Source organism: Bombyx mori, chromosome 8 (genome assembly GCF_030269925.1).
Source record: "Bombyx mori chromosome 8, ASM3026992v2".
Classification (NCBI taxonomy): Eukaryota; Metazoa; Arthropoda; class Insecta; order Lepidoptera; family Bombycidae; genus Bombyx; species Bombyx mori.
In genome coordinates this window covers 8,123,900-9,171,155 of record NC_085114.1, presented here as the reverse complement: position 1 = coordinate 9,171,155, position 1,047,256 = coordinate 8,123,900, and the positions used below count along the sequence as shown (strand labels likewise).

At 37.4% G+C, this 1,047,256-nt stretch overlaps 26 protein-coding genes, 8 long non-coding RNA genes and 2 other non-coding genes across 81 annotated transcripts; 17 read left to right on the top strand and 19 right to left on the bottom strand.

Annotated features, from left to right (window-relative positions):
* Positions 1-102,762: 102,762 nt before the first annotated feature.
* Positions 102,763-226,709, top strand: LOC101737699 (uncharacterized). 11 transcript variants are annotated; one of them, XR_002431472.3, is made up of 8 exons: positions 102,763-103,212; positions 103,568-103,599; positions 167,905-167,933; positions 195,291-195,327; positions 222,876-224,281; positions 224,735-224,855; positions 225,279-225,333; positions 225,472-226,709. XR_002431472.3 is itself a non-coding variant. In XM_012695548.4 (6 exons), the coding sequence occupies exons 4-6, from the start codon at positions 222,904-222,906 to the stop codon at positions 225,521-225,523; spliced, it is 1,485 nt and encodes a 494-aa protein (XP_012551002.1). In that variant the 5' UTR covers positions 102,763-103,212; positions 167,905-167,933; positions 195,291-195,327; positions 222,876-222,903; the 3' UTR covers positions 225,524-226,709. The 11 variants fall into 11 exon arrangements, 6 of the variants coding, with proteins under 6 accessions (XP_012551002.1, XP_012551003.1, XP_062525717.1 ...); XR_001140078.4 differs by lacking the exon at positions 103,568-103,599; XR_001140079.4 differs by lacking the exons at positions 102,763-103,212; positions 103,568-103,599 and adding an exon at positions 163,183-163,385.
* A 28,502-nt stretch (positions 226,710-255,211) lies between these two features.
* Mir989b (microRNA mir-989b) lies at positions 255,212-255,332 on the top strand. Its single transcript, NR_107698.1, has one exon. It is a non-coding gene; the product is annotated as a microRNA mir-989b (primary transcript).
* A 9,479-nt stretch (positions 255,333-264,811) lies between these two features.
* LOC134199202 (uncharacterized) lies at positions 264,812-274,183 on the bottom strand. Its single transcript, XR_009973588.1, has 2 exons — positions 274,049-274,183; positions 264,812-265,312 (listed from the first exon to the last, which is right to left on the bottom strand). It is a non-coding gene; the product is annotated as an uncharacterized LOC134199202 (long non-coding RNA).
* On the bottom strand, positions 265,880-269,063 carry LOC134199209 (uncharacterized). Its single transcript, XM_062669575.1, has 2 exons — positions 266,310-269,063; positions 265,880-266,014 (listed from the first exon to the last, which is right to left on the bottom strand). Exons 1-2 carry the CDS (start codon positions 269,061-269,063, stop codon positions 265,880-265,882), a joined length of 2,889 nt encoding a protein of 962 aa, XP_062525559.1.
* Positions 274,184-337,442: 63,259 nt separating the features above from the next.
* LOC119628827 (polyhomeotic-like protein 1) lies at positions 337,443-339,059 on the bottom strand. Its single transcript, XM_038012580.2, has one exon. It carries the CDS (start codon positions 339,057-339,059, stop codon positions 337,443-337,445), a length of 1,617 nt encoding a protein of 538 aa, XP_037868508.2.
* A 68,835-nt stretch (positions 339,060-407,894) lies between these two features.
* Positions 407,895-465,492, top strand: LOC101745631 (rho guanine nucleotide exchange factor 10). 5 transcript variants are annotated; one of them, XM_012695463.4, is made up of 14 exons: positions 407,895-408,381; positions 414,088-414,191; positions 425,443-425,545; positions 443,761-443,965; positions 445,159-445,335; positions 451,102-451,261; positions 454,570-454,799; positions 455,426-455,548; positions 456,567-456,716; positions 458,390-458,588; positions 459,614-459,831; positions 460,863-461,120; positions 461,894-462,070; positions 462,466-465,492. In XM_012695463.4, exons 2-14 carry the CDS (start codon positions 414,137-414,139, stop codon positions 464,077-464,079), a joined length of 3,669 nt encoding a protein of 1,222 aa, XP_012550917.2. In that variant the 5' UTR covers positions 407,895-408,381; positions 414,088-414,136; the 3' UTR covers positions 464,080-465,492. The 5 variants fall into 5 exon arrangements, with proteins under 5 accessions (XP_012550917.2, XP_012550914.2, XP_062525712.1 ...); XM_012695460.3 differs by lacking the exons at positions 407,895-408,381; positions 414,088-414,191 and adding an exon at positions 421,491-421,769; XM_062669728.1 differs by lacking the exons at positions 407,895-408,381; positions 414,088-414,191 and adding an exon at positions 421,755-421,773.
* Positions 465,493-471,669: 6,177 nt separating this feature from the next.
* LOC100101187 (coiled-coil-helix-coiled-coil-helix domain-containing protein 2, mitochondrial-like) lies at positions 471,670-473,853 on the bottom strand (the record flags this gene model as incomplete). The annotated part of the gene is given in 3 exon segments (NM_001099815.1): positions 471,670-472,259; positions 473,507-473,645; positions 473,731-473,853. Coding segments are annotated over 3 exon segments (435 nt in total). The 3' UTR covers positions 471,670-472,013.
* Positions 473,854-476,420: 2,567 nt separating this feature from the next.
* On the top strand, positions 476,421-556,199 carry LOC101737318 (transducin beta-like protein 2). Of its 2 annotated transcripts, XM_004932074.5 has the most exons (6): positions 476,421-476,774; positions 481,242-481,439; positions 521,851-522,074; positions 543,851-544,223; positions 548,295-548,480; positions 553,510-556,199. In XM_004932074.5, the coding sequence occupies exons 1-6, from the start codon at positions 476,624-476,626 to the stop codon at positions 553,722-553,724; spliced, it is 1,347 nt and encodes a 448-aa protein (XP_004932131.1). In that variant the 5' UTR covers positions 476,421-476,623; the 3' UTR covers positions 553,725-556,199. The 2 variants fall into 2 exon arrangements, with proteins under 2 accessions (XP_004932131.1, XP_037868214.1); XM_038012286.2 differs by lacking the exons at positions 521,851-522,074; positions 543,851-544,223; positions 548,295-548,480; positions 553,510-556,199 and adding an exon at positions 514,819-516,170.
* Positions 532,529-532,624, bottom strand: Mir2807a-3 (microRNA mir-2807a-3). Its single transcript, NR_107438.1, has one exon. It is a non-coding gene; the product is annotated as a microRNA mir-2807a-3 (primary transcript).
* Positions 556,200-557,870: 1,671 nt separating the features above from the next.
* On the bottom strand, positions 557,871-585,118 carry LOC101737170 (tripartite motif-containing protein 2). Its single transcript, XM_004932073.5, has 13 exons — positions 579,043-585,118; positions 576,473-576,582; positions 575,730-576,367; positions 574,058-574,298; positions 573,426-573,588; positions 572,705-572,881; positions 571,262-571,365; positions 569,922-570,007; positions 569,438-569,596; positions 567,962-568,094; positions 566,981-567,234; positions 564,519-566,162; positions 557,871-563,769 (listed from the first exon to the last, which is right to left on the bottom strand). The coding sequence occupies exons 1-11, from the start codon at positions 579,060-579,062 to the stop codon at positions 566,984-566,986; spliced, it is 2,082 nt and encodes a 693-aa protein (XP_004932130.1). The 5' UTR covers positions 579,063-585,118; the 3' UTR covers positions 557,871-563,769; positions 564,519-566,162; positions 566,981-566,983.
* A 17-nt stretch (positions 585,119-585,135) lies between these two features.
* On the top strand, positions 585,136-591,594 carry LOC101736730 (cytochrome P450 CYP12A2). Of its 5 annotated transcripts, none has more exons than XM_004932069.5 (9): positions 585,136-585,639; positions 586,639-586,751; positions 586,923-587,059; positions 587,605-587,717; positions 588,577-588,693; positions 588,781-589,059; positions 589,410-589,569; positions 590,165-590,380; positions 591,165-591,594. In XM_004932069.5, the coding sequence occupies exons 1-9, from the start codon at positions 585,578-585,580 to the stop codon at positions 591,489-591,491; spliced, it is 1,524 nt and encodes a 507-aa protein (XP_004932126.1). In that variant the 5' UTR covers positions 585,136-585,577; the 3' UTR covers positions 591,492-591,594. The 5 variants fall into 5 exon arrangements, with proteins under 5 accessions (XP_004932126.1, XP_062525713.1, XP_037868440.1 ...); XM_012695536.4 differs by having other exon boundaries at positions 585,426-585,559; XM_062669729.1 differs by having other exon boundaries at positions 585,279-585,639; positions 590,155-591,594.
* LOC101736858 (tRNA N(3)-methylcytidine methyltransferase Mettl2) lies at positions 591,528-595,397 on the bottom strand. Of its 3 annotated transcripts, none has more exons than XM_038012513.2 (4): positions 595,005-595,397; positions 594,515-594,667; positions 593,117-593,527; positions 591,528-591,917 (listed from the first exon to the last, which is right to left on the bottom strand). In XM_038012513.2, exons 1-4 carry the CDS (start codon positions 595,190-595,192, stop codon positions 591,605-591,607), a joined length of 1,065 nt encoding a protein of 354 aa, XP_037868441.1. In that variant the 5' UTR covers positions 595,193-595,397; the 3' UTR covers positions 591,528-591,604. The 3 variants fall into 3 exon arrangements, with proteins under 3 accessions (XP_037868441.1, XP_004932127.1, XP_062525719.1); XM_004932070.5 differs by having other exon boundaries at positions 595,162-595,395; XM_062669735.1 differs by having other exon boundaries at positions 595,358-595,376.
* A 6,900-nt stretch (positions 595,398-602,297) lies between these two features.
* LOC134199258 (uncharacterized) lies at positions 602,298-657,579 on the bottom strand. The gene is made up of 2 exons (XR_009973676.1): positions 657,492-657,579; positions 602,298-602,901 (listed from the first exon to the last, which is right to left on the bottom strand). It is a non-coding gene; the product is annotated as an uncharacterized LOC134199258 (long non-coding RNA).
* On the bottom strand, positions 605,318-610,052 carry LOC134199259 (uncharacterized). Its single transcript, XR_009973677.1, has 4 exons — positions 609,868-610,052; positions 606,887-607,065; positions 606,100-606,258; positions 605,318-605,563 (listed from the first exon to the last, which is right to left on the bottom strand). It is a non-coding gene; the product is annotated as an uncharacterized LOC134199259 (long non-coding RNA).
* On the top strand, positions 613,283-614,100 carry LOC134199200 (uncharacterized). Its single transcript, XR_009973586.1, has 2 exons — positions 613,283-613,458; positions 613,539-614,100. It is a non-coding gene; the product is annotated as an uncharacterized LOC134199200 (long non-coding RNA).
* On the bottom strand, positions 625,252-631,162 carry LOC134199315 (uncharacterized). Its single transcript, XM_062669927.1, has 2 exons — positions 630,979-631,162; positions 625,252-630,402 (listed from the first exon to the last, which is right to left on the bottom strand). Exon 2 carries the CDS (start codon positions 629,947-629,949, stop codon positions 625,444-625,446), a length of 4,506 nt encoding a protein of 1,501 aa, XP_062525911.1. The 5' UTR covers positions 629,950-630,402; positions 630,979-631,162; the 3' UTR covers positions 625,252-625,443.
* On the top strand, positions 637,652-788,426 carry LOC101745493 (protein alan shepard). Of its 3 annotated transcripts, none has more exons than XM_021351930.3 (10): positions 637,652-637,785; positions 767,994-768,221; positions 777,852-778,123; positions 778,465-778,523; positions 779,228-779,352; positions 780,776-780,970; positions 781,233-781,376; positions 782,297-782,542; positions 783,032-783,070; positions 783,714-788,426. In XM_021351930.3, exons 1-10 carry the CDS (start codon positions 637,729-637,731, stop codon positions 783,846-783,848), a joined length of 1,500 nt encoding a protein of 499 aa, XP_021207605.1. In that variant the 5' UTR covers positions 637,652-637,728; the 3' UTR covers positions 783,849-788,426. The 3 variants fall into 3 exon arrangements, with proteins under 3 accessions (XP_021207605.1, XP_021207606.1, XP_004932278.1); XM_021351931.3 differs by having other exon boundaries at positions 637,655-637,785; positions 779,228-779,319; XM_004932221.5 differs by lacking the exon at positions 637,652-637,785 and adding an exon at positions 701,124-701,447.
* Positions 788,427-789,601: 1,175 nt separating this feature from the next.
* LOC101736588 (ribosome biogenesis protein WDR12 homolog) lies at positions 789,602-795,498 on the bottom strand. Its single transcript, XM_004932068.5, has 9 exons — positions 795,147-795,498; positions 794,775-795,074; positions 794,523-794,663; positions 793,129-793,304; positions 792,735-792,799; positions 791,693-791,837; positions 791,332-791,433; positions 790,509-790,638; positions 789,602-789,871 (listed from the first exon to the last, which is right to left on the bottom strand). Exons 1-9 carry the CDS (start codon positions 795,203-795,205, stop codon positions 789,727-789,729), a joined length of 1,263 nt encoding a protein of 420 aa, XP_004932125.1. The 5' UTR covers positions 795,206-795,498; the 3' UTR covers positions 789,602-789,726.
* Positions 795,499-796,469: 971 nt separating this feature from the next.
* On the top strand, positions 796,470-807,252 carry LOC101736458 (WD repeat-containing protein 75). Its single transcript, XM_004932067.5, has 11 exons — positions 796,470-797,184; positions 797,434-797,641; positions 798,282-798,568; positions 799,136-799,326; positions 799,438-799,602; positions 799,919-800,106; positions 800,955-801,713; positions 802,876-803,017; positions 803,471-803,613; positions 805,114-805,302; positions 806,911-807,252. Exons 1-11 carry the CDS (start codon positions 797,081-797,083, stop codon positions 807,211-807,213), a joined length of 2,679 nt encoding a protein of 892 aa, XP_004932124.1. The 5' UTR covers positions 796,470-797,080; the 3' UTR covers positions 807,214-807,252.
* Positions 807,253-807,333: 81 nt separating this feature from the next.
* LOC101745349 (uncharacterized) lies at positions 807,334-810,939 on the top strand. Of its 2 annotated transcripts, XM_062669727.1 has the most exons (3): positions 807,334-808,021; positions 808,117-808,991; positions 809,194-809,602. In XM_062669727.1, exons 1-3 carry the CDS (start codon positions 807,727-807,729, stop codon positions 809,197-809,199), a joined length of 1,176 nt encoding a protein of 391 aa, XP_062525711.1. In that variant the 5' UTR covers positions 807,334-807,726; the 3' UTR covers positions 809,200-809,602. The 2 variants fall into 2 exon arrangements, with proteins under 2 accessions (XP_062525711.1, XP_012550979.2); XM_012695525.4 differs by having other exon boundaries at positions 808,117-810,939.
* On the top strand, positions 809,338-816,063 carry LOC101745199 (uncharacterized). The gene is made up of 2 exons (XM_021351901.3): positions 809,338-809,665; positions 809,742-816,063. Exons 1-2 carry the CDS (start codon positions 809,338-809,340, stop codon positions 810,668-810,670), a joined length of 1,257 nt encoding a protein of 418 aa, XP_021207576.1. The 3' UTR covers positions 810,671-816,063.
* Positions 816,058-816,772, bottom strand: LOC732930 (BET1-like protein; the record flags this gene model as incomplete). Its single annotated transcript, NM_001046930.1, is given in 1 exon segment — positions 816,058-816,772. A coding segment is annotated over 1 exon segment (339 nt). The 3' UTR covers positions 816,058-816,150.
* A 1,641-nt stretch (positions 816,773-818,413) lies between these two features.
* LOC101744909 (zinc finger protein 628) lies at positions 818,414-835,002 on the bottom strand. 4 transcript variants are annotated; one of them, XM_012695574.4, is made up of 17 exons: positions 834,552-835,002; positions 834,061-834,164; positions 833,859-833,930; positions 833,261-833,412; positions 832,991-833,078; positions 831,788-832,001; positions 831,210-831,292; positions 830,020-830,259; positions 829,120-829,270; positions 827,083-827,257; positions 826,529-826,672; positions 825,887-825,963; positions 825,157-825,294; positions 824,544-824,651; positions 823,650-823,765; positions 822,310-822,498; positions 818,414-821,869 (listed from the first exon to the last, which is right to left on the bottom strand). In XM_012695574.4, exons 2-17 carry the CDS (start codon positions 834,109-834,111, stop codon positions 821,651-821,653), a joined length of 2,217 nt encoding a protein of 738 aa, XP_012551028.1. In that variant the 5' UTR covers positions 834,112-834,164; positions 834,552-835,002; the 3' UTR covers positions 818,414-821,650. The 4 variants fall into 4 exon arrangements, with proteins under 4 accessions (XP_012551028.1, XP_012551031.1, XP_012551030.1 ...); XM_012695577.4 differs by having other exon boundaries at positions 834,061-834,137; positions 834,552-834,989; XM_012695576.4 differs by having other exon boundaries at positions 834,717-834,869.
* Positions 835,003-837,713: 2,711 nt separating this feature from the next.
* Positions 837,714-841,533, top strand: LOC101736204 (conserved oligomeric Golgi complex subunit 8). Its single transcript, XM_004932065.5, has 7 exons — positions 837,714-838,154; positions 838,244-838,550; positions 838,888-839,053; positions 839,843-839,938; positions 840,038-840,215; positions 840,523-840,686; positions 840,755-841,533. The coding sequence occupies exons 1-7, from the start codon at positions 838,100-838,102 to the stop codon at positions 841,436-841,438; spliced, it is 1,650 nt and encodes a 549-aa protein (XP_004932122.2). The 5' UTR covers positions 837,714-838,099; the 3' UTR covers positions 841,439-841,533.
* LOC101744768 (DNA repair protein RAD50) lies at positions 841,518-858,805 on the bottom strand. The gene is made up of 23 exons (XM_038012514.2): positions 858,666-858,805; positions 857,493-858,183; positions 857,217-857,400; positions 856,290-856,475; positions 855,943-856,156; positions 853,979-854,070; positions 853,690-853,899; positions 853,069-853,238; positions 852,315-852,463; positions 851,726-851,840; positions 851,388-851,624; positions 851,085-851,243; positions 850,740-850,853; positions 849,494-849,691; positions 848,358-848,504; positions 848,001-848,216; positions 846,662-846,822; positions 845,118-845,352; positions 843,412-843,618; positions 843,089-843,285; positions 842,735-842,839; positions 842,018-842,134; positions 841,518-841,918 (listed from the first exon to the last, which is right to left on the bottom strand). The coding sequence occupies exons 2-23, from the start codon at positions 857,745-857,747 to the stop codon at positions 841,672-841,674; spliced, it is 3,915 nt and encodes a 1,304-aa protein (XP_037868442.1). The 5' UTR covers positions 857,748-858,183; positions 858,666-858,805; the 3' UTR covers positions 841,518-841,671.
* On the top strand, positions 858,716-882,769 carry LOC101736066 (transmembrane protein 47). Of its 9 annotated transcripts, none has more exons than XM_038012518.2 (7): positions 858,716-858,854; positions 863,340-863,407; positions 873,872-874,068; positions 874,718-874,857; positions 876,423-876,485; positions 877,488-877,618; positions 879,012-882,769. In XM_038012518.2, the coding sequence occupies exons 2-7, from the start codon at positions 863,357-863,359 to the stop codon at positions 879,042-879,044; spliced, it is 615 nt and encodes a 204-aa protein (XP_037868446.1). In that variant the 5' UTR covers positions 858,716-858,854; positions 863,340-863,356; the 3' UTR covers positions 879,045-882,769. The 9 variants fall into 9 exon arrangements, with proteins under 9 accessions (XP_037868446.1, XP_062525710.1, XP_004932121.1 ...); XM_004932064.5 differs by lacking the exon at positions 858,716-858,854 and adding an exon at positions 860,514-860,650; XM_038012516.2 differs by lacking the exons at positions 858,716-858,854; positions 863,340-863,407 and adding exons at positions 866,256-866,391; positions 869,420-869,733.
* A 936-nt stretch (positions 882,770-883,705) lies between these two features.
* On the bottom strand, positions 883,706-892,993 carry Rpa1 (replication protein A1; the record flags this gene model as incomplete). The annotated part of the gene is given in 11 exon segments (NM_001043473.1): positions 883,706-884,085; positions 886,567-886,761; positions 887,245-887,503; positions 887,970-888,124; positions 888,606-888,677; positions 888,748-888,860; positions 889,850-890,054; positions 890,392-890,554; positions 890,703-890,945; positions 891,591-891,838; positions 892,762-892,993. Coding segments are annotated over 11 exon segments (1,797 nt in total). The 3' UTR covers positions 883,706-883,974.
* Positions 892,994-895,889: 2,896 nt separating this feature from the next.
* On the top strand, positions 895,890-897,201 carry LOC134199255 (uncharacterized). Of its 2 annotated transcripts, none has more exons than XR_009973674.1 (2): positions 895,890-896,275; positions 896,793-897,201. It is a non-coding gene; the product is annotated as an uncharacterized LOC134199255 (long non-coding RNA). The 2 variants fall into 2 exon arrangements; XR_009973673.1 differs by having other exon boundaries at positions 896,786-897,201.
* A 4,360-nt stretch (positions 897,202-901,561) lies between these two features.
* Positions 901,562-918,311, bottom strand: LOC100862776 (gamma-glutamyl transpeptidase). Of its 2 annotated transcripts, XM_012695403.4 has the most exons (9): positions 917,226-918,311; positions 909,924-910,094; positions 908,897-909,304; positions 908,098-908,298; positions 907,406-907,661; positions 905,676-905,866; positions 904,632-904,872; positions 903,881-903,994; positions 901,562-901,950 (listed from the first exon to the last, which is right to left on the bottom strand). In XM_012695403.4, the coding sequence occupies exons 1-9, from the start codon at positions 917,231-917,233 to the stop codon at positions 901,795-901,797; spliced, it is 1,746 nt and encodes a 581-aa protein (XP_012550857.1). In that variant the 5' UTR covers positions 917,234-918,311; the 3' UTR covers positions 901,562-901,794.
* On the top strand, positions 912,117-912,873 carry LOC134199256 (uncharacterized). Its single transcript, XR_009973675.1, has 2 exons — positions 912,117-912,402; positions 912,606-912,873. It is a non-coding gene; the product is annotated as an uncharacterized LOC134199256 (long non-coding RNA).
* Positions 918,312-921,973: 3,662 nt separating the features above from the next.
* Positions 921,974-928,575, bottom strand: LOC101735941 (SREBP regulating gene protein). The gene is made up of 4 exons (XM_062669723.1): positions 927,264-928,575; positions 926,128-926,275; positions 925,319-925,470; positions 921,974-924,635 (listed from the first exon to the last, which is right to left on the bottom strand). The coding sequence occupies exons 1-4, from the start codon at positions 927,495-927,497 to the stop codon at positions 924,429-924,431; spliced, it is 741 nt and encodes a 246-aa protein (XP_062525707.1). The 5' UTR covers positions 927,498-928,575; the 3' UTR covers positions 921,974-924,428.
* A 216-nt stretch (positions 928,576-928,791) lies between these two features.
* LOC101735710 (uncharacterized) lies at positions 928,792-951,975 on the bottom strand. Of its 6 annotated transcripts, XM_038012610.2 has the most exons (12): positions 951,260-951,401; positions 950,927-951,027; positions 950,454-950,548; positions 950,114-950,167; positions 946,164-946,340; positions 945,686-945,763; positions 944,738-944,932; positions 944,384-944,491; positions 944,181-944,290; positions 938,761-939,785; positions 936,807-936,977; positions 932,879-933,729 (listed from the first exon to the last, which is right to left on the bottom strand). In XM_038012610.2, exons 7-12 carry the CDS (start codon positions 944,842-944,844, stop codon positions 933,328-933,330), a joined length of 1,923 nt encoding a protein of 640 aa, XP_037868538.1. In that variant the 5' UTR covers positions 944,845-944,932; positions 945,686-945,763; positions 946,164-946,340; positions 950,114-950,167; positions 950,454-950,548; positions 950,927-951,027; positions 951,260-951,401; the 3' UTR covers positions 932,879-933,327. The 6 variants fall into 6 exon arrangements, with proteins under 6 accessions (XP_037868540.1, XP_037868538.1, XP_062525704.1 ...); XM_062669720.1 differs by having other exon boundaries at positions 946,164-950,167; XM_062669721.1 differs by lacking the exon at positions 946,164-946,340.
* A 5,107-nt stretch (positions 951,976-957,082) lies between these two features.
* Positions 957,083-972,977, bottom strand: LOC119628351 (uncharacterized). The gene is made up of 7 exons (XM_038012605.2): positions 972,180-972,977; positions 969,329-969,374; positions 967,337-969,136; positions 965,876-967,180; positions 960,992-962,076; positions 957,649-957,819; positions 957,083-957,263 (listed from the first exon to the last, which is right to left on the bottom strand). The coding sequence occupies exons 3-7, from the start codon at positions 969,129-969,131 to the stop codon at positions 957,210-957,212; spliced, it is 4,410 nt and encodes a 1,469-aa protein (XP_037868533.2). The 5' UTR covers positions 969,132-969,136; positions 969,329-969,374; positions 972,180-972,977; the 3' UTR covers positions 957,083-957,209.
* LOC110386230 (uncharacterized) lies at positions 969,455-971,428 on the top strand. Its single transcript, XR_009973672.1, has 2 exons — positions 969,455-970,395; positions 970,509-971,428. It is a non-coding gene; the product is annotated as an uncharacterized LOC110386230 (long non-coding RNA).
* An 8,618-nt stretch (positions 972,978-981,595) lies between the features above and the next one.
* Positions 981,596-1,027,741, top strand: LOC101744481 (protein singed wings 2). Of its 4 annotated transcripts, none has more exons than XM_062669718.1 (9): positions 981,596-981,803; positions 990,133-990,334; positions 992,680-992,839; positions 999,515-999,677; positions 1,012,181-1,012,338; positions 1,019,791-1,019,964; positions 1,023,056-1,023,214; positions 1,025,045-1,025,245; positions 1,027,141-1,027,741. In XM_062669718.1, exons 2-9 carry the CDS (start codon positions 990,177-990,179, stop codon positions 1,027,321-1,027,323), a joined length of 1,356 nt encoding a protein of 451 aa, XP_062525702.1. In that variant the 5' UTR covers positions 981,596-981,803; positions 990,133-990,176; the 3' UTR covers positions 1,027,324-1,027,741. The 4 variants fall into 4 exon arrangements, with proteins under 4 accessions (XP_062525702.1, XP_037868531.1, XP_062525703.1 ...); XM_038012603.2 differs by lacking the exon at positions 981,596-981,803 and adding an exon at positions 987,765-988,141; XM_062669719.1 differs by lacking the exons at positions 981,596-981,803; positions 990,133-990,334 and adding an exon at positions 987,832-988,141.
* A 12,931-nt stretch (positions 1,027,742-1,040,672) lies between these two features.
* On the top strand, positions 1,040,673-1,042,405 carry LOC134199316 (uncharacterized). Its single transcript, XR_009973754.1, has 2 exons — positions 1,040,673-1,041,035; positions 1,041,605-1,042,405. It is a non-coding gene; the product is annotated as an uncharacterized LOC134199316 (long non-coding RNA).
* Positions 1,042,406-1,047,256: the final 4,851 nt, after the last annotated feature.

Here is a 1,047,256-nt window from a genome sequence, read left to right as displayed (position 1 = left end):
CCTGCTCCACGTCCCGCACCAAGTCCATCTCGGAAGGGCAAGGGCAAGGGAAAGAGTTCACAAGCCCCCCCTTTCCCTCCGGTTAATACCCAACCTGCCACTGTGGAGGCCAGCGCAACAGCGGCTACCCTGATGGCAGAGGCGAACCCTCAACGACAGGCCATAAAGCCCCGCCCGGCCCCCCGTTCAATCAACAAGGCAGGGACTGATCTCCAACTCACTGTACTGACCAAATCTCAAAAAAAAAACAAAAAGAAAAAAATGAAAGCCAGAGAGAAGAAAAAAAAAGAAAAGGAAGAAGCAGCCGCCATGAGTGAAGGACAAGCTGCCCAGACGATCCAACCTCCATCTCCCATGGAGATAACAGTCACCGACCCGCCCCAGAACACGAATACTCTGGGCGACTCGCAGCCCCCACTTCCTCCCCGCCCGCAGCGGGAGAGGCGCAGAGATCGGCAGGACACGCAGCCTGTCGGCCTCGCTGCCTGGCTCCTCTCCCTGTGGGAGAAACTGTCCGAGGTGATCTCCGGAGTAATCCGTGAGATCGCCTCGGGAGCCAGTCCCTTCGGGGCCTTGCTCGCGGGGTTCTACCGGATGTTACCGCACTCAATGGCTAGCCAAGAGCTGCGCATCATCTACTGGAACCCCGACGGGATAGGGTCCCGGAGGCCGGAGCTCATCCGACTCGCCCAAGAGTATGACCCGCAGGTCATCCTCTTGGGCGAGACCAAACTCAAACCTCGACAAGATTTTAGGATGCCCAACTACTTCGTGTACCGACGGGACGAACTGACCTCCAACGGGCGCCCGTTCAGGGGCACTGCGGCGCTCGTCAGGAGGGACGTGGTGCACGAGGAGCTTGAGCTACTGACCTTCGCCTCTACCAGAACGGTCGGGGTGAGGGTTCACGTACTGGGGGCCGAATTGCGGATTTATGCCGCGTATCGACCCCCGGGTCCTGATTTTGTCGAGGACGATATTAGACGGGCCTTGAACCATGATCGCCATCCGGCCTTGGTGGTCGGGGACCTCAATGCGAAACATGTCGCTTGGGGCTCCCGAATCATCACGGCGCCCGGAAGGCGATTGTACGAGGATGCCGAAAGGGGGGACTACTGCGTGGTCGGCCCCAACGAACCCACCCACGTTCCAACGTTGGCCCGGTACCAACCGGACGTCTTGGACGTGTGTGTTCACAAGGGGCTACGGTGCCCTCTAGCGATAGAGGCACTGTACGACCTGAGTACCCCTCACCTACCGATCTTGGTCTCGGTGGGTTTGGGGCTCACTCGGGTCGCGACATCCCCTCTCAGGCCTAGGGTCGACTGGCAGTCCTTTACGGGACTGCTGGCCGACCAATCCTTGTTTCAAGACCCGTCTACCCCTGATGAGGTCGACACGGCGGCTTCCCGTCTCGTCGACACCATCAGGGGAGCCCTGGACCAAGCGACGACTCTGGTACCCAGCGGGGGGCCCAGAGTGGAACTCCCGGTGCACCTCAAGACGTTAATTCGTCGGAAGAGGGCACTGAAGAGGCTCTGGGCGACATCTAGGTGTCCCAGGATCAAGCGCGAGCTAAACCGACTTGAGGATGAGCTGGCGACTAAGATGCGGACTTTCCGGGGTGACTCCTGGGAGGGGGGACTGTTGGACGCGTCCGACGACCGTACGATGGCCCCCCTTCACCGCATCTGTCGCCGGCTCACCCACAAGCCTTCCCCCACTTGTCCCCTGGAGGATGAGGCGGGAAGACGGTGTTTTACACCGGTGGCTCGTGCCGAAGTCCTGGCCAACTCGCTGGAGGGGCAGTTCACTCCGAATGTCTCTGCGCCCTCGATGGTTGCATTCCATCGGGAGGTGGCAGAGGGTGTAATCCAACTCCTCAAACCGGAATCGCCGGGAGTCGAGCTGGGAGATGACGATCTAGTCACTCCCAGCGAGGTGCGCCTCCTCATCAAGTTGATGAAGAGGCGCAAAGCCCCCGGCGAGGACGGTATTCCTCCCCTCGCCCTGCAAAACCTCCCACCCTCAGTCGTGTCAGCAATGACACGACTGTTTAATTGATTAATTCGAATTAATTAATTGTTGTTGTTTAATTCCATTCTCCGGGTAGGACACTTCCCTGGAACTTGGAAATTGGGCAAGATTATCGTCTTGCCCAAACCCGGCAAGGACAGGAGAAAGCCCTCCAGTTACCGACCGATTACCTTGCTGTCGCACGTGGGCAAGTTGTTCGAGCGGCTGCTCCTGAGGAGAATATCGCCGTATATTCTCCTCAGGCCGGAGCAATTCGGCTTTAGAAGCGGCCACTCGACGACTCTGCAACTGACCCGTGTCCTGCATCACTTGGCGGACCGGCGTAACTCGGGCCAATACACGGTCGCAGTCCTTCTCGATATCGAGAAGGCCTTCGACCGTGTGTGGCACGAGGGGTTGGTCCACAAGCTGCGGGACGCGGGCCTACCGCACGCTCACGTGCGACTGCTCGGGTCGTATCTGGAGGGCAGAACCTTCTTTGTCGCGGTCGAGGGCGCTCGGTCTTCCGTGCGTCCCATTACGGCCGGAGTTCCTCAGGGTAGTGTCCTATCACCTATCCTATACGCCCTCTACACCAATGACATCCCCACCCTGGAGGGTCACCTTCGAGCGTGGGAGGAGGACGTGAGGTTGGCCCTGTTCGCAGACGACTCGGCCTACTTCTCGTCCTCTCCGTTCCCCTCTGCAGCCATTATGAGGATGCAGAGGCTTTTGGATTTACTGCCCCAGTGGCTGGACCGTTGGAGAGTCGCGGTCAATGTGGGAAAGACCGCGGCCTTGCTCTACGGTCCGGTCCGTATTAGAGTCGTCCCCAAGAAACTCAGTCTCCGAGGTGTGAATGTCGAGTTCAGGACCATGGTCCGGTATCTCGGATGCGACATCGACCGCTCCTTGAGCATGGTCGCGCACGTCAACCGAGTCATCGGTCAGACTCGCGCGGCCAGGTTCTTGCTGCGGCCGGTACTTGCGTCCGGGCTTCCGACCAGGACCAAACTCGCCATTTACAAGACATACGTCCGTTCCCGCCTCACATACGCTGCTGAGGCCTGGTATCACCTGTTGTCGCCGTCCCAGCGATCTAGGTTGCAGGCCCAGCAGAGTCTTTCCCTCCGTACTATCGTCGGGGCCGGGCGGTACGTCAGAAATGACGTCATCGCCCGGGACCTAGGGGTGGAGTCGCTCAGGGAGTTCGTGACTAGGCTCGCTCGTAATATGTACGAGCGAGCCGAAAACGGCCCCCACGAGCATCTCCACAACATAGCCCCGCTGCACGCCAGACCACCCGATGGTACGGCGTTGCCGCGGGAGCTATTGGTACCCCCGACGATCGTTCGGAGATAAAGCTCCTCGCCGGCTGTGAGGCCGGGGAGGACCTATGAGCGCCCCTCTTGGAGCTGAGTTTCATCAGCCTCTAGGCCCACGTCTCTTGCCCGCTTGGCGGGTCCCCCATGTGGGGACCGCGGCTGCACCCCGAAGGTGTAGCCTTATTTCCATCAGGGGCTTAGACCCCACCCCCCACCCCCTTTTGGGATGGGGTATTTATACCCGCTACAGTCCTCCCTCCCATCAAAATTATAATAATGGGGAGAGGGGGGGAGGACTCTAGCGTGGAGTGCGGCTTAGCTCTCTCCCCCATATTAGGTTAGCTAGGTTATGTTAGGTTAAGTTAGATTAGGTTTAGGTTTAGGTGTGACGGCTCGCGCTGCCCCGGCACTCCACGGAGAGCAGGAGCGGCGCGCTGCCGTCACTTAGTTTTAAGTTAGATTAAGCTAATCTAGTTTAGATTAAGTTAGGTTAAGATTGTATTGTAAGAGAGGGAAAAAAAAAAAAAAAAAAAAAAAAAAAAAAAAAAAAAAAAAAAAAAAAAAAAAAAAAAAAAAAAAAAAAAAAACATGGAGGAGAGCAGCGACCGCCCCCAAGAACGAAGACGAAGAAAGAAGAAGAGAAGAAGAGTAGACGGAAGAGGAGAAGATAATTAAGGAAGTCCTACCCACCACTACCTCAAGTCTGCAATAGACCAGCCAGCAGTGCATCACCCCTGCCTCATTAGGTAGGGAGATTTAGCCCGGGCAGAGGGGTTTCCCCGAGGCCCGCTCCGTGCCCCCGCAAAGGGATACGACGACCCTCCGTCTCTGCAAATTCAGTTCGAGACAGCGAGCCGACGAGTCAAGACCTCTCCGAAAGAAGAGGAGAGCGCCAACCGAACAAGAAAAGACTCGCTCCTACGCCCTGCGCCGGTCAAGCCACGAGGACCGTGTGAACGCCATACTGAAGCCTTCGTTATTTTCCTCGAACCAATCCCAGCACCCGTTCCGCGGCAGCCACTGCGGCAATACTCGAGCCACCACGTTTCAACGAGAGTAAGAAGTCTAAAAATCACACGTGGTGGCCGAAACCTGAGCGGTGGCCGTCCGGAATATTGGTCCTTCGAGAGCCGGATTCATTTGAGGAAGATCGAAGAAAATTGAAGATTGAAGAAATGGTGCTCACACGGTCCGAGAAGATGAGGTCGTCACGCCTTGACCGGCCCGGCAACGAAGCTGTCTCGGGCTCAACATCGCAAGACGCACAGCAACGAGCTGTGTCGGCCGCGCCGCGTTCGGGAGTGACGCAGGGACCGCCACCGATGGCGGCAACCTCCTCCCAGTCAACCGCGCCGCGTTCGGGAGTGACGCAGGGACCGCCACCGATGGCGGCACCCTCCTCCCAAGTGGAAAAGTGTCCGGGAGTGCCGCGGGGCTCACAAGCGATGCCCCCCTCCCGCCAAATATTGCCTACGCAATACTCGCCGGCGTCGCCAACGGGACCGAACAGCGGGGTCTGTCGTCGAGTGGTCAGACCTCCCAGCACCGCGACACCGGCAACAACTTCAGGCGACGCAGCAACGGAGAGCGTCGTATCCGCGAGCCAGAACAAGAAGGAGTCAGCGCTCGCGGCCAATCAAATAGTACACGGGTCCCACACCACGGACGCCGCTGCCAAAATCTCGACGACAGAAGAAGGCTCCACACTCCGCGACGGGATGGCGCCACCAGTACGAGGATCTTCGAGAAAGTCGAGTCAACAGTCACAACGGCTGTTGCTTATGGCGCGCCTCAAGGAAGAGCATCTTCGCGCCAAGGAAGAACAAGCCCGACTCCAAGCAGAGCTCGCCGCCGCCCGCATCTCAACATTAGAAGCCGAAGCGCTCGTTGAAGAGGAGGAAGATGCGCGCACAACACTCACGGAGGACGAGAACGAGCAATCGCAGCGCATCGATACATGGCTCAGTCAGCAACGATCGACCGCGCTACAGGGAGTCGAAGAAAGAGTAATGCAGCCAACACACGGATCACCAGCCACCATCGAGCAACCGCAACTGGAACTTCCCGCACCAATAGAACAGCTGAAGCTACCGGCCCCTGCCGCGGCACCGATTGCCGCACCTGTCGCACCGAAGAGCGACATTGCCGAACTAGCAGCTGCCATCGCGACGGCCGCCCGCCAAGCCAGGCCCGGACCATCGCATCGGTACTACGGGGAGCTTCCAGTGTACAGTGGATCGCACCAGGAATGGCTCTCCTTCAAGGTCGCCTACGCCGAATCAGCGGACAGCTACAGCGCCGCAGAGAACACTGCGAGACTTCGGCGTACGTTGAGAGGAAGAGCAAGAGAAGCGGTCGAAAACTTGTTGCTGCATTACACCGAGCCCGCCGAGATCATGCGGACTCTAGAATCGCGCTTCGGACGTCCAGAAGCAATCGCCGCAACGGAGCTGGAACGACTACGCACGCTGCCACGCTGCACGGACACACCGAGGGACATCTGCGTATTCGCGAACAAGGTGAACAATGTCGTCGCCGCTCTGAGGGCCCTCGACCGCGTACATTATATGTACAACCCGGAGCTCACCAACATCACATCGGAGAAGCTGCCGTCCACTCTACGCCACCGCTGGTTCGAATTCTCAGCGACTCAACCGGCGGGAGAACCGGACCTCGTCAAGCTGTCGCGCTTCCTGCAACGCGAGGCGGACCTGTGCAGCCCATACGCACAGCCGGAGCCAGAGACGAGAGTGGAGAACACCAGCGGTCGGCGGAAGATGGTGAACACGCCTCAGAGGACGCACACCACGCAAGCGAAAGAAGAGAGGAAATGCGCAGCATGTCAGAAGCCGGGGCACATCCCACAAGATTGTCCCGAATTCAAGAGAGCAGCCGTCAGCGAGCGCTGGGATACGGCGAAGCGCGAAAATTTGTGTTTCCGGTGCCTACGGTTCCGGTCCCGGGGACACGTATGCAAAAAGAAGAAGTGCGGTGTCGACAGCTGTGAACGCACGCACCACGAGCTGTTGCATAAGAAGCCAGCATGGCAGAAACCGAAAGAAAAAGAAGAGGCGGTCACCTCGACGTGGGCCGCAAGAAGTGCGACAGCCTACCTAAAGATGGCGCCAATTACTGTTATCGGACCGGCGGGAGAAGCAGATACATGGGCCCTGCTGGACGACGGGTCAACGATCTCGCTGATCGACGAAGACTTCGCGAGACGAGTGGGCGCCAAAGGACCGATCGAACCCCTCTTCATCACTGCCATCGGAGACAATAAGATAGACGCAACACGCTCACGACGCGTCCCGCTGAAGCTATGCGGACGCACGGGGGAACCGCAAGAACTGAATCTACGGACAGTCAACGGCTTAAAATTAACACCACAGCGACTGAACATCGAAGTCCTCGCGTCGTGCCATCACCTCACCGACCTCCGGCATCACTTCAAAACGAGCTACGCCTCGCCGAAGATCCTGATCGGCCAAGACAACTGGCACCTGCTGGTGACGGAGGAGATGCGGACGGGACGACGCGATCAGCCAGTGGCGTCTCGTACTCCGCTCGGGTGGGTCGTGCACGGAGCACATCCGGGAGGCAAGAGACAGCGCGTCAACTTCGTGGCACACGCGACGACGGCCGACGCGAACATGGACGAAGCCCTCAGGCACTACTTCGCGATCGAGGGACTCACCGTCGCCGCCAAGACGCCGAAGAATGACCCAGACGAGCGCGCGCTGAAGATCCTGCGAGAGACCACTCAACAGCAACCCGACGGCCGCTACGAGACCGCACTGCTGTGGCGGGAGGAGGGCCTGAAGATGCCCAACAATTTTGAAGCCGCGCTGAATCGCCTGACGTCCGTAGAGAAGAAACTGGAGAAGGATCCAAATTTGAAAGAGCGCTACAAGCAACAAATGGACGCGCTGGTAGCGAAGGGATACGCCGAAGTAACTCCGTCGACGGGTACGAAGGATCGAACCCGGTACTTACCGCACTTCGACGTGACGCATCCCAAGAAGCAGGAGAAGATTCGCACAGTGCACGACGCCGCTGCGAAAACTAGAGGGAAGAAGCCCGAACGACTTCCTGCTCACCGACCCGGACCTGCTGCAGTCGCTGCCCGAAGTGATGAGGCACTTCAGGCAGCACGCCGTCGCCGTCTCCGCGGACATCACGGAGATGTTTATACAGATAGGCGTCCGAAGCGAGGACCGCGACGCGCTCCGGTACTTGTGGAGGGAGGACCCTTCACAAGAGCCCATAGAATACCGGATGAGGTCCATCGTCTTCGGCGCGACAAGCTCACCTGCAACCGCCATCTGCGTGAAGAACCGACTGCAGTACCCGGACGCCGCCGACCTGAAGCTCCACACGTAAGTGGACACCAACAAGTACGCCCACGACGCCGCGTTGTACTGGCGCGTGGAGACGCCCGACGGGGAGATGAGGACCTCCCTAGCCAAAGACCGAGTCGCAACCGTGAAGCTAACTTCGATACTGCGTCTCGAGCTACAAGCCACCGTGATGAGCAGCCGCATGGCCGCGGCCGTCACGGAAAAACACTATAGAAAGCCAGACACGAGTGTTCTGGACCGACAGCGCCACCATAGAAGAGAACAGCACTGTGGAGGAATGGCGCTGGGTCCCCACAAGAGAGAATGTCGCCGACGACGCCACAAGAGAAATACCCGTCGGCTTTGTAGAAAACCACCGCTGGTTCATAGGCCCGGAATACCTAAGACGGCATCCGGATGATTGGCCCGTACAACGGACTGCAAGAAGGGCAGATGGTACGGGCGAAGAGAAGTGCGCAACGCTCGCCGTGAGCAGAGAGAGCCTCGGCGAAGCGATCCCGGACCCAAGACGCTTCTCCAAGTGGGAGAGGTACCTGCGTGCAACGGGGCGAATACTGCAATTCGTCGACCTATGCCGCAGAAGTCGCGAGCGCACTCATTACAAGAGGACCAGACGGAACCCGCGCTCGGACCCGACGTGGGAGAAAAATAGAAAGAAGACGACCTCGAAGACCCCGCTGAACACACCGCGGACGCCAGAGCAAGTAATCATTCAATGGAAAACTTTAGACGCCGACACGCTTCGACGCGCCGAGACGCTCATTTGGCGACAGAGCCAGCGGGCGGCCTTCGAGGAAGAAATTTTGACGCTCCAGCGAGGGAAACAAATATCCCCAGCGAGCCGACTGCGAAACTTGTCCGTAATTTACACGGACGGGATATTGAAAATAAACGGACGCATCGGCAACATAGAGGGAGCTGACGTCATCACCTCGCCTCTCGTGCTAGACGGATCCCGACGCGAAACGAGACTGATGATAGACTTCATCCATAGAAAGATGCACCACGCCGGAACCGAAGCTACGATCGCCGAGTGCCGACAGTCGTACTGGGTCTTACGCCTACGCCCAGTGACACGGAGCGTGATCCACAATTGTCTTCCGTGTCGTATCCGCAAGGACACTCCACCGCGTCCAGCCACAGGCGACCACCCACCGAGCAGACTGGCACACCATCGGCGACCATTCACATACGTGGGCCTCGATTACTTCGGGCCCTATCAAGTTACCACCGGCAGAAGCACCCAGAAGCACTACGTGGCCATCTTCACATGTCTCACTACGCGTGCGGTGCATTTAGAACCGGCAGCGAGCCTCAGCACGGACTCAGCAGTGATGGCACTCCGGCGCATGATCGCGCGCCGGGGAGCTCCGACGGAAATATGGAGCGACAACGGCACCAATTTACGGGGTGCCGACAAGGAGCTGCGCCAAGCTTTAGACAAGGCGACCGAGCATGAAGCGAGCTTAAGGCTTATACAATGGCGCTTCATCCCACCGGGCGCGCCTTTCATGGGCGGCGCCTGGGAGAGAATGGTGCGGGCGGTAAAGGCCGCGCTCTCGGCCACGGAACAGCCGAGGCACCCGACGCCCGAAATATTTCATACTCTGCTAGCAGAAGCAGAATTCACCGTGAACAGCCGACCTCTCACTCACGTATCGGTGAGCGCCGACGATCCCGACCCTCTAACGCCAAACCACTTCCTGCTAGGAGGCCCGGCGCGAGTCCCCGTGCCGGGCAAATTTGACGACGCCGACCTCATAGGGCGCGCACACTGGCGCGCAGCACAACGTCTGGCAGATGTGTTCTGGAGTCGCTGGCTCCGGGAGTACCTGCCCGACCTGCAGAACCGGCGGGAGCCCCACAGCCGCGGGCCCGCCCTGAAGATAGGCGACGTCGTGATAATAGCAGACGGAACGCTCCCACGCAACACCTGGCCACGTGGGATCATCCAGGAGGTTTACCCAGGGGCCGACGGCATCACTCGAGTGGTCGACGTGCGCACCGCCGGCGGTATCTTGCGACGCCCGGCAAAGAAGATCATCGTGCTGCCCACGATGTCCGCCGCTCACCAGGGAGGATGCAGCGACGTGAACGACGCTGCACGGCGGGAGGATGTTCGCGACGGACATGAATAAATATAAGACTAGAAGAGATACTGTTCGCGACGAACATAAAAATCATAGTTGTTCCCGACGGACATTCAGAAAAATTAGAAATAGTTTTAGAATAAGTAAATAGATAGAGAATGTCCGTAATGAATAAATAAAGGTGTCCGTAAATAGATAGTAAAGGACAGGGGAAATAAATAGTTATGTTAAAAATAAGTAACATAAAATAGAGAATAAATAGAAATAAAGAATAGCCAAATAGACAGTATGTTAAAAATAGTTAGCATACAAACTTAAATATAAGTAAATTTGTAAATATTATGTGTTTGTAAATAAAGATTGGTCCTCGTGGTCTTTAATTTGGCGTGGGAACGCAGGAGCGAGTCACAATACGGGCGACTAATAGAGCGACTAGGCAAACAATAGGCGAGCGAGGCGGCCGAGAGAACAATAGACGCCCACCGTGCTCGGACTCATAATAGCGCTGGCCGAGTGCGCGTGGGCGACCATAAATAAGGGGCCTACCTCGCTGCAAATTCAGTTCGAGACAGCGAGCCGACGAGTCCAGACCTCTCCGAAAGAAGAGGAGAGAGCCAACCGAACAAGAAAAGACTCGCTCCTACGCCCTGCGCCGGTCAATCCACGAGGACCGTGTGAACGCCATACTTGAAGCCTTCGTTATTTTCCTCGAACCAATCCCAGCACCCGTTCCGCGACAGCCACTGCGGCAATACTCGAGCCACCACGTTTGCCACGAGTAAGAAGTCTAAAAATCACACGTGGTGGCCGAAACCTGAGCGGTGGCCGTCCGGAATAGGAGTAGCTATTAAACATTTTAAAATTCATACTCCTTACAGGGTAGATGTTCAGGTCTCATCGAGGACGAAAATGAATTTTATAATAAGTACGTTTTAGTGGGACAGCATATTTCGTGTTAAGAATGTTATGAGTATGGGTAAGGATAGAAATACACACATTTATTGAGTGAATTAGGTATTATTGGGCCAAATATTAAGAGCTTTCAATCAAGATCGCTCGCTGTAAAGAAATATTAGAGATGTCATAAAATTCTTAAAATTTTTAAGTATGTTTATTTCATGGATGACGCAATTTATTATTGAATTCTGACTGAATACTGACGGTTCCACATGGTGTTACAGAAGGCTGCAGAGAAAGATTATCGGCAGTGCCATCACCCACTTATATGTTGAAATAAGGTCAAAATCTAATTCCATCTAATAGCACCCTTAAAACTAAGGAAAGGAAAGTGGTACTTACCCTAGTGGGCTCTCAAAATGCTCCATCTTAAATAAAATTTAAGCCTGGAAGACATTGTGTGAATGACATAACTTAATATAGCTTCAAAGTTTTAAAATGTGCTTTCTGCAAGTATAATATTTTTCTTGCAAAATATTGCACGTTTTTTTCAAGAAATAATCGAAATGGTTATTTTCTGACGAATGGGTAATATTTGAAAAGATATGTTCACCATTTAAATTAAAAATAAATTATTTTGTTTCGTAAATAATTGAGATTTAATGACGACCTTTGTGCAATTGAATTTTTTTTCGAATTACAATTTATTTACTGAAATGATATCTTATATTCTGGCGACCAATTTGAGCTTTCTCGAAGTATTTGTATGAATATTGTTTCACAGCTGAACCAGACGAAAAAATAAATAATTAATAGTAAAACTAATAAATAACGTAATTTTACCAATTAATTTAAATTTGTTCTTGCAACAAGGTGTTCGCTCTTAGTTGTCTTGATTTGGCAAATTTGCTAGGTAAGTGTTTATTAAAGGCCTGAACCAGAAGAACCATCTCAGAACAAACTTATGGCACGAAGTATATCAGTAAATGTAGCGTCTTAGGCCGAGTGCGTCTGAAATCTTACAATTCTCTAATACAAAATAATACCAAAGAATTTGGTGTGCTATTTATTCGTGTTCCTTCAATAATGTTCGAGCATTCAATAACTTCAAAAATTATAGACGTAAAATTGAGGAGCGAAGTAGATTAAATGTTGGAAAACGATGGAAACTGGCGGAACTCACGAGTCTTTACGATTTCTATAATTGGGTCCATTGTGCGACCGAATTTCAGGGGACCTTTACACTGGAAAGGCAAACTTGAAAGTAATAATAAACTTGTTCTTTCGATGAATTGCCTCGTTCAGAAGTTAATCACGGGAAGCGAAATCCGTGCGTGCGACATTACGTCTACGGACCAATTAGTCAAATCGAGCTATGAGACCTTGATCTTGTAGTTTTTGAACATTAAAATTTATCAATCGTTGCGCAATCGAGTGTCAAAAGTGATAGTTTCCTACTGAACTGTTGGTGACGAATATATATTCGTGACAAGAATTCAGACCTTAGACCATTCACAAACACAGAGACCCCGGCCCATTGTCATAGTGTATTAGCCACAGTCACAGATAATCTGTCCGATTGTGATTAACAAGATAAGTAAATGGGATCCGGGTTTGTATGTTTCCTACTCATACTTTTTAATTATCAACCATAGCTGTGTATCATTTCATTTTCCTACCTAACTCTGCCCGTAGCCCTTATTTTGAACTTCCTTTTCATCATTATCATTTCATTAGCTTAGCCCGCTTCTATCCAGAACCGATTACGCCTATTTGTAAAGTAGGATAGCCGTTGTTTTAAAATAAGTTTCTTTCACTTAATATCTTATGGTTGACGCCGGTATTCAGTGTACGGAGTATTGAAAGGAAAAAATCAAAATTCATTTTCTAAATATCTGACAATCTAGGTTGGTAAAACAGCGGCTTAAATTGGTGTGGCGAAATAATTTGTGTTAGTAAAATAAGATTTTAAAAAGTAGCACTAGAGTTGTATACAAAATATGTTATACGAGAATTCTCTGTGTGTACAATATGTGATAATGACAAATTACACCTTAATAACCTTCGTCAGATTTTATATTCCCGCTAGAATTAGCTTTTTAGGAAACACGAAGTTTGTAATAAATTATTTAAGATCCCGAGAGCAACGTAATTGTGATTGCCAAAATAGTTATTTTACTTTTAGCTTGTAATTATATACATTATGTTTATTTTACATAGAGGCGTGGATTTGTCTCAACTTAAAAACCCAGTTGGATTGAAGAATGAGCTAACTTTATCCGATTAATTCTCTTTGGATGTACGGCTGCTGAATCGGCCCTGACTTACATTCTCAGGCCTGATGTTTTGTTTAGATCCCATGATAAATAAAGGGACCGTTCCTACAGATGTTTATAAACTAAACAGAGAGCAGTCGAATTGTTTTTCCTCGTAAACCACAACAGCAGAAAGAGTATTTTTACTTGTAAAAATATGGTATCAGTTGATTGGATTGCTGAAATAAATATTGGTTTGCGAAGTTATTTACATACGTGCTTCAATTTGCTTTTCATAATATTTTCGGCGTATTGATTATTGTTCTTTTCGTTTTTAGGAATGGTACGGTTCGTTTTCAAAAACTAAATTGAATGTAAAAACATATAGATGGGACACACCCAATAGTGTTTGTTAGGTATACTTTTGTAATGTGTGTAAATAAGTAATGCGGTTTTTTTGTTCAATTTTAACAACACGTGATCCGAGGAAAAAAATCATCTTAAATTGTGTTTTATTTATTTTAAGTCGGCTTATTAACGAATGCTTACAGTCGATTAAATAGAAAAACCAGACCGCTCTGAATGAACCCTATACTGTTATATTGTTATGTGTAAATATTTCCGTCTGACCTCCATCTTGCTTGTTATCTTGATTTGTAGTCCACTCGGGGCTCTCCGTATAAAAATAGCAGTATCCTTTATAATATGTTATCCTTGTAGCGAGCTCAAATGGCCTGTAGCGTGCTTTATAACGACGCCTAAGTGTAATGTCCAAGGATAAACCTTGTATGTTTTTTAAGAGCGACGATAACAACGACCATATTAGTAACGGAGCTTTCTTTCGAACGTTTCGGGGTCCGCTGTTACATCATCTTGTCGGCCTAATGCAATAGTTCATGCCGTCTAGGAGTGATACTTTCGCAGTTAAGATGTCTTCATAGAATGAAAGAATTCAAAAAAATCTTTATTAATTAATTTTAGATTTAATTCTTCTTCTAAGAATTATATGTATGTATATATGTATGTATGTGTATATGTGATTTTATATATATATTTCTTTGTATGTATTTGTAATTTAATATAAATTTCATTCCATCTACCACTATTTAGTCTGCTCTACCTTTAGTGACTGGTAGAGAATGCCTTAGGCATTAAGTCCGCCAATGTAAATTTTACATGAAGTCTAATAAATAAATAAATAAATATTAAAGATTTGAAGTTTTTTGAATTTTTGTAATATTAATTTATTTATAATAATATACTTCAAGTTAGCGGACGGTTGGCGTGGTATCGACATGTGATGTGTAGAGAGATGTGTGTGACTAGGAGATGTATCGAAATGGTGTGCCGACCCCACCTAGTGGGATAAGGTGGAGACAAAGAAGAAAAAGAATATACTTCAAATATTTGTATACATTTGCAGACTAACTGCCTAAGATATTGTCCGCCAGTGAACTAAAGGTAATGTAGACGAAATAATGATGGGTGCATTGAAACATTCAACACACAAACACATTCAAATATTTACAGCTTGCAATAAAGGCAATAAATACATATAAAATACATAGATACTACAGTTTTATATATAAATATTTAAAAAAATATATTATACTAATTCTTCTTCTCAGTCGTGTCACTCTTGACAGAGTGGTCGTGATCGTCATGTAGTGTTGTTGGAAGGGGCATATTATACTAATATAAACTTGATAATTAGTAATAAGTTAATAGAACTGCCCTTTATGACAAGAGTTTTTTTAATATGTCATCAAGAATATTTAATAAACTACCAATAAAATTTTTGAAGACAGTAGATTTTCAAGATTTTAAGCGAAAATTGCAAGTATTTTAAATAGATAAGGCTTACTATAGTATGTCAGAATATTTAGTCGATAACTTTAGATAATTAAGATGATAAAGTAGAATAATTTAAGTTTTTTTTTTTTTTATGTAGATTGTACTTACACCTAATATTTGTACGCTTTACTAGCAGGACATTTATTAATATTAGCTTATTAATCTTTGTTAAACTATGACCACAAATAATAATAAAATAAATAAATAAATAAATAAAAATATACCGAATTATATGCCATTTCATAACGGTGAAACACAAAATATCCATAGGTTTTTAGTTTCGGCTGTGAAAATGTAATTCATCTCTAAAACAGTATAATAAAAGTATACATTAATTGACGCACCACACGCTGCTTTCAATGTAAATAGTGATTTGAAATTTCGATTATTTACTGGTCCTTCCCTCTTGTGAGTCCGCGCGAGTAGGTACCACCACCCTGCCTATTTCTGCCGTGAAGCAGTAATGCGTTTCGGTTTGAAGGGTGGGGCAGCCGTTGTAACTATACTTGATACCTTACAACTTATATCTCAAGGTGGGTTGCGCATTTACGTCGTAGATGTCTATAGGCTCCAGTAACCACTTAACACCAGGTGGGCTGTGAGCAAGTCCAAACAATTTAAGCAAAAAGAATAGTTTTTTAGATTTTAATCATAAGCTGTTCTTTGATATAGAAGTTGCGATTTAATTTTAAGTCTAGGTAAAACTTATTTTAATTTTTACACCTACCAAACTGTAATAAGAACTTATTAGCTGGTAGCTCAAAAGTAAATCATTCGAAATTCAAATTACTAATTGCGTTGACGGCAGCGTACGTTGCGTCGACTGATGTGAATTATGAAAATTTTGACCTTGGGAAGTTTAGGTAGAGAGATAATATAGATATTTATAGATATTTAAAATTTAATGTAACAATATTTTATTTAGTATCTGAAAGAAAGAAAGAGAAAGAAATCGTTTATTCGCTAAGCATAGTGAGAATGAGTTATTACATAAGTTAAAAGCAGCGTGTTGTATGCTTTGTCATTATTTGACTTGATTATATATGAGGAAGTAAAGTAACTACAACTACAATTATTTTATGTTTGTTAAGGGCTAACAACATTTCATAATGCCTCCTCACTGCCAGAGACAAAAACAGATGGAGAAATAACGTGCGTGAGAAGGTGTTACGGAAGGGTGGTCACGACCTTCAGCAGCGAGAATGCAAGGAGGAGGAATGGCTAACAAAAATGCAAAACATTCTATGACGATTTCAAAAAAACAAAAAAAAACAAATCTCCTTTTGTAGGGAAAATATTTGTAATATCCCAGTTGATAGCTATCGATTAGAGAAAACTCTCCGGAATTTCGTCAACTAAGCTACAGTAATTAATTACACACAATCGACTCCATCTTGTACGTTATTACGTTCGTATCTGTTAAAGTTATAATAAAATTCCGTAATTGGAAATGTTTCTCTTTAGTTATTTAGTGGCTGTCGAAATACATCGTAGCATAAACAACATGATTAACATGATTTTTATAAATCATCGATTATCTTGTCTTCTTGTAATACTTCTAAAATAGAATTTAAATTACTACGTGAATATGCATTTGGAATTATATAATTGTCACATTAGTGTCGTTTTATTAAGTACTAGCGACCCGCCCTCGCTTCGCTTCGGAAACATTAAAACACACATGAAACCAAAAAAAAGAAATAAAAAATAAATAAAAAAAGTAGCCTATGTTCATCAGGGACAATGTCGGCTACTAATGGAAAAAGAATTTTTCAAATCGGTCCAGTAGTTTCGGAGCCTATTCGAAACAAACAAACAAACAAATCTTTCCTCTTTATAATATTAGTATAGATATCATTGAAATGTGATTGATGTGTGAAGATGCCACTCCGAAATTAGGATTTACTGAATATTTAAAACCTTAAATTCGAAAGTCAGTTTGTTGGGTTGTTGCGATTTTACATCTTAACTCCTCAACTGATCATCACATCAGCATACATACCTTACATCTAGAAAAGATACTAGAGCTGAGGAATACGTTTCCTTGCTACTGTTATTCGCTGGGGTTTGGGATAAATAAATGTTCCACCAAAGTACACCTTAAAACTGTATTTATCACTTAGAACACTCACAGAACACTTTAAAATTCTTAGTTCACTTCTTCCGCTTCGCTTCAGGTGATCCGTTCGCTGTTTCGCTACGAGTACTTCCAGTTACTAACTGACTGCGTACTATCTCTGCAACGCTTTTATAGCCAATACCACATCCCTATAATTATCGAGAACATTCCTCACAAGTCGAGTATTTTCGAAGCGTTCTTTCGCTATCTGACAATAGATGGCGTTGTATTTCTCGAGCGTTCTAGATGCTACTAGATCCTTCGATATCCGTTCGACTACTCGGCGATATATGGCGTTACTCTTACCGGCGTAATACTACATTAACGCTAGTAAAACCAGCGTGTAAAACCTACAATATACTCAACGTTTGAAACTCAGTTCCTAAGACAGGATTCAAGATGCCATGTCCTAGAGCTTTAGTAACCACTCCCAACCATCAATTCTAATAATGTATTTGACCAAACCGATATTAAACAAATACAATGTTTGAGCGTTCAAATGTTGATCTTTCATGTGTTGCCACCATCTTCTCGAAGCACAAGATACGAATGTGGCCAATGATTTATTCAGGATATAATCAAAACAATCAATCATCATCACTCGATATAGCAAAATCCGTGATTGTGAACGTTGATATGTAAGTTCGTATACATAAATGGCAACGAAAATGCGATACAGGAAATCAATCACAAATCGTGTTCCTTCTTGAACGCGTATTGACGGAAACAGAATTCGTTAGATGTCAATACTTTTGACGCGCTCAAACCCACCGCTTGTGCAGATTTTGTTGGTAAATTTAATAAAATTGGATCAGTATTGTCTTTCTATCGTATCGAGTTTATCGTTTTGTATTTGACTACAACTTAAGCTATGAATCGCGGTGGCTTATCATTTATTTCTTAACTAGCATTAGAGATACTATTCTCATATAGGACTTTTTGATCTCTCCTAGCTAATAAGCTCCTATATATAAATAAATGTGTTTAATATTTTCAAGAAATCTTGCATATACATTGAGTATATGAGGAAACGTTCTCGAAAATACAAGCCAGAGCTGGTGATTCCTAATTTGATAAAACTAAGCGATCACTATCAATTCTTCATTACTTCTTGTACCTTAAATACAATTTTATTTTCATAAAGTTGTTTTGGATTACATACAGTGCAAATTTAACTGAGCCACGGTCTCGTGTTGCGTATTATTAGACTAACCGATTGTTTCCCTGTGCAGGTTTTTTTTAAACTGAAAAAACAATAAGAAGAAGCAGTGTGGATGTCTTGCAGGGTGGACGGCCAACTTGTTAGAGATCGCGCGAGTCCCGGTCAATGCGGGCAGCTCAGGACGGGTTATTGCCGCGAAACTTTAAGTTGATGCTGATGATGACTGATGATGAGATAACGGTTACTATGAATTATTTTGGGCGTCTACACATATCAAAGTATGTAGTGATGACATTGTAATAATTTCCTATAGTTATACTATATAGGTTTGTGAAATTGAATTTTATAAATGTTGGAAGTTTGAATTTAATCTCAAACACAAAGCCTGACTAAACTAAACTTTAACAATAAACTGCAAACTTGTTGAAGCTTAGAGATTAATATTATATCGAAATACACTTTTATTGTGTCTCGTTATAGCATCATATATAATAGAGTCTAGAGCTTTATTTGTTAGTGAACTTTGTATTTGGTTATCCACAGGCGATCAAATTTCATGTCGGTGTGCTTTTGAGTAATGTATTATGGTCAAGTATAACCTTGGTAAGCTTACAGCATAGCGCCCATGAATACGACAAAACTGATTACGTCATATTGTGTCATAATGACGGTAGATACGGTTAGTAAGCCGGAATGGTAGCTCTATTACTCTTAGTTTGGTGGTAGGACGTTGTGAGTCCGCACGGGTAGGTACCACCACCCTATCAATTTTTGCCGTGAAGCAGTAATGCGTTTCGGTTTGAAGAGTGGGGCAGTTGTGAGACTGTAAAAACTGAGACCTTTGAACTCATGTCTCGAGGTGGGTGGCGGCGCTTACGTAATAGGTGTCTATGGACTCCAGTGACCAGGTGGGTCATGACCTCGTTAACACATCGGAGCAATAAAAAAAATATTTCCCTTCCGTGAGTGTTTTGACTGGTCATATGAGCCCAGATTCAGCGAGCCATCACCTCTCGAGAAATGCGGACCGAACTCAGACATTCGTTTGGGGTCAAATGGTGGAGTACCAATCCGCCCAAGTAGTCCTGACATTAATGTTAATAGTCTTTTTAAGTTATCCCTAACTAAGTATAAAGTGGAAATTGTTGGTCGAAGCTCAACTACTCGCCGCACTGATATCAGTCAGATGACTAAGCCACTTACAAGATTATTTTACCCACTATTTTTAGTTTAGAGTAATCAATCATAGCAATAAAGGAAAATATATGCGTTAAAAATGTTTATTGCTAATATCGGATAATATTAACGTAGTGATGTATGAATAGTCCAAGATCCCAGGGCCCCCAGACGTCACGTATTTTCTGACGAACGAAATGTGGCCGATTGCGTAGTGTTAGTATGTACTAAGAACGCATGCCTACTTGCTACCTTGCTTAGACGGCCAATTTTCAGGTATCAGGTACTCAAGGTACATAAAATCATTACCTACTTCACGTAAATTCTGAAAGCTGATTTTTATATATGTCCACCTGACAACTATTTTAAAACTTCTTACAAAAAGACAGACCGATCCAAGGGGCCAATCATCTCCTAAATTCAATTTAATACCTCTGTGGGTAAGAGCGCGAAGGTTATTCACGCGCATGAGACTGAGGGAGACATGTATTAGGATATATTGACTTCTCTGTCTCTCTGTCTCTCTATTTCTCTTGTACAGTTGACTCATATCAATTAATTATTAATATTAAAAGAAAATCAGTTAAAAATGAAATAATCAGGTAAATAAGGGCCCTGGGATCTTACTCTAGAACGATCACAACGTTAATATCGATTTGAGATCGAAACGCATTACTGCTTGGCGGCCGAAATGAGAAGCATAATAGTAAAATCCATCATAATATGTTATGCTAGCCAAAATTTCAATCGCAGGTCGTAAAACTGTATCCGTTCTGATAAATTCATTAACGTCCCACCGCTCTCGTATTGAACGTGTATCCGGCGGCTGATTATTTGAAAAGCGATAAAAGCCGTCTGACAAACGACACATAAAACGGGCAGAGGTCTGCGATGGCCCATAAAACGACATTAAACGTTTTGCGGAGCCTCTGCTTTACGGGCAAAACAATGTTACTATCGGCACGAGAAATACCGATTGCCAAGTAGGTGTTTCATGTATTTAACACTGCATTCAATACCAATAAAAATGCTCTATGTTACTACGGCAACATTGTCATTTTCTACCTCCCTTGATATTGTAGTCTAAAAAAAAAAAACTATTTTTTTTGTTCCTTAGATGGGCGGACGAGCTCACAGCCCACCTGGTGTTAAGTGGTTACTGGAGCCCATTGACATCTACGACGTAAATGCGCCACCCACCTCGAAATATAAGATCTAAGGTCTCAGTATAGTTACAACGGCTGCTTCACCCTTCAAACCGAAACGCATTACTGCTTCACGGCAGAAATAGACAGGGCGGTGGTACCTACCCGTGCGGACTCACAATAGGTTCTACCACCAGTAATTACGCAAATTATAATTTTACGGGTTTGCTTTTTATTGCACGATGTTATTCCTTCACCGTGGAAGTCAATCGTGAATATTTGTGAAGTACGTATTTCATTAGAAAAATTGGTACCCGCGGGATTCGAACAACGGTGCATCGCTACATACGAATGCACCGAACGTCTTATCCTTTAGGCCACGACGACGAATTTAAACTAGTAAGTACAATCTTTACGAAAAACACCCATTCCTAGGTTGATCACGATCGACTTGGGAACAGGGTCAGCTGGAAATCAGTGCTGTTCCAATCTCTATTTCGGTCAGCATTAGCCAAACCTTCCTTTGCCATTTTCATCTAATTTAATTCGTTGCGTTATTTATAGTTTATATTTATTTAATTTTTTTAATTACATGAAGTTCGAATTCATTGTAGATGCACATACACTCATTTTCATAAAAATCTGACTAAGTTGATAGTTTAATACCATACGTCCTTAGTAGCTTGGCTTTATCTGTCTATGTAAGTATGTAATCTATACATATAAATAAAATTGGAGTGTCTGTTTGTAATATTGAAATAACCGCTTTTTACTATATGCATATGAATATATACACGGTACATACACCAAAATAACATTTTTTACAATTTTTGTATGCCTGTCTACTTGTTCCGGCTAATCTCTGGAACGGCTGGACTGATTTTGACGAGACTTTCACTGATAGGTAGCTGATGATATAAGGAGTAACTTAGTAACTTTTTTTAGACTAACTTTGCCCCGCGGCGTCACCCGCGGTACGACAATAACCGCAGATTTCCGAAGCGAAGCGAGGGCGGGTCGCTAGTTATTAATATAAGAGTCTTTATATACAAATTGGTTGAATCATATTTCTGGTACGGCTAGCATTGTTCCTATACCTACTGAAAATTAATTATTCTTTCACTTAACCAACATCACCAAGTGCCTTTTTTTGATAGTCCCCTTCTAAAAAATGCATTAAGAGTATAGATTTGTTATATAAAATCAATCCAAAGTACATTTGCACTTAAAAAATACTGCATGTATAACCAATTCATAGTTATGACATTATATACGGTACGAGAATAGATGCGCCACTGACGATACCATAGATAAGACATTTTAAGAACCCATTCAATGAGTTTCTCACTGAATGACATGTTACATTTGACAAGTCTTGGCTTTATGGTTGTACCATAAAACTTCATACAACTACAAATGAGTTTCTACCTTTTACAATAAAAGTTGTTATTCTCCTTGAATTGGTGTATTAAAACTCAGTATTACGTGCTAAAAGCCCATGTAATGGGAGGGTTATTTTCTACGTTTTCTTCAGAAATAGTTTTTGTTTGAGTAAAAATGTTAATAGGGACATTAAATGGCTTGTAGTAATATTACATGATAAACGGAAGAAGTAAAAACAGATTCAGAGAGCTTCACTGAATTGTCTTCTTTTCGACACAATGACATGATTTACTTTCATTTAATGGTTATCATATTTACCACGATTTTCATATTTCATGAATTGCCGATATAGTAGTACATTGAAGAGTCATCGAGTTCCACTGGTTACACAAAATAAGGACTTGAAAGAGGGTGGACAGATTTGTCTGCTCCTAGCATCCAACTCGCAGTTTTCCAGTTTACCCTTGAAAATGGCGCTTGCAACAGCGCGGAAACATCGAGAACCCATTGTGTACAACTTAAATAGCCATAGTCGCTAAAGTTCACAACAATTCGTGATTTACTTTCGCTGATTTCCTTCGATGTTGTTTCCGTATATTCTTTCATTACACAGTTGTTTATTTTCTCGTAAGGAAAAAAGTATATTGTGTAAAATCGACACATCGAAGTGGCCTCTGGATATTTTCTTAGGTATTTTATGTTTACGACGTAAATGCGAGCGGTAGATTTCCGCCCTCGGCTGCTCCGGATACTGACGGAGCGGAGCGCATCCGGAATGTCAGGCTGTTTGCTTCCTTATCTAAGATGTGGGGCTAAGGACAGAGTCATAGTGCTAGCGGAAAAAAAAAACTGAGAATAATGTAATTGTAATTTTGTGTAACATTCAGTCTCAAGCTAGTACTTTCTACTTTGTTATGGATTCAGAGGGCCCACGGTGACAAGGAGGCATATAGTCAACGTGAAATACTTTAAGTAGCCCTCAGCTTTGGGATCAGCTCTGCCTCATACGAGGCTCGGCCCGGATTTTTGATCGAAAGTGTCTTACCGCCCCACGTACGTAGGAAGAGGTCCAGCAAGTTACATCCAAACCCTGAATACCAAGTATTCGTTATGATTCTCACTCCAACAAACACAGATTTCTGGTCCGGCTGTCATGGTTTCCAACAATTTAAACAACTTTCTATTACTGTGTGCTTAGCGCGAGTTTTCTCGATAATGTTCTCGATAGCGTAAAAGTTACCTCAAAATTTGTATGCAGCTAGAACAGCGCACCTAGCGCCAAAAGTAGGCAAATGTACAAACACTGTACTCGTAAATTCGTTTGTGTAATTGGTTTTTTAATTTCCAAAAATAAACCTTATTCTATGATGGGTTTATTGTTTGTTTTTTCGTATTACACGTGCTCCGGGGTCATTTGTCCGATTGAGTTGAAACTTTCTATAATACGTGTTGGAACTTCAGGAAATCCTTCTAGTGTAGTAGTTGTGGGTGTATCAAGATCCTGTACTTGTGGGTAGCACCACCCTATTCGAGTTACGTGCTTTTTGGTTGAAAAGTCAGATAGCCAGTTTCATTTATCGTTTAATTATTTGTTTGTAATCATTTATCTCTATAAGCTTCAGTACTAGGTACATACCTACGATCACCGAAGGTCAGGTCGCGTACGAGTTCTTACACAATTTTGTGTAAATCCTAATTAATAAATTTAATGTAATATTTAAAAATATTGTCTTCCGTTACAGTTGACAAAATTTTGTAATTCGCTTGAAGTAAGACCTAAGCCGAATCCTTACGTGTTTATTTGCCTTTCTGATCGTTTTTGTTTGTGCTACATGAAATTTTGAAGCAATTTAGGTTAGCTAGAGACGGAAATCACGGCGAGATTATGTGCTGTGTGTTTTCAGGATGTCAAAGTGTGTTCTTCTGTTTTGTTCCTACACTTTGCTGCCTACGAGATGACACATTGAAATTACGATACAATGTCGACAATACAATGTAAGAATCAGAATAGAGGAGAATTATGCAGATGGAATGAATATTATCATACTTCTGTAACAGGATGATCATATCCAACCTAGCCGACGTAGGAGCTCAAACTAGCCATCGCCCGAGACATGTCTTGTCGGATCTCCCGGATTTACTTTCGGTGCTTTTAGGCTTTTCAAAGTTATCGTTCTCGTCGAATTCTTCGATTGCTTCCATTATCTTATCTTTATCTTCTCAATGGTTTGCGATTCCGATCCGGTGGTTGAAGAAGGCGGTTGAGAAGCATTGCTCTTGCTAATGTTAGTGTTAGTAAATTCTCTCAGGCTAAGCCTGTGAGCTCACCTGTCCGTCCGCGAATAGGTGGAATAGCCTCTTAGGCTACCAAAGAATGGGAAAGATAGTGGAATGGTGTGAAGCAGCTCAAGTTTCCAGATGTCTTATCTTATCTTGGAAATAATAGCCACTTAGCCACTGTCATTAAATATCCTATATAAAATAAATCAAAAGTCTGTACACCTTATATTTTCCGTACATTAATTTATAAACTAAATCTTAAGTTTGCGTAAACCAACAACATATGTCGAACATGGAAAACAGTTGAGGATTGTTTTTACAGAATTCGGTGGATATTCTGTGTAGGTATTTTTGAGAAATGTGTTTCCGCAAGTTATAAAGTAGGGAAAGAGTATCCGAATATCTGGTGTTGTACTGCCGAGCGCACATCTGGTACCGAATCAATTTATTATCGAAACGTGATCCAACCGACCGCGGAATCTGTGTCAATGAAATAGAGGAATTTATCGGGATTCACGGCGACAGTGTGTTTGAACTTCGCATTAATTGAGCATGTTGATCGACCGAAATAATGAAATTAGAGAATTTCATTAATACTGGAAATTGGCTGTAACCTTTGTAAGAGATTATTAACAGAAAATCTTCCACTGAGAGAGTGTTTTGGTTAGTAAGCCAAGGAGACTAACTGCTAACAAATTTCTTTCCATTTGTCAATAGACACTTTTCGCTATAAGCAAATAGAGTCATTTCAAGCTCTTTTTGATTTATTTATTAGAGAAAACAAAGCATCTTTAACTTGCAAAATAAATATTTGAGGATGTGGAAAATATCAACTTGTATACGTGACCCGGTCACTTAATTACATAATTAAAACCAAAATCGTGTAATGGATAAAGAAGCTAAGCTTACGATAATTGGTAATCACTGAATGAGCAGCAGAAGCAGTAGAAGGATCTGATAGTTTCAATACGATGACTTGGCAGGACCGTCGGGTAACAGCTCGGCTCGTGATGGATGACGCGGCGTCCCTTAGTTCGGGCTTAGAACTCATTGAGGGGGTATTATATCGGGACGTTGACGAATTGCTACCACTTCGCACACAGATAGCACTATTCAATCGATTTAAAACTTTAGTCCGCTGCAGGCCGCTCCGGAATTTGTCATGGGATTAAAGTGATCTTGTATAAAGGGTGTGCAATACGTCATGGAGTGTGTTCCATATTTTTAAGGTTCGTATCCAAATAACAAGAAAATGAAATCTACAAAGTGTGAACAGACCGTAACTGTCATTTCATCAACGGGAATTAAAAATGAACGTAATATTATTGGAAAATAATAATTATTTTTGTCAATCACAGATACATTTGGTTTTAATAAGTTAATATTTGGTTATTCGGAGTGTAATGTAACCAGTTATCACCTGACAGGCTTCCCCAAGTATTTTCTCTAGACCCGAGATTTAGCGCGGTAATAATGCATATTACGTGAAAATCAAAGATCACAATTAGATATTTAATTTATAACGTAATTTTATTATTAGACAAGAGGGGCTACCACTAAAATATTCACATTATCGTATACTCAGCATAAAAATGCTGTAAATACTTGAGTAATGACAGCTTAACGACGATTTTCACTCTTAATGTTAGTAAGCATTATTTAACGCCTTTCATTACAGTTTCTGAAGTCGTAAAGGTCCGATGATAAAGTGTCAAGAATTAAATTTAATTTTGGCTCCGTATTTATGTGAATTGTTGGGAGTCTAGGAAAGGTTCAAAGCCTCATTTCGACTCGACTTTAAGATGAAAAGTTTGTGACGAAACCAAGTTTTCAATTGAAGAGAATTTAATGCTGACCTTCTTAAGTTATGCTCGTAAAGTTTTGTGTTAACAAAATACGCGAGGTCTTGCTGAATATTATTATTATTTTGATATCGTATGGATAGCCAGCGCTTTGATTGGGGTCTGCTTAGTGAAAAGTTAAGACAAAAATCTGAAAAGAAACTAGTGTTAGTTTGGAAACGATTAATATTACTTTAAACTAACGGGTTATTTTTTTTATTGCTTAGATGTGTGGACGAGCTCACAGTCCACCTGGTGTTAAATGGTTACTGGAGCCCGTAGACATCTAAAACGTAAATGCGCCACACACCTTGAGATATAAGGTCTAAGGTCTCGAGTATAGTTACAACGGCTGCCCCACCCTTCAAACCGAAACGCATTACTGCTTTACGGCAGAAATAGGCGGGGCGGTGGTACCTACCCGTGCGGACTCACAAGAGGTCCTACCATTAGTCATAATACAGTTTATAAAACATTTAGTGCTCATATTATTATGCACTATGTCAACATTTAAAACTAAATCTCAAAAGCAATATCAATGTTTTTCAATACCATTTAGCGCTTCGGCTCGGTTTTATTCGTTAGCAGAAAGTCATACCGCCTTAGTGCCGGTTTACGATGCAATACGCACAGCGGCCGCACTTTGCTTGTAATTGAATTGCAGGAGCTTCCCATAAATGCGGATTTGCCACCGTTTTAACTACTTTCCCCGCACAACGAAACAATGCCAACGCTTACTACAATGTGAAATGTTATCGATATCTTGACTATACTTTTTATTTGTTCGGATTATAATCGGTTTGATTTGTACTTGGAAATTAGTGTGGGTATAGTTTATCCGTCAAAATTTGAAGTACGACTGCGATTTTCATGTTATTAATATTATACCTTTAAACGAGCAATTCTGATCTCGAAAACGGCTCCAACGATTTTCATAAAATTTTGTATACAGGGGATTTCGGGGGCGATAAATCGATCTAGCTACGATTTATTTTGAAAAAATGTTGATTTATTCGTGTTTTCAATAATGAACTTTATCGATAATCAACTTTATGACTCTTCCCGACATCTATTGGCGAATAATAATGCTAATTTTCTTAATTGAGAGCAACTAACTGCTTTAAAGACACAATATTTCATCATTTTATCAATATGTAATTCGTATTTAAATATAATTTCTAAAAAACAGAATTAATCAAAAAAGAAAATGCCGAGCAAAGATCGGTCATCGTCTAGTTTACATTATACTCGGAAGAAATATTTATTTGTAGAATTAAAAAATCATAATAGAGAACGTTTATGCATTATGAGCAGTATGCCCGCTGGTACTACAAAACTGGCTGCTTTGTGCATCACACAACAAATACGTACACAAACTTCGCATAGTATTCCAGTAAGTATTATGCAGGATGTCACTAACATAGAATATTAAATGTAGAATGTGTACAGTATATAGTTGGTAGCATTTCCCACGTCGCCTCGGCGGGTAGTTGGCTATTTGCGGGTAGACACAAAACCGCGGTATTACCACTAAAGCTTTGTTTAGTAACAGCTTACTGAGCCCCCCAGGGACACGGTCACCGAGAAATGTGTTAAAGTCTCAGCATTTTAGGGACAATTACACTTAATTGGAATTAATAGAGTCTCAGGTTGATTTAGGTGTATTGTTACAGTTATTTAAATCGGTATTGTTTGCCCTTGCGTAATTGTTCTGTATTGTACTTGGAATAATATTGTATGCTTTTACCGTCGGCGTTGAATTACTTGGTGAATTACCCTGAAATTTCAGGTTTGTATAATATTTCTGATGCTCTGTCGAATTATCAATTTCGAAATATAATCAAAGCCTGTTTACTTACAAAGTTTTATTAAATTACTAGCGACCCGCCCTCGCTTCGGAAACTGTAATTTATTATTGATTTCCCCACTATTTAATGGATGTTATTATTCACATAAACCTTCCTATTCAATCACTATCTATTAAAAAAAACGCTTCAAAATCCGTTGCGTAGTTTAAGGATTTAAGCATACATAGGGACAGAGAAAGCGAGTTTGTTTTATACTATGTAGTGATATTCCAAAAATAATAAAATAGCTTTATATTTCTGCAATTGCTTCAAACTTATCCAGTTTTAATAACAATGGCATTGCGTTATATGATAATTAGTTAATTGTGTAGTACAACGGTATAAATGACTTGGCGGGTAATAGAAGCTAGAGGCCCTAGCTATAGTAATTTACGACGCGGAGCTAACAAGCCGTTTGCTCGCCCTCTTTCATGTGCTGTACTATTCGAGGAAGGGCGCATCAGACCAAGTATAGAACATCCGATAGTGCTCTTTACGTTACAGAAGAAGCTAATTTTGCTTAAGTGGGCTACTCTTTCCGAGGATGGAGAATGGTGTATGTGCAAAGGGGCGGGCTCCCTATTCTTGCTTCAGTTTTACGGGACGAGTACTAAAATGCTGCTTTTGAAATTATTTGTATTAATTACAAAATGGTGTTTTTTTTTCCTTTTTTTTTAATTTAAACAAGTCAAATTAGTAATTTATCGAATTTTTTGATCGACTTTTGTCAGTCGATACAATATAAACTGTATAATATTTTAAATGAGACTTTGTCAACTAATGGTCACAAGAATGTTGTCGATAGACTAAGAGTTTGAAATGTTATGTGATCATAACGCTTTACATTATATCGTCCTATTTTGAATTTCCCATTTTCACACGTAATGGTGGCCGTCCGCCGCCATAAGCCGACCGCCGCCATTACGTGTCGTAAAGTTTCCTAGACACTACAGTCTACAAGAAGCTGAGTTGGCAGGTACGTCTACTATTCATTCATATCAAAATTATCTACCCTCGGCCTGTCCCTCTTTCTGATCACTTTTTGGTTATATTCATCCCCCCCCCCCGGCAGGAACCTTCTAGATACTAGAACCAGCGCACCGCCGTGCTGAAAAAATCTGAGGATTTCGTTTTTTCCCACCAGAATAGATATTCTGTAATGAAAAATTGTTAAAAAAAATATTATAGAACGGCTCTAAGAAACCCGTTTAGCTTCTAATTTTTAATAGGCTCGGTCGCAGGGAAAACTTAAGTATTCAGTCGAGGAGAGCATCATTTTAATGGTAATAACACTTGAGCTCCCGTGACGTTCTTTGTTTAGATGTAAGCACGCATGTGCGCATTGTTCGTCGGTGCAATATTTGCGAATTTCCTAGGGGGAAGTTTGTTTTTTTTTTTTTTTTTTTTTTATGATTGATAGTTTACTGGTGGCCCGAAGGCCTTTCCAGTTTCACCAGGACAGGTGGGCGAGCAAAGGCTCAGCCAAGAGAGGTGGGATTTGCTAACAACTGCCCGAGCGCCTCCGAAGGAGACCTAACAACTCAAGAGCAATTGTTTCGCGAATGAATCTACTACCGGATCGGAATCGCGACCCGCTGAGAAGATCCGGCGAGAAACTCAGCGGGCTGATGCATGGGTTAGGTTGCACGTCGACCTCTTTGTCGAGTTCGACGAGTACGGTTACCGGGGTCCCTAAGCCTGCCCCTAGTATTAGAGCTGAAGGCATCTAATGCAAAGGTTATTGGATCTGATGGATCCGTAAGGACGTGTCTAGGGCGTCGACGGTGACTGGCTCCTGCATGATCAGGATTCGGGGAGTAGTCAGCGGCGGCAACGATAAGGCGATTATCATGACGCATAGCCTTATCGAAGTATCGTTCCGACGCTGACTTCATGTATTTCCGAATTGATTCGAGGCCCAGGTCGTCGTGTAGGTCAACGTTCCTCACGAACCACGGAGCCCCGACAGCTAACCTGCAAAAGCGGGATTGTAGGGATTGGAGGGTGTCTATGTGTGTGCGGGCCGCGTGAGCGAACACCACACTCGCGTAAGTCATGACGGGCCTTATGCAAGTTTTGTAAAGTGTCACCTTGTTCCGAAGGGACATTTTACTCCGCTTACAGATCATGGGGTAGAGTCTACCGAGAATAAACGCGGCACGGTCACGGACTGATTTTATATGCGGGCGGAATGTCATCGACGCATCCAGGGTAACGCCCAGGTACTTGACCTTCCTGGCCCAGGGTATGGGTTGTCTAAAGAGAGTAATCGGGGGTGTGAGATTCCTCCTCCTAATCCGGGAGGAAATCCGTGTGGAGCTTCCCCTCTGAAATAGCACCGCAGTACTTTTCGCTGGGTTGATGTCTATGCGCCATTTTCGGAACCACTGTCCTAGGGCTAGGGCTGCGCTCTGAAGCTTCTTCGCGATTAGGGACTTATTTCTACTAGAATAGTAAACAGTCGTGTCGTCGGCGAATAAAGCTAAATGGGTCGGCGGCGACCGGGGAATATCGTTGACGAATAAGCTAAATAGGAGGGGTGAGAGGACAGAGCCTTGCGGGACTCCAGCTGTGAGAGGTCGTGGGGAGGAGCGGGTTCCCTCGACTCGATATCGAAAAGAGCGGTTCGACAAGAAGTCCCGTATGATGAGCACGAGACTATCCGGCACGCCCATGTTGAATAGTTTGAAAATCAAACCATTGTGCCAGACTTTGTCGAACGCTTTTGCGACGTCGAAGAAGAGAGCTCCCGTGTATAACGGTTTTGGTCGATTAAGCCCCACAAGAATGTGCTCCGTGAGGCGGTGCACCTGTTGAACGCATGAGTGATTTGTACGGAATCCGAATTGTTCATCGATAAGAATGCCCTTGGATGAGACGAAGTCTCTGAGGCGTTTGTAGAGCAGACGCTCATACAGTTTGCCTAGAGACATGAGGAGGCTAATCGGGCGGTAGCTCGTCGGATGATTTTTTGGTTTACCGGGTTTATGTATGCCGATAACGTCCGCTTCTTTCCACACCGCGGGAAAGATACAGTTCGCCATAGCGGCATTGAAAATAGATGCCAACATCACGATGAGTTGGACGGGTAGAAGTTTAATAACGCGGTTGGATATACCGTCGGAACCGGGAGCCTTGCGAGGACGTAGGTCTTTGATCAAGTCTTTAACTTCCATCGGGGTGACGGGTGGTAACGCATCAGAGGGTGGCAAGGAGGCTCTGCGTTCTACCTCACTGTCTACTAATTCTACATGAACAGGGTCCACGGATTGAGTGCTGGGCGTGCACTGGGTTTGCAATGTATCGGCCAGCAGCTCTGCTTTTTCGTCATCATCGAACGCTGCGAGTCGGCCTGAAGGGCCTACGAGGGGGGGCATAGTTACTACCGTATCCGATTTGAGAGTACGAGCTAAGCGGTAGTAAGACCTTTGAGAGGGCGCGAGTCCTTCTAAGAAATCAGACCATCTGGCATCTCGGACTTCGGTGATGCGAGACTTTACGTCGCGTTGTAGGGCACGCATTCGAATACGATTTTCCGCGGTAGGATACCTATCGTACGCACGGATCGAGGCGTTCTTAGCTCTAAGGAGTTCCCTAATATCGTCGGGCAATTTGAAGCGGTGAAGGAAGTCCTCCGCTACAACTTGCTTCGATGACCTATCTAATGTCGAGGTGATGTGTGACGTTACGATGTCTATGGCTTCAGCGGTATCCTGAGGAGACGGGATAGAGTCCGGACTAAACGGAAGCGATGGTGGATCAGATTCAGCCAGGCTGATGCCCAGCGTGTGCCAATCCACCACAGTCCTCGTGACGGGAACGGAATCGGGAGCGCGACCGAGCTTCATAACGACGGGACGGTGGTCTGAATCTAACTCTGAAACTACTTCGATCGAGTGTAAGCGCAGAGTTACGTTTTTTAGTAACGCTATGTCGAGTATATCCGGGCGATGCGCGATATTTAGCGGGTAGTGAGTCGGGGTTAGCGGAGCGACGATATCGAAGGCGAGATCATCGACTAACGCGTCAAGCCGCCTGCCATTCGGGGTTGTGGTGTGTGAGTTCCACCTGATGTGTTTACAATTTAGGTCGCCCGCCAGAATGACAGAGCTCCCCATACCGAGCAGCGCCTCGATATCACTGCTTAGAACGATCTTATCCGGTGGAAGATAAACGGACGCGATAACGATCGGCGCGTGTCCCGTCAGTGAGATTCGGCACACTGATGCTTCGATATTAGCGAGCGCGGGAGGATCGAGCGGGACGCAATGCAGGGCTCTTCTATAGTAAATGACGGTACCACCACCACGGGCAGAGAGCCTGTCGTTCCTGACCATGTTATAGTTCGCGATTTTAGGGTCACGGCGCGCGGGCTTAAGTAGGGTCTCCTGCACTAAAAAGATATCAATTTGGTGGTCACGCAAAAAGTCAGAAACCTGATCACGTTGATTTGCGAGACCGTAAGCGTTAAAAAATCCTATCGTTACGGATAGGGGCTTTATTCTACTTATATACGCCATTGATTACCGGCGGAGTGAGGGGAGGACGTACGTATTTAATGACGCGTATACGTCGGCGTATTCCTGCACAACGGCGATAAAGTGTTGTGCAGTGGAGGCAGCGCGAATGGCGTCGCCCAAAGCGTTAACGCGCTCAAAGTTGATCGACTGAAAGAAGTCGATCGCTAAAGCGAGATTGTCGGACGCGGTCGGAGGGCAAGTCGCGGGAGAGGGACGAGTCGCGGGGGCGGGACGAATCGCGGAGGAGGGAGTTGTAGCCGTGTTCGTGTACGGCAGCGGTTTTGCCCAGGCCGAGACACTGGGCACCGCCGCCGGAACGAACGCTGGCTTAGCCTGCGACGCAGAGGGTGCCGAGGCTTTGATGTCTGGGCCGGAAGCTCGGAGGCGGTTTTGGCGGGCGACGCGGCGATTTATTTTAGGGGCTCGGGGGCAACCACGGTAATTCGCGGGGTGACCCTGTGTTCGACACAGGACGCAGCTAGGCGGTTCCGTCGCGGTTTTTTGGTCGCGAGCGCAGAGGGCCGTGGCGTGATCGCCCAAACACTTAACACATCGGGGGCGCGCGTGACAGTTACGGGAAGAGTGCCCGTACAATTGACAGTTATGGCACTGGCTAGGAGTGCCTTTTTTATGGGGGGCTTCGACAGCGATACCAGAGAGCCTACAGACGGTCTGTGTGTTAAAGATTTTCTTACCCTCGGGGGTAGGCTGGAGAGCGACTAGAACCATATTATATGGCTCCCTACCGCGACCGGTGTGCATACGGTGCACAGAATTCACTGGTAGGCCTTGTTCTAACAGGTCGGCTTTTACGAGCTCTACATCTAACTCTTTAGGGATTCCGCGTATTACAACGCGGAGTTCGCGCTCCTCCTGGAGCGTATACGTATGGAAACTTATACGCTCCTTACGGAGGTAAGAAGAGAGGGCCCTATGGTCGTCGGGTGTTTGAACCTTAATTTGAATGCCGTTCGCGAGGTTACGGGCATTCGTGAAATTTATATTTTTGGCCTTAAGGGCCAGGCAAACTCGATCCCAAGCTGCCTTCTCCTGAAGGATAACCGGGGGAGGGGTCTGGGTTTTATTTTGTGCCACCGGACGCGGCGACGGAGTGGCACGGGCTGGGGGCGCAACGGGAGTCTGAGGGCGGGGGCGCGACGCGTTCACGGCTTTGCTAATTTTAGCGGCCGCGGGAGCTCGAGACTCCGCGGCACGCTTCTTACCCTTCTGTACCAGGGTGAATCCATCCGTCGATGAGGCGGGGGCGAGGTCGACCTCCATGTCCGAGTCAGAGTCGGAGCACGAGGAGGCGGGTGCAGGCGACCTACGAGCAAGTGTAGGTGTTTTAGAGGGCGCGACGGAGGCCGCGGATGATCGCTCAGCTGAAACGATGGTCACGGCGGACGACGCAGCAGCTTTTCTCGCCAGTATAGGCGACACGGGAGCGGCAGGCACGACAGAGGCTGCGGTGCTCAATGCAGAAGCTCTGCACGCAGGTACAGGCGACGCAGGAGCAGCGAGCGCGGCGGAGTCCTCGAGAGGACTCGCAGTGTGATTGGCCTTGAAGGCCAAAAACTCCGAGGCGAGCTGTGGGTGGCGAAGTCGGAGGAATTCCGCGAATACAGCGTCCATGATCGCTGAGTACCCAGGTGGGGCGGCCCCGGGTCTTGAAAACACTCGCCTTGCGGCGAGGCCCCAACTTCTCGGACCTGAGCGGTTCTATTGAACACAGGTGGCAATGCGGCGCGATTACTACAGGACAAAGAAAAAGCACAACAAAACAGAAATTACGAAAAGAAACAAAACAAATAAATACTTGCAGGAAACCACTTTGTCGGCAGATGTACCACGAACACAGAAACAACAAAAGGAAACAAAACAAATAAAAACTTCCAGAAAGAGCACTTAGTCGGCAGATGTACCACAAACACAGGCCGCGCGAACAATGGCCGGGCTAACAAAAGCCGGGCGAACAAAGACCGGGCGATCGAGTGGACGATGAGCACGTCCGCACGTGACGGGTGCCTCTATCGGAATGGAAGTTTGTATTGTACAGCATCAATTATAACGACCTCTGTATATATAAATTTTAAGACATCAGTAAAACATTTTATTTTTATATCACTAATCTTTCGTGACATATTCATATTGGATCATTTTTAGAAGCTTATCTATATATTAATACGTGAAGCAAAAACTTTGTATCCCTTTTTACGAAAATTGCGCGGACGAAGGAGTATGAAAATTTCCACACTTATAGAGAATATAAGAAGTGCACAATGCTAATAAAATTTTAAATAATACATAAAAGATACATTAAATCAATAAAGAAAGCATTACACACACTACATACCATGTATTTGACGCACACACGCATGCATACTATTTATTGTCAAACTTTTGTTCATGGCGTCTGTTGTCAAATTGAGAATAGATTAAATATTGTTTACCTTTGTTATTATTTTTTATAGTGTAGTCTTGGCGAAATTAGTGATTATAGAAGTATAAAATACAATCATAATAGTGTACAAACTTACAATTCCAATTAATTATAGTCGAATTTCGACTACTGCGGGACCTCTAGTTAAAATAAAACCTTAAACTGAACTGCGTTATGTATGTGGCTTGTGGCATATAATTTATTTATATTGGTTTACTACGTAGCTGAGTGAATGAGCTTCACCAACCGTGTGGTGTAAAGTCAGAGCACATAGAAAAGTGCCGTCCTCCACCTTGAGATTTGGATCGTTTGGAACCTCTGGATCAACGGTGGAACTTTCATTGTGTCCATACTTTGAACAGTATGTTCCAAGAGTGCTCTGAGGAATTATTTGAGATGATCCCATCACCATGTATTTAACATCGCATCCCGTGTTATTTTCAAGTCACTCAAAATATCTTGATTAGTTTCAAGAGGTCACGTTTTCTACATCAACGTTTTACACATACTGCAGCTTTTGACGAGGACAATTATCTATTTCCAGGTAAACCCTACATGGACAAAGTTCCATTAATATCCTTTACGAATATACATAATAGCGTCTTTTAACTTATATAATGGTTTTCAGCTTCGGTATCATTTCAATAATAGCTTTTTATTTTTTTATTGCTTAGATGGGTGGACGGGCTCACAGCCCACCTGGTGTTAAGTGGTTACTGGAGCCCATAGACATCTACAACGTAAATGCGCCACCCACCTTGAGATATAAGTTCTAAGGGTCTCAGTATAGTTACAACGGCTGCGCCACCCTTCAAACCGAAACGCATTACAGCTTCACGGCAGAAATTGGCAGGGTGGTGGTACCTACCCGCGCGGACTCACAAGAGGTCCTGCCACCAGTAAGAAAGAAGAAAGAAGTTTTTGGCAATATAAATCATATATATTTTACTATTTATAAAACCTAGTATAGGTGCGTTTTTTCTCAAGGGGACATTGTATATCTATACTTCTATACTAATATTATAAAGAGGAAAAATTTGTTTGTTTGTTTGTTTCGAATAGGCTCCGAGACTACTGGACCGATTTCAAAAATTCTTTTTCCATTAGAAGCCGACATTGTCCCTGATGAACATAGGCTACTTTTTTTAAATTTTTTTTTATTTTTTTTTGGTTTCATGTGTGTTTTAATGTTTCTGAAGCGAAGCGAGGGCGGGTCACTAGTTACCGTATAAACAAATTTGGGATTTCATAATCTTTCGAGAGAATTCCTCGTGGCGAATCCTTAGTTCAGTTAAAACATACAGTCTTAGAAAAAACACGAAAACAGTCAAGTAAATAAACACATTGTAGAAAACCGTCTAAGCTACCAAATATTTTTCGATTAACTAAAGAACGTTTACATTACCCGGGATACCAGCACTATTTGAGATTTATTGGCCCGTTATGGTACTGGCGAGTGCATCTCTTCTACCTCACTTGCAAGACTTCCTGTTAAACTGTTTTTATTCGATACTTAATGTTTTTTTTTTGTGTGTTAAATGTTTATCGTGATTCTCTTTCGAAGCCTCCTTTTTGCGTGAGTTTATTTCTGAAGATGTTAGTTACCAAAGTTCATAGATAGTTCAACCTAAATGCTGTTTTTTTGAGGACTAAGCTCAGTTTTCAATTGAAATGTATTAACTATATTATACAATAATCTTATAACCAAAGTTACATGTATGGTACACCAGAAACAGACATAATGGTGGTGGATTTATAAGTTCTGCAGTTCTGATGTTTATAAAAAAATATTGTTCCTTCATCGTGGAAGTCGACATACGACTTGTCCCAGAGTATTGCGGACATTGGCATGATCTTTTTTATTGCTTAAATGGGTGGCCAAGCTCACGGCCCACATGGTGTTAAGTGGTTACCGGTGCCCATAGACATATACAACGTAAATGCCGCCTTGGGATGAGTTTTAAGATTACCGTTTTTTTGACGTGACAACGTATTATAATTCGATGGAGCAGGCTGCACGCACGAAAAAACATGACTCATGCGGCGTTACTTCGCCCTGAGGCGTTTCATTTAAGGCTTGAAGTGCAAGCGAGAGCGCGCAACGACAAAGAGGCACATTCGGCCTCCGCGTTCGGCAGCGTTTGACATCTGTCTCTCTCCTACTTGAGTGAGCGATGCATCCCCGTGGACAGCTGATATACAATATAATACATTTACATGTTTTCGTCAAGTATGAAGTTCAGTGAAAAGAGAATGTGGTGTCAATTGTTTATAGCAACGATAATTGCGTTAAATGAAAAATGAAACCATTCCATCAGTATTTTCTTATGACGTTGTCACGTTCAACTATCGTCAGTAAACCGACTTTACAGACAACCGATTTTTTTTACAAAGGCTTTCCCACCCAACTGAAACGCATTACTGCTTCACGGCAGAAATAGGCAAGGTGGTGGTACCTATCCGTGCGAACGCACAAGACATCCTACCAGCGGTCTCTTTGCTTGGCACGAGTATTCGATCGTTTCGTCTCTCTAAATTCACCTAAAAGATTCAATAAAATATAAATCCTATTATAAACCTATACTTACTTTAAAAGCTTATTTCAGAATTATTGATATCTATTGCAGCGACATTAACGATCTGTTTGATGTTCGAAAATTATTAGTCCGTAAATGTGAAGTAATAACTACCAATAGAGGAACCGTTTTAAAAGGATTAGAGAGCTTCTTACGTAATCTCAATAGGGAAAGATTTTAGATTTAATGACGCAACACACAGAGTACTATTTATATGATATTTGCAATACAAATAATTAAAATTTTAATGTTATCAAATTGAAGTACCCATTTGATATATCTACTCAACGTTTTTTTCGTAATAATACATTTATTAGTCTACTTTCTACCTACCCTGTTGTGTTTGTGTTCTGGATTCAAATGCGTTACTTATTTTGGGAAAATAATGTGTTCCTACTTTAGGATAACATTTGTAATATTGTATGTAATCGATTGATGTTTAATGCAATAAAGAGTATAGCTGGCCTACATTGGAGTTGATTGGCCAACAAATAGAGAATATTGGCAATCTTTAGAGGAGGCCTTTGTCGAGCGACAAGCTGTTTTGAAAACCACACCGAGCGCCGAACGGAATACTTAATTATAAGTTGCATTTAAATTTATGTTATTATTAAGTAATTAAAGTTCAGTTAGTAATTAGCAAGTAAAACAGCAATAAAGGCTTATTTTATTTATGTAATCGATTTAATGTTTCAAGGTGGGCGATGGAATTTAAACTGCATTGCTTCTGGACTATGCTTAACTGCAAACTGGCTATAAGCTCGCCTGCCTATTCATACAATATTTTGAGGTACTGCAAGAGGTTTGGACGTGTCTAAAACATCAACTTCAAGAAACAATAACGATTTCACAATTACCACCAGATGGGTTAAGATATCTGGTATAGGTTTTAAATGTGTAGGTTTTTTGTCGTTGTATAATTGAGTCGTCTATTATCAAAGGTGGCAATCTGTGCATTTGGACAAAAAAATTTTATTGATATGTCAATACAGATTGATTTGAATATAATCGTCTCCTTCAAAGAATACGGTTCAAAAACTGCATTAAACGAAGGTTAATACTTAACCTGTTATTTATCTAAGATGTCGTTCAGAAGAGTTTTGTGACTGCCAATGGAATACAAAGTCAATAATTCGTTTTTCTGATTTACCAATAATTGTCGAAAAGTCACATTGCCGGCTTTGATAATAGTCGATTCAATTACATTACCTAAAATTACAACCAAATAAAATGTCCGCAACGAGATAAAAGAACGCTATGTCGAGCAAAGAGCTCAGACTGACGTGAAATTGATTCAGTGCGATACGTGAGCCGCCTTCAGAACTGGCCAATTCAAATGTAAGTCAGCGGCGGTGCGCAGACAAAACGAAACTTTATGTTGACGCCTTACAAATTTAATTACACAGTACCTACGCTTCAAACGTGGCCCCTAATGCTCTTTAATACTAGTATTTTTCTTTTTAAATAAATAAATAATCTTTTTTTTTTATTGCTAAGACTTAAGCTTACTCAGAAGGATGACGAAGACCGGGCAAAGTGGAGGAGTTTAAGTAGGGATGCGGACCCTCGCATTAGACCGGGAAAACACTAAGAAGAAGAAGAACTTAGACGAACTGTTATACTGGATTATTGTAAAAAAAACATATGATTTTTTATTTATTTTTATTGCTTAGATGGGTGGACGAGCTCACAGCCCACCTGGTGTTAAGTGGTTACTGGAGCCCATAGACATCTACAACGCACATGCACCACCCACCTTGAGATATAAGGTCTAAGGTCTCAGTATAGTTACAACGGCTGCCCCACCCTTCAAACCGAAACGCATTACTGCTTCACGGCAGAAATAGGCAAGGCGGTTGTATCTATTAGTGAATCTTACACAAATATAGTATCTATTTATGTCTTCTGGGTACCCTTTTCGTCTATTAAAAAAGTTGATCACAATCAATCGGATACGTAATTTAACAATCTATAAATCAATAAAAATATATTTTAATTACATTATAACGATTATTCATTCAATACTTTGGTGAAATATTAAAGTTCTATGTTTGAAATAACTAAATATAATCACTAACTACAGCGTATGACGTCATGATATGTGGTTGATTATCGTGTATTAGTTATTAGTTAGTGTCCGATATATGGAAAACTTGTCGTATACTTTGGTGCCCAGTGACGTCACAGAATGAATTCACGTTCAGAAGATCTTTGTAATTTTGTTTGGCAATTTTGTGAAATAAAAGCTGTCCGTCTGATTCTCTATTCAATTAATAGTAGGAAAAACCGAAAATCGAATCGAATTGCTTTGTGATTGCTTAATTTATACAAAATTATACGAAACTCTTTTCTAAAAAAAAATGAAGGCACGTGAAATAAAATATTCTACTACGTATAAAGACTAAACTTAGTACAGTAACTTAGAAGGTTCTCCTTCTTCCAAGAAAACCACTCACAGCGTTTAGCGAAGTGAATGAAAATATCTTTTGCAAAACTTTTGGAATTTCGTTCTCGCAGCAATACTTGACTTGTGAAATAGAAAAAAAAACAAAGCAAAGATCGAAGAAATTATTTTACCAAAAACAAAAGAACGCGTAATGAAAAATTCAAGCCGTTTCTAAGTAGGAAAATGGTGTGTGAAATAATAAAGTTATAAAAAAAATCATTATCGGAAAATGTGAGAGAAAATTTTACGTCAGCCTCCTTTTGTTTTCTGAATCGGCAACAGTTGCCTTCGCTCCAGGCTGTTCAGCTTTCGTTAGCGGAATTCCCCAGTCGCGTTTGTATCCTCGTGAAATAATAAAAATAAGATGCATTGCATGCTAATAAAGAAATTATCAACTTTAACAATATAGCAGTTTAAACAGTTTTAACTAGTTTAAATTGCAAACGTATTTAAATATTTTGATACCGCCATCGTAACTGTAGTCTCACAGTTTTTAACTTTGTTTAATATTGTTGCGTAATTGTTTTGACTGCATTTTAGTTATTTTACGTACTCCCGGCGGATCGGTTCAGATCAGATGAGATCAGTTCAGCGCTTAGTGGACCTCATAGAAATACTCAAGTAAATGCATTCACCTTTCTGGAAACAATATGTCATAGTGTGATTACTACGCGGCGTTCCTAGTTAAAATTGCGATACCAATTAATTTGGGTTCCTATCAGTGGATAGTGGATTCTAGTGAGAATGCATTTTAATATTTAACTAGAGGTCCCGCAGTAGTCGAAATTCGACTAGAATTAATTGGAATTGTAAGTTTGTACACTATTATGATTGTATTTTATATTTCTATAATCACAAATTTCGCCAAGACTACACTATAAAAATATTAACAAAGACAAACAATATTTAATAGGTCTATGTATTTAATCTATTCTCAATTTGACAACAGACGTCAAGAACAAAAGTTTGACAATAAATAGTATGCATGCGTGTGTGCGACAAATACATGGTATGTAGTGTGTGTAATGTTTTCTTTATTGATTTAATGTATCTTTTATGCATTATTTTAAAAAAAGTATTAGCATTGTGCACTTCTTCTCTATATTCTCTATAAGTGTGGAAAATTTCATACTCCTCCGTCCACGCAATTTTCGTAAAAAGGGATACAAAGTTTTTGTTTCACGTATTAATATATAGATATAGTGCATGTCGTTTGTCATTATATGTTATTCTATTTTGATTGTCCTTTTCATCTATGAGCATGGAGCTGTGAGTTATAGATTTTGCTAATTAATGTATTATAAGAATAATTAAAGAAAATGACTACTTATTAAAAAGTTCCGCATTGTTTTAAAGCTTCGTAGCTAAATGTGTATAGATTGTACGCAAAATATTGAGAATGTAATAAACCTGAAAATCGTAATAAGAACCCTTGTATAATAATGTATGTAATTAAAAATTATACGTCATTTTTAAGCAATATAAACCATGAGCAATTATATTATCTGGACCGTATTCTGCGTATTTGATCTGATATTATGTCTGGCTTCATCTGTAATTAGAATATATTTCAAAGTAAAATATTCAAGGTTTCCAGACATTTTAAAATTAAAGTGAGGCAATTAAATAAGATTTATTGTATTTGATATGTTGTATACAGTATCTACAGTATTTTATTATACATAGTTTATATTTATACCTAGCTTTGCACAGCAAACTTTCAAGCACATAGCTAAAGAGCAAGCCACGCTTCACTAACCACTAAAACTATAATCAAAAGTAAATTGAATAGAGTTTCCATCTGCGACGACATGTAGATTGGGAAGTCATAGGGTCTAATGTTATTTTAAAGGCAGTGCCGAGGGAACTGCATACACTTGTCGGTTGATTGCCGGCGCGTCTAGGGCGCGGCATTCGGAGTGGCACACTTGAGGGAAATTACACTCTACTGTGCGCAGCTATCGGGTGTTTTGTGCGCCGCGACCTGCATCACACCGCAGAAATCTACCTCAGGGCTGACAGAGCTATTACAAACTATTACAAAACAAAGATGTGTGGTGTCATGGGACACCGGATAGGAACGAAGTTCCTTATTATAAGAATATTAATTTTAAGTTCTGTTCGAGGTGTAAAGAAGATAATTATTCGGGTATACATTTTTTATTATGATTATTTTATTGATAAAAAAAAGAAAACTACTTTAGAAAGTTATCAACTTTATTTTATTCACAATGATTTATAAAAAATATTTAATGATAATAATATACAAAGAAACAGCTATTTATATGAACAATAATAGTAACCGTCATCACGTAGACTATACATTATACACTGTATAGCCATCATACTAAGACTATACATAAATAATAAAAATCTTACGTTACGGACGTTTTTTCCCGGTTAGGGTACCCCTTCGCATCGTCCTATAAAGAACTTCGTTCCAAAATGTTTATATTTCGATACAAATTACCTAGGCTATGGCAGCTCGGATTCGAATCGCATTTGATCATTTTTTAATTATTTTTTTTTGCTTAGATGGGTGGACGATCTCGCAGCCAACCTGGTGTTAAGTGGTTACTGGAGCCCATAGCATTTTGGGTTAAAGATATTCTTTATTCTCAAAAGAATTACATAAATTCACTTAAATGAGAACATTAAAATAGTTATAATTAATTCAGGTCGTGCAGTAAATGACAATAATTTATAGTAACAACATGCGGTGCTATGACAATTATTTAACAAAAACTATAAAGATTATTTTCTTAAAAAGTATAAACAGGGTAGATTACCACAGAAGCGAGGTAAGTACAACGATCGCCTCAACCAGCCGCCGGCCGCTCGGTGGCGGGTAGATATTGGCGCCACAAGAAGCTAGTTAGCAACGTAAATGCGTCACCCACCTTGATATGTAAGTTCTAAGGTCTCAGCATAGTTACAACGGCTGCCCCACCCGTCAAGCCGAAGCGCATTACTGTTTCACGACAGAAATAGGCGGGGTGGTGATACCTACCCGTGTGGACTCACAAGAGGTCCTACCACCAGTAAGACAAATTTTGTTTAAGACAAATTTTTCATTTGTAGTAGTTTAAAAGTATGCAAGTATTTTCTTTTTTATGTTCGACTCCCAGAACATATAAGTAATTTGTTAGTTAAGGTTCTTGAATGAGGAATACTTAATTTCGAAAAAAAAAGTTTCCGTCGTTCTGTTATGCAAAAGCTACTGTCCAGAATTGCTGCTTCTTGAAATGAGTTAAGAGAATAGAGTAGCAGCAGCTAGTGGTGATCAGGGTTGATGTCTTCTCATAGACGGCGGTACAAACTATGCAACTGTTGACATTTGATCCTTTGACTTCACGTAAAATTTAATGCGTTCAATCGATTTCGTGTTGTTAATCTGGATTAACTAATTTGGATTGTTGTATGTTTGCTCGAAAGAAGTTTACCATGTATTTACATGATAAGTATATTCTACCTATTTTTAATAATTTTCGTTAATTAGTCGAGAAAATTGTTCGATAAAACCTCGTTTTTGATCGCAATTCTGTGACATTGAAAAGTTAAGTGAGCGTCTCAACCCTAATTCAGAACCGCGCGCGTCGTAGGGCGAAAATAAACTGAAGGAGGCTGTGTGAGTCTCATACAAATATCGGGGCGTATTTCGATGGTGTTCAAAGGAGTCTCGTTTCGCTTCTCTTGATGATGAATGTGCTTGACTGTATCATGTATCTTGCAAAGATTAGCAATCGCTTTTCGAGAACTGCTTTGTGCCAGTATCTTTGTTGCCCGTTTCACTAAGTATCTATCGATGTTTGGGCGTGTTCTGAACTTGTATGGATAGGTATCTTGCATAATAGGTTGGGGAAAAAGTCTTTTCGCATTATAGTATGTATGAACTTGCAATAAAATCTCTTTGGCTATTTGTATCTGGCTGGTTTTGGTATGATTAAAAGTTTAAATTTTAAAGAAGATAATTACAAATTCAAATTAGGAGAATGTGTGATTTTTATTTATTTTTCGTACCGGTATTATTACCGGTGCGTAGAAATTGAATATTCCAGCAAGAGAGTTAACGCAGTGCATATGTGATTTCTAATTCTTATTTCCAGCTGTCTGGCATTTTTTCTGATGTGTCTCTGATATTATCAGAGGTCATGTAATATAGTAAAAAAAATGATACGTTTTTTTAAAATAACGGCTAGTGATTCTCTCCCATGATTTCGGAACAATAAAATTTTTAAATAAGAAACTGGTGAGTCCGCGTAACAGAAAGATTTATTTTAAATACACTTAGATTTAGACATGTACAAAAATGTTTGATGGTAGCTTTAAAAAAAAAAGCAGTACAGAAAAGAGCATATATCAAACACGGATATCAATAAAAATATTTGCTCAAACATACTGATGTTCTAAGCGTGAAAATCGAGACGAGAAAATTAATGTAGGTATGTAATAATTTTATGCTCCCGGTAATGAGATATGTCGCACTACCATGAAATTAATTCTAATGAAACCGTTTTGGTTCTGCTATTTCTGGTTATGAAATTTGACATTATCGTTATTATGTTGTTATTTAACTTACCTTTTTTATTTTTTATTTCTTAGATAGGTGGACAAGCTCCCAGCCCACCTGGTGTTAAGTTGTTACTGGAGCCCATAGACATCCAGAACGTAAATGCGCCACTCACCTTGAGATATAAGTTCTAAGGTCTCAAGTATAGTTACAACGGCTGCCCGCCCTTCAAACCGAAACGCAATACTGCTTCACGGCAGAAACAGGCAGGGTGGCGGCACCTACCCGCGCGGACTCACAAGAGGTCCTACCACCAGTAATTACGTAAATTATAATTTTGCCGGTTTGATTTTTATTACACGATGTTATTCCTTCACCGTGGAAGTCAATTGTGAACATTTCTTGAGTACGTATTTCATTAGAATTGTTAATTATTCGTTGAATGTCAATCGTACTTAGTACCTTTACTGGTGGTAGGTCGTTTGGTGTTTCGGTTTGAAGGGTGGGGCAGCCGTCATACTGTTACAACTGAGACCTTAGAACTCTTGTCTCAAGGTGGGCAGCGGCATTTACTTTGTAGTTTTCTATGGGCTCCGGTAACCACTTAGCACCAGATGAGCCACGGGATTATTCGGCGATGAAATATAAAAAAAAAAAACGAATTTATCCTGTAAATTAGAACACGGACGATTGGCTTCTTCAAATTACGTAAAAAAATAACTGAATAAAAAACTTTTCAGCTCTTAACAAAGTATAAACTTGAAGCAATATCCTGCGTTATTCCAGACAACGCAGCGTTGTGTAGTGTTGAGAAAAATAAAATTAAGACTTTTATTAAATGAAAGCTAAATTACGTATCGCGCTATCTTGTTGTCTGAAGTTTCTTAGCTCGGGTGTTTATCAAATAAAGAATATAATTAATTTACTCTTCGCAATATGCCTTTATATTAGAAGATAACGGATAAAATTACAAAAAAATCATTATTTTAACATCTTATACATCTATTTTATTTATTTTATAAACAGTCATAGACATAGGCTAAGAGACCAGATATCATATTATGTATTTTTTTAGCATAATGAACGGATTTCGAAAATAACGTAATAATTTAAAAATATATATGTCGGAGACGGTCATTAGTTTGGTAGCTAAGCGAAACGCAGCACGATTCCCGAGAGATGGCAGCACGATTGGGGTATCGTCGGAACTCGGCTAACTTCGTGCTACGACAGAGCCTAGCCGATGGAGGCGCGCAGACGCCATTACACTTACCAACCAGCCTTTTTGAAGAGCGGTGCCTCCGTCCTAAGAAATATTTTCTAAATTGTTCTGAGACAACAAACGTGATTGGTGTATTTACTCAATGTTTCTCTTAGCTCGATCACCCTATTCGCTCCTACGATGTCTGACTATGATGTTGATAATTGTGGTCTCTCCGACATATACATATGCATTACAGGCATAAGTAATGCCCTGTAAAAATTGGGTTTATTGTATTGAATAGAAAATTTCTGTATTATAATATTACCCAAAAATATAATTAGAATTGTAAATTAGCCAACAGGTACTTATAATTTGTACAATAGGCTAACTATAAATTTCGCTATTCAAAGATCGATTTTCAAAGAAAGTAGCTAACACGTCATTACGGATCCTCCGGATCCATTAACGGTGCTTTTAGGTAACATAAGCACCGGTCACCGTCCTCGTCGAACCCGTCGCTTGCGACGAAGGGCTCGACGAGCGAATTAGCCCATAGACACAGCCCACTGAGTTTCTCACCGGATCTTCTCAGTGGGTCGCGTTTCCGATCCGGTGGTAGATTCTGCGAAGCACTGCTCTTGCTAGGGTCAGTGTTAGCATCACTCCGGCTTGAGCCCCGTGAGCTCACCTACTAGTTAAGGTTACGCTGAAATAGCCTCTCTAGGCTATCAGCTTAGGTAAGAAAAAAAAAAGTACCACAGTACATTAAACCTATCAGAATAGATCAAGCCTTTATATAATACTAGAGGTCCCGCAGTAGTCAAAATTCGACTATAATTAATTGGAATTGTAAGTTTGTACACTATTATGATTGTATTTTATACTTCTACTAGCTGACCCGGCAAACGTTGTATTGCCTTAAATAAGATTTCTAGGGAAATTTTACTGTAGAAAAAAAATCCTCATTTAACCACATAATACCTCATTATAAACAAAAAAAAAAATTAAAAAAATTAAAATAAAAAATAAATGTTTGGGGTGGACAACCCTCTTCACTTAGGGGTATGAAAAATAGATAGTAGCCGATTCTCAGACCTACTGAACATACTATTGATACACAAATAAAACCAAAAAAACATGGCTGAAAAATGTATAGGAGTATTGTATAGCTCTCAAATATATTAAGTGTATAATCTATGATGTATAGTGAGTAAGTAAGACAGGAGACCGGCTTCGTCCTCATCCCTACTAAGTGATGTTTGCTGGATGAGTGGTGACACCTGGCGGGGATAGCTGATCGATCGATAGTTGATCAGTAGTCGACCGGCGAGCGCGGAAGATCAAATTCAATTTAAAAAAAATCATAATTAAAGGAACTTGAAATTATAAACTCTGAATAAGAATTTATCGTACTACAATTATAATATTTGATTGCCATCTTGCAACCTTATTACGGATCTGTGCATAGAATAAAAAAAATATTAATCGGGATGGAAAAATAGGGGTTGATCGTATAAGAGTGAAAATTGAGTATGAGAGTAATATGATTTTTTTTATTTTAAGTCATGACAAAACAAAATAAAAAACTTGCCAAAAAAATTAAAGTTTATAATTAACAAATAAAAAATAGGGGTTGGTCATAGAGGGATGAAAAATTGAGAGTAAAATCAGATTTTTTATTTTAATTCATGACAAAATAAAAATAAAAATGAAAATCTTGCCAAAAAAATCAAAAGTTTATAATTAACAAATAAAAAATAGGGGTTGATCGTAGAGGGGTGAAAATTTCAGAGTAATATGAATTTTTTTATTCTACGTCATGACAAAATAAAAACAAAATTCTCGCATAAAAATTTAAAGTTTTTAATTAGCAAATAAAAAATAAGGGTTAATCGTAGAGGGGTGAAAATTTAGGGTTGTATGTATTTTTGTATGTTGTATCATAAAAAAATAGAAATTAAAAATTTTGTCTAAAAATTAAAAAAAAAAATTTAGGGGTGGACTACCCCTAACATTTAGGGGGATGAAAAATAGATGTTGGCCGATTCTCATAGATACCGGATAAGCACAAAAAATTTCATCAAAATCGGTCAAGCCGTTTCGGAGGAGTATGGCAACGAAAACTGTGACACGAGAATTTTATATATTAGATAATCACAAATTTTGCCAAGAGTACACTATAAAAAATATTAACAAAGACAAACAATATTTAATCTATTCTCAATTTGACAACAGACGCCAAGAACAACAGTTTGACAATAAATAGTATGCATGCGTGTGTGCGTCAAATACATGGTATGTAGTGTGTTTAGTGTTTTCTTTATTGATGTAATGTATCTCTTATGCATTATTTAAAAAAAAAAATTAGCATTGTGCACTTCTTCTCTATATTCTCTATACGTGTAGAAAATTTCATACTCCGACGTCCGCGCAATTTTCGTAAAAAGGGATACAAAGTTTTTGCTTCACGTATTAATATATAGATATGTCTATATAGGTGTTAAATAAGCGTAGACAGCTCTAGAACTTATCCGAGAGTTTCTTAGTTCCTTTGTTTTATTAAGTTAGCCGAGCATGAGCCGGCTCCGACATGTAACGTAGAAACATGCACTCGATTCCGCACATGAATATGTAAACGGTAACTAGACTGTTTCGCTATGTGAAATTTGCATCGTAGAATCAGTTGTACGTTAATTATATCGCGCTATGAACATGTGTACATATATTCAGATACTTTTTTTTTTGTTGCCCAGATGTGTGGACGAGCTCACTGCCCACCTGGTGTTAAGTGGTTACTGGAACCCATAGACATCTACAACGCAAATGCGCCACACACCTTGAGATATAAGCTCTAAGGTCTTAGTATAGTTACAACGGCTACCCCACCCTTCAAACCGAAACGCATTACTGTTTCACGGCAGAAATAGGCGGGGCGGTGGTACCTACCCGTGCGGACTCACAAGAGGTCCTACCACCAGTACATACATTATTACACGCACATACATTATTTTGATACTGTATATCAATTTATTTACTGTTGAATTCTCAAAAATTTACTTTCTACTTTATGTTCATTATTTCGTAAGATATTTTGTATTCTTTCTAATCTGTTATTAGTCTGACTTGATGCGGTGAAACAATAACCTGATGAAGACAAAGGAATCACTTTTAAATTAAGAAATTTGTTGGTGGAGATAACTCTTCACCAATAATCGTATCATTAATATATTTTCAGTATTTATAGTCGTAAGCAATAGTAATAGCTAAGAACTAGCAGTATTCGCTAGCAGCAGTGCCGCTTCGCTGGGCATTTAAAATTAACATTATTATTTATTGTCATTATTATTAGGGAGTCCAACACTGATATAAATATTAGCCTATCCATTAAGTACATGTATTTTCTACATGGACACCAAGTTTCAAGTCAATCGGATGCATGGTTCAGTAGTTATAATGGAACATCCGTAAAAAGTACTGTAGATTTATATATTAGTGTAGATAGCATGATTCCGTCGAACAAAAGTATTTTCGGTGTTTGAAAACCTGACTATCAAATAGAGAAACGTGTCGAATTCAGCAGGATAACCTCACTCTCTGTCATTCATTTCAACCTTGTTAATGTGAATCCATTTTTTGAGTTACGTGGCTAAAATTTCCGTTGATTGACTCAAATAAATGAAATTACCGGGACGCGAGTGCCTTAGTGCATTGCCGTGTACAGGTTGCGTGTTTCAAAATTGCAATGAATTTACAGATTTGATATACAACGGTTTGTTTGTTTTCGTGGCATTGCTAATGTAGAACAGTGATCGCTCACCAGGTAGAGAGTACGATTGTCTGTCTACAGATGCATTGACAAAGAACATTTCGATTCTACTAGAAAACAAAAGCGTCCATTATATCTGTTATAGACATTGGAACACACTAGCTCGGCTATGATTCATGGTTTCTGTTGGCAGGAAAATCGATTTTAAATCTAGGCCAAACTAAAGAATAGATGTATAATTATCAGTTTCTAACGGATAGGATGAGATAGGGTAAATAATGAAAGAGCGAGCCATAAATTTAATTAATATATCATACGAGGAGCACAGATAAACTTTAATTGTGATACTAATAAAGTTTTAATCTAGATACAAATTTGTTTGAAACGAGCCCAAGTAAGTTACGACTAAGCTTCATTAAACAGTAGTTACAGCGCGGTATTTAGTTTTACATTTTCTATTAAAAGTTCGTCAAACTTATTTGTTATAAGCAACCGGAGCCCGGAGTCACGTCAACAAATTTAAACTTTCCCACTTTTGTAGGGTTGCGCTTACACATTACGTTTAAATTTGCGTCTGCATCTGACAAATGAGAATTAATTGGGGATAAATACTTGGTCTTATCTTTAGCGAGTGCATTACTTAATAGATTACTAGATGTTGACCGAGCTTTGCTCGGCTTTTTTTTTATAACGCCATCTTGTTGTGTCTTTAAAGCAGTAAAAATAGTATTATTATTCGCCAATAGATGTCGGGAAGAGTCATAAAGTGGATTATCGATAAAGTTGATTATTGAAAACACGAATAAAACAACATTTTCTGAAAATAAATCGTAGCTAGATCGATTTATCGCCCCCGATGTCCCCTGTATACTAAACTTTATGAAAATCGTTGGAGCCGTTTCCGAGATTCAGATTATATATATATACAAGAATTGCTCGTGTAAAGGTATAAGATTGGGTTGTGTAATCGAAAATAGTTCACGTAATTTAAAATTGTAATCTGTTTATGATGTCATATACGAAGATACATTTGCTGGTAGGTGTTGATATCAAGGTAGGTACTTGTGTGGATGTGTTGGGACCTTGATCGGGCGACATTTCAACGTCTCATAGCATCGTCTTGCCTATTCCATCTGCGACGCAGTTACGTGCTGCGACTTTCTATTCTTCATTGCACAGGATCATCGATATCATAGTACAACTGAGACTTCGAGCAAATGTTTCAAGGTGAGCAGCGAAAATTTCGTTATGCTTTCAATGTACTCTAATAATCGATTAACTGGTCTGCTTATCAAAGCGACAAACGAATATTTTACCCAATTCAAAATTAATGAACCGAATGATCATGGTTCTATACTCTTCGTATATACGAGTGTTACTGTGTTACTTATAATATTTTGTATTCAAGTTTAACAATATTTGCTATGTGTATGGGCATAACTATAATTCTCATGTTGTATTTGTTATTTTAGTTATGTGTTATTTGTTCTACACACACTCATCACTTTTTATTATTATTCTCGTTATCCTCTCGCAGGTCTGCTGGAAGAGATTTCTTAAAGAAATAAGCATTGCCTTTGTACATAATTTTCCTATTACTCTGTACTATGTCTTCTTTTCTGTGTGTACATAAATAAATAAATAAATAAACTTTTCATTTCGTTTTATATATTAATAAATAAAACGTAAAGTCGACAAGCACAGAGTTAATGCATGGCGAATTGTAAACGGTTCAAATTTTATATGCGACATTTCGGTTAAAGGTCGGATTGTTGTTTGGTTATTGTGTACTCCAAACAGAAAGTTATCTTTTACAATTCACCATACAACATTGTAGTGATTATTTTAGAGGCTTGAGGAACTGTTGATTAGAATTATCTCGTCGTGAGTGGACCTGAAATATGAAGCATGATTCAGTATTCAATTTCTAGTTGTACTCTGTCAGATATTGCTGGCAGAGGACCCTAACGTGATAATAGTATGTACGCTATTCCCCCTCTGGGCCGGGGCTCCCAAATACCGGCTTCTTCCATTTGACTCCATACAGAAGAGGGCCGTTCGGACTGTCGATAATCCCATTCTCACGGATCGTTTGGAACCTCTGGATCTGCGGAGGGACATCGGTTCCCTCTGTATTTTGTATCGTATGTTCCATAGGGAGTGCTCTGAGGAATTGTTTGAGATCCCCTCATCTCCTTTTTATCATCGCACCTCCCGCCAACGGAGCAGAGTTCATTCATATTATCTGGAACCGCTCATCGACAGTGCGTTTCCAGAGGTCTTTTCTGCCACGTACCACCGGCTATGGAATGAACTCCCCTCCACGGTATTTCCCGAGCGCTATGACATGTCCTTCTTTAAACGAGGCTTGTGAAGAGTATTAAGCGGTAGGCAGAGGCTTGGCTCTGCCCCTGGCATTGCTGAAGTCCATGGGCAATGGTAACCACTCACCATCAGGTGGGCCGTATGCTCGTCTACTTACAAGGTCAATAAAAAATAATGCTACTCATCAGAGCACACTGTGAGCGACTAGCGCCGTCTTTATCCACTTAGTGTCTTTATCCACTCATTTACGTTCGCCCTTGAAAATTATTCTTACTGGCACCTATGTTTTCCCTTTCTCAGTGGTAGGACGTACAGAAAGCTGATACCGGTAGGTGCTATTCGGCCTTCCATTTCAAGTCTCAAAGTATAATGATTCTTTTGTATAAGGTAATAGGAATAGAGGATATTCATAGAAAGCCTCACTAAATAATATGGGTGGTACAGTGAACAATTAACACATAAGTTTTGAACGAATTCCTCTAATTTTCCAACTATGGGTAACGGATAGAAGCGAGCGATGCGGGAGAGATATGGATTATGTGAGAATTTATATAAGTAACACTAGTTGTTGCCGGCGGCACCGTTTAGGTAATGTATCTATATTTATATTTACTTGTGCGTAGTTTAGGAAACCAATACAAATTAATTGAATATGTTAACTCTAATCTTTTTCTTTTACACACTTTAATACCCCGTTGTGTATTAAGTATTACTGTAAGTGTTGACAATTTGTAATTCTGTCAGACACTTACCGAGTATATTCATTTTAAAGCTTGTTTTTTTTTTTATTGCCCTTGTAGGCAGACGAGCATACGGCCCACCTGATGGTGAGTGGTTACCGTCGCCCATGGACTTCAGCAATGCCAGGGGCAGAGCCAAGCCGCTGCCTACCGCTTAATACTCTCCACAAGCCTCGTTTGAAGAAGGACATGTCATAGCGCTCGGGAAACACCGTGGAAGGGAGCTCATTCCATAGCCGGATAGGTGGAAACGCACTGTGGATGACCGCAGTGGCTCCAGGTAGTATGGATGAACTCTACTCCGGTGGCGGGCGGTGCGATGGTAAAAACGAGATGCCGGTATCATCTCGAACAATTCCTCAGAGCACTCCCCATGGAACATACGGTACAGAATACAGAGGGAACCGAAGTCCCTCCGCAGACCCAGAGGTTCCAAACGATCCGTGAGAATGGGATTATCGACAATCCGAACGGCCTTCCTCTGTATGGAGTCAAATGGAAGAAGCTGGTTTTAAGGTATATACGTATTGTATAATACGATTAAGAAATAAGTTTTCTCGATACATGGCTAGAGTGGCTTCTGGCCATACCCTCGGAAATTATAATTAAATTTGATTTTTTGTAGTTTGTAATTTTATTATTTTATATATACCCTGTTGGGCCAAAACCACTGCTCGGGAGTGCAATCATCTTTTACCTAGTTACTTTTTAGAAAGACGCGCACCTTACACGTCGGCTTATTGCATCCCCTTCACCGGTCCCCAAAACGGATAGACGGTTAATATGTCTGAAACTCCATATTTAAAAGTCATACATAATATACATATTTAAAAGTCAAGTTACTTATGACGACGTTTGTTTGACGAAGCATGTTGCGGATAATAACATGTACTTTTAGGTCATTTAGGAATATTATGTTCATGCATTGCAGTTTTGTTTTAAGTATTTATTATAATAGTTACCCTTCCAAATTATCACGTTTTTCGTATGCAGCAGTCAGGACATGCAGATGTAATTTTATATGTATGTATTAATACTTTCGAACACACATCGACGTAACCGAAACTAGTGGAAGTGCCCGAAGCAGATTCACGGTGATTAAAATTAATTTCGCACCGCCCGGTGTGAGTTTGTCTTGTCAATCAAGCTTGGAACAATGGCTTGGTCGGACGTTAGTTAAAATTTTAGATTCGAATTAATATTCACGGCTGGAGGTCCACTCGTTATGCTGATTCAATCATCATCTCTTTGTGACAGATTGAATTAATTAAGCAATTATTACATTTTATTGGCACGTCTTTGCAAAGCTGTTTGCTGGGAATCGTTTTTTGTATCTACACGGTCATTTCGTAATAGACACACGTTTCATTTTATTTTAGTAATCTTGAACTGTAATATAAGATTAATACTATATTTAGAACTAGCGACCCGCCCTCGCTTCGCGAAGCATATTCATAATACATCATATACGTTTAACTCCAACGGTTTTTACGGCTCGGAATAGCTCGCAGATGGCAGATTTTTTTCCTAATTACTTGACACTTATCTTTATACATATTTTAGGCTATTCACACTATATCTGTATAAATTATAGCTTATGTGTTATTCTGATGTGTAATCTATATTAATGTAAAGTTTCAGCAAAATCCATCCAGTAGTTTTTGCGTGAAAAAGTAACAAACATACATCCATATATTCTTACAAACTTTCACATTTCTAATATTAGTAGGATTAGTAGGATTCAAAGCTATTTTAGCTGATACTGCGTAATTACTTTAACAATCTGTTCTTAAGCATCTTAATCCCGCGTCTTATTATTTCCGATGCATCAAATAAGATTTTTGTTGTTTACAAAATTAAAAAAAGTTAAAGTTGAATAGAAATCATTTGAACAAATGTTCTAACTTGTTATTTTACGTATTTTTTTATTTAGTTTATATTAAATCTACATTTAATTCAGCAACAGATTCATAACTGTAATTTTACTGCTGCTTTAAAGCAATAAGTAAATCACCTTGTGTATTTGTGCCTTATTCTGACTTATTCTTAAAATTCATAATTAGTTGGTAATAATATTACTATCGAACAAATTACGATTTAATCTTTAATGAACTGAAAATGAAATAAACATTAAATAAATTAGAAGTTTCGTTCACGCAATGTGGTAATGAATTTGGGGCTGTAGGTACCTACACAATTTTTAATTTCAACGACCTTTTGCCGCCATTAGTCCGTAGTGGTATTCATTAGTGTCACCTTGTTTTATCTACTTTGTTCCTTATACACTTAATCCAATTTTTTTTGCTCTTGTAGACAGACGAGCATATGGCTCACCTGGTGGTGAGTGGTTACCGTCAGTCAAGGACGTCAGCAATGACAGGAGCACAGCTAAGCCGGCTGAGTACTTTTCGTAAGCCTCGTTTGAAGAACATGTCACACCCATAGACAAAGTGCACTGAGTTTCTCGCTGGATCTTCTTATTGGGTTGCGTTTCTGATTCGGTGGTAGATTCTGTGAAGCACTGCTCTTGCTAGGGCCAGTGTTAGGAACACTCTCAGTTTGAGCCCCGTGAGCTCATCTGGGACGGATGGCAGTTGTGGAACATCGAAATTATTTTGCACAGCTAATATGCTTGAAATAATAATCTACATACTGTTGGGGATAATGAAAAATAGAATACTATGAATTATTTCAACAAAACGATTACTGTTCCTATAATAAGCACTTATAATCATTAATTCTAAAGTTTAAAAAAAATCGCTACATCGTATTAGATGTTTGTTACTGTTACGCCCGTAAGAGTAACGCCCTCTGTGGTCGAATAGCAGAAACGAATATTAAAAGAACTAGAAAAATCGAGAGAGCTCGAGAAGTGCAACGCCATCTATTATCAAATAGCGGAAACACATACCCAAACTCCTCGACCCATCCAGAATGTTCTCGATAATTCTAGGGATGTCATATCGACTACAAAAGCGTTGCAGAGATGACACGAAGGCAGTTAGTAATGGGATCTACTCGAAGCGAAATAGCATACGGATCACATGAAGCGAAGCGCAAGAAGTGTGTGTGAAAAAAGTTTGTTTTTTGTCTGTATTGAAAGGGGAGTAAGCCCACGGCTAACCTGGTGTTAAATGGTTATGAAGTTTACAGGTGCCACAACGCGAATACGTGGAATCGCGCAGGTTACGTCTTCCTACTAATAGCGCAAAGCAATCACTCGTTTGGGTTTTAAGAGTAGTATGTATAGCTGATACTTCATTCTTATGTCACAAAGCCGGGTCACGTTGTGGTGCTTATAGTAAACCGATAGAAACGTAGTACCTACCCGAGGTTGTTAGTTCTTCGGTGCATTTAATGAAATTTATTGAAAGTGGATAAGGGATTAAGTGTTTAATAGGAGAAACCAACCGGAGTAGAGTTCATTTATATTACCTGGAGCCACTGCGTTCTTCCACAGTGCGTTTCCAGAGATCTTTTTGCCACGTACCATCCGGCTTTGGAATAAGCTCCTCTCCACGGTGTTTCTCGAGCGCTAGGATATATCCTTCTTCAAATGAGACTTGTGGAGAGTACTTAACGGTAGGTAGCGGCTTGACTCTGCCCCTGGCATTGCTGAAGTCCATGGGCGACAGTAATCACTCACCAGTGGGCCGTATGCTCGTCTGACTACAAGGGTAATAAAAAAAAACACAAAAAATCGATATTAAACCGGCACTTCGTTTGGAAATCGATTTCGAGGATTGGTCCTAAACACAAGCTTTATAGGTAGGTTGGTTTTTTTAATTATCACTTAATACAAATGTAATCGTAAAACGGGATTACGACAGGTCTATCTCATTAATGAACATTAATTGTAGAGTCATCAAATTTTTGAACACCTATAAAAATTGGAATTCGATATAGTAGAGGAGTAATTATTTTTTTATCTACGTTATCCAAATTGCTTTTGACATTACGTACGCGCGTAAGGCGTGCGATGAACATTAACAAATAAGCAATCGGCCAAATCTGCACTTTTAAACAAGATTTTAACTATAGTACCTACTTATATTATATTTATAGTACTAATAGGTAAATTTATATTTGTGAGTATAAATTAAATTTCTGTATAATTTTACTTTTTTTAGGTACCTTTTTTCCTTAAAAATAAATATATAATAAAACATACGCACCACATATGGTGGTCATAACAAGCCTGCACTTCTTTTATATATAAATAATTTGTTGTAAAAAAAAAAGACAATTTCACTATCATGTGTTAATTACAGTGACTCGAGCTTACGTGAAATAGCGTTGAAACTCAAATTCATCTAAAAGTTCTTTGTAGTAGGAGTCGATATTCAATCAATATCCTATGAATATTCTGTTACAATATCTGATGTAAAATGTTGTTTTAATTAGAGTCACTTGAAAACAACTCGCCCACTAGTAAGTACTAAGAACAACAAAAAATATATACGAGACAGAGCTATGTAGGTCAAAGTCGTAAAAGAGACCTAGTGTGTGCCGCGATTCCGATCCTGTGGTAGATTCAGCGAAACAATGCCTTGGCTATGGTAGTGTTACCGGTTACCGTCGTCGTCGAACCCGTCGCTTGCGATGAAGGGCTCGACGAGCGAATTAACCCATAGACACAGCCCACTGAGTTTCTCACTGGATTTTCGTGGGTGGATCGTGTTTCCGATCCGGTGGTAGATTCTGCGAAGCAATGCTCTTGCCAGGGCCAGTGTTAGCAGCACTTCCTGTTTGAGCCCCGTGAGTTCACCTACTTGCTAGGGTGAAGCTGAAATAGCCTCTTAAGGCTATCAGCATAGGTAGGAAAAAAAAGGTAGTGTTATCAAATTATTTCAGGCTGAGTCCCGGAGCTTGTTCTATCAGTCAAAACGAAGCCAGATCAGCCCTACGAGCTTATTGGTAAATAGGAGCAAAAAAAAAAGTAAAAGCGCAAGTATGTGCCGAGCCTTCCGTTCGTTCTACAAAGTGGATTGTCGGAAACGTGGTACCGAGATGATTTTTATAACGAGACCCCGGAAAATTAGGTCGCACTCGTTAAACAAGATGGCAACGTGACTTCTTAGTGACGTATCAAGTAGGCTCTGGGAATACACTTATGTGATACATTATACTGTAGTACCCACAAATGGGCCGTACGTAAGAATGTAATAAAGATTCATCAAGCCTTTAGTCTGGAATGTTCCAGATTTACACGCATTTTTTTCGATCAAATGTTTTTTGATTAGTGTTTTTGTTACTTAATCTGTTTACACTCATTATAAGATTATTCATTTTCTTGATTTATTAGATTGTTTTGTTTGTTGCAAAAAACATAGATGAGGAAACGAGCTTACGGCCCACCTGGTGTGAAGTGACTATCAGAGACCATAAATATATTATTAGGGGTTAAAGTGTGAAATTGTCGACATGTACTGAAAAATTGAAATCGCTTTTTTTTTAATTTAATCAAAATATTTACCATTATTATTTATTCATTGCAACCATCTAATGGGAAGATCATTTTTGTCTTTCTTTGCGATAGAACTCTGGTGATCTAGATTCTACAAACTGCCTGAAAGCATTTTGGGAAGAAAACTTTTTATCACGTAGAAAATTGTCCATATCACGAAAAAAATGGTGGTCTGTTTGAGCAAGGTCTGGCGAATACTGAAAGTCGATAATCGAATGTTGCACATTTTTAAAAAGAAGAACTTGATAGGTACTATTTAAAAAAGTTTCATTCAAAAATCTCGAACCATTAAGGTTCTATGTCAATTCGAAGTACCTATTACAATAAAACGGAAATTAAATACTTTAACCCTTAATATTAAATACGTGAATTTTGCCACTCACCTCAAGACATAAGGCTAAGTCTCTAGGTCAAAGACTGCTCTGGCACTAAGTCGAATGATTTGTAACTTTATACCATTAATAATGGGGTTTCTGGGAAGGTGTATGATACAGTATCATCCACCAACGACAGGTAGTACCCGAGTCGTCAAAACAATTGGGGTGCGTTTAATCTATATATCTATAGTATGTATTGTATGTATTGTATATATATGTATCGTCGCTCGGTGGAGCAGGAGCTAGGGGTCTTGGGCATGACGTGGGAGGAGTTAGAACAGACAGCCCGAGACCGATATAAATGGAAAAATTTGATTCGAGCCCTACACCCCAGCAGAGGGTAATAGGAAAGAATGATGATGATGATTTTCTTAGATGGGTTGACAAGTTCACAGGCCACCTGGTGTTGAGTGGTTACTGGAGCCTATAGACTTCTACGACGTAAATGCGCCACCCACCTTGAGATATAAGTTCTAAGGTCTCAGTATAGTTACAATGGCTGCCCCAACTTTCGAACCGAAACGCATTACTGCTTCACGGCAGAAATAGGCGGGGTTGTGGTACCCCCCCGCGCGGACTCATAAGAGGTCCTACCACCAGTAACGATGGTCATGCTTGCTCGTGATTCCACTAGCTTCTAATGAAATTCACAACATGATTCAGAACTGAACGTCAACAAAATTCATGTTCCAAGTCAGAAGTATATTATTTAATTTCTGTTGGCTTATTACGATTTATTGTTTTCAGACAACAAACAATACTAAAAACAACAGAGTTTTGTTGTTCAACGAAAGGGCAACGAACCGAATATCAGAAACAATAATTCATAACAACTTCGTTTTATTTAGGCACAAGACAAATAAAGACATTTTTTATTTGTTGAAATGTGTATTCTCTACCATTTAAAATAAGATTTGTTTGTGCACTATCAATAAGTCTAATGATGTTCATGTGCAATAAAGTTTTTCTTCAAAGTATGTATGTGGAAAAAATGTGATTTCGTATAATTCGATTTAGGGATTTTTTCATCTAGATCTGATAATTTACAGTATCTATCTTTCTTTCTTAGCTTACGTTGGTAGACAAAAATGAGACTATCAACAATAATAATCAATAGAAGCATTTTTAATATATATATTCTACAGCGCATTGGTATCAAAAGTAGAATCGTATTTTTAATTTCTGCAAGGGAGTAGACTATATCGCTTAGTATTGATAAGGGTTTATCTGGACTTATGGCCATCATAATGTAAATGACGCCATCACCTTACAATGTACATACATACACTGTATCAATGTTCCAAACAGAACTATGTTAAAAAATTGGCCTTACCACTAGTGATTACGCAAAATTATTACCTTCGTGCGCTAAAATTAATCAAAAACAAAAATGTTTGATGTGTACACAAAAGTTTTTACTTGTTGAGATCTTTTTATGACCCGACCAACACTACATCATTCGCGAGTATCACAACTTTTCAGATATTGAATTTCGATAGAGTTGAACGAGATTTACGTACTTTTTTCATTGCCGTTAGCAGTTTATGAAGCGAGTCACCCCCAAAGACAGGCTCGCTGCGATTCGGGAATGTTATTCTTCAAATTATGAGTCTAGAAACTTCGAACGTCTAGTTCGACGTAAAATATTCTTTACTTTGTTTTGAACTGTACAGTAAATTTTCCCTGTCCGTTTGGTTTTTTGAAAATATATTTTAAGATTGCTGAGCAAGTCTAATACTTAATTGGCTTTGTTTAAAAATTTAAAATTAGCTAAATTAATAATTTAATATAAAACACGAAATCTAAATTTCTGTTATTGAAAATAATGTTAACTGGAGGAAATTTTAAATTGAATCATAAAGCTATTTTATTTTAGCCAATTGAATAGAAAGAAACTACTGAAATAAGGTAGTTGCATTTTCTAGATATCATCTAGTCATTGTTTAAGTTTTATCGTGTCTAATATAATAAGATTCCGAAATCCAATTCAATTTTCAGCTAGTTATGATAGCTACTCTCAAATGTTTGTTTAAAACAACAACAGTAGTTGTGAATTTCTATGGAATAGTTCATTCACGGTCCTACAGTTAGAGAATATTGTCTTGAGACTGTTTCGCAAATATCCAAGTGCGAGTAAGAGCGTTCTGTTTAATTAAAAGTTGTACTGCCAGGATCCAATCACGTCGTCTCTCTTCTCTTTGTGTTGAATGATGAATGGATTCCTACGAGATTTTTTGTTTATCCTTTTCTTTTTTTTTTAAATTCCTTATCGAGTCTTGTAATGCATTGAAAAGTCAATTAATAACAGATGAAAAGAATAGAGGATACAATAAATATTTGCAACTGAATTTATAATTTATTAGTGCAATAAGCCTTTGAATCTTGTTCTTTGAATTGACCCTCAATCTTGGCCTTAAAATTTTAAATCTTTTATTTAGCAATATGATACCTACCCTCTTAAGCCGCTTTCAGACTACGCTATAATATATGTCATAGCATATAGTATATAGCTTATAGCACAACAATATCGCACACCATATATTGTTATGGACACGATCACACTGTATATTATTGACTAAGTATAGGCTGCTATACTATATGGCACTATAGTATACCGTAATCTGAAAGTAGTTTTACTAAATAGTTTGTACTTGAAAACTTATTTCGTTTTCGAGTTATGCAATTAGATATGATCCTGGATAGCTTTTACTTTACTTTCTACTAAATATACCGAAATAATTTATGAAGTTCCTTTCAATTAGGGCACGTCACCATTACCGTCCTCCTTAAAGTGACGGGCAATATCAGAATTGGAATAGAGAATATTAAATGTTGGCATTACCTTCCATATTGTCGATTACGAAACCCTCTATGTGTCTTATCATATTTTATAATAATATACAAGGTGTTTAAGGATTTTCAGCTTATTTTAGAGGACACCAGCAGTCTCTTTACTAAGTTCATTAAAACTCTTTACACAAGATTCATTTAAAAGTTACAGCTTAAACGATTCAACTATGACATTAGTATCTCTTAATGGGACATTCGTATCAGATACATCTGAACAACACAAATCATTGTCTTTTTGTATGAATATTTGGTATCTTTAAACAAAGTTGGTTACTTAAAACTACTTAAAACTTCCTATAATTGAAAACCATAAATTTTAAACAAAATTTAAACAAAGCTCTTTTCTCGAAATTACTTTCAGTCAATTAACGCTACAATAAAACTAAGGAACGCCTTCTGTAATTTTGCAATACCATGTAAACAATTTGTTGTTGTCAATCAACTGTGGAGGTTTGAGCAACAATTTCCGCAACACATCACTTTATGGTCGCGGGTTATGGTTCGGCTTTTAATGACGGGATATAACGCTTATTTTGTTGCTTTGATATGTTCCAAGAAACACTTTCTGCGGGGGCAATGACACGTGCATTGCGACCATAGTGAAAAATTACATGAAACGCCATATATGTATATGAGTTAGACGTTCGTAATGAAATTTGTAATATGGACGTCTTGAACAAGTTTATTTTTAAGATTTTAATAAGGACTCTCTAGTTGCGGTACATTGAAGTTATTCCCTTTAATATGTCAATATCGTAGTCTGTTTGGGCATCAATCTATTGTCAATCTGTTTACTGGTGGTAGGACCTCTCGTGAGTTTGCCTATTTCTGCAGTGAAGCAGAAATGCGTTTCGGTTTGAAGGGTGGGGTAGCCGTTGTAACTATACTGAGACCTTAGAACTTATATCTCAAGGTGGGTGGCGCATTCACTTTGTAGATGTCTATGGGCTCCAGTAACCACTTAACACCAGGTGGGCTGTAACTCGTCCACCCATATAAGCATTAAAAATAAAACCCGAATCGAAATTAGAATGAGTGAATGATGTGGAAGTATTTTTTTTTATCTATTGATCCCACCTGTGTGTCTCCTAAAAGACAAGATGATGGATATTAGAATACTTTAGGTCTTAAAGCAAGTGGCGGATAAATATCGGGGTGTATTTCAGCCTCATGAACCAATGAGCCATGAGCTGATTTACAGAAAATCCACCGAAGCACGAGGGTCAATTTGACATAAATTGAAAGTGATTTTAAGCTTTGAGTGAGTATGCAGTATTGAGATTATTCGACAGAGAACTAAAGTCATCGACATAGCTCAAAGAGTCAGCAAGCTGAAGTGGCAGTGGGCTGGCCATATATGCCGTAGGACTGACGATCGCTGGAGCAGACGGGTCTTCGAGTGGAGACCGCGCAGCGGAAGACGTAACGTGGGACGCCCCTTGGCTAGGTGGTGCGATGACCTCCGCACGGTGGCCGGCAAGAAGTGGATGAGGAGAGCCGCAGACCGTGCTCAGTGGTGTGGATTGGGAGAGGCCTATGTCCAGCAGTGGACGTCTGTGGGCTGTTGATGATGATGATGATGATGATGATGAGTATCTAGGATGTCCTAGATAGCAAGCACAATGACCTGTTTCGTTATGATAAACACAAAATTAAAGTGTCTGCCCCTAAAGTTGTCGGAATAGACATAGTGTTAATCAATGTCTTTTTAACACTTTCACTGCTGTATAATCCTGTATGAGCCCGTCGCTCAGCTGGTGCGGACTAAGAAAAGTGTGGTCCTTTCGTTGGTGCAGACCGATTATTTCAGGTGTTTGTAAGAGTTCAATACCGACAACTATATACTATAATTGTATATATTATGTTTTCGCTAAGTAATAAATAGCATTTTAATCTACCCTAGTGCTGGTGGGTCGAGAAAGACCTGCCACGTATTGGTGGAAATATCGTTGAGGGCGCATTTCGTCCCGCCAACGCACTAGGTGAAGGTTTATGATTTAACTAGCTGCAGCCAATGTGATCAAATAAAATTGTTTATATGACAGCTTAAATCATGAAATTACTTATTTTTATCGATTTTTTTTTTCTGAGAATTGATAAAAGCAGCCTTGTGACGGAATGTCGCGCTTTTCGACTTACACTGGTTTCGATCTTGCGAGGTGTCCTGAGAATATAAGTTGATGGCGCCTTGTGGGCGGCCCCAAACAACTCATCGACCCAGAGGGCGAAAGGTCGTGTTGCGGTAGCGTGAATTTGCATGAGCCCGTGCTGTCTACTCACATTATCTTTTAGAATTTTGTTTCGATCAGTGGATTGGACACTTTTTACGGAAATCAGTGAAGGGATTGATTTGTAGATTCAAACCGTGAGGTAATAATAATCCAGGCCGAAAAAAAAAAAACATAGAGCCGTAGATACATTCAAATATTTGGTTTTCGTCGTTAGATACATTGTTAACTATACTGTGAAGATATTTATATTATAGAGACTATTTCCACGCACATTTTTTGGGTTACTCGATAGTAAACACTGGAAATCGTAAATTTCGAGCACATCGGAGATTTAGGGTTTTTATGTCCGCTTAAAAGCAAAATATACATATTAACGTTTAGTATTTACGTGGTAATATACAGTTGATAAGAAAGCGTAAGTTGTATTTTGGTAGTAAAATATTTTTCGTATAAATTTTATGGGAGGCATTACGTAGCATGTGAATGGTGATTCGGCTAGACGGAGAGGGCTAAAGAGCCTCCGTTTATAGCACTATAGCGGATCAAATGCCGTGGAAGTGATACACCCTGAGATCGTTTACCGCTTTATTACAACTACACACATAAGTGAAATATCAAATACGAATTACCTATTCATTTTTGAAACTACATTGAGTTTAATTAAATTTGTAATCGACTTAAAATTGTGACTGATATTGAGTGGATCAGACATGATTTAAAAACTCTAGAATTGTCATTTGTTTTTAAATATTTATATTACTAGATCGGTGGACGTGCTTACACTCCTCATGTTGGTAAGTGGTTACCGGAGCTTATATGCATCGATAACATAAATACCGCCTTATATTTCCTTAGAAATTTTCTTTATTTATGACCTATGGACATAAAAATCTCCCCATCGTGTCGGGCCACTTTTTTAAGCTACTAAGCTAATAGATAGATAGTAAAGTTCTATCGCAAAATGAAAACAATTAAGATGTTATTGGTTGATGGTTTATAAAAGCAGACATAAATGAATATTTATCAGGGAAAACAGGAGAATAATATAAAACGCCCAATAATACGATTTTTTTATTTTGTACCAGACTTTTTCTTTAAATTAAGTTTGAAGAATTACCAAAGAATATTGTAACTCAGCATATTCTATTTCAACATACCTATCTGCCTTTGTACACATTCTATCCCTTATCCAGTTATAGCAACCTTTTCATACGTTTCAGTGGACATCCCTAAATCTGCATATTTATGCAGAAAGGCCCTATTGATTTCAAATGTCGTTTAAGTTAAAACATAAAAGGGATTCTATGGCGGTATTTGATGATGTGAATATCTATGAATACTATTTCACAAATTATGTTGGAGGAGAATATATTTTTTTCATTTCCTACAGATAGATGGTGGAGCTCAATGTTCACATAGTCATGTATTGAGCTCCACTATCCTATCCTATGAGCAATGTTCACATAACCATCGAAGCCTATAGACGTCACATAGTGAATCCCATCTCGATTGTTATGTAAAACGGTGATACCATACTTCACATCAGAACAGACTGCTTTGCGGCAAATAAGGTAAATAGGCAGTAGTGTGGGACCCATCCATACGGCTTCATAATACGCCATAACACCAGTAAATGGTGGTTGATGATCGCAGTATGTTTTAACGGCCGTCTGGTGTAGTGGTAAGTGACATGGTCACTACACAAGGGGGTCGCGGGTTCGAATCCCGCCAAGGGAAGATTTGTATGATAAATATAAATCTCTTTTCCAGGGTTATGGATGTATATTAAATATTAAAATATATGTATGTGTATAATAAAAATCTTATATTTATTTCCGTTATCTGGTACCTGTAACACAAGTTCTTTACGAACTTAGCACGGGACCAGTTAGCGTGGCGTGATTGTTATTAAATAAAAAAAAAAAGAACTCCTGTTAACCTCTTCGTCGCCTTTTAGGACACCTACAAGATGAGTTGGGGCTATGCTATTCTAAGACATTACATAGATATTTTTGGGATATAGCGTAATAATAAGGTTTCGTAGCTCACTAAAAATGTTTGAAGTTTGATGTTTGATATCTTAAATCTGTAAAACTACCTGTTCAAAAAGATCGGAAATGACTTCAATTTATCGGGGCAACGCAATTTTTCTGCAATTTCGCGAATACTGCGATAAAGCGATTCAGAATACGCTGAACTACATAAATGATTTGGTTGAGAAAGGGAATTTTATCATATCCGTCGCTATTTCCTGCGGAGAGTATTCTTAAGGTCTAGAATATTGAATAAGCACTCGGAAATTGTACGATAAAATTGTGATATGAGATTTCCGTCGTTATAAAAAACCCAGTCGATGCACCTCTCTACCTTAATGGATTAACTGGTTGACATTTTTGAATATATAATAAGTTTTTAATTGAGGATCTTAATTATTAAATATAAGCAAATTTTGAAAATTAATTCGATTAATTGAAACTAAAAACGAGAAGTATCGTGTCCAATTAAGTTCGGACCTAACTACATATGAGTCGTCTATTATCAAAGGTGGCAATCTGTTCATTTGGACAAAAAAAATTTGTTGATATGTCAATACAGATTGATTTGAATATAATCGTCTCCTTCAAAGAATACGGTTCAAAACCTGCATTAAATAAAGGTTAATACTTAACCTGTTATTTATCTAAGATGTCGTTCAGAAGAGTTTTGTGACTGCCAATGGAATACAAAGTCAATAATTCGTTTTTCTGATTTACCAATAATTGTCCAAAAGTCACATTGCCGGCTTTGATAATAGTCGACTCATATATGCACGAAAGAATTGAAATATTTGAAAGCATAAACTAAATAATCTAAGCAAATTCAAATTTACACTAATACTCAAAAGAGAAACTGGATTTCAATAAACTTATCCTGGCTTACTTCGAATGCTTACTTACCCTTGAGTTTTAAGGCAAACGAATGGTCCGGTGATACAAAGCAGGCTTAAGACGCGAAAACAGGGGATACAGTAGGTAGGTACGTAAACCGTTCAACAATTGCTACTTTTGAACTCATTAACCAGAGATTATCGCTGACTTTGAGCGATAGCATCCGTTTGTTCGCGACGGGTCTATGTCGAGGACGCCAATCAATTCGCTTTAGTTCCTTTGACTTGTGTCCGAATTGTGATCAATTGCAATTGTATTGTTTAGTATCGGGTAGATTTTTTTCATTTTTTTTATTGCTTAGATTTGTGGACGAGCTCACAGCCCACCTGGTGTTAAGTGGTTACTGGAGCCTATAGACATACCTATATACAACGTAAATGCGCCACACACCTTGAGATATAAGTTCTAAGATCTCAGTATAGTTACAACGGCTGCCCCACCCTTCAAACCGAAACGCTTTACTGCTTCATGGCAGAAATAGACGGGGCGGTGGTACCTACCCGTGCGGACTCAGAAGAGGTCCTACCACCAGCAAATTATAACGCAAATTATAATTTTGCGGGTTTGATTTTTATTACACGATGTTATTCCTTCACCGTGGAAGTCAATCGTGAGCATTTATTAAGTACATATTTCATTAGAAAAATTGGTACCCGCCTGCGGGATTCGAACACTGGTGCATCGCTAGATACGAATGCACCGGACGTCTTATCCTTTAGGCCATGACGATTTCTAATAATAATAATAAAAAAATTACAGTACAATGACAATTTCATAAGTTTTAGTTAAGCCCTTATACAAAAAAAGCTACCATGGTAAGATGATTTGAAATTAAGGTTTCCTTATTTTTTTCCCTAGCTGATTGCTTATTGCATAAGGTGATATTCCAACTACTAGCGGATGGGTAAGTGAGCTCATGGGCTCAGCCTGCGAGAGCTTGCTACGACCAGCCCTAGCAAGAGCAGTCCTTTGCTGTATCTATCTACCACTGGGTCAGAATTGCTATCCACAAGATGATCCGGCGAGAAACTCAGTAGGGAAGGTTTTACATTTGTGATTCCATAAATATTATTTTGGAACTCTTTTCATGACAAACTTTATACAAAGGCACTTTTGGACCGAATTTCCTTATGGGACGATGCGAAGGAGTACCCTAACCGCGAAAAAACGTCCGTAACGTAAGATTTTTATTATTAATGCACACAGTGTACGACTTAACTTTGTAATAACGTACAGATTAGTAATGCACACAGTGTGCGACTTAACTTTGTAATAACGTACAAAAAATAACACATTTTTTTATCATTCATTGACCACGATCTCAGAGCGTTCAAACGAGAAACGCAAACGCGCAATACACTAACTATGCAAACAACCGGGAATGAAGTGTACCACAATAAGTTCGCACGTTACCGAATGACCGTGTGTTGTTGCGATGGGGGTCGATTGCTTCCCGCTTCCGTAGGTTTAACCCACGATTCCCTACAAGTGACCCCTGGGTGGTGCTAAACGGGAGCCGAATACATAATCGGTGGTAGGACCTAGTCCGACTGGCTGGCGACCACCCTCCAACTAGAGTCCGCCGCCAAATAGCCTAGCTGTGTTCCGGCGTGTGGGTTGGAGAGCCAGTTTTATTCCTTCCCTTTCCTCTTCCTTGTTCGGGGTGAATCTTGATGATACCTGGAACATGCGGAGCAGACGTGCGTGCAAGCTCGCGGGACGTGATTGTTTGACGGGGGTATAGGGAGACCCAGTGAAACGGTGTTCGCCGCCGCCCGCCGGTCAGTTGGGGACCTGAACCCGGGTGTCACTACTAAACTCCGCCCCGGGAAGCTGTCCCGCCAACCGGTGTAAAATCCTGTCGTGCGGTCGTCGTGCCGGAGTCGGAGACCGGAGTGGATCCCGGCGATCGCACGCAGGGTGGACTGGGGGCCCTTCCATGCCCTGCGTCAGTCTCTCACGCAACCCGTGGTCAAGCACGTACTTTGTTCCGCGCTTTATTCAGGTATTGTCATGATTTTGCCTCGAATTTCCAACCCCACCCAATCCCACTCTCCAAAAATAATAATAAAATGACAGTTAAAAAAAGGAAAAGGGTTTTGTCGGCGATGCCCCATTCCACATTTAATGTGGATTTCAGCAATGTAAGGGGCCTACATAGTAACCTCGACGCCGTACACCACCATCTTGAGACGGCGCAGCCTGCCCTCCTTTTTCTGACGGAGACACAGATATCTGCTCCGGATGACACTTCGTACCTTGAATACCCCGGCTACGTATTGGAGCACAACTTCCCGCGTAAAGCCGGGGTGTGTGTATTCGTCCGGGCTGATGTCTGTTGTCGCCGTCTACGAGGCCTCGAGCAACGGGACCTGTCCATCTTGTGGCTGCGCGTAGATCACGGGGGTTGTAGCCGAGTCTACGCGTGCCTGTACAGGTCCCACAGCAGTGATGCAGGTTCAGCTCTGATAGAGCATGTGCAAGAGGGGACTAACCGCGTGCTTGAGCAGTACCCATCTGCGGAGGTGGTGGTTCTTGGAGACTTTAACGCTCACCACCAAGAGTGGTTGGGGTCCAGAACCACTGACCTCCCGGGTCGGGCTGCCTACGATTTCGCCCTGGCCTACGGCTTGTTACCAGCTGGTGACACAGCCCACCCGTGTCCCAGATATTGAGGGGCACGAGCCCTCTCTGTTGGACCTTCTGCTGACTACCGATCCGGCCGGATACAGTGTGGCGGTCGACGTTCCACTTGGATCGTCTGATCACTGCCTTATCCGTGCTGCGGTACCGATCTCTCGTCCTGGTCGTCGAATGACGACCGGGTATCGAAGAGTTTGGCGGTATATGTCAGCAGATTGGGATGGGTTGCGTGAATTTTACGCATCCTACCCATGGGGGTGGCTCTGCTTTTCCTCTGGTGATCCTGACGTCTGTGCGGACCGACTTAAAAACGTGGTGCTTCGGGGGATGGAACTGTTCATTCCTTCTTCCGAGGTGCCCGTCGGGGGTCGCAGTGGACCCTGGTATAACAATGCCAGTCGGGACGCTGCACGCCTCAAGCGGTCCGCATACGCGGCATGGAATGAGGCCAGGAGACGCCAGGATCCTAATACCTCAGAGGAAAGGCGGAAATTCAACGCCGCTTCTAGGTCCTATAAGAGGGCTATTGCCAGGGCGAAGTCGGAGCACGTTGCCAGAATTGGCGAGCGACTGAAGAGCTATCCCGCCGGGAGCCGTGCTTTCTGGTCGCTCGCTAAGGCTGCAGAAGGTAACTTCTGCAGGTCTAGTCTCCCACCACTACGCAAGTCTGATGACAGTCTGGCCCATAGTGCGAAAGAGAAGGCTGCCCTTCTGGTCAAACTCTTCGCCTCGAACTCGACTGTGGACGACGGGGGTGCCACACCACCGAACATCCCCCGGTGTGACAGTTCCCTGCCGGAGATCTGCTTTACACAGTGTGCAGTCAGGCGGGAACTCCGACTCCTGGACGTCCATAAGTCGAGTGGGCCGGACGGCATCCCTGCTGTGGTTCTGAAAAGGTGCGCCCCTGAGCTGACGCCTGCGCTAACGCGTTTGTATCGCCTCTCTTATTGCACTAACAGGGTTCCGTCTTCATGGAAGAACGCCCACGTCCACCCTATCCCCAAGAAGGGTGACCGGTCGGACCCATCGAGCTATAGGCCTATCGCGATAACTTCCTTGCTTTCCAAGGTGATGGAGCGAATTATAAATATACAACTCCTGAAGTATCTTGAAGATCGCCAGCTGATCAGTGACCGACAGTACGGTTTCCGTCACGGTCGCTCAGCTGGCGATCTTCTTGTATACCTTACCCACAGGTGGGCTGAAGCCTTGGAGAGCAAGGGCGAGGCTCTTGCTGTGAGCCTTGATATCGTTAAAGACACAAGTTTGCGCGTTCACTGCGAAGAAGGACCCCTTTGTCATGGCGCCGCAATTCCAAGGAGTATCCCTGCAACCTTCCGAGAGTATTGGGATACTTGGGGTCGACATTTCGAGCGATGTCCAGTTTCGGAGTCATTTGGAAGGCAAAGCCAAGTTGGCGTCCAAAATGCTGGGAGTCCTCAAAAGAGCGAAGCGGTACTTCACGCCTGGACAAAGGCTTCTGCTTTATAAAGCACAAGTCCGGCCTCGCATGGAGTACTGCTCCCATCTCTGGGCCGGGGCTCCCAAATACCAGCTTCTTCCATTTGACTCCATACAGAGGAGGGCCGTTCGGATTGTCGATAATCCCATTCTCTCGGATCGTTTGGAGCCTCTGGGTCTGCGGAGGGACTTTGGTTCCCTCTGTATTTTATACCGTATGTTCCATGGGGAGTGCTCTGAGGAATTGTTCGAGATGATACCGGCATCTCGTTTTTACCATCGCACCGCCCGCCATCGGAGTAGAGTTCATCCGTACTACCTGGAGCCACTGCGGTCATCCACAGTGCGTTTCCAGAGATCTTTTTTGCCACGTACCATCCGGCTATGGAATGAGCTCCCCTCCACGGTGTTTCCCGAGCGCTATGACATGTCCTTCTTCAAACGAGGCTTGTGGAGAGTATTAAGCGGTAGGCAGCGGCTTGGCTCTGCCCCTGGCATTGCTGAAGTCCACGGGCAACGGTAACCACTCACCATCAGGTGGGCCGTATGCTCGTCTGCCTACAAGGGCAATAAATAAAAAAAAAAAAAAAAAACCTCCAGTTTTATTTTCTTTATACCTCGAATAGAACTTCATCATCTCAGCCTGCCTGCTGTCCACTGCTGAACATAGGCATCTCCAACTGATGTCCAGTGCGGCCGGTCCGTTGCCACCTGCATCCAACGTGACCCAGCAATTTTCACCAGGTCGTCGGTCCATCTGGTAGGTGGCCGTCCCACACTGCGTTTGCCAATGTGGGACGAATAGAACTTAAAATTAATATTTTCATAATAAGGAACTTTGTTCCTATCCGGTGTCCTACGACACCACACAACTTTTTTAAGTGTGACTGTTGAGTAAATATTTATTTACAGTCCCTTGTAGTTACTCACTATTTTGCACTATTTGATTCAGTTTGATTCCCGTTAAGAAGACATTTATTTAAAATGATATTTGGTTTTTAGACCCTAGGTATAACTTTTGGAAGCTGCAACACAGTTTTAGTGAACATTTTTAACCATAAATTATGATTAGTTCCAAATCAAATTTAATTTCAATCCAGTTGCTCTTGAAGCCGTTGAATGTGAAATGTTTTTCTTTTTTTCGTATCCGATATATAATAAATACAATGCGGAATTTGGACAGAATTTCATCCGTATGGAAGTAAGGGACGGTGCATAAAAATATATTATAACATAAGCATTAGTGAATTTAATAATGCCTATCACCATAAAAGTCCAATAAAATGCTACAAACCAGGGACGTTTCAAAGAACGCGCATATAAAAACAAAAGCCAAACGACACACGCCCATCCATCCGTTCACAGTATTCGTGGTAGCAATAAAAATAATATAAACAAATCAAAATCATGTTTCGAAGGAAATTTAAAAAGGAGCTACAAAGTCGTAACTTCAGAGTTTGAGAATCGTAGTTCTTTTTTAATCGTCCGTTCTGCTCGCGCGCACAGTCTAAGTGCAATGTGTGAGAGAGAAAACGCTTTGCAGTTTTGCAGTTAGATTCTATCTGAAGCACTTGGGAATCGTCTAGGTACGAGGCTTCAGCTTGTGTCAATATTGAATCAGCTCGGCTCGTGTTTGTGAGAGGAATAAATTGCGGCCACACGCCGGAAACTGCTCTGGTAAGATGAATAATTTTTTTGTGTGTGTTTTTTTTTGTATGCGAACAAACAATCCATAGTACACCAGCCCCTAATGAGTCTTGTAAAAAGTTGTAAACAAAAAATCTACTTTAAAGATATCTTGATGTTATCTTTCTGTCTTTTTTTAATTGTGATAGATAGACAGACGGTCTTACTGTCCGTCTTGTGTTAAGAGGTTACCGGAATAAATAGACACGCAAATGCCGCTATTCACTAAGAGTTTTCAGGTTGAATTCTTAATTTTAATGTATGATGTCTGTATCACCCTGATAATAGTAGATAGTTGTATTTATCCGAGCGAGTATATAACCAGTAAAATTTTAGCTCAGATGGGACCCGAGCTCGTTTACATATATTCTTATATTCTCCTTCGTCGCTATACTCTTGGTATTAGTGCACCCGAGTAAAAATGAAATTATAATTTTTTGATAAAAATAATAATTTCAAGTCTATCGCCGAACCACCGCTGCACGGTGTCCGCACCACAACGCTGAACCACCGCCGCACCACCGCCATTTGGCGGAAAATTCCGCTGCACGCTTCGAAAGAAATCTCCCAGCGCCGCCGCACCACAGCCGAAGCATAGCCGAACGTTTCGAATTTTTTACGTTTATACATTTAATATAAATATAAATAAATATAAATAATTACTAACAATCACGCCACATTAACTAGTCCCGTGCTAAGTTCTTAAGAACTTGTGCTACAAGTACCAGATAGCGGAAAAAAATATAATATTTTTATTATACACATACATATATTTAGTATACACCCATAACCCTGGAAAGACATTTATATTTATCATACAAATATCTTCCCTTGGCGGGATTCGAATCCGCGACCCCTTGTGTAGTGACCATGTCACTTACCACTACACCAGACGGACGTTTAAGTTTGATGTTTGATATCTTAAATTTGTAAAAGTACCTGTTCAAAAAGATCGGAAATGACTTCAATTTATCGGGGCAACGCAATTTTTCTGCAATTTCGCGAATACTGCGATAAAGCAATTCAGAATACGCTGAACTATATAAATGACATGGTCACGTCACTTACCACTACACCAGACGACCGTTTAAACACTGTACGTAAAAAACGTTTACATTCACACACACACATATGTATGTATATGAGAATGATATGTCACTGCTGTAGTGCAGTGGTGGTGCGGCGGTAGTGCAGCGAACCCACTCTTATTAAACCGTCGCGGCTATGGTGCGGTGGTGCTTCGGCGATTAAAATGCCGTGCAGCGCTGTTTCGGCGGTAGAGCAGCGAACCCACTTTTACGTAAGCAGTCGCGGCTATAGTGCGGCGGTGCTTCGGCGACCATAAAGAAATTCAAATCGTCACAGTCATAGTGCGGCGGCGCTTCGGCGATTAAAATGCCGTGCGGCGGTGCTTCGGCGGTGATTCGGCTAAATTCTGTTTTTACTTGGGCAGGGGGTTACCATTGGGTTCTTCACTGAGCTTTATGGAGGGCAATTTAAACCTCAAGGTCGATGATGCCTCATCCAGTCGGTTGCTTGAACTAGGTGAATAGTTATAGCGTGCAACCGTCTGGTGCTTCGTCAGTTATTCAGTAAGGAGCACCAAGACAGCTGGTGGTTTGGTAGTCGTCACCGTGCAGTTGACAGCGCGTGAGGTTGCCAGTACGATCAAGTAGATCTCAAAAGACTCTACTCTCCTCTTAGTACATATCTGCAGTAGCACAAACATTGTGTTGCTTTAGTAATTTTGTTTTTGCGTTGATGTTTTTGGTGAAAATTTAGAGAAAGCTAATAAGAAACAAAATTCACCGAGCTAGCGAAACATAGCTACTTTTTTTATTCAGCTATAAGAAAAGCTCGTTCTAATTTTATCTAGTTAATCTCTAAATATGTGAATATGTATTATAGAGATGTTATTGTCATGTTCATATTTTACTGAAAAAAATAATTTTTTAATTTATCAAAATGCTGAATTTTATGGATTCAATCAATGTCATGTCCATTTAATAGTTATTAGAAAGAGATCAACTCGAAGATCTCTTTATAGTTTTATATGGAATACTTTTTTAATGTTACACTTTGGTGCATGAATTTTTTTAATTTTTTTTATTTATTGCCGTAAAGGCAGACGAGCATACGGCCGACCTGATGGTGAGTGGTTACCGTCGCGAATGGACTTCAGCAATGCCAGGGGCAGAGCCAAGCCGCTGCCTACCGTTAAGTACTCTCCACAATCCTAGTTTGAAGAAGGACATGTCATAGTGCTCGGGAAACACAGTGGAGGGGAGCTCATTCCAAAGCCGAATGGTAGGTACGTGGCAAAAAATATTTCTGGAAACGCACTGTGGATGAACGCAGTGGCTCCAAGTGGTATTGGTGAAGTCTACTCCGGTGGCGAGCGGTGCGATGGTTAAAACGAGTTGATGGAATCATCTCAAAAAATTCCTCAGAGCAACCCTCATGTCCTACTAAAAAAAAAACATTTTTCATTAAAATTCTGAATGCAATTCTTTCGTGTTACTAAAACTAAAACAGTAGTACAATACGTTTAGTAAATTGTATTTCAGCTAGTTGTTATTTGTTGAGACATGAAGCGAGTTACCGGGCTTCTGTCGGTGGCACGCGAAAACTGCATCAATCATAGTCTAGCCGGGACAATGCTGGTTTTTATCGCGATCCCCCGCTCCTAAGGGAACTGTCCGTACCTACTTCATTTCACATTTGTTACGTTCTCCCTTTCAACAAAACAACATTTCTATTTTTTTCCTTTATCTTTTTACAAAATTACAGTAATTACTTTGTATCCACGTGTTCATGTTAAGTGATTACCGTCTTTCCATTTAGTTGTCAGAATTTACGGGTGCTTGGCCACAGCTACCTTGGATTATAGAAGCTTCTATCATTGTGGAAGTCGTCGTGGCCTAAAGGATAAGACGTTATGTAGCGATGGACCGGTGTTCGAATCCCGCATGCGGGTACCAATTTTTCTAATGAAATACGTACCTACTTAACAAATGTTCATGATTGACTTCCACGGTGAAGGAATAACATCGTGTAATGAAAATCAAACCCGCAAAATTATAATTTGCGTAATCACTGGTGGTAGGACCTCTTGTGAGTCCGCACGGGTAGGTACCACTGCCCTGCCTATTTCTGCCGTGAAGCAGTAATGCGTTTCGGTTTGAAGGGTGGCGCAGCCGTTGTAACTATACTTGAGACCTTAGAACTTATATCTCAAGGTGGGTGGTGTATTTGGTTGTAGATGTCTATGGGCTCCGATAACCACTTAACACCAGGTGAGTTGTGAGCTCGTCCATCCATCTAAGCAATAAAAAAATAAAAATAAAAAATCAGCCAGTAGTAATATTCTTACCTTATTTCTACCTAAGCTTCTGGCTCTGGAATGATCTGTGTTTCCCAATCTGTCTCTATACTTCCCTCTTTAAATGAGGCTGGAAATCATTCTCAGTGGTAGGATATGCATGGATTGGCTCCAAGTCGGCCTGACAGGTCGTAGGAGTGTCCATTCCATAGTCGGTTTTTAGGACACCCAGGGTAACAGAATGCGCGGTGCTTTCTATTCTAGGTTCAAAACAACCACATAACCAGAAAATAATCAAATGTTTTTTTTTTTATTGTAAATGTTTCTAAAATAATGTAGTGACTAAATATTAAATTTCTAGAATGTTTATTCGTGACATTATTTAAAGATATGAAACTTTTCTAGATTTGTAATTCACGTTTACAATTAGAGCGTCATCAGGTTTTTTTTAAGTCATTATTATTTTACAGACCTTACAATTTTTAGAACCTCATCCTTACAAATAAATAATTAATTTCATTACCATATCCTAAAACTCGGATTAACTACTTGAAAATTGTATTCAAGAATTTGAAATAGATCTCATTCTGCCTAATTAGGATTCTGCTAAAGAAGCGGCCACTGTAAAGAAAGTCTGAGTCAGTTATAGTAATTATCTAGCCTGACTGACCAATTTGAGGCCTACCGTTACAAAGCAGTTTTATCTTCTAAGTATTTTTGCCAAGTTTTAACGCACAGGCCGACTAGACTAAAATGGTTTACACAAAATATTAAAGCGTAGAGTTATAAAATATCTAATAATTTATTGACGTATAATAATAAGTAATAAGTACTTTTAATTGTAAAATTGTCTTCAATTAAGGTGTGGAGTATATTCAGGTATATATGACATACAAACAATCCGGTCAAAACATCTTAGTGACATTTTGTTTCATTTTAAAATAGTACTACTTACTATTATTTGTGAAAATTTTGGGCAGATATGGTTTTATTTGACTATTCGAAAGTTGATTTCAAACCATTAGACCGATTTTGGACTACGGGCTGAAACTAACATTAGCATTTTTTCCTTGACTAAATGACTAAAAAGATGAATAACATACTGTTACGCACTGGGGTTCGGGATAAATAAAAAGTTTCACCAAAGTACAAACTAAAAACTATATTCAATACTTAGAACACTTAAAACACTCAACAAACACGTTAAAATTCTCAATCGCTGTTTCGCTTCGAGTAGTTCCGATTACTAACTGACTGTGTGCCATCTCTGCAATGCTTTTATAGTCGATACGACATTTCTAGAATAGTCGAGAACATTCTTCACAAGTCGAGTATTGTGTTTCCGTTATCTGGCAATAGATGGCGTTGTACTTCTCGAGCGTTCTAGTAGCTACTAGATCCTTTGATATTCGTTCGACTTTTCGGCGATAGATGGTGTTACTCTTACCGGCGTAACAATAGTATCATACTAAAGCACTAATATGATCCAGACGTATAGAAAACAAATGTATGATGCTGCACTTGTATGTTCGCCAAAACAAAAGCAATAACCATAAATGTTCATACTGAAATCCTAACAGTTGAGTTCCTCGTACATCAAAGTTTATATTCGTTCACGATGTTATAAATTCCGGAAAGTAATGCAGTTTCGTGAGAAAGTAAAAGCTGCTGAATATTTATATACTACGTATGTAAATGCAGTCGTTTTGATTGAAACATTTCAAGTATGTTGTTATGTATCTTAGCCTAAATAATAGTGACAAAGTTTGTATATTTTTGTTTGTGTATTTTATTAAAATTCAAGACGTCCGATTTATTTGCAATTTTGCATACGCTCAAGGATCGATAGCTTCGCTCTAATATTCTGCCAGTATCAACAGGATAAAAACATGATGAAATTAATTTATTTGTAGCTATTTGAGGGTGTTTTGAGTTTTTCGTGTTAGTCTTAAAACATTCTATTCTTAATTTAAACATTTCCATATTTCTCATTCTACTTGTAGTAAGTGTCCATTGTAGTCTCACATATCTGTACGGTATCTGTCAAAGGATTTTATTATGCAATTGCTGTTTGAAAGGTTATACCCGATTTAAATGCAATTAAGACTTTGCCCTTGGCATATGTCACAAGCATCAAGCAAGGCAGCATCTGTGTTATGATGTCTATGGCCTCTAGCCTCTAAGTGGATACCACTTAGCACAATATAGCTAAAATTAGTGAACGATTAGGAACAGTTGAACACGAAACTAATACCTACTTTTACCTTATTACCAATACCAATTACCGATTACCATTTACGATCACCAATTACCAACTACGATTACCAATTACCGATACCTTTATTACCAATTCATTTTATTCACTGTTTTTATTTGTTTATAACATTTTCAAGGCCAAAGGCGTTTGAAAGCGTCTGCAGCCTTATAAATAAGAAGCATTAAAAATGTTTCTCTTATTTAAAAATTAAGTTGAATAGTTATGTATCAAGCATTTTTCTGAACGGCTTCAACTATAATGAAATAACATCGTTATACTTGCAAAGAGTTTATGCATGATTGGTATTAATAGAGCATCGTGCTGTGTTCTCACGGGATGTTATCATCATACTACACATTAACACTTAAAATCAATCCATTTCTCTGCTTTAAAGGCTAAAAAAGTTGCTACGCTGAACAAGTACAAAAATTCTAACGTCATGTCTTTAGATGATAAATGGGCTTGTCTTTTTGTATCCAAAATTTATAGTAACCACATAACACTAGGTAGGTTATGACTTCATCTGCCCGTCTACGTTGATAAAAATAAAAGAAGTTGGTACAGATTTGCTACAAAAAAAATATATATAATCAATTTCAGCATTCTATTGAAAATTTAAGATAAATATTTAAACATTTAGATTTATAAAAATAATGTGTATATTTGATGCACGTGTAAGCTGTCGGATTAGAGCGTATTAAGAGTGCACGTGTCGTATTAATAGTGAAAGTACATATACATGTCTCTGTGTTATTGTGTTATGTGTAACTGTTTTTAAACAGTTTTAGCTCACACATAAACATAGCCGTAGAGTTTTATAATACAATTTAAACTCTGTTTCTGTTTGTTTTTACTGATGGACAAAACGGAGTCACACGGGCGGGTAGACCATCTTGCTTATTTCTGGTGTGAAGCAACCGCATCTTCGAGAGGTTGGGGGAGCCGTTACAATATAATCGAGATTTTGATCTGGTGTGGATATTGGTGGTGACTCTCGTAACCACGTAATACTACTAAGTGGACTATGGCCTTGCTTATTCATCAAAATAGCCAAAATAAATATAAACCTATCAAATTTGGTAAACCTCTGTGGTAAGCCGATACTCAAAAATACTCATTGAATAACTTCTAAATTTAAATAGGAAAAGACAAAAACATTCAGAACACTTTTTCCCTTTGTTTGGCAATAGATTTTTTTTGTTTAGTAGCTATTTACGAGATTTAGTAGTATCAAAAGATTAGAAATAGCATTTTATTTTATTTTTATCTTCAAAAAATAACAATATCAATGACAAAGAAAAAAGAAAATTTATTAAAATATTGAAATGTTATCGTTTGTGATTATGTCTGAATTTCGACCAGTAGACGAATATTGATTATAATTTGTTTCAGTTAAATTCCATTGCTTAATAAAACTGGTATTTATGACATTTTACAATAATCCAAATTAAAGTCAAAACATCGTATCCCAAGAATTATATTAATGAATTTCGCCTATAAGTTAGAGTTTGCAGTAAATCCTAAATATTGGATACGTTTCTTGGAAATTTTAATCTCAGAGGCATTTAAATGCCGAAGGACGATTACTGAAATTAAAGTACAAAGCTTCGGTCTTCTTACTCAGAACAAAAAAATCTATTCTTTATAATAGCTTAATAAATGTGAAAGTTTGGATATTTGTTAGAAAATTGTGCAAAAATAGCTGAATGTATCGGTATGAAATTTTGCAAAAAGATATTTTATAGGCTTGATTAACAATCATGATACTTTTTAATATAATAAACGACATGATCCGGGCAAAGTCGGGAATATCTGCTATGGTTTTTTTTTAATGTAGAATGAATACTGTAATTTTACTTGAGACGTTAGAACTTATATCTCAAGGTGGGTGGCGCATTAACGTCGTAGATGTCTATGGGCTACAGTAACCACTTAACACCAGGTGGGCTATGAGCTCGTCCACCCATCTAAGAAAAAGAAAAAAACACAATTTAAATGTTTATATAGAGCTTTGTAAAGTTTTTCTATAACTAAATCGTTGAAGAACCGAACAAATATGTAAATTAATCATCTTTGCAACATTTATTTTGTATTTTTGACTAGTAACATTATTTGTCTTTTAAAGTAAGATAAAATTATGTATTATTTTGTTAATAATAGTCAAAACATAGGTAAACTAATAAATAAAGACTAAAACTAAATTACGCTCTTTTGACAGTATTTATGAGAAAAATACTGGTGATACCAAATGTTTCCGCATATTAACTCAATTTCGAATATTTTTTGGAATTGTACACTTTTAATGCGAAAAGGCGAATTGTATAATATAATCGGTGTAACAACCCACAAAGGACTATAACTCCAGAAACAATTTTGCTCAACAACAAAATACAAGTTGACAAAATAAATGTTATGACGTAGCATTAAAATTGAAATCTTTAAAATTTCTTCGTGGCCTTTCAGAGCGTCAAGGACCAATTCAAATACACCACAAATGAAACCGCACTTTGAGACCGTGAAGTAACGCCATTCTTCAAATAATGAAACGAATATCAAACGCTCAGAAAAGGACCTTCAAATGTCACCGAAATCCCTCAAGTACTTGTTCAAGAGAAAAAATGTTACGAGTACTTTATTTATGACATAGCAAAGTACGATACATCGAATTTCTAATTTATCATCAACGCATATTTATTTACTGGATGAAGAGCACCACTGACTATAATATCCGAATGTTAATTTTAGTTTGTTTTTTAATAAGCACTAAATGCAAAAATTACAGAAGCTTAAACAATATTTATGTTAACATTACAGTTTTTTTTATGATGTATTTTTTGTTTACTGCCCTTACCGCGTTTTATTAACGCAAATAAATACCTTTCTGTCATGACCTACGCAAGTGTAGTATTCGCTCACGCGGCCCGTACACACATTAACTTTCTACAGGTCATCCAATCCTGGTTCTGCAGGATAGTCGTCGGAGCACCGTGGTCTGTGAGGAATGTAGACCTTCACGACGATCTAAATTTAGTATCGATACGATATAGCTCGCAGAGTCAGTAAGCTGATGTGGCAGTGGGCTGGTCACATATGTCGCAGAACCGATAACCGTTGGGGTAGACGTGTTCAGGAGTGGAGACCGCGAACCGGCAAACATAGTGTAGGACGCGATCCTGCTAGATGGAGCGACGATCTGCACAAGGCAGCTGGCAGTAACTGGATGCGTAGAACCGAAGATCTTCCTATGTCCAGCAGTGGACTGCCGCAGGCTGATGATTATGATTACGTAATTAACGAAGAGTCAGAATGCTATGACACGAAAACCCTCATCGTGGCCGTCACTAATTACTTAACCGACCGCGACGGGGCCACGCAAAGCCGCCGTCGCCAAAAACATGTCTTATCGGATCCCCCGGATTCACTCTTAGTACTTTTAGGTCTCTCAAGCACCCGTCACCGTCCTCCTCGAACTCGTCCATTATGATGAAGAGTTCCACGAGCGAAATAGCCCATAGACACAGCCCTATGAGTTTCTCAGCAGATCTTCTCAGTGGCTTGCGATTGCAAACCGATGGTAGACTCTACGAAGCACTACTATTACTAGGGCTAGTGTTAGCAAATTCTCTCAGACTGAGCCGACGAGCTCACTTACCCGGCTACCAGCGAATAGGTAGGGAAAAAGCAGATACCTTGTAACGTAAATACATAATCTCAGTGTGAATATCAAAATGACTATCACACTTATTTAAGAGGAACGTTTACTTGCTTCTGTACTATCATTGCGGGCTCACGAATCGCCCTAACAGTTTTAAGTTAGTTGATTTATACATTTTTCGGGCCCAATTTTATAACCTAACTGGAAATCCGGGTTACGCTTGCGTAAGCCACAAAAAATTTAAAAGTTCATTCTGAGTCTTAAAACTGTTTTTTATACTGAATTTCGTCAAAATCAGTTCAGTATTTTGGGCGTAAAGACATAAGAGATAGAATTATTTTCGTATTTTACAATACAAAATTAGTATGAATGTGATTCCTTCAACGTAGAAGACGCTGTTTCCGCTAACCCATATTATTAGTACTTAATTAACATGAACATGAATGAATTTTTGAATAGATTCGATTAAGCTATTCGGATGTAAGGGGCAGCCGTTGTAACTATATTGAGGCCTTAGAACTCATATCTCAAATTTACGTTGTAGATGTCTATGGGCTCCAGTAACCACTTAACACTAGGTTGACTGTGAGCTTGTCCAGCCATAAAAGCAATAAAAAAAATGTAAACTAGAATTATCTCAAAATCGAACAAACTAAAAAAAGAAAACTCAAAACCTTCACTTATGTGCGTGCCTATTACGTGCCTACAGATATTGCTCTAAAAACGAGGAAGGCGAACAAAGTTTTTACGAGAAAATTTTACACATAAATAACGTCACACACGTTCATATCCCCCATTATTTGGTCTCACTCATGTTTCTGACGGCGTACATTTTTATACTGTTTTGAAAGCGAAATAATTCGTCTCCCGGGTGTCTCGATACCACTTTTGTCTGACCTTCCGCGTGATGCCCGAAAGGTTTATTATGAATGTGAGCTCTAGCCCTGGTATTTATAATATAAAAAATCATAACCTAGATAGGCTGTCCCTTTAAAATTTATGTAAGCGGAGAAAAATACGTGACATAATAATTTTTATATTATAAAGTAGGTTGTACGATAATGATGACCATTAATATTTAATGGTCGTGACTAATCGGGAACTAAAAACGTTTATTTAATTCTACTTAACATTTTATTTATGTATATATTCTAAAGACTGCTTTTTTAAATTAGGTTCGTGGTCGTAATGATCGAAATCAGATCATCATTGATCAGATTCATGTATTGTAGAACCCTATTTAATTTTTAAAATGACATTTGAATCATCATCGGGGGGCTTCGTTACTCTTTACGTGGGCACAGAACGGCCTTTAGGGTATTCTCTTCTGCTACGAGTATTTAAAGAAAAAAATACATATTTAAAAAAAAAACTTTATTCACAGTCAATTATTTTAGAAATACAGCAGAAAATGATAGATAGCTACGGGTTGATATTATGACAAATGAATTAAATTATTATTACAATTATCTACAAATAATCACCCAAGCTGGGCTGCCAGTGCAACCGCCATTCGAGAAGCTCACCGGTCCGGAAGACGGACGATTTTTTTTTTCGCGGTGCAAACAGCTTACGAGATCGGCCACGGTCAAGTTTCAGGGACACGACCTTCAGTAATGAAGAAAGTGACGAAGAAGAAGAAGACTTATCTAGAATTATCTTGTTAGACTGTATCTTCATCATAATATCCCGGATACACGTTCGAGTCCCTGTTGGAGTCAGTATTTTTGTTAAGGGGGTTTGAAATTTGCGATTTGGGTGTATCCTTGTCTCGTTTCATTAATTATAACCCTTAGTACTAAAATACAAAGACATAATTGCACATGGGAATAAAGACATGCAACACATAAATTAATAGATAATTTACATTACAACAACAGACCGAATCAAGATGTTGTTTATTTCTAGCCATTTATAGAGCATATAAACACTAATGACAACTTCAAAATTAGAGTAATTTCTGTTTCCGGCTATTAAATTTACGCAGAAACGTGACCCGCAACGTTATTTCTTGGAAATTTCTAAATTAAGCTTTTAAATAAGTTGCACGAGATAAAGCATTACACAAGTCATTACGATATGTCGATTGTTATTCGTATAAGCACCGGCCTTTTTGGAAATTACTGTACTTTAAATATACGTTATTTTTATAATCAAAATGTCACAATTTAGTACGGTCATAACGAAACAGTAACCCTTGTCCCAATATGAGTATTTTATGTTCAATTTTAGAGCCTTTACAATTTATCTTAAAAATGGTCGCTTATATGTTTATAGTACGTGAAAGTTAATTAAAGTAGAACTTGGAGCTTGATATTATCGAATATATCCCTTTTTGTCTCTAGTCTGTCATTGTGGGTAGGTAATAGTTTTTTTTATGGAAATACATAATTATCAAGTGCTCTTGCTCTCAAATTCAACGACGATATAGGCAGCTCATCGTTTCATAAAAATAAAACCTATAAAATTAAGGCTTTATTAATGCGTAAAACGCTAGTACATAAACAGTAAATACTAAAAAAAGGTCAAGTTGGAGATTTAAGAGAATGCATTTGCTTACTATGAATGGGCGAAGGTGTAGCAGTGAATAGTAATCTGCGGAGACCTGAATTACATCCCCAAACCTTCGAGTCCAATTGACTAATCCTGTGTAAGATTCTGTAGCAAAGGAAGAATAAAGTCAGTCAGAAAAATTCTTACAAAAATGTATGCGATTCTTTGTCATTGAACCGCTACAATATTCACGACATAGTAAAATTATATTGTGTTTACACTGTTCAACATTATAAATTGATTAATTGTTCTAGTTTTTTCGTAGTGAACACAAAGAGTGGTATTTTGTTCAAGTCGAAAGCTGAATTGTCTTGCAATGAAATCTCGTGCGCTAACACACCTCGAGGGTCCGTGAAGTCTTAACGAGGAAATAGTAGTCGTAAATCACGGGAAATTCGTTCTTATTGAATTTCCTTTTGTCGGTGAACGGAAACTCCGCCTCACTTTTTGTTCTAAATGGACGCTTCGAGTCATGTTAAGTTTTTTACTAGTCTCCGAACGCGTGATTAATAAAGTGAAGGTTTAGGCCGCTATGTCAGATGTGTAGGGTTGGTTAATATCATATGGTTAAGCTTGCTAGTGCTAAAAACAATAGAAAAAAAAACGCTTGAGGTTTGCCTGCGCGATTTAATCAGGAATAAGTAGATTTTCAGGAGTATCATAGTCAACGACAAAGCCCAAAAGATTACGTTTGAAATGGCAGTGGGCAAGGCCCATACAATGCCCGTAGAATTAATGGCCGCTGAGGCGAAAACGTTCTCGGATGGTGACCATGCCTTAAGTGCCAAACATACTTTCGAATTCATGTTTTAAAACAACTTTTGAAGCTTTTCATACGATGTGAGTTGTATCGATTTTTATTACAAATCTTTAGTAGACTTATCTGGCTGATACAATAAAAGCTAACATCTTTCTCATCACATAATTATTCTAGTTACAAAAGATGGTCTAGGTACTTAAATTTATCTTTATTCATAGAACAAGAAGACCCGAATTCCGTATAAATTTATCTAAGTTACTCATGCGGTTATGAAATTGTTTGAATATCCAAGCAAAATTCAAAGTTTCAACTACAATTGTGTTCTTTTGAGGAAAAATTAACATACAGTGTCTAGAAGTTCTCGTATTTTCCTAAGCGTTTACTTTCTCTGGAATAAGCTTAGGACGTTTTCAGTTGAGTCGCGTGGCTCAACTAAAATTTGTGGGCATTAAGCCTCCGTCCATGACCTCTTAGTGCTTGGGCTTACTTTTGGCTTATTTTTTCTCATTCGAGTTCCCTCAAGTACTCTCTTAAATGTTGGTTTAAGCTCCATAAACTTTTTATCCTTTGCTTCTGGAATTATAAGTAACATTTCACGCACCCATTTCATTTGTGTCGTGTTTCATCAAAATGATTAAGCTGTACTATAAGCGAGATTTAAAAAAAAAACCATTTCAAAGCGCTAAATTCATCTGAAATGAAAAAATATACGTGGGAATCTTAATTGCACACAGCCTCGTCTAGACCAACGAAACGCTTACACTTGACGTTTAAAAATATTACTTTTGCATTTAACAACGTTTATTTAGGGGTGTGGCAGCCGGGTAAGCAAAATAATGAGGAGCGCGCGTATTTAGTAAGGAAATACGTTTTCCGAGTTAGAGTTGGAAATGCAGGAATAGTTGAATGGCTGCTTGCGTTGGCTTTTTGTACTCGTTCGACCGTAGTCCGAGCAGAGCGCAAAATGTTATGGTAGCGTCACCTCGGGACGCACGTGGAAAGCTGACGGTGGATAAATTAAAAAAGTTTTCCAAATTTTAAACGCCACGTCGCTTCCTCTCTACACTAACATTCCTGATTCAGTTTTGTGAAAATTGATACTGAGTGCGAACTTAATTAATATACGTTTACAATTACATATAATTTAATTAATTCAAAATGCAATGTAGTTTAATAACCTAAAAGTACATATTATTTGCAGATGCAACACGCTTCGTCAAAATTGTATAATTCAATTATATTAATATTTCGTATAAATTTCAACCAATATCATAGATATATTTATTACATTTTTAATACAAAACAACTTTGCAAATAATGCCAGTGAGTTGTTTGAAGTTTTCGAAATAAATCAATGAAGTTGTGTATTGTGAGCTTCGGTGCACGTCGGAACAGAGATACGTGTACCGTGCATTGGACTTCTCATTGCAAACGTCTGTGACAGAATTTCTGTAGTAAATCTTGAAGCGAGTCAGTTTGTGCAGCGACATATTTGGCAAAGGGATCCAGCCCGCGGCCAACCGTGACAATGCTCTTGCTTCGCTATTTGTTATCAGATCGGCCCGATTTTTAGATTAAGCTGGCCTCACTAAGCCTGTGTTGTTACAATTTGATTTTTAAAGAAGGATTTTGTAAAATAAAATCGTCAGTGAATATTATTGTTTAAAAATACTGAATTTTCTCCTACCGTCAAATTCAAATTCAAAATCATTTATTTCAACTTAGATGTCAGTATGACACACTTGTTGAATGTCAAAATACAAATAACATTGTTAACTCTACCACCGGTTCCAAAAAAAGCCACAGTCTTGAGAAGAACCGGCGAAACAAACTCAGCAGGCTTTTTTTTGTTTTTGTTTTTTCTCAAATATTTTCTTTTTGTTTAAATAAATAGAAATATTCACAATAAAAGAAAAAACAAGTCAAAAAAATACAATTAAAAAAAAAATAATAATAATGAAAAAATCGTCCTCCCCTGGGTCAGATTGGTTAATCGAATACACACGACAGAGTATATTTTCTCATTTATCTTGAGACGTGGTTTTACTGTTGCTCTTTATATATTAAATATCTCAATGTTCACGAGATATTGTACGGCTACCGCGGTCTATGGACATGACAATGTAAATACAGTCACTTTGAAACATGAGATTGAAGTCAAAACTCATACTAATATGAAAAATGCGAAAGTAAATGTCTGTCTGTTGCGTTTTCGGAACCAAGCTTAACCGATTTGGATGAAATTCGGTAATAAAATAGTTTGAACCCAAATCTCACTCCTGAGCCTCCTCCCATATGATATAAAGCGTAGTTATTTTAGTATTTTATAGTAGTTTATTGTTAAAGTCTGAGGTCAAATTGAAAATAAATTAGTATTGTTTGTCTTAATATTATTTATCTATAGTGTATGTAGCCTTGGCGAAATCTGTGATCAAAGAAGTAGTCTTTGACGGTTGAACCATAATAATGTTCAACTTATAATTTAAATTAATAATTATGGTCGAATTTCGAACGCTGGGCGGCCTCTAGTATACATGATAATTGTAAATACACATCCTTTAACAAAAACGGACTTCAAATAGAAAAAAATATATATTCCAAAACAATTTAATATACACTAAAACCAATAATCATCGAAATCGGTTTGCGTGATATTGAGTTATTGAGTTATACAACTATTTGTCGCGCACGTACTTAATGCAAATTTAAAACTAATAGGGTTTTCTCATGGATACCATTATCAGAAGTGGACTAAATTGAAATGGGACTACACGGGAAGCGTCAGCTTTCTAATAAAAAAAAGAGTCATCAAAATTGATGCACCCAGTCAAAAGCTTGAGGTAACATGAAAAAAAAACATGACGAATTGAGAACCTCCTCATTTTTTGAAGTCGGTTAAAAACGGGATGTAGGGCACAAACTGTACAACCTAAAGAAATGGATATTTAATATTATCATCGATATTATTAATGTTACGTAACGTTAACTATATTAATAACGTAGAATCCCCAATACGAAGTAATAATATGAATACATACATACGGTGGTAAAAAAATCTGTATAAATCTGTACATTTCGCGTTGCTTTGACAATTTCGAAATTTCGGTCTTTTTTATTATTTTTTTATTGCTTAGATGGGTAGACGAGCTCACAGCCCACCTGGTGTTAAGTGGTTACTGGAGCCCATAGACATCCACAACGTAAATGCGCCGCCCACCTTGAGATATAAGTTCTAAGGTCTCAAGTAAGTTACAACGGCTACCCCACCCTTCAAACCGAAACGCATTACTGCTTCACGGCAGAAATAGGCAGGCCGGTGGTACCCACCCGCGCGGACTCACAAGAGGTCCTACCACCAGTAAAATTAGTATTAAAAGGTATTTGTATTTCGGTAACAAAAGTACATACAGCGTAACTAGTTTGAGTTGCAATGTAAATTATGTTTCCGAGTAACTGTGGCCACGGTGCGTGGAGATGTAATGACAAGAACAAAGTTACGTTCACCATCTTGATTATAATAGTCGAGCTATAGTGGGCGTCATTGTTAATGTCTAAAACTGTTTCATTCAACGTCTGTTTCGAAAGAGTATTAGGTATGCTGTCGCAAAAATAATGCACGGCTTGAGATCAAATTAATAAAACAAAAATATTATAGGGTACCGTGATTTCAATGGGCAGATTACTGTTTATCATAATATATTTGCATAATTCTTCCTTCTAATAATTGTGAGAATTGTATAGTTCCTAAACACATCTTTATGTCAATACCAACTGACAGCTGTCACTCTTGTTATATAAATATGTCAACGTCGTTCGTGTGCGCGTCCCTTTCGTTCTTGCGTCGTCAATGAGTACGGACACAAAAATTGTATCGCCGATAGAATAAATACTATCCATAAAAATCTGCGTCTTTATTATAAGAAAACCAGACGATCACTCCAACATGGTAGCAGAGCGTGGTCCTTGTGTCTAATTAGTGCACTCCTAAGCGGTTGGACCGATTTTGATGATTTTTATTGTGTGTGTTCCTGTGAATTCGAAGATGGTTTTGATCATACGCAATGTAGAGTACTGAAATTATTATTATTATTATTTTATGTACCGAATTTTTGTGAAATTTTTGGATTTAATGAATGGAAAACTGAGAAATTTTAATTACATTATATTATTGACAACCGTACTCTATACTCTTGGCTTCCGCTCCTGGCTGAGTCCCTGCTGTCCTGGTGAAACTGGAAAGGCTTCCGAGCCAACAGTAATCCCTCAATCATAAAAAAAAACTCTTGGCTAATAAAAACTATACTATTTGGCTAATAGCATTAAATGCATCTGATCACGGAGAATCTAATGTGTAGTATTATCTTTGGTTTTCAAGAGTCGTAAATATAATGAAAGCTACTTTTACGGTTTATTCTTGTCTTTATTATTTTAATATTATGTTATATGCATTGACCACGAAAACTGTAAAACATTCGAAGTTTAGTAAATAATAAATTAACAATAATAAATGCGAGCTTAAGCCGTAAAAGTAGTATTAATTAAATCGTATGTATTATGTTTAGTTTATGACGAGTGGTGTTCAGTTTTGCCACGAGGCAATTACGCTTTCCCGGTTGAAGAGTGAGATAGCTGCTGTAAAACACAATTGATAATTTATCTTATATCTCGATCAGGGTGCTGGTAGTCAGATTGCGATGCTTATAGGCTCTGATAGCTACTAACTACTCTACAATAGGTGGACATTGAGCTAACTTGACCAAGCACAACAATAAAGAGAAACGCGCAACCAAAGACCTACATTTGTACATTTTCTGTGATCGAATGCGTGATATATTGTTATCTAAATGGTGTAGTTTTTATTTGTCCATTAAACACAGAACTATCAGATTCTCACGCGAACAAGTCATCATGCTCCATTCACGATCGTTTCACCAATGATTTATCATTTCGTGAATTCAGCTAAGTGTTTTCTGATAAACACTTATAAGTACTAAGTACTACTAATATGAAGTTGTCGTGGCCTAAGGGATAAGGCGTCCGGTGCATTCGTGATGAGCGATGCATCGGTGTTCGAATCCCAGGCGGGTACCAATTTTTCTAATGAAATACGAACTCAATAAATTTTCACGATTGACTTCCACGGTGAAGGAATAACATCGTGTAATAAAAATCAAACCCGCAAAATTATAATTTTCGTAATAACTGGTGGTAGGACCTCTTGTGAGTCCACGCGGGTAGGTACTACCACCCTGTCTATTTCTGCCGTGAAGCAGTAATGCGTTTCGGTTTGAAGGGCGGGGCAGCCGTTGTAACTATACTTGAGGCCTTAGAACTTATATCTCAAGGTGGTAGGCGCATTTACGTCGTAGATGTCTATGGGCTCCAGTAACCACTTTAATACCAGGTGGACTGTGAGCTCGACCACCCAACTAAGCAATAAATAAATAAAAAGTATACAACTCAAAGATTCTCAATTAGTCAAATACAGCGTGTGATAGTGATGGAGTAGTAGTTATAAAGGAGTGAGTGGCCATATTTTTATATATGAGAAAGATGTGAAAACACAGGATGCCTCTCGAGGAGGCAGTTAAACGCCTTAATAACGCCATATACCATAACCACAACAGGAAGAGTCAGTAGAGAGTCGTAAAACTCAATTCACACAAGCGAAGCTGAAAAGAAACGTTCCTGACTTCATTGAAGGCTGACCACCATCTAGTGCCGACCTTAATCCGCCGTATAGTGTATTTTATAAATTATGTCATGCTCTAAACGTAATGGTGACTTGGAGTACCTAAAAGATTGCATAAGTTTGGCAATGGCGGATTCATTCAAGGCCTATTTGAACCACGGACGAAGCCTTCAATTAGTTAAATATACCATTATCTTGCGTCATAAGTGCCCAATCAAAATCAATACTACCGACCTGAATAAACCACGCTCTTTGTAATATTATTATTAGATTAATCCAGCTGAGTTAATAAAAATTAAACCCGCAAAATGCAATAAAAAAATATATTGCGTAATTACTGGTGGTAGGACCTCTTGTGAGTCCGCGCGGGTAGGTACCACCACCCTGCCTATTTCTGCTGTGAAGCAGTAATGCGTTTCGGTTTGAAGGGTGGAGCAGCCGTTCTAACTATACATGAGACCTTAGAACTTATATCTCAAGAGGGTGGCGCATTTACGTTGTAGATGTCTATGGGCTCCAGTAACCACTTAAAACCAGGTGGGCTGTGAGCTCGTCCACCCAGCTAAGCAATAAAAAAAATTAGTTCAATTCATTGCAACTGTTAATTTTTTACTTTATCCCTTAATATAAAATAAACTTAGGCTATTTTCTGCGGAATAGAGAGGAAGCTATCCAATTTTTCGGTTGTCGAGCCTAAAGTAAACAATAGCTAATAGAAAACTTTTCCCGTTTGTTTGTTTATTAAAACCACGCCGAAACGTAACCACTGAAGTTTGTATTGCTTGTCATTTTAGTAATACGCAATTTCGTTCAGTCGCTCCTTTATAACTTCTTTATTATTATGTATCCTTGTCTATTATTAGTTTGGCAAGAAACGACGAAGCGTTATTGCGGGACATCTAATTTACTATGTCAGTAGAGAGCGCTCGTCACCATGGAGATGATTTTGAGGAACTGTTCAACTAGATAAGTTCTTATTATTTATCTTTTGTATTTCTCGAGAAGGCAAACGGGAAGGGGGCCCATGTTATGATAGACGGTCACTGTGACTCGCGAATATCAATAATGCTAGGGCCACAGCCAATACCGTCTTTACCATAAGGGCACACGGGGCCCGTGCCCAGGGCCCCCATTCTCAGGGGGGCCCTAAGGACCGACAATTTCTCTCACACATTTATTCGGTTTCCGTTATCGTGATCGTAACCAAAAAACCAGCAGCATTCTAATATCATTAATGACATATTATACCATATTGTATTTGATTACCTATAATAAATGGTCATACTCAGTAAAAAAATGTTATTATAATTCGCTTTTTTTACTTTCCAAAAGGCCTCAAATTCTTGTGTACCCAAGGGCCCCAGCCTAATTTAAGACGTCCCTGGCCACAGCCCGATATCGTTTGTTGATAAACGAGAGGCATCATGAGCACTTAGATGTGTATATTTTTATAATTTTTAGATATACCCTACCCCTTAACTGGAGTATACGTAAGCGTCGCGGCAGAAATAGTTAGGACGGAAGTAGTCACCGTCAGGCACTAATAAGATAGTGTAAGTTTTTATTGGTGGTAGGACCTCTTGTGAGTCCGCGCGGGTAGGTACCACCGTCCGGCCTATTTCAGCCGTGAGCAGTAATGCGTTTCGGTTTGAGCGGTGGGGCAGTCGTTGTACTATAATTGAGACCTTAGAACTTATATCTCGAGGTGGGTGGCGCATTTACGTTGTAGATGTAGATGGGCTCCAGTAAACACTTCACACCAGGTGGGCTGTGAGATCGTCCACCCATCAAAGAAAAAGAAAAAAAACTATATTGGAACATTTACATAAGTATTTATGCCCACGAAAGTGTTGTTATTACTTTAAAGGCACTAAAAAGTTATTTATTTAGATTTTACGATACATTTTACGATTGCTTTATTAAGCACAAAATATATTTGTTTTCAAAGATTGCGTACCTAAATTGATCAAACCACACATGCCTTTATTCCACTGAGACAAGGGACGGTCAAACTTGATTTATATTCAAAATGTATTGGGAGAACCAGGCCCCTAGATATTTCAGATAATACTTCATCTTGTGTTTTAGATGAACTAGGCGGTCCCACTTAAGTCTAGTCCGAAGCCAAATAAGTTTTTTGTCAATCGCCAGTCTTTTCTGAGACTTTCCTTATATTATTATTCACATAATGACGATGTGGACTTTCGATTTTCGTACTCTTTGTAAGAAGGATCATATTAACGCCATTATTAGAACTGTTAAAATATGTGTTGATGCACGATGTAGAACAATATTTATCAATATTAGTAACTTGAAACAAACTAAATTATTAACAGTAATTAATGTTTTAATAAGGATTTTGCAAAATAATAAACACAGAGATTCAGCTACAGGACTACTTCAAAAAATAAAGGCTCTTTAATATTATCATTGTTGGCAGACGGTCACAGCACCTACCTGGTGGTGAGAGGTTATTGTCGCTGATAGACTTGAGCAATACCAGGGGCATAGTCAAGACGATATGTACCGCTGACTTATCTCCGCTTACCTCGTTTGAAGAAAGACACACCGCTCGGGAATCACCGTTCATTCCAAAGCCAGATAACAAACAAAATCTCAAATCAAAACAATATCTCAATTAAATCAAAATCAAAACCGAAGTTCTTATCAATTTTACGAATAAGGAATTACTGGTGGCTCGGGGGCCTTTCTAGTTTCAACAGGACACGTGAGCGAGCAAAGGCTTACCCAGGAAGACGAACCGAAGTCTCTTCCCAGATTCAGCGTCCGTAATGGTATACTTTTTGCCTGTCATTCGTCTGTCCGGCTATGGAATGAGCTCCCCTCCACGGTGTTTCCCGAGCGCTATGACTGTGTATTAAGTAATAGGTAGCGGCTTGGCTCTGCCCCTGGCATTGCTGAAGTCCATGGGCGACGGTAACCACTCACCATCAGGTGGGCCGTATGCTCGTCTGCTTACAAGGGCAATAAAAAAAATAAAAATTATTAAATTTTCTTTCAAGAAGCACTAAATTGTTATAAATTTATTTTTTATTAACAAAACTATAAAAAAAGTTAATGTTAGACTGCGTCAAACTTCTTTTACAATATTTCATCGTATTGTTTATGTTAAGCCGGTAAGAGTAATGCCATCTCTCGTCGGATAGCAGAAACGAATATCAAAAGATGATAATACCGAGAACGCTAGAAAGCTGTATCATCGATTATCAAATAGCGGAAAAACATATCATAACGACTCGGCCTATCGGGAATGTCTTATAGGGAACTCTACAACTCGATAGTTGTAGAGTTGTCGTGTCGACTATAAAAGCGTTGCAGAGATGACACGAAGTGAATTAGTAATCTGATCTACTCGAAGCGAAACAGCTCACCTAAAGCAAAGAGAAAGAAGTGAATTGCGGTTTGTAAAGTGTTTTAAGTGTTAAATAGAGTTTTAATTTGTAGGTACTTCGGTGGAAGTTTTATTTATCCCGAACCCCAGCGCGTAACATTAATATAGTTATTGGTATAAAAACAAGAATTGTATTTGTTGTTTCAGCTAATATTACCAGTATTACGTGGTATAACTCACATTACTCTGTCTCTTCTCTTGAGAGCGATAAAACGGCTTTCTTCACACTTAAAGCTCGCTTGTAAGAAGATTAGCATAATTCGCCTGAAACTTGTCTAATATTTCGCAAGACATGTTAAAGCAAGCAAGCTGTTTATTGTTGATTTACCTATAGATCGCGGCAATAAAGCAATTTAGCTGACGTCTACGAGGCTCTAGCTAGAGCTCTCGCGCCGGCCGCCGTGAATATCAACGAGGGGCGTCATTGCTGCCTTTATAACGCGCAGCTTGTATAGCGGTGCCTTCGTTACAGGGGCGCAATTTGCGTACTAAAAGCGACGTATGTCTTGAAGTTATCATAAAATCTTTTAAGGTTAGACGTCATCTTAATAATATTAGTCTGCTCAGCTTTTCATTACAAAATATAGGTAGGGTATAACATTCTTAAGATACTCTTAGGATTTGCCCGTTTGTTTTAACATTATCGTTTTATTCCGGAAGAGGTGACAGTAAGAGATCATTCTGTTGCCTAGATCGCGTTTTAAAAGTATGTCTAGTTTCTCTTTTTTATTGCTTAGATGGTTGGACGAGCTCACAGCCCACCTGGTGTTAAGTAGTTACTGGAGCCCATAGACATCTACAACGTAAATGCGCCACCCACCTTGAGATATAAGTTCTAAGGTCTCAGTATAGTTACAACGGCTGCCCCACCCTTCAAACCGAAACGCATTACTGCTTCACGGCAGAAAATAGGCGGGGTGGTGGTACCTACCCGCTCGGACTCAGAAGAGGTTGTTGAATGTCTTTATCTTGTTAGCCCTGGTCGATTCGAATGCTAATTCACTCCCCACTTCTCTTTTTGTAACTGAATATCTAAGGATTTACCTATATACTACTTCCTTAAAAAATATCCAATTATTATTATTTACTATCTAAACTTAGTTTTTTTTTTAAATTAATATTAAAATTACAAAAAATGGAACGTGATGTATATAAGACCAACTACTAATAATTCAATGTAGTTAATGTTATTTTTACAAAGTGATCAGATATTATATATTAGTATACATATGTATAAATAAATTAAACTACCTAGCGTTCACAGAAAATATGTTAATTGTTAGTTAATGTTAGCTGTACATTCAACGAAGTCTTTCAGAACTTGAACCACACGCCACAGTCTTCATTACATTACATTAAAATTGAAGACTTGTAAAATTTTATAGAATTTCTTGTGTCTGTTACCATTTGCTATGATCAATAAAAAAAACGAATTTTTAAGCTTAATAATCTTCTCAAACCTATATCACATATCTGCAAAAAATCCTAAAACTGTGCATTGAATATGAAAATGATATAGACCGAACAAAAAAAAACGGTTTTAGTTGAGCGGGTTTTCACAGATGTAATCCTATAAAGCACTAAGTTGTTTTAATTCGAATGAATATAAAGGCGAATGCGATCCTTCAGAGAAAACGCAGCTTTTTCGACTATTAGGACGTTTTATATTCACATCTAACGGACTTTATAAATTTAAATGTAATTTATGCAACTGGGCATTAAAATTTCGAAATAAAAAAAAACTATAAAACTGTTTACAATTTGAAGTTTCACTCAAATTCCAAAGATTTTCCTATAGTAAGTAAGTCGTTGTTGCGCAAGACTCATTTCAATGATTTTATCAAAGATTACCATGTACTATTTAGCGTTTATATAACGCATGAGAAAAAAAATTATCACATCCTGCACCTGCTGTAACCAATTAAACCTCTCGCCAACGAAGAAGAGTTCATGCATAAATCCGTCATCATCATCATAATTATTTTCAGAGTATACTCGTCCACTGGTGGATAAGCTTCTCTTAATTTACACCACTGAGGCCGGTCTTCTGTTCTCCTTCTCCTTTCTTTGCCGACCACCCTTCGCCATTCACCAATCACCTAGCCGGGAAAAAATGTTATTAATCAATTCTGGAGATATTGTGTTTATTACTTTTACAAAATGTTATCTGGCTCTGGAATGAACATTCTTACTACTTCATAGTGTGACTCAGGCAGAGTGAAATCATGAGGAGAATTTTTATTTTAAAGGAAATACATATCTCACACATGTTTGTAATATAAAAAGACACCAAAATACAACAACTAATCGTAAATTTCTTTAAAATTGTGTAAATTCTGACAGTAATTCATATTGTGAGCTCGCACAGGTATTCCTTAAGGTCATAGGGGCCGTGGGCTAGTTCAGTTCATTCACTCAAACCACTAATAAAAAAGGTAATAATAATAGCACAAATCAAATAATTACAGTTTATAAATTCAAAAGCAAGTCGTAATTGTAGGATTGCGTGTGCGATTTGATAACTGTAAGTGCTTTGTCCGCAATTCAAAACGACCACTTCAGTGTTAAAATTTTAATGACGCGTTATTTATGTTAGTTTGTTCAAAATTTTTTTAAGCGTTCAATGTACGTGATCATAAAAATAACAAGACTTCTTTTTTGAGTAACACACACAGCTTTGAATAAAATTTAGAGTTTACACGCTTGTACGACGTGTCCATTGGGTCCAATGAATTAATTCTCTTTGAAGGTTCAGGACATTGGAAAATGGATATTCGGGAATATAATTTCAAATTCGCACACCCTCCTTAACTTTGAGAAATCAGATAGAAGTTGTATTCATGTATTCGTACAATAATTGAACGGTTGCACAGGGTCGCCCGCGTGGACTGCACTTTTTTTTTTTTTTTTTTTTTTTTTTATTGCTTAGATGGGTGGACGAGCTCACAGCCCACCTGATGTTAAGTGGTTACTGGAGCCCATAGACATCTACAACGTAGACGCGCCACCCACCTTGAGATACAAGTTCTAAAGTCTCAGTATAGTTACAACGGCTACCCCACCCTTCAAACCGAAACGCATTACTGCTTCACGGCAGAAATAAGCAGGGCGGTGGTACCTATCCGCGCGGACTCACAAGAGGTCCTACCACCAGTAAAAGAGGTCCTACCACCAGTTCGAATGGCGTGTGCGGATACCCGCGCTCAGTGTGCTTAGTGCGAGTTTCTTAACGTTCTCGATAGCGTAAAAGTTAACCGAATTTTGTATGCAGTTGGAACAGCGCCTCTAACGGCAAACGCACGCAAACCATCCCATTCCATACAAATATTGTGCTTAATGCGAGTTTTTTAACGTGCTCGATAGCAAAAAAGTTAACCCAAGTTTGTATGCCATTGGAACAGCACCCCTAGCGGCAAACGCACGCAAACGATCCCTTTTCATACAAATATTGTGCTTAGTGCGAGTTTTTTAACGTGCTCGATAGCAAAAAAGTTAACCCAAGTTTGTATGCCATTGGAACAGCACCCCTAGCGGCAAACGCACATAAACGATCCCTTTCCATACAAATATGAGCTTTTACGGTATGTTGATGTTGATTGAATGTTAAAAAAATCGCACTAACCACACAGCACTAAGATGAAAGTTAGCAAGCGTAAATTCTTTTTCAGGGTTCAAAATATTTACATATCTAATTTCATCAAGATCGGTTAAATATTTTAGCGTGAAAACGGAACACATACTTATACTTACTTTTATTTGTATAACCTGTACCCATTGAGTATACTTAAACGATTACTTGTGTCCTGGTTTGAAACACGATACGATTGATGAGCACAGTCATACTCATCTTAAACATAATTAAATGAACCTAATAGAGAGTTTGGATTAAGTTTTGCCTGCTCAAGTGATCACGGAAGGAGTTAGATCTAAGTTAACGTCAACCAAACAAAACAAGCTGATGTGTTTCACATTATGTATTACGTCATGCCTTAAGGCGTTGGAGCTCACGTTGTTACGCCTGTGGACTTAAGAATTATATTAACACTAGTCATAAGAATTGAGGATCAGTTATGATATTAATATCGATTAATATTGACTATCCTATTATGTATCTTTAGAGCTTCTATGCTCTTGAATATAGGTAGGGCTTGTATATAACTGTAGAATGATCTTGGTAGTGCGATTGACAGCTTAATCTCTTGCTTGGTGCAGCAGGATTTACGTCAGGGTCGCCATGAGTTCGAGTATGCGCTTAACAACATGTGGGCTGTAAGCTCATCTACCCATCGTGACTAGCAAAATAGGCGCCGTGACTTTTCTGCCTTTTATTTTAAAAAAAAAGTTTGAAAGTATCTGCGCGTTGGAAATTAAAGATGAAATTTGTTTTCCTTTAAGCTTGCAATACTCGTTATCCTTAATAATTAAAACCTCATCCCGGCTTCGAGTTCTATAAATCTATATTTGCAAGCTCAAGCGGAGTTAGCAAGTGCTTTCAAGAGGAGATAAATTAAGGTCGGCGAGCTGAAAGAATATAATTTGTACTTATTAAGTAAACAAAAGAGGAAATTGATAAACAAAAAGTTGAAAGAAAATAATACAGAGTAAGCTTTCACCGCTGGCCCAGTTGGAAAGTTTTAATTCGACGTGAATAAACATAAATTGACTTGTAAGTTTGAATGGTCGTCTGAAACATTGAAACAGTAGGAGTACTTTGAAATGTATTATTGAATTAAACAATTTAAAAATTTATTAACGGTTACTGAGAAAAGTAAATTCATAGCGTTCTGCGCTGTCGGTCACCATAATTTTAATATTACCCTATATTCTTGGAAATGTACCGGACTCGGCGGAATTCAATGAAAAATTATAATCAAAGCTCCTCGGAAAATCTTGACTTATTTATGCGACGTTTATTAACTTTATATATTCGAAAAGATTTTTAAATTAAATAACATAGAATTTATAATAAATGAGGCAAATGTTGACAGAGCAACAAAATGCTAAAAATAAATTAGCACATACAGACAAGGAATCGAATGCACGAAAATTGGCAAAAATATTAATTTTTAAATGCTCAGTTAAACTATCTACACGAAGTGACGCTTTTATATGATTTTCCTAATTAAGAGTATTTTAAAGAATCCTTCTCACAATTAAAATGAAGCCGTAAGTACATTTCAATTATACTGTAGATACTTAAAAAAAACTCAAAAGACACAAAATTACTTGTATAAACACCATCTAAAATAGCATCTCATCTCTTCCCGTTAAGACGACTCAGGGATTTAGTGGAGATTGGGCGTAGCATTTTCTGAAAATTTTGCCACTGACCGCCATTCGATATTTGCGGATGGTGGAGCGTATCGTACGTAAGTCACCACAGGTAAGTACAAAATCCCCCGGTGAAGGTCAAGGGGCGACCTGAGGGGGTAGAGGCCGCGCGGCGCGCTACCAGCACTCTAGCGCGCTGCCGAGGAGTAATAGAGCGACCGGTTGGCGGTTTATCGCGTCCTGGCCTGGCAGGCTGGTTCTGGTCCAGCAGGGTATTTCGGGACACCAGCGGCACTGTCTGGGCGGCCTGACGGGCTGCCGTACCGAGACGGTCGACGTTTCAAAGCCTTCGATTCGCCTCAAGGACTCCGTCGGCCGGGCGTCCTTGGGGTGAGCTGCACTGTCTGGTTACAGTGTTGACCGCGGTAACCCCCTACCTCATCCGGGTTCTGACCTCAGAGGGAATCGGACGCTGTTGCGAAGAGTAGAGGGGAGTTGTTTATTGGGTAGGGCCCTGAAAACATCCTTGGGCCCGCGGTTTCGCAGTCGCTGACCTGTCCCACATAACCCGCGCGCCCCCTAGGCGCTGGAGTCGTCGTGGCCTAAAGGATAAGACGTCCGGTGCATTCGTGTTGAAGCGATGCACCGGTGTTCGAAAATTTTTCTAATGAAATACGTACTCAACAAATGTTCACGATTGACTTCCACGGTGAAGGAATAACATCGTGTAATAAAAATCAAACCCGCAAAATTATAATTTGCGTAATTACTGGTGGTGGCACCTCTTGTGAGTCCGCACGGGTAGGTACCACCGCCCCGCCTATTTCTGCCGTGAAGCAGTAATGCGTTTCGGTTTGAAGGGTGAAGCAGCCGTGGTAACTATACATGAGACCTTAGAACTTATATCTTAAGGTGGGTGGCGCATTTACGTTGTAGATGTCTATGAGCTCCAGTAACCACTTAACACCAGGTAAGCTCGTCCACACATCTAAGCAATAAAAAAATAAAAATGAAACTTCGAAGTCATGTCTCAAGGTAGACGGCGGAATCCCCACCGAGATATCTATGGGCTCCGATAACCACTTAACATCAAATGCTAGGCTGGTTCGGTCAAGCCCAGAGTAAAAGAAATTAATAATAATAAAAATTCGACAGAACAAAACCAGGCCTTCTATTGCAAATTGAAGGCCTAAGAAATCTGTATATTAATACGTGAAGCAAAAACCTTGTATCCCTTTTTACGAAAATTGGGCGGACGGAGGAGTATGAAATCTTCCACACTTATAGAGAATATAGAGAAGAAGTGCACAATGCTAATATTTTTTGAAAATAATGCATAAAAGATACATTAAATCAATAAAGAAAACATTACACACACTACATACCATGTATTTGACGCACACACGCATGCATACTATTTATTGTCAAACTTTTGTTCTTGACGTCTGTTGTCAAATTGAGATTAAATATTGTTAATATTTTTTATAGTGTAGTCTTGGCGAAATTTGTGATTGTAGAAGTATAAAATACGATCATAATAGTGTACAAACTTACAATTCCAATTAGTTATAGTCGAATTTCGACTACTGCGGGACCTCTAGTATAAATAAAACGACACCAAAAATACGCAATTCAAAATTCTCAAAGAAATGGCAAGTGGAATGTTTACGCACCAATTTCACCCTTTCAGCTTTCATTCCGACACAAAGTGATTCACAGTACGGAACGCGACAGACACAAAAGTCCGAAGTGCATCGCTGTGGGGAAAGGCCGTCAAACGATTGACAGTACACGAGAACTGTATGCTAATTTAACCGGTGCGTTTTCGCTTTTTTTTTTTTTTTTTTTCCACAGGAGAAAATCGCCGGATCCCCACCCGCGCGGCAGGTGGGGTATGTGGGAGTTGAACCTCACTAAAAACTCCTGCCGCTCACAACCGGCGCCCTACCTCGGACCGGGCCGGAGCCCAGTCGGGGCTATTGAAACGGCGGGACAGGGTTGACGCAGAGCACATTACATCCATCCCACCGTCCCACGGACGCCGGACCGGTGGCCGCCAGCGAAACGACCACCGGTTCCCTCGTTCAGCGGGCCGAGAGCCCGCTTTGATGGCGCCGCGTTACACCTTCCCCCAGAGCGGTCGGGGGAACGCGGTCTACCATCACCCGGCTTCCTATTGCGGGTGAGCGTGCAGAGCACGCCACCCCTCGTCTGGGTCCCTCCCCGCACAAAACGGGTGGGACCCCTAGCTCTTAGGGGGCCAGGTCACGGATACGACCCCGGTCCCGACCCCCTGCTCGGCGGCGGCGGGTTTCTGCGTAGTGAGGAGAGCTTTCCCTCACTCGCCCCGCCGCCTCCTTCTGCGAGATGGTGCACTCGCAGAAGTCGAGCATAGCCTTCCATGACTCATCGCTGCCAAGCATCGACGCCACGACGCCAGGCAGCGACAAGTCAGGTCCTATCTTTGCGACCAGGACACGGCGCTGCACCTCCCAAGCGGGGCAGACAGCGAGCGTATGCTCCGCCGTGTCCAGGTCGTGTCCACAATGGTGACACCTCGTCGTCGGCTCAGCCCCTATCCGGCGCAGGTACTTCCCGAAGCATCCGTGCCCGGTCAGCACCTGCACCAGACGAAAGGTGAGACGTCCCTCGCCACGATTCACCCAGTCATCAAAGACCGGGTAAACCGCCTCGACGGTCCGTAGCCCCCACGTGGGGTTGGCCAATCGCCTCGACCACGACTCGAGCACGGACCGCCGAGAATGGGCCTTCCGCGCCCGCAGCTCACTCTCGGGGACACGCGCCAGTGCGTTTTCGCTTAGTCTCCATCAGCGAATTTCAGATTCGATTTATGTTTACGCCGGATTGCTTTAATGTGCGCTTCGCGGCTATTTTGAAATCAATGAGTTAAGAATATAACAAATAACTCCAATCACTGTTACCCGTTAGGTATGTATGTACGTCTCATACGTCTCAATTTTGTTTCTGATTCACAATGCATTTTTACTTTATTTTTTATGAGATGTTTTTTAATTTATTCTTCCGTTAGAAAGTTCGTATATAATATATTAATTAAAAATAATTTAATGACCATCAAAGTGGCATTAAAATAAACTTTAATCAGATTTTGAGTTCACCGTGGTACATAATTGTATTATTATTTTTTTCAAAGCAAGGCAACGTTGGTGTGGTCATGACTCAAGTCGTTCTAGCGATTTGGCTTGCAATATTTGCCGACGACCGCCAATTTTATTCCTAGCAAACTGTAGAACCTTAACTAATAAATAAAAATATAATTCACATATTTTTATTTTAATAGCCTCTATTATTATGTCACAATGAAAGCGGTAGCAGCTATATACATTAATTTATTAACAAGTTTATACCAGACTCAAACACCATTAATATTATGTAGTTAATGACAATATATAAATGTATACGTAGGCAGAAAAATAATGAAGACTGTCAACGAACTAGTGACACAAACAGGTAATTAAAGCTAATTGAGTCAACAAAACCGTAAGCAGCATTCATCAAGCTACACAATTCACTTAGAGTTCACGTGCAACTCCCACTAATATGTTTACATTGAGATTAATGACCGTTTAGATTAAAGTATGTTAAACAAGGATTAATATTCTCTCGGTCCACACACGAAAGTCGAGGAAGCGACGCACAAAGCCGACATGGAAAGGGTATTAAACAGTGGCTTCAATAAACGGCCCAATAAGTTATGTAAAGTGCGGGTGCATCGCGTTACATGACAACCCCTACATTTCGGGTTGGGACGCATGCGCGTGCAACGTCAGGCGCGCACGGCATATGCGGAATATTAAAGGAGGAAAGAGAAAAAAATTAACTTGTGAAGCCATTTTCGTCTATCGCCGGCAGCCCCCTCGCCCGCCGTAGAGCTTCTCCGATGCAGGCAGAGAGCCTCACGCGGTCGCCTGGTGCGAACGTTCCGTGATCTCAGCTCCGCCGCTTGTCGATCGCGATAACCGGTTCGGTCGTCCTATCATTAGGCGTCCTTAGAACTATACTAATTGTTTAGTGCCGTTCTCCCTCTTGAAAAACTTCCACACTTTGGACACAGTGATTTGAATATTTTTTTTAATTAAGATTGGTGTTTTAAAAAACTTTTGTGAAGTGTTGTTATATTTGTCGTAAATTCTAAATAAATGTAATAAACAATTCTCAGTGAATAATTATTACCTGTGAAACTTTACTGTGTTTTTAAGCGTAAGTTCAATTTGCGTGAAGTTTTGAAGTTCTATATAAAGTTCTGTGAGTAATTTCGTAAAGTGAAAACCCAAACTAATTCCTTTGAACTTTGCACCGTGAAAGCTCTACTATTCCACAACAGATCCGAGGTAATTTATGTTGTTTAATAAACACCAGCAATATGTGTTATTCTCCTTATTAGTTAACACTGGTTATAATTAAAAGACTGCTTTAGAAACTTTTTTTTTCCTCAAAACACAAACCCAGTCGTCATTCTTTGGAAAAACATTTTTTGTTTTTCACGATTTGGAAGCTATCTTTCGTTGGGCATAGTTGCCTTCTAAATTTTTTTAACTAGATCTATTACGATATAAAACATAAGCGTTGTTTTAAAGTGAGATCCATCACGGAAACTGTCAACCTTAAACCTCTACACGCCGCGTTTGAAAAGTTTTAATAGCTCTCCGAGGATACAGTAAATCAAATATTTTATTTATGACGTAGGAACTCGACGAAGTGCACTCGAAAATAGACATGTAAGTATAATAAAAAATCCATACACTTCCCAATAAATTATGGGAAGACGTTCTTTTTATTGAAGTAACGAATGCCACGATGAGTAATGGCGCAAGTTTCGCCGATAAATCACGTTTGCCGTAGCCGTGAAGAGCTTCGTTCCTTGGATTGTATTTGGCAAGGACCACCCCTAGTTGTTAGTTCTGTTTGATACACATATCGGTCCATCGATCCAAAAAACAATCTACTTACATGAAAATGTGAAAATAGCATCGGTTGTGTTGTTTATACAGTAAAGAAACCTGTAAAAACATTCCCAAAATCGAAATACGAATCGAATTTACCAAGTTGAAAATATAGTTACAAATTGGCGTTCTTAAAATATGAAATTTCATTTACAATTTACATATCAATTGAATTCACGTAAATAAAATAATAATGATCATGAATACCAGAATATTGAGATAGATTATGTTCATAATAATTATGTTACCGAAAAGAGGGAATTTATAATTTGAATAATTAAACGCATCTCTTGTCGATTTGAATACAAAAGTTTTAAATAAAAAATGCTAATTCTGGAAAAAACTATACCTTTTTTAAATTGCATGGATCCTTCATTTTCATTTTCACAAAGGATTTGTCTAGTATGAAATTATTATGGCCTAATTTATAATATCGTTGGTATAGAAATAACATTTGGAAATAATTAAAGGAATGCAAGTGTTAAACAGATCTTCATTCGGTGAAGCGTGAAATAACGCGTCGGATGGACCACTGCCACTTGATGAACTATTGTTTGGGAATCTACCGATGGGTGAATGGGAATTCGCTTCGCTCTTGTGTTTTCTATCGATATTTCTCGTTAATAGAAATCCCACAAAGCATTTAGATAACAACATCGTTTTTCCTCAACAGAATAACTAACTACACAGTTTAAGTTTTTATGAACAATAACAATCACGTTTCGACAAGTCTCAGCGATATCGAAGAATATATTTCTATTTCCTCTTCAAAAAGGGATGCCCTTGGAGATTATTGGATATCCTCTGATAAATTATTGACAGCCATAAAAGGCGTTCCCACGTTACCGGAAGTAAGCACTGGATCGCCACGCTCCAATACTTTTCTCTTTCACTATTGTCCCTTTGTTCGTACTTAGCTACGTCAGTTCGTCAAGAGAGGCCTTTTATTCTATGGATCTAGTTTGCCGCACTAATTCGAATTGCATCATCCGTTCCGCATCACTGTTCTTTATCTATTTTCATCGCTTGGCTTCTTTTATGGCTGTTAATGAATTAAAAAAAAACCGAATTATCCGAATTAGTTGTGTGTTGAATCGCATTTATTATTTGGCATCTTTTAATGTTATTAATGTTTTTTTTTTTTTTTCCTACCTGTGCTGATAGCCTTGAGAGGCTATTTCAGCTTCACCCTAACGTGTGTAGGTGAGATCACGGGGCTCAAACACTCCGGGTTGCTAACAATGACCCTAGCAAGAGCAGTGCTTCGCAGAATCTACCACCGGATCGGAAACGCGACCCACTGAGAAGATCTGGTGAGAACTCAGTGGGCTGTGTCTATGGGTTAATTCGCTCGTCGAGCCCTTCGTCGCAAGCGACGGGTTCGACAAGGACGGTGACCGGTGCTTGTAAGCACCGTTAATGGATCGGAAGGATCCATAATGACGTGCTTTGGCCGACGTCGACTGTTTACCATTCGGTCTACAGTTTTTTTTTTCCTACCTATGCTGATAGCCTTGAGAGGCTATTTCAGCTTCACCCTAACGTTTGTAGGTGAGCTCGCGGGGCTCAACCGGAGAGTTGCTAACACTGACCCTAGCAAGAGCAGTGCTTCGCAGAATCTACCACCGGATCGGAAACGCGACCCACTGAGAAGATCCGGCGAGAAACTCAGTGGGCTGTGTCTATGGGTTAGTTCGCTCGTCGAGCCCTTCGTCGCAAGCGACGGGTTCGACGAGGACGGTGACCGGTGCTTGTGGTGCCTAAGAGCACCGTTAATGGATCAGGAGGATCCGTAATGACGTGCTTTGGGCGACGTCGACGGTTTACCATTCGGTCTACTGGGTCGGGTATGTAATTTCCAGCGGCTACGATGAGAGGGTTCTCATGTCGTGCCGCCTTCTCAAAATGGCGCAGCGATGCCGACTGTAGATACTTACTGACAGAGTCAAGCTCCAGGTCATCGTGGAGATCCACGTTCCTCAGGAACCATGGTGCTCCGACGGCTATCCTGCAGAATCGGGATTGAATAACCTGAAGGGGCTTCAAGTTGGTGCGGGCTGCGTGAGCGAACACTACGCTTGCATACGTCATAACGGGGCGTATGCAAGTTTTGTAGAGAGTTACCTTATTACGGAGGGACAGTTTGCTTCGCTTGCAAAGCATAGGGTAGAGACGTCCTAATATGAAGGCGGCACGGTCGCGTACCGTTTTAATATGGGGACGGAATGTCATCCCTCTGTCGAGGGTGACGCCTAGGTATTTGACCTGCGAGGCCCACGGTATGGGCTGGCCAAAGAGAGTGACGGGGCTAACGGCGGAGGTGTTTGCGCGCCTATTAGGGAGTGGGATGCTCGAAGTGGTATTCGGAGGGCGACCCCTTTTGAAGAGCACCGCTGTGCTTTTCGTGGGGTTGATGTCGATGCGCCACTTCCGGAACCACTGTCCCATGGTGGCTACTGCGATCTGGAGTCGCCGATGAAGCAGCGACATCTTCCTACACGAGTAGTAGATAGCCGTGTCATCGGCGAAGAGCGCTAGATGGGTCTCCGGAGACCGGGGTATATCATTGATATACAAACTAAATAATAACGGGGAGAGCGCGGAGCCTTGCGGGACTCCGGCAGTCAGTTGACGGGGACGAGAACGAGTTCCCTCTACTCGATATCGAAACGAACGGTTCGACAAGAAGTCTCGTATGATGAGCACGAGTCTGTCTGGCACTCCCATGTTGTACAGTTTGTAAATTAAACCGTTGTGCCAGACTTTGTCGAACGCCTTCGCGATGTCGAAGAAGAGGGCGCCGGTCGGGATTTGTTTACGCCTATTTAGTCCTATCAGGATGTGCTCCGTGAGGCGGTGCACTTGTTGTACGCACGAGTGTTTAGAGCGGAATCCGAACTGTTCGTCTATGAGAATTTTGTTCGCGGTAACAAAATCCCAGAGGCGTTTCCTAAGGAGCCGTTCGTAAATTTTTCCTATCGTCGGGAGGAGACTAATCGGACGGTAACTAGAAGTTTCGTTTGTCGGTTTGCCCGGCTTATGATAACGTCCGCTTCTTTCCACACCGCGGGAAAGATGCAGTGCGTCATAGCGGCATTTAAAATTGTAGCCAACATTGCTATCAGTTGGACTGGCAAGAGTTTTAGCGCGCGGTTGCGGATGCCGTCGGAGCCGGGTGCCTTCCTAGGTTGGAGGTTGTGGATCGCGTCTCTAACTTCGTCAGTGGTAATGGGGGGTAACGCGTCCGAGGGCGGCAGGGAAGCTCTGCGCTCGACCTCCCTGTCGACTAACTCGGTGTGTTCGGGGTTCGCGTGTTGAGTGCTGGTGGTGCACTGCTCTTGCAGTGCATCGGCCAGCAGCTCAGCCTTGTCATCGTCATCGAATGCCGGTGGTTGGCCTGAAGGGCGTACGAGGGGAGGCATAGTAGCGGTAGTTTCGGATTTGAGAGTCCTAGCTAGTCGCCAGTATGCTTGGTGGGAGGGCGCGAGTTGTTCTAAATAACTATGCCAATTATCGTTACGCGCGTCACTTAGGCGGGAGTGGACTTCGCGTTGTAGACGACGCATCCGAATCCGGTTTGAATGCGTGGGAAGACGATCGTAGGCCCGGATTGCCGCGTTCCTAACTCTTAAGAGATTCCTAAGTTCGGAGGACAGTCTGATGCGGTGGAAGCTGTCCTCCACATCGACTTCTTTTGAAGATCTAATGATCGCGGAAGAGATGTGATCGGTAATGATGTTTATGGATTCGACGGTGTCCTCGGGGGATAGATTCGAATCCGGGCCGTAAGGGAGGATTGGCGGAGCGGCTTCGGCTAGGCACGTGCCCAGCTTATTCCAATCCACCATGGTCCTCGTAACAGTGGCTGGGTTGTGAGGGCGACCGAGCTGCATAAGGACAGGTCGGTGGTCTGAGTCGACGGTCTACAGGATCGGGTATACTTACAATGGATGGATGCCGCCGACGCTCTTTTTGTGTTAGTGGTTACCTAATTTTGACATGACACTGACTGAGAGACGAGCTTGAAGTCTCATTTGTATTGTACCAGCAAGGGCTGTCTTAGCCTTCAAATTGGAAATGCTTTCATAAATCTAAACGTTTCGCGTTGAAAATAAATAATAATGTAAGAAAATTAGAAAATAATTTTAAACACTGATTACTTACTTAAATGGGATTAATTAATTAAAAGTTAGATATGAGTTGTGCAAGCTTAAACTGAGACATCAGAACTTGTATATCAAGGCGGGTGGCGGCATTACGTTGTAGATGTCTATGGGCTCCAGTAACCATTTAAAAACAGGTGGACCGTGAGTTCATCCACCCATCTAAGCAAGAAAAAAAAAGTATAATATATAAAAAAAAACATAGAAATGCAATAGACTTTTATTTTAAAACACGATTAAGGTGTAACGTTGAATTGAACGTTTCAATTTTGTAATGTTCATTGGAATCAAAGACACGAGCAAATTTGCATTCTTACCACGAGGATAATTTCAGATAACATTGTATAAGGACCACCCGCGTTGATGAAGCTACACTTCAATATCTACTTTATTGCTACGATTTAGAACATCGAATCAGGTAACTCGTCTGAATGGCACCAAGAGAGCCTGCAATAAGCCGTCTTACATACAACCTGCTCGCGTCTGGTCGAGCAAATATCAATACGAGAGAATATTGCTTCTTCGTCGACCGACAAAAATACGTATTGCAAATATAGAAAATACAAAATTATTTAATTTGCGGTAAGCAATCTGGATCCGTGAAACAAAAGTAAATAAAGTTGTTCCAGGATATTTTAATTATCTTCACGCGACATCTCTATACGACAGCAACATTCGAATCTCATTAGCAAGTGAAACAAAAAAATAAAACTCAAAGCTATAAATTTTAGCAAGGCTCAAGTTCAAGCGCTTACGGTTCCTTTTAATTTGGTTGCCATTGTCAGGGCTTCCTGCTGAGGGCCGCCATTGTATTTCTTGTCTAGAATTCCAACTGTTTTAAACATTAGTTACTTCTTATTAGTCGATTACGAAAGGAAATTAAATGTTACAGTTAGAAGAACTAGTGGTCGCCCAGTAGTCGAAATTCGATCATAATTAATTAAAATTATAAGATTGAACATTATAATGGTTCTATTGTCAAAATCAATACTTTTGTAATCACAGAATTCGCCAAGGCTACATACACTATAGACAAATTATATTAAAGACAAACAATATTAATCTATTCTCAATTTGACCACAGAATTTGAGCAATAACAAAAGTTTGACAATAAATAAAGAATATACATATGTGTGTGTGCGTTAAATAGAATAGTGTGTAATGTTTTTTTTTATATTGATTTAATGTATTTTTAAAGGATAATCAAAAAAAAATAGCATTCTGCACTTCTTCTCTATATTTTCTATAAGTGTGGGAAATTTCATAGTCCTCCGTCCGCGCAATTTTCCTAAAAAGGGATACAAAGTTTTTGCTTCACGTATTAATATATAGATAGCACAGAAAATAATTCAAGTTGTCTTATTTATTTTCCAAACAAATCGTCCTTTACTTAACTTTCAGACGCCTGAAGCGAGGTACTGAAGCTTTTCTAATCAACTTAAAACGATTTGGTGATTTGAACGAATAACTATATAGGCTGTTTATGACATTGCTCTAAAAAAATTATATCATTAACAAAGGGCCCCTTGTAACAACACGCCGACAGCTGCATAAGGAGCTTAAGGACCGCAACGTATCATAAATCAGAGTAGGCTTTTATTACCATCTGACGGAGTCAATAGCTCCTCGCACTTCGGAGAATTATTGTTTATTTTTAATGATTAGAGTAAATTCCAAGAGATCGGTCGTGGCCTACGAGAGTTGAGGATGGATGACGCTGCATTTTATTAACTAAGTCGCATGTGAGAACCGTGCCTAATATCTAACTAGAGATTACACCTATAAATTCCAATCCGTGTTTAAATATGAGTCGTTGTGGCCTAAAGGATAAGACGTTCGGTGTTCGAATCCCGCAGGTTGGTACCAATTTTTGTAATGAAATACGTATCTTGTACTTAACAAATTTTAATTTTCATGAGTGACTTCCACGGTGAAGGAAAAACATCGTCTAATAAAATCAAACCCGCAAAATTATAATTTGCGTAATTACTGGTGGTAGGATCTCTTGTGAGTTCGCACGGGAAGATACCACTACCCTGCCTATTTCTGCCGTGAAGCAGTAATACGTTCCAGTTAGAATGGTGGGACAGCCGCTGTACTGTAAAAACTGAGACCTTGGAACTCATATCTCAAGGTAGGTAGCGGCATTTATGTTGTAGATGTCTATGGGCTCCGGTAACCACTACACACACCGGTAACACAGCAAAAAATAATAATATTGACGGTTATTCTGTGTTCACATCAGTCTGTCTGATTTTAGGCCGATGCATTCAATAACTCCTAGTAAAATATTCATCAAGCACCCTAATTTCAAATTTATGTCAGCAACGGCTATTCGACGTTTATGCCTAGCGACACGTGTTTCGCAAGGAACCGAGACCGAATGTGTCCCAGCTGTGGAGAACAGAACGTGCCGTTTTGGGGTTCCCATTAAAATTCCCACACATAAAATTCAATGATAAAAAAAGCTTCCACGGCTGACGGCCCCTTTTCTGCTCACAACAAACAAGCAGGTAAGCGAATCTTTATGATCCTTACGAAATGAAATATGAGCAATCCGGTACAGGATTTTACATCTTATTACGACAGTCTAGAGTCAGTTTATGAGAATGAAATTTCACAACAGCTTTCGTACGATGTTTCGTTTGGAATAAAACATTGTTTTCTTTCCTAACCTCGGATCTCGCACAAACGGAGTGCAAGCTGAGAACATGTACTTTATTCTGAGATTCTACAAGCGCTTGAGTATATTAGCTGCAACTTAACTTTGTTGTTGCTGCCTTATATAGGGCGCTTCCTGGGTGCATTCACTGCGGTTGATGTTTAGATTAGATTATGAAGTCTAATGAAAATGTATGAGTATTATTCGACGCATCCGTATTTCAAACCGAAGCGACATGACGTTTGTTCACGGGCAGTGTTTAAGTTATCGATTCCAACAAAAGCGTTTGTCGGTCACTTAATTATTCATGGGCATACATTTAGGGGTCCTACAGCGACACATCGACAAAATTATAATTTACATATACAATCAATTCGTATCGATTGTATTATTTACACGTTGGTAGCGTTCGTGAGTGGATTCCAGTTAGGTAATCACTGTAGGAAATTATAACCTGTGACACAATTTGTGGATTCGTTCTAATATGGCGAACGAAGCCTTGTAGTGGCTGTATTAAAAATATCTTAGATGCTGATAAGGTGGCTGATAGTATCAAAATCATGACAAGAGGCTGCAGGCAGCGGGTCGGCTCTGCCCCTGACCTTGCTGAAGTCCATGGGCGACACTAACCACTCACCATAAGGTAGACCTGGTAGGTCTGCATACAATGGGCAATAAAAAAAAAACTTTAGTTACGAATGGTTAACATTTTGTATAACGTAATAGCTTATATTCTGTTTTTCGTAATATCTTATGCGGTAGGCAGCGGCTTGGCTCTGCCCCTGGCATTGCTGAAGTCCATGGGCGACGGTAACCACTCACCATCAGGTGGGCCGTATGCTCGCCTGCCTACGAGGGCAATAAAAAAACATAAAAAAACTTGCTTTTATACACACCTACAGTTTTACTGGAATCTTTCTAACAGGTAATTTGGTAGTGATTTTTGATGTTATTATACCTTTGAAATTTATGATTGTGGATTGAATCGTCGCTAAGTTCGATGAACTCAAACTGATCATTTGGATTGACATTTAAGGGATTTGTAATAAATAAGTCACAATTCAACAATATTGTAGGATACTGAAATTATTAATACAATTAATACATATTTGTCTCTCCAGCAAGCCATGCATATGTTATATGCTGTATGTTACGTATCAACAATGAGGCTATTGACTCGCATTAGATGAAATCTAATACCACTTATCGTATAAAGTTAACGTTACGAAAAAATATGGTCCTACGAGAGTGTTTATAACATATAATATATTCCAGCCAATTTGAGCTGTGCGATTGAGGTCGGCTACGTCATTTCCCCTGAATTGATGTTCAAGACGAAACATGATGTTTTCATTTTAAGGCTATATCTGGATTTTTTTGTGCGTAAATAATGTATTCGCGCAATGAAACGCACTGAGCTCGTTCAAAAATCGCACGATCAAAGAAGTTTACTGATAGTAGGACGTCTTGTGAGTCCTCACGGGTAGGCACCACCACCCTGCCTATTTCTGCCGTGAAGCAGTAATGTGTTTCGGTTTGAAGGGCGGGGCAGCCGTTGTAACTATACTGAAACTTTAGAACTTATATCTCAAGGTGGGTGGTGCATATACGTTGTAAATGTTTATGGGTTCCAGTAACCACTTAACACCAGGAGGGCTGTGAGCTCGTCCATCTAAGCAATAAAAAATAAAAACAAAAAAGTACAGACATAATCTTATAGTTGGAGTGGGAACAGGTGGTAAAATTTGTAAAATAATAATCTAGAGCAGTTTTCATCGGTGGTAACAAAAAGGCTTAGCACGTCCAGCGATGAACGGACTATCATAACAATAATGTTATGATAGGAACTGCCGTAGCCGAAGCGTGTTTATTTTAAACATTTTCCGAGCCGCGGTAAGATTATATTCCTTGTAATGCTATACCCAAGGGCGATGTTCCCACCCCGATACTATTGTTATACGAACCTGTACTTTGCTTACGAGTATTTCTTTCAACAGACGCCGTCAACGTAAGGTTCTTTCTATCAAACATTTATCTAACAAACGATTCTTTAAGGCAAACCACAAAACTTTTTCAATTCGATAATAAATATTGACAATATTTATGTCCGTTAAAGTAAAATGATAGTCGATAAAATGGTGTCATTAAATGTTTTTTATGAACGAAGACTGACGATGGTGCGTTCGGGATGACTGCAAGCAAATCATTCCACAACAGGTTTCGGTTTATTAATAAACAGGCTGTATCAAATGAATAAGGCAAACGATTTAGTAATTTATATTTAAAACGAGATAACATTCACGTAGGAAATTTTATGTTTAACATTAAAATCCAAGTTCGGAGACTTTTATGGCGCTTAATAATAATTATTTTTGTTATTTACAAACATCGGCAACGTTTATTTGAATTATTTTATAAGGGGCGCGACAAACGCTATTGATTCGTTTCCAATCTAGTCGTAAAGTCACGTGTTAATGGTTTAACGACACGGCTCCGATGTAGCGACACGGAAATCGACTTCAGGAAAGTAGTCACACACGAATGTAATCAAGTTGAAAAGCTATTAACGAACAAAGGTGTGACTTCACGCACTGTTTACCGAGAGATACGTACCTATAATTTTGAATTTCGTGCAGTCGACATCCGACGTGCTATCGCGCCGAACTTTACTGCCTATAAACTCTTTATTGCCCATTGTCGACGATTATTACTTAACCCTCATGACTTATGAAGTAATAAATTCGATCTTTTCATGCCGTTCGTGCTTACGATTTCACTCGTGCAAGCGGCCGGAGTAAATAAAGTGTGAGATAACTCCAATGTAATCGCTTCCATTCAATAAATTTTAAAAGACAGAACGCGACGACGAATCCCTTGCTTGCTTCGTAACTTATACATAATCAATGCGGTTGATCCAGTTAAAGTTATTCCTCTAAGAATGCAATCAACCGAGAATGTCGTCTGTGAATGTACGGATAATATAGAAACAAAACTAAAACACCAAAGAATGGCCCGACTGTAAATTGCTTGTTTATAATTGCGGAGTAGCGATTGTCTGGTGCTATAAGGAGGGTGGCGTCGTTTGATTGTATCTCGCTGTACTACGGTTCGCCCCGCCTTTTGCGTATTTGCTAACTCATGCGTGTTTAAATGTTTTCCATCATTTCCCGGGTTACTAGACTAAAATAAAGGCTTTAAATTTAAATACAATGGAATGGGAAACGATATTAGTCATGTTCATGAATAACTACAATAACACTGCGTTATTGCTTATAGGAATAACAGAACTTCATATACCTTATCTCAGAAATGCCACTGGGCTTATAGAAAGCGGTGCCTGTTTTATATCGTTCTCGTCTTCTGAGGCATAAAGTTATTTTCACAACAAAGCACACAGTATTTGATCTCCTTATATTGGACCTCTCGAAAGCCGCCCATTGTAATCTTAATGCCGTATTACATTAATGCGATAAAAATCTTCAAGATATCTTCGTGCTCATTTTTTTTTTTTGTGAATTATCTCAGTTTAATAATGGCATGAACAGCGTCGCCTGTGGGGGAAGCTCGTTTCTCTGGTTACAAAAATTATCTTCGAATCGATCTGAGGGGAAGTATCCAATTCTATTAGTGAAATCTTTTCGAATTTTGCGGTCCATTCCGACGTACGTAGCGATAACGTGTAATAAGGGGTGATGCGAAAAGCCAAAGTTTACTTCTCATGTTTTTATGGCTTTCGAGTTTATTGCTATACCGATTGGGGTGTTTATTGAATAATATTTCTGGTGTACCGTAAAATAGATATTAAATCTAAATGATTGTATTAAGTAAATCGTAGGAATATAACAATTTTAACTTTTCAATTCTAAACGTTTCTAGAGTTGTTTATGCAACTACAAATAGTTCACAGCTCAGCGGGCCTAAGACTTCAGCCTTTCACAGAGTCTTTACTGTTTTGATGTCTATAGGCCACAGAACCCAAAATCTGACTTGTACGACAAAAAAAATAATCAAATCGAAATTGAAATGCTTAGTCAGGTCAGAGAAATTAAACATACAATTATACTAAAGGTTGGATAACAAAAATCTCTGCGGTGTCAGAATCAAGAACATTATTCACTGCAGCACCTAATATTTATATCGGATGACAACGCATGAGTATCAAAATTTAGTGTAAGCGTTGTTTGAAAGCGAGATCGCGTCAAAGTACACAATGGATCTCTGAATAATTGTTGTTTAGTTCAAAAGATTTAATTTTGATACACACTAAGCGTTACGAACCGACCCGTTCCGGCAAAAACAAATGGCCACCATTCTAAACGTGACGACCACAAATGGCACTTAATGCAGTGGCAAGTCTGTTGTAATGGGACTACTGATATTAGTATCCAAGATAAGTATATACCCGTACCCAGTATTTTGAAACCCAATCTTTAGTGGGCACCAGAAAGGGCTTAGATAATGCCAGTCCTGGCAAAGAAAGAAAAATCGGAGTTATTTAATTTATTCATTAGGGACATTTCTAAAAAATGTAAAGCTACTAGCCTGGTAATCGGTCGAAGTCGACTTTAAAAAAAATTATAATTACATCACCAATCAGTATCAAAAACACTAAAGCCGACGCAAATGAAAATGGCCATAGGTGTAGATAAAGTAACTAGTAATAAGAACATTCCAGAGACTGTTCTGAGCCACTTAGCTTTAGTAGACGTTAGGCTTAGTGACACAACAAAAGAGATTTCAACTACGTATAAGAAACTAAATATCCTCTTTAGTTACGCATGAAACGAAATAGCCGTGTACGTTTTACTGTGGTTTTATGGTTAAGCACCAAAATGAAAACAATCATTTTTAATACTTTTTTTAAATGCATGAAATTTTATTGGGACCTAATATGAAAGAAAAAAGTTGCGTATATATTTTTAATTATAGAACATTGCAAGGTTGTACAAGAATTAAATTTTCTTTAATGTATTATTATATGTTTATGTAAGTTCCAAGATCATCTCACGGGCCACTTGATGTTATTCTTCCTGGGGCGGATATGCCAATGCGGAACCGCAGTCATCTTCAACAAAAATATTCAATGTCTACTCTGTAACTTTGAGAATTTACATATTATATGCTTAGCGGCAGAAATAGAATATCGACGCAATTCACAACTGGCTCGGTCATTAAAAAAACAAAGTTACGATCGTAACATGTAACCTTGATTACACTTTATGATTATTCCTTTGTAGAATTCTTATTACTGATATCGATCTAAATTTACAATCACAAAAGCATTTTGCTTAAAAAGCGTGATAGAGAGAGAGAAATGCTGAACTATCTTCGGGTCACGCGAATCATTCGCCCAACTCAACAACAAGGTGTAACAAAAAGTAATACTTAACTTTATCGTAATCCGAAGCATAAACCCTGAAATATGACCGTTGAATAAGGTACATAAAAAAGCCTTTTGTTCATCTACAATTATAAAGGCACAAGTCGTGACTCTACGATTCTGTTCAGAGCCAAAACGAGGCACTTTCGTACCTCGCTATGATTCCACACAATGTGGCATTGTGTCAGGTGCGGACTATAAATGTATTATTATAATATTTGAAATACAATTTTAATTAGTATATTAATTAATTTGAAGATGAAATGAATAAGAAAATGAAGTTATTTATCTGTCTTCAGAGGTCAAAAATAAAATAAAAAATCGATCTATTTAATACAAAGGTAGCGATATGCGTTGTACAATTGAATTCGATTTCAAAGTGCATAAGGACATTTACATATCTTATGACCTTTATTAGAAGGCTTAGCACACTGAGTTTCTCACTGGATCTTCTCAGTGGGTCGCGTTTCCGATCCGGTGGTAGATTCCGCGAAGCAGTGCTCTCGCTAGGGCCAGTGTTAGCAACAATGCCGGCTTGAGCCCCGTGAGCTCACCTACACGTCAAGGAGAAGCTGAAATAGCCTCTTAAGGCTTATAAGCATAGGTTGCAAAAAAAATAGAAAGTTAGAGGACATTATTCTGTTGAATTTCAATTTAATTTTTATAATACAAAAAATTTTCATTGTAGCGAAATCGAAGACGGGCTTAAGAATTATTTTTGAACCTTTGACAATTAAACGGAATTTAATACATTGTGGTTCTAAAAGTTCAGATTTTTCTTCACAAAAACTCATTCGGAGGTTCCATCAATCCTGCTTAATCAAATAACCGACATTAGCAAACGCATATGCTTTGCTTGTATTATGCTTGATCAGATGATGACCGAGCTTTGCTCGGTTTTTTTTTTGATAACTCCATCTTGTTGTGTCTTTAAAGCGGTTAGTTGCCCTCAATTAAGAAAAATAGTATTATTATTCGCTAATAGATGTCGGAAGAGTTGATTATTGAAAACACGAATAAAACAACATTTTCTGAAAATAAATCGTAGCTAGATCGATTTATCGCCCCCGAAATTCCCTGTATACTAAATTTTATAAAAATCGTTGGAGCCGTTTCCGAGATTCAGATTATATATATACAAGAATTGCTCGTTTAAAGGTATAAGAAAAAGATTATTTTTTTTTACTCCCTGAATACCTTTCTGTTTATTACGTCCATGGATTAAACACAACGTGGCCCGGCTCCCTGCTGAGTAATCGTCACAACTTGACTCCTACATTCATGTTAAGTTTATGTTAATACGGTTAAGTCATACGTCAGGTCATGTTTTGATAATTTAAAGATTAAAATGCAAACTGTTTAGATTCATAATCGAAAACAGAACGTATTTGTACATACGCATAAGTAATGGAATAATCTGTGGACGTGGGCAACTTTGGCGCTTAATTTTCATGACGCCTTGGTGCTGTTTGCTTTTAAATGCCTAATTTATAGTTATTAAGAGCATAGTTTCAAAATGCTCTAAAGACAGTTTTGTTCTGATGAGTTTCTTTCGATTGTTCGGCGTCAAAAACATTAGGTGTAGAAAACGATTATTGAAAACAAAATTCAAACAGTAAATGATTGATTACATGGTGAAAGTGAGTTGTAATTTATGGTTTTAATAGAAATATAATATAATTTGCGTAATTACTGGTGGTAGGACCTCTTGTGAGTCCGCGCGGGTAGGTACCACCACCCTGCCATTTCTGCCGTGAAGCAGTAATGCGTTTCGGTTTGAAGGGTGGGGCTGCCGACGTAACTATACTTGAGACCTTAGTACTTTATCTCAAGGTGGATGGCGCATTTACGTTGTAGATGTCTATAGGCTCCAGTAACCACTTAACACCAGGTGGGCTGGGAGCTCGTCCACCCATCCAAGAAAAAAATATATTGAGAAAGTAAAAAATTGTAGTAACAATCTTCCAATAATACCGACAAAATCTCGCGTTTATTCCAAGAATTTTAATAATGTACGACTTTTTGGCTACCACTTTTCATATAGGCTAGTTACATAGTCACTATCAAATTACGTACTCTCTGAAAAGTGTGTTACATTTTTTTAATGATTAAAATCGAATAAAAAAGAACTAACTACCTTCAAGTAATAATTGAGTTAAACGTTATATTGGTATTAGATAAATACATTGGTTTGAACGAACTATTTTAGTTCGCTCTCTCCTACTTTAAGGCTTAAAGTTTTGTTTGGCTTGGGGTTTCAATTTCGTTTAGTAATTAGAGCTTAGATTCATAATCCGTGTATAAAGTATGAGTACCAAATAGACGATGGTATGAAATAAATAGGATATTACAAAAACATACGATTTATGAAAGTTTTTGATCATATATTATAACATCTTATTAGTATAATGTTGTCAATCAGTTTGCATTGTCCTAAGTAATTGCAGTCTTGTTGATACATCACACGTGTTCTAGTTTAGGTCAAAGACAGTCAGAGTACCATTATGAAGCTTAGCAATTGAGTAGCTTATCCACTATGTAAAGTCCTTTGTTGTGAAATTGACGTGACCAACAGACTAATATGTGCCTAGCTTAGTTTGAGCTTAATGTTATGTCAAAAATATATAGATCGAAAAACGAGCGATTAATTCACATATATGGTTGACATAAATAATATATCTTCAAATCTTTTTTTTTTTATTGCTTAGATGGTTGGACGAGCTCACAGCCCACCTGGTGTAAAGTGGTTACTGGAGCCCATAGGCATCTACAACGTAAATGCGCCACCCATCTTGAGATATAAGTTCTAAGATCTCAGTATAGTTACATCTACAATCTTTATTGCTATCCGTAAATAAAACGAACTGTTTGTTATTATTTTTTTTCGTACCCTATCTGTATTCAATAAAAGTTCTCGTAGCTCGTGAAAGTTAGGGGGCCGTGCCGACGAAACACCTATAATAAAAGTGGTAAGTTTCCGAAGGTCGTCACCGATGTAGCTTTTGCCTTTGACATGTTTTCTTTACTCAGTATTTTGTTTGTTACATAATTTGTTTCAAAAACACGCGTAACTTAACCTCAAGTTTACATATTATTCGTACGTATAAATTTATCATAATAAGTTTCGATGGTATGTAATCAGATATCCTGTTAAAATAATTTTAATTGATGAGCGAGTGTCAGTTCGAGAATATGGTAAATACAATTTTAATTTATAATTTACGTAATAACTGGTGGTAGGACCTGTTGTGAGTCCGCACGGGTAGGTACCACGGCCCCGCCTATTTCTGCCGTGAAGCAGTTATGCGTTTCGGTTAGAAGGGTGGGGCAGCCGCTGTAACTATACTGAGACCTTAGAACTTATATCTCAAGGTGTGTGGCGCATTTACGCCGTAGATGTCTATGGGTTCTAGTAAGCACTTAACAGCAGGTAGGATGTGAGCTTGTCCACACATCTAGGCAATAAAAAATATAAGGATTAAGATTATTTAAAAATCGGTTTGGGCATTTATATTCTTCAATAATGACACTTTGAATTAGTGGCTTTTAACTCAGAGAACCTTACAAGGTAATAATCTGTCTCGTTCTTAATCAAGTGGTTTCAATTAGCCCCTCCCTTTCATCCATCTGTAGAAACTATATTCCACACTTTTTGTTTCCGTTTGGTTATGAAAAGAAAAACTGGTATTTATGGCATTTTTCGTTTCATATTTTAAAATTTGCATATGGTTTTTTTTTTCATTATTAATGACTATTATATTAATAATTTAAGTACACCAAAAATCTGTTTTCGATAATTAAAACTAAAACTATAATTAGTTCACTATTTAAGATAATAGTAGCTATTAACACAAGTACATGGAACAAATGCCGTAATTCAACATTATACATACAATAGATAAAAAATTAAAATCATTTTAATAATTAATTAAGTTGTTGTTAACGTTTAGTCTCACACAATGATAAGGGAGATAAAGTAAACGCGTGGAACCACAATATGTGGTTTCTACGTGAATAAATATTAAGAGTATTGTCACTTTTATGCCGTCGACCAAGTCGGCACTACAAACTCGTCGAGAAAATGCACGCGACCTCTTATGAACTTTCACAAATGTATTTAGTTTTGTATAAAAGAGTTAGCTCATTACAAATAAGTGTTCTGGATAATAAAGTACACTCGTTGTCTGAATTTGCCAACAGCGGAGACTAATACGGCATTCAGCTATTAAACGTGTCTGTTAATTAAGAATTATGTATATTTAAAAAATAGACAATATATATACATTTTTTTATTGCCCTTGTAGGCAGACGAGCATACGGCCCACTTGATGGTGAGTGGTTACCGTCGCCCATGGACTTCAGCAATGCCAGGGTCAGAGCCAAGCCGCTGTCTACCGCTTAATACTCTCCACAAGTCTCGTTTGAATAAGGATATGTCATAGCGCTCGGGAAACACCGTAGAGGGGAGCTCATAACATAGCCGGATGGTACGTGGCAAAAAAGGTGGGTGGCGCATTTACGTCGTGGATATCTATGGGCTCCAGTAACCACTTAACACTAGGTAGGTGGGCTGTGAGCTCGTCCACCCATCGAAGCAATAAAAATAAATAAAAAAAAATTGTTTTTAGCGTACGAACATCTCGCATCATCCATAGATAGGTTGTTGATACTGGTGTATCTACATAATACGATCTGCTTATAAATGTTGCCACCGTTAAGGTCAAGGTGTTTTTAAGCTATTGCATAGCTTTTACGCGGGCTTTGAGCGCTACGACCGAATCAATTAATTCCGTAACGAAAATAAAACCATTTTAAATCACATCTGTCTCTTTAAAATGGAATGTAAGACTGATTTGCAGCAGCATTATAGGGCTTCAGGTGGAGACATATTACAAAAATCCATTGGAAGTCCGTGGTCCAGCACGGCAGTACAATTCTTTGTAGTAGTGGCATATGAGACTGCGTAAATCCTACTATTTCTTTATGACTTTATGTACTTATACGAATTCACAAACGTGAGCGTATTTGATGAAAAAATATGGCATATTTTTACCACTACAAAAATGTAACTCCTGTGTAATCTGGTGCCAAATGGTGACCGCACCTAAAGCCCGAACGATTAAATCGGGCCACCCAAAGGAAAGTCATTTCGTCTTCGAGCCCACATTGAACGAGAAAACTATTGGCAGATGTAACCATAAAAAAATATGTTGCACCAAACTAAAGGACGGTGATTCTGACTATTTTGGTTTCTAATAAATGATCCATGCTGGTTTGAAGAATAGGAGATCCGTTGGAGATTGCGATCTAATGACTCAAGGTGGTCGCAACGTCACGTACGCTTCTACGGTAACAATGAAACTTGCAAATTGAAAATCAACGTGCAATTCAGAATAGCGTTCCACTCTTGAACTTCAGTGAATGCATTTGTCAGTTGAGAATCGTCTAGTAACTAGACTGTCCTTATTTAACTTACAGAATTCACGGCGACTCTAAGTTATGTTTTGAATTAGGTGACAGCATCAAAAGGCTTTCACTTGTTAGACTTCTGTTACTAGAAAACTTAAGGTAAGTAAATCTACATTCTGACAAGAATCGTGTTTCCTCGACACAGATGTTGATAAATGTGCCTTATTAAACGATACTTTGTAGCGTATTAAAATGTACTTTAACGTTGTAAATTTATTTTAATTCATAATTTTTCGCTTGAGCTCTCAGTTTTCTGATAATTTTCGATTATGTTTTTGGAACGAAGCTTCTTATGGGACGAGGGGTACCCTAACCGGGAAAAAACGTCCGTAACGTAAGATTTTATTAGTAATGCACTTAACTTTGTAATAACGTACAAAAATAATATTTTTTTTTATCATTCATTGACCACGATCTCGGAGCGTTCATTTGTGCAATACACTAACTCTTATGCAAACAACCATGAATGAAGTGTATCACAATAAATTCGCACGATACTAAACGACCGTGGGTTGTTGCCAAACCTCCAGTTTTATTTTCTTTATAACTCGAATAGAACTTAAAATTAATATTTTTATAATAAGGAACTTCGTTCCTATCCGGTGTCCCACGACACCACACATCTTTTTTTAATTCAATGCCTTAGTTAAACAAAATACAGAACCACAAGAAAATCAATGATAAGTAAAAAAAATACTAGAACTTAATTTTAGTTATACCCTCAACAAATTGAAAATAAAGAAAATAATGCGAAGCGAAAGTTGGACTTGTTAATTGGTCGGCATCGCACTTGCACACATTCTTGATGGTGTTACACTAAGTATTACTGAAGTTTTGAGCACGACCCTTTTATGTGTTTTTCATAACAATTGATATCCAATAGCCTTAGCAATTATTGGCGATCCGCGATTCCGCTGTCATTGTTCCCATTTTACTAAGTGATTAACAACAACGATAAAAATTGTGAATACATCAGTACATATGAGATATAGACTTTTACCGTTCAAAGGATTCATATATGAAACTATTTTAAAATTTTGATTGATTGTTGATTTGAAACTACCATTGGAAATATTATATAATTTATTTTCAATTTAGAGACTTAATGGCTAATTGAATTACAACAAATTTTATGACTATACTTTTCTATGTGCGATCGAAAATTAACATAGAGGTATAAGTTAACAGAAATTTTTATCTATTTCGTGTTAAAATTTCATCATTAAAAATGTACACTCACGGCATTATTTATACAGTTCGGAGAGATGCATTAAAGTCCGACTAATTTCGCTTCAAAGTTAGCATTTTCAAGTAAACATTGCCGTTCACGAAAGGAAAGCTGACAAAAGAATTTTAGGCACATAATTATACCGAAATGGCAACGGCGGACGGTGAAGTCTGCAGACAGAATAATTGCAATTATAAACTTTGAATAACACGTTTATTTTAACTTCCATTAATATCGAAAGTTTTAATGATCAGGCGGATTATTTTGCTTAGATGGGTGGACGAGCGCACAGCCCACCTGGTGTTAAGTGGTTACTGGAGCCCATAGACATCTACAACGTAAATGCGCCACCCACCTTGAGATATCAGTTCTAAGGTCTCAGTATAGTTACAACGGCTACCCCACTCTTCAAGCCGAACCGCATTACTGCTTCACGGCAGAAATAGGCATATAATACCATAAAACGAGGTGAATTGATACAATATTGAAATTTGCATTCAAAGGACTCACTGTAAGATCTTTTTTTATTAAGTTGGACAAACCCACGTCAATTCAGTGTTGCTATTTCAAGAAAAATAAAGCTGCAGTTTTAAAAAAAACATAAATTTCGGAACGTTTTTCTTTCAAAATAGTTGGCTATAGTCTGTAGAAAAATATTTTTAGTTTTGTATCTACATATTTACCCCTGTGATTTTATTCACCCCGTTTTACGGTATCAAGAAATACCTTTTGTATGATATGGACTCGCATTCAAATATGGTATTCGAGAAACTTTCTTGAGTTTACTAAACCTTAGTCTTTTGTAGCCACAAAACTGAAATTTGATGAAACCCAGGATATTCTAAAATAAACACAAGATAAATTCTAAACAGTATTTAAATTAATTTATTTTAAATGCACAAAAACTAGTAAGTTTTTCTAGAAATCGACGTAAGTAAATATTATTAGTGTTAGTGTTTTAATTATAACAGTATCATTATCTTGTGTCTGTAATCTTTTGTACATAATGACATGCTCAGAAGTGTGAAGCGAGAAAAACTTAAGAGGCAACCTCTGATATATGTGTTTACGTTTATCTCTTATCTTTACGTGAAGACTTTTGATAACTCACAATTTATTTTCTTGTAAGATATAATAAATCAAGTTGTCGGCGAAATGTCTGGTCTAGCAAGAACTACTCTAGATAGATCTCCTAAGTTATTTGGAATTAAGTAGTGATAAATTGTGTTGGGGTTTTATATATTTATAAGAGTGGTTATTCAGAGTACAGATATGGTCCGTATTAGTTCAGTGGTTCAGTTTGCATCTAATTTGCAACTACGGCTGCTTATAAGCAAAAACCTTTGGTCAAGCTTAATCTCGTATCTTTTAAATTCATTTTTTAATTTCGAACGTTTCTTAAAGCTTAAAGTTTTCATGGTCCTAGACGGCTATGGTGTTGTTGACTAAGATAATTGAATATTGCATATACTAACTACAGTCACTTTTTCTATAGAACTATTTCTTTCTTTTTTCTTATTGTTTTCTATAAAATATTTATTTCTACAAAGCATACCATTATGCATATTACGTTTCATTTCATACGTATGTATTTCAAAATTAATAAACAATAAAAACCTTAAGGCTAAGCCGTAAAAGTAATTTTAATTATATTGTATGATATATGGATATGGATGTAAAATCTGAAGTAAATTAAATAAATAAAAAAAATAAAAAAATTTACTACTAAGAAAACGGTAGAATGTGTCATTAATACTGTTAATTACTGTGTTAAATTATAATTAAATTTCACAGGTCATTAAAAGATAATCAAGAAGCTTGGATTGCATTTTTGCTGTGAACAACCGATAAGAAAATTAACGCCTGTTTTAATCTATCTGTATATATATAAATGAATTACTTGCTGTTCGTTAGTCTCGCTTAAGCTCGAGAACAGCTGGATCGATTTGGCTAATTTTGGTCTTGAATCATTTGTGGAAGTCCAGAGAAGGTTTAAAAGGTAGATAAATATGAAAATGCTCGGAATTAAATAAAAATAACTATTTTGTTTTTCCTTTGATTTGTCCCCCGTCTGATGGATTCCTTCTGTTTGTTTTAAGTTTATTTTATACAATAGTTTAGGTATTTTATTTATCGATTGAGGCACTACGAAGTCTGCCGGGTCAGCTAATAATAAATATAAAATAGTAGCAGGTACAATATAATATATAGTATAGGTTGATAGTATATTATTCGTTTAAAGCAATTTAGGTTACCCACAGTGAAAATTTGTAAGTAAACGCTAAAATGTTTGCTGAACAAGTGACGCGCGCTAGACATAGTTGCAGGCTTAGCGGATGGCGTGTCTAGATTGTCTGGTCGCGTGCTGGGCCCAGATCCATTAATGTAGTCGGCCGTGTGCTGCCGCCAACAAACAAATTACCGATGCAAACACATGGCAACACGCGAAGCCTTGAAAGCCTTTTGCTTGCTTTGTCAATTTCGTTCGACTCCTCCCGCAGTATCAGCTCGGAGTCGCTCGCCCGAGTAATTTGATAAATGTTATTGTTATTGGCTATGCCAACAGACGTAATTGTTTTAGGGTTTACTCACGCTAAGCTATTTATTCGGTATAATTCTGTTTGTACGTTCCAATTTTTTTATTGAAATTATATATTTCTTTGCCTATTTTTTATTTATTGCTAAGATGGGTGGACGAGCTCATGGTATTGAGTGGTCATGAAAGTCTATAGAGATCAACAACGTAAATGCCTCCAACTATTTTGAGACATGAGTTCCGAGTCTCAGTTTTACAGTACAACGACTGCTCTGCTCTTCAACCAAAACGCAATTTTGTTTCGTGGCCGAAATGCCCAACATGGTATCCCCCAGGTTCTTCCGGAATGCTTTTAGGCCTCTCAAGCACTGGTCACCGTCCTCGTCGAACTCGTCGATTACGACGAAAAGTTCGACGAGCGAATTAACCCATAGACACGGCCCACTGAGTTTTTCTTCTCAGTAGGTCGCGATTCCGGTCCGGTGGTTAGATTCTGCGAAGCACTGCTCTTGTTAGGGCTAGTGTTAGTAAATTCTTTGTAGTTGAACCCATGGGCTCACCTATTCGTCCAGGCGTATTAGCAGCTGAAATAGGCTCTTGGGCTACCAAAGTGGTCGTTTGATAAATATTAATGAGGTACACTTTTTTGCCTCAACCTCGTCTTTCCCGTAGGCTATCGACGACAAACTATTTCTTTCAGTAGTAGTAAATTTTATATAAAATATAGATGACAAATTATTTTTGATCGTCCACTTAAAGTTTCATTTCTATAAGTAAGCTCCTATAAAGATAGGAGTAAGCAATTTTGGTACTCAACGATGCCAAAAGTTATTCGCTGCCTACACAGAATTCGAAAAATAAACTACGATAAAATACACCGCGTACCTACTCTCTCTCCTGCAGCTGTCAATTAGGAGGTGAGTGGCCGCTGCAAGCGAAGACCTGTGTGACACTACTGACGGCTTTCGACGCTACGTGGTCTACCAACCGATTTCATTTTGATACATTTGTAATTATGTCCATTAGTTTTTTTTTTGTATTCAATCGTTATTACTCATATAAATCTAATTGAAAATAATATGAAAACTGGAATCGTGAGGCGTGTCAGGGTCACTGTCAATCAGCTAGCCTTCGTAATAGTATGGTTGCGATTTTTCGGATTTTATTTTTAGATCTTCCAACTTTGCATTGTGAATTGATTTGTTCTGCAGTCTACTAGATTATTTTACACACAGGACGATATTTTGTGGATACCTAAAATATAATTTCGAAGTTCAATCTTTACACGAGAACTATTTAGAAATAATTTAATTAATATTAATCTTATCATTGACATAAACAATAGTCAACGACTATACGAGACTACAATTTTATAAAATCGACTTTTAATATTCTGGTAATGACTTTTAGATATTTTTTATAGCCTCGATGACTTTAACTATGTCACGCCTGATATGGTTTAACGTGGTAAATGAGACGTAAGCTCTGAGTTTCAATCATGTTGGATAACGACTGTCCTTCGAATAGGTCAAAACGTGTCTGCTTCGCGGCAGAAATTGGCAGGACGGTGGTACCTATCAATCAGGACCTATAATATGTTATACCACAAGCAAATATCGGTTGTCGATTGCATTATGTTAGTATAAAACTCAAGTAGCGCCGTTGCCTATTCTTCGGTTAATTACTTAGTCGCTTTTCACAACAATCATGGAGAGAGATGTGGTGGTAGGTATTATTCTAAGTCGGCACCGGATATGAAAAATAATTTCATAATTTTAATATGAATATTTTTAAGTACTCACTGCTCACCTATTGCTCAAAGGAAGCATCTTCACGGAAGCCTTTGCTGAGTCCCATAAACAACCAAGTTTTGTCATAATTGGATAGATTAGGAATGTGTATATGACAAAAATAAATACAAATATTCGTTTTTACTTAAATATACAAAGATACAATGGTTCAGTATAATTTTTCCTCTGTTTAGTGGCTATAGACGAGTTTTAGTGCTTATCAATAAAAAAGTCATTCAAATAGTCAGGTTTCTTCTTTAAAATTGTAAATATTCAACCAAAACAAAAAAGTCTAATAGGCACATAAAATTAATTTTAATCTCGAATTGTCGATGATTATAGTCGCAATTCGAGCAAAAGAGAGCTAATAGACTAGAAGTAGTGAATTTAAATTAGTAAATGAGATTATGTATGAATCTAAATGTGCAGATTTAAATCGAAATGTGCACAAACAACCCACGCATGTCTTCCACCGGGTGTAGCTGTCAATTAGTTACTAAGTGCCAGCTGTGAAAGGACTTCTCGGTACCTGGTGTCGTGTTTCTTTCATTATTTAACGGAGTCACTGGAAATGTTAAGAATTTCAGATAGAAATGTGACATTTCGAAGAATTGAAGATAATTAATACTCATACGGCTAAATTTAGCGTTTTTATTCTCATTGTGTTTATTCCCTAAATTTAGAATACTTTAAAGTTTTCGTGGTCTACAAAAATGCCGAGAAATTTAATCTTAAAAATGGTTTTAATAATGCCTAAAATTGCAGAAAATAAAATAATACCTAATAAGCTTAAGTTTCAATTCGTGTCCACGTTGTAGTTTTATTGAAATTAATTGGATTTTAAGACTGCTGAGTTAGTGCCAAAGTAGTCCGTGGAATTAGCTAGAGAGGTAAATTATCGCTTCTTAATTATAAATGAATATCCCAAAAGTATTTTCGTGTGTATTTTTTTATTTATGTTTACGTAATAATAAATACGTCTTCAGGTTTTAATTCTAGGGTCGGCAGACTAAAGCACATAAGTCAAAAATTTCAATTTATTTTTTATTACATCATCGGTTTACATTTTGCTCAACGCACAATCTGACTAAAGCACATAAATCAAACTCAAGTATTTCATGGCGTATTCAAGCGGCGTTCTGTATCAACCTTATCAAATCCTAATATAGTCAAACGAACTAAAAAACATAACTGGACTTATGTTCTAAGGAACACCATAAGTACAAAGTTATTAACGTAAGAAGTCTGACTTATGTTATAAAGAACATCAAAATGTAACATTTCTTTAGAGAAAGTGGTTACTTAAAAATATTTATAACGTAAACAATACTTCGGTAAGTGGTTTTAATTTACTAATGTTGTCGATTGTGCACAGTTTTTTGGTTAGTTTTGTGTGAGTGCTTAAGTATTTTAATTATTTAAGATGAATATTCAAAGAGGCAAGAAATTAGTTGAAAAGGCGTCATCCACTCATCTGGAAAGCAATGAAGGTATATTTTCACATATCTTCAAAATTATGATTTGCAAATTACGTAATTATATCAATATTATATCATTATAAATAGATAATTAATTGTCTTGTCCTTTTTTAGAAAATGTAAATCAACAGTCGATTTTGAACACAGAGTTCTAGTAGAACCTAGTAGTAGACGATCCTATACCGTCGACATCATCAGGTCAAGTCAGTAGCTTAACATACTATTCTGTACTTGACTTCTCTAGTGATGATTCTGTACGATATCCATGTTATGAATTACCGAGACTTCCAATCACATCAAGTTCAAGTACTTGTGATGAAATTTCAATGAATCCTAATGTGTCTCCAAAAAAGAGTATACGTACTATAAAAAGAGAAAAAAGAATAAAACGTAACTTAGGACAGGCATACAAAACTTTAAAAGGAAAATGTATATCAGATCGCACTATGAATTAAAAATTTTTTTTGAGAAAAAACAAAAAAAAAAGCCCGCTGAGTTTGTTTCGCCGGTTCTTCTCAGGACTGTGGCTTTTTTTGGAACCGGTGGTAGAGATAACATTGTTATTTATATTTTGACATTCAATAAGTGTGTTATACTGACATCTAAGTTGAAATAAATGATTTTGAATTTGAAAGAGTTACCTGTTTGCAGAATGAAATGTAAAGAACGTATACCATTAACTGATAGGCGTGCCATATTTACAGAATATTGGCAAATGGGGTCATATGCAAAAAGATCTGCATACTTGGCGTCTTTAATGGAAATTCAAGATAAATCTAAACAAAGAATACGAGATATTGAACCTGAAAAGCAAAAGCTTAGAATGAAGACATAAAAATACTTTTTTACTGTGCATGGTAAAGGTGAACCTGTCTGCCGAGGATGTTTAATGAAACCGTTAGATGAAAGTGACAATTTTATAAAGACAGTTGCTATGAAAAGGAGATCATCCATTGGGGGTTCTCAAACTGATGATATAATATCTATACAGCCATTACCCATATTCATCGAGAAAAAAAATTATTTAATTTCGCTGCTCCCTTTAATACTAGATATTTTCCATGAATTTTACATAAGTCTTCCCACGTTGGAAACTTTACGAAATACTGATCCAGATATTTAGAAGAAGAAGAATAATAGAATAAGAAGAAGAATTTTAATTAAACATTGAGTTGTTATTTATATTTATGACTTATATTATTATAATATATATCTTAATTGTTGATCTTTTTCACTTAACTCATACTATTATTGTGTTCCTTATAACTTAAGTCATCTAATTATTAAATAATCACATTTACTTTAAAATATTTAATTTTAATAATAAGTTAGTGTTATAGACTTATATAATTCAAATAAACATTATTAAGTTTGTTAATGTATAAGATTCTAAATAGTTTTTTTTAATTCCTGTAAAGTAGAGTTTTTTGACTTATGTGCTTTAGTCTGCTGACCCTAGAATTTACACCCTACAATCATTTAGAACTGTTTGTTAAGAGTGAAGTACAGTAAATAGAATCTTCTTTGGTTTTATAGTTGTTGACTCAACACGCGACACACACATAGACAATACAGCTGACTATAACCGCAAACACTTATTGTTCCTATCAACCGCGATCGCGTCTTCATTACAAATAATCCGAAAAGTATTTTCGTGTATTTTTTCATTTATATTTACGTAATAATAAATACGTCTTCAGGCTAATACCTGATTTTAAATAAATTAATACCTAATACCTAAATACCTAAATTAATATTTACAGTTAATACCTAAATTAATATTTACACCCTACAATCATTTAACACCGTTTATTAAGAGTGGAGTACAGTAAATAGAATCTTCTTTGGTTTTATAGTTGTTGACTCAACTCAACACGCGACACACACATAGACAATACAGCTGACTATAACCGCAAACACTTATTGTTCCTATCAACCGCGATCGCCTCTTCATTACAAATAATCCGAAAAGTATTTTCGTGTATTTTTTCATTTATATTTACGTAATAATAAATACGTCTTCAGGTTAATACCTGATTTTAAATAAATTAATACCTAATACCTAAATACCTAAATTAATATTTACAGTTAATACCTAAATTAATATTTACACCCTACAATCATTTAACACCGTTTGTTAAGAGTGGAGTACAGTAAATAGAATCTTCTTTGGTTTTATAGTTGTTGACTCAACTCAACACGCGACACACACATAGACAATACTTTAACCGCAAGCACTTATTATTCATATCAACCGCGACTCAGTGATGTCCTTCACTGCATGCGTGATAACAAAAAAAATGATTTCTGTTTATTTAATACTTCTACTTCGGTAGTGGTTATATGAATACTGATGGCTTTCTCCGGAAACTTCATGCTTGAAGGAAAATAAACGTTTTTTATTTATTTAAGGTACAGGCAGGCGGATAGCTCACGAAAGTCATGGCCGACTTGAATTAAATTCGAAGGGTTCGTAATGGAAATGCAGTCGTAGCTTTGAGACCTAAGATAGATTTCTCAATTGCAAGATTAATAATTGTTATTATGTATACCATTTTAGATCCATAGTTCGAACTATAAATTAAAAACATTATTATTAAAGAGATTTTACACGAAAAATATCCACCGAGTATGCGTATTTGTGGTATAATATGAGCGACTGTTTTACCCTTCAACTAAAATACATGACTATTTTACAGCTAAAAAAAAAGGGCGGTAAGGTTATTACTGGTGGTAGGACCTCTTGTGAGTCCGCACGGGTAGGTACCACCGCCCCGCCTATTTCTGCCGTGAAGCAGTAATGCGTTTCGGTTTGAAGGGTGGGGCAGCCGTTGTATATACTAGCCAGAACTATATCTCAAAGTGTGTGGCGCATTTACGTTGTAGATGTCTATGGGCTCCAGTAACCACTTAACACCAGGTGGACTGTGAGCTCGTCCACACGTCTAAGCAATAAAAAATAAAAAATAAATAAAAAATTCGTGTGAACACACCCACCACGAATAGCACTTTATTAATATTTTTCTGTGCAGGTTTGATTTTTGTTATATGTATTTTCATTGTGGCCTTTGTATATTTTTTGGTTTTTGTGTACTAATTTACAAGGCACGTTCACAGCCTATGTTGTTTGTAGCGGTCAGCGGCCTAAAAATATATAATAGTAGACGGATTCTGTTATGTAACGTCAAAATACTTAGTCATTTTATGATCACGGTTGCAAGTTGACACTAAGCAATTTTTTTTTATTTGTAGATTGCTGGACGTGCTCACAGCCCACCTGGTGTTAAGTGGTTACTGGAGCCCATAGACATCTACAATGTAAATGCGCCACCCACCTTGAGATATAAGTTCTAAGGTCTCAGTATAGTTACAACGGCTACCCCACCCTTCAAACCGAAACGCATTACTACTTCACGGCAGAAATAGGCGGGGTGGTGGTACCTACCCGTGCGGACTCACTGGTGGTACTCAGGTGGACTCACAGGTTTCACTGGTGGTAGGACCTCTTGTGAGTCACTTCTCACTGGTGGTAGGACTAAGCAAATTATACACCAATGTAATTAAAACAGTAATTTTGGTTATACCTAATTTTCTATACAATATGTCAAAACGATACTGGGAATAAAAGCGAATAATTTCCATAGAACAAATGTTATTCGTGAACGCAGAGATGTATGTATCTATTCGAAATAGAACGAAGGTAAACAAATGAATAATTCTGACAACGCTTTTAGCTCAATTGTACTAGTGTATTGAAAACAATGGCTGTTTGTTTTATTACTAAATAATTTGGCTGTTAGGAGAATGGGTTTCATCTGACTATTACTGTAATTAAATATGTACACATAAGTAGTACCAAGAGAAGTTAATGTTATTTTTCAAATAGCCAGGAATAACGCAAAATTATATTATAATTTGCGTAATTTCTTGGTATTTGGTAGTTGGTAATTGTTAATAGGTAGGACGCTTTGAGAGCCGACATGGGTAGGTACCACCACCTTTTTCTGCCGTGAAGCAGCAATGCCTTTCTGTTTGAAGGGCAGTGTAGCCGTTGTACTGTAAAACTGAGAAGTCAGAAGTCATGTCTCAAGGTGGGTGGCGGCTATTACACATTAAGCAATATAAAAGGGTGTAAAGTCTTAATCAGGTGGTTCTAGTAATATCGAAGACAGTAGAAATGTGTCAGTGCTGGTTATACAGTATAACTTATCCTATGCTATATAGACGTTATAATGGTACCAATATTGCTAATACCTGAAGCAAAACTGTCCAATATTCACACACCCTGCATTCAGCTGAATATTTAGACAGAAATAGATAAATTTTCCAAATCGTCATCGTCGTCAAGTCATCAAACCGGCGTATTTTAAATATAATTTTAAAAGATGAGAAAAATATTTTCAATTCGCGAAAGTACCTACTAAATGAATTTCCACAAATCATACTTTTGTTTTCACCGATTTTTTGTCATAACATAATATTACAGTACCGAAGCTTTATTTGGGCCAGACGCAAAAAATACAAAATGGTCGTGGCGTATTTTTAATATAATTTTAAAAGATGAGAAAAATAATTTCAATTCGCGAATGTACCTAAATGAATTTCCACGAATCATACTTTTGTATTCACCGATTTTTTGTCATAACATAATATTACAGTACCCAAGCACTATTAGAGCTAGACGCAAAAAATACAAAATGGCCGTCGCTATCTTATCCGTTCCGTTACTAATATTACATCTATTCTAGAACCGTATTTATACAGGTCCGGTACCTGACATGACATTCAACCGGTTACAATCACGTGTGACAGGGCTTTTAAAACGACCAGTGCAGTTCGCTCACGTAAATACTCGTACAAACAGCCAGATGGATGCGTCACGTTCGCTGAGATGCAGTCTTTGCCCGCAACTTCAATTTAGTTAAAAGTACTAGACGAGAGCAAACGTGATTTAAAGCTGGGTGTACATAGCACTAGTTCAAGTTACGAAAGATAATAATAAAGTTGTTGTTTGTTGTAAAATAATTAAAATAAAATTTATCATGTTAAAGCTAAGGCAATTTTCGGATTGCCAAATAGCAACACTGTTGGTGGGTACAGTGGCAGTAGTCGGGACGTGACATTATAAAAAAGGCGGTAGTCTGAAAAAACGGGACAGAAAGCAGTGTATAGTATTCAGTAGTGAGCAGATATCTAAAGATTGTACAACTGGAGTTACAAATAAAGCAATACAGAATTAAGTGAACTACTGCAATCTGTGTATTATTTCCTGACTGTTGGAAACGGAGTTCTACAAAAGATTCTTAAGCGCTTTATTCACGATCTATCACGGCTGTACTTCAGCTCAAGTCCGCGGTGCTTAATGCAGCATACAGACTATCGTGCGCGCATCAAGCGTGGAGAGAATGAGTCGAACTTATATCATTCAATAAATCTTGAAAGTGTTAAATCTGCTGTACAGCAAATCTATACACGATCAAGCACGCACGACGCAGGACCGCTCTGACGTACGTCCGCGTTATTCACTGTCTATCTGCACGACGTTCGCGATGGTGGGGGCGCTCGCTGGATGCAAAATTGGTCGTGCAAATCCAGCAAACAATTAATAATAATTATCGACGTACGTCAAGCCTATTCATGGTAATTTTGTATCGTGCATCGTGCATGGCCTTGGCGGGACGTACAGCAAGATGGAACGTGTATAGAGCGCGTATTGTATACGCGTCGTTAATCAAAGAAGCCACTGATTTGTCGTCACGGTTACACACTTTCGCACTTGAACTTTGTAGTGCTCGTACGCACGTCACAACCCGCTGGTGAGTACCCATGTTAACTTCACTCACGCCCGGAATTCGTTCTTGCTTTTTCGAAGCTCGTTCAACTTTACACCGCAGAAAAGCGGTAACTGGAAGCGGTGCGCCCCGGAACCAAAACTCTTTGAGCGATGTTCTATTATTAAATGTTTTCAGCGTTTTTTTTTTTAATGATTATTAAAATTCATGTTTTTTTTTGTAATCTATACTAATATATAACTCTTCAGTGGTTTTTACGGATGTTCCGTTATAACTACTGAACCGTGCGTCCGATTGACTTGAAACTTGGTATCCGTGTAGAAAATACATTTATTTTATGGATAGGCTAATATTTATATGAGTGGTGGACTCCCTACACCAGTTGCGGGGGCGTTAATGATGAGAATCTTTGTGGGGGTGAGAAATAATAATGTTAATTTTAAATGCCCAGCGAAGCAGACGGGTACAGCTAGTTACCTTATAATTTCGTGATTATATAAATATTATTTGTACCTTTTTTTCTTACTCAGAAAAGGTCTGTTCTGGTATTAAGCCGAAGAATTCTAGAATCGCTTGGACTTAATATTCATATTTCTTCGTCATAGGTATATACGTCATAACTTACTATAAATTAAACTTTCTTTCTTTTTTACCTTTCGATTGGTTTCGCGGCAAGAATAACTGGTATCATGTAAACTCAAGTAAAAATCGACTCAACAAAATCGATACGTGCTCTCTAAAACAGTTAATTAAGAACTCAATAGCTTCGACCGGCATTTAAACTTTTCTCGTTACACTCAAGCACAGTGCTCTAACTAAAAAGTTTTTCCATGCGCGGCTTATATCAAAATGTCTTCCAGCGCCGCCTTAGTAGAGTCGAGAAAAAAATACACAATTAATTTCGTCCGTAAACTTTGCGTTCTGCAACAACTGTCATTAAGCTTTCGTGTGAAAAGTTATCTATTGAAGTGACGCTTATTATATATTTTAGATATGAAGGGTAGAAGAAAGGAGCACCATATCCGTGTATTAAAACTGTCCGCTGAAAGGCAAGAAATTAAGGGGGCGCCATAGTAGTAAGTGAAAAGTTTTTAAAAACAGCGTTCATAAACTACCATACTTCAATCCAGCACACTTCACACTTTTTTTTCTTCCTACCTATGCTGATAGCCTTAAGAGGCTATACAGCTGACCCTAGCGTGTGTAGGTGAGCTCACGGGGTTCAAACCGGAGAGTTGCTAACACTGACCCTAGCAAGAGCAGTGCTTCGCAGAATCTACCACCGGATCGGAAACGCGACCCACAGAGAAGATCCGGCGAGAAACTCAGTGGGCTGTGTCTATGGGTTAATTCGCTCATCGAGCCCTGCGTCGCAAGCGACGGGTTCGACGAGGACGGTGACCGGTGCTTGTGGTGCCTAAAAGCACCGTTAATGGATCAGGAGGATCCGTAATGACGTGCTTTGGGCGACGTCGACGGTTTACCATTCGGTCTACAGGGTCGGGTATGTACTTCAGTCTCTTTAACACTGCTATATTCATATCATTTCCACTTCCTACACTATATGGAGGTTAGAGGTAAAGAGAACCGTCTCAAATGGGAGAAGCTTGAAAAAGTGTCCCACTTTCAGCACTAAATAACAGTTCAAAAATTCTCCAGAATGGCGCTAGCATAGGCACAGGGTATTATATGAATTGAGCAGTTGTTAACTGATTGAACAGTTAGTGACAGTGTAATACATAAGATCTCACATGTTTACGTATTCCAAACTAATTTCGTCAATAAAACCTAAAATTATTGCTGTGGTAAAACGTGGAGACATCCAGTGCATTTTCTTATCAGCTTTAAATAATATACTTTTTGTGATTTTGTAGTGCTTACAGTTCTTTCGTCCTTTTTTACTTCTCTATCTTATTCTAATAACTTTCAGCGCCTTTTTTTAAATTTACCCGGTTGCTACTGTAGCGCCACCCTTATTTAGCAGATTTTAACGGACACTTTTTCACACACAGAGATGGTTCTCGAGTCGTTCTTACCTCTACCCTCCATAGTTTTAGTTCGATCTCTTTGTCAACTCGTGAATAAAAAAACAATGTCGGGTGAATTTTGAGTCCGCTATGTACTGCTAGTGTCTCGTTCTTTCTGTCAAGAAACATTCATGTGTTCCGGTTTTAAAGGACAATAAATATGATATTACAATACAATTGAGAATTCGACCTTAAGTCACAAGGCTTGGCTCTAAAATAGCACAACACGAACATCACAGACGACCTAGCGGATGAGTGCGAAGCCTCACTTTTGCATTAGAATTGTGACTACTTTTCCGCCGGCTCGCCGAGTTCCATGTTATAAATTACATTCGTGCCTTAAACTGTCTGAAATGTTCACCATTCAACGAATCGATTCCTTAATTTATTCATTACGCTACACGAATTCACCGACCATTATCCACACTATATACGCTTATCTAGCTATCAGACAAAACTCATTAAGCCTCTTTAACTTCACGTCACACGGTCTGGTCACAATGAATTCACTTAAAACGCACCCAAAACGAGATCGACCTAGAAGAATCCACCTACTCCATAAATCAAATGCAAATAAGCGGTGCGCTCATAATATCATGTAAAACCATAGATCGTATCAGAGAAATTCCTGTTTGTTGTCTGTACGAGGTTTTTATTTTATTACAATGGTCGCAGCAACACGTGTTTCCTCACCCGGAACCTCCCCGCGACATTAGCATACGGTCCCCGGCGCGGCCGTCTAAAACCTTTTTAAAAACTGTGACATGACAATGATGCGTTAACTCTCTGACAATGGCCCGTTAAAGGCAAAATGGGAAGTGGAGTCCATTAAAGCACGTTGCCTATTCACGTCCAAGTGTTCACAGCGGCTCGGCTGTGCTTAGTCATAACGGAACTGCCGCTTACGAAATTCATATTGATTATCTTTTCGTTGCGTGATTTAATACGCGTGTATTCGATTGGAATTTTATTGAGAACTAGCCGGACCCCGCTGTTTCTTCTTCGTTAAATTTACAATCCAAATCTGTGAGACACATTCGAGGTCATAAGCATAATCTTTGAAAGCGTCCTGTTGATCTGATAGAAGAATTAACGTATAGGCGCTTTTGGAATATCGGATTAAATTATTCTTTTTTTTTTTTAAAGAAAAATGAAAATTGTGAAAGCCACATCTCACATGGTTATTTACAAACACGTCGCACAATTAAGAACTTATTGTGCATTTCCGATAATACATCACACCTTTATAATTATTGGTCGCAAATCGATTCCAAAATGAAAAAATCATCAATGTAGAATTCTGTTTTGAGATTTAAAAAAAAAACATCTTTCTGGGTGGTCTCATTAATTTTGGGAGTTAAAATTTCAACGACATTTTCGACAAGAATTTGAGTACGTCATCTTTCGGTAATCGATTTAATCGAACCAATGTAAAATCCAACGAAAATTTGTTGTATTTCAAACTAAACAGATTTAATGTTTAATAAATTCCGATATTTAACATAAAATACTCATATTGAGCAGCTGCAACTGAAACCAGCTGGTGAACTCTCCTTCCATACTGTAGCCTGATCAATTAATTTCGAACTGAATAAATAATTCATCGGTCTGTGAGTAGAATAATATTAATCAAACGGAAATCGTGGAGTTAGTACAACATGCTAGTTGAATTATTCTTGAATATTGCGATTAGATATGCTTAACTAGATTGTTGAATACGTCGTGGTCTAAAGGATAAGAGGCCTGGTAAATTCGTATTGAGCGATGCGACAGTGCCGGTGTTCGAATCCCGCAGACAGGTACCAATTTTGCTAATGAAATACGTATTTAACCCAAATGTTTACGAATAATATATAGAATAACGCTATGTAAGAATCAAACATGTAAAAAACATAATTTTCGTTATTACTTTGTCTTTTGAACCCGCACGGCTACCATTATTTCTGCGCGTGTATCAATCAGTAATGCGCTTGAGGTAGGGAGTGCCATATAAGCAATAAAAAAAATCAGCAACTTTAAAAATTATCGTTCTAAATTATAGTCTACATACATGCATAGTTCATAAGTGTGTCCCTACAGACCGTGGTAAGATTGTCTATGATTTCGTAGAGTTTGAAAATACTGCTCAATTGCTTCATAGGTAGGTTTGTTGTTTTTTTTTTTTATTACTTATAAAATTCTATTTACTAGAGGTCCGACAGTAGTCGAAATTCGACTATAATTAATTGGAATTGTAAGTTTGTACACATACTATAATCACAAATTTCGCCAAGGCTACATACACTATAGAAAAATATTAATAAAGACAAAGAATATTTAATCTATTCTCAATTTGACCACAGACGTCAAGAACAAAAGTTTGACAATTAATAGTATGCATGCGTGTGTGCGTCAAATACATACTATGTGGTGTGTGTAACGTTTTCTTTATTGATTTAATGTATCTTTTACGCATTATTTTAAACAAATGTTAGCATTGTGCACTTCTTCTCTATTTTCTCTATAAGTGTGGAAAATTTCATACTCCTCCGTCCGCGCAATTTTCGTAAAAAGGGATGCAAAGATTTTGCTTCACGTATTAATATATAGATGATATAGACCTCTGACCATATTATGTTTTAATGATTTAAAAAACGACTTAGAACGTTCGCAAGGATCTAAATTAGGACCACTTAAAATTATAACGAAATGTACAATTTGACTAATCGAAATCATGGATACGACCTCATACTTCTAATGTTGAGAAATATTCAAGCATCTTTAAAACACCTACGGCGTTGGAATCCACATATGTGAATATTGATTAACCTCATTATACACGAAGAAAACATATTCAATAATAATATTTTTTAAGACACAGATAACATTACAGAAAATCACTTCTAATATCTCAATAAATAGGCATTAAATATTTTGTCACGGTGCGATTAACAGCGAGAGAAGCTTAAAGTTGTTCCGAGTTTTAAAATTAATTCCATTTTTACTATTACCGTTTACTCCTACGGTTGTGAGGTGACATATCATTATACATTCATGGAGTTACAATCGTTTGACACAGACACACAACATTAACGTTCTGATACTAGCGTTATGAAAGTTTAAAAATAAAATTTGTTCTTTTATTACCTTTTTAATATGCTAAATATTAACTCACAAATACGTAAAGTCATATTTCTTCGAGCAATTATTTTAAATACCTTAATTATTATAATCGTCATGATAAAGTATGAGATAATCGTTTAGTGGTGACTCGACACCGCTATGAACTTATCTCAGGTCAATCTCGGCTTACATTAGTCTTTGACACCGAAAGGGACCGAAATTTTAATCTCCAATCATTATGAAGTGGTTTTATATTTAGTTTATTTTATTAGTATGATCTTATAGCTTATATGAAGGTTTAATGAAATAAAGATTAAACTAAGGGAAACTCGGTAATCCATTGTTGTGTAATGACCACACTTGAACTACGAATTTTCGTGAACATTGCCTAACTCAAAATCCGTTACGGCACACGGCATGCCAATAATGTTGAGTTTATTTTCATTCTCCGAGCCCAAAAAAGGTGTTCCTATATTAAAAGAACGATTAACCAAATAAGGCAACCGAGCCTTGAGCCTATTAGAATATGATTACATTATACAAGCATCGTACGGAGCACTTCGGGCACCAAACTAAATACCACCTGCAGTTTAGTGAGCCGACGTATCCAATAATTACGGAAGGTTTGACTCTAATGGTCCGGTATCATTAGAATTTATCGTCCAAACTATTTATTTGAATTAGAATGACGTACCGCTAAAGATAGGTACGGGCCGGGAATAGCATCGGTCTGAACATACACAATGTTTGTTTACTTGTAATAATGAAATTTAAATTCTATGATGCGACACGTAAGAATGACCAACGAATTGTAAATTAGGAAATGAATTTGGACAACGTGCTCTCGTGTAAGTAGGCGTTAAGTCGCCGGTTATTGTACGGGAAAACGATATTAAAATATGTATTAATACGTGAATGACGATGGGCCCTTGGAGCCCTGAAGCAAAGAAATTTTTAACAGAAATCTCCAAACGCTTGAAGGAGGTTACACATGATGCTAAGGCTGGCTGCACAGAGAGTGAGTCTGGCTGTCCAACGAGGCAACGTAGCCAGTATCTTGGGAACTGTGCCTCCTTCAAGGGCGTTGGAAGATCTGTTCTACTGTGTGGGTTGAGTTATGTAAAATTATTTTGATTTGACTTTTTGTTAATAAACGAGATAAAAAAAAAAAAAAAAACGATATCCGAATACGTGAAGCAAAAACTTTGTATCCCTTTTTACGAAAATTGCGCGGACGTAGGAGTATGAAATTTTCCATACTTATAGAGAATGTAGAGAAGAAGTGCACGAACCTAATATTTTTTTAAAATAATGCATAAAAGATACATTAAATCAATAAAGAAAAGATTACGCACACTACCATGTATTTGACACACACACGCATGCATACTATTTGTTTATTGTCAAACTTTTCTTTGCAGTCTGTCAGTTATAGTCAGTAAAATGGAGAATAGGTTAAATATTGTTTTCCCTTTATTAATATTTGTCTAAAGTTGTAGTCTTGACGAAATATGTAATTAAAGAAGTATAATAGTCCTTGACAATAGAATCATAATAGTGTACAAACTTATAATTTTCGAATTTCGACTACCAGAGGACCTCTAGTTAAAATATAATAACTTGTCTATCGGTACGATGCTTTAGGAAAATTAATTTAAAGTGCATGGGTGTGGTAATTATAGCGCCAAGTAGCCATTAAAGCATTAAAGAGGTGAATCATGAAGCTATTTGCATGTTAATGCGTGCATGCCTTCGATTCTTTGTTGATATTTATAACGTTCGGGCGTGTATGGAGAGTGTGTGATGAATAACTGATGACCGAAACAAACCAGATGCCGTTTTAGTATCGTATTTTGCAATGCATCGCTTGTTATATTGTTTTGTTTTATGCGATGTTCCTCGTATACAAGGTGTAAAAGATCATGACCGAAGCCCGAATTAACATATTTGAAAATGAATGCCCATTTAATTATATTAGTATTTTTATATGGCCATGTTAGTGCCTTTCATTTTTTTGAATACGCAATGTAATGCAATAAATGTTGGCAGATTCTATACCCTCTTTGGTATATATCTCAAAATAAAAAAAAAACGCACGTCAGCTGTTTTTTTTTTTCATGTCACATCGTTTTTCGAGTAGATATCCAACGTAAGCCCAATGACAATATCGTGTTCGTAATTAAACTTATTTATGAATAAACTCTATTTGATTCAAAATCTCCTTGGGATTTTTTTATAAATACTCTGATTACCTAATAGTGACTCCATATTTTGTTGGTATCGATCGTGCTGACTAATTACAACTAAAGACGTAAGATTTCAAATCGCGAGTATATTATTTGTTTTATTGGATAATTAAATAAATGTCCGATTAAAATATATGTACACTTTTTCAATCACGTTTCCGTGTGTCGTAAACCCCAGAAAATGTTAAATTATGTTTATTCAGAACCATAAACCGTGATAGATCTCCAATTTTTTATTGAGTTCATTATTTTAAAACCACAGTAGCGTCATAATTTAAATGAAAACCATCTAGCTCGTGGTGATGTCTACCAGCGTTCATATTTTAGCACTTTATTTTCAATTAACATATTATTATATTAAAAACCAAAAACTAAAAGAGTTCTCTTGAAAAAGTTTCCGTCGTCTTATAAATAAGATGCACTTATATGCGCTGGACAACTTTCCCACGGCAGGTTTTTTTTAATTATTATTGCTTAGATGGTTGGACGAGCTCACAGCCCACCTGGTGTTAAATGGTTACTGGAGCCCATAGAAATCCACAACGTAAATGCGCCACCCACCTTGAGATATAAGTTCTAAGGTCTCAAGTATAGTTACAACGGCTGCCCCACCCTTCAAACCGAAACGTATTACTGCTTCACGGCAGAAATAGGCAGGGCGGTGGTGGTACCCACCCGCGCGGACTCACAAGAGATCCTACCACCAGTAAAAAAGGTATAAATTTTTCTAAACAAATACGTACCTAACATATCAACATGATCCGAACGGCTTCCACAATGAATGAACGATCGTCTCAACAAAACGGCAAACTTCATAAAGTTAAGTAATTATGTATGTGAAGTCGCTCGGATAGGTGAAACTGCCATTTTACTTACACCGTAAAGAATCATGCGTTTCTGTATGAAGGGTTAACAACATTATTGAGATTTTGAACTAATATTTCAAGGTGACGTCCAGGTGATAGGTTGTGGTATGCACTGGTTTCGTTAACATGGCAGATTGACCTCGAAACCGTTTGCCCAGTGGTTACGGTAAGAAAAAAGAATTCGGCACAAATTACCTACATTTCTTTAATTAAATAATTAATATCCCTGATACGTAACTGTCAAATTCGAGCTTTCTTCGAAAAGCGTTTAAAAATAAGCTTAATCATACGATTCTGTTTAAAAGAGAAGTATATCCAAAAGTCAGTCCAAAAATATTTATCACTCATTCAATATATTTTTTGCTTACAAATTTTTACCATTGTTCATGGTGTGCAAAGATTAAAATCATGGTTCTGACCACGCCCATTGGCAACTGCTCTCTCTGATTGGTAGAAGTAACCCTTTAATGCACGCCGCTTTGTTTAATAATTAGAATTATTATTTGTACGTGAAAATTGAACTCAAAACTACTTAGACTTCTCTATGCAGTATTTTGAAATATATAAGAATTTTTGCATCATGTTAATTTAATGAATTTAAAGAAGCCTCCAAGGTGTAGACATTCTTTACAGAAACAAGTTGTGTATACACAATGTAATTTAGGTTAATTGAAGCAATTGTAGGTTACAAAGTTATTATGTTATGTTATGACAAATACTTTTTTTAGAAGATAATAATATATCTTAATAGATATTTTTTATAAGACATTTATAAAAAAAGTCCCATAAATCTACGAATATAAAAAAGTTTAAAAAATATTTGCCTCTGTCAACTGATTTTCTTCAATATCAATTTACGAGTATTATTATCATTAAAAATTATACGAAATCCTAAGTTTTTCCCAAATTCAGAAGAAAAAATGACAATAACAGACCAATATAGAAAATCGAATATGTACATACATTTTAATATAATCTAAATCTTGAGGTATTAGTGATTATGGTCGAATTTCGATCATTAGGCGAACACTATTTAGTTACAATCTGGCCTATACTTTCAATCTTCGCGAGTCGTTGACATAATAAAAATTTCGTATAGTTTATAGTTTTCGTGGTCACCGAAGTCTAGATGACTATATGCGACCGAAACGCAGAAAATAATATAATGACAAAAAAAAATCGCGAGATAAAACCGTGAAAGTACTTCTTCCAATAATGCGGACCAGATTTTAAATGGTAATAGTAGCTCACAGAAACCACGGCGCAGCGGCCGCCACCCTCCAATTATGAGATCGTTGTCTCAATCCTATTATTTCTGCGACTATTTTATGACAGGATAGTATAGTCTAGTAATAGTAGCATAGTATAGACAGTTTACCCCAATACCCAAACTTAATACAGATGTTATGAATTTCACATTCCACCCGCTGAATATGACCATTGAATATTCATTCCAGCAAGTAGTAAACTAGAATTCAATTCCTAAGATTGCTAGTATGTAATGCAACTTACCTCGCTTGCTTTAAAGTCTTGATCAAAGGGGATTGGACAGGTCTGGTAGGCGCCATTTATTTCTGATAGCTTAAGATTAAAGCAATTTAATCGATGTCTTGGGGTCTGGTGTTATAACCAGATGTGGTCTTATGAATTTATTATTCATTACGTGTTTTGTTTTAATAGCTAAGTTGGAAAGATGAAAGACAAAAAAAACAGCTTACTTGATAAATAGTTAATGGAGCCTATAAGTGCACCATAATGTTTATGTTGCTAGCCAACTTGAATCAAGAATGCGATAGCAAGAACTGTGACGCGAGAGCTTCTGACTTTACCTCTTACGAAATACATGTTCTATTAATTTTGGAACTTCACCAAAAAATTCAAACTTTCAGTTATAATTTATTTATTACCACTATTTTACATTGGCTTCGTTTTATTTCTAGTATGTACATATAACGTCTTACTTCTGCCTGCACTCACTCGATTAGTTAATGCCAGTCTTTGCGTGCATCGCCCAGAATTTGTGAAAGAACTGAAGTGACAAATCTATACTGATATATAAATCTAGTGGTTTTTACGGATGTTCCGTTAGAACTACTGAACCGTGCATCCGACTGAGTTGAAACTTGGCATCCATGTAGAAAATACGTGTACTTAATGGATAGGCTAATATTTATATGAGTGTTGGACTTCCTACACCAGTTGGGGGGGCGTTAATTATGAAAATCTTTGTGGGGGTGAGAAATAATAATGTTAATTTTAAATGCCCAGCGAAGCGGACGGGTACAGTTAGTAGTTAATAAAAGTAATTTAAGTTAATTAATTATTTTACAGGTCAATACTTTTATAATAATATTCACATAGAGTACGGGCCCGAGAAATTACTATTAAATACATTTTAATTATACTTCGATAAATTTTGTTATTAATTTTATGTCTATTTTTATTGTTCACTAATTTAGATAAACATACATAAACTACACAACATCAGAATATAACAACATCGATCCTAACAGTTTCAAGACCATGGTGTGGAAATAAAATCAGCAACTTATTTACAATAATGTTTTTAGGTCTATTCACTTTATTCTGATCCCGTCCTATTGTCAGGACGGGTACCGGCGACGGCGAGCCTGCGGCGCGCATTGTGCGGTACCGTAGGTTTCGTGGAGTCGGAGTGGGGAGCTCGATGGGGTTTAGTCGGTAGTCGGTTTTGCGGGGCGGGTCCTGCGTGGTAGACGCCGGGCAGCGCCTCGCGCGCCCCATCTCAAGGCATAGTCTCCCGGTAGGAATTGGAAGAAGAGGAGGACTTTGGTCTTCCTCTTCTCCCTCTTCTTCTCTAGAGGCGCCGGAGTCCGACATAACCCGGTCTATTATCCCTCTCGACCGGGTATCCGTAAATGGATTCCCCCACTTATATTTCGTTTATAAAACAATGTTCCTAACTTAATAAATAAAATGAAGTAATTCTTTGAATTTGTTGATAAATGTATAATTCGAATGGCAAATGTGCTTCGTGATCGCAACTGCGAAAGCACTTGGAATAGTTGATAATAGTACTGTAGACATAAAAATAAAATAAATACGCGATGACATAAATAAGTTGTGAAATACTATTTGCCAAGGAAGTTCTCACCATTAATCTTTAGTTGCGCAACCATTTACACACAAATTGAACCTTATGAGCTCGACTATTAATCTCAAAGTTGAATGATGGCGGTGGTAACGTTGCGTGTAGCACGCATGCGACCCAAGCACAGAGAAGTGCTTTACTTATCTTATTCATCTGGTATTTCGAAAAAAAAATATCAGTGAAACGGCATAGTATACAAAAACGTTCAACAAAGTTAAAGATAAAATAACTCGCTAACGCAAAAGTCTTTTCAATTATCGAGCAATAATTTCCTTTAAAAGTAAGAATTAAAACACCTTTGATGTAAATATTTTATATTGATATATTAATACGTGAAGCAAAAACTTTGTATCCCTTTTTACGAAAATTGTGCGGACGAAGGAGTATGAAATTTTACACACTTATAGAGAATATAGAGAAGAAGTGCACAATGCTAATATTTTTTTAAAATAATGCATAAAAGATACATTAAATCAATAAAGAAAATATTACACACACTACATACCATGTATTTGACGCACACACGCATGCATACTAATTATTGTCAAACTTTTGTTCTTGACGTCTGTTGTCAAATTGAGAATAGATTAAATATTGTTTGTCTTTGTTAATATTTTTATAGTGTAGTCTTGGTGAAATTTGTGATTATCTAATATATAAAATTCTCGTGTCACAGTTTTCGTTGCCATACTCCTCCGAAACGGCTTGACCGATTTTGATGAATTTTTTTGTGCTTATCCGGTATCTATGAGAATCGGCCAACATCTATTTTTCATCCCCCTAAGTGATTAGGGTTGTCCACCCCTAACATATTTTTTTTATTTGGACATTTTTTTTTGATAATGAGGTATTATGTGGTTGAATGAGGTTTTGTTATTTTTATTATATATTCCCTCATCGTTCACAGCACTACATACCTCTTTCACTCATTTACCATATCCTTACACACTTACAATAAGTTAGTTTTTTTTTCTACACTAGAAATTCCCTAGAAATCTTATATATGGCAAAACAATGTTTGCCGGGTCAGCTAGTAGAAGTATAAAATACAATCATAATATTGTACAAACTTACAATTTCAATTAATTATAGTCGAATTTCGACTACTGCGGGACCACTAGTCGACAGAACTAGGTTACAATTAATTGAGAAAATTATTTCTGTTTGAAGTATCAATGTAGTATCAATCCACGCGGGTAGGTACCACCACCCTGCATATTTCTGCCGTGAAGCAGTAATGCGTTTCGGTTTGAAGGGTAAGGCACCCGTTGTAACTATACTTGAGACCTTAGAACTTAGATCTCAAGATGGGTGGCGCATTTACGGTGTAGATGTCTATGGGCTACAGTAGCCACTTAACACCAGGAGGACTGTGAGCTCGTCCACCCATCAAAGCAATAAAATAAAAAACTTTTGTTCTTGACGTCTGTTGTCAAATTGAAAATAGATTAAATATTGTTTGTCTTTGTTAATATTTTTTATAGTGTAGTCTTGGCGAAATTTGTGATTATAGAAGTATACAATACAATCATAATAGTGTACAAACTTACAATTCCAATTAATTATGTCAAATTTCGACTACTGCGGGACCTCTAGTATAAGTTATTACTGCAATCATAATTTTCAAATTATTAACTACAATGAAACAAATCAAAATTCAACAGAAATCTCATTTTTAACCGGGCCTTCTTAAGGACAATAAAAAATCTAGTCGTGATGGAATATATCTAATTGTTTGTGGGTCTTTCCAACAAAGCCATAGCAATTACCCGATTCAATGAGCGCAAATCGACTCCGCAGACGTTACGGACTTCCCGATACTCGTTATTGACGAAAAATACAATATCTTAACGCCAACGCGATAAATTGGAACTTGGATACTTTTTTTAAATATGTGAAATCTAAAAGATTAACTAAAGTTACAAGTGGATATGTTTTGTATAAGCAAAATGTTCAAACGTCTGAGATTACTTGAGGCTACTAAAACCCACAGAAACCTGAAGACGAGTATTGCTGCCGAAAGGAACACATAAAAACATAAGACTTAGCTGCATTGGACAACAGCAATAATTATTCAAATATGAACAAGTGATTGTTTAGAAATTCACGAAATTATTCGCCCGTATGGTCTAACATGTTATTAAGGGATTAGGGAGTAAAGTGGAAATACAAGAGAAGATAATCAGAACGAACGGGTAGTAAAAAAGTAATAGGTAATACAAACTGCGGTGGTATCTGAATCCCCTGAACGACACTCTTGCATAGTAGTGCCATCCTTAATGAACTCTTTTAAATAGCTTGAAGCGTCTCGTTTTCTGTTATATTTTGACGATAAAACTAGAACCAATAAAGTGGTAATGTCTTTGAAGAACAAACTTTATGTGCCAAATATGCTTTACAGCTATGTTAAGCAACAAGTGTACAGTGTCCAGTTTATTTCGAAAGAAATTCCTGTACATTCCTATTCCCAAAACACCTGATTACGTGCCCGACGTAAATACGTGATCAGACACAAAGGGCCCTGTTGTCGTTGAAACCAGACAGACGCAAGGTAATTTGTTTAGAATATTAACAAAAAAAAAACCTGCAAACGGGCTTGAGGCATATAATAAAAACAGATATGGCCGAGGTGGGTCGGCTCGAGAAATGAATTTAGATTATAGGTTAGCGCCGACAAAGTGCGCGTATGCCGAATCACCTGCCTCTTAAAAACATTGGATCAAAAAAATTGTTCTGTCACGTGAAGACCTTTTGGGTCGCCGTCATCCAGCCAGTATAATGGACGTTTTCGTACAAAAACTTCAACGGTTCTCGAGTTTGGAACCGTTGTTTTTATTCGATCGAAGTATGGGAAAGTTTTCGTTGAGTATTAATGTTTTTGCTGCAGCCGAATTATTCTGACGTGGAGGATATGTCTTACATGTATGTACGTAAATTTTGGGTAAGGTTCGTTTTTTTTTACACAGCGGAAATAACTCAGATTACCGTAAGTAAAAGAAGACCAGAGAGAGTGACATTGATATCTGTGAACTTGTCTATGCCTTTGAAAGCAGTGATAGAGACAGTATACCTAATTCTGACTTAAGTGGTCTGCACTGCTCATAGACCTTAGCGCGTATCGTAGTGCCTAAAACTTACAACATCTACTAACAATACTCAAAATGTGAAATTTAAAGAGGAGTAACAGCAGCTGTATGAAATAATGACATAAGGAAATCCTAAACGTGTCTAGGACGCATTCGTATTTTCTTGACAAACAGACTGTAATAAAAATAAAATGCAAAAAATATAGTAAAATTTTTCGTAATCACTATACTATTAAAACATAGAACAAGTCACCTGCTGTATGGCAGTAACCACGTTGTAATGTTTATGAGTTCCGGTGACCTCTCAAAACCATTTCTGCCACGAATTCGTTCACCCAACTATGTATTAACAATTCCATTATTTGATGAGTTCCTCTGGCAACAAAAACATAATGTGCAATGATGAATTGCGATATCAGCTTAATCGAAAGCTATATCTTTCAAGTGTACATAATACTTGTACTCCAATAATAGTTCAGTTGAAAAACAGACACGCAGGAAGCCTGTCAATAATGGGATCAAGTAAAATAATGCTACAATGCAGTGTAGCGAGAAGTGGCATTGCGTACGTACCAACGAGCAGTAACAATAAAAGCTTTCGAGATTAGTAAATTTTAATTGCATACAAGTCGAGATTGTTCCTGGCCTTAAGGGCGAATACAGATCGTTCGTAAGCCGCGCGAGTTTATTTTTATTACTTAAAATAGACATCGTTGTCATGGTAACCGTATTAAAAATGCGCACTTTTCGTTCTGATTAATACGTCGGTAGTAGATATTGGATTCGATATATTTTTTTGGTGCATTTTGGATTGAATTCCCCCCCGCAAAATCTGTTTTTAGTGCGCTTCTATATCACATACGGATTGTGAAAAATTTGAAGACTTTGAGACGAAAAATTTCGGAGGTCTCGTGATGAGTTAGTATTTTTTTTTTTTTTTTATTTTTTTTTATTTTTTTTTTTTTTATGATTGAAAGTTTACTGGTGGCCCGAAGGCCTTTCCAGTTTCACCAGGACAGGTGGGCGAGCAAAGGCTCAGCCAAGAGGGGTGGGATTTGCTAACAACTGCCCGAGCGCCTCCGAAGGAGACCTAACAACTCAAGAGCAATTGTTTCGCGAATGAATCTACTACCGGATCGGAATCGCGACCCGCTGAGAAGATCCGGCGAGAAACTCAGCGGGCTGATGCATGGGTTAGGTTGCACGTCGACCTCTTTGTCGAGTTCGACGAGTACGGTTACCGGGGTCCCTAAGCCTGCCCCTAGTATTAGAGCTGAAGGCATCTAATGCAAAGGTTATTGGATCTGATGGATCCGTAAGGACGTGTCTAGGGCGTCGACGGTGACTGGCTCCTGCATGATCAGGATTCGGGGAGTAGTCAGCGGCGGCAACGATAAGGCGATTATCATGACGCATAGCCTTATCGAAGTATCGTTCCGACGCTGACTTCATGTATTTCCGAATTGATTCGAGGCCCAGGTCGTCGTGTAGGTCAACGTTCCTCACGAACCACGGAGCCCCGACAGCTAACCTGCAAAAGCGGGATTGTAGGGATTGGAGGGTGTCTATGTGTGTGCGGGCCGCGTGAGCGAACACCACACTCGCGTAAGTCATGACGGGCCTTATGCAAGTTTTGTAAAGTGTCACCTTGTTCCGAAGGGACATTTTACTCCGCTTACAGATCATGGGGTAGAGTCTACCGAGAATAAACGCGGCACGGTCACGGACTGATTTTATATGCGGGCGGAATGTCATCGATGCATCCAGGGTAACGCCCAGGTACTTGACCTTCCTGGCCCAGGGTATGGGTTGTCTAAAGAGAGTAATCGGGGGTGTGAGATTCCTCCTCCTAATCCGGGAGGAAATCCGTGTGGAGCTTCCCCTCTGAAATAGCACCGCAGTACTTTTCGCTGGGTTGATGTCTATGCGCCATTTTCGGAACCACTGTCCTAGGGCTAGGGCTGCGCTCTGAAGCTTCTTCGCGATTAGGGACTTATTTCTACTAGAATAGTAAACAGTCGTGTCGTCGGCGAATAAAGCTAAATGGGTCGGCGGCGACCGGGGAATATCGTTGACGAATAAGCTAAATAGGAGGGGTGAGAGGACAGAGCCTTGCGGGACTCCAGCTGTGAGAGGTCGTGGGGAGGAGCGGGTTCCCTCGACTCGATATCGAAAAGAGCGGTTCGACAAGAAGTCCCGTATGATGAGCACGAGACTATCCGGCACGCCCATGTTGAATAGTTTGAAAATCAAACCATTGTGCCAGACTTTGTCGAACGCTTTTGCGACGTCGAAGAAGAGAGCTCCCGTGTATAACGGTTTTGGTCGATTAAGCCCCACAAGAATGTGCTCCGTGAGGCGGTGCACCTGTTGAACGCATGAGTGATTTGTACGGAATCCGAATTGTTCATCGATAAGAACGCCTTTGGATGAGACGAAGTCTCTGAGGCGTTTGTAGAGCAGACGCTCATACAGTTTGCCTAGAGACATGAGGAGGCTAATCGGGCGGTAGCTCGTCGGATCATTTTTTGGTTTACCGGGTTTATGTATGCCGATAACGTCCGCTTCTTTCCACACCGCGGGAAAGATACAGTTCGCCATAGCGGCATTGAAAATAGATGCCAACATCACGATGAGTTGGACGGGTAGAAGTTTAATAACGCGGTTAGATATACCGTCGGAACCGGGAGCCTTGCGAGGACGTAGGTCTTTGATCAAGTCTTTAACTTCTATCGGGGTGACGGGTGGTAACGCATCCGATGGTGGCAAGGAGGCTCTGCGTTCTACCTCACTGTCTACTAATTCTACATGAACAGGGTCCACGGATTGAGTGCTGGGCGTGCACTGGGTTTGCAATGTATCGGCCAGCAGCTCTGCTTTTTCGTCATCATCGAACGCCGCGAGTCGGCCTGAGGGGCCTACGAGGGGGGGCATAGTTACTACCGTATCCGATTTGAGAGTACGAGCTAAGCAGTAGTAAGCCCTTTGGGAGGGCGCGAGTCCTTCTAAGAAATCAGACCACCTGGCATCTCGGACTTCGGCGATGCGAGACTTTACGTCGCGTTGTAGGGCACGCATTCGAATACGATTTTCCGCGGTAGGATACCTGTCGTAGGCGCGTATCGAGGCGTTCTTAGCTCTAAGAAGTTCCCTAATATCGTCGGACAATTATGAGTTAGTAGTACCACACTTTAATGTATGTAGAATAATCCTAAAATACAGTCACTTAAAATTTAAATAAGAAAAGTTGCTTGACAATTTCTTGGCAATCTCTTTGCATAAAAGAATATTTATGATCTTAAGTAAAATTTTAATCATTTAGCTGACTTTTTTTTTTCCTTGAATCTTTGAGATTTATAAATAATTACCAAAAGAAACAAAAAAAAATGTACTTGATAGGAATCCAATCGTCACGTTTTCCTTCTTTTTGGTTCCCTCGATGAAAGATTTATTTCTTAAGGGTACCACGAATTTGAAGGGAAAGAGTTCAACTTCCGAGAAGACAATCTGGTATTGCCGACGTTACAAGCTACAATCTCAAATGAGACAATCTATGAATTGACCGATTCAAAATTCTAAGCACTGTCTTTTGGTAAAACGTAGTGGAAGGGATCACAGTCGCGGTAACAATATCAGTCGGAATGCGCCCTAAATTGTTGTAGGGGGCATTCGCGTTTGTACGGTGAAATGACGGTATTAATAATGATACCCCGAGGCGAACGAGAATGTGATTGATGCGTAACTATTAATATTGAATGTTACCTGTTATTGAAATTGAAGACGTTCATCACGCTACGTATGTATACGCCGTAGCTGCGTAACTATGGAGAAAACTTGATTTATTTAGTCAAAACAATGCTTTATTAGTTTTTGCGCTGACGGTACTAACAATTTTATGGAGTTTTCGATTTCTTAGCGTTGCTGCTAGTGATATGATCATAATCAAAACTGAGTACAAAAATAGGTGCAGATCTGTCTACTCTTATTCGAGTTAATTTTATGGTATTGCGATGACTCTCTACCACAGTTTTATAGGTATCAGATATTTCTTGCAATACGACATCAAATGTTTTTTTAAAAACAAACTAGTCAAAATGATTTCGAATTTAGTTCAGTTTCAACAAAAACAGTAACTAAATTCATTTATTTTTCTATTTTAACAACACCAAAGAAAGTGAGTGAATCGAGCTAATGCTTTGAAACCGCCTTCAAGTCCCTGGGACGGAAAAGGCATGTCCACATTAAGTGACCGAGTTGAAGTGGATCGGCGCTGCACCAGAACCGGTTATACAAGGATAGCTCTCAGCATGAATACTATAGGGTTGCCACGTAAAATTTAAAGATCGATTAAAATAATTTTAGGTTAAGCTTAAGATTCATTTTGTCCTTAGAAATCAGTCCTCTGATGGAATTAGTCTCCTAACTTGGTTCCTTTTGAATTTAACCGTCGCTTATAAAGGTTTCGTTAATGTAAACGTTATATTCTTATCCAAATAGTAGTACTCGGCTTTATCTTTCTTGCTTTTTAATTGATAAATATCAGTCATATATCAATACTCCTCCAGAAAAGTAGATTGCATTGATCCAACGAAGGCGGAATCTGGAAGACTGGGTATTATAAGAAAATTGTGTTATGTAATATCTCGAAGTTTCCACCGACGAATACTAGTATATTTTAATTCACAATCAAACTGTCTATTTAGTAGACTAGTTTACGTAAAAAAATTCTAAAATATTTTTGTGATTTGCGCTTCATATCTGAACGAACAAAGCAGTTTTAGATTAGATATGGAAAAACGGTTATTCGATTTAGCGCATTCTATCGTTTTCACTTGTCATAGGGACTACCAAAAGATTTTCATAGTAACAATCTAGTTACATTTAAAACCTTCAAAGCATATCTGAGTTACGTAGCGCTTTTTGTTATCCTAACTATTGTGAATTATTTATAGATATTTATAATTATAATTAATAATTTGCCGATAGCCCTGTCAGAGGGCTTATTAACCTGCTATAGTTACGGTGGGACGGACCCGTGACTAAACACGGGCCCACGTTCAAGTCTTATGATGTTTTGAATTATTTCTTGTTCGCGCCGCTCTATGATCGAACATTTTTCTTCGGGTGTAAGAATTTATAATTAAATTTAACGCACGGCTTACACGGACGCCGCGTAATGCGATTGTAATTGAATGTTATTAATGTTCCTGATTCGCCGCTGTAAATTCCAGTTTACTTATTGGGATATATGGTTTGTCGGGGTCATGGACCACCCAGGGATTAGCAGTGGCTTAGCTCATCGAGATCAAAACGCGAATAATTGAGACATAAGATTGAAGTCCTATTGTATTGTAGAGCGGCAGTCCTACTTTTCCAACTGGAACGCAAGTCTGCTTCAAGGCAGAAACAGCTAAAATGGGCCAAACAGTAAAACAGGAACTAATGCGTCCTAGCAGTCACTTACAATAGTTGGATATCATAATATTACATCAAGCGTAAGTAAGTAAAGAAAATAAGGCATCGAATTTCGTATGTATATAAAAAAAAAACACTACTCACTACTAACATCTGTGACAGCTGATAAGAAAGTTAAGAGCTTGTTCGTTTGTTAAGGAGTCTTATCTATCGACAGCAAAAGTAGATTAAATTCTTTGACATTCATTAGTTTCATAAAATAACACTTCCGTCTGTTAAAAGAAGACTGCGAATAAAAGCTCGTTAAAAGCACTCGTTAGACCTGAAATAAGTTTAGAACGTTAAAAAAAACAACTCCAGGAAGTAAAGCTTTTTTATTCGTTAGAAACTCAACAGGGCTGCTTTTTGGGCCGAATTAATTTTTAAATTTCACTTTATTTACATAAAACAAATCAGTAGCAGCCCGGAGGGACCGGCGAGAAGCAATCTCGACTCGAGATCTGAATTCTTGTACGTTTGAGGTTGAAAGGTCAATGTTTGTTTATATGATTGTGCGCCTATTAGACACTCGATCCTAACTGTGCTACGTCACTATAACGGACGTTTTGAGCCCGTTAGGTTTTTGTCGGGCTCCGAAGACAAAAACTAATATTGTGGCAACACAACAAGGGACGGTCTAATGAAAAGGTGATGTGAGAACGTCTGTGCGATCCCATTGTTGCAATATAATAAAAAAAAAGGTCGAATAACAGATGCTTGTGAAATGGCCTATGAAGTGTATAGAACATGTGCGGTGTGATTTTAAAAGACCTTTGATTTTCACTCCGTAAATTTGGGAACTATTTTTTTATAAAGTATCCTAATGTAAAACACAATACAGTTAGAAAATAATAATAGAAGTGTACTGTAAATATTTATGTAGGCAGTGATTAGGCTGTGGCATTTTTTTTTCCTACCTAATCGTTGTAGCCTTAAGCCTTGTTCGGACTAGGCGAGTATTTTAGTCGAGTACCGAGTAATTTAGTAGCTAAATGTGCCTGAACACCAAAAATGTAGTCGAGTAGGTTAGTAAATAATTTAGTCATGTCAATCCATTTTGTTCTATTTTTTCGGGCGAGTAGTTTAGCCACTAAATTACTCGGTACTCGACTAGTATACTCGCCTAGTCCGAACAAGGCTTAAGAGGCTATTCCAACTTCACGCGGACCCGTACGTGAGCTCACGTGCTCAACCTGACAGAATTGCTAACACTAGCCCTAGCATGAGCAGTGCTTCGCTGAATCACTACCGGATCGGAGCCTATTGCTGACGTCCACAAAGGTGTCCCTTTTTTACCACTAAAGCCGTATACTCTCATCTGACTACAAAGGCAGTTTTAAAAAAAAATCTATTTAATAAATAGGTACTTTACACATATTCGCGAATCATGTAATAAAAATAATAATAAAATCAAACCCACCAAAATTATAATTAACAAAATGACTGATGATAAGATGCCTTGTGGGTCCGCAGATGTAGTTACCATTGCCCCAGCTATTCCTACTGCGAAGCAGTAATGCATTCCGGTTTGAAGGCTAAGACAGCCGTTGTACTAAAGAATTGAGAGCTAGAACTCATGTTTTAAGGTGGGTGGTGGCATTTACGTTATTGAAGACTATTAGGTCCGATAACTAAAGAAATTATTCATTAAATACCGTTATACAGTAATTACAGATAAGCTTAATCAATATAATAAGTGAGTCTGTTTACAATCTGAGGTGAATTCATAAGAAAGCCTGGCCTGACTTTGAAACGTTTGTGTATTGTCTTTTGCTTTTCACTCATAAGAAATTTGTTTGGAACAAATTGCACTATTTCGCAAACCTTGTCAAAATGTGATCAATCGATTTTGTTCAATAGTCGTTTGACAGTGGATACTTTTCTTATTAGTTACAGATCCGTCTTTAGGAATAGAAAGACGAATGAAACAAAATCAAGCTTAGCACGGCTGTGAACTGCTAAAGTATAATGTGCATTTTGAAGGCTTACACAGCACTCTTGGGAAGAATGAAAAGTTTTGAAATCGCCCGGATAACTCGTTCGAATTTTGCTTATCCGCAATTTGAAATAAAAAATGGGTTACATAATAATATGTTCGATAAGTTGGAAAAAAAATTAAGAGGCACTTTCAAATTTTTTTTTTTTAGATGTATACTTATTTATGCTGTTACATTCCAAATTTGAATATTTTTGGCTAACCAGAAGTACAAGCCCATCAATGTACCTCAACCTATTCTTAGTCTTACATAAATAACCGTTTGATCAATCGGCCACAGAGTTCATCGTTCAATAAACTATAACATATAATTAGCATTTATGCAACTTCCTTGTAATAAATCTAATCGTTTTATAGCCCTAATAAATAATTGTAATAATTTTCTTCGCAATATCGTTTGAATGACACAAATTAATTTTGCAATAATTATTCGTAGAAGTTTTTTTTCATCTTATATTGCGTAGATGAGTGAACGAGCAAAACTCATCTGGTATTAAGTGGCTAATAGAGGAGATCTAAATCTCACATATATTTGATTCTCTTTTCAAACGCACATCAAAACTTCCTTTTGTCTTTTAGATAAGTATATAGCATCATTCGTAATGAAAGCACATTGGAACGTTTAGTGGTTCAAGGAAGAGTAGACGGTCAACGCTCTCGCGGCCGATCATCCACAAGGTGGACAGACTTGGTTAAGTTATCTACGAAGTGTTCCTTTACTGAGTGTACACGTACCGCCACAAATAGAGAGAGAGAGATGGAGAAGCCTCTCAAAAGCCGCAACCAAACATTAAGGCATACGTAACCACGACCACTCTGTCAGGAGTGTACGACTGAGAAGAAGAAAAATATAGCAGTAGCTTGAGGGGCTATTCTTGCTTCATTATTACTGGTGTCCAGCTGAAGGGGTTCAGCCCGAGCTTCATAAATTATCCTACACTTAAAAGGATTGCCCAATTGGAAGGATTGAGTTCTCACCGGATCTTCGCAGTGGGTCGCTAGGGCCAGTGTTAGAAACACTCCGGTTTGAGCCCCGTGAGCTCACCTACACGTTAGGGCGAAGCTGAAATAGCCTCTCAGGGCTACCAGCATAGGGAGAAAAAAATTTAAAAAGATCTAAGAAGAAGAAGTAGGTTATTTTCTTGTTAGAAATGACATGTATACAATCGGCAGTAAGTTGACATACGAATAATTTAGAAGTTTCAAAGTCTGAAAAGCCCAGCTCGCTGCAGTTAAATCCCACAGACTGAGCCAACTGACCTAAATTCTTAAACAGAATTCAATAAAAGCCATTTCGATAGTCCACTGAATGTAAATAGAGATCGTAAATGCAGCTCGGCGGTCTGTTTTAGAATTTAATAAAGCCCAATCCAAAACAATCACATTATGTTCACCCTAATATACGTTATATATTATTATGTATCTTCTACTATTGTTCGACCTACAATATTGTCTCTATATAATATTGATTAAGAAAAATACAAATTGACCTAGAACACAAAAAATATATATTAAAGATTTACATATAAAAATGATTACCATAACTTTGAGAATCGTATGCAGCATAAAGCATTTTTTTCTTTATAAATTAATCAATATCCATGTTAACTGTACAAAGCTGAATCAAAACTATTTTTACGATTATCGATCTTCCGCGACCATCAAAATTGTAAAGTATTTTAAGCATCTTCTTCTTCTTCTTATCAGCCCATAGACGTCCACTGCTGGACATAGGCCTCCCCCAAGCCTCGCCACAAAGACCGGTCCTGCGCTGCCTGCATCCAGCGGATCCCCGCGATCCTCAATAGTAATCTATATATTTAAAAATGAATTGCTGTTCGTTAGTCTCGCTAAAACTCGAGAACGGCTCGACCGATTTGGCTAATTTTGGTCTTGAATTATTTGTGGAAGTCCAGAGAAGGTTTAAAAGGTAGATTGAAAATGCTCGGAATTAAATAAATAAAAAAATCCCTTAGATGTGTCCATGTGTCCCCCGTCGGACGGATTCCTTTTGTTTGTTATAAGTTTATTTTATACAAAAGTTTAGGTGTTTTATTTATAGATTGAGGTACTACGAAGTGTGCCGGTTCAGCTAGTAATATATATATAATCATATATAATAATTACAATGACAAAAGAAAACGCGAGATTAGAGCGAAGTAGTTTTGATTTTTTCTGTTAGTCGCGCAAAATTAAGACAATGAGCAGAAATTGTTAATTTTTTTTAAATAATTGCAGCTATTGCTACTCTACCGCATATGCCGTTTCTATTCATGGTTGGCAATCGATGCTGGCCTACGTTTTCTCATAAGAAGAATGCATTTAAATTATTAAAAATATATATAATGATAGTGATAATGATCTCGTTCTCGCATTTAAATTTACCTAAATTTAAAAGAAAGGTGGTTGCAAAATTAGACATAACAATACTGTTCTGTATAGTAACTATATTAGATGTAACAATGTATTTTTGTAACATATACTAGTTTTTACATACATTTTGATTACATAATATTTAAGCCTATAAATAATATATATTATTTATAGGCTTAAATATCGCCATAATGGCAAAGCCCGTAATATTTCTTCCCTTGTCTACATTACTTCTGCAAAAATAACAAAATAGTATCCGTAGATCGCCACGACTCGATAATACGGCATGGAACGAGGCACTTAGGGTGTGCTGTACCTTTGCAAATACCATTTATAAAAAACAACTGTAAACCGTAGCCGTAAGATTCAATTTTGCGGCTATTAAAAGATATCAGCATGTACTGTGTGTATTGTGATTTGTGGTGAAGATACGCACGCAAATGATCCTCTCGGCTGCAACAAGGACAACTAAAATAAAATCGCACATTATTTTGTAATGATAAGGAATATCCGCGTTTTGCGTCTTTAGTTATTATGATAAACAATTATATTACACTAAAATTTGGTTGGCAATTACTATTGCATGGACTGGTAAACGAGCTCACGGTTCATCTGGTGTTAATTCGTTACCAGATCCCACAGACCAACGTGAAAGCTGCCACTCACTTTGAAGCTTTGAATTTACGCAATCAATCATTTTGCGGATCTGATCATTATTACAAAATGTTATTCCTCATACGTAGAAAGTACTACATGTTAGATTAGAAGAATTGGTTGACTTGCAGGATTTGAACACCGGCAAAGTCGCATAGCTCGATATACTTACAATAAGGATATATTTATTTAGGCCACGACGACTGATCTTAGTTTTTGATGATGAAATCTACCGTTATTATAACAGTCAAATCCTTGTTAATACAAGTTAACATTTTGTATTCACAAAGCTAAACATAGTAAAACAATAACTAAGCGAAAGATTTAATTCAATACATGCTCAAATTCGAATTTTCCTAACCACATATACCTACTAAATATCAAAACGATTATCTTCATGCATATAAATTATTGTAAACAAATAAATTGCACTATGTATTCAAGAGAGTAAATTATTCTCATACGCAAACGCGAATAAACACATCAAGTCTGCTGCGGAGTACGCTTCATTGCCATGTCAATTTCCGATGAAAGGATATTAAATATTTATAAGGTTGCGACACAAATCGATGTAAGATTTTCGCATTCAGTCTGGCTGTGACTGGACGTGCCGGTACCTATAATCGCGTCACGTACCCATATTAGACAGGAATTCAATGAATTTTAATGCCTCTAGAGGGATGGCCTAACCGAGACAGCTATTGAACCGGCAAAGGCATCAGTGAGGTCTATTTTTGCCTTGTTAGTCCTTGTTTGGCTTGAGCGTTTTTCATACGAAGATTGTCGAGAGATCTTATGCGAGTGGTAAATTACAGTACTCAAAGTCAAAGTTAACTCAGTAATTAAGCTAAAAAAAAACAATAAAAGACAAGAGCATTTTCAAGACTTCTAATAAAAAATTTAAATGATTTTATAGACTGAATCATTGATACTGTGTAGAACTGAAATCAAGAAGGTTGCATGGTTTTTAATTGTTTTTCAGAAATCGAAAGGAGCTCTGTCGGAATGACGAAGAATTCTTTGAAGTATCTCACCTACAATCTGAACATTGGAGAGTTATTATACCTAGTACACACCTTCGGGGAATGAGTTCAAAGATCGTAATTCAGAATCGGTAGCGTTTTCTGAGAACGTTTTATGGGTGTTCCGCCGACTACAGTATGATTTTAACGAGATAAATTTAAATGGTTCAGTAAATTATAAGTTATTTATTGTGTTGTTACTTTTATAAAATAAGATTTGTAATTTTGGGGAGCTTACGGCAAAGGGAGGGGAGTGATGTGGCGGGTAGCCATCATACAACGCAAGATAATTGACAGATGCCTGAATCTCGCTTACGACATTTTCAAGATAAAGCGCATATATACAAATTCCGAACAACAACATTCGGACCGTCGGTCTACCGAGCGGGTGACATTTGCTCGGTCAATTATCTTGCGTTGTATGATGGCTACCCGCCACATCACTCCCCTCCGAGACCGGAGGTCGTGTCATTTTAGTTATTGTTGCCCGTGCTGAGATTAGCTTGCAAGTGCCAGTGCTGCTCGAAGTTTGCGGTGAGTCGAAACTGAGCTTGAATGCTGCGTGATTGTCGCCAGTGCTGCTCGAAGTCTGCGGTGAGTCGAGACTGAGCTTGAATGCTGCGCGATGAGGCAGTGTAGGTGCGTGCCGTAGGGCCAGGAAGCGCGGTGAGTCGGCTGCGATGGTCCTGTTGAGGCTGCGATGCTGGCTTGCTGTGGGACGACTGTCGATGACTTGCTTTTATCTGCGAGAATGCGGGGATTGTGGTAGCCGAAGTTCTTGATGCGCTGATGATGAATCAGAAGGTTGCGTGTTCATATCACGTCGGGGTCACCAGTTTGGGGAGCTTACGGCAAAGGGAAGATCTTCCACCGAGCGGGTGACATTTGCTCGGTAGACCGACGGTCCGAATGTTGTTGTTCGGAATTTGTATATATGCGCTTTATCTTGAAAATGTCGTAAGCGAGATTCAGGCATCTGTCAATTATCTTGCGTTGTATGATGGCTACCCGCCACATAATGTTTGGGTCACATTAAACATACGGGTTGGCTAGTAAATTGTAATAGAAAATTACTGCCATATTAAGCAAAAAAGCGTCTAAAACACTTTTTACTGCGTATACTGGTAAACGAACTCTCGGCCCAACTGATGGTTATAGGTTACCGAAGCAAATAAATAAATAAATATTTACTAACAATCACACCACGTTAACTGGTCCCGTGATATCATAGAATAGATATCACCACGTGATTACCGCCACCCACATAGATACTTTACGTCCACTTCTCAGTTTTTTAGAAATTACGTATATTATTATAAATGCCGATATTACACGATGTTATTCTTTCGTTGTGGAAGTAAGTCGTGAACATGTATTGTACGTATTTCTTTTGATATATTGGTACCTGCCTGTGGGATTTGAACACCGGTCCCATCGCTCCATACGAGTACACCAGGTGTCTTATCCTTTAGGCCACGACGTTAGACCTTTAGACGACGACTGCGACTTGGTTACTGCTGCCCGTAGGTACCGGCAGTGTTAGGGGAATCGATAAATCACTACTATAAAATTGTTCTTAAGCTTCGTTTCAAGCAAAAAAATGTCGTAGCGCTCAATAGTAAGCTTCAAAATTAACTGGTGAGTAGGTGCAAAAACGATTAAAAGGCGATTAAACAATGTCTTGGCTTATAAATAAGCCTCCATTATCAAAAGAAAAAGAAATGTCTTAGCAGAGGACACCTATTTTTAGTGACATATTATCCTGAATGTGACCCACTGTTCAGGTCCAGTTAACGCTTCTTTCGTGTTATAGGGTTGTCAAGTGGTTTTTTAAGATAAAAGCTAGCCAAAAAGAAAGACGATGGTACATAAATTGTTCGGCGACATATATTCAAATGTCTATTCTCAAATTAGACAAAATGCTCTTTTGATCTAATTGCATTGGCAAAAAGCATTTGTGACCTGTTTAATTTAATGAACACCGAATTGTAACCGAATTTATTTGTAAAATAGGTGATTTTAGTTGTTTTTATTCGCACAGTATTATTTTATCTTGTTGTATTGACACTGAGGGTTGACATGTTTGGTACCTACTCATTACAACCAAGACTTTGATCTCATTTCTCAAGATGGGTTGCTGTATTTTCGTTGTGATGTCTATGTAATTCTGGAACTATCGCGAACGAGCAGGTAATTCTTTTTTACCCTAAATTATTTCTGTATTAAATATAATGTTATCTTCTTCTTCAGTTTGCGGAGAATTCTTAGCTATACTTATAGATAGCAACTTGGCTGTAGTGGAATTGCTTCGTCTATTATGACCATCAGGAGGTCTATATGATTGTCTGTCTATAAAGGCAATAAAAAATTAAAATATGACTCGTAGGTCGTAGGCAACCCTACCCCTCTTTATTCTCGCACGTATATGTGTATGTGTGCATAAAAGTAAATTATCGCTATGTATGTGTGATGCGGTCACGTCGAGAACAAAATACATTGCAATTTTATGAATGTTAAATTACTCAAGGATTAATCATTGCTCATTGTTCTTTAATGATATGTATATAAAAATAAATTGAAATTTTCAACAGACAATAGCAAGTTTGACGGAATATGGCCATGTCAAAGGCATCAATGATAATAAGAAAATAGTTAACTTAAAATAATATAAAATGCCTTATCTTATATAAATTATTAGTGTGTTGTAAATTTGTAAAAGTACAAGACGAAAACGGAACTAGAAAATCGCGGTAAAACAATTCGCAATCATATTTTTTATCGTAGCGTTTATTCGAGATTGTTCCCACACACAGAGCAACTACGCTTTTGGCGATGTGAAACGCTTAAAATTTCGAACGCGGCGCGAGTTTTAATTTGTGATCAATTATGCGAGAGCACTCTTATTTATTCGTTGTTTTATTTTATTTGGCTGCTCGCTTCGGCCGTGGGTGGTCCGGTCACGATATTCGACGCTTAATAAGTTCCACTTATTGTGCCTTATAGCCAAGAAAGGTTTAAATTTAAACTGTTTTATTGTTAATTCTCCTTTTATAATATATTTGTGACAATATTTATTACACGAAGTAAGCTTTGTTCGAGGTTTGAGGTTAGTGATGATACAATCTTGTACTTTGTAATAGATTTATTTAGTTATTATATTTAATCTTCTATCTTCTATATATATAAAAATGAATTGCTGTTCGTTAGTCTCGCTAAAACTCGAGAACGGCTCTACTGATTTGGCTAATTTTGGTCTTGAATTATTCGTGGATGTCCAGAGAAGGTTTAAAAGGTTAGATAAATATGAAAATGTGCGGAATTAAATAAAAATAACAATTTTGCTTTTCCTTTGATGTGTCCCCCGTCGGACGGATTCCTTTTGTTTGTTTTAAGTTTATTTTATACATTATCGATTGACGCACTACGAAGTCTGCCGAGTCAGCTAGTGTATAATAATTATGTATTCGTTTTTGGTACACACAGCATGTTAAAATTTCCTTTACTCATATTTATAAAACTAATTGCGGTATGTAGTGGAAGTCTGTATACTTCATTTAACAAATACGATCCTACGAGTATAAGTAAATTTGATTTGAAAAAAATCCATAACAAAAAAACATTGTAAATGCCAAATTAATTACAACGCACAACATTTTCTCTCAGTTGAATTTTAGTCCTGTGTTGTTGAGTTAATTTAATTTTCTCGGTACGAAGATCCTTTAATGTTTTTCCGAAGCCTAATTGGTAACGTTATACAAAATAATATGTATATCCGAACAAATTACATCAGAAGTAAATTGTAATTTTCCGAAAAATGTTTTTCTTTTAGAACATGAATCAAAGTGAAATAATGTGATGAGAAACCGCTTCGAGCTTTAAAAGCGTAATTGAGAATTTCGTTGACTGTCATACCGGTTTATGAACTCGATTTTTATTTTGTGAGATTGATAACCTTATAGATTATTAGTGGCAACCATATTAACTCTAACATTGAAAACTCTTAATTGAAAACTCTAACGATATATATCTATGCATATAAATAAAATTAGAGTATCTGTTTGTAATATTGAAATAACCGCTTTTTACTACATACATATGAATATATATACGGTACATACACCAAAATAACATTTTTTACAATTTTTGTCTGACTGTCTGTTTGTTTGTTCCGGCTAATCTCTGAAGCGGCTGGACCGATTTTGACGAGACTTTCACTGATAAGTAGCTGATGATATAAGGAGTACCGTAGAAGACTTTTTTAGACTAGCTTCGCCCCACGGCGTCATCCGCGGTTCGACAATAACCGCGGATAACATCACGGGACTCAGCTAGTATAATAATAAATAATTTATATGTAAAATTAGAGGGGCAAGAAGACATGGATGGAGTGTATGAATAACGATATGAGATAGAGAGAGAGAAGAGTGAGTGTTGAGATGACGGCTGATAGAAGAGAACGGAATCGAAAAATTCGCTGCGCCGACCTCACCTACTGGGATAAGATGGAGACAAGAAGAGTAAAATTAGGATCGTGGGGCATAAAATAAAATTATTCCATTGTTGCACTCTTATTGTTCTGTTCACAAATTTTCTTTATTATATTAATTAAAAATTATCTCGACAAATTTTTTACGCTTTGCTCATTCAATGATCTTCACCATCTTGCTTTTTCTCTGTCATTCTCTTTTCCATTTCTTACCAGTTTCTCTCACTCACATCTTGACGCTTCGGTCCTCACTCTTTTCATACGTTCCGTTTTTACAGATTCTCCATACACATACATATATCTATACGCAATTCTGAATGTGACTTAATGTTAACATGATTATAAAAAAATCTAAAACTTTTAATATTTTTTTTACTGGTGGTAGAACATCTTGTGAGTCCGCACGAGTAGGTTGCATCGCCCTGCCTATTTCTGCCGTGAGCAGTAATGGTTTTCGTTTTGAAGGTCGGGGCAGCCGTTGTAACTATACTGAGACCTTAGAACTTATATCTCAAGGTGGCTTTACGCATTTGCGTTGTAGATGTCTATGGGCTCCTGTAACCTCTTAACACCAGGTGGGCAGTGAGCTCGTCCAACTATCTAAGCATTAAAAATAAATAAAAAATACGTCGAACCTACAAAGCGCTATATATGCGCTTATCCTAAAACATTTGAAAGCATTAAGTCCGTAGCCCGCATTATGGAGGTTGACTGTCCATTTTGTTATTCTAAGAGCATCGGGCGCCCCCACAACCAGTTACCGGTAAATTGTTCTACGTAATGTGATTCTAATAGAGCGGCTAATTCGTACTGAGCATACACTTGCTTAATTAGCCATTTAGCCATTACCGCAGACCGACGATTCTTGCTCCGTCCTTTTTTGTACTACAGTAAATAAAAGTTAATAACGGTTAAATCGTTTTTCTGTAATTTGAAAATTGTTTTCTCTTAAGATGTTGGTTAATAAAATTTTAGTTACATTTGAGTTTGAAACAGATAGTCTTAGATACCTATAGAGGTTAATTATTATATCATAAACTAGCGACCCGCCCTCGCTTCGCTTCGGAAACTGTAATTTATTATTGATTTCTCCACTATTTAATGGATGTTATTATACATGTAAACCTTCCTATTCAATCACTCTATCTATTAAAAAAAACCGCATGAAAATCTGTCGCGTAGTTTTAAAGATTTAAGCATACATAGAGACAGACAGATATAGGGACAGAGAAAGCGACTTTGTTTTATACTATGTAGTGATATGATGATTCTAATTTGAAATACCTTTCCAGCCGCCGCTTCTCCGAAATAAAACATAAAAATTTTAATTCATTTATCATGTTCACAAAAAAAACATACTTTTTGCTACCTTTGGTGGATAAGCTCGGTCGATCTGATGGTAAATGCTCGCCAAAATTAAATCAGAAACCATTATTGCTTTGCCTTAGGAACTGCAAGACTACAATACGCCCTTCCACCAGCATCATGGACATCAGGAGCCTGAGAGGTTTTCTCGACCTAAATTATTTCACAGTTCAGAAATCGAAATCACTGGTGGTAGGACCTCTTGTGAGTCCACGCGGATAGGTACCACCACCCTGCCTATTTTTACCGTGAAGCAGTAATACGTTTCGGTTTGAAGGGTAGGGCAGCCGTTGTAACTATACTTGAGACCTTAGAACTTATATCTCAAGGTGGGTGGCGTATTTACGTTGTAAATGTCTATGGGCTTAAGTAACCACTTTACACCACGTGGGCTGTGAGATCGTCCACCCATCTAAGCAATAAAAAAAATCGAGATTGCGATGAAAATGACATTGTACTATAGATACACGAGTTGTGTTACACGTAACGATTCTCTATTAAGGATCACTAATTCTACCATTTTGTGCCAATATTTTCGCGATAAAACCAGTAATTACTGCGCAGGAGATAATGAAGCGGTCTCGTTCGTAAATAACAAGTTTAATAGCCCTCTAATAGCTTTCTTGTTATTGTTTGTTACAAGAAACTGAAGTAAAACGTAAACAAACGTAGCTAGCTATATTATATTATATAATCTGTGTAATAAGCGAAATTACCCTTTGTTCGGCGGGATTTCGTGTTTGCATAGGGCTGATAATTATTGTTACTTAAATATTTGGTGGTGTTATATCGTGATGAGATTGACAAAAAAAAATGGCGTTCGATTCATTAATGAAATTCTTTTTGCTTTTACTTCGTACGTTACTAGCTAATTAGCTTTTTATATTATATTATAACTAATTAATTTCAACATTTATTGTTAACTGTTTGAGTTCAATTTAATTTGTTTTAAAATGAAAAATCATCTCAATGATAATTACTATAATGTCTTGCGTTAAAAAATATTTTTGCCATGTCAATATTTTTTATGAAAGCACTGATATGTTTTTTTTAAATAATACCATATTTGAATTACCTGAATAAAAAATAACAATGTTTCTTCCACAATCGTAGAGAGTACTTTTTTTTCTGGCAACCCTGTTTGTACCTGTAAAGCATTGCCATGGAAGTTAATCGGGGAAACGGTTTGCAAAATTATGATTTATGGGATTTTACGGGAACTCAAAGAGGAACGGGAGTGAGAGGATAACGTCAAGAAAATATTTATTATTATTTACCAAGATAATAAAATGAATTTCGTGTTTTTGATAACATTTTTTGTTTTCCTGCTATTAAATGTATATTAATTTTAACGATTAATATGTGATACAAATTGATATACAGATGATTTGTTGTAATTTCATGATTAAAATACTTTCTATCGCGAAAATAACGTATTCAAAGCATACACGACGTAATGGGTCACACTGGTCTGATACATATACGCACGTTGAGTGATGTTACTGGAACAGGATACAAATTTATAAAATGTATGCGAAGCTATTTTTCAATGTATGTACGTACTTTGAATATTTAGTATGAACCTAATGTCACTTTTACAGTTGGCTGTTTAGTACAGTTAAAACTTTAAGTAATTTTTAAACATTGAATGTTCTATTATATTTGTTAATGGCTATATAAGCTATTGTTATTATTTTAAAAATACTAAAAAGACCTTTATTAATGGAAAAGAATGTAAGGATTAAAAAAAAAAACTTACTCTTTGTTGTTTCAGATTCTGCAAGTCATCTCACTCCAACAAATGTAAGTACAAATTAATGATAACATTTTAATACTTTTGTAACGGTTTTCGATTAGGTGAATGAATCACAATCAAATCAAATGATCAAAATATTGGGTTTAGTTTTTTTTTGTACAAATTCGACTAATATTTCAAATAAGCAAATGCCAGCAAAATACAATTAGAACGAAAACTATATAAACACGCGATTATACTTATCTGGGTACTGGGACTCGGCACATACATATATTAATAATAATAACTAGCGGTTACCCTGTGTTCGAAATTCGACCATAATTATAAATTTAAATTATAAATTTGAACATTATTACGGTTCTATTGTCAAAGACTATTTCTATAATCACATTTTGACTGTTGGTAGTATCCCAAGAGCCCGCGACAGCCAGACCTTCGTTATTTTATAAAAGCTGAAAGTTTCTCTGTGTATGTCTCCAACACAGGTAAGAACGACCCGCGATTATAGAGTTCCGATTGTGGTTACTTGGGCAGGTAACAGGCAGTAAAGGTATATAAAATAGTACCTTAAATTCGTTAAAGTATAAAGGTTGTTTTTTTAATATTTAGTCCAGAATATCTTTAGAAATCATGATATCCGTTGCCGGACACTTTTTCCAGTTGTTACCCCCTGCCAGACACCCTTAAACTTTAATAAATTTTAATTATACTTTCGTTATACTATAAAAGCTAAATTTTATATATGTTACTTAGGGACTTATAAAAATATGTTACCCCAAGAGCCGGACAGTTTTAATGGTTCTTACATCTTGCCAGACACATTGAGAGCCCGCTGTAGGTGCGAGCGCGAGGTAGCAACTGTTCAAGCGGGTGTGAGCGAGATAGAGTGCTTAGTCTATTGTGATCTTTTAAGATATCCAATAAAAAAATTATTTTATTACGTTCATAGCAATATTATAGAAAATAAAAAAGGTTATTTTAATATTATAAAGTACAAACAAAATATTACATGTCAAAGAAAAATATTTAATCGTTCTTATAATTTTCCTCATTGTTGTCGATATTGAACTATCGAGTCGGCCTGAGGGGCCACGAGGGGGGGCATAGCTACTACCGTATCCGATTTGAGAGTACGAGCTAAGCGGTAGTAAGACCTTTGAGAGGGCGCGAGTCCTTCTAAGAAATCAGACCATCTGGCATCTCGGACTTCGGCGATGCGAGACTTTACGTCGCGTTGTAGGGCACGCATTCGAGTACGATTTTCCACTGTAGGATACCTATCGTAGGCGCGGATCGAAGCGTTCTTAGCTCTAAGGAGTTCCCTAATATCGTCGGGCAATTTGAAGCGGTGAAGGAAGTCCTCCGCCACAACTTGCTTCGATGACCTATCTAATGTCGAGGTGATGTGTGACGTTACGATGTCTATGGCTTCAGCGGTATCCTGAGGAGACGGGGTAGAGTCCGGGCTAAACGGGAGCGATGGTGGATCTGATTCAGCCAGGCTAATGCCCAGCGTGTGCCAATCCACCACAGTCCTCGTGACGGGAACGGAATCGGGAGCGCGACCGAGCTTCATAATGACGGGGCGGTGGTCTGAATCTAACTCTAAAACTACTTCGATCGAGTGTAAGCGCAGAGTTACGTTTTTTAATAACGCTATGTCGAGTATATCCGGGCGATGCGCGATATTTAGCGGGTAGTGAGTCGGGATTAGCGGAGCGATGATATCGAAGGCGAGATCATCGACTAACGCGTCGAGCCGCCTGCCATTAGGGGTTGTGGTGTGTGAGTTCCACCTGATGTGTTTACAATTTAGGTCGCCCGCCAGAATGACAGAGCTTCCCATGCCGAGTGGCGCCTCGATATCACTGCTTAGAACGGATAAATCCTATAAACGACAGCTGATGTGCAGTAAAAGATCACAATAGACTAAGCACTCTATCTCGCTCACACCCGCTTGAACAGTTGCTACCTCGCGCTCGCACCTACAGCGGGCTCTCAATGTGTCTGGCAAGATGTAAGAACCATTAAAACTGTCCGGCTCTTGGGGTAACATATTTTTATAAGTCCCTAAGTAACATATATAAAATTTAGCTTTTATAGTATAACGAAAGTATAATTAAAATTTATTAAAGTTTAAGGGTGTCTGGCATGGGGTAACAACTGGAAAAAGTGTCCGGCAACGGATATCATGATTTCTAAAGATATTCTGGACTAAATATTAAAAAAACAACCTTTATACTTTAACGAATTTAAGGTACTATTTTATATACCTTTACTGCCTGTTACCTGCCCAAGTAACCACAATCGGAACTCTATAATCGCGGGTCGTTCTTACCTGTGTTGGAGACATACACAGAGAAACTTTCAGCTTTTATAAAATAACGAAGGTCTGGCTGTCGCGGGCTCTTGCTCTATAGGACCTCTTGTGAGTCCGCACGGGTAGGTACCACTACCCCGCCTATTTCTGCCGTGAAGCAGTAATGCGCTTTGGTTTGAAAGGTGGGGCAGCCGTTGTAATATTGGGACCTTAGAACTTATATCTCAAGGTGGGTGGCGCATTTACGTTGTAGATGTCTATGGGCTCCAGTAACAACTTAACACCCGGTGGACAGTGAGCTCGTCCACCCATCTAAGCAATAAAAAAAAGATTTCGCCAAGGCTACTACAGACATATAAAATTAATCTATTCTCAATTTGACCAGAGAGAAAAGAGTATATTATGCGTGTGTGTGTTTGTCAAATACATGGTAGTGTGTGTTATGTTTTTTTTAATTGATTTATTGTATTTTTTATACATAATTTAAAAAAATGGCATTCTGCACTCCTTCTCTATATTCTCTATAAGTGTGGGAAATTTCATACTCCTCCTTCTGTACAAATTTGGTAAAAAAGGATACAAAGTCTTTGCTTTAATATAGTATAGGTTAACATAATAATTTGCAAATATACATCGTCTTACTCTTTCGTTCGCTCCAAAACATGAACCTTCGAACTCTCGTGCAAAAAACATACAAGTAAAAGCATCTATTATCATAATTTAAGTCGCAAAATTGTCCATCACAACAAATCGAAATCAACAGCGAAATCTTTTATATGAAGATTCGATTCCAAAGCCCTGATGAAGCCACCTCCGGGTGACATTGCTGAGTATTTGACGTTTAACACGGACCACCCTCTAAGTTCAAAACAATATTTCAGAGGCGGTTAACGATCTATTTACATGAGAGGCGGCGTGGATCGCTCTCGTTTGGAGCACGCCTCAAAGGGATGCCATAAAAGCTAGGAAGTTGACAAATCTCTTGACGTTATTTCTGTACTAATTAGATGCGGAGGCGTGGGCGATGTCACACGAATGACAAACGAACGATAAGGCACGAGTATTAGTGTAACCGATGAAAAGGAATGTATCCTTTTCGCCTTTAATTGTGGCAGGGAGCCTTATATATCTTACAGTTCAGTACGACCGTCTTGATCAGTGATTTCTGCCCGAAGCAGTCATACGCTCTGGCTTGAAGAGTGGGCATCAGCTAGCTGGTTCTTAGACGAATTTCATCATTTCTGACTGGATCCATCAAAGAAACCTTTCCATAGCACGCTGAGCCACTTTGAACTTACGGACCAAACCTACGGTCAATGTCCACGTTTCAGCGCCATATGTTATGACCGGCAGCACACAAGTTATACCAACCGCAGTTATACAAACAAAACCAAAATTGTCACATTAGTAACGTGTTGCAAGATATGCGGCATTGGATGGTTTTTTTCAATGATGGAATTAGCAGCGGTTTGCAGGCCTTTCCAGCTTCACCAAGGACGGTTAGGTGAACTTGAGGGCTCAGTTGGGACATAAGAGATAACAGCAACCCGAATGCTTCACAAGGAGGCGTACTAGTTCCCTAGAACTAGTACGCCTCCTAGAACCTATACCTACCTACTATATTTGCTTCGTGTATCACCTACTACCGGATCGGAATTGCAACTCCATGAGGATCTCAGCGGGCTCATGTTAGATTCGCGTCGGGTCAAAGGGGGAGCCCTTGGAAAAAGTACTGCAGTATTAACTTAAATACACCACTTGCTAAACCACTGATCTAGTGTATCAGTAATGCTTCGAAATTTCATCGCGATGTAGGACTTGTTCCTATTTGAGTTAAAATTTGCCGTGTCATTTGTCAAGAACTATGTCGGCAGTAACGGGTGAACATTGGTGATGTAGAGTTAATTTGGTCACTTAATTTTATTCATCGTGACAGTCGTTTGTGGACGCCGATCAAGTACAAGATGTTTGAGTATTTAAAACTAATTCTAGCAGTAGATTTCTTTTGGCTGATCATAATGATTATGCCTGCCAGGTGAACCATGGCACCATCGCATGACTACGAACACTCCAGGAATCCACGGAATTAAGCTACGGACGCTTCGAAATAAATTGCTTTGATAAAATTTTCCTATAAAAAGGAATGTCGTAATTCACTCTTATCTTTTCGTGTTCTGAATTTATAATATTTTAAAGAAGCAGGAGGATACAAAAGTAATAAAACGAGTATTTCAAAGTCAATATTACATGGAAATTAATCTAAAGCCGAAGGAGGTGGTGGAAAGTTATCTCCGAGGGAAACGGGGCATGACCTCCCAATCAAATGTCAAACAAAGTTTTATCAGAGCAAAGTTGACAAATAAATCCGTCGTCCAAACTTTTCTCATAGTCTTCGCGTATACGCAGAAGTCGTTGAAGGACAATTCTGTAGGTCTAACAACGTATTTACGGGTACCAGCAATCGGCCGGGGAGTAATAAGTTGGAGGTTACTATGACTACAGAAGATTTTAAGAGATATAATAAGTCGTAATCCCTCTCTAATTAGACAGTAAATCAAAACGTTTATTTTGTTTTTTCGGTCGCCATTTTTAGGACATGGTCAACGGACATTTTGGTGGTTTATTAACTGTTTAATATCTGTGAAAGTGCACAAATTTGGGAAAATGAAACAAAGCTGCTGGACGTAACTTCACGGGATTCTCCAAAAAGTCCACTGAAAAAATCTCAGTAAAAGACCACCATTTTACTAAGATTATATTTCATCTCATATCATATCATTTCATTGAATTTAATCCCAGTTGATTAATGCTCAAATTAATCATCTTCATTTCATTTCGTTTCATTTCACTCCACATTATCCTTTTTCATAAAAATAAGAATCTAGATTATAATAAGACATGACTTAAAGGTCTTAGTTACCAGATCATAAACTGCTTTAAAAAAAATTACATAAATGTCAAAACCTTTATCTGTCTGATCGTTGTAGTGTTGTAAACACTTGTACTTCAAATGATAGCTGTAATTCAAAGCAACCCTGTCAAAAATCTATTTTGTTTATGATACACTACATTCAATCGATATTTAAAATTTATGTCACACTAAATACCTTAACGTGTGTGAACTCTTGAATTTGAGACAGAAAACTTTACGACCTGTCAGACATAAATTTAAAGATAGAATCGCGTTGTTTTCCCAATTAAAAACGCAGTGTTCTATGAACGAGAATTAATCGATTATAAACTAAACCTTCTCTGTATTAGAAAAAATAAAATACGGTCGATCGCAGCCTTAATTAAGGCAGTATCAGAAAACAATTCAAATAAATCTTTAAAAGTTTTACAAATTTAATTTTACCTACTTCATTTATTACCTAATTCTAAAAAAATATATTTAGTTAACACTATTTTACCTGAATTTGTATAAATATTGATATTTCTCTGACTTTTATCGTATTCCATTAGTTCAATAAATCCTTTATTTGTTCTCAAAGAATCTCTAACACACTTGAGATATTTGTTACCATTTCGTGTGTATTCAATATTGTTATAAGGGCCGGATGTCCCATTTGTTAGACAAATTCTTCATCTGCTATCCGAACTTGAAATAGGACCCCCTTTCACATACATCTTAACAAACGATACTAGCGGTGAATACTCTAATAGACATGTCACTTCCAAGAGTGCGGTTTTAAAGAGATATTATTTAAGTGTTCACAATATGAAGTAGTCTATTATTGCAGGGGTATATTATGATGCTATATTTTTTAGATTCAAATAATTACTTTTACGGTTTAATCTCGATTTTATTATTATTAATACATTGTTTCTAGATGTTTCGAATGCTTTACAGCTTTCACGAATTACCTGTTTTATATATAATATTATATAAGATTTCTAGGACAATAGGTCCATTTTCGTCGCAGACAATATAAAATATATTATTATTTGTAAAAGGGCTTTTTTTCACTTTGATGGGATAAGAAACATTTCTGTGGATTTTAATAAGAACATTACAGATTATTCACGAGTTATATGGTTTGGTATATGAACGTAAAACAACCTTTGATCTTTCGGAAGCTACACACAAAAATCGAAAAGATTAACATGTAATGTTATTTATTATTCTCATAATGATTTCCTCTGAAATAATTTATTAGTCTGTGATCTTTTTTTTGTATTTGAAATAACTTGACAATTTGTGAAATAGACTTACAATAAACAGAAAAAAAATGTAATTCATCAAATTAATGACACTTAATTCCAATCCGATGACTACAGGATCGAACAAAAGTTATCTCTAGTGCTTTTAACAAAAGACTTATTATTATACCGAACGTAACGACTACAGTAATGTTATTTCAGCTGTCGGACACGCAGCATATGGATGTATTCTAAATGAAAAATGCACATACCTACAAGAATTTTGTAGCAGCATTTGTCAAGAGAAATATGTGACGGCTCCCGACGATGTATTTATTAGCTATTAGTTCAACAATCGGATTTCACAGACATTCTTGATTAGTACAGCTTGTGAAAAGAAAACAGGATTATTTCTAAAGTCTTCGGGGGCATCACGACGTAAATTCCACAGCCCTTTTTATGATGTGACACGACTACGCAGCTTGCTCAGACTACTATTTCTATGATAAGAATTACATAATCTGAGCTTATCCATCTGTATTGTTCTTTAGATGAGTTATAGATAGGCAAATCAGTTTACTTGCCACTTGTTTAAGTGGTTACCGGAACTCAAATATAGAACTCAATTACTATTAGCGAATACCATTTGTAGCGGCAATAGATATGCCTTGACCTTTGATTTTATTTTGGGCTTGAGGACTGTATTCGGTTATAATAAAAAAAGTGTGTATTTTGATTTTTTTTTCTCCTACCTAAGCTGGTAGCCTTGAGAGGCTATTCCAGCGTAACCTTAACTAGTAGGTGAGCTCACGGGGCTCAAAACTGACGACGTTGCTAACACGAACCCTAGCAAGAGCCGTGCTTCGCAGAATCTACTACCGGATCGGAAACGCGACCCACTGAGAAGATCCGGCGATAAACTCAGTGGGCTGTGTCTGAGGGTTAATTTACTCGTCGAGCCCTTCGTCGCAAGCGACGGGCTTGACGAGGACGGTGACCGGTGATTGAGGTACCTAAAAGCACCGTTAGTGGATCCGGAGGATCCGAGATGACGTGTTTTGGGCGACGTCGACTGCTTTCCATTCTTTCCGCAGGATCGGGATGTATTTTGAATTAGCAATCTTACAGTTTTATAGGATAGTGGGGTCAGGGAACAATGTTCTTATCCAATAGCAACCGCACACGTTTCTACCGTCACACACAGCTCGATTATAATTGGTCGCGAAAATTTATACAATAATACCAATATAAAAATGCTGATAACAAAATACAGATACAATAATTTCACGGATCGACATCCTCAGCATTGCAGATGCGTGAAAACCATTACTATTTTCCTGTTAGTTTCCATTGTGTGGTATTACATCTCATTTACATGCAACTAAGGTAAGGTGTAGATCATAGAACGAATAAACGAGATCATAGAAGAGGTCCCTTACAGAGTCCTACTTAACCTACAGACATAGCTTCGTGGGTTTCTCGCCGGATATTCTCAATGGGTCGCGATTCTGACTCGAGAATTAGCGAAGCTCGGCTTCTTGCTAGGACAGATGATAGTAATGTTTCCCCATGAGCTCGCCTACACGCTTAGTTAAGCTAATATAACCCCTCGAAGCCACTAGCAGTGGGTCTGGAAGAAATGGTATGGTCGATGTTCAGACACGTTTGCTTGTGATGTAAAGTACACAACTTGCTTTGTTATTGATATAATATGTTAATAGACGACACTTTTGCCGTATCGTAATAAGATTTCGTTTGCTTTATTCTAAAATTAAATAACAGAATATTATGAATAATAATTTTATAAATACTCTTCACGCTTTTATTTCCTGTCCTCATTTATATTCAGAATTCACATAACACACACACACAGAGAATGCTTTAAAATTAATTATAAACAGAACTTGTTATAATAAATATTCAATTCACTCAAATTATTATAGATATGCTCTTTGATGTTAGAATTGCTTTGAGTGTTTCGATTTATTGTCGGTTTCATAGAAACTTTCTAGGTTGGTGAACATTATCAACAGTCGCTATTTTTTTATTTAGTCTACTTACAAGTTAACAGTATAAACCAAAACATTTGTAAGGTATTAATAATTAGCTTAAGTAATTCCTAAGAACAACAATAAATCGCTGCAAGTCATCATGGAATATATCCATTTCCGGAGCATAGGCTAGCAAGCCATTGAGTAGCGAGACAGCACGATGCGTCGGAGAGTTAGCTAGCGGTGTGCTGCGTACGCGCGTGCGTAGTACTAAGAAGCTGCTATTTCATTTTATAAATCCGATTAGTATAACAGTAGTTATAACATGTCTGTTTTTTATTGCCCTTGTAGGCAGACGAGCGTACGGCACACCTGATAGTGAGTGGTTACCGTCGCCCATGGACATCAGCAATGCCAGAAGCAGAGCTAAGCCACTGCCGTTAAGTCGTTAAGTACTCTCCACAAGCCTCGTTTGAAGAAGGATATGTCATAACGCTCGGGAAGCACCGTGCAGAGGAGTTCATTCCAAGGCCGGATGACACGTGGTAAAAAAGATCTTTGGATACGCACTGTGGATGAACGCAGTAGCTCCAGGTAGTATGGATGAACTCTACTCCGGTGGCGGGCGGTGCGATGGTAAAAACGAGATGATGGTATCATCTCAAACAATTCTTTAGTTCTGTTAGTATAACACGTCACAGACAAAGTAAAAGACGTAAATATACATATGTTTTTATCTCCCGTTTATTCTATACATTGTAGACGGACATTCATTACTGACCGTATAAACTGTGGTTTCACTGTCTATTGTGTATATATACCTCTGCAAAGTTTTTAATCACATTCGCAAAAAAATACTTTAGAAAGTGCGTGACTAAAACACTATCCAAAAAAACGGCTACTGGTGTTGCTAACTGTTTAAAAAAAAGAAACTGAAATAGTTACACATAGACGAAGTAGTTACACACACACACACACACATAAATTTATAAAAATTTATTGCACTTTACACCCAACTTGAAATTCTGTAACAAAAAAAAACCACATCATTCATTATTCTAATTCAATTTCATTATGAAAACCGGTGGATTGGGCGACTTAACGACTCCTCGCCACCCTAAGCAAATAAAGGCGCAGTGCATCGAATAAATTGCTTAATTTTATTAAGTGGCAGCACATTTTGGCACTGAGAATGTTTATTTTAGTATGAAATATACACGTTTTCCGTACACGAGTAGGTACAACCCTCGCCCCGGTTACCGACCCTCGATGTGTAAACTCACTGAGCTGCTTTATTAGCCGATTGCGACAAAAAAATGCTATAGCCGCCCATATAAATGCAAATAAACTTTCCGAATGCGTTTTAAATTAAGATAATCTCGAATTTATATGTAAATTCGTGACCGCACTTTGTCCTTCGCGGCTTCTCGTACCAAAATCGATTACGTTACACGAATCCGAGCTCAGATCCGACTGAGATAAGTTTAATGAAAGGTTTTACCTAAATGGAGATCTTTTACTACAATCAACTTGATTAGTGAATCTATTCGATACGTTTGTGGTTACCATCTTTCAACAAACAAAAACTGCGTCGTGTCTTCGTTTATCTCAAATATTTTGTTTATCACCTTTACGATGTTGACCAGAATGGGTTTTTCACGAACATGGGTAAGCACGTTTCATTTAGCTCTCAACCTAAAGATGCGTTTATTATCTAAATTTTTATGTGGTCAGCCTTTTAACCGGCTGTTATCATAGAATATAAAAACCTTTAACAAAGTTTATGAGACCACCCTGATAGATTAAGAGGAGTGCTGACTTGACCATCTCTCGTCTATGTCACTTCAATTAGTCATGATCAAAACTAATTTATAGTTTCATTTAATGGACCGTTAACTTACTCCCTAGTGTCTAATGACCATACGTTATGAAACGAAACAATTCCATAAAACACTTACAGTCAATTAAAGGAGACATTGACATCTGATCTTGATACGATCGCTGTCAATCTTTATAAAGTTTTATCGTCCTAAAGTACGAGTAATTTTGTCAGGGTGTGTTGTATCACGTTCTAGGCAATAAATCATCTGAATCGACTCGAGAATTTGAAAAAAAAAAGAAAACTTGTGTCTGTCTTGTCGACAAAAGTCTATCTGCATTCGTTTCATTGTAAAGAACACAAGCTGATGATATTGTTGGACATCTAACTTCACAAAAATTTGGCTCTTATGTTGTTAGTTTGTGTGCAATATTACGTGTTTTTTTTGCATTTGATTTAAATATTCTCAACGATTTGCTTCCCTTACGAATACAACAAAATGGAAACCTGGTTCTACTGTGAAAAATCATAACACTGAGTTATTAAATTGGAGATTACACGAAACGAATTTAAAAAATCCGACAGTCAAAATGTTAGTCCGCCAGAGCTTACGTATTGCATGATAAATTATATTCAATTTGGCCGGTGACAGCCACCGAGGAAAGCATTTTCATAATAAATGCTTACGCTTTGAATGCACGCGATATAAGCCTATGGATAAGGTCAGAGTACTTGCAATGTATTACTAAAAAGTATTAAGTGACCAGCCAGTTTAAATGTAAGCGATAATGAAAAATATCTTATAGAATTGAAGAAGATAGGAATTTGTAACTTTAACACGCAGAGTCTACAGAGTATGTTTTATAGATAAGTATTTATTAAATTATAACTCTTAGTTACAGTAAGATAAATTAATAATTTAAGAAACAACAACAATTCCTTTTAAACTCATTTTCTTGCTTTTTATAGGGATTTTTAGAGGGAAGACCTTTAGGACAAGTCTTATTTTAAGTTAAATTCTTATTTTTATGAAAAATGATAATATGAAGTGAAATGAAATGAAGTTCATTAATATGAACATGGCATGAATTGAAATGAGATCATATGGGATGAAATATAATCTCAGTAAAATGGTGGTCATTTACTAAGATTTTTTCAGTGGACTTTTTAGAGGATCCCGAAAAGTTACGTCCAGCGGCTTTGTTTGATTTTCTAACATTTGTGCACTTTCACAGATACTAAACAGTTAATAAACCACCGTTATTACACATTTAAACCTGAAGAAACACTAAATAGACAAAATAAAACAAATCACACAACTTCACTCCTCGCGTTCCCGCCAAAAAGTCCTCATTTTCTTGCTTCGAACAAAATGCCACAGAGTAAAAATCATAGAGTTAGAAATCTCATAAATTTAATAAAATCATATTATTAGTCAAAGTTATTCACTAATTCTCGTTTATTTATGAATGAAAAAGGGCCAGACGCAACGTCAGGCACCTCAGTGTACGGTTCATTTATCATCACCCTCTAATGCGGAGGGTTAAAGGAATATGTTTAAACGAGAGACGGCCGTGAAGGCAACGACTTCACGATTCTGAACGTACACGTAATCCTGATTCAGTGGAAATGACAACATTCAAATAAATTTCAGAATATGACGCTTTCGATTTGAAAAAGAGAAATTATTATTTCCCTTGTAAGTTACTTTTCAAAGTCAAATTAGAAATCTCGGAATTACAAAATTTCGATTGGAGTTATTACTGATATTCCTACAGAATTGAGATTTTTCATGTTCGAAAGGTGGTATTTATGTACACAATCTAGAGATTTATTAACTGATAGCTACTAATTTTATTGTAAGGTTTTAAATATGGTTTTCAAATCACTTGTTTGAGCGACAATTTTTTTCTTAAGACTTCAGCGATATTTCCATAGATGGGATTAAACGTTTAGATATTTGCATTTAGTAATTAATAAAATTATGAAATTTCAATAAATTGTTAGTTGTAACCCAAAAGTATTGTTTAAAAAACTTACAAATTTTACCACGAGTCAAAATATAATTTTGGTTTTTCAAAGGGACAATTGTATTTTTAAATTGCGTAGAAGTCCCAGGGCCCGTCTATTATGAAGAACGTTTTCTTGGAAATATCGTCTCGGAACAACGTATAGAGTTATTTTATTTCAGTTCGTTATAATATAAGACTAGCAGAGATCTTCCAGGTTATCTAAGACAGTTATTTTTGGTTTCATGAAATAATTCGTGTGGGCAGATAATTTTTCTGGATGCGTTGGTGTTCAGATCCTACTGGAAGGTTAAGGAAAGGTGTGATAAAAACTGTCCTATATATTTTTGCTTAAAACTAATAACTTGTGACGGGGTGTTTTGTTAGCCCATACTTTAAAACAAAGGTACTTTTCAAGATAGTATCAGTTCCTTTGTTAGTGATATCAGAAAAACATATGAGATATTTACTTCAACCAAAAATAGAACAAGGGCATTATAGTACTAGACTCAAGGTAACAAATGTACCGTCAAAACAATTCTGTTTTTAAGGATTATAGCGTCAATTACGTCCGTTCCTCTCTCTTCGATATTTCCCGCCTTGCAGCACATCGCTTTGCTGCGGTGCTTTCATGTTTCTCTACCCAATAGATAAAATAGTCCCTCCTGGCTGAGCCTTTGCTCGCCCACTTGTCCTAGTAAAACTTTAAAGGTCTCCGGGCCACCAGTAACTTCTCAAACATAAAAAAACATAAAATAGCCTTGAGAAGGGCTATGCCTGCTACGCATGTTTGGTAGGTGAACTTATAGGGCTCAACCTGGGAGAACTTGCTAACACCAATCAGAGGAAGAGAGTAGTGCTACGCTGTATCTACCTCCGGATCGGAATCCGCGACCCACATAAAAGATCCGGCGAGAAACTCAGTGGGTTGTGTCTCTAGGTTAGGTAGCACGTCGAATTCTTCATCGCATTCGTATGTTTGTTGAATACAAACACGAGACCAGCTCGATTCTTAAGTATATACGGCTTTGTATTTTTAAACACCGATCTTACACTTGAGAATCTCACTCAAAAACACAAAACAACCAATTAATCACCGTTCGTAAAGTAATCTTCCCTTGGATCTTTTCAACGAATGCAGATCATAATGAGCGTGAAGCAGCGAACCATTTCAGAGAATACCATCATATCTTTTCATCGCACGTGAGTGAAAGTAGATGCACCTTTGATTACTGTTTTTTTTTTAATTCACATAAACACTAAATTTTGTTCGTATATTTTGTAAGACTATCTCGTTCTCTGCCATAAGTAGAGGAATAAATGCATGCATGGTACCTATAAAGAAGCAGGGAATATTTATTTAATACTTCAAACAAAAATTATAGCCGCAGTGCACTCGTAACGAAAAAGAACCGTATTTAAAAAAAAAGAAGGCACAAATAAATTAAATAAACATTAGTCGTCGGACCGTTCTGTGTAAAATTGCATTTCCTTACATCAAAGGATGAACAGGAATGCTGAAGATGGCTTTTTCATAAGCCGGTAGTCAGGTCGGCAGCTCAGTTTTTACAAGGTTTTACCAGCGAGATTTTTGCTCCTTTGAGATTTCCCCCCTTTTAAGATTTACTCCCTTTTCGTTTCACGCAGTTGACCCTTCAGCGAGATAGGCGCGTTTCACCCTCCGACCGGCAGCTACAAATCATAATTAATTCTTAAAATCATAAAGTCGTAATCTATTTAGAATATAAATTTTGTTTTTTTAAAGTAAAACAATTGTTGTCTGGCCTTTGTTTTTCAATTGTTTTTAGGTTAGTTATTTATGAATTACTTAATTTTGTTCCGTAAGAATGGAGTTTAAAACTGTGCAAACAAGTAAATTATTATGTGAAAGATGAAATAAAATGTAGTGTGGAGGTATATCACAAGGATTATATTGCTCGGTAGACCGACGGTCCCAATTGTTTTTCAGAACTTGTATATAAGCGAGCTTATCTTGAAAATATCGTAAGCGAGATTCAAGCATCTGTCAAATATCTCGTGTTGTACGATGACTACCCGCCACATTTCTATTAACAATTTCCAAACGTAACTTCAAAAGACTTAGACGTGCTAAGTATTTAATTTTCGAACGTAAAACGCTACGAAGCATTCAGAGTCAAAGCTTTTCTATGTATGAGCACCTATAAAAACATATAGAGAAATACATGCATGAATTCAGCGCATTACGAAACATATCTCCGACATTCCTTGGGTTGTAAGAACGTGAGTTGTGTGACAAATTGGATGGAATTTCTTTGCCGTTTTTTCCTCGGGCGCAATATTTAGAAGAATTGATTTTATTACTAAGAATTTAAAAGAAAAAATTCGACATTGTGACTCATTGTTTTTTCAGAAAGTAACATTTTGTACACCTTAGCTTTCGAACTTGTTTACGTACCTACCCGGAAACAATCACTACAGTAAATCTTATTCCCTACTCATAAATTTATTTCTTCATACTTCAGAACTCCTTTATTTCTATGCTTGGCCAATGATTAAAACAAGGAAGACGTCTTTTTTTTCGTTTTTAAAATCTTTTCAAGATACGAATTCGCGTATTCAAAAGGTTCACAAATAAAGGTTTTCGCGTACAAAGGATAAAATTCTGAGCGTTTTTAAGGTCTCCTCCAATGAGCTTGTGTAGTAAAATGTAAGAATAATTTGCTTTTTTATTTCATCACCGCAAACTCAATAGCTGGAGGGCCATCGAAGTTGAGTGGCTCCGACTTTATTATTGGCTTGTACTAATACCATTCGCAGGGGGAAATGAGGTCATGACTGATTGCACGCAGCTCTCACGCGTTAAGCTAGTGCACTAACTAAAATATTACTTTGCTTGTGTTAGTTAAGTTTGTTGCGTCATAGATGTATAGATGTCAATCCAATTTTCAATAACCATCCAACATTTAAAACACACTTAAATACAATTCGTAAGTGATTCAAAGTTGCGGTTACGTAATATTTACATAACACGTTTGCTATTTCATGTTGTGGCGTGATCTTTTCCCTTTCTTGCGAGTGCCAACATCAAATATCATCATTTATTTCTGGAAGACAGATCGCGAGCAACATTTCCTTCTTAGTAATATGTCATAGATATATCACGACAATTTACATATTTCCGTGCTACAGTGGCTCGGAATAATTGAAATAAAACGAGTGACATTTTCCTTTCCCGTCACGCAATGTATACGGAAAGATTAAAGGACGCTTTATATTTTGCACTGTACTGTTTGTAGCATTATAGCGTTTCTAAGCCGGCCTGCATTAGGTAGGCTTGTAACGTATGGCATAACGCCGACCAAATCCGCGCGGATTGTCGGAATAATTTATACGCTGCGTGTTATTGACTTTGGCATCGTCAAAGGCTCTACGAAGCATATTTCTCACATGACCGGTTACGGTATGACTAAACGTCAATTAATGCGCTATGCCGATCGAAATGTCGGAGCTATGTGTGTGTTGAGTTCGCGCTACGACCAATCGAATTTTTTTAATTTTCATTTCAACTGTTTAATCCTGTTTATTTTAAATCGGACTCTTGTAATACGTGCTATAAAAATTCATATTTTCGGGAAACGAAAATTAAGTATTGACCTACAACGCGTGTATACAGATATGATAACGAATTGTTTTTATAGTTTAAATACATCACATATACTTTTCTTTGTTAGGCTCCAACCGCTGGTGCTTTAAACATTCCAAGTACCAGTCACAGATTTCGTCGAACTCGTCAAATGCGATGAAGAATTCGACAAGCCACCTAACTCATAGACGTCATCGTGGCCTAAAGGATAATTGCGATACACCGGTGTTCGCAGGCGGGTACCAATTTTTCTAATGAAATGCGTTCTTAACAAATATTCACGATTTATTTCCAAAAAACAAACCAGCAAAATTATAATTCGCGTAATTACTGTTGGTTGAACGTCTTGTGAGTCCGCACGGGTAGGCACTGCCATGCTTATTTCTGCCGTTAAGCAATAATGCGTTTCGATTTGAAGGGTGGGGCAGCCGTTATATTATATAAAAATTAAGACTTAGAACTCGTGTCCCAAGATGGGTGGCGGCGTTTACGTTATAGATGTCTATGAGCGCGGTAACCACTTAGCACCAGTGGGCCGTGAGCTCGTCCACTCACCTAAACAATAAAAAAAGACTACCCAACCCACTAAGTTTCTTGTCGGATCTTCTCACTAGATCGTAACTCCGGTGGTAAATTCACTGAAGCACCGCTCTTGCTAAAGTAGATATTTGAAAATTCTATCCGTTTTTGCTATCGGTACTTGATGCTTCTGGGAATTAAAAGTTAATCAGACATTTTGAAGTCGGTAAAAATGACGTTCAAAGATCAAGCTAACAGAAAGCATTGTTAAAAAAGAGAGCAAGCAGCTTGATTCACAATGGCCATGGAAAGTCATATGAATCGTTGGGCTTAAAATATTTCCTATCTAAAAAAAGACTGAAAAACAGTCGAAGATATCTGCCTTATACAGTTTTCATGAAGCATTTACATCAAAATAGTCCGTTTCATTTTGTCATCAGCGTCACGAACGTTGATGTATCGCGCACTAACCCACAAAGCCTTGAAGCCTACAAACACATTAGGCTTACGACAGATTTACGGCAGCCTTGCCACGCTACTGGCTATGATTGAATATTACGCCACACACGCGTTAGTGAAGACGTGGTTTTAAGTTTTAAAAAAATTTACTTCACTTACATATTATCCTGCTTAGGATCCCGTTGTAAGTCCATAGAAAAAAAAAATCATCATCATCATTCTCCTGTTCTTCTCCCAGTCACCTGGGATCGGCGCAACATGTTTTCTCCTTCCATACTCCTCTATCATATATCATTTCTTCACACACTCCCCTCTTACACATATCGTCTTTCACGCAATCTATACCTCTACCTCTATATCCTTCCACATTCATAGTAAAAGAAAATATGACCATGGACATTTAAAATCTTCTTTTTTTGTGGCAGCCTTCCGAACCTCATGCGAAGTTACTGCGCCTACAAAGTGCACGGAGTATTTTAGTCTTGACGGTCTGCAGATATTGGGAGCAGATCGCGGGCCCAAGGAAAGAACACTAAAACGAACTCAACATTTTTTAAACATTGTTCGGTGTTTTACCACCTTTGTCATCAATGTTGCCGCGTTTGCAATTCGCATCAAGTTAACAGTCAGTGCAATTTAGATACTACGGCAGTCGAGTGCATTACTTTTTAAGCCTTCCTTTAACATCTATCTAAACATTGTATCTGCATAATTTTATTTACAAAACTAGCTTTTGCCCGCGACTCCGTTCGCATGAAATAGTTACTTTGGCATAACACAAAATTTTACCCCCACTTCATTTACGTAGAAGATGAAAATATTTTTTAATCATAGATGTTAAGGAGTTATTTAAACCCCTATTTTGAAACATTCTTTTTTGGTGCTCCACTTTTATTGGTCTTACCGTGATATTATATAACCTATATATAGCCTTCCTCAATAAATGGGTTATCTAACACTGAAAGAATTTTTCAAATCGGACCAGTATTTTCTGAGATCAGCGCGTTCAAACAAACAAACTCTTCAGCATTTATTAATAATTAAACATTATTTTTCTAAATTTTCAAGAGTATTTTCATTACAAAATCACCTTGGTATTACGAGTACTCCGCATCTGACATTCGGATCGAACTAGCGACCTATAAAATTCCAGTCCACACAGTTCGTTTAATTTATTGCAGAAGCATTGTTTCGGTTGTATAATATGGAGCTTTCAATCTTTCGATCAACAATAAATCTTCAATCATATTCGTTTCATGTCTTCCCCAAACATCCAATTTAATGTATCATAATCTGCATTCAGTACCGATCTCTCAGTACCAGAATATAATTCGAGACATCCTTTTGTTACCCTCTGAACCTATTGTCAGTCCCCTGGAGGCGACTCCACATGTAACCAGAGGCCCTTTGTGCTGCAGACCTGCTCCTGACGTCCTCTCCGTGACAAATGAGTCTATACAATTACGAGTACTTTTAATTTAATTCTGGTTAAAAGTGATCGCGAGTTGAGGTTGCATTATAATAGGTTGGGAAAAAAGTTCACAGACACTGCACTAGGTCCATAAATGTCGCAAATTTTTTTTAGTGGCTTGCGTTGCATTTTTACCTTTTTTGTAGTAAAATTTTAAAATGTATCGAATTTCTTCATTAGATTCACTCATCTTGACAGTACGAAAAATAAATAAAAATCACACATTTTCCTAATTTGAATTTGGAATTACGTTCTTTAAAATTTAAACTTTCAATGATACCAAAACCAGCCAGATACAAATAGTATAGCCAAAGAGATTTTATTACAAGTTCATACATACTATGATGCGCAAAGCCTTTTTTCCCAACCTATTATTTAAACTAAGCTTGAGATTTCAAATTAGCAGTTTCTGTGCTCATACAGACAACTCAGGAACAATTAAGACTCCTAATATTATTATACAGTTCCTTTCATAAAACGAATGAACTAAACTCATAGAAGTTTTGATAATAGAGAGGTCTGGTATAATATTCATCGTCAAAATTACTCCGAAATTTAATTTCGAAATTACCTATTATCCAAAAACTTACCAAAAAAGTTTCAATGCGTAAAATCTATTTTCTTTTCAAATTTTTAATATTCATTGGAGTACTTGCAGTAAAATTTTAATCGAAAATAATGACCAATAAATGAAAACTACAGAAATAAGTCAGATGTAAAATCAGAAATTTTTACAGTAAGTAAATGACTTAAGCTGCAATTAAAATTGTCAAGTTATCTAACCCATTCAAAATCAATGATGCGATTAACTCCACGCTATACTCGTCTAAGTATACTTAAGCCAAATGAACGATTAGATCCATTAGTCAGGTGTGTAATCAGAAGAAAATAATCAATTTGGATTAAGGTACCAAAGTTGGGTGATATTAAGGTAATCATCAATAATCGAAGATCATCACAGACAAAACAACGAAAGCCACCGCCCATCTTGAATTTTACACCAATTTTACACCATCAATAAAATTCTCGAACCTGGTAATTGGAAGCTTAACACAAATAAATGTAGGTAAATTGTATACTGCTTACCATTAGCAATCTATTAGTGGCCCTAAATTTTGACTTATCTAAGAGAAACTATGATACGTGTTGTAAAAGGCAAATAATTTTTTTTTGCTAAAGACCATGTATCCACAACGTTATTTAAGTATGACACTAATTCAACAAATACATATTCAGGTAATGAAAAAATAATTAAGTATAGCTTTTTAAGTTTTTTATCATGCTTTAGTGTTCTTACTAAAAAAACTGACAAAAACATTTTTCAAAATGGGAATCTAATCCACTAAATGAATACAAAGCCTTATGATATCATTAGTAAAAATCGAATTTTGATCACTTCGTTTCTATCATCGAATACTATGATTAAGTCATAGTAAATCGAAAACAGTCGAAAAACCATTGAACTACAGTATTTTTAACTAGGTATTTTTAAAATGACAAAGGCTATTAACATTGCAATTAGGCAGTTTGTAAATTATGTAATAACCTCACGTTCTAAATATATTAAGCGACAAAAGAACTTACTTGTCCATCAACTCTGATTACTTGCCCACTGAGTTTCTCGCCGGATCTTCTCAGTGGGTCGCTTTTTCGATTCGGTGGTAGTTTTTGCGAAGCACTGCTCTTGCTAGGGTCAGTGTTAGCAACACTCCGGCTTGAGCCCCGTGAGCTCACCTACACACGTTAGGGTGAAGCTAAAATAGCGTCGCAAGGCTATCAGCATAGGTAGGAGAAAAAAAAACTGAGTACGGCTCTGGATCGTGGACGCAGCAGCGTGGGCGCGGATTAACCTCCCAAACTGTACTCGCATGCTCGACCAAATTAAAAAACCTTTATCTATGTAGCGCCAGCTTAATTATAATGCCGTAAGTCAGGTGACGGGCCTTTTCACAGGGAATTAGGCCGCAAGCACTTTTTATAGATCGCCGTTACACGAGTCGATTGGACGACCGTTCGGAAAATGAATAAATGCTGTATCCAGTATGTTATTGCGTGATCTATCGACGTTCGGTAGTTTTCGTTTATTGGCCAGAAAGTAAACTTAATCACAATGGCTTAAGATCTGTTCGATATTGGCTAAAATACACAATTACATATATTTAATATGACTATTAAAAATATAATAAATAACATAGGCAAATAAAATAATCTGAATTTTTATGTTATTTTTTTTATCGCTTAGATGGGTGGACGAGCTAACAGCCTACCTGCTGTTAAGTTGTTACTGGAGCCCATAGACATCTACAACGTAAATGCGCCACCCATCTTGAGATATAAGTTCTAAGGTCTCAAGTATATTTACAACGGCTGCCCCGCCCTTCAAACTGAAACGCATTCGCGGCAAAAATAAGCAGGGTGGTGGTACCTACTAACAAGAGGTCCCACCACCAGTAAGTTATGTAAGTAAAATACATTCTCATGTACTAACTAAAGAAAACTCGAGATATATATATTTGTATATTAGCGCTGCTACAGGTTGTTCGTCTAGTAAATTCATTAGTTCATTTAAAATGGTAATGGTCTGCCGTCTAGGAGGCGGCCAGAGATGAATAATGAAACAACCGATAGCAATCTCCCATTCCGTATTTACCGTTGTTATATTTTGTATTTTTTTATATCAAATTTAAGCACCAAGTTCAATAATTTTAGTCAAGTTTCGAAAATAATCCATCCTAAATACAAATATTAAGTCAAGAGAAACAAGCGCGTAAAATTTAATGTTTATACCGTTATATTTATGTATGTATTTAGGTTAAATAATTACTTATAGTTAATTATATCGAGAAGTGAGAGACTTATTTGGTTTAAGCGACATTTTTGCAAATTTGCAGTAGAGCCATTTAAAATTTTTAAATGTTGGAAAAAATATCATAACCAAAAAATCTTCAGCTATTTCAATGGAGTAAACTTAATTAAAGTTCAATTAAAAACATCGAACTGTTGATTCTAATACCAAATAAAACGCACCTGTAATTACGAAGGTAAATGTCGCGTAATAAGCGAAATGCCGCTTAAGCTTAAACCATAATATACTCTTTCACTCCTATATAAAAAAAAAAAATTATTATGAACTAGCTGACCCGGCAGACTTTGTAGAGCCTCAATCTATAATAAATAAAAGACCTAAACTTTTGTATAAAATAAACTTAGAACAAACAAAAGTAATCCGTCCGACGGGGGACACATCAAAGGAAAAACAAAATTGTTATTTTTATTTAATTCTTAGCATTTTCATATTTATCTACCTTTTAAACCTTCTCTGCACTTCCACAAATAATTCAAGACCAAAATTAGCCAAATCGGTTCAGCCGTTCTCGAGTTTTAGCGAGACTAACGAACAGCAACTCATTTTTATATATAGAGATTTATGAATGAAATGAAAATAATCTTTGCTTATACTAGACTACATATAGAATTATGCACACTAGCAATGAACTTCAATTACGTTATAACAAAAGATAATAAGAACAGAAAGCTGTAATAAAATTCAAATTACTAAACAATATCTCTATGTCTTGACATTGTGATAACATTCCCTAATAACGCGCTCGGCACTAAACAAAGAAATATTTACTTGAAGTAAACAAAAACATCGATTTTGTAGAAGAATAAGATATAGAGTTGAATTCATGACTGAGATTTGAAACTTCTATCTCAAGCTGGTGGCATTTACATTGTTGATGTATTTGGTCCACCCAAAGGAGCATATTGCTGAGAAGCAATAAAAAAAGAAGTATAAAACTTCTAAGGCTACTAGACAAGCAGTAAAAACAAAACTACATCTGAAAACGAAGCACAACAAGCGTTCCCTATTATTCTACAAAAAGGTGTCGCACATAACAGAGATCGTAACAATATGAGAACCGAATTTATGTTCGGATGTCACCATGGCTGCAGTGACAAGGATTGTACTGACAAACATAAAACCGTTGTAAACTTTGTAATGAGCGCACCAATAGACTTGTCGTGTGTCGGCTTAACCCAAGCCGTTTGTGTATTAAGAAATATGTGACTTTTATTGTAAGTCAATATTCCCGCATGTGGGCGCTGCTCTATTATCGGACGATTGTTGACCATTGGCTAGGGACGTGAACAGAATTTCGTGGATCCCACGCAGCCCTGTTATATATTTTCCTGTCGTTAATGTCGTTATAAGCTGTTCAATATTTAACACAAAAGTAAAGTTCAGTTTAAATATAGGTATATAATATTGATGGCAATTATTATTTTTTTGGCCAGAGAAGCTTATTTGGTTAAAAGCTGTCCGATAAATTAATTAGAAGCGATACAATTCGATAGAGGTTCGTGTAGTGACTCCTCGCCATTTCTATTTTTATGATTGTAGATGAGCATTACTTATGATTTATTGATGGTAGGACCTTTTGTGAGTCCGCACGCGTAGGTACCACCACCCCGCCTATTTCTGCCGAGAAGCAGTAATGCGTTTCGTCTTGAAGGGTGGGGCAGCCGTTGTAACTATACTGAGACCTTAGAACTTAAGGTGGGTGGCGCATTTACGTTGTAGATGTCTATGGGCTCTAGTAATCACTTAACACCAGGTGGGCAGTGAGCTCGTCCACCCATCTAAGCAATAAAAAAAAAGAGGAAACAGTTCAGGGTTTCCAAGTTCAGTAGTTTCCAGAGCTGGACGTCATAATTACCACCTCACCATTCATACTAGACTTCTGCCAGCTTCACGATAGATATCAGGATGGTAATGCTTACCTAAATCAACGAAGAATTATTTTAGATAGGTTAATATAATTGATATTGATTTATATCATACTACAAAAGTGTAATTAAAATCAAATAAATTAAAGAATAAATCCCTAGACTCACTAGTAGATGTGATATTAATCCAATTAAAACGTGCATATAATTACATTGTAATATTTTCTTTAACGTTAATAATGATTTTCATAATATTTTACAATTAAACTACAAAATAAATGTACCAGACAATCAAATGTGAGTTCCTAATACAAAACGCATCCAGACTCGTTTTGTTGTACTGTGTTCAGTGAAATACATATTATAATAATAACAAGTAATCTGTGATTGATGTCGAGTAATCAATCCGAATTAACCAAAGAATGTTGCCTATTATTTAAAGTGACACGTAACGACTATTCTTGATTCGTGAGAGTGAGTCACATACAAGTCTTTTTAAAATGTCGTCGTGGCCTAAACGATAAGACGCCCGGTGCAGTCGTATCAAGCGATGCAACGGTGTTCGTGGAACGTGGATCTCCACGATGACCTGGAGCTCGACTCTGTCAGTAAGTATCTACAGTCGGTATCATTGCGCCATTTCGAGAAGGCGGCACGACATGAGAACCCTCTTGTCGTGGCCGCTAGAAACTACATACCCCATCCTGTAGACCGAATGGTAAACAGTCGACGTTGCCCAAAGCACGTCATTACGGATCCTCCTGATCCATTAACGGTGCTTTTAGGCACCACAAGCACCGGTCACCGTCCCCGTCGAACCCGTCGCTTGCGACGAAGGGCTCGACGAGCGAATTAACCCATAGACACAGCCCACTGAGTTTCTCGCCGGATCTTCTCAGTGGGTCGCGTTTCCGATCCGGTGGTAGATTCTGCGAAGCACTGCTCTTGCTAGAGTCAGTGTTAGCAACTCCGGTTTGAGCCCCGTGAGCTCACCTACACACGTTAGGGTGAAGCTGAAATAGCCTTTCAAGGTTATCAGCATAGGTAGGAAAAAAAAACGGTGTTCGAATCCCGCAAGCAGGTACCTACCGTTTTTTTCTAAAGAAACACGTACTTAACAAATGTTCAACATTGACTTCCACGGTGAAGGAATAACATCGTGTAATAAAAATCAAACCAGAAAAATTATAATTTGCGTAATTACTGGTGGTAGGACGTCTTGTGAGTCCGCACGGGTAGGTACCGCCACCCTGCCTATTTCTGCCGTGAAGCAGTAACGGGTTTCGATTTGAAGGGTGGGGCAGCCGTTATATTGTAAAAATTAAGACTTAGAACTCATGTCCCAAGGCGGGTGCCGGCATTTACTTTGTCTATGGGCTCCAGTAACCACTAAACACCAGGTGGGCTGTGAGCTCGTCCACCTATCTAAGCAATAAAAAAAACCTGTGTTCGTGCTACCGTCCTGCCCGTGTTTGATGCGAAATATGCATGGCATTCCGGTTTAGACGGTAGCTGTAATTATAATACACGTATGACATCACCTCATACCTCAGAGTACGTCTATTTTTACATTGTGAAACATGGAGCCAAAAAAATATAATATTACTACCAGATTTAAACTTACTTACAAAAAAAAATAGAGTTTAATAAATTTGAATTGCCGCGCGTTAAAAAAATCAAGAGATATGAATATCTCTGAAATTCTCCATCTGATAGATAAGACGCCCAAAATAGTCATGTACCCAAAGAAAGACGTGGGTTGCTAATGGGGCAATCATCGGTTTTTCTAAGTAATTAAATTCACCAATAAAATGTAAACCATGTTTTTATGTACACCTTAATTACAGTGGGTGTTATGAACGAATACGGGTGGGTAATTCTTAGCAGGGAACGGAAACCGTGCGTTCTTATAGGACTGTATTTGATTAAATTAACTCCTAGAGCCGCCTCGGAGAGTACTCTACGGCAGACACAATTTTTAGTTTCTGTTTGGCATTAAAGATGCCTTTATCAGCGATGAAAGGCAAATGACCGAAATCTTGGATTTTAAGTTAATCTATATGTTGGCACACGTCAGGGATGGCTGAGCGGTAGTTTCGTCATCACTCGTATTCGATTGAACTCAGTTTAGTCAATAAAACTTTTCAATAATAATTATTGAAACTCAACACACACAACTTTCACAATGACAGGATAAACCGACAGTTTCGTTGCACATACCGACAGACCGACTGACTGACTGACTGACTGTCAGAGACTCACTGTTGAGACGGACGGAATCACTGTCTGACACGAATGCCACGACTCTGTCCACGTACCGCCATTTTATACTGTGGCGTTACGGAGTCTACCCTTCATTTTGTGATATTTATCAAAACGACATTTCATCATTTAAAATAATAATCAAAACCACCGTCTTAATATTACTAAAAGTCGTTATCCACGACACATATATATATATAAATGAATTGTTGTTTGGTTAATTTTGGTCTTGAATTATTCGTGGAACTCCAGAGAAGGTTTAAAAGGTAAATAAATATGAAAATGCTCAAAATTATACAAAAACAAACAATTTTGTTTTTCCTTTGATGTGTCTCCCGTCGGACGGATTCCTTTTGTTTTTTTTTTATACAAAAGTTTAGGTCTTTTATTTATCGATTGCGGCACTACGAAGTCTGCTGGATCAGCTAGTTCAAAGATAAAATATTGGAAACCTTTGTTTCGTATTACTAAATTTTCCTTTAAATGCTTGTCAACTTGCTATCGCTCGGTTTTTGGCTGTCCGACAATGAGTTTAGAAAACAGTCATCGTCGTAATCGTGACGTTTATTAATTAACATGTGTATATAGAAAAATTAATATTGTCAGTCACTATGACCATCGCTTCAAATTTGACAGTTAGTATTTAAATTTTTAGAACAGTTCTAATCAAACGTCTGACTTGATCTCTAAGCTCAGCTGTTTTAAAGTACTTCTATCAGAGCCTACAGACATCACCACAACGTTAAAGCCGTCACTCACTTTAAGACACCAGATTATATTTTCAACTTTTCATATTTAATATAATAATAGCTGTAATCATTCAAAGGAGAATGCATGTCTAGTGTTCCTTTTATGCTCCTTTTATAACTTTCTCTTGGATTATCCTGCCTTGCCTATCTTCAGCTGTGCCTATTTATAGCACTATTCAATTTACATTCGAAACTTTTGATGTAAGTTTTAAAATTTTGACGAATATCAATTTCATAAATTATGAATTTTGCATTTAATTAAACGTTACATATTTTTTCAAAAATACATTAGTTATAAAATAAGAGAAAACTGTTATTTCGTTAAATAACAGCTTTTCCTTCTTTTTTCGGTCTATTAACAGATATATATTATTTCGTGTGACAGACAGATCTTAATTATATTAATACGTGAAGTATTAATACAGATATTAATACGTGAAGCAAAAACTTTGTATCCCTTTTTACGAAAATTGCGCGGACGAAGAACGATGAATTTTCCCACACTTATTATAAAGAATATAGAGGAGTGCAGAATGCTATAATACTTTTTTTTTTTTTTTTAAGTTATAATAATAAATTACGGCATTATGAAGAAGAAAAAAACAATACTATGGACTAAATTACTATTGTTGAAACGCTATCTCGAGAAACTGTACTCATTACGCGGACCAATCGGATACGAGCAATGTCACGCGATAAGCGCCTACACGTTGATTGGTCAGAATGACGGATCTAAAAGGTGTCGTGACAACTTTTCGTAAGAATTTTTTCCGTCTAGCCCCCTTTCACAACGCGCGATAAGGAACTTCGTTCCAACATTACACAAACTACCATGTATTTGACACACACTATTTGTTTGTTGTCAAATTTTTCTTATTGCTTATGGTCTGTGATCAAATTGAGAATAGATTAAATATTATTTGTCTTTATTAATATTCACCTAAAGTGTAGTCTTGGCGAAATCTGTGATTATAGAAATATAATAGTCTTTGACAATAGAATCATAATGTGTACAAACTTATAATTTTAATTAACTATAGTCGAATATCGACTACCAGGGGACCAGTAGTATTCAAATATATATCACTCAGTACGTACATACATACCAATACATACCTACTAGTATATTCGCTTCTTCTCTCGCTAATTAACTACAGATATGAATCATGTTTTACGACTTGACACATAGCCTCTGGGATAGCATAGCTTTGATATTCATTTATTTCATTTTACTATCCAACATCTATCAAAATCATACACTAGAAATATTCAATAATAAAATTAATTAAAACCTTCGACTTTGTTTCAGATTTCAAACAAAATAACGCAACGTAACATGTCATAAGGTTAGTTTCTATTTGACGTATGCCTAATTTAAATTACTAACGATAACAATGATACGGTGTAATTAAATTACGTAATATATTACTTCTTATCTTAGAAATATTTATTACATTTGCGTCAATGCTTTCGAATGAATTGATATGAAATTCCTGTGTTATCGGTGATGTAATGAAATGCAAATAAGATACTTCACATAGTTAAGTATTATGTATGAATAAATGTATAATATGTTAACAAGTGTTGACAGTTGTAATACGATTAAGACCTCAACCTCATCTCTGGGTGGCGGTATCCACTTTGCGATGCCTTTGGACTCTAGACTCCAGACTTGTCCTGGTGAAACTGGAAAGGCCTCCGGGCCACCAGTAATCTTTCAATCATAAAAAAAAAACTCCAGACTTTAGAACCATTTAATATGAAATGGGCTGTGAGTTCATACAATATGGAAAAAAATCTGTTTTTTTTTCGAATTAGGAACCAACCATCCGGAATTTTGAATGATTGCTGTCACTCATCGCGAATAAATCGAAATCCCAAATAAATCAATTCTCATCCTTCAAAATACAAGCACGCGGAGCTACTAACTAAAAAAATCCAGAACTGCACAATCAATATATATGTAGTATGTTTTTTTTTTTTATTACACGATATAAAACTCTCTCAGAAAGTAAGTAGTTCGTCAACGCATGTTAGGTAGGGACTTATATGTATTTTTTTTATAGCTTACAGCCCACCTGGTGTTAAGTGGTTACCGGAGCCCATAGACATCCACAATGTAAATGCGCCACCCACCTTGAGTTATAAGTTCTAAGGTCTCAAGTATAGTTACAACGGCTGCCCTACTCTTCAAACCGAAACGCATTACTGCTTCACGGCGGAAATAGGCAGGGTGGTGGTATCTACCCGTGTGGACTCACAACTGGTCCTACCACCAGTAATAAAGTATTTGGAAATACCAATATATATATATATATATATATATATACATATACGAGTACATTGGTATTTCCAAGGAATTAGATCTCCGACATAGTCGCATCACTTAATACACATAATCTGGGCAAGTTCCTCATTAGGTCACGGGCCCTCAAACTCACTATAAAGTAGATACACACTCTAAAAAAAATATTCTTTATATTTGTCTACCTTGGGGAAGTAATCACGCCACTACAATATATTTATTGTTTAGATAGTCAAACAGTAATGTTAATTTCGCCCACCAAGCGACCGTTAATTCATTTAAATATTCCAGTTTTGTTTTAGAGCTAAGTACGGATTACCTTTAAGTGAAATTTTCGTTAAAGTCACGGCAAGCCTATTGTCACTTTCACGATAAAATCAGTAATATTGTTAAGCTCCGTAATTGAAGCGATTTCTACGTGGCTCGCATTAGTTTTCGTTTATATAAACAATGAACTAAGAATGTTAGTCTTCGTTTATAAAATTATTTCTCTATTTACGGTCTTATTATATAAGTAATTATTATTATTATTATTGTTTATTATTTATTTATTATATTATCTATACATATATTATATATTATCAACATAGAAGTAGAAACACAATCATAATGTGCATCTGTGCTTGAACTAGGTGATAAAACATAATTACTCATATACAGTAAGTATACAGTACACATCGGATCGGAAATGCGACCCACTGAGAAGATCCGGCGAGAAACTCAGTGGGCCGTGTGTCTATGAGCTAATTTACTCGTCGAGCCCTTCGTCGCAAGCAACGGGCTCGGCGAGGACGGTCTCTAGACCGGGATAATCTCTAATTAGTAAGAGTAGCATGTAGCTTAGAGATACCATTCGTGACAGGGGAGATCGAGGGAAAGAGACCGCGCGGGCGCAGTCCGACAAGGTGGTTCGATGAAATCCGCACTACATTAGAGATCCCATTCCACGAAACCCTTCTTGCCAATGATCGGAAGCGCTCGAGGGACATTACAAGTAATAAAAGCCTGTCGAAACATGATGTTACGACATAACATGAAAAAAAGCCTTTAGTTGCTTATATATTTCGATAGATGACACAGTAGGTGCAAATATCAACAAATAATAAATAATTCTTAGCATGTGACCACGTACCGGTAAGCGCAGCGTGGGGCGTCCGCCTCCCCGTTGGACCGATGACTTGCGGCGATATGCTGGGAAAGATTGGATGAGGAAGGCGGAGGATCGTTCATTATGGCGGACTATGGGAGAGGCCTAAATCCAGCAGTGGAGAGATACAGGCTGATGATGATGTGTTCTGTTAACTCCTAATAATACATCTATTATACTAACATTTAGTAAATTAGAAATTAGAAAATTATAGAACATATTAAATATACCAACCTAAAAATAAATAATAAATCGTATACTTTAAAATTTAAGAACCCTGATTCGTAAACTTGTTTTTTTTTAAATTTTCGACACATGTACCTGTATACCACAGATACACAATGAGTATATCAAAGAAATATGGAGCACATTCTTACTTTAAAGTCGATCGTTCATTCAAAAAATTCAATCATCGTTAATACGTTTCTTTGTTAATTCATTATTCGTTAATTCAAATAATCCATTCAAAAAACCTACGAAAAAGTTTTTCTCTATCAAATTTACATTTCCGCGTTTTCCATTGCGTTTTTTGATGCCGGCATGCACAGACACTCGCCTCGAGCGTATGTCAACCGCTCTAGCGCAGATTATACATAATCCTCTTTCTCTGAGCTAAGCTGCTTTGGTAGCTTTGTACTCGGAATTTACCGGCGATGCCCGTCAAGTGCGCCCTAAATTTGTTTGCAACAACCAATATAAACTAAGCTCACATTGACGAAATAGGATAGGGAAATCGATATAGATGATACACGAGTTTCTGTAACGTCTTGAAGTAAATAACTATAGGTATTATTTATACGTCACAATTTCAATGTATAGGCACGTGTAAAATCCCTCAACCAAGGAAATTCATTTAAGGATTGTTAAGATCGTCTTTTCGACGAAATGCGAAATCCGAAAAATAATAACATCCCGTAAAATAAATAGGAGAAAATAATAAATTGCGAATGTTTGAGGAAGACATATCGCGAAATCACGTAAAAGTAAACCCGAGTTGAACAAAATGTCAGGTCGTAATCGATGGAGAGCTAATGTGGCTTTAATGCGGGCCGGAGTCACAGACGCGTGTCCCGACATCGGCCATTGAGATTACGGTATAATCCTCTTTCTTTGTGCCTAAGTCACTCCGGACTCCCGGCCTAAGCTAAGGACGCCATTTGCCGAATCAATTGCGATTTATGGCGCTTTCGTAACGCTACGATTGTCATATTATTAAATTATGTATAGCTCTTCGGAATTTGTTGTACATCGAATAAGCTTCTATTTTAATATGGTTGCAGTTCAGTTTTCCAAAACGTAGAAAATAACTTCTTTTTTTTTGCCTACCTAATCTGATAGCCTTGAGAGGCTATTTCAGCGGAACCTTAACTAATGTGAGCTCACGGAGCTCAAACCTGACGTTGCTAACACGAACCCTAGCAAGAGCCGTGCTTCGCAGAATCTACCACCGGATTGGAAACGCGACCCACTGAGAAGATCCGGCGAGAAACTCAGTGGGCTGTGTCTGAGGGTTAATTTACTCGTCGAGCCCTTCGTCGCAAGCGACGGGTTCGACGAGAATGGTGACCGGTGCTTGAGGTACCTAAAAGCACCGTTAGTGGACCGGGAGGATCCGAAATGACGTGTTTGGGGCGACGTCGACTGCCTTCCATTCTTTGAAAATAGCTACTAAAACTTTTAAAAAGGAAAATAGCTTATTTTCACACTTTTATTTATTAGTTAATATGATTGTACCATTTGTCGAACAAAGCTTTCTTACATGTCCGTAGCCTTTACCTATGTAAAATACCCGAATCAGAAACTCCCATTCCCACGTATCAAGCCCATAGTCGAAGCGAGTTTGTTTTGTTTTGTTATTCGACGAAATTTTAAATAGAAATAACACCAGATGTCGGTTTCGTATATCGTATCCTTAAAATTTGTTTGTCTTTCGTCCCTGCAATAACAAAGGAGTTTCGAGAATATGTTATTCTTTTTAAAACAAATAAAAGCTCGTATAGACGTTTGAAATAAATATTTTGAATGAATTAATTATGTTACTAATTATAAAAGACTTTAAAACAATACCAATACATTTGTATAAAATGAATTATTATTTACCCACGTACATTTTTTATAAATATGCTACTAAAAGTAAGGAATAAAGAACGAATGAGCCCCACTCAAATTTATGTACATACAAAATCTTTATAAAACTGACTGCTTTTACAGTTTAATTTTAAATTTTGTCTAAAGCAATCAGGCAATTATTAACAGTAACTATCTAAAATGAAGTCAACTTATTCTGCTATTAAGGAAGTAAACATATTTAGGTCAATGGATATGAATATATTAAAGAACAAAATCGATAAGTGAAACAGGTTGTTCGTGGGAACAAGGTCACGATCGAATGCATATTAAACTAAGCGAGGTCAATTAAATGGTTTATGCTTATATATATATACATATGTATATACATAAATCTCTCGGAATGCGATGAAGATGAAACCCAAGGTCAAACAAATTGCTAGTCCTCAAGACATTGACTGTCTATACATTTTGTGCCAACAAAACGTGAACATGATAATTTTGTTAGAAATATTCATTCGAATTGAAATTTTACAAATAACATATTCTTGATCGTCTGTGAATTTTTACTGGTTGTAAGACCTATTGTGAGTCCGCACGGATAGGTGCCCATTTCTGCCGTGAAGCAGTAATGCGTTTCGGCTCGAAGAATGGGGCACCTGTTGTAACTATACTGAGACCTTACAACTTATATCTCAAGGTAGGGGGCGCATTTTGCGTTGTAAATGTCTATGGGCTCCAGTAATCACTTAACACCAGATGGGCTGTGAGCTAGTCCACCCATCTAAGCAAGAAAAAAAAAAAAAAACCGATAATAATATCTAATGGAGTAGAATTTATCACTATCACCTACACCTGCTTTGTTTATTCATTGGTATGATTTCTACAGTCTGAATAACCTTATAATGAGCTTATCTTCTTGATGTTTTCACAGTGCAATGATATTTCCTTGTTCGAGTGAGGATTCAAGGGCCACGTGTCGATCTCAAAAAAAAAAACGCAACACGAAATTAAACCTCTTTTAATCGTGTCTGCGGCTAGAAAATAAACCTTAGAAAATACTAAATCATTGAATTGTATAAACGAGTGGAAGCGAACTTAATGACGTAGCATCCGGAATGCGCCCGCGCGCCTCCAGCCACGGAACTTCAATTTCCGCCCCAAAGCTGATTTTCCTTTTATGACAGCAAGACAGCTCTTATTTTTTCTGCCCTCATCAATATTTATTGAGGATCCCATCAGTATCGTGACAATTATAGCGTTTGGACCACTCTTGAATAATATTTCTTGAAAAAGCTCGTTTTTTAAAATCGTTGCTTGGTGAATTTGCTTAGCAAATAGTGAAAAATTGTTCGGACTTAGTAAATTCTTAGTCTTACAGAAAAACATAATTCTAGTTCTTAATAGTTGATCTGAACACATAATCAATATCATATTCATTCATTCATTCATTCAATCATTCAATATCATACGTAAATATTAAAGGATAACAATTTACAAGTTGAAGAGCTTAAACCAATTATAAACCTTAAGATTCCCAAAAAGAGAAATATTCAATATATATATTATGAATAATTCTCTAAGTATACACTACTTAGTTACATTTTCCTCAATTTTCCACAATCAAAGCTTCTTTTACGGTTTAATCTTTTCATTACATTATTTTTGACTTTTCAAAAACGTTACAGTTTGATAATCACAGATGACTAGAGTATTATTATTCATCGAGATTTGAATATTGTTGTACTAACTACCTCTTATTATTTTATAAAAAAATATTTCTAGACCTTTCCCGTTTCGTTTGAAATAAAATTATATTCAGATCCCTACTTCACAGTCAGCCACGCCGTAACTTTTCTATTTGCAGTCATCTACACCTTTGCTTTTTTTCCATTTGCAGCACCCGCGTTGTTAGCGATGCAAATAGATAGCTTCGTATAAGAATTAAGCAGCTTCTATAGCAGTAATGATAGTAGAAAATGATAATTACATCGTGTTTCTAAGTACAGTTACATTACGTAACTTAGTATCTATGGATATTATTAGAGACATAAATGACAGTAACATTTAAACTGGCTCTTAAAGTATTGTGATTAATTCCAAACCTGAATTAATTTAGATAATTTCAAGTATTTTCTAGTTGCCTTTGAAATATGCAGTCCGCTATAACCATGCAAGGGAGATTTCAAGCTTAGATTGTAACATAAGCAGCGGGATCCATGTGATGAATGATTCATTATCACATGATCCTAAAATATATCTCTCATCTTTTACCAGCAATATTCTATCATATCCTTTGTTTACTTTTAGATAAACGTTAAGCATGTATATAAATACTTATAATATAATATATTAATACGTGAAGCAAAAACTTTGTATCCCTTTTTACGAAAATTGCGCGGACGGAGGAGTATGAAATTTTCCACACTTATAGAGAATATAGAGAAGAAGTGCACAATGCTAATATTTTTTTAAATAATGCATAAAAGATACATTAATTCAATAAAGAAAACATTACACAACTACATACCATGTATTTGACGCACACACGCATGCATACTATTTATTGTCAAACTTTTGTTCTTGACGTCTGTTGTCAAATTGAGAATAGATTAAATATTGTTTGTCTTTGTTAATATTTTTTATAGTGTAGTCTTGGCGAAATTTGTGATTATAGAAGTATAAAACACAATCATAATAGTGTACAAACTTACAATTCCAATTAATTATAGTCGAATTTCGACTACTGCGGGACCTCTAGTAATAATATAATTACTTTAATTTAAATTTAAGTTTTACTTTTTGAGGGCTGGGCAGACATCACTTTGAGTTGTCTTAGGGCTTCGGTTAGCTCTTTTACGAACGTGACGTCTTCAGCCTTAAGCATTAATAAAATAGCGTATCTCGTAATGATAGGGATTGAGATTAACCACAACAAACAACAAGTTTTTGAAAACAAGAAACAAAAGAGTTATATATGCGTGCGTATGTCAAATACATGGTAGTGTGTATAATGTATTTTTATTGATTTAATGTATTTTTTATGCAAAATAAAAAAAATACGATTCTGCACTCTTCCTCTTTAAGTTTTATCAGTGTGGGAAATTTCATACTCCTCCATACGCGCAATTTTCGTAAAAGGGCGTACAAAGTTTTTGCTTCACGTATTATAATATATAAACGTTTATCCTTATGATCAGTTGTATTAGTTTATGTATTACGAAATATTTATCTAGTAGGAGGTATCTAGAAAGGAATACAGATTCATGCGTTATCTTAACAAACATCGAACAGCCTAGCCGTGGGTAGCTTTCCGAGTGCGTAGTGGCTCGTAATAAAATAAACGTCCTTATTCTCAGCGGCGCGGCGAGCGCAAATATAAATCTGTCGTGAGATCGTGTATTAATCGTCGTATTTGGTGAATAAATTTACTTTTGTTTGAGTTTGCTTTTGCTTTGGCGTTATTTATTCAGTAGGACGACCCCGGGGTAGAGATACTCCGCTGTTTACATAACATTTTCGTGCCACCGTACGTACAATCGTCGACTCGTCGACGTTTCCACAAACTTGAATTTACTAACTGTTGATTTAGATATAAGTGCTTCGGGCTGTTTTTTCGCGTCAAAATAATTTCGGTACCTACCGCCTTTTCGCGTCAAGTAATAAAATTAAACAATCTAAACGTGTTTATTGACGGTGGAGGCATGGTAAACATTTTCGCTTTACTGCCAATTTATATTCTGGTATAAAAAAAAAAAAAAATCACCTAGTTGAATACTGTGAACGCGCACTGAATTTTATTATCACAAAACGGGACTTTTTGTTTTTTCAGGTTTAAATGTGTAATAATGGTAGTTTATTAACGGTTTAATATCCGTGAAAGTGCACAAATGTGGGAAAATGAAATAAAGCCGCTGGACGTAATTTTTCGGGATCCTCCAAAAAGTCCCCTGAAAAAATCTCAGTAAATTATCACCATTTCATTGAGATTGTATTTCGTCCCATATCATCTCATCTTATTTCATATAATTTCATCCCAGTTCATTAATGTCTCAAATTAATCATCTTCATTTCATTTCATTTCATTTCACCCCATAATATAATTTTTCATAAAAATAAGAATATCAATTAAAATAAGACATGACTTAAAGGTCCTAGTAACCAGGTCTTAAAATCCCATTAAAAAAAATTATTACAAAACAGACGAACGATGTATTTTTCACGCAATACCAACGAGCCGCATTTGTTTTGGCAACACAAAATAGTTTGGTTTCATAACTTTGACACTATTTTCGTACGATCGGACATACATATTATGTTTTTATGCAAAATCTCGTAACTGATAAGCCTTGTTTATTCTATTGGTTTTGACGCCCGCACATTGCGCTGTCTTATAAGTCAGCACGGTGAAATCTTTATGATAGGTAGCAGACTGCAGTTGGGATGTTTGTGCGAATACACAATACTATCAGAGCATTGCGTGGGCGATTGATTTACACGTAACGATGTGGTGCGACAATACAACTAGACTTACGCGGTACATACACGAAGTCTTATGGATCAGTTATAGTGTTCAAATTACGTCATAAATACTGGCTTACTTCTTATTGGATATTGGAATTCAAACGTGCTTAGTAGAATTACATGTGACATAAATTATTTATCTGCAATTTATCTAATAACAATCCTGAGTAAGTAAATTTCAAAATTCAAGATTCAAACGAACCATACTAGTGGTAGGACCTCATGTGAGTCCGCACGGGTAGGTACCACCATCCCGCCTATTTCTGCTGTGAAGCAGTAATGCGTTTCGGCTTGAAGGGTGGGGCAGCTCTTGTAACTATACTGAGACCTTAGAACTTATATCTCAAGGTGGGTGTCGCATTTAGCGTTGTAAATGTCTATGGGCTCCAGTAACCACTTAACACCAGGCTGTAAGCTCGTCCACCCGTCTAAGCAATAAAAAATAAATAAAACCAAAGTGCGGTTAAAGTAAAGAATCATTTCGAAATTTCGTCTCGTTCATAAATAACATTTAATTTTGAAAATATGAAATAAGGTATTGCAGAACCGGATTCGCATTCAAAATTAAGAAACACTCTCGCTGTAATGAACGAACGGGGACGCCATTAAAATAGCGGATCATAAATAATTCAGGCGCGGGGTTTGGCGTCGTTTCAAGACATTTCCACATTAAATTTCATGAGAGGTACATTTTTCCGGCGGGCGGCGGGCGTTCGGAATCGCGCGGCCGTCGACGATGCGGGACAGCTAGTTACATGGCTACATACATACATACTGACACTAGGAGCAGGCTTAGGGACCCCGGTAACTGTACTTGTCGAACTCGACAAAGAGTTCGACGTGCAACCTAACCTATGAAACAGCTCGCTGAGTTTCTCGCCGGATCTTTTAAGCGGGTCCCGATTCGGATCCGGTAGTAGATTCATTCGCGAATCAGTTGCTCTTGAGCTGTTAGGTCTCTTTCGGAGGCGCTCGGGCAGCTGTTAGCAAATCCCACCCCTTCTGGCTGAGCCTTTGCTCGCCCACCTGTCCTGGTGAAAGTGGAAAGGCCTCCGAGCCACCAGTAATCCTTCAATCACAAAAAAAAAAAGTTACATGACCGTCGCAACTACTAAATTGACCGTTTTGTTCGATCGTCGGAACGATACGGTCATACGGTGCTAAATCGAATCGCTAGCTCCCTCAATAGACACAAATCACTGCATTCCGTACTCGGTTGAGTAATGAGCGTTCAATCCTGCATTTATACAAACAAGATACGCGCGATTCTCGAACGATTCCGCTTTAAATATTTCGAAGCGCTGTGCAAAGAAAATTTTATTTGTTCGTTTTGTGTCGTCGCCTTAGCCGCTGGGAACGGGAGGCCCGGCCGTCTCGTTTTATTTTGACGTCGTAAACCGAAGTCTGCGGCTTACTAACGTTGATTTATATGTTAATTGCTGTAACGATCTTCTTCTAGTTTACATTACCAAAAGCAACGTAAACGATTATTGATTAACTAAGAAAGAATTTGCGAATTTAAGATTAGGAAGACTCCTTGACAAAGTACTAGAAGTTTTTCGGTGTAAAGTTGAAATTTATAATGGTATTTATTTATTTATTTTAGTCTTCTTTCAAATTAACAGTATAACCAAAACATTTGTAAGGTATTAATAATATTAGCTTAAGTAATTTCTAGCAACAACTATAAATCGCTGCAAACCATCATGGAATATATCCGTTTCCGGAACATTTTTTTAATTTTTTATTGCTTAGATGGGTGGACGAGCTCATAGCCCACCTGGTGTTAAGTGGTTACTGGAGCCCATAGATATCTACAACGTAAATGCGCCACTCACCTTGAGATATAAGTTCTAAGGTCTTAGTATAGTTACAACGGCTGTCCCACCCTTCAAACCGAAATGCATTACTGCTTCACGGTAGAAATAGGCAGGGTGGTGGTACCTACCCGTGCGGACTCACAAGAGGTCCTACCACCAGTAAAAGAGATTAAACAGAGATTAAACCATTAGAGTAGTCTTTATTATTTCAACGATTCGCGCAACTGAACTGAAAAAAATATCATCATATTTAATAGCAGTTCCAATGAACAAAACGCATAATACAACTACTCGCTATTTTATTATTATTATTATCGTCATCACATACGAAAACACTTTTGTTTTTCAAAAGACATTAGTGAGCTAAAACAGAAGATTCGAGGGCCCCACGACAATTCACCTACAATGTGAAAACAGTGATCCATCATGTTACTATCAAAATTTGATGTTGACATAAAGTGGATGAGAAAATGATTGATGCGTTGGCCACTTCTGAAGCTCTTAACGCAACCAAAGCATTTATTCAATTAATTTTATGCAGTCGGCTCCCTATTACTAATACTCATAGAATGTGTGTGTAATTTATTTTTTAATATATTGCTATTTAAGGATTGAGTGCTGTTAGTGAGTGAGCTTAGAGTAACTTGAATTACAATTTTTATCCTTATTCGTACAGTTTTCAGTAAGTTATCCAGTTTAATTCTGAACAATAAACTACTGATTATGTATATCAATAATTTTAGGGCCCTAAGGTGAGCTTCATCTGATGTTATGAGTCTATCAGTTCTCGTAGGTGTACTAATTTAAAACTGTCATCTACCTCGAGATATTAACTTGAAATTTCAGTTGGAATTGAAGCAATTGTTAGACCGGTAAGAGTAACGCCATCTATCGCCGAATAGTCGAACAAATATCGAAGGATCTAGTAACATCTAGAACGCTCAAGAATTATAACGCCATCTATTGTCAGATAGCGGAAACACACAATACTCGACTTTTGTGGAATATTTTCGACGATTCTAGGCATTTCGTCTCGACTATAAAAGCATTGCAGAGATGGCACGCAGTCAGTTAGTAATCGGAACTACTCGAAGTGAAACAGCGAGCGGATCACCTGAAGCGAAGCGGAAGAAGTAAATTGCGAAATTTAAAGTGTTTGTGAAGTGTTTTAAGTGTTCTAAGTGCTAATATAGGGTTAACTTGTACTTCCCGACTTCCCTTGTAACCTCAGCGCGTAACACTATCTATATACTCGTAATACCCTATTCAGAAATAGGTGTTTTAGTGATGGTGAAAGTTTGTCTGTTATCAACTAGTATTGCACACACTCAATAAAAATATTACTTTTCCCTAGATTTGGAAGCCGAAATTATACCGTCACTCTGTACGAGTGTATAGTGGGCTCTATTAAGCCGCAAACCTTTAATATGACTTTCTTAAAACAATCTACATTTATATTTTTATAAGTAACTCTAATGTTCTGGATGTCAAAAATATTTCTCCTTCTTCCAAAAATATGCTATAACAAAGCTCACTGAAAATAAATTTGTCAGTCTTTCACTAACTTAAGGACACTTGTGGATTGACATTGTCACATGAAAGAAACCGTGACTTTTCATTTTTATTTTACTCGGGTCTTCCTTTTACTATTTATAAATTGGATCATACCGTTATTGGCTTTTCGACAACACGCACTTCTTTATTATTCAATCTAATATTACTTTTGTGTCTGTTCGAATATTTTGCGGCTTTTTTCTAGGATTCCGTATCGAAATTACGAAAGCTGAACCATCTTAATTTATGTGAAGATTTCAAGTCCAAAGAGCCTATAGCAATAGGCACAGCCTACTGAGTTTCTCGCTGGGTTTTTCAGAGGGTTGCGATTCCGATCCGGTGGTAGACTCTGTGAAGCACTGGATCTGCTAGAGCTACGGTTCGCAATTTATCTCAGGTTAAGCATGTGAGCTTACCTACCCGTCCGAAGGTAGCGGGAATAGCTTCTTATGCTACTAGCAAATAGGTTGGGGAGAAAAACAGATAGAGTGATAGTTCCTTATCAACAGCATTCGTATCGTCATCTTACCGAGAATCGATATTTAGTAGAGAATTTTTCGATTAGTTTCCCACTTCCTTCAACACAACGCTACACCAAGAATTTTGGATGTGTGGCGGACCAGCATAACTCCAGCATATTTCTTCCATTGGATGCTGTAGAAAACGAGTACAGAGCTTAGTGAATGGGCTGTGGCACGTCTATCAATAATATTTCATGATAGAGTTACACCACCTCAAAACACTGTTTATCGGTGGCAAGCACATTGCGAGACCATCACCTTTCTTCCTATTTCTGTCGTGAAGCAGTTATGATGGGTTCCGGCTCGAAGACTAAGGCAACCGTTACACAATGCAATTGAAACTCCTCGACTCCACGACCTCGACTCTGGAGATGGGAGGCGTCATTCAAATTCTAACGGCTCTAGTAATCACTTATCATAGAAGTTTCTAAGCAACTTTTTTTCATTTAATAGAACATAAAAGAGAAACTAATTGAGTAGCTTTTGAAATATTCATTTTAAATTACACTTTGAATTTGAACCGTGACTGAGCGACAAGTTCTTCTCCGATTTTTTTTTCATGTTTCTCGTTCGACTATTTGTATGCGTGACCAAAAATGCAACAATGGACAAATATATGTCACATTAATGTTACCGAGCATGTGAATTATAACCATTTGTAAAACTTAATTTAGTATGTATTGTTGCGTAGAAACTCGAAACCCAAAGTATTCCGTGAGACGTGTTTGTCTTTCCAATTATGTTTACCTTGCGTAGTTGGGTGAACAAGCTCACGGTCTACCTGTACTGAGGTTAATAGAGCCTATATACATCCCAACGTGAAGCCTTCACTGACCTTGAGACTTATGATGAGATCGAACTCTGAAAGTCTGAATACATCCACATGAGAGTTTTATGGTAGAAATACTTATTCTCCACCAAATCGCCTTTATATCAATCCGCCTATACATATATATACACAGGCCTATTTCAAAGAATGCCGGTTGGTGATTGCAGTACGATGTTTTTTTTTTAATGTGTGATTACTGGTGGCTTGGAGGCCTTTCCAGTTTCGCCAGGACAGGTGGGCGAGCAAACACTCAGCCAGGGGGTTGGGATTTGCTAACGGCTGCGCCTCCAAAGTAGACCTAATAACTCGAGTGCAACTGCTTCGCGAATGAATGTACTACCGGATCGGAATCGCGACCCGCTGAGAAGATCCGGCGAGAAACTCAGTGGCCTGATGCATGGGTTAGATTGCACGTAGAACTCTTTGTCGAGCTCGACGAGTACGGTTATCGGGGTCCCTAAGTCTGCTCCTAGTGTTAGAGCTGAATGCGTCTACTGGAAAGGATAGTGGAGTACGCCGGTATGATTTTCCAAGAACCCTTCTGTGCATTATCCAGTAAAAGCTACTACAACACCCAACGATACCCAATGAAAGAAATGGGGTAGTGGTATTCTAGACCGACAACACATAGCCAAATCTCACAAACGTAACACTTGCTGGCTATATTAAGGTCCATGACATTATAACTGCGTAATTACCGGTTGGTAGCGCGTCACATGGGCCCGCGTGGGTAGGTACTACCACTCTACTTGTTTCTACCGTGAAGTAGTAATGCGTTTCGATTTGACTTAGAACTCATGTCTCATGTGGCATTAACATTGTTGACGTCTATAGGCTCCGATAACCGCCGCTGGACTGCACCATAATAGCGTGCACCCGGTTGTTTATAGCTACAAATATTCAAATATTTGTTGTCCAAATGATGTAGTGTAAAAGGCAAAGTTGATTTAATTTAAATACCAGATGCCATAAAAGTAATTATTTTGATATATAGATCAATTTGTTACTACCAAATGTGCGTTAAAAATTAATTATCAATTTTGTATTGCGATAATGGCTTACACATAAAAAAATTATATATGCTGTTGCGGACTTTATGTAGAACTATCACTACATAGTATAAAACAAAGTCGCTTTCTCTGTCCCTATGTATGCTTAAATCTTTAAAACTACGCAACGGATTTTGATGCGGTTTTTTTAATAGATAGAGTGATTAAAGAGGAAGGTTTTAATGTATAATAACATCCATTAAATAGTGGAGAAATCAATAATAAACTCAGTTTCCGAAGCGAAGCGAGGGCGGGTCGCTAGTTTAATTAAGATAAATATTTCCATTACATACTTGTAGCTCCAACGGTTTTCTCCCCGCACGTCAGAATAACTCGCAGATGGCAGATGTTTTTCCTACTAACTTCATACTTATCATTATATTTTTTGTAATATCTTTATAAATTATAGCCTATGTGCTATTCTGATATATATGGTATATTATTGTAAAGTTTCATCAAAATGCATTCAGTAGTTTTTGCGTGCAAGTGTAACAAACATTCATCCATACATACTTACAAACTTTTGCATATATTAGTAGGATTTTATCATGAAACAAGTGTTTATTAACATCTTCTTTTATTTTGAAATTTACTAGAACAAATTTTCTAAAAGTTGTAAATAAATTATTTCTATGGATGTAGGTCCTGACTACACTACGTTTTTTCCAGATTCTATTTTAAATGAAAATAAAATAGTGATAGAAACACAAAATAGATGTAATTTATAATATAATCCAGGTAAAATATTCATTGTATTTTCATTTTTTTTTCTTGAACACCATATTGAAATATTAAAATCCTATCACAACTTGGTGAATGTAATGACGCCTTATATAAAAAAAATAATAATCAAAATGCTTAGGTTTTTCAAATAATTAGATGTGTATGTACCTATACATTATGTAATATAACATTTCTAGGATGGAAAACATCACCTTACTTCGCCAATTGGATAAAGAATAGTAAACACAGAATAAATCTATTATAATAAATAAATCTTTAGAAAACCTGCTTTAGTAATATTTCAACCAATTACTGAAATAATTAAGTATTAAAATGTTTGTGGAAATTCCATTCCACTTAGCCCTACGTGTTCAGACACATTTCACAGTTATTAGAAGCCGCTGCATATGCAAAACTTTCCTGGAATTCGTATAATCAAGCAACTCATCCGTGAAGTTCGAGAATTCACTTATTTGTCCTGAAAAAACAATCAGCTTTTGGACTATGAGACCTTTAACGGACTTCTGTGGCGGTGGAGAAATCTTCTCAAATGATTTAAACTGATTCTGAAGATATAATAAAAAAAAACTTAACAGAATAATTAAGTTAATACCTACGCCTTATAAATACTAAGTTATATATATTACATAATTTATATTTTTTACGATGCTTAGAATACTTTACACTTTTCGTGGTCAAGAACGACTAAGATGTTATGAGGACATTTATACTTAATACATTAATGCCAACTACCATCTATTTTTCTTCACACATATACTTATTATAATGACAATTCAAAACCACTAACTTAAAATGTATAGAACTCCCAAAATCGACGAAAATAGTACGAAGCTATAGTTTCTGAATAGGGATTCAAATCAAATCAAATCAAACACACTCCATCTATGTCTTCTTTGGTCGATCTCTTCCCCCTCTACCTTGCACTACCATTTCCATACATCTCCTAGTCACATGCATCTTCTCTCTACGCATCACATGTCCATACCACGCTAACGCTTACGAATATATGTATGTATGTGTAAAGCAGTACAGTATAAATAATTACACGTCCCAAGAGAATACTTTCATTAAATTGAAACGAATCAACGTATTATAGAAAAAGTAAAAGTCATAAAATAGTAATCCTTTTATAGCATAAGCTACGGCTCCCGCAGATATTTTTCACTCGCTACGCTTTTTATTCGATTGCCCTCGTGACTTGCGTTTACCATCAACTACCTCACTTGAGCATTAATCAGAAACAAAAACATTTCAATTTAAATTTTTTTTCCTGCCTATGCTGATAGCCTTGAGGGGCTATTTCAGTTTCGCCCTAGCATGTAGGTGAGCTCACGGAGCTCAAACCGGAGTGTTGCTAACACTGACCGGTAGCAAGAGCGTTGCTTCGCAGAATCTACCACCGGATCGGAAACGCGACCCACTGAGAAGATCCGACGAGAAATTCAGCGGGCTGTGTCTATGGGTTAATTCGCTCGTCGAGCCCTTCGTCGCAAGCGACGGGTTCGACGAGGACGGTGACCGGTGCTTGTGGTACATAAAAGCACCGTTAATGGATCGGGAAGATTCGTAATGACGTGCTTTGGGTGACGTCGACTATTTACCATTCGGTCTACAGAATCGGGTATGTAATTCCCAGCGGCCACGGGTTCTCATGTCGTGCCGCCTTCTCAAAGTGGCGCAATGAGATTTCAATGGAAAATTAGTTTAAGTAGGTAACGTCACCCCGAATTTTTTTTTTTCGTTCCCAATAAGATCTTTAATATTTTGTATCGTTTCAATAAAACACAATCGCGCCCACACGTTTCCGAAGGCTTTCGAAGACCTGTCGACTGCGGCTTTTTAATCAACCTCCGAAGCGTGCCCGCTTAATTTGTACCGTGCCAGAATAAACAGATTGATTAAATTATTTACAAAGGTTTCTGCCAACGGAATCGTGAGTGGGTTCATTAGTCCACGTGACTTGCAAAATAGGAAAACGACAGTCGCCGTACACTCCCACATTGGATGTGACCGAATCTCACCCACTTCACTGACCCTAAAACTTTTACTGGCATTAAAAACACCCGGGATTCGTTGACTGCACCGCACTAATTAGATTTCGAACTCGGTATATTTTTATTTGCTTGCCTTAAAAAAGTTTTATTGAGATTGTAAACTTTTAAACTTCCCAAATTGAATCATTTCCAGAATGGTGCCGCTGTAAAAACCGTAGCTGTAAACTGATAAAAATTCTCGGTTAATTAATAACACCGTATACTAATAAAGTTATTGAGTATTGCTACTGACGTCTGAGAAGGATCATTAAAACTTAAATATAGATAAGTAAATTACATTTTTGAGGTCCGTCATTTTCATTTATTAATCATTAACCTCACAGGGGCTAACGAGAAAATTGCTATATTTTAGATTTTTAACAATTTATTGTAAGATTTTAGTCCCGTAATATAGGTATATACATTAGATTACCAAGCATTAGATTACCTTGTCGTAAAATAAATTTAAAAGGGCTGTCAAATAAATAATTATTATTTAGATGAAATCGCAATAAGCTTGGCCTTCATCACACTATTTTGTAATTGCAACAAAATTTGACAGAAAAAATAAAACATTGTTATTCATTGAACATTGTTAAAACATTGTTATTCATTGCCCTACAAGGGAAATAAAAAAAAAAAAAAAAGAATACAAATGAGTTGACAAATTAAAGATTAAATACTCCTTCACAACTATATAAAAAAAATACATATTACGAAAGCGCTCGTAAAATCCTGAGGGGGAAGTGCATTCCAGAGTCGATTGTTATGTGACATGAAAATATATTTTACGTCACGTATGTATGTATTAAGTACGAAGACGGAATCATTTTCTGCGATCATTTTTAATGGACCTACAAGGGGTAAAATTTAGCATTACGAAAAGACTTCAGAGCACTTGAAGCCTTAAAAAAAATAACTTGTTTATAGTTCACGCACGGTAAAAGTAAAATCATCCAAAATGTCCTCCGTGTCATTTATTTGCAACCTAAACGCTGTAGATGTATGTGCATGTTTCTCTCTTTAGTTTAGTGTCGATTTTTGAGTGTTATTTACGTTATATCGACTTGAGTCATTTTAGTTTCAAATCACAACGGGGTGCCAAAAATGTTTTCATTTCAATCATCGTAAAAATAATCCCTTTTTTTATTGCATAAATGGGTGGACGAGTTCACAGCCAACCTGATGTTAAGTGGTTACTGGAGCCCATAGACATCTACAACGAATATGCGCCACCTACCTTGAGATATAAGTTCTAAGGTCTCAAGTCTAGTTACAACGGCTGCCCCACTCTTCAAACCGAAACGCATTACTGCTTCACGGCAGAAATAGGCAGGGTGGTGGTACCTACCCGCGCGTCCAGAGGTCCTGCCACCAGTAAACTCACAAGAGGTCCTACCACCAGTCAAAAACGATGTTTTATTAATATGCCATTACGCCGCGATTTAGTTGAACGAGCAAAAATTGAATGTTACAAAGCGTTACATACATGTCGCGTTACATTATGGTGTGATAAAGGACAAACTCTTGTTCAGCGCGCGCTGAATGTGACAAATAAATACCGTTATCACACACGCGGGATGGAGTATGTTTTCATATTGCAGACTGATTGGTATCAAAGGTCTCTCATTAACACATATCGTGCTTTTGATATGTAAAGCGTGTTTTCGACTGGGCCGTTTTTAAATAAACACTCCACGGCAAATTTACGCTTTGAATTTTTGTAATACAAAGAATGTTTATTTTTTGTTTTATTATTATTATTATTATTTATTTTATTCCGAAAGTGTAGGTAGTTATTGTTTTATTTAATTTTGGTATTCTATATGAAATGTTATCGTTAATAAATGTAATATGGATGCAAAATCTGAAGTAAATATATATTAAAAAAATACAAAAATACATATATGTAATTTTTTGACATGATTCAGTGTTTTATAAATTGAGAGTTAACTATATCCTATTATAAAAGTTAATCTGAACTTAAATTTTAATCATAAAATTTGGTATTTTTTCTTTATTTTTATTTTAGGTACTACATACCTAAGGATTTTTTTTTATTCTTTATTTTGTGTCCCCAATAGCTCTACTATGGGATGTTTGAGGATTATTCACTATTTCTGGGACACCCTTTATAGGCATACATAATTAAACATTAACAAATACAAAAATAAAGTCTATTTTTTTATGGCACCACAACAATCTCTCAGCCCACATGGTATTGAGTGGCTATGACGGTTATGATGAGCCGCCACAGGATTCACGCCTTACCGTCTTAAACAACTTGAATAAAAAGTCATGAAGTTTGTGGGTTTGATTCTTATTGTATAATATTATTCTTTGATCGTGGAATTTCTTAGATAAATCGATGTCTGTCTGCTGGACTTGAATCCCGGCTAGTAGACACCAATATAGCGACGGATCAATACCTTAAAGGCAAGGGCGTGACTAAGAACATTCATTTGACATTTAGTATTTCATTAATAATAATAATAATAATAATGTTTTTATTTCAAGTATCCATGACTCATATAAATTGTTAGTAAGACTTAGACCTATGTTAGTAGTTATATTTACATCACAATGAATTACTGTGGTAACATCCCATGGGAGATGGCACCACAGCGACCCATGTATATACAGTCCAGCCTGCTTGCGATCATGCTCAGGATACTGTTGGAGCTGGCCCTCACTCTGTTTACCAGAGATGCACACCTCTTACGCATGGTAGCGTAAAAACAATCTATGTGCGCGTCTGCAAACATCCCTGATGCGCTACAAAAGCGGGGCAGCACCACCAGCACCCTAAACGCGTTATTGTATTGAACACGGAGAGCATTGTACGATTAATACATTGTATTAGCTCTGTTTCAATTAAAATACTTTGATCATACCTTAATGAAGCTAGTAAACGTTCAATTTATCTATTGAAATATTTGTATAATACATTAAACGAGAACGCTCTCTAAGTATTTCTACTTAGAGGCTTAAAGGTAATTTATATTGTCACAAATACAATTATCAAAATACGTAAGCATTTCTCAAAAAATAAAAAAAGGCAGTGCGTAGAGGCGAATGTCCAAACAATCTTAAAGTCGTGACGGTTTCGGTATCTTGTTATTTCTCAGTTTAATTTAAATATGTAAATTTTATTAGGCATAATATAGGCTGAGGACTCTTGAATTGCAAATGAATGTGACATTACGTTTTATAGGCTGGTAGCCAATTCACTGGATCGTTTCCTTAGAGCTGACGGCAAATTTTCACTTAGAAATGTTCTCAAGTTTAGCGGTATTTTATCGTTAAAACAACAACACATTTCCCATTCCGGTCTGTCGGCTTCTAGATATCACAATTTAACTAATTCAATTGAAATAACGATTTTCACGCGTTCATAAATTAAAAACGAAATTTTTCGCCAAACGAATAAGAATTTTATGAGCAAGAATTTATCCGTTAACCCATGAAAAATATGTCCCCCTATTAGATAAAACGGTTCCGACACAAATCCTCAAGAATGTGCTATTCGAAATTATGAGAGGAACGTAATATCGAGGAAGGTATAGTCACGCTCTCACCTTTAGAAAATCTCGTACTAAGTCATCGTTCAGTTTCGTCGTAACGAGGGACAGAATCTGTTTTACATCAACACCGTGCGATGAAAATCTCGTAACAATAGCAATTTACAAAACGATCCAGATACCTTTTACGCTGTTCTATATGTATTTAACCGGCGAATGGCAACGGAGTTTTTATGAGTCATTCAGTTATGGGTAATTGTACTTTATTGTATTACTTCGTTCGCTGAGTGATATCGACAGAATTAGGTTGGAATTAATTGAGAAAATTATTTCTGTTTGAAGTATTGTTGCAGTAGCAATCCGCGCGGGTAGGTACCACTACCCTGCCTATTTCTGCCGTGAAGCAGTAATGCGTTTCGATTTGAAGGGTAGGGCAGCCGTTGTAACTACACTTGAAATCTTAGAACTTGTCTATGGGCTCCAGTAACCACTTAACACTAGGAGGGCTGTGAGCTCGTCCACCCGTCAAAGCAATAAAAAAAAGCTAACGATTCGGATACACGACTTTAAGACGGAATGTAAGATCGGTTTATTTATCAATACATTCGTAGAATTCTTTTAAAGTCCTTACGATTTATACGTTCCTAGCGAGTTCAATTAAAAGTTTACATGCATTATGATCATATTTCTCAGGCATCGATTCGAAAACGTATCTTATCCCGGCCGTATAAACAGAACAAAAAATAATGCGTGGGCGACCACACCCCGCTGGGTACACAAGTTACGGGATCGAGTTTACACGAACAACACAAACTTAAATCATGCAAGAACACTGTATAAACATTGAAATTGAGAGTTCGTAATAACAATTACGTACTCAATTTCGTTGAACAAATACCCGATTCCAGTAAAATATTGAGGCTACACCGACCGGAAAGCACATCCCTAATGTCGACAATAAAACGTGTATAAACTCGGGGATAATTGTTAAGACGGAGCGAGCCTATTCGTTTCTAATGTGTTCTTAGCTTCGCTGAATTTTAACGAATCCTTAGTAGGTACCGGAGGAGGATTCTCTTGAGAAATTTGATGTTCTCGTTTCCAGGGGGGGTAACGGTTGAGACATCAAACGCTGTTAAAACTTTTCGCGCGCCTGATTAGGGAGCTCTTCGAAGTGCGTGAATTATAATCACTGGGAAATCGCATTCCTCAGCTTCTATTGTTTACGTCATACCTAGCATGTAATATATGACTATGTTATTCGTTCAGTAAAACAGAATCACTTTATACACGATAGTGAAATAAGCTGAGCATCTTCTCGTTTCCGATCCGGTGGTAGATTCTGCGAAGCACAGCTCTCGCTAGGGCCAGTGTTAGCAACAGTTCAGGTTTGAGCCGCGTAAGCTCACCTACACGTTAGGGTGAAACTGAAATAGCCTATCCATACTACTATAGCGTAGATACCGAAAAAAAAGATGTATGGTGTCGTGGGTTACCGTATAGTAACGAAGTTCCTTATTATATTGTTTTTTAAGTTCATACAATACAATACATTAGACACTGAATAGCCATCATACTAAGACTACACACAAATAATAAAAATCTTACGTTACGGACGTTTTTTCCCGGTTAGGGTACCCTTCCGCATCGTCCCACAAGAAACTTCGTTCCAAAAAAAACTGAACTAATAAAAATACTACACAAATATACCAAAAAATATTCTAGTCACGAAAGTATCGATCGAAAGAATTCGAACACTAATAAAAGAAACAATGAACTTAAATAATAAACAACAAATTAGTTTGTGTAACGTAAGTGTATTTTGCCAACTTCATTGACTATATTGTTACCGCTAACGTTCAAATAAGGTTCTTGAAAGCCACTTTAGTGTTCTTGCGTTTACTGCCGCATTAAAATCGCCAATAACGAGTCGGGGCTTCCGACTAACTGCTTTTACGGAAACACAAACAGCGATAGGTACTTTTATTCGATACTATTATTTAATTGAAAGGCAGAACACACCAAGTGACAACAGAACAGTAGGTATTTAGATTTTATAAATGATAACACAAAAATAACACATATTATTGTGCAACACGTTTTATGTAAAAATAGGCAAAGACAAAACAGTTACGAGTCTGAGGACCAATTTAATCTCTTTTTGTCAAACTTTTAATATTAAAATCAACCAAAGCGCACTGTGGTTATATGTTCGACGCGATATAATATCTACCTATTCCGCAAATTCCGTGAGTACTTATTATTGGGTGGTTTTTAATGTTTTCTCGAATCTTCAAAAACACCAATAAACGGAATATGCAATTGGTTATGCACTCGACTTTTCCATAGTGCTCGTGGCTTGGAAAAATCAGCCTGAAGGTATTGTATAGCCTGCGTGAATATCCACGCCTGGCTGGCAAAAATCAATCTTATGTCAACCAGTAATTCGTATCTGCGAAAGCTGATGCGCTTTTCAAAAATGATTTCAAAGCTGACCCTTACTCCTGACGGTCGCCTCGTCTATTGGTACAGATGGGAGCGGGACAAAGCCTAATCGATAATCATGCATACATACATACATAATTGATAAAGAAATGTTTTCATCTGACAAACAATTTGACTAGCAATGTGTGTAAGCGATATATACGACAACAACTTCAATAAAAACAAAATAAATTACAATGGCATCATAACATTCAGAATTCCCACCGTATTAATAGTCAACAAAATATCAACGCACGCAATCGAAAACAATTACTGTCTCGTAACGAAGCCAAAGTGTGAAGGCGACGACGAATTATTACAAAATCACATCAAGCGATCGTAGGTCACTCGGGACTTACAAACGTGACGAGCATTCATTCGCTTCGGGCCACCTATACACTCAGACAGACCACAATAAGACCCTTGCTGTGCACATATATGAATGCTAATTAGTTATCTTTCGTCTATTTTAAAAACTGCAAAACATTCACTGTAATGGCAGACCTGGTCCTACCAACTTCTGTTGAGGGATACGATAAAAACTCGATATCGTGTAAGTCAAATGTAGCCCGCGATAGTCCTCTTATATTGGATTCATATCCTACACGGAAACCGCAACAGTAGGAAACTAGAGCCGACAGACTGACTCGAATATAGCAGCGGTATGTGTGCTAGGTCGCCCGATAGCAGATTGTCAGATATGCCATGATCACGTAGGATAGATATGGAGTAATTAGCTTAAGCTAGCGCCCCCTTGTCTACCTCGCTTTGTCGATGATAGATAGAGCGCTTGTGCGACGGCGGGCCCTAGCATAATCAGAGAATGATCCGACGCAATTTTTTAAGCCAAAATTAAGCGTATAATAGCTAGGGGGTATCTCACGCAAATGTCCCATATGGCCACTAGCTGAGAGTCTTTAAGAGCAATAGAAATAAATAAATCACAAACTTTGGGCCGCAACATTCTCTCCATTCTGATCGTGGCTTTAGCTCGAGTGTATTTATTCGTAGCTCTCTTTCAAGAGGTTGCAGACTATAATTATTATAACTCATATAACATTCAAATTCATAAATGATGCGTTACGGTCAAAATGTTATTAAAGAAATTTCTAATTTTATTTCTCAGACAATTTAGTCAGCGTTATTTCTGTCCCGTAAATTGTCAAATGAGTTCCGCTTAGCGACACCTATAGTTATTGTTCAGTTAGGTATGCATATTAAGAACACAAGCAACGGAACAGTAATTTTGTTACACGTTATCGTAGGCAACATATTGTGTCCGAAAAAAGAAACTATTAGGTACATGTATAATAAGGCTTAATGTGGGGTGCATAGGAAATGAATTCACTTATTATTTAAGTATTAAGTGATTGTTTTTAATGGCGCAAAATTGTAGGGATACACGATGTGAAACTCATAAAGTTAATTTTAGGTTACTAGACAAATTATTTGTGTACAACAATTCAATGCGCATATATTTTTCTATTATCTAAAATAGGCAGATCAGTTTACGGTCGGCTGAAACACGTGGATCATCTCTCACATGTTTTTAGGCCTACATTAAACATACAACTTTTAGATTCTTTTTTTTTGCTTAAATGGGTGGACGAGCTCACAGCCCACCTGGTGTTATGTGGTTACTGGAGCCCATAGACATCTACAACGTAAATGCGCCACCCAGCTTGAGATATAAGTTCTAAGGTCTCAATATAGCTACAACGGCTGCCCCACCCTTCAAACCGAAACGCATTAATGCTTCACGGCAGAAATAGGCGATGTGGTGGTACCTACATGTGCGGACTCACACGAGGTCCTGTAGTATTTTAGCAGTCTAAAAGCCTCTCTCTCTCTCTTCGATCGGTCCTTCACTGCTGAGGATCGTGACTCCGTCCGATTCCATCAACCAACTGTCTCCATCGATCCCGTTTTGAAGCTTGGTTGAGTGCGTCGCTGACAGGTACCCCCAGTTCCTCCGCTATTTCGTCCGACCATCGTTTGGGACCTCTACCCCTAGGCCTAAAAGCCTACAGCTTATTATTCTTTTTATTTAGACGTGGCTTAAGATTCCTTAATGACTGAATCGTTCTTGTCAGTAGTATACGAGTACATCGGCCAAACGGCCGTCTGGTGTAGTAGTAAGTGACATGGTCACTACACAAGGGGGTCGCGGGTTCGAATCCCGCCAAGGGAAGATATTTGTATGATAAATATAAATGTCTTTTCCAGGGTTATGGATGTACATATTTTATATTAAATATGTGTATGTGTATAATAAAAATCTTATATTTATTTCCGTTATCTGGTACCTGTAACACAAGTTCTTTACGAACTTATCACGGGACCAGGTAACGTGGCGTGACTGTTAGTAAACATTTATTTATTTATTTATTTATCTCGGAATTGTGTTGGGCGTCACGGAGCGTAGTACAATTTGTTAAAAATAAATTTCATTGCAATTACGACGCCATTAAGAATGTTGCATGATTTTAACCCTCGTATTGCGTAATATATTCGTTCGTTTGCGATGGGGGACCTTTACAAGGGGGAGAAAAAAGTTGAACACATCCGACGTGTTTTATGACAAAATGGTAGAAAATCGAAACTCTATTCTACAGTTCGAATTTATTTTATAGTATTCTCAGAGTATCCATTTTTATATAGAACTAGCTGACCCGGTAGACTTCGTAGTGCCTCAATCAATAAATAAAAGACCTAAACTTTTGTATAAAATAAACTTAAAACAAACAAAAGGAATCCGTCCGACGGAGGACACATCAAGGAATAAACAAAATTGTTATTTTTATCTATATCTATACTAATATTATAAAGAGGAAAGATTTGTTTGTTTGTTTGTTTCGAATAGGCTCCGAAACTACTGGACCGATTTGAAAAATTATTTTTCCATTAGAAGCCGACATTGTCCCTGATGAACATAGGCTACTTTTTGTAAAAAAAATTTTATTTAATTTTTTTGGTTTCGTGTGTGTTTTAATGTTTCCGAAGCGAAGCGAGGGCGGGTCGCTAGTTTATAATAATTTCGAGCATTCATATTTATCTACCTTTTAAACCTACTCTAGACTTCCACAAATAATTCAAGACCAAAATTAGCCAATCGGTCCAGCCGTTCTCGAGTTTTAGCGAGACTAACGAACAGCAATTCATTTATATATAGATATAGATTACCGTTTTGGTTATCTAAAAAAATAAATTATATTTTAATTAATAAAATCACAAAACGTCAGTTGTAAAATATTCATAAAACTCAATATATCAATATCTCTAATAACACTAATTTACAATTCCGAATGCTGTGGTAGATACAATTATTGCTTACAAAACTGTTTTCTAAATTTTATAAGACCACAGTGGCGATTGACCCGCGTCGACAATTTCCATTTTCATTTCAAAACTAAATAAAATTAAAGAATAAACAAGCCTGACACCAAACGTAAAATATCATTACCGAGGTCGATCCCGTGTAGGGTCTAGTAATCCCAAAGCGCACTTTAGCGGGCATAACAAATGATTGCCACCGCCGGACGGTCAACGGGCGCTTTACGAGGCGCTTCCCAGCGCTGATGATGATTTAGATGCAAGGAATATCGGCCGGAAGCCACGATAAACCGCGGGGACCCGTTTCCATGGCAACGGCCGTAGTAGCAGCGACGCCCTTGCGACACTAGTTCACGGGCACTTATCGTTATCGCAATAAATTTGTCTGGAATTCGCGCAATAACTTTCAAGGAAAACGCAATAAAAATGCTGATAGCCGTATTTCGTTATGATAGCCGAAATTGATGAATAACGCATTTTCATAATCTTCCCCGGCATGGGCTTGCGTTTGATACATTCATGTATGAGGGCGTAATGTGTGTTCTGTTTCAGCTTTATTTGTGGTTTATTCAGATGAACATTTTTATTCGAGAAGCGATAAAGCAGTATTTGCTAAAAAAAATCGATTACATTCTTTCGGCAGTTTTTTGTTTTACTTTTCCATGATCGTCTTTCATTTTAACAGAGCTCACGAGATGCAGTTGCACATAAATATTTTATAATGAAGGTCGGGAAGTAAACATTGTGTACAAAGTCCTCGATTTATTTATTACTCTGCGACTGATGATGATATATCGACGTCGGCTACTGTGTTCATCGTCACTTACCCTACCCTTATCACGGAGCGTGTAATTTCGGATTCATTGCCCTCGGCTGAGTTACGCCACCCGCGTCGCCTATTTCATTAAGCGTACGTTTTATACATTCTTAGAATTTAAAAAAAAGTCTTATTGTCTTTTACAGGTACATATTGGTGATGAGAGGATGAGCCATGGAATCACGCAGCGCGCCGCCGAGCCCCGAGGATCCCGGGGAGGCGGTGTTCGACACTCGATGCGGTCGATACCCGCACCAGCCATCCCTGCAAAGAAACTTCGCCAGCTGTCGCGAAACGACGCGTCCACGTCCCCTCCATCGCCATGCTGCATCTGAACCTGCACGGCCTGATGATCACGTCCTAACTACTGCCGAGGTTCACGACTATCCCTCTTCTGAATCAGGCATAGCGGCAGACTGCCCTCATCCACACACGAGTAACGCAGAAGACAGTCCTTCATACGACAGATCAGATTACGAAGGGAACTGTAACTATACTCTCAGGCGTACACCTGATTATCATCATACACTCGACTGTAAACATAGGACCCTAGATTATAATCGAAGTCGAACTCCTGATTACAGTCATGGACATATTAACGATTTTGACCGGGGTCATAGTAAAACACAACAGCCTCGTCGAACGCATAGGAAGCACAGACGAGAAGAAGACGACGGTGCTCATTCTTTGGATGAACGATGCGCACGCGACCTTGACGAAATCTTACCGGCCAGACTTGCAGCAGTTAACTTGTCAAGAGAACCGCCACCGCAGACGTGGGATCGCAGCAACATCACCGCTACTATGGAGCGATTTGAGCCGATTGATTATTCATATGCTTACTACGACCACCATTTATCGATGCCGTCGTCTTCAAGAAAAGCAAATCGACAACGAGGACGTGGTGCAGTTCCACGGGAGCGAACCTCTCGTCACAATTATGTCACAAGATATGGAACGGAAGAAAATATCTACGAAGAAATTACTGATGGTACGAGAACTTGCCCAAAACATCGCTACGTTCCTAGGCAGTCGCTAGTATCGCTGGACAGAAGCGTGGTTGAAGAAGAGGTCCGCCGCGTAGAGTCAAGGCATAAGCGAATTTTAGGCGAACTGAATCTAAGTGTCGAAGCCATGCTGATGCCTGAGTGTGAATCGCCTGACTCAGAACGTGCAGAAGATAGAGACAATATTGAAGAATTACTAAGAGTGGGCCCAACGGATGAGCTACTATCACCGGCCAGTTGTAATCCTCCGGATTTAGATAGCGGTTTTAGTGGGAGTAGTAGCGGTGCAAGCTATGTGGGCAGCCTTCGTCGTAAGCCAACAGGCTCGGTACCGCATTTACCTGCTGTGGCATACGGGACACGCACTGCAGGTGTGAAGATACTGAGTGCCGAAGAATGTGGTGTACGATTTCCAAGGGATTCGCAATCTCCTAGGAGCTCAAGTTGTGGGGATGCAAAAGCCAGTGGATTTTGGAATAAAAAATCCTGGAAGAAAATATCTGGGTTCTCCAGCTCGAATAGCATTAACAAAGCAGGCCTCACGGGTGAGTTATTGCATGGAGACTTCATGATTGAATTTATTACGCTAATGCAGCATTTCAAAATACAGCTATTGTTGCATTAAACCACAAATAAACATTAGGGCAAAACGTATTAAAAATTGCATAAAGGTTAACTTTTTACTTTCACAAACACAAAAAAAAAAACATTCATATTCTCGAAATTACGCCATTTAGACTGTGTCATCTCTCACACTGTTCGCAAAATATATTTTCCGTACAAAATAGCGTTCCATTCTCACATAAAACGTGAATGAATCCGAGCGGTATCAAGTCATGAAAACCCTGAGAGCATAATTTCTTTTTTTCTTTTTTTTCGCCCGCTTTCGACTGGCCATAGGCATTTTTCAGATGGACGCGCGCGTGGTTCGATGTTTGTTGTTTTCATTTTGGTTTGTTTATTTGTTTTTGTTAACGGTGGCGCGTTTTGCATTGCAGGTCTGCTCGTTAGGTACACTTTCCGGCGTAAGTCCGGCTCGCAGGGCTCACAGGGCAGGCGGCGGACCGAGCCCGTCAAATGCGATGCGTGCCTCTCACAACGATGTTAGCCGCACTATCGGTAAGGGTTTCACGCTGGTCTCTCAGCAGAAAGTTCGAAAACGAAAAACATACATCAGTTCGTTTAAATTTTTTTTCTTTACTGTATTATTTTATTCCGATAGTGAAATCGACACTGAGCGCGTCCATTCACAAATTTCCGTTTCACTTTTATTTATTTTTGTTCATTATATTACTTTGCGGAAAGATCGCAGGAATATAGGCGGAAAATACAAGTTTCTGCGGTCAGAAACGATTAACAAAGTCGATACGAAGTTCTCTCATTAAGGTATCGCAGATATTACTTCTAACTTCTACTTATTGTTCTCCAAGAACCGAGACAATAGCGTAGAATATTACTTAATTAAGCCATAACTGTAGGGTACAAACTATATGAATATAGTTTTCGAAAATTACTTTCACAACAAAATTGTCTTGGTTGCAGATGAAGCGTGTAGGCCAAGCAGACCTAAATCCAGAACAGCCACTATCCCGTACAGGTTAATAACTTCTTATTACTTACAACAAACATTAATCTCCGCGAATTGTATAACAACTTTCATAAAACCTAACGAACGCTCGACGAAATACTGGCACGCGGAAAATTCTTTTCGTTTCAAACTTTTCCTTTGTTCCAGCTACTCCAACGGAAAACTGGTGGTGCCGCTGGATTCCGTAGCACAGAGCTGAGGGGACTGTCCCCCTCGTCATTCCGTTATCGAACTCCTCAGAGGTTCTCCTCGACACGAAGGTCCATCAGTAAATAGTGAGCCTTCACTGTGAACAGCGCGTATCGGACTATGGAATTTAAAATAAAAAATTATAAAGTACCAACATTCCAATATTACATTTATAAATAGGCAACGGCGAGTCTGAAAGACAAACTGTCGGATTGATGAATGTATTGTGTGTCGTGTATATTATATAGCCAGTAAAACTTTTAACATGCAATGAGTGTATACGTCGAAGTGATAGAAAAGCCTAATAATTTTGTTACGAACGATCGTTTCATAGAAACGTAAAGAATACGTTGTTATAACTTATCAATTTTTAGTAGAATAGTGTTCGAGAAGGCTGACAGTCGATCGGGTTTTGTAAATTATAAAACGGAAACTGCCATTTTAGAAATTTTTTGTTACTTTAATGAATACATATTTAAAAATTGTCTACACAAAGCCAAATTATTGTAAGAAATTAAATTCTTATAACAGCGGTGCTTTCGATAATCAAACAAGTTCACGCCTAATTTCTTATTTGTGTATTAGATTGTCTAAAGTAATAATACAACCTATTTATCTCTTTGATGTCGTTGTTAAATACTTTTTAGGTTAATTGTATATGGTGTAAATAATCTTTTCAAAAAAAAAAAAAACGGTGCACATTTACATGGTTATTTATGTAAATATTTAAAAAAAAATCACTTAGCGAGTGTTCGAATTTTTTTAAATAAATAAATCGTAGTTTTTATGAAACATCTCAGTTCGCAAGCTCACCGGATGATTCGTTTTTTTTACAACAACGCAACTAACTTTATATATATATGGAACTGTCATATGGTAATGAATTCTAAAAGCTTTGAATTTCTCTTGCAAAACATAAATCCTTGACGTAATCAAATCGACAAGTTCAGCATTCAGTGTATTCATTCATCAATCATTTCAAGCAAATGTAAAGGCAAAATGAAATTGTAAATAAGTAGTTTTAATGTAAATTGTTTTTGTAAAATCGGTCAATAGTGAGGTCTTGTAACTAATCGTTGTAAGCTGGACTGGTTGTAATCTCAATGTTATTATTAATAATTTTCTTTGATTGTCTGTATTTTAGTGAACGTGTTCAAGTCAAAAGAGATTTTTATTAAATAAATGATAAAAAGTCATTGTATTTTATTTACATCTGATTTTCCAGGAGTCTGTGTACTAAGCTGTTTTGAATTAGGGTTTTTTTTCATCGTGAGAGAAGAAAGTGTTCAAAGCCATCATTTAGCAGTTGTATTATTTTTAAACCCAAACGCCTGATTGCTTTGGTGCCGAAATAAGTAGGATAGTAAGAAAACATATTTTTTTCCCTACCTATTCGCTCGTAGCCTAAGCGGCTATCTGAGTGAATTTGCTAACACTAACCCTAGCAAGAGCAGTGCTTCGCAGAGTCTACCACCGGATCAGAATCGCGACCCACTGCGAAGATCCAGCGAGAAACTTAGTGGACTGTAATAGTCATTCAGACTTACGGAGTACCGTACCGTATAGGGAGTACCTAGCAACAGTGATTACGCAAACATATGTTTTGTGTTGTATTTTTGTTTTGTTTTTCATAAGTCTCATGGACTGGTCCGCTCATTTGATAGTGAGATGTCGTCACCAATGAACAATAGCTATGCCAGAGGCAATAGAGCCCAATGGCTGCCGATCGGTATCGTTCTCGTCGAACTCGTCGCTTGTGACGAAGTGCTTGGCGAGTAAATTAACCCACAGACACAGCCCACTGAGTTTCTCGCCGGATCTTCTCAGTGGATCGCGTTTCCGATCCGGTAGTAGATTCTGCGAAGCACGGCTCTAGCTAGGGTTCGTGTTAGCAACAACGTCAGGTTTGAACCCCGTGTGCTCACCTACTAGCCCGGTGACGCTGACATGTTCTCTCTAGAGACTCTAGACCATCAGCTTAGGTAGGAAAAAAAGGACTTCCGACTAGGAAATGAATATTTTCAAACATCGTTTCAATAAGTACGTGTCACACCACTCAAGATACACAAAGGAGGGGAGAAAGTTCTAGAGTTGGTTTCTAGATATGGCAAAAATGATATCGGAAACGCACTATTGATGAACACAGGGTTTCCCGGTTATTGGGAACGACTATGGGAACAGTGCATGTCGTGTATAAAAAAAGAAGGCAATATAATAATAATAACATTATAATAAACAATGTTTAATACGCTACATTATACAGTTCATTAATTATACGTCCTATAAACCTTAAGACGGTAACGCCTTGATAATTCACCGTTAATGTAACTAAATTGGTTATTGTTATTTGGAATAATATTGACTAAAATTATTTATCACAAGCTTAGCCTTACTCCGTAATTAATAACATATTTAGTTCAAAAACTAAAATAACACGCCTAAGTAGGAAACCGAACTAACAATCGATTTCACTTTTTTTATCCCGCTGATACCGGTCCGGATATTAGAGCGAAGTTAAACCTTACTCATGAAACTCGGCAAAGAGCTTGACCCATACTGCGGCACGACATGAGAATCCTCTCATCGTGGCCACCGGAAACTACATAGCCAATCCTGCGGACCAAATGGTTGAACAGTCGACGTCGCCCAAAACACGTCATTTCGGATCCTCCCGAACTACTAACGGTGCCTTTGGGTACCCCAAGCACTGGGTATCGTTCTCGTCGAACCCGTCGCTTGCGTCGAAGGTCTCGGCGAGTAAATTAGCCAACAGATACAGCCCACTGAGTTTCTCATCGGATCTTCTCAGCGGGTCGCCATTCCGATCCTGTAGTAAATTCATTCGCGAATCAGCTGCCCTTGTGTTCTCAAGTCTCCTTCGGAGTTGCTCGTGCAGCTGTTATCAAACCCCCACTCTCCTGGCTGAGCCTTGGCTCGCCTACCTGTCTTGATGAAATAGGGAAAGTCGCCGGGCCACCCGTAATCCTTCATTCAAAAAAAACGAAGTAATAAAAGCATTGCGTAGTCATGGGTTCTTCATACGTATGCCAGTTATTTAAGTTAATCGGACGTCTTGAAGTCGTTTTAAATTACCTTCAAAGATTTCATTACATATACCATATATGTAGTTATATAATATGTATATACATACCTACTAAACTAATAAACGGGTGTTGAAAAAGGATACTCCGAAGCATTTCTGAATTATGTATATACTAAAAACACGACCTAATTTACTTAGCTAACCAGCTGAGAGACTTCCTCGTTTTGAATAGAATCGCAGTGTTTATTCGAGTCTAAAAGCTTTCATCTTTATGCCTATGAACAAACCCTAAAATTTACCACAATACGCCTTCAACGAGTATAATATTTCGCTCGACGCAGCAGGGAAGCCCTTTTGTTCGCCTCGACGGGTTAATTGTTTAATTGCTAATAAAAATAAAAAGCAGAGCTTTTATGTTGTTGGATGTTTTAAGAAACAGCTGCTCGTAATGTTGAGAAGAATTCTGATCACAAAATTTATATCGGGTCACATTCATATCATTGCAATAAAACTAAAAAATATTTTATATTTTATTTTGTATTGATCATTTTTTGCATAGACGGTACAGAAGCGGATTTAATGCATTCAATTGCAAGTCATTCTCTAAGGTGGTTTAGAATCCTATGGTAGAAAATAAAAAATATGCAAAATTAAGAAAACAAAAAATTAAAAATACACTATAGATGCGTCAAATTCAAATCACACAAAATATTTTCGTCAATCTAAAAGCCTAGTGACAGAAAACAAACTTTTACTAATTCAAAGTTGTGCTAGGCAACCATGACAAAAGAATCAAAAGAAACCGTAAAAAAACCTTTAATACCCGGTGATTTGGATTTATTAGAAACGCGTATCTCCGGAACTCACAAAGGGAATTCGTCCAATCAAAAAAGACCTTTATTAATCTGTTATTGAATTCCCAGATGGTAGGTTTCTGAGTCGTCCAATTAATATCAATATTGCGTGCAGGGATTTGTGCTAGATATCCAGATGTCTCGCATTAGATTCTCAGGCTTATACAGCTATGATAGATTATCCTATGACACATTACGGGATAGAGGAGCTGAATAGAAATTGCAGGTGACGAATTCGCAATTCAATCATTGGTGTACAGTAACAGTGATAGGTACTTATTTGCGATCGTTCCCGAGACTCGATCAAGAGAGAATTCCGCATCGGCCACTGACCTTTTCAATTACAAAAGTACGTACGATGTTTTTAAAACCAATTCACGAATACCATAAATCGCGAACAATTTAGTAGTTACGTTTCAGAATATCAAATTTCATGGTCACTGTAAATCGATGGTTTCAGACTGATTTTTTGTTTGTATTTCATTGACTTTGGAGAGTTTCATGGCTAATCATTATAAGAATTCACAGATATCACAATGTAAATGCATACAGTACAATGACATTTTTCCTTTCCTTTTTTCCCTAAAAATGGGAACGCCTTGAGAATTTCGTGACAAAAACGGGCACGACCTTTTTTTTGTTTTTTTACTACCTATGCTGATGACCTTGAGAGGCTATATCAGCTCCGCCTTAACGTGTAGGTGAGAAGATCCGGCGAGAAACTCAGTGGGCTTTGTCTATGGGTTAATTCCTCGACGAGCCCTTCGTCGCAAGTGACAGGTTCGACGAGCCCTTCGTCGCAAGTGACGGGTTCGACGAGGACGGTGACCGGTGCTTGTGGTACCTAAAAACACCGTTAATGGATCGGGAGAATCCGTAATGACGTGTTTTGGGCGATGTCCACTGTTTACCGTTCGGTCCTCTACATAATAGGGTATGTAATTTCCAGCGGCCACGACAAGAGGGTTTTCATGTCATGCCGCCTTCTCAAAGTGACGCAATGATGCCGACTGTAGATACTTACTGACTGACGGGCACGGCCTACCCGTTTGAGTTTACACACGCTCCACCATCAGTAAAAATGATCTCTGTTTCTCAAACTGTGATAACACGAATTTATAATCAGAATTCAAACGACACTTTCAGAGTTGCAAACCGCTTGCAACTAGCGTGGATGTTATAGATGCGTTTGATTTGTTTCACGACTTCATTATCAGCCACCTGCATGACATTAATGTTTACTTTATTTTAAAACGATATTTTCGTGATCAAATAAATAACATTGAGTCTTAAACCGTAAAACAAAATTAACACAAAGTAAAGATAACTGTGTATAATAAACGGCTTGTAACAATAAGCGCTCCGGGGTCTTGTTTTTGTTCTCTAGTTGCCCGATCTGTAGAGAGAGAGAGAGAGTACTTTGGCTTAATTAATTTTACGTTACGTCTTCCTCGTCTTTACTTGTTGATATTTCGTACAAATATGTTTATTATTACGAATCGCTAAATAATATCGTTATATCTACTTCTTTATTTACTTAGAAATAAATTGCGTTTGTTTGTATGTATTTCTCAAATTTTATGACTGTATTTTTTTCCCTACCTATCTACCTACCTACCAATTCGCTGGTAGTCTAAGAGGCTATTCGAGGTAGGTGTGCTTACGGGCTCAACCTGAGAGAATTTGCTAATTTTTTTTTGTTTTATTTTTTTTGCCTGAATGGGTGGACGAGCTCGCAGCCCACCTGGTGTTAAGTGGTTACTGGAGCCCATAGACATCTACAACGTAAATGCGCCACCCACCTTGAGACATAAGTTCTAAGGTCTCAGGTATAGTTACAACGGCTGCCCCACCCTTCAAACCGAAACGCATTACTGCTTCACGGCAGAAATAAGCAGGGTAGTGGTACCTACCCGTGCGGACTCACAAGAGGTCCTACCACCAGTATTTGAATACTAGAAACTGCATTTCCGTTTTATTATAGGTTCAATATTACTGAGTATAGGAGAATTTTGATCAGTTTCGCCATCTGATTATTCCCGATTGAAATCATATTGTAGCGCATTGACATAATGATAGCACCCCTTTTCGGTAAATTAAAATGAATCATATTTGTAAAGTATAATAGGTAATAAGCCAATTTCGTTTTTTTTTTAATTAACATGAAACCATGACTAACGAGATGTTGATTATAAATTAACTTTCCCAGGCCCACTATTAATTTTCTGATTAAATTAGCTGTGTGACCTAATGCTTGAACGTTCTCTAGAGAGAGACTTTACTGCCATTAAAACCGTAATCGCCAGAACCTGGATCAAGTAATCAAAGTGATGACAATGGATAGTTCCATAAAGAAAATTATAACTAATTTCGCAGTCAATTTAGCCGACAAAGAGCCAAATTCTCTTGAAGTTTTAATGAAGCTACATCTACTTATGCTCTCGTGTGAAATAATAATGAAATATGTTTATTATAGATAGATACAAAGTTTTAGGGAATTAATTTATTTGATAGTGCTTTGGAAAGTAGATCTCAGGAATTAGCAACAGGTTTCATATTCCCCTGGCGATGTCTCTGAGATTTATGTACATATACATATAATACCATAGCCCGTAATATTCTGTCTTTTATAGACTATTGAAAAGAGTAAGAGCACGTGTAATATTATTGTGAGTTTAGAAGAGGTAAACTCACATATGAGAATAAGCATTTGTCGTATATGGAGTTCTTTTTTTTATAGCTTAGATGGAGGGACGAGCTGACAACCCACCTGGTATTAAGTGGTTACTAGAGCCCATAGACATCCACAACGTAAATGCGCCACCCACCTTGAGATATAAGTTCTAAGGTCTCAAGTAATTAATATATATTTGACGCAAAATTATATTCAACGTTTTCTTAAAGCGACTTGTTCATCGGTTAAATTCATGTGTAATTTTATGTATGTGTTTATTTAGGTTGGGGTTACACGTGCGTTATTTTAATAATGAATAAAGCCCTCAATTCATGTTATTGAGCGGCTTTTCAGCATAAATATACCAAATCCTGACCGAATACCCACCTTAACTGGGCTGCCAGTCGCAATCGCTCTAGCTGTCTTCGGGGTGGAAACAATTCACGAGACAGGCCACGGTCAAGTTTCAAGGACACGACCTTCAGTAATGAAGAAAGCGATGAAGAAGAAGATGGAATACCAAATTCTCAGGTAAAGAGTAAAAAACTATTGCCTATAACTATACTTGTAACTATATTGAGACCTTAGAACTCATATCTCAAGGTGGGTGGCGGCTTTAACGTTGTAAATGTCTATGGGCTCCTGTAGCCGTTCAACACCAGGTGGGCTGTGGGATCGTCCACCCATCTATGCAATAAAAAAAAACTATAAGAGTTTCACTATAATATCACGGAGCACGGGTAAAAATAATTGTTGGGAAATTATTACGAGAAATAAAAAAACAGAAAAGGTTTTATGTCGAGTAGATCTTGGCTAATCCACCGAATAAATATGCTTCGGTAAATTGTATTATATTTCATACGATTTGTTGGTTTTATTTTAATTTATTGCTGAAGCAGGAATTGCAAACTCATTTTTATATTTTAGGGAAAAATGCATCGCACACAATACGACTCAGCATAGCTTTCGCGAGAAAACTAGAGCGTAAAACTTATGTATTTTATTCAGCGAATTTCACAAATGTTCCACTGTAAATAAACTAAGAATTTTGATACGAAATGTAATATAATTAATTCGTTTCTAGTTCTCGTTAGTTTTCATTGTAAAATCTATGAAGGTTGTGAAATAAGCTAAAATTATTCAGTAAATTGAGTTTGACGACTGAAATGATCTTAATGTAAAAGAAAATTAGATGAAGCGTCGAAATTGTTTTAGCAGATATCTCAATAGCTTCGATGCTTAACAAGAAATAAAACTGTCGAAAATTCAGTAGACACGAAACAATTTTCATTAGCGTAATACGTGACTGCATTGTCAAGTAGGGACACGGGCCCCTAGTGAGTGCGCCATCGTTAAAGTAAAAACTTTTCCATTATATTCTTAGAAAATGTTGAGTATTCATGACGCGATCTCAAAAAAAAAAACGTGGTAATTTTTATATAATTATACGGAACGAGCGTGTAAATTTTCAAATTTTTATGTAACCTTACAGATATAGATTTAGTAGTAGTAGTCCAAATTTCATTATCATTTTCGAAGGAATTGGAGGGAACTTTTACTGGTGGTAGGACCTCTTGTGAGTCAGCAAGGGTAGAAACCACCATTCTGCCTATTTCTGCCGTGAAGCAGTAATGCGTTTCGGTTTGAAGGGTGGGGCAGCCGTTGTAACTATACTTGAGATCTTAGAACTTATACCTCAAGGTTGGTGGCGCATTTACGTTGTAGCTGCTCCAGTAACCATTTAACACCAGGTGGGCTGTGAGCTCCAGCAATCTGAGCAATAAAAAATAATAATTCCTCGTCCCTTTCACGATTTGTGTTTTCTATCGCAATACACAATTGGAAATTCAATCTCTGAGTTTCAAATTGCTTTCTAGCGCTGAGTGCGGTTCTCTGAAGATATGTCAGAAAATGTTTGCGGACCGTTGGTTAAAGTAGTAAGTAGACACAAGATATAAAAAGCTATTAATGAACAGCATTATAAGAGTTTCTTTTTTAGCACACTAGTTTTAAATCGTTAATTAATGCAATGATATTAAAGTGAATCAATGAACACTGATAAAAATTATTTTTAAATATATCTCCATTATCATTTGGAACAGAATAGATTGTTCGTGGATCATAGACACTGGTGCCAGCTCGTGCAAGCTCTCGATATGCCATACCTTCGATTGTCAGAAAATATTATGGAGAATAAAATTGTAAGTAAAGTAGGTACGCACCACATGAAGTTAGGTTACAGCGAATCAACTTCCAGGTCTAAAACTAGAATAGACAAGGCAATAAAATCAGAATTATGATATTTATTGACACAATCAGCACTTTAGGGGCGAAGTATTTTAAAAAATCATACTAATAAATCGAATTTATCGTCTCCACATTTTTTAGCGTATTCAAAAATTTGCTGTTATAAAATACCTATCGCGTTAGTAATTAGCATTTAATTTCTTACAGTATTTGATTGGCACTCTCAGAAATTACTTAGCGTGTGGCTGCATAACCACCATGCCACCTGCGTTGCAAGATTACTATGCCGCAAGCATGCCGCAGGCAATGCTTATGCCGTCACTCACTTTGTCATAGAACGTAAAACTTAAATCAGCTGACGTACTTTGTGAATTGCCGCCAACTTGAAATATAATTAAAGTTTGCTTTGATCTAATATATATTATAACTGTTTTGACTTTATAATTTGCATTGCGTTATTTATGACACGATTTCAAAAAACGCGTCTTTATTGCTTCGTATATTCAACATGTACTGAAAATATTTTATAAATATACAGTTTAAAAACGGTTAAGGTCACAGTATTGTAAATTCGGACGGATCATTGAAATATAATAACTATATGTATGCTCTTTAAAAGTCGGTCAAAGCGAGGGGCATTTTAAGGAAAAAATAATTGCTCCTTATGGACACGAAAAGACCAAATAAAAAAAATATTCTAATACTACCTACATACATCACTATTTTTAGTCCGAAAATTCAATTTTTTTTATTTTTTTATACACGTCACATGGTCACCAGAGCGTACAAACACCACATCACGAACGCCACTCCTCACCTTGAGACGTGAGGCCTAGGTCTCAATAATACAGTAAAAAGGTGAATTATAATATTCCTTGAACATGGCAGTCATTCGTGAAAAGTAGGTAAGTACGTATAAAACTAGAAAAATTAGAAGTTTCTATTGGGATTCGAACATTGGCATAGTCGTCACTCGATACGAGTGCCATCAGGCCACGATGCGATTAATAAGGTAGTAAATGAAGACATAAAAATGTAAAGATACTTGAGCTGACAGTAACCACAATTTGAAGTCACACACCTGAGATAGAAGGTCAAAGTAAATTGTTACAGCCGAGCAGGAACCCTTCCAAACGGGCCACGTGTCTACTTTGAAGCAAAATTAAGCAAGAAGATATGCCTTAACCGCCTGGTTTCACAATAGAGCTTGACTAACATTATCCCGAGTATAATCTATGTATATTAAATAATACCGTATAATTTAATGAATTTTCTGTTTCAAAACAAAACTTCAAGTTCTAAGAAATGAGTTTATATGGAATTTAACTATCACTAAACATCACTGACCTACTTTGAAACGACGAACAAAGCTAAAATCTTTACAACTATGCATGTTATTTTTTTTAACTTCTTTCGTATTATGTTCTTCTGCGTTTCAAAGAATTAATTAAAAGTTTTTTTCCTCATAAAATACGTACCCCAAAGCTTGTGTGCTGGACAGTTTTTGCCTAGATTTTTTTTTTTTTAGTTTGGACATATTACTTGGCTTCGTGCCAAAACGAAATGCGGACTCGAAGGTACGAGACCTGCTGAATGAAGCGACATATATCAGACAAGTTCGACGAAAAACAAATGTTCATATAATAATAGCGACTGAGATCACTCAAGATTAAGTCATCCTATTGCTCACGTCTGCAATCGACAAAATAAAAATAAAAAGTTACCGTCACACTTCTTATCACCGAAACGGAGTTCATCTATAATTCTGTACTATTTGGAACCACTGCGTTCATCGACAGTGCGCTTCCAGAGATCTTTTATGCCATGAACCATTGGCTTTAGAATGAACTTCCCTCCTCCCGCAAGCTATGACATGTCCTTTTTCAAACAAGGCTTACGGAGAGTACTTAGTGGTAGGCAGCGACTTGGCTATACCTCTGGCATTGTTGACGTCCATGAGCGATGGTAACCAATCACCATCAGGTGACCAATGTGCTGCCTAAAAAAGGAATCTAAAAAATGTGCGTGTGTGCAAGTCACACACGGTAGAAGTGAAACTGATAAAAAATAAAAATAATCGGCAAAGGTCAACCACTCCGCAGTGCAATGGAGCAGCCTCACCCTGGGGGAACCGCTTGCATGATCACGGTATTCCTACGACAGGTAAGTATGATTTAGCAAGAGAAATACGAGAACGTCTATCAACTGTGTAATATCTCGTCACCGCGATTTAGGAATTGTTGAATTTACGTGCAGCAACATCTGTTGATAACAAACTAAATAGAAATAAAAGTATCTCAGGGCGCTCCGAGAGCCACGATAACGTGCACGGACGTCAAAAACACACTGAACTAGTCGGAGACGCAAGACCGTGTGGAGCGCTTCGTGATTTGTCGGCGCCGCTCAGAGCCGCTTCGGCAAGCCAATCGCAGCACACTTATTTTTTCGTTTCGTTTCATTTCGTTTCATCGAGTTTGAAATCACAAATCAAAAATGGGACACACAAGTTACTAAAGCTTAATAGAAGGTACAGAGAAAAATAAAGCTGATTTTTGAAGTGAAAACTTCTTTAGAATCGTTGTGATTTCAAACCGGATGCAACGGAAAAAACGACAGGTAAGAGACACAAATACAAAAGAATGAGACAGATATATACATACTATTTAATACAGCGCCATCTGTGAGATTTTTTAATACTAACGTGTGTATGAAAGCTCTTGTAGTGAATTTTAATTTAGGATTATACGTGAAATTAAAATATCAATTCACAGAGGGTACGCTACCTTACAATTATTTACTAATGACAAAATTTTACATATACTTAAGACGTTTACGATAATTGTATTTTAATTTTGGAAGGTTTCACTTCTACCACGTGTGAATTGCACACATGTTTTTTTTTTTTAAATAACTCTTGTCTAAAGTAAGCGTTACCTGGTGAACGACTTGATACGAGCGAACCGAAAGCCATTTCGTATATTCCATCGCATGTTACGTCATGCAAAACGTTGGAATTTTAGAAGCGGAGTCGACGTGAACCGCAAACAAACAAATACACAACAAATAAAAACTTCCGTTCCTGGCAACATTTCTGAGTTTTCTTTCACGATAAAGTGTGAAACTACAAAAATGTAGCACGAACTGCCTAAATACATGACAAACAAATTTTAGCTTTGCGTTCGTAAAATTTAACTTTTACTGTCGTCTAAGAACGCGTGATTCTTGAAATGGTATCATTTTTTTTTTGTAACACTACGAATAGTGAGGGCTCATTTACGCAAAAAAATATATTAGGCTCATATTATGGCCTTTTGTTTTTATTATTTTTATAAGAATAGAATGCACTTATATCAGTACACACATTTACCAAGATACAATCTTTAAAGTCTAAATGCATTTCGTTTTATAGGCTCCAACAGTTTCATTAAGGCGACGTTGTTCACATCTCATCTATACTAATATTATTATATAAATCTACAGTGGTTTTTGCGGACGTTCCGTTATAACTACTGAACCATGCATCCGATTGACTTGAAACATAGTATCCATGTAGAAAATACATGTACTTAATGGATAGGCTAATATTTATATGAGTGTTGAACTCCCTAATAATAACGACCACAAATAATATTGTTAAATTTAAATGTCCAGCGAAGCAAGCGAGTACGGCTAATTGCTTATAAATTTCGATAACTTTTTTATACCAGACCTATTTCCAAATGTAAATGATGGCTACCTCGGTTTTATAAACACATGTATGTAATGTAATCCGATTATATGCAGATGTTACATGTGCACATGCACAACCAGCTCTTAATTCCACACACTCGATAACGAATACGACTAGTAATTACTATTGATTGTCTCGTCAGCTTAGCTATGCGAGTTCGAGCTAGGATGCTCCCGTAGCTTAATTGACGAGTTTATGGTTCGCACGATGTAAAGAGGTTACCGGAGACCATGGACATAACAACCGTCTCTATTGAGTTATATAACGACTGTCTCAATCTTCGAGCGTAATTCTTATCGTAATAATTATAACGTTAAGTGTGTTTAATTAAAGGCAATCAGTCTTTTTTCCTATACCTTTCCTGTTTTTCAATTTCTTTTCGTGATTAGAGTGAACGTATTTTCTACCTGATAAATACAATGCCAGGACAGCCAGTATGCTGTGTACCAAAATATATCTTTCTTCTCCATGCCCTTATCCTACTGCGTGAATTCGACGTAGCATATCCTCTTTTTCAATGCAGGTTAAACATACGTATATTCTCTTTCACACAGACCATCCAAGTCTTTTGCGACCAACTCTTATTTCCGCTTACCAAAACATTTATCTTATCTGCCTCCAAGCTAGGGACAATGTTAGCAACACTCCCGGTTTGAGCTCCGTGAGCTCACCTACCCATCAAGGAGAGGCTGAAATAGCTTCTCAAGGTTATAAGAATACGTAGGAAAATAATAATAATTAAAGGCCTGTATAAAAACCAATAAATAGAAATGAATACAGGAAGCTAACGGCCACTGAAGAGGCACTGGAAGAAGAAGAAGAATAAAAGCCAAAGGTGGCCATTTCAAATAGAATATTTTTATTGGTGTTTTGCTGAGATTTTAATAAATATGTAGGTATAAATTTTAATATTACATTACTTCATTAAACAAATGCATTTTCATTTGTAACAGAACTTATGGCTGGACTATTTAAGGTATATATATATCGCACATACAGTGCTATAACTATCTCATATAACGATCACTTATGCAAATTATGTAATTTTTCAGGAGAAGAATTTGAAAATTCAACATCTTATTATAATTATATAGTAAAGTTCTTCTCGACTAAAGATTTTTATTTTTTTATTTTTATTGCATAGCTTGGGGGAAGAGCTTCAGAGGGAAGAGAATCAGTAAAAGCAAACATCTAATTAATAACTATTTTAAAATAGGATTTTCTCAAACTCAGTTCAGTTTTAACAAGAAACGCATAAGTGACATCAAAGCTCAAAATTTCAATGATCATAATTTGTTATCTTTTTAAACGTTATCTTTTGGGTAGGTACTAAGAAAAACTAGACGCTACAAATATTTCGACGGCCAGATTAAATAAAATAATGAAACCAAGCACACACAAAAGAACGTACAACGTAAACAGAGTAAAATTTCCATTAATTTAAAAAAACTGTAATATAAATAATCCGAGAGTGCTTGCCGTGAAAATAATAAAGGATAAAGATAATATTCATTTTGATTTCAGTTTTACAATAACGAGTACTTGTATAAAATTGGAAAGGGCTAATAAAATGGGTTAATGTATTGTAATCTTATTCTAATCTTCAATTGGGTTGTGATGATTTGTTATATTATGAACTGGAGTTTTTTTTTTTATTGCCTAGATTAATTACGAGCTCACGACCCACCTGGTGCTAAGTGATTACCGGAGCCCATAGACATCTACAACGTAAATGCGCTACCCACCTTGAGATATAAGTTCTAAGGTCTCAAGTATAGTTACAACGGCTGCCCCACCCTTCAAACGCATTACTGCTTCACGGCAGAAATAGGCGGAGCGGTGGTACCTACCCGTGCAGACTCACAAGAGGTCCTACCATCAGTATTTACCAGTTTGTTCATAAACTTATCATCTAATCCCCGAGTTGTACTTTCCTAACAGTCATTTGGCATCTTAGTGAAATGGGATCTGGTAAAAGCTTAACAATAGACGGCTCATCGGCCCTGTACGCCACTAAATAACACGATATGTTAAATCTATGAACACTTAAGTGACCAACAAGCCTTCTTATGTAGGTCAAGCGAAACTCGATGCCTCTGTATCGCTCCACGCTTCGACTAAATGTCACGCCTTATTTTACGTCAATCAGCTACATAGATTGATGATCCCGGAAACTTGAAAGTCATTATACAACCGAAGAATTTAGACTTCTGTTTTCAAGGCATAAGATTCAAAATACGAGACGGGCAACTCTTAAGATAGGTTGAACCGAAGTCCTTTGAAGTCTTGATGAGTAGCGTCAAAGAACTGGATTCAAGAGCAGTTAATACCTACGTATGAAACAGTTTCAAAGGACTTAATATTCAGGTCGTGTTACACATTTTATGTTGAGTACCGCTGTTTTTCAAGAAAAGGACTTACTTGAGACGCCTTTTTATCCAATTGTCACGAAGTAACAATGGAATGAAAAATGGAATATAAGTTGAGAGAGCAATCTAAAATTTCTTGCATTGTCAGACGACGCGAATGGCCAGTTTTTTCGCTGATAAAGCTAGCTTAAGAGCTTACTTTAATAAACTTTATATGCTATATATACCGGAAATATCTAAGATTCCTTCCCACATATTTTTTTAAAATTTTCAAGGTGCAATTAAGTGCAGTATCTCGTTTTCCTATTTCCATGTGAGATTGTAACGGGCAACTATGAATCTATTTTTAGAGATCACAAGCAACACTCAGTACACAATAATATTATATATATGGATGGTTGGCGTTCCACTACAATGCGTTTTTAAAACAGTTTTCTGCCACGCACAGTAAATCTCTGGAATTCGTTGCCATCAGCGGTCTTCCCCAACAACTGCGACATTGGGTTATTCAAGAAAAGAGCATATTCTTACCTGAAGGGTAGGCAACGCACTGGCGTAAACGCTGGTGACCGTGGCCGGCGGTGAATCACTTACCATCAGGTGACCCGTCTTGCTCGTTTGCCTCTTAGTTGTTATAAAAAAAAAAAAATACATTATGTATACAAATATTAAAAGCTTTTTAAAAATTTACATTCTATTACAAACTGCTAACGAATTTTGATCAACATCAAAAACCACGCCCAAATTGATCCTGATACTAAATGGAGATAAATGTGCATAAACTTGAAAACAAGATCTGGCCTTACAAAGTATTCACTGTTTAAAATAAAACTCAACCAACAATCGAAACAGAACAACATAATAATATACCAAATAGTTATATTGATTTCAAACATGTAAATACAACATAACTGCTTATCACTTAAACTGTGCTATCATAACATTACGCCATGCACTCAAAACAGATCAAACATCAAACACAAACATTGAGCCGCAGAGATCACATACAGAACAAATGGATGACTAAACAACTAACACAATAGATAAACAAATTATTAATACCGATCTCGGATGAATAAAATAAACAATTATATAAACTTTGCGTGAATATAAACCGATTTTGTCACAATGATACGTTTCAGGTGTATACAGTTTTAATATAGACAATAAATACTGTTTCCGTAATACTATCCAGAAGACGAAGTATAAACTGTCTATAATTTTTTTTTTTTTATTGCTTATATGTGTGGACGAGCTCACAGCCCACCTGGTGTTAAGTGGTTACTGGAGCCCATGGACATCTACAACATAAATGCGCCACACACCTTGAGATATAGTTCTAAGGTCTCAGTATAGTCACAACGGCTGCCCCACCCTTCAAACCGAAACGCATTACTGCTTCACGGCAGAAATAGGCGGGGCGGTGGTACCTACCCGTGCGGACTCACAAGAGGTCCTACCACCAGTAATTGCAAATTATCATTTTGCGGGTTTGATTTTTATTTTTGAAGGTTAAGAATGGCTTCGTGAAGAAGAAGAAAAGGAGAATCTTGTTGTTGCGTTTAGAAATGTACGTTGAAGTTCGAAGCCAATATCTTCTCGGGCCCAAAAAAAAGGCTTCTTGCAATATATAGCCACATTTTGATTACCTTTTTAATATTATTACCTTTACGTCACTTGTTTCAATCAGTTAAGAAATAATTAAAAATAATTTACCTTATACATATCTCATCAGACATCATCCCTGAATCTTTTTTTATAGTTCTATTCCAAATGTAGAATTAATAAGTCGGTTTTTTTTTTAATTAAAGAGTAGTTACTAATATATACTTTAGAAGTACTTATGTATAAAAAAATCAGTACATTTAAGTCGTTCAAAAATTACATTGACAATACTTATCAAATTAATTTTAAATTCCTCTAATCGATTATCAATCTTATTAATGTACCCTGTGTCAACATTAGATTTTTCATTCGAAATTTCATTCGATACGGAATACAACATAAAATTTAGTAATTACTACAGCATACTACCACATAGGTGTACATATTTTTTTATTAGCAATTCATTACGAGATCATGCTTTAAATATCTCATGAAAAACGGATGTCGGTGACTAAAAAAAAGTAAAATTCACTCGACAGTCACCGCCACTTCCGGTAGGCATCAACGTGCTTCCGGCATCGATCGCGGACGGATACAGCTATTGACCCTCCATAATAGTTGGTGGCGGCTGTTACTATACCAACTTATTTTGCGAGCTACCAGAAAATGTATTCCTTATATCAGCGGCATAGAGTCGTTATTCGTTTGGGTCCTCAGTATAGATCATATTAGATTGTTGTTTTAACAAAACACGCGTCGCAAAACTTTTATAATTTTGTTAGTATGTAAGAAGCACGTTATAGAGGCTCTTTTTGCATGAACGTGACGCGAACGTTGCGTAAGCGAGTTGCTCTGTTGACAATGTTAGTGACACCTTTCTCTGGGAAGATGTAAGGAAATTATAATGTTACTTTAATATTTAGGTACAAGCATTTAATGAGAAAATAGAAGCATTTTTTATACTGCAATATTTCATTTGTTAATATCGTGTACATTAGTCATAGAATACAAATGTTACACTTACTTCAGCATTCGCGGTTCAATGACTAAGATACATAAAATTTTATTAGCGGTGGAGCGTATTATAGGTCCGCTCGGGTAGGTAAGACAAACCTACCTACATCCCCCGTAAAGACTTCGTACGGCCCAGTCGGATGAGTAGGGTAGTCGTGTTTTTTCCCTACCTATTCGTTGGTAGCCTAAGAGGCTATTCCAGCTACGTGTGGACGGGTAGCTGAGTACTGAGCTCATGAGCTCAACCTGAGAGAATTTGCTAAAACTAGCCGTAGCAAGAGCAGTGCTTCGCAGAATATAGGTACCATCGGATCGGAATCGTGTCACAGTGAGAAGATCCGGCGAGAAAATCAGTGGACTGTGTCTATGGGTTAGTTCGCTCGTCAAACTCTTCGTCGTAGTCGACAAGATCGACGAGGATGGTGACCGGTGCTTGAGGGTCCTAAAGGCACCGAAAGTGATGAGATCCGACAAGACATGTTTAGGGCGGCTTTGATTTGCCCCGTCGCTGTCAGTTAAGTAAGTCGTGTTCTAATACTATCCAAACTTCCTACTTATGATTCACAAGGCGAACGCATTCACTATCGGATGTACGCTCCGATAGCTCAACTCAACGCCAGATTACGCGTGAGCTCTTCTGCGTACTTGCCAATGACCAATTAAAATTAGCACCTGACATAAGTCAAACACAAAAAAAAAAGAAAACCTATTCAAAACAAACTATTAATAAATCCAAAATGACGACAAACTTGAATCTACTGGGTGGTTAGGACGTCTCTGGCGGGACTAATTTCTCTCGGTAATAAGGCGTGAAGAAAGGCGGCCACTACCGCACACGTGGCTCCGGATACGTCGTGTGCGCAATACGTTATAACTCAACCTTATCGTTTTGCTACAGAATATACATATGACAGATGTACGTTATTAAAATAAATAAAAAGATAAACTACTTCATCAAAAATTTGAATACCAAGAGCTATTAGTATTTTAATATTAATTTTGCGAGAAATGATGTCCTTAATATGAATAAATTCTGACCACCCTTCGTTGCAACAATACCATGATATCAAATGTGCATCATCATCATCATCATCATCTTAGGCCTTACAGCCCAGGGTGGGCCTTAGCCTGGTCCAGTATGTCAAATGTGCGTATTGAAATTATTCGTGTTACCTACTACAATAGGTAGTAGCGGGCTAGCTTGGTTACAAACTTCTTTGCAAGCGGTTGCGCCGATCAAAACGTGTCGATATATAAATAACTAGCGACCCGCCCTCGCTTCGCTTCGGAAACATTAAAACACACATGAAACCAAAAAAAAAAAAAAAATTAAAAAAAGTAGCCTATGTTCATCAGGGACAATGTCGGCTTCTAATGGAAAAAATTTTTTTCAAATCGGTCCAGTAGTTTCGGAGCCCATTCGAAACAAACAAACAAACAAATCTTTCCTCTTTATAATATTAGTATAGATAATCGTAAATCAAAATCGACAGTTTTTAATTAATTGAATAAACTAAAAGTTAGCACTGAACTACAAAGACCAATAAGCTAACGTGCTTCTTTCGTAACTAGACGTACGCAGAAGTTTGGAGTGCCTACGCTCAGATTAGTCAAATTAGTACGCGCGAGCAAAACTATGCTGATACCAATAAATAACGAGAAATCGTGCCGAAACATTTGAAATACGAACAAACAAAATTAATCTAAACACCGTTCGAACACCGTTGCATCGCTTCATACGTATGCACTGTGTATCTTATCCTTCAGCCACGACAAATTCAAAATCTCAGTTCATAGACTATCGGTAAAATAGCACTAAATACGGTAAAACAATGTAACGGAGTAAACAAAATTTTAGCAAGTAGCATCATTCCCGTAAGCATCTGTTTGTGCTTCAGATTCCAAACACGATAGCGCTAGGCTGGCTGATGTTGAGAACATTCGTGTCGTAGAAGCATTGATATAGGAAGATAAGACGCCCGCTGCACTCATATCGAGAGAGGCGACTATTCTGGGATGCAAATCTTCACGGACGATGACATTTCAGTTAAATTAATAGTCCGTATCTGACAAGCACGTTTCCATGAACTGTAACTGCCTCCGTGTTAAAGAAATAAATAATATTGTGTATGAAAAATTGAGCCCGTGAATCTCAAAAGTTAATCAATTTACATAATTACGTAGTTACTCGTGGAAATCGAGCGACTTTTGCTAGAACGATTAGTTAAGTTTTTCGTAAGATATTATCAATGCAAAATCCTTTATAAAAAATCACTTTAATGATAATTTTTATAACAAATACTAGCGAAATTCCGTCTTACTGTGCTGTGAATTTTGTTCAGAAATATTCTAAAACAAAACGCATATCGTGGGCGAATGATAATCGCAACGAACAAAAAAATTTCAAGTCATACTTTTCAATTGTTTTTTAACTTATAATTAGACTCTACTGGTAATAAATATAACAATGCTAAATCGGCTCGGATTACCTATCAAGCAATTTTGACAAAACATCCAAACAAACGTTAATTATTTTGAGAGCTCCCACAAACATTTATGAATTAATATCACATGTGTTATTGTTCATAAAATTTACGAGTAAATGTTAATCATATCCCGCGTCCGTGGGCGGTCGTGAGTCGTAATTAATTTGATGTTCGCGACTCTTGTTATTTGCTGTCATTGAATATGTCCATCGATGCACGCTGACAATTTCAGATTAATATGTATTATAATCCGTTTACATTCATTTTACCACATTATTTTGCCAGGGGCATGTATTTATTAACGAAGAGCTTTTGCGAATTCAGTTATAATAGGATTTGCATTTACGTTTTCATTTAAAATTAATTTTGGATTTAGAAACGGAGCCGAGAGACCTTTGTTAGGGTTATTGTTATGTGACATTGGGATTATAACTAAGAACTGGTATTTTGACAGATACCAAACGCAAAACGTGAACTGAATTTTCTCTGTACTCACCGTGGATTACTGTTGACGTTAGGATCCGAAATGTGTGTTCGATTCTGTGAAATTACAGAGTGTTATTGGTATCGGATTTACGATTTATTGTTTAGTCTTTCTTTATTTAAATCTATAGACATTAAAAGATGCCATTACTAAGCTTGAGAAATTAGGTCGGAAAGTGTAACGTATGGCGGCAGTTCCACCCTACAGATTGTAACTTCACGGCAGAAATAGGTAGAAATGTGGTACCTAATTGGAATAAAGTGTGCCAAAAAGTGAATAAAATAGAAGAAAAATATAGGAAAAATATAGATAACCTATAGGATAAGCGTTCATGTGGTAGACACGTTGACTGAAGAATTTATTATTCATGTTGGTGATAACGACTCCGACAGTGATGAAGCCCGCATATCGAATACCGAATATGGAGATGATTTCGATCATGACACATATGATGATCATGAAGATGAAGTTCCTATCGCTAGTACTAACTATTTTGAAGACTACTGTGGAATGACGAGACGTCCTACCACCGGTAATAACGCAAATTATAATTTTGCGAGTTTGATTTTTATTACACGATGTTATTCCTTCAACGTGGAAGTCAATCTTGAACATTTATTAAGTACGTATTTCATAAGAAAAAATTATACCTTTCAGCGGGATTCGAACACCGGTGCATCGCTAGATGCCAATGCACTGGACGACATAATTATCCTTTAGGCCACGACTCCTTTAATCTCATTAAAAGAGTGCCTGCTGATAAAAATTAAAAATAGATTTTGTACATTTTCTATTGTGAAATTCAGTCAGATGCATATCATGGCGTGATTTATTTGTCTACGTAATGTTTTACGTAAGCAACATTAATTGGATTAATTCTACTGAAATTTTAGTTGATCTTTCACTCGATACAGCGAAATTGGACCATTAAATGTACTTCATTAATTAAACAGCGCATGTCAAACGCCGGGAGGATTACACGTGCCAATAGTTTTAAATTAACACTGCGCTTGTTACGAATTGAAGTAAAACATTTCAAATAGAAGAGTGAAATTGGATTTTCCTGATCATGTTTTGAACCTTTTGAATTTATTTGAAACTTGTATTTAATTTCAACAAATTTTAATTTAAAATAAAATTATTCTCAAACATTATTTCTGTTATAGGACTGTAAGTTCACGTCATCTCGGATCCTCCCGATCCACTAACGGTGCTTTTAGGTACCTCAAGCACCGGTCACCGTTCTCGTCGAACCCGTCGCTCGCGACGAAGGGCTCGACGAGTAAATTAACCCTCAGACACAGCCCACTGAGTTACTAGTTAAGGTTACGCTGGAATAGCCTCTCAAGGCTACCAGCTTAGGAAAGAAGAAAAAAAAAAAACTGTAAGCGAAACTACTGATTTGTAAGTCACAAACTTTAAACTTTTTACTATCATTAAATTATTTATACTCTAGTGGATATTTTTTTCATCTTTGAGACAACAAATCAAGAAATATGTAATTTCCATTTACAAAGTGGAAATTGAAACCTTGACCGGTTTGTCTCAAAGTTGCATTCATTTGCAGTATTATGTACTTTTATACCCACCTAACAGTCTTAGCGAAATTTAATTATTGCTATTATCGTATGTTTCATAATGACCAAACTATATTTTCTTATGTATTAGTAACAATGAAATCCACTACTTTTTTACAATATTGATTGTAAAAATATCACTGATTCCATCTCTACATGATTGCTTAAACATATACCTCAAACACAAGCTGAAGACCATTCTTCTGAAAATGAAATGAAAATTCCACACTAATTCGAGTTCTAAATCCGAGTACTTTGTTAAAATGAAAAAGTATATTAGCATTTTAGACCGTAAAAACAGAAACTAAAACGTCTATTTGCAATATACTTCCTATTACATTAAAACAAATTACGACACTAAAATTAACTTTGTTGTAATAGTAGCTATTTCTTGGCTTTTTTTTTTATTGCTTGGGCTTGTGACCGAGCTCACAGCCCACTTGGTGTTAAGTGGTTACTGGAGCCCATAGACATCCACAACGTAAATGCGCCACACACCTTGAGATATAAGTTCTAAGGTCTCAGTATAGTTACAACGGCTGCTCCACCCTTCAAACCGAAACGCATTACTGCTTCACGACAGAAAATAGGCGGGGTGGTGGTACCTACCCGTGCGGACTCACAAGAGGTCCTACCACCAGTAATTACGCAAATTATAATTTGGCGGGTTTGATTTTAATTACACGATGTTATTTCTTCACCATGGAAGTCAATCGTGAACATATGTTAAGTACGTATTTCATTAGAAAAAATTGTACCCGCCTACGGGATTCGAACACCGGTGCATCGCTAGATTGCACCGGACGTTTTATCCACGTCATGATAATCGCCTTATCGTTGCCGCCGCTGACTACTCCCCGAATCCTGATCACGCAGGAGCCAGTCACCGTCGACGCCCTAGACAAGTCCTTACGGATCCATCAGATCCACTAACCTTTGCATTAGACGCCTTCAGCTCTAACACTAGGAGCAGGCTTAGGGGCTTTCATTCGCGAAGCAGCTACTCTTGAGCTGTTAGGTCTCCTTCGGAGGCGCTCGGGTAGCTGTTAGCAAATCCCACCCCTCCTGGCTGAGCCTTTGCTTGCCCACCTGTCCTGGTGAAACTGGAAAGGCCTCCGGGCCACCAGCAATCATTCAATCATAAAAAAAAAGTCTTATCCTTTAGGCCACGACGACTTCAATTTTTAACTTTGTGATAAATTTTTAATGTATAATAGGTACATAAGCCCCTCAAAATTAGGCGGTGCTTTTATTTAAGTAATAACTGTTTATCTGCTTTTATTATTAGCTGTGATAAGCATACGAGCTCTCGGTCATCTGATAATAAATTACGGGGCTACATAGATATAAAACATGCGAGACCACTACATGTTTGTCACTGCCCACTCTCATATATACAAATGATATCTCAGTTCCATTGGATAAATTCAAGCCTAATTAAAATAATTTTTTTAGTAAAAAAAAAAACAATTGTGATAATATTCCATTTCATCAGTAGTGAAAGTAGTAGTAAGTAGTAGTAGTAGTAGTAATAGTAGTAGTAGTAATAAGAAAGAAAACACATGATTCACGGCGATTTTTCCAATTGCAGTTCCATTTCACGTGCGAATTGGACATGTCCGACGAATCGAAAAGGCTTGTTGGAAATTTACATATGTCGGAAAATAGATAGTTGCAGAAACATTCGGATGAAGGCAATCAACCCGACCCAGAAAACTCAATTCCGTCATTTTATTTACACTCAACGTCGAAATAAACAAAAAAACATTAATTTTTAACCGTTTTAATAATTCAACAGTACCGAATTGGAGCATTGCAGCAAACAAGGCGATCAATAAACAACATGTTAAAAATCAAACCCGTAAAGTTATGCGTAATTACTGGTGGTAGGACGTCTTGTGAGTCCGCACGGGTAGGTACCACCACCCTACCTATTTCTGCCGTGAAGCAATAATGTGAACCTTAGAACTCATATCTCAAGGTGGGTGGCGGCATTTACGTTGTGGATGTCTATGGGTTCCGGTAACTACTGAGCATCAGGTCCAGCCACCTAAGCAATTAAAAAAAAACATTGCACTATTACAGAAATAGATAACTACATACATATTTACATTGATTTAGTGGGCGGTGATAGTTCAGCGCTTTCTTCTAGACCTAGAATGAATACATGCCGCTGCTTTAGCGCTTTGGACAGGTCCGAAAGTGCGATCCAGGTAATCGAATATTTTAATTATATTTCTTCCTATTTGTTATTTCTTCCTTTATGCATTAATTCCCTTTTTTTCCTACCTTATAGCCTAAATGGCTATTCCAACTTCGAGCGGACTAGTAAGTGAGCTCAGGGGCTCAACCTGAAAGAATTACTAATACTGGCATTAGCAAGAACACTGCTGCGTTCAGTCTACTGCCGGATCGGAACAGCGACCCACTGAAAAGATTCAGCGAGAAATTCAGTGGGTTTTGTCTATGGGGCGATTCCCCAATGCTGAAGGCTATCTATCCAGGCATTAACCTCCCGTATGCTAATTCAAATCTATCCCCGCCTAAAGCAGCACCTAATCAGTATCATTGACGATGAAAATAATACAGATATAATGCACCTAGATTATAGGGCTTCTTTCTGTCGACTTCTTTCTCTCGACTTCTTCATTTCTATTATTCTCGTGACTCCCATTTATAATACATTAATAATAATTACCGCAACATACTCAACACGTGTAAATAGCACGGTCCAGTGATGCTCTTCACTGTCGCCAGTCACTAAATCAATGTAAATCAGCCCACCATCCGAACAATTTAGCAATTACGCATGAGAACGTTTGTCGTGTCGAGTCGTGGTAACAAAAAGCCGATTGCTCGTACTCATATATTAAGTTAATGGGTTCTGGCACTAAGCAGTGCGCCCTTGAATTTAATGATGCGGCAAGAAGGCACGAAATAATTTTAAATTGGTCGAGCGTTCTCGACGGCACTGCAACGGTCACTTATGCCGACGACAGTGACTGCATTGTGGATTCTCAAGCGTAATAAACATTACAGAACACTCTGTACAGTTAATATGTATTAGTACGATCTCTCTCAAAATGTACTACAGTTTTAGTAAATAATCTTCGAAGTTTATCATCGTTTATAACCAAATATCCTTTATTACATAATACGGGAAGTCGAGCTCACGTTCACCATGGTTTAAATAATTCCCGGAGCGTACAAGCATCACAAAAGTGTTGCCAATCTTGAGACATGAGGAAAAAGTCTTCAAAAATATCATAAAGGGTATATCGTCCCCTTCAAGCCGGAATGTACAAATTTTTCTAGCTAATATTGATAACGTGGTAGCAATCACACATGCGGCTCATAATAAATCCAGCTACCAGTAATAATAGATAGGAACTAGTAGATGGAACGAGCAAATTTGGGAGGGAGATATTAATAAAGGGAAGGGTGTACTAGCACAGCCTAGCGGTAATCACTGACGAATAGCCACACATACAATTATTATCCTTAGAAGATTCTCAGATCCGATTGGTATTTAAGATAAGATATCCATCCAAAAGTTCCAGTGGCTTGTGGCCAGAGAGTCTAATGATGATCGTTATTTGTGGCACCAGGCTGAGTAAGCTAGTTCTAGGGCTAGATGCTACTGCTTCCTAATTTATACGTTATATCAGCTAGCCCACCTTATGCCTCCCTCAGCTTAGCTCTGGCCAGAAGTAATCACGTGGATCGTCAAAATTCTAATGCAAATGGAAAGTAAAGGGCATATAGATATTTCCCCATCCTAAGCCAAAAATAAATTCGTGCCGCACTCATCATCATCGCTTGCTATTATTCACTCCGCCAAACAGATCAATGTAGCCTCAGAAAATGCTCTATAAAGATCAACGAAACAACTAAGAGTAACAAACAACTAAACGCAACTGTAACTTGATCACATCTCACTGCCAACGACGGAATACTTATCTATGGACTCTGACAACCCTCTAACATCCAGGTAGTTTGCAAGGTCATCCGCTCAACTACTTTAAACAAATAAAAGTTCAATAAAACCATTTATAGTAGTTTTGAAGCGAGCGACTGAAATTTAAATGTATTTCTGATTTACGTATATGTCTAGCTCAGTATATATAAAGCCGGTTGGAGATTAAGTCCATTCTATTTACAGTTCACGTTCGGTGCACTACAAAACTGCAACATTTGATCTCAGTGGAAAATACATTCGGGAACCGAATCATTGTGGCTCCTAGACTAGAAGCTCTCGGGAGTTGTGAAAATCGAATACAAGATTGCGACTGATTTAACATCTTGCTTCTTTTTGTTTAAATCGAATGTAATTTGTTCGTTGTCGAGAAAATTCGTTAACATAAAGCTGCTATGTAATGTGTATCTTAAATTTGCTTCTACACAAATGTCATATACTGGGGAACCAAAATAAAATTTGGGATGCTATTAAATTAAAATTTCAATAGTCATGGCTTATAGGTTTCCACATTGCACGCAATAAAGTAATATAGAAAAAAAATACGACGTGTGTGGTCAAGGGACTTGTGCGAGAAAAGAATCAGTCTAACGCTAACCTGTTCTTGAGAATGTAGACTCACTAAATCTGAACTAAATAAAAGAATAACACATATTCTGCACGGACTAGTACAAAGCTTAACGGTAATTAATATTTTATTTTATTTACACCCTTAAATCAATAAGTTCTTAAGGTTAGTTATGGAAAAATACTAAGTCATCATGTATAATATGTTCCTCCTCCGGTAAAAGCATTAACTCAGTAATCAAAGGTTTAAAACATCAATTAAGATTAATTATTTTATTACGTTATTTGCTTCGTAAATATTATTAATTTTCCTCTTCTCGTTCTTCTCATGTAATGTTTTGCTCTATACCGAGAAAATATTTGGGAGAATCCAAAAAAAAAAACTGTAAAAAAGTAACTGGATTTTGAGGCCTTTCCAAATGTTACCTAAGAGGTTGCAGGTAATTAGTGAAGCAGTAACCTTCGTGTCTATTTTAAATGTTACAGATTGTTTTTTTTTTTTTATTGCTTAGGTAGGTGGACGAGCTCACAACACACTTGGTGTTAACTGGTTACTGGAGCCCATTGACATCTACAACGTAAATGCGCCACCCACCTTGAGATATAAGTTCTAAGATCTCAGTATAGTTACACCGACTGCCCCACCCTTCAAACCGAAACGCATTACTGCTTCACGGCAGAAATAGGCAGGGTGGTGGCACCTACCTGCGCGGACTCACAAGAGGTCCTACCACTAGTATAAATTATTCGTCCTCGAAAAATAAAAATAAAACGCAACTTAATTTGAGAACAGTTAACGAATTAACACTTGTTTCTTTGAGTCTCCATTATGCAGCGGCCGCTTATCTGCTTTGCCTCTTTCACACCATAAACAAATACGACTGAAAAGGTTCAAGGCTTTCGACAAATTTCCTATGTTTATTCATCAATAATAATACTTCATTAATAAGCAATGAACGTACGTGTGTGTATGTCTTTTATGCTGCCAAAGGTACTGAACAAATTAGCAAAATCAAACCCAGTTTTTTATTCAAGTGGAAAACAGACGTAGATGCTTTCAACCGGCTAGTTATACCACCGATTACACCAAATGCAGTTTCATCACTGAGAAGTGTCGGTAAAAAATGTAGAAATTGCAAATATAATAGTGTGACACCGGTAAGAGTAACGCCATCTATCGCCGAATAGTCGGGCGAATATCAAAGGATCTAGTAGCATCCAAAACGTTCAAGAAGTACAACGCCATCTATTGTCATAATAGCGGAAACACAATACTCGAAATGTGTGGAATATTCTCGATAATTCTAGGGATGTGGTATCGGCTATAAAAGCGTTGCAGAGATGGTACGCTGTCAACTAACTACTAGTAATCGGAACTACTCGAAGCGAAACAGCGAACGGATCACCTGAAGCGAAGCGGAAGAAGCGAGTTGAGTGTTTTAAGTGTTGAATACAGTATTAACTTGTAATTCGATAGAATTTTTATTTATCCCGAACCCCAGCGCGTAACAATAGCAAATATAATACGTGTGTTACAACAGAAACAAAAATCTTAAATATTATTAATCAATAATATAAAATATTAACATTACATTATTAAGAAACAGTTGCTTGCTCGTGGCGACGCGTGACCGCACCGTACACGCTACTACATATATACTGTTTATATATATACTACCTTCTAACGCATCGACGCGTCGCCACGGCATGCGTCGCCAGGCCAGCAATCGGTTTTACGTGCGGCTATAGATGTTTCATATCAAAAATCAACCTTATTAACAGTACTTTACTCACCTTACCTTAGTACCTAACTTCTACTTTAGGTTTTAGGACGTACTTTAGAACGTACTGACAGAGGTATCACCGTTAGTCTAATGGCTGAGAAAACAAACGTTCAAATCTAACATTCTTACAGCAAACTCCCATTCACTTAGGTCATCGGAGAATTTAATGCTGAAGTTTCCGGCTTCCGGTTCATTTTATAACAATTCCTTTACGGTTGAAGCAGTCCGTTTATGGAATGCACTACCCTTAAGCATCAAACAATCGTCCTCGCCGGAAATTTTCAAGTTCAGATTAAAATCACACTACCTTGCACAATAATATGGCTCCTACGATATAACTGTATAAGTTGCTACTTATTTTGTATTTACTTTTACTACTACTATTTTTAGTATTTATTTGTATTTAATCGTATGTAAGTCTATCTTATATTGTATTTATTTTTCACATGTGTATATAAGTACATATTTTTATGTAAGTTTATTAAGATATAGATAGCACCGTCCAGTTTGCTTATTCCTCTCCCTGCAAGGTTGCCTGGAAGAGATCGCTTTCGTTTTTTATTTGTTTTATATGCTTACTCTGTACATGTGGTGTTAAATAAAGAGTTATATTATTATTATTATTCTTTGTGGCATCTGCACGAAAATATCTTGTGCGTTCGCTGATTTTTGTTTTATCTTCAGCAGCCAGGTACGAAGCCGTAATTAACCAGTGTGCGCTCCTTCAATTTATTGCGGGAAAATTATCTTTGTTGACCCACGTACCTCAGGGAAGGTGCTTAATTTTTTCGCTCTTTGTAAGCGCTTTTCACATCCCCCTTTTCCGCGTTAACCTTTTGTTAGTATGCCGTACTTATTAATTATGGATGATGCTAATTTATATTGTTTAACGCAGCCATTATCATTATAGTCCATTACGGCCGTGTTCAATGTGATTCGCTGAATCAATGGTGGTAAATGCTTGGTTTATTATGAGAAGCCGTGCATTTTTGTTGAGAAGCAGTCATGCGTGTTTTTAAATTAAAAACAGTTAGTTTAGTTAAATTTTATTTTCTGTAGACTTCGATTTGTTGGTTATAAACAACATGAGTGGTGGATCCCGAATTCATTCTTCTAACGAATGCCATAAATACATTAAAATGTTAGTCATTTATGTAATAAATATCTATAAAATAATCTTGCTTACGCTGAGTTTACATACATACAATTTTTAATCGCATTTTTGCCAAGAATATCACAAACACATTAAACTGAAATAAACTAATTTTACAGACATAAACAAAATAAACACTACATGTAACTTGTGACGTACAGTGTGATGTGACGTGAACAAGTAGCGACCAAGTCATATTTTACCACGAGCATATTATTCTTAACTCTTCGACTTAATGTCACGTATACGTACAGTACACATATTTACGTAAAGCATTGGAAATCCTCACATATTGTTAAACAAAATGTATATATTATTAGTAATAATATATGTTTTAATATCTTGATCCATTTTACAATAATTATAAAGCTTTATTAACTGACCATGGGCGTTCAAAAGGATGGTTTAACATAGGCACTGGTAATCATTAGCAAGGCATAATGTAAGGTAAACTAAAAGCGTGTGACGTCTTCCTATAAAAAGAATAACACCTAATTAAGGGACTATCCAGCGAATGGGCAGCAAAGTTTCCGACTATTATTTATTTATCGTATGGCATTCGTTTACACTGCGTGGTTATAATTTAAATTTACAGTTTGTGAAATAATCGATAGCTTCTTCTGTTACATTTTTGAGATCTTCCACTTGGCCTGCGAATCTCGTTAGTGGGCATTCCATGACAATGTGGCGTATAGTTTGCTCTGGGCATCCGCATTCACAGCTTTCGTTTTCCGTCCAGCCCCATCTCTGCCGCAGTTGGTTACAGTGACCAACTCCCGTTCTCAGGTGGTTAAGCATGCACCAGATTGGGCGTTTTTCTTTGAAACCAGGTGGGCGGGAATGTGAATTCAGCTCGAACTATCGACTATTATAACAGTAATACTGCGATCTCCAACCTCCATGCCAAGCGGCGGATTATGGAAAACCCCTCAAAAGGATTGACAGAATTAAAAAACGGGCCCTCGGTCCGCGGAACCTCCAGTATTATTGGCTATGGTAGCGGCCAAGGTTGCCTCCCACAAAGTGGACCGATGGCCTGTCGGAGGTCACGGGAATTCGCTGGATGTAGGCACTGCAGGACCGGTCGTGTTGACGAGGCTAACAGGAGACCCATTTATGGATGGGTTTTTTTTTATTTTTTTTATTGCTTAGATGGATGGACGAGCTCACAGCCCACCTGATGTTAAGTGGTTACTGGAGCCCATAGACATCTACAACGTAAATGCGCCACCCACCTCGAGATATAAGTTCTAAGGTCTCAGTATAGTTACAACGGCTACCCCACCCTTCGAACCGAAACGCATTACTGCTTCACGGCGGAAATAGGCGGGGTGGTGGTACCTACCCGCGCGGACTCCCAAGAGGTCCTACCACCAGTGATTACGCAAATTATAATTTTGCGGGTTTGATTTTTATTACACGATGTTATTCCTTCACCGTGGAAGTCAATCGTGAACATTTGTTGAGTACGTATTTCATTAGAAAAATAAAGGGTAAAGATAGTCCGGCTCGTTTGCTGTTCGTCTGGATGTTTAATATCTATATATTTATTTATTGAAACGTACATAAGTATAGTCTTTAGTTCTCATAGTACAGGAAATCCAAGGCCATGAGTGAATTATTGTTTGTGGTCCGGCCAGAGCCTTGAACACATCTGCCCTTCTGGTGAAGCTGGAAAGGCCTCCAAGTCAACGATAAGAAAAATCCATACGAGATACCAACAAGTACACGAAGAACCAAAATGCTGTAAATCTTTGCGAAAATCTTAAAGACGCTAAGTAACTACATCAACACAATGATCAATCCACTGAAAGCGCTTAAAAAGATTATCAACAAATAAATAAATAAAACCCTCAAATATAAGACACAGTTTTATAACAAAATCGAGTGCCCCAAAATCAGCATCCTACTCACTTCAGGGAAGCAGCTACTAATGCAGCGTGCATTTTTAATTCATGTCAAGAGGCCCCGGGGCGGTCGCAGTGAGGCTAAGTGCAGCTATGTTGGCGGATCGCCGCCGTTTACGACTTCTGAACATGTCGCAGAAATGGGAATAGGGTATTTTAGATTCGTACTATTTTCGAAGCGTCTTTATTTAAGCAATGAATAGCATTATCTATTCTCGGTAAATAAATTGACAGTCCACTGTTTCGTCCATGAATGGCATTTGCGTTATGTTTATTTTGTTATTTTTTTAAGCATACATAGCTTCTATTATTATAATGGCACATTACATTTCTTAAATATTATTAGGCTGAATAACCTTTATTTTACAGTAGTTTGAGTAATCGAAAAATTTAGACAGCGGCTTGGCTATACCTCTGACATTGATGATGTTAGCGGGCCGAAATCTCGTCAACCTTAAAAGGCAATAAAAAGAGATACGTTTCACTGTAAATTTGTTATGATACATATTCAATAGCACTCTGCATTAATACCTCTTCTTATTCAGTACACCCGGGTTCAATACATGTTATATAATATATTTTTATTACTAATAATGTATGTCTAAGGCCTTCTAATACTTATAATAAACATAATAATTTATGGAATACTTATATTAAGTTTCATTCTATTATATATTACATTATTTTATTAAAGATAGCGGCCCGCTCCGGCTTCGCTCGGGTCTATAACAAAAGTTTTAGTAAGGATCCCTAATTTTTGTTAAAAAAAATATAGCTTAAGTCACTCGGAGATAGTGTAGCTTCCAAACAGTGAAAGAATTTTTCAAATCGGTTCAGTAGTTTCGAAGCCTATTCAATACAAACAAACAAACAAACAAATCTTTCCTCTTTATAATATTAAGTATAGATATATTGTTATTCAGAAATAAAGACGCTTTAGATTTGATTTAAATGATATTTTGTTACTTCAAAGCCATAATGGGTGTAAATAAAGCACCTATGAAGTTGACGTTTTGCAATACTGGCCATTTGAAACGTACTTTTACGGCAGGTTGGCAACAAATAAATCTGAAACATTCAAATGGAAAACTTTTAATATTCATTAATTTTAAGAAATTTCTGGAACTCGGCTTTCCTTAAGGGCCAACATGTCAATTCGAATACACTGTTCTTTAAGAACCTCGCTTCTAAATAAACTTCGATCACGTAATTAACTTGTCGAGCTTTTCATACGCCCCCTTCATAAGAAGCCATTGAACTTCAAATGGTGATTCATAAATGAATGTTCAATGAATAACATTTGAAAAAACTGTTCAAATATTTTGTTAGCGAATTTATCAAAAGGTCATAAAGCATTGATTTTTATTAACTTTTTCATCTTCTTTTTGCTCTTATGCCAGATTATGTGGAGTCGGTGCAATATATCCTCCCATCATGCCGTCTGGTGTCAACCCTCTTTTGGTTATGTATCCACTGTAACGTGCCATATGTAGGGACTTTTCTGTTTCTTCTTTTGGGATTTCTTTCACTTTCATCCCTTTTTGGTTCTATTACTTGCATTTATTATAAACAGTTATACTAAAATTTGGATTTTCAAGTAACAATATATCACATTTTATTCGTATTACTGTATTTTCATATTAATGCGCGCCCGCACATTTTGGAGCACCCGTTGTATTATAGAACGGAGACTTAGAATTAGAACTCATGTCTCAAAGTGGTTGGGGAAATTAACATCGTTGATGTCAGGCTCCGATAACCACTTAAGACCAGATGAACTCACCCGAACACAAAAAAGCATAATTAAAATCATTGACATTAGGATATAATATAGGCTTTATTTTAAAAGAGGTTTGTTTAAATAAACCAAAAATTTTCAATTCCTTTCATGTTTTTAAATTCAATTGCGTGTTACTAATTTAAAACACTCATATCTTAAGATATAAAATAATTAAAAGACTACAATAAATCCAAATAACAAAAACATACTTCTAAGACTTAGTTTCTAAGAAAACAAAGAGATTAAAGACTTTTTTATTAATATCTTCCTTAATTTTTCCAATCATTACATTATTTCAAATAGCTTAAGACGCCACTAATGCTAACATCAAATGATTTTTTGAGCTACAAAACAAATTGACTTACTATTAAATCATATAGATTTCTACATATAAACTGTCTGTTTCTCTCTCTTGACTAAGAGTTTCAGAGAAGACTGGACAGTAGCGTTCTCCGACTATAGCACCAGTGTACTAAGTTCGTATTTAGTGGTGGTCAAAACGATAATTTCAGTTTGGTAGGGCGGGTTAGACGTCATATAATTGCACAGTCCAAAAAATTGATTGCCTCTCGCCAAAAATAATAAGACTGATTGTACTTACTCGTATGAGACTACAATACCAGCAATTTATTAAAAGTATGTTTGTCCCTAATGTGTTCTACACTTCTAAAATAAATCTAAAGTGCTCTTTTAACGCGTACCTAATGTATCATTTGTATTATAAGCGAGACATTAAGTACGATCACTACGAAGATCGTCGACAGAGAGCGAGCGTGCGACCCAAAGCAAACGATGAATTATTGCTGGCCATCAATTACCGGACAGAACCGACCGATGTTGACGGCGGACCTTGTATTTATGAAACTATACTATCTATACTAATAATATCATAAATGTGAAAGTTTGTGTTTGTTAATAATGAAATATAGCTGAATGAATTTAGATTATTTTTTACAAAGACTTTTTGTTTTGAGTCTGGAATCGAACCTTCTGTGAGGTCTCGAGGAGGAAAGTATGGGTCTATATGGGTCTTCCGCTGAACGAGAATCAGTCTAGCTTGCCAGTACGCGATATATCGTCAACTGATCAATCACTCTTCAACTTCTGCAACATGCTAGAGTGCTGGTAGCGCGCTGCGTAACCTCAACCCGAGTTACCCCGAGCCGTTTCCGCGGGAAACCGCCTCCTATTGGGCCAGAGCTGGGCAGAGCTGAGACTTTCCTCCGGCTGGAATACTATCGTTTTCTTCTGCGAGATGGTGGATTCGTCGAAGTTGGAAATCGGCTTCAGATAATTTATAACCGGCATAGAATATTTTTATCATGCGATAACAAGTACGATTAGAGATTGACACAAACAAATCTGTGTAACAGGAAAATATAAGATGCTTAATTCTACACTGTATAAAAAAATTAATGTGAGTAAAACCACGGGGCACCTATAGTATGACTATAAACTTCTATTGCTATTGTCATTGGACAATCAGTCGTGGGCTCTTCGAAAGACGAGCTTGATAATTCGTAGAATCCCTTAATACAAAACAACTATGGTAAGTCGGATTCAAAATTCTAAAACAGATCGTAGAAGTTTTTGATATACGTTTTAAGCACTGAATGAGTGTCTAATTTCAAACACATTCAGAATAGCGTATTGCGAGTCGACAGAGTTGACCGCAATCTGCCTTATTTCTACTGTAAATCGGTCATGCATTTCGGTGTCAAAGGCGAAACAGCCGCTACACAACAAAGATGAGAAGTCCACCTTGTGTATAAAGGTGGGTGGCGACATTCAGACCATGATCTCTATGAGCTCTAGTATCCACAACCGGTATTCCACCCTTTGAATGAGAACCGATTACTGCTTCGCGACAGAAATGGTTAGGATGGGTTCATTACCTACGCTTACGGGCCTACGGGCTCACAATACGGCTTATTTTCAGTAATTTGCAATTTTTTATAACTCACATACGCAATTCATTATTTAACTTTAACATATATATGTAAATCAATGGATACCGGATAATTGGATGACAGACGGACTCTCTAAAAACAATTTTGTATTTTTAATTATTTATCCGGATGGAATCGACAAAGGTTATGAAATAAATCATTATACTTTATTTTTTACATTAATTTTAAAGACTATATGTCCGCTGTATGCATTTCATGAATAATCTATTAAAGCAATTTCTCGAATGTTGACAAAACACCCGTTTTAATAGAATAATTCGGTCAAACCAGGAAATGTATCGGAAAGGTTTTTAGATATCGGACATAAAACTGTCGGCTGGTTTGTAACTCTTCCATGCAAATTTCTCTCGTGACTACGATTAATATTCCCTATGTCACTCACATTTACGCCTCAACACAACACAGCTTTGTTACAGCGAATTGTTTTGTTCCACAAAGTTATTTTCATTTTAGAATGCGTTTCGTATTAATGTAATAACGTGTTGAAAGCTTATGTTTTAGAGATGATAAAGTCGATAATGGGCTCGTTTCTGTCACGAAAAAGCTAGGAAAATGGGTGCATTTTATTCATCATACATAGGTGTGTTTAGTGTAAAGATAAAAATTGGGTTCAAATAGACTACAAAGAACAAAAAAAAAAGGAGAACATTAATCAGTATGTAGTTCCAGCTAACTATGATCTATTCAGGTACAATTACATGGATAGTTTCTTAAATGCTGCGTGAAACACCTCAAACAATAAATATGTTTGACCAGTTGACAAAATTATATTATATACGATATTTAATAAACTGTGTATTGCAAACTCCACGTTAAATTCATATCAGCTTTAGGGACGAAACGTAAGTTTTTCATGGCATATAAAACGTAACAAGGTCACACCCTCGAAGGGTTGCCAACTCAGAAAAGTTTCCCAAATTTCTCAAAATTGAAAACTTTCAAATAGACAAGAACGTCGACGGCGCTTTCACGTTATCAATTTGCTTCACTTTTTAGACAAACTAACCCACTGACATTTAAAACTTTAATGTTGAAAAAGCAACTTTTTTGTCTTTCTATTTGCATGCTTGAAAAAAATCACTTCAAAGTAATCTACCGCAGCCGCAAAATAAATTATATTAGTAATTGCTACCATTAAACATAATATACAAAATATGTGAATGGTAATAAAATATCACGGCATATAGAAAGCTTATGGAGCCGTCTGACAATATTCAGCAAAAAAATGATAATTGAAAAATACGAGGTGTCATCGTTTTTTTTACTTTTCACGTATATTTTTTTGCCCTTGCAGGCAGACGATCATACGGCCCACCTCATGGTGAGTGGTTACCGTCGCCCATGGACTTCAGCAATGCCAGGGGCAGAGCCAAGCCGCTGCCTACCGCTTAATACTCTCCACAAGCCTCTTTTCACATTTTTTCACATAAAATGAAAATTCTAAAAGTACCAATATAATTTCTTGTTCGATTGTTGGCAGCATTGTTGCTACATGAGGGAACACATAAAATGGGTCCTAAGCCTGAAGCATCGATTCAAGTGCAAATTTGAACCAATAAAATTTTCATTTCACGCGTGTTTGCGTTAGGGACGGAATTACGCAGCCAATCATGACACGTGCTCTATAACATAGTATAATACGTACACATACATTCGTTTTTACCATTACTCGTTTTTACCATCGCACCGCCTGCCACCGGAATAGAGTTCATCCATACTACCTGGAGCCACTGCGGTCATCCACAGTGCGTTTCCGTTTATCTTTTCTGCCACGTACCATCCGGCTATGGAATGAGCTCCCCTCCACGGTGTTTCCCGAACGCTATGACATGTCCTTCTTCAAACTAGGCTTATGGAGAGTATTAAGCGGTAGGCAGTGGCTTGGCTCTGCCCCTGGCATTGCTGAAGTCCATGGGTGACAGTAACCACTCATCATCAGGTGAGCCGTACGCCCGTCTGCCTACAAAGGCAATAAAAAAAACATAGTATATACACTACAAGTTTTCTCTCGTACTCAAAACAAGTAACCTAAGTCTTCTGCCTATATACATGTAAAGTACCTTGTCACCTTCTCAAGATTCAGAGTAACTCCAGGCAAGTTTAATTAAGTTCGGATGAGCGGTCTCATTGTAACATAAAATAAGAATAAAATTTCAACTTGTAGTTCAACTTTCAAGTCGTACTATCTACTTTATATTACATAAACATATTCATCTGAACGTTTCTCATTTTATGACTAGAAAGTTATTAAACCTAATAATAACAAAACAGTTTTGTTCAAAATGAAGATTCAAATTAGAGCAGACTGTTGTTTACGCAATCATATTCATTAATTAACCAAGTTAATATTTACATATTGATTATTTTAATATTCCATAACAAATGGTATACAATCGCAAAATGCTAATCTATATATCTCTATATATAAAAATGAATTGCTGTTCGTTAGTCTCGCTAAAACTCGAGAATGGCTGGGCCGATTTGGCTAATTTTGATCTTGAATTATTTGTGAAAGTCCAGAGAAGGTTTAAAAGGTAGATAAATAAAAATAAAATTTTTGTTGTTTGTTGTTTGTAAGTTTATTTTATACAAAAGCTTAGGTCTTTTATTTATTAGGACACTACAAAGTCTGCCGGGTCAGCTAGTTATTCATAAAAGCATTAACAAATACCCTTATTTTATACAAATTAGCTCAAGTCACTAAATATTAGGTAATACAATTCCCCAAGAAATCGCATCCTTCTGCCTCCTTGAGCCGCTTCTGCTACTTCTTCGTTGGAATCGGATTTATCATGAAAAAGAAGTGGTCCATTACTTTTGACAGCTTGGACAGTTGTCATCTAACTACAAACACACATTCCAAGCAGTTAACGGCCTTGACTGCTGGGCCGAGGGTCGTGAATTCGACACTTCAGACAAATATTCATGAGACGTTCACCTGTTCTTTTCCCACCTCATAGCAAACAAAGATTTGATCGATATATATCTGTCTATATACTTAAAAGTATATAAGTAAGTATATATCAATCCAAGAGTACAGGAGATCCTTGTTTAAGGTTAGATGACCGTGTTAATCTGTTCCCGATTATCCGTTCATTTATTAACCAAATAGCTTCCAATACTATGCCCACTAATATCTCGAATACTAGTAGTATTGTGGGCACCCTATTATCTATTCCTGTCTGTGTACTCGTGATTCCGGGCACTAGCTATATTTTACATCGTATCTAATAGAGACAACTACGGGTCAGAAACAAAATCTACATTACGAACCACAAAATTAATCTTCTAACCATCAACTGATTTAAAAGCAATAAATAAGATATCAAAGAACCGTAAAGACTGGAACAATATAAAGATAGCAAGTGAAGCCACCTTGCGCCGTCTTAAAGTACGGTTGAATAATTCGTTAATAGTCTATTAATCTAGTTAGACAAGTCGTAAAGCTGTCTGGAGTGTTTGTGAGTAAATAGTAGTAATTAAATTGTTTCTGACCTTAGAACTTTACATAGAGGACGTTTCAAATAGTTTGATAAGACATTGGTATGCTGTGATTGTCTGGAGAATGTTACATTCTTAATGAATCGAGAATTCACTGTCTTATCGATAAGTAATTAATAATAAAACTTCAATTTCGTGATAAATAATATGAATTGGAGGTTAAAGTTATAAATAATAATAAATTTTAGAGATCGCGCGGCCCATGTTTCTAGCGTTCACCTGATTTGATATGTTTTTAAATGAACAAATTATTTGTAGGCTAACAAACAGTTTGTACGTTTTCTGTTCGTTCGTTCCCGTGTCTTTTATCAAGCGCTTTATGAGATTAATTTGAGGATAATGAGGTATATCCTCGACGTAAAATAGTAATTTAAAAAAATGTATAAAAAATTCGCGATAATGAAAGCGTAATATGGTGTAAACATTTTCCTAGTCACATGATGAGATTGTAATGTTTATTCTATATAATCTTTCAAAATGATTCTTGAATACCAAGATTTTTGTGTGCATAATGATTATTGATTATTCTCGCCTTATAGGTGTGTTAGCATCACTCATTACACGAAGGAAAATCCTATTTGGGATTTGGCAATACATATTATTATTATTTTATAATTATTTATTTTTGACAGCGGCTTAGCTGTTCATTGCTAGCCCACTGAGTTTCTCGCCGGATCTTCTCAGCGGGTCGCGTTTCCGATCCGGTGGCAGATTCTGCGAAGCACGGCTCTTGCTAGGGTTCGTGTTAGCATCGTAGTCAGGTTTGAGCCCCGTGAGCTCACCTACAAACGTTAGGGCGAAGCTGAAATAGCCTCTCAAGGCTATCTGCATAGGTAGGTAGGTAAAAAAAATAAAAAAATGCCATTGCTGACGATTAAGAGCAGTATGCTCTTTACTTACAAATGTAATAAACAAAACGTATACCTGTTGTCAAAAACGAAATGTAATCTTTCGTTTACAAGGCAAAGAACATAAAGTATCGATCGGTAACTTTGACGAGATTGCGGGATGGTAATAACGAGACATTATTGCGCAAATAAGGAGCCGCCCGCCTCGTAAAGCTTCAACTTCCTTGAATCTGCGAAATAATCAAAGTATTATTGAGTCATAAATCTTTATCGCCCTCAACGGCCACGTATGTGAATATTTGGTAAGTTTTCCATTGACTTTTACGGGTTTATGTCAACGGAGTTTAATGTTATTACTTAGTGGCACAGATTATATAGGTATTATGAATTGTGTTATTATGAATGAGTTTGAGTACTGTATTAGTATTTTATTATTAGCATTTTAAGATGCCATGTCGTTATCAAATTACATGTTGCAGTTTGGTTTGTCTTGTGTGTAAACTATTTTTTTCTAGATTATCTTGGTTGTAAAGTTAAGTTAGAATTTAAAATACCACTAAAATATTTTAATGGAGTTATTCGGTGGATCTTGATGAATAGTTCTTGCAAGGACCGAAGTATCAAACAAACGTGAACAAAAAGCAATAAACGTCATTTGAATCCATAGACTCGGTGTAGTTTCTCGCGTTTCTTTCTCTTCAATTTATTGCGATTCCGGTCCGGTGGTAGATTTTGCGAAGCACTGCTCTTTAGACCTAGTGTGCTCAAATTCTCTCAGATTGAGTCCGTGTGATCACCTAGCCGTCCTGGCATAGGTGGGATACCAGCGAATAAATAGGGAAAAAAAAATTTTTATTCCTTCTTCTTCTTCTGTTTGATTTTGGCTCGCGCGGCTTGCGCATTTGCCACAAAGCAAAATAAAAGCTTGGGAACTACGTAATAAAAAATAAAAATAATTTTTTTTTTTTTTTTTTTAGAACCGATTCGCAAGGGAGAGATTAAGAAAGTTAGAGATATGAAGATACATATATAAATAAGATTAAATTAAATATGTACATCATTAGATAATATAAATAAAGACAATAAACTGTATACATTAGGAGAATTCATAGATAAAAGACACATAATGGAAGTAGGAAATGGAATACGTAATGAAATCAAATTTAAATAGAAAGAAGAGCAATCATTTAGAGAGCAAGAAAAGAAAATGTGATTAACGTCACAAACTTCAGCACCGCAATCACAGGCTGGATTATCAACAATTTTGAATTTAAAAAGATGGGCTGGAGTGGAAACATGTCCCAATCGCATGCGAATGAGACATGTTGTTACACGTTTAGCGAAATGAATTTTGAAAAACCACGGCTTTGAAGGTATTGTGGGTTGAATAGTACTATAAGATTTCCCTTTTGACTGGCTTGATTCAGTCCAGCTACTCTGCCAACTAGAATGAAGGAAATCTTGAGACAAGTTCACCAAATCACATGTATAATTTTTAAAAGGGAAAACATCCCCACAACTTATAGCTTCCTTGGCCAAGGTATCAGCTATTTCATTACCTTTAATTCCACAATGACTTGGAATCCAAGCAAAGCTGATCTTTAAATTGAGATTCATGCACTGAAAAATTATATTTCTTATTTCTAGAATTACGGGATTCGAATTACGAGATTTAAATGGGAATCTCATTAAAGCCTGCAGAGCGCTCTTAGAATCAGAAAAAACTATTGTTTGGTTCAATTTAGCTAGTAAAATGTATTCTACAGCTTTTAATAAACCCACACATTCACCCGTAAATACAGATGTTTCTTTAGGGAACTTCACTTTTTGAACAATCTTGTATTGGGGATGATATACACCGATACCAACACAACTGTTTTTTATTTTAGATGCATCGGTGAAAATAGAATGATATCCTTGCCAGTTTTCGTTCACAAGGGATTTGAATTCAGAATTAGATTGATGACGATTTGAACTAAGAAAATTTAAATTAACATTCGGATTCAAAATTAAAGAGTCATAACTAAAACAAAATAGAGGAAGATAATTAGAACAGTGGGTAGGAGACTCTAATGATAAGAATTTTCTATAGCTTACTACAAGACGGGGAGGCTGCTTATGTTTCCAATATGGAGATGTGTTTATATGTTCACAAAGATAATTCAACTTTGATCTCAATGGGTGATTAGAAAATTGAAACGAACGGAATAGATATCTATCCGATAAATATTGTCTGCGTAAATACAGAGGCGGGTCATTACATTCTACTTGTAAAGCATTTATGGGGCTTGACTTCATAGCACCGCATACAATTCTTAAAGATTTTGACTGCATTAAATCAAGTTTTTTAAAGGCAGAAATATTGCCAGGCTCTAAAATAAAAGTACCGTAATCAAGAACACTCCTAATCAATGCATTGTAAAGTAGCTTTAGACAAAATGGGTGAGCACCCCACCAAACGCCCGAAAGACAACGCAAAATATTCAAGCTGCGTTCACATTTCGAAACTACGTAATTACAATGAGGAATGCCTGTGAGTTTTGAGTCCAAAACAACACCAAGAAATTTTACTTCTTTTTTTACAGGGATTTTAAGGTTCTCATAAAAAACATTAGGTTCTGCTGGACGTCGCATTCGACTAAAAAGAACAACACTACTTTTGGACGCAGACAAATCCAAACCATTACTATCCAGCCATTTTTTTAAAAGGCACAAATTAGATGTTATAGCTACACTAGCTTCTTGTACTGACTGACTGGCATTATATAAAAGTAAATCATCAGCATATTGCAAAACACTTATACTACCATTAAAAGAAGATTCCAAGTCATGGGTATAAATATTGTAGAGAATAGGACTCAATACTGAGCCTTGAGGAAGGCCCTTAGTCAAGACCCTAGAAACTACAGAGTTATCATCGACCGTTAAAGATAAAGATCTATCAAGGAGTAAATTAATGATAATATTAATAAGTAACGGAGGTGTTTTAATGGTAAGCAACTTATGTTTAAGTACAGAAATTACAACATTGTCATATGCTGACTGTATATCTAAAAAAGCAGAAAGTATTGATTTATTTTCGCTAAAAGCAAGTCTAATATCCGTAGTAAATATACTGATACCATCGAGCGCACTCTTCCCTCGCCTAAAGCCATATTGACTTTCAGCCAATAAGCAATTACTTTCGACAAAAAATTCAAGTCGATTTTTTACTAAATGTTCAATTATTTTCAATAAAACTGATGAAAGAGCAATTGGGCGATAGGATAGTGCGTTATCAGACGGTTTATTCGATTTTAAAATTGGAATAATTATTTGTTCTTTCCAAAACATTGGAACAGAACCAGAAACCATAATATGATTAATAATGTCTAAAAAATAAGTTTTCGCATTATCAGTCAAATTTGAGAGAAAAGAATAAGGAATACCGTCCGGCCCCGGAGCTGAGTCCCGAACAACCGAGAGAACACCCTGCAGCTCGTTAAAGGAGAAAAGAGAATTCAATTCTGAGTAATCTGATATTGGAAGAGGAATGTTGTGAAATTGTACTGAAGGAGGAGATAACTTACTTAAAAACTCATTTGCTATAGTGTAAGGAAGTACAGTAGATTTAGATTCTTTGTAAAGCGATCTAAACCTATGGATTTTCTGCCAAACAGCACTAGGCTGGATATCAGGCGAAATTTCAGAACAAAACTTTCTCCAGCTGTCAAACTTTTTTTTCTTAAAAAGTTTACGGGTCTCAGTGATAGATTTTGAGAGTAAATCGAAATTTTCAGAACTAGTATATGCTAAATAATTCATTTCAGCTTCCTTTCTACTTTTAATGGCCTCAGAACATTCATTGTCCCACCAAGGTGGGGAGGGGATTTTACCCTTAGAGACCCTCTTAACTGGAAATGATTCATCCGCTGCTTCAATCAATATTTTAGTGAAGCTGTCAGCAGAACCGTAATCAGACTGCACCTGATTAATTTTCATATCTACATTTTGTTTAAATACATCCCAGTCGTTGTTTCTGATACTATATTTCATTCGAGGTTTTTGAGTATTCGTATTAATATTTTTAAAAGGCAAATTTATTATAATAGGGTAATGATCACTACCAAGCGTCGACGAGAAGGTAGACCAGTTAAGAGAGGAAGCTAAATTAGCCGAACAAATAGACAAATCTAGAACATTTGAACTCGCTCTAGAACGTGTGGTGGGAGACCCAGAATTCAAAACACATAAATTATGGTAATCAATAATTTCCAGTAATTCACTGCCATAGTAATTATTAGATGGGCTGCCCCAAGACATGTGACTGCAGTTGAAGTCACCCATTAGGAGGAAAGGTTGAGGAAGATGAGAGAGAATAGAAGAAACTTCATGAAGAGTAGCTAAGGAAGGGTGAGGGATGTATATAGAAGCATAACAGATATTATTAACTTTAACTGCAGTAATAGAAAAAGAATCACTATGTAAAGGGATAGAAATTATTGAAAAAGGAAGATGAGACTTAATGAGTATGCCAACACCAGCATACCCATCTGACCTGTCTTCTCTTACAATAGAGAAGCCAGGAATTTTAAATGGAAAACCTGGCTTAAGCCAGGTTTCTTGAAGACAAACAATGATGGGATCTAATTTATTTATCAAATAAATTAGATCAGGTTTTTTGCTGACAACGCTCCGGCAATTCCAATGAACCACCTTGGCCATGGTTGTTAATAATACTATTTAGAATATCAAAAATAGGGGCAACGTTGGACGGTAAAGAAGACGAAGAAGATGTAAAATTGTTAAACTGTGATAGTAATTTTATCAGTAAAGTAATAATATCTGCTATAGATTGAGTATTCTTTTCGGGATCCAAAGCACATCCATTAGAGGGCTCTGGTGGATTGTAATCTCTTATTAAGGATTCATGTGACTTTCTATCGTATCCTTTTGTGACTCTATTAGAAGGAGATTTTGGCTTTATGAAGACAGTTTTTTTATATGATGTTAGTGGTGACGATTGATTGGGAAGGTTGTAAGAAGAATCAATCAGATTCTTTTTCAAAGTAGAAGGAGACGATACTACAGAAGAATAAGATCGATTGATAGGTGGATGTAATTTTGCAGATTCAGCATATGAAATCGAACTTTTGGCCATGGATTCTTTAATAGAGCGTTGTCTTGCATGTTCGGGGCAGCTCTTACTTATAGCTGTATGTGAGATTGATGAACAGTGTAAGCACTGAATCAAATCATCATCAACAGTACATGAATCTCCAGAGTGTTCCTGTCCACACTTAAAGCAGCGTGGCTTAGATCTACACTGGCTCTTAATATGACCATACCGGCAACAATTGTAACATTGTATGGTTGGGTAAATATATAAATCTACAGGCAATGCTGTATAGCACATATATATTCTAGTTGGTAAAATTTGTCCATCAAATGTAATGACCACCGTCTCTGTATCATTAAACACGGTATTACCATCTATAGATTTTTTAACTTTTAATCTTCTAGTTTTTAAAATTCTACCACACCCTATTGGAACAGAAACATTTTCGATAATTTGCTCTGGGCTTAAATCAATAGGAATCCCTCTTACAATTCCCATTCGAGTGATGTTAAAAGTAGGTATAAGAGCTTTATATTTGTTAGCTGGTAATATAGAATTTTGGATAAAATTGTTGGCATCTGAATGGTTATTAAAAGCTAGAGAAAGTCTGTTTCTGCCAATTTTTTTTAAACTACCGTTGACTATATTTTGGAAGCTATTGTGTTTTAAAAATCTACCAAAAATGACAGGATGTAAACTTACATTGTCATTTGGAGAACTTATGATCTTACTAATGTGGACAACAAAGGGAGCTGCGTCAGAAGGTAAGTATAAACGATTAACATTATCTGAATTAGGTGTAACTGCGGCGTTGGAGTCAGATACAGTATGTGAAGATGGGGAAGAAGGAATATTATGTGGAACCGACTCAGTAACATTAGATTCACAAGAACAATCTGTGCCATGATCTAAATTTTTGTTGTTCCTCTTCCTTTTTTTATTGCAGTGTCTGCAAGTCTTAGGCGTATTTCTTTTACGTCTCAAAATCGACGTGCTATTTGACCCATCAGTATCCATACTGGAGTCATATGAAATAGTTACATGATGTGCGACCGCAGGGGGAGAACCCCCCGGGTCTTCAGGTTCATTCATGTACAGTAAAAGTAAAAAAAAAACTTACCCTATAAAAATATATATATAAACAAAAACTAAAATCTAAATATAAATAAAAGTATTTACAGCTTAAACAAACTTTCCTAATCTATTTACACAAAAATTATCAAATTATATTAAAACAAGAAAAAAAAGACACCCGCCACGATCGAAGTTCCCTCCAAAATTTTTATTCCTTAAAGCCAACTATTTTGCATCACGGACAGATTTTTCTGCGTTGGCCACTCCAACCTTAAATGTTGTATTGTTATTTTAAAATTACGATAATCAATTGACAGTTTCTCTTACACACTGAGGAGGAATTATGAAAACAATTTGGTACAAATAGATCTTAGAAGCTTAAATTCAGAGGGCAGAATTTTTTTTAAGGTCCTGTATAATAGGTATGTATGTATATATAAGACTCCTAGCTGAATTTTGAAAATTGATTATACCAATAATGTAATATAATAAAATTAAGATGACAGTTCTATCCGCATATTCCAAAAGATATCTTATGGTTCCACCTTAGGTGGTAGCACCGGATCGAAATTGCGACCCACTGAGAAGAACCGGGGAAACTCAGTGGACTTGGAATAGAGTACAGGAGAAAAATAGCAGGCATTATATACTTTGCAATTTTGGACATAATATAGCAATCGAAAGTACTTTGTTAGTTAAAACCTTCTATAGACCATGGAATTTCATAAGCGAAGACGCGCTTTTAATTATTGATATAATAGGGAGCTCCACAAAATTCAGTATCTCTGAAATAAGAAACCATATTATACATACTACCCAAAAACATTCCCGAGATTGCAAATCAAAAACAAGTATTGGATTTTTTTTTTAAATACTCCCTGCGGTGGAGTTGTCCTTAATGAAATTTACGAGCGTACTCTGGGACTAGATGAATAATTTAAATGTAGCCTAAAATAATGGAAAACGACGCCTTAATTTACTGTTTTCCAATTCGAAATCTTCAAGAGTATAGCAGCAATACTTAAAAACACTCTATGAAATGAAATTATCGCTTGAACTTTAACCAACAAGATAAATATGTATATGCTCGTCGGATAAATTCAATACATATTACAAAAAAAATCAATGGAACAACATAAGACCAAAAACTATCGTGAATCCTATTTGGCTCCAAATCTCAGCAATTTTATCAATTGACAATTTCCAATACACTTCGTAAATACGTTACTCGTTTTATAACATTTTCACTTGTAGTCTTCTACGGGTAGCATACCGAAACATCTCAATTTTGGCGTCCCTTCCCGGTTGAACCCTCAGGCAGGCTTTTCATCTTGCGGATTAATTTTAAATTAGATTAGATTAACATTCACGGAATCGGTATCACTGTCATTTTTATTCAATCGCTTCTTGACTTTTGTGTTACCTTGACATCGTTCAGTAGATTTGCTTTGCGTTTCAACAAGTTATTGGGCCTTAGAATTGCGGGTCTGAATAAGAAGGCGACCTTTTTGTAGATAATTAAAAGTTTTCGATCTCAATTTTAAATGAAGGTACTTTTTTCTGGATATTTTCCACTTAAGGGCCAGGTTCTTTAGACCGTCGCTTTACTTTTTTACTTTGTGTAATTATTCTAAGACTTTTTGTAGGTACGTTAACGGGATTTATTGAAAAACGGGGCTAGCTTGATTCTGAGAGAATTGAACCTATACCGAAGAATAATGTTTGTTTTTGTTAAAATCTAAATCGCGTTTTAAATGTCGTGTAAGCTATTTTCTATTCAAAAATAAATTTATTTATTTTGGAAATTCAAAAGCAATTCCTTTTCTTCACAATCGTTCCCGAAAAGCGGACTTAGTTCAATAGTGAATAGCGGCACAGATCGACCTTTGTGAAGAGAACTCGAGACTCCACGCGACTATACAGGATTACAAACCGATGAAAAATTCCCTGAGAATAGACGGCGGAACGGGACACGAGCATTGTGTTATTTGTGTTATACGCTTTGTTTTGTTTCACAGTTTTGTTTGTACAATGTTTATTATTAAAACAACAATATGCAGATTCTATTCGGATAATCGATTTATTTGGCACCAAAAGTCATAAAAAAAAAAAAGTAAAAGGCGTTTTCATATTTGAAATTCTCGCAAGATCTTCTCAACAAGTTGCCATTCCGAACCGGTAGTATATTGATTTCCCTATCTAATAGTCATTGGTAGCCTATTCCAACTACGCGAGGACTGATAGTTGAGCTTATAGGCTCAACCTGAGGTAATTGCTAACACTGGCCCTAACAAGAGTAGTGCGTCGTGAAATATACTACGGGATCGGAATCGCGATCCACTGAGAAGATCCGGCGAGAAACTCAGTTGGAGAATAGATTCATTAATCACTGTTGGCAAATTCCAGCGCTCCTAGCTTAGGACGTGCTCGGCCAACCGTCTTGGAAAAGCTAGAAAGGCCTTCGGACCACCAGTTATCCTTCCATTCTACAAAACAATATTTAAAAGTACGATTTACTTAGCCTCTGGTGAAATTGAAATACCTTTCTGGTCACATGTTGCCGATTTTCTTTGAAGACATAAAATTAAATTACTAAAACCGGCCAAGCTTATCTGTGACTAAGCGCATAATAAAAACCCATTGGGGAATACAATTAGGTATGCGTTAATGATATTAATGATGTGACAAAAATGTTATCTTAAATGCCAATAAACTTAGCAATCCGTACAGACAAGGTAACATGCAATTTTTTTTGCGCATATAATAAAAGTATATTGTGATGATGGGTACTCACAGACAATATGGTAATCTTCTCTAATATTCGAAATCAATCTTTGAACTTTTATTGGTTTGTTTTTGTTTTATGAGTTCGCGCAACATTTATTTTTAAATGTACATTGAATTTGTTCTCTCGTTTCGATATATTGACAGCTTCGCTTAGTGTTTCTCGCTCCATTTATAAATAGGATTGAGTTCTATATGTACGTAGTTTATGGTAGTTTGACTAAAGACCATACAATATTGATAAACCACGAACTAAATATAAAATTAAAAGGCTAAATAATATGATTTGAAAACTTATAATACACAGTCTATTATAAGTTTCTTTAAATCTTTTTTACTTCAAAACATTAAAAAAATTTTTTTACGTATTTTTGTTTAAATGTTTATTTGTTCGTGTTTTATTTTTTGTACCATATAGAAGATTTTTAACATAGTTAATGTAAGCTGGATGACACAAAAAAATTAATGTATATAGTACTTAGTTGACATTCACAGCGAACATTACTGTGTGACGTAGAAGGCGATCATAAACGCAACTAGCCAATCTGCACAAATTTAAACAAAATTCTACCACATTTCCTTGACAATAACAACGTAAATTCATATTGCACACTGTGCCGTGACATGTATTTTAGAGTAAAATGATCGTATTTTGTTTATTCGTGTATCCATTGAACGTGGCGCATCGAACCGTGGTTTAACGTAGGATCACGTATGCAGTCGATTCACATATGTACATGTTAGTAATAAATATGCTTGTACTGTACAGAACTAACGGCTTGTACAGTAACGAACAGAATATATTTTGATGAAAACTACAGAGCAAAGCTCGTATTCGCTTCGGGCAAATCACATTAAAGTTAAATGGATTCTCTGAAATGTTTTACAAAAGGATATTCTTTTACTTATACTAGACGGACAGGCGGGATCAGGCCCCACATAATGCTAATCAGTTACAGAAGCGCATAGATATCATGACGTGATGTACACCTAGAAACATCATGTCTAAATCTCAAAGGTATTGAACAACGTCTGTCTCATCCTTTATAACGAAATATACAGGGCGGTGATACATCCCGATACGTGTTAACAGTGAGCCCTATCATCAGTATCGCAGAAAAGGCGTATTTTCACTTAAGTTTATTTAGTATTATTCTCTTTTATATCCTAATATTTATTTTAGATTACAGAGTTATCTCACAATAATTCACAAACAAACAAAATTCGTAGTTAAATGAAATTTTGTCAGCGTTGTAGTTCTAAATTTGCAACCTCTGCGAGAGGATTCAGTAAAGTTTTAAAAAAGAGTAAGAGTTGAGAGTAGAGCCGAACTAAATCGTAATATTTATTTTAATCCTAGTGATTCTAGTCAGAAGCTAGTATTGAATCATTAAAACGGAATTTTGCCATTTGTCTTTGATACCAAATTGTCATCATGTTAAGCGGACATCTTGAAATTGTTGAAAATCGTGTGAGAGATAATAAATACAATAAACGCAATAAATACAGGTCAAACCAATAACGGTGGACTAAAAAGAGGTTACCTCCATCATTTAGTACTACAATTAATTAATGACTTAATGTTGTAAAACATACGCTTTCTCATCACCTTGAGCTGATTTTTGAGAAGCATATTTTAAAAGCATCCTCTTCCCGAGACCTCACTGTTGAAATTCTTTTTTTCCCTACATATGCTTATAGCCTTGAAAGGCTATTTCAGCTTCATCCTAACGTGTGTAGGCGAGCTCACGAGGCTCAAACCGGAGTGTTGCTAACACTGACCCTAGCAAGAACAGTGCTACGCAGAATCTATCACCGAATCGGAAACGTGACCCACTGAGAAGATCCGGCGAGAAACTTAGTGGGCTGTATAAATGTTCTGTAGCATACCCATTGCGATGAAACTCAGCCGCCGACATGGCTTATCACCAACGCTGATAACTCCACAAGGATAACACGGCGTCTGTTGACACGAAGAGACTTCCCAAAAAAAAATACGAATATTTTCTTTAATTTCCTTCGCACAGTTGATTTTAAGCCTTTCTTTATACTATTTATTTCAAGATACTATAAAAACAACTAGATATCTATATATTAATACGTGAAACAAAAATTTTGTACCTACCCCTTTTGACGAAAATTGCGCGGACGGAGGAGTATGAAATTTCCCACACTTATAGGGAATATAGCGAAGGAGTGCCGAATGGTAATTTGTTTGAAATTATGCATTAATAATACATTAAATCAATAAAAAAACGTTACACACACTACCATATATTTGACACACACGCATATGAATACTCTATGTTTATTGTCAAACTTTTGTTGCTCTTAAGTCTGTGATCAAATTGAGAATAGGTTAATATTGTTTATTTGTCTATAGTGTAGTCTTGGCGGAATCTGTGATTATCACTGAAGTATGAATAGGTCTATGGTGATTATAGAAGTATAATAGACTTTTTTGGCGGGAACGCGAGGAGTGAAGTTGTGTGATTTGTTTTATTTTGTCTATTTAGTGTTTCTTCAGGTTTAAATGTGTAATAATGGTGGTTTATTAACTGTTTAATATCTGTGAAAGTGCACAAATGTGGGAAAATGAAACAAAGCTGCTGGACGTAACTTCTCGGGTTCCTCCAAAAAGTCCACTGAAAAAATCTCAGTAAATGACCACCATTTTACTGCGATTATATTTCATCCCATATCATCTCATTTCATTAAATTTCATCCCAGTTGATTAATGTCTCAAATTAATCATCTTCATTTCATTTCACTCCATATTATCATTCTTCATAAAATTAAGAATATAAAGTAAAATAAGACATGACTTAAAGGTCTTAGTTACCAGGTCATAAAATCTCTTAAAAAAAAAAATAATAGACTTTGACAATAGGACCATAATAACGTTCAAACTTATAATTTCAATTAATTATATTCGAATTTCGACTACTGCGGGACCACTAGTACTATTTAAAATATGTGCATATACGTGTAAAAACATACACACACACGCATTTTCCTGTATTTCACATGACAACATTACCGTAAGATTAGACAAGAGATCGCAAAGAAAATCCAACAACAGGTAGACACGACTTATAGCGCGGCTTAACGTCACTGTTATCGGCGACATTGATAAATCTGTGCAGATAAATATATTTCTGTATTTCGTGTATTTAGCTACAAGTTATATTCCTATATTAATAGGGTTGTAAAATATTTAGATGCTATATGTCGGCGTGAAGAATACGCCGGCTAGCACAGACTTGTCTTTAAAAATCGATTTCGGTAAAAGTTATTATAAAAGACTACCATAAAAATCAGTATCACCATCGAAGTAAATTATCGCTTATAATAGCCCGTGCCAGCTGCTATACCCGCCTTCAACACCATATACCATTGCTATTGTACAGCAATGTCTTAAAAAATCCCTGTAATTATCTTTCATGAAAAATTAAATAAATAGCGGTGAAATATGATTATATTTTAGTATTTTTATAATTAAAATTAATGTAATTTTGGTTTTAATTTTTGGTCAAATTAGTCTGCTAAAAATTTAGATTGAAGCAATTGTTTATAAAATATTCATAACTACAGTGTGTGTTTTGTGGAATTTTAAAGGAACATTTCGCTACTTCACGAACAAACACACCTCAAGAATATTTTATCTATGAACTTTCTCAGATATTTTGGGCTCGACTTTTTTTTTATATGGGTGGACGAGCTCTCACTGCACCTGGTGTTAAGTGGTTACTGGAGCCCATAGACATCTACAACGTAAATGCGCCACCCACCTTGAAATATAAGTTCTAAGGTCTCAGTACAGACTTTTCATTTCGAACGATTAAGGGCCGAACGCCAAAAATATGAATAATCTATATTTTGCAGAGATAAAATATTAAATTAAAATCTGTAATCCTTATCGCATATGCCTATCTTCTGCATATGCATAAAGAATATCTCAATTTATATCTCAATTTGACAACAGACGTCAATAACAAAAGTTTGACAATAAATAGTATGCATGCGTGTGTGCGTCAAATACATGGTATGTAGTGTGGGTAATGTTTTCTTTATTGATTTAATGTATCTTTTATGCATTAGTTTAAAAAAATATTAGCATTGTGCACTTCTTCTCCATATTCTCTATAAGTGTGGAAAATTTCATACCCCTCCGTGCGCGAAATTTTCGTAAAAAGGGATACAAAGTTTTTGCTTCACGTATTAATATATAGATATTGATGCTATACTAACTAGGATACAGACTAAAATTATTAGTTGAAATCTCTCGTATTTATTTAGAAAATTTACGGTCGTTCCGTGTAACTTAGGTGCACTTCACATAAACCTTAACGGACTTTAGCAAAGTTTCCTTTTGAGTCCACAACACGAGTGGTTCAGTCACAATCAAACTCTTTCCTTCTAGGAAAACATCCACGAAATTTTGTTTCTAGCAATTTATTATTTTGCAACAGAAAAGAATATATTTAAAATTAAAATATTTATATATTATATAATAGTATAATATAAGTACCTATTCAACGTTGAACTCACAAGTATGTATTATGTAAATATGGAGCATTAATGTTTTTATACAGTCGTAATGTAGATGAATGAATTTTTGATTTCAATTCAAAATACATAAATAAGCATAAATTAGTCTCTTTAGGAAAGCGCTTTCATACAAGTATTAGTACCTACGTTAAATGTTTATACGTACGTAACTTTTTTTTTTTTAGATATAGGATAGATTTAGATATAAGTTCTAAGATATCAGTATAGCTACAACGGCTGTCCTACCCTTCAAACCGAAACGCGTTACTGCTTCACGGCAGAAATAGGCAGGGCGGTGGTACCTACCCGCGCGGACTCAGAAGAGGTCCTACCAGTAAGAAATAAATAATATTTTATCTGATCAATGTCATGCTTACGTTCAATCTAAAACTATATTTGATCTGTACATGAGCCGTAATACTAAAATTGCACAAATATAAAAATGCTCAAAAATTCTTAGGTCAACAATATTTCTGAGGATAACAGTAGAATTTCTAAGATATATACGTATAATAGAACGGGTATTGTTGTGTCCGCCAGAGGCAAGTCATTTGTTATTCCATTATTACCCTTATATTTAATACTGCTGTGATAAATATTTCCGCATTTCCGAGGGTTGGATTAAATTGCCAGGTAATAAGAAAGAGTTGAGCTTTTGTGCATGATTATTGTTCGAAATATTGAAGGTGGGCTGCCATATTTTATTGTAACGACAATTCATTGTGTGATTAAAATATTGTTTGTTTATTTTCATTACCGAAAAAAATTACATTTTTATTAGATTCCCTTTAAATTTTATCTAGGGTTGAAAAGCTATTTTATTTAAGCGACATCTTTGCAGCTTTACAGGAGAGCCGTTTAAAGTTTAAAATTTAGAAAAAAAAAACATAACAAAAAAACTTCGTCAGATATCATAATGGAGTAAACTTAATTAAAATTCAATTGAAAACACCAAATTGTGGATAATACAAATTAAAAGGCACCTTTAATTACAATGATAAATGTCGCGTATTAGCTAAATGTCGCTTAAATAAAATAGCCGTTTACCCCTCGATATGGAATGCATTTTTAAACAGTTACACGTAATTATATCCCTGAACAGTATCCAGAAACTGAACGTTATGACATATCCTTCTTGTAACGAGATCCAAACAGAGTCACGTGTGGCGTGCAGTGCGTTGCGTGTGCTCCTAACAATAGCCGATAAGCGACGGTGATCAATAATCATCAGACCATAGCTCGTCAGTTTTCGAAGGGAATAATGCGTAATATATATTTGCGATTGATTTTCTATTTTATTATTACCACTGGGTAATTGAATTAACGAGTCGTTAACTAGTTCGAAGCTCGCATAGCCTTATGTAACCTCAGTCGTTTTTGATTGGTCGACTTTCCACCCTTTCAAGTCGGAACGCATGATTGTCTTGCGGCAGAAATAGGCAAGGCGGGTCAGCAACCTGCGTGGGCTGACAAAAAGGCCCAATCAATAAATAATACCTTTTTTGATATCCACGCTAAGGGATTCAGTAGTGATATTTTAAGCCGAACTACACAACCAATTTAGCATTTGTGAATAGGCATAAAATTTCACTAGTTATGCTTGCAGAAACGTAGTCTTCTGCATAGTCTACTTGTAAGCAGAAGACAGGATGGCCTATACATTTCCCTAAGAATTCGTTGATTCAGTGTCCGATCTGACATTCCATAAATCAATTTCTCTAAACGACGTAAGTTCAACCACAGGACACATTAGTTACGACCGAAATATTATAATTCACCTTGACGGTCATTTTTTAATTGACAATGGTATTTAAAGAAATAAAATAGTAAATAAATTAAAATAAAATTAGTTAAAAATCTATATATTAATACGTGAAGCAAAAACTTAGTATCCCTTTTTACGAAAATTGCGCGGACGGAGGAGTATGAAATTTCCCACACTTATAGAGAATATAGAGAAGAAGTGCATAATGCTAATATTTTTTTAAAATAATGCATAAAATATACATTAAATCGATAAAGAAAACATTACACACACTACATACCATGTATTTGACGAACACACGCATGCATACTGTTTATTGTCAAACTTTTGTTCTTGACGTCTGTTGTCAAATTGAGATTCGATTAAATATTGTTTGTCTTTATTAATATTTTTTATTGTGTAGTCTTGGCGAAATTTGTGATTATAGAAGTATAAAATACAATCATAATAGTGTACAAGCTAACAATTCCAATTAATTATAGTCGAATTTCGACTACTGCGGGACCTCTAGTAAAATTAATTACTTATTTTTGCAGTGAAGCGTTCTTCTTCTCAGTCGCTTGCACACTTGGCAGAGTGATCGTGGTCATCATTTCGGGTGTGATTCTCAATACGTCACCATTCCTCGGGTACCGCAACCTTTCTTGTGCACTCGTTGACAGGACCGCTTAGAGCTGCCTTTATTTGATCGGTCCATGGTAACGGTCATGATCTGCTGCGCGGTCTTGTACCCTCTATCATGCCCTGCACCACAAGTACTCAACTGAGATGTCACCCCGTCGCGACACATGTCCGAACAAAGTGAGAATGCGACCCTGAACGATGGAGGATAGACGCTGCTTAAAGCGGAGTTCCTTTACAAGTGATTGATTTGCTCTGAACTCCGTTCACGATATAGAGCATCTATCCTCTTTTTCTCACTTTCTCTTAATGTCCAGGAATAAAATGTCCAGCGTAAAAAAATGAGGAAAACGAGGGCTCTCACAAGTCTAATTTTAATGGCTTTGGTGATATTTCGATTCCCCCATATTTTCTTCAGCCTGTCCATGGCTGACCTCGAAATGATCATACGCCGCTTGATTTCTCAACTTATCCGTACAAGTAAATGTAAGATTGTACGACATCGCAGTTCGCAATTCTTGTGACCTCTGGCGAGTTATTATTAGCACGGTCAAAATTCATGATCTTAGTCTTGCTGCGGATAATTTTAAATCCAAAATCAAGACTGACGATCCAATCTGCTGAGCAGTTATTCCATTGGGCTGATACTTAACACGACTAAAGGTTTTTTTTTTGGCCTGCCTCTGCTGATATCCTTAAGAGGCTATTTCAACTTCTCCTTGACGTGTAGAGCCCAAACCGGGCTAAAGTGATGTCGTCTGGATATCGAAGATTTGAAGCGTTCTGGGGATAACTAATTTACCAAAGCAAAGCTGTGGGCATCATAGAGGACGTCTAGTACTCATGAATTCGTCTACTCTAATAGTAAGAAAACAATACTATTTTAAATATTCTTTAGACACTTTACTACAAAACATAAATGTACATTACTTTTAGTTTTTGATAAATTGTAATTGACCTCGTAAATTCCCGAAGTCTTAAAGGGATCGTAAAGTTCGTAAACCAGTAAAGAAACTAACAGAAACAAACAAAATATTCCCTCGACGCTTCCGACTGGCATGCTCCAAAAGATGTGACATAATACGTATCAATCGTAAGGAACAAACTCCCCTCAGGGCGAGCGTGTAGTGGAAGAGATAAAACGTGGCCCCGACTCGACGGAGAGATGTACTACGCTCTCATAAAAACATGTCGAAGGGTAAAACGCGGAAGAATGTTTATTTTTGTACTGATATGTTTACGGGAAACAAAAAAAAAAGAGTGATCTACTCGCTGATTTCTGTCATTGTTATTGGCATAATTTATTGTACTAGAATCGTGATGTGGCAATAAAATTTTCATTATTTTATTTGATTAGCATATTTATTACTAAGCAGTCAGACAGTTTGAAGTCGTCGTGGCCTAAGGGATAAGACGTCCGGTGCATTCGTGTTGAGCGATGCTCCGGTGTTCAAATCCCAGGCGGGTACCAATTTTTCTAATGAAATACGTACTCAACAAATGTTCACGATTGAGTTCCACGGTGAAGGTAGGACATCTTGAGTCCGCACGGGTAGGACCACCATCCTGCCTATTTCTACCGTGAAGTAGTAATGCGTTTCAGTTTGAAGGGTAGGACATCCGTTGTACTGTTAAAACTAAGTCTTAGAACTTATGTCTCGAGGTAGGTGGCGGCATTGCTGACGCCCATGAGCGACGGTAGCCACTTACCATCAGGTGGGTCGTATGGTCGATACAATCTAGTCAGAGCATTCCTCCTGGCTATTGCCATTACAATATTTGTATGCTCATACAAGCTAGGACTACTTATTTCTACCACGAATAAGCTATAAATTTTGAAGAATATTATAGCCGTTATTCCAGACAAACTAGTGGCGACGCTCCGCGTGGCACTGCCGGAGGATGAGGTGCGCGTGCACAGGCCGGTGAGGATGGCCGAGATTAGAATCACCGGCCTGGACGACTGTGCTACCAAGGAGGAGGTGGCAGCCGCAATAGCCGCCCAAGGTGGATGTGCCTTGGAGAGCGTGACCGTGGGCGAACTTCGCTCAGGGTACTCCGGAGCTAGGTCAGCGTGGGCGCGCTGCCCTGTGGAGGCAGCCACTTCCTTGGCCACTCCTCCGCCGGGAAGGTCAATGGGGGATCCGGGGAGACTGCGCGTGGGCTGGATAGCGGCCCACGTGCGTCTCCAAGAACCACGTGCCTGGCGATGCCTCCGGTGCTTTAGCACCGGGCACGGCCTCGCTAAGTGCACCAGCTTAGTTGACCGCAGCGGTCTATGTTTCCGCTGCGGCCAACCGGGTCATAAAGCGGCGTCCTGCACGGCCGCCCCGCACTGCGCTCTGTGCGCTGCGGCCGGGCGTAGGGCAAACCACCGGGCGGGAGGCAAGGCTTGCTTCCCGTCCAGTGTTAATACTGAACGCAACCGGCGCCGAAAATCGAGGCGCCGGCAGAAGAGAAGGTTGGCCAGAGGAGCACTGGCCAATGTTGCAATCCCCACTGCGGCGCCGGTGCCGGAGGGTGGGGGCAGCGGTGAAGAGGAGGGGGCGATGGATGTGGTTCAACAGTAATGGACCGCACCTATCGCTTCCTCCAAGGAAACCTGAACCACTCCGCCAGAGCTCAGGACATGCTGTCTCAGAGCATGGCGGAGTGGTCCATAGACGTGGCTGTGGTCGCCGAGCCGTACTTCGTTCCCCCGGCAAATGATTGCTGGTTCGGGGACGATAGCGGCCTGGCAGCCATAGTCATAAGAAGAGACGCGACGATCCCCCCCTTGGCGATGGTGACCAAGGGCCAAGGGTTCGTCGCGGTACAGCTGGAAGGGACCGTCGTGATCGGGGCGTACTTCTCTCCGAATAGGCCTACTGTCGAGTTCGGGCATTTCCTGGGCGGGATCGGGGCGATTGCTCGCCGCCTCGCTCCTCGTCCAGTGATTCTTGCGGGGGACCTCAACGCGAAGTCTGTCGCATGGGGCTCCCCCCGCTCGGACGCCCGTGGTAGGCTGTTGGAGAGGTGGGCGAACGTGACCGGCCTCTATTTGTTGAATAGAGGGTCGGTTGCGACGTGCGTGCGGTGGCAGGGCGAGTCTATTGTGGACGTTACGTTCGCAAGCCCGGCCATCGCACGTCGTATCCGCGACTGGAGAGTTTTGGAGGGGGCGGAGACACTGTCAGATCACCGATATATTCGGTTTGATCTCTCCGCCCGCTCCGCAGTCGCGGACGTCCACGGGGACCACCCCCGTGGTGCGTCCCGGTCATTCCCCAAGTGGGCACTGAAGCGCCTGAATAAGGAGCTCCTGATGGAAGCCTCTACGGTGGCGGCGTGGGCGCCCATGCGTCCACACCCAGTTGAGGTCGAGGACGAAGCGGGGTGGTTCCGGGACACGATGCGTCGCATCTGTGACGTGTCGATGCCCCGGATTAGCCCTCGACCTCCCAATCGCCAAGTGTACTGGTGGTCGCCCGAAATCGCGCAACTCCGCGTGGAGTGCGTTCGGGCGAGGCGCCAGTGCGCGAGGCATCGCCGCCGTCGCCTGCCGCGGCGCAACGATCCGGTGGCGTTCGCGGTGGTAGAGGCCCAGCTGTACGGCGCATTTCGTGTCGCACAGAGGGCGTTGCAGCTGGCCATCAGAAGAGCCAAGGACCAACACATGGAGAGTCTCCTGGAGACGCTGGATGAGGATCCGTGGGGGCGACCCTATCACATGGTGCGCAATAAAATGCGCCCATGGGCCCCCCCAATCACGGAGCGTCTCCAGCCTCAGCAGCTGCGGGACATCGTCTCGGCACTGTTCCCGCAGGAGCAGGGGGGATTTGTCGCTCCCGCTATGGGCGCGCCGCCGGAGTACGACGGCGTCGCCCCTGCTGAGGTGCCCCATATAACAGGGGCGGAGCTCCGTGTGGCAGTACGCAAAATGTGCGCAAAGGACACTGCACCTGGCCCGGACGGCATCCATGGCCGGGTTTGGGCCTTGGCTCTTGGTGCCCTAGGGGACCGACTCTTGAGGCTTTATAACTCCTGCCTCGAGTCGGGACGGTTTCCTTCATCGTGGAGGACGGGCAGACTTGTGCTGTTGAGAAAGGAGGGGCGCCCGGCGGATACTGCCGCCGGGTACCGTCCCATCGTGTTGTTGGATGAGGTGGGCAAACTGCTGGAACGCATTCTGGCAGCCCGCATCATCCAGCATCTGATCGGGGTGGGACCCGATCTGTCGGCGGAGCAGTATGGCTTCCGAGAGGGCCGCTCAACGGTGGACGCGATCCTTCGCGTGCGGGCCCTCTCGGAGGAGGCCGTCTGTGGGGGTGGGGTGGCCTTGGCGGTGTCGCTCGACATCGCCAATGCGTTTAACACCCTGCCCTGGTCCGTGATAGGGGGGGCGCTGGAAAGACACGGAGTGCCCCTCTACCTTCGCCGGCTGGTCGGCTCCTACTTGGAGGACAGATCGGTCACATGTACCGGACACGGTGGGGTCGTACATCGGTTCCCGGTCGTTCGCGGTGTTCCACAGGGGTCGGTACTCGGCCCTCTTTTGTGGAATATCGGGTATGACTGGGTGCTGAGGGGTGCCCTCCTCCCGGGCCTAAGCGTAATATGTTACGCAGACGACACGCTGGTCGTGGCCCGGGGAGGGAGCTTTGCTGAGTCTGCTCGTCTTGCCACCGCTGGGGTAGCGCATGTCGTCGGCAAAATCAGGAGATTGGGCCTCGACGTGGCGCTCAGTAAATCCGAGGCCATGTGGTTCCACAGGCCCCGGAGAGTGCCACCTGTCGATGCCCATATCGTGGTTGGAGGCGTCCGGATCGGGGTCGGGGTGCAGTTAAAGTACCTCGGCCTCATTCTGGACAGTCGTTGGACCTTCCGTGCTCACTTTCAGCACCTGGTCCCTCGTTTGTTGGGGGTGGCCGGCGCGTTAAGCCGGCTTCTTCCCAACATCGGGGGGCCTGACCAGGTGACGCGCCGTCTCTATACGGGGGTGGTGCGGTCAATGGCCTTATACGGGGCACCCGTGTGGGGCCAGTCCCTGGCCGTGGGGGTAGCGAAGTTGCTGCAACGGCCGCAACGCACCATCGCGGTCAGGGTCATCCGTGGTTATCGCACCATCTCTTTTGAGGCGGCGTGTGTACTGGCTGGGACGCCGCCTTGGGTCCTGGAGGCGGAGGCGCTCGCTGCTGACTATCAGTGGCGGGCTAACCTTCGTGCCCGGGGCGTGGCGCGTCCCAGCCCCAGTGTGGTCAGAGCGCGGAGGGCCCAATCTCGGCGGTCCGTGCTGGAGTCATGGTCCAGGCGGCTGGCCGATCCTTCGGCTGGTCGTAGGACCGTCGAGGCGATTCGCCCGATTCTTGTGGATTGGGTGAATCGTGACAGAGGACGCCTCACTTTCCGGCTCACGCAGGTGCTCACTGGGCATGGTTGCTTCGGTGAGTTCCTGCACCGGATCGGAGCCGAGCCGACGGCAGAGTGTTACCATTGTGGTTGCGACTTGGACACGGCGGAGCACACGCTCATTGCCTGCCCCGCATGGGAGGGGTGGCGCCGTGTCCTTGTCGCAAAAATAGGAAACGACTTGTCGTTGCCGAGTGTTGTGGCATCGATGCTCGGCAACGACGAGTCGTGGAAGGCGATGCTCGACTTCTGCGAGTGCACCATCTCGCAGAAGGAGGCGGCGGGGCGCGTGAGAGACGCACAAGCCCGTCGCCGTCGAGCGGGGGCCAGGGAGGCGGATCTCGCCCTAGCCCTGGCCCTCTAAGTGTTTCGGGTCCCCCTCATATGTCGGTCTGGGGCCCGGCGAAGGGGGCCTAAGAAGACGACGTGCAAGCTGCTCTGCACGCGTTTTACGCAAGAGCATCCGGGTGATGGAAGGCCGGCTATCCTCGACCCACGCTGGTTCTGACCCAGCGGGGTATTTCGTAGGATAACCTATTCAAACCGGCGCCATCTAGGCGGGCTTCGGACAGCCTGCCGACCGAGAGGGCTGGTGGTCGTGGCGCCGACGATCGCTGGCCCGGCGTCCCGAGGGGGAGGGTGATGGGAGAGATGTGCTCCGCACTAAACGCTTCACTCTCCTCCCCTTGCCTTTTCATGAGTTCTGTCTCATGCGAGGGTTGGACGTTGGTTGTTGAGCGACAGGAGGTTTTAGTCGGTTCGACTCCGACATGCCCCACCCTCCATCCCCAGTGGAGGGTGGGAGTCTGGCGATTTCCTCCTGACAAAAAAAAAAAAAAAAAAAAAAAGCCGTTATTCCAGCGAAATTAGTACCTAATAGACATGTTATTTTTTTATGGCTTAGATATAACCATTGGGTGTTAAGTGATTCTAAATCTCAATTTTATAGTATAACGGCTGCCCTACCTTTCAAGCTAAAGGCATTACAGCTTCACGGCAGTATTATTATTACTGGTGGGCGGACCTCTTGTAAGTCCACACGGCCATTTCTGCCGTGAAGCTGTAAGGTAATAAAATTGTAATTAAAATAAATTACCCGTGTGGACTCACAAGACGCCCTAGAATCAGTAATCACGTGAAGTATTATTTTTGCGGATTTTGATTTTTATAACGTTGATGTCATTCGTGAAGATGTATTAAGTATGTAAGTATTTCATTAAAAATAACAGTACCTGATCTGTTTATGGTAGTCAATACCGACACAGTTGCATCGCTCGATAGAATGCACCGGGATATTTTTTTTCTTAGCTGGGTGGACGAGCTCACAGCCCATCTGGTGTTAAGTGGTTACTGGAACCCATAGACATCTACAACGTAAATGCGCCACCCAACTTGAGATATAATTTCTAAGGTCTCAGTATAGTTACAACGGCTGCCCGACCCTTCAAACCGAAACGCATTACTGCTTCACGGCGGAAATAGTGGTGGTACCTACCCGCGCGGACTCACAAGAGGTCCTACCACCAGTAAAATTCATATTCATATTCATAAAATTCATATAAAAAATTATATTCTTTAGGCCCTGATTTATAATTGTGGTCTCATAAAATCAATATTCGCTACACTAATAAGGACACTAATAGGAATAGCTAAGAGTAGTCGTCAAAAACAGCATAACATTTCGATTATAAACCAAGTGTACCTAAAGAAAAGGTGCTTCGGCTAATAAACAAACAGTAGAACGTTATGGTTCGTAGTTCACTCAGAGAAATGAATTTCATTTTATTGCGGTGTCAGTGACGTTCCTTCAAATACAATTTGGCTAATGTAGTTGCTTTTCGGTGACGGCAATAATTTCTACGGCCACAATCAGCAAATTAGGCTTGTTTCATACCAGCGATTTTAATGTACCAGACTTGTTTCTCGGACGCGAATTCAATGCCAGCACGTAGGTCCTAAATTTGTTTTAGTTTGAAATTCATTGGTGCGCAACATGAAGAATGTTCATTAAAATTCGTCTGTAGGACACAGAATTCAGTGATGTTACTATGAAAATTGTATAAACATTTACACGCATTCCACATTTGCATACGTATGTACATCTAGATTCGTAGCAAAGAGATACCAGCGTAGACTTTTTATGAATTTAAAAAAAGTCTACGCTGGTACCTCTTTGCTACGAATCTAGAGGTACATAGGTATCAAAGAGGCACCAGACCTAGATGCACCATTCAATGCATCTCTTTTCCTCATAATTCTGTCTTTACCAAAGATGACGTAAGAACATATAAAAAAACAATTATGTGGTGTCGTGGGACACCAGGTAGGAACGAAGTTCCTTCGACTAATGTAGAATCGACACAAATTGCAAAAAAAATCGTGCTCAATTTTATGTAGGTTTTCTTGATTTTTCTCTTAAATTTTGCTGATTAGTTTTTATTTAAGTACAAGAAAGTATTTAGGAAATTCAGTATTTTAGGAAATAAAAAGAAAGAGGGAGAAAGAGAAAGGTATTATACACTACTCGCTTGTGTATGCGACTGTCGCGCCTGCGCACATCTCATTTAACGGTTTTATTCCACGCACTTTTTTCCACGGATTTTTTCTTACGGTTTTACTATCACTTTTTTTTCAGTTCGGTCGCGCAGCAAATACCTATCCCCTCCAAGCCTGCCGTAAGGAACTTCGTTCCAAAATATTTTCTAAGAAAAAGGCCAATTTCCGATAGCAAATCATAAAACCAGACAATTATATAATGTGAAAATAAATGCTGCTAATAGTTTTGTGAGTAAAAATTGTGAGTCCACTTTTATCAGCTTAATGAAAAGACCATCGCCGCTCTCATTCGTTAAACAGAACGAGAGAGAAATTTATGATGATGTTAATTTAACATAATTTATACATGGCGCCCTTAAAATCGTCTCAATTAAGAACGATGGTCTCATGCTTTATAGTAATTAATATGATTTAAAAGAATATGAGGAGAAACTTTTGTAATTTTTTGCTCGTTAATCTGGATTATTTGCTTCGTACTTAAGACTTCATTTTAATCGTTGGGATTACGATGTTAGAGTAAAGAAATATATGTACATAAAGATTTTGAGACTAATTCTTAGTATTTTACTTAAAACAGAATGAGCTCTGGTTAGGAGAGTGGGATAGATGTTCTACGATACAGTTTGACCCGTCTGAGCGTAGCTGAAATAGCGAATAGGTTTTTTTTTTTGGTCAGGAGGAAATCGCCGGACTTCCGCCCTCCTCTGGAGATGGAGGGCGGGGCATGTCGGAGTCGAACTGACTGAAACCTCCTGTCGCTCAACAACCCGCGTCCGAACCTCGCATGAGACAGAATCCATGAAAAGGCAAAGGGGGGAGAGTGAAGCGTTTAGTGCGGAGCACATCTCTCCCATCACCCTCCCCCTCGGGACGCCGGACTAGCGGTCGTCGGCGCCACGACCACCAGCCCTCTCGGTCGGCAGGCTATCCGGAGCCCGCCTAGATGGCGCCGGTTAGAATGGGTTATCCTACGGAATACCCCGCTGGGTCAGAACCAGCGTGGGTCAAGGATAGCCGGCCTTCCATCACCTGGATGCTCTTGCGTAAAACGCGTGCAGAGCAGCTTGCACGTCGTCTTCTTACGCCCCCTTCCCCGGTCCCCAGACCGACATATCGACACCTCCATGCAATAAAATTGTAACTCATTTTTTGAGATTTTTGGTGAGAGTAAAATGAAAATTCCAAATATCATAGCTATTTAAGGTTTCACTCTACAATCTTCGAAAGTGTCGTTATCCTATGTTTTTAATGTGCACTATTGTCATGTACTTTAAGATTATAAAAAAAAAGTTGTTTTCATGGCTTTTCATGACTTACGTGAAAAACAATGCCTAGTCAAGTCACTTGAGTTACAGTGACAAACATTGTATGTCTGAGTTACGTCCTTTATTTTTTTACTTATTATGTTTTTTATCTTTTCAAACAATTGTAACTCTGAGTTACAATTTTATTGCATGAAAATTGTATGTAAACGTTCAATTGTTTTTCATACAAATAATTGCAAATTTCTTAAAAATCCTATCATAATGGACATAAGTCACTATAACAGGATTCATATTAATTAAAATATTTGATTGTAAGACTAAAACTGCAGCTTACTGACAAAATTTATTAAAAGTTAATTAGAACAAACACTTATTAAAGCATCGCACGCAGTACCTACCTACCATTTAAAATCAGCCGCTAATGACAGGAATAACAAAAAAAATCAACTCCATTTTCTTGTTTGGTAACATTAATAAAATAGAACTCAATAACAATTAATTTTCATCATCACTTTTGTTATCTTCAGCTAATTGAGTTGAATATGGAAGATTTAAGTAAAATTCTGGAATCGCGTTGCACTTGCATAAACTTACGAAATCCTAAAAATTTCCTGTGGAAATTGGGAGTATTTTATCGTTGAGTAATATTTTTTTTATTGCTTAGATAGGTGGACGAGCTCGTACAACGTAAATCGTAAATGCGCCACCCACTAAAACGGGTAACGGAATACTTTCTTCCTCTGGCTGTTCACATGAATTGTTTCTTTAATTCTTGTCGATTTTTAATGCGTTTCCAAGCAAGGTTAATAGTTAGATATTGGCTGCTTAAATAATCATATTGGAAATATATTAAATCTTGGTTTTCTTTTTCTATTTTAATGTGTTTTAATTTAGACCACATTACTTTTTCTCATAACTATCCAAGTTGTTTTTATCCGTCAGAAGCCTTTAAAATCTAGAATTACATTCTGATCTAATTCAGCTACGACTAAGGCTCGCATGTTGTTATAGCACATCTAATTAAAGTGATCCATTGCTCTAGTACGTAAATAATTTGATTTTTGTTCCGTAGTTCAGTCAATGCATGCATGGCATATCCTTCAGATTGCGAACGCTTAACTTCAAAATAGTTATGTATAATCGATATGCCAAATATTTTACACGCATAGGAAACATAGCTATTATTATTTGGTTATGGTTTTGTCCGTCACAGCAATTAGAAAAAAAGTTAAATATGCGAAAGCCTTCTTCATATTTCTGTTTAATAAAAAGAAACACAGCCTGTTGTCTCGTTCCATACGTACGAATATCCTTTGGACTTTCCTAAATTTAAGATGGTAAAATTATATACAGCAAATTTCCTTCTATAGTAAAATAATGAAACTTCAGACCGGGGTGTTGTCAAAACATTATGTAAGTAATAAATGGCTGTGACTATGCTTGGATTTCTTTTAGACTGAAACTTATAAGTCAGATACAGAGGTTTTGGTTTATGAAATTCTATGTTGTATTCTTTATAAAACATATCTTTATACTGTCTAGAATTTGACACTTGTTCTGTTGGACAATTAACTTTCATCCGATCAACATAAAGTCCATATAATTTAGAGTATGTTAAAAAGTATAATTTGTAAAGTATAATTTGAAAGTTCTTTTTCTTACGGTATGGGAATCAATTCTAGGGGTTAATGATAATAATTTCTGACAGAATCTTTCACTGCATCTGGGATCAGATTTGTTCGACTATTATGACTTCCTCTCAAATCCCTTGTTATAATTCCTGTCCCTCCTGCATCTATCTCCTTGTAAATAGTTTGCAACCACATGTCGGTAATACAGAGAGTGTCGAAAATCATATTTTTACAAAACCTTTTCTTGTCGCCATCAGCATATAAATAGTAATTAAAGGACCAATGACGTCGTGAGTGACAAATAACTGATGTTGTTATTTATTTTCGTTAAACTCTGTCTACACATCTACATACAAAATTTACTTGCCTTGACTCAGACACCAAAAATCTTTAAAAATCGCATATCTCGCCGTTTCCGATATCCTTTCTTTACAATTTTTAATCATGTAAACCGCACACACAATGCAAGTAAACTCGGGCGACAAGATCGTAATGCATCTTAGGGGTCAGGCCCACACAAAAACTAATATCAAAGTCCGTGCAAAAACATTGTAACTCAGGTTACAATGCAGTAGCATGGTATTTTGTGTTCATAAACTCCAGAGTCATCCTGTGCAAAGATTGTGAATAAAGTTACAATTTTGTTGTATGTCATTGATTAGATATTCGTAATATTTTGTGTATTGTAAATAAAGTTACAATAACCTTGCAGGTCAATCTGTTTTTTTTTGGGATTTACAATGCTTTTACCTCTTTCATAAAATCAAATTGAATAGGCGTAGAGTTACAATTATTACACAGAAAAAATCCTTTTTCTTTTTGTATAAGAATAGCATTGTAACTCAAAATTTGTAAAAAAATGAGTTACGATGTTGTTGCATGGAGGTGTCGATATGAAGGGGACCCGAAACACTTAGAGGGCCAGGGCTTGGGTGAGATCCGCCTCCCTGGCCCCCGCTCGACAGCGGCGGGCTTGCGCGTCTCTCACGCGCCCCGCCGCAGGTAGGAAAGAAAAAAAATACAGATTGAAATTCCGACCTCAATCCACTAAATTAGTATCACATTGTCTACGACTTTAGTAGTATCCGATATAAATAAATAAAATTTAATATTACTTACATTTTTCTGATTTCGATTTCATTTTTATAACATCGAAGGCGAACTTACGGGTCACAAAAACTTAACTTATCACTATTAGTATTATGTCAGCATATGGATTAATGTGTCTATCATTCGTCGTATTTCGGATTGAATTTAATTTTTTCATTGTAATTGGTATTTCCAGAAAGAGTTGTGTAAGTGTGTGATAAATGACACACAATTCTAATCTATAAAACGGAGAATTTATGTTAGTTTGTGACACTCGTAGTTACAGTGAAACGTGTCCGGGATTCGTAGGTTTTTTAATCTATCTATCTCTATATATAAAAATGAATTTCTGTTCGTTAGTCTCGCTAAAACTCGAGAACGGCTGGACTGATTCGGCTAATTTTGGTTTTGAATTATTTGTGGAAGTTCAGAGAAGGTTTAAAAGGTAGATAAATATGAAAATACTCGGAATTAAATAAAAATAACAATTTTGTTTTTCCTTTGATGTGGACGGTATTTTGTTTATTTTTAGTTTATTTTATACAAAAGTTTAGGTATTTTATTTATCGATTGAGGCACTACGAAGTCCGCCGGGTCAGCTAGTACAAAAATAAAATTTTAATTTTAATGAGTTAATGAGGTCAACAAGGCGTTACTGATTACAGGAACTCAACAAGCTGGAACACTTTAATCCTTTGCAGAAAAAAATAGCAGGTTCGTAGTACTTACAGGTGATTTCCTATACGCACTAATAAAGTATGTATGTTGATATTTTTCCTATGGTCTTTAATATATTAACCTATGTTAATTTAAGTTACTGATTTCCAAGATTACTTACTAAAGTCAAAGTTTCTCTATGCATAGCTTTCCTGTATAAACGATCGCAACCGGCCAAGTTAACTACAAGTTAGTTTAGGAACCGAACACTTAGTTCATTCTCAGAGACTTACAACGTAAATTGTCGTCTAGAATATATTAAACAATTGCTATGAATATTAATCAAAGAGTAATAAGTTAAGTACAGCAGCAGTTATATCAATAAAAAATAAAACAGATCTATTTCATTACTTGTAAAACGATTAAAACACGCCTTTATTTGTTACTTACCGTGAAAAGAGGCCATGGGAATCGATTATAAATTTACTTCTAATCATCGTATTGATTTGAAGATTTACAAGTATCTGTGATGCAGGTGACAATAACAAAATACAATACCGTTCAACCCACCGAGTTTCTCGCCGGATCTTCTCAATGGGTCGCCATTCCGATCCGGTGGTAGATTCGGCGAAGCACTACTCTTGCTAGGGCCAGTGTTAGCCATTTAGATTGAGCCCGCGAGCTTATCCGCCGGTCCTTGAGTAGTTGGAATAGCCCCTTAGGCTACCAAGATTAGGTAGGAAAAAAAATCCATTGAGCTGGTCTGCTCAGGAATCTGGAACCTGGAACCCTAAAATAGTTACTTCAGTTTTAGTTTATATCTCTGAGTTTTTAAAATCCAGATATGTAGTAAATATGCATTTATGTTTTTTAATTTTCTGGCTCACATATTAATCGGAAGCTAGAATGACTGCATGTCTCCTGATTCTTGATTGTTTTACTTTATTTTATTTAGCAAATTTTCAGTAAGTGTCGTTATCATTTTTAAGTCATGGCTGTTTACTTGAGTATGGGTGTATGTGTATGTATGTAGTGCAGCCTCACTATACTAACAAAGTAACAACCGCAGAGTAGGCTTAGAAAACGCCAAATCGGGTGCGTTAAACAAGAACATGAAATATTATAAAGCATTTCAAGTAGAAGAGAGATGTCAAGCCTAGCACGTCGCAGCAAAATCGTGGTCGTTAATAACAAAAGAAGTTATTGTACAGAAATTACTAACCGACCTTATAAGACGCAATTGATCATGAACTTATTTGACGTTTAAGACATACCTACTAGTATAATTCTACCTGGTGGTTGGACCTACGATCCAACCACCAGGTTCTTTCGAAGATATGCTTTTGATATTTGGGCCTTCATTACGTATAATCTTATACCTTTAAACGAGCAATTCTTGCATATATATATAATCAGAATCTTGGAAACGGCTCCAACGATTTTCATAAAATTTAGTATACAGGGGATTTCGGGGGCGATAAATCGATCTAGCTACGATTTATTTTCAGAAAATGTTGTTTATTCGTGTTTTCAATAATCAACTCTTCCCGACATCTATTGGCGAATAATAATACTATTTTTCTTAATTGAGGGCAACTAACCGCTTTAAAGACAAAACAAGATGGCGTTATCAAAAAAAAAAACGAACAAAGCTCGGTCATCATCTAGTGTAAATTAATAACATTATGTAATTCATTGGATCACAGTGCGAACGAATTGAAATCTCTATTATTCGCTTTTCGAAACAGCTAGCTACCGAAGCTAATTTCGCAGAGCCCGCCTATATAGAGCCATAAAAAGATTTTACACTCCGCTCGCCACCTTCAATTTGCTTTAATTCATACGGGACAGGTAAATTATTCCTTTATGCCTGTGCATAACATTTGACTGGAAAATGAGGACTCTTTATAACATAATTCAGGAGGTCGACACAGTGTGCTACATACGTCTTCTTGCTCGAATGTAATAAATATTTAACGAGCGGTAGTGTGCGCAATAAAACCTGAGTACCGGAGCCGGCAGTGTGCAATTTATTTCTTAAAAACACATTAAAATTACCATACACTGTATCACGCTGTTAATGACACAAGGTGCATTTTAATTTAAACGTCGGAGTGCCTGTGGGATGTCGTGAATCAGTTTTCAACAGATCGGAAGCACACTCCCGGATCGAGTGGTAATTTGCGAGTCCACACCAAAAAAAAAAATTGGTTATACTTTGACATATTTCCACGATTACCTACCAATCAATATCAAATCAAATATAATAATGACAAATTAAAAGACACAAAAAAGGAGGTAATTCTAGCATTAAAATACTAACCTAGTCTGTATCAAGTCCATAAGCAAAATTCAAGTATTTTTTTCATGTCTAATAGAAATGTAAAATTCTAAAATTTTTAAGTGAAACTTGTTTAGGCGCGTTGAGAGTAAAATTGAACTCGCGACAGATTCGTTACGGCTAGAGAGAAAAGATACAATTTAGGAAGAGCGAGAGTGAGAAAATAGACAGAACGTCTCGGGAACCACTCGGCCGTGGAGAGAGGGAAAGGACAAAGCGAGCTAGGTCGTTTCTCTTATACACAGCATTCCCTATTACAAGAGAAATTTGATTTTAGGATGAAAGATGAAGAAAACCACGTACCCCAAGTTGCACGCGCACCATTTTTTTATAGAAAAAATAGGTTATAGCTAGAACAATATTCAAATCTCGACGAATAACACCTTATTCGTCCGTAACATAAAAAAAAAACTAGAAATAAACTATATCGGAATTAATATATCGACAATAAAAATAAATACAAAAATTGCGAAATTCATCAAAACAGTTGTTTTAATTATGTTACACTAAAAGTTAATTTTATCCTCAAAATTTACCCATTCGATAATTAAATTCAAATACATTGGACGCAAAAAAGTCAACCAAGTACATACACAGAACTAGTTAGAACCATAAAGCTGTTTTATGAGCGCCTTGAAGCTTTAAATAGTAACTGCTCACACCACATCAATATACTGTGCAGTGCTTGACAGGCGCCATAACTACCCCGAAATGTAGTTAAGATCATATCACGTAGGGACAGAACATGTAACTTCCATTTAACACCTAGAAACGGTCGGAGCATTCGCCAAACTTAAATAGCAGACACGGAACGGTATCATTAGTTGAATTAAGGAACGTGACTCCGTAATTGAAAGGGTTCCGGCGGTTACAGAAGTAATCAGAATCGTTAGAGAAACAATGACTTTTAGGAATACGCCGTTTAAAATTCAGTTACTGTTTGTAAATTCAAAGAAATCCAATTAGAGGTTTAGAAAAAAGTACAGGGTGTTTCTTTTTTTCAATTTTCATTAAAGAGCTCAACCAAATCAAATCAAATCAAATCAAAATCAAATCAAAATCACTGGTTTTACTGTTGTCCACGATTCGGTAGCCATTTACTACTAGTGTCCGCTCGCTTTCCTATTATGGTAAAAACGAGAACGAAAGAGCAACCGGATAGCGGATGACCACACTCTCGGACCCACACTGGTTCTGGCACAATGGGGTAGACTAGGGGTGTGGGTGGGTGACACCGCTTAGGACGGCTTCGGGTAGCCTGTACGACCACCGATTCAGTGTCCGGTGGAGATTACTGACGGGGAGACATACGCATCGCACGAAGCGCATCCCCTTGCCCCCACCCTGCTTCGAGTGAGTGTTGGCTCAATCGAGGCTGGGACGCGGGTTGTCCTGCAAAAGCGTCTAAAAGAGCAAAAGCAATCAGTTCAACTCTGATATACCCCGCCAACCGCGCCGAACCCACAGACGGATGACATGCGTTTTCATGGGCACAAACAACAAAAAAAATTAAAACATTTGACAGACGAAAACAACTGATACTTTTACGAAGTAATTTAATTCGCCTTCAACTTTCCCTCTCGTGAGTTGCGTAGAGGGTAAAATATCTAATTAAAGTGTATTGTTAGATTACCTGCATCGTGACGGTTTGAAAACGTTGACTGTCGTATCCTCAAACCGACACAGGAAATTACGTCCCTAATCAGATTATTCCGACCGAATGCTGACAACTGATGTGTTCTGACGCATTGTGGATTTCAACGTAATTTATATAGTATTGTTGTTGTTTTTTTTTTTAAATAAAAAAGACCATAATGTTGTTGTATAAATATACCAATTTAATTATGAAATCGGAAACGACAGAAATCCTAATCGATCTTAATGATTACAATAAACTATTGATTTGCAAATAGAAATGAAACTAAGTGTACGTTTAAACTTTTTGAAAGTCTAGAAGAAATTATAAAAATGAAATTTATAAAAACTTTAGACACTCAAACGTAAGCGAAAATTGAAATGGTAAAATATTGAATAACGATTCTCTGAAATCTCAGCGAAGCGTAAGTAAGGCACATACATCACAGCTTTAAATATCAACTACTATCGCTCACACGATATTACAATTGAATTCACCGGGTATGTCAATAGGATTAGTTGCAGGATCAATGAACACAGATTACGTAGTCACCACCTGATTGATTCGTATATATTAATAAACGTTATTTTAAATTATTTTATTTAAAATATATCTTAAATTTAGCATACTTGTTATGCTAAAATTAACGCCCTATACATTTTATTAATAACTAGCAACCCGCCCCGACTTCCCACTGCCGAATTCCGATATAATATTATGTTAACAATACATTACAGTAAGTACATGTAATAACATTTTTCCCAATATTCAATGTTGAATTTCGTGCTTCTTCCTGGAAACACGATGTACGTACGTCCTATATAAATTTTGAACGCCTAATTCACTAACATATATAAAATTCCAAAAAAAAAAACACCGCAATACGAATAAGTTTATTTATAATCAAAAGCAGTCAAGTATATCGTATTTGTTACTTTGTAACTGATGGACCTCAATACGACCCTTTATCCCTTACCTTACCTTCTTAGGGGTACAATTTCAAGCATCCCCGTTTACTACATAAAAGGCATCAACTGTCAAAATTTGAAGTTTGTAGCGCCAGCGGCTAAGAAAGTTCTGTGTTGAGTACATTCACTCAGTCGGTTTTGAGAAGTAGTCATATATTTTTATAGATGACAGATGATAGACAAACTGTTTTCATAAAGTCTTGCTTTGATTTTATGTAAAATCGTGTGTATTTTCACCGAGATGACCAAGTTTGCTTAAGACCAACTGGTTTTAATTATTCTTGATACTTTGTACTTAAATTTAAGCAAAATGATGAAATCGAAATAACACTATTTCACTGTTAAAACAGTCGTTCCGACTGTCCATCTATGTGCATACTACTGCTCACGATAAACCCTAATGCTAAAGTATAATATAAGTTCTAAGGTCTCCAGTGTAGTTACAACGGCTGCCCCACTCTTCAAACCGAAACGCATTACTGCTTCGCGGCAGAAATGAGCAGGGTGGTGGTACCTACCCACGCGGACTCACAAGAAGTCCTACCACCAGTGATTACGCAATTTATAATTTTGCGGGTTTGATTTTTATTACACGATGTTATTCCTTCACCGTGGAAGTCAATCGTGAACATTTTGTTGAGTCAGTATTTCACTAGAAAAATTGGTACCCGCCTGAGATTCGAACAGCAGTGCATCGCTCAACACGAATGCACCGGACATCTTATCCCTTAGGCCATGGTGACATCAAAATGCCTTAGAGGGCTTTGCTCCTATCTATATATTAATACGTGAAGCAAAAACTTTGTATCCCTTTTTACGAAAATTGCGCGGACGGAGAAGTATGAAATTTTCCACACTTATAGAGAATATAGAGAAGAAGTGCACAATGCTAATATTTTTTTTTAATAATGCATAAAAGATACATTAAATCAATAAAGAAAACATTACACACACTACACACAATGTATTTGACGCACACACGCATGCATACTATTTATTGTTAAACTTTTGTTCTTGACGTCTGTTGTCAAATCGAGAATAGATTAAATATTGTCTGTCTTTGTTAATATTTTTTAAAGTGTAGTCTTGGCGAAGTTTGTGATTATAGAAGTATAAAATACAATCATAATAGTGTACAAAACTTACAATTCCAATTATTTATAGTCGAATTTCGACTACTGCGGGACCTCTAGTTCTAAATAAAATGGTCGGGAAATTGCGCCTTAAATCAATTGAACGTTATGTAAGTGATTAAAATTAGTGGAATTAACTCGAACGCTGTAAATTAGTAAAGCGATGGTTTGAGCTCGATAGCATTTCGAATGCTTCCTCGGAGCAAAATCAATTTTAAATTTAATAACATCCAACGTTCCATGTCGTTCTGGAGTTTGTGAAACGTTAAATAATAATTAGACGAAGAACGTAATCGTAAAATGTAGGCTCCTGGAAGGCGCGTCGCGAATCGTGAATTCTTACTTGTAATATATTACTTTCAACGCCATAAGCTCTAATTAAGTAGCGATGTTTTCAAAGGAAGTACTTGCTTTGAGGCCGGCAAAGCCTTCGTAGGGTCTTAATTAGTAATAATCCTAAGATAATAAGCCGCGTATTTTCACTAATTGGTGTAAATTGAAAGAGTTTGAGGGAATTAAGGAGATTTAAATTCTACGTCCTTAATAGTTTATTAAATAAGCGTGCCGTCTTAAATGGAGTTACATTTAATTAAACGGCTCTGTCTTGATTTACTTTTTTATATTTCACAATCTCGAATTAGCTGCCAATTTCCTATTTTTCGACTTTTGAGCTATTGTGTTTCTATTCAAACAATTAATGTACTCGACTACTTCTGAGTTTATGTACATGAGTCTTTGACTAATAGTTAAGGAATGTTATGATATTCCTGATTACGTCAGTGACAATAGAGATGTTAATTTTTGCAGAGATGTCAAAAATGGACTTAATAAACTCTCTTGTGTTGAGGTACATACATACATATATCCGTGAAAAAAGTCAAATTGAAATTCTCCTGCCTGAGCTCATGCTCGCCAACCTGTCCTAGTGAGATTAGAAAGACCTCCGGGTCACTTTATACCAAATATCAGTGATCCTTCTTTCCTAAAAAAAAATTTAATTAAACATAGGAAAACACTAAAAGAGAGAGAGAGAAAAAGTTATTATAAAATTTCCTTTGTTTAGTAAACAGAAGGGATTAGTAAAATTTTAGTTAGTTATAGCTAAAAGTTCAGGACACATCAACAGAAAATTGTATGATCAGAAAATGGAGTATAAAAATTTTCGCAGGTGTCTTCAAACCTTTTTACTAATCATGCTCCAAATACGATTAAAATAGACCGTTACGTTAAAAAAAACAATTCTGATTTTTTTGAATCTATTGTATAATACCTTGTTTATGTCTATGGTATTCATGGTAAGCACCTGCCGCTTGTTTTTCTACACAAATAACGAAGAAAGCTTCTGGAAAGCCCACAAATAGAATAAAAATATAAACTAAAAGCGTTTCATTCCTTAACTAAAAAGCCCGATCTGCCTGAGGCTTTAATTTCGTAACAAATAATGTTTCTGAAGAACATTATAATAATTATTTTTTTGTAAATTGATTCAAATAATTCCGGGTAACATTACGCTTTTTTTTTTGTTAAAATCATCTCATTTTCTAATAGAAAGGTATTTTTTCTTTCCACTCACAACACGAATATTAATATTTAATCATAAGTTTCACTACCTATTCTGTAGAAATAAATCAATGCCAAATATGTAGATATAATAAAATAAATCAATTCTGTCAAAATAAATGAATCAGTTCTGTCAAAATAAATCAATAAATCAATTAAAGTTGTTTTTTTTTGTAAGTGTTATCTTCGCATCTATTATTTAAAAGCGAAGATTTCGTATGTGTCGTGTGTGTTAAGTTTGTTCGGTCGCTGTCCTCGTCGTCGTGCGAACTAGCCCATAGGCACAACCCGCTGAGTTTCTCATCGGATCTTCTCAGCGGGTCGCGATTCTAATTCAGCGGTAGATTCTGCGAAGCACTGCTCTGGCTAGGACCAGTGTTAGCACGCTCTCTCAGATTGTGCCCCGCGAGCTCACCTACCCGACATAGCGTAGCTGGAATAGCCTCTCAAGCTACCAGCGAATAAGTAGAAAAAAAAGAAGTTCCTGGATTCGCATTTTCACTCCTCGCTAATGGGGAAACGTACACATTTTAGCGGTAGGCAGCGGCTTGGCTCTACCCCTGGCATTGAAGGCACCCCTGAAGTCCATGGGCGACGGTAACCACTTACCATCAGGTAGGCCGTGTGCTCCACTGCCTACAATGGAAATAAAAAAAAAAAAACAAAAAAAATATATCGATACAGGAACATATACAACAAAACTACTGCACAATAGATTACGACCGGGTATCGAACGCATAATACAGTAGCATTGCCGATTGGAACCATTGTCTCTTACTGTCGACTAAGGGATTTACTAGAAAACGGATAGCCGCGTTCTCTGAGTATTATCCCAGGGTACTTTGATCGTTAATTGTTATTCACTAGAGGTAGTACGTAGTTTAAACACGCAAGAGTACTTATTCTATCTGCTTCTGTCTTGAAGTACGTCACGTGTTCCGACTTGAAGGTTTAGATAGTCATTATATAATGCACTTAAAACTCTAATTTCATGTTTCAAAATGGGTGGCAGCATTCACGTTGTGATACAGGATTCTTTTTTTTATGATTGAAGGATTACTGGTGGCCCGGAGGCCTTTCCAGTTTCACCAGGACAGGTGGGCGAGCCAAGGCTCAGCCAGGAGGGGTGGGATTTGCTAACAGCTACCCGAGCGCCTCCGAAGGAGACCTAACTAAAGGAAGGGGAGTAGTCAGCGGCGGCAACGATAAGGCGATTATCATGACGCATAGCCTTATCGAAGTACCGTTCCGACGCTGACTTCATGTATTTCTGGATAGATTCGAGGCCCAGGTCGTCGTGTAGGTCAACGTTCCAATACAGGATTCGAAAACCACTTTAAACTATTGGGGCAGTAACATAATTCACCAACCAACATATATTATTATGCATTTAGAAAAACAGAATGTAGACGCGCGCGTGGCCAGGCCTCGTGAGGCAAGGACGCGTTACTTATCCACGTAATATTGACTTACTACAACGAGAAGTATTTACGTACTAACTTAGTTAATGGAATATTGTATTTACTTCGGCTTTCGCGGGCCGTAAACGTAATTAAAGCTTTAACGGTTTAATTACGACGAATAATTGGTACGAAAATATTAAAGTATTCGAAAACACCGGAAATAATAAACACTAGATTAAACCGTAAAATACCTGTTATAATGATACAATTATACAGGAAACCAATACCTATTCTTAGTACTAATTAGGCTTCAACAATGTTTGCTTTCACATATATCTACTTATATAGGTATACTAATATTATAAAGAGGAAAGATTTATTTGTTTGTTTGTATTGAATAGGCTCGGAAACTACTGAACCGATTTGAAAAATTATTTCACTGTTTAGAAGCTACACTATTCCCGAGTGACATAGGGTATATCTTTTTTGAAAAAAAACTAGGGATCCTTACTAAAACTCCAATAATGTAACCCAAGGTGTAAAAAAAATACTCAAAATATTGTTTACATCGCGTGCCCTGCGAAAACTATTGATGATAGTATATAATAATGTACTACGACTTTGTAGAACACATTATTAATTACAAAAAGTGTCCCGACAGCATATTATGTCTAACTATTATAGTTATGCCACAATAAGTGTTTTTTTATTAAAAAAAATAAAACAACGTCAAATATCGTTGAAATTTTTGTTATGGACCCGAGCGGAGCCGGAGCGGACCGCTAGTTGTTTATAAAAACGTAATAACTTTTGTTTTTCGAATCATCTTCCTGGATACAGTTACAATATACTTTTATAACGCATTTATAACACAAAGGAAAATCAAATTCACAATTAAAACTTCACACATCCCCCGAGCCTTTCATTAGAATGCTCATATCTAAACGTGACTCATTTACACCGATAACGTGATCCCTTTGATGTTCGGTCGATTAAGTACGAATGATTTTAACTCGATGTTATCGTGAAATAAGACAGAGTTCGTTACGCGACCGTGTGAAAGCTGCCGACATCACCCGTCAGAAACAAAGCGTCGGTTAAGCCTATATAATTATGGGACAGTACTGCGTATCCGTGGGGACACGTATCAACGATATCCAGAACGCGATGATAGCCTAATTAGGTTTTACAAGCGACTTTGCTCTTTTGTTGAAAAAAAATATTACATAGTTTAAAATTTTATGATGACATTTTTTTATAGTATTTTTTTATGACAAGCTTCACTAGTGGTAGGACGTCTTGTGAGTCCGCACGGGTAGGTACCACCACCCTGGCTATTTCTGCCGCGAAGCAGTAATGCGTTTCGGTTTGAAGGCTGGGGCAGCCGTTGCACTGTAAAAACTGGGTCCTTAGAACTAATATCTCAAGGTGGGTGGCGGCATTTACGTTGTAGATGTCTATGGGATCCTATAACCACTTAACACCAGGTGGGCGGTGAGCTCGTCCACCCATGTAAGCGATAAATAAAAAAGCACCCTTTGTCCGTTTATATAACATGGTGGTTAAGTAGTGAAGACGTGAAAGCATTATTAATAAACTCATTTTCGCATTTACGCAATAATAATAGTACGAATAAAAAAAAATTACATCATGAAATGAATTATAGTATAATTATATAACAATTAAAAAGCGTACATAACTAATAAAAATTAAAAATGCAGTTATCAAATATAGCGATATATGCAATAAATCCTAAAACAAAAGCTTTTTTGCTTTTTTATTCTATCGATCTTGTGTATATATCAACATAACAACATAAATTTCGAAACTAATAGTTTTTCTGAGCTTTTAATCGAGATACCGTACTGTACATGTTCCACCCTAGCACAAGGAAGAGCGGGGTTGATGTGGCGGAAACTGATAGAATGAGCCAGGGCGCTCGCTACTATTTGCAAGAGAATAATACCGAAACGACGCCCCCTTGAGACAACGACAAAATGCGCAATTTGTTGAATCACTTGTCGCGATAACAGCTGCTCTGTATCGAAAGCTACGCGTTGTTAACATCGTTCCTAACACGTAATCGTGGCTCACTCTCTGACTGATGTCGCGTAATTGACAAAAACACTCGGAAATTTCTATCTCTGACGCGTTTTATTGTTGGAAATTTAATTACTTATTCGTCTCTTTGATGTTTAATCGAATGTTTTACTTTACAGTTTTGTATTGTTGTTAACGGGATTTGAAAAGTCACTTGATGAATTAGAGTCTGTAGCGAAACACGCGCTTCGCTTTAGCGCCCGTCGCGTAATCTACAAACTCTTTCATACAAACCTTGTTCTGTCAAATACGAGTAGGTACAAGGAAAAATAAATCAGCCAAATCGATCGAGCCTTTCTCAAGTGATGCTCCGTCATACATGATTTTTATTATTGTGATGGATTCAAAATCGAACTCTTCCCTTTGTCAATTGAAAATCATATTATAATTTCTTATGTTCTGCCTTATCTCACAAGTACGTACATGTCAAGTTTGGGAATTATTAGAGAAACATAGTCAGAAACCCAGTACATATTACAGAGAAATATAAAAACGCATGAAGAGTTTTTCGCCAAAAGACTATAATAAAGCCTTTTTTTCGAACAGGAGGCGGAACGTCATACGACAGGTCCGGTCCCATCTTTGCGATGAGGACACGGCTCTGCTTGGCGAAATGAAGGCAGTACACGAGCGTGTGCTTCACCGTATCCTTGTCGCAAACACTCCAAGTGATAAAGTTGCAGGTCGCGGCTGATACAGCCAGATTCCATGAGTACCTACATCACGCGGGGGATGAGGCTTCCTCGGTCGCGAAAGGCGACCCGCCTCGACGGTCCGTGGTCAATAAGTAGGGTCCGCCAGGCTGGTCGGATCATAAGTTCGTTTGCGATCTGGCAAATAAAAAAGTTATTCTTAGCAAAATACTTAAAATAATGATGAGCAGGGTGACAAAAGAAAGAAAACTTTATAATAGTGACAACCACGAAATCGAAAAGTAAAACAGACTTACAATTCAAGAGATGGGAGAATAACGAGAAAAGTTAAAAAGATAAAGTGAATGATAAAAGCGAAGTAGCAGACGCAACCTGAACAGAAATAGTACAGAATAAAAGAGAACAAAAGTTTGAAGAGACTTGTGTGTCAAGGGACGTGCTAATCGTGAAAACGGGAGAAAATGATGCTATTAACTATTAAATTATTCGTAATTTCGTAAATTTCGTATCTTTTTAGAGGCAACAATAAATGCTTTATAACTTATAAACTACTAGCGACCCGCCCTCGCTTCGCTTCGGAAACATTAAAACACACATGAAACCAAAAAAATAAAATAAAAAATAAAATAAAAAAAAGTAGCCTATGTTCATCAGGGACAATGTCGGCTTCTAATGGGAAAAGAATTTTTCAAATCGGTCCAGTAGTTTCGGAGCCTATTCGAAACAAACAAACAAACAAATCTTTCCTCTTTATAATATTAAGTATAGATTCTATGACATAGTAAAATAATATAATAGTAGTCAATTTTTTTTTTCTTAGATTGTGGACGAGCTCACAGCCGACCTGGTGTTAAGTGGATACTAGAGCCCATAGACATCTACAACGTAAACGTGCCACCCACCTTGAGATGTACGTTTTAAGTTCTCAGTATAGTTACACCGGCTGCCCCACCCTTCAAACCGAAACGCATTACTACTTCACGGCAGGGTGGTGGTACCTACCTGTCCGGACTCACAAGAGATCCTACCACCAGTAAAATTTATTTTTAATTTTTATTTAAATTGAAATTTATTTTTATTAAAAATTTATTTTAAGATAAAAATAAGAAACAACCATAAATCTCGGTTTTAAAAAATATTCATGCTTCAAATTTCTAAAGCAGTTTTACTGTCCAGCAAACTCAAACTACAATGCAAGCCAGTCAAATTGTCTATTTCGATGCAGTTCTTCAATATGTAACATGTCTCTACGACATAACGAGACGCCGGTCGTCTGCTCAGGAAACGAGACCTAAAAAGTTCAAACGTATCTATCTATCTCCTTGAAACGCATGCGCAAACCGCTCACGTAACTTTCATCATATAAGATCATAATCATAATTATAATCAATCAAATTTTATGGACCCCTTCAAAGTCTATAGCTTCGCCATGATAATTTCCCATGAAGAGAGTACGTATTTTAATTAATTACTGGCAACAACAGCATTTAATGGATTTTTATTAAAACTAATGGAAATTGTGTTTAATGAACATTATATTTTTAAAACGCTATATGAGTTTCATCTCGTAAATAATAACTAATGTTTCCTTGTTACAATATTTATGATAAAACTAGGTATAAATCAAATCTTTTGGGACAGCGCTACAGGAAATATTAAGTAGGACTCGATTTTATGAGTTTATTATTACATAAAGAATGAAGAATCTCCAAAATTTAAACTGACACTGACACCGAAACTAATAACATTGCAAATCAGTACCTTAATATCCTAAAAATAAAGCTTAAAAACGAATAAGTCACCTCGCCAACAGTAGGGCCCGTTGTTTCAAAATAACAAACGTATTCGACGTTGCATTTTCAATCAGATTTATATCGAAAAGGATTAAAATTTTAACGAGTTGTCGTCACACAGGCTTAACGCTTCTTTGTGAAGGTCACCTTCGCTGAAACACCCTGCATGCGAATGAATAATGAAAAGAGAAAGTCGCCGGATAAACGTTGATTTTCAACGAATCGTGATTTTTCCGCTCGCAAAAAGTTTTGCACGGCTTAAACGGCTGCCTCATTTATATTGGATTTGCTGTTACACTGGAAACTCGATCGGGACAGTGTTGTTTTGTAATTACCTGTATCATCAGACTTGATTATATATATATTATGTATTATTAAAGCGTGTGCAGAAAGAGAATTCATAACAAATATTTTTTTATTGCTTAAATGGGTGGACGAGCTCACAGCCCACCTGGTGTTAAGTGGTTACTGGAGCCCATAGACATCTACAACTTAAATGCGCCACCCACCTTGAGATATAAGTTCTAAGGTCTCAAGTATAGTTACAACGGCTGCCCCACCCTTCAAACCGAAACGCATTACTGCTTCACGGCAGAAATAGGCAGAGTGGTGGTACCCACCCGCGTGGACTCACAAGAGGTCCTACCACCAGTAATTACGCAAATTATAATTTTGCGGATTTGATTTTTATTACACGATGTTATTTCTTCACCGTGGAAGTTAATCGTGAACACAAGACCGTTTTAAGCTATTTATGAATTCATTACACTTAACTAGTGGCTGAAGAAATTTCAAGCAAGTCCAAGAACATTCAAGTAACAAAATGCATCTACCTATTTTTCAGTTTCTATTTTTATATTAACGGGCTTAATGATTCGCAGCCTGCCAGCAAGAAATACGACGTTCACCAATTAACTTAAGGCAATTTTTCTGACTCAACAAAACTAATATTCACATATCTGATTCTGCAATTAGTTCGCACAACTGATTTATTTAACACTGAGACAGCCTCAAGCCGGATTACTGAACTTAATTCACACGATCCGTTCGCCACTGTATTGTGAACGAACCCTTACAACGCACCGAGGCATAATTTTCACAAGCTAAAGCTCCATAGTTTAATCAACTTCAATATGTCAGTGCTGTCAGGTTTTCTATCGAATTACCTTTGACTTTTAAAATTACGTACAAAGTCATTTACGTTCCTTTTTTTTTTTCAAATATTACAAATTAAATAAACATGAAATTCGCTTTTGACTAATACGATAGTGTTCTTTGTTTGTGTGCAGTGAACACCAACAACTAAATGTTTTCTATTTATCTATAAAAAAGAATGATTATTATTTAAATGTTTGTTAGTTACACGTTCTTAAACCACTCATCCGATTTAGTTGGATCTTGGTAAAGTTGATGTTGGTAATCCAAGGAAGATTTTTTATGATGGCGTCCGAGTGGGTTAAGAAATATGCGTATTTTATAAAGTTACAGGCTGTGTCAACGGTCACTAACCACCTCGTCGTGGCCAACGCAGTCCACTCCCCGAATGTGGCTAACTCAATAGCCAGTCACCGTCGACGCTCTAGACACGTCTTTACGAACCCACCCGTTCCACTATCCCAATTATTAGACTCCTGCAGCTCTAACACTAAGAAAAGAGATAGGGGCCCCGGTAAGCATACTCATCAAACTTTTCGAAGAGTTGGACGTGAAACCTAACCCATGATATCAGCCTGCTGAATTTCTCGTCGGATCTTTTCAGCGGATCGCGTTTCCAAACCGTAGATACATTCGTGAAGAGGCTGACCTTTTTTATTGCTAGATGGTGGACGAGCTCACAGCCCACCTGGTGTTAAGTGGTTACTGGAGCCCATAGACATATACAACGTAAATGCACCACCCACCTTGAGATATAAGTTCTAAGGTCTCAGTATAGTTACAACGGCTACCCTACCCTTCAAACCGAAACGCATTACTGCTTCAAGGCAGAAATAGGCAGGGTGATGGTACCTACCCGCGTGGACTCACGAGAGGTCCTAACACCAGCCCTTGAGCTGTTATGTCTGATTCGGGATGCGCTTGCGCAAATACTAACAAATCTCATCCCTCTTGACAGAGCCCGTGTTCGCCCACCTGTCCTGGTGAAAATGAAAGGGGCAGCGGACTTCAGTAAACTCTCCCTTCTTGAATTCGATAATGAATTCACATAAAGATACTGCATTTACGCATCTTCCTAAAAATTACGTGTAGCATATGTCATTTTGACAACGTTAGGCATCCATAACCAAAAATACATCGCACTACCTACCTTGAGATACAAAATTAAAGTCTCAACAACCACTCAGACAAAGTAATCGGTGCTAATCCATATGAATTCACAATGCCCGTACATGCATGTCAGTAAATACAAATCTATACACATTGATTTTTATCAATTTAAAAAAAAAAAGAACTTTTAACGAATCGAAAAAAAAGAAAGGAAACAAATTTTCAATTCTCAGTAGCACAAAAACATCAGATGAACCCTTAAAAAGGCATCTTTATCGAGAATAGAAACTTTTCCATCCACTTCACGGCACCAGCTAAGTTTTAGTCCCATGAAAAAGTAAACGCCTTAAATGTAACGTTGTTAGGAGTTTTCTTTACGATACTCAGCGGTTTCCGAGTCCTCAACATTTCAACTCGCTTATTCGTTTTGACTTACGTAATATCTCAAGAAATACTCTAGCTTATAAATTTCTTAACTTAAAAGCTTTTGAATGAACACAGTTCAGGAGGATAAAAAAAAGAAAGGTACGTGAATTATTATGAAACCGTTGGAATCGGACTACTTGTAGATAAAGTTACATAAAATTAATCTCGGAATTCCGATGAATAAAACCCTTTAGCCTAATTTGATACATGTCTGAGTCTTAATAGCGACTGTATTATCCTTCAAACATATGATTGCGCACTGGTAGAATTAGGCCATACAGTAGGTCCCTCCCGTGTGCCCTCGCAAAACAAACTTGGTAGTGAGTAATAATATTATGGAATAACAGAATTTAGAATTATTTTCGAGAATCGTTTTAATTATACATTTTTCGATCATCGTAGAATTTGTTCGTAACGTGTTAGTTCGTAATCATTGATTACACTAATTTCGATTTAGTTATGCAATTTAGATTTTATTCCAATATTTGTATCTACCCTAGTAAAAATTGGTACCTACTAACCGACTACTTGGTACCGACTAACCTATATCCGTGTCACCGCCAGTGCGAGCACCTGGAGGATTACGGTCAGAACGCGCTCAAAGCGTATCCTCGCTGGGAGCACCCGTAGCTCTCAATGCGTGCTGACGTCGTATCCATGGTAGAAGTACAGAGGTCAGGGAGGTCATGGCTGAGTTTTGCTCCGTAAGGCTGAAGATCGCGATAGAGAATGAGATCACTCTTCGGCTCCTCAGCGCAGAAGGTGGGGGTGACACAAATCATCATCATCATCTTTACCTGTCCACTGTCCACTGCTGAATATAGGCCTCTCCAGCTGATGTCCAGTGCGGCCGGTCTGTTACCACCTGTATCCAACGTGACCCAGCTGTAAATTATCAATCGTGTTTATTAAGCACTAGTGGCCCGCTCAGGCTCCGCTCGGGTCTTTAACAAAAATTTCAACGATATTTGCTTTTTTTTATTTTTTTAAATAAAAGAACACTTATTGCGGCATAACTATAATAGTTTGTGTTCTACAAAGTCGTAGTACATTATTTTATTCTATCATTAATAATTTTCGCAGGGCACGCGATGTAAAGAATATTTTAGGTAATTTTTTTACACCTCGGGTTACATTATTGGAGTTTTAGTAAGGATCCCTATTTTTTTTCAAAAATGACTATGAAAGCCTATGTCACTCGGGAATAGTGTAGCTTCCAAACTGTGAAGAATTTTTCAAATCGGTTCTGTAGTTTCGGAGCCTATTCAATACAAACAAAAAGACAAATCTTTCTTCTTTATAATATTAGTATAGATTAATAGTATTTTGTAAGCATCCTTGTCTCCTGTAATGGACTCCGACACTTCGCCGTAACTATATTCACAAGTGCAATCAAATTTATAAAAAAGTTTCAAATAAACCTCAAATAAATCGAAAAAGTTTTTATCATGTCACAAGTCACGAAAACAAATTAAATTATAAATAATATTTTTTTGGTTCCGGATATTCACTGAACTCGACCAGTTCTCGTACAATTATCAAAACGTTTAAGTGGAAATTAATACAAGTTCTCTTTACAAGTATTATAAAGCTCGTCAGGAACCGAGGTCGGTTGAAACTTGGCTTAACGTGTTTCGACAGCGATACGATGATTTCGTGACCACGGAAAGGCGTAATCGCGCACTCTTAAACACAGGGAGCAATACACAAAATCGCTTGGCAGTTTTAAATTAGAAAAGCAAACGAATCTTTGTAAATTCGAACAAATGGAGCTAACTGTCATTGTCATGCTGGCCTGTGTACTAGAAACAGGGCTAAGTTAATCCTGACTCACGTCGACGAGCAATTGACTTTAGTCAAGCTAATTTCAGACGCAACCATATTTAGAGTCTGGAATAATGCAATAACTCTGTTTGTTGTCAAAGTTTGCGACGGAAAAATGGATTGGATCAGTTCGTGGCGAATAGCCGAGAGCTGCTAAGTTATTTTAAAATCGTTTTTGAAAGTTATCATCGGTGTGCTTCATCTGTAAAATTTTCAAATACAACATTTGAAATATTTTTCTGGTTCTAGTAATGTAAAGAATGTGTTTCAAACTGCAGTCGAGGTATCAAATGACACTAGAGGACTTGATAATTATAATGTCCAATCAAGTATGTGCGAAGACCAATACGAAAGAATTTGTCAATGAATTTGATGATGAAAATAATTACTAAACAATAATATGGTAATGGTGATACGTTCCAACATATCTAACGGTTTGATACTAAAATGTTTTCAAGCAGTGTAAGAACACACAGATAAGAAGACTATGAATATCAAATATATTAAACCAAAATTGCAAACGGATATCATACTCGAACCTCTGGTAATAAAAATTCGTCACCCAAGTACCGTTAGCCCGAGGTGGCGATAAAGTTATTGCTGAATACAATTAAATCACTACTATAGGATATTATTTGAAATAATTGTTGTTGAATTGAAAACATAACTAAAAGAATCAATTAAATAAGTAGGTTAATTACAACAGCTCTAAGAACGTATCATAATATCAAATGTCGTTCTAAGAAAATAAATTACGGTTATTGTATTAAGGCTTTTTACTGCTAAAAGTTACGATCTCAATAATTGAACAAAAACCAGGCGTTAAAACCGCTGGACCGTATCGCCAGTAAATAAACGAGTAATATTAATAAAAGCTAGTAATTATCGCGTTGTAGGGTCCCCTTTTGTGCGGTTAATTGGGTAGTCGCAACAAAATGATTAATTATTATTCTGCAGCACGTTGGATCGAGTGTGTTCTTGCTCATGTCGTGGTTTAAATAACTTTGGGCGCATTTGCTTACCTAATTATTTAAATTACAAGCGGTTTTGAATCTATCAAACATTATAATACATTTTTTCGATTTTGGGAGTCATATTAAAACTACTTTAAGACCTTAATCTCCTGAGTATTCTTTGCAAATTATTATTTATGATATTTCGAATACTTAACGGCTTTTTTCGTAAACAATTAGAACGTATCAGTATATGTATATGATTTTATTTCATTCTACATTTTGTCACCAATTTACGTCATACGTAATACGTAATGTAGTTGCCTTGAGGATTGCAATGTCGCCGAGGCCACTTTAAAAAATAATAGAGGATAAATGGTATAAAATAAAATTTTATTCCAAGAATTACATAGTAAAGAGAAAGAAACTAAAATCATGGCTGGAGTGACCACAGCTAGAGATAGAAAAAGGTTGCTTGACACACAAGACAACGGGTCTACCATTGCGAATCTTATCTGAAATGAGTTGCCTCTGGACACGGCTCTGTGACGTCAAGATAAAAATAAACACAGAACAATAAAACAACGAATGTGCGTTTTATTTTATGGCTGTTTAAAGGAATGACGGAAAAATAGGACGAACGTAATACTGCAAAACATTTTTGGTTATTTTGACACGGGTGAGCATAAAGAATATCCAAAAGCGTTCATGGCAATATACGTTTGAATTATGATTATTATTATATTAAGTTATAGAAGATAAGTTGCTTGTTGTTTGTTGAACATGGAAATAGGGCCTCAGAAGTCAATTGGTTTTCCTTATGTTTTGTGTTGCTGTGAAACATCAATTTCTGTAGGTTGAGTTGCCCATGTTGGCTAATCTTTAAAGTTTTAGATTTGAGATGAAAGAAAAATGGCGGCATGCGTTTGTGACTTTCGGTTGAGTAATTACGTTGAGTAGTCTAACTACAGCACTAAAAAATAAGCGTATTTCTTGAGAAACTTAATATATGCGGAATTCAAGACTCTTAAAAATATATTGTTTATTTACTTGCCCAAATAAAAAAACCGTAAAGGAAATTAACGAGAGAAATATAACGCCACTGAAAACCTGATGCACTTAATCAGATATCCGGTGGCGTTCAAAAACCTCCCCCAAATATTACTAGTGTTAGGTTGGACACCATGAATAATGGATGACAGTCCCTGCCCAGCTTAGTGCCAATGAGATCACGCGCACCCGCTCGCATATTGGATTATTGCGAGTAAATGACAAAAATCGTTTTCGATCTCAATTCAGAACGCAATCTAACAAGATAAAATATGTAACATGAAATTTCTTGTGATATAAACACATACGTAATATGTTTTTTTTTTTTTTCAGAACCTCTTTACATATTCATCAACATTGTATATTTATCTAACGATCTAGATCAGCGGTCAGGGAACTTTTTTAATTATTACCCCAAAATATCTTTGTGTAAGTCGATATTACCCCATGGTGAAGAACAAAAAAAACCAAATCGCTTCTTTTTAGCATCTTTCATATTATAGCCCCCATGATAATTTTGAAAAGAAAACAATAAACTAAAAATTTAATTTAAACATCCTTTATTCAATTTATGAATGCAATACCTAGTAGTACAAAACGGTAATAATAGTAATATAGGTAATATACAGTTGAGGAATAAAATCGCCCCCACAGAAAATAAAAGTAAATGATAATTTCTTGTTTTGAGTTTGAAATCACAACGATTCTAAAGAAGTTTCACTTTATTATGTACTTTTTACTCACAAATTTTCATTTTTACCCCCCAAAATTTCATTTTTCCCCATTTGGGGTAATTTACCCCGGTTCCCCGACCGCTGATCTAGATGGACAGACTCGCGGTCGTTGCTCTGGGTGTGAAGTGGTAAACGACGCCAGTAGACATCACGAAATCAATTTGAGGCCCATGAGGCACACACGACGAGGCTTTAGTCACAATTGTCTAAATAGGACCACAACTTTGAAACCAGAACTAATGACTGCTTCGGTGCAGAAATAAACGAAACATGATCCATATCGTGCGTACCAAATTGAATAAGTAAAAATGTTAAGCACTATTTTCTAACGTAAATTGACAAGTTTATAGCCTTATATATAGCTTTGCTTTCCGTCCGATCCTGGACATCAGCAATGCTAAAAGCACAGCTAAGCCACTGCGTACTGCTGAGGTATCTTTTCAAATCTCATGTAGAGAAGGAGAGTTGCCATAACGCCCGGAGCACATTGCAGAAGAAACTTTATTCGAAACTCGATTACGTGAGAAAAGTGGTGCCCTAAACATTATACCTACGCATTATCGATAAACGTATTCTTTTCATGTTGGAAATTTTATTACAATATTGATTTAAACATATATCTATTCCCTAGAACAGTGTTTTTTTTTTATAGCTTAGATGGGTGGACGAGCTCACAGCCCACCTGGTGTTAAGTGGTTACTGGAGCTCGTGGACATCTACAATGTAAATGCGCCATTCACCTTGAGATGTAAGTTCTAAGATCTCAGTATAGTTACAACGGCTGCCCCACCCTTCAAACCAAAACGCATTACTGCTTCACGGCAGAAATAGGCAGGGCGGTGGTACCTACCCGCGCGGACTCACAAGAGGTCCTACCACCGGTAAAAATGTAATAAGCTAAGATGTAATACGAACGTTACGAAGCACAGAGAGCACCAGTCTTTCGTAGACAGAATTCATGTGTAAACTGCTATCTACAGCATTACTACAACCAGATAGGGAAATACTGAACTTAAAACACTTAGTGCTTATTCATAAATATATAAAATCTGAGGCTGTGTCAATCAAAATACATAAAACACACTTTACGACATCTCAGCTGAAAGAATTGTCTTCCTTGCCGCATTCATTAACTTCTTTCATGAGCCTCTTAGTTAAAAGCACATCGGTACTGGTAATTATGGTAAAAAGATTCAGTCAAATGGCCCGCAGCAACTCAGGTAAACAGCGCCTCGTATTTTCCCTCCCTTATAATTGAATAACGACCCCTGCTAGCTCAGCGGATGTTCAGAAAAATAATTCTATTATCTCCCTCTTTCCGCGGATCGCACTTACCGTGCAACATTCTGAAAACAATATTACGTACCTGATATTTTTGTTTTTTTTAAAATTAGAATCTCAACTTAATATTATAAGCTTTGCTTGTGATGTAAGTAAAGATGTTTAATTAGTACACTATTTCATGTTACGTAAATAAGGACATCGAACAATCGGGAAAGTAAATAAAAATTTAATTACAGCCGCAATCTGAACAAAAAAACCTAATTAATTTAATTACAAAAAGATCAAAGAAATATGTGATGAATGATTTACTTAATAAGATTGAGATTGCAAAGTAACATCGTTCTCCGAAGCTAATGTCGTAATTTACGAACGCTAACAACAACGGAAGATCTCAGCCTCATTTCCGTCGCTTATTATTCTGAACACATCCCGGTACAAGTGTAAGGCCACTTTTGATATATAATTATGAAAGCTGAAGCCGCTACCTCGGTAAAATAAAATTGCGACCAATTAAGGAAAACAAGGTGGTCGTGCCTCCGGATTAATAACCTTAATTAACGGTTAAGAAAGGAGGGTGGATCATTAAAACGCTCGTGAACTACCAACGACCGACGGTTAACTGGAGATTACGTCTCGGTGACGATTTTACTGTTGATATCAAACGTCGGAGTCGGGTTTATCGACGTGTTTTCGTCCGAACTCGTGTAAAAGATAAGGCGTTAAACGTCTAAGATAGTTTTAATGCACGCGGCGTCTTACAGTACGAGCTCATTGTTAAAACTTGACGGTTCACGGAACACTGTTGACTTTTCTCAAACTTTTAAGTCGTCGTGGCCTAAAGGATAAGACGTCCGGTGCATTCGTATGTAGCGATGCACCGGTGTTCGAATCCCGCAGGCGGGTACCAATTTTTCTAATGAAATACGTACTCAACAAATGTTCACGATTGACTTCCACGGTGAAGGAATAACATCGTGTAATAAAAATCAAACCCGCAAAACTGTAATTTGCACCCTGTCTATTTCTGACGTGAAACAGTAATGCGTTTCGGTTTGAAGGGTGGAGCAGCCGTTGTAACTATACTGAGACCTTAGAACTTATGTCTCAAGGTGAGTGACGCATTTACGTTGTAGATGTCTATGGGCTCCAGTAACCACTTAAAACCAAGAGGGTGGTGGCAATAATAAAAAAAAAATCTACTTAACACTTAATAATGACATTTGACTAAAATTGAACAGTCATCGAACAAGTTTTTTTGATTGTCTTAGAAGAGAGACTACTATCTGTTATAAAATTCACATTGACGCTCACAGACATAAGAAAAATCAGTGGCAAAGCTGAAAATCCAATTTTTACCACCCGTCCCGATGAAAGCAGGTAAAGCCTTCAAGTTGCCAACAAAACCCTTCTTCACGCCAAAAGCTTCCGACGATCTGTCTACTGAGCAATTACACCTGGTGGAAGATCTACTCTCAACATAGTTCCCCTAAAATATGACATTGAACCGTAAAAATAGTTTAAATTATCTTAATTTAGATTAAACCATCAATTATATTAATCAAGCTACGTTTTTCTTTTGTTTTCCTACCTATGCTAATAGCTTTGAGAGGTTATTTCTAACCTTAACTAGTAAGTGAGCTCACGAGGCTCAAACCTGACGACGTTGCTAACACGAACCCTAGCAAGAGCCGTGCTTCGCAGAATCTACCACCGGATCGGAAACGCGACCCACTGAGAAGATCCGGCGAGAAACTCAATGGGCTGTGTTTGTAGGTTAATTTACTTGTCGAGCCCTTCATCGCAAGTGACAGGTTCGACGAGAACAACGACCGGGTTTTTTGAAACACCAACACTTAAAATTAAGATATTCATAAAGCAGCGACCTTAGTTAAATGTATTGGATCCTTGAGGAAATTATGGCGACACAATTACTAGCCTAGGGATAAGCGTCGTAAAAATAAACGATCGCTTTTATTGGATCGATCCCTGTTCGGTTTATGATGTGGGAATTTCAGTGGACCCATAGAATATTATGCTTATCTCCACTGCTTTCTAATAACCGAGTAGTAACGTACTTTTGTTGCGAGTAACGATTTTTTTAACGTGAATAGAAATTTCACTTTTTAGCGCATTTGCACTAATTCCGTCAAATTTAAAGTAGATTTAAAAAAAAAATTAATCTAATGTTACAAATTGTTGTTGTCATTGTTGAAGTCTATGGGCTCCGGTGACCACTTAAAACCATGCGGGCCGTGAGCTCGTCCACTCGTCTTGTCAATTAAAAAATTGGTTGTCTGTAAAGTCGGTTTACTGACGATAGTTGAACGTGACAACGTCATAAGAAAATACTGATGGAATGGTTTCATTTTTCAAAAGAAAATTTTAATTTTATTTGTTTGATAGATATTTTGTATGGACAATTGACACCACATTCACTTTTCACTGAACTTCATACTTGACGAAAACATATAAATGTATTATTGTATAGCAGCTGTCCACGCGGGTGCATCGTTCACTCAAGTAGGAGAGAGACAGATGTCGAACGCTGTCGAACGCGGAGGCCGATTGTGCCTCTTTGTCGCTCTTTGCGCACTCTTGCTTACACTTCAAGCCTTAAATGGAACGCCTCAGAACGAGGTAACGCCGCATGAGTTATGTTTTTTCGTGCGTGCAGCCGGCTCGATCGAATTATAAGACATTGTCACGTCAAAAAAATAAGTGCTCAATACAGCATCATTTATTCACCTTGGCGGCATTGTGGATTCGCGCCTTTTCATAAACACACTACTCCGCGTTTATGTTGACAACAAATTGCATTCCTCTCTCTCTTGCCTGAATATTATGCCTGAACTCACAAAGGGATATGACGCACGTTATAAATTGTCTATCCATAGTGCTGTACCGGCCGCTGACGCGAAAACATTAAAATGACAAATCGTTTATAGCTGTGATTCCATTTTTCATAGCGAAGGAGGTACGCCCAGTGTAATGAAAACGGAGGTGTATTAATACGCACGATTTAATTTTTGCGTAAAACGTAAAAAAAAAAAAACGAAACGAATGACAATTTCCTTCAAAATCGCACTGATTGCCGAATTACGAATATGAATCATACGTAATTTAACGGGGAAACCGTCTGTTGTTTTTTATTTGGGTTTTGTTTCTCCAAACATACAATGTTGTATTAACAACAAAAGGACCTTATTATGTTAAACCATACATTGTGTATGAACGAAACTGCAATTCCCAAGTCTGAAGTATTTACCGCTAACTAAGTATGTATTTAACTCTGCTGATAACTCTAATAACAAACACCTAGACAAAGAGCAAAGTAGCCTGTTCATCACACAACGTTTGCCCGATGTTCTGGTGGTGGGACCTCTTGTGAGTCCGCACGGTTAGGTACCACTACCCCACCTGTTTCTGCCGTGAAGCAGTAATGCGTTTCGGTTTGAAGGGTAGGGCAGCCGTTGTAACTATACTGAGACATTAGAACTTATATCTCAAGGTGGGTGGCGCATTTACGTTGTAGATATCTATGGGCTCCAGTAACCACTTAACACCAGGTGGGCTAAGAGCACGTCCACCCATCTAAGCAATAAATAAATAAATAATATGGGAATCGAACCCACGACCCTCGGCACAAGAGCCGGAGGCGCTAACAACTCCACGACCAAGTCAGTCGACTCAAATTTCAAATTCAAATTTTTTTTTCAAATTCAAAATCATTTATTTCAACTTAGATGTCAGTATGACACACTTGTTGAATGTCAAAATACAAATAACAATGTTAACTCTACCACCGGTTCCAAAAAAAGCCACAGTCCTGAGAAGAACCGGCGAAACAAACTCAGCGGGCTTTTTTTTTTGTTTTTTCTCAAATATTTTCTTCTTTTTTTTTTTTAAATAAATAGAAATATTCACAATAAAAGAAAAAACAAGTCAAAAAATACAATTAAAAAAATAATAATAATAATGAAAAATGAAAAGGCCAGGAGCGAGCGCCTCATTCCCACGTAGTGCCATCTAGTAAATAATCCTTAACTTTATAATATGCCTTGTTGCACAAACGTTCCTTAACAGTTTTCTTAAATCTATGAACAGGTAGTAGTTGAACGTGTAGTGGGATCTTGTTGAAAAGCTGTACACTCAGCCCCCTAAAAGAGTTGCTTATTTTCTTAATTCGAGCCGCCGGCAACGCAAGCCTATGTTTGTTCCTAGTGTTCACATTGTGCAAATCGCAGACTGTTTTCGATACTCAATTGTTTTGTCTCGCGTTGTCCCCATGTCTGCCATTTTGTCTCACAGCACTAAGTTTGAGAGCCATCATTTTGAGAATCATTATTCGCACACATATGTTATTACAAGGACCCGGGTAATACGTTTTGCTCCTCTGCTTTAGGTACTTGGGCCGAATAACCAGTTCCTATACATACTTGCATGACTGACTATTACCCTGACGTGCAACTATAACACAGCTGCATGTTAGAATAATTAAGACATTAAACTAGAGCCTTGTAACAACATTTTCTATGCATAAATAATTGAGCGCACAATTTAATAATCCATCAACAAAACTATGCATAACGAATGGCATCCATAATGGCATTCATATTTAATATGGTGAAATTTAAAATTCTTCAAGACAAACGAAAAGTTATTTTTATGAAATTTATACTTCTACGTCTAAATTCCTTTTGTAAAACAAATGAGATCCTTGAAGGTATCGCTTTACAAGAAAAACGAATTAAGTGACAGCCACTTGTGAAAATAAACTTGACTTTTATTGCATAAACTTGCCAGGTTCATTTAAACATAAGTCCACTATTACGCAGACAAGTTGGCTACTCGACTGAGCGTACTTTGTGCTTAGTCAGATCGTTTAAAAAAATACTAATGATGATGACGCTGCTCTTACCCACGTTTTTTTTAATAATGAGGGTATTTGTGAAATGAACCGTGTGAGGTAATAAATTTAAGTCTGAAAGAAGTTATTTTTTTTGTTTGTTTACATCCTTGAATAGGTTTACTTAATTATAGAATGGACACTGTCGTGTCAGTAACAGTACCAAAAGCTGTTGTAATAAAACCAAATAATAATCACAAAAATCCCGAAAAATTAAGTGAATCACATAAGGAATGTTATTGGCCTAAACACTAAGACGTATCGAATGATGAGTTTATACCTACCTGAATTCAAATTTCGCAAGCGTGCACTATATATTCATACCTAGCGCATATGCATAATCGACTTCCACGTTGAAAATTGTATAATAATCAATCTCAACAGCGTTATTAATTTGTTTATCCCTGTCGTTGGGTCGTGATGTAAGCATCTCGCAAAGCAGTTATGCATTCCGCTTTAATAGTTTGAGAACCGTAGTCTGCGGGCTGCGGTGACCCCTACTACTGATTCGACCATAGTATGCTTGTCAAACCATAGCACTATTAAATAATAAAAGTATTGAGTTGAATGGTCCTTATATATACTGATCTACGCTGAATTACAGAACAACCCCGATCACAGTACCACCGCTAATAAAAGTCACGATTGGCGTAAAGATTTAATACTAGATCGGTCTCGAAGGTGTCGTAACAATCGGTACGGAATCGGTTAAATTCAAATCTCCGTGTAGGTAGGTCCCTGGCGCGGTCGTGTACGATTGAATCGCTTAAGCGACAATGTCGTTTCGGCTCGCCTCAAATTACTCGAACGGGTTTTCGATATACCACCCATTTGGCGGCGAGTTCGTTTTAAGTTACGTGAATGGCACCTATCGCTGCAAATAGTTCACACTTTACTTATTGTGGATTATTTGTATGAACACGACACGTACCATCCGGCTATGGAATGAGCTCCCCTCCACGGTGTTTCCTGAGCGTTATGACATGTCCTTCTTTAAAAGAGGCTTGTGGAGAGTATTAAGCGGTAGGTAGCGGCTTGGCTCTGCCCCTGGCATTGCTGAAGTCCATGGGCGACGGTAATCACGTCTGCCTACAAGGGCAATAAAAAAAACGTACTGTCCATGTAATAAAAGAGTCTGAAGGTTACGTAAAATTTGCAGACAACCTCTTTTGGTGACTTCGCTTGAGATATACAGTTGAGGCTTCAGTTATATTCTATTAACGGTTATTCTACCCTTCAAATAATAACGCTGGACTGTTTCAGCGCCATTACAGTAATAGACGACAGGCTAATATTATTTATAACTCACGACGCTACCTATCACAACTGGTACCCAATCCAATCCAATATCATCTAAAGAACAATTTTAATACAAAATTTTAAACACTGAGTAACAAAATAATATATATACCAGTCAAATATCTAAATACCCCGAAAACCTGATTCGCTTTACGAAAAACAATTATTTTCGTTGTATTTTGCAATGTAATAACAGCTATCAATCATTTTAGTTAAAGAAATTGGTACAAAACCATCCTCCATTTCTTCAATTTAAAAAACACGAAAACCAGCGCTGTAGTAAGTACTCTTTCCACACAATTTCATTTCATAAAACGTTCATAAGATGCAAAGTTTTATTTAGTTAGCTTTAAAAATGCGGAATAAACTTGGATCCGTTTCGTGTTGTCTTTCGGTCCTTCGTAAACTCTGTTGGCCCGAAAAACTAATATTTTTCCTCCAAAAGTTTTCATTGCCTTTGTTATTATATCGAAGAGGTGGAATACTGGGAGAGATATTTTGAAGATCGCCCTTAGAAATTTTCCAGATCTAGTACAGTAAATATTGTCGAAATTCTAATATTTAGTACTAACATTAATTTCTGTTTCTTTACAGACAAATTAGTTAAAAAAGAATCATTTTGCATACATTTAATTTATACATTTAATTTTCTCTTACAATATAAGTACACGCAAATTCATAGATCTAACTACGAATATTAAACCGTATATTACTAATCTTGTAATATCAAAATAAAATACTTTTAGTAATTGATAGTATCATCTCAAATGTAACATAAGAATGGCAGTCTGAACCAAATAATAAATCTGATACCTGAAATATAATACAATACAGAATCTGTAGAGCAAGAAAATAATACATTCAGCAGAATAAAACCTGACACACTTTGAAAATCATCCGCCCAAAATTAATTATCTTAATCCTAAAACAGCTCATGTGGGTTAAAGCAATTAATATAAATCATTTGAAGTACACTCAACTTTGGTCCAACAAATGATTGGTTCAATAAATTTTGCCACAAACATGCGCAAAACATCAACAATTTCAGATACGGACTTGACAGCAGGCAAATTAATGAACGCGGTTCAGTGTGGATTTATTAGGGTCCTGGAAGGCCGACCTCGTCGATTAAAACCCTGGAATACTGCTCCAGATCAATATGCTCTCTGAACTGTGAAACGATAAGTTGTTAGGTACACAACATTGACCTGTAAAATGTTCGGAAGCGTACGGAATAACTGGTTGGTTAGTGTAATTGGTAAGAGAGACACTCGGTTTAATGATATTACCAGGAGTGCTTCAAAGATCCAAAAGTCTGTATTTCATTAGCGAACACAAAAATTATTTGCAAAATTGTAACTACTTTTACGGATTTGGTTGGGCGGTTTTTAATTGTCTCATTGTTGTGGTCGCCTTTTGTTAGCGTTTAAAAGTACATAGTTTAAATTATGTCTATGACTCGTGAAGACTAGAGGAGATACTAAAGAAAACGCTTTATTCACAGTGTGCCATTAAAATTAGACATTGATATAAAAATTAATTACAATACAATGCTTTAAAATGGGCATGCACTTTATCAGGGTTGACGCTAAACAAAAATCGTGAGGTCTTCTTCTTCGTCGCTTTCTTCATTGCTGAAGGTCGTGTCCCTGGAACTTGACCGTTGCCTGTCTCGTGAGCTGTTTCCATCTCGTCCGGTCCTCAGCTGCTCGAATGGCGGTTGCGACTGGCAACCCAGTTAGAGCGGTTACTTGATCACACCAACGGCTAGGTAATCGGCCGCAGGGTCTCTTTCCTTCTACTTTGCCCGTCACAATCACAGTTCCAATCGTGAGGTAATCTACAATAAATCCACCAATAAATCATTTGCACGAGCCCAGCAAATTCTAATGATAAATGTCCAGAAAAAGGGAGTCCATTTAATAAATTTGATAAGGGTAACCGTCTAAATCCTGTTCATTTCAATTTGAAAAACTTATCTATTCGATTCTATATTTATTAGGTAGAATTTGTTTGGTATATTAAACGGCAGACGTAGAAAACGTGCTGCCTTTGTACAGAAATTACCGAACTGAATTTCATGCTTGTAATAAAAGCGACTATTTAGTATTCAAACTAAGTACGGAACCTTACCGTTCAAATTGAGATATACGGCCCGGAGAAAAGGTTTGTAGTTTTTGAACATTTGTGTAAGACATTCACTAATAGACAAATTGAATTTATTTATCCAAATTATAGGGGGTTTGAAATTAACGAGACCTGTCATTAAAACACGTAGATTTTATTCAATGTCTTACATGAAATAGTCTATATTTACATATAGCTTTCCATTATAAAAATTTATATCAAAAATATAATATTGTTGAGCGAAATGACAACCGCCACAACCATTTTATGAGTATACAGCTTGAGACTACATTTTGAAAACTATTAGCTATAAGAGTGACAAATATTTAGTATCAATATAATATTTGACATAAAAATGATTTGCGTAATTACTGGTGGTAGGACCTCTTGTGAGTCCGCACGGGTAGGTACCACTATCCTGCCTATTCCTGCCGTGAAGCAGTAATGCGTTTCGGTTTGAAGGGCGGGCAGCCGTTGTAACTATGCTGAGACCTTAGAACTTATATCTCAAGGTGGGTGGCGCATTTACGTTGTAGATGTCTATAGGCTCCAGTAACCACTTAACACCAGGTGGGTTGTGAACTAGTCCACCCATCTAAGCAATAAAAAAAATAAAAATTTGGAATCTTATTTTCGGACATTACAACTGTCACGAATTAGATTTGTACCTAGCTCTTATTAAAAATTATTTTTACAGCTCGTCTGTACGTTTCAATATTTCTTGGAAAACACTGAGCACGATTTCAGGGCAGAACATGCAACATTTATAAAGGTGGGTGTAATTTCATACCGAAATCTATTCTATGAATATAAACAAATGAATTAGTATTTGCAGCGCACCATTGTGTTATCATATTAAGCATGGCTACTGCAGGCGATAAGTAAGTATATCTTTGGTAAATTTTGCTGCCGTTTACCTACTGTAAAAAATCTATTTCGAAATTTTAAAAACTCCACAAAAGTTAATAAACAGTAAAAATAAGGAAGTCGTTTCACGAAAATACGACAAAATAGTATTTTGTTTTCATGTAAAAAAGAATTAAAAAAAAAACAATTTTCTTCTTGATAATGCTAACGCTTGACAATAGCCACTAACAAATATGAAAAAGAACATCGGTTAATCAACAAGAAAAATATGGTAGTTAACCGTTTTGTCTTTGTATATTTATGTATAGATTGTAGCGGATACAAACAGTACGTGAATCTTGGTAAAGCCTGTATCGAACGTATACTGCGATATCCATTTATGCTGCCACCCGGGCTCAAATCACGTCCGCATCGGGATTTGCCCCTCTACTTCCCTACAGCTGTTTATTAGATCAGACGAGAATGATGTTACGTTTGTCTATTAATTGTTGTTTGATATTATTATGATTCGTTCATGATATTGAGACAATTTCAAAGGGAGCACTTTATTGATAATAATTAAATTTTTTTGCTTAACTTAAACCTTACCTTGCTTGATATTAGTTGCCTCTATTTTTTGATCACCAGTCTTAAAAGGAATGTATTACTTTTTGAGGGTATGTAGAAATTAGCTCTTTTTCTTTTGAAAGAGTCAACATAGCTGTGCACTTGACGTTGCTGAAAAACTGCGACCATCACCTTTCTCGAACATATTCGAAATAAAAGTCAACTCTTGTGCTGTAGGTCCCTTGCCAAATTTTTCACTTCCTTGCCTTTTCTAGCATGGTCCTAAGGTATTTTAAAAACACCGCGCGGTTATTTCCTGTGACATGACCTTTTTATTTTGTCTCCTCTTTAAATTTCGTTACTCTCTTGATCCATCTGATCATATTCGTTCTACAAATAGGGTCTTCCCGATTCCATTTTACCAATCTAATTCTCCTTACAATTTCAGAAATTCTCTTTCAATCTTTTTATTTATGTTCTTATATCCTCTCCTCCTTGCGTCGTATTTGTCAATGCTGAGGATCCTCTGACCACCCTTTTGTGTCACTGTTCTTATATATTGGATCCTTATATTGCCAGTCTTGCACTCAGAAAACTTTTTCCCATCCTGCAGTTACTTTTTAGTAGCAACGTTTAGTAGTAATTTTAAAAATGCTATTCATTTGTCTACCAAACTAAATACGAAAATTACAAATTCTGTAGAAATCCTTTAAAAAATTGCTTAAGCAGTATAATATTCCGCATGAAAATTTTGTACGAGAATTTAGTTAATTTTGTTACTACGAGTAAAACTTGCCGCACATAACGTGAGTTTTATTTTTATATTTTTCAAGTTTTCTCCAGGAAGAGAGCTGCGCCAAAGTTTTTCCATAACTTTTTTGTGGTCATTGAATTTGTTTGCCGTCCACTCGCTCCTGAGGTAAGGACGGCAGTCCAATGGAAACTTATACTTGTCGGTACTTATTCGTATGGTTGACGAAAGAAGTTGCCAAGTTTGAATGTATACGATATAAAGTTTATGAATAAAATCGATATGACTTTTTTTTCTATTTTTAGAAACATCTCTCTCGTCTCTTAAAATTTTGTTGAATATTTATTTTTTCTGAAGCCCTAATTTAATTGAATCTCTTTAATTTAATTAAAACCGAGCGCACCTAAAGTTAAACCGTTATCGAATACCCAACAAGTGAATACCACCACCCAAATTGAAAGATAACTTTTCAGACTCAATCTCATTCAGAAATCCTGATATTCAGCCCATAGTAACAATAAATAAGACGACAGTACCAAGCAGTGCAGGTTCACAGCAAGCTTTCATAATTATAGTCGAGATAGTACAGGAAGCTCGGACAATAATCCAAAGAAAGGGTAGTACTATTAAATAGTAAATATCTTTAATATTTTTGGACCGAACCTGGCTACTGAGGTCAGCCCAAGAACGCCTGACTTACGAAGCTATAGGAAATTGCAGCAGTATTGCTACTCATAAAATGACTTTTCTCATGTTTCGCAAAGCACCTTGAACATATTAATGTAATTAGTATGAATTATTTTGATATTAAGTAAGGAATGATGAATATTGACCTGACCCGAAGATAATTCACGATCAACAACATAATGCTACTTAGTATACTAGCTACAATTCCCAAATTAATAACAAGCATAGCCGTAACAAATTACAACACAACAAAACACGAGTCCTCATTAAGCCACAAAGAAAATGGAAACATAAAGCCATGCTTCTATAATAAGAGGTTTTTTTTAGTCTTCATCAGAATAACTTGAGTTCCTTCAACGTTTTCAGGTATAATCAGCCTTTGTACATTGAGTGAAGATGAAATCGTAAAACCTCTAACAGCTAGCCGTAAAAATGACAAAGGGACTGGCCATATGAAGAATCCTCTTTTATTTACGTTCCAGGACGCACGTTAAATGTGAAGCCAACTAATAAAAGGCCCTCGAAGATTGTATTCAAGTCCTTTTAGAGGTTATACAATTCGTTTCAAAAACAACAGTGAAAGAGTTTTACGATTACGGACTTTTTTTTTTAATTTATTGACTGCGAAAATTATATATGAGTGTAGTTAATTGTGAATTTACTGACTGCGAAAATTATACATATTTTATGAGTGTACTTGTTGTTTAGCTATCAAACAAATTGTTTTTTGCGTTGGCTCAATTCGACCAGATTTATTTGTGATTTTATTTCCTTGCTGTATCGATTCGAATGAGAATTTAGGTTTTAACAGAACAAAGTATCAGACCGTGCATTTAAATCATAGCTTAAATCGCACACCAACACCCTTAAGGAAGCAGTTGTTTTTTTTCTTTTAGATTTTATAAACTTTAAGAATCTCGTTTAAAAAACAATACTCGTCAAATTAAAATATATTTGATTGCTTAAAAGCATAGCAATACTAACGCTTTCATTAAGGATGAATAACCAGTGATTTTATAGCACATTATGACATATGACTTTTGCGTAATGGTGCGCTCGGGAGCAATTCTAATCTACCCGTGTAACACATACTCTGCTCTATGTCTATGCCGTTTGGCAATTATACGGTCACAGGTAGGTGGATAATCAGTAAGACAAATCACTTTAAAATAATTATACAAAAATATACCTAGAAGAATAACTTAGACCACTGTTTATTTCATATAGTTCGTCGGGGTCGGTAGACAAGGCATGCTGGAGTTAAAGAGACTAACATCCACGGATGTGTCAGAAATTAAATGAGGCATGCGGGGGACAAGGCAGAGACTATTAACCCGTACGACACCATGGCACTTAAAAAAAATTACTATATCATTTTCAATGTCCTTTAATTAAAAAAAACAATTGTAATAAAATGTGAGTATTATCTACGTTTTTTTTTTTAAATTTGCTCTGTATTAAATTAATTAATTACAGTTTAACAATACAGTTTTAAGACGAATATTTCAGCATGTGTAAGTCAATCTTTATTTACACGTAGTGTTTAAAAAAATAGAAATAAAGAAAAGTCTTCGCCAAATGGAAATGCATAGGTTCAGCTGATCAACATTTTATAGCATAGCGACATATTATAGTAAGCAAGTGAGCAATTAAAAAAATTTAAAAACCTTACTGAGCACTCTGAACATCGCGATAAAGTTACACAGTAGTTAGTGTAGAGAAATTCTGGTGAGAGAAATGGACACAAGTTGTTTAATTGAGATGAAACGCGAGCCCACGGGACGCGAAGGTTGCAAATTCTAGATCAAAGCAGTAATAGCTCTAAAGCCAACTTGTAGCTTTACTGCAATCACGTACAAAGTTCAGTTTTAACATAGATTCAACGGTAGTAATGAAATAGATTTTATTTAACAAAATTAGCATATACCAATTAATATTACCAGTCTACAAACACTCAAAACTCCCGATTTTTTTTTCATTTACTTATAAATCAGCGCACAATGTTGAATGTGAGGGTACCATTCGAGAAAACAAAAGACTTAGCCATATTTTACATCATCATAAAGAAAATAGACATCGAACATCTTTATTTTATGCTTTTTACACTGTAAGTATAATGTCTTCTTCTTCTTTTTTCTTGTCCTTATCTCCTCACATTATGTGGGATAAGCGCAGCGTGTCCCCTAATCATGCTGCTAATGCTAATGTTAATGCTAATGCTAATTTTACGACTGGCCACCTACCTGATGTCAATCCTCCTTGAGTTTAAATCCAATGCAGCGTACCATAAGGAGGACTTTTCTGTTATTCTATTGATGTTTCTTGCACTGCGAGTAATGTAACGCATTAAAATCAACAAACATGTCGTCATCTCGCATTAAAACTGTATAATCTCAAAACTTACCAATTTTACAGGAGAGTATTTTAAAGGTTTAACATGTGATATTTTTAATATTAATCATCTTTGCAACGTTTATTTTTTATTTTTCACCAGCTACATTATCTGTCTTCTAAAGTAAGATAAAAATATTATGTACTAATTTTGTTCTTCTTCTCTGTCGTTTCCTCATTACTGAGGGTCGTGACCACCTTGGTCCAGTTTTTGCACCAGCTTCCTCCAATGCTGCCTGCATTCGGCCTGCTTAATGGCGCCCGGGACGCTGGTGTTTGTGGCCTCCCTGATAATGTCCGTCCACCTGGTTGGCAATCTTCCTCGACTTCTCTTTATAATAGTAGTCAAAACATAAGTAAACTAAAAAAAAAACTAACCACTTAACACCAGGTGGGTTGTGAGCTGTCCACCCATCTAAACAATAAAAAAAGTTAATAAATGTTGAACTAATAGATGCAATAATTTCGAAACATAATGAAGTAAAATTTTTTATTAGATTATTATTAATTTTTTAGGTTAGGTATTAAATTTTTAGCAAGGTCATTATTAATTCAGCCGAAAGTCCATCAATATCTTGACGAGAATAATTTATCTTGATAAGCTGGGCTTACTGAAAGGGAGGCTTCAAACGATTATTAACAGAGTTCTGAACGCCGCCGTATCAAAGAAAATCACGTTAGACATCCCTAAAGGTTTATCTATATTGTTTTTTATTTGTTTTGATTTCACGATTTTTTGGTTTTTCATGGATTTATTAAAAATAAATAACAAATCAAATTTGTTGGTTTTGTTTTGACATGACATTGAAATTCGATTCATTACAAGATTTTTCTCGTATCAATCAATGCATACAAACAACTTTCTTCTATGTGCAAATTTTCAATAAGATCACACAATATCTTTAATAGGTACTACGTTTCGACAAGGCGTATTATATAAAATTAATAATTTTTAATACACGGCACTGCGTGGGAATGAGCCTATTATCCACGCATTTTACGTTTACTGTTTCTTCTTTTATTGTGATTACACTATAGTTGTTTAAACTGGTGGTAGGACTTTACTGAAGTCGTCGTGGCCTAAAGGATAAGACGTACGGTGCATTCGTATCTAGCGATGCACCGATGTTCGAATCCCGCAGGCGGGTTCCAATTTTTCTAATGAAACACGTACTTTACAAATGTTCACGATTGACTTCCACGGTGAAGGAATAACATCATGTAATAAAAATAAAAACCCGCAAAATTATAATTTGCGTAATTACTGGTGGTAGGACCTCTTGTGAGTCCGGACGGGTAGGTACCACCGCCTTGCCTATTTCTGCCGCAGTAATGCGTTTCGGTTTGAAGGATGGGACAGCCGTTGTAACTATACTTGAGACCTAAGAACTTATATCTCAAGGTGGGTGGCGCATTTACGTTGTAGATGTCTATGGGCTCCAGTAACCACTTAACACCATGTGAGCTGCGAGCTCGTCCACCCATCTAAGTAATAAAAAAATAAAAAAAAGTTGTTTAAACAAAATGTATCCATTTCTGTAGTTAGGTGAGACGCTCAACAAGACGAAATGAGAATAGACAGTGTCCAATATGACAGTATCGGAATGGCTGTTGAGACTAGATCGTAGAGGTGCCGGAAGACCTATGACAAGGTAAACTGATGACAGTCTGGATGGCATCATGGATAACCACATCTGCTCCGCCATTATCATGAACAGCAGCAAAGACGGGTGGTCTCTGCCAAGGAGTAGAGATACCAAAGGGCTGAATATGAATGAATAAATGAACATCTATTTCTGTCGCAAAGGAGTCACTGTTCAAGTTTGAAAGGTAAAATGGGTGGTTTGTGTGGTGGGTGGCGGCATTATCCTTGTGATTGACACATGTGGGCTCCGGTAACAACTAAGCAACTTCAAAATCAAAATTTATTAATTAACTGAATTTGTAACTAACTATGCGTGGAAGTTTAATTCGGTACCCGCGTTACAAAACAGACGGGCTCTCCACATGAACATCACTTGTTTTCGGTATTAAATAATTTAGGTATGTTTTTGATTGAATTTAATAATTTGTCCAGCAAACTTTGTTCCGCGATATTTACAAATCTGCTATAATTCAACATAAAGTTACTTATTGATACTAACTGGTTTGCTTTGGATGAAAAGGTTCTTAATAATATAAAGTTACGAATGCTCGTTAGTTTAACAGTATTCAGTAGTACAGTAGTAGTAGTATAGTATTCTTAAATGGTCCTGATACGCTGCAAACGCTGCAGTAGCTTTGGCATCCATACAGTCAAGAACTGCCTCATACAGCCCCAGGGCCCAGGACCCATCATAATGGGTCTGACAAAGCCAGGTCGAGTTCCCTGGTTTGAGTAAAAATCCGAGCCAAGTAACAACCAAGAAACCAGGTCAATGAAGTGAGTGCTAAAGATCTAACGACTATCCAGAATGAAGCCATGGTACTTTATTTGACGGTTCTCGAGTGGAGACCGCGCAGTGGAAGACGTAACGTGGGACGCCCCTTGGCTAGGTGGTGCGATGACCTCCGCACGGTGGCCGGCAAGAAGTGGATGAGGAGAGCCGCAGACCGGGCTCAGTGGTGTGGATTGGGAGAGGCCTATGTCCAGCAGTGGACGACTGTGGGCTGCTGATGATGATGATGATGATGACTTTATTTGTATCTTGACCTTAATGCGGATTTGTTTTATTGCCTACAAGGCCAAAATTTTATTGCCCCTGTAGACAGACAAGCATAGGTCCACCTGATGGTGAGTGGTTACCGTCGCCTATGGACTTCAGCAATGCCAGAGCCAAGCCGCTCCCTACCGTTGAAATTGTCGCCTTTAAATTCAATATGGACATTGGCAGGTGGCGCTCATACTCGAAAAAAACCTGGGATTCACACAAGCTTAGTCCTCTAATTCTGCCGATGGCGAGTACCTCTCTAGCAGCTGCCAAACAAATTAACTCGCGAAAATTGGACACTCCGGACCACGATCTGTGCGTCGTCTGCCTAACAGATCATGTACATGGCCCGGACGGGTGCTCCACAAAACCCACTCATATTTCTTACATAAATGGTAATCTGTGGAGACCGTGCAGTTGGCGGAGATAGGGGGTACTCCGTGTCCCTACGCTTTTCCCGTCACGGACCAGGGCTGGATGTTCTACGCGTTGTCAAAGTCAAGTGACGTCACGAAACGCCTCGTTTAGAGCGACTTATGAGGAACTTAAGGTTTGTTACATGATATCCGAGGTCCGTTTGCTAGAGTGACCACTCTCGATCAGGTAATCCTACGGAAGCAATGAAAATCCCTGTGATTCTAGTTAAAACACACTATAATTTATAATCTAAGCCTTTTTTTTAAGTACATTCACAATAATTCTTACCGCGTTGAATGAAGAATAGTATGATTATACTTAAAATCATTTATTATCAAATTGATTCAAAATTTTACACAATCGGTTCAATCAATCAAATTATTGTGTTAAATTTGGAGATATTGTTATACTTCCGAAATTTCAGTTTAATCATAAGCTTTTTTTAGATTTGAACTTGTAATCAGAATTAAGGGCGATGCTCAAGCGGCTAAAGAAATAAATAAACAAACAATAGGGATAACATAAAATTCACGCGTCGATTAAACTTACATAACAGCCCTATTCGTGTTCGATATTTAAAGTTGTAGACAAATTTTTCCACTACAACGTAGAACCTACAATCACTATGTAGTGGTGGTAGGACGTCTTATGAGTCCACACGGGTAGGTACCACCACTCTGGCTACTTCTACCGTGAAGCAGTAATGCGTTTCGATTTGAAGAATGGGGCAGTAGTTGTAACTATACTGAGACCTTAGAACTCTTATTTCAAGGTGGGTGGCTGCATTTAATTAACACCAGGTGGGCCGTGAGCTCATCCACCCATATAAGCATTAAAAAAATAATGTAGATGAGAGTTATACTTAAAACAGTATATGTTACCGAAAGGCCATTGTACATGAGGAAGACAGAGATATCAACCCCTTTTTTTTTTTTTTTTTTTTTTAACGCTGGGGAATCCATTTACGGATACCCGGTCGAGGGGGTAACGAACCGGGTTATGTCGGACTCCGGCGCCTCCTGAGAGGAAGAAGGGGAGAAGAGAAGGGCCGAGGTCCTTCACCTCCCCCAATTTCTCACAGGAGACTACGCCTTGAAAAAGGCGCGCGAAGCACTTGCCCCGCAGAACGACTACCGACTAAACCCCATCGAGCTCCACCACACCGACTACACGAAACTTACGGTACCGCGATGCGCGCCGAAAGTCTCGCCTTAGGCGGTACCCGTACCAATGTTAAGACGGGATTTCATCCCCGGGAAAATCCCGTAGAACCTCGTCTCGGGCGACACACCGTGAGCGGCGCACAGGAGCCACCTTGCACCGCTTCACCACCGGACCAACAGTCGAGTGCCGGGAGCCCCCGCACCCGGCACTCGATAGTCCCTACGAGGGCTGAGCGGCGGCCTCTCGCACGCGCCGTCCACCCCGCCTTCTGCGCTGAGGAGCCGAAGAGGGATCCCATTCCCTTTCGCGCTCCTCAGCCTCACGAAGCGCCATGACCAAGTCACAGAACCCAGCCATGGCCTCCCACGAACTCCGGTCCTCTACCATACGGGCGACGATAGCCCTCAAAGAGAGGTCCTGCCCCAACACCGCGACGAGGTTTCGCCGCGGGTGCTCCCACCGTGGGCACGCTTCTAGCGCGTGCTGAGCGTCATCGTTCGGGTGCCCGCACTGGTGGCAGCCCGGATGTGGCTCCCTTCTGCAGACTCTCCACAGATACCTCCCGAAGCATCCATGCCCCGAAAGGACCTGGGTGAGGCGAAAGGAGAGCTCACCATGTCGCCGGTCCGACCATGCCTCCAGCACAGGCACCAGTGCCTCGAGCGTGCGCTGACGAGTGGCCGAAGTTCGGCCGAGCTCCTCCAACAAGCGCTCTCTCCATTTGGCATACGCCAGACCACGCGCAGCATGCCTCCATCGATCGACAACCGACGGGCCGGGTGTCTGTTCCCGAGTCGAGGACTGTCTTCTCCGTCGGTATGTCGCGGCCAAGATTTCGGCCTCGAGGTCCCACGGTAAGGATCCGGCGAGGGCACAGGCCACATCCTGAGAGATGGTACGGTACCCCCTGATGACCCTCACCGCGAGCGCCCGCTGAGCTCTGAGCAGCAGAGCCGCGTTTCGCGCGGTAAGTGCGGGCGACCACACGGGAGCACCGTACAGGGCCATACTACGCACCACCCCCAGGTACAGTCGCCGGATACCGGCGCTGCATCCACCGGTGTTGGGAAGAAGACGGGTCAGCGCACCCGCCGTCCCCATCAGCCTTGGAACCAGCATTTTGAAATGGTGGTCGAATCTCCATTTGCTGTCCAACACAAGGCCCAAATACTTGAGCTTCGGCTGGACAGCAATGGTGACACCACCGACTACGAGATTCGCGCCTTGAGGCGGCCCCTCCCGAGCCGAGTGGAAGCACACTGCTTCGGATTTATGAAGGGCCACCTCGAGGCCGAGTCTCTTTATTCGACTCACCACAGTCGCTACACCTGCTACAGCCAGGATGGCTGCTGACCGGTAGTCGTCTCCGCGGGCCGTCACCAGCGTGTCGTCAGCGTAGCAAACCACTTCGACGCCACGCAGGTTAGCCCCACGGAGGACCCAGTCGAAGCCTATATCCCACAGGAGCGGACCCAGTACCGACCCCTGTGGAACCCCCCGCGACACTGTTTTCCGTCCCCACCCACTCCGCTCGGGGAAGACTACAGCCCGCCCTGAGAGATAATCTTCGATCAGATTGCGGAGACCGGTAGGCACGCGGTGAAATCGTAATGACTCCATGATCGTACTCCAGGGGATCGTGTTGAAGGCGTTGGCTATATCGATTGACACAGCCAATAGCACGCCCCCCCCAGAGCACGCCTGGTCGGTGAGGTCACGGACGCGCAAGACCGCGTCCACGGTCGACCGACCTCTCCGGAAGCCAAATTGGTTGGACGCTAGATTCGGCCCAATATTCTCCAGGTGCTGAACAAGACGCCCGGCAACGATACGCTCAAGGAGCTTACCGGCCTCGTCCAACACGACTATCGGGCGATACCCGGAGGGCTCATCTCTAGGGCGACCGTCCTTCGGGATGAGCACAAGCCGGCCCGTACGCCACGGCTCCGGGAACCTGCCCTCTCGGAGGCACTTGCTAAAAAGCCTTCGAAGTGCAGGTCCCAAACCATCTTCAGTTAGGGCGAGAGCCCATGCCTTGCTCGACAGACCGTCGGGGCCGGGCGCCGTGCGCTTCGAGCGCATCTTCGCCACCACCGACTTGAATTCCGCCTGGGACACACCTTCCAGCTCTCCGCCGTCAGCGACCTGCACCGTTGCCATTACAGGAGGGACGAAAGCCGTTCCGGATGAGTCCGGAAATAGACCCCCGACCACCCGGTGCAAAGTCTCGGGTGGCAGTGTGCTGGTCGTAGGGGGAGCCCAAGGTCGAAGCGCATTGCGCGCCAGCCTGTAGGGCCGCCCCCATGGATCGCGATCGAGCGAGGCGAGTAGATCGTTCCAGGCGGCTTCCTTTGCCATTCCGATGGCCACGCAAAGGGCCCTCACCGCTGTCCTGTACACTACGTAAAGGCGGTCTTGCTCCTCCGGGTCTCGATGCGTCCTTCGACGTCGGCTCCGTTGGTACGCACGACGACTGACGTTGCACGACTGGCGCAGGTTGGCGATTTCCTCAGTCCACCAATGTACGCGGCGCTTAGGGGCGAGAGCTCTGATGCGGGGCATGGCGGCATCACACACCCGCGACATGGCCTCGCGCATACGTTCCGCCCCCACGCGTACGTCCATCGGCTCGCCAAGTGAGTCGAGGCGCCACGCCTGGACGACAGCCGCCTCGTGCAGCCGCTCGACATCTAGGCGCTTCTGGGCCCAACGAGGACCCTCCGCGCCTCCACCGAAGAATGAAGACGTTGACACCGCTCCTGGGGTCACAACGATGCTGAAACGGATGTAGCGGTGGTCGGAAAGCGTCTCCTCACCAACCATCACCGCCCAACCGCGGATGCGACACGCGACGTCCGGCGATGCGAACGTGACATCCACCACGGACCCGCCTAAACGTCTCACGCATGTGAATTCCGTGCCGCGGTTGAGTATGACGAGACCGCTTTCGACCAGCCACTCCTCCACCGCCCTTCCTCTGGGGCACGTCCTCGAGGAACCCCAAGCCGATGATTTGGCATTGAGGTCTCCGAGAACAAGCAACTGCCGGGAGTGCGACCTCCTAGTGACGCGGCTGAGCTCAAGGAGGAGGCCTTCAAACTCAGCAAGTGTCCTGTTGGGGGAGAAGTATACTCCCACCACGATCATCTCGGCCCAGAGGACGGCGACGAAGCTGCGACCCCTCTCAACGACGGCGAACTCGGGCGGAGCGCCCACACAACCACGACGGATAATGGCAACCCGGCCGTCAAGGTCAGCTGCCCAATCGGGACCCGTAAGGACCCGGTATGGCTCTGCAACCACCGCAAGGTGGGTCAATCCCTCCACCATGCTCTGAAACAAAAGGTCTTGAGCCCTGGCGGAGTGATTGAGATTCCCCTGGAGAACACGAAGGACGTCTGTCATGACTGGGCGTCCATCGGTGTCGCCGAGGCCATACCGGGCCGACTCCGCGCGCTCTCAAGCGTGGCGAAATCCTGCCGTCGTTGTCTCTGTCTCGGGGGCTTGGCGCAAGCCTTGCCCCCGGAGACGTGGTCCGCCGGTCTGCCAGCAGAGACACAAACGGTGCAGTGCGGCGCCAACGAGCAGCCAGAGGCCCGGCTGCGGTCAACTGACGACGGGCAACGTGCGCTCACGTGGCCCAGCTCGTGGCACCGAAAGCACTGCAGCCTCCTGGCCTCCAACAAATGAGCGCGGAGTACGCTCCAGCCAATCCTCAGCTTGGGGACTGCTGCGATTTTCGCAGCTGTTGAGACCGGGCATCGAACTAAGACTTGGCCCATCCCGCCTGGACCGGACTTTATTTCCCCGACCTTGATACTCTCAGACGGGCACCCCCCGATTTTGGCGAGCTCATCGGTGATCTCCTCACGCGACACCGAGTCGTCGAGGCCACTGATGCGCATCGCTGCAGTCACCGATGGCCTGGAGATTTCGACGCCCTCCGCGGGCAGAATTTTTTCAGCCTATTCGCCAGGAGATCAGCCTTCTCCACTTGATCGTCTCCATCTACCACCAGGACCTTGGCACCAGTTAAAGAGGACCGAATCCTCTGGACCGGGATGCCTAACGATTCTAGGTCGATCTTTGCCCTCGCTTCCGCAAGGACGGACCGATATGTAAGGCCGCGGCTTGCGGCTTCTGGCTGTAGTTTTAATACCACAGCCTGAGAACGCGGAGCTCGAAGCCGCTTCTTCGTCCTCTTCTTTGAAGACGGTGCTTTCTCCTCCGGTGGAACAGCTGCGGCTGTTTTCACGACCTTCCCCCTTGACTTAGCACCCCTACGGGTGACCGTGGACCAGCTTTCGGTTAAAACAACTGGAGCCGGAGGGAAGGCACCCAGTTCGGACAGGGGTGCTAGCACCGTGGTCTTACGTCTAGGGCCTTGTGTCTTCTTATTCGCGGAGGGCGGCAATGCTGCTTGTACCGATGTTGATTCCAGCGTAGCATCAACGATGAGAGGAGGGTCTGGCGATTTCTCACAGGTCTTCCGTCTATCCGCCGCCAAGGGTGGCCTGATGCGAGGCTCCGGGGGCAGCCGCATCTCCAGACTCGCAAAGCGAGCGTCAACCATGGTGCCGACGGCACGCATAATGCGTTGGACACGTAGCTCCTCCTGGTCCTCTGTCGTGTTGCTTGAAGCTGGGGCTGGGGTTTCGACTGGGTTGGACAACGTCAAAGCCCGTGAGATGCGCGCCAGCTCCTTGCGTACCTCCTGCAGCTCCTGTCGGAGCTGTAAAATCTCCTCCTGCTGACCGGCGTTTACCGCTCGCAGCCTTTCCGTCTCTTGGGCCGCGGGACGGTTCGCCAGCTCTTCTGTGACCTCCATTATTGTCACCGCCAATTCCTTTAGGGCACGTTGATACGTACTCTTCAGGTTGCCGGGCTTACTGCATACCTTCAGGGCCATCGCAGCACTCTCCTTCAGACGACACTCAGGATCCTTTTTAGAGCTCCCTTCCGTGGCTTTTGCGCTTCTTACTTCGCGCATACTACTCATGCTACCGGTGGCCTTTATCTCAGAGCGCTGAGTTTTAAGACACGTCTGTTTGTCCACAGTCAGACCAGTGGTCGGCAGACGACCACGCCCTCTCTTTGATTGCGGCATGACACCACCTTTGCCAGTAGAGGCTGCTCCGTCAGAGCCGGAACTGCTTCCAAGCTCGTCACTATTGATCGTCAGTACTCTTTTTCGCTGTCTGCGTGTCGGCGAAGAGCGGGCCGACGAATGGGCCGACCCAGCTGTGGCCATACTATCGTCCGACACGAGAGCGGTTCCGGACGATCTCCCTTCACTGTCCTTAACGGACCCTATAGCTACTACGTCCTTCGCGGACTCGTTCTTCCTACTTATGTCCTTCAAGGACCCTGCTCCTTTTTTGACGCCGTCCTTCCCGGACCTTATCTCAGTGCAGTTTGTGCCCCCCCCAGAATACGAGGGGCTGCGCACTACCGACGAGTCGGTAGTACGGAGGGATTCTCCCGCTTGGCGGGTACCCTCCTGGGGTATTACTCTTTGCAAACTGGACATCTTCATTGGTTTCCCTTTGTTTTTTTGCCCGGGGTGCGGTCCCCTGGGACACCCTAGCGACCGGTCGCCCACCGGCCATGCATCCTCTCACCGGGTGTCAAAGCTTAGGATTAGGATTGAAATGAAAAGAAGAAGAAAATAAAACAAATAAAACCAAAAATAAAAACCAAAGGCGAAGAAAGACAGGATAGAGAATAACACAAAATGATAAACCAAACAGTAAAACGAAGAAAGTTACAGATTACAAATCAAAATATAAATAAAACAAATGAAGATAACAAAAAGACAGTAAATAAATTAACGAAATAATCAAAAGGAAAAGAATAAAAGGTGGAGGCCCACGCATCTCCAGGAGGACCACAGAGATATCAACCCCTAGCACACTCAGCACTAACTCAGCGCCCTCTTACTAATAAATACACGAACATAAAATACGCAGGGCTTTACGATGTTTCGTCTTTAGCAGCTGAAAAATGTCAAGATAACGTCAAAGTCAGTGTTACATTTTACATAGAAATAAATAAATAATAGTTTAAAAAAAGGAACAAAATACGCTTTTATAGAAAATTCAACTAAAAAATAGAAAATAAATTTTAATAAATGTGAATTAAAAATAGTGTATGAGAAAATGATTTTAATGTAAAAAAGCGTGTTAAACTATTATTCATTTTTCATTTTTTAGTTGAATTTGAATTTTTCCAATTTTTTTTTTCAATATTTTGTTTAATATTGAATTGTCATCGGTCCTTAATAAATATACCAAATTCCGAGTTAATCCGTTTTGAAGGGGGTCAAAATCATGTTCAAAGATTCCGTTACAAACATACATACGTCTGAAGCTAATAAAAACGTATTAAAAAAATATACGATGCAAATTCCTTTAAGTCTACACACAGCTATAAGTTTAAAATTACAATTTAAAAAATAACTTCAATTGTAGCATCTTGTAAGACAAAGTAAAATAAAGTAATACAGTTGTTAAAGCTAAATATACTTGTAAATAATATAATTTAGTTCTACGAGGATCTCGTTTGTGAACCTGTGATCAGACAGAACACAAAATGTAACAAAAAAACAAAGTCGATTTTATTATAAACAACAAAGGCAGCTTAATTAAATATTTATGATACATCACCGCGTGTGAAACTCAAAAAACCAATTTCCACTCTGGTGTAGCCGTGCTGTTAAAAAATGTTAAAAAGCCCCTCGCAGTAATTATATAGTCCTTTTTAGTCTCCACTGTTCGGGAGCACTCTCATTTTGAACGACCGCTAGGGTACCAAATTTTTTCACACAGAGCGTTAATTTAGAATTGGGTTTGATGTGATTACGTGTTTCGTTATCCACAACGACGATTTAGTTTCATGCTTCTAAAAACACGATCTCCAACAATCAATGTCAAAGACTGAATACCTCTATGCCGCGGCCGGCGTTCAAATCTTAGGGCAATTTGTTTATTTTGCAACCAAAACGCATTACTGCTTCACGGTAAAAATAGACAGGGTGGTGGTACCTTCCCATGCGGACTCACAAGACGTCCTACCACTTGAATTCTGGAACAAGTGTGGGGCAGCCTGTGTACTGTAAAAACTGTGACTTGGAACTCACTTGTCAAGGTGAGTCAGTTACCTTGCTGATGTTTATGAGGTCCAATGACCACTTAACACCAGAGGAGCCATGAGCTCGTCCCCCCAACTAAGCAATAAAAAAAACTGCAATAACTTAATTCCCGTAATTTCTGAAAATGGGGCATATTGTATTCCTTCACCGGTAGATACCACCATTTTATCTGCCATTAGTTGCGGCAGTCATGCATTACCGTTTGAAAAGTAGGACCACAGTAGGACCGTTGTCATTACAGTACAATTAAAACTTCAATACGACGATGCATTCACATTGTCATGTTCCTATAACCACTTTACCCCAAGTGGCCAGGGAACGCGTCCGCCCAATTACAGCGATAAAAAATTCAGTACTGATTTCTTCACGTCACTTTCCTCATTATGTTTTAGCTTAATTAATTCAAAATCCCCTACGTGAGCGCTCGGCACGTCTGGCCCAGTGCGACGGAGGCGGGCTCACTGAAGCTTGTAATTAATTTGCACCTCGCAGGTAATTCATTAGTTCAAAATCGAGTCGTTCGACACCAATATCGTAATTACGAACGTTTCAGCCATCGACCGATGCATTCCTAATTACTTTCCTTAATTGAACCACACTGCTAATTAATTCGCTTAGAGAACGTATAATGATTTTAATGTTAATGATGTTTGTTGGCTACGTCTTTTATTGCGCCACTTGATGATCTGATAATTTTTACAATAAAACCATGTATGGGCCAAACCTTAATTAAATTGAATACCAGAATGACTGACGCGTGAATAAATTAGTAACTTCTCTATACTTTTATTTAATACACATCTATTCTTATTCTGACAAACCGCAATATGATTAATACTGCTATTTCTACTAAACAAGCAATCGTATGTAACACCTTATTTATAGCATCGCTTTAGTAAATGCAAATTGATTCTCTTATCGTCAATCTTACTCGTGAAATTGATCTCCAGAACCACAATACTAGGATAAGGAATTCTCCCTCCTGATTCGTTCCCCAAGGATTCACAATACAGAGGGAGCAAAGGAGGGGGGGGAAAAAGGGAGATAAAAAATTACGCAACTGTGTCCGGGCGCAGCTGAATCGGCGTATGCATGTGCATGCCTGTCTTCGCAATTTGATAAATTATTCTGAATTTGTAGTGACGAAATTTCTTTCGGAAAGTATTTTCGGGGATACGCGAATTATTTTGAATTATGTAACATTTTATAATGAAGATTGCAGCTGTTGTTCTAACACTTGGTGTGTTAGAAGAAATTGGTTTTTGTATATTATTAACGGCCGTCTGGTGTAGTGGTAAGTGACATGGTCACTACAAAAGGGGATCGCGGGTTCGAGGAGCGCGGGAAAATCTTACATTTATTTCCGTTATCTGGTTCCTGTAATACAAGTTCTTTACGAACTTAGCACGGGACCGCTTAACGTGGCATGATTGTTTTAAAAAGAAAAAAACGTGTGGCACTCGGGAACTGCCGCGGTAAAGCTATTGCATAGCATTTTTTATCAATTTATGCAATTATAATTAGACAATGATAATTTAATACTAAAACAATAATAAAACAAGACCACGCTATATTAAACATTAATAAAAGAAAAACCTTAACTGTCCCGTTCACACTCATAAGCTAACACTACACAAGCGCAACGTGTGAATGTCTTGAACGCGAGCTACATGGTAGGCGGAGTGAGGGGTGTAAGGTTTTTTCGTTACGGAATTTCATGATTTGGTCGCCGCGCTCAAGGCCCGCGATAAAATCTATGCAATAGCTTAAAAATATCCTCGCATAACTATTGGACGAATGCACTAAAGAGTGCTTAAGAATTATAGATTCAGTAATATTTTCTTTTAATAGAGACGTAAAACCAGGCAGCGCGTACAAGACAGCATCGACCCTAGTTATAAAAATTGAATAGTACTCGTAAAACGTAAGCAGTTCTTGCCTCACAAGCCGCAGAGTTTTATATTTCCTATAAAATATTATGTTCTAAGAAGCGAGTGAGATTTCATTGTACACTTTTTTCAATTTTCGCAATTTTCTTCCTTTTCTACGAAGCGCAATGAGGAAAGGTCGGTATTCGTTTTATGAAGCGAGAAGATCGGAGCACTCAATCGATTTGCATCACGGAGTTAGGAACAAAGCAATGCAAGAACTCTCCGCCCATTGAGGAATCCAGCGCAATTCACTCGGTGAAACTAAATCCCGGGATTAGAAGTCGAGCTCGGAATGAACTTCTACGCTGAATACCGAGGAATTTGTTTCATAAGGTCCCACCTACCTTGCGAATAAACTGTACTTTAAGTATGGTGTAGTGGATTATATTGTAAACTACGGTTATCGCATTATTTATTCTGAACAAATATGACTTTCGTAATATATAGAAGAATTTAATAGCTAACATGACCACAAAGCCGTGTATTTGTAGTGTGGAGGATAATCAAAGTTAATAAAAAATTGGTTGTCTGTAAAGTCGGTTTACTGATGATAGTTGAACGTGAAAACGTCTTATGAAAAAACTGATGGAATGGTTAAATTTTTCAAAAGAAAATTTTAATTTTATTTTTTTGATAGATATTTTGTATGGACAATTGACACCACATTCACTTTCCACTGAACTTCATACTTGACGAAAACATGTAAATGTATTATTGTGTAGCAGCTGTCCACGCGGGTGCATCGCTTACTCAAGTAGAAGAGAGACAGATGTCGAACGCTGCCGAACGCGGAGGCCGATTGTGCCTCTTTGTCGCTCGTTGCGCGCTCTCGCTTGCACTTCAAACCTTAAATGGAGCGCCTCAGAGCGAGGTAACGCCGCATGAGTCATGTTTTTTCGTGCGTGCAGACGGCTCCATCGAATTATAAGACGTTGTCACGTCAAAAATCAAGATCAAAATCAAAAGATCGTCCAAAATTTCATTTACATTTAAAACTACATTAGTAACTACAATATTCTCTAGATAAAACGGCTGACTGGCATAGAATGTATTTGTCAAGTCCGTCAATATACAAGCTGCGCATGTATCTCACAGTTCAAAACTTTCCAAGGACAAAAAAGGGCGCTCACCTCGACTTTAACATAAACACGAATAAGCAGAGAAAACGTAAGAATATCTAATTGAATTTTTCATTTCGCCCTAAGATTCTCGGGCGCTTTATTAAACTGTCTGAATGGGGGACTGCGACAGGCAATCGGAGACTTGATTTGCATTACGAAGGACGGACAAAGCATTGCTAGGAATCTAGCAATGAGGAATTCTGCGCAGTCAAAGGTCCCTTCTTCGAAGCAAATCCGTTGCGTCGATGTGCTCGTAAAATAAAAAATAGACATTAAATAATGAACGATAAATCTAAATGATATGGCAAACACACAGCTATTATACTTTTGACCGACGGCTATGTACCAGATTAATATTTTATTTATTTATTTTTTACTGCTCACGGCCCACCTAGTGTTAAGTGGTTAATGGAGTCCATAGACATCTACAACATAAATACCCCACCCACCTTGAGATATAAGTTCTAAGGTTTCAGTATGGTTACAACGGCTGCTACAAGCCGAAGCACATTACTGCTCTACGGCGGATGTAGGCAAGGTGGTGGTACCTACCCGTGCGGACTCACAAGAGGTCCTACCACCAGTAATAAAACGTACCTAAAGTAAAGTACATTATTATCATTTCAAATATTAAATTTCTTACAATGAAAAGCCATTGTTGAAAGATGTCGCTAGTCACGTTGGTGAACTATCGCCCGCTGCTTTCATTTCATAAAAAGATAATATTATCTCGTTCCTTCAGAAACAAATTCGAAATTTCATTTTCAATGTTTTCGTATTCAGCATTGATTCTCATTCTGAACACGAATTTCCATACAATAGCTAAGTTTAATTTAAAAATTGAAAACCGAGATCAAAATTGAATCTGAAATCTTAAGTTTTCTAAAGATTCCAAGAATATATTTGATATTCTTAGTCTTGGATACTGTGCTAACCTTGAAATGCCAAACTCGACAACAATGTGTAATGAACTATCTATATATTAATACGTGAAGCAAAAACTTTGTATCCCTTTTCACGAAAATTGCGCGGACGGAGGAGTATGAAATGTTCCACACTTATAGAGAATATAGAAAAGAGGTGCACAATGCTAATATTTTTTTAAAATAATCCATAAAAGATACATTAAATCAATAAAGAAAACATTAAACACACTACATACCATGTATTTGACGCACACACGCATGCATACATTTATTGTCAAACTTTTGTTCTTGACGTCTGTTGTCAAACTGAGATTAAATATTGTTTGTCTTTGTTAATATTTTTTATAGTGTAGTCTTGGTGAAATCTGTGATTATAGAAGTATAAAATACAATCAGAATAGTGTACAAACTTACAATTCCAATTAATTATAGTCGAATTTCGACTACTGCGGGACCTCTAGTTAGCTATAAATACCCTATTATTTCTTTCGTCAGTGTTAAGCTGCTTTATTTCTAACTTATCATTCGTTTAATTGATATTGTATCTAAAGTCTGCTCTTAATTTTTAAATCACTTGCATTAATGAAATTAGTATTTTTATGATTGTTAGTAAAGCTAACTAAATTTATCTGAAACGTAACAATAAATAACTATAGATTCTCAATATTGTTTTGGGCAATAACATTAAAACGAAAACATCTCGGAGTTATGTTGAACTGATAGAGAAAAAGAAAAAATTAAATTCCTTTTATAAACAAAGAAGTTACACTAGCTCAAATTAAAAGGTTTTTTGTTAATTTGTGTATTTTCTCTTTTTCTAAGCATATAACTAAAAATAACCGAATGTAAAAAATACATTTCTTTGAAACTCATTCGTCAAGAAGTTAAAATAATAATGACATATTACCGAAAGAAAATAATTTCTTTCGGTAATATGTCTAAGAAGTTTTTTTGTTAACAAAACCACACAATATTTTATTCATTATGTACTTTTAATGTAAATCTATACTAATATATAAATCTACAGTAGTTTTTACGGATGTTTCCTTAACTACTGAACCATGCATCCAATTGACTTGAAACTTGGTATCCATGTAGAAAATACATGTACTTAATGGATAGACTAATATTTATATGAGTGTTGGACTCCCTACACCAGTTGCGGGGGCGTTAATGATGAGAATCTTTGTGGGGATGAGAAATAATAACGTTAATTTTAAATGCCCAGCGTAGCGGACGGGTACAGCTAGTAATCTTATAAGTTTTGAAATAATTCGTTTTCAAACGCAAAGAAACATTGTAAATTAGTTTTATTACAACACTGTTTAGTATTTGCCAAAGTATCTTTAATTATGAATGAGACTGGACTTCAATAAATTCCACTACGGCGACGGGGACAAAAGTAATGACCACTTGTATTCGCATGCGGGCTATATAAATTCCCAAGCTACCCTACTCTTAGTGAAACACAATCTAGGTCTTGATGGCTAGTGTTCGTTTACATTATATGTTATATTTCCATAAAACTTTTATAATAGCTACATTTAAACGAGTGGCAAGCTGCAGACTTTTAATTCAGATACTAGATACTTACACACATTACTTATACAAGAATAAAACTATACATATACAATTTGTAAACAGGTACAACAACAATTACTTTTTGAAGCGCAATTTTTGATGCGTTGCGTACTAAGCAGAAATCTACGGTGGTCAGCAGCTTTGCCGATGACTTGTCAGCTGTTGACTCTGGCATTGGTGAAGTCAACAACAGTGTCCGTTCAGCATTAAGTGGACCGCTATCTTCAAAGTCAATATTCATATATTTTTTCCATACTAAACGACGCATATTGCATTATATGTATACGTAGACGCAAACAAACCTACAGACACAGCCCACTGAGTTTCTCGTCGGATCTTTTCAGTGGGTCTTTTCAGAGTCAACCTATAGATTTTAAAATTATTATGAAAATGTAGAAGAACTTATAAGATATTCTATTTTATATTTTCGATATTGAAAATATAAATATTAGTGTAAATGTTTATAATGATAAAATGCAAATCATAAACCCAAAAACGAATAAAGCCAAAGAAAGACCAAAAGGAGAAACAGAAAAAGTATCTCCTTATGACAAAGGAAATATTGAGTTAGATCAAATAGAGCTATCCCAAGTAGGGTTGCCGTTAGATAGGTGGCAGGTCGTAAAACTCACTCCAAATCCCTCATGCAGTAGGACATGCTGCCCTGACTTCAAATAATGTGGGATAATGGGCAAGAAGAAGAATACGTCAGTCTACCGATATTCACTTCTGGACTTTTAACATCGTTGAACCAATAAATGAGCCAACCTGTCCCAAATTTCACGAATATACAATACTAACCTCAAGATCGTAAAAAACCATTTCAGTTTGTTTTTTTTCTTCGAATACATTGAACGAAATAGCTGTGAGACAATAATTCTGTAACCAAGGCAAGTACCTCATTCATCTTCAACCCTCACAGCCTAAATCAATCTAAACAATTGAAACGAATTGTTACAATTTCTTCCGTTGCTTTGCGAATTTCTTTGTAACTGTAGATCTTTCGAGTTTTATTGTGTTTGCTGGCCGTAATAATGTTTTGCGTTAGAACGGGACTTTTTCTAGCGAGAGGAACAAACAAAGGCTTTATTAAAAATTACTGTGAAAATTTGTTTGTTTTGATAGAATTTCTTTTGCTAAAGGCGTAATTAGAAATAGAGAAAAATTCATGTTTTTTGTTAACTAAACACAACTAACAACAATGACTAATCTAATTATATCTAATAAATGAATAAAAATAATAATTATTTAGGTAAAGCTACTTATAAATAGAAAATCTGCGTTAGCTCACCGCCAGTTGGCAGCGTTCCCAGAAGGCTGGCAGCATTTCCACGCTGGATAGCAATGCTAATTCTTTGTGCAAAATACGTACCGGCCTTCTGGTCTCCCGAGGCCTCAAATAGTTTTTTTATAAGGTCCTTAAAAAAAACTAAGAAATAGAGTAAAATAGAATCAAAGTAGTGGCCCTTGTTATTGTTTCTTTGCACTATCAGAATATTCTATACGATAATGTAATCGTATAATATTAGGCATTACGTGTTAGTTAAGCGCCAATCATATTCTCTACCGAAGACGAAAGTATTTTTTAATTATTCAACTTTTTTTGTTGAATGTATTAAAATCTTTGTCTCTTTTTCTTTTTCTTCTTCTACGTCTTATTGTTCAGCATATTCAACATGCTCGACGAATAACATGTCAGTAATCTGTGGCAAAGAAAACGTAAACTGGTAATTAAAAAAGGCAAGATTTAATCGCAAAAGTAGTTTTAAATATGTCTACCTCCGACTAACGAAAACCAACTAATCTACTTAGTATTATTTACATCAAATACTTAGTAGCTTTTTACTGGTGGTAGGACCTCTTGTGAGTCCGCACGGGAAGGCACCACCTCCCCGCTTATTTCTGCCGTGAAGCAGCAATGCATTTCGGTTTTAAAGGTGGGGTAGCCGTTGTAACTATATTGCGACTTTAGAACTTATATCTCAAGGTGGGTGGCGCATTTACGTTCTAGATGTCTATGGGCTCCAGTAACCACTTAACACCAGGTGGGCTGTGACCTCATTCACCCAGCTAAGCAATAAAAAAAAACTGCTTGAGTAGATGTCGTAAAATTTCTACAAAAAAAGGCTAAATACATACCTTTTTGGACATGTTTACTTAATATTAATCTATAAACTTGTATTAAGAGCGGGAAATACGGTAGGTAGTAGGCCTCGTTTGTTTGATTTACACAACTGCTTATTGACAATGACGTAGGTCTGTGTTGGAACTGACATTTCGTTATGTGCTAAGAAAACGGTGTCTGCTCAAGATACGTTGCAAATACTTATGAGTTACGATTTCCATTTAAGTCTATGATGTTTTCGAAAAAATATTATTGTGTAATAAGGTGTGTGGCGCATTTACGTTATAGATGTCTATGGATTCCAGTAACCACTTAACATCAGGTGGGCTGTGAGCTCGGCCACACATCTAAGGAATAAAAAAAATAAAAAAAAAAATTAGGTAAATCGTACCAAACCGCATCGGACACTTTCATCCGCCTATCCGACTGAAAAAATTAGTTTATCACTTATTGGATTATTGAAATTAGAACGGTGGATTTGAGCTAAAAAGCTCTAGCTTGCTCTGGCTAACTAGCTTTTCTTAGGAAATCTCTTTAGCTACGTTAATATCGTGTATATTCAACAACAATTTTGAAATCTGTACATACAATATGAACTTCCTCGGAGTCACGCAGAAACACTTCTCTCCAACACATACACACACACATTTTTGCATTGTCAGAATTCTGTCAATCGCAAATATGATTTCCATTGTAAGTAAATTGAATCTATTTTTATACTGAGTGACGTATCTGCAATATAATATATTACGTCATTATATTTTTAAAATAAGAATCGCCAAGAAACCTCCTAGTCTATTGTGGGTAAAGAATGCAAAACTTAAGCTGGTTTTAACACTTCGTTTAAACTTTTTTATCCCGTCGATGTGATGTGACACAGGCTTTTGACAGGTTATTGCAAGATGGACGAACTGGCTACTAGCCGTCCTGTTGTTAAATGATCACCGGGGTACATAGAAACATCAGCGTAAATGCCGCCACTCGAGACGAGCTTATGGCCCATATGATGGTGAAAGGTCAGCAATGCCAAGGGCACAGCCTAGCCGCTACCTACCATTTAATAGTAAGTAATTATTTAATTACATACAAAAATGTACATTAAAAGGCTTCCACCGCGTATTACGTTAAGACCTTAGAAAATTTTCCATATAAAACAAACTAAAACAATGTCCTCTGACTCACAATTAAGTACCAAAAACGCTTCGAAGATCCGTAACGTAAGCCTAGCAGAAGACAATCATTACCATACAATTTACATGAAGGTAAATTGTGCGAATTTTGAATAACTCCGTATGCAGATTAAATTAGATTCGTACGAATATTCGTAATCCCCAGTTTGTTAAGTTTCGGAAATGTACGCATATGTTGCAAACTAACGACACAAATGACATTCGAAGTACATTAAGCCAGATTACGCAACGTCGCTGTCAAACCAAAATCGGCTATGTGCAAAAACTCTATTTTGAATTCACGAGTAAAAACAATTTTGTATAAAATTTTATATGAAGGTGAATCTTTAAGAACTATATCAAATAAAAGCTATAGATAAATATTAAAGCTATAGACACATAACAGCTTTTTTTTTTATACGGTAGATAGGGCTGTGAACTATGCGAAAAGGTCAAAAAGTAAAAATCTCAAAAAGTGCACATAGCAGAATTTGGTTTGGCAACGACGGCACGATACGTAGATCAAAACCAATTCTGTGAAACCTAGTTATAGTAAAGTAAAAAAAAACGCAAAATTATATTTTCGCGAATTCAATTTTTTTTAAATACATTAACATTTAAATTCAATGCTCAATTTTAGTAAGTAGTGCTCTAGCAGTAGTGGTTGAAATTTCGAAATCGACAATTTGAGGAAAGCCTTTTTTTAGCTATTTTTTCTTTGTTCATTCATTCACTACATATCTGAAAACGTAGGCTTTATATTATATAATTACTATAAAAAACAGTACAAAATTATTTTAAGTAGGTAAGTTCAATAAAATAGCTATACAATAACAACTTTAAATTAGCATTAAAATTAGTTAATTCAATGTGTACGTATTGTTCTTAAGGTAAAATGAATGAAATCATTAGGAAATTATAAAATAAATTAGAATCTGAAATTTCAATCTGTCAAAGCTTTATAATAAGCAAGAATTCCACATGACCACGACTGCTCTGCCAAGAGCAACCGCCTATTATGATGATGATGTAATCAATTATTACGTAAAACATTTCTATGATAAATATTCTGTATAAAAATTATTAATATCTAAATTTCGTTCTAAAGCTTAATTTCTAAATTTCTAACTGTTAAATAAAAGAACTTTCAATAACATAAAATTATTATTGTTCTTGAGCAAAAAACCCGATGTCGGAAAAAATACATAGAAACACATAAAAAATAAACGCTTAAGGTTTATATAATATTGTAATATAGATTTTATTTTCCAATCGTTACATCCACTGACACATCAATGTTTTATTTCGTCCTATATATTATTACATTTTCTCTTTCTGTTGCCGATATTTTTCTTCCACCATTGCAGTAAAAAGCTAACTTAACCAATCAATATTGTTCATAAAATCATTGGCTTCGGAACAGAAAAAAGGTTCACAAACAGAAGAGACTGGAGTACTAAGCTGTATTGTCGTAACATTCGTAACCTATATATATTTAGGTAAAGTGAATCCTCTCTAATGTGATTTTTCTTTTGAATGAGTTGACAGAGTATTACCAAAGAAAATCCTGTGATCCATGCAAAAGAAATACTTATATGTATACGAATACAACGTATATTCCCATTGAATTTATATAGAAACAAAACAGAATGTTGAAACATTATTATGCTCCACGGCTTGTTATAATTTTAGCAACAAGAACTTTGTGCGGTATTCAAGTTCATGTTCTGACTCGAAAATCATTACATTTACATAGGAAAGGAACACGGCAACGACCATGTTGTTTATTATTACCACGTTCCAGAATAATCACGATTATTCAGCGTTTTTTCGTTTTATTTATATACGTTTTAAATTTAATTACCTATTCAAAAATATATATTGTGAAAGGTGAATGACAAACGTATATATATACAATCATAATATGAATATATGAAATAATAATTAATCAGAGAGTCAATCTAAGGTCGAAGACCTCAACTCATTCGTGATTGTATTAATAAGTAGTTAACGTGATTGTAATAATAACATTTAAGAAACCATTGAAATCGGTATATTTAGATATAACTCAATCTTGACATGAAGTCAAGTCAAACTGTGTATTACGAAGATGCTAACCCTAGACATAGCCCACAGAGTTTCTCGCCGGAACTTCTCAGTGAGTCGGGGCTCTGACCCGATAGAATATTCGGCGAAGGCTCTTGCTAGGGCTAGTATTAGCAAACTCTTTTAGGTTGAGCTCGTGAGCTCACTTACCCATCCAAGCGTAGCTGCAATAGCCCCTTAAGCCAACAGCGAATAGGTATGAAAAAAAAGCTTACAATTTAATAATCTCTGTCAGTAAGTTGTGGTATAAGCCTTTTTTTAAAAGAAGAGAGGGTAACAACGGTCACAATTCACGGGCTACTTAAGAAACATAAGCCCCCAAAACACAAGGTCGGACAACGGAAGCCTCAAATTAACTTAATTGCAATTGTAATTGCCGGCACAGGACCGCCACAATAAAAGGAAAATATTTTCATTCTGTTCCTGCTGCGAGCACCCAACAACCTGCGCTGTTCACAATTGGAAAACAAATTGTATATATATTTTTACAGTTCAATGTATTTATTTTTGTATCGTTTATTGTTATTTAAGGTACTAAACGAGTGATTTTTACAAAGTTATTGTAAGATCATAAGATCATCACTTAATTCAGATGTTCAAAAACCTTCTTGGCAGAACCAGTCGCTTCGATATGTGTTTTCGCTATTTGATAGTAGGCGGCGTTACACTTCTTGAGGGTTCTCGATATTGCTTGTCCTTTTGATATTCGTTTCTACTATTCGACGAGAGATGGCGTTACTCTTACCGGCGTAACAATACTTAGAATTAAAAGATTTTTGCTGTCGATGAAACGAGTTAATGGACCACCTGGTGTTAAGCCGCTACCAAAGCTCATAGACAATCACAACATAAATGCTACCGTACATCTGGAGGTATGAGGTTTAGGTCTCAATTTTATATCATACCGGTGTTTAAGATTGAAGATTGAAGTTTTGTATTCCTATTATGTACAAAAATGCTTAGAATATATTATAAGTCTCCTCAAATAAATCTTAAATTGTGGTTACCTATTAATACCTATTGACTAATCTCAAAATGAGCAAAACGATTTATTTTTATACACATAGCGCATGGTATACACACACTATATATATGATGATATTACATAACAATATGCAAAAAAAATATTCAGTGACAGCAATATAAATAGTTTTACTAATATAATTAAGTTTGTTCTACGATTGTATCTTTTAGTAAAAAGCCTCATAATTAATAGAATATTATCTAAAGCGCATCATCAAATATGCCATGCGACAACCATTCGCGAAGCAATTGCTCTTGAGTTGTTGGGTCTCCTTCGGAGGCGCTCGGGCAGTTGTTAACAAATCCCACCCCTCCTGGCTGAACATTTGCTCGCCCACCTGTCCTGGTGAAATTGGAAAGGCCTTCGGGCCACCAGTAATCTTTCAATGATAAAAAAAAAATGCCGTGCGATTTTGAACTTAAGGAAGGTGTTGATGAGTAAAACTCATTTCGATTAATTATTAAACAGCGCTTTAATCTGCTTAAATACAAAATATGAAACATTAGATAAAAAATATTAATTCAATTACAAAGGAACAACACTAAACAGCTGAACTGGTTCACGAATACAAACAGAAGATTTCGAAGCAAAAAAAAATACTTTTTTTTTCTTTCAATTGTGTATTTTAAACGACCGTTCAATTTGTTTTATATAACCTAATTAAGGAGATAAAAGGGGGCGCACTGCCCGTTTCGAATAAAAGAAAAATATTATCATTTTCCCTCAGGAAGCTCTACAAGACTGTCAGCGAGTGTTAATAGACCATTGTGAACCATTTCTACGGTTTATACAAAGGGTTGGACAGTTTATTTCGCTTCGTTAGCGGAAGCGGAATGTCGCTTCTGTATTTATACGATTTTTACAATTGCCATTGACGGGAATGCTTCGAAGAATATTCGTGGCGGAAAGTCAACTGCTCTGTTTATACTTCCTTGCTTGTAATAGAAATTTTAAGCTTCCGTACTGGAGTAGCTACCCGATGACACCAGAAACCCACTGTCCCTTAATGCAATGACGTCCAAATCTCAATCGAATCTTAGTTTAGCCACAGAAACCGACAGGCGTATAAGTATCGACCAATGCGGAAACCGACTTGTCACAAATAAATACATATATTATAGAAAACACACTTCTATTGCTGTACCACGATAAAAGATATACGTTCCCCACTACGCCATTACCCCAATTCTGAAACTCAAATATTTTGCAGAGGAATATAATTTTAGCGCTTCAACGACGCCGTAGATATACCTCGATGTCATAAATCAGAGAAATGGGGTCTTCGAGGTTGTCATGTAGCACATCGTTATCAGTCATTCCTCATTTACCTTCCGCATCGCCGAAATATCGACTCGGAACTGGCAGATGACGTTATGAAATAAACTAAAAACAGAAAACATATTCTATATATTAATACGTGTAGCAAAAAACTTTGTACTCCTTTTTACCAAAGTTGGGCGGAGGGAGGAGTATGAAATTTCCCACATTTATAGAGTATATACTTAGTCTGGCCATAAATACTGTTACAATTAAAAATAAACAAAATATTACATTTGAATTTGGAATCTGTCATTTTTATATTATTGCTCATTGAGTTTTCTCATTTTGGCGCCAATACATTGTACAATATTTTGCAATATTTAAATGGAGTGGGGTGATAAAGAGAACCGAATCGCTGTGATTGCATTACACAAAGTAGGTATGGAGCCAAATGCAATTTTTAAAACTCTCCATACGCTTGGTATTAGTAAAATGTTTGTGTACCGGGCTATTAATAGGTGCAATGAGACCTCCTCTGTTTGTGACAGAAAAAGATCTGGCCGTCCACGTAGTGTTCGTACGAAAAAGGTGGTTAAAGTAGTATGGGAAAGAATTCGAATAAATCCTGTCCGAAAGCAAAAGATTTTATCTCGGGAGATGAAGATAGCACCTAGAACCATGTCGCGTATTTTAAAAGATGACTTAGGACTTGCAGCCTATAAGAGACGTACTGTTCATTTCTTAACTGATAATTTAAAAGAGAATAGGGTGGTAAAATCGATACAACTACTGAAGCGGTACGCAAAGGGAGGTCATAGAAAAATTTTGTTTACGGATGAGAAATTTTTTACAATTGAGCAACATTTTAACAAACAAAATGACCGTATTTATGCTCAAAGCTCTAAGCAAGCTTCCCAATTAGTCGACAGAGTGCAACGTGGGCACTATCCGACTTCAGTGATGGTTTGTTGGGGTATTAGCTATGAAGGAGTGACTGAGCCATACTTTTGTGAAAAACGTATCAAAACATCGGCATAAGTGTATCAAGATACCATTCTTGAGAAGGTAGTGAAGATCCTTAACAACACCATGTTCAATAATCAAGAATGGTCCTTCCAGCAAGACTCGGCGCCAGGTCATAAAGCTCCGTCTACGCAGTCTTGGTTGGAAACGAACGTTTCGGACTTCATCAGAGCTGAAGACTGGCCGTCGTCTAGTCCCGATCTTAATCCACTGGATTGTGATTTATGGTCAGTTTTAGAGAGTACGGCTTGCTCTAAACGCCATGATAATTTGGAGTCCCTAAAACAATCCGTACGATTGGCAGTGAAAAATTTTCCCATGGAAAGAGTACGTGCTTCTATTGATAACTGGCCTCAACGCTTAAATGACTGTATTGCAGCCAATGGAGACCACTTCGAATAGCTTTTTATACTTTAAATTGTTTTATATTTATGTATTAAACTAACACACTGTAAAAGTAATAAATGTTATTTGCAATAGATTTTTTTTCCTTTGTCTCAGTATTTATAGCAAGACTAGGTAGAGAAGGAGTGCAGAATGCAAATATTTTTAAAAATACATTAAATTAATAAAAAAAAAACATTACACACACTATTGTGTATTTGACACAATACTTAAACTCTTTATTTATGGTCAAATATTTATTATTGTTTAAAGTCTGTGATAGCCGACTTAACCTAATAGGTGTACGGCTTTAATAAAGAATAAAAAAAAAAGTCTGTGGTCAAATTGAGAATGGATTAATATTGTGCGTCGTTTCTCAAATATATTAAGTGTATAATCTATGCCTTTGGTCTTGGCGAAATCTGTGATTATAGAAGTATAATAATGTTCAAACTTATAATTTCAATTAATTTTGGTCGAATTTCTACTCCGAGGAACCACTAGCCAATAAAAAAAATCTTCAGGATTGTTCTGGCTATATTTTGACGGTCTTGGATATCGCTAGTCGGGCTTTAGCTATAGATAATTTATTAATATATTAATAAAATTTTGGTGGGAATAATAGCGGTGCGATGTCATTTGACTCTGGTACCTAGCCTAAAACATTTAAAAAGGAATAAACTACACACAAAATTTCCAACAAAAAAAATTGAACTCTAATGGCACTTGTTTAAAGAAGATGAACTTTGAGAGACTTTTTAAATTAGCGTGTACATCTAGTAAGCATATTTCAAAATTTTAACATTAACCTACTGAAATGCAAAGATAGAGATCGTAATATCCGGGCCCACATCTTAATATCCGCTAACACATCTGTCAACGACAAATCTAATTTGCTTTCGGTGATTCCTCTTTAAGCATCATTTCAATATATTAAAGTCACCGTAAGGTATTCTACAAAAAATATACCTACCTTAATATAAATTGGTCGTGGTAAAATTACGAAAATATAGATTGGAACAGAAAGTGCCTAAAAGAACTGTTTTCCTTTTTAAAACATTTTTATTAGCGCTGAAATGGATTTCCCTACACTCTTTTCCCCGAACATTCATCAGACGGATTTGAGAGTAGTCCTCAGAAGATAACATAATTGATAAGCTACGTGTGAATATAATATAAAGGTAGCAGTGATGTAATGTAAAAGCCTGCTTTTAAATAACAAACTAAACTTACATCTGACAAACATGAAACTTATTAATTTCATCTTTTTTTTGTCGTGTTGACACTGATCAGGATATTAAAAAAATAAAATTAAGAAGATATAAAATTATTCCTTGATGGCAAAATTAATTGGACGTCTTGAAATCGGAAAAGTGTCGTTCAAAGATTATGTTTCATACAAACAATAAAAAGCTCATAAAAAGTTAAGGTTACAGGTGGATAAAATTGCAGCAAAAGATTATTTTAAATTAAAACTGGTATTATAATCTAGCACAGGGAGGAAAAGCCTTCGTACCTGTTTCGAAGTCGTCGTGACCTAAAGGATAAGACGTCCGGTGCATTCGTATGTAGCGATGCACCGGTGTTCGAATCCTGCAGGCGGGTACCAATTTTTGTAATGAAATACGTACTCAACAAATGTTCACAATTGACTTCCACGGTGAAGGAATAACATCGTGTAATAAAAATTAAACCCGCAGAATTATAATTTGCGTAAATACTGGTGGTAGGACCTCTTGGGAGTCCTCACGGGTAGATACCACCACCCCGCCTATTTCCGCCGTGAAGCAGTAATGCGCAATACTAAACAAACTTCTACGTCATATCTTATGGAAGCCGGTTGTATTCAGTATGTGCTCTATAATATCGGCTCCTATAATCTCTTAACATGATTGAGAGCTGGTCTTCCTGTCGGATACCATTAAAATTAGAAACACACACAGATAAAGCTAATACCCGGCGTTCAAAACAGAATAAACGTAGTATTTACGAGGTATGCAAACTATTAATTTGAAAATTTGCTTGTCGTTAATTTATCATAATTTTAAATTACGTCGTGCGTAAAATGAAAAACAAAATGTGTCCTCGTTGTCCAACTTAAGATTCCTGAAAATTAAAATGCCGTATGGACTATGGATGTTTCAATAGGAGTCATACGACTCACTGTTACAGCCGTATCCGTGGGGAAACAGCAATAACACTTCACAATCAAATACCGTACGAATGTTCTAGAAAGGTCACGACATTTACTCCCACAACCGCACAAATATGAAAAACTCCGTGAAATGTTTACAGCACTCCCATTATTTTTAATCGAATGCTTCAACCTAGAACCTCAGATTGAGGCACTTTGTTTTCGTATTAAAGAATTAAATTAGAAGCAGCTTTTGAACAAAATAAGGTGTGTTTTTATAAATTTAATTTCAAAATTATTTTGGTGTTGAAAACAGAATTTTTCATCACTTACTCTCCACTGAAACCAGCGAAAAACATAATTACAAAGAAGTCCCGAACTTCGAAACCCTAGTTCTAACGGAATAAAGTATTTAAGAACTTTGAGCACAAGCCGCTATTACGTTTGTTCTCACATACATACTTCTTGTAGTCAACCCCAAAAGTTAGAGGAAAATCTATACCACTTTGACTTTACTTAGCTGTCTGTCTTACTTCTTAAGACGGGAAGTTCGCTTGAAGTAAGCAAGACGCAATGTTTACTTTTGTAAAATATTGGCGTATAGATTTAGCTTTCAGAGGGCAGACAACCCAAGTCAAACCTTCATAAGCGCTGATATTACGTAAGGGGGTGTAAATTAGGGTCCCGAATACCTCTTTATAGAGATTGCCGGTCCGTTTCGTGAGCAAGACACGTAATAATACTGTGGTATACGTAGACGACTTTGCTCTCTAACATCGACTTAGCCGAACGCTTTTTGCGTTTAGTGTAAATACACAATCGACTCACCAGGATCTTAAACGGGAAAGAAACATCACGGTAAGATCAACTTCTTAAAATCTTCGTTGCTGTGACAGTAAAATGGACAAAGGAGCTCACGGCCCGTCTGTCCTAAATACAACCGTCGGCCCTTAGACATGGAGTCTTCATTGCATTGCAAACGGACCCTAGCATGTTTTAGATGTATAATTTCTTAAAGCCAGTAATAGGTAAGATCGTAGTACCAACATTCACGAGACGCTTCCACCAGTCCTTAAGTAACATTTAGAGAGCAACACGAAGACTGTTAACTAATTAGAAACAATTTTGGACTATTAAAAAAAACACAGATTTATAATTTTAGCATGCTCTCATTAAGAAATGTTTAAATCCGTAAAACTCGATTAATATGTCCAAAAACTTATACATACGTTTTGTTCCAGATATTTGTCCAGTTTTCCACAGTTTGATTCGGTTTTCAACCTAGGAATAAATGGAAGTGATTTAGTCTAGTCCGTTCAGAATAGAATTGTGGACGACATCGACAAATGGCGTTTTTCTGTGACCCGATTCTTTTTTAAAAAAAAAAGCTGTACCGAAAATTTTTTCAATAAATCGCTCACTTTTGGTCTAAGTAAGTTTTTTACATTAAATTTAATGTAATTGCTACCTATTTTTAATGTAAGTGCAGATCAGAGAGCGAAATAGGTATTGACCATTTTTTTATTTATTATCTTTGATTGAAAATCTGTTAGCTGAATACAGAAAGCCAATTCTGAATGAACAACAATCTTTCAGTACCAATATTTGTAATCATATATGTTTGACCTTTATTTGTCCTCAAATGACGTCATCATTGGCTTTAATCAAATATACTTTAGTCTATATTTTTCTATACTGTGTGTAACAAATAAAATAATAGTTTTGTTAGGATCTTGTTGTTATGATTTTGTTTTTAATTTCAATTCTTACATAGCTTGAACGATTTTAAGATCTATTATTTTGTCATTGCTATGAAGGGTGGATGAGCTGGTGTTAAGTATGATGTCCAACGTTTGATCCGATATATTGTACTTGGGTTGTGTAAAAGTTTTAAAATGTTTATAAGATTGACGGATGATATTGATAGAAGGATGAAAGGAATCAGAACCATTTTACCGGCAAAAAAATTTTTCGGCTCCGCTTTCTATGTGCTACTGATTAGGTCAAAACCTTGAAAATCTAGAACATTTTTAAAAATCATAACTACAGTGCATATTAAAAAAAACCACTTAGATTAATTTCTTAAATTGGTCTATATTTTCATTATAATAATTCAATCTCAACTTTTCACTACAAACCTTTCAACAAATCAATGACAATTTCATAGACTCCACGACGTGAATGCGACGCTACTCGTAATATTGACACGAGCTCAAAAGCTCAAATTCAATGATAAGTAAATAAAAGTCTAAATAGTCTTAAATTAAGCATTTAAATATTTCGGAAATATTTGTATCGTGTCTCAATATTAAATCATAATTTTGATACTGAATAAGTTACCTAACGTAAATGCTTTTTTTTTTACGCAAGTATGTTCAGATTTTTTTAAGTAATCTAGTACTTGCCGGATAAATATTTTTAAAATTCATACTTGGATCTACTACTATACTAAATACAGAACATGAAAATGATGACAACCAAAACAATTCATTTAAAGCTTAATCATGAAAATAGACATGCTTTAACAAAAACCGACTTCAAATAGAAAAAAAAAAGATATTCCAAAACAAATTAATATACACTAAAAACAATAATCATCGAAATCGGTTGGCGTGATATTGAGTTATTGAGTTATTCATCTATTTGTCGCGCACGTACTTAATGCAATCCTTACGGATCCATCAGATTCAATAACCTTTGCATTATACGCCTTCAGCTTTAACACCAGGAACAGGCTTAAGGACCCCGGTAACCGTACTCTTGGAACTCGACAAAGAGTTCGACGTGCAACCTAACCCATGGATCAGCTCGCTGAGTTTCTCGCCGGATCTTCTCAGCGGGTCGCGATTCCGATCCGGTAGTAGATTCATTCGCAAAGCAACTGCTCTTGAGTTGTTAGGACTCTTTCGGAGGCGCTCGAGCAGCAGTTAGCAAATCCCACTCCTCCTGGCTGAGCCTTGCTCGCCCACCTATCGCCTTCGGGCCACCAGTAACCCTTCAATCCAAAAAAAAAACTTAATGCAAATTTAAGACTTATATATTATAGTTTTCTCATGGATACCATTATCAGAACTGGACTAAACTGAAATGAGACCAATAAAAAGTTATGAGATAACAAACATAAAAAAAACATACAATCGAATTGAGAATTTCGCCTCTTCTTTTTTGAAGTCGGCCAAAAATTGAGATTGATTGAGAAAAAAGAAAATTAATTTAATTTTAGTAAGTAGTTATATGTAAAATACTCTTGTCATAAATTATTAACACGCAGCTTGACATCACGTTAATAAAATATCTTATTCTGTACAGATTTTTGTAATTCGTGTGTTTCAATACCTACACTTAAGCTACACAATCGCAACCAGTTGACGGATGGTCCAAACAATACTAAGGATTAATGGATGTGTGCCTGATGTGCACGTTACAAACGGATTTCTGTCAAACCTGTCAACGTCATGTGTGGCTTCGATAACATTTTCGCGCCTTTTGTGACCATTTTAATTGCGACGAATACATGTTTATTTTAAAAATATTTGCTAACGTTTAGCGTTTATTCTTTTGGCGTATATAGTATAGTCAATAATTAGGTCCTATTTTCTTCGTTATCTGTAGCATCTATTAAAAAGTTTAAAGCCTTTAAGTTTAAAAACTATAAAAACCTTTAACGCAACTGGGAAAAAACATTTCCCGTGCTATGTCAGTTTGATAACCTATCTCAGAACACTATGGTCCATTCAATTCAAAGATCGCTTTACAATAGTATTTAGTCATGTAGACTACAAAAAAACGACTATGATACAAAATCACAGACTTTGAATGAGGTTTATGAGCTTTTCAATTAGGTATAAATTTAACATTATATTCCATTGACAAAGTGCTTACTATTTTCAACATGTTCAATCGACTTTTTTAAAGCCACATTTAATAGAATCAAAAATATGATAATATTAACTGTTTAGATTCAATACACATCACGGGAAATAACAAACTTGCCGAAAATGTCATTGGAGTCAAAATAAAACTTGGTTTTAGCGCCATCTCTACGTGCTGCTTAGAACTACATCAAATTGAAACCGCGAATCTTACTTATTGTTAAATACATTTAATTCTTTCTCACTGGACATAAGTCACTCATGTTTGTATTCCATCTTTACAGCACAGATGGCACTACAATAATTTTGTTCGGCGTTTTTTTATTTATATAGCAATCTGCAAACAATCTCAGCTTTGCATAAATTATTCAACCGATCTTTGTTTAGAAGATTTAATTTCAAGCCAGTAATTATGTGTTGTCATTTTAAATTTGTCCAACTCATGTTTTTTATTATTAATCGATTGTTTTACTGACAATGTTGCTGATGGTAATTTTTCATCAATCAAATTTTAAATTTATTCTAAGCTCAATTCTAGATTACTGAAACAATAGCTGTTTCACACCTATCTACTGAGATAAATTATGAAGTAGATATTTCCCGTGGTAAGACCAAGAAATGATCACGGTATCCATATGATTATATCTGTCGTTAGATTTTTTTGAGCCGGGACCGATTCTAGGCAGGGGCGCGCTTCATTTATGGAATTCCCATTAGAGGACCCACTAAACGACTCCGACTTCGGCCAAGCGTCCGAGCCCAAGGAAAGAACCAAGAGACGTAGAAGGGCCAACGTGGACGATATTGCAACCAGACGCGAGACATATTTTGGTGCACGTCCCTTTTTAACCGACCTCAAACAAAGGAGGAGGTTCTTAATTCGACTGTATGTTTTTTAATGAATCGATTTTGATGATCCTTTTTTTATTAGAAAGCTGACGCTTCCCATGTGGTCTCACTTCAATTTAGTCCAGGTCTGATAATGGTATACATGAGAAAACCATATAAGTCTTAAATTAGCATTAAGTACCTACGTACGCGACAAATAAATGAATAACTCAATATCACGTCAACCGATTTCGATGATTATTCTTTTTAGTGTATATTAAGTTGTTTCGGAATATCTTTTTTTTCCTATTTGAAGTCGGTTTTTGTTAAACAGTTTTTGTTTACAATTATTAAATTCACCTTCATCGGCACCAAGCTAGGATTTCCTCATATTTTTATACAAGAAAATAATAGAATAGGTACATTCAGACCACGTTTATCTTGTTCCTGCCCTAATCCCACATTATGTGGGTCCGCAGAATGTCCTCTTGTCATACTGCATACTGATTTAGCGTAAGAGAGCAAGTCAACTGCGTAACGTCAACCCTCCTTGAGTTATTTTTCTAAATACCTATGCGCGACATCGTATCACAGGGAGCAACTTTTTCTCTTTTTTGGTATTGTTTTTACTTCATCCGTTATTAGTTCTATTATTTACATTTTACAATTATAAATATATAAACAAAAATTATAATTTTCAATTCCTACGAAAAACATAGAAATATCACTCAACCCACGGACTTTCTCACTGAATCTTCTCAATGGGTCGCGATTTCGATCTGGTGGTAGATTCAGCTAAACACTGGCGTGGGCTAAGGCTAGTGTTAGCAATTCTTCCAGCGATTAGGCAGAAAAAAATGAGACACCCAGTCAAAGCTACCTAAACATACCTGGATACACTACAAGACCACGTTTTCATCTTTCTGTTTATATCAAAATAAATTTATCCTCATTGTAATTTTAAAGAAAACCCAGCAAGCACGCTAGTACCATAAAAATAGCCTTCGTATGTATAGTAAGTACTTAATATGACGGTAACCAAATAAAAGTAGATTTTAAAGAAATTTTATTCTGCAATTGAACATCTGCAGGCAAGGCCTAATCATAATCAAAGAATTAAAAAGCTGAATTAGTAACATTAATTGAACCGGTACACTAATGCTATAAATCATGCTTGTTTATTCAAGGATTACAGTCTGCTTAGCTATCTAAATGTACATTTAACACGTCCAAACTTCCGATACAGAAGCTGCTGTCGTTAAAGACTAATGAATAGAAATGGAAAGTTCCAACACATATAAAATGCATAACATGTTTAGGATGTCCGTTACATCACTCATAACGTAAAAATATTGCCTCTGGGCACTTTTTTAGTTCATTATTTCCTACGTAGTGGCACACAGTTGTCGGATGTCATATTATAGCAGAGAAAACGATGTGGACTAGCACCAATACGCGCAGTGAACCTCTGATTTGACCCCATGTATTCTTATAAGGAATCTACCCGTTACTTATTCCGCAGCGATTAGGGCTGACCGTTATGACATTCAATGCAATAAGAATCTATACATTAATACGTGTATCTAAAACTTTGTATCCCTTTTTACGAAAATTGCGCGGACGGAGGAGTATGAAATTTTCCACACTTATAGAGAATATAGAGAAGAAGTGCACAATGCTAATATTTTTTTTAAATAATGCATAAAAGATACATTAAATCAATAAAGAAAACATTACACACACTACATACCAGGTATTTGACGCACACACGCATGCATACTATTTATTGTGATTTATTGTCAAACTTTTGTTCTTGACGTCTGTTGTCAAATTGAGAATAGATTAAATATTGTTTGTCTTTGTCAATATTTTTTATAGTGTAGCCTTGGCGTAATTTGTGATTATAGAAGTATAAAATACAATCATAATAGTGTACAAACTTACAATTCCAATTTATTATAGTCGAATTTCGACTACTGCGGGACCTCTAGTATTGGTTAGTTGCGTATTCAAACGCAGTTCTCTAGTTCATAATGGTTGTGCTCTATCGAACTGAATGATACAGCTGGACGTTTGATTACGTTCCGAACGTACCTTGGCGAATTTTATTTCTTTAACCTGTTCTAAAAACTTTATATTTTATAACACTAATAAATAACGGTTGTAACACGCAACGCTTCATCGAGTTAATTGGAGGTCCGATTTCCTGACAATGTCGAATTTTTTTTTGTATAAATTCAACTCAAGTTCGAGGTCAAACAGCATTGTACAATGAATTCGTTGCTTTGTTTTACTTAAATAATATTTAATTTTAATTCTGATTAATATGAATTAAAGTCACACTTGCGAAAGATATTTCAGAAGGGCTACCGAAGCTTTATTGAATGTCCTTTTAATTTAGACAACCCTAAATACTCGTTGTCTAATCTCAGTTCACGATACAGCGGTGGATTGCAAAGGCACCATCAAAGTGCCGAGTGAACCACGCATTTTCTATTGAGCACATAAATAGAAGCTATCTTATGAAGAACTGGTGTTAGGTTGGACACTGACATTGTGGGACGTTGTCAAATTATAAAATTCTAATTACAAGTTCTATAGACCTACCGAATTATAATTTCTTGTATTTTTATTATACGATACGGCAATGTCAACAACAACTGTACAAAGTTGTACAACGTTTGGAATAAGTACGCGCGAGCGCTTTCGAACGAGCAAACACACAAAGATGATTTTTTGTCTATTAGATAAGAAAATCGAAGTTGCAACTGAGTCTGAGTTGTATGAAAATGACCTCTTCTTGTAACCTTTGCTCTATTATATTATTTTTTGTACGTCATTTTATTTGGCTTGCAGTTAGTTCTGTGCAGTCAACTTGGAAACGACCCTGCCTATTTCTGCCGTGAAGCAGTAATGCGTTTCGCCTTGAAGGGTGGGGCAGCCGTAACTATACTTGAGGCCTTAGAACTTATATCTCAAGATGGGTGGCGCATTTATGTCGTAGATGTCTATGGGCTCCAGTAACCACTTAACACCAGGTGGACTGTGAGCTCGCCCACCCATATAAGCAATAAATAAAAATGGCGGACCGGTATAATAGGAATTATTTTAACAATAGGGTTCAGTTACACGATCTGAAAAAACGTATCGATGATGAAAAAATAGGAATTGTTGGAAATAGTCGGGTTTGGGTGAGTACCAGTGCTGTTTATTAACAGCCAGGCAAACTTTAGGTGCTTTTAGGTACCTCAAGCACCGGTCACCGTCCTCGTCGAAACTGTCGCTTACGACGAAGGTCTGGACGAGTAAATTAACCCATAGACACAGCCCACTGAGTTTCTCGCCGGATCTTCTCAATGGGTCGGATCCGGTGGTAGATTCTGCGAAGCACTGCTCTTGCTTGGACCAGTGTCAGCAACACTCCCGATTTGAGCCCCGTGAGCTCACCTACACGTCACGGAGAAGCTGAAATACCCTCTCAAGGCTATCAGAATAGTTAGGAAAAAAAAGCCGAAGAGTATACGCCCAGCCTTATTCTACGTGACTCACTAGCTGTATGTCACTGTAACTGTATAACTGCACCATTAGCCGAGTTTTTGTTTCGTCCTACACACTCATCTAGTACAGTCTTCGCGGATATACGTTGAACACATTTATTTAAAAATAGTACAAGATAAAGCGTCAATCAGCAAATGAACTAAGCGTATTATTTTAGATTACCCACTTATCTACGTGATGACATTCCATAACTACAATGATCACGAAATTGTTGAGTAGGTTTTATAGATTCAACATTACATTACCAAACTGTTTACTATTTTCAATCAGCCTTTTTAAAATCACATACAATAGATTCTATAGAAGTATGGGTTATTTCATATTATTATTTTAAATTGATTACGCGATGACACTCCATATTTTTTTTATTTTTTATTGCTTTATTTTGTGGACGAGCTTACAGCCCACCTGGTGTTAAGTGGTTACTGGAGCCCATAGACATCTACAACGTAAATGCGCCACACACCTTGAGATATAGTTCTAAGGTCTCAGTATAGTCACAACGGCTGCCCCACCCTTCAAACCGAAACGCATTACTGCTTCACGGCAGAAATAGGCGGGGCGGTGGTAGCTACCCGTGCGGGCTCACAAGAGGTCCTACCACCAGGAATTACGCAAATTATAATTTTGCGGGTTTGATTTCATAACTAAAATAATCACGAAATTTGTAGGTAAAATAAAATGAAATATACTATGAATCAAATAGAATTTCGATAGGATGTTCGTATTCTTGATAGAAACATCAAGTAACACGTAATTCTTCTAAATGTTTAAAGTTCCATTTCTCGGATTAATTCCGAGATGGACTGTATTCTACACATAAGAAATGTTTTTAACACAATACGTTACAATCTTACAATTTTAATACTAGTATTCAATTTAAAATTGATGATTGAAAAAAATAGTATCGATTTTTGTCATTACCGTATTTTATAATCGTATGTAATATTAATTTTTGCTTTGCGAGGAAATGTGTCAATCTAAATAAGGAATCAAAGTATTGCACTGATAAAATGGACATTTCGTGCACTAACATAATTTTAGGGCAGCTTATCTACAATTTCTCAAACGATAAGAATTGTACTTGTGCAATTCTTATCATTTGCAATGTTTGATGTCCCATTTTACTTCTGGCCCATTGAACGGGTCAATCGTTCTAAACAAAAATAATGCCAGGCTATAAAAGTTACATTTATAACTCAGTGATAAATTAACAGATAGATAGATAGTTGGGTTATCTAGAAAGCTTATATTCACGCCTGCCGTGTATTTCGAATAAGCAGACAAATATTTGCTTATTCGAAAGATTATAATCGCCGTGGGAATTCTCTGGCTATTCACAGTTTACTCTGTTATATCGCTCACCAGTTTTATTGCAACAGTTTAGCGTTCGAGTTTATAATGTACTTCATTGTTCGTATAAAAAAAACTTTAAGCAGAGAACGTGGATGTTTGTTTAATTTTGTATTAAATTTTAGTTCTTGAAGTTTTATACGGATTTGTCTATTTCAGTAAATAAAAAAACTTAGATATTCAGAAATAATAATTATGTTCTAAATAAGAAATTTATACATTATATTAAGTTAATTATATTTTCAAACTAAAACATTTTGATGCTGTTGTGTGTTTGAGTACTTTCAAACTTTCTTGTTATGATGAAGACGCGAATGGATTTGATCCGACGGCGATCCCTCAAAGAAAGATAAACGCGACAACACATATCTGATAAACTTTACTGCTGGTAGGACCTCTTGTGAGTCCGCGCTGGTAGGTACCACCACCCTGCCTATTTCTGCCGTTAAGCAGTAATGCGTTTCGGTTTAAAGGGTAGAGCAGCCGTTGTAACTATACTTGAGACCTTAGAACTTATATCTCAAGGTGGCAAGGTGGGTGGTGCATTTACGTTGTATATGTCTATGGGCTCCAGTGACCATTTAACATCAGATGGGCTGTGAGCTCGTCCACCAATCTAAGCAATAAAAAATAAAAAAAGAACCGAGAAAACTCCAAATTCCAAACCAGACATGTTACGAAAATGAATTTTAACCTTCAAAACCCACACACAAGCTCTGCCGTAAATGTACGAAACCGACGAATGAATTAATAGAAAAAAATCATAGAATTGTCTGTAACACATAAATAAAATTAATTTAACGGTTATAACGAACGTTGTATACAGAATGACGAAGGTCGGTGAAGCCGTTAATATAAAGCCTATGCTAATGATTAGGATCAGTGGGCGACGATGACTCAATGGCCAGAAGTGGGTGGGCCAGCTGACTCGAAGGTCATACACAGGCTTGGTCATCAAATGTCGCCTGCCATTCACTGCGTACTCATGATGGGATATTTAAGGATATTTTACATATTATTGTTAATTGAAATTATAGAAGTATAAAATACAATCATAACAGTGTACAAACTTACAATTCCAATTAATTATAGTCGGATTTCGACTACTGCGGGACCTCTAGTATTCCTTAATGTCTAAGAAAACCTATCTCAGAATTATATTGAAACTTCAATCACGTACTTTTAACATTCTTGACGCATAGAATATAACCGTATTAAATTAATAATTGAAATAAATCTTCTGTAATTGTGAGTTGTTACTGAACTCTTTCGAAACGGGTGGACTGTTTTTTTTTTATTCGTTTACCATAATCTCTAAATGTTTTAAATTTGGAATTGAACCCAGTAAATGATGCTACCAGTCGGGTCCTAGGTTCATATTATCATTATATCTATATACTAATATATATTAATCTTATAAAGAGGAAAGATTTGTTTGTTTGTTTGTATTGAATAGGCTCCGAAACTACTGAACCGAATTGAAAAATTCTTTCACTATTTGCAAGCTACACTGTGACATAGGTTATAATATTTTTTGAAAAAAATTAGGGATATTTACTAAAACTCCGATAATGTGACCCAAAGTGTTAAAAAATTACCTGAAATATTCTTTACATCGCGTGCTCTGCGAAAACTATTGATGATAGAATAAAATAATGTACTACGACTTTATAGAACACATTATTAATTACAAAAAGTGTCGCGGCAACATATGTCTAACTATTGTAGTTATGCCACAATAAGTGTTATTTTATTTAAAAAAATAAAACAACGTCAAATATTGATGAAATTTTTATTAAAAACCCGAGCGGAGCCGGAGCGGGTCGCTAGTACGTTATAAGTATAGAACAAAGACTTCTAGGCCCTCGAGTGTTTGATAAAGTATTGGATACAAAATAGCTTATATTAGGATATCATTTACGTGCATTTATGAGAAACTTAATTGAAGATTTAAGAAAAATGTATTAAGCCAAAACTCCTAACACTTTATCAATAAGAATGATGAAAAGTAAAATATGAAAAATAAACCAAAAATAATGAATGATGTAAATACCATATTTATGACATTGTGTACGCGATTGGATAGTTCTATCTAGTGGGGCCATTCATACAATATTATTTCCCTATCTATAAAGTCATGTCATGATGTCATGTCATATAGGTGGCATTTCGCAATTGACGAGGCACGGTATCTTCAGGCACAAACTATTCCCATTTAAGTCGGTTGAGTAATCTTATTATGGTTGCAGATTATGATCATAAACCTGAGCAGATAGTCCATCGCATCCTCCGCGAACATTATCTCTGGGTGCATTAACGTATTAATATATTCATTAAACGAAGTATCAGGAATGGATGATTTACTTATGGTTCTAAAATCAATTTTTTTTTTGTTATTGTTAGAACGACGATTTTCCGTTTAGGCATGAAGTTTGAATTGTATCTGTTAGATTAAATAGAGTGTCGTTTTCAGTTATACATATTATATCTAGTGCGTATTGAGAATTCCATAATTGACAAAACATCTAACAAAGAGTTTGTCTTTAATTTTGCATTGCCAATGGAATATCGTGTTCGGAGTCACTGAAAATTTTATAGAAAGCTTACAGTGAATCGACTTTATAAAAAATACGTGTTTATAAGTAGCAGTTACAGAATTCAAAGTGATGGAACATTTGCATCGCTCTAGTGGGTCATCAACGTCTGTAACTGAAGTAAGCATCGCAAAAGTGAAGAAAGTAATTACTAAAAATCCTCATTCAAATTTAAGAGAGATAGCCGCCGAACTTTCTGTGTCTCACAAGTCGATCCGTACCATTTTAAATAATCACTTTGATATTCGAGACATGAGTTTTTAGGTCTCTAGGTATTCTCTCTAAGTATTGATAACTAGACGATCGTTAATAGCTACTAATAAGAAAAGTGGAAATCAGTTACAACACAGAAGAAATACTATAACCATTTGTTTTGGCCTATTTATATATTAATCTATACTAATATATTAAATCTACAGTGGTTTTTACGGATGTTCCGTTATAACTAACGAACCATGCATCCGATTGACTTGAAACTTTGTATCCATGTAGAAAATACATGTACTTAATGGATGGGCTAATATTTATATGAGTGTTGGTCTCCCTACACCAGTTGCGGGGGCGTTAATTATGAGAATCTTTGTGGGGGTGAGAAATATTAATGTTAATTTTAAATGCCCAGCGAAGCGGTATCCGGTCACCGTCCCATAGACACAGCCCACTGAGTTTCTCGCCGGATCTTCTCAGTGGATCGTGTTTCCGATCCGGTGGTAGATTCTGCGAAGCAATGCTCTTGCTATGGTCAGTGTTAGCAACTCTCCGGCTTGAGCCCCGTGAGCTCACCTACAAACGTTAGGGCGAAGCTGAAATAGCCTCTCAAGGCTATCAGCGTAGGTAGGAAAAAAAAAAGCGAAGCGGTCGGGTACAGCTAGTTTTCTTTTAAACATACATTATGTTTTTGATCGTCGCCTCATGATGTCACTGTACGAAATGTCCATTGTCAAATCGCTTCCTAGAACAAGTCGTGACATTTAAACGAACTTCGTAAGCTTCTGATTTGCAAACAATCGTTACTGTTTTGCAGGAATTTATAAAAAAAAAAAATCACGTCTTTTTTTCATACGCGTTATATTCTTTAATATTTCGAAGACACTGCCTATTATACTTATACTAATATTACGAAACCTTTAGATAAGATTACCCTGAACCCAATGACGTGTTTGTATAGTAGTACAAATCGACAACGTAGCGAATTCATTAGGAAAAGATTTTTTCACACATAGGGTTTTTAATTATTTTCTGGTATGCATTTGGACATAATAATAAATTATGGTCGCATTATTCGCTTAATTCTGTACCATACAGCGTTAGCGGGGTCTGTACAAGTTACATCAAAATGGATAATAATATGAAAGTCCGTTAAACGAGATTATCATATCATTTAAATAATGAGGTTAGGAGAAGATAGGTAGAAGATTGATCAGATATTTTACCATTAAATTTATCAATAATGTTTTTGTTAATATAAAACAAACATTTATTTCTTACATATATGTATATGTAAATGAAATGAAACATGTATATTATATAAAATTAAATAAATTCTAATTTAATATTTTAGCTTATTCAGTCTCTTCTGTATTTCCAATGTTCTGCCTGCTTATCAAAAAAATATCTAATACAATTTGAGTTTTCCTTTTGCCCTCTATAACAATTTGTTGGTATGTGGATAAGATATACATAACATCCGTACTGCTTTTGGACTCCTGTCGAAAATCGGGTTCACTTTCAATAAATTGGTCCTCAACTCCTGTAATTTTTTTATTAATTGTTTTTATTGATTTAAAGAAACGATCAAACCATCTTGGTACTTGTCATTACACGAAGATAACAGGAACATAGCTTATGTTTTAGAACCGATACCTATCTCAATCAATCAACAATGAATTTTAAATTTAAAAATGCAAAAAAAAATATCTTTGAAATTCAATTCTAGAAGATCGAATTTCAATAACGATTAAGATTAAGAAGCTACTAGTTTCTAATTGCCCTTCCATGGAAAATCCTACGTGACCAACTGACCACACGCAAAGTGAAGTATTACGTAAAGACCCACGACGCTACTTGAAAAGTACCTTAACTAGATCACGATAATATTCACCTGACGCAAACAGAGGAAGCGATAGATAATATCTACTAGATATGACCATAAACAAAACGAAGTACGTCAACGGCTAGGTTTGTGTATTGAATAATTTAGTTGAGCGTTCGTTTTTACTATTCATAAAACGTCTTAATAATAATTGAACTCGTGGGACACAAACGGCTTAAACAGAAATCATAAATAGTTTGGCTAGGAAGCTCAGAGGCTTCGTTTTAAGCAATTACCAAAGCCAATAATTATAGCAGCCAAACACTTGTTGTTGTTGTTTTTTTATTTACTGCTTGGATGAGTGGACGAGCTCACGGCCCACCTAATGTTAAGTGGTTACCGGAACCCATAGACATCTACAATGTAAGTGCAGCCACCCACCTTGAGTTGTAAGGTCTCAACTTTTAACAGTACATTGGCTGATCCGCCCTTCAAACCGAAACGCATTTCTGCTTCACGGCTGAAATAAGCAGGATGATGGTATTTATCCGTGCTACTCACAAGACGTCCTACTACCAGTAAACTGCTTACTTAATACTGAAACTTGAATTTCTTTGAGAAAACGTGTCTAAATATTACCAAACCGAAACGCAGGACTGCTTCGCGCCACAAAAAGATTCGCACCTCGCAACATACCCAAGCTCTTGATATAGGAATTACATAGGATGCTGGTTCGCCAAATAGACGAGAAAACTAATGCCACTAAGGGCTAATTACAGGAAAATTGTCTTGGCTGAAAGAATAACAAGTGCAGTGCACTTTTATCAAGCAATGCGACTGTACCGGTGTCCAATTCCTGCTAAGGTAGCTACCAATTGTGGAAGGAAATTCTCTTAGTCTACCTTCTCGCAGAAGGAGGCGGCGGAACGAGAAAGAGAGAGCTCATCCCCCACGGCAATTATCTGTCGCCGCCGAACGAGGGGTCGCAGAAGGGTCTCCGCTATGCTGTGGCCACTATAAGAGGCGTTCTCCTCCTCGGTGAAGGTCATGGTGAGACCTAAACGGGATCGAGGCCGCGCGGCGCACTACCACCATATTCTCATAATCACTCACATATTTTTTTTATTAATAACCTATATTTTTTATTTTATTTTTTATTGCTTAGATAGGTGGACGAACTCACAGCCCACCTGGTGTTAAGTGATTACTGGAGCCCATAGACATCTACAACGTATATGCGCCAGCCATCTTGAGATGTAAGTTCTAAGTTCTCAGTAAATGTAGTTACAACGGCTGCCCCACCCTTCAAGCCGAAACGCATTGCTGCTTCACGGCAGAAAATAGGCGGGGTGGTGGTACCTACCCTACAAGAGGTCCTACCACCAGTAAAAACCAGTATATTCTGCTAAGGCTACTATCAAATCCTCTCAATTCATTTGACAAAAACGGACTTGCTCACAGACAATTCCTGGTAGGTTGTTAATATTATTTAACACAGTATGATAGGCACGGCTCATGGGATCCTGTCTAGTTTACGACATCCGGCTGTTCAGCAACCGACCCAACGGACACAACACCAAAATCAGCCGTTGTGAATGCTAATCACATTTCGTTTATAATATGCGGTACGTCGCGAATATGAGTGAGATCATTCTTGATACTATAAAACGCAAAACACTTTATAACATTTATAAAGTTTCGCAATGATAAAAAATTGCTTTGGACATGCGTTGAATGTTCCTTCAAACGGCTGCGTCTCATGAGCGAAATAGGTAGGATTGTAGTGTAACCAAAAATATTTCTAGAAAAATGCTTAAGATCTTTGTATAAAACTCCCATCAAGACTCATGTTTTGATCCGGTCACCGTCTTCGTCGAACCCGTCGCTTGCGACGAGTTTCTCGCCGGATCTTCACAGTGGGTCACGTTTCCGATCCGGTGGTAGGTTCTGTGAAGCACTGCTCTTGCTAGGGCCAGGGTTAGCAGCTGTCCGGTTTGAGCCCCGTGAGCTCACCTACATGTTAGGGCGAAGCTAAAATAGCCTCTCAATTCTATCATCAATAGTTTTCACAGAGCAGCATAGGTAGAAAAAAAATGTTTTGAATATTGATATGGGTATGTACTTATGAGAAAGATTCGATCTTACAACTCGCAATAAAACCAAATAAAATAAAAACTAGCAATAGCATTTTCTTCAATTTTCGCGACTCGCAGATAAAATTAAAACACCATTTACCACTTAATCTCGTATTTTTATAGTCATTTTATTGTTTACGACGGTCGTCCGTGACCACGAAAACTGAAACATTTCGAAGCATTGGAAACGATTTAATTATAAACTAGCTATTTTAAAACAGTTCGTTGCGCAATATAAATGGCCGTACGGGTTTTTTTTTCTTCTTTCTAAAAGCTAAAATTGAAACAGGTTCAATCACACGTGTTTTTAAACGCAATCACTTAAGCGTGCATAATTCCGCGATGTGATGTTTTGTTTCGGCGCTTGGAATTATTTTATTAAGTGATTACATACACACCACTGTGATTAGCAATCACTGAACAAATCCAAACAGATTAACCGATGAAATGTTGATAGCTTCATTAATACAACCATGCCAAGAGAGCTAAGAGCTTATTAGAATAGTAGCACATACAAATAAATGACAAAAAATATCAACATCCAATAATGACAAGTTACCTTGGACGTTGAACCCATAACATTTACATAATGAAGTCGCTTCGTGTGACAGGAATCAGCTTCAATGAATGCATTCAAGAGATTCGATTTGCCATCAATCACTCATGTTTGTGAATATTTTACATTAAAAACAGTACTAATAAATACGTACGTATATTCTTCACGGGATTAGTCTTGCATTAACAGCTTCATCTATACATATAAATAAAATTGGAGTGTCTGTTTGTAACATTGAAATAACCGCTTTTTACTACGTGCATATGAATATATGTACGGTACATACACCAAAATAACATTTTCTTAAATTTTAGTCTGTCTGTCTGTCTGTTTGTTCCGGCTAATCTCTGGAACGGCTGGACCGATTTTGACGAGACTTTCACTGATGATCTAAAGAGTAACTTAGGCTTAAAGAGTAACTTTTTTTAGACTAGCTTCGCCCCGCGGCGTCACCCACGGTACGAAAATAACCGCGAATAACATCGCGGGACTCTGCTATTAATAATAACATTTAATGTTTCCGAAGCGAAGCGACGGCGGGTCGATAGTCAACAATAAATCATTTACGCCAAACATTATGTCATCCAATGACGATTCTTATTCAAAAAGCGTGAAGACAATCGGATATAAACGAGTCTATCACCTGTCACAGCATCGCACGAAGCGTTTTATAATAAAGCGAGTGTTGCACAACCGTTGATGTTATTCAACAATTATGCGACAATATGATGAGGCAGAGATAACGGAGACAATCAATTGATTGACGCCGCGATCTCAGTGAATACGTCGAGTGCGCTGCCGGCGTTTTCTCCATGACGACCTGTCTCGTTAAAATTCCTGTAGATGGTTATAATTTAGTCACCGATTTTGAATAATGTATCTCGATATTCTCGATTCGTCGGAGAACGAGCGAAATTTAATGAAAGCTGCCCACGCCTATCAATCAAGAACAAGCATAAAAATTTTCGTGTGAACTCGTCGAAAAATGCTCTTTTACGATTAGATTACGTAAGACGTGCCGACTGTCGATGTTGAATTTTATCGTCAAACACTAATACGGGGAATAAATTTCTATTTAATTCAGAAGAAAGGCGCTCTCGAAAGAGTAATTGATATTTTTAATTGAACTACCATCGAACGTTCGCTGTTTGCACCTATTGAAACAGAGGCAGTCTGATCAATCATTTTCACCAATCAGTGACGCTACTTTCTTAGTACATACTTTCACGGGTTGTGATGACTAGTTAGGTATGTTTGTTCGAGGAGGCCAGTTTTTCTGTATACATAGCGATCGCTGAACGGAGATCGAGACACGTGACGTATCGGTAATTATAGTAACTGGAAACAACCTTACTGGGGCCGTCACACGCCAATTAATACTCTCACGCATTGTTCAAGAACGTGAATGCAAATATTTTCACATCTGAAAACCGGTGCTGATTGATACCTACGTCTGATTCGTATAGTATGATTCTTGCAAAAAATAATAATTGAATATTCATACAGTAACATTTGTGAATGAATGAACCATGAAGATTAATTAACATTCGAATCTCACTTGTTTATCCAAATTTGCATAATATTATTTATTGACTAGTTATATATTTTTAAATACACTCTTTCGAATCGATCGCGTCTGTCGAGATTTCTGTGATTTGAATTAATAATTATATTTGTGTTATTTGATGTCAATATGAACAAATTGCATTATAATATTTTCAGTGTTAATTAATGGTGAGACTATGACAATTAGCCTAACCCTTTATAAACACCTATGTGAACTAACTACCTTCTTACTAAACAAAGAAAGAAAAACATGAAACGAAAATCTAAATTAACAGATTCGTAGTTTTCCGTTGGAAAAATATGGTGAGAGACTTGACATTTAAAATAACCACATTGTTGTGGACTAAGTGATTGCAGCAGACAAAAAGGATAACCCAGTAAAATATGGGCTGGTGACAACGCAGCCGCAGAGAACACAAGCTGGACGTCTAAAGTTTATCATAAAGACACCTGGAGTAAGACGGGACTCCTCGACATACCAGATTTTTTTTATTTATTGCTTAGATGGGTGGACGAGCTCACAGCTCAACTGGTGTTCAGTGGTTACTGGAACCCATAGACATCTACAACGTAAATGCGCCACCCATCTTGAGATATAAGTTCCAAGGTCTCAAGTATAGTTACAACGGCTGCCCCACCCTTCAAACCGAAACGCATTACTGCTTCACGGCAGAAATAGGCAGGGTGGTGGTACCTAGCCGCGCGGACTCACAAGAGGTCTTACCACCGGTAATTACGCAAATTATAATTTTGCGGGTTTGATTTTTATCACACCATGTTATTCCTTCACCGTGGAGACATTGGTTGAGTATGTATTTCATTAGAAAAATTGTACACGCCCGGGATTCGAACACCAGTGCATCGGTCAATACGAATGCACCGGACGTCTTATCCTGTAGGCTACGACTTCAAACAGCAAGATAAAGGGCTCATGCTCAAGAAATTCTTGGCATAATTTAATATCTCTTAACAAGATGAGTACATACATTAAATTACTAGAAATGGCTACAAGTAAGTCAGTAGTTTATAAATAAATAAACTAAAATAATTAATTTCAAGTGGGTAGTGTGTTAACTGATGGATGTAAGTTTGAGTATGAGAAGTAAATGCATTATTGTTATTATTACCAAACGAAAATAAAGGTATGTGACACTTTAGAAGGTATATCATAATACGAATACTGATCTAGATACGCCACTCAAGTCAATGGCCCGAAGGGATATGTTCAAATACGCACGCAATTGCGTATTACCTTTTTTATAATAAATGCAGATGCATAAAATTTATTGCAAATGCTTCAATACTGATATTATAAATTTGAAAGTTTGTATGTTTGTCACTTAGTCATGTAAAAATGCCTGAAGAATGGATTTATAACCTCAATTAGCCCATGGGACAATTTTATAGTCCACAACACCTGCTATGATAAATACGTCAACGTCTTTGCACATTCCTGATTTTACGACATACAAATCGTTTGGTAGTTTTATGGACCAGAAAGTGACACAAGAAACTTGTTCTTGTATTCGCAAGGTTTTTTTTTTATTGCTTAGATGGGTGGACGAGCTCATAGCCCATCTGGTGTTAAGTGGTTACTGGAGCCCATAAACATCTACAATGTAAATGCGCCACCCACCTTGAGATATAAGTTCTAAAGTCTCAGTATAGTTACAATGGCTACCCCACCCTTCAAACCAAAACGCATTACTGCTTCACGGCAGAAATAGGCGGGGTGGTGATACCTACCCGTGCGGACTCACAAGAGGTACTACCACCAGTGATTACGCAAATTATAATTTTGCGAGTTTGATTTTTATTACACGATGTTATTCCTTCACCGTGGAAGTCAATCGTGAACGTTTGTTAAGTACGTATTTCATTAGAAAAATTGGTACCCGCCTGCGGGATTCCAACACCGGTGCATCGCTACATACGAATGCACCGGACGTCTTATCCTTTAGGCCACGACGCCGACGACTTCATTTAAAGAAGGTCTTTTATTACCTAGTCTATGGAAAATAATAAAAAAGAGGATTTTTTTAAACATAATCAATCGGTATATTCACCTGCGATATAAACATCACATTCGGGATTAAGTAGTTTTTTTTTTTTTTTATTACCCTTATAGGCAGACGAGCATACGGCCCACCTGATGGTGAGTGGTTACCGTCGCCCATGAACTTCAGCAATGCCAGGGGCAGAGCCAAGCCGCTGCCTACCGATACCAAAGAAACACTTTAACACTTAAAGCCTAAAACTATTTATAAAATTTGTTCCACAAACTGCATCGCACGATCGTTTCGAACTTTTTGAACCGAATACCGTCAGTAAAAACAAACAAACCGTAATGTGATTCCTAAAACTGGGACGGATGTAACGCGTGAGGATAGTCTATGTATTTATCTTTGTGCTTTCAACATTAAATCGATGGAAAAGGAGGCACGGCGCCAACAAAACATTTCAATTTGATGTGCGCAAGCATCAACGTAATCTATGAGATTCAAATGCGATTTATTTTACCCCGACTAAGCGTGGAATGACAAATTATACGAACACAGCTTTTCCTCAACGGGGACCTTGCAAAAGTCAAGCGGAAACGTTTGGCCTAATTGCTTAATTCCGCTTACAGTTTGAAATAAATTGGACGCGGCAGTTTATGATAAAAATAACGTTTTCAATGCATGCTATGAATAAATGTAGTTTTAGCCGTGGCATTTGTTATATTATTGTGCCGCATTGCTTCTCGGCGACATTCTAAAGTTAAACGCATGTGCACCGGAAACCACACATTCACAGAAGCGAAGTGCGTGTAAATATTATTTAACTAAGAGCAGACCGCTCTTCAGTGCAAACGGGGACGTGCACATCGCTGTAAATATTTTGCCGGTACCGCTATGCGATAAAATATTGACAGGTTTTCGACCTCCGTCAAAGTTCATCGGAATTGCTTCGTTCTGCTCGATCGTGGAATCATTTCATGATAATCTATTTCTGTTAATAATAATACACTTTTGATGAAACTATTGTGTATTGTGCTTGTTTTTATTTCGGCGAAGAATTGGGGTAGATAAATCAAGGTAGTACGATCTGCCGGAACAGAGTACATAACTAGACGATGAGGGATGCGTCGTGTCGACACATCGCCGACAAAGAACCGAGGCACGAGGCTATTTGTCAGTCAAACCTACACAATCACATAAACGTCCACGGCGCGCATACAAATGAGATGAAGAAAGCTTTTACAGGATACTTGATTGTGCGACACGTTCGAAGATGTAAACGAACACTAGTACGTTCTTTAACGCCCGCTTTACAAGTACTCACGAAATGTTATAGCCCGAAACTTTATGCTCTTACAATGAATCCAAATGTTATTGGTGAAAGTTAAATATTTATGAGCAGAGCGGCCGTAAAAGATCTATCATACGAAACCGTTTGAAACCATTTAAGGGAGCGCAAACGTGATATTAATAAGCGCTCGCCGTAAACTTGATTTAAGGGCTTATAAATTAAAATGCCTCTCTCGTTTTTTTTAACTTTCTTTCTATAACTACAACTTAGTAAAATTTTGTTAATGAGACACATTACTCACCGGCGGAACAAATCGAAAAACATTAATTGAGTAAAAGTCTCAAATTTATCACTCGAATTAAACTGATGAATAAATAATAATTTTCAACCATATTTCTAATAAGCAATTCGCTGTGCTTGATGAGTTCTCACATAATTCGATGTGACAATGCAGTGAAGACAAACCGGACAATTAGAACGACAATGAGTCACAGCGGTCTGGGGGTCAAGAGCACGAAACGCAGCCTGACTGCCTAATGAGTTTTGCGTGTGCCATAAATCGTTGCCAAATTCATAAAATCAAAGGATTCATATGTAAAACTGCTTTGACGACTGTCCGAAACGTCGGAAACAACGTAATAACAATAAAAGCGCGAGATTTAAAGGCAAAAATAGTAAATGTATCAACGACTAGCAAAAACCGAAGAATGAAATAATTAACTAACCCAAACTTCGCTACTAAAATTCCACTATAATTACGATTTTATCGGTACTAAACCAAACAAATTAACCTTGTCGAAACTGTGAAATTTCACGCTAATTTATATCACTAAAACATTATCAATCTCAGCTTTAATTGAATTGTTTCATTGAACATTTAACATTCACTTAGATGCTGACTATGGCATGTCGTATGAAGGACCGAGTTATCACGTTTCTTTCTCACGATATGAACGTCAAGTGATCTCCATATCAAGGCTCGTTAACGCCCACGCTTCCACTTTCATCTCGGGCCCCCGGCCACACGTGACCACAAACAGGGACGTCATTCTTTCCTATTATTTATTCGAGATTTTCAAGCCAATTTCGAATACCTTCGGTATTGGCAATAGCTTTGCTGCAAAATTCCCAGCGATATTTCTATTTTCGGACTCGCTCGAATGGAATGTCGACTTTGTAACTGAATGACTGCACTTTAAATCTACGATAATGTATTTAATCACATTTCTATGAGAATCTTATACTGACGGTATTTTAGCATATTGTTTCATACTTTTTTTTAGTTATCGTGTTGTAGTACTCTGTGAATCTGTGTCGTCATCCTGAGTGATACAGCGAGGAAGCAATCACACTTTCCGGTTTCAAGGGTGAGACAGCTGTTGTATCATTGAACTTGAGTCAGTTTGAGCACTGAGCATTGAGCACGTTGATTGGTGACACAACAATAAAAATTGATCCAGCCACAACAACATTCCGACACAACATTTTTTGGCCCAAAACTTGAACAGCCTACCAAGAATACGTGCAAGATAATATGCAAAAATCGTAGAAATTTTTTCCCTGCCTATGCTGATAGCCTTGAGAGGCTACTTCAGCTTCACCCCAACGTGTAGGTGAGCTCACGGGGCTCAAACCGGAGTGTTGCTAACACTGGCCCTAGCAAGAGCACCGGATTGGAAATGCGACCCACTGAGACGATGCGGCGAGAAACTCAGTGGGCTGTGTCTCTGGGTTGAATTTTGTAAGGAATCGAGCTGGTTGCGTTTGTGATCGAAAATTTCGACATCTTACCCCACGGAACGCTGGACTGGCGCCTCTCACAAAACGTCCTGCCAATAGCAAAGTTCAGTAAGCATACATAGATGTCGGTCCGATAATTCAACCTAGATTAAAATTTCCAAATTGCAGTGCGGTAGCTCGCTTTGAATTAACACTTAAGCAAGATTATCCAAAATTAATTTACATATCTTGATCTTTGTCAATAGACTCAAATTAATAACATAACATATTTATAAATGCTATTAACGACATACTATGCAGATAATAGTCTTGCGAATGTCAAACGCCACCTCGAAGCCCAGAATGTCGTCATGAATGAATGTAACAAACACAACGGTTGTGTTATGACAGTTGAATACATTTTATCTTCAGAAGAACATCTGTTCTATTGCTACTTGTAACAAAATAAATGTCTCTGCAGATTGTTTATGTTACGTTAGGCTTGCGACACAACGCATTACGGAGATTGTATCACTATGTTAGTGTGCTATGGAAAGTGAGTTCTATTGGGTGATCCACGAAAAAATACCTTTGTAGCCGGGCTGGTTGGTTTGCATCGTTAAATTTTGAATGTTTTTTTTATAACAGACCGGACGCGAGCTCAAACCTGTTTTCCTAGGGATCGACCACACACCTTGCTCGTCGTATATACTCCATGATAGTTTAACAACCAAAACAAAGAAAAGTCAGCTGATGTAACAAGTCTATAAAGCTTTCACATTTTATATCTTCATTGAAAGTTAATCGAAAGTAATTTAGAGATACGCGCAACATTTATTATTTAATAAATGTCTGTTAATTACTTGAAGCATTATAATTCTGACTAATCGTGGATGTACTTAAATAAATCAATAAACTATTATGAAAATCCTAATTGTTTAAAACTATAGGTTTTTTTTGTCGATTCTGAAACTGCTTCGTAGCGTCGAGGATACGGTATGCGATAGATGAATAGATAACAAGTACTTAAAATGTAGGACAGGAAAGATAATTTGGAGATAAGAAACAACACTGAACTGTTAAAGTTTATTAAATGTCAAACGAAAGCGTTATCAATTGTAACAACGGCGTAAAAGTTGTCTAAGTCCTTTGTGTTTTCTAAAAATGCATGTGTGGAGTGTCTGGCCAAACTAAAAGGTGCCACCCACGGCTTGATTACACAGCAGACTGTTCTGATGAATTACAAGAAATTATGCAGAGAGCCCGCCGACACAGCTCTCTCACACCTTTCTCGATCTCGATAGTTCGACTATCACATGTTATGATTTTAGTATCTGCACTTGATTTTATTGTCGATTATTCCGAGAAGTGTTTCCTTAAGTTTCTAGTCATGGAATGTAAGCCAAATGTAACGACCATGGTTGAGCACAAAGAATTTCTCGAACGCGACAGCCCACCCAGAGAGTTCGCAACCCATTCCCATAATCTTATCTATCAATGATCAATGTGGGTTCACAGACTACGCTTCGCTAAGTTAATGGACTGTTTTCTCTGAAGATTGTTTTCGTTTGTCACTTTTTTCGGCTGCACAAAACTAATTCAGAAACAATTATTAGTTTAACCTCGGTTACATTTAATTTTAAATTAAACTCGTTTAAGATAAATACATTGATCGCGAGGCGAGTGCGCGGTTGCGAATGTCGCGGTAGGTTCGTCGCGTGAAAATATTTATTGAGCACTTGATAATCATGCTGATTCGTACCCGATTGTGGACTGTGAACATTATGTAAATCCATATAACCGTGACCTTTCTGCGAAGCAATGTTTGTTTGTTTTTTTTTTTTTTGCTTCTTCGTTATTTTATTACCGCTTTTTATACGATTCATGTTTAACTTATTAAGTTTAAATCTATGTTTTTCGTTCGAAGTTTTTATCTTGTATTGTAGTAACGATCTTGTGATGTACATTTAATTGTATTAATATGCGTTCAATCCCGTGGTTTTTGTTCCCGTTTTAGATTTAAAAACTAAACGTATTTTCCTGGTTCAAAGGGTACTTAAGTCTTAATTTGTTTATGACTAAATTATATATAAAGTTCTAAGAAAAACCACCATCAAAATGATGAGTAAATCTAATGAAAGTTTAATTTTCTCGAGTAAATTCGAATGAATTAAATAATCTACCGCACAAAAAACACCAAAAGAATTATAAACGAGATTTTTTTTAAATATTCGAATTAAAAACCTAAATTATTAGACTATCCCAATATATGATTTTCTTCTGTGTGTATGCTACTTCTGCATCGATGTAGATCTAACGAAAAAGACATACAGGTAAGACATCAAGACCGAAACCCGTACACCAAACATCTTTTATAAAGAAACTGGGAATCAAACCCGGTGACACAGGAGTCAGTACCATTAACCGCTAAGAACTAAATCAGTGAATTGACCCAGCACCCACGAAATGTGCATTGCTCACGCATCATTGCATAAAAGATAATAAAAATAAATTTATCCTTGTACTGAAATGGTTAAAATCAATGTTTCAATGTATCTGCAATCAACTGTGTATCAATATTAACAGAGTTAATGTAAATGTAAAGAATGAACAATTGAGGAAACGATATTAATTAAGGTACGTAAAATTTACAGATTGTATTTAGATAAGCTTCAATTAGCAAAAGGATGCTACATTAGTTCAATACAAAAAAAAACATACAAATTCTATCTCTTTTTTTGTTTGAAACCTCTCTATTGACTTTCTCTGAATACTCTTTTTTTATTGCCCTAGTTATACAGACAAGTTTGCAGCCCACTTGGTTAAATAGTTACCGTAGCCCATCGAAATCAAATAGAATAAAACCACCCCATTTCTTCCGGCAGGCCTTATAAAAAAGCGACAAACGTATTCACCGGAGTATGGGCAACAACGTTCTTTGAGAACTGTATCAACGTACCATCGATATATTACCACCAACGTACCTATTAAACCAACCCGCCTTTACTGGTGTTAGGGCCTATTGTGTTTTTGAACATCATTCGCGCTCACAATACTAAAACATCAGTGTTTTTTGTAATTAAGTAATTAGGTATTTCGAAGTCGTCGTGGCCTAAAGGATAAGAGGTCCGGTGCATTCGTGTTAAGTGATGCACCGGTGTTCGAATCCCAGGCGGGTACCAATTTTTCTAATAATCGAATTCGAATCGAATTAATTGAAATCACGTGATTGTCGTCAATCTGGTGTTTGATTACAGACTATAAAGTGAATTTTGATTCATTCACTGAATTCAGTGGTTTTTCGCTGAACCTATTAATATTAAAGAATGTATGGGTAGATTGACTAATGTTTAGTTAATTGGGAATGCGAAGTCGTGTTTATTCGTATTGGTCTTGTAAGGATGCAAGAGTATAGGCTTATATATAACCAAGGAGGGAGTGCCACCGTCTAGCTTGGGACACAGGCAGAATAAGAGAGAGATGAAGTCGTCGTGGCCTAAGGGATAAGACGTCCGGTGCATTCGTGTTGAGCGATGATCCGGTATTCGAATCTCAGGTACCAATTTTTCTAATGAAATACGTACTAACAAATGTTCACGATTGACTTCCACGGTGAAGGAATAACGTCGTGTAATAAAAATCAAACCCGCAAAATTATAATTTGCGTAATTACTGGTGGTAGGACCTCTTGTGAGTCCGCACGGGTAGGCACCACCACCCTACCTATTTCAGCCGTGAAGCAGTAATGCGTTTCGGTTTGAAGGATGTGCAACGTGTGAATGTGTTGAACGCGAGCTACATGGTAGGCGGAGTGAGAGGTTTTAGGTTTTTTCGTTACGGAATTTCATGATTCGGTCGCCGCGCTCAAGGCCCGCGATAAAAGCTATGCAATAGCTTAAAAGATCTGGTGATAAAATTTCACCATCTTCATTGCATATTAATCCTTGATTAGTTAATAAGGTTTTTTTTAAATGCAATGCGTTTTCGTTTGTCCCCCTTGTCCCTCCGGTCACGGTCGAAGCATGCACGATCGAGTCAACGTTCGGCGTCCATTGACAAACGACACCGAAAGGCAATACAGAACATAATATTTGTTTAACCACGACGAAATGAATGAACTGCGTGCGTGCTTTCACACACAAAAACTAGTTCCGTGAGGTGTATTTTAAGAATGCATGGTAAATTCTTGAAGAATATACGAAAAACGTTGGCTCTAAGAAGTTTTCGATTTATTTTATGTACATAACATGCTGGCAGACGTGAAGAAAATATGTAAGAGATGAAAAAGATTTTAAAACTAGGTACTTTTCCTAGAAAAAAATTTGCAGTAAGTATTTGCAACAGCGCGAGGAAAATAACTGGTTATTGGTGGTGGCAACTGAATAAGACGGATCAAATTTTGTAAACTTTAACAAAACCTTCGTTCGAGCTGAGAAAGCATATGTGATGGAAAGAAACCAATCCTTTGTCTCTTTGTCCTCTGATAGTACTTTTTTATTGCCCTTGTAGGCAGACAAGCATACAGCCCACCTGATGGTGAGCGGTTACCGTCGCCCATGGACGTCAGCAATGCCGGGAGCAGAACCCAGCCGCTGTCTACCGACTCTGATGTAACATTCAGAGAACACTACCGACCATTCTTCAGCTTACATCTTAGTAACTCTTTAATTACTTCAATTAATTTACTTGACGGAAAACATTCCTCAATAATGATTGAAAATTTAGTCACACATGAACTATGTACATGAAAATTTAAGCTATATTAAGCATTTAAATTTAATTTGCATTACAAATCAAATTTAAACTTACCCTATAAATTATATGTGTATGATATAAAAAGGTATCTTTAATTAATGTACGTGCCTATAGTTTGATTAGTTTATTGGTGTTAAAATATTACCAAGCATTATATTAATATATGTATTACTGCGTATAGAAATAATCGTAAGAGTTTTTAAAGTAACATCACCATTAATCAAAATAATTTAAGCGCAGCTCAATACAGCTTCAAACACTCGAGCGTCTAAATGCGCTTCAGAGCAACTAAATCCAAACGAGATAATCTAGATCAATATAAAATAAAAACTCGATTAATAATTAAAACACAAGCAAAGGCATTTAAAAAAACATGTTTTCAAGCATCTAGTTTTAATTGTGGAGTTTATTCGAAGTGGTCGTCACAGACCTTCTGACTGAACGCGGAAAATATTTCCGTCATGCATCATTTTATTACAAAAAAACAAAGGCACAATGAAGATTTACGATCTTTACTTCTAATATTCCGTTATATTACGCGCTTATTACGCACGAGAACTTGTATACAATGATTAGAGACTATAAATCGGAGTGTATGACAACTAACCAGTTAAGGTAATGGAATGCAGCAGTAATTCAGTTTCAAGCCATTCTGTTATCCATTACACCTTAACACAAGTGCATATTGCATCAGAACTCGTAATAAGAACTTACCGTTCACTTCTAAAGGCTGCCGTTGCAGTGAAGAATTCTTTAATTTAATGAAACTACTAGCATACGAGATAAAATATGGTACAATACATTAGAGAAATTTAAAAAAAATATTTGCTATATGCAATATTTGATAATAGCTAATAGAATAGCTATCAAAAAACTACTGTAAGTGGTTCTGTTTATTCTTGATCTGTTCCGAATAAGCCGATTCATTTATACAATTGTTATTAGCACTTTAGAATTTCTAGTACAGTATTAGTATATACGTTTACTAACAACTCGATGCCTCCAATGAACACTACTCTAACTCAAAATTTTGAAATTTTCGTTTTTCACGCAAATCGCTTCACTATTTTAAAAGTATTACAAATCATTATTGATGGGGTTCGAAGCAAGAGTAAATCAGCTAGCTACACAAGAAAAAAACCATAAATATATCTGCAATAATAAACATTTTATCAACTTTTTTCGTTTAAACGCTCCTCCTGTAAACCTATGAATTTGGAGTTAGCGTAGTGTTCATTGAAAGCATCGAACTAATAATGGTTTTAGGAATGGTTTTAGAATAACTCTGGCACCGCCTGTCTTGTGTTGATGGTAATGTTATACTCTCTCTGCGTGTTTTTCATGCATTTAGGGACACAACACCTTTCACTAGTAATACATAAAAGACTATTCTAAACGCAATCCCACACAACCGCTACCGATATTTATGATTTTACATTTCACACTTCTGTCGGTAATATTGACAAAAAAATTAACAAATACTCGTACGATCGAATTGTGAGTAAACATAAAATTTGCAATATATCGTCAGTGGCTTGAGTTAGTTAGAGCTTTTCGTAACGTTTTATTTAATATGACGCCCGTGGGCGTTGGTGTCCAGAACCGATCATTTTGTAACTACGCCACTATCTATGCAAATTCTGTGATATTGTAATATTTAAAGATTACGTAATACCTACTTATTCTATACTCTGTGGCATGTGTATTTCTCCATGAAAAAAATTAGTATACGTATTTTAAAAAAAAAGTACTCGCCTAGAATTTTGACTCTTGTCGTCACAGGACTTTACTATTTTCAAATGAAACGAATTACGTTAACTTTGTCCTTGTTCGAGATCAAACACATAGAAGATCTCGACATTGTATTTAAAACGATTGAATCGGCGTTATCCTGGGAACAATAGCTGTATTATAAATGTCTTCCGGTCGTATAAAATATTTAAGTGCTCCAAGTAGTGTAAGGCCGTCCGAGACGCCTTGGTCGAATTCGGTTATAAAGAATTAAATTTTCTGTCGCTTCCGTAATTGCTTGTTTTACAAATTACTTTAACATGCAATCTATTGAGATAGAAGTCGACCGTAATGACTCTTTTGAATAGCCACTTCCGACATCAATCTAAAATGAAAGTGAGGCTTAAAGAAGTGTCTTTATTGACGATAAAGTTTTAGTTAGTCTCAAAACTAAACTTAATAATTCTATTTTATATTTATAATTTACATAAAATAAACAACGCCGAGCTACAGGCGGCGGTTAATTAACCTGAATAATGGTAACCACAAACCATGAGGACTAAATTCCCTCAATAAGAGTGGCGATGGTACCTTGGGAAAGTATCATTAGTATTTTTCCCAACCCCTTTATAAAAATATGGAAAGTCAGAGTAATGAGTGTGATTTGTCATGCGCCCCGGCTAACCCCCGGCGCCCTCTGGTACCCGGGCCGGAGGGTGTGAAATCTGCTACCGAAGACGGCATAGAAGTGGCAACCCAGGCTTCTATGCCAGTAAATGCTACTGGTCAAAAGAAGTTAGTTCAGCAGGCATTCCATCCTAGCCTCTTTTTAAATCGGCCAAGAAGTTCGTCCCTAGGAAGTCTTTCGAACCAAGCGTCTGCTAAAGAAAAATGTAGTCAAAGCTCTGAGGACTCTGCCGAAACGATAAGAGATACCACATGCCCACCACCATGGCAAAGAGTTCCTGTAAGCAGAGGTGTCAAAAGAAAGAAAACATCTTACGGTCCAGTCCCAGATTCTGTGATAACCTCAAATAAATTTAGTGGTCTTCAAATTGATCTAACAGACGAAGACTCTGAAACTACCACGGTTAAAAAAACAAGTAAACCGCCCCCAATTATTCTATATGGGGTCGACGACATTAACAAACTTACTGAAATGCTAGAAACTGTCGCGGACGTGACAGAGTTCACATTCAAGATCACTAATCGAAACCAACTAAGGATGAACTGTGTTAACATGGATGTGTATAAAAGAATCCTTACCCTAGTGAGAGAAAAAGGGCTAATAGGCCACACTTTCAATCGAAAGGATGAAAGATGCCTCAGAATTGTCATACGGAACTTACACCCTTCTACACCCATTGACATTATCAAAGAAGAAGTAGAAGCCACCGGAAATATTGTTAAGGGAGAAATAATTAATGCGAAATTCGGCCCCGAAAAGAAGCCTACTTCCACCTTTTTCGTGAATCTCTTGCCCGGCCCAAACAATAAAGCTGCTAAAGACCTTAAATTTATATACCATCAGTCTGTTGTTATCGAAGACCCGAGGAAAAGAAGGTCTATAATCCAATGTCACAGATGCCAGCAATACGGGCACTCTAAGAATTACTGTATGCGACCTCCTCGTTGTGTTAAATGCGGCCAATCCCATAAGACCTCCGATTGTGATAAAAAAGACCGTAATACACCTGCGCTTTGTGCACTCTGCAGTGGACCACATCCAGCCAACTATAAAGGATGCGAGGTATACAGAGAAATCCTTGCACGAAGGATGAAGCCGCCAACAACTAAAAGAAAGATCCTTGAAAATCCACCATCCACTAAAGGGGAGCAATTTAAGACTGCATACCCAAGACAAAGAACCCAAATACACAACACATATGCGGAAGCCATAAGATCTAACAGCACACAACAGACTGATGACTCTCCTGATTTGCAGCCACCGGTCTCTTCACCAATAGAACAATTACTTCTCAAACAAACAGAGAAATACGACCTCATCCTACAACAAATGAGCGCATTAATGATGCTCATAAATAAACTCATTAATAAGATCTCAAAATGACTTCATTAAGAATAGCTACGTGGAACATTAACGGCCTCGCCCCTAATAAGAACGAAGCGGAACTACTTATGACTCAACATAATTTAGACGTGCTGCTAATCTCCGAGGCTCACTGTACCGCGTCCTCTAGTATAAAATTCAAAAACTATGTGTGTTACGTCACTACTCACCCTGATGGTACTGGACATGCAGGAACAGCAATAATAGTACGAAAATCCATTAAACATCACCCAATGCCTGGCTACAAAACCGATCACATTCAAGCCACTACAATACTAATTGAAGACAAAAGTGGTTGTTTTAACTTGTCAGCAATATACTGTCCGCCAAAGCATAAAATCATGGGGGATATGTTCATAGACTTCTTCCAAAGTCTCGGAAATCGCTTTGTCGTGGGTGGAGACTGGAACGCAAAATGCACTTACTGGGGCTCGAGACTAACGACCACAAGAGGACGACAGTTGAAGCTCTGTGTGGATGATTGCAAATTAACTACAGTTTCAACTGGGGAACCGACTTACTGGCCCTCAGACCCAAAGAAAATTCCAGACCTATTGGACTTCTTTATTTTGAAAGGGTTTTCAACACACTATATCAAATCTGAGTCGTGCTATGACAGCTCCACAGACCACACTCCAGTCCTACTAAATTTAAGTACAATGGTGATAGAATATACGACACCTGAAAAATTGAGTAATAAAAGCACTGACTGGAACTCGTTCAGGGAAACCCTTGATGAAAAAATTGACCTGAAAGTAGCTCTGAAAACACCTGATGATATTGAAAATGCGACTAGATACATAACTAATCTGATCCAAGAAGCATGCTGGGTGTCCACGTCTGAAGAAGAGTCTGTAAAAACTCGTATAAACTATCCATTGGAAGTCAAAAAGGCAGTACTGGAAAAGAGGAGGCTTAGAAGAGTCTGGCACCAAAGCAGATTAGAAGCAGACAAGAAAGCGCTGTATAGGAGTGCGGTTCAACTAAAAGAAATACTGAACAACTGGCACAATAAAACGTTGGAGGATCGTCTCGTGACACTAACAGCCACTGCAGCAACTAATTACTCGTTGTGGAAATTCACCAAGAATTATAGCAGACCTCAGTCATTCAAACCTCCGATAAAAACCATGAATGGTTGGGCGCGAACATCTCAAGAAAAAGCAAACGCATTCGCTCAACATCTTGAATCAGTTTTTAAACCAAATGCTGACATAGATTTAGTACATGAGGAACATATTAATGAAATTCTGCTACAAGACTTCCAAATGCTACCCCCACAGCGGCCAGTCACAGTACGCGAAGTTTGGAGAGTTATATCAAAACTACAGGATAAAAAGGCTCCCGGATATGATCTTATAACCAAGGAGATATTAAAACAAATTCCAAGGAAGGTGGTAGTGTTCCTGACTTCACTCTATAATAGCATACTAAGAGTCCAGTATTTTCCAATGGCCTGGAAAGTATCTCACATAATTATGATTCACAAGATGGGCAAACCACCCAATGAAGTATCCTCATACCGACCTATAAGCTTGCTGCCAATACTTTCCAAAGTTTTCGAGAAGCTCCTGAAAGGTAGACTTGTCCCAATCCTCAATGACGAAAAAATCATTCCTGATCATCAATTTGGGTTTAGACGAAATCATGGCACGGTCGAACAAGTTCACAGAGTCTGTGAAAAAATACGCAAAAGTTTGGAAGAAAAACTCTACTGCTCCTCGGCGTTTCTAGATATACAGCAGGCCTTTGATAAAGTTTGGCATAAAGGCCTCCTGTATAAATTAAAGGCAGCGCTACCTCATCAGTATTATTGTCTGCTAAAATCGTATCTCGCAAACAGAATATTCCAGGTGAAAGAAGGGGATTCTTTGTCACGATTCTGCGATATCTCAGCAGGTGTACCACAGGGATCAGTCCTGGGACCACTATTATATACTATATACACTGCTGACCTACCTGAGGTTAATGATGTTACCACTGCAACATTCGCCGATGATACTGCAATATTGGCGAGTCACACGGATCGTTTCGTAGCATCACAGAGATTGCAAAAAGGGCTTGATAAAATATCCACATGGCTACACAAGTGGCGAATAAGAGCCAGTGCAAACAAGTCGGTACATGTTACATTCACATTGCGAAAAGGTGATTGTCCACCTGTCCATGTTAATAACGCTATATTGCCTCATCAAGACAATGTAAGATATCTGGGAATGCACTTGGACCGCCGCCTAACATGGAAACACCACATTCAAACTAAGAGACAGGAACTAAACATTCGATACAAAAATCTCCATTGGCTGTTGGGGCGTAACAGCAAGCTGAGTGTTGACAACAAACTTTTAATTTACAAAGTTATCCTTAAGCCAGTTTGGCTGTACGGAATCGAATTATGGGGTAGCGCCTGCAATTCGAATATCAGTATTATACAAAGAATGCAAAACTGTATCTTGCGCTCCATAAGTGGTGTTCCGTGGTTGGTCACAAACACTGAAATACACAAAGAACTAGGGATGCCTACAATAATGCAGGAAATCGTAAAATTTAAACAAAAACACCACGAAAGACTGGAAAAGCACCCAAACAATCTGGCTGCCGCCTTGAAAAAACGAAGTTACGGTAAACGGCTCAAGAGAAAAGACGTCATATAGTTCAATGACAAATCTTAAATTTAGAGTAGATGGCTCGCTGGAGTCACGCTCTTACTGACTTAGAAAATTTCAACTCATCTAATAAAAGTACTGGATACTGATTGTAGATAAAAAGAGAAGAAAAAAAAAAAAAAAAAAAAAAAAAAAAAAAAAAAAAAAAAAAAATATTTATAATTTATTTGTTTTGATATTACACGAAAGGCTTTATACATATTTAGGTGTAGGTATACGCTTATTCGATTATGTCAATAAAGTACCTACATATTTAGCATAAATATTTTTTGTGTTAAGAACGGATTATTTTTCCGAGTTGCGGACCCAAACCTCCTTCGAGGTTCCCGCGTCCAAGGAGCGCGCGTTTTATCTGGGAATCGCTTGCCGAAAATGGTAGGAGTCCACTAAGCTACCTTGCCCACTCGCACGACGCCCGATCCAGGTCCGAGGCAGAATCTGAGCAATAGTTACCACAGTCAATACTGCAACCAGACACGCAGATCATCCCAAGTTTTATTTTTATTTTTTACTGCTGAGATGGGTGGACGAGCTCACAGCCCACCTGGTATTAAGTGGTTACTGAAGCCCATAGACATCTACAACGTAAATGCGCCACCCTCCTTGAGACATAAGTTCTAAGGTCTCAATGTAGTTACAACGGCTGCCCCACCCTTCAAACCGAAACGCATTACTGCTTCACGGCAGAAATAGGCAGGGCGGTGGTACCTACCCGTGGGGACAAGAGGTCCTACCACCAGTAATATCCGGCCGGCGGAGATATCTAGGCGATGATCGTATACCTTAGGCATTTGTCCGCTACTTCTCAACTGTAAAATATTTCGAGGGATGCAAAATTTCTAAATTGGTTTTATACTTTATCTCGGGAAGTAACGGCTTCTTTTGGTCAAAATTGCCGAACCTTTCACCCGGTTTTTTTTTGTTTGACGACGAATTAAACTTATAAGGGGACAACTATGCAAATGCATGTTATGAAATCGTTGAATTCGACAATGACTCTAATCCGAGTGACCTTGACCTAGCCGCCAAACGTTTCAACGTATCGCGGAGAGGTAACAAGCCTTGAAATCCTGTAATATACTCGCACTAAAGTCCACCATTTTGGCACTCCCACATGCGCCATATCGCTTGCAAAAACGGGGACGCATACGATTAAAATTCGGATAGCCTTTAATTTTTAGTGCTCCAACTTTAGTTTAAGGTCAGCGTGTTTTAATTTTTTTTTTTATATTTAATGCGTACTGTACCGTCGATTTAGTTTTAAATTTATCAAATGTGGATATGCGCCAGTCGAGTAACAGCTTAGTAACGTCACGATTTATATTTGTATCACAATTTTGTATCACATCATTTAGTTATTTGATAGCTTGATAATTTTAAACGAACTACGCCTTTTAAAGAACGCTCATAGATAAAGCAATAACTTTTTTTTTATTTATTTATTGCTTAGATGGGTGGACGAGCTCACCGCCCACCTGGTGTTAAGTGGTTACTGGAGCCCATGGACATCTACAACGTAAATGCGCCACCCACCTTGAGATACAAGTTCCAAGATCTCAGTATAGTTACAACGGCTGCCCCACCCTTCAAACCGAAACGCATTACTGCTTCACGGCAGAAATATGCAGGGCGGTGATACCTACCCGCGCGGACTCACAAGAGGTCCTACCACCAGTAAAAAGATTGTAAAGCAAACCAAGTTATCATTGCAAAATTCTGTTGTAGTGTAGTGTATACGAGAATATAATAAATATCAACCGGTGGTGAAATAAAAAGTCAGTAAGACTATCAATATAATATTATCGATACATTTCTAATTGGACTTGTCTATTTCAGTTCCATTGTCTACCTACATTAAAACATTCCAAACCAATCTCCCTACGCATACGATTTGTCATCGATCATGATTTTATCGTTTACAACTTCAACTAGTTTAAATTAATTGCTGCGCTAGAATTAAATGTTATTGTGCCAAGGCTGGAAGCGTTTTATTTAATTTTCTCCTGTCGTATAATGGCTGACCCAATTTGAAAATAGAACAATGTGTTTGTCTATGTAGAATAGCTGCAAAACGGTAGAGAATCATATAACTCGTCTGTCTGCACGAAATATTCGGTGAATGCATACAAATCTATTTAAAGCGACTTATAGTGCCCGTTTTATTTTCATACACGTGTCAAGAATGTGCAGTAGGAATGTTTATGTGTCTGGATATTGTTGGATTAATGCGCATCTAATACAGGTAACCCTCTTATAATACTGTTGATACGTTCCTACAAAGTCCCGTGTTGCACGAAAACGCGTTATATGAGACTAGAAGTCAATAAAAAAAGAAGAGTAATTGTCTGAACGAAACATCTCAATTATGCCTGTATATATATTTTTACCTATTTACATAAAAATAAGCAGTAAAGTTTCGGCTATTCCAATATATTCTGTGTTCATAGTGCAGATTGTCATTTTTTTTATATTATAATTTTAAACATCAAATCTCGTTATCGCGTTGTAGAAGTACCTTATTATAAGAGGGTTTTGAGGAATTTTTCTTTACGTGATAGAGTGGAACCGTATTTTAAAATATCATGTTTTAAGAAAGTAATCTGTACAAATTGTATAATAGTATTATACTTCCCTCGATCTCGCGAGTCGTAGATATAAAACTATTATTAAGATTTAAGCTCCGGTTTTTTATTGAGATTATATTATTTCCGACATTTCAATTACTGCATAGTTTTGGTGGTCATGGACGACCGAGACATTACTTGACATATTATAATATAAGACATTATATGACATATTATATTTATCAAGAAAGCACATTCCACTGTGCAGATCAGGTGGACAACAAAGCTTGGTCTAGAACAGAAGTGTTTTTAAATTAGTCGTTTAAAGAAAGCTTAAAGCTTATACGATAAGTTATGTGCTTTAGTTAATTACCTATAGTGTATACATACTTATATAAAAAGACAAGTATATTGAGGTAGTTATAGGTTTAGTTTCTAATCATGAACGAATATAAAATTTAATTATGAATTTAACATGATATTTCAATCTTTTATTATCATGTTTAAAGAAGTTGGTTACAACGCGTCTAAGGCGCATGCAAATGTGTGTACATAAATGCAACTATATAGATATGAAATGTAAATTAAGAAATATATAAATTGTATATAAAAATGTAGGTAGTGCGAAATATGCAGTTAAACCCACGGTCTGGCAAGGCCTCCGAATCCGAGTATGATGCTGTAGTCCTTATCGTTGGAATACCAGCTGTCCTACTTTTTTGGGCCGGGGGCCGAACATCCTACGAGGTCCCCGTGCCTAGAGAACGCGCGAGGAATGTGGTATTCGTCCGCGACTGTGAACTGCAAGCCCAAGTATGTTTTTAGGGCTCTACCGCACTAAGCGACTCTCCTGCACCCGACTTCCGATCTCCGCCTGGGGTGAGAGTCTATTCAGAGGGGCTCCCGCAGTCAACACTACAACCAGACTCGCGGCGCCACCCCGACGACGCCTGACCAACGGGTTCTCGAGGCGATAGTCGACTTGTGTTCCGGGATACCCCGCTGGATCAGAACCAGCCTGCCGAATCGGAACGCCATACACCGCCGACAACGACGACGACAAAGCGGACCGCATCGCAGTCCGCAGCCGCCGAGGCGTCGTCCCATCCTCCTGGTGCCATCGCGCTAGAGTGACGGTCTACGTAATTGAAGATCATGACTACACTATAAAAATAGAGACAATCGAGAAAGCAGTACAATCAAAAACAAAAATAAATCTTCACTAATCTTCAATTCTAAATTCAATGTCCTATATATAAAAATGATTTGCTAATAACATTTCACATTTAATATCCCTTGTTATTATTTAATTTAATTATTGACTTATATTGGGTCGAGTTATAGTCGTGTTCTGTTTTAGTCACGACTGTACTGCCCAACATAAAACAACCGAGCATAATGTGTTACACGACACCATCTACCTACTAACAATCACTACAGGACCCGTTGAAACGCCTACACGTTAATTAAAACCCTTTCATTGACTTATCAGCCTTCACGATACGATTACGTAACGTCGAAAGTAAACACAATAAAAACGAATAATTTATGTTATTTATATTTCGTCGATTTGGAAATGACAAAAAGTCGTTCGTCTATACACAGAATGCTGCCACCAAAACGGGACCGTATTCGCTTTCGACGGTCGTGTGCGAAAGTATTGTTGTACTTATAGTTAATGCCATCTGGTTTTTCGACCTTGGTTCGAAACCAGGTACCTCACGGCCCTGGCTCGGCTCCGCTATTTAGATCGCCGAAAGTATTCGCGAACTTTTTGCCGAAGCACTCTCGAGAAGGTTGAACTAGTGAAAGTGCTCTGTATTTAGAAATAAAATAAAAATTCGTATCGATAAGTCATTGTCAATTTAATGTGACTTTATTGTTAGTTTTAATTGAGTTACGTTCGTTTTCATTTTCATGCAATGGCCGAATCGTGGCACTCAATCGTTTCCTTCAAACTTTGATGTGCCCTTGCTGTTATTTCTTAAATTTAATGCGTATTTACCAAATACGTGTTTTTATGTTTCTTAAACGAAGCGAATGTATAGATTGCAATAATGTAGATGATATGGATAAATGGATTAAATCATTTATAGTGATTTTCGGAGCCCATAGACGTGAAAAATGTAATGCTGCCACCCACCTTGAGCATGATTTCTAAATTTCAGTTTTTTAATATAACGGCTTCCTAGTCCTGCGAAAAGAAACGCATTATTACTTCTCGGGAGAAATAGCCAAGGGCGCAAGACCCTTAACTACTATACTTAAAATAAAATCCTTATATTTTATAAATACACCTCTCATTCAAATTTTCAACAACGGTTCCCATACAACTCTCAATTCACCTCAATAGCCCACGCAATAAAATTTGATCAAGTCCAATTCAACAGTGTCTCCTCTCAATTTGCAATATGTTCTTTGATTGGCGTAGATAGGCAAGGGAACTCACAGCGTCCTGCTAAGCGGCTACCGTAGATCATAGATACAACAGTGTTAATTCTGCTACTCATCATGAAATAAGAGATCGTAGAACGAAACTTATGACTACAAAGCATAGCTGTAAGAACAACTTCACTTAACTTAGCCTCAAGCTAATATATTTCTGTTCTAGCATCACAACTTGTTTAAAACGAAGACTACATAATATTTAAAATCTATGAAATTATAAAATATTTAATGTTCATAATCTACGACTTTACATTTTTTGGATTAAAAAAAAGTGCAACAAGAACTTTTTGGCGGGAACGCGCGTAGCGAAGTTGTGTGAATTGTTTTTGTCTATTTAGTGTTTCTTCAGGTTGTGTAATAACGGTGGCTTATTAACTGTTTAGTATCTGTGAAAGTGGACAATGTAAGAAAATTAAACAAAAGCCGTTGGACGTAGCTTCTCGGGATCCTCCAAGAAATCCACGGAAAAAGTCTCAGTAAATAATCACCTTTTTACTGAGATTATATTTCATCCCATATTATCTCATTTTATGTCATTTAATTTCATGCTAATTGATTAATGTTCCAAATTAATCAACTTAATTTCATTTCACTTCATATTAGCATTTTTGATTAAATTTTTTATAAAAGATTAGGTTTTATGGTATGATACCTTTGCCTTTCCAGATAGAAAATGAAAGGAAAGTTCCAGTACTACTAAAAAAGTGCAATCATTTTTTTAAATTGTAATGTCGGACAAATATATACATATTTAAAGTATACAAAACAGTAAAGGTGGCTTCGGTCATTTTTCACACATCTCGAATGGTTTCTCATAGAAATTACTACAAGCATTATCGATTCAATCTGTTCTGACCATAAAAATCAAGAGGTCGATGTCCGCGATAAAAAAGTATTGAATATATTGAATGATGAAAAGTGCCTGGAGCTTTTTCAACGTCTGAAGGCGTGGTCGGACAATTTCTCTCAAACTGTGCGTCTATAACATTACGCAACATTATTATTTATCAATTGTAATACCAAAATGAGCATCCCATAGACGAATCGTCTGTGATTGTTCCATTATATTATGGACAATGTCGCGCTTCCTGGAAGATAGCTCTCAAATAATAAACCTATCAATCAGCTAGATTGTTTACATTACAAACATGGTCACAGTTAAACCAACGGAGCGTGACCGTCGTCTTACAACAGTACGCGATAGACGGTTCTTCTCCGCGGAGGACTTTCACTGCGTTCTTATCTGCGGCATGAGCCCCGAAGGTGCAAAATTAACCGGATGCCGCTGCTCTAGCATAGGCGGAACCCACGCCTCGTTTCTTGTTACACCATTAGTCGATGATATTACGTAAACGGGAGGACATTACAACGTTCCCACGTTGAGACTGTGACTAGTTTCAAATTAAAACACGTAATACTCTTGTTTTTTGTTTGTTTAGAATATAAAAGCGGTTTGTTAGAAAGTACATGTCTTGAGTACGTTATGCTTAAATTGTGCTAATAAGTGTAATTGTACATCGCACCTTTGCAACGAGTCATTCCATATTATTCTACACAGGAGTTCGAAGAATTAATACAGAGATAGATTATAGTAACATTAAATAAAATAAAATATTTATTTGATTTCATAAATGAAACAAGTGTTTTGAAATTTAATTGTAATCAAGAACTATTTATAATTGTAAAGAATATACGAGACAAGGGAAAGATCTTCCACCGAGCGGTTGGAATTTTTCGGTAGACCAACTTTGTTTGTTGAAAATATAGTTAGCTAAATTCAGCCAACCTAGTTTCGAAGAAATGAGACGTTTATTTAGACTATTTAATGCGACTCGCAAAATAAGTACTAGTCCACATTCTGAAGACTAAATCAATTTGTTTTCAAAATATATAGTTTCTAATAGATTTCGAAGACAATTAAGCTCAACATAAACGTAATTCAATATTAATTTTCACTTATCTTCACAAAGCATTGATAAAATCGAGATAATTAATTGTAAGATACTATATATGTACACAAAACGGCTTTCTATGATTTTGAATCGAATCTAGTTTAAAAGTACACTTGGGTATGAATGAAAACTGGCCTACAACAACTGCTATTCATTTAATACTCCCCTCAGTGTATACGTGTCATAAAAATAAACATCGGACCCATTGAAACGTAACGCCGATATGGTAATAGCTTACAATTTCCTAACTGTAATTTCAAATGTCTTGGGAAGACAATGAACGCCACTAAAAGGTATGTAGCGGTGTATCTCACGCTTCATCGTCATTTATACCTATTCAGGTCTTGTGACCGAGATTTCCTACGAGGAATACTAATATACGCACACTCGCGCCGCTGACTGGTTTGCTGTTTCCAAGGAATTCGTTTCTCATGAGAACTCCGACATTATTTTCCTTTATAAATCAGCAGCAGTCCAAACGAATGTTTAGGTTTCAGTGACAGCCAATTAGTAATGATAAGTAACAAGTATTACGACACTATTACGCCCCTAGCATTCTGTGCCAATCTAGATGTTATATCAGCGAAGTGCGTGACACCTGAAACCGCGGCGATTGCCATTTCTCCAAACGAATAGTCATGGAAACATGAAGCAATTCTATTAACTTATCTGCCTTTATTATCTACACATAAAACTAAATGGATACTTTACGTTCACTATTTAGACAACCGATCAATGACACCTTGAAATTTATATTACAAACATAGTTTAAGTAATTACCACATACACTAATTATTTTAAGACTAAATACGAATATTAATCTTGATTGATGGTGTTTTAAATAATAATCAACAAGACGCAGGGACAATGTTATGTTCATTGTATCTTCTTACGATAACTATTAATGTTGAACAGCATTACGGCACCACCTGCGGGCTTCTTTCATCTCGCAAGAAAGCAAAAGAATAAGATAATTTAAATAACAGTCCATAATAAAGGCATTGAACTTGTATCTACAGAGTCGAGCGTGTGATTAATCCAGAATACTTTCACTCCGTTCGGGCAGTTATCATACGGATGAGTTTGGCTATGTAAATTATAATAATTAAGAGAATTGTATTGGACAGTGAGTCAGCTAGCGATGTGAGATAAAAACTCGGCAGTGTCATCGTGCATGAGTATTGTTCGATGAACTTTCGATGGTATCTTTGTTAAATACAGAAAGAAAGCGGACATTTTCTTTGAGGCTAATGAGACGGATTATAATTCGCACGACGTGCCGTGACTCTCATGGGAGTTCACATTATACGGTTTTCTAAGCTCTGTTTGTTTAGAGAGTTAAACAATAACCCATGTTTCGCAATTGCTTACAAATAAGCTGTGACATTACGAACTAAGCGAGTGTCATTGAATGCTTAGTTATCTGACATTTCTCATTTGAGAGGCATGTGCTGTTGTAACATGAATAAAATATTATTATCATTTTAAGGCTATTCCATTAACTGCGATATATGTGAGTGATTTATTGACTAGTAAATTTTAAACTTTGTTGCACATGAGAAAATCGCAACCGAATCTGATATAGGTAGTGAAAAATTAACATAAAAAAAGCTACATTCAATAATCTCGTGCTATTTGTTCTCTCGAAAGCTACAAACATAGTACAATTTTGGTTGCCAAACTACAGTGCTTAATTTAACAAAACAATCCTAATTTTCAATGTTATAGGCATATTATACTGTGACGTGTATGAGGCAAACAATCTAGATGTATGTAAGTGCATCGACCTCCGCCCCCAGCGCCAAGCGTTACCGATTGATAAAGCAGGTTAAATGGGCCGTACGACCATACAGATTTATAACAATGCCTCTCTATTGATACATGCCGTTCGATTCACTAATGCCCCTTTTAATTGGTTGAATGGTTTTATTGAAATCTACTAAATATCGGAACTGCCCAATTACCCATTTTTGACATGGCTTGCTATCAAAGACCTTGGAATGGATAATTTCATGGACGGCTAAGTTGACAACGAAACAAAATAATTTAGCAATAATTTTGTCTCGCTATCTCCACATAAACTTATTTGAAAAATATTAGCAGTTATAAATAAAAGACAATAGGTTAGTCCGTATAGTTGGAAGCCAACCACCTGAGCGACTGCTTCTAACGGCAAGCTAGAATAGAAATTGATAGAAAATAAGGGTAACGCCGACTAAGACAATGGAAAACATTAATTATTGATTTATAATATAAACATTAAACTGTACGCTTTTTGTGATATTTGATGCATTTTCATTAATGGCCGATATAGAAAATCGACTTAATAATATTATGCTCACCATAGATTTAGATAAGACAAAATATTTGATTTTTCAGTTACGGGAGCCGAGGTTCCAAATAACTGTTCCATGTTACTTGTCATAGCTGCTGAGGATTAATTATACTAATTTGTAAAATTGCCCACTTGTACGTGTTACAAGTTTAATAATGTGTAAATAATACAGTTAGTTCGTGAACTAACAGTATTATTTAGTCATTTCATTTGATGCGAGACTCACGCTATGTACTTAAATATGTGATAACAGTCTAAAGCTAGACTATGAATAACGATTAAGATTATAAACATTTTCAGACGCTGTGTGCATAAAACTCTTTCATAATGGTCTGCGATTCCGATCCGGCTACAACCGGATTCTGCGAAGCACTGCTCTTTCTAGGGCTAGTGTTAGCAAATTCTCTTTGGGTTGAGCCCGTGAGCTCACCGACCCGCTGAAATAGCACCTTAGTCTACCAGCGTAGGTTTAAGTAGGAAAAAAGTGTCTAACATCTTGTGGGTCATTGGTTTCTTAATAAAACGTATATTTCCTTTGCCTGTCCTTCCTTCCAACTTCAAGTTCGCTCAACAATTTCCTAAAAATAAAATTCAATACGAGTTCAATAAAACGCTAAAAGTAAGCCAAAGTTCGATCGTTAAAAAAATTAAAGAAAGACTTGTTTTCTTTTACATAAATAGTGTTTTTTTTTAAATTGTAAATAGATCATAAATATTTACGCTGCCCTTACTTTTATGTTTTCTGCGGCGTGTGTTATGACGTTTGATATCTATCACTATAAAAGCTAATTTACAGTATCGACCCCTAAAGGACAGGTTTGCCTAGTGCGGCGAGTCACAAATAATTTTATGTTTGTACCGAATGGCTCAATAAAGAAAATATTATTACGACTATTATGATTAACTACTCGCGTACTATACGAAATCAATAAATTATATACAAACTTTATTTCCCATTACTAGAAGATATGTGAAACGTGACAGTAATCAGTGCATCACATGATAAATTTAACATCACTCGGTTTCCCTACAAATTCTAAGCAAATGCTTTTTATTAGACGTACGCCTCCAAATTTAAGCGAAGCAAAGTCTTTAATATAATAGCTAGCGGTATACCCCGGGTTCGCACGGATATTTAACAGAAATTACACTGAAAACAGAAATAATTTATGTATTAGTTATAATATTTGTCAGATAAGAATCTTATAACTATGCTGAAAATCTATAATATTGATCTTCGCGATTCTACCTTGAAAAATGAAGAACTTTATACATTAACTTTCAAACCTAATTCATCCCTTTACGGATAGATTTTTGAAAGACGCCGCAATACGTACTTACTTTTTTTTATCTACCCAGAAACAGAGATTTGAAATTACATGTCTCTTATTCTGAAAATAATGAACTATCATTCCAATTAAACCGTTGAAATTTCCAAAAATCCTGACATGTAAATAAATAGGCACCAATTTCAATATTCTAGGTAGTTTAGGTTCTGCTATGCTGAATTAATTAGTTAAGAGGTTATTTTATATATCTAGATTAACAAATGCTTTTTTTATTCATAATAATGTTTATCAGAACAAAATTAATATATTCACCACAAATGAACTGTGTCCTTGAAATATAACGTTGTAAACGTGAAAAGTTAAAATTTTTTAAAGATTTTTAATGTGGTACATCAAACACAAAATAAAGTATTTATTGTAAGTTTTTTTTTTGCTTGGATGGGTGTACGAGCTCACAGCCCACCTGGTGTTAAGTGGTTACTAGAGCCCATAGACATCCACAACGTAAATGCGCCACCCACCTTGAGATATAAGTTCTAAGGTCTCAAGTATAGTTACAACGGCTACCCCACCCTTCAAACCGAAACGCATTACTGCTTCACGGCAGAAATAGGCAGGGCGGTGGTACCCACCCGCGCGGACTCACAAGAGTCCTACCACCATTAAGTCACTATTTTAATATCAAAAACCTAAGACAAAGTCACGACTTAATACGACATGCCAACGATAAAATCGGATAGCAGTTCTTAGTATTCTAAAATAACGTTAAGACATCGCATCGTACCCACATCGTGGTTGGAGGCGTCCGGATAGGGGTCGGGGTGCAGTTGAAGTACCTCGGCCTCGTGTTGGACAGCCGGTGGGCTTTTCGTGCTCACTTTGCGGAGCTGGTCCCCCGATTGATGGGGACGGCCGGTTCTTTGAGCCGGCTGCTCCCGAATATTGGGGGACCGGATCAGGTTGTGCGCCGCCTCTACGCGGGGGTGGTGCGATCGATGGCCCTGTACGGTGCACCTGTGTGGGCTGAGCCGCGCAACCGGGCCACTATGGCTCGGTTCCTGCGCCGGCCGCAGCGCACCGTTGCCATCAGGGTCATCCGCGGATATCGCACCGTCTCCTTCGAGGCGGCGTGTGTTTTGGCGGGGACGCCGCCATGGGAGCTGGAGGCGGAGTCGCTCGCTGCCGACTATCGGTGGCGCAGCGAGCTCCGTGCTCGGGGCGTGGCGCGTGTCCCCGAGAGTGAGCTGCGGGCGCGGAAGGCCCATTCTCGGCGGTCCGTGCTCGAGTCGTGGTCGAGGCGATTGGCCAACCCCACGTGGGGGCTACGGACCGTCGAGGCGGTTTACCCGGTCTTTGATGACTGGGTGAATCGTGGCGAGGGACGTCTCACCTTTCGTCTGGTGCAGGTGCTGACCGGGCACGGATGCTTCGGGAAGTACCTGCGCCGGATAGGGGCTGAGCCGACGACGAGGTGTCACCATTGTGGACACGACCTGGACACGGCGGAGCATACGCTCGCTGTCTGCCCCGCTTGGGAGGTGCAGCGCCGTGTCCTGGTCGCAAAGATAGGACCTGACTTGTCGCTGCCTGGCGTCGTGGCGTCGATGCTTGGCAGCGATGAGTCATGGAAGGCTATGCTCGACTTCTGCGAGTGCACCATCTCGCAGAAGGAGGCGGCGGGGCGAGTGAGGGAAAGCTCTCCTCACTACGCAGAAACCCGCCGCCGCCGAGCAGGGGGTCGGGACCGGGGTCGTATCCGTGACCTGGCCCCCTAAGAGCTAGGGGTCCCACCCGTTTTGTGCGGGGAGGGACCCAGACGAGGGGTGGCGTGCTCTGCACGCTCACCCGCAATAGGAAGCCGGGTGATGGTAGACCGCGTTCCCCCGACCGCTCTGGGGGAAGGCGTAACGCGGCGCCATCAAAGCGGGCTCTCGGCCCGCTGAACGAGGGAACCGGTGGTCGTTTCGCTGGCGGCCACCGGTCCGGCGTCCGTGGGACGGTGGGATGGATGTAATGTGCTCTGCGTCAACCCTGTCCCGCCGTTTCAATAGCCCCGACTGGGCTCCGGCCCGGTCCGAGGTAGGGCGCCGGTTGTGAGCGGCAGGAGTTTTTAGTGAGGTTCAACTCCCACATACCCCACCTGCCGCGCGGGTGGGGATCCGGCGATTTTCTCCTGTGGAAAAAAAAAAAAAAAAAAAAAAAAAAAGACATCGCATCGTAACCGATTTTCGTTTTGGTGAATAATGCGGCGAGGCGAGCGTGAGCGTTCGGTTGAATCGACGGAAGTCGCCAGGACGACCGCGATATTTTGAGCAAGGCGCTTCGGGTATGCGACTCGTAATGTATAAATAAATACAACAACAAATTCTTGAAACTGACGTGTACTGAGTAGGTACTACAAGTTCCCCGTACTTCTAAGTAAGGGACAATTGAGTCGACTAGTATCAAAGCCGGCAATGTGACTTTTGGACAATTATTGGTAAATCAGAAAAACTAATTATTGACTTTGTATTCCATTGGCAGCCACAAAACTCTTCTGAACGACATCTTAGATAAATAACAGGTTAAGTATTAACCTTTATTTAATGCAGGTTTTGAACCGTATTCTTTGAAGGAGACGATTATATTCAAATCAATCTGTATTGACATATCAATAACATTTTCTTGTTCAAATGCACAGATTGCCACCTTTGATAATAGACGACTCAATTATCTTTACCTATTTACTGAGCAGTCAAGAACAGTAGCGATGCAATGAAATGAGACTTCAATTTCGGCCCATGTCTCAAGGTGGATGGCGATAGTCACATCGTAATATCAATATTAGAAGCCCACTGAACTATTAGTTTATTTATTTATGTAATTGACTGCTCACGAAACTGACTTTGTGCTGATACAAATATTTGTGTGTCATAGCATACATAAAAGTATAGCATATCACGAGCATACTAAATGTATTTATACCAAAAACTTGGCAAACTGATGTCGTTCTACCTTGGAGACGAAGGGACTCGTTTGGCAACCTGAGTAACATTAAAGCCCCTAAATAGTGCCATTGGAAGCCGCTTCGTGGGCCAATGCATTTATTTACTCATTTATCATTTATTCGATAGAATCTACCTATCATTAAACAACACGGTGACAATTATATTGTGATCTTATCTTCTCCAACGACTGAGGACCTTATATTAAAATACATACTTACGACGTACATTTTTGAAACTCGCATTCTCAATTTAATTTGTAAGTTATGAATGAAGAAATCTCATTAATCCTCTAGAATTCTACGCTCGTTATAACAATAGTCGGATTAGTTGACAAAGACGTGAAATATTGTAATACACCGATACTAGACAGGTAATCATTAACATTTATCCTTGGACCGAAATAGAAAGGATATCCGTTTGAACTGTACGAACTATTAGATAAATTAAATAACTGTCCACATATAGACATTTTAATATAATCCTTCATATAAAATAAAGTACGTTCAGATTATCGACAGACGTGAAGTAATCATTTGTTCCGGTTGGAACGGAAGGATAGGCGTTATCGATGAGACTTCTTCTTCTTCTCTTCTCTCTATAGCAATCGGCTTATTGCAATACATTGTTGCCAGCGTTGAGCTTAGAAATAGAATGGTAATGAATAGGGAAAAAATGGATCTGATGGAAATTATGTTTGATTGAATTTGTTGAGACTTCACTTACTGTGAAACCACGTCCAGCGATTAAACATGCCAAAAAAACCTTTCAATCTAATGGATCTGGATGGATCTGACGGATCAAGAACAAATTTGACGAATAGGACGCACTCCATTTTGCTTAGTAAAGAAGTGAACTATATATTTTTACACATTTGAGAGAAATAAAATGGGTTACAGGTGCGCAATTTAGAAAATACTCGGAAAAATATACACTGTGACATTTAGGTAATTTAATTCTTTTAATAAAAATAAACTAGAGTACTGACAAATTCACACTTCACTTTTCTCTTTTCTGTGCTGTAATTTCTATGTGTGTTATTTTACACATGTGTTCACAAACAATGCTTAATAAGAGTCAGTCCTCCGTCCCCCGGATCAGTCAGATGCATAATAAAGGAGAAATGTGAATAAAAGACGATGATAGATCACCAATGAATGATCACTTTCTCGAAAATTACCATGAAAGTATGTCATGCGAAATGAACATATTTTTGAAAATATGCAGCAGGTTTGTGCGGATTTCTGTCGATGAAGGCCAACCACCGCACATGCTTTCGTCGATGTTTATATCCCAATCCCACATTCCGAGCACTATTGAAATCTTACGATTACTAGCAACGCGGCGGTTTATTGCTCTTAGCGCTTTTAATAAATGGATGTAAACTTATTTCTATATGTAAATATGCAAAATAAATTAAAAATCACATTCAGCTTTAAAATTTATATTAATTCAAATATTTTTTTGGGAGATAAAACTAAAAGAAAAATGCATATTTGGATTAATATATATTTTGTCTTATTAAAAATCGGAACTTTCTAAATTAATATGTACATCCATATTTGATTAAAATACAATAAACATTATAAATTAACTACCTAACTATAGTCAAAATTTCGACTGCATTTGCAATCGCGTAATATGATTGAAGAAAGCACGTCAGCTGAATATTCAAATTGTAAAGTTCAAAGATTTTTGAAGGAAATAATGAGTGACGGTCTATGAAAAAAAGAAAGAGATTTAGCTTAGAAATTTTAACCTTCCAACTTTAGAACGAATATATTGACCTAACTTGTCTAGAAAGATCCCTTTTAGCATTCAGATCGCACATTGTATTTTCAAAGAAGTTCTCTTGCATTATGTTTATATTTAGTGTTGAATAAAATAACAATATTAAACGAAAAAGTATAGCTATGTACAAAACGCAATGTTATGAAAACACATTAGAAATAGGTAATATAAAATATCAATTACTAATTAAAATAAACACATAATTGGTTATGTACAAACATATAAATATACAAGTAAAATAAAATAAAAAAATACGAATGAACATGAATGTGGAAACGGCTTGGCGGCGGGAAGTATGGGGGGCACGGCGGTAGAAGCGGTTGCATGCCCTTCCACCCGCCTTCACACCCGCAGTCGAGCGACAGGCGGGCGAGACGGCCAGCTGCGCACCGCGTCTTGTGTTTTTCGGAATTTGCGGTGTGCTTGACGTTTATTTTATTGCATGTTATTTTTTGAACAATTTCTAACTTGTTTACGTAGTGTGTGGAATAATAGGGGTGAAAATATATAAAACGAATGACAAGCTCAGCAGTGACGGAGGATTAAGTAACAACCTTGGTGCTTGTTACATAGATGGATACCAGTGTCTTTTGTCCGTAGAACAGTGGATTTTAGTAGAGTGGTGTTTACTGTTTAGTTTCTCAGTTTATTATCTAATTTGATACATGTGGACATCGTAGTGTAACTAGTGATTGTTGTCGTGGCCGGTTTCCACTCAGGAAACTTTCCAAACGTGAATAAAACAGTGGGTAATGCTTTCCTAGCGAATGCGGGCCCTGCCTGCACGCATTCCGCAGGGAGCCAAGTGCCGGCAATAAGCATTTTACGGTGAGTAAAGCGCGTTCAAGTTCATCGTACTCTGACCTAAAACTGCGACAACGTCTCTTGACCCATAATAGACTCATGTCAGATGTCAAGAAAGTCTATCCAATGAATTATCATATTGGCACTAGTTTTCTAAAGCGAAATAAACATTGGAAATATGAAACCTTGCCTTTAATGTAGGTACTTTTATTAACCATAACTCTACTACTTCTTCATAAACCTTCATTGTTAACTTCATGTTCAGAGATGCGTTACATTGGGACGCAAACATTTTGATTTTGCCAGAATTTTGCTAAACTTCACTGCGAGGCGAGATAAACGAATAAAAATTAAAATAATTATCACTACTTTTTGGGCATAGTCTTTCCTTTGTATTTTTATTATATTATTTCCGACAGTTCGAATACTTTACAGTTTTCGTGGTCACAGACAAAAAAGGTGTCATTCATCATATTGTGCTAAAAGAAAACTGAAGAAAATACCATACTTATAATAATTTAAAATCAGTACAAAAACAACTATTCTTGTTGAAATACACTAACAATTTATTTCTAAATTCTTTACAATTTATAGCATCACTAATCCTAATTTTCTTCAATTTAAAAAAAATATTCCTAAGTACAAAATGTAAGAATCTTATCATAAAAACATTAACAACACCTGTACTACATACACGGTAATCTCTCCTTATGTAAGTTTTATGACTAATTGTTGTATTATAACATGCAGTTATGTCAACAAAGCTTATCAAAACTATGCATCATCTGTGGAAATATTTTACATGGCAGAATGTAAACAGAAAACATTATTAAATCATGCAAAGGTAAGGTAGGACAATATCTCTTCCACCCAAAAACATTCAAATGCTATAAAGCATTTTCTAGGATGTACAGACCAAGTTGAAAGATTATTAGAAGTAACTACATAATATTTGATTAATCTAATTTAGAAATATTAACGTATGGCTCATCTAAATACAGACACCTCAATATTAACATTCATTTCATATTTCAATTTTCATTTAATTCATTTAATTTACAATTAAAGAGTATAATGAAAAAGAAAATGCTATATAAAAAAAAGAAATTGATGAAACTAATGCTATCATGACTTAAACAAAAAAACTACAATACAAAAAAAGAAATTTACTGTCAAACAGGAAAAACTTGTACTATTTTATCATTGACTTTTATAACTAAATAATAAAAATCTTGAATCTAAATCTTCTACTTTTAAATTATCTAAAAAAAACGAATTGTGGCATAAAGAAAACAAAGGAAATTAAAAGTTACACTTCAATAAATAAGATAAAAATACTAAATTTATATATTATTTTCTATTCAGTGAGGTTGTAATTTACTGGATGGATAAATTTTATCTGGTTTTTGTAAAATTAGGGCTTAGTATGTTTACAACGACAGGTTTAATAAACTTGGACATGAAATGTACATTTTATTTGGCACACTGTCAATAAAAACACCTATTTCTGGTTTGAATAATCAACATGTCCATCTCCTATTCGTAGTGGAAACAATGAAAAAGTCACTTGCCTCATATTTACTTAATCTTTTAATTTCATTTGACATTTTCCTCATTATATTTAAAAAAAGAAATAAACTACAATTTATAAATTTATAAAAACTTATTACTTATATAAATTAATTATATTAGATAAGACTGACAAAAAATGTGTGTCTATATAACAATCGTTTTTTTAGTCCAATATCAAATTTATTATATATCGTCAATAAATCTCTTAATTTTGTGTGTACTTTTTACTGAATAAAATATTCCCCTCTCAGTTTATTTTTAATTTTCAAAAATAACGGTGCTCGTTTTTCATTGACTTCACTAATTGTAGACATAATATTATGAATGCATTACAAATTTCATTGTCAACTAAATCCTTATTTGTATGTCTAAATATATTACTATTGCCTAATTTTCAATGAAAATATTTGTTGACATTATAAGTAATCTAAAAAATATTGTTCGTTTTAATTGTGATTTTCGATAAAAAAATAATAGCTAAAAGTTGCACAATGTTCTTTTTGGATATTTAGCTCAATTATTCTATTCCTTAAATCAATCAATGATTACATTTTCATAAATAAATTAAAATCAAACACAAAAGCACATACACTTACACAAAATTATATTATTTAAAATTATATTAAATTATATATTGTTTATTAAATAAGTCAATGTATTATTATGAGCTAATTATTAGAACTAGATTTTGATAGTGAAATTAAATACTAATTTGATGAAATGAACTGTTACAGTCCACACTCTAGTCTGCTCTGGTTTCTTTGTAATTCTAATACTTGGCTTTTATTGATACTGAACCTCATTATCTATCAGGCGATAATGAAAAATCATTCCAAATATAAGCACAATTTCCTCTCTAAATCCTTGACTGCAATAGAACAGAATGACTTGTTGTCATTAAAAATATATAGCTATTTTTCTTCAAAACAGATAATTTAACACACAAGTTCATGCTCCCCTTCAAAATTTTTTTTGACACAATCTATTTTTAAACAACTATGAAGCGAAAGGAAACTTAATATTCCTTACTTCCTGCTTGCCGTTAAAATCATTTAAATGTATGTTCTTTGTTTGTACACACAAAAAAAACATCTGTAGGTTAAGTTTTATTATACAATGTTTATTTTATGATTCAAAATTTTATTTTCATTTCTAATTTCACTAGCAACACTTAGATTCTTGAAATAACTTCTTAATTATTGCACATGATAAACACATGTGATGGTTTACAAACAATATCTCTACCATATCAAATCATACCCATCGTTTGAAGGTCAGCAGAGAATAATAATAATTTATGTAGGTAAATTGTTGATTATTCCGTGATAGCTACATGCCAATAATTAATAATGCCACCGAGATAATCTATACTTACTTAATATTATAAAGAGGAAAGATTTGTTTGTTTGTTTGTTTCGAATAGGCTCCGAAACTACTGGACCGATTTGAAAAATTCTTTTTCCATTAGAAGCCGACATTGTCCCTGATGAACATAGGCTACTTTTTTTATTTTTTTTTTTATTTTTTTTTTTTGGTTTCATGTGCGTTTTAATGTTTCCGAAGCGAAGCGAGGGCGGGTCGCTAGTATTAAATAAATTTCTATTGCCGTTGTGTAATGATGACCAAATCATATTCTTTTCCCTAAACATTTTATGTCAGTGGTGAGTCATAGTTAATAGCGATATTTCAGATACGAAATACTCTACAATCTTTTTGTAATACATTATATGGGCAAACGAGCTAACAGCCCTTTCGATGTTAAGCTATGACCGAATTCGACAACATCACAACGAGAGTGCTGCCAACCTTTTGTCATAATGGTAATCTCAATATTATTTGAATGCTATCTTACTCTCAAAGTGGAAACGCACGAACATTTCATGATCAATTGGTGAAACACATTAGGGTCTAGAAGTCCACATCTACAACACCAACACTTGTGTTATGTTATTTGTATTCAGTGAAAAGTGAAAAGACGTATTTAAAAAAAAGGAAGGCAGCGTAATAAAATAGATGTTAATCATAAGAAACATCGATTTAATTAACATTTTAGAATTGGAACACATATTAGCGCTCACGGTTGTTATACCGCCCTCTATCTGTACGCATCTACAACGGGAAAATGATAAGGCATAGGAATTTCTGTTTAAACGAAGAGGATCATAGATATTCGAAACCATTTAAGAGTTTAAGCGCTTTACTCGTGGAGAGCACTTGTATTTAATGAGTATGGGACAAGATGTGTCAGTTCGGCTTAAAATAGCACAACCCCATCTCTTCCCGCCGGTGTCGTAAAATGGCAAAAAGGGGTTCATCGGAGAATGGAAAGCAGCGATTTCCGTGTATCATATCAGAGTAATGCGATCCTCAACCGGAATTTACGGGTGGTATTGTAAGCCCTCACAGATAGGTACCACCAAGCAGCCTATATCTGCCGCAAAGCAGTCATGCGTTCCCGTTCCAGACGTTATGCAATATTTCCAAGGTGGGCGGCGTATTTGATGATGTCTATAGCCTCCCTTAACTTAACACCAAGTGGGCCGTGAACTAGTACGAGCATATATACAATAAAAGAAGTTAATTTAAAGTTAGAAGTCGTCCTGGCCTAAAAGATAAGACGTCCGGTGCATCCGTATCTAGCGATGCACCGATGTTCGAATCCCGCAGGCGGGTACCAATTTTTCTAATGAAATACGTACTTAACAAATGTTCACGATTGACTTCCACGGTGAAGGAATAACATCGTGCAATAAAAATCAAACCAGCAAAATTATAATTTGAGTAATTACTGGTGGTAGGACATCTTGTGAGTCCGCACGGGTAGGTACCACCGCCTTGCCTATTTCTGCCGTGAAGCAGTAATGCGCTTCGGTTGTAACTATACTGATACCTTAGAACTTATATCTCAAGGCGGGTGGCGCATTTACGTTGTAGATGTCTGTAGGTTCCAGTAACCGCTTAACATCAGGTGGGCTGTGAGCTCGTCCACCCATCAAAGCAATAATAACAAAAAAGCTACAGCTATAAATATTTAAACTGCATATCACCATAGAGATTGTGGGTATAAATTCTCACGCTTCAACTGACAGAAAAGTGATGGTAAAACCAAACACTTATGTAGGTCATGGATCCAGGCTCACCATATTGCTTGTATCCCGCGCCATAACTTACATGTTTCTGTGAGAACACATTATCAAGCTGCAAAACGTTAACATAAAATGAGTAATAAAATTTATTACAATATAAAAAGTATCGCGTCTTATCGATAAACAAAGAAAAAGGTATACAAAAAGATTTTTTTATGTATTTTATGTATTCGTATGTCCTCTAATTTCGATTGCACTGTTCGTAAGTTCACAAAATTTTTTGAAAAAAATATCCTTTTGTCTTGTCAATTCTATCTTAAGTTACATGATCCAAATTCAGTGATTTTCTCATTTTTTGCTCATCAAGTTGTATTTTTTTGAACTTTATTAAGTATTTGAAAAATTCCTAATTGGAGCCATTGTCACTGTACAAATTCATATTAAACTATTTTTAAATTTTCAAAAATTTACGCTCGCTCAAAACGTTAGTGAATCCGCACCGCGTAAATGTAAAAGTTTATCTATATTATATAAATCTACAGTCACAGTGGTTTTTACGGATGCTCCTTTATAACTACTGAACCATGCATCCGATTGACTTGAAACATGGTATACATGTACAAAATACATGTACTTAATGGATAGGCTAATATTTATATGAGTGTTGTACTTACTCCCTAATAATAATGACAATAAATAATAATGTTAATTTTAAATGCTCAGCGAAACGAGCGAATACGGCTAGTGTAACAATAAAACTATGAATTGACCCGGCAGACTTCGTAGTGCCTCAATCGATAAATAAAAGACCTAAACTTTTGTATAAAATAAGCTTAAAACAAACCAAAAGGAATCCGTCGACGGGGGACACATCAAAGGAAAAACGAAATTGTTATTTTTATTTAATTCCGAGCATTTTCATATTTATCTAATCTTTTAAACCTTCTCTGGACTTCTACAAATAATTCAAGACCAAAATTAGCCAAATCGGTCCAGCCGTTCTCGAGTCTTAGCGAGACTATCGAACAGCAATTCATTTTTATATAAAACTATTAACTATTAATTATTTCAGAGAAGCGAACGGAGCGGGTGGCGGCGCGGCCGGCGGCGGCCTGCTTGCCATGAACGCCACCCAGGTCCAGTGCGAGCCCCACGACTCCGTGGTTCTCATCAAATGTAAGTAAATATATCGATCACCATTTTTATCATAGAAACTTTAGTAACTTCAATGGAAAATATGATGCCAACTCTTAGAACAGAGGAATTAGCAATTAACTCATGAAAGGTATCTCATTAACCCTCTAGAATTCTATTTCATTATAACAATAATCGACCTGGTTAACAAAAACATGAAATGCTACATGCCAATACTAAATAAGATATACAATATGTACATGTTTCCTAAAGAGGCCAAGGCCAAGAAAAGCGATTGCCTGTCCCGCCTGCGCTTTGAATGAGCACAATATAGGCAATTAGGCAAAATGGGTGATTAAACTATTAACGTGTATACTTAAAATACTTAACTAGCTTTAACTAGCAACATAAATTCAATTTATAACAAATGAAATAATCAGTACTATTACGAGTATTACGTCATATACCCTACAGCAGTCATACGTAAAGCTGATAGATTACATTGTTTTATACCCATTTACGCTTAATTGCAATTATTTTATTACATGAAGTAATTAAATCATGAGTGGTTCTCCCAAAGGGGATTGCCCACTCTCCATAGTGTGCTAGGCCCAAGATGGACATCAAATATTACTATAAAAATGTACTGATTCAAATTCTTAAATGTATTGGATATCTAAAAAATATATTGAAATTGACGCCACTATTATAAAAAATATAATAAAAATAAAAACTCGTTTTGAGGTTAATTTTCTATATAAATAAGTGTCGGATTGTGAGATACTTCAAGAACTTTTCTTTTCTTAATGCTTAAGATGTTCCTAATGTATTTTTATCCAATAGGGTATAAAAACACACTTAATTCTTTAAATATCTATATTTTCTTCATCTTCATACACAATTAGTATCATCTAAAAATAGCAAAGGAGAGCATATACACGGTTTTCTCGGTCTCGGTCAGGGTAAAACCACAATTCACACAATGTTTTTTAGTCGTAGTATGAAACGTTATTAATAAAAGTAAAATAAATCGAAGAAAAATCAAAACACATCCATTTTGTACGCAAGCACAACACCACAAGCAGCAAGCGAAGTGTCAGTCAGTCAGATTAAATTCAGTGTTGTCAGTATAAAGAAAAATAATTACATGAAATTCATATATCGATTATTTTTTTAAATAACCGATAATTGATTTATATCTTAATCTTTTTTTTACGAGTACACATTATTTTTTATGTTTTTGTTTTAGTTGTACATATTTAAATAACAATATTAGTAAAGTTTTTTTTATTGCTTAGATGGGTGGGCGAGCTCACAGCCACCCTGGTGTTGCTAAGTGGTTACTCGAGCCCACATACATCTACAACGTAAATGCGCCACCCACCTTGAGATATAAGTTCTAAGGTCTCAAGTATAGTTACAAGTTAAAGTCCAATGGGTATGTCTTCGATGTTATTTTATGTGCATAAAATCCATTAAAATCGTTTGATGAATGATAATACTTAAAATGATTTATTTATATGTTTTATTTATATACTCAAAATATTTACTTCATACGTAAAAGGATTTGAAGCTGGCAATATTTTTCCCGCAAAAATAAAAATCCTTGTTTTTTCAATAGAGTTACTTTTTTTAAACTACTTATTGTAAACTATAGTGGCGCTTATTTGCAAGAAAATAAATGCATATTTATTTATGACAAAATTAATGCACTAAGTATTTTTTCTATAATCTATTGTCCGCTTTGGGCCTAAAATGGGCCATCCCCTTTGGATATTGAATACATTCTTACCTCTCGTCTCACATGGTATTTCTACGTCATCTCTTGAAGAATATTGAGTAATTACAGTACGTAACTTGAACAGTGAGAGTATTCATTACAACACCAATAAAACATAATGTAATATATTAATATGTTATGCTGTCATTTTAGGCAACCACTAAAGGAATCGTGGAAACAGTTCTTGAATAGTGAGTAAGCCATGAAGTGTATTGTAATGTTCTTTTTTACGAGACGCTGTTCATTTGTTTACTTAGAGGATTATTATGCATAATAATATATCACTAGGCCGGCAGATGCTCACTCTAACCGGCGCCATCTAGGCGGGCTTCGGATAGCCTGCCGACCGAGAGGGCTGGTGGTCGTGGCGCCGACGACCGCCGGTCCGGCGTCCCGAGGGGGAGGGTGATGGGAGAGATGTGCTCCGCACTAAACGCTTCACTTTCCCCCCTCTGCCTCTTCATGAGTTCTGTCTCATGCGAGGTTTGGACGTTGGTTGTTGAGCGACAGGAGGTTTTAGTCAGTTCGACTCTGACATGCCCCGCCCTCCATCCCCAGTGGAGGGCGGAAGTCCGGCGATTTCCTCCTGACAAAAAAAAAAAAAAAAAAAAAGGCCGGCAGATGGCCGCAGAATCATCTCTGAAATGCGTTTTAGTGTATTTTTGGAGCGCACGATATGTTTATTTCGATGTTGTGCATGTTTGAGTCAGCGCCGTGATAATCTTATTCTGCTTTCGCTCACAATACACCGATCAATCGATTCGCCTAACACCATTCTGCTCGCCATTTCTAGAAATAACGATTCCATTCTATTTCCGTCGTTTTAAAGTTCTCCCGTTGCGCTGTCGCTCCCAATTGATGCGGGAGCCGCGCGCATTTACAATTAACTTTGTTTGTAGGGCTAATAATAATGGGACAAGTGACGCAGACGGCCGCTCTTATTAATTCCTCTACTAATATGACTGTAAATGCAACTCATATGACCAACAGCTATGTTAAACAGAATATTTTAGTGTTTAATTGACTCTGACGTGTGGTAGACGTAACGGACGATGTATAAGTTAATGTTGTGCAGTTATGTGAATGAATCGGAATGTGTTTGTGAGTGCTACTACGGTGCTGTGAAACGATGCAGTTCACATTGGTAATCGTCGTCAATAAAGTCAAACTGTGTCCAGTGTCAGAAGAACCGCTCAAACAAATAGGTAAATGGAAACAATGATATTAAGCAAAATAAACACAAGGTTGTTTTTTTATTGCCCGTACAGGCAGAGGAACATACGGCCCAGCTGATGGTGAGTGGTTACCGTCGCCCATGGAGGTCAGCAATGCTAGGGACAGAGCCAAAACGCTGCCTACCGTTATTCATTGGTCATTGAAATCTGCGAAGCTTATTGTGAGCCCACACGGGTGGCTACCACCATCTTACGAGTACCCATTTCTGCCGCGCAGCAGCCATGCTATCTGGTTTGAAGGGTGGGACAGCCGTCATACAATACAAATCAGATTTCGACCTTATATTTGCGATGTGTGGCAGCATTCTCGTTGGAATGTCATTGTGCTCTGGTAACGACTTAACCCAATTTGAGTTTAATGCAATTTGTAAAAAATTGTATTGTGAATCACACCATCTAAAGTCGTATTAAAATGTATATATACCATTATCACAAAATATTGAACCGTATCTAAGACGAAAATGCTTTCACAATAGGCCTATTATTTTAACCTAGTACTGCCAATAGAGCGAATGAATGAAGAATTAGAATATTCAACAGCTGCCTAACACGTGTGGTAACACACGGCCTGGCCCCTATATTGTAAGTGACGTTCTTAACCATCTGAACAAACTTAATTGAACAAATTTCTATCCACCTATTGCCCTTATCTGTTTGGTGAACCGACAAATTCGATGAGCCAATTGTTCAATCAAGATATTTCCTAAACTTTTTTTTTTAAAGTAAGTATATACCGTGAGCTACAGTGAGCACACGAGTTGATGCCGCACAGTACTAATTAATTCGATGCGAAGCAATCATGTGTTCCGGTCTGAATGATAGTTTTTATTCCAATGCAAATGAAGTGAGTCTTCAATATATCGGGCGACGAATTTCATCAAAAACCCCATATCGACCCTTCTGGGCAAATAAAAAACATAAGTCACGTTTTTTCCTACCTGTAATCGTTGGTAGCCTAAAAGGCTATTCAACCAGACCCAGATTCGTAGGCAAGATCCCGGGATCAACCTGAGAGCTGATGCTAATGCCCTAGCAAGGGCACTGTTTCGCTGAATCTACCACCGGGTCGGAATCGAAACACACAGTGGGTTGCTTGTCCACGTCGAATCCACCGTAGCATTCGTTGGATTCAATGAGAATTGTGACCGGTGCTTGGAATGCCTAAAACACCGAGTCTGATCGGAAGAAAGTCACAACAGCCAATCACGCGAACTAAACAAAAAAACCTAACGTTATTAACTTTTAATGGTATGTTCATTAATACGTAGTGAGTTTATGGTATAGAAATTATTCATTCATGTTTGTGAGTTCATGAAGCAACCATAATGATTCCGTATAATTTTTGATGTTATTGACTTCAGTGAAGGTAGTTAATCAGCTATGCGGGATTTTCACGGACGCACATGTTGCGGAACTGTGTCAAGCTCACAATGGCTTGTCGCGATTGTTCGCGTGTAACGCCCTATTTGCTCTATAGCTATCTGAAAACTCGCGCAGCCCGTATGAATCATAAATATCTGAACGGTTCAAACAATAAGCCCGAGCCCCGAAGTGACGGGGCGCGCCGGTCGGCTTCTCAGATCTCGACCTAATGCAACACTGAGATCTCTCGATACAGCCCGAACATAAATCGAATCTCGTTACGGACCTGCTATTTCATTATTTACTTATAACAGGTCAGTGTTTCATCTAATGAGGTTATCTATACCAGTAAAGTAAATAATAATGCCTGGTCTCTAAGCGAGTAATAAGTTCGGCTTGGTAGATACATAAGCTATTAGAATTTCATGGGTGTACATATTTCTTTTTTTAAGCGTGACTAGTTAGAACGAGCTAACAGCCCACCATATGTAGTCCATGTGTAGTGGTTATCGGAGCCCATCACTGCCTAAGTTCCGTCACATGCCGTTTCAAGGCCATGAAGAGTAAATTTCAATTGTATAGTAGAACAGCTATCCCACTCTTCAAACAGGATTGCATTGCTGGTTCGCACAGAATTATGCAATGGTAAAACTACCCGCGCTGAGTTTCTCGTCGGATCTTCTCAGCGAATGGCGATTCCGATTCGGTAGTAGATTCACGCGCCAAGCAGTTGCTTTTGACTTGTTAAGTCTCCTTTGGAGGCGCTCGGGCAGCTGTTTGCAAATCCCATCTCGTTCTGGCTGAGCCTTTGCTCGCCGACCTGCCCTGGTGAAATTGGAAAGGCCTCCGGGTCACAAGTAATCCTTCATTCCCTAAAAAAAAGTAACTACCCGCGAAGGTTTATAATCATAATATTTATTTATTTCGCATTTAAAAAACGCTATATATATACAAATTGAAATGAATCACAGTTAGATATTTTCGCATTTTAATGCGAGGAGGGGGCGTCCTAAAAAGACTTGGATGAACTGTATTTAATACAGGATGTGCAAGGGTAGTATGTGAGTGTAGAGATGACGTTTGATAGATAGGCTTGAATGGAAAAAGAGTACATACTGCACCGACCCCACATAGTGTGATTAGGGCAAGAAGAAGAAAAAAGTTTTTGCATTATTATTATTTTTTAGTCTACCTATTGCTAAGATATCTTGACGGGTCCACCGGACATGTCGCTTGCAACCTTACGGAGCTGAGCCTGAAAACTTTGCTAACACTAGCCCTAGTAAGAGCTTAGAGTAAGAGGGATTCTATATTTTAATCTACAACCTTTGAAATTACACTGCCAACAAAAAAGTCAAGGATTCTTGTTTGGTTTTCAAAAGAGAAAAGGAGATGTCACAATAACTGAACGATAATTGCACTATTATATCGAGGGGTGAAAGACTATTTGGTTTAAGCGACATTTAAGCAACGTCACATAAAAATCATTTAAAGTTGAAAATTTGGAAAAAATGTCATAACAAAAAACTTCAGCATTTTGAATGAGGTAAACTTAATCGAAGTTCAATTAAAAACATCGGATTGTTGATACTAATACCAAATAAAATGAATCTTTAATTACAAAGATAAATGTCGCGTGTTAAGCCAAATGTCGCTTAAACCAAATAGGCTTTCATCCTTCGATATATTGTCATACAATATCATATTAAGCTATATCTTATAACAATATATACAACATCTTATAAATAGCTAAATGTTATTTAACTGATTGAGTGCAAACTATAACTACTATCCAAAGTCTACACTTATCAATACGTCAATATGAATTACGTTGCAATACACTGTTATCTAAATGAAAGTCAAAGTTTAAGGTAATTCCGAATTTCATCCTAAAATTCATTTCATTTCTCGTGTCTCGAATATGATTGGAACGGAAATGGAACACATCATTTCGATCGGAGAATGAAAGTAATTTAAATACATAATTTATTAAATATAAAAAGAATTTAAAATATGAATATGTAAAATTTTATATGATATTAATGACACATTAAAATAAAATAAAGAAACTCTTTAAAGAAATAACTAATTAATGACTTAATCATAATATTAATATAGCAATAAAACTAAATTAATCCTAAGTTAATAATGTAATGCAAAGTAATAAAAGTGCCACTTAAATTTCGAAAGTTATTAATTTCCACGTGTATTTGCAAATATCTAAAATATTAATGAAATGAACAAAACAGACACGATCACAGAAGATTATTAAATAGACGGACCCTGAGAAAATTCCGAAATTTATAAATAATACTCATACCACGGAGACATTAAGACTATCATAATTGACTGACTGCAAACGCGCTGTCTTAATTTCCACATGCTTTTGCAAATCTCTAAAATATTAATGAAATGAAAAAAACAGACACGATCATAGAAGATTATTAAATAGACGGAGCCTGAGAAAATTCAGAAAATAAAATTAAATAATACTCATACCACGGAGACATTAAGACTATCATAATTGACTGAGTGCAAACGCGCTGTCTTAATTTCCACATGCTTTTGCAAATATCTAAAATATTAATGAAATGAAAAAAACAGACACGATCATAGAAGATTATTAAATAGACGGAGCCTGAGAAAATTCAGAAAATAAAATTAAATAATACTCATACCACGGAGACATTAAGACTATCATAATTGACTGAGTGCAAACGCGCTGTCTTAATTTCCACATGCTTTTGCAAATATCTAAAATATTAATGAAATGAAAAAAACAGACACGATCATAGAAGATTATTAAATAGACGGAGCCTGAGAAAATTCAGAAAATAAAATTAAATAATACTCATACCACGGAGACATTAAGACTATCATAATTGACTGACTGCAAACGCGCTGTCGTCAAGTGGTTTTATAATAAATGACTTAACAAACATGATTTGCGCTCATTCAGTTTTTCATTAGTATGTGATCAAACATAGCCACGGTAACACGTCACTCGTTGTTAACATTTGACATAGTGTTGTGTTCAAAGATCAAAACGGCGGCTAAAATGACTGCTACGTAGAAAATAAAATCAACTATAAGTGTTAAAGGCCTTGATCTTAAAAACTGTGAAATTGTTATGTAAATACAACATGATGGATACGAGACCGCGTTACATTGAAGCGAAACGTGCCAGGAAAAGTGATAAAATAACGAAATTCAAGAACAAATTGATAAAGAAACACAAATTGAGTAGGTAATTATTTGGTAATGCGGGTCCGTTTTGTGTCATAGTTATTTTATTCATGAAGTCGTCGTCCCACGCTACAGTTGCCCTTGATAGTTTTTGGCGTATGGGTGTTGGTATTAATACTAAGTTTCTATATCGTCTTAATAATTACTGAACTAAACAGATGTGAAGGTAGGTACTTGTTCGATTTTCGTTTTACAAGACATTTCTTCCAAAGATTTAATCTCTATTTTTATTTATGAATTTAAGAAAATAATATTACCATTTAGTAATGATGTAATTAATGTTAGATTTCTCACATTCTCGAGTACGAATACTAACTAACATTTAATTTACCCGGTTGCACATGCGAGTATGAATTATTTATTCTCTTTTGATTGTGGTGCGTTGGAAACATAAATGTTTATATGATTGAACTTTTCAACTTTTCTCAGTGACTGAGTATTTCTATCGTAGCTATCATTAAGGTTACTTAATCTACGTACATTTTATTATTAGGTACAGTCATCTATAAAAGCAACAGTTAAACTGTTTGAAACATAGTTAATAATAGCTTAATTTGAGCCTTATTAAGGCAATCTTCTTTTGTTGGCTTCTAAGATGGAGGAACTGGCGTCCCACCATGAAGTAGCATCAGATCAGAGGTAGCGTCGTCCCGTAAAGTACTATCTATAAACCTCATTTCAAAACGTGTTATTAGAGCTGACGAAACACCACAGAAGTTGTTGTTGTGGCTTCAGGAAGTACATAGAAGTTTCATTGCATTGTAGTGTTTCGTAAAAGGCGAGTAAGAAGTTCATCTGCCAAATGGGTAGGGTATTTTCCGAATATTATACCTATACACTGTGATCACATTTACTGATGGTAGGGCGTACAAAAACCGCACGGGTAGCAACCACTGCTCTTCCTATTTCTGCTACGAAGCTATCACGCGTTTCATTTTAAAGCTTCTTCGAAATACGGCACAATTGAGATTTTGACCTATTCAAATTGGCTTCATAACAGGTCTTTTTACAAACGAGAAAAGAATCATCAGCGGCAAACTTAGACTTAGCGGTGCCTTGGGCTTTGTCAACAGATCTGTGGCTTTGTCGCTGTCCATGAGCGACGTGAACCATTAACCAATAAGTGGGCTGTAAAATGAAATCCTACAATGATATAGTAGATTGTAGTACCATATATTTGGGTGTTTATGAAGTGATCCACATCGCCTTGAAAAGTAGAAATATAAATTGCATCGTTTTTTTCATTTTCGTGTGCCCAAAAATTCGCAAACGTTTTACCAATGGATTATGAATTATACGGCTACAATATAGATGGATACATATACATATTTGTTAACACAATATTTTTTTATGTAGGTATTAGTATTACAAATACCAGAATTTGATTAACAACGAATTACCTGATTTACTGACACAAAATTAATAACTTTAAATTTGTTAATGTCTGTTAAATAAACCTTTTTATGCGTTGGTAGTTATTATTGTAATGTGACTTAATATATTTTAATTGTCGCGTTTTAAATGGAATCTCGATAACAACTGGATCACGCTAAGTAACAAGTGACATCCAAAACTAGTCTTCCACGCCCACGTTAATGTTTTCAAGGTCTCAAATTCGATTAACGTATTTTATAAAATGGCAATAGCATAACGTAAGCAATGAAACCTCATTCGTTTGGTTGCTATTTGTTTTTTTTTTTTTTTTTTCAAACGAACACTTTTTCTCCACTTTACCTGTTTGTTTTTGTACCTTTACCGGTCAGGGTGACCCGAACGCAAATATTTCTCAAGATGCTCTCGCAAAATAAAATGCGATTTCATTTTTATTAATTTAAGTGCTTTTAAAGTAGTGCTGTGACTGTAATACACATACAAAAATGTAATAAAATAATTTAAAAGAGTACCCGAATTTTTGTCATAAGATAAATAAATAAAGATGATGCCACATCTATACTTCTATACTAATATTATAGAGAGGAAAGATTTGTTTGTTTGTTTGTATTGAATAAGCTCCGAAACTACTGAATCGATTTGAAAAATTCCTTCACTGTTTAGAAGCTACACTATTCTCGAGTGACATAGGCTATAATCTTTTTTGAAAAAAAAACAGGGATATTTACCAATCTCCAATAATGTGACCCAAGGTGTAAAAAAAATACCTTAATTATTCTTTACATCGCGTGCCCTGCGAAAACTATTGATGATAAAATAAAATAATGTACTACGACTTTGTAGAACACATTATTAATTACAAAAAGTGTCGCGACAGCATATGTCTAACTATTGTAGTTATGCCGCAATAAGTGCTCCTTTATTTAAAAAAATAAAACAACGTCAAATATCGTTGAAATTTTTGTTAAAGACCCGAGCGGAGCCGGAGCGGCCCGCTAGTAAAATAATAAAATAAAGGATTAGATAGTACAGTTTAATTCTTCCTGATCCACCGTCTTAAGTTGTGCGTTATCCATTATATAGTCATTCATCTTCTTTCTCCGTGTGGTTTTCCAGTATATCATGATTCTACTTCCTTTGTTGATTATTTGATTAGTTGATTATTTTTTTTGATGATTTTGGGTTTTATTTTCTTCGCGTAGCACATAACTGACGTATTAACTCTGGGCAATGAAAATATGAAACTCTACCTTGTTACATAACGATTCCTGATGAATGTGACTATTTTGGCTACACCTCCCGCCCATCATTTTCATTCCATCACCGCCTACTGTTAGAGTGCTATTAAGTAGACATAACCAAACACAAATTCCAATATATTTTTTTAAATCTCCCTGAACATTTAGCAGAAATTAACAAAGACATAAATATGGCGAAAGCACACAAGTAAAATACTATTATTATTAAAGAGTTTCATGAACTAGTTCATTTTAGTTTCGTGCCAAATCTCCATTCATTGTTTTAGCACGCTTTCTCAGATTTTCAGAAGAATTCCATTCCAGTCTTTGTCCACATTCTTATTGTTTCATTATTCTTACATTATCTATATTCCTAACATGCTTTGGTTCCAAAACATTGCTTGGATTCAAATCTATGGATGCTACAACTTTCACGCCTCAAACATTTGTAAGCATTTTCTTCTATAAATATTTTTTTAAATATACTCGTATAAGAAATGCTTTAAGTGTGAGTACGTTGTGAGCTACGTAGAATTTTTTTAATTTTCTTATCATGTTGTGGTTGAGAAAGGTCACTTCTACAAAACCAATGTTAGTTATTTATCATTTATTATTAATTACCTAAAAATCTTTATGGAAGTTTCCATTATACATATATATGTATATATGAATTAAAACTTATCACTGTCAAGTTTGTAATAAATGTAACGGTTTTATTGTATTTATTATTATTATTTTTCATTATTATCCCGATTACCTTGAGGTTTTCAGTCATTTCTATAATAAAAGGAGATAAATTTCCTTTGTGTTAAGATGGCAAATTTTAAACGGCTTGTAATGCTGTTCGAAATAATTTTACAAATTCAATTTAAACTATACTTTATACACAATAAGTATTAAAAACAAAACGGATATATACAAATGTGACTGTATCTGTTTTAATAAAACATTGGATCATTCATATAGCTAATCATTGTCTTGATTGGGATGGACATAGTTTCATGATAACTATAATAAAAAAACTATTTCTGTTTGTACAGATGAACATCGATCGGCGGGTGGCAGTTGGGAGGAGCCCGTGAGCGCGGTGCGTAATGCACCTCTCAGACGCTCACAAAGGCTCAACTCCACGCTGGACTCCAGGTAATAAATCAACTTATAGTGGATTTTATCGGTTGTGATTTATCTGCGTTTTACTCCCCTCTATGAAAAGTTTATATTTAAAGTTTTCTAAAATGTTTTCCGCTTTGAATTACTCTTTTTTTTCCTTATTTGCACCGTGCTTTGCACGTTCTCTGTTATTTTATTATCTGGCTTCGTTTAAGAAAGAGAATAAATTTTTTGTAACTCACTTTTAATAAAATAAAAAATAAAAAAGCCTGTATTTCCTTATCCTGCACTTTCATTTGAAATGTGGTATTTATTTGTTAGTGTTTAGTTAGTTATTAATGCTTATTGTCTAAATGTTAGTACGAGTTAGTTTTTGTTATTGGATATGGACCCCTCCTCGGGTGAAGGCCTCCTCCAGTCCTTTCCACTGATCTTTGTCCTTGCCGATCGTTTGCCAGTCCTTTCCTATTATTTCGGTTATATCGTCAGCCCATCGTCTTTTCGGTCTTTGTAGTGTTGACTGTCCACCTGGTGTCTGTGTATCTCAATACGTGACCTGCCCACTGCCATTTCAATTTTTGTAATTCACTTTTACCTCCAATAAAAACACGGTAAAACTATTTAAAGGTCCATTTTCATTAGGGCATACGGGATGAATAAAGATAGTAGTTTTTTTTTTTTTAGTAGAACTTCAAATACGTACTAAAATAATTCATTTAAAACCAATAAAATTGAATTTTACTACTTCTTTATTACGATTTTAAGTGGTTTTAACGTCCAAGACGCACAGGAAGCCACCAATGTCTCAGCCAACTATGATTGATCACGCTCGCTGGAATTAGAAGCGATACTCGGTTTTACGAGGGTCAAATGTAATATGAAGCTTTTATTATTCCTACTTAAGTCTGTTTTGTATTGTTTTCACATTATTTGAGATAGGTAGGTATATTTCGTAACGTCAAAAATGAAATTGCTTTTTGCTTGTGACGTAATCTTTGAAAATGATACTACAAACAACAGATAATAAAACTTTTACTTTGAAACTCCTCCGCAGACACATTTTAATTCTTCGTTAGTGAGTCACTCGATAACTTTATTAACTTGACCGAAATTTTGTGAATATACAACAACTCGGGGCGTTCGTGATCATGTAGCAAGTATGTACGAAGTGAATTGTTGACAGTTGGCGCATGCGACTTCCTGTGTCGTCTGCTCGGTGTGGTCCGCTCGCGACGGACAATTAGCGAGCGCCGCGAGGCCAATTAACACAAATTTCCTGTGTTTCAAACCCAACAGGCTACTAGAGGGCACTGCCTCCGACAAAACGATCGTTCACGCTTTCAAACACGACGTCTATTGTTTTCGTAATTGCCATAATCATACCTAATAAGTCCGTATTGAGACTTCATTAGTGTTTCACAGGCTTCGATGGGCAAAGAAAAGGGAAAACTGATTGAGTTTCAACTAATAAAATTCCCTTACAGTGAACTGGTAGTTTATTACCGAGACATGGCATATGAATCATTTTATGTGCATAGCGAAGTTCTTGCTTTGTATTTTAAATCGAACGTCAAATTACGCGTTGCTCCCAACCGCAACCATGATTTAACTAATTTTCTGACTAAATGACTAACGGCTATAAGATACGTGTACAGTGTAGTCGGTGTATGAGGAAGCGACTTTTCCAAAATTAAGTATAAATGTAGTTCAATTTACAACTAAATTAAAAAGGACACAACAACAAAATCACAATCGTTATTGTTTGTTACGTGTATCGATAATTCGGCTACCCATTTAATTGACTCACAACGAAAATAGTAGTAGACATAGGGTAGGTACCACCGCTCCGCCTATTTCCGCCATGAAACAGTAATGCGTTTCGATTCGAAGGGTGGGGTAGCCGTTGTAACTATACTGAGACCTCAGAACTTATATCTCAAGGTGGGTGGCGCGTTTACGTTGTAGATGTCTATGGGCTCCAGTAACCACTTAACATCAGGTGGGCAGTGAGCTCGTCCATCTAAGCAATAAAAAAATAAAACAACATGATACTGTGATAGTTTTTTCATTCTCGTATCATACGTAATTTTTTTGTATTATTATTTGACCTAAAATAATACCACGGAAACTTCAAAGATTTCGATTCATCGGAAAATAAATCCGAAATTAGAACACGAAAGTTTCTTTTATTCAAAAACCGACAGTGCTTTATGCTTAAGACGTTTCTTTTCATCATAGTTTTAAATTATATGGCTCTCAGCATTTTGTATGCAGGTAGGTCACAAGCGAAAACTAGTTCATTGTTTCTTCAAGAACTGAATTGAATGTTATACTTTTCAACTTGCAGCTCGTTGTGTCAGTGTCTTGCCTGACCTTACATTAATACCGTTACAATGTATGTTAACACTTAGAATTAACTATTTTCTTAAACGGTGACACATTCCGGACGGTTATTTCAATGTTTCAAGTCAAATATATTTTTGTATTGCCGTAGATCACGAAACGGTTCGCCCACCTTGAAGCCTCAATCGTATTGGAATAAGACCACTGTACTCTTCAAAATAAACGTATGTAGGCATGCCTGCCCGATTCTGCTCATGTTCCAAGGTTAAACTTATTTTGCCCCAAGATATAAACATTAAACACGCAAGAGTGGTACCAGTCCGTGCCATTACATAATATGTGCCCTTGTAAAATGTACAATTAGAAACCCAATTCACTAAATACGTATAAATCTAAATTTTCCCTAAGAACATTCATTCTAAAATGACTAAATTTAATCGAACTTATGAATTTGATCGATGATTATTAGTTATTAGATACTGCGGGTATATAATAATTATCTCAATTTAATTTTAATCATTCTGCATTGCTGAAATTTACTCTGGAATTATCTTGAAACAACAAATAAAACTGTATGTTTTTTTTGCCTCATCTATCGTTAATATAAATGTATCTTTATTCATTTGCGTATAAGGTACTTTTACATTCAACCTTTAACATTCATAATTACAGATGATACGACATTACTACCTGTAAAAATTATGCCAAGGTCTGCGCTAACAAGTTGAATGCGCGCTCCAGCGATAGATACAACATTGAGTAATGAAGGCTGATAAAATTTCACAGTAAAAATTTGAAATACATTTTACGTATATTCATAAAAATAATACGCTAATGTTTCTTTAAAGATTTTCATACGTTCTTTGATGTCTTATGTATTTTCGTTTCATCATTATTTTCCTCGGACCAGCCACATTGGCTTTTACAGGTTGAAGTCTTAGCTCAGTTTTATGGTTGGACCACCCTTCGAACCGGAAAGAATAACACTGCCGTTGCTAGTCTACCCATACGGGCTCTTAAGATGTCTCCGCAAATTGTGTAGTTGTCTGATTCTGCCTGTGTCCCAAGCTAGACGGTGACACTCCCTCCTTGGTTTTATATAAGCCTATATTCTTGTATCCTTACAAGACCAATACGAATAAACACGACTTCGCATTTATCCCAATTAACTAAACATTAGTCAATCTACCCATACATTCTTTAATATTAATAGGTTCAACGAAAAACCACTGAATTCAGTGAATGAATCAAAATTCACTTTATGGTCTGTAATCAAACATCAGACTGACGACAATCACATGATTTCAATTAACATTTATTCGACAGAAAAAAAACTGATATCTTAGCAATTTAACGTAATTTGAAATAATTAATGGTGATTGTTTTGTCATTGAGGTCAGACACTTGTTAACCGTATTCTGGAACAAGGGGAAAACGCATTTAAATGGTTTTTATTCGTAGAAGGTAAATGCAAAGTGTTATTAACAACACGCAATTGTTTTAATAATAAGTGTCAACAATAACAAAAAATTAAAATTTCTACTTTCACGAAAATGGCTTTATTTCTCCAATAAAGATAAAAATAATTAGGTAAACGAGTTTTTTAGCGTCTTTGCATAATGCGTGTGATGTCCGTTGTACACAAGTCCAGTATTGCAACCACGCTAGACAAAAAGGTTTAAATTCCTTGAGAGATCCCTTTCTTTCTAAATGAATATTCCTCCAAGAGCACCAAAACTACTTCCACGATGAAAAAATCCAAACGTTTAACAAAATAATATTAATATGCGTAATTAATGATAGGGTAGACCTCCATCATGTCCATTTCTACAGCGAAGCAGTTTTACGTACCGGTTTATATGGTACAACAACCATTATACAATGCAGCATTCCAATCAAAACCTCGACCAAGCTTCAACGTGCGTGGCGGCAGTATGTGTCTGGGCTCCAAAAACCACACAATACTCGCTGGGTACATCTAAAGCAATAAAATTCTATATCTAAAGCAAAATTCACCAGAACAGACAGGACACATATAATGACATTGTAAACTTCGGCCAAGCTTCAACGTGCGTGACGGAAATCACACAGTATGTGTGTGTTTGGGCTCCGAAAACCACACAATACTCGCTGGGTATGTCTAAAGCAATAAAATTCTATATCTAAAGCAAAATTCACCAGAACAGACAGGACACATATAATGGCATTGTAAACTTCGGCCAAGCTTCAACGTGCGTGACGGAAATCACACAGTATGTGTGTGTTTGTGCTCCGAAAACCACACAATACTCGCTGGGTACGTCTAAAGCAATAAAATTCTATATCTAAAGCAAAATTCACCAGAACAGATATGACACTGTCGGGTCATCACAGTAGATAACGGAATTAATGCAGCAGACACTGCGACGTCTCTATCTTATAAATTGCGTTCATGCGCTCTTTCAACAAACGGTTTTGTTTGTTGAATGTTATGGAGCACGTATGTAAAGCTTGGAGATCTAATTAAGATTAATCGGAATTATTGACTATGAACTTGAAGATATTTATTTAAAAGGAATTCGAAATAGCTATCCCAGTTTCATTTATAATGTTTGGAAATTTTTCTTTATGTTATACTACATTAGGTTCTGTTTTGTGTGTTCAATTAAGTTCAACGCTGATACCATTAGCGTTTCTCATATAGATTTTATTTCACTTTACATATGAGGCTTCTACGATAAAAACATACCGTTCCACGTTCCGTGTGCTTAGTGCGAGTTTCTTAACGTTCTCGATAACATAAAAGTTAACCCAATTTTGTATGCAGTTGGAATATCGACCCTAGCGCCAAACGTACGCAAACTATCCCATTCTAAATATGAACTAAATTTTACGCTATCGAGAACGGCAAAAAATTCGCACTAAGCATACCGTCCACAGATGAACATGCATTTAAATCTGGGAAGACCTACCTACGCTTCGTCTTCGTCGTATCGTTACAAAATTTGTGACGTAATCGTTGTAAAGTTACTATGTCGGTAATTTTCTTATCTAACAAGTCAAATGAATACGCCTGTTAACCGAACAAAGGGCCTCGCGGCTCTGTGTAACATAAGGTAATACCTAATTGGCTAATCGCTAATAGTAATCGTCGAGTCGTGGCCAGAAAAGTCAAGCAAGCATCACTTGACCCAGGGATCAAAGCAGAGCTCTAGTCGTTACATCGACAATCATGAGAACATCGATTTAAATTTGTTCTGATACTGTTCACTGTAACATGACAGTCAAACAGTCACGTTCCGTACTAGAAATAACAGTGGTACTATTTTAAAAAAAATGCTTTTAGTTACTTAATTTCATAGTATGCCATTTCTCGAAGAAGCAGGCATTTTGTCGATGCTATGAATTGTTTTTTTGCTAATTCGTAGCCTAAGGAAGGGACTATACCAGCTTCGCGTGGACGAGTAGGTGAGCTCGCGGGCTTAACCTGAGAGAATTTGCTAACACGAGCCCTAGCAGGAACAGTGCTTCGCAAAATCTATCACCGGATCAGAATCGCAGCCCAATAAGGGCCTCTCCCATCCGATGGGACATTTTGGGCTGAATTGGTTTCTATTTGCGATGTGTCTCCAAAACATTATTAATATTTTTCAACAACGGAAATAAGAGACCCGTCTTGTTCACTAAGGCTCCGTGTACGAATGTAATTCGCATTGTTTTTACAATGAAAAAAAAAAAAAACAACCTTGGACAATTTTGTACTTGGAATGTTTGCGCCACTTCGTAGAAACAAAACAAAGGAATACAAAGAACTAGACCGCGTTTACATAAACTAAATTCGATCTAAGTACCGTAGCCGACACCACATCATAAAATTGCATTACGTAGATTGCTTTCAGAGTGAGGCAACCGCAGTGACAATATTTATTATCTTTCATCACATTACCAAATGCGATCTAATGTATTCACTGCCTATACCAACTCATACATTAAACATTGTTTTTTTATTCATACCTACCCGCTGGCAACCTTCAGACAGACACTTGAGAGCACTTTGTCAACATAATTGTTCTATTGTGGTTTCTTGATCAATAGTTAGTTTTAAATGTTTTCTACAAAACCACAGCGAAATAGATATTTACCACTATCATTTCAGTATCCGTATACATTACATTCTAATTGAAATGATTTAATTATGAGAATAGATTTAAATAAATGTGCAGGACGAAATAGGATTTTATCAAACAAATAGAAATAATATAGTTAATAAGTAATTATGTAACAAAAATGTATAATCTTAAATTATTTTATATGCAATATGTTAGTGTATCAGATCAGAGAATGTAAATAGACCAATAGGAACGATTTGTGGAGCGCTTTCACTACGGTAACATACAGATCAAGGGACCCTCCAAAAGTGGCGCGTCGATAGCGCGTCGCGAGATGGGGTACTGAAATAAATATAAAAGGATGGCCATTTATAGGCAAAAACAGTTCCCAGTGAATCTTCGACAAAGAACCATCAGCAAGATAGAAACAGTTCCCAGTGAATCTTCGACAAAGAACCATCAGCAAGATAGAAACAGTTCTCAGCAGATCATCAAGACAGAAACAGTTCTCAGAAGCTCTCCGACAAAGAAACATCAGCAAGACAGAAACAGTTACCAGCAGTTCTCCAATAGTACAGTTATCAGAAAACCACCAGTGAATCAGCTACCAGTGAACCAGACAGTTACCTGTGAAACCTCGCTACAGAAGCCGAAACCCATCGAAAGAAACAGCCGTCTTCTACCAGCGCACAAACAGACAGCAGAAAATATTATTACACTACTCGGAAACAGCCATACAGACCGGGTCGTGTACATTTCATGGTCCATTCGAGCCGGATAGAGGACACATTTCATTATTCTTTCGAGCCGGGTAGAAGATTCACTTTGAAAAAAGGAAATTGGAACAATGCCGATAACGCGGTCAACAGGAAGAGGACGGATCGAAACTAAACAGTCGCCGCCCTCAGAAACCACAGCTACAACACAGAGCATGTGGACAGAAACAACCGCGAATACCGTCATGAGTCTGGTAGCCCCCACAACAGAATCATCGTGCGCAACAGCCAACACGGAAGCCACGACGAAACTCGCAGAGAAACCTGGGAACTCAAAAACAGAGGCCGTCAAACAGTATATAGCCAAACAGAATGACGTGCCAACAAAACAGCGCGCCGGTACAGTCAAAACTGACCGGTCGCGAAACAGAAAAGAACAGAAGATAGCCAAAGCTAGAGAAGAGCTCGCCCGCCTACAGGTGGAGTTAGCAGCCGCCCGATTGGCCACGCTCGAAGCTGGATCTGATGATGAAAACAGCGAATCAGAATACAGTAAGTCAGAACTCGACGAAAGAGTGGGCACGTGGTTGGAAACCCAACCCACAAAAACGGAAAATCACGACCGACATAAGGAAACACCGGCGGGAGCCTGCGACAAACAAGACTTCTCAGATCTAACCGCAGCAATAACACTCGCCGTCAAAGCCGCCCGCGAACCAAGATACACAGAATTGCCATTCTTTAATGGAAATCACCAAGATTGGCTATCCTTTCGTGCAGCTTATCAAGAGACAATGAATTCCTTTACAAAAACTGAAAATATAAACAGACTCAGAAGGAACCTGAAAGGAAGGGCAAAGGAAGCCGTTGACGGATTACTTATAACAAATGCTGATCCGTCCGACGTCATAAGAAGTCTAGAAGCGCGATTCGGAAGACCGGAAACGATAGCCATAACGGAGTTAGACACGCTACGAGCTCTGCCACGACTAACAGAAACACCAAGAGACATATGTATATTCTCCAGTAAGGTGACCAACGCCGTAGCTACGCTTCGTGCATTAAAGTGCACACATTACTTATATAATCCGGAAACTACCAAAACAATATTAGAAAAACTCACACCGACACTACGTTACCGATACTACGACTTCACCGCGATACAACCGAAGGAGGATCCGGATCTGATTAAATTTGAAAAATTCATGAAAAGAGAAGCCGAACTGTGCAGCCCTTATGCACAGCCTGAACAGGCGGGGCACTACTCGCAGCCCGCACAACATAACAGACGCACACAAAACGTGCACATAGTCAGTGAGAAGCCATCACGAGCTAAATGTCCGGTATGTAGCAACACTGAACACACCACAACAGACTGCTACATATTCAAGAAGGCAGACTCAAACACAAGATGGGACATCGCTAAGAATAAACACCTGTGTTTCCGATGTCTCAAGTATAGAAATAAAACCCACAACTGTAAACCGAACACGTGTGACATTAATGATTGCAAATATACTCACAACAAGATGCTACACTTCGACAGAAAAATTGAAAAAACAGACAACAGTGACAACGAAACAACAGAGAACATTAATTCCGCTTGGACCGGAAAAAAGAAACAGTCCTATTTGAAAATAATCCCAGTCCAAGTACAAGGACCGATAGGCACGGTTGATACATACGCGCTGCTCGACGATGGATCAACGGTAACACTGATAAACGAAATCATTTGCAAGAAGACTGGAATAACAGGACCAATCGATCCGTTACACATACAGGCGATCAACAATATAAAATCAACGGAAACAAGGTCAAGAAGAGTCAACCTCACGCTCAGAGGCCTCAACAGTCGAAAAGAAATAATACAAGCGAGAACAGTTAACGACCTACAAGTAACAGCACAAACAATACCAAAGGAACAGATAGATGAGTATTCGCACCTACGAGACATCAGTGACATCATCACGTACGAGAACGCGAAACCTGGAATCCTGATTGGCCAAGACAACTGGCACATGTTACTAACTTCGAAAGTTAGACGAGGCAACAGGAATCAGCCAATAGCGTCACTGACACCTCTAGGCTGGGTATTGCATGGAGGTCGCACTCGTACCCTAGGCCACCACATAAACTACATAAATCATGCTAGCGAAACCCAGGAAGATGATAAAATAGAAAATCTGGTAAAACAGTATTTCGCTATGGATGCGCTATGCATCACACCAAGAAGACCAAACACAGACCCAGAGGAACAGGCGCTTCGCATCCTCAACAGCAATACAGTCCACACAACAGATGGAAGATACGAAACTGCTCTGCTCTGGAAAACAGATAATGTCAGTCTACCAGACAACTACAATAACTCGTTAAAGCAACTGATAAATATAGAAAACAAATTCGATCGTAATCCGGCATTCTCGCTCACGACTCGGTCGTGCGCGGACGTGCTTTCCGATCCGTGGCCCGCTTGCGAGCCGCGTCTCTGAACTCACAGTTGTGCTCGACAGTGTAGTGACCGTGAATACATCGTGCTTACAATTCAGTAGTGCGGACGTGCCGATCCGTTGGTCGCTTGCGATTTGCGTCTCGGAGTCCATTTTTGTGCGCTAAAGTGTTGTAACCGCGAACCCACCCTTTACCAACTGCCTTTTTCAAGGCAAAACCAATCGCTACGTTCAGCTTCCTGTGGCACTCACAGGCTAGCGATTTCCTAACCCTTCCCAAAAACAACAGTCTTTTTCAAGACTAGACCCCCGCTCGCGATTCTGCCTGCTGTAGCACTATACAGCCCGAGCGGGTTCCTTTCCTTTTCCCCGCCGATTGCCGTTTTCACGGCATAGGCATTCCCCCCCCCTGCTCCTTGCTGTCCTGCAGCACAGGGGGGTTACAAATCCTATCCTATCCGGGGCCTCGCCTTTCGGCGAGTTCAACAAAAGTCCCGGGGCCGCCCCCCCCGGGCAAGAAGACAGCAAGATGATTGAAGATCGTGACAGTGTCAGTGATAGTGATTTTGTCGGGTTCCTCCGGGAAAGGTACCCGACAATTAGGGCCGAATATCTGGCATATAGGGCCTCTCGTGGCAATCCCTCCCCCCCCGCGTCCGTCGCCGCGTATTTCAAACGTGCCTCGGAGGCACGCCGCGCACCCCCCGCCGCCGCGTCAAGTTCGAGCGCACGTTCCCACGATGCGACTCACGAAGCGCCTAGCGCTACCCCCACCCCCGCGCCCGCGTCGGTTACGTCATCACGCGCTACGTCCGCCGCGACCTCGATCGTTTCAAGTTCAGGCTCCGATACCGAATCGGAGATGGATTTCGAATCCGCGTCAAGCCCTCAGCCTGGAACTTCGGATGGGTTCCAAACCGTAACGCGCGGTAAAAAGCGTACTCGCGCCGTGGAGTCCCGGAGCTCCACGACGAAGCAGACAAAATCCGCGACCGCCTCCCGCCCGCAGGTAGTCGTGACACCGGAGTCGGACTCCGCTCGCCGCGTAACCCCGCCGCCGCGTCCCAAGCCCGCGCCCGCTCCTAAAGCAGCTGCCCCGCCCCCGCTGATTCTCCAGGAAAAAACTGCGTGGAACCGCGTTTCCCAGGCCCTTCAGGCAAATAAAATTAATTATACCCATGCGCGTAACGTCGCGCATGGGATTCAGATAAAGGTCGCAACGCCGGGCGACCATAGGGCCCTCTCAGCATACCTCCGAAAGGAGAACATAGGTTTCCACACCTATGCTCTTCAGGAGGACCGCGAGCTCCGCGTAGTGATACGCGGAGTCCCTAAAGAACTCGACATCGACTACATAAAGGAGGATCTGACCGCTCAGGCCCTCCCGATAGTTAGTGTGCACCGGATGCACAGCGGGCGGGGCAAACAGCCCTATAATATGATACTCGTGGCGTTAGAACCCACCCCGGAGGCCAAAAAGAAGATCGCATGTCTCACGACAATTTGCGGCCTATCCGGGATCTCAATCGAAGCCCCCCACAAGCGTGGCACTCCCGGGCAGTGCTACAGATGTCAGCTTTACGGCCACTCGGCTCGTAATTGCCACGCGCGCCCCCGCTGCGTAAAGTGCCTCGGCGACCACGCCACACTAGATTGCTCGCGTGTTAGGGAAACCGCGACCGAACCCCCAAGCTGTGTCCTATGCCTTAAGCAAGGGCACCCCGCGAACTACCGTGGATGTCCTAGGGCTCCGCGCAAGCGTTCAACCCTCCCAGCTCCGCGAACCGTCGGCCCAAAGACTTCGGCACCCTCAGTGCCGAAACCTGCCTTCGTGCCGGCTGCAGTTCCCACGGTTTCAGCGTGGAAAAAGCCGCTGCCGTATACGAAGGCGGGAACACAAACCGCACCCCCGCCCCCGCTCGCGACACGCCCCGCGCCTCAGCCCCTGCTCGCACCTCGCCCCGCGCCCGCGTTCCGTCCCCCGCAACCCTCTGCCGCCAACGACTTCGCGCTCGTGCGCGACTTCGTCACCGCGGTGAACTTCGACCGTCTGCGATCGTTCGCTGACGCTATCCGTAGGTCGACAACCCCCGAACAGCGGCTCGCGGCCGCGTTCGATCACATGGACGTTTATGAGTCCGTGTCGCGTACGTTATAAAATCTTTACCGGTAATCAATGGCGCAAAAAGGTAGAGAAAAACCGTATTCCCTTACGTTAGCATTCTACAATGCTAACGGACTCGCGCGGCAACGCGATCAAATTTTCGAATTCCTCCGCGATAATCTTGTAGATATTCTATTAGTGCAGGAAACCTGTCTGAAGCCCTCGCGTCGCGACCCGAAAGTCGCGAATTACGTCATGGTTAGGAATGACAGACTCACCGCCTCCAAAGGCGGGACTGCCATTTACTATAGGCGGGCCCTGCACGTTGTCCCTCTCGATACTCCCTCGCTCTCACATATCGAGGCGTCAGTGTGCCGTATCTCGCTGACGGGACACCAGCCGATCGTCATCGCATCCGTTTATCTCCCCCCGGACAAGCCCCTTCTGAGCAGTGACATCGAGTCACTGTTCGGCATGGGAGACTCCGTCATCCTGGCAGGCGATTTAAATTGCCACCACACTAGGTGGAACTGCCACAGTTCAAACATAAATGGTAGGCGTCTCGACGCGTTTATAGACGACCTTACCTTTGAAGTAGTCGGTCCCCCAACTCCAACATGTTATCCGTATAACATCGCGCTCCGTCCGAGCACTATAGACCTGGCACTGCTGAGGAACGTAACTCTGCGCTTGCGTTCCATCGAAGCAATGTCAGAGCTCGACTCGGACCACCGACCTGTCGTTATGCAGCTCGGTCGCCCCCACAACCCAGTCACTGTTACGAGGACCATGGTGGATTGGAATAAGCTGGGCACGTGCCTAGCCGACACCGCTCCGCCAATCCTCCCTTACGGCCCGGATTCGAATCTATCCCCCGAGGACACCGTCGAATCCATAAACATCATTACCGATCACATATCTTCCGCGATCATTAGATCTTCTAAAGAAGTCGATGTGGAGGACAGCTTCCACCGCATCAGACTGTCCCCCGATCTTAGGAATCTCTTAAGAGTTAGGAACGCGGCAATCCGGGCCTACGATCGTCTTCCCACGCATTCAAACCGGATTCGGATGCGTCGTCTACAACGCGAAGTCCACTCCCGCTTAAGCGACGCGCGTAACGATAATTGGCATAGTTATTTAGAACAACTCGCGCCCTCCCACCAAGCATACTGGCGACTAGCTAGGACTCTCAAATCCGAAACTATAGCCACTATGCCTCCCCTCGTACGCCCTTCAGGCCAACCACCGGCATTCGATGACGATGACAAGGCTGAGCTGCTGGCCGATGCACTGCAAGAGCAGTGCACCACCAGCACTCAACACGCGGACCCCGAACACACCGAGTTAGTCGACAGGGAGGTCGAGCGCAGAGCTTCCCTGCCGCCCTCGGACGCGTTACCCCCCATTACCACCGACGAAGTTAGAGACGCGATCCACAACCTACAACCTAGGAAGGCACCCGGCTCCGACGGCATCCACAACCGCGCGCTTAAACTCTTGCCAGTCCAACTGATAGCAATGTTGGCTACAATTTTAAATGCCGCTATGACGCACTGCATCTTTCCCGCGGTGTGGAAAGAAGCGGACGTTATCGGTATACATAAGCCGGGCAAACCGACAAACGAAACTTCTAGTTACCGTCCGATTAGTCTCCTCTCGACGATAGGAAAAATTTACGAACGGCTCCTTAGGAAACGCCTCTGGAATTTTGTTACCGCGAACAAAATTCTCATAGACGAACAGTTCGGATTCCGCTCAAAACACTCGTGCGTACAACAAGTGCACCGCCTCACGGAGCACATTCTGATAGGACTAAATAGGCGTAAACAAATCCCGACCGGCGCCCTCTTCTTCGACATCGCGAAGGCGTTCGACAAAGTCTGGCACAACGGTTTAATTTATAAACTATACAACATGGGAGTGCCAGACAGACTCGTGCTCATCATACGAGACTTCTTGTCGAACCGTTCGTTTCGATATCGAGTAGAGGGAACTCGTTCTCGTCCCCGTCAACTGACCGCCGGAGTCCCGCAAGGCTCCGCGCTCTCCCCGTTATTATTTAGTTTGTATATCAATGATATACCCCGGTCTCCGGAGACCCATCTAGCGCTCTTCGCCGATGACACGGCTATCTACTACTCGTGTAGGAAGATGTCGCTGCTTCATCGGCGACTCCAGATCGCAGTAGCCACCCTGGGACAGTGGTTCCGGAAGTGGCGAATAGACATCAACCCCACGAAAAGCGCAGCGGTGCTCTTCAAAAGGGGTCGCCCTCCGAACATCACTTCGAGCATCCCACTCCGTAGTAGGCGCGCAAACACCTCCGCCGTTAGTCCCATCACTCTCTTTGGCCAGCCCATTCCGTGGGTCTCGAAGGTCAAATATCTAGGCGTCACCCTCGACAGAGGGATGACATTCCGTCCCCATATAAAAACGGTACGCGACCGCGCCGCGTTTATTCTAGGACGACTCTATCCAATGCTTTGTAGTCGAAGCAAACTGTCCCTCCGCAATAAGGTAACTCTCTACAAAACTTGCATACGCCCCGTCATGACGTATGCAAGCGTAGTGTTCGCTCACGCAGCCCGCACCCACTTGAAATCCCTTCAGGTTATTCAATCACGATTCTGCAGGATAGCCGTCGGAGCGCCTTGGTTCCTTAGGAATGTGGATCTCCACGACGACCTGGAGCTCGACTCTCTTAGTAAGTATCTACAGTCGGCATCGCTGCGCCATTTTGAGAAGGCGGCACGACATGAGAACCCTCTCATCGTAGCCGCTGGAAATTACATACCCGACCCAGTAGACCGAATGGTAAACCGTCGACGTCGCCCAAAGCACGTCATTACGGATCCTCCTGATCCATTAACGGTGCTTTTAGGCACCACAAGCACCGGTCACCGTCCTCGTCGAACCCGTCGCTTGCGACGAAGGGCTCGACGAGCGAACTAACCCATAGACACAGCCCACTGAGTTTCTCGCCGGATCTTCTCAGTGGGTCGCGTTTCCGATCCGGTGGTAGATTCAGCGAAGCACTGCTCTTGCTAGGGTCAGTGTTAGCAACTCTCCGGTTGAGCCCCGCGAGCTCACCTACTAACGTTAGGATGAAGCTGAAATAGCCTCTCAAGGCTATCAGCATAGGTAGGGAAAAAAAAAAAAAAAAAGATCGTAATCCGGAACTGAAACAGAAACACACAGAACAGATGGAAGCACTCGTCGCGAAAGGCTACGCCGAGCCCGCTCCGAAAACAAAAACAGAGAACAGAACGTGGTATCTACCTCACTTCGCCGTCGTGAACACTCTGAAGCCGGAAAAACTCCGAGTTGTCCACGATACCGCCGCCAGGATAGGAGGGGTAGCTTTTAATTATATGCTGCTTAAGGAACCGGACGTACTCCAATCACTGCCAGGAGTGATAATGAGATTCAGACAGCATAATATAGCAGTAACAGCAGACATCAAAGAGATGTTCATACAAGTAAAATTGAGACCTGAAGACAAAGACGCGCTCCGTTATCTCTGGCGCAAAGATCAGCGAGATGACAAGCCCCCAGAAGAAAACAGAATGACCTCGTTGATCTTCGGGGCGTCAAGTTCTCCTTCCACAGCAATGTATGTAAAGAACTTGACCGCCCAGAAACAAGAAGCCACGCACCCGGAGGCGGCAGTCGCAGTACAGAACAGACACTACGTAGACGAATACTTGGATAACTTCAAAACTTTAAAAGATGCAGTGCACATAACAACAGACTTTCGTCGGAAATACGAAAGAAAGCCGACCTCGAAGACCTTCTGGACCGACAGTAAGATAGTGTTGAGATGGACAAGAACGGGATCACGCTCGTACAAACCATACGTCGCCCAACGCCTGACAGCTATAGAAGACAGTGCAACAGTAAACGGGAGGCGATGGTTACCCACGAAGCTTAACTTAGCCGACGACGTGACCCGAGACGTCCCAATGCCGTACCACAACGAACATAGGTGGTTCAGAGGGCCAGAATTCCTACGCCAACGAGAGGACCCCTGGCCGACGGAATCGGCGTCAGAAACTACAGAACCGATGGGTGAAGTAAATATAGCAGCTGCAGCACCGGCGGGAGCTTCATGGCCGAAGCGTCGCCGTGAAAAGTGGAAATGCCTGCCACGAAACACGCGCATGCGAGGGAGAAATGATAGCGATATATCCAGCTCCCGACAACGTGGATCGTACCGTAGACATCAAAACCAAGTTCTACGGAGACCAGTAAGAAAACTACTGATCCTGCCCATCGAAGAAGACCATCCTGCACCGAGAAGAATGCGACGGACTCGCACGGCGGGAGTAATGTGCAGGACGAAATAGGATTTTATCAAACAAATAGAAATAATATAGTTAATAAGTAATTATGTAACAAAAATGTATAATCTTAAATTATTTTATATGCAATATGTTAGTGTATCAGATCAGAGAATGTAAATAGACCAATAGGAACGATTTGTGGAGCGCTTTCACTACGGTAACATACAGATCAAGGGACCCTCCAAAAGTGGCGCGTCGATAGCGCGTCGCGAGATGGGGTACTGAAATAAATATAAAAGGATGGCCATTTATAGGCAAAAACAGTTCCCAGTGAATCTTCGACAAAGAACCATCAGCAAGATAGAAACAGTTCCCAGTGAATCTTCGACAAAGAACCATCAGCAAGATAGAAACAGTTCTCAGCAGATCATCAAGACAGAAACAGTTCTCAGAAGCTCTCCGACAAAGAAACATCAGCAAGACAGAAACAGTTACCAGCAGTTCTCCAATAGTACAGTTATCAGAAAACCACCAGTGAATCAGCTACCAGTGAACCAGACAGTTACCTGTGAAACCTCGCTACAGAAGCCGAAACCCATCGAAAGAAACAGCCGTCTTCTACCAGCGCACAAACAGACAGCAGAAAATATTATTACACTACTCGGAAACAGCCATACAGACCGGGTCGTGTACAATAAATGTCAACGAATTAGTATCAAAAGACTTTAGTTGTCTGTTACCACAAAAACTATAAAGAAATTAGAGGCATCGGAAGTAATATAACGACAATAAAAAGTGCGAGACATGACCAAAAAAATAGGTTTAATTACAATAATTAGAAGACGACACAGCTACAATCATTAAGTACACAACTTCCCTCACCAGCCTTTATCATTCGGTGAACATAGAGCTTATTTGAAAAAAAATATGGATATATAAAAGTAAAAGTCTCTTATATAACAAGTTGCAGTTTCTTATGATACGATAAAATAAATAGTAAAGATATACAACGGATAGTTAATTTGACTGGTAAATGTTTTATTAATTACTAAAGTGAAATCTTTATTTGCAATGGCTCATTGACGAGAGATCCTTATGTTAAACTTCACGGTTCGTATCACGTTATGGTTGCTAAACATTCAACCATCTCGATAGCATGATTTTTAATTAAACACATTCGCGCTCTTGAGAAGCTGATGACGAATATTACAGCCACGTGTATTAACGTGACTTAACGTTTCTAAGTATGTTGGCACTTGTTTTGTGCTAAATAGCTTTCAATTGTATTTTATTTCTGAATATTTTAATCGCCTCTATAGGATTAAGCACGGTCGGTCCACGAATACGTATTTGTAATTAAACTAGAAGGGTGTCTTAAAAGTTTGCTTAGGTACTGCCACAATTTTGCCTATTTCTGTCGCAAAACAGTAATGCCTTCTGATTTAAAGGTATAAGCACGTCATTTCGGATCCTCCCGATCCACTAACGGTGCTTTTAGGTACCTCAAGCACTGGTCATCGTTCTCGTCGATCCCGACACTTGCGACGTGGAGCTCGACGAGTAAATTAACCCACAGACACAGCCAACTGAGTTTCTCGCTGGATCTTCTCAGTGGGTCGCGTTTCCGATCTGTTGGTAGATTCTGCGAAGCACGGCTCTTGCTAGGGTTCGCGTTAGCAACGTCGTCAGGTTTGAGCCCCGTGAGCTCACCTACTAGTTAAGGTTACGCTGAAATAGCCTCTCAAGGCTATCAGCTTAAGTAGGAAAAAAAGGTACAAGCCTAAAAAAGCTCTACTAAAAAATTCAAACTTAAAACCTCATGTTTCAAAGTGGATGACGGCATTTACGTTGTGTTGTACCTGTGACTACTTCATTTAATGTCAGGCGGGGCGTGACCTGGTTTAATCGCAAAAAAACATGAATACCTATTTGAAGTGTTGGAGGTAGTATTGTATTTTGAAGTATTTAATTAGGTTATAAGTAAAAGCCCTACGTGCAACTCTGACTATGCTCTTGGGAGGTTTTTTTTTACTTTTTTACTATAATAATAACTACTTGTTTGTAGTAACTACGCCTTTAATGGATTTAAGAATATTAAAATTTTTTTTACTTCATTATAATAAGAATAATGAACAAGTTTATTCAACGTGAACATAAATCACCATCATTACTTTAATATTTATTGTAAAGCTATCCCATTAGTTTCATATTGAAACTAAGCAAGTCTTAACGAAATTGTTAAAGGGGTGACTGTTATTGTTTAGAAGTACCGGACAGCTGCGCAACACCCTCAGCCGTGCGCGGGAGCTGTGCGAACGATGGCGAAGCGGAGGAATCACTCCGCCCGCGCCCCCTCCCGACGACGAGGGCGGGGGGAGGCTGGCGCGCTGGTTCAGCGTACGCAGGGGATCCACGCACCAGTACGACATGCACTCGCACGAAACCGACAAGATGCCCAAATTACCCGAGGTTACTTGTTAAATATCTTTTTTTTTTATTGCTTAGATGAGTGGACGAGCTCACAGCCCACCTGCTGTTAAGTGGTCACTGGAGCCTACAACGTAAATGCGCCTCAGTATAGTTACAACAGCTACTCCATCCTTCAAACCGAAATGCATTACTGCTTCACGGCAGAAATAGGTGGGGTGGTGGTACCTACCCGTGCGGACTCACAAGAGGTCCTACCACCAGTATTTACGCAAATTATAATTTTGTGGGTTTGATTTTTATTACACGATGATATTCCTTCACCGTGGAAGTAAATCGTGAACATTTGTTAAGTACGTATTTCATCAGAAAAATTGGTACCTGCCGGCGGAATTTGGACACCGTTGCATCGCGAGATAGGAATGTACCGGACGTCTTATTCTTTAGGCCACGACGACTTACAAGTCTACAAGTATCCATCAGAATAACACAAGAATAGATAAGGATATTCAAACAAAACCCCTATATTAATTCCGTTATCCTTTTACGTAATACAGAATACGACACAGGAATAACAATTAATATTGTATAAACCATGTGAATCACATTTAGTATTTTAGATGAATCATGATCCGGCCATTGAGCAGTCATTGAACGTCGAACCGCAGTAACGAGACGATCGCGTATTCGTGTATGTCGCGTCGCCTCGGAGGTCTCAACACGCTAAACAAATAATCTATTTTAACATGTGATATAATGATGTCAGATTGGTATCCAGTGTGCTACCATACCGGCTTCATGTATACGATTGTAATTTTCTTACTTCAGTTTATTTTTAGTGAGACTACGTGAATAACGTGCTGCACGTAAATGTCAAAAGTTTGTTTAATTCACTCGAATTTGCCTCAGAGATGTTTTGTCCGTTTTGCATGAGAATACTCCATGATAAAGCCGAATATACATTGACGCACTATAACGTAAGTCTTTGAATTCTGAGTGATGATACTCTTGACGTTTGCGTGTTGCTGAATCCAAATCGGTAGTGACGCGACGGTAGTGACCGAGTGTCGGTCGGTACCAGCGAATTTACATTCGTTGTGCGCGGCCGCATGTCCTTCAACTCATAATTCCAAATACTAACACTGTCTATTTCCGTTTGTTTAACTAATCAGGGACTCTAGTAGATTTGTTTAGAAAGAAGGGTAAATAGGTAATAGTTTTTTTTTTTCTTTCAGCTGGAGGAGGATTTGTTCTCGTGCGGCGGTGAGGTTCGAGGAGGGAGAGTTCCGCCGCCGTCTCTGGGCCCTCCGCCGGACTCGCTGACGCCCGTGCAACTGCGTCGTCGGCACGTCGTCGCTGCTATTATACACAGTGAAAACTCATACGTCGCCACTCTACAGCGACTCGTAAATGTAAGTAAACCGAGAAAATTAAATAGCATTCTGATATTTGTTAGGCAATTCTTTTATTTGAACATTTTCATTAATTTAAGTTTACTAGTAGTGCCCCGATAGTCGAAATTCGACTATAATTAATTGAAATTATAACATTGTACACTATTATGATTCTATTGTCAAAAACTATTTATTATACTTCTATAATCACAAACTTCGCCAAGACTGCACTTTAGACAAATATTAATAAAGACAAACAATACATATTTAATCTATTCTCAATTTGACCACCGACTATAAGCAATAAGAAAAGTTTGACAGTTAACAAACAGTATGCATGCGTGTGTGTGTGAAATACATGGTGGTGTGTGTAATGTTGTTTTTATTGATTTAATGTATTTTGAAGCATAATTAAAAAAAAAAATTGATATTCTGCACTCCTCTATATTCTTTATAATAAGTGTGGGAAATTTCATCGTTCTTTTCACAATTTTCGTAAAAAGGGGCACAAAATTTTTGCTTCACGTATTAATATATAGATTATAAACAAAGCACTGCTAATCTAGAAACGAATAGAGCAAATTTTATTGTGTACAAGCCAAACGTATCGTTACCGTTCGTTTGGCAAATCGTCGGAGATTATCCGTACAAGTCGAGCTACTTCAGATATTTGTTTCCTTAAATTATGGTGAAGCTAAACAAACGCACGTTGTCAACAAGGGAGTCGACTCGCTAATACGTATCAGCGTGCAAGAACCGGTCCGATGGCTATCTTTAACATCTCGTGTTGACCATTCTGAGAACGCACGTTGCCATTTCTCGTCGCTCGGGCAATATCCGCGATCGGGAAGGGCGTATATGTTTTAGATTGACGAAGAAGAAGAAGCAGCTGCCAATTTTAATACGCTTTTATTAGCCTCAGACGTATGTACGTGAGTATGTAACGGAATCTTTGAACATGATTTTGACCCCCTTCAAATCGTCGGATGAAGTCGAAATTTGGTATACTTATTAAGGACCGATGACAATTCAATATTTAAAAAAATAATAATAGTTTAAAAAAAACTAACAAAATACGCTGCTTTTATAGAAAATCCAACTAAAAAATAGAAAATAAATTTTAATAAATTTGAATTAAAAATTGTGTAAGAAATTTTTTTTTTATTAATTCGATCATGACTAGTGTTTCTATAACGCAAACTGTGTCCGAATTGAATTGAAAACATCGGTGCTACTTTAAGACGGAACTATTGTTTTCTTTCTCACCAGACGTGAGATCCCTTGAGAGGACGTTTAATTAACCAGTGCGGTAACTGTTGCTAAACAACATCTTGAAGTTGTTTATTAACCAGATTACTGGTTCGGAAAGCGGTTCGCCGACTTCTCGATAGCTACCTGATCGGACGCGTTACGTAACGTACATCAATGAATACCTGTTCAGAGGTGATTCTTTTATCAATCAAAAAATAAAAGCAACGGAACAAAAGTCGGACGGGTTTGGTGTATTGGCGCGTAGGTCGACTCGAATATTTATGGAAATTTAACCGTTACTGGATCGTCTCGTCTGGTTTTATAACTAATGCCATATTTTATTAGCCTTCGATATTTATGATCTGTTCGATTCGTTTTTTTTATTTCTTATTTGAACGATATTACATTATACTCGTAGATGTAAGTATGAAGTGAAAATACGGCTAATAATAATACCTATCAGGTTTTCTCGCCCGATTATCAAAATTCGACCATAATCACTGAGACCCCACGGCTTAGATTTGTTTCAGATATTAAATTTTCTGTATTGCTCTATTGATATTTCCAGGGGAATATTATTCCACAATAAAATTTGATACACTCGTACACTTGAAAGAAATTTAAAATCAGTTGACAAACAGTTGACAAACAAACGTTACGTAGTGACTTTTTCTTTGTCTTTTTCCATACTAATATGAATGATATTTAGAGCCACTTTCTATCTTTCTCTATTTGATCGATCCTTGCAAATTTGTGGTTTGTAGCTAACAAGACCATTAAGAGTTTGAATTGAAGAAGTGAAGAGTTAGAAATAAACATAAATTGCACATATGAACTGTTTTGTCTGATGTTCGCATACTAAAGATAGGCATATTAAGAAGTAGGGACTAGGGATATATTTCAATAAAGTACGAATAGACGAGGTCGTATCCCTAATGAAAATGGCGCCGAGCGTTGCCGGACAATATTTAAGGAGACAAATTGAGTTACATTTTTATTATTTTTTTATTGCCTTTGTAGGCAGACGAGCATACGGCCCACCTGATGGTGAGTGGTTACCGTCGCCCATGGACTTCAGCAAAGCCGCTGCCTACCGCTTAATACTCTCCACAAGCCTCTTAATGGAGTCTGCTTTATATTATGTTAAACATTGTTTCAATTATCACAATATTTTCGGTATTTAATTATTGTTTATGTTCATAATGAACGTTTAGACGTAACAAATAAGATCTAATGTTTAAACAAGGTTAATCCTAACGTAAGCCGACATTATTTGTTTATTAAACTACGCACTCAATGCTTTCATTTAGATTGAGCAATAATGGTGGAACCCTTCAAACCGGAATCGAAGACTGCTTCGTGGCAGAAATAGACAGTAAAACTAGGGGAATTGAATTTAGTTCAATTCAACCCATTGAAGAAACAGGTGTTCTGTCCGCGTTCACTACAAAGAAAGATCCTTTTGTCGTGACGCCGCAATTCGAAGGAGTCTATATTTCGAGCGGTGTTCAGTATAGCTGTATCGAAGTAATTTAGAGTACCGGGAGTCTTCAATAGAGCGAAGCGCCCCGGTCACCGTCCTCGTCGAACCCGTCGCTTGCGACGAAAGGCTCGACGAGTGAATTAATCCATAGACACAGCCCACTGAGTTTCTCGCCGGATCTTCTCGCGTTTACGATCCAGTGGTAGATTCTGCGAAGCACTGCTCTTGCTACAGCCAGTGTTAGTAACACACCCGGCTTGAGCCCCGTGAGCTCACCTGCACGTGAAGGAGAAGCCGATATAGCCTCTCAAGGCTATCAGCATAGGTAGGAAAAAAACAGAGCGAAGCGGTAAGTACTTCACGAACAGTCTCATGTTTAACAAAGTGCTAGTCCGGCCTCATATGCAGTAATTCCATTTGACAAAATTGAAAAGCGGCACGTTGGGATTGTCGATAATCCCGCTCTAATTATCGTTCTATCTCTGGATTTTCAGTGGAACCTAAGCTCCCTCTGTGTTGTGTATCGTATGTTGCATAGGAAGTGCTGTGAAGAATATGTTGTATGATCCTGTCGAATGCATTTTATCATCTAATCGCCTGCTACCGAAGCAGAGGTCATTTATTTACCTGCAAACAATACGCTCATACATCCGCAGTCCATTTTTAGATGTATTTTATGCCATGTACCATCTGACTCTGGAATAAGACACACGCTATGTCACATTACACTACTAATCCAAAGCGTCAGCCGATTTGTTTTGGATAGGGACCGTAGGTGCCGTACATAAAACTTATTTTACATTATCATTTAAGTTTCCATACGCCCTTTAGTAAATACTTTACAATTCGTTTTTGAAATAGATTTTAATAAAATAGACTAAACACTCCAACGTAAGGATTCGTATCATTTTCTGTATTCAATAATAAGTCGCAATTATCATCGAAAGCTTATAGCGTTACTACCACAATTGACTGTCTACTTTTAACGATAACGCAAAATGGTATTGGCCAAGCAAAAAAAACACATTGACACATAGTATTAAGATAAACAAACATTTTTTTTTGTGTAATATTACATAGCCTTGAAAGGCAATGGAGCTAAGACACAATTTACCCAAAATGGAGTTATTACGGCTGTGAGCAAATTTTTAAACTAGCCTATCGATTTTGGTATAATTTCAATTAGAAACAAAAATTCTATTACGCATACATTCATTGCGATCAAACTTTAGAATTTTTTTTAGAAATAAAGTATGTGTTATTTTTTTTTATAATAATCCATAATTGATCTTAAAAAAAACACTTCAATAAAATTGATAATATCTGTAAGCGTATGTTTCACATTGTTATTACGTCGTCTTCTCGCATCTTCAGAGTAATTAACTGCCATGGCAGTCCGTCACGCGAATGTCACATTACCCTTCACAATTAAATTGTAATAACATCTAATTAGCAAAATGAAGTCTTCTCTTATTGCCCTCGTCAGTAGACGAGCATACGGCCCACCACCACTCAAAATGAAGTGGTTACCAATCTCATGAACGTCATCAACACCAGTGGCACAGCGAAGCCGCTGGCTACCGCTGATTCCTCTCCTCTCAAGTCACGGAATATATAATAATACATGAAGCATAACTTACAAGGTCCATTGCGAATGTGTGCGTTTACAATTTACATTAAACACGAGTTATTTCGAGATGTGACGTTATTTCTGACGAATATACGTTTTTGCTTGTATCTCGTTAGCGTATGAAGAGATTGTGAATCCGTGAAAATTAGTATTTAATTGCTATGTTCTGTTGTCGTACTCAGTTTTTTTTGTTGTTCTAAATCATGTACGCGTGTTAATAAGAGCGAATACGTTCTGGCCGTTTGTAATATTAAATGAACTTTATAAAGAACAGGTTGGTAAATGTAATCTTCCGCATCATTCCAATCCAATCACGATCAGTGAGGATTCACAAAAAAATACATTAATTTCCTACTTACTTTATTCCTCATTTGAAGGATGATTTATAATTTTAATATAAATAGGTATGTACTTACCTAAACATATATAAATAACATGATGGCGGTCTGACGTTATGCATTGTGATTTTACTAATAAAATTTCCATCCTTGTAACGGACGAGAAATACGTACATATTCAAACGATTTATTGTCCCATAGCACCTTTTTGTTTGAGTTATAAAGTTGGTTGTGTTCCTCTGGCCCGATATCGCTTTGAAACTTAAAAATATTGTTGATTCGTTGGTACATGAATGGTCAAATCTCCAGGCGCACTTTTGTATTAATAACGCAAGAAAAAAATGAAGCCTCTTGCGACAGTAATCTTTTTTTCCTTAAGATACAGAATATTCGCTATATTTATGAGAATTATATTTTAATGAGATAGTCATACGATACGAACGTAAACATAGGTTAAGAACAGGATAATTGCACGCTCGATGCAGGACTTGTTCTTTGAAATCGTAAATTGGTGATGTTCTTTTGAAATAATAAATACTAGCTTACAACATAACCGTTGGCAACAACAACATTTTTTACATGGTAGAATTATAGTTCCAACAATATTACGTAACGTGTTTATTGTTTACATTCTTCTTTCTCTCTCTCTCTCTCTCTCTCTCTCTCTCTCTCTCTCTCTCTGTTTCTCTCTCTATCTGTGATGAAAATAATTTTTGCAGTAAATTTCAAGGCGAAGCTTAATTTTTGTTCTTGTTTTTTTAATTATTTAAAAATTACATGTTGAAGCGAAACCACACGTAGCATCAAGTAGTGGATTAAGTTATTGAAGAAAATCAGTATTTTTTATTATCATATTATGCCCTCCTCATCTCGAGAGGTTGCCGGAACAAGTGGACTCTTAAACCCGAATACAGCCAGCCTTGACATCAAAAACTCATGATCTTGGATTAACGATCATAGGACCGTGATATATATATATATATCTTTAGTGTTATGAGACAAAAAAGCGTCTATTATTTATTTATTTTAACAGTTTTGCAAGAAAACAAATACGGAACAAAAATTGTTATGTTTTTCCACAGGACTACAAAAAGCCCCTCGAAGAGAGCAGTCCGGCCATATTGAACGCCAGTAAAATACAAACGTTATTCCACCGTCTACCTGACATCCTACAATGCCACCTACACTTCCGCACCGCTCTGGCCGACTGTGCGCAGACGTGGGACCGCGATGAAAAAATAGGTAACTACCTCTTTTTTTTTCTATTAATATTATGTAACCATTTTTAAAAACACCATGGCGGTTGAAGATCTTTAGTTTTTTTTTAACCGACTTCAAATAACAAAAGGTCTGGGACATTTTCTTTTATTTAAGTACTTAAATAGGTAGATGATGTATCTGATCTTATTCATATTATTATGTTCCGTGAATGGCAATAGCCACCTTAAGACTTAAATTCGTTAACCGTCAAACTAAAACGCCTGCTTGCTTCATTTCATATCATCAATAAACTACGTCCGATGTCTTCGTGCCTTTTATTATATTTAGCTACTACAACTAATAACAATTGTAAAATTAAATAAAAAAAAAATTGATTTTAAATGCGCGCAATAAAACGCGACTTAGCAGCTGACGCTTTTGTGATTCGCATGGACGGGTAGCATCCTCTTTCATTGCTTTATTTCTCGTTTATCATCATCATTCATTCTCCTGCCCTTCTCCCAGTCACCTGGGGTCGGTGCAACATGTTTTATCTTTCCATACTCCTCTATCATATATCATTTCTTCGCTCACTCCTCTCTTACACATATCGTCTTTCACACAATCAATCCATTTTTTTCTTAGGTCTACCTTTTTCTAAAGCCTTCCACATTCATAATTAAAACTCTTATAACAACCTCAATGTAATTTTTTCGCTTTTGTTGTCTTTGTATTTATTTCGCGTTTACATATTTACTAAAAAAATGAAGTGAAACTTTTTTTCTACTTATATTCAGGTTGTTTATTATTAGTCCGGTCGTCGGAAAACCACTGAGAACCTCACGACTTCGATTCCATATTATGTATTACGTGTAAAACATTCATAGTCTTTTGTTTTTGTTATTGTCATTGTTTCTTAAATCAATTAACCACGTCAATAACTATTAAAGGAAAAGATTTAATCGATATACATACGGAGGAAACTTTCTGAAGTTTTATTTTGTTCTAAATATTTATATACAGATTATTTACAGCTTTGTTTAATCAGCTCCATCCAATATAAACAACATGGAACTTCCAGTAAAAAGTTTACGTACAGAATATTTAAAGGCTAATAATATTAAAGTGTTCCCGTGAAACTGTAACACACATAATCGGGTCCAGTTACGTAAACAAGTTTTTTTTTTTATCTCTGGAATCGGTTTATTCATACTTCTCAAACGTTAGTCATTTTATTAAATGAGGAACGCACGCGTGGCGCATATAGCGGCTCGTGAACGATTTTTAAATTTAAAAAATGATACATTCGTTGACACAATTAATGTTTATGGACCATTAATTTTTTTGCACGTCTGCAACTGTAGTCCGAAAGAAACGTACGTGGCGCCTTTAAAAAAATATATTCGGTCGCGTCATCGCGATGTACATACTACTAAAGCTCGAAAATAAATTTCACGCGAACCACAAAAAAATAGATGTGGCAATTGTTTGATATTGAAATATGTATATATATATATATTGCTTGAAAAGTACTCTGCGATATTTATTTTATTTATTTTTAAACATTTAGTGCATTAGTTGGTTAAACGAACTCGAGCGCCGGGCCTTCTTGTGTTAAGTCGTATCTAATGCCTGCTCGGTTGAGTAGTGCGATATTTTATTGCTTACATGGGTGGACGATAAAAATAACGTCACAGCCCTATTAGTATCTAGTATTAAGTGTTTATTAGTATCTAGTAGTTTATTAGTATCTACCCTATTAGTATCTAGTATTAAGTGGTTACTGGAGCCCAGTTCTAAGGTCTCAAGTCTAGTTTCAGCGGCTGCCTTCAAACCGAAGCGCATGAAATAGGCAGGGTGGTGGTACCTACCCGCGCGGACCCATAAGAGATCCTGCCACCAGTAATTACGCAAATTATCATTTTGCGAGTTTAATTTTTATTACACGATGTTATTCCTTCACCGTGCAAGGCCACCGTGAACATTTGTTGAGTGCGTATTTCATTAGAAAAATTGGTACCCGCCTGGGATTCGAACACCGGTTCATCTCTCAACACGAATGCACCGGACGTCTTATCCCTTAGGCCACGATGACTTTTGAACGGTTCAAGATGATAATGATTTAATGATGACAAAGTACTCTAGTACGACATAATCGCATTCGACATTCTCACTTTATTTGTAAACCCTTTTAATGAAATAACCATACGTCTAATAACATACAGGATGTTACATTTCTGTAATAAAAACGCCCATAAATTACTTTATTTATATACTAGCGACCCGCCTTCGCTTCGCTTTGGGAACTGTAATTTAATATTGGTTATGAAAATGAGATGGCAGATTTTTTTCTACTTACTTGACACTTATCGTTATATTTTGGGTAATTCACACTATAAAGCCTATGTGTTATTCTGATGTGTAAGCTATATTATTGTAAAGTTTCATCAAAATCCATCGAATAGTTTTTGCGTGAAAGAGTAACAAATATACATCTTATATTTCAATACACATTCTTACATACTTTCGAGTTTATATAATTAGTAGGATTATAAAAATCGGGCATTACTACAGAATCGTTATTTATTCTCAGAGTCGCTCATGTCACATTTTCTTTCCGTAAATTTGTTGCTGGAAAGTCGAATACAATTTTTAAAAACCTATTCTTAAAAAAATTCTCCTTTCAAAACATTCGAAATAATTAACCTAAAAAAAAAACATGTATTTTCCGGTATCGGTTTACATTTTTTAATGAAATTACAGGCAGAGAAACAAATAATTCAGTATACAGAACCATATCCATATGGATATGCTGATATCCATATGGATCCCAGGGGCACAAGCCAAGCCGCGGACTACTTATTTTATTTTTTCTCCGTTTTTTTCCCTACCTTTTTTTTATTGCTTAGATGAGTGGACGAGCTCACAGCCCACCTGGTGTTAAGTGGTTACTGGAGCCCATAGACATCTACGACGTAAATGCGCCACCCACCTTGAGATATAAGTTCTAAGGTCGCAAGTATAGTTACAACGGCTACCCCACCCCTCAAACCCAAAACGCATTACTGCTTCACGGCAGAAATAGGTTGGGTGGTGGTACTTACCCGTGCGGACTCACAAGAGGTCCTACCACCAGTAAACCTACCTAAGCTGGTGGTAGCCTTTAGAGGCTATGCCTGTGAACCGAGCGAGTAGGTGAGCTCATGAAGCTCTAACCTGAGGATATTTCTCCATTAATCCATTGCAACAGGGATTTTAAAACAGAAAGCAAAAATCCTTCGCGGTAGATAAAAGATATTGACAACTACGTCCCACGCCGATACAATGACTAACCTATCATTTTTCAACAGGCGAGGTCTTTTTGAGCGCATTCTCGAAGGCCGTGGTGCTGGACGTGTATTCGGATTTCATAAATAACTTCTCAGTCGCCATGGAATTGGCTAAAATGGAGTCGAAAAGGAAATCAGCGCTGGCCGACTTCTTCAAAGTGAAGCAGATTAGTGCTCACGACAGACTCTCGTTCTTCGGACTGATGGTTAAGCCGGTTCAGAGGTTTCCGCAGTTCATCATGTTTTTACAGGTAAACGCTTTCACGCTAGATGTCCACAACATTTGGTTATATCTTGAAATATAAGATAATAATTTAAACCAGCGTTTATTTAGGTTAAGGTAGTTTTGATGTTAATTTTGAGTTTTTGTTTTTGTTTTATTATTATTATTAGTTGTTTTTTTGTTTTTTATTATTATTATTGCTTTTGTTTTATTCCAAGATTGTAGTTATTATTTAATTCTGGTATAAATGAAATGTTAGTGAATGTAATATGGATGCAAAATCTGAAGTAAATGAAATGTTAGTGAATGTAATATGGATGCAAAATCTGAAGTAAATGAAATGAATACATAAATAAAATAGTTCGCTGTACTCTACTTATTGACTATTCCACTCCTCATTAGTGCTTCTTCGCTTTTTTGTTGGGTAAAACATTTATAAAAAGATCGCAGTGAGAAAACAACAACAATATTTTACATTCAATAACGAAATTAATCAATTACAAAAAGATCGCCAACCGTAAGCATTCGTGATCATTGCATTTTTTTTTTAAACTTATGTATATGGCTAAGGCTCTATTGGTTAAGCGCTGCGCACATTACCGCAGCAATTCTGCTAACGATTTTTTTTTAATTTTACGTTATTTTTTTGTTCAGGATTTATTGAAGCACACGCCCCCCGGGCACGCGGACCGTGTGGCTTTACAAAGAGCTTTGACGAGACTAGAGGCGTTAGCCGAAGCATTAAATGAAAGAAAACGTGACGCTGAAAGAACACAGGTATTTTGTTTTATATCATTAATAATTACACACACAAAAAAAAACACCATGCTGTATATATAGCGAGACGAGACACAAAACGTCATTGTATCATATTTGTAGATAATATTTATAAAATATTGATAAAAAAACAATCTTTCAAACTGTGGCAGACGCCGGCCTCTCAGTGGGTCACGATTCCGATCCGGTGCTAAATTCTGTGAAGCACTGCTCTTGCTTGGGCTAGTGTTAACAAATTCTCTCAGGTTGAACCCGTGAGCTTACCTTACCCGTCCGGGCGTAGCTGAAATAGCCTATTAGGCTACCAGCAAATAAGTAGGGAAAAAAGGTAGCAGAAATAGATAGCGTGGTGGTCCGTGTTTGTCCGTGCGGACTTACAATACGCTCTACCGTCAGGGCATAACGTTTTAAATGATTTGTGTTTTAGAATGAGATAATTTCTAATACTAAAGAAATTGCATAGCAAATCGCATGTCAAAAGAAATCGCTTTTACAAAATTTACATCGTTACTGAATTTACGTTACTTATGATAAAGTATTATAATCACTTTGGCATGATTTAAAGCGAATGAAACTCAGAGATACTTTTATTTTTTTAATGGGGGGAGCCCTAGCACCCTCCTTTTTTTTCCTACCTATGTTGATAGCCTTGAGAGGCTATGAGAGGCTATTTCAGCTTCTTCTTGACGTGTAGATGAGCGCACGGGGTTCAAACCGGAGTGTTTCTAACACTGGCCCTAGCAAGAGCAGCGCTTCGCAGAATCTACAACCGGATCGGAAACGCGACCCACTGAGAAGATCCGGCGAGGAACTCAGTGGGCTGTGTCTATGGGTTAATTTACTCGTCGAGCCCTACGTCGCAAGCGACGGGTTCGACGAGACCGACGACCGGTGCTTGAGATACCTAAAAGCACCGTTAATGGATCGGGAGGATCCGTAATGACGTGTTTAGGGCTGCCTCCTGGTAAGCTAAGGTCGTATTCTGAGATACATAGTAACGTGTAAGTTTATTGTGCAGGCATTCCGCGCCGCCCTGAGGAGGCTGACCCGCGGCGGGGTGGCGGGCGCGGGGGGTGCGGGTGGCGCTACCCGGTTCGGCGCGGCCCGCCTGCTCGCCTCCCGGGCTGACAAACGACATTTACTCAGACAAGACGATCTACTGCAAATGGTAAGCTGACCCGGCAAATGTTACAAAATTTCTAGGGAATTTTTAGTGTAGAAAAAAAAATCTTATTCAATCACATAAAATACCAGATTATAACAAAAAAAATTTTTCCAAAAAATTTAAAATAAATGTTAGGAGTGGACAATCCTTATCACTTAGGGGTATGAAAAATAGATAGTAGCCGTTTTTCAGACCTACTGAACATATATATTATTATAAAATTTCATAAAAACCGGTCAAACCGTTTTAGAGGAGTATGGTAACTAACATTGTGACACGAGAATTTTATATATAAGATTATATGAGTGATATGTAACTGGTGATATATAACTTTATACTGGTGGTAGAACCTCTTGTAAGTCCGCACGGGTAGGTACCACCGCCCTGCCTATTTCTGCCGTGTGAAGTAGTAACGCGTTTCGGTTTGAAGGATGGGGCAGCTGTTGTAACTATACTGAGACCTTAGAACTCATATCTCAAGGTGGGTAGCGCATTTACGTTGTGGATGTCTATCACCCATCTATGCAATAAAAAAAAACCTCGTGGACGAAGCTCCATGCGTTGGACTGATCAAGTGAAAATCCGTACCAAAATCCCACATAACGCCTGCGTGCGTCAAGCCTCAGTTGGCGAACTATGGAAAACAGCTGTCAAGGTTTTAATAGCCAAGGATTCCACATGAACACAACTTCTCTGCAAAGAGTAATAATAAAAACTGTTATGATGATAATATAATCAGATCTTGTAATGTAAACAATTTTTCATATTCACATAAATTGATTTGGTTGATTCAGTGATCATATAAATCAGACCGAGGCCGTTTTAATTTAGAACGGATAAAAAAGTATCTCGAAAATTGTTAGGAGTAGTGACTTAAAAAAAAAACGTAGATAAAACTTGTTTTAATTGATATTTTTAGAAGCTTTGAAACAACATTAGAAAGTGCTTGAAGCTATGTTAATGTAATTGGATAATATACAAAGTTTAGATAAATAGTTATTATTTTTATCTTTTTTAATTAGATTTTTGTTTTGTTCTTTCTTATTTTTATACTAGTTTATACCATGTTCTAAGTCTGTACACACGTACCTAGGGCCTTTATCCCGCAATGAACCAAAGGGAAACGGGGGTGACTGAAAATCAGCGCTGTTCGATTTCTCGACCTTTGTCTTTTGCCTTTTTCTCTTTTTTATTTTCTTTTATTTGTATTTTATTTAATGTGAAAGGCAATAAATGATTTTATTTTTATTATTATCTCTATTAAAGTGAACTAGTGGTCCCCGGTAGTCGAAATTCGACTATAATTAATTGACATTATTACATTATTATGGTTTTATTGTCAAACACTATTATACTTCTACAATATAATAATAGATTTAGCCAAGACTACACTATAGACAAATAATATTAAAGACAAACAATATTTTATTCTATTCTCAATTTGACCACAGACTTTCAATAATAAACGCAGAGTATATGTGTGTTGTGTCATGTTTTCTTTATTGATTTGATGAATTATTTATGCATAACTTAAAAAAAAATTAGCATTTTGCACTCCTGCTCTATATTCCCTATAAGGGTGAGAAATTTCATACTCCCCCGTCCGCGCAATTTTCGTAAAAAGGGGTACAAAGTTTCTGATTCACGTATTAATATATAGATTTCATGAATTACAGGAATTTAACCAGTCGGGTGGCTTATCTAAGTGCAAGCCCCGTCGACTGCTGTTACTGAACGACCTGGTGGTGTGCGTGTCGGTTGGCGCGGGCGGCGATGACGCGGAACGTCTCGGCCTCAAGTGGGCACATCCGGTGCAGGACGTTGAGGTTTTGGACACGGGCACCTCGCCCACGCTCAGTAGAGTGCTCGCTCAAGGTATGCAATAAAAGTAGCTACAAAACAAAAGCGTTTGCCTTTATCATAAAAGAGACTTTTTTTTAAATAAACTCTTGGTAAGGTGTCATGTAAGCCCACACATGTATCAACACCCTGTGTATTTTCTGCCGTGAAGCAGTAATGTGTTTCGGTTTGAAAGATGAGGCAGCTGCCACTTCGATAAAGCGGCACGATACGAGAACCCGCTCATCGTGGCCGCCGGTAACAACATTCCCGATCCTGCGGACAGAATGGAAATTAGTCGACGTCGTCCAAAACAATTCATATCGAATCCTCCCGATCCATTAACGATGCTTCTAGGTACCTCAAGCACCGGTCATCGTCCTCGCCGGACCCGTCGCTTGCGACGAAGGGCTTGACGAGTAAATTAACCCACAGACACGGCCCACTGAGTTTCTCGCCGGATCTTCTCAGTGGGTGGCGTTTCCGATCCGGCGGTAGATTCTGCGAAGCACGGCTCTTGCTAGGGTTCGTGTTAGCAACGTCATCAGGTTTGAGCCCCGTGAGCTCACCTACTAGTTAACGCGACGCTGATATAGCCTCTCAAGGCCAGAGAAGGCTTAGGTAGGAAATAAAAGGGCAGCTGTTATACTGTAAAAACGGACTTTAAACTCATGCCCCATCGTGACGGTGGAGGCTTATTAAGTTGTTGTGTATAGACTCCGGTGCCCACTTACCACCTGGTTGACCGTATATTCGTCCATCCAACAAAGTAATTATATGTTATTGTCATTGATCCTTGATACGTGTTCAAATTTTCAAGTTAATCAGATCATCTTGAAGTTGGTGAAAATTATTACGTTTAAAGATTATACTACATAGATGAGCCAGTTATACAAGTCTAACTAATATAAACGTTTTAAACGAAAGAGACAGAAAGCTATAACATATTTAATTTTTTTAATTTTATTTCATTATGCATAGTTAGGTACTTAAAGTACTTAAATGACTTTTTATTTTTTTTATTTAATGAAAAAGCTAAACTAAACACTTGGCATTTGCAGGTATGAACCGTAGTGGCAGCCTACGTTCAAACTCTAGCAACGGTCAAATGAGCACGTCAACGGGAGATTCTCTCTGCGGCGAGATGTCCACGTTGATGCACGACTATGAGACCGTTTCGAGGATGGCCGACTTGGCGGCCTCCTTGAAAACTCCCTATCCTGAACTAGCACCGGAAATGTTCAAAACCTTGTTGCAGAGTATACAACAAAGCATACAGGTGAGATATTTCATAACATTGTTTTTTTTTTTTGTCAAATAAGCTCTTGGAAATCTTTTGAAATTGTGACCGAAGCCCACAGTAATTTATTTTCATTCATATCAGTTCATTTGTATAGTATGAGGCTGGAATTCCAATAGGATTGATTCGTGACAAAAACGACCAGGATGGTGTTATGCAACATTTCATAAAGTCTTAAACACAAAGTGCAACACAATAAGATCCTTCGTTTTATTAATCATAATAAACTTAATGAATAATTAGAGAGAGAGAAAGAGAGAATGCACTTTATTGCACAGCAAAACACAATTTACATTAAAAAAACAGTCAAAAAGCAGATACGTTTGTGGGTGGACGAGCTCACAGTCCACCTCATGTTAAGTGGTTACTGAAGCCCATAGACATATACAACGTAAATGCGCCACCCACCTTGAGATATAAGTTCTAAGGTCTCAGTATAGTTACAACGGCTGCCCCACCCTTCAAACCGAAACGCATTACTGCTTCACGGTAGAAATAGGCAAGACGGTGGTACCTACCCGTCCGGACTCACAAGAGGTCCTACCACCAGTAACTAATATAAAAATATAGTAGGTATGTTGCTATAGTTATATGCTATATTTGGTTACGACTTTTTGGCGGGAACGCGAGGAGTGAAGTTGTGTGATTTGTTTTATTTTGTCAATTTAGTGTTTATTCAGGTTTAAATGTGTAATAACGGTGGTTTATTAACTGTTTAATATATATGAAAGTGCACAAATGTGGGAACATGAAACAAAGTTGCTGGACGTAACTTCTCGGATTCCTCCAAAAAGTCCACTGAAAAAATCTCAGTAAATGACCACCATTTTACTGAGATTATATTTCATCCCATAGCATCTAATTTCATTTCACTCCATATTATAATTTTTCATAAAATTAACAATATAAATTAAAATAAGACATGACTTAAAGGTCTTACTTAGTTACCAGGTCATAAAATCACTTAGAAAAAAAAGCTATATATTTGATAATTATTTGGTTGTATACAGAAAAAAGACGATGAGATGGCGTGGGTGGATTCTTGTTGTCTCCAACTCCGAATACGCGGTCGGGAGGAGGCGCTGACGTTCCGCGCCAACGAGCCGGGCGCGCGCCTGGGCTGGGCCACGGCGCTGAGGCTGGCTCAGCTGGCCCAGGCGCCCGCCAACTCTCCCGCCTGGAGGGTGCCCGTCTCTCACGCGCCACCACACAAAATGCCGCTCTTTGTCGATGCCAACAATGTCTACTCTTCCAAAAATCTTACAGAGGTCAGTCAGTTCATATTGAGCAGTTTAAAATTAAACTCTATTATCAAGAAAATAAAGGTCATGGTGCCTAATTTTTTTAAAGTTTTCTAAGTCCATTAAAGGGCATCCCTCTGCTATTAATAATTACAAAGGGAATAGTATAAAAATGCTGTCATGTGAAAGGCATAAGGAAAATAATTCTCCTCTGAGGATGGGATAGAGTATGGGAATTATTAATTTCTATGTGACAAACTATTTAATGGTTTTAATGAATGGATAGAGTGTGTGAATGACGATATGAGAGAGAGAAGAGTGAGTGTTGAGATGACGGCTGATAGAAAAGAATGGAAGAGAAAAATTAGCTGTGCCGACCCCAACTACTGGAATAAGGTGAAGAAAAAAAAAGGAGAAGAATTAATCTACACAAATATGTACACAGACTGCATTGTTTGTAAGTTGTCATTAACAAGGAGAGTTATATTTGGTTACTAGCTGACCCGGCAGACGTCGTAGTGCTTCAATCGATAAATAAAAGACTTGTATAAAATAGACTTAAAATAAACAAAAGGAATCCGTCCGACGTTCGTGTCCCCACACGTCAAAGGAAAAACAAAATTGTTATTTTTATTTAATTCCGCGCATTTTCATATTTATTTATCTTTTAAATCTTTTCTGGACTTCCCCAAATAATTCAAGACCAAAATTAGCCAAATCTGTCCAGCCGTTCTCGAGTTTTAGCGAGACTAACGAACAGCAATTCATTTTTATATATTTGGTTATATTTTTGTTGATAGGTTCGATGCGGTTGTTTCTACACATCGAGCGGTAACAATCGCGGCGCCTCGCTGCGTCGCGCTCGCTCGCTGCTGTGGGTGTGTGCGGGCGGCGCCGCGCTCTCGCACGTCGCGGTCCTCACGCACCGGGCCGCCAAACTCAAGACCCTCGTCACCTTAGATCTGCCGGACACCAAGGTAAATAACGTTCACTTGTTTCATGACTTATTTCTCGGCTTCCAGTATAATATTAGTGTCAAAGGACAATGCCCATTTTCTTAGGGCGTTTGGGACCCCAAAAAAAATTGTCGTGTCATGATGGTTTTAACTTAATTTGATAGACAAAGAAATATCGTTTCATATTCAGAAAACGATTTTTATATTCTCACCCAGTTTTAAGAGAAATCTGTTTTTTTCTGCATCTAAAATTAAGTTGTTAATTTTTTTCTTAGAAATCAATAATCGCTCTCATAATTAGTTACAGTGTTAATTTTTTATTATTATTATGTCCTCATAATAATAATAAAATGAAATTGGTTTCTGAAAATGACATCCACAGACAGATTTCCTTTGACATCTGAACTTACTTTCAGGTCACTTCGATGGAATTCGCCAAAGGAATACGGCAAGTGACCACGCTGTGCGGCGACACCGTGTGGCTCGGCACCGAAGACAAGAAAATAATAATCTTCTCTGCGGTGGAACCGGAGAAACAGGAGAAACTCGCGGAGGTGCCGACCGTGGCCGCCGTCACGCAGATCCGCTACCACTGCGACGCCATGTTCGTGGGACTCACCAACGGACGCGTGGCCGTCTACAGGCGCAACCACGACGACTCCTGGGCGCTGCAGGAGCCGCTGGCCATCGAGCTCGGCGACAAACCCGTGCACTGTCTGCTGCCCGTGGACGGCATCCTCTACGCCACCTGCGCGCGCCGAGTCTTTGCCATCAACGCTCTTACCGCCGAAATCATGCGCATTCTCGAACTCAAGAGCGACGGAGACCGAACAGTGAAATACTTGGCGCACTCCGGCGTCGGTCTGTGGACCGCGTTCTCTGATTCCACATTCGTCAGCCTATACCACGCGGAGACGTTCGAGCATCTACAAAACATAGACATCGCAGCTGATGTTGCTAAAACTATCGGAGCCAGAGACGGCAGTAAGCCCGCCTACGTTTCCGCGCTGCTCGCCAGCCAGGGCCTCCTGTGGGTCGGCACGACCGCTGGCGTCAGCGTCACCGTCCCTCTTCCTAAATTGGAGGGCCTGCCTCTGGTCGGCGGTCACATTGCCGTCTCATATCACGCTCACGCCGGACCCGTCACGTTTCTATTGTCGTTGTTGCCGGAAACGCGCGACATCGACGTCAATGCAGTTCGACGTAACCTCTCGAACGCACGCGCGCTCGCCGACGTGAACATCGTGCACGAGTTCAAAGAGGAGGACTCTAAAGAAGACTGTGACAAACCGAAACTGGAGCGACGAATCTCGGAGGAAACGAGCCCGTACCGACCGCAGCGCGTGCACTCCGCGGTCGTGCGCCGGAAGAAGCCCGGAGACGTGCGTCTGAGCAAAACTCTGCCGAAGTGCGCCAACTTAAACGCTTGCGACGTGTACGGACTGTTTGGCGATCTCATATTCGTGAAGGACTGCGTCGGTGAGAACGATGTGAGCGGCGGCGGCGGTGAGGCGATCCGACGCAGTGACCCCGAGCTGGCCACCATACCGTTCCGCGTGAGCACGCTGGACCGGCGACTGCGCATGCGCGCCGGGCGGCCGCGCAGCCTCGATCTCTCCAACTGGTCGGTAGACTCGCGCGCCTCCAGTCTGTGTACGTCATCGGGAAGCGAGGAGTCAATGGCCCTGCGCGGCGTCTCGAGGAACAGCTCAGGCGCGTCGGGGGCCGCGAGCCTGGCGCCCGTCGCGGTGTCCACGCCGGAATCGTCCGTCGCGTCGAGCAAGTCGTCGTCGCAGCGGTCGGTGGGCAGCACGGGCAGCGCGGGCGAGACGCGGGGCGGGGGGCGCAGCCTGCGCGGCGCGGACTACGCGGTGGGGGAGAGCGCGGCGCGGCGCTCGGTGCTGACGGTGATGGGCGGCCGCGGGTACGTGGACTGGCGGCAGACGGCGGAGGCGGCCGAGCGCCCCGCGCCCGCCGCCGACCCCAACCCTAAGGACGCGTACCTCGTGCTGTGGGAGATGCGCTTGTGACGTCCCGGAGTGTAGTGCTATGTAGGTTCCTCTTTACGAGCGTAAATAGTTTACGTGAGATCGACGTCACTCCCGACAGATTCACATTTGAATCTGATTTTTTTTTGTGTCATATTTGAAACTTGTCAGTGACCATACGTGAATTAATTTGTAAACTATTCTTTCTCGACCCCAGTGCCTCGTAGCCGGAGTCGATGTTGTGCTAAATCTTATTGTAATATAATTATTAATGTAATGTCGTTGATACGCTTACCTGGACGTAGTTTGGCGTTCAGTCCCCGCTCTATTTTGACACAATATACTATTGTTATATTGAATGTTTACGCGTGTTGATCGATCGATTCATGAGCTTTAAATTATTTTTCGATGTTGGGCTTAGCGTTTATCTGTTCGCCCGCTGTTTACACAATATTTCTGTATAGAATTTATATTTAAGCATTGGTGCATTATTTTTGTGATTGTTTATATAATATATTAAAGTTAATTGTTTAGTGATATTTTAAATGGTGCAAATCCAACCTTTAATGTCTGCATTTTCAAATATAAATTTCTTAGCAAAATAGAACAAAGCTTCAACAAACACAATTTGGATCTGTTAATGTATTATTACAATGTATTTTTTTTCTGTTATTAAAATTGTAATTATATTATTAAGTTTTGGATCGTAATAATCCACTTGTGTAATATTCTTGTAACATTTCTTATCTGTTAGTAAAATTAACACGAACACTAGAGGCCTTATAATGAATATTTCCAGTGTGACTAACATGTGTTTACACTTTACTATTATTATTATGACATTCAGGATGTCGCTTTAAGAACTAGACTGATTTAGCTTAAGCGTTATTACGTATTTTAGTTCAATTAAGAATTCGAACGAAATTAATTCAATTATTTTGTAAAAACCGCGTCCATCCTGTTAAGTTCTCAACTATTGTTCCATTATACATGTTCGTTCGTTGCTAAATATTGTTCCGTAAACAATAGGAAACAAAATGTTGATTTTGTTTTTTTTTTCTATCGAGTTTATTAATGTTGAACTTAGTCGGTCAGTACTAAGCCGGTTCGATATGTCCAAAGATATATTCAAGCATTACGTATCCACAGATTTGTTGAATTATAAATTTGTAGTGTGCCAAACTGTAAAATTTACGAATGTGATATAAATACTATAGCAACAAAATACGTCCACAAAAACCTCCTCTCAATTAATTTCAGGTCCTATGTTACTTATGATTCGCATATATGTGAAATTGAACGAAACTCGACTCGAATATATGTGTTTAATCGAATCTGCATTATTATATATTTTTTTCAAATTAAATACGTGTTGAATAGATTTATTTGTTCTGTAAAACGTCACAATGTATGTAAGTGTAAATAAAAACTTAATTTTACATGTATACACCTGTACACTGTAGTTTTATTGATAGTCCCGAAATTTCTTTTGAAACTGTTTATTTATTCATTAAAATCTCAGTGGAAACAAGACCAGTTAAATGTTTATTAGTTTTAAAAAAAATTATAATGTGTACATGAGAATCTTCATCTTACTTTTTTTCTGTTAGGGTAACCCTGAAAATTGAAAAAAAGCGTAAGTAGGTTATAATAACACGTAGACATCACAAAAATACTGCTATTTAACATGAGATTTGAGGTTGGAATTTTAATTATACTATATTAAAGGTCATCGGCATCGATAATATTACTGCCGAAGTTTTGAAGGGCCTCGGAGTGAAGGGAGTAGTGAAACTTGTAGACTTATGCAACTCAATATGGCGAAGCTGTGAATGGCCGATGAATTGGACTCACTCGGCGATACTGCCCTTACATAAAAAAGGCACTACCAGAAGGTGTGACAATTATAGAACCATTACCCTGATATCACACACTAGCAAAGTACTGCTGCATGTCATTAACTCGAGGCTTAAAAACTTTCTAAACTGGCAAATTCCTCAAGAACAAGCAGGATTTGTTAAGGGAAAGGGTACTCGCGAACAGATACTCAACGTAAGGCTTATTATAGAAAAGTGCTATGAGTATAACATCCCAGCAGTCCTATGCTTCGTCGACTACCAAAAAGCCTTTGACTGCGTTAGATGGAAACATTTATGGTATGTGCTGGTAAGGACATGGGCGTTCCCATACATCTGATTCAGCTGATGAGAACCCTATACCGGTCGGGACAGGAATCGGTACGGATCGGCCCAGCACAATCAAGAGACGTCGAAGTTATGACGTTATGAAGTCTTCGTGGCCTAAAGGATAAGACGTCCGGTGCATTCGTATGTAGCGATGCACCGGTGTTGGAATCCCGCAGGCGGGTACCAATTTTTCTAATGAAATACGTACTTAACAAATGTTCACGATTGACTTCCACGGTGAAGGAAATAACATCGTGCAATAAAACTCAAACCCGCAAAATTATAATTTGCGTAATCACTGGTGGTAGGACCTTTTGTGAGTCCGCACGGGTAGGTACCACCGCCCTGCCTATTTCTGCCGTGAAGCAGTAATGCGTTTCGGTTTGAAGGGTGGGGTAGCCGTTGTAACTATACTGAGACCTTAGAACTTATATCTCAAGGTGGGTGGCGCATTTACGTTGTAGATGTCTATGGGCTCCAGTAACCACTTAATACCAGGTGGGCTGTGAGCTCGTCCACCCATCTAAGCAATAAAAATAAAAAAAAGAGTTCCGATTTGAGGAAGGAGTGCGCCAGGGTTGCATCGTCTCGCCTATACTTTTTAACATCTATGGCGAATACATAATGCGCAAAACACTAGAGGAGTGGAATAGTGGCGTCACAGTTGGGGGCGTAAAGATCTCAAACTTACGATATGCGGATGATACCACATTAGTTACGTCATCAAAAGGGGAAATGGAGGAGCTGCTTCGACGTCAGGTTATAGTCAGCGAGGAAATGGGGCTAAAGATCAACCAGTTCAAAACAAAGATCATGATCGTGAATAAATCCGGCACCCTTAACGAGAATAATATTCTTGGCCAATACCACATCGTCAAGACTTTCGTGTACCTCGGCTCGATTATTTCCAATAGAGGTGGATCGGAAAACGAAATAAGGCGACGCATCGGAATGGCCAAATTTGCTATGAGCCAGCTAAACAAAATATGGAGAGGTCGGAACATACTCAAGAAGACGAAAGTGCAAATTGTTGAAACGCTCGTTTTCTTAATCTTTTTGTATGGGGCTGAGACCTGGATCTTAAAAGAGTCTGACAGGCGACGCATAGACGCGTTTGAGATGTGGTGCTGGCGGCGCATATTGTGCATTCCTTGGACGGCTTTCCGGACAAACGCTTCCATCCTCAACGAGCTAAAAGTTGACCAGAGGCTATCCACCAAATGCCTATATAGAGTGCTCCAATATTTTGGTCATATAGCAAGAAAACCCTCTGACAACCTGGAGAGACTCATAGTGACGGGTAAAGTGGATGGAAGACGATCCAGAGGTCGGAGCCGAAAAAGGTGGAGTGACCAAGTATCCGAGTGTCTGGACATGACACTGAGCCAAGCACTTCACTGTGCCACTGACCGATAAAAGTGGCTACAAATTACTAAAAAAGGTCACAGGCGGGCGCATCACGATGCGCAGCAATGAGCGATTGACTGAAGGAGGAAGAGTATAAAAGGTGCCCCTCTTTAAATCCTCTACTCGTGTTAGGGCGTATTTAGGTAACAGTTTTACTTTGGTGGAACTTTTATATATCCCGAACCCCAGCGCGTAACATGATGTCCTTCGCCGTGGAATTAAAATACTAATAGTCTTACTGTTCCGACGTTTACATTCGCGTAAAGCCTCGTTGAAAGCCTCGCACTCCTGCAGATTGTCTCGACTGCTGGCACATTGAAGAAATTGGGATATTTCATATGCACAAGGGCCGTTTGGTTCAGAACCAAGCTGGTAATCTCTTGGCAAAGCTTGGGTGACTTCTTCCCGGCGTCGTCCAGAAAACAAACCTGTAATGGCTTCTCCGGCTACGTGACCCTGAAAGTTTTAAAGGAACTATAAATTATTATTATTTGTTTTTTATTGCATAGATGTGTGGACGAGCTCACAGCCCACCTGGTGTTAAGTGGGTACTGGAGCCCATAGACATCTACAACGTTAATGGGCCACCCACCTTGAGCTATACCTACGGTCTCAAGTATAGTTACAACCTTCCTTCCTAACTAACCTTCAGCCAATAGTTGAAGCATATCTTGACAATACATATATTTTAAGCGCCATTTGGTTTTGTAGCGATGTAGTGAAATAATGTATTTTGTTTTCATGAAACTTAGCTATTTATGTACTTTTCATGATAAAAGAATCATAAATCGCAATAAACCTAGCAGTTGGATAAAGGAAGACTTTTGAGTACCTACATTGAATGAATTCTAATAAACTAAGTGCGTTTTACTCACAGCACATAGGTATTGTAAGTAGATTTTAAACATACAGGATTGCCAACCATTAAGTTCCCTAGGCTTTGCTTAAATTAAATATTATAAATCGAAAAATCGCGTATAAGATGACATTCTACAACTTTATTCTACCTAAAGAGCAAATATTAATGTGTTCTATTTCAGCAATAGGGTAAGTATTATCTACTCCGCACAGAAGAACGATAAGCATCTAGATGAAACTTTCTTCACTTGTCTACAAGCTGCAATCTCTTTGAGAGGTCAAAAATTTTATGTAGGTATCTTACCACGGTAACTAGAATCTAAAGTTTTCATACATTTCTAGATTCATCAAACTAATCAAGTAGAGAAAAATGCTATCTCCGATAATCTTATTCGATTCTTACCGCAGCAGTGCCTACAGTAACGCCTCCAGCAACAGCAGCCGCATCTCTAAATAAAGAGCGTTGTGGTGTAGGCGTCACAACCATTGGAGGAGGACGTGCCGGTGCATGCTGGTTAGAGCGCGAATAACGAGTCTTACTGTAAAATAATTAAGATTCGTGATAAACTAGAACAATAATAAATAATAATTCCATGATAGTAAAACAAAATAATATATTATTTATGTAGAGCGTAATGACGTCAATAAACCAACTGATAAGATGACCTAGTAAAGGCCTAACAATGAAATCTGGTGGTATGGCGATCGGATGATTAGAGATGTGGTATCTTGTTATTGAGTTATATATTCTAAGCCTGCATCCCCGTCGCTTAGTCGCTAGTAGCTTAGAACTGGAACTTAGGCATAGCAAATGGTGGATTTACATTAGGGGCAGCCGGGGAAAGTGCCCAGGGCGGCAAATTTTTTAGGGTGGACAAATTTTAAAAGTAAAAAAAAAATTACTTTATCAAGATTGCTCAATATAATTAATCAATTCTATTTATTAACTATTTTCTGTTTAATTGATAGTTCAATAAATTCAATTCATCCATTATTTGTGAATTATAATTTTGGCACTTTTGGTAAAAAATAATAATTGTTAGAAGAAGAAAAAAATTGTTTAAGTTTTTGGAATATAATATAACATATAATAACGATTTTGCTATAAGTTAGTTATTTCAATTTTGAAAAATAAAATATATAAACTACAAGTTTAAGTAAAATTCCAGGATTGGGTGTATCTTTCTCCGACGCCCAGGAGCGGCATTAAGTTTAAATCCGGCCCTGGGCATAGCCAATCTGAAAGCTACTGGCGTTAACACTTGTAATTAATTTCACAAAGGTTTGGGATAGCCAAATGTTTTAGCTTATCCTTATTTATTTTTATTCATTGTTTAAGTTGATCAACGGGTCCACGGCACATCAGTTACGTAAGACATGGGGTCGAAGACGGTATTGTATTGTTTAGCGGTTTTTTTCTAGAATAATAGTCATGCGTTCCGGTTTTTTGGAAGGTAGCATATCTGTTACTACAACGCAATTTAATCTTTGATGATCAAAATTCTCGTTAGTAAATAAAATTGTGGTCCAGGGAAACTTGAGGGTGCCAGGCCATGAGGAAGATCGTCTATGAGGTGGACTGATCAGATAAAAGCGGCAGTAAATGATTCATCATCACTACATGAATGCACGAGTAGGGCAGCCATCAGAGAAAAGTGGCGACGTGTAACTGTTGTGAACCTTGCCACCAACACCTGAAGTGATGACCACGACCACTCTCTCAAGAGCGATATCGGCAAAGAAAAATAAAATTTTACTCTGACTTTTATTTCTGTAGCACCTGAGATATTGTTTTGAGTGTGCTGCCCTAATCATTTGTAGGGTTCCGATGCTCAAAAGGAGAATAAAATTCTCTATTCCTGTTTTTTTAGGAACGGGTACAAAGTTGAAATTATTGCCAATTTTATTTCTTATCTTATACAATGACACGTATGATAAACTATTCTTCAAACTAGGGTACCGCCATATGATGGACAAGACCTAAGTAGCGTATCACCAGAACGACTACGAACGAACTAAAAAAAACTACAGTAATAACAAATAGTTGTGGAAGTATATTAAATACATTTTCACTTTTGACTTTAATTAAATAGTAGAATGGTTTTTTTTTTCACTAATGCAGTGTCATGACTGCAACTTTCTCATAATCAAATCCCGTAAACAAGTAATACTATCAAGCTTTGTACGGAAATACGTAGTTGAAGTGTTCCCAAATGACTTTCAGGATGAAGAAATATCATTCGCCTAATTAGAATGTCTCTCTCTCTCTCTCTTCCCAGCTATTTATCCTACATGGTGGTGGGGTTAGCTTTCCTGACTTTACTCCTCCACTTAGAATGTAAAGAAAAAATTTCTAAGGTTTATGACGGAAGGTGATATTATCAAGCTTCTTCGTCATCCCCCACTCATAAAACAACAATTTAACTGTTTTTTAATTTTTAAATAAACTACTACTAAGTGAATAAGAACTGTCTGATGAACTCATCTTTGTTTAATACTTCACTATTAAATTTTATCGCCTTTTGTTTATTTCACTTTTACACTAAACATAATATCACCACACTACACCTACCAAGGTTCATCTCTGAACTACAGAGGGAGGAAAAGTTAGACTTTCTTCACTGTACAGTGTGAGGAAAACCGAACTTTCGGCGTAGGTGGGAGAAAAAACAAATACTTTTTGCCGCTTAAAAAATTACGTTTGCAGGTTGCAGCATCTATTAGTACAAAATGATAAGTTTTTATTGAAGTTTGTCTTTCTGTAAAGAAAAAAATTGTCCAACTCGCTTTTGATTGCATTAACAGAAATTCTGTTTTTATCAAAAATTATTGTTGGTAATAATATTTTATATATCCGTTAAAAATATATTGTTAAGTTTTGTGTAGGTTATTCCTTGTCACATTCCTGATTGTGCGTCTATAGTGCAACAGCGATCTCTATTCTATTCTATCAGTCCACAGATCTCCACTGCTGAACATAGGTCGCCCCCACGCCTCGCCGCAATAATAGGCTCTGCGCTGCTTGCATCCAGCGGATCCCCGCAAACCTCAATACGTCAACACCAGAACATAATATATTTTTTTTATTGCAATATGTTTCAAAATTACAAAGGGTGATCGTAAAAATGTAATCCACATTACAAAACAATGTCAGAAATCACAGAAAAAAAAAAAATAATGTATTTCAACTTCTTTATTAATAATTTGAACTACATAATTTTACAAAAAATAATTATTATTAAATAATCTGTAAAATAGGTTTAACAATATTTTTATGTGGTCAACTATAAAACTATAAGACTACAGATTTAGTCACTGGAAAACAAAATTTCCGTTTACACTAAAAATAATAGCTACTTGGCAGGTGCCTCAAATTGCTCAGAGTGGATGTTTGGTAATCAAAATAAACTTTCCAAGAATTAAATGTATAGGCACATCTCTGAAATAAAACTATCAATGATTTTTTTATTAAAACAATCATTTTCCGAGCAAAATTAATGGACACCTCTATCAACCTATATTCATTTAGATGTGGTTATTGACTTTGCATTGACGTAGAGCTTCATTGAAGCCATCACAGAGTGACAAGTCGTGCTGTTGTTGAGCACATTCCAAGAATTGCTTGATCTCCCACGCGCATGGTCCTTGAGCCGGCTGTCCCTGGTATTGATTGTAGGTTTGAGCTGCAGGAGCTGCTTGCTGTTGCTGGGCTGGCTCGCTGCTTCCACCACCACTAAACATACCTGTTAGAGCACTACCAGCCACATGACCCTAGAATAAAACATTACATAATCTTCAAAATAGTATCTAATGAAAAAAAAAACATTTTTACAACACTTGAGAACATTAGTGACAGAAGATAAATAAATTGCGATTAATAAATTGAGGCAAATGTTAATGTCAAACATTATTATTTAGTTTCAGTTTCTAGGTGGACACGCAAAAAAATCACTACTTTTCTCTACATTTATAAAAATATCACTCAAGTTTCAGTTTAGATTTGTTTATTTATTTGTTCCAATTATATTTTTTTTTCTTTGTCATTTGAGATAGTAGACTCCAAATAAATTTTTAAGTAAAGGGGCAGTGTGATTATCTTATCTTCTCGAATAAAAAGTGCAAATCTGTCTCACTGGTGACATATTGGCAAAATCAATTATTGATTTGGTTTTTTTTAGGATTGTAGTATTACTGGTGGCTCGGAGGCCTTTCCAGTTTCACCAGGATAGGAATTGCGTTGTCTTTATTTGTATCAAAAAACAATCTGTATTTAAGTTATTTCTGATTGACTTAGCGCTACATTAGTTAGCGGCCCTGGGTGATGCACAAGGGTCATCAGTTCAATTCTCACATCAGGCAAACATTGTGAATTTAGAAAAAAATTATTAAAAAAGTTGATGAAATAAAATAATCATACTGGATGTCAATTAAAAATACTGAAGTGTACTGTGTACTGAAGTGTGTATTTTCAAGTTATGTAATGAAAATATATCCATCCAATTTATAATGGAAATATATTGCACGACCCTCACACTCGACCAATGCTTAGCTTGCTTAGGCGATAAAAAAAAATACCCTATATATTTCAACTGACATAATAATATGAGAATATGCCCCTATAGTGGCAAAACATGTGATGATGAGCAATATTTTGAGTGACGCAGTTGCGTAAGTCCCAAATAGGATGGTAGTATGTACACTTGTAGGCTCACAATATGCCCCCATAATGCCATAGCGCTGGTGAAGATCAGCACTCAAGATTCATAATTTGTGACTTTTTTAAACATGTTCCTCAACTAATAAAATTTAAATGAATACATTCAATAATAAATGAATCATTATCACATGTGGCCAAGTTCAAGTTGCTTTGGCCATTTGCCAATATGTAGTAAAATGGGAAAAATAATATGACCAATTATTTCAAGCTGTTGTGAAATCGAGAACTTTCTGCTTTATTCTGCAGAGAACTAGTTTTGGTGTAATTCAATTTTCAATTACGTAATACAGTAAATACGCACCACAGCCGATCCTACAGCTACGCCACCAGCCGTGGCAGCCATCTGCCCGAATAGCGAGGGCTGCTGAGGTTGAGCTACTGTCGTAGCCGGGGTCGATGGAGCCGCACGAGCTGGTACATTACTTGGCGGGGGAGCAGCTCTAAAAATTTAGGTGTATAAGTTTTAACTAGTTATAGGTTATACTACACTAAAATCTGAAGAACACCACGGAATACAAAACTTACCTCCTTTGAGGCGCTGGTGGAGGGCTTGCTGATCTTCCTCGTCGAGGCATGATTTAATCAACACTTAAATCGGAAACTTTACTTCTGTATTATCAACACAACAGACGAAATTGAACTGTCATTGAATGATTTAATTTGAAGTCTTTTGTCATGTTAGTGACGTCATCGAGTTGTTTCTAGAAATTTTGAACATGGAATTGATCATAATGGAACTATAGAATTAGATTTGATTATCTACTTATCTCTTTTTAGCTTTAAGCTTCTTCAGCCAATAGACAGCGAAAGAAAGTATTGTGAAAAATTTCATCCGATTTCTGAAATTTTCACGAAGGAGTTTGCGCCTAAACATCCTCATAATAGCATATTGCAAAAAATGATTGCCGACCGAAAAAGAATTTAAAAACAGTACTATTCTAAGCTATAAATCTATTTGAAAAATTATATCATCATTAGACTTGAAAAGGTTACCAATCTGGATTGTTAAAAAACCAATCATCATAAACTTAAAAAACAATTATGTAGCTCAGCAAATGACTTTTGAACATCATATCGAGCAAGATTGGACTGCTAGTTAATTGTCTTTACAGCAGGCACTTGGGGATGACTAAAAAAATTGTAATAAATATGTAGTTAAATACTAATGTGTTAGGTTTTTAAGTTACTAACATAGATTTTAAGTAATGTAAGTATGGGTTTTACTGAATTAAAGATTAAAAAAAAGTTTTTGTCGTTTTAGATTCATAACCTGTAATGTGGTCAAATATCGTAGCATTATTCTTGTGAACATATAATTTAAAATAGACGTAAGATATCCTCTTATTTAATAGGCGTAAGAGATTTCTTAGAACACTTCAAGTGTTCAAAATAAACTGTTGACTGTGTGAATGAGAAAAGCCGAAGATCAGTCTCAGGGCTGTAAGCTCACACGTCTCTGTCCAGCGGTGTAGAAGTGTACATTTATGATGGTAATAATTAATGCTTTAACTGGAAGATGTTAAAATAATGTTTTTCTTTCACAAAATTTCAACAAAATTCTTTCTTTTAAAAAAACTTATTTTTGGGATTGATAATCATGAAATAGTTTTATTTATTTACCATTGAAATCCCTTTTTCTAAAACGTATCCCCTATGTAACACCCATTTATTTGTCTGGCTTGCAATTGATCTGTTTAGTTTTGGTTATTGTTTTGGATAATAAATTTTGAGTACCTATTGGTCGCCCTGTACACACTTGGCGACGCACCGTAGAGAGTGAGATGAGGACTGCCAACGTGACCTGGAGTGATGTCAAGGAGCAAGCGCAAGACAGGGTAAAGTGGAGACAACTTGCGAGGGCCCTATCTACCAGCGGGGTACCCTAGGACTACAACAACAACAACAACCTATTAATAGTTACTCAACTTTTTTGCACAAGAGCTGTAAAACACTATCTCCATAGTATAATTTTTAGTTGATATTTAGATTATTTTGTAGTATATAGTTTCAAAGTGAAGTTATAAGTATAAAATGAGGCAAACATAACAAATTATTCAAGCATGTCTTTCTTTTGTTTGTTCGCTAATGTTAAATTTTGAAATATGTATAAAACAAGCAAGCCTTTCAAATAACCATATTCTAGTTTTCTACAGAGTCAAGATATTGATACCTGCCACCCCGACGAGACGACATTTTAATTTACAATAAAACTTAAAATTTGGTACTTCATTCTACATTGTTGAAAAATTGAGTTTATAAGTATTATTATTATTCAACAGATTTCAATCTCATTAAGTGTATTTCATGACACTTGTCAGATTTTAGTTAAACAAACTCATTGCTTTTAGCAATGTACTTACATACTCCACTGATTAAATACTATTTTTCTTTTAAATAGATAACATACTCTTTTTATGACTGAAAATGTTTTTTAGACTCAATCCATAAAGCCATAGTTAAAAGGTACCTAGCCAACTTTTGAGTTTGGTCAATAATAACAGTATGCAACATAACATAATGTTACTTGGAGCCATATTCTTTTAACAGGAGCTTACTATTGCCTTCGTAAATTTCCTGCCTGTCTACAACTCTTATACACTCGTGTATATAACTTAAAATAACTATCCGTGAGACCACTTGAGAAAGAAACACTATGGAAAATTAAATCTAATCTGCTAGCGTGTGCCAAAAATGATTTCTAGAAACACATAATGGGTGACCACAATGCATTAGGGTAGGTGTTCACAGTTACATGTACACTCTCTACCTAGATTTCTGCAATTTTTTAGATTTAGCAATTTAGCTTATTTCATTTCTAAATGTTTTTGTTCACCAATGTGATAGTATGAAATGCACTATTGAATAACTTATTTTAATTTTAAGCATTTCGGCAAACGCCTATTTGCTCTACGATATTACTGATGCTGAAGTTGTACAAAACTACAAAATAACAAAAGTCTGAAATCAAAATACATTATTACGTTTGATAATGACTATAACAGTGAATCAAATCCGGACCAGTATTATAATACTCAAATACATTAATCTTTAGTTTCGTAATTTGATCTATGCCTATGCTCCATGTTTGGCTTTTTGAATTGCTAATTAAGAAGCTGGCTGATTTAAGAAGCTTGAGATTTTAAAACTTATTTGGCTTAAAAGCACAAATACCAGGTCTTGTAGAAAACGACAAAAACAAAGCTTGACAGTTTGACAGTGACAGATAAGTACCGGCACGTGTTCCCGCGCCGCATCGTGGTTGACTAATTGAATATATTCACTTCATTCAATCAATTCTGTTCAGTCAGTCATATAAGTATCTGTGGTTAGTTATTGTTTGTGTGACCGCGTGATTATAATTTATCGTAAATCTTAATTTGTGCACTATTCTTAGTTTCCGCGAAAGAATTTAGTCAGAATGGGAGAGATTGAAAGCGGTCAAAACATTCACGTGTTCCTCTTGTCGGCAACTGCAGTTTTAGTCTGCGTTTTGTTGCATTTCATTTACAAAATTATATTCCGCAACAAAAACCAAGCGGTGGAGGAACGTGAGAGAGAGAACAATTCTGGTAAGGGTTAGAATTAAATTTTAGAAGCTTCTAAATTTTTTTAAATAGTTCTTAATTATTTTAAAAACAACACCAGAAAATTCGCCGAATTTTTTTAGCAGATTCAAATAAGTTGAAGGTATGTACGTAAAAGCATAACTATTTACCGGCAACGGACACAGTAGGTACCTAGTATGTATCTCATGCGGTTTTTGTGCTATGCGAGCGGATGCTATAACTGTACTTGAAAAGTTGACTTGAGAATGTACCTGACATACATAGAATTTACGTCCTCAACAACTGTACTCTGTAAGTCATTGAACTAAAGATCTCATATAATTAATTATAGAAAAAAATATGTGTTAATGATCCCATTATTTTACATATAAAGCTTAAAGAAAATGTCGTCGATAATTTTCTTTAAAGAAAACCTAAAGTATAAGAAAAGTACGAATTTTGACTATATAATGCAATTTCATGTTCAATTTATTGATTACATTTTACAAAAATATATAAAATAAAATATGTACTAGCATCTTATTGTTCTCTATTGTTAAGTATCACAAAGCCATTTCTTCTGTAATAGAACTGAAGAAGTACATTGTAGCTTGGAAAGAAAAATAATTATTAAATTAAATAGTACAGTTAGTACAGGGCTTCTGAATATATATATATTTATGTAAATTGAAATGAATAAGTAACACATAAAGGCCTAATAACAGAAACTTATGGTTAGGACAATAACATATCGTCACCATCTGTGCAAATATTGTTTTCCAAGACAAGGCAGACTATGACTATGCCAGATGGAGGAATCAAATATGAACATTTATATTGTACACAGATATGTCTAAATCTAATTTTTGTTACAAAAGGTAACATTTATGTATTCTTAGATAAATATAATATGTAATGTAAAAAAATTAAAAATACAAACTTTCACTGCATAATCATAATTAAATAAATATGATTTAAAAGATGAATTAAAGTATTAAAAAATAATACTTAATTGATTTTGGAAATGATCTGCCGGTTGTTGTTTTGTTAGTCATAACAAGTTATAAAGTTGCTCATGCAGTGCAACCGAGCTCAAGTCACTTTCTCTGCTGAGATAAACTGAACACTTACATAACAGCACTGCTTTCAAGACACTCGATTTGTAACTTTTAAAAATAATTTTATGCTGTGTTCATATCTGCTTATTTGTTTACATGATTTTTGTACTGATAAAAACCAGGAAAAAATATATAAACATGGTAACATCAAAAGGAAGGGTTTTCTTTCATCTTATTGCCTAAATCAAAATCATTACACTTTCGAATATCTTACTCAAAGATGACAATAACAAGAGTTTTCCCTTGGGGCAAATATCATACAATCCACCAGACAGTAAGTGGTCATGGACATCAACATTGCTATAAGCAAAGCCAAATTGCTGCCTGACATTTGATCTATCATAGCTATACGAAGCAAATGTCAGTAGCCAGGGTAAACTAGGGGTATAGAAATTTGATAACCACTTAATGCTAGGCAGGCCATGAGCTAGCCTGTCTGTATACAGCAATAAAAATGAATCATATATTTAAATTTTTTCAAAAGTATCATTTCGAAAGTATTTTAATTCTCATATTTCATACATACATACACATATTATTATATTGTAATTCAACCAAAATCATCAAGTTGAACAAATACTTACTAGTTGATAGGAGTCTTTACCACCCAATAAGCCCTAATCCACATCTCGATTGGTTCTCATGCTCTCCCCACTGGCGTAATCCTTAACGGATGTTTCGCGCGACAAAAAAGGCTTTAGTGAAGGTACAAATATTTCGTTCCCGGTCATCGTACTCGTCGAGCCCTTTGTCGCTTGCGATTAATTAATTAACAACCCCCAGACACAGCCCACTGAGTTTCTCGCCGGATCTTCTCAGTGGGTCGCGTTTCCGATCCGGTGTAGATCGAAGCACGGCTCTTGCTAGGGTTCGTGTTAGCAACGTCGTCAGGTTTGAGTCCCGTGAGCTCACCTACTAGTTAAGGTTACGCTGAAATAACCTCTCAAAGCTATCAGCTTAGGTAGGAAAAAAAACTTCGTTCACTCTCCAGCGGCTATTAGTCATCGCATAACTCAAAAGAAGAGTTTAGGCGATATTTTAAATATGTAGTTAAAATTGATAATGGACTCTCTTTTTATTTAAAGTTTCATAATAATATTTCCAACAATAATTACTAATAATTTTCAAAAAAGGCCAATTAAGAAATTGCGAGTAATAAATTAAAATCTATATAATATTACATTGCGTTTTGACGATCTCCCGTGCGCTGAATTGACCAGATAGACTGACCAACACTCCACGATACACGTCATAGGCAGTAAACACGACATAACTGGCATTGGTATTGTGGAGCATGCAATTGTACTCTTCTAAAATTAGGCCGACTGAGAAGAAGAGAAATATCTGACAAACAAAAAATATAATAAAAAAAAGGAAAATAAAAAAATAAAAGTTTTTCCTCCTAAACTACAACAAATTTGGAATAAATATAAATAAATAGTGTGGCCTAATATATTTTCTATGTGCTAGGAACGTGTGAATCATTATCCTTAAACACATGTCCAATGCTTCATTCCTTTGAACTTATGAGTAATAAATTGAATCATCTATCGTATATGCGTAGGCGTGTACAGTTATAAAAATACTTTAGGAAAATATATTGTTCTATTTTAAAATACGAACTATTTGCCAGTGTTTTAAGATTTGACCTTATGGATTTAAATATATGTTTTTTTTTATTGCTTATATAGGTGGACCCACCTGGTGTTAAGTGGTTACTGGAGCCCATAGACATCTACGACGTAAATGCACCACCCACCTCGAGATATAAGTTCTAAGGTGTCAAGTATAGTTACAACGGCTGCTTCACCCTTCAAACCGAAACGCATTACTGCTTCACGGCAGAAATAGGCAGGGTGGTGGTGGCTACCCGCGCGGACTCACAAGACTTTCTACTACCAGTAAAAAGTATTTTTTTGTTGTCTGGGCCTCGAGACTACTTTAAATGTGCTCTGGAAGTGTTAACCCTAATTGAATGTAACATTGTCCATCCTTTTATAATTGCCGATACAGTAAACTACAGTTAATATTGGTTTCTGACGTGATGCAATCGGCAGTGGTAGGGTATGTTGAAAAAAATATTTATTTTTATTATTTTATGAATTGTTTTCGAATGAAACCTAACCCAAGAGATATCAATCTGTTAATACTACCGTTTATCAAGTTATATGTAACTTACTATAAAACAGCTATCACGGGAATCAAAGCTTATTGTTTTAAGCTATTGTTCAATTATATCTTATCGATTTATTGCTTAGCGAACTATTAAATAACGTAAGTGAATATTGTAAAACTGGTTTATGAAGTAATAGTTTAATTTTTTTTATATTCATCCTACACAAATTCTTTTGTGGAAGATAAAGCCGATAACAGTTTTAAGCTTCCAATGACAATCATTTGTAGCGTCTCAAAGTAGACTTCAGTCTGAATAGACAAAAATTATCAAACGTCCAAGCAAAGTTACAGATTTATTACGTAAGCGTGATAACAGTAGATTTCAGAAACATCGCTTCGGATAACAGAACAGACAGTGATACGACACGTTGCTTTATAATCTATACGTAAAAAGCGTCAAAATAGTGTGGAAACACCCAGAATAACGAGAGAAGTATCGATTGGCAATGTGCAATCATAATAAGATTAAGCACGTTGCCTTCGAAGGCTGGAGGTGATTCAAAATTTGATTGTAAACAATAGCTCAATAGCTACAACCTTTGTAATGTTATTTTATAGAACATTAAATGTAAGGAGATAAACAAAACGAATTAAAGAATAAACATTGTGGTAGTAGTAGTAACAATTTGAAATTTCATTAGGCGGAGTGTGCAATTGTGGGCGTTCGGGCCGTTTCTTTTTCGAATTATAAATATATTCTCAACTAAAATAAAAAATTTTATTGCTTGTATAGGTGGACGAGGTCACAGCCCACCTGGTGTTAAGTGTTACTGGAGCCCATGGACCTCTACATCGTAAATGCGCCACCCACCTTGAGATATAAGTTCTAAGGTCTCAATGTAGTTACAACGGCTGCCCCACGCCTTAATTAAATGTTCGCCTTAATTAAATGATTGAGATTTCACGAGTAACGTCTCAAACCCAAAATTATTATTTGGCAAGTAAATAAAATTGGTAATTTTCTCAGTAATCATTTCCAATCTATGAATGAATTTGATTATTAAATGTTATTGAAAAAAAATCGTATTTATACTACACGATGTGTGAATACCACTCCCTCTCCTCCTAGCTTTTCTCCCATACTGAGACTAACCAGCTGAAGCTCGAAGACTGCTTCAAGTTATAGAATCTGCAGTTTGAATTTTCAAGAAGCCTTTGCCTCATGCCATACGAGTACAATATTTTTTTTTTGTTAAAGGCACTCTCACTGATGAACCGCCGTGTGAAGCCGTTGCGGAGACACGCGTCGGCGGTAAAAGCAAAAAACGCCCAGCATGGAAAGGAAAAACGGACTTCAGCCATCCCTGGCTTATGAAGAATCTCAAGGGTCATCCCGGAACGGTTTTGTTAATGGATTTCTCCGCCAACGGCAAGTTCATGGCCGCTACCTGTGATGGTAAGTTCTCTCCAACATTTACAAATGCTTAAATTAACATAGTGAGTGAGTTTCTTTAGTACTTGAACTATAACGTGCCTAATATAAACTGATTCCGCTGTAGGGCTCTTTTGTCACGTATGGCCAATAGATACGAACAATAATTAATAATTAAGTTTGTGTGTTAGCCATGTGTTATTGTGTAAATAATGTAACAATCTTTAAAAACAATAACTGTAATAATACGTAACGTTTTGTACAAAAATAATGTATTTTTAATTAAATTTACGTTTTGCATCATGTATACAAGGAACTCATTCGCAGTTGACAAAATATAGCGGTATTTGTTATTTGTTTTTATCTTTACAATAACACCGTTAGAATAATGGCCACATGTTCACACAATATTTTAATCACTCGGAACTTTTATGGCACGTGTAATATCCCTCGTCCTTGCCGTTACAGCCATATATTCGTATGTTTTTATTTTATCACACCTGAATATGATAGCACATTAAATTCTATTTATATAACGATTAGAATAACTGGTGAATATGAGGCCATTGTAAGGAAATTTATCAGTAAAATGACGTCTCATATAACATTGGTTTGAATATGGTATTAAGTTGAAATCTTTATGATGAATTAATAATACAGTCAAAATCTGTTATAACGACATCGAAGGGACTGCTCATATTCAGTCGTAAAAACCGATAGTCGTAACAACCGGTGATGCTTAATGTGTATTGTTCAAGTACAAACAAATCGATAGGGAATTATTGGAAAAATATATTTACATAATACGCGATTTTTCTTCAATATTAATTTGTTTTCTTTTTCTTTGCAACATTTTGAAAGTTTCACGAATAACCCCACAAAATTTTGGTGCGTCTTGTGTATAGATAAGTAACAAACTAACTGAAGAGATATGAAGCAGCGGGCTTTGACTACCGCATGCACGTGTTTTGTTTCTAAGAATTAGAAAAGACCCTACACTAAACTAAATCCTATTGTTTTCTTTCCTGATTTTAATAGCCATTGAAGACAAATGTGGATACCTATTCAAATTGTTTACAATACAGCTTAGCCGGTCGTTCTAACAGATCTAATTCTCCGAAATATTAGTTAAATGTGGTCGTTTTATGAGGTATGTCGTTATTACCAATGTCGTAGAAAGCAATATTTTTAATAAGGCGGTCATATGGCATTCAGCCGGGACCTTTGTTCTTGGTTATTATAACCGGCATGTTGTTCTAAACGATGTCGCAGTAAACGGTTTTGACTGTAGTTATAAAAATATGATTTTACTGGTAAATTTCACAGTTTTTTTTTATGTTGTGCTAATAATTCACGACTTCGAATTACGAGCGAGATGTGTGAGGTTGGAGAGATGTAGCCTTAGTTAACATGTATTCCATCAAGTCATAACGAAGCGGATTGGCTCCAAAATCCATAATAAAAGTTGATTTGACGGAATACATATCCGATTTATATGGTTAAGCGAATGCAATTCTATGTTGAAGTTAAAAAGTATTGTAAGTTAATATAAATTAGATCGGTTTTGATGTAAGCGTGCCCTCATACTCTTCAGCTGCCGTAACTTACATAATCATTTAATTTTTCAGACAGTATTGTATTCGTGTAGCCATATCGAATTCGCTAATCCGGTGAAGCCATCAGATAAATAGTTTTTGATTTATTTCGATAAGTTCAGTTTGAGATTGAAACGTATTTGTGAGACTTGTCTGAAATTGCTAAAATGTGTAGACGTATTTTTTTATGAATATGTTAATTGTTATGGTTCGTCGTTTATTTGATGGTTCCACAAGGAAGAGTCGGGTTTGCTAGTCAAGGTCTTGCCGTGTTTTTGTCGATGCGTTGCTACCACTGTTATGTGTAATTTGGAGGTCCGACGGTCGAAGTCGTCCCAAGGCTATTTAACTACATACATATAGTTAGTCAGAAACATCTTTTTTTTTCATTAAATATGTAGCTAATTTTTTTTAACTTGTAAATGCGTCGTATTGTAGAAGATTTATATTTCATCTTAAAACCGTAATTAATTGTAGAAAGCTAAGATAGTAGTTCAATCGATGATTATTAGTTACATTAGAGTTGGATTTAGTTATATTTTTATAAGCATGATTATACTTGCATTTTATATGTAGTATTCAAGCAGTCCTTTTTTATATAGATGAAGCAGTAAAGTGTATATCGATAACGCGTGCTGTGTCTTAGCATTCTTAGATAAAATTCAAACTGTCCTTCAGTTTCTTAGGGTCAAAAACATCTAAGACAGCTCTTGTTGATAATATACATTTAAGGAACGTCGCAGTTCGTGATAAGGAACAGCATCGATCCGCTTAAATCTGGTATCGGTAAAATGAAGAGACATAGGACGAAGCGACGGGTATATTTCTTTTTTTTTTTGCCAACCCTACTTCCTTCAGACCAATTATACATATTGGATGTAACGTAGTACATAATAAATGTTGAATCAAATCATTGAAAAACGATTCCGTGTTCTACTGCCCTCCATAATTTATAACTATAATTTTTGGTAACAGTAACTAAGACCATCATGTATTTTTATCATGAGTCACTAAATTTTTATTATATCGATTGACGTTCTTCAATTGTGTGTCTCGAAGTGTATAAATTGTGAGCGATTGTTGAACTAAATAGCTTTGTTAATGTCATTCGTTAGAGATTTGTTAGAATCGCGGTGAAAAATCAGTTTCCCGCTCTAGTTACGGTAATGTTGTGCTAGTTGTGACGTTGCTCTGGCCTGTGGCGATAAGCTTTGGAACCGGAATGATCGCAGATACAGAGGTCGGTGACCTCGCCGAAACGTCTGCGACCGTGTTCCGCAGGCTTTGTTTATACCGAATGTTAACTAGGTCGAAATATGAAATACACCGAACGCGATTAATATGTCGCGATCCGCTTTTTGATCACGACTGGCCTTTTGTTTAACCACATTATCGACTTTCCACAGCCGCCGTTTATGTTTAGTTTCGTTTGTGTACTCAAGTACCGTGTACAAAGTAAGATCGTGAGGTAAAGATTGTTTGAAAATGTTACAAGATCATTTCGAACCAAGAATAGATTTACGAATGCCAACTTTGTATTAAGAATTGATAAAAATCGTCTTTTTGAATTGTCAACCGTTTATTATCGGCTTAATGTGAGTTTTGCGATTACCTTATTGACGTTTACTGGCAGTCTTACGGTCGCGTGGTGACCGCTACGAATTCGCGCCGTTTGTCAATTGTCATTAACGATGTGAAGCAGTGGTAATAAATATGTTACCAATTATGAATAAACAATTGCAGAATGCATGCTGTAGTTTCGGACATGCAACCTTACTTACTCATTAATCTTTTTCTGGCAAATGGCATGCGGGATGGCGGTAGGTACCTAACCGTACCGGCTTACAGTACTGATGACAGAAAAAGGCAAATAAAAATATCCACGTCGCTAAATTTTCACTTCAGTCACCTATCATAAAGAAGCAAGATAGAAATGTAAATCTGTCAAGACCAGACGTATTATCCAGATGTGTTATCGCTGACTATTAAGCTGGATTTTGTTTTATTGGCACATGTGATCAAAATGGTGTGGCTATATAACATAAAACATTGAGTACATATCAATAAACCTAATTCGTGTAACTGATAAAAGAGTACCCCTAGTAAAGTAACGATTAAAAAATTATCGTTTTTTTGCTTTTTCACTACACAGTGTACTACATAGTGATGGTGGAATATTGTGGATATGATTCCGTCCGAATTTCGTTTTTTAATTCCCTCCGAATGCATGCCAACATATGGCCTACCTAAGAATGGGTGCTCACTGTCTTTCGTGGCCATTAAGTAATCTCAGTGGCCTATCCAAGGTGCCACCTAAAACGCAAGAATTCTTTGTAATCTTGAGTACGAGGGCTACATTCATAACATAGTACAATATTTTTCTAACAGAACATTAAATTACGGAACACAAGATAATGTTTTGCTGGTGGTAAGTAAGGTATTAAATGTCGTCACGGTCGGGCAGAGTACCAACGAGGACGTTCGCGGTAGGTCGTCTCATGGTCATGCTTCACGCGTCATCGACCCTTGTGTTAGCTTCCACCTAGCTAGCTCATGATCGTAGCTTACTTTATTTCAATGTTTTTTTACCGATGATATTATTTACTAAAGAACGAACCGTGAATTTATGAGAATATAATTTTTATATTTTTATTCTTTATTAAAGCCATGCCACCTATTAGGTTAAGTCGGCTAGAGAACATAATGAAATCGAACAAATTGATGGCTTTGTAACGCGCTGTCTTCTCTCATACGCGCAAACGTAAATGTTTTTTTAAGAGTAATATACTTTGCTGCAATTTATACATCGACATTGTATTTTGATACTTTTAGTAAACATTTTTATGAGACACTCAATAAATGTTCGTCGAAGCTTATCTCTCAAAAAATCACTTAAAGCCACATCCAAATCGGTTCAGCCATTTGGCGATTAGCGGGCATAGATAGACAAAAATCCGTTAATGTTAATTTAAATGAGATAAAAGTAGCAGTTTTTGGGACGTAGTAAAATATAATAATATCGGTTTGAAATAAATACAAAATAAAACTAGAAGAGTTATTAAAAAAAACTCATTAATATGCATACTAAAAAACAAGTTTCTCACGAAAATATATACATATAGACATTATCCATCTTGTTTCGTGTTTTGAGGTGAATAAACTATAACCATGACAATGCAATGATAAATAAATAAATTCATAAAATATGTATTATGTTAATGTCTCATAATTCACTATTATAACAAAATTAAATACAGTTATTCAAAGTGTAATTTGCATCAATATGTTCTGGTTCATCTCTTTTGTTTTACAACGTACATTTTATAAAACGGTTAATATTTTTATTTTAAATTACATTTTTATTATTTTTGTATTATAATTATATTTGAACGATCCGTCTGGTCCGTAAATTTAACAGTTACTTATATTTTACAATAATTTAAAGGGGTATTTTTGGTTCTGAGAGGTAAGACAAAGTTGATGAAATAATCGACTATTCCGTTAATGAATTGAGGGGCCGGAGTTTGATGTTAAATATTTGAACTGAATTGATTCCACTATGGACGACTGACGCGTTGTAATAGATATACTATATGATGTCATTTATATGTAGACAACGGGATGTAGTCCCTATCCTGTCTCCATTCCCCATAATCCGTCCCTGTAATTGTACTAATACTTGTCCTGTCTCGGGTATTATAAGCCCGCAGAGAGGTACCATCACGCTGCCTGTTTCGCTAGCAAAGAAACAATGTGTGCCAATACTGGTGGTAAGACCTCTCGTGAGTCCGCGCGGGTAGGTACCACCACCATGTCTATTTCTGCCGTGAAGCAGTAATACGTTTCGGTTTGAAGGGTGGGGCAGCCGTTGTAACTACACCTGGAACCTTCGATCCTTACATCGAACCTTATATCTCAAGGTAGGTCGCGCATTTACGTTATAGATGTCTATGGGCTCCAGTAACCGCTTAACACCAGGTAGGCTGTGAGCTCGTCCACACACCTAAGCAATAAAAAATAAATTAAGACAGGATAGGCCGTGAGCTTATTCTCCTATCTATGCAGTAAAATAACCTATATTTTCCTCTAAAATTCCTGTTTCGAGTAATACATAGTAGTTAGGGTATATTATGACCTTCGCACTGGTTCTCATGATCTTTGTCTATACTCCGAAGAAAACACGAGCTCTTGTTTGAAGCGATGCCGTCACATTCACGTGGTAGTGTTTATAAATACCAATAATATCGCTTAACACCACGTGAGCCGTAAGCTCGTCCGTTCATCTCCAGTAATAAAAAGTACAAATCCAGAATTTAAATAAGTTAAATTTTATTTTACTACCTAGAGTGAATTTAAATCATTTCAACTGATAAGATCGTGTTTCGTCGTAGTCTTTAACCTTGGCCAGACCATTGAATACACTTCCTGGTAGCGTCGTGGTGATCGTCCTTTTGTCATAATATTATGACCTGTCGATGTCGTTCTTAACTTGAAATCCGTCTCGTGTTTTTAGAAGGGGCCATGCAATCTTTATACCGCTATAAAATTCAATATTGTTAAACGTTACTCGTACACTTGAGTTGAATAAAACGTATCTATATTACATTTAGCGAATAAACCAAATCATGTGGCCGTTTTAAATGTAATGAAGTGTGTGTGTGTGAAGTAATCATTTGTACCGATGTTAGGTATTCGAAAATCGGTAGTGGACAAGTGAGGAATATAATCCAATATATAATGGATTTGTAAATGCTATTTTTATCGCGTCTTTGAAGTTAGATCTTAGTATTCAAAATGGCGTGCTTATTAATAACTTTAATTTTCGAAAATAATTTATACAACGCGCGAAAAAGCTACTTTCAGATTGTGATGTCTATGACCCCAAGTAACCGCCCCAACGCCCAATGAATCATGAGTTCGTTATCCCATCTACGATAATAATAACTGAATAATGATACTTATGTTATATGGAATGAAATGTATAAAAAACATCGCTTCCTGCTTTTGCCGGGGCAACGTTATGAATGTGCCGTTTCATAACTAATGTTGTACGTATTCCTAGTTTCAAACACGTGTACCAATGCACACGCGATTTGTGTTACCGTCAAATGTAGAAAATCGTGTCGAGAATGCTGTCTGTATACACAGTTAAGTCATACTCTCGCAATGCAGTTGTAGCCATTACAATTCTCTACGTTGTTACAAATTATATTCGCGATCGCGGTTTCTTTTGAAACTCACGGGTGGAACAGGAAGCTCGTCATTTGTTTTGTAGGGAATGTAATCAAATGATGTCACGACCTCATGTTTCAAGAGGGGCAGCGAGATACATTCACGCGGTTTAGTTTGTGAGCGCCACTAACCCCTTAACATTAGATGGTCCGTTTAATAAAAGTAAAATGTATGAATATATTTGATCTGTACCCCGTTTGTAGGTTGCCATGTTGCTTCGTAATACAATAGGCCATTAAATAATGCGATGGCTAGAATGATGGACAAGTCATACGAACTAACAACTGACCTCTGCGAATCGTTTAAAGCCAGCGAGATTTAATATCTTCCGCTCGAATGAATTTGTAATCGCAAAATGTTCTTAAAATAATTTAACATATGAAACATGCTTCATAAATATTATCGTCATCAACTTTTTTTTTATCGCTTAGATGGATGGATGAGCTCACAGCCCACCTTGTGTTAAGTGGTTACTGGAGCCCGTAGACATCTACAACGTAAATGCGTCTCCCACCTTGAGATAAGTTCTAAGGACTCTGTATAGTTACAACGGCTAGCCCACCCTTCAAACCGAAACGCATTACTGCTTCACGGCAGAAATGGGCGGGGTGGTGGTACCTGCCCGTGCGGACTCACAAAAGGTACTACCACCAGTAACTACGCAAATTATAATTTTGCGGGTTTGATTTTTATTACACTTTACCTTCACCGTGGAAGTAAATCGTTAACATTTGTTGATTACGTATTTCATATATTAATGTACTTGATGACAATGTAATTCTAAGTTGCACCTAACTGTAGTAGACTTGATAGCCTTTGTAAAATTGAAACCTATTAAAATTGTATGAATTATGGGAAATCTACCGTAATTAAATATAGAAACTATTCGAATCATTAGAAATGGATGACTGCCTTGACACTCTTGCTTGAGTGTCATCTAAACTACAAGATTTAATAAATGCTATTTATTATGTAAATTGTTACCGTTCATTATTAAAACAAAAGGTATCTTCTGTAATTAGAAAAAAAAGAACTACTAGTTTTGTAAACTAAAATATGCCTTTGAAATATTGCACAACTTTAAAAATATTTGTTTGATGTGTACAAAGAATTTTGATTTAAGTCGATATTGCCAAATATTGATGTAAATGTCATTGTAATCGGATTTTTTTTCGTAAGCTTCACAAATTGCATCGTAAACTTGATAAGAGAAAGCAATCAGTGTAAGTACAAACGATTAACATCGAAAGTAATAAAACACTACTGTTTCCGACATCTTGATAAGGATGTAATTTGTTTATTTGCAACATTAAATTTTATTTTAAGATTATACATAATTGAAATGATCTTGTATTATCCCTATTTTCAGGCGTGACACACGCTTACAGAACGCGAAATTCAAATCGAGTTTTCGCATATGATTAAAAGTAAATTATAAATAACAGACTTATATCAATAGCTTTTTATTGTCAGCAGTTTAGCAGTAGTATCACTCAATCATACCCGATCATGTGGACCGATTGATAAACAGTAGACGTCGCCCTAAACACATCATTACGGATCCTCCGGATCCATTAACGGTGCTTTTAGGTACCTCAAGCACCGGCCACCGTCGTCGCCGAACCCGTCGAACGACGAAGTTCTCGACGAGTAAATTAACCCATAGACACAGCCCACTGAGTTTCTCGCCGGATCTTCTCAATGGGTCGCGTTTCCGATCCGGTGGTAGATTCTGCGAAGCACTGCTCTTGCTAGGGCCAGTGTTAGCAACACTCCGGTTTGAGCCCTGTGAGCTCACCTCCACGTCAATAAAAAGCTAAAATAGCCTCTCAAGACTAACTATCAGAACAGATAGGATAAAAAAAATCACTCCACTTAGCTTCGCTTAGTCATGGCCAGATCATCTTTGATATAAAATTTCAATTATTACCCAACTAAGGTTTCCTAGTTGTATTAATTAATTGTGGAAGCATGGTGTTGTCCAAAGGCAATATTTTTGTACCAGTAGAAGTGCATCGAACATTTTCAACATCGATATGCGTATGCTAATTAGTGTCAATAAGTAATTGACACGTCTTAATATGTACTAATGTTTTTTTCATTTCGTTTGACTATCGGTTTCCTATCGAGGTGATAATTATTACTTCAAAGTTACGCAATCACATGCTTCACATATAATCGTTAACTACGACACAGACTGGTACATTATACATATTATTTAATACGTAGCATCGACGAGATAAAGTCTCATTTTAACAATTCATATTTAGTTCTGTAAATATAAATAATTACAAGGCTGTTTTGATTTCAATCTGTCTTTTTTAATTTTAGTTCTATGAGATGATTGGTTATAATCGGTAAATGACTGAAGCAAGCCGCAAAATTTATAGGATACCAGAAATCAAATGTATGAATGGATTGGTTATTTTGATACGTAGATATAACATTATAATTTATTGCTGGTGCACTAATATGTACAGTGGATGCCAAACATTGTGATACTATCCACATTTTAGCTCCGAAACTGCACGCACTTTCTGTTTTGGAGGATATAATATCCGTGGCATTTCGATGCGGTGTCTGAATTCGGGCAAATTGTTGACTCTGTGGGCTGTCGCAACCAATAAAGAGGTCCATTTGCACCAAAAAACGTACAGTAAAAGCTACTTATTCGCGGATTAAAAAAATGCGATCCAATTTTTTATTTATTTATTGCATATATGGTTGGACGAGTTCACGGCCCACCTGGTTTTAAGTGGTTACCGGAGCCCAAAATGCCGCCATCCACCTTGAGACATGAGTTGTAAGGTCTCACTTTTAACAGTACAATACATACAATTGCTATGCTAACGGCTAAAGATTTCTTTATTCGCGGATATAATTGGTACATCGATATATACACATTGATAAAACGGATTCCAATATGTAGGTATCCGACCGAATATTCTTTGTAAACGCGCTTTCACGGTTTTCGCGGCATATTTATGGAACATATACCACGCGAATAATGAACTTTTACTGTATAACAAAACAGATATCAGTTCAATCTGAACAAAACCAACACAAGGTCAGTTACGGTTATCATTTTTTAGACTTTTGTATGAAAAACGTCATGTCATTTCTTTTTTAGTTTCTGCGATCTTTTTTTATGATAAAATCGTCCTAGACAAGATAAGGACGTCGAAATCACGTTCATCATATCTGATATAGTATAAATGTATAATACATAAAATTAATATAACGATTTATTTCGTACGTCAGACTGAAAATTAGCTTAGGGACTAAGGGTAACCAAAATAACTAATAATAAAAACTACAATGCGTTTTAAAAACAGTTTTCTGCCACGCACAGTAAATCTCTGGAATTCGTTGCCATCAGCGGTCTTCCCCAACAACTGCGACATTGGGTTATTCAAGAAAAGAGCATATTCTTATCTGAAGGGTAGGCAACGCACTGGCGTAAACGCTGGTGACCGTGGGCGGCGGTGAATCACTTACCATTAGGTGACCCGTCTTGCTCGTTTGCCCATTAGTTGTTATAAAAAAAAAAAAAAAAAAAAAAAAAATTAGTAGGAGTTTATTTTATTCAGTTCTCTGTAAAATCTAACTAAAATGTTTACAAATTCTAGAAAGTTTCAGCATTAAAGAATCTGTAATAATCATAGCTTAAAATAAAATTCAAATTCAATAGAAATAAAATAAACAAGATCATGTTTGAAAACAAAATCATATCATGTTAAAATTCAATTTTATAATATAAATAATCCCTCATTAACTGAAATATCTCAAGACCCGCAGGTCGAATTGAAAATAAAAGCTAATCCGCTTTGAACTGGAAAAAACAACTAAATTAAGGTGACGTTAGGTGAATTATTTAATACGTGACACTATTATTAATTTTGTTGTTTTATTGTATAGATTAGAGTACAAGCTTACGGCCTACCTCGTGTTAAGTGGTTATCGAGGCCATCATCAACGTGAAAGCTGTCACCAACCTTGAGTCAGACTTGAGACATGAGGTCGAAGTCCATTGTATTGCTAAACGGCTGTCTCATCCTACACACCAGAACGCATGAGTGCTTTGCGATATAGAAAGCTAAAATGGCTGACATTCATCTGCTATTAAGACGATCGTATGTCCCACTTGATGGTAAGTGGTAAGCGTCGCCGATAGATGCTGACAAATAAAAGGCACAACTTAGCCATCCACTGAAATTACCAATTCAATACAATAATAAATAAAGAAAATCATATTAAATTTGTTCTAGATACATTTTACTGATTGTTGTTTGTGTTAGGAAAATTTATAGGCGATCTATAGTGAAAATTTAGTAATTTACAAGTAGATGAACGCATTGTCAGTATGAGATCAGCGATGACGAAACTCGCGCGTCTATGAGGTCAACGCAACTCTAGTAACCAATGGTCGCTTCACTACCTGAACCTTGGTTGAAATCAAGCAACCGGTATCACTTGAACCGGCGTTTTTGTAGAGGCTTTAAAAAGTTCTCGAAATGTTAAAACAAATAGGAATTAAGTCGTCGTGGCCTAAAGGATAAGACGTCCGGTGCATTCGTATCTAGCGATGCAACGGTGTTCGAATCACGCAGGCGGGTACCAATTTTTCTAATGAAATACGTATTTACCAAATGTTCACGATTGGCTTCCACGGTGAAGGAATAACATCGTGTAATATAAATCAAACCCGCAAAATTATAATTTGCGTAATTACTGGTGGTAGGACCTCTTGTGAGTCTGTGTTGAAGGGCGGGGCAGCCGTTGTAACTATACTCGAGACCTTAGAACTTATATCTCAAGGTGGGTGGCGCATTTACGTTGTAGATGTCTATGGGCTCCAGTAACCGCTTAACACCAGGTGGGCTGTGAGCTCGTCCACCCATATCACTACATACATAGTATAAAACAAAGTAGTTTTCTCTGTCCCTATATCTGTCTGTCCCTATGTATGCTTAAATCTTTAAAACTACGCAACGGATTTTGATGCCGTTTTTTTAATAGATAGACTGATTGAAGAGGAAGGTTTATATGTATAATAACATCCATTAAATAGTGGAGAAATCAATAATAAATTACAGTTTCCGAAGCGAAGCGAGGGCGGGTCGCTAGTAAGCAATAAAAAAAATAGGAAGCGGTTTTAGTAGGCCGCTATATGTGAGATTGAATCGGATATACTCCTCATTTGTATGTATCGTCATGTGGTGACCTTCCATTGTTTCGTTTCTGTAAATAGGCGGTGTTTAGTACGCGGACACGCTAATTTGGCGTGCACGAGCCCGCGTCCCGCGGATGCTGCGCCAGCGCGAATCGAAAGCGAAAGGAGTAATTTTACGAACAAAAGCTCTGTCTAAACGGATGCGGCCCGTTAAATAGTTCCGCTTGCCGACATGTAACTGTAATATTATGAAAGCGTAAAAGTTTCATTCCCAACGTTAATATTGTTTTTGCGTACAGCATACAGTGCGCGTTTGTGATGATGACGTTTATTTAAAATTAACATACACTGTCGGTTATCAATTGTAACTAGATGATATTTTTTTTTTGATAACGCCATCTTTTTGTTTCTTTAAAGCGTTTAGTTGCCCTCAATTAAGAAAAACAGTAGTATTATTATTCGCCAATACATGTCGGGAAGAGTTGTTTATTGAAAACACGAATAAAACAATATTTTCTGAAAATAAATCGTAGCTAGATCGATTTATCGCCCCCGAAATCCCTGTATACTAAATTTTATGAAAATCGTTGGAGCCATTTCCGAGATTCAGATTATATATACAAGAATTGCTCGTTTAAAGGTATAAGATATCTTGGTGGACAGTGCCCGTATAGTTCGCAGGTTTGCCGGCCGATTGTTGCCCACCTCACCGGAGTGTGTCCTGCCGTCCTAGCGGGCGAGACAGTATTTGATACAATAATAATAATAAGACAAGTCACACAAGGTCATCTGGCTCTGGATGTACACACATATAGAAATTAAACATTTTGACAAAGTGAAAACAAACTGATTCATCACGCGAATGTTTGCTCAATGCGGAAATCAAACCCACGACCCTCGGTCCGGCAGTTAGAGGCGCTTACTACCCTCGGAATTAGTCAGAGTTAAATCATCGTTGTTATTATAATTTCTAGTTCGGAAAGAGGCGTGTGGTAGTGATATAATTCCGATGTCGGATGAAGTGATATAATGTATGCGCGCGACGCGGCGCCCCGGACTACTTTCTCTTGAATTCGGTCGCGAAAGTTGTCTCACGACGCACTTTCTACCTCTGCACTTGGGTTTGTTTTGTTTTGATATTATCGGCGTTATCCAATATTACACTTTTTTTTTTACTATGAAAACGTGCAAGTGACGCTCTCTGCAAATGTCACTTGGCGAAACACGATAATTAAATAAAGTTGGATTATCGTGAAATCGCTGTGGTATTTTATCGTTTTTGCACGATATTTGTTTTACGCATATTCGATAAAATAACGATTATTGGTGATTATTACTAAATATTAATAAAATATCAAATACATGCTCATTCGTTGAAACGACATGCCAGCCACAGCTACAGATATCGGACGTAAATCACGCAAAAGAATACTAGAAAACTCCACTGACGCATCAACAACTGTATCTAGAATTAAATCATAAGCGATGAACGCTCAGAAAACAAAGACAGTAGAAACTTTTTGATGTATTTATATACTTTTTTCGTGGTCGCCAATTTGTCATTGAAAACAAAGATTATTGTATAATCGTACTAAAAATAGGTCACGCAGTTTGAGTCATAGAAATCAATAAACTAAGTAGTAATATAATATTTATTCGTTTGTACATTTTAGCTATAAATTAATATAGGAAAGCCTAGGTGAAATGACTAGATAACATTCATAACATAACAAGCACAGGCTACTTTCACCGTTGGCACATTTGGCTTTGACTATTGACTATATTATCCAATCGAATAACGAACGCTATGAGATAGAAATTTCGTAATTCAACAAGGAAAGAAGCGTCTGGAAGTATTCCTCTCGACGGAACTCTGATTTTCATGACGTGAACTTTTAGTAGTATGTACTCTGCGATTCATCTATTTACCTACCTTATTGTGTAAAGTTCAAATCCGGGTATCGACCTTTAAAATTAAACCTCCATGTTCGAATTGTAACGGTGAATGGTTAATAAATAACTGAGCTAAGTAAATTACGTTTTAATATCGAAAAGAAATACATTAAATATATTTATACACGGATAATTTAAAAAAAAAAAAAAAAAAAAAGAGTTTGTTATTATTACTCGTTGATAGTGCCGTTATTTTTCTGAATCGTAGTAATTTACTATGTAAACACAATGTTGCGATTGTCTGGCGTTGTAGGTATTGTCGACCACGTGGTATTTGATTTGATTAAAATTGCGCATGCGCTTAAAACGAGCTATCACGACCACGTGCTCCTAATCGCAATAATATCGTACTACTATATTATTACCTATTCATTAATTTAGTGAACGCGCTTATGAGCTCAATGAACTTTTGTTCGTTCTATTGACATTACTAAGACGTATTTTTTTTTAATTTGCTTAACGTAAAAACATCACAATTAATTATGTTTTATTTATAATTAATTTATGAAGCAACTGGAAAACGCAAAACCTTTAAAATTAAATGCTTTTTCATTAATACTTCAAGACACTGCTCATACTGCTGCCATCTATTGATGTTTTAAAGCGACTTTTTAAGGTCGCAGTGATTATGTTAAGGCCGTTTAGCAAGATGGCGCCAGTTGTAAACATTACAATAGAAACATCTAAAATGAAATTGTTATTATTCTACAACAGTATAGTAGTACAGAATTATGTTTTGTTATAACATACTTTAATATATGATAGAAGACTATATGATAGAAATAGTATATGATAGAAGAGTATGGAAGGAGAAAATATGTAGCGCCGACCCCAGGTAACTGGGAGAAGGGCAGGATAATGATAAATAATGATACTTTATTAACAATAATACTATTAAATGCTGGAAGCCTGCACTGTCTATACTATTCTCTTATCTATTGTTGCTCCGAGATTTTTGTAGTTTTGAGTTCCGGTCTGAAAAGTTTCAATCCTCAATGATTCCAATTCTATTGAGAAGTTCCGAATTGAAGCCACAGCCCACTTTGGAATAAGGCTCAGGGCTACTAACTGACCTTCGTTAATGGTCTTGTACATCTCAGTGACCGCTTAACACATGGCGAAACGTGAGTTCGTCCCCCAATATAGGTCCGTAAAAACTAAAATCATGAACCGAAATTGAGAATTTATTAATTTACTCATAATAATGTTCCACAATTTGATTCCTCGCTCTATCTCTTAGTACAGTCAAAACAAAAATAACATGTTATATAAAAACCGTCTGAACAAAGGAAAAAAATTTGTCACAATTAACTAATTCAAGGATACCGGTATTGATCAAAACTAGGAAAAGAGTAAACGTAAGAGGCCTTTTGTCTCCAAAAACCGTTGACTGCGGAAGGCGTCTGTCGGCTCCAGCCTTGTGTCTTAAAACCTATTTAGTTTATTAAAATTTTCGAAATGTAGGTTAACATGAACGAATGTTAAATAAAAATGTAAAATTAACAAAAGAGGTATTTGTCCGTTCGAAGAATATTTGTAAAAAAATATTTACCTGAAGAACCGAATTCTTTACATACTTTTGTTTGGCAATGCTTTTGCTGTATTAATATGAAATAGCCCCTTAGGCTACCAGAGAATAGGAAAGAAAAAAGAAATACCAGTATTATATTGACTTTTTTGTCAGTTTTTTTGTCCGTCAGACTTTATTTGTAGATGCTGGTTTATATTTTATTAAGTTATATTGGAAAAAAAACTTTAATAATTAAAACTAGCGTTTATTTACATATTTTCAATTCACAATTTCGGAAGTTTTGGACAATTTGTATTCTCCGTAGTCACGAACGACTGACGTTATTCGTAGATAATTGATCGACTATTTCTATTATTCGCGACACCCGAAAAAATAAATTTTACTAAAATATGTTAGTTCAAATTTTTGTCCAGATTCGGTATGACTCCACTAAGCTTAACTGTACAAAACCCGACGGTTTGTTCGTTTGCGAATCACGAAATTATGTATATATGTATATCCGACTTATGCATGAAGCAATCATATCAAATATGGTAATGCTTGGGTCGGCGAATATTCAATGTCATTACCAATGAATCATAATGTGTGTAAACTACTTATTAAACAGCTTTTAATGCGCAGACAACTATGAAAAACACCGATGTATTTGTTTCAGTTCTACTAGGTATACGTAATACTATAAGGATGTGCGTGTTCTATAATAATATTATCATTTAATGATACATGTGATGATATAATATATGATGATATAATAATATCACAGCAGAGTTGAGGTTCGCTTCTATTTTTTTTACTTTTTCTTACCTAAGCTGATAGCCTTGAGCGGCTATGTCAGCGTAATCAGGCGAGTAGGTGAGCTCACGGGGTTCAAAACGGGGGATTTGCTAACACTGGCCCTAGCAAGAGCAGAGCTTCGCAGTATCTATTACCGGATCGGAAACGCGACCCACTGAGAAGATGCGGCGAGAAACTCAGTGGGCTGTATCTATGGTTTAATTTACTCGTCGAGCCCTTCGTTGCAAGCGACGGGTTCGGCGAGGACGGTGACCGGTGCTTGAGGTACCTAAAAGCACCTTTAATGGATCTGGAGGATCCGTAATGACGTGTTTAGGGAGGTTTGTACTATGCGTTCGAAATACGTTCCTTTGTCTATCCAGCTAATATGCAGAGGTTTATAGTATAGAAGTCGTTATTGTAAATATTGTGGTACATACCACCAAGCACCAAACGAGCAGTTCAAATAGAATTGCTAATAAAAATGCCTGACGTGTGACGATAGCTGATTTTATATATGACATGTAATCCCTGATCTTCATGCTTCAAAATAAAGCATTGTATTTACTAAAAGTATAACTTTCAATGATTCATATTAATAAATACATTCTTAAATCAACATTTTTTTCGGATGCATCAATGACGTAATTCAGTCTGTTTTAAAATATTATAGTAATTTAGCTAGCCTTTTTGCAGTATGTTTAGGAAAACGATACTGCATGATGCATTACGAAATAGGACTGCCTATTGTGTTCATTTTCCTACTAGTTCCATATAAAACTAATTTCATTGAACTACTTACATTGAGATTTGAATAGAATCTTTACTGGTGGTAGGACCTCTTGTGAGTCCGCGCCGGTAGGCACCACCGCCCTGCCTATTTCTGCCGTGAAGCAGTAATGGGTTTCGGTTTGAAGGGTAGGGCAGCCGTTGTAACTATACTGAGATCTTAGAACTTATATCTCAAGGTGGGTGGCGCATTTACGTTGTAGATATACATGGGCTCCAGTAACCACTGAACACCAGGTGGGCTGTGAGCTCGTCCAGCCATCTAAGCAACAAAAAAAAAAAAAAACGAAATTAAAATAACCCTCCATGAAGCAATAAACGTATCTTGTCGTTTGCAGTCTAAAGTTTGAAATGAAAGTATTGATTTTTGATCATTACATTTTATTCTTTAACCAGATAACCTTAACCTGATAAATTTTCATTTTAAAAACGCTATATTTTTTAGAATTTCGTTTAATACCACGAACATCAATGGAATTCAAATAAATGCACCAACAATCAAATGGAATTAAGATACAAATAGACAATTTTTTATTATTATTTTGCAATTGTTATCATTAATCGTATTCGATGCTTAAGAGATACATATTATTTTAATTACAGTAGTTATTTAATGACTTACCACACTTTTTTTATCTTAATGACCTACTTATAGTTAACGATTGTTAATTAATACGTGAAAATGGACATTAACGGCTATCTTTAGCGCGGACATTAAAAGGTAGGGAATAAAACTTTAAGAAATCTAACGGTTCCGTAGGTGTTCCGTATTCGTAAATTAAAAGTTATGGTTTTTTTTTTTTTTTTTTTCGAAAAACATGCTTTGCTTTGTGGTCGAACTTCGATCACATAAGATGAAAAAACAAATGCGTAATTAATTTAGATGAACGACCAGATGGACCATCGAAACTGCACACGACAGCTTAAATTTGTAATAACCTTATTAATATTTAATAACGCTATTGTATCTAACACTGGTGACGGCTTATACCTAAGACTTATTTAAGAACATAAGATTGTTTACATATAGAGTCGAATTTATAATACACATTTTTTTATTTTCTTGTATTGAGCTTGAGAATATACGTGCCTTTTTGTCGTAGGTACTTGTAAGTCGAATCGATCAAAAAAAAAACAATGCAAATCCTTGGTCAAAGTAAACTCCATTACAGGTTTCAATGTCATTGGAAATGCGCTTAAAGAAATAGGGTTTTTGCAATGAGCTTGACCTTCGTACGTTCACCGAAAATTTATCTATTTTTTAATTTACCTAACAGCGTTACTACGGTTCGTACTTCCAAACTAAAGTGATGTTTGTCTAATAATATTTTTTTTGCAACCATTATTTAAATAATTGCGTCAGATATTATCGCCAAATAAGACTTTTATTAATCGCGAATCGCATAAGGGCGATGAATCGGACAGTTCCGATTGCATCACCTTACAGTCCGGACGTGTTTTTACGAGAAACTGTCGCTGCCGTCGCGATCTTGTGTCTTGAGTTTCGCTGCATTGTCGTTGTCGCATCGATCGCGGCATTGTTGCGAATTCTTGACGCACTATCGCTGGCGTCGCGACCTTGGGTCGTAAAAGCAACTCGAACTTGTCGATTGTGCATTCGTAACGACTTCACATTATCACCCACTCATATCATTTATTAAATTTATTTAATTATTCGGCGAGCAAAACAGTCTCTTTCGAGACTAACCCCCCGCTGAGATCACCGCTTGTTGTGGCATTCTCACAACCCAGTGGGGCCCCACCTTCCCAAACTCCACCCCAATCCTAGCCGACTGCCGTTTTCACGGCAAAGGCACTCCCCCCCCTTGGAGCTGGTAAAGCTCAGGGGGTGAACTCCTACTCAGGGGACTCGCCTTTCGGCGAGTGTGCCTTAAGTCCCGGGGACGCCCCCCCCGGGCAAAAACGTAAGATGGAAGAAGAACTCTTAGGGTTTCTCGGGTTACTTGCCGAAAAGTACCCGGTGTTATCCAACCTCACGGCCGAATTCGCGGCCTACAGGGCCGCCCGCGCGAGTCCCGCCCCGCCCGCGTCCCTCGCCGCGTCATTTCGAGCCGCGCAGTCATGCCCCGCCCCCAAACCCAATTTGAGCGCACGTACGCACGTAGCGACTCACGAAGCGCCTAGCGCCAACGAAGCGCCTAACGCACCCGCGACGTCATTCTCGCCAATATCATCCGTCGCGTCGTCCGTAATAATTAACTCAGGTTCAGACTCCGATACCGGATCGGAGATGGACTTCGAGTCCGCGACGAGCCCGCAGCCCGGAACCTCGGATGGGTTCCAAACGGTAAAACGCGGGAAAAAACGTACTCGCGCCGTGGAGTCCCGGAGCTCCACGACAAAACAAACCAAGTCAGCGACTGCCTCCCGTCCGCAGGTAGTCGTGACACCGGAGTCGGACTCCGGCCGCCGCGCAACCCCACCGCCGCGTCCCAAGCCCGCATCCGCGCAAAAAACCGTCGCCCCGCCCCCGCTGATTCTCCAGGAGAAGTCAGCGTGGAACCGCGTCTCCCAGGCCCTTCAGGCAAACAAAATAAATTATACCCATGCGCGTAACGTCGCGCATGGGATTCAGATAAAGGTCGCAACGCCGGGCGACCATAGGGCCCTCTCAGCATACCTCCGAAAGGAGAACATAGGTTTCCACACCTATGCTCTTCAGGAGGACCGCGAGCTCCGCGTAGTAATACGCGGAGTTCCGAAGGAACTCGACATAGAGTATGTAAGGGAGGATCTGACCGCTCAGTCCCTCCCGATAGTAAGTGTGCACCGGATGCACAACGGCCGCGACAAAAAACCATATAACATGGTTTTAGTCGCTCTAGAACCAACCCCGGAGGCCAAGAAAAAGATCGCATGTCTCGCGACAGTATGTGGCCTATCCGGGGTTACCATTGAAGCCCCCCATAGACGTGGCACTCCCGGACAGTGCCACAGATGCCAACTATATGGCCACTCGGCTCGGAATTGCCACGCGCGCCCCCGCTGCGTGAAGTGTCTCGGCGATCACGCCACGGTAGATTGCTCGCGAGTTAGGGAAACCGCGACCGAACCTCCAAGCTGTGTCCTATGCCTTAAGCAAGGGCACCCCGCGAATTACCGTGGATGTCCTAGGGCTCCGCGAAAACGTCCGACCCACCCAGCCCCCCGTACCGTCGGCCCAAAGACTTCGGTGCTGAAGGCACCGAAACCCGCCTTCGTACCGGCTGCGGTTCCCACCGTCTCGGCGTGGAATAAACCGCTGCCGTATACGAGGTCGGGAACACAAACCGCACCCCAGCCCCCGCTCGCGACACGTCCCGCGCCGCAGCCCCTGCTCGCACCTCCCCCCGCGCCCGCGTACCGTCCCCCGCAACCCTCAGCCGTCAACGACTTCACGCTCGTGCGCGACTTCGTCACGGCGGTCAACTTCGACCGTCTGCGATCGTTCGCAGACGCGTTGCGAAGGGCGGTAAACCCCGAACAACGGCTCGCGGCCGCGTTCGATTACATGGACGTTTACGAGTCCGTGGCCCGTACTTTCTAAAATCACCGGTAATCAATGGCGCAAAACGCTAGAGAGAAACCATATTCCCTTACGTTAGCATTCTACAATGCTAACGGACTCGCGCGACAACGCGATCAAATTTACGAATTCCTCCGCGACAATCTTGTAGATATTCTGCTAGTGCAGGAGACCTGCCTGAAGCCCTCGCGTCGTGACCCGAAAGTCGCGAATTACGTCATGGTTAGGAATGACAGACTCACCGCCTCCAAAGGCGGGACTGCCATTTACTATAGGCGGGCCCTGCACGTTGTCCCTCTCGATACCCCCTCGCTCTCACATATCGAGGCGTCAGTGTGCCGTATCTCGCTGACGGGACACCAGCCGATCGTCATCGCATCCGTCTATCTCCCCCCGGACAAGCCCCTTCTGAGCAGTGACATCGAGTCACTGTTCGGCATGGGAGACTCCGTCATCCTGGCAGGCGATTTAAATTGCCACCACACTAGGTGGAACTGCCACAGTTCAAACATAAATGGTAGGCGTCTCGACGCGTTTATAGACGACCTTACCTTTGAAGTAGTCGGTCCCCCAACTCCAACATGTTATCCGTATAACATCGCGCTCCGTCCGAGCACTATAGACCTGGCACTGCTGAGGAACGTAACTCTGCGCTTGCGTTCCATCGAAGCAATGTCAGAGCTCGACTCAGACCACCGACCTGTCGTTATGCAGCTCGGTCGCCCCCACAACCCAGTCACAGCTACGAGGACCATGGTGGACTGGAAGAAGCTGGGCAAATGCTTAGCCGATGCCGCTCCACCAATCCTCCCCTGCGGCCCGGATTCAACTCCCTCCCCCGAGGACACAGTCGAATCCATAAACATCATCACGGATCACATCTCTTCCGCGATCATAAGATCCTCAAAAGAAGTCGATGTGGAGGATAGCTTCCACCGCATCAGACTGTCCCCCGAACTTAGGAACCTCCTAAGAGTTAGAAACGCGGCAATCCGGGCCTACGATCAACTTCCCACGCACTCAAACCGGATTCGGATGCGTCGTCTACAGCGGGATGTAAAATCTCGCCTAAGCGACGCCCGAAATGAGAATTGGGATAGTTACTTAGAAGGACTCGCGCCCTCTCATCAAGCATACTGGCGACTAGCAAGGACTCTCAAGTCCGAAACTACCGCTACTATGCCTCCTCTCGTACGCCCTTCAGGCCAACCACCGGCTTTCGATGACGATGACAAGGCAGAGTTGCTGGCCGATGCACTGCAAGAGCAGTGCACCACCAGCACTCAATACGCGGACCCCGAACACACCGAGGCAGTCGACAGGGAGGTCGAGCGCAGAGCTTCCCTGCCACCCTCGGACGCGATACCCCCCATTACCTCTGACGAAGTTAGAGAAGTAATAGACAACCTTCAACCTAAGAAGGCACCCGGCTCCGACGGCATCCGCAACCGCGCGTTAAAACTCTTACCAGTCCAACTGATAACAATGTTGGCTACCATCTTAAATGCTGCTATGACGCACTGCATCTTTCCGGCGGTATGGAAAGAAGCAGACGTTATCGGTATACACAAGCCGGGCAAACCGAATAATGAAACCGCTAGTTACCGACCGATTAGTCTCCTCCCAGCGATAGGCAAAATTTACGAACGGCTCCTTCGGAAACGCCTCTGGGACTTCGTTACCGCGAATAAAATTCTAATAGACGAGCAGTTTGGATTCCGCGCCAAACACTCGTGCGTACAACAAGTGCACCGCCTCACGGAGCACATCTTAATAGGGCTAAATAGGCGTAAACAAATCCCGACCGGCGCCCTCTTCTTCGATGTAGCGAAGGCGTTCGACAAAGTCTGGCACAACGGTTTGATCTACAAACTGTACAACATGGGAGTGCCAGACAGACTCGTGCTCATCATACGAGACTTCTTGTCGAACCGTTCGTTTCGATATCGAGTAGAGGGAACTCGTTCTCGTCCCCGTCATCTGACTGCCGGAGTCCCGCAAGGCTCCGCACTCTCCCCGTTACTATTTAGTTTGTATATCAACGATATACCCCGGTCTCCGGAGACCCATCTAGCGCTCTTCGCCGATGACACGGCTATCTACTACTCGTGTAGGAAGATGTCGTTGCTTCATCGGCGACTCCAGACCGCAGTAACCACCATGGGACAGTGGTTCCGGAAGTGGCGAATAGACATTAACCCCACGAAAAGCACAGCGGTGCTATTCAAAAGGGGTCGCCCTCCGAATACCACTTCGAGCACCCCACTCCCCAGTAGGCGCGTAAACACCTCCGCCGTTAGCCCCATCACTCTCTTTGACCAGCCCATACCGTGGGCCCCGAAGGTCAAATACCTAGGCGTCATCCTCGACAGAGGGATGACATTCCGTCCCCACGTAAAAACGGTACGCGATCGCGCCGCGTTTATACTAGGACGACTCTACCCAATGCTTTGTAGACGAAGCAAACTGTCCCTCCGTAACAAGGTAACCCTCTACAAAACTTGCATACGCCCCGTCATGACGTATGCAAGCGTAGTGTTCGCTCACGCGGCCCGCACCAACTTGAAACCCCTTCAGGTAATACAATCCCGATTCTGCAGGATAGCCGTCGGAGCACCATGGTTCCAGAGGAACGTGGACCTCCACGATGACCTGGAGCTCGACCCCGTCAGTAAGTATCTACAGTCGGCATCGCTGCGCCACTTTGAGAAGGCGGCACGACATGAGAACCCTCTTGTCGTGGCCGCCGGAAACTACATACCCGATCCTGTAGACCGTTTGGTAAACCGTCGACGTCGCCCAAAGCACGTCATCACGGATCCTCCTGATCCACTAACGGTGCTTTTAGGCAATACAAGCACCGGTCACCGTCCTCGCCGAACCCGTCGCTTGCGACGAAGGGCTCGACGAGCGAATTAACCCACAGACACAGCCCACTGAGTTTCTCGCCGGATCTTCTCAGTGGGTCGCGCTTCCGATCCGGTGGTAGATTCTGCGAAGCACTGCTCTTGCTAGGGCGGTGTTAGCAATTCTCCGGTTTGAGCCCCGCGAGCTCACCTACACAAGCTAGGGTAAGCTGAAATAGCCTCTCAAGGCTATCAGCATAGGTAGGGAAAAAAAAAAAAAAAAAAAATGAATCGAGAAAAACACGCCGTCCTTGGACGTTCAACATTAAACCGTTACGTATTAACTAAATCACAAACTGTTGAGATAAGTGTGTATTTTAGTTTTTCGTTGTTTTATTAGCGTAGATGAGCAAAATTAACTTACGAACCTACTGGTGTTGAACGGTCGCAGGAGCCCTTGCCACTGCCGATCTTTAATTTGAAGCCCCAATTGAGTTACCGATGACTTTTAAAACCTTTAAAACATTCATCCATGACTAAAATATAGGCTGTAGTTAAAACTGATGACAAAAAATAGATTACCAAAGAGATACATCTACAGTCCGTACTACCTCATTGTCATTCTCATGAACATTAACTTAGTCAAATATTTGTCAATTCAGAATCGTAATGACTTTGTTCTATTTTTAATTTAGGAAATAACGTTTTACGAGAACAAAGCTTACATACATACAGAAGGAAGTAGGAAGACGACTCAATGACAAATGTATGTAATATCGAGCTCTGTTAAATAAATGAGGCCGCCTACCGCATTTAGTTGATATGATAGTACTGATAGCACTGAATTTTTTAATATGTGCGTATTTTCTCGGGTCATCGTGCTCTTCGAACCCGTCGCTTGCGACGAAGGTATCGGCGCGAAAATTAACCCACAGACACAGCCAACTGAGTTTCTCGACCGATTTTCTCAGTAAGTCGCGTATCCGATCCGGCGGTAGATTCTGCGAAGCACTGGTCTTGCTAGGGTTAGGTTTGAACACCGTGAGCTCACCTGCTTGTTAGGGTGAGAAGAGATAATAGTATGTATTTATCTAGAAGGATGATGAATTTATACGTGGATGACAACTGTGTGTATGTAGTGAACGTAAGTAGGACTAAAGTTAGAGATAAATGGAAGATAAATGTTGCGCCGACATCTGATTTAAAAAACAAAAATACTTTTTTTTATTGCTTAGGTAAGTGGACGAGCTTACGGCCCACCCAGTGTTCAGTGGTTACCCGAGCCCACATACATCTACAACGTAAATACCCGCCACCTACCTTGAGATAGGAATTCTAAGGTCTCAGTTTTTACAGCACAACGGCTACCCCAAACTTCAAACCGAAACGCATTATAATGATTAAAAGTATTACAATTTGAGCTCGTTTCTTCAAATACCAACTGTTTTTGGCATATTTCTACTGTTTGCTAATTCGCGAGATTAGTTCGCGTTTCGCGTTCATTGTAATATCTTTGTTTGCATAAGGCCACGGTCGAAATCTGGCAACCACGAAACTCATTACAATCGGTCTGGCCTGCGACTTTTACCAATATAATTTCTACATAAATTGCGTATTTACGTTGCCCAAATTTCTTTGCGTTAAACGGAATGAGTTATTATTGTAAAAATATTGTACTACTCTAAATATTGTTCACTGGTGGTAGGACCTCTTGTGAGTCCGCGCGGGTGGGTACAACCGCCCTGCCTATTTCTGTCGTGAAGCAGTAATGCGTTTCGGTTTGAAGGGTGGGGCAGCCGTTGTAACTATACTGAGACCTTAGAACTTATATCTCAAGGTGGGTGGCGCATTTACGTTGTGGATGTCTATGGGCTCCAGTAACCACTTAATACCAGGTGGGTAATAAAAGATCGTCCACCCATCTAAACAATAAAAAAAAAAATACAGAATTAATATTGGAACTCGTTTAGAACACACTAGAACTTATTATATTTTAACTGTATATATTATTCTACATACATTTCTCAATTAATAATTACAACATATCCAACTATTAAAAGCCGCGCAAATAAAGCTCAGTGATACCGAAACAATTGTGATAAACGATACATGAGTCGACTATTATCAAAGCCGGCAATCTGACTTTTGAACAATGATTGGTAAATCAGAAAAACGAATTATTGACTTTGTATTCCATTGGCAGTCACAAAACTCTTCGGAACGACATCTTAGATAAATAACAGGTTAACTATTAACCTTTATTTAATGCAGGTTTTTAACCGTATTCTTTGAAGGAGACGATTATATTCAAATCAATCTGTATTGACATATCAATATTTTTTTTTTGTCCAAATGCACAGATTGCCACCTTTGATAATAGACGACTCACATGTGAGAAATCGCCGCGTGAGTTTTGACACGAGACTCGTCGCCATTCATGAGAGTTCATGACACAGAAATTATCGCTAGAACAAAAGATATTCCGTTACTTCCGTTGACGTCAGACCTAACTCTGCACTGATGCTGAATAAACATATATTCAAATTTGTGACCTATATGTTTAACGCAAGGAAATTTGCTATGATAATAGTGAAATCGAAGTGTTTTAATGAAAGTATAATAAATAAGTATTGATTTGTTTATCCACGATTTAGAAATGAAGTCTTTATCGTGTTAACATTTTTAAACACAATTACAACCCAAACAAACTTTGAATAAATTTTGTCTGTTTGGCATGATCTCGAAAATATCTCGAGCGACATTGGACTGACTTACGTTGGCGGGCAGATAATATTACAATTAATTTTTTATAGTTTTTTTTATCCTGGTTTATATTTATGGTTTTTGGTTGACATTAGTTGGGGAATTTATTTCAATCGGAATGAATTTTATTTTTCAATAACGTAACAAATTAACGCTTGGGCACATCTAGACTTCAATAAACTATTCACTCAATACGTATCATAATGTTTTTAGGTCATAGTCATTAGCAAATCTCATACGAGTTTACCTTTGTTTGATACATTAAATTTTTTTTTTTAGATATTGTATCTTTACGTTTGATATACTTTTTGGGCTTTTCTTGATGATGCGTGCAGGTTTTGAATTTAACAAAAGGATTTTTTGATTTATTAACTGATGCTCATTGCGGTTGTTAAAAGAACGTTGCTAAACTGTTGCCTCCTCCAATGAAGTTTTTAATTACGAGACCTTCAGCCTGTTACGTCGATGAAGGATTGCTTAACGCCGACCGAGTACCTACCACGCATTCACACAAACGTACAGCTTCGTACCATTATTTCCGTTTAGAAACCAGCTGTTTAGTTGTTGGGCAATGGCGACCGTGTTATACCCATTGTCTATCATAATAACGTGTTACATACAAATCTGCTAATGTTTGAAAATGTATTCGAGGTTCATACAAAGAGCGGGACAGTATTATGTCTAAATGATACAGAAAATTATAAGAAAGATGTGTGGTGTCGTCGGACACCGGATAGGAACGAAGTTCCTTATTATAAAAATATTAATTTTAAGTTCTATTCGAGGTACCTATAAAGAAAATAAAACTGAAGGTTTCGCAACAACCCACGGTCGTTCGGTAACGTGCGAACTTATTGTGGTACACTTCATTTACGGTTGTTTGCATACGAGTTAGTGTTTTGCGCAAACGAACGCTCTGAGATCGTGGTCAATGAAAGATAAAAAAAATGTTATTTTTTGTACGTTATTACAAAGTTAAGTCGTACACTGTGTGCATTACTAATTTGTACGTTTTCACCAAGTTAAGTCGTACATTGCGTGCATTACTAATAAAAATCTTACGTTACGGACGTTCTTTCCCCCTCCGGATCGCCCCATAAGGAACTTTGTTCCAAAAATATAAAGAGCATGCGATTAATAATATTTTTATTATTGAATTAGAACGTTAATAATATTATTAAATCTTGATTAATCTGAAATATATTATTTATATTGAATTGATTTTAAAAAGCAGGAAGTATATTTAATAAACAAATTAATTTGCCAACTTCCTGGTAATCATGATCCCATACCATCAGTTGTATATATAAAAAGATAAAACAATGCATCAACTTGATACAAAAATAGATAAAAAGCAAAAATACAAATTTTCGTGTAAGATTATCGTATGTTTTTGCAAAATCGATAACAAAACTGATTCAAACGAATCGAAATGTCTCATTGATCGGCGTTCGAGGAAATTTTATTACACATCTGATGACGTTATGTAATATTCCGATGTGTTCTGGTTCTGAGTTCGTACAGCGTTTCCTCAAAATGAGACAAACAAATAGTTTCACACAGGATAATCCCGCGACGAAAATCGTATTCTGTGACGTCACGAAAGTGGTCGCGAATATTGTTTTGAGTCTCTTTTTATAGTATTTTAACAAATTATACATTCAATGTGACGTGTAAGATGAAAATAATGTGAAGTTTTTTTTTTTCTTTTCAATATCTCGGTAGCATTGTACTGTATAATAAATTAGCGCTGAACGATTTGCATATAAGGACATCACCACCGCTGAACCTGAGGGCAATGACCGTTCGTACCAAACGCTCCTAGTCATTTACTAGAAAATTGTTGTATCCATTGTGTTATTAAAAGAAAAGTCAAAAAGTCAAAGTTGAATGTAAATAATCAACATAACATTGTTTCTCATCATAAAATAAGATTATAAAAGAAATATGCACGAATTTACCACCTCTTCAATTGAATATGCAATTTCGAAAAGGGCACATGTCGCATATTTTGTCAAATACGTTTTTTCATATACCTACATGTAGTTTTTAGGCTTACTTACACCCATTTTATAATAATTCCAGTAATTTTCAATTGCTAATTAACACTAAAATATATCTCAAAAGTTAATATTTTAAATTTTACACTGCTTTAGAAAATAATCAGATTTTTTCATTTCCTGAACATTTTACGTTTTCAGAGATGTGCCCTTTTCGAAATTGCATATTCAATTGCTTTCTATTCAATCGACCAATGTATATATAGGTAGCCTCAATTTTAGATCTTTGAGGATAAACATTCGCGGCCCTAATCATGATATCTATATCGGTACCGCTTTCGCAATATTTACCTACCATAAATAAGTATTTAAAGTGTATTGACGCATATTGAAGTTGAGGCGTACGTTGGCATCGCGCCGAGCGAAGATTCCAATTCGCCTCGGAACATAGAAAGGCCAATGCATAGTGCAACTACCTACATCACTTTCCGTCCCCCACCACGAATACTATATTTTTTATGATACGTTGTTTTAAAACGTGATTAATAAGGTTAATAATAATATGTTGTGTTAGCATACTCACAACACCTTTGTTGATAATTAACTACCAGTATAAAATAAATAGATTAGGTGCATTTAGCAAAATATAACTAACTACGCAGTATCCTGTCGATAAGAAGTTAATGTAGGAAACTACAATGCTTGCAGTCGTACTAATCTAAAATCTTTGTTCTCCGCTACAAAATAACGATATCTTTTTACAATAAACCAAGTCTCGTACCGTCGAAGTAATGAGCAAAATTTTTATAGTCAATTCGATAATTAATTGATCTGCTATGAGTCACCGCGAAATAAATAGCATCAAAAATGTAACAATAAAATTTCGAATTATATATAGCATTGTGCTTATAAATAAAATACTCTCTTATCAATCACCCAATTACGGTTGATGCGACTAAACTTATTCATTTATGACTGCTGATTAGTTACGAATTATATTCACGATAGGACCACTAGACCATCATGATAAAAATATATATGGAGATGGATTATATTGATTTGAAACCGTTTTCTACTGACCTGTTTATTTTAATACAAAGAAAAACGAAAAGGTACGAAACAATGCGTCAAATGTTGTTTTAAATATCGATAACTTCCTGTGTGCTCTGTGAGGTGTGATTCTTTGTCGATGTATCGAAGAACGATTAAAATGCTACCTTCAAACTTATAGCTTGAATAAAATATATTTCCAGTGTATTGACGTCTGTACATTATTTGTCGTTTCTTATATCAGCCGTTGTTCGTGCGTGTAGATCGCGATGTCAATTCTTGAACGTGCCCCGAAAATGTTATTTTTCCGGTTTTTAACAGACTTATTTTTGTTTCTTTCGGACGACCGTTACCTAAATAGTCCTTCTGCATTTCAATGCTTTTTTGTTTATTGCTTAGATGGGTGGACGGACTCACAGCCCACCTGGTGTTAACTGGTTACTGGAGCCCATAGACATCTACAACGTAAATGCGCCACCCACCTTGAGATATAAGTTCTAAGATCTCAGTATAGTTACAACGGCTGCCCTAGCCTTCAGACCGAAACACATTACTGCTTCACGGCAGAAATAGGTAAGGCGGTGGTACCTACCCGCGCGGACTCACAAGAGGCCGTTCCTTTATATAATCACGAGAACTGTGTGATATTGTTAAACGGCTTCTTTTCTAAATACGTATAACTGAGAAACGACCAGTTTTTAACGTATAGCGTTAACGATCCAGCTTCATAAGTTCGTTCAATGTAAACAACAAAATAGTTTCGGTTAATATTTTCAATCGGTAAGCCTTTCTTACCGGAGGTGTAGTCACTCACAGTCGACACGAGCTCCTTGACCCACTTGCGATAGTACATCGTGACGTTGGTCAACGTGGGCTGACGTCGGTGATGAGCGACTTTCACCAAAACATAGTCACGTGTTAAACCATAGAAACGCCCTTTATTTCACCAATACTTATTTTGAAGCTTTCGTGGCTTTAACGGGTAAGATTCTCCGTAAGCCGCGTAATCCTGCAGAGTCAGGAATTCTTTTGTGAACTATAGGTACGTAGAAATAAAGTTTAAATCAGAAATAACATTTCGTAATAGATGGCATTGTTTTGAGTATTGATTCGGCGAATCAGTCGCGACTTGAAGAGTATATAACCATTTCGATATAGTCGAGTTAATTATGGCTGGAATACGCCAAGAAAAGACAAAAAATGCTTTAACTAATTTTCTCTTTAAAATTTATTAACCATTTAAATCTACAGAACAAACCGTTGATCGCCTTGAGCCGAATTTCTCATTAATTATTCATACATTGGAAATTATTCATAAATGTATTACGTGCAGTGCGAACCGTGACCAAAGCCTTGAGTATTCATTCATTTTTAAGATTTCGATAGATCGAGAGGATACTGCTTAAACGCTGTTCGTATGATCGTTATGAGTTTACGTTATCGATCATAAGCTACGAAGCTTGAAATAGCGATCCGGTACTGTTCATCGTTCACCGTGGCCCACTAACCGAGTTTGTGAGCAACAGAAGTAGGCGTCGTACGCTTGTTGTAGGCAAAACGGACATCGGGCGTTCGGCGCTACGACTTTTTTTTCTTTTTTTTATTGCTTCCACGGGTGGACGAGCTCACAGCCCAGCTGGTGTTAGTGGTTACTGGAGCCCATAGACATTACGACGTAAATGCGCCACCCACCTTGAGATATAAGTTCTAAGGTCTCAAGTATAGTTACAACGGCTGCCCCACCCACCCTTCAAACCGAAACGCATTACAGCTTCACCGCAGAAATAGGCAGGGTGGTGGTACCTACCCGCGCGGGCTCACAAGAAATCCTACCACCAGTAAACCTTGTAATTTTACGTTAAAAATTATTCTATTTAAATTACTACCATAATAAGTAACGCACTGCATGAAATATGTTTAAATAAATAAACATTGTACGCAGTAATAACTTTCGTAGGACGTAGTGGATTTCTTCAATGATTTATTAGCATATTGAAATTGAAAAAAAAAACCAAATTTATCGAGAATAAGGTTTATTTTAGTTTCGAATAATAATATATGAAATTAACCATACCTACGTTTGTTTGTACGTCCGCGTTTCATTGTATCACGCCGGTGTTTCGCTCAATAATCGTTTTATAATAGTTCCCACGACGGGCTCCAATTCAGCGGCGTGGCAAAAGAAACGACAGTTAGCTTGTCATACAAAGAATTTAAAGTTTATCCGTTACAATAAAACGAAGGATTGTGAATTTTGATGAATATATGAAGACCATCAACGCAAAAGTGACCTAAACCACATTTTTTTTATATTCAAGCTTATATGACGTATATTCGAATTTATTTGAATAAATTTTGATGCAAAACCGGCCTATCCACAGTTTCGCCCATAGATAACAGATAGCTTTGTAAACATTATTTTTGCGCGTATCGTTTTTTTTGCTTAGTCAAATTCAAATTCATGAAAATGCAAACCTAATTGCCTCCATACTGACTATGGTAAGCTTAGGCCACTTTTGCCACATATATCTTTATAGGTTTAATTATTTTTAATTGATTGAGTTATTGATGTTCGGACTGATAGAGTAGCTTGTGCGCGATAACGTAGTCGAGTCAAAGTATGTTCGATATATAAGGTTATCGGCGATGGTGTCACCGACCAGCCGGCGGCGGCGGCGCGCCAACACGCGATTCTGTATACAAACAACGGCACGGCACACACGCATACGACTCTACGTAGAGAGGTGGCCAACAAAGAGCGCGTTGTACATACAAACGGACCGACTTTATGCGCTTCATGCGATGTAGCCGTCATGCGCACATGCTCTTGATAGTGAAGTTCATTTCGTTTTATTGATCCGAATTAAAATAAACCAAACCTACACATTGATACACCTAAGACGTTAGTTTATCAAACGGACTCTAACGCTTGAAGACCACCTGCAGACAATTAGTATAATGATAAAATATTTATGTAATTTGTACATGACCAAGAACAGGGTAAATCATAATTAAATTAATTACATATTAGTTTAATATGTAATAAAGTGAAGCTTTATTTAGAATTGGTTTGATTAAGAAATAATTCTCAAATTCATAAATGTCGTTCGTCACGTAAGCAAATCTCGTCACGTAAGCAAATCTGATGAAATTATGGCATTATTACGGAGTCTCGTAAGCGGTATGATTCTGAAAAACGTATGATTCACGTTCGATCGTAATTTTTACCGTTAAAAATAAAAGTTTCCTCTCGGTATCTGTATTAAGACGAAAGTATTTTTTTCAAAAACAACCTTATAACGAATTGACTGTATATAGTATCATTGACATTGATGGTATAATTGATGATATAAATGATTGAAATAATATGTTTTTCGGATCCCGAATTTTAATTTCATTAATATTCTGACACATTTCCTGTAAGATTTGTGCTTTAAGAATCGGAGACAATGACCGGCCTTCCTTCCCTTGTCAATCATTGTACTCTCACTCTTCCGTAGTTTAAAGTGAATTATCTATTTTTCTCTCTTATCGTCAAATTAATTAATCATTCATAACTCTGAAAATGAAAATTTACAATTCACGGAACAAAACCGATTAATTGTTGCTTAAATAAATAATTAGTAGGTACTAAGGAAACGATTAAATAATGATCACTTAAAAAACGATTATATATATTCAATAAAGAAACGATAATGTCTAGATAATTATCTAATGTTACCATTTACATTTTTGTCCGGAGTCGAACCCATATTATATTATCGTACGTAAACATCGCGTCCACGCGGGTCGCGGGCATCAGCTGTTTAGTGTAAACAACTAAACAAACGTCAGTACAAATCGAGTTGCTTCAGGGTTAGGACGCTCTGCGTGTTAAATATCTAAAATAAGTTCAAATACAAGTAATGTTTTGTACGAAAAAGTTGTGTTATTGTTTAGAAAAAATGAGAATAGGCCAGTCGATCGTTGTGTCCCGTTAACGAAGGCGCGCTGCGTACGTAACGTATAAAGCGTGGGCTGCCCCACCAGCGCGTCATTAGTACAGCGCCCGCGCGCGCGATAGCACGTACCTCTAACTCAAGCTCCGCGCTCGTATTTCGACTCTATGTGTACACAAGCCAACCAAGAAACATGCATTTTTGTATTCAATTCCACGATTGGTTTTATCAAGAGACCGTCGCGTCGGTGGACCCTGCCGGCGCTGCAGCACGCCGGCGCAAGCCGCGTGATCAACGCCGCCCCCCGTCCGCGCCGACGACGCCGTCGACGCCGCAGAGACTCTCCACTGAACAACTAGCACAGGCCCTCCGGTCACATTTCCTGTCTCCAAAGCGCATGTGGACCTTGGGATATCCTTTGGAAATTGAACCGAATTCGACTAAAGCGGTCGTATACATAAATCCACCGCCTCGACCTAGACCGATGACTACGTGGGATGTAAATGCCCCTGAATTTGTTCCCGGGTCCCAAGGTGACAGCGGTCGCGGGTCCTTGGGGTCAACTCCGCGATCTGACAGTGACGAAGAAGCGGATGCTGTGGAACACTTGTGTGTACGTTGTGATAAAATGTTTAGAATGACTCGTGATGGTGAATACGTTAAAGAAGAAACATGCCTCTATCATTGGGGCCGTGTTAGTAGTGATTCTCGGTACGCATGCTGCAAATCAATGCTCGGCTCAAGAGGATGCAGTGTAGCGCGATCTCATGTGTGGAGCGGTACTCGTCCTGGGATGAACGGACCTCTTGAAGGCTACGTGCGCGCACGTTCACCTCGCGGTGGAGTGTATGCTATTGACACGGAGATGTGTTATACTACAGCAGGATTGGAATTAGCTAGTATCGCGGTCATTGCAGCCGATGGCCGTCTTGTATACCGATCACTAGTTAAACCGAGTTCACCTGTCGTCGATCACAACACCCGTTTCTCGGGCATCAGGCCGCGCGACTTGGCGCGCGCGACTAAGACGCTACGAGACGTACAAAACGATATACTAGGATTCGTTGGAACTGACACAATCCTTATCGGACATGCTCTGGAAAATGATCTCCGCGCTTTGAAGTTATTGCACAGCGCAGTTGTAGATACATGTGCTTTATATCCACACGCACGAGGATTCCCAATGCGCCGATCACTACGCGCCCTATCCGAGGAGCTTCTGGGCCGTACTGTACAAAGAGGCAGCAATGGTCACTCGCCATTGGAAGATGCTCGAGCTGCTATGGATTTGGTGCTACTTAAAGTACAGCAGGAGCAAGCGAACAGAGTACACAGCATATCATATCAACTACCTATTTTGCAACCTTATGATCCATTAGTTAGTTCCGCCTAATAATTTGAGTGATAATATTTTAATGTGAAAAGAAATTTGTTCTATGGACACAATTAATGAATTATTGACCAAATTGTGATTGACAATATTCGAGAGTGACTAAATTGTCACGTTGACGGAGCGCGCGTACTGACATGTGTAGTATGTGCCTCTGAATTGCAATCGAGGCAATAAACGTGATATTTTTTTAAACCTTGTTTATTTTTATCACTATACCTTTAATTCTAAGCGTTACAAAGTAGGCTATCTATCAGATTAGTGAATTTGAATAAGTTTCGAAAGATCCCATTTGGCAGATAAAAATATATTTTTTATAACTGTTAATATCAAACCACTATGACCATATTGGTGTCACTGTAGCTGTTATAAAAACTTTCACTATTCTAGGTTTCACCGCTACGTAACAACTAGTTGTTAGCTGTGGCACGTAATCCACTTAAGGTTAGCTCTACTCTGTGGTAAGCCTTATTCTGCTCGTCTTTAGATTCAATTCGGATTAACAAATTCATCAACATTATCCATCAGAAAAGCTTCTTCATAAAGATACACTTAACGCATTCTTGTTCACTGATTGGCAGATGTTTTCCTGATTAGCAAACAAATTTCTGGCAATGTAATATAATAAACATGATTCTCTGCCCAGCTCTAATTTGTACACTGAATTATAACATACAAAAATAGGTTTACCTAAAAGACGTAATAAAATTTTGCTGATAGGGAATTCCTTATTATGAAACGAAACAAGTTCTGCTCTAGAGTGAATCATTTGATTAAGCCGGTGTGAACGGGAAAAGCACACGTCGTCACACCACCGGAAGATTTCGTAAGTATGAAGATATTGACTGTACGAATGTTTTGATGAATATGTGTATGTAAAAATAATAATATTAATAGCGAGGTGACTAAGTCTAGCTGTGTTTTCTCAGTGACTAACTCATTCATTTTTTGAAGAAAATATACTCGATAAGCTACTCGATACTCGTGCCTATTATAAAACATGTTTATTTTTGTTTATCATCAAAGGCCGGGAACGGGCCATCTGATGGTCAATGGTCGCTATTTGATAGACAATTTAGTGTTTAAAAGTATTAAATATTTAAAAATTAGCGTTGTCTCTGCTAATCAAAAGAGGACGCAGTGTAAGACGATTTTTTATTTTACATTTTGTTATAATCCAGCCGTTGAAAGAATGCGGTTCTAATGCTGAACTAAAAAAAAAAAAAGAATTTATTGTTATTGCCATTCAAATCAAATCAAATCAAAAAAAAATTTATTCAACATAAATGAAATTACATACTTGCTGAACGTCAAAAGAACTACCGCCAATTCACAAGAACTAGCCTCTGTCCTGAGAAGAATTGGCAAGAAACTCAGCGGGCATGTCTTTTTTTTTTAATATTAGATTTTTTATTTAGCATTAGCAACCATATGTGAACTTAAAAGAAATGTGATAATTTTTCACTTTTTCTATTAGGCCAGATCACATTTTCATAGCGACCGGACCAAATTAAACTGAAGCAAAACAACGAGACACACCTAGTATTATTTAAAAAAATTGACCTATATCGATGACTCATTATACTGACCGCGGTCACGATCACTAGGCGTTTTAAATGAAATAGGTTTTACGTTTTTAATGTGGTCATAATGTTAATAATTAGGTAACAATAATGTGAAGTGGTTCTCAACCATTCAGATATCACCGACCGTGCACTCGGAGTGACGTTACATAATAGGTATTCTTACATAAACTTGTGATGAAATTATGAAACGCGTATTAAGATGAGCCAACTAATGACCGCCAGGTTGTTCCGTTGGTCATTTTGTCGATAGTTTCTGTAAATATTTATAACATAATAATAAATATCGTAATGTATTTACGTTTTCAGACATCTTTTTATATGAATCCAGTTGACAGGTTTATAAAAACATGAATAGGATTATGTGTTTTTATTGTAACAAAAAAAAAAAAAAACTCAACACAATACGATAGGTAATATTGCGTCATATTCAGATAATCAATTCCGGAATCATATCCCTGATTTTATATCGTTGGAGTCTGAGGTAGTATATGTAATATTAAGTCGGTTAAATACATTTGATATCACGTATATCAGCAGACAAGGAGCAACGAACTCTTGTCCGGTCGTTTGTACGCGTTTTGTTTACATTTCAGACCGCCAAAATAAGGCTCGTAGGTATTCAATTAGCTCGGTTTGAGAGTTTTTTATTTACTTTATCAGACTAATGTGCCGAGAACGAATATAATATATTTTATAAAAATCCAGAATGATTACAGTTCCGTTGTTAATCAAATAAGGACGCATTATTTTAATCAATGAGGACGCACGTTGGTTTCCTCATTACATTGTAGATAAGGTGACCCAGCCCGCGAAAGATCCGAGATGGCGTTTCTGATAGCTTATCATTATATAAATGCGGAAAAAAAAACATAAAGAATACAATTTTAATGAATTTCTATCTCCGATACGTTGACCCCGAACGCTGTGAACGTTTTGAATATTTTGTTTCGATTTGTTGTCATTATTACGTTTATCAAGAAAATGTCAAATGACGTCAAAATTATCGCCCGGTCATGTTTATTATCCACGAAAGCACCTAGACGTCACGTCGTCACCTGTGTGTCGAGCGAGAACGCCTAAAATAGAACTTTTGCGAATGAAGTACATGCATGCTTGTGTTAGTTACGTTGAAATGAAGTCACTGCGATAAATGATATAAAAATTATACGATAATATTATTTATTTTATCGATGACATTGTTGTGGCTTACTCGGAAACAACCTAGTAATTCCTTACGTACAAGGTTTGTTTGTAACCGACCTTTTTTGACACTATTAGAAGTGATAAAAGACAACATTTGACAGCAATAGGTCCGAATTGTTAAATTTCTGTACCTAACGCTGTAAAGACAAGAAAATAATGCTAAATAAATTTGATTATGGTATTTATCTAAACTATCTTGATGTCGACGTTTATCTTAAGATATTAAATTGGTTCAATACTGCAATAATTGTTACGTTATAATACTCATTGTAAAAATGAATATTTCAAAAACAAAATCTAATATTTAAAAAAAGAAAAAGACATGCCCGTTGAGTTTCTTGCTAGTTCTTCTCAGGCCGGAGGCTAGTTTTTGTGAATTGGCGGTAATTCTTTTTGACGTTCAACAAGTATGAACTTTCATTTATGTTGAATAATTTTTTTTTGATTTGATTTGGTTCTTCGAGTATTGAAGCGGTTGAATTATTATACAATTTGGCATAATAGTATTGAATTGTTCAAATTTTCTTCATAGGCTGCCTAACCTCCGAGTGGCTTAACGTCAAAGTCTCTTTCGCAATCACAAAGGCTTGCACAAAACGGGGTGTTTCGTCATCAAAACCCAACACGCCCGCGGAGCCCCTCCGCGTCATATGTCGTAGCTCGCTGTATTGTGGAAGTTGAGTCAAGGAAACCTATCGATATATACGAGAGCTACTTATACTTTAAACAGTTTTTTTTAAATAATGCTATTTATATATTATTAGAAAATACTTTTTCGGGTTTCGCGAGTCGTAAATATAATTAAAACAGTATTTTTAAATCTCACATTTATTATTATTGTATTATTTCTGACATTTCATATACTGACTGATCACGAAACCATAAAAATAGTTTAAGTAAATTTTTTATTAATTTTTTTACGCTAGACGTGTGGCTCATGGCCCTCCTGAAATTAAGCACAATTTGGGTACCACCACCCTTGACACGTGACGTTAACGTCCCAATTGTTGAAACAGTTGCTCATTGCTAAATAATTTATTGTTTTCGTTGTCTTACATAATCTCTATAAATAGTGATTGACTTATTTCAATGATCGTTAATGGATACTAAAATTCAATATAAGATAAGAACATAAATGAAATATGCATCAGCATACAAGCGACTTGCAAACACCTATTCAACTTATAACCTTAGCGTCATAAATATGTGTATATAAGTTCGTATGAATTTAACTCGCAACAAAAGCTTTAGTAACACAATTAACAATAATTGTGTAGTCGCCTACTCGCTGCCCACCAAAACCGAATCTGCGATGAAGCCTGGCCTCGGGGGCACCAACAATGACGATGGACCTTGAATTCAGTACGAGTGGATTCTAACAGACGAGTTTTTGTCTTGTTGCTGTTCGGATAAGAATCGCCTCTGGCTCATTATACGTGTATGAACCGAGAGCCGTGATTAAAATGTACATATCTATATATTAATAGGTGAAGCAAAAACTTTGTACCCCTTTTTACGAAAATTGCGCGAACGGAGGAGTATGAAATTTCCCACACTTATAGAGAATATACAGAGAATGCTAATTTTTTTTTTTCTAATAATGCAAAAAAATTACACACACTACCATATATTTGACACAACACATACATAAAAATATATGTACTCTTTGTTTACTGTCAATTGTCAAAGTTTTGTTATTGTTTAAAGTCTGTGGTAAAATTGGTGAGAATAGATTAATATTGTTTGTCTTTAATATTATTTATCTATAGTGCAGTTTTGGCGAAATCTGTGATTGATATTATAGAAGTATAATTGTGTTTGACAATAGAACCATAATAATGTTTAAACTTATAATATCAATACATTATAGTCGAATTTCGACTACTGCGTCCGATCACTAGTATAGAAAAATACGATATAAATGACGTAACGATGGCAGCGTGAGATACAGTTTTTTTGTTTCATGATTTAGGCAAACGCCTTCCTAGTTTCCTTGAGCGGGGGCCATTGAACGAAAAGACATCAACGCGCATGAAGAATAACACGAATAATCATTTCAGTTAAAGATAGATTTCCAAATCAAACAATGGTGGTAGCCGAGTTTGACTAATAACGCAATGACTAATAATAAAAACACTTGAATACTAACATCTAATAGTAAATACGTTTTAGATATTGAACTTCAATATCTTGGTTAACTGTTATCCATAAAACTGGTCAGGTCAGTTACGAATTAGCTTTACGATAGAACTATAATAAACTGCCTGAAATCGAGAGGCCTTGGTACAGTGACTCAGTTTCGAAGTCTTAAGTGGTCCGTTGACCTTTTACCGGTTCTTACATTGCACACCCAAGCAAGTTACAAGCATTTGCAACAATCGAACTTATCCGTAAACAATTACTGAATAGTATCAAGGTTTGACTTTTGTTCTCCATCTTGTCTTCAATGGAAATTATATCATGACGGTATCTTACATATGTATATGGATGAAACGAATTTTGAATGAGGTTAAAAATCGCGTAAGAACTTTAAGGCTTAATTAAAATTATTCTTGTGTGTAATAATAAAAAAAAACATTTTATGGTCGGCCGTCAACTCTTAGTAAGCTCGAAAGGAAAAAAAAATGGTGAATATTTCTTTATCGTTATTCGTAAGAGGATTGAAACCTTCCCGAATACGCCACTTATTGTTTCGTCTCCTCGTAGGAAAATTATCTGTTTCGTTGTTGTCTCAAAAACAATTACCTGTTCACTTGGCAATGAGAAATAAAAAGATAATGTGCATTTTTTGTTTTTGAAAATTTTGTGAGTTTATGAGCAGAAGACAATAGCGCGTTGCAAAAATTCTGCAGACAATTTACCTGAGAGATACGAAATGGTTATTGTTCAAAAAATACCACAACTTCATCCGTTCAAATATCTGAACTTTTTTCTTTCGTTTAAAAACTAAACTAAAGCACGATTTAATTACATCTGTATAGTTAAGACGACTTTGGGATGACTTCGGCGATCTAGGACAACGGCCCCGCTTGGAGAGCTCCTCGAAGTTAAAGTTTATGGCCCTTAATAGGTTGATTTTTTCTTAGATGGGTCAGTGATCCTTTGGGACATACGAGATCTGAGCCAGAAGGAGCACAGAACTTTACGTGTGAACATCGAGTTTGACCACGCCTCCCATGTGGCCTGGAGCCCGGACTCCAAGGCTTTCATCGTTCACACCGTACGAGAAAATAATATTATCGTCTACAAAATCGAGAAGAAGAAGGATGGCGCTATTGCTTCCGCCACGCCTGCTATCACTTTCGATAAGGTTAGTATTACGAATATTTATTTAGTCAATTTAATCATTTTGCAGTCGTCAATTTTAGTAAAAAATTTTTTGTTATTAAAGGATTTTTATTTATTATATTAACATATTACTGTTGGTAGGACCTCTTGTGAGTCCGCGCGGGTGGGTACCACCACCCTGCCTATTTCTGCCGTGAAGCAGTAATGCGTTTCGGTTTGAAGGGTGGGGCAGCCGTTGTAACTATACGTGAGACCTTAGAACTTATATCTCAATTTGGATTGCGCATTTACGTTTTGGATGTCTATGGACTCCAGTAACCACTTAAAACCAGGTGGGCTGAGCTCGTCAACCCATCTAAGCAATTAAAAAAAAAGAAAACAAAGATTGGTAGACCAGGTCACATACTTGAGTTTACCTGGAGCCAACATGTCGCAACGTAAATGCGACCACCCATCTCGAGACATAATGTATAATTTGCAATCGCTTAGGGATATAGTAATATAGCGTTGCACATAGGGAACGTAATTAAATACTATTAGTTAAATTCTGATAATTTAATTAACGTAATGGGTAATAATACCCTTAATAATAAAGTTCACGTATTTAGTTTATTGGCTTCTACGTTTAATTCAATATTTAAAAAAAACATGTTAATTATTCGTGTTCAATATTCAATATATTATTATAATATTAGGTACTTTGATATGAACGATGAAGGATAGCACGGTATGATGACAAAAACCGAACCAAGGTACTTCCGGGTTCTACTGATAAAAATAGAAGAATAACGTTTATTTATCTTGGCATATAACAAAAGTATCTGCAATTATACTTAGAATCAAATACGCAATGAAAGATGACCTTGTAGCGAAAGCAAAATTTTTGTGATGACAAATTATCCGATACAATGTACTTATTTTAATGTAACTTATGATTAATCCTTTCTGAATATTTAAACATTTTTTTTTATTGCTTAGGTGGGTGAACGAGCTCACAGCTTACCTGGTGTTAAGTGGTTACTGGAGCCCATAGACATCTACAACGTTAATGCGCCACCCACCTTGAGATATAAGTTCTAAGGAATCAGTATATGTAGTTATAACGGCTGCCCCACCCTTCAAACCGAAACGCATTACTGCTTCACGGCAGAAATAGGCGGGGTGGTGGTACCTACCCGCGCGGACTTACAAGAGGTCCTACCACCAGTAATTACGTTACATATTAATATAAATATGAATATTTTGTACTGTTAAGAGAATATAGCACACACTACGTAGACTTAAATATGTACTTTTAAAACTCATCTCAATACATATGTAGGATAAAATGTTAACCCGACACTTTTACAATGAATTGTGAAGTGCGATGATGAATTTCACAAGAACAAACCTCTTTTAAATTCCTGTGAATAATAAATACTTCGTGTAAAATACCACGTGCGCATCTATTTCATTAATAGTAAAAAATGTTGAATTATGAATTACCATAACCAAGTTTCCTCGATTGGCCCGCAGAATATCCACAGGGTTTTTCAATTTTTTAATAAAAGAAGAAGAAAAGTCTTGAAGGTTATGCTTAAACAAAGGCACCTATTTATACCAGTTGAACTAGGTACTCATTTTAAGATCGTACAGGTATCAAAATTATTGAGGACAAAGTGAAGAATGAACCTTATCAGTGGCCAATAGAATAGCTATTCGGTTTCATTAAAAGTTAAGATATAGATATAAAATCATTAAAACACTACACTGTTTACGTTCAATGCGGTTCGCTGAGCTTTTACCTTGAATTAAAATAATCGATGATTCTCTGCTAAAGTCGTATCATTTCGCGACAAGTTATCGTTCTAACCGTATTATGCCGGCCCACTTTTACTGGCGGTTTCACTGAATTCAATCAACAATTATATCTATGTTTATAAGCTTCGTGACACGCGAACGCACGCCAGTTAGATTACATAAGCAGTTGTTATCTGACGCTATCGATAAAGCAGCTGCGTTGCAGTAAACGATACATGTGCGGATAATGCACAACTCTGTACCATCGTATCTAGGCGAGTAATGTTTTATCGGCATCTATACAAATGTATAGGAGGTCAATAGGTCATAAGCTATCGAAATATATCGTAATGTTTTGATTTAGTGCGTTTTCTGTTATATACGACGCGCAATAACTCAGATATTGTGTCTCTGCACTCATTAGATAAATAGAATAATAAATTGAACGTCAATTATTTAGAACGATAAAGTATAGTTTGTAATGGACCGTATCACTTTTGAACATCCTGAATAGATTTTGGAATCGTTTAATAAAAACACACGTGCACGTTGTTAGCATGTAATTTGAAAACTAAATTATTGCACAATATTGAATTAGAAAGGAACATGCAAATAAATACAGATGTTTATTCTAAATACATTATACATAAGAACCCCGAATATTGTTTCAATAACATCTGAGTTTTGTAAAATTAGTTGCCACATTATAAAAAGGAAATAGCACGTGGTTGCATGTGTTTATTTCCTCTGCCTCCTATGGTACATGATTTTGATTTAATAATTCAACGCTTGATTAGGTGGCGATGTTTCTGTTTGAAAATGGAACATAGAAATCTGGTCTTTACTGGTTTTTATTTAAGTCTCTATTTAAATTGAACAGAGTTACAAATATCGAAAACATCTTAATTTAATTATTATAAGAACTTCGAAGCTTGTTTTCTACGAAAGAAAATTGCGTCTTAGTTTTTGCCACGAATTCATTCTGCATTAAAGATGTATCATTCGTCCTCTAGACAAAATTATTGGAAGAGCGCGCCTGCGTGTCACATTACAAAGTTTTTTGACCTTATTGTAACGTGGAGATGTTTGAACGAATTGTTTATTGGAGGTCAAAAAACTTTTGTTTTACAATGAAATAAAATATTCTTGTATTTTGTTGTAAATTCATGAGTTAGAAATAAATGTTTTTTTTTTTTGTTGAGGGGTTAATAAACTAACAAACTAGAATGTTTTAATTATACTTTTATTTATTTCAGTAAAATGTAATTAAAGGTAGAGTATACTCAAAAACGTTAGCTTAATCGTTAATGAATTTGCACTAATCTCAGAAAAATCGGAAGCACTTTTAATTTTCATTCAACAAAGCATACAATGATCGTCCCGGATTCGTTTTGACGTAATACAGTGAAATACACTTACGTTTAATTTAGGAGATCCGAAAATAGGTGGGCGTCATATTGTAAACTCATGCACAGAGCAATGGCCGAATGGCCGCTTCGCCTCGCTGAAAATTCAAATAACAGTCTGGCTGAATAATTCAATAAGTCTACTCGTTTAATATGTGTACGGAAAACGGAATTTTTACATCAAAGACTTTTCGCATTTCACAACGAATTTTATTACGAATTTTCGTAATGTTTGTTTTGAAGAATAAATTTCGAATGTCACTTAAGACGTGCCCTCTTCTATGTATAGGTGACATTTAGAAGTACAACATCGTTATCTATATATTAATACGTGAAGGAAAAACTTTGTATCCCTTTTTACGAAAATTGCGGAGGAGGAGGAGTATGAAATTTCCCACACTTATGGAGAATAGAGAGAAGGAGTGCAGAATATTAATATTTTTAAAATTATGCTTAAAAAATATATTAAATTAATAAAAAAAACATTACACACACTACCATGTATTTGACGCAACACGTATGCATACTATTTATTTATTGTCAAACTTTTGTTCTTGACATCTGTGGTCAAATTGAAAATAGACAAAATATTGTTTGTCTTTATTAATATTTTTCAATATAGGCAAAATTGTGATTATAGAAGTATAATAGTCTTTGAAAATAGAATCATAATAGTGTACAAACTTACAATTTCGATTAATTATAATCGAATTTCGACTACTGCGGGACCACTAGTACATTTAAAATTTCTACTTATTATGTACTGTTTTCCTCTACCTATACGCTGATAGATCAAAAACGCACGAACGGGTAATGCACTTATATTAAAAGCTTACTATTCTATCACAGTATTTGATCTTAAATAAAACGAAAGACAAATGACAGATAGAAAGACACTCATGTAATATTTTATGAACTACAAAATGAAATTTCTACTGGTGACCGAGTGTCGGGCGTAAGGTGAAACCGAACTGGCACGAGCAGACACCGCCATCTCGCTTATTTATGCCAAAATAATATTATTGAACCAAAGAAATCGGCTTCATTTTGTAGTTTGATGATTTCCAAAGAATATGTAAACAAATGTTAATTAAATAAACGTCGTATGAAACACGGTCTTTGTCCGGCTCAATGCCGCGGCGATTGACTCTCAAGCATGGTAGATAACCTTGGTTGTTTAGCTGCTTTTTGTCCTTATCGCTGTATGATTACGAAAGCTATCATCAACAATCAGTGCAATTAGACTTACTATAAATGCTACGCAAATCGATACAAGTTTTAGATACAGCATAATTGCTTTTTATAGTGTGAAAATAGTGGACATTTTTCTTTGCCATTGTAAACAGACAATCATTTTATTTATTTTTTCCTCCTACCTATGCTAATAGCCTTGAGAGGCTATTTCATTCGCCCTAACATGTAGGTGAGCTCACGGGGCTCAAACCGGAGTGTTGCTAACACTGGCTCTAGCAAGAACAGTGCTTCGCAGAATCTACCACCGGATCGGAAACACGACCCACTGAGAAGATCCGGCGAGAAACTCAGTGGGCTGGGACTATCATACTGTCCTATACTATAGTAAGTGGTTACCGTTACCGTCGCTCACTTGTCGACGCAATAAATAAAATGGGCAGAGCCAAGCTGGTGCCTATCGCTGACTGCTCACCAGAAATCTCGTTTGAAGAAAGACAACATGTATTTCTCAATAGGCATAGCGCTCTCTTCTAAATCATCACGTCATTATGGATCCTCCCGATCCATTAACGGTGCTTTTAGGTACCACAAGCACCGGTCACCGTCCTCATCGAACCCGTCGCTTGCGACGAAGGGCTCGACGAGCGAATTAACCTATAGACACAGCCCACTGAGTTTCTCGCCGGATCTTCTCAGTGCGTCGCGTTTCCGATCCGGTGGTAGATTCTGCGAAGCACTAATCTTGCAAGGGCCAGTGTTAGCAGCACTCCGGTTTGAGCCCCGTGAGCTCACCTACATGTTAGGGCGAAGCTGAAATTGCCTCTCAAGGCTATCATATCAGCATAGGTAGAAAAAAAACTAAATCATTCTTATTTCGCTTTGTACAACAAACAGCGTTTAACTTATATTTTATGATAAAAGGAAGTGGTTGCGGGCGCCGAGATGAAAAATGCAATAACGTTGTGCATTATTTTGAATAATCACGATTTCATGCCTAATTCAAACTGTCAAGATGTATCTTTCTAGAATTAAATATTTAAGACGAACATACATGAAGATGAGAATTTTCATTACTTTCAGTTGTAAAAAACATTAAATTGTGAAAATCGACTAAGTTATGTTCAGCATTCGGGTACGACTGGGTGCTGAGGGGCGCCCTCCTCCCGGGCCTCCGCGTTATTTGTTACGCGGACGACACGTTGGTCGTGGCCCGGGGGGATGATTTTAGGGAGTCTGCCCGTCTCGCCACAGCGGGAGTGGCCCTCGTCGTCGGAAGGATAAGGAGTCTGGGTCTCGACGTGGCGCTCAGTAAATCCGAGGCTCTGTGGTTTCACGGGCCGCGGAGGGCGCCACCAGTTGACACCCACATCGTGGTTGGAGGCGTCCGGATAGGGGTCGGGGTGCAGTTGAAGTACCTCGGCCTCGTGTTGGACAGCCGGTGGGCTTTTCGTGCTCACTTTGCGGAGCTGGTCCCCCGATTGATGGGGACGGCCGGTTCTTTGAGCCGGCTGCTCCCGAATATTGGGGGACCGGATCAGGTTGTGCGCCGCCTCTACGCGGGGGTGGTGCGATCGATGGCCCTGTACGGTGCACCTGTGTGGGCTGAGCCGCGCAGCCGGGCCACTATGGCTCGGTTTCTGCGCCGGCCGCAGCGCACCATTGCCATCAGGGTCATCCGCGGATATCGCACCGTCTCCTTCGAGGCGGCGTGTGTTTTGGCGGGGACGCCGCCATGGGAGCTGGAGACGGAGTCGCTCGCTGCCGACTATCGGTGGCGCAGCGAGCTCCGTGCTCAGGGCGTGGCGCGTGTCCCCGAGAGTGAGCTGAGGGCGCGGAAGGCCCATTCTCGGCGGTCTGTGCTCGAGTCGTGGTCGAGGCGATTGGCCAACCCCACGTGGGGGCTACGGACCGTCGAGGCGGTTTACCCGGTCTTTGATGACTGGGTGAATCGTGGCGAAGGACGTCTCTCCTTTCATCTGGTGCAGGTGCTGACCGGGCACGGATGCTTCGGGAAGTACCTGCGCCGGATAGGGGCTGAGCCGACGACGAGGTGTCACCATTGTGGACACGACCTGGACACGGCGGAGCATACGCTCGCTGTCTGCCCCGCTTGGGAGGTGCAGCGCCGTGTCCTGGTCGCAAAGATAGGACCTGACTTGTCGCTGCCTGGCGTCGTGGCGTCGATGCTTGGCAGCGATGAGTCATGGAAGGCTATGCTCGACTTCTGCGAGTGCACCATCTCGCAGAAGGAGGCGGCGGGGCGAGTGAGGGAAAGCTCTCCTCACTACGCAGAAACCCGCCGCCGCCGAGCAGGGGGTCGGGACCGGGGTCGTATCCGTGACCTGGCCCCCTAAGAGATAGGGGTCCCACCCGTTTTGTGCGGGGAGAGACCCAGACGTGGGGTGGCGTGCTTGCACGCTCACCCGCAATAGGAAGCCGGGTGATGGCAGACCGCGTTCCCCCGACCGCTCTGGGGGAAGGTGTAACGCGGCGCCATCAAAGCGGGCTCTCGGCCCGCTGAACGAGGGAACCGGTGGTCGTGTCGCTGGCGGCCACCGGTCCGGCGTCCGTGGGACGGTGGGATGGATGTAATGTGCTCTGCGTCAACCCTGTCCCGCCGTTTCAATAGCCCCGACTGGGCTCCGGCCCGGTCCGAGGTAGGGCGCCGGTTGTGAGCGGCAGGAGTTTTTAGCGAGGTTCAACTCCCACATACCCCACCTGCCGCGCGGGTGGGGATCCGGCGATTTTCTCCTGTGGAAAAAAAAAAAAAAAAGTTATGTTCAGCATTCACCCCTCTACGGAATTCTTTGCATCATCGGAAATGTTTTAGACCGGTTTTTCTTTTTGTTTGCTTGTGTGGGTTGATGTCTACAAACATTGAACCAATTTGGATAATATGTATCTTTCAAAGATATTTTAAATAAATTATGCTAAAATTTGGGGCTTTTTTAACAAGCGTGTATATTAACTATTAGGAATAGCAGCTCTGAACTCTCGGCTTTATAGATTATCGTCAGCGCCGTAACAGTGCAAAATAGAATTAGTACCACGTTTATCAGTTTATCGTTTATTATAAGGGTTTTAGTATTAACTTTCAATACTGAACCAAAATATTAAATTGAAACTAGCATCCGTTAATATAATTAACCAACGAACACACTTTATTTCATTGTATATAATGGTTGTGATTAAAAGGATTAAACGATAAAAATTAATTGTAGTTCACTCAACTATATAATATCTAGATCTATAAACGATATTAGTACTAACATATATATACCTACATAGTTGAAGCCGTGGTAGCCTAAACGATAAGACGCCTGGTGAACCCGTATTAAGCGATGCGACTATGTTATAAACAAGCTTTAATTGTATGTAATTATGATGATATCAAAATCGGTTTTTCATATTATCCTCTTTGTCCACAAACACAGGTTTGGTAGGCAGCGGCTTGGCTCTGCCCCTCTGGCTCTCATCCAAACCAGCCTTTAGGTTAAGGTAGTTTTCATGTTAATTTACAGTTTCTGTTTTATTATTATTATTTGATTTTTTGTTTTTATTATTATTATTATTGTTTTTGTTTTAGTCCGAGATTAGTTATTATTTTTATTTAATTTTAGTATAAATGAAATGTTAATGCAATGTAATGAAGACGTGTAATATGGATGTAAAATCTGAAGTAAATAAAAAAAATTAAAAAAAAAAAATTGCTGAAGTCGTGGGCGACGGTAACTACTCACTATCAGATGGGTTGTATTCTCGTCTGCCTACATAGGCAATAAAAAAAAAACGTTCACTTTTGCGATGCCGCTACGGTGATACACAATGAAGTCAATCTCCAAAAACGATTCACTTACCAAGTCATCGTACTTTTTACTTTTCGTCTACGTGACTGAATCCCATGTTGCCCTTTCGAATAACAATACTCTTGTCTTACTTTGTGAACAACCAGCACGAAAATATTTCTGCGAATTTTTTTTACAATCCCCATTTACTTTAAAAAAAGGTTTTATTACACTCAAAATTTAAAAGTTCAATAACTCCTTCATAATAATGTTTACAGTTTTTCAAATTGCTGCTGCTCTGCAAGAAAGTTCGAAGAAATACCGCAACTGGTCAAAGCAGTTGTTACAAATTTAAAATAACTGCAGCTTTTTCTGTATAGGTACATTGTGTCAGTTAATTGTTGAATTGCCACGTTTTAGTCTGTTCATATAGTTTTATTTAATACACCGTTTGCCACCGGAATAGAGTTCAAAATCTGCATTACCAACGTTTATTTTTATTGTGTTATTGCTTATCCTTCTTTAAATGAGTACACAGTAGTAGCAGTATACAGTCGTGAGTGTCAGCTACCACCACTTAAGATCAAATGATCCTTAGGATCGCTGCTTCCGGGTATAATAATCTTATCTGTAAAAATATTGACATGTTGAAAGATATACATATGTTAACAATTTGCGGCTTTACTGGATACATTTTCATTTTGAAATCATAGATTTAACTACCAATTTAAAGAAAAATAGTTTTTATTACTGGCATATAACCTATCATAAAACGCTTAGTAATAAGGCAAAGTAATTTGTTGCAGTGGAAACAAATTACATATATTCATATTATGATTACAATATAATACAGAAGTTACAATATAATAATAGACGGAAGATTTTTATTTCCGTATGTAGTCCAAAAATAGCAATTTCAAGTAAATTTGCCTAGCGGTTTTTAAACACGACCATATTACATAAGACATTATTATACTTGTTCCATAATAATAAATATGTATTGAAATTCGCAACAATAACATTAAACAATTCGAGAACAAAACGTTTTCGCTCTGCAATGAACTGTTGCATAACAATAATACAATTATACTACTTTTCATTAAAATGGTATTTATTTTGTGTCACAGGTCCACATAACACAGACAATGGACACAGTTATAGCAAATAATGGGAATACACTTGCATTGCGCACAATATGTGTATACTGTTGGAATCGTCTGCCCCACTAGGCCGGTGCATTACTCATTGTTATTTTTTTTTATAAGTCGTAGGTGTGATTAATATCGGAGAATTAATGTTATTAAGCATGCTATTTTGAGTGGTAAACCCTATGATTCGTGAATTTTGTTTACTTAAAAAATAAATATTCATGAAATCGGTCCGTGGCCCGCATGACGTAGTACGATCATTAGTAATAAATTTATTACTACGATTTTAATCGAGATAGATACTGTATATATTATTATACGTACTTTTTTTTATTCTAAAGTTTTTATTTTAATTGTTTGGGGTAACAATGTTCATACCATGATTAAATTTATTTAAATGGGTTAGTGATATAATCGGACACGTGTACAGTTGAGTTGGGTATTTTATTTTTCTCTTACGTTCCTCATCGAGACATAATTCTTAATATCCAACATTATTGCAGATGAGCTGAAACTTTGTTACTTCGTTGGTCTAAGAGTCACCTTTACTTTCTTAACTAACTGCCTCTTATTTATATTTTTAGTACTGTGCATTATGTTGACTCGTACGTTTTTTTTATCTATCTATTCTAGTTATCTCAGGGGCTATACTAGATTCGCTGAACGAGTGAACGTAGTGAGCTCACGGGGCTCTAACCTGGTGACGTTGTTAACACTAGCCCTAGGAAGAACAGTGCTTTTTTGAATTGTGCGCTTCGCAGCCTTACTATACTCAGACTTTAGAACTCCAATGTCAAGGTGGGTGGCGGCATTCACATTGGTCGAAGAGCTCCGGTAACCACTTAACATCAGGTGGGCCTTAAGCTCGTCCACCCATATAAGCAATAAAAAATTAAAATAAAGAATCTAAAACCGGATCGGAAAAGCGACCCACTGAGAAAATCCGGCGAGTGGGCTGTGTCTGTCGGTTAATTTACTCGATGAACCTTTCGTCACAAGTGACGAGGTACTTGCTTGAGGTACCTAAAAGCACCGATAGTGGATCGGGAGGATCCGAAATGACGTGCTCGTACGAGTTGGTAGGACCTATCTGCTACGAAGTAAAAAATATGTCTGTATAGTTCTGTGTACTTAGTGCGAGTTTTTTAACGTTCTCGATAGCGTAAAAATTACCTGAAATTTGTATGCAGCTGGAACAGCGCCCCTAGCGGCTAACATAGGCAAACGTTCCAACTCCCTACAAATTTGACTTAACTTTTACGCTATCGAAAACGTTAAAAAACTCGCACTAAGCACACTGGTTCTGATTTTAAGGTTAGAAAGGCAATGCAATTGCTACTTCCACGTCATGCTGCTAAAATAAATCATTATAGAACCCTTCAATACGTTCGTTCAGTTTGCACACAAGAAAACCATTAATGCACACTTACACAATCATATTATTCAAGGGTCATACAAATGTGCTTGCGTAATGTCTTATTACATTTGCGGTTATTGAAATTATGATACCTTGTAATCTGTTCTGTAATTTTCCGTGAAGGCGATTTAGCACGAATTATATAGTAAAGATTTTGGTTGTTATGTGTTAAAAGATAGTCACATCGGGATGTATTTCATATCATATAGATATGACATAGGAAATGCGTATTTTAATGTGAACCCCACGCCACAATGCTCTGTATATAGTTTGGCTTAATCTATGAAAATATATCATTAAAGCAAGGTTTTCTAGTGAGTTAGACCATATTAGACATTTTTTTATTTATTTATTAAGTTGCACCGACAAAGTGACCATCGATACAAAACATTGAACAATTAACAAAAATTCATGGCAGATGTCACCTCAATTATAGGTACAATCGACAGTGCATTAACAACAAAAATTAAAAAAAATATTATAGAACTAAGATTTGATTACATTTGATTGATCGCTTGAGATTAAGTTATATTTGATTGGGAAATGATCCGCGACAGATTTTTCCTGTAAGTTGTGAGACAATTAGAAAAAACATCTATTTCACTTAAATTTAGTTCAGCTAGATTTTATTACATCGCTGTAAAAATACTTAGATTTAAAAATACGTAAAAATACTTACTTGATAATTTAGAATTCGAATATCTCATTTTGTTATTGAAAAGTCTCTCTATATAATTAAAAAGAAGAAGAAAAAACGCATCGAAGAAATTATTGTGCCTTTGTAAAACAATAACAACAATAATTCCTATTACGAAATATAATAATCGGAAATAAACTAAAATAATCGAATTAAAAACAAACAACAGGTGTGTCATCGAGTACTTAATTACGCGTATTCATTTATTTCAATAGTCCGTTCGCGTGACTCACACGGTACTACAGTGAGTGATAAGGCTGCATTGTTCGGAACTCTTAATCATTGGAAAATGTAAACAGCGTACGTTTCCTTTGCTAATTACCTATAAAAAAACTGAATCCGCGGTGAAAGTTTTCTATTCGATTCGTTACATGTCATGGGAATGTGTCGAGACATTCGAACATATCGATTCGGTACACCAGACAATCTTGATTGATTACGATTAAAAACAAAACGCAAACGCGTTGCTGACGAAGTTTAATGAACTCATGACTTTGAATAAACTTTTAAATTCCAATTAAAATACTGAAATTAGTTTCAGTACAAAAAGCGTATCGTATATTGTGTACTATTGTGTTACAGAATTCGGCCTGAATGCGAGATATTTACGAATAAAATGTAATATGATGTTTGGGTGTACGCGACTACACCAAATTGGTTATCACATGAGTCCTGGATCGATTTCATGAAGAAATTTTGGATTAGAGCCTTATAGAGCAAGTCGTCAGATCTAAGATCACTGTCTAATGCTATGGGTATATGACGGGATAGTAGTTAATAACAGTAGCTAGATAAGATTTTTTTTTTATTGCTTAGATCGGTGGACGAGCTCACAGCCGAACCGGTGCCAAGTGGTTACTGGAGCCCATAGACATCCACAACGTAAATGCGCCACCCACCCTGAGATATAAGTTCTAAGGTCTCAAGTATAGTTACAACGGCTGTCCCGCCCTTCAAACCGAAACGCATTACTGCTTCACGGCAGAAATAGGCAGGGTGGTGGTACCCACCCGCGCGGACTCACAATAGGTCCTACCACCAGTAATTACGCAAATGATAATTTTGCGGGTTTCATTTTTATTACACGATGTTATTCCTTCACCGTGGAAGTCATGTCCATATTTTCAGATTAATAACAGAATAGTTCATTATTCCATCCATAAGCTTGTCATTTTTATTTGAGCATCGCTCAAAAAACGGACTCGCCCTGAAGAAAATTTATTCGATTAAAAATACAAGTAGATTCTTGAATAAATATACAGTTTCTTGATACGTAAAGACGTCGGAAGACTAAGCCATAACAAACAATAAAACTACTCTTTCTCACAAACGATTGCAACCCACACATAATAATATACGTATAAGTATACGTCCGTCTGGTGTAGTGGTAAGTGACATGGTCACTACACTAGGGGGTCGCGGGTTCGAATCCCGCCAAGGGAAGATATTTGTATGATAAATATAAATGTCTTTTTCAGGGCTATGGATGTATATTAAATTTATGTATGTGTATAATAAAAATCTTACATTTATTTCCGATATCTGGTACCTGTAACACAAGTTCTTTACGAACTTATCACGGGACCAGTTAACGTGGCGTGATTGTTAGTAAAATATTTATATTTATTTATTTTATTTGTATATAAGTTAAAATGAACGCGACCGAATCCGCGGACCACAGTATAAATACAGTGTAATAAAATTCGATATCTTTGAACCTAATTTAAATTCTTGTTTAAGTCGTTAACCTTGACAGATTAACCCTCAACTTGAGTTGACATCATTTTCTAACTAGGAAACGTGTACAGGTGTGTTGTGTCTAAGTGTATTGCTACATGAGATAAATTCAATTGATTAATATTCTCTTTTTTAAATTTGGTAGATATATATAGAGTAATGATTTTTGGGATTTCAATCAATTTTCGTGAAATCTATATACATATTAATACGTGAAGCAAAAACTTTGTATACCTTTTTACGAAAATTGCGCGGACCGAGGAGTATGAAATTTTCCAAACTTATAGAGAATATAGAGAAGAAGTGCACAATGCTAATATTTTGCATAAAAGATACATTAAATCAATAAAGAAAACATTACACACACTACATACCGTGTATTTGACGCACACACGCATGCATACTATTTATTGTCAAACTTTTGTTCTCGACGTCTGTTGTCAAATTGAGATTAAATATTGTTTGTTTTTGTTAATATTTTTTATAGTGTAGTCTTGACGAAATTTGTGATTATAGAAGTATAAAATACAATCATAATAGTGTACAAACTTACAATTCCAATTAATTATAGTCGAATTTCGACTAATGCGGGACCTCTAGTAAATATAAATTTTGCTTGAAATAGCTTTGTTTAACTTGTGGATTTGTTACAAAGCGTACATAAATATTTATAAAAGTAGTGTAGTATCGTTCTTTCTGGGTTTTGTTTAGAATTTAACGATATTGCTATTTATTTAACAATATTAACAATTGTACTGTTTATGTCACAACTGTAATAATACAGCTGTGCTTAATGTTTAGCGTTGCTTTGTTGTTTCACTTCCTGATGTAATAAAAATTAGAAACACTTAATGTTGCTGCTTCTTCGACCTTGTTAATTGTAAAAACACTTATGAATTAGAAACAGTTTATGATTTAACTCGTTTAGAAAAATGAAACACTAGCGGTGCTTGTACAAAATTAATCAAAATTTACAGAAGTTTTTTATTTATTTCACTGGGCCAGTGGACGAGCTAATAACCAGTAAATTTTAATTGGCTACTAAAGCTCACAGAAATCACAACAAGAATGTCCCCTTGAGGCGTGGCGTTGAGGTCTTTACTGTGTTTATAACGACTGTATCACTCTTCTTACAAATCTTTAAATTGCATCGCGGTAGAAATAGGTATAACACACCGACACAAAAACCAAATAAACACACGACACACACACACACACACGCGCGCACACACACACACAAACACACACACACACACACAAACACACACACACACACACAAACACACACACACACACACACACACACACACACACACACACACACACACACACACACACGCGCGCGCGCGCACACAAAACATCACCTTCTTGACACACGTACGTAAAAGAAATTGGCCAGATTAATAAATTTGACTTTTTCTTAAAATTTATTCCGTCGAAGTTGGTCGCTTATTATTTTATTATTATTACGAGACCGTTAGAACTCTCGAAATGACGTCACGAACTGTCGTCTTTGGTCAGAGACCGCGTCTCGAATTGAGACCAAGTAAATTTGCTTAAACTCAAACACGCAAGCTAAAGTCGAACGACATGCTTTTGTAATTTGTTTATTTTAGAAAACGCTTTTGTTAAGTATTATGGAAGGATATCGCATTTTTTTTTTAAATAATGGTTTTGGCTAATAATTGCTTACTCGTCGGATATCGCAAATGCAATCTTTTAAACCTTCTTTCGAACAAAGAAGGAAGAGAATTCTTCGCTATAGAGCCTAATGATGCGTGAGGAAAATGCTACATTTGACTAGGTATGTTTTACTTCTGGTCCGCCTAGCCGTTGATCCAATTGAATACGTATGTGTATAGGGCTTAATGCGTTTGTTAATCTAAGGTTCGCGAGCAAGAATAGGATGCCACTAATTTAAGTAAAACAAACCGCTTCCGTTTCAATTACTACAAATTATATGTATTAATTAAGTTTTTGGGGCACAACCTACAATCTAAAAGGAAAACCTTTAGTATTTTAATTAGATTTCAAGACATCGTTGACGAAGTTATTATAACACAGCCACAGAGTTTTATTTACTGTGTGCTAATTTTGTTATTTTTTTTTATGTTACAGTTTTCATGGTTTCGTTAAGGATAAGGAATATAAATCGTTATGTTTAAATTAGATTTAATAGATATAACGCTTGCACCAAAACTACTGCACACTTGCAATTCTTCAGTTTTTAAGTCCACCTTCCCATATTCTGGACTACTTTATCGGTGATATGATCTGTGAAGCTGTGGCGTTTAAGAACGCACCTTTTTATGATGCGTAAGCCGGAACGCACGAGAGGTGAAAAAAAGAATATAGTCTGTGACACGGGACATTTTTTACCGCCGAAAATTTAAAACGTAAAAATAATTTATAATGTGTTTAATAACTAATGTAATATAATTACTTAGAATTGTTAATGCCGCTACAACAATAAAATTCAAAGCCTTTGTTTTTACCTAGCGAACTATTTAATTGATATTTTTATGATATAAACACACATAAATAAGAATGATTAAAATGAAACTTGCATCTTCCCTTACACATGAATACATATACGCATGTTGCTTTCTCGTGTTACCGGACACAATGAAAGTATATCCATCGCGATACCACGTTCACTTTCCAATCCGAAATCAAATTGCATAATGACATTAAAATCAACAATAAAGATTAAATATATATATAAACGTTGCGACACTTTCAGTATTACAAAATCTCTGTAACGTAAGCGATAATCTTTCGATAGGCACCGTTAAAATTGATGATGATCGATATTCATTTTATTGGTTTTCGTTGGCAGAAGAGCGTGTTTTCTATTGTCGCCCAAGGAATTAACATTCACAATGCCTTGCCAAAGATATTTTGGAAGGAGTGAACTGTCATGAACAAATTTCCCCTCCTACAATTTTTTTTTATTGACCTTGTAGGCAGACAAGCATACGGCCCACCTGGTGCTGAGTGGTTACCGTCGCCCATGGACTACAGCAATGCCAGGAGCAGAGCCAAGCCGCTGCCTACCGTAAATTCGTACCTACCGTTCAATGACCTGTATATACATGTGTTCAACCTCGAATCAGTAACCCCCCCCCCCCCCCCCCCTATTTTGATAGCACGTTCAATACGTTGAACCACGAGCTTCAATTAAACATTGTAATGTATATTAATTAACATATCACGTATTTATCTTCGGTCTTGTTTCGCGAGACCAAACGAACAAAGATCTTTGTATCCTTTGTTTTAAAATGCGCATGTTACTCTTGTATTCGTCACCTTATCATGTGACATACGAAATCGATTTATTTTGTTAACTTAAAATCGATACAAATAATTATATAGATTCGGTCATGAACTCGTTCGGATTGGGGTATCATTGTTTTGCTTATTTATGCTTATAATACTTTCACACTTTATACTTACATGTCAATGAAAATTTTGAGAGTCCTTTATGTCTCAAGGTATCTGATGGCAATAATTTTGTGTAGATACCGCAATATAATTAAAATAATCGTTCACTTCTTGTCTAGATTTAAAATCGAAAGTATGATTTCATTTCACGTTGACACACGCGTCTTTCATATCCCACTAAAAACTATACAAGTTTATGAAAAATAAACAAACATTTATTAACACGTTGACTGCCGTGTAGGTCACCGGTGTCCTACGCGGCGCACTGAAGTAATTATATCGATTTTTGTTATGTACTAAATTCTACTAAGTTCTTCTTGTAGGCGTCCTACGCGGTTCACTAAAGTTATTATATCGATTTTTGTTATGTACTAAATTCTACTAAGCTAATGTACCTATATTTTAATCTTTTAAGTCAGTAAGAAAAAGATTCATTCTCAGTATCTTCAGATTCGTTTTTCCCAGAGTCTACTAGATATTCCGCGCTTTAATAAGATGATCCAAAAAAGAAATCGATATAATTACGTCAACGTTTTAAAGATGTAAATTCTGTATCGGTTTTGTTTCATTGAACAAAAAGTACTTTGACGTCGTTTACGTTGCGGGAAACCTCAATAAAACACATGTTTTCCTTGTTTATGATTTTAAATCGAACACAAAAATCAATCCACGTCCCTTCCCTTCCGTAATATTAACAAATATTTATTCGTAAAACAAATATGGCTACGTACCGATAAAGGAGACGCGAAGCGATCGTTTCGTGATTTTGTTTAAAATCACGACGACCTTGTGTGTTCGACAATGAACCTCGACAATGTTGTTGAGACACCCATTGTCTTAACGAAAACGGGCTTATTCCGCATAAATACGATACGAGGATAACGCAGCGCGGGCTTAGACAGCGCTTTTAATTCTTTATTGCTGTTTGTGTTGTACCGTTAAAGGGTATTGTTACTGATATTCTTATTCTAATTACATTCAGTCAGATTTATATACAGTAATTTACCCAACCCGGCTCTTTGATAATATGATGATGAAGACAATTTAACGGCCGTCTGGTGTAGTGGTTATTGACATAGTCACTACACAAGGGGGTCGCGGGTTCGAATCCCGCCAAGGGAAGATATTTGTATAATAAATATAAATGTATTTTCCAGGGTTATAGATGTATATTAAATATATGTATGTGTATAATAAAAATCTTACATTTATTTCCGTTATCTGGTACCTGTAACACAAGTTCTTTACGAGCTTAGCACGGGAACAGTTAACGTGGCGTGATTGATAGTATATATTAATTTATTATTTAATGTGTATTATAACAAATCACAAATCAGCATAAAGGAGGAGGGGACGGCTTAAGTTCGAGGCTGTCGCCGGAATCTCCCTTATCTACCCGTATCTTTTGATGACAACTAGACTATGTTCTGCTAGAACCTCTGACGGAATTTAAATTTTATAGATTCTACAATTAAATTTCTTAAGTTTGTATTTAAAATTCAAAAACGAATTATTTAATAATTCGATCAACATTTTGAAAATTCGAAATTCAGATTCAAATATAATACAATAACAAAACATGAAGTTTCATTATAGGTATAGTGTTTTATATGTATTTATGATTAATAAGAATAAAACGGGAAGCTATTTTCCGTTATGTATTTTATCTTATACATATTATCATGACCATCTTCCTAGTCTACCTACGTCGACTTGTATAGGCATTAGTTAATAGGATATGTACCACCGCATCCGATGTGATTATGATGATATCATATCAGGAAAGTCGAAACAGAATTCCGCACTGACTGACTTAAATTGATGGTTCTTTATTGTACATAGAAGAAAATATGTAATAGAAAATTTAACACTATATGAGTTTTCTGCAGCAATCAAGAAAGCTATAGAGCGAAATTAATTATATAAGTGGTTAACCTAACAGAATACAACATATTGTAACCAATATGTTTAATTTTATTAGGTACTTACTAGCTGAGTTCCGCGATGTTACCCGCGGTTATTGTCGTACCGCGGGTGACGCCGCGGGGCGAAGCTAGTCTAAAAAACGTAGCCTAAGTTACTCCTTATATCGTCAGCTACCTATCAGCGAAAGTCCCGTCAAAATCGGTCCAGCCGTTCCAGAGATTAGATTAAAATAGAGATTAGATTAAAAATTGTAAAAAATATTATTTTGGTGTATGTTCTGTATATATATTCATATGCATGTAGTAAAAAGCGGTTATTTCAATATTACAAACAGACACTCCAATTTTATTTATATGATGATGATGATGTTGAACTATGAATGAATGAACGCTAAAAGTTAAATTACCACCTACCTCGCAAATACTTCATCCAGTACTGCATTCGTGAAAACCCTAATAAAATGTCTGGCTATATATTTTTTGCATGAATATGTGTTTGACTGTTGACATAATTCGTCCAATTTGTACTAATTCAAAAAGTTACATGGAACTATCGCGTGCCTCTTTATCGTCAGCTGAATCTAAATTAACGAACCTCTTGTGTTTGACGTACTATAAACTCGCAGACATTTTCTTTTATTGTGTACTTTTTAAGTTTTTGTCAGTCATTGTTATGTTGCTGACATCGTCGCAAGATTTCGCCGATTGTAACACAGATACGGCTCTCTAATGATCGCAACGCTAATTTTTTTTTGTTATAATACGATTCCCATCACTATTGTTCGAGAAAGGAAACAGGTCGCTCATAACAAATATGTTTTTATTATTCCTCAATGAGCTCGTGTTTATAACACGGAAAAAATACTGTACAAAATTCATTTTTGGAATATCCGTCAATGTAATACGCAAAATGATAGAAGCCATTGATATAATTAGTTAATAAGTCGGTAAATTCCAGTGTCTTGATAGCTTAAATGATTATTAAGTCGTTACCAAGCGACTTGAATTACAAAAAAAACATGGCTCTTGTTAATTTTTTTGAAGTGGACGTTATTAAAGTGAATAGGGATGTCAACTCTAGTTTTTTTTTTGTTTTAAATTTAACTAAAGAGGAATGGGTAGACGAGAGCTTGGCTATCCTGGTTAATAATTGAAGACATGAGTGGATGAGGGGATATCATATAATTTGTTAATTTTGAGAAAAGGGGCAACAAACTTTCGTTACTTCTACTTTTTCTTTGCACATAACTTCATCACATGCCATTTCTAAAAATAGCCTTTAACTCGGAGCTTTAAGGTATAATATGGTTTATAGGCACATAACACCTTCATTCAATTTCTTAAATTTTTTGAGCCCATAAACTTCACGCAAATATTGCCTCTCAGACCTGAGGTCAAATCTGTTTTATTGTGTAATGTCCCCATAGACACAGCCCACTGAGTTTCTCGCCGGATCTTCTCAGTGGGTCGCGTTTCCGATCCCGTGGTAGATTCTGCGAAGTACTACTCTTGCTAGGGTCAGTGTTAACAACACTCCGGTTTGAGTCCCATGAGCTCATCTACACACGTTAGGGCGAAGCTGAAATAGCCTCTCAAGGCTATCAGCATAGGTAGGAAAAAAAAAGAAGTGTAATGCCTGTCCCTTTAAATGGCTTCTTCGCGACAAAAATAGTCATGATGGTACCTACCACTGCAGTATCATAATACGCCAATAGTTGCTTTGTTATGAAAATGTATTTATTCTCCGATTTAATTGATAAAATTATCACAGGATCCTTCATTGTTGAAGACGGTCATCATAGGTGTTAAGTACGTATTTCCTTATAAAAAATAGTATCTGCGACATCTAAAACCATGTCATAGACCTATCCTATACGAACACAGTGGGCGGGCGTCTTATCATTAAAGTAAAATTTATAAATTGTCTTCCTAAACAGTTCAGTGTCAACGAATCGGCAATAACAAATTACATAAAATTATTATTAATGTCGCAATCTTACTATGTTCATCTCAAAAAAAAAAAACGTAATTATAATGGAAAAACACATCGAAATACAAGGGGGACATTGCATCATCTCCTCTCAAAAAGCATAATAAAATCGTAGTACAGCTCAGAGTTTACGATATAAGAACGATCCCTGCCCTGTCTCTGTAAGGGTGTTCAACTTTATCAGAATGCGGGCAGACGATTAAAAAAAGACCTTCCACCGGAACAATGGCTCTTTGATATAGGTACATACTAGTATAGTGAATACAGAGACGCACGCAGTTAGTTGTGTCATCATGTTAACGTAGTCCCCACTGCGAAGGCCCACCGATAAAGTAGTTTCGCGATAATTTTAATATGGCGCTCGCCGTTCAGACCGCTCTACCGATGTATGAACTCGTTGTAGCCTCGAAAATAATATTTTTAGACGCAGGAAGGTTCTCGGGTCGTTTTCCTCGTGCATGCCGTCTACATTAAACATGATGCACGTATGTTCGTCGGGAATATTTTGAATTATTCATTGAGTTTTGAACAATTCACGGAGCGCGCGCAACGCAATTCCTCATTCGAACATCTATCTCTACCTTTATAGTTTATTAAGGCTGTTCAACTAATTCTCTCCGCTATAAATCTTTATTATTAGTTGAAGTTTGTAGAAACCGTTTTTTTTGTTGTTGATGTAGTATTAATGTATATATTAAGTATATGTCAATTTACGACACCAATCATGGCAGTTCCTTTATTATTCACACGTTCATACCATACAAGATTAAATCAATCAACTTCTAATTATAATAAAATATATTTACTGATTATAATTTACGATGAATTATTTGGCAGTTTTTGTTGCCGTTGAAGACAGATGAGCATAATATGGTCTATATTATAGACCGTCTATATTATAGACCAAATTATGGTTTATTTGCTGGTTTGTGGTTCCCGTCGATGGACATCGACATTGATAGCGACAACCAAGCAGCCGGTTATCACACAGAGTTATTTTCAAACCTCGTATAAAGGATGAGATTTAGGGCATTGTAAGCATTCAGGAAACTGCAAAAAGGTACTCCACTCCAAATCTGGGTGGTACGTGACAGAAATGTCTTTGGAAACACACTAATGAATCCAATAATTCCAGGTAGTGAGAATGAACTCTGCTTCGGTGGCGGGTGGTCCGATAATAAGAAAGAGATGACATCATTTTTGCAATTCGTTTAACTATAGCTTTGCTTACTGCACACAAATATGCGTTTGATAAAAACAATAATTATTGTTACAGGTCCACCAAGATGACGTAATAGGATTCGATATATCGAGTAACGGGAAATTCATGATGTCGTGCTCATCAAAGACAGATTTGGTGATATGGGACCTAAAAGGGCAACAGCTTGAGAAGCTAGACACGTATCTGATGAGCACTCACGCCGCCAAGATATCGCCCTGTGGCCGTTTCGTCGTCGCCACCGGTTTCTCGCCAGACGTTAAAGTAATGGAAGTGTGTTTTACGAAAACTGGAGATTTCAAACAGGTGTCAAAGGCTTACGAGCTGACGGGACATTCGTCGGGTATATACGACGTGGCTTTCGATGTTGACACGTCACACATCGCAACAATATCCAAAGACGGCACGTGGAAGCTATACCACACAAAGAGTGAGTACCTACGAACCAAGTTTTATCGGTTATTCCGCGATGGGTTAATGAATTAATGATTCACAATAATAGAATTAATAAGCGAAGATGAATTATGTACCGTTATTGAGGCTTGGACGTGATCGTAAGAATGTAAAAAGTAGGTTTACGACTTGTGACGTCACCTTTAAATGTAAAGTATGGCCGTATGTGTGTTCTTTATCACGTTATTAATTGCGCAGAATTCTTTATGAGGAGAAACAAAGTGTTCTGACTAGTTGAATGACTCAATATAACCCAAGCCAAAGCTTTAGTGATTTATAATTGTCGAAGCTGCTAAAATTATATTTATATTTATTTATTGATACATCATTTTATTCAATCGTCGAAAAGTGAATTTGACAAATGTATATTAAGCATCGTAATTTTCACAACAAACTTTCGAATGTTTCTTTCAAACGGCATGTTGCAGCCAAACTGAGTTTATTTTAATTAGACGTGAGTTTAAACAATAAATTCAAATGAATATGTACATGACAGAATTCGTGTTAAGCACGAGCATCTCCAGTGCCGAGAAACGAACGGGATAGTATCCAATTATTTTGTTGCAACAAAAGCAAACGAGAAAAATTGCGCTTAGTGCGAGTTTCTTAACGTTCTCGATAACGTAAAAGTTAATCCAATTTTGTATGCAGCTGGAATAGCGCCCCTAGCGGCAAACGTACGCAAACGATCCCATTCCACACAAATCGTCTTCTCACAATAAAACGGTATAATCTCAAAACTTACAAATTTTACAGGAGGGTCTTTTAAAGGTTTAACATGTAATATTTTTAATATTAATCATATTTGCAACATTTTTGTTTTACCAGTTACATTATCTGTCTTTTAAAGTAAGATAAAATTATGTTTTATTTATTGTATTAATTTTGTTAATAGTAGATAGTCAAACCAAAGGTAAACTAAAAAAAAAAAACATAAAACTAAACTACGCTCTTTTGACAGTATTTATGAGAAAAATACTGGTGATACCAAATGTTTACTCGTGTTAACTCAATTTCGAATTATTTTGGAAATTGTACACTTTTAATGCGAAGAGGCGAAATATGAGTTAACTTTTACGTTATCGAGAACGTCAAAAAACTCGCACTAAGCACACTGCACGTGTGATGTTTACGGAGCGCAAAGCTAGCGCATCGGCCACATACTCCGAGCGGTGTTACGTTACATTATAAGCTGCGAACAAACAAATAACAAATGTGTTACGCAACATCTCGGGTATCATTACAATCCATAATACATGAACGAAAATATTTTGATACGTAACGAATTGCGTTAATCGATGCTGTTTCACAAACAGAAGTGTTTGCGTTCTAGTTTTGTTTTGTTTTTTTGTTTTTTTTGTTTTTTTTTTGAACTTGTTCGAATTTAGAATACAGATAGACTTGATGACGTAATTCAAGTTTTCTTGGATCGACATTTTAAATTACTTAATAGGGAAAATACCTTTGATATATCCAAACGGCTACGACAGACGCTCTCCGGACTTACCCGTTGATGATAATGAATATTTGTGACGTGTTTTATAGAATTTAAAGTCCAATCACTTTTTTCATTAGAACATTGTTTTCTGTTTGTAATCTCTATCGTCTAAAATAATTAATTTCAAGGTACTTTTAGGGTTTTACGATATTTGAATGAAAACATTCAAGTTCTCAATTATTCCTCTTTGTTCTTCATAACTTACCCGACATATACGAGACAAGATCAACTTGGGAACCAATATCTTATACACATATACTGACTCCGATACGGGATTAAACCCGGAGCTCTTGACATGGGCAGTCAAGGTCCACTAACCAAATAGATCAACTTTTATTTTTCTTGCTTATATGGGTGGACGATCTCACATCCCACCTGATGTTAAGTGGTTATTGGAGCCCATAGACATCTACGATGTAAACGCGCCACCCACCTTGAGATATAAGTTCTAAGGTCTCAAGTATAGTTACAACGGCTGCCCCACCCTTCAAACCGAAACGCATTACTGCATCACGGCAGAAATAGGCAGGGTGGTGGTACCTACCCGTGCGGACTCACAAGAGGTCCTACCACAACTAGACGATATTTGTACTATTGTGTAAAATTGAAAATGATGTGAATGGTATCAATGAAAATTTTAATAAAACCAATAGTGTAATTGAAGATGACACGAGTATTTTTTGTACACAAAATTACTATCATTATTATTAGAGAATAGCATTTTGGAACTTATCAAACAATACTGGATCAGTTATTTTTTTTCAATTCAAAATATACGTTTTTTTAAATATTAAATACATATTGATAGAATCGGTCTCCTGTTCGAATTATGCTAGCAATGGAACGTCAAAGTAAACACACATTTTTTACGAGTCACTAAGAATTCATACGTGATTAAATATTTAATAAAACTCGATACATGAATATTTAGTCATGTAAATCGCATGCTCAGAAAAAAAATACTGTGTTTGCTATTCAATAAAACGTTACCGGCAAGGAGCAACACCTGTTTTACTATAATGATAATCCTATAATAATACTAGCTGACCCGGCAAACATTGTTTTGCCATATATAAGATTTCTAGGGAATTTCTAGTGTAGAAAAAAAAAACTAATTTATTGTAAGTGTGTAAGGATGTGGTAAATGAGTGAAAGAGGTATGTAGTGCTGCGAACGATGAGGGAATATATAATAAAAATAATAAAACCTCATTCAATCACATAATACCTCATTATAACAAAAAAATTTGTCCAAATAAAAAAAATATGTTAGGGGTGGACAACCCTAATCACTTAGGGGTATGAAAAATAGATAGTAGCCGATTCTCAGGCTTACTGAATATGCATAAAAAATTTCATGAGAATCGGTCAAGCGGCTTCGGAGGAGTATGGGAACGAACATTGTGACACGAGAATTTTATATATTAGATATCGATAGGAAATTTGACTGCTCGTACTATACTATACTGTATTGAGTCCGTATTGTCGGTCGGGCTTGTGGGAAGCCCACACAGTGTGTATCACATTCTTGAGGTGACGCCGCTTAATTTATATTTTTAGTCACGAAAAAATTACAAATTCCATAATTGGAGTTGTGTCATTATAGAAGAGAAAAATGAAGACTTATTAAAATCGTTGTGATTTGAATCCCGATGTAACGAAAAAACAACTCTAAAAAGAGACAAACAGTACTAACTATAGAGCTTAAGCTTGCTATAGAATGAGACAAAACGCTTCTGTAAAATTCACTTGAACCCGTGTCATTCCCGATCCTGCGGACAGAATGGAAAGCAGTCGACGTCGCCCAAAACATGTCATCTCGGATCCTCCCGATCCACTAACGGTGCTTTTAGGTACTTCAAGCACTGGTCACCGTTCTCGTCGAACCCGTCGCTTGCGACGAAGGGCTCGACGAGTAAATTAACTCTCAGACACAGCCCACTGAGTTTCTCGCCGGATCTTCTCAGTGGGTCGCGTTTCCGATCCGGTAGTAGATTCTACGAAGCACGGCTCTTGTTAGGGTTCGTGTTAGCATCGTCGTCATATTTGAGCCCCGTGAGCTCACCTACTAGCCACGGTTACGCTGAAATAGCCTCTCAAGGCTATCAGCTTAGGTAGGAAAAAAAAAGAAAAAAAAAGAACCCCTGTGAATTGCACGTTTTTTCTTAAATTACATTTTTAATGCAAACAGTACTAACTATAGAGGTTAAGCTTGCTATAGAATGATTTTTTTTTTTTTTTTTATTGCCTTTGTAGGCAGACGGGCATACGGCCCACCTGATGGTGAGTGGTTACCGTCGCCCATGGACTTCAGCAATGCCAGGGGCAGAGCCAAGCCGCTGCCTACCGCTTAATACTCTCCATAAGCCTCGTTTGAAGAAGGACATGTCATAGCGCTCGGGAAACACCGTGGAGGGGAGCTCATTCCATAGCCGGATGGTACGTGGCATTCTGTAAAATTCACTTGAACCCGTATGAATAGCACGTTTTTTCTTAAATTACAATACACATGAATACCCGTTCTAGTATTAAACCAATTTTGTATCCGCAGTCGATTACGTCAGAGGTGAATCTCCCCACGTTTTGGAGACGGGGAAATACACGCAGACCGCAAATGCACCTCGCATCGCGCTATCGCCCAACGCCGAAGTCCTGGCCGTGTCTGTTGATTCTTCAATAGAGTTCTACGACACGTATACAGGGATATTATATGACACCGTGGAAAATGTTTACACAGGTAAGTAATTTTCTAGAATAGAAAACCATTAGCAAAAAGTTAAGGTCGAGGCACTGTGTGCTTAGTGAGAGTTTCTTAACGTTCTCGATAGCGTAAAAGTTAGACCAATTTTGTATGCAGTTGGAACAGCGCCCCTAGCGGCAAACGTAGGCAAACGATCCCATTCCATACAAATATGAGCTAACTTTTACGCTATCGAGAACGTTAAAAAACTCACACTAAGCAAAGAACAAGAGCGTTATAACAGACGGCGTTATCGCTTAAAGCTATGTCTTCCGGGCAATCTTGTACATACATATTGTGTATGCGATTCGTGATTTTCTATATAAGCCATGTAGAGTTTGGTGGGAATGACGTCATCTCGAATCCTCCCGATCAACTAGCGGTGCTTCTAGGTACTTCAAGCACCGGTCACCGTTCTCGTTGAACCCGTCGCTTGCGACGAAGGGCTCGACGAGTAAATTAACTCTCAGACACAGCCCACTGAGTTCCTCGCCGGATCTTCTCAGTGGGTCGCGTCTGCGAAGCACGGCTCTTGCTAGGGTTCGTGTTAGCAACGTCGTCAGGTTTGAGCCCCGTGAGCTCACCTACTAGTTAAGGTTACGCTGGAATAGCCTCTCAAGGCTACCAGCTTAGGTAGGATAAAAAAAAAAAGGTGGGAATATGTCAAAAATAAAGTATGTATTTTCATATTTTTTTCTTTCGATTCGTAGATATAATAAAAACTACTTCTACAGTTTAATCTCGGCTTTGCTGTTTTCATTTTATGATAATAATATATTATCCGACATCTCGAATATTCGAATAATTCACAATTTCCCTGTACACGGACGACTGAGGTGTTGTATGTCGACATTTCAATATTTTTCTATATAAAATATTTCTTGCATAGTGTATTCTATGTAGAGTTTCTATAGTTTTTTTGTTATCTCCGTAAATTCGCAGAGGATCTCTCTATCTCCTTGATGTTAGTGATTATCAGCGCTCCTTTGCATATTTACTTAGTAACCATAAATGTGTACCTATAGGCTGGATTTTCATTGGCATAGCCGCATCGCTCGATACGAATACATTCTACGTCTTATTCTTTAAACCATTGGCATGTGGCACTGTGTAAGGCGTCTTTAGCCAAGCGACGGTCTACCGCGAAATTGGCTTCATACTTTATTTAATATAACACAAGAAGCTACAGAAATACTTGTACACCGCTCCACGTGCGACATGACCCGAAGGTCTATTTTAGGTCCATATAATGTAGCTGTTCTCTATACGTCATTCAACTATTAATTGTTATAGTTCGCGTTGAGTTGTTCTGGTTGCTGCCAATGTTATGTCTATTTCGGTTCCAAAACTGTGCTTACACAAAGCACGGTTTTGACGCTTAGAAATAATAATAATATGTATTTCACTTGAGGGCAAGAACGAATGCCGTGTGAGCTATTGTTCATTTAATATCAGACCCGATAGAAGTTCTATTCAAACCTCAATATATTCCTTTTAATTTATTAGGGTAACTTGTTGAATGTGCTTCCTAAATTTTGGTTTGGCTTTTACGTTTCCTAGGTAACACCACCCTGCCTCTTTCTACCGTAAAGCAGTAATGCGTTTCGGTTTGATGGGTGGGGCAACGGTTGTAACTATACTGAGACCTTAGAACTTATATCTCAAGGTGGGTGGCGTATTTACGTAGTAGATATCTATGGGCTCCGGTAACCACTTAACACCAGGTGGGCTGTGAGCTCGTCCACCCATCTAAGCAATAAAAAAAAATATGAAATGGACAAATAGGACCAGCTCTTTTCGAGGTACCCACTTACCATGGAACTGCATTGAATCTTTGATTTATCTAGATTGTTAAGGATCGACAGTCATGCTGATCAACTGTAGCAACTAGGCAATATATAAAATACCACATCTAGTTCGTTTTGTGATCAGACAGCGTCTTCTTTGAATACTAAAACCTATAAATGACGTCGTAAATCGCCCTATCCATTGAAACATGAGGTCGCAGTCTCAAATGTAACAGCCGACAAACCCTTTGAATGGTTGGGATTACCCGATGGTATATAATTTATATACCATCGTTTATATAATATAAACGATTGTACATACGCAATCAATGAACGTAAACAAATACTGATTAATATGTATTATATAGCCTTCGCGGGAAAATCACAAGAATTCGGTTATTTGCAATAACATCCTTAATTCATTTACGTTAGTTGAGATTTGTTTGTAAATTTAATACGTCAGTTTATGTTAATTCGATTCATTGGAATAACATTAAAACTGACCTATCTATATATTAATACGTGAAGCAAAAACTTTGTATCCCTTTTTACGAAAATTGTGCCGACGGAGGAGTATGAAATTTTGCACACTTATAGAGAATATAGAGAAGAAGTGCATAACGCTAATATTTTTTTTAAATAATGCGTAAAATATACATTAAATCAATAAAGAAAACATTACACACACTACATACCATGTATTTGACGCACACACACATGCAAACTATTTATTGTCAAACTTTTGTTCTTGGAGTCTGTTGTCAAATTGAGAATAGATTAAATATTGTGTGTCTTTGTTAATATTTTTTATAGTGGCGAAATTTGTGATTATAGAAGTATAAAATACAATCATAATAGTGTACAAACTTACAATTCCAATTAATTATAGTCGAATTTCGACTACTGCGGGACCTCTAGTATATTATTATTATACAAGGTATTCGTACGCGAATTGATTATTTAACAAACATCCAAGGCTTCATCGATCAGGGCACCACCTACCGCCACTCATTAATTCATCCAATGCTATTTTAGGTCGCGTATAAAAGTCTCTTTTTAATTACGTAACATCCTTTAGACTTTACTGCAACGTATCATGATTTTGTCCGACAAAACGTGTTTTTCCGTCTTGTCGCGGCCTTTTTATTGTGACCTAATTGATATGTGATATAATATGGTGTAGTCATTATCTATACTAATATATAAATGTATTGTGGTTTTTACGGATGTTCCGTTATAACTACTGAACCGTGCATTTGATTGACTTGAAACTTGGTATCCATGTACAAAATACATGTACTTAATGGATAGGCTATGAGTGCGGAACTCCCTACACCAGTTGCGGGCAGGGACGTCTTAAATTAGGATGGGGCCCTTGGGCACACAAGAAGTTGAGGCCCTTTTGCAAAGTAAAATAAGCGAATTATAATTTAAAAAAAACTGAGTATGACCATTTATTATACTTAATCAAATACAGTATAATATAATATATCATTAATGATATTAGAATTGATTGATTTAGAATTGATGATATTAGGTAATAGAATTAGACTGGTTTTTTGGTTACGATTTCGATAACGGTTTCTTTCGGGATTTCTGTTGAGCAAAATCTTCTATTATAGGCATAGTATATGTCTTGTAAATAACCTTCTGATTACTAATTTGTGAAAAAAGTGTAATGTGCCCGACAAACATGTTTTGAGAATAAACGTGTGAGAGAAATTGTCGGTCTTTCGGGGCCCCCTGAGAATGGGGGCCCTGGGCACGGGCCCCGTGTGCCCTTATGGTAAAGACGGTATTGGTTGCGGGGGCGTTAATGATGAGAATCTTTGTGGGGGTGAGAAATAATAATGTTAATATTAAATGCCCAACGAAGCGGACGGATACAGCTAGTTTGTTATAAATGCCAGTGAATGTAGCCAGCGTAACAATGTTTGTCATTGGGGTTGGGCAGAGGAGAAAACTAGGTGTTCTGCGGTTACTAGAGTATATAAATATTAGGTCAATGATGTTGCCACTTGGAGAGATTAAGTCGAAGTATCAGTAGTAAAGTATAACGCATGCTCCAACCATGACGCATGACTGATTTCCAGCAGAAATAAGTAGAATATTTGTATGTAAACTAACTTCATTCTTTTTGGGTTTTTTTTCCTACCTATTCTTGTAACCTCGAGGGTTTATACTAGATTCACCGAACCAATAGGTGAGCTCAAAGTTTCAAAGACCAGAGGTTAAGTTTCGGTAGGAAAGAATTTTTGCATCCACTAGTTGCTTTAATTATATATGTTACATTGAAATTAAGACCTAACTTAACAGACCAAAATTGTTTTCCATCAATACCGAGGTAGTATTTATTATAACGAACAGTTTTGAGCTCCACAATCTGTCTTTAAAAAGTGTATAAAACATTCGCAGACGAATTTAAGTGAAATCGTTTTTGGAACGAAGTTCCTTACGGCAGGCTTGAAGGGGATAGGGATTTTGCTGCGCGACCGAACTGAAAAAAATGTGATAGTAAAACCGTAAGAAAAAATCCGTGGAAAAAAGTGCGTGGAATGAAACCGTTAAATGAGACGTGCGCAGGCGCGACAGTCGCATACACAAGCGAGTAGTGTATAATACCTTTCTCTTTCTCCCTCTTTCTTTTCGTTCTCTCATCCATTCTCTTTCTATTTTACGTAATTTATTATTTCCTAAAATACTGAATTTCCTAAATACTTTCCTGTACTTAAGTAAATAAAAACTAATCAGCAAAATTTAAGAGAAAAATCAAGAAAACCTACATAAAATTGAGCACGATTTTTTTTTTGCAAATTGTGTCGATTCTACATTAGCCGAAGGAACCTCGTTCCTACCTGGTGTCCCACGACACCACATCTTTCATTTTTTAATTTAGAAAACTGTATTGTTATCGCTCTCGTCCTATGTATTTTCTTTAATAATATGTTGTTAATAGTACACCGCAACATACCTGTTGTATCTTTATCTGTCCAGAATGTCGGGTAATTAAACGGTTGTCTGGAAGAGATCGCTTTTAGCGATAAGACCGCCTATTGTACAAATGTATTATCTGCTTGTCGACTGTTTTCTGATGTTAAATTTATTGTGTTTTGGTGTGCAATAAAGTATGCTCTCTATCTCTCTCTCTCTCTCTCTCGTCCAATTTCAATACAAAACGATCATCTAATCTCTATCCTATTTAAGCTTACTCGTAAAGAACGTCCCCGTTGTTATTACAGGTCTAGTTAACTACATGAAGTTTGACGCAAGCGGCCAGTATTTGTTCGTATGCGGCGACCGAGTCGTGAGGGTGCTCCACAACGTTTGCGGATACTTCACGACCATTGAGAGTTGCAAAAGACTTCTCAAAAGTAAACAGACCTCCGCGACTGTGGAACGTCTTCATAAAACAATACAAGATTGCAAGCAGACCTTAAAGAAATTCGGTAAGTAAGGGTAAAGAGATATCTCTAATTTTGCACTAATTAGTATTTTTTTATATCGTATTTCCTAGGCCGTATCGTAATTTATCTACGGACTGATTATATGTGTAATAACAATTTTACAATCGTAACAATTGTAAGTAATTAGAACGGTGATAGTATTTTCCCAATGTTTATATTTGTAGGTAGTTTTTATTATTATGTTATTATATCTCGAGACGATAACGAAATAATCACAAAATTGCATTTATATAATATAACGTAGGTAATTAGTTTTGTCATAATTTTATTTTGTTAAGTATGAACTTACAGTTTAAACCAATTAACAATAATTTGCAGACATTATGTAAACATTTCGTTTATATAACTTTATTTACTTGACAATTCGATGTAAAATTTAAAACATTCGTTTTCACTTTGTTCGACATGTCATTAGCAGTTTCTTATTGTGAGCGTGTGTAGATGCCCTTTCAAAGGTGTTCGAATTTGAAAATATTATTTTTCAATTTTGTAATAATACGGTACATTTAATTTTAGGTAAGTATTGCGAACGGTTTTTAGGAACGATCTCTTGATGAAAAAAAATATGTTTGTGGTTATTGCATTTGTATTTTGTAAAATGTAGAGAAGTCTTAATACAATATTATTGTAATATTTTCATTGCTCAATAAGTAATAATAATAGTAATCTCAAAAAAATTATGATATCTTTCTAATTCAGTCATTATAGATTCATATATTAGTGGTAAATAAAAGTATCCGTTTGAAATGGTAATCTAATTTTGACAACTGTTATGTATTTTGATGTATTTGAGTCAGATTTCTTGGTCAAGTGTCACTAAGAAATCAAATCCTGTTTCCTATAGAAATATGCATAAGTCTTATTCCACTAAGTGGTAGATGGTAAGTAGTGTGTTCTTATTAATATTCGATTTGGTTTACGACCGGAGCATGACTTGGACCTTAGGAATAATGAACCTTTTTATTACTGAGGCAGATGGACGAGCTCACGGCCCACCTGATGTTAAATGGTCACCGGAGCCCATAAACATCAATCACGTCTATAACGCCGCCTACCTTGAGAATCAGTTCTAAGCCCAAGTTTTTACAGTACAACGGCTGCCCCACCCTTCAAACCGAAACGCATTACTGCTTCATGGCAGAAATAGGACTCTTTTTTTTTTGACTCACATGACGCCCTGTCGCTAGTTAACTTGGGTTAGAAAGTCAGAACAGGAATTAGTGGGAGGGTTATGTTAGAAGATAAGATACCGCGGAAAGACGATATAAAAAATAGTAATAACTGAAGACATGAGTAAATGAAGGAGATATGATACAATTTGTTAATTTTGAGAAAACGGGCAACACACTTTTGATGTACGTTTTCTTCGTACATAACTCTTTCGTCACATGCAATTCGGATTGTCGATAATCCCATTCTTACGGATCGTTTGGAACCTCTGGGTTTGCGGAGGGACTTCGGTTCCCTCTGTATTCTGTACCGTGTGCTCCATGGGGAGTGCTCTGAGGAATTGTTCGAGATGATACCGACATCTCGCTTTTACCATCGCACCGCCCACCACCGGAGTAGAGTTCATCCATACTACCTGGAGCCACTACGTTCATCCACAGTGCGTTTCCAGAGATCTTTTTGTCACGTACCATCTGGCTATGGAATGAGCTCCCTCCACGGTGTTTCCCGAGCGCTATGACATGTCCTTCTTCAAACGAGACCTGTGGAGAGTATTAAGTAAACGGTAGGCAGCGCCTTGGCTCTGCCCCTGGCATTGCTGACGTCCATGAGCGACGGTAACCACTCACCATCAGGTGGGCCGTATGCTCGGCTGCCTATACGGCAACAAAAAAAATATTCTAAAAATAGCTTTTAAACCTGGAGTTTTAAGGTCTAATATGGTCTATGGGCACATAACACCTTCATTCAATGTAAAAACTCACAAATCTTACAAATGGTACTTTACCCCTTCATCCACTCATGTCTTTAACTATAGTAACACGTGTCATTTATTTTTGTAACGAAAGGTCCGTTTTATTTGGTATTAGCATCAACAATTCGATCTTTGTAATTGACCTTCAATAAAGTTAACCCCATTCTAATAGCTAAAGAAGTTTTTTTGTTACGATATTCTTTTCAAATTATAAACTTTAAATGGCCATCCTGTGATATTGCAAAAATGTCGCTTAAACCAAATAGCCTCGATATGTAATTTTTTTAAATAAAAACCTCCGTTACTTATATAATAAGTAAATTCTCCGGTTAATTAAATTTGCATTTGTATAACGTTCTTGTAATTCATTCACATTTTATGTAAGAAATATTACTGTGTGTGTTTTATTTACTAACGAAAACAATGTTTCAGTTGTTTAATTTTTAAGTAGGTAACTACGTAATACATACTTTTGTTTCCATATTATTGAAATGTGTTTGTTACATTGTGTCTCAATAATAAAGTTTCTTATTTTTTTTAATTATTGGTTTCAATTGTAACTCTTATTGAATACAAAGTTAAGAGTTTGTGATTTTGGGTAAAACTGTAAATCAGATAATATTAAACGGAAATAAAACAAGAAAAACCAGAACGCATAAAGTTTTATGTCATAAAATTACCGCTATACGATTGATGGACGACCGGCTTAGTAGACAGTTCTTCTAGCATCGCTAATGATTATCATTCTTGCCTGGCGTAATTCAGACGAGGATCACCCGGGATCCGTACATTACGATTTTTTTAATATTTTTATTGCCGTATAGGCAGACGAGCATACGGCCCACCTGATTGTGAGTGGTTACCGTCGCCTAAGGACGTCAGTAATGTCAGGGGCAGAGCCAAGCCGCTGCCTAAGGTTTAATACTCTCCACAAGCCTCGTTTGAAGAAGGACATGTCATAGCGCTCGGGAAAGTTCAGTTCATTTCGGATCAGTGACGGTCAATATTTGGTCGACTTGAAAATAATTAGTTTACATTGCAATCCAGGATTATTCGATATTTTGGACACGTATCACGACGGCCAGCAGAGTATATTAAGCAACTTGTTGTTCAGGGTTGGGTCAATGGTAAAAGATCTCGTGGATGAAGCCCCATGCGCTGGACTGATCAAGTGAAATACTTTACCAAAACCCGACTTAACGAGTACGTGCGCCAAACGTCAGTTTGTGGATTATGTACATCTGTCAAGGCTTTAATTAACTAGGATTTCACACGACTACGACTGCTCTGCCAAGAGCAACCGACTATGATGATGATAATTGATGAACTTGTTAGAGCTTCGATGATTCGGTACTGCTGGCACTCGGGACATAGGTTTCGACGTGTTTTTTTTAACCTTTTTGTTACTAGCGGTGACTATAGTCAACGGCTAAAAACACCGCCCATATGGGAGGAATGACTATAGTCACCGGCTGCGAAATACTTTGCAGCGGGGCCTGCGGTAGCGAAAGCCTTAACTGCGATTGATACTGTACCGATCCATGAGGCTTGACCTTTTTATTGCCCACCTGGTGTTAAGTGGTCACTGGAGCTCATAGACATCTACAACGTACATAAAAGCCGCCACACACCTTGAGATTTGAGTTCTAACGTCTCAGTATAGTTACAACGCCCTTCAAACCGAAACGCAGAACTGCTTCACGGCAGAAATAGGCCGGCTCACAAGAGGTCCTACCACTAGTAATTACTTGTTTTTGTTACCAGGGTTTGTTTTTTATTACGCGATGTCATTCCTTCACAGTGGAAGTCAATCGTGAACATTTGCGATTGCGATTGATAAGTCATTTCAGACGATTCCATCCCCTGGTTTCTATCACAGCATAACGGCCACTAGACCTGTGTGCTTGGTGCGAGTTTTTTAACGTTCTCGATAGCGTAAAAGTTAGCTCATATTTTTGTTAGCTCATATATGGGATCGTTTGCCTACGTTTGCCGCTAGGGGCGCTATTCCAAGTGCATACAGAATTGGGTTAACTTTTACGCTATAGAGAACGTTAAGAAACTCGCACTAAGCACTCTGTTACCTAATTGTAACCGTAGCTTTTTCTTGACCGAGTTCAAAGACAATATTTTTGGCGCTGCTCTAAAATTTATTGTAGTGGAAAGACAATTTTAATGACTGCAGAAAACTTAAGGCAAAATGAAATATGCATTTTTTTTATTTTTAAATTGAACTTTATTGCGTTTGCACAAAAGTGACGCTATCGACAATACACTGAGATACTCTGTGATTTATTAAGTACAGTTTCACAGCTAACAAATAAACACGTTTCAGCTTCAACAAGAATAATCACTATGATAATCGGTTATATCCGTGACAGCTCCAAATCAATTTCATCACAAAATATATATTACGATTTTATGTCTAATATATATAGTAATCATTTATAATCATCATCTGCAATACGATACTAATATTGACAACTATAATAATTTTATTTGAACGAATGACGAAAATACATCTTTAATTGATATTTTACGTTAGTTTTGTACCATTTTTTTACATTAAACTGACCTATATAATAAGTTTTCAATAATAAAATTTGTGTTCGTAAATGCATGAGAATTCAGAGGCAGTGAGGCGTGACAGATTTGTGACAAAATATTACACGGTCAGTATATTATAATAACACTCGGGCTACGAAAATAAAGCATACGTAGCATACAAGACAAACAATTTGTGTCCTATTAAAAGACGATATATAAAATACAGCCACATATCGAGGGGTGAAAAGTTATTAGGTAAATTTGGAAAAAATATCATAACAAAAACAAAACTTCTTCAGCTATTTGAATTGAGTAAACTTAATACAAGTTCAATGAAAAACAACGAATCGTTGATGCTAATACCAAATAAAACCGATCTTTGATTAGAAAGATAATTGTCGCATAAACCAAATATCCTTTCACCCTGCGATATGTATATTAAGTATTTGCTAGCACACATCAGAACAATTTTTTGATTCGTTTATTTATTCGTAATGATTGACGTGAGCATTTTTTTTTAAATTACCTCAACTTTATTTTTATAATCATACTCAAATTACAAAAGAGAATACCGTCAACCAATAACTAACACAAGAGCGAGCGTACACAATCCACACCACACGATTATTCAAATACAAATCTTACACTCAATAGCGGCATCAAGTTTTAACAATCTTTGCCTATTCAAGGTGAGAAAAACATTGTTATAACAATAATGACGCAATTATAACGTTGGTACGGTCAACGAAACTATACAAATACATAATATATTTTGAAATATGTTTAAATAGCCCCGTGGTGTTTTGGTTTACAAAATACAATCGAACGATGGTATTCGAACACATTAATGTAAACATTGCCAAAGCGCGCTTAACTATTATGGCAACAATTGAAAGTATTTATTGATACAATAAAACATTGAATTTCTTTTAGTCTCACGTAAATTCCTAATTTAAATTTTAATAAAATAAAACAACAAAATATTATTAATTTAAATGTGCGATGTCGAATGATTGATTTGAAAATGTAATGGTATTATTGTTGCGAACATTTTTAATTTTATATAACGTATACATATCGCCTTTTCGCATTAAAAGTACAATTTCCAAAAATATTCGAAATTGAGTTAATATTCGGAAACATTTGGTTATATGGTTTGGTTTGTTTTTAGGTTATACAAACAAAATTAATTCATAGTAAAAAAAATGTTGCAAAGATGATTAATATTAAAAATATTACATGTTAAACCTTTAAAACACTCTCCTGTAAAATTAGTAAGTTTTGAGATTATACAGTTTTAATGCGAGAAGACGATATACCTAGGTATTGAGTTTTATATTGTGTGCGCGTCACTGAGTCGGCACCGGCAACAACGTGATGCGGTCATAACAGCTTTTTTTTACATTAACAATAATTATTAATCTTTTATAGTCATTAAATGTAATTAAAATAATAACCGTTTCGTTTTATTAATTATTGCAAAATGGTTTTAACCGACAGAACGTATTCATGATAGCTAGTTTCGTCATTTCGAATGGCAAATGTCTTTTAGCCAACGTTGTCTTAGGAGTTAAATAAGACATAAGTTAAAAGAACACAATAAGAACATTTTTTAAATTTTGTTATTTTATATAATACATATATTGTAAGGTATGATATTCGAAATCTTCAATTTTCTTTTCCGAGTTAATTTTTATAATATTTTAGTTGTTCCTCGAGTTGCAATAAATAATTAGATACTTTGTAAAGATGATACAAGCGAACCTTGACGACGCATTTGATAAACAATATTACATTAACAACATTTTTCTATTTCTGTTCATACAAATTCATATTGTTATTATACATTCTCCTATGTAGGTAGGTATATTGATGTATTCAAACTGCGGGGGCCCAAGTATGTTTCATTGAACTTTTAAAGCTGAATAACGCTGAGTCAAAATACATGATTTATATTAAATTATTTATATCCCTTTTTTATTTGAATGAAATTATTTCAATTGTTGGTTTCATTGTTTTAACAGAAAATAAAAAAAGTTTCTCCTTAGCATCAAATTGTTAAAAATATTATTTCAAAACAAATGTTAATATTGTCACAGTCGGTGACTATCAGGCACTCGTTCACATTACGAACTATGACTAAATTCTACAAACGCCTAATTCCATTACGCCAAACCTAAAATAAATTTATTTCACAATAAGTATTTAGTCGAAACTCAAATTCAATATAAGTTATAAACGACAACTCAAATATTTCAAGTCTAATTAAATAAGTACTCCAAAAAAAAAAAAAAATTAGGAACAGAATAACATATATAAATAAATTCTATTACAGTCAAAACCGTTTACTGCGACATCGTTTAATACAACATGCCGGTTATAACAACCAAGAACAAAGGTCCCGGCTGAATGCCATATGACCGCCTTATTAAAAATATTGCTTTCTACGACATTGGTAATAACGACATACCTCATAAAACGACCACATTTAACTAATATTTCGGAGAATTAGATCTGTTAGAACGACCGGCTAAGCTGTATTGTAAACAATTTGAATAGGTATCCATATTTGTCTTCAATGGCTTTTAAAATCAGGAAAGAAAACAATAGGATTTAGTTTAGTGTAGGGTCTTTTCTAATTCTTAGAAACAAAACACGTGCATGCGGTAGTCAAAGCCCGCTTCTTCATATCTCTTCAGTTAGTTTGTTACTTATCTATACACAAGACGCACTAAAACTTTGTGGAGTTATTCATGAAACTTTCAAAATGTCGCAAAGAAAAATAAAAGAAATTAATATTGAAGAAAAATCGGGTATCATATATATATATTTTTCCAATAATTCCCTATCGATTTGTTTGTACTCGCACGATACACATTAAACATCACCGGTTGTTACGACTATCGGTTTTTACGACTGAATATGAGCAGTCCCTTCGATGTCGTTATAACAGATTTTGACTGTATTTATATTTGAAACACATAAATTTCTATACGACATATAAACCGTCTGTACATTTTAGTGCAGTATGTATTGCAATTGTTACAAAGTTGTTAGGTCACGCCAATCGATCACGTAATGGTGTAAAAAAAGGTCCCAATTCTCAGCACCTGCTTGTTTAAGAATGGACTGAAACAATACCGCTCTAAACGCGCTCGATCGCATTATATCGAAGTATCGGGGGAATATTTGGATTTTAATCAAGTTTTTTTTAAAATCATTAACTTGTTTTACTCGGCATCGTAATGTTTTCGAATTATTTTTCGAAATTATCTCATAACATTGTCGATCGAACATTGTTGTTGATATTTAAAAAACATTGAATTTTGCATTCTTTTTAGGAAATGAAAATTAGAATCGCACTTTTCTATTTAATTGCTTAGATGTGTGGACGAGCTCACAGCCCACTTGGTGTTGGGACGTGGGACGTAAGCGCGTCTTCACATGTAAAATTTAACACTGCGATCAAAATTAAAACAATTCCACTCATATAGCTTAAATAGCATAAATTAAATAAATAAATAGCTTAATCATTCGGATATTTTTTTTTACTAAAGTTCAAATATAATCTTTATAATTAATAGGTTTGTTATATATTTGGAAATTTAAATTATGTATTTTAGTTACTTGATAATCTAGTAGTGAATTACATTATTATATTAAAAAATAAATATTTGAGTTGTCGTAGAACGATATTGATAAATGTTACGTAAAAATTCGAGGCCTCTTCAATATTTTTAAATCAAGTACACTTCCGTTGAGATTCATATTACATAAGCATTAAGCACTAGGAAGTAAATAAAATAAAAACACGATACAACTAATGAACCAATAAAATGCAGTCAACGATTCTATAAAGACTTATAAATATTTAATAATACACTAGATATAACAAAGAAACGTAGTTTTTATGTTTTATAGAAAGCTATTTAGTTAGCTTTTAGTTCTTAAGATATGTAAATCATTGATAAAATTCGGTGTAGATACGGTTTTGCCAAATTTTAAGCGCCGTGTAGTATGTTAGCACAAAGATAATTATTATAACATTAATCTTAAAATAGAACGCGTGGGAACAAAATGCAAGTTACACAATATCGGTGATCATTCCCTAAAATAATTAGCAATGAATTCTGCTTTGGAAAACCAAACTCTATGCTACAACTTTCATGACGTTATTGTTCTAGACTGAAAAGAAAACTAAAGAAACAGTCGATGGGACTTTCAATTTGCTTATTTTAAAAAGAAATTATAAAACGTCAAACAATAAAAATACAAGCAATAGGCAACCGGACATCAGTTATAAGGGAGTTTGATTAAATTAATAAGATAATTCAATCACTATTATTCAGGTTTGTATTTATATTTTATATCAACTCTGACTATAATTCTAACAAATTTTCATAGTAATTAATTAACCAATAACAACACAATCTGTATTAGTGTATGATCTATGGGTAGCTTGTTAGCCTAAAGGTCTAGGATAACAGGCCAGAAACTCCAAAAAAAAAAATGGGTAGCTTGTCAATTAGTTTGGACCCAAATTACGTCACGCGCATTGTAGCTTGAAATTTTGAAAATAGAAGTTGTCCATCTGCCTTTTAAGCATAATGCAATTCCGTGCTAATTTGTTGCTTTTTTTCATACTTATTTGTTTATTTAATCTAACAAAATGGAAGCTTTCCCTTTGTGATATGGTGTTTTAGTTATACGATTGAGCAAATTGACATGGATAAAGGTAGTATTATTAACTAATATGAATTAGGTACCGGTAAAATGGGGCGATTAGGGATTGAAAGGCGAATCGGGAAAAAACCGGGAAAATCTTTCGACGCTCAATATAAGTTTTATATTCGTTGCAAAATCTTCCATTTTTTTTGTAGTTTAATAGTAGAATGTTGAAAGTTCACAAAACAACTCTGAATATGCATGATAATAGCTGCTAACTTATAAAAAATCGCGTTTCAAATTAACTTCCTGTGGTGGTAATTATTGTAGTGCTAGAAACTTTGCTCTCTTTTATTTATTGGATAATAATAGAAGACGACTATGATTTATAAACGTTATTTAGTGTTTGAACCAGCATATATATTAAAGGTAAGTCTCAGTTGTTATTGGTTTTAATGTATTTGATTAAATAAAAATACATGTAAAAATCTGTTGTTTTTGGGGATATTGGGGACGTCTTAGGTACAAATAACAACGAAAAAGGGGTCAATTGGGATGAGAATACGTGAAATGGAAACGACCTAAGTATAAATAGGTACAGGTTTGTAGGGTTGTCTATGTAGTTATAACAATATTTTTTAAATTTGTTGGTAAAAATCTGGTTTAACGAAGCGAAATTGGGAATAAGTCTTTAGTTGAAATAGATAAGCAATCTAATATAAGTAAGTCGATTTTGCAGAGACATGTAACAAGATCAATGAAATCTCAAGGTGGACAAAAATGTCTAAGTAATACATAATAAAATATTTAATATTTGTTCAGAGTGGGGGTATTCATCTGATTAATCCATGGAATAACCGACACACCTAATCTCTTAACCCAGATAGAAATATCAGCCCCTAAGTACTTACCAAGAACGGAGAAATATAAACAGTTTCTAAGAAAGCCCACTATATATGTGTAAATATATATATACAGTCAAAACCGTTTACTACGACATCGTTTAATACAACATGCCGCTTATAATAACCTAGAACAAAGGTCCCGGCTGAATGCCATATGACCGCCTTATTAAAAATATTGCTTTCTACGACATTGGTAATAACGACATACCTCATAAAACGACCACATTTAACTAATATTTCGGAGAATTAGATCTGTTAGAACGACCGGCTAAGCTGTATTGTAAACAATTTGAATAGGTATCCACATTTGTCTTCAATGGCTATTAAAATCACAATAGGATTTAGTTTAGTGTAGGGTCTTTTCTAATTCTCAGAAACAAAACACGTGCATGCGGTAGAGTCAAAGCCCGCTTCTTCATATCTCTTCAGTTAGTTTGTTACTTATCTATACACAAGACGCACCAAAACTTTGTGGAGTTATTCGTGAAACTTTCAAAATGTCGCAAAGAAAAAGAAACCAAATTAATATTGAAGAAAAATCGCGTATTATGTAAATATATTTTTCCAATAATTCCCTATAGATTTGTTTGTACTTGCAAGATACACATTAAACATCACCGGTTGTTACGACTATCGGTTTTTACGACTGAATATGAGCAGTCCCTTCGATGTCGTTATAACAGATTTTGACTGTATATATATATATATATATATATATATATATATATATTTTGTTACTGCACTGTCGATTGCACCTATAATTGAGGTGATGTCTGCCATGTACTTTTGTCAGTTTTTCAATTTTTTTTATTGATTATCACTTTGTTGGTGCAACTAAATAAATAAATAAATTAAAACTATATATAAAAATAAAAGTAGTGCCAACCCTAGCAAATTTCTCATTTCGTCCCAATTAACCGCAATTTTCGGGTAAATAGGGATTACACCTATTTTTGCATTTTTTGCTTAAACTGAAATGCTAGTTGCATAATTTTAAATTAGACAACAAAGATGCCCCCAAGACTCAATCATTTTGATCCTGATATAGCATTATATACATCAACAACTACCTTAAAATTGCTCATAAAGTTGGAATTTGTCCCTAATCGCCCCATTTTACGGTACTGATTTGTAAAGCAAATGGATGGATTATTTATGTTTCTATAGTAACTTTGATATTGAATCTATTTGTATAAGATGACGTAGTTTTTATACTTATATAAATAAACGATTTTTCTTGTTAACCATTTCTTAAATTGATTATTAAATATTGTCGTTTTTCTATAATAAACGTGATGTTAGGACTTTTAGACAGTAAATGCTTTGTCCGTAAGACTAGCTTAGAGGAAATACGCCTCTTAAAAATTATCGATCGATCATTCAGAATGTTATGCTAGCGATCGATACTCATTTATTATATCGATTAAATTTATGGGATCACATCGAAATATTAGATGCATCGAATTCTCAGTCTTAACTCCGAGATTTAAGAACCGAAATGCTTTTAATCGTCGATTTTACCTTAAAGTATTAAAAGCTCAAGTAAGCTACATAAACATTATTATGGCTTGTGGGAATTTTGAGAAAGAACGAGCCAAATTAAAATAACGAAAAAAAATCAGTCGCGTTTTCAAACTACTACTATCGACAGTTAACTAAAAAATACACAATAGCAAGAAATAAATACTGTAAGTACTAAAATTAATCGTGTACTATGCGATCAAAACAAAGATAAGCCAATGACCTCTGAGGGACGAGCACGAATGACTATCGATAAAGTATCGCTATCGATAAAATCGAGTATAGGGTTTAAACAGCGCCCCTACTGTCCGTAAATAGAACTAATTTCAGCAGCACGAATGAATTTAATTACTTTAGTTTCGCAACCAAGTTGTCACGTTCTCGAAACTCGAAACTTATAATCGAGAGCATGAAAATTGTTTTGACATACGGTAACGTCAATCTCGAAGGCTGACTATCGATACATTTATATTACGAATTCGATAGATTTTCGTGCTTGTAAAATTAATATTACTTCACATAGGAAAGTTCCTAGATGAACTGCTGCTTAGTTGAAACATGTGAAAGAAACTTTATTAAATCTGTGTTTGAGTTAAATAATTATACCAAAGTTAGTTTTTTTTTTGTAGTTTGAAAACCGGTCAATGCCATTCTTAGCTTGATCGCGTAGTATAGCGTAAGTTAGCGACCTGTAGTTAGTGCAGGTCGACTAAGGACTTTGGTGCAAGTGCTAAGTTCTGCGCCTTTCATTTGGCGCATATACATATGGCCGACATTACTATCGTTTCTCGATGCGTTTATGGACTAGCATGAAATTCGTTCGATGGTCATCTTACCAGCGTGACCCGGCTCATTCGAGAGGTCATCTGAAACAATAACCAATTAATTTTTATTTGCCTCAAATTAATGGGAGTTAGTAATAACAAGTTTAAAAGCATATTACATTGTATAACATGTTTGAAAATAAATAAATATAAGTAAATATAGGTATCATGTAGCTTGTTGACTATTTTTTAATGTTAATTGTGTTTTGGTGTGCAATAAAATTTAATTACGTTTTTATACAATTTACTGTTACCAATTAATTAAAATTTAACAAACCACTAGCAGCACTAGTTACGATTGGAATAAGTTATAGTAATGAGTATCTACTGTCTGAAATCAGACTCGATATTATATACCATATTTTATCCATGAGTTTTGAAATAATAGGAGACTGAATTATGCAAGGAATAGCGAGATGTTTCCGTCTATGTCTTTTGTGAACCAATCATACGTTCCAGTTGAAAGGTAGGACAAATCGTTATTCGGACCATAACTTCATCTCTCAAGGTAGGCACAGAAATTTACTTGTGGTCTGTACCGTCTCTGATAGGTGTTAGGTGTGACTAGGGATAAGACGTCCGGTGCATTCGTTGAGCGATGTACCGGTGTTGGAATCCCAGGCGGATACTAATTTTTCTAATGAAATACGTACTCAACAAATGTTCACGATTGACTTCCACGGTGAAGGAATAACATCGTGTAATAAAAATCAAACCCACAAAATTATAATTTACGTAATTACTGGCGGTAGGACCTCATGTGAGTGAGTGTGAGTGAGATGATTTCAAATAATTATAAGTCGTATTACGACTATTGCGGGCGACTACTAGTTAGTATAGATAACAAGCTAATTAGTCACCTTTCACCAGTAAGTGTGCAGTCTTAAGCAGTCTCCCGCCAGGTCGGCTAGCAGCACCTTCTTGTTGGGCAGCAGCGCGATGCCGGCGACCCTCCGCGGCTTCTTGTCGAGGAGCTCGCAGGCCGCCAGCGTCTTCCCGCCGCCCCCCGCCTCCAGCACCACGAGGGCGGCCCGCCCGCGCACCGAGCGAGCGCACACGATGTGCTTGCCGCTGCCGGTCTCGTCTATAGCCACCCCACCGTACACCCCTCGACCTGTAAATGAATAGAGATGTCCGTATTTTGATTATCCAATTATTATTTTTTATTTTTTGTGTTGCTTAAATGTGTGGACGAGCTAACAACTCACCTGCTGTTAGGTGGTTACTGGAGCCTATAGACATGCAACGTAAATGCCGCCACCTTGAGATATGAATTCTAAGGTCTGTTTTTTTTCCTACCTAAACTGATAGCCTTGAGAGGCTATTTCAGCGTAACCTTAACTAGTAGGTGAGCTCACGGCTCAAACCGGAGTGACGTCTCAGTATAGTTAAAGCGGCTGCTCCACCCTTCAAACCGAAACGCATTACTGCTTCACGGCAGAAATAGGCAGGGTGGTGGTACTACTACCCGTGCGGATTCACAAGAGGTCCTACCACCAGTAATTACACAAATTATAAGTTTGAGAGTTTGATTTTTATTACACGATGTTTTATACCTTCACCGTGGAAGTCAACCGTGAACAATTGTGAAGTACGTATTTCATTAAAAAAATTGGTACCCGGCTGCGGGATACGAACAATGGTGCATCGATACAAACAAATGCACCGGACGTCTTATCCTTTAGGCCACGACGACTACATAATTCGACACACCCGAACTGGCGACGTGAAGAACCGCAGTTTAAGCAAAATATATTAATATCGTTATAACCGACATCTACAACTTTGTCTAATTTAAATTTTGAGTACAGTCGTCTTTATTATAAACGAATTTGATTTACCTTTGGGGACGGGGGCCAATGTGTTTTTGAGATTTCCTTCAGAATCGTAGATCCGCACCGCCACGTCAGCTATGATGATGAGGTCTTCGGATAAAGCTAGACCACCCACTAAGCCGAGATCACCGTTGCCTATCTGCAAATATGAAACCGTCAAACATTAAAAAAAAAACATAGATTTTCGATAAACAATATAGTGTATTAATGTTGATAAAATAATAGATCGAATAGATTATCTAAACAAAACCGATACAATGGAAGTGTGTCAACAAACTTCTATCGTACCATCTTTCAGATCGTATCTGTCTCTTTAATTTATCATTGATTTAATTTACTAAATAACTGATATTTTTTTAGTTGTAAATAAACTCAATTATGACATAGATATTGAAAAAGATTCATTCATATGATTACTTTATCCGATCCCTAAAACGTGTTCACGATAAACTTACATGATGAAGGAATAACATAAATATTAACCAGTAAGTTTATAAAAAACACTAGTAAATCAGGTCATGATTCGCTTTGCTCTGACTACGGCTAATTAAATGACGTTTCATACAATTAAAAAACATACATCGATTTCTTGAAACGTTCACGTGCCTTTTTTTGTGAAGGAAGGATTACTGTTGGTCCGAAGGCCTTTCCAGTTTCACCAGGATAGATGGGCGGCAAAGGCTCAGCCAGGAGGGGTGGGATTTGCTAACAACTACCCGAGCGCCTCCAAAGGAGATCTAACAGCTTACGGACAGTTGCTTCGCGGATGCATCTACTACCGGATCGAAATTGCGACCCGCTAAGATATGGCGAAAAACACAGCGACATCTATTAGATACCCAAACCGACCAACCAAACTTACACCGCCATCTATTAGAAACTTACAAACACACACAAACAAAACTAAATCTTTGCCATATTTTACATGAAAAATATAATTATACCAATATCAATATTGTATTTGTGATTTTGACATATCGTCTTTTCGCATTAAAAGTGTACAATTTCTAAACATATTCGAAATTGAGTTAATATTCGGAATCATTCGATATCACCAGTATTTTTTTTATAAATACTGTCAAAAGAGCGTAGTTTGGTTTTAGATTTTTTTTAGTTTACCTATACTTCGACTACTATTAATACATAATTTTATCTTTCTTTAAAAGATCGATAATGTAACTGGTAAAAACAAAAAAAAACAAAAAAAATATTTTGCAATGATAATTAATATTAAAAATATCATATGTTAAACCTTTAAAACACTCTCCTGTAAAATTTAGTAAGTTTTGAGATTGTACAGTTTTGATGCGAGAAGACGATATACAACACATTTTATACAAGTTCCGTCCTTGTCGTTCGCACGCAAGAAAATCCATTCCAAAGCATGTATTTGTGGTGAAGTTTTTTTTTTAACTATTCGCTAGTAGCTTGAGAGGATATATATAGAGACCCGGACGGGGTTGAAGCTATCAACAGACGTACTTCTCTTTCGATGTTTCCGTAGCGATCGAAGACGAAGACAGTTCTGGCGCCGTTGTCGGCGACGGCCAGACGTCGCGTCGCCACGTCGGCCGCCACGCACACCGGCTCCACCAGACGATCCGAACGAATCGTTCTTAGCGTCGTACCTTCTGTGTTCACCTGAAATTTATTGTGTCGTTATTATTGTAACATTTTTTTTATCCTACCTAAGCTGAGAGCATTGAGAGGTTATATCAGCGTAACCTTAACTAGTAGGTGAGCTCACGGGGCTCAAGCCTGACGACGTTGCTAAAACGAACCCTAGCAAGAGCAGTGCTTCGCAGAATCTACCACTGGATCGGAAACGCGACCCACTGAGAAGATCCGGCGAGAAATTCAGTGGACAAGTAATCGCCAACTAACTACAGCATATTTTTGAAAGCAGATTCTTCTATTTGAGCTAAATTAGTTTAATTTTTCAGATATAAATATAAATTTTGTTCACCTCCGTGATAGTGCGAGTCCTCCAATTGACGGCGGCCACGCCCTCCGCGGTCACAGCAATGCCGGTACAACTGCGACCCGCCAGTCCTGACAATAGTCTCAAAATTTATATGAGGTTGTGAGGTTGTATGGGACTTTCTTAGGTATTCGCAAGTCGTAGACACACTTAAAGAATCTTTCACAGTTTAATCATGGTTTTTCTTTTTTTTTATTGCCCTTGTAGGCAGACGAACATACGGCCCACCTGATGGTGAGTGGTTACCGTCGCCCATGGACTTCAGCAATGCCAGGGGCAGAGCCAAGCCGCTGCCTACCGCTTAATACTCCTACTAATACTATTTTCCTGTTCTTATCTTATTATTTCCGGCGTTTCGGATACTTTACAGCTTGTTAGGTTATATCAGGTTAATGAGTAACAGGGAGATCTTAAATACAGTAAAAGTTCATCTCACAAATTCTATTGTTTACGAATGTATCCTCATATTACTTAGTTACAAGATCATCAACTTTAAACTAATCTGATTTGTGGAATTTTTGAATAGTTAAATTGTTCAAAGAGAATTATTATTATTTTAGAATTATCATTCTAATTGCCTATACAACGTATTAAGGCGTGTAAGCATATCGTAAGAAATGGGGAATACCATGAAAAAGCGAAGAGCTTGAATTTGCTTTTTTTATTTATTGCCCCTGTAGGCGACGAGGATACGGCCACCTGATGGTGAGTGGTTACCATGGCCCATGGACTTCAGCAATTGGATTGGACGAAGATCACCAATGTAGAGCCGCAGTTTCACTTGGCAACAGATAGACAAGTTCGCACTATTAACCAGCCAAGTAAACCCCGTTTTTTGTTTTCCTTATAATAATTGACAGCTTTAAAATTAATTTTCTATTATTGCAGATGTTTTGGTGGGAACGCGAGGAGTTGTGTGATTTGTTTTATTTTGTCTATTTAGTGTTCCTTCAGGTTTAAATGTGTAATAAAGGTGGTTTATTAACTGCTTAGTATCTGTGAGACAGCACAAATGTGGAAAATGAAACAAAGCCGCTGGACGTAACTTCTCGGATCCTCCAAAAAATCCACTGAAAAAGTCTCAGTAAATGACCACCATTTTACTGAGATTATATTTCATCCCATATCATCTCATTTCATTTCAGGCCATGTTTTATATTAATCGACTTCATTTTATATTATCATTTTTCATAATAAAAATTATAAAAGATTAGGCTGTATGGTGTGGTACCTTTGCCTTTCCAGTTGGAAAAATAGAACTACTATTCTATTGTTGCCACTACTGATGTTTGGGTTTGTTCGAAATTAATAAAAAAAATGCTCACCTTCATTCACGATATGCGTTTTGAAAGCGAACGTCTCGTCGTCCAACACTTTCACTCTTGAGTTACCAGCATCCAGAACATAAATTTCTTTACGCTTCGGACATCTAAGGAAACATGTAATTAAATTAAAAAAAATTCAAAAATTTTTTGACTAGCATTTATACCTCCGTTTATAAGCTTGTTAGTGGAATGGAAAAATTTACAATGGGTTATTTTTGTATTTACTTGATGCATTTCAAAATACTAGATGAAATATAGACAATACTGTATGGTTGATATCGGTCGATATCGTGTCATATTTACTAGACTAGGTTTAGAAGTAAGATTAGTCTTAGTTTAATTTTTTTTTGATAATCTATGGAAAATTCATAGATTGAAGCAGTGGAAGTGTTGATGAGTTCACGGCCCCCCTGATGATAAGTGTTTACCTGAGCCTACATGAGACATGAGTTCTAAGGGCTCAGTTTTTACAGTACAACGGCTCTTCCACCTTTCAAACCAAAACGCATTACTGCATCACGCCAGAATTAGGCAGGGTGGTGGTACCTACCCGTGCGGACTCACAAGACGTCCTACCAATAGTACTTACGAAAATTATAACTTTTGCAGGTTTTACTTTTATTACACGACGTCATTCCTTCGCCGTGGAAGTCAATCGTGAAGTACGTATTTTGCGTGCAGTTGCATAATTTGATACGATAGCACCGGGCCTCTTATCCTTTAGACCACGACGACTTATTATTATGATAGATTTATCGCGCGTTTTCTGAGCTCAAACGGATAGGTGCCATTGCCCTACTGATTTCTGTCGCGAAGCATTCCGGTTTTTGAAATGTGACAAATGTTTTACAATCATTTCCAATCCTGCGGACAGAATGGAAAGCAGTCGACGTCGCCCAAAACACGTCATTTCGGATACTCCCGATCCACTAACGGTGCTTTTAGGTACCTCAAGCATCGGTCATCGTTCTCGTCGAACCCGTTGACAAGTAAATTAACCCTCAGACACAGCCCACTGAGTTTCTCGCCGGATCTACTCAGTGGGTCACGTTTCCGATCCGGTGGTAGATTCTGTGAAGCACGGCTGTTGCTAGGGTTCGTGTTAGCAACGTCGTCAGGTTTGAGCCCCGTGAGCTCACCTACTAGTTAAGGTTACGCTGAAATAGCCTCTCAAGGCTATAAGCTTAGGTAGGATTAAAAAACTAATTTAGATCACTGGCTCTCAAACTTTTTAGCCTGTACAATACAAACCTGTACACTTTATTTGGCACTGGGTTTTTTGAATGAGCTTAGGTGATGAATGAGCTTAAGTAATATAAATGTGATGTCTATAGAATCCGGTAGCCATTTAGCTTGGAAATAAAATAAAATGATCAGGCTTGGATACTATTACTACTGTGAAGAAGTTGTAGAAGAAAAACCGATCGGACCCTCTGGCGGTACCTGGCTAGCGCGACGGGCTGGCTCAGCTGGTCCTTCCCGTTCCCCCGCGCGCCCCACACCCGCAGCGGCGCGGCTTGTGACGTCACGGCGGCGCGCAGCGGCGAGTCGCGCACGGCGCGGGAGAACACCAGCACGCGCACCGACACCGAGCCCGCACTCCACGGACGCATCGAGATCCTACGCCACCAAACCGATAACTGACGCGGATAGCGTTAATTCAATTAAGCAAAACAGTGCTCAAATCTGTTTTTAGCCTATAGACATCTACAACGTAAATGCAACCACCCACCTTGAGGTATGAGTTCTCAGTATAGTTACAACGGCTGCCCCACCCTTCAAACCGAAAAGCATTACTGCTTCACGGCAGAAATAGGCGGGGTGGTGGTACCGACCCGTGCGGACTCACAAGAGTTCCTATCACCAGTAAATCGTGATCTCTTTTCAAACTTTAAAAACGTCAAAATATGTTAAATTAACTTTCGGACCGATACGAATCTTAATTGAAGCGTTTTTATGAACTTCAACTATGGCTCACAAAGTGACTTGAGTCGCTCGGAAAAATGTCGCAATTTCGACTCTATTTCACAAGTTTGTATTTATACACTTGAAATAATAAGATGTGATCGAAAGGCACATTGCGAAGACGTATTTGCCCAAGGGATTAAAAAACCATTTGAAGGGGTCCGTCCTCGCTTCGGACACCCGCCGGTCCCCAACAAACCTATAGAGTCCGGAATCCAGATCGGTGACGGTGCAAGGCAGAGGGGCGTCGTCGAGCGTGGCGGCCGCCGTCACGGGGTCCCCGCCGGTGCTACGCGCCTCACCGTGATAGTCCACGGTGCGGAGAACCACCACCACTTCCAAACCAGACACGCATGATGATTCTGAAATGCGTAATCAGTGTGTTTAGTGCGAGTTTTTTAATGCTCTCGATAACGTAAAAGTTAACTCAAATTTGTACACAATTTTCGATCATAGCATAGATAGCATGGACCGCATGGTATAGTAGACTACCAACAACCGCTTCCTATACCAGCAATTCTCCTAATTCTACAATTACTGTCAGTGCAACGTTAGTTTTTTATTTATCTTTTATTGCTTAGATGGGTGGACAAGCTCACAGCCCACCTGGTGTTAAGTGGTTACTGGAGCCCATGACCTCTACAACGTAAATGCGACGCCCACCTTGAGATATAAGTTCTAAAGTCTCAAGTATAGTTACAAGGGCTGCGCCACCCTTCAAGCCGAAACGCATTACTGCTTCACGGCAGGAATAGGCAGAGTGGTGGTGCCTACCCGCAGGGACTCACAAGAGGTCCTACCACCAGTAAAAAATACCGTATCATTACTCACCGAGTTGTAACGAACACAGCCCTGGGAAAGTAGTACTGGTCCTGACACGACCGAGCACTTCGAGAGAATCCACGAAGCGTTGTTGAGCGTCGTTGTGCGCGAAGTCGACGGCTAAGAACGCGTTCTCTCTTGGCTCGGCCAATGCAGCCGCGTCACCCAATCTGGCGCCCAAAGCAGCCGCTCTGCTGCTCACTTCACGCACTTCTACCTGTTGCTGTAACCCGGAACACTCAGCTTCCACCTGAAATGGCGTTTTTTTTTTACTAATTTAATATTCTTTTTTTTTCTCCTACCTAAGCTTGCCTTGAGAGGCTATTTTAGCGTAACCTTAACTAGTAGGTGAGCTCACGGGGCTCAAACCTGACGACGTTGCTAACACGAATCCTAGCAAGAGCCGTGCTTCGCAGAATCTACCACCGGATCGGAAACGCGACCCACTGAGAAGATCCGGCGAGAAACTCAGTGGGCTGTGTCTGAGAGTTAGTTTACTCGTCGAGCCCTTCGTCGCAAGTGACGGGTTCGACGAGAACGATGACCGGTTTCTATATTCTTTACTGGCGCGTGGCGTATTATAATCCGCAAATCATCAATTGGTATGGTAGGTCAACTGTGATATATAATTTAGACGCGGTACTAACGTCTCAAAGGAAGAGGCGGTATAAACGTTGTGATGTCTATATGGCCTCCGGTGACCGCTCAACACCAGGATTCTTTACTGGCGCGTGGCGTATTACAAGCCGCACGAGTATATTATGCATATCAATTGGTATGGTAGGACAACTGTGACATATGATTTAAACGCGGTGCTAACGTCTCAAAGTAACGTCTCAAACGTTGTAATGTCTATATATTATCGTGTAATAAAAAATGAAACCCGCAAAATTATAATTTGCGTAATCACTGGTGGTAGGACCTCTTGGGAGTCCGCACGGGTAGGTACCACCGCCCCGCCTATTTCCGCCGTGAAGCAGTAATGCGTTTCAGTTCGAAGGGTGAGGTAGCCGTTGTAACTATACTGAGACCTTAGAACTTATATCTCAAGGTGGGTGGCGCATTTACGTGGCAGGTGTCTATGGGCTCCAGTAACCACTTAACACCAGGTGGGCTGAGAGCTCGTCCACCCATCTAAGCAATAAAAAAAATTAAAAAAAAATATTGGCTCCGGTGATCGCTAAACACCAGGTGTGCCGAAAGTTCGCTCACTTTAGACAGGTGGACTGGCTTAGACAGGAAATCAATAATAATATAAAACTATAATCATATACCTAATTCCATATGAACAGTGGCATACGGGCTGTGATCAATGGACTACGACGTGCGCTTAATATTGTTGGGACGTGATTTTGTTTGCCTCTTGTATGTCTTAATATATTATAATGAAATACTGAAGTTGTGTATAATACTGATGGTAAGATGATAAACAAAGACCATTAACGTGATCAACGATGAATATGGAAAATGGCTACTAAGCCTATAGAGTTTTGGTTCCTTTCATTTTTGTCCTCTCATTTGATTTTGTTCGTGACAAAATAAACTTTTTAAAGAAAACTAAATTTGAATACAGACAGTCGAATTTGCATTATTAGAATCCTTTCACTTTCACAATGCAAAACTAGTTTCTATCATAAAAAAAAAAACAAGACAGTTTGACAATAACATATTAGGTACTTACTTTAGATTTCTCTGCATCAATCAGCTTCAATTGTTCTTCGAGTAACTTTCGTTTGTGACTGGCAGCCGCTGCGGCGGCAGACTTTAATTCATTATGCCTCTTCTCTAGTGCCGCTCTCAGTTCCGCAAAGTGTCTATCAATAGCTTCGTCTGCCGCAGTTGCAGCCGCTTCCAATCTCCTCAATTCACCTGCTACCGCTTCCCTAGCCGAACCTAATTTGCTCAGGCACTCGTTGGCTCTGTATAGCAATATTTCTGACATCCTTTTCAACGCTATCGAAAACGGTACAACTGTGTGGTCACACGGCGTGTCGCTGTGCGGTCCATCGGCACAGTAACGACAAAAAACGCAATCGCATGTCTCGCAGAAAAGTAGCTCCCTGCCTGGGTGCGAGCTACACTGCGGTATAACCTCTCGGCGTTGCCGTGCCATAAGATCGAGCAGCTGATTGACGAGAAACGAAGGCGGGAGAGCCGGTACCCCTCCTCGAGGTATTGTGATCAGTTCGCGACAAATCGGACATCGAAAGCTGCCGGCGTCCCGTGTCTGTGAAGCCGCGATGCGCGTTAGGCAATGAAGACAAACCGTGTGTGAGCACGGCAGAAGCTTCGGGGTGTGTTCGCCTCCATCATAAGTGCCTTAAAGTGAAATTTAAGTTACGTTTTAAAGACAGACAGACATTTACGACGATTATACCACGGTGTTATATTGAGTGCATGTGTATAAAAATGATGTGTACTAACATAAACATGTGCCGCATGTGAGGAAACTTTCATTAAAGTCCTCGTAGTTGATGGAGACGGTTTCGACGAGCGTGGAACTCATGCTCGCCATCCCGACACCCAGCCGTGAGCTGTCGTATCATACAAGTAATACTCATAAAATAAATTTATAAACAAAAACACTACAAATAAACGAGAACTTACAGCAAAATCAATAAATATTTGATTACACTGGTACACAAAATCAATACACAAACTATTTATTATTAATAGAAAATAATGTACAATGTTTTTGACTATTAATTTTCAGTGTTTATATCTACCACATAGCTATTAAGCTGGCTATGGATACAGATGAGGAAAAACCAATACAAACTAATAAATGATGACCTATTAAGGAAGGAATGAAAAAACAAAAGTCAGGCATCATAATCTGTGCAGTTATTGTTGCAATAGAAGTTTTATTGTTATTAGTTAATTATAATTATGTGTACACAGTTCAGATGGTTTTTTGCTGGTATGATTGTAGATCTTGTCTTATGGCTTAATAAATGTGGCACACTGTTTCACCCTCTCTAAATTTGAAAGTCAGAAATAATTAATGCATTGCCCGGAGATAGAGCATTGATTGTGATATTCTTTGGTTCATAAACTACCAGCTGATTTATTAATTCATCAGTTTGTCAGCACATAGTTGCATTTTTATAACAGCCACAGGACATTGGATTAGGTAATTTTCTATGATAATAAGTTTCTATGTGTTAATCAAAGTTATAAATAATCTATGTGTGCAGTCAGCTACTTTTGCATCATTGAGTAATATAAATTCAAACGTACAAACTTTCACATTTATAGTAGTAGCATAGATTGTTGCACTGTCTTTAAAAATATTGAACACATAAAACAATGATGACCAAATAGCTTCATATATTCCTTTTGTTTTTCCTGTGAAGGCAAATAAACAATCCTAAACCATCCACCTATCAGTGATCACTGTCATTCATGGATATCAGAGATGCCCATGTTGCTAGATCACTTTGTTTTTATACAAATTATTGCAAATTGCAGAATTTATGCTATAAAATACAAAAATACTAACAACAAAATCTGCAATAGATCATAATTAACGAACAACAAATGCAAAATAGCACTGGTATCAAATGTTATAAGTGTGTTTGTTGTTTCAAATTTTGGTTAAAGTGGTTACAGGAACTTTCAGCTGAAACTACAAGTCCACATAGACCATAAATTGTGAGTTAAGACTTTTTATATGAGATCAAAGTTTAAATTACATTAAAATTGCAATATTCTTTTTGTAATTCGAATCAGAACATATTATTGTTTTTAAAATAATGATTTTGAATGATCCTTTTGAATGATCCAAGCAGGCATAAATCTTCTCTAAGTCTTATTTTAAAAATTAGTTAATATGTCTACAAATTAATGAATTCATAATTTCTGTTTACTTTCTATTTTAATGTATTTGAAAATTTGTTTTAATCTTGTTTAGTAAAATTATCTGTAACATTCATTTCATAAGATGTATAGTGAATACTATTGAAAACACACAAAGTACATGCTTTAGTGACAAATAACTCAAGAAAAATTAAACTTGTCAAACAAATAAAAGACTTGCATGTGAAGTTTTTGTTGAAATTGTCAACATTTTTAGACTACTTACCTTTAAAAGCTTTATTTGTTTTCTGTATATTATATTCTTTAAACAAATTAACATGTATATGTTGAATATTTTAAGAACCAGTAAAAAGGAACAGCAACCTTTGCATCATCACTGTAGCAACCTATTAATATAGATATTCAATATAAAAAAATTAACATTTAATAAGGACTTGATTGCTCAACATCATTATCTCATTTCTAGACAGATTAACTGAATCTTTCAGTTGTAGTTTTAGCCCTATTATACCATATTACACAGTCAATAGTGGGACCAAAGTTTATCCACTTTTGATACACAACACAACGATAAAACAAGTTGTATGTTTGAAGTTTAATTCAGTGAACAATTTTTATCCATAGTTCTGAAAAAATTAATTAGCAACATTGTTTGGGTTTGCTGTATTGAATTCCATTATAGTTTACCAATAAATATAAACAGTACTAAACAGATTAATAAAATAATGAAGGCTCTTTTTAATTTTTTTGAATAATCCATTGATAATACTATGTTTTAGTACTTCATTACTGGAGATGTGCAACAGTTATTGGATTATTAAATTTAGTACACTTCATGTAAATGTTTGAAAAGCAAACTATGAATTAAGTAAAGTTTTTTTTAAATATCATATTTAGTTTTCAGGATTATATTCATTACACAAATTAGACACACTCACAAAACTTACATTTACGACGTATTAAATATTATATGGTTTCTGAAAATAATAAAATTCTTCAAAATGTATTTAAATGAACAAATTTATAATTAAAAAAAGCCATTAATAAATGGTATCCCTTGAATGACTTAATTTAAACTTGTAATTATCATTAACTATAGAAGCAATGAAAGCGACTACTTTCAATAAAGAGTTGTACTTTTTTTTTTTTTACGAAAATTATTTATAGGTACTTACAGAAACGAACAACAATACATGGACGTGACCTTTGTGAAATAAAGGTATAGGAACTATTTCGTTTCATGCAACGAAACAATATTTTCTCATTTTACAACATTAACACTTTAACTAACAAACATAAACATTAATTTTATTATAATGAACACGTTAGCAATTGTGCACTTTCGTTATACTGTAACTACACTTGTATTTATGCTTGAATAAACTAATACATTTCTTTCTCTGCATATGTATCTATACTGGTGCAATATTTCGTGTTATTTAATAGGGGAAGCTACTAGTTTTAAGTCGATCGATAGTTGTAGCGGAACTATGTCCCATGACAAAGGAACTGCAATTTAAAGAATTCCGCGTGGACTAATCTAACAGTTAAAGGATAAAAGAGACCGCAGGAAGTGTATACATGGTAGTCTAATGATCTGCCGTCTGTATTCACATATTTGTATTTTATGTGAAAGTTCTAATCAAATGTTTGTCAATACAAATTTAAAACTATTATTTTTGACGTCCATTAACCTCATCAAAACATTTTCAGCTGTCAATTTTGAGTAGGGATTGGTAAGCGATTTTAAAATCAACAAAGATGCTATACTACCAAATTTAATTCGAATATGGAATATCGACTCACTTATTGTTGGCATATTTTTCAATTGTGAATGTAAATTGTGATTATATGTACCTTGAATTGTTTGTTTTTAATTATCTTGGTATGGAGCACATTCTTATGGTCTACCTGGTGTTCAACGGTAACGGGATTTTATAAACCAAATAAATCAAATTTTACTGAAACAGCAGTTAGTATAATGCATTAATAACTATGATATCTATGTAATGAATTACGTAGTGTCAGTCCAAGCTTTTAATCAAAGCTGGAATCATTAATAATGTACATTGATAATTATAAAAAAAGATTAATAAATATTAAGCACAGTGTATATGAAGTGCTCGCGAATCCGAAAAGCGATAGTGTACTAAATTGAAGTTGAAAGCAGTATTATTTCGTAAATTTAAATATAATTCCCTCATATCCTATTGCGCAAACCACATCGAACTCGACCTTAAGTGTATTATCTATAAACTCCACCACGTCCTTACGGCTTAACTTAATCCTTTAATATCACAACTTTTAGACGCCTGCAGCTCTAGCTTGGGCAGCAAGTCCCTGGTCAGAGTTTGATATGAAATCTAACCCATAACGTCAGCCTGCTGAGATCTTCTTAGTGCTTCGCGATTTTGTTTCGATAATAGATTTAGAAGCAATTGCCCTCAGTTGCAGTTTTTTTCTTTATCTGGGCTGAGCACGACTTTGCCCAGTTCTCTTGGTGAAACTGGAAAGGCTACCGCCTACATGGACTGCTTTGTCCCTAAAAAAACCTGGAATTCGATCAATTCAATGGGACTTCGGTATTTAAATTTCAGATGCCAATTGAGGCTACACCATTAATCAGTATAATTATTACAATCAACCTAATTTTAATTATTGCGCCTTTAAGTTTCGATTGCGAATTCATAGTTTCCTAATCATATCTCGGATTCAATTCTCAATACCTATTAATTGAATTTTGGTGCATCCCTACATACGTAACTTTGACAGCTGTCAACTCTGGTCCTATAGTACCTACTCATAGAGTTACTATTCTAACTGGAGTGCTTACTTCGTTTGACATAAAAACTAAAAATATACTTTATCTCTATGGCTTAAAGTTTATTTTTAAATAGCAAAAGATGTAAGGAAAAACGGTCTGAAAAGAGAATGATTATTAAGTGGTGGTGTCCCTCTCGCATATTTTACAAACAAAAAGCAGTGTTGCTAGCTTAGAGGATTTTCCATAAAATCTCGGAATTTGGACCCCCGTCTTAGTTATCAAAAATGGCTTTTAGTGGTTAGTGGATTTTTTAGTAGCTTGGGCGTTGTTGAAAATTATTGAAAAGGTTAAAATCAATCCACTTTACAGGATTTTAAACATTTTATGACAATAATATATCTAAATACATATTATTTAAACGATGTGACTTAAACTTAACTAGAAAATATTGCGACAATTTAGAATTTCCATCAACGTCAAAAATTAAATTGGTTCAACATAAACGTACAAAGTTATGGTGAATTTAGTTTCTGATGATGACAATTTATTAAAATAAATTATATAAGAAGTATTGATTATATGATAAATATTGATTTTTAATAGAACATCATATATTAATAAAGCTCATTAACAAAAAAAATATTGTTTTATATTAATAAGAACTCTGTTTAATGGAAAATTTAATGGTAGGTACGTAGATTTCTGATGGTTTTCATGTTGAATTTGGTGGGAAGCCAGATTAATTGTTGGCATCACCAAAAAAGAGCTATGAATGGATTAAAATAAAAATGGCGTCTATTTACGTTTGTAGTGCGAAGTTAAAATGGCACTGATACAGCTTGTGGCTTGTTTTTTTTTCGAAAATCGTGAAAGTTTCCGTGTAATCATGGTGAACACTTTTAATATAAGTGGTTTTAAGCGAGAATCCTCTCCAGTTTGTGGAATATCCTTCCATATGTCAGATTCATTGATAAATTTTTACTAGTGTGAGCATATATTTTTAAAATGTGAGATATTTTTTCTCATTATAATATTTAATACCATTTGTCTTGTAAATTGTACTTAATCTATGTCATATACTAAATTTGAAAAAACAATCGTGAAAACTATAATTTTGCAATGTATTTTTCATATTATAAGAGCCATCACGTGGTATTTCTTGAACTTTTTTTATTGTATTGAATAGCGTCGCACGCAAGCATGTATATCATTTGCCTGACGTTAAGCGAACGAGGAGGATCTTCTAGTAAATATGACGTTGGAATTTCTGGAAAATGTCCTTTAAAAAGGTCAAACAAGAAGAATCAAGTACTCAAACGCAAGAAATAAAAAATACCCCGAGAAAAGCAAAATTACGACAAGATGTTAAGGTATTGAAACAAAAACTTAAAAGTCGTGAAATAGTGATTGTAAATATAAAGTCGATTTTAGATTTATTAAAGAAAAATGGCGATTTTTAATTGAATTGAAATTTAAATTGCGAAATTTTAATGATACTCATGGTCCACTTAGATATTGATTAAAATAAATTATGTATTTCGTTGAAAAAAAAGAATTTACTTAAAAATAAATAGAGGAAATGTTATATTATAAGATTACAGAAAATTTACTGAACTTAATAATAATAATATAACCAATATTTTGTAAATAGAGATCAAGTACTATGTGTATTGTGTTATGTGTATTGACTTGTCATTTAAGAGTTATTTAATTGTCTACATATAACAAATAAATGAATTTCAGTTCATTTCATTTTATTACCCATTGTGTTTTATTTCCTAAAATGTAACTAGTAGACTTAATATACACGTGTCATGAAAATAGCACAGAAGTAAAAATACAAGTAATTTTAAATCAATTGAAGATGTGAATGTAGGAAAAGAGCACCCGATACGCGCAGACCATGTGTGTTGCAGTGTCTCACTCAGTGTGTCAAATATTAATTTGCACGGCCCACTTAGCCAGTACACTAAAGTAGGAATTGCGTAATTAAGTTCAACATAATATTTAAGTCGCGGTTGAGTATTCGGACGTTAAACATGAGTTTGAGGAAGTTTAAGTAATAGCACTGAGGTAATGATGTTTGTAATAAAACTCAGTGCTAGATTTTCGACAACGCAGCAACTTCCAAAAAAAACCGTCGAAAAAAGGCACCATGACGACGAAGCAATGTTTAGAATTGAATTTACATAAATAAAACGTTGCAAGCACGTGTTTTGTATTTACATAGGGTTACACAGAATTACTTAAGGTAAATTCAAAACTGATGCATGTGTATAATTTTATCCTATAAATAAATTTTATATGGTCACCACATTAGACAAGGACACCGCGACCAAAAAGTATTCTCTTTCGAGACCATAGACCTATATAGTAGGGACACGACATATTGTTCTATACGTACAATTGCTTATATAAATAGCACCCATTTTGAAGGCACATACATAAACATATATCTATCTCGTTCTTACTCAGCACTTTAACTCGCAGGAAAACAATATAACAGTATTTCAGTGCGTACATAAAATGAAACATGAATATACGTAAATATCTCCGTCTCCGTCTAATGAGGCCGAAAATCCGCCATGTTTAGCGCGCCAAATGTCATTGTCACGTCAGTTCGCCGTCTGTTTTGGGTTGTACATTATTTATTGACTATGATATCGATTTAATATGATTGATTATATAAAATTTCATAATTTATCATGCTTAAAACATACAAAAATAATAATTAAAACGTATTTTATAGGATCTCAAGAAAGTCGATGTCCTAAAACTATTATCTATATGTATTTAAATTCATTATGGAGCCCTCATCCGAAAAATCCATTTTTCGGTCGGAATCTATTGATCATGACACTAATCATAAATACCACTTTAAGATATGTCATCAAAACATATTTAGACATTCTGTTTAGATATTTCGGGAAAAAGGCTACCGACAAAATCTCTTCGGAACTATTTAAATAAAATAGTTTTATTCCGCAGTGAGTAAAACACTATTGTAAATTTGTTAAATTTTTAATAATTAAGTGATTTTAGAGAGGAAGTCACAAGGAATGACGTTTGTAATTAATGAATAAATGTTCTGTAGGTGTTTTTTTTTTCACGCGGTCCCTTGATAAGTTTAAAATTTGAATCACTCTCAAGCGAAAGTGATTCAAATGGTGCGGCGCACCTTCCTTGGGGTGCGCTGCGGTAGTATGTTACGGACTTTAGAGTCAGCAAAACAATTAAAATAGATTGTAATAGTCTAAGAAAAACACGTACTCAAAATACGATAACATTTAGCATGCTAGAAATGGGCTGATGGCTTTGAACTACGCCATATCTTTATGTTTTGCGGCAAACGACAACTTTATAAAATCAGTGTAGCAACTTTTAAAAATCATCATATCGTTTACTTGGCAAATTCGAAGGACGAACTTGTCTTAGATTTCACCCATCTAAATCATATCATATTTGCACATAACAATATACCTACTTACTTCCCATTAAATTCTACAAATAAATAATACTCAACAATATTTAAAATAAAATGAGCCAAGAACGTTTATCGATAAAACCTGATAACATTGAAATCTTTTGTACAGCACTAAAGCCGCCATGTTTTGTGGCCAGATGACGTCACAGTGGCACGAAATTTTGGTTGACGTTTCATTTCCATAGGTTTCCTACTTCATTGTTCGAGACCGATTTCTCGGCATCAGACAGCACTCCAGTTGTAGGTACTTATTAACTCCATGTACCTACTTTATCGGCAGATTGCCATTATAAAAAAAAAAAAAAAATAGTACCTATTAGGTATGCACCTAAGCATTGTTCAGATTTCGTTTGATAATAATCAAACCTGCTAAAATCATAATTGGCATAGTTACTGGCGATAGAGCGTCTGATGAACTCGCACGGTTTTGTACCATCATTCGCTATATTTCTGTCGCAAAGTAGTCATGCATTACGGCTTAAAGGTTGAGATAGCAGTTAACTAATTATTAAGTGTATAATGATCTATGACCAATATAACTGAGATTTCTACCTCTTGTACGTACAGCATCTTAAACAAGAGAGGCCGGAATTCACGTAATATCTATGGCCATACTCGTATGGCAAGCACTTAAGGTGGGCCGTGAGCTCGTTCATTACTCTAAGAAATACAAGATGGAATGAAATTGAATTTGCCGAGATGATATTTTATGAGAGTATTTAATGAGACTTCAGTGGACTTTTTGGAAGAGCACAAGAAGACACGGCCAGCGACTTAGTTAAGTTTTTTGAGACTTGTGCACTTTCGTCGTTAATAATCCATCATTATGACACGTTAATACCTGAAAAAGATTTAACTAACGAAATAAAACTATTTACACGACCTCGCTTCTTATATTCCCGCCAAAAAGCCAGACTCAGATTTTCGAAAAATTCAGTGTTGCTACTAGTAAAAAAATTTAGCTACTGATTTCTGGTTTTTTTTTTATATTTTTATTTATAATTGTATCATCTTTTGGCAGTTATTGAACACAGTAGATTTCTACCAGACCTTTTCAGTATGAAAATGTACTGATTTTATCATAAATAAAAATTATATACTCGCTGTGATACGCGTTACTTGTGGCTTTAGCTCTAAGCGGACACATTCCGACACAGTACACAGTAGATATACACACAGTAGCTGTTAGACTACTAAAATAAATAAAATGTTACTATTAATGTAACTATTTCAAATGTGTGATGCTATAATAATATACTAAGGGATATAATTGTTTAAAAAAAACATTACGATTACAGCTTCATATGTACCCAAATCAAGGCCAAACTTCGCTGCAAGGTCAAATTAATCTAATCGAGCTCAAATTTCAATTGTAGAATTTAGAATTCCGACAGACCTTGCCGGACTGTCACACGGAGACGAAGTGATTTTGTTGTTTAAATCTGTAGGTACCCAGTTTCTAATGTATTCTTTAAACAAAAGTGGACAACGTGTATTTGCGTTGCAAATTCATAAGCGTTATCAGTAAGTGCCTGCATTATGTAGTAGTAATAATACATATTTTGGTTATTGTTTGTAAAGTTGTTGGGTAGGTATTTCAAAAATAAACCAACACCTTCCTAATTATTTTTTCCCCTACCTATTCGCTGGTAGCTTATGAGGCTATTCCAGCTAGGCCCGGACGGGTACGTGAGCTCACGGGTTCAACCTAAGAGAATTTGCTAACACCAGCCCTAGCTAGTTGATGCTTCGCAGAATCTACCACCGGATCGGAATCGCGACCCACTGAGAAAATCGGGCGAGAAACTCAGTGGGCTAACACCTTCCTATATGTAACTTAATGAACGAAGAGGGAAGCTAAAATGTATAGACTAATAGTGTTCGCCCCTAATCACAGACACCTCAAGTTTCCTTCTGTGTTGGCAACAGATTTTACTTTTATGATTGAAAACATGCAATATATTTTTCTTCCAAATTAATATTCAACTTAAAAGAAAAAATGCAATAAAAAAGGAACTTAATCCTTGAAGTTTTACTGAATAAAGTTGCATCTCGTTCATTGCGAAACACTAGTTGTCATAAATGGTCATTTTTGGCAGGTACATAAAACTACTAATTTTATCTATCAAAAGAGCTACTTACCTTTAATAAAATGTTAAAATACACATAATAAAATAGATGACATATACACAAATAGTCTTTTAATTTATCCATTTTGAATACCCAAGAATGGAATAAACGGGCAGGTAGTTTTTTTCAAGGAAATACGTAGGTAGGTACTTAGCACGTTTCATTTTAATTATTAAATAAATATGCGATTCCGGGTTGTTGATATAAATGAATGGACTAGGGTTCATTCATTCTGGAAATCTACTTTATTATCTGCTTTTGATATTGATAGAATCACAAGATATGACTAGATAGCACGTTAGCAGACTACTCATAACATCATTTTAAGAGTTTGATAAATTTTTGTTTTGTTCAATAGTTTTCCAATCTTGCTAATGTTAACTATGTTTACAGCTACGCAAATGGAAAATTTTCGACTTTTAATAAGCCTAAGCCGTTTGAATCAATACCAGGCCTGGGGGCACTGCCATTGATAGGACCTCTGCATCACTTTCTTCCGATTATAGGTGATGGAAATTTTATTAGTCGGGTCTTTTTTTGACAGCATCTCGCCATCAGACAAGATACCTTCCAATTCAATCTGATATAATATGCTAGTGGAAAAAATAATAGGTAATTTTGATTGCATAGATACACAGATTTCCTGTCTTTAATGTCATTTATGTGTTATTTTACAGGTACGATTGGTCCAAAAACCAATATGTTTGATGTACTGGGTATTTTAGAAGGTAAATTTGGACCTTTAGTAAAAGTAGATGGCGTTTTCGCAAGGGGAACGATGTTATTTTTATTTGAACCAGATCATTTCGAACAGGTACCAAACATAAACGTAAATTTTTATTTTTTATTGCTTAAATGGGTGGATGAACTCATAGCCCACTTGGTGTTAAGCTGTTACTGGAGCCCATATACATCTACAATGTAAATGCCGCCACCCACCTTTGAGATATGAGTTTTAGACTTCCGCGCACTAGACAGGATACTACCTAAGAAATATTTTTTTATTTTGAGTCCCCAAACGCTCTAGGGTTATCCATTCTTTCTCGGACACCCTGTATATATTTGATCTGAAATATTTTCTTCAGAGCACTCTGACTTTATTCTACAAATCTTAATTGTCAGATACACATTACTTTGTACATAGAACTTTCGAAGTATTTATGACAAGACGCTTTTCACGCCAAATAATTAAATGTTACTTTTCCTCGGCTTATAGGGCAATTTTTCGAAACTACATCATTTTACAGATGCCACGACTTAGATAATTTAAGTTACACTTAAACATTTTCTCGTTATGCAGAACTGTGTTTTGTGCAGATTGATAAATAATTTTCGGTATGTTGCTTATTTTGCGCACAGGTGTACAGAGCTGAAGAAGCAAATCCATTGCGTCCAGGATTTCAAGTCTTAGACTACTACAGGACGCAATTACGCAAATCGAGATACGGGGGACTTCACGGTCTGATAAACGCGTAGGTAGAGAAATTTGGATTTTTTTTATAATTTAGATGGGTGGACCAGCTCGCGGCTCTGATGTCACGTGGTTACCGGAGCCCGTAGGCATAAACCACATCAATGCCCCACCAATGAGTTCTAAGTCTCAGTTTTTACAGTGCAACGGCTGCCCGACACTTCAAACCGAAACACATTACTGCTTCAAAGCAAAAATAGACAAGGTGGAACTTACTAGTGTGCGGGTTTACATAACGCTTTACCACCAGTAATTAGGCAAATTATAAATTTTCTCGGTTTGTTTTATATTACACGATTTTTTATTCCTGCCTATGTTGATAGCCTTGAGAGGTTATTTAAGCTTCACCCTAACATGTAGGTGAGCTCACGGGGCTCAAACCGGAAGTGTTGCTAATATTGGCCCTAGCAAGAGCAGTGATTGGCAGAATCTACCACCGGATCGGAAACGCGACCCACTGATCCAGCGAGAAACTCACTGGGCTGTGTCTATGGGTTAATTCGCTCGTCGAGCTCTTCGTCACAAGCGACGGGTTCGACGAGGACGGTGACCGGTGCTTGTGGTACCTAATAGCACCGTCAATGGATCGGGAGGATCCATAATGACGTGTTAACACGATATGATTCCTTCATGGTAGTCGTTTGTGAAATTTGTCCAGTAGGTACATATTTCAAAAGAAACATTTGTATCAGCGGTCTTTTAATACAAGCACAGTCGAATTGCTCAATACGAATATACCAAGGCCGACACGAAGGACGACTTCAAATCTGATGGAGTTTTGATGAATTTTGGAAAGTGGCATTTACCAAATTTTCAACTGTTTATGAATTTAAATTACCCTTTCACACACAATTTTACAGACAAGGTCCTGAATGGCGGGAATTTCGGACTAAAGTAAATCCAGCATTATTGTTGCCTAAATTAGTGAAGCTTTACGCACCCGGTATCGATGAAATAGCACAAGATTTTGTCCAAAGGTATCTTTTCTCGTTTGTCATTAAATATTACAACTGTGTTTGTAATTTTTTATGCTCTTCAATAATCCCGTTGCGTTAAAATTTTAGGTTATCGCAAATAACTCACGACGATGCTTACATAAAAGATAATTTTGAGTTAGAATTGACAAAATTTTCTCTTGAGGCCACCGCCCTGGTTGCTTTAGGATCCAGACTAGGATGTCTCAAGGACAGCTTGGACAGCGACCATCCGGCGCGCCGTTTAATGAAAAGTACGAGGGATATTTTTGAACTCACTTACAAATTGGAAATAAGGCCTAGTCCCTGGCGTTACATCGCAACGCCAGCCTATAAAATGGTCATCGAAGCGTATGATACGCAATGGGAGTAAGTAAAGTTTAGTAAATCTATGTAACAACTTGAAGGGGTTTGCTTATGCAATATAAATAATCAGCAAAGTAATCCAATCTATCTAGTAGTTCTGCGACCGATTTAGGATTTATTTGGCAAGACCAGTTGAAAATGGGTACAGTTTAGAAAAAAAATTGGATGGTGCTGCTGACGGATAATGTGAAAGTCCTTTAGTTAGGATTTTTTTACAGCTTATAAATTATTTAAGTAAAGTTTTTTTTTGTTTTTTTTTTTCATAATAACATTAAATTTTATGGTATTTGATAAGTTTCGTTAATAACGAATTATGAAAATATTTCGCGAAACGTATCGAAATATTATTTCAGGATAAGTATGATGTACATTAACCACGCTCGGAAGAAATTGGAGCAAAGAGGCTACGACATACCTGAAGAGGAGAAAAGTGTGCTCGAAAAACTAATAGCCATTGATGAGAAAGTCGCCGTCATGATGGCCAGTGAGATGTTGCTTGCTGGAATCGATACTGTATGTGGACAATTTAACCATTTTATAGTTTTCAGTTTCATGATCATCCTTCTAGAGCTTTTGTACAAACGTTTATTGGTTCTACCCGCTTTTACCCAGGTATACAACCCATTCTAATGCGAACCAGTTTCACTGGTGATCCGCGAAATACCCCGTGAGATATCTGATATCCCCGAGAGGATACCGTAGGCATACGTTCACCAGTGTGCTTAGTGCGAGTTTTTTAACGTTCTCGATAGCGTAAAAGTTAGCCCAATTTTGTATGCAGTTGGAACAGCGCCCTTAGCGGAAAACATAGGCAAATGATCCCATTCCATACAAATATGAGTTAACTTTTACGCTATCGAGAACGTTAAAAAACTCGCACTAAGCACACAGGGGGCCTTTGCAGTTATTATGACATAGACATAACATCATCTCTGTAACTTCGATACTTGCCTGAATTTGATAGCATTTTCTAATGTTGACCGACGGAATGATGACAATTCAGATTTGATCAGATGCGTATTGCTGTAAATATTCAGAAGTGACGTCATTTCACTCTTATTTATCTATACTAGTTTACATTATTATTCCAAATTTCAGTTAATTACAGGTCAGTTTTGTAACGACAAGTTTACTATTCAATTTAGCGATGAATCAAAAGGTGCAGGATAAATTACGTGAAGAAATACGTACATCAGAGTCGAACTATAAAAGATACTTCCGAGCCTGTCTGAAAGAGGCTTTGCGGCTACGTCATGTAGTTCCTGCGAATTTGAGAAGAACACATAGAGACCACATCGTTGGCGGCTATTACATACCTAAAGGGGTAAGAAATGAAATAAAATATAATACCGATAAGGAATTGAAAAAAACCGATGTCTCTACAATATTTAACCGAAATGATCTTTTTCTTTTTCTCCACCTTATCCCACTAGGTGGGGTCGACATAGCGAATTTTTCTATTTAATTCTCTTATATCAGCCGTCATTTCAACATCCACTCCTCTCTCTCTCTCATACGTTCTCCATGTCTTCTTCGGTCAACCTCTTCCCCTTTTACTATAATGATCTGAAATGATCAGGGCCAAATTTGTTTTAACAATCAATTTAAGGTGACCTTCCTTTTATAGAATAAGCCAGGTTATTAAAATTAATAAATTATTAGATTTAATTATTTCTCATGAATAATAATATTTTTCTCATTATTATAATGTGAGAAAATTATAGGTACTTTTTAAATAGTGTCTAATGTGTGGACGATACTCGGCGTTATTTATTCAAACGAAGTTTAAGTTGAGGAAGTTTCCTTGAAGATTATGTACCTTAAGATATGTTTGTAATAATTGTTTTTTTTTTTATTGTGCACAAAGGCAAAGCTATCTATGTTCAATACATGACAAAAACTCTTTTATGTCTATTTGCATACTCAGTTTCTGCAATCACCAGATTCACTATTTATAAAGATATTATCATTAGTTCTTAATTTATTTTAACTTAATAACGCTCAGATTCATGTCGCTTTTGACATTAATGAATGCATAGCATAATAATAAGTAAAAAATATTGAATAAAATTTCGCATGAGTCACCATATCGTTATTTCTGGTTACAGATAGACGTCATAGCCCCAAACGAATATTTATCAAGGTCAGAAAAGTTTTATCCGCAGCCCGAAGAGTTCATACCGGAAAGGTGGTTGGTCGAAAAATCAGATCCACTGTATTACGGTAATGCGCATCCTCTTGTTACTCTACCATTCGGTTTTGGCGTTCGAAGCTGTATTGGGCGTCGGATAGCAGAATTAGAAATAGAATTACTTATAAAAAGATTAATAGAGGAATTTAAGGTCACTTGGAACGGTCCTCCTATCAAAATTGTCAATAAACTGACAAATACTTTTGTTAAGCCGTACAATTTCACGTTTACAAGTGTTAAATAACTTCAAGAAGTAAATACGTATTGTAAAATTACTTACTTAATGGTATGCAGTTATATTTACATGTTACACTTTTTTTAAACTAATAAATATATTTTTTAGAAAATAGTTTTATTTTAAACCGGCTTTCTATATTTTGCTTGTATCCAAACTCTGTACATTGTCAACATCTTTCCTCTATTTACTTGTAGCCTTCTATCTACAAGGTTCTGCTCCTCTATGAATCCTTCACCCGTGAAGAGTTTATTTATTTCTTCTTGTGTAAAAAAATATACTCTGGTTTTGTCACCTCGTGCATAAAAGTTGTTGGATATACACCTTCCTTTTTTGAACCTTAGTTGTGCTAGGTCATAGAGGCCATAATCTCGGAACACAACTAATCCACCCGGTTTCAGATATTTGAATATATTCTTGATTACTTGAGGCATCCTGAAACATAATTATGTTTATTAACTCAACATTAATAACATAACGTCGGATATCCATGATTTCCACTTTTCGAATTATGCAGTAAATTCTATTAAAATTTTCTTTAAATAACTGATGTTAATTTTATAGGTAATTAGTCAACCCTAAAATAAAGAAAAAAATATACGAATCCATACAGAAGTTGCGAATAAGAGATTTTACTTTATTCTTTCGATGTTGAGACGTTTTTTTTTTTCTCTACCTAACCTGGTAGCCTTGAGCGGCTATTCCAGCGTAACCTTAACTAGTAGGTGAGCTCACGGGGCTCAAACCTGACGACGTTGCTAACCCGAACCCTAGCAAGAGCCCTGCTTCGCAGAATCTACCACCGGATCGGAAACGCGACCCACTGAGAAGATCCGGCGAGATGTTTGTAAGTATTATTCAAGGACACTGATCCCGAATATTGAAATTTGTTACTGTTCTTATTGATAATACTAATACTACAATTTAATCTAATTTTGTGTGCGTTTGCATTCATCATCATACATTGATAAACTCTTAACACATAATATCATAGAGTGCATCAATTCTTTCTCTGTTATAAGTTTGAAACATTTCTAATTCGGGTTTATTGTTATAACAACATTGAAGAGATATTTAAGAAAACTATGATCAATTATTGATCTATGATGATTGATTGATAATGATTGATTGTTCAGGATAAGCAATATTTTCATGTACCATGAACCAATACCAGATGACTTAAAAAAGGTGCAGGGAATAATGCGTAACAAACATAGCCTCCTTCAATTTTTTTAAATATAATAACGATTAACTGATATAGTTTAATTAGATCAGCTTAGAAAATCCAAGATAAGTTTTTACCTTTTCTCATAGGCGTCTTATATGGATATGGTAACAAGATGAAACTGTTTTTTTATAGATATATTATATTCAATTATTGCATTCCTTACATATGTAGAAGAAAAGAGACCAATGGATTGTAGTCTAATGGGCTGGTCTGATCAAATTAAAATTACATTGGACTCCAACCTCAATGTTACTAGGCAGAAGGAATGGATGGAGGAACATGACACGAAAAAAAGTGATTCATATAGGTCAAAACCTTCAGAATTGAGGAACACAATGCAAGGAGGATTATAGGATTAAGTATGTTAGAGTTTAAAACTATAGAGAATAACTTGAAAGTGACTTACTTTTGGGGGTCAATAGCAGACAATACAAATATCAACACCACAATATCTATTGAATTCTCCTTGAAAGGTACATTCCAGTCAGCCTCTGTTGCATCCAATACAAATACTTTACATCTATCTGTATTGTAAAGCTCATTTTGTTTCATTATTTCAATAGCTTTAGATGAGAAATCACAGCCATATACAAATAATTTTGGATCTTGACTGTATTGCAGTATTGGGAAAATTGTGTTTCCAACACCACAACCTATTTCAAATATGTTACGAATTGTATCACTAGTAGAACTGAGAGTTGTGTTTTGTTTGTTTGCATGGTTTGTAGTTTCTGAAAACACTCGTACAGGTGCAGATGTATTGTCAGGTGCTAACTCAGGAAATTCAGTGAAAAGCCAGTGCCGGTCTTTGAAGAATCTGTAAAATGTTTTAATTTTTGGGTTTATTACTTCACTGGTTATTGAAAATTTTATGGTGGATGAGCTCACAGCCTACCTGGTGATAAATGGTTACCGGAGCCCATGGACATCTATAACGTAAATGCCGCCACCCACCTTGAGATATGAGTTCTAAGGTCTCAGTATAGTTACAACGGCTGCCGCACCCTTCAAACCGAATCGAATTCTGCTTCACGGCAAAAATAGGCAGGTCCTACCACCAGTAATTATGCAAATTATAATTTTTGTAGGTTTGTTGATTACACACATTATTACACTATGTTATTCCTTTAATGGTGTGGTGGAAGTCAATCATAAACACTTGTTAAGTACGTTTTTCATTAGAAAAATTGGTACCACTCAACACTAATGCAGTGGCCGTCTCTTCCTACGCAAACATCGGAGATAATTTTGCTACAATTTGCTGTAAAAGTTATGAATTTTGTTTTTACATAATGTTATTTATTCACTATGAACAAATGTAAGAATTTTAAAAAGTTAAATATTAGCCTCTGAATTTTTTTTTCACTACCTTATCGAGCTATTTCAGCTACACATGATTTGGAAGATCAGCTAACTGTACTCTACCTGCGAGGACTTACTAACAGTAGTCCTGGCAACAGCAGTGCTTTACTGACTCTACTAATGGATCACAATTGAGACCCGCTTTGGAGAACTGGTGAGAAACTCACTGGTATCTATGGGCTAAGTGGCTCTTCATCGCATTTTACAAGTAATGACTATTGTTTAAATTGCCCAAATTATGGGGGTTCGCAAGAATCAGATAGGGCATTTTTTGGGTGATGGTGGCTTTTCATCCCCCCGTCACCTAAGTCGGAGATATATTTCAAGGCAGCCATAGTAAAATTATTATTGTATCGCACTAATTTCTCAAAGAAGTCATTTAATAATAAACATTACAAAAAATCAGTTTAAAAATCTCCTGTGTGATTTTAGTACTTCTTACCTGTTTTGGTGTATATCATAGAATGCATCCCAGTGTTTATCAGCATCTTCTTCTAAGGACTTTAAATGTTCATCTGTGAATGTTACTTGTGAATTATTTCTAACCTTCTCTTGTGCTTTTTTCTCTTGGTCTTCATCCCATTCCACATTATCCCTGAAATTCAAGAAATGTCATAGGTTTTAGTCTATTTACAGTTATTTTCCTGTTAATGAGATATTTGGGATACAAGACCTTCGCCTAAGTGATGAATAGAATGATGATGAATAGACATTTTAATTATAACATAGAACTGGTGGATATCTGACCTTATACATCTAATGTTTTTCTTAATTATCTTATAAGTGTAGATAGACATATAGGATGCTACTACCAACCCAAGAAACTCGAAACTTTTTATAAATATAAAAATGATCGTGTTCACGGTGCAAACTTAATTGATCATCAAGAAAATTAAGTTATAATTACTTTAAAAACTTATAAATTGCATTACCAAGCATTAAATAAAAGAATATGCTTCTTATCATTCAAATATCTAGCACCGCCCGTGGGCTTTTTTCTATGTCTTGTTTTCTCCAAAGCCTTGATCTCACAATCGCAAGATAAGTAAAGTGTTGATGTAATAAATCGTTTATAAATAAATACGGTACCACGAGTTGTGTTTAAACACTTCTTCAGCATTTTCCAGATATCTATTCCCAAATTGAGGTCTTTTATCAGAATTATCAACCATTGATTTTTTTTATTTTAAATGCTTTAGGTTTAATACTGTAGCGGATTTATGGAATTAAAATATTAGTATCGTACGTACTCGACGAATTTTTAATAACAAAATAATAAGATAACCTCAAAAGATCTTTTTTCAATATGTCAAACAGCTTTTTCTGTCATTGTTGCTCAGTTTTTTTACCTTTTTTTAAATTTCAATATAGACTAAAGAAACAAAATGAAACTATTCACACAACTTCGTCCACCCTTCGTCAAATCTTCATCTGCTATTTCCTGTAAATTGAATGTATAGATGTTATATATTAATGTATAATAAAATTTTAATGAATGAATTACATTATTAAGCAATAATGTAACAAAAATGAAACTGGTTAAAATTATAATTTGGGCAATTACTCCTGGTAAGTGCATCCTGTGATTTTACACGGGTAGTTCTATAGCGCTTTTTTCCCTTATTTATGCGCTGGTAACCTAAGAGGCTAATCCACCTACGCTCGGATGGGTAGATGAGCTCATGGGCTCAACCTGAGAAAATTTGCTAACACTAGCACTAGCAAGAGCAGTGCTTCGCAAAATCTACCACCGGGTCGGGATGGCGACCGGTCCAGTGAGAAACTCAGTCCGGTGTCTAAGGGTTAGTCCGCTCGTCGAAATCTTCTGCTTGAGAAGCCAAAAAGCACAGAGCGAATCCTTGGGATCTCACAGGATATATTTCAGAGAGAGACAGTTACGACAGCACTATTGTTGCGTTCTGGTTTGAAGGATGGGTCCTTTAATATTTTACAATTGAGACTTAGACCTCACGTCTTAGGGTTGGTGGCGACATTCACATTGTAAAAGAAATACATACATATGGGTTTGGCTCACTATGTAGGCAATGAACTTGTTAATGCAATAAATATTCATAAATATTAGGTCCTTACATATGAAATTGGCGTTTTGTACGGGAGAAATATAAAGTCATTTTTTTTTGTAAAATATAATGTATTTAATTAATCAAAGTATAAATCGTTGATAGCTATGCACTTTTGCCATCTCATAGGTAGTTCATTGATACCTTTACAAAAAAACCATGGAAGCAAGAATCAATAAACTGTTTGAAGGCGGTTTGAACTGCCGCATCGGAGTTGATTTTTTTCCTTGTAAGCTTTCCAAAATCCGGAAAAAATGGTAATCTCTTGGAGCAAGGTCCGGGGAGTACAGTGGATGTCGCAGACATTGCAATTGTAGCTCACCTAACTTAGTGGTTGTTTGTTGTGAAGTGTGTGGTCTTGCGTTGTCATGAAGCAGCAGTGACTTAGAGCGAAAGACCAAACTCGGTTGCTTAGCAGCTAGTTCTTTCTTCATGGTTTGTAGTTGCTGACAATAGATATCTGCCGTACTCGTTTGGCAAGATTTTAGAAAGCTGTAGTGAACGACACCGGCACTAGTCCACCAACACTCACAAGTAACTTTTTCTGAGTTAATTTTCGTTTAAGGCAGGATTTGGCTGGGTCTCCAGGGTCCAGCCATTGCGACGAGCGCTTTCGATTATCGTACAGTATCCACTTTTCATCACAAGTAATGATTAGATTTAAAATTCCTTCATTATTGTGTCGGTTGAGCAAAGTAACACAGCAGTCGACGCGTGTTTGCAAGTTCGATTCAAGTTTTTTTACTTTCCCGATTTGCTTCAAGTGGATTAATACAGTTTTATCACTTAACCCGAAGCCTGCAGCTATCTCTGAAGTGCTTTAAGATAGATCCGCTCCCACAATAGCCTTTAATTGCTTAGAGCTGTTTCTGCAGCACTGGTGCCACTGTAGATTGCGTACTGGTAAATAAGTATCCCGTTATTTCACGTTTTCCACTGTGCGGTAATAAGCGATGCCAAAGCAAAAAAATAATGAATGACTGTTTTTTTGAAAACTCAAATGTAGCAGCTAAATTAATTTATAAATTTGAATTTGGAATTCTTATTCAAAGAGGAGATATTTCAAATCAAAGTGGTCAGTACGACAAAACGCTAACTTCGTAAGGACCTAATATATCTATAATGTAAGTGTATTAGCTAAATATTGAGCAGAAGTACCAGGTGTATTTATCTAAATCAATAGGTTTACCTATATTTGTTCAAATGCCTACTAAATTACTACAAGTTCACAAACTGTTGTCGACGTTACCTACTTTTCTTTTTAATGTCATTTGACTGGCCAAAGCCATGTAATACTTTATGCCATTTATAGGCTTTCTTTACCTTTTAAGGACTGTCTGTGACATATATCACAAAATCTCAAAGAACTATGGTCATTAACATTGCTTCAATCATAGATAAAATACACTTAATATTTAAAACTTCAATAGGACTCATCAACCAGAATTCTAAGAGGCGGTTGTTCGGAATTACATGTACCACGCAATCCATGCATGTCCATGAAGAATGTATTGGATAACTGACACCAAAGCTATCACAATGATACTAGTCATATGCATAAGCTGTAAAAGCTCAGAATCTGCACAAATTCACCGAATTAAATGTACGGGCTTTCCGCTCGTAGCTTCGTCCGCGTGGTTTACATTGTATAATGCGTGCGCGGAGATCCATGTTCAGCAAAGGAATGAAAGGAAGTCTGCCCACTGAGTTTCTCGCCGGATCTTCTCAGTAGGTCCCGTTTCCGATCCGGTGGTAGATTCTGCGAATATCTTGCTAGGGCCAGTGTTAGCAACACCTCCGGTTTGTGCCCCGACAGCTCACTTACACAGGGTAACGCTGATATAGCCCCTGAAGGCTATCAGCATAGGTAGGAGAAAAAAAAGGTAGTCTAAATTTTTAACCACGGTCCAAAATTTAACCAAAAGAAATATCGTCAAATTCGGTTCAGTGGCTACGACATGAAAACGTAACAGACAAAAATAGTTCCTTTCGAATTAAAACTTCATAATTACTTAGTAATTTCTAACCATAAACGATATATAAGAAAATTTCCAAACTTTAAATGTCAAAAACGTTTCCACGCAACATTCGATTGTAATGAAATAAATATGTACCTATATTTTGTTTCAAATTAATTCTTTCATACCTATAAATTCTACAAGATTACGTTTAGTAGGTACCTACTTCTGGAGAAGCGCGCGAAGAAACAGATGGATAATAATTTAAAAAAATACTCTTCCCTTTTTTATTACCTACTTTCTTTACAAACTTACTTACTTAACAAACACAAACGATTATATTATTGAAGACAACAATTGAGCAATTATGGCTTCCCTTTTCGTTTTTAAATCACGTGAATTGTGCAACGTTGAACTAACCAAAATTTAAAGAGATAAATTCTGACATCGAAGACTTCCAATTTTCAGTCGAATCCGATGTTATTGCTCCATAAAAGACGTTTTGATGCTGTTCTCTGATCAAAGTAAACATCATAAAAACGATTCTACGGGTCATTAAAGACTTCCCACAAACGTAATAGCTGCACGTTCAAAATTTATATCGTATCTAAATAAAGAAACGTAGCAAGAAATATTTTATGTTAATGTACAAAAATGTGGTTGCTACAGTAACATAATAATGCAATGAAAAGTATATCTTGGTTCTAGCCAATGTCTGCATTATTTTCTACATGACATATTCTACACAAGATAGTTGTAAAAATTTTTGTTTAAATTTTTTTTTAATTTTTTTTTATTGCTTAGGTGAGTGGACGAGCTCGCAGCCCACCTGATGTTAAGTGGTTACTGGAGCCCGTAGAGATCCACAACATAAATGCGCCACCCACCTTGAGATATAAGTTCTAAGGTCTCAAGTAAGTTACAACGGCTGCCCCACCCTTCAAACCGAAACGCATTACTGCTTCACGGCAGAAATAGGCACGGTGGTGGTACCCAACCGCGCGGACCCACAAGAGGTCCTACCACCAGTAAAATATTAAATTAATTACGGGAAATTTTTATGAAGAAGTAAAAATGTTCTGATTTTGTTATTATCGTGTAGTTATTATCAAGCGGACGTGAAACTGAAAACTTACCAAACTACAACATAAATATCAATGCCAGAGGCACAGTAGGCCATTGCTTACCATTGAAGAGTCATATCAAACGTCATTTAAAGAAAAGCATGATGTAGCTGTTATGGAACACCGCCTAAACCTCCAATTCTGAATGCCGTAAATGCACTATAGATGAACGCAGAGGATGCCGTTCGTAGAGTGAGCTCTGCAGTTTGTAGAGTGGTAGTCGTTAGTGTGATCCTCTGTCAGTACTATTTGACAATCCAAGCACCGTTCACTATTCTTGACGAACTCTACGAATGCGACCAAGAATTCGAAGTGCAACTTAACTTCTCAGCGGGTCGTGATTGTCATCGGGTGGTTGATTCAGCAAATCCCTGCTTTAGGGCAGATGTTGGTAAATTACTTCAGGTTGAGCTCTGTGAGTTCTTAAGGCTTCTGGCAGTTAGGTAGGTAAAAAAGTACAAGGAACTGAGAGACTAATCTGGGCAGATTAAGATAGACCTAAACGATTAGAATTTCCGGCAATGTGAATAGGCATCTCCTGTAAAAAATGGCAGCAGTGCCCGAAAATATGACGGATGCTTTAATAGAAATTAATAATAATAAAAACATAATTATATTAATACGTTCAGGGTTACATTAGGAAAGTATACATAACACAACGACATGTACTTTTTGTTTGTGTTTTTTTTAATTTGATTTTGTTCGAAACTTCTGCTTCGTATTTCTGTCTAAGTCTAAACATTTGATAATACATCAATTCGTATCTCGTATTAATATCGTATATGTATTATTAAACTTATGACGCTTAGGAATTTGCACACCAATATACAGTTTTATTAAACTTTTTCTGAGTTCTTTAGTTCGAGCCGTCAGGAAACGTACATAGGAACTGGCAGGTATCGCGAATTCACGAGACCGTTTCAGAAATTCAATACGCAACTTCAACTAGAGGAACAAGTAACAAACATTTACATTATAGACACACTCGTTCCACTCAGAGACGTGTACATACTTTGGTTCTACGTTCGAGTGATAATTTAAAACATTCTCAATGTGCTCAATATTAACATGCAATACAACCTGATACAAACATTCTTACACAATTGTTGGCGCTGAATCGTAATTAAAAACACTGTAAATTGGCACTGTATAATGAAAGCCTTCAAAATAGTTTTCATTATATCTACGACTCGCGAAAAGTAAAGAAAATAACACAACTATAAATGTTTTATTTATTATCAATCCCATACGTAAAAGTTAACAGAAAGTGGGGGAGGCGTGAAGCATTTCCGTCATCGGCTCCCGTAATCCGCCTCGAAGGATAGTTCGTAGTCGGAATAGTTCTAATACCCTTGGCTCTCCTAAGGCTTAACGCATTTATTTAGTTATCTCTCCGCCTCAATTACGTAGAACGAACTAAACTTCAGTCTAGATATTCCTTTCGAAGCCGTAAAGATTACTTTTACAACTTCTTGGAAAGTTTCTGTAGATAACTAAATATAATATCAGTTCCAATAATGAAGATATAATTTATCTTTTTCCAGATCAAGGTTCAGTTCTTTAATTATGATTTTGATTTGGACTTATTTATGTTTATTTCAATCAATTACGTTCTTACTTCGATTTTCTTTCTTGTTTGTTTTCAGAAATAGTGGTGTTCAAATGGTACAGAACAGCATCATTAGCTTTAATATCCACGTGGTTCAGATTTTTGTTTTATTTATGTAATTATTTAAATACATTTACAGCTAATTGGTTCAACCATGACCGTTGCCTATTTTATTGACACTAAATTGCATCAGACTCACGCATTCAATATTTCAATTAATTTTATTTTGTGAAGATGTTGTATCAATTTAAGACGTAAAATTGGGTATTAAAACATAGCTGATGAACATTTATGAGACATTAAATAAATAAGCCTCAAAACAATTTAAGAATAAGACTTTTTTCATGCCGTTTGAATGTACCATAACCAGATAATCTACTTTTCCCACAAAGAAATCCGATTGATTCGGTTTATGGATGTCTGAATTTTCATCCTTTAAGATCTTGATCGAGGTTAAAAAGAAGTCTATTACTAAGACCCAACGTCTCTGCAGGCTCCATTAGAGGCAGTGATATCTGTAGGGAGGCACGGGGAGAGAAGGGGTGGCTCTACAAACAATCCCTCGGATATTGAACGATGCGTTCGGAAATGCAGCGCCGTCGGCTGCGTGCAACGGAACGTACACGTCTCATTGCACGCCAACCAATGCCAACCAACGTGTGAAGATATGAATGTCCTCATTTTCATGTTGTTTTGTATTCATAAAACATTTCAGTTTTGTAAGGAAAGCACTGATTTTTCTCGCTAAGTGATTTCGTAGGCTTTTAATTGAAATAGATTAAACGTAAGACAGAGATTAGATAATTATATTACGGACGGAAACCACACAGCAATATTATCAAAATTTTATATTTAACATTAGAGCATAATTATTTAATTTAAGTACATACCTGACCCAGACGACCGGGCAATACAGAGCCGTCGTCGTGTCGTCGCCCTGTGTGCTTAGTACGAGTTTCTTAACGTTCTCGATAGCGTAAAAGTTAACCCAATTTTGTATGCAGTTGGAACAGCGCCCCTAGCGGCAAACGTACGCAAACGATCCCATTCCATACAAATATGAGCTAACTTTTACGCTATCGAGGACGTTAAAAACTCGCACTAAGCACACTGAACACGTATGTATGTTCGGATCCTTCCGATCCACTGTCGGTACTTCTAGGTATTCCAACTACCGGTCACTGATCACATTGAACTCGATGAATGCGCCATTGGGTTCAATATGCAACTTAACCCACAGACACAATCCACTGAGTTTCTCACCGGATCTTACGAGGGTCGCCATTCCAATCCGGTGTAGATTCAGCGAAGCACTGCTCTTGCTAGGGCAGATATTAGTAAAGTCCTTCAAGCTGAGCCTCCTGAGTAAGCCTACGCACCCGGTAAAACCAGAATAGCCCCTCGAAGTTACTGGCAGTACGTAGGAAAAACCTTTAAGTGAAACGAGTTTAAATGTTTTTAATACGCTTTTATTAGCTTCAAACGTATGTATGTTTGTAAAGGAATCTTTAAACATGATTTTGACCCCCTTCAAAACGTCGGATTAACTTGAAATTTGGTATACTTATTAAGGACCGATGAGAATTCACTAAGACAGTTATTAACAGATATTAAAAAAAATATATTGAAAAAAAAATTTTAAAAATTGAAATTCAACTAAAAAATTAAAAATAAATAATAGTTGTTATAAAAAAAATGCGTCGGGTGCATGATATCAGTAGCTATATTTTATGAACAGATATAAGTAGAATATTTTGAAAATATCCTGAAAAGCACTTTCTTGATTTTTTCCTTGATTCCTGATTTTCTATAAAAGCGTATTTTGTTAGTTTTTTTTTAAACTATTATTTATTAAAAATTACTGCAAGTACTATTTAGTTTAAGTAAGGAAAATTATACGCGTGTCCGATTAAAGGTAAACGAACGGGTCTAACTTGCTTCATCTCGGAACCATCGTCTATCGTAGACAATGTAGGAGGTACGTATAACGTGGATGTAGTGTGCGGCCATCTGTTGCGGTTAAGTGTACTCCATCCGAAGCGGGATGAGCCGCCATCCTTCATGGACCGAAAATAAAACGAGGTTAACTATACTATGCTATGCACGGACAGTATGAAATTTGTCTTAGTTTTGATTTTAGGGCGCTTTCTATATTACTTTTATGATAATATCTGAGTTACATAATTCCTATGTTTTATCATTTACTTACAAACGAGTTTTAGGTGGCAGGCAGCGACATGAGCTACGGTGATTACTCACCATTAGACGAGCTGTATGATAATATATCTGCCTTCGAACACAGTTAAAAAAACGTTTTAAGACGACATTTTCAAATGACTAGGCAAGCTATTTAAGATTACGCTTTGGGTAACTATTTCTTTTATTGTATTATTTCAAATAGTTTTGAAGGTCTTTGTAACTAAATATTAGCCTATAGAAGATATTTTAAGTATACGAGTATATTGCCCAGCAATGGACGTCTGTGGACTGAAAGATAGAGGCTGTACGGCTAGAGAGTCAATCCATGTTTGGAAAAATCTTTATACACCATTCCGTAGCTCTGAAACTTGAAAATTTCGTACCGAGTTGTAACTAGCTCTAAAGTATTAATGTTGTAAAAATAAAAAAAAAAAGTTGTGTCATATTTTCAACAACAATCAAAATGATTCGGTCAAATATTCAAATGGTCCGGTCATTAACGTAATTAATCACAAAGAACTACCGTGTGCCGTGAAAATAGCACGTAGTTTGAAATCGTTTACTGAGTCTATGCTGCGTTTCGTCCCTGCAATTTGCAACGTATTTACTACCCACAAAAAGTGTCTCCATTTTCAAAGGTACACCCGTAGCGGGCAATTATTGTATGTAACCGTGTGCAGACATTGTGTTTTGGCTTACATCCAACGTCACACACTTGAATACCGTTTGATGTACCACACCATATGCAACTCACGGCGTATGTTACATACATCTAGGAGAAATCGATATCCTTAAACGCTAAAATGGCGTATAAAATTTACTCCATTTTTAACGTGTAATTAATTTTTAATGTTTGGGTAGTATCGTACATCTTATTTTCTCGTAACAAATTGACGTTTGGATTGAAATTTATTAAATAAAAAAATATATTTTTTTATTGGCTTTGTAGGCCGACGAGCATACCACCCACCTGATGGTAAGTGGTCACCGTCGCTTATGGATGTCAGCAATGCCAGGGGCAGAGCCGAGCCGCTGCCTACCATTTTGAACTAATTACGTATAAACGATTAGAGCATATGTACATAAAAAATATGTCCTTTGAAATTTACACTCGTTCAAATTGTATATTAGCTTCTTGCGCTTAACTCCAGATAATTGTGTCAGTGATCTAAGTAACAGAACATAAAGAGATTAATTATAAATTGAAGTCGTTGTGGCCTAAAGGATAACACGTCCGGTGCATTCGTAGCGATGCAACGGTGTTCGAATCCCGCAGGCGGGTACCAATTTTTCTAATGAAATACGTACTTAACAATTGTTCACGATTGACTTCCACGGTGAAGGAATAACATCGTGTAATAAAACCAAAACCCACAAAATTATAATTTGCGTAATTACTGGTGGTAGGACCTCTTGTGAGTCCGCACGGGTAGGTACCACCGCCCCGCCTATTTCTGCCGTGAAGCAGTAATGCGTTTCGGTTTGAAGGGTGGGGCAGCTGTTGTAACTATACTGAGACCTTAGAACTTCTATCTCAAGGTGTGTGGCGCATTTACGAGGTAGATGTCTATGGGTTCCAGTAACCACTTAACACCGGGTGGGCAGTGAGCTCGTCCACACATCTAAGCAATAAAAAAATTAAAAATAAAATGTCAAAACTGCAGTCGAAATTACATCACAAATACAATTTATATAACATGACATGAACACCTTCAACCTACTTCTTCAGCGGCTTGGCTGTATACCTAGCATTGCTGACGCCTATGAGCGACGGTGACCACTTACTATCAGGTGGGCCGTGTGCTCATCGGCCTACAAAGGTAAAAAACGTTCACTAAAACGTGAAGAGTGTGTATGGGTGTGTGTGTTAGTGTTTAGTGTGTCTGTATGATTGTTTACTAAGTTAATTAAAAAGCATTAAGTTGATTGCCATTCATCATTTGAGTACTCTGAGTGATCTAGCATTGAACCTTTGTTAGATTTCTGGTAATTTCGAGTCTGGGATTTCATATCTCGATCTATCATACTTCCAACGCAGAACTTATATAACGCAGAAGAAAATATGAACTTGGACCTTTGAATTCAGAATGTTTATCTACAAAATAGACGGCAGTAAAGATAAAATCAACGGCGTCTGTAAAAATACTACAGTGATAAAACTGTACTTAGGTTCTAGATCATTTGTGACCATTCTGTGTTTGTAATAATAAGTTGGCAGGCAAAATTTACGTGGTGCTTTCTTATCATTACGCGACCAGGAAAAATAAAATGCACTTCAGTGAAAGAATACGAATTTAATAGTACAATTTATTACGTGTTTAATTAATACGATGTATTGAATGTAATAATGGAGATAATATTATATGTTTTTATTTTAAGGACGCTTATGGACCTTCTTTTCTAAATCAATAAAATATACGAAGCTACCTGTTGATCCATGTTAATTCTGTTTTCGTGTTTAATAAAGTATATATCATTTATATCCTCTCTCTCTCTTTTTCTCTATACTAAGTTAAGATACTGAAACATCAACGGATGAAAAGAAAATAATTAAAATTCCTGATTTCCATAACGAAAATTCTCGTAGTTCTTTTGCTTTAAAAAAGAGGGCTTGAAAAATGTCATTGCGAAACAGTTTGGTGAGGTTTTCCCGTGTCAAGAAGGGTTGGAGCGCGGCCAGATGGCCCTTGTGAGGAGTGAGGGGCATTCTCGCCCGACAAACGCTAATTGCTACCAACTCTTTCATAATTATCGCAATCACACGTAATTGTTAACGAATTTTTTTATTTAATCGAGTTTCATTTTGAAGCATGCGCGTTGGCGTATTGTTCTAGGATTTGACTAATGATAACGATGATAAATGTTTCAAGCTATACTAAGTCTTTGTAACGTAACTGAAACAAATTAAGACTAAAATCCGAGACTTTATAATACTTTATCTTGGTTAAAGTAGTTATTTTATATTACTTACATTATAATAAATAAATGGATACAGATGAACCCGAATTTTTTTCCTTGATTGTTTTTAAAATTAATAAATGGATGAACCTGCTAACCTCTCCACCTACTCCTGGTATTATGTGACTACCGTAGCCCATAGTCGAATCGTTTGGAGCCTCTGGGTCTACGAAGGGACTTCGGTTCTCTCTGTATTCTGTGCCGTACGTGCCATAGGGAACGTGCTTTGAAGAAATATTTGACGACTTTGCAGGTGACTACGATAGAAATTTGAAGAATGAGTAATAAATATTAAGAATCTTCAGCGTTGTTAATTGGCAGTCGCCCCCCTATGTCACATGAGATTGTGGCCCACACCACAGCTTTGTTAGATTGTGTTGCATTTATTATACATACGAACACTTTCAGATCGCGATCGTATGTTTTTCTTGTCCCAAAACAATAATATGTCTATCCATTGCACTCTATAATACATTAATGAATCTTTTCATACTGCTACAATAGGTTTTTTTTCTGGAATCTCAAAGGTACACATTGAGTAGAAAACAAAACATAAATTCTACATTATGAACTCAAGAAAATCAGGTTTCTACTTTTTTTTAATTCTATAGATCAGATTATGTTCATGGCTCGCCTGTTATTTATTTCCTGAGCTTGAAGACATCACAATGCTAATAACCCACCCTGAAACATGAGCTCTCCATGTATATGTAAAGTTCAACGCCTATCCTGCCTTACAAATCAGAATGTTTGCCTACTTCGCAGCAGAAATAGTCAATTTATTTATACTATTCACTAAGTTTTACGATTAAACAATTTGCCATCATTTAAATGCATCGTTTCATAAATTAATTTAAGCCTAAATAAAACACAATTACTACAAACATGTAGTTCCAAAGGCCTCAAATATTAATGGGTTAAATTTGGATTATTTTCTTCATTCCTGGCTGGGGTCCAGCGTAGTCGGCTGGAGCGAGTATTGCCAAAGCTTCAATTACAACATGTAATACTTTTTCTACGCCATATTTTTGCTTGGTTTTAAAGCTATATTCGAAGTTTATTTACTGTAAGGAAACGTGAAGTCAGCGTGTAGGTTTGGAATGGTTTATTAGTGGCCCATACACATTTAGACTGTGTTATAACTGCCTGTTTTATTTGAATTAGAGGTCCCGCAGTAGTCGAAATTCGACTATAATTAATTGGAATTGTAAGTTTGTACACTATTATGGTTGTATTTTATACTTCTATAATCACAAATTTCGCCAAGACTAAACTATAAAAAATATTAATAAAGACAAACAATATTTAATCTATTCTCAATTTGACAACAGACGTCAAGAACAAAAGTTTGACAATAAATATTAAGCATGCGTGTGTGCGTCAAATACATGAAGTAGTGTGTGTAATGTTTTCTTTATTGATTTAATGTATCTTTTATCCATTATTTTAAAAAAATATTAGCATTGTGCACTTCTTCTCTATATTCTCTATAAGTGTGGAAAATTTCATACTCCTCGGTCCGCGCAATTTTCGTAAAAAGGGATACAAAGTTTTTGCTTCATGTATTAATATATAGATATTTCTATTATAGATGATAGTTAATCTATTTTTCCATAATCTTTTAATATGCAATTTAGACTGTCGTTTAATCGATTGCGTGCTAAACCCATCAGCAAACAGTGATTGAAGACAGTCCAGGGAAACCTATTTTTTTCGGGCCGTGCCGAACCTCATACATGAGGTTTCCGTGCCCATGAGGCACGTGGGGTATGTGGTTCTGGACGACTCGCGGATGGTGGGTGCGGACCGCGGGCCGAGGAATGCTTTTAGAGCGCTACCCACCAAACGACTCCCCTTGCACCCAGCGTCTAATCTCCGCCTGGAATCAGAATTCAAGCAGAGTAGAGTTGTTCCCACGGTCAACACTACGAAGACCCTAATCGATGAGTCGTCAACGAACAACGACGCCGGCATCTGCGATACGGCGGCCCGTCAGGCCGCCTGGGCAGTGCCGCTGGTATTCCGGGAGGATACCCCGTTGAGTCAGAACTAGCCTGCCAGGCCCGACCGTGGAAAACCGCTAACCGAGTTGCTCTTCTATAGTAGGTCTGGCGACGACGGTGACGACAACAACGCGGATCGCATCGCGGACTGCAGCCGCTTAAGCGTCGTCCCATCATCCTGGTGTCAGTACGCTATAGAGAGGTTGCCTCATCACAGATGTCGGAGCTAGACGAACGGCTGCAACTGAACCCCGGGTTGGTGAAAACGGCACAGTGCCGCGAGGGAATAAGTGCTCTCCTTGTCCCGTGCAACCGCCTCTTTCTGTGAGATGGTGGACTCGCAAAAGTCAAGCATTGCATGTCAGGACTTGTCACTGCCAAGAATCGTAGCCAGATGGTCGGCAGCGATAGGTCCGGTCCTATCTTCGCGACAAGAACGTGGCGCTGCTCTGCGAAAATGGGACAGTACATGAGGGTGTGCTCCGCCACGTCCTCGTTGCAGCACACAGACGTTGGTTCCCTCCGCGCGACGAGGGACAGATAGTGGTCGAAGCAGCCGTGTCCTGTAGGCACTTGCGTCCTCCGGATGGTAAGGTTTTACTGGTGGTAGGACCTCTTGTGAGTCCGCGCGGGTGGGTACCACCACCCTGCCTATTTCTGCCGTGAAGCAGTAATGCGTTTCGGTTTGAAGCGTGGGGCAGCCGTTGTAACTATACTTGAGACCTTAGAACTTGTATCTCAAGGTGGGTGGCGCATTTACGTTGTGGATGTCTATGGGCTCCAGTAACCACTTAACACCAGGTGGGCTGTGAGCTTGTCCACCCATATAAGCAATAAAAAAAAAAAAGATCCAGTGAAACCCAGTCGCTCCGATCTCGACGTGGACGCTTTCAATCACGAGATAGGCTCTCCGATGTAGCATTTTCCAGGCCCCGTGAAACAACAGGGCCTGGAGTTTATCGAACGCCACCTCCAACATTCGGATCCTACCGATGACGATAGCCAGCTCCGCGCAAGAAAGACGAGCAGACTCACTAAACTCCTTTCTCCGGGATGGAGGAAACGCAATGGGCTACGGAAACTGCGCACAGGTCCGGAAAAGGATCGCGAAGGTTACTCTGAAGGACCAGATGTTCGACAGGAGAAGGCCGAGAACCGACCTCTAAAGAGCACCGTGCTCGACGGGGAGCCGGAGCAGCCCTTCCACTGTGCCTGATGTATACCACCGACCCGTCCTCAAGGTAGAACCCGATCATCCGACGCAGATACGCGGGGACTCAATGATACTCCAGCGTCACCGACAATGAACAGGGCTTAGGTTATTGAATGTATTGGCGATATCCAGGGACACTGCCAGGGCTACGGTGCCCTGACCTTATCAGAGAGGTTGCGAACGTGCATCACTGCATCGATTGTTGAGCGGGTTGAGCGGCCCTCTTTGAATTCGAACTGCTCCGCTGACAGACCGGATCGACTCCGATCAGTTGTCGGACGATGCGAGCGACCACCAGCCGTTTGAACAGTTTGTGTGCCTCATCCAGTAACAAGATGAGGTGGTACCACTAGGGCACTGAAGGTCAACTTCTAGATCTAGCCGTGAACACCATCAGAGCAAGGGCCGCATCCACGAATCTCCTCGTCCAAAATGATCGGAGAGCAGTCCAGAGAAACCTACCTCAGCCTAGTGCAGGAAAAAACTGTGCTAAGTGAAAAATGAAGCGTTAAACAGGAATATCATACAAATTTAAATTACTTAACCAAAGCCCACTATCGTACATAATAGGGGGAAGAAAACTAAAGGAAGCTAAGATAATCTTGTAATATCAGGTAAGCTGAACATATTCACTAAGTTAAGCGAGCTACCTCAGGGATAAAATTACCGATGCGTTTTGCCTTGTAAGGGATGTCTACTCTGCACATACTAAGCGTGTTTAATTTATGTATCTCGTATATCCGGAGGCACAATATCACTTGCTTAGCATTATTAAAACTGCGTTGTTCGGTGGTTGAGTTTTAGTGAAATTATATTTGTAATGAATGATTGAATGTCAATCTGTCATATGACAATTGATAGTTGTTTAAATAAATTTTCGGTTAATGGACGTTGTGAAATGTGTGATAAAGAATTATTGAAGAAAGGGCATTAAATGTTGTTTCTTGTTGTTTAGAAGAAACGCAATCTCGTCTTTTCTTATTTAAACACCGTAATTACTATTATATATTTATATTTTTTTGTTTAGGTACGTTTTACCAAAATCTGAATATGATTGGTTCATAAGTCTCATTATTTGTTTAATACGCAATAAATACCTTTAAAAACTAAAATATATTTCGTACTTATCAACGTTACATATAATATTTATTTGTAAAATGTTTTGACAAATAATAATTTTAAGACGTGGAACACGACGAGCAATATAAGTCAATCTTGTTAGTCATTTAAAAAGAAAAACCCTGGATATTGTAATTTTCAAAAATATTCGACACCTCCTCGTATTAAATTTATTTACATTTCTAAAACTAGCTTTTCATTCTTGCTCGAACATTCATTGCTGAGATTATCTATTATTAAAGACAAAAAGGTCCTTTTCTCATTTAAGATTGGATATTATACCAACAAATAATTTATGTACGAAGATTTAAAAAATTCAAATTGAAGCTGAATAATAAAGCTATCCAGTCTATATGATGGATTAATAGAAATAAAAACCAACAGAATGGAGCCAAATAAAATGTTCTTTTAATTTTTATTGTTAGCCAAATTTATTATTTATTTATTGTATTGTGAAACCCATAGTTTAGAGTTTTTATTTGCCAAAGATCTTAAAACCAGAAACTTGAAGCTACAAAATGGTTTTCTTAATCTCTTAAAGACAAATTTTCACAGAAACATAACATTTCCATATTTATTTCAGTAGTAAATTAACGGCTGCCGGTTCTAAAATGTGAACTTCAACTTTAACCATTCATTATAAATTGCGATAAACTGGTACTATAGACATCAATTACACTCCTCTCTCCCCATTTAACTAAGTCCTAGACGTTACACAGAGTCTTAAATACAGTCTATGTATACGTTAATGGCGAAACTTTAAAACGGTGCGGGAAAGCAGTTTAAAAGTATGTAAGAGACCTCATGTAAGTTCGTTGAATGGAAGCAGAGTGTGCATTGAAAGCGTCGACGTGTCGTTACCAAGAATTACAGTTTCACCGAGTCAAATCAATACAAAGCGACAAATACGTACACTGGTGTCGAATAGTTTGGAAAATCGCCAGAGGCAATCGGTCGACCTCTGTACTCGTCCACTTCATCGTTGTAAGCCCTTATGTAAAGCCACAATGTGCATTCGTGATTTTAACACTTTCTAAAGATGATGACCGAGCTTTGCTCGTTTTTTTTTTTTTTTTGATAATGCCATCTTATTGTGTCTTTAAAGCGGTTAGTTGCCCTTCAATTAAAAAAAAATAGTATTATTTATTATTCGCCAATAGATGTCGGGAAGAGTTGATTATTGAAAACATGAATAAAACAACATTTTCTGAAAATAAATCGTAGCTAGATCGATTTATCGCCCCCGAAATACCCTATATACTAAATTTTATGAAAATCGTTGGAGCCGTTTCCGAGATTCAGATTATATATAGAAGAATTGCTCGTTTAAAGGTATGATAATATATAATAATAAGATTCGGCCTATTTTTTCTCACGATCGTGTCGCGCTCCGATCTGAAGGACGGGACAGTCGTTTTGCGATACAATTAAAACTTCACAAACAACTTCATGTCTCGAAGTTGGTGGTGGCGTTCACGCTGTGAATTCGATAGGCTTCGGTAACTCTTTAATTCCACTTGGGTCGCAATTCGTTCACGCCTTAATTGAATACGGGAGTTCAATGTTTATCAACTTGTAACTGTCTTATCATGTGAATTTTAAATGGCTATTCTCACTATTGTTATTCACTACTACTATTACTCACTTAATTGCAGCTATAAGTCATTTATATTTCAAACTAGCTGACCCGGCAGACTTCGTAGTGCCTCAATCGATAAATAAAAGACCTAAGCTTTTGTATAAAATTAACTTAAAACAAATAAAAGAAATCCGTCCGACGGGGGACACATCAAAGGAAAAACAAAATTGTTATTTTTATTTAATTCCGAGCATTTTCATATTTATCTACCTTTTAAACCTACGCTGGACTTCTACAAATAATTCAAGACCAAAATTAGCTACATCGATCCAGCCGTTTTCGAGTTTTAGCCAGACTAACGAACATCAATTCATTTATATATATATAGATAGATTCATTACTATTCTCATGGTCCTAGCGGGTACCAATCGTTCAATGTGAGATTAAACGTTATAGTATCTCTTTTAAATTGCACAATAAGTATTGATATTATAAATATCTATGTATATCGATGCATTTATGTACACAGAGGAGAAGCGTAGTCTGTATGCGCGCCTCTCCACCGAGCTCGGAACTTGAGTGGCCAACTTTGTCCGCCGCGCGGTGAAACTTCGTTTTTCATTTAATTTGCCCGAAACGAGTGCAGCTTACAATATTTTCAGTGCTCGCGATTTTCCGTTCGGTCGTTCGTTATAAATTTCATGGTTAGATACAGTATAGTAATGCTAAATATTGTTCCCCCAAGAATATTATAATAGTTATGAAACCCCCCATATACGCTGATACACGATTAAAAGAATGGCATGATGCTACATTTACATTAACTAGTGGTCGCCCGGTAGTCGAAATTCGAGTATAATTAATTGAAATTATAAGTTTGTACACTATTATGATTCTATTTTCAAAGACTATTATACTTCTATAATCACTAATTTCGCCAAGACTATACTATAGAAAAATATTAATAAAGACAATATTTAATCTATTCTCAACTTGACGTCAAGAACAAAAGTTTGACAATAAATAAATAGTATGGATGCGTGTGTGCGTCAAATACATGGTAGTGTGTGTAATGTTTTTTTTATTGATTTAATGTATTAAAATTTTTTTTATTGATTTAATGTATGTAATCGTAACAGTATTTATGGCCAGACTAAGTATAATTTCATACTCCTCCGTCCGCGCAATTTTCGTAAAAAGGGATACAAAGTTTTTCCTTCACGTATTAATATATAGATTATTAAACTTTTCATTTTTTACTTTGAAACATTTTTTGATAATTTTAAAATCACAAATTTGCAAATTACAGTAGAACCTCATACAAGTATTACCTAATCTATTATCGGTCATTTCTGATTCATACTAATTTAGACATTTTGTATGACAACCACTACTAGCAGTGATTACGACTGGATATATTCTAATACGTTCAATTTAATAAATTAAAACGTTTCTATAAATCTTATGTTCTTGTTCAATTAGAGAAAAACCATGGTAAAATATGGTTACAGCAAAAAAAAAAAAATGCACTGTGTAATAAATTGTACGAGTCAGCGTCCTATTGAAATTGGTACATTATTTTTACGTTAACATAAATTGTTTGCAAGTAGCATTTGTTCACAGACGTCGCGTTGGGATAAACTGCGAACGGGCTTAGATAAACAAGCTTTGCGCCGTGGAGCGTAAGCGCATGGCCCGTCTGTAGTGTGCGTGCGTGTGTCGTTGAACGTTTCCAGTTTTCCAATCCGACTGGGAGGTGTTCCGGTAGACGATAAGGAGTGATCTGCGGAAGACAGCGTAGCATCGTGCAGCAGACGCGATCGATAGTGCAGCGAGACCGCGCCTCCCCCCCCTCCCCCCTCGCTCTCTGTCCGCCGCCGGCTGAAACTTTCGCGATAAGTACGGAACTAGCGCGTGCCGTACGCAATGCAATATTGTTAGCCGGTTACGAGTCTGAAACAGCGGATATTAAGGCTGCGGAGACTCCGTTGTCGCGTTTTTACATTGTGAGCTTCGAATGAATACCGAGTTTTCGTTGCATTGTATTAATTTTATTATCTAACTAAATGCTGTGGGGGTTACTGTTAATGATACTTTCGTGCCTCACGGTTGACGACTGTAATTATTCGTGACCGAAATTAAATTGTAAAATTCATGGCATTCATTAAAACTTTATGAACAGAAATTGGTGGAGTCTTTTATGGATAATATTTTGCTTGAGAAGCCAATATCTCGAATTTTGTTTCACTTTTCGTGAAATAAATTCAAAATCTCACTGTCCACAGATTCACATACTAAGCCTAGAACCTAAATTTTAAGTGAGCTCACAGCCCATATCAAACTATTGTGAATGCCCACATCTACCTTTGATAGGAGGAGGTCGAAGCTTTACTTCTATTGGAGTAATGTTTATCTCCCTCTTCAGATTAGAACACGTGATTATGCAGGAGGATCTAGAAATATTTTGAAATAAGAGTAACAATATTTGCGGACTACATATCTACTCCCTGTGTTGAGAGTATTAATTAGAGAGCGAAGCAGAGGAAAATACGTATGAGGTGAAAAAAATAGGCAGGGAAAAAAGTCCGAATTACATCAATACGACTGGATATTTAGGAATAGTTGTGTCTAATGAAGATTGAGGTCACGCAATCGTGACTTCTGATTAATGTACAGTATACGTTGCCGTGTTAAATCTTCTGGCCAAGCGAAGCGTTCTTTGTTTTGATCTTGACGTTTTGGTTTGACGGTTTACCATTAGGCATTTACCATTCAACGGCCGTCTGGTGTAGTTGTAAGTGACATGGTCACTACACAAGGGGGTCGGGGGTTCGAATCCCGCCAAGCGAAGGTATTTGTATGATAAATATAAATGTCTTTACCAGGGTTATGGATGTATCTTAAATATATGTATGTGTATAATAAAAATCTTACATTTATTTCCGCTATCTGGTACCTGTAACACAAGTTCTTGACGAACTTATCATGGGACCAGTCAACGTGGTGTGATTGTTAGTAAATATTTATTAATATTTATTATTATTATTGAAGTATAAATATAACGTGTTAGTATGACGTTGTTGCCGCAATGTGCACAACAAGAAATTATCCGGTGGTCGCAAAACGTCCAAGTTTCTCAAGTTCCGGCGTCTCACAAAAGTTCGGCTCGTTCCAGATGTGACGGCTTTTTTTAACTTTCAAATGTCCGATAAAATTTGAACGAACTGTATCAGTTTTGGTTTTAATACGAGCTGTTCCCTGAAAGTTTGCCCGTTCGGTTTGTATTATCAAACGTTAAACATCATTGCGGGTCAGACAGATTGGTTAATGTATGCTCAGCAAAATAAACTGTAAATGGATTGAATAAATATTTTGTTCTGTCCATAACATCATCATCATCATCATCATCATAATCAACAGCCCACAGTCGTCCACTGCTGAACATAAGCTTCTTCCAATCCACACCACTGAGCCCGGCACTGCGGCTCTCCTCATCCACTTCTTGCCGGCCACCGTGCGGAGGTCATCGCACCACCTAGCCAGGGGGCGTCCCACGTTACGTCTTCCGCTGCGCGGTCTCCACTCGAGAACCCGTCTGCTCCAGCGATCGTCAGTCCTACATAAGCTTTTAAAAAAATCTTGAATAGAATAGTTACTTCATATTTAGCAAATATTCATCGGAGAAAAAGGAACAAAAAAAAATCAGCTGTCACACACGCATCTAAACTATCTCGTAATTGAGAAACAAAATCGACAAAAATCGCCACGGTCGTGATTCCTTTGACGAGATGTTAATAAATGGGGCGCTTACACCTTATAATTGGGAAAAACTGTCGCGTCCTCATCTCAGTTACAGATGGGAATAAATCTTTACGTACAACGGGGATCACCGGGCGCCTTCACAGCTCCGCTTCGGTAACTTATTCAGATCGCGTGTTCACTCTGTCCTCTGAATATAAGGAATATAAGACGTTGCGGCCCATTTATTCTACGTCGAGCAAAGCGCGTCGCCCGCTCGCCCTACTCATCTAAACGTTGAAGACGCTCAAACTGCCCTTAGTAATTAATGACTGCCGACACCTAACGCTAATTTTAATTATGCTTCAGGCGTTGCGTCGAGGCACAAATAAATTGGTATACATTCCTTCTGTTGTAATTTCGGCTATTTATATTTCGGGTGTTGACTGTTCACGACATAACGAGAGCTCATGAAACGCTCATTCTTTTCTGCTTTTAAAAATATAACAAAAGAGTAGGTTTGACTTCGATGAAATTGTGAACAGTTTTAATTTATATATCTGGTATATATATATATTATATGTCTGGTGTAGTGGTAAGTGACATGGTCACTACATAAGGGGGTCGCGGGCTCGAATCCCGCCAAGGGAAGATATTTGTGTGATAAATATAAATGTCTTTTCCAGGGTTATGGATATATGTATGTGTATAATAAAAATCTTACATTTATTTCCGTTATCTGGTACCTGTAACACAAGTTCTTTACGAACTTATAACGGGACTAGTTAACGTGACGTGATTGTTAGTAAATATTTATTTATTTATATGATAATTAAAACTGCATTTTGGTTTCTAATGTAAGTTCTTGAAGATCGTTTCTCAAAACATTGTGAACTATTTATTACAAACAATTTTAACTTTTGTATGCTTAATAAAACATTTCAATGAAATAGATTAAAGATTAACATTTCTTTAGATAATGAATGGTAATGCCGTTTAATGGTACATAATAAATTGAGAGATGCTCTTCGAATACAAAAGCGGAAGAAAAATAACTCATATGTTATTCCAGTCACAGGCGCGTTCTCAACGTAAATGTGACTCGCGCGGATATAGACATGTTTTTAGCATTTATGATAGCTTTATTGCATTATGGAATAGGTATGTACATATATATTTTTTTATTAAATCTCATTGCATCTATCATTATTTTAAGTATGACAATATTTCACGACGTCGATTCTAGGTAGGCAATGACTTCGATATGCGGATGATCTCGCCATTGCTGATGTCCATGGGCGACAGTGACCTTTCTTCAGCAAACATGCCACATGTTCGTCCATTTCCCATGGTAATAAAAGGGCTCCGCTGTAAAAATGTGATGGATGGATGTGATGGAAGATCTTCCACCGACCTGGTGAAATTGCTCGGTAGACCGACGGTCCGAATTTTATAATATATGTACAAACTTATCTTGAAAATGTTGTTAGCGAGATTCAGGCATCCGGCAAATAATTTGTGTTCTATGATAGCTACGCTACAGGTATTTTGAGCTAATTTATCTCAATGTAGATATTCATTTGAGCAAATTCAAATTCAATTATGGTAGGCAGCGGCTTGGCTCTGCCCCTGGCATTGCTGACGTCCATGAGCGACGGTGACCACTTACCATCAGGTGGGCCGTATGCCCGTCTGCCTACAAAGGCAATAAAAAAAGAAGCTAAAAGTTCATTTTTTAAAGATACAGAAATTAAAATACTCTAAATTTTGCTTTATAATCGTCTCATCTTGAATATTTATTTATTTATTTAAAAAGCTTTTGTTCATTTTATTCTATAGCAAAGAGGAAGTCTCCTTTCCGCTGCTGTTTACTTATGCATAGTTTCAGATAAGTTTGCATGAAAATGTATTTTCCAACGTGTAGAGGTCTTCACTGGTTCCATATTTATGGCACGCAAAATAAAATGTAGCTGCTTGTCGTCGATTCTTGATAAAAATGCAAACCATAGCCGCCGGCTCACGGCACCGACGCTCGCTGAATAAGCCCGCGCCACTATCGAGACTAGATTACATTTTAAGAGTTTACATACTCAGACTACAAACATTTCAGTCAATTTCGAACAGCCGGTAAATACACTATCGGCCCGTACGGTACGTTTAGGGAAACGTAGTAAGGCTATAGATAGAGCGGGCCGGAGTAACCTCAGCTCTCACCTGACCGTCAGACGGTTTCAGGTAAACATTGTAACGTGAACCGTGTACCACGTGCTAACCATGTGGCCATAATTCGACCGACGTCGTAACAATTTAACGCTTAGACTTTTGTTTTGTACGATTTACATTTACACGAGTCACATTTTCTAACGTCGATATACAAATTTAATGATTTTTACTCGGTTTTATTTCATCCAATTTCCAGTGAGGAAGCACAGTTACCGAGTTGAACCGGTGGGCGTGTTCCAGACAGTATTGATTTGGTTTTTCCTATTCTGTCAGGAATACGCTTGGGCGGGATGTTAGAAGGGGATGGCAATGTTAGCAGAAGGTCGGACCTAGTGTGCAGTTTCCACGTAAAGCCCGCTTAAGTTCTTAAAGGTCGTAAGTGAAGGATGAATGAAAGCGTGCTGCGATCCTGTAGCGACGGCCGCTGTCGACGCGTCCGCTTCCGGTAAATCCGTTCTACAACTTCCAGCATTTATTCGTTTTTCAAACTTTGTATTGCTGAATAAACGATTTTCAATTTACTTGGTGCGTTTTTATTTATTAGATGTGTGATCTTAAAGCACTATGAATCAAAAAAAAAATGATAAAAAAATTGTGATTTTAAAATCAACGATATTTATATTTTATTTTTCATTCATTACTTTATCCACTCCTTTGTAACATTCGCCCGTGACCATAAATTTTAAAAATTATTTGAAATGTCAGAAATAATATAAGTAATAATATAAATATAAAGAAAAACATATCATAATATCATTAATAAAACAAGAAAATTGCAAATATTTTCGAATTCAAGAATGGAATCGGTATTCATGCAGTGCATATTCATAAGGTGAAATGTGGTTTGATTCGGCCTCGTACTCTCAATTTGACAATTAACGATAATACTATTAATATCATTAAAAGCTCTGATATATATAAAATTAAAAAAATCAGTATTTTCGTCGTATACAAAATTAAAACTACTTTTACGGCTTTACGGCTTAAAAGCCCAGAATGTAACGTCATACTAGTGATCACTCTTAAAACCCCAAATTACTATGAACAAGTAATAATAAACCGATGAATAAACATTTTTATTTGCCTTTGCTCATTCTTTATGCCTCGCATTGTTGTTTTTGCGTCAATATTTAATGTCAAAGAGAAGCACAGTATAGTCTACGATTTTATTATATGTCTCGAATATATTTAGTGTGTAATCTATGATTATATGTAAATTTATTTTAATTATACTGCTTAGCATCACGAACGTATTAACTTGCCAATCATTTTCATTCGCAAACAAATAAAAATATGAATAAAGAACGCAGATGAATGGTATCATTATGATTTTGCCCAATACATGAGCACATTTGGCTAATCCTAAACAACAAAAAAGATCTGCAATAATTGGAGAAAGTCAACCGTACAAAATACATGAAAGTACTCGATACTTAAATACGGAATAAGGTATAAGGAAGTATTATGGCAAATGGGTTTACTTGCTTAAATAGATTTGCGAAAAAGGAATTTCTCGGAAGAGACTCGGTCCTCTTCAAAAGTTCAGGGAGGTCGGAGTATTTTCACAAATATCGGTGCGAAACGGGCGCGACGCGACTCGACTCGCCCCGGGGAGATCGGAACTTCACATCCAATACTCGGTGTTTTCCACATCGTAAAAATATTCATTTCGTCGTGTTTTCCCTCTTCGTAAAGTACAATCACAATTTCTTTTATGAATACCTTTTTTAATGTAAGCCGCTCAAAGAGAAGTTCTGATCAGATTTTGAAATATTGCCAAGACAAATAAGAAAGGCAAAGTTTAATTTTCGTATTATTCAGCTCGTCAATATTATACAATTTGTGTATCTGCCACGATAGTAACAAAGTAGATAAACGTTCCAATTGGAACCTTAAATTACGAACCTTATTTGTTTGTTACATTCATTAACCTTTTTAAAAATATATTGTAATGATATTTTAAATGGCAAAAAGAACCAATTTAAAAATTGCTTATTTTGGTCGACGTTTAGCTCACAGCGGGAAGCGGTATCTGCAGTCAAGACTTTTAGGATAATCAATAAACTTTTATAATAATACTACTCGCCGAACCCGTCGCAAGCGTCGAAGGGCTCGGCGAGTAAATTAACCCATAGACACAGCCCTCTGAGTTTCGCCGGATCTTCTCAGTGGGTTGTGTTTCCGATCCGGTGGTAGATTCTGCGAAGCACTGCTCTTGTTAGGGCCAGTGTTAGCAACACTCCCGATTTGAGCCCCATGAGCTCACCTACTAGTTCGGTGAATCTAGAATAACCCTTCGAGGTTACTAGAATAGGTAGGGAAAAAAATAATACTACTACCTATTATTCTGTACGTTATTGATTTTTTTTTAAGACTTAAGTATGATATATTTACTTCTTAGTTATAATTATTTTATAAATTTAAAAGTTTGTAAGCATGTATTTTTGTCACTTTGCAGGTAAAAATGTTTTAACCGATTTTGATGTTAGCACAAAGAAAGTTTATGGCCTGAATGACCGCATAGGATACTTTTTATTGTGGTAAATGGCATGACCCGAACAATGTCGAGTGAACCTTCTATAATAATTACAACAGTTTTTTTTTTCTTTCCTTCTAAGTAGTCTAAGGAGCTATTGCAACTACGCGCGAACCAGTAGCTGACCTCACGTAGCTCAACCCGAGAGGTCTTGCTAATACTAGCCCTAGCAAGTGCTGCAACAGTATCTTTGTCTTGGTGTAGCTGGAAAGGCCTCCGAGCCACCAGTTATCCTTCTATCCTAAAAAGAAAAAACAGTGTGATCACTAGTTCGTGATTTTACAACGGATCTACAAATTGACTGGTAGTTTGTGAACAACATGACTATCAACACACACAAGCCACTCTTTATCCCATACATGATGCTTAAGCTTTGTCGAAGCTACTCATCCGATTATCGAATTTCAAAAGACCCTTGAAAGAGCTTCTACATCGCAAATAGCGTTTAGTTCGATTCGTTTTTAATTCATAGCCATAGTGGTTAACAAAGACGTTTATTGCGAGTGCTAAAACGACCAAGAATGAAAAGACGCTTCGGTTTCATGATAGCGAATATGTGGTGATGCGCCAATGTTATACGATCGGTAATCGTTAAAATCCAGGTGGACGTCAGTTCGTCTGTCCGTCAAAATCCATAAAAAAGATTATTTCTGCGTATAATGGTTTCGAGCTTAATAGATATCATCTCTATATATTACCGTAGATTCTTTGAATGATCCTTATTCAAAAGGATTGACGTAAATTTTAATCTTTTTAATCTCAGAGTATGAGATTGGGTTACCATTTTTTTTTTTATTGCTTGGATGGGTGGACGAGTTCAAAGCCCACCTGGTGTTAAGTGGTTACTGGAGCCCATAGACATCTACAACGTAAATGCGCCACCCACCTTGAGATATGCGTTCTAAGGTCTCAGTATACTTACAACGGCTGCCCCATTCTTCAAACCGAAATGCATTACTGCTTCACGGCAGAAATAGGCAGGGTGGTGGACACACAAGAGGTCCTACCACCAGTAAGATGCAGCTAATCGATTCAAACAGGAAGCTAGTTTGTTATTTCTTGTTATTTATTAACGTTCATGTGTATAAGCATTAAATTATATCAACTCATATTTAACTTTCCTTGAAAATCGCGTGTATTTTAAGTAACAAAATCCGTCTTGCCGTATTTATTCACCTTCCGAATTAATTAGTATGGTACATGCATTTTACTGGTGGTAGGACCTCTTGTGAGTCCGCACGGGTAGGTACCACCGCCCCGCCTATTTCTGCCGTGAAGCAGTAATGCGTTTCGGTTTGAAGGGTGGGGCAGCCGTTGTGACTATACTGAGACCTTAGAACTATATATCTCAAGGTGTGTGGCGCATTTACGTTGTAGATGTCTATGGGCTCCAGTAACCACTTAACATCAGGTGGGCTGTGAGCTCGTCCACACAGCTAAGCAATAAAAAAAAAAAAAAAAAAAAAAAAAAACTAAAATATTATATAGTTAATAAGTAACAATGTAAACTTTAATTATATTTTACTTTGAATTTTTACTTCTGAAAATGTTTGTGATAAACAATGGCTAACTCTGTTTTTAGTTTTTAAGTAGTGAAAGTTCGAAAAATTATGTTCACAGCTCCCCTTATGCTAAAGAAATATTGTAATTTTTAAGTTATACTTTTTTAGGCACGTTATGAAAAATTTATGAGAGTGAAATTTTACGATGCGCGCGCACCGTGACACAAAATTAACAGAATGAAGTTGCCCACTAAATCGCTCATTAGAATACGACCGACGTAACTTGGCGAGTCTGAATATAGCCGCAGGTGAACTTTCCGAACCGTACCGAGAATTACCGAATTTATAAGATGTCAAGAAAAGGGATGTCCAATGTGCGTGTTTGAGGATGTTGTTTAATAGATTTTTTTTCAAATAGATTAAAATAAAAATAAGAAAAAAAAATTAATAAAAATAAAGTATAACTTCTTACGCGCGTACCTAAGTACATGCACCCTTTTTCTCATAAAGGCATACTATTTTACTTTTGATCTTTCGCGCTCTCTGCTATCATTCCACGTGTACTAGTACAATTATGCTTTCACTAGGTGTATTAGTGAAAACATAATTGTACGGACAGTGAACTAAAAATATAGCAGCTTCGAAATGCTCATGGCATTGCTGACTTTCGTGAGCAAAGGTGAGTACCATAGTATCGGCGGCTCGTATGATTGTTGTATTCGAAAAACCCTAACAAAATTGACATTATTTGATATATCATCAATTGACGTTCGATTTAGTTTATCGCTCGCAGAAAGCTTCGTATTGAGAATGATCAGATCGACTGTAATAGCTCATTTCCCGTTAACAAAAGATTCATTCACGCGGACTCAAATCTAAATTGCTAAATTGTTCTTACCTATTCGCTTTGAAGAGGTAATTATAGGTAATTAGTGTTACGCATAAAAAACCTACGAAAACTGTAATAAATTTGAATTCGTAATCTCACAATAATGTTCGAATAAAAATTCCAATTTATTCTAAAATAGTCCCTAAAACCTGTTTGTGTGGCGTAATTTTTAAACGTTTAGTTTCGGGTAAGTTTCTGTAATTTTTTGCGACAAAACAACTTTTTTTTTATATACAAGCTGAAGTTATACAAGCTAAAGTCGTCGTGGCCTAAGAGATAAGACGTTCGGTGCATTCGTGTTGAGTGATGCACTGGTGCTCGAATCCAAGGCGGTTACCAATTTTTCTAATGAATTATGTACTCAACAAATGTTCACGATTGACTTCCACGGTGAAGGAATAACATCGTGGAATAAAAGTGAAACACGCAAAATTATAATTTGCGTAATTACTGGTGGTAGGACCTCTTGTGAGTCCGCGCGGGTAGGTACCACCGCCCTGCCTATTTCTGCCATGAAGCAGTAATGCGTTTCGATTTGAAGGGTGGGGCAGCCGTTGTAACTATACTGAGATCTTAGAACTTATATGTCAAGGTGGGTGGCGCATTTACGTTGTAGATGTCCATGGGCTCCAGTAACCACTTAACATCAGTTGGATTGTGAGCTTGTCCACCCACCTAAGCAATAAAAAAAAAGTGGCCCGATCATATTTGTCAAAGAACCTATAACTGTTGGGATTGAAGAGTTCTGGAGTGGAGACCGCGGACCGGTAACCGTAGTGTAGGACGTCCAGTAATAAGCTAGAGCGACTTTATACGCAGATCAGGAGGCAGCGGATGGAGACGACAGGGTTGCGTGGCGTGTCTATGCTCAACATCATCATTCATCAACAGCCCACAGTCGTCCACTGCTGGACATAGGCCTCTCCCAACCCACATCACTGAGCTCGGGCTTCGGCTCTCCTCATCCGCTTCTTGCTGGCCACTATTCGGAGGTCATCGCACCGCCTAGCCAGGGGGCGTCCCACGTTACGTCTTCCGCCGCGCGATCTCCACTCGAGAACCCGCATAAAACTAGCCCAGTCTAGCCCAGCCTAATCCAGCCTATGCCCAACAGTAGACAAAAATAGGCTGTAACTGACGAACAGTCATTTATATTAAAGTCTTTTTTCCTGCAGCCGTTCCTATCTCTAAGGGAACATAAATACTATTGTATTTGTGAATACCTGTATCGCTTTAAAGTATGAGAGAGTATTTAAGCTCAAACGTTTGTATTCTCATGCGTCTGAGGCAGCGGCTTTTGTTGCTTTGTGAGGTGCATACAGGGATTAAGCCTTATCGATTCGCGACAGTACTTAAGGTGAACTAGCGGGGATTGTAGGTCTATTGTGCCAACGCTTTCATCTTAGACGGCTTGGGAACTGTTCATGCTTTCAATTTTAAATTCGTTTGTTATTTATAAGATAACTAAGAGAAATCACTCACGCGCCACCGTGCCTATCGAGAAATTATGAAAAAACATACTTAAGTTAACGTTAATCGCACGTCACTCAAACGGATAAAGACGCTTGAGCGGTCACGAACAAATAAACATACATTGAAATAGGTTAGGTAATAATCTACACGTGTAAAATGAATGTACGCAGAACCTGACTGCCACTTAATATAAAAAAAAGTTGAATCCTAATATGAATTTATGATTGCAGTTCATTTGCAAACAGAGATGTAGTAAACATGTTTATGCAAAAGTATCAATGTAATTAAGATTATTTCATCACATTGGGAAAGAAATTCAATTATTTAACAACCATAACGATTTAGAGCAGATCGTTTACATATCCGACCCAGGCGACGGGGCAACGCAAAGACGCCATCGCCCGAAACATGTCTTGTCGGATCCCCCGGATCTATTCTCGGCGCTTTTAGGCTTTTCAAGCACTGGTCACCGTTCTCGTCGAAGCTGTCGATTACGATGAGAGTTCGACGCACAACACAACCCTGAGTTTCTCGCCGGATCTTTTCAGTGGGTCGCGATTCCGATCCGGGGCTTGATTCTGCGAAGCACTGCTCTTGCTAGGGTTGTTGGGTTGTTGAGCCCGTGAGCTCACCTACCCATGCGACTGTATCTGGAATTACCTCTTAACTACCAGCGAACAGGCAGGGAAGAAAAAGAGCGGAACGTCGTCTATCTAACTGAGGAAATAACGTCAAAGTATTTTCTTTTCTTAAATATTATCATATTAAAAAAAAACATTCGTCAATTAATTCGGTATTAGTACGTTATTAAATGATAAAGTATTTAATAATGAAACAAAAAATTGCTTTAGGCTCATGTAATCCTCCGATCGCGGCTTGAAACGAAAGCCGACCTCGAGTAACGGGGGTCAAAAAAAAGCTTGTAATCCTGAAATCCATTTTAATTACTGTTGCGTTGTGAATAAGAGTGGACTGTATTATTAGTATGATTTTATTTATCTATAAGTGACAAAATGAAGAATTTAAAATTAATGACTATAAGAAATAAGAAACAGATGTGTCGCCCATGACGGCTGGAAATGGAAAGGGGTAAGGCGTCATAGCGGACGTCGCTCGTTGACACCTTTGACATTCCGAATTCAAACATACTCCCCGGTTGAAGTGTCTTCAATAATTGATGGGAAGTGGGCAGATAGTGTTGAAAGCGCGGCGAATGACACCTCGTCGTGTGTAGATGTCTGCAACTCTTCCAATATCGTCGCTACCACTGTACAGCTGAAGTATGCGTCCAAGTGGCCACAGTAGCGGAGATGATGATGGTTCCTTTACGATGACTAGATCACCCACTTTCAAAGGCTCTGCAGATGTTTTACACCATTTAGATTTTTGTTGCAACCAAGAGATGTATTCTTGAGAGAATCTTTTCCAAAAGTGTTGCTTGAGATATTCTATTCTGCGAAACCTCTGCAGACTAGTGATATTGGTACTATCTGGTACTTGAGGATGTGGCGCAAATATCACTGATCGTCCGATAAGGAAATGAGCTGGGGTTAATGGAGTGAGATCGGATGGGTCATCCGATAGAGGAGTTAAAGGTCTTGAATTTAGAATTGCTTCTATTTGTGTTAAACATGTTGCCATTTCTTCAAAAGTTAAATTTGTTAGACCTAATGTGCGCCTTAAATGATATTTTGTTGATTTTACTGCAGACTCCCAAATACCTCCGAAATGCGGAGTATAAGCAGGGATAAATGAAAATTTAATACTTGAATCGAAATTCCTAAGTTCTAAATCTTGTGACAGAAATCGAGCCAACTCGTTAAAGGCTCCTACAAAGGTTGTGCCGTTGTCTGAGAAAATGTTGCGTGGTTTTCCCCTCCGAGCAATAAAACGGCTAAGAGCAGCTAGAAATGCTTCTTTTGTCATGTCTGAAACAAGTTCAAGATGAACAGCTCTCGTAGCGAGACACACACATACACATATAAATGATTTTACAAGTTTACATCCCCTGCCTTTTCGGTCAGCTATCATGATTGGCCCGGCATAGTCAATTCCAGTGTCTAAGAATGGAAATTCAAGATGTAAACGTTGTTCTGGAAGATTACCCATCACAGGTTGAAGTGTATTTGCCTTTATTCGACAGCATTTTATGCACTGATGACATGTTTTTTTTGCTAAATTTCTACCGCCAATGGGCCAGTAGTGATGACGAATGCTAGCTAACAAAAGCAAAGGGCCTGCATGCTTTAATGTTATATGAAACATGTTGAAAATGAGATGAGTTATTTTATGTGAACTTGATAAAAGGATAGGATGTTTAACATTATAGTCATAAAATGAGTTGTTGAGCCTGCCTCCTACTCTTATCAATTTGTTTGAGTCAAGAAATGGTGATAGTTTTAATAGTGTATTTTTTACAGGTAATGTTTTGCCTGTACTTAGTAAATTGTATTCTTCAGAGAATGTTTCTTGCTGACTAAATTTTAATAATTTGTTCAATGATTGCTCTAATTCAGAACTCTGCTTAGTAGGTTTCTTTTGACATTTATTTATAAACTTAATAACATATGCCACTATACGTTGTAATTTACAGAAAGAGGAACATTTTTCTGTAATTTTTGCTAAACAATGTGTGTTTTCAGTTATGTCCACTTGATTGGAACAAACTATATCTGGTAAATTTGAAGATATTTGAGGAAATGTTGGCCAATTCTCTTCACAATTTAACAAGAATTGAGGCCCTGACCACCATAGTGAGAACTTATTGATTCTGTCTGCACTCAATCCTCGTGAGACGAGATCTGCGGGATTTTCTGAAGACGGAACATATCTCCATGATCCACCTGCATTATCTTGTATTTCAGAAATACGATGCCTAACAAATGGTTTTAGTAAATTTGGTGCCGAGGATAGCCAACCCAAAACAATAGTTGAGTCGCACCAAAAGATAGATTTTTGAAAATTTAATGTAAGGGATTGACATACTTTTTTATGTAAGCGAGATCCTAACAGAGCTGCGCATAGTTCTAACCGTGGGATAGTGGTAGCCTTTATCGGGGCTATCTTGCTTTTAGCAGTTAAAAGATGAACATGCACATCACCCGTAGATGTGATGGAACGAACATAGATGCATGTACCATATGCTTTCTCTGATGCATCTGAGAAGACATGCAATTGTAATTTGACTGGTAAATCACAAGTTATCCATCGGGGAATCTCTAAACTGTTTAAAAGAGGTAATGTTGTTTGAAATTCAGTCCAGAGATCATGGATGTCTGTTGGGACTGGGTCATCCCAAGAACATTTTGCGATCCACAATTGTTGCATTATGATCTTTGCTTTCACAATACATGGTACCACGAGACCAATAGGATCAAAGATCTGAGAAATTGTTGACAAAATATGACGTTTTGTCACCTTAACAATGGGGTATAAATTAATGTTGAAAGAAAATACATCAGCAGTACAATGCCAATTTAAACCTAACGTTTTTGATAACTCATTCTCACTTAGGTTAATGATGTCAGATGGATTATGATTACTTAATAAAGCTTGTGTAATTTCTGTTGAATTTGATTTCCATTTCCTAAGGTTGAATTGAGCAGCTTGAAAAGCAGAAATTACACTTTGACATTGACTAATTGTTGTATCAATAGTAGCATTTCCTGATATGTAATCATCCATGTAAAAGTCATTTGCTATAGTATACTGAATGGATGGATCAGGATGTTCCTGAGCTAATTGCATGAGACATCTAGTAGCTAGATATGGTGATGAAGACATTCCATAAGTAACTGTATTTAATGTGTATGTTTTGAGAGCATGTGTAGGATGTTCTCTCCAAATTATCTGTTGATAATTACAGTGTGAATCATTAACGAGTATTTGACGATACATCTTTTCTATATCTGCACAAACTACATATTTGTGTTGTCTAAATCTAAGCAAAATTGACAGTAAATCATTTTGAAGAATGGGCCCTACCATTTGGATGTCATTAAATGATTTACCTGATGATGTCTTAGCGGAACCGTCAAAAACTACTCTTAATTTCGTAGTAGTGCTTGATTCTCGTATTACACCATGATGTGGTAAAAAATAAGAGGAGCTCGACAGTTGAGATTGCTTGAAATTGGTATTTTCTGACATGTGTCCTAATTTAATGTAATCTTTCATGAATTCTACATATTGTTGTTTGAAGTTTTCGTTTCGGCTTAAACGATTTTCTAAGGAAAAAAATCGACGTTTAGCTAATGTATAAGAATCACCTAGTACACTAGGCGTTTCCTTTAAAGGAATGTTGACTACAAAACGTCCGTTTTTGTTACGGGATGTAGTATTGATAAATATTTGTTCACAGGCTCTTTCATCTGCTGTTAATGTATGTTTTGTAGCAATAGAATCTAACTCCCAGAAACGAGTTAAATCTTCATGTATGCTATTGATTAACATACATGTTTGTTGTGGGTGGTTATTCTGAGGTATTGACCCAGAAATTAACCATCCTAATTTCGAATCACATAACATGGGCAAATTCCTACCCATGTGGATACGATCCGCGCCTATGACGTCCCAAAAGACTTCAGCTCCAAGAAGAATGTCTATGGAAGACGGAGTATTGAAGTTGGGGTCGGCTAGACGGATGTCCGAAGGTATAGGAATAGCCTTTGTATTTATGTAAACTTGAGGTATGCATAATGATATTTTAGGTAGTACAAAACATTGTATGCTAGCTCTAAATACTTGATTTTTTGATGTAAATGAAATTTCACATGCTTCGTCGCAGTTTGAAATTTTTGCATTAATGCCCATTACTTTTGATTTTATTTTATAAGTGGATAAATTTAGCCTTTTGACCAAGTCTTTGGATATGAAGTTTGCTGTACTTCCATTATCCAACAACACTCGTGCAGTGTACTGATTTCCCTTGAAATCCTCCACTTGAACAAGGGCCGTCGAAAGTAATGTTAGACGACTATCAGTAGTGTGCTTAGCTGAGAAAGCAAGACTAGTTGTATTGTTACAATTTGACAATAACTTACTATTTTCAGTTGAATGTTCCGCTGAGAGAGCAATGGTTGCACTATTTGAATTAGGTTCATTATGAACATGCAACAAAGTATTATGTTTAACAGTACAATATTTACAAGGACCTAACCTACAAATTTTTGAATTGTGACCTACTCTAAGGCAATTGCTACATACTCCAAACTGTTGAACTTTTTCCAAACGTGTCTGAACTGATAATTCTCTAAATTCTGGACAAAGGAATAAGAAATGTGACTGCTTACACATAGGACATGAAATTGGTTTTAATTTGTTTTCAGAAATAATTAAACTTTTTGTTTTAATGTTACTGTTTTTCGATAAATCGCTCTGTAATTTTACCAATTTTGTCTGTTCAATCGTTTCCAATAAGTCAGCTCTATTATTAAGGAATGTGATGAATGTAGAGAATGTAGGTGAATCACATAATGAGTTTCTATACTCTTCCCACTGACGGTTTGTGACTTGGTCTAATTTACTCGTCATTAAATGAATAATGAGAGTGTCCCAGTGTTGAACCGGTTGACCTAATGTTGATAAAGCCCTAAGATTCTTATTCGTAATATCAATGATGTAACGCAATGCTTTGCTTGCTTCCTTATTAATTGGTACTACATTGAAAAGCATTTGAACATGGTTATTGACCAGCAGACGGTTATTGTCATACCTGTCACAGAGTAACTTCCAGGCAATATCATAGTTGGTAGATGTAAAATCTAAATTATTAATTACAAGTGCTGCACTTCCCTTCAAAGAAGCACGCAGGTAGTGTAACTTATTAATGTTATCAATGTTGTTGTTTATATGAATAATTGAAATAAAAGTGTCTCTAAATTCCAGCCAATCATGATAAGCACCATTGAATTTTGGAAGGTCTATTTTAGGCAATCTTATTGAGTTGTGTTTGTGTGTATGTGCACCACAAGAGCCCACCTCGGAGACTGCTTCACCCTGTAGAGGCTTGCGCGCTGCACTGATCAGCTGACGTGAAGAAGCTACTAAGCTGTAATATTGCTTCTCGAATTCCTCACGCTCCGCATATTGCTCGTTGGAATCATCCACTACAGACTCCAAATCGTTCTGTAATGCATCATATTTCTCATATAATGACTCGAATTTTTGAAGTCGATATTCGATTTCTATCACTTGAATCTCACTTAGTTTTTGGCACGATTTAGAAATGTTGATATATGATGAAAATTGTGTTAGTTTTGCTTTAATTGAAGCTCGTTTTTTAATTAGACTTTTCATGTCTGCCATTTTTTATGTAAGCCAATAAGATTATGTGGACAAGAAATGAAAATTATAAGATGACAGATGACAAATTTAAAAAAATTGAATCGAAATAGAATTTCAAATGTTATAAAATATAATGATGTCAAATTTTATCAAAATGCAATATGTTTGTATTAATGCTGTAGTTTTTAAATCGTTTTTCTTTATTTATTTTTTAGAGATGAATATAAAAATTGACTGTAGTTATAAATGTATGACGAAATAGCAACGTGTTCAAAACGTTCGAATAAATTATGCACTTTTTTGATAAAAACACATTAATATGAAGTAATAATTGCAATAGAATGAAAATTTTCAAGATTTATATTAGAATTAAAAAAATTATGAAGGGAATGTATGAGATGATTGGAACGGACTCACAGTGGATGGTGCAATCTGCTTGAATGTATCATCAGAATTGGTTCCTGTGATGTCCAAGGCTTCCAAATTGTATTGAATGTTGAACTTGCTTGTTGACGATATCTTCAGCAATCTTTGTTGAATAGCTAAATTTTGTCCAGCCGATGAAGCTCCGACGATTTTAAGATGGCGGTTAAGCGTCGGTTTTCAAATTGTATTTTCCGCAGGTCGTCGATCCGATTGTTTCACGGGAGAAGGACCATATGTTGCGTTGTGAATAAGAGTGGACTGTATTATTAGTATGATTTTATTTATCTATAAGTGACAAAATGAAGAATTTAAAATTAATGACTATAAGAAATAAGAAACAGATGTGTCGCCCATGACGGCTGGAAATGGAAAGGGGTAAGGCGTCATAGCGGACGTCGCTCGTTGACACCTTTGACATTCCGAATTCAAACAATTACTCTTGTCGGTATTACCTCAGATTCCCGTGAATATTTTCGATCGTAAATGCTTTGCCTCAATTGTTTGATACGTTTTGTCTACAAAGCACGGCAACATTTTGGAAGGAATCTTGCTATTGTTCCGAAATTGGCAGCATAAATTGCTATATTAAATTTAGCAAGGTTCATGAGCTGAGAAGTTTTTTGTACTACAGCTGTCGGTAACGAACCAAAATTGTTAATTTGGTTTAATATTGTTTTCATTATTATTTTTCTCAAAAAAGAGCTTAGAAACCTTAATAAAGCAATTTGGAAAAAATAAATCTAAATATTAAGTCATTTAAGGTTTTTTTTTCTATCATCTGCCGGAATCTATGAACACTTGCAATATGAATGCCAATACCCACCATGATGCATTAAATCATCGAAGTTCCAATTAAGCTGCAGTACCATAATTCGGACTGACATGTAAGGGAACTCAGCGACAGAAAAAGGCAAGATGGTATTTCCGACCCGTGTGGAACATACGATTTACCACCAGTTTAAGATAGGAATAAGTGCGAGGAATACAGGATATTATGCAGGAAAATAAGTAATACGATGAGCTATAAGGATGGTTATAGTGTTAAAGGCCTGAGTGACAGTCTGCACGTAACGGGAATAGCCTTTTAGGGTACGGATAGGCAGAAAAAAGAAGCAGTCCCGTATCTTCTAATGTTTCTCTTCTTCAATCCGTGCCCACCCAATGCTGAGTGTAGATCTCTTTTTGTGCACCCCATTCTCTTCGGTCTGTTGCCTTTCGCATTCAATCCCTATATATACTTATATAATGCCTATCTATCTTTTGATAATTAACATGCAATAGCCTTTTATTTGGTCAGGAGGAAATCGCCGGACTTCCGCCCTCCACTGGGGTTGGAGGGCGGGGCATGTCAGAGTCGAACTGACTAAAACCTCCTGTCGCTCAACAACCAACGTCCAAACCTCGCATGAGACAGAACTCATGAAAAGGCAAAGGGGGGAAAGTGAAGCGTTTAGTGTGGAGCACATCTCTCTCATCACCCTCCCCCTCGGGACGCCGGACCGGCGGTCGTCGGCGCCACGACCACCAGCCTTCTCGGTCGGCAGGCTATCCGAAGCCCGCCTAGATGACGCCGGCTAGAGTGAGCTATCCTACGTAATACCCCGCTGGGGCAGAACCAGCGTGTGTCGAGGATAGCCGGCCTTCCATCACCTGGATGCTCTTGCGTAAAACGCGTGCAGAGCAGCTTGCACGTCGTCTTCTTAGGCCCCTCTCGCCGGTCCCCAGACCGACACGTGAGGGGGATCCGAAACACTTAGAGGGCCAGGGCTTGGGCGAGATCCGCCTCCCTGACCCCCGCTCGACGGCGGCGGGATTGTGCGTCTCTCAGGCGCCACCGTCTCCTTCTGCGAGATGGTACACTCGCAGAAGTCGGGAATCGCCTTCCACGACTCGTCGTCGCCGAGCATCGATGCCACAACACTCGGCAACGACAAGTCGTTTCCTATTTTTACGACGAGGACACGGTGCCACCCCTCCCATGCGGGGCAGACGACGAGCGTATGCTCTGCCGTGTCCAAGTCGCAACCACAATGGCAGCACTCTGCCGTCGGCTCGGCTGTGATCTGGTGCAGGAACTCACCGAAATAACCATAGCCTAGCCTATTTTCAAGGCGTTTATTTGCAATAAACATATTTATTAAAAGAGCGACAACGAGACAAGAATGAACATTCACGTCGAATTTATAAGGAGACAATAAAAGGTGGTCGCAATTAGTGAAATGGCCACTGAGAACAAATGCGGTGCCAACAAAAGGTTCGAGGTTCTGACAAGGACCCTCTTTCATTTCTTCCAAATGAGCAAACTACAGTCGCTACTAGGGTAGGTTCTTGAGGAACGAAGGGCTGACGAGTATAGCTATTGTTCAAACCGCCAGTTCGGTAAGCACTTGTGCACTCTTGTTTGTTCTAATCAAGATATAATTCAGTTTTTCTCTTGTTTCCCCTGATTGTTCTTTTGAGCGAACTCGTGTTATTGTTTTATCTAACATCGCATCTTATTGTGTAACTAATGTTGAATTATTCATATCAGTAATTTACCTAATATCGTTAAGCATATATTTACACACGTGTAATAAAAAATATTATTAATGATAATTGAAAGAACTATGCATTCTTAATTAAATTAACACAACGATCACTCGGTTGAATCTTTGTAGTTATTATTTAAAACTATTGCTATGAATGTAAAGAGAAAAGAACGAAATAAGTCGTACAATTCAAATGATCACAACTAAAAACAATTGAAACGAACATAAATCTCATAAGTTAGATGCGCATGAAAAATTATCAAGTCTATATGTTACAATATAACATTTCCCCTGCGAGAAGAATTTGATGTAACAATTTCATTCGTAGTTTTGAACAGGTCATTTGGAATTCAGTTTTAGATTTTATTGTTGGAGAATAAACGTGGGCGTACCTACCTAGAATATATTTTATCTACTGACGCAATATAACTAATTCAGAATATTCGATTTGATTTTTTTCCTCAAACGAACTTTACGGAAAAAGCTTAGTAATTTTTTTACGGTTTGTCAAGTTAGGCAGCTAAATTTGTAGAACACAGATTGGAGGATAATAAAAATATAAAAGGATTGCCGAGGTGAAATGTGTGCCGAGGTGTCTTGTATGAAGTAGCTCTTAATAATGGTGCAAACGCTGTTTATTTTATTTTAAGGATACCCTGCCAGCGGAAGCGCTAAGTACAGGAGGGTATCTTAAGCTAAGGCCACGGAAAATATACTTTTTTTTTTTTTGGTCAGGAGGAAATCGCCGGACTTCCGCCCTCCACTGGGGACGGCGGGCGGAGCATGTTGGAGTCGAACCGACTAAAACCTCCTGTCGCTCAACAACCGACCTCCAAACCTCACATGAGACAGAACTCATGAAAAGGCAAAGGGGGGAAAGTGAAGTGTTTAGTGCGGAGTACATCTCTCCCATCACCCTCCCCCTCGGGACGCCGGACTGGCGGTCGTCGGCGCCACGACCACCAGCCCTCTCGGTCGGCAGGCTATCCGGAGCCCGCCTAGATGGCGCCGGTTAGAGTGAGCTATCCTACGGAATACCCCTCTGGGTCAGAACCAGCGTGGGTCGAGGATAGCCGGCCTTCCATCACCCGGATGCTCTTGCGTAAAACGCGTGCAGAGCAGTTTGCACGACGTCTTCTTAGGTCCCCCTCGCCGGTCCCCAGACCGACATATGAGGGGGACCCGAAACACTTAGAGGGCCAGGGCTTGGGCGAGATCCGCCTACGGAAAATATACTAGTATTATTTTTGGCCAATTTAATTCTGTGCTCTCACAATAAAACAGTGCAAAACATGCTAGCTTGGATGTCACTGCATCAATGTAAATCTGTAGCAAGCTCTAAAACTTCATAAACATATTCATTGATTTTGTTATTGGTGCAAAAAAAAAACTGTTACGTTACACACACACACACACACATCAACACGTACATAGCGTGTGTGTGTGTGTGTGTGTGTGTGTTTTACGCGTACTCTATGTTCTAGTCTACATTTAAGTAAACAAACCACAGTCGCAACAACTTTTGTCATTGCTTGTACTTATCGTTTCCTCAAGTCGGCTCAGAAGCGCACTGCGACGGGTTAAGTTTCTGTTTGTAGTTTCTAGACAAGCATGTAACATACAAACTCCTATTCCTACTATATCGAAAACTTCGAAAACTAAAGATGAGACTACGTAAATTTGAAATAGATGGATATTTGCTTTTCGTTCCCACAATCTATTATTTGTCTGGACAGTTTTCTTTTGTCAATATTTGAAAAGCAAACAGACTTGTCATCTTGTGTAAATAAATAAAATGCTGATATGAGACAAGTTTCGATAAAAAAAAACTACGCATTAACAAATTCATGTGCACTGTGCATTCGGCATTATCCATTAGCGCAATAAAAACCCACAAATCCAGGTTTGCGTAGTTGGTGGTAGGTAATAATTTCAGCACACATGTTCAGGTTACATGACATTACATCATCGTGCTTTTTTTTGGTCACAAATCAGGCACAGGTTTTAGATTTGATAAGGAACAGTCATTTTAATTTAACCGAACTCATGTCTTAATGGATGATGGCGACAGTTAGGTTGTGATAAAACAAATAACCGGCCGTTGTATTCGCCGATCCATTATAACTATACCTGAGACCTTAGAACTTATGTCTCAACGTGGGTGGCGCATTTACGTTGTAGATGTCTATGGGCTCCAGTAACCACTTAACACCAGGTGGACTGCGAGCTCGTCCACCCATCTAAACAATAAAAAAAAAATATATTAATGACGTTTATTTACGTGCATAGCGAGTACTGACGACGAATGTGCTCATTAATGTTTCACAGTATTGACGTAAAGAGCCCGCTTGTTGATAGAGATGAGACAACTTTAATGAAGTTTTACGTGGTGCCCCAAGTTGCATATTGACTGTAGAGAGCGGGTAAGTTGTAAGAGAAAACAAGTAATATTACTTACTAGCTGGCCCGGCAGATTTCGTAGTGCCTCAATCGATAAATAAAATACCTAAATTTTTGCATAAAATAAACTTAAAACAAACAAAAGGAATTCGTCCAACGGGGGACACATCAAAGGAAAAACAGAATTGTTATTTTTATTTAATTCCGAGCATTTTCATATTTAACTACCTTTTAAACCTTCTCTGGACTTCCACAAATAATTCAAGACCAAAATTAGCCAAATCGGTCCAACCGTTCTCGAGTTTTAGCGAGACTAACGAACAACAATTCATTTTTATATATATAGATAGAAGATAGATAATGATTTTTCTTTGTTTAAGTTTCGTAAACGGACACTACAACACCAAGCAAAGTCTCATAACATCTCATAACTTTTTTTTTCTGAAATACCTGACCTCTGCTGCATTGATCTTAGAAACAAGACTTCAAATTATTCGTTTGCAAGGCTCTGTAAATAATAGTTTTAATTTGATATCTTTCAACTAGTATTTTCGGCATGTGTAGCTTGAAGCAGAAACTCTTCACTATACGATTACTGCACCTTGCACCTTAGGCAATAAATTATACTAACGCATTCTCGCTGGAAATATCTGTCCCAGGAAAGCAGTTGATTTTATGCTATATCTGGGCCAGAACGAAGATATTTATTTAATTCTTTGGGATAATCACAATAGATCCACTTGGGTCTAAGGCTTATTATGTCAAAACTACCCTTACAATCGATTACTAAAAAAAAACATCTATCTATATACGGTAGTAGTATTTTAATAAACTATAACTCAAGCGTAAAATCGAATGGGTTTAAGTGAATCGCTCGACTGAACTACTAAGCCCTAATATTTTTACAGAAAATACAAGAGACATTATTACCTAAATCGAGTTTAGTAACCTGACCTTAAAGCTCTCCGTAGGAGTAGACTTATTTATTTCATTTCTAAGGAACTTTTATTATACCTGTTCGGTCAACTAGAACGCTAATAAATACGGAATTTTATGACCAACGATAAAAGTACATGTAAACGATTAGTTGGCAAATATCGTCAAATTTTGTACTAAATGTGTTTTGTTTCCATGTTATATTTGTGGATTTGATCAAAACTATTTTCGGGATAACAGTATTAACTTTGGTTCAGTATTGACTTTATTGAGTATAAAATAGCCATACAGTAAGACTACTAAACTGTTCTGAAACATTTTCAATATGGCGCCATTACAGTTAGCTTAATTCATGAATGAGCCTATTTGGAAAGCTACTTAAGAAGGCCTCGTGTATAATTTACTTTCACCTTTGAATATACGTAGATATACCCAAACATTCAATTCTAAAGTTTCAATAGTATAAAATAAATTGTACGAAAGAGGAACAATTTTTCTTTGTAATAATAATACTTCATAAGTACGTCACGAATTTAACTTCAAACTAAATTAAAACTTTTACTATAAATCAATTAGAGGTTGGAAATATCATGAACCTGTAGCGGCTCACGCTGTTACCTCGTGTTCGTCTCTATTCATTCGGCTCTATTCGCGCCCCGCGCAGACGTAATGATTGCGAAGGTGGCGCCCAGCGGCTGAAAAGCGAAACTTTTGACAAGCGGCTAAAATGGCCGTGTGAACACGCGATCAGCCACGCTGAAATCGTAACGTACGTCACGCGTCTAGTCAACACATACGATCGGTCCATTGAACTATGTTATAGTGTTTTACTGGGCTAAAAATCTCGTATATTGTTCGGTTCGTAAATTAAAATAAAATGGCTCTTCATCTCGAGACGACGTTGCAGCGGAAGCTGAACTTCAAGATGACCACGGTAAGTGCATTCAGCGGAGGCGGGCGGGCGGTTATCGATCGCCGTCCTCGTGGTCGGCAAAACATATGTTAGCTACGCATCCGTAGCACCAAACGATCTACGCGCTACGTTTCGTGAAACCCGTCAATGCTTTGCCGATTTCACGGGTGATTTATAATCGCATTACGGAAAACGGTCTCAATTCGTAACAATGTTGTCTGAAGCCGGCTCGTCGTTTTGTGTATAAACATGTAAATAAACACTTGTAGAGGGCCGATGTTATTTATAAAGTTAAGATTTGTAACGAGAGAGGCTTTGAAGTTAAAAATAGACGACTTTCGACATTCCTTTGGGGCTTGTAAACAAAACAATAAGTTTGCGAGAAACACGAGTTAATAACTTTCGAAATCAGTGGGAACTTTGAATTTAATAATAGATGAAGACTTATTTTATAGATAGTACTCAAACGATTTGATTTTCAGCACATTAAAAATATGTCAGAGGAAATAGACCAATATCGTTTTTGAACAATACACATGTTTTATTTAAAATTAATATGTCGGACAGTACTTATCCATTTACATGGTATTGTGTCTCCACAATACGGTTGTACCGTTTGGAATTAACTGAGAAAAAGATGAGCGTAGAGAGATAATAAATGGTTGGTTTTGTATTTGGCGATTTAGATGAAAACCAACCCGAAATATAGAAGTTTGGCGGTGTGGTTAAGCTGTCTAGTTTATGATTGTTCATGTCCCTGTTTAGTAAAGAAGGAAACTATAAAAGAAGAATAAGACTGGAAGAGCAAGAGACGTCATTCGATGCAACTTAGGCCGGTCTATTTTCGAACAGATTTCACTATTACTCTGGCTTATTCGAAGATAGAGTTTTTTTTCCAAATAAAGTCGGGTTTTTAAGCCAATTTTTTTAATGAAATTATATCATACACGAATAAAATAAATACGATGAATCCTTTTTAATAGCCTCAATGGACCGACAACGTTACGATATTCTCGACGTCAAGTAATCTCTGAAGCTCATGGGCACTACGAAACATGAGATTGTAGTTCCAATTATATTGGAATACAAGTAATTATAAAATTTTAAAAGGACGCATATATCTTTCATCGTACGAATTCAAGGCTCCTTGTAATTAAGCAGTTACTTGAACCCATAGACGACACAATGTGGAAGCCGCTACTCATCTTGGATCATGAAATCAAAGCGGAGGTTTTCTTTAATCTCATTTGCCCTACTACAAAATGAGTACTGGTAGGGTTTGATACGTAAAAACTTCTAGAAATCTAGAAGCACTCGACCTGGTCAGAGTCGTGTGATGTAGTTTGATAGTTTGCCCGTCAATCATTTAATAAAACAAATGTAATGCTGTTCCTAAGTAATCTCACAAAAAAAAATATAATAAAAAGACGATGGCACTCCCATATTGTAAGTTTTTTTTTTGTATAAGAGGAAACGCGCGCCGGTTTCTACAGAACCGGTTTTGATAATATTTTTGTGAGTTTTTGAGTGATTCCCTGAATATTTTAGATTTACTATTGGGCAGGGTTCGTGCCGCAGCAAGCAGATTTCCGATTAAAACTTTAGGATAGGACAACGTTTATCGGGCCTGCCAGCATCATAATTATATACAAGAGCCGTAATTCTATGCTTTTTCTTTCTTGAAGTTTTAGCTTTCGGTTTCAAATTTCTAATTAAAATATACAGGAAATAGCACGTGGTTACTGAACGTACGCGTTAAACTCTCAAAACAAACGACAATTACATGACTTAGTACCTTAAAGAGTTTATACGTATTAAGCGTTATTGCTTTTGACATAATTTTCCCCGAAAGGCTGAATTTATAACATTACTTAAATTACTCGATTCAAGTTCCTCACAGCGGAAAAGCTACAGAAAATATTTGCGTTTTGAGCATAAATTTACATCAACGTAGCCTAGCTCTATTATTACTTATAAAAGAAATTGAGTAGAATGAAACCGTTCCAAATTAAGTCGCAAGAAAACGCGAAGGCTTAGCTGTACAGTACTTTAAAGTAAGACTTAGAACATAATTAAACTGGACCCGTCTACTAAATATAAATGTAGAAAGTGAAATGTAATATTTTCGTGTCACACATTATTTCAACTAACGACATAAACACCGGCCGTGTTTGGTGCTTTTAGGTACCACAAGCACCGGTCACCGTCCTCGTCGAACCCGTCGCTTGCGACGAAGGGCTCGACGAGCGAATTAACCCATAGACACAGCCCACTGAGTTTCTCGTCGGATCTTCTCAGTGGGTCGCGTTTCCGATCCGGTGGTAGATTCTGTGAAGCGCTGCTCTTGCTAGGGCCAGTGTAAGTAACACTCCGGTTTGAGCCCCGTGAGCTCACCTAGACTGGGTGAAGCTGAAATAGCCTCTCAAGGCTATCAGCATAGGTAGGAAAAAAAGGCCGTGTTTTAAGTCTTCAAGTTATTCACCGAACCAAAGAGTAGATATTTTTCACAAGAGTGGTTTAACGTATGTACAGTCACTTTGAAAATAGAGATTGCTTTAACAAGAAAATCCGTTATTCTATAATAATTCGACAAAATACACAAATTTCATTACAATCTCACAAATTTGTGTTTATTTTTAATGTTATTTTTCGTTGTCGAAGTGTTAATTCCTCCTCGCTTCTCAAAGCTTTCCGGAGCTTCGCCTTTTCTGAGAAATAATAAAACATCTCACTTAGAATTACAGCACGAACATTATTTGGAAAACTAATTATTGACAACAATTAATTAGTATTGTCCAGCTGTGTGAAATACCTTTATTTCCACCCGAATTCGCTTCTCTAAAATTATCTCCAATTTTTTTCTGAAGTCATTAATTTGGTGTTAAATTGCAGTATTGTTTAGCACCCTACGTTCTTATAAAAAGGCACAAACACAACATTAATTCTCTTTTTGGGTGTCTCTCACTGAATTCGAACGTATTACGGTTTATTGCTTATCTGTAAATCCTGGTTGAGCCCAGAGCATGGAAAGGTGACTCTGCCCATGTGAATCGAATCGGAAGGGTCGCAGTAGTCTTTCTATTAAATGATGCCTGCTACGGAATCTTTTCTCACAAAATATGGAGTGTTGTCCGAAAAAAGAAAAAGGTTATCTCTAGAAGTTTAAGTTTGTATTAGCATGCGTATATTTATACTTTGATGTCAATATTCACACGATCGGAAGTTTATTGAGGTGAATAAAATACAAAGCTTGTAATAGTTCTGATTTTAGTCAGGCATTTTATAACGGAGTAAGCTGGCTGGTTCCGTGGTGTTTTTAAAATGAAGACGTCATCGTAGCTTCTCTTCATCATTGCCTTCCATAGTGACTGTAATTAAGACTTACTTTTCCAACGATTTCCATTTATTTCATTCCAAGTGTACAGCGATAATAACAGAGAGCTCCGCCTCAGTCGGCTACTCGAGTCGGAGTGTTTTGTGCGACAATAGTCACTCGCATTTATAGTAGAAAGAGCTTAGTCTCTTGAATACCGTCTTAAACAGTTTCCACGTGTGTATTAAGGAAACAGTTAACTTTAACTATTTTTAGTTTAAATAGTGATGTTGCGCCGACTTATATAATTAGAAGCGAAATCATTAGAATAAAAATTTAATTATCCCCTGAATTCATATTTTATTTGTACAGATTTTTGAGGCGTATGTGTAAATACAAATTGTAAAGAGTTCTCTTCAATCGTTTCAAAGCAACAAAAGAAATGTACGCACATAAATCACCGCACCTTTTCCTTATGAGATGTAACTTCGGAATTGAAAAGATTTCCTTTCACCACAATTGTTCGGAAACACAACTTCCAACTTTTGAATACCAATTCACGTATATTCTACCAATGTTTTTCTTCAGCCGAATACCTATTGATATATAATTTGGTTGTTTGTTGTATAGCATCATCAATCTTGCCGTCTTACGATGTAATATTCGCCTTAGTTCGGACCCTTAGCGTGATTTTTAAGAGTATGTACGTCTTGCGTCCCGAAACACATTCTGCGGCTGCGATTTGTACTAAATTCCGCAAACTGGAGAAATTATGAACAATCGATCATTTTATTTAAAGATGTTAAACAGATATATGAAGTTTTAAAATAAATCACGTGCGTACGAGTATGTTTCTCGACCCTTAGTAAGGTCTGTCCGTAAAGTAGTATCCAGATTTAAACAAATCTTCATAAAATAACGAATAATTAAAAACAGATACTTGCGGCTTAGGCGAGTATACAGCCGAGAAATGTATTCAGAGCTCTCAGCCATGAGTACCAATATAACAAAATTACTTTAATGATGATAAAAGATAAAGAATCTGCAAGAAAACTTAGTGTCTATGCCTCATATATTTTGTGAGTGCAAACGCTTAGCAAGAGTAGGAATAAATTTCTTAAGCGATGTCTACATTGTATACACAGCTATTTTTAAAAAGACCCATCCTTGTAACTTTATATGTTTGAAAATATAATAGGATCGTTGAGCGCAATAAACGTTACATTTTAAATTATAGTGACATCTATAAACAATATTTAATATCCAAGCCGGAATATTTTTAAGACCGTTACGAACGTTTTCGGCAATGTTCCAGAACGAAAGCCGATTAGTTTGGTAGGCGCTGCCTCCTGCAGTCTCGGCGACTGTACTTAGCCACTTGTTTGTTGTTCTTAATGAGCTTCGCCATCCAACTTTGGGACTGTTTTCGCCTCAATTAAGACTAAAAACATGACCAAGTTTTGTAACATTGTTCGCGGCACTCCGCATGTGTCGTTAAGTGGTTATGTAATGTAAAGTTGCATTCCGCAATCAAGCAGTCTACAGTTTATTAAAATGTTAAGGAGATAGAACATATTAGGACATGGCACTAAATTACACTTACGGCATATCTTATACAATACATAATAATATAATTAAATAAATAAAAACAATTTGAGTTTATTTAATTCGAGAAAACATCCATAACATCTAGTAGGTATATACATAAGGTAATTTCACTAAAGGATGTGTATTTAAAAACTGTTCTGTCACAACTGTTCTGTCTATGAGCTCCAGTAACGTGGGCTGTGAACTCGTCCAGCCACCTAAGCAATAAAAAAAATCTATATATTAGGGGTTAAAGTATTGAAATTGCTGATTTGTACTGAAAAATTGAAATTCTTTTTTTATCAAACCAAATTTAATCAAATCAATCTATAATACCATTATTATCTATACATTGCTGCCATGTAATAGGAAGGTCATGTATGCCTTTGCGACAGAATTCTGGTGATCTATATTCTACAAACTGTGTGAAAGCATTTTGGACTACCTCCTGGGAAGAAAACTTTTTATTAAGTAGACAATTGTCCAAATCACGAAAAAAGGGTGGTCCATTGGAGCAAGGTCTGGCAAATACGGAGGGTGAAGAATGATTTCTAATTGCAGTTCCTGTAGAGTTAAAACGGTTTCTCGTGATGTATGAGGTCTCGCGTTATCATGGAGCAATAATGGTGAAGATAGATTCATGACTCGCGTGCTATCATTGTTCGGAGTTCGGCATACTAGACATCTGCCGTTATAGCTTGACGAAATCGGAGAAAGCTATAGAAAATAACACCATGCTGAAACCCCCAAACAGTTACCATTACCTTTTTACTGGTAAGTTTTGCTTTAGGACACTATTGCGGATTTCGACCTGGGGTCTGCCATTGCATTTTTCGCTTACGGTTATCGTAAAGAGTCCACTTTTCATCACATGTCACGATTCGATCCAATATTCCTTCATTTCTGTATCGATTCAACAAGGCAACACAAGTTTCAATACGCGTTTCTTTCTGCATATCAGTCTAAACATTTTTCATATTTTTTTATTTTATGGATTTTACACAAATGTGTCATTATTGTTGGTAATGTAACGTCAAACCATGCTGCTAATTCCCGGGTAGTTTAGCTCGGATCAGCTTCCACCATCTCTTTTGATTCATTATTATTCACATGTGTGGGCGGTCTTCCACGTGGTTCGTTCTTCAAATCAAAATTTCCATTACGAGAACGTTTAAACCAAAATCGCACGGTGTGTTCATTAGCAGTCCCCTCTCCAAAGGCAATATTGATATTGCGAGCTGTTTCTGCAGCGTTAGTTCCGCGTCGGAACTCGTATTAAAAAATCACTCGAATTTTTGAAATATCCATATACATATCTTGTCTAAGCTGAATTAAAAAACAACTGAAAGTCGATAATCGAATGTTGCACATTTTTTAAAAGAAGAACCTCATAAGAGGACCATTTGAAAAAAAGTTTCACTCAATAATCTCAAACTATGAAGATTCTATGTCAATATCAATTATCTATTACAATAAAACAGCAAATTCATCATTTAACCCCTATTATTTATGGTTAGAATCATTTCTAATGCAGGATATTTTTTTATCGTAATATTAATGTTACAGAACTTTTCAAAACGAATTAATTCAAAGTGCTAATCAATGATACGACTCGTATGTTCTTACCGTATGTGTTTGTTTAGTTTAGTTTTGTGTCTAGTACAATGATCCGATCTATGGTCAATCACTATAATCAATAGTCGTATATCAGTCGTGGTTACACAAGATCTGTGGACGAATAGACAAAATGTATCGGTACACGCGTATCGAGTCGTGACTATACTGTGGTTCGAACCGTGGAGCAGGCACCAATTTAATATATTAATACGCAGCATATTATGTTGAAAATCTATTTCCAGGATGAAGAAACAAGGTCGTTTGATAAAAATCAAACCACCAAAAGTTAAAACTTGCATAATACTTAGTACAATCGCCTCGACTACTCCGCTGGCCGGACGTCCTTGGGGTGCGCTGCGAGTTTGGTTGTAGTTTTAACTGTGGAAACACATCTTTAATAAATTGGATGTTAGAAAGTTTGATTGATTGTGGTAAAATCATCGGGCTTTTTATCATCGTTTTGTTCAGATTAATCAGAAGGCGACAGTTAAACAAGCTCATATTCCGACAGTTATCAAATGGTCATTAGAACTTATTGATATCACAACATGACGCCGCCCACAGGCAGAAATAGACAGGTTGATGGTGCTGACTCATACGGGCTCACTATACCCTACCTCCAGTAATCCAAAATTGGCTACTTTAAATTACTATAAAAAGTTCCATTAAGACACCTATTATAATATTTTAGTTAAAAAAATAGATATTATAAATATTTGTATACTTAGTACATACATAACATACATAGTAACGCACACACATTTGAGTTCATTGTATTATAAATCTAGTTAAAACTACACGTGTTCTGTGTCATCGACATCACTATCTACTTACATGTTCAGATGTTATTAGCACCGGCCACTAGTGATGTGTAATAATATACGGATCTCTTATTCGGCTGTCAATCATAATTTGGCAGGGCGATAATGTATCGTCCCCATTGACAGAGAGCCACCCACGTTTCCAATAGATATTTTTAACTCGCAACGTTAGAAGAAACAAACGAATGTAATATAATAATATGAAATCTCAAAATTCTGAATCAAACTTGAAGTAATGTACTTGACTACAATTAAAACTTTTTCAGATTAAAATTATTTGCTGGCTGGCAGATGATATTATAATATAATAGCATTCTTCGCTAAGCAATAAAGTGTTTTACTACATTGTTGTGCTATTATATTATCAACTTTATAAAATATTTTATTTTAACATATTTATATTATCAACTATTGTTGATAATATAAATAGAAATCACTTTGATATTTTATTGAGTTTTAATTTGTTAAAACAAAATGCTTGACCTTTTTGGAAAAAATAACTTTTAACATTCAAAGCAAATTAAGCATTATAAAAAACATATTATCTAATCGCATTGACTAGAATCAATGTTATACGTTACTGAGAAATTTGTATTTTCGAAATATTTCTTCTACCGCAAAACAGACGTCAATGTGAAAATACAAAATGTATATCTAGAATATTCCTGAGATTATAATTATAACGTTAATTCCGAATCGATGTATCTTGATTAATTTCAATTTCGCAACTATAAATCTGTGATTAATGTAATATCGACGACTGCGAATACATCGTAACTACTTGAGCATTGTAGTGGTATGATCCATTCTGGGACGAGGTCTTTGCCCCCGCAGCACGTGCAAACCACGACCACACCCGTTAACGGTAGTAAATGTACATAATTCCACATCTTTCGTACACGGGGCCAACATAAAAACAGAAATCAGAAAGTTCTGTTCTTCTAACACAAAACGTTTACGTACCTCAATATTTTTAGCCGTATTTAAATATAATTATTATATAAACACACATAATTACTTATCCTGACCGGATGATTGATTAACGCAGAGCCTAAGCGTAAAATTTTGGCAGTCGATGGTGTTTATGCTACAGGCTACAAGGGAAGGACTTTTCGATTTTTTTCTTTATTTAGTATTGAAAATTCAATACCATTATTGTAATATATGTATATAATATGTACTTTGAGCACAATATCTTAGTTCACCCGTGCGAGGCCGGGGTGGGTCGCCAGTTTACTTCTAACTTAATGAAGGTTTTTCGCGGAAGAACTGTGATTTTAAGTCGGTCTTGTGTACGTACGGTGAACGCTATCTTGAATTGTGTTCTATTTTATTCAACGACGAAGTGAACGAGATCATGGCCCACCTTAAGAGGTTATCGGAGACCATAGACACCACAACGTGAATGCTGCCACCTGTTTTGAGACATAAAGTCTAAGTTACAATTGTATTATATAGTATAACGGCTATTTCACCATTCAAACCAGAATACTTCGCGTCAGAAATAGGCAAGGAGGTGGTACCTACCCGTAAGATAATTACGCAACCACGAGTAATATGCATTTTATTTGCCTGTTTTGAATTTATAAGACGACGTTATTCCCGGTGGTGGAAGTAATTCGCGAGCATGTGTTAAGTAAGTATATTTTTCATCAGAGAAATTGGTATTGGATTTGAATACCGGCATAGTCGATACGACGACTTTAGGTGGTGTAGTAGGGTAAGCATATTTTTAAAAGAACAACATTAAATGATAATTCCCAAATTAATGTATGCAAAGTCAACTCGTTTACATTTCTATTTAGTATACCACCTAAAAATTATGAAATAACTTCAATAGTCACAAATTCTAAGTTTTAAGAAAAAATATTTTTTTTTTAACCATCGGGTAACGGTAGAATAAGACCGTGATGATAGAAAAAGCAAACAGTCCCGAAAGAGGTATCCAATCATATTCACCCCCGATTTCCCCACGATTGACCTTTATCCAAGGGCGAAGAAGTATGACACCGTACACAACAACGGAATTTATTATACGTATTTATGTGGCGGGCCTTGTTCAAAAACGCCCAATGCTCACAGCGAACGTGGAAAATTGTAATGAATTCTGTCATTTGCGATGTCGTCACGCTTCCATACAAGATGACATATTGAAGTGAATGTAATTGTAAAGCTATGTATAATGTAAACATGATTTTCGCGTGCAAACACATTTGTTTGGAAACGAACTCCCCGGTCCTGCGTCTATGTATTTTAGGTTTAGGTTAAACATATAAATAAAATGCGTGTTTGAGGGTTAAAAATGGTACTTTTAGACCCGTTTATAAAATATTGAATAGATTTTTACTGTGATCGAAGCTTACGTCTATAATCATCGAAATAGCTTGTGTATTTAGAATTGGAATGAAATTTGATGTTAATAACTAATTTCCGGAAAAGTCGATTCCGATGCATTAAATTAAAAATAAAACTTGATTACTTGTTTTTTTTTTATTGCTTAGATGAGTGAACGAGCCCACAGCCCACCTGGTGTTAAGTTGTTACTGGAGCCCATAGACATCTACAACGTAAATGCGCCACGTACCTTGAGATATAAGTTCTAAGGTATCAGTATAGTTACAACGGCTGCCCACCCTTCAAACCGAAACGTATTACTGCTTCACGGCTGAAATAGGCAGGGAGGTGGTACCTACCCGTGCGGACTCACAAGAGGTCCTACCACCAGTAATTACGCAAATAATAATTTTGCGGGTTTGATTTGTATTACACGATGTTATTCCTTCACCGTGGAAGTCAATCGTGAACATTAAAATTTGTTAACTACGTATTTCATTAGAAAATTGGTAACCGCCTGCGGGATTCGAACACCGGTGCATACGAATGCACCGGACGTCTTATCCCCTCTCAAGTTACCTCCGAAAGGAGCGTATAAGTTTCCACACTTACACGCTCCAGGAGGAGCGCGAACTCCGCGTTGTCATACGTGGAATCCCGAAGGAGCTAGATGCCGATCTCGTCAAGGTCGATCTGATAGAACAAGGCCTACCAGTAAATTCCGTGCACCGCATGCACACCGGCCGCGGTAGGGAGCCATATAATATGGTTCTAGTCGCCCTCCAGCCTACCCTCGAGGGTAAGCAAATTTTTAACATTCGGACCGTCTGTAGGCTCTCCGGTATTGCCGTCGAAGTCCCCCATAAAAAAGGCACTCCTAGTCAGTGCCATAACTGCCAACTGTACGGGCACTCTTCCCGTAACTGTCACGCGCGCCCCCGATGTGTTAAGTGTTTGGGCGATCACGCCACGGCCCTTTGTACTCGCGACCAGAAAACCGCCACTGAACCGCCTAGCTGTGTCCTGTGCCGAACACAAGGTCACCCCGCGAACTACCGTGGATGCCCCCGAGCTCCAAAAATAAATCGTCGCGTCGCCCGTCAAAACCGCCTCCGAGCTTCCGGCCCAGATATCAAAGCCACGGTACCCTCTGTGCCGAAGGCTAAGCCTGCTTTCGTGCCGGCGTCGGTGCCCAGCGTCTCGGCTTGGGCTAAACCGTTGCCGTACACGAACACGGCTACAACTCTCTCCCCCGCGACTCGTCCCACCCCCGCGATACGTCCCTCCCCCGCGACCTGCCCTCCGACCGCGTCCGAAAATCTCGCTCTAGCGATCGACTTTTTTCAGTCGATCAACTTTGAGCGTGTTAACGCTTTGGGTGACGCCATTCGCGCCGCCTCCACTGCACAACATTTCATCGCCGTTGTGCAAGAATACGCTGACGTATACGCGTCGTTAAATACGTACGTCCTCCCCTCACTCCGCCGGTAATCAATGGCGTACATTAGTAGAATAAAACCCTTATCCGTAACAATAGGATTCTTTAACGCTTACGGTCTCGCAAATCAACGTGATCAGGTTTGTGATTTTTTGCGTGACCATCAAATTGACATTTTCTTAGTACAGGAGACCCTACTCAAGCCCGCGCGTCGCGACCCTAAAATCGCGAACTATAACATGGTTAGGAACGACAGGCTCTCTGCTCGTGGTGGTGGTACCGTCATTTACTATAGAAGAGCCCTGCATTGCGTCCCGCTCGATCCTCCCGCGCTCGCTAATATCGAAGCATCAGTGTGCCGAATCTCACTGACGGGACACGCGCCGATCGTTATCGCGTCCGTTTATCTTCCACCGGATAAGATCGTTCTAAGCAGTGATATCGAGGCGCTGCTCGGCATGGGGAGCTCTGTCATTCTGGCGGGCGACCTAAATTGTAAGCACATCAGGTGGAACTCACACACCACAACTCCGAATGGCAGGCGGCTTGACGCGTTAGTCGACGATCTCGCCTTCGATATCGTCGCTCCGCTAACACCGACTCACTACCCGCTAAATATCGCGCATCGCCCGGATATACTCGACATAGCGTTATTAAAAAACGTAACTCTGCGCTTACACTCGATCGAAGTAGTTTCAGAGTTAGATTCAGACCACCGTCCTGTCGTTATGAAGCTGGGTCGCGCTCCCGATTCCGTTACCGTCACGAGGACTGTGGTGGATTGGCACACGCTGGGCATCAACCTGGCTGAATCTGATCCACCATCGCTCCCGTTTAGCCCGGACTCTACCCCGTCTCCTCAGGATACCGCTGAAGCCATAGACATCGTAACGTCACACATCACCTCGACATTAGATAGGTCATCGAAGCAAGTTGTGGCGGAGGACTTCCTTCACCGCTTCGAATTGCCCGACGATATTAGGGAGCTCCTTAGAGCTAAGAACGCCTCGATCCGTGCCTACGATAGGTATCCTACCGCGGAAAATCGTATTCGAATGCGTGCCCTACAACGCGACGTAAAGTCTCGCATCACCGAAGTCCGAGATGCCAGGTGGTCTGATTTCTTAGAAGGACTCGCGCCCTCCCAAAGGTCTTACTACCGCTTAACTCGTGCTCTCAAATCGGATACAGTAGTAACTATGCCCCCCCTCGTAGGCCCCTCAGGCCGACTCGCGGCGTTCGATGATGACGAAAAAGCAGAGCTGCTGGCCGATTCATTGCAAACCCAGTGCACGCCCAGCACTCAATCTGTGGAACCTGTTCATGTAGAATTAGTAGACAGTGAGGTAGAACGCAGAGCCTCCTTGCCACCCTCGGATGCGTTACCACCCGTCACCCCGATGGAAGTTAAAGACTTGATCAAAGACCTACGTCCTCGCAAGGCTCCCGGTTCCGACGGTATATCTAACCGCGTTATTAAGCTTCTACCCGTCCAACTCATCGTGATGTTGGCATCTATTTTCAATGCCGCTATGGCGAACTGTATCTTTCCCGCGGTGTGGAAAGAAGCGGACGTTATCGGCATACATAAACCCGGTAAACCAAAAAATCATCCGACGAGCTACCGCCCGATTAGCCTCCTCATGTCTCTAGGCAAACTGTATGAGCGTCTGCTCTACAAACGCCTTAGAGACTTCGTCTCATCCAAGGGCATTCTCATCGATGAACAATTCGGATTCCGTGCAAATCACTCATGCGTACAACAGGTGCACCGCCTCACGGAGCACATTCTCGTAGGACTTAACCGACCAAAACCGATCTACACGGGAGCTCTCTTCTTCGACGTCGCAAAAGCGTTCGACAAAGTCTGGCACAACGGTTTGATTTTCAAACTTTTCAACATGGGCGTACCGGACAGTCTCGTGCTCATCATACGGGACTTCTTGTCGAACCGCTCTTTTCGATATCGAGTAGAGGGAACCCGCTCCTCCCCGCGACCACTCACGGCTGGAGTCCCGCAAGGCTCTGTTCTTTCTCCGCTCCTATTTAGTTTATTTGTCAATGATATTCCCCGGTCGCCGCCGACCCAGCTAGCCTTATTCGCTGATGACACAACCGTTTACTACTCAAGTAGAAACAAGTCCCTAATCGCGAGTAAACTCCAGAGTGCAGCGTTAACCCTCGGACAGTGGTTCCGAAAATGGCGCATAGACATCAACCCAGCGAAAAGCACAGCAGTGTTATTTCAAAGGGGAAACTCACCGCTTATTTCCTCCCGCATTAGGAGGAGAAATATCACACCCCCGATCACCCTCTTTGGCCAACCTATACCCTGGGCCAGGAAGGTCAAGTACCTGGGAGTTACCCTGGATGCATCCATGACATTCCGCCCGCATATAAAAACAGTCCGCGACCGTGCCGCATTTATTCTCGGCAGACTCTATCCCATGATCTGTAAGCGGAGTAAAATGTCCCTTCGTAACAAGGTGACACTTTACAAAACTTGCATAAGGCCCGTCATGACTTACGCGAGTGTGGTGTTCGCTCACGCGGCCCGCACACACATAGACACCCTCCAATCCCTACAATCCCGCTTTTGCAGGTTAGCCGTTGGGGCTCCGTGGTTCGTGAGGAACATCGACTTACACGATGACCTGGGCCTCGAATCGATCCGCAAACACATGAAGTCAATGTCGGAACGTTACTTCGATAAGGCTATGCGTCATAATAATCGCCTTATCGTTGCCACCGCTGATTACTCCCCGAATCCTGATCACGCAGGAACAAGTCACCGTCGTCGCCCTAGACACGTCCTTACGGATCCATCAGATCCAATAACTCTTGCATTAGATACCTTCAGCTCTAACACTAGGAGCAGGCTGAGGAACCCCGGTAACCGTACTCGTCGAACTCGACAAAGAGGTCGACGTGCAACCTAACCCATGCATCAGCCCGCTGAGTTTCTCGCCGGATCTTCTCAGTGGGTCGCGATTCCGATCCGGTAGTAGATTCATTCGCGAAGCAATTGCTCTTGAGTTGTTAGGTCTCCTTCGGAGGCGCTCGGGCAGTTGTTAGCAAATCCCACCTCTCCTGGCTGAGCCTTTGCTCGCCCACCTGTCCTGGTGAAGCTGGAAAGGCCTCCGGGCCACCAGTAATCTTTCAATCATAAAAAAAAAAAAAAAAAAAAAAAACGTCTTATCCTTTAGGCCACGACGACTTCAAAGTATAATAAGCAAATTTACTGAGAAAAATTATTGACTATATACGTAATATCACTAGGCCTTCTTTCAATAAAATATAATATGATATAAGTTAGTAGAGCATTAGAAAGTACATTTTTTCTTCAACGCTTTCTTAACTAAATGAGAAACTTATTAATATTCACCCTATCTCTAAGCAGGAGAGAAATCGCGCTCGGCAGGTTTTTCTTCAAACTATTAGATTATTTACTAAAAGTTTTCTAGTCACAAATAAACTTTGACAATATAAGTTTTCTATTGCTATGCAGTGATCCTCTGGAAACCTCAACTGAAATAAGTTAAGGATTTTTATTAGTGCGAGTATCCTATCCAGAAAAGTACTATTCTAACCGGAAAATGTTGGTAGTCACATTTATAATATAGTTTATAGCCATAGACAACAAAGAAAAACGTATCCACGTGAATGTTATAATACTGAGTTCTATTAGTGTGATTCTAATAAAATAATTAAACTTTACCCACAAGAAAAACATTGCGCGTATCTCAATTTGAGTAATTAAAATGGTCTGCCGATAAAATTTATATTTGTACTGAATATTTATTTGCCCTTCTACTAGTATTTCTTCGTACTTTGTTTACCAGTAAATTAATGATAATGGTATATAAATGTAATCTGTGGACAGGATCACGTGACAGCATCGTGACTTCGTCAAATTGTAATGCGCATTCCTGCATTATTTAAAGTTAAAATGAATCTCTTTCTTGTTTAAGATATTGTATTGATTCAAGTGAGCGATGTTTAGGTTGCTGCGTAGAGATTAAATTTTTATTATAAAGCATAGACAATTTTGGGAAATTATTGTCGTTTATACAAGTGTCTACAGTAGTATTATTCAAACAGGTTTCCTCGTAATTGTCTATACTATAATATTATAAAGAGGAAAGATTTGTTTGTTTGTTTGTTTCGAATAGGCTCCGAAACTACTGGACCGATTTGAAAAATTCTTTTTCCATTAGAAGCCGACATTGTCCCTGATGAACATAGGCTACTTTTTTAAAAAAAAAATTAATTTTATTTTTTTGGTTTCATGTGTGTTTTAATGTTTCCGAAGCGAAGCGAGGGCGGGTCGCTAGTAAGTTAATATAATGAAATGATCATTCCAAATATAAATTGAACAACTGCCTCAACTCTTCCCCTGAATGTTGTTAAAGGCGACTAAGGATTAGGACGGAGAATGGGTAGCAGCATTATTGTAGTATTAACAGCATACTGCGATCACCGACTGGCATTAACTGATATTAGCAAAGATTTAAACCTACCAAATTGAAATTTGCCTTTTCAGTGACGTTTGAGAATGTAAGTAGATACCATACTCCCTATTTCTGCTTTGATTGTGCTCTTTCATTGACATTTACGTATCTATGTGTAAACAATAGGATCACGAATATGCGTCATGATAATCGCCTTATCGTTGTCGCCACTGAATACTCCCCGTATCCTGATCATGCAGGAGCCGTCGTAATGAAATTTGGTACAGTTGTTGATGGTATTCGAGGGAATATTTCTTTTTTTTATGAATGAGGGTTTACTGGTGACCCAGAGGCCTTTCCAGTTTCACCAGGACAGGTAGGCGAGCAACCAGGAGGGCGGGAATATTTCTGTCGTACCATCAATGCGTTATGACGCGCGAGTAGTTTCGAGAAATCAATGCTTTCCATACAATTAGAGATAATTACAGCGAACCGTGACCGAGTTTCACTGGTTTTCTATTTATCTGTATAAATAAAATGAGTCTTGCATGTTTATCCTCTACACGTTACTTAAGTACCACCACCCTGCCTATTTCAGCCGTGAAGCAGTAATGGGTTTCGGTCTGAAGGGTAGGGCAGCCGTTGTAACTATACTGAGATCTTAGAACTTATATCTCAAGGTTGATGGCGCATTTACGTTGTGGATGTTTATGGGCTCCAGTAACCACTTAAAACCAGATGGGCTGTGAGCTCGTCCACCCATCTAAGCAATAAAAGATAAAAAAAGCGTTCCTAAAATATATATGGCTTCTTCACTGTGTTTTTTTCTTTACATTCGAATTGTGTAACCGAAAATCATATTCAAGTTTATCAACACCAAGCTCCCGTATAGGCTAACAGGCCTTACATGCTACTAGCTTAATTTTTAGCTTGATCCGTTTCCAGATTCAACGAGACCAATGTTTAAAACATTACTTAAAAACAATACAAACAAACGAATATACATCGCGTAGAAAAGAATTAACGTACCGCACGAAAAAAAAAATGTGTATGGTGTGTTGACCTGACAAAATACGTTTCCAGCAGATATGAAATTGTGAGAGATTCACAAACAGTCAACGGGAACAAAAGCCGGAAGTGCGTAATTAGGGCTCGGAGCTTTGCGTTCGAAAGCACATAAAACCCAACAAAACGTCCCTATGCTTATGTTGTGAAGGCTAAAATTTCAAAATAATACTTTAATACGTACGTAAAGCTTACTAGATCCGTAATTTTAATATGGTTAGATTGACGTGAAAACTGACGTGGTATTCAGGGCGGTCGTCACCTACGCCACATTGTAACTATACTGATACCTCAGAAGTTATATCTGAAGGTGGGTGGCGCATTTACGTTGTAGATGTCTATGGGCACCAGTAACCACTTAATACCAGGTGGGCTGTGAGCTTGTCCACCCATCTAAACAATAAAAAAAAACATTTTATTCCAACGCACCTGTAGGGAGTTTTGGGCAAGTCTTACCTCAGGCATGTAATGTTCAGATCATTAGATAAATTTCACACGTAGGTATACCTTAAGACCAACAACATGATTATCAATGTAATGAATAGAGATATATTTATTCCAAATGCTTAATATACAGTTTAACAGATTAAAAAAAAAAATTACGTTCGTTTTGAATGTCGTCGTGAATATAACGTAGTGAGAAATTCTACACGTTCATATGAATTGAATAATAAAGGTTTTTAATGTTATTTTAGAGTCAATGAACTTAAAATAGTCATTTAGGAGTTCAACATAAAATCTGCCTATTAAAGGCATAGATAAAAAAAACAAAGTAGTGTATTTTTTATTGTACTTCAAATTTTGTTAAACAATTCTGCCTTAGTAGGATTAAAAAATTATCAGTAAAAATTGTGACCTTTCACTGATTTTATTAATGTCCCTAATTATATCTGTGTCTGTCGTGAAATAATTACTTGTTCAGCCCTGATGGAGTGGAGGGGCAGAAATGGTATCACTGTTGTTACCGCCTATTGCACGAGATTATTTGAGATTGTTTTACCCGCAAAATTATAAAATGTGTAATTACTCGTAGTAGGACCTCTTGTGAGTCCGCGCGAGTAAGTACCACCACCCTGCCTATTTCAGCCGTGAAGCAGTTGCGAAGCAGATGCGTTTCGGTTTGAAGGGTGGGGCAGCTGTGTAACTATACTTGAGACCTTACAACTTATCTCAACGTGGATGGCGGATTTATGTTGTAGATTTCTATGGGCTCCAGTAACCACTTAACACTAGATGGGCTGTGAGCTCGTCCACCCATCTAAGCAATAAAAAAACACCTCGTTTAGAAAGGCTTTTTTTTGTGTTGACCTTGACCAGGAGAGGTGAGTAAGCACTGACTCAGCCAGGAGCTTTAGTGTAATACAGAACCGTTTTTTCGGGGTGGATACAGTTCAACGTCTTCAATCTAAAGTTTCACCAAATTTATTGTCCAATGACATTGATACGCCTATAAAAATTCATAGACACGTCTTAGTTCATGTTATAGTTTTCCAAGTGGCTATTTGTGTAAATGAGTAGGTATCTGCCGTGTTCAAATGTGTGTAATATAATAAGTATAGGTATCTAATGTATCGATAAATGCCATTCAATTGTCGTTATGAATCATGTTTTCCTTGTTTTAGTATATCACAATGATATCGACCAATGATGTGTGTCTTTTGTTATTATGATAGTGAAATTGCATTCATTCATTTCATTAAAATTACCTGAGCACGGAGTCTAATACGAAGATTTTAGCTAATAAAGAAGACAATTGATTAAAAACATATTTTTTTAATTATTAGTACGAAATTATGTAGGTACTATTTCTATGGCTTGCAGTAGGGGCTTATAGAAATCATTACCTAAGGAAAAATGTCTTATGTCCTACGATTTTACCTTAACCATAAACAAATGCTTCAAATACAGCTGTGTAAGGGCTAAACTTTGATGCATTATTAACTTATAATATTCGAACATATTACTGTAACTTTGGGGTGTATGGACATGTGATGAGACGAAATGAAAATGAGGTTGGTAATAGAATGTTAACTATGAGTGTGGAAGGATATAGAGGAAAGGTAGACCTAACCAGAAATGGATGGATTGCGTGAAAGACGATGTGGGTAAGAGGGGAGTGAGCGAAGAAATGGTATATGATAGAAGAGTATGGAACGAGAAAACATGCTGCGCCGACCCCAGGTCACTGGAAGAAGGGCAGAATAATGATGATGGTAATGATGATTACTGTAACTTTAAGCTTTTATTTATAAACCTCGTTGTCATAAAAGTGTGGCTTTAACGAACTTTAAAAATATAAAGAAGCTGAAATCTAGTTTATATAAACTCTGTAAAACCAAACATCGTCTACTATTTTAAAATTGTTTGATGAAACGGCGTGGAAGACGTTGAAATTATTTACTTATTCCGTTTTTTTTTTCAAATACAATACAGCTTTTTATTGTTCAGGTTAAATAAAAAAAAGGTCTAGTTGAAGATCATGAAAATTTGTTAAACCAATCTTAATGATACATTTAAAGTAATTGAACGTTGGTTTCATTTCTCAACGAGGACAACGGTATTCTGTTATGGTGTCTATACGGTCCGATAACTGCGCAAGACCTCAACGCGTGGACGATGAGCTTATGCATCAACAAAAATTAAATTGGTTACGGAGCTCGAAGAAGAATTGGAGTGCATTAATTTTATCTTAATTAGTCAATTAATTAATCTTATAACTTGAAACTTAGCTAGATAAACGAGAAATCTCGTCTCAATCAACATTAGCGAAGCACTAAAGTAATTAATTAATCTAAATGCTTCCTTGCCTGGCTGGTTGTGTAGTCAATAAAAGATTCCAAACGTTTGTTATTACATCGGTAATTCGATAACAGATTAGACCTACACGCTTAACTGTTCCTACTAGCTTCACGGACTACAACAGTAATCTTTTACTGTCCGCTCGTCTGCCACTAAAAACAAAAAAAAAATTAAATGGAAGATCCATCCCGAAAAGACTGAAAAGCAAAATACAAAAAAAGAATCCTTTTATATGATCAAGTTTCTCAGGAAATAAATTTAATTAATCGAACAATGGGTTCAATGAAAATGAATATTCTGACCTTTTCCGATGGCGGCGCCGCTGTTCTGTTCAAAATTCAATTAAATGTACTATGAGACGAGAACGTCTTATGTTAACGTCGGAGCGTGTCTAGAACTGCAAAATTTAAGTATCGCTAAATAAACAAAGCTTGTATGTAGTTAGTTATTTTGATTGTGATTTTCCAACGTTATACGTTATGATGCATTAAATTTTATTTTAGCACATAAATTTCGGGGTTGTTCCAATTGGTGTTCTTATGTTTATTTGGATTTTAATAGCAATTGGACCGAATTATGTTTGAGACCGGGCGGGTCAATACGTTTTCATATATTCTTCGAGAACAGCTCATAAGTTTCGCTTTTAAGGGTAAAAATACAATTTAAATTTCAAGGTCATGTCTCGAGGTGAATAGCGGTAGTTAGCTTAGCAACTAAGCACCTTTTCACAAAAATATCTTTGGTGGAAACCTTATTACTTACATAACTTAACTTAATTTATTTTTTAAGATGTTTTTAAGAAATACGTAGAAACAAAAAATCTTATGAAAAACCAAAAACGAACGAACACCTTCTTCACTTTCGTTGTAATTATTCACGATCGTGATTCATTTTAAACAATACAAAGTCTGGTCGAAGGTATGGACGAATTTAAACTCTAAGATTATAACGTAAGTATCAAAATCGTATGTGGCCATGCTGCATTTGCCTTTGGTATCTAAGTCAATATTAGCGAATCAAAGTATCGTGCAGTGTTTGCAGTTGAAATTAGTTATCAAGGCGTCTATGTATGTTATGTATATGCGGGCCAGGCTCTCAATAAATTTTAATGTTTTAATAGGTATAACAGTACTTTGTGGTTTTTTTAGCTATTACGATCTAACGATTGATATGTTGATACTCGAGATTTATTTCATACATCAGGATAATTTACTGACGCTTGATGTTTGAAGGAAATGAAATTTTCGAACGTTTATAAATGAACTAGCTGTACCCGTCCGCTTCGCTGGACATTTAAAATTAACATTATTATTTCTCACTCCCACAAAGATTCTCATCATTAACGCCCCCGCAACTGGTGTAAGGAGTCCAACACTCATATAAATATTAGCCTATCCATTAAGTACATATATTTTCTACATGGATACCAAGTTTCAAGTCAATCGGATGCATGGTTCAGTAGTTATAACGGAACATCCGTAAAAACCACTATAGATTTATATATTAGTATAAATAGACGAACACAAAAATATTATTTCATGAAAGAGCATAAGCTTAGATATCATTCGACGTTACGACGTGTCGAGTTTTAATACTCAATGTATTCGACAAACGTTTATAGAACAACCGAATCTATATTAATACGTGAAGCAAACAATTTCTACCCGTTTTAACGAAAATTGCGCGGACGGAGGAGTATGAAATTTCCCACACTTATAGAGAATATAGAGAAGAAATGCACAATGCTAATATTTTTTTTTAAATAATGCATAAAAGATACGTTATATCAATAAAGAAAACATTACACACCCTACCATATATTTGACGCACACACGCATGCATACTATTTATTCATTGTCAAACTTTTGTCTTGACGTCTGTGGTCAAATTGAGAATAGATTAAATATTGTTTGTCTTTATTAATATTTTTCTATAGTGTAGTCTTGGCGAAATTTGTGATTTATGAAGTAGTCTTTGAAAATAGAATCATAATAGTGTACGAGCTTACAATTTCAATTAATTTAGTCGAATTTCGACTACTGCGGGACCACTAGTTATCATAAACGTGCTATTAAATGAACTCACTATCCTACACTACACATATTATATTGCTTAGATCCGATTTTTGTTCCATTTCACAACGGATGCCGGTTTAACTCCATTGAAACGCGTGTTTATTTCCTGTGACGTCATTCGTTTGGTTAGACGCGAGCTCTTGATTCAACGGAAACTCGACCTTACATACCTAACCCCTCACCTTTAAAATACGTGGGTGTAGCTCAAAGAGCCCTTTAAAATTGGATTGGCAAGCTATCATATTTGTTTAACGAGTGTGCTCTGTTTCAATATACTTTAATCAATGGACGATAGGATACTTATAATTTTTTATTTAACGTCTTACCTATTTCTGCCGCGATGTTTCCGTTTATATGTCAAGACAGATTATTCTAATGTCGTGGATACTAAGATCTGTTTTGATATCAAAGGCAGGTATTTACAACTACTCAACATTACATTAGGCTACGAAATCTAGACTAGTAAAAAAGGGTAGGGAATAGTAAGACAATTCAGAATACACATGTCTAAATACTGAATAAATGTAAAGTTGTTAATGTTAAAGTACTGAATAAGCGACGTTTGTCACTAAGCGTTTTCCACCGTCCCTTTTCCGCTAGTAAACAAATAAAAAATAATTTACAATTTAGATTTATGTCGTTCAATAGTGAATCCAATTTACAAGCATTTTACAAAAAAAAAAATACATTGAAAACTTCCTTTTTGAAGTCGATTTGAATTGGTCTTAATAAAAAGTGTGCACTTTACATCATTAATAACATGTAATGTTGTACTTTGGGAGGTGTTAAAGGAAAACGTCTTCTTGCGAGTATTCCATATTTAATTATCATCTTAATCCTAGTTTACAATTATGAAGAAGCCTATGTTTCTGGGTGGTCCGCCTTATTAGGGAGACATACGAGATTACACCTATTAATTATGTTATATAATAAATGCTATGCTAATACTATGCTATGCTATAATATATAAGTATACACACTTCAAACAGAGGTGATGTAAGATTGGCGGCGTGCGTGAAATCCTACATACCGATTTTATGATCTTGGACTAATTTATGTGCCTGCCAACGTAATGGGGCCTAGAGTAAATGGAATAAACATGATACTTAAAAGGATATGGCGCAGTCGTTTTGTATTCGCGTACATAAAACTGAATGTGTTTCGTTGATTCACCTGATTTGTAACTAAACTATTCAACGCAATAACGTGCTCTGTTAGGAATTATTAGGGTTTCTCGAACGTGCACCGAACCGAAAACTTGATGTACAATGTCTGAGAGAGAACTTTATTTTAAAGTAAATATAGTACGTCCTCATTAGCTTCATCCAAGGCAAACTCAGAATTTAAAAACAGTGAACCATTTGGTGCTAAACGACATACGGACAAAATCATGAGATTAATATTATTATTATTATTTCATTTATTGCTCGTCCAGAGCTTACAACCCACCTGGTGTTAAGTGGTTACTGGAGCCCATAGACATTTACAACGTAAATGCGCCACCCACCTTGAGATATAAGTTCTAAGGTCTCAAGTATAGGTACAACGGCTGCCATACCCTTCAAACCGAAACGCATTATTGATTCACGGCAGAAATAGACAGGGTGGTGGTACCTACCCGCGCGGACTCACAAGAGGTCCTACCACCAGTAACTCATTTCCGCTGATAGGGCATGTTGCAAGTAAGCAATGAGGTCCTAAATATATTAAATGAGATTTATTTATCCGCTTAGACGTGCAGTAGAACCTTGTCGCCAGCCTCTTGATATAGCAGACCTCATATATGTGATTGAAGTCACAATTACTTTTGTATAGCTACTGTTCTCCGCGTAAAACTGGAACGCATGATTGATTCGTTGGAATTAGAATGGATTGTGGAAACTATTATATTTTATTATCATAATTAGCTTGCAATTTTTCTATCTGTCGATACTTTATCTAAAGTTTCAAACGTGAGAAAGTGAGACAACAATATAAATTAAGACTAACAGACAGATTATATGGCAATGGTAGTTCCAAAAATTCAAGTCGTATTGATTGACCAATTTTTATCACTAAAATCGCCTGACTTCTGTTAAATCCGTAAGTATATTTTTTTTTTTTTTTTTTAGTTGCATAGATGGTTCGACTAGCTCACAGCCCGCCTGTGTGGTTACTTGTTACTGGAGCCCATAGACATTTACAACGTAAATGCGCCACCCACCTTGAGATATAAGTTCTAAGATATCAGTATAGTTACAACGGCTGCCCTTCCCTTCAAACCGAAACACATTAATGTTTCAGGGCAGAAATAGGCAGGGCGGTGGTACCTACCCGTGCGGACTCAGAAGAGGTCCTACCACCAGTAAACTAATATAAGGGGAAAACTACGAAAGGAAGATTTCCAAGATTATATACTTCAGGCCGATATGTATAATCCTCACATTAAATCAACTTTAATATCTAAACAAAAAATTTATAGAATTATTTCTGTATTAATTAAAAACGATTAATTAAAATGTCAATTATGTATTTATTAAATTTCGTTAATTATTCGCCTCGCATACAGGCTAGAACGAAATGTAACGTGCATATTCGAAAACCATACAAACCGCAGTCACGGCTTCCAAACCAAACATTGAAGTTATGACGTTTATACCGCACACTTTATCAAATTACAATGCTTAAACAATATGTATTATGCAGATAGCCGAATGATTCATTTAGCGACATAATTCATATCAGATGTTTATAGTACATAATCGTTTTTGGTTGGTTAGTTTTGCGTTGCGGAGGTCGAAGTAAATTACTGTATTTACGAATAGCAAAATGAAATTATCCTATACCGAATATAATATAGTAAAAATTAACAGTATTATTTGTAGTTTACGTTATATCAATGAATACTGCCACTCATGTTGAGTCATTCATTGTACTTGCTAAAGTCTTTTTTTTTTCTTTTCTTAGTTTGGTGGACGAGCTCACAGCCCACCTGGTGTTAAGTGGTTACTGGAGCCCATAGACATCTACAACGTAACCTTGAGATATATGTTCTAAGATCTCAGTATAGTTACAACGGCTGCCTTGCCCTTCAGACCGAAACGCATTACTGCTTCACGGCAGAAATAGGCAGGGCGGTGGTACTTACCCGCGCGGACTCACAAGAGGTCCTACCACCAGTAATAAAATACTGCATGGTGCCTCTTCTACCAATCAAATTAGAATGCATGAGGGTACCTATCTGTGGGGCTGAGAAGGCATTTTACAACCAGGAATTAATATTAGGATCTAAAGGATTCAACTATAACGTAAATGTAAGTAGTTCGTCTGTTCATTTACAAGTGTCAGTTACACGATCATTGGCTTACAAAGTGGAATGTGGTTAGCAAGCTACATTTTAGTATCAAACTCATTGAAAACTGTTCAGACGCAAACGAACATTTTTCAGGGGGGTTGGGGGGGGTTTCCTTTTTCATTTCCCAAGTTGAATGGAATTTTATTTGTTCCGGGACAGTCGGTGTTACCCACGTCACCCACCTTCGATGCTCCTAAAAGTCTTCTGTAATTATCTTACGAGGAAAAAACATTAATTGCAAAAGTTTCAGTCGCGGGTCGTTGTTTTGTTTCCCGTTACACTCGTATACATGCGGAGTTAGCGATGTTCGCGTTTTTTTTTTGCTGTTTTTCGCTGAAATGTCGTGAGATAGTGGAAGAAATTAGGATTATTGCCGAGTTTATGTTTTTGGCACGCAATCTGACAGTATCAAGGACAAAAATTAACTATAAACTTTGAAACGATGTCGTAGAGAACAAACATTAGGCATAACGCATTAAGATTAACACTTTTGTATACGTTCTTAGGTACTTAATACTTAAATCTAATTCATAGTAATTCATAGTAATATAATAATTACATTATTAGTATAATAAGCACTGGGTAGGTCCAAAAGTTGGACTGACGAACTATTGAGGTTCGTAGGGACCGCTAGCGAGGCTCGGGGGAGGCCTAAGTCCAGTAGTCTGTAATGATAGAATAGAATATAATGTCCTTACGGATCCATCAGGTCCAATAACCCTTGCATTAGAGGCCTTCAGCTCTAACACTAGGAACCGGCTTAGGGACCCCGGTAACCATACTTGTCGAACTCGGCAAGGGGTTCGTCGTGCAACCTAACCCATGCATCAGCCCGCCGAGTTTCTCATCGGGTTCTTCTCAGCGGGTCGCGATTCCAATTCGGTAGTAGATTCATCCGCGAAGCAGCCGCTCTCGAGTTGTTAGGTCTCTTTCGGAGGCGCTCGAGCAGCTGTTAGGTAATCCCACCCCTCCTGGCTGAAGCTTTGATCGTCCACCTGCCTTGGTGAAGCTGGAAAGGCCCTAGAGCCTCTGGTAATCATAGAATCAAAAAAAAAAACATAGAAGCACTGATACTTGAGACAATAATATACAAGCACACGTGGGCCGTGAATCCATACACTCGTCTAGTGCAATAAAAAAACGGATATACCAATCTCAATTTATCAAGGTACGACGTATGTATGTACGTCAGTTTGAAATAAATAAATGGAAATGTATTACGAACGTCAGAATTTACGTTTCATTAATAGCAGTAGACAGTTCATTTATAATCATCAACATAATAATATGTACTGAGTTTAATTATTATAAAAATTTGATTAATAAATTATATGACTAGTTATAAAAATACAACGATATCATATTGATAGTAGTAATATTTTTTTAAAGCACAATCACTACGTTTTGAAAAGTATTGTAAAATATATTAAAATCCTTTATCTAATTGTATTATTTTTTCCAAACCGCTTCCTAAAAGATTACTACAACATTTCCTATATTCTGTATATTTATGGGCTTGCTTACGTCTGTAAGTAGCTTGACAAAGCCTTTGTGTTGACAAATGTGTTTACGAACCATTTATTTTGGAATCGACCATAAAAATTGCTCCACTTAAGATATTCGGGAAGTCTCTGAAAATACGATATATTATCTTGTAAGTAAATTAATTTAAATTCCATTCGCTTGTCTTATTATTGTATGCTGCTATGTGTATTATTTATCTTCTATCTTTCAGCCCACAGACGTCCACTGGTGGACATAGATATAGGCTTCACCAAGGCTCGCCTGTCCTCTGGTTGTCAAAATTAAGTTTACATTATCAGAATTTCATTTGAAAAAATGTACTTGAGTTAATAATTCGTTTTTGATTAAATTTAAAAATGATAATCACGATTTACTAATTGCTTTTAAAAATATATTATGTTAATCGATCATTTGCTTTCTTGGAAATATTTTAAATCAAACCTCAATACCTGAGCAATTGGAATGGCAGTTTTAATAGTAGCCGGGAACATAAAAATAAAATCCTCTCAAGTCTGCGTAGCATTGATTGCGCCCCCGACCACCGCTTTGTAGCTGAATAAAAATCCGCTTGGTAAAATGCCAGCGTGATGAAAAGAATAGGCTATAGCTATGGGTCAAGGAACTTGAAATACAATGCTTTCCAAGTAAAATAACTTTTAATGCTAAAGATCAGCCTTTGAGTTCTAGATATTTATGAATACGTAAATTTTATTCTAGTGAAGCTTAAAAACGTGAGGGAGTATGTGAATGTATGAAACGTATAGAAAATGACACTTTCAGCTTCGAATGTTTTTGTCATAGACCGATGATTGAGTTCATCATTGGGCTTAAATGAAGTTTTCACTGGTGGTAGGACCTCTTGTGAGTCCGCACGGGTAGGTACCACCACCCCGCCTATTTCTGCCGTGAAGCAGTTATACGTTTCGGTTCGAAGGGTGGGGTAGCCGTTGTAACTATATTGGGACCTTAGAACTTATATCTCGAGATGGGTGGCGCATTTACGTTGTAGATGTCTATGGGCTCCAGTAACCACTTAACACCGGGTGGGCTGTGAGCTCGTCCGTCCATCTAAGCAATAAAAAAATAAAAATAAAAAAGCACATTTATGAGTAGTCAAATCATATTCTGTTTTGGCATTTGAAAACTTCAAACACGATCGAAAAGGACAAGAGACAATGTGAGCTAGGTTCATTGATATCGCATTTATTATTCATTACTAGAATCCTACATAGCAAGAAAAGTGTCACTCTCTGATCTTGACTTGACGGTGCTAGTTATATTCACACACTTAAAGTCTCCACGTCAAAAACTAAAAATACTAACGAAGCTTTATAGTTCATGTCTCCCGTGTCACTTAAAATTACACTCTCCATTAAGGGACTTTATTACAGTAATTTAGTCTCATTACCACCCCTTTGGATAAGGTTTTAGAGTACAACACTAAAGGCTTGTGAATATGGTAGTTAGTGAACATTTTTAAACACGAATTTATCTTAAACATGTCAGTTTAGTATATTTTGCGTCATAAGTATTAGGTAGTTATTTTTAAAGAGGCATTGAGCCCTTTTGAGCGACTGTGTAATCCTTTGATTTCATAATACAAATATACCTTATTTCTAAAGGTTTTAACATTCTATTCCCGAGAAAGATATAATTTAGGCAAGCAGCCGGCCATAAAACTACAAGTGAGTTATAAAAGGGAAGAAGATATACAATTTTTCTAATTAAATATTCCCGTTCCACTTATTCCACGTATTCAAAGATTATATATAATAATCTATGACTATCTTGCACACTCACCATTTTGTGTTCGCTTTAAATCCAACCTAGTTTTTTTTTAATAATTGTACAATAACAATATGTTTTTTGTTTAATATTTAAAAAAAAAACTCTTAAAAAAATAATCTTAATACTCTAAAACCTACCATAGAAAATGTTCATTCATTTTAAAGCTTAGCGTAGAGACAGACACAAACAGAACTTGTTTACGGTTTTATTCAATCAAAATTTCAGATAAAAACATTGATTGTCGCTTTTCATGTGTATTTTCATTTTAATAATTTTCTCCGCCTATTTTTACTGCGGAGTTCGGGACAGCCGTTGTACTGGAATTCCAACCTTAGATTTGAAGGTGGATGGAGGCAATCACAGTATAATGTCTAGAAGCTCCGCTAATTCTTCAACACCATTTGTAAGCTTCTTCATCTGTTTACATAACAAAATGAAATAAATTCTCCAAAAGTTTTTAGAATAAAATTAATAATTATATCATTACAAGAAATTTAACTGACATTAATTTAATAAAATTCGTTTACCAGAACACAAATTGTCTCCTTGTATTTCCATACTAAATAAGTGTAGAATTAAGGGGAAATTAAGACGTACTCATACTGGCTACCAGCCACAGATCAGTCTATTGACGACCCTGTCCTTCAAAGTGAAGGACCTTGCTTCGTGTACGTGGTTTATTAAATTCTGTTATTAAAACTTCAACAATTTGTCTTAATTTAAATTTAATTAAATAGATATTACCACGTAAGGACTTTTCGAGATCAAATGATCGTGGTTGGTCCTTGCCACTTAGCCAAAACAGATGAGCGAACTCGAGGGCTTAGTCCGAAGGCTATGGGGTGGTTTGCACGAAAGCATCAAACTTCGATTGAAGCATAAATGGAGTTTATTATTATCATTATTTCTCGTGGGAGGCGGTAGACCGGTCGTCACTGCGATCTACACGGTCTTTGACTACATTGACTGTGACTAGTGTGACCTCGTGTGGTATATAAACTAGACAACTTTCCTCGGAAATATTTTCTTCACCTCCTCAGAAGTCAGCATGCCCTAGTCCTTACGGATTCATCAGGTCCAATAACCCTTGCACTAGACACATTAATTACTAGAACTAGTTACATTGTTAATTAACTAGTTACAGAGAACTAGTTACTAGAACTAATTACAAATTGCACGGTGTAAGAATTAATAAGAATTAATAAGAAATAAGAATTGGTATGTGTCTGATTGGAAGCTTTACACGCATTATCCGATGCGAGTACCCCGGGCGTGTACATATTAGACCAGGGACTTTAATTTATATGATCATATGAAGGGGAGACACTTTTACTGCTTTAAATGCGCGTATCTCTACCAATATCGACTTAAATAAAAAATGCCATTAAAAACCGTAGTAAGTGTATTTCTTAAGACGTATCTAACGACAGCGCATACACATTTAGAAAATTATCAGCTATATTTTACGCATGTGAACCAAGACTTTATATAATATATATACTAGCTCAATCGATAAATAAAAGACATAAGCTTTTGTATAACATAAACTTAAAACAAACAAAAGGAATCCGTCCGACGGGGGATGCATCGAAGGAAAAACAAAAGTGTTATTTTTATTTAATTCCGAGCATTTTCATATTCTAAACCTTCTATGGACTTTCACAAATAATTTAAGACCAAAATTAGCCAAATCGGTCCAGCCGTTCTCAAGTTTTAGCGAGACTAACGAACAGCAATTCATTTTTATATATATAGAGATAGAGAGATTTATTATAATAGATTTATTCTAATTTTTCATAGTGCCAAGAACCTAAGAGTAAAATAACGAAGAGAACTAGAAAAAACGGGAACGAATCATAACATTCATTGGCCGTCACAATCTTTATTGTAATATTGGCTGGTGGTAAGGAATCAATACAGGTAGGTATCCCTATCCCAACGATTTATACCGGGGAGCACGTTTTAGTTCCAATGTCGAGAACAGCTGGCATACTATTTGGATAGCCATAAATTAGACAAGTTCATGACTATTTTAAAATGGAATTAAAACTTCTAACTAATGCCGCAAATTGGGTGACTGAATTTATGGCGTGATGCCTATGAGCTCCGGTAACGACTTATCACCAGGCGTATTATGAGTTTGTCTATTTCTTCTTCTCAATCGTGTCACTCTTGACAGAGTGGTCGTGACCGTCACGTAGTGTTGGAAGGGGCAGATTTGATGCGTCTCACGATGTCCTGCCATGTCTCCCTGCTCGAACCCATTCTACTGCACTCATTTAGGACACCTCCCACTGCTGTTTTAATTTGGTCAGTCCACCGCATTTGTGGCCTCGCCCGCGATCTTGTACCATCAACCCTTCCCTGTACAACTATACATCTATACTTCTATACTAATATTATAAAGAGGAAAGAATTGTTTGTTTGTATTGAATTGGCTCTAAAACTACTGAACCGATTTGAAAAATTATTTCACTATTTGGAAGCTACACTATTCCCAAGTGACATTTGAAAAAATTAGGGATCCTTACTAAAACTCCAATAATGTAACCCAAGGTGTAAAAAAAATACCGAAAATATTCTTTAGATCACGTGCCCTGCGGAAACTATTGATGATAGAATAAAATAATGACTACGATATATATACGATAATACTACGACTTTGTAGAACACATTATTATTTACAAAAAGTGTCAGGACAGCATATATCTAACTATTATAGTTATGCCGCAATAAGTGTTCTTTTATTTAAAAAAATAAAACAACGTCAAATATCGTTGAAATTTTTGTTAAAGATCCGAGCGGAGCCGGAGCGGGCCTCTAGTTTAGAATAAAAAGAAACATAACGAATAATTTCGTTTTTTGGTATTGCCGTACGGTACCCTACTACATCTTTTTGTATATTCATGTTACGTAAACTCGTCTGCTCATGGCAAAAAAAAATAAGAATCCTGTTACTAATCCGTATTCGGGCATAAGTCTTATTCGCATATTTATTCATGTAGGGCGACGACGGTGTCTGTCTGGTGGCGGCCCGACAGCCGAGGGTCAAGGATCTCGCCTCGTGTAAGCGGCTCCAAATCATTTTATTAATCTCTGCGTGTTTCCATCGCTTCCACAATATGTAATTAATTGCTTTAACGAAACGAGACATGCGTCTGTATAATAATTTCATCACACGTAATGTCGATAAATTTATTAACAATAACCGATATTATATCGAAAGGCTCTGTGATTTTTGATGATAATAATTTATGCATTTTCGATGCCCAATAGAAAAGTTATGTGCGTCATCAAAACTTCAATAAACCGTTGATAAGAACACCCACGCATCCTTCACGTTTGCACACATAGATTAATGAAAGGTTTACACAAATACAGATTATATTTCAATAAAAATAAAAACATAATTAACTACTCTATATAGGTATAAATAGGTGTAAATCCAAAGCCAGTTATTTCCAAATTCCAATATTTCCAAAACCAATAAAAATACACTGTATTAACAGAAAACAATATACAGAATTCATTTGTTCAGCTAAACGTAAATCATTATTTTTTATAAAGTTCATATTAAGGAAACAGTAATATAAAACAAAGTGATGAGCACTTTCCCGTGTCATATTGGATCGCAGACACCGCGCGCAGTCTTAACAAAAATGTTTAAATTAGTTCATAGTTTACATCCTAATGTTTGATTTTCCTTCTTCTTTAATTACATAGCTGGGTGAACGAGCTTCCAACCCACTTGGTGTTAAGTGGTTACTGGAGCCCATAGACATCTACAACGTAAATGCGCCATCCACCTTGAGACATAAGCTCTGCGATCTCAAGTATAGTTGCAACGGCTGCCCCGCCCTTCGAACTGAAACGCATTGCTGCTTCACGGCAGAAACAGGCAGGGTGGTGGTACCTACCCGCGCGGACTCACTGTCCTACTACCAGTAATTATATATTAGGGCTGTCCCTTCAGACTAAAATGCACTTCCTTAGCCGTCACTTCTTATTTGTTTAAAATAAAATCCATATTATAGAACATAATTTAAAACTCTTTCCCTAAATTATGCTTATCAACGGATGTCCCAGATATCTAGAGCATATTGCACACTCGTTTATTCTCCTCGTGAGTTGATTATAATCAGTGAATCTGTATTGTTTGGTTCAGAAATAGATATGTGTACACATGTCTCGTTGATGGAATTTCTAAATGACGTTGTTTATGATCTGTAACTATTAATCGATTTTAAAGTGAATACTAGATGATGACCGAGCTTTGGTCGTTTTTTTGTTTGATAACGCCATCTTGTTGTGTCTTTAAAGCGGTTAGTTGCCCTCAATTAAGAAAAATAGTATTATTATTCGCCAACAGATGTCGGGAAGCGAATAAAACAACTTTTTCTGAAAATAAATCGTAGCTAGATTGATTTATCGCCCCCGAAATCCCCTGTATACTAAATTTTATGAAAATCGTTGGAGCCGTTTCCGAGATTCAGATTATATATATACAAGAAGTGCTCGTTTAAAGGTATAAGATATTTTAAGACAGCGTGTATACTAATGTTCGTTATTTGTAAATTGTCCACTTACGCTTCTGACGTTCGGACTCTATTTTAATCAAAAATCAATTTTATATCTGCATGATGAAATTTAAATAAGGCCACATATTTAAGGACATGTCACTGTCACCGTCACTTCACAACAGATGCTCGTCCGTCTTTATGCAAATAAAGATTACCATAAACATTTTCGATGATTGAATATTAAATAAACAAACACATGCTCAAAATTTTCACACGAGTATGAAACAGCTTTTACTTTGTTCAAATTTTAAGTAATGATTATATCGGATGACAATTAATGTAAGCGCTCAATATTGCATTGCGATATTATCATTTAAAATTATTATCCAAACAAAAAACAAATGGACTATTGGGAGTGAAATTATATCACAAACCGACATAATTAGCTCAAAACCCTTCAATTTATGAGCGAAACTTGTTATGAGAGATCAATAAACAGTTCAATTCACTGGACAGTAAATAACAATCGTGCCTAAATGCACATCTTGTCTTTTGATAAACTTCAATGATCTACTTTACTTCAAGTGTTCGTACTTCTAATACCTTTATAACTATTTTTGTAAGATTTCTGCATTCGTTTTCTTCTCTATGTTTCCTTTTTTTAAATTAAGTTCTAAATAAAAACAACAGAGAACAACTATACTCTATGCGTATCCTAAAATACATAGTATAGAATAAGTATAAAAGTTTTAAATACGTCTACATTTATTGGGTGAGGAAACGCGACGCCGCTCCGCCGTCATCGCATCCCTCATTCGCCCACACATAAAATACGCCCACACGCACATCGTACACAAGTATATAGGCACATAATCTAGAATTTCTAGTAATGAATAGAGCCTTCCTGCTAGTGAGTAATGACAGCTGCATGACTCAGCGCTAAGGGACAAGTGATGAATTACTTATAGATTACGATTTCTTTCTTTCATATTGTTTGTACTTTTTTATTAGTTGTCTATGACGTATTGACCATTTCTATGCTGTTTTCAATAGGCATGACTATAGTTGAAACTATATATAGTGTAGTTAGTATAGACTAAAGAAATTTATTTGATAATTCGTAGTATCACGATGAATTTTGATACTGTCGAATCACCCTCCGAATATCAAACCTGTTTTTGACAATTCTGTGCATTATAATGAATTACTTCCTGGTTAATTAGCGAGATAACAACTCCATAACAGTTAAAAGCTATGATAGTTATTAAATATTCATATGAGATGCTAAATCCGACCGGCTCAAATATTGCTCTGGGTCTACATAGACAAGCGTCCGAGTTAGAGGACGCTATCAAATTACGATTTATTTTTCGTAGTGAGGGTAGCGAGAATGCGGGGGTGGTTATCACCCCAATCGAGACCGCTGATGGATTCCCACTGTCACAGCGGAGATACGACTATTTAATTCGAGTTCGCACACAGTTTTTGCGGAATTTTCTTTCTTTTAACGGAGTTTCGAACCGCACTCAACAGTTTTAAAAGCATTCTTTTTAATGTAAAAAATAAAAGGTCGCGGCCCTTGCTCTCGGATATTGTCTCGAGTTCTTTGTTCTTGCGTTCTAATATCATTGTTATTTCATTGTTATTAAAATAAAAATTATAAATAAAAACTCCATCAAACTTGAAATGATAAAAGGTTGTTTTGCAACTACGTTTTTTATGGATGGTGGGGCGAAATGTGAGCTCGTATAGATGGGTATTAATCACTAGCATATTTCTGCTGTAAAGTCGCCATGCGTTAGCGTTTGAATAGTGGAAGAGTCGTTATACAATTGAGACATCGACTTAATGACTAAAGGTGGTTAATGTCATTAACGTAATGATGTATAGGGACTCAAGGAATCACTTTATACTGGGTGGCCCGCTTCTTTCCCCTCCCTAATAAAAATATAATATAATATATAAAAATAAATAAACACTAAGTTGTATTCAACGAGAGATATACGTATATTAAATTTGACGCCTTAAATAATCAACTAGTCATTCAACATGTCATTGAACTTTTAACACTAAAATGGAAAGGGCAACACAATACGTTGTTTTGTTTTCTTAGTTTGCTCCCCGCCGCGTCGGTCGTAAGTAATTTCCTTATCCACGAAGAAAAGTTACAGTATAGGGACCCCGTACTTTACAAGAAACAGCTACTTTCTTTTCCTTTTTTAAGGGTAAGTATAATTCTCACTGCCGCATAGGAGTCTCGTTTTCTCGACGTGGCTTTTATTGGATTCCTGGTTAAAAGTAGTTTGTATGTAATGGAGATCCTGAAATTCTTGGGATGTGTTGAGTTATTTAATTATGTGTTCTTGTCTGTATTCTTTTTACGATTATTATGCTTTGTAGGATAAATAGGTAACTCTATGTTTGACATATGGAATTGACCAAATAAATCTAGATTTGTAATTTTGTGATTTTGAAGTCGTCGTGGCCTATAGGATAAGACGTCCGGTGCATTCGTATCTAACGATGCACCGGTGTTCGAATCCCGCAGGCGAGTACCAATTTTTCTAATGAAATACTTATTTGACAAATGTCACGATTGACTTCCACGGTGAACAACACCGTGTAATAAAAATCAAACCTGCAAAATTATAATTTGCGTAATTACTGGTGGTAGGACCTCATCTGAGTCCGCACGGGTAGGTACCACCACCCTGCCTATTGCTGCCAGTAATGCGTTTCGGTTTGAAGGTGGGGTAGCCGTTGTAACTATACTGAGACCTTAGAACTTATATCTCAAGATGGGTGGCGCATTTACGTTGTAGATGTCTATGTAGGGCTCTAATAACCACTTAACACCAGGTGGGCTGTGAGCTCCTCCACCCATCTAAGAAATAATAAAAAATAAAAACCGTATTTACTACAGAATATAACAAAACCGGAGAAAATCGTACTTTCACTAAAGGAATTTTCACGAATTGTTGCTTAAAAAATACAATTTTGGATCAACAATATTTTAGCTTTTAGAGTTCTTTGTCATTAATTTGTTAAGGTACCACAATAGTACGTATAGATTAGCAAAGAGTTATTGAATGTAAATTCAATACTCAAACTAAATACAGTAACAATCGCCTTTTTGCGTTTCTCTATTTCTTATTGTTTTCTATTTCTTTTGTCATGAATGTGTTCAGCTTATTGTTTGTTTATTTATGACTAAGTAAAATCCGTATAATATTTTCCAATTCTAATGAGAGTGACAATACCAACGAAATATTTCAGGAATTCTTGAATAAAATTGTCTGATGTTTTTTTTTGACAACTTTGGTTTGGTATTTTATGTGACGTAAAACATAAATTTTCAAGAAGTAATTTTTTATTTCAGGAATCGTACCTTTTCTCGATCTACCATTTAACGAGTGGTGCTCAAAAACAGACTTCTTCGAATAAGACGTATTTGTAAGCATATTCGTATTCCACATTATGCAAATTCTCCACATTCATAATCAAAAACATTGTTTGTCAGTCAACATGTAAATGTTTATATATTTTAATTTTTGTTAACTTTTTTTTTATTGCTTAGTTGGGTAGACGAGCTCACAGCCCACCAAGTGTTAAGTGGTTACTGGAGCCCATAGACATCGTAAATATACCACCCACCTTGAGATATAGTTCTAAAGTCTCAGTATAGTTACAACGGCTGCTCCACCCTTCAGTAACTTAATTTTTTTAATTAAAATAGCAACAAAATAGTAAACATTATCCAATAAATTCTTATAGCGAACGAACACAAAAAAACGACTCTTTAAAAACGCATTACCGCTTATACTAAGATCAGTGATAAGGGAAAGACGAGGAAAAATGAAATCCATCCCGGGAGGTTTCGGATAAAATAAAGACTATTTGAATGTTAGACGATACCAGAAGTCGTAAACGTCGTGGAGCAATCACTAAGAGTGATTTGTCATCCATCAAAGGGAACTGGCCCGCCAAGTGCAGTCCCTTGTCGTCTGTAACTCATTAAACAATCGATCCTCGGCTCGGATTCTATTTCTGACCAAGAACACTGCTAGTACGCTTTAAATAAATACTAATACGTTGCCAATTTTTCTGGTGCAATGTCCTGAATGTCTAGATTTGTGAGCAACTACGTACATACGTACCTACTCCCAGAAACGTCTTGTTTGAAACTCGTTAGAATTACTCGTTCGCTATTCAATTATTATTAATTCAATTTGTTTTAATATTTGCTCTATTAACAAATGCTTGATAGCGTGTATAGTATATTTATAAATAGACTAGCGACCCGCCCTCGCTTCGCTTCGGAAACATTAAAACACACAAGAAAAAAAAAAATAAAAAAAAAAAAAATATAAAAAAAGTAGCCTATGTTCATCAGGGACAATATCGGCTTCTAATGGAAAAATAATTTTTCAAATCGGTCCAGTAGTTTCGGAGCCTATTCGAAACAAAGAAACAAACAAATCTCTCCTCTTTATAATATTATTAGTATTAGTATTAGTATAGATGGGATAGTAAATGTTTATGTTCACACAATTACACGCGTTCACGTGTACAAATTTTTTACTTGTTGTTCTTTATTGTGTATCTTTTGTTTTTTTAGCTTGTAATGTGTATTGTGTACCTTACATATAAATAAATAGAATAAATGACTACCAAAATGTAAATACAAAAGATTGTGTCATAAAATCAAATAAAAAAAATGTATATCTGCATAACTGCGGGCCCGCATTCTGAGTTACCAACCACTGCTATCATGTCTATATCTGTGAAGAAGGAGTCGTGCATTACGATTTGCAAGATATGACAATAGCATTTCAATTGTGAAATCTATTGGCTACGGTAATCGTTTGACACCAGATAAACCCTGAGCTACTGTTGTTATTTCAAGCAACCAAAAATATGTAGACTTAGTTAAATTCTAAACACGTTCCTCTTTAGAGAAATCAAATATGTGATATTTTACTGGATCTGATTTCTTCGTGCCAACTTATGTTTTCCATCAAACTTCTCGTGTACGTAAAACTTTGGAAAACTTGAACCGTGCCTCTTCTAGATACATCGATCTTAAATCAAGGTTTTTGTTCCAAGCTTTTCTGTCTATATTTACTTTAGCTCTAGGCATTTTATTCGACAAAGGAAAATCTATTCACTATTATTGATGTCACAGATCAAGTTAGCTCAAAATAAAAAAGTTGGAAATGAACTCGAAAACTAAGAAACGTTAAATCACTAACACTATTTATGTGTTCTGAGATTTGGATTTATACCATTTCTGACTCATCATAGCATGAAGTAAGAAAATGAAGAATTTCAATATTTCAAATACTGTACAGTACGAACAAAAAAAAAATCATATTTTCTGCCAAGTTATGAAAAAATTTATACATTTACAAATTATGATTGCAATATACCCCCAAATGAGTCTTTAAATAAAAATATAGATTAACGAAAGATGCTTCGATTGATCATTAAAAGTGATTAACGTTTTCAAAGTTACGAAAAGTAAACTAGTCAAGTCTACGCCACGCCTGCTAAGCAGTGTAGCTTCCTGAGTGTTTGGGATCCCTTTCGTTTGACGGCTTACAGACCAACCAGGTAGACCCAAACAGAACACGTGTAAGCTGCGCACGCGTCTTACTAAAGAACAGTTGGGTGACGGATAACCGGACTACCCCGCCCCGCGCTGATTCTAACCTCGCGAGCTGTCCTTGGGGTGCGAGCTAGTGGCATTTAAGCTGGCTTCGAATAGCATGCCGAGGTCTGATGTCCGCGACACCAAATCAGTATCTCGTGGGGGGCTAGGTGCTAGGTCTGTCTACCCGAGTACCGTCTCGAGCGGGGATCGGACATTGGTAGTCGGTAATCGTTTGGAATCCGACGTTTCGGCCTGAACCCCACATTGGATAGTAGCAGTAAATGGGATCTCCCAAACTAAAAAAAAGATATAGCAGTTTCTTCCCTTCAATTTTCTGCTTATTATCTTTAAGCTCTCCTACAAATTTATGCTACTAAACAATCACGCTAATTACTGCTTCTAGTTTACTCAAACCATTTTAACCCATTTTAGCAAAATGACCTTAATTTCTAGCTTAACACTACAACAAATGACTATTACTTGTCACAAATTACTGCCAATCGAAGCCTTATTATATCAAAGAAATGTGAAGTCATACGACAGTCGTGACACTTTAAGTCAAATCAAAATAGTATACCACATGAATATTTTGTGATTGTATCTAAAATAAGAAAGATAATAAAGGGAAGAAGTATGCTTATTTCAAACTACTTTTACGGTTTCAGCTCGCGTTTTTTATGGTCATTATATTATTTACGACGTTTTGAATATTTTACAGTTTTCGTGGTACCGACTGACCAAATAAAGTAGTTATCTACGCAAATTATACTTACGTTTTGCGAAAACGAAGAAAATACTTAGACACACGAATCCATGCTTCAGATTTGATTCATTATTGACACTATTATTTTTCGTTTAAATTTTATCCGAAACAAAATTTGGCAACTGCTTATTTTTCATCGATCACAAGAACCTTGGAGGGCATCAAATCCACACAAACCATCAATACTTATAACGATAAAACTGACGCCGTGATGCTATTAGTCACTGAAAACAATAAGTCCACCCCCTTTGGATTTCCACTATTTTCTGTGATTCATTCAAATAACATATTTTTCCTTTAATTACTAATTTACCTACAAACAATCGAATGACGAAAACTTGTATTTCATACTTATCATACGCATTTTCCTAATGAAATACTTACTCAATAAATGTTCATGATTGACTTCCACGGTGAAGGAATAACATCGTGTAATAAAAACCAAACCCGCAAAATTATAATTTGCGTAATTACTGGTGGTAGGACCTCTCGTGAGTCCGTACGGGTAGGTATCACCACCCTGCCTGTTTTCTACCCTGAAGCAGTAATGCGTTTCGGTTTGAAGGGTGGGGCAGCCATTGTAACTATACTAGAGACCTTAGAACTTAAATCTCAAGATGGGTGGCGCATTTACGTTGTAGATGTATATGGACTCCAGTAACCATTTAATACCAGGTGTCGTCCACACATCTAAGCAATTTAAAAAAAAATCGAATCAAAAATAAGTATTTAGGATATGTTTAATTCCACACCAGGGCTTCATCATTTGTCCGAATAAAGTAAGTTATTTTCAGGAAATCTAGTGCTAGCATTAGGGTTCATTTAATATTTAGTTTTTGTTGTTTTGACAAATACGGCCCATTTGGTGTTAACTATAATAAAAAGTGGTTACCGGAGCCCGAAGACATCTACAGTGTAAATGCCGAAACCGATCATGAGGCATCAATTCTAAGTTTCGGCTTTATAGTGCAAAGGCTGTTTCGTTTTCCAAACCAAAACACATTACCGCTTCACGGTAGAAATAGTTAGAAAATTAAATTACTATTCAAATTTCAAAAAGCTGACAATCTCGAAAGACTTCTCATCACCGGCAAAGTGGAAGGAAAGAGGTCTAGGGGGCGTAGTCCCATGCGCTGGTCCTATGATTAAGACGACTTTGGAATCCAGCATCAATAATGTCGCTATCCACTGCGTGGAAGACAGGAGTGAATGGAGGAACATAGTCCTAACAAAAGTGCTCCGTAAAGGTCACGACCCTCGGCACTGAGGAATACGACGCACGGAGGAGGATTCATATTTTAATACTCATCTAACTGAGGTTCAATTCAACGAAGAAATCAAGAACCTTATTAAACGGGATCGCTTCAAGATGCAGACTACGTAGTTCCATTCAAGTTTTAAAATTCTCCAAGTTGTGCCTCTCGAGTGCTCATAGTATCACGCGGTGCTTTGTTCCCACACAATGGTCGGCCGTGCACACCGCATGTGTAGCTGTGCAGACACCAGTCTCGAGCCGGCCATCTCATTGCGTTTATCAGATTCGCATTCAGTGAATATTTTACCCAACAAGAATCTCATTCGATGTCTTTTATTGTATATCACATTTAAATGCAATAAAAAAACAGCTTGCAGTATTAAACTATTCTCTTGAAAGTTATCAGCATTATAATAAATGATTTTGTAAGATTTAAAACCAAGAAGTCTATAACTTACAAATCAATAAAGAGTAAAATACTGTAAATTCATTTTTTGAGGTTTAACTGTTCTTAATTTAATCGTTTGTTCTTTTTGCAGAATTCTTAAATTTATAGAAGCAGCATGATTACAATTTGAATATAGATTTAATGTTGCATTGTTGTGTTAATACAATTTTAATATGGATTTAATATTAGCATTGTTGTTTTAAAATAATCGTAGTACGACTTTATTTAGTAAGTAGGTTGAATGGGTACTACATGACATCTTTTCAAACAAATTAATTATATCTAATCATATTTTCGTATAAAATTTAATAAAATATTTTATTAGTTACTAAAGATTCGTGGTAAATTCTTACTGGTTCAGGGCGTATTGTAAGGCCTGCAACACCATCCTGTCCAATATCCATACAAATGCTCTGTAATAGAATTGAGATTTTGATCTCATGTGTCAAGAAGGGTAGCGACAATCACTTTGTGATATCCACTTGACGTCAGTGTGCTTAGTGCGAGTTTTTAACGTTATCGATAGCGTAAAAGTTAACCCAATTTTGTATGCAGTTGGAACAGCGCCCCTAACGGCAAACGTAGGCAAACGATCCATTCCATACAAATATGAGCTAACTTTTACGCTATCGAGAACGTTAAAAAACTCGCACTAAGCACACAGGTGACCCATGAGACTATTCACGTACATATTGTTTGTTTAAGTATTATGTAAGTTTATAGCAAAACAAAATATCGATTCTGTTAAAAAAATTTAATGTTCCAATACTCGTACAACTGAATGCGTCCCTGATGAAGGATGATTGTAAGAAGGATGTTTGTTATGAAATGAAACTGGAAGATCTCTAGTCGCCTGAAGATCTAGAGTAATAACGTCTTATTTACTCTCTTCAATTCCGAGGTACTTTCTTCATATTTAGAGATTAAATAAATTGCTATAATGTCTATCTAGATATCAATAATTTACAAATTTATTATTAATTTTCTAGTCCTTGTGTTACAAGATGAAGTCATTACATAATTTCCACGTCAAAGTTTGATTTTTATCCTATAAGAACTACTACTACCTGACGGCAAACTTATTTCAGGATGTGAATTTTGGATAGGAATGGAAAAGTAAGATTAGTATATCAATTCTACCTATGGAACGTATGGATTTATGTGCTTTGACAATCTATCATCTCGTTAGATATTATCATCATCATCATCATCATCAACAGCCCACAGTCGTTCACTGCTGTACATAGGCCTCTCCCAACCCACACCACTGAGCCCGGTCTACGGCTCTCCTCATCCACTTTTTTTTTTATTGCTTAGATGGGTGGATGAGCTCACAGCCCAGCTGGAGTTAAGTGGTTACTGGAGCCGATGGACATCTACAACGTAAATACGCCATTCACCTTAAGATATGAGTTCTCAAATCTCAGTATAGTTACAACGGCTACCCCACCCTTCAAACCGAAACGCATTACTGCTTCACGGCAGAAATAGGCAGGGCGGTGGTACCTAACCGTGCGGACTCACAAGAGGTCCTACCACCACTTCTTGCCGGCCACCATTCGGAGGTCATCGCACCACCTAGATGTTAAATCAAGTCAAATGTAAAAGTTTGTCATGCTTTTACCACCATTTTAGAATTCAGTTTGCCACTGAGGGAGATCGGCGAGACACTCAGAGCTTCATTCATTTCCATGTCAAATACATTCCATTTTAAATGTACAGAAAAAGCACATATATAAATCAAGACATTTGTAAATTACGACTAAAATTATGAGTAGCCTCTGAACTCAGATCTTGTCATCATATTGTTTATTAGATTTGTCGTTTACACAATTAACATTTGCGTGGTCTTGAACACTCTTAAATGCCACAATAAACCTCCGCTTTTTGTTCTATTTGAATATTTTGTAAAGTATTTAAACAATGAGTAGAGATTTCGTATAAACGGGTGGTTGAATTTACTCAAAGGCATTTAAGCAAATTTGTATTTTTATTTTTTTTATTGCTTAGATGTGTGGACGAGCTCACAGCCCACCTGATGTTAAGTGGTTACTGGAGCCCATAGACATCTACAACGTAAATGCGCCACACACCTTGAGATATAGTTCTAAGGTCTCAGTATAGTCACAACGGCTGCCCCACCCTTCAAACCGAAACGCATTACTGCTTCACGGCAGAAATAGGCGGGGCGGTGGTACCTACCCGTGCGGACTCACAAAAGGTCCTACCACCAGTAATTACGCAAATTATAATTTTGCGGGTTTGATTTTTATTGCACGATGTTATTCCTTCACCGTGGAAGTCAATCGTGAACATTTGTTAAGTACGTATTTCATTAGAAATCTTGGTACCCGCCTGCGGAATTCGAACATCGGTGGATCGCTCGACCCGAATGCACCGGACGTCTTATCCTTTAGGCCACGACGACTTTTTTGGTTATTTTAATAGTTGCATTATTTTCGAAAGATTATCTAATATGTTTTCAAATCGATTTTCCAATATGCGATGTTCTTCAAAGTCGCTACTTACATTTCGATTCGAAAAATAACTTTGACCAGACGATGACCGAGCTTTGCCCGGTTTTTTTTTTGACAACGCCATCTTGTTGTGTCTTTGAAGCAGTTAGTTGCCCTCAATCAAGAAAAATAGTATTATTACTCGCCAATAGATGTCGGGAAGAGTTGATTATTGAAAACACGAATAAAACAACATATTCTGAAAACAAATTGTAGCTAGATCGATTTATCGCCCCCGAAATCCCCTGTATACTAAATTTTATGAAAATCGTTGTAGCCGTTTCCGAGATTCAGATTATATATATCGACGCTTGAAAGGCAAACGTGACTAAGCGACAATAACTGCTTTGTACATAAATGATAGGCAATAATCATATTCGATGCGCAAAAAAAAATATTTCTAGATCTATTAAAATCATTTCAATCCTACAGCTAGATTCGTTAAAATAGAATTTTTTTCAGGTATTTCAACTTTAAATTAGTCTACTGTAAAGTTCACGCGTTGTCGCTTAGTCATGTTTGCCTTTCAAGCGTCGATATATATATTAATATACAAGAATTGCTCGTTGAAAGGTATAAGATAAGATTTTATAACACTAGCACAATACGAGTTACGAAAACTAATAAATAAATAATAATAATAATACCAAAACAACAAATATCTAATACATTTTAAATGCACCAACGAAAACCATCACTAAATGAGGCGCTTTTAGTATTCCAACTTTGCTTTAGCCTGGCAACGCTGTGCTTAGATAAATTTCCCAGATAAATACAGGTTGCAGACTCGGCTAGACTTGTTTGCGAACAGCGATAACGAATACTAACATGCGAGACATTAAACACACTGATGAAACCTCTAATAACTTGAAAAAATGTTTCGCTCGAAACTTACTTATAATTATTTTATTAAGAGGAATGATTTTCAAAAATATTGTGTCCATAATTAGAACAGAGACATATAAAATGTGCATGTAATATAATTATTTACGTGTTTTATTTACAAACCGATTAAAATATATACTGGTGGTAGGACCTCTTGTGAGTCCACACGGGTAGCTACCGTCACCCTGCCTTTTTGTACCGTGAAGCAGTAATGCATTTCGCTTTGAAGGGTGGGGCAGCCGTTTTAACTATACTGAGCTGAGACTTTAGAACTTATATCTCAAGGTGGGTGGCGTATATACGTTGTACATGTCTATGGGCTCCAGTTACCGCTTAACACCAGGTGGGCTGTGAGCAGGTCCACCCATCTAAGCAAAAAAAAAAACGTTTGAATTAATATTTGTGAATTAAATATCATTTGTACACGTGATAATTATTCGAAATTTTGAGGTTCATAAATTCCATATTCAATTTTTATTGTCGGCACAGAAAATTGTGTGCCACAGATAAATAAATATCAGTAAATGTCGGTGTCGTCGGTGTCTAACTCAGATATTGTAGATGATACTGCAGAATCAAAGTAGGTAGGGCCGAGGGTTGATCAAGTGCAGGCCCTCGAGACAAGCGCCCTGCAGTAGAGACTCAATAAAGCTGTCTACAACGCTTTATTAAAGCTATTCTTTATTAATAAAAAAAAACTTGTTTCTTTTGTGATGAATTTCCTTTGCTGTTGTTGTTTCTCGTCTCAAAGCACAATGTTCCGTAAACTGGCTTGTCCGTTACGTAATTTTAAAATGTCTTTGTTTATTCAGCTTATGATTGGTTTAATTTTTGCAAAAATACATAATACATAGCGTTAATATTAGTCTCGAACATTTTTTATATCTTTAATGATAAATATAGACAATTTAATAATAAATATAGATATTTTGTCGCTCACAATGGGCCTTATGAGAAGGCTCAAGGTCACCCAAAGAGCAATGGAGAGGGCTATGCTCGGAGTTTCCCTGCGAGATCAAATCAGAAATGAGGAGATTCGCAGGAAAACCATAGTAACCGACATAGCCCAAAGGATTGCGACACTGAAGTGGCAGTGGGCAGGACATATTGCTCGCGGAACGGGTGGCCGTTGGGGCCAGAAGGTTCTTGAGTGGCGACCGCGTACTAGAAAACGTAGCGTGGGTAGGCCTCCCACAAGGTGGGCCGACGACTTATTGAGGTTCGCGGGGATCCGCTGGATGCAGGCAGCGCAGGACCGGTCTTTGTGGCGAGGCTTGGGGGAGGCGGATCGTTTGGAACCTCTGGGTCTGCGGAGGGACTTCGGTTCCCTCTGTATTTTGTACCGTATGTTCCATGGGGAGTGCTCTGAGGAATTGTTCGAGATGATACCGGCATCTCGTTTTTACCATCGCACCGCCCGCTACCGGAGTAGAGTTCATCCATACTACCTGGAGCCACTGCGGTCATCCACAGTGCGTTTCCAGAGGTCTTATTTGCCACGTACCATCCGGCTATGGAATGAGCTCCCCTCCACGGTGTTTCCCGAGTGCTATGACATGTCCTTCTTCAAACGAGGCTTGTGGAGAGTATTAAGCGTTAGGCAGCGGCTTGGCTCTGCCCCTGGCATTGCTGAAGTCCATGGGCGACGGTAACCACTCACCATCAGGTGGGCCGTATGCTCGTCTGCATACAAGGGCAATAAAAAATAAAAATAAAAAGGCCTATGTCCAGCAGTGGACGTCCATGGGCTGATAGAAAGAGACAATTACTTGTGCTATTTATATTCGTTTATGCATAAAATTGTGTTATATTTATAGTACATAATAAGCAAAGCATTATGAAATTAACTCGCGATCAGGCAGCGTTTATTCCCATACATGCATAACAATAACCTCTCGCAATATCTAATAATTGCATGTTGCACGATCACTAGTCAATTTATCTCCTTCAGCTAAATTATTTTAGTCTGCCTCTAAGGTAACTATCGGCCTGTTTTGGAATCCGGATAGATAATAGACGGGCAGGACGTGACGTCATCAGAACAAAATGCACATACATCCTATCTTGATGCAATCAATTACCATTTATCGTGGGTATTTCACTTAGTGGGTGGTTTCTTTGTAAAAAGATTATCTAATGTATGGTCATAAACATTTTTTTGCCAATCACAGCTAAAATATTAAAACAGTTCGGCCAAATCGAACTGTTCCAGACTGTTGCATGATAAAATCATAAACTTATCAAGAACTGAAACAATAACTTGTGTTGAAAATTGCAGACACAACGAAATCGAGAACACAGGGTTAGATGAGATTTAGACTTACTAAAAGGATTATCAAGAAACCTGTTTGTGAAACTTTAAATTGCATTTTAAATTATTCTCGTTAATATAACGCTCATTCAAACAGGGCTTTTACTTATTCAGAAAGCTTTTTAAGTGGAGAAGTAAATAAGGCACGTCGGTGGTCTTAGACGCTAAGGGTATAAACAAAACCGTCCTTTCATTATGCATAGCGCGTCTCTCTGATTAATATCCTCGCTCCGAAGTCGAAAAAATATGCGGCCATTACGCAAGTATAATGTTTACGAGATGTAACGTCAAAGGAATTCATCGGAATCCCGTAGAGCTCCACGCAAAAATCCAGTTCTAACGGTACTAAAACATTTCTATCGAAGACTAGCGTCTGGTCTAGTCATTACGAGTCTCGCATTTGATCTAATTGTGGCATGCGGCCACTGACGTAACGGGCTTTCGAAGCGGTTGAGTGACCGCATCACATACTACCAAGCAGTACTACCGAACGAATTGAATATACATCATTCGCCAAAGGAGCGTTCTGTAAAGACGATCATCTTAATTCTGCAATGTAATACGGCATGACTTGACCAATGCATGAGCGCAGAAATAGTCGAGATGCGTTTGATAGCGAGACCGAGTGTAAAATAAAACGACCTTGACATGAGTTTATGTGTTTCGTGCACTGCTCCTCTTAATTTCGCAGCTATTCTAGGACATAAAAAAGACTTGTACAAAAAACTTTAGTCGGAAAGTCGTGTTCGATATTGAAATGTAGTTTCTGCGTTTTTGTGGGTCGTGACCGCATAGAATTATTTTCTCGTTCAGCGCCTTCCGGTTTTGAACGACTAGAAAAGACGCGGACATTTTATGAATGGTGGGGGCATGAGGCCATATCGACTCATACGGCGTTGTAAAAGTTACACACTCGCTGCATTCAATAGACGAAACACGTAGCTAACGACATTTAATTAATGCAGATTATTTTCATTTAATTAATAACTTTTTTTAATTAATTTTTCATAAATTATACGGCTACTTTCGACTAAGTCATCAAACCTTAGATATTACGTAAGCTGTACTTGAAAATCGAATTTAGTAGAAATTAGAAAGAGAATAATTTTTCTGCCATAAATTGACACAAATAAATAAGGGTAATAATGAATCTTGTTCATGCTCCTTTGCACCATCTCTAACACGAATGAAATCCCGTGAATTTTCTGCAAAAAAATAGTTCAACCTTGTACGATCAATTAGGGACACAACAAAAAAAACTAGACAAATAGGTCAGTCGAGCTGTTCTCAAATCATAACTCTGACATGTCGTCTTTTCGCATTAAAAGTGTACAATTTCCAAAAACATTCCAAATTGAGTTAATATCCGAAATCATTTGGTATCACCAGTATTTTTCTAATAAATACTGTCCAAAGAGCGTAGTTTAGTTTTAGTTTTTTTTTTTGTTTCCTACTGTTATGTACTATGTTTTGACTACTATTAACAAAATTAATACATAATTTATTATCTTATATAACTATCTTTATATAATTATCTTACTTTAAAAGACAGATAATGTAACTGGTAAAAATTAAAAAATAAACGTTGCAAAGATGCTTAATATTAAAAATATCACATGTTGAACCTTTAAAACGCTCTCCTGTAAAATTAGTAAGTTTTGAGATTATACAGTTTTAATGCGAAAAGACGATATGGCATTGATTTCTATTTAAATAAACCAAAATATTCTCAATTTTTTATATTTTCTTCGGATAAAAAGTCGAAAGAAATAAAAAAACACTACTTGACAGCCACTCCAATTGACATGTCGATAAGCTTAGTAGCTTTCTGGTTATGGTGTCCACAGGCTCCAGTAAGCGCTTAACGCCGGACGGGACGTGAACTCGCCTACCCATCTACAATAATAATCTCTATATATAAAAATGAATTGCTGTTCGTACTGGAGAACGGCTGGACCGATTTGGCTAATTTTGGTCTTGAATTATTCGTGGAAGTCCCTGGAAGGTTTAAAAGGTGAGAAAATATAGAAAGCTCGGAATTATATAAAAACAAACAATTTTATTTTTCCTTTGATGTGTCCCCTTGATGTGTATTTTATTTATCGATTGAGGCACTACGAAGTCTGCCGGGTCAGCTAGTGGAGAAATAAAATAAAAAATTAACAAAGAATATTTATATTTCAAGAAACATTACGATAATACTTATGTTAAACTACAAAATCTAAGAAACCGTTCCAAGCCGTTTCCCGTCCCGTCGTGTCGTGTCTTGGGATATGCGAGTACGTGTATGCAATCTATTTAACATTGTTAATGTTGCGTGATTTCACTAGCGATATGCAAATAAAGAAGCTACTTATATTATAAGTGATATTGTTTTTTCAAACCCATTTATGAGAACACCTATTTATTATTTATTTAATTCTTTGTTCATTTTTACGATTTCATTATATTTTACTCAATATATTTTTGTTATTTTAAAAAATTATTGATTAGAATGTTATTATAATACATTGTTAAATTTTAATAGTGTAGTTTTTATTGAAAAATACACTTAAAATAACCAAATTAAAAATTTCATAACTTTTACCTAATTTTTGCAAAAATACCACAGATTACTTACGAACATATTATAATTGTAATCTGAAGTTTTCGTGGCCTATGAAGTTTTCGTGGCCTATGAAGTCTTCGCAGCCCAATGGATAAGACGCCCAGTGCATTCGTATCAAGCGTTGCAACGGTGTTCGAATCCTACATACAAGTACCAACTTTACTAATGAAACACATAATTACTAAGTGTTCACGATTGACTTGACTTTTAAAATCAAACCGGCAATATTATAATTTGCGTTATCACTGATGGTAGGACGTATTGTGAGTCCACACGGATAGGTACCACTAACCTACCTTGGGATTACAGGGGGATACAGGGATTTGATATTTGTCAAAATTTTACGACATAGATAGCATCATTCAATGCGATTCTACATTTTGACTTGTCTATTAAGCACCGAACACTTCATATCTTTTAGATCAATCTATATTATAAAAATATTATGACCGTACTAAATATATAAATTGCCTTGATAAAAATAAACTATATTAAATTTGAACTCAAGGTTAATAAAATGGTTGCTTTATTCAGATTCCGAAGTTTATGGACATCGCCAACCACTTAACATCACATAGGTCGTGAACTCGTTTGCTTATCTAAAGAATAAAAAAATAAATGAACAAAACGTTCGAAATTCTCGCACGTGTTTAGTTTAGTTTAAAAATATAATAAAACAAGTAACGTGCCAAAAAAAAAATTAGATAACCGTTGTGTTAAATTCGATTTTATACGACACCCAAAAACGAGTTTATTGTTATCAAAACGATAAATTAACATAACAAATGTAATCGCCATTAATTTGCTCCGCCTCAAAAGGCACGCAATAAAACGGTGTTCGGAATATTAAAAACGTTATTTTGTATCATTTCGTTCTCACCGAGCGAACGTGATCTTATAAAGAAAAACTTCGTGTGTGGCGATTTGTAAAGTCGAACGTACGTGGCCTTTAGTTTATCATTCAAAGGACAGAAGCTTAAATATATTCATGTAATATGAATAAAAAACAACAAAAAAAATTAGTGCCTCAATATTTGGATAATAGTATCACGATACGCACAACCAGCCGCGCAGAATTATAATAATTGCTATTTGGCATATTTGAAATTGATTTTCTCCACGAAAATAAAATTTAAGGAAACATGCTTTTTTTTTTGTATTGCTTAGATGGGTGGACGAGCTCACAGCCTACCTGGTGTTAATTGGTTACTGGAGCCCATAGACATCTACTAAGTAAATGCCGCCACCCACCTTGAGATATGAGTTCTAAGGTCTTAGTATAGTTACAACAGCTGCCCTACCCTTCAAACCGAAACGCATTACTACTTCACGGCAGAAATAGGCAGGGCAGTGGTACCTACCCGCGCGGACTCACAAGACGTCCTACCACCAGTAAATTGCACCAGTGTATTTTTAGTTTTCACCGGTTCTATTATCTCTAATCAATTGCGGCTGCAGTAATGCACGTACATATGGCACGTTCTATGTTACAATGCGCTTTACCGCTAGAATAGATAGGTGCACGTGTAAAAAAACGTTCGTTTATTGCAAATATAATCACCGCCGCTACACCTGGATGAAGCTTTAAAAGCCAAACAACTTCAGCTCGGTTCAATTAAAGAATCACACGCTAGCGTATCTTAATGGCTTTTTTTCTATAAAACTTAAGCTACTTTAAAACCAACCAATTTATTTATTCAATTTAGATGTTTAAAAAGCTATTGTAACACTACTTCATGTTAATTGCAATAAAATTCGCTGCATGTTCCTATTAATAACAAAATTTTATATTTTTAAAAATCGTCGCCGTACTTTATAAAGGCATGAAAGATGTGTGCACAAATTGCGCACCTCAATTGCTAAAGCAAATTGAATATCAAAGCGAACCCGCTTTCCCGAGGTCAGGAGTCATGAACTATTTGCAGAATGGAATGTTGTCATAAAGGCTGTGGTTGTGCATAATAACTATGTGGTTTAAACTATGTTAAGCATGTTAAATATTTTCGTGAATTAGTTAGAGAAACTATTATCAATGTCGAAATAGATCATCGTCAATCAATACATGTAATAAAACGGTACAATCTAGTGTGTTTGTACATTGAAGAAAAGTAATTAAAATAGAAAGGGGATAATTAAAGAAGACCAATACAAAATAAAGCAGCTGTTTTGTCTTTTTGTTCGCGCTCATCTTCAGAACAAAACAAATAAATTAAAATCGAAAGTTAAAAAAAGTTTTCGTCATTCAATACAATGGTCTTTCCAGTATCACCAGGACAGGTGGGTGAGCAAGGGCTCAGCCAGGAGGGAAGGGATTTGCTAACAGCTTTCCGAGTGCCTCCAAAGGAGATCTAACAACTCAAGAGTAACTGCTTCGTGAATGAATCTACTACCGGATCGAAATCGCGACCCGCTGAGAAAATCCGGCGAGAAACTCAGCGGGCTGATGTTTAGGCTAGTCGGACTCTTTGCCGAGTTCGACGAGTACGGGTACCGGAGTCCTTGAGCCTGTTCCTAGTGTTAGAGCTAAAAGCGTCTAATGGAACGGTTATTGGATCTGATGGATTCGTAAGAACTTACGTGTCTAGGGCGTCGACGGTGGCTCCGGCGTGATCAGGATTCGGGGAGTAGTCAGTGGCAGCAAAGATAACGCGATTATCATAAAGCATAGCTTTATCGAAGTACCGTTCCGACGCTAGAATATGAACTAATAAAATTCTAATTTATCCTATAACCCTAGGACAAGTATTGCTCTAATGTTACATTACTGTATTAATATAACAGTTTCCGATGTCACGGACAGATCTAAATATATAAAGCCTTCTACTCGTGAACTAGTACGTCGTCGTCGTTAATGACGTCAAAACCAATGTGCGTCATGCTTTTAGACACCCTACACTTTTATCTGTGTACAAAGGCTTGCGGCCTCAAGTAAATTTAATGAATAAGCGGAAAAGATAAGAAAAAAGGAGAAATATATAGCTCGACTGTCGAACCCGTTATAATAAAACATGTTTTCATGTGTACTATTAATAACTGTGTACTATTGCTAACTACCAACATCTATATTTTTTCTGCCGTAAAGCATCGATACGCTTCAAGTATGAAATCTAAGGCATGCATATATATGAGAATTCGCTTCATTTATTAAGCTAAGTGGCGGCATTCCAGTTGTGGTATCCTTCAATGATAGCTAAGAGGTCCATGTGATTGTCTCTACATCTAGGGTTTCTAAAGCAATAAAAACAGTTAGCATACACCTTTGACGACCATCTTCTATTGACCAACTGCTTACACCTTTGACGACCATCTTCTATTGACCAACTGCTTACACCTTTGACGACCATCTTCTATTGACCAACTTCCATTGATTCCTTGATCATTCTAAATCTCAGTTATTCAGAATAAAAAACGACAGCGAAGAACATAAAAACGATCTTGCAAGATTTACCTTCTGAGGTTACGACACCTAGAAACTTATAAAACATCAATATTTCAGAGGTTACACGACGTGACAGAATTAGCTTTAGTTCTTCGTCGGATTCTGTTAACTTGCTTTGGTACCTTAACTCGCCTTCAATAGAAGTTTGCTTTTAAATAGCTGTTCGTTTTTATTATGTACTGTTTAATTACGCCTTTAATCAATAGAGCCTTTAATTGCGGTATCATACGAGATTACGGTCAATGCGTTTTGTCTTAATGGTATGGTGGGAATATGACAGATTTCCTTCAAGAGGTTATCAATATAATTTATTTCCAAAGGTTCTTGAATTGGTTTCAGATGCTGAGGTTTTTTTTTATTAAAAGGACTTAACCTTACCATAGCTTTACAGGTGGTTCGCGTCTTGTGAGCACGCACAGGTAGGTAACCGCCCGCCTATTTCTGCCGTGAAAAAGTTTCGTCTGCAGGCGTTTCGGTTGAAAGGGTTATAAATGGTTGAAGGGCTATAATTCAGATATCTAACTGAAATGGCTGGTCTAAGATGGTATTAGTATTTTTAACGTTTACTTCTATTTTAAATGTAATAACTATTCGCCCAATCGAATTGTTACTAAAGTGTTTTCTTTCAGAGGAAAAATATCCTTGGTTCGGCTTTAATAACCATACATAGACCAAGAATACTCTAGAACTCAAAATTACGCAACAAACTACACTATATCATTCACTTTTGAAGTTTAAAGCTACATCGCGACAGTTATGCAAAACCTGTTTTTTAACTCAAACTAGAAGTTTATTCAAAGAAAACTTCGTTACGACTGCTTGATAACCGAAGTCAAAGTTTTATACTTAAATTAAAAATACGAGGATCCCGTTATCGTAATAAAATTCGAAATCGCACCGGGAGAAACTTCGCTTCCTGTGAGTTCAACTAAACAGCTTTAGAACTTATATTGCTTTTTCGGATTATACATAGTTATAACGTTTTATTATTATTAATAATGGATAATTTTTGACATTCTTTCTGATTTTTGGACATCACCAAAGTATAATAAATAAGGCGTTCGCCCTCTCGGCAAGAACGCATAACTGCTTTTTCACATAAATAGATAGGAGGATAGCACCTGAGTATTATTACTTATACAATTTAGCTAGGTAGAAACTGGGTGGGACAGCCGTTAGTCTATAGAATTTAGACTTAGAACTTAAGTCTCAAGGTAGGCAGGATCCACATTGTGAAGTAGGCTTCACTAAATAGCAGATGCGCCGTGAGCTCATTACCGTATGTGTAATTATTATTGTTATGTTTTATTTATAAATTCATAGTGTGAAATATAAATACTAGTCGTTTTATTAGTTTAATGTTTAGAGAAGTCGCAATGTAATCCAAAGGCTGCCGACAGACGTTTCCAAATCTTGATTTGTTAGGGGTCCTTCGGAGGCGCTCGGGCAGCTGTTAGCAAATCGCACTCCTCCTGGCTGAGCCTTTGCTCTTCACCTGTCCTGGTGAAATTGGAAAGGCCTCCGGGCCACCAATAATCCTTCAATCATAAAAAAAAAAGTTTCCGAAGTTCTCTCGTATATCGCCCACATTTATTAATCTGCAATTGTGTAAAATTTAATTGCAACTGCATGCAGCAGAGATGCGATGAATGTTGCGATGGATGTGTGATGGAGTAACGAGAATGAATAGAATAGGGAATCAATATGTTATAGGAAGACTGAAAGTGGCACCTGTGACAGAGAAGCTGAGAAGTGGGCGTTTGGGATGGTATGGACATGTGATGAGACGAAATGAGAATGAGGTTGGTAAGAGAGTGTTAAGTATGAATGTGGAAGGATATAGACGAAGAGGTAGACCTAAGAAGAAATAGATGGATTGCGTGAAAGACGATACGTGTAAGAGGGGATTGAGCGAAGAAATGGTATATGATAGAGGGGTATGGAAGGAGAAAACAAGCTGCGTCGTCCCCAAGTGACTGGGAGAAGGGCAGGAGAATGATGATGATGATATGATTTCATTGCAATACAATAAGCTTAAAATTTGTTAAATTTACTGTTTGTAAACTTAATTTAGACGAAATGAGGACTCCGTGTAGATTTAATTGGCATCCTAGTTTGCTCTGTGGATTAGCTGTAGGTATCTGTATTCTTACCTTTTTTAAGTTTAGGGTATATGACGACTCTAATTAAGATATCTTTTTTCAAATAAACAATAATAAATCTGCTCAAATGCAATGTTTTTTCGTGATTAACATATTCTTTTCTCGTACCTATTTAAAACGATTACTGAATTATCTAAGTACTTTATTGTAACGCTTAACGCAATCAAGATAGTGCGAAATCGAAAAAGTCGTCGAACTTAAAGATAAGTTGAAATCATTAACGTTATCACTTTTTATCATCTTAATGACGATGGTGAGTTTTCTGAGAAACGCCGCTTGGTGAATCGTGCTTATGAAAGATTGATCGAATAAATTGGGTAGGTAAAGAAATTTCTTTTTTTTTGACGTTCACAAGTATGTCTTAATACCTTTTGTGTTTCTGAGACTGGCGTGATTTATTTCATTACATAGTAGAGGTCAACACACTTTAATGTTAGTTCTATTAGTGATTTTAAATTGCCTTACTTCTAAGAATCCAGGTTTTCAAGTTTCCACAATGACAGGCCCCCGTCATTATGGAAACTTGAAGGAATCTGGCGAACCTTGGAGCAAGACCGTCTCGAGAAGTGGACGTCACTGGACTGATGATAATGAGGACGAGTCAACAGAAGAACTGGCGAAAGAATATCACTAATGTTAGTTCGTATTAAATTGAAAATTTTCCTTTTTCTGTTTTTACCGTAAGTACAAAACGGAACGGTCTGCTAGTGAATGTAAATCAGTCGAAACTTCAAAAGAGATGTATAATTAGAATTAAAGAAATATTAGGTTTCGATTATTTACTTTTTTATATGGTGCCGTATACGACGTGTAGATAACCAAATGAAACAGGTTATTCAATAACCAATAGTTGCACTGACAAACATATTACTTACAAAAACCTCAGAGCGAATTAATTCTGACTGAAATATAAAATTTTATTTTTTGGATAAGTTAAATTATATAATAATTAATTTATATTGTAGTTAATTTATATTGTACACTATTCCCCTCTTATACATCGTATTTCACTCTGCTATTGGTTTGCTGGAAGAAAACTCATGAATGAGTTAAGCTCGCCTTTGTACATTGATTTAGACATTCTTTAAATCTGTTTTTTATTGTATTTTCTTTGTGTGTACAATAAGTATAAATAATAAAATTTTAATAATTCATGTAGTTCATTTCTGGCGGTGGGCGTATTATGATCTCGCACAGATTGCTATCATCGTCCGGACTATTTTTATCGCGTGACAGTTGAAGTTTGAAAGTTCAAAGGTTAAACATTACAATTGAGTGTTAATCACATGGTTCAAGGTATTCATGTTATATAATGGCTTTGGGTTTCGGTGGCTACTTATTCCAAGGGGCCTTTGAACTCGTCTACGTATTTGGAGCATTAAAAACCAACAAGATTCTGCGAATCTCATTCAAACTTCACCCAAAAAACTATCCTAATCTAGAAAGGTGTAAAATTCGTGTCATACTTTGTACTTATATATGTCGGCGTCACGTCAGGGCTTTCACACATAAGTTATTTTACAATGAAAATACAATACAATTCTATAAAACTTTAATATTACTTGCTTATTACAAAAAGCCACGTCTTAGTGCTTACACAATTAGCGATTTTGTGTTGGTTGTAGGAACTACAACTTGTTTTATATAAACAAATGTAATTACTGCGAAACAATTCATAAAATATAGCTTAATATTCACAATACATATTCTAATGATTTTTAGATGACTCTGACATTAATTTATTTTACATAAATTACTTTTAACTTATACAAACTTACATTGTTATTATCCAGCCTAATGGTAGATGGCGCCATCATCATTTGCATAACAATTTCAATACTTAATTAAATTATTACTGTTAATTATAATATAAATTATTATTAATATTTATGCTTAATTAATATTTAATTATTTATACAGTCATTTGTGTTCTTAAACAATAATATAAACATTAAACATATGCTAAACATTTTCACATCAAAACAGTGTCTGCTAAATATTAAATACTAGCGACCCGCCCTCGCTTCGCTTCGGAAACTGTAATTTATTATTGATTTCTCCACTATTTAACGGATGTTATTATACATATAAACCTTCCTCTTCAATCACTCTATCTATTAAAAAACCCGCATCAAAATCCGTTGCATAGTTTCAAAGATTTAAGCATACATAGGGACAGAGAAAGCGACTTTGTTTTGTACTATGTAGTGACGGTAAAATAACAGTTTCATCTTGCTAATAATAAATCAATAATAACGTAGAATAAACTAAACTATATATTATTATTATGTTAATTATTGTCAATAGTGGTGTTTGCGCCCATATTATTATATACATGTACACATTCACGTGAAAGCCACGGAGTGTTTGTGAAACACAACAAAACCGCTGGTTTCGAGGTTTCGCTTCGTGGCGCGGACGTCCGAACGTGTCACTAACAGCATCAGATTATATCGAGAAATCCAATTTCGTGGTTTCTTTATCGCCCTCGTCGGGCAACTGGATTCTCTCCTAAAAATTTTCACATTTTATACAACAACAAAAAAGAGTACTTTATAAGCGTTCTCTGTGATTACGCGGTACAGCGACCGGCACGGGACAAAATACTCGAAGAGCTGATAAGATTAGAGTTTCGTGACGTCAACGCGAGTTCCAGTAAAACAAATCATTTTAGTAATTCTTCGAGTATCTATCGTTTTACTGGTGGTAGGACCTCTTGTGAGTCCGCGCGGGTAGGTACCACCACCCTGCCTATTTCTGCCGTGAAGCAGTAATGCGTTTCGGCTTGAAGGGTGGCGCAGCCGTTGTAACTATACTTGAGATCTTAGAACTTATATCTCAAGGTGGGTGGCGCATTTACGTCGTAGATGTCTATGGGCTCCAGTAACCACTTAACACCAGGTGGGCTGTGAGCTCGTCCACCCATCCAAGAAAAAAAAACAAACGTTTGGTACTCGGGAACTGCTGCGGTAAAGCTATTGCATAGCATTTTTTATCAACTTATGCAATCATAATTAGATAATGATAATTTAATATTAAAACAATAATAAAACAAGACCACGCTATATTAAACATTAATAAAAGCAAAACATTAACTGTCCCCGTCACACTCATAAGCTAGACCGCCCGAGAGAGAGATGGGCAGACTTTTCATGATGCGCATGCAGTGTGACGTTACGCCACGCGCTTATTCACAAACACTACACAAGCGCAACGTGTGAATGTGTTGAACGCGAGCTACATGGAGGCGGAGTGACGGGTGTAAGGTTTTTTTCGTTACGGAATTTCATGATTCGGTCGCCGCGCTCAAGGCCCGCGATAAAAGCTATGCAATAGCTTAAAAAAAAGAAAGTTTTCAAATCAACAATCTGTACACGATACAATTACACAACATTTTACTTTTACGTTAAATCAGCTCATTTCGTTTCTAGGTAATACGTATCTAAATTATTTCTGTTCCTTGCGGCTCTCGGAGTAGGATTCACTCTTTCCACTTGTGTGTATTGCTTTAATCAGCGCCTTCCGAGCGATGTTTTTTCACACACCATTTGCTTCCGAAACGAAATCTCTTCTACTGAATTTCACAACAACTATATTATTTATTTTTTTAGCAAATATTCGTTGGTGACAATGACGAATTTACCAACAAGCTGGCCAAAGCCTTAATAGAGAATCAAATGTACAATTTCTCAATTTTATAAAACCTATAAATGTTAAAGAAAATAAATAAACTAAATATTTCACCGACCAAGTATTAACTTGGTAACAAATTATTGTTATTCGATAAAGTTGTACAAGTTTGTAATAAAGTTTGAGAAATGAACTTTATGTCAACGTAATACGCTACCGAGCTTCGGCGTAAGATAAATGAATGGATGTAATCCTAAGGATTACATTTTCGTAGATTTGTTTCATATCTTACATACATATCTTTTTTTATTAGCAAATGAACTCATGGCTCATCTGGGGTTAAGCGTTGTTCGCGCAGTTCACAGAAAATGTTTGCAAAGTGCCATTAGACTTTGAAATGTACTTAGAACCTTGCCCTTTCCGCAATGCTTGTCCTTTTAAAAACCAGTTTTGATAATTGTCCTCTTTGTTGATGTCTAAAATTAATGAAGATCACGTACGTACGATCAGGTTTTAATTATGAATAACATAGCAGCAATTCTGAACCAATTTATAATAGACTGGTTTCTGTTTATTTTGTATAGCATAGTCATTTGAAAAATAAGCTGTCATCGCTATTTAATTAAGAATGTACCTTTCGAATTCTGATTTACAGTACACTATTTATAAGAATTAGTATTTTTTTTAAGTTATAAATCCGACAAGTCAAAAACTTTTTTTATTATAATAATTTGTACGGCTTTAGGTCATCATAAGATACGGGTATATGCGACCCTGAGCTTCATCGGTCGTCCAAAATAGTAATATGAACTTGATTTTTCCTTTTTTAAATTAGATGAGGCACTGTTGGTTTCAAATCAGGCGTCAATAGTAGTACATGTGCGCTTGCAACGACTCCTATATCGCGGGTTGAAAGGTTATTTTTTATTTTATGGCCCTTGTAGGCAGTTGAGCATACGGCCCATGGACTTCAGCAATGCCAGGGGTAGAGCCAAGCCCCTGCCTACCGTTAAGTATTTTGTTTAAGTGACGTTTTTGCAACTTTACAGGAGAGCCGTTTAAAGTTTGCAATTTTGAAAAAATATCATAAACCAATAAACTTCTTCAGATATTTTAATGCGATAAACTTTATTAAAGTTCAATTAAAAACATCGAATTGTTGATACTAATACCAAAAATATTTTTACCCCTCGATATATTATTATATCATTGTTAAAATAGTGACTACATATAAAATCTACTTAGATAAACGTTTTTAATTTGTGTAGTCACTGGTAGTAGAGCGTATTACAAGCCCTCGCGCTTAGGTACAACCACCCGGTACATTTTTGCCGTAAAGCATTCAAGCGTTCCGGCTTGGGTCCGACAGACAGAACTAAGAGGGTCAGGGTATACCTTATACTTCGTTATACTACACAATTGAAACATAGATCTTGTGCCTCAAGATGGGTTTTGTTTTATTGCCTAGATGTGTGGACGAGCTCTCAGCCCACCTGGTGTTAATTGGTTACTGGATCCCATAGACATCTACAACGTAAATGTACCACACACCTTGAGATATAAGTTCTAAGGTCTCAGTATAGTTACAACGGCTGCCCCACCCTTCAAACCGAAACGCATTACTGCTTCACGGCAGAAATAGGCAGGGTGGTGGTACTTACCCGTGCGGACTCACAAGAGGTCTTACCACCAGTAGTTACGCAAATTATAATTTTGCGGGTTTTGATTTTTATTACACGATGTTATTCACTTCACCGTGGAAGTCAATCGTGAACAATTGTTAAGTACGTATTTCATTAGAAAAATTGGTACCCGCCTGTGGGATTCGAACACCGTTGCATCGCTATATACGAATGCACCGGACGTCTTATCCTTTAGGCCACGACGACTTCAAACTGGGTACTTCAAAGTATTCACATTCTGCTGTCCATAGACTTCGTTGTCCATTTAACACCAGCTAAGCCGTGAGCTTGTCCATCCGTCCGTGCAATATAAAAAACATAAAAAAGTATTTGTTGAAAGGGCACACATAAATTACGTATTTTACTTACCTTGTTCGTTCAAGGCTCACAAAGCGAGCGCTATTCTTTTCCGGATTAATACGACTTTGTAGCTTAAAGCTCCGAACTGTCGCATTTACGTTTACCAGAGGTATTCGTTCCGGTATGCTTACGAAGAGAAAGCCACTGATGAAAAATATTAATTTCAGCCTTTAATATTTCAATCCAAAGCCTTGACGGTCATACTTATTTTTCTTTACTAATAAAAGTTTGAAACGCGTTGAGTTGTTCGAAAAGACATATATTTTCTTTCGTATGTAGAGATATTTTACAACTACTATAACTTGATGTATATTACTTAATTCTTAAAAATATATATGGGTGATTATACAAAAGTTGGGTAACTCTTGAGGATATTTTGTTTACTACAGTTATTAAATCAAATTATTATAAATTCGGGTATATATGATGGCTAATCTAATGATTATCTTGTTCCAAATCGGGCCAGTCACTTTTTTAAGTAGATTGTGAGATATTTAATTTTTTCTGTATTTGACTGCCAGGGAACTGACGCGGCTAACATAGTACTGATAAAATACACAATTTTGTAAGAATTATAATGAAATTTAATGAAAATTACTACAAATCTCTTAGTTTTAATAATGGCACATGTCTTTTAAGTATTAAAAGTTCTTAGCAACAATTAAAAATAATTATTAATATGTAATACTGGGAGAAAATACTATCTCAATTTTCAATAGAGCCTTTTGACATTTAACGTAATGTTATTCACTTAACTTTTACTTCGTTTTACTTAATATTTGAAGTAATCAACAAACAATAGAAACAAAAATCTAACAATATTTATATATATTATTAGTTTATCCTTTTCAAAGTTGTAATGCTTTTTTGATTAGATTAGTAAATTTATCCGAGAACAGAAAGTAATATATTTGAGTTAGTGATTATTTGCCATGATTTAATGCTTTTGTTTGTTCCTCTTTTCTTATATCGTCAACACATAGGTTTAGATTCGGTTATATAGAAAAAATGAGGTTCAATTTCATCCCTTCGTCTTCTTGATCTTATGTTTTGTTTCCATATGTGGTGTCCAACATTTTTTTTTTCTTATCTTCAATTAAATGCCTCCATTTGGTTTGTTTTTCGTCAACTCTAAGGGACGAATTCATAGACAGTCTAGTAAAAAGTGTCATTACTTGATCTCAGATTATTTGAAAGAATTAGATATATAGAAACTGAATTGTATCAGCTGTTTGCGCACAAAAACTAATTCCGATAACCAGATGCCAGTCCCGCACTAGCGTTTTTGTAGGAGAAATGATAACATCTGGTTAACGTGTTACTACCCTATGCGTGTTTACATTTCACGATGTGAAATTGTGTAATGGGTAAATAAATTTTGTGGGCGTTCGAACTATCAATACATACAAAGATACCGTAAAAGACGGTGTTGAAAAATATTGAAGTACATTGAAGATAGTGATTAGAATAGAAAGCGAATAAGAATAAAAAAATAACAGAACATAAATCACCTTTTTTTGTCAGTTTATTTGTTCACTAAATTAGAATGAGATTAATTTGGAGCAAAATTTAAATTTCGTCACAATCGGATGTTGCAAAAAATTGTTTTGTCATTTAGAGATCTTAGAAGTTATATAGCAAACACCATTACGTACGTATGTACATAAGTAGCTCTGCCTGTCTGTGACATTGTCACGCCGAAACCACTGAAACAAAATTCAGTATGGTAATCGTTTCAACCTAGGAGAAGAATATAAATTGCATTCCACTGCTGAACACGACTTTTGTAGATAGAAAGCAGAAAATAATTTTCCTTAACTTAAAAAAAAATTGAACTATTACGAAAAAAAAACACTTTTCTCACTAGTACCACACTTCTACGAGTATACATATCTTATTCAACGAATAGGTTTATCTCAGATATTAATTTACACACTACAGGGAGGATGCCGGTTTTCTAAAATGCGACGGGAATATTGTAAAAGGTATTTTATACAAGGTATCTATTAACGCGCTGGTAAGGCTTTATATATCTAGAGGCATTGCAAAAGGATAAAAAGGACTATAAAGCAACTCGTACGGCGGGTTGGTTGCAAGATGCAGAAATCTGTGCGGAGCGTAGGCGTGGGCGAACCGGTCTAGACGAGATGAACTTTAAGGATCCGACAAAACAAAAATAAAAGTTCGCAATATCATGGCACCGGCCATGATACGCCGGTCACTCCAGCCGCGATATCATTTCAATTTAAAAATAAATATACCATGCTTAGGTACATTCTGGAAAACTATGTGAAACTGGACACGAAGATAAACTATTATAATTTTCTTTGCTTATGTAAAGAACATTTAAACATTAAAACTATTAATTTATCTACTCATCGTTGATAGAATATCTTGATAGTAGTATTTTTTACTACTTAGACTGATTTCTGTAACAGTTCATTGTAGACTCCTCGGGGAAAACTTCTAATTTACCTCGAGTGCACACGATTGGAAGAAAACACAAGGGAGGGTGTTGTGCCGGATTAGATTAACGCCGATAAGATTAGTGGCGGCGTCGCTGCCGCGTCCGACGCCGAGGTGTACTAGCCGTCTACCACAGTACCTACATAAAAGTGCTAATTGCTTACTACATATACTTCCTTTCTCCTCGATCCTACGCGTAACTGGAAACAAAAGGTTGAAATAAAATTTTCCTTGCAATTTCAAACATCGACTTTGAGTCGGACACCAAATGTTGAGGATGTATTTATAAAATGTAGATACTGCAAGATTCTAGAGCTATCAAATCTATACGAGATATGTACTTAGCTATGAGACTATTCAGGTTTTCATGAATATTCAACTCGTTTCTCTTCGGATTCGGACTAGTGGAGTTTTGCAGGCCGAACTCGGGCGGAGCTGCACCCTAATGCAATGATTCATATTATTCGGTTTGCGGGCGAGTTGAACGTCTTCCATTATTGTCATTCATCGTAGGAAGTGGGCGGCGAGGAGAAGCGCGGGTGCCGGCGGCAGCCCCCCGCCCGATTCTCAGTCGCTCGTCGACACTCTCGCAGCCAGCACGCGAGAGTTGCGATGCATGTCGCCTACGTTTGACGCATTCAGTCGCGGTCCGTGTGTGTGTGCATCTCCGTGATTCGAGTTCGAAGCTCGATCGAGCCACGTGCAGTGCAGCATTCGCTTCGAGTGCACCCATCGGATCTCGCGGTCCGATCGGAGCGACTATTCCATTGACAACACCATCTTTCAAGCAGCATCCGCCGGCTCAGCTGACTGGAGTGTCCACTGCCTACGAGCGCACGGTGAGTGCGATCGATCACTGCATGCACGCGCTCGTTATCGCTTTATTGTGTCTATTTCGAGGATCTCGCAAAACGACACTGAATCTTTTTGACAAAATTAATATACGGGATATTGTCATCGATACACAGCTTCTGCGCGTAAACCATAACGTACCGACCTCAAAAAAGGAACCACTGGATGTTCATTAAATGTCAAGTGGACTTTGCGTTCATGATTCATACCTACATCAGAATTTACAATTGTACGAAATTATAAGATGTCGCAAAGATATCTCAATTCACTTGTTGCTTGTTATAATATTCTTCAAGAAGTTTCATCAACCAATCGATAAAAAAAAGACTGTCAAAGACTTTTGTTGCCTATTATTATTGTTGTTTCTTATTTAAAATATAGATTCATAATGTTCATGACTCATACGATTAATAAAAAAATATTAAGCGTATATTACCGACTATATTGGATCATACAGCTCAAAGTATGGCACAGAAAGTGCTTACAGAACTCCCGTTATCTTTTATCAATTGCTCTTGTGAAGGTCGAACTGATAAAAAGATGCCAGTAGCTAACAACGCTTTTGAAAGTGACATTAGAGTCAACTTCATGAATATTTTTAATCACTAGAAGAAAAAAAATGGGAATGAATCTGCTACCGTTCGTTTTTTGAAAAATCTCGGGAAATTATGGTTCTTAATTAAGATTAGTTTTAAGCGTAAAGTTTTAGGCTAAGAAATATAAAGTTCCCACTAAATATGGAGAGAATCTCACTAACATCTGAAATTTACAAAATGAAAACGGTGACTGTGCGACTGTCTGTGGGTGTTTCGTTGAAGTTCAGTTAAAATGCAATTGTAGATACCTACCTACCTAAAAGCTGTGCACGAAAACTGAATGATTTTTTTTTTATCTCGCCGATTGTTTTACGTAATTAGCGGACAAGTTTTAGTAATGAACACATCATAAAATTTAATTTGATACATATATAATATATTTCTCTGGTTATTAAATAAAATATTAAATTATATATATATATAATAAATAAAATATAATTTTATCGTAAGAAAAAGAAGATTAAAAGAGTTCCTACGTTGTCTGTGTACTTGTCGCAACAAATACATAAGTATATTACGTAGGTATGTAGATGTGTATGCTTCAAAAGTATTGCAATATTGAGTAGTGTTATTGGTATGGTATTACTTGTCTAATGAAAATATTATATTATATTATATTATATTATATTATGTATTATAATATCGATTTATTAATTATGTATCTAATTTGAAAAGTAATACTATATCAAAAACTATTCAATATTGCCAATACTTTTGACACACTACAACTTGTTCGTAGTTATTTCCAAAAGAACCATCCATTTCACGGCAAAAAAAACAATTAAATGGCAACTAGATATCAGTGAAGCCATTCAAAATTTATTTAGTAACTCAAGCCGATAACATACCAAACATGTCTGAAGCGTTGATAAAAGGAACGTGCGACAGAACTCGTTTATTTGTTCAGATAACAATTTTAAAAATATAACAAAATGACCAGCTAATGGGTCAGTCCATTGTCATGAGGTTATTCAACATTGAAGAATGCGCTCGAAGCATTAAGGGCAAATAGACTCCCATATCGCCAGTACAAAAGAGTATTGACACAACGAGATAAGCCTATCTCAGTGTACACTAATGTACGCAGATATCTGGCCGGCGAGTTTACACTCATTGTTCCGTTATCATGTACGGTTAGCGCATTATATTATTATGTCCGATAAGCAAATAAATTACTTCTCTAAGGTCGACAGCCACATTGTCCGTCTCGTGACGACATCTCAACTAGCTTTTATGCTTTTAGACGTAAGATAATACTTGATGTCGATAATACGGCTATTTGAGAAAATATGATGAATGTTCACAAACTGAGTTTTGCTTTGAAGGTTTCGAAAATACATGCCTAGTTAAAAAACTTAACCTCCTATTAATAGGCTCATCTGCCCAACTAGAAATACCCGTGAATATGATTCCATACATAATTTTATATTATAAATTTAGTGGAATATTGAATATTAACACGCTAATTTTATTTTATTATTAAATCTATGTACCTATGTATAAGTCTACGCACATATGTACGTACATATGTATGAATTAACACAGCAGTAGTAAATTAAAGAAGTTTTCAAGAAAAACTGCGATAATTGTGAAAATTGTGATGTTTGTTCGTTCGTTAATTCGAAAATAACATAAATTATGAGGATTTTTTTATTTATTTGAATGCTTTAAATAATATTGGTATACAATTGATCTCGCGACGAAGCCTAGAGCCATATAAACAGACAACTTTATTCACAACTAATATAGACTTTTCCAATTACATCTATAAAACGCTTGTAATAATAAGACAGTAATTATTACCTTATGATTTTGCTACGGAATTACCCTTAAAAGTTCGATTTTTTTTTATTGCTCAGATGGGTGGACGAGCTCACAGCCCACCTGATATTAAGTGGTTACTGGAGCCTATAGACATCTACAACGTCAATGCGCCACCCACCCTGAGATACAAGTTCTAAGGTCTTAGTATAGTTACAACGGTTGCCCCACCCTTCAAACCGAAACGCATTACTGCTTCACGGCAGAAATAGGCAAGGCGGTGGTACCTACCCGTCCGGACTCACAAGAGGTCCTACCACCAGTAAAAAATACTATAGAATTAGAAAGATTTAATCATTGTAGCTGGATCAAAAGGATTTGTAACGCGCGGACGATATCTCCGTGACGATAACATGGCTTAGCTGTCTCATTCGTATTGCAATCAAGTAGTTGGCGACGAAGTGGCGCTGGTTAGTTTGCGTTCGTTCACTTTGTTGCTATATTTAGTGGGGACGGAGTCGGACATTGAGCGTCTGGATTCGACTGCACGCGGAATGCAGTCACTCAACTCCTGACCTACCGCAAGATTGTAACACCGCTGTCACAATTTCTTTACACGCACGGGACACATGCATTGGATGCACCCGACGCATACAGGTTACTACTAGTCACTGCGGATCCATCACGAGCGGTGAAATTAGCAAAGAACACTCGACACTAATTAAAACCGGTCAAAGTGGTTGGATTGCGGAAATCAAAATATAATGTGGTTTACACACACACATACTCAAATATGTTAGAGAAGTCTCTTATTTACACATACATGAACACGTGCTCGGCATAATCTTCAAGTAATTAAAATCGAACTGCTTGCTAGTTACGTTAAATTTAAACAAAATCTTTGGAGTAAGAATCTTTCAAAATAATTCTCTGAAAATCGCTTACTTACATCATAAATAAGACAGCAAACAGTACCCTGAAAATCCCTTCTGGCTTAGCCCTTTAGTCCGCCCACCGTCCTAATGAACTAGAAAAGCAACCTGGCTACCGGTAAATCTGTTTCAAACGGATAGCTGAAACCTTTTTATAAAAGGAATAAGTAGTCTTATCTATACTAATATATAAATCTACAGTGGTTTTTACGGATGGATAACTACTGGACCATGTATCCGATTGACTTAAAACTTAGTATCCATGTAAAAAATACATGTACTTAATGGATAGGCTAATATTTATTTATGTGAGTGTTGGACTCCCTAATAATAATGACAATAAATAATAATGTTAATTTTAAATGCCCAGCGAAGCGGACGAGTACGGCTAGTACACTTCTAAATCTAGAGAGGATTTTACAATCAGCAAATGCCACTTCTATTTACTGTAATCGTGCCTTTTATACATCCATTTATAAAACAGGAATTCGGAATGCCTTCTCTCGTCTGAAGTCAATAAATTAATTGAATCAGTAAATTACTTGGAAGATGCCGCCCACTTCGTTCAAGCCATTTTCCGTTCACTATTGCTCCGAGTAAATAGTTCTGTGATGGACGTCACAGAAAACGATGATCCAATAAATATAACAGTTGTAAATTATGTCAATTGTGTTGAATTTTCATATTAGATAGCATAATTTCTGTCATCATTATCCTGCCCTTCTCCCAGTCACCTGGGGTCGGCGCAACATGTTTTCTCCTTCCATACTCTTCTATCATATACCATTTCTTCGCTCACTCCCCTCTTACCCATATCGTCTTTCACGCAATCCATCCATTTCTTCTTAGGTCTACCTCTTCCTCTAAATCCTTCCACATTCATAGTTAAAACTCTCTTACCAACCTCATTTTCATTTCGTCTCATCACATGTCCATACCATCCCAAACGCGCACTTCTCAGCTTCTCTGTCATAGGTGCCACTTTCAGACTTCCTCTAACATATTCATTCCGTAGCAGATAACATAATTTCTGTATCTGAAAATTTTAACTATGAAATTTTAAAAACGGAAAACATTATATTGATTTTTAAGATATTTACGCTCGAAAAGGTGAACTATACAACTAAATAAAGTCGAATTTCCATAATACCCCTATCATTGTGGCTAAAATATCTTATATGACTATAGAATGTTCGATTTTTGATTAGTGGATACAAGAGAGCGACCACGTGTTTACTGTAACTATTCCTTCGTGTTTGGTCCGTTCTAGTAACTCTCTTATTTGTTCATCTTGTTTCCTCCTCTGTAATCCTGATTAATCCATTGATAAAGCGCATTGTGAACCCACTCGTGTCTGTCTTGGTAGTACTTGCCGGTTGCTGCCGTAAAGCTATCTTACGTTCGTCGATATCCCAATATAATTAAAATTTCGCGTCCCATATCAATACAGCCGGCAGCATTTTGTGCGTATGGGCACCGTTTATCTACCCGTCTACGCTGTCTAAAAATACCAACTCCATAAGTCTTGTGGATTGTTAATTTCCTCAAAACACACGTAGGTACTATAAAATTCTAGCTACGTGAAGAATCACGCGAGCAGAGCACATAGATTGTTTGCGGCGAACGATAAAACAGAACGATAAACTAATATTCATGCTGGAAGCAAGAGGCTTGAATAAATGCTGAGTCGCAAGTGTCTGGGAGCGGGGTGCGTCGGCCGCGACGGCGCCGCCGAGGTCAGACGGTGCTATTAGATCCGCAGATTGATCGTTGCTCTGTCGCATTTCGACAAACTTTAGGAAATCACCAAGAGAAAGATATCTAAATGTTATCTACAAAAAAATATCGTTATATCAATGGTGCTGTGTTCTGGTTTCGTAAACCGGACTAATGCTATAGAAGCTCGTGTAACAACGTAACTCATTATTGTGTCCTTCGAATATTCAAATAACAGTAATCTTGTAAGGCATGTCTACGCATCGTATTAACTTAGCCTTATACTTTATATAACATATTTTTACACTATGAAGTGTTTTTGCGTGTTCGCTGTTTCACCATTTTTATGTGGCCCAAGCATTGTGTAGGGCTTCCTGCTGAGCGTAATTAGTGCCTCGTGCTAAGTTATATATATATATATGTACATTATATATGTTCGTTTAGTCTGTATGCCAACGAGGTCGTCTCACAACAGTCACAACCCTGGCCTGTATATATGATACGCGCCTTGTAAAGAACTCTTTGTTCTTAATGCAGCCGCTGCATAAATGTTCGTGAAATGAATTATTAATATGAAAACATATTTGCTTTAATCTTATCTTATACTTTTAAACGAGCAATTCTTGTATATTAATATATATATAATCTGAATCTCGGAAACGGCTCCAACGTTTTTCATAAAATTTAGTATACATGGGCTTTCGGGGGCGATAAATCGATCTAGCTACGATTTATTTTCAGAAAATGTTGTTTTATTCGTGTTTTCAATAATCAACTCTTCCCGACATCTATTGGCGAATAATAATACTATTTTTCGTAATTGAGGGCAACTAACCGCTTTAAAGACAAAACAAGATGGCGACATCAAAAAAAAAAAAAAACAGCAAAGCTCGGTCTTCATCTAGTGATACTTGTATAATACAATAAAAATAATCATCGTCATAGATATATCTGAAAATATGTAATAACGTATTTCTCGAAAACACTTAAACATGTTTGTTACGATATATTTTAAGTATTTTAACATTAGTTTCACATTAAGGTCTCCAAGGTCGATTTCACTTATCAATAATATGATTCATTTAGCGGATTGATCGCGGTTGGAAATATGTACTATTTTTTTAACTTAAAATATAAATATAGTAGTCGTCGTGGCCTAACGGATAAGACGTCCGGTCCATTCGTGTTGAGCGATGCACCGGTGTTCGAATCCCGCAGGCGGGTACTAATTTTTCTAATGAAATACGTACTCAACAAATGTTCACGATTGACTTCCACGGTGAAGGAATAACATCGTGTTATAAAAATGAAACCCGCAAAATTATAATTTGCGTAATTACTAGTGGTAGGACCTCTGGTGAGTCCGCGCGGGTGGGTACCACCACCCTGCCTATTTCTGCCGTGAAGCAGTAATGCGTTTCGGTTTGAAGGGTGGGGCAGCCGTCGTTACTTGAGACCTTAGAACTTGTATCTCAAGGTGGGTGGCGCATTTACGTTGTGGATGTCTATGGGCTCCAGTAACCACTTAACATCAGGTGGGCTGTGAGCTCGTCCACCCATCTAAGCAATAAAAAAAAAATAGGTGTTATGCATTTTTTCCTACCGAACAACTGTTTAAAAGGCATGCCAATATACATATATAGCCTTGACATCACGTATACAGAACACGCAACGATATACATATTGTACAAACGTTATCGGAAATATTTGCTGCAACTCCCGATAATACGAGAGGTGCTTCGCGAGCCATACTGATAGCCGCGTTTAAACTCGTTTCCAACATAATTTCGAACAGATTTCTGTATGTATTATAATATACATATCGATGCTTGAAAGACTAAGCGACAATAACTGCTTTGTACATAAATGATAGGCAATAATCACATTCGATGCGCAAAAAAATATATTTCTAGGTCTATTAAAATCATTTCAATCCTACAGCTAGATTCGTTAAAATAGAATTTTTTTCAGGTATTTCAACTTTAAATTGGTCTACTGTAAAGTTCACTCACGCATTGTCGTTTAGTCACGTTTGCCTTTCAAGCGTCGATATATTTACCTGTACTCTTTGAAAAATTACACCTTTATTATTCTAAGTAATTATTCTAATCCTGTACCCGACATTTATTCGTTTAGGAAGGAAGCCATTGTGATTTAGAATTTTATGAAATTTGATCTGCATTTTAATTTTATATAATTCAATGTTGATTTTAGAACTTTAAACAAATATTTTTCTTTTCGTATTAATTTTCTATCTATTTAACAAAATATAAAAACACGGACACGAAACTAAGAGCTACAAACACACATAAATATTACGTATACAGTAAAAATCATTTGCGATCAAAAAAATCATCGCGTCCTTAGGTACAGCAACAGAACAAACATGTATTGCTTTAATTTGCCAACGAGCAAACAGATTGAACTGTGTTTACACCTGTTTTCGCCGTGCCGATCGTTTACTGACATACCCGCTCGTATGCTTCTATATATGTAACGCTTATCAATCTATCAAGTCAATTGATCACCTTACCGAGCGAACAGCGACTTTCACTTAGCGATCGAGGTTACGTAATTTTCCGCGGAAAACGGAGATCGAATTCAATTTTGTATGACGGATACACGAGTGTTTTTAAATTACATAACCAGATTGTAAGTACCCGATATATCTCTCTAATCTCAATAACGCGTAATGTATAACCAAACCAAAGTTTAAAGAGCAAAAGGATAGGATTTAAAAAAAAAAAGGTTCCCTCCAAAGACACTGGTAACACATACAGGAAATACAGGAAATTAAAAATATACAGTTGTGGAATACTACATTATTTTAACATAAATATTGAATCTTGCAACCTACGTAATAGAATACAAAGTCATTAACCACCAACTAACACGATCAATGCACTTCCTTCTTATTGCAAAATGGGTGAAAGACCTCATCCCCCTCCTGGGGTTAAGTGGTTAATGGAGACTAGGCTGTATTCCCGTAAAGTATACTATCTAGCAATACTTATAAATGAACAAAAATGTATGCGAAATTCAGTCTAGAATGCGTTGTAATTAAGATTCAAATGGAAAAACAACACTAGCCCTGAAGTGCGAATTCGACATGAATAATTTTGTGCCGGCTTTGTCCGTGATGCCCTCGTCATACCGTATGTCAGAGCACTGATAACGGCCACCCGTTTAATGATAGCTGTCATCTGTGACAATAACCCGCCATCTGTGTTACCTTAATCAAACACGTGGCTCTAGATCCAATAACGTAAGGTCCAAAATGAAATGAACAATAATAAGTCTCTCCTAAAAATAAGATCAACGGCTAGGATCGATGATCCTAGATAGTAAAAGGGATGTTGTGAGTTCGAAATTCAAGTTTTTCTGTCATTCTGTCCATTCTCAATTCTGAATTATGCAGAATGTGTTCGCAAATAAAATACATAGTTTTTTAAAAAAAGTCTATGGTTTTGCTTTGTCATTTTTTATTCAACAATACAGGTCGGTTGTAAGGCAAAAATCGCGATTGAAATTAATTAGTATGTAACAAAATTAATGTTTGCATATGCAACATCATGAGCGAGAATCGTCACCAGTAAGTAGCTCTCTGCACGATACATTAACTCCTTCAAATGATAATTATCATGGTTTTTCCGTTTGTTTTGAAATGGCCTCTTAATATTTCGATATCAAATAAAAATAATTTCCTTTCTTAAAAATAGTTCTTGTAAAATTCTCAAACGTGTTTTATGTAACTATACTCAATTATCCTCGCGTCATCCAAATGATGCATTTGAATATCTAGATTACTCTAATTCAATCCTAAGATTAATATTTTACCAACACCGAATTTTGACAATTTTTAGAATTTGCTAACAAGATAGACGCGATAATGACGCATTATTTCCTTGTTCTTTCATTGAAACCTTCCATTTCCATACATAATTATGCAGATTTGTAAATAATACTTATTACGTTGTTTTTTTTTTAAATAAATGAGTAGTAAGTAGTATACTTATTAATACAAAAATTAGTAATGCATGTGACCTAAATAATCCATGAAAATAATTATGTACAGACGAGAAATTGATGAATCGATGATTGGGAGCGGTAGACTAAAGACTTTTTTCCAAATACCTTAATAAAAATCAACTTCCCTTATAGTTTTACAATAGCTGTTGAAAGAAATTACGATTAGATCTCGTCAAATTGGTACTGTAAGGTATGTGTAGAAAAAGAAATTATCCAAACATTGAGGTAATAAATAAATAAAAAGATAATTAAAAAAGGCATTGTATTCTTCATGCATAATAATAACATAAATACACGAATAAACCTCATTTTCTCAGGAAAAGCTACGAAATCTTTTTACAGAAATACGTCGATATAACAAAGCAGAATTGTGTTCTCGTATAATTCATAATTGTATTATGTGTAAAGAACACGAATGTTAGACCTGAATACATGTATAAAATCCCGAGATAGGAATGAGAAATAGCCGTATTCCAGGATTTGAGTATACCCCATCCGAATGTACATTCACCCCTTGTATACTTCGTGACTCACACACATTTATTCGCATTACAATTTTATTGCAATCCGTAAATCAATTTAATAGGCGTCCGCTAGGCAATTTAGAACTTTAAAATTTTTCGTTCAAGAAAGTTTTACGACTTTTCTCGTACTTAAACAAATAATGGCGATATACGTTTTTGAGTAATGTTCGAACATAACTTAATTGGCTTAAGGGTAAATAAGGGTAAAACCGCATAATAATTCTAACTAATTTTAAAACAAATTCTAACAAAATCTGAGTATTTTTGCCAAAACACTGGTCACCGTATTCGTCGAACATGCAACAACAGCTCGACGTGACACTAAGCCCATAACATTAAACTCACTAAGCTTATCACCAGAACTCAACGGATTTCGATTTTGTTCTGGTGACTTGCGATTTTTTTTCCCTACCTAAACTGAGAGCCTTGAGAGGCTATATCAGCGTAACCTTAACTAGTAGGCGAGCTCATGGGGCTCAAACCTGACGACGTTGCTAACACGAACCCTAGCAAGAGCCGTGCTTCGCGACTTGCGAAGGGACTCTCCTTGAGCAGTTAGGTCTTCTCTTCTCTACGGCTCGAAGACTCTGAACGTCCTTGCGATGTGCTGTCATCTGGTTACAATGTTAACCGCGGGGTTACCGCAGGTCACCACGGTTCCGTCTCGATCGGATATAGACCTTCGGGGAAGATTGCCGAGGAATACTCTAGTGAGTGGCTTCTACTATCTTGGCAGTTCCACATATCTCGTGAGCCAGAGGTTCGAGCCCTAGTCCCAAAACAACATAAAAGGTCTCCTTCGGAAACACTCGAGCAATTGTCCGTCCCAAAAGCGGGCTAGACTGGCAGTAAGGAATATAAGGAATATAAGGAAAGGAATATATAGGATTTTTCACGCGTAGAAGTCAAAAATTAAAGAAAATCAAGTTAACAATTAATTAACGCCATTGATGAATGTCTGCAGCCTTACACTAGCGCTTATTCGGAAGCCCTTACAAAGCAAACGTTCGATGTTATGTATGTAAATAAAGTTTTCTTAAAAGTTTACATTTTTAATGCAATCGGATATTTAGTTTTATTATAATAATTAATTTATTTTGCTAACCAGAAAAAAAACATTCATTTCATCGGACGAATCAAACTAGACCAAACGACATTTACTTCGGAATTCCACAGTGAAAGAGACGTGATCGCGTTAAAACAATTTTCCGATATACAAAACGCAATAAAATAAATCACTGAATCGAACTAGTAAAAATTGCCGATTAATCTCGCAACTTCACGTTCTCTGGTCGAAATAACGTAGGTCTAAATTTAACGTATAGCTGCCGCGCCGCCGTACTCGAGTGTGTAATTTTTAACAGGATTTCAAATTAAAGCATTTATATTACGCTTTCATTTGGTTTCTTTATGAAGTACACATATTTAAGTTACTAATGCGTTTAGCTCTGTGAACTAAATTGCAAACGTTATAACATTTATTTTTGGCTATGAGTTATCGTATTATTTTTAGAAACAACAACCTCTGCTATGACGAACGTTCGATTTTGGGATTCAAAACCGGCGCACAACGAAGAATACTTTTAAACGTTCACTAATAAAATTCAAACTAAATAATAATGATTTAATGATGTTTTTGGTTGATTTGTAGATTTTATCATCACATATTTCAGAAATGTAATCTGGTACATTCAAAAATTTCAATAGAAAATTAACCACCACTGGCAGCGTATCAATAGATTCCAATATTCATATTCTATTTATTATTAATTATTATTACGTAAAAATATATTGATAGCTCTGTATAATTTTATCAAACTTTATATACCCTCACCGCTTTTTTATATAATTTAAATGTACACACAGAAGACGAATAAACAAAAACAATAAACGTCTGAGATAATTAAAAGACAATAGAGATCAGAGATTAAACTGGAAAAGCTTTACTAATTATGTCAATACACCTTATATAAAGCACTCCCTAGATAGTCTTCCGAATTACATGTATCTACCAATAGTTACAAGTTAAAATGCCTGTGACTAGATGTTCAATTTCTGAACGTCAAAGTGTCATCGAGCGACGTCCGCCATGACACCAACACGTTTTCAAATCCAACCGCCAAGAGCAACGTATAAATTTTATAATAGGTTGGGGAAAAAGTCTTTTCGCATTATATAAATATATATGAACTTGTAGTAAAATCTCTTTGGCTATACTATTTGTATCTGGCTGGTTTTGGTATCATTAAAAGTTTAAATTTTAAAGAAGATAATTCCAAATTCAAATTAGGAAAATGTGTGATTTTTATTTATTTTTCGTACTGTCAAGATGAGTGAATCTAATGAAGAGAATCGATACATTTTAAAATTTTACGACAAAAAAAGGTAAAAACGGAACGCAAGCAGCGAAAAAAATTTGCGATGTTTATGGACCTAGTGCAGTGTCTGTAAGAGTAGCACAAATTAGGTTTAAGCGTTTTTAATCCGGAAAATTTGATGTCAAAGATACACGTCGCGTCGATCTGGTCGCTCTATTACGGATAAAATGGATGCCAGTTTTAAAAAAGTGGAGCAAGATCGGCATATCAGTAGTTACGACGTAGCTGAAGAACTGGGAATTGACCACAAAACAGTTTTGGCGTATTTGAAGAAAACTGGGTGCACAAAAAAGCTCGTTAATTGGGTACCTCACGAGCTCACTGAAAGAAACCTAATGAACCGTGTACTCATTTGTGATTCTTTATTACGACGCAATGAAACTAAACCATTTTTGAAGAAGTTGATAACTGGTGATGAAAAGTGGATCACGTACGACAAGAACGTGCGAAAAAGGTCGTGGTCAAAGGCCGGTCAGGCTTCAATGACTGTGGTGAAACCCGGGTTAACTCGCAATAAGGTGATGCTGTGTTGTGGTGGGGTTGGAAGGGCATTATTCATTATGAGCTGTTACCACCAAGCAGGACCATTGATTTTGAACTCTACTGCGAACAACTGATCAGATTAAAACAAGAAGTTGAAAGAAAGCGGCCGGAATTAATCAACAGAAGGGGTGTGGTTTTTCATCATGATAACGCTAGACCTCACACATCTTTAGCCACTCAGCAAAGATTAAGAGAGCTTGGCTGGGAGGTGTTAATGCATCCGCCTTATAGTCCTGACCTTGAGGTTTCTACCTATTTCGGTCTCTTCAAAATTCTTTAGGCAGTATCAGGTTAACATCACGAGAAGACTGCCAAAACCAATTGTCGCGGTATTTTGATCCGAAGTCCCAAAATTTCTATAGCAATGGGATCATGTCCTTACATACAAGATGGCAAAAAGTTATCGAACAAAATGGTACCTACATACTTTAGTTAAATGTAAATAAACTATATTAAAAAATGTTGTCAATTTTCTTAAAAAATGCGAATAAACTTTTTCCTCAACCTATCATTTATTTTATCTTCAGTCTTTAAATTTGTCATATAAGGGTAAAATAAATATTTGAAAACAATACCGTGTCGTGTAACCAAAGATTAACCATTTAAATCTTTACATTAAAATCTTTAAAAATTTAAACAGTAGCTAGATAGTCAACTAGGACTACGCGATATAAAAAAAAAAGTTAATATTATATCACAAGTACTAAAATAATTTCAAACCCAGCAGGCACGTCAAGGCAAGTTGGCTGAATTGTGATGGCAAAGTGAAAATGTAGTGCAATCTTAATGCGGGCTCCGGCACCTCGGCACGTTGAAGTTTTCAACCGAATTTACACTCAACTTTCCAACCCATCGGCTACGACACTTAAGGAGATTTTGAACATTTTCACACGATTTTAACGTGTACATTTTTCACAGTCTTCTTCCTTCGCTTTCTTTGTGTGTTCGAATAGATTTAGAGACGTAAGTGATTCACATATCGTCGTTTTACCAATTCAAGCTGATAGAGAAAATAAATTAACTTCAAAACTCTCTTTAACTCATAAAATAAGATCGAGTTAACATTTGTTATTCTGTGATCAAACTTGTCATTTTGTTTTCGCCGTGAATCTCGGATTCGCTTTTCCGGGACCATCGCTAAATAGGTATACGAAACAAAACTATTTCGTTGAATAAGCCCGCGCAACACCTGGCCTATGTTGATCGTACTACGCCAGAAACTTTTCTGAAGTACCAACGTCCAAGCTTTGTAACAATCGTATGAATAACAATTCAGTAGGTACTATCGTACAAAAAACTATTTTTATTTTATTTAAGTAATTAAATTGCAAGTAAATGAATTGTTCTAACGTGTTTTTCTTTTCGCAGGTACGTCAATTTATACTAACTCAACATCGTTTTGTCCTAAACTGTGAGTATACGTTAAAATCACAAAGGAACACGAAAATAACGCAACGCTGTTGTTTTCTTTCCTTATTTGCCGAGTTTACGACCTTTTTATTGTCGTAGTTAAATTGCAACAAGTTATAAAGTTGATACTAATCACAGGCAAACGCATGCACGGCCGACGGTTTATCCATTAGTTTACCTGTTGAAATTCTCCGTAAACGGTTACGACTTTAAATTCCTCGTAAAATTTAGATTTTTAGAATTCATTATTGTAATTTACAACTTGAGTATTGATTTTTTTTTATCGACGCGCAGATGTTCGCTCGCCCTTTCTTGCGGTTTGATTACAATGATTACCGTGGCCCGTGGAAATCACAATGTGAATATCACCGCCCATCATTAGATATTTATATGTATATCTCACCTTCTTCATCATCTTATACCAATAGCAATTATGATACGCGCGATAGGTACATGTTCATTTAGGGATAAAAAATTAAAAACTTATAGATTCAAAGCGGAGCCTCTGCTTTTGGTTTTTCTGAAGTAACCTGATGCGTTTTCGAGTTCTTACGGATGGTATACTGTTAGCAATATATTGACGTAATATATACACACTCTAGCAAAGGGTTAATTGTAAGTAAAGACTATCAAAAATAATTATTATATTATATGTTATTTTGAGAATAAGATAATCAACCCAGAGTGTATTCATGTTATAGGTCTTTATCTTGTAAATATTCAATATTTAAATAATAACATTTTTTATTGTTTCATTCCAAATTTTCAATAAGTAATTGGGACAAGAAAAACTAACTAAAACATAAATTATTTAGTTATTACTATTTATTGTACTGTTCATTATATTCTAATTAAATGCACAAATAAACGTTACGTTGAAATAAAAATATTTGAGGGAAATAACAAGTTACAAGGCGCCGTCGGATATCGTATTTGTGACCGCAGAATACAAACCGCTCTGTCTTATACCTACCTCAAATATTTATCAAGTAACTGATCGTCCCATTTATTGACTGCAATGCGATAGTCTTTACAAAACACGACACGTGATACTTTTGTCTCGTCAATGGCGAATAACGTGAAGGAAAATGTTTCAAAATGGAAGCAAACCTTTTACTGTTATGTACTGCTTTTGTTTGGCCGGCCTACACTGTAAGATACCTGAACTGGATTTGGGGTTTTTAAAAGTTCGACACAAAGAAGCATCTTATACTATAATATATGATTAATCTGCTAATTAGATATAGTTACTGGAAAATTAAAATGAACATAACTTAAAAAAAATCAAAGCAAATAAAATTAGCTCATATAAATTGTCATACAATACAATCAGAATAGAATTGTTTTATAATTAATTAAAATATATTCAGTTAGTTATATACAATATGCTCAACATAAATGTTTGTCGCATGACTATTGTGTTTGCTGATTACACTTACAGGCAATGACGCATGGTACTTCTGCATATTACACATCATTTTATGAATGTAACTGCTGACTACGTAAATATAGTTAATGAAAATCTAGCAATGACTTTGTCCCCTAGTGGCATGTATATATATCTGACATTGCTTTTAAAGTCTTCTGACTCAATTTAGACTTTCTTATTTTACGTTACGAGCAGATAAATTACAATGAAAATACAAAGTATTCTACAAAACAATAAATCGTAAATTTCTCTGAAAAAATAAATAAAACAGTATCAATTAAAATCATGAAATGTTCTATGAATGAATGCAATACGGATCTTACTACGGATACGAGAAAGCTGCGCTAAATTCTCATACTTAATGGAATAATTAATTCGAGACTAAGACTGTGTGAGATTCCGTGCATCCATCAATGAAATTGTGATTTTTTTTTGCTATTTTAATAATACATTCAGTTTAATAAGTTTATTAATAATACACTTTAATAATACATCATTAAAATAATATTTTAATGTATTTACGACACAATTTAAAAATGCAAATAATAATACAAAAATGTGTCTGAATTGCAAATTAATACAGATCTAAAAATAAACGTGCTGACCTTTTCTTGATAAACATCTCTGAATCCTAAAAACTCCAGACAATACAACCTAATGTTTTAGTACAGCAAAATAAGATTATTATTTTTTGAATTCAATTTGATAAAATTTATGATTTTTTAAACATGCAACACAATGTCACTATTAGCTTTAGCATTTCACTAGATAGGTCGCATATTTGCTATTCCAATGTTCAAATATCAAAGTTCAGGTAAACATTGCGAATAGTCGAATGAGCTATCGGCGTTTGACTTCATGAATTTATTGTAATACGGCATTTCCTATTAGCTATGCGGCCGAGGAAGGAATGCGAGGCACTCAGTTCTGTGGTGAATCATCTGGCGGGCGGTGGTCCTGAGGTCACGTGGCATTTGGATGCCGTCATTGCCTAACATCTTACAATATCTGAATCTTAAACAGAAAATAAGGTCACAAAATCTTCTTAAATTGAATTTGAATCTTGACATAATTAAATCGACTGACTTTATATTTTTGGGACAACTGTACAAATTATAGCCTTTGTGCAACATTTCCAACGTTATACAAGCTTGTGAGATGTTGCCACACGATCTCCTGGTCAATTCAAAATCCATTACTTATTAAACGTAATAAAGATAAAATTTTACTTGTGATTTTACCCTTTAATAATGTTTACTATAGAGGTGTTAATCGTGTGAGCTACTCTAATACGTTGAGGTCGATATATCGGGGGCGCTCATTGGCGAGAATTGGGCGCATCCCGGTTGTTCGACGAAATCGCTATCCGTCCTACGCGCTGCTATTAACTGATGGGACGCTAACGGGCCAAACCAGAGCTCGGTAATGTTAACGTATCAACGATTACAACTTCCGATGCTGTTTTATTTATCTATACTTCTATACTTAATATTATATATTATCTATATAAAAATGAATTGCTGTTCGTTAGTCTCTCTAAAACTCAAGAACGGCTGGACTGATTTGGTTAATTTTGGTCTTGAACTATTTGTGGAAGTCCAGAGAAGGTTTAAAAGGTAGATAAATAAAAATTACAATTTTGTTTTCTCTTGTGTCCCCCGTCGGACGGATTTCTTTTGTTTGTTTTAAGTTTATTTTATACAAAACTTTAGGAATTTTATTTATCGATTGAGGCACTACGAAGTCTGCCGGGTCAGCTAGTATATAATTATAAAGAGGAAAGATTTGTTTGTTTGTTTGTATTGAATAGGCTTCCAAACTACTGAACCGATTTGAAAAATTATTTCTGTTTGGAAGCTACACTATTCCCGAGTGACATAGACTATAATGTTTTTTGAAAAAAATTAGGGATCCTTACTAAAACTCAAATAATATAATCCAAGGTGTAAAAAAATTACCTAAAATATTCTTTACATGGAGTGCCTTGCGAAAACTATTGACGATAGAATAAAACAATGTACTACGACTTTGTAGAACACATTATTACTAACAAAAAGTGTCGCGACAGCATATGACTAACTATTATAGTTACGCCGCAATAAGTGTTCTTTTATTTAAAAAATAAAACAACGTCAAATATCGTTGAAATTTTTGTTAAAGACCCGAGCGGAGCCGGATCGGGCCGCTTGTATAGTTGAAAAATACCCACTCACAGAACAATAAAACAATTAGAAAACACATAAGTCAATATTTTATGTTAATGCATGATAATTCTACATTTCCTATTAATTTTATAACCAATAAAAAGTTACATGAATTACATATTTACGCAAGATATAAAAAAGGTTCATTGTTCTCCTCCGTTTTTTTCTTTTTACAAATCAGTTCCACTCGAACTAATCTCGGTGACTAAAACCGTTTTAAGTGGTCACTTAAATTTCAACAAAATTGAATTTCCTCTGAGGATGCATTTTGTCCTATAACTGTCACAATATTTTAGAGCGCGCCGAGGGGTCTATGGTCCAAGCTCGTTAACAACTCATTCGTGGGTGTTCATTTGACATATTATTATGTACGTTCACTTGCCCTTTACATCTCTGCCCTATTTTGTCTCTTGTCTATTAAGCCGACTGCTTATGCCCATCACTTGTTTCGTTGAGAGCAAGCAGTTCACGAAGTATAAACTAATTTCGTATGTTCGGTCAGTTTCTAAATAAAAAACATCAATATTTAATGCTGGTGAAATGCTCAATATAATGCAGGTTAATGGAAGAATTAAATACAAAAGTGCTTGCTAACATCTTTAACAATCCAACGAAAAAATTACGAGCGCGTGTTGAGATGAAACATACATACAAGTACAGCTAATATTATTATGGACTAAAGTAAGGAAAGCATTGAAGATTGATTCTGAAGTTGACGATAAATATAATTACTTGACCTTTTATTTATAAACAGATTTGCAAACACGAATATTAGTCAACGAATTCCACAGACCAACCGTGTGTGCAGTAAAGGATTTTTATAATACCTACATAACTTACAGTAGGCAACATGTTTGAATGTGCATGTGTGCAGCATCGTCATGTCAATGAGAGACGGTAACTACGTAGGATCAGGTAAGAGTCGTAAGCTCATCTGCATGTCAATATAACTCATCATTTGATTACTCAAATCAAAATAGTCCCACCGAAAAATTGTCTCTAATCGTGCTCATAAATAATTCTTATACTAAATATTGACCAAGTGAAGCACCAACGCTTCTAGCACACATGTTTACGAGTCCTTATTGATGTTTTGAAAGCTATTTTTATTTATCTCCAGCGGGTACACAGAAAAATCGAAGTACTTAAAATTATCCATTTCTCAAATTCTTAGTTGTTTGTGTTCTTAGTTTTGTTTGTTATTTTACAACTAATACTAGATTGAATTAATATTTTTTGATAAAATATTTTAGATTTATTTAAATCTTTGAACGATATCATTAGATATACGTCCCCATATTTTAAACATTTTTTTTTTCAAATCATGTATGTTCATATCTGTGGTGAATGAAAAACTCTTTTGTACAAAACGTTTCACACAGTAACATCATGAATGTGGCGGTCGGACAAGCTCAATTGGTTCTTTGTGTAGTGAGCCGTTGTCGTCTCATCACTTCCCTACAGAAGGGCCTATAAATAGCTTTCAAACCTCGACGTGACACGAACGAATTGATCGATTCAATCTAAATTGGTTAGTCATTTCGATGTATCGACACGAATTCTAGTACAATTAAAATAACGGTTACAATCCACGAGGCTTAATGGCTTTATTATTTTCGATTTGGTACCGTGAGTTTCGAACAAAATTAGGGTCAATTTATGAGTTATGGGTCTCCATAACGAGTCGAGTCGATGTAGACACATACCTCAAATTACACTCGATCTGGGACAAATAAATAACGAAAGAATTCAATGAATTATCTTCGTTCAAATGTACACTCTAAAACGTTACGTCGGTACTAGTATCGCATGTTCGGCTCGTGATATGAAACGGAATCCACATTAATCCGGATATGTAACTAAGTTTCTCGCTGACACAAACCACGCACCGTTTTCCGTGATTAATTCAATCGGATGCGCTCGACGGTAGCAGACTCTGCCGTCCGCTCGACCCTTTTGGGAAATAGTCTGAACAGTTACTTTGATTCAACGTCCCATCGAAACTCGCCCAGTATTCATTTACTGTTTACGTTAATTCAAACCTGCAAAACGTCGTTCCTAAGAATCCGCGTTATGATTATGACTAAGCGTTATGATTTGGAGTATCCATTTCCCGGCTGATCAGAGTGCCTTATTTCCTGTATGTTGCGAGTTACAGCGATGCGACCTTTTCAATGGTATAATTTTAGGCTTCCGCAAACAACATACAGAATTCGTCCACGTTTGCCTTAAAGTCAAGTCAAAATTTAAAGCAAGTTCAACCATTTCAGAGTATTGTCGTTCACTTTAATTGAATTGCCAAAAGAGTAAATGTATGTCGACTAAAATATAAATTTTTCGATACAAGGCTGAAGTCCAACAGACAGACAAGGTTGAAGTGATTTATTCGAATTATTTTCGCATGTGTGTAAATCCAAATGAGTAACGTGAAATGCACTGTAGAATTATTGCTCCTTTAGTTATAGAATGTGCTTGCTGCCTTAACTTTATGAATCGAAACAAAGCCTATAAAGACCATTCTTTCACTTAATTTCTACCAAAAATTAAAAACTCGTTGAACCCATAATATGATTATATTATAAAAATGTACGAGTGAACCAAATAAATAACCAATCAATTTTTAATCAACGTACCGCCTTTTTGCCAAAGTTTAGTGTCAGGTAGTAATTTTCTTAGTGCATTGTAAGAGGTTGTATAGCTGTTTAGGGTTAGAATACCTTTGTGGCGAACACTTCCGTGAAATATATTTATGTAGTCCCAGCGAGCGCAACCCGGAAGCAGTTCAATTAAGTCTGGTATTTAAGGTTGCCATCCGCCGGCAAGCTCTGATTGCCCCCACCTCCCTCTGCACAGGGAATTCTCATCTTCCTTTTAATTTTCGAATACAATAAATATTCGCCTCCCGACCATCTTCGCTATCAAACGGAGCACATAAATCTGGAAAATTGCCGTTTCACTTCATGAGTCGTAAACTGATGGCAATGTCTTTTGCGAAACTCATATTCGAAGAATTTTTACTACTTAAAATATGTTCTCGAACTTCTGAAAAACAATGTCATCGCCCGGAGCGGTTGTAAGCTGTCGTATAAATCATCATTTCTCTTTGCAGTATCGCCGTAACCACCTTGCCCGTCGAGAAACTTAATTCACAATTAAACTTTGTTTCAACGACCTCCTTCAAAGGAATTCAGGATTCTGGAAAATTCCGAACAATACATTTTAGCTCTACGTTCTTTATACAAACCATAGTTAATTCTTTGCAGCCTATAAAATATATGATTAAAATTCAAAATAATAATGTTGTTTTTGCACATTTTGAAAAAAAAAACTAACCTTTTTGGACACATTTAATAAGCAGTTGTTTAAATTTCATTCTAGCAATAAAACTCATTTCGCTTAAACACAAAAATCAGCGTAACGGTAGTAAAAGGGGATTAGAACTAGAATTAGTAATTTGTACGCATATGTTATTTATACAGATGGTCGGGCCTCTCGCCGTCGAGATGAAATGTGAAGGCAATAAGCAGGCTCGGCCTCATCTCCGGTATCGTTTCACTAAGCGCGGCCATTCCTGAGCGGACGGACACACTTCAATACCCCCGGGCCGAGCAAACCACTGCACCCGTCAAAACTGTTTTAATATACGTTTGTTATTAAATGAAACCTTTTCTCGTGCTCCGTATTAAATGTTGCTTTAAGTCAGCGGTCGGGGAAGTTTTTTAATTATTACCCCAAAATATTTTTGTGTAAGTTGATATTATACCCCATGACGAATAACAAAAAAAAAACGAAATCGCTTCTTTTTAGTATCTTTCATATTATAGCCCCCATGATAATTTTGAAAAGAAAACAATAACTAAAAATTTAATGATTCTAAAGAAGTTTCACTTCAATATATACTTTTTACTCACAAAAGTTTCATTTTACCCCTCCTCCTCCTCCGTGCGTCGTATTCCTCAGTTCTGAGGGTCGTGACCTTTACTGAGCACTTTTGTCAGGACTTTGTTCTTCCATTCACTTCTGTCCTCCGCGCAGTGGATAGCGACATTGATGCTGGATTCCAAAGTCGTCCTAATCTGATCGGACCAGCGCATGGGACTACGCCCCCTAGGCCTCTTACCTTCCACTTTGCCGCTGATGAGAAGTCTTTCGAGATTGTCACCCTTTTTTCTCGCAACGTGACCGAAAAACTCTAAGATCCTACGTAGGCAAATGGTGGAGAGTCTTAAGGAGACGCCTAGTTCTTCCAGGATTGATGCATTTTACCCCATTTGGGGTAATTTACCCCGGGTTCCCCGACCGCTGCTTTAAGTCTATCCGTTACAATCTCTCTGCATCAACTAATTACACAACATGCAATTAATTACATAAAACATCCAAATCGTTAAAAATCAATTAAACAACATATTTTATACATGGTATTTCAAAACGTTCTCGGACTCATACCGAGTACGTCCATTGCTGTAAACGCTGCCACTACTAAATCTTACACGATAAAGTGCTCGTTGTTTTGTGACTAAGTGAAAAGAAAGCCCGAATATAAACTCTCAGTGTGTACTTGGATACTAGCGCTTAGGAAACTTATTATTGTAGGTACATTGTAATGCGTTAGATGATGCTGTGTGATAATGGTTATGTTAATGCCATATTGTTTGCGTGGTTAATATACCGCTATGGGCTTGGTGGACTCTCATCTGTCTAAACAAAAGGCCCAATGCAGGGAAGAAGTGACTAATGAAACGGTCGCTTATGCGAGTTCGTATTGAAAACTGCGCAGTACAACAATGACTCTTCACATAGTCCAACTTATTAATAGCAAAGGAGACCATTCTCTGATGTTAATAATGAAGTTCGAGACAAAGAATTGAAGCAACTCAATTGGTGTTGGCTGCAATCGAATGTCGTGCGTCACTCTTCGAGTCACTAGTTTCGCTGTTTGTTTGATTTGTTAGCGGATAAGGTTTTCCAGTTCTTCAGTTAAAATTTATTACGTTGTAAATTCCCCGGCGGCGTCGCCTCCATGACTTAGCCTATGTTCGCCCCTTCAGTTCGACGAGTTTAAAGCGTTTCCACATAGCACGCCACAAGGGGGACATTAATTAATTTCGCCTCGGCACTCGTGTGCTCAATTCGAGTGTGACTGTGTTCTTTAACGCTTTTTGTTGCTTGACTTGCAGCGCTTGCTGCCAGTTTCGTTTTGGTCTTTTACGCGAACGAAGGTTTCACATGATTCACTAACGTCGGGACGCGATATTTAAATGAAAAAAGAACAACTTTAGAAACTTGTTTGTGGATTCAATCACCGTATAATAACAGGAGGTGTTAGATTTGTCGTCGATGAATAAACAAGGAAAGAGGTCATAGAGAAAAATACTTTTTTTTTACAATTTATATGGTACAAATGATAGATAGATGGCTAGTAAAGATCCAATTCCTAATATAAATAAATTATTGCAAAACGAACTTTAAAAAAAAACGTAATACAGTTTTGGGCATAAAGAACCCGTTCATGTTTTGTCTCTTTTTTTTATAACTTTTTTTTTGCTTGGTAAAACGAATAGCTTCTGCCCATCAGTCATAAATTTTATCAAGACAATCAGAATGCTAAACTTTGGCTACAAAAAACATAGCATGTATTGTGAGTCCCTGGAAGCACTCAAAAATTGACTTCACTAAAGCTAATGAACCGAAATAAGCGTAGCTTTTTCTATGAATACCTTCTCAATTGTGAGACGCATTAGCGGATAGTACAGTCAGCCCCCTAAACTATCCGTCGACCCTCCGCTTTATACTGAAATCCGAGCGTACTCCGATTGTAGATAGGTGACTTGCATTTCGCTGTATCAAGCTAATTGTGTCCGCCTGTACACATTGTCATACACACGTACAACTATCGTAGCGCTGCTACGTCGCTTAATGTATCGAAGCCGATACTAATGTACTACCGCTACGACCCGCCGCGACCGATAAATTAAACTTCATTTTATGACAACTTAGAACGTTACTTAATAAGTATCACTAAATGAATGGTGATTGGATTTTGTTTCGTTTAAAAAAACCGTTCAACGCCGTAGAAAGTTTCGAGAGTACAGCATTCATATTGGAACATACAATTTATCAATGTAATTTTTCTTTCATATGTAGTGCAGTACTGTCTCAATTATCGCGTGTACTGTTACAATTTTATCTGGGCTCGAAAAAAACATATAGGTATTAATTAGCAAAACCTAAATATATTGAAGACAGCCCGGCTAGGCGGCTGCGGAATGGACTCGACCGCCATTTTTCTGCGGACGAGATTTAAATATGGAATTCCGGTGTGCGAGTGGGAGAGGCGCGTGCCATTGACCTTGCGAACGACAGGGCCGCGCACGCGCCCGCCCGCCTGCGCGCACCCATCCATACGTCATGATACATTGCACATTCTGTGATCACGTTTAATATTAATTGCTCTTTCCCGACAGTTTAAATTACGACTGGATATACTACACGAACTACCTATCGTCGTTGTAAAACCAAATTGTGCTATGTGCACTTTTTGAGATTTTTAGTTTTTGACTTTTTCGTATAGCTCACAACCCTATCTACCGTATAAACAAAACTGTTATGTGTCTATAGCTTTAATATTTATGTATAGCTTTCATTTGATATAGTTCTTAAAAATTCACTTTCATATAAAATTTTATACGAAAATGTTTTTAGATGGTTTTTACTCGTTAACTCAAAATAGAATTTTTGCATATAGCAGATTTTGGTTTGACAGCGACGCTATGACATTTATTAACACGAGCTATCAAAAACATACACTAGAACATAAATATTGCAACGAACATGTTCCTATAGTACGTTTTCAATAAAACTCAACATATTACAATCATTTGTAGTGAAATTTCAAAAATTACCAGCTTCATAACTAATCTAACCGAACAATAGTCTAGGCAGAGTAACACAGAGAAAAGCGAGACTCACACGACAAACACAAGCAAACAACGCGACACAAGCTGGATACTTAATTAGGGAAATTGCGCTTTGTATGTATACATATAAGCACGTTTACGTACCTATGTTGGAGACTTGCCTAAACCGCCACCGAGCAATCAGGGCCGCCGCGGACAAAAGCGACGCGGGATGAATGTATGTATGACGGATGTACCTACATACGACAGAAATAACAACGTGTGGAGTCGCCCTCGTGATGATTTAAACACAGACCTTTGAGTTTTGTACGTAAAATAAAAGGCATTGTCCGAGATGAAACGCAGACTTCACTATTTAACGACCACTGTGCGAAATAGAAATTATTACTCTCGCAAGTACCTATGTTTTTAAGTAAAATTTTACAACTAAACAAATTTCTTGCACGTCTCTTCGTGATTCTAAAGGCTTTTGATGTTAGTTTAATAAATGAGTGGTTTACGAAAGAAGTATTTAGAAAAGAAAGGTTCTTGTAAATTATAAAGATTTCAAATAAAAATCTCGTGGTACATTGATGGAAACATGACAGAAACTTTGCCTAGAGTAACAACAACAACCGTACAAATATTCAGCAGAATCGGATGAATGTTACAGAAATAAATTAAGAAGAAACAAACAGATTCATTTCTATTTACAGAGATAGATGAATAAAAAATAAAAAATATATTCTATGCACGGAACATCACGATTTATCGCAAGAAGACGTTCAGTATTTCAATGCAATTTATTCATTGTTCTAAGATTGTTTGACACAATCGAACTGTTCGATCGATCGATTCAATGAATCTCAAGGACCTATCTATCGGCTATTCGAATCCGTAGCAACACTGATACAGTTGGCCCGACGATAAAGATACGTCATGCACCAGCTGTAATGTATAATGCTGTAATCTGTATTCCCTTTTATTTTAAACGATTAAAATAAAAATTACTAGGCATAGTAATTTCTAGATGTTTTTAAAATAAAGTAAACCAATAAATAAATAGGATATTATTATGCTTTAGGTATTTGAACATATACATTTTAGTGTCAATTTTTATAATAATTCAATGCAAATCATGGTACGAAAAATAGATGAAAAAAAAGAAGAAACAGAAAAGCCTGGCCTCCTTATGGCCTCTTTATGGCACGTTGCAATGGATATAATATGTAGTACTGGAGATTTGATGACCTCAAGTGGGTTGACGTTAAGGCAGGCAGACGGTCGTAAAAGTCATCCCAAATCCCTATACAGCATGATAAGAAGATATACTGCACCGACCTCATAGAATGTGGAATAAGAACAAGCAGATGATAACTTTGTAGATGTAAATATTAATTTAAAACAAATTCTTGTCAAAAAATTACAAATTAATTTACTTTATTTATTTCTTTATTAAGTATGTACGTTTCGTAATTTTTACTATTATTATTACGCAGACGATTGAACGAACCCACGGTCCACCTGGCCTTAAATGGTTACCGAAGCCCGTAGACAACGCAACGTGAATGTACTGTCACTCACCTTGAGACGTGAAGTAAATTATCACAATTGCATAGTAATTACCCAAATTACAATTTTTGCGGGCTATTTTTGATTACAGATCGTTATTCATGGGGAATTAATTCGTGAACATGTGTCAAGAATGAACTTAATTAGAAAAAAAATTACCTGCTTGCGGGATTCGAACTCCGACATAACCGCGTCGCTCGAAATGAATGCACCCGGCGACTTATCCTTTAGACCACAAAGATTTACTACTATGAAAGCCTTAAGAACAAGCTTATTCTTCTTATAGGTTGGCCAGCGATGAATAATCTTTTTAATTGCTACCTATATTTTTATTGAAGTAGTTTATTTCCACGAAAACAATGCGGTCTCATCTTTAAGATTCATTCTCTATTGATATTCGAGATTTGTTTACATTCCAGATCTGGTTATGTTGACGACCTGATTTATTAAAGATTCTTTCATTATAGACACGATTCCAAACAGATAAAATTAATGGAATCAATTTAAGCCCTGTCGGTACCATCATTATACTGAATAGACGGAAAGGGGAAACTTTACAAAAGCAGAAATTATAATGAAAGCGAGTCACGATGAGACCGAGACTGTTTTTAAAACTTTTTAAAGCGAAAAAAATGTTTTTTTTTTAATTCATTCTTTGAAACAATGTCCCGCGTGACTCATCGAAACAGAAACTCCATTCAAATTTCATGAAAACGTTGCATATCGAAATAATACTGTATAAGTTTTGCATATACTTGATTTAAGCAGGTCATTCGTTGTCAAGGCGTTACAGATCTGTCTCTTTCAAGTTTTTAAATAGTAAATATAAACAATATTTAAAATTGTTTGAAAAAAAAATACACAATTTTTTGACTCTGTAATTTGTAATATACAAAAAGCAAACTGAATCTTTTGAATTCTAAAAAAATACCATTTTAATATCGGAGTTAAACCAGACCTCATTAAATTATTTATAAAAAGTAACATTGAATATTCATCGCTTAGTATTTATTAATTTTTCATCGGCTCACTTACTAAATCACGTACGAGCTGCACGCGTTTATAGAACAGTTATCTTCGACATAAATTATTTATAAGTATGGATCCCCCTTCCTGTCCGCATACACTGCCCGTATGCAGGAAATTTAACAATTAATTACACGGATTGATCGGTCTATCCGTCGTATTGTATCTGCCTACTATTAAACGTTTTATGAGTATCACGGTATAGATTGTCAGTCATATGGCACAATAAAGATCAATTAAATAGTAATCGCAGGAACGTTTGATGTCAGCAGTGGAAGGCCGATGCTTGACATTAAGGTTAATAATTTCAAGACTTCGAAGCATAAGGTCTTATTTTTGCAAACAATAGCTTTAGAATAGATTCGTGGGTGTTTTTTTTGCTGTCTGTACTAAAGATTTTGAAGAATTCTTGGGTAATTGAAAAATTGAACATTTTGGGTAATTGAAAAATGAAAAATTGAATATTCTAGATAACCTCTCAAGAATTACACGATACTTATAAACAAGCCTATATTGATAGAATGTTTTACCGCCGCGGATAGAAAGACGTGGAGAAACATAGTGCATCGAGTGATCAACACTTCAAGCTAAAAACGACCTTCACCAATGAAGAGACAGACTCAGAAGAAGATAGAACGTTATTCTTATGTATACATGATATAGAATTCCTTGTCCTGACTGATTCATCAACGCAAAGGCGAAAATGCTATTGTTACAAACTTGAAATTTTGGCAGTTGATACTATTGTGTATTAAGGAAGGATTTTAGGAAAATTTCGTCCCCAAAGGTAAACACGAACCCGGAAGATTGTGCGGAAGTACATCAGTTTGAAAGGTAAGAAGCAAACAAACAAATCGTGATGATTTGCTGGAAACCGATTCACCTTACAAAGCAGTCTGTTCAGCTAACAATCACAAGATGAAAATTGAAGAGTGAATTGATATACAAAACGCCCGGTGTACCTACTCGCAGTCGTGCTATTTTTGTGCACGTGCATAAAATTCACCTCACGACTTTCGCGATCTAAGAACAAAATCTTACGCAACATTTGTCGATTATTTATTACGAACGGCATGTTTTTCGTCCGACGCGGGTGGTTACCACCTATTTCTACCGATTGTCAATTGTACGTTTAAGTAGGGTAGTCGTTATTCCAATTATTATTAATAAATTGAAACTTCGAGACTTTTTGGCGGGAACGCGAGGAGTGAGGTTGTGTGATTTGTTTTATTTTGTCTAGTTAGTGTTTCTTCAGATTTAAATGTGTAATAACGGTGGTTTATTAACTGTTTAGTATCTGTGAAAGTGCACAAATGTGGGAAAATGAAATAAAGCCACTTGAACGTAACTTCTCGGGATCTTCCAAAAAGTCCACTGAAAAAGTCTCAGTAAATGACCACCATTTTACTGAGGTTTATACTTCATCCCATATCATCTCATCTCATGTCATTTCATTTCGTTTTCATTTCACTTCATGCCATGTTTCATAATAATCAACTTCATTTCATTTCATAATATCATTTTCAATAAAATAAGACTTGACCTAAAGGTCTTAGTTACCAGGTCATAAAATCCCTTATAAATTGAAACTTCGACTTCATGTTACAAAGTAGTCAGCGACATTAAGGTTTTGATGTTAATCGATTCCAATAATCGCCTGATTTTAAATGGGTATGGAGCTCATTGGCCTGTCTGTATACGCCAAATATATATGTGTGAGCGCCTCGGGCAACCTTGATGTAATAATATAATGTACTTCTACATCTTTAGTGCGTAGTTGTAATTATATGGGTGGCTGAGCTCAGGGACAACCTGATGTTATGTTCAGTAGCCCATAGACATCAACAACGTAAATAAATTCCGTCAACCACCTTGAGACACGAGTTCTAAGTCTCAGTTTTCCCTCTTTCAGCTAATCTCAATAAAACCATGCCCGAAAAACGTGAGCGTTGCTCAGACGGCCAATCGTAAAATTGTCCTTAGACTAAATCACACTACAACATGCGATATGTTGTACCGATTCCATTTAAGGAGATTATTTACAAGTATATACTCAAGTGAGGCGACGATTTTCTACTATTCCCATATTAAATATGTAAATACTAAATAAGTTAACCTTAGGTGACAGCCAATTCTGAGCCGTGGACTTTTTGGCGGGAACGCGAGGAGTGAAGTTGTGTGTTTTGTTTTATTTTGTCTATTTAGTGTTTCTTCAGGTTTAAATGTGTAATAATGTTGGTTTATTAACTGTTCAATATCTGTGAAAGTGCACAAATGTGGGAAAATAAAACAAAGCCGCTGGACGTAACTTTTCGGGATCCTCTAAAAAGTCCACTGAAAAAATCTTAGTAAATGACCACCATTTTACTGAGATTATATTTCATCCCATATCATCTCATCTCATTTCATTTCATTTCATCCCAGTTGATTAATGTCTCAAATTAATCATCTTCATTTCATTTCACTCCATAATATCATTTTTCATAAAAATATGAATATAAATTAAAATAAGATATGACTTAAAGGTCTTAGTTACCGGGTCATAAAATCCAAAATTAAAAAAATTCTGAGCCGTAGTAAACATCGATAGCTTCCTGTCTATCGTACACCAAATCAAAATAAGGCAAGTAATGTGATGCACGCGAAGTGACACCCGCACGACAGAGCACGTCACGCGGCTGGACGTACCGGGCACGCGTGCCTTATACAGACACGACAGTTCCGGTGTATCGCCTCCGGGGCCCGCAACCCGCTCCGAGACTGATGACCGCAACCTAACGGCACTCCATACCTCTAGAGAGGCCCGCCCTGCGTGTGCGCACCACCGACAACAGAGCCGCCTCATTCACTTTAGCAATCACACGTTGCGTAAACGAAGGGCCGTTAAATAAACGCGCTCATTACTAACCTGTTCCGTAAAACATTACGCAGATTCGGGTCATGGGAGTGGAAGGTGTCTTGAGCGCGAAGAATACGTGATTAAACCGGTATGAGCGGCGGAGAAAACCCCGCTAGTAAAATGTGGTATGTTAAAAATAAAGGTGCGCGTGCAACTTGGTGTGCCTGAAAGAAGTGAAACTTCTTTTGCGGTGTGTACTCTCTCCACGGCTAGTGGTTCGCGAGACGCTCTGTCTATTTTCTCGCTCTCGCTCTTCCTAAATTGTATCTTTTCTCTCTAGCCGTAACGAATTTTACTCTCAACACGCCTAAAGAAGTTTCACTTCAAAAAACGAACATTTGTCTTACACATGGAACGCTTACAAGTACTCATAAATCTAAAGGCCGTTGCGCGAAAAGCTTTTTACCTCATCCGTTCACAAATTACCCAACACAGAAACGAGAAAAAAATCTTAAGTAAGCCTCCATGCAATGGCCTAATGGCCTAATGCCTAATGGCCATGCAATGAAAAAAGACCGAAACAAACATTGGCTCGGAGTCAGTCGAAGTCTTACGGAAAAAATCAGATAGTTGGATCTCGAATGTCGAGACACCTGCGCGCCAGACGAGCAAAAAATTCGCGCAAGATCGTACGATCCACCTCCAGCCGTCGTGTTCCGTCCTTTTCCGCCTTGCTTGAAGCGAACACCAACGAATTGCACTTTCATACAGTTAAACGAATGACCTACTGCAACAGTTGCGACATTCCTGCAATTCTAATTTGCGTTTTCATTTTACTTTACAATTACTTATTTCATGTTTTATGCTGTCAATTAAAACCTTCAGTTTTATACAAGACTGGTTTTACATTAAATTTCGTATAGTGTATCGCTAATTTAACGCCTTTTAATACTAATTAATTGTCGATTCGATCGAAAAAAAAACCGCTTAGTTTTTCTTAATTTATCAAATACGATGAGTCTTGAATTCGTCAATTATACAGTTAAATTACGCATTTGATAAACAATTATACTTCCCCGATGGTTTTTGTTTAGTCTCAATACAAACCTTCTAAAATTCGTTCAGTGAGCTACTGTAAACTAGAACTCTTAAAATTAAATAATCTCCTTGCTTTTATTCTATCGTATTTCGTAAACAAGTTTCTTTGCGTGCGCTATTCATATTTCCAACGTCGTTTTCATAACATAATTGTAATTAAATAGAACACTCTGTTTTAATTTAAGATTTATAACATTGTTGTTGCAATAGTCCAACAATCTACTGAAATTAAAACGTTGTATCGGCTCAGTCGGTATTATTTAATTATGCGTCTACCTGAACATAAAATTCCTTGTATTTAATATTTTGTTTTACTCTTTGCTCAAACAACCACATACTATGATTATCACGGAGGATTCTTTGAATTTCAAGTTTTAGTTTGTTTTTATCCTCATCATGTTTTTATCGTTTGCATCGCTGCGAACGACGACATGCGAATATTCTGTACTGAAACATTAGTAATTAGAATACAGACAAATAGTCACTACATAGTATAAAACAAAGTCGTTTTCTCTGTTCCCATATCTGTCTGTCTGTGCTTAACTATGTATAGCTTAACTATGTATGCTTAAATCTTTAAAACTACGCAACGGATTTTAATCCGGTTTTTTTAGTAGATAGAGTGATTGAAGAGGAAGTTTTATATGTATAATAACATCCATTAAATAGTGGAGAAATCAATAATAAATTAAAGTTTCCGAAGCGAAGCGAGGGCGGGTCGCTAGTACTTTAATAAGTTGTAATGTATTACTAGCTATCTAGATTGTATTTGCAGGACAATCTTAGTTTGAAGTCGATTCATGCTTACGCGCGGTTGGCGAGCCGGCCCCGTACTGTGGCGCAATTCTCTGCCTACTTATATCGATAAAATGCACTCGGTCGTTGTGCATTTACTCATTGTTGCGCCTTACGCGTTAGTGTTTAAGGATGAGAATAGCGTGGCTGTTCGCTTTAGCTGTAATTTTTCGCAGCCGGATACCGCGATACTTTCAACTATTAAGAATGCGGCCAGTGACCAGCTTCTCATGCGCCCCGCCGCACCCGTCTGCACTAACTGCTTGAGCTCAGACAAACGGACTACCATTACTAACAATCGACGAATACATCATAAAAATTCAGTATTTTGATTTCAATGTGTTAAATTCACAACAAATTGCATAAATAATATAGGGTGTTCCACTAATACGTTTCGTTTTGAATACTACGCCATTTAACAGTTGCTACGAGTCAAGCTGTCACCGCTTGATAGATGACAAGTAAAAACTAGGCCATTAATAAAAATGGTGCAATATACGAAAGCGCAGATACGTTGAGGCCGCCGATGCATTAAAAAACACAAAAATAAAGCATTTTTGGGTCGTCATAAAGCACCTTCCTTCTCGGCCTATTATTTAACCTTAACAGTAAAAATATATTCTCGGTTAAACGATATATTTTTTGGGTTACCAAAGACGTTATGTAAACTTAAGGTAAACGCAATTAATAAAATTCTGTCATGACTTAATTCGGTTTATTGCTTCAATGCAATAAAAGTTAATAACGCTATAAATTAAAATTACGCGTCATAAGCTATTATGAGGCTACATGAAACAAGGGTAGCTATCGTCCATGATCCCCACTGAGAAACACCTATTATCGCATTTACCGTTAAACTGAATAAATTCTAGATTATATTTGAATATGAGCTTGTTACTACTGTTTACTTATATTTCGTAATTATTGTGTTTGTATGATCATAAAGAAATCATGCTAAAATGATTATTTTAAGCTATTGCATAGCTTTTAGAGCGCGGCGACCGAATCATGAAATTCCGTAACGAAAAAAGCCTTACACCCCTCACTCCGCCTACCATGTAGCTCGCATTCAACACATTCACACGTTGCGTTTGTGTAGTGTTTGTGAATAAGCGCGTGACGTGACGTCACACTGCATGCGCATCATGAAAAGTCTGCCCATCTCTCTCTCGCGCGGTCTAGCTTATGAGTGTGAAGAGGACAGGACAAGGTTTTGCTTTTATTAATGTTTAATATAGCGTGGTATTATTTTATTATTGTTTTAATATTAAATTATCATTGTCTAATTATAATCGCATAAGTTGATAAAAAATGCTATGCAATAGCTTTACCGCGGCAGTTCCCGAGTGCCACACGTTTTTTCTTTCTTAAATGTATATCTAATACCTTAAAAATTTCCAAAGTCACAGAAAATTGAAATATTGTTACTTTTCGGTGAACGAACGAAAAACTCAGAAAACACTCACATTAAATCACAAAAATCATTATATTATCCTGCCTCAGAACACTGTAAGAATATACTCCGATGCTAATGACACGATATCATTGATCTAATCTATCTTTTAACATGTGTGTAAGAATAGTGACAGATCAGTATCGTTCAGTTGTTTATCAAAGACACTCCGTAATCTTCACACAACAATCTCCTTTATGTAAACATTCATTTCGAACTAGCAATAAATCAAACCTTTTCACAAAGACAACTGACAGGCAACTATTTATTTACCTCTCCGCCGATATAATATTACAAGTTGTTCTTCATTTCCAATACATTAATTTATTGAGCAGAACTTGCTTGGTACATTGGGGATTAAACCAATTAATTTATGATTAGTGTATGTAACGTTGCTATTTTGTGGAATTTAAATGTAGCTGTACGAATGAAAACTGATTTATACCCAAATAGTTTCTCTAATGCAGGGAGGCGATAATATAAGGAAATTTTATTTGTTGCTTATTATACAGGTAGCTTTATCATAGGAAGCCAAAATTATTTGGTCGTAGAGCGTCTTGTGAACCCGTACGGGTAGGTATACCCTTACTAGGTATACCCTGCCTATTTCTGCCGCGAAGTAATAACTGCGTTGTACTGATAGTTAGAACTTACGTTTCAACCCACTTTGGACGGCATTCACGTTGTTGATGTTGGTGGTAACAACTTAACTCCAGGTGGGCCATGAGTTCGTTAATCCGACAAAGAAAAAAAAACAATCAATTTCGACCACAAGCCTTGAGCAATATTAATGACGTATTCGATGAATGTCGTATAATTAGTCACCAGGGAATTCTGGTTACATACTAGAAACTCCATATGTAAATCAATCCTATGTTAAACAATCAAATTCCATTCACACAAAGTTCTCGTGAAAAAGTCAGTATGCATTTCGAAGCCGGATAAGCGATGTCATTGACGTCACACACCGTTGATATAGTGGAAGAGAAGAGACAATTTAAAAAGCGAATTTTCACGTCACTACTAGTTTTTTTTTTCCTACCTAATCTGTTAGCCTTGAGAGGCTATTTCAGCGGAACCTTAACTAGTAGGTGAGCTCACGGGACTCAAACCTGACGACGTTGCTAACACGAACCCTAGCAAGAGCGTGCTTCGCAGAATCTGCCACCGGATCGGAAACGCGACCCACTGAGAAGATCCGGCGCGAAACTCAGTGGACTGTGTCTGAGGGTTAATTTACTCGTCGCAAGCAACGGGTACGAAGAGAACGATGACCGGCACTACTAGTAGTAGGTTCAGTGTAGATGCGCGGAAACTGTGCGCGAGTGCAAAGCGTATTTATTGCAAAAGCTGCGTCTCGCCGCAAACATTTATTTACCCGGCCACTGAAAAATACATTTTAATTCAATAATTTTGAAGGCTATAACTTGAAATACTTTTTTCATTATAATTATGCCAATAATGCCAAAAAAAAAAGTTCAACCTATTTTTTATGGCTTAGATGGGTGGACGAGCTCACAACCCACCTGGTTTTAAGTGGTTACTGGAGCCCATAGACATCTACAACGTAAATGCGTCACCCACCTTGAGATATAAGTTCTAAGGTCTCAGTATAGTTACAACGGCTGCCCTACCCTTCAAACCGAAACGCATTACTGCTTCACGGCAGAAATAGGCCGGGTGGTGGTACCTCTACCCGCGCGGACTCACAAGAGGTCCTACCACCCTACTACCTACAATATTTTCTGGCCCTTTTAATAAATATTCTTCCTCACTTCATATTTCTAAGTCCGTCGGTTCAATCTGTGCGTCGTCATGGCGATTGGCCCTTTTTAATCTTTGCGAGCAAACATTTTTATTAAATTATCTCTGGTGGTAGATGAGGTCAACAGACGTTGATGTCGTAGATCAGTACCCTCGTAATATTAAAGTCGTCCTTTCAGTTTTTATGTCCTACAGACACAAGGACACACTTATCTCGGCGCCTGCGGTCCGTTCACCCATTACGTTGCTTTGCAAACACAATAACTTGAAGTGTTTTGATAATAAAGTACTGTGAGAGTTGAGATCTGTCGGTTATCACACATGAGCCGGTAAACAGCACAACTCCGGTTATATCAAAACACTTTCTTACGATACACAGTAATATTAATTCGTTTTTTGAAGTGAAACTTCTTTAGGCGCATGAGGGTAAAATTTTTACAGAACGTCACGCAGGTACTATTGAAATTAAGTACTTGTCAAATGTCAGTAGTAGTAGTTGTTGTATTTTTTCAACTGGAAAGGCAAATGTATCATACCATACGGCCTAATACTTTATAATTTTTTTGTGAAAAATGTTAATAGGAATTGAAATGAAATGAAAAGAATTTGGAACATTAATCAAATAGCATGAAATTAAATTAGTCAATTCAATTGGCAAAATATTAGTCATTTACAATTTAGAAATCTAAACATAATGTGACCGTCAACACTGAGGTTTGAGATTGACATTTGACAGACTTTTGGCGGGAACATATCTTCCTTTTTCCCTTCCTCTAAGTCTCGGAAATCTAAAGTTTTAGATTTGTATAAATATAAGCAAGACTTATAAATTAGTTCGCCAAAAAAGTTTCACTTCTGATACTTTATTGATACTGACACTTTGTACGCACGCACTTTTTTTTAATTTTTACGGCCTATACAACTTTTCCTGACGCATTTCACAATAACCTTAACTATGTTGTAAACAAACTGCGAAATGTAAACATATTTCATATTAAATCGCTTTCGCTATATGATATTTAAATTGTTTTCTTTCTTCTTTTTCCGAATTTACTTGCACTATTAACCGATCAGCTGTGTCTAAATTTACAATCATCTTAGCTCTATTTTAGCATACTGGGCTAGTATAAAAGAAATTACAATATTCCAGTTAAACAGATATATGAAAAAGTGAGTTATGACAAATCCTGTGTAGTACATGTCCATTGTAGATACTGTGATCTCTCGCATAAGAGGGAACACACACAAAAATTCTAGATCACAGAAGCGTAACATATTTAAATGGTATAAAATTTTACGATTCGAAAATACAGTTTTCATCTTGTTTCAAAAATTAATGAAATTAATATGCAATTTATGCACCAAGATATATTTAGGAATGATGGTTGCACTTAACCATAGAAATGTCACGTAGACAAGGGAGGGATATTTGCATACTATTCCCGTCCGTTTATGTTTACAAATAGCCGTAGGGTCTAGCGCATTGTCGAATATTCGCAATGATAATCAAACACTCGTCAGTCGGACGCACTTTGAAGTCTACGTCTGAAGAACAACATGAAATGAGACAACCAAAACTGCCTCGTATTAAACGCGGTGGCGAGCCTGGCTTACGTAAATCTATATATTAATACGTGAAGCAAAAACCTTGTATCCCTTTTTACGAAAATTGCGCGGACAGAGGGGTATGAAATTTTCCACACTTATAGAGAATATACAGAAGAAGTGCACAATGCTAATATTTTGCATAAAATATACATTAAATCAATAAAGAAAACATTACACACACTACATACCATGTATTTGACGCACACACGCATGCATACTATTTATTGTCAAAATTTTGTTCTTGTTGTCAAATTGAGAAGAGATTAAATATTGTTTGTCTTTGTTAATATTATATTTTTCATAGTGTAGTCTTGGCGAAATTGTGATTATATTAATATAAAATACAATCATAATAGTATACAAACTTACAATTCCAATTAATTATAGTCGAATTTCGACTACTGCGGGACCGCTAGTAAACGTAAATTTAAAACGTACTCGTCGCTCTCGTTTACGGCCTGGCCACGGGGATCGGCGGTGCGAACAGCGAAGCGGTGGACGAGGCGACCATTCGCGCAGCACCGTTTGCAGGCCACGGGTACTCACGTTCGCCGCCGCGACTAGTAAGGAAGTCCGACAGCGAAATGTCTATATCGAAATTATCTCGATATTGCTTACAAATTAATAGTTTTTTTTTTCAGGACCTATTATTTGGAAAAGATTGTGAAGTACATGATTTGAATAAGAATCGGAGTATACCTATAGATGGAGAATTCCACAAGAAGTACGAGAAATACTTTGGGTGGCTAGACTTCCAAATAGCTGGTCTAGCTAGTATTTCAGCTATTTTTTTTTTAATTGTTTAGATGGGTGGACGAGCTCACAGCCCACCTTGTTTAAGTGGTTACTGGAGCCCATAGACATCCACAACGTAAATGCGCCACCCACCTTGAGATATAAGTTCTAAGGTCTCAAGTATAGTTATAATGGCTGCCTCGCCCTTCAAACCGAAACGCATTACTACTTCACGGCAGAAATAGGCAGGGTGGTGGTACCCACCCGTGTGAGTCCACAAGAGGTCCTACCACCAGTAATTACACAAATTATAATTTTGAGTATTTCATTTTTATGACACGATGTTATTCCTTCACCGTGGAAATTAATCGTGAACACTTGTTGAGTACGTATTTCATTACAAAAATTGGTACCCGCCTGATATTCGAACACTGGTGCATCGCTCAACACGATTGCACCGGACGTCCGTTAGGCCACGACGACTTTAAAAATAAAAAATAAATAAAAAATAAAAAAATTTCGGCGTTAATTTTTCGCGGCGAAAACAACTAAACTCATTTAATCACTGCACTATTCGCCGCGACTACCGCTCGACTCCGTGGCTCGCGCCGTCCGTATTCATGCATTTGTTTTGCTCGCCCGCCGCATCGCGCGATTCGCTCGGTACATTTCGCCGGTCGCTTCGCCGGTCGCCGGTGCGCGTGGCTTGTTAGGTACATTTCTATGCGCTTGTTTTAGTCGCTAGACGCTTCGCCGTTCGCACCGTGCGAATATTCGTATCGGCGAATGTCCCGTGGCCAGGCTGTTACGGCCTGGCCACGGGGATCGGCGGTGCGAACAGCGAAGCGGTGGGCGAGGCGACCATTCGCGCAGCACCGTTTGCAGGCCACGGGTACTCACGTTCGCCGCCGCGACTAGTAAGGAAGTCCGACAGCGAAATGTCTATATCGAAATTATCTCGATATTGCTTACAAATTAATAGTTTTTTGGTTCCAAATAATAGGTATTTGGAAAAGATTGTGAAGTACATGATTTGAATAAGAATCGGAGTATACCTATAGATGGAGAATTCCACAAGAAGTACGAGAAATACTTTGGGTGGCTAGACTTCCAAATAGCTGGTCTAGCTAGTATTTCAGCTATTTTATTTTTTTATTGCTTAGATGGGTGGACGAGCTCACAGCCCACCTTGTGTTAAGTGGTTACTGGAGCCCATAGACATCCACAACGTAAATGCGCCACCCACCTTGAGATATAAGTTCTAAGGTCTCAAGTATAGTTATAATGGCTGCCTCACCCTTCAAACCGAAACGCATTACTACTTCACGGCAGAAATAGGCAGGGTGGTAGTACCCACCCGTGTAGACTCACAAGAGGTCCTACCACCAGTAATTACGCAATTTATTATTTTGAAGATTTCATTTTTATCACACGATGTTATTCCTTCACCGTGGAAATCAATCGTGAACGTTGAGTGTTGTTGAGTACGTATTTCATTACAAAAATTGGTACCCGCCTGATATTCGAACACCGGTGCATCGCTCAACATGATTGCACCGGACGTCCGTTAGGCCACGACGACTTTAAAAATATAAAATAAAAAATAAATAAAAAATATAAAAATTTCGGCGTTAATTTTTCGCGGCGAAAACAACTAAACTCATTTAATCACTGTACTATTCGCCGCGACTACCGCTCGACTCCGTGGCTCGCGCCGTCCGTATTCATGCATTTGTTTTGCTCGCCCGCCGCATCGCGCGATTCGCTCGGTACATTTCGCCGGTCGCTTCGCCGGTCGCCGGTGCGCGTGGCTTGTTAGGTACATTTCTATGCGCTTGTTTTAGTCGCTAGACGCTTCGCCGTTCGCACCGCGCGAATATTCGCATCGGCGAATGTCCCGTGGCCAGGCTGTTAGTCTGTGCGAGCGGCGTTTTGAGTAAGCCGGCTTTAATTATAAAACGACGGTAACGCTATATTCGCAGAGCGATCTCGCCGGCTCTTTGTAGGCTACGCTGCCACGGATAACTTTCGACAGACACTGAATGGAAGGTTCGATGACCCGACACCGATGCGGTGTTCGAATTTGCATGTGTCAATGACACGATCTGCAGGCGAGGCGCACGTCGCGCCGTTGCGGCCGGCCGGTATACTTTTCCTTTCAGCCGTCGTGCGCCGAGAAACACTCCAGATTGACCTCGTGACACAGCCACGCAACCGTCTCGGCATTCCGTTTTTACATTAACAGTGAAACCGTTTAACTTTCTGTTTACTTAAAAGAAATATTTGACATTCAATTCCCACGCGCATATTTCTCAATCGTTTGCTTTAGTTATTTGGTCCGCAAGGTCGTGTAACAAAAATCAAAACCGCAAAATTATTATTTGCGTAATTACTGGTGGTAGGACCCGTTGTGAGTCCGCACGGTTAAGTACCACAACCCTGCCTGTTTCTGCCGTGAATCAGTAATGCGTTTCGGTTTGAAGGTTGGAGCAGCCGTTGTAACTATACTGAGACCTTAGAACTTATATTTCAAGGTGGGTGGCGGCATTTACGTTGTAGATGTCTATGGGCTCCGGTAATCACTTAACACCAGGGGGGGTGTGAGCTCGCCTACCGATCTAGGCAAAAAAAATAATTGAATGATCCCGGTCCCTAAATAAGTATACTATTAATAATTTGATCCGAGCGAACATGTTAGCAAATTATGAAACAGTACTAAATCTCGGCAGAGAATTCGATCTAACTTTCAAACTTCGAAGATCGCTTTGTAAGAAAATTAATAGTTAGTGAAGAGTTGTGCAAGAATCTCCGGCCATCAGACACGTCAAGTTGGAACGTGCGAAATCCAATAAAGAACTCGTCGCACCTGCGCCTTATTACATTCTTTTGGTGGTAGCTTTGCCGGGCGGATCTCCCCAGAATTCCCTAACTTACCATGCCTTGAAGATTGCTTGTTGTTCAACTTTTACTTTTGAACGTTCTTCCATTAGTATCAGCGGTGGCACAAAGTTTCGCTTACAAATTTCATAATCACAGTATTCGATTCCATTTCGGTTTTATGTTCGAACGGATTTATAAAAGCTTTTAATCATTCTCTCAATGTAATTTGCCCTGATTAATCACATGAATCTATTTTAGACTTGTATATTGACCGGGATATTACGAAATGTGTGTTACGTTTAATCAGAATACGGAGCGATGTGTCCTAGGGAGACTCGATTATATTTGCAAATTTGTGATTACCATAAAGCTTTGAGGATTCTTTAATGACGTAAGCTTCGGGATTATTCTCGTTCTCCGTTCATACATAGTTCGTTTCAGATAAAAACAATTGAAGTAAGCATTTAAACCAAATAAACAAACAAAACTGGTTATTTCATGAAATCAAAGGTTTTCACGAATCTTACACGCAATTGCAAAACAATTAGTATGTGCAATAACTTTATAGCAGCGATTCGCTAGAAGGTAACATAAACACGCACCGAAGAGAATCAAGATCTCTGAAATATCTATCGCGAAGCGTTCCGGCATTCCAATCTGAAAAATAGGATATCCAGTTCACAGTACTATTACATCTTCCACCTGATATTCCAAGGTGGGAGGCGGCATTATGCGTATAGTATCTATCTAATATAAATTTCAAGATACTACGCTACCCCTATTTGCATATCTAGTATACCTTGTAGATATTTGCTAGATACTCCGGTGGTAACCACTAGTACCGTGAGCTGGTCCTTCCCTCAAATGCAATATTATAATATTCAAAATTCCTGAACGTCTGATTTACGCCTCTGTACAATACGCAACAGACTAACTAGCTCACATATAACAGTACTCAACACACCGTACTTAGTCACTAATTAATAAATAGAACAATTTAAATATAGTTTTCCGAATGGCGGCGCTGAGGAAATTATAATTAGTAACTGTATGAAACATAATGGGTTTGCACTCGTTTTCTAGCGGTGATTACGTGTAGCCTCGGTCTTTAAAGTGACGTCTGAACAAACACTTCAAATATGAAATTTCATCATTAAACTAACTTTGTTATCTAAGTCAGTATCAAAGATTATTACTTCTCCTCTTTCTTTAGGTATTTTTATGCATATTTCTACAGTGTACAATTGTTACAAAGGTTACTCATATGAATTCAGAAAAAAGATTTAAAAAAAAACTAAACCGTTAAAACATACGTGAACACGACTGGCCAATATCGAAATGTTTGAAATTCAATACGCCAATGTACAATTAACAAAACACATTACAATCGTTATCCGAACTCAATTTGAATGAACAATTATTCTGTATTACAACCGGATTATTATCAGAAGATCCGGAATTAATTAAATTTCCAAACAAGATTAAAATATTACGGGTACCTATACCTACACGTCATCGTTCAGCGTTCGTCGTGAATAGAGGACAATTTGTAATTTAAATTCACTTAATGATATTGCTTTGCGGAATCCGAATTATGCCAGTTCGACAACTGTTTTGAAAGTCGGATCTTGGAAAATAAACGGTTTCCGTTATTGTAGCCGGTGTCCCGAACTCGGGGAAGCGTCTTGGATTCTATCGGGAAAAGCTCAAATATTTACGATGTCGGTCAAAGGGAATTTTGCTTTGCTGAACGATGTTTCATGAACAAAACGATCGTGTATAATAATAACGCAGTCTTTTCGCGGGGTTTTCTTTATTCTGTAATGACCCACCCAGTGATAAGTTCTTGTTGAATGCCACCTTGAGATATGGGTCGGAACTACCAATTTTAAACATAACGGACGTCCCACGCTTTCAAATTGAATCTCTTGGATTGCTGCGTGAGGGAAACAACGCGTGCTCTTATTACCAACAGTAAAATGTCTTCGGCCGCTTTGAATTAATACAGCTATTCTCTCATTGAGTGCGGATAGAGTGCTGTAAATCTGCACGGCTTGGTACAAGTCTAACGCATTTTTATTTTTGCAAAGGAGCAATGACCAATCCCGATTCGAAACGTATAAAATAACTAAGATGAGATTTTGATATCACGTCTTAGAGCAACGTTGTTGTAAGTACCTTTGGGCCGGTTTTAAAATGAAGCGTCCGGCGAGTTTATCTGCCCATTAAGATCGGATTATGATTTTTCCTGTTACAATAATTACAAATAAACCTAATGATCATTTTTACTAGCTAAGTTCAAAACGCGCACTAGCTAAATTAATTCTTATCTATTAAAAATAATGTTTATAAAATATTATGATTAAATTAAAATGATACGATTTCAAACTTGATCCCATAAAATCTTAGTCAAATATTAGTTTTGTCTCCGGCTTTTGCGAGTCGTAGATATAATAATAACTACTTTTACGGTTTAATCTTGCGTTGTTTTTTAATTATTATCTGTATATATCTATCTACATACCTACCTATATTCGTATGTACCTATCTGCCTAAATTTATGTGTTCAAATACAGTTAACAAATACAGCACGCTCTAAAGCCAGTACTCAAGATAGGACTCGTAAGAGAAAAGAAAAAACGGTATTATAATCCATTCGAATGTTCCCAAAAATAAATCTGATGCTATTTTAAGAACGGACTGTTATAAAACTAATTACAAACAATCACGCAACAATAACTTTCCATAAACAATATTTAAATTCTTAATTAAACCATTAAACACCTCTCGATCTTGTCCGCGTATTATGAGAATAATTGTTCATTTATACAGGTTTATTCAGTTTTGATCTGATAACCAAGTCGTTAAGTTACTAATAAGCACATGTTTACCTTCTATTTATTTTTTTACAGGTACGTTTAATTTTATGCTGACCGCACCAGACCCATAAAATTACAGCATAACTTTACGAGAGGTGAGTATTAAGATTTTACAGTATAAGCCACAGATTAACTTTTTCAGAACAAAGTTTGGAACGAAGGAAAACCGATACTTTCAAAATGTTTTCATCTTTATGATAACTTTATGAAAAAAATATTAAATATGATTTAGATTGTGTAATACGAGTAATATTAAAAACAAGTGTCAATTAAAGTATAGTTTCTTTAGTGCTGTTTCACTTACATTGATCACGAACATGTCAGATATTTTTAATTAATAATTAATGGGGTAAGTGTTAATCGTTCTCCCGCCTCACACCTACACGCTTGAGGACTCCAATTCGTTCTTGTTACGTGACGCACATAGTACGATGCACAACCGGTAATTGAAGGCAGCAGTGCGTGTCCTGTTTGTTTCTTCAGCTCATCAAACTAGCTGTGTTACGTTGCAACTGTATATCTCTGTCTAGATAATGATCTATTATGATTTCTCTATTACGGTAACGTAATGTGATATTGTCTAATAATTTGATCGATTTCTTTTGTAATTAATCAAACTATCCAAACGTAGTGAATAGGTTATGTTGAGCTGCGATTATACCTATTTTTAATGTATAGCCATCATTGACATTTCTCTAATGAAATTGGCTCAGCATTCAGGCATTTTCGGAACATCTTTCTGATCGAAAACTCGGATTTTATTTTAATATTTGCATCTGTTAAACAGAGTCCACAAAGGACGTAGGTACTTTAAAACAGTTTGTTCCGAAACGTTCATTCATGAAATAATAATTTATTTTCAGTGACGAGCAAGTAGACGCACGCATCCGCGCGGAAATTAGTATCAACCGCATGTGAACGACGCGTCGACATTAAACATTTAGCTGAAAATATTAACATAAACTTGAAATTTGCTCAACTTTCCAAAAACTATTATGACATAGCGAATCAGAATGTCAGGATGTCGAATAATTTCTACTAGAGGTCCCGCAGTAGTCGAAATTCGACTATAATTAATTGGAATTGTAGGTTTGTACACTATTATGATTGTATTTTATACTTCTATAATCACAAAGTTTGCCAAGGCTACACTATAAAAAAATATTATTATAGACAAACAATATTTAATCTATGCTCAATTTGACCACAGACGTCAAGAACAAAAGTTTGACAATAAATAGTATGCATGCGTGTGTGCGTCAAATACATGATATGTAGTGTGTGTAATGTTTTCTTTATTGATTTAATGTATCTTTTATGCATTATTTTATAAAAATATTAGCATTGTGCACTTCTTCTCTATATTATCTATAAGTGTGGAAAATTTCATACTCCTCCGTCCGCGCAATTTTCGTAAAAAGGGATACAAAGTTTTTGCTTCACGTATTAATATATAGATATTCATTAAAGCGATCCAAAAAAAACGTTCCGCTTTTAATTCAAAAGAAAAACAACGGGATTTACCGGTATTACAACATTTTACGGCGGCATTGTGAACATACATAAAGTTTATAGACGTTAACGTCTCTAGGCCGGCCATAAACAGTTAGTCCGCCGTGGAAACCGCAAGGGCGCCACGGGGCGTTTAATACTTTCTTCACAAGTGTTAAAGTACGGTCTCATTACGTAGTTACGGACACATCTTTCAACAATTAACCGACCAACAAAAACAACAAGAAACGAGCGTTTCATTAAATATTAAATCGACATGATCCATCGTCCCCGGTCTGCAACCTAATCCGACGCTGTGTTTGTAATATAAAATTTACTTAAAACAGTCTGCGGTTTTCGTCGGCGGAATTTTCTTGTAAACTTACGTACCTATATAGGTTTGTTTTAAGCCTGTCGAGAATACCGCGACTTTATACTATTCTTGCTTCCTAATAATTAATGCGACTTCTAACGTTGCTAATCTTTATTTAAAACTCAAATTATTTTACCTCTTTTTTGATAATTCGTAAATTAATTTCGGAATTACGTTATTAATTAATTTTAATAAAACTTAATGTTCTTGTCATTTTTGTAAAATACACCGACACCCGTACGTAGTATCTATAAGTTTTTAAAGTTTTAATTTATCCAAGATCGAATGCGAAATTAACTCCCTAACTCGACGGCTAATGAATATTCACGAAAACTGACACCGGTTGTCTTGAATTTGCAAGAAGTAATCCCCGACATCCGACGGCGATTAATCGTTCAGGACCTGATCGTGTCTGCAATAAACTCTACAACAATTACTGTTATTATACGAATACTCATTGGTCATTCCGTCTTTGTGAGGCTTCACAAATGTTGTTAGGACAAAAAAAAAATGTCTGATGATTTCATTCATATTCCGAATGTAAATCCTCTAAAATTTACGTCCTAAACCCTTAATTATACTAATATATTCAAACGACCTTTGGTTTGGTTATCCCGAATTACGCCGTCTAACAAATTATCGATATCTTTTAATCGGATTATCTAACGTCGAAATTATATATTATTATCGTGTTATCAATAACGATGTAGGTTTGCTGTTCTTGTCTTTTCTTTTTTTTTTGAAACTCGCTGTCAGATAATACCAGCTTTAGTACCACTACAGTACAATATCAGACTTAATTCGCTTTTGAAATACGTTCATATAACTATGAACTCGTGTATTTGGTACTACATATAGTTCTCTGTTTCACCCACGTTAATTTGGATCATAGCTAAAATAAATAGTACTTTGTACAATTCTATTATTTTTTTTATTGCCCTTGTAGGCAGACGAGCATACGGCCCACCTGATGGTGAGTGGTTACCGTCGCCCATGGACTTCAGCAATGCCAGGGGCAGAGCCAAGCCGCTGTCTACCGTTATACAAATAGTCTATTTAATGTTATATTATTGTTCTTTCAAATCGGACCATGGGTTCCTGAAATTAACACATTATTTTTTTAAATTTATAACTACAATTTTATATACATATGTATTCCTATTAAACTTTGAAATTCATAGCTACACAATATATTTTACAAAACAAACGATTATTCTTGACTTAATAAGACATTTTATTATAAACCTCATCCTCAACCTCAACCTTATAAACTCTCATTATCCCTTTAAGCTTTTAACCATTGTGCTTAAAATATATAAAAGTGGTTATCGTTATTATAATAATACATTATCAAAATTGTAGTTTTTTAATAAGAGAAATTTAACACACAAAAAACATGACAAAAAAAAGATTTTGACCAAATAGGTATCACTGACGATTTACTTCCATTATAAATTTCATCAACATTACAGAACTCCGCAATGGAATGGTTGCGGTTAAATCAATCGAGAGACAATAAATTTAAAACTGGTTCCAACTCGCACGACATGTAAAAATTAAGCAAAGAAGCACAAATAAAAGCTGCACGCCCCCTCAGGACCACATCTCAAGAAACATTGTATTCTTTGTGTAGACTCTTACTCTGTGAATAATGCATGCTGTAAGTTCGAGAGACATAAAGCGCTTTATAAACTCCACTCGGAATTTACTTTGTCATGTCTGCCCTTTTATAAATCAGAAACAGCATTGTTGTTTTACGAGCTTAGATTATTTTGGTTCGAACTGCTTGGTTCTTGCAAATTTAAACGTTCTTTCGTTAATTTTCTAAGCTGAGTATTCTTAGTGGCCTGACCTTGAATAATTTAAAAATGTTACCTTTTTTTTTTTTATTGCTTAGATAGTTGGACGAGCTCACAGCCCACCTGGTGTTAAGTGGTTACTGGAGCCCATAGACATCTACAATGTAAATGCGCCACCCACCTCGAGATATGAGTTCTAAGGTCTCAGTATAGTTACAACGGCTACCCCACCCTTCAAACCGAAACGCATTACTGCTTCACGGCAGAAATAGGCGTGGTGGTGGTACCTACCCGTGCGGACTCACGGGTAGCATTTGTCGAGTTTACAATATTCGTTTTTCTTAGTCGAGTTATATAAATACGTAAAGTGTATCTTCATTAAGACATACTGATAATTTCAATGATATATGTACGTTCTTTTAAGGAATTCCCTAACTTAAAATGTGTAGGTAAAACATCAAACCAAACTAGATCGGTAAACACAAATAAATCAAATATCCATAATCTGTTCAAATCTGTTAAACGATCATTAACTTAATATTCCGGTAATGACATTTACAAAACAAATTCAAACCGTTCTAAAACATGTTATTTTATTCGAGTCGTTGATTTGACGAACCCTCAACATTGATCAAGCGGCTCTTAAAATATTCACTTGCTAAATTTTCTCGACACACGACGCACTTGTTACAGGCAAGGGAGCATGTTTTCCTTCTACACCGACAGTGTTTGAAATTCTTGTGTCAATTAAGCGCTTGTTTGTAAATACGGGAGACACGGGGTATTGTGTGATCATTTTCGTGGTAAACGCTTTTCTTAGACCCCGTATAACACACAGACGGCGCGTTCCTTGGAATAACTTGAATGAATGACGTGTAAACTATTGAACTTGTGTAGTGACTTAAGTAATAATAGTTTTACTAAGTTTTAACCCAATAAATAATCAATGTCCTTAGCTTGGGTATATGTAATGGTTTTTAAGTAAAGTATATTCCGCATTATACTTTCCGCACCAATGTTATATTTTTTTATTACAAACAAAAGTACATTGGACACAGTTGTATTTTGTGTGGTTTCGCTAGGAGTAATCTATTATCTTAAGTTAATTAGACAAGAATCATAAACGGAAACTAACGTTAAAAATAAAAACCGTAACTTCTGAATGCATTTATAAATTATACTATACAGGGTGTCCTACAATGGGTGGTATATCAAGCTGACGTCTGTACAGGAACAAAAAAATCCAAATAAAAATGATTTGCATTTTCTTTCATTTGTAAAGACTATTGATTCATTCATTATCCTATTAAATTCGATGTATCAAAATATTAATAAATATAGTTATTCGAATACATCTCTAATAGAGCATTGTGACACATTCACATCACATTCTGTTCTCTGTGGGAACCATTAGACTCACGTTCGCTGCGGATGTTCAACGTTGAAAATCAGTTCAGATATTTGTTATTTAAACGAACAAAGGGTTCCGGAAGCGAGCCGTCAGGGTATCGTTGCTATTGGCTCAGAGAAACCCGGCTTCCGTTCGATGGCGGATACCACCGCTGATTACCAGAGATGCTTAAGTAATTCGTGTCCGTCCCTCGCTAATTGCGGGAAATCAGTAAATTAATTGTTTTCTTTTTCTCTTAGATCGATGCCCGTTCACAAACGTTAATCTATTGAGTACGGTATAGAAAAAATTTGTTCGGAATCCCTTTTGTTGGCAGTTCGCTAAATACACTTTGTTACGATTTCAAATGAGGGATTTAGATTGTAATAAATATACTAACGTATTATATAGGCATAGGCGATAGGTAGGCAGCGGCTTGGCTCTGCCCCTGGCATTGCTGAAGTCCATGGGCGACGGTAACCACTCACCATCAGGTGGCCCGTATGCCCGTCTGCCTACAAAGGCAATAAAAAAAAATTAAAAAAAAAATGCAGCAGAAATGCGAATGTTGCGATGGATGTGTGGAGTAACGAGAATGGATAGAATACGGAATGAATATGTTAGAAAAAGTCTGAAAGTGGCACTTATGACAGAGAAGCTGAGAAGTGCGCCTTTGGGATGGTATGGACATGAGATGAGACAAAATGAAAATGAGGTTGTCAAGAGAATGTTAACTATGAATGTGGAAGGATATAGAGGAAGAGGTAGACCTAAGAAGAAATGAATGAAAGACGATATGGGTAAGAAGGGAGTGAGCGAAGAAATGGTATATGATAGAAGAGTATGGAAGGAGAAAACATGTTGCGCCGACCCCAGGTGACTGGGAAAAGGGCAGGATAATGAATGATGTACGTCGACATTAAATTCGACCAATTAATCTACGTTTTGGACTTTAATATCACATAAGAATGGACTATGTGCTACTAATATATATACAAACACAATAATTCTGCTATAGCACCGGAAAATATTAAATCATATTTTGAATCCATGCAAATTAGTCTAGGGTAAATAATAAACGGAGTTAAGCGCAGCGAAACTTCGTCTGCGTCGTAAATAGCATGAAACGGCGGAAGACGGGAGTCTGCAAAAGTCGCATCATTAAAATTAAAAATGGTCTCGCCGAGTGCATCTGCTTTTGTGTTTCGCAAATGTATTTATAGGGGCGAGAGCATCGGCCGTCGACCTGGCGCGCCCGCCCAAACCTGAGCCCCCCATCCACGTCAAACGAAGGCCGTTTTATTTATTGCCTTCTCTTCTCTCACACGTGGCTATAGAGATCTTTAACATTTTTCTTATTCTCAAACGTGAATGTAATAAGAAGACAATTATGTTTTTTTTTTGTTGTCTCAATTTTGATTGATTTACGTTTTCATTTAAAACTACTTTAATGTTCAATCTTCTTTTTAGAAATTTCGTTTTATAAAATCAGGCGATATAATTAATGTAAATACAGATTTCGTGTTTGATTATGTCTTAGATGTAATTTTTTGTCGATATCCGTATATTGTGCTATTATTTGAAAATAATGAACGGTCCAATAATTTATAATAATATTATATTAAGTTCTAGCAGTTAGTTTGAACTCAAATTCAACCCCAAGGTTTCGTCGTCACGATACTGATAATTTTTTTATGAATTATAGTTTTGAGGACAAAAATTAAAACTTAGATAAAGTCTATTTACTTATATTTTATAGACAAGACATAGATTACTACAAGTCAAATTAGATATTTAGTTTATTTAGTAGCTTTTCGTCAGAAGCTTCGTCGTCGTGGCCTAAAGGATAAGACGTCCGGTGCATTCGTATATAACGATGCAACGGTGTTCGAATCCCGCAGGTGGGTACCAATTTTTCTAATGAAATACGTACTTATCAATTGTTCACGATTGACTTCCACGGTGAAGGAATAACATCGTGTAATAAAAATCAAACCCGCAAAATTATAATTTGCGTAATTACTGGTAGGACCTCTTGTGAGTCCGCCCGGGTAGGTACCACCGCCCCGCCTATTTCTGCCGTGAAGCAGTAATGCGTTTTGGCTTGAAGGGTCGGGCAGCCGTTGTAACTATACTGAGACCTTAGAACTTATATCTCAAGGTGTGTGGCGCATTTACGTTGTAGATGTCTAGGGGTTCCAGTAACCACTTAACGCCAGGTGGGCTGTGAGCTCGTCCACACATCTAGGCAATAAAAAATAAAAAAACTTTATATCGCGTATGTGGCCTTAGAAATAGTATGAAAGTTAACCTATTTACTTTCACAGAGCTCAGCTTGAGAGCTCATACTGAATTTCGTTACAATCGGTTCAGTAGTTTGGCGTGAAAATTATATAACAAACGGACAGACTTACTTTCGTACATATTCATGAAATGTGAATTATATATACTGTTTGTTCTAAATTATTATAATTCCTGTGAAAATGAAATCAAACAGCAAATAAATCTAAAAATTATTTAAGTACTAATTAATACTCGTCTTTGGATACTCCCCTTTCTGTTATTATTACAATTCTTCAATTTACAGACAAACCGGATTCTGGCATCATATTAATATACGTTTCAATCTCAAAACAAAATTATTAAATTTGTCTCTTATAATACATAAACAACAAGGAACTTTATCAAACTAAATTACGGGCTTAGTACGAAAACACCAAAAACTCAAATATAATTATTACTAGTAACCCGAAGCAAACAATAAACTTAACTTTATCGCCAAGTTGTTAACACAAATTTTGTAAACCCGTTTGGCGATAGCTTATTTCAAAGTGAATTTTCTTGGAGCAAATTTCGAAATTCAACTCTGAGTGAGTAAAAGATTAAATATTGTCTTGCTTCGGTGTAATTGGATAATAATATGGCTACAGATCAAAGCAAATAGAACCTAACGCTGTAACAAGCAACGATTTTCGTTACATCTTCAAATCATATGAAAATAGGACGTAAACGTAATAATTTATACTGTTTTTAATTCTGTAATGTCCTTCCTCTCAAATATAGACTAGGTACGAATAAGTACCTCAGAAGTACAGATTAAATTAATAATAGGTCTTCCTATGAAGTTCCCGTTTTACAACACTGGCCATTTGAAATATAATTAACGTATATCTGGCAATAAATTCTAAATTCAAATGAATTTCATTTTTAAAATATGGATTTCTATTTTAAATTCCAGCCATTAGTTTATTTATTAGTGTTTTGTTGAAAATCTACCGTGAAGGCGATAATTTGAAAATTTACAATAAATTTAAGATAAACGCGTAAAAGTTCCCTTAATTGTGATTACATTGTTTTGGCTTGAAGATTATAAGTACTATGTACATCAGGAGACTGTAAGCAAAGATTTGCATGAGCCGAAACAATTAGTTAGTAAATTGAATCACAAAATTTTCAATACAATTATAACGAACTGGAGTGGCAGAGAAACTAAATTACGGAGCTGGAGTTGCGCCCGACTAGGTTATAATTGAGTTGTACAATAAAGAATTCAATATAGAGATTTAATTAATGAGACTTCATGAGCGTATTCGAGATGCAGCGGGCACAATGCAGCTCAAACAGTCGCGACGAACTAAGACTCGTGATTTTCGTACACGATATGTGATTTGGATTCACATCGATTATATTTTCGATAGATTTCATTCAATTCTGCTAGATTAAGGATTAGTGAATTAGTATGTTATCTTTTTTTTTAGATGGGTGAACGAGCTCACAGCCCACCTGGTGTTAAGTGGTTACTGGAGCCCATAGACATCTACAACGCCACCCACCTTGAGATATAAGTTCTAAGGTCTCAGGTGTAGCTACAACGGCTGCCCCACCCTTCAGACCGAACCGCATTACTGCTTCACGGCAGAAATAAGCAGGGTGGTGGTACCTACCCGCGCGGACTTTCAAGAGGTCCTACCACCAGTAATTACGCAAATTATAATTTTGCGGGTTTGATTTTTATTACATGATGTTATTCCTTCACCGTGGAAGTCAGTCGTGAACATTTGTTGAGTACATATTTCATTAGAAAAATTGGTACCCGCCTGAGATTCGAACACCGGTGCATCGCTCAACACGAATGCACCGGACGTCTTATCCTTTAGGCCACGACGACTAACATTCACATATTAATAATCTAATATATAAAATTCTCGTGTCACAGTTTTCGTTGCCATACTCCTCCGAAACGGCTTGACCGATTTTGATGAAATTTTTTGTGCTTATCCGGTATCTATGAGAATCGGCCAACATCTATTTTTCATCCCCCTAAATGTTAGGGGTAGTCCACCCCTAAATATTTTTTTTTAATTTTTAGACAACATTTTTATTTTCTATTTTTTTATGATACAACATACAAAAATACATACAATCCTCAATTTTCACCCTTCTACGATCAACCCTTATTTTTTATTTGCTAATTACAAACTTTAAAATTTTTTGCGAGAATTTTGTTTTTATTTTGTCATGACGTAGAATAAAAAAATTCATATTACTCTGAAATTTTCACCCCTCTACGATCAACCCCTATTTTTTATTTGTTAATTATAAACTTTAATTTTTTTGGCAAGATTTTCATTTTTATTTTTATTTTATCATGAATAAAATAAAAACTCTGATGATACTCTAAATTTTTCATCCCTCTATGATCAACCCCTATTTTTTATTTGTTAATTATAAACTTTAATTTTTTTGTGCAAGTTTTTATTTTGTTTTGTCATGACTTAAAATAAAAAAAACATATTACTCTCAATTTTCACTCTTATACGATCAACCCCTATTTTTCCATCCTGATTAATATTTTTTTTATTCTATGCACAGATCCGCAATAAGGTTGCAAGATGGCAATCAAATATTATAATTGTAGTACGATAAATTCTTATTCAGAGTTTATAATTTCAAGTTCCTTTAATAATGATTTTTTTTTAAATTGAATTTGATCTCCCGCCCTCGCCGATCGACTACTGATCAACTATCAATCGATCAGCTATCCCCGCCAGGAGTCACCACTCATCCAGCAAACATCACGTAGTAGGGATGAGGACGAAGCCGGTCTCCTGTCTTACTTTTTCTTTTTAAGAGATTTTATGACCTGGTAACTGAGACCTTTAAGTCATGTCTTATTTTAATTTATATATTATTAATATTTTTATGAAAAATGATATTATGGAGTGAAATGAAATGAAGATGATTAATTTGAGACACTAATCAACTGGGTTGAAATTAAATAAAATGAATTGAGATGATATGGGATGAAATATAATCTTAGTAAAATGGTGGTCATTTACTAAGATTTTTTCAGTGGACTTTTTGGAAGATCCCGAAAAGTTACGTCCAGCGGCTTTGTTTCATTTTCCCATATTTGTGCACTTTCACAGATAATAGACAGTTAATAAACCACCATTATTACACATTTAACCCCGAAGAAACACTAAATAGACAAAATAAAACAAATCACACAACTTCACTCCTCGCGTTCCCGCCTAAAAGTCTCCTGTCTTACTCACTATACATCATACATTATACACTTAATATATTTGAGAGCTATACAATACTATACATTTTTCAGCCATGTTTTTTTGGTTTTATTTGTGTATCAATAGTATGTTCAGTAGGTCTGAGAATCAGCTACTATCTATTTTTCATACCCCTAAGTGAAAAGGTTTGTCAGCCCCAAACATTTATTTTTTATTTTAATTTTTTGGATATATTTTTTTTGTTTATAATGAGGTATTATGTGGTTAAATGAGGTTTTTTTTCTACAGTAGAATTTTCTTAGAAATCTTATTTAAGGCAACACAACGTTTGCCGGGACAGCTAGTATCTATATATTAATATGTGAAGCAAAAACTTTGTAGCTCTTTTTACGAAAGTAACGTTGACCAAGGAGTTTGAAATTTCCCACACTTATAGAGAATATAGAGGAGTGCAGAATGCTAATAATTTCTTTGAAATTATGCTTAAAAAATACATTAAATCAATAAAAAAAACATTACACACACACTACCGTTTATTTGAAACACACACACAACACACTCACACGCATGTATACTCGTTTGTTTATTGTAAGTCTGTGCTCAAATTGAGAATAGATTAATATTGTTTGTCTTTAATATTATTTATCTATAGTATAGCCTTGGCGAAATCTGTGATTACAGAAGTAAAGTCCATGACAATAGAACAATAATAATCTTCAAACTTATAATTTAAATGAATTATGATCGAATTTCGACCACTGGGCGACCACTAGTAGTTTGTTATAGAAAGTTTCGGATACCACGTTATTTAATATTTAGATTTTAATTCCTGAAAACTAACGTCGGGCAAAGTAAAGTTTGAGTTCGCTCCCATAATGAGTGAAACATTTTCTCAGGATAAATGTTTTCTTTATTAATATTATCAGATACATTTTTTTGTTTGGCTACAACGTTGCTACGTGTAACAATAACTAATACAGAAAATTTACAGAGCATTAAACTAACTACACTGTCCAATTTTTTTTATATTAAATTTACTTAGATAATATTTCTTTTCTTGACAGCGGTTGAATAGTAGACACAGACGCATTATCTTTACGTGAGCCAGACAAAGTAGATAATTTCCGCATGCTTACCCTTGCGCCAGAAAGGCGAATAGACACCTCTTTCTTTTTTGGATTTACGGAAAGTGAGCACTAAAAGATTACACCTTAGTGCACTTTTAGCCACATGCAAGCTTTAGGTTCAGACTAGTTTGCTCTCTTTTTTACTTGCTGCCTTATTCGCTAGAACACACAGGCATTTAATCCGAAAAGATTACTTTAATGACACCAGTCTGGTCAGACAGATTCTATTTCTATACCTAATCAATCTAACTTAAATAGGAAAACCACCGTTGAATACTACTCCATTAATATGATTGTAATCAATAAAATTGTTCCCGGTCAACAGATCGTTGCAAAATAATTTTATCTGGTTCGCTATAAATATGCATGAATATCTTCCTCTAATATCTTTCTTAGAAATTGCCGCGTTTTACCACAAATCTATATATATAAAAATGAATTGCTGTTCGTTAGTCTCGCTGAAACTCGAGAACGGCTGGACCGATTTGGCTAATTTTGGTCTTGAATTATTTGTCGAAGTCCAGAGAAGGTTTAAAAGGTAGGTAGATAGATATGAAAATACTCGGAATTAAATAAAAATTACAATTTTGTTTCCCCCGATGTGTCCCCCGTCGGACGGATTTCTTTTGTTTGTTTTAAGTTTATTTTATACAAAAGTTTAGGTCTTTTATTTATCGATTGAGGCACTACAAAGTCTGCCGGGTCAGCTAGTATTATAATATAATTGTAATGCCCCTAACACGTAGTCGTAAAACGATTACCCGAAACCTTTCTCCGTTCAATCGCGTGCTTTTTTAGGTTTTCATTCGTAAATTCGCCTCCAGCTAGCTCGTTCTGTAAACGAACTCCAAATATCTGAATCAGACTTGATTGAATCGCAGTCGTGCCCGCGGGAATGGAGTTATTTTCCAACCTATTTCATGCCACGTCGGAACGATTCGCAAGTCACCGTGCTCTCGTGTTTGTTGTACCCCTCTCGAGAAATTTCTTACAGTTCGTTTAATTGTTTGCGACCGTTGTTTCGTGATGTTTATATGTACATAATAATATGTCACCGCTCAGCGTAAATAACGTACGTCAAAAACGTTCTGCGAAGAAGCATGGTTGTTGTCTGTGTGAAGTGTAATATGTCAGTCAATACGTAATTCTCGGAACTATTGAAACTCATATGAAATTCAATCGGTCCTAATAAAAAATCATCAATGTTACTCGTTTTGATTGTTTCGAATCTCTTATGGTTCGGTCAGTGGCAAACGCACGCACAACGCGCCGTACAGTCATCAATCAAAGTCATCGGACACGCCACCCTTGCAGCCACACTAATTTACCCTCGTACTACAGGTAAATGCACTTTTACCACCCGAATAACCCCTACAACGGGGTAACAAGTAATGCATGAAAATGGGAAGGTTTATCACAACAACAAATTTCAAAGTATATTGTTTTGCTATCTTTTCTATTTGCATACGTTAGCCATAATCCATAAATTACATACATTGAATTTTAATTGAAGTTTCAAATATGACTTTAATTTCAATTTCATAAATAATAAGAATCTTCGTAGCTATAATTAATATTACAATAGAATAAAAGCTTTTAAGAAAACATTTAGGTTTGAACTGTAATTTAGTGCCGAAAATCTAGTGTTATCATTTATAATGGCCTTCATTACGTACTATCAAATCAAAATACAATCGTACATACATATTATCAAACAGTCGTAAATCCATGAGTTACCGAGATGACTCACACTACGATACTGTTTAATATTCTCATATTGTTTTCGCTCTTTCGCTATTTATTTTCACAGTTCGATAATTTAAAATATTAAATTATATATATAGTTTTGAAATGAGGAAGAAAGCATTGGCATCCGTCGATAGTATTCTTATCTTTTCGTAAAATATCATCAAATGCAACATATTTGCGATTCAAATCTTATTTTGCCTGTGTGTGTGTGTGTGTGTGTTTATCGAAAGAGATGGTTGAACGAACCTATGTTCTATCTGGTGTTCAATTACCGGATCATATAGACATCACAACGTCGACACATAATGTCGAAATCACAATTTTCATTACCACCACTTTTAAAACTAGAACGCTTTTCGGCAGAACTGGTCGGGCTGGTGATGTCTAGCTGTGAAGCATTAATAAGGAATACCATAAGTGATGTACCAAATAACTAGACACCCGTATACAGGACACACATCCCGAAGGTTTTACACAATGGGTCACTAATCGACTGACGCGGCGCGCAGAGATCGGCAAATGGGGGCGGATTCAAAATTTAATTTGATTGATACTCGACTGTCGCATCGTATACACAATCATATTATTAATCTGTGAAAGTAATAATAATAGTTTACATATTATCGCATATCGATTTTTGACTTGGGTCGCGCGTCGTTTTCAGTATCATATCAAATTAATTACTCAGAAGTTAGTTTTATGATAGCCAGATTAAAGAGGACACAAAATAACTTTTCTCCAAAATAAGTACTATTTTATACTAGTAACCGAGGCGTACATTTTTTTTCTATATTAACTCAAGCGAAGCGCCATATAACAAACAGTTAGTTTCACATGAGATTACAAAAAGAAACTACAATCCTCATGTACTAAATATTAATCAATGTTATATATAGCTTTCATAGTCCAACATCTGGTGTTTTGCATCTAAAATATATTTGCACTTCGCGCGAGATAAAGCCATTTTGTTCGTTTCATGAGAAGAATATAGAAACATGCTTTATTCTATCAGAATATTTATATTTCATTCAAGACATAAACATTTTATCATCGCAATACATATTAGCTACAAAATGGTCGTACGCTAGGCGACGCGAGGGCGTATATAAGAAATCAATAGGTATGCGTCATTTATTTTAACTCACACTACGAATTTTGTGTATACAGTTACAATGGCTTTTATCTACAATATCAGTTCTAACCGCCAGTAATCCCTATCGCCGAGGATTTACCAGCATTTCGAAATACTCATCTGGCGTCCCTTTTTTTTTTGCCACCCGCAAACGATTCGAACAATTTTAATAAATAAACATCTGTCGCACACTCTGTTGACAAATAAAAGGTGTAGATCTGTTAAATTTTACAATGTTTTTGTAATACTTAAACCCTATATTGGAAATTTATTTTAAAGTATATACGTTTTTAAACGCCGTGTTGTTTTCGAAAATTTTAATGGAAAATTTAAAAATAGAATTGAATAAAAACGATAAATATGTAAGAGTAATATGACGGTAATGCTAATGAGCTCTGATTTACAAACAAACACATCCTACTTTGACACGGGCTTTTCAAATGATAAAGATTTGCTATTATTAAAAAAAAATGCGACAACAAAAAGGTTTATTTATACCGGTAACAGTTACTAAAAACATATGATATTTTCGTTACATACAAATGTAGATAGGTAGGTAGGTTTGATTCAAGCTAAAAATGTTATCAATCATGCGTCACTGTATTTCTCAATATTTTACTAACCCTGGTGATTAGATTAATAACCTCCCTGTTAATTATAACATTACAACAGCTATTTATAGCTAGTCAAATCCGGCCCAGTTTACTGGCCGATCTTTGATTTGACTTTGATCTCGACGGTACCAAACTTCACAGCATCATCCGCTAGGACAATCTGAAGAATTCCTGTTTTCATAAAAATCGATAGTACTATTTCGGAGTGTACAGGGAACAAACATCACCATTAATTAAGAAGTTAAAGTAATTTTTTTTATTATTATTTTTTGTTTGTTATGTTCACTCCGTACTCGCCATTAATGTAACCGCGACGGAAATCGCAATCCATTACTAGTATTTTTATAGTGTCCATATTTATAAAAAAGATACTAATGAAATAAAAACAAAAACACTAATCAATAAACAAATTATTAAATTTGAAAATATAATTCCATATTGTTTAAATAAGATTAATTTTGAGTTTAGAATTAATTGCCAGCCAAATACAAATTACGTTTCAAATGGCCAGTATTATAAAACGGCAACTTCATAATTGAACATGCAGTTTCGAAAAGGGCACATCTCTGAAAATGTAAAATGTTCAGGAAATGAAAAAAAACTTATTATTTTCTAAAGCAGTGTAAAATTTAAAATATTAACTTTTGAGATTTATTTTAGTGTTAATTAGCAAGTGAAAATTACTGGAATTATTATAAAATGGGTGTAGGTAAGCCTCAAAACTACATGTATATGAAAAAACGTATTTGACAAAATATGCGACATGTGCCCTTTTCGAAATTGCATATTCAATTAAAGATCGATTAGATTCACCAGTATACTTATGTGCTGCTTTTTCTTTGAATATTTCATGGCACACCGCAGAGCCAGAGAAAAGTATTTTTATGGCCCTAAAGAAAGGCCACGTTCATATTTGGGCAGCCACCGAGGCTCGCGGTTGCCACAGTTCGGCGACACCATTAAGGCATTCTGTCCACGAGCAAGCAATAAATTTTCTTCAGACTGTGAACTGCATGCGAGAAACTGCGTTTCCTACTGAAGCAATTATTACTCGGCTTCAGTTTGCTAGGCTTTATGGACTTCAACTTCAAAGAAATGTTTTCATCGCGAATCGTGTCGTAATTCGTAATGACTGCGCAGAATTTCCAATAGGACTAAAATAATTATATTAGGGATGATATTTCATAGCTATATAATATTATTATGTAATTGAAACACACTTAAGCGTTGTTAGATTAAACCTATAAAAATATAGTTGTTTCAAAGTACATTTTGAGTAAGTTAAAAATTGATATGAAATACTTTTCAAAGAAGTCGCATAAAAATGTGTCCCGTAACTTGTTGTCAGGTGACTCAGAATAAATTTAAGATTTTCATTAAACATAATATAAGTTTTCAATTATGTTTATTTTGGATAATGATTATTTTCAGAAATAATTAATCAACAAAAAAAAATTGCGTTTTTAGCGATTAAGCCCTGAAGGTAGTATTAATGAAATTTTGAACAATTTATTTTTGGGATATGAAATAATTTCAAATACAAAGGTTAAAACACTCATCCTAACTACGGGATTGGCTGTACGTCGTGTTGTATACTATATATATTTTTTGTGTGTGTTAAATGTATCATATGAGTATCTTATATGTTTTTCTGTTGGTTTTAGCCACGAATTAGCGACGACGAGTACTTGAAATAAATATGTTTCACAAGTTTTTTCATACCCGTCGTCATTAATACACTAAACACACCATAACGGATCCAATGACCCATTTTGAACTTTTGCATTGAAAATGCACGTATCATCTTATTCCTTTTGCACATTTGACTTTTTCTTACCAATTAATCTACAATTATTATACTACTAGCTGACCCGGCAGACTTCGTGGTCCTCCAGTCGATGAATAAAAGACCTAAACTTTTGTATAAAATAAACTTAAAACAAACAAAAGGAATCCGTCCAACGGGGGACACATCAAAGTAAAAACAAAATTGTTATTTTTATTTAATTCCTAGCATTTTCATATTTATTTACCTTTTAAACCTTCTCTGGACTTCCGCAAATAATTCAAGAACAATATTAGCCAATCGGTCCAGCCGTTCTCGAGTTTTCGCGAGACTAACGAACAGCAATTCATTTATATACATATATAGGTACATAGATTTTTTGTTTGTTTTGGTCTCTTTATTTTGAGTAATATTTGTCGTATAACGTTATCTACCCGCTATGGTAGATATAGGTACCAATAAGCGTTGGTATGATTAGTGTTAATAGACAATTTAATTAAAAAACCAATAAAACGAATGCTAGGATTGGATCGTAGCAGCTACGCTGCGTCGGTGTGCAAATGAACCGGCGCGGCGTACGTCGAAGGACGCGGCCGCATTCCGCACCGCACCAACACACACGAGACGACACACATACCGACACGTACCCACACGCGCGCCTACAACTACTAATGATAAACTACACGAGTCGCTTTTGCATTTGCACTTCCATCGGTAGAACGAATACGCTAACAACGCAAACATCGTCCTTTTTCGTCCATCGTATTTTGCCTTTGAATTCTTCAAATTAAATATACTAGTGGTCCCCCGGTAGTCGAAATTCGACTATAATTAATTGGAATTGTATAATAAGTTTGTACACTATTATGATTGTATTTTATACTTCTTTAATCACAAATTTCGCCAAGGCTACATAAAAAAGTATTAATAAAGACAAACAATATTTTATCTATTCTCAATTTGACCACAGACGTCAAGAACAAAAGTTTGACAATAAATAGTATGCATGCGTGTGTGCGTCAAATACATGGTATGTAGGGTGTGTAATTTTTTCTTTATTTATTTAATGTATATTTTATACATTATTTAAAAAAATATTAGCATTGTGCACTTCTTCTCTAAATTCTCTGTAAGTGTGGGAAATTTCATACTCCTCCGTCCGCGCAATTTTCGTAAAAAGGGGTACAAAGTTTTTGCTTCACGTATTAATCTAAAGATTATTAGATTAGTATAAATGCATGAGCTCCACCGTTTTAACGTCAACCCATCTGATATTAAATGATTACTGGAGTTACTAGACTTGGCAATGTAAATTTTTCCGACAAACTTATCTTAACTCGTGTAACATCTCAGATTCGAACAACTACAATCTCGCTTTGAAGCCGAGTGGTATAAATCAGCAGGACTTCGTACTCACTCGTACGGGCTGACGTCACGCCTGTTGAAAATAATTTAATTATAAACAAAAAAATCTAATAATCTAATGAAACTTTTTTTATTGCTGTATAGGCAGACGAGATCATACGGCCCGCCTGGTGGTGAGTGATTACCGTCGCCCATAGACTTCAGCAATGCCAGGGGCAGAGCCAAGCCGCTGCCTACCGCTGTCTCTCTATATTATTTCGTTGAAACCGGAGCACAAAGATAAATCTGAATATGTGTAAAGCGGAAACAGTTTAATCACGCAGCCAGTCCCACAGCGCGGGCGCTAATCTCGCGGGCCGCCGTCAGCCGTCGCCGAAGCGAATCGCATACAAATGCGCCGCCAGCCTCAACAAAAAACTGCTGAATAATATCTCCTGCCCGCTCTATCCGCACGAGCTTCCACACATAATCAAGCAGTCATGCCCCGCAGCACGCTCTATGCATTTTACAACCTCATCTTGCACATCGTATCGATCTCGTTCAAAGTGTATCTCGTATCTGAAATAGCTAGTGGTGCCGCAGTAGTCGAAATTCGACTTTAATCAATTGAAATTTTATGTTTAAACATTATTATGGTTCTATTATCAAATACTATTGTACTTATATAATTTAATAATCACAGATTTCGCCAAAACTACACTATACATAAATAATAATAATGACAAACAATATTCATCTATTCTCAATTTGAACACAGACTTTAAAAAAAGTTTGACAATTGACAATAAACAAAGAGTATATTTATATATATATGTGTTGTGTCAAATACATGGTAGTGTGTGTAATGTTTTCTTTATTGATTTAATGTATCTTTTATGCTTTATTTAAAAAAATATTAGCATTGTGCACTTCTTCTCTATATTCTTTATAGGTGTGGAAAATTTCATACTCCTCCGTCCGCGCAATTTTCGTAAAATGGGATACAAAGTTTTTGCTTCACGTATTAATATATAGAGATAGTAAGTACAGTTGTTGCAATATTTGAAGCCGGCGTTGTATCGGTATTTCGTCTCATATTGCCGTCATGTGCCAACTGCGTCACCGCTGCGGATCGAGTGACATCATGCCAGGTCAAAGGAACATAAACATTAACAACACATTTGCATTGTTTTTTCTTGATGCAATTGTCATGTTCTCGGCGTATTGGTTATAAAAAAATTTGAACCACGAACTGAGAAGGTTTTTTTTTATCTATTTACAATAATTAAAATTGAAAAAGAATCAACGAAAACATAAAAGAAAATTTAAACAAACATGGAGTTTTTCTTTTTGTTTACCGAAACTTAACTTTACCGAAATAATTTACCGAATAATTTCATTAATTTATTCAGAGAGAGTTTCATCGATGTAGTCGTATTCAATTTAAAAAACAAACTAGAAAAAAATTTTGAGGTAACGCACATTAAATAAATGCAGATACTCGAATTGAGAACCACCGGTTTTGAAGTCGATTAAAAAATGGCGCAAAACTGTATTTTCTGATATAGCATCAAATGACTACATAACATACGTACAAATTCAATATATTGACTACAGTGCATTTGAAAGTCCATTCAGAATTCCGAGAGGACAACTGTGCTCGTCATTACGACTGTTCGTGGCTAAATGCGAACTGGTAATCAAAAATAGGGGCGTTAGTGTGGGGGCGGGTGGACTTTGACTAGTTGAAATGTCCGAAACAGCTTTTAATTTTCAGAGCAGTCTTCTTGATGATTGAAATGATTGACGTCTCGTCTATGATCAGCCCCATTTAGTTCATATTTCTTCTTACGCGAAAATTATTATCAAGGATTCGTTAAAACAAATTAGTTTTATTTAAAAATTGCTGAATTGCATTTCAATTGCCTCCAATTAATGTAAATTAAATACTGCAATAAGGGCCTTACAAATAAATGCTGATATTTATCCGAAATTATTTGAAAGTTAGTTCAGGATTCACGTAAATTCATTAGGCTTCCCAGCGACTGGGCTCAGTCATTGACAGCTGTAAGTAAACGGCAGTTAATAACTTAAAAGTGTCAGGCTTCTTCGTTAACCGCTCACTGTAAATAGATTGTAAAAACTGGCAAATCTTTTATGGTACATAATGACAATACTTTTAAACTAAGAATTAAATTTCTGTTTATCAGTGCTTAAAACACTATTTCAAGCCTTCACAAGACAACGACACAAATAGCGCATTTTAACTTGATCCATTGAAATTAATTTTAAGCTGATACGGAGTGGACATGTAATAAAACTTAATACTACGTGAGTGTAAAAGACCCTGCGTCGCTTCGTTCTCGTGAAAGCCTTAACAGCTACTCCCTCGAGACAGACCACGGGGACCGATTTTATTGCCTCTTATTGGCTAGTTTCTGAAGTGCGAACTTTAAACTTAAGTAATAACAACGTCAATAGAAATAAAACGTATTCGACCGTGATCTGAGTACGTATTTCCTGTTAACGACCGGTGAAACTACAGGTGAAACAACATTCGGACTTTCACTGAAATGCAATACACAGTAAAATTACAATACGGATCGAACGATTACCAAATTGAACCTGAATTTCGAATTTTCGGACATGTTTGTGTCGATTTCGTGGTCACCACAAGTTTCACTAAACAATAATTTTGTTCGATAGAAGTTAGCCTTTGCTGGGAACCATTACGATTCTAGATGTTTTCGATAAAACAAATTTCAAACTGGGTACATCGCATAACATATAGCAAAAGTTGCTTATGTAAACAAAGAATACTAAGAATAAAGAATAAAAATAATAAATATGCATTATGAATTGCGTTACTTTCTATTTCAAACTACTCCTTTATTTCGATCTCATTATCTTGTATCTCAAGTTTCCCAATTTGTCTTATTAAAATATTGAATCATCCGTAACCCAATGATAAGATGACCGGTAAACTAATAGTAATAGGATTAAACAATGATTCACTTTTGAAACAGATACCAAATTCAAATGTTTAGTGGAGATAAGATTGTTTTAAAAAAAAAACATAACCTAACTTTACGAAGGACATTAACCGTAGGTAGGATAGTATATACATACAGCAAAGTATAGTTATAAAGCTCAAAAGAAAGGAAAAAAAAGCGTAACTACTAGTGGAACGTATGAAATGGACATATAAAAACCTAAAGCTATGTGGAAAGCTTGAAAATAATGAATATTTTCCGATGGAAATATAATAAGAAAGATGAAATTAATTTGCAGAAACTAGATGCGACATTCTAGATATTGATATTTCTCTTCCAGTTAGATTAAATTTCCCTTAGCATTGGGGGGAGGTTCGGGTGGTGGGTAGGCAGCAACAAGCTGCGCCCGGCGTCGAGACGGAACCGGCGCGCCGCGACGACGCCACAAACCCACTCAACATAAAACTAAATCACCCACTACTGACGAGAAAACGTGATGATAGCTCTCAACACAAGCCGCCCGTGAACAGACTCGAGTATCCATTCTGAGTTCTGCTTCTTTTCTTCCGTTTTATTTGTTTTCTTCGAAGACTTGCTACGGTGTTCATAATTACCAAATATAGCCTAAAGTTTTTTTTTTCTTTATACCCTAAATCCTCCGCATCGATGTTGCTATGAGAATAATTCCAAGTTAAGTTATAAAGTTGGAATCAGTCCAAAATCCATATCGTCTCGACTGTATGTATCGACATTCTACCCTAATTCCTCAGTCGGACACTCCCACGCACACTAAGCGGATTGGAGGCTTATCGCTTAACAGGCGTGCTTACTTATATTCCTTTTTTCAATGGCAAAAAATAAATAGTTATAAAGTATAAGAACGCTACTTTAGAAGAAAAAACGACAACAAAGCGCTGATCCCTCGAGCTTTCCTAGTGGGTTTTTCGAATTCCGTGACTCAAATAATTAAGTGTAAAGATGGGGGTCGCCGGGTAAAATTTATACATTGTTATTACCACTATAAATCTCATTTTCGGTGAACGCACTCATCCGGAATAACAAACAGGTATTCGTTTGAGAAAATTTCATTTCACAAAATGAATTCTAATGTTTGAAAAAAAATGGCCACCCAAGTATCCAATTTTTATAATATTACTAGCGACCCGCTCTCGCTTCGCTTCGGAAACTGTAATTTATTATTGATTTCACCACTATTTAATGAATGTTATTATACATATAAACATTACTCTTCAATCACCCTATCTATTAAAAAAAACCGCATCAAAATCAGTTGCGTAGTTTTAAAGATTTAAGCATACATAGGGATATAGGGACAAAGAAAGCAACTTTGTTTTATACTATGTGCCGTTGTCAGAGGATTTCAATCATTTTAATAACTTAAAAAATATTGGTATGAAATGTTTATAGCTTTAAATGTAATCGTGCATAACAGTCATGATGCGAGATAGCATGTAATTGTGAAAGTGTGCAAACACGCTCGTTCGCGGCTCTCGAATGTCGAAGCGCGGACTAGGAGTTTTAAAGTGCTAATAAATAAAAGGATGTTGACAATTACCTACGTCATTTATTATGCAATACTTTCATACCCATAATTATAATGTCTATGAAAACGGATACCGTTTTTGTGTTTCTTAAATAACACGAGTATTCAATAAAATAAAATTCAAGTCGTCGTGGCCTAAAGGATAAGACGTCTGGTGCATTCCTATCCAGCGATGCACCGGTGTTCGAATCCCGCAGGCGGGTACCAATTTTTCTAATGAAATACGTACTTAACAAATGTTCACGATTGACTTCCACGGTGAAGGATTAACATCGTGTAATAAAAATAAAACAGCAAAATTATATTTTGCGTAATTACTGGTGGTAGGACCTCTTGTGAGTCCGCACGGGTAGGTACCACCACCCCGCCTATTTCTGCCGTGAAGCAGTAATGCGTTTCGATTTGAAGGGTGGGGTAGCCGTTGTAACTATATTGAGACCTTAAAACTTATATCTCAAGATGCTCCTGTAACTACTTAACACCAGGTGGGCTGTGAGCTCGTCCACCGATTTAAGCTACCAAAAAAAAAAAAAAAGATTTATCTGAGAGCTTAATTTTATTGTTGTTTGTTTATAGATAAGCGGCGGTTGTCGATCTGCAAGCGGTGCGAGCGTGGGCGCAGTGACGGTCGCGAGCGCAGGCGCGGGCGCGGGCGCGTGCGCAGCGCGCATGGCTAGCGCGGGCGCGCAATATCGCGGCGGCGCGCAGCAGTGGCCGGCGGCCTATACGCCGCAGCCCTGCCGCTACCCGCCGCCTCAGCCCCAGGCTTACACGGCGGCCCCTAGCCCTTACACGCCGCACCAGGTAACTAGCAATTGAGACCAGTATATTCGGTGTACCAATATACTACGTTCCCCCCAGAGTAGTGCTCATTATTACACTCATCCACCGTATACCGTTGAATCCTATTTCCTTATTCTGAGTCTCCCCAGCGCTATGACATAAATCCTTTCAAACGAGATTTCAAAGAAATCGAATTCGGTATGGAAATAGTTTGAGCCCTGGGAAACAATATAGACCTTTCATCCCACTGCTGTGCACGGGTATTCACTAACGCGACACAAAATTTTAGTCTTCGCGAACGAAGCTGCGGTCAGAAGACTAGTATTATTATAAATTTGATATTCAAAATCATTATAGCAAATAAATTCATTCCCTCCCATAACTCATAACATAACATAACAAATAATAGAAACTAAAAGAAATCTCAAACAATCCATGTAATTAAAAATTATGTTTGTCCTCTTTCTATGCGTTCTTGAACAATTTGTTGAAACACGTTAAATTTGGGTTTTACGCTCCCGGGATGTTTTCAAGAAATCGATATTTTTCGTTGATTATTCAGTGGTTTCACTAGTGTCTAATAAGATTAACGACTTCAGTAATAATATGTAAGTTAATGTTTGATGACGTCGATTGGTGAGTACTCCAATGAGTATAATAAACTTTACGATTAAATTTACGAGCGCCATACCGAAGTATTTTCACTTTTTATTATGACTCAAACAATAAATTTAAGTTTTAAATGTCTCTTAATAAAGAGCTTGTTCTAGTTGTTTTTAATCGTTCAATAAATAATATAATAAGATTTACATTTTGTTGTAGCGCAATGCAATGGCGTAACGCAATAATTTGTATTATACCTAAATAATCATAACTATCTTCATCTTTCTCCACCTTATCCCACCAGGTGGGGTCAGCACAGCTAATTTTTCTCTTCCATTCTCTTCTATCAGCCGTCATCCTCAACACTCACTTCTCTCTCTCTCTCTCTATACGTCATTCGCATACTCCATCCATATCTTCTTCGGTAGACCTCTTCCCTCTCAAATAATCATAACTGTCTATATATAAAAAATATATTTTTGAGAATATATTTAGACCAAAAATAGCGAAAACGTTCCCTTAAAAATTTGGCCAAATTCCAAAAACAGGCTGTTGATTAACCGCAAAGTCAGCACCCTGATATTATAGCTCCGTAAATTTCATATCGTATTATGCATTATATAAACAATATCAAGTGATTGATGTATTCCTTGCGACCGGGAGCAACATAAACGTGATTTGCATTAAACTAGTTAATCCATTAGCTTAGTACGTTATTGTCCTAAGTTGATTTAGTTACTTCAGTTTATTATTATAATATCTAATTATGAAAGTCATTGTCGAAAGTGTGTGTTACATCAATTTGTTGTCCGAGTATTTGTTTGAAATTCTACAACAATCATTAAAAAAAAAACAGTCGTCTCTTATTCTTATACCTTTAAACGAGCAATTCTTATATATAATCTGAATTTCGGAAACGGCTCCAACGATTTTCATAAAATTTAGTATACAGAGGATTTCGGGGACGATGAATCGAGCTACGATTTATTTTCAGGAAAAGTTGTTTTATTCGTGTTTTCAATAATCAACTTTCTCGATAAACAACTTTATGACTCTTCCCGACATCTATTGGCGAATAATAATACTATTTTTCTTAATTGAGAGCAACTAACAGCTTTAAAGACATAACAAGATGGCGTTAACAAAAAAAAAACCGAGCAAAGCTCGGTCATCATCTAGTTTTACCATTAAGTTCGTTACACTGTGGTAATCTCAAAATAAAATTAATACTTTTACAAAAACACATTACGTTCCGAACAAAACATGTATCGACGTTGAGTATCGACGCCCGTATACCTTCTTTACTTGTATAGTTCGACGTTTTCCAATCTGTTTACGATGCAGACACAAAACAGATGTTGAACAACGATCTCGCTCTCCGACGACCATACCTACCCTAGTTGAAGCCTCGTCACTGAGTATCGCGCCTTTATCGCTTTAACAAATAAAATGCTAGCTCGTATCCGTACATGTTTTATTACAGTGCGTCTCCTTCAGGATTTATCTCGCGGTCGGCGACGATGCCTGAACTCGTTTTTTACGTTTGAAAAACTATATAAATCGTTTAAACGAATCGTTTTCTTGTTATTTTTTTTTTCTTTTTTTGTGCCCGTACAATTCTAGAATAGTTGGCATATTTTTCGTAATTTCTTTGGGTAGATATCTTTTAATTTTATAATATGGCCGTTATTTGTACACTTTAAAAAAAATGTAATTCATAGGAAACTATGAGGCCAGTCTATCAAGACGGTGCCCTAATATTTGATCAATTAATAGGCACTATACTATTGTTGTTCAAACACTAAACAATATTTTATCTATATCTCTCTGTGACAATAACTATTAAAAGTTACTAACGCGATAAACTCTTTAGTCTTCGGTTTTTACTAGCAACACATAGGTATCTATGGCCGCCTGATTAATGACCGGAATATGTCAGCTGTCAGGGCTGTCACAACTCCGCAGCTTGTTAAATTCATCGCGCGCCCCCTCCCAAATATTGTAACTTAAATAGAGGTTACATTTTCGTGAAGGAATCAACCTTTTTTATAGCAATCAACCATTGGTATACGAATACACAATACGGTACATAATTATTTACGAATGTGTTAAAATGCTTCAGTGTTGAAGTTTTAGGGCGAAAATTTTAGACCTTAACTATTTTGAAAGTTAAAAATCGAAAAAAAGAAATAAACCAGAAACAAACCTTTCTTTTACTATTTTTTGCGATAAGACTTACTTTAATACCGGTGGTTGTTCACGCAATAAACTTCTAGCAACATAATGTTAATCGTCAAGATTAAAACACCGACTATATTATTTTATGAATTCAATATTACAATAAATTAGTATTTATTTATTTATTTAGTACGTCATTTAACGTGTTTTTATTAATATCCTAACTTTTTTTTCTATCTACCACAAAAAAGACCGTATAGAAATATAATTTTTCATTTCGTCTATCTAATCTGTTGAACACACGCACGTTGGCATTGTGGGAATAATAGTCGGTTTATTTTAGTACGCAGCACGTCCCAGATGTAGGACCCTCGTACAAGTCGGGGTGAAAGTATAAATAAACAAGGCTTGCTGATATCTGTCATCCGAAGAATTAGATTTATTCCGGCCGAAGCGGAAGGTGAAGGAACCTGGCCCTCCTTTACTACCGCTAACGAATTACTAATGCAACTTTCGTCGTCACGTACTTTAAATGCGTTGTGAGGACAAACAAATTTATGTGGTTTTCGAATTAAAACCTTACATTAACACAATAGAAGCACTTATGTCGTGTAACATGTGTTAGAAAAGTGTACATATTTATAAACTCGGCTGTTTTGTCTAAGTAATCGACTTTTTTTTTGGCTATGCTGATAGCCTTGAGAGGCTATTTCAGCTTCTCCTTGACGTGTAGGTCAGCTCACAGGGCTCTAACCAGGAGTCTTGGTAACACTTCTTCGCAGAATCTACCACCGCATCGGAAACGCGTCCCACTGAGAAGATCCGGCGAAAAACTCCGTGGGCTGTGTCTATGGGTTAATTCACTTGAGATGAATCGCCTATAATATGGTACAGAAACCAAAGTAGTATGAGTGTAGACTAAGGGAACAGTTTCATCCCTAAACATGTTCAATATGGTGAAACTACTATATCGAGAAAAAAGCATTTTTCCCGTCGTAAGGGAGGCTGTTTTTTGTTGAATTATGTAAATGCCGGAATGACGCAGGCTAGACCCGATACCGATATTTAAATTCGTCCGAACATGGTGAGCGATTTTTCTCTGTAACGTCCGACCCTGCCTATTTATTACGAAAAAAAGGGAAACAAAAAAAAAAACTGGCGATATTTCACCCAACAATTTCATTATCTGATGTCTGGTATAACTTGTTTTATGCTTTTGGTAAACGATATTCAATTTTCTCTTTTAAAGAAGCTACAAATATTTGTACAAGAAACTACATTTTTTTTATAGTCAAAGTTGACTATATAATTTTATAGTCAATATTATATCTTCGTAGCGTATTGCATTTGTACTTGAAGACAAAAAAGAACAATTTTACATCGTTCGAATCTAAACAAATAAGTAGCAAGTCAAAAGTGAATGAAATTTATCGATTCCCTGATTGAATCGACGATAAAACAAATGGAGTTCTCAATTTAAATAGATTGAACGGGATTTATGCTACATTTCCTGAGCTTCGCACGAATCAAATGAGATAGTCTCCAATAACAAATGTTCGATAAATGAAACTAGTTTCAGAATTGTTTAAATCATTGAAAAGCATGAGCTACTTGCACATTCCATATTCGACGGTTCGTATATATCATAATTAGATGATATTGTGTACTGATATGGTTTTACTGGTGGTAGGACCTCTTGTGAGTCCGCACGGGTAGGTACCACCGCCCCGCCTATTTCTGCCGTGAAGCAGTAATGCGTTTCGGTTTAAAGGGTGGGGCAGCCGTTGTGATTATACAGAGACCTTAGAACTATATCTCAAGGTGTGTGGCGCATTTACGTTGTAGATGTCTATGGACTCCAGTAACCACTTAACACCAGGTAGGCTGTGAACTCGTCCGCATATATAAGCAATAAAAAAAAATGGAATTCTTATTAGTTATTTGACAAAGTAAGCAAAAAAGATTATGACAAAAGTTGAAACTTTTCGGGTTTACCGGGCATGTGCCGTTAGCGACACGCACGCGCTACCCTATCGAGCCAAGACCAACTGTTGAGTCCCCCTCGCTCAGCGCTCTCGTACTACTACGTCATCACTCGACGTCACTCTTCCATGTGTACATTAACGCTATCAGAAATAAGTGTTGATATGACTTAAAAACAAAGTGCTATGTATGTAGATGACATGAAAAAAATTATTAATCAGTGTGATTTGTAAACTTGTATGGTTTCGATCTCGTTTGCTAGAGACTAAGTGAACAAGAAAAAAACTTCACAATTAAAAATATACAGTTGTTTTCTTCTTTCCAATTACACGTACATCGCGCAATGGTAGATATTCAGAGACACGTCAGAAGTTTGAACAAGTTGCCACGTTGATGATTACTCTTCAAGAGTTGTCACCCCTCCCCTCGTCCCTAAACTTGGCACCTGTCGAACTGAACCAGACTGATTGGAACTTCAATCCTCTTTTCGAGCGTATTTCCCAATATACGGAATCTTCCTTAAACTCCGAGAGATCTTCCTACGTAAACAGTAAAGCTGATTTATATATTTATTTATTTAGAAAAACTCCGTAATATATTCATTGTACTCTTAAAATTTATATGTTCAGTTGAAATAAGTATCTTAGATTTATGTTTAAATCAAATTGAAAAAAAAATAAGGCTTGGTTTAGTAATTGTCGTACGCATTATCATACGAACGCAGTTAGCGGATGTTCTCGTCCGCAAGAGACAATATAGCTGACTCCGTCGTGAGTTTTTTCAACTCTAATCCTCGACATGAGCTGTATAGTGGTTAGTAATTACTAATGGCTAGTAGCCATTTTTATCGAGATAATTGATCTAAATATAATTCTATAGTGTGTTAATAACTTTACACGTTGTATAGCTTGCGGGTTGATATTTCTGCTGCCAGATATAAAAAAATTCATCATTTATAATCAGTAACCTTTTTTTTATAGAACATAACCTAAAAAAATATCACTAACTATAAGTTTTCTAATATCGAGAATGGTGTCACAATTACGTGCGCTGCAAAACACATTTGATATATTTTGATATAACAAACCCATACACGTGCTAAAAATATTACAATGCCAAAAATATTCGAACTTAATATTTAATTAAATGAATTATTTATACTAAAAAAACATGGTTTTGCTAGTGATAATAAAATAGTATTTTTTATAAGTTTACTATAGAGAATACATAATTACAAATACTTTGACAGATATTGCCTTATAGCTCATGTTGCTATATGATTACAATTATAGTCGTTTTGGAAATGTTGCTGCCGTGAACAACAGAGGCTTAAAAGTAATAGAACTTTGAATGATCGTCTCCCTCAGGAGTAGGGGACTGACTCATTTAATTACTCGTCCGAAATTCCGAGCAGATAATAAAGTTAAATTGAGTAAATTGCTCAGGTGCCCTTCATATTATTGTCTCCGTGCCCACGACGAACCCAACATTTTAGTTTCTAATCGTAGATCTAATTTCTTGCTAAAAATCATTCGACCTTATTAAGTTTGTCGATGGTTTAAAATACATATTAAGATGATAGCTGACAAAACCTTTCATTCAACAATTAACTTCGTTAACTATTGGGTCCACATTCGAACACGCGGTCGAATTGTCAATACAGTTAGATTAAAGAAAAACGTTAAGGTTCATTGAACTTTGGATTCAATTAAAATTCGTCTAACCCCTTAAGTTTGCATAATTTAAGATAATACAAAAAAATAAATAGGGCGTATTTAAAACGGCTATTCAATCGTCAGAGCAGAACGCTTCGCGATAGAATTAGGTGGGGTAGTGGTATCCGGATTAGAATTCGCCGGGGACACAAAGAGCTTGTGAAGAAGGCTTAATTTTTTTTATCGCTTTGATGATTGGACGAAGTTCACGGCCCACCTGGTATTTAGTGGTAACCGTAGCCCATAGACATCTACAACGTAAATGCCGCCATCCACGTCGAGCGATGAGTTCTAAGGTCTCATTTTTTACAGTACAACCGCTGGCCCACCCTTCAAACCGAAACGCATTACTGCTTCGCGGCAGATATAGGTGGGGTGGTGGTACCATGCGGACTCACAAGATGTCCCACCACGAGTAGGAAATACCGATCCCGATGGATAGTCACGGCAATTTCTATCGACTAACTCGATAGGGTAGTACGTAGCATCCCTAACTATTGAGTCGTTGTTTAAATCTCACATCAGGCATACATTCGTGTGACGAACAGATTTGTTTGCTCTTTGTCTGGATGTTCAAAATCTACATATTTATATTTATTTAAACGTATATAAGGTACATCAGTCTCTCTTTTTCCTAATACATAGAGTTTCAGGCCAGATGACCGTGTGTTATTTGCCCTCGATTTATTACGTCGGTAATTCAATAACCGTACACATCACTATTATTTTGCAAAGATTCAAAGTTCAATCGTATCTCACCAGTCATTGCTTAAACCATACATGAGCCTACATCTGTGCGCGTTATTTTTTTAATTATATCTTATACCTTTAAACGAGCAATTCTTGTATATATATAATCTGGATCTCGGAAACGGCTCCAACGATTTTCATAAAATTTAGTATACAGGGGTTTTCGGGGGCGATAAATCGATTTAGCTACGATTTCTTTTCAGAAAATGTTGTTTTATTCGTGTTTTCAATAATCAACTTTATCGATAATCAAGTTTATGACTCTTCCCGACATCTATTGGCCAATAATAATACTATTTTTCTTAATTGAGAGCAACTAACTTGCTTTAAAGACACAACAAGATGGCGTTATAAAAAATAAAAATAAACGAGCAAAGGTCATCATCTTGTTATAGTATTATTACTGAACCTCTACAGTACCCACGTAATATTTTACGAAAATATCAAAACCCTCTACAGTCCATTGAAAGTGTTAGATAGATTAGCTAGGTATCTTTGGTACATTTAACAACAAAAAAAAACATTAGACTGTAGCACATACACGTTGTTCAATACTACATTCCGTCGTACATGTAAGCTAGACAGAGTTAGTTAATCAAAAATAACGGTAATGCCATAAACAGAGTTGGGAGCTAGACCACGAGCGCCTCGTACCGTTACCGCAGCTCCCAGCAGTAACACGCGAGACTCCATTAGCGTGCGTGCTCAGAATTGGCATGCATTCATTACGCCTCCCTATTCATTACTAAACTCCACTAAATCTACATTACCAAAGTGGTTCCAATTATAGCCAAATTCTAGCAATTTGTTAAAAAAATCAATGCAAATCATTTTGCACGTCGCTATATTTCTTGTTGTATTCACTAAAAATGCCTTGAATATTCGTAACATGAGTTTTTTTTTGGTTTGATTTTCTACTAAAAGTTGGCCAGTTTCTATATCTAATCTATCTATTTAGTTTCTTAATCGTTCGTTGTTTCTCGTTTTGACGCGTGAAAGAGCGATAGATAGATCTAAAGGGCATTACGAATCAACGTCGAACCTATCTACCATTAAAGTCTCCGACCATCGTTCTTGTCGAACCCGTCGCTTGCGACGAAGTGCTCGGCGAATAAACACAGCCCACTGAGTTTCTCGCCGGATCTTCTCAGTGGGTCGCGTTTCCTATTCGGTGGTAGATTCTGCGAAGCACTGCTCTTGCGAGGGTTAGTGTTAGCAACGTCGTCAGGTTTAAGCCCTGTGAGCTCACCTACTTGTTAGGTTACGCTGGCATAGCCTCTCAAAGCTATCAGCTTAGGTAGTTATTAAAAACAAAAATTAAAGTCTTGTTTTATATTAAATTTCATTTTGTTGATAGGTGTCAACTACATAATTTCATAATTATAATATAATTACGAATCAATAGAGCCTTCCAGGTATTTTAATAGAATTTAAGAAAAAAGTTCAGATGATTCTAGGATCGGTACAGAAAGCTTTTAGTTTAAATGGAAAACCTGACGCAATCATTACACCCCTAACATTAAGTCGGCAGATGAGCACGCGTGAACACTTATTACTTTAGTCTACCGTCTTTAAATTCCAGGTAAACGCACGTCTGTATCATCAAGGAGATTATTACAGCATTGCAATCAACTTAACGTGTTCATAACGTCGCCTTTCCGTGTTACGTCGTGTAAACAAAATTAAATGATCACAAACAATTGACGTTCACTTAAAATACCTACTCCGTATTAAAGGCGAAGGTATTTCATTATGTTTACTTCTAACTTCAGTTACAATAGAAAAATAACAGCCTTATGAATAAATATGGAAGTTGTTGTTGCTCTATTTCTGAACATAAAATTATTTTATTGCTTTTTCCTTTCACAATACATTTCAACGTTTCAGTTAATTATTATTTTTGTTATTGTACGTGATGAGATTTTTCTATTATGGTAAAAAGGTGACGAGAGATTCATTTATAAATGCAAGTCGTCGTGGCCTAAAGGATAAGACGTCCGATGCATTTGTATCGAGCGATGCAACGGTGTTCGAATCCCGCAGGCGAAGACCAATTTTTCTAATGATATACGTACTTAACAAATGTTCACGACTGACTTCCACGGTGAAGGAATAACATTGTGTAACAAAAATCAAACCCGCAAAATTATGATTACTGGTGGTAGGACCTCTTGTGAGTCCGCACTGGTAGGTACCACCACACCGTCTATTTCTAACGTGAAGCAGTAATGCGTGTCGGTTTGAAGGGTAGGGCAGCCGTTGTAACTATACTGAGACCTTAGAACTTATATCTCAAGGCGGGTGGCGCATTTACGTTGTAGATGTCTATGGCCTTTAGTAATACCGAATATTTGTGGTAATTTTACCCAATGCGATTGAAACACACGAGATTTAAGACGTAACTTTGTATTTGGATTTGCAGTACAGCGGCGCAACGATGGGCGGTGGGTGCGGCGGTACCGGTACGCGTGTGCCAACCGCAGCGTCTCCGGCTAATACGGCCTCCTCATCGTCATCCAACACCGGCTCTGGGGGCGGAACTCGCTCGACTAGCCTCAGCACTGCGCCGCCTCCACCGGCATCTTCCGCGTCCACATCGGCCGCCGGCGTTGAGCAACTGAGCCGCACCAATCTTTACATTCGAGGACTGAGTCCGAACACTACCGATAAGGACCTCGTCCAAATGTGCCAAATGTAAGAACAGAATGGTTGTACTATTGATTATTATCTTTAATATATTGACCGTATTATTATGAAACTAGTGACCCGCCCGCGCTTCGCTTCGGAAACATGATATTTTATTATTGATTATTTACGACATCAAATTAGAAACCTCAAAATTAACAGTATTTCTCCACTATTTAATGGATGTTATTATACATATAACTCTTCCTCTTCAATCACTCTATCTATTAAAAAAAACCGCATCAAAATCGGTTACGTATTTTTAAAGATTTAAGCATACATAGGGATATAGGGACAGAGAAAGCGACTTTGTTTTATACTATGTAGTGATTATGATATTTAAATTCCAGGTATGGCAGCATAATTTCAACTAAAGCGATTTTGGACAAAAATACGAATAAATGTAAAGGTAAACAACTTTTACCCCCGTACGTCGAAAAATTACACTCATAGAACTATTAAAACGTAACGTACCTATTCTTAGATATAATTATCTGTGCATACTTAGTTATTTATTTCACGTATGTATGTAAGATATTATTTTCAATTAACTTTACTGGTAAAATAGATTGTGCATCGTTAGTTGGTCTTTATGTAAACGAATTATTTAAAATAATGTTAATATTTTCTAGAATACCATATATCGTCATTTAACTAAACCATCTATGGTGAGAGTTTTTCCAATGTATATGCACGATCACTAGTTTATTCGACATAAAGCTAATTTATATTATCATCATATTTATGTATGTAACTACACGTTTATTTTACATACTCGATTGTTATAATAAAAGTAGTTCGTCACCATTATTTGTTACACGTGCACAGATGAACGATATCGTTTATATTCCTAATTACAATGCACATTAATTAAATGTTTACACATGTTGTATATTCTTTGATGTCTCACTCCATCACGCTGTTTATAAATTTAGGCGATATCCGTGCTCTCATTAGTCGCATTAATACGAAATGCATTATCGTTGCCCGAAAATTCGAAATTTTATTCGTTCAATAGCATGACATTCGTAAAAATCGAATAGAACAAAATCTATAAAATAATTTCGAAAAATTACCTTTAACTATACGAAAATTCGTAATTTGTTTCCGCAGGTTATGGTTTTGTAGATTTCGAAACGATCGCATCAGCCGAGGCAGCTGTTAAAGGATTACAAGCCAAAGGTGTTCAGGCCCAGATGGCTAAAGTGGGTATCTGGTTCCTGCGTAGACTCAACCGTGTACGTTTTGCATGCAAGTAATACTATTATGACTAACCGCCTGATCCTAGTCCGCTCTTACTCATCCTTCTAACACTAACCCCCTTGTGTTACGAAAACTATGCTCTCCGATGAAATTCCTTCCAGACTTCCTTAATTAAAAAAAAAACGCCTCATCCAAGAACACAATCGGGGTTGGCAAGGTACTTTAAATCGTTAAATCGCTCATACATCTCGTGTTGTTTCGACTTAATAACCTAAAAAAGAAAACTGAAAAATGTTTCGTGTTGTAATTAATCATTGTTCAATCAGGACTCATTTTCATGGTGTGAAAAATAACTGATTTAATACCTTGCTTTGAAACATCGTCCGTTCCATCCGTGTTCCTGACTTATAGCTTTAGCTCTATACATATCTGTTGAGAAATGCTAAAAAATACCGACGAACTAGAAGGCCACACCGTTGTATCGTGCTAGATCCAGCTATAATTAAATTTAATGTTCTGGAATTTATCTATTGAAGAAGACACGGGACAAAACATCACAGAGGTATTCCAAACGAACATAATTGTCTAAAAGTTTTGCGATCATGACGATACGGGGATTTTTATTAATCTCATTACTCAAAATAAAATACTTAATCATTCAGTTATCAGTACGAAATGGGAACGAAAACGCGTGGTAAATTGGTATGTCAGCATAATCCCGAACAGCAAAAAAAAAACACTAACGTGTTGTAAGTATTCCTTACCTTTCAATGATACGCAAATCCGTCGCAGAAATAACGCTTAACCCCTCAACTTCAGACATTGTTTCATCTTGTTAATTCTATACTATTTTCGTTGCTTCAGCGTTATAACTAACAATATCTCTCGCTCCTGGGCTCGGGTATTTTCTATGCTTCCGATATTGAATTAGTGTGTATGCAATAACTATAGCTTCATAATTCTATGCTGATGTAAATGCCCATCTCGTTAATAACACCTACGTTATGTTATTTAGTATAGATAAATCCGCTAATTACGTCAGAGCTGGCTTCAGTGTCTAGATAACGTATTCTATGCGGGCTTCAAGCTAATTAAATCACGCAGAATCTTGAGAAATCAAAATCATAATTATTATATTAACGCTTACCGGTGTCTATTAATGCAGGGTGTATGTGAAAATGTATATTTAATTATTTACAAAATAATTCCTAGTTGTTTCCTTAAAATGACAGTAAATGAATATAACCTATAAGTAAATTTAAATTATATTGTACGGATACATTTTAAAAAGTACAGTAACATTCAAAGCGTCGGTATTTTATAAAAAAAAAAGAAAGAAAACTTTGGAATCTAAAATTACAGATATAAAATTATAGTCAATATTTGCATATTTTTTTTAATAACTGCAATATATTTGATATTGGAACTCATTTTAATATTTCTTATTGAAATTTACAGCAACAAGAGCAGGATCCGACCAACTTGTACATGGCGAATCTGCCGCCGCACTTCAAAGAGAACGACGTGGATCAGCTCTTAGCTAAGTTCGGTCAGGTGGTATCGACAAGGATACTTAGAGACACCCACGGCCAAAGCAAAGGAGTTGGTTTTGCGCGTATGGAATCTAGGGAGAAATGCGAGCAAATTATTCAAGTAAGTCAATCTTTGTTGTCAACGTCTAAAACATCCTATATCCAAAGCATATAGGATGTTTTAGACGTTGGATTACCAATTCATCCAAGGAAATTAATTCAGAATAAGAATATTTCCAGCAAAGTTATGAAATAAATATTTACAATTTCTCAATGGTGCTCTTTAGCTAACATAGAAGATGTACATCCGGTTTTCTACTAAAGGTACTTAATATTTTGACAAACAGTTCGAACTAGGAACTAAGAATAGAATTTGATTTTAGATGTTTAACGGGAACCCAATACCTGGTGCTAAAGAGCCTCTGCTAGTGAAATTCGCCGACGGCGGAAATAAGAAGAAGTCTTCGTACAAGCAAAACGAAAGTAACGGAAGAACATGGAGGGATAACAGCGAGACCATTACACAGGTAACGTATTGCATGTCATTGTTTCTAATAGGCCAAATGAGTCTGCAATAGCTGTTTTAAGAAGGCTAGGAGACCTAAAACTTAATTCGACTTAGAGCTCGTCAATTCCATTATCCTCTTTTTGCCATCTAAGGCAGTGATGGTGGCTTCGCGCCAAAAATAGCGCATTTTTGAAAGGCACCACAACGTATATGAGCGATGAAATATGCTCATATAGCGGACGGTGCAGTGGTATAAGGATGGTAACATCTCAATTTTTATTCCTCAAAGCGTTCTCTCTAGAATATATGTCACGTAACGATAGAAAACACGAGACTTTTTTTCTACCTATGCTAATTGCCTTGAGAGGCTATTTCAGCTTCTCCTTGACGTGTAGGTGAGCTCATGGGGCTCAAACCGGAGTGCTGCTAACACTGGGTCTAACAAGAGTAGTTCTTCGCAGAATCTACCACCGGATCGGAAACGCGACCCACTGAGGAGATGCGGCGAGAAACTCCGTGGGCTGTGTGTATGGGTTAATTCACTCGACATGAATCGCGTATAATATAGTACAGAACCCAAAGTAGTATGAGTGTAAACTAAGGAAACAGTTTCATCCCTAATCATGGTGAAACTATTATATCGAGAAAAAAGCGTTTTTCCCGTCGTAAGGGAGGCTGTTTTTGTTGAATTATGTAAACGCGACTCACTGAGAAGATTCGTCGAGAAACTCAGTGGAGAGCTAAAGTCTCTCCGTACTTAGTACCTAGCTTTTGAGATGCTGCTACACCACAAAACTTGTAGGCAGCGGCTTGGCTTTGCCCCCGGCATTGCTGACGTCCATGAGCGACGGTGACCACTTGCCGTCAGGTGGGCCGTATGCTCATCTGCCTACAAAGGCAAAAAAAAAAACAAATGTGCTTAGAATTTTTTTTTGGTAGGCTGCAATGGCAGTTAGCGGAGTGTACGCGGGCACCATGAGTGCCGGCGGCGCTGGCGGGGAGTGCGCCGGTGTGTACCGCAGCAGCGGCGTGTACGGGGTGGCCGCGTTCCATCACCCCCAACTGCACCACCACCACCACGCCGCGCACCCCGCCGCCTGGCTCGCGCCCTACGCCGCGCTGCTGCCGCCCGCGCACCAGCCCCACCCGCCGCACATACCCATCGACACCGTGCCCAGCCAATATGTGAGTCCACTTAATCCGATCTACATCTCCCATAATCTGTTATAGGTACTTTAATCTGACTTTTAATTTATCTGTTATTGCTTTGGTGGCTCGACGAGCCCACGGCCCGCCTGTTAAGTGGTTTTCGCAGCCATAGCCATCTACAACGTAAATGCCGTCGCCCACCTTGACATATGAGGTCTCTGTATAGTTACAACGGCTGCCCCACCCTTCAAACCGAAACGCATTACTGCTTCACGGCAGAAATAGGCAAGGTGGTGGTACCTACCCGTGCGGACTCACAACAGGTCCTGTCACCAGTAAGAATCATAAAGTAACAAGATTACTCTTGTTGTTGTTATTATATCAAAAGCTGATATCATATTTAAAGTACAAACTAAATAATAAGACGTATGTACCTAATATTTATTTTAAAAATAAACTAGTTTCAGCTCGAGTCAAAACATAAAATAAAACAATGGCCTATTTTGAAAAACATCTGTTTTCCAGGTTAACTGGGAAAGCTTAAGGCAGGAAAATGAACTATACGTGAGTGAAAATATTATATTAGAATCTATGCCCTCCTAATGCCTTTCCACCGCTACATATTAGCTAAATTTGTTGTCGTTGCGCTCTTTTCGCTTCCACGAATCACAATGGCTGATGCAACTTAAATTAACCCTGAGCACTATGTCAAGAAACATGTCCTAGCTTTAATTAAACTATATGCCTTATGATAAAAAAAATGGTGCGCGTGCAACTTGGTGCACGTAAATGAAGTGAAACTTCTTATTCGATGTGTAGTATTGTGGTTTTCTTCATTTTTCATCCTTAAATCGGATTGCTCTTGTAATAGCCAATGCTGTGTATAAAAGATGCGACGTCTTCAACATTTATATTATATATATTTTAAATTATATAAATAATTAAATACTTCATTAAAATATTGGACGCCATTCGTTGCTAACGCTCGCGCTGGCCTGTAACATTTTATACTGCGCGAATGCGTTCGAGTGCCACGCATTCATTCTCGTTCTGTCTCTTACTAGTATGGTAGCGGTAAACGTTTAACGCAACCTTGTTGGACGTCGCATTAGAAGTTTCACTTCATTAAAAATTTTCTGTGGTCACCAATAGGGAAACGAGTAAGAATCGTCAAGATATATAACAATGAGACGTCTGAACATTTCAGTACTTCGCGTCGCACCCGTACCAGTACTTCACCGGGCCGACGCCGCCCATAATCCAAATGCCGATGGAGAGCGAGCACGCGTCGACGGCGGCGTCGCCCGACGAGGCATACCAGCCGTACCCTCCCCCGAAGTAGATCCTAAGCCACGCTACAACAAACGTGCTGTACACGAGCCAAAAATCAAAGCATCTGTGACTTTTTACAATGTTAATTTGTTTTAGTTTTTAATTTGCGGCCGTTATAGACTTCATCGAAAACTCTGCTCGCGGCACTCTGTTGCCTTGCGACGCGTTCTTCTTTCTAGTTCTAGTATAAGTATACTTTGTAAGTATCGCTTCGACTATTTATTTAGTGGACGGCGGCGCTGCGGCCGCTCCGGTCGGCTCCAAACTGCTCCTTCGATTCGCTGTGATGTTTTGATGAGGTCTTTTGACGGTACGAGGAGAGGATTTGATGTATAGCTACAATTTTAAATGTGTTTTTACATTATAATTTTATTATTTGTTTTGTGGAAAGATAAATTTAAGATTTTAGGCGCAGGTTTTGAACATGTTGACAAGATTATTTAAGATAGTTAGGTATTTATTTTAGCATAGTATAATTTCACACTGAGAAAGTTTATTTTCTTGTCATCGAGATTCACAAAATTTTATTTCTTGCAGTGTCATATTTACTACTAATAAAAAAATCTTCAGAAAATTTATTGAAAACGAACAAAACGTGCAATCAAAAATTTTATTTATACACCTACCGTGCTGGTATTTAAAATTATATATTTTACTAGTTAGATTTTTATTTTTATTTAGTTTAATTATCGGACATAGGAGAAGATCAGAGGTCAGATAGGAAAGTGAATAGGAAAAGGTCATATCAAATGGAATCATGAAACGAAAGTGTATAACAAAATGGAGAAGAGTAAAAAATGTCTAATTAAATGTATGTATGTAAAAGGAATTAGTAAGGGTGGGAAACACCAGAATAATTTTTGGAAATGCTGTGTCGAAGATTTTAAATCTTCAATGATTGTTCGTATTTATAAAATACAATTCGGTAATTAGTTCTTGTTATGAATATGGATTGTTTTAATGAAAACTAAAAGTCAGACAGCTTTCCTGATTATAATCAAATACACGTTTTTGTGTGGAGGGAAATTTGTGAATATACATATATCCAGACGCCATTTGTGGCATTTCGGAAAGCGTCGTATTGTGTAGGTACCCACGTGGCCGAAATACGTTTAATACAAGGTGCTTGATAACACTTCATTTTTAAATATACCACAGTATAAAATATACGGCAACTAATAATTTACGCTACAGTCTTCCAAAACATCATAAACAATAATTTTGAAGTGTCTATACCTACTTAGATAACTCGTCTGTTCAAATCGTGTTCCATTAGAAATGGTTTTCACCTTCGAAACGTATGATTCTATTTCATTACGTAGAATTCCCTTATTATTTTATTTTATAACGTATTTCCCCTCCCATTTTGTCCTAGCGAATATAACGTCGTTGCCAAACTAAATACAGACTGAATTTATGTATACCTAATGTTTGATTCCTGAAAGAAATTCGTTGATCATTAACCTAATGAATAGTGGCTTTACGCGCAGTGCAGCTGGTCGAAGTGACCCTTTGGCGAGAACAAATTCAGTAGGAGTGATCGTATGATATTTCAATAGTACTCTGCGCTTATATTGGGGCACACGATAGTGCTGCCCGTAGCAATATTTAGCAATAAACAATTGTATGTAAAGTCTATTTATAAATTTTACAAATCTATACAACATTTTTGTATGTCATAAAGTCATGTAACGGAACGTGATGAAAGTAATCCTTTTTTTTTAAATCATGTTTTGAATATAAACCGTATTCGTTATTTAGGCGGTCGGTACATTCCACTAGAAAAAAGTCTTAATGCCTAAAAAGTCTTAATGCAAAAATTCCACGATTGATTTCCACATTATAAAATGTAAAGGATTTGAAATCCGAACACCGTTTTGGTGTGAGTTAACACTTTTTGTACCATCACGTAGGTTTTGGGTACACTTTATGACTTTATATGAAATTTAATATTTTTATATTGAATATATATAATTATACATGGATATGTCAACATGTATAATTGTGATGGGTACGAGTAAAGGCTACTAAAACGCAACTGTTTAATTCTATTTTGGCACGTCAAGAGTATCATCAGAACCAAAGTATACAAATCATTAAAATCGAATAAGAGTAGGAAAATATTTATACAACTCAGGGACTGAAGATTAGTTAAATGTTTGATATATAAATTGTATTTTATCTGGCGAGTAAGCTCTTTATTCAAAACCTGTGCACAGGTTGAAGCAATGCAATACAGGTACTGGGACTAGCTAAAGAGACAGGTTTTGAATGAACACTGTAGTTTTTGAAGAAATAAGTAGTAGACTCATATTTTGTTTATTGGTTTAATTCAGAAAAGGCTGAATTTATACTATTTTCCGTAAACGATTTACTTTTGTAACGTACGTAAATTAGCTCGAAGCTATTCGTCACTTTTAATAATTCCCTATTTGAAAAACGTAGACAAGTCCGTTGAATCACGACGAAGCGGGATATAAACATGCACATATTTATTTCGGATTTAACAAACCGCCCGACTGTACCTACTGTGCGATCGCGTTACTTCCTAAAGGAGCTCACGTCACAGGCGAACGAAAAGTGAGATTTTAATTAGTGTTAACGAGTTAAACGTATTAAACTTCAATACTCCGTAGATCAGTATTATACTTGTGTAATTTCTGATCAAGCCAAATTTATTGAACTGATCATGAAACCGCCTTTAATACTTGTAAAAATTAAACCGCGAAGTGCAAAGTAGTATCGTGTGTTGTGTTAGGTTATTTAAAAGAGAATGTAACTAACCACATTTACTGTGGCTTCCTAATAAAGCAGTCTTCCGATAGGTATCGCCGCTAAAGTTTCGCATTTAAAATAATTTGTTGATCAACACGTTTCTGTAAAAAGTGCACCTAAAATATGTTGTGTAGGCGAATGTAATGTCCATGTAATATTTTTAGTTTAAAAAAAACTCGTTTCATTCCTTAACTTCCCGTATTTGAGAAATAAATATTTAGGTTTATTATTTTTTCCCCAATTACATTGAGATGTAGTAATATCTACGTGGCACGATTCTGTAGTTATTAGCACGGTGAAAAGCGAATGTATGTAAGCGGTACATTATTTTTCTAATGCTTTCCTTCCATTTGAAGCAATAATTGGTTTGACGGTAGTGCCTTCAGCTTTTTCATAATTACGATAAAATAAACTACATGGCAGATGCGTGTCACTGTGCTTAATAAACAGTATTTTTACAGGTAGTAGAAAACTTACCGTATTCAAAGATTTAGGAATATGATAAAGATTTTTCTTAATATATTTTGTAATAAGATCTGAAACGAGATAATGTGGCTGTCTAATCGTTGCATTTTTCACATGGTATGTATAAAAAATAACTCGGACGTAATGTAGATGTTCCTAGATATATTTCACATCAATCTTTTTGAGACCATCCTTCCTTGTTCATTGATAGGCAACCTATTCAAAAGTCAGGCACCGTTCAAGTCCTTGACGACAGTACTGGAAATAAATTAGGAGCGAGCACAAAAAATTCACATAATAAATCTTAAACATCAAGATTACTTATCATCTGCTAAAATCATGCCGATGAACACAATCGAAGTGGTTATGTAATTTCTAAACATAAGTCGCGTATATTTAAGTGAAGGTTTGAATAGTTTGAAAAAGTGAAATTTGAAGCTTTCGGTGCGCGATTGACTTGATGGTTTAGTTCGTAATTTAGGTTTAATTGAATTAGAATACATTAGCGTAAACGAACGCTGAGATAGAATAGAGAAGTAGATTTAATATATTTGAGAGCGGGTGCGGGCGGGCGCGCTTCCTGCCGACTCTAGGATAGTTTCCTTTCTTAGTTTATTAAATAATTTAATTTGTATGGACTGAAGTCAGCACGAGGCTCATCCGTGCTCCATCTGCTCTAGTTCATAAGGAAAAACTAAGTAAAATTAATGAACACATTCTTCGAGGTAAGTTTCAGTTGAACAATTCTGCTTTCACCTCTTTTGTTATGTAGTTATTTAAGATAAACAATAAAATAAAACAAAAAAAAAACCTACAAGAAAAAAAATCTGTCAAGTGTCGATACGAATGTATTTGTCCAGTGTGTATTAAAATAGAGTGGTGTTCTACCCAGCAGACTAGTCTAGACAAGTAGCATAGTTTAGATAAAATTTAGTTAGGTAGCCTAGAAATACGAATGCAAAAATAAAAACTTGATAAAATATAAAAAAAAAGAGATGAAATTTGTTAGTAAGAAAGAATATTTTTAAGGGACATGTTGCTTCGTTGTGTTATGATGTGAGGTTTGGCATAACTATGGTAATAGTGTAAACCGTTTCTCTCAGAGAAAAGACAAAAGGGAAAGTTATGTATCTATTTTGTTACGAAGTGTTTGTATGTTTCTATATTGTGCTATGAGCATTTTATGTGACCCGTATTATTTATAGTTATGCTGAATGGAAACTAAAGTAATATATAAAATAAATGAAAATGGTACTAAGAAGCATGTTTTATTGTGACGAGTCATGTTCCTTTGCATTGAACATATTTTGTAAGAGCAAATGATTGAAATAAAACAAGCGAAACCAAAGGCAGTTCGTTATTTTTATGTACTAATCCCATTAATATTTTCTATAATTCCTCTAAAACTTAAGTGTAATGGCAAGATTAATGAGAAGACGCAATTACGAAAAAATACCGTTCACAATTTGGGCTATTCACCGTCATGAATAACCCAAATGACTTTCATTCGGATTATCAGAATCATACACAAGTAAACCTGAATCCCAAAGATGCTAAATACGCCCGGGACTCATCCTGGACGCCGTAATAAATAAACATTTTTTTATTGCCCATGTAGGCAGACGAGCATATGGCCCACCTGATGGTGAGTGGTTACCGTTGCCCATGGACTTCAGCAATACCAGGGGCAGAGCCAAGCCGCTGCCTACCGTTAAGTACTCTGCACAAGCCTCATTTGAAGAAGGATATGTCATGGCACTCGGGAAACACCGTGGAGGGGAGCTCATTCCAAAGACGGATGGTACGTAGCAAAAAGATCTCTGGAAACGCACTGTGGATGAACGCAGTGGCTCCAGGTAGTATGGATGAACTCTACTCCAGTGGCGGGCGGTGCAATGGTAAAAACGAGATGATGGTATCATCTCAAACAATTCCTCAGAGCACTCCACATGAAACATACGGTACAAACTACAGCAGAAACCGAAGTCCCTCCGCAGACCCAGATATCGTAATCAATAACTACATATCCCAACGAGGCGATCATCAACCAAGTTTGAACTTCTACAGCTACCTTTACATCCTCCCCATATTAGTTAATTTTATTCACTCTACCGCTTAATGACACTAGTCTTTTTTTATTTATTGCTCAGGTCGGTGGACGAGCTCACGGTCCACCTGGTGTTAAGTAGTAACCGGAGCCCATAGATATCTACAATGTAAATACCGCCACCTACCTTGAGATATAAGTTCTAAGGTCTCAGTATAATTACAACGGCTGCGCCACCCTTCATACCGAAACGCATTACTGCTTCACGGCAGAAATAGGTAGAGTGGTGGTACCTACGCGTGTGGACTCACAAGAGGTCCTACCACTTCGTGTTACTAAAAATTTATACGTTATTCGTATATTAAAAAAAAAAACAGCAATTACATTAAAACTTACTAGAAAAATTCCGAGCATTTGTGTAGGGAATTAATTGTCCAGCGACACTGAAATTGGATCAAGTTCATAAAAAAAATATGTTTATATTTATAATTTTGTATTTCAAATTATTATGAACACATTAATACAATGTTCGAATCAATAACGATGAATCGATTGTTTTGAATGTCGTCTTTAAGTTTTCTTTGTAACTCGAAAGACAAATTCACGCGTTTCCGACAGCGTGTTTAGCTTTGAATATCCTGAGGGTGTTGTCGCTGGAGCCGCTGATTAACAGGGAGGGATTCGACCAATCGCAGCAGAGAACTTTATCTTCGTGTCCGCTAAGGTCATAAAGTGGAGTTCGTGGACTGTAAAAAGATTTTAATGAATTATAACCTAATTGTAATAGCCGATTTAACCTAATAGGTATATGGCTCTTATAAAGAATGAAAAAAAAAACAATTGTATTTTATTTATCATTTAATAGGATAAGAATTGTGTTATGGACCCGCACAAGAAGGCAGGTTAAGTTCGAATAATTTTCTTTCATTTTTTTTTATTGCTTAGATGGATGGACGATCTCACAGCCCACCTGGTGTTAAGTGGTTACTGGAGCCCCCCATATCTACAACATAAATACGCCACCCACCTTGAGATATAAGTTCTAAGATCTCAGTATAGTTACAACGGCTGCCCTACCCTTCAGACCGAAACGCGTTACTACTTCACGGCAGAAATAGGCAGGGCAGTGGTACCTACCCGTGCGGACTCACAAGAGATCCTACCACCAGTAACGCATGTATTTTATTGTAATACAATAGTAGCGAGTGGCTCATTCAGACTGCACGTCTCTACATACGTCGATAAAATGAATAGTAACTGAAAACTGTTTAACAACATAACATTCCAAAAATATTAACTTTAAATGAAAAGCAGTCTATAAACAAAGGTTCTCCAATGTATTTTTATGTATTAATAATTTTCATTAAGACACAATTAATTTACCTTCTTGTTTCCCAAAGTTTAACCTGGTTGTCGTATCCAGCAGAAAGGAAAAGAGTGTCTTTTGTTTTAGACCAGCGAACTGACTGGACCCATCCTGTGTGTGATGTGAATGTTGTCTTCACAATACTCTCTGAAAATAATGACACCAATAAATAATTTAGTCACTAAAAATAGACAACTATAAGGTTTTCTTATTGGCATTAACGGGCAAACCAGCTGGAAGATCTATCGAACAATGAGACTGTTCTGGTGTTCAAAATACCATTTTTCTATACAAATACATACTAAACACAAATCAATATCATTGACTTCAGCTTCTTTTTAACATTTTTTAAATATTTTGATCTGTCTAGACATTGTTATGTTGTACTTTGGGAGGTGTTAAAGGAAAGCGTCTTCTTGCGTGTATTCCATGTTTAATTATCATCTTAATCCTAGTTTACAATTATGAAGAAGCCTATGTTTCTGGGTGGTCCACCTTATTAGGTGGACATACGAGATTACACCTATTAATTATGTTATATGCTAATACTATGCTATGCTATAATATATCAATATACACACTTCAACATATTACTGTAGTTTTTAGAAGAAAAAAATCATAGCCTGTGTGTGAGGTTTCATAGGCAGAGTATATGACTGAAGAATAACATTGGATCATTAAAAATATATATATTTCCGTAATTACATGGAAGATCCAAGGACAATATGAAGAAATATACACATTTTGTACACAAGTAGAGACATACTATAAGAACCAGTAATATTCTTTAATTTACTATTAGCTAAAATTAAATTCCGAAAATAATAATTCATAACTTACCTGTAGATCTAGGGTCATATAACCGGACATGTCTATCTGCTGATGCAGTAATAATGCTGTTGTTCAGAGGTGACCAATCAACATCAAAAAAGGCCTTATTACCTAGAAAGTTAAATGTAAATATTGTTTGAATACCAATTAGAGAAAAGGACACAGAATTTGCAAGACTGCACTTTGACCATGACCACCAGAATTTATTATATTATGCCTACTAGCTTGAAGATCTGTTGACCCTGCTACATCTAAATCATTTGTGAGAAGTCTTCTGTTTTTAATTTCTATATCATTTAAAGCAAAGATTTAATGAATTTCAGAAATGTTTTTCATACAGGTTTAAAATTTCATGGCAAATTTAACATACCAGCAATTTCTTGTTTAATACCACCCAAATCACAGTCCCAAATTTTCAATAAGTGGTCCCAACCACTGGACAGTACTGTGTTGTAATCCATCCATTGAACACCCGAGATAGCCTCCTTGTGTCCTTTTAAAGTGGTCAGTGGATTCTATAAATTTAATAAGTAAAATTGGAATCATATTCATTCATTATCCAAGCAACATTTCACTTCATTGTTTAAAAAAATCAAACTGTTTTACCAATTTAATTTTTTTAAATCTGCACAACTTTTAACTATAGTAGAATTATTTTGTCCGTGCAGTTTGGGTCATAAAAAATCGGAGCGGTGCAGCGAGTATTTCGCTCTCTCTTCCACTCACGAGCCTTATGGGCGGGCGTAGTGATGCGCATTATTGTTGTCGATAAGTGTTGTCGATAAGTGTTATCGATAGTGTATTTAGTTTTGTCATTTTGTGGGTTAGTGATAAAAATGAAGAAAAAATCATTAATCGAACACTTACACCACATATCGCCGCAGCAAGTTAACGAGAACGGCAGAAATTAACACTTTGTATCTTTTCGGGATCTATTCTCATTACAGTGAAATTTTTTGTATGCATTGTTGATATAACACGTGCTTGTGCTGGTATATTTTTGCCAACAAGCAAAATATTTAAATAAATTCTGCCGTTTTGGTACAAAACAAAGGAGTAGCCATTGTGCCACTAAAGAAATTCAGAGAGCGAATGCAAAAAATCACATTTATTTTCGACATATGTACTATAATTTGCAGGTAGGTACAACAAATGACTCATAACATAATGTCTCACCACCCTTCGTAAACCACCCCACCTCCGTGTACCTGCCTTCGATGACTCATTTGTTTTTATCGATAATGGCGTTGCTCCCGCGCAACATGCTCGCCGCCCTAGCCAGGCTATGTTTTATGACCCAAACTGCACGGACAAAATAATTCTACTATAGTCAATTGAAAAAATCAGTCCTATAATATCTATTATACACAAGTATAGGTGTTATAGGACTGCTTCATTCAATTCATACTCACTCTAGTGGTGCCGTGTTCTGGTTTACTTTTCTTCGTAGCTGGATGGTTTTCTTCTTCTGCTAAGCCTAAATTGGGTAAATATGCATATTTTATTTATTATGTACATTCAAAAAAACTAATTTAAAAATAACAACTAAACCAATATAATACACATTTGATTTATTCTCGAGGACCACATAGCTGTTTTTCCACTTGTCATCTCAAAGGAGACCTATAATATAGCTGTACAAACATTGCAACTAGGGTTTAAATCGATTCAATATATTTTTTTATTGCTTTTGTAGGCAGACGAGCATACGGCCCACCTGATGGTAAGTGGTCACCATCGCTCATGGACGTCAGCAATGCCTTCCAAAAGTCCTTTCACTTAAATTATTATTAAGTATCTACTCACTTGCACTCCAAAGACAAACATTGTTATCCCAGCTCCCACTTGCAAAACGGTTACCATCAGCCGACACAGACAGGCATTCAATTCCCTTGTCGTGGCCACGGTAAGTGATCATACAGTCAACAGAATTTCTAGGTACATTCCATACCCAGAGTATTGCTGTTTGATCATGAGATCCACTGAAATCATACATACCTACATATCATTTTTACTGGTGGTTGGACCTCTTGTGAGTCCTCACGGGTAGGCACCACCACTCTACCTATTTCTGCCGTGAAGCAGTAATGAGTTTCGGTTTGAAGGGTGGGGCAGCCGTTGTAACTATACTTGAGACCTTAGAACTTATAGCTCAAGGTGGGTGGCGCATTTACATTGTAGACGTCTATGGGCTCCAGTAACCACTTAAAATCAGGTGGGCTGTGAGCTGGTCCACCCATCTAAGCAATAAAAAAAAGTGTGTGTGTCCGCTCCGACGCACGACTGGAGTTTACTGGATATAAATATAAATTTGTGTCAGTTGAATACAGTAAAATATGGAAGTTACGTATTCTAGTGAGAATGATCCGGGAGTTGCGGAACACGTGGATGCGGTAATTAAGTAAGTCTATATAATTCACTTTTACAATTAATATATAAGTTGTCCATTCACTGATAGAAGGAATTGTTTATATTTAATAAGCTTTATTAATAAATGATTTGTAGCGGGTTATATTCGGGTATCAACCCACTAACAGTTGATACGTTCAGGAATCGAACCCGAACGGCGTCCGGCCACAAGCAAAACGATGTCGGTAAATTAAACGAAACAATACGAGAAATAGTTCTATATTACGACAACACGATACACTACAGATTATTAACAAATTAACGAGACACAAAACAAACGACTAACAAATATATGAAAATACAATAATGAGAGAAACGCGCGATCAGTACGAGGCTTTGTGGCGGACTGCCGGCGCAGCAGCCCGGCGTCACCTGCGATAACGCGGCCGCGCGTTGGCTCCTGATTGGCGCGCGCACGCATCACCATCAGCCAATCAGGCGCATAACGCATTTCGTGTGACATGCTATACTCTCTAGTACGATTTTGGTCCCCATAATTTTCATACCCCGGGCCTATATATGTAAATCGATTCTTAAGGAGTAAACTCCAAAAATAAAAAAAACCTTCTGTATACATCTTCAGGATTTAATTATTTTTGTCATTCTATTTATGATAAATTATCTATTTTAATTTTGTCAGATCATAACTGCTATGCTATATCTGTAGTATACATTTTTAATATACTAACTAAATAATACTGAGATACATTTAAATTTAACTTAAATTTGTCAATGTGACATGTTTTTATATCAAATATTTTTATCAAATTACTATCTATTCAATTTCTCACCTAACAAATGTAGCTTGATCACCCTGGAAGGACACCCATGATACTGCTTTTACTGGTGATGTATGACCTGGTATGGCTAGTTTGTGTTGTCCTTTTGTGCTCCATATATGTAAGCTATTGTCATAACTTCCTGATAGAATCCTGGATGAAATGAGATTTGTTATTTTACACATTATTTTGTAAGATTTTACATTTAACTTTTATTTATATAAATAAATAATTTGATTTTATCTAAATTTGTTTTCATCTTACCAACTACTGTGTGCCTGAACAGCTGACACCCAATCATCGTGCATTAAACAGTCCTGTGGAGTTGGTGCAGGGAACCTTTCCAAGTATTCGACCTCAAGCGTGTCCTCTGTCGATACCCCTTTTTCTTGTAAGTGCTCTGCGAGGGAGGCACAAAGTAACTCTCCACATACTAAGAAATCAAATATTACCGCCTTCTCGAACGATGGTGAGGTCTCCTTCAAAATTGCGTTGATTAAGGTATTAAGGTCCGCAGGGTGTACGTTACACTGGATAGCGTAAGGACTATCCGGAACTGCATATCTGCATAAAATATAGGCGGCTTAGAGCGAAGTACTTTATTGGACCACATGTCAAAACAAGTGCAAAACTTACTGTTCTTGTTTAGTTATAAATCTAACTTGCAATTGAGCTTCTAAAGCATCGCCAGACATTTTGTACTACAATATTTTAAGTTGTGTTAAAGTTTGGTATTGATATAAATGAAGACTACACAACCTGAAATGACCTGAATCTAAACTAATAACACGCCGGATTCTCATTGACAGTTTTCAGTTTTCACCAAACCTGACATCTGACAGTAGTAGTTCCACTTTTCCAAGTAAAAAGGCGAAGGTATCCTAAATTTTTAACGTTACATCCTAATCTTTTGTATGTTGTATATTTTATTCTCTTTCATGAAAAATGATATGGAGTGAAATGAAGTGAAGTTGATTAATTTGAGATATTAATCTAGACTTGCGCAAAACATCACTTGCCAATGTAATGTGATATGACATCACTTTTACGGACAGGTGATATTACTCGAAAACATTACACATCACTCTTAACATTACTCGGTGCGTTCAATAGATACTGTGACGACGAGTACATTGTATCTATACACCCGAATCATTACTTAAGTGATGTGTATGAACACATCACTTAAGTAATGATTCGGGTGTGTCATTACAGTAGTGTATTACAATACAAAGTATGAACTTTGTATTGTAATACACTGTTATATTACTTGACAGAGATTGACTTACTTAATAATATAATAATTTTATTTTTTACTTAATATAATTTATTGTGGGATGAACGGATTTCATATGGCGACTTAGACTGCAAATTGAGCTCGACAATAATGTTAATATACGAGAGCAGTAGATGCATTGTTTCGGCGCGATATCCTCAAAGTGCATCCAAGGAGGACTGTACTTTCATTTAGACGCCGTTCTTTCTTTCACTTATTAAACACGCATTAAAACAAATAATAAAACTATCTTCATACAAGTGCTTAAGTAATTCAAACACAGAAATTAATATGAAATATTACTAAACAATTACGAGCGACTAGCGATTTTACAAAAGTTGCGAATTAAAAATTAAGTAACTACTTGCGGGGAACTACTGGCTGGCCGCATGAAAAATATAAACACAAATACCTATATTAAAATTCAGACGTACCATAGGTATAAAAATGTACCTAGCGGCCAGGGCATACGGTTCAAAATCACTAGGAATAATTCCATGTCGCTTGCTCATTTATTTTGGTCGATCGGTCTGTCTCGCTCGCTCGGTTCCGTTCGTGTATTAAGCAACATTACACGACAAAGAAAGAAACATATTGAGTGATAGTGTGATGTTTGTTTCCTTCGCGTAATGTGTGATGTTGCATTACATCGTAGAGTAATATTACCGGAGTAATATCACTCGCATTACTTACACATGTCTATATTAATCAACTGAGATAAAATTAAATGAAGCAAGTTAATGTGGAATAAAATATAATCTCATTAAAATGTTGGTTATTTACAGAAACTTTTTCAGTGGACTTGTTGGAAGATTCCGAAAGGCTACATCCAACGGCTCTGTTTCGTTTTCCTACATTTATGCACTTTCACAGATTCTTAATAGCTTATAAACCTTCGTCATTACTCATTTCAACCTGAAGAAACATTAAATTAACAGCTGAATCATGGGTCAAACACAGAACACTCATAAGTTTTGAGCTTGATATAGGTACACTTTGTAGTACACTCTCTTAAATAAATTCTCAGGTAACGAATAACGAATGCCCAATTTTGACAAGTTCTTCAAAATTACTTCCTACAATAGATGTAGTGGTAACCACAACAAAAGTAGTAGTAGACTAGCTATTTACCTTAATTTTAAAGGAGTTAAATTTTCCCAATAATTATTCTTTTGCCACAATAATTCTCTTTGTTAAAAAAAAAAGGATTGAGGTTATGTCAGGCTCCATCAAAGATAGATGTTCTATTTGTTTACATTGCATTGAAATGAATTTAATATAAATATTTCACAAAATGGTCGTTAAAGTAGATACAGCCAATAAGCTAAAATATTGCCTTAAAAGAAAAGCGGGTAGAAGTATTATAGAAAGACGCCCAATATTTTCTCCGGACGGCGAGTAAGTAAAACAACACATTTATATCCACGATGTTAAAATGTTAACAGAGAATTCAAAATCTTAATATTAATGAATAGATTAAATGAATTGTCCATAATATTCAAACAATTATGTTATTACAATTTAGAATGCTCTAAAATATAAGTATAATTTTTTTAACCTATGAGAACAGTATGTTTTAATCTGCATAGATCAAAGCTGCGCGTTCTAAAGAAAAAGCATTAAATTGGCGGCTTATTTATGTTATAGATCAGTGGCAGTAATAGTAGAAGATATAGTGCATGTATACAATGTACAAACATGCGAACTAGTCAGGACCTTAGAATCTGAAACTCCCATTGATGGGTTTGTTGGAATAGAATTTCCCCAAAATGAAGATTACAATTTATATGGTTGCTCTAAATCTGGACTGGTCACAATATGGACGTGGGACAAAGGAGCAGTTCTCAGAGATACTGTAAGTAGAATTGTTACAGCTCTGGTAAAATAAAAATAAGTTTTCTGTGCAGCGTCAGTCTAGAATATGACTACTCCAACTCTTTCCATTAGTATTGTAAAAGGTAATTAGTGATTGGTAATCACCAGCTGGAATTTACTGATGGCTTAGAAAATGTAAGCCTGTACTTAAAGGAATCTGCATATGCTCCGCCTAGTTGTCAATGGCTACCATCACTCATGGACATCTGCAATGCCAGGGGCATAGTCAAGCTGAGCAACCTACCATTGAGTACTCACCGCAAACCATGAAGAATAAGAAGGAGAAACCATTTAAAGAAAGCCATGCTTAAGAAATACTGTGGAGAGAAGTACATTCTAAAGCTGGTCGGTCCATGGCAAGATGCCATAGTTCTAGGTAGTGTGTAGGTGGGTGGAGGCATTTATATTGTTAATGTCAATAAGCTTCAGTAACTACTTAACACCAGGTGGCTGTGAGCTTGCCCATACATCTATGCGAAAAAAATGCATGATGGGATCAGACATTCCTCATCTCAGATAACTTGTTTATAAATTAATAACAATTAATATAAGTGCTAAAGAATAAACAAGTTTTTCATAAACATTTAAGTTTATATTTTTATTATAAATTTAACTTTCAGCATCTTCAAATACCTGCAAATTTAATAGTACTGACATTTGATTTAATAAATGAAAATGAATGTTTTATAACTGGAGCTGGTGGTTCATACTCAAAAAACATACATTATGCATCATATTCAATAAAAACTGGTGAATTACTTTGTGAATACGGAACTCGGATATGGAATACTCAACCTTTGATAAAGGTTGCTCTCGGTTGGAACAACGATGACAGATTTGCTGCAATCTGTAATGGAACAAAATCATTGTACATTCAAAGCATTTACAATCAGAATACATCTGCAATGTAAGTTACATAAATATTGACTGGCTATGAGAGACAATACATCTCTCAATTTTTTTGAGAGTTTAGATGTACAAGACTAACATTTGAACTCTTTTTGCAATCATTACCCTAATACTCTCTAGTAAGAATATGGTGACAATGGAATAGGTACAAATGTAGCAGGATCATTAAAAATGCCAAGACCGGCACCAACTAAGACAGCTGCACCCATCTGCAAAGCACACCCTGCAGCATAGGTAAAGCCCCCTTTGTCTTTGAAAATGCTGATGTTAATGCTGTTTCTTGAAGGCTGGCATACCTGTATCTGATCTGTCAATGATGATGACTAGTTTCATTAATAATTATAATTGATTATCAAAAATGAACAAGCACTAGAAAATGATATTATAATTAAGTATACCACTGTAGTTTTGTGCATAAAGCTTAATGAATAATTTAATGGTGTAACCCTTTATTTACTATCCAAAATCCATTTTCAGCACTAATACAAATATATGATTTGTATCATCTATTTAACATTTTGAATAATCTCCAAAAGTAGGTCACAAAAATATTGTCTTTTTTCAGTTTCTACAATTTCTCAGAATATCGAATAGTGTCTGTAGCTTGTCACAAAAGTATCAATACATTAGCAGTAACAGACACTCTTGGCCGAGCCACAGTCATCAGAGGAAATTTATATGACATTAGGAATGCAGCAAAAGAAGTGTTTCATTGGCATTGCCTGCCACCTATGGCTTTGTGTTTCTCAATGCAAGGTTTGGATATTTTCAAATACAAAAATGTGTAATTTATATCATGATAAATTTGAATTTAAAAGCAAAACGTTATATCTTGATATAATCAAATTCAAAAGGAAACTTGTCTAGGTAATTATTTATACTCTGGAGGTGTGGAATCGGTGCTCGTGAAGTGGACCTTGGGTAGCTTGGCATACAAAGCTGCAGAGAAGTCATTCCTTCCTCGCCTTCCTGGATTGGTGCGGTATATAACAACAAACAACACACATATTGCAATCACCCTCACAAACAACTGTGAGTATTTATTCACTTTTGTTAGCCTATACCAAACTGAGGCTAATGTGTCATTGTATTTTTTTTTAACGAAAAAAAACCTTTTATAATTATTTTTCTTACAATGCCTCAACGAAATCCGTCATCCTTAATTACAAGGTTATGCTGGCATGTGGAAAATCTATTTCAACATAATCATATCAAAGAAGGCACTCGGGACGAATTTCATAGTATGTTAAGAACTTTAATAATTGAAGGTCAACAAGAAAGCAGGCAGTAAAAATTATATGAAAAATGATTAAATAAATAAATAATTATTATAATATTTTTTTTCCAGCAATAGTGATAGCGAATGCACAAATGCATGCTGTTGGCACAATAGCTGAGTGTGGTGGTGTTTCGCCCACTGCGCGCACTCTCGAACCTGTCCTTATCTACCAGCACAAGCTTGGAGCTCTACTAATGCACGGACCGACCGGTCACTTGCAATTGTATTCTACAACCTCCAACAAAGTTTTATATAATGTAAGTAACATAGGTTCACCCATTTTATAAATACAAATGAGCCAATCTTTTGTAAAAAAAAATTTGTATAGATGCCTAGAGAAATCTACAACCGACCTGGCTTTAGAACTACCTAGCGCCAGGTCCTCATGCGCCGTAACACTTGAGCTTGAAGTCTCTAATGTATTTTTGACTGAACAATGCTATTCCTTTATCAGTGAATACTTCCTAGGTACATGTATAAGCTCAATATGAATACACATTTTACCAATTAGGCACCAAACATTTTTAGAAACGCCTAACGTAAGCACAATTTTGAGAACAAGAGACTTCCTTCACACATTTAGTTATACAATAATGTGACATGACTAGGTATGATGCTGCACATCTGTGTTAATTTTTAATTTAAAACATTAATACCACCACTCACACATTAATATGGGAAACGAGATCTTAACTACCTATTCTATAATGATTTATTTTGATTGGTCAAGACCACTGGACAATCTACAACAATAATTTGAATGTTTTCACTGAAACTGACTTGTAGGTCTGGATAAAATACTGGCTATAAATTTCTAAATTAGTAGAAAAGTGATAAAAAACCCATTACTAACCACATCACAAATAGTTTATCTTTTAGTCAGTTCATGTTTCAAAAGCCTGTATGGGCAATGCTCTGTGGCCCTGTGCTGGTAGATGTTGTTCATTTTTAATTGTGTACATTATAAGTATAAGTTTGTTTTTAATGATTCGATTAAACGTAATTTTTATAGTGTTATCAAATTAGGAATCGCTAGTACTGCTGTCTTTTTTTCCCGGGAACAGCATGAACCGCATCTAATGCATTAAAAAAAAATTTTTTTTAGATTGACATCACTGGTCAAAATCGGATACAACCTGAGAGGTGGAACCTTATGCCTTTACAAACCGAAATTACATGTGCATCCCTAAGCCCCAACGGGCAATGGTTAGTCACATCGGAATATCGAAATGACGGTTTTATGTACCCAGAAGAACGGCTAAAATTCTGGACGATAAATCAGAATAACAAACAAAAATCACCGTTCTTGATGAACACCTGCATAAACCTGTCCCACGGCGGCTGTCGGGTTGTTGCTCTGGCGTTCAGTTATGATGGAAAATTGTGCGTGTCATCCGGATTGGATCAAAAATTTAGAGTTTGGGAATTTGACTGTTCGAATAACAAGAGGGGCATTTGGGTGTGTTTGACAGCGTGTTACTATTCATCGGGCGTGGCTCAGTACTTGTCCCAAGGTATATTGAACAATTTTAAAATCGGTCACTCCGAGCCCAGCGATGATTTCACTCAATTCCCCTACATGAAGGAAATGAGAAAAGATGACCCGGTAAAAAAGCTGGCAAACTTTCACAACGAATACACTATAACGGACGACAGGATGAGCGCTGGCTCGTGCAGTAACAGCGAAAACGAAATGAGCGGATTGGCTATGTCAAGAGATGGGTCGTTAATAGCCGCGTGGTTCGGTTGTAAGCTTACACTCTGGGACACATATCTGTGCACTTTAAGGACGAGTCTGTCTCATCCCGCTTTGAGGCCGAAAGGCGTCGACGTTAAATTCGGGAACAACGACGCTGCACATTACGTAAGTATAATAATTACTAATATCATGATAACTAAAGATTTTATAAACACATCATCGATGATACACGAGAGAGTCAGTCCACGATTGACTTCCACGGTGAAGGAATAAATAACATCGTGTAATAAAAATCAAACCCGCAAAATTATAATTTGCGTAATTACTGGTGTTAAGACCTCTTGTGAATCCGCACGAGTAGATACCCCACCACCTTGCCTATTTCTACCGTGAAGCAGTACCTAATGCGTTTCGGTTTGAAGTGTGGGATAGCCGTTGTAACTATGCTGAGAACTTAGAACTTGTATCTCAAGGTGGGTGGCGCATTTACGTTGTAGATGTCTATGGGCTCCAGTAACCACTTAACATCAGGTGGGATGTGAAATCGTTCACCCATCTAAGCAATAAAAAAGATGTCGTTTGCGTTTGCGAATGCTGCCACGCTTGCTTGCTACGACACTGAATTGAAGAAATTGTAGCTTATTCGAAGATGTCTCATATTGCACAGAAGATGACATGGTTGTAGTAATAACTAGACAGCTTGTTAGTGCCAATGTCGCATGCAATACGTTCTATAACCATTAGAATTGGAATATAACTAACTGGTACAATTTTTGCGGGTTTTACTTGCACATATATCATGATATTATTTATTTATTTCATGAAAGACCAACAGCTTAGATTAACATAACAGATTAACAAATATGAAACAGATTATTAAATAAAGATATATAATTAGAAAAATTGGTGCCCCTTTGCGGGATTTGAACACCGGAACAGGTGCTTCGTTTAATGAGAGTATACCTGTCGTCTTAACCTTTAGGCCACGATAACTCGTTATAATTATCAGTCAGTTTCCGACCGATATCAACGGCGGATCCAGGGGGGGGTCATGGGGGTCATGACCCCCCCCCCCCCCCGAGCTAGTTCCAGGACTTGAACTAACTTGGACTAATTGAAGAACATCATGATTTATTTATTATCTATCGACTATGTGACCCCCTCCTGGCGCCAAAGCTGGATCCGCCCTTGACCGATATAAGTAAAAAGATAGTTTGTGAAATATACGTAGATAATTGACCACAAAATTCATTTGGCAATTGGCTTTTTATGGGAACGTAATTCAAAATAGCCTGGTATAAAATTATTATAATAACTATTATTGCAGTTGGTGTGCACAACGGAATCTTGCTTGGCCGTCTGGAGTTTGTTATCTTTGACCGTTAAATGGTTAGTTCAATTGAACCCCATGGCTCTGTGCAGTGATTTACTGTCGAACAAAATGGCCGTTGTTACTTCGAATAATGATAGTAAGTAAAACTTTAGACATTATAGCGATAACGACGAAGGAAAACTGAGGTGGAAGCTATCGTATACCACAAGATATTTAACAGATGCCTAAATGGTGCTAATCGTACATTTTCATGAAAAACTCACATATTATATATATAAAAATTCCGAACAATAATATTCAGAGCGTATATCTACCGAGCAACATCACCAGCTCAATTCCTTATATAAAAGTTCCCAACTTTTGGTCTCATGTCAGAATATCGAAATGTTACGGAAGCTCATACCAAACAGAATGAATACGTGAATGCTCCCACTCGAGACACGCAGTTAAAATCTATTAGAATTACATTTACCATTCATTTACAGAGTAAGCTTGTATTTTTCAAACTATTCATTTGTCTAATACAATTTAATATTCTAATCAGTTCAAAAATTACATTTTTAACAGTGCTTCATCATTTTCGTTTCAGTACACATATTTACTCCTCACAGTTCCAAGCCTCTGATGTCACAGCAACGCGTCTCGGATCCGAATTTAGGAGTGTTCAAAAAATGCGCCTTCGGAGCGTCGACGAAAGACGGTGTTACGTTATATTTGCTGAGAAATGATGTTGTAAGTAAAACATATTATATTCTGTACGTCAGGCCATATGAAAAGAGACTTTAATGTTTTTTTTAACCTATATTTTAGTAGAAACTATTGAGTCTCTATAGCGGGCAAGGATTAATAAGAAACCAGTTCAGTTAAGTGACTAACGTATATTGGGATTACAACCTAACGTGCTATTGACAGCCCGACAATCCCGAGACTAGCGTAGCATCATTGCAATATAATTACCGCTAACACATACATATAATTATTTATTAGTTGCTATGGGGACATTTGTGGTCCCTACAAAACCATACATTTTGTTATTATTACTTATAGTCCATGTGAGTAACTTAAAAACCGAACACATTAATTAGTATCTGACTATTTATTACAATACTTTTTTGAGTCTTTCCCAAGTGCCTGCTGCAAAGACTATTGACTAGCAGTCCCTCGATCTTGATCGATGTGATGTTCAGAAGACTGTTGCCACTCTTCTTAATGACATGTGGTATACGTGGTCTCTATAAACGATTAAAAATAGTATTTATTGAATAAATTATATGTAATTAGAGCTCAATCTTCAAGTACTAAAATGTATAGTAAATATTAGGTTGTATGAGAAAAATATTCAATAGTTTCCTATTTAGCAGGGTAGTCTCATCTGATGATTAAAAAAACGATTACACTAATTAAGCTAAGAATAACTATGTGTACATAGGTCTATACCATTTTTTTTTTAGGTCTATACCTATGTATCTATATTTGAAACAGGCCGAGAATAGCATCGCCTCACTTTCTAAAAGTCTCGTATAATGTTTTTTTATTACACAAATGGGTGGACGAGCTCACAGCACACCGGGTGTTAAGTGTTTACCGGAACCCATATACATCTACAACGTAAATGCGCCACCTACCTTAAGATATGAGTTCTAAGGTCTCAGTATTGTTACAAACGCTGCCTCACCCTTCAGGCCGAAACGTATTACTGCTTCACGGCAGAAATAGAAGTATGGGACAGCCATTATTACGATGCAATTGAGATTTCAACATCACGTCTCAAAGTGGATGCCGGAGCTTGCGTTCTGATGCCTAAGGGTACCGATAAGCACTGAACACCAGATGAGCTCGTTTGCCATTATAATAAAAAAAAAATCATTAAAAGAGATAAAAAAATTTTATTGCTTAGATGGGTGGACGAGCTCACAGCCCACCTGGTGTCAAGTGGTTACTGGAGCCCATAGACATCCACAACGTAAATGCGCCACCCACCTTGAGATATAAGTTCTAAGGTCTCAAGGTTAGTTACAACGGCTGCCCCACCCTTCAAACCGAAACGCATTACTGTAGGCAGGGTGGTGGTACCCACCCGCGCGGACTCACAAGATGTCCTGCAACCAGTATTTTTTTTTATTAGTATTAATGATTCCATTGCACCGAATTTTATATTTTCGCATTCGATCAGTAGCGCTGGGTTCTCTTCGAATTAAGAACGTTTTAAATCGTTAGGCTTTGTTTCAACAGGAGGTCTTCAGTTTCGAACCGGAGAAAACAAAAGAGGGACGCCTTGAATCGATCCCGCACAGCAACGCGCCCGTCTCCAAGTTCAGTACCCTGCTGGCCGAACAACAACTGTCCGCAGTCCGTAGAGGCGCACCGGTCGACACGCTGGCGTCAGACGTGGACGCTACGAGCAGTGCGGCCATCTCGAACGTATGTATCCATCTAGTAATCGACGTTCCGAAACTCGTGCTATAGTAGCCCATAAACACGTCATTGCGGATCCTCCCGATCTATTAACGGTGTTTTTAGGTACCATAAGCACCGGTCGCCGTCCTCATCGAACCCGACACATCCCACTGAGTCTCTCGCCGGATCTTCTCAGTGGGTCGCGTTTTCGATCCGGCGTTAGATTCTGCGAAGCACGGCTCTTGTTAGGGTTTGTGTTAGCAACGTCGTCAGGTTTGAGCCCCGGGAGCTCACCTATTAGTTAGGGTTATGCTGAAATGGCCTCTCAAGGCCATCAGCTTAGGTATGAAAAAAAAAGCCCGTAACATACACTCAGTACAGCAAAAGCTCCTTATTCGCGCTACTTTCATTCATGTTTTCACTATTCGCGGATTAAAAAAATGCGATCCAATTCCTATATTCGCGGCTAAAGATTTCTTTATTCTCAGATCTAATCAGTACATCGGTACATGCACATTGATAAAAAGGATTCCATTAAGTAGATATCCAACCGAATATACTTTGTAAAAGCGCTTATCCATATTCACGATTTCTGTATTCGCGTCATATTTACGGAACATATACCCCGCGAATAAGTAGCTTTTACTGTTTAACAAAGCTCCGACCGATCGAAACCGAAGCGAACTTGTGTGGTAGTCAGGATTATAAGACATCACGTCAAGACTGGCGAACATTTTGGATGAGTCAAATTTTGTACATAACTTTTATAGTACTAGCTCGTGGAGTCGCTTCGTTATTAATAGGGAAAGTTATAAATGGTTATAAAAATAGGAAAGGGAAGCAAAGATTGTATAAAATTGGTATAACTCTAGTTAGAATAGTTTTCCTTTGATTATAATTACGATTTCGTACATATAAAGAGGAGACATAATTCAAACTTCATTTACACAGACGACAGCGACCATTGAAGCTGTAAAGTATTTGAAACGTCGAAAATATAATGACAACAAAAAACGCCATATTAAAAGTAGCTGTTATTAGGTTGTAGTTAGGGCTTTCACAAAAGAAAACTAGCCAATCTAGAACCTACGACCTTCAACCTACCACGGACTTCCCGCGCTCTTAAGCGTGTTGATAACATAAGCAGTGTAGTTAATATTAAATTGCCTACTGTAATGAATTTAATTTGTTATGTACATTAGAACCACGTGATAGATAAACATTAAGATCTTTTCCATTACACAGGTTTGTACTACCTATTTGCACTGATAATGTTACAGATCTAAAGTACCGTCTGCATGTTCATTATTAGTTCGTTTAATTCTACTATTTTTTTTTGTTGTTGTTGTTTTGGATATGGTTGGTTTGAAGAACACACGGTCAACCCAAATTCCAGGGATTAACGATCTCTATAGATTTAATAAACATGAATGTGACTACCCATTTGCGGGATATTAGTTCGAAGTCTTAAATGTGTTGTAGTAACAACTCTATTTTTCTTCGCACCGGAATGCATAATTGGTTCGTTACACAAACAAACAAACAAAATGCTGGTAGAAATATCTGCGAGCTCACAATTACTAAAGCCAATAATGGTGATAAGACGAAAAAATAATTGGAATTTCCTCGCAGATATCGATGGCGCCGCCATATATGACACCTCCGGTAAGTCTCCTCTGTACAACATTTTTACAAGAACTAGCTGGCCAAGAAGAGCCCAAAGATGACGAAGTCACAGACCTCGAGGAGAAAATGAACGTAGATCAGTCTAGCGATGAAGAAGATGATGTAATAAAATTAAACGGCCCCTATGCACCAAGAGCAACCGAACTCTGGACACCGAATTACGAAGCCGTCAAAGCAAAGAAACTTAACAGAATACTTGAAGATCCGTTCATAGATTTGCACGCGACGAGTTCGTTATTTGGAATTTAATTATGTGTATTCAATTTTAAATAAATATTCTGATTTTGCGATCACTTTATTACTGATATCCTTAGTCTGCTACTAATAATTTCCAAATAACTAGTGGCTTTCGTGCTATCCTTCGGTTTAATAAACTGTGGACGATGTCTAATATTAAATTTCAAGATATACCTATTATTTTTATAACGTTTATGATATGTCACGGTATGTTGTCACATATATTTCTTTGTATGTGTTTTAACAGAATTATTTCACGAACCACTTAAATCGCCAATATCAATAGACGACTCATACCAATCAAACTTTTGACACCAAACAATTTGTTATCCGCTTAAAAAAAATTATTTCGTTATTACATACATACCTTACCTATTCTAATTTTGCATCAAAACAAACATCAAACAATCAAAATTACTTTAAGATAATGTAATGAAGTAGCTCGAAGCAACGTTATTTTATATATTTCCATAAAGTTGTCAAGATAGTAATTCTGAAATATTTGTTGTGATAATAATTTTAACAATGGAATTACTGAATAAAGAAGAAATATTGTCAATAGCAAAAATATGTGGATTTAATAACGTCATAAGTTGGTGCATTGAAGAGTTTCCTAATAAAGTCATCGGATACCTTGGAGATCATCTTAAACTTGTTATTCAAGTCGAATCAAAAGGGATCCGGACTAATTTAAACTTGTTTATAAAATGCATGCCGAGGCTGGACAAGTGGAAAGCTCAGTATTTAAAAGAACTGAACTTCTTCAAAAAAGAGTATGTTATGCTCAGTAAATTATTCAAAGATTTTCGGAGCATTGAAGGTAATATGAAATCCCTTCCAAAATGCCTAGCCTCGAATTATTACCTATATGTAAATTTATAAGAAGCGTTGTATAATTTGTTATCATTATTTTAGCTTCCCGTAAGTGGCGCCCTAAGCTACTCTTCATAAAAGAGGATATATTCGTTTTTGAAAATATCACAACAATTGGATATTCCATGCCAGACCACAAGGAGACCATGCCATTAGAAATGTTAAGAGCCGCTGTTAAAAGTTTAGCTAGATTCCACGCTGAATCATATATTTACGAGGAAAATAAATCTAAAGAACTCGGAAGACCCTACAGAATTTGGGAAGACTATAGCGAATACCTCCAAGAACCTGAACAAGGAATGGCCTGGCGGAATACTGGCAGAAACGGTGTTATTGATTTCTTAAAAGTGTTTTCAAGGTTTAAAGCCGAATCAAATTTTTCTCGACATTTAGATTTCATCATACCAATGCTATATGATGGAGCATTAGCTCTAATGAAACCCAGCTCTGAATACAGGAACGTAGTGGCACATCGTGATCTGTGGACGAACAATATACTGTTAAAAAAATGTGAAGATTCTTATCATGCTGTTTTAGTTGACTTTCAAACAGTCTTGTATTGTTCTCCGATGCTGGACTTGTCATCTCTCATATTCTTTAACACGACCAGAAGTGACAGATACAATTATACAGACGAACTCATCGATCTTTATTATGACACGATATCGGAAGAATTACTCATAAAAGATATTCAAATCAATGAAATCATGGACAAAGATACCTTGATAAAGGCGTACAATGATAGCATTATGTTTGGAATTACCCAAGCTGCGTTAATAGTTCCAATAGTATCGATGACCGAAGAGAAGAGAAAACAAATATTCTATGACCCTGAAAATTGTAAAAAAGCGAATGTCGTTTCTCGTGGTGAATACTTTATTGAAATCGCCAAAGAAGATGCATCTTATCGAAAAAGGGTACTAGAATTATTCGATGAAATTATTGAAAGATACATATATCCACATGAAAGCAGCCAACATAGACCCGATAAACATTAACAAAATCATATATTACTGAGCAGAGATGATTTAAAGACTTGACTTTTATCATAAACTGCGAATATATCGAAATTTGAGATTCATGGTTTCCTACATGTAAATAATTTTTTATTTGTTTTAGGTTTAATATATCTTATTTACTCTTATAATCTTAGTTAATGTTAATATTGTGCCATAGAGCGGTGACTATAATTTGAGGTGCGTGTCTAATTATCTGCAATTAATAATTTTGTATTCGTTAAGGAACATACATTGTTCTTCAGTTATGGATTCTCAGTCAAAGCCAATCTGCGATAACGGCATTTGTGTATCAGATGCGGACGTCAAATCTATTGTATCAAACTATCTGGATCTAGAAAACGACTGTGCTATAAGTAACTATTCTATTTATAAAGCAAGTGATCAAATGCTAGGGTATATAGCTGACTACTGGAAATTGAAATGTCACTTGACTGATGAAAGAGTGCTTTCCTTTTTCATCAAAGCTATATCGAGATGCAACCCGGCAAAAGCGAATATGATAAAGGAAATGAAACTCTTCGATAAAGAATTATCCTTCTATTCTCTCATCCGGAAAAATATGATGGTTGCCGGTAAGATTAGTTCAAAATGTATAATCTCTCGGATATGGGCCTTAAGTAAATTGTGACGTAATAATTATTGTTGCAGGTCTCAAGCCGTTTAGCAGTAGGCTAATTGCTACTTTAGACGATGCAATGGTATTTGAAGACTTAAACGCTCTTGGCTATAAAGTTAAGAATAAATTCGATAAATTTGATTTAGATCACACTTTACAATCCCTGAATACTTTAGCGAGATTTCATGCGTCTTCAATAATTTTTGAAGAGCGAAGAAGCATTGAACTGCAGCGCAATTATTCAATGAATGAGGATTTTAATCAATTTTTTGATGAAGCTGGCTACCGAGAGTCGAATGTTTGGTTTCAACAATGCATGAATGGAGCGCTTGAAACTGTCCATTCATATTCTAAGTATAATAAAGAAGAGTTGGAGCTAATTGATGCGCGTTGGAGTCAGGTTTGGCTGTCAGCCTTAAATCTAAGCTCGTGCTCTTCAGTTTATAGGAATGTTTTGTGCCACCGTGATTTATGGAACAATAATATAATGTTTCTTTACGAAGACAGAACTGGTAATCCAACAGACTGTTTATTTGTAGATTTTCAGGCCATACGCTACCAGCCGCCTGCTAGTGATGTTATGCTTTTATTGTGTTGCAATCTGGACAAAAAGTATAGAGAAGCAAATTTAAGTACTTTTCTCAATTATTACTATACTGAATTACAGCTATGCTTAGAAATATCCAATTTGAATATTATTAATAGTTTCACAAAAGAGGAACTATTTTTATCGGCCCAAGAACAAAGGAAATTCGGGTTAATCGTTTCCGCTTGTATAATTCCCCAAATATGGTTAGATGACGAATTTACGACAAAAACGTTCAGTGACCCAAATCAATTTAAAAAAATTCTTACTATTGACAAGGGAAAATTCATCAAAAAGAACATGGAACACAATTTAAACTACAGAAAAACTGTTATGGAAATATTCGAAGAGATATGTGATAGATACTGTTTGTAAATTCCATAAAAAAAGAATAATACTATAATGGCTTTTAATATTTGACTAGACTTCGAGAGGATTATAAATGATTACTATTAAAAGCCGCACTAATTTTATTGTTTTGCACTTTGCAAGTCCAGCTACAGCTCCGTGGGGTTTGCGGGATCCCTCAACATCGAATTAGGAACCGACGAGGGGCCCTATGAACTTATGAAATGACCATATTCTCGCTTTGTGTATTGTTTTAACGGGCCAATGTTAATAAAAACTACGTGGACAGAAAATTATTTCGTATTTTATATTTTTATTGTGTCAACTAAACTTAAGGCATTTTTTCTGTGCGATACAAAGAATTAAGTTTGACCCATAGTGTGTTGAGTATCATAAATGTTTAAGCTCGCTTTGACTAATATATACATAAACCAAAAATAGTAACATTCTTTGAATAGCGCACCCAAGAAAGCTGGGATCTGCTAGTGATGATATGAGTAATAGAAACTTCAAGTTGCCTACAAAGACGTGTCTCAAGACACCTAGTCTCTTTGCTGTTCAAAATAAGTTTGAATGTCAATAAATTGTGAAAAAATTTTAGAGGCTCTGCTAGACGGCTATTGATGCGAATCACTTATACGCTTTAAATTAAATGTTAGAAGGCAACAGCTACGAGAAGTATGTAGCAAAAATCGGAGAATCTCCGAAAACAATATTGAAAAATATAAAACCTATAAATTAAGGAACAAATCATACAAGTAAATCATTGTTCGAAATTATAGTTTTTTTAACATATAGTTAGGTTATGCTAAAAAAGAATATTCCGCAAATCCTAGGTCATCATAAATGAGACATCGCTAAAGGCTTCGTCAAACAGAACGCGTACTTAGCGCGCGTAAACTAACGCCGCGCTATGACGCGCGCTAATTACGCGTTCTGTTTGACAAAGCCTTAAAGTATCGATATCAACACAGGTAGAAAATTATGGACAGTAGAAGGGAGGAGCATCATTTCAGTGTATTAAAAAGCGTCCGCTGAAAGGGAGTCAATTAAGGTGGCACCATAGTAGCAAGTGGAACGATTTAAAAACAACGCCTGTAACTGCTACACTTCGTTCTGTTTAAACTGCTATATTCATATCATTTCCACTTCCTAGCCCTATTTCAATGAATCTTTCAAGAATAACTTGCTGTTTACAGGTGGACATTTTTGCAACTTGTGCTTTATACAATACAGTACTCGCTAACGCTATCTGTCATAAAAAAAAAACATATAAAGTAGGTACAAGGAGATTAATCCTTGGGCCTTCGGTCTGCTCTCAACACCTTGCAGATCGTCAAGTAGTCAAGTCCCACATACCCCGTACGCTCCCTAGGCGCGGGGACCTCGTAGGAGGTTCGGCTCCGGCCCGAAAAAGAAAAGGTACAAGGAGATTACAACAAAAAAAAATTATCAATGCAATACTAAAACGGGACTATTAGAAACTAAGTAAAAAAGGATTATCGCGTCTTTTACGTTGTGACAACAGTACAAACAGTAGGTATATTTTTATGTTATTATGAGAGGACCCCACATTAGAACAAATTGATCGTCTTTACTAAAGTACGTACGCAGAGAACTATTCTAAACACTCAGACGCGTGAGTTCGTTACACGCCTTCGTAACTATTTCGATCGTGAATCTTAAAATTGAGGGCCAATTTGCTGACGTCCATGAGCGACGGTGACCACTTACTATCAGGTGGGCCGTATGCTCGTCTGCCTACAAAGGCAATAAAAAAAATAAAAAAAACCTAAAACGTCAGTGGTTGAACGTGTAGCTGATGCACTTAATATTGGACCACGAACTATTAGACGAATAACTAAAGAAAAATTTGGCGAGACTGGAACAGAAGAAAATAAACTTCATACAACAAAAGAGAGAAAACGAGCAAAACCAGTCGTAGGCATCGTTAGCTTTGATGCCGATGCCATTCTAAGATATGTGTACGGCTACTATTTACGAAAGGAGTACCCAACAAAAAAAAAGTTAGTGCAATCACTGAGGGAAGCTGATGGGGAAGTTCTTTAATGAAGATTTTAAAGACCGTTGGATTTCGATACAGATAATGTAACAAACGCAAAATCTTGATGGAGAGATTTGATATCGTGATGGCAAGATATACTTTTTTACGGCAAGTGAAAGAAATTGAAAATGTGCAAAATTGTGTGTTTTTGTATGAAACATGGCTTAATGCTAACCATACTGTAAGTCGTTTTTGGACCGATATCTATGCAAAATCTACGTCCACAGTTCCTGTTGGGAAAGGATCGCGACTTATAATTTGTCACGCCGGAACCATCAACGGGTTTGTCGGAGGTTCTCTCATGGCGTTTGCGTCAAAAACCACTGGAGACTATCATGAAGAAATGAACGGGGAAAGTGTACTGAATGATTTATTTCAATTTTGTGTAGCCTCCCTGTACCATCTATTATAATAATGGATAACGTCCCATATCACTCGATGTAAATTGACAAGCCACCTGCCCAATCCCAAAAGAAAGCTGACATCATCGCATGGCTTCATAAAAATGGCGCAGATGCAAACGTAGATATGTTAAAAGCGAATTACTTAGTACGTCTTTTAAAAGAAAGCAAACCAACCAAGATACGATACGTCATTGACGAAATAGCGTTAGAACATGGGCACAGAGTTATATGGTTACCACCTAACCATTGTGAATATAATGCAATTGAGTTGGTGTGGGCTCAAATTAAGGGATATGCTGCAAGACGCAATACAAAATCCCTATTGACCCCAACAAAAATGCTAAAAATATTAGACGAAGCTTGTAAGCATGTGACTAAAGGAGACTGGGAAAAGGTTGTGAATAGAACTGTTAAATTAATAAGGGAAGATTATGAATAATATTGTAGAAAACGAACTTCTAATTAATCCAAGTGATGACAATGTAAATAGTAGTAGGAACGAATCTGATTAAATTTAGCCTTTCGTGACACCTAACCATATAAAGTATGTATATTCATTTTAATTCCAATATTCAGATCGTTCAAATATATTAAGTAAGCATTTATATTTTTGTTTTATTAAACCTTTTTAATCAGGTACTACTTGCAATAAAAACTTATAGATTTCATTATATTTTTTTCGGGAATAAATTGTCATTTCACATCACTATTGTAATATGTCAAAACGACCATCATAGCGTGCCGATAGTGTAAGTAGTAATTCTATAATCTGTGCTGTTACACCGGTCACTCACATGCGCACGAATACGCAAACCCGCAAGTGTAGGACGACATTTGCAAATGACTATGCAAAGTTTTCGCTGCATTCGTGGTTTTCCAAGTTGTGTCGGTTTTTTAACAGACATCAAAGCGCGCGAACCTCTAACCTTCGCGTAGTCTCCCACACATTCGCTTGCCCAGTTGCGCCGACAATTGCAAAGGTAACGGACGTATCGCCATTTTCATAGTTCGTGACGTCTACTGTGTAGCGTATCTTCATCAAAAGAAATCCCATAAAAACAGCATGGCTGTTAATGATGTCTGGGAAAGAATTAAAAACTCTTTTTCTCTTCAATGTTCTATTGACGAATTAAAAAGGAGGAGAAATTCGTAAGACATTCGTAAACAAGTGTAGGAGGAAGCGCAAACGGGTTCGCGCGCTTTGATGTCTGTTAAAAAACCGACACAGCTTGGAAAATCACGAATGCAGCGAAAACTTTGCATAATCATTCGCAAATGTCGTCCTACACCTGCGGGTTTGCGTATTCGTGCGCATGTGAGTGACCGGTGTAATACTAACGGCTCAGTGACTTTTTTGGCGGGAACGCGAGGAGTGAAGTTGTGTGATTTGTTTTTATTTTGTCTATTTAGTGTTTCGCCAGCTTTAAATGTGTAATAACGGTGGTTTATTAACTGTTTAATATCTGTGAAAGTGCACAAATGTGGGAAAATGAAACAAAGCCGCTGGACGTAACTTCTCGGGATCCCCCAAAAAGTCCACTGAGACAGTCTTAGTAAATAACCATCATTTTACTGAGATTATATTTCATCCATATCATCTCGTTCGTCTCATCTCATTTCATTTCATTTTATGCCATGTTTAATAATATTAATCAACTTCATTACATTTCACTTCATATTATCATGTGCAGAGTTAATTACTACATTAATCAAATTACTTTCTCAACATCAATTATCTATACCGTACCACGCTGCTAATTTCATTCAAACTTACACTAATATTAATAATGGTTAACACGGACAGTTTCCTTCGTTTTTTATTATTCATAAACTGTAAATAATTAAAACGGCGAATTATAAAAATATTATTATTTGACACTGGCTAATACACAAAACGTGCCAGAACCAAAAAAAAACTAATAAATTAATGTGTGAACTAAATAGAAAGAGATGTGAGATACATAATACATATTACTTAGTGAGAAAAGATGACCTAAGTATTTGAAATAGGCACTAAAATTTATAAATAAACATAAATGAAAATACTTTTTACTTGCTTATTTCTTGTTATTTTTGCCAAATTTTTAGATAGCGCATTTTGATGTTTATATTAGCTACTTCAGAAATTGAATGTATTTGCTATGGAAGGTAACAAAATACAATTCTACTTTGAAGAAACAAGTTTAAACAGAATAAATCTTTTTAAAGAAGCTTTATCCAGTGCAGAAAACGGAAGAGTTCTTTATATTCTCCATGAAGAATTAAGTCAGCTACCCACATTATCACAAGATTTAAATTCAGTGAATAGACATTTCATGAAAATGATTAGTTTTCTTTATGTAGAAACTATTGAAGCACTTATAGACAGTGTTTCAACACTACCAGATTGGCAGAATGTGCCCTCAACAATTATTTTAGATGACTTAAGCAAGTTCTTCAGTAGAAACAACCAACAAAACATTTATGGGATTATTGCTCTGTTGATGGACAGTGTACGGATCTGTTCTGTTTCACTCGGAAAGCCATGTAATTTATTTGTTGCTGTAAGTAAAGAAGTTGTAGGCGATGATTTTTGTAAAATCTTAAAAGAATTATACTTTTGATTGAAGTTTAAAAACTAGTTAGCATAATTATTATAGGGAATACTTACTAATGATCACATATGAGCATCATTTTAAGTATTATACTTATTTGTTGCATAAGTAGGTGAGTGAGTTAAGTGGATACCTAAGCCTATAGATAACAATCAAAACTTAAATACCGCTGACTATCTTTAGAGCTAAGGTTAAAGGCTCAATTGTATTTTATTATGGCTGTCCTTCAAACAACATATGGTTACTTAGTGAAGGAAAAAATTAAATGTTGACACCTACCTGTGCAAGCTAGTACTTATCATTGAAACATATTGTAAAAGTTGTGGAATAAGTGAAATAAAATAAACATTTAATTTATACATATGTTTTATTTACATTTCAACATATACAAAATTTATTTCGAAACACTTATAATACACAGGAGTGATGGATGGGTAATGAAAATCATCTAAATTTTAAAATAATATACAACAAAAAGAACACAAAAATGGAGAAGAGGAATAGATAGAAAATATAATAGTTGTGGTTCCCTTTGCCAAGCCTTAAAACTCTTCCCATGGTTTTTCCAAGGAAACCTGAGCTTCTGTCAACATCATCATCTAATCCACGCAAAAGTTTTTCTTGGTCCCTTACTTCATTGCCTAACTCAATGGAAATGTATTTAAGTGAAGATATCTTGCCACTGAGTTCTTCAGCCATTCGTTCATTTTCATTTTCGATAGTATCTTCCGTAGCTACTCTGGGCACTGGCTGATAGTGGTAGCCTTCGCGGGCTCGCCTCATATTCGTTCGGCCCGCCGTTTTGATTAGCAGCAAGACACAAGAGTGATGATGATAATCAGGTCTTGGTTAATTACGTCCTTCGTTAGACGTTTATTTAATTTTGGATCTACTTGCCGCCTATTTACTATAAAATATTGTTTGTTTTTGTCAATTTGTAATAGGATATGAAAAAAAAACACTAATTTAATAATCTGGACACATTGAAAACATACATGGTTTACAGTAAGTATATAATTTGCTTTTATGTAGTTGTGTTAGATGTGATAGTCTCCTACGTGTTTATCTGACTCAAATGTCAACTGTCAATAGTAGTAGTAGCTCCATTTATCCAACTGAAAAGACGAAGGTCTCCTAATATTATGCATATTTCGTTTTATGACAAATTTAATGGACCGCATTGAAATAATGTTGATTAATTTGAAATTTTAATCATTTGAGATGAAATTAAATGAAACTTGATAATGCGGGTCTCAGTAAATGGTGTTTATTTACTTAAACTTTCTCAGTGAACGTTTTGAAAGAACTCGAGAAGCTACGTCCAGTGGCTTTGTTTTATTTTCCCACAATGTGCACTTACACAGATACTAAACAGTTAATAAAGCACCGCTATTATAAATTAACAAAATAGAACAATTCACACAACTTCGCTCCTCGCGTTCCCGTCAGAGTTCGACGTGCGAACTAGCTCATAGACACAACTCACTGGGTTTCTCACCGGGTCTTTTCAGTGGTTTACAATTCCGATCCGGTGGTAGATTCTGCGAAACACTACTATTGCTAGGGCCAGTGCTAGCAAACTCTCAGATTGAATGACCTCACCTACCAGTCGGTGATTAGCTGGAATAGACCCTTAGGGCTACCAGCGATTAGGTAGAGAAAAAAGTCTTCAACGCTCATCTTTCAGTCTACCAGTCACATAGTAGAACTGAAATCCTACGAGCTGATGAAGGAAAATACTTAGGGCTATCCCGCAATAGGCGAAACACAGAGAATTCTGTGTTACAGTACCGTGACACGTAACTAACGATGAGCACGACCACAAAATTAAGGAACAAGTGGAAGCATATATAAAAACAAAATATTGCAATTCCTAATACTCACGAGACAATCAGCTTCAGAACTAAAAAATAAATAAATAAACCTACTAATATTGATTTTTTTTATTGCTTAGATGGGTGGACGAGCTCACAGCCCACCTGGTCTTGTGGTTACTGGAGTCCATAGACATCTACAACGTAAATGCACCATCCACCTTGGTTTCACTGCAAAAATAGGCAGGGTGGTGGTACCTACCCGTGCGGACTGGACACATACTGCCCAATTTCCCAAATTAATCGTGGGTTTTCACAATTATTATAGATAAATTAAAAAAATTATATTTAGAAAGTAGATTATGCAGATAAATATTTCTTGTTTACATCGCAACGTTGAGGCACTTTGATTTAAAAAATGTCGTGATTCGTACTTTATTTAAATTACAATTTTCAACGTTGATAATAATATCAGAAGGCCCTTTAAAAAAAAAACATGGAAACTGGTTTTTCGAACAGTTTAATTAAGCATTGGCGCACTCATATCGCATGAAAAGTTTTTAATCTGTTCAATCAAGAAAATGTATTTCCGAAAATGCTTTCAAAGTAATTAAACGATAATTCAACCTGCAAACTTTTTCTTATCCCTTTTAAGCCGCCGTTAATTAGCTATTCCCGGGCCCTACAACGTCTTTTTAACATTTTCTTTTGATTTTGCACGCGCATGAACTTCATGCTTTTTCGACTTGGTGCTCGACTTCCCATCTGCCGCTCAGAATTCGTGCGCTTGGAAGTTGGAACGGGTTTACATAATATACCTTCTCTTGTGAACTTTTAATAAGTCGCTGAACGCAGAACGCAAAATAATTAATAATTTAATAAAACATGCTACATACATACTCAATTATTTTATTTTTCAATAATTATTATTGTACAAAGTTTTAACAGTCAGTAACTATCGAAGAATAAAGCTTTCTTATTACTACTTACATAAAAATTTAATGTGCCTCGAGGGGAATGTATTGCACATAGCAGTTGATTTCAGAACATAATATAGAAAAACTGATTGAACAAAAATTATAAATCTACATATACATAAGATTGTTGTTAATATTTTCTACTGAATTAAGTATCTAATTAATTTCAGTTTGTTTTTATTCACGCAGATATAAAATTAAAAAAAAACATTATTCAATGAATGCCTAGCTTTTTGCTGCTAAATAATAGTAGTCATATAATCCTTGAAACAAACTCAAATGATGACAGTAGCATATGAATAATATTATGTGATGAGTAGTCCATCAAGAATATGTATAATTAAATAAGATAGGCGATTAGCATTTAGAATATGTTAGAGAACCATCCCAGCTTCGCTGCAAAGTACTTATTATGTCGTAAACTATCATTCTGAGGGAGAAAAATCAAAACAGTTTGACGATCGACTACCACGTACCTAATCGTTACCACTGCGACTAACGCATCAGCTTTAGAGCCGGTATTCCTAAAACATACTTGGAGGAAGGTAGTTTAGGCAAGAAGACGAACATATTTAAAAAGTCAATCTACCCTCTGTATATGAAAACTAGATAAGTCTGTTTTTAAATTTCACGAGGTGACTTAATTAACGTTTTATCTTCTGTCGCGACAATGTTGTTTCTCGGATAGTGAAAAAACACACGTTTTCCCTTTAAAAATGTTTACGAAACCGAATGCGACTTTTTATAATACCCGAAAATCAACGATTTGAAGCCTCTGTTGAGAACCTCTGCAACGAAATCATAGATCCAAAGATAATGGATTCAGCTATTAAAAAAGTATTAACTGGTGAAACCCAGAATACGCTTCGGTATTCTGGGTTTCACCCACTAATACTACTATACTGGGTACTACCCCAAATAGTATGATAAACATAGATTTTTTGGAATTACTGGAGTGCCATATACTCTCCTATGATAATACGACAGAAACATTTTCTACAGCGCGAACAAAAATTTTACCAATTTTCATCACATTCCGATGAAAGATTTAGAAAGGTATGGAGGACAAACAAAACTCGAGTTCAGAGATACTATAAGCGTTTAAAAGTTTAGGTTATAAGCTAGGTTTGGGTTTTAGTTTGCTAAAAATTTCCTTGAATAGAAAGCATTATAGAATTTTGTCATAAGCAAGGTTTCTCACCTAATATGTCTCGTCTAATATTGATATAGTTTGTTCTGTCTAGTTTGAAATGAAAACGCTTACAACTTCTTTATTTCTGAACAATCTTTTATTTCGATTCCCTTGATTCGCTATTTACGAGGCATTAAAGATATTCAGTCAACTTGCCTATTTCTTATTTAACATATTAAGCTCTACAACAAAAATCGCACACGAAAAATAAATCCAATAAAAATATTAGTTTCTTTTGCAAAAAATATTTAAGCCTCATAATTAGCAGTGTTAATAGAATGCATTTCATAAGCCTACACGTCCCTCTTACAATTGTCCGTCCGTTAATTATAATAATATGTACTCAGAGAACCTCTAGGAAGTAATGACCTAGGTTCACTAATTTTAGGCTGCCGTTTGACTGTCATTTAATTTGAGTATTCTACCCAAATAACTATTTTGCTTTAGTGCTCAAGTGAAGCCTGACGTTATTTAAAGCTATAAAAGCAAACCTCTTAGTCAAATTTAGTTACCTGTAGGTAATCGCTCTGGATTTCATGACGTTTGATTTTTCTTCACATTTTAATTTTATTGATGTATTAAATCATTCCAATGAAATTGTAAATTCATAATAAAATTTTAAAATTTTAATGATTAATGATATTATTGTGTCATCTTCAGCAGTTCTCTAAGTAGTTCATAACTTCTTCGTCGCCTTCGTGAAAAGGCATTATCTATTAGAATTATCAGAAAGTATAAAAAAGTATGTACATAAAATAAACAGTACTTTAAAATATGATAATACAATTTCTAGATCTGACTGTTTTCGATATTGCTATCTATAGCTAGCTACACATCGATCCTAATACAGTAGAGTAATTAGTCATTCACAATGTAGCCTTGATATATCCAAATGAGTTATATTTTTATATGTACACATTATTTACATAAAACAATATACAAGAAAGTACAAAATTTAAAACTAAAATGAAATAACCATTTAATTTTGTCAAATTGCAGTTAAAAAGTTAAAACTGTCACCATTTTAAATAAAATTGTTTATTTTTTCTGAAAATTTTAATTACAATTTTAAACACGTTAAGATACAAAACTGTATTTACTAATTGTATACGGCTTTATTTTTAAACGCAACAAGGAGATTCAGCGGACACCAAGTGCAAAATATCGTAACACGCACAACCACTCAGAAAGCATTTAAAACTAAATGGTATGTTCACATAATTAATTTAATAATAGTCTCTTAGTTTTTATACTGTTTCACAGTCATCGTGCTCTGGCTAAAAACCAACGCCTTTTACCCCCTCAAATTTTCGTAATTTCGATCCTTTGTGATGTCAAGTTTCCAATGTTTTTCCAAATTAATCATCTCCGCAAGATTTTTACAATTACTCGAGTAATTATTCAATTGAATATTCAATTTCGAAAAGGGCACAAAATGTAAAATGTTCAGGAAATGAAAAAAAACTGTTTATTTTCTAAAGTAGTGTAAAATTTAAAATATTAACTTTTGAGATATATTTTAGTATTATTAAGAATTTTAAAATTACTGGAATTATTATAAAATGGGTGTAGGTAAGCCTCAAAACTACATCGACGATCGAAAGGCAAACGTGACTAAGCGACAATAACTGCTTTGTACATAAATGATAGGCAATTACCATATTCGATGCACAAAAAATATATATTTCTAGGTCTATTAAAATAATTTCAATCCTACAGCTAGATTCGTTAAAAAAATTTTTTTTCAGGTATTTCAACTTTAAATTAGTCTACTGTAAAGTTCACGCATTGTCGATTAGTCATGTTTGCCTTTCAAGCGTCGACATGTATACGAAAAAACGTATTTGACAAAATATGCGACGTGTGCCCTTTTCGAAACTGCATATTAAATTAAAGTCACTAGTAATTACGAACTCTTCATTCATTGTTGAATTACGTGGAATTCATTACTTTTTCGATCGTCATATATGTACTGGTACGTGCAGGAGAAGATCATCGCGTCGCGCGAATTCTAGCGAGCACATCTCGCATTTGAAGAGTCTGGATTCGTCGGCGGGAGCGGACGGCGGCGGCGGCTCCGGCGACATCGGCTCCGGCGTCCGCGGAGTGACCGGCGACGGCGATCTTGCTATCTCACGCAAATCGTCGGCCGGATGACGCGGAGTTCGGCGCGATCTCATCTAAAAGCAAATCACATAACATGTTAAAATAAAACTTTTAAATGAGGCTTGAGGAACATATCTACAGCTTTATTCGTTAAAAATTTAATATCTTGAGAGTTTTCATCAAAAGGACGCCTTCAAAGGCACGTATCAAATGTTTTAATTTTATATTATACTAGCTGTACCTGGTAACTGGTGTAGGGAGTCCAACACTTATATAAATATTAGCCTATCCACTAAGTACATGTATTTTCTACATGGTTACCAAGTTTCAAGTCAATCGGATGCATGGTTCAGTAGTTATAACGGAACATCCGTAAAAACCACTGTAGATTTATATATTAATATAGATTTACAAAAAAAAGTCTTACGTTTATGACGTCACGTTTACCAACTTTCAATATTGTTGTCCTCGAATGCGATGCGACCTGGACGTGTAAGCGAATGGTGGGCGTTACCTGACGCTTGGTGCGGCGCGCGTGGGCGAGCCTGGTGCGGCGCGGCCGGGAGGCGCGGGGCGGGGGCGAGTCGGGCGGCGGCGGAGAGGGGGGCGGGGAGGCGGGCGGCGGGGAGCTGCTCTCCCAGTTGTGCACGGGAGAAGAGTCCATGCTCATTTTCCGTCTCCGCTTATACTTTCGAGGTCCAGACTGGTTCAACAGTATGAAAACCAGTTAATTTGTTTGTCTTATTGTTTTACACAAAAAGTTATGTTTTATCTAGTATGGATTAATCGCTACCACATATCAACAATAATGTTGTGGGATCGTGTTTGACAAATACAAATTAGGTAAATCAGCACTAAAATTGTAAGTTAGAGTCACCATTTTAATAGCTACATAAAATATTTGTAGCCAGCAAATAATATTTTTTATGAATGTCAGCAATACCAGGGGAACATCCAAGACACTGCTTACTATAGTCCAGTCGCGGAGCAGGAAAAAAATTGTACAATGACCTTGTTACCTACTGACAGTAATCACAAACATTTTTATATTAAGTGCAGTTTACATAAAACGTGTGAAGGAGAAAAAAATTTACAAACTAAAAAAAGTATTGTTATTATAATGAATTATTTATTTAGACTTTATATTATAACAGTTATAAAAATCGAGTTACAATCACTAACTCGGCAGAAATAAAAAAATGAAAATTCAAAAATCATAATCCGATTCCTCTGTATCAGAGTTACTGTTTGCCTTACTTACTACTTAAGGCCAACATGCAAACAAGAACAAACCTTACAGTCTCAGGTAATAGGTTCACAATCCCTGAGAACGACGGTCATTGCATCTGTGCGAGCGAGACTCATTATATTTACGCGTGAGTGACAAAGACAGGTAATAACAGGTTAACGTACGAAATTCTTCTTGCTCCGCGACTGGACTATACAAGGTTCTACTACTATATACTCTATACTAGCGACCCGCCCTCGCTTCGCTTCGGAAACATTAAATTTTATTATTGATAGCCGAGTCCCGCGATGTTACCCGCGGTTATGGTGGTATCGCGGGTGACACCGCGGGGCGAAGCACATTAGAAACATCAAAAATAACAGTATTTCACCACTATTTAATGGATTTTATTATACATATAATGCTTCCTCTTCAATCACTCTATCTATTAAAAAAAACGCATCAAAATCTGTTGCGTAGTTTTAAAGATTTAAGCATACATATGGATATAGGGACAGAGAAAACGACTTTGTTTTATACTATGTAGTGATTCAAAATAACAGAAAATAATTTACAATGTTTGATTATTTAATATTCGACAATGTCTTGAATAGAATGTCTCTCACCTGTGGTTGCCTTTTCATGGCTGTATTTGCATCACAATGCTGTATGAGATGTTGTACGAGTTCGTTGCTAGAGTGCAGAGTCCGACCGCAAACAACACATATATATGCGGGTCCACCTGTAATATTTAATTTTAACTTAGCGACTTTGTTGCGTGTGACGCCTTTAAAGTCCAAAACAATTGAGTTTATTATTAAGTAAGGATCAATTTAATCTTTCGTTTCAAAACGTAAGACAACTTTGCACTAAATAAATAATAGTTTTAAAAAAAAAACTAAAAAAAACGCTTTATATAAAATTCAACTAAAAAATAGAAAATAATTTTTTATAAATTTAAATTGAAAATAATGTAAAAATATATATTTTATTGTAAAAAAAAGCGTGGGGTGCATGGTGTTTTAAATATTTTTTTGACAGATATGAGTAGAAGAATTATTATTTCAATTATTATTTCATTTTTTAGTTAAATTTTCTAAAAGCGTATTTTTAAAACTATTAAGTACCTTAACAGCAATTCCTGCCTTATCGACTATAGATAACAATTATATAAATTGGCAAAAATCTTATTTTACAAATGGAATAATGGAATAATCTTATCAAAGTAGTGTATTGTCATCGGTCCTCAATAAATCTACAGTTTGAATGAAATCTGGGTTAGCGTTTAAAGTGGGTCAAAATCGCGTCTAAAGGGTCAGTTATAAACATACATACAAGTGAAGCTATTAAAAAGCGTGTAAAAACGGATAAAATGATGGTATGAATTCCTTAAGCATCACAATGCGCTATATCTATGCGTCCGGGCATTATCAAATTATTACTGTTGACTAATAAATATATTGAGTCACAATTTGTTTTTGTTTTTAAACGTAGTACTGTATAGAATATGTAATTATTACCGTTAGTACATCTGTCCGGCGCCGAATGATGCGATCGAACATGTTCACGAAGCACAACTCTTTGGTTGAAAGCGCGAGGGCACACAGCGCACGCATAAGGTTTCTCGCCTATAGACAGAAAACATTTAAACTTTCGTATTACTACAAAAAAGCTATAAAGTATAAAGATATAGAAAAAAAATTGCACTTTTTTACACTTTTACATTTTTACTTTTGACATTACTTAAATTTCATAGCTATTGCTGGTAGGACCTCTTATGAGTCCGCGCAGGTAGGTACCACCGCCCTGCCTGTTTCTGCCGTGAAGCAGTAATGCGTTTCGGTTTGACGGGTAGGGCAGCCGTTGTAATTATACTGAGACCTTAGAACTTATATATCTCAAGGTGGGTGGCGCATTTAGGTTGTAGATGTCTATAGGCTCCAGCAACCACTTAACACCAGGTGGGCTGTGAGCTCCTTCACCCATATAGGCAATAAATAAAAAAAACTAAATTATGAGTAGATATTTTGTTAATTATTATGTTTATTTTTACATGATAATTACGAAATAAAGATATTAGATATTGAAAAATAACACCTGCCACACATAATTAGTAACATTATAAAAACTGACCTGTATGTATTCTCTCGTGTTTTCGTAAAGTACCACCATCAGCAAAGGCTTTCCAACAGAATCGACACGCGTAAGGTCTCTCCCCTGTGTGAATTCGGATGTGAATCTGCTGCGAGCTGCGGGATCCAAACACTTTCCCTAATCGAAAAGAATTAAAACTGTATATTTACTCATTTCAATCATTCTCACAATTTTGAGCTTCAGTGTGAGCAACATTAATAACTAGCAACATTAATAACTAAAGCCTTCGTCAAACAGAACCCGTACTTAGCGCTGCGTTTTAACGTCGCGCTCTTTTCACGTCAAACAAATTGACTAGATGAGTCCAACGCTCCTTGACGCAACGCATTCGCCAAATCATAGTGCCTTTCGATAGCAAAATGAAAATTTAAAAGTATTAAGATGTCGAGTGATTCAGATGTGGCATTGTAGAAGCATGGGTATTTTCTAACTAATTCTATTAATTTTTCGGGCATTATCCAGTATTTTAATACACAATCACTCGGACGCTAAAGTAAAATTTGTAAAAAATTACAACGCCTGACGTCAAAGCCTCCTAACGCCGCGACAGAGCGCTGCGTACTTATAGCGCTGGGGCTCTGTTTGACGGTATGTTACCATAGTAGTACAACACATGTCGGCGTCATAGCGTGCCGTCACTTTAGCGGTCTGACGCGCGCTAATTACGCGTTCTGTTTGACGAAGCCTTTAAGTGTAAATTTTTGCTCACCGCATTCTCTACATGGAAACTGCCGAGCGATGTTTGACGAAGACGCATTACTTCTGCCTTTAGACGTGCGTTTCACTCTGCAAACAAAAAAAAAGTTGAGTTTAGTTATTTAGAATTTCATTTTTAAAATAATATCACTAAATAGATAGTACCTTGTCAGTCAGATTTTTACTATTGTTAGGAAAGATATAAGTTATAAAAAGTTAATTATATTTTAAGGGGAATTAAGTTTAATTTTTTTATAAATAAGAAAAATTGAATGAATGAATGAATGAAAATTCTTTATTGCACAAAAATATTGTACTAAGGCGAACTTAACGCCATGCAGACACTCTCTTCCAGTTAACCCTCGTTGATGAAGTGAAAGATTCAAGAAGTGCGTAACTGTGTTAAGGTTAATACATGGCGATAATTTAAGGAATTATAGTAGAGATGAATTATATAATAGTAAAAAATTGTACAGCTGAAAGTTGAAATCGTTCTAAATTTAATTGATTGAATATAGTTGTAGAATATGTCTGTGGTTGTTCTGCGAGGTGGTCCCCGCAGACACATTGTGAGTACGTGTCCTGGTGAAACTGGAAAGGCCTCCGGGCCACCAGTAATAGTTCAATCATAAAAAAAAACACATTGTGAGTGTACCTATTGTTGTGTGGGGGCAGGTCGCGGTCGCGGTCGGCGTGCAGCTCGGCGTGCGCCAATAGCTGCAAGGCATCCGTGCACGCGGCGCCGCACACTTCGCACGTGTGCTCCGCCCACGAGCCGGAGTTCTCGTGTCGCTTGTAACTGCGTAGATAACCATCCACAATATTATTTATTTATTTACTACAAGGAGAACCAACAGCCAACTAACATAGTATAATAATATCAAAAATAATAGAAACAAAAAAATTAAAAACAATCAGCAAGCAAGAAACAACATAAGGAAGGAGGAATACACCAGACTAATTTAAATGTACACTTATGTATAAACTAGCGACCCGCCCTCGCTTCGCTTCGGAAACTGTAATTTATTATTGATTTCTCCACTATTTAATGGATGTTATTATACATATAAACTTTCCTCTTCAATCACTCTATCTATTACAAAAAACCGCATCAAAATCCGTTGCATAGTTTTAAAGATTTAAGCATACATAGGGATATAGGGACGGAGAAAGCGATTTTGTTTTATACTATGTAGTGATAAAAGTTACCTGTGGGCCGCAGCAACGTGCCGTCGGAGTAAATCAGCTCGCTGGAAAGCAACGCCGCAATCCGGACAAAACAATTCTGGACCTCGAATGGTGTCGTATACTGGTCTTCCCGTAGATCCACCACCTCGACCTTCGCTAACAGATGCAGGTGACAACTGGTAATCCATATCGTCTCCTGTTAAAGAAATATTTTTTTGAATATTGTTGTCTAGTTTATGACTTGTGGAGATCCTTTCCTGTCGAAAGATTTTTTATGGAAAGATTGCATTTTCTTTTTTCTTGTCCGTGTAAGCAGACGAGCGTACGGCCCACCTGATGGTGAGTGGTTACTGTCGCCTATGAACTTCAGTAATGTCAGAGGCAGAGCCAAGCCGCTGACTACCGTTAAGTATGAATGAATATGAGTTAGAGACTTTTCCTCTCAGAACAAAGGGGCCAACTCTAAGGCTCAGCTAAGAGGGAAAGGCTTGCTAACAATTGCCTGAGATGTTGCCCAAGATGAGGTCGAATAGCTCAAGTGTACCTGCATCTACCACCACACGATCGGAAACGGAAACCACTGAAGAGACCTTGTTGAGAAACTCAACAGGCTAATACTTAGAACCATGTGACCTGTGGACCTTCGCGTTAATTGTAATGGTTGTTCACATATTTTTTTGCAAACGCAACCCTGCAATGCACACGTAGAAAGCACTAAATATTTACTTTGTTAGCTAAAAACAATCATAACTAAATTTCTTTACATCGTTGAAACTCGTATTTGTTTCATGTTCAACAAATTGGTTTTTGCACTTTTTTTTGTGTTATACATTATTACATATGTGTGCTATTAATAAAGGCTGCAAGGGAATCGTTATCGCAAATATATATAAATATATTGAAGCAGTGTTGTTTATCTTATTATTTTACAGTGTTTAGCGATGCGCGAAATAAACACATTATATGAGTCGTCTATTATCAAAGGTGGCAATCTGTACATTTGGACAAATTTTTTTTATTGATATGTCAATACAGATTTATTTGAATATAATCGTCTCCTTCAAAGAATACGGTTCAAAACCTGCATTAAATAAAGGTTAATAGTTAACCTGTTATTTATCTAAGATGTCGTTCCGAAGAGTTTCGTGACTGCCAATGGAATACAAAGTCAATAATTCGTTTTTCTGATTTACCAATCATTGTCTAAAAGTCAGATTGCCGCCTTTGATAATAGTCGACTCATATATAGCACACATTATATTATATCGACGCTTGAAAGGTAAACGTGACTAAGCGACAATAACTGATTTGTACATAAATGATAGGCAATTACCATATTCGATGCGCAAAAAAAATATATTTCTAGGTCTATTAAAATCATTTCAATCCTACAGCTACTAGCTAGATTCGTTAAAATAAATTTTGTTTTCAGGTATTTCAACTTTAAATTAGTCTACTTTAAAGTTCACGCATTGTCGCTTAGTCACGTTTGCCTTTCAAGCGTCGATATGTATTATAGCGCTAGCTTGTTTGACTAGCCGATGCCTACGCGCGCATTGCTGTTAGCGTGGACCTATTTATGTTACTTATGACTCTTGCAGCTGAAAGTAAGTATTGTACTTTTTGACGAAGCATGTTGCTGATAACTCTATTTCTGTAATCTGACGAAGCATGTTGCGGATAATAACATGTACTTATAGCGCTCATTAATAAAGTCATAATGATAAGAATTACTGGTGATAGGACCTCTTGTGAGTCCGCACGGGTAGGTACCACCACGCTGCCTATCTCTACCGTGAAGCAGTAATGCGTTTCGGTTTGAAGAGTGGGGCAGCCGTTGTAACTATACTGAGATCTTAGAACTTATATCTCAAGGTGGGTGGCGGCATTTACGTTGTAGATGTCTATGGGCTCCAGTAACCACTTAACACCAGGTGGGCTGTGAGAAAAGAATATCAAATAAATTTGATTTCTGGTAATCTTCTAGATGTTGTGTTTCGACGTCGGGAACGGTAATAAAGTTTCCTTCGTCCTGTATTTGTAGTGTTTGGAGGGTACCTGAGTCGGCCTCGTATTTCAGTTCAGGCGTTAGCGCGCGTTGGGGATCGACGTGCGGGTGACGATGTCGAGTGTGTGAGGCGAGGGCTTCGCGGGACCAGCACAGCTCGCCGCACTCGCCGCACTCCACCGGGGAATCACCGCCGTGCACCTGCACAAATATATTCCAATGTTTGAGTATTATCGAATGTAGTAGGACGACACAAAAAATCCTCAAAAAAATTTGAAGTGAATTTTCTTTAGAATCGTTGTGATTTCAAGCTCGATGAAACGAAAAAATAAGTCCATAGAGACAGTTTAATACAGCGCCATCTATGAGGTTTTTTAATTCTAACGTATGTATGAAACCTCTGTAGTGAATTTTAATTTAGGATTATACATGAAGTTAAAATATTAGTTCACAGAGGGCGCCTACCTCATACTATAAAAGATGATTTACAATTATTTACTAATGACAAAATTTTACATATACTTAGACATTTAGGATAACTGTATTTTAATTTTTGAAGATTTCACTTCTACCACGTCTGAATTGCACACATGTATTTTTTTTACTGTTTTGGTGGGTGAGCCATTTCACGGTCCACGTGGTATAAAGTGCTTACCAAAGCACGTAAATTTCACGAGATTTTTTTTATTGCTCCTGTAAGCAGACTCACATACGGTCTACCTGTTGGTGGGTGGTTCCCGCTGCCCATGGACGTCAGTAATGCCAGGAGCAGAGTCAACCCTTCTCCTGCCGTAAATGCTATAGTCTACCATGAGATATTAGCTTAAAGTCTTAATTGTAATGTATAACAGCTATCGCAATAAAATGAAAAAAACTTTAGGCATTTCTAGTGATAGTAAGAAGGCACCCATCTAAGTCAAGTAAGTAAGTTATATGAGATGACAACAAACCCTCGCATGTGATTGCAGAGCCTTCTCCCTCGCGAAACCGATCCCACAGTGTCTGCACACGAAGGGGCGGGAGGGGTCAGCGGGCGGCGTCGGGTGTGCGGCGTGCGCGGGGCGCGGGGGCGGCGTGACGGGAGAGGGGGCGGTAGGCGGAGAGGGCGGCGTGGGAGGCGGCCGGGGAGGACTTCGTGCTCGTCGTGACCACTGCTGCGTGCGCGCTGACGTCATGTTCTCCCAACCGTTCTATACAAGTAGAAATACAATATATTTTTTAATTCTTTTCTTTTTGCTTGTGGTACCTAAAAGCACCGTTAATGGATCGGGAGGATCCGTAATGACGTGTTTAGGGCGACGTCGACTGTTTACCATTCGGTCCACAGAATCGGGTATGTTTTTTAATAAGTGTGTTCTGGTTGCATATGTGAATACAATCTTAATATTATATATTTGTTTAAACAATGGACTGAGTAGTCTTTAACATATATCACAAAGTGAATGACGCTGTCCATCTTAATATTTTCTTTGAGATATCATTTATATCAAAGCAGATAGGGTTTGTTTTTTTTTTTCTTAGATGGGTGGTCGAGCTCACAGCCCACCAGATGTTAAGTGGTTACTGGAGCCCATAGACATCCACAACGTAAATGCGCCACGCACCTTGAGATATAAGTTCTAAGGTCTCACGTATAGTTACAACGGCTGCCTCACCCTTCAAACCGAAACGCACGAACTCAAACGAACTGCTTCACGGCAGAAATAGGCAGGGCGGTGGTACCCACCCGCGCGGACTCACAAGAGGTCCTACCACCAGTAATTACGCAAATTATAATTTTGCGGGTTTCATTTTTATTACACGATGTTATTCCTTCACCATGGAAATCAATCGTGAACGTATTTCACGTACACTTTACACGTGTAAGTACGTATTTCATTTGAGAAATTGGTACCCGCCTGAGATTCGAACACCGGCGCATCGCTCAACACGAATGCACCGGACGTCTTATCCATTAGGCCACGACGATTTCAAAATAATTAATATTGAATAATTAATGTTAAATAAATGTTTTAATTTTTATAGTTACAGAATAGAATAGTTTTCACTGTTACTTTCATTAATTAAGTATATACATTCTGTAAGTTACTAAAATATTTACATCAACAATGCATTCAATAACCATTGTTACAATCTTTACCTCAATTGTTTCTGAATTCTTTTTTCTCCTTCCCCTTTTTTTCTTTGGTTTAACATTTTGGTTTTTTTCTACATCTTCTGAAACTAAACAATACATATTCCACATTAATTTTAAAACTTAATATTATCATAGAAACATTTAGACAAAATTATTTTTAGACACACTTTTTAGTAATTAAGGCTATATATTATATATATACATATATGTATTTGCTGGTGGTAGGACGTCTTGCGAGTCCGCACGGGTAGGTACCATCACCCCGCCCGTTTCTGCCGTGAAGCATGCGTTTCGGCTTGAAGGGTGGGGAACTCATATCTCAAGGTCGGTGGCGGCATTTACGTTGTAGATGTCAATGGGCTCCGGTAGCCACTTGACAGCGGGCCGAGAACTCGTCCACCCAACTAAGCCATAAAAAAAACTGCATTTCTACTAATGCATGCAGATACAACTACATATATTATTTAATTCATTTTCAATCATATTTATGTCACTATAATTTAATATACTCATTAAATCTTCCTTAAAAACTCATATCTATCATTTTTTTAAAGTATAGTTTATCAAATAAAGACTCATACCAAAATCCATTTCATCTGCATCTTCAGGTACATAAGCATGCACCTTCAGATGATTCATAAGATCACATTTTCGAACATATCGTACGCCGCAAAGATTACAAGCGTGTGGTCTATCATTCTGATGTGCAACCATGTGGTTCATCAAGGCGGCTTTTTTACGGAACCGCCGTGAGCAGAAATCGCATGGCCATGGTCGCATTGCAGTATATTCATCCTAGAGAAAATAGTATTTTTACTGAAAGTCAGAATTTCATTAAAGCAAAGTCAAGGGTTACTGTGATAAATTGTGGCCTTGTTATAGTATTTGATGGTGGAGATATTGTAATTTAAATATATATTTTTTCCTCTTTAATATCTCCAATCAGTATCCCGTACTTTTATTAGATGCTTTGAAATTAATTAATTAATTATGAAATTAATTGATTCCTGGTTGGATTGAATACTAAAATGAGACTACTAGTTCCAACTGCTGATTACCAAATATATTTCTTTGTAAGAAATTGCATTTTGATACATTCTTGATTTTTTGCTAGCATCATTGCAGTTAGAGCCAAGGTTAAATGCACTTTACAAATGTGACCAGCAGTAGTACCATGTAACTGTTGCAATGTTAAAGAGAAACCGGGCAAAATGTCCAAATAATCAGCACCACCATTAAATTTTCTACAAATGACTACTTTGGACTACATAATCTAATCAGTATACATCTATTTGCTCAGTTTTTTATAAATCAGTTTAACTTCACAGTTCTTGTGTGGTATAAAAATATTTTATTTATTCCTAGAGAAAAAAGTGAAAACATTCTGGGTTTCATCTATAGACTAACGTAGATACTTTATTATAATTTTTTGAATACCCTTAACACTTTTATCTATGTAATGGCTCATTGACCAATTGACTAATATTTGTTTTCATCACAAATTAAAACAGTTTTTCACAATAATGAATTTTATTTTTTGTTTCAAAAAGTGACAGAGAAAGATAATAATAATATATATTTGCTTTGTGTGCCATTCAAGCTATGTACCTATATTAATTGAAAAAAAAAACTGTGGATGTTGCAATAATCTTTCATTTCATTATTCTATTAATTTGACAGTACAATATTCAGTGTAAATATGCATATTATTACCAATTTTATTTAGTAGGCAAAGCTTTAACTTTTATTTTAAAAAAATATTAATATATTTAGTGAAACCTTACTTGATCAGTTGGTAATGGAACATCTACATCATTTTCTTCTTTTATGTGTAAAACGGGATGTGTTAGCTGATCTATAGGTACTTCAACTCTGAAAACAAATACAATTTCATACTTATCAAGAATTGAAGTAAAAGAACGGAAGAAATAACAATTTCATGCACAAATGAGGATTCTAATTTTTTTGATCAATATTTTGAAATTATCACTAATTTTGTATGTAATGGCTATAATAATACTATAAAAATTAATATGAAATTCAAAATTTATTACCGCTCTTGTCCACCTGGGGTAACCCAATCGTCAGTGATAACTTCTTCGGTTACACATTCCACATTTGGGTCTAGCTCAGGATCAACAAAGCTGACAACATCCTGAGCAAGATACATCAAATTCTCGGCAGCTATTTGGTCGATTTCTGATTGCTGAAAGTTTGAAAGACAGTACAATGGCTGCAAATTATAAACACTTGTGAATGACCACCACACCAAATATTACTTTTAGTCAATACTGGGAACACGGTCGTGACTGAGATGCACACTTTTTAATATTCATTGCTGAAAAATAAGTGCAATAATAAATCTGAATAGAGATCTTTTAATAGCATAAAGTTTGGCATGCAGTACTACAATGGTCCAAATTGTTTACATTAATATCTATGGGTTGTACAGCATTTTAATTTTACATAGGCATGAAAGCTACTGTTGGTACTGTACTCTACAGTTATTTACCAATTACCGTTTAGTTCATATATTGTCCATAATAAAGAGGTAAAGATATGGTAAAAAATCCTATAGAAATTTTTTGATCAATAATAAAATAAGGTAAACTAAACTATTCAGAAAATTAAGTAAAGTTATGATGTAATTACCATATTTCCATAGCTTTGAATATTTTCTATGGAACATATAGGTCCATCTGCTCTGGAATGACTGGGACTATTCTGAAAGGTATTTATTGTTATTATGAGCTAGTGGTTTATTGAAAAGAAACACAATCTTATGAAGTAATTTATTTATCATAATTATAAACTATAAGGAAAGTTTTTTTGGTAATTTTTTTTAGCCTCCTACCTTTATAACAACCTCCTCCTCCCAGCGGAGGTTGAATTCTTCACCATCCATGTTATTTGTTGAGTTCAATCATTGTACTGCATTTAAAAAAAGTACTTGATTACCTATACAAACAGTAACTGATTATTTCACTTGTTCTAAATGTGTTTTTTTTTTCAAGTCTCGTATTTTGTCAAAACAATTAATGAAATATTGCTATGGTATTATTTATTTTAAGACGATCACAATTTTTACATCAAAACATCAACATAACCTAATATTTCGCATTTATAATTGTAACATATTAAAACTATGGTACTTTTAAATTAGAAATTAATTATGACGTGTTGCGAGCACTAAATGTAGATTAATGAAAACCGAAAAATTCGAAAAGAAAATGGTGTCAAGTTCTGTGGAATTATAATAGGTTATCCGTCAAACATAAAGGTTAGATGTGAATAAACAAATACAATTTTATGAAAAGTAGTATTATAAACGAAGTTAATTATCACCTTGAAATATTTCCCAATTTATTAAGGATAATGGAGACGCACTACAACATAGCTATAGGTTTTTATGACGCAATCGAGAACTTATCAATAGTTCATCACCGACGAAAACAAAAATATAACCAAACTGAGTTTTATATTCTATGAACATAAAAACCGAGGATTTACCTCTTACTCAAAAAACAATAATTTTAGACTGTAAAGTGCAGTCTAACATGTAAAATTCTGGAATTAACATCTCATAGAGAATGCCTATCTTCATTTGTACGACTAGTTCACCTCCATTTTTTTATGATCCATAAAATAAAGAGTAAAGTTAACAGGTAATATAAGAATAGTAAATCGCATTTTAGGTCGCATGCTTTACGCTTTTACCAATCCGGTAAAAAAAATCGCAAACATGCCTTAAACTAAAGTGCTCCGTTCTATCTAACAAGTACAGAAAATATGAGCAAGTCACTCTATTTCACAAATTCCCACCATTTGCGATTCGATTAGCCGTTTCCCATTGCCACTTTATCCCAACGTCACAAATGATTTATTAGGGACACCTAAAGATATAAACTCCTCGGAGCACTACTTTAATAGATAAGGACATTTAATAATATATTACATACTAACATCATATAAGATAATAACTTGAATATTCAATGCTTAAGTACAAATAAATTTAAAAAAGAATATTTTGTTAAAGTGAAAACAAGGCCAAAAACGTCAATGACAATTTATTGCGTTCATTTCGTTGTAAACAGTGACCGGTATAGCTAACTATAAAGGAACAGCTTCATTATACGCAAATCGGAACATAGTCGAAGTGTGGTAGTTTAAGGCTCTGTTTTTAAAATCTTTCCGCTTGCTACTATGGTGCCACCTTAATTGGATCTGTTTTAGCGGACACTTTTTATTATACGGTACCTATTGAGATGTACTCCTTAATTCTACCCTCCATAATATGTGTAGTGTGTACTTTGTAGTCTAGTACACTTATTTGTAATGACGATTTATCAATTTAATTAACAGGCCATAAAATTCGTCAAAAAACAAACTTTCGGCTGCAACGCTAGTGCAAAATTGTGTGAATTGTTTTAATTTCTTCATTTAGTGTTTCTTCCGGTCAAAAAATATAATAACGGTGATTTATTGACTGTTTAGCATCTGTGAATGTGCTCGATGTGGGAAAATGAAACAAAGCCCCTGGACGTAACTTCTCGGGATCCTCCAAAAAGTACACTAAGAAAGTCTCAGTAAAAGACCACGATTTTACTGAGATTATGTGTCATCTCATATCATCTCATCTCATTTCATTTCATTTCATTTCACTCCATATTATAATTTTTCACAAAAATAAGAATATAAATTAAAATAAGACTTGATCTAAATGTCTCAGTTGCCGGGTCATCAAATCACTTAAAAAAAAAGTAACTGTTGTACTAATCGGTGACTCAATGGTTAATTCACGAAATCCAGGACTTTTTGGCGGGAACGCGAGGAATGAAGTTGTGTGATTTATTTTATTTTGTCTATTTAGTGTTTCGTCGTGTTTAAATGTGTAATAATTGTGGTTTATTAACTGTTTAATATCTGTGAAAGTATATGTACCAAGAAGATATGTACCAAGATCTGGAAAACAGGCCAATGGCCCAGTGATTGGACAAAATCTGCAATAGTACCACTTCAAAACAAGGGCTCCACAGCGAAGTGTGAGAACTACCGAACTCTGTCGCTCATATCCCACGCGAGTAAAATACTCCTTCGCATATTAAACAGCAGACTATCAGCTTTCATAGACCACCAGATACCGAGAGAACAGGATGGTTTTGTAGCTGGAAAAGGAACTCGCGAGCAAATTTTGAACGTCTGAGTGCTCATTGAGAAATTTCGCGAGTTTAACAAGCCTCAGGTGCTATGCTTTATAGATTATGCGAAGGCGTTTGACTGTGTTCAGTGGAGTAGCATGTTTGATGTGTTAATTGATATGGGCGTTCCTTCTCATCTCACACTACTTATACGGAATTTGTACCTTGATGGCTCTTGCTTCGTGAAACTGGATAATCAAATATCTAAGCCCTTCCATACAGAACGTGGAGTGCGTCAGGGCTGCATTTTGTCACCCATATTATTTAATATCTACGGCGAATATAAAATGAGAAGAGCACTTAAAGGCTGGAACGGCGGTATTTCCGTGGGCGGTGAAACACTCACGAACCTAAGATACGCTGACGACACTACCATGCTTGCATCAGATGAGGAGGAAATGGCAATTCTGCTGAACCATGTGGAAGAAGAAAGTGCTAAACTCGGTCTTAAAATCAACCACTCCTAGACCAAAATAATGATAATAGATAGAGCGCAACTTCTTCCACGTTCTGATGTACTCAAGGGCTATGAGAAAGTAGCGGAATTCATATATCTTGGGTCGCAAATAACATCCGAGGGTGGCCGCACGAGGGAGATACGCCGAAGATCCGGTATGGCTAAAAGTGCGATTGCCAATCTCGAGAAGATATGGAAAAATCGTAGCATCCGATATAAAACCAAAGTGCGCTTGGTGCGGGCACTGATCTTTCCCATATTCCTCTACGGCGCGGAGACATGGTGCATAAAAAGCCGGGATATCAAGAAGATCGATGCCTTTAAAATGTGGGTGGGGTGGAGGATGCTGCGAATACCGTGGACTGCCATAAGAACAAACGAATCCGTTCTAAGGTAGCTAGACATCCGAAAAAGGCTCTCTTCCATCTGCCGGGAACGTCTTATGAGCTTCTTCGGACACATCATGCGGTCTCCCAGACATGAATTAGAGAAGCTCATAATAACGGGTCTAATAGAAGGCAAGCGCGCCGTGGGCAGAACACCAGCCAAATGGTCAGATCTAGCAAGAGAAGCACTCGGTGGTAGTCTGTACCATGCAGTCCCTGCCACCCATGATCGAGCGCATTGGAAGTACGTCGCATGTGGTCGCGATCCTCAGTAGTGAGGGAACGATAAAGAAGAAGAATCTGTGAAAGTGCACAAATGTGGGAAAATGAAACAAAGCCGCTGGACGTAACTGCTCGGGATCCTCCAAAAAGTCCACTGAAAAATTTTTAGTAAATGACCACCATTTTACTGAGATTATATTTCATCCCATATCATTTCATTTCATTTCATTTCATCCCAGTTGATTAATGTCTCAAATTAATCATCTTTATTTCATTTCACTCCATAATATCATCTTTCATAAAAATATGAATATAAATTAAAATAAGACATGACTTAAAAGTCTCAGTTACCTGGTCATAAAATCCCTTAAAAAAAACATAAATCCATAGAGTAAACAATTTATTTGAGAAAGACAAAATCCTTTATAAAAAATTACACCTTATTTACCATACCTACTTTTAGTAAAGTGTGCTAATTATATACTTAATTGATATTAGTATGTGCGTTTAGTCTTTGAAATTAATTATTTTGTACGGAACTGCGTAAAGTGTAAACTGTAAAGTGTAGTACCTATCCTTAACAGGCGAGCGCACTTACATCAGTTTCAGTTATCTTCATCATCAACTGAAATGTCTCAGGAACTAAAGGAACTCTGTCAATTAATTTTCCCAAGCTCACCTACAGGTAGGTATCATAACATTTATATCTTAACGGAAATAAATATATTTATTTAGTAATCCAAATTATAAAGTTGCCATTCATAATTTTTTCAGAAAATGTCATATTTTTTAGCGAAGTCAGTGATTACATCAAAAAATTGGGTTCTCAGAATTGGGACTATATTCGGAAAGAACCAGAAAGGCTTACTGAGGAGATGAAGCACTTAACAGAGCAGACCCAGGAATTAGCATTCACAAATTACAAGACTTTTGTTGAAACTGCAGAAATATCCCGTACTATAATTAAGGATCTTAATAGATCAAAGCAATCCTTACAGAATTTTCTTGATGCTACTCCTGGTTTTATTGAAGAGAGCGAAAGGTTTTCGCAGATGGCTGGTACCATTGTGAAAGAGAAAAGGTAGTTGTATGAAAACCTTTTAACACAAAATAAGATTTTGTAACTGTATGAGAATAACCAAGATTGAAAAATATTAAATAAAAATAATTACCTGGTACAGCAAGATGTTCAAACGAATCTGGTATTATTAATATTATGCGTTGACCTGTTTTTCTTGAAACTTTGTTGAAAAATAGCGTGGAAAAGCAATAACTTTGGCTCTGCTGATATTTGGAAGCAACAAAAACCACTTTCCATCATATTAGGTTGCAAGATTGCAGCCATCAGTAGCAATAAATTAAAACAGTATAGATACAGTGTATATTAAAAAAAATTTGCAATAACTTTCTTTTTTCAGTCGATATAGCACTATCAGAAATCAAAGTGATAAGTTGTTAGAACTTCTTGAACTGCCGTCGTTGATGCGAGAGGCTTTAAATGCTGAAGATTATGAAAGTGCATTAGATATATTCACTTTTGTTCGAAATTTAAGTAAAAGGTACTCTGTGATACCAATTGTTCAGGTAAATTAAAATAGCCCTAAGATATTACTATAGCTTACAAATGGATATGTTATAAACATTTATCATATTTTTCTTTTGTCTGGTCTGTAGTCTTATCAGTGTAGTTGAAGTTTACAAAGAACAATAAGACAAGTATGTGTTTTCCATTGTGAAAAAACCTTATTAACATTCTATAAGGTATCTGAAATTAAACGGACGAAACCAAAGTTGATATGTTTACTACTGGCTAAAAAGTAATATTTTCTACTTTGGTTTCTTTTATATAAACTCATGGGAATTGAATTCTACATTAAACTTCTTGATTGATTCTCTTTTGACAATACACCCAGAGATCTCACAGCACACATTAGTTTATACTTCATGTTAAGTGAGTATTGAAGCTCACAGATGACCTTCAAATGAGAATATAGGCGGTATTTACATTGTTAATGTTTATGGATTCTGGTGACCACTCAACAGCAGCTGAGCTGTGAGCTCATCCACCCATGTGAGAAAAAAAACATGTACAGAGAACTACCACATAACACATGTGGTTTATGGGTGGTATCTATTTGTGTGTTCTCACTTCTCTAGACATGTCTCACTTCTTTGACATTCTTGAGGTACCTAATGTACCAATGTGTGTTTGGTTACATTCACATTAAGTCTTTATGGTGTTATTGGTAGTATTATTGGTAACCACTAACAGCAGTATAATGGTGGTGTACGTGTTAGTGACTAACACTTTAATGGTGAAGGGAAAATTATAATAGAAGAAGTTTCATATTAACCAAGTATTAACATTTTCAGAATACAACAAATGAGATAATGACATTATGGTTTGAAACACTGTATCATCTCTTCAATCAGCTTCGTTATGATTTACCGCTTCCTCAGTGCCTACAAGTAATTCAAATATTTATTATTTATATTATACTACATTAATTTGCATAAACTTTACTACAAATATAGTTCTGAAAAAAAATAAACTGTACTTGATTTAAGATATTAGGTTACCTGCGCAGAGCAAACACAGTTTACAAATCAACAGATGAAGAAGAAAACAGTATGCAGTCTATAATAGGGAACAAAAATACAAGTTCTGATGGATTACACTTACATTTCTTAAAAGCGAGAAATGCTTGGTTTGAAAAAGCTTTAGTTGATGCTAGAAATTCTGAATGTAAGTAAATACAACTGATCTTATTAATAATTTAGAAATTTTAGCATAACAGTAAAGAGCATACTTTTGTTCCTATAGGTAGGTAGGTATATTTTGGTTTAATAAGTAAAAAGAATGAACGTTGGCATTTACAATTGTAATGTATTTGCTTTTCCAATCACTGAAACATTCACTGTTTAAGGTTTAATATTTTAGAAGAATTAGAAAATTTAAAGTATGTATACTCTTTAACTTTACTAAGAAGTTATCTATCTGTACCATTATACTTTTTGTAATCTCAAAATTGTATTAATAATAAATATTACAGCATCTGATAAAGTTCTAAGAAGAATTGTGGAATTGCATAGAATACATCTCTTCAATGTATTAACCCAGCATAAATCAATTTTCTTATCTGATGCTCAAGAATCCAAAGCAAGAGATGATGAATTGAGTGGAAACAGTGCTCTATCAAACTGGTTAAAATTAAAGGTATTCGCAATGAAACATATTTATATAATTTTATGTATGTTAAATTTTATAGCTTTTCTTTTGTTTAGGTGGAGATTTTCGCGCATATTTTAAACCAAAATTTGGGTAAAGAAGATGAAGCTAATTTCGAATCACTTTTGAACCAATGTATGTACCTTTGTCTTTCGTTCGGAAGAGTCGGCGCTGACATGCGGTGTGTCTTAACGCCGCTGTTTCGCGACTGCATACTAAAGCAATTCCATTCAAGTCTTGATAAAGTCAGTGATCACTTTGAGCAACAAATGCGTGCATACAAAGTTCCTAGTATCAAAAACTATCCAAGACCAATTACGGAAACGGCAAAGGGTCCTCCCGAAAACCTCCTTGATTACTATCCACTAGCAGAGTACTGCAATGGAATGCTTACAGTCTTGAATTCTTTAAGAGTTACAGCTCCATTAAACATAGCTAAAGAAGTGTATAACTCATATAAAGAATCATTAAACAGTACAGTCCAAGTATTGTTAAATTTCTATTACAGAGAACAACAAGGATTTACTGATGTGGAGAGACAAAATTACGTATCATTGTGTCTTTCCTTTAGAGATGATTTAATACCTTACATCACTAAATGTTTATCTCAATCGTTCCCTTCAACACAAATAGCAGAGTTGCTAGGTGTTACTTTGACTGTTCTTCAAGACAGTAAAATTTTGTACATAGACCTCCATGCAATGTGTGAACCTTTAAATGTCATTACTGGTTCAAATTAAATATCTAAACTATATGATAATATTTAATAAAATAAAATATGAATAATATGTATATTAATTGTTATAAAAATAAACAATATTACTTTTAGAAAAAAGTTTTAATCATTACATAACCTATAATATAATTTTAATGACAATGATATTTTAAAGTTCTTCCTAAGGCACCGCCTTTTACTTATTGTTAAAATAAAATTTGTATGTATTTAAGGAATGGTTCAAACAAAAAAATAGACCTACATAAATCTAATCCTCTTGACCCTAGATTTGCCATTGTCATTTCGAGACACCTCATAATAGTGTGTAACTTTATCAATGTTCCCAAGTGACTCTATAAATTCTTTGTCATGGGTGATAATAATAAACATAAAGTTTTTTTGCATCATTCGCTCTTGGACTATTTCACCAAGGGCTGCACACAAACTGTGAATGTTTTCTTGATCCAAATTTGTTGTTGGTTCATCCAAAGCAAGTATTCCAAACCTAAAATTATCAATAAGTTATTATACAATACTCCAGTTCCTATATAAAATAAATGTTTAAACGAGAAATTAAAAATGTTTTATAGCAAAAATGAATTACCTGGAACTGAATGTCTCTGCAAGTGCTAGCCTTATTATTAGGCAAGCGAGTACTTTTTGACCAGCACTACATCTTCCACGCATGTCGATTTCCACACCGTTTTTAGATTGTACTACTCTGTAATAATAATCGTTTGATTAATTAGGGTTTTTTATATAATTTAGGTAAATCTTGTCAAATTGACAAACCTTCAGATTTGTCAATTTGACAAGGTTGAAAAGTCGAAGTTATTGCCTAACAGCTGTCTTACCATTCACACAAAGCTGCCGTAAAGCAGGCTATACGGCAATAATACACTGGTGGTAGGACCTCTTGTGAGTCCGCACGGGTAGGTGCCGCCACCCCGCCTATTCCTGCCGTGAAGCAGTAATGCGTTTCCGTTTGAAGGTGGGGCAGCTGTTGTAACTATATTGAGACCTTAGAACTCATATCTCAAGGTGGGTAGCGGCATTTACGTTGTAGAAGTATATGGGCTCCAGTAACTAAGCGCTTAACACCAGGTGGGCTGTGAGCTCGTTCACCCATCTAAGCAATAAAAAAAATGGGTACCTACAACATTGAGCTGTCTGACCTATTCTTTCTGTTAATACAACTTTTTTAAGTGTTGCGTTTTTTTCGATAGGTTAGAGGTAGTTCATATGAGTACACAGGGTGTCTTATCTATTAGGTCAAAGATGCTTATATGCTTTATATTTTAATGCACTGTGTTGGACATACCTGTAGTCATATTTGCGTCGTTCTGATTCTACAGTTAAGTTGCCTTCAGTCTTGATTTCAATGTAATCAATATCATTACCTCTGTATATCTTTCGCCAAAGTTCCCTGAAGAATAGATCACACATAATAATTATGCATTTGATATAGGTATTGATAGCTGAGGTGTGCTCGCACCTTCCACAGAAATGGTTTGGTATTGGTTTGGAACAGGCAGGATGGCAGTGCCCTATAGGTTCAGAATATCCCTTAATAGTGATCACATATTTTTATCAAATATTTGTATGTTGTTACTTCAGCATTGAAGTTTTCGTGAACCTATGCAATGATTTAGATTCATACTGAAACTATTCATACCTGATAATCATGTTGATATTTTCCATTTTCTCTCTATGAAACTCCATAAGACATTTATCTAAAGCAACAGCATATTCCCTTATATCTTTGTCAATAGCTTTAGTTACATGTAGTTCATACATTTTTTCTCTAAATTTTTTTTCTATATCCTTAGATAAAGATTTTTCCAGTTCATTCCTGAAGCCTTTTAAACTTTTCTAAAATGCATAATACAAAGTACAATTGAATGCTTGTACAATTGAATTAAAATTACATATACAATTGATGTGCGATTGAATTGAACTTGACACTAATTAGCAAAAATGCACTGTTCAAAATTGTACCTTAAGTTCACTCAATGCTCCAGTGCACTCTGCCTTCTGTTGGAACAACTTCGTTTGCTTAATGATTAATGATTCTTTTTCATTTAATTCTTCTTTGTTAATACCATTCAATTTTTCATTCAATTCATCATCTTGTTTTTGCCAATTTGTGATGTCCGTTTGTGCTTTACGCAAACACAAGTTGTCATCTAGATCACGTTTATAAACCTGTAATTTATATTATATTATCAACTTTATTACCTTATATTATATAATATCAACTTTTTTCCTTTCCTATTTGTTTTTAGCCTATGAGGCTATACCTGCTATGCTGTGACTGGTACGTGAGCACATGGGGCCCAACCTGAGAGATTGTGCTAAGACTGACCCTAGGAAAAGCAGTGTTTCGCAGAATCTAACTCTGTGTCAGAATCACGACCCACTGAGAAGATCCGGCGAGAAACTCAGTGGGTTGTGTCTATGGACTGGTTATCTCGTCGAGCTTTTCGTGGTAATCTACGAATTATACGAGGATGGTAACTGGTGCTTGAAGAGCCTAAAAACACCGAGAGCGGTACGGAAGATCCGACGAGACATGTTTTCCCCAACTTATAGAGAATATAGAGAAGGACTGCAGAATGCTAATATCTTTTTAAAATTATGCACAAAAAAATAAATTAAATCAATAAAAAAAAATTACACTCTTACTCTTTATCTATACTCTTTTGTTTATTGAAGTCTGTGGTCATATTGAGAATAGATTATTATTGTTTATCTTTAATATTATTTGTCTATGGTGTAGTCTTGGCGAAATCTATGATTATATATAAGTATAATAAATAGTTTTGGACAATAGAACCATAATAATGTTCAAACTTTTAATTTTAAGAGGTCCCGCAGTAGTCGAAATTCGACTATAATTAATTGGAATTGTAAGTTTGTACACTATTATGATTGTATTTTATACTTCTATAATCACAAATTTCGCCAAGACTACACTATAAAAAATAATAACAAAGACAAACTACATATATTCTATTCTCAATTTGACAACAGACGTCAAGAATAAAAGTTTGACAATAACTAGTGTGCATGCGTGTGTGCGTCAAATACATGGTATGTAGTGTGTGTGATGTTTTCTTTATTGATTTAATGTATCTTTTATGCATTATTTAAAAAAAATATATATTAGCATTGTGCACTTCTCTATATTCTCTATAAGTGTGGAAAATTTCATACTCCTCCGTATGCGCAATTTTCGTAAAAAGGGATACAAAGTTTTTGCTTCACGTATTAATATATAGATTAATGCACAATGCAATTGACACTTTGATCATATCTCACAAGGCGTGTGTCACGTTATTTTTATCTATGGACTTCGATAACCAATGGTAACCACTTTAAGTATGGTAACCAAATGGGCTATGTGTTCATTCAAATAAATTGAAGTCCGTATACATATTATTATGATTACTGATTCATCATTGCAGTGCCTAAGCTGCTTTTACTACCATTATGTTTTAAGCATAAACTCCTTGTGTTGGAAATTTCACAACTAAGGGTGTAAAATAAGTAAGTAAGAAGCACAAAATTCTATGTATGCATTTGCTTCTGGTTACAAACAAAGACATACACGATTTTCATAATTTTACATCTAAGAGGGTGAATTAGATACTTCTGACAAGGTATTGGAATAGGCTACAAGCAAAAATTTTAAGATCAAGCACCTCTTGCTTTGCAATTTCATCTTTAAGAGTATCAATTTTTTTTGTGAGCACTTGTCTGTCAGTCATGATTTGTTTTTGTTTTTCCATTAATTTATCGTTTGCTTCTTGTATCTTCTCCATTTCACGGGGTACATTCTTTTTTTTATGCTGTTGGATCTCAGCATCGAGAGACTTTACTTTATTGAAAGCTACTTCGACTTTTGCAATATAGGCACTTCCAGCCTCAATCAAATCTCTGTAATAAATAAATAACGAATTTAAAAAAAAAAAATTAGATGCAGAAACGGCGAGTGTGCACGCGCGTGCATAAGTTTAAAAATTCAACAAATTTTAAATTTAAGTCTTATTTTGTTTAAAATGAAGTTATTGATAAAAAATATATATTCTATGGCATAATATGTGACCCAATCCATAATTTTTCTTCCCTCTACGGGAATCGCTTGAACATAAATTATTAACATCTTCAGGGATATAATATGTGTATGTTCAGTTTTTTCTTAATTATTTATATATTTAACTCTACGCTAAATGACCGCATAAAATATGTAGTCACATTTTTTAAAGTGCCTAATTAAAATTTTGTTTATTTTAGCAAATCGCAATAAAGAATAAATTATATTAATGTTTTTGGTACTTTAAAATATTCGTCTCTAAAACTGTTAAGGGTAAGAATTAAAATGATTAAGGTGTAAATAAGGGTAGAAAGGACATGGGCCACTCCCCATACATTGCACGGGCCACTAAACGAAGTTCAAGGGCAGTAATGAAATTAAGTTTAAATAACAGACTATATCCTTTTTATTATAAACAAATTAAAATCAATATTGTTCATGGGGATACAGATATTTTTTAAAAATAAGATAAGATTTTTAGGTTACCTATATCATGTGATTTGCTGTCAATACACTTACACTTTAACATCATCATCAGCTTAAATATTATTTATATTACTATACTTTATAACACCGACCTTATTCAATGAACGCCAAGACTTAATTTATGCACAAAAACTATAATAAGCACGTATATCGCAACGAAACACTTAATATCCGCAATGCGCGCGATTTTAAAGTATAAAAATAGATTTTTGTTTAGATATAATGTTTTATACTAGTTTTAAAATCCATTAATTAAATATGTTAATATATTTTGCTAGTTGTTTGCAATATAATGTATTTTTTAAGAAGATTTAATGTGAATTGTTTAAAATATAAATATATTTTACCTATGGCAACTCCTTCAATATTATCAATGTAGATTAGTCATGCTAATTTCTTTATATTTATGATTTTATTTATCCCATCATTAAAATACCCTTAAATTTTATAATAAGTATGTAAAAATGAAATGTTTTTTCTATAGATATTTCATTCGTGTCCTTGAGAACACTAGTAGCTGGGCCGAAAATGTCCCATGTCCTTTGCTGGTAGTAGAATATTTTCTGACGACAGCCCTATTCAAATATTCTTCTGATAACATAACAGCGCCACAAATGTTTCTCATCATGTCTAAGCTTTGTAGCAATAAAAAAAAAGTAAAAGTACCTGTTCCTTCTCACTACTTCGGTCTTAGCCTCGATTTTTTCTTTAAGTGCGACTTCCAGTGGGGTTATAGCTTCTTTCAGTTCTTTTAGTTCGGTTTCTAGTCTCTCACAATCTGATTGCAGTTGCTTTTTAGATTCCTCGAGATTTACGATGTCTTGAACCTGGAATAGCGAACTAGTTAGATAGTATGGTTCGAATAACAATACACTAATTTTTATCTCTAAAATAATAATAATAAATAATAAAATAATCTTTTCGGTATTACATTAAACTATAATTATATTGATATTATAGTATACAATGATATCATCATCATTCATCATTATCCTGCCCTTCTCCCAGTCACCTGGGGTCGGCGCAACATGTTTTCTCCTTCCATACTCTTCTATCATATACTATTTCTTCGCTCATTCCCCTCTTACCCATATCGTCTTTCACACAATCCATCCATTTCTTCTTAGGTCTACCTCTTCCTCTATATCATATTCATAGTTAACACTCTCTTAACAACCTCATTTTCATTAGTATACAATGATATATTATACAATGATACAATGATATATTGAATTTAATTAACTCTGCCTGTATTGTGAACATAATCATAGCATAGACATTAAGTAATTTTTAGTTTGAGGTTGAAAGGATATGGTACATATTGACATACACATACATATGACCGAACACCGGAACACAGAATGACTCTGATCTCTGACGATTTTTCAAAGAGCAACTATAGAACAAATTAAGACATATTCCTTGCTTGATAAAAAATGGCAGTAATGCAGATAGCTTTGGCACTTCAATTTTTTCTCCTTCTAATTTTGAAGAGAGCTAACAACAGGTGCTTAGTTTGATTTTGTATTTCAACCAATCAACAATCATTAAATAAACATAACTTTAATAGTTTTATTTTTAATTTCTCATAAAGTGTTTGTTCACAAAAAGCTAAGCACTTAGTATTTTTTTTTTTTTTTTAATATTTACTAACAATCGCGCCACGTTAACTAGTCCCGTGCTAAGTTCGTAAAGAACTTGTGTTACAAGTACCAGATAACGGAAATAAATATAATATTTTTATTATACACATACATATATTTAATATACACCCATAACCCTGGAAAGACATTTATATTTATCATACAAATATCTTCCCTTGGCGGGATTCGAACCCGCGACCCCCTTGTGTAGTGACCATGTCACTTACCACTACACCAGACGGCAAATTGTAAGAGCATGGGGGTATACAAAATTTATTGTGTTGGATGAGTAGTTTCTCTAATACCTAGCATAGATTCAGCATATTGGCAGGGTGTCTAACTGCCAAGTACTAAGTATTTACCTTTTTCTGTGTATTTAACAATTCTTCCTTAGCTTTAGTTTTTTTTTCATATAAAGTTTGCAGTTTCTTGTTGTGTGCATTTAGTTTCTTCTGTGTGGTTTTTACGCGATTCCTTAGGGTGCTAATTTTTTGCTTAAAATCCACTTGCTTGGCAGTCGCAACATCCAACGTCATTTCTGAATCAACATCGCCACATTGTTCTTTTACTGCCTCAAACTACAAAGATATGAATTATCAATCAATTAAGTTAATTTAAAAATGGAAGAACATATTGATTTTCAAAACATTTTCTAGAATATATGTTTAAATTCTAAAATGTTTCAACAACAGTAACATAACATATTTTTCGTAGCTTACCTTTTTGGTGACCGTTTTAATTTCTTGTATATAGCGGTCAAGCATCGGCATATCCCCGTGTATTTGCTTAGCAGTGGTCATCTTTTGCTCTGGTTCAATCAGAGACATGGTTATTTCTTCCACAGTTTCATTTAGAGTCTTAATTTGCTAAAAATAAAGATTAATCTGATTACTGCATTTTTATTCTTGTTTGGAATATTTAAATAAATAAATATACGAGTCAGTTAAACTCTGACTATATTTCTAATAAAGGAGGACCTATTCCTAAAACGGGAATGCAATTTCTTCATGGCAGAAATATGCAGGATGGTGGAAACACCCTTCACAAACCTAGAAACCTAAAAATGATCCCGCGAGCTACCCGCCGATCAGCCTCATCCCGGTGTTAAGCAAATTATACGAGTGACTATTACGCAAACGCCTCTGGGACTTCATCACCTCTAAAGGCATCCTGATCGACGAACAGTTCGGAATCCGCGCGAAACCCTCGCGCATTCAGCAAGTGCACCGCCTCACGAAGCACATCTTAGTAGGGCTAAACAGACGCAAACCCGTCCCTACAAGAGCCCTCTGCTTCGATATCGCGAAGGCGTTCCAAGAAGTCTGGTATAATGGTTTAAATTACAAACTGTATAACATGAACGTGCCATACAGTCTGCATTTCATCATACGAGACTTCTGGTCAAACCGTTGGTTTCGATATCGAGTCGAGAAAAATCGCTGTCTCCTGCGACATATCTCGGCCGAAGTCCCGCAAAGTTGCGCTCTCTCCCCGGTACTTTTTAGCCCATTTATTAACGACATACCCCGGTGGCCGGCTGGGTAGTTAGCCCCTTTTGCGGATGATACGGCTATCTACTACTCTAGTAGGATTATGTTGTTCAATCAACTCCAGATCGCGGCAACCAATTTAGGACAGAGGTTCCGGAAGTGGCGCATCGACATCAACCCCAGTCTTATTAAATAGTGCGTAATTAAACATTGAATTAAGTAACATAACATTAGATACGAGATGCCAAATCGTATAATCATAAATAGATAAATACTTAAATTACTATTCAGGACTTCACGAAATTTGGCAGGATAATTTGGTACACTTCACGAAATTTGAAATTAGATATATTGTAAATACTCACAGTATCAACATCAACGATTCGTTTCTCCAGCTGGGGGATTTCCGTATCTTTAAGAGTGGTTATTTTCTCATTTAAAGACTTCATACTGAGTATTTCATCTTTTTTAGCTGACGCTCTTTGGAGATCTTCAGTAACTTTTTCAAGTTTACCCGGCACATTCATAACTTGAGTTGTTAGTTGTGTTACTAAGTCGGTTACCTAGACATAACCAAATTATACTGACAATTACAAATTTGTCAATATATATATTTAACATGTTGTATGCTTTACAACCCACCAGCGGGCAAAGCGTAATTTCCATAACAAATATTTTTTGAGGGAGAAGTTGTTTGACATAATCTTTTTATAAGAAACGCAATATTATATTTATTGGTTTTTATATTAAGTGCTGTTTTATTTCAATATTTTTTACAGAATTTAAAAGATTTTCTGTCAATTTTAATATTTTATGGGTTTTTTTATTGCTTAAATGGGTGGACGAGTTCACGGCTCACCTGGTGTTAAGTAGTTATCAGAGCCCACAGTAGTTACCCACCTCGAGACATGAGTTCTTAGGTTTTAGTTTTTACAGTACAACGGCTGTCCCACCCTTCAAACTGAAACGCATTACTGCTTCACGGCAGAAATAGGCAGGGTGGTGGTACCTACCCGTGCGGACTCATAAGATGTCCTAACACCAGTAATTACGCAAATTTTATTTTTGTGGGTATCATTTTTATTTTACAAGATGTTATTCCTTTACCATGGAAGTCAATTGTGAACATTTGCTAAGTACGTATTTCATTAAAAAAATTGATACCCGCCTGCGAGATTCGAACAGCGGTGCATCGCTACATACGAAAGCACCGGAAGTCTTATCCTTTAGGCCAGTCTTTCCCAAAGTGAGCGATAACGCCCTCTCGTGGGCGCTGCAAGCCTAAAAAGGGGCGGTAAAAGGCCCAGAAAAAAAAAGGGGGCGTTGTGTAGAAGCTTGAGAGGCGATTTGTAATTTGCTCTAGTAGGACTCTGAGACACCAACTGAGCTCTCGCTATAGTGGTTTTTAAGTAGGTGAAAAAATGGGGGCACTAAAATATAATTTATTCTCACAGTGGGCAGTACACAAAATAAGCTTGGGAGGCCCTGCTTTAGGCCAAGATGACTTATAGTCATCAAGTCATCAAGTCATTCAAGTCATGTCATGTAATAATGTAGATGAGAAGATGCAAGAAATTGTGTTTTGCCCTATGAGATTGTTAAATTACTTACCTCAGACTCGTTTTCAAAGCCGCGATTGCATAATGGACAGCAACTGTTATCTTTAAGTTGCCCTTTATATTTGTTTATGATGAACATTGAAGATTGTAAAACATTTTGTTCATCCTACAATATAAATGTATTTTAAAGATTTTTGTATTTTTTAATAAAAACTAAACCAATTGTATACTCAATATTATAGATACAACTTATTTAACATAATACCAATTTACGTAATAAATAAAAAGCGTTCAAGTAATTGTCATTTGATTAAGACAACCATTTTAATTTTTATTCTTCATTCTTTTTTACTCAATAGTTAAGAAAATTAATAGTAATTAATCTGTGCAATAATACCTGAAGTTTTTCTACTGTGGTTGTATATTTAGATAACGTAACATCATAGGGCTGGGTTCCGCATGCCTTGTATATTTTGTCTTCGGCTTTAGTCAGTTCACTGCGTCGTTCGTTTAAAGATTCACGAATATGTTTTCGCTCCGCTTCCAAAGTCGTTATCTAAAAAAATTTAAATTAATACAATCATTTTTTTTTCATTCTTAATTATTTCATTCATGAATATGTGAACTATAATGAAGTATGAGTGTATTATAATGAACTTTTGTCGGCTGCTGAATGAATTTAGATGAAACATCTCTCTACCTCTATCTGTTTTTCTTTCAATTTTTTCTTCAGTGTTTCAACTTCATTTCGCACTTCACACTCAAATTTGTTGATTGTCACAGCAAAGTCTTTTTCGGGTACATTACCAAGCAGTTCCATCAGGGCCGTCTTGTGTTTGTTTTTAAGAACAATTAACTGTTTTTCTTTAGTTTTGAGATTCTCTTCGATCATTTCCTTTTCTTTCAATTTAGCAGTTTGCTTTTGAAGCTTGGTTATCTGGGAAGTTTTATAGAGTTAAATGGTATGTAAAATATTTAATTATTATCTACCATGGGAATTTGCTTGAAAACATAAATAATAAACACATGCACAGCTACCTTTTGACTAAGCTCATCCATTTCTTGTTCATATTGTTCCACAGCTTTCTCATCTTCGTTGATTTCTTGCTGACATTCTTCAATGTTTAATTCGTTTTCAGCTTGTTTGTGTTCTCTGTTTTAACATGAAATATTTTATTTTGTTATTGGCAATATTTATATATTTGTTCATTTATTAATACTTACATTATATTTTAATTAACTTATAGTTATATAAATTATAATATGTTATTAGTAAACGGTGAAAGCCTTTATAGTGTAAATCTGATTTATATTGAATTAACAGTTGTTGTACTTTTTATTCAGGATTAATTATTGCTAAAATAAGCTGTATCAAGCGTGGACTTACAACACAGTCTATATATTTTATTCAAAAATTAAACCTAGCTTCAACTTAACTGGGGAAGTTCCCCTAGTTAGGTTGCAGAGTGAGGACACTATTTCTTCTAGAATGGACAAAAAGGCCGTAATGCAATAAGAACACTGCGGGGTAGCATAATAAAATCCTAGTTAGTAGGTAATGTAATTAGAAGATCATCTAGATAAAATACGAGCGAAATATGTAAAATAAAATATTAATTTGACTTACTCTTCAACTGCAAGCAACTTCTTTTCAATCAATTCTAGTTTATCTTTTGATTGATTTGCTGATGTTATATCTTTTTCTATTTTAGTAATCTCTTTTTTCTTCTTATTTATCTCTCCTTCTTTGCTACTGATTTTTTGTGTATGACCAGACTAGAAAATAATCTTTAATGTAAATGAATCATATTGAAGGATACTTTGCTTTGTTAAGTGTTACATTTATAATACATTATAAATGGTCTTTTAAATGTTAACCACTCAATTAAAATACGAATTAAACTTTTCTCTTACTTAATTTCTCTTTGACAATGAAGTCATAGACATCAGTATTATAAAATGATGGTTTTGCAAAAATTATGAATTGTTAAATAAAAGAACATTTGTGATACATAACAGTTTTAGCAGTTAGGTAACGGTTTTAGTTTTATTTATCATGTTAAGAATTGTAATGATTATACAGATTGAAGAATTAAGTGGAAAACCGAACGTGTAGGCGTGTAGCCCACAGGACTCAGCCTGGGAGTCTTTGCTAATATCTGCCCTAGCAAAAGCAGTCCTTCACTGAATCTACCACCGGATGGGAATCGCGACCCATTGAGAATATCCGGCGAGAAACTCAGTAGGCTGTGTCTGTGGGTTAATTTTCACAACGGACCCTTCGTCACATTCGACGAGTTCGACAAGAACGGTGACTGATGCTAGGAATGCCTAAAGTACCAATAGTGGATCGTGAGGATTCAATACGACGTGTTATTTACCAAGGCTACACGACATTCATCAACGAATCCCTGCGCTTTCTTTTCTTCTTCATCAGCTTGTGATTTTTGCACTTTATGGTCACTTTTTAGACTTTCTACTTTTTCCAAAATAGTTTTTGTGGCATTCTCTGCTTCCTCGTTTGTTTGAACTTCAGTGATGTTTTCAATTTCTAAAGACAACAAAACCAACATAATAAAGATATCCATACTTTACAATACTGTTTAAATATTTAAAGATATTTAATATAAGTTCATATTAGTATTAAGTTTTATATCATATAAAACACAGATCATGTGAGACACAAAATCTAAATATCTATTGTATCCTGATGCTTCACAGTAGTAATGCACACAATGGTAGTATGAAGCAGCAGCTTATAGAGCTGAGCAAGTTATGGAGAATTTACTAACACTTCTTGAATTTCATAAAACAATTACAATAACAAACTTACAACTTCATTGTTGAACATATTTATGGACAAAAAAAAATTGTTTTTGCTGTGAGATTCAGATTCAAGTATTGCATCACTCAAAATGAATCCACCTTCATATCAATTAGGCAATGGATGCCTTTGTTGTTGCTATCTGTACAAGAATCTCAATTGATTTTAATATAATTACCAGCAATTTTTGCAGTTTCGACAATCTGTTCATTTCTCTTATCAATCTTCTCTTGATTTTGACTTTCCAATAATATAAATTTGTTGTACTCTATCTCGTTTGAAGACTTCTCATTGGCAATTTTTTCTTCTTCCTTGTTGAATGATGTGTTCTTTTTGTATGAATCTTCAAGCTCTTTTTGTTTAGCTTTAACTGTAGTTGCGTAGTTTTCTGAAAGAAGATAATTTTGAGTCTTTTGTATACCTTTTTGAGGGTATTTTTCAAAGCAGACACAGAATTTTCTACTTACTTATATTTTGTTCCAATTCATCAAGTGCTCCTTCAAACAAAGTCTTGATGTTGTTTTTTAGTTTCTCCTCTTCTATTCGAGCTTGCTCTAGTCTAGTAAGATAATGGTTTTTATTACTGATCAGTAGATGACTTTTGTTATAAAAGTAACACTTTCTCCTCAAAGTCAATAATAATGTATGATGTAACTTATAGTATAATTTACTCTTAATTCATTTTATTGTTTACTAGATTCAATTACTACAAAGACCTTAGAGAACTTCAGACCAAAACAATAAAGATGTTTGTTTGTTAGCCAAAGTTTTTAAGGCACTGTTATCTGAATTTCACTGTCCAGTGTTTGATAAACAAGGACTTCTCAGCTAATTGACATCTTCAAATTGACTGTATTTCACGAGTGTGTAGATAAATGATCTGAGAAGAACCATCCTAACTCTTTTAAGAAGTCGGCTACCCACCTTAGGGAATGGTCTAGGTCTGAAATTCGCCATGAAAATGAAACCTATCATGAGACACAAGATTGTAGTTTAATTAAAATTTAATTCACTATACTTTAACAATGCACACAATTTATAATTAGAAAAAAATGGATCACAGTACCAGTGGTGTCTAGAGAAAGTGAGTGGCAGTTTTATACTGACTAGACGAAGTATCACAGTTCACAAAAAAAAAAATGCTTAGTAAAACAACAAGTATTTATGTATGGTTAAATAAATGAACAATATCTTCTATTTACTTTAAGTAATTAGTTATATTTTGGCTTCTGCAAGTGTATATACATACGGACATGTTAACATGACTTCTAAATCTAATATATAAAATTCTCGTGTCACAGTTTTCGTTGCCATACTCCTCCGAAACGGCTTGACCAATTTTGATGAAATTTTTTGTGCTTATCCAGTATCTATGAGAATCGGCCAACATCTATTTTTCATCCCCCTAAATGTTAAGGGTGGTCCACCCCTAAATTTTATTTGTTATTTTTTAGACAAAAACTTTTGTTTTTATTTTTTTATGATACAGCATACAAAAATACGTATAACCCTAAATTTTCACCCCTCTACGATCAACCCTTATTTTTTATTTGCTAATTAAAAACTTTAATTTTTTTGGCAAGATTCTCATTTTTATTTTTATTTTATCATGAATTAAAATAGAAAATCTGATGTTACTCTCAATTTTTCATCCCTCTATGATCAACCCCAATTTTTCATTTGTTAATTATAAACATTAATTTTTTTGGCAAGTTTTTTATTTTGTTTTGCCATGACTTCAAATAAAAAAAATCATATTACTCTCAATTTTCACTCTTATACGATCAACCCCTATTTTTCCATCCCGATTAATATTTTTTTTATTCTATGCACAGATCCGCAATAAGGTTGCAAGATGGCAATCAAATATTATAATTGTAGTACGATAAATTCTTATTCAGAGTTTATAATTTCAAGTTCTTTTAATTATGATTTTTTTTAAATTGAATTTGATCTCCCGCCCTCGCCGGTCGACTACTGATCAACTATCAATCGATCAGCTATCCCCGCCAGGTGTCACCACTCATCCAGCAAACATCACATAGTAGGGATGAGGACGAAGCCGGTCTCCTGTCTTACTTACTCACTATATATCATAGATTATACACTTAATATATTTGAGAGCATTTACTATACATTTTTCAGCCATGTTTTTTTGGTTTTATTTGTGTATCAATAGTATCAGTAGTTCAGTAGGTCTGAGAATCGGCTACTATCTATTTTTCATACCTCTAAGTGAAAAGGGTTGTCCACCCCAAACATTTATTTTTTATTTTAATTTTTTGGATATTTTTTTTTGTTTATAATGAGGTATTATGTGGTTAAATGAGGTTTTTTTTCTACAGTAGAATTTCCCTAGAAATCTTATTTAAGGCAACACAACGTTTGCCGGGTCAGCTAGTAAAGTATATTATTAACACAACCGTTATACCTCATCTTAATTTTTTCTCGTTTGGTTTCATAACTCAGTAAGTTGTTCTCGAGTGTTTTGATAGCACTTAATTTTTCATTAACTGGTTTTAATTCTTGTGTTAGTTCTGTTACTTTTATTTCAGTTTGGGAGATATTTGTCTCTGTATTAACTACATTAAGTTTTTTCTTGTCTAAATCTTGTTTCTTCTCTGTTAAATGAGCCACTTCTTGTTCTAAAAATCAAAACATTTTGTTGATAAATATATTCACAAAAAATCCTCCTAATACAGTAGAATTAAATTTAGGAACTCATTAATCTAACAGCTTATATGTGGAATCCAATTTGTATACTGAATATTAACTCACCAAGCAACTTTAAGTTCTGTGCATAATCCTTTCTTATTTTTTTTAAACGATCTAAGCAATCACTGTATTTATCAGCATCAAAAATTTCATCAAATCTTTCCTTAACCTTTTTTCCTTCATCGAGTGGCCAGCTTGAATCTTCTTGGTGGCAAAATACGACAGAATTTAGTATGGCTTTTGAAACCCCTGGAAAATAAATAATTAAATTTTATTTGCAATTTCTAAACTACTAATATTTTCAATAATTTTCAAGAGAACTTATTGAATTGAGATGCTGTCTGCACTGACCGGGTAATGATTTAAAGTACTTTGCTAACTGGAAGAAATATAGTTGAGTTACTAAGTCCTACAGAGGTACCCTGAAACATGAAGTTCTGGTTTTATTGAATCTGCTTAAGTACTGAGCTTATTTTCACATATTTTGCAGAAATTGGTAATCACGTTTTGAAAAAAAGTACCTTATAGAAAACTTTAACTAGTAAAAGAATGCAAAAATCAATGCAAAATTTACAGCAAAATAATTTTAAATGGTTATTTATAAATTTTATTAACTTATTAAAAACTTATTCATACAGTTGTTAAGACACGTCCATACATGTTGATACCTAATGCTACATATTAAAACTGCACAATAATCAGTATTCCAACACTTGCACCTTATACATATTAATGGAGTCTATTTATCGATACTTAACACTCAAAGATGTAAACAAAAATGCATGAATGCTTTCTAGATCAAGTTATCAGTCTTTTCTAACATATACGACAAAAACCTAAATTGCGTTGACTACATTTTTAAGACTATATAGCTTGCATATAATAGCATTGAGACTGTTAGTCTGCTGAGAAATGACACTCACTCAATGAAACAACTTACCTTATTACTCACTATAACTAACAAATTCAATTAAATTCAAATTAAGTTACCAAGTTCCTCATGCATAAGGATGTCCAAATCGGCACATCTTGAAGATACATCTTTTGTTTTGCCACTTTCATCAACAGTAGAAAGAAAAGAATCCAGGGTTTGAAATTTTGTCTTTTTCTTGGCTAAGGCAGTCACCTTCATGGACCTTGTCACCTCCAACTGTTTGTCTTTTGCATTGACAATCTACAAATATGATGGTTAATATTTTTATACTGTTATAAATAGCACGCTCTTTTAATTAGAATCATATCTCAAAGTTCTAGCGTTTAGCTAACCTTTAATTTCACTTGACCGAGTACTTCTGTTGATCTATTCACTTTTGCATCATGAACAAAGCATTCGTTCCTGCTACCAGGCGGCATTTGACCAGTGATTGCATATCTTAAGCATTCAATTATTGTTGTTTTACCACATCCATTTTGCCCTAATATCAGCGTTAATGGAGAATCAAATAGTATGCGTTGTTCGTCGGTATCTTCAGGTCCAAAACTTCTTATTCCTCTAATTGCTAGCGATTTCACTCCCGCCATATTGTACGTTAGGTTTTCTTACGGTCTAACCTTAACAAACAGTTTAATTATACTCAAAATACCAAATAAAGTCCCATGCCAAACTTAATCAGAAAGCCGGGACGCGCGCCATTCACTTCTGTTTTAGTAAAAAGGCGGCCGAAATGCGAAAGGGTACGAGCAGTGCTACCAGACCCAAAAAAAATTATAGCCCCAAAGCTAAATTAAAGTATCGCCTTAATTCAAAACTTCATCAGAAAACAAGTGGTGTAGATAATTTTTTATTTACAAAATACCACCTTCAGCTTCACCCGTTTCAACTAGCGTTCTGATTTGATCTCGAAGTTACTCCCGTAAGCATCGGGAAATCGTTATTTTGATATTCAGGTATCAACGTATTACATAGAAGTCTCAAGTCGATGTATAATTAAATAACGATTTTTTTGTGCCAGTTGTGCTGAAAGTGAAGTAGGAATCTTTCAATATTTCACAGTTAAATTATTAAAAGTATATCTCGTTATTTTAGCTTTGTCGGGCTTTCTGTCTGTACTGCATTCTGCTTGTCCAATGATCTATAATTATATTTGTGTAGAACGCTGTCAGGCTTTAAGTCGCAGACATAACATTGTCAAAGTTCAGTTACTTTTGACCTTCAAAAATAGAGTATTTGTATATTAAATAAACTAAAAATCGTTTCCCAAATTTTTGTTAAATTTAATTAATGGCTTGGTTGCGGACATTGCAACACAATGCACCAGTTGCACCCACCCTTGTAACCGAAACGCATTACATTTACGGCAGAAATAGGCATGGTGGTGGTATCTACCCGTGTGGACTCACAAGACCACCAGTAAATAGTATTGGTGGAAAAGGTAAAGATTGGTGGTAAAAAGGATGGATGAAGAATTACTGGTGGCCCAGTGGCCTTTTCAGTTTCACCTTTCAGTTTCACTTTTCAGTTTCGTGGGCGAGCAAAGGCTCAGCCAGGAGGGAAGGAATTTGCTAACAGATGTCCAAGCGTCGCTGGAACAGACCTAACAATTCATGGGCAGCTGCTTCGCCAATGAATCTACTAGCGGTTCGGAATTGCGACCTGCTGATATCTGGCGAGAAACTTAACGGGCTGATGTAATTATTTTTTTCCTACCTAAGCTGAGAGCCTTGAGAGGCTATTTCAGCGTAACCTTAACTAGTAGGTGAGCTCACGGCGCTCAAACCTGACGACATTGCTAACACGAACCTTGGCAAGAGCCGTGCTTCGCAGAATCTACTACCGGAACGGAAACGCGACCCACTGAGAAGATCCTTCAAACCGAAATGCATAACTGCTTCACGGCAGAAATAGGCAGGGCGGTGGTACCCACCCGCGCGGACTCACAAGAGGTTCTACCACCAGTGATCATTTGTTTAATTAATTATAAATAAATAAAAGACGAACAAACAATTTTTACATTCGAACATTAACGAACAAATAATAATAAAAAATATCCGAAAATCAAAAAAAGAGGGGCTAAATTCACTGAGCCTCAAAAATCAAAACCAAAATCGCTCTTGATTTGTTTTTTTTAAAGGGATTTAAGACCTGGTAACTAAGACTTTTAGGTCATGTCTTATTTTAATTTATATTCTTATTTTTATGAAAGATGATAATATGGAATGAATTATTATCTCAGTAAAATGGTGGTCATTTACTAAGATTTATTCAGTGGACTTTTTAGAGGATCCCGAGAAGGTACGTTCAGCGGCTTTGTTTAATTTTCCCACATTTGTGCACTTTCACAGATATTAAACAGTTAATAAACCACCGTTACTACACATTTAAACCTGAAGAAACACTAAATAGACAAAATAAAACAAATCACACAACTTCACTTCTCGCGTTCCCGCCAAAAAGTCCCTCTTGATTTATCATTTTAAGTGATTCTATGACCTGGTAACTAAGACCTTTAAGTCACGTCTTATTTTAATTTATATTCTTATTTTTATGAAAAACGATAATATGGAGTGAAATGAAATGAAAATGATTAATTTGAGACGTTAATCAACTGGGATGAAATTAAATGAAATGAGATGATATGGAATGAAATATAATCTTAGTAAAATGGTGGTCATTTACTAAGATTTTTTCAGTGGACTTTTTAGAAGATCCCGAGAAGTTGCGTCCACCGGCTTTGTTTCATTTTCCCACATTTGTGCACTTTCACAGATATTAAACAGTTAATAAACCACCGTTACTACACATTTAAACCTGAAGAAACACTAAATAGACAAAATAAAACAAATCACACAACTTCACTTCTCGCGTTCCCGCCAAAAAGTCCCTCTTGATTTAACACAAATTTTTTTAAGAGATTTTGTGATCTGGTAACTAAGACTTTTAAGTCATGTCTTATTTTACTTTATATTCTTAATTTTATGAAAAATGATAATATGGAGTGAAATAAAATGAAGATGATTAATTTGAAACATTAATCAACTGGGATGAAATTTAATGAAATGAGATGATATGGGATGAAATATAATCGCAGTAAAATGGTGGTCATTTACTGAGATTTTTTCAGTGGACTTTTTGGAGGAACCCCAGAAGTTACGTCCAGCAGCTTTGTTTCATTTTCCCACATTTGTGCACTTTCACAGATATTAAACAGTTAATAAACCACCGTTATTACACATTTAAACCTGAAGAAACACTAAATAGACAAAATAAAACAAATCACACAACTTCACTCCTCGCGTTCCCGCCAAAAAGTCCTTGATTTAACATTTAAGTTCATAGACATAGATTATACACTTAATATGTTCATAGATAATACAACTTACTTTTAAAAAGTCGATAAATTTGTCGACCGCGTATGTATGTAACTTTAATGTTATTTTAATGTTGACAAAAAACTGTCAAGTTAGTATTTTGGAAACAAATCTAGGTGAGTAAATTTTGTTTTGAAAGTAAATTAATTTTATAGTGATATTGCAAAAATAATTATGTAGGGTTATTGAGAAAATGCGACACCAATACAATTATGACCCTTTAAAAATGAAACAAAGTTATTCTGACAAATTGTCACTCAAGTCAACATTAGTTAAATAAAATAGGCTGTCACTAAGATGTTACAAATGCTTGTTTTGTTATTAGCAAATTTGACCAAACACCACTAATGTCTGTATCAAGGTAGGTAAATATAGTTACACTCAGAAAGTTAATTTTATTGTGGCCTTTAATTTATATAAATTCTATTTGCCATTCATAATTTAAGAAAATTTATTTTTCTGTACCAGCTGCCACTGTTTTTATGAAAAATTGCTGCATATTTTTTATTGTAATCGATCACTGGAAACTATATTTTAAATTAACCTTTTATTGTTTTAAAAAAATGCATGTTTTTAAGTATTTCATTCTAAATATACATCTATATATATCTAAATAATGGGTATCTTTTGAACTAATTCTAGATGATCATCTTACATTTTAAAATCTTGTCCTGTTTACTCAACTACAATTTTGTTTCAAATTTAAAGCCTAGCTTGAATGTGTGACTTAATTTATTTTACTTTATTTATCGCTACGTCACTGGCTCCCAGTAAGCATTACTTTTCCCAATTTGATAACCAGGTGATAATTTTATTTTAATAAATAAAATATGTTTGTAAAGACATATGTACCAATAGGGTTGCCGTAAAAATGTTCATGGCTATTATTATTAAAATTAATAAAAGATAAATATTTTTTGCCAAACGAATCATGGTCTAATTCAAAGTATAGAACATTCCCTTAATGCAGTTGATTGGTAGGTTACCTTTTTTAATCCATATTACCTGGTAGCCACCTACAAACAGCTAAATTGATAATAGTAGTTGGGCTCATCTGCTTAAAATGATAAGTATGTATTAGAATGTAGGTAATTTTACCTGTCCTGGTGAAACTGGAAAGGCCTACGGGCCACCAGTAATCCTTCAATCATAAAAAAAGGTAATTTTATTGCTAGTAGAGTAATAGAGCGTTGCTTGTCAAAATTTGTGCATAGATGTCAGTAGCTGGGCTTTGAAGGGACAGTTCAGGAAAATAAATAAATAGTAACAACCTCAATTGTATCAATTACACAGAATTAGCATTGAAGTTAGGATCCAATCTTTGCATATTTTTTTCGGGCCGGGGGCTGAACCTCCTACGAGGTCCCCGCGCCTAGGGGGCGCGCGGGGTATGTGGGACTCAATGATCTGCAAGGTGTTGAAAGTAGACCGCGGCCCAAGGAATTTTAGGGCTCACCCACGACTCCCCTGCACTCTTACAACCGACGTCTGATCTCCGTCCGGGGTCAAAACTCGGTCAGAGTAGGGGGGTTCCCGCGGTCAACACTACAACCAGACACGCGGCGCCACCCCGAGGACGCTCGACCGACGGGTGGGCGAAGCGATAGTCGACGACCAAAGACGTCGGTCTCCGCGGTACGGCGGCCCTACCAGGCCGCCCGGGCGATGCCGCTGGTGTTCCGGGATACCTCGCTGGGCCAGAACCAGCCTGCCGTTCGGAACGCGATACACCGCCGACCGGGTTACTCTTCCACAGTATGTTCGGCGACGACAGCGACGACGAAAATGCGGACCGCATCGCTGTCCGCAGCCGCCGACGCGTCGTCCCGTCCTCCTGGTGCCAGCGCGCTAGAGTGACGGTAGCGTGCGGCGCAGTCTCAACCCCCTTAAGTCGCCCCGTAACCATCATCGGGAGGAGACTGCCTAATCCAATCTTTGCCTAAGCCTACCTGCTTTCCATATGTACACAACATCCGATTATATTAATGCGTTACAACAGAAGAAAAATACAGTTTACATTAGTTTATTTCATGTATACTGACTGCACTACTATGTGAGTTTAATTCGCAAAAATGTTATACATTGTTACCCACATTTTGTGTAATGATGTATCAGGGTGCTGGTAGAGTTGTCTTATCTCTGTAGCACCGTAGAAATGTTTGCAAAAGCTTAAATTTACTGTGTTAAAACATTAACAGCAGTGGGGTAGCGATGCGCATCCTTAGTTATTACAGTTTGGGTTGGCCCCAACAGCAACCTGAATATGATTGAGAGGAGGCTGGACTGTTCATAATATTATGTGAGTCACTGCAGCAAGGTCTCAGCTATGCTTTTTACCTTGAAGCACTGAGTTATTTTAATTTGAATTTACATCTTTACTAACAGATGCTGTATATTATTTTGTTACTAATATTTTTGATTTTAAGTTATTTTAATATAATGTATATGAAATACTTATTATTATTTAAAATTATATTTCTTAAGGCTGTATTAAATATTCAGTATTAAAGAAAGTATTAAAAAATATCATGCCCCTAGTGGTTATAACTACAAAGTCAGATACCTCCTGACAATGAGCAGCATATTGCAAATTACTACTGGTTCTGCTCTTAATCCATTAGATAATGAAAAAGTTGTTCAAAGAAGAAGAAATTGTGCACAGACACCGATTATTAATTATGATAACAGTTTATCATAGTGTATTCAACCTAGAATTACGTACTTGATTACTTTGTAATATTATTAGTTAATGTTATATTATTATATTGAGATTAATATCTTAAATGTACTTATGGTTTTTCACAGGTCGATCGTCATAGAAAATGGCATCAACTACAATGATCGAGACTGTTACCATAACAAGGCCATTAAAGGTAGGAAATAACGCATATTAAAATAATATCATTCTTCTCATGCCATGCAGTGAAACATTCCTGAACAGGAATGTCAAACATACAGTACCTCATGTATGTTTGACGATATATGACATGTCCTTCTTCAAACGAGGCTTGTCGAGAGTGTTAAGCGGTAGGCCTGGCTCTGCCCCTGTCATTGCTGAAGTCTATGAGTGACGGTAACCACTCATCATCAGGTGGGCCGTATGCTCGTCTGCCTATGTCTGCAAGGGCAATAAAAAAAGTGTGTGAAAGTGTCGCTACAAGCTAAGCATCATCACTATCGCAAGTGTAACAGATTCATATCTGTTGAACCCTCAATCAAAAGTAAATACTGCAGTAAAGACTGGCGGTTGGTTGCCCACAAATCACAATACTCGTTCGATTCACGACGAATTTAAACAATGTAACCAGTGGCTGATTTGCAGTCTCGGCCGCCCTAGGCTCCAAGTCATCAGCCGTCCCTTTCTCAGCATCCACCATATAGACTATATAATGAAATTACTTTATTGTCAACTTTTATCTAAATAGATTTAGAAATTTTGGAAAAAAATAGTTTTACGCGGTATATATTGCACCATGTAGTGCAGTCCGCCCGCCATACGTTATAATAAGTTTTTTGACACGTATGGGGCCGCCCCTAAATCTGGCCGCCCTAGGCCTGGGCCTACCGGGCCTTAGGGTAAATCCGCCACTGAATGTAACCCAAACGCTAGGGTCAAAATATTTTAACAGGGTTCTATCTTTATTGCTCTAGTTGTGGCTCCTATTTATTGCAATGTGATTTAGAAATTTTGCGAATGATTTTTTTTCGCGTATGATTTTCATACACTACGTTATCCTTGATATAACCTGCATCGTGAAAGTGCGAAATGGAATAAGTGATAATTAGAGGTATAGTTTATTAAACGCTTAGAAAAGGATATATTAAGAACACAAAAATGCAAAAGTAAAGTTGGAAGTCTTATTGCTTCAATCAATCTCTTCAAGACAACCATTGAGCGAATATAAGATTGAAGAGACTGCTGTGCATCTGAATTTACGTTAATAATATTGGTGAAATATTTAGTGAAATACTAGGCCTTCTCACTAGGCCCTGGGTCGCGTTTCAGATCCTGTGGTAGATTCTGCGAAGCACGGCTTTTGCTAGGATTCGTGTTAGCGGTTGTGTCAGATTTGAGCCCCGTGAGCTCACCTACTAGCCCGGTGACGCTGATATGGTCTCTTTAGACCATCAAACTTAGGTAGGAAAAAAAAAATTGGCTAGGTTTACAAAATGTATAGATACGCAATGGCTACATACATTTATCATTGCAGAATACGTACATAAATTGTAAAATAACTAATCCATATATTTAATATAAATAAATAAATACAAATCATAATATGTTGTTTAAGATATAAGCACAAAAGTATAAGATTGGGTAATAGTTCTAAGTAAAACCAATTGCCTACGCAGTTAGTTTTACTTTATAATGTGGAGTGCGTTATAGATGTACATTATAGATTAATACGGGCTGTTTTTTTTCTAAATTATGAACTAAGTTTTCTAAGGAGCAAAAGTTTTTTTTAAATATGTATTTATTCTGAAAACGTCTGGTGGGTTATTTTTGTAAAATTTAAAGAACGACAATCAAAATTAGAATAATAATTTGATAGACTATCCAACTGCGTATTTAATTACACAAGTAAATTAGCTATATTTATATAACCGAATAACCCTCACACCTCATTAGTACTATTAAGAATATTATTCGCCATTCCTAATCTAATTTAGAAAGTATTAGGTTAGTGTTCTGTGAAAACTGTCAAGTGCGCTATACCTAGTATTGGATTATCAGCAATCGCTCGCCATCCTTAGTGAAGTCTTGTGAATCGTGATGCATACACACGGTAACTTGACTGCTAGTTATCTTTGGCAACCGGGTGAATTTGCTCGCCGGATGCTCGGAGAACGTCCATCTCCAGTACCGCCCACAAGGGACCTCTGGCCTCCACCTCAACAGCCGCTAAGCATAAGTACCCTTCAAATCTCATATTTACAAGATGAACCGGAAATTAGGCGTTCAGCAACGCTCCCTGCTCAATCAGGTTATGCAACTAAAGAAGACGATCGACACAGACCACAGATGTGTACTATCGGCACGAACACCGATCCGCCACCAAATATGCTTGAAAGGTTGAGAATTTTATTTAAACGTCAAGAGAACGAGACAATTAACCATCATCGTGCCGGACAATTTACTATAGCTCCCAGAGAAACATCTTTTGAGGTAAAAGAAGAAAGCTCAGCTTCTAAAAAACTTAGCAGGATAAAAAAGGCACTTGCCAATGCTAAATACAAAATTGCACCTCGTAGTGAGACTATCGAGAGTCCTAAAATAGTGTACGACACGTCCAAGCCTGGTGATAGGATGAAGACAACTTTTGGTGTTCGCGACAATCGAAGAATATGCAAAATGCCTTCGCGAAGTGAATGTCTTCGAAGACTTCGTACTGTGAGCGATTGGTGTCGTCCACGATCACGTCGACCTCCTCGACGACAACCCCCAGTACCACGCTTACAAATCACTCAGGTGTGACCATTCGAGACGGCAGCCATTTAAAAATAAAGAAACTATGTATTTTATGTAAAAAAAGAATTAAATATCGGAGTGGTGTCCTCTGTTTTATATTTAACTTATGGTATGTTGAAGTCCTTGCAGAGATTTTGGCTAATAAATGTATGGCTACAATTTGTGATTAAAAGTTATAATTTGTGGGGCGTAAAAGTCTTGAGTCGTCCGAGGGGTGTGAGGGAAGCTCGGGACAGCTGGGAGGGCGGCAGTCCCGCGCCATTCGTCGTATCGTTCGTACGACGCCTATCGAACGGTACACGTCCCTGTCCCGAATTCCTATAAAATTATTCATCCCCAAATTTCATAAAATACTCCTAGTAAGAATAAAAGTACTTCGGAATCAATGTAAGAAACAGCGTTTCGATTAAGCTGTTGTAAGAATAATATTGATGCCTTTGAAGTGTGTACTATCCGCGCAACCTACTGCGCAAATTACACAAATGGAAACCAAAAACTAGACAGACCTATACGTTTTTTTTAGAAATTATTGTTGAATGAATAACAAAATGATTAAAAACAATTGAAAACAAAACAATGTTATAAGAATGTTTGTTTTTTTGTTTTTATTGTTAGCAGATTTTTTTTAACATAGCATAAGTATAAAATTAAAGATAGATATTTAACGTCGTTAGCATCAAGGTTGTATTTTACCCGACCGCCTACCGAAGGAGGAGGCTAATATTATATGAGCCATCCGTTCATTTATGTGTATATTTCTTTGGTACGCTCTATAGCTTTAATGTTGTGAAGGATATCAACTAATGAGATGTTATTTTAGATTAGTTTCAGTTGTGAGAGTGACAAAATTAGATAAAATGGGTTTCGTAAAAAAATATACATAATAATATACATATTATATAATAATTATAAAATATACATTAGTGTAGGTATTGGAGGCGGCGATAAACATAATATTATTATTTGTATGGTATTTAAACGTCATGTTTAAACGTTCATCGCCAATTTTGAGATCCGTTGATATTTAAAATCACGAACAAATTAACACACTGCCGAATTACATGACCCAGCGTTGCTCGGGTCATTTACCATAGTAAAAAGTGTCTTATGTGTTAATTCAGGCTATAAATTATATTTGTGTAAAATATCCAAATCCATTTAAGCTAATGGTTTAGGTTGTTTCACAAAAAAATAATTAAGTTTTGTATCTAAAGACTGTAGGCACTGAAAATTCATATATCCGGATTGTAATGCCTGACTTCGCACTTACCGTCACAATAAATTTATAAAAGTTATCTATCTATCTTCTTCTTCTATCTTCTATCTTCTATATATATAAAAATGAATTGCTGTTCGTGAGTCTCGCTAAAACTCGAGAACGGCTGGACCGATTTGGCTAATTTTGGTCTTGAATTATTTGTGGAAGCCCAGAGAAGGTTTAAAAGGTAGATAAATATGAAAATGCTCAGAATTAAATAAAAATAACAATATTTTTTTCCATTTGATGTGCCCCCCGTCGGACGGATTCCTTTTGTTTGTTTTAAGTTTATTTTATACAAAAGTTTAGGTCTTTTATTTCTTGATTGAGGCACTACGAAGTCTGTCGAGTCAGCTAGTAAAATAATAAAATCAATAATTTTGCTTAGAAGGAATTTACAGTTCAATCCTAGGTCGTCAAGTAATTAAATGTTTTGGCTGTATCCTTTGAATGATGAAAAACAAATGGTACAGTTCCAAAATAAAATCGACTCAAGCCCCCATTTATCTTAAATCTAATAAGCACATGATTCATCATCTTATAAGCGAGAGAGAGAGAGAGAGAGATTTGAAACGTATTCATAATCTTTGTGTAACCCGCACGATGCAGCGAAGTGTATGGATAGCACAATTATTATTTGTGTATGTTTTTCTGATCAATTTTCGGATTGAAAGAAAACAAACAAGTTAGACATTTTACACATTGTTCGACGCAACTTTTTTAACAAATGACATCAAAAATTCTTAAGTGGACAAAAAAATCTGTTTATATTAATAAAAAAATCATTGACATCTAGTGGTAGGGACTTAATTTTTGATGAATCCATTCACTTTGTGGTTAAGGATATCAGCGCCATTAAAGTGTCTGATACAGATAACTAGGTTTGCTCAGTTCCACACTCACTTCCATAAATAATTCTTAAAATTCATATCAATTAGTTTTACAACTAATTTCGATTCTCTTTCCACAAAGAGTGTCTTTTGAATGTCTGTTGCCAGTAAATTATTGTAAAGAATGAAACTTTCGATATCATCCCTGTTACGTTTATTACGTCATTGTAGGTAAAACTCATTGCTCTTTGAGGTCGTAAATATCAACGTACGACCTCATTTGATGGTTCTTTTTTAAATAAACCGGTGTGGTGGCATGGCGGCGGTGACCTATATTCAAGGAGTTTGACATGAAAAACGTTAATTATTGAGCTGCCTCCGAATGTTGTACCGACCAAGCCTTGTAAATAATTGTTGAAGGCAAGTAAATAAAGAACTACTAATACATAATTTTCTCTTTAAATGTTAACTTATATATCACTATCACTACATAGTATAAAACAAAGTCGTTTTCTCGGTCCCTATATCCCTATGTATGCTTAAATCTTTTAAACTACGCAACGGATTTTGATGCGGTTTTGTAATAGATAGAGTGATTGCAGAGGAAGGTTAATATGTATAATAACATCCATTAAATAGTGGAGAAATACTGTTATTTTTGAGGTTTCTAACCTGATGTCGTAAATAATCAATAATAAAATTTCATGTTTCCGAAGCGAAGCGAGGGCGGGTCGCTAGTATTGTAATAATTAGCGGCTATGCAATGTGAAGTATAAAACAAATAATCTATAATAATAATCCTTTATAATTTATGAAATACTTAAATATTCTATTAAATTAATAAGGGGTAATTCCCAATGCATTTTGTGTTGTGGATTGTGTTGTACGCAACAGCTCTTATGGACAAACTGTAATATATAAAATAAAACAAAAATAAAACTTTTTTGAAAGCTGTATCGAAATTTGTTGTACAATAACGATTTCAAGATTTGCTATAATTAATTTGTTGTACAATGACAATTTCAAAATTTGCTATATTGAATGCGTACTTATTGCGTAGTCAGAAAATTATCCGTTCCATGTTCGTAAATTGAGTGGAATACGTGCAATCTTTTTTTAGATAGGTACCTGACAATTATCTTTTTATCTTAACCGGATTACATAATAATTTTAATTAAATAACAATAACGTAGAGATTTTTAAATTAATTGTATATTTTTTTTAAATACGTTCACAAATAGTATAATTTATATTTATGCTTTTTGTATATATAAAATTTAAGAGCCGGACTAAAAATTAATAATACATATGCCTCTACACATTGAAGTAATTTAGTAAGCAGACGACCCCCGATTCACTTGAAACACCCATCTCCGATTGAATTGAATCTTGAAATTTGATTATGGTGCTGTGATTGTGTGCGCTAAAATCAAGGAAGCGTCTTATGTGTGATGTGGTGAAGTTTGGTGAGGTGTGAGTGCGGTGTCGTGGCGGGTGGGTAGTGAGCGCATGCAGGGGCGCGCGGGCGCAGGTCCGGGCGGGCATCGCACTCTCCCGCGCGCCCTCCCACCTCCGGTCCTGCCGCCGCCGCCACAGTTCGCTTCCGAGGAAGACGAGATGCCGGCCAATCAAATTGCACAGGTTTATCAAAATTAATTTTTTATTTATTTTTTATTGCTTAGATGGGCGGACGAGCTCACAGCCCACCTGCTGTTAAGTGGTTACTGGAGCCCATAGACATCTACGACGTAAATGCGCCACCCACCTTGAGATATAAGGTAGGACCTTTTATGAGTCCGCGCGGGTAGGTACCACCACCCCGCTTATTTCTGCCGTGAAGCAGTAATGCGTTTCGGTTTGAAGGGTGGGGCAGCCATTGTAACTATACTGTGACCTTAGAACTTATATCTCAAGGTGGCTGGCGCATTTTCTTTGTAGATGTCTATGGGCTCCAGTAACCACTTAAAACCAGGTGGACTGTGAGCTCGTCCACCCATCTAGCAATAAAAAAATATATTGAAAGAAAAAAAATGCGCTTTTGGTCGGTATTATTATATTATTTTAAATTTAATTACATTATATTATTAAATGCTTTTTTAAATGTTGGTTGCAATTTTATATGACAATAAGCAGAAATTTTAATAGTTCACATTTCTTTCGCGTTCAGTTTCTTCAATAATTCGATTAAAGAAAGACAAGATTTCGAAGGGAAATAAATCTTGAATAGAGAATTACCGACCTATTATATAGCATTCACATAAATCTTTCATTAACATCATAGACAATTTCCAATAGGCCGGTTTTCATTGTGGATTCAAGCACAGATCATCATAACATTCAATAAACCAAATATTTAATCATTGGGTTTACCATATGGCAGGCGAGCTCTGAGCAGGTGTTTTTAAAGGATGATAATAAATATAATTGGTCATCGATTCGTTGTGGAAAAACAATAAATATACGTTCCACATTTCACGACCCTGAGTCAGTATTTTCTCTTGTGTGCGTAACGGACGCATATCTACGTGCGAGATAACAAACAGGACATCCAGACGTCGAAACCCAAATTTACTTGAACTTGGATCACATGGTTCAGTGGTCACGATCATAGAAGTCTGAGTTACACAGGAAAAAGCTTTCCGTTCTTCAGATCGAAATGCCATGATTACGCAGCAGAAATACTCGGTACTTTTGTGTCCGGACTCTCAACATTCATATTACGTGGATTGCGAAGTCTCATTAAATCGAAGGAAATTGACGTATCAATAGTTTATTCAGAACGATCACAAGGTTTACGAAAAAGAAAATGCTGCAGTTAAGACACCTCGCCCTCGACAACCTGACGTACTGTTATTGAAGGGAAAGAAAACGGGAAAGTGAAAGGTGGGTGGTGTCTAGAAGTGAGGGACGGGGCGCGGGGAGTAGTCATCGATCGGAGTTCCCGACGGGACATAGAGCCGCGGGGACCGCCATCAGCTGATAGCGAAGCGCGACGATCCGTCTCCTCAAAGCAACTGTCGTCAGGGCTTGGGAATGATTCGAAAATTACCAGGTTATTATAATTCCCAAGCAGGTTTTTCGCGAACACTCACTAGGAGCGAAATCGATACGTGAACACTATATTCGCCGGGATTAACCAGGTTAATTTCAAACGATTTGGGGGCGGGGCATCCCGGCACTTTTCAAGACAAGTTAGTTCTTGAGTTGATACGAAAACTTTTCGTATCTCTAAACTGATACGTCTAGAGTGCCCGCTACCCTTGCAGCACGGTGGTTTGCAATTCTAGCATTCTCGAAGAATGTGACTTCGTCTTTCTCGAACTGCTTCTCTCTCCCGCTAATCCGTCCAACCTATTTTTTAAACAAAGCAAAGTAATTATTCGTTCTGATTGAATAGTTTCCACGGCCGCCACCTATTGACTCAAATTGCACGGTGACATTAACGTTGTGTGGTTTATGTCAATATTGCGGTAACCGCTTAAGGACCAGTAGGCCGTGAGGTCATCTGCTGTCCACGTATACAGCAAAAAATCTTATTATAGAATTATAAATTTTACTAGGATTCTTTTATTCATTAATCGTGACAAACCGGAAATGTTTACTATCGAGGGGGACATAATATATGAGTCACATAATAATATGGTGATAGAATTGTTGACCTTGGCTGTTCCGTAATATGATTCGATGACGAATGATGAATAATTATGTACACCAAGAAAAAAAAATTAGGTACAGTTATAATTATATTTCTTTTGTTTTAACTCAGTTTTTACAGCTAATATTATGTAATTAAGCTGAATGTAGCATTATCTATTTAGCTATCATTCTTTATTCAAAGTTGTTTATCTTTCGTTGTCTACAATAGACATGCTAGATAATAATATATTAGCACATTTTTAAAACTGTAAATAGAAAAATATATCTTTAAAAACCAACTATATTTCATGCTTGGACTACTTTATCTACTTCTTTTCTACATGATACATTTAACTTAAAAAAAAATACACAAATATAACGTTTTATGAATATATAGCTCCATTCAAAATAATATCTATTCCCATTATTTCATTCCTTTGAAGTTGTGGCCAGTTATCGATTGAGACGCACTTTTTCTATAGGACGGCTCGCTACTGAAATCTAAAGGAACATTTTAGGTTGTCCAAATTTTCATGGCGCTAAGAGCATTATATAAATAATACTTTCTAAATGACTAAATGAAATGATCTTCAGTTATGATAAATTCAGAACAGTTCCTTTTCAACCACGCCTTTTTTTCTTTTTTTTATTGCTTAGATGGATGGACTAGCTCACAGCCCTCCTGGTGTTATGTGGTTATTGGAGCCCATAGATATCTATAACCTAAATGCGCCACCCACCTTGAGATATAAGTTCTAAGGTCTCAGTATAGTAACAACAGCTGCCCCACCTTTCAAACCGAAACGCATTACTGCTTCACGGAAAAAGTAGGCAGGGTGGTGGTACCTACCCGTGCGGACCCACAAAAGGCCCTACCACCACTAAAACGCTTATATGGCCTCAGCTACCAAACTATCACTAAAATCGCATAATATCCACTTTGTACCCCACTGCTAATAATTGAAAAGCTCCTGTAGAATTCTGAGAATAAACTTCGTCCATTTTGTTGATTTAAATGTTGCTCTAATAGCAAACTCTTTCATGTTAGTATTTTTTTTCTTTGACCAAATTAACATTAGTCACTCCTTTCTCTTCCAAACGGATCAATGGTGTCATAGCTGTCATATAGAATACCGGATGGCACATCCCTATTAAGATGCAAAACAATAAGCTAGCAATCGATCTCCAAGAATAAAATAATCAAAAAGAAATGGTAATAAATCCAAATACAAAAAATTATTGCAATTTTATATGATTTAAACATCATATTATAAATTCTAATACTTATCATCAATCACACGCACGGATGATGTCAGATGTGATGTGTCAGATTTTTCAGCCATGTTATATGGTTCAATTATATGCTAACTTTACAGCAGTCATTCGTCAGTCGAAGCAGATCGCCGTTGCCAAAAAACGGCATTGCATCATTATAATATTTCCACAATTTTTACCAACAGAATGAATTACTGTTTCGTGGCAGTAATAGGCAGTGTGATAGGCATAGGTAGGTACGTATCCGTGAGACCTCAAAGAACGCGCCCTTTACTAGAGCGAAGTTTTTTGAGGTCGTAGTTTTCCTATTAATATTTTAACTGGGCAAAACAGCACGCAAGACTGATTTCCTAAAAAAAAACAATTGTTATTTTTATTGTTGTACGTAGGCTAGTCTAGCTTACAGCTCACTGAATTTGAATGAAAGTTTGTTTTTATGACCTACAACCTTAACTACATGAATTTAAATATTAGATAAAATATTTGGAATGCGTATAATGTAACCGAACGACATAGAACTCATGACCTTGTCTTTATTTCAATTATAAATTGTATTTGTATATTTTTTTACCTATTTTAGTGACCTCGAAGGGTCATAGTAGACCGAACGTGTATGTGAGTATGTGGGGTTCTAACTTGGTAACATTGATAACACTAGCCGTAGCAAGTACAGAGCTTCGCAGAATCTACCATCGGATCGGAAACGCGACCCACTCAGAAATTCCGGCGAGAAACTCAGTGGACTGTGTGTTGAGGGTTAAGATTTTCTGTAAAATTTACGTTTAACCAACACATAACCCAACACATATATAGTAATGATGTAGCTGTGAAAAATCTATCATATAGAAACTTTCTTAATTTATTCTAGGTAATCGCGCTAATATGTGGCTTGCTGGTTGTAATCCTGATGGTGCTTGGACTGGCATCAGCGGACTGGCTAATGGCGGCCGGCTGGCGTCAGGGGCTTTTTATGCACTGCATCGACCCAATCGCACCAACACCCTTGCCCTTCGACATTATAGCTCAGCCGGGATGCTACGCCGCGAGACCAGCCCCATACATCAAGTCAGTATAGCGAATTATGAATATGATGTCGAGAAATAGAAACGCAGCACAGATTTGAAAGCATCGTGCCCTAAAAGATAAGACGACTGGTAGATGTATATTGAGGTCGCGATGCGACTGAGCCGGTTTTCGAATCCCGCAGGCACGTACTAATTTTTGTAATGAAATACGTACATAACAAATGTTCACGAATGAATTCCACGAATAACATGGTGTAAAAAATCAAATCCGCAACAATTATAATGTTGTGTAATATTGTGCAATTAATTACTAGTGGTAGGGCGTCTTGTGAGTCCGCACGGGTGAGTAACATCACTCTGCCTACTTCTGCCTTGAAGCAGTAAAGCGTTTCGGTTTGAAGGGTGGGGCAGCCGTCGTAACTATACTTGAGACCTTAGAATTCATATCTCAAGGTGGGTGGCGCATTTATATTGTAGATGTCCTCCAGTATGTATATTGTTGCGCATTTATATTGTATTGTGTATGGGCTCCAGTAACCACTTAACACCAGGTGGGCTGTGAGCTCTCAGAATAGTTACATTTTGCACAGAATAGTCACAATAGTTTTATTTTATGTAACAAATTAAGTTTGTTTGGTTTATATTTTATTTGTTAGTTGAGTTGAGGTTTTACGTGTGACTTTGGACAGGGCCGCGGCTGGTTTGTGCGTGGCGACGCTAGCGGCGGATGTGTGCGGGGCTCTGTTGACCGGGCTCGGACTGCGCTCCACTGATCACCGCACTAAGTTTCGGTACTACCGTTTCGCAGTGCTCGCTATGGCCCTTGCACGTACGTATCCACGTATACACGGCTTACGATATCAATATCTATAGGCGACAACACATTTATAATAGTTCGTGTTCGATCAGTGGTTCTCAACTTTTTGTTTGTCAAAACACACATTGAGCGACTTAAAAATTTTGACGGCACACAAAGAAAAATATATGCCTAGAAGCCTTGTTTTCTGACGTATAACACATCGTGTGAAATAGTACCATTATAACTTTGCCTATAAAATGTGATACACAAAATTGTCGACCTAATGCTTGAGAATCACTGACCTAAATTCTACGTCATGATTTACTAATTTTCATGATGAATATACATATACCAACCAGATAAAAAAGCAATCAATAAATATTACCTAAGCCATTTTAAGTTTAATTAAAATTTTTCATTTCAATTTTTAACTACTTAAGAAAATCTAATAATTATAAATGTTTTAAATACACTATATTGCCTGGTATAATATGTGTTTAGATGTGTTTGTAAAATAAGACCCGTTCGATATTTCATTGGATGTGGGTGAAATTCAGTAGGCAGCGGCTTGGCTAGTAGGCAGCGGCTTGGTAGTAGGCAGCGGCTTGGCTCTGCTCCTGGCATTGCTGAAGTCCATGGGCGACGGTAACCACTTACCATCAGGTGGGCCGTACGCTCGTCTGCCTACAAAGGCAATAAAAAAAAAAAAAAAATCGATTCTTTAAATTTCATTGCTCAGGATTCACAGAAATGTTCTTAAAAATTATAATGAATTAGTGAAAGTTTATTGGTAATGGAAGACACAAGGCAGCGTACCGATTACTAGTTTAGGGACTATTATTTCATTAATAAAGCCGTTTGAACTAAATGCGCAGAGAAAACAAAAAAAAAAAACAAAGAGGAAACAATAAAAAATTAATGCGGCTCACTGGCATCCTTAGAGATTTTCTTGAACAAGATAGTGCTTCCGTTTCTAAGTAATAAATGAGTCGTCTATTATCAAAGGTGGCAATCTGTGCATTTGGACAAAAAAAAATTATTGATATGTCAATACAGATTGATTTGAATATAATCGTCTCCTTCAAAGAATACGGTTCAAAACCTGCATTAAATAGTTAACCTGTTATTTATCTAAGATATCGTTCCGAAGAGTTTTGTGACTGCCAATGGAATACAAAGTCAATAATTCGTTTTTCTGATTTACCAATCATTGTCCAAAAGTCAGATTGCCGGCTTTGATAATAGTCGACTCAAATATAGAATGAAGTGTAAAAGAAACTAGGGAAATTCTAATTCCAACCCTTATATTTATTTGGGTTATTAATTTAAGTAATAATCCATAATAGCTGAATAATCAGAATTCTGGTTGATTCAGATAGATGTATATTATTACTAAACAGTTAATTTCGAACGGATTGAATCCGGAGGGCTGATATTTTTACTGAAATCGATAATAATGTTATTTAATTTTGATCACTTTGCATTTTTCGCGGTCACGGACGACTTAAGTTTTGATCGTAAAACATAGTAAGTTTTAATTATTTGTACGACTTGCGAAATACGTGTGTTACTAATTATCTGTTTTATATTTTCAGTGATGTGCATTTTGATAGCATTAGTCATCTACCCGGTTTGCTTTGCGGCCGAATTAAATCTGGGTAAGCGAATTATGTTTTTCTTTTTAATTTCTATCAATTGTTATATTCTAAAGATATGGTATGGTATTTTTAATAAAGGTATGGTATTTTCTTTTCGTATTTTTATATAATGTAAAATTATTAATGTGCCTTTAAAAGAAAATGAACACTAAATGAATACAAAACGAAAAAAAACGATCTCGCTTTGTTTATTTGTTTGTATTAATAAATTAGAAATAGATTAATAAAAAAATATGTAAAATTAAATTTTGTAATTGAGGATTTCTAAGAGACAATCCCGTCGTCTTCGTTTTTTTCCCTACCTATTCTAGTAACTTCTAGGAGTTATTCTAGGATTCACTGAACTAGTAGGTGAGCTCGCGGGTCTCAAACTGACGTTGTTGCTAATATGAACCCTAGTAAGAGCCGTGCCTCGCAGAATCTACTACCGGATCGGAAACGCGACCCCCTGACAAGATCCGGCGAGAAATTCAGTGGACTGTGTCTGAGGGTTAATTTACTCGTCGAGCTCTTCGTCGCAAGCGACGGGTTCGACGAGAACGATGACCGGTGCTTGAGGTACCTATAAGCACCGTTAGTGGATCGGGAGGATCCGTAATGACGTGTTTTGGGCGACGTCGACTGTTTACCATTCGGTCCGCAATATCGGAAATTTATCCGCCGCACCGCTTCCCACCAGAGCGGAGTTTATTCATACTACCTAGAACCTCTGCTTTCATTCATTTATCTTACATCAATATATTATGCCAAGTATGGCAAGAGGATGTCCCCTTCAGAGATTTTTTTTATGTTTTTTTTCTTACCTATGCTGATAGCCTTGAGAGGCTATTTCAGCTTCTGCTTGACGTGTAGGAGAGCTCACGGGGCTCAAACCGGGGTGTTGTTAACACTGGCCCTAGCAAGGGCAGTGCTTCGCAGAATCTACCACCGGATCGGAAACGCGACCCACTGAGAAGATCCGACGAGAAACTCAGTGGGCTATGTAATAATGTTATGTTACAGGTAACCGGTCCGTTTGGGAGTTCGGTTGGGCGTACGGAGTGGGGTGGGGAGCCGCCATATTCCTGTTCGGGGCCGTAGTGCTTCTGCTCTGCGACAAGGAGAGCGAGGAGCTTTATTATAAGGAGCGGAAAGTACGTATCAACCAGCTAATAACGTCTGTATTAGAAGTATACGTGTGAAAAGTTAAGCGCTTGAAATGAGGCCGTCAGCGCTAAAATGGCCTAAGCTTACCATAGTCAGTATGGAGGCAATTAGGTTTGAATCTTCATGAATTTTAATTTAAGTAGGCCAAAAAAAAAACAATACGCGTAAAAGTAATTTTTACAAAACTATCTGTTATCTATGGGTGAAACTATGGATAGGCCGGTTTTGCATCAAAATTTATTATATTTTAAACTATCGACCCGTCCTCGTTTCGCTCCGGAAACTGTAATTGTGTGTAAAAAAGTGTTATTGGTTTCTCCACTATTTAATGGATGTTATTATACATATAAACCTTTCTCTTCAATCACTCTATCTATTAAAAAAACCGCATCAAAATCCGTTGCGTAGTTTTATTATTAACTAAGCATACATAGGGATATAGGGACAGAGTAAGCGACTTTGTTTTATACTATGTAGTGATAAATTCCAATATACGTCATATAAGCTTGAATATAAAAAATTGGGGGTTAGGCCTCTTTTGCACTGATGGCCTCAAATATGAATAGAAAGTTTTTTATTAACTTAAATGTATGGCCGTACGACCCGTCGGAAATATCTGCGCACCCGGTTGAAATGCGCTTCCCCACGCCTAACTAGTACCGTTGCCAACGCAAGCACCGACGCATGTGTATTATTCTTGCTTTCGTAATGTCATTTTTGTTTATTGTTTCTCTGTTCACTCTGTTTCAAATTAATAAATTACCTATTTAGTATTTTATTGTAAGATGAGTAGGACTATAAATAGTGCAGAACGGAATTTAGTAGACACAAGAAAAGAAACGTACTTTAAAAAAAAAGGTTGAGAATAGCCAAACAGGAACTCAACCTGTCCGGCCAAAAAGACGCCCTAAGAAACATACTAATAAATTCCTTGGTGTACATACAGGTTTAAAAAATTTAAACGAAAACGCATTTTTTTTGCTATCTCTCTAGTTTGCATGACGTCATTAAGCCAGGTTCGCAGATATTTCCGACGGGTTAAACTGTATTGAAAGCGAAGCGCCTCATATTTATATGAGATCTTAAATTGATACCGTCAGCGTATATTGCAATTTATTTAAAACAATACATTTTGATGCAAAAACGGTTTATCCCTAGTTTCACACATAGGTAACAGATGGCTTTGTAAACATTGATTTTGCGCGAATTGTTTTTGGCTACGTAGCCATGTGAAAGTAAATTCATAATCTAATTATGGTAAGCTTAGGTCACTTTTACGCTGACGGCCTCAATTAATACCTATAATGGTATAAGAGAAATGTGAAGTGTTCACATTGTCTTCGTCAGCGTTTGTGTGTAAATATGTAATTAATTGATCAGGTGGTGAGCGTGGAGGGCGGCGGACGCCCCTAGGGTTGCGGGCGCCTGCCCGACCTCGTGCCGTGAGCGCGCGTCTAGTGCGCACGCACACGCGCGCCCGTGACGCGGCTCGACGCACACGCACACACGCACGCCACGCCGCGCGGCCGACGCACGCGATCCCATAGCCTTTTGAACGACATTGCCGCCTGTACTCTACCACTGAACAAATGCCATAGATACTAAGGATCCCATTTAAAAAAAAAACATTAACATTTATGTTGAATTTAAACTTTTTAGTATTTTGATTTAATTTGTTAACATGGAGCGCACTAACGCCGTGTCATTCAAAAGGTCGCTTCGTCACTGAAGTACTACTATATTATTATTAGTATTATTATTGCCGATCGAAATGTTTAACCCTGTATTCTAAAAGAGTTGTTTTGAGATGCTACATTTATCGGTTTAAAGTGAAGATACGAATTCCGTCGTGTTGAGTACATTGGGCTTGTCTCATCGTGTTGCGGAACTCTGAAAGCGATTGTCACGAAAGATCTGATTCGAGTAAAGAAAATTAATGTTAGTTTTTTGAATGTCTAGTTTTTTTGTGAGGAAAATTAATAGTAGGTTTTGGACGACGTCTGTTCTGCTTGTTATAAATTGTAAATAGAAATTCAATAGGCTGAGTTTACGCACAGCAAGAGAATAGCTACAACGGACTTGTTTGTCTCGAAAGTGTTGAGCGCAGTGAATTTGCTCGGACTTAACCACAACAATCTGTTTAGAAATCTAGTTCTAAATAATTGTACAATTTTTCTAACATGTCAGAACTATTGTGAATAAACTGTTGCAGGGATAAATTGAATGCAGCTTTGATTAAGTAAAGTGCACGACTCGCGGCTGAGAAATTGAGTTTTGCAGCATAAAGTCTGATTATAATAAATTATTGCAAATCAGACGGTTAATCCAAAGCGTTTATGGTTGGTAGATATGTGTTTATTCGTAGTTGATTTGCTTAATTTATTTATGTACTGATATCGTTTTTAGTCATTTATAAGTTTGTGTTAGAGGATATATATTTAAAAACAAAACAAAAAAAATGTAGCTATAAAAAGACCTTTATGAAGTGAGAGTAACACTTTGTGGGGTTGCCTTTTGTGAATTTGTGTATTTTTGATTTTTCTATAAACTTCACTGTTCGACTGTTTTGAAAAGATTTTGTTTTGTTTGCAAACGCTACCGATCTGTGTATCGAATTATGGAGGGAACGTGTCCAAGGTCATTGCATCAGAGGTGATAACAGCATACAATTGATTTTTATATAAACTTCAGTGTTGGATTTTAAAAAGATTTTGTTTTGTTTGCAAACGTTACCGATCTGTGTATCGAAACATGGAGGGAACGTGTCCAAGGTGGTTGCATTAGAGGTGATATTACAACCATTGAAATGAGCAAGGATAGTGCGGCTGGTACGAACTACATTGAGTCCACGATGCGTCTCGGACACGCTCCTGTCCGCGTGTCCAGAGAAGGCCGCTTGTCTCTGGTCGCGTTGCGGCGAGTGCGTCGCGTCGGCGGCGTCGGTGTGTGCGTGTGAGTGCGTGCGAGTGCGTGCGTGTGCGTGCGGGCTCGAGTGGCATCGGGCAGGCGACCCTAATAACCGCTCGCTCTACTCTATACCTGCGATTACAGATAACGAACTGTGTTTTAGTGTAGTGTAAAGTGAAAGACCGGACCTATGACCGAGTGAATTAATGTTGTAATAATGTACGGGCTACGATAACTGAGACGTGTCGATCGCCGAAGCTACCTTTCGATGTGTAATTTAAATCGATGTTCGAAATCGATTCGCGGACGGGCTATTCGGAATATTAATTATCTGAAATGTGAATCGATATTAAAATCAACATTTTCGGATGCCCTATTTTCGATCGATTTCAACATAAGTATAAACGTATAGAATAGAATCAATCGATATTATATTCCGCAATAGATATTTCTCTGTAAAATTATTTCTGTGTATGTAATCAGAGCTAGGTATCTCGAATATCTGCGAGCAGAGTTGAATCTCAATTGTTTTCAGGAATTGAAAATCTAAAAAATTGCATGATACTTTATTAACGATTGTCATATATTGTAACCGCATTAATGTAATTAATCTCAAATATAGTAAGTAATTATAGTACAGCGGTATATTATTATGTACGTTTAAGTAAGTCTAAATCATCATAGTTGCTGTAGTCATTAGAATGATAAATGGTTTTCGGACATGATGAATTTATTAGTGATTCAATTTATTCTGTACTACTACTATAATATTAGATGTTTGTGTAATCTCTCATTAAGGCTTTAAATAATTTACATTTTAATTTATAATAATTATTTACATTTTTACAAAAACTTAATTTTAAACTATAACTATAGCTCCTAATAATTACACGGCAACTATTGGAATCCTCACCTTACGTTTAGGAATTTTAAAATTTGATTTAAGAATAAATATTTTACTTATATATATCTAAATTATATGTAATCTGTAGTTTTTAAGAATTTGTAACAAAACTAAATGATACAATTTATCAGAACTCGTTGTATGAAAAAAAACTATATAAATAGATTAGAAATGATTTCCTTTATTAATAAGCTACATAGCAGTATTATGTTATAACGTACGTAATAATGTGTGATACCTCAATTTTTATGTTTAATATTATTTTCTATTATGCTCTTTCTTTCATTTTATATTAGGTATCGCTCTGTGTCAAGTCAAAAATTATGCATATTTCCCCACTAAACTACACCACTGCCATGAGTTATAAGTTATTTAAAGTGATATTTTATTTTCATTATTAGGCTAATTTATTGGAAATAGTTTTAAAATATGAGGAAATTTATAATCCTGTTAGCTACTTACGTTATGGGCAACTAAGGCACTTTAGTCAGTAATGTTATTGTCTAATAAATGTATTTATTCCGAAATCACTTTCTAATAAAATATAAAAATAGTCATAGTATGACGAGTACAAGATTTTGCGATACGAAAATGTTGTATATTTAAAAAATACAGTACAAAGTTATTTATTTTATTATTATTGATTGCGTGATCTAGCTCACGACCCCCTTGGTCTTACGTGATCGCCGATGTTCATAGACTTCGTATAAAGTAAATTGGGACATGAGGTGCAAGTAAGTCGCTATTGTATAATGGCTGTCTCACACTTCGCTGCCAGGGTCCTTAGTGCGAGTATTTTAACGTTCTCGATAGCGTAAAAGTTAAGTCAAATTTGTATGGAGTTTGAACGTTTGTCTACGTTTGCCGCTAGGGGCGCTGTTCCAAATGTATACAAAGAGTAACTTTTATCCTATGGAGAACGTTATAAAACTCACATTAAGCACATAGAACGTATTTCTACTTTGCATCAGAAATAGGTAGATGATCGTGAAGCAAACTCGTATAGGCTTACACTACGCCCTAATTAGTCTATGCTGATTGGTTATTGTAGTATCTCGGTATAATAATACTCTGGGAACGTTGTCTGCTCATTCTCCAGTGAATCCGGAAAGTTTTTCAATCTTGCTAATAACTAAAGATAAATGTATAACAAGAGGTGTTTTTTTTATATTATTGTTGTTCGAACATTGTGAAAATTAAATGTAATAAGTCAATTGTTGTCAGTGTTAAAATTGTTGCCCAATTAGATCTGAAATCAAGCTATACGTTTCCTTAGCCAAATATGAGTCATATCAAACGAGATTGAATAAATTAATTAGTACATAAATGCATTTTCATTTCAAAAGTATGACAAATTTTAAGTTTAATGTATACTCCATTATATATTATTAATGGTATAGTATTAGAATAATCTAAAAGATAAGATTATTCGAACTATTCTACTTTTCTGGTACTGTTTTTTATGGCAATACGTAAATAATCCATTTTCACGATTGATTTCAAAGATAACATCGTGTAATAAAACTCAAAAGGCCAAAAACTACAATTTGAGTAATTTATGGTTGTAAAATGTGTAGTAATATCACACGGGCTACTTGTTTTAACCGTAAATAGGGACTTTTTTGGTTTTAAGAGTGGGACAGCCGTCATAAAGTAAAATTGAGATTTCTTTTATTGCTAAGAAGATTGGATGAGCTCACGGCCGGTATCTGGCGTTAAATGATGTCTGGAACCCATAACAGCCTATGTCTTTTTTATTGCCCTTGTAGGCAGACGAGCACACGGCCCATCTGATGGTGAGTGGTTACCGTCGCCCATGGACTTCAGTAATTCCAGGGACAGAGCCAAGCCGCTGCCTAGTCTTGCTTTTTCAGTACAACGGCTGCCCCACCTTTATACAAACAGAAACACATTACTGCTTAACGGCAGAAATAGGCTGGGGTGGTGATATCTACCTGTTAGGGCACACAAGGCGCCTTAACTGTAATAAAAAAATTTCCTGCCTACGAAATTCGAACACCGACACAGTCGCAAAGCATACGAATGCGCTGGCAGTCTTATTCCGAAGGCTATGATAACTCAGACCTCATGTCTCAATGCAAGTAGTGGTATTCTCATTATGCTATCTATCGGGTACGGTAATACTTAACATTAGATGGGCTGTGAGAACATAAAAAAAAGTTTCATCTATTTTAATACTCATTTTTCATAAATACCGAAAACCATAAAGCACTTTGTAATCTGAGCGAAAACCTTCAAAATAGGAGCGAAATTTTGTTATATTTTAATGAATACTATTATTTTTAGCATTAATTTTAATAAAAATAACAATTAGTATATTATAATGTTCATAATAAGTTGCGTACACTTTACAATAATTTTAGTAATAAGGCATGATTTCAAATCGTAACGTTATACATTTTTTGGCTGTGTTCTAATTTAAATGAACAGGAAGTTTAATGTTTCGTTAACAGCTGACAATATTAATTTTTGTTTGAATAATAAAAATTGAAAAAAATATGAATATAATTATTAAACTTGTACTCCAGTGGCCGTTTTTATGTTCTTGAGAAGTCTGGCAATACCGTCCTTATAGTCGACGGGTTGTACGTTAACTACGGTCGTCTTCAGCCTGGATTCATCCTACAACACGACATAAGAACGTTATTTGATTTACTTGTTTTAAATATAATATGGGATCAGTTGTTAGATCTTCCTTCCCCCATCTGTTTACTAGACGGAAACTATAATTTATCAAGTATATTACGATTGTATTATCAATCAAACTATGGTATGACTAGACTTAATAAAAACAATCATTATTTTATGTGGTTAACTATTTTATCAAATAAATTTATTAGAAATTTACATTAAAAAGGAAAATAGGAAAAATGCAAGTTGTATTTAGAATGAAGATATAGTGTAAAATAAAGGCATAGTTGCCCGTATAAACAAATAAATTGACACAGGTGACGACACTGATCTACTAGTTCAGTGTAATAGATAATATTAAAATTGCAAATACGGTAGTGTAACTTTGGATAAAAAAAAACTTAATTATTTTTATTTTTTTATTGCCCTTGTAGGCAGACCAGAGCACACGGCCCACCTGATGGTGAGTGGTTACCGTCGCCCATGGACTTCAGCAATGCCAGGGGCAGAGCCAAGTCGCTGCCTACCGCTTAATACTCTCCACAAGCCTCGTTTGAAGAAGGACATGTCATAGCGCTCGGGAAACACCGTGGAGGGGAGCTCATTCTATAGCCGGATGGTACGTGGCAAAAAAGACCTCTGGAAACGCACTGTGGATGTGTACCAGGCTTTGCAGTAAGAAAACTGGAGCCAGAAAAGATGTGTGAACAAAGGCACTGAACGCTCCTCACAATAGAAAAAAGGACGTAGCCGTTTAAGAAAAGATTTGATTCACAATATCTCTAATTGGAATAATATTATTGTTATTGCATTAGAATACTTTTATTCTAATTATAAAATTTTGCACATAAATATGATTACATTGTTCCATAGACAAATAAATAATAATAAATAAATATTTACTAACATTCACACCACGTTAACTGGTCCCGTGCTAAGTTCGTAAAGAACTTGTATTACAGGTACCAGATAACGGAAACAAATGTAAGATTTTTATTATACACATACATATACCTAGTCAGGTCATAAATTCTGTCACATGTTTAATGTAAAATAATTGAAACAAGTTTATTCATTATGTAACCATTCATATACCAAAATGAACTTAACAAAACATAGATTCTTATGACACTAAAGTTTATTCAAAATGACCTCCGTGATTTTGAATACAGGCCTTCAATCTGCGCGGCCAGTCGTCTATCGCAGCACGAACGAGGTCCATGTCAATATCGGCGGCTGCCTTAATCAAGGATGTCTTGAGTGACTCCAAATTGGGATGAGGCTTTGAGCACGCCTTTTCCTCCAAGTGTTGCCATATCTTGTAATCTAACGGATTCAAATCTGGACTGGAGGAGGGCCAGTCTTCGTGCCGGATGAAGTCGATTTCACGCGCCGCCAGCCAGTCTTGTGTGCTCTTCGCTCTATGAGCTGACGCCGAATCTTGTTGGAATACCCAGTGCCTGTTATTGAACATGGTATGAGAAACAGGTTCCACAAGGTTCGTCAGGACTGTATTTTGACACACAACTGCATTCGTTTTTACACCTTTCTCACAAAAATGTACCTCTGTTAAGCTCCAATAAGAAACTCCCAACCATACCATGAGCGAGGATGGAAAATGACCTCGTTGGACACGCGGAATTCGGTTGCTCGCTTCTTCACTACTGTGTGCGTACACCTTATCATTTTGTTTGTTGTAGCTCTCTTGTACGGTAAAAATTTTTACATCCGAAAAAAGAATTTCCCGATATTTTTTTCCTGCGTACCGCTTCAACAAAGCGCGGCATCTCTTCAGTCTCAGGTCCATTAGACGAGCATTCAAACGATGTCCTGTTTTTCTTCGATATGCCCGAAGCCCTAAGTCTTCATTTAACACCCTTTTCACCGTGGTTCTGCTTAACCCCATCTGAAGGGCCAACATTTTCTGCTTACGTTTGGGATTTCTTTGAATTCGCGCCTTCACAGCTTTTATCACTGCTGGAGTCCTAACAGACCGAGGGCGACCACTTCTTGACCTGTCATCTACACTAGAGTCTTCATTGTATCGTTTGATGGTACGAGAAAACGAATCTTTTGGTTATATTCAAAATTTTCAGTATGTTAAAAATTTGAATTGGCGCGTAACCGCAACGATGCAACGCAATAACTGCAACACGGTCTTCTTTAAGCGTCCACTCCATATTCAAAAATGAGTAAAATTCTAAAAGTAATACATTTTTATTTTCATGAACAATTCGAAATTCGAATTCAATAAACTTTTTTGTGGCCAGCATTCTAAAAGAAGTTTTTACTGTGTGACAATACTTATGACCTGACTAGGTATTTAATAAACATCCATAACCCTGGAAAATACACTTTATATTTAATTTTATCATACAAATATCTTCCCTTGGCGGGATTCGAACCCGCGACCTCCGTGTGTAGTGACCATGTCACTTACCACTACACCAGACGGCCGGCCAACATACTTACATTAAAATTTTCCATCTTGGTACGGAATTTAAAGACAAAAGTTTTGAATTTCACTTCGTCAAAGATTTTGTTATATTCGTTCTTGTCGTATTCCGACAGACGTGCGATTTCTTCGGCGGACTTGCCCAGCATTGTTTCTGCGGCTTCGTTGAAAAGCGTGACACGTTGGTCGCCAGTAGGATCTGAGACGTTTGCCTAACGAGAACAAAAATTTAAATCTATATCTATATCTTCTTCTATATCTCTATATATAAAAATGAATTGCTGTTCGTTAGTCTCGCTAAAACTCGAGAAGGGTTGGACCGATTTGGCTAATTTTGGTCTTAAATTTGTGGAAGTCCAGAGAAGGTTTAAAAGGTAGATAAATATGAAAATGCTCGGAATTAAAATAACAATTTTGTTTTCTCTTTGATGTGTCCCCCGTCGGACGGATTCCTTTTGTTTGTTTTAAGTTTATTTTATACAAAGGTTTAGGTTTAGGCACTACGAAGTCTGCCGGGTCAGCTAGTCATTCAATAATTCTATTCAGCAATTAGAATCATCCTAAATAATAAAAAACGTAAAAGTGCTTTTTATTCTGAGTAAGACTCATAAAAACCGAGGAAATACTATTATAATAATCGTTTGGGGTTTTCATAATAATAATGTACTATTTGTATTTATGTGAAAATAACATACCGCCAATAAGATCCTGTGTTTGTAATTAGGATATTCTCTATTACATTTCTCGCATCGGAATAGGCCATTTTCTTGATCGACAAGTTTCTTGTTGCACTGTTCTTGCGGACATGCCTTGTACACGGCATTTTCGGAAAACGTAAACGTCAATACGCCGAGGAGACTGTAGTAATCGCCTTTCTCACCGGTGCCCAGTTGACGGCTCTCGGCTTCCGAAAACGATATCCATTCATTCGAACCACCCGTGAAGTTACCCGACCTGTACAGAAACGTGATTATTCTTTCTTTTTTTTTTATTGGCCTTATAGGCAGACAAAAGCATACGGCCCACTTGATGGTGAGTAGTTACCGTCGCCCATGGACTTCAGCAATGCCAGGGGCAGAGCCGAGCCGCTGCCTACCGCTTAATACTCTCCACAAGCCTCTTTTAAAGGACATGTATTAGCACTCGGGAAACACCGTGGAGGGGAGCTCATTCCATAGCCGGATGGTACGTGACAAAAAAGACCTCTGGAAACGCACTGTCGAAGAACGCAGCGGTTCCAGATAATATGGATGAACTCTGCTCCGATGGCGGGAGGTGCGATGATAAAAAGGTGATGAGGGGATCATCTCAAACAATTCCTCAGAGCATATTCTCTATTAGGGGTACAAAATGTATCATTGGATGTAAGACTTTTAGTTGATGGTAGTAATAGGAAAACAATATACTCAATTATACTTACTTAGCAGATATGTTGACGATGTCGGCATCTGCCCCTCCGTTGTCGTACCAGCCTCTTAGTTTGTGAGCTTCAGGTACATCGGGGTTCAAACGCAGCATTGTGCTCGATAAACAAGACAATGACTTACTGCCGTTGAATTCAGTTAGACGAGCTCCCTGTTCAAATATATATCAACTTGTTTATTACTAACTAGCGACCCGCCCTCGCTACGCTTCGGAAACTGTAATTTATTATTGATTTTTCCACTATTTAATGGATGTAATTATACATATAAACCTTCCTCTTCAATCACTCTGTCTATTAAAGAAAACCGCATCAGAATCCGTTGCGTAGTTTTAAACATTTAAGCATACATAGGGACAGAGAAAGCGACTTTGTTTTATACTATTTGTAATGATTCCACTCTGAATAGTGCATGGCTATATAAGTCAGGCCTATTATGGCATGAAAATAAGAGACGAATAGAGAGCATGGATTGCATACTTGCAAGGAACTTTAGTAAATAAGTAAATGAAGCAATTAATGTTTGTTGTTTGAAGAGAAAAGGTAAATCAGTTTAAGAGAGTTGTTGAATGATTGCGTGTTTGAGAGCTTAGGACGAAAAATTAAAATAATTCAAATATATTTTTAACATACCTTTACTGCTAAAATTGGGTTTGTGTTTCCTTCAAACTTTTCAGCTTCATTGCCCCACAGTGTTAGTGTTACCTGCAATGATGTCAAATATTATTTCAAAAACCTTTTTTTTAAATTATAATGGACTGTGAATAATACTTACAGCTCCACCAGAAGCGTCAACTAGCATCACTTCTCTTTTCTTAAGTAGTTTCCCAGTACTTTTAGCTGTTAACTCTTGGACATCTGATGCTGACTTGCAAACACCTATGAGATCTGAAATATAATTTATTTTAAATTGAAGTCTAATATCATTAGCGTAATATTATATATAATCGGTAGGCAGCGGCTTGGCTCTGCCCCTGGCATTGCTGTGGGCAATGATAACCACTCCCCATCAGGTGGGCCGTATGCTCGTCTGCCTACAAGGGCAATAAAAAAAAATGAATTGCTGTTCGTTAGTCTCGCTAAAACTCGAGAACGGCTGGACCGATTTGGCTAATTTTGGTCTTGAATTATTTGTGGAAGTCCAGGAAGGTTCAAAAGGTAGATAATTAAGAAAATGCTCGGAATTAAATAAAAATAACAATTTTGTTTTTTCTTTGATTCCTTTTGTTTGTTTTAAGTTTATTTTATACAGAAGTTTAGGTCTTTTATTTATCGATTGAGGCACTACGAAGTCTGCCGGGTCAGCTAGTTGTTAATAAAAATTTAGACGCTAAAGGAACCTTATGTGATAATAGTCACAGTTGACTATTAGTAAAATATTATGGACATTGGACTTGTCACTTGCAATGCCACCTTGAACAACTTAACTGTTCTCTGCAGTGGTATCTTTACAACCTTTTAACTTAATACGGATTTGTATATTTTTTTTTATTGCTTAGATGTGGACGAGCTCATAGCCCACCTGGTTTTAAGTGGTTACTGGAACTCATAGACATCTACAACGTAAACGCGCCACACACTTTTAGATATTAGTTCTAAGATCTCAGTATACAACGGCTGCCCCACCGTTCAAGCCGAAACGCATTACTGCTTCACGGCAGAAATAGGCAAGGCGGTGGTACCTACCCGTGCAGACTGACAAGTGGTCCTACCACCAGTACTTAGTTTTAAAGAGAAATGAAGTAGGAAACAGCAGCTCATAAAACTGAAAATGAAATGAAATAGAAGATATTTTACTAGTTCCACCAGTAGACGAGATGAAACTACAAAGCAGGATATATACGTACAAAATTTTTTTAACAAATAATTTTATTTACCTATCAGCGTTTCAGTTTCTTTATTAGCAATCTCGCTGATCGGTAAAAAGTCATACTGGACTGTTGGCACAGCAGACTCATCTCCAACATATTCACCCACGACAGTCTCAGCAGTGAATGTCATCTCATAATCATTCTTCAATGTTGTAAACTTCTTATTGGCAGTTTTGATTGCACACCGACTTATGTAGTATACTTTATCCACCTGAAATAAGTGACAATTTTTTTGTGTTCAAAGTGTAAAAAAAGTTCAATCAAATAACAGCATGTAATTTGTTGTAAGAAAAGTTACAGCATTAAACAGTTAAGTGAATAAAGGATTAGATTACAGTGAGAAATGTATAAAATGAATCCAGCCAACTATTTTAGTCCTTAATGACATTAATATTAGCCTTTGTACATAATTTTCCTATTACTCTGTACAATGTCTTCTTTTTTGTGTGTACATAAATAAATAAATAATGTAGATGTTTGATTGTTGGATATTTCCATTTATAGTGTAACATATTACAATTTTCTTGTATTTTAGTTCTATTCATTACCTGAATCATATCATAGAATGTGTCACATTCGTTTTTGAAAGCTGTGGCTCTAATTTCTCCAGTTTCATCACATAGATACATACTAAATAGTTTTCCTTCCCCTTTGGCATTACTCCATGTTCTTATAGGTGTTTTTGACATTACACGAGCTCTTATTACCCATCTAAAATGAATTATTTGTTTTTATATATTCAAGATACGATATCTTTTACTAATTAATATCATTTTGATACTTGGCAGAAGAAATTGGCTTGGTTTGGTTTTCATCATGCTTTAATTAAATGGAATATTTTTTCTTCTCAGATACTCACTTATTTTGATAAGGACTAAGGCTAGAGATTGGATTGGTCATTTTAACCGAGAGCATACTGGAATCGAGATTAGCAGCTTTTGGTTCTACTTTAGCCGTAAACTTTGGAGTTACTGGTGCAGGCTTTGGTTCTGGGCGTTGAGCTGATGTTGCTTCCTCTGACCATGGTTGTGGATTACCTATCTTATGACGAACATCTCGACCATTTGCTATAATGGTCAAAGCTAGAATGATAATAACACGCCTGAAAAATAATTTAATTTTGAAATCATTATTCATCAATCGTGAAATATGTTTTAATTATTTAATATTCTAAATCAAAGACCCTTTTTTTAAAGAAAACTTAAGGTAAGGTAATCTTAAAGGTAAACATTTTTGAACACAAACATAGGTCAGTGGCAGTACTGGTTGTACATCTGGAGAAAAATATATTGGGAGTTGTAATTCAAAATCATTAAAAACTTATGAAAACAGTAATTGACTTTAAAGATATGGAATACCCATGCTGGAATGTAGGTAAAGTTTTGACCCATTTGTGCATTCTAGTTCTATATCATCACTAGGGTTTCTAGCTTGGTAATTCCTGATCATAATGAAAATTTTCTTATTAATTTTTACAACATAACTATGATGACTACATACAGGTTAATATCAACTGTGAACATTTACCATAATATAATGTGTTGCAATTTCAAAGATCTCATAAGTATTTTATGAATTTATATAGGTGAACATTCCCACAGCCTGTTGTGTTAAGTGATTACCATAAGTATCAACAAGTTATATACCACCACCTATATTGAGTGATATATAATCACATTGCTTGTGATATTATTTCTAGTTTCAGCTATAAATCTTTTAAAATATTTTGTTCATCTAATTTACTTACTTTTCACCTTTCCCAACATTCTTCAGCAATGTCGTAACAAACTGATCAACTTGTATCACAGAGTAATCTGTAAGTTCTCCAGAGAGCAACATAATATTCAACTGTGTGGCTAACATTGCAAAACTATATGTATATTTTCCATCTGATACCAATAATCTGTATCTATCCCCAGCATCATTCCCTTGAATCTTCTTTGTACCCAGCATTTGTATTATTGGTGCATCATAATTACCACCCTTCATTATGGTCTAAAATGAAAATTTTTATTTTTTTATTTTTTATTGCTTAGATGGGTGGACGAGCTCACAGCCCACCTGGTGTTAAGTGGTTACTGGAGCCCATAGACATCTACAATGTAAATGCGCCACCCTCCTTGAGATACAAGTTCTAAGGTCTCAGTATAGTTACAACACCTACCCCACCCTTTAAACCAAAATGCATTACTGCTTCACGGCAGAAATAGGCGGGGCGGTGGTACCTACCCGTGCAGGCTCCACAAGAGGTCCTACCATCAGTGAAAAGTCTTGCAAGAACATGATTTTTGTATAATGTAATTATTCAATATAAATATTTGCACCATAATTTTACCAGCTTTGTGCCTTGTGTTGTATATTTGTGCCTAGACTTTTACTTATTTATGAAATGCAATGAGGTTCTTATTTAGTATTTAAAGATGTCACAGATGCCATAAGCTTTTATAAATTATGATTTTTTTTTAAACAGCCTACATTATGAAATGATGGACAACAATACCACTCCCTATCACTGGGGACTCTTTTCATTTCTAATTTGCAAAATCACCGGTCAAGGCTCGAGATGTTTCCCATTCCATGGTGTTCCATGCAGGGAAGTTCAAATCAGAGCCAGATGGTACTTACGTTTTTTCTGTTCGTCTTATACTTATTATTATTAGAGAACTTTTTTTTAGAATATGTGGGTATTGCATCCATTACATGATTTTATGTTATTTTATTAGAGATAAAAATCAAGATATCTTATTAAAATATAGGTATCTTAGGTGATGTGAAAGAATGTTTGAAAGTTGTTGGACGTTGAATTGTTGAAAGAAAGAAATGTTTACATTTGTGATCAAGTACCAGTTTTTAACTTCGTACGACCAGTTCGTAATCTGTAGTATTCCATTCTGTAGTATTCATACAAAGTTTCTTACCTCTAAGGCACCCTCCGACAAATTATAAGACATTTTACTTTTACTTGTGGTTGTTGTATTTTGATTTTAATTTGAAGTCGCAAGTTTGACAATTTTGTTTTTGTTGTCTTGTTTCACTTCCCTGTGTTTTAAATTGTAAATTAAAAAGTGTTACAATGTGATCGGAAAGCCTTGGCTATAAATTATTTTCAGAAATTCAGACCAGTCAGACGTTGTGATTAACTGGATATGAGATTAAAATTGTAGTTTTGTAGCAAGATAAAGTACGGTATTCCTTCTTTCGTCGTTGTGTCAAAAAACTCAAAATCGCAAATTGGCGGCAACGGGCAAAACTAGTATTGCCAGTAAAGTGTCTACCATAGATTTTTTTTTTGGTACAATTTTTCCTTGTTAGGAAAGGCATGGGGATCTAAGCCCATACAGCTTTGTCTGTTCTATATATTTTCTGAAATAATTTTTCGAAAAAGCCGAAGCCAGGTCTTATATGATATATGAGTCGTCTATTCATAGAGTTACTATTCTAGGCATAGACCTATATAGTAGGGACACGACATATTGTTCTATACGTAAAATTGCTTATATAAATAGCACCCATTTTGAAGGCACATACATAAACATATATCTATCTCGTTCTTACTCAGCACTTTAACTCGCAGGAAAACAATATAACAGTATTTCAGTGCGTACATAAAATGAAACATGAATATACGTAAATATCTCCGTCTCCGTCTAATGAGGCCGAAAATCCGCCATGTTTAGCGCGCCAAATGTCATTGTCACGTCAGTTCGGCCGTCTGTTTTGGGTTGTACATTATTTATTGACTATGATATCGATTTAATATGATTGATAATATAAAATTTCATAATTTATCATGCTTAAAACATACAAAAATAATAATTAAAACGTATTTTATAGGATCTCAAGAAAGTCGATGTCCTAAAACTATTATCTATATGTATTTAAATTCATTATGGAGCCCTCATCCGAAAAATCCATTTTTCGGTCGGAATCTATTGATCATGACACTAATCATAAATACTACTTTAAAATATGTCATCAAAACATATTTAGACATTCTGTTTAGATATTTCGGGAAAAAGGCTACCGACAAAATCTCTTCGGAACTATTTAAATAAAATAGTTTTATTCCGCAGTGAGTAAAACACTATTGTAAATTTGTTAAATATTTAATAATTAAGTGATTTTAGAGAGGAAGTCACAAGGAATGACGTTTGTAATTAATGAATAAATGTTCTGTAGGTGTTTTTTTTTTCACGCGGTCCCTTGATAAGTTTAAAATTTGAATCACTCTCAAGCGAAAGTGATTCAAATGGTGCGGCGCACCTTCCTTGGGGTGCGCTGCGGTAGTATGTTACGGACTTTAGAGTCAGCAAAACAATTAAAATAGATTGTAATAGTCTAAGAAAAACACGTACTCAAAATACGATAACATTTAGCATGCTAGAAATGGGCTGATGGCTTTGAACTACGCCATATCTTTATGTTTTGCGACAAACGACAACTTTATAAAATCAGTGTAGCAACTTTTAAAAATCATCATATCGTTTACTTGGCAAATTCGAAGGACGAACTTGTCTTAGATTTCACTCATCTAAATCATATCATATTTGCACATAACAATATACCTACTTACTTCCCATTAAAGTATAAATTCTACAAATAAATAATACTCAACTATATTTAAAATAAAATGAGTCTTGGCTCATTTTATTTATCGTACATATACGTTTATCGATAAAACCTGATAACATTGAAATCTTTTGTACAGCACTAAAGCCGCCATGTTTTGTGGCCAGATGACGTCACAGTGGCACGAAATTTTGGTTGACGTTTCATTTCCATAGGTTTCCTACTTCATTGATTCTAGGTACTATTCTATTGTAGGTACCGGTAAAATGGGGCGATTAGGGATTGAGAGGCGAATCGGGAAAAAACCGGGAAAATCTTTCGACGCTCAATATAAGTTTTATATTCGTTGCAAAATCTTCCATTTTTTGTAGTTTAATAGTAGAATGTTGAAAGTTCACAAAACAACTCTGAATATGCATGATAATAGCTGCTATCTTATAAAAAATCGCGTTTCAAATTAACTTCCTGTGGTGGTAATTATTTTAGTGCTAGAAACTTTGCTCTCTTTTATTTATTTGATAATAATAGAAGACGACTATGATTTATAAACGTTATTTAGTGTTTGAACCAGCATATATATTAAAGGTAAGCCTCAGTTGTTATTGGTTTTAATGTATTTGATTAAATAAAAATACATGTAAAAATCTGTTGTTTTCGGGGATATTGGGGACGTCTTAGGTACAAATAACAACGAAAAAGGGGTCAATTGGGATGAGAATACGTGAAATGGAAACGACCTAAGTATAAATAGGTACAGGTTTGTAGGGTTGTCTATGTAGTTATAACAATATTTTTTAAATTTGTTGGTAAAAATCTGGTTTATTCGAAGCGAAATTGGGAATAAGTCTTTAGTTGAAATAGATAAGCAATTTAATATAAGTAAGTCGATTTTGCAGAGACATGTAACGAGATCAATGAAATCTCAAGGTGGACAAAAATGTCTAAGTAATACATAATAAAATATTTAATATTTGTTCAGAGTGGGGGTATTCATCTGATTAATCCATGGAATAACCGACACACCTAATCTCTTAACCCAGATAGAAATATCAGCACTGTCGATTGCACCTATAATTGAGGTGATGTCTGCCATGTACTTTTGTCAGTTTTTCAATTTTTTTTATTGATGATCACTTTGTTGGTGCAACTAAATAAATAAATAAATTAAACTATATATAAAAATAAAAGTAGTGCCAACCCTAACAAATTTCTCGTTTCGTCCCAATTAACCGCAATTTTCGGGTAAATAGGGATTACACCTATTTTTGCATTTTTTGCTTAAACTGGAATGCTAGTTGCATAATTTTAAATTGGATAACAAAGATGCCCCCAAGACTCAATCATTTTGATCCTGATATAGCATTATATACATCAACAGCTACCTTAAAATTGCTCATAAAGTTGGAATTTGTCCCTAATCGCCCCATTTTACGGTACTTATTAACTCCATGCGTCTATTATCAAAGGTGGCAATCTGTGCGTTTGGACAAAAAAAATTATTGATATGTCAATACAGATTGATTTGAATATAATCGTCTCCTTCAAAGAATACGGTTCAAAACCTGCATTAAGTAAAGGTTAATAGTTAACCTGTTATTTATCTAAGATGTCGTTCCGAAGAGTTTTGTGACTGCCAATGGAATACAAAGTCAATTAGTTTTTCTGATTTACCAATCATTGTCCAAAAGTCAGATTGCCGGCTTTGTTAATAGTCGACTCATATATTAATATATCCTGAAATAAAAATGTTATTAAGGCCGAAGCCAACTACCATAGATAATATACATAATATATTTCTACAAAACAAGCCGCTGTCGACTTTATTTTTGCTACGTTCCTCTCTGGACCTCTGATTAGTAAAAGGTAAAGACAACACAATGGTAGCGTTTTAGTGGATCTGTAATTGAAATACAAATCAATTTTAAGCCTTTATTTATTAATAAATAATTTAATTAGTTATATCCTGTACTGATGAAACTTAATTTTTTAACTATGTGTTAAAGAGTAAAATTTTAGTTCTATTGATACTGAGGACGTCAACGCGAGGTGTAAAATTAATTGAAGTGGTTTAGTTTGTTAATTTAATGTTTCTTCGGGTTTAAGCATGTAATATTATTGGCTTATTCACATGATGGTTTATTGGCCGTTTAGCATCTGTGAAAGTGTACAAATCTGTTAAAGGTTTCTCGGGATCTTCTAAAAAGACCAGTAAAGTCTTAATAAATTCCTACCACATTACTGGAAAGATCTTTCCTTCATTTCATATCGTCTCATTCCATTTCAATCAATTTAATTCCCATAGGCTAAAAATTCAATGAAATCAACTTCGTTCATCTTTATTTTCCGTTTAAATTACTTACCTAATATTTGAAGATATTAGGCTCGACGCTGGCACCAAGACATACCTTGAAGTCAATTGCAATACTGGAAAAAAGAAGAAGCAAAAACTCGATACTGGCAACAGTCGTCTTAGCCTCTGGTTAGTGGCAGTCAACTGGTTTTGAAGTCGTCGTGACCTACAGGATCGGTAGAAGACGTTCGGTACCAATTTTCCTAATAAAATACGTACCTACATAACAAAATATTTTCACGGTTGACATGGTGAAGGAATAACATCGTGTAATATATAAAAATGAATTGCTGTTCGTTAGTCTCGCTAAAACTCGAAAACGGCTGGACCAATTTGGCTAATTTTGGTTTTGAATTATTTGTGGAAGTCTAGAGAAGGTTTAAAAGGTAGATAAATATGAAAATGCTCGGAATTAAATAAAAATACCCCGTCGGACGGATTCCTTTTGTTTGTTTTAAGTTTATTTTGTACAAAAGTTTAGGTCTTTTATTTATCGATTGAGGCACTACGAAGTCTGCCGGGTCAGCTAGTCGTGTAATAAAAGTTGAACCCGCAAAATTATAATTGCGTAATGACTGGTGATAGGACCTCTTGTGAGTCCACACGTTCGTGTGGACCTATTCAAGTGCTACCACCCTACCTATTTTTGCCGTGAAGCAATAATGCGTTTCGGTTTGAAGGGTGGGGCAGCCGTTGTAACTATATTGAGACCTTAGAACTCATATCTCAAGGTGGGTGGCGGCATTTACGTTGTAGATGTCTATGAGCTCCAGTAACCACTTACCACCAGGTGGGCTGTGAGCTCTTCCAACCAGCTATGCGAAAAAAAAAGCGGTATCTCACTTTTTTTCAGCTTGGAAATCAGCTACCTATTTAGGTAGCTAATTGCCAAGCTGAAAAAATGTAGAGTGACGACCATGATTAATTTATAAATTTGCATTGATAAAAATGATTCGTAAATCAGTATTAATTCTATAATCAATTAAATCAGAGGATGACGAACTATAGAAAAGTTATGATTTTATTTATTTCTTATATGGGTGAATTAGTTCATGGTTCATCTGATGTTAAGTGGCTACGTTACGCAGTCCATAGGTATCACAACGCAAAAGCCATAAGTCATCTCAAGACCTTAATTCGATGTCTCAGTGGTAGGTAATAACAGATGCCCCATCCTCAAATCTCAAATCTCAGCTCGTTGCAGATATACTTAGTCTGGCCGTAAATACTGTGACAAAGGAAAACAAAAAAAAATCTGGCAAATAACATTTATTACTTTTACAGTGTGTTAGTTTAATACATAAATATAAAACAATTTAAAGTATAAAAAGTTATCGAAGTGCTCTCCATTGGCTGCAATACAGTCCTTTAAACGTTGAGGCCAGTTATCAATAGAAGCACGCACTTTTTCCATGGGAAACTTTTTCACTGCCAATCGTACGGATTGTTTTAGGGACTCCAAATTATCATGGCGTTTAGAGCAAGCCGTACTCTCTAAATCATAATCCAGCGGATTAAGATCGGGACTAGACGACGGCCAGTCTTCAGCCCTGATGAAGTCCGAAACGTTCGTTTCCAACCAAGACTGCGTAGACCGAGCTTTATGACCTGGCGCCGAGTCTTGCTGGAAGGACCATTCTTGATTATTGAACATGGTGTTGTTAAGGGGCTTCACTACCTTCTCAAGAATGGTATCTTGATACACTTGTGCCGATGTTTTGATACATTTTTCACAAAAGTATGGCCCAATCACTCCTTCATAGCCAATACCCCACCAAACCATCACTGAAGTCGGATAGTGCCCACGTTGCACTCTGTCGACTAATTGGGAAGCTTCCTTAGAGCTTTGAGCATAAATACGGACATTTTGTTTGTTAAAATATTGCTCAATTGTAAAAAATTTCCCATCCGTAAACAAAATTTTACTATGACCTCCCTTTGCGTACCGCTTCAGTAGTTGTTTCGATTTTACCACCCTATTATCTTTTGAATTATCAGTTAAGAAATGACCAGTACGTCTCTTATAGGCTGCAAGTCCTAAGTCATCTTTTAAAATACGCGATATGGTTCTAAGTGCTATCTTCATCTCCAGAGATAAAATCTTTTGCTTTCGGACAGGATTTCTTCGAATTCTTTCGCTTACTGCTTTGACCATCTTTTTCGTACGAACACTACGTAGACGGCCAGATCTTTTTCTGTCACAAACAGAGGAGGTCTCATTGCACCTATTAATAGCCCGGTACACAAACATTTTACCAATACCAAGCGTATGGAGAGTTTTAAAAATTGCATTTGGCTCCATACCTACTTTGTGTAATGCAATGACAGCGATTCGGTTCTCTTTATTATCACCCCAGTCCATTTTAATATCGCAAAATATTGTACAATGTATTGGGCGCCAAAATGAGAAAACTCAATGAGTAGGTAATCATATAAAAATGACAGATTCCAAATTCAAATGTAACATTTTGTTTATTTTTAATTGTAACAGTATTTATGGCCAGACTAAGTAGATACGTGGTTCATGGTTCAACAGGTGTCAAGTGGCTAATGCAGTCCACAGGAATGTCAATGCCGTAACGTATTTGGAAAAAAATTGTATTTTTTTTGCCCTTTTAGGCAGTAGATCATATGGCCCATCTGATGGTGAGTGATTACCGTCGCCCATGGACTTCAGCAAAGCCAGGGGTAGAGCCAAGAGGTCAATGTCTCAATGGTATTATATAATGGCTGTCCCGATCTTCAAACCTCGCCTCGTTGCAGATATATGCATGTGGCTTAAATTACGTCCCACTAAATTCGGACAATATCGTTCAGCAATGAATTTACTGAAAGACATTCTGTACCTACATGATATAAAAGAGCTTAGATATTAAATATTATATCTTCTTCTTCTCAGTCGTGTCACTCTTGACAGAGTGGTCGTGATCGTCATGTAGTGTTGGAAGGGGTAGACTTGATGCGTCTCACGATGTCGCGCCATCTCTCCCTGCTCGAGGCCATTCTACTGCACTCATTTAGGGGACCTCCCACTGCAGTTTTAATTTGGTCGGTCCACCGCATTGGTGGCCTCCCGCGCGGTCTTGTACCATCAACGCTTCCCTGTACAACGAGGCGTTCTATGGACCGGCCATCTCGTCGCGAAACGTGTCCGAAGAAATTCACCATTCGAGACTGTACTATACCAAATAGACGCTGCTTGATGCCGAGTTCCTGAAGTATCGAGACATTTGTACGAAAGTCGGTCCACGAAACTCCAAGCATTCTTCTCCAGCACCACATTTCCAGAGCGTCTATTTTCTTCCTTTCCACGTCTCGCACGGTCCACGTCTCAGCAGCGTATAGAAATATAGAGAATATTAGTGTTCTAACGAGCCTGATCTTTGTGGTTTTGGTTATGTTTCTATTTCTCCATACTTTCCTCAGCCCGTCCATCGCCGACCTCGTGACAGCCATGCGCCTTCTGATTTCGTCCATGCATCCACCATTATTTGAGATTAACGCTCCAAGGTATATGTAGGACTGGACCACGTCGCAACCCGCTATTTGAGTCACGTCCGGCGAGTTATTCATAGCGCGATCGACAATCATCACCTTGGTCTTATTGCGGTTAATCCTTAATCCAAACTCAAGGCTCACACGTTCCATCCTCGACAGCAACTCCCCCAAGCATTGCGCATCAGTTGCAAACAAAGTGGTATCATCCGCGTATCGCAAGTTTGCAATTCTATACCCCCCAATTGCTACACCATCTGTCCAGTTCTCCAAAGTGATGCGCATTATGATCTCTGTGTACGCATTGAATAAGAGCGGCGATACAATGCAACCTTGGCGAACCCCAGCACTTGGATGGAAGTTACCTGAGAGAACGTCATCCGCGCGCACCGAGGCCGTACCATTCTCATATAAGCGTCTCAGTAGGTGCACAAGATGTTTCGGTGTCCCCAGATCCAGTAAGGTCTTCCACAAAACAGGCCATTTCACCGAGTCAAACGCTTTGGAGAAGTCAACAAAACAAATGTATGTCGGCCTGTTGAATTCTCTTGCTTTCTCAATTATCTGACGTACGATGAAAATTTGTTCCCGAGTGCCTTTCCCCCTCACGAAACCGGCCTGTTCCGGAGCAATCTCTTTGGACAGATAGGTTTTTAATCGCTCATTCAGAATATGTAACATAATTTTGCTAGAATGTGATGTAAGAGCAATTAGACGATAGTATATATTATATAGTAGGTACATATTACAATGTGGATACCGGTATGTGCTTCAAGATATAAGATTGAATGTATAAACCGCGATCTTCCCTATCGAAATGGAAAGCTTGGTTACTTAATACCTAGCTAGTTGACAAATCAAAAAGTTACGATTAACTAATAATTTATTATCATTATCACTATCTTATGCATTCGATTAAACATGTTTCAATGATATAATTAGTTTATGGTAATGAGTTCAGAGGACTAACGATAAAGGTTCGGAGCCTCTCCGCTTGAAGGAATACGAAGACCTCGCCACCCTCTGTGGTGTTACACGATTTTCACATTATTGTCCTTAACAGTAAAATAAAAGATAAGGACTGAGTATATCAGAGGAAGTGTGAAAGTAGCCCCGGTAATTAACAAATTAAAGAGCGGACGGTTAGCGTGGTATGGACATGTGATGCGTAGAGAGAAGATGCATGTGCCTAGTAGATGTACGGAAATGGTAGTGGTAGTGGGATAAGGTGAAGAAACAGAAGAACATTAAAACATGTTTTTCTTATTAAATTAACATTGGAATTGCATTAAATAAAAACACGATTCTTTTTGGTATTATGTTTTTTTTTTATTTCATTAAGATTATTTGAAATTCAAACAAACAACGCTGTTGTTTCAGATTGTTGATGAGATCAAATTCACGTATTTCATATTTTATGGTCGCCATCGCTGTAAAATAGGTCCAAGTTTCCTTTAAGGCTTACTAAATATGGCGAACTGTAACTTTCACATTAATTAATGCTAGAAAAAGAACACTCATGGTATTGAAGATTTCTTTAAAATCCGTCAACGCTACCGATTCTTCTGTGATCTGTGGCCGGGACCAAATATCCCGAGCGATCACGGTGTATGGCCACCATTGCAGCGAAACCCGCCGTGGGTCCCAGTTCAGTTGTTGCATGTCCTTTGCTACGCAATGATGCTATTACGTCCTGAAAAGAAAATTTGCTGTGATAAGTAAAACCTGCTACGCCGGTAGGAGTAACGTCATTGATCGCCGAAGAGTCGAAAAGAATATTAAAGTAACTAGTAACGTCGAGAAAGCTCGAGAAGTACAACGCCATCTATTGTCAGATATCGGAAACACACATCGAAGCTACTCGACTTGCCCAGAATGTTCTCGATAAATCTAGGGATGTCTCATTGACTTTATAGTCTTGCCATCTCTCATCATGGCACGAAGTCAATTACTAATCAGAACTACTCTTTTTTTATTTATTGCTTAGATGGGTGGACGAGCTCACAGCCCACCTGATGTTAAGTGGTTACTGGAGCTCATAGACATCCACAACGTAAATGCGCCAACCACCTTGAAATATAAGTTCTAAGGTCTCAGTATAGTTACAACGGCTGCCCCACCCTTCAAACCGAAACGCATCACTGCTTCACGGCAGAAACAGGCAAGGCGGTGGCACCCACACGTCCGGACTCACAAGAGGTCCTTTAAATATTTCTTTTTATATTTTATCTTTTTATATTATATCTTTTTATATTATATCTATTATAATTTTGCGGGTTTGATTTTTATTACACGATGTTATTCCTTCACCGTCGTGAACATTTGTTAGGTACGTATTTCATTAGAAAAATTGGTCCCCGTCTGCGGGATTCGAACATCGGTGCGCCGCCGCGCCGATAGACACACTAATGCACCGGACGTCTTATCCTTTAGGCCACGACGAATTAAAGCGAAACAGCGAACGGATCACCGGAAGCGCAGCGGAAGAAGCCAATTGATATTTGTAAAGTATTCTGTGAGTGTTCTAAGTGTTAATAAAGTTTTAATTTGTACTTCGGTAGATTTTTTGTTTATCCCGAACCCCAGCGCGTAGCAAACCCATGAACTATGAAATCATAGCGGAGTGCCAAGGGAAGCGTATTGTAGCAATGATGTATACACTCTTTGTAGAAAAAAAACCTAATTCGTGTTCCCGCACGACTTCTGCTAATGAATCAAGATTCAATCTCTTAAATTTATAATAAATTAGCTTAGTTGTAAGTGTTAACGTAATATTTGTATTTTTGAGGTCAAATGGGTAGGTAGCATCAATTTCCTAATTGCTGTGTGCATCCATACAATACCGTTAAGACTTCAGTCTCATGCCGCAAATTCGTTATAATCAAAGCTCGTGTCCTCACTCTTTTAGTAACAAAAAATAAGTGTAAATGGATGTGACGCGTGTAAAAACTATAGATACATTAGAATGTACTCATATTGGGTAGTACCTTATTAAGTACGAAGAATGCTATCAATTAAGTTCCGGTATAGTGTTCGACAACTTTTTTGACAACTTTTTTATGACTGAAACTTTGATCGCATGGATATATATAATTAAGGCTGCTTTTGAATAATTTATGGTGATTGTAACAACGAACGCACTAAGAGTGCTAAAATATTTCTCAATAGTTTTGTCTACAATAAAACTATGTATAATTTTCTGATGATATTTTAGAGAATGGCTTGATGTGCTACATTAAATGACGCGGTGTGAGTACGTAATTTCCGGTCATCGTTCTCGTCGAACCCGTCGCTTGCGACGAAGGGCTCGGCGAGTAAATTAACCCACAGACACAACCCACTGAGTTTCTCGCCGGATCTTCTCAGTGGGTCGCGTTTCCGATCCGGTGATAGATTCTGCGAGGCACTGCTCTTGCTAGGATTCCTGTTGGAAACAACGTCAGGTTTGAGCCTCGCGAGTTCACCTACTAGTTCGATGAATCTAGAATAACCCCTCGAGGTTACTAGAATAGGTAGGAAAAAAAAACGTAATTTACTGTAAATCAATGGCAATCGGTGACTTTTTTTTCATTTGCGTGTGGTCAAGCCTTGTTTAGCGTGAGGCGTTGTGGCAAATTACTCACTGAATCGAAATTAGCTTCGTGTTGAATTTCCATCGGCAACAGTTGATGATGTAATCGAGGTCGCCGAATCACATCCGGGAGGTCGTGGCCCTCGACTATGATGTGTGTCGCCATCTGCAAATCGAACGTGACGTGAAAAACAAAATATTTCACCATCATTAACATTTCCGAATAATTTTATTTTTTATATTCAACATTTAGCAACGTTTTTATAATTAAGCGTATTATTTCTTTCGTCTCACCTTGATGAATATTTTACGATGAATTTAATAAGTAAGTACTTAGTTGATTATCTAAACTAAAAGTCTTATTGTCAGTTATTTTGTTTTTGATATGGACTTAACATTAATGTGTATGGTGACATGCTAGTAGTATAGTTTAATAAAAAAAATCCGGTAATAGCCTGAATCGCGTTAACGACAATTTCAAGATTATCTTTAATGCATGTACCTATATTGGGGCTACTACGAACTACGAAGGTATACTATGAAGGGAAGATCTTCCGCCGAGCGGATAATATTGCTCGGTAGACCGAGACGGTCCGAAGATTGTTGTTCGGAACTTGTATCTATGCAAGCTTATCTTGAAAATGTCGTAAGCGAGATCCAGGCATCTGTCAAATATCTTGTGTTCTGTGATGGCTACCGCCACACATATCCAGGAAACATACCTGCTCAATGAAGATCTTCCCTTTGTGTTACGTTACCTATTGTTACAGAGGATGAGAGTAGTAAAAGTCGTTCTTAATTACCAATGCGACTTGAGTTGTAATTTTAGTGCCACCGGCTGCACCCAAAACTAAATCTGCAGCTCCGCTCTTTGACACAACAACACTGGGCACCATTGAACTGAGAGGCTGTAGTCCAGGAGCTAGCATGTTGGCCGGCGAAGGGGGAAGTCCATATGACGAGTCTCGATTCGGAATGGCGAAATCATCCATCTCATTGTTGAGTATGAAGCCTAAACTTTGAGACCTTCTTTGCGAGCCCCATCTGAAGAAGAACGAAGCTTATTTATTTCAAAGCAGCAGTGATATAATTTCCCAATAATTATGTAAAGTGTAAAGGGATTCATTTGCAAACTCTAAAAGCAGAAGCAGCAGTCAGTGTAAAGAAACAGGAAAGGAATTTAAAGGCGACGTCCAGTGCATTGGTCTCTAGCGATGCACTGGTGTTCGAATCCCTATATATATCGAGGCGGGTACCAATTTTGTTAATGAAATACGTACTTAAGAAATGTTCACGATTGACTTCTACGGTGAAGGAGTACTATGGTGTAATAAAAATTAAACCCACAAAATTATAATTTGCGAAATTACTGGTGGTAGGACCTGGCGTGAGTCCGCATGGGTAGGCACCACCACCCTGCCTATTTCTGCCGTGAAGCGGTAATGCGTTTCGGTTTGAAGGGTGGGGGGCAGCCGTTTTAACTATACTTGAGATCTTAGAACTTATATCTCAAGGTGGGTGGCGCATTTACGTCGTAGATGTCTATGGGCTCCAGTAACCACTTAACACCAGGTGGACTGTGGGATCGTCCACCTACCTAAGCAATAAAAAGAAATCCATGTTTGATCTCTATAGCGAACCTTGAGCGTCAGCTGTTTTTAATGCTATTCCATTAAGCGCAATCTACAACGCGTTTGGAAAAATTCATCAAATTAAACTACAATTCATTATGATTTGTCAAGGTTGAAGCACTAACAGTCGTGTCTATTTTACGGTAGGTAATGTATCCAATACGGCTCGTATAGTTAGTCAATTCAAATACAGTTTTAAAGTTAATCTTTGCGTACATAAAGTTGATAGTGCTGGTTGCAGAGACCACGCTTCCGTCGGGCGCCACAACGATGACGTGCGCTGTTCCGTGATCGTCTGCTCCCTCGAACACAGCCTCATAGTGTTTCCAATCATTGTATGTGCGGGTGTCGTCCACGCGCCCTCTATACGAGGCAGCCCACTCAGCATTTGCAAGGTTTTGCTCTAACTGCATCAATGACAATTTTAGCTGGTTATTATTTTAATTAGCTATATTATATTTTATGGGCGGCCCGCCGTATCAACATCTCTATTCTCAAGCAGTTAAAAATAGAAAAGATTCAACGTCTATCCACAACCTGCTTACAAAGAATATTGCGGTATTTCGGTCATGCTACACGCAGGGATACTAGTAATTTGGAATGCCTTGTGGTGACCGGTAAAATCGAGGGAAAAGGCCTAGGGGTAGAGGTCCCAAACGATGGTCGGACCAAATAACGGAGGTACTAAAAATACCTGTCAGCGACGCACTCCACCAAGCTACAGAACGGGATCGTTAGAGACTGACGGACTACTAGTCTAGTAACTAGTTGACGGAATCAAACGGAGTCACGATCCTCAGTAATCAGGGACCGATTGAAGAGAGAGAGTATCTACCTACAGGAGCTCGGCATCAAGCAGCGTCTGTCCTCCATCGTTCAGGGTCGCAATCTCATTTTCTTCGGACATGTGTCGCGACGGGGTAACGACTCAGTTGAGCGCCTTGTAGTGCATAGTATGATAGAGGGTACAAGACCCCACGACCGTTACGATGGGCCGACCAAATAAAGGCAGCTCTTTGAGGAATTATTCGAGATGATACCGGCATCTCGTTTTTACCACCGCACCGCCCGCCACCGGAGTAGAGTTCATCCATACTACCTGGAGACACTGCGGTCATCCACAGTGCGCTTCCAGAAATCTTTTTTGCCACGCACCATCCGGCTATGGAATGAGCTCCCCTCCACGGTGTTTCCCGAGCGCTATGACATGTCCTTCTTCAAACGAGGCTTATGGAGAGTATTAAGCGGTAGGCAGCGGCTTGGCTCTGCCCCTGGCATTGCTGAAGTCCATGAGCGACGGTAACCACTCACCATCAGGTGGGCCGTATGCTCGTCTGCCTACAAGGGCAATAAAAAAAAAAACCTGTCAACGAGTGCACAAGAAAGGCTGTGGTACGCAAGGAATGGCGACGTATTGTGAACCATTCCCGAAATGGAGACCATGACCACTCTGCCAAGAGTGCAAGCGACTGAGAAGAACTTTTTTTTCCTACCTAAGCTGATAGCCTTGAAAGGCGATATTACAGTGTAACCTTAACTAGTAGGTGAGCTCACGGGGCTCAAACCTGAGGACGTTGCTAACACGAACCCTAGCAAGAGCTGTGCTTCGCAGAATCTACCACCGGATCGGAAACGCGACCCACTGAGAAGATCCGGCGAGAAACTCAGTGGGCTGTGTCTGAGGGTTAATTTACTCGTCGAGCCCTTCGTTGCAAGCGAGAACGGTGACCGGTGCTTCAAGTACCTAAAAGCATCGTTAGTGGATCGGGAGGATCCGAAATGACGTGTTTTGGGCGACGTCGACTGTTTACCATTCGGTCTACACTCTACAGGATCGGGTATGACCCTGAGAAGAACATTAGTATGACTTTAACAGGTTTACGTTACTACATATATTTTCATCTAGATTTGAACACGAATTGTATGTAATTTGGATACGTAGCTACCTCAAGAATACTTTGGTTAAGGTTGTGACGTGAAGGGTCCCCGAGGCCTGTTCGCTTCGCGTACGCGTATTTGAAGGTTTCCACGATGCGATGCCAGTATAGGTCGGAGCCTACGGGAGCCACGGTCTCGACGCCGATCCATCCGCGTAGCATGTTCAGTATAAACGCTAGCACTGAGCCCGAGCCGGGCAGGGGCACCGAATATAGCGTGTGTTGCTCCGTCAACGGTATTGCGATAGGTTCTTGCCATTCTACCCTGTAATTATTGAAAGTCTGGTCTACGTGATTGGCATAGACAATTAAATTATCTAATCGAGGGGTGAAAGACTAGTTGGTTTAAGTGACAATTTTGCAACTTTACTGGAGAGCCATTTAAAGTTAAAAAATTGGAAAACATAACAAAAAAAAGTCTTCAGCTCTTTCAATGGAGTAAACTTATTAAAGCTCAATTATAAATTTCTGTAAATTAAACGGTTGTCCGGAAGAGATCGCTTTTAGCGATAAAACCGCCTATTGTACATATGTATCTGCTTTTGACTGTTTTTTGAATGTAAATTGTGTTTTGGTGTGCAATGAAGTGTATTCTCTCTCTCTCTCTCTTTCGCTCTCTCTCTAAATATAGCGTATTAAGCGAAATGTCGCTTACGCCAAATAACCTTTCACCCCTCCATATAATTCAGATAGTTACAGACCTGTAGTTCCGTAGGTCGTCTTCGGTAATAATACCGCCGAAGTTCTGTATGTCTTGTACGAGTCGCGCCGTTAGTGAGCCGTCGTGAATCGCCTCGGGGCCCTCCTCCGCTATAATTTCTAAAGTTTTGGCAAAAGTGGGATCTGTTATGTAGTCGCCCACGTTCCACACTTTGCCTGTCGCCTTGTTGACATAAAGTTCCCTGTAACGTTTAATATCATATACACAGCTTTACTGGTGGTAGGATGTATTGTGATTCCACACGGTTAGATACCAGTATCCTCAATCCTGCCCGTTTGTATTGCCAGTAGTCACGAGTTACGGTGTGAAGTGTGGCATAACTGTTTTCCAATACAATTGAAACTGTAATCATAAGTCAAGGTGGGTTCATCACGTTATGATGTTTTTGAGCTTAACATTAGGCAAGCCGTGAGCTCGTTATGCTTAGCTAATTTAAGTAAAATTTATTTAAGAAGAAAATCTTTCATAATTAGAATTTCATTAGTAGATTTTAGACGATTTGATGCTCATCTAGGTTTTTTACTGGTGATAGGACTTGTGAGTCCGCACGGGTAGGTACCACCACCCTGCCTATTTCTGCCGTGAAGCAGTAATGCGTTTCGGTTTGAAGGGTGGGGCAGCCGTTTGTAACTATACTTGAGATCTTAGAACTTATATCTCAAGATGAGTGGCGCATTTACGTCGTAGATGTCTATGGGCTCCAGTAACCACTTAAAAACCAGGTGGGCTGTGAGCTCGTCCACCCATCTAAGCAATAAAAAAAATAGTTAGCCTATCACCTCATAGACGGTTCCGCCATGATTCGGTCGCTGAAGGTTTGTAATACTCTGCCCATGTATTCGGTGACGCGGTGTCCACGACGGCACAATTCTGCTGTTGGTTGCACTAGCTCTCGCCACGGCAAGCGTCCGTACTCCTGGTACAGTGCGCCGTAGCCTCGTAGCTCTCCGGGTACGGCGATCGCAAGCCCGCCCACGGTCGACGATGCGTTCTCGTACATGTTCAGGGTCATGGCGGCGGGAGCTCGTTCTCTGGCGTTGAGTACCCTCACCCGTCCCGTGCTCGCGTCGTACACGGTCGCTAGGAACCCGCCCCCGAGTCCCATGCATTGCGCGCAAGATATCCCCTCACAGAACAACGTCGCTATCGCAGCATCGACAGCCGAGCCATTCTTTTCAAGTATCTCCCTGAAAGACGTGAACTGTCAGCTGTTGGGGTTGTTAAGTGAATTAAATAACATTGAATTATTATTAATTATTATTAGAACGAAATTAAGTGACTATTCATAAATGCTAAGAAACGTAGGAGGCCTCTTAGCATTTAGAGCAGGTACAGGGATAGTTATATTAAGATGTATAAAAGGAACCGAAGAACTCAAATATCCTCTTGAGGCATATGGTAGAGCCTGGTTTGGATATGAGCTGTCTTAATATGCGTTAGTCCATACTAAGACATAATCCAAAGAAGGATAATGGGAGGAGATGGTCACGACCCTCGGACATGAGGAATGCCACTCAGGGAGGAGATATAAAATGGAGCTTTAAAGTTTTAGCTTTACTACAAACATTATGCACGTAAATCGGATTCAAGGTCGTCCAGCATTAGCATTAGTTTTTATATAACATACTTTTGTTGGTTTATATTGAATTAAATTGGTTTATACGATGTCAAGTATATTATCGAAAACGTTATTCATTAATCACTGACAATTGAAAAATATCACCAAAATCCAATTGAATGATCATAATTAACCTTGGAGACAATTATGCTGAATGCAGACAGACAGAAAATTAATTAATAACGTACCTCCCGACGGTGGCGCACTCGTGCCCATTAGCAGCGACGGCGGCGCGCTGATAACGCACGTGCTGTGAACCGGTCCACGGCTGTAGCACCAGCACTGCGATCAGCGCGCCTATCAACACGACCGACAACACGCTGCCTAGCACCCAAAACCGGCGGCGGTTGTCGCAAAATCTATAATCGTAAGCATATACCATTAGAGAAGTGTGGCGGCGTGTTGCGAAGCTTGCCACCGACACTTAAAGTGATGACCACGATCACTATGTCAAGAATGATACCAACAAAGAAGAATAAGAAGAACCATATACCGGATTTTTCCAACCACCAAAAGTACTGTTTAATTTATTGATTACACACCAGCGATATATTCTTAATATATTGGTAAAAATGGGGTTTGAAATATTCCGTATTACGTCTCTAAAATGTACGAAATATGATAAACATTAGATTTTCTGTATTGATTTATTTGACTAAAATTAAACGAAAGAGCTTAAAATTGGACAACTTCATGTTGTTTTGATCTAGCTTCCCATAAGGTACCTAACTGATAAAAACAACACTTACTATAATATAGTCTTGTAACGAAAAATAATATCAAAAACGAATTTAAGCATTTTACAATAAATAAAATCGTACTAAAGGACAATACGAATAATTTATAAGCGAATATACCAATTTGAAGTGCGTATTTGTCAAAACATGACAAAATATGACGGGTTCTTTTTTTCGAGTCTCTGAGAATTGGATCTTGTTTGGTCCATTATTAATGTAAACAAGTATATTCAAATTTTATTGCCAACGTATCGTATGCTAAATAAGTACATATTATGTAGATATGTAAATGATCGTTAAAATAATTTTACGCTTCGAACCAGTGAATGGCTGTTGATGCTACGTCATAAATATACATTGTTATTGATAAAAGCGTTTTTCATTGTACCATAATTTTATCTTATCGTATTTTTCATTTTTATTACTTACTTAATCCTGAATTTTGATATGTAATACGTGGTAAGTATGTAAGTAAAATGACCTTACTGTTTCTTTATGGTTTTTAATTTTATTTAGTGTTGATGTTGCGGTGGCAAATCGGTAACGATAAGGTTGTGGTGGAAAATTCCTAAAATCTTTCTGCATTCAACTTATCTATAGTTCAAAACACACAAAAAAACGTCTATATACACAGAAGTTTCGTTTAATCCCTTGGATAACCTTACCGAGACTCTGATATATCTACACTAATATATAAATCAACAGTGGTTCTCACGGATGTTCCGTTATAACTACTGAACCATACATCCGATTGACTTGAAACTTGGTATCCATGTAGAAAATACACGTACTTAATGGATAGGCTAATATTTATATGAGTGTTGAACTCCCTAATAATAATGTTAATTTTAAATGCCCAGCGAAGCGGCCGAGTACGGCTAGTGTAAGTATAAAGTCTCAGTATTCAATGGCTCAGATCCAATAATGAATTAAATTCGACTTATGTCATTCGGATACTTAAATCAGATAGTTATTCAGATAAAAGTTTTGATTTCTTCTACCTTTATCATACTCTGAGAGACACTCTGATACCTAATTGATTACTATATCAATAATTTCGTTATTTGAAAATGCTGAAAGTGCTCTTTCAGTTGATACCATTGGAATGAAGATATCCCAAATTTGAAGCTACTGGGTTTATCTATAGCGCGTCATTCGTCAGCATTTTTTTCAGGTGTTTTATGACCCGGAGTATTCTGACCGGTGTTGTTCTCCTCGCGTTGCTGACGACCTTAAACGACGGTTACCACCTACCGCCATGTGTATCCCTGATCATAGTCAGTAATACAACAAGATTGCTTAAGACATTCATGAATACCGAGATCACGATGTAAGTACAAAAACGCATAAGTCTGTTGTGCTAGAATCACAAAACGTGAACACTACTATTAAGGTAACTGTAACAATTAAGTAATAAAGCAGATTAATTAAATAAATAAAATTAATTTATAAAGATTAATTTTATCACTTGTATCTCGTTTGATAAGAATTTCACGTTTGTGCAGAATATGTCTCGTTTGCTATTTAAATCACAGAAAAAATGTAAAATCATTTTTTTTTAAATATATTTCGAAGCGTCATGACTATAATTATAAAAAGTTTGTAATGTTATTAATTGAACAACGTGCTTATTATAGTAACAAAAATGTTGTTTATCTATGGTAAACCCAATTTGTTTGTGATGGGCATACGTCTTGCGGTTTCCTTATGACAGTCACTGTGAATTGTGGGTTTTTTTAAGTATCGTTCATAGATGTACAGATCTCAGAATTTAAGATTTCAATTTTTCTATCGTAATTGGTTCTAATGTACCCACAGATTTTGTCATTTTTATAAATGCGGTTCATTATTTTGTAAATTAGATCCGATGCTATGATTCCCTTCGCGTCGTGAATCAAGAAATTTAGTTCGAATAGCAACTTACAAAGAGGTACTGATGTAGACTTATAAAACGCCACATCAGAAAAAAAAACTCCATAAAAACAGTAAAAAAGACATGAGGTTCATGTGTTAAATTTAACATTACCGCACCCAAAATTCGCAGCTCTAATCTGAGAAAAAACTATAGAAAATTAAAATAACTATTTTAATTGAATGAATATCTCACTTTTTTATTTTAGTAAACCTTTGCAGGGTCTTTTAGTAGCTATGTACCAGAAGACTGAGAAGATTGAGAGAAATCAGAGAAAGAGAAAGAGAAAGAGAATCTAAAGAAACTTGTGGCTTCTCTGTTTCAATATTAATATTTTATATCGTGGTTGTCTTCACAGTAACTTACTACGTAAATTTACAACATTTTTAAAATCGGTTTGTAGGTATAGTTTTCACTGAGCAATCGGCGGCCCCTGTTCAAAGTTTCCATTGTCATTTTATAGAAGAATAAATATTATAGTAAGCTGTTTCAGAGTCGTTTATTTCGTCATAAAATAAGTTCCGCATACCTACTCTAGTATTTTCTTCGGGTGTCACGAGTTTAATAGGATTTGTACAGTAGGTTGGGGGGAATAGGGACAATGGGATGTCACAATACTTTTGTTAAGTTAGATTTAGCTAGATTTAACTTTGTTGAACTGAACATTACTTTAAGAATATTAAATAGTTTAATTTAGTCATAAAAGTTTTGTAACTCATTAGATATTGAAAAGTTAATTACTTAAAGTTAGGTACTTACGTAACAACTAAATAGTGCCAGCCCTATCGAAAAACTATTGTCCCCATACGTAACCTAATTCACCCCAAAGCCAAGGTGAATCGTGTCAAGCTAGTTTTTTCAGTTTTTGTGTGTGTTTTGTAATGAACTATGTATAATAACGCATCGTATATTAAAATTGAAGCCTCTGGAACCATTTTAATCCCTATTTTATTGGTATTACCCTAAATAAAACCATTGAAAATTTGTGTTGGATTTGGAAAGAGTCCCGATTCCCCCCAACCTACGGTAACTACTTTTACGCCTTAATCTGGTGTTATTATTATTGTTCTACTATTCCCGTTGTTTCGAATACTTTAATTTTCAGTCGTCCGTAACGATGAATAAATAATAAACACGAGATTAGACCGTAAAAGTACTTTGAATTATAGCTCATACTATTTCGTTCTTTGTGAGTTGAAATTTTGTAGTGATTTCTTTTCTGTCGCGACTACTTTTGTTTTTTTAAAACCTGTTTCTATATTTATTAACTAGTATATATTGGGTGTTGTAAAAGAATTGGACGACTTTGTTGTGCATGTTACATAGGAATAAATATGTTCATTAAAATAATTATGTAGCCAATTGTAGTTGCCAATGCAATTATGGCAATACAATTTTGACTAATGGTAGAACGTATACTGAACCCTTTCGGGTATACGCTGTTCTCTTGACATATTCTTCTGTGAAGCAGACATGCGTTTCGGTTTGAGTAGTAGTATGACCGCTATTACAATACGATTGCTTTATTCGTATCAGAAAAGGCTTTCACCACATGTCTCAATACGGTTGGTGTCATCCACCGGTACCGGTTACAACTTTCATGACAGTGGGCTCTTAATTGTTTGCACTCGTGAACACACTGGACAGAATTCTTGGTAGCATTCGACATGAAATAATGAATGTTTTCACTACTTTTCGTTACTTTTACACTACATGTTTTTTTTTCGACTAGCTCAATTCTCTCGTAATGTTAAACGGCGATCTTAGCCCTTGGACATCAAATCATGAATGCCGCTGTCTCTAATACGGCCAGAGTTCAAGCCAGAACGTGGGAAAGATAGGTAGAATAGTAGAAAATAATGGGTATTTTTTTCAACGCAGAATAATCGTTTAAAGACCTCCCGGGTCGGACTGCCTACGATTTCGCCTTGGCCTACGGCTTCTCCCAGCTGGTGACACAGCCCACCCGTGTCCCAGATATCGAGGGGCACGAGCCTTCTTTGTTGGAACTTCTGCTGACCACAGATCCGGCCGGATACAGTGTGGTGGTCGACGCTCCGCTTGGATCGTCTGATCACTGCCTTATTCGTGCTGCCATACCACTCTCTCGTCCTGATCGTCGAACGAGGAACGGGTATCGAAAAGTTTGGCGGTATATGTCAGCAGATTGGGATGGATTGCGTGAATTTTACGCATCCTACCCATGGGGGCGGTTCTGCTTTTTCTCTGCTGATCCTGACGTCTGTGCGGACCGTCTTAAAGACGTGGTGCTCCAGGGGATGGAATTGTTTATTCCCTCCTCTGAGGTACCCGTTGGGGGTCGCAGCAGACCCTTGTATAACAATGCCAGCAGGGATGCTGCACACCTCAAGCGGTCCGCATACGTGGCATGGGATAATGCCAGGAGACGTCGGGATCCTAACATCTCAGGGGAAAGGCGGAAATATAACGCCGCTTCCAGGTCCTACAAGAAGGTAATTGCCAAGGCGAAGTCGGAGCATGTTGCTAGAGTTGGCGAGCGATTGAAGAGCTATCCCTCCGGGAGCCGTGCTTTTTGGTCGCTCGCCAAAGCTGCAGAAGGAAACTTTTGCAGGTCTAGTCTCCCACCACTGCGCAAGTCCGATGACAATCTGGCCCACAGCGCGAAAGAGAAGGCTGACCTTCTGGTCAAACTCTTCGCCTCGAACTCGACTGTGGACGACGGGGGTGCCACACCACCGAACATCCCCCAGTGTGATAGCTCCCTGCCGGATATCTGCTTCACACAGTGTGCAGTCAGGCGGGAGCTCCGACTCCTGGACGTCCATAAGTCGAGTGGGCCAGACGGCATCCCCGTAGTGGTTTTGAAAACGTGCGCCCCTGAGCTGACACCTGCGCTAACGCGTTTGTATCGCCTCTCTTATTGCACTAACAGGGTTCCGTCTTCATGGAAGACCGCCCACGTCCACCCTATCCCCAAGAAGGGTGGCCGGTCGGACCCATCGAGCTACAGGCCTATCGCGATAACTTCCTTGCTTTCCAAGGTGATGGAGCGAATTATAAATACACAACTCCTGAAGTATCTTGAAGATCGCCAGCTGATCAGTGACCGACAGTACGGTTTCCGTCACGGTCGCTCAGCTGGCGATCTTCTTGTATACCTTACTCACAGGTGGGCTGAAGCCTTGGAAAGCAAGGGCGAGGCTCTTGCTGTGAGCCTTGATATCGCGAAGGCCTTCGACAGGGTCTGGCATAGGGCACTTCTGTCGAAGTTACCATCTTACGGAATCCCCGAGGGTCTCTGCAAGTGGATCGCTAGCTTTTTGGATGGGCGGAACATCACGGTCGTTGTAGACGGTGATTGTTCTGATACCATGACCATTAACACTGGCGTTCCACAAGGTTCGGTGCTCTCCCCCACGCTTTTCATCCTGTATATCAATGACATGCTGTCTATTGATGGCATGCATTGCTATGCAGATGATAGCACGGGGGATGCGCGATATATCGGCCATCAGAGTCTCTCTCGGAGCGTGGTGCAAGAGAGACGATCAAAACTTGTGTCTGAAGTGGAGAACTCTCTGGGGCGAGTCTCCGAATGGGGTGAATTGAACTTGGTTCAATTCAACCCGATAAAGACACAAGTTTGCGCGTTCACTGCGAAGAAGGACCCCTTTGTCATGGCGCCGCAATTCCAAGGAGTATCCCTGCAACCTTCCGAGAGTATCGGGATACTTGTCTCGAGCGATGTCCAGTTTCGGAGTCATTTGGAAGGCAAAGCCAAGTTGGCGTCCTGGCTGCTAGGAGTCCTCAACAGAGAGAAGCGGTACTTCACGCCTGGACAAAGACTTTTGCTTTATAAAGCACAAGTCCGGCCTCGCATGGAGTACTGCTCCCATCTCTGGGCCGGGGCTCCCAAATACCAGCTTCTTCCATTTGACTCCATACAGAGGAGGGCCGTTCGGATTGTCGATAATCCCATTCTCTCGGATCGTTTGGAGCCTCTGGGTTTGCGGAGGGACTTCGGTTCCCTCTGTATTTTATACCGTATGTTCCATGGGGAGTGCTCTGAGGAATTGTTCGAGATGATACCAGCATCTCGTTTTTACCATCGCACCGCCCGCCACCGGAGTAGAGTTCATCCATACTACCTGGACGGTCATCCACAGTGCGTTTCCAGAGGTCTTTTTTGCCACGTACCATCCGGCTATGGAATGAGCTCCCATCCACGGTGTTTCCCGAGCGCTATGACATGTCCTTCTTCAAACGAGGTTTGTGGAGAGTATTAAGCGGTAGGCAGCGGCTTGGCTCTGTTCCTGGCGTTGCTGAAGTCCATGGGCGACGGTAACCACTCACCATCAGGTGGGCCGTATGCCCGTCTGCCTAGAGAGGCAATAAAAAAAAAAATATATTAAGCGTAATTTTAAGTCGCTCATTTTTGCAATCGCCGAGTGACGTCAGTAATTCAAAATTCAAAATTTATTCAACATCGCATTGATAATAAACTATACATATTTATAAACATCGAAGGATACATAGCGCTGGTCTAATAATTACAATGAATCTAAAGTAATGAAAGAAGGCACTCACACGTAAAATGTTAACTTTTTTATCATTGTTAACCTTCAACTGTTTAGTAATTGGGATATAAAACATAAAAACTAGTAGTAGAACAAGTTTATAAGAAACCACTAACTTTTTTCATTTTATTTCTTTTCCGCGTAATCACCATCAAATACACTGGCAAATATTGAAACTTTTAAAAAATAAAAATAGAATACTCATCTAATTCACTGAAATAATTATTTAAATCATAAATGAAATTATTTATGAATCTATAAGTAATTTAAACAACTTCTCACCTCACCATTTTCAATGTCGGGACGGGAGTTCGCGCCAAGTGAATGGTAACTACTGCATAGGTCTTCGCTCGTAAGCGTTTGTAAATAAAATAGCGCCCCGTCGCGTAGTCTTACAATTGACAAATGAATAAACGAGGAATACTCAATCTTCACTTATCTAAGTTTAGAACAATCAAATAGAAAGACGATAAAGATTACGATTGATAAAAATCGCCGACGATGTCATAGATAACGGAAGTCATTATTTTAAATTATTCCGTTTATCTAATGTCGTTTACATAGATTTCTAATCATATGTTTTTTACGATAACACATTTTAAACTTTTGTTCAAGTGGCAAAGAATGAGTTTCGTGCTTCTGTAAAATGGGTTCTGCGAAGGCCAAACACTTTTCCTAAACTAGACGGTCTATAGGACTACATAATCCAATAGAAAAAGAAGCCAATTAAATTTCATCGTCACTCTCTGTCGATATAGCCTAGGAGGAGACTTATAACAAAAACAGTATGTAAGATAAGCGTTGCCGATGCCAGAAGTGGAATAAAGTACCCTAAGACGAATTGCAAAAAATGTAAATTTACTAAGCATAATCAACTTATCAGTTGTATTCGTAAACCAGTAATCTAAAGCGAAGGCTACTACTAGCAAATGTGACGAGTCAGTAGTGTTTAAATTGTGTCACATCGTTATGTAAAAAATTTATATCGCGAATATTAATACTGCTATAGAGTCAGAGATTACAAACTCTAATCTTACTTTGTTTTAAGAAGTTTTCGTCTACATTACAGGTTTAGGTGTTTATTTTTAGAGGCAATAATTTCATTCAAATCAAACCGTATCTTAAAAGGTAAGACGACGGGTTTTTTTATGGACCGACGTGACCTTGTCAGTGTTTAAATATCACAGGCCGGAACAAATTTTTTTTAATTAACAAATTTAACTTTTTTTTAATTCACTGTTGTTCGTGATCGTGAATGGTTTCCACGATAAATAAATTAAATTGTGTAAGCCTACAAAAATTATAATTGCCGTAATTACTGGTGGCAAAGTGTTTTCTAAGCTTATACGGGTATATATCATATCCACCTTTGCTGTATTGGCCGCGAAAAAATTATGTGTTTCGATTTGAAGGGTGAAACAACTATTATACTGTACAATGGAGACTACCATCTCATATTTTAAGGTGGGTGGCGACGTTCATGTTGTGATATGTGCTCCAGTAACAGCTTAACACCAAATGGTCAGTAAGTTACTGCGGTTGCTTTTATTACTAGTGGTAGGACCTCTTGTGAGTCTGCACGGGTAGGTACCACCATCCTGCTTATTTCTGCCATGAAGCAGTAATGCGTTTCGGTTTGAAGGGTGGGGCAGCCGTTGTAACTGTACTGAGACCTTAGAACTCATATCTCAAGGTGAATGGCGGCATTTACGCTAAAGATGTTTATGGGCTCCAGTAGATAACTACTTAATACCAAGTGACACACACATTTAAGCAATAAATAAAAATAAAACGCGTCAGACAGAAAAGTTTAAAATCATAACATATAACCAATAAATTAAGCAATACATAAGTCTGTTGTATTGGCTTTTTTTAATTTAGAATAGTTTCTAAAGACCAGTGCCCATTTTTAAATCGTTTGTATATATTTTCAAGTACTGATAGTGGGTGGCCGAGACGCGTTTCCCACAGACACAGTTCGATCCGGTGGCAGATTCTGCGAAGCACGGCTCTTGCTAGGGTTCGTGTTAGCAGCAACTTTAGGTTTGAGCCCCGCGAGCTCACGTACTAGTTCGGTGAATCTAGAATAACCCCTAGAGGTTACTAGAATAGGTAGGAAAAAAAAGAGACACGCTTGTCCGGTTTTATTTTCGACTTGTTTGTCTGTTAGCAAAGCGAATCTTGACATTCACAATAAATAATATGGGCTTTTGATAACTGAATAACAGTTCGTTTGCGAGGTTGCCTGTTCATTTACGTTGATAAATAAATCTGTTGATAATTGTTTTGTAATCTTATACATTCAGCTTATTCGATAATTTTCACTTTGAGACTTAATTGGAATAAACTGGAAATCGATTGAAGTTGCTATCTTATCGTCCATTATGTTAATATTTTAATAGCCTAATGACCAATGAGATTTATATCAATTACCTAATTAGTACAATCCTATGATTTTTATTAAGGATTTTCAGTGTTCCATGGACAATTCAGAGAAAAAATGCTACTTTCTTCCTGTTCGTTCGTTCTTACGTCGGAAATTTAATACATAATTTATTTTACTACATTATTACTTAAAATTACTTTGTATTGTTTGCTCAGATAAAATTGGAAAGATGCACTTTATGTGTGGTGTATGTGTGTATTCTATAAAAAAAGGACGTTAAAATTACTTTATTAAAAAAAATGTTGTTCCATACATTGTCTTTATACGAGTGATAGATACTTCACCGACCCAGTAGAGGGCAACGCAAATCCGCCGTCACTTGAAACATGTTTTGTCGGAGCCACTCTCGGTGCTTTCAAGCTCCTCAAGCACCGGTCACCGTCCTCGTCGAACTTTTTACTGGTGGTAGGACCTCTTGTGAGTCGCTAGTAGGCTCTCGGGGTTCAAACCGGAGGTGTTGCTAACACTGACCCTAGCAAGAGCAGTGTTTCGCAGAATCTACCACCGAATCGGAAACGCGACCCATTGACAAAGTCCGGCGAGAAACTCAGTGAGCTGTGTCTGTGGCTTAACTTACCCGCAGAGCCCTTCGTCGCAAGCGACGGTTTCGGCGAGGACGGTAACCGGTGCTTGAGGTACCTAAAAGCACCGTTAATGGGTCGGGAAGATCCGTGATGACGTCTGATCCGTATGTGAGCGAAGCTGGGATAGCCTCTTAGGTTACCAGAGACCGCGCTGCCGTGGACATTATTGTAGTCGTGAAGGATTCTGTTTAAGAAAGACTTAGGCAGCCAGATTCGAGCGACTTTTTTGTAAAAGGTTTAAATTTATTCTTTCTTGACAAGCACTTACGGACAGATATTTTTATCTGGGTCAGGGGATTGGGGGTGTCGTTTATTAGATGGATTAATTCAAATTAATTATAAAATAATTATCTTAAAGGAGAAACCCCATTTTGGGCCTAAGCGTTACACGAATGGGATATGTACCAAAAAAATCGTCTATTTTGCTTGATTAACCTATTGAAATCTTAGCTTCATTGACAATGGCCAAGTGTAGAAAATAAGTTGAATTCAATTTTTTGTTTTAAACAATCTTTGTAAACATCTGCAACACTTATTTCAATATACGTAACTAGCTCCACAAACGTGCGGATTAGAATTAGAGCATTTATAAAATAGGATCGATTTAGTGGAAATCGAGTGTAAAAAATAATTAATACTCTTTTGCTTTAGGATAAATGACTGTTTTTATAGGTATTTTAATCAATGTAAATAGAGTATGGCCATCGAATCGTGACACAACTACTTACAATGGCGGCAATTCAAAATATCTACAACTGACAACATTAAATATAGCATGAAAGGGTAGTTTTGCATTATTATATTAATGAGACTATGCCATAGAAAAACACAAATGTATCAAATCGTGTTATGTTATCTTTAATATTGCCAACTGAAGATATTTTGGATTGCAGCTATTTAGTTGTGCCATGATTCGCTGGCCAGACTATAAACTTAATCTCATTGAATAACGTAACGTAAAGCACCAAAATCTACTAACAAAAATCATTAAAAGAAATAAATAACTGCCATTTAGTTATGACACGAAATCATGTCGGCAACTGCGGCAATTCAAAATATTTTCAACTGGCAATCTGAAATATAACATGAAAAAGTCGATTTGGTACTTTGAGTTTTTCTATGGTGTAGTTACATTAATAATTTTACTGGTGGTAGGATCTCTTGTGAGTCCGCGCCTCCCGCCCGCCTATTTTTGCCGTAAAGCAGTAATGCGTTTCGGTTTGAAGGGCGGGGCAGCCGTTGTAACTATACTGAGACCTTAGAACTTATATCTCAAGGTGGGTGGCGCATTTACGTCGTAGATGTCTATGAGCTCCAGTAACCACTTAACATCAGGTGGGCTGTGAGCTCGTCGATGGGTATCTAAGCAATAAAAAATAAAAATAAAAAAGGCATGAAATAAAATGAAATGAAATGTGATGAGATAATATGGGAGCACGTAATGATTTATATTTTATATAAAAAAGTTATCATATAAATGTAGTTTTTCATATAAAAAAGTTTTCATTAAAATTAAAATAAGACTGACCTAAAAGGTCTTAGTTACCAGGTCATAAAATCCCTTAAAAAAATCATTTCGTGCGCAGCGCGTTTTGCATTACGTTGTTTTTAATTTTTGGCTTTCTTCTTTTTCGTAAACAACCTAACGCGCGATTTTTCGTAACAGGTTCCATTTTTATTTTAAAGCAACCTGTTGCTGCAACAGGTTTCGTAAAAAATTACTCATCTTTAATAGGAAACAGCCTCAAAAATATCGTTTTTATTAAAATATCTCGAACAATAAACATAACCTAAAATGTAAACATTGTCTGATTTTACCAATTTGGCCATTGCTGGGAGACCTGAAAATTGGGCTCATGAAACCTTCTTAGGTATTGTAACTTATGCCCAAATTCTAGCACTGTAACGCCAGGCCCAAGTTTGTATGGATTTCGGGTTTGTCCTTTAAATTAATTAATTTAAATCATATAATGGAGTTCAAAAGAAAATAAAAAGACAAATTTTCTTTTATAAAATTATTTATTACAAAAATATTCTGTGCTAATTATTAATTGATTTCAATCTTCAATAATTTAAAGGTCATTTCATTTTATTAATTAATATCTATTTAAATGTATGTGTTTAAATGACAAACATAAGTTAATTTCCACAAACAACATTAATTTTAAAATATTTTAAACGAACAGGTACGCCACATATCACGCTGTCTATTATCTTATGATAATGTACAAATATATATATATATTTTTATTAATATGGAAATTTTCATAATAATTTAGACTTTTATTTTAAGCGGATCGTTGATATTATTGTATTAACTTTGTTTAAAATTGTATTGGCAATTGGCATGCAGACATTTTTACCTTATTATTATTACATTAGTAGGAAAGATGACAAAACTGAATATAAGTTACCAAGGTGCACTGAAATCATTATATGGATATATAAAGTCCAGTAGTTGCACAGGGATGGATCACACTATATGTCATAAAAAATATGACTGTTTAATGTTGAGAGAATGTTTTTAAAATGTGAGAGAATGTTTTTAAAATATAATTAGAACTGCATTTCAATACACTGTCTGTCTGTGGGTCAAACTGGGAATAGAACAAGAATTTTTTTATTAAAGACATGAATTATTTTAAATTTTGAAGTCTGAATAGACTCGTGGCGCTACCTAACGGCTACCGGAGAAACATGAGAATTTCAAGGAACGGTATTTTTAAGGTTTAGTTGTGTGTTTTCATTATGCAACAGTAAATATTTACTATTAAAAATAGATTACATGTGATGACAATATCGAATTCAACATTAAACTGACGTCGAAATTAATAGTAATCATAGTTATGAAAGAAAAAAAAGTAATATAAGCTGTAACATAATGTGGTCACTTATCACTGTCGCTTAAGTGTATCCTTTATTTTTTATCGAAGATAAAGTTTTTTGGTGTTCTTTCCTTCGTTTTTAGATACATAAATTATAAAAAAATATATTGGGCCATCATCACATTCGCATACATTCTTACCATTCACTGGAGTTATTATACTACTTACATTTTTACATTGAATGTTTTTATGTGATGATTTAATATAGGGAATGTACATTACAATATTGGTAGGTCCGAGCTCCTAGTATTGCTTTTTTTATTGCTTATATGGGTGGACGAGCTCACAGCCCACTTGGTGTTAAGTGGTTACTGGATCCCATAAACATCTACAACGTAAATGCGCCACCCACCTCGAGATACAAGTTCTAAGGTCTCAAGTATAGTTACAGCTGACTTACGTAAGCGAAGGCTCACTCACCATCAGCTGGGCCGCCTGCTTGCTAGCCTGTAGCTGAAATATCGCTTCGCGAATGCGGCGAGATGAGAAACCAGGATAACATAGGCCCGAATTGGGTAAACGATTATCCAAAAACTTTTATAGTGTATTTAACAGAACTGTGTAATTTCTTTTATTTCGTTTTACAAAAATCCTATTTTAAGTACTTATTTTATATAAGACACTGCTTTTATCTTAGGCTATATTCTGACTTAATCATTCAGTTATTAAATAACTAGCGACCCGCCCTCGCTTCGTTTCGGAAACTGTAACTTATAATTGATTTCTCCACTGTTATTGTACAACAAATTTCGATACAGCTTTCAAAAAAGTGTTTTATTTTATATATTACAGTTTGTCCATAAGAGCTGTTGTGTACAACACAATCCACAACACAAAATGCATTGGGAATTAGCCCTTATTAATTTAATAGAATATTTAAGTATTTCATAAATTATAAAGGATTATTATTATAGATTATTTGTTTTATACTTCACATTGCATAGCCGCTAATTATTACAATACTAGCGATCCGCCCTCGCTTGGCTTCGGAAACATGAAATTTTATTATTGATTATTTACGACATCACATTAGAAACCTCAAAAATAACAGTATTTCTTCACTATTTAATGGATGTTATTATACATATAAACCTTCCTCTTCAATCACTATCTATTAAAAAAAACCGCATCAAAATCCGTTGCGTAGTTTTAAACATTTAAGCATACATAGGGATTTAGGGACAGAGAAAGCGACTTTGTTTTATGCTCTGTAGTGATTGAAAGCACCAACAGATTAAGATTTGAAATTTTGAAAGGGTGTAGATTTTTGTGCGTACCATGGAATTTCAAGAAATTAAAGATGTACCTAATAAATAAATAAAAGTTCATTAAATATTTGCTATGTGTATTCATTAATTTGAAAAAAAAAAGTAGTAAAATACCTTAATTTATGCTTCCAAATTGAGTATTCATTGAGTTATAAAGTTGTAATTTCACAATACCAAACGATGAAACATACATTAGTTTTAGGCCTTTTTGTTAATGTATTCAAACATTGTTCATTGTTAATAAAAAAATACGTCATAGGTACCTTTATCACAAGTTAACAGTATCATTGATTTATTAAAAATTACATTTTGTTACCTGAATGTGACCCAGGTGGCTCATCACCGAAACAATGCTTATGTGTTGGATCTTTGTAAGAATTCTCATGCAATACACTATATGAGCTTGTTCTACACTTTGTAAGACATAGTTCATAGTCATCTGTTAATGAGCGGAAGAGAATGCTCTTCTCTGTTGAAAGTTTTGATAAGACTATCTCCAGCATGTCCCTCTGTGAAATGAAATGTCTTTTTTTTAATATCACTAAGTAAATAAACATATTGCAAATGTTAATTTTAAACCTTTCCTAAAATTTGACTTCTTAAAGAACATTGGTAGCTGTTATTAATATCCATTAGTAGTAGTAAAGTTCAATGTGATGTACATTTAACTCTATTGTATAATGGCTGTCACATCTTTTAAATTGGAATGCATTAGTTCTTTGGGGCAGAAATGGGCAAGGTGATGGTATCTACTCATATGCGTTCACAAGACAAGAGTGTTGGGTATAGTAGAGACTATCAGTTTTAAGCAAATTTAATTTGTATTACATTATAATATAGCTTCATCATGGAAGTCGTTCATGAGCATTGTGTTAACTATGTATTTCTTAAGAGGAGATGCTGCGCCAATTCCACATAATGGGATAAGGGCAAGAACAAGAAGTGTTTAGTTTTGTATTTCATTATGAAAATTAGTACATATTTGCTTATGGGATTTGAAGACCAACATAGTCACATGTTTCAATAAAATATTAGGCATCATATTCTTTGGACTATAATGACATTGATTCTAAGTAGCAATTTAACTCTTATCAGGTTGTCGTGAAAACAAATACTCGATATTCATAATATTATATTATTTAGTCTTGATTGTGTAGCAACATGTAAATATAATGTTTAATCTATATATTACCTTGCCTGGATCTAAGCAACATGATACACAATGTTCATATTCAACGCAGCAACTGCTTTTACTACAAGATTCACAGCTGTACCGTTCTGTGAAGTCAGCTTCTGGGTCGCAGCAACCATTTTTCGTTACATCTTTTCTTTGACATACATACCCTGAAAAAACAAGATCATATCTTATTATTAGTTCACATTCTCCTTTTTTTTTAGTTTATTATTATTCACTTGCTAAGTGAGACTCGGATCTTAAGAAAATACATAATAATATATGTATTGAAAACATAATGTTTTTTTTTTCTTTTGCCATTTTTGATCATCTGTTATGCTATAGGAAGCTCTGCAGAGGTTATTTAGATAAGTCCAAAAATAATCTAGCACAAAATCATGTAGTACAGTATACATATTCCTGCATTAATATTGCCATTACTGTCAAGACTAATCCAGAATAGCATGTTTTCAAATGACATAATAGATTATAGGAGATTCTTCTTAAGTTTTTAAAGTCCAAGGGGAATTTTGTGTAGTAGAATAAAAATATATTTTTTCTATTATAGTCTGCATTGAGAAGATATTTCAACATTGGTGTTAGTTTTATCTGGTGAGAGAGTCCTAAAATAATTGGCTATCACAAACTCATTCCTCATAAAATCTAGTCCATTATAAAATTATTATAACTTGATTATTTATTGACAATTGAAATTATGAGATTTTTATTAATATCGAGCCTGAGTATAGTTATGCGAGCATGTAAATAAATCCTGATACTTCTTCAATACTACATTTGAAAACTGAATAATCTAAATTTGTACATACCTCTGTCATCAACAAGAAAGTTTTTTCCTTGTACTGAGTTCCTGCAGATCACATGGTCATTTGAATCATTATGTTCTTGAAGTGTTCTCCACACAAACGGTTTTCTTTCTATTGATATGTCTTGGTATGTCACATCTCTATGGTTACCCTGGAAAAATCATTAAAAAACTCATACAATGAATTGTAAAATTAATTTGTGACTATGTTGTAAGGTAATGTTTTTTAATAATGAAAATCAAACTAAAATACACACTTTTTTATACGTGAGGGCTTGTGAATACAACTGGTATAACCTGGTTATGCACTGTCATTTGGCACCAAATTAGGTTTCTCTAGACTATAGAAACCAGAGACCGATGTAAACATCCATACAAAGAGAAAACAAACCTGTTCATCATTAGAAAGTTTGCCAGATGTGGGTATTGAATTCACAATCCTCACTAGAACAGCCAGAGGCTCCAACTACTGCACCAAATCAGATGGTATATATATCAGAATATGTTTTATATGTTATTATACATATATGTCTATGGCTAGATATAGTATAGTATCAGATAAAGGAATATTGATTACACTTTTACTTATTTGAGGTGATTAATGGGTAAATAAAATCCCCAGGCACAGACAAAGAATGATCTTTTTATAACATCTTTATATTTAGTTACAATGACAAAACAAGAAAGTGGGAACATTACAGCAGTAAACTATGGCGTTCAAGTTTTTTTATTTTTTTTTGGTGGACGAGCTCACATACCACCTGGTGTTAAGTGGTTACTGGAGCCCATAGACATCTACAACGTAAATGCCGCCACCCACCTTGAGATATGAGTTCTAAGAGTCTCAGTATGGTCAGAACCGCTGCCCCACCCTTCTAGACGAACTGCATTACAGCTTGACAGCAGAAACAGGTAGGGAGGTAATACCTACCTGTGCGAACTCACAAGAGGTCCTACCACCAGATAGTTGGTATTTCAAATTTATTATTTGTTTCATCAGTTTCAATATACAAAAAGTGTGAGATTGTCTACCATAAACTAATGTTGATTTTCAGAAGAAATCTTTTGAGATTTAAGATATTCAGATGAAATATTTTAAGATTTAAAAGTAAATACGGGAATGGAAAGTTTTATACTAACCTCTTTTAGAAAACTGACAATGCAGTAAGTCAGTGAAGATGCGAATATGATACCGAGCACTAGTCTTCTTCTGATAAACCGAATTAAAGCTGCGTACCACATTCTAAATATCAAATGAGAGCTCTTTTTGTGAAACAATAAACCGTAATTAGCGAAACACGGAGACCAAATAATACACATTGTTTTTATATACCGTAGTAGATCAAAGGTGACATTTTCCCAGAACATGTTCATCAAGTGTTTTCATTTTGATAGTATTTTATGAATTCTAACTGTAAACTATTTCAACAGGCATTATTAAAACAAGATCATGGCCCTTGAAGTCAGCTCATGTTATTAAAAGATAATTTTGTCTAATGTACTGATAACACGTACAATTGTTTGTGTTGTGTTGTGTTTGTTTTTTATGACGGTATAAAGGTAGTAGGTAAGTAATTCAATCCAATAGATTCGTATATAATGTGAAAAATTAATCTCCCCAGTTCTTCAAGATATTTTGATTTTTGGGTTGACAATGACAGTTTGTCAGTTAATAAAATGAGTAAAAGTTTCATTTTTAAAATACATAAAGCCGAAAGGATCACACCATACAGCATAATCTTTGACTTTTACCAGACGAAAGCATGCTTTAGATTAAATGTAAAATGAAGCGAACAGAAATGGAATTGAATTAGATGAGATAAAATGAAATAAACGACTTAACGTTTCAATAAAATAGTAAACATTTGATAAGAATTGAATAGACTTTTTGGGAGAACCCGTGGAAGCTATTTTAGGTCTAGCGCCTTTGCTTTATTTTCCACATTTGTGAACTACAGACCCTAAATGCAGATGAAAATATCGTAATCGTCGAAAATATGTAAATATAATGATGATAAATCCTGAGGAAACACTTAATGAACAAACTAAAAATATCCACACAATTTCAAGTAACTCAATTTAGTTTCCCAAAAATTTGAATTATGCGAAGAATAACATGAACAAAAGGTACTAAGATTTAACTTAAGTTGTTGAAGATCTAACGGTGCTAGTAGCTCTTAATTATGTATCTAAACATATCCACGAAGAAAAAAAATCGCTCCATAGAATAAAAAAATATTACAATGGTAGAAGTTTAATCTCATTGATTTTTTCGAAAATTCTAGTTGCCATATCCAGAAACTCGCGTCTAGAATCGCGACCTACTAAGAAGATCCAGTGAGAAACTCATAGAGTAAGATCCCAGGGCCCCCAGACGTCACGTATTTTCTGACGAACGAAATGTGGCCGATTGCGTAGTGTTAGTATGTACTAAGAACGCATGCCTACCTTGCTTAGACGGCTAATTTTCAGGTAACAGGTACTCAAGGTACATAAAATCATGACCTACTTCACGTATTTTCTGAAAGCTGATTTTTACGTATATTTTAGGCAATGTAGATAAAAAATAAAAATAAGCTGTGAATATTCCCGCAGACGCAAGCGCTTCTACGACTTTGTTCCTGCGATATTAGGGTTTTCGGAGTATTGATCAAATATTATACTTGCAGATAGTCCATATTGTATTTAATTTTGTACAATGACATATTCAACATAGTTCTTATGAATATTGTTCAAAAACGAATTCTGATCCAAAAGCAATTCTCGTAAATGTACACTCAGATTAGAAATTATTGTAAAATTAATCATATTCTAAGTTTTGTGGTGGGGAAAAGGGTTGATAATAAATGAGTAATAAGTAGTAATAATAAAGCAATCTTAAGAAAATTATAAATTATTTGAAAACCAAAAATATATATGTATGTAATAGAAAACTAAGCGTAATGTTTCGTTTTTATTCTATTCTTACGAGTATTGAAGAACCTGATCAACCTCGGAGTGCTGTAACACCCAAATAAATTAATGAAATTAAACAAATTTATAGTGGATATTATTCGTTAAAAACCGTCTAAAGATTGCTCTGATTATTTTACTGTAACATGACCACAAAAAAGTTTAAGAGTAATATGGATGTCAAAACATCCACATTATAAATATAGGCATGTTGTAAAAAAAATATGGGACGAAATAAAACAATTTCCTGGTAGTAGTGGTTTCCTAGATATTCTTGGGTTGGATTATTGAAAATCTGTTCTTTTGATTTGCGTATGCTATTGTGAATATTGGAATCTCCAAACTGGAAAAAAAGCTTCTGAAAATCGGCATCTCTGTCTCAATCTCTTTCTCTTATAATATTGTGTAACAGGCACGAAATCTTTATAATCAATGTTACGCGCTTTTTGTTTGCCTCTATACTTTTCGTAAAAATACGAAATTCATTAGTTAGAATACCAAACGTGCACTCAATTGTGACTCTTTCCCAGGACAATTTTTTGTTGAAAATTCTTTTGTCCGCAATTAAACCATCCGATGGATATGGGCGCATCAAATAATTTTTAAAAGGTTAGGCTTCATTGCCAATCATCACGTATGGTAATTTGAACCAGGTAACCTCTGTGACGGTGGAATATTGAATCTATTTTCTATTACTAATCTATTTATCGGGATAGTTTCTATATTCCTGATAAAGATTGTAAAATTCGCCATTTTTTGTGGTTAGCTGGGTGCGCTCCTATTCTTGACTGAATTATATCTTCAGTTATGAATGCACTTGTTTCAAGGCAAAATCGAGCTACTTTTGATAGGGGCATTTTAAAGCGTTCTCTAAATACATGCACCACTGACGCCACCGCAGACGCAAATAGTCTAGCTGTGGCATACCATCGCAAATCACGCCGCCCGCTGCGCCTCCCAACGCACTGCGCAATGCACCACCAGAAACTGCCGGGCCCTTAAGATCAAACGCCTACAGAACAATATCATCGAGATATATGAAGCAAAGGGACCCCTGGAGGTCTGTGAGACCTGTCATCAGTCATCAGTCATTTATCAGTCGTTAGAATGTGGACAGGGCAATTTTTTACCGAAGGGCATCCGGTTAAACTGGATATGCCTCTGGGGCACAGAGAAGGCTGTTTTGGGTGCATCTTCTGGCTTTATTAAAAGTTGGTGAAATCTAGAAAAGAGATCGAGGGTGCTGAAGTATTGACTTTCCCTAATTGGTCGATGTTTTCAGTAATTTAAGGGATTGAACAACTTCACCGATAATTATGTCATAGAGTTTCCTTGTCGATGACTATACGCCATTTCTTTAAGCCGGAAGTATTCGTGTTTTTGAGAATGACTCACATGGGGAGGATCAAGGAGAGGAAAATGGAGTAATGATATCTTGGTCTAACATTTTGTCGACTTAGGTTTTTACTTCTTGTTTTTGACACTACGGGAAGCGGTATGACTTAATATGGTTTGGAGTATCGTAAGTAGTTTTGATTTCGTGTTCGATGATTGGAGAAGAATATAAGGAATATAAGGGTTCGTAAGGTAGGTGAAATATGTCGGAGTATTTTGAATATAGGTTAAAAAGGGCACCACTGTCTTCTCGGTTTACATGAGATGTTCTTCGAAAGTCTAGTACTTTTTCGGATCGTTCAGTTACACTTTCGACGTTCAGGAGAAATTGTATTGGATAGGTCTCTGTTGGATCTATTTTTAGTTTAAGATTAGGTTTGATTTTATGTTAAGGTTAATGATTGAGATGTTTAATCTTTTATTCTCTTTTACTTTTACAAAACAATTAGCTATAAGGATTGTTCTTGATAGGTACTGGTCCACTATGGTGCTTACTTTTAATTCTGGTTTTACTAAAGTGCATTCGATAACTGTCTCTGTGCGTGGAGGAAAGATCATTGATCGAAGAAATGTACACTCCAGGTCACATCTATCGGCCCACATAGTGTTTTAAGTTTTCATGGTCCCTAGCTAAAATAAATGTTACATGGAGCAATAAATTTTTATGAAGTTTTGAAGCTGATTTATTAATGAACCCTTTTCTTTTTCTGGCCGATGGCCGAACCTCCTACGAGGTCCCCGCACCTAGGGGACCGGCCGTAGTCCTGCAAGGGTCTCCGCTCCTCTTTAGTTTGTTTATTAACGACATTCCGCGGTCGCCACAAACCGCCGCAGACAGAGACACGACTGTTTACTACTCGAGTAGAAACAAGTCCCTAATCACGAGGAAACTCCAGAGCGCAGCCGTAACCCTCGAATAGTGGTTCCGAAAATGGCGCGCAGACATAAACTCAGCGAAAAGCACAGCGGTGCTATTTCAAAGCGGAATTCAACGTGTATTTCTTCCCGTATTAGGAGGAGAAATCTTTCTCCCCCGATCCCTCTTCGGCCAATCAATACGCTGGGCCAGGAAGGTCAAGTACCTGGGAGTCATCTTGGATGCATCGATGACATTTCGCGCGCGCAAAAAATCTGTCCACATACTACGCGTTACATTCGCGAAACAGCTACTCTTGAGTTCTTTGTTAGGTTTCCTTTGGAGGCACTCTGCTAGCTTTTCACAAGTCCTACCCTTCCTGGCTAAGCCGTTGCTCGCCCACATGTCTTGGTGAAACTGGAAAGGCTCCGGGTCAATGCAATGATAGTTTACAGCGCTCCCTGTTTGGTGCCGGGCCGCGGAGCGCGAAAACGTGTCGGCGTTGCGACATCCTCAACGAGCGATCGTGGTCAGGATCGATATCGAGGATACCGCACTTTCTCCTACGAGGCGGCGTGCCTACTCGCGCAGGAGCCTGGAGGCAGAGGCGCTCGCTGCTGACTACAGGTGGCGTACCACTGTCTGGTTGAAGTGTTGACCGTGGTAGTCCCCTTATCTCATCCGAGTTCGTACACTCAGCACAATATTCAATCCTCGAAATTTGAAATACGAAATAATGAAATGAAAACAAAATTTCCATATTAAATCGTAGTTTTCAATTTCTTTGATTAACGCTTTACGTGACCGTTGTGCTGATTTCTTCCTTGTTCAACTGTTTTCTCGGTGACTGGCAATTTTTCTGATGTATTTTCCAATCATAGGCCTAAAATCGAAGTTTAAATTTACATCATACCGCTTCAAAGAAACGCATTACTGCTTCATGGCAGAAATAGGCATGGTGGTGGTACATCCCGTGCGGAGTCACAAGACGTCCTACCATCAGCAAGTACGCAAATTATAATTTATGCGGATTTGATTTTTATTACACGATGTTATTCCTTCACCATAGAAGTCAATCGTAAACATTTGTTAAGTACGTATTTCATTACGAAAAATTGGAACCTGCCTGGGGGATTCAGACACCGATGAATCGCTTGATACGAATGCACCTGACGTCTTATCCTTCAAGCCACGACCACTTCATGTGTATTTTAATGTTGTATAATTTGTCCTAAAAGCGGTAGGCAGCGGCTTGGCTCTGCTCCTGGCATTGCTGAAGTCCATGGGCGACGGTAACCACTCACCATCAGGTGGGCCGTATGCTCGTCTGCCTACAAGGGCAATAAAAAAAAAAAGTGCGTGCGTACAAAGAACACAATGACATGTCAGAAGTGAAACTTCTTTGGCGAACTAATTTAATTTATAAGTCTTGCTTATATTTATAAAAATCTAAAACTTTGGATTTCCGAGACTTCGAGGAAGGGAAAAAGGAAGATATGTAAGGAATTTAATTGTCATTAAAATATTACGCGTTGAAAATTAATATAACATATAAATTTAATTTTTAATTTATTTCTTCAATATTTACATTAGTCGACGCGATTTCTATTGGTATTGTTGTGACTAAAGTATTATGAACGTCACGCAGGTATGCAACTGAAGTGTCGAAAATTTTTAATACAGCGCCATCTATGAGATTTTTTAATACTGACGTGCGTATGATACCTCTTGTACTGAATTTCAATCAAGGATTATAGGTGACGTTAAAATATCGATTCACAGAGGGCGCTACCTCATACTATAAAAGATGATTTACAATTATTTACTAATGACAAAATTTTACATATACTTAGACATTTAAAATAATTGTTTTTTAATTTTTGAAGGTTTCACTTCTAACACGTGTGAATTGCACACATGTTTCTTTTGTATTATTATTATTAGCATTAATAATATTTGATGATGTTTGAAAATCTTCAATAATGTTTTCTGAAAGATTTGTCAATGATTTTTTTTTCTTGCTCTAAACTCACGAACACGTTCTCTTGAAGTTTTATTTTTTTCAATTAGTAAAGTCGAAGTCGAAGGTTGAGAATTTTCATGTTCTTGATGTACTTCAACTTCAACAGTGATTCGCGTCAAATCATTTGACTCTTGATTTTCTTCATATTTTTGTCTTTTTCGAGCTCTGTAGTCACGACTACGCTCTGCTGGAGTTTTTGGTTTAGTTTTTGTAATGATGAACGATGAGATATTCAACCCTTGGCTAGCTGCATTTTTTAAAGCCCTTTTCCGCTCTCTACATTCACGTGAACGTTCTGTTGATGTTTTACCTGGCCGTCTAACAGATATATTATTTTTAAGTGTTTCACATTCTCGCACCACAATTTTTGGCATTGCGATCTGAAAATGAAAAGTTATTTGAATTTAATATTTAATAAAAATAATTAAAGAGAATTATTAAATTACATTTATTTTATATTGTTTGAAAAATAATATAGTAATATCTCAGATGTTGAATATTAAATTAAAATTCCTTGTGATTTTTTGTAAATAGTAAAAATACCTGAACCCAATTTAAATTTATACAAAATCATTGTAAATTAATGATAACTATAGAAATTCCAGTTTTTAAATTAAAATTTCGTCAAGAGAATTTATGAAATATTGTTAGTCAAAACCGTTTACTACGACATCGTTTAATACAACATGCCGGTTATAATAACCTAGAACAAAGGTCCCGGCTGAATGCCATATGACCGCCTTATTAAAAATATTGCTTTCTACGACATTGGTAATAACGACATACCTCATAAAACGACCACATTTAACTAATATTTCGGAGAATTCGATCTGTTAGAACGACCGGCTAAGTTGTATTGTAAACAATTTTAATAGGTATCCACATTTGTCTTCAATAGCTATTAAAATCAGGAGAGAAAACAATAGGGTTTAGTTTAGTGTAGGGTCTTTTCTAATTCATAAAAACAAAACAAGTGCATGCGGTAGAGTCAAAGCCCGCTTCTTCATATCTCTTCAGTTAGTTTGTTACTTATCTATACAGAAGACGCACCAAAACTTTGAATGATGGTATCAATGCTGTTAGTGTATTAAGAAAGATTGATCTTTTTAATGAACAGTTCCATGTCAACATCAATTACGACGATACGTTAATTAAAATCCAACGTGAATTACAAAATATCTATGCACAACAGAAGTGTTCCAAACAGACCAAAATTACAGATTTTATGCTCACAGAAAAATTATATGCATTGTACTTATGTGTAATAAACAAAATGTACATAGGTGAATAAATATATTTTTCAAATAATTCCCTATCGATTTGTTTGTACTTGCACGATACACATTAAACATCACCGGTTGTTACGACTATCGGTTTTTACGACTGAATATGAGCAGTCCCTTCGATGTCGTTATAACAGATTTTGACTGTATTTATATTTTATGCAAAATGATTTATTGAAATCTCAAATGACGAATTGTAAATAAAAATGCCACGTGTTTTTTGTCAATATTAGAAATTATTAATTAAATTTTGTTTTTGAACTTAAAATTTAGAAAAGCGAATTTATGAAATATTTTTATTTTATGGAAAATGATTTATTAAATTATTAACTGACGAATGGCAAGTTGAAATGCCACATGTTATTTGTAAAAATTAAAACTACCTAACCTTCAAACCAATTAGCATAAAAAATTGTAAATAAACAAAAATAAAACAGATAATATATTACTTACTTCGAATAACTGCTGAGTATACGACGACTTACTTATCACAAAATTTTATTCATAAAGTTTATTTATAAATTTAATTCACTTTATACACTGTATAAGTGCTAATAATATTGTAAATAGATGAAAAATCTGCGTTTACTGCGAATGACGTTATGCGACAGAATTGCCATCTAAAGTTCTAATAATTAACTAGTAAACGAATACACAAACCAATATAGCGTGTATTATTTCTCGATATCCCTTATTCTTGCCTTGGAAAGCAAGGGCGAGGCTCTCGCTGTGAGCCTTGACATCGCGAAGGCCTTTGACAGGGTCTGGCATAGGGCACTTCTATCGAAGCTTCCAGCATACGGGATCCCTGAGGGACTCTGCAAGTGGATCACTAGCTTTTTGGATGGACGGAGCATCGCAGTTGTCGTCGACGGCTGCTGCTCCGATACCATGACCATCAACGCTGGTGTTCCACAAGGTTCGGTGCTCTCCCCCACGCTTTTCATACTGCATATCAATGACATGCTATCTATTGATGGCATGCATTGCTATGCGGATGACAGCACGGGGGATGCGCGATATATCGGCCATCAGAGTCTCTCTCGAAGCGTTATACACGAGAGGCGATTAAAACTTGTGTCTGAAGTGGAGAACTCTCTGGGGCGGGTCTCCAAGTGGGGTGAACTGAATTCAGTTCAGTTCATCCCATTGAAGACACAGGTTTGCGCGTTCACTGCGAAGAAGGACCCTTTTGTCATGGCGCCGGAATTTCAAGGAGTATCCCTGCAGCTTTCCGCGAGTATCGGGATTCTGGGGGTCGATATTTCGAGCGATGTCCAGTTTCGGAGTCATTTGGAAGGTAAAGCCAAATTGGCCTCTAAAATGTTGGGAGTTCTCAACAGAGCGAAGCGGTATTTCACGCCTGGACAGAGACTTGCGCTTTATAAAGCGCAGGTCCGACCTCGCGTGGAGTACTGCTCTCACCTCTGGGCCGGGGCTCCCAAATACCAGCTACTTCCATTTGACTCCATACAGAAACGGGCTGTTCGGATGGTCGATAGTCCTGCGCTCGCGGATCGCTTGGAACCTCTGGGTCTACGGAGGGACTTCGGTTCTCTCTGTGTTTTATACCGCATGGTCCATGGGGAATGCTCTGAGGAATTATTCGAGATGATTCCCTCATCTCCTTTTTATCATCGCACCTCCCGCCATCGGAGCAGAGTTCATCCATATTATCTGGAACCGCTGCGTTCATCGACAGTGCGTGTCCAAAGATCTTTTTTGCCACGTACCATCCGGCTTTGGAATGAACTCCCCTCCACGGTGTTTTCCGAGCGCTATGACATGTCCTTCTTCAAACGAGGCTTGCGGAGAGTACTTTATGGTAGGCAGCGGCTTGGCTCTGCCCCTGGCATTGCTGACGTCCATGAGCGACGGTGACCACTTACCATCAGGTGGGCCGTATGCTCGTATGCCTACAAAGGCAAAAAAAAAAAAAAATCTCTCTCTCGTTCAATCTTTCTCACTATAGCTCTCTCCCTACTCTCACTCCATGGCTAGTTGCTTCATGCTACGTTCGCCCTGTCTTACTCTCTCTCAATCGGTCTCGATCGCTCTCTCTTTCTTTTTCGACATTTCCGTTGCATACCTGCGTGACGTTACATCTATAAAAAATCTCTAAAGAAGTTTCACTTCAAAAACTCAAACTGGAAAATAAAAAGGATATTATTTACCTGACAGCTTGTACCACAATAATAAGGTCCGTAACAGTTGAAACATTTTAGATTTGTGTTCTTTAAACATACTTTACAGAATCCTCCTGTTATCAATGATACACCAGGACTTGTAGACGTTTCAAAACTTATAGATATAGTTGGTTGGACGTTTTTATTCTGTCGTTCACCCTGTCGAAGATGAAAAATATTCGCTAAAAAGTTAAATCAAACAAGCGGTTTCAACAAAATACGTGGAATCCACTAGGAAACAATTCGAATGAAATGTCATTAATAGAATGTCATATACAGCTTAGAGATACATCACCGAATACTAAGGATAGTGATTTTGAACATAACTGATCTCATATAATTTTCATTGAGAACTAATTTTAAATGAAAACTGTCTACAGTTAGACTATTTGTAAAAAAAAGTGGCCTGCAGTGTATAATTTTTATTGTAATTGAAAATTACTGGTCTTGCAATGTATCTAACACGTGTGACCGCATAACATCCACGATGAACGAATGGAGAGCAAAAATTAATTCAGTTTCGCGGGTACCTTGATTTGTCAAGGAGGGGAATTGGGTTGTATTTAGGATTCTTGTAATTCGCCGGCCGCGTATACGAGTAGTAACTATAGTACTGATACTTGAAACAACCTAAAGAAGGAATACATATACTACTGCTGATTGGCAGCTAGGACAAGGTACAGCGGTGCAAGGAAATGGAACAAGCGTATCATCCATCACTACCTGGACTTTGACCTCGATGTTGGATTGGGAACTTAATTACGTTACGATAAATACGTTTTTATGAAAGTGCGAGCGGCTTCACTCTTACTACTGGGCTATTTCATGGGGTAGAACACATCAATATTTGGTTTTAGTTTTGATATAAAGCGTGGCGTTAGCAGTGGCAGTAAATTTTTTTTGCCTTTTTTGATTAAGAATTAAGGATGCGATCACATCATCGATACTTCGGAAATCTTCGGAAGCGCTCGGCAATGGTCGGTGCATTTAGGCAAAAAAAGAAAGGGAATAAGTGTTTTTAGCAGAATTAAATTATAGATTAATCATATCCAACACGGAATAATATCGTGTAATCAAAATGAAACACGTAAAATTATAATTTGTGTAATTCCAGGTGGTAGAGCGTCTTGTGAGTCGGTACGGGTGGGTACCACCACCCCGCCAATTTTTTTAATTTTTTTAAATTTTTTTTTTGTTGCCCTTGTAGGTACACGAGCGTACGGCCCACATGATAGTGAGTGGTTACCGTCGCCCATGGACTTCAGCAGTGCCAGGGGCAGAGCCAAGCCGCTGCCTACCGTTTAATACTCTCCACAAGCCTCGTTTGAAGAAGGACATGTCATAGCGCTCGGGAAGCACCGTGGAGGGGAGCTCATTCCATATTTTAAGCCAGATACGACGAGCAGTCGTAGTTTCTGGTTTGAAGAATGGCACATTGACTGTCGTCGTGGCCTAAAGGATAAGACGTCCGGTGCATTCGTGTTGAGCGATGCACCGGTGCACGAATCTCAGGCGAGTAGCAATTTTTCTAATGAAATACGTACACAACAAATGTTCACGATTGACTTTTACGGTGAAGGAATAACATCTTGTAATAAAAATCAAACCCGCAAAATTATAATTTGCGTAATTACTGGTGGTAGGACTGGTAATCGTTTCGGTTTGAAGGGTGGGGCAGCCGTTGTAACTTTACTTGAGACCTGAGAACTGATATCTCAAGGTGGGTGGCGCATTTACGTTATAGATATCTATAGGCTCCAGTAACCACTTAAAACCAGGTGGGCTGTGAGCTCGTCCACACATCTAAGCAATAAAAAAAACATGATGTGATGTCTGTAGGGTCATTCCTATATATTCTTAATACCAAGTGAGCTCGCTGAAACGTCTTAAAAGTGCTCATAAAGTTATGAATATTTTGAACATGTAAAATAAAAGTTCTCACCGATTCATCGGAAGTGTTGTCACCAGTTTGAAAATTCGGAGGTTCTGCTTTGACTTGCTGTTCATTTAGAAGTTCGATGTATACAGGATCTGTTGTTTCATTGTTATTACAAGATTGTGACCTTTGCGGATTATTTGTACGAAAAGGATGTTGATCGTGATCAACAGCATTGTAATTATTGAATGAACTTAATAATTTACTTTGATTATTTTCGTCTTGTTTAGATTGCGCATCGTAATGTACAGGAGAGTTACGGAAATGTTGGTTACTTGTATCTTGATTCATTATGATTTCCGTATTTATAGCTCTTTGTTTATTTGTGAAATCAGATTTGCTGAATGAAGGATTATTTTGTTTCAAAGTGAATTCACTAAGATTTATGCGTTTAATCCACTCTAACATTTCGTAGTACAATTCTTCTATTTGCTTAAGGTGGGTGCCAATTTTGTTTGCTTTAGCAATTTCAAATGTGCGCTCAATGAACGACTCATTAAAGTTTTCTATTTTACTTAGATGTAGGATACTGTTTGTTACAGCGTTATACGACAAATTGAAATAGTAAAATTTTATATACGTATATTGTGAGTTTGTAATGTTCTTAGGACAGTCTTCATAATTTTTTTGTTGGTACCACTGATTTAATTTTTTTATCATTTTAATTAAATTACTCGAGACCGAGTCGATCATATCGCGCGGTTTAATGTTGCTTGTCAATTCACAATGTTGGTTAATATATTTTGATAAACTTGTATTTGTCCACGCTGTATCTTTATTTCTGTCAAACGATATGCATTCTTCTCTTGGGAATGGATCTCTTTCATGTGCATAATTGCCCTTTGTGAGAACAGTATTATTCTCAATGGGAAAATTATTTGATATATTGTCTATTTTATAATCTGTGACCCAGTTAGAAACAAATTCAATCTCTTCATCATTAATTATTGTTACTTCTACTTCTACGGGCTTGTTAAAATCAATATCTGCCATTCGTTTTAAAGTGTTGACAGACTCCATGGTTATTTTACCTGCAACAAAAGTAGTAAATTGTATCATACTTTAATTACTAACGTGTAATTACATGACAGAAATATTAGTTTGAACTTATTTTTATAGGCTTTGTAGGCAGACAAGCATACAGCCCCTTTGATGGTGAGTGGTTACCGTCGCTCTTGGACGGCAGCAGTGTCAGGACCACAGCCAAGTTGCTACATACTGAGTACTCTCCGTAAGGGTTGTTTGAAGAAGGATATCTCATGGCGTTACACTATGTGACGAAACCATGCGTGCCGTCTTAAAAATCTGTAGGTTTGTTTTTATTTACAATAACCAGCTGAAATTTGGCACGTAAGATCTCTGATGTATATACACTATCAAGTAAGGGTACATTCATCAATTCATCCAATTCTTTCATAGTTGTTTTCTATTCTCTGACGTTCAGTAGGCCATATAGTTGGTATATAACCGGCTACAATTGATGATTTGCCATAGGTTGTCGTAATAAATACCAAGCGGCTTTCAACTGAATGAAGTACATCTATACTCATTTTTTTCATTATATCGACGATGTCAAATTCTGGATTTTCATCTATTATCTCAATGATCAGGCGTTGTAAATTACTAATACCTCTGTTATGTTTATTGACATACTCAGCAACATAAACAGCGCAAGCATACTCGTCCTGTATAATTTGAAAATCCATGTTAGATTTTAAATTATGGAAAACAAAATGATTAAAAGAATTAAACCACTTTTCTGATGGTTTTCGACGATAAAATAATTTTGGTCGCTTGATACCAGCACGAATAATACTGTAATAATGTTCGCCACTCTCAATATTATGGTGGGTATCCTCCTCCGTGCGTCGTATTCCTCAGTTCTGAGGGTCGTGACCTTTACTGAGCACTTTTGTCAGGACTATGTTCTTCCATTCACTTCTGTCCTCCGCGCAGTGGATAGCGACATTGATGCTGGATTCCAAAGTCGTCTTAATCTGATCGGACCAGCGCATGGGACTACGCCCCCTAGGCCTCTTTCCTTCCACTTTGCCGGTGATGAGAAGTCTTTCGAGATTGTCACCCTTTTTTCTCGCAACGTGACCGAAAAACTCTAAAATCCTACGTAGGCAAATGGTGGAGAGTCTTAAGGAGACGCCTAGTTCTTCCAGGAATGATGCGTTTGTCCGATGCGCCGTCCAGGGAATCCGCAGCATTTTCCTCCAGCACCACATCTCAAACGCGTCGATCCGACTTCGATTAGCCTTCTTCAGAGTCCATGTCTCCGCCCCATATAAGAAAATAGAAAACACAAGACTTGATACAAGTTTACGCTTGGTTTTTATGGAGATGTTTCTATCGGACCAGATGCTATCAAGCTGAGACATGGCAGTTTTTGCTATCCCGATACGTCTTCGAATCTCAGGCTCGCACGATCCAGTATTCGTAATCATGGAGCCCAGGTATATGAATCTTTCTGTTGTTTCAAGATGCAGTGACCCCGTGTGCTCCAGTTTGTTCATGCGGTCTATTACCATCACTTTTGTTTTGGATCGGTTAATGGCAAGACCAAGTTCGAGGCTAATTTTTTCAAGCTTGCTCATGAGAGCAGCCATCTCGCTTTCATTAGCCGCGAGAAGAGTGGTGTCGTCGGCGTATGGCGTATGGTGGGTATAAAAATGATCAAAACTTGTATAATTAATATTTTTTAAGTTTGATCGAATCAATTTATAATTTTCTTTATATTTTTTTAAAAGGTCTTCTGAGTAATTGAATCAGTATTCTTCATTGGTAACAATGTGACAGCGTTTTTTGTCGGCATAAAAGGTGCTCCAAATCGACAGTTATCTTTTTTGCTGGGATCCATTTTTTTTTGTAACATGTAAAAGTGAGTTTATAAGTTAGAAGTTTAATATTTCCAGACGACTCTGATTCAGCTACTGAAACTAACTCGTCAATCATTTGGATCATCACATCTGGATTGTTATTAAACAACTCTTTTGGTGCATTATATGCCAGCCATAAAAGAATGTGAGCGTGAGGACTTCCGCGATGTTGAAATTCGATTCTTTTAAAATAATGAACTACTCGATATTTGCCGAATGGGCTTCTCTTTTTTTATTGTAAAATTTTTAATAATCAATTCACTAATTTTTCAAAATAAATTGCACAAGTAACTGAATCTTCGCTGATTAATGTGGCTTTGTGAATGAAAGACATTTCTGAAATAAATTTATCACATACATTTGCTCCGTTATTTTTTAATTTATCCACTTTCATTTGCACCTAGAATCATAAAAGCAGCTGGCGCTCCTAATTGTCTTATGATTGCAAAGAGATCCCTTTTACACTCTAACCAGTACCAAGCAGAATTTGGTATACAACATAGAAAAGCTAGATTACTTTCGATACAGTTATTTATATAGTTTTCAGACTGTATGTCTTCTTTAGTAATTTTAGTATTGTAACCAAAGTGTTTAAAAGCAACACTAACATTTTTACTTACTCGCTGCCTCATAATTTTTGCAGCCAGATATAAAAGATGTCGGGGATCAACGCAACGTCGATCAGTATGCCGAAGTTCACTAGTAGCTTGCATATATGAAGTTACATTAATCCCATCTCTATAAGTTCTGAACTGACCATAGATAGTTGGAAACGAAAGTTCTTCGGCATATTCATCAAATAATATACTAAGTGGAACACTCGTTTTCACCGGGTGCTATATGCAAAAATCTGTCTTTATTCCACAGAAGAGTTTGTTGTTGAGCTGTGATATTGTCTTCTTTAGGCACATGCTCACTAATATCATTCATTACTAATTCCGTAGCTACTTCATCATTATTAAGAAATGTATTGTCTTTTTCTATACCATGATGAATATAAAGTGGCGTTTGTACTAGGTATGATGATAACCATTCTTTGATGTTCTTCTTGCTAATAAGACCATGTACATAACTTGTTTTATGTTTAAAAAAAAAAGGTGTACATAGAAACAATGGTCGTCTCAAATATTTCTAGGCAGTTGATTCACCCTAGTGTTAACTTCGATTGGAACATTAATAATTTGACCATATATACCATATTGACCATTTACATGCCTAAGTCTTCTTATCTGCATAAACGGAAGCCTTGGTGAAATGGGTCGGTGCCCAATAAGGTTTAATTTTGGCAAATGAGATGGAATCACTGGATACAAAAAACCGTTATACTGATAAAAAAGGAATTTTAGAATTCAAAGAACTTCTGCACGTAGAACAAATATCTACCTCTTACATAATTCTGAAATAAATAAAATTTAAGTCTTTTAACTCATATTATTAGACGATCAAATGTAAAATGAATAATTACCGGTATTATAAGTTGTAAAATATCATCGTGTTGATCAGAAGTTTTTTAAAAATCGTTTTTCCACCAAAGTCTCGCAAACAGCACAAGAATACCCGAAAATATTATTTTTTAAATTATTATGAAAATCTAAATGGCTATTACTATGTTGATAATAATTGGTGTAGCTTAGGAGTGTAACTTCATCAAGCTCCATAGGACAATCGTCATTAATAGCAGTGTTATTTAAAAATTTCATCGACTTCGTAATTTTCTTCATGAGATGATGTTTCAAGAAGATCTTGAAACTGTTGACAATCCATACTGCTGTTCAAAATTATTTGATCGGTTTCGATATACGGTGTATAATGTTGATTTAAAAGATGTAAATGAATGAAGTTTTGTGTGTTGTTTACTTTATAATGACAAAACAAAACTTCTTCCTTTTTACTAACAACGTTAAATTAATTAATCGGGATCCCTTTGGGACTCTGCAAGTGAATCGCTAGCTTTTTGGATAGGCGGAGCATCACTGTCGTCGTAGACGGTTGCTGCTCCGATACCATAACCATTAGCGCTGGCGTTCCACAAGGTTCGGTGCTTTCGTCGCTTTTCATCCTATACATCAATGACATGCTATCCAGTAATGGCATGCATTGCTATGCGGATGATAGTACGAGGGATGCGCGATATATCGGCCATCAGAGTCTTTCTCGGAGCGTGGTGCAGGAGAGACGATCTAAGCTTGTGTCTGAAGTGGAGAATTCTCTGGGGCGAGTCTCCGAGTGGGGTGAACTGAACTAGGTTCAATTCAACCCGTTGAAGACACAAGTTTGCGCGTTCATTGCGAAGAAGGATCCCTTTGTCATGGCGCCACAATTCCAAGGAGTATCCCTGCAACCTTTCAAGAGTATTGGGATACTTAGGGTCGACATTTCGAGCGATGTCCAATTTCGGAGTCACTTGGAGGGCAAAGCCAAGTTCGGTAAATGGCTCAGGGCAAGTATGCAGGTGTGCTGAATTTAAAAGCTGTTTTCGAATGTCTTTCGGTGAAATTTCTAGCTGCATTATTCTAATTACAGAGTGAAAAAAACAGTTACCATCCCCCAAAATGTCCATGTTCTGGCGTAACAAAACCTGCGGCGTTGTACATTCGAGATGTTGTTCGTATGGTGCAAGAAATGAAGAAATTGGAGTATTACCATGAAATCTAGAAAACAACAAAAAAAGGATAAACTCAATGACTATAAATATAGTCGATATATTGTATAAAAATTATAATTTAAATTTTTCAAAAACATACTGCATTACTGATTGCTGAGTATTGTTCACCGACATAACATCATTTGTCGCAGTTATTTCTTCTCGTTCTTTATCTTGTATATTGTCGGAATTATATATGTTTTCTGAACTAAAAAGAGAACAGTAAAATATACTATGTAACTTTGACATTTAATAATAACCAATTATGGAAAAAATATTTATTTCTAAATAATTTATTAATTAATAATAGCAATAATTAAATTGATGCCAGAGAAATTAAATATTGTTATTTTATACAATAATCTCATAAATAGAAAAAAAACAAAAAAAAGTTAAGAAATAAGTATATTTATTTGTAAATTTTCTATTATAATTATTAAAAAAAATAACTTACATTTGTGAAAAGTTCCCTTCCTTCTGTTGCAAAATAGCATTAAGCCGAGAGCATTTTAGTTTATGACGGTATTCTTTTTTTCGCAAAGATTCTTTCATTTTAAACATTTTATAAATATTTTCATTATCTTTTATATGCTTTCGATACCTTTGTTGACGCTGTGCAAGATTTACTTTCCGTATATTTTTTTCAGTACTGAAATTAATTACGGTTATTAATGTTAAAATACAGTAGAATCCGGATATAACGACCTTCAAGGGACCGGCGAAACTATGTCGTACTAACCGGATGACGTACAAAACGGAAGGATTATTTCTTAAGTACATATGTTTATCCAACTCACGGAGCATGTGAAATTTTGCATGTCTAACTGTATAGCGAAAAATTGCTTTCCCTTGTAGCAGAGGTACATTCACGGGTATTCCCCGGTCGCACTGAAGCTTGAACCACTGTAACAATGCCTTATCCACCGGCTCATGAGTAGAAGTCCTTACACGTTTGCATTTTAAAATATTGGCATTAAACAAGTGACAAACACTAACTGTGATTCACGCGCCAATAAAGAGGGTGGGGTGAAGTTGGGGCACCGAGGAATTGGTAGGCTGTGTAAACAGCATTCTGCGTCGTTTTAACCGAATGTATCATCATAATATTCATAATTAATGGTCGCTATAAGCAGTTAGTCGCTTAAAACGGAGTCGCACTAAACGGTTATATTTTCTCAGTACCTAACTATGAAACCTAACTTGAGTAAACATTATCGTCGTTAAAAGCGGTTAGTCGTTATAAGCGAAGTCGTTATACATGAATTCTACTGTAATTATTTATTAGAAATGTATATTATTTTTAATGTATATTTTTCCTTCATTAATTTCTCGTCTGATTTCTACTAACTTTACAATTGTATTTAAAATTACACTGCCAAACATATAATATTCTATATCATACCTTGTTTCATTTTTATTTTTTTGCCGCTGCCGATACCTTCTTTGGTACTCCACATTTTTTCTTTTCCGTATTTCTTTCCTGTTAACAAATAAAATACTACATTTTATATGAAAAGAAAAAAATAACAAATAATCGTAAATAAATTATACAAATACAACCACAAAAATAAAACACGTGGTGATCATACATACAACCAAACAAAAAACACGTGTCGCTTATATCGCTCCCTTAGTAATGTAAAGGCCTATTTCAAAAACACCAACTTTTGAGAAAATGCGTTTAAAGATTCGGGATTCCCGATATTTTTACTTTATCATTCATAACATCGTAATTTAAAGTGCTATAGCCCTGAATTTTTTTTATATAGAGTATGATAAACGTACTACAGTATTAACAACTGAAACATTGCAAAAAATATGATTTTAGCATAATCGGCGTTCAACATCTCTCGGCTTTAATTCGTATGGAACCCAATTACCTTGTTTATGAATCATTCCTAACGATTTTAAACGATGTGAGACTGCTTGCTGCATTGATTTAAATATACTAGATGAGTAGTTACCGCGTCAACGCGTAACCACTCAACGTAAACCCACAGGTGTATGCCCGGCTTATTCATTCAGTTACTTGCGTGCCGTCGTCCAAGTAATAAGTCCTGAAAAATGCGTAAATTTGTGGCGAAAGAGTGCCTTTCGAGGTCGGAAATACACAAAAAGGCAAGCGGGATTACTTTTCACACATAACTTTATCCATTCTGTATTGATTTTCATTGTAAATAAAACAAAAACTGATTTTAGAGATCATCAAGAAAAGGCTATGAAATTAAGGTTCAGTATTGCCAGTAAAACATCTTTTGGTTTTCGAGTGATTATAGGAAATTTTTATATTAATGAAATCCAGAAATTTTCGAGGCAGATCATCAAGTTGATTCTGGCTACCACAATGGTTAACGAATATGCATGCGTCTGAATAAAAAAAATGCGGTACACATTAAACTAATCTCTTCATCCGTGCATTTTCCCGGGTATGATCTCACATTTACACGAAATTAATATGTTACTTATGTATTCCAAACTGTAGAAAAATAAAGGAAAAGACAATAATGTCTCTCTTTGGCTCCGTGTCCGTAAGATATAAATATACTGTGTCATATTCTAGAACCTAAATAAACTGTAGACAGTTTCATGAAAATCTGTACAGTTTCAGCCATACATTCATTCAGTCACCATTCTTTGAATAATGGGTTCAGAAGCAAAAAACACACAAATACAATTATTACACAATTATAAATTATTTGTATTATTATTATTGAGCTCGTCCACCCATCTAAGCAATAAAAAAAAACTTCGTTTAAGTTTATATTCAAAATTATTTTAGTTAAATTATTTTATTTATTAATATTCGCCTAAATAATAAATATTCTGGCGAAATATTTCTCATAGCAGGCAACATAAATCGTTCTGCTTCAAGTAATATTACCATCTTTATCCAACTAACGATACGCCGCGTAACTAGTGAACTAGAGTAAGAGAGATGGATATATGTTTAATTTAAAATGTTTATTAGTTTCAAAGCTACATCGTCGTCGCATAAAGCGGCTACACTTTTGTGTACGCAAGGTACTGAGGTTTGACAGTTATATTTTAACGCTCTGGCTTGCTGAGTGACTTCTAAAGTAAGTGCCAGTTCTGTTTGTGTTTGAGACGAATCTTCCTCCAATAATTCCGTCAATTCTGCATCCTCATAAATTTTTGGCCTTCCACTGCGATCTTTGTCTTCTTCGTCAAAACCACCGTTTTTAAACGTTTTAAACCACTCACGACATGTTCTCTCAATCAAGGCAGCCTCATTAAATGCTTTTACGAGCAATCGATGCGCCTCGGCTGCAGATTTTTTAAAATTAAAAAAGTAAATTAAAAGTTCCCGCAAATGACGCTTATTTGGTTCAAATGTTAACATTTTTGGATTAAAAAAAAATGATGCTAATACGGAGTTAATAATATGATAGGGTTAAGTTGTTCTTAAATGTTCAACTTAATTTTCAAGCCGATTATCATCTGTGAGTTCGAACGTAAACCTCGTGCCACACCATCTTTCTCAAAACGGCGAAAATTTATTTGTACACCTTTTATATTACTACAATAATCTAACGAAATGGCAAATAATATTAAATAAAGTAGGAAATCAAAAACTTCAAAAAACAAATATACGACGGAGGAGATTGATGATGACTCATGTTTGGGCTTCCGAAACAAAACTTCACGAGAACTTTGTGAGCTGCGTATATTTCACGAGAAGCATAACAATGTTCCAGAGAAATTCGTACTGTAGTACGGGTAGGACACGAATGATTGAGCGCTTTTTTTCCCCTACCTATGCTGGATAGCCTTGAGAGGCTATTTCAGCTTCACCCTAACGTGTGTAGGTGAGCTTACGGTGCTCAAACCGGTTGCTAACACTGACTCTAGCAAGAGCAGTGCTTCGCAGAATCTACCACCGGATCGCAAACGCGATCCACTGAGAAGATCCGGCGAGAAACTCAGATGGCTGTGTCTATGGGTTAATTCGCTCGTCGAGCCCTTCGTCATAAGCGACGGGTTCGACGAGCGACGGTATTTTCATCTGTTTTAAAATTATAACCCCAGTTTTCCTGTAATTCCTTCACGTCGTAAAAGAAGTCATAAGAAAGTTTTTTTCATTTTCGTTTTCTAGTTAATTATACATCAGCAGAGGTTGTGTCAGTATTCAATTCAGTTATCAAGTATCAGATGATGTAGTTGAAGAACGCTGTCTTTTGACTGTCTTTTATTTCGTCCCACTACCTTCTTGAATATTGGGATCCATAAAGACTCCCCAAGGGCAAATTTACAATTTCAAAACATAGTCCAACTACAATGGCCTAATCATTATCACCTATTCACTGATGCATCTTAAACTATCCCAAAATGGTCTTTTAGGTGCTGCAGTAAGTCTCCTCAAAATACAAACTCCCTCAGACTTCTTCTGTGTACTCTGGTGAAGCTGTTGCTCTTCTAGAAGCAGCTCTTTTTATTAAAACTCGCGGTCTAAATAAATCAATAATTTTTTCGGACTCCTTAAGCTGTCTTCAAGACATAACTAAATTTCCATCGCATACACATGACAAAAGTCAATTTTGTAATTATATTAAAAATTAAAGAAATCTGTTTCAATGACCCTGCTCCGGACTTGATGTCACTCTCGTCTGGATCCCAAGTCATAGCGGAATTAGTGGGAATGAGCTTGCCGATTCCTGTGCCAAGGAGGCTGTTGTCATGGGCTGTAACAAGTATAACAAAATTTTTCCTTGAGATTTACATTCCTTGGCAAAACCTGATATGCTTCAATCTTGGAATGAAAGCTGGCAGATTTCTCGTCAGTCAGTAGGTAAGCATTATGGTAATTTGCAACCGACCCTGCCCTCTTTTTTTCCTTGGTTTTCCTCCCACTGCCATCTCCCTAAAAAAATTGTCTCAGCTATAATCCGTCTTAGACTTGGCCATGTTTGCTCCCCTGTTTTTCTTGCCAAAATTAGAGTCTGTGACCATTCTCTTTGTGAGTGTGGATTAGATGAGGGTACCCTGGATCACATTTTCTTCAACTGCCTCAATATTGTATCCCCTCTTTATGATATCCTTCCCAATGACATTCCCCGGCCTATTAATATTAATTGTTTATTAACTTTAGTCTATTCTAAACATGTAAATATTCTGTGTAAATTTTTATCTGCTAATAATATTAATCTCTAAAGTAGTTAGTTAAATATATTTTTGTTTGTGCTGTTCTTAAAACCACAGATTCTCGTATGGAGAAACCGACCAAATTTGTTTGTATTTAGATTTAGTAATTTTTTCCCTCTCTAAGCACTTGTTATTTTTGTAAATACTTTGACAGTGGCAAAATCAATGCCAAAGACGTTGGAGCCAAATTATTTAAATGAATAATAATAATGAAGAATGCTGTCTGGCTGCTGGTTCTGTATTTATAGATTGCATTATTATCACTAAGCTCAGCATCACTCTCTTCAGAATTAATTGGTGATATGTGGTAATCTTGGGAGTAGCGGGATGTACTATTATTGGTTCAACTTTTTCTAGTGTCTGAAACGATGGAGACGTAGATTGTGGCCGAGAAGTTTGTTGTTGCTCATCCGAGTATATAAGATTATTTTGCAAAGTAAGTACTGCTGGAATTTTTGGGAACATTCTTGGGACGATTGGCGACTACCAAAAGTTGTGCTGGTATTATTGTCGGAACTTGAAGATGAGCTGGAACTACTTGAAGATGATCTGCATGACCATTTTGATGGGGTTCTGATAAAAACAGTAAACGGCTGAGGCGTAGCGACTCATAGTTGTGTATTTTCAGCAATTTTTGGGTGCGGAATAATAATTGACGTAATTTCGTTACCTGTATATTAATCTTAGGAATATTCTCTTTTTCCAAAAGACGTCCAGTACTTAACTGAAATAAAAATTAAACAATTAGATGCTATACATTATTTAAACATACACACATACATACATAATATCATGCCTGTTTTCCATTATTAGGGTAGGCAGAGACAATAGAGTGCCACTCGCCACGATGAATGGTGTGGACATTATATAAACTTAATTTGAAATACAATTCGATTTAACTGATAGTAAAAAAGGTATGTAGAATCTTATTCAAATGAAGTATAAGGTACATAGTAAGAATTTTATAATATGTATTGATTAATAAAAAATATAGTATGTAGAAAACTTACTTCTTGTTCCTTGGGCGATTCACTTTTTTGGGATATTTAGTCGTTCTGGGAGATTGAGTAGGTTTGAAATTTTATGCGACCGCAATGCCATATTTCTACAAATCAAAATAATAATTGTATCTATTTGAGTTCATTGTTTCCTTGAAAATTAATTCACACCTACTTAACCCATAAATAGAACAATTTATTGATTTTTAAACCAACTAAACTCAACATTATGGACCAAATTCATATTTTGATTAAATATTTCGCATTATGTAAAGAACTAACCTTATATGTAAACACAATTCCTGTATCCAATTTTGTGAAAAAAAGAATGATTTTGAGATAAGCATAGAAAAAACTGAATTTCGTTGTAAAATAAGGACCTAATTTGATTTAAGACGATGTATTTTAATATTTTTTTGTGATACAAGGGCCTAACTCTAATTCAGCCTGTATAAAATATTATTAAAAAATATTGCAATACTTACCCGATAATTTGTAAAGCACAATTTCAATTTGGACTATTTTGGACATGGTGTCAGCGCTCCGGCTTCGTAAAATACTGGCGCTGTACTGGTTGGGGGCCTCTCTAGAAGAAAGAGGCGGACGCGCGAGAGGGTGGTGTGAAAGGCGCACAATTACAGTAGGTATTCATTAAAAATTTGGCTTTTTTCTCTTTCTGTGAAAGCCAAGTGGTGGAACAGTTGATATTGAGCCTATATATATATATGCAAAAAGTCAAAACCTCAAGATTTCAATTTTCCCATCTATTACTAAGGGAGCGATATGTGAAATGTTATAAATTTTATTTTTTTACTTACATAGTATTTGGTGACTTTATACAATTATCAATCACCAATTCTGTCACTGTATCACTTTCTATCACTGTATACAATTCACTTTCCATTTTTTGAAGTGTTTTTGAAATTAATTCACAAAATACATAACTCAACTCTTTTTTTTGTTGAATTTATAGCCTGGTAACTAGACCTTTAGGCCAAATAACTCAACTTTTTTTTTAGAGTTTATGGCCTGGTATCTAGACCTTTAGGCCAAGTATCTCGACACGAACACAAGTAGTGTTGCCACATGGTCGGTATTACGGATGCTTTTGTCTGCCACACAACAGCAGATATTTAGCAATTTCGTTTGTCAAAAGACATTGGCCACTCTCCATACTTTGCACGGCCCACTAAACGAAGTTCAAGGACAGAAATGAAATTTAGTTTTAATAACAAACTACATATCCCTTTTGTTATAAACAAATTAAAATCAATATTGTTCATGGGGATACAGAGACATTTAAAAAATAAGATAAGAATTTTAGGTTATATCATATGATTTTGCTGTCATTACAATGACACTTTAACATCATCATCAGCTTAAATATTATTTATATTACCGGTAAAATGGGGCGATTAGGGACAAATTCCAACTTTATGACCAATTTTAAGGTAGTTGTTGATGTATATAATGCTATATCAGGATCAAAATGATTAAAATGATGAATAATCATAAAAAATATCAGCTCATAAAAAAAAAATCAGCAGCAGTTTCAAAAAGTTGGTATGTTTTCTGTTCGTTGAAATCTCTACTTTCCGTTGGTGAAAAAAAAATGTATTAAATGTAAAAATGTAGGGTAGATTTAGATAAGGGTCCATCAACTTTTGAGTGACTTTTTGGCGGGAACGCGAGGAGTGAAGTTGTGTGATTTGTTTTATTTTGTCTATTTAGTGTTTCTTCAGGTTTAAATGTGTAATAATGATGGTTTATTAACTGTTTAATATCTGTGAAAGTGCACAAATGTGGGAAAATGAAACAAAGCTGCTGGACGTAACTTCTCAGGTTCCTCCAAAAAGTCCACTGAAAAAATCTCAGTAAATGACCACCATTTTACTGCGATTATATTTCATCTCATATCATCTCATTTCATTAAATTTCATCCCAGTTGATTAATGTCTCAAATTAATCATCTTCATTTCATTTCAAATTAAGAATATAAAGTAAAATAAGACATGACTTAAAGGCATTTTTTTTAACCGAAGGGCATCTGAATAAACTGGATATGCCTCTGGGGCACAGAGAAGGCTGTTTTGGATGCATGTTCTGGCTTTATTAAAAGTTGGTGGAATCCAGAAGAGTATTGACTTTGCCCTAATTGGTCGATGTTTTCAGTAATTTGAGGGATTGAACAACTTCACCGATAATTATGTCAGTTTCCTTGTCGATGACTATACGCCATTTCTTTACGCCGGAAGCATCCGTGTTTTTGAGAATGACCCACATGGGGAGGATCAAGGAGAGGAAAATGGAGTAATGATATCTTGGTCTAACATTTTGTCGATTTGGGTTTTTACTTCTTGTTTGTGACACTACGGGAAGCGGTATGACTTAATATGGTTTGGAGTATCGTAAGTAGTTTTGATTTCGTGTTCGATGATTGGAGAAGAATATAAGGGTTTGTAAGGTTTTTTTTTTTTTTTGTCAGGAGGACTTCCGCCCTCCACTGGGGATGGAGGGCGGAGCAAGTCAGAGTCGAACTGACTAAAACCTCCTGTCGCTCAACAACCAACGTCCAAACTTCGCATGAGACAGAACTCATGAAGAGGCAGAGGGGGGAAAGTGAAGCGTTTAGTGCGGAGCACATCTCTCCCATCACCCTCCCCCTCGGGACGCCGGACCGGCGGTCGTCGGCGCCACGACCACCAGCCCTCTCGGTCGGCAGGCTATCCGAAGCCCGCCTAGATGGCACCGGTTAGAGTGAACTATCCTACGGAATACCCCGCTGGACCAGAACCAGCGTGAGTCGAGGATAGCCGGCCTTCCATCACCCGGATGCTCTTGCGTAAAACGCGTGCAGAGCAGCTTGCACGTCGTCTTCTTAGGCCCCCTTCGCCGGTCCCCAGACCGACATGTGAGGGGGACCCGAAACACTTAGAGGGCCAGGGCTTGGGCGAGATCCGCCTCCCTGGCCCACGCTCGACGGCGGCGGGATTGTGCGTCTCTCACGCGCCCCGCCGCCTCCTTCTGCGAGATGGTGCACTCGCAGAAGTCGAGCATCGCCTTCCACGACTCGTCGTCGCCGAGCATCGATGCCACAACACTCGGCAACGACAAGTCGTTTCCTGTTTTTGCGACGAGGACACGGCGCCACCCCTCCCATGCGGGGCAGCAACCATGCCCAGTGAGCACCTGCGTGAGCCGGAAAGTGAGGCGTCCTCTGTCACGATTCACCCAATCCACAAGGACCGGGCGAATCGCCTCGACGGTCCTACGACCGGCCGAAGGATCAGCCAGCCGTCTAAGGGTTTGTAAGGTAGGTGAAATATATCGGAGTATTTTGAATATAGGTTAAAAAGGGCATCACTGTCTTCTTGTTTTCGATGAGATGTTCTTAGAAAGTCTAGTACTTTTTCTGATCGTTCAGTTACACTTTCGACGTTCAGGAGAAATTGGATTGGATAGGTCTCTGTTGAATCTATTTTTAGTTTAAGATTAGGTTTGATTTAAATAGGTTAGAGATGTTAATGATTGATGTTTATTTTTTTATACTCTTTTACTTTTACAAAACAGTTAGCTATAAGGAGTGTTTTTGATAGGTGCTGGTCCACTATGGTGCTTACTTTTAACTCTGGTTTCATTCGATAACTGTCTCTGTGCGTGGAGGAAAGATCATTGATCGAAGAAATGTACACTCCCGGACACATCTATCGGCTCACCTAGTGTTTTAAGTTTTGATGGTCCCTAGCTAAAAATAAATGCTAGATGGAGCAATAAGTTTTTATGCAGTTTTGAAGCTGATTTATTAATCAACCCTCTTTTTTTTTCTGGCCAATGGCCGAACCTCCTACGAGGTCTCCGTACCTAGGGGGCCGGCTGTAGTCCCGCAAGGGCCCGTTCCTTCTCCGCTCCTCTTTATTTTGTTTCCGCGGTCGCCGCAGACCGCCGTAGATAGAGACATGACTGTTTACTACTCCAGTAGAAACGAGTCCCTTATCACGAGGAAACTCCAGAGCGCAGCCGTAACCCTCGGACAGTGGTTCCAAAAATGGCGCATAGACATAAACTCAGCGAAAAGTACAGCGGTGCTATTTCGAAGGAGAAACTCAACGCGTATTTCCTCCCGTATTAGGAGGAGAAATCTTTCTCCCCCGATCACCCTCTTCGGCTAATCAATACGCTGGGCCAGGAAGGTCAAGTACCTGGGATTCATCTTGGATGCATCGATGACATTCCGCGCGCACAAAAAATCTGTCCACATACTACGCGTTATGACATACGCGAGTGTGGTGTTCGCTCACGCGGCCCATACACACCCTTCAAGCCTCCAATCACGGCCTCCAACCATGCTTTTGCAGATTCGCCGTCTGAGCTCAGTAGTTCGTAAGGAATGTTGACCTACACGACAATTTGGGTCGTGAATAGAGCCGAAAACCCATGAAGCCATGATAATCGCGTTATTGTTGCCGCCCTAGAAACGTCCTTGCGGATCCATCAGATCCAATACCCTTGCATTAGACGCCTTTAGATCTAACGACGACCAGAGTTCGACGTGCAACCTTAGCTAGACATCAGCTGAGTTTCTCGCCGGATCTTCTCTGCGGGTCGCGATTCTGATAGTGGATTCATTCGCGAAGCAGCTATTCTTGAGTTGTTAGGTTTCCTTAGGAGGCACTCGGCTTAGCAAGTCCCAGCCCTCCTGGCTGAGCCGTTACTCGCCCACCTGTCTTGGTGAAACTGGAAAGGTTCCGGGTCAATGCAATGATAGTTTACAGCGCTCTTGTTTGGTGCCGGCCTTTTTTTTTTTTTTTTTTCTTCCCGGTTGAGGCCCGAACCTCCTACGAGGTCCCCGCGCAAAAGGGGCGCGCGGGGTATGTGAGACTCAACGATCTGCATGGTGTTGTGAGCAGATCGCGGGCCCAAGGATTTTAGGACCCACCCACTAAACGACTCCCCTGCACTCTTACACCCGACGTCCGATCCCCTCCGAGGTCAGAACCCGGATGAGGTAGGGGGGCTACCGCGGTCAACACTACAACCAGACGGCGCGGCTCACCCCAAGGACGCTCAGCCGACGGAGCCTTCGAGGCGAATCGAAGGCTCTGAAACGTCGGCCGTCTCGGTACGGCAGCCCGTCGGGCCGCCCAAACGGTGCCGCTGGTGTCCCGGAATACCCCGCTGGACCAGAACCAGCCTGCCGGGTCGGGACGCGATACACCGTCGACCGGTCGCTCTATTCACTTCACGGCAGCGCGCTAGAGTGCTGGTAGCGCACCGCGCGGCCTCACCCCCTCAGGTCGCCTCTTGACCTTCACCGGGGGGAGGCCGCTACCTACAGGGGCCGGGACGTACGGGCGTATTCCCGCCTCCGGCCCCCGGCTCGACGGCGACAGATCGGTGCGGAAAGGGAAGAGCTCTCCCTCTCTCGCTCCGCCGCCTCCTTCTGCGAGATGGTGGACTCGCAGAAGTCGAGCATCGCCTTCCAGGACGTCTCGCTGCCGAGCATCGTAGCCACGACGCGCGGCAGCGAGAGGTCCTCTCCTATGACCGCGACGAGGGCGGCGCGTTGCTCGTCGAATCCAGAGCAACGCGCCAATGTATGTTCCGCTGTGTCTTCCTCGTCGCGGTCCGCGCAGTGGTGGCACTGCGCCGTCGGTTCCCTTCCGGCTATCTTGTGCAAGTACCGGCCGAAACATCCGTGGCCGGTAAGCATCTGAGTCAGCCGGAAGGTGAGGCATCCGCGGTCGCGGCCCACCCAGTCCGCAAGAACCGGGCGGACCACCTCGACGGTACGGAGACCGGCCGACGGGTCCGCCAAGCGGCGAGACCACGCCTCCAGCACGGACCGCCGAGAGTGGAGCCTCCGCGCTCGAATTACTCCTTCGCCGGGGCGCCCTTCCCCCCTAGAGCGGAGGTCGCTGTGCCACCTGTAATCGGCAGCGAGCGCCTCCGCCTCCAGGTCCCAGGGTGGCGCCCCGGCGAGCAAGCACGCCGCCTCGAAGGAGACGGTGCGGTATCCTCGGATCGCCCTGACCGCGATCGCGCGCTGCGGACGTCGCAGCGCCGCGACGTTCTTGCGGGTCAGGGCGTCGACCGCACCACCCCCATGTAGAGGCGGCGTGCCACCTGATCGGGACCCCCGATGTTTGGAAGCAGCCGGCTCAGAGAGCCGGCCGTCGCCATCAGTCGAGGACCCAACTTCTCAAAGTGAGCGCGAAAGTTCCACGTTTAGTGCTGGCCTGCGAAAATATATATATATATTTTTTTTTTTTATTGCCTTTGTAGGCAGACGAGCATACGGCCCACCTAATGGTGAGTCGTTACCGTCACCCATGGACTTCAGCAATGCCAAGGGCAGAGCCAAGCCGCTGCCTAACGCTTATATCCGCGTTGCGACGTCCTCAACGAGCGATCGTGGTCAGGATCGGTATCGAGGATACCGCACTTTCTCCTACGAGGCGGCGTGCCTACTCGCGCACGAGTCTGGAGGCAGAGGCGCTCGCTGCTGACTACAGGTGGTACACTATCTGATTGAAGTGTTGACCATGGTAGTATCTTATCCTTATCTCATCCGGGTTCACACACTCAGCACAATATTCAATCCTCGAAATTGGAAATCAGAAATAATGAAATGAAAACAAAAATTCCATATTAAATCATTGTTTTAATAATAGGACTCGTCAGTGTAGAAAAAAAAAACAATATTAAAATTAATGTTTCAATTTCTTTGATTAACGCTTTACGTGACCGTTGTGCTGATTTCTTCCTCGTTCAACTGTGTCTCGGTGACTGGCAATTTTTCTGATGTATTTGCCAATCATAGGCCTAAAATCGAAGTTCAAATTTACATTATACCGCTTCAAAGAAACGCATTACTGCTTCACGGCAGAAATAGGCATGGTGGTGGTACATCCCGTGCGGAGTCACAAGACATCCTACCATCAGCAATTTCGCAAATTATAATTTATGCGGGTTTGATTTGTATTACTCGATGTTATTGCTTCACCATGGAATTCAATCGTGAACATTTGTTAAGTACGTTTTTCATTACGAAAAGATGGTATCTGCCTGGGGGATTCGGACACCGATGAATCGCTTGATACGAATGCACCTGACGTCTTATCCTTCAAGCCACGACCACTTCATGTATATTCATCTGCATTTTAATGTTGTATAATTTGTTTGGAAAATAAAAAAGGATATTATTTACCTGACAGCTTGTACCACAGTAATAAGGTCCGTAACAATTGAAACATTTTAGCCTTGTGTTCTTTAAACATACTTTACAGAACCCTTCTGTGATCAATGATACACCAGGACTTGTAGACGTTGCAAAACTTATAGATATAGTTGGTTGGACGTTTTTATTTTGTTGTTCACCCTGTCGAAGATAAAAAATAGTCGCTAAAAAGTTAAATCAAACAAGCGGTTTCAAAAGATACGTGAAATTCTCTTTAATGTGCGCGGAAGCGCTAGTCACCGCCTGAGGTATGTGAGCGGCAGGGCGGGCGAGGTAGAGAAGAAATGTTAATTTGCTTATAAAATTGTTTTGTATCGTAAATAATAAAATATAATAAACACTTTTGAATATGCATTTTTTGTTTAACCAAGAAATAGAAAAATACAATATTACAATTAGGTACCCATTACATTAATTCTAACATGTTATTCTGAGATTTATCTGCACTTAAATATAATATCGTGTGCGTCTTGTCAATCACGCCCTCCCCCGTCTTACCCCGCCACATACTTCAGGAGGTGATTAGCGCTTCCGCGCGCACTATAGAAAACAATTCAAATTAAATGTCATTAATAGAATGTCATATACAGCTTAGAGATACATCACCGAATACTACGGATAGTGATTTTGAACATAATCTAATATATAAAATTCTCGTGTCACAGTTTTCGTTGCCATACTCCTCCGAAACGGCTTGACTGATTTTGATGAAATTTTTTGTGCTTATCCGGTATCTATGAGAATCGGCCAACATCTATTTTTCATCCCCCTAAATGTTAGGGGTAGTCCACCCCAAAAAATTTTTTTTTAATTTTTAGACAACATTTTTAATTTCTATTTTTTTATGATACAACATACAAAAATACATACAATCCTCAATTTTCACCCTTCTACGATCAACCCTTATTTTTTAATTGCTAATTAAAAACTTTAAATTTTTTTGCGAGAATTTTGTTTTTATTTTGTCATGACGTAGAATAAAAAAAATCATGTTACTCTGAAATTTTCACCCCTCTACGATCAACCCCTATTTTTTATTTGTTAATTATAAACTTTAATTTTTTTGGCAAGATTTTCATTTTTATTTTTATTTTGTCACGAATTAAAATAAAAAATTTGATGTTACTCTCAATTTTTCATCCCTCTATGATCAACCCCTATTTTTTGTTAATTATAAACATTAATTTTTTTGGCAAGTTTTTTATTTAGTTTTATCATGACTTAAAATAAAAAAAAACATATTACTCTCAATTTTCACTCTTATACGATCAACCCCTATTTTTCCATCCGCAATAAGGTTGCAAGATGGCAATCAGATATTATAATTGTAGTACGATAAATTCTTATTCAGAGTTTATACTTTCAAGTTCCTTTAATTATGATTTTTTTTAAATTGAATTTGATCTCCCGCGCTCGCCGGTCGACTACTGATCAACTATCAATCGATCAGCTATCCCCACCAGGTTTCACCACTGATCCAGCAAACATCATGTAGTAGGGATGGGGACGAAGCCGGTCTCCTGTCTTACTTACTCACTATATATACATCATAGATTATACACTTAATATATTTGAGAGCTATACAATACTATACATTTTTCAGCCATGTTTTGTTGGTTTTATTTGTGTATCAATAGTATGTTCAGTAGGTCTGAGAATCGGCTACTATCTATTTTTCATACCCCTAAGTGAAAAGGGTTGTCCACCCCAAACATTTATTTTTTATTTTAATTTTTTGGATATATTTTTTTGTTTATAATGAGGTATTATGTGGTTAAATGAGGTTTTTATTTCTACAGTAGAATTTCCCTAGAAATCTTATTTAAGGCAACACAACGTTTGCCGGGTCAGCTAGTTTATCTCATATAATTTTCATTGAGAACTAATTTTAAATGAAAACTGTCTACAGTTATAATATTTGTAAAAAAAAGAAGACTGCAGTGTATAATTTTCATTGTAATTGAAAATAACTGGTCTCGCGATGTATTTAACACGTGTGACCGCATAACATCCACTATGAACGAATGGAGAGCAAAAATTAATTCAGTTTCGCGGGTACCTTGATTTGTCAAGGAGGGGAACTGGGTTGTATTTAGGATTCTTGTAATTCCTCGGCCGCGTATAGTAACTATCGTACTGATACTTGAAAAAACCTAATGTAGGAATATACTACTGCTGATTGGTAGTTAGGACAAGGTACAGCGGTGCAAGGAAATGGAACACTTGTTCATTCATCGCTACCTGGTCTTTGACCTTGATGGTAGATTGGGAATTTGATTAACCAGATACGTTTTTATGAAAGCGCGAGCTTTTTACTACTGGACTATTTCATGAGATAGATCAATAGTTGGGTTTTAGTTTTGACATATAGCTTGGCGTTAGCAGGGGCGCTAAAAAAGGTTTTTTCCCTTTTTTTCATTTTCGCTTTCTTTCCTTTTTTGATTAAGAATTAAGGATGCGTCTACGATCACATCGATACTTGGGCATTCTTCGGAAGCGCTCGGCAGTGATCGGTGCATTTAGGCAAAAAAAGAAAGGGAATAAGTATTTTAGCAGAATTAAATTATAGATTAATGATATCCAACACATAATATCGATATAATATCGTGTAATCAAAATCAAACACGTAAAATTATAATTTGTGAAATTCCAGGTGGTAGAGCGTCTTGTGAGTTGATACGGGTTGGTACCTATTTTCTGCCACGACACGACGAGCAGTCGTAGTTTCTGGTTTGAAGAATGAGACATTGACAGTCGTCATGGCCTAAAGGATAAGATGTCCGGTGCATTCGTGGTGCATGCACCGGTGTTCGAATCTCAGGCGGGTATCATTTTTTCTAATGAAATACGTACTCAACAAATGTTCACGATTGACTTCCACGGTGAAGGAATAACATCGGGCAATAAAAATCAAACCCGCAAAAATTATAATTTGCGTAATTACAGGTGGTAGGACTTCTTGCGAGCCCGCGCGGGTAGGTACCACCGTCCTGCCTATTTCTGCCGTGAAGCAGTAAGGCATTTCGGTTTGAAGGGTGGGGCAGCCGTTGTAACTATACTTGAGACCTGAGAACTGATATCTCAAGCTGGGTGGCGCATTTACGTTGTAGATGTCTATGGGCCAGTAACCACTTAACACCAGGTGGGCTGTGAGCTCGTCCACCCATATAAGCAATAAAAAAACATGATGTGATTGATGTCTGTAGGGTCATCCCTATATTCTTAATACCAAGTGAGCTCGCTGAAACGTCTTAAAAGTGCTCATAAATTTATGAATATTTTGAACATATTATTATACACTAAAAGTTCTCACCGAGTCATCGGAAGTGTCCCAAATAGTTATAATATCACCGTTTCCCGATGACGCAGAATGTGTTAGTGTTGGATGACCTGAACCAGTTTGAAAATTCTGAGGTTCTGCTTTGGCTCGCTGTTCATTTAGAAGTTGGATGTACATAGGATCTGTTGCTTCATTGTTATTAGAAGATCGTGACCTTTGCGGATTATTTGTATGAAAAGGATGTTGATCGTGATGAACAGCATTGTAATTATTGAATGAACTTAATAATTTACTTTGATTATTTTTGTTTTGTTTAGATTCCGCATCGTAATGTACAGGAGAGTTACGGTAATGTTGGTTACTTGTATCTTGATTCATTATGATTTCCGTATTTATAGCTCTTTGTTTATTTGTGAAATCAGATTTGCTGAATGAAGGATTATTTTGTTTCAAAGTGAATTCACTAAGATTTATGCGTTTAATCCACTCTAACATTTCGTAGTACAATTCTTCTATTTGCTTAAGGTGGGTGCCAATTTTGTTTGCTTTAGCAATTTCAAATGTGCGCTCAATGAACGACTCATTAAAGTTTTCTGTTTTACTTAGAGGTAGGATAATGTTTGTTACAGCGTTATACGACAAATTGAAATAGTAAAATTTTATATTCGTATATTGTGAGTTTGTAATGTTCTTAGGATAGTCTTCATAAATTTTTTGTTGGTACCACTGATTTAATTTTTTTATCATTTTAATTAAATTACTCGAGACCGAGTCGACCATATCGCGCAGTTGAATGTTGTTTGTCAATTCACAATGTTGGTTAATATATTTTGATAAACTTTTATTTGTCCACGCTATATCTTTATTTCTGTCAAACGATATGCATTCTTCTCTTGGGAATGGATTTCTTTCATGTGCATAATTGCTCTTTGTGCGAACAGCGTTATTCTCAATGGGAAAATTATTTGATATATTGTCTATTTTATAATCTGTGACCCAGTTAGAAACAAATTCAATCTCTTCATCATTAATTATTGTTACTTCTACTTCTACGGGCTTGTTAAAATCAATATCTGCCATTCGTTTTAAAGTGTTGACAGACTCCATGGTTATTTTACCTGCAACAAAAGTAGTAAATTGTATCATTCTTTAATTACTAACGTGTAATTACATGACAGAAAAATTAGTTTGAACTTATTTTTATAGGCTTTGTAAGCAGACAAGCATACGGCCCCTTTGATGGTGAATGGTTACCGTCGCTCTTGGACGGCAGCAGTGTCAGGACCACAGCCAAGTTGCTACATACGGAGTACTCTCCGTAAGGGTTGTTTGAAGAAGGATATCTCATGGCGTTACACTATGTGACGAAACCATGCGTGCCGTCTCAAAAATCTGTAGCTTTGTTTTTATTTACAATAACCAGCTGAAATTTGGCATGTAAGATCTATGATTTATATACACTATCAAGTTCAAGATCTATGATGTACATTCGTTGTAATTTTTATTATGTATAAAATAAAACTAAAATAAAATTGACACATTTTCGTATAAAAACCTAGTTTAAATTATTATGATAATATACTATTATTTAGTATTATTCTTATTACTGAATATAACATCATCATATATTAAATGACAAAAATGTATTAATATATTACATAAAATCGGAAAGAATAATTACATTACATCTATAAGTACATAAAATTCAAATATCTAACTGGTTCTTGGCTTCGTCTATTAATTCCTTGGACACAGTGATTGATGATTTTCTTATACTTGATATATATGGATCTGATGTAAATAGAAGGCCATGAAATAATACATCTTCATTCATTGCGGACCTAGAGCACTTTCTAGCGTGATGTAATCTGATACTTTTGTAATCTTTATTACGAGATTCTCGGGTATCCTCAGATAAAAGACCAATAGGCAGAACTGATGAAGGCATGTTATACCACATGTGTTTTGTAACATTGCCGAATTTTTCTGGATTTTCTGCAATGCCGGATACCACCGTCTGAAGGATTATATAGAATCTTTTAATAAGATCCTCGTCAACTCCTGTAATTTCTGAAGAGCATTAGTAGTTCTCAAAAAATCGTCGAGCTGTAATGTGTCGGCGTATTGTGCCAATAGTAATGATGGCAAATCATTACTATTTCCACTTCCTTGACAGGGTTTATCAACATTTAATCTCATTCGGCTTCGAAATAAATTTTGTACAAGTTTCTTCTTTAAATTTCTTCTCTTCTGAAAGATTATATGAAATATGTAAAATCAACTCCATACATCTAATCCACGCATGAAGCGTAGATAAACCGCACTCGTAAGCACTTATCTGGTTTTGATTAAATTTTTTCCAAATCATTTATTTCGCTTGGTCTAGCACCACACACCGTACACACAGCTCCAGAGCTCGTATCAGTTAGAGCTTGTGCGACTTTTCCATCCACTATAGTTAAGAATAGCTCGTGACTTATTTCAATTACCATAATATCTTTGCGCCATTTATCGTTTCCAAATTATTGATTTGACCACGAATATCTCCAACCACCAAACCGGTTTTTTCTGGCGTTTCTTTGGCAAATCCCATCAAAATTGGTCGGCAATATCAAATAGAGGAGCAAACTGGATTTTGCCAAGGAGCCTCGTTTGTTTCTATATCCGTCATCTTTATTGGTACTAGAGACGCTATAAAGAAGTTTGCATCTGAGACTAGGTCACTTTCATCCGTTAAAATTTGTTTGTAATCTTTTTGTCCCGATGAACGATCCCACCCCCATTTAAGATTTCTTCTTGTTGGGTTGTAAACATTCTCAATTTTTAAAATACGGCATGTAGAATGATCCAGCAAGTCTTCGATGTAGTTTTACTTTAGCGCTTGAATCGGTTACTTCAATGCTTGAGGGTGGAGGATAACACAGTTTTTTTGCGTTTATCAATATATTATAAGAGGGCAATATATCTAAGTTTTTGTTAATCAGACTTGTTTGAAGTAATCCGTATTGTGATTGCGAAAGATATCAATCACCAAAAAAACTTAAAGCTTCATTGGCCGTAAAACAGCGATTACTTTTTGATTTCTATCCCAATTCCGGAACATTTCAACAACAGAAGCTTCTTCAACTTCTCTTTCACACCGCAATCCTTGGACATATGCGTTATATATATAGTCGAGTCCATATTCTTGAATCAACTCCATATTATTCTTCTTTTTCGATAGATTTCCGATAGATTTCCATAAGATTTTGGTAGTCTTCCACGTTCTCCAGATGTTGTAAGTGTGATATTCATTGGTACTTCTTCAAGTTGTGCCTTTTTCCCCTACCATCACATACATTCATCATCCAACCACGTTGTATTTTTAATACTTTTTCCCCTACCAAGCTTAGCGGTCTTTAATTCGGTTAGATTTAATCCATCGATCGTTAAAAGCTGCTATAAGATTTTTTGAATATTTTCAGAACTATTTCACTTTTAGATGAGGACAAATGATGGTGTTCATCTAAATATTGTTTAATATCTTCTGATTTAGTTCCGTGGTCAATGAAAAATATGCATAAACTCGCCGAGGCACAACAAATTCACTCATTCTGTTGTTAATATTGTTTTTACCGAGGATGGCAAAGACTCTATGTTGAAGCACAATAAAGTACTAGTAAATAACAATAAAAACAACTTTTATAGCTAAATTTCGTGAGAAAAATGTTATTATCTTCGAGCGTCTACATTTTTAACAACATTGTTAACCACTATCTTTAAAATTGGTTATATATTGATTAGATATGCAATATCAACAGTAACCACAATTTCCTTCCTTTTTTTTCACACCTAACTCAGTGGTGGAGTATATACACTACATGATAATTATTTAATTCTCAAAGTAATAATAAACATTAATAAGGTACATCCGGACGAATGACAAAAATCAGATTAATATGTAACCCAGGAATTCCCACTTTTCCTTAACTTTAATTTAGTTATCACTTAATAATATTATTTAAAAATAAAGCGTAAAAAATTATCCTTTTACCCAAAAATCTTCCGCAACAAATGTGAACATAATTTTTTTTCTGGTGGTAGGACCTCTTGTGAGTCCGCGCGGGTGGGTACCACCACCCTGCCTATTTCTACCGTGAAGCAGTAATGCGTTTCAGTTTGAAGGGTGGGGCAGCCGTCGTTACTATACTTGAGATCTTAGAACTGGTATCTCAAGGTGGGTGGTGCATTTACGTTGTGGATGTCTATGGGCTCCAGTAACCACTTAACACCAGGTGGGCTGTGAGCTTGTCCACCCATTTAAGCAATAAAAAATAAATTTGAACATTTTCGCGATAAGGCTTTTTTCGTCTGATTTCAAAGGGGACGAATACGGACAATTTTTTTTTATTGCTCTCACTTTTGTATGAGTAGCTTTATATGATGCTATTCAAATTACGGCATCCAGCGAATTACGACATACAGCGCTAATTGTCAAAAGTCTATTTGAAGTTTATACAGAATATAATTTTTTAAAAATTATATAAAAAATACCTATCCATTCTTTGTGTATGGGTCTATTCAAATATCATATTCAATTATCAGTCTATTCAAATACTATTGAAACTTTTATTACATCGTCTCAAGCTTTTTCGTCCGTGTGTTGCATGTCGCGTGACGGTTGACCGCGGAGTAGGGATAAAGAAAAAGGCGCTCGTCAGAGTGGCCAGTGTGCCAGTGCTCCATTTTGTTTGTTTTTGTCAGTGTTTAACGTAAATGTTGTTTGTCAGAGTTAAATGTCTATAATGTGAAAAAAAAAAGGATTGTGTGGTTTTATGATACCACGGTAAAAGTGAAACTTTTTTCACTTTAAAAATCATTATGTTAGTTTTTACGTATTATTACATATTAATGCTATACTCTAAATCAAAACAGTACCTGAGTCTGGATTGTTGTAAAATTCAATAAATGGATTTGCATCATGTTGTATAAGCGGCAAAATTTCAAGGTCTTCCTCATTTTCATCAGGGTGACATAATTTTCTATATGCTTCAATAATTTTGTCAATATCTAAATTTGATTCAAACTCTTCACGACGAGCTAAAATCAGTTGTTCGTTTTCTTCATAAATTTGATTGAATCGCATTTCAGCCAAAATGTCCCTTTCTTCATTACGAAATGGAATGTACAAAGTAACCATTTCACGTTTGTAGTCTAACATTTGATTTGCCATATCGTAATGTCGATAGCGTACGATCCTTGGAGTTTTCCGACGGTAATATACTTTATTACTTTCTTGATTAATGTTTTCTTCTGGTGCTAACCCTTCTTCAATGGCTACTTCATCTTCTGAATTCGAATTTTCGTCTGTAATTTCAGGTTCCGACGGGTTTCGTTCAGATTTCACTGCATACCAAGCAACAAACTGAATCAACGAAATATCTTCTAATTCTGCAGGTCGATTTTCGTATTTTTCGAAACAGTTTTCTTTCCAAATATTGGTATCGTTATCAGAAAGTCTTTCTAATTCTTTCTCTGTTTTTCGAATACGATGACGTTCCTGAGGCCACATCGTAGGTATGAATTCAACCTTAAGCGTTGATTTAGACATTGGTTCCCTAAGAAGAAACCATGCTGCTTCTTGGCTAGACATTTCTATTGTATTTAAAATATTAACACTCATATGTTTTGTTATTTCAACTAAATCTAAATTTGGATTTTCTTCCAAAAGATTCAGTAGTTCCCGCTGAAGATTACTAGTGCCTCGATTCGATTCGTTTACATACTCCACAACGAATGCAGCACAGGAATACTCATCTGTTATGTATTGGATATCCATGTTCGACTGCAAATGGTGAAATATAAATGGATTAAAGAAGTTATGCCATTTTTCATTAGGGTGCCGTTTAACGAAAACCATTGGCCTTAAAATTCCAGCAGATAGAATTTTATGATAGTCCTCATCTGATTTAATGTTATTTTTATTATAAAAATCATCAATATCATCGTAGTTATTGTTTTCGAGATTTTGGTGTATTGTTTTATATCTTTTCTTATACACATCATAAGCGTATCTTTCACCATCAGTAGATTTAGCCAAAGGCTTGAGTAGTATCGTTGACCGACTAGGCATGAAAGGGGCGTTGAATCTGCATTTTCGTCGATTTTGATTATTTTTATAACATGCAAAAGTGTGATGGTGTGTGACGAGATTAATATTTCCTGACGCTTCTGTGCTCGATACTGAAATTAAATCATCAATAAGCTGAATAGTAGAATTCATATCTGCTCCAAACGAATCTTTAGGCGGCTCATTCAGCCAAAGTAAAATATGAGCATGAGAACTTCCTCTGTGTTGAAATTCAATCCTCTTGAAATAATGTTCAACATAATGCTTACCGAATGGGCTAACCGTTTTATGTTGGAGAATTTTCATGATGACATTGACGAGTTTATTGAAATAAATGGCGCATGTCACAGCATCTTCATTTATTAATTCTGCCTTGACTTTATAATGCAGCTGATCAATTTCTAAATCAGTTATCTCCGTGCCATATTTCAATTTATGCAAAGTTTTCAAAAGCCATTTCCATGATATTTCATTGGCACTCATCGTTAAAAATACTGTTGGCTTACCAAGTTGCCGGATCATTGCAAATAGGTCTTTCTTTCGACTTTGCCAATATTGTACTGAATTCGGTATCGATTTAAGAAAAGCCAAGTTTGAGTCCATACAGCCATTAAGATATTCAGAGGATAATATCTGGTCTTTTGTTATGTTTATGCCTTGTCCTATAGGTTTAAAAGCAATACTGATGTTTTCACTCACTCGAAGTCGCATAATCTTCATGGCTAAGTAGAGCAAGTGGCGAGGAGTAACTCCTCGTCGATCAGAGCGCCGCAATTCGCTTGTTGCAACCGAGTATGCCTTACAATTAACATCATCTTTGAATTTCCGAAATTGTCCATAGTAAATTGCTGGGAAAGACAATTCTTCTGCATGAGAATCAAACAGCAAGCTTATAGGTCTTTTATTCTCTCCCGGTGCAATTTGTAAATATTTATCCTCCGACCATAAGAGAGTATGCTGTTCAGCGTCTAGACTATCTTCAATTTCAATTGGTTCAGCGATATCGTCTAAAACAACAATTTGATTTTCACTCTCATCGGTTAAGTCTCCCAAGAAATTCTGACAAATTTTAATGCCATAATGCTTATAAAGCGGAGTAGCTACAAGATAACTGAGCCAGTCTTTAACAATCCCCTTTTTCACTAATCCACGCAAATAACTAGATTTGTGAATTAAACGTTTTTTTATGTGTACATTTATACAATAATCATCCTCTATATTTCGAGGCAGAGTTTGGACCATGTTATCAACGTCAACGGGCACATTGATTACTTGTCCAGCGATTCCATATTGCCCCTGTACGTATCTTAGTCGTCGAATTTGCATAAAGGGTAATCTCGGTGATATTAATCGTTCGGACACTAAATCTAATTCAGGGAGATTAGGCTTAGGCGGATACTTAAATCCATTGTACACGGCCAAATTTGGTATTTTTCCAGCAGTTAACGAGGTTTTACAGGTCGCACACACAAGAATGTCTTCCAACGAGACAGTTGGGCATATTTGTTCTAAGATTGCACTGCACGATAAAGGTGGAGATTTCAAATCATTTTTGAACCATAATCTATCACAAACAGTGCACGCAAATCCAAATGGATTATCCTCAAATAAATTTTTAAAAAGATTATGAGCTCCGTTATGTCTCATATACAATGTATAGATCGATGAAGGATTTTCTTTTGCGAGAGTTCTTCGTGCATTGAGCCTTCGTCGGTACCGACGACAGCGTGCGCCCGCAGGAGTAGTGTTGTTTGCATTTCCAGTTGTATTTTCAGGAGCCTGCAGCGAAGATTCATGGTTGAAAAATTGTTGAGGGTGATCTGACGAGTTTTGAAATTCCTCTGGATTAACAATTAATTCTCGACTTGTACTTGTATCTCGACTTGTACTTGTATTGCTGTCACTAGTACCGCGGTTAAAATTGGCATTCGATTTTAGCCGCTTCCATTTTTGACGATACCTGCGGCATCGTTCCGCATTTAATTGCCTTTGATATTGCAGTTTTGATGTAACAATATTTTCAGATACAGGCTCACCACTTTGAACGGTATTAGTACTGGGCATGGCATCTGTTAAATAAAATTAAATATATTGAATGGATCGAATATAAATAAAAAATACTTAATTTAATATTCATACCAAATAAGTTAACTAATAAATTCAAGCACTCAAAATTGTAAGAAATCCATAAACATCAACATGCACCAGCAAAAAGTTCTAACAATTCTAATAAATTCGATATAAAAGTTACGTTTACTCACCAAGATCTTTTTTCCTTTTTCTATAAGCACGTGCTCTGTCGGCGTCCTGTTTTTTACGGCGTAAAATTAAATCATCGACATTCATTTTTGCACTATTATTTGCTTTCTCCTCACTAGCGGTGTCGTTGTTTATCAAAAGCAAATAAAAGTTTCACTTTAATAAATAACAACTTTTACATTAAGCACTGACAAACAAAATAGCGTGGAGCACTGGCACAAATGAGTATCTATACACTACATGGTCAGCTGCTGCGAACTATAGGCGCCGCCATATTGGCCTTGGCTGCTCTGACGAGCGCCTTTCACTTTATCCCTACCCCGCGGCCGACCGTCACGCGACGTGCAACACACAGACGAAAAAGTTTGAGACGATGTAATAAAAGTTTCACTTGAAAAATATTTGAATCTATACGCAAAGAATGAACAGGTTTTTTTTTACAATTTTAAAAAATATTCTTTTTTTATAAACTTCAAATAGACTTTTGACAATTAGCGCTGTGCCTATGCGGATGTCGTAATTTGAATAGCATCAAAGCTACTCATACAAAAGTCAGAGCAACAAAAAATTTTTTGCCCGAATTCGCCCCCTTTTAAATGAGACGAAAAAAAGCCTTACTGCGAAAAATTCTAAAAATGTTCAAATTTATTTTAACATAGCCAGCGAATGACCACGTTACCCAAGCCGGTTAGAAGTCACGTAACTACATTTCAGCATGCTGACAGGCTCTAAGCGTACCATGAACTTATTTTTAACACGAAAGCAGTCGCTATTTGACATCCCTTGATGTAAAACTTTGCATTTGAGAAAACGTAACTTTTTCTAATCAGCTATATTTTTTATTTGTTCAAAAACGCAAGCATTTGTAAAACTGCGACTAAACGTTGGCGTAAAAAATTCTTTTAATTGTGTTAAATTTCATATATTAAGTAGTTTTATTTATTTCCAATGTATGATGGACACCTATATTAATTTATTTTAAGATTGCTTAATGGATATAACAAATGAACTCTTTTCACATTAGTTAATACTAAAGTTCTATCTCATCACAGTTTTAGTGAGATAAAAGGTAATTAAAATCTTATCTTTAAATTGTGCACAATACATCAAACTACAATTATTTTGAATTGTCTGATTTGTAAAATATATAATTCACTATAGTTAATATCTCTTAAATTTTAGATTTTTTGGGATATCAGAATTGCCAGATATCATGGGTGTATTGATAGTGCACATGGAACAATCAAAAGATCAATGCTACATAAAAGAAAATTTTACTGTAGAAAACAATATTATTCTGTAAATGTGCAATAATTGGCATGTAAATCTTTATTCAAATAATACGTACTTTTGTACTTAAATCATATAATATTAATTTATTTTATAAACAATAAAACTTGTTACAAAATGTAATCAAAAAATTGCCTAAGAAACTCATATCTATTTGTTTACTAGCTGACCCGGCAGACTTCGTAGTGCCTCAATAGATAAATAAAAGACCTAAACTTTTGTATAAAATAAACTTATAAGCATTTTCATATTTGTCTACCTTTTAAACCTTCTCTGGACTTCCACAAATAATTCAAGACTAAAATTAGCCAGATCGGTCCAGCTGTTCCTGAGTTTTAGCGAGACTAAGGTACAGCAATTCATTTTTATATATATATATATATATATGTAGATAGATTAACATTATAATATGTTAATACTACTTAGTTGGAAAATATGCTAGTAGTAAAAGTATTTCAATTAAAATGTTGTTATATCATTCATTTACAATAGTGTTTTCAGAGTACTTTGGGATATAATATGTTTAGTATGTTTTGTTTTTTAATTTAGACTTTTAATTCTGATATGAAAATATTCATTGAGTAAATATTTACAACCAGGAATGGCAACTGAGGCCATATTGCAAGAAGCCCAACTATAACCATCCCCTCCCAAAACTGAGATTGATTAACAACCCAACATTAAAGGACTGCTAGAAGTTTCTGAATTTTTTCCTGTATCAAGGTTTTACTACAAAATGTAACTTATTGACCATGGATCATGTGCAGAATAAACAGCATTTATATTAAAATAATATTAATTCAATATGTAAATTGTTGTTTTAATTATTTTTTATTAATCTAAATGCTCCTAAATCCTAAATCCTATATGCTTATGATTTATAAATCAAGACCCATCTGGTATTAAGTGGTTACCTGAGTCCATATATAATGCAACATGCATGCCACCATAGACTGTAAGCCATGAGGTCAATAACTAATATAAGTGATAAATAAATTAATTACATGTCATGTTGATTCCGTAAAATACTTCATATTAATTTAAATAAAAAAATATGAATGTGAGTTTATTGGTTTTATACAACAATTCATTCATAATGTTTTTTTATTATTATAAAGTAATGGATGGACGGAGGAACAAAATAAATGTATTTGTAATACCATAATATACTCATTTAATATGTATACTTTACAACAATCCTACAATTCAAGTGTACATAAATTATATTCCCTATAGCTTCTTGTTTCTACTTGCTTTTGAAGTCTTTGTTTCACACAGTATTCATGCTGACTATGAAAATCAAAATATTGCTTATAATTTGCTTTTTTGCAGTTATGTTGGTAACTTTTATATCATATGGCTTTACTTGATTACCAATCCAGAAGCAGTCTTCTCAAAGTATTGATCAATTTATTTTTTTCGGCATCAGTCAGGACTGTTTTTCATAAGTTCTTCCAATTGTTTTGACTTTGATATTTTAATTATTGCATCTTTTGAATTTCACTCATTAAGTCTATCAGCTAATGAAAATAAAGTCAAATAATTGAAGTTAATAAAACTTACAGCTATTCAGTCTTCTGGGCATCTCCAATAACTGAATTAAGGTTTTAGATTAGTTGTAGCCATATTCTACGATAGAATTTGAACTTGTCTTGTCTTTTTATGTACCATTGCCATAATATTCTTAAGAAAATTAAAAAAAGCCGAACTATTTCCAATTGTTCAAACACAATTATTCACATTTCAAATGTCGTCACTAAAACATAGTTTAGTAAGACTGCCACAAAACGAATGGTTGTTCAAATGTAAAGGGGCTAAATGATTTTTTATTCTTAATTTATAAGTAATAAATAAACAACACTTCAAATATGTATACATATTCAAAATTATTTGCGGACTTTTTGGCGGGAACGCGAGGAGTGAAGTGTGATTAAAATTTGTTTTATTTCGTCTATTTAGTGTTTCTTCAGGTTTAAATGTGTAATAACGGTGGTTTATTAACTATTTAGTATCTGTGAAAGTGTACAAATGTGGGAAAATAAAACAAAGCCTCTGGACGCAACTTCTCGGGATCCTCTAAAAAGTTCACTGAAAAAAAAATTCAGTAAATGACCACCATTTTACTGAGATTATATATTTCATATCATATCATCTCAACACGTTTCATTTAATTTCATCCCAGTTGATTAATGTCTCAAATTAATCATCTTCATTTCATTTCAGTCCATATTAACATTTTTCATAAAAATAAGAATATAAATTAAAACAAGACTTGACCTAAGGGTCTTAGTTACCAGGTCATAAAATCCCTTAAAAAAAGTGATTTGCACGTTCATAAAAGAATGTCAATCACAAGTTTTTTGGTTATGTGTTAGAGGCTGTAATATCAGAAAATCACGTTTTTGTTCTTTAAAATTGTATCAATTAACATTAGGATAACATTAGAGTATTTCAAATGATTTTATTGTTACTTTGATATAAACCGAAAAACAGATATAACTTTAAAAATATTTCAATTTCGGAACGAACTTTTGTTTAAAAACTCAGCAAACGAGACAGAGACAATGAAGCAGGGTCAGGAAAATGACTTCATAATAAATGTAGGTAGGTAGGTACCTACCTACCAATTGCAAATTTGTCAGGTTCCGACAAAAAGTTGAGGTTCGGAACTTGGCGAGTTTTTAGTTCATGGTACGGCCCCTGGACCACACGGATGAGAAAAATAGCCATTCGCATGATATATAAATAATAATGATATTATAAATAAATAAATAATTTTTAAATATTTTTTTCGATCGATTAAATAAATAAAAAATACAACAAACAACAATTACTAAGCTTTTGGTAAATATTTGGAGGATTAAAAATATTAATTTCGATTTTGCTACGTTTGCCATGCCCAATTGCTGAACACAGTAGCGGGGTTGTTCATTTACTTAAAAACAAAGTATTTATTTAATACCAAAAACAATATTTTATGCCAAAATTTAATAGTGTTACATTTGGTATTTTAATGGGCTTAATTAATGTGGTTTTTTATACGTTTTTTTAGTTTTAAGAGGGGTCTTAATTATTATTAATATTATTATAAAGCTTTATAATAATATTAATAATAATTAAAACTATTAAAAAGCACGCGACACAATACCTACCTTTTTCTGTACTAATCGTGATATTATGTACTAAGAAACCTTCTTTAAATCCAAATCAATTTAGAATCGGCAGTCGACATTTTCAATAAATAAAAAAATATACGGTAAACACTTACATAAATATTAAAATTATTAATATGACAGGAACAAATTATATTATTTTGATTCCAAATTTTTATACACCGTTCTGTTTTGTTTATTTTCACTTTCAGAATATAATTTTTACACAACACAATAATATTATTAAGTTCACTAAAATTTCATTTCTACACACAAGTCAAACATGCAGCGCGACGTCCTCTCACTGAGGACTGAGACGTTCGAACTTCGAAATGAAATGAAGTTATTATACTAATTGAGTAGTGAGTAGGTAAGCTGTCAGCCCGAAGTTGATACCGGCTTGTTTTTCAAATATTTAACTGAACTGAACTACTGAACCATATCTTGACGCGCAGCGTGCCAAAACGGACTGACGTACGTCATGTAAGCGAGTGATATCGCTTGGTGAACTGTGGGCACTGTGGCCTTGAATCAAACAATACCAACCAAGATTCTTCATCAATGTAGCACTATAATTTAATAAATTTATCTAAAAGAAATCATTGTTTTAATAATATTCTTTAATTTAGTTTAAATATAAACCATGAAGCCACAGTAAAAATTATTTAAAATTTTAAGTTTTTGCTGACAAACTCCAACGATAATCCTGATTTTTGTATAAAAAACCGTTATGATAGACCGAATGTGATCTTATAAAATAAAATTAATATGTTCACAATAACAGACAATTAATAATTGGAATACTCATTTTTTTTTATGTAATAACAAAAAGTAAATTAGAAATATACCTATGTAGAATAAGGATCGCAGCGCATAAAATAAAAGTTACACTTTTCCAAAATCTTCTATTTTAATAGTAATTAATAATTAACACTAATTTTATTACGTCTTACTCATTTTTCAACCGTCTTCGCCATCTTCCAATTCTCTGTCATTCTCTTCTCCCTTTCTTTCCGTTTTCTCTCACTCACATCTTAACGCTCCGTTCCACTCTATTCATACGTTCCGTTCTTACCAATCCTACATATATAGCTACTTATTTAAAAAAAAATCGGGAACAAATACATTTATGTGTCGGGGAACGTATAATCTGAACCAATACGGGTGTATTCGGAAATGGGTACTGAGTGTAAGAGGATTTTTTTTTGTATTGCTCTTGTAGGCGGACGAGCATAGGGCCCACCTGAAGGTGAGTGGTTATCGTCGCCCGTGGACTTCAGCAATACCATGAGCAGAGTCAAACCGCTGCCTACCTGCTGTACGATAGCTTCGGAACGCTTATTCGAGAAATCGGCGCAATATTAGAGCTCTCATATCGTGGCCATCTCAAATTACAAACCCGACCCTGGCTACCGAACAACACGTTATTTCGGATCTTCGCGATCCGCTCTCGTTGGTTTTAGGCATTCCAAGCACTGATTACGGCTCTCGACGTATCCTTTTTTTTAGGAAGCAAAACTTAATTGTGATTCGAAGGCCTTTCCAGTTTCATTAGGCACTTTTCCTGGTGAGCACGTCGTGAGGTTACGGGCGCTGATAAAATCGATATAGTTGGCCTCAAGGGCCAGGGAAATATGGTCCCAGGCTGCAGCCTCTTAATGTTTTAATTGCACCTCCGGACGTAGTGCCTGTATAGCACAGGGGAGGGAGCGACGGGTTCACGGCTTTACTAATTTTAGCGGCTGCCGGGCCTTGGGAATCCGAGGCGTGCTTCTTTCCCTTATGTACGAGGGTGAATCCGTCGGACGTAGGGGCGTGGAAGAGGTCAACCTCCATGTCCGAGTTTTTTTTTTTTTTTTTTTTTTTTTATTGCTTAGATGTGTGAACGAGCTCACAGCCCACCTGGTGTTAAGTGGTTACTGGAGCCCATAGACATCTACAACGTAAATGCGCCACACACCTTGAGATATAGTTCTAAGGTCTCAGTATAGTCACAACGGCTGCCCCACCCTTCAAACCGAAACGCATTACTGCTGCACGGCAGAAATAGGCGGGGCGGTGGTACCTACCCGCGCGGACTCACAAGAGGTCCTACCACCAGTAATTACGCAAATTATAATTTTGCGGGTTTGATTTTTATTGCACGGTGTTATTCCTTCACCGTGGAAGTGAATCGTGAACATCTGTTGAGTACATATTTCATTAGAAAAATTGGTACCCGCCTGCGGGATTCGAACACCAGTGCACCGCTCGATACGAATGCACCGGACGCCTTATCCTTTAGGCCACGACGACTTCATAGGCCACGACGAGTCAGAGACGGATGAGAACACGGAGGTCGCGGCGGAAGATGCGGGAATTTTGCAGGCGATTATAGGGGAAGCGGGAGCGGCAGGCGAGACGGAGGCCGCAGACGATCGCGCAGGCGCAATGGAGGCTGCGATTGAGCATGTGGGAGTTTCGCGCGTGTCCAGTGGACGTGGGAGCGACGGGTGCGCTGGAGACCGCGGAAGAGCTCGTGGCATGTTGAGATTTATATTCTATAAATTTTATTCCGAGGCTCGGGTAGTTCTTGCGGAGGAATTCCGCGAACAAAGCGTTGGTCAACTCCATTTCTTCTGACTGCCTAGGGGGGCTGCCCCAGGACTTAAACAAGCGCCCGCGTTGTGGCGAGGCCCCAACGTGGGTTTTTTTTTTTTTTTTTTTTTTTTTTTTCCCCTATGCTATTAGCCTTGAGAGGCTATTTCAGCTGCACCCTAACGTTTGTAGGTGAGCTCGCGGGGCTCAACCGGAGAGTTGCTAACACTGACCCTAGCAAGAGCAGTGCTTCGCAGAATTACCATCGGATCGGAAACGCGACCCACTGAGAAGATCCGGCGAGAAACTCAGTGGGCTGTGTCTGTGGGTTAGTTCGCTAGTCGAGCCCTTCGTCGCAAGCGACGGGTTCGACGAGGACTGTGACCGGTGCTTGTGGTGCCTAAGAGCACCGTTAATGGATCAGGAGGATCCGTAATGACGTGCTTTGGGCGACGTCGACGGTTTACCATTCGGTCTACTGGGTCGGGTATGTAATTTCCAGCGGCTACGATGAGAGGGTTCTCATGTCGTGCAATTGTGATTGAATAACCTGAAGGGATTTCAAGTGGGTGCGGGCTGCGTGAGCGAACACTACGCTTGCATACGTCATGACGGGGCGTATACAAGTTTTGTAGAGAGTTACCTTATTCCGGTGGGACAGTTTGCTTCGACTACAAAGCATTGGATAGAGTCGTCCTAGAATAAACGCGGCGCGGTCGCGTACCGTTTTTATATGGGGACGGAATGTCATCCCTCTGTCGAGGGTGACGCCTAGATATTTGACCTTCGAGACCCACGGTATGGGCTGGCCAAAGAGAGTGATGGGACTAACGGCGGAGGTGTTTGCGCGCCTACTACGGAGTGGGATGCTCGAAGTGATGTTCGGAGGGCGACCCCTTTTGAAGAGCACCGCTGCGCTTTTCGTGGGGTTGATGTCAATTCGCCACTTCCGGAACCACTGTCCCATGGTGGCTACTGCGATCTGGAGTCGCCGATGAAGCAGCGACATCTTCCTACACGAGTAGTAGATAGCCGTGTCATCGGCGAAGAGCGCTAGATGGGTCTCCGGAGACCGGGGTATATCATTGATATACAAACTAAATAATAACGGGGAGAGCGCGGAGCCTTGCGGGACTCCGGCAGTCAGTTGACGGGGACGAGAACGAGTTCCCTCTACTCGATATCGAAACGAACGGTTCGACAAGAAGTCTCGTATGATGAGCACAAGTCTGTCTGGCACTCCCATGTTGTACAGTTTGTAAATTAAACCGTTGTGCCAGACTTTGTCGAACGCCTTCGCGATGTCGAAGAAGAGGGCGCCGGTCGGGATTTGTTTACGCCTATTTAGTCCTATCAGGATGTGCTCCGTGAGGCGGTGCACTTGTTGTACGCACGAGTGTTTAGAGCGGAATCCGAACTGTTCGTCTATGAGAATTTTGTTCGCGGTAACAAAATCCCAGAGGCGTTTCCTAAGGAGCCGTTCGTAAATTTTTCCTATCGTCGGGAGGAGACTAATCGGACGGTAACTAGAAGTTTCGTTTGTCGGTTTGCCCGGCTTATGTATACCGATAACGTCCGCTTCTTTCCACACGGCGGGAAAGATGCAGTGCGTCATAGCGGCATTTAAAATTGTAGCCAACATTGCTATCAGTTGGACTGGCAAGAGTTTTAGCGCGCGGTTGCGAATGCCGTCGGAGCCGGATGCCTTCCTAGGTTGGAGATTGTGGATCGCGTCTCTAACTTCGTCAGTGGTAATGGGGGGTAACGCGTCCGAGGGCGGCAGGGAAGCTCTGCGCTCGACCTCCCTGTCGACTAACTCGGTGTGTTCGGGGTCCGCGTGTTGAGTGTTGGTGGTGCACTGCTCTTGCAGTGCATCGGCCAGCAGCTCAGCCTTGTCATCGTCATCGAATGCCGGTGGTTGGCCTGAAGGGCGTACGAGGGGAGGCATAGTAGCGGTAGTTTCGGATTTGAGAGTCCTAGCTAGTCGCCAGTATGCTTGGTGGGAGGGCGCGAGTTGTTCTAAATAACTATGCCAATTATCGTTACGCGCGTCGCTTAGGCGGGAGTGGACTTCGCGTTGTAGACGACGCATCCGAATCCGGTTTGAATGCGTGGGAAGCCGATCGTAGGCCCGGATTGCCGCGTTCCTAACTCTTAAGAGATTCCTAAGTTCGGAGGATAGTCTGATGCGGTGGAAGCTGTCCACATCGACTTCTTTTGAAGATCTAATGATCGCGGAAGAGATGTGATCGGTAATGATGTTTATGGATTCGACGGTGTCCTCGGGGGATAGATTCGAATCCAGGCCGTAAGGGAGGATTGGCGGAGCGGCTTCGGCTAGGCACGTGCCCAGCTTATTCCAATCCACCATGGTCCTCGTAACAGTGACTGGGTTGTGAGGGCGACCGAGCTGTATAAGGACAGGTCGGTGGTCTGAGTCGAGCTCTGACAGTGCTTCGATGGAACGTAAGCGCAGAGTTACGTTTCTAAGCAATGCCAGGTCTATAGTGCTCGAACGGAGCGCGATGTTATACGGATAGCATGTTGGAGTTGGGGGACCGACTACTTCAAAAGTGAGGTCGTCTATAAACGCGTCGAGACGCCTACCGTTAACGTTCGTACGATGGCAGTTCCACCTAGTGTGGTGGCAATTTAAATCGCCTGCCAGGATGACGGAGTCTCCCATGCCGAACAGTGACTCGATGTCACTGCTCAGGAGGGGCTTGTCCGGGGGGAGATAAACGGATGCGATGACGATCGGCTGGTGTCCCGTCAGCGAGATACGGCACACTGACGCCTCGATATGTAAGAGCGAGGGAGTATCGAGAGGGACAACGTGCAGGGCCCGCCTATAGTAAATGGCAGTCCCGCCTTTGGAGGCGGTGAGTCTGTCATTCCTAACCATGACGTAATTCGCGACTTTCGGGTCACGACGCGAGGGCTTCAGACAGGTCTCCTGCACTAACAAAATATCTACAAGATTGTCGCGGAGGAATTCGAAAATTTGATCGCGTTGCCGCGCGAGTCCGTTAGCATTGTAGAATGCTAACGTAAGGGAATACGGTTTTTCTCTACCTTTTTGCGTCATTGATTACCGGTAAAGAATTTTTATAACGTAGACGTCCATGTGATCGAAAGCGGCCGCGAGCCGCTGTTCGGGGGTTACCGACCTACGGATAGCATCTGCGAACGATCGCAGACGGTCAAAGTTTACCGCGGTGACGAAGTCGCGCACGAGCGCGAAGTCGTTGACGACTGAGGGTTGCGGGGGGCGGTACGCGGGCGCGGGGCGAGGTGCGAGCAGGGGCTGAGGCGCGTGACGTGTCGCAGGCGGGAGCTGGGGTACGTTTTGTGTTCCCTCCTTCGTATACGGCAGCGGTTTTTTCCACGCCGAGACGGTGGGAACCGCAGCCGGTACGAAGGCTGGTTTCGGCACTGAAGGCGCCGAAGTCTTTGGGTCGACGGTTCGGGGGGCTGGGTGGTTCGGGCGTTTACGCGGAGCCCTAGGACATCCGCGGTAGTTTGCCGGGTGCCCTTGCTTAAGGCATAGGACACAGCTTGGGGGTTCCGTCGCGGTTTCCCTAACACGCGAACATTCTGTGGTTGCGTGATCGCCGAGGCATTTCACGCAGCGGGGGCGCGCGTGGCAATTACGCGCTGAGTGGCCATAGAGCTGGCACCTGTGGCACTGCCCGGGAGTACCACGTTTATGGGGGGCTTCGATGGTGACCCCGGAGAGGCCGCATATCGTTTTGAGACATGATATTCTTTTCTTTGCCTCCGGGGTTGATTCTAGCGCGACGAGAATCATATTGTACGGCTGTCTGCCGCGTCCGCTGTGCATCCGGTGCACACTAATTATTGGGAGGGACTGACCGATCAGATCCTCCTTTACGTAGTCTATGTCGAGTTCCTTGGGGACTCCACGTATCACTACGCGGAGTTCGCGGTCCTCCTGAAGAGCATAGGTGTGATAACCTATGTTCTCCTTTCGGAGGTAAGCAGAGAGGGCCCTATGGTCGCCCGGCGTTGCGACCTTAATCTGAATCCCATGCGCGACGTTACGCGCATGGGTATAATTAATTTTGTTGGCCTGAAGGGCCTGGGATACGCGATTCCACGCTGACTTCTCCTGGAGTATCAGCGGGGGCGGGACAACTGTTTTAGGCGCGGGCGCGGTTTTTGGGCGCGGCGGTGGGATTACGCGGCGGGCGGAGTCCGACTCCGGCGTTACGACTACCTGCGGTCGGGAGGCGGTCGCGGACTTGGTTTGCTTCGTCATGGAGCTCCGGGACTCCACGACGCGAGTACGCTTTTTACCGCGCGTTACAGTTTGGAACCCATCCGAGCTTCCGGGTTGAGGGCTAGTCGCGGACTCGAAGTCCATCTCCGATTCGGTATCGGAGCCTGAACTAGACGCTATTGAGGTCGCGACGGACGAAACTGACGTGATTGACGCGGGCGCGGGGGTAGCGGGGGCGGGGGCGTTAGACGCTACGGCGGCGGCGTGCGTACGTGCGCTTGAACACGGACCGGCGGCGGGGCACGCGAGGCATGCCTGCGAGGCATGTTTGGCGACGGCGGCGAGAGATGCGGGGGGAGAATATTTACCAAATGAGGCCCTATAGGCTTCGAATTCGGGCGCGATTGACGGATATTTTTCCCGAATGAAGTCGATGAAAAGTTTTTCCTCCATCTTTACGTGATTTTCGCCCGGGGGGGGGGGGCGGCCCCGGGATTTAAACACGCGCTCGCCTTGCGACGAGGCCCCTGCGTCGGTAACACTAAATTGGCCGAAGCGATTCTAGGAATTTTAGAAATTTTAGTGAATAGAATAAATAGAATAGAATTAGAGTGAATAGAACCACTGCACAGTTCCCGGGCGGCAATGCCTTGCAATTAGGCGCAGGTACAAATTCCGAGAAACACTTGGGCCACAGATGTGCCACGAACAATGATCTATTATCACCGGTAGTCACTTCCGGCAAAACAATGAGCACGTCCACGCGCGTCGGTTGCTCAAATCGGAATCCAACGTGGGTGACCCTCAGCATTTGTATTGCCGAGCGTTTGAATTACGTTTAACAATTGGCTAGAACGATTCCAGGAATTGTAAAGATTGTGTCTATTGTTCTCGGAAGGCAATGCGTCGCAATTAGACGCAGGTATATAGAAATTTCCGAGAAACACTTGGGCGACAGATGTGCCACGAACAATGTTCAGTCGATCGTTCGGTCTGTGTGAGAATGTCCGCACGCGACGGGTAGGTACTTCGGTCGGTTCGTCGTATCCCTCGAATACATAGCTGTACTTTTCAAGGAGTTGAAGCAATGCCGAAAAACATTCCCGTCGTACGCTGTGCCTGATTTTAATTTTTTAGATCTCATATAGTCTACTATCGTAGTAGTCACCGGCTTTCAGTAAAGCTTAGATCGAGGCAGGCTACACTCGATTATAAGTTAGTATTGTTGTAGTACCTAGTTGTTCCCGTTTTCATCAAAATATAAGTGGTAATGGAAAGTATTGGTATTTTGATCCTAATGTTTAAACTATTGAGAAGACAATTCCTATATTGATCATATTTTGAATCTCATTGGAAACTGGAATTAATTCAAGGCCAGCTTTAATTATAACTAACAATAATAGTATTTAGTATTAAGATCATCTTTCATCTTCTCTCTTATATTTTCATTCTTTAATTACTATTGAATGTATAAGTAGATATGGCTTACCCTATAATTTATCTTGCAAATTTGGAGGGCTTAGAAAAAAAGAGGTAGGTACCTAGCGTAAATTCATTTTATTTTATAGGTTGTCGAGTCATGGCGGGGTTGGATTATATGGTGCGGAATTTTTGGCAGGTTTTTTGCTGTGTACTATCATACTTCATATTTTGAGCTGCTTCTTCTTACAATTTATTTTTATTAGTCGCTCCGGGTGACGTTGTGTTTATGACAGATTGTCTTCCAAGTCTCTCCCGAAACAAAGAGCGTTTTACAAAACAGACGGTTGAGGGTATGATTTCACTATACCTGTCCATTTTTATCAAAACCAAAAAGAAATGTAAGCAATATAAATGTGTAAGCCCTAAGATGAGTCTATTGACTAAAACCAATTAAGAACGAATGAATAAATGACTATAAATTATAAGAAGTAAACATAATTAGAAGGCATTTATTAGTTTTTCGACTTATAACAAATATGATTACGAATTAACAGCCGATGTAAAAAAAGTATATTGCTTACTGTTCGACGGTATGCAAAGAAAAAATAATAGTTTAAAAAAACTAACAAAATACGCTTTTATAGAAAATCCAACAAAAATAGAAAATAAAATTTAATAAATTAGAATTAAAAATATTGCAGATGGCGGCGGCGGCCGGTAACTACATTACCGATCCTGCGGAAAGAATGGAAAGCAGTAGACATCGCTCCAAACACGTCATTTCGGATCCTCCCGATCCACTAACGGTTCTTTTAGGTACCTCAAGCACCGGTCACCGTTCTCGTCGAACCCGTCGCTTGCGACGAAGGGCTCGACGAGTAAATTAACCCTCAGACACAGCCCACTGAGTTTCTCGCCGGATCTTCTCAGTGGGTCGCGTTTCTGATCCGGTGGTAGATTCTGCGAAGCACGGCTCTTGCTAGGGTTCGTGTTAGCAACGTCCTCAGGTTTGAGCCCCGTGAGCTCACCTACTAGTTAAGGTTCCGCTGAAACAGCCTATCAAGGCCATAAAAAAAAAAAAAAGCGCTCATTCATTCGTGCCTGAGCCGTAGTACAGTACGGATCTCTCTGTGACGTTGCTACGCTGTTCGTGAAATATACGCAGCTCACCAAGTTCGGCCACCAGCTCACAAAGTGTGCACTTTTGCGGTTATTAAATTCTCGACGATGACTCATGTTTGGGCTTCCGAAACAAATCTTTCCTCTTTATAATATTAGTATAAGTATAGAAGTATATAGACTACTGATACCATGCACCCCACGCTTTTTTACAATAAAATCATTTTTTCTTACACTAAGTATTTTTAATTTAAATTTATTAAAATTTATTTTCTATTTTTTAGTTGGATTCTCTATACAAGCGTATTTTATTAGTTTTTTTAAACTATTATTTATTTTACATTTTTTAGTTGAAATTCAATTTTTAGTTTTTTTTAAGCTATTGCATAGATTTTATTGCGGGCCTTGAGCGCGGCGACCGAATCATGAAATTCTGTAACTAAAATAACCTGACACCCCCACTACGCCTACTATGTAGATCGCGTTGAAAACATTCACACGTTGCGCTCGTGTACTAGGTAGTATTTGTGAATAAGCGCGCGGCGTGACGTCGCACTGGATGAGCATCATGAAAAGTCTGCCCATCTCTCTCTCACGCGGTCTATCTTATGAGTGTGAAGGAGACAGTTAATGTTTTGCTTTTGTTAATGTTTATAAATATAGCGTGGTCTTATTTTTATTATTGTTTTAATATTAAATTATTATTGTCTAATTGTAATTGCATAAGTTGATAAAAAATGCTTTGCATTTGCAATAATTTACCGCGGCAGTCCCCGAGTGCCACATGTCTTTTTTTTTAATATTGAATTGTCATCGGTCCTTAATAAGTATACCAAATTTCGAGTTAATACGACGTTTTGAAGGGGGTCAAAATCATGTTTAAAGATTCAGTTACAAATATACATACGTCTGAAGCTAATAAATTCGTATTAAAAAGGTAGTCAATTTGTAAAACTCAAAGCGCAATATGCCTCGAATAATAGAAAAGTAAAAATATAAAAAGAGCAACGGCGGCTTCCTTCCTTATATTTTCAAATTAGCCATTAAACTCAGTACTTACATTTACGCAAAAAAAAGCAAAGATCCGTGTAAATATGTAGCTGCTCTAGTTTGTGGGTATTGTGGCATCTCTCTGTGGAGTAATACATTTTGAATCATTTTTTAGTCTGAAGAAGTTTTCTTCTTGCGTGCTTCTTAAACCCAGCTAAAGTGCATGAAGAAATTCGATGCAAAATCGAATAACAAGAGAAACGGCGTCACCTGTGTGTTCGAAGTGTATTAGCGATATTTACTTACTAAATGGTATTAGAATCCTTAAAAGAATAATAAATATTCATGTTATAAAGATATTTTGTTGCCGTAGTAACTAAATATGACGCCTAGTCGGGCCTAATCTGACCGCGACGGGGCAACGCAACTTGTCGGATCCCCCGGATTCACTCTCGGTGCTTTTAGGCCTCTTAAGCACTGGTAGCCGTCCTCTCGTCGAATTCGATTACGACGAAGAGTTAGACGAGCGAACTAACCCATAGACACAGCTTCTTCTTCAGATCTTCTCAGTGGGTCCCGTTTTCGATCCGATCGTAGATTCTAGTGTTAGCAATTTTTCTCAGGTTGAGCCCGTGAGCTCACCTACCCTTCCGAGCATAGCTGGAATAGCCTCTTAGGCTACCAGCGAATAGGTAGGGGAAAAAAACCTGGGAGGGACACCGCGGCAACGGCGGATCCAGGGAGGGGTGTCATGGGGGTCATGACACCCCCCCTGAGCTAGTTCCAGGACTTGAACTAACTTGGGCTAATTGAAGAACATCATGATTTATTCATTATCTATTGTTATCAAAATTAAATTATAAGTTCTTAACTTGCCCACGACTATGTGACCCCCTCCTGGCGCCAAAGCTGAATCCGCCCTTGCACCGCGGGATTCTACGGCGAAGGGCGTATATACATTTTCTGTCTCTTTCGTACTTGTGCGAAATAGAGGGAGAATTATTATTATTCGCACGACAATCGTTTTTTGTTCCTCAAATATACCAACAGTAATTTTTTTACGGAGACCCATTTTGCGAAGTCTAGTGTCAACTTTACTTATCTCCAAAGCTCATAGGAAATTTACAAAAACACAAACTCAATATAGTCGATCAATATAGATTTGAACTCGTAACATACGATCTGTAGGCGCATTTAGAGACCAATTGACTATTGATCTGTCTGATCTGGAAAAATAAAAATTGTGTATTTAAAGGATTACCGTAAAATTAATCGGTAAGTTATGTTTTACGAAACTTAAATAGGGTAGACTGAAGATCCTTAAACCGTCAGGCTATTTATTGCCAAGGCAGTTATTATGGCCAAGACTTTGCTACTTCTTCAGCTGCTGGTTGCTATTTTTTGTTTGATCGATCGATAATCTTAGATAGATTATCGATCGATCAAACAAAAAATCTATCTATCTTCTATCTCTATATTATATAAAAATGAATTGCTGTTCATTAGTCTCGCTAAAACTCGAGAACGGCTGGACCGATTTGGCTAATTTTGGTCTTGAATTATTCGCGAAAGTCCAGGGAAGGTTTAAAATGTGAAAAAAGATAATAAAGCTCAGAATTATATAAAAACAAACAATTTTGTTTTTCCGTTGATGTGTCCCCCGTCGGACGGATTCCTTTGGTTTGTTTTAAGTTTATTTTATACCAAAGTTTAGGTATTTTATTTATCGATTGAGGCGCTACGAAGTCTGCCGGGTCACCTAGTAATTATTAATTTTTTCTTTAAAATGAGTTCTACTCACAATGTTGAAACATTTGAAGAAAGAAAAAAAAAATTTAGGGAAAAATATAATCATTAATTTAGATAGGTACTCTGAATGAATACATTTCTAAGAGACCTTAAAAGATTAAAATATTCATTAACAAACAAAAGGAGGCACAGTTAAAGTGAAGGTGAAGTCGTCTTGGCCTAAAGTCTAAAGCAGGGGTCGGCAACGCGGCGCCCCCGTTCGATTTGTAATGCGCCCTCGCTGGACTAATGTAAATGTATGATAGCCAGAGCGATTTATTACTCTTGTCAAACGGCGATATCAGTAAGTAGTCGGTTAAGTTTAGGATTGTGCATAAATTAACATTTTGCTAACCTTGAGCGTATCTAACAACACGCACGTATTTTTTGTTAGTGTGTGATCGTATTTCGAATTGACCACGCGTAGACCGTGCGTTTAAAACTACTACTACACATTTAGATAATTGTTTAAGGACCGGGATCTCTAAATATATCCCTAATTATAAGAAATTAGGTGAAAATATGGACACCCAAGTTTCGCACTGAATTATATGTATCATTATGTATGACACCAACAAAATAAAGTTATAAAAAAACAGTTTTTTTAATGCCTGTTGATTTTACCTGTTGATTATCTGTAAAATAAAGCGATTCATCAGTGTTCGAATCCTGCAGGCAGGTACCAATTTTTCTAATGAAATACGTACTTAACAAATATTCACGATCGACTTCCACCGTGAATGAAATAACATAGTGTAATAAAAATAAAATCCGCAAAATTATAATTGCATAATTACTGGTGATAGGACGTCTTGAGTCCGTACGCGTAGGTACCACTACTCTGCCTATTTCTACCTTGAAGCAGTAATGCGTTTCGGTTTGCAGGATAGAGCAGCCGTTGTACTGTTAAAACTGAGACTTAGAACTTATGTCTCGAGGTAGAGGGCGGAATTTACGTCGTAGGTGTTTATGGGCTACAGTAACCACTTAACCAGGGCCGGATTTAAACTTAATGCTGCTCCTGGGCACCGGAAAAAAATCCGCCTCAATACTGGAATTTTACCTAAACTTATAGTTTATATATAATATTTTATTTTTCAAAATTAAAATAAAATTTACACATAAATAAATATTTGTTTTTTTCTAACAATTATAAATGTTGATTAAGGGCGACTCATAATTATATTACATAAAAAAAATCTTTAATAAAAAAAATTAGAAAAATCGATTATTATTTTAAATCTCCAAGGAAATAAATTGATTACCTAAATCATTTTGATTATAATTTTTTACCAAAAGTGCCAAAATTATAATTCACAAATAATGGATGATTTGAATTTCTTGAATTATCAATTAAAAAGAAAATTATTAATTAATAGAATTAATTATTTATATTGAGCAATCTTGATAAGACTAAAAAAAATATTTACTTTCAAAATTTTGCCGCCCTAAAAATTTTTCCGCCCTGGGCACTTGTCCCGAATGCCCCTAGTCTAAATCCACCATTGCACTTAACACCAAGTGGGCCGTAAGCTCGTCCACATACCTAAGCAATAAAAAAAATAAAAATTGTTAGACAATCCAGTAGTTTAGTGACAGAAATCTACATAATTGCGGCATAATGGCACGTAAGGCACCGGTGACCTAAGTGGCAGTCAAAGGGTTAACAAAAATTAGATAGCTATTGCAAAATATCTGTTTCTTATACCTAGTATTCTATGTATACCCAGTCAGGGTAGCATGGAATTATTATATTAAGTTTGCGATGGCAGAAAACATTAAAATTACGACAAAAAACATTTTAAACCAATAAAAATCTAACTAAACGGATGACAGATTTCGGAAAATGATCAATCCGTCGTGGATTAGATACGCAAATCCCAGATGAATTGATAAAACGGTTATTTTGGTGTGCGATACGGTTTCAGGCTTTCAGTTGTGCTCTGAACGCCGGACGCGTATCACTATCTACGGGATTTTCATGAAAATCGCCCGACTTAACAGACGTCAAGACGTTTTGTGAACTTATATGGTGGTGGTGTATATTTGCTTCGATTATACGAAAGTTTTTCCTTCTCTTCTACAACATAACGTTGTTATTACAAAGTTGAAATTAATGTTTTTCTTCAAAAAAACTTATTTTGGACGCAGATTTGCACACAGAAAATATAATTCCGTTCAATGTTAGGAACTTGTTTAATTTGGCTTAGAAGGCAAAATATCGGAGATGAAAGGTGAGTTACGTTGATACTTCATTAAGTTCGATTTTCTAAAGGATATTCTGTTTTATTGTTTTACTTTAGCTTTCAGAATACAAACAGTGTAGTGGTTTATAATTAATATTTTTCCATTGACCTGTTATGAATGTAATTACTTGAATCTTACAGAATTACTTTTCTGGTTAGTCTTAGTTGTCTGGGAACTTATATTAGACATATGATGATTTAGAATAATTTATAACTTTTAGTTCAACTAAAAGTTAGAAGTAACCGAGGTCGGTTACTTAATGTTCCTTAAAGTTCACATCATAATTATTATTGTACTTGCGATTGAGACGATTGGACCGGTCCTCGCAGATTGTGTGAGCCGTGACCAGGGATGTCTTAGCTTCCGGCTAGTCTTCACTGGTCATGGCTGGTTCGGTCATTATTTTTGTTGCGTCACTGAGAGGAAGCCGACGATGGAATAAAACCACTGTGTTGACGAGAAAGACAAGACAGACAGACATGATCGCAGAGTGCTCCGTCTGGGAGAAGCAGCGTCTTGCCCTCTTTGCCCAAATATGATTGCAACACCCACCACCTCACAACACCCTCCACGGTGTTTTCCGAGCGCTATGACATGTCCTTCTTCAAACGAGGCTTGCGGACAGTACTTTATGGTTGGCAGCGGCTTGGCTCTGCCCCTGGCATTGCTGACGTCCATGAGCGACGGTAACCACTTAGCATCAGGTGGGCCGTAGGCTCGTCTGCCTACAAAGTCAATAAAAAAAATCAAACTAGTTAAAGTTCATAATGTAAAATATATATTTTATAAATTTAAAACCTTTGTTTATTTATCAATCACAACACAAATGACCATTCTGTAATAAAATTGAGGTAAATAATACATTAAAATGACGATTGAAGTTATTGTTTTCCAATATTTTTCCGTACACAATTCCTGTGCTAATATTATAAATAAAGTTGTATTTAATTTCCTAATACAATAGTAAAATAAAATTGATGAATATGTTATTTTCCGTGTAGTTTATTCTGTAATAATTTTATCGAGAAATTAAGTTAAATAATACAGTAAACGTAACGAAGGCCGCTCTTCATGATTTCCTGTAAATTGATTTGTCACGACCACCTTAATACAAATCGTGTATGTCTTGCTTCTGTGTTAACACATTTCCATAAAAAGTCATGGTTAAGGATATTTTTGGAAAATATTTACACAAGCACTCGGTAACATTTCATTAATTATTTTGAATTCGTAATACAAAGATATCATGCTGTTTTGTTGTTGTGTGTGTGTGTTTTTTTAACATAAAATTCTACCATTTAAACTTAAAAGCATAATCGGTTACTTCTCCTCAGAAAAAAACCGCGTGAACTTTTTTTTTTGCTTGAATGTTCTTTTTTTTTTTTTATTGCTTAGATGAGTGGACAAGCTCACAGCCCACCTGCTGTTAAGTGGTTACTGGAGCCCATAGACATCTACAACGTAAATGCGCCACCCACCTTGAGATATAAAGGCAGAAATAAGCAGGGTGGTGGTACCTACCCGCGCGGACTCTTAATAGGTCCTACCACCAGTATACTGGTAATTTGTCAGTAGGAGGGCCTAATAACAAATTACCAGTGGAATTGTGGAACCTATAACTCTCATGAGTTTGGTAGATTTGGTAGATTCAAGATAGGATTCCTACTACGATAGTGCAAAAGTAGTAAATGAAACATTTATGTCTCTGGTTATTGGGTTATTAAAATTAAATTTGTTCAATTGAACCTCAGATCAAGTGATCTGAATATTAAACATTAAAATTAAATAAATTAGGTTCGTTAGATTTTAGGTTTAAATTTTATCTATAAATAACTGAACGTGGAAATTGATTTAAAGGACATTGTACAACAGCATCAAGTATTGTAGTCTTAATATAAAAAGTAATAACAGATATTTACTAGTTTATATAGATGTAAGTGTATACTATGAATAAAATAATAGATATCGAAATTTACAGATATTGTACAAGTTGTGCTGATCTTTAGCTTAACGAGTGTGGTGATGCCAGGATTACAAGTGCGAAAAAGCAACCAAACCAAGGCTATGATGCGAGAATCCTGTTTTCTTTCTGACTATTCATTAAAGGCTAAATGTGTACAAATTCATCAAAATCTACGATGCAAAGGGGGCTTTAATGACCAATGGATTAACGGGATCAAGTAGGTTGTCAGCCTGATTTTTATCTCGCTAGCTTTCACTTTTTTTATTTATTTATTTAGGGGCTTTTTATTTAATTCATTATAATATTCATTATAAAATTCATTATAATATTTATAATTAACATTAACTATATAAAAAGTAAGGTTTTTTGCAATCCTTTAAGTGAAGAGTTTATTCAGATTATAAGATAATAAAAATATAGATATAAAAAGAAAAGTGAAATATAGCTGAAGTTTAATCTAAAATAGTTTGCTAATTAAATAAGTTGAGTATTACTAAACTTATTTAATTACTCGACAATTACTAAACGATTTAACTATAAGCCATTATTATATAAATCAGAACAAAAACAAAACGGGCAAAATGAAATTTAATTGGTACTTTATTTCACTCATTCGTGTCATATAAACTTCAGCAATCGGACACCAATAAAGATAATAATTAAAAAGAGCTATGCTAGGGTAACTTTAATATTCGGTGTATATGTAGTTGTTTATGTAAGCTGTGCATAATTTTTACCATAATAACCACAGTACGTAAACAAATTAAGTTATGTAGATCCACATCGATAATATTATAATATTATGTTGTTCTGGAAATTCCGTAGCATAATACAAACATTAGCACAACAAAGTCCCAGTATATTTACAATAGTATCTCAGCTCAACCTTGTCCGAAACTTAGACATCGGGTGCTCGCGAAATCTCAAGCCTTGTTATTTCAAAGGACTCAGAGTGTGCTCGCTGTCTATTGAAGCTCTTCTCGTGATCGGAGGTGTTTGTAACGTGGTCGCGCTGCAACTCAATTACATCGTCTTCAAATTGGAGTTGTTATACTTTACACGCTTAATTTTTTTTTTTTAATTTTTTTTATTGCCTAAATGTGTGGACGAGCTCACAGCCCACCTGGTGTTAAGTGGTTACTGGAACCCATAGACATCTACAACGTAAATGCGCCACACACCTTGAGGTATAAGTTCTAAGGTCTCAGTATAGTTACAACGGCTGCCCCACCCTTCAAACCGAAACGCATTACTGCTTCACGGCAGAAATAGGCGGGGCGGTGGTACCTACCCGTGCGGACTCACAAAAGGTCCTACCACCAGTAATAATCACAAGAGGTCCTACCACCAGTAATCACAAGAGGTCCTACCACCAGTAATCACAAGAGGTCCTACCGCCAGTAAAAAATAATTTGTGAAGATGAGCCTGTAACGAAGATTGTAGTGGATAATTCTACGGTGCAACATCATGAAACGCAACAAATGTTACGATGCTTTGTTGTCCGAAACGCGCTGTGCTTATGAGAGATGTGAGTTCCGTGACTGTGACGAGCCACGTCCTGGTTTGGTGTCACTCGAGTGCGGAACCTCTAATCTCAGCGTGCTGTCCTAGAATCCTAATCTTGCCATCTAGCGGACCCGACTGCTGGTATATGGACTATCGTGGCAATCACCCGGCTGTCACGAACTGGTTGAACCGTGACCAAGGACGTCTCTATTTGGGGTGTTACTTAATCGCGTTGACAGGAGTGAGTTGACGATGAAGGCCTTATCCTCGGTGGTGGTTCAGGGTGACTGGAGAGATTGAGGTGGCGCGCTGCGTTAAGAGCACCCTAGTGGCGCAAAGTCCTACCCGGCATGCTGTTTCTGTTATCGCCGTATGCCGATCACAATTGCCGACCTAGTCATTCTCACCTATTCAGACGCCGCGACGGTTTGGTATGACCGTACACCAGGTTGCTGTGTTGACTGCTGTTACCCCTCCTACTGTCCGGGTTCCGGGACTCAGACATGTGTAGAGCAGAGGTGTCGTTTAGTGAGTAGCTACGTTACGTTCACAGACCATGTGCCCCCGCAGAAGTAGGTTTTCGTAGAAAGTTCAGCGTCCGGCCCACAAACAAAGGAAGAGAATTCGCACTTTAAGCTTTTAAAATTATTAATCAGCATTTCCGCAGTATTGATGATAGTCTGCCTATAAAAGATCTAGGAAGAATTACTAATTATTATTATTTTTCGTTTATTTATTAGCTTAGCTGACGTTTTAGTTAATAGTCGTATTGGATTATAGCATCGATAAGCATTTTATTACGAATGAGATCGTTAGTGTTTATCATATCAATATTTTTATATTCGACAATTCGTTTGGTGCCTACAAACTAATCCAACTTTTGTAAATCATACTATTAATCTCAGTAAAGCTTCAAAGATTCAATATTTTTCACATCATTCACAAATCGTTGTTTATTGAGAATAAATAATGAATATTAAGATAAATATTATATAAATATAATAGTCACAAATATTAATTAATTACTAAAATAAATAATGTATTTATGTTTTTAGGTACGAAATAACTCACTTAACAGTAACTGAATGGCCTGGAGAGTGCTTTAATGTTGGACACCTTCATCTTCATTTCCCAGAGCTGAGGTCACTTGAAATTGTAAACTGCACACTCTTACGAACATTCAAGGGCTATTTTCGCAGTGATAGTAAAATAGAGGTACATTTTTTTAAATTATTTATTCTTTTCAACACTTTAACACTGGCTGTGGTCTACAATTTTTTATTTTACTATTTTATTTATAGTTGTATATGTATGGTACCCATTGATATAAGTTTATCTTTCGATTTCCACGAGTTTTTTTTTATTGCTCTAATGGGTGGACGTGCTCACAGCCCACCTAGTGTTAAGTGGTTACTGGAGCCCATAGACACCAACGTCTTAAATGCGCCACCCACCTTGAGATATAAGTTCTAAAGTCTCAGTATAGTTACAACGGCTGCCCGACCCTTCAAACCGAAACACATTACTGCTTCACGGCAGAAATAGGCGGGTGGTGGTTTTGGACTTTGGCGGGAGTTTGGACTCCGTATGTTTGTCTGATTGTAAACGGATAGCTGAGACAGAGAAACGAATGTGGATAACAGGTACATGAACAGGTACCCTGTATAGGCGTATCGAGTGATGACGAAATTCGAATCTTGAAGATAGGCATAATTTTATGTTAGTTATAACTTATCTAGCACGTGCTCACGTATGACTTCTGGTATAGTTGCATGATCTTGTCTAACAGTGAATCTAGCACCTCCACAAAGTTCAACGAGTACGGTGAAATGTGCTTTTTTTGCGTTCGAACTTGAAACGTTCAATAGCATCGATCTGGATCTATAAGGATGTAGGGCAGTCTTTCTCAAAGTGGGCGATAACGCCCCCTTGGGGGCGTTTGAAACCTAGAGGGGGGCGTTACGGGGCCCAGGAAAAATTGGGGGGCGTTGATTTGGGTTAGGGGGGCTAGGGGGTTAGGGGGGGTTATGTATAATTTGTAATTTCATTTACTTTATATAGTATTTTAAATTTAACTAAAATTAAAACCCACCTACTACACAATAACGAATAATTAGTTTATATTTCTACCCTTTATGATGTTATAAAAACTTAAAATACTTAACATAGATTTCGTAGGATAGTCCGCAAACCGTACGCAATCAAGTTGTAACAAGTTTCTGCGGATAAAGGAACATGGTCGATGATAGTTAAAAAATTAGAGCAATTTTACCTTATATTGCACCAGAAATTATTTTAAACATTAGGAAAAAACTACCATGCAGAGTTTTAAAATATTATACATACCTAAACTAACATAAATTGAAGGTTTCGTTACTTTCTTTCTTGTTTTTAACATAAGGGCATTTTAGAGCATTTTCCTAGCATTTTATAAGAAATTATTGATGTAAGAATCATAATATTTATGTAAAATGGAAATACGTATATACTAGGCTGCACTAAAAGTATCGGGAATGGAATATTTCCACTGTTCCTGTCATATTAAAATCTTTTTAATTGAAAACTCTTTGGTTTTAAAAATCGAATACCATTTAGTTATTTAAAAAAAGATTCTCGGTCTTGTCACGAGGTTTTGTCAAACTTGTTTAGTCGTTAAGAAAATGGAATTGACTCGAGAAAATTCAAGAGCGATGATTTATTATGACTTTCGAAGTGGTTTAACACAAAAACAGTGTGTTGACCGGATGATTTCTGCATTTGGTGATGAAGCCCCATCCAAAACCACAATTTATCGCTGGTTTGCTGAGTTTCAACGTGGACGTGTCAAGCTCAGTGATGATCCCCGTCAAGGTCGTCCAAAAACTGCAGTCACCCAAGAAAACGTTGATGCTGTGCGTAAGCTGATTGAGGAAGATCGACATGTGACATACCGCGAAATTTAGGCAACTTTAGACATTGGCATGAGTCAAATAAAAATAATCTTGCACGAACAATTAGGTTTTAAAAAGTTGTTTTCCCGATGGATACTGTATTCGCTCTGTGAAGAGCAAAAAGCAGCTCGCGTTACTTAGTGCGTCAGAACTCTCGAAAGATTCCACGCAGGATCCTCAAATGCTGTATACAACATTGTATCAGGTGACGAATCCTGGATATACGCGTACGAACCCGAAACAAAAAACCAGTCACGAGTTTGGGTGTTCGAAAATGAGTTAAAGCCAACAAAAATTGTTCGTTCACGGAGTGTTGCAAAAAAAATGGTGGCCACGTTTGTCTCCAAAACCGGCCATGTTAAGACTATTCCTCTTGAGGGACAAAGAACGGTTAATGCAGAATGGTATGCTAGCATTTGTTTGCCACAGGTCGTTTCTGAACTCCGTAAAGAGAACTACAACCGCCGCATCATCCTCCATCACGACAATGCGAGTTCTCACACCGCGCACAGAACAAAAGAGTTTTTAGAGCAAGAAAAAACATAGAATTATTAGACCATCCGCCGTACAGCCCCGACCTAAGCCCTAATGATTTCTATACTTTCCCTAAAATAAAGAAGAAATTGCGTGGACAGAGATTTTCATCACCTGAAGAAGCCGTGGACGCCTACAAAACGGCCATTTTGGAGACCCCAACTTCCGAATGGAATGGTTGCTTCAATGATTGGTTCCATCGTATGGAAAAATGTGTCAAATTTCGCGGAGAATACTTCTAAAAGCAATAAATACATTTTTAAATAGTAATGTTGTGTCACTTCGTTAATTCCCGAAATTTTCAGTGCCGCCCTCGTAATTATTGTTCAAAAAGTTGTTAGAAATTTTTTTTTACAATTAACCTATTACCGTCCAGTGTCAAATAGCCTCATAGCAAATAAATCAGTAAGCCTAAACAGTTTACTTATTGTAAACATCGTTTACTATTTCTATATATATTATTATAAATATTAAATGTTACAAATAACAAAACGCTGGCTTAGGCGGTGGTTTTTATTTGAACCAGTTTTAAATTATAAACTGAAATTCTATGAAAAATTACCTATATCAGTCTATAATACGAAATGATATTAATTTATTTTCCGAAGTTAAATAAGTTATTATTGTTAGTAGTATTATTTACTAGTCGAAATATAAAATTTTAATTATCTTATGATGAGAATCTTATCTTATATTAATGAGAAAGATATTCAACAAAAATAGTTTCGTTCGTACAATAATAGTACAGTAAAATAGCAATGTATTTTGGTAATTCTGAATTTAAACAAACCTATTGATGAGATGAATTCATTTTTATTTTGCAAATTTGTAAATAGACACTCTGTAGCAATGTACGTACATAATTATATGAAGAAACAATAATAGCACCTACAAATACATAATAATATATTATGTACTACGTGATACTACATTTACTAAAATTAATACAACATTTATTAATTAAATTAATTAAATTGTGGTTTTAAAGTTTTAGGCGTGTATGAAAAATGGGGGGCGCTGAAAAATAATTGATTTTCAAAGGGGGCGGTAAAAGAAATAAGTTTGAGAATCACTGATGTAGGATGTCAACGGCGGTTTTTTGACTTTTGGGTGAGCCACGTCAGGGGTGGCATTAGTAGTGGATACATTAAGGGAGTTCTCATGCCGCATCGTTGTTGCGAAGTACCACGATATAGACTTAATATACTTACGGATAATTGAGTCGTCTATTATCAAAGGTGGCAATCTGTGCATTTGGACAAAAAAATGTTATTGATATGTCAATACAGATTGATTTGAATATAATCGTCTCCTTCAAATAATACGGTTCAAAACCTGCATTAAATAAAGGTTAATACTTAACCTGTTATTTATCTAAGATGTCGTTCAGAAGAGTTTTGTGACTGCCAATGGAATACAAAGTCAATAATTCGTTTTTCTGATTTACCAATAATTATCCAATAGTCACATTGCCGGCTTTGATAATAGTCGACTCAATTACGAGATTTTGTTGACAGTCACGTCAATCTCAATCAAGTCTCACGTGTAACTAACTGTGTTGCGATGGCTAATCTTGGGAAGTGGAACTGTATGATTGAGAAGGGGTTTATGAAAACTAGACTCGCATATGTCATGATCGGGTTTATTCATTTTCTAGAATGTTGTTATATCAGAAGTTAATACTCGGGAACACTTTACTTCCCTTACAAATCATGGGATAGAGCTTGCCAAAGATTGCAGACTGACATTGTGTGAGGCTGGAGTGTCAGGGTATTTCTAGTACTATCGTGCCAGGATTTGCCTTTGATCCTCAAAAAAACATAATAATTATTAAAAAATACATTGACAATATAATGTGATATCATTAACAATTTAACCTGATCCGAACAATTTATTACTAACTAGCTGACCCGGCAGACTTCGTAGTACCTCAATCGATAAATAAAAACCTAAACTTTTGTATAAAATAAACTTAAAACAAACAAAAGGAATCCGTCCGACGGGGGACACATCAAAGGAAAAACAAAATTGTTATTTTTATTTAATTCCGAGCATTTTCATATTTATCTACCTTTTAAACCTTCTCTGGACTTCCACAAATAATTCACGACCAAAATTAGCCAACTCGATCCAGCCGTTCTCGAGCTTTAGCGAGACTAACGAACAGCAATTCATTTTTATATACAATTTTTATAGATAAATACAATAATTTATACATCGCTTTTACATCATTCTAAAATAAGTCGTGACCTTTTTGCGAGACCTGACTACGGTTCTTGCCTTACGCAATTCTAAAATATTGTTGTAAATAACATAGGTTGCGTACCTAGTAGTTTTGTAGTATTATTTTGGCTTGTATTGTTTTTAATGCAGGGCAAATAATGATTCTTCCTTAAAAGTATACGAAATGTCGATAAAGCAGGATATTGACAGTCCGCACGGTCAGGTACTGCCATATTACATGATGTAGCCACGGGCTCAAGTTTGAATAGTGAGATTTTCATTATACTGAGACCGTTCTAATGTGAGAAATTCAATAGTTATTAGTTATTAACTACATTGATAGTTAGCCGTTACTGGAGGCCACATAAATCACGACGTAAATGTGTTCTTAAGACATAGATTGAGGTATTTCTGGATAAGAATAAGAAGAATTCGAACTAGAACGCATATTCGCTAAGTAGCAGAAATAGGCAGATCGGTGTTACCGTCGCCTTCGAAGAGTTAGACAGCCATCACAATGTACAGCTGAGTGTTTGACTTCATCTGAGCATTGGTGTTATTGACTCACTCGTTATTTATTCTCATTGATTATTATTATTAAGAATTTCTCTTAATATTTACATTTTGACATATCTAATTGAATAAGCAACGCAGCGCAACTGATTATTTAGTTTACAGGTACTGTGAGGAGAAGGAAGCCCCTCCTCTTACTGTGCGACATTTTTTACGGATAGAGGTTCAATGATGATGTTCTAATTAATACAGTAGATTTTTAGTCATCTTCAATCTAAATGGTTGTTTTTTTCGCACAAATTACCGGAAATATAGGTTTTAATATAGTTTACACTGAAAATAAGTTTTGTTAAGAATAGAAGTAATCGTTTTTTAAATATTTTCGTAATTTACTAGCATACTGTTAGAAGTTACATAGCAAATTATGTTACATGCATACGAAAATAGCTATGCCTCTTTATGACATTTTCATTCTCAAGCCGATTTTCACGAACGAACCTTAGGAAAGAATATAAGGTGCCTTTGGTTCTATTAATGGAATACGATATAAGGCCTAGTACACTCGCAAAGATAATTCACAATATTACTTATAGTTCTGTGTTTTAGTTACTGTGTCTCACAACCGAGTAGTTTCTCGTGAATTATTTTGTGAGTCTTCTTTGTAATCTAGTCGGTATTTCCTAAAATGTATAAAATTGCTTCGAATAAGATTGTAGTTTTTGTAGTTTCTTGAGATAATTCGATCACTGTCAGACGTCTCGGTACTTCGGTACTAGGTATTTCGAAGAAGCTGCTGCCTACGTGTATAAGTTATTATTAACGTTTATATTTATCGTCCAAATATATTTCATAATAATATAAATGCCTTTCTATAATAGGGAATTCCTTTTGGAAATTCAATTAAACCGTAATTAAATTAATGGTAATGAAAACTAAACTATTCTATTAATGTATTAGAAACAGTGTCTGGCTACTGCTTCAATGCAAAGTTTATACGGTCCTATATTTATGCCGCGTACTACAGGAAATAGTTGTTGAAAAGCCCTGTTTAGTGAAAAAAGTTCTACATGATTTTGACGATTATTTTGGGTCCAAAATTAACGTGTTTTTTTTAAAATATATGGCTGGCCAAACGAAGTATGCGAAGATAAAAGACTTATACGATTTTAATGCCACTGGTACCTAGGTGTGTACATTTTGAATCTAAGATTGTTAGTATGCAGGCGCATATAATCAAATGCCCAAATCACGTCATTACGGATCCTCCAGATCCATTAACGGTACTTTTAGGTAGTACCGGTCACCGTCCTCGCCGATTCCGTCGCCGACGAAGGGCTCGACGAGGGAATTAACCAATAGATACAGCCCACTGAGTTTCTCACTGGATCTTCTCAGTGGGTCGCGTTTCCGATTCGGTGGTAGATTCTGATAACACTGCTCTTGCTAGGGCCAGTGTTAGCAACACTCCGGTTTGAGCCCCGTGAGCTCACCTACATATTAGGGCGAAGCTGAAATAGCCTCTCAACGCTATCAGCATAGGTAGGAAAAAAAAATCAAATGAAAATATATGATATCTATGAACTCCGGTAACCACTAAGTGAGACGTGAACTCGTTCGCATATGAAAGTCGCATAATTTTTTTTTAAGTCTTATCGATTCTTAACATACTTATTCTTCTTCTTATTCTCAGAAAATAACGATGCACGGTTTGTCATCTCTTTGGGAGATACCTCCGGAAACGGTGAACCACATGGTAAATTTGCGAGAGATGGACCTTAGGAGTAACATGTTAAGACACATGAAAGCACAACTATTGATTGGATCACCGGTTCTAGAGCGAGTTCGGTTAAGTGGTAAGTTTCGCCAATTTCATTTATATTTTGTGATCTGGTCATTTGTGTCATAGCCGATGCCATTAAAGATTAAGATGAATGCTTTTAATTTGAAAGAGGCTAAAGAAAGAGGTTTTTTTTATTGCTTAGATGTGTGGACGATCTCACAGTCCACCTGGTTCTACGTGGTTACTGGAGCCCATAGACATCCACAACGTAAATGCGCCACCCACCTTGAGATATAAGTTCTAAGGTCTCAAGTAAGTTACAACGGCTGCCCCACCCTTCATACCGAAACGCATTACTGCGTCACGGCAGAAATAGGCAGGGTGGTTGTACCCATCCGGGCGGACTCACAAGAAGTCCTACCACCAGTAATTACGCAAATTATAATTTTTGCGGGTTTGATTTTTATTACACGAAGTTATTCCTTCACCGTGGAAGTCAATCGTGAACATTTGTTAAATACGTATTTCATTAGAGAAATTGGTACTCGCCTGCGGGATTCGAACACCGGTGCATCGCTAGATACGTATGCATCGGACGTCTTATCCTTTAGGCCACGACGACTACAGTTACTTCTACCTCTGTTACTTCCTTTTTATCTACTTTACCTATAGTTCTTTTAAATATTACTAATATAGTATATTACTTAACAGTAGGATATTTCATTAAAATGTTCTAAAAGAAAACTTGCCCTTTGGTTTTAATTTGGCAAAATTCAAATACCTAGTGATCAAAACTCAATTGCGAACAAGAACAAGTTAACAGAAGTTGTATTTATTTATTCAGAAGTGCTAAACGTTCTAAAACAGGGTCATAGCAGATCTCAATTTTGTTCCCCATCATTTGGACCTTTGAGATATTTGCCCAACTTTTCGTTATATCAAAGCTATTTCCAATTGTTCATTTCAGATCAAAAATAAATTAATAAGTAAATTTGTAAGTGATCATTTCGCACATTTTTATTTTTCAATTTACAACTAACTAAATGTCAATTTAAAAGGTCATTGAAACAAGTCAGATTATGCTCTAAAAATAAAAAGAATTTACAGATACTCTAAAAAGTAAAACATCGGGTACGGCCGAGCCAATTCTGTAACGGGGCTTTTATTGGCTGGTAGATAATATATTATCATATGTGTAAATGAATATTCATAGAACCTACCTACTCATGCGGACTCACAAGACGTCTTACCACCAGTAATTATGCAAATTATAATTTTGCGGGTTTGATTTTTAATACACGTTGTTATTTTTTCGCTGTGAAAGTCAATTGTCAACTATTGTTAGTACGTATTTCATTAGAAAAGTTTGTCCTTGGCTGCGGGATTCGAACACCATTTCATCGCTTGATACGACTGTACCAGGCATCTTAAACCTTTAGCCCACATCGACTTTAAAATGGAGGATGTTTCATCAATTCGAATCCAGCTCCTAGAATGTCAGCCATGGTAACTCTGAACTTGTGCGCGGGGACGTTATCTTTGCCAAACAAAATAACTTTAGCGAATTTGAAACGCCGTTGCTTGCGTATTTCCTCAAGCAACTTTGTTATCTGTCCTGCGTACATAATCCCCATAATAGTGGCTCCATGATTAAAGTATTCCATCATCACCACTCTTTGCCTGTCCCAGAAAAACAGCCCTTTGGAATGATGGAACAGTGGCGTATGGAAACGCTATTTATTTTATCCAAATTGAAGATGACGCTCTCTTTCAAGTTATGGACTGTTTTTTTTTTGTTTCAGGGTTATAATGATGAAGCCATATTTTGTCTATAGTTATGATTCGAGTCATAAAATGGGTTATGATCTTGTGTAATAAACTCAAACAGCTTTGTACAATTCTTGATCTTCCTTTTCTGCGCGTTAGAAAGCATTCTGGACATCCAGTGCGCTGACACTTTTCTCATACCCACATCCGCCAAGACAATGTTTTCCACTTTTTTTAATCGGTTGTCTGTCACTACGAAAGTAGTGCATCCCGTGTGGGGTTCGCTGTTAATGGAAGTTTTTTCTGGCTTGAACTCAGTATACCAACGCGCAGGCGTCGAATATCCAGGAGCATGAACCCCTAATGTTGTTTTCAAGTCTTGATTTACCTGCTCCGTTTTAAAGTTTTCAACCAGAGATATTTTATTACTGCGCGGACTTCAATTTTATTGATTTTTAAGAACACGTTCCCAGATCTCGACGCGGACGCCCGCTATCACAAAGTAGGTGCCCGGCGGCGGCACTTGCCGAGGCTCGTGAAACAACCTGGGTTTTCTCCAGCTTCACGTCGAGCCCCCAGCCTTCAGAGCCTCCCGACGACGAATGCCATACCTGCGTAAGCTAGACGGGCAGACTTTCGGTAGTCTCTCCCGGGGTTACGACCAGTATGCTGTCCGCGTAAATAATTTTAAATGTTCAATAAGATTGGATCAAATCTATACTAATATATAAATCTACAGTGGTTTTTACGGATGATCCGTTATAACTACTGAACCATGCATCCGATTGACTTGAAACTTGGTATCCATGTAGAAAATACATGTACTTAATGGATAGGCTAATATTTATATGAGTGTTGGACTCCCTACCCAGTTGCGGGGGCGTTAATGATGAGAATCTTTGTGGGGGTGAGAAACAATAATGTTAATTTTAAATGCCCAGCGAAGCGGACGGGTACAGCTAGTAATATAATAAAACATCTAATTATTAGATTAACGAAGAGATAGAGAAAAACAAGGATAAAGTTAGTTATATGTTGGATCATTATCACATGCCATTTCCCACAGGTAGAAACATCATTATTCACGGTCGAATAAATATCATGGAAGTTGTATAAATCTGAAGCTTTTTGTGTTAATCTTCATCATAAGGAATTTATTTCGACAGCAGTTTTTTTTGCCGATTAACGTAGCGAGATAATATTATTTACAAAAACCGGAGTCGATATCATTGTATCTATATTTTTTTCAATAATTGTGCTTATATAAAGTATTCAGGCATGCTATCGATGCATTTCTGCCTTTCAAGAAGTCTGCTAAGCCACAAATTGATCAGGGGGTTGTGAGTTATTGTTATTTAGTTCTGGAGTATACACACACAACATACAATACGCTTTGTTAGAACCAGACTAATGAATCCATGATAAATCATACTGGCATAAGACCCCCAAACAGTGACCATTATGTTTATAGGCGTAACGACATACGTTCTGGTTTGGAACATTTGTTAGGTGCTAAATCAAAATCTAGACTAAATTACGAATATTTACAACTGTGAAAAAAATAATCCACTTTTCATAGTAAGTCATACTTTAATTGGTACGTCACACTAAGTATGATTTTGTTCGCGTATCGCCCATTTGTTAAGGTTTATTACTATGTTAATTAAACTCTCTCTCCTTGTGTCGCTTTCCTTATTACTCAGGGTTGTGACTCAAATGGATTAATTTTGTTTTCATGCTAAAGTATAAAGCTGGTCCTAGCTGGTCGTAGCAAATATTATAGTAATATATATATATATATATATATATATATATTACTATAATATTCCAATTTATATATATATATATATATATATATATATATCCTGTAACACTTTTGGCATCCAATGAACACAAAAGTACATTTAAAGTGGCGACCACCGACATTTGGCGACCAATATGCGGTCGCCACTTTGTTTCTCAATATTTTTTACACCAATCAACTGTAGATGGAGTTATGGTTACTATATCAATTTTTGAGATGGTCACCAAATTGCCTCAGAAACGTTTGGAAAAGCATATCGCAGTGTCGAGCGGTGCCGCCAGAGGGTGTGTATACGTAGCGCTGTATATTGGCTTTTACCATACCGATGATTTGGCGTCGCCAGCCAGCTCTAAATTTCGCTTGTGAACAACGTGACGTTGCCGACTATTCACTTCGGATTCAAATTATACAAAACTATGTACTTATTATAACGTGCGTGTCGTGGGTGTAACCCACTTATTAATAGTAGTACTAGTAATTATTTCGGTATTACGGTCGGTACATTGATATTGATATTTTTTTTACTAAAAAAGATTTTTTGGTGTCATATTTGCAATTATACCATATATGATCATTATACACCTGATGAATGTGACTGTAATTATCAAGCTAGGTTCATCTAGGTTTACTTCTACAGATTGATTAGTGGTTAATTCTCTTTTGTTTATAATCAAAATGGATAAAAAGCAAACGAGAAACGGATAATATTATAACAGCCGGCATTATAATATTCTAGTCGCTGTTTATGCGCTAAGATTTCTTGTGTAGAAGAAATAAATCACCCTCAAATTCCTGTGACACTGAAACTTTGCAGATTACTAGGTGTCACCTTATTTCGGATTTTGATTCGTAAAATAACAAAAATCATATTTAAATAACTACAGCGAAAATCAAGAATCGAATAGTCATAACAAGTCTCTTTCGTTTTCTCATTAATGCTCGAAACATTAATTTCAGATTCAGATTAATTTCAACACTTCTGAACCAAGACTTGATGATTATACTAAATTATAATAAATAATTAATATATTATTATTATTAATAATAATAAAATAGGTATTTGGATATGATTTTCTAATATGGCAGTGTGCTAGCTGCCTCCTGTCACATTCTTAACAAATAAATTATTTAAACTCAAGGTCTTAAACATAACTAAATCTGCAGGTACAGGTGGCAACAGAAATTTGTGACGAAAATAATCTTGAAAAAAGAGCGAATTTCACATTGAATTCTAATGTTAATTCAAGTACATTCACAAATTAGTACATTGTGCACCAAGGGAGAAAAGTGGAACATTTCCTCCCACATATGAAACACTGCACGCTTTTTTTACAATAAAATCATTTTTTCTTACACTATTTTTCAAATTTATTAAAATTTATTTTCTATTTTTTAGTTGGGTTTCTATAAAAGCGTATTTTGTTAGTTTTTTTAAACTATTATTTTTTATTTTTTAGTTGAATTTCAATGTTTTCAATTTTATTTTAATATTGAATTGTCATCGGTCCTTAATAAGTATACCAAATTTTGAGTTAATCCGGCGTTTTGAAAATCATGTTCAAAGATTCCGTTCCAAACATACATACGTCTGAAGCTAATAAAAGCGTATTAAATACCACAAACACACAAAAATAAATTAAAAAAAGGTTACGTCTTGCTGCTTGAGCAGTGCCCATCTGCGGAGGTGGTGGTCCTTGGTGACTTTAACGCTCATCACCACGAGTGGTTGGGGTCCAGAACCACTGACCTCCCGAGTCGGGCAGCCTACGATTTCGCTTTGTTCTACGGCCTCACTCAGCTGGTGACACAGCCCACCCGTGTCCCAGACATTGAGAGGCACGAGCCTTCTTTGTTGGACCTTCTGCTGACATCTCACCCAGCTGGATAGTGTGGTGGTCGACGCTCCACTTGGATCGTCTGATCACTGCCATATCCGTACTGCGATACCACTCTCTCGCCCTAGTCGTCGAATGATGACCGGGTTTCGAAGAGTTTGGCGGTACAGGTTAGCAGATTGGGACGGAATGCGTGAATTTTACGCATCCTACCCATGGGGGCGCCTCTGCTTTTCCTCCGATGATCCTGACGTCTGTGCAGACCGGCTTGAAAACGTGGTGCTTCAGGGGATGGAATTATTCATTCCTTCTTCTGAGGTGCCCGTTGGGGGTCGCAGCAAACCCTGGTATAATAAACCTAGCAGGGATGCTGCACACCTCAAGCGGTCCGCATACGCGGCATGGAATGATGCTAGGAGATGCCAGGACCCCGACATTTCGGAGGAGAGGCGGAAATTTAACGCCACCTCTAGGTCCTATATGAGAACTATTGCCAAGGCGAATTCGGAGAACGTTGCCAGAATTGGTAAGCCACTGAAAGGCTATCCCTCTGGGAGCCGTGCTTTCTGATCGCTGGCTAAGGCTGCAGAAGGCGACTTCTGCAGGTCTTGTCTCCCACCACTACGTAAAGTCGATGACAGTCTGGCCCATAGTGCGAAAGAGAAGGCTAACGTTCTGGTCAAATTCTTCGCCTCGAACTTTTTATTTATTTATTTATTTATTGCTTAGATGAGTGGACGAGCTCACAGCCCACCTGATGTTGTTACTGGAGCCCATAGACATTTACAATGTAAATGCGCCACCCACCTTGATATAAGTTGTAAGGTCTCAAGTATAGTTACAACGGCTGCCCCACCCTTCAAACCGAAACGCATTACTGCTTCACGGCAGAAATAGACAGGGTGGTGGTACCTACCCGTGCGGACTCACGAGAGGTCCTACCACCAGTAATTACGCAAATTATAATTTTGCGGGTTTGATTTTTATTACACGATGTTATTCCTTCACCGTGGAAGTCAATCGTGAACAATTGTTGAGTACGTATTTCATTAGAAAAATTGGTACCCGCCTGAGATTCGAACATCGGTGCATCGCCTCAACACGTATGCACCAGACGTCTTATCCATTAGGCCACGACGACTACATTCGACGACGACGAACTCCACTATGGATGACCGGGGCGCCACACCACCCAACATCCCCTGGTGTGATAGCTCTCTGCCTGAGATCTGCTTTAGACAGTGTGCAGTCAGGCGGGAGCTGCAGGCCCTGGACGTCCATAAGTCGAGAGGGCCAGATTGCATCCCTGCAATGGTTTTGAAAACCTACGCCCCTAAGTTGACACCTACGCTAACGCGTTTGTATCGCCTCTCGTATAGTACTAACTAACAGGGTCCCGTCTTCATGGAAAACCACCCACATCCATCATATCCCCAAGAAGAGTGACCAGTCGGACCCATCGAGCTATAGGCTTATCGCAATAACTTCCTTGCTTTCCAAGGTGATGGAGCGAGTAATAAATACACAACTCCTGAAATGACCGACAATACGGTTTCCGTCACGGTCGCTCAGCCGGCGACCTTCTTGTATACCTTACTTACAGGTGGGCTAAAGTCTTGGAGAGCAAGGGCGAGGCTCTTTCTGTGAGCTTCTTATCACGAAGGCCTTCGACAGGGTCTGGCATAGGGCACTTCTGTCGAAGCTACCATCTTACGGTATTCCCAAGGGACTCTACAAGTGGATCGCTAGCTTTTTGGATGGGCGGAGCATCACGGTCGTTCTAGACGGTGGCTGCTCCGATACCATGACCATTAACGCTGGTGTTCCACAAGGTTCGGTGCCCTTCCCCACGCTTTTCATCCTGTATATCAATGACATCTATTGATGGCATGCATTGCTATGCAGATGACGGCACGGGGGATGCGCGATATATCGGCCATTAGAGTCTTTCACAGAGCGTTGTGCAAGAGAGACGATCTAAGCTTGTCTCTGAAGTGGAGAGCTCTCCGGGGCGAATCTCCGAGTGGAGTGAATCGAACTTAGTTCAATTCAACCCGTTAAAGACAAGTTTGCGCGTTCACTGCGAAGAAGGACCCCTTTGTCGTGGTGCCACAATTCCAAGTATCCCTGAAACCTTTCACGAGTATCGGAATACTTGGAGTCGACATTTCGAGCGATGTCCAGCTTCGGAGTCATTAGGAGGGCAAAGCCAAGATGGCGTCCAAAATGCTGGGAGTCCTCAACAGAGCGAAGCGATACTTCACGCCTGGACAAATACTTTTGCTTTATAAAGCACAAGTCCGGCCTCGCGTGGAGTACTGTTCCCATCTCTGGGCTGGAGCTCCCAAATACCAGCTTCTTCCATTTGACTCCATACAGAAGAGGGCCGTTCGGATTGTCGATAATCCCGTTCTCACGGATCGTTTGGAACCTCCGGATCTGCGGAGGGACTTCGCTTCTCTCAAAAAGGAACTTAATAGAACAAATTTATGATGTCTGACAATATTTTAGGGTAAACCTTAATGTAGATTTTTCAAAGTAGTTTATCTGTTTCTCCTACTGAACAATTATGGCATTAAGTACATTATTTTCATAACTTTGATAATTGACTGCACATGGCTTTCGACAATTATAAGACCTGTGAATGGTAGTATATTTTGTCAGTAAATGGACATGTCAGAAGTACACGCTAATGGGAGGAAGTCCGACGTTTGTAGGAATGAATTAAGTATGCGGAACAATATACAGAGTTCCAATTTATTTCCAAAAAAACGGTAGACTTATCTGTAGTGAATTGATTAGTAATATATTTAAATATACGCGGATGGGGTAAGTACACCAATGTAGTTTGGTGGTCAAAAGTACTGCGAAGAATATTGATATTAGTATATTAGTATTTTCTAGGATATTGCGACAAGGTGAATTTCGAGTTACATAGTCAGTTTCATATTCGTTAATACGTTAATATACATGATTCATTTTGCTCTAAGTTTATTAGAAGTGGTGGTTGTCAGAAGGTTGGAAAATGAAAGGTTGCCAAAAGAGTTACGGGATTTATATATATATATATATATATATATATATATATATATATATATATATATATATATATATATATATATATATATATATATATATATATATATAATAAACAGTTTGCAAAACTTTAATTTCTTTAAGATGAAAATTACAATCGTGTTTAATCTCTCATCGTTGACCATAATTTCCGGGTGCCTGTGGTTTCGGGAGATTATTTATCAGTTCGAAATGTTCAGAGAAATGAAGAATCTAATCGATTACTAAGCGGTACTGAGATTTAGTGATACAAAGCTCTTTTGACATTTATTAGGGCGGCGCCGGCATTCATGTTGTCATATTTATACGCTCCTGTAACTAAATGTACCAGTAACAGTAACTTAATAAAAAGTGAACTGTGAGATGAGTAAATCATCTGAATTTTGACTCTGCTTAATCTACATGATATCCACCAAGGTAGAGATAATTAAGATGAGCTTTTGATAAATTGCTAACTAAGTAATCCATACTTTTTCCATCCAATACCTACTTATCTATCCATTTAAGAAATGATAAATAAAATGTACTTAAGATAACTGTAAAAAGTAATTAAGATAAAGTTTCGGTTCCAGGATTAATTATTCTATTATTAGAAACTGTTGCTGACACAAGTATGTTGGGTGAAGTAGGTTTAAATTCTTAAGAAGTAATATTTGTTTCTGTATCAAAAATGAAGGCATTTTTGTTCTGTTAATTGTCTAATTGTCTGTCTAGGAAGCGCATGTAAATTGTTTACCTTTTTCTTTAATTGCCGCTGTACACAACACTACCCCTGATTTTTGTAAACGTACATACACACATACATTTTTTACTGGTGGTAGGACCTCTTGTGAGTCCGCACGGGTAGGTACCACCGCCCTGCCTATTTCTGCCGTGCAGCAGTAATACGTTTCGGTTTGAAGGGTGGGGCAGCCGTTGTAACTATACTGAGACCTTAGAACTTATATCTCAAGGTGAGTGGCGCATTTACGTTGTATATGTCTATGGGCTTCAGTAACCACTTAACACCAGGTGGGCTGTCATCAATAAAAAAAAACACATAGATGTTAGTTTTTTTGGATATTTTTGCTCATACCATTTGCAGGTAAGCTTACTGCAAAAAAATACTTGTTTACATTGTTACATCGGGAGTCAACGATATTGTTCCTAAATGTTACGTCATTTATTGAATTCGATCGCCTCGTTCATGTGATCATTAGTGAACCTGATTACCGGTGGTTTTGTACTACTCATTTGGGTATCGTTTTACAAGTTTGTGTTTGTAAGGGCTTTACGAAACAAAAGAAAATATCTTTCTCGAGAGAATGTTATTGCTCGGTAAATCGACGGTCTGAATATTATTGTTTAGAACTTGTATAAATGCAAGATTTTCTTGAAAATTTGGTCAGTACGCTTATGGTTTTTGTTTTAGTATAACTCCACGATAGCTACTATTAGAGATTAAGGTTTAAAATCGAAAGTTTCGAAACAATCGCGAAGCTATCGCGAAACAAAATATATGAAAAATAATATCTGACGTACAAATTTTCTTTCAAAAACAATAATACCTACAATAAAAAGGGACGCAATTCGAAAGCCGTAATAAAAGCCTTTTACTTGTGATAAAACCTCGTTTCCGAAACACTGTTTTTCCTTTGACGTAACTTTATGAAGCACTAAACAAAACGAATGTAAATCGGAAACGGCGTTTACACGAACGCAACGTTAACCACGATCAAAGTGAAATTAATGCTTCGTAAAAATACTGTTAATAGTCAATTTCTAGATTTTGCGAATGTCGATACCTATTCAATTTTAAACAGATGTGCGTCATTAGAATGTGAACGGCATCTATTTTAAAAATGGAATTCGAGGAAAATTTTCAACCTATTTACTGTGTATGTGCAGTTTTCGGGGTTATTTCATTAGATATATGGATATTTTATTACATACATATATGGTGGTCCTGCATATAATGATACCTTATTATTGATACCTTCCGGTCACCGTCCTCGTCGAACCCGTCGCTTGCGACGAAGGTCTCGACGAGTAAGTTAACCCATAGACACAACCCACTGAGTTTCTCGCCGGATTTTCTCAGTGGGTCCCGTTTATGATCCCGTGGTAGATTGTGCGAAGCACTGCTCTTGCTAGGGTCAGTGTTAGCAACACTTCCGTTTTGAGCCCCGCGAGCTCACCTACACGTCAAGGTGAAGCTGAAATAGCCTCTCAAGGCTATCAGCGTAGGTAGGAAAAAAGAGACCTTTACTTCGAGGATGTCAAGAATATCCGTCACAGTAAACCCATATAGTTTATTTTGGATTTAAGCTTCTACAAAAATATTGCTTTGTAGTGGTCACAGTAGATTCGTATAGGTCACAGTAGTTTTATAGTCGAGCGATAATCAAAGTAATTAGAGAGAGCGAATATATTTTATTAGACACCAAAACATAATTAACACCAAAAACAGTCAACAGGGTGGGTCTTATCCCTAAAATCGATCTCTTCGAGACAACTATTTTATCTACAGAAAATCTGAAAAAGATACAGCAGCAATGTTGTGGTGTACTATTAACTATATCTAGAGTGCTCTATCAAGATAGACTAAACCATTACGCACGTTATTGAAGAGGAAATATATTTTTATTCTACAGTAAATATACTTAATTCCGTATAATATAATTTAGTTTACTTAAGATATGAAATCACTATAAATTTTTCATACCAATATACAATCATACTTACACTTCTTCTTCTTCCAGTGCCTCTTCAATCCTGAAGGTTGGCCGTTAGCTTTCTATATTCGTTTTTATCTGCAGCCAGCCGGAACAGCTGTTCGACGGAGGCAATACCGGTCCACTGCCGGATATTCCGGAGCCATGATTTCTTTCTTCGCCCAGCACGTCTCTTTCCGTCCACTTTGCCCCTAATTATCAGCTGGAGCAGCATGTATCGATCGTTCCTGAGCACGTGGCCGAGATACTCTATCTTGCGCTTTTTGATAGCAGGCAGCATTTTCCGGGACATATGAACGCGCTGAAGCACGGTTTCGTTCCTGACCCTCTGCGTCCAACCAATGCGTAACATGCGACGGTAGCACCACATCTCGAATGCCTGTAGGCGTCTTGTAGTGTCCTCTTTCAGGGTCCACGTTTCGCAACCATACATGACGATAGGCCAGATATAGCACATGAGTAGCCTGACTCGGAGCTTTATATTCAGTTGACGACAGCAAAGAACTTTCCTCATTTTATTAAAAGAGTAACATACTTACACACAGTAATTAATTGATTCTCATAATTTACATGTCCCAGTTACAAAGAATCACAAGTGTGACGTAGGAATTATTCATTTATTCATTCATTCTTTCTCTTCGTGCCACATAACGTGTTTTTTTTTTCTACCTATGCTGATAGCCTTGAGAGGCTATTTCAGCTTCACTTGACGTGTAGGTGAGCTCACGAGGCTCAAACCGGGAGTATTGCTGATACTGGCCCTAACGAGAGCAGTGTATCGCAAATTCTACCACCGGATCTGAAACGCGACCCACTGAGAAGATCCGGCGAGAAACTCAGTGGGCTGTGTCTATGGGTTAATTCACTCGTCGAGCCCTTCGTCGCAAGCGACGGGTTCGACGAAGACGGTGACGGATGCTTGGGGTACCTAAAAGCACCGTTAATAGATCGGGAGGATCTGTAATGACGTATTTAGGGCAACGTGTGGTAGTCACAGTCTGTCCTTTTATCTTGTTGCTCAGGAATTTGGCATTAGTTTTGCGACCGGACGCCTGCCATATGTCAACCCTCCTTGAACTATATCTACAGTTGTATAATCATTGGAGCGAGTCACACAGCGGACTTCTGTTTTTTCTTTTAATGTTTATTGTACTTCATTCGTTTTTGGTTACTTGGTTTGGTTTGTTTTGTATTTTATTATTATTAAGAATTACTTAAATTTAGATTTTCAATTACGAAAATGAATTGTTAATTCATTAATTATTGTCTTAAAATTTAATGAATAGGAAATAACTAAAATATGCCGATAGCATTAGCATATGCGAGGTATTTGATTTGTACTAATATTTATTCCAACAGTTCAATTAGATTTTCATTTTAGGAAACAAGTGGGATTGCAGTGACGGTGGCTTGGACTGGCTCGCAATGGAGGAGCCAAATGGTACTACTAAGAGCCGTATCACGGACTATTACGATCTTGTGTGTTACCAAAAACTGTATCGGGGGAAACCGTTGCACAAAGTCATGGATATTATTAAGGTAAGTTATTAATGAGCGTTCCGTTCATTGAAAAACTTAAGTATAATGTCATAAAGGGCTGGATAAAAGTAATAGCTTTATGCTAATACTGCTAATACTTAATGCTGGTAGTAAAACGTTGTTTACCATCTTTTTTTGTATTATGTTTCAATTTTTTTTGTAGTTTGAAAGAATCGTGTTGTAAAAAAGGCGCAAAATTTATAAATTTATAAAAATACCAGCAGCAATAACAGTATTTAGTGCAATATTGGGAGGGCCGTGAGCTCCATTTCCATATCGGTTAAACATTTATGTAAGAGCAGGTTCATTCGCTCATTGTTTGAGTATTTAATATCTATATCTGTATCTATATAAATATATAAGTATGCACATTAGTCTCTGGTTCCCATAGTACAGGGAATCCTATGTTAGGGCCAGATGACCATGACTTGTCCCCGTTGATATTTATTATTATTATTATTATTATTATTACAAGTCGACACGGGTAGGTACCATTATAGTAATTCATTTTAAATGTTTGGTAATGGTTAATAATGGTCTAATGGTTCATAGTGAAATATTACATTTCCAAACATACCTACTACGAGTAGTTGGTATTGTAGAAAGTTGTTTTTTTTTAAGGCCCATAAAATGTCTTAACACGTTCTATGCCGAGAGAAAAAACGCAGTTTCCTGTCCGGGCCGTGTCGGTCAGTGATTTTTAATATGATTTTTAATAGGCCTAAAGGGAAAATTCGCTGACGGTCAGCACTGACCGCGTTGGCAGAGAACGTGTTAAATATGTCGAATATATGTAAGTAAGATTGGTCCTACCGCGACAAAATTAAACATAATAAAGTACAACGATAACAGGAGATTTTGTTGCTTAATGAATTTCGCACATACTTCTCATACCTTGCCGACGAGATTACTTTTATTTCCATAATCGCTTAGAAACATTCTTAAGATTTATTCGGCCATAACGTAATGCGCAAACAAATTATTGAAGATAACTAACATTTGTAAATAGTCTCAATATCTGTTTCTACCTATGTATTATACAATCTGTGGATTTCAGTGTATTTGGAATGGATGGAAAATGTATAAATGGAAAATGGATTTTACGGATTACTTTTTTCGTGAAAAGTGTGTGAATTATTGGTTCAGAGTTTTAATTCATTTGATTTTAAACATTTGGGTGGACGTCTTATGAGTCCACACGGGTAGGTACCATCACCCTGTCTATTTCTGCCATAAATCAGTAATGCGTTTCGATTTCAAGGGTGGGGTAGCCGGTGTACTGTAAAAACTCAGACCTAGAACTCATGTCTTCGGCATTTACGTTGTTGGTGTCCAAGGGCTCCGGAAACCACTTAACACCAGGTGGGCCATGAGCTCATCAGACCATCCAGGTAATAAAAAAAAACGTAAATGGTGAAAATTTTAACATACAAGAAAACCGTCTTCGACGAAAAAAATCTTGTTTGGCTAGCGATAACCACACACTGCACCAGATTGGACGTTAAATAATTTGTTTGCGCCTTACGATATGGGCTAATTAATGAAATAAACCTAATCTCGTCGGCAAGTTCTGAGAATTATGTGGGTATTCATTAAGTAACAAAATCTTCTGTTATCGTTGTACTTCATTAGGTCTAATTGTCTTGCGTTAGGACCAATCTTACTAACGTTTCACATATTTAAAATATTTTATCTGTCTTAACAAAAAAAACAACAAAAAACAACTCACCCGATGTTCTTCAAGTTCTCGTCTTCTCCAACAGGAGGGTTCCCTAATAGTTTCTCATTGGCTAACGGGAGAAGAGCACTTCACACTTTTAGCGAAAGTTCTGGTTGCGGTATCGGTTGAAAAATCGGGTTTAATTCTATTCCATCACGCGGACGGGTACGTGAGCTCACGGGCTAAATCTGAGAGAATTTGCTAACACTAGCCGTAGCAAGAGCAGTGCTTCACTGAATTACCGGATCGGAATCTCGAGCCACTGAGGAGATCCGATGAGAAACTCAGTGGATTGTGTCTATGGGTTATGTTGTACGTAGAACTAACTCCTCGTTGTATTCGACGAGAACGGTGAACAGATCCTAAAAGCACTGAGAGAGGATCCGGACGATCGTATATCGGATATGACATGTTATAGGCGACGGCGGGTTTGCGTTGCCCCGTCGCTGGTTCGGGTATATATGTAGTTAGAGGCGGCTATAATAAGTGCGTCATCATTTTTTTTATTTATTATTGAGAGATTACCGGTGGCCCGGAGGCTTTTCCAGTTTCACAAGAACAGGTGGGCGAGCAATGGCTCAGCCAGGAGGGGTGGGATTTGTTACAACCTACCCGAGCGTCTCCAAGGGAGACCTAACAACTCAAGAGTAGCTGCTTCGCGAATGAATCTACCTGATCGGAATCTCGACCCGTGGGTCATCGTGTCGTGCCCTGTAGCGCCGCTTTTACGAAGGAAAAATGTGCATGATTAAGGATGACTCTTAAAGGAATAGTCAGGTATTGATTAAATTTCAAGCTTGAGAGGTGATAGCTTTCAAAAATTTTTTATGAAAAAAGCTTTTAATTAAAACGGACTTTAGCAAAGTATAATATTTTTTCTTATCACTAACTTAATAGTTTGAGAAACATTTATTAGTTTGAAATTAACAAAAATCGTTCGGATGAATCGATACTACATATTAATTAATGTTACCAAACAATTAATTTTCTTTCGAGTGTTCTGTTATTATATTATTCCCCCATTTAAAAATGCTTAGTAAAAAACAGGGTAAACGCACTCTTCGCGATTTTCTAAATATCTGTTAAAAATCCAGCCTTCATTCCGACGAATCCAATGATCATAAGTTAGATTAGATTTGTTGTGTTTTGTTGTCCACTTTTTGGGTTAATCATCAAACTAGCTCCATGTTACCTTATCGATCACGCGTAGCCAGTTCGCACGGAAGTTTAATGTAGCCAAAAGCAATCATCTTGAAATGTATTGATGCCCCTGTAACAGATTATTTCAGACTTCGGTTTTAATATAATAATATGTTCAGTGACTTGAGCTGATATTCAAGCCTGATAGTTTCTACTAATTTTCTTGTTTGAAGGAATTTACCCTCAGATTTCCGTGTATGCTCACTTGATAGGATAGGAGTGCTCTCAATGAATTTTCCTCAAATATTTAGATAATCCCGATCCCGCTTTTGATAGCTGGTCCTCACTAATGGATTATGTAAGTTCAAATGTTTAAAGACCTGTCTTGTATTTGTTGTTTGTTAATAAGTTTCGCTTCTTTCTATATTTGTAGTTTCTGATCACAGTATGCATTTCAAATGCTGCTTATTAATGAGTTTTGATGCGTTTTATGCGTTTTGTCAAAAATACGTTATTGACCCAGGGGTTTTGTAGTTTCATACTTTACTTTTACATGGCTGTTCAATAGTTTATATCATTCGTTTATAGCAGTAGTGTTTTAATTAGAGTTAGTACCACGGTAATATATTTTTCTAGCGCAAAACAATCATGCGAACCAATTTAAGGTTATATTTGAACTTAAATTACAATATAGAGTCGGTATTATTAATATCGAATATAATGAATCGAAATTCGAACATAATAACTGAGACCTCTATCTTTAAGTGAATTTATTTATCTTTTTTTTTATTGCTTAGATGGGTGGACGAGCTCACAGCCCACCTGGTTTTAAGTGATTACTGGAGCTCATAGACATCTACTTCAAGTACCTATAGTTACAACGGCTGCCCTACCCTTCAAACCGAAACGTATTACTGCTTCACGTCAGAAATAGGCACGGTGGTGGTACCTACCCGCGCGGACTCACAAGAGGTCCTTACCACTAGTAAAAAATGGATGTATGTTATGTATTTTGATACCTCTACCATTTGCCTTTTTTGCAGAAGAAAAACTGTCTACATCTACTTTTTTTATTGATTAACAGATTAAGCTTTTCAAAACTAAATCATGAAAGAAAATCTATTGACAAGCAGAGGAGAAAATATAACTTAACTGTTTTGTCTCTGTCTATCTATATATTAATAAGTGAAGCAAAAACTTTGTATCCCTTTTTACGAAAATTGCGCGGACGGAGGAGTATGAAATTTTCCACACTTATAGAGAATATAGAGAAGAAGTGCACAATGCTAATATTTTTTAAAAATAATGCATAAAAGATACATTAAATCAATAAAGAAAACATTACACACACTACATACCATGTATTTGACGCACACACGCATGCATACCATTTATTGTCAAACTTTTGTTCTTTACGTCTGTGGTCAAATTGAGAATAGATTAAATATTGTTTAGTCTTTATTAATATTTTTTATGTGTACCCTTGGCGAAATTTGTGATTATAGAAGTATAAAATACAATCATAATAGTGTACAAACTTACAATTCCAATTAATTATAGTCGAATTTCGACTACTACGGGATCTCTAGTTTAAATAAATATGTTATGATCAAATTTCGTAGAAAAATTAAATAATGTCGCAATCGATTGTGCTGCTGTGGCGGGAATATTGTGCTGACATTACGCATGGTGACGTTTGTATGCAAGCACAATAAGTGGATCAGGTGGTGTAAGTAGATAAGTGCAGTAATCAGCAATATTACTTTTGATTCGATGTGTCAACGTTTTATTTGGAATCGTGTAAAAATATATTGTACTAGCGTGGCATTTTTGACATTTATGGATTGTTCTGGAATATTTTTATGAAATTTTTCACTCACTTCAAACAGTAATTATTAATTTTATCATAACGAAACATATTATATGTACATATATGTACGTGTACCATATAATATGGTACCATCGATCTGGTTTGATAAATAATGTTCAAAGATTGTGGTTAAAAGCGTGGATACTAACGCTTTTAACCACAATCTTTAACGCATTTACATTAAAGTGTCAGATATATTCCCTTAACATTAGGCAGGTTTTGAGTTCGGCTGCCTGAAGTCAGCGTAGGAAAGCTACTTAGATAAGACGATGCGTCCTGAAAGCCGCTTTATCGAGGCCACCGCTGACTACTACTCCCCGAATCCGGCTCATTCAGGAGCTAGTCACCGTCGAAGCTCTAGACATGTCCTTACGGATTTACCCGATCCACTAACATAAATATTAGACGCTTGCAACTCTATCAGGAGCAGGCATAGGGACCCGGAAACGTACTCGTCGAACTCGATTTGAAATAAGCCCGTTGATTTTCTCGCTGGAAGTTCTCAGCAGGTCGCCATTCTGATCTCGTAGTAGATGAATTCGCGAAGTAGCTGGCCTTGAGCTTTTAAGTCTCCTACGGAGGCGTTCGGGCATATGTTAGCAAATTCCATCCCTGCTGCATACCAGCTATCTATCAAACTAGGTATCACCAGCTCACCCTGATGAAACTAGAAAGGTATTCGGGCCACAAGTTATCCATCTTTCCTAAAAAAATTCGGTTGCTCATCTTTACTAATAAAGTGTTATTACTACTAGACCTTTATTTAAACTGTACCGCATTAATTTCTTTTTTTTACACTGGTGGTAGGGCCTCTTGTGAGTCCGCACGGATAGGTACCACCACCCTGCCTATTTCTGAAGCATTTGAAGGGTGGGGCAGCCGTTGTAACTCTACCTGAGACCTTAGAACTTATATCTCAAGGTTAATGGCGCATTTACGTTGTAGATGTCTACGGGCTCCGGTAACCAATTAACACCAGGTGGGCTGTGAGCTCGTCCACCCATCTAAGCAACAAAAAAAACCAAACTTTTTATATTATTTTTCGTACTTAAGTTTTGTTTAAAGTAGTCTATTCATCTAATTAGGAATTTTATAAAATCTAGAAATTTCCTTTAAAAGAAGACTTACTTTACTTTTGATTTTAATCAAAATGTACATTGTTTCAAAAAATTTTATAACTTTGTTATTTACGGTAATTAATTTGCGTTTGTCCAACTTTGTTTTTCCCTATTTTGCTTTTAAAAATTTTAACATGAATTTTGTTTTATGAAATCTCTGGGGGTGCCAATATTTTTTTCTGTAATCCAATAATGCGTTGTAATTTTCTTGTGCAACATATTGAGTTTTTAGACACGCAAAAATTTTGATTTTTGTTCATCGTTATGGTTAAGTCGATATGTGTGCATTTTAGTAGTAAAACATGATGTAAAAAAACCGTAATTTATATTTAACCTGGTTTTTATTATAGCATTCAGATAGTCGTGTCTTTATTACAAATTCGGAATTCAATTTTCTTACTGAGAAGAATCGACAAAAAACTTGCCTTTTTCCAAATGTAAATAATAAAATGTATGTAAAACACAAAAAGCCTACATATTATACAGTGGTAAGTTGAGTCATGATGATATTGTAATAATATACTTAAATATTGAAGCAGTGTTTACCATTTCGGTACGAAGTTGAGGCTGGTGGTGAGAACCTTTGCTGAACTCTGCTTTGCACTTGTAAGGTCTATAATTCAACCAAGCTAAATTTGCTCTAATAACGAGCTATTAAAATATACCCAATGAAATAATTTGATTTTACAGGGTATTTTTTACATTTTCCGTTTAGGAAAATCCTTAAATTGTCAAGGGTTTTCTTAAGTAGAATTGTTTTAGGGAAAAGCTTTACTTAAAGCTTTTAATGTCTTCAATAAAGTGGTTTGTTTCAAGTAATAAATCTTCTTTCACATTTTGTGTAGGTACTTAATGAACATTTCTTGTATATTGCGAAAACTACAACATATATAGTCTCAATTTATATTTGTTTATAGCTGCTGTTTCACGGTTACTTTGAATTCAAACGCATGAATGTTTCACGGCAGAAATAGGTAGGGTTAGTTGAAACTACCCCTGCGACCTTACAATATGATCTATCTTGATTATTAGCCGGTCACCGTCCTCGTCGAGTGAATTAACCCATAGACACAGCCCACTGAGTTTCTCGCCGGATCTTCTGTGGGTCGCGTTTCAGATCTGGTGGTAGATTCTGCGAAGCACTGCTCTTGCTAGGGCCAGTGTTAGCAACACACCCGGTTTGAGCCCCGTGAGCTCACCTACACGTCAAGAAGAAGCTGAAATAGCCTCTCAAGACTATCAGCGTAGGTAGGAAAAACGAAAAAAAGACTACTTGTGAATTTATCAATTTTGCGGTCTTTATTAGACGATGTAACCGTGGAATTCATGTTGAGTATCAATATTTATAAAAAAATATATTTTCGGACGTAAAATAATTTCGGACTTAACTAAGTATACATTCCTACCTCTCTTTGTATGTCACCCTTCGATCAACAATTGTTGATCGAAGATGTCACCAAATTAGTGAAGGTTCAATTTGATAACAGAACGTTGGTCAATTTTAAAAGCACTGAACATTTAATTTTCATATTCTTATGAGATATTCTATCAGATAACTCCTATAATTAGGCAAACTTAGCCTTAATTTGATATTAATGTTTTAGACGATGCGGGAGACCTGTCCAGATCCATGCACGTGCATCATGACGCACGTGGTGTCTGACCCTCGCGGAGCTATCATACCGTTAATTACAGTGGACTGTTCCGATAAGCAGCTCACCGCAGCACCTGCGTCACTCCCGCCCAGTGTTACAACACTCCGCCTTGAGGGCAACAAGGTAACACGGTACGACAAAATTTGAGTGCTAGAATATTGTTCAACCTGAATTAAAAGTGTTGCTTCCAGATAATCATACTGGTTATCTCCCTCCTTGCATCGATAATCCTCAATGCTGACGGTCGTGGCCTCATGTGGCTTTCTTGGGAAAATACACATGGTGGGGCGTCCCGCGTCCTTCCACGGTGGTGATTTTGGTTTATGAAGTCTTATTTGGGTACGGCTAATTAACCGCCGCCAGACATTCGTTGACTGTTTTACAGTGAAAAGGTCGAACTCCAAATCAACCCTCCTCTTTTCTCATCCAGGCTTGGGACCGGCATTGGCAGAGTTTGGTAATCTAGATATCTCTTTTAAGGGATCGTGTTCAGTGCTTTTTTTGGGTCTGTAAGAAGTCGCCAGCTAGGTGTTGGTGGCGATAGGCGGAGAATACAAATTTCCTCTCTCTATATATAGAGTTAAAGCGGCGTAAAATCTCTGTCGCTCAACAATCCCCTTCCGATCCTTCTATAAGACAGAACTTGCCCGTAGCAGACTGCTCTGCAGTGTTCTTTTGCGTAGAGCAGTACACATATAATGCTCTTGGGTCTTCTGGTCCCCAAATTGCCATATGTGGTCACCCGAAACACTTTTGGGATTCGCAGTAGCACTCAGGGTAGGTACCACCACCCCACTCATATCTGCCGTGAAGCAGTAATGCGTTTCGGTTTGAAGGGTGGGGCATCCGTTGTAACTATACTGAGACCTTAGAACTTATATCTCAAGGTGTGTGGCGCATTTACGTTGTAGATGTCTATGGGCTCCAGTAACCACTTAATATCAGGTGGGCTGTGAGCTCTTCTACCCATCTGAGCAATAAAAAAAAATGTTTGATTCATTCACGCTGTGAAGTATGACCCATTTGAAGGTGATTGGTACTAACATTTGTTAGTGCCTGATAATGAAATAAAATGAACGCTATGTCTGTTACGATTTAATATAATTTCATATAATAGTTGCCATATAAAAGGGCATTAAATATATTTCCAAGTAAGGTTTTAGTCCTCGTTACATTTTACAGATACAAATGCTATTTCACATAACAAACAAATCAAATTAAAATCTAAATTAATAACTTTATTCCTTTGTTTTAATGTATTCACAACAAAACAACCTTTTGTTTAATTAGAACACAGATTGATTCATTCATTGTTGACTGTATAATGAGAGAAATTTTAATCGAGATATCATTTTATGCGAATACGGATACAATGGCCCTCTCCTATAGCCACAGTGCAGGAACTACGCGATTTTCTTAGTCGTTGGTTTTTTTTTTGTTTTTTTTTTATTGCTTTGATGGGTGGACCACCTGGTATTAAGTGGTAACTGGAGCCCATAGACATTTACAACCTAAATGCGCCATCCACCTTGAGATATAAGTTCTAAGGTCTCAAGTATAGTTACAACGACTACCCCACCCTTCAAACCGAAACGCATTACTGCTTCACGGCAGAAATAGGCGGGGTGGTGGTACCTACCCGTGCGGACTTACAAGAGGTCCTACTACCACCAGTAATTACGCAAATTATAATTTTGAGGGTTTGATTTTTATTACACGATGTTATTCCTTCACCGTGGAAATTAATCGTGAATATTTGTTAATTTCGTACGTATTTCATTTAAAAAATTGGTACCCGCCTGCGGGATTCGAACATGTACAATATATGTAAGTAAGATATTATTAAAAAAAAAAAAATATTAAGTAAGATTGGTCCTAACGCGAGAAAATTAGACCTAATGAAGTAGTATGATAACGGGAGATATTGTACGGGAGATAACATACGAATGCACCGGACGTCTTATCCTTTAGGCCACGACGACTTCAAAATTATCATTCCACCTTCTAGTCTCTCGTTTCAAAAACTCATCGTTTGTCTTTTCCCTAAAAAGGCAACTATTTTATTCCGTATTTTCGGAACCTAAATATTACAGATCCTGCTTCAATGTAACTTTCACGCAATATTATCAGAAACAAAATTTTCTCAAAATGTATTGCGCGTCTTCTACCAAGGTCTATGCTTCTACCGCATGCATACTGGTGACATCAATATAAAAAAAAAGTAAAGTTTTAACACCATCGAGGAAATGATGTCGGAACTATGACATATACAACACATAACATAGAATATGAGCAAATAAACAAAAAAAATATATAACTAAAGTTTAAAACTAAAGTGTAAAATATAAAGTTCTCATGTGGTATTGACCACGAGCAATTCCGGAGAAATATTTGTCCATTAGATGAAAATATGATCAAATTAATATTTCTAACAAAACATACACATTACCTGAATTCTATATACTCAGAAATGACAGCCGCGCTAATGATACTAGCATGTTCATTGGTTCGTACAATTTATTTCTTCCTACCTTATTGTGTGTTGAGGAAATATCGTAATATCATTTTTGCCTACATTTTTATTTGGATGGCCCTTTAGCAGATGTTTACTGACAAATTAATGTAATCTTAACAAAAGTTAAACATATTTTAAGTTAGCAGAGCATATCGTTATTATCGTAGCCAATATTTACAGTAAATGGGTTTTCTAAAGTGAATTTGAAACCAGGCGTGATTTAAAAAAATACTAATTGGTAAGCAGTATTTTTTTTTATTGTACTTGTAGATAGACGTATAAACGGCCTGATCGTGGGTAGTTACCGTCGCTTATGGATGTCGGCAATGCCTGGGGCAGAACCAAGCCGCTGTCTACCAAATGATGAAAGTAGCTTATCGTTGTGAATTACTAATATCAATGAGTGACAGTGACTATTAAGTTTGTTTTATGCTCGTCTTCCTAAGAAATCATTGAAAAGAATCCTGTGTCACGCGAAATTCAAGCGAATAAGTCGTTGAATGACAGAGTCAGCTCAGTAATAGGTACCGAAGAAAAAAAAAGTGAAAAAAAAATTAAAATTACTTACTTGTAAAGAATAAATTGTTGAAGACACCAAAGGCCTTCGCATTTTGTGGAACCGTGCTAAAAATGTAGAAATCGAACGAAAATATTCGTAGGGACTGAAAAACTAATTTCGTAATAAAACCTTTGTTTCAGATTGATACAATCAGATCTATTGTTCAGAATTCACATTACAAGAGATTGGCCGATCTATATTTAGACAATAATAGCATAGCGGCAGTGAAAGAATTGGAAGGGTCTGAGTGGTTCAGCACGTTTCGGGTGTTGAGTCTTCGAGGAAATTATCTTAAGCAGGTATTTTTTTACACGGACCCAATGATGATTAAAGGTTCTTGGATTGTCCCGAGTAGAATGCACTATTAAAAAGTTCTGGTCTCCTTAAATTGGATATAGACAGGATTTCGATCAATTGTGATTTTTTCAATATGTATATCGATTTGCTTAAGAGCGAATGTGTATAAAGCCCTGCCTTTAAGAGAGCATACAGCTCAAATCAAATTGTGCGTAGACATAGACTTACACACTTAAAGGGTGTATTGTTCCCGTAAATGCCAGTAATGTCTGTTCATAGCACGAAAACACTAAATATACCTTTAAAGAACTATCGGTAATTATAAAATACTAGCTGACCCGGCATACTTCGTAGTGCCTCAATCGATATATAAAAGACCTAAGCTTTTGTTTAAAATAAGCTTAAAACAAATAAAAGGAATCCGTCCGACGCGGGACGGTTATTTTTATTTAATTTCGAGCATTTTCACATTTATCTACCTTTTAAACCTTGCCTGGACTTACACAAATAATTCAAGACCAAAATTAGATAAATCGGACCAGCCGTTCTCAAGTTTTAGCGAAACTAACGAACAGCTATTCATTTTTATATATAGAGATTCCAATAATATTTTATATGCCTAATTGACTTCTTCATTGATGATATATACTTACTTGATAACAGTTTGCTAATGGATCACGGTGGCTACAACCTTGTTTGAGTGAGCTTAGTGGACGCATGAAAATTCATTTTCATATTTAAGTAAGCTCACCATAACTCGATTTAGAAAACTAATAACGCCATCTATTAGGTACTACTTGTAAACGCGTTTATAAACTTTGTGTTTTAATATTTTCTATACTAATATTATAAAGAGGAAAGATTTGTTTGTTTGTTTGTTTCGAATAGGCTCCGAAACTACTGGACCGATTTGAAAAATTCTTTTTTCATTAGAAGCCGGCATTGTCCCTGATGAACATAGGCTACTTTTTTTTAATTTTTATTTATTTTATTTTTTTGGTTTCATGTGTGTTTTAATGTTTCCGAAGCGAAGCGAGGGCGGGTCGCTAGTGTATTATATGAAGATTTCGTGGTTTTTTTTTTTAGATATGAACCAATCATCTAAAGGGTAAAATTAAGAATAATTTATCAAACTTTATCTAGTAGTTTCTGCACAATGAGCGCACAACGGCAGACCTCTATCATTTTATTTGAACAGAGAGATAAAACTGTAAGATCGCGTTCTAATAATACATTTTTACTAATGTGTTTGCATTGTGCCTAATGGAACATAGTTAAAAATATGAGGACGTGCGCTGCTTATGTTTTTTTTGCGTTTGCCTGAATTTCTAGGAAAGATTTCCTGAAAAAAGAGTACAAAAGCGACAAATATTAAATTTTATTTTAGATTATATAGTAAGCCTTAGAACGTTAAAGTAGATACCTTTTTTTGACTTCGGGAACGCTTTTATATCACCCTGTATATTTATGTAACGTCACAGATATGCCGCAACTGGAACTGCCACTAAAATGATTGATTTCCGTTTGTTTCGGAGCACGTTTCGTAAAGCAATAGCCATTTTCATTAACCTTGATGAAATTTACCTGCCAAATGCGATAAGGCAAATAGAGGTGTGCCTGATTGCTAATATACTTTCATGCTGTAGGTGTATAAGTGTTGCTATTAACGTGCTCATCACGTCATGAAATGATCTAATCTAAATTTGATCTATTCTGTTATTTCTACATTTAAAAACAAGTTAATAAACAGAATAGTAAGCCAAACGTATTTTAATGTTTCAATGAAACAATAATGTTGCTACAAAAAAGATAAAGAATATCGTTTTTTTCAGATACCGGTGTATGCATTCGACAAAGCGTTTCAAGCGAACAACAATATAATGCACGTGTTCTTGGGTCAGAATCCGTGGCGTTGTGACTGTCATTTCATACCCCGTTTTCAGGGACTCTTATTGAAGTACAAGAGGGTCATCAGGGATCTAACCGATATACGCTGCTCTAAGTCAAGCGATAAGAAAACATCGCTCGTACAAGTAAGTATGCAAGCACAACAAGTTGTTGATCAACACAATCGCCTTTGGTTAGCGTGTCTGTTCACAACAAGAGACGCTTTTTAAAAGCATACTATAAATTATTGTAAATATATTTTATTTTATTTTTATTGCTTAGATGGATGGACGAGCACACAGCTGACCTGGTGTCAAATGGTTACTGGCGCCCATAGACATCCACAACGTAAATGCGCCACCCACCTTGAGATATAAGTTCTAAGGTCTCAGTATAGTTACAACGGCTGCCCCAACCTCCAAACCGAAACGCATTACTGCTTCACGACAGAAATAGGTGGCCCGTGCGGACTCACAAGAGATCCTACCACCAGAAAAAATATGTATTTATCAAATCTATCTATTCATTACTATTAAAATTAGTTTTTTTATCAACTTGTAAATAAAAAGTCTGTAGGGCCCAAAATGTATCTTCCCGAATAAAGTCTTTTTTTTTAATTACATAGTTTGAAAAGGGGTTTTGCTCTAGAATCGTATATAACGTATGTACATAACAATAATATTGTGTATAACATGTTTGTGTTAATGTAAATTAAGACCTTTTTGTTCGCGTAGGCGACTGCGTGGGTTGCACACTTATACAGAATCCCAATAATATTTTAATCTACTTGTATGAAAACAAGATGAAAAAAAAAAGAGAATCTAATTTCTTTTTGTTACATTAACCTTCCGCGTGATATTTTCATGACATGTAAAAGTCAAAATTATTGTTTTTTTTTATGAAAGAGGGATGGATTACCGGTGGCCCGGAGGCCTTTCCAGTTTCACCAGGATAGGTGGGCGAGCAAAGGCTCAGACAGGCGGGGTGGGATTTGCTAACAGGAAATTATTGTATGAACTTATTTTGTCAGTCTTCTTTCGTCACTTTAAGCTAAAGATAATCGAAGGTCTAATGTCTCTACATTGGCAAAGGATCTATCAGACGAGTTATGTTGTGCGGTGAGATAGGTCTTGGAACATCTATGACTGGTATAAGTAATATAGGTAATATACTAGTACCCATGTGAGTGGACTACGGGTGATGATTTTTTTTGTCCTCAACTTACCTTTGAGGGGTTGTTGTAAGGGCTGCCACCCCCCACTGAGCCATAAAGTGTTAGCCCTTTATTCTTGAGGAATGATTTTGTAAGAACGATTGTACATCGTGCACCCTATTTTATTTATTATATATTACAGTGAAAGGAATCCGTGGGATTTTTATTCGACAGTGGAAGTTTATTTTTCTTATAGTTAATTATTGTTATGTTTTATAAGATCCTGTGACATAGAGATGTTCAAAGAGGTATTCGTTTGAGAACGTCTTATTTACTCGTCTATGTCATTTACTTTTAATTATTTTTGAAATTAAATTTGTCTACAATAAAATTAGATATTTTAACATGCTTGATTGGTTTTATATTTTGTTTTGCATATCGACACAATAAGTTATTATTAGCACAATAAGTATTCCGCTAAGTAAATACACCAAATAGCTAGATTTTATTGAAGTATAATTAAACGCTTTTTTTTATAATAAAATCATTTTTTCTTACACTATTTTTAATTCAAATTTATTAAAATTCATTTTCAATTTTTTAGTTGGATTTTCTATAAAAGCGTATTTTGTTAGTTTTTTTAAACTATTATTTATTTTTAATTTTTTAGTTGAATTTCAATATTTTTTTTAATGTTGAATTGTCATCGGTTCTTGATAAGTATACCAAATTTCGAGTTAATCCGACGGGGAAGGGGTCAAAATCATGTTCAAAGATTCCATTACATACTAATATAATAACATACATACCTTTGAAGCTAACAAAAGCGTATTAAAAATTAAAAAGCCTTTGCACATTACAATAGTAATTTAATGTTTTCTGTTTCAGATCAGCACAATGCCACTCGGTAATGTTTGCAGCAATGAAACAGAGCTGGCAATTAGTCCGATTAACATTGTAAACATAGTTTTATTCGCATTAATAATGTTTATTCTAGGTAAATTTCTATACGATTGGCGTAATTTCAAAAATACTGGCAAATTGCCGTGGCTATCCTCAGTGTTACCATGATAAATTTTTTTTCCTTCCTTATTTACGTTCCATAAAACAATTGAAAGTTTAATGACTACTTTGTACAATGTAAAGTTAGTAAATAATAGGAAACGTAATTCAATTTAATCAAATTATTTAATGTTTTTGTTAGCGGGCTAACCAAAAGTCAACGAATGATTAGCAAGCAACTTAATAATTTTGGAGGCAATCTGTAAACTGTTGGAAATACTTTGCGGCAAATATGATGAAGCCCTTAAACGGGTTTTGATCGTGAATGTTCATGTAAATTAATCAGAAGTTACGAGATTTCCAGTGATATGTGATATATGTACATACATAGATTGATTTTGACAATCATTTATAGGTATATCTAATGCTTAGAATGGGAAAATGACTATGTATTAAGCGTGATGTTAATAAAATTTACTACGACTTCAGTTTTTCCATTTAATCTCCGTTTATAACAGTTGCTGTATAACGAATTGGTTTACAATAGTTACAAGACTTAACTAGAATGACACACAAGCACATAGACTATTAGCGTAGCGAATTAAGCCGACCAAATTTATTTGTAAGCGGCTTCAAAAAAGGAGGAGGTTATCAATTCGACTGTATGTTTTTTTATGTTTGTTACCTCTAAATATTGACTGGGTGAATCGATTTTGATGATTCTTTTTTTATTAGAAAGCTGACGCTTCAATTTAGTCCAGTTCTGATAATGGTATCCATGAGAAAACCGTATAAGTCTTAAATTTGCATTAAGTACGTGCGCGACAAATAGATGAATAACTCAATAACTCAATATCAAGCCAACTGATTTCGATGATTATTGTTTTTAGTGCATATTAATTTGTTTTGGAATATCTTTTTTTATTCTATTTGAAGTCGATTTTTGCTAACGCATGTCTATTTACAATTATTCTTGATCTCGTATAAAGACAGGCCTAAGGAGCTCTTGACCTTTACCATCGGTTACCATCGATCAATGACGTAATCAGCAATGCCACAGCCCATCTTAAGACCAAAAATTTGGCCCAATTTATATTGATGTTTTATTATTGTATTGATAACTTTTTGAACGGAAATAAATATTCGCAGTCGAAATAGACTCATACGTGCCACTATTACTTAGGTTATTAATACTTATTGTTGGAAGTTACGGATATGTTAATCGTGAATAATGAAAAATAGGATAAGTTAACATTTAATCAAGCATATGGGATATGCGTTCTTTATTGAAAAATGTTATGTTTTGAGAAACGTCCTTGCGCCCGAGAGAGTCGTCAATAACTCATAACCTTAACTAAACAATATTTATTTTATAATGAGGCCTGTAGGTACTTCTTTTCCAACACATGGAATTTGTTTTTGTATGTATGACCGTAGTGTTCGAGAAATTCTAATAAAAAAACGCTGAGTTATGACTGCAATCCAGTTCAAAGTCATTAGAGCCAAATGTTGTAGTGACCAAAACTGGAGTTAATAAGTACCTACAACCCAAAACTTAAATCAAGCTAATCTTACAAACTACGATTCAATTTTGTACAGAGTATTCAACACTTATATTATTATATATATTACTTTTTTTTCTTTATTGCTTAGATGGGTGGACGAGCTCACAGCCCATCTGGTGTTAGTGGTTACTGGAGCCCATAGACATCCACAACGTAAATGCGCCACCCACCTTGAGATATAAGTTCTAAGGTCTCAAGTATAGTTACAACGGCTGCCCCACCCTTCAAACCGAAACGCATTACTGCTTCACGGCAGGAATAGGCAGGGTGGTGGTACCCACCCGCGCGGACTCACAAGAGGGCCTACCATCAGTAGATTTACTATTATATTATAGTATATTATTATAGGATAAGTTTCTGTTGAACCGACGACCCACTGAAGGTGGCGGGAATCCGCTGGATGTAGGCTGTGCAGGACCGGACTTTATGGTGAACAACGAGGGAGGCATATGTCCAACAGTGGACTGATGATGATAACGTTCTGGGACATGACGAGTGAAATTTCTCAAACTTGTCGTGGTTTAACAATTAAGATTCCCGCGGTACTATGAATGTGCGCTGCTGCTAAACTTTATTAAAACTAAAACGTAGGTACGTAGCTGTTGGATTCTCCGTACAAAATTGAATCGTGGTTTGTAAGATTAGCTTGATTTTTTTTAGCTTTTAAGTCGTCGAGGCCTAAAGGATAAGACGTCCGGTGCATTCGTATCGAGCGATGCACCGGTGTTCGAATCCCGCAGGCCGGTACCAACAAATGTTCACGATTGACTTCCACGGTGAAGGAATAACATCGTGTAATAAAAATCAAACCCGCAAAATTATAATTTGCGTAATTACTGGTGGTAGGACCTCTTATGAGTCCGCACGGGTAGGTACCACCGCCCCGCCTATTTCTGGCGTGAAGCAGTAATGCGTTTCGGTTTGAAGGGTGGGGCAGCTGTTGTGACTATACTGAGACCTTAGAACTATATCTCAAGGCGTGTTGCGCATTTACGTTGTAGATGTCTATGGGCTCCAGTAACCACTTAACACCAGGTGGGCTGTGAGATCGTCCACAAATCTAAGCAATAAATAAAAAAATAAAAAAATAATGGTTTTATAAATTCAACATTTGCTTTAAAAAGCTTTGAAGTGGAAATGCAGTCATAAATCTGTTTTTAAGCTTCTCGAACGCTTGGGTTGTTCAAAGGAACCCTTCTTTTGTTTTGAGTGGCTTAATATTCAAACCTTGTCGAGTTGTTTATACATATATATACATATACATACATATTTGCTAGTTAAAACGTCTGTAAATATAAGTACGAGAAGAGATGCACAGACCTCATTATAATTTTTATTTCCTTAAAAAATATAAATAAGTGACTCGACTTTCAAGACTCTCTCAAGTGTAAGGATATTTCTCAAAACGTAAGACTTTTTAATATTTATTGCATATCCTGTATGCTTCGTTACATTTACACTGATCGTTAAGCTGAAATAGCCTCTAAAGGCTATCAGCATAGGTAGGAAAAAGAACTGATCGTATTTCTTATTATTTTAAGATTAATTTATCCATGACTTCCTACAGTAATTCATTTTTACGGATGATTTCCATAATGTAGGAATGACAGTATGTTTTTTAAATAAAATTGCACATTTTGTGTGGTGAAACAACAATAACTTCCCCTTTGAATTATCACTATAAACAACCATCCATGGCTTTTAGAACATGACGTCTTGCAATAGTTTAATTTGTTCAAGGCAAGTGGCAATCGCAGATTTGAACTACATAAGCTGACTGGTTGAACACTTTACACATTGACACAGAGTGCTCATTACTTGATTCTCGTTCTAAAAAGAAAAAAAAAATAGGTGCCTAATATTAGCCTAATTTATCTTTAATTATCTGCTAAGAAGCGTGGTGACTCGCGCCCCGCGCGCCTAAATAATAGAATTTGATTGTTTACACCGGTCGACGATAGCGGCATCGTTTGAACGCGGCGCGGTGATTGGATGCAACCCTGTTCTCACCCGCCAGGCAACGCCTCAGCACTGCGGTGTCCACAAATTTAAATTAATTTAATGAAGGTTCTCTGTAGTTCATTTGTATATTTTCGATTGCACCTATAATTGAGGTGACATCTGCCATGAACTTTTGTCAATTTGTCAATGTTTTGTATTGATGATCACTTTGTTGGTGCGACTTAATAAATAAATAAATAAATAAGTTATTGCATAGATTTTATAGCGGGCTTTGAGCGCGGCGACCGAATCAAGAAATTCCGTAACGAAAACAACCTAACACCTCTCCGCCTACCATGTAGCTCGCGTTCAACACATTCACACGTTGCGCTTGTGTAGTGTTTGTGAATAAGCGCGCGGCGTGACGTCGCACTGCATGCGCATCATGAAAAGTCTACCCATCTCTCTCTCGCGCGGTCTAGCTTATGAGTGTGAAGGGGACAGTTAATGTTTTGCTTTAGTTAATGCTTATAAATATAGCGTGGTCTTATTTTATTATTGTTTTAATATTAAATTATTATTGTCTAATTATAATTGCATAAGTTGATAAAAAATGCTATGCAATAGCTTGACCGTGACAGTCCCCAAGTGCCACACGTGTTTTTTTTTAATTTTACATTTTTAAACGTTCCATGTGACCATGAATTATCATGTCCTTGAGTATGTAAAGTGTTCAACCAGTCAGTCTGTATACGCTAATTGCTGAACTCATCATTGTATTTAAAGCTCCAAAAAACTTGTTATATTTATGAGAAGAGTTAGACATCTAAGAACACTTATTTGAATGATAAAACTGTCTCGTGTGCATTGTGTACTGAGTACGTATGTATTTACTTTTGATGTGACAACGTCTTATAATTCGATGGAGCCGGCTGCACGCACGAAAAAACATGACTCATGCGGCGTTGCCTCGCTCTGAGGCGTTCCATTTAAGGCTTGAAGTGCAAGCGAGAGCGCGCAACGAGCGACAAAGAGACGTTGTCACGTTCAACTATCGTCAGTAAACTGACTTTACAGACAACCGATTTTTTAGTAGGTTTGAAAATGCAAACGAAATTGTAGGATTTACAATCTTGATAGAACACTTGATTGAAACCTCAATAACGCATTTTTCTTTTCTTCAACGAGAACGGTAACCAGTACTTGCAGATCCTAAAAGCACCGAGAGTGGATCCGGACGATCGGATATCGGATATGATATGTTATGGGCGACGCAGCGACGGCGGGTTTGCGTTGCCTCGTCGCTGGTTCGGATATGTAGTTAGAGGCGGCCAAAATAAGGGGGTCATCGTTTTTTTTTATGTTTGATGTTTTACTGGTGGCCCGAAGGCCTTTCCAGTTTTACAAGGACAGGTGAGCGAGCAAGGGGTCAGCCAGAAGGGGCATTTTTCTGTGACTCCGCCATTTCCAAATTTACGTCCAATTTAAGGCAGTTGGAAGTGATTGGTGGCAAGAAGTGTCGATAGTGTAGTCATATTGTAGTGAAATATGTATTTGCAAATATCGACATTTAAATTTTCAATGAAAAATAAAAATGTAGTATTCAACACACTCTATATTAAGTAAATTGATTATTTGAAATCAAGAACAACGATAAAGAATCTGTTGTATTAATTAATCAAATCTTAAAGCATTTATACCATTTCATTTGTTAATATAAAAACATCTTGATTTTTATCCCTTTTCGAAAAAAAAACTTTAAATCGATCGATACATCGATGTATCGACACATTAATGCCGATTTTTTTAGTCAGGCCCATAAGATGTTTATTCAATCGCTCAATCGCAATCGCAGAGTTATTTCAGTAATCGTGTTTGGAATTTGTATTCGCCTTTATATATCATCGCAGACAAACAAAAAGAGGGTGCGTGTACTTATGTACGCGCGTAAGAAGTCATACTTTATTTATTATTAAATTTATTTCTTTTTTATTTATTTAAATTTTAATCAATTTGAAAAAAAAAACGATTAAACAACATCCTCAAACACGCATATTGGACATCCCTTTTCTTAACATCGTATAAATTCGGTAATTCTCGGTACGGTTCGGAACGTTCACCTGCGGCTATATTCAGACTCGCCAAGTTACGTCGAGCGTATTGTAATGAGCGATTTAGTGGGCAACTTCATTCTGTTAATTTTGTGTCACGGTGCGCGTGCGTCGTAAAATTTCACTCTCATAAATTTGTCATAACGCGTCTAAAGAAGTATAACTTCAAAAAGTTTTCTATTAGAACTGGCTTCATAATTGTTTTAAAATTGATTTTACTACAAATTTGGAATGCACCACTTAGGAGAATTGGGAAGAAACTCAGGGCAAGAAACTAAGAGAGTAATTAATTACTTACTCTTACTCCATTCCACATATTATGTACATGAACGTCACAAAAACATAAAAAAAGACCACTAAAAGCGTGGGGCACAGCTAGTCAAAAATAAATTTATGTTCATACAATGTCGCTAAGATCATAGTTTTTTTGGTTTCTGTTTAGGGAGTTAATTATTTATTTTATAAACACGTTCAGGGTGATGGCGTCTAACTATACATAGATATAAACAGCTATTGCATAGCGTTTTTATCAACTTATGGAATTATAATTAGACAATAATAACTTAATATTAATTAAAACAATAATAAAATAAGACCATGGACATAAAATAAGACAATGTTTTGCTTTTGTTAATGTTTATAAATATGACGGCGTTAAAGATATTTCTGTTATATAGCACGTGCAATAGGAGTGACTCACACAAGCCAGGTGCGCCGGCCGTGTCGTTGCACTCGTAAACAACAGGTGCAACAGAAGTGACTCATAAATAAGCCAGCTGCGACGGCCAGTATAAAAAGGCGGTACGTGCCTCGCAATGGACATCTACCCGATGATATGCAGGCGAAGTAAAATGTCCCTTAGAAATAAGGTGACACTCTACAAAACTTGCATACGCCCCGTCATGACCTATGCAAGTGTAGTGTTTGCTCACGCGGCCCGCACTCACTTAAAATCCTTCCAGATTATTCAATTCCGTTTTTGCAGGATAGCCGTCGGAGCCCCGTGGTTCGTCAGGAACGTCGACCTCCATGACGACCTGGACTTAGAGTCCGTCAGTAAGTATTTGCAGTCGGCGTCGATGCGCCACTTCGATAAAGCGGCACGACACGAGAACCCTCTCATCGTGGCCGCCGGTAACTACATTCCCGATCCTGCGGACAGAATGGAAAGCAGTCGACGTCGCCCAAAACACGTCATCTCGGATCCTCCCGATCCACTAACGGTGCTTTTAGGTACTTCAAGCACCGGTCACCGTTCTCGTCGAACCCGTCGCTTGCGACGAAGGGCTCGACGAGTAAATTAACTCTCAGACACAGCCCACTGAGTTTCTCGCCGGATCTTCTCAGTGGGTCGCGTTTCCGATCCGGTGGTAGATTCTGCGAAGCACGGCTCTTGCTAGGGTTCGTATTAGCAGCATCAGGTTTGAGCCCCGTGAGCTCACCTACAAACGTTAGGGTTACGCTGAAATAGCCCCTAAGGCTATCAGCTTAGGTACAAAAAAAAAAACCGCAATGGACATTCGTTGGACTGCGTTTGTCTGGTGCACTTACTATATCCTTGTTACGTTGTGTGATTCAGTGACTGTTGTACGTACTGGTTAAAGTCGGACAAGCGTTAAAGTGAATTGTTAAGATAACATATTGTTGATTAAATCAGGAATCAAAAAGTGACTTCGTTTTACTTGGTGTTCAGCAAGATAATGTCTACCCTCAAGCTTATAAATATGACGGCGTTAACAATATTTCTAATAAACATCACGTGCAACAGGCGTGACTCACACAAGCCAGGTGCGCCGGCCGTGTCGTTCCACTCGTAAACAACAGCTGCAACAGAAGTGACTCATAAGCCAGCTGCGCCGGCTAGTATAAAAAGGCGGAACGTGCCTTGCAATATTCCTTCTTCGATATAGCGAAGGCGTTCGACAAAGTCTGGCACAACGGTTTGATATACAAACTGTATAACATGGGAGTGCCAGACAGACTCGTGCTCATCATACGAGACTACTTGTCGAACCGTTCGTTCCGAGTCGAGGGAACGCGTTCCCGGCCCCGTCACGTCACAGCCGGAGTCCCGCAAGGCTCCGCCCTCTCCCCGTTACTATTCAGTTTGTATATCAATGATATACCCCGGTCTCCGGAGACCCATCTGGCGCTCTTCGCCGATGACACCGCCATCTACTACTCGTGTAGGAAGAAGGCGTTGCTTCATCGACGACTTCAGACCGCAGCTACCACCATGGGACAGTGGTTCCGGAAGTGGCGTATCGACATCAACCCCACGAAAAGCACAGCGGTGCTCTTCAAAAGGGGTCGCCCTCCGAACACCACGCTGAGCATCCCCCTCCCGACTAGGCGCGTCAATACCTCCGCCCCCGCCGTACGCCCAATCACGATGTTCGACCAGCCCATACCGTGGGCCCCGAAGGTCAAATATTTAGGCGTCACCCTCGACAGTAGGATGACATTCTGCCCCCACATCAAGACGGTACGCGACCGTGCCGCCTTCATTCTAGGACGTCTCTACCCGATGATATGTAGGCGAAGTAAAATGTCCCTTAGAAATAAGGTGACACTCTACAAAACTTGCATACGCCCCGTCATGACCTATGCAAGTGTAGTGTTCGCTCACGCGGCCCGCATACACTTAAAATCATTCCAAATTATTCAATCCCGTTTTTGCAGGATAGCCGTCGGAGCCCCGTGGTTCGTCAGGAATGTCGACCTCCATGATGACCTGGACTTAGAGTCCATCAGTAAGTATCTGCAGTCGGCGTCCATGCGCCACTTCGATAAAGCGGCACGACACGAGAACCCTCTCATCGTGGCCGCCAGAAACTACATTCCCGATCCTGCGGACAGAATGGAAAGCAGTCGACGTCGCCCAAAACACGTCATCTCGGATCCTCCTGATTCACTAACGGTGCTTTTAGGTACTTCAAGCACCTGTCACCGTTCTCGTCGAACCCGTCGCTTGCGACGAAGGGCTCGACGAGTAAATTAACTCTCAGACACAGCCCACTGAGTTTCTCGCCGGATCTTCTCAGTGGGTCGCGTTTCCGATCCGGTGGTAGATTCTGCGAAGCACGGCTCTTGCTAGGGTTCGTGTTAGCAACATCGTCAGGTTTAAGCCCCGTGAGCTCACCTACTAAAGTTAGGGTTACGCTGACATAGCCGCTAGGGCTATCAGCTTAGGTAGGAAAAAAAAAAAAAAAAAAATGCAATATTCATTCGTTCGACTGCGTTTGCCCGGTGCACTTACTATATCGTTGTTACGTTGTGTGATTCAGTGACTGTTGTACGTACTGGTTAAAGTTGGACAAGTGTTAAAGTCAATTGTCAAGTTAACATATTGTTGATTAAATCAGAAATCAAAGGTGACTTCGTTTTACTTGGTGTTCAACAAAATAATGTCTACCCCTCAACCTATAAATATATAAACATTAACAAAAGCAAAACATTAACTAGACCGTGCGAGAGAGAGATGGGCAGATTTTTCATGATGCGCATGCAGTGCGAAGTAACGCCGCGCGCTTATTCACAAACATTACACAAGCGCAACGTGTGAATGTGTTGAACGCGAGCTACATGGTAAGCGGAGTGGGGGTGTTAGGTTTTATTTTCGTTACGGAAATTCTTGATTCGGTCACCGCGCTAAAAGCCCGCGATAAAAGCTATGCATTAGCTTAATAAAGTAATGTTGCATAGGTCTGATTTGGTCTAAAAAGTATTACTATGTAAGAATCAATTAGGACATATCTTCCCTAGTACTAAAACACTGTTCTAGTTCTGCACCATTCAATTTGAAGAGCTGGATGGCCTTTAGTTTTGTTTTGGAGATTTTAAGCTCACGCCTTGTGTGGGCCTCTGTCGTATTCACATTTATAATCGTATTATTATATTAAGGATTGCGCTTATGTATATGTACGTTAGTAAAGACAACAGTCATTTCTTCCGCATTGTTCGTCTGTCAATTTAAGCAGCTCAAACAGAAAGTCTAATTCTGTTTTCAAAGTCGTTGCTATTTATATCAATTCTATATCTTAAATGGAGTGAAACATGCGTTCGTAACAATCGTAACAGTAATGTAATATATCTCGATAAAACTGTACGACTCCAAATTTTAATATCAGTTTCTCTGAATTAGAATCTTAGTCATAATATAAACATCCGGAATAATTCTTAAAACGAAGGCGTATGTATAATATGAGTAGGTATAGATCGATTTACATTGATTTGAAGTTGAAGGCTATCTGCGCTGGTAGTAGAGGGTCTTGTGAGCCAGCAAGGGTAGGTAATACCACCCTGCCTATTTCTGACTTATGGGAGTAGTGAGTTTCGATTCGAAGGGTGGCGATGTACCACTCAATGTACCTACTATTACTGGTGGTAGGACCTATTGTGAGCCCGCGCGGGTGGGTACCACCACCCTGCCTATTTCTGCCGTGAAGCAGTAATGCGTTTCGGTTTGAAGGGTGGGGCAGCCATTGTAACTATACTTGAGACCTGAGAACTTATATCTCAAGGTGGGTGGCGCATTTACGTTGTGGATGTCTATGGGCTCCAGTAACCACTTAACACCAGGTGGGCTGTGAGCTCGTCCACCCATCTGAGCAATAAATAAATAAATAATTTTTTTTTATTAAGGAATTATTAGTAGTGGCCCGGAGGCCTTTCCAGTTTCACCAGGATAGGTGGGCATTATTCAATTATTTTTTGTAAGGATTATTTACACAGAACCTATTCACTAGTAATTATTAATTCATATCGTCTATTATTTAACTGATTTCAACGAGATTTTTTGATTCCAGTTAAAATTTTATAATTTCATTGAGCTAAATAAGTTTTTAGCGACATCTATTAGCGATTGACCGAACTCCTTGGTAAATTGTTTCTTGTCTGTGAAAAAAAGTTCGAATGATTTGTGTCACTTCAATGTAGTGTCATAAGCTATTTTAAGATGGCGCTTTCATCAAATATTTCATGTTCATTGTCGTGTTTTTGCGAAAAACGGGAAGCAGATTAGCTTTTGCTTGAAACCCAAATGTTATTGTGATAATAACCATTTTATACTTTTATTAGAACACATGTAGTGATTGTCAATTTCCTTTTTTTTATTATTCTTTATTATTGTTTATTTATATTTATTTATTAATTACCTACATAATATTTTTTTAAAAAGATATTAAAATCACAATTTAAAAAAAACACCATATAAAAATTATTATTGTTATTGTTATTATTGTCAATTTCCTTAAAAACTCAAATTATTTCATTATATAATACATACTTATTACAGTAAATACTTTTCTGCTTTTTGACACTAACCAAACTATAATTCCAATTTCGTTACATTTGCTTACTGGTACTGTAGCGCTATACTTTATTTCGGTATATTCAGTTTGTAAATCTCTGTGGTCATGCTGTAATATAAATAATTTAATATAGAAATAATTGAGGTTTTAATGTTTTGGGGCAGTGTTAATGTTAGCACATTTTCTTGCATGATAATATTTACTTTTTGAATCAGTTGATTTTTGTAATAAATTCCCAGCGAAAAGCCTGCGCGCCGGCAGTATCCTAGTGCATATAAATTGCTTCAAGCTGAGTAATCTAGAATTGATGGCAGAAAAGGAAAATTCTGTATGCATTGTGTTTCAAAAGCCTGACGTTGATATTGCTATTCAACAAGATATGAATCTTAGCTTGGATCCACGGAAGCAATTGATGAGAAAGAAACTCGAAGATGTGGAATTTGAAAGCGATGCAGATGACAAAAATGCAAATTCATTGAATGTGATCAATAATACGACAAAATTTATAAATGGCATTGAATCTGCTTTAACTTTTGAGAAAGATTTCAATAGCTTAAAGAAGACTTATGAAAAAATTATGAAAAGTATTAGCAGTTCGAGATTTTAATTGTTGACTAGTGTATTATTATCTTCATTGCTGTCCACGACGAAACAGCTTTTTTTTAATAAACAGTTTATTTTATTTAATCAATAGAATTGGTTTTTATATTACGTATTTGTGAAATTAATAAAGGTTACAATTTTTAAAACATCCCAGATTTTCTTTGATATTTTTTGAAGTTATACTTCTTTAGGAGCGTTATGAAAAATTGACGAGAGTGAAATTTTACGATGCGCGCGCACCGTGACGCAAAATTAACAGAATAAAGTTGCCCACTAAATCGCTCATTTACAATACGACTGACGTAACTTGGCGAGTCTGAATATGAGTCGACTATTATCAAAGCCGGCAATGTGACTTTTGGACAATTATTGGTAAATCAGAAAAACGAATTATTGACTTTGTATTCCGTTGGCAGTCACAAAGCTCTTCTGAACGACATCTTAGATAAATAACAGGTTAAGTATTAACCTTTATTTAATGCAGGTTTTGAACCGTATTCTTTGAAGGAGACGATTATATTCAAATCAATCTGTATTGACATATCAATAATTTTTTTTTGTCCAAATGCACAGATTGCCACCTTTGATAATAGACGACTCATATAGCCGCAGGTGAACTTTCCGAACCGTACCGAGAATTACCGAATTTATACGATGTCAAGAAAAGGGATGTCCAATATGCCTGTTTGAGGATGTTGTTTAATCGATTTTTTTTCAAATTGATTAAAATTTGAATAAAAACAAAAAGAAATAAATTTAGTAAAAATAAAGTATAACTTCTTACGCGCGTACATAAGTACACGCACCCTTTTTTATCATGCACTTAGAATTTTTGCTTCATTGTACATCAAAGTAAAATATGTTGCTATTGTTATTCAATGAACAGTTTTATCGTTTTTAACGATTTTTTTTCTTAACAAATTTAGTAATTTCAAAGGATAAGTAATGGTAGTGGGCTAAGTATTTAATCCGTACTGGAACCGAGATCCTACTACATATTTGGATATGAAACAGCCTGAGGAATACGAGTGGCTGGAACTACTGACTTGGCATCTGTGTGTGTTAGAGATAATCCGTGGCGATAAATGGGTACGACTGCGTGTATAATTTTATTTTGTTGCAGTGAAAATTATACTTATTTCGTCAGTTTTTTTCATAAAGGGACGCGAGATAAATTATTTATTAATATTGATGTTCATTCTTAGATCTTTGTTAAATGTCGATAACATATTATTATGTCGTCTTATGACTACTCGCTATCCACTTCAGGAAAATTGTAGCCACAGTGCGTTAAAATCGTAATTTCAATTAAAAATGCATGGTCGAATTACAGATCAATAAAAGGTACAGGGATAGGGAGTATAATACCACAACATATTTCGAAATTATTTTTGACGTGACAACGTCTTATAATTCGATGGAGCCGGCTGCACGCACGATAAAACATGACTCACTGAGGCGTTCCACTTAAGGCTTGAAGTGCAAGCGAGAGCGCGCAACGAGCGACAAAGATGCACAATAGGCCTCCGCGTTCGGCAGTGTTTGACATCTGTCTCTCTCCTACTTGAGTGAGCGATGAATCCGCGTGGACAGCTGCTATATAATAATACATTTACATGTTTTCGTCAAGTATGAAGTTCAGTGAAAAGTGAATGTGGTGTCAATTGTCCATACAAAATATCTATCAAATAAATAAAATTAAATTTTTCTTTTGAAAAATGAAACCATTCCATCAGTGTTTTCTTATGACGTTGTCACGTTCAACTATTGTCAGTAAACCGACTATACAGACAACAGATTTTTTCTATTTTTTGTTGAACTACAGTAGTTACTATCTATGTAGATATATATATGAAATCGTTTTTTATTCTTTTTTGTATCACAATAGCAAAGACAAATCTTTTATACTGGGTCTGTGAGTTCGGTTTCGTAACCATCGATTTGAAGAATAAGTCGTAAAAAGTATGTAGGTTTTAGTGGATGTAGGGAAACTGTTTTGTTATCTTTCATGTAAGTGAGTGAGAGAGCTTCCTTTTGTAGGACCGCTGTCGAAATACTTTATGAAGTAGTTTCTAACTGTACGTTACGTAGAGGGATACTTTTCAGTCTTCTCTTGTTTTTGTAGAGTTCACCCTTGTCAATTCATATTGACGTATTACTTTTATATTCAGTCTCACATGACCATGAAATCTGCAAAAGATTAGAATCGTTAAATTGAGAAATGAATAAAATTAGCACGAGATCAAGTCGTAAGTTTTTTAATCCAAAATCAACATCGTTTTATTTCATATAAATTAAGCGATCTTCCCCAATTCTTTTGGTATCGCTTCTTTTTATTATGGTAACTGTAAATAAGATTTTTCTTATAAAATTTTGGAATGCTCTCAGCGGAAATATCTGGAGTGTAGTTATCCGGAACGAGCACGAATAAGCTGAACTTGCTTCCGTCATTTGGGTCGAGTCATTTCCGATTTCCGAGCGTCCAACGTTTGGCAGAAATTTATTATGGTCTTGTATAATAACTTTCTGTAAAGAGAAAGTAAGAAAACCAGTGTTTTGTCTACGGTACATTTCTGTTGACTTTTCATGTGTTACTTATAATCCTATTGTTCCATTCCCAATTAAGCACTTGTAAGCTATCCACTTCACGTCAACTGTGAAGGCACATCCCTGTTTTTAATCATTGTCAATTAACTGCAATTACCAATTAAATTAATGAATTGCATACTTAATGTATAATATTTAACAGTTTTACCGACGTCAGACTGATATGTGGGTAGTTTCAGAAAATTCGTATACAGCTTTAATTTTATTACAGGCTTATAGTTTATAGTCATATTGGTGGCTCAAAGGATTCAAATGAGTGTGGACTGTATTCAGAGATTGCCAGAGCTAGATGGCATCAAGAAATTTGGACTTTTAAGAAGGAAAGGGGTGGTCTATTAAATGCGCAGCGTAGTCATGATTTTTGGTTTGTCTGGTTCCAGTGGTTTTTTGTACTTTCATACTGATTGGATAAGTCGGAAATAGGAATTGGATTGCAACTGAAGATTGTGATAATTGGTATTTAATATAATACTATAATAATTGTTATTGCCATTAATATTAATAGCAATGAAAGCTAGGCTATATTGAATAACAATGAGAAGAATTAAAACAATCTTCAAGTATTAAATTTAAACTGTAATTGAATTCGGTTTGAACGTGCCAATAAATTGTTCGTCGAGTGATTTATCTCTCCCGCATGATATCCTTTACGAAATGTATTCCGACTTTAACAGAATGTTAGACATTTTAAGTTACCGGGCTGGTTGTTACTGAACAAAACTGTGATATTTCGTTAAAGTTAGTAACGCAGTAAATTATATAACTTCGGCATAGAAAAATATTTATATGGTAGGAAATATGTATTTTAAAGAAAGAAAAAAAACTACAGGGTGTCCTGTAAACGGATGATAATATAAAACGGCAATACAATGAAGCTCTGATTGTGACAGTATTGTAGAAAAGAATCAATGCTCTATTTGCCATATGTACCATTTACCAAATAGAATTTAATTAAAAAAGGGTGTGTGTACTTATGTACGCGCGTAAGAAAATATACTTTATTTTTATTAAATTTATTTCTTTTTTTTTATTTAAATTTTAATCGATTTGAAAAAAATCAATTAAACAGCATCCTCAAACACGCATATTGGACATCCCTTTTCTTGACATCGTATAAATTCGCTAATTCTCGGTACGGTTCGGAAAGTTCACCTGCGGCTATATTCAGACTCGCCAAGTTACGTCGGTCGTATTGTAATGAGCGATTTAGTGGGCAACTTCATTCTGTTAATTTTGTGTCACGGTGCGCGCGCATCGTAAAATTTCACTCTCATCAATTTTTCATAGCGCGCCTAAAGAAGTATAACTTCAAAAATCAAAAGTTACTTGCGTAAGACTAGGAGTAGAGGCTCCAGATATTAGTGACAATCTCTGATCCTGTGGTGAATCATGCAGTTATAAAGAAAATTTCTAGATATTTATCGCAAATATTTGATCAGGTCACCCTATAAAGTATACAGATTGCGGCATAGAGCGAAATGAAGTCTCTAAGTAATAGTAGACGTAGAGGTTCCAAACGCATATGTATTGTCAAAAATCAAAATCTTCTTTATGAACTCAATTGACAGATATGGTAATTTGGAGCCCCAGTTACGAAATGGAATTAGTACTACTTACTCCCTATCTGTGTTTTATAAACATTGGAAGGATACTAATTAGGATTGGGGCGTAATGTCTCTGTAGTCATAAATGTAAACCGAACTTCAATTGAATACACCCTATAAATATTCTAACGGATTTTCCACTTTAGACATAAGTTTAGTTCGCCTCTTCTGAACTATGGTCCGATAGAAATTTTAGTGATCGGTAAATCATGCTTTTCGTTCATAATAGCAATAGGTAGAATGGACGACGATCCATCGAAACTTGTGAAGACGGTTTTCTTTAACGAAATCCTAATTCCTACAAATAATGTTTTATTGTACTTGTAAAATAGTGAATCTTATAAACCTATTTTACCAGAGAAATTCTCTTTCATGTACATGCAGCTTGTTTATAGGGACAGGAAATTAAATTAAAGACTAGAGAAGCATAGTAATTCTCTGGGCACATAATCTGTACCGACGCGTATAAAACGCTAATAAATCCAATTTCGTAACGATATATCAGATCGCTGTGGCAGCTGCGCTGACTAGGCGGGAGGTTGCAGATAATGACGTCATCGATTCGCTTGGGTCGCTCGTACAATGCCTTCATTATGCCCTTACAACTTGCTTACCATTGTGTCCACTGTCGGCATGTTGGTTAAACGAATAGAGACCGAGGTACAGCTTAACTTTTGGATGAAACAATATTTTGTTTTTGGCTTGCTTGATTATTGTGTTCAGATGTTTAAGGATTTTTGTTTTTATTTTTTATTGCTTAGATGGGTGGACGAGCTCACAGTCCACCTGGTGTTAAGTGGTTACTGGAGCCCATAGACATGTACAACGTAAATGCACCCATCTTGAGATATAAGTTCTAAGATCTCAGTATAGTTACAACGGCTGCCCTACCCTTCAAATCGAAACGCATTACTGCTTCATGGCAGAAATAAGCAGGGCGGCGGTACCTTCCCGCACGGACTTACAAGAGGTCCTACCACCAATAATTATGCAAATTATAATTTTGCGGATTTGATTTTTATTACACGATGTTATTCCTTCACCGTGGAAGTCAATCGTGAACATTTGTTGAGTACGTATTTAATTAGAAAAATTGGAACCCCCTTGAGATTCGAACATCGGTGCATCGCTCAACACGAATGCACCGGACGTCTTATCCTTTAGTCCACCACGACTTGTAAGCCCTCACAGGTAGGTATTGCAAACCTCCCTCTTTCAACCACCATGTAGTCTTGTGTTCCGATTGAACGAGTATGATAGCCATTAGATAATACAATTGAGGCTTTATTTGAGACTTGCCTGGACGTTTTCACAATGCATTCTGTCATTAATGTTGTAATCATATCAGGTATTACATTTTATTTCGATAATTTCATTAAATCCATAATAAAAATTTGTGCTTTGAGTCATTCTAAATGTTATGGTAGATTATTTTTACATTACTATGACTATTTGTGAACCAGGTAATTTTGGTTGTATGAAGTACGTAATCGAGATATAGAAAAATCGATCAAACGATGCTTAATATGGACTCTAAGAATGATTTTCTTTTGAATTGCCGCAGAAGCTTACGGATGATATTAAAAAGAGGGAATTTTTCTCAAGAGCGGAACGACAAAAAGGTATATTATAAGGCTTTGTTGTGTCTCATGAACAATGGGAAGCCATGGAGACACGATTATTGGCCCAGCTGGGCAAGTGAAAGTAAATTACAAGCTTTTGTTGTAGAATGTATGTAATAAATAAATTGTACGATGAAAAAATAGGTCAAAAATATAATTTATTATATAGTAATGTCATTTATTTATTTATTTATAATTGCTTAGGTTGGTGGACGAGCTCACGGCCCACCTGGTGTTAAGTGGTTACGGGAGCCCATAGACATCTACAACGTAAATGCCACCTACCTTGAGATATAAGCTCTAAGGTATCAGTATAGTTACAACGGCTGCCCCACTCTTCAAACCGAAACGCATTACTGCTTCACGGCAGAAATAGGCAGGGTAGTGGTACCTACTGCGCAAACTCACAAGAGGTCCTATCACTAGTAATTATGTAACTTATAATTTTGCGGGTTTGATTTTTATTACCTAAACGATGTTATTCCTTCACAGTGGAAGACAATCGTCAGAAAAATTGGTACCCGTCTGGGATTCGAGCACCGGTGCATCCGCTCAATATGAATGCACCAGATGTCTTATCTTTTAGGCCACGACAACTTTGTTTTTTATTTATTTATTGGTGCTTTTTTAGCATCGATAATGTTGAAAGATAAAATAAGTCAATAACTGTGAAAGCGATATTTTTTTCTATTATTATCTGATATTAAGCTTCTGGAACAGTGAGTAGTTAATGCATCATGTACTCGTAAATCCCGACGCTCTTTCATTAACTTTCAGGGACGCTTGAGAATTGTACGGTGTTGGTAGTATATTAGTACTAGTAGTAATAGTTTATTGAAAAAATAATTGAAATCAATTAGCAAAGCTTTAATCCTGACGATTGCTTCTGTCGCAGCTGCCAACATTAACGTCATTGTGCAAAATTGTGCTCTTTCTGTCCAACATGACAACTATAAGCAACAAAAAATAAATAATACTAAACTATTATTTATTTTTAATTTTTTGGAAGAATTTAAATTTTTTCAAAATTTGTTTCAGCTTTTTTTAAATAAATAAATTGTCATCGGTACTTAATAAGTATACCAAATTTCGAGTTAATCCGACGTTTTGAAGGGGGTCAAAATCATGTTCAAAGATTCCGGTACAAAAATACGTCTGAAGCTAATAAAAGCGTATTAAAAAATATCACTTTCTGAAGATATTTTAATAATATTTTGGCTACTGGTTAGTTCGTTTTTTTCTATGCGACAGTAAAATGTTTTAGTAAGATTCTTCCTCAGATTCATAATATCCAAATTTTATTTTGCACATTCATACGACATTGTTGTTATTTCATTTGGCTCTACAAAACATCTTCATTGTTAACAGAGACATGGAGGCTTATTAAGCCCGTTGGAAAACCGAACTCTATCAACGTAATCCTGTTAGTTCGTTTCTCAACAGGATGCTCATGTATTCCAAAAAGATTTGAGAGTTTCCGACGTGTTTCCGTTTAAGCCCTCACTTAACTCGCTCAGCTGGAAGTTATAATGCACTTTCTGTTAACTTTACAGATATGGGAAAGTTTTCGACAGTATGCGTCTGTTTCTTCAAAGTTTTTAACTCGTCATGGTTATTTTACCATAAATATATCAGATTACTTATACTATCGTAATATTCGGTAATATTTTTATTGGGTGATTGCAATTGAGTTGTGACGTTAGAAAAGGTAAAACGCTTCTTTTTTTTTGTATTAAATATTATGAAGTCATTCAGCATTTAACTAACTTACTATTAATTAAAATGAAGCATCACAAAGCAGTAAGTTGTGTACTAATATTTTACAAAACATGTTACATTGCTACTTTAAAGACTTTTTTAGGCTGGTTTCCTTAGCTGATTTAATCGTAAGAGTGAACCACAAATATGTGTTCGGCCAATATTCGGATTGTACAAAAAAGAGTCTAAAGAAGCTGTTACTTCTTCTTGGTCCGTATAATAATCCTCAATATTAATGTCTTACCTTATATATCAAAGGCTGCTCCACGCAACACTCATCAAATAATGAACTGCGGCAAAATTAAACAGCAGCACGGAGATACCTATCCATACGAGCTCACGATACTTCGTGCACTCAAAACTATTGGACACTATCGGAGAATTTTTAATTATTTTTTTTATTAGCAGGAGCTATTTTTTATTTATTGCTTAGATAGGTGGATGATCTCACAGCCCACCTGGTGGTTACTGGAGCCCATAGACATCTACGACGTAAATGCGCCACCCACCTTGAGATATCAGTTCTAAGGTCTCAGTATAGTTACAACGGCTGCCCCACCCTTCAAACCGAAACGCATTACTGCTTCACGGCAGAAATAGGCAGGGTGGTGGTACCTACCCGTGCGGACTCACAAGAGGTCCTACCACCAGTAAAGCTAAAGCCACTAAAGCTATCTGTCATTTTAATAGATTTTTGTCTAAATAATATTTGATAGATATGGCTGGTAGGACATAGGTAGTGTCGTGTAGTCCATCCATCACTCGTGTCTTTGGAATTGACAGATTAATGGTGCAGACACCGATCGATGTATGTATGACAGTCGTTGGCTAGTTTTCATATATTTTTCTTCATTGTGTGTATTTTATCATAAAAAGGTA

Excerpts from the sequence above, each read along its gene's own strand:
- LOC101736730 (XM_004932069.5), top strand. The coding sequence starts at position 585,578 with ATGTATTCTTTAAACAAAAGTGGACAACGTGTATTTGCGTTGCAAATT. Across the intron at positions 587,060-587,604 it reads AACCAGATCATTTCGAACAG|GTGTACAGAGCTGAAGAAGC; the intron begins GTACCAAACATA and ends TTTTGCGCACAG. Across the intron at positions 588,694-588,780 it reads GCACAAGATTTTGTCCAAAG|GTTATCGCAAATAACTCACG; the intron begins GTATCTTTTCTC and ends TTAAAATTTTAG.
- LOC119628351 (XM_038012605.2), bottom strand. The coding sequence starts at position 969,131 with ATGCCCAGTACTAATACCGTTCAAAGTGGTGAGCCTGTATCTGAAAAT. Across the intron at positions 967,181-967,336 it reads TAAAACGGTTAGCCCATTCG|TATCGAGCACAGAAGCGTCA; the intron begins GTAAGCATTATG and ends ATTTAATTTCAG. Across the intron at positions 962,077-965,875 it reads TTACAACAATCCAGACTCAG|GTAAAATAACCATGGAGTCT; the intron begins GTACTGTTTTGA and ends CTTTTGTTGCAG.
- LOC101736858 (XM_038012513.2), bottom strand. The coding sequence starts at position 595,192 with ATGCTGAAGAAGTGTTTAAACACAACTCGTGGTACCGTATTTATTTAT. Across the intron at positions 594,668-595,004 it reads ATTCTTTTATTTAATGCTTG|GGATAATGTGGAATGGGATG; the intron begins GTAATGCAATTT and ends CTTGAATTTCAG. Across the intron at positions 593,528-594,514 it reads TATGATATACACCAAAACAG|ATTCTTCAAAGACCGGCACT; the intron begins GTAAGAAGTACT and ends AACATTTTACAG.
- LOC101737699 (XM_012695548.4), top strand. The coding sequence starts at position 222,904 with ATGGAATCACGCAGCGCGCCGCCGAGCCCCGAGGATCCCGGGGAGGCG. Across the intron at positions 224,282-225,278 it reads TAACAAAGCAGGCCTCACGG|ATGAAGCGTGTAGGCCAAGC; the intron begins GTGAGTTATTGC and ends TCTTGGTTGCAG. Across the intron at positions 225,334-225,471 it reads ACAGCCACTATCCCGTACAG|CTACTCCAACGGAAAACTGG; the intron begins GTTAATAACTTC and ends CCTTTGTTCCAG.
- LOC101745631 (XM_012695460.3), top strand. The coding sequence starts at position 421,670 with ATGATGGATACGAGACCGCGTTACATTGAAGCGAAACGTGCCAGGAAA. Across the intron at positions 451,262-454,569 it reads GGACCGCGATGAAAAAATAG|GCGAGGTCTTTTTGAGCGCA; the intron begins GTAACTACCTCT and ends ATTTTTCAACAG. Across the intron at positions 454,800-455,425 it reads AGTTCATCATGTTTTTACAG|GATTTATTGAAGCACACGCC; the intron begins GTAAACGCTTTC and ends TTTTTTGTTCAG.
- LOC101736458 (XM_004932067.5), top strand. The coding sequence starts at position 797,081 with ATGGTCGTTAAAGTAGATACAGCCAATAAGCTAAAATATTGCCTTAAA. Across the intron at positions 797,642-798,281 it reads GAGCAGTTCTCAGAGATACT|CATCTTCAAATACCTGCAAA; the intron begins GTAAGTAGAATT and ends TTTAACTTTCAG. Across the intron at positions 803,614-805,113 it reads ATTTGCTGAGAAATGATGTT|GAGGTCTTCAGTTTCGAACC; the intron begins GTAAGTAAAACA and ends TTGTTTCAACAG.
- LOC101736588 (XM_004932068.5), bottom strand. The coding sequence starts at position 795,205 with ATGTCTGGCGATGCTTTAGAAGCTCAATTGCAAGTTAGATTTATAACT. Across the intron at positions 792,800-793,128 it reads TGTTTGTCTTTGGAGTGCAA|GCTTAGCAGAAGAAGAAAAC; the intron begins GTGAGTAGATAC and ends TACCCAATTTAG. Across the intron at positions 789,872-790,508 it reads AAACTTTGGGAAACAAGAAG|TCCACGAACTCCACTTTATG; the intron begins GTAAATTAATTG and ends ATCTTTTTACAG.
- LOC101735941 (XM_062669723.1), bottom strand. The coding sequence starts at position 927,497 with ATGAACATGTTCTGGGAAAATGTCACCTTTGATCTACTACGGTATATA. Across the intron at positions 926,276-927,263 it reads TTGTCAGTTTTCTAAAAGAG|GGTAACCATAGAGATGTGAC; the intron begins GTTAGTATAAAA and ends TGATTTTTCCAG. Across the intron at positions 924,636-925,318 it reads GTTGCTTAGATCCAGGCAAG|AGGGACATGCTGGAGATAGT; the intron begins GTAATATATAGA and ends TTCATTTCACAG.
- LOC101736066 (XM_062669724.1), top strand. The coding sequence starts at position 869,602 with ATGCAGGGGCGCGCGGGCGCAGGTCCGGGCGGGCATCGCACTCTCCCG. Across the intron at positions 874,069-874,717 it reads AGACCAGCCCCATACATCAA|GGCCGCGGCTGGTTTGTGCG; the intron begins GTCAGTATAGCG and ends GACTTTGGACAG. Across the intron at positions 874,858-876,422 it reads GCTCGCTATGGCCCTTGCAC|TGATGTGCATTTTGATAGCA; the intron begins GTACGTATCCAC and ends TTATATTTTCAG.
- LOC134199209 (XM_062669575.1), bottom strand. The coding sequence starts at position 269,063 with ATGAAAATTAATCAGGTGCAGTCTGATTACGGTTCTGCTGACAGCTTC. Across the intron at positions 266,015-266,309 it reads CCTGTGATTGCGGTGCTGAA|TTCCCAAGCTTTTATTTTGC; the intron begins GTTTGTGACGTT and ends TTTATTACGTAG.
- LOC101737170 (XM_004932073.5), bottom strand. The coding sequence starts at position 579,062 with ATGTATTGTTGTTCGTTTCT. Across the intron at positions 574,299-575,729 it reads TTGATGCAGAGAAATCTAAA|GTGGAAGCTGAGTGTTCCGG; the intron begins GTAAGTACCTAA and ends ACGCCATTTCAG. Across the intron at positions 571,366-572,704 it reads CAGCCCGTCGCGCTAGCCAG|ATGTCCGAAGCGTAAAGAAA; the intron begins GTACCGCCAGAG and ends ATGTTTCCTTAG.
- LOC101735710 (XM_004932061.5), bottom strand. The coding sequence starts at position 951,345 with ATGGAAAGTGAATTGTATACAGTGATAGAAAGTGATACAGTGACAGAA. Across the intron at positions 945,764-951,259 it reads ATAAAGTCACCAAATACTAT|GAAAGAAATACGGAAAAGAA; the intron begins GTAAGTAAAAAA and ends ATTTGTTAACAG. Across the intron at positions 939,786-944,180 it reads CATGGACATTTTGGGGGATG|GTAAAATAACCATGGAGTCT; the intron begins GTAACTGTTTTT and ends CTTTTGTTGCAG.
- LOC101744768 (XM_038012514.2), bottom strand. The coding sequence starts at position 857,747 with ATGGCGGGAGTGAAATCGCTAGCAATTAGAGGAATAAGAAGTTTTGGA. Across the intron at positions 852,464-853,068 it reads ATGAATGTCGTGTAGCCTTG|TCTGGTCATACACAAAAAAT; the intron begins GTAAATAACACG and ends ATTATTTTCTAG. Across the intron at positions 842,840-843,088 it reads AATATCAACATGATTATCAG|GGAACTTTGGCGAAAGATAT; the intron begins GTATGAATAGTT and ends TCTATTCTTCAG.
- LOC101745349 (XM_012695525.4), top strand. The coding sequence starts at position 807,727 with ATGGAATTACTGAATAAAGAAGAAATATTGTCAATAGCAAAAATATGT. Across the intron at positions 808,022-808,116 it reads AGATTTTCGGAGCATTGAAG|CTTCCCGTAAGTGGCGCCCT; the intron begins GTAATATGAAAT and ends TCATTATTTTAG.
- LOC101736204 (XM_004932065.5), top strand. The coding sequence starts at position 838,100 with ATGTCTCAGGAACTAAAGGAACTCTGTCAATTAATTTTCCCAAGCTCA. Across the intron at positions 838,551-838,887 it reads ACCATTGTGAAAGAGAAAAG|TCGATATAGCACTATCAGAA; the intron begins GTAGTTGTATGA and ends TTCTTTTTTCAG. Across the intron at positions 839,054-839,842 it reads CTGTGATACCAATTGTTCAG|AATACAACAAATGAGATAAT; the intron begins GTAAATTAAAAT and ends TAACATTTTCAG.
- LOC101745199 (XM_021351901.3), top strand. The coding sequence starts at position 809,338 with ATGGATTCTCAGTCAAAGCCAATCTGCGATAACGGCATTTGTGTATCA. Across the intron at positions 809,666-809,741 it reads GAAAAATATGATGGTTGCCG|GTCTCAAGCCGTTTAGCAGT; the intron begins GTAAGATTAGTT and ends TTATTGTTGCAG.
- LOC101744909 (XM_012695574.4), bottom strand. The coding sequence starts at position 834,111 with ATGGATGGTGAAGAATTCAACCTCCGCTGGGAGGAGGAGGTTGTTATA. Across the intron at positions 833,079-833,260 it reads ACCCCAGGTGGACAAGAGCG|AGTTGAAGTACCTATAGATC; the intron begins GTAATAAATTTT and ends ATTTGTTTTCAG. Across the intron at positions 825,964-826,528 it reads CTGCCCCCACACAACAATAG|AGTGAAACGCACGTCTAAAG; the intron begins GTACACTCACAA and ends TTTTGTTTGCAG.
- LOC100862776 (XM_012695403.4), bottom strand. Across the intron at positions 909,305-909,923 it reads GAGTGCGCCACCGTCGGGAG|GGAGATACTTGAAAAGAATG; the intron begins GTACGTTATTAA and ends CACGTCTTTCAG. Across the intron at positions 904,873-905,675 it reads ACCAGCACTATCAACTTTAT|ATGGGGCTCGCAAAGAAGGT; the intron begins GTACGCAAAGAT and ends GTTCTTCTTCAG.
- LOC119628827 (XM_038012580.2), bottom strand. The coding sequence starts at position 339,059 with ATGTCCAGTTTGCAAAGAGTAATACCCCAGGAGGGTACCCGCCAAGCG.
- LOC101744481 (XM_038012603.2), top strand. Across the intron at positions 990,335-992,679 it reads CAATGGATTAACGGGATCAA|GTACGAAATAACTCACTTAA; the intron begins GTAGGTTGTCAG and ends TTATGTTTTTAG. Across the intron at positions 1,019,965-1,023,055 it reads TCCGCCTTGAGGGCAACAAG|ATTGATACAATCAGATCTAT; the intron begins GTAACACGGTAC and ends CCTTTGTTTCAG.
- LOC134199315 (XM_062669927.1), bottom strand. The coding sequence starts at position 629,949 with ATGCTTTTCAATGTAGTACCAATTAATAAGGAAGCAAGCAAAGCATTG.
- LOC101737318 (XM_038012286.2), top strand. The coding sequence starts at position 476,624 with ATGGGAGAGATTGAAAGCGGTCAAAACATTCACGTGTTCCTCTTGTCG. Across the intron at positions 476,775-481,241 it reads TGAGAGAGAGAACAATTCTG|GCACTCTCACTGATGAACCG; the intron begins GTAAGGGTTAGA and ends TTTTTGTTAAAG. Across the intron at positions 481,440-514,818 it reads CATGGCCGCTACCTGTGATG|AGACCGTCGCGTCGGTGGAC; the intron begins GTAAGTTCTCTC and ends GGTTTTATCAAG.
- LOC101745493 (XM_021351930.3), top strand. The coding sequence starts at position 637,729 with ATGGCTCTTCATCTCGAGACGACGTTGCAGCGGAAGCTGAACTTCAAG. Across the intron at positions 780,971-781,232 it reads AATGCGAGCAAATTATTCAA|ATGTTTAACGGGAACCCAAT; the intron begins GTAAGTCAATCT and ends ATTTGATTTTAG. Across the intron at positions 782,543-783,031 it reads ACACCGTGCCCAGCCAATAT|GTTAACTGGGAAAGCTTAAG; the intron begins GTGAGTCCACTT and ends TCTGTTTTCCAG.